We start from the raw sequence: 1,153,433 nt of genomic DNA, 5'->3' as shown, positions 1-1,153,433 counted from the left end.
TGATTCCAATAGAGCCGAGAAAGGCAACCACTGGCTTCAAGAGTTTTGTGAAGCACCATGGAGTGGAAGAAAGACCAAAGGGGAGAGAGGTAAAACAATAGGTCACTGCTGACCACTGAAACTGAAGAAACTTCCAATGGGACTGATGAATAGGAACTGTGAGGTATGCGTCCTGAAGGTCCAAACGGGCGAAGGGTGTCTCGTAAATGGAGAATAGTCTCCATTTTGAAGTGACGATAAATCACAAACTGGTTGAACCACTTGAGGTTGATGACAGGACGCAGTTTCTTGTTTTTCTTTTGAACTAGAAAAATGGAGCTTAGAAAGCCGGAGGAGTCGAAGGGAAAAATCTGAATGGCCTGTTTTTGGAGAAGAGAATGAATCTCGTTTGACATTAGAGTGGCCATATGGGAGGAGAAGACTAGAGGGGGGGGGAAAGAGGTTTGGAGAGGAGGAGAAGAGAACTCTATGAGGTAGCCCTGAACAGTGTTGAGAACCCAGGGATCTGAACTTCTGGAGTGCCATTTTGACAGGAACAATCTTAGACGGCCCCCTACAGGAGGGGAAGAAGAAGGGCTTACCTTGTTGGTTGGAGTTGGTTGGCGGTAGGTTTTTTGTCCTCTACCTCTGAAGCCATGGCCCCGCTGTGGGTAGAATTGGGGCTTGTAGTCCTGGGTGTTATCGAAGGAGCCTCTGGAGCCTTGATTGTAGGGACGGCCGGAAGAGCGACCCCTGCCTTGTCCGGCCCGTCCAAAAACACAAGGTGCAAAGACTTTTTTAATGGATTGGTGTGTCTTATCCAGGGAGGCAAAGGTAGAGACAAACCTGCTAAGGTCACCGACCAAGATATTGCCAAAGAGAAGATCATTGGCTTTGGGACCCTGATCCATAGGGGCGAGATTGGCTAGTTTCGGATCCAGCTTGATCAAGAGTCCCTTACGTCGTTCGTTGGTAATGGCAGAATTGGCGTTGCCTAACAGACAGAAAGCTCGTTGAGCCCACATGGCAATGTCCTCCGCGGAGAGGTCAGAACCCTCAAGGCGGGCGGATTCCGCCATGTCTAAAATACGGGCCAGAGGACCCACCACATCCAAAACCTTGTCCTGGCAGGAGGACCATGCCTTGTCAACCCCTTTGAGGGGATCTTTGCCAAATTTTGAGAAAAAAGTAAGGAGAGGCTGATCAATAGCGGGAACCTGTGTGATCTTTTCTGGTAACGAGCGTTTAGGGCACTCAGACTTGAGTCTAGACCGCACGGCAGTCTCCAGCGGAAGGCGTAAACGGGCCGAAATATATTCGCCCACATGATGAGAGGGAAGCCTTTCCGTGGAATTAGGGTGACGAATGGAAGAAGGGTCGAACATGGGAAGACCCTCTGAGTCAAATACTGGTTCAAAAGCAAAAGAATCGGATTTGGGAATTTTGGAAGGGGGGAAGGGGGGTCAGCCACATCAAAAACATCAAGTAAATCGTCCGCATCAGCCATATCATCGTCTGTGTCCAAGACGGTGGAAATTACCAATTTTTTAATTGGTGACTCTGTGTGCTTAGACTTTTGCTTATTTTTGCCCTCGGTACCAACAAACCCCTCCTTATTAGGAGGCCTGGGAGGCACTACGTCCTCAGTCATATGCGAGAAGGACTCGCCCATCAAAAGTTACGATTTTTTATTAGTATGCACAGAAGCAGAGTGGTCCACCTTATGTTTTCTGCTATCCCCCGCAGAATGGGCCAAAACCTTGGACATAAGGCTAAGCATAGAATTTTCCACTGTCTTTGACATGCGTTTCATGGATAACTCCACAGCATGTTCCACAGAATTATTGATAAATTTGCTTAAGTCTTGTTTGAAGGACCCACTATCCTCCTTGGAGGGAACCTCCTCTGAGGAACTGTCACGTTCCATAATATCCAGGACAAAAAACAGCAAAGGTGGCAAGAAAGGGTTAATGAGCCGGGAAGCACTGGGGGCGTGTGCAGGGCGGGCGTAAGCAGAGAAAAAACTGACTGCGTCAGAAGTAAACAGAGGCTTCGACGAGCGCTGCAGGGAAAGGTCAGAAAGAGTGCGAGGAGCGCGAGCAAAGCCGGGCGAAACCACCGGCAACAGATAAGAAGGGGAGGGGGGGAACAGCTGACAGGCTGCACAGGAAAGAAATGCCAGCGCGAGAAGCGGTGCGATAATTAAACGCCGAAGGGCGAATAAAGCAAAGGCAATAAAAAATATATAACACTGAAAATATAACAGTAAATAACAATAGCATAAACTGGGAGCAAAGATAAGAGCACTTATCTGACTACGAGCAGCAAGAAAAGAGGAAGCTGCGCAGTCAGTATGGCCTCTTATCTGTTAACTTGATGCTGATTGGTTGCTGTACTCTCGTTTTTTCACGTTCCCATGGCCCAGTTGTCCCCTGGCCCTCTGGGAACTCTAGTTTATTCTCTTTCTGGCTGCTGTTTCAATAAATGCAAGTTTAGAAAGCATAATAGGAGCCTCCGGTCTTGTCATAAAATTACATCTTCCAGGTCATAGCTGAAATCCTTTGATCAAAACTCTCATACGCATTGAATTTTTCTGGCAACTGCTGGCATTTTGCATTCTGCCATGCTGCTGAGCTTTGTGAGCAGTTTAAGTTATTGGTCCTGCAGGCTCTTTTTTTCTAATCCTGACCTGTAGCCTGCAACCTTTATTTTGAGTCCAGCCAGACAACTGGTTTGTTGTGTCCAGTTCAGATTCCAACATGCTGTGCCTTGAGTCCTGAATGGATACGATTTGTGTTTTCAGTGTTTCCTGAGATGTCCATGTAAAAAACAAAATAACATTTCATGAGCTATGAGTTATTTCAAGGTAGGTCTCACAAATGCTGAGCCACGCCCTATTCCTGAGTCAAGCACACAGGCCCAGATTTATCACACCTTTGCATTGTCATCTTATAGTGCAAGGCAACGCAAGGACAGTGCAAAGGTTTCAATAATATTTACAAAGCAATGCAAGGGTCATGCCATTTTACTCTTGGATAATGGCTACACATTTGTAGGGATCTTAGATGTTCTGAAATCCAGATCTCCAACATGTATTGGTTAATATTTTGTTTATGTTGCTCCAAGCAATCTAGGAAGCCTGACTTCTGCAACTAAGCAAATTCCATAAAGGAATAACTCATCTTCATATTCACACTCCAAAAGTAATAGAAAGTTTTCTTTTAGTGATGTCCTCAACAATGAGTCTGTCAAAGTAAAATTCCGTCCAGACTTTTCAACAATATCATTGGGTTGACAATTTTCAATGATGGGACTTTAGACAAGGATTCAAGTCGGACAGCTGTATACTCTTTGACACACTTCAAGAATATTGCGACTCAAAAACTTGATAAAAAGCAATTTTCAACTGAGTTTCTAGAAGACTTTTGAGAGATCGATGTATTCAACGTATTGCAAACTCTGCTTGATAGGACAAAACGTGCTTCTTTTGTGGCGGAAGAAAAATACCAAACACTCACTGCTTCTAGGCTCTTTTGCAGACCTGGGGACATATTGTGTAAAGGGACAGGTAAGTGTGCCTTCAAGGGATTGATTAAAATACTCAGTTATGTTATTTACATTCACAGTTGTATGCAAGGTTTGTTATTTACTTGCTGAATGATTTCTTTTGTCAAATTATTCTCTCACAAAACAATTCTTTCATACTTGAGAAAGGATCCCAAATAAAATGTATCAAACAGAATATATATCCAATGGAATCAAATATAGCAAAGAACACACACGGGTGTGTATAAAAATAGTAAATTTTTATCTTAAGATTTCATCAAGGGTACTCATAAATAACACATACAATGAAACAAGAAGGTACCAATCTGATATTAGAACCTTCACTGTTGCAATTGTATACACTTTTTAACAATGATAATCAAAAAATATCTGGGAAAGAAGTGTACAAGTCGACGTTTCAGTCTCTAGGCTTTTGTCGATGAGACCATCTTCAGGACTGAAAATGTATTAAAGAGGTGGACCCCTTGATCTTGAAAGAGCACGCCTGTATACTATAAAACGTGCCAACTCTCTTTGCTACAAGGTTTTCTCTTGAAGCCAGGCGTAGTTCGTTATCGAGTGAATATTCCGCCTGCTCCGCTTTTAAGTCTGCAGTCTCCTGTCGTTAATCAAGGCTGGGGGACATTAGTTTCCGCATCCATATTGTGTAAAGGGTGCACTGTCCTGGTCTTAACCACTGCACTCCTTTGAATAGGTGTACTTTGGTGAAGACTTGGACAGTGTTCCCTATTACGGTAAATGTGCTGCCCATAGGCAAGCCCCAATGCGTACCTGCCCTGAAGATAGTACATTAGTAAAGGGCAGACTGGCTGTTTAAAACAGCTGGTCCACCTTTCACTTTGTAGGCAGCAATGAGGCAAGCCTTTCTAAGTAGCACAATGGTGTCCCTGCAGGTGCTTGCAGCCAGTGAACTCACACAAAGGCATGTCTGGGGTCCCTGGGACCATCTTTCCTCACTTACAGGTTATGCCCTTGCAAGACACACAGATTGTGCACCACCTCTTTGTGCCCTGGCAGCTGCCTTGCCTCTGCACCCATGCTTGAAGCAGGCGTAAGGATTGACGCATCATGTTAGAGATAGAGCACCCCCAAGCCTTGCTGGAGCTGCGTCGCGCTTGCGATGCAACTCAAGCAATGTGCCGCATTTCCGCCGGGGATGCGCCACGGTGCGTCGCATTGTAAATGCAGTGCATCAGTGGTGGCGCACGGGTGGGCAGATGCGTCACAACTCTTCTGACGCATCTCTGCTGATTAGCAGAGTTGCACCAGAAGTCGTAAATCTGCCCATATGTGTTATACACCCACTGATGCTCCTACCCTTTCCAGGTATTTCAGTCCCTTGCTCTTTTGTGTGCTTCGCTGATGTTTATTCCAGAGTCAAACGTTACCCACAAAGACACCCTTTGACCAAAATCCATTGCTGGTGTTTGACAGCAGTTCCCTCACTGCCACCACAAATTAGGACACCTTAAAGACCGCATGTTCCCAGGCACACAACCCCTATGGCATGCAATCACTTATCCAAATAATTTCACATACATAAACCTTTTCCTGCCTTATGGGATTCTCCAGTAATCTACACTGCCCTTGGTGCTCTGGGATACTCATAGTACATCCTCTGCTCTGCCTGTCCCACAAACACAACCATTCCAGTGAACACAGAAAAAATATTAAGCTATTTGTGGCACCTTTCTGGTGAGCACAGGGAATTTGGCAGTGCAAGGGTTGCTCAGAAAATGATCTGGTAAAACAGATAGATGGCCATTAACTTGGGCCCCTGGTTGTAGTGGGCTAGAGAATACTCTCTGATGGACAGGGAAGAAAAAATTACATTTTTAGTAGTCAACGTGGAATGTAAGTACTAATGAAAGACCCATTGACACCTTTATAGTAGAGTCATTTCCATCTATCCAAACTCCCGCTCTCACACCTGACAGCATCAAGTAGTGCTTGTATTACATGCACAGATCTTGCGCTTTGCACTCCGTCTGTACCTTTAGTAGCTGAACTCTGGCCACTGCAGGCATGGCATGGTTCCTAATCTTTATTTTTCTATTTTTTTTTGTGCTCAGCCAGAGAAAGCTTAAGCTGTCTCGCGACAGTTTCATGTAATAATAATAAAAAAAAAAACATACATTTTAATTACATAACTTTATACATGCAAAAGGCGGCTTTGGGTAAGCCAACGTCACCCAAGAGCCTGTTCAACTGTCATTCCCTTTTTCTTTCCACCCACCACAGCATGCCGCATACGGCAGTGTGTCAGTCCGCTTCAGCCATTATCTCTATTGCATTGTGATACATGCCGCATATCCCTGTTCCCATACACATCATCCTTAAAAGAAATCAATTTCCGTGCCTGGGCTGATAGCCAATAATTAACTTTGGCATTTTTTTTTCTTTCTCTTCTTTCTCTTTTTTTTTTTTTTTAGTCATCCTTCTAAGAGTACACTACACCTTTAGATTAAGGTAATTCAAAGAAAATAATACCCTTCTTGTGCCAATATGAAACATGTTTTCCTGGGTTATACGTTTAAAATAAAAAGTTTTTTTCCCTTATCTATGGCACCTTCCTGGTAGGAAGTAGCAGTAATGTACAAATAAAATTACATGTGAGGATTATTTTTTTTTATTCAATTTTTTCATTGCAAGTATATGGCTGGCACGTTTCTGTGGAGACACATTGTCTTTTCTTTATGCTTTTGTGGCATATAATTGCAATATGTTTTTGAAAACATTAACAGTTGCACCAGCATGCCCAGTCTGGACCTATTGGCTTTGCCAACGCTTGTTTCAAGAATGTTTGCATGTGTACCTATTGCAGTTTTTCTTTTTCAGTCTATTGGTACTTAATTTCCATATAAATTGTGCTACATCATTCCTCATACTATGTGTGTACAACAACGCATTTCAATTCTAACTCTGCTGGCATTGTGAAATGATTTTTCATGTGTATTTGATTCCATCCAGACTGTTTAATTCATGTTTGGCATACCAAGTCTTCTTTTGATTTCTCTTATTTTTTCCTACGTTGATATGAAATACTGTGTACTTTTGACATTAAAGAGCTCGTGTATTCTGCTGGTGTATATTTTGCTGTTATCTTTTTCTACCTTTGCTAATTAGTTTGCCATTTTAATTCGTATTGCTCGAATTGTTTCATGTGCACTATTTGCGTGCTCTTTTAAATGTCATTTTCTATATTTTTTTCCTGTCCTGAGGCATTGCTTAAATAATAAAAATAAGTCTTTAGCCTAGATTCAGTTTTAAATGGTAAGTAAATTGAAGCAATGTTTTGGATAAGTTTGCGTTATGAAAGCTCTTGCGCAAAACTTTGTAAACGAATCACCTTAGTGTTTTTACAAATTGGCATGTATAATCAGGGCCAGCTTTAGGGCAATGCGACCGGTGCAGCTGCACTGAGCGCTGACCTATGGAGGGGGCGCTAACCTCAAGGGGAGCGCTGTGTTTAGCAATAACTTATGATTGGAGAGATGAGCGGCTCTTTTGCCCTGTGCTAGTGAGAGATTCCGAGAAGTCAGTCATGGGGTGTGGAGCGGGATGTCAAAAATGATCGTTACATAGGGTGCCATGAGCGCTAAAGCCGGCCCTGAGTAAAATTAACAGTTATTAAGCCAAATTATTGTTGAATTTCTTTCACTGTTTCTTGAATGTAGGTTGTATGTTTCAGGTTTATGTTACGGATAGGGGTATTTCACCTGAAGCAAGTTACAATTCCAAGTGTCTCTGGGGCTTCGACCTACAACTGTATTCTCCGGATCCAAAAATTCTGGGTCCGGAGACCCAGAGACTTCCTTCGCTGCTACAGAGACTAAGCGGGTACTGCTAGCAGCACAGCCTGGTCCAGCAAGACTCCGGCAGCAGTATGGTGGAGCAGACAATGCTCATCCTGCACAAAGAGCAGCTAACCTAAATGCCTCAACCACTTACTTTCTTTCCACTTACTGATGGCAGGTGGAAAATGGCTTTCTCTCTGGTATGGGGAAAAAGCAAAGTAAAGGGCCCTGTGTTTTGGGGTGCATGCAATTATTCCAAATTCTGTGGATAAAACTTGGAAGAATGGAATTCGGTGCAGGGATAGTGTGCGGGATCAAGTTTCCTGTGCCACATATTCCCGAAACAAATTCCAGGCAACTCATTATGAGGGCCTCAGTGTGGCTAGAGTGAGTTCAACATTTATATATAGATTTTCTGTTGAAATGTGTAGTCACATGAATTGTTGGGCTGATTTTCAAATAGCGACCAATCCAAATTTCCTAATGCTACGAAATTTGTTCTATGGCAACTAGATTTGTTGCTGGAAAGATTCGAAAAATTTAACAAGGAAATAACAATCAAGGACACACAGATATGGTCATGATGTATGCTCTTGAAACATATGAAATGCACCACTGGGCGAAGAAATACTACCTTTGACTGGACGATGTATCGAGATGACAAAAGTTTGTAAATATGCCTATGCCTTCTTGAAACATTTCCACTGCAAGAGACATCTGGAGAAAAATACCATTACTTCCAGCCATGGAATGACTGCATTAATGATCCCACGCCAAATACAAAACATAAATCACAAATACAATGATATATTTTAATTATTTAGTAAAGAGTTACTTAGAAGAAGCAATGTGTAGATAATAAATGAAATATATGTTTCTATATGAGTAAACTTTAATCAATTTCCTTTCCTTTCCTTTCATCGTTTGAGATCTGCACCAAGACCTCCATCTAAGTGTGAAAAGTTACAAGTAGTAACAAGATAAAGCTTCAACATATGGGTTGGAGAGATCATAATCTAGAAGCACTTGTATGATTCATGAAGAAAAGTTAATCAAACTGTGAGCAGGTTTCTCTTTGGATGAAATCCATATTTCACAGTAATTATGTAATTTCTGTGAAATGTAGAAAATGTATTGTGTGTCTGAGATCATAATAACTTTCAATCAATCAATCAGTCAGGGGAATTGTAAGAGTACTATTCGCCCGTGCGGGTCTCAAGGCGCTGGGTGGAGGGGTTGGGGGGTCAGGCAGCTCCCTTCAGTCGTAGAGCCAGGTCTTGAGTGTTTTCCAGAAATTTCCGTGACTCTTAAGCAATCTGCTTCACTCTTTCCAAATTAAAAGAAGTAGAGGAAATTTACTTTGATAGTGACACATGTGGTGCAGGTGGTAGCACTAAAGTTAACAATTGGAGTCACAAAAGGTGTTTGTAATGAATACAATGGAATTCCTATTGGAAACTATCTTTGCAAAAAAAAGAAAAACCTTTGAAAGAAAATATATCAGATTTGAAAGATACAGTGTGGTTGGCCGTATTCGTGCTTTTTCCAGGCTTGTTGAATTTTAGGTCCGCTATTTTTGAGAAACAAAAATGTTTCTTTTCAATTCCAGGATTGCATGTTCAATATATTAGTTACTCTGCTTGACAACATAAAGAAAATTCCAAAAAGGATTAAAAAAATCGTTGGACTGACTGAATTTCTTAAAGTTCTCCAACAGAGCAAAATCTGATTAACTAGAATTTCACAAAACAAGTACTAAAGGGCAGTCATCACACTTGAATATGAACATCTAAATTTTCACAGAATAGAAGGGAAAAATAATTAGTGGGTTATTTATTCCTCCTAATATGCTGCAACAGTCACAAATCGTGCATATATAATGTAGAATGTTCTGTTTTTGAGAGAAAAAAATTCTTTTTGCTTTTTCCTGTAGAATAATTTCTCTACAATATTCCTGATCGTCGAGGAGGATAAGAAAAACATAAGCACCACCACTGAGAGATAAAACTAGATTAAGTATAAGTTGGTGTGCCTTGGTTCCATCCACATTTGCAGTTATCTTCCAGGCCTGCAATTAAGGGCAGAGAGTGGTAAATAAAGGTCTTTCACCCCAACCCCTTTTAGCCTGACTAGAACCAGTATGGATTTTTTAACACCCCGGCTTTACCCAAGGGCTAATGTGCCCTACAAGAATTACCCTCCAACAGTCTCGAAAGGCAGCACAGGAATGTATAGGCTTCAATCTCACACTTCCTTAACGCAAGGGTTTTATCCCCGAGACCTTTCACCTTGCCAAACAGTATGGCAGTGAACTGAAGCAAATTACATCATGGCATGTGACTACTCCCCATGTCCTGTCCTCAACTGCAAGCAGGGCAAGTACTTCCTGTCTCACAGCTTTTTTCTGGACAAGGGCAATGAAAACACCTGACAAGTGACACAGTGTCATGCTCACAATTGTGGGCAATAGACCAAGCTGCATGTTAGCTATTTCAGTCCTCTTTAAACATCAAACCAAACCAGAGAAAGACTGGTACTGTATAACTAGCTACCTAGGGGTTCTCTACCCAAAGGTACAACAACACCGAGAATAATCAGTGTATGGCCCGGGGGCCTTGTGTAGCCCTCCTAGCCTTCACATGTGGCTCCTAGGTGACCAGCAGCACTGGGCTGCTGTTTACTTAACTGAGCACTAACAGTTAAAAAGATGTTAAACAAGTGGGCAAGCATTTGTTTACGTCCTACCTGACGTACAGGGAAAGAAGCATAGAAGATGTCCTGCATCTCTTATCTTTGGGAGCACCTTTATGTCCAAACAACTCTCTATCCACATCTCCAGGAACACATATATATCTGCTTCATTGCTGTTTTCCACTAGATGGCTCTGCAGATCTTCAGGCTGAACTCATGAAAAACTGAGCTCCTGTATTTTCTGTCCTCATATCCACCATCCAACTCAAACTATTGCCATCCTGGCTCACAGGCCCCTCGCTTAACTCTACTGCCAGTAACCCTGTGGTTCTCTTAACTCATTCATGCACCTGACACCTTCTTCACCACCCCAGCCACTGCAGCACTGTATCAAGTTCAAAATGTACAGACTATTTGACCCCTTATTCCATTCCACACATGCAAAGCATTGATTAATTCACTGGTACTCACTTCAATAAATTAGTAAAAAAAATGTACTACTTCGGCTCCTCCAGTACTCTTACCTCCAACTGAAATGAAGTCTTAAGTTGCTATCAGACCCCTACACAACCCCCCACAGCCAATGGCTGCCCCTGCTTAGTCCTAATAAGTTGCCTGTTCTTTCAAAAACAGGGATCAATCCAAAAGCTTGTACTAATACTCAAAGCTATATACATTACTCACCTCCAGGGTACCTTTGCAACTCCATAAACTGTTACACTCCTAATCTCAAGATTAGATCTGCCACTACAAATCTTTTACCATTAATCAAACCTTCATATATTACATCTTTTTATTCTTGTATTTAGTCGTTTTTTATAGTGCCTAGTCATCAATAGGAATTCAAGTGCTTTATAATAAAGAACACCAGTACACAATGGACAGAGCACATTCTGACAGTTTAATTACAGGGGGACTTTCAGAGTACTGGGGAGAGAGGGGGGGAAAGAGGGAGGAAAACACGGAAATAGTGTAGGGGGACTGTGATATAACTCAGTATCAAGAACTACGTATCCTTGACTGAATTCCGATTGGGGTATAATGATTCCTCTGAATGTCTTTGTTGTTGCCAATAATATGAGAATTTTTAGGGTCTAAGGTTTCTGCTGTGGATTCTGCAGCGATGCGTTTTCTGAGCGTTTCTCAAAGATAGGATGTCAGGTGCAAATCCTAAGTATGTAGGTAATGGAGTTCCAGAGCGCTTGGAGTCAAACCGGAGAAGGATTACTTAAGTGCTAGAGGTGGAACTACATTTTGGAATTCCCAAGTAGGGAGAGCTTTTGCTTTTGGATTGTCGCGAGCCTCCAGAGACGAGTAGTAGTTCGACTTGGTTGGGTTTGCAGAGGTGGGGTGCTTTGCAAGTGAAGCAGCACGTTTTACATGTTATCCTAGCCTCAAAAGAAAGCAAACAGAGATACCCTAGGATTGGTAAAAAGTGGTTGAAGATTTTTTGACGCGATGGTATGTCCATTTGCATCTTTAGCCATTGATTAATTGCCTCTTCTAGGACTCCTCCATTGGAACCCACCTTCCCCAGTAATCTGAGATAGAAAGGATATTACAATAGCCTTGAAAAGCTCTCTCCAAGTACTAGAAGGTAAAGAATGCATATCATCTTATACTGTCTTCATTCGTCGTAAAAATGTATACAGTTGATTTAACTTGTGCTCTTGTGCTGGGAGAAGTGAGCAATCCATTATGCACTATATATTTTTCTGTAAACACTATGACAAATATTTTAAACAGTTTTTATGTCCCTTTTTTAACAAAAGAAGACCAGTTAGCCTGGAGGCCGCACACCGATCAATGTTAGATTTAGAGGATGTTGAACTTATCTTCCGCACTAGCACTTTCCTAAAAGCCGCAACAAGGGCGCGGAGAACTATGATGGACCCTTGACATTGTTTAACATAAACTGAGAACTGTTTCTCTTTTTAATAATTTATATACACTGAGATGACACAAGTCACTTTCGAATTTGTATATTGTATTTTTTATCTTTTGTATTTATTATTGTGATGTACTTGTCTTGTGTGCTTTTATGGGTACTGCTGTACCCGAATAAAGTTGAACTGAACTGATACAGTTGATTGCATACCATAGCAGTTTTAGATATTTCAGCCCATTGTCTGTTTTTGCTACACTCCTAAAGGTAGCAGTATCTATGTTCATCATTGCAACATCTCACGTCTTTTTAATCTGTTTTGTACTATACTTATGCTTCCACATCTGTCTTATGTTGCAGATATATTATATAAACAAAAACGTGCATTTAATATCATTCTAAAATGAATATCATTCCATATTTGCGGTTCAGCCTTGTAAAGTAATAGGTGTACCAGCATAATATATTTCCAACAGACCAGTTTCACCTTTGGATTGCTTATTGCAGCCATTTAAATATTTTAGCAAATCCTTCAACATCAAATTCTAGTTGATTAAAACAAACTCAAACGAACGGCTATTGTAGTGCTTATACTTTATATTTTAAAAAAGTTCTGAAAATTGAGTGTCACTGTAGTTTCCATCACTATTTAAAACTATTCCACTGAAAACAGACATCTGTTACAGCATGTTCTGATCGAGTAAGATAGGGAAGGACAAAATAAAAGGGTGAGTTTGTTTAGAGGGGAAAAGGATTAGAAGAATTGATACATTGATCGGTGAATCACTGTGAGTTTTTTTTATTATGGCCTTAGAAAATTATCTTTTCTTGTTAAGTAAAAAGCCTCAGCACACAGGGAAGAGTACCAAAATCCAGTACTGATGAATGCGATGATGCACTTACTACATTGTCTACTGCTTTGCAGAAGGAATAATAGTTATTTTTTTTATTGAGGATAGTGACAATGCCATGTCTCAGTCTTTTATTTTAGTTTTTACTGTAACACAGTATAACCTGATGCTGACGTGTTTCTTACACGTAGCTTGGTGATGCAGCTTAATATTAAACTATGGTTTATTTAAAATTACAAACAAAGCTGTATCACATGAATTGATCACTGGAAGCGCCAAGAGCTGGAGCTGCACATTTTCCATGTTATACAGCGCAATGGCAGGTCCCAATGTCAGCTGTGAAAGAAGGAGGGTTATCTGTGGGACTAGTTACTCAACCATGTAAAAAATCTTAGCTATGACACCTTGTGATGAAATCCAGAGATCCCTGGATGCCACCAAGCTGATCCACCTACTTTCGACCAAGTCCATCACCATCGGGAAATGGAACGTGAGGGTCATGTACGAAACAGGCAAGACAGCTCAAGTGACAGTGGAGATGAAAGAATACAACCTTGCCCTGCTTAGCATCAGCAAGACCAGATTAGCAGAGTCTGGACATAAAAGACTGGCTTCAGGAGGAATGCTGCTGTATTCTGGACATGAGGAAGCGGACACCCAACATACTCAGGGAGTAGCAATGACACTAGAGCAAGCAGCCAACAGAGTTCTGATTGAATGGGAAGCCCACGGTCCCGAAATCATCACACCGACTTTCCACAAAAAAGAAAAACATGAATGTTATCCAGTGCTATGCACCTATAAATGACAGCAACAAAGAGGAATAAGAGTTTTTACGAAAGACAACAGTCGATCCTGGAGAAATTGCTTGAGAGAGACATTACCATACTGATGTAGGACCTCAACGCCAAGATGATGGGAACCACACTGGGTATGAAAACGTTTTGGTCAACCACGACACGAACAAGAATGGTGAAAGGCTTGCAGATCTCTTTGTGCCCTTGACAGTCTGGTAATAGGCAGTAGATTATTCCCACACAAAGGAATACACAGGGCAACGTGGGTGTCACCAGGCCATTCAACAGAGAATCAGATTGAGCATGCCTGCATTGGCAAAATGTTCTTGAGGTCCCTGTAAGATGTGAGAGTGATAAGCACACAGACTTGGAATCAGTCCATCACCTTATTGTGGCCAGGCTAAAGCTAAAGATGAAGAAAACATGGCTGTAATTGGAAAATCAACGTCAGAGATATAACACCACCTTCCTCAAAGAATACTCATTCACCCTCAGTAACAAGTTTCAAGTCCTGCAAAAACTAGAGGACAAAAGAGACCTAGTAGAAAGTCAGTGGGAGGAGAGCAAAGAAACATTGACATCAACCTGCCAGAAGTTATTGAGTCCCAGGAAACACCAGCCTAAAGAATGGATCCCCACCGAGACTCTCTGCAAAATCCAAGAGAGAAAGCAAACTAAAGCTGCAGTCAACACCAGCTGAACAAGAGCAGAAAAAGTGAAAGTTCAAGGCAAATACACCAAAATCAACAAGGAACCAAAGAGAAGCTAAAGAGCAGACGATGGTCTTGCCACAGATGGCAAGGAAGCAGCAAATCATGAAAACTTGAAAGAACATAACAAGGAGACTCTCCTATATATAATGCAAGTCAGAAAGACCTGTAAAAGACAAAGCTGGAGGACCATCATGGTTAGCGAAGGCCACAAAGAAGATGGGTGAAGCACTTAAACAAACTGCTGAACCGGCTTGTGCAGCAGTCTCCACTCGACATACAGCTATCACGATATCATAGTTCCACTCTTAAAAAAACCTCAATTGATACCCTTGAAACTGGAAAAGTTTAGGCCTATTTCCTTTCTTCCCTTCTTCTCCAAAGTAGATGAGACGCACATGAATAAACAGCTGTCAAGTTTTATTGAGACCAGAAAATTGCTTCATGAGACTCAGTTGGGATTTCACCCACAGTTTTGTACAGAATAGGCATTGCTGCTGGCCTCAGAGTCCCTCTGGTAGGTTGTTGACAGGGCTAACACTGCAGCACTGATTATGTTGGATCCCAGTGCAACCTTCAATATCATGCCACACAGCCATCTGCTCGAATGGCTTTGGAATTTTGATATTGGAGCGAAGGCTTTGTGGTGGTTAGCATCTTTCTTTCAGAGCCACACTTTTCAGGTGGCTCATGAGCCTTTTCTAGCTGAGGTTTTTCCACTGCAGCAGGGGGTGCCACAAGGCTCAGCATTGAGCCCTACCTTATTCAATCTTTATATGTGCCCTCTAGCCAATATCATGGATTGTCATGTCTTTAACATCACGTCATACGCAGATGATATGCAGCTTATCATCACCCCAGCTCAGGGTGAAAGAGACACTGCAGCTCTGTTAAGATCCTGTCTGTCTGAACTGGCTGAGTGGATGGACCACAGCTGTCTCAAGCTTAATGCTGGGAGTACAGAGGTTCTTATTTTGGGGCAGCAGCCATCAATCTGGTCATTAGCTTGGTGGTTAGATTCACTAGGGTCACTACCGGACCCTAAGCTGAAAGTTAAGAACCTCGGCATCTGATTTGACACTGAACTCTTGTTTGACAGTCAGATTACCAGTCTAGTGGGGAAATGTTTTGGAATTTTGAAGACCCTGAAAAAGATTCTGGGACTCCTTCCAGAGACCGCAAGAAAGTTAGTGGTCCAGGCCTTGGTAATGTCCAAACTGGACTACTGCAATGCCTTATACCTGGGAGCCTCACAATCTAGCCTGGTGAGACTGCAGAAGGTGGAGAATGCAGCAGCTTGGTTGCTGCTTAATCTCCTGAGGCATTCAGCTACGGGCCCAGCTCTTGTCAAACTGCATTGGTGATTCTGGGTAAGAAAGTGTCCTTTAAAGCTATATGATTCTGCCACCTCATTCTGAATGTAAAAAGACATCACTATCTTCACCCTCTTGTTAAACCGAACATACCCGGCAGAAGTCTTAGGCCTGCAGGAGCCTTTTTAGCCACGATCCCTATTGTAAAAAAAGCACGCATGAGAGACTGCTCTTTCAGCTTGTTAGCCTCCAATATGTGGAACATCCTGCCATTGGAAATGGCCTTATGCAAATACTCAAAGCCTTAATTGCTAATGTGTTTTTTTTGACAGCACAGGTTTGTACTTGAGAATGAATTCTTAGCACGGGGACACTTTGGCCGGAAGTAACCAGGCACTTTACAAATTACTCAGAATTACATAACATAACACAGCCAGCTGACAAGGACTTACAAATCGACTTCTGCGGACCAACCAAGGAATAAAACGGCAAGCCATCAAACATCTGAGAAATGAGAAGGCAGCAGGACCTGACAATATTCCTGCAGATGCACTGAATGCAGACATGGAAACATCAGTAGACATTCTCCACCCCATGTTTGTAAGGGTCTGGGAAAAGGAAAATGTGCCATCAGACTGGAAGGAGGGATATCCCAACAAGATCCCCAAGAAAGGTGACCTGAGTGACTACGCAAACTACGGAGTAATAAGTCTTCTTTCATCTCCAGCCAAAGTGTTTTACAGAGTCACCCTGAAAAGAATGAAGGGACCCGTTGACACTCAGTTCCGAGACATGCAAGCTGGCTTCCACAAAGATAGATCTTGCACAGACCAGAGTGCAAAACTACGCATCATCATTGAGCAATTGATGGAATGGAACTCACCCCTCTATGCCAACTTCATCGACCATGAGAAAAACATGGACAGAGACCCTTTAGAAACTCTTCCGCCCCTATGGTGTGCTAGTTAAACTCATAAGAATCATCATTGAATTCTTATGAGCAAATGACCTGCAAAATAGTTCACGGAGGACAGCTCTCAAAAGACCTTCACGTGATGATGGGAGTTATCCAGGCTGCTTGATTTTGCCTTTTCCCTTGATGGCCAGTGACTTGATCATGAAGGCATCCACAGCAAGGAGAAGAAATAAGATCCATGGTACACCTTGGATGCAGATCGATGACCTGTTCTTTGCAGCTGACCTGGTCCTACTCTCTCATACTAAACTGCAGATGCAAAAGAAGTCTGACAATGTGGGAGCCACATCAGCATAACGTGGCCTCTACATCTACAGGGGAAAAACCAAGATCCTGAAGGCTAACAAGGTCAGCACAACTGCAGTCAATCTTACGGGAAATGCACTGGATGAGGTCCAGGCATTCCCCTACCTGGGCAGTGTCATAGACAAGCATGGCAGCACAGACGCAGATGCCAAGTCAAGAATTGGCAAAGCAAGGGCTACCTTCATTCAGCTTAAGTAGATCTGGAGCTCCAAAGAACAAATGCTGAAAATCGGTCATACTGTATGGAGCAGAAACAAGGAGGACAACAGTGACAACCACCAATAAAGTCCAGACCTTCATCAACACCTGTATGAGGAAATTCCTCCAAATCCGCTGGCCAAACACAACCAGCATCAATGATCTATGGCAGCAGACGTTCCAACTCCCTGCTCGTGAAGAAATCAGGAAAAGAAGCTGGGCTACATAAATACACCCTCCGCAAGCCCACATCAAACACCACCAGTCATGCCCTGATCTGGAATTCTCAAGGTAAAAGGAAAACAGAAAGGCCAAGAAACAACTGATGCCTAGTCCTCAAGGCTGACTGCAAGGAAATGGTTTATACGTGGAGTAAAACTTAAAGAAAAGCCTAGGACAGAGATGGCTGGAGAGTCCTGGTTGATTTCCTATACCCCAGGAGGGGTAATAGGGATAAGTAAGTAAGTAAGCATTCAGCGTTGAATAGTTGCTTGTTACAGGCTTAAAATGTGGCAGCATTCATTGACATATCTAATGTAAACTTAGGAACATATTTTTTGCCAACCAAGAGACACATTCAGAAAATGTGAATTTGTCAGGTCTTACACCCAAATCAACATTTACTCCCACTGTGGATCAGCTTCCACCAAAAGTGGTGTTTTTTGAGCAGGTGGTCTACAATGAGATTACTAACATCACCAAAACAGGTACAAAAACCTCTTTCAACTTAAATAGAGAGGAATACAGAGCCCTATAAGATCTCAAACAGACACTCGCTATTACCATCAAAGCGTGTCACAAAGGAGGGGGTATTGTTTTGTTTGACACTCCCAACTATGTCTCCAAAATGTAGACTGTGCTAGGAGACAATCATTTCTATTGTCCAATAACAAGAGACCCCACGACGAGTATTGCTAATAAAATACGTAGGATGACCAGCAGAGCCCTTAGAGATGGTGACATCTGCGACAACCTAAGCTGGGCAGCATTTATTCACAAATTATTATTCAAAATTCACAAAGATGAGTTTAACCCACCTTTGAGACCCTTTGTAACAAATATTGGTTCAGTCACGGAACCACTTTCTAAATATGTTGATGCCATCTTATGTCCACATGCATCGTGAAGATAGAACTTTTTCTGCCACTATGCAATACATGGTCACGATGGACATTGAAGCTCTATATACTAATATCCCTATAGATGGAGGGATAGAAGCAGTTCATTGGTTTATCAGTGGATATAAGATCACCTGTCCCACCATCTTTGTGTTGGAATGTCTGAAAATTGTATTAGAAGACAATATCTTTGAGTTTAACAACTAACTATATAACCAAAATCAAGGTGTCAGTATGGGGGCATCTTGTGCCCCAACAGTGGGCAATAAATACTTGTCTCTCTTTGAAAAACAAATCACCTAAAATAAAATAGCACCCTTTTTTGAACCTGTAGTTAAATGGTCAAGATTCATAGATGACATTTTTTTCATTTGGACAGATACATTAGATAAACTTAATTTGTGTGACGCAAATATTAATTTCACCAACAACATCAGTAACAGCCAAGTTGAAAATCTGGATGTGGTCATTAAAAATGACGCCGGTACTCTAGCGGTGGATTTGTATACCAAGCCCACTGCAAGGACCACGCTGTTACATTATGATAGCTTTCACCCATCTACACAAAAACAGTATACCTTTTGGGGAGTTTCTACGCCTATGGAGCAATTGTACTCCTATAAAAGAGCTCGCAGCTAAAGTCAATCCATCTATATATTTTTTTGTCACATGTCATTCTATGATTAATGAGAGAATTAGTCAAGCTGTATGCTCGAGCTGGCATATTCTCAACAATAACAAGTCTAGCGAGACAGGGATAATGCCAAGACCACTTTTCGCCTATAGGCGAAACAAAAACTCAAAGGGCCATGTAGTCCGTTCAAGGATGAAAACCAACAATACGTTCCTACAAAGGAGTATTGAGGCTTCAAAACCAGTGATAGGAAATTACAAATGCTTCTGCCATTGAATCTCCCTCTATTCAATTCAATGGTCATTCGACATCCCCAACTAGTCTCACTAACTGTAAAACAGCTGATGTGGTATATTTACTTATCTGTCCATGCAAATTGGGATATGTGGGGGGGGGGCCGGCAGGGCAGTGAACACACGGTTAGCTGAACATAGATTGGCGATCAGAAACCGTAAAATTGCAGCCCCTATTGTTCATTATGTTGACAATAACCACACACCAGAGGAAATACAATGGTACATCCTTGAGAAAATCTACAGTAAGACAGGTACCACCAATGAAGCACCCAGAAAACGGAGGGAGGTATATTGGATTTTTATTTTGGGAGCTGCCATAAAGGGTCTCAATCAAGAAATACCCTGGGATGAAGCCATTAAGTATTATACTTGAAGTGCACCATCAGGCACCATGACCTGTGATTAGTGATTCATATGAAAATATAATTAGCGGCTACAGAAATTTGTAAAAATCACATAAGGGTCCCATTTGCCTTGGTTTATCGTATAAAGTCAAGGGACATATGATTATAAACCCCTGATCTTCATTAGATCTGAGTCAAGTATTTAGAGCACTTAATATTAGCTACTGCCTAGAAGATAGAATTGGCTATGGATCGAAACATAAACATAAATGCTTATTAATCATTAATTCAAAAGTAACATGAAGTGTAGACCTTTCCAACATGGCGTCTATACTCATGGGCAGATATCTCAGTGTGTTGAGTATCCCGTTTAAGAAAACATCTAAAACTGGTAAAAATTGGGCAGAAAAATGTATACAATCGATCAAGTGTTTGAAGTGCATGCAGGTTCATTAATACTCTTGACCCCACCAGGTAGGTCGGTCTCCCTCTGCACAGCACCGCCTGTGCCTCCCTGCCCCAGCTGCCGCTGCTGAGGAAGTTTGAGGCCCTCCACCACCTGCAGGCTACCACCTGCGCCTCATTCATGGTGGCCAGTGGTAGGACTGAGGTAGGTCTGTTCATCCTCCACTTTATTGCTTTTATTGTATTGCCTGTATTTTCTTGTTGTGTCTGTGACTGCTGTTGTCTGTCTTCCCCCACTGCCTGCTCGTGGTCCGTGCCCCTTTTGTTCCCTCTGTTCCCCTCGCTGTCCCCGTGCTCTCTCTGCCTGGTCTTCCCTTCTGTTCCCCTCGCTGCCCCCGTGCCTCGCTGCCCGTTCTGCCCTCTGTTCCACTCTTTTTTCCCTCGTTTTTTGTGCCTTTCAGCCCTCTGTTCCACTCGTTTCCCCCTCATTTTTTGTGCCTTTCTGCCCTCTGTTCCACTCATTTTTCCCTCATTTTTTGTGCCCTTCTGCCCTCTGTTCCACTAGTTTTTTGTGCCCTTTTGCCCTCTGTGCCACTTGTTTTTCCCTCGTTTTTTCTGCCTTTCAGCCCTCTGTTCCACTCGTTTCCCCCTCATTTTTTTGTGCCTTTCTGCCCTCTGTTCCACTCATTTTTCCCTCATTTTTTGTGCCTTTCTGCCCTCTGTTCCACTCATCTTTCCCTTGTTTTTTGTGCCCTTCTGCCCTCCGTTTCACTCGTTTTTTGTGCCCTTCTGCCCTCTGTGCCACAAATTTTTCCCTCGTTTCTGTGCCCCTTTTGCCTTCTGTTCCACTCGTTTTTTGTGCCCTTTTGCCTTCTGTGTCACTCGTTTTACCCTCAATTTTTGTGCCCCTTTTCCCTCTGTTACCTTCATTGTCCCTAACTGCCCTCGCCGCTGCGTCCCCTGCGGCCCTGCCCCCCCTGACTGCCCACTGCCCATTCGCTGCCCCTAACCTGATGCCTCCCAGCCCTTCTAACCTGCTGTTCTCCCTCCCACCTCCCCATTTATGCCAGCCACTGCGCGGCTGCTCCGCTGGCGCGCCTAAGGCGAGCGGTCTGCGCCCGTCCACACCTGTACCGCGCCCAGCGCCAAAACCCCTGGCACCTGCACCCGCCACCACGACCGCCGCCACTACGACGCCATGACTCTGCACGCTCTCAACTCCGGACGGAGCAACACCTGCTTCAAGGCTGCCCAAAAACGCATACATGGCCCCTTCACCTGCCTGAACTGCAGTTACACCAGCCTCGGAGACGATGAATCACCCGCCAAGAAAGATCCCAACCACCTCCAATGCATACTACTGAACACCCGCTCTGAACGCAAGCATGCCGATGAGCTCTGGGACCTGCTCGACACAACATCCCTGGACGTCGCCTTCCTGACAGAGACCTGGTTTAATGACTCCTCTGCACCCGACATTGCCATAGCCATCCCAGGCGGCTACAAGATCACCCGCAGAGACCGCACCAAGAGTCGGAGGAGAAATCGCTATTGTCCACAAGAACAGCATCAGGTTCTCGACTATCACTGACGACGCTCTCAGCACCGCCGAACCCATGCATTTCCAGATCCACACAGACCCTAATTCCACCCTCAGAGGCACCCTTGTCTACTGACCCCCCAGACCCCACCCCCAGTTCAGCGACTCCATTGCCGACTTGATCAGCACGCACGCCCTGATCTCCACCGACTACATCCTCCTTGGAGACCTGAACTTTCACTTTGTGAACAACAACAACAACAACTCCACAACCCTGATTGATAACCTCGCCAACCTCGGACTGAAGTAACTCGTCACAACGCCCACCCTCTCCGCCGGCCACACGCTCGAGCCAGTCTTCTCCTCAAGCCTGTACGTCTCCATCAGCCACAACACCGAACTCCTCTGGATCGACCACCGCTGCATCCACTACGCCTTCCAGAAACCCACCACACACCACTGCACCCAACAGATCCCCTGCCACTGCAGAGCAAAATCACTGAAGACCAACTACACGCAAACCTCGCTTTCAGCCCACCCACTGAACCCTCCACAACCGACAACGTAGCCCACAGCCTCAGACGATGGATTGAGGACTGCGCCAACACCCTCACCCCGCTGAAGAAACCCCCCCACAGAGACAGCAGCAAGAGGGCCAGCTGGTTCACCCCAGAACTCCTAGCCTCCAGCCAAGCCTGCTGGAAACTAGAGAAGAAATGGCAAAGTGAACAAACTCCGGACAGCCACGCAACTCACAAAGACGCCATACGCAACCACCACCACCTCATCAGGGGGGCCAAGTTGACCTCCTTCAAAGACCGCCTCAACAACAACGCACACAATAGCAAGGAGCTCTTCAACATTGTGAAGGAACTCTCCAACCTCAGCTCCAACACCAACGACCTCCCTCTGTAGCAAGCACTCTGAGACTCCCTTGCCACCTTCTTCCACCACAAGAGAACAGACATCCACGACAGCTTCAACACCCAGACAGCTCCAACAGACAGCAACACAACAGACCCTCCGTACACCATCGACCATGGCCCCCTGCTAGCCTGGGTCAGCGTGAGCATCGATGACACCATCAAGACCATGTGCTCAATCCACGCCAGCTCTCCGTCGGACCCATTCCCGCACCACGTTTTCAACAGAGCAAGCAGCACCATAGCACCCCACCTGCGCAACGTCATCAATCTCTCCCTCGAGACCGCAACCTTCCCAGAGATCTGGAAACATGCTGAGATCAATGCCCTACTCAGAAAACTTAAGGCAGACCCAAGAGACCTCACGAACTTCCGGCCCATCTCTCTGCTCCCCTTCCCGGTCAAGGTCATCGAGAAAACCGTCAACAGACAGCTAAGCCGATACCTCCAAGAAAACAAAATCCTGAACCCTTCCCAGTCAGGGTTCCGCAGCATCCACAGCACTGAGACTGCCCTCATGGCCGCCACCGACGACATCAGGACCCTGATGGACCACGGCGAGACCGCAGCACTCATCCTCCTAGACCTCTCCGCCGCCTTCGACACCTTCTGCCACCGCACACTACGCGCACGCCTCCATGCCGCAGGGATCCGAGACAAGGCTCTGGATTGGACCACCTCCTTCCTCTCCAGCAGAACCCAGAGCGTCCGCCTCCCCCATTCCGTTCCAAAGCCTCCAAGATCATCTACGGCGTACCCCAGGGATCCCCCCTCTGCCCGACGCTGTTCAACATTTACATGGCCCCGCTCGCACACATAGCCCGACAGCACAACCTCAACATAATCTCCTACGCCAACGACACTCAGCTGATCCTCTCCCTCACCAAGGACCCCATAACAGCCAAAGCCAACCTGCACAAAGGAATGAAGGCAGTCGCCGACTGGATGAAGACCAGCCGTCTGAACCTGAACTCGGACAAGGCGGAGGTCCTCATACTCGGCTCCAACCCTTCAGCCTGGGACGACTGCTGGTGAGCGACGGCACTGGGGGAAGCCCAGACACCCACTGACTAGGCACGCAACCTGGGAATCATCCTCTACTCAACGCTCTCAATGACCAAGCAAGTCAACGCCGTCTCCCTCTCCTGCTTCAAGACCCTCTGCATGCTCCGCAAGATCTACAGATGGATCCCGAGAGATACAAGAAAGACAGTCACCAAGGCCCTAGTCAGCAGCAGACTCGACTACAGAAACGCCCTCAACGCGGTAGCCCCGACCAAGCTCATCAAACGACTACAACGCATCCAAAACGCCTTGCGCGCAACTGATCCTCGATGTACCATGCCACGGCCACATCACCCCCCCACCTGAGAAACCTGCACTGGCTCCCTGTCAACAAGGGGATATCCTTCAAGCTCCTCACCCACGCACACAAAGCACTCCACAAGACTGGTCCCGCCTACCTCAACAGATGGCTCTCCTTCTCCATCCCCAACCGCCAGCTCCCTCCTCCGAACTGTTACTCGCCACCGACCCGCGCATCCAAAGAACAACCACCGGTGGGAGATCCTTCTCCCACCTCGCCGCCAAGACATGGAACACCCTCCCACTGAGCCTACGACAGACCCAAGACCTGCTGACCTTCAGGAGGATACTCAAGACCTGGCTGTTTGACCAGTAGCGCCCCCCCCCCCGAGCGCCTTGAGACCCTCGCGGGTTTGTAGTGCGCTTTACAAATGATTGATTGATTGATATCTTCACCCGTTCTTGAGTCAATATTTAATGTAGAATATGGAGCTCAAGGAATACAAAGATGGCGCCCGTAGAAATGGAAAAGTTGACCCAGCCATGTAGCGTAATCCGAAAGTGCAAGGCTCCGGGGTCGTTATGGGCAGTGGCATTATTTAACGTGTAAAACCACACTCATAGCTCCTTCGGCGTTGTTGAAGATGCGAAAGATAGCGATTGACACAGCCGGTAAGCACTGTTCTTGACAGCTGACTATGTAATAAGAATTCAGTGAGATATTAAGCACTTTGGCTATTATACAGGAACTTGCACATTATCGAGATTATCGTTAAGATCTAGGACCGTTTGTTCCGAGCAGGACCTCAAGTAACCAACAGATAGGTTGCTGGCCAGTATAGGGAATTCATATCTCAAGATAATGAATACTAACGTGCTGTAGAACCCCAACAGTATTTTATATTGAGCGATTGGGTTCACAATCTTTTGTCCATATGTAATGTAAGTAACCCTAACGTGCTGTAGAACCCCAGAAGTATCTTATTTTGAGCGATTGGGTTTACAATCTTTTGACCATATGCCATGCAAGCACCACTAATCTAGTTTTTTTTACAAACGATAATGACCAACTTGTTTCATTCTTGGGTCAGACACAAGGATGACAGCTACGTAAATGTGCCATTGTATCTCTCCTATACCTGAATAGATGTGGTTTACATGATCTTAATCCCTATGATTCTATGTCGCAACAACGATTGCCCCAACCACGACTTCCATAACAACGAGGTCGCAACCACGACCTCGTCTAAACCACGATTTTTTTTACCACGCATTCCTTTACATCGAATGCTTTTAAACAATTGCCCCAATTTTCCCATACTCTAAAAGCAAACTCGTTCAACCATACACCCTTTAAACTTACCCCAACCCCTACAAACGAATCCCGAAGCCTCCAAACCCCTTTATTTTTACTCCAAACACTCTTCCCTCGAAAAACAAATTCCGCCGCATTAAAACTAAACATGATTACCCTATTAACTAAACCCCAACCCTTTAAATTGTAACCCTAAACCCCCCACCCCCTGAAAATGAAACTCTCATACCTGGTACTCTGTGACGCTCCTCCTAACTCTCGATGTTTAGAAAAGATCATTAGTCAGTCAGTTTTATTTTTCTAGATTATTAAGACCAGCCAATTTTTTTCAGATGTAGCTGGCTGGCTGTTTGTCACAGTGGAGCTCAGAGGCGGGCAAAGAAGGACGCTTCACTTCAGGCATTGTTTTGGGGGCAGTGCAGATGGATACATACCAAATGTGCATTTAACTAATTTAACTAATTCCACACGGAAATAGTGCTTCCGAGGTACACACGGAAATAGAGCATGCAGGTTTGTCCTGAACTACGACGCATGCGTAACTCCGCCCTGTCCAAACACTAGACCGAACCAGCCTTAACCACGCACACAAATATTGTTGGAAACAGGTGTGGGCTCCATGGGGCCTGTGATGGCTCGGAGAGGGGAGCTTCACGCCCTTTCCCATTAATAAATTAAAGCAGCGCCGGCTGCTACTTCTTCTGCTACTTCTTCTTTTGAACCCACTGGAGTGTAATGAGATTGCGGCAGCAAACTGCCCACTTTTGGTTTCTTTTTGGCTGGGGGGGGCATGGGGCCTAGGTGGTGGGGTATCTCTACCAGAGAGCCAATTTTGATTGGCTCTCTGGGCCAATCAGAATACTCTATTTTGAAATTGGCACTCCCGCAAGAGGCTCTCAAGACTCTTACATCCCAATTATCTGGATATCTATAATTTTTGTACACTTAATTTCTCAAAAACTACTGAACTGATTTACACCAAATCACACAAATCACAATCTGCAGACCAAGATTCCTGCCAAATTGTAAGTATAATTCAGAAGAGCAGTTATTGCAGTACCCCATCATAAAGAAGTCTATCAAAAATACATGGGGATTTTGCATTTTGGGACCACCCTTTTTTCTCAGCCCCAACTTGACGGATCAGCCCAAAACTTTCCATGCACAAACTAGTCAAAAAGTAGCAGCTTTAAAAAAAGTTTTGTGGAGATTTGTTAAATGGGCCAAAATTACTAGCAGCACAAAAAATGCTTTTCCTATGGAACAACTGGCCTAACTAGAACTACCCAGTGGCGAAGACCATTGGGCAATCTATATCTACCTCTCTCTGTAAAGTAATCCTCTAATTAATGATGAAGCCAGCACTCGAAGATTTGGAGAATCCACATATTAATTTGCCAGACAGCATAAAGGAACACTCCATTACTTGATTAATCAGGCAGCTCATATTTTGCAACACTGAAAAGGAGACGGGTTTCGGCTGGGTCCCAGCAATAATTAAAGCTAGTCGATTGAAAATTAATTACTGCGATTTTTTAACACAAGTTTAAGAACTGATCAGTGTTGCTATTTGGAATTGCAGCAGCCACAAAAAGAGAATATTCAAAATATTTTACTTACGAAGTTTTGTAGAATGTAAAAGTATCTCTTCTATATATATAGTTCATCTGTATGTATATATAGAGCAGTTACGAGAACAACTGATAGGATTAAAAAAGCTGGGACCCAGCTTAAACGTGTATCCTTTTCAGTGTTGCGGAATATGAGCAGCCTGATTAATCTACTAATGAAGATCTGAAGCGTTGGCAGCCATCTTGGGACTCGTCTTCAGCCAAGTCCCAGAAAAAGGTTAAAAAAAGAGGGCAGGGTAGGAATACCCAGACCCCTGTGTCTGGTGTTTGGGTCCCAGACGGACCCCACCAGGGCAAAAAAGCTTTTTTTTTTTTAATTATTGCTGAAAAAAGCAGCGGATCTGTGACTCTGGTGAAAAATAAATAAAAACAAGAGCAGGCTCCAGTGCTTATTTTGAAATGAGCCCCCGTATGGGCTAGGTCCCAGGGACCTGATTTTAAAAAATGGAGAAGGGACACAGGGACCACCTCCAAAGGCTCTTGGAGCCCTGGGGATGACCACGTCCCCGAAGCTTTATTTTTATAAAGGAGGGGGGCTGTATGGCCCCCCTCCTAATTTCACATTTGTAAAGCACAAACTTTTCATCCCCAAGGGTATCTAGTCGCTGGGACCCGTCGCCGAGATTAAGTTAGCTGTTACCCAGAGTCACATGATGCTGAGCTACCACTGGTGCTGGGGATTTGAACTTTGAGCCCTGTGCTCCAGAGTCAGCTCCTCTGGCTGCTGCACCACACCAATGGGCATTCTCGAAGCCCTGGGGTGCCATAACCTTCCTTGGGAGTTCATTTTAATCATGGAGCAGGGTGCGCAGACCCCCTCAGGTGCGGGGACCACCACCTCCCTGGGGCAAAACAATTTGCAAATTGTGGAGGGGGCCGCATGGACCCCCTGTCCATAAGGACCACCACCTCCCCGATCCTACATAATAAATAATACTGAGATGGGGGCTTTGCGCCCCCCCCCCATCCGGGGATATATACGGTCCCAGGGACCACCACCTCCCTGGGGCCAACCAGTGCAAACAGAAGGAAGGGGGCTGAGTGGCCCTCCTCCTAGAGCCATATATGGCACTGGGGACCACCACCCACCCAGGGTTGGCTCCTACTATGTCGCAGAGTGCCCACCCTCAGGGTATAGCTGTTTGCTCTGATTTAGCGGGAGCATTGACATCTCTTGTCAAGTTAGAGCAAACATGAACTTCACTCTCAGCAAGCCAGAGCTGTGAAACCGCTCCTGCTTGCTGAAAGTGGAGTTTTAACCTGTTTCCTTGCCCACTCTCAAGCCAGCATGGAAACAGATTAAACAATTGCTCTTACAGACAGGGAGCTGTGTGTTTATCAGCTCCCTGTCTGTGAGCTGCATGTTTAACAGCTACTTGTCCATGCATCCCCTATTTTGCTTAAAATAAATCCCTGGGAAGGTAGCGGTCCTCTGGGCTCTTGGAGCTCAATTGAGGGGGGTCCCTGTGGACCCCCTTCTTAATATCAGTAAAGCCCCAGGGCTCATAAGAGAGAAAATAGAGGGCAAAAATGAGAAGGAAAGACAAAACAGAGGGCAGAAAAATGAGCAGGAAAGGCAAAACAGAGCAGAAGAGGACAAAACAGAGGAGAGAAAAATGAGCAGGAAGGCAAAACAGAGGAAAGACAAACAAGCAGAAAAGGCAAAACAGAGCAGATGAGAGCAAAACAGAGAGCAATCCGACACTCATACACCCACTCACAACTCTCTCAGAGACTCATGCACCAACTCACAGACCTACTCATACACTCATGTATCCCTCACAGACCCACTCAGACTCACGCACCGACTCAGAGACTCATGCACTCACTCACAGACCCACTAAGAAACTCATGCACTCACTCAAAAACCCACATAGAGACTGATGCACCCACTTACAGGCCCACTCAGACATGCATGTATTCACTCACAGATTGGCTCAAACACTTGTGGAGGTCACAAAACCACTCAGACACTCATTGACAGCCCCACTCAAAGACTCATGTACACATTCACAGACCCACTGAGACAGTTGCACCCACCTACACATAAACCCACTCAGAGACTATCACACTCACTCACAGACTAATGCACTCACTCACAAACCCACTCATAGATTCATGCACTCATTCACAGACTCAGAGAATCATTCACCCACTCACAGACCCACTAAGATACTCACACATCCAATCACAGACCCACTCAGACCATCACGCACCCACTCAGACAGCTACTCAGACACTCATGCACCCACTCACAGACCCTCTCAGAGACTCACACACTGACTCACAAACCCACATACACACTCATGCACTCATTTACAGACTGACTCACACAGACATTGAGGCACTCACAAACCCACTCAGGCACTCTTGAAACCACTCAGACACTCATGCACCCACTCAGACACTCCCACTCCAACTCAGAGACCCACGCAGACACTCACACAACCAGTGAGACACTTATGCAGCCAATCCCAGGCCCACTCAGGCACTTACACACCTACTCACATACCTATTGAGACACATACTCACACACCCACTGAGACACTCATGCACTCACGTACACACTCACTCACAAAGGTTACCGGTTAAAATTAGGAAATAAAATAAAAAAACCTTTGAAATTCACTTAAAAAAACAAAGGTTTCTGGGACGTTACAATTAGAAAATAGAGTACTGAATCCTTAGTAATCTTCTCATGATGGATAAAGGTGAGTTTTAGGCTTAGATAAACTTTATTTCGGCACTGAGACACAGGCATAAATGCATATTACAAAGATAAAATTCATTGTTAAAAATACACATCTCAAGATCGCCTTAATAAGCCTATTCTCATAATGACAGGTAAAATAAATATAATCAATAAAAACACAATCAAAACCCCCAGCAAACAAGTTAAGAAGAAGGCCTGCCATAGAACACTGTGCCCCACTGTCATTGATTAAACAGATCAAGCTCTTAAAATAACATCTGTTTTCTCCTGACAATAGCACTCTTTAAGAAGGAACAAATAGGGGCACAAAGTGTGGGAGAATATAAGTTGATGCAAACTCTGGGGTAAAGACTCATCACAGGGACAGATCAACACCTTATTGGAGTTAAACTGGCCCAAAGGAAAACTCAGATGCCACCATATAATTCCAAGTCTAAATCTAGTTAAAAGAACTCTGTCACAGCATAAAGGTGAGTTGTGACATAAACCTTTAGTTTAAACTAGTTTTGATAGGATGAGACAGATTGTTGCTTCTACCATTGGGCAATTTGTCCCATTTGCCTTTGGCCTTTAATTGTAAGGGTCTTGAGGATCCAAGTTTATTATCTTTAATAATGGGTGTATGTAAGCCTTTATTAAGTCTTCTGGAAACTTTTATTAAGGAGTTGTTTATCAGTGTTCTGACTAGGAGGTCTGTTGAAATTGATAGGAGAATGTTTTTTTAAGATTTGTGGGGATCAAAGGTCAGTAGGGCAGTGGGCTGGCTGGCTAGTTTGACAAGATCCTGAAATTTTTTTGGTAAGAATTCTTCGACAGAGAGCAGATTTTGTGTTAACCATTCCTGGAAAGGTTTGTTTTTTTGGGTGTTAAGTATGAATCCAACATTTCTGCTATGGCTGTGTAATGTTGCCAGTTTGTATCAAAATTCCTGAACTATGGGATGGGTTCCCTATGTGTATTTTGGATTGCAAAATTCTTTGAGTAGTTTAAAAAAACTCTTTATTAGGGCACTTTGCTTTGTCGACTCTATTAGAGTAGTAGCTTATTTTAGCTCTTTTGATTGATGACTTGTGCCTTCTATTATATCTGTGCTGCTTTATTTTGACTTGAGTGTTCTTTGTTTTGGACCAGGTCAATTCAATCTTTGTAATTTGTTGTTTCATCTTTTAAACTCTGCATTCATCCAAGGGGCTTATTTTCTTTTGTTATGTTCTGATTTTTTTAAGATAAATATATCAAAAACCTCATAGAGCCATCCATAGAGTTTTTGAACTGAGTTCATTGTGTCCAAAATTTGTTTTGGATGTAAGGCTTCTAGTTATTCTAAATTTAGGGGCCGATTAGGATTGCAGTGATTCCGCATACTCCGGGCCGGTGGAAGCCACCGGCGTGCCGGAGGATGCTGAATCAACGCAGCAGTGCCTCCAAAGACCCCCTGCCAGATTAGGATGGCTGGGGGGTCATCGGCGGATGGGAAAACCGTCCGCCGCTTTTCCGCCGCGGTCGCCTTCCAAACGTGGCGGAAAAGCTCTAATATGGTGGTGGTGCCTATCAGACATCGCCAGCCATATTAGGATGGGGCAGGAAACATGCTTTTACACGGCGGCTTTTTCGCTGTGGAAAAGCATGTGGTCTTTTCAGTTTTGGGGCCCGTTGCGGGCCCCCAGGGTGTCAGGGGGTGGGGGGTGCACATGGAGGGTACCTATGGTACCCCCCTGCATTTACATGAACAAAGCAGCAGGCACCGCGCTTTGCCTGCCGCTTTGTGCATGTAAATGCAATACATACATTTTTAACCTTGCGGCGGGTGCTGCTTCAAGCAGCACCCGCCGCAAGGTTAAAGATACGGGATGTGACCGCTGTGTGGCGGTCACATCCTAATTTGCATGGAGGGACCTCCGCTGCCAATGCGGATGGTCCCTCTACCTCGGAGGTGGCGGACGGACGCAGGTCCGTCCGCCATCTTAATGACCCCCTTAGTTAGTTGGGAGTAAGCTGAGTTTTGCTGAGGTGAGTGGTGTCTTGTGTTGTCCCTAACTAGGTGGTGGTCTGACCAAGGGACCAGGGTAATCCTTTGGCATGCTACTAAGTTGGGGTTCTGGAAATTACATCTAAGGTTTGTCCTGCAATGTGTGTGGGTTTGTGAATGAGCTGTTGTAGGTTGAGTGTGCCTAAACCTGTGAGGATAGTTCTGGGATGGGGCATTTTGTTTGCCAAAACCTATGTTGAGGTCACCAAGGACGTATTGTTTTTAATATTTGGTACGTAGGTTTGAAAATGTATATAGAAAGCTGTCTGGGAATGTTCCATTGCTTGGTGGTGGCATGTAAAGAAGGAGGAAGTTATCAGTAAATGTTGGAGTAGTGGTGCATCTAACAAGGAGGGCCTCACAACCTTGTAAGGAAAAATGCTCAGCTTTGGTGAGAGTTATTGATCCTTAAGTATGACGGCTAAGTCACGTTCTCTTTTGCTATGAGATTTTGTGTAATGGTTTGATAGGCTGGTGGAATAGCATTATGCAATACTGGAGCCAAGTCTTCGCCCAGCCATGGTTCAGCTATGAAGAAGGAGCCAGGTTCTATGTTTGGGAACAGGTCAAAGATGTAGTACTTGTTTTTGGACATAGTAGGCTGTTTTAAGGGGCAGTTTTAGAGGTGGGTCAGATTTATTTTGCGGGAGAATGAGTATTGTGCTTGGATTTTGTAGGTGAAATTGAGTTGTTTTAAGATGTTGTTATCCTCGTCTTATCGAGTTAGAAGGCATTTGTGGGGTCTATGTGTGTGGGTGGTGAGGAGACTTATTATAATTGAGGGGATGGGTTGTGGAGTGGTCTTTGACTAGTAGCATTGTTGTGTGGTTGAAAAGGAGATGCAAGGTTACGAAGAATGATGTGGAATGGCTTTCTTTTGTGTATGCTGAAAATGCAAATGGTGTGAGAGAGGTGGTGGTGGAACATGTGGGACTGGTTTTATGGCTCTGAGTTCTGTTGTGGATGATAGATAGGTGTGTGAGATGTGTGTATATTTGTGGACTGAGTGGTTGATGTCTTTGTGTGAAACTGAGAGGGAGGGATGGGTGAGAATTTAAGTTATTAATGTTGGCATTAATAGCATAGTGGATGTGTGTTGATGATTAGGGATAGGGGAGTTGGGAATGTCTGAGATATTTTACATATAAAGGTTCTGTAGGTGTTTGGGAGTTGTTTTGGTGGGGTAATAATGTCTGATATTGATGCAGTGACTTGAAATGTAGGGTTTGAATGTAAAGGATTGGGCTGGAGTAGATGTTGCAGGAGAGGGGAGTAGACGTGGGTGCTTAAGGAGTGTTTCTGGAGAGTGTGGTAACAGAGAGACAAGACATAGGAGGGAGAATTCTAGGGTAAATAGGGGAAGAGGGAGGCTAATTGGTGGAAAAAAGTGTTGAAGGAGTAGTGTCCTGGACTTCAAGTCAAGTCAAGTCAAGTCAAGAAATTTGTATAGCGCACTACATACCCAGAGGGTTTCAAGGCGCTTAGGAGGGAAGGAGGATTATTTGTCAAATATCCACGTTTTAAGTTGCTTCCTGAATGCTAGGTGGTTCTGGGTGAGGCGAAGGTAAGCGGGGAGTGAGTTCCATGTTTTGGCAGCCAGGTACGAAAAGGATCTGCCTCCCATGGTGGTCTTGTTGATGCGAGGTACAGTGGCGAGCGCTTGGCTGGAAGAGCGTAGTTGGCGGGAGGGGGTTTAGAAGGACAGTCGTGAGTTGAGGCAATCTGGTCCGATGTCGTAGAGTGATTTGTGTGCGTGGGTAAGCAGTCGGAAAGTGATCCTCTTATTGACGGGTAGCCAGTGGAGGTCTTTGAGGTGCCCAGAGATGTGTTCGTTGCGTGGGATGTCTAATATGAGCCTGGCTGAGGCATTTTGGATTCGTTGGAGTTTCTTCTGGAGTTTTGCGGTAGTACCTGCGTAGAGGGTGTTTCCGTAGTCCAGTCGGCTCGTGACCAGAGCGTGGGTGACTGTTTTCCTTGTTTCGGAAGGGATCCAGCGAAATGTTTTTCTGAGCATGCGAAGAATGTTGAAGCATGAAGAGGATACGGCGCTGACTTGTCTGTTCATTGAGAGTGAAGAATCCAGGATGACGCCAAGGTTCCGTGCGTGGTCTGTCGGGATGGGTGCTTTTCCGAGGGCTTCCGGCCACCAGGAGTCGTCCCATGCAGAGGGGGATGTACCTAAGATGAGGACTTCAGTTTTGTCTGAGTTCAGTTTCAGACGGCTTTGTTTCATCCACTCGGCAACTTCTTTCATTCCTTCGTGTAGGTTAGTTTTGGCGGTGCTGGGGTCGTTGGTGAGAGAAAGGATCAGTTGAGTGTCGTCCGCGTAAGAGATGATGTTGAGGTTGTGTTGGCGTGCGATGGCCGCGAGGGGGCTCATGTATACGTTGAAGAGGGTGGGACTGAGTGAGGAACCTTGTGGAACGCCGCAGATGACTTCAGAGGCCTCGGACTTGAATGGTGGTAGGCGGACTCTTTGGGTTCTTCCGGTGAGGAACGAGGTGATCCAATCAAGAGCTTTTCCTTGGATTCCGATGTTATTGAGGCGTTGTAAAAGGGTGCTGTGGCAGACTGTGTCGAAAGCTGCAGAGAGGTCGAGGAGGATGAGGGCGACTGTGTCTCCATTGTCCAGTAGAGTTCGAATGTCGTCTGTTGCTGCGATGAGGGCGGTCTCAGTGCTGTGTTTTGCTCGGAAGCCAGATTGTGAGGGGTCGAGGGATTTGTTGGCTTCGAGGAAGGCGGCGAGCTGGTTGTTGACAGCTTTCTCGATGACTTTGGCCGGGAATGGAAGAAGCGAGATGGGGCGGTAATTTTTGAGTTCGGTGGGGTCCGCTGTTGGTTTTTTCAAAAGGGCGGTGAGTTCAGCGTGTTTCCAGCTTTCCGGGAAGGTGGCGGAGTTGAAGGAGCAGTTGATGACGTCTCGGAGGTGCGGTGCTATGACGGAGTCTGCTTTGTTGAAGATGTGGTGAGGACATGGGTCTGTGGGGGATCCTGAGTGGATGGAGTTCATCAGGCGGATGGTGTCCTCAGTGGAGATTGGGTTCCAGTCGTTAAGGGTGTTCAAGGGGGGAAGATGATCAGCAGATGGTAGGGTGGGTTGGTTTCCGGGTTGGTTGTCAAAGCTGTTGTGGATGTCTGCAATCTTGTTGTGGAAAAATGAGGCTAGGGAGTTGCAGAGGGTTTGAGAGGGGGTGATGTCGTTGGAGTTGGCCGAAGGATTGGAAAATTCCTTGACGATGTTGAAAAGTTCCTTACTGTTGTGTGCGTTATTGTCAAGTCGATCCTTGAATGCTGTTTTCTTGGCTTTACGGATCAGTTGGTGGTGAGTGCGGGTGGCGTTTTTGAAGGCGTCCTTGGTGGTAGTCATTGGGTCTTTTTTCCAGGCCTTTTCGAGGGAGCGGCAGAGTTTCTTGGACTTCTTGAGATCATCGTTGAACCATGAGGTCTTCTTGCTGCCAGGTTTGCTTTGACGTTTTTTCAGAGGTGCTAGGGTGTCGGCGGTGTTGGATAACCATAGGGTGAGGTTGGCGGCGGCTTCGTTGGCGTTAGAAGAGAGGGCTGGGGAGTTTCGAAGGAGTGATGCGGAGATTTGGTCCGCTGTGATTTTGTTCCAGTTTCTTTGCAGAGTTGGTTGGAGGTGGTTGGAGGGTTTTGGCTTGTTGTAGGTGAAGTGAACGCAGCTGTGGTCAGTCCAGAGGAGATCCGTAGTGTGGCTGAAGGAGACATGGTTGCTGGAGGTGAAGATGGGGTCGAGTGTGTGACCTGCGATGTGGGTGGGGGAAGTGACCAGTTGTTTAAGTCCGAGGTTGGCGAGGTTGTCCACGAGGGTTGCGGTGTTGCGGTCGTTGATCTTTTCAAGGTGAAAGTTGAGGTCTCCCAGAAGGATGTATTCTTTGGAGGGGAGTGCGTGTGGAGTGATGAAGTCCGTGATGTCCTCACTGAATTTAGCGCGGGGTCCTGGTGGTCTGTAGAGGAGGGTGCCTCTGAGTGTGGTTTTGGGGTCGGTGTGGATCTGGAAGTGAAGGTGTTCGGAGTTGGCGAGGTTGGCGTCAGAGATGGCAAGAAGAGAAATGTTGGGTAGTGGGACGGTCTGATCATGGGGTGAGTAGATGGTTAAGAGGGTTGGCAAGGGCAATGTTTGGAGCTGGCAAATGGTAGAGGGATATGTAGGGAGAAAAGAGAGATGTGTTTGAGATTGAGAGGAGTATGTATATTCATAGTTTGGGGGTAGTGGCATAGTGGGGAGAGGTGTTTTGGATTGGGGCATAGCACAGAGATTTGGTTTGTACAGAATTGCAATTCCCCTTGTGTGGCTGGAGGGGTACAATAGTATGTAAGATTGTTTTGTAGAGTTGGATAGTGGTTGAGTAAGCGTTGGTCAGAGTGTCCTTGTTTGGTACTAGGTGGGAGTCTTTGAGAGATTGTGTGGATGTTTCCTGGATAATTTGTATAGTTTGAAAAACAGCCAGCATTTCTGGCCATAGGTGCTACTAGGCCCGAACACACCCGAACAGACTCAAACAGGCAATATGTCAATATCCTATCAACTCTTTGCCTTAATGCCATGGCTGAGCTGCCCTGGGAAGACAGCAAGTTTCTGCTGGTGATGAGATCACATGACCATGTTTCAGGCTGACCTGAAGGCCATCTTAGTAGTTACCCAACAACCAAGCACACGTGGAGGTTGGTTTGTTCAAATTTCTAATACACACCTTGTGTCTGAAATGGCAGGTAGGGAGAGGGGATTGGAGGAAGGGGGAGGGAGGGAAGGTAGGAAGTCTGGGTCTTGCATCAATGAAGATTTGTAGACAAGCAGTATTGCGCAAAATTCATAAACATTTTCAGTAAACCGGAGCAACATTTGTCACAAAAGCTACTTTAAAGCTGATATCCCTCCTTCCTTCTGCTGTTACTGAGCAGATGCCTTAGAGGTCTCTTTGATTGTAGACAAAGGAGTACCCAGCCACTGGGGTAGTAAGCAGACTCTGATAGTCAGCAGGGCCTGTGAGAGGGGAAAGAAAGAGGGCAGAGAGCAAGGGGAAGTCATAGTGCACAGGATCACATGGAGTGAGTGCAGAGGGAAAGGAGAGAAATAGTGCAGAATTAAAGACAAAAAAACAGAGAAGGCGGAAAATAGAGCAAAGAAAGCAGAGAAGAGCCGGTGGGGAGCTCAATGAGAAAGAGGGAAGTAGATCAAAGAAATGGGAGCAGAGGCAGTAAGTAGAGTGGGGGTTGGGGAAAATGTGAGATCACACAAGGAATGAGTCGAAAGGGAAAATTAGGGGAGCACAGTGGAAGGCAGAAAAACAGAGGTTGCAGAGGGGAAAGAAAGGGCTCTTACAAACCCCATCAAGCAAAAAATGATTTCCTTGCGCAACAAGAGAGAGCAGAGCTAGCAGGAATAGAGTCCAAATGGACTTGTGAATGGTACTTGAAATGCTGAAAGTAGCAGGTGTTACACTATGTAATATTTTGCAAACAGTCAGACTTAATTTAAGGCCAGATTAAAATAAGGAGTAAAGTGCTCCTCTTACCTGCAGTTGTGTCTCATAGTGTACTGAGGATGGTAGTCTTGGTCCCCAGATGATAGATCCTGTGGAGGTGGGTCACAAGGTACAGGCCCAAACAGGGAGCAGACTTTGTCCTCTCCCCCCTTTCTGCTGATGCTTGGGCTGAGACGTCCTGGGAAGAGGCCTGGTGGTGAAGTCACTGGGACCCTTTCTCAGTCGTACAAAAAGAGGAAGCATGATGATTCTCCTTGGTTGAGCATGACAGGCAATTCCTTATTCACCTCAGTTGTCTATGATAGGCAATTTGCCACAGTGAAGGGTTAAGTGCCTTATTTGAAGTGACCCAGTACAATACCTGGCTGGCAACCTCACTATTATCAATAGCAAGAAGTATTAGTGATTTGGGGGGAGTCAGAGTTAAAAGATATTACAAGTGGGTCCCTGGGGCTCTCCTGAGAAATTAATAATTGCCAAGAGAATAAGTAATTTTGATCCCAAATACGCAAGCACATATTTCGCCAGAAGAAGATTGCTTCAGCCAAAGCCTTGAGTAAAATACATCATACACACAGTCTTCCTGTGAACCTTGTAATTCTGATTAGGCCATTACTTGTAGGTTGATGGTCCACAACTATTACAAGAGTACTTGAAATAGAGGTCTGGTCATGGAAAGGTGGGTGATGAGATGAGCAAGTGGATGTGAGCACATGGGCTGAATCAGAAGCAGGATACATTTTGCAATCAGAAGAGGAACCGGATATGTTGAGGTCCCTGTGAAACTATGAGTGCTCTCAAAACACACAGGACCGTGAGGTGGCTCAAGGCACTGCTGGGTTTTCTGCTTATTAACACATCGGAGAGGGAGTTATTACTGTGCAAACCAAGGTTCCTTGAAAAAGACAAAAATGCGCAGGGCATTCTGGCCGACAAACCGAAAGACAGAATGAATAGATCCTATAACAACAATTTAGGGCCCTATGCATCAAATCAAAAACCGGTCGCAAACGGGCAGATTCTCAGAATCCGCCCCTTTGCCACCTATCTTTTTGCATTTGGGATGCATCATCCCAAATGCAAAAATGGCAATTTAAGGAATCTCTAAACTGCGATTCCTTAAATTGCGATTGCATTTAAGAAATCCCAAATTGAGATTCCTTAAATGCAATGCATGAAAGGTTGCGCACACACATGCGCTTAGGGCATGTGTGTGTGCAACATATGTGCAGAGATCAATTTCAGGGGTGCAACAGGGTGTCATTGTGACACCCATACACCCTTGAAATTGCATGAGCAATTTGCGAGTACCTACTGGTACTCGCAAATTGCTCATGCAATCTCCAATTCATTCCTATGGGCCTGTAGGCCCATAGGAATGAATGGGACAGTATGCCTTAATTGCGACTCGTAATTTGCGAGTAGCAATTAAGGAATGTTTAGGAATCGCTATTTTTATAGCGATTCCTACATGCATAGGCTTTTGCAATTCCTTAAAAATTGCTATTTAGGAATCGCAAAAGCCTACGTTGATGCATGTGCCAGTTAATGCCATCTATTGGTAATCCCATTTCTTGCAATACAGCCAGCATATTCAGCATATCGTATAAAAAATCACTATGTTGAAAGAGGGAAATCAGTAACTGAGTGGGAGGACTTTCAGCCCATTACGAACATGGAAACAGAATGGAAGAAGACTCCATCTACTCTGATTTCCCAGGAGGAAGGTTTGATTGGTGTTGAAAGTTCTGAAACTGAACAAAACCCCAGGCAATATTTACAAGACATTTGACTAGATGTTTATAACCTGCTGGTGGATCTGTTCAATTATTTCCTTTCAAAGGGAGCACTCTCACCTATGATGCCTGAAGCTAATATTTCTGTAATCTGTAGAAAATGTAGGAACAAGGCTGACTACACCACACTTCTACATTAAAGTCCTGGCTAATAGATTAGAATGAGTGCTATTGGAACTGATGGACCTCGCTCCAGTTTTTTTTTTGAAAAAGCAGTGAGACCTTTGATAAATAGAATAGAAGGAGGCTTACCCATCTTCTTGAAAAGGTCACAAACTATAGGGAGATAGTAGCACTTATCTCGCTGGATACGGAAAAGGCCTTCAACTTTGTAGATTTGATGCTTGTGAGGTGTAGAATGGCAGGATTTGTTTTACCAATATATTTTATCTCCGTGGTTATGGTGGGGTTTACCCTACCATCCTTAAGAGTTGTGGATTGTGGAATACTTTTGGGTTCACTTATGTTTGGTAGAGGTACTCAACAGGTGTGCCCCTTTCCACTTTTATTTGTTATGGCAATTGAACCTCTGATCTTCCGGATCAGATTCCATGACATTTTCCTAGATTTATTTTTCGTGGTTGTTATTTTCATAGATTTTGTCTAGATAATATTATGCTTTGGACATGGATGTATGCATAGACATGGAAACATCTCTCCCAACTCTGATGAGGATATGCCCGAACTATGGGAAGATCTTGGGTTTTAAAATTAATGATTTTAAGACTGAACTCATAGTTCTGTAGGCCAGTCCCTAACGTATGATCATAAATTTGCCCATATATCTAGATATTTCCTTGACAACAATGGTGAGTGACATGTATGGTGTAAATAATACTTCTGCTCTTGGACTGACGTGATTAGGTGACAGAAGATATTCACATTTTGGTGGGGTTGAATATGTACATAACCCTTCAATCTCCTTATGTATTTGAAGCCTTCCCAATTAAGATTGTTTCATGGAGACCCTACTCATAGAATCTTATGGTATGTAAGGCAAGGAAACAATGTGGTAATGGTAAATAGTAAATAAGTCCATGTAGCCGAGTTTTAGATCAATGAAGCAGGTTTATTGATGAAGATCATAGATGGTATTGAAGGTAGAAGTAGATCATAAGGTGAGCCCCACCAGGAGCAGCTCCCTTTCTCCTACTTCTCTGTGCCAGTCCCTGCTTTTGTTTTCCTGCTCCTTCTCCAGCAGTTTTTCCAGCTGCCTGCTACGTTGAATGAGTTGTTCCCAGCTTCAAACAATTGTGCTAGTCCTTGTGACATCTTCACCTGCCTGCCTCCCTTCTTGTCGCTCTTATTAGGGAGTGTGTCTACCATTGGTGAAGTTTCCAGAGGTCTCTCAAGTTACAGCCTCCTTGTTTTTATATTGCCAAGTGTACTGGAGAGCTAATTTCCCCCTCTGCTAATTGTGGTGTGAGCACCGTGCCTGCTTTGCCTTTTTCTTTTGGGGGGGCAACCCGCTCACACCCCGCAAGAAGTATGGAAATTATGTTGTGCACTGTTCATGCTTACGCTTTACAGACTTTAACTTTGAGCCTATTTACTTAAATGAATTCAGCTTCTACGGATTGATATCTTGTGTTTACAAGAGACACATATCTCTTGGGGTAAACAGAATATATTGAATAGCCTGGGGCTTGATCTTTTAGTTTGCTCAAAGCAGACAGGGGTAAAAAGCGGTAGTATGATACTTATGAGACAAGGGGTTGGAAAATGTGTCAGAACTTCAGCTGATAAATGGGGGCGGTGGGGAATAGTGGAAATGATTATAGCAGGTAATAAGTTCTCGTTATGTTATTTATATGGTCCAAATCTGGATGATAATGAGCTGTTTGACACAGTTAATTTAGAACTTGCCACTTGGTCCCAACCCCTTATTCTTTGCGGAGACTTAAATATTCATGTGGAATCTGAGTGCAATATTAGGGCACTAGGGAGATATAAAGGTCGGAAGGTCAGGACGTATAGAGCTTTGCGAGCTTTAGTATTAGGAAATGGGTTATTTGATGCCTGGAATAAATGTCAACCTACTGACCCTGGTTACACTTTTTTCTCATCACCACATCGGAAATTTGTTCGATTAGATTTTTTTTTATCTCTTCCTTTTTTGGAGAAGTTTAATATTGATATTATGCCCCAAGTAGTTTCGGATCATAATCCTGTTATATTAGAAGTATCGCTGCCCTCTCAGAGTTTTAATTAAAATCGTCAATGGTCGTTTCAAAGGAGTCTGTTTTAGATGCACACTATCGCTCACACATGTCTAAAATTATTCCGGATTTTTTTTTGTGTAATAATTGCACAGCCTCAATTCAAACCGTTTGGGATACCATTAGCTATTCCAATTTTCGGCGTAGGAAAACCAAGGAGGAATCAAATCCGATAAAGTTAGGCAGACCGAGCTGAAACTAGTCACTAATATTAGATGTGGTCAGGGAATTGAGGAAGCTCAACGTCTCTTAACTATCGAACGGGCTGTTTTATATGCCTATTTAGCTGATCAGGTTGCTATTAAATATAAACAGCACAAGGCAGAATGTTATCAATTCAATGAGCAGACTGGTAAAATCTTAGCTCAAAGGCTAAGACAAAAAGCTGTTATGAACGATATAACAAAAATTGTTGACTCAGAAGGTGTAGCTCAAGAAACCCAAGTCGGGATATTAAAAGCGTTTAGTGGTTTTTATAAATTACTATACAATAAATCGGATAATGCTGGTATCGAAAACAGGGATCCATTGGACTATCTGATGAATATTGATAATTCCCCAATTGCCGATGCAGATAATATATTCTTAGGTGCCCCAATTACCTGGGACGAAATTGAAGCTGCTATTTTGGGGTTAGCTTCAGGTAAAGCGATGGGGCCAGGTATGATCCCCTGGAATTTTACTGTGTCTTCCGAAATACGCTTAAACCTGAGTTACTCAAGATTTTTCAACAAGCTTTTCAAGGATATCCACCAATATCCTGGTCTATGGCTACCATAGTGATTTTTAAGAAGAAAGGGAATGATGGAGAGGAACTAGGATCTTATAGGCCGTTATCTCTCATAACATCAGATAGCAAAATTTTCTCGAAAATATTAGCTAATAGATTGGAAGACATAATGCCAACTGTAGTTTCCAAGATTCAGCATGGCTTTATAAAAAAACGGGATACTACTGATCACGTTAAACGGATTATTACTCTATTAGATTGGGTACAGGCCACGGGATCCCCAGTCGGCGTAGTCCTGTTGGACGCTGAAAAAGCTTTCGATCGGGTCGACTGGGGGTTCCTGTGGTCTGTTTTGGTCTGGAAAGGGCTTCCAAAAGAATTTATCTGTGCTGTACAGGCATTGTACACCAATCCTAAAGCAGTAATTTGGATAGCTACTGACATGTCTGACCCTTTTCCGATCACAAGGGGGACAAGGCAAGGGAGTCCTTGTTCCCCCTTGCTGTTCGCATTATATATTGAACCTTATTTAAACAGATTAACAAAAGAAAGTGGGATCCCCCGGTCATATTACATCAGATAGATTATAAGGTCTTCGCCTATGCGGACGACGTTGCGATCATCACGACAGATGTTGCAACTGCTCTACCTAAAATTAGAGAACTTGCTCAAGAGTTCGGGGAACTATCTGGATACAAATTAAACATTACGAAAACTCAGGTAATACATTCGGTTGAAAGCAGACCGGATGGTATAGTATTTGCTTCTACAGCCTCATATCTTGGTGTAACAATCTCAGCTAAATTGGAAGACATTGTTGGGCTTAATACAGATCCATTACTGTTCTCTGTTAATCGAACCCTTGAGAGGCTGAATAATTTACATTTATCTTTATATGGCCGTACAAATGCAGTTAAAATGATTATATTTCCTAAATTTTTGTATTTATTTCGCACAATATCACTTTTGATCCCCTCTGCTTTTTTTAACAAACTAGACAGAACTGTTTCTAGGTTCTTATGGGGCTTCCGGAGAGTTAGAAGATCTCTTAGATGGTGTGTAGTGCCGGAAACTAGAGGAGGGTTAGGGTTTCTGAATTTTCGCTTATATTATTGGGCAATTTTTCTATGGGTATCTCAATTTTTCCGGATTTTAAGCAGGATGAAGCTATGACACCCTCAATTTATGAAATGCTACTTGGAGCTGAAGCTCTACTATGTTTGCTCAGGTTTATAGACCCGAGTTACTACAAAAAACGAAGTTCAAAGTTTTGATCTCGGCGTGGGAAATTTGGAAACAATTTAATAAAAGGTTTTGTTTTTGTATAAAATGGAATTATTACACACCTTTTTTGGGGAACCCTCGACTTCCCGAAATCTTTAGGGACTCCGTTATGCAGAGGTGGAACGATTTTAAAATGTGTTCATTCGGTGATCTATATCAGAATGGGCAATTGGTATCATACTCTTATTTACAAGATAGATATAATCTCACAAGAGGGGATTTCTTTAAATATCTTCAAATCCGCAGCTTTCTAGAGTAAAAAAATCTGCAAAATACCAGTTCTATGAGCAAAGTGGAGGTGTTGGAAAGCTGCAGGAGAAAAAGTAGAATTGGCACAATGTATCAACTGATGCTAAACAGAATTAAAGACGATCTAGAGGTCTATACTGATAAATGGCGAAGATATCTTGTAATAGAGAAAGTGGATATACCCAGATCTCTAAAAATGGCCAGTATTGTTTTGTTTAATGGGTCATTTAAAAGCCAGCACTTTATGTCCGTTTTTGATTTGTATTATACACCATCTAAACTGGCGAAATGGAAAGCACTAAAAGGTACTAATTGTAGTCGCTGTGGATATAAGGCTGCCGATTTAGCCCATATGCTTTTTCACTGCCCGAAATTAGCTCAGTTTATATTAGAAGTGCAAGGTTTTTTAAATAACATCATGGAGTCTTCACCTGTATTAACATCAGAATTAGTGATATTAGGAGTCCAATCTGAGCAAACGGGTATTATAACGATGGAAGAGGAAGGCTTTTTATTTATAGCCATGTCTGTATACAGATATTGTATCTTCTAATCAAAGAGGGGGGAGATGGAAGGCTGATCCATTCAGTTTCCATAATACATATGCTAATCAAATGAGAAAGGATCACTTGTCCTACACAACCTTAGGTATGCAGGAAGAGCGAGGGGTGTCCCAATATAAAAGACCCTCATGCACGTGATCGGTATGGTGGTATCTTAAGCGGTATATCTTGATTCTCCGCTTTCTAATGACGTGTGTGCATAATCAACAGGTCGATCAGGTTATGCAGCCTCCACCAGGAGGTTCTTACCCAAGGTTGATGCAGTAGTGAGCCAGTGATAAGGAATATAAAAGGCCCGCAAAATCAGAAATAGGGAAATTTTATTTGGTCTGGGTTCGGGTCTGGTAAACTCTGGAATAGTGCATGAGGGTCTTTTATATTGGGACACCCCTCGCTCTTCCTGCATACCTAAGGTTGTGTAGGGGAAGTGATCCTTTCTCATTTGATTAGCATACAGATATTGTATAACATCTCGCTGCCTAGAAGCTGATCCTCCGGCTTTCTCTCACTGGCAGTCTAAATTATTAAATGTTTACCAGCTCGAAATCGCGGTGTATAGACTTAAGAGTCGGAAAAAGAAGATGTTTGGACAAAAGTTATGGTCACCTATTAGTAACTGGATATAATTGCTTAGCCTGGATTTAAATTTTATCTTAAAATAATGTATACCTGTTTGTTTCTGTTGTATTACCTTGCACATACTGTAACGGTGATAATGCTGATTATGTTTTTCTCTGTGATGAATCATTCAATGGTGTTTTATTTGTGACTCTTTTTCTTTTCTGTGTACCCAGTAATCATCCACTGCCATAAAATTCAATAAAAAAAATAAATTAAAAAAAAGCCTATTTACTTCCACTGTCAGCTACGCGTTACGCCAGTCATCGGAGTTTCTGTCCTGCATTTTTAAAAATTTTACTGTGCTGCAGTGAGTACCTTAAGGCAAGTGGTGAAAGTTACTTTTTGTATTCATTTAATTTACTGCTCACACACTTTACCGTCTTCTTGGTGCCACGTGCAGCAACTGATTTCCTGATGACAAACAGCAAGTCAAGCGCACACAACAGTTGTAAGGGTATAGGTAATCATGATAAGTTGTTCAAGGATAAGGTCACAAACGATGTTCTTTCTATCTTAGTTGGTACGTGAATGGTCCTCCTGTCCAGGAGACACCATCAAGAAAGAAAACCAGCCGACACGTGTTTCGTCAGTAAGGGTGTTAACCCAATGACTCTTCAGGGCTGTCAGGGTATGAAATATCGTCGTATCGGGGGACCGGTGATAATTCCAACCCGGTCCTGATCGGGTGTTTCAAGCAAGAAAAGTGCGAGTCAGCACAAGTCCCGTCAACCGAGGGGTACCAAGCTCGTATTAATACAAAGGCGGGTAATGCCTATTGTTTGGATCACGAGTGGCAGTACGCCGAGTGGTCGTGGTAGCGGGTGATACCGGATCGGCTGGTTTTCTTTCTTGATGGTGTCTCCTGGACAGGAGGACCATTCACGTACCAATTAAAACTAAGATAGAAAGAACATTGTGTGTGACCTTATCCTTGAACAACTTATAGTGATTACCTATACCCTTACAACTGTTGTGTGCGCTTGACTTGCTGTTTGACTTTTCATATGGGTTAGTTTCTACACCCTTGGGTTGCAGAGTTTTTAGGGTTCTCTCTGCACAAGCAGCACCAACCAAGATTACCTTTCGTGTTACTACTCAACCACTACATGTTGTGCGCCATTCCATTCTGAACAGTAATAACCCCTCGCTGAACTGTTGATTCCCTGATGACGTCCTCTCTTCCTCATTCCTCACTGCTGCTGAGTAGTGCCTGCATGTACCAACGTGCCTAGAGCCACCCGGCATAGTGTCACTTACGTGCCACCATCTTTTGTTTGGAGGCACCGCCTATACTCTGCAACAGCGCTATTTTAATGGCCCTCTGCTTTCAAGTATTTCAACCACATTCTACTCTATTCAATAAAGATTTGAAGATATTTCTTGCACCGCCTATATGCCATACCCCTTCAGCATCTCCATTATTTTCGACAAGGAATTCGGATCGATTCATTGGATCCTACTGTTTTATTGCAAGTACTTTACTTCTTTTACAGAGGTTCTACATTAAGGTGCTCTACGTTTTGACTGCCTTTTCTTTCTGTTGTTGGGAGCTGACCTTTCAATGATTTTCCCGCCACCACCTTGAGGAACTTTTTGCTGTGGTTGTTAAGATTCAGTTGTTTTCGGGTGAGGAGTCGCTCGTCACCTATGTTTTCCCTGCACGATTTTACAGTATTCTGATTACAAGTTTACAAGAAACTTGCCTCTAATTAAGGCATTAGTTATTATAGCTTTCTAGCTATGTGACCTTCCACCCTTTGCAATTAATAAGGTGTGGATTTGTCACCTACATTTACATAAGATTTTAAGTTACAGTAATTGTTTTACAAAATTCTTTTTCTTGGAATCTTTTAATATGATTCCTATTTATTTCTGTCAGGCCCTATTCTACCTTTGCGCTAAAGTATGGTAATGTGCGTGGATAGTCTGGCATTTGAGGTTTTCTTCTCAAATTTTATCATTGTAGGTACTTCAAGGGGTGTATTTTTCACCCCTTTATGTGTGCATGTATGAGTTTCCTGTGTGTTTCCCGAGTTGGGAGTACCTTTTCTCTTTCCTGGTTGTCCTATATTTATTTTTGGCGTTCGCTGTTTAATAGGGATACTTGTACTCTGGACGTTTTGTCCTGTGTTCTTATCTCTGCTTGTGCCTGTAGCTGAAAATAAGGTCAGTGAAAATAATGGTTGGGGGCCAAGTTTAGACCTTGCTAGTCTTTACTTTGTCCATCAGGGTAGTGGAAGACATTATGTCTACCACCCTGGTACACAGAAGACTGCCATATTTAGAGATCATTGCGACTTAAGAGGCAGCACTATCACAGTGGTTCCTCTGAAGGCACTGCAAGCTTGGTGAGCAACTCCTATCTTTCAGGTGACCACACACTAAACGTTTTGTTTAAAAAAAAATCCCAAAGTCAGAGTTTGTTATTAAAAAACAAACAAAAAATCACCCCCTCCCATACCCTGAGTTCTCGCCCGTGCTGTAAGAGGCATTTTTCTTTTTGTCTGCTCATGCAGCAAAAATCAGATATCCCTCTAAACAGGGTGAGTTTCTGATGCCCTTACTTGACTTCCTTTACTCCATAAAGCCATCAGAATAAGCTTTCCAGTGGTGGAGCCAACTGCTATGAACACTGTGAAAGGGTTCATTTGAATTCCTTCTATTTGTATCATATTCTTTTCTGCAGATTCTTTTATGTCTTTCTGTTACAAAGTATGATGTTTTAGACATGCACAGGAAGTGTTAGCATCATGTCTGTCTCGTATGTAGGCTGACATCATTTTGTTGTTTATATTATGGTTGCTGTAATGTTAATGTGGAAGCTTACAGAGGAAGCTGTATATCTACATAAAAATCGAAATGATGCATTTATCACCATACATATTATGTCTTTGTGGGTCTTTAGTGTTTTCAAACTAATAAACATGTGATAAAATTGTTGATCAGATACTATGAAAACCCCCATATTTTACCACAATTTGAAGGGGCTCCTCAATAAAACTAACAAAGCAGAGGTCACCCCGGTGTGCTCAACAATCAGCCTACGTCGGGGCTATTCCGAGAGTGGTGCCTAGAAGTGGCCTTCAACCCCACATTGCTAATTATTCCCTGATAAGGACTGTGATAGAGAAGAGCCAAACAGATATTTATTTCTGAGAGAAGGCATGCTGTGCAATCCCTCCTAAAGACACTCAGTTTATAGGTCTGCTATTTTCTGCATCTGCTAAATCTGAATATAGTGCTTTGAAGTAGCTATTGGATGTTAGAAAGTTAGGAACGTACTAACTATGTACGAATGCTCTTATTGTTTTTGCTGGCTATGTCATGCATTTCTTCTGGCTCTCATTCTGTGTGGTACCATATATATCATATGCATTACACTTGGGTTTTAGAAATACCCATTTTAAAGTGTATCTCCTAGCTGTTATGGAACAGTGAAATTTTCAACTTTCACCATTGTATACACAATGTTTGCATTTATGGATATCTTTGGACCCCCCTAGTCTTACACCTCATCTCACCATTCCCCCCCCCTCCTGGGCCTCTTGGGCCTCAGCTGAAGTGGGAGTGCCCCCACAGTTGATTAGGTGTTGCAGTTCATATTCTATCCTGTCTGAATGTTATGTTATGTTATGTTATGTTATGTTATGTTATGTTATGTTATGTTATGTTATAGGGGGTGCTTCTATAGCGCACGGCTACTCCGGGGAGTGTCCCGGCGCTGTCGGAGCCTCACAGGTCCAGAGTGGGAAAACAAGGACGAATGAAAGGAGCGTAGCTCTGAGGGGCGGTATTATTGCAGGAAAAGCAAGGTTTTCAGGTCTTTCCTGAAAGCCAACAGATTGGGGCTAGATCTGGGAGAAAGAGGAAGGTCGTTCCACATCCGATGATGGGAGTTCCAGTTACTCCAGATCTCTTCCCATTTCCTGGGACAACCCCTGCCTTCATAGATCACTTTTTATCACTAGCATACACTTGTCTTAATCCTACTTTCTGGTATCCAGATCCAGAGAGGAGCCATCTTCCCAGGCATTTGCAATATTCCTTTTTGCTACCACCAGACCCAACGTCATCCCCACCGTCTGAAATATAGTTACCTTCGCTTACTCCCATACATTAAGCATGCATCTCTTTGCTAAGCTCATCAGTCCCCTCATACCGCCCTTCGCATATAATCGAAAATTTCACCTAAAACATGTATTACTGGCCAGTCTCAGAGGATGATAAAGATGGAGCCTATCTGCCCATATTGCTGCAAGTACAGACTGGAGGCAGCCCTGCCCATTTTCAGCAGGACCATTCAGGAGTAGTATGAGCAATGTAGTAGACACAGCCTTAGTGTTTGTTTGTGTTTTGAGTACTACTGTGTTCTGAACTCATCTAGAGGGAATAATTGTGACCAGAAAAATCACACCTGTGCAGTATTGCTCAGTGGGTTGTGTATGGGTCACAGTCCAACTGGATTTCTAGTTTGAGTTGTTCACTGTACTAAGTCCTTCCACCAGGAGGTTAGAAATCCAACCCCCACAGCTCGAGGGGGCCCCCAGATCATGATGCAGCAGGGCAGCTGCAGTCAGAAAGATGACGGTCTACCCAACTCATAACAGAGCAGACAGATTGAGAGCCTGAAATACAGGAGACTCGACTCCAAATCTGGCACTTAATGTGCCTGATTCACGAAGGCACACTTACACTTTTGTGTAAGTTTATGATTTGTTTCAATTCACAAATGAATTTTACAAGCAGTATCTTTATGACTGTGGAGCCTCTGCAAATAGAAAGATAGGCAATTGTAACAATTCTACTCATAAAATTGCTTTGTGAATTTCAGAAAATCGTAAACTTACAAAAAAGTGTACGTTTACCTTTGTAAATCAGGCCCAATTTGTGTACTGAGACTGAGATCTTAAAGGGTCTTTGATTATATGTAATTTTTAATACTGTGTGTTCCCGTGATATATGACAGAATGTTTGTCTGATTATGTCAAAAGGGAGTGAATGCACAGATCCTTAGGAAAAACTTGACAATTCAGTTCATACTTGTTACATCAGGTCTTTGAAGAGAAACGGAGAGAAGACTTGAAGAGTAGAAAGGTTCTTTAATGCCGATCCTTCACAGCAAATACAAAGCACGTCAGCCAGGAACAGAGGTCAGGCAATAACTGACACCAGTTAGAACACAGACCATAGAACCATAATAGCATTCCAATAACAATAGAGTAACATAAAGAAATACAGACAACCCAAAACTCTGAACCATAGATACCACACATCTCCCTTCCCCAAAACAAAAACAAAAAAAAAACATTAAAGATAAAAATCCTTGAGATAAGCAGGAGCACAGGTGTTGCGACTACTCCGCCTAAGGACAACTGGAACACCATTTGGAGCTGAAACAGAACAATCAGGTAAAGAATAGGAAGGAACATCATTTGGAGCTGAAACAGAACAATCGGGTAAAGAATTGGAAGCACTAACATCATCAATGACATTAGGAAGCGAACAATGCTCCGTCAAAGCAGAAGAGGGACCGGGAAGTTGCGAATCACCAGCTCCAGACAGAGAGAAAGAATCCCCTTGATGAAAAGATGAAGAAAGCTGCAAATCCGGAGTTAGACTGTCCGAAAAATTGCTGTCCTTCAGGCTTTTACAGTCTCTGAAAACAGGAGGATTAACAACAACAACATTTCTCTTGCTCCACCATTTGCCATTAGCAAGTAACACAGCATTCTTAGAAACCCTGATAATTTTTGAAGCAGGATAAAATTTAGATTTCTGACTATTGTTTTTTAAAGGTCTTTTGACCTTGACAAAATCACCCACATTGAAAAGAACATCTTTAGTTTTGAATTTGTCATCATAAACAACTTTCATTTTGTTTTGCACAGAAACTACTCTGTCACGAACTTGATCAACAGAGGGTAATTTCTCATCAACTTTTGTCTTGTCAAGGACCCATAAAGGACTAAGCTTCGAAGAACCAAAACGTTTCTTTAACAAGACAAAAGGAGTACCACCAGTTGTGAAATGAGGTGTATTATGATAACTCCACAACCTTTCTTGGACAGCCTTAGAAACATCCAAATTCTGCATACAGGCTAACTGGATAGTGTCTTTTAACATTTTGTTGACCCTTTCGACCATGCCATTGCCTTGTGGACTGTACAGGGCAACAGTTAAATGTTTGATATCAAGATTAGATAAAAACTTTTGGGTGACATGGGACTTAAATTGGACACCATTATCAGATACCAGATATTTAGGAATACCTTCTCTATGAAAAAGATCATCCAAAAAATCAATAACACCAACAGTGGATGGATCAGACATGAACCTACACTCAACCCACTTTGAAAAGTAGTCCACAAGGACTAAGGCAAATCTTAAATGAGGTTTTAAGTTATACATAGGACCAATGAAATCAATGCCCAGTTTCTCCAAGGGACCCTGAGGATAAGGAACAGGAAGAAGGGGAGAATTCCGCAGCTTAAGAGATTTGTCTGCTTCAAAACAACTAGAATATCTCCCGACAAAATTTTCTACATCAACATCCAAATTTGGCCACCAGTAATAGAGCCTTAACCTTTTCTTAGTGCTAGTGATCCCCAAACGACCAAGATGAGCCAAATTCAACAATTTTACCTTAAGCTTGTTAGGAGGAATTAATAAGGAGCCTCTCATCAAAAAATCATCCTCTACAGTGAGCTCATCTTTGACTTTAGAAAACAAACGTAAACCAGAATCAAGATTCCTATCATCGGGCCAACCCTTGATAATATGTCCCTTGACTAAGTCTTGAACCTTGTCCAGTTTGACACAATCCAACCACTCATCCTTGCTGATGATACTCTCCGAGAACATCAATCCATCCACAATACCAACAACGCACTCAGAATCCTCACAAAGAGAAGAAGAACTTTCCGAATTACTCAGAGGACATCTAGAAAGGAAATCAGCATGGGTATTTTTACCTCCAGGGATATGTGTAATGGAGAAATTAAACTCATACATCCTGGAGAGTAACCTGACTAATCTAGGACTGAGATTATTGTGATCTTTCTTTGACAATAGGAACACTAAAGGCTTGTGATCAGTCACCAAAACAAATCTCCTACCCCAAAGATAAGTTTCGAAATGCTTAGTGGCCCAAAGACAAGCCAGGGCTTCCCTCTCAATGGTGCTGTATCTCCAACGCCATCAACTAATTGGGAAAGAACAGCCCCTAAACCGATGCCACTTGCTTCCACAGTGACAACCGATTGAATGTCATCTCTAAAGGAATGAAGAGAAGGAGCCTGTACAATGAGTTTCTTTAAATGCACAAAAGCCTCATTTACTGAATCATCCCAAGAAAACTTCTCACCTTTCCTAAGCAATTTCCTTAAAGGTTCAGTTTGCAATGCAAAACAATCCACAAATCTTGAATAATATTCACAAACACTGAGGAAAGACCTGAGTTGATCCTTGTTCTCTGGACTAGGACTATCCACAATGGCCTTAATGAGATCCTGTTTGGGAGAAATGCCATTACTGGAAATGTGATGACCAAGATAATCAATGCTGTCAACCATAAACTTGCATTTCTCTTTTTTTTACAGTAAAGCCATTGGTTTCAAGAATGTTCAACACTTCAGATAGTTTCTTCAGATGATCATCATCACATTTGGAATAAATCAAAATGTCATCCTGGTAAGCTAAAACGTTGCTACAATTACCAAACAATTTGTACATGAGCTTCTGGAAGACTGAGGCAGCAGACGCAAGCCCGAAAGGCATGCGTAAGAATCTATAGGGACCAAAAGGGGTATTGAAGGATGTCAAATCACGAGAGTCCTCACAGAGTTCCACCTGGTGATACGCAGATCTTAAGTCCAAACACGAAAAAACTTTGGCATCACCAAGTTGAGCTAACATGTCTTGGATCTTGGGAAGGGGGAAACAGTCAATTAAAATGTTTTTATTCAAGGATCTCAAATCAATGCATAATCTTATGTCTTTGCTACCCTTTTTCTTCGCGATAACAATGGGGGCAACCCATTCTGAAGAATTTATAGGTTCAATAACCTTATCATGACATAACTGTTCTAAATGTAGCTTGAGTATGGACCTAACACAAAGAGGGACATTTCTTACTTTATGGATAACAGGTATGGCATCCTTTTTGAGAACAATGCGATGCTCAAAGTCATGAACAAGACCCAGCTTGTCCTTGAAGAGGGCACTATGTTTGACAAGAAGTTGGTGTAAAGCCAAATTAGAGGAAGAACAAACATCAACCAAGGAAATCGGGCAAGAAGTCCCTGGTCTTAAGACCATACCAAACTTGCCTTGATCCTTCCATCCCAAAATGTTGTACCCATTTTTAGCTACATATATTTTAGTAGCAATGCACCTGTCCTCAAAATTAATGGTGTCATTGAAAAACCCTAACATGTCAATGGAATGACCCCAAACGAAATAGTGTGAATATCAGGAGGAAACAATTGGGAGGATTTCCAATACATGTTAAATAAATTGTCAGTGACAAAGGTGATTGGAGATCCAGAATCCACATTCACCTGAATTACTGTATCACCAATGGTGACATCACAGATAGGACCCCCATCATCCAACTCAGCATCTATGTATAAAACAATCTTTTTAGAAGAGACCACTGTACACACATTCTCAGGATCAGAAAGATCAATATTTTCAATCGTGTTAACTTTTACAGGATTTCTGTTACACACCCTAGTGAAATGTCCGGTTCTTTTACAATTAAGGCAGGTTTTGGTAAGAGCTGGACAACTTTTCGAATTGGCTAAGTGTGAAGAAGAACCACACCTGAAACATGCAAAATTTTTCCTAGGCTCTTTAGAATCTTTGTTTTTAAATTGGAAAGATTTTGGTTTAATGCTTAATGCATTAACAGCCTCAGCAACTGCTTCACTTTTATTTTTGTTCAAAACCCTTTGAGAAGAGACAGATCTCTCAATACCTCTCGCAAGCTCAAGAGTTTCTTTGAGAGATGGGTCCCTACAACATAGCAATCTCTCTTGAACCTTTTTATTATAACAATTAACAATTATGTGATCTCTGAGATAAGAATCAATGTTACCATCAAATTCGCAAGTAGCAATTAAAACTCTAAGTTATGTTAAAAATGTGTCAATTGACTCAAATTCAAATTGATGTCTGGTATAAAATTTGTGACGTTCAACAACTACATTGGTTTCATAAATAAAATACTTAGCTAGTCTGGAAACAACTTCTTGGAAACAATCCCAATCAGTTTCATGAGATTGAGGAGAAATGGGTAAATGGTCAAAAATGCGTTGACCCTCTGCTCCGAGACTGTTATAAAGTAAGGCCAATTTCCTGTCTGGATCAAATTTCTGACCATCTAAGGCAATAATATAACTACCAAAACCTTTGAACCACTGTTTCCATTTAGTTTTAGGTACACCTGGATCAGGAAGAAAGTAAGGAGGAGTAACAATGTTTTGTGACATATTACTACAATATGTGAAAAATGAAAATGAAACAATCAAAGGTAACAAGAAAACACAAAAATAAAATTGTCTCTCCTAAATAATTTTCCTGTATATTTTTTAAAGTACTTTGCAGGATGTGCACATCATCGAGTAAATTCACGGTAAAAGGATGTGCAGTAGTCAATGTAGAATCGAATAGTACTTTAAAAAAAATACCGAAGGCCAAACCTGAAGAAAGTGCAGACTGCTTGAAGAGGAAATCCAGAACAGCGCAGTAGAAAAGCACAAGGTAGAATGAAAAACGCTGTGAAAAAAAAGATGAAAACGTTGTCAATCGTAATGAGTTGAAAAAACACAGTCTTTACGAATCGACCGTATGAAACTGACTACGCATTCAAGTCGGCTTGAAGGACTTCCGTGAACTGTACCAAAATGGAGGCACGTAGCACGAACCAGCGTAGAATGAGTCACTCCGTCATTGTTTCGACGGAAGAAAGTGACGACAGAGGCTGATCGGGAGGCGGAGACGAGGATGGCAGGAGAAGAAGACTCAGAGGTAAGAGTTCGATGGAACGAACGTGGAGTCTATGTGGCGCTCGAGCAGTAACTCGCTCGAGCTGTAAACTGAAGTGCGCAATGAAGAAAAATTGAGAATAGCGCTAGACAAATGAGGAATTTCAGATGGAAATAAAAATTTCATACGACCTTATCAATGTCATAAAGCGCTTCTTCACAGAAAGGTTCAGGCGCACACAGATGAGCACACCTCCCGGTGCTTCAAAAATGCTGATGAAGTGAAGGACGAATCACAAACGTCGCCAAATGTTACATCAGGTCTTCGAAGAGAAACGGAGAGAAGACTTGAAGAGTAGAAAGGTTCTTTAATGCAGATCCTTCACAGCAAATACAAAGCACGTCAGCCAGGAACAGAGGTCAGGCAATAACTGACACCAGTTAGAACACAGACCATAGAACCATAATAGCATTCCAATAACAATAGAGTAACATAAAGAAATACAGACAACCCAAAACTCTGAACCATAGATACCACAATACTGCTTGTGAAATAGACAGTGGGCAAGATTTCCCACAGTCATATAATAAATTCCTAACTCGGAAGGGTACCTAGTGAGTTTAAATTCAGTGTGTCCTCCAAGATTATAAGTGTACCTGCTGGGCCACTTGTTCAGCAACAAATAGAAGTTTGTGATGTGATGTGCTCTCCTGTAGGTCTAAAGTTCGAAATTAGTTGAACAAGATGGCTATAGTTCAGCATGAAGTATAAATCTCTACAAATACCAAATACAGCAGAGTTCCTATTTTATAGTAGCCTGCATTGCAGAATTATGAAATAATGTCAGCTTATAGTAGGCAAAGGGTTGCCAAATATCGTATTAAAGATGAGCATGTTTGTATTGAAAGCATGTGTACCAATTCCATAATCAGGGTTATATTCCAAAATAGTTTTTTTCATGAACAGATGGTGGAGTCCACTGATATGTCCTGGAAAGAGGCAGTAGAATAGCTAATACCGCTCAATCACCAAATGTGTTTGCTGCACTGTATCATCAGGGAATTTATTAATCTAGAAATAGTTAAAACAATGAGGTCCTGATTAAAAGTTATGTGAAGCGAAATTAACGCATGCTTTTATATGTTAATTTACTCTGCTTGATGATGACAACTTTGGTTTTTCCTCACCTGTATTTGCCTGGTGTCTGGCCGGTAATTCTGGCTGGATAAATCACATGAGGCTTTGGATGAGACAGCAGCCAAGCCTCATTCCGCATTCTTTTCACAAGAAAAAAACTTCCCCTTTCCTAATCTTTTATTCCCACCCACCTCCCCCACCCTACAAACAGGTCCAGGCTCAGAGCAGGTGGTAAGTAAGCAGTAAAACTGAAAGGAATCGTGATTCTGTGAGGTTTTACATCAAGAAAAATGTGTCCCATACCCCAATTCCCCATTCCATGAGGTTTTACTGATGAATGTATAGTACTGGGGCTATTTTACGAGGCGGTAATAGTAAAAATGTATGCAATTTTACTGTAGCTCCTGTACTGTACTATCCGGAGTCAGGGCCTTAATGGCTGCAAAATAAACTACATTATTGTGTCTTAAAGCAGCTTTGGTAAAGGGAGGAATTCATGAATAGAACATATAAGAGGTTTACCCTTGCTGTATTTTAACCAGCATATGTAACCCTTGTGGAAAAGATGGCACACCACTTCTGTAAACTACCAAGTGGGATTCTGGGTGAAGGTGTTTACTGACTTGTTGTTTCACTTTTTCAAATTAGCTCAAAATGGAGTCATATTCTGTATTAACGCCACCGATTCACATATGACCCTCCACAATAAGATCTTCAACCTTAGATGCTCTTTCGCTGCCTGCCCACGACTCCCAAGTTCTGAGAGAAGAACTCCATGATGAGATGTGAGGCATGTGTGGTTGTCATCGAGTTACAGGATGCATGGTACTAACCTGTCCCAGCACTTTGCACTCACCTCCACAATATAACATCAATGTACAAAGCTGCACATCCAAAGAAACTGGTGGTGGATTTGCTGTTGTCGACATGAACAGCATCATTCACTGACACTTGCGCTTCACTGTTCTCACCTGAAGAATTTGAGTCACCATCAGCTATATCCACGCTATCACACATGGCTGTAATGTTGGTCCTGCAAATATGTAAACTCTCTCTTTCCAACCCAACCTTCACAGAAGCATCTGAAACCTTTGCATGAACACAGAATCTAACTCCTACCTCCTCAAAGAAAGGGGCATATTTACAAGGGTATTGCACCACTGGAACATCACTTTCACTGATGTTCCGGTGGTACAATGCGCTGCACCCTGTTTATAAAGTGCCATTAACCCCTTCCATGCTGGTGACGAACCCCATCCGTCTCGCCCCGCGGTGGGCGTGTGCTGATGACGGCTGGGGTTCGTCACGGCCCGCCCTGTTCTTTTATTTACCGCACAGCAGTAAAATCACGGCCGCAGCGAAGGGGTTAAGGCACTTTTACGCCACTTTGTCAATATGGGACCCTTTCACGCAGGTATCTGCATGAAAGTGATGTGCAATGGGTGTTGCTGTGCGCGTTCCACCACAACACCCATTGCTTTTTGTTGCTGGCCCAGATTTACAAGGATCTGTAAATCTGAGGAAGTGCTAAAAACTATTGCTATGCAATAGCAGGATTTAGAATGACCCAATTAGGAGAAATACTTATATTTCTCCTCGTTTTTGCTTTTTCTATATGTGCTGCATTCTGCAGCACACATAGAAAGAGCAAAACACAATTATCAACTGTTTATGTGCATGAAGATGTCCCTTCCTGCACATAAACAATCAATAAATATTGACAATTTGCTACTTCTATGTGTGCTGCAGAATGCGGCACACATTGAAGCAGCAAATCACTATTATTGATTGTTTATGTGCAGACAGGGACACCTTCCTGCACATAAACAATAATTTCCTGCAACACAGGGACCCTTGGACTATGGCACACGGGTGTTTGTTGTGGGCCTAAGCAGCTATTTTAGCACCAGTGCTTAGGAAAATACATGAGTGTGCTGTATTGTTGTAAATACGATGCACCCTGCGGTTTGGAAATGGCGGAGCGCTGCAAAATTTGCCACACAGCTGCAAACTGCCATTTCCTTGTAAATATGCCCCTAACTTTTTCCTAAAAAATGGAAGCTCTAATCTCCACCTGCCTAATTAGAACCTCTTAACTTTATCCACGAGGCATCTCTACCATTAGCTGAGTCTTGGGTTGAGGTGGTGCAACCATATGCTATTGTCTGCTGCCTCTTGGAATTACCCATAGAGCGTCACTGGTCTTAGCTGTGTATTAGTTTGCACTGCTGTAGTTGGGGGCTGTTGTTCAGTGCCTCTTACTTATGTGTTGTTTTCTTTTCTTGCACATGAAGTGCTGCATTGAAATTGTGAGGGACTGATGCAGCAAAGAACTATGAAGATATCCAGAAACCATGTGTTAGGGAGGACAGAAACAAACTCCAGGGCTGAAGATATCTACAATCTTCAAATCCAAAAGGAGAATGTTTGCCTGGGTGTGTTTTTAATACTAACGACTGTGCCCAAGATGGCCACCAATTCTCACTGTAACCGGGAAGCACTGCACAGATTTTGGAGGAGCTGAAAATATTGTGAGATCCACCGAAGTTGAAGCAGACAAAGGACTCGTTTGAGGAATGTTCTGGTCCTTGTGAATGAGGAATATGATAGTGAAGAGCAGGACATTGACTCGAGAGGGAGCGAGATGTATTATTTCAGCAAGTGACATTTTAACAAGGGCTATGACAGTTTGGGCAATGGAGTAGGCTATGGCAGTGAGACACACAGAAGGGGCCAATAGGGAGAACAGCAATGCTGCGAAAAGACATGCCAAAAGAATACGTGGAGGTTTATTTGATAGATGACTAACTTCAACCCTCAATACTGGGATACCAACAAAACAGTAAGGCCCTCGGTAAGACAGTTCTTCTTTGACTGGCTAATAAATGTTTCCCGGAAATCAAAGCAAAGGCAGAGGTCATAACAAATCATGGAAGAAAGTGTATGATGGAGATGACAAGCAGTAGCTCTCATGTCACTCGAAGGCAAAAATGGTGCCCATCGGAAAATGAAAGAGAGAGCATTATTTGACATCTACCAGTAATTCTACGTACCCTTGCATTGAACAGCACAACATCGTCATGAGGTGTTCGCACCAAGGGAACCCCATCACTGATACCACCCACTCAACCACTCAAGAATACAATAGCAGTACACTTCATTACCAAAGCAATAGCCATCTACCCACACAAAGCTGTGATCCATTCTCAGATCAGCACAGTTATATAAACATCTCTCCCAGCATTGATGCATCTTTCTGTTCCTTAACCCTATGAAACTTTAATAGGCATCGTCGAATCTTATGGCAAGTCTGGCTCACCTGCTCACCTCAACTCTTAGAACATCTTCAAAAACATATTCCCGCCAATCCAACACATTTCAGTCCTATCACCAAAGAACAGTTGATAGACAGAAGGATCAAATTAGCAGGCTTCCAGCAAGCATCAAACATATTCAAATAAAATAATCTCCTCTCTGATGCCCAAACCAGGTTAAGTGCTAGGCTTGCCACTGAAGTATGGGGTGTGACTGAGTATGAAGCTTTTTAACGTTTAAAAATGCTTTATTGAAGAAAGTTGGAGAACAAAAGGCAATTACATAAGATAAAAATAAACATCTGAAGATCAATCTAAGCAATAGAAGAGTATACAAAGTGTAATAATTGAGCATTCTAAAAATAGAGAGAAGAAAATGACAGTATAAGTATTAATACAAAGTAAACAAGTCCTATAAAGATAGATTATGTACATAGTAAATTAGATTCAAAAACATGACTGCAACGTTAATTATAATTATGTTATAAGAGTGAAAGAGAAGAGCCAGTAAAGAAAAGAAGGAATAGGTAGCAAAAAAGTAGAGCGAAAAGAGATAAAGGAGGAATGATAAGAGAGAGAAATAATGTAGTGATTAGAATTAAATAAGAAAATAATTAACAATGTGGTTTATAGATAAGTAACAAATGAACAACTCTCTTCTTTAAGTAGGTTCGTAGTTACGCAGCATAGATACGGGTCGAGACATACCTTTAGAGAGAAACGAGGTTAGGGTTGGCCAAAATAAGTCCTTTTTAATCTTTGAAAGAAGAGAAGTAGCATGGGCTCGATCCATACGATGGTGATGACATAAGAGATTCCACCATGCCAAATAGGACATTTTAGTTGTATCTTTCCAGTTAGTTGTAATTATTTGAAATGCTAAATCAAACATTAAGTCAACAAATTTCCTGACTATATGCTGAGAAGTCCAAAGGGGGGAGGCATCTGCCAAGAAAATATGTATGACATCAAAAGGAAAATCTGTGGACAAAATATTATTCAGTTTGTCCCATATTTGTGACCAGAACGTTTTGATTAGAGAGCATCCGAAAAACATATGTAGGAAGTCGCTATTGTTATGACCACCGGATGAGCATTTAGCAATGGTTGAGAGTTTAAACTTGCATAAGTTCATGAGGGTGATATATATTCTATTGTAAAAATAATATAGTGTTTGTGTTGTGCTTGCCGAACAGGACTAGGTACGAATCTTGGCTGATAGTAATTTCCAAATATGATCAGGAAATTCTAGATGAAGATCTAATTCCCATAAAAGCTCTGTTTTTGATTTTGTATATAATTTAGAGGAATTGAGCAATAATTTGCATATGCTGGAAGCTCTCATTTGTGAGGAAAAATCATTCGGAGAAGGGAGGGTTGCGTATCTGGAGCTATATCTGGTTGTTGCGACATATAGGAGAGAACAAGAGGTTTAAGGCGCTGCCGAAGAGGAGCATATTTGGTGGATATGTCGTATTTTCTCGGTATTTCAGTGAACTCTATCAGAGAACCATTAGAAACTAACTGTCTGACATCGTAATACCTTTATTAATACTCTCTTTCCACACAAGAACTCTATTATTTAGTTTAATGTGTGTGTTATACCAAATAGGGGATTGTAAAGTATTTTTAGAAGTAGTATTAGAAGAGAAAATCAAAGGTTTGGAAATAGCTATGGAATAGGTGAGTATAGGGGAAATAAAACCTTTTGGAGGTTGGGTGATACAGACCACATCCTTGAAAGTAAAGGGTAAATTGTGCGTGTTCAAGTTGCCTCCAAACTGTTGATGAGTCTGTCTGTGTATCAGAATGGGACACCCGGATGTTTTAATGTGAAGGCTGAATGGTATGCTCTAAGGTTAGGGAAATTAACCCCACCAGAATCTTTAGGCTACTGAAGAAGGATTAAAGCTATTCTAGATTTGCATTTGTTCCCAAAAAATGTAATCAGAGCACGATTAATGATTTTAAAGAAAATATGAGGAAGAGACATTGGAAGCATTGACAAATAAAAATTAATAATAAGTAACAACATCATTTGAAATGTAGCTAGCCTACCCCACCATGACAAAAATAAAGTGACCAACCATCTATTAAAGCATTAACTTTAGTCATAATCTTGTTAAGGTTAATCATTTCTTTAATATTGTTGGAATAGAGGATGCCTAAACTTTTCAATTTCATTTGAAACCAGAATCCTGGAACATATCCGGAAGACAATATTTATTCAATGGCAAAACTTCTGAATTATCAATATTAAGTTGATAGCCTGTAACAACGGAGTAGGTATTTATTAATGAAAAAAACTCTGGTAAAGATGTAGATGAGATGGGTATATATATAATAAAATTTAATCCGCATATGCTGTGTATGTAATACTGATATCTTTGAAATAAAACCCAGGAAATGTAGGGGAACAGCGAATTGTTTTGAGAAAGGGTTTTATTGCTAAAATGAATAAAAGGGGGGATAAAGGGCAACCTTGCCTTGTACCTCTATGTAGAGGAAAAAAATGGGATTGTATGCCATTGACCCAAATAGAGGTAGAAGGTGCATAATATAGTTGCTCAATGTATTGAATGGAGTGAGGACTACAATCATGCCAATTCAAATCACCAAACATAAATTCCCAATGCAAGCAGTCAAAAGCCTTCTCAGCGTCAAGCGTTATGGCAGCTAGGGGCGAAATAAGCTTGGTAGCCAAATGAATGATGCTAGGGAAAGTTCTAGAGTTATCTGCAATAGATCTATCCTTCACAAAACTTGACTGATGCACATTACCTAAATCTGGTATGACAGAATTAATATGGAGAGCCAGTAATTTAGCAGAAATATGGCAATCCGTCTTGATCAAAGAAATAGGCCTATAGTTACCACATTGAGAGAAGTCTTTATCTTTCTTAGGGAGTAAGCAGAGCATGGCCTGAGTAAAAGATCCAGAGTTCAGAAAATGGTTGACAAGAAGTGATAACTTGGGAATTAAAAGCTGTCTAAAATGCCAGTAAAAGCATACAGTAAAGCCATCGGGTCCAGGATTTCTATCTTTGGGGAGTTGATTAATGGCATTTCATAGTTCTTGTTCAGGTAGAGGAGTATCCAGGGAGGATAAATCACCTTACTATCGGGGTTTTTAAGGATTGATTGAAAACATTGTTCAGCAGAGAAGCAAACTAACATTTTTGAGTCACTGATATGACAGACCCCATTTGAATCTGTTATGGCAGCAATCTTAGAAGTCAGTTTTTTAATTTTAATGTAGTTGGCCTAGGATTTTTCCGGCTTTGTTCCGACCCCCATACATTTTTGCATTGAAATGAAGTAGAATATCACAAGAATTATTCCAGGATTGCTTATTGTATTGGTCTCCTTCCAAACGCTGTCACAGCAGTACGGCGGTCGGACCACCGAACCCGAATTCAGTCCCTAAATTATTTAAGCTATCTAAAATGTAAGTACTAATAATTTTATGCTAAAAATGTATCTATAAATAGAACATCTGACGCCGACCCGACTGCAGCAGTGGGTCCGCCGAACTCATAGTCAGGCCCTTAATTTAATTTAATATTTTTTCCTAAGCGGTTATATTTTAAGTCCCTACCTCTACAGATTTCTATGAGAGGGTATTGCAGGACCAATGGTTGGCCATGGTGGGTGCCGCACATACTCCACCTCTGAGCTGGATTACCCCTATTTCTATTTTGGGTCCTTTTTTGGCAGTATTAACCTTACAGTAGCAATTGGCTTATTATATTGTAGATGGATGCACCTCCCTCTCGAAATCCCATCTTAACCTTCTCTTACACTCTCCTTACGCCTTCCTAAACGCCAACTATTTTGTAGTATGTATGCCCCATATTTCAACCACTCCCCTTGGTCACTCCACATTTACTATTTAGGGCATGATTCTGATGCAGTTTGGAATGCTTCCCAAACTAATGGGTTTTAGAATGGTTTCCGACCGGACCGGATCAGGAGAGTCCAACTGATCAAGTACTATGCATCAGGATGCTTCCAGACATTATTTGGTTGGACTCCCATTGACTTCAATGGAGCCTTTGTTCTGACCGAAGGCTTAAGTTTCCATTAAAGAAAGGGGTGACCTTGGAAAATCGGTCACCCTGTGGCGGGCACCTCATTGTGCCTGCCACACTGTGCATGGCTGGTAAGGGGGGGTACAGAGGGGCGCACTACGGGCCCCCAAAATCTGATTCCGACTGCTGATTCAAGTCGGATTGCATGATTCAGAAAGGCTGTCCAAATCCAGCATCGTACTCGGTCGTTCGGAAACGCGGCCCGTAGAGAAGTATGATTCTGCGCTATACGGCTCGATCATTCCAAATGTCTTCGGGTTGATATTGAGATATTCCTAACGAGTAACTCGCATCATATTTGGTTGGTTAAAAACTTTCCCGAGTCGGTCCGAAAGACACGTCCCCGATCCAGTTTGGACAGAGCAAATGCCGTTAGGAGGCTTTCCTAACCGCACCGGAATCAGGGTCTTAGTTCATGTGGGAGGATCTCCCCATAGAAAACACAGAAGAGGAGGAGGAGGTAGAAACCTAAACTTGCAGGTTTGTGAATATCATTTTGTAGTACTCTACTAGTAGTACTGTAGAACTACGAAATTCTATATTTGAATACAGCCCCTTAATATCTAAAAGAAAACAATTCTAATTGACTCTTAATTTTGTGGTTGGGGTGCAGTGGATTTCTTGAACTGCTGGTTCTGAAAAGAGAATTTTGGGATTTGTAGTACATCTTTATATTAGAGCACTGTGATTTTGGGGGAAACCCATGATTCTTTAAGTAGTGAATGCTGTCTCAGCAAGAAAAGTAACAATTTCTCCCACGTTTTTGAACTGTGTTCTGCCACAGGATTGATACAAACCTCACAGTTCATGTTTTTCATTTGGACCCAGCCACAGTCTATTTGCAGAAGCACTAGAGTTAGGTCTATCTGCTTGAGGTTATATTAAATAAGTGTTTCCTATTAATGGCCAATTGGGCTACATGTTTATTTATTTGTGAGTTGTGGCACTGTGTCTTCGCAAACTGCCATCAGGTATAACATTACATTAACAGTTAAAATCACTATTACTATTTTGCCTTCTAACAACATTTGACACAGTCTGCCATCCCTAAAAACTGAGGAGAGGAACTTGGGGTTCAAATATTGTTATGGCAGCAATGTCCTCATTCTTCCTGGACAGACTTCAACAAATCCCCCCCCCCCCCCCCCCCCCCCACCAAACAAAATGCAGTCATCTTCTAGGCCTCCACTATATCTAATAATAACTTGATTTGTTTTATTTTACTAAGTGCTCAAACACAACATAGCCATTTTGGCGAGAAGACACAATGACAGCCATCTTCTAGGCCTCCACTATATCTAATAATAACTTGATTTTATTTTGATTTGTTTTATTTTACTGAGTGCTCAAACACAACATAGACATTTTGGCGAGAAGTTACAATAACAGAAATAAACAAGATATTATAAAATGGTTAGGGATTGCGACTGCCTTCATAAAGGCTAATAAATAGGACGGATGATCTTGATGTGTGAAGGGAAATTATTCCAGATTTGAGGTCAAAGCAAAATCAGCAGAATGTGTCATCACCTGTTCTGGATTTTGTAAAGTAGGGAACCCAAAATAAAACCTGAGATGTAGAGCAGAGGCTTCTTAGAGGACTGTAGCAGGATAAACACTCCATGAGGGGAGGTTTGTTTGCATAAAAAAAACCCTGTGCATGAAGCAGAGAAATTCCAAAATAATCATTTCCTTGACTGTAAACCTGAGCAGTTAGACTCTGGCCTTGGTCACATGATCACATTTCCATAAATTACATAAAAGCCGAATTGCAAAGACTTGAATTCTTTAAATGTTTGGGCAATGGAAGATGATGGTAGGCTTAAGTAGAGGACATCAGAGTAATCAATTCTTCAAATGCCTGCTGCTGAGACCACCTTAACATGCAGCTGTCTAGGCAGGAATAGAAGGATGTTTTTAGGAGATGTAGGATGCTAAAGCAGGCAGATGAAGCTTCAATAATCTGAGATTTAGAAGAAAGTTCTTGATCCAGCAGAATACCTAAGGTTCTTACTTTCATACTGGGAGGAAGGGCTTTACCCATGCTCCTAGGCCAAAGTGCTCAATTGCATGGCCAATGAATAAGAGATCCTTCTTATTAGTGTTAGGTTTGAATGAGGTTTGCAACATCCACAATTTTACTTTATACAGGCATGTAATCAGATTGGCAGTGGTTTTGGGTGCCTTATAGTTGAGATAGATAACCTGATGTAAATAATACACGTATGAGATAGGAAGACAACCAAAAGATCAGATCTTTTGAACTGAAGGACAAACATTGAAGTTGAACAACGCCTGGGAACTTTTTAGGACTCCAAAAGAGATAGTCGGTGATTTACTTATGATGCCTACTTGATCCTCTTCCTCAAACATCATCAAAACATTTAACCGTTCCTATTATAACTACACCGATGACCTTCGGATTAACTTGAAACTGGAAAGTCCTAGGGGTATAGAAAATTGCATGCTTGCTACTTTCATGACACAGAGCCACACCTCACAAATAACGCTTTTGTGGTAGCAGTCTGGGCCAGGATGAATTCCAAACACCTGAACTCAACACATCAAAACGAGAAATCTTAACTTGGGTAAAGTTCTGCCACCCAGTCTTTCTATGCACTGTAGAATTTGAAGCACTTCTTCCACTTTCCCAGGGCTCTGTCAGCAGGACCAAGCTTCTGTCACAGTCATACTCTCTGGCAAGACTATGCTAACGTCATATACTTCGGGATTTCTGCTGTCCTTCTGCATGTACTGTAGACAGGACAATGCTGCCAGATTACTCTTGTAGCTGTAAATGTGATACTACATCACATAGCCCATTCGAACCCTTCACTGTCTCCCTCTGGCCAGATATATTTCTTCAAAGCCATGCCTGTTGTACATTGGTCAACCCAAGCTGTTGTACTGATTGCCCTACAAGACAAGCTTTGACCCTACTAGCATGTGAACTATTTCTATGAACCAACACTGTGTGGGTTTGTAAGGACACCCCTACCAATCTGGCACATCTTTGAGGCAGAAATATGTGAAGGGCAAGTTATCAGCTGCAAGACCAGTGCACATTTCTGAGTTGCTAACACACAACTTACAGGGCTCCCCAGATAGATCATCAACAAGCATGCACTCTATCAACCATGTACGTTTGCACTGGCGTGTAAGTGGTAATGGGCCACATGCATCATTGTAAGGTTTTGCGATTCCTTATTTGCGATTTTTAGGGAATCACAAATAAGGAATCGCAAAATGGGATGCATGATTTTAATCACATAATATTTGCGCAATCACAATTTTTACCGAATCGCAAATATTATGCGAATTCTAATTTGCGATTTCGCAATTCCCATTGATTCCTATGGGCCAAAAGGCCCATAGGAATCAATGGGAAGGCATTGACATTTTGCGTATTTCAATTAGCGATTCGCAAAATGGTAATGCATTCCATGGGTGCAGGGGGGGGTCCAAAGGACCCCCCCTGCACCCCTGAAATGTATTTTAAAGTGCATGTTTCACACACACATGTCCTAAGGACAAGTGTGTCTGTAACATGACAGTGTTTAAAATCCAATTTTGAGCATTTTAATACTTTTTCGCAAATTACCACGAGGTTCACCCTCGTGGTAATTTGCACCCCCTAATTGCGAATTCGCAATTTGAAAAACAATCATGCATTGCTTTTAAGGAATCGCAAATTTGCGATTCCTTAAAAGCAATCGCATTTTTGCAAATCGCTAAAAATATCGAATTTCACAAAAATGCATGATGCATCCCAGAAACTTATTTAGGAATCGCAAACGGCCGAATTTACCGATTCGCACCGTTTGCACTTCCTAAATAGGTTGATGCATGTGGCCCTAAGTATATTAGGTACTTTGAAACATTTTGATACGTTGAAAGCGTGATTTTAGGAGCTACTCATCAAACAGAATACAATTGGATAAAGCAGCCAAACATAGTTTTACAAAGCAGCTTGTTGTGTCATGCACTTCTTCAAGGAATGAAAATTTAAAGAGACATGGAATGTGCTGATTTTCACATTTTCTGACACCAAACGTCACATGACATGTACTATAGAAGCTTTCCTTCTGGAAAATATCTCATGGTAGTTTTTTTGCCTAAGAAAAACTGTGGCTATGGGCCTCAATTACAACAAAATGTAGGAGCGTGGCACCGCAAACCATTTTGCTGTGCCGAGCTGCCTCATTATAAAAGCTCAAGGATGCGTCATATTTACAACAATATGACGCATCCCTGTGCTTTCCCATGCGATGGTACACAATTGGCTGCCACGCGCCAACAGAGGCACCCTTGCACCATGGTGCAAAGGTGCATGCGTTGCAGGGATGATTGTTTTTGTGCAGGAAGGGCACCTTCCTGCACACACGCAAAAAATCATTGATGGTGTTTTCCGCTATCTATTTGTGCTACAGAATGCAGCACACATATAAAGAGGAACAAACAAGGAGAAATACAACTATTTCTCCTCATTGCCCCTCCCCTGGGGAGGCGTAGGATTCTGACGCATTCCCAGGTTTACGAAATGTTGTAGATCTGGGAATTCTGCAGAATCCATGGGTGTTGCATGGGAACATCCACAGCAACACCCATGACAGGAACCTTTCACGCAAAGTGATCCATGAAAAGGGGCCATATTTACAAGGCCATTTAAATCCACGCAGAGTGGTTTTGCGTCACCTTGTAAATATGGGCCAGCACACTGCGCTGCCAGTGCTTCAAATAAAAAGGCACACTGACGGCGCAAGGGGCTTGTAAATATGCCCCTAAGTGTCCACACAAACACAGGCAGGCCCAGGAGTCAAGGAAGGAATACGCAGTATAAGGGTATATGCAAGGTTTTACCAGTAATCCTTTTCTGCAAGGTAATGTTAAACAGCTTACCTTGGTAGAACCAATGTAAACGAATAGCCTATGGAAAGATCAAATGTCAGCCATCTGATTGCCATAAGAGGGGACTGCAATATAAGCAAAGCGTATATCGAGTACTTAAGTCATATGACTGTTTGATTTCCCCACAGCTGGGCCTACACTAAAGTTACCTATCTTTCAATCTGTCTTATAACATGTAAATGCATCAACATCAATTTCTCGTTTTTCTTATTTTGTTTAATTTTCGTATCATCATTGTCTAAAACTCTGCATACTTTTACGATGCAGTATGTGAACTCAGGTTTTCGATTACAATAGGTGAACATGTCTCATCCAGTAAAAGTGTCGTAAATTATGTTTCAGGTAGGAATTGGTAAAGATAGATGCCAGGCAACATCTACGCTCCAACACTGGGCCTCCACTAAAGTTACCGGAGACATTGCCATCAGGGGCGGCTCTAGGCTATTGGTGGCCCTGTGCAGGGAGCGTAGGTAGGGGGCCCAGGAAGAGGGGGTCCGGGCGGGGCGGCGGGGGATCAGGGTGTTTGGAAGTGGAACAGAGCCGGAGGCCACCAAATCCCTGCCTGGGGCCGCCACGCAAATATGTATCCATCCTCAGAGGATTATTATATTAAAGATATATATTGGCGTGGTGGCCCTGTGCAGGTGCACAGCTTGCACATGCCTAAGGCCGGCCCTGTTGCCATATGTACAGTACCACACACCAAAAGGCACCATGGAACAGCCCGTCTACAGTTTGGGGTAAGAGAGCCAAATGACAAACTGAAATCAGCCTTTGACCGCAGCAAGAATACAGACAATATGTCGGAGGGAGGCATAATGGCAACACACTTGCACAGTAAAAGAAGCAAAATAATCTCACCTCTCTCTCATAGACTCAATTGCAGCAGACAAATACCAACGCCAGCATCTCAAAAGCATACCTGCAAAACAACACGACCCCCAACCACCAAACAGCTATCCTTTAGGGTTTTAGAGAGCTGAACTCACTACTGTAGCAGAAATATAATTGGCTAGTCAATCATCAACAGTGCAATCCTCTCACTGAGCCCCTTCAATTAGTGGAATGTGATAAACTGGCTGTGCAGTTTCTTTCTTGTACAGAACAGCTGGTGTCAAAGAAAACGCCACTTATCATGCACCAAGCAGAGATTCGAAAGTTCATAAGGAGAGCTGCACAGCAGTATTAAAAATGAGAACCATTTGACAGTCGATACTATTAAGGATGTGGAATACGTTGAAAGTGCCATTGATATAGACATAAACAAGAAAACAACATATTACCTCTGTAAATTACAATCGCCCCTCGTTGCAGAGTTGTTCCTAATTGTGGTGGGAAGTAAACATTAGCGTGCCCTTGAGACTCACCTTTGCAGGCAAATAGGTTCAGTTGTAATTAAAAAATATGAGAAAATCAGGTTAGAACTGTGGAGAAATGTATAAAAACTGTGATAATTCTGTTCTGGGAAATTCAGCAGGCACTTCTCAAGTTTCCTCCTATACATGGTGTGTTTAGTATTTAGGACTGTAATTGCCCTTATCCAAGATGTATGGGAGTGCAAGCATAAACTCAAGGGACTGATTCAAGAAGGCTGGCATGTATGTGCTGAAACAATGATGGAAGCAGGCTATGGCTATGACAGTTCATAGTTTATGTGTGATAAGATAATTCACAAACATTTAATGCATAGCATGGTATGCATTGGTGACCCAAGTATTTCATGCTAAGTGTTTGTATACCTAATCTATGCTTCCATAAAGCATACACTGTTGTGGGGGACTGCAGGGAGTGCAGTAGCTCCCCAATATATAAACAAAACTCAGTAAGCCTCCTGGGTCATTGAATCCATAACTCCCAGGATCCTTACCATATTTATTTAAAATACACATAGAAGGAACTGAATGTGCTATAGCTGGAGTGCAGAGGTCATTAGAGGTTGTTGTACGGCTTCATTTGCGACCTGAAAAATAAAAACATTCTAGGCATGTTAATATTTTCTTTAAATGGCTTTATTGGAAAGATTTTAGCACAATCACTATTATTAAACATTACCACATGTGAATCTATTAAATATACATTTGATTTTGTTTATTGGTGATTCTTTGACAAAGGCAGTAGGTTAGCTTTATATGTTCTGATGTGCTGACACCTTGATAAAAGCCAATAGGCCCTGCCACTATTTTTTAAAAATATTTTTAGTCCTTCGCAGTAAGTAAGTCTGCCTTATTTAAAATGACATATTTTATACTGTTAGATGACATAGCCAGCCATGTGGCCAGGCCTTGTGCCCAACCCTATGAAGTGCAGGACCAAAAGCTGTGCAAGGGGCAAGAGATATTTGGATGTCCGCAAGGGTCAGGTGCCCAACTCCATGCTGCACAGAGTGATCCACATCTTACTTTATGTTTAAAAAAAACATAAAGTCACTGAAAAAAACTAAGATTAAAGTAACAGGTATAATTAGATATTTAAAACAAAAACTTAGAAGTTCACTGAAATAATTAAAGGTCAAAATGACTTTATAGTTAAGTTTGTTTAAAACTAACACAGCCACTGAAATTCACCAGCTATAGTTATCTCCAGTAGCTCCAACTCATGTCCCAAAGTAACTATAACTCATGCCCTCCTCTTGCATTGCTAATTACCTCACACATTCCATCACTCTTGACATGCTTTATGGCAATTTTGATAACATCACTGCAACATCTGAAATAATATTATTAATGACAACACGGTATATGGTGGGGGCACAAGTTAAAGTTACTAAAGGGAACAAGTTATAGTTACTTGCAACAACTATAACTGGGGAATTTCTGTGGTTTTATTAATTGAAAAAAGTATGTTGGAACACTTTTTCAGTGCGCGTGTGTATATATATATAGACATATGTATTCAGTGAAAAAATCAAAGGTTAAAGTAACGCTAAACTTAGGCGAATATGTCAGTGACAACATTAACGTTATTACATCACCTGTGACATGTTTTATGACATCATTTATGACATCACTGATGACATCTCAAAGGGCCGTTTTAATTTCATTAAAGGGAAGGGGCCCGTGTGGATCCCCTCCCTGAACCTTATTAGGCCCTGGGGATCCAAGCCCCTGTTTTTTTTTCATGAAAGGGCTCACCTCACTAAACTTTATTAGGTAATGGAGACGCCAGCCCCAGGGTTGTTTTTGTTTAATTAAAGGGGAGGGAGGCTGCATGGCTCCCTCCCCATGCCTTAATAGGCCATGGGCACCCCATCCCCCAGGCCCGCTTTTTGTATTAAATAGGAGGAGGCCTCATGGCCCTCTCTGAGCCTTTTTTAGGCACTGTGGACCCCACCCTCCAAGGCCATTACTAAGATTAGAGGGAAGGGGGCCACATCTCTAAAGGTGGGTGCCCTGGTGCCCACCCAGGGTACCCACCATAGATATTTTGGGTTCATGGGGGGAGTTCCAAGGTTCCCACTGCCCTAGCCGTCTCCCCTCATGCAGCAGCAAACAGATCAAAAGTATTTTTCAAAGCTTCCTCCAGCTGGCAGTGGAGTTAGTGTTTGCTGGGTGAGAGATTCAAAAATGTTTATGCCAAGTGGGAGAAAACATAGAAACAACTATGTCCTGGGGGTACGCTCCCCCGAATATAGCTAGTGAGCTGGATCAGGGAGATGGAGTCCCTGGGGCCATTAAAGGCACAATGATGAGGCTAAGCAGCCCCCTCCCCTTTAATTACTTGAGCTGCCCCAGGAAATTAGGTCCCTGAGGACATTAGAAACTCGGGAGGGGTCCTTGTGTCCTCCTCCCCATTTTTGTGCCTTTGGCCCCAGGAGTGGGCTCCATATAGGGCCTTTAAAGGTTAAGGGAGTGGTGCAGAATGGCCCCCTCCCCATCCCTATGGGATGGGGTACCCGAGGCCTTTGGAGACTCAAGGAGGGAGGCTGCACGCCCCCCTCCCTTTATATAAAAATGCCATCCCCTCCCCTTTTTTCATGATTTTGGCCCTGGGGTGGGCTCTCCGGGACCTTTAGTGGCTCAAGGATGGTGGGCCACATGGTCACCCTCCCCTATGGGGCCTAGAGGGGCACGGTATCCCTAACCTGCCCTCTTGTATTACTTTCCTTTTTTACTTCAAGACATGAGAGTAAGCCCCCGTGTCTTGTAATGGCTCTCAGCAACCTTTTTTCTTATGTTGCTGACAGCCAATCAGAGGCAAGCAGTTCCAAACTTCCTTCTTCAGACAGCAAGGCAGACCTTCAAGCAGCAGGGGAGCCCTTCTGGCAGCAGGGCAGTCCATCTCTGAATCTTTCACAGGTGTTCTGTTGAGTGGTTCTGAAGGTTCTCTTTTTATAACTGATGCCAGTCTTTGTGGGGAGAAATACCCTAACCTACCCCAAAAACGGTACACAGTCAAAATATCGAGTTAAAAATATCGATGTACCAAAAAATTGTGTCAATAATATCGAAGGTGCAGAATATCGAAGACAAGAATATCGTTGGACAGAATAACGACCCTAAGGTAAGTAATATCGAAATACTTAATATCGATGTAAGTAATATCGAAGTTAGTAATATCAATAGCATATATATCGATGTTACTAATTTCGATTACACTAATATCGATATTTGTATTATTTCTGTTGTTTTTTATTATGTATCTGTTATATGTTTGACTTAAGTAATAAAAATAGGTACTATTATATGTGTATTATATATATATTAATACATTTAGTTATAAGTTAATAATATGTTTTAGTACCGGAGCGGGTTGTGGGTTTATAGGGGAATAGGGTGGGAAGTAATTTAACTATGTTAAATTGATTAATAATTAGTAGTTAATATTAATTAATTATAAATAATTGGTAATTAAATTTAATTAATTGGTTAATCATTTTAATTAATTGATTAATTGATAAATATGTTTTATAGCGGGTTGTGGGTTTATAGGGGAATAGGGTGGGAAGATTTTTAATTATGTATAATTAATTATTCATTAGTAGGAATTATAAATTAAATTTAAATAATTGGTAATTATTTTTAAATAATTGGTAATTAATTTTAATTGATTGGTAAATAATTTTAATTACTTCATAAATAGATAAATGTGTTCTGTTGTGGGTAGTGGGTTTATAGGGGAATATGGTGGAAGTAATGTAAATGTAATTAAATAAACAAAAATGTAAATGATTGTTTTGTAAATAATATAATTGTTAAATAATTAGTAATTGGTAATTAAATATTATAAAATGGTATTTTTAAATATTTATTTTTGCTTAAATATATTTAGGTAATCATGTTTTTTTAATTATGTATAGGTATTGTATATGGTTTGCATTTTTTAAATACTTTATATCATTATTTAAATAAAAAGATTTTATTTATAATATGTTATTTTAACCCCTACGCTATCCAACATTTTCTCTACTGTTGCATTCTCTGGAGTTGGAATAGTAATTGTTACCCCTACGCTATCCAACACTTTCCCTACTGTTGTACTCTCTGGAGTGGGAATAGTAATTTTTACCCCTACGCTATCCAACGCTTTCCCTACTGTTGCACTCTCTGGTGTGGGAATAGTAATTTTTACTCCTACGCTATCCAACGCTTTCCCTACTGTTGCACTCTCTGGAGTGGGAATAGTAATTTTTACCTCTACCCTATCCAGCGATTTCCCTACTGTTGCACTCTCTGGAGTGGGAATAGTAATTTTTACTCCTACGCTATCCAATGCTTTCCCTACTGTTGCACTCTCTGGAGTGAGAATAGTAATTTTTACCCCTACGCTATCCAACGCTTTCCCTACTGTTGCACTGTCTGGAGTGGGAATAGTAATTTTTACCCCTATGCTATCCAACGCTTTCCCTACTGTTGCACTCTCTGGAGTGGGAAAAGTAATTTTTACCCCTATGCTATCCAATGCTTTCCCTACTGTTGCACTCTCTGGAGTGGGAATAGTAATTGTTACCCCTACGCTATCCAACGCTTTCCCTACTGTTGCACTCTTTGGAGTGGGTATAGTAATTTCTACCCCTAAGCTATCCAATGCTTTCCCTACTGTTGCACTCTCTGGAGTTGGAATAGTAATTTTTACACCTACGCTATCCAATGCTTTCCCTACTGTTGCACTCTCTGGAGTGGGAATAGTAATTTTTACCCCTACGCTATCCAATGCTTTCCCTACTTTTGCACTCTCTGGAGTGGGAATAGTAATTTTTACTCCTACGCTATCCAACGTTTTCCCTACTGTTGCACTCTCTGGAGTGGGAATAGTAATTTTTACCTATACCCTATCCAGCGCTTTCCTTACTGTTGCACTCTCTGGAGTGGGAATAGTAATTTTTACTCCTACGCTATCCAATGCTTTCCCTACTGTTGCACTCTCTGGAGTGGGAATAGTAATTTTTACTCCTACGCTATCCAACGCTTTCCTACTGTTGCACTGTCTGGAGTGGGAATAGTAATTTTTACCCCTATGCTATCCAATGCTTTCCCTACTGTTGCACTCTCTGGAGTGGGAATAGTAATTTTGACCCCTACGCTATCCAACGCTTGCCCTACTGTTGCACTCTCTGGAGTGGGAATAGTAATTTTTACCCCTACGCTATCCAATGCTTTCCCTACTGTTGCACTCTCTGGAGTTGGAATAGTAATTTTTACCCCTACGCTATCCAACGCGTTCCCTACTGTTGCACTCTCTGGAGTGGGAATAGTAATTTTTACCCCTACGCTATCCAACGCTTTCCCTACTGTTGCACTCTCTGGAGTGGGAATAGTAATTTCTACCCCTAAGCTATCCAACGCTTTCCCTACTGTTGCACTCTCTGGAGTTGGAATAGTAATTTTTACCCCTACGCTATCCAATGCTTTCCCTACTTTTGCACTCTCTGGAGTGGGAATAGTAATTTTTACTCCTACGCTATCCAACGTTTTCCCTACTGTTGCACTCTCTGGAGTGGGAATAGTAATTTTTACCTATACCCTATCCAGCGCTTTCCTTACTGTTGCACTCTCTGGAGTGGGAATAGTAATTTTTACTCCTACGCTATCCAATGCTTTCCCTACTGTTGCACTCTCTGGAGTGGGAATAGTAATTTTTACCCCTACGCTATCCAACGCTTTCCTACTGTTGCACTCTCTGGAGTGGGAATAGTAATTTTTACCCCTATGCTATCCAATGCTTTCCCTACTGTTGCACTCTCTGGAGTGGGAATAGTAATTTTGACCCCTACGCTATCCAACGCTTTCCCTACTGTTGCACTCTCTGGAGTGGGAATAGTAATTTTTACCCCTACGCTATCCAATGCTTTCCCTACTGTTGCACTCTCTGGAGTTGGAATAGTAATTTTTACCCCTACGCTATCCAATGCTTTCCCTACTGTTGCACTCTCTGGAGTGGGAATAGTAATTTTGACCCCCACGCTATCCAACGCTTTCCCTACTGTTGCACTCTCTGGAGTGGGAATAGTAATTTTTATCCCTACGCTATCCAATGCTTTCCCTACTTTTGCACTCTCTGGAGTGGGAATAGTAATTTTTACTCCTACGCTATCCAACGCTTTCCCTACTGTTGCACTCTCTGGAGTGGGAATAGTAATGTATATTCCTACGCTATCCAAAGCTTTCCCTACTGTTGCATTATCTGGAGTGGGAATAGTAATTTTTACCTCTACGCTATCCAAAGCTTTCCCTACTGTTGCACTCTCTGGAGTGGGAATAGTCATTTTTACCCCTACGCTATCCAACGCTTTCCCTACTGTTGCACTGTCTGGAGTGGGAATAGTAATTTTTACCCCTATGCTATCCAACGCTTTCCCTACTGTTGCACTCTCTGGAGTGGGAAAAGTAATTTTTACCCCTATGCTATCCAATGCTTTCCCTACTGTTGCACTCTCTGGAGTGGGAATAGTAATTGTTACCCCTACGCTATCCAACGCTTTCCCTACTGTTGCACTCTTTGGAGTGGGTATAGTAATTTCTACCCCTAAGCTATCCAATGCTTTTCCTACTGTTGCACTCTCTGGAGTTGGAATAGTAATTTTTACACCTACGCTATCCAATGCTTTCCCTACTGTTGCACTCTCTGGAGTGGGAATAGTAATTTTTACCCCTACGCTATCCAATGCTTTCCCTACTTTTGCACTCTCTGGATTGGGAATAGTAATTTTTACTCCTACGCTATCCAACGTTTTCCCTACTGTTGCACTCTCTGGAGTGGGAATAGTAATTTTTACCTATACCCTATCCAGCGCTTTCCTTACTGTTGCACTCTCTGGAGTGGGAATAGTAATTTTTACTCCTACGCTATCCAATGCTTTCCCTACTGTTGCACTCTCTGGAGTGGGAATAGTAATTTTTACTCCTACGCTATCCAACGCTTTCCTACTGTTGCACTGTCTGGAGTGGGAATAGTAATTTTTACCCCTATGCTATCCAATGCTTTCCCTACTGTTGCACTCTCTGGAGTGGGAATAGTAATTTTGACCCCTACGCTATCCAACGCTTTCCCTACTGTTGCACTCTCTGGAGTGGGAATAGAAATTTTTACCCCTACGCTATCCAATTCTTTCCCTACTGTTGCACTCTCTGGAGTTGGAATAGTAATTTTTACCCCTACGCTATCCAATGCTTTCCCTACTTTTGCACTCTCTGGAGTGGGAATAGTAATTTTTACTCCTACGCTATCCAACGTTTTCCCTACTGTTGCACTCTCTGGAGTGGGAATAGTAATTTTTACCTATACCCTATCCAGCGCTTTCCTTACTGTTGCACTCTCTGGAGTGGGAATAGTAATTTTTACTCCTACGCTATCCAATGCTTTCCCTACTGTTGCACTCTCTGGAGTGGGAATAGTAATTTTTACTCCTACGCTATCCAACGCTTTCCTACTGTTGCACTGTCTGGAGTGGGAATAGTAATTTTTACCCCTATGCTATCCAATGCTTTCCCTACTGTTGCACTCTCTGGAGTGGGAATAGTAATTTTGACCCCTACGCTATCCAACGCTTGCCCTACTGTTGCACTCTCTGGAGTGGGAATAGTAATTTTTACCCCTACGCTATCCAATGCTTTCCCTACTGTTGCACTCTCTGGAGTTGGAATAGTAATTTTTACCCCTACGCTATACAACGCGTTCCCTACTGTTGCACTCTCTGGAGTGGGAATAGTAATTTTTACCCCTACGCTATCCAACGCTTTCCCTACTGTTGCACTCTCTGGAGTGGGAATAGTAATTTCTACCCCTAAGCTATCCAACGCTTTCCCTACTGTTGCACTCTCTGGAGTTGGAATAGTAATTTTTACCCCTACGCTATCCAACGCTTTCCCTACTGTTGCACTCTCTGGAGTGGGAATAGTAATTTTTACCTATACCCTATCCAGCGCTTTCCTTACTGTTGCACTCTCTGGAGTGGGAATAGTAATTTTTACTCCTACGCTATCCAATGCTTTCCCTACTGTTGCACTCTCTGGAGTGGGAATAGTAATTTTTACCCCTACGCTATCCAACGCTTTCCTACTGTTGCACTCTCTGGAGTGGGAATAGTAATTTTTACCCCTATGCTATCCAATGCTTTCCCTACTGTTGCACTCTCTGGAGTGGGAATAGTAATTTTGACCCCTACGCTATCCAACGCTTTCCCTACTGTTGCACTCTCTGGAGTGGGAATAGTAATTTTTACCCCTACGCTATCCAATGCTTTCCCTACTGTTGCACTCTCTGGAGTTGGAATAGTAATTTTTACCCCTACGCTATCCAATGCTTTCCCTACTGTTGCACTCTCTGGAGTGGGAATAGTAATTTTGACCCCCACGCTATCCAACACTTTCCCTACTGTTGCACTCTCTGGAGTGGGAATAGTAATTTTTATCCCTACGCTATCCAATGCTTTCCCTACTTTTGCACTCTCTGGAGTGGGAATAGTAATTTTCACTCCTACGCTATCGCACGCTTTCCCTACTGTTGCACTCTCTGGAGTGGGAATAGTAATGTATATTCCTACGCTATCCAAAGCTTTCCCTACTGTTGCACTGTCTGGAGTGGGAATAGTAATTTTTACCCCTATGCTATCCAACGCTTTCCCTACTGTTGCACTCTCTGGAGTGGGAAAAGTAATTTTTACCCCTATGCTATCCAATGCTTTCCCTACTGTTGCACTCTCTGGAGTGGGAATAGTAATTGTTACCCCTACGCTATCCAACGCTTTCCCTACTGTTGCACTCTTTGGAGTGGGTATAGTAATTTCTACCCCTAAGCTATCCAATGCTTTTCCTACTGTTGCACTCTCTGGAGTTGGAATAGTAATTTTTACACCTACGCTATCCAATGCTTTCCCTACTGTTGCACTCTCTGGAGTGGGAATAGTAATTTTTACCCCTACGCTATCCAATGCTTTCCCTACTTTTGCACTCTCTGGAGTGGGAATAGTAATTTTTACTCCTACGCTATCCAACGTTTTCCCTACTGTTGCACTCTCTGGAGTGGGAATAGTAATTTTTACCTATACCCTATCCAGCGCTTTCCTTACTGTTGCACTCTCTGGAGTGGGAATAGTAATTTTTACTCCTACGCTATCCAATGCTTTCCCTACTGTTGCACTCTCTGGAGTGGGAATAGTAATTTTTACTCCTACGCTATCCAACGCTTTCCTACTGTTGCACTGTCTGGAGTGGGAATAGTAATTTTTACCCCTATGCTATCCAATGCTTTCCCTACTGTTGCACTCTCTGGAGTGGGAATAGTAATGTTGACCCCTACGCTATCCAACGCTTTCCCTACTGTTGCACTCTCTGGAGTGGGAATAGTAATTTTTACCCCTACGCTATCCAATTCTTTCCCTACTGTTGCACTCTCTGGAGTTGGAATAGTAATTTTTACCCCTACGCTATCCAATGCTTTCCCTACTGTTGCACTCTCTGGAGTGGGAATAGTAATTTTTACCCCTACGCTATCCAACGCTTTCCCTACTGTTGCACTCTCTGGACTGGGAATAGTAATTTCTACCCCTAAGCTATCCAACGCTTTCCCTACTGTTGCACTCTCTGGAGTTGGAATAGTAATTTTTACCCCTACGCTATCCAACGCTTTCCCTACTGTTGCACTCTCTGGAGTGGAAATAGTAATTTTTACCCCTACGCTATCCAATGCTTTCCCTACTTTTGCACTCTCTGGAGTGGGAATAGTAATTTTTACTCCTACGCTATCCAACGTTTTCCCTACTGTTGCACTCTCTGGAGTGGGAATAGTAATTTTTACCTATACCCTATCCAATGCTTTCCCTACTGTTGCACTCTCTGGAGTGGGAATAGTAATTTTTACCCCTACGCTATCCAACGCTTTCCTACTGTTGCACTCTCTGGAGTGGGAATAGTACTTTTTACCCCTATGCTATCCAATGCTTTCCCTACTGTTGCACTCTCTGGAGTGGGAATAGTAATTTTGACCCCTACGCTATCCAACGCTTTCCCTACTGTTGCACTCTCTGGAGTGGGAATAGTAATTTTTACCCCTACGCTATCCAATGCTTTCCCTACTGTTGCACTCTCTGGAGTTGGAATAGTAATTTTTACCCCTACGCTATCCAATGCTTTCCCTACTGTTGCACTCTCTGGAGTGGGAATAGTAATTTTGACCCCCACGCTATCCAACGCTTTCCCTACTGTTGCACTCTCTGGAGTGGGAATAGTAATTTTTATCCCTACGCTATCCAATGCTTTCCCTACTTTTGCACTCTCTGGAGTGGGAATAGTAATTTTTACTCCTACGCTATCCAACGCTTTCCCTACTGTTGCACTCTCTGGAGTGGGATTAGTAATGTATATTCCTACGCTATCCAAAGCTTTCCCTACTGTTGCATTATCTGGAGTGGGAATAGTAATTTTTACCTCTCCGCTATCCAAAGCTTTCCCTACTGTTGCACTCTCTGGAGTGGGAATAGTAATTTTTAACCCTACGCTATCCAACGCTTTCCCTACTGTTGCACTGTCTGGAGTGGGAATAGTAGTTTTTACCCCTATGCTATCCAACGCTTTCCCTACTGTTGCACTCTCTGGAGTGGGAAAAGTAATTTTTACCCCTATGCTATCCAATGCTTTCCCTACTGTTGCACTCTCTGGAGTGGGAATAGTAATTGTTACCCCTACGCTATCCAACGCTTTCCCTACTGTTGCACTCTTTGGAGTGGGTATAGTAATTTCTACCCCTAAGCTATCCAATGCTTTCCCTACTGTTGCACTCTCTGGAGTTGGAATAGTAATTTTTACACCTACGCTATCCAATGCTTTCCCTACTGTTGCACTCTCTGGAGTGGGAATAGTAATTTTTACCCCTACGCTATCCAATGCTTTCCCTACTTTTGCACTCTCTGGAGTGGGAATAGTAATTTTTACTCCTACGCTATCCAACGTTTTCCCTACTGTTGCACTCTCTGGAGTGGGAATAGTAATTTTTACCTATACCCTATCCAGCGCTTTCCTTACTGTTGCACTCTCTGGAGTGGGAATAGTAATTTTTACTCCTACGCTATCCAATGCTTTCCCTACTGTTGCACTCTCTGGAGTGGGAATAGTAATTTTTACTCCTACGCTATCCAACGCTTTCCTACTGTTGCACTGTCTGGAGTGGGAATAGTAATTTTTACCCCTATGCTATCCAATGCTTTCCCTACTGTTGCACTCTCTGGAGTGGGAATAGTAATTTTGACCCCTACGCTATCCAACGCTTTCCCTACTGTTGCACTCTCTGGAGTGGGAATAGTAATTTTTACCCCTACGCTATCCAATGCTTTCCCTACTGTTGCACTCTCTGGAGTTGGAATAGTAATTTTTACCCCTACGCTATCCAATGCTTTCCCTACTGTTGCACTCTCTGGAGTGGGAATAGTAATTTTTACTCCTACGCTATCCAACGTTTTCCCTACTGTTGCACTCTCTGGAGTGGGAATAGTAATTTTTACCTATACCCTATCCAGCGCTTTCCTTACTGTTGCACTCTCTGGAGTGGGAATAGTAATTTTTACTCCTACGCTATCCAATGCTTTCCCTACTGTTGCACTCTCTGGAGTGGGAATAGTAATTTTTACTCCTACGCTATCCAACGCTTTCCTACTGTTGCACTGTCTGGAGTGGGAATAGTAATTTTTACCCCTATGCTATCCAATGCTTTCCCTACTGTTGCACTCTCTGGAGTGGGAATAGTAATTTTGACCCCTACGCTATCCAACGCTTGCCCTACTGTTGCACTCTCTGGAGTGGGAATAGTAATTTTTACCCCTACGCTATCCAATGCTTTCCCTACTGTTGCACTCTCTGGAGTTGGAATAGTAATTTTTACCCCTACGCTATCCAACGCGTTCCCTACTGTTGCACTCTCTGGAGTGGGAATAGTAATTTTTACCCCTACGCTATCCAACGCTTTCCCTACTGTTGCACTCTCTGGAGTGGGAATAGTAATTTCTACCCCTAAGCTATCCAACGCTTTCCCTACTGTTGCACTCTCTGGAGTTGGAATAGTAATTTTTACCCCTACGCTATCCAACGCTTTCCCTACTGTTGCACTCTCTGGAGTGGGAATAGTAATTTTTACCCCTACGCTATCCAATGCTTTCCCTACTTTTGCACTCTCTGGAGTGGGAATAGTAATTTTTACTCCTACGCTATCCAACGTTTTCCCTACTGTTGCACTCTCTGGAGTGGGAATAGTAATTTTTACCTATACCCTATCCAGCGCTTTCCTTACTGTTGCACTCTCTGGAGTGGGAATAGTAATTTTTACTCCTACGCTATCCAATGCTTTCCCTACTGTTGCACTCTCTGGAGTGGGAATAGTAATTTTTACCCCTACGCTATCCAACGCTTTCCTACTGTTGCACTCTCTGGAGTGGGAATAGTAATTTTTACCCCTATGCTATCCAATGCTTTCCCTACTGTTGCACTCTCTGGAGTGGGAATAGTAATTTTGACCCCTACGCTATCCAACGCTTTCCCTACTGTTGCACTCTCTGGAGTGGGAATAGTAATTTTTACCCCTACGCTATCCAATGCTTTCCCTACTGTTGCACTCTCTGGAGTTGGAATAGTAATTTTTACCCCTACGCTATCCAATGCTTTCCCTACTGTTGCACTCTCTGGAGTGGGAATAGTAATTTTGACCCCCACGCTATCCAACGCTTTCCCTACTGTTGCACTCTCTGGAGTGGGAATAGTAATTTTTATCCCTACGCTATCCAATGCTTTCCCTACTTTTGCACTCTCTGGAGTGGGAATAGTAATTTTTACTCCTACGCTATCCAACGCTTTCCCTATTGTTGCACTCTCTGGATTGGGAATAGTAATGTATATTCCTACGCTATCCAAAGCTTTCCCTACTGTTGCATTATCTGGAGTGGGAATAGTAATTTTTACCTCTACGCTATCCAAAGCTTTCCCTACTGTTGCACTCTCTGGAGTGGGAATAGTCATTTTTACCCCTACGCTATCCAACGCTTTCCCTACTGTTGCACTCTCTGGAGTGGGAATAGTAATTTTGACCCCTACGCTATCCAACGCTTGCCCTACTGTTGCACTCTCTGGAGTGGGAATAGTAATTTTTACCCCTACGCTATCCAATGCTTTCCCTACTGTTGCACTCTCTGGAGTTGGAATAGTAATTTTTACCCCTACGCTATCCAACGCGTTCCCTACTGTTGCACTCTCTGGAGTGGGAATAGTAATTTTTACCCCTACGCTATCCAACGCTTTCCCTACTGTTGCACTCTCTGGAGTGGGAATAGTAATTTCTACCCCTAAGCTATCCAACGCTTTCCCTACTGTTGCACTCTCTGGAGTTGGAATAGTAATTTTTACCCCTACGCTATCCAACGCTTTCCCTACTGTTGCACTCTCTGGAGTGGGAATAGTAATTTTTACCCCTACGCTATCCAATGCTTTCCCTACTTTTGCACTCTCTGGAGTGGGAATAGTAATTTTTACTCCTACGCTATCCAACGTTTTCCCTACTGTTGCACTCTCTGGAGTGGGAATAGTAATTTTTACCTATACCCTATCCAGCGCTTTCCTTACTGTTGCACTCTCTGGAGTGGGAATAGTAATTTTTACTCCTACGCTATCCAATGCTTTCCCTACTGTTGCACTCTCTGGAGTGGGAATAGTAATTTTTACCCCTACGCTATCCAACGCTTTCCTACTGTTGCACTCTCTGGAGTGGGAATAGTAATTTTTACCCCTATGCTATCCAATGCTTTCCCTACTGTTGCACTCTCTGGAGTGGGAATAGTAATTTTGACCCCTACGCTATCCAACGCTTTCCCTACTGTTGCACTCTCTGGAGTGGGAATAGTAATTTTTACCCCTACGCTATCCAATGCTTTCCCTACTGTTGCACTCTCTGGAGTTGGAATAGTAATTTTTACCCCTACGCTATCCAATGCTTTCCCTACTGTTGCACTCTCTGGAGTGGGAATAGTAATTTTGACCCCCACGCTATCCAACGCTTTACCTACTGTTGCACTCTCTGGAGTGGGAATAGTAATTTTTATCCCTACGCTATCCAATGCTTTCCCTACTTTTGCACTCTCTGGAGTGGGAATAGTAATTTTTACTCCTACGCTATCCAACGCTTTCCCTATTGTTGCACTCTCTGGATTGGGAATAGTAATGTATATTCCTACGCTATCCAAAGCTTTCCCTACTGTTGCATTATCTGGAGTGGGAATAGTAATTTTTACCTCTACGCTATCCAAAGCTTTCCCTACTGTTGCACTCTCTGGAGTGGGAATAGTAATTTTTACCCCTATGCTATCCAACGCTTTCCCTACTGTTGCACTCTCTGGAGTGGGAAAAGTAATTTTTACCCCTATGCTATCCAATGCTTTCCCTACTGTTGCACTCTCTGGAGTGGGAATAGTAATTGTTACCCCTACGCTATCCAACGCTTTCCCTACTGTTGCACTCTTTGGAGTGGGTATAGTAATTTCTACCCCTAAGCTATCCAATGCTTTTCCTACTGTTGCACTCTCTGGAGTTGGAATAGTAATTTTTACACCTACGCTATCCAATGCTTTCCCTACTGTTGCACTCTCTGGAGTGGGAATAGTAATTTTTACCCCTACGCTATCCAATGCTTTCCCTACTTTTGCACTCTCTGGAGTGGGAATAGTAATTTTTACTCCTACGCTATCCAACGTTTTCCCTACTGTTGCACTCTCTGGAGTGGGAATAGTAATTTTTACCTATACCCTATCCAGCGCTTTCCTTACTGTTGCACTCTCTGGAGTGGGAATAGTAATTTTTACTCCTACGCTATCCAATGCTTTCCCTACTGTTGCACTCTCTGGAGTGGGAATAGTAATTTTTACTCCTACGCTATCCAACGCTTTCCTACTGTTGCACTGTCTGGAGTGGGAATAGTAATTTTTACCCCTATGCTATCCAATGCTTTCCCTACTGTTGCACTCTCTGGAGTGGGAATAGTAATTTTGACCCCTACGCTATCCAACGCTTTCCCTACTGTTGCACTCTCTGGAGTGGGAATAGTAATTTTTACCCCTACGCTATCCAATTCTTTCCCTACTGTTGCACTCTCTGGAGTTGGAATAGTAATTTTTACCCCTACGCTATCCAATGCTTTCCCTACTTTTGCACTCTCTGGAGTGGGAATAGTAATTTTTACTCCTACGCTATCCAACGTTTTCCCTACTGTTGCACTCTCTGGAGTGGGAATAGTAATTTTTACCTATACCCTATCCAGCGCTTTCCTTACTGTTGCACTCTCTGGAGTGGGAATAGTAATTTTTACTCCTATGCTATCCAATGCTTTCCCTACTGTTGCACTCTCTGGAGTGGGAATAGTAATTTTTACTCCTACGCTATCCAACGCTTTCCTACTGTTGCACTGTCTGGAGTGGGAATAGTAATTTTTACCCCTATGCTATCCAATGCTTTCCCTACTGTTGCACTCTCTGGAGTGGGAATAGTAATTTTGACCCCTACGCTATCCAACGCTTGCCCTACTGTTGCACTCTCTGGAGTGGGAATAGTAATTTTTACCCCTACGCTATCCAATGCTTTCCCTACTGTTGCACTCTCTGGAGTTGGAATAGTAATTTTTACCCCTACGCTATCCAACGCGTTCCCTACTGTTGCACTCTCTGGAGTGGGAATAGTAATTTTTACCCCTACGCTATCCAACGCTTTCCCTACTGTTGCACTCTCTGGAGTGGGAATAGTAATTTCTACCCCTAAGCTATCCAACGCTTTCCCTACTGTTGCACTCTCTGGAGTTGGAATAGTAATTTTTACCCCTACGCTATCCAACGCTTTCCCTACTGTTGCACTCTCTGGAGTGGGAATAGTAATTTTTACCCCTACGCTATCCAATGCTTTCCCTACTTTTGCACTCTCTGGAGTGGGAATAGTAATTTTTACTCCTACGCTATCCAACGTTTTCCCTACTGTTGCACTCTCTGGAGTGGGAATAGTAATTTTTACCTATACCCTATCCAGCGCTTTCCTTACTGTTGCACTCTCTGGAGTGGGAATAGTGATTTTTACTCCTACGCTATCCAATGCTTTCCCTACTGTTGCACTCTCTGGAGTGGGAATAGTAATTTTTACCCCTACGCTATCCAACGCTTTCCTACTGTTGCACTCTCTGGAGTGGGAATAGTAATTTTTACCCCTATGCTATCCAATGCTTTCCCTACTGTTGCACTCTCTGGAGTGGGAATAGTAATTTTGACCCCTACGCTATCCAACGCTTTCCCTACTGTTGCACTCTCTGGAGTGGGAATAGTAATTTTTACCCCTACGCTATCCAATGCTTTCCCTACTGTTGCACTCTCTGGAGTTGGAATAGTAATTTTTACCCCTACGCTATCCAATGCTTTCCCTACTGTTGCACTCTCTGGAGTGGGAATAGTAATTTTGACCCCCACGCTATCCAACGCTTTCCCTACTGTTGCACTCTCTGGAGTGGGAATAGTAATTTTTATCCCTACGCTATCCAATGCTTTCCCTACTTTTGCACTCTCTGGAGTGGGAATAGTAATTTTTACTCCTACGCTATCCAACGCTTTCCCTACTGTTGCACTCTCTGGAGTGGGAATAGTAATGTATATTCCTACTCTATCCAAAGCTTTCCCTACTGTTGCATTATCTGGAGTGGGAATAGTAATTTTTACCTCTACGCTATCCAAAGCTTTCCCTACTGTTGCACTCTCTGGAGTGGGAATAGTCATTTTTACCCCTACGCTATCCAACTCTTTCCCTACTGTTGCACTGTCTGGAGTGGGAATAGTAATTTTTACCCCTATGCTATCCAACGCTTTCCCTACTGTTGCACTCTCTGGAGTGGGAAAAGTAATTTTTACCCCTATGCTATCCAATGCTTTCCCTACTGTTGCACTCTCTGGAGTGGGAATAGTAATTGTTACCCCTACGCTATCCAACGCTTTCCCTACTGTTGCACTCTTTGGAGTGGGTATAGTAATTTCTACCCCTAAGCTATCCAATGCTTTTCCTACTGTTGCACTCTCTGGAGTTGGAATAGTAATTTTTACACCTACGCTATCCAATGCTTTCCCTACTGTTGCACTCTCTGGAGTGGGAATAGTAATTTTTACCCCTACGCTATCCAATGCTTTCCCTACTTTTGCACTCTCTGGAGTGGGAATAGTAATTTTTACTCCTACGCTATCCAACGTTTTCCCTACTGTTGCACTCTCTGGAGTGGGAATAGTAATTTTTACCTATACCCTATCCAGCGCTTTCCTTACTGTTGCACTCTCTGGAGTGGGAATAGTAATTTTTACTCCTACGCTATCCAATGCTTTCCCTACTGTTGCACTCTCTGGAGTGGGAATAGTAATTTTTACTCCTACGCTATCCAACGCTTTCCTACTGTTGCACTGTCTGGAGTGGGAATAGTAATTTTTACCCCTATGCTATCCAATACTTTCCCTACTGTTGCACTCTCTGGAGTGGGAATAGTAATTTTGACCCCTACGCTATCCAACGCTTTCCCTACTGTTGCACTCTCTGGAGTGGGAATAGTAATTTTTACCCCTACGCTATCCAATTCTTTCCCTACTGTTGCACTCTCTGGAGTTGGAATAGTAATTTTTACCCCTACGCTATCCAATGCTTTCCCTACTGTTGCACTCTCTGGAGTGGGAATAGTAATTTTTACCCCTACGCAATCCAACGCTTTCCCTACTGTTGCACTCTCTGGACTGGGAATAGTAATTTCTACCCCTAAGCTATCCAACGCTTTCCCTACTGTTGCACTCTCTGGAGTTGGAATAGTAATTTTTACCCCTACGCTATCCAACGCTTTCCCTACTGTTGCACTCTCTGGAGTGGGAATAGTAATTTTTACCCCTAAGCTATCCAATGCTTTCCCTACTTTTGCACTCTCTGGAGTGGGAATAGTAATTTTTACTCCTACGCTATCCAACGTTTTCCCTACTGTTGCACTCTCTGGAGTGGGAATAGTAATTTTTACCTATACCCTATCCAGCGCTTTCCTTACTGTTGCACTCTCTGGACTGGGAATAGTAATTTTTACTCCTACGCTATCCAACGCTTTCCCTACTGTTGCACTCTCTGGAGTGGGAATAGTAATTTTGACCCCTACGCTATCCAACGCTTTCCCTACTGTTGCACTCTCTGGAGTGGGAATAGTAATTTTTACCTATACCCTATCCAATGCTTTCCCTACTGTTGCACTCTCTGGAGTGGGAATAGTAATTTTTACCCCTACGCTATCCAACGCTTTCCTACTGTTGCACTCTCTGGAGTGGGAATAGTAATTTTTACCCCTATGCTATCCAATGCTTTCCCTACTGTTGCACTCTCTGGAGTGGGAATAGTAATTTTGACCCCTACGCTATCCAACGCTTTCCCTACTGTTGCACTCTCTGGAGTGGGAATAGTAATTTTTACCCCTACGCTATCCAATGCTTTCCCTACTGTTGCACTCTCTGGAGTTGGAATAGTAATTTTTACCCCTACGCTATCCAATGCTTTCCCTACTGTTGCACTCTCTGGAGTGGGAATAGTAATTTTGACCCCCATGCTATCCAACGCTTTCCCTACTGTTGCACTCTCTGGAGTGGGAATAGTAATTTTTATCCCTACGCTATCCAATGCTTTCCCTACTTTTGCACTCTCTGGAGTGGGAATAGTAATTTTTACTCCTACGCTATCCAACGCTTTCCCTACTGTTGCACTCTCTGGAGTGGGAATAGTAATGTATATTCCTACGCTATCCAAAGCTTTCCCTACTGTTGCATTATCTGGAGTGGGAATAGTAATTTTTACCTCTACGCTATCCAAAGCTTTCCCTACTGTTGCACTCTCTGGAGTGGGAATAGTCATTTTTACCCCTACGCTATCCAACGCTTTCCCTACTGTTGCACTGTCTGGAGTGGGAATAGTAATTTTTACCCCTATGCTATCCAACGCTTTCCCTACTGTTGCACTCTCTGGAGTGGGAAAAGTAATTTTTACCCCTATGCTATCCAATGCTTTCCCTACTGTTGCACTCTCTGGAGTGGGAATAGTAATTGTTACCCCTACGCTATCCAACGCTTTCCCTACTGTTGCACTCTTTGGAGTGGGTATAGTAATTTCTACCCCTAAGCTATCCAATGCTTTTCCTACTGTTGCACTCTCTGGAGTTGGAATAGTAATTTTTACACCTACGCTATCCAATGCTTTCCCTACTGTTGCACTCTCTGGAGTGGGAATAGTAATTTTTACCCCTACGCTATCCAATGCTTTCCCTACTTTTGCACTCTCTGGAGTGGGAATAGTAATTTTTACTCCTACGCTATCCAACGTTTTCCCTACTGTTGCACTCTCTGGAGTGGGAATAGTAATTTTTACCTATACCCTATCCAGCGCTTTCCTTACTGTTGCACTCTCTGGAGTGGGAATAGTAATTTTTACTCCTACGCTATCCAATGCTTTCCCTACTGTTGCACTCTCTGGAGTGGGAATAGTAATTTTTACTCCTACGCTATCCAACGCTTTCCTACTGTTGCACTGTCTGGAGTGGGAATAGTAATTTTTACCCCTATGCTATCCAATGCTTTCCCTACTGTTGCACTCTCTGGAGTGGGAATAGTAATTTTGACCCCTACACTATCCAACGCTTTCCCTACTGTTGCACTCTCTGGAGTGGGAATAGAAATTTTTACCCCTACGCTATCCAATTCTTTCCCTACTGTTGCACTCTCTGGAGTTGGAATAGTAATTTTTACCCCTACGCTATCCAATGCTTTCCCTACTTTTGCACTCTCTGGAGTGGGAATAGTAATTTTTACTCCTACGCTATCCAACGTTTTCCCTACTGTTGCACTCTCTGGAGTGGGAATAGTAATTTTTACCTATACCCTATCCAGCGCTTTCCTTACTGTTGCACTCTCTGGAGTGGGAATAGTAATTTTTACTCCTACGCTATCCAATGCTTTCCCTACTGTTGCACTCTCTGGAGTGGGAATAGTAATTTTTACTCCTACGCTATCCAACGCTTTCCTACTGTTGCACTGTCTGGAGTGGGAATAGTAATTTTTACCCCTATGCTATCCAATGCTTTCCCTACTGTTGCACTCTCTGGAGTGGGAATAGTAATTTTGACCCCTACGCTATCCAACGCTTGCCCTACTGTTGCACTCTCTGGAGTGGGAATAGTAATTTTTACCCCTACGCTATCCAATGCTTTCCCTACTGTTGCACTCTCTGGAGTTGGAATAGTAATTTTTACCCCTACGCTATACAACGCGTTCCCTACTGTTGCACTCTCTGGAGTGGGAATAGTAATTTTTACCCCTACGCTATCCAACGCTTTCCCTACTGTTGCACTCTCTGGAGTGGGAATAGTAATTTCTACCCCTAAGCTATCCAACGCTTTCCCTACTGTTGCACTCTCTGGAGTTGGAATAGTAATTTTTACCCCTACGCTATCCAACGCTTTCCCTACTGTTGCACTCTCTGGAGTGGGAATAGTAATTTTTACCCCTACGCTATCCAATGCTTTCCCTACTTTTGCACTCTCTGGAGTGGGAATAGTAATTTTTACTCCTACGCTATCCAACGTTTTCCCTACTGTTGCACTCTCTGGAGTGGGAATAGTAATTTTTACCTATACCCTATCCAGCGCTTTCCTTACTGTTGCACTCTCTGGAGTGGGAATAGTAATTTTTACTCCTACGCTATCCAATGCTTTCCCTACTGTTGCACTCTCTGGAGTGGGAATAGTAATTTTTACCCCTACGCTATCCAACGCTTTCCTACTGTTGCACTCTCTGGAGTGGGAATAGTAATTTTTACCCCTATGCTATCCAATGCTTTCCCTACTGTTGCACTCTCTGGAGTGGGAATAGTAATTTTGACCCCTACGCTATCCAACGCTTTCCCTACTGTTGCACTCTCTGGAGTGGGAATAGTAATTTTTACCCCTACGCTATCCAATGCTTTCCCTACTGTTGCACTCTCTGGAGTTGGAATAGTAATTTTTACCCCTACGCTATCCAATGCTTTCCCTACTGTTGCACTCTCTGGAGTGGGAATAGTAATTTTGACCCCCACGCTATCCAACACTTTCCCTACTGTTGCACTCTCTGGAGTGGGAATAGTAATTTTTATCCCTACGCTATCCAATGCTTTCCCTACTTTTGCACTCTCTGGAGTGGGAATAGTAATTTTTACTCCTACGCTATCGCACGCTTTCCCTACTGTTGCACTCTCTGGAGTGGGAATAGTAATGTATATTCCTACGCTATCCAAAGCTTTCCCTACTGTTGCACTGTCTGGAGTGGGAATAGTAATTTTTACCCCTATGCTATCCAACGCTTTCCCTACTGTTGCACTCTCTGGAGTGGGAAAAGTAATTTTTACCCCTATGCTATCCAATGCTTTCCCTACTGTTGCACTCTCTGGAGTGGGAATAGTAATTGTTACCCCTACGCTATCCAACGCTTTCCCTACTGTTGCACTCTTTGGAGTGGGTATAGTAATTTCTACCCCTAAGCTATCCAATGCTTTTCCTACTGTTGCACTCTCTGGAGTTGGAATAGTAATTTTTACACCTACGCTATCCAATGCTTTCCCTACTGTTGCACTCTCTGGAGTGGGAATAGTAATTTTTACCCCTACGCTATCCAATGCTTTCCCTACTTTTGCACTCTCTGGAGTGGGAATAGTAATTTTTACTCCTACGCTATCCAACGTTTTCCCTACTGTTGCACTCTCTGGAGTGGGAATAGTAATTTTTACCTATACCCTATCCAGCGCTTTCCTTACTGTTGCACTCTCTGGAGTGGGAATAGTAATTTTTACTCCTACGCTATCCAATGCTTTCCCTACTGTTGCACTCTCTGGAGTGGGAATAGTAATTTTTACTCCTACGCTATCCAACGCTTTCCTACTGTTGCACTGTCTGGAGTGGGAATAGTAATTTTTACCCCTATGCTATCCAATGCTTTCCCTACTGTTGCACTCTCTGGAGTGGGAATAGTAATTTTGACCCCTACGCTATCCAACGCTTGCCCTACTGTTGCACTCTCTGGAGTGGGAATAGTAATTTTTACCCCTACGCTATCCAATGCTTTCCCTACTGTTGCACTCTCTGGAGTTGGAATAGTAATTTTTACCCCTACGCTATACAACGCGTTCCCTACTGTTGCACTCTCTGGAGTGGGAATAGTAATTTTTACCCCTACGCTATCCAACGCTTTCCCTACTGTTGCACTCTCTGGAGTGGGAATAGTAATTTCTACCCCTAAGCTATCCAACGCTTTCCCTACTGTTGCACTCTCTGGAGATGGAATAGTAATTTTTACCCCTACGCTATCCAACGCTTTCCCTACTGTTGCACTCTCTGGAGTGGGAATAGTAATTTTTACCCCTACGCTATCCAATGCTTTCCCTACTTTTGCACTCTCTGGAGTGGGAATAGTAATTTTTACTCCTACGCTATCCAACGTTTTCCCTACTGTTGCACTCTCTGGAGTGGGAATAGTAATTTTTACCTATACCCTATCCAGCGCTTTCCTTACTGTTGCACTCTCTGGAGTGGGAATAGTAATTTTTACTCCTACGCTATCCAATGCTTTCCCTACTGTTGCACTCTCTGGAGTGGGAATAGTAATTTTTACCCCTACGCTATCCAACGCTTTCCTACTGTTGCACTCTCTGGAGTGGGAATAGTAATTTTTACCCCTATGCTATCCAATGCTTTCCCTACTGTTGCACTCTCTGGAGTGGGAATAGTAATTTTGACCCCTACGCTATCCAACGCTTTCCCTACTGTTGCACTCTCTGGAGTGGGAATAGTAATTTTTACCCCTACGCTATCCAATGCTTTCCCTACTGTTGCACTCTCTGGAGTTGGAATAGTAATTTTTACCCCTACGCTATCCAATGCTTTCCCTACTGTTGCACTCTCTGGAGTGGGAATAGTAATTTTGACCCCCACGCTATCCAACACTTTCCCTACTGTTGCACTCTCTGGAGTGGGAATAGTAATTTTTATCCCGACGCTATCCAATGCTTTCCCTACTTTTGCACTCTCTGGAGTGGGAATAGTAATTTTTACTCCTACGCTATCGCACGCTTTCCCTACTGTTGCACTCTCTGGAGTGGGAATAGTAATGTATATTCCTACGCTATCCAAAGCTTTCCCTACTGTTGCACTGTCTGGAGTGGGAATAGTAATTTTTACCCCTATGCTATCCAACGCTTTCCCTACTGTTGCACTCTCTGGAGTGGGAAAAGTAATTTTTACCCCTATGCTATCCAATGCTTTCCCTACTGTTGCACTCTCTGGAGTGGGAATAGTAATTGTTACCCCTACGCTATCCAACGCTTTCCCTACTGTTGCACTCTTTGGAGTGGGTATAGTAATTTCTACCCCTAAGCTATCCAATGCTTTTCCTACTGTTGCACTCTCTGGAGTTGGAATAGTAATTTTTACACCTACGCTATCCAATGCTTTCCCTACTGTTGCACTCTCTGGAGTGGGAATAGTAATTTTTACCCCTACGCTATCCAATGCTTTCCCTACTTTTGCACTCTCTGGAGTGGGAATAGTAATTTTTACTCCTACGCTATCCAACGTTTTCCCTACTGTTGCACTCTCTGGAGTGGGAATAGTAATTTTTACCTATACCCTATCCAGCGCTTTCCTTACTGTTGCACTCTCTGGAGTGGGAATAGTAATTTTTACTCCTACGCTATCCAATGCTTTCCCTACTGTTGCACTCTCTGGAGTGGGAATAGTAATTTTTACTCCTACGCTATCCAACGCTTTCCTACTGTTGCACTGTCTGGAGTGGGAATAGTAATTTTTACCCCTATGCTATCCAATGCTTTCCCTACTGTTGCACTCTCTGGAGTGGGAATAGTAATGTTGACCCCTACGCTATCCAACGCTTTCCCTACTGTTGTACTCTCTGGAGTGGGAATAGTAATTTTTACCCCTACGCTATCCAATTCTTTCCCTACTGTTGCACTCTCTGGAGTTGGAATAGTAATTTTTACCCCTACGCTATCCAATGCTTTCCCTACTGTTGCACTCTCTGGAGTGGGAATAGTAATTTTTACCCCTACGCTATCCAACGCTTTCCCTACTGTTGCACTCTCTGGACTGGGAATAGTAATTTCTACCCCTAAGCTATCCAACGCTTTCCCTACTGTTGCACTCTCTGGAGTTGGAATAGTAATTTTTACCCCTACGCTATCCAACGCTTTCCCTACTGTTGCACTCTCTGGAGTGGGAATAGTAATTTTTACCCCTACGCTATCCAATGCTTTCCCTACTTTTGCACTCTCTGGAGTGGGAATAGTAATTTTTACTCCTACGCTATCCAACGTTTTCCCTACTGTTGCACTCTCTGGAGTGGGAATAGTAATTTTTACCTATACCCTATCCAATGCTTTCCCTACTGTTGCACTCTCTGGAGTGGGAATAGTAATTTTTACCCCTACGCTATCCAACGCTTTCCTACTGTTGCACTCTCTGGAGTGGGAATAGTAATTTTTACCCCTATGCTATCCAATGCTTTCCCTACTGTTGCACTCTCTGGAGTGGGAATAGTAATTTTGACCCCTACGCTATCCAACGCTTTCCCTACTGTTGCACTCTCTGGAGTGGGAATAGTAATTTTTACCCCTACGCTATCCAATGCTTTCCCTACTGTTGCACTCTCTGGAGTTGGAATAGTAATTTTTACCCCTACGCTATCCAATGCTTTCCCTACTGTTGCACTCTCTGGAGTGGGAATAGTAATTTTGACCCCCACGCTATCCAACGCTTTCCCTACTGTTGCACTCTCTGGAGTGGGAATAGTAATTTTTATCCCTACGCTATCCAATGCTTTCCCTACTTTTGCACTCTCTGGAGTGGGAATAGTAATTTTTACTCCTACGCTATCCAACGCTTTCCCTACTGTTGCACTCTCTGGAGTGGGATTAGTAATGTATATTCCTACGCTATCCAAAGCTTTCCCTACTGTTGCATTATCTGGAGTGGGAATAGTAATTTTTACCTCTACGCTATCCAAAGCTTTCCCTACTGTTGCACTCTCTGGAGTGGGAATAGTAATTTTTAACCCTACGCTATCCAACGCTTTCCCTACTGTTGCACTGTCTGGAGTGGGAATAGTAGTTTTTACCCCTATGCTATCCAACGCTTTCCCTACTGTTGCACTCTCTGGAGTGGGAAAAGTAATTTTTACCCCTATGCTATCCAATGCTTTCCCTACTGTTGCACTCTCTGGAGTGGGAATAGTAATTGTTACCCCTACGCTATCCAACGCTTTCCCTACTGTTGCACTCTTTGGAGTGGGTATAGTAATTTCTACCCCTAAGCTATCCAATGCTTTCCCTACTGTTGCACTCTCTGGAGTTGGAATAGTAATTTTTACACCTACGCTATCCAATGCTTTCCCTACTGTTGCACTCTCTGGAGTGGGAATAGTAATTTTTACCCCTACGCTATCCAATGCTTTCCCTACTTTTGCACTCTCTGGAGTGGGAATAGTAATTTTTACTCCTACGCTATCCAACGTTTTCCCTACTGTTGCACTCTCTGGAGTGGGAATAGTAATTTTTACCTATACCCTATCCAGCGCTTTCCTTACTGTTGCACTCTCTGGAGTGGGAATAGTAATTTTTACTCCTACGCTATCCAATGCTTTCCCTACTGTTGCACTCTCTGGAGTGGGAATAGTAATTTTTACTCCTACGCTATCCAACACTTTCCTACTGTTGCACTGTCTGGAGTGGGAATAGTAATTTTTACCCCTATGCTATCCAATGCTTTCCCTACTGTTGCACTCTCTGGAGTGGGAATAGTAATTTTGACCCCTACGCTATCCAACGCTTTCCCTACTGTTGCACTCTCTGGAGTGGGAATAGTAATTTTTACCCCTACGCTATCCAATGCTTTCCCTACTGTTGCACTCTCTGGAGTTGGAATAGTAATTTTTACCCCTACGCTATCCAATGCTTTCCCTACTGTTGCACTCTCTGGAGTGGGAATAGTAATTTTTACTCCTACGCTGTCCAACGTTTTCCCTACTGTTGCACTCTCTGGAGTGGGAATAGTAATTTTTACCTATACCCTATCCAGCGCTTTCCTTACTGTTGCACTCTCTGGAGTGGGAATAGTAATTTTTACTCCTACGCTATCCAATGCTTTCCCTACTGTTGCACTCTCTGGAGTGGGAATAGTAATTTTTACTCCTACGCTATCCAACGCTTTCCTACTGTTGCACTGTCTGGAGTGGGAATAGTAATTTTTACCCCTATGCTATCCAATGCTTTCCCTACTGTTGCACTCTCTGGAGTGGGAATAGTAATTTTGACCCCTACGCTATCCAACGCTTGCCCTACTGTTGCACTCTCTGGAGTGGGAATAGTAATTTTTACCCCTACGCTATCCAATGCTTTCCCTACTGTTGCACTCTCTGGAGTTGGAATAGTAATTTTTACCCCTACGCTATCCAACGCGTTCCCTACTGTTGCACTCTCTGGAGTGGGAATAGTAATTTTTACCCCTACGCTATCCAACGCTTTCCCTACTGTTGCACTCTCTGGAGTGGGAATAGTAATTTCTACCCCTAAGCTATCCAACGCTTTCCCTACTGTTGCACTCTCTGGAGTTGGAATAGTAATTTTTACCCCTACGCTATCCAACGCTTTCCCTACTGTTGCACTCTCTGGAGTGGGAATAGTAATTTTTACCCCTACGCTATCCAATGCTTTCCCTACTTTTGCACTCTCTGGAGTGGGAATAGTAATTTTTACTCCTACGCTATCCAACGTTTTCCCTACTGTTGCACTCTCTGGAGTGGGAATAGTAATTTTTACCTATACCCTATCCAGCGCTTTCCTTACTGTTGCACTCTCTGGAGTGGGAATAGTAATTTTTACTCCTACGCTATCCAATGCTTTCCCTACTGTTGCACTCTCTGGAGTGGGAATAGTAATTTTTACCCCTACGCTATCCAACGCTTTCCTACTGTTGCACTCTCTGGAGTGGGAATAGTAATTTTTACCCCTATGCTATCCAATGCTTTCCCTACTGTTGCACTCTCTGGAGTGGGAATAGTAATTTTGACCCCTACGCTATCCAACGCTTTCCCTACTGTTGCACTCTCTGGAGTGGGAATAGTAATTTTTACCCCTACGCTATCCAATGCTTTCCCTACTGTTGCACTCTCTGGAGTTGGAATAGTAATTTTTACCCCTACGCTATCCAATGCTTTCCCTACTGTTGCACTCTCTGGAGTGGGAATAGTAATTTTGACCCCCACGCTATCCAACGCTTTCCCTACTGTTGCACTCTCTGGAGTGGGAATAGTAATTTTTATCCCTACGCTATCCAATGCTTTCCCTACTTTTGCACTCTCTGGAGTGGGAATAGTAATTTTTACTCCTACGCTATCCAACGCTTTCCCTATTGTTGCACTCTCTGGATTGGGAATAGTAATGTATATTCCTACGCTATCCAAAGCTTTCCCTACTGTTGCATTATCTGGAGTGGGAATAGTAATTTTTACCTCTACGCTATCCAAAGCTTTCCCTACTGTTGCACTCTCTGGAGTGGGAATAGTCATTTTTACCCCTACGCTATCCAACGCTTTCCCTACTGTTGCACTGTCTGGAGTGGGAATAGTAATTTTTACCCCTATGCTATCCAACGCTTTCCCTACTGTTGCACTCTCTGGAGTGGGAAAAGTAATTTTTACCCCTATGCTATCCAATGCTTTCCCTACTGTTGCACTCTCTGGAGTGGGAATAGTAATTGTTACCCCTACGCTATCCAACGCTTTCCCTACTGTTGCACTCTTTGGAGTGGGTATAGTAATTTCTACCCCTAAGCTATCCAATGCTTTTCCTACTGTTGCACTCTCTGGAGTTGGAATAGTAATTTTTACACCTACGCTATCCAATGCTTTCCCTACTGTTGCACTCTCTGGAGTGGGAATAGTAATTTTTACCCCTACGCTATCCAATGCTTTCCCTACTTTTGCACTCTCTGGAGTGGGAATAGTAATTTTTACTCCTACGCTATCCAACGTTTTCCCTACTGTTGCACTCTCTGGAGTGGGAATAGTAATTTTTACCTATACCCTATCCAGCGCTTTCCTTACTGTTGCACTCTCTGGAGTGGGAATAGTAATTTTTACTCCTACGCTATCCAATGCTTTCCCTACTGTTGCACTCTCTGGAGTGGGAATAGTAATTTTTACTCCTACGCTATCCAACGCTTTCCTACTGTTGCACTGTCTGGAGTGGGAATAGTAATTTTTACCCCTATGCTATCCAATGCTTTCCCTACTGTTGCACTCTCTGGAGTGGGAATAGTAATTTTGACCCCTACGCTATCCAACGCTTTCCCTACTGTTGCACTCTCTGGAGTGGGAATAGTAATTTTTACCCCTACGCTATCCAATTCTTTCCCTACTGTTGCACTCTCTGGAGTTGGAATAGTAATTTTTACCCCTACGCTATCCAATGCTTTCCCTACTTTTGCACTCTCTGGAGTGGGAATAGTAATTTTTACTCCTACGCTATCCAACGTTTTCCCTACTGTTGCACTCTCTGGAGTGGGAATAGTAATTTTTACCTATACCCTATCCAGCGCTTTCCTTACTGTTGCACTCTCTGGAGTGGGAATAGTAATTTTTACTCCTATGCTATCCAATGCTTTCCCTACTGTTGCACTCTCTGGAGTGGGAATAGTAATTTTTACTCCTACGCTATCCAACGCTTTCCTACTGTTGCACTGTCTGGAGTGGGAATAGTAATTTTTACCCCTATGCTATCCAATGCTTTCCCTACTGTTGCACTCTCTGGAGTGGGAATAGTAATTTTGACCCCTACGCTATCCAACGCTTGCCCTACTGTTGCACTCTCTGGAGTGGGAATAGTAATTTTTACCCCTACGCTATCCAATGCTTTCCCTACTGTTGCACTCTCTGGAGTTGGAATAGTAATTTTTACCCCTACGCTATCCAACGCGTTCCCTACTGTTGCACTCTCTGGAGTGGGAATAGTAATTTTTACCCCTACGCTATCCAACGCTTTCCCTACTGTTGCACTCTCTGGAGTGGGAATAGTAATTTCTACCCCTAAGCTATCCAACGCTTTCCCTACTGTTGCACTCTCTGGAGTTGGAATAGTAATTTTTACCCCTACGCTATCCAACGCTTTCCCTACTGTTGCACTCTCTGGAGTGGGAATAGTAATTTTTACCCCTACGCTATCCAATGCTTTCCCTACTTTTGCACTCTCTGGAGTGGGAATAGTAATTTTTACTCCTACGCTATCCAACGTTTTCCCTACTGTTGCACTCTCTGGAGTGGGAATAGTAATTTTTACCTATACCCTATCCAGCGCTTTCCTTACTGTTGCACTCTCTGGAGTGGGAATAGTGATTTTTACTCCTACGCTATCCAATGCTTTCCCTACTGTTGCACTCTCTGGAGTGGGAATAGTAATTTTTACCCCTACGCTATCCAACGCTTTCCTACTGTTGCACTCTCTGGAGTGGGAATAGTAATTTTTACCCCTATGCTATCCAATGCTTTCCCTACTGTTGCACTCTCTGGAGTGGGAATAGTAATTTTGACCCCTACGCTATCCAACGCTTTCCCTACTGTTGCACTCTCTGGAGTGGGAATAGTAATTTTTACCCCTACGCTATCCAATGCTTTCCCTACTGTTGCACTCTCTGGAGTTGGAATAGTAATTTTTACCCCTACGCTATCCAATGCTTTCCCTACTGTTGCACTCTCTGGAGTGGGAATAGTAATTTTGACCCCCACGCTATCCAACGCTTTCCCTACTGTTGCACTCTCTGGAGTGGGAATAGTAATTTTTATCCCTACGCTATCCAATGCTTTCCCTACTTTTGCACTCTCTGGAGTGGGAATAGTAATTTTTACTCCTACGCTATCCAATGCTTTCCCTACTGTTGCACTCTCTGGAGTGGGAATAGTAATGTATATTCCTACGCTATCCAAAGCTTTCCCTACTGTTGCATTATCTGGAGTGGGAATAGTAATTTTTACCTCTACGCTATCCAAAGCTTTCCCTACTGTTGCACTCTCTGGAGTGGGAATAGTCATTTTTACCCCTACGCTATCCAACTCTTTCCCTACTGTTGCACTGTCTGGAGTGGGAATAGTAATTTTTACCCCTATGCTATCCAACGCTTTCCCTACTGTTGCACTCTCTGGAGTAGGAAAAGTAATTTTTACCCCTATGCTATCCAATGCTTTCCCTACTGTTGCACTCTCTGGAGTGGGAATAGTAATTGTTACCCCTACGCTATCCAACGCTTTCCCTACTGTTGCACTCTTTGGAGTGGGTATAGTAATTTCTACCCCTAAGCTATCCAATGCTTTTCCTACTGTTGCACTCTCTGGAGTTGGAATAGTAATTTTTACACCTACGCTATCCAATGCTTTCCCTACTGTTGCACTCTCTGGAGTGGGAATAGTAATTTTTACCCCTACGCTATCCAATGCTTTCCCTACTTTTGCACTCTCTGGAGTGGGAATAGTAATTTTTACTCCTACGCTATCCAACGTTTTCCCTACTGTTGCACTCTCTGGAGTGGGAATAGTAATTTTTACCTATACCCTATCCAGCGCTTTCCTTACTGTTGCACTCTCTGGAGTGGGAATAGTAATTTTTACTCCTACGCTATCCAATGCTTTCCCTACTGTTGCACTCTCTGGAGTGGGAATAGTAATTTTTACTCCTACGCTATCCAACGCTTTCCTACTGTTGCACTGTCTGGAGTGGGAATAGTAATTTTTACCCCTATGCTATCCAATACTTTCCCTACTGTTGCACTCTCTGGAGTGGGAATAGTAATTTTGACCCCTACGCTATCCAACGCTTTCCCTACTGTTGCACTCTCTGGAGTGGGAATAGTAATTTTTACCCCTACGCTATCCAATTCTTTCCCTACTGTTGCACTCTCTGGAGTTGGAATAGTAATTTTTACCCCTACGCTATCCAATGCTTTCCCTACTGTTGCACTCTCTGGAGTGGGAATAGTAATTTTTACCCCTACGCAATCCAACGCTTTCCCTACTGTTGCACTCTCTGGACTGGGAATAGTAATTTCTACCCCTAAGCTATCCAACGCTTTCCCTACTGTTGCACTCTCTGGAGTTGGAATAGTAATTTTTACCCCTACGCTATAAAAACGCTTTCCCTACTGTTGCACTCTCTGGAGTGGGAATAGTAATTTTTACCCCTAAGCTATCCAATGCTTTCCCTACTTTTGCACTCTCTGGAGTGGGAATAGTAATTTTTACTCCTACGCTATCCAACGTTTTCCCTACTGTTGCACTCTCTGGAGTGGGAATAGTAATTTTTACCTATACCCTATCCAGCGCTTTCCTTACTGTTGCACTCTCTGGACTGGGAATAGTAATTTTTACTCCTACGCTATCCAACGCTTTCCCTACTGTTGCACTCTCTGGAGTGGGAATAGTAATTTTGACCCCTACGCTATCCAACGCTTTCCCTACTGTTGCACTCTCTGGAGTGGGAATAGTAATTTTTACCTATACCCTATCCAATGCTTTCCCTACTGTTGCACTCTCTGGAGTGGGAATAGTAATTTTTACCCCTACGCTATCCAACGCTTTCCTACTGTTGCACTCTCTGGAGTGGGAATAGTAATTTTTACCCCTATGCTATCCAATGCTTTCCCTACTGTTGCACTCTCTGGAGTGGGAATAGTAATTTTGACCCCTACGCTATCCAACGCTTTCCCTACTGTTGCACTCTCTGGAGTGGGAATAGTAATTTTTACCCCTACGCTATCCAATGCTTTCCCTACTGTTGCACTCTCTGGAGTTGGAATAGTAATTTTTACCCCTACGCTATCCAATGCTTTCCCTACTGTTGCACTCTCTGGAGTGGGAATAGTAATTTTGACCCCCACGCTATCCAACGCTTTCCCTACTGTTGCACTCTCTGGAGTGGGAATAGTAATTTTTATCCCTACGCTATCCAATGCTTTCCCTACTTTTGCACTCTCTGGAGTGGGAATAGTAATTTTTACTCCTACGCTATCCAACGCTTTCCCTACTGTTGCACTCTCTGGAGTGGGAATAGTAATGTATATTCCTACGCTATCCAAAGCTTTCCCTACTGTTGCATTATCTGGAGTGGGAATAGTAATTTTTACCTCTACGCTATCCAAAGCTTTCCCTACTGTTGCACTCTCTGGAGTGGGAATAGTCATTTTTACCCCTACGCTATCCAACGCTTTCCCTACTGTTGCACTGTCTGGAGTGGGAATAGTAATTTTTACCCCTATGCTATCCAACGCTTTCCCTACTGTTGCACTCTCTGGAGTGGGAAAAGTAATTTTTACCCCTATGCTATCCAATGCTTTCCCTACTGTTGCACTCTCTGGAGTGGGAATAGTAATTGTTACCCCTACGCTATCCAACGCTTTCCCTACTGTTGCACTCTTTGGAGTGGGTATAGTAATTTCTACCCCTAAGCTATCCAATGCTTTTCCTACTGTTGCACTCTCTGGAGTTGGAATAGTAATTTTTACACCTACGCTATCCAATGCTTTCCCTACTGTTGCACTCTCTGGAGTGGGAATAGTAATTTTTACCCCTACGCTATCCAATGCTTTCCCTACTTTTGCACTCTCTGGAGTGGGAATAGTAATTTTTACTCCTACGCTATCCAACGTTTTCCCTACTGTTGCACTCTCTGGAGTGGGAATAGTAATTTTTACCTATACCCTATCCAGCGCTTTCCTTACTGTTGCACTCTCTGGAGTGGGAATAGTAATTTTTACTCCTACGCTATCCAATGCTTTCCCTACTGTTGCACTCTCTGGAGTGGGAATAGTAATTTTTACTCCTACGCTATCCAACGCTTTCCTACTGTTGCACTGTCTGGAGTGGGAATAGTAATTTTTACCCCTATGCTATCCAATACTTTCCCTACTGTTGCACTCTCTGGAGTGGGAATAGTAATTTTGACCCCTACGCTATCCAACGCTTTCCCTACTGTTGCACTCTCTGGAGTGGGAATAGTAATTTTTACCCCTACGCTATCCAATTCTTTCCCTACTGTTGCACTCTCTGGAGTTGGAATAGTAATTTTTACCCCTACGCTATCCAATGCTTTCCCTACTGTTGCACTCTCTGGAGTGGGAATAGTAATTTTTACCCCTACGCAATCCAACGCTTTCCCTACTGTTGCACTCTCTGGACTGGGAATAGTAATTTCTACCCCTAAGCTATCCAACGCTTTCCCTACTGTTGCACTCTCTGGAGTTGGAATAGTAATTTTTACCCCTACGCTATCCAACGCTTTCCCTACTGTTGCACTCTCTGGAGTGGGAATAGTAATTTTTACCCCTACGCTATCCAATGCTTTCCCTACTTTTGCACTCTCTGGAGTGGGAATAGTAATTTTTACTCCTACGCTATCCAACGTTTTCCCTACTGTTGCACTCTCTGGAGTGGGAATAGTAATTTTTACCTATACCCTATCCAGCGCTTTCCTTACTGTTGCACTCTCTGGACTGGGAATAGTAATTTTTACTCCTACGCTATCCAACGCTTTCCCTACTGTTGCACTCTCTGGAGTGGGAATAGTAATTTTGACCCCTACGCTATCCAACGCTTTCCCTACTGTTGCACTCTCTGGAGTGGGAATAGTAATTTTTACCTATACCCTATCCAATGCTTTCCCTACTGTTGCACTCTCTGGAGTGGGAATAGTAATTTTTACCCCTACGCTATCCAACGCTTTCCTACTGTTGCACTCTCTGGAGTGGGAATAGTAATTTTTACCCCTATGCTATCCAATGCTTTCCCTACTGTTGCACTCTCTGGAGTGGGAATAGTAATTTTGACCCCTACGCTATCCAACGCTTTCCCTACTGTTGCACTCTCTGGAGTGGGAATAGTAATTTTTACCCCTACGCTATCCAATGCTTTCCCTACTGTTGCACTCTCTGGAGTTGGAATAGTAATTTTTACCCCTACGCTATCCAATGCTTTCCCTACTGTTGCACTCTCTGGAGTGGGAATAGTAATTTTGACCCCCACGCTATCCAACGCTTTCCCTACTGTTGCACTCTCTGGAGTGGGAATAGTAATTTTTATCCCTACGCTATCCAATGCTTTCCCTACTTTTGCACTCTCTGGAGTGGGAATAGTAATTTTTACTCCTACGCTATCCAACGCTTTCCCTACTGTTGCACTCTCTGGAGTGGGATTAGTAATGTATATTCCTACGCTATCCAAAGCTTTCCCTACTGTTGCATTATCTGGAGTGGGAATAGTAATTTTTACCTCTACGCTATCCAAAGCTTTCCCTACTGTTGCACTCTCTGGAGTGGGAATAGTAATTTTTAACCCTACGCTATCCAACGCTTTCCCTACTGTTGCACTGTCTGGAGTGGGAATAGTAATTTTTACCCCTATGCTATCCAACGCTTTCCCTACTGTTGCACTCTCTGGAGTGGGAAAAGTAATTTTTACCCCTATGCTATCCAATGCTTTCCCTACTGTTGCACTCTCTGGAGTGGGAATAGTAATTGTTACCCCTACGCTATCCAACGCTTTCCCTACTGTTGCACTCTTTGGAGTGGGTATAGTAATTTCTACCCCTAAGCTATCCAATGCTTTCCCTACTGTTGCACTCTCTGGAGTTGGAATAGTAATTTTTACACCTACGCTATCCAATGCTTTCCCTACTGTTGCACTCTCTGGAGTGGGAATAGTAATTTTTACCCCTACGCTATCCAATGCTTTCCCTACTTTTGCACTCTCTGGAGTGGGAATAGTAATTTTTACTCCTACGCTATCCAACGTTTTCCCTACTGTTGCACTCTCTGGAGTGGGAATAGTAATTTTTACCTATACCCTATCCAGCGCTTTCCTTACTGTTGCACTCTCTGGAGTGGGAATAGTAATTTTTACTCCTACGCTATCCAATGCTTTCCCTACTGTTGCACTCTCTGGAGTGGGAATAGTAATTTTTACTCCTACGCTATCCAACGCTTTCCTACTGTTGCACTGTCTGGAGTGGGAATAGTAATTTTTACCCCTATGCTATCCAATGCTTTCCCTACTGTTGCACTCTCTGGAGTGGGAATAGTAATTTTGACCCCTACGCTATCCAACGCTTTCCCTACTGTTGCACTCTCTGGAGTGGGAATAGTAATTTTTACCCCTACGCTATCCAATGCTTTCCCTACTGTTGCACTCTCTGGAGTTGGAATAGTAATTTTTACCCCTACGCTATCCAATGCTTTCCCTACTGTTGCACTCTCTGGAGTGGGAATAGTAATTTTTACCCCTACGCTATCCAACGCTTTCCCTACTGTTGCACTCTCTGGAGTGGGAATAGTAATTTCTACCCCTAAGCTGTCCAATGCTTTCCCTACTGTTGCACTCTCTGGAGTTGGAATAGTAATTTTTAACCCTACGCTATCCAACGCTTTCCCTACTGTTGCACTCTCTGGAGTGGGAATAGTAATTTTTACCCCTACGCTATCCAATGCTTTCCCTACTTTTGCACTCTCTGGAGTGGGAATAGTAATTTTTACTCCTACGCTATCCAACGTTTTCCCTACTGTTGCACTCTCTGGAGTGGGAATAGTAATTTTTACCTATACCCTATCCAGCGCTTTCCCTACTGTTGCACTCTCTCTGGAGTGGGAATAGTAATTTTTACCCCTACGCTATCCAACGCTTTCCTACTGTTGCACTCTCTGGAGTGGGAATAGTAATTTTTACCCCTATGCTATCCAATGCTTTCCCTACTGTTGCACTCTCTGGAGTGGGAATAGTAATTTTGACCCCTACGCTATCCAACGCTTTCCCTACTGTTGCACTCTCTGGAGTGGGAATAGTAATTTTTACCCCTACGCTATCCAATGCTTTCCCTACTGTTGCACTCTCTGGAGTTGGAATAGTAATTTTTACCCCTACGCTATCCAATGCTTTCCCTACTGTTGCACTCTCTGGAGTGGGAATAGTAATTTTGACCCCCACGCTATCCAACGCTTTCCCTACTGTTGCACTCTCTGGAGTGGGAATAGTAATTTTTATCCCTACGCTATCCAATGCTTTCCCTACTTTTGCACTCTCTGGAGTGGGAATAGTAATTTTTACTCCTACGCTATCCAACGCTTTCCCTACTGTTGCACTCTCTGGAGTGGGAATAGTAATGTATATTCCTACGCTATCCAAAGCTTTCCCTACTGTTGCATTATCTGGAGTGGGAATAGTAATTTTTACCTCTACGCTATCCAAAGCTTTCCCTACTGTTGCACTCTCTGGAGTGGGAATAGTAATGTTTACCCCTACGCTATCCAACATTTTATATAATTAATTGTAAAAATATTAAAAGTATATTTAATTTTTTATGTTTTGTACATTTTATTTATGTTATTGTTTTATGTTTGTAAATGTATTAGTAAAATAGAATATATTGTAATAATTTATAAGTTTGTAAAATAATTATTACAACATATTGTTCAGAACATATATATTATATATTTACAGGATATATTTAATAATATATTATTAATATATATGTATTATTTATTAAGTTTAAACATTATTAGATCCTTATAACTATGTATATTATATTTATTAGTGTTATTTAATTTATTTTACAATTATATTTTAAAAGGAAAAAAAACGATATTTTTAACATCGATATTTTTAACATCTATATTATTTTTTCGATATTTTTGTACTTACCATGTTGTAGATAGGATGTTGATATTCTTGCCCTCGATATTTTAGACTCGATATTTCTGTAGGTCGATATTTTTGAGGTCGAAATGTTGTCAGTGATCCCCCAAAAACTGGTTCCAGACAGTTCTTCTCTTTCCCCTGAGCCAGGCTTCAAATGGTCTAGGTTGAAAAAGGTGGCAGGTTCCTTTGTGTGTGCTGTAGGTAAAGTCCTTTGGAGACTCATTTGCAAAAAAATGATGCAGCGCAGCGCCGCAAGCCATTTTACTGCGCTGAGTTGCGTCTTTTTTAAAAGCACAGTGATGCATCGTATTAACAACAATAAGACACATGCTTTCCATCTTCCTCCACAAAAACAATCGGTGAAGGCATTTTCTTCTGTCAATGTGTGCTGCAGAATGCAGGACACGTAGAAAGAGAAAAAACAAGGATAAATAAGTATTTCTCCTGCTTGCGTCACTCCTACCCCTCCCCTGGGGAGGCATAGGATTCTGACGCATACCCAGCTTTACAAAAGTTAGGAAATCTGGGAATGTGTCAAGTTCCATCAATTTTGCGTGGGAACACTCACAGCAACACCCATGGAATAACCATTTCATGCAGAGTAATGTGTAAAAGGGGCCCATATTCACAAGGCCATGAAAAGTTATGCAGGGTTTCTTCACATGGCCTTGTAAATATTAGCAGCCTCCCTCCTAAATGAGGCCCTTAATGTGTGAGTGAGATTGGGTAAAGCCCATCCCCAGACATCCTATCAGGTTGGCCCATCCTGTCCACATCAAACCCCCTTTGTCTCCCCGTCTGGAAGCAATGCACAACCTAAATAGCAGAGCCATTCAGAGTCATGTGACCCAGGACACTGGTAGAAAAGCACAGTTGGTTGAAACAAGAACATTTCAACTTTCTCAAAGGGGCATTTTCAGAATTATAACTTAAAACTCGACTTGATTTGAAGAGGACTTTAAATTTCATTTTTTAATGTAACCAGCAACTCTCTATCTGCTCCCAATCTAAAGTTAGCACTTATTAAATGTAGTAAAGTAATCCACTATTAGTCAATGGGAGACATAGGCCTTACAACAGTGAAAAAAGACTTTAGGAATTGTTCGCTGCCAGGATATGTAAAACTCAAGTACACATGTCCTACTTTTTAAATACAATGCACACTGGCCTATGAGCCTTTATGGCCTAAATTAAGGTGTAGGATACATGTAGTAAAAAAAAAAAGGCGCAGGCTGCAGTGGCTGGCCTCAGACATGTTTTAATCAGCTACTTTAGTGGGTGGCACAATGAGTACTGCTGCCCATTAAAAGCATTTATTTTAGAGGTCATTTACTAGGAATTTATCAGTACATTAAATTTGTCAATTAGGTGTAGTCTTGTTTTACGATGTTTGAAGGAGAGAGCGGAAACACTTTAGCACTGGTTAGCAGGGGTAAAGTGTTCAGAGTCCTAATGCCAACAAAATCACATTCAGTAAAAATCAGGGAGTAAAAGCAAAACTTTGGGGGACCACCACACCAAGGATATCAGGTCTAACAGCAAGTGAGAGTGAGGGGGGTATGTGTGTATTACAATGATGGTGGGAGTAAGTAGGCACGAGTGAGAGTGTGAGTGAGAAGTGAGGCCCTGGCATACTCACAGTAATTATTGCCTTATAGGGAACCCATGCAATACGCTGGCACTGGCATATTGGAGTTAATTCTTAAGATAAGAGATACCATTGTCATAATGCTAGTGCTAGCAAATTAGACATCATTCTTGGAGTATGAGACACTTGTGGTAAACTGCTGGCACTGGAATACTGGACACAATTCTTGCCACAAGGGGCTTCCATAGTAAACAAAAACATGCTGGCTTGGCAAACTGGATGTAATTATTAGCAGAAAAGTCAACTTTAGCAAAAGTCTGACACCAGCATACGAAAGGTAATTCTTGGTATATAGGACACCTGTGGCAAAATGCTCGCCCTCGCATACAGGGAAAAGTTTATGTTACATTAATTTGTTAAGCATGACTAATCTCCTGAGGAGTATCTAGGTGCGGGAGCAGGTATGAAGGACATCTGCAAAGTGATTAGCTTAAGAGTTAGGTCTTCAGCTTCTTACAGAATTCCAGAAGTGCTGAGGAGAGGCTGTTCCATGTTTTGGGTGTGAGTTATGCGATGGCTAGTACTCCTGTTCTGCTTCTACAGATGCAGTGTGTGTGTGCAAGAGAGGGGGATGCAAAGTGTAGTTATCTGGTGGGCTGGTAGAAGTGGAGGATGGAGTTGAGGCATGCTGATGCAGTGTTATGCAGTACCTTGTATGGATGAGTGAGGAGTTTGAGTTGGCAGCATTTGTATATTGGCAGCCAGTGGAGATCTCTAAGATGAGGTGTGATGTGGGTATGCCGAGATGGTACAAGATGAGTCTGGCAATAGCGTTCTCGATTGTCTGAAGGCGGTGGAGGAAGTGGTTGGGGATTCGAGCGTAGAGTGTGTTGACATAGTCTGATCTGCTGGTGATTAAAGCTTGAGTGATGGTGTGTCTGGTGCTCTTGGGAATCCATCTGAAGATTTTTTTTAAGGATGCATAGCATTTGGAAACAAGTGGAGATAACTACGTTCATTTCAACCATTTGCTAGATGGAGTGTCAGGCAACCTTGACGAAATGAAACCCCTAAAATACTAGACACCAATTTTGACATATGGGAAACGCATGGTTATTAGCATAATTTGCATCAATGATATATAGGGACACCTATTACAAAATGTTGGCTCTGGCACATTAACCTCATAGATGCTATTAAACATTCCTCCCCAGTGCTGCGCTGTCCATTGGAACTAGTGCTGAATGGACGTCCAATGGTCGTGCGCAGCACTGGGGAGGTAGTGCTGCCGTCGGCCAATGCACTGAGGCAACACTTAAGGGGTTAAAGGTAATTATTGACATATGATGGGCACACACTGTAGATTTTTTTTTAAAAGATGGGATCAGCTCTGGAGGGCCTAGGCTTCATTGGCATGACTCATCAGTGGCCTTTGAGCACATTTGTATAAAAACCTTAGTTTCAAATTGATCGTTTTACATCAATTTTTTCGGTGGTGAGCCCTTCACACTCAACCCTTTCTGCCCCTCCAACCCACGTAGAAGAAGTTAGGCTTAGCTCTTTCCTGGGAATCTGGGCGAATATTATGCCCACCATTTTCAAGATCTGCGACTGTGCTTGAAAGTCTAACCTTTGGGCCTCATTCTAAGTGCCCTCAATAATCCCAGTGGGGCTGGTGACACGATCTACAGGCCCCATTGCCCATTGGGATTACAACGCTTTAATTCACCCGGAGTTTTTGTCTGCTGAAAGCAGCCATATTCTCTCATTGATACAACAGGCAAAACCATGTGGAAATCAGTGCGGAAACAGGATTACTGGGTGATATTCCTTAAAATGCACGAGAATTGAGAATAGTACCCCCCCCCCACCCACTTCTGAGTTACCAATGCACCAAGTATCAGTAACTATGGTGTGGTGGAATAACAGAGAGAAATGCACAGGTTAGAATCTCACCATTAGAGTTTATATCCCACATATTAACATAAAAACTAATAACTAGATTAGAAGGACCATGCTCAGAAGTGTTTTCCAAAGATCACATCTGCTCTGATTTAAGTTAATTGATCATGCATCTTAGCAGTGGCCTTTGCCTTAATGTGCTGCACTGCCTTCCCGATATCCCATGGGAAAGAATCTATTTTGAATCTCATTAAATGCGTCCATCTTTATTGATGACCCGTAGATGATAGAAATAATTGCATTAAAAGATATAAATTGAAAGATAAAATCGAGAGTGTTCTCCGTTTTCCCTGATTCAGTCCTGATATGTAATCACCGCGCTTGTTTTCTAAGAATTTTAGTGCTGTCAAACGACAATCTGTCTTTTTTTTATTTCAGACATAACAAGAAAAAAGGCTGCTGGAGTTTTTCAGCAATTTGCAGTTTCATAACTAAAAGAACAAACTGGTAATTTAAAAGAGCAGTTTTAGAAATGTAATGCAACTAATAGAGGATGGAAATAGGCAATTAAAGGATTTAATTTTCACAGTGTTTTCAACAGAGGAATTTGGTTTATGAAAATTTCGATTCCTCTGAATCAGTTACAGTTTGTGAAAACTAAGGAACATATTATCAACAACTATCGATATTTATCGCTAAAGAAGCTTAGCGACTTTTTTCTTATCGCCAAGCATCGCCAGATTTTATCACAGAGATAAGGTGCTATTAGCAATGTTTATCTCCAATGCGATAAAATATCCGGCGATAGCAGTGAAATGCGTGCATATCGCGGGAAAACCAGAGATATTCACGCATCAATATCCACCTCCTATTGGATATACAGGTTAAGAACTGATCTCAGTAGGCGTTAGTTTTCAGCGATATTCGCACTTAGCGCAAATTTTTTTATCACTACGTCTGCCTTGCTAACAGGCAATAGCGATGTTATTGGCTGCTTTAAGTCGCTAACAGGTTGGGTACACCCACTTTGCATGTCATTGGTGATAAATATCCCTGACATGCAAAGCGGCCCGCAAACCGCTCTCTATGACCTAAAAGCTGTTGCTAACTGATGTTAGCGACAGCTTGCTAATAGGGCGATGAAATTATCGCCGCTTTGCAGCCGAAAACGGCCGCAAAAGCAGCGATAATTTCATTTCACCTGCCTTGATAATTTGCCCCTAAGTTTGAAAAAGTGGCCCTGATTTTAGAGAGGCAATAGGCTGGATTACCTTTCCTCCATTAGTATTGCAAACGCGGGAGAACAACTTTCATTAGCTTATCACAATGAAATGGGAAACAATTTACAGAAAAACTTTAGCTTTGAGTTTTTAAAATGTAATGCTAGAATTGATAGATGTGAAACACCTAGGGCATGTAGTGTCTTCTTGACAGGTACAGACTCAAAAAGTTGTGCTTGCGTTGAGTTGCAGGCACTTGCTAGCATGGATATGTGCTCCAAAAGGCAGACACACTGACTGAGGTTTAAACTAATTTGCTCACTGTCAATGTTAAATGTGGTAGGATTGGTCTGGAACAGATCTAGTCATAATTTCCCCAGCCTTAATGTATATATAACAATATGAATGGGAATAGGGGGTACATTCACAAGGAAATGACGAAGCGCTGGTACAAATTTTGCAGAGCCACGCTGCGTCATTTAAAAAATGCAGGGATGCACCATATTCACAAGAATACGGCACACCCCGGTGTTTTCACTTGTGCTATAGTGCAAGGGTGCTTCTGTTGCAGGGAATGATTGTCTATGTGCAGGAAGGCAAAGGCTGCAGAATGCAGTACACATAGAAAGAGCAAAAACTGGGAGAAATGAAAGCATTTCTCCTCGTTGCGATAATCTAACGCCTGCTTTTGCATGGCATTGGTTTTTATTACTGCTCGGATTTACACATCATTGTAAACCTGGGGCAGCGTCAAAACCAAATGGGTGTTGGGGTGTAACACCCACAGCAACACCCATTGCAGGTCCCTCTCAAGCAGAAACTGTGTGAAGGGGTACCATATTTACAAAGCAGCGTTAAGCCACGGAAAGTGGCCCAACACCACTTTGTCAATATGGTGCAGGGCATCGAGCCACCGAACGTTGAAAAAAGTGAGTACCGGTGGCACCATCCCCTGGTAAATATGTCCCCAAGTCTGATGGGTAGAGAAGCCTAAATAAATTATGGAACCCTTTCATCTCCCCACTCCACGCCCCCCCCAAAATGACTACTTAAGAGGAACACATGCTCTACACACATGGCACAGTAAAAATGTATTTCCTCCTTTTAAACAGTAACTTCCACATGCAAGTTATGCACCCCCTCTTTGTAAATTGTACAGAATATTCGCATTATCCACCCAATAATGCTAAAAAGCTCTGGGTTAACTCACATCAGTGCCAAATGAGGTTTCTCATGTCCTCTTGCACCCAGGGAACTTTATATGATTCTATCGCTTAAATGGGTATGCCATGGTTGTACACCATGCAAAAACCACAGTTGATGGACAGAATGCAGAACAATGTCATACATTCACCCCAGTACAGAGATCTGGGCCTAAATCCATCGTTTTTTGCACTCCACACCACCCCAGTTCAGACATGGCCATATGCAAATCAGTCTGACCCTGTGCCTCATGGGAACAGTCCAGCCCGAATTGCCAAGCCATGCCTTCCCTGGACCGAAATCAAGCTTCCGAGGACCGGTTTCTGGCATTCCAGCCGTCTTCAGCCCGGTTTCCTTGAATCCAGTGGTGTGGAGTGCATGGGACTCACGTCTGAGTATACCCATCCCACTCGGGGTGACAAATGCAAAAACCACAGTTGATGGACAGAATGCAGAACAATGTCATACATTCACCCCAGTACAGAGATCTGGGCCTAAATCCATCGTTTTTTGGCACTCCACACCACCCCAGTTCAGACATGGCCATATGCAAATCAGTCTGACCCTGTGCCTCATGGGAACAGTCCAGCCCGAACTGCCAAGCCATGCCTTCCCTGGACCAGAAACAAACTTCCGAGGACCGGTTTCTGGCATTCCAGCCGTCTTCCGCCCGGTTTGCTCTAATCCAGTGGTGTGGAGTGCATGGGACTCACGTCTGAGTATACCCATCCCACTCGGGGTGACAAATGCAAAAACCACAGTTGATGGACAGAATGCAGAACAATGTCATACATTCACCCCAGTACAGAGATCTGGGCCTAAATCCATCGTTTTTTTGCACTCCACACCACCCCAGTTCAGACATGGCCATATGCAAATCAGTCTGAACCTGTGCCTCATGGGAACAGTCCAGCCCGAACTGCCAAGCCATGCCTTCCCTGGACCCTTGCTCACTTTGCCACCGGATTCAAGCAAGCCGGGCTGAAGACGGCTGGAATGCTGGAAACCGGTCCTCGGAAGCTTGTTTCCGGTCCAGGGAAGACATGGCTTGGCAGTTCGGGCTGGACTGTTCCCATGAAGCACAGGGTCAAACTGATTTGCATATAGCCATGTCTGAACTGGGGTGGCAGAGTGGGCTAAAGAACGGTGATGGATTAAACCCAGATCTTTTGACTGGGTGTGAGTGTTTGATTGATTCAGATACTCCGTCCATCCCCACTCCCTTTTGTACTGCTTTTGGCCGCCATAAGTGTGGCAGGGTATGTTCAGACGTGAGTCCCTTGCTCACTTTGCCACTGGATTCAAGCAAGCTGGGCTGAAGACGGCTGGAATGCCGGAAACCGGTCCTCGGAAGCTTGTTTCCGGTCCAGGGAAGACATGGCTTGGCAGTTCGGGCTGGACTGTTCCCATGAGGCACAGGGTCAAACTGATTTGCATATAGCCATGTCTGAACTGGGGTGGCAGAGTGGGCTAAAGAGCGGTGATGGATTAAACCCAGATCTTTTCACTGGGTGTGAGTGTTTGATTGATTCAGATGCTCCGTCCATCACCACCCCCTTTTGTACCGCTCATGGTTGTACACCAAGCACAATTTCACATTACTGAGAAATAACTATAATTTGTACTTAACTGTTTTTTAACTCAAGTTGAAAATCTGGAGTGACAAATGTCATTATTTTGGATTGATCGGAGTAGAACATCCACCAAAAAGTAGTGGGTGTCCCATCTGCCGTATTTAGAGTGCCATTAATACCAATGCAGTCCGAATATGGGGACATGACATCTTGCACTTTTTTGACAATGTTTTACAACTGTTCAGCCCTAAATAATGCCCAAAATCTTGACATGGAGGCCAGAGTATGGGTTTGTTACTTAAAAAGATAAGCTGAATTTTATTTCTCAAATTAATGTTTTACGGATCCATCTCAATGTGCCTGCTAACTGTAGGACTGACCCTGTGTCGTTCTAGTGGGACCAGGGCCAAGTAGCATGATGTGATGCAAGGGGGCCTCATCGACTAATGGATGAAGGCTTGGCTCAGTGGCAAAAGTTACCATCAGAAAATGTTTGGGGGCTCAGTTCAGACAAATGAGGTTCTTGGTGAAAAAAGACAGAGTTAAGGTAAAGAAATAACTTCAACTTGGACATATGTCTCTGAATCCCCACAGCTAGGGGCTGATTTAGTAACATTTCACACAACACAGCGCAGCAAACAAAGTTGTGCTGCGTGAAAGGGAGAGAGTCGATTGAGATATGGTGCTGGTTTTCTTTCCCTGCACTGGCTCCATGAGCAAAGCATGCACCCTTGTGATGCAAACCCAGCCTAAATGTTAGTAAATATAGGCCTTAATTTCTCCAAATAAATTACCACTAACATGAATTTTCGGATCACAGTTTTCCCAAGTGGTTATGGCCCACACAGGTTGTGTCAACAAGAGATTTTTTCATATTATAAATCTTTGCGGATTTTTATATGGAACTCTAAGATAAAGGCATTACTCAGACTAGGGACAACTTGTGTCCGGGGTGCACAAGCAGAATACAAGGATTCTGGATTGATATTTCACTTTCTCCCAGCTGGTACTTTTAGTGGTGCGAGAGAAACCCAGAATGGAATGGTTCATGAGACCAACTGAGCTAGAAGGTTGTTCTATTCTAGTCACGTTCTGTGTGTAGTGTTTATTTTGTCTTTTGTGGGATGCAGCTACCAAATCACACACTCAAGCAAGCCATTTCACCTTTCAACAACTTAGCTGCCATCAGACTCCAGTTCCCGCTGTAATGTGGGCATAGCACCCAGAACAACGAATCCCGGCTTCTAGGAGTTCAATAACTGGACTCAGAAAATCACCTTATTGGTTTATCTGGGTATTTTTCGATGTCTCTCAAACAAAGGGGCTAGTTCCCAGACCTAATAAATCATATGCTTAGGACCTTCTAAGCATTTCACTTCATATGTCAGGTTTGTCCAATAACTTTAGTCACAAAATAGAAAGTCCTGGGGTTAGTGTCTGTAGGGAGACAAGCCTTACTTATGAGCAATCTTTAGTTGGTAGTCTTTAGTGCATCTGGGATTCTAGCAATCAATCATTGCTTCAGCTGACAGCGAAGGTTCGATTAGTTTGTCCATAGTTTGTCAATGAATAGCGAACTCCCTACCTTCTACTATATAAAACTATCCCTAACTATTCCATTTTTTTTAAATTTAATTCGGGCAAAGTAAGGGGTGTCTAACACGTTTTGCCTTAGTCTGCCAGAACCCAATACCCTTCATTTACTGCCTAAACTTGACGGTCAGTGGAGGATTTAATTAGAAAAATATTCATTCAACATTGTCCTTACTCTTGACTGCAAGAAATAACTTAAAGCCCGAATGTTAGTGAGAAGGGAAGAACGCCCCTGTTGACCTGCTTGGCACCCAGCGCTCCCAACTCTGCATCAAATTGCTATCAAAAGGAGGCAAATATCTTGCTCGTCAATAACCGGAAAAAAGAACTATTCTCCGTGTTGCATTTCAAAGAAGGCAGGCCACTATACCTTACATATTTCCTTCGATGCTTGTCCGAAAACTTTTACTGGGAGATGGCAAATTTAACACATCTAAACTTCCTATATTTTTCTTCAGAGATATCTATTTTTTAAAAAAACAACAAAAAAACATTTCTGATTCATTATAATTCTGTTTCTGGTGAAGGTGGCATGATGTTGCCATCTGATTCATAATTGTAAGTATTAAAATTGATAAAGGTGTATTATCATGATGACTAGTGAAGTTGATAACTTCGTGCAACATGGCGTCTTAGGCGTGGCCAGTATGCGGTTTATTACATAAAGAACATGTTATACTGAAAGGAACAGTGTGGTTGCAAAAGTGAATGGATGAGGGGCCTTAAGCTTTTGTCTAAGAGAGGTACACAAGTAATAAATTGCAGAGACTAAACAAAGTAAAGCTGAACCTCTACTGTAACACACACACACACACACAGACGCCTGCACACACACACACGAACATACACGCAAATACATCCAAACAAGCATGTACACTCGGACACCCGCATCACCTGCACAGAAATTCACATACATGCCGACACCCTAATGCATAAACACACCCTAGTAAACCGTTATAGAAGTTTTCAAACGACTTTGGTTGAATATGTCCTCCTTGTTATATCTCTGGTTGTGTTTATCAAGTTTAAAACTTGCAGTTATGAATCAGATGGTAAAAACATGCCCCCTTCACCAGAAGCAGGATTGCAAAAATAATAAATGTCTTAATTGACATATTTTTCATATATATTACTCAAAGAAAGCATATCAAACGTAGATTTGTTATATTTTTCCATCTCCCAGTAAAGGTATTAGGGCAAGGACTGAAAGAAACTGCAATAGTTTAGTGGCCTGCCTTCTTTGAAATGAAACAAGGATAATCGTTTTGGTTCTCACCCTTACCCACTCCCAAGGGATACTAGCTGGGCTGACTCAGAAAAAACATTATCAGTTACTTCATTATAAACTAGATACATATGCCACTAATCATGTATTTTGATAGGGTGCGTTTAACCCTCCAGTGCAGCCTTTCAGTCTTTAGTATATATATGATGCTCCAAATGGTGCAAATAAATTAGAGAGTTTCCGGTTCCGGCCGCGGAGGAGCAGGAGCCCCGGAGCTCCTCCGCGGCTGCCCTGCCTACCTGCCGATCCCGAGCTCGAATCTGGGCCCCCGGCACTGCATACTGCGTCGGAACACCCGGCGCCTGCAGTGAGATGGGAGCGGGATGCGGGCGAAGGCGCTAGGCAGAGGGGCGGAGCAACCGGCGGGGGTCTGCCTCGGCTCCCGGTCCACGCTCTGCTCCGGCACGGCTCCTGGCCACGGGAGAGCATTCTCCACGACACCTGAACCAGAGAGTGTGGGGCACTTGCAGGGCTGGGCTGCTCCGATCGTTGCTGGTGCCGTGGGAGCGGTGAAAATCTGCAGTGCGGGGGAGAAGGCGGCGGCATACAAAATGGCGGTCGTAATCTTGCCGAGAGCGCCGACAGCTGCAGTCCCCAACAGGAGGTACGGCTGAAGGTCGCAGCACAGAAGCTGAGACAAGCTTTACAAAACCCAGGTGCTTCATTAGCGGCATTTCACTGGAGGTGATCCTCATAACGATATTCCTTCCAGCGCATGCCTGACCTTAAAATGGCGGCTCGCGGCGACCTGCAACTGGCGATCGGCTCCCCCTATTGAGCTTCTGAACCCAACTCTCACTGCCCTCGCACACCAAAAGCTGCCCCTGTTCTTAAGAATTGCTGCATTCCCCCACTTGGAGTGCTGAGGCTGTCGACATCACCAGACTGCCCCGGGGTCACGCAAGACTGATCTGGTTTTCCACTGGGCTCTGGTGAGAGGCCCCTCCTTCCCTTTGCTTCAAACTTTGCTGCCTTCCATCGCTGCCTGGGCGCCTGTGGTCTCTCTCCCGTGACCCTCCTCTGGTCTCCGGATTGTTCTCCTCTGCCCCAGCTCCTCGTGAACGATGAGGCTGCAACTTTGCTACGGACTGCTTTTCTCCCCCTGGACCTGCTGGCTATGCCAGCCCTCTTCCTGAACTGTCGGACTTGGACTTTTGTGCTCCCTGCCATTTTCTCCGTATGACTTGCCACTTCTTCTAACGTTCTCTTCCGCCATTTTAGTGATCTCTCACTGTCCTTTCGACTTTCCGATTGTCTCTCCTGTTGCCTCTGACACACTCCTCACTGTCTTTTTCACCACTTTCTGCTTCCATCTCTCGTTTATCTCACGTGCTTGCCTTCTTTGTGACTCTTAGAGTATATCCAGTCCTTTCCCTTCCCTATGTATATAGAGATAGCTCTATTCACTAGTATATGCTGTAGAACGTTGTGCTCTCCACCATTCCTATGTGACTCTTAGAGTATATCCAGTCATATCCCTTCCCTATGTATATAGAGAGAACTCTAGCGACTAGTCTCCCATGTGATTGTTAGAGTATATCCATGTGTATCCCTTCCCTATGTATATAGAGATAACTCTAACGACTAGTCTCCTAAGTGACTTTTAGAGTATATCCATGTGTACCCCCTCCCTATGTTGATAGAGATATTACTAGTATAGGCCTAGAGTATATCCATTTGTATTCCTTTTTGTTACACTTGTAATCCTTGGTCCGTATGCTTTTAACTGGTTCTTTTGTAATGCAAAAATTTGCAATCATTTTACGCATGTAACCGTCAGTCCTTATGTTTTCCACTGGACCCTATGTAAAGCGCTCTGACACCTTCGGGTAAAGTTCGTTATCTCACGTGCCTGCCCTCTTTGTGACTCTTAGAGTATATCCAGTCCTTTCCCTCCCCTATGTATATAGAGATAGCTCTAATCACTAGTATATGCTGTAGACCGTTGTGCTCTCCACCATTCCTATGTGACTCTTAGAGTATATCCAGTCATATTCCTTCCCTATGTATATAGAGATAACTCTAACGACTAGTCCCCTATGTGACTGTTAGAGTATATCCATGTGTACCCCCTCCCTATGTTGATAGAGATATTACTAGTTTAGGCCTAGAATATATCCATTTGTATCTCCTCCTTGTGTGATTCTATCTCTTGTACATTTGCAATTCTTTTCTCTGTTTGTACCTTTTGTAACGCATATAATCCTAAGTCTTTTAGAACGCATGTAATCCTAAATCCGTATGTTTTCAACTGGTTCTTATGTAAGTCAAAAATTTGCAAATCTGTTTTTCTGATTGTAACCATCAGTCCTTATGGTTGACACTGGGTCCTATGTAAAGCGCTCTGACACCTTCGGGTAAAGTTCGCGCTATATAAAATCGCATAAATAAATAAATAAATAAAAATAAGAATACCCCGATAGGAATCCAGTGTCAGGAATAGCTCTGCTGAAGGTGACTGTCCACGTTGCAAGACTTAACACCCTGCACCTACTTCATTTTGTATAGTAATCAGGCATGAACTGCATCATCAGGCTCATTATCTCAGTTAAGCACTTAAGCGGCTGTATGCTATAATGTTGAGAATACAAATATCTCACAACACAAATATCGCAAACAAAATATGCTATTTTCATAATTTGTTTGTAACTTACAAAAATATCCAAGACAAACATATTTTGGATCAGAACATCATCAAAAAACAGAAAAGGAGATATATTTTACTATATATAACATTATGTTTAATTTAGGTATTAAAGTTTAAAATAATAAAAATGCAAAAGTGAATAAATACAATTAAAAAAATTATATAACCTAACACAAATATTTATATGTATATATGCTTTACATTGTTTTAAAATGATATAAAAAAAAAGAAATAATAAATCTTGGACATGCTACTTGAGGCCTCGTAGAGGATGAGGGTGAGCCTGCATTATAATTACACTTTCTTCAAAGGTCTACGCTCACTTGTGCATCTGTATCCTTCCCTTCGCCCCACATGCAGAGATTTATACCTGGCAATGACAAAGTAGAATGTATGCATATATGTGTTTGCATGCATGGAGAGTCATAATCAGTACAAATTGGGAATCATTACAGGGTTTATACTACATTAATAGAGATCCTTCTCGTCCTGACGAAGGTTGACTAGCTTATGAGGCACAAACATGACCGGAACATGCAGACCATCTCTGTGATTACAATCATCTTCCTGTGTCCTTCTGATACATTAAGGGACCCCAATTTTGACCTTACTAGGGAAACTCTGGACTAAAAGCCTAACAGGTTCCTTTCCCTTGGTAATTTTATCTTGATCCCTAGCAATGTGAAGAGTTCCTTCAAGGAGGCTAAGTCAAATCCTGTTGTAACACCATTCTGGATGAGGGACCAGATGATCAAGCATAACACAGGCAATATGTGGCTGAGATTAATCGTAACAAACTTCCGGGAAGGATAACTTTGGGGAAACGCGAAGGGACAAAGCTCGGTTGGACTGGCAGCCCTGGTGGCCAAAAGAGACATTGCATGATCCTGAAACTCACCAAAACCACCGAGTCAGAAGATGTGGGTGCTGGAATGGATTGATTTACAACCAGGAAGAACCGTTCAAAATTGCCCAGGGTTTTCCTCAGTAATTCACTAAGATCTCGAAGAAATGAGGGGACTATTACAGAAAGTCAAATTCCACATTTGGATCTGTGGTTTGAAATGTTACCCTACAATTATGATTGGAGGCAGGTGGGAGTGGGGGGCGGGGGAGATAGGAGAGCAGTGGTTATATATATATTTTTTTAACTCTTTGTCATTAAAACCAACCAATCAATCAATCAATCATTTGTGAAGCGCACTACATACCTGCAAGGGTCTCAAGGCGCTGGGGGGGGGGGCTACTGATCGAACAGCCAGGTCTTGAGTATCCTCCTGAAGGTCAGCAGGTCTTGGGTCTGTCGTAGGCTCAGTGGGAGGGTGTTCCATGTCTTGGCGTCGAGGTGGGAGAAGATTCTCCCACCGGTGGTTGTTCTTTGGATGCGCGGGACTGTGGCGAGTGAGAGGTCGGCGGAACGTAGCTGGCGGTTGGGAATGTAGAAGGAGAGCCGTCTGTTGAGGTAGGCTTGGCTGGTCTTGTGGACTACCTTGTGTGCGTGGGTGAGGAGCTTGAAGGATATCCTCTTGTTGACGAGGAGCCAGTGCAGGTTTCTCAGGTGGGGGTGATATGGGCATGGCGTGGTACGTCGAGGATCAATCAATCAATCAATCAAAGACATTTATAGAGCGCACTACCTACCCGTAGGGTCTCAAGGCGCTTGGGGGGGGGGGGGGGTGCCGCTACTGATCGAACAGCCAGGTCTTGAGCTTCTTCCTGAAGGAGAGGTGGTCTTGGGTCAGGCCAGCGCAGGTCGGCCGGGAGGGAGTTCCAGGTCTTGGCGGCCAGGTAGGAGAAGGACCTTCCTCCTGTAGTGGCTCTACGGATGCGTGGGACGGCGGCGAGGGCGTGGCTGGCAGATCGGAGGTGGCGTTTGGGAGCGTAGAAGTTGATGCGGTTGTTGAGGTAGCTCGGGCCTTGATCGTGGAGAGCTTTGTGTGCGTGGGTAAGGAGACAGAAGGTGATTCTCTTGTTGACCGGGAGCCAGTGCAGGTCTCTTAGGTGTCCGGAGATGTGGCTGTGTCGTGGGATGTCGAGGATGAGTCTGGCTGAGGCGTTCTGGATGCGCTGGAGTCTCTTCTGGATCTAGGCGGTGGTTCCGGCGTAGAGTGCGTTGCCGTAGTCCAGTCGGCTGGTGACGGGGGTCTGGGTGACGGTCTTCCTGGTCTCCATGGGGATCCACCAGAAGATCTTCCGAAGCATGCGCAGGATGTTGAAGCACGACGAGGAGACGGCGTTGACTTGCCTGGTCATGGAGAGGGAGGAGTCCAGGATGAAGCCCAGGTTGCGTGCGTGGTTCGTCGGTTTGGGTGCGGTGCCCAGGGCGGGGGGCCACCAGGAGTCGTCCCAGGCGGAGGGCGAGGAGCCCAGGATGAGGACCTCCGTCTTATCTGAGTTCAGTTTCAGGCGGCTCGTCGTCATCCACTCGGCTACCTCTTTCATCCCTTCGTGCAGGTTGGCTCTGGCGGCGGCGGGGTCGTTGGTCAGGGAGAGGATCAGCTGGGTGTCGTCGGCGTAGGAGATTATGTTGAGGTTGTGTTGGCGTGCGATGGCCGCGAGGGGGCTCATGTAGATGTTGAAGAGAGTAGGGCTCAGCGAGGATCCTTGAGGGACGCCGCAGATGACTTCGGTGGCCTCTGACTTGTACGGTGGTAGGCGGACTCTCTGTGTTCTTCCGTCGAGGAAGGAGACGATCCATTCCAGTGCCTTCTCCTGGATTCCGACGTTGCTGAGGCGCTGCACTAGGGTGCGGTGGCAGACCGTGTCGAAAGCCGCGGAGAGGTCTAGGAGGATGAGGACCGCTGTTTCTCCGTTGTCCATCAGGGCTCGGATGTCGTCGGTGGCGGCGATGAGGGCGGTCTCGGTGCTGTGGTTGGCACGGAATCCGAACTGCGATGGGTCGAGGGATCCATTCGTCTCGAGGAAGGCGGCCAGCTGTTTGTTGACGGTCTTATCGATGACTTTGGCTGGAAACGGGAGTAGAGAGATGGGGCGGTAATTCTTGAGTTCGGTGGGGTCTGCTGTAGGTTTCTTGAGTAGAGCGCTGAGCTTGGCGTGCTTCCAGCTCTCGGGGAAGGTGGCGGTGTCGAATGAGGTGTTGATAATGTCCCGCAGGTGGGGTGCGATGACAGCGTCGGCTTTGTTGAAGACGTGGTGAGGGCAGGGGTCGGTCGGAGATCTGGAGTGGACGGAGTTCATCATGTGGACGGTGTCTTCGGTGTTGACCGGGGTCCAGGCGCGGAGGGTGGTGGTGGGCGGCGTTGCTGCGGTCGTGGCGTGCGTCGGTTGAGTGCTGAAGCTGTTGTGTATGTCCGCGATCTTGTTGTGGAAGTAGGAGGCGAGGGAGTTGCAGAGGTCTTGCGATGGGGTGATGTCGTTGTTTCCGGCGTTGGGGTTGGAGAGCTCTTTCACGATGTTGAAGAGTTCCTTGCAGTTGTGTGCGTTGTTGTCCAATCGGTTCTTGAAAGCCGTTTTCTTGGCGGTGCGGATCAGTTGGTGGTGTTTCCGGGTGGCGAGCTTGAGGGTGGTCCTGTTGTCCGGCGTGGGTTCCTTTCTCCAGGCTTTCTCGAGGGCTCGGCAGTTCTTCTTGGAGCTCTTGAGTTCGTCGGTGAACCATGGGGCTCTCTTACTGCCGGGTCTGCTAGGCGGGATCCTCAGAGGGGCGAGTTCGTCTGCGCATTTGCTGATCCACTTCGAGAGGTTGTCGGCGGCCTGGCTGGGGTTCGCTGAGCTGGCCGGAGGGTGCTGGCTCAGGGAAGCGGCGAGCTGGTCGGCTGTGATCTTGTTCCAGCTTCTTCGGGCAACCTGTTGCTGGTGGTGGTGGATCGTCGTTCTTCTGAAGGTGAAGTGGATGCATCTGTGGTCCGTCCAGTGGAGTTCTGTGGCGGGCTGAAGGCGATGTCTTTGCTGGATGAGAAGATGGCGTCGAGTGTGTGTCCGGCGAGGTGGGTGGGGGTGGACACCAGCTGCTTGAGTCCAAGGTTGGCGAGGTTGTCGAGCAGGGTGCTGGTGTTGCAGTCGTTGTTGTTCTCCAGGTGGAAGTTGAAGTCCCCCAGGAGGATGTAGTCAGCGGAGGGGAGGGTGTGCGGGCTGACGAAGTCGGCGATGTCCTCGCTGAATTGAGTGCGTGGTCCCGGAGGTCGGTAGATCAGGGTGCCTCTGAGGGTGGTCTTCGGGTCGGTGTGGATCTGGAAATGCTCGGATCACTCGTGCCGAGGCGTTTTGGATGCGTTGTAGTCGTGTGATGAGCTTGGCCGGGTCTCCCGCATAGAGGGCATTTCCGTAGTCGAGACTGCTGCTGACGAGGGCCTGGGTGACTGTCTTTCTTGTATCTGTCAGGATCCATCTGTAGATATTGCGGAGCATGCCGAGGATGTTGAAGCAGGAGGAGGAGACGGCGTTGACTTGTTTGGTCATTGAGAGAGTTTTGTCGAGGATGATTCCCAGGTTGCATGCATGGTCGGTGGGTGTCAGGGCTGCCCCCAGTGCCATCGGCCACCAGGAGCCATCCCAGGCTGAAGGGTTGGCGCCGAGGATGAGGGCCTCCGTCTTGTCCGACTTCAGCTTCAGACGGCTGGTCTTCATCCAGTCGGTGACGGCCTTCATTCCTTCATGGAGGTTGGCTTTGGCAGCGATGGGGTCCTTGGTGAGGGAGAGGATCAGCTGAGTGTCATCGGCGTAGGAGATTATTTTGAGGTCGTACTGTCAGGCTACTTGTGCAAGCGGGGCCATGTAAATGTTGAACAGCGTCAAGCTGAGGGAGGATCCCTGGGGTACACCGCAGATGATCTTGGAGGCTTTGGCACGGAATGGGAGGGGGCGGATGCTCTGGGTTCTGCCAGAGAGGAAGGAGGTGGTCCAATCCAGAGCCTTGTCTCGGATCCCTACGGCATGGAGGCGTGCACGTAGTGTGCGGTGGAAGATGGTGTAGAAAGTGGCAGAGAGGTCTAGGAGGATGAGTGCTGCGGTCTTGCCGTTGTCCAGCACGGTCCTGATGTCATCAGTGGCGGCGATGAGGGCAGTCTTGGTGCTGTGGTTGCTGCGGAACCCTGACTGGGAAGGATCCAGGATTCTATTTTCTTCGAGGTATCAGGTTAGCTGTCTGTTGACGGTTTTCTCAATGACTTTGGCCGGGAAGGGGAGCAGATAGATGGTTCGGAAGTTCTTGAGGTCTCTTGGGTCTGCCTCAGGTTTTTTGAGTAGGGCGTTGATCTCTGCGTGTTTCCAGATCTCTGGGAAGGTTGCGGTCTCGAGGGAAAGATTGATGATGTTGCGCAGGTGGGGTGTGATGGAGCTGCTTGCTCTGTTAAAGACATGGTGCGGGAATGGGTCTGACGGAGAGCCGGACTGGATTGTGCGCATGGTCTTGATGTGTCATCGATGCTCACGCTGGCCCAGGCTAGCAGGGGTCGTGGTCGATGGTGTGCGGAGGGTCTGTTGTGTTGCTGTCTGTTGGGGCTGTCTAGGTGTTGAAGCTGTCGTGGATGTCTGCTATCTTGCGGTGGAAGATGGTGGTAAGGGAGTCGCACAGGGCTTGCGATGGCGGGATGTCGTTGGTGTTGGAACTGGGGTAGGAGAGTTCCTTCACAATGTTGAAGAGCTCCTTGCTATTGTGTGCGTTGTTGTTGAGACGGTCTTTGAAGGAGGTCCTCTTGGCCACCCTGATGAGGTGGTGGTGGTTGCGGATGGCGTCCTTGTGTGCTGTGTGGCTGTCCGGAGTTTGTTATCTGCGCCATTTTTACTCTAGTTTCCGGCAGGCTTGCTTGGAGGCTAGGAGTTCCTGGGGTGAACCAGCTGGCCCTCTTGCTGGGGTCTCTGTGAGGGGGTTTCTTCAGTGGAGCCAGGATGTTGGCGCAGTCTTCGATCCAGCGTCTGAGGCTGTGGGCCAATAACCAATAGTATCCATACTATCCGTATGTCAAACAGGTTTGGACCTATTATTTACTTGTGGCTCAGGGCTCATTATTCCTGGCTTTGCATGTCATTCTCCATGCCAGGAAAAATAACTTGAATGTTCTGGATTTAGGTGTAGCATACCACCCAGAATCAGACAAACAACTATCTTGAAACAATATTGTTAACTAAATGCTATCAGCTATTCCGACTGCCCACTTTATGAGCAATCATAATTTGTACCTCTTATTCTGCACAGTTTGGGTAAAGTGATGAATCTCCATATTCCTACAGGGGTCCTTGTTCCATTACAGGAATTTTGGATGGGTAGTGTTCACCATTTCTTGTTTATGTGGAATCAGATTCCAATAGTAGGAAATACACCTACCGATCTGTTTCAGTAATCAATGCATTTAACCCATTACTAACATGTGTAGTTCATGCCTTATACAGATTACTTTCTGTATGTTTCACTTCTTGGAATTTAGCTTTTCATTGCGATGGTGAGTGGGCATCGGATGATGCCCTAATGGCACCCCCTGTCTAGTCACTTTATTGTTGACTTTCTGCTAATATTGCTTGTGCAGTGTGAACCAATTTCAGATTTCTGGTAGCTTGATAAAGATAACCCTGCCAGCATTTACTTCTTATATGTGTTCCAGGCTAAGTGATTGCTCACTTCTACACACATTGATTATGTATGCATTGCCAGATGTTTCTTTTCGCTTTAGGAGAAATTCACATTTAATTGTGGTCAACTATATTTAGGTGTTGAGATAGTGACAAAATCCTTACATTGTGTTGCCAGAATTTAATTATCACGACATCCACGGCTAACATCACTATACTCTCCTAATGTTATTATGACCTGATGGACCATTTACTATTCTAGCATACAGAATACTAAGATGGACATGATGTCACATGATTTCATATCAAAAAACATGAAAACTTTGCTGGGACATAGGAACCAATTGTGACTACTATTGTGATAATAGATACTTCGGGTTGTTATGTCTCTGATATCTTAACAGTGGCTCCCATATAGTAATGAAGGACTTGAGGGACAATATTTGAAGTGACTGGTGGGTTGTTTCTGTCTTCCTAGGTGAGTGTATGTAATACAAACCATACTCATATTCATGGTTATGATTTTCATGCGGCTTTTATGAGAATATTTCCTAATCTCGGATATTATGTTTTCAGGCAAATTGAGGATTTCAGCTTGATTCTTGACTCAATTTTGACTCAGAGCCGACTGCAGAACCTAATGCGGAGGCCGATGCAGATATTTTAATTGCTTCGAAAGCCTCTTCCTTAGTGCCTTTAGATGTTTCTGTGGATAACGCAAGAGGAGAAGACTGCCTTGTTGGGTGGAAGGATAGGGGAGCCCCGCTAGTAAAAGTTGTAGAGGAGGGCTGGAGTTGATCAATTTGTACAGCTTTTACGCCTTGAGTATCCTGCTTAGGAGGCTGCTGCGGAGGAGAGAGAGGAGGCTGCATTAAGGATTGAGAGGGCTTTGTTTTCTTGAAAATTCTATACTCCTTGTTCTTGCCTGGCATCAAGCAAGAGGGTTTTATTTGCATACCATCTGAATTTTCCATTGGAGGCATTTTATCCTGATTTGCTATCTCCAAGGCTGTGCCAGCACTGTTGCTTTCTATGCCCAGAATAGTTGAATTTGTCGCTGCTTGACAAGCATTGTCTGATCTATCCTGTGGACCCCCATGACCACCTTCGCTTTGCTCTGGGCAATCCTCCTCTGAACTTTAGGAAATAGCTATGGGTGTAGAGCCTCTACGATTTTTATGGACTTGCTCCCTTTCCTCTTTTGACGCGCCCTGAGCCGTTTTCATTTACACATTGTGATTTTTTGATTTAGGGGGTATTCTTGAATCTGACTGAGTTGGGGTAGTGGGGTTTTTAGTATACCTTCCCATTATATTGAAGCCGGTACAGTACTTTTACTGAAAAGCACCCCATTGTATCCTTTCCCTTAGCTTTAAAGAGAATTCTTCTACCCCCTTTCCAACTCTCCCTGCTTCCAATATTGCTGGTATCTAAAATGAAAAAACCCAGAAGAGAACCAGCTTTTAGGGAGTTTTGGGTGTAAAGTGCCAGGCAGCAACAAAATATCACTATGCAAAATTCCAGCCCTCCAAGCTTTGAAAAGACCGGCATAATATCATACCAGGAGTTTAGCAGCTCCATCTCCACGAGCCTCAGGAAGGCACAGCAGCTAAATGGCAACAATGTATCCAAGTATTCAGCCTTGACTCAGCTGAAGACGCAGTGCAGTACCTCCCACCATTGCAGCTCTCGTAGTTTCCAGGACTGAAAAAATGTATCCGGCGTTGGAACTTCAGCGGGGCAGAGCAGCTTCAGAGGCTCCGTCTTCTCCACGACCCTTAGGGCAGTCAAATCCGCAGGCGGCAACACTGTATCAGCTTGCTTGATGAAACACCATGCTTCTCACTGCCATCGCGTCTCTCTTCTCTCTCGTCCTTCCAGGAAAGGGGCGGGCCGCGATCAGCTGGCTATGCGCAGGCGGGATCTGCCATAGCCCTCCTAGAAATGTTTTTGGGATTGGGGGATAGAGAGAAATCCAGGTGGCAGATGGATCAACTTCTCTTAACCAACCAGCAGTGGATAGGGGATATGAAGGAATGGATTGGGGAATTTTTTGTAATTAACAGAGGAACAGCAAGTCTTTTTTCAGTTTGGGGGGCGTTTAAAGCAGCAATTAGGGGACAAATTATAGCTTTTATGGCTGCGCAAGTTAGAGAGCGTAAAGCTCGAATTGGAGAACTCCAGAAAGCAGTGGAGATGGCTTTGACAAATAAAAGGAGAGGCTGCTCTATCAGGGGTCAGGTAACTGGAGAGGAATCTAACACAGCCAAACAGGAATTGAGGGAATTTTTCATCATGAAAGAGATATGTAGTAAAACAGCATATCCGCAAAAAACTTATGAAGAAAGCCAGATGGTAGGGAGATTACTGGCATGGTCAACTAGGGTTAAACAAGAAGCGGCAGTAATTGATGAAGTGCTAATTCATGGAACCCAGAATCTAGTTTTGGGACAAGATAATATCTCTAAAATCTTTATAGTTCATTATAAAGACCTTTACTCAACTGACTACCAGGTAGCTAATCATGCTATACTGTCTTATTTTGAAGATCTAGCTCTCCCTCAACTTTCAACAGGTCAAAAGAGGCCTTAGTGGCTGACTGTTTGGTAGAAGAAATATCCAAGGCTCTAACTTCGATGCCTGGAGGTAAGGCTTGCGGGAATGATTGTCTGCCGACCGAATTTTATAAAGTTTTCTCAGCAGAATTACTTCCTTTTATGCTTGAGCTTTTTCATTTTGTTAGTGCAGGAGGGGAAATTCCAACAGACTTTAAGAAATCATCAATAGTTAGCTTTATTAAAAAGGGAGAAAATCCTAGGGAAGTTGGCTCTTACAGGCCAATTAGTCTCCTAAATGTAGATTATAAAATGTTGATGAAAATGTGGGAAAATTGATTTACATCTATGGCTCAGTATGCAATTCACAAGGACCAAGCAGGCTTTATAGCAGGCAGATCAATATCTTCAAATGCAAGTTTTCTTATTCAAGCAATTGACTATTTTAATACTCATTGAACTCCTGCAGCAATAATGATAGTTGACGCCGAAAAGCCATTTGACCTTGTGAATTGGGGAGCGCTATTTTATGGTCTTAAAAAATGTTGTTTTCCATATCGAATAATTACCATGCTTCGGAATATCTATCAAGAACCCAGGCTGAGATTAGGATAAATTCTAAATCTATAGGTCTAATAGATATAAAACGTGGGACTCGACAGGGGTGTCCCCTATCGCCCGTTTTGTTTATTTTCTTCATAGAGCCTTTAGCAGTAAAGATTAGGGAGAACATAGACATAAAAACTCCTATAGGGAGGATGTCTAAAATTAAGGGCCTACCAGGACTACACTTGTCACCAGCGACCACATACGAGAAGTTGGTGAATGGGGCAACACTGACTATAGTGTCAAGCCCTGTCTTAAGGTCTAAATACAAGACCGGTCACTATAATATTCATCTTAAATTGAGGCTCATTTGATGTAGGACATCACTCTATGAGATCACTTCTCCCCTTACCATGAAACGCGTTCAGAAAACGGATTAACAACACACTTAATATGTAAGATAGGAGTTCAGCTATACTTTCTTTGCCCTGAAGAAGTCCGAGAGGATGAAATGTGTTGGCTACGGTTTTATCTAATGTGAGGGGGAATATATGAATAAAGAGACAGAAATACACCTGCTGAATTGATGTTGTGTTTAACTTTAAAACAGATCAATATTTGAAGGAAGCATTACTTATGCAATTTAAATATAAATGCTTAAAAATCATGTCAAAAAGAGTGCCTGGTCAAATTGTTGTACTTTGCTATTGTGGGGTTTTATTCCTGGAGGCTTAGAGGTATTGAGCCGCAGGTCCTGTGCACCAACAGACAAAGTATAATATCTTACTTCAAGATAGGTGCAGTCATGGTTGCCTTATTCCCTGTGATTTTTTTTAAAATTGTCTAACCTTAGCACTAGTTAGCAGCGATAAAATGTGTGCACAATCCTAAGGTGAGCAAAAACAAAGTCAGTAAAAACAGGAGGTCTGAAGGCAAAAGGGTAGGGGAAATCATGCCAAGGATGCCAGGTCTAACAAGCGGTTTCTTAATACCTCCTCATTCTTCCTTCATCCACCACCAAACACTCCCTGCCCCTTTATTTAGCTTTTGCCGGTTATTTTTAATCTATGCTTTCTCATTTTATCACTGTTTTCCGTCTTTTTCTTCTTCCTTCTTTCCCTCTTTTGTGTTTTTCTGTCTCTTGCTCTGGATGGAAGTCTGATGAGGTAAAATAAGTGCCAGGATCCCTAAAATTGAGTGCTGTGGGGCCCACCTGCAACCACCAGCTCATATTAAGCACTGATCAGAACCACATGCTGGATGAAACTATTTCATGTTGGGGGCAGATGGCAAATGCCGGACAGTGAACAGAGGTGTACCAAAAGCCCCTACAGCCCCGTGGTGCAGGGGGGCCAGAGCTAAGGGTTCCCCTTCAGTACTAGCAGGTCCCTGGCCTGAGCACTCTGGACTGAGTCCGGAAACTGCAGGGTCCACTGCATGCACTTTGCAGGAGGGTCCTCTCAAGTCCCATTACCCCACTGACAGTGAAGCACCAGAACCCTGTGGAAGAAGAAACTATTCCATCTTGTAGGACGGGGGCACCATTGCTAAATATAGAGGGAATAGTACCATGTCAAAGTCTGAATCAATTTAATATTGTGAGGGCAAATAATTATTTCAAGGGCAGAGAAGCATTGATCCAGAAGGAGAGACATAACTCTGACACATATTACTGGAACGAACAAGAACAAGCCCGAAGACACCACAGTCAAAGAAACAGTCAAGAAGTAAGGACAAAAAGGAAGCATTACACAAGTCGAGCAGACTCTCACAACGATACTGACAGCCATTTAGGTTCATCTAAGGACACTCCCCTGCAGTCTAATGTAGATTCCAAATGAAATCCATAAAATCAGTGCACTATGACAATCTTGTCAAGTCAAATGCATCATGGGTTCGAAGGCTTGAGACACACAAGACAATTTCTGACCTGTTAATGTTACTCTACATGCTTTAGAAACTCTGCAATGAAAATCTTTCTCGAAGGCTCTTTGAGACGTGTTGGTGTGGTACTCACTTGAGAATATCTCAGAAAGACATACCTGCCACACATTTTTAAAAAGCATTTTCATGCCATTGGCTTTGGAGAAATAGTAAAGTTTCATCATAGAATTACGTTCTTAGAGGATTTTCTGTAGACATTACTCAAAAAGAGTGGCGCCATCCCTGCCACACTTATGGAGGTAACAGTGACATGTTTTAGGATGTTCGTCATGGTAACATGGGTTTCTAAAGATTGAGTTCTTCTGCCACAGTGGGAACCACCTCGGGGAAATCTTTGTTGCAGGAAGTCTGCCATGTATGTGTAGTATGTTTTATTTTCTTCTAACATATGGGGGTGCTGGAAATATACCCACAAAATGCGGGTATACTGCTTTTACCCTCAATAAAAGTGTGTGACCTTCTTGGAGTCTTCTCCCAAGTCATCATGGGCACCAGCATGGGTGTTCAATGAAGGGCCGCCATGATTTAAATGCTAGCCTTTCAGGAAGTAGGTATAATGACACCAACCTGATGTCCAGGGGGAACGATGCTCCGAGGACAGTTAACCAATCGCCCAGCAAGGTTCAAGTACATCCCAGGTGGGAAGGCTAACGGGGAAGAGAGAAAAGGCTTTTCTACTACAGGAATCCATTACACATCTGTTCACCCTTGCGCCATGGTGCAAGGGTGCCTGCGTTGCAGGGAGATTGTTTATGCGCAGGAAGAGGTACCTTCCTGCACAAAAATAATGACAAACAAAATAAAAAGAGGTGATTTTGTCATCCATTGTGTGCTGCAGAATACAGCACCCCTAGAAAGGGGATAAAACGAGGAGAAATGTAAACATTTCTCCTCGTTGCACCTCGCTACACCACCCCTGGGGTGGATTAGCATTATGACGTGTTTTCAGGCTTACGAATTATCGTAAATCTGGAAATTTGCCACTCTTTTCAGATATTGACTGGCTCCCAACACTAGAATTTAGATATTAAAACTGTAGTATAAATGTTACATAGCATCTATTTCTTATTGCCTAGCAAGGCAAAACAGAAACTGGGGACCAGATGTACAAAAATCTAGAAGTGCGATTTCCTAATTGAGATTCTTCAATCACAAGTTGGAAATCGCAATTTATTATGTAAGAAAATGTTCACATTTGAAATAGCGATTTCTACTGGGCCACAAATTGACCTTTCTCGTGAATAATATTGAGGTAAGTGGCAGTTTGCGACCCATTAGGAATCGCAGCCATTACAGGAATGGTTGCCTGCTGAGGTCAGGAGACCACCTTTTCTGGGATTGCTTTTTAATAAAGCAAACATTTTTTTAAATGCAGCCTGTTTTCCTTAAAGGAAAGCAGGGTGTGTTTAAAAAGAAAAAATGAAACTTTGAAGTTTCATGTTTTTAAGAGTTGGCAGTGGTTACTTAGATACGATTCTTTACAATTGCTCTTGACGGATCAGCTTTCTCTACTATCTTTTTCTCCCCTCCCATCTCAAGATCCTCTGTTCAAACCTCTATCCACTCCCCCCTTTATTAGAGCATCTCAAGTTCACAAATACCTCGATTTTTCTTCTCCCAGTTGCCCTAAAAGTAAAGTTGAGCTCTTATGTGAATCTGATTTACAGCGTACCCTTTCTATTCATACATGGAACTCCATATGGACATGCATACACCACATCTCATGTAATTCTAGCACCACTCAGACTCTTTATTATTTTTATCAAAGATTATTTTTAACTCCATTATCTCTCTCCAAGTATAGTTCAGACTTATCCCCAACTGTTGGGTATGTCCTAATACCCCATGCTCTTTAATGCATTGCTTGTTTCTTTGCCCTAATATAGCCCGATTTTGGTGTAAGGTATCTGAGTCGATCTCCTCTATTTGTTCTATTAACTTTCCCTTTGAAATTTACTCCATATTTTGGGGAAGTAACTCTGCAAATTGGTTTGGATTTTGCAAGGTGGGCATATTTGTGGACATGTTAATTGCTATTGCCTTTCAGCTAATCACCTCTAATTGGAAGGACGACTCTAAGGTTTCTTTTTCTGCCTGGTGGAACCTTCTCTGCTATCATCACAGACTGGACAGAGCTTCTTCCAAAACTTCTTAACAACTTATTCGTAAAGAAGCCTTCTGGTCTCCACTTACCAATTATTTATCCTCAGCTGCACTACGTAATCAAGATAGCTCCTTCGTTTATCAACCACCATGATTATTTTACTCTTTTTTTTCTTCTATTTTAAGTTTTTATATGTCAAATGTACAGTTAGTATCCGTTTTTTATGAACCATTATGATTACTATAATATTAAAGTTTCAATATGATATTAGATAAAGAAACTACTATTTCTTCATTTTCTTTTTCTCTTCATTTTCTTTTTTCTTTCTTACCCCCTCCTCTGTTATTGCTCTCTTTCCTCTTTTTCTTTTCTTCTTTCTTCCTTTTCTAGGTTTTCCATTCTTCTGAAAAAATGTAAAATGCTATTTTGTTTCTAGGTACAATTTTATATTATTGCTTTTCTTCTTTGGAATATCTCTATATCATTGACAGACTTCTTGTTTCCTTTATTCCATCACATTTATTTATTCAGTTTGCTAATTCCTTGCTACCTTTTTTATAAGTACTATTGTATATTGTACCTATGTTTCTCATTACTTCAATAAAGCTCTTTAAATTAAAAAAAAAAGAGTAGGCAGTGGTCCATTAGACCACTGCCTGCTCCTAAAAATATTATTTTAACATTCTCAAAGGAGTTACCCTCCAATTTGCGAATCGCTTTTCACCACTTTTAAAATGGTGAAAAACTATTTCTGTTTTGCGACGAGAATGCAGTCATAAAACAGTAATACATACCATACCGATTTGGTATTTGGAGGGGATGACCAAAACACTGTCCTTCCACATACTGAATCACAAATGCAAATTGAGGTTTTGTAACAAGTTACTGAGTTGCATTTTGCATTTTTTACATTTGAAAATGCATTTTTCCACTCACAAATGGCCGGATTTAGCAAATTGGGCTATTTGCAACCGGAAAAATGCTTTGTACATCTGGCCCTGGGTATGGTATTTATATAAATGCCCCTGTTCTCACAGGACTTGCAAGAATTCAGAGCAGTGATTCCAACAGTCCATCCTGCAAAACATTCCGTTGCAAATGATGCATCTATGAGGATAACGTTGCTGAAAGATCATTTGAACAGTTACTGCCATGACAGTAGGTGCTGCCAAAATGGTATTAGGCTGGCTATCCTAAGTTAAACAGCTGGTCTGGCACCATTCTCATCGGCATCTGCACCATCCAAATGACGCTCCTGAGCATGGATTAACTGGAGGCCCACCTTTGGAAAGACAACTTTCCACCACCCTAAAAATAGGATCTTTCATTTTATGCCTCAACAACCTTTCTAAATGAGCCTATTGCTTTAGTTGCTGAAGACGTAGGGCATTATGTACTCTGTGGCTTATTTACAAGCTCCTTGTGCCACTGGTGTGTCGCTTTTTATGACGCACCGCTGGCGCAACCTCCTGCCCCATATTTACAAGGAGACGTAAAGCCCCCCTTGTGGCTTTTCATGCCCTTATAAATATGGCCCCTTCTCATGCAACACTCTGCGTGAAATGGGCGTGAAATGGGTGTTGCTGTGGGTTTTCCCACTCAACACCCATGTATTCTACTGCACTTCCAGAATGAGAATTTGTAAACCTGGAAATGCGTCAGACTGCTACACCACCCCAGGGGTGGCTTTGTGAGGTGCAACGCGGAAAAATGTTTACATTTCTCCTTGTTTTTCCCCTTTCTAGGGGTGTTGCATTCTGAAACACACCTCTTTTTATTTTGTTGTTATTGCTTTTGTGCAGGAAGGTACCACTTGATGAACAGAAACAATCTCCCTGCAACACAGGCACCTTTTTCACCATGGCGCAAGGGTGCCTGAGTAGTGCATGGCAGCCGATTGTGCTCCAGCACAGGGGAATGCACAGGGATGCATCATATTGTTGTAAATATTACGTAGTCTTGTGTTTTAAAAGTGCTGCACGTGGCACAGCCCAAGGACTTGGGGTGCTGCGCTGCACCACTTTCTTGTAAATAAGCCCCTCAGTGCCTAATTTGATCATGGGGTTGTTGGTGGGGGCCACCAGCACTCATTTTTGAGAACTGGCACTTATTTTTCTATAGTGGACATTGCCGAGAGAAGAGAGGGGAAACACTCAAAGCAGAAAGATGGTGGAAGAGAAATATGGAAAAAGCGCCACAAAGGGAGAAAGCAGGACACTGCAAGAATAAGATAAAGGTGCAGGTAGTATCTGGCAGTAAATTAAATGAAGTGGATTTAAGACTGTGCTGCCTTGGTATTCGGCGCAGCAACATTTAATTGCATCATTGGCCGTGGATTTCTGGGAAGAGTTTTGAGCACTGGCACATATTCTAGTACAAATTAAGCACTGTAAATATACTGATTGTGTGCCCTGTATATCTACATATGCTAAAGAGAAGAGACTGGAAAGGAAATTTTGAATTAAAAAGTTTGTTGATATGCTGCATGTGCTTGGAATCTGTCATCTCTGAAATTACTTTTGACATAGTGACAGCTTTTCACACAGACCTTGCTGCATGAATACATAAAGCCCTGTGAAAAGTAGACATCAATGTTCTTGAATAAATTATACGTTACATGAAAGGCACATCTCTATTTATGACCCAGTTGTGTGTATTATGGAATTCCATGAGTAGATTCCCTGTGGTTGAAACTACAGATGACGGGTCAGAATCTCTGCATGAAATTCCTGTAATATTTCCGACTTGGTTTGAATGAGGGTCAGGTGGTGGACTTGAGAATAGGTCTGAGCTGCAATCCAACAGGTTCCCAACGTGGTTTTACTTGCAATACTTATAGCTGGTTAAATTGGGTCTAGTGTTCCTGCACCAGGAACTTGGGGCCCGATTCACAGAACTAATTTAAGACAAAATCCTAAACTTACTACTTTTGGTATTCACAGAAGTTACGATTTTGTCTTAAGTTTGTCTTAAGACAGACTTAAGACAGACTTAAGACAAAATCCTATCTTAAGTCTGTCTTAAGACAAACTTAAGACAAAATCCTAACTTCTGTGAATACCAAAAGTAGTAAGTTTAGGATTTTGTTTTAAGTTAGTTCTGTGAATCGGGCCCTCTGAGTGTGGCAATACCAAGGCGCCGATAATTGTGTCAAGCTGAATTCAAACAGGAAATTCCACACCACACAAATTGTTATCAGGGCCTCACTGGGTGGCTCTTGACACTTGTGGAATAGGATCTGGGACAGTAAACAAGATTGCAAATGTAGTTAAGCATCCTTTGACTGCTTGTCTTAGTAGCTAACCATGATTTTGTGAAATGGTAGACAAAAATCTGGACAGTGCCTGCAATTCTGCCAACTCTAGTATTTGGCAAATTATCCACTTAATTCCAACTCGTGCATAATTACAGTGACTTTTGAAGAGATATGAGTAAGGCTGTAGGGCATCTGTTTACGATATGGTACAATGGAAAAATCTGGGAATAGAAGAAATTGCATAAATTCACAAGTTTTGCAAAAAGACAAAACCAGAGCAGCTGAAGTGGCAGCTAACTTGCCTGAACTTACCTGTTGGACAGAGACCTTCGCTGTCACTCCTGACAATTTCTAAGCTAATAAAGTCCTGTATAAATAGTACTACCCTCGAATCCTATACGGCAGGCAGGTTTTGTCAACCTGCTGCTAATTCATTATAGGTCTGTCGAGTGTTCCAGCCGAATCAAGCCAAAATACTGGACTTGATTATGACCCTTTTAGTGACTTAACATTATTGAATTGTGGTGCAAAGTTAAATGCAACCTCCCATAACTACCCATTGCAATTCAGAAGTTGTAGTTGGTGCCTGTTTATGGTGTTGACTCTAAGATGTGCTGCATCATGAAATATGATAATCGACATGCTGTTTTTGGATAGCAAAAAGCTGGCTCTCTAAGTCAAATACATTGTTACTTTCAAGAGTTATTTGTGACTTTGTGTGTAATCCAATACCACTTTAGAAGACACACACAAATATTGTTGACTCTTCATTTGTGTTCAGTGACTTTAAAAAATGTTGTTTAGTATCTGCCCAGGGCTCTCACCCAAACCTCTCAGGTTATACTTTTAGTCTGACAATCCTGCACCTGGTCCAGAGTATCCACTGGAGAGGGCGTTTGTTGGGTGAGATTGCTATAGCCAACTTTCTGAACCAGTGGACTAGCTGTGGGAAGGATTTCAAAATAGGACCATCGTTAAAAAGTCCCTCTGTACCAGCAATCAATAAAAAGTGGTAATCTGGCCGACAATGCTTGGCCGTGCCCACTCAGCACAAGACAACAACTACTCTGGATGCACGCTGGCTTCGTGGATGTTGCTTGAGCATTCAAGCACAACGAGCAAGGTGTCCATGTTAGTACGAACCAACTTCAGTAGACAGTTTTCACATACATTTATACTTTCCCTTTTTTTATATAAGTGACAGTGCCACATAACAAGATACAGTACAAGGTAATTCAATTACTACCACATCATAGTTCATGGCACTATTTAACAGATGTGTTAAACTTCCTCATTACAAATTGGGCTTATTTAGGTGTTTGGATTCCCTAGGGGGCCAGAATCCCAGATGCAAATTAATATTATTGCACCTAGGTTCGCCCATTGTGAGTTTGTGTTCCAAGAATGGTGAATATGTATACAGAGTTGGATTAAGTAGGCCCTTTTGTGATGGTTTTCTGGATTACAAGGACAAATCTGCTTATATTTATCATCTGCTCTGAGCAGGTGGTAAATGTCAGCAGGGGGGCGATGCTGGCCAGGGTAAGTTACGAGATGCACAAAAGGCATCCATGGAAACTGGAGCTGTGGCATTGCTGGGGAGAGCATTATTTGCTCTCTACATGGTACTGGCGCTTGTTTAGCAGAGTCAGGCTATGCCTTTACTCTTAGCCCATGAACTGTACACCAAGGGTGCTATCGAGGGTAGATCCACACCTGGTAAAACTAGGTCCCGTGTGTTTTTGGACCCAGTGACTTTGGGTCACAAAACACGAGACCACTTGCAATATGTGTGAGAAAGTGCTTCTTTTTGCATGGTTATCTGCATTTTACATATTTAGATTTACAGTAAGGCCTAGTATATGGCACAGGAAAGTACACCAAAGGCATGGAAAGTGAAATGCCTCCTGTGGACTACAGAACTTATTCTGCCATCCAGTAGAGTGACACAGAAAACATGGGTTCAGGCCTACTTATGTAGTCTGTCTCTTGCAGCTTTTAAATCTGTAAATCAACATGTCTAAAGAAAATTACTCTTTTTTTACAGGAAAGAACCCTACTTTTCAATATAAAATAAGTGACCTCTAAGCAGGCCTTATAGACCACAAGTTAGTATGGCCTGTATTTTCCTTGTTAGGGCTGTAACTGTCTTATGAGAAACTTTGAATTTCAGAAAAAATAATAAGCCTGCTAACGTTGGACTGGAACAAGTACAAAGACGATTAAACAACTATTTTTAATATTTAATCAAATTTCAATTAATTTGTTAAGTTGGAGGTTTAGTAATATTTAGGAAAAGTGACTTTAAAAGCTTACACTTTATCTGCCTGAGTGTCCAGCAAGCTACTTAGCATTAGCATACTGGCCCTGCCACTGCTTCCTCTCAATGAGGTGTGATACATGCTCCTGGAGCAGAAACAATGGCTTAGGTCTTTTCACAGTAAGAATTTGGAGGAAAGTCTGTGGCAGATATTAGTTTAGGAAGAGCAGCTGGGAGCATTAAGGAACTTAATTAACTTGAAAGAGACCAGGGTGAGGCCTGCCTATTTATAGTTAAGTGTAGAGGGAGATATTTTGTTCTGTAGGCTTCCCATAGCCAGTTTAGCACCAGCCCAGAAAGGAGGAAAATCTGATTCCAGGTCCAGCTTGATGCAGCTGAGGAGGGGGTGGCTGTTCATTTCTCTAAACACACATCTGACTAGCACACAAACTTCCTTCAGTGGCAGAAAGATTGTTCCATGTTGGATTTGCCTCAGAATAGTACACTGTAGAATAGTTTACATTATGACAAACAGGATGTGCTGCAAAATTGGGAGGGGTTGTCCCTGGGAATTAGTTTCTCATTATTAGGGACTGTCCAGGAGTCCCATCCACCCACTGACTAGTGAAACCTATAAAACTGGCACCTCACCCACAGCATCATAGGAACACTGTCTGGACTTGCAGAAGAACAGAAGAGGACTGGACCTGCCGTTTGAGAATTATGTGGAGACCTGGAGAGCTAGACCTGCTCTGCACCTAAGACTAACATATGTACCCCGAGGGTCAATTAGCTGTTCTTCTGTGTGGCTACAGGAACACAGCAAGCTGCAAGAGACCTCATTTCTGAACTTCCCAGAATGCCCCAGTTTAGGTGAGTCTTAGCTTCCAACCGCTGTGCCTAAACTCCCGAGAGCTTCATAAGAAACCAAAAGAAGCTCCTCCAGAATCTCTGAAAAGTTGGGACTTCGAAAATGTTTGGACTTCCAAGACCTCCAAAGCATCAGTAGCACTTTTGCAGTACATTTTAAAGTGACTTCATCAGATGCAGCTTCAGGCTTGCCCCACTGGAGGATTTTGAGCTCCCTATAATAAGTCCAAAGGTAGAAATCTTGACCAGGCAACAGGGTGGAAAAGGATCCTTCCGAAGAGAGGACTTCAGCAGCCATGAACTTTTAATTTCTCCCACTTTAAGCTTTTTCCGCTAAAACCAACAGCATCAGCTGGACCTCATCCAGTGGCTAATCCGTCTTCCATAGGACTTCATTAGATATTACCTCTAACCTTGCAGCACAGGAGTATTGCAACTTCCATTTCAGAGATTAATGTTGAAGTTGAAGTTGGGGGAATTTATAGAGCGCGCGTATACCTAAAAAGTTTCATGGCGCTAAAGCAGTCGGCAGCAGAACAAGGTAACAATTAGACCTCAAAAGCTCTAATGAATTGCCAGGTCTTCAAACCTCTGAGAAACTCCAAGTAAGATTGAGGAGATCGGAGGTTATCAGGAAGAGAGTTCCAAAATCGAGGAGCCTGGAAAGAAATGCTCGACCCCCTATGTTTCTTCCTGACAAAGCGTGGAACAACCAAGAGGTTCTTGGAGGAAGACCGTAAATTCCTAGAGGGAGTGTAGGTTGTGAGCCTAGAGACTACGTAGAAGGGGGCTAAGCCCGCTAATGATTTAAAAATAAGACACCATAATTTAAATAGGCATCTATAGGCAACCGGTAACCAGTGCAGTTGCCTCAGCAACGGAAGGGCATGATGGAATCTGGACCGATTATAAATCAGCCTAGCCGCCTGATTTTGAATGAGCTGGAGTCGGCGTAGTTCATAGGCCGGAATACGAATATAAAGAAAATTGGCATAATTGACCCGGGAGATAACCAGGGCGAGAAGAATAGCCTTAAGAGCATCAGTGGTCAAGAATCGAGAAACCTTGCGAATAGTGCGAAGACATAAATGCATACTCATATCATACTAATCTGGGTATGCATCGAAAGATCGTCATTGATTTTGATGCCAGACTTTTCACCGACTTGACGGAGGAAGGGGCAGGTCCAAGAGAGGGAGGCCAAAAGTTAGAAGACCAGGGATGGGATGAGCCTCCGAACAGGACTAGCTCCGTCTTGTCGGGATTTAACTTTAGATGGTTTATGCTCATCCAGTCCTGGGTAAAAATCATAGTACTCTGAAAATGGGAGATAGAGTCGGGAGAGGAGGAAAAAGTCAATATGAGTTGAGGGTGATCAGCGCAATTAAACACTGTGACCTCCCGGTCGCGTAAAGCAAAAGTTAAAGGAAAAATATAAAGGTTGAAAAGAAGAGGGAAAAGAGCAGAACCTTGGGGACACCACAGGAAATTGTACACAAAGTAGAAGAATAAGGGGAAAGCTGAACCGCCTGATGGCGGTTCTCCAGAAATGAGGAGACCCACTCAAGGCCACATCGGAAATGCCAGCCGCACAGACAGGGTCGACCAAAAGGTGATGGTCGACCGTGTCAAAGGCAGCCGATAAATCGAGAAGTACAAGGGCCCGAGTGGATCCACGGTTGGCACTAACTCTCAGTTCATCTAGAACTGCGAGGGTAACCGTTTCCGTAGAATGAGTAGGGCGAAAACCAGCCTGATAAGGATTAAAATAATCAGAAGCCTCTATAAAAGAGCTAAGGCAGTTGGTGATGATAGAGCGAGGTGTTGTTCAAAACTCGCAAAGTTAAACTTCCATAATGTAACTGTATTAATAGCATGTGTTAAAATAATTAATCAATCTAGATTAATATTGCACACACTACACGCGGGACTAATGTGCTTTTATGTTGCACTTGCAAGTTTGTGAAAAATAATAAACTAACCTTGTCTATCGTTATTGTCAGTATTAAATGCGGCTGTTTTATTAATAGCATGTGCTGTATTTGTGTATGCTTAATGTTTTGTTGTGTCTTTTCTGTGGCAAAAGCTTGTGGAGAATCCTGGAGGCCTAAAAGAAGAAGGTTTTTATACAAGCTGCTTTTATGTGCTTTGCTAGGTAACATAATTAACTGGGTTAATATTTAGCAAAGGGGAGGATAACAGAATGGGTTTCAATTCTTTAATTAATTACTGTCTTGTGTTTCTTTAAATACTAGTTCTTTCCGAGTGGGCCTAGGAAAATGGCAGACTGGCAGTGCTGGAAAATGCGAGGCTTGACCAGAGTGAAGCCTTCACTCACATGCAGAAAAAAGAGTTATCTTTCCAAACAATGGAATAATAAACGCAACTGTTTTGGTCGAGTTGTACGTGTTCATAGAGAATAGCACGAAGGACAAAAAGCCTGAATCGCCTGCCAAGATTAGGAAGTGAAAAGTTTTGTGTTCGGTGAAATGTTTCTTTTCCGAGGAAGCTAGAAGGATGGAATCTAAGAACAATCAGAGCTTATGATGTGCCCCGGACTTGGTCAGGAAAGTATGACATGAAGATGGTCTGACATCTGTCAAACAATGGGAAGCCTGATGGCAAGGAAAAGTGTACATTTTGAGAAGATTAGCTAGTAAGAAAGGTATAAAAATTGGCCCTACAGGCAGGAGGGGGCTCTTGCTTCCTGATTCCTGAATGACGTGCTGATGGACTCTTGGAGCACGTAAGGATAGCAGTTTTTATCATTTTATTAGGTGAAGAGAGTTTTAGACAGGGAAATAGAATTTAGGGAATGGAAACTTTATTTTGCTTTAATTCATGCTAAATGATTTACTTTGAAGTGTCAGACTAATAAGCCCATCCTTGAATGATGCTTTGAATTTGCTAATAAAATAATGATTTCTGAATAAAGAATACTCTTTTCTTGATTTAAAATAAAGTTAATAAAATAGATTTTGAAATGAATAGCTGGTCTTGTTTATTCATGGTCTAGTTATCATTATTAGATCCATTTGTCTATGTGACTTAATTAATGTTGTAATCAAAACCATGGTTAATTATTATAAACTGCAGTTGCACATAATTTTGTAAATAGTTTTTGAACAGAGTGTTTTAATTAGGTCACATGATTCAGTCGCTCAAAAATTGTCTCCTTAGTTTATGGGCCTAGGTAGTGAGTTATGATTAATTGTGAGTATTGTGGAGATGAGTAGCGTTTGTGAGACAGTTTTTCATTAGGCGCGCTGGATCAATTATCTGGTAGCAGAGTTACGGTTACTATGGTAACTGACATACTACATGTAGATACATAGTATACATGTCTAAAACATGTTAAGTTTGTCCAGTTGTTATATGTAGTCGAAAGGTCTTTTCCAGCAGTGAGAAAATTCCTAGTGTGCCGGCAAGAGTAGTGTGGCAAGTGAGGTTACACAGTTCATTTGTTCTGTTTCAAAATAGTGGTATTGTCATATATGTTAAATGTTAAATGTCGTATACTTGTAAAGCGCACAGCTGCCCCAGCAAAGGGGCGTCCCGGCACTGTATACCGCTGGGGAACCCATCCTGGCTTTCCCTGTGAGATGGTCCCTCCTGGGCATCTCCAAGGTGAAGACAAGCATCCCCGGCGCTGATGGGGCCGTTAGTAGAGATTTAGCAAGCTATTGCCCAGAGTTGCTGAGTGGAACCCATGGTTGGAGTAGGCACTGAGGCGAGAATTATCGAGTCCGCTGACCATGGCCCAAGACCCTGCCGCGTCGGGAATCGAACCCTGGTCCCGGGTCGACCTCTGCTTCCGGGTCTGCCGCCTCTAACCAGTGAGCCACACCACTCTACTATATACATCACTAGTGTTGTGGACGTACAACACAACTTTAGGGACCTTAGGTGTGATAGGTAGTTGAATGTATAGTGAGGATTGTCTATGAAATCGTAGCTTTCGGGTATAGGGACAACTGTCCTGTTTTAAAACTCACTGTGAAAAGAGTAGTAGAATGTATCCAAGCTTGAGTGAAGGGTAAGGAAGTATGGTTTCTTACTGGCAAGTGAGGATTTTTATTGGCGGGTTAAAGTCCTACCATAAATTTCATGTATGAATGGTTAGGGATTCTTTCCGTATGAATGCGTATGCTAGAAAAATATTTGTGAAAATAGCGTTGTCTATTTCACGCGAGAGGATACTTGAATGATTGAAAAAGTTATCTCTTTATTTTAGCGAAACAGACAAATGGTTTGCGAATGTGAAGTTACTAACTGAATTTAATTGAAAAATTTGTAAAATATGGCGCTGTGAAATTTTTTTTTAAAGGAGGGGTTAGTTTAAGGAGTGAATCGGAGACAGTGAAGCTGCAGCGGCAGCATACGTCACTAAGTTCGCGCTGTGATTGGCTAGCATACATCACAGTATTCGCACACTGATTGGCTCATGTGACTTTTCAGGCTTGTACCTGATTGGCTCATTCTGAAATACGGCAATTCTATTGGTTGAACCGAAAAGTGACGTGGCTTAACCTGATTGGCTTGTTGGTGAGTTTAGCGCACGGATTAGCTAGAGTAGCGGAACAGCAAGAAAATACTTACGATCTTTTTTAACTAAACGGATTTGTTTAAAAACATGAGTTATTATTACATGTACGATGAAAAGAAGCCTTCATGGTTTCAGAAATTAAAAAGTATTTTCAAAAGTGACAAGAAAATAGAAACGCGAGGTGGAAAGTTACTTCATAAGTATAAAACACCTGCAGCCTATATGGAAGGTGAATTTGGTTATCATACTGTTCTTTGGATGGAGAATTGGATGGAATATACCAAAGATGAAGGTGTATTGGCATGGCCGGAAGATGGGTCATTTAACATGAAGGTCATGAAAAACTTGAGAGAAAAAATGATGTCTCTCGTACCAAAACCTAGACCTACTCAATTTGAAGCTTTAGCTGAATGGGAAGATGAGAGGTTTGATTTAGAATGGGAAAACAGAGGTTTAACAAGAGGTACTAGAATGAATATTAACAGAGAATCTCATGAAGATAGAATGCGTCATTAGAGACAGGCAGACATGTGTAATGGTTTATACCCAGCAAGATTTAGTGAAGAATCTGGTCAAAAGAGTTCTGCAAAGAGAAATAATATTGATGAAGATAGTGAATTAGAAGATCCAGTTTTAGAAGAGATTTACATTACGAAATCAAAACAACCGCCACCTTATCAACCAGTTTCTTCATGGTCTACCCCGAGAATTCCTCAAGGAACTTCTCCAAGTGCTCCTCCTAGAGAAATTAGTGATGAATCTCCATTTAGATTAAATCAGAATAATGCAAAAGTTCATGTAAGAGTAGAAACAAGAACTAATTGTAGTATATCTGGAGAAAGTAGAAATCATGCTGAAACTCCAGCTCAGAGAAATGAGATCCCAAGAAATATAAATAGAGAAGAAAGACTTGAGGACACTCAAAATATTTCAGAATATCTTTGATCGAAAGAAGAATTAATACAGCAGTTAACCAAAGGCATGGAAGAAGTAACGTTACCAGTAAAAAACCCGTTGTTCCAGTTTTTGATTAAAAAGAAATTAGACATTCAGCTCTAACTGTACCTTTAAATGCAGAAATTCAGAAAGTGGCTGAAAAATTTTATTCAGATTTATCAGAAATTCACAGAGAGAAAAAGATGCCAGACTTTACTTTTAATCAAAGTTTTTCAAACGGTCAATCTCCAATTGTTGCAGAATCTGATTCTGGAACTCCAGAAAGAGAAAGAAGTATGAACAGGTCCTCAGAATCTAAATCACTTGATGTCGCAAAATTGAAAGCAGATTTGGAGGAATTCATTATTGGCACAATTGGTCCTGACAGTTTAAAGTTATATCAGGATGATGAATTGTTGTTCCTTTGTAAAAGCATACAATGGAAAACAAAATATAAATATGATCTGTTAGAAAGAATTGCTGCTGAATTAGATGAATATTTGATGAGACAGAAACATTTGCAGAAACATTATAGAGCAGATTTCTCTGAAAAAGATATTGAAAACATGAATACCACAGGAAGGATAACTCATATAAAAGAATTGATAGTGTTTCTAAAAAGAATAGGTGAATTAAGCAAATGGAGAGTGAAATGGACAAAGAAAAGAGAGGAAGAAAAAAGCGAAAGAGGGGAAGTTGCAAGTGAGTTTCCTATGAGAAAAATAGCCGGTGGAGGGTATGTTCATTTTACTGTTCACAAATGATTTTCCCAAATTGAGAGAAAAACCTGTGGAATGGTATCGACAGGTAGAGAGATTTGTTAAGGTCTCAAAAGTTCTGTGGATTGATCGTGATGGGTTCTTTGACATCGTTGTTCCTTCAGATCTTTGGACGGAATGTAAAATCTCTATAGATTGGCCCAAAGAAGAACCTACCCGAGATAAAGTAACAGGTGCACCTTCAGCTGATGTTATAACTCTATATGATGAAGTAATTGTGTGGCTGAAAAACAAGATTCCCCCAAAAGAAGTAGATTGGGTTAAAATCGACAGAACAAATCAAGAGCCAAAAGAGTCAGTATATTCCCTCTATGAAAGATTACTGCTGGTATTTAAACAATACAGTGGTTATGAGAAGCTGAGTGAGAAGGATATGAGCCATTTTATTTACAGATGTTATATGGCTTGAGACCTGAAATTGGTGAAATGATCAGATCAGGAATAGTTGGTTGGCAATCACTTACAGTTGATGACATCCTGAGAAAAGCAAAATACTACAGTGATGAGATAGACGCTAAGCAGGAAAAGCTGAAAGAAAAAAACAATGTGGGCACAGGTGAAGGTAGCTGAACAACAAATTGCAGCTTTAGAAAACAAAAACGTTCAACAGAATCAAGGGAAATTTAAGGGAAATTTTAATAAGCCAAAACTAATGGGAAATATTGAAGAATTAAATCAGAAACTCCCATGTTTTAATTGCGGCAAAATTTGGACACTGGAAGCGTGAGTGTAAAAATCTGCCCAGAAATTTCAAAAATACATCATTAAATCCACAGATGCAGAATGAGGTAAATCAGCAGCAACAGCTACAGCGACAGTTAAACGAGGTAAATCAGCAACAACAGCGACAGTTAGTGAATCAGCAGAGTCAGATTCCACAACCGCCACTTCCTAATTGTGTTAATGTGCAAAGGTACAACTCTGAAACAAGATTCTGCGGAGGTGAACAGGTAAACAGATCACCAAGAGTGAATGTGTCGAATGTTTCTCAACAATATTGGTTGAAAGAAAATGATGGAAGCGAGTCTGATGATTACTTATGACGGTGCCTGAGAGAGGAGGAAGAGTGTGTGCTTGGAGCCACTCTTGAGGTAGATCAGTCAGGTCCATTTATTAATGGTAAAGTGAATTATGTAGAAATCACTTTTCTAGTGGATACTGGTGCTACCCGTTCTACTGTTAGATCAGTGGAAATAGTAAACATGCCTCTCTCTGGTGACAGTATCCAAGTAGTTGGCGTAGCTAATCAACAAATTAAAACAGATTTAACAGATCCAGTTAAAGTTGAAATTGGTAAATTTAAAGATAAACATAGATTGTAGTCTGTGATAGCAGTCCTGTAAACTTGTTATGGAGGGACATCCTTTGTAAAATGAACTGCAAAATGTATTGCTCACCGGATGGTATTGAGCTTCAAACTCCAGATGAAGAAGATGGCCTTTATAAATTAACAATGTTAATGGTTGAAGCAGAAGAAAGTAAATTATTTCCTGCTTTTGACAAAAATGATTTACCTGAAGAATTAAAATAAACAGTCAATATTAAAGTTTGGGATTTGACTGGAGATGAAATGGGTTTAATGAAACATGTAGACCCAGTGCAAATTATAGTAAAACAAGGAGCAGATTAACCAAATATTCCTCAGTATAAAATGAAAGCTGAAACAATTGAAGGAGTAGTTCCTGTAATTGAAAAATCTATAAAACAAGGTGTTTTAAAAGAAATTGAGAGCAGTCCATGTAATTCACTGATTATGGGGATCACAAAGCCAAACGGAACTTACAGAATAGTTCAGGACCTGAGAAAGGTTAATCAAAAAGTTGTTCCATGTTGCCCAGTTGTACCAAACCCAGCGGTAATTCTTTATCAGATTCCACATGATGCAGAATGGTACACAGTTATAGACCTTTGTAACGCGTTTTTTACTGTTCCACTGCATCCAGAGAGCCAACAAAGTTTTTGCGATCAGATTCCAAGAGCGTATATTAGCATGGTGTAGTATCCCACAAGGGTATACAGAAAGTCCATCTATTTTTAATCAGTTGCTAAAGAAATCTCTGGAAAATTTAGATTTGCCTGGAAAATCAACATTAGTCCAGTACATTGATGATCTTCTTGTTGCTGCAAAAACACGATACAACTGTGTGACAGATACAATTACTCTTTTAAATCATTTGGCAGAAGAGGGACATAGAGTGTCTCCTGCAAAATTACAGTTTTGCAAACAAGAAGTAAAATATCTTGGTCACAGGATTGCAAAAGGAATTAAACAGGTAACGATTGAAAGAATAAAAATGATCGAAGCAATGCAACCTCCAAAAACACAGAGACAGGTCAGAATGTTTCTAGGAATGGTAGGTTATTGTCGTCAATGGATTAGTGGATTTTCGGTAATTGCAAAACCATTACAGAGACTGACAAAAGCAGACACAAAAGACCCGATTATCCTAACAAAAACTGAATTAGAGGCTTTTGAACAATTAAAAAGAAGCTCATGTGAAGCACCAGCATTGGGTATGCCTGATTACGAAAAGGAATTTGAGCTGTACTGCAGTGAAAGGGAAGGATGTGCATTATCAGTTTTGATTCGGTGACATGGAAAAATGAGAAAACCAATTGCTTACTTCTCAGCAGTTCTTGACCCTGTTGCAAAAGCATTACCAGGTTGCTTAAAAGCAGTGGCTGCAACAAGTGTAAGCTTGGAACAAAGTGAAGAAATAATTATGGGGTTTCCTGTAAAAGTATATGTTCCCCATTCAGTTGAGATTCTTCTTACCAGAAGTAAAACTCAACACTTGACGAGCAACAGATTGACAAAATATGAAAAAGTTATTCTGGGATCAGATAATGTTTTGATTGCAAGATGTGTGAATTGAAATCCATCCATATTATTGCCTGATGGTGTTGTGACAGAAATCAAAAATGAGAATGACATTGATCATGAATGCCTGGACGTTCTAGAATATTGCACCAAACCAAGGCAGGACATTAAAGATGTTCCATTGCCTGAGTCTCATTTTGTTTATTTTGTTGATGGCTCATGTTTGAGAACGCTTCAAGGTGTTCTGAATGCAGCACACTCTGTCTGTACAGTTGCAGATGTGGTTGAAGCTTCTTGTCTTAAAGGAATTCGTTCAGCTCAAATAGCGGAATTGATTGCTTTAATTCGTGCATGTGAAAGAGCAAAAGGATTGAGAATTACCATAGTGACTGATAGTCAATATGGATATGGCGTAGTCCATGACTATGGCCAGCTTTGGTCTGAAAGAGGTTATTTAACTTCTGCGGGAACTCCAATCAGGAATGCAAAATTGATTAAAAGATTAATTGATGGCATTCAATTACCAGAGAAAATTGCTGTGGTAAAATGCACAGCTCATAAAAAGGGCAACGATTATATGACAAGAGGTAATGCATACGCGGATGAAGTCGCAAAGTTTTGCGCGAAAAACAATATGTCAGTTAATCGGGATAAAGACAATGATCATGTTTTGAACTCACTCATGCTAATATCTGTAGTTGAGACATGGCAAGGAGTAAAAGATCTACAAGATGAGGCAGATGATGAGGAGAAAGACACATGGCTAAAAGCAGGTTGCAGGCAGCGAGAAGAAGATGGAATGTGGGTTTAAAAAGATGACAGACCAGTAACGCCAAACTGCATGATTGCTGACATGGCACAAATGTATCATGGTCCAGGTCACTTAGGCAGAGATTCAATGATTAGGTTGTTTAGACAGACATGGTACAATCCAAAATTCAGGATTATTGCAGAATCTTTTTGCCAAAGATGCTTGATCTGTCAACAGATCAATCCGAACAGAAAAACTGTTATAAGCCTGGGAACCATAGGACGGGAGGGTGGTCCTTTTACCAGGTTACAGATGGATTTCATTGATATGCCTCCACACAACAGATTAAGGTATGTCCTAGTGATAATCTGTCTGTTTTCAAGATGGGTGGAAGCTTTCCCGACTCATCACAGTGATTCAGTTACTGTTGCAAAATTGCTTTTGAGAGAGATCATACCTAGGTATGGATTTCCAGTGACGGTTGAAACTGATCCCGGCACACATTTTGAAAACAGATTGTTACAGATGATTTGTGAAGCACTTGGTATAAAACAAAAGCTGCACTGTCCTTACAGACCAGAAGCATCAGGTGTTGTTGACCAAGTCAATGGTACTATCAAAAATAGGCTTGCTAAAATGTGCTTGGCTACAGGAATGAAGTGGACTGACGCACCTCCACTTGTCTTAATGTCTTTGAGAAGTACTCCTTTTTTTTAACAAATCTTTATTGAGATTTTAAACATTTTTTTTACAACGTGGTTGATCTTCCAGGAACAAACCCGTGTTGTCTAGCAGATACAATTTTATGGTTCAAAGGTGCCAATCTACTTGCTAGCAGTTTGGAATATATTTTGGAGTAATTGTTAATTAGGGTAATTTGACGATATGAGCCTAATTCTGTTGGATCTTTATTTTTTTTAGGGAACACTATAATTTTTGCACGTGCCCAAGCCGCCGGAGGATTTCCATTCATAAAGACCTGGATAAACAGCTGGGTTAGGATATCTTTGAGTGAGCTACTAAATCTGACATAAAATTCCACGGGGATACCGTCCAGACCTGATGCCTTGCCTGATGGAAGACTACATATGGATAGTAAAATTTCTATCCAGTCTGGTGTTTCAGCGAGAGTTTCCTCATCTGTGTTGGATAGGCAGGTCCTTATATCCGAAATTAGATACTCATCGATTTTATCTTGTTTAATATCTGTTTCAAAATAAAGCTCTGCATAATATCTCCTAAAGGCATCTCTGATGTCATTTGTATCATGAGTTAGGCCCAGAATAGGGTCTCTTATGGCTTTAATCGTATTTTTAGTATTTTGTTCTCTTACACTAATGGCTAATTGGTGCCCTACCTGTTCGCTCCATTCATACATTTTTTCCCTATTTGCTGTAGCTTTAAAGATTGCTTTGCGAGTGAATATTTTGGATATTAAGTTTTTTGCTATCGCTACATCTCTGATTGCCTCATCGATATTGTTCCCCCTTGAAGTACTCTGATTAAATCTTCTTCTTTCCTGGCCAAATTCTCCTCAAGATCTTTTAAGTTTTGTTTGGCTTTTTTGTTATTTTGAATAGAAAATCTGAGGGTTTCTCCCCTTATCCCTGCCTTTAATGAGTCCCATACCACCTCTAGCGGGGCGCTACCCATGTTGAAACTTAAAAATTCTGTGATCCATTGATCCATATGGGTGCAATATTGGTCGTTGGTTAGCAGAGCTCTTTCAAAGGTCCAGTTACTGTGATCAGATTTAATAATGTCGATATCAAAACTCAAAAGCAGAGGATTATGGTCTGAAAAAACCCTCGGCAGCTTATTTATAGAGCATTTGGATAGTATGACATTGGAGATAAACATATAGTCCAATCTAGCCAGTTTGCGATGGGGGTGGGAAAAAAAAGTATATCCATGGTTTTGCGGTGTTTTCATCTCCCAACAATCTACCAGCCCATGAACATGACAGAGTTCCACCAAGGCCTTGTATGTTCTAGGTTTCCAGCCTTGATATTTAAATGTTAGTTCCGAAAGCCAAATTGGTGGGAGATTGATATTGATATCCCCACACATGATCATAGGAACTGGCCAGTGTGCTAATTCATTAGATTGGAACTGTAACAATATTGGATCGTCTGTGACATTGCCATAGATTGAAGAGACAGTACATTTTTTCCCGCTTATACATTGACATTCTGTAATGGCCCATCTACCCGATGGATCTGAAGCTGATCTTAAAAAGCTCAAACCCCCACCTTGCGCTAAAATAGCTACCCCACGAGTTTTGTTTGGTTGGGTGGTGGCGACAACAACTCTATATCCCAAATCTTTAAGTAGATGTCTTTGTGACCCCTCTATATGTGTTTCTTGAAGACATAATATTTCTGCTCCTATTGAATGTAAACCTATTGCTAATCTTTGCCTTTTTTTTGATGTCATTAAGCCCACATATATTCATAGTTAGTATTCTCAATTTAGCCATTTATTTTGTAAATTTGGTGTACTTCTAAAATTAAATCTTTTTTATTAATTTGACAGTGTGCTCTTCTTATCCTATATCTTATCCTGATCATTAGTTCCACCCTTTCAATTTGCCTGTACCGTTGCCCCCTTCCCCCTCCCCCATCTTCCCCACAACAACTAAAACCCACCTCCCCTCCCCCCTCCATCTGATGAGGCTACCTGTTGCCCGTGGGCCCAGGTTGTGGGCATCTCGCAGGTCCTTCGGAAGTTGGTGGTTCTAGGCCCTGACCTCTGTAACTTCTGAAGAGCTGTTAGCCCTAATCGGTAATTTTATTCAAAGACTATCATTTATAGGCGTTCACTTATTCCACAATAATCTTACCTGTCAACCCACTTTTTCAAGGAGAATCTGGGCTCTCCCGCTCTACCTATCTCTCAACCCATTGACTGCAAACGTATAGTCTCTATTTGTTGTGTTTTTTCCCTTTCGAAAGATTTGTTTTATCTTTACTGTGGTCGGAGATCTCTTCCAAATAGGATTGCGCTTGAATCTCGCTGGAGAAGCTTCTCGTTATGCCATTAAATATAACTTTTAGTCTAGCTGGATTGAGCAAGAAGACTGTTGCGCCAATCTTTTCGAATGGGGAAAAAAGTTGCCGTAATCGCCATTTTCTCTCGACTGTTGCATGGGCAAAATCGGGTCTGCTAAAGAAAGCATATCCTTTGTATTATCTTTTTTTGGTCGGTCTTGTCAAGTCGAAGATTGCTTCCCGTAAAAGAAAGTTACCGAAATTGACAAGCATTGCTCTGGGATATTGCTCTGATCCTTGTGACTTTTTGTTGATGGTGAAAGGAAAGCGATGGACTCGCTGGATCTCCTTCTCCCAATCCCATGCAGCAAGCTCGGGGAATGAGTCTTTAAACAGGGATAGCATATAGCTCCTTGTATCGTTCCCATCTAATCCCTTGGGGATCCCCAAAATGCGTAGATGTTTGCGGCGAGCCCGGTTTTCATGATCTTCTACCTTCATCATTAGATCACGAATAATCTCTTCTTGTGATTGACCTTGTTTCTGGAGAGCCAGGACGTCTGTTTCAAGATTCTCAGTGCGTTGTTCAACCGAGGCCATTCTATCTGAAATTTCCAAACATGTTTGGCCTACTTTACTGATACCCCCTTGGATTTTATTGTTGTCAGCTTTAACATCCAGTTGAAACTTCTTTATTGAATTGAATACGTCTACCAAGGATGGTTCACTAGCTACCATGTCGTCGCCTATTGATTTTGGTTTTGTTTTTGAATGTGGCTTGGTCGTAGCATGTGGGGAAGTGTTCCTGTGTTTTTGATCAAGCCGATAGGCTAGTTCTACGTTACTTCCTTGGTCTGTAGTAACTTCGTCCAACAATTTGTTTTGTCTCCTTTGTCTTCTTTTTTTTCTTTCTTGTTTTCTTTTATAGCACTGTTATCTTTAGGAGAATTGTTCTGTTTTTTGGAGCTAGAGTTGGAGTTAGATAAATCAATAGAGTCTGTGTGGATTTCTTCATATCTTAATCCTGGAGGTTCACTTGAGGTTGACATCCCTGTCTCATAGATTTCGGACTCTGATATTGATTCAGACTCAGATTCCGGGTCCGTTCCCGGCTTGTTTGTATTAGAGATGTTTGAGTTTGGGTTTGGCTTAGAATTTAGGTTTAAGTCGCTTGTGTCTTCTATATATGCTAAGCTATTTGTCGCTATATTGCTCGCATTTATCGATGATAATGCGTCGGGGGCACAATAATCGGCAGACGAGTCCTCTTCTTCATCCACTTGTTTGCCCTCTTCAAAGATTTCTGTTTTATCTTTAGAATCAGAGTACAATTAGGGGGTGCACAGAGATCCATTCTTGATACCCGCCTCTGAAGTGCCCTGATGCTCACTTGAAATGTCTGTATTCCTCTGGGTTTTAGATATATTGCTTTCGTTGGTTTCTATTTCAACCGGGTTCTCTTGGTAGACGGGCTCTTTAGAAACGGGACAGAAGATTGTTGAAATCCGCGGCTGGGATTCCTGTGACAACCCACTTGACTTCGCAGCCGATTTTAGATTTCTAATTGCCTGCAATCGCTTTGCTTTTTTGGCCTGTAGTTCCATTTTGGCCTGCGTCAGTTGGAATTCCGGACCATTTTCTTGTTCTTCATCCTTATGTTTACTTTTTTCTTTTTCTTTGCCTCTTTCACTGGCTTTTTCTTTTTCTTTTTCCTTTTCTTTATCTTTGGGTCTATCTTTCGGTCGATCTTTTTCCTTCTCTTTCTCCTTTATTTTTTCCCGGTTTTTGTCCTTTTCTTCTTTACTTTTTGCCCCCCTGGTTTCAACCCGCCGTAACATATTTCCCTGGCCTTGCACTTCGGCCTCTTCCGGAGTCTCCCTAGTGGTTACATCCTGTTGTAAGCTAGTTGTAGTTTTGTCTTTAGCATTAAAGTCATGATGTTGGTTCTGTTTACTTGGACCAGCTCCGCTATTCGACTCTTCGCCTTGTAGCGTGCCTGTAGTTGCCATATTAAACATTCGACTGAACCCCTGCCTCTCCTTTTTTTTTTGATTGTACTTATGCTTGAGTTGCTTAAGTTGCACCGGAAAAATGAAAGCAATTGTTACAGCAGCCCCTGAATCCTTAGACACCCTGGGGATAATAGGAATATTAGGTGCCCTGCTCAAGGCACCCCCAATTGCGGACAGTAATCCAGCGCGGCTTCGAGATATTTTCCAAGCTGCCCAAGCCGTGAATGACAAAGGTGTCGCCTGCATCCTTCTTTTCTTTCCGGATTTATACACGCAGTCGTGCAGTATTATATTGTAGAATTGTAGAATTGGGATCTTGAGTGATTGAACAGCTGGTCGGTAAGCTATTAAGCAATTAAGCTATCAAGTTTAGGCAGTCATCTAGTAGTCTTTAACAGTTTTAACAGTTTTAACAGTTGCTCACAGTTGCTCCCAGTATGCTCACAGTATCACGGTATAAAACAATCTCTCGTAGTTTTCTGTTACACAGTCTCCAACAAATTATTTATTTATTGTATTTATTTTCCCCCGAACATATCTTTTCAGCAATTCTGGTTGTGAATAGCAAATGATGAGTAGCAAGTATCAGAATCAGTATCATATGGCCGGGATGCCCGTCACCCCCTCCCAACACAATCCCCAATGATGGGAGACGGACGCAGTTCTGAACTTTTCGAAGGCGGGAGGGAGTTACCCTGCCGGCCGTATTTATTAAAATATGAAACAAAATTAAAACATTAAATAAAAGTTTCATATCATGTACAATTTTCCTTTATTACATTTCGATGAAGACATGTTCATTGGCTAACCTTAACAAATCTCTAATACAAAGGTTTTCCTAGCCGAGTCTAACATCCTGCAAATGCATACTTTCTAAATTAAAATTGTACATCCTAGGATTACGGGCCAACGGCAAGGTCGCAACCGGTGTCAGATCCCTACTACCAAAACTCTCGCCCTCACGGTGTGAGTGGCGCATGCGCAGAGGACTGTACCCTCTGTGCCAACTCCAATTTCCCTTGTCTTGTTGGGGGCCCCACATCTAAACTCGACGCCATCTTAAAGGTCGTCCGAGGACCCGTGTGAGGTGTCTGTAAGAAGGCAGCGTGGACTCCCCCTCCCACCCCACACTGTCTATCACATCCGCCGTCGCGGATATCCGGGCCCCGGGAAATTCGTAGGAGGGGCATATAACCGCCTCCTCCCCTGGAAGGGGTCTATGGCCGTCTTCCCCGAGGCGACCCATACTTAGTGGGTGCCGCCTCCCCGTGGGAGGGGCCAATGGCCGCCTCCCCCCAGGCGCTCCCATCCATAGTGGGTGGCTACCCCCTCTAGGGACCTTGAAATTGCTGCTCACCGATCATGACCTTACCGCCCGACCAAAAAATAAATACGACATTGATTACCTACTAAGGGAAAAAACATCATCTTGTCTACTTGCATGTTTGTCTATGCTACAAGAAAAAACAGTACCTTCAGACAGAAATCATATCATTAAACTAGACCTTCATACATCGCAACACCTGAGGGAAGAAGATGTTTATCAAAGAAAAAAGACTTTATTGCAGAAAAAACATTGCCATAAGGGGCTGGTGGGTGGGTCAAAATTGCTCCTTGTTCCGTCGAGGGCTCACGTGCAACGAGTGGGTGCAGCTTCCAAGCACAGGAACAAGAGGATGCTTCTTCGGATTCCCGCTCTCTTTATTCTTCTTCGGGAGGGCTTGTACCCTCCGCCGGTACGCCTACTGGGCGTGGCCATCGGTGTAGGTGTCTAGGACAACCCCTCTTGGGCGGGAAAAAAGGCGCGCCCCGGCTACGCCGCTTTGGGCATACCAGCCGTGACACGCCCCCCGCCCAAAATGGTTTCCCGGGAGGATCTGGGCCCCCAACCATACGTTCGGGGGGACCGAGTGGTCGCCCCTTTCCATATGGCCGGGATGCCCGTCACCCCCTCCCAACACAATCCCCAATGATGGGAGACGGACGCAGTTCTGAACTTTTGGAAAGCGGGAGGGAGTTACCCTCCCGGCCATATTTATTAAAATATGAAACAAAATTAAAACATTAAATAAAAGTTTCATATCATGTACAATTTTCCTTTATTACATTTCGATGAAGACATGTTCATTGGCTAACCTTAACAAATCTCTAATACAAAGGTTTTCCTAGCCGAGTCTAACATCCTGCAAATGCATACTTTCTAAATTAAAATTGTACATCCTAGCATTACGGGCCAACAGCAAGGTCGCAACCGGTGTCAGATCCCTACTACCAAAACTCTCGCCCTCACGGTGTGAGTGGCGCATGCGCAGAGGACTGTACCCTCTGTGCCAACTCCAATTTCCCTTGTCTTGTTTGGGGGCCCCCCATCTAAACTCAACGCCATCTTAAAGGTCGTCCGAGGACCCGTGTGAGGTGTCTGTAAGAAGGCAGCGTGGACTCCCCCTCCCACCCCACACTGTCTATCACATCCGCCGTCGCGGATATCCGGGTCCCGGGAAATTCGTAGGAGGGGCATATAACCGCCTCCTCCCCTGGAAGGGGTCTATGGCCGTCTTCCCCGAGGCGACCCATACTTAGTGGGTGCCGCCTCCCCGTGGGAGGGGCCAATGGCCGCCTCCCCCCAGGCGCTCCCATCCATAGTGGGTGGCGCCCCCCTCTAGGGTCCTTGAAATTACTGCTCACCGATCATGACCTTACCGCCACAGGCCGGATAGTTGACCGGCTATCCGGCCCCCCCACAAACTCCTCCTAAAGGTCATGCTTACTTAAACCCCTTAGCCATGCTATGAAGTCTCCTATGAGTAAGACATTCCCCTCCCGGGACAAGTGAACCCCATCCTCGAGATACATGTGATCACCCCGAATACACCCATGCGGAATACTGTGCAACTGCGCTGAGCGAAATAACCTACCAATTTTGTTGTTGACCTTCTTTACAGAATGGTTCAGTGCTGACACCGAAAGGCCCCCCCGCCATACTTTCCTGGGAATCATGTGGGACCATGCAATCGTGCACCCCGGGATCCTTTTCGCCAGCCAGCTAACGGTAGACAAAACTCGCTCGAGTAATACTCGCCTACCGAGTGTCACCAAGTCATTGCCCCCCAGGTGTGCTATGATTACAGATGGCGGTGACCTCTGCCGCCCTAAGAGACCCTCAATAAAAGATTCGAACTGGTCAATGCAGAGCCCGCCCCTTCCGTGGAAGGCCACTCTGTACCCGTATTCCCCAGCTGCGTGAGTCACGTCACCTGCTTTGAATACGTCCCCGGCCCGCCTCACGTATGAGTGGCCCACGACCCACACCACTCTCTCCTCAGCAGGTGATCTCTGACCGCTGGTCCCCAGGAGCCGGGTCAACTGCAAATTCCGCCCCGCATAACATGCTCGCGAAACTGTAAATCAAACAGAAGACAAGAAGCGTGAGTGCATGTAACTTGACTTCACAACATGTGCAACCGCACATACCTTTTAAAACAATTCGAGGACCATCGTCCCAACAGTTTCACCTCTTCGGCACTCTGACCCCTGGCTGTAGCCTCAGTAGCAGCCCCTATCCTGAAGGAGTGGGTCCCAAATTCGCCCGGGTCCAAGCCCGCCGCTGCGATTGCCAATGTTAGCACCCTCTGAAACTGAAACCTCGTCAGTGGGGTGGCATCGATGTTTCTCAGCAGACTCCCACCCCATGTATCCGCCCTCAGCGCCAGATATTCCTCAATGCACTTTACCGGGCACATGGGGGACCCTTGCATGCGCTGGACCACAACACTGTCTCCCATAGCTGTCTGGTCAGTCTTGGACTTAGCTATTGTAACCACCATTGAATCACCCCTAATCAGGATGTGATTCCTACACAGACCTCCCTCCACATCGTTCTTATTCTTTGCTACCAGTTCGCTCACCCGCATAGCCCCATGGAATGCTAATGCAAAAGCGGCCCGGAACAGAACTGCCTCGAATTTGGAGGAACATGTCGTGGGTAGTACCGCCATGAGCAGGGACAACCTTTCTAACCCAATCGGGCGCCTCTCGTCTACTCTCCGACCCTCAAGGCGCTGCCAGCCACGAAGAGCTTTCTTTGCCAAAAAGGAAGATGTCGGGTCCTTGACGCCATGCACCTGCGCCATGAATGAAATGGCCGCCCGGTGCCTATTGGCCGTTGCCACTGATCGGCCTTCCCTATGTAATGCTACCAGAAACCTCAGGAAGCAATCCTCCTGACCCCATGTCTGATCCCCTGCCGGACCCAAAAATGCACAATAGGAACGAAACGCTCCTTTGTATGCTTTCCTTGTCCTGGGGGCTAAGCTTGCTGCCACGAGGTCTTGTAATCCGGGGCACCGAGTAGCCAGAGTACTTCGGGGAATGGTGCCGCCGCTAAGTCCGCAGTAGGTAGATAACCCCTGAACGCCTGCATATGTGAACAAGAGAGTGCATCAGCAGCATGATTCAGTACCCCCGGCACATGCTTTGCCCTGAATTGTACATTTAGTCTCATGCAAATTAGTACAATTTCTTTCAGCAATCTCAATATCCACTTGCAGCGTGCTGCCTGATTATTTATACATTCAACAACAGTCATATTTTCAGACCAAAATACCACTGAGCGATTTTTGAACTCGTCCGGCCATGCCCTCAGAGCCACAAATATAGGGAATAGCTCGAGGAAACCAATGTTACCTGTGAGACCGCTGGTGTGCCACCATGTCGGCCATGTTTGCGCCGACCATCGATTGCCGAAAATGGCGCCAAACCCCACGCTCCCCGCCGAGTCAGTCCACAAACCTAGCTCGTCCGAAGACGCTGGCGGCTTGTTCCACACCACTCGACCGTTGAAGTCCGCCAGGAATGCTAACCAAATAAGCATATCCTGGCGAACCTCTGTAGACAGTCTCGTGCGGTGGTGTCCTTCTTTTAGACCGACCATAGCCTGTGCAATAGAGCGTGAAAAGGGGTGGGCCATTGGTATCACCCTCAGGGCAAAGTTAAGCTGACCCACTGCCTGTTGTAACTGATGCAGGGTCACTTTCTCCTTACTAAGGCACAGTTCCAGGGAAGCCCTAAATTTCGCTATTTTTTCTACCGGCAAACGGAAACATCCCTCCACAGAATCGAGCTCAATTCCCAGAAACTCGAGTGAAGTAGATGGTCCCACTGTCTTACCTGGTGCCAATGGCACCCCGAATTCCCTCATGAGGATACAAAACTCCTGTAGAGCCTGCGCACATGTTGTGTCGCCGGCTGGCCCCAAGAACAGAAAATCATCTAAGTAATGCATAACATGGCTATGCCCCGTGGCCTCAGTGAACGCCCACTCCAAAAAACAGCCTAACAGACGCTGGTCCTGTGGGTGTACCGGGAGCAACCGGAACGCCGACTCGATATCTGACTTCTCCATCAGCGCTCCGGGCCCCAGGCGATTCAACATGGTGACGGCATCATCGAAGGATGCGTACTGCTGCACCGAACAAACTCCTGGGTCAATCGCTTCGTTCACCAAGAGACCCTTCGGTGCTGACAAGTTATGGATCATCCTAAACTCCCCTGGGTCTTTTTTGGGGACTACTCCCAACGGGGAACAGACAAAATTTGCCACTGGAGGGTGCTGGTATGGGCCCGCCCCCGGCCTAGTAAAACCTCTTTTCCAATTTTCTTCTCTACCACCGCCGAAATATGCCGGGCCGATAATTGGTTTCTACAAAGTGCTTCCCCACGAAAATCCCCCGCCGGGATGCGGAAACCATATAAGAATCCGTTCCTCAGCACTCCAGCGGAGACATGATGAGGGTATTCGTTGAGCCAGGGGGTTATGCCATGATATCAACGGGGGTAGGTAACGGTACACGGTGACCCTCCTCAGTCTTGTTTGGACCCCCCCTTACCTCCCGACCCGCCATTTTTGGATCTGCATGAAATTTCCGGGTGCGAGGAATTCCCACATCCCGCACATGCATGCCTGAACTTACATGCCCCTTGCGGTCTGGAGCAGTTGCCTCTATTAAAGCTCCAACAGACCCCCCGCTTTCCCCCATTCCACCAGGCCTTGGTTGGTGATCGCCACCGGAGCCCGCTCGAAAGGGCACGACGGGCTGTTGGCGGGAAAACCCCGACCCATTCCCGCCAGGCGAGGACGCCTTCGTCACGCCCGGCAGGAGCTGCTTCTGCCAAGAGATCGAGTCGAGACAATCCCACGTCAGAGATGAATCGTACTCCTTGGCCTTACGGAATTTCATGTCGTAACTCATCCATTCATTACCCTCATATGTCTCGTAAAAATCCATTATTCGTGCCTGATAGCAAGACAATTCAGGCAAAACCTCAGGCTTACGTTCCCCGATAATTGCAGTAAACATCGCAAAGGCCTTGGCCCAATTTGTTATTGTCTCATCCACCCTGAAACCCGCCATCTTGGCTCGCCATACACTCGGGTGCCACAAATCCTTCTGCGTTTTAGCATACTCCATCTCTTGATGGTCAGTTAACAAAGAGAACATATTAACATACTTATCAGCCCAAATTAACTCTTTCGTGGCCAACGGGATATGTTGAACCACTTTCTCCCGTCTTGAGGGCAATGAGCCCCCCCCCACCATTGGCAATGCCTGCTTACCCGGTAAGGTTGACGTTCCCGCTGTTTTTTCCATGCCAGCTACCGGTCCTTCCGAGGTTACCTGTGGGGGGAGAAGAGGGAGATTCGCCTTTGCGGCATCTCGTGACTGCCGCAACTGCTGCATTAGTAACCTGGCCTCTTCGGCCGTGTCTCCAGGTGCCGTAGCACCCCCTGTTTTCTTGCTGAGCCATGCAGCCAACTGGGCGGCCAATTCAGGCGGCATGTCCTCCTCGCTAGCGGGCGTAATCACAACCGGTATCGGCTGACCCGCGTCTGGGAGTATCGGGGCCTCGACCGGAATGGACGGGCTCACCGGGGGTACCTCGGGGACGGGGACCTCCCCCCCTGGGGCCCTATTCCTGACCGGCTTCCCCCTACCCTCCGGGGCAACACCCGGCAATGCTGGGCCTATTACCTTCTTTGGTTTACCCGGATTGTTCATCGCAGCCATCTGCTTCCTCATGGTCGCCATATCGCGTCCAACGGTTCGTTCCATCTTCGTCATTCTACCAACCAACATCCGGAGCATCTGTTCAGTCTCGGACTTCTTTCCTGCCTTTTTGCCCGGCATTCCTTTCGAGTATTCACTCTAAGACGATCAGAAACGGTCCCAGGTCGTTTAGCCTTGAAGCTGAAAGGGAAACACAAGAATTATAAATTCTCAAAATTGCTCCTTGTTCCGTCGAGGGCTCACGTGCAACGAGTGGGTGCAGCTTCCAAGCACAGGAACAAGAGGATGCTTCTTCGGATTCCCGCTCTCTTTATTCTTCTTCGGGAGGGCGTGTACCCTCCGCCGGTATGCCTACTGGGCGTGGCCATTGGTGTAGGTGTCTAGGACAACCCCTCTTGGGCGGGAAAAAAGGCGCGCCCCGGCTACGCCGCTTTGGGCATACCAGCCGTGACACGCACCCCGCCCAAAATGGTTTCCCGGGAGGATCTGGGCCCCCAACCATACGTTCGGGGGGACCGAGTGGTCGTCCCTTTCCAAATATCAGGTATCGATGTAGCAGCTCCAACCCTGTCTGTCCTGTTAAACGCCACTATCCCCTACCACTTCAGGCACCTCAAGCACTTCAGGCACTTTTGGATGCCCTCTATCACTGCTGTCACAGCTGTTGCTGTTGCTGTTGTCTCTGACCAACCACCAGATAGAAGTTAATTTGAAGTAATTGAAGTAATACACAGCTTGCCAAAGTTCGGCTCAGTTTAAGTCTCCGGGCTAGAATTTTCCGAGGTTATATTGTTTGTTTGTTTGTTTAGGGGAGACTGAATTGTTGTGTTTTGTAATTATATATTTTTTTTAATGTTGGTCTTTTTATTTTTTCCCCCTCAAAAAAAAAAAAAGAGAAGTACTCCTGACAGAAACACTGGTTTAAGTCCTCATGACATTCTCATGGGCAGAGTAATGAGACAAGCATTTGTTCCAGTTGGAAAGGTACTTAGCATTAATGATAGTGCAGTTATGGAGTACTGTAAAACTCTGTCTGATTTAGTAACTTCTGTGTTCCATCAGGTGGGAACTGAAGTACTCACAAGAGAAAAGGAGCAGGCTCATGATCTTTTGCCAGGAGATTGGGTGAGGACAAAGGTTCATCGAAGGAGAAATTGTCTGGTACCCAGGTGGCAGAAAGTGAGACAAGTGATACTTGTTACAACAAATGCAGTGAAATGTAAAGGTCTGAAAAGGTGGATTCACGCAAGCCATAGTATTCGAGTGCCACCACCTCAGAATTCTGACGAAAAAGAAGAAGATACAACAACTGATTCAGACTCTGAAGAAGAACCTGAGAATCCAGATACTGAAGATCGACAAGAAGGTTGAGATCTGGAAAATGCAGATGTGAATCAGGCATCGAATGAAAAATATCTAGAAATTGTGATACTAGACTCAGAAAATGATGAAGATCTGCTAGAAAAAGGAGCAGATAAGGAGTCTGATCAAGAAGTGAATCAAGATCAGGAGAGTATTGAAAAGCAGACTAGAAGCTCTGGAAGAAGGAACGAAAATTCTGAAACTGGTGGATTGGAAGTAATTCAAGAAGAAGAAGAAGACGAATTACCAAGTACCAGCTATAAAGATTATGTTCCTAACGGAGTGAAGCTGCCGAGTAAAGAAGCACCTGAATCTAGAATTCAAGTCTCTGAAACAGAAAGTGAAACAGATGAAAGTGATGATGAATCAAAAGTGAGAGAATTCAGAAAAAGAGCTTGGAGAACTAAAAGCAATCAATCTGAACCAAAGAAGAAACTATTCAGAAAAGGAGATAATTGGCCAAATGAGAATGAAGGCCTGAAATTCAAATTAGTAAACAAGTCAAAAGAACAAATAAACGAGATTTCAAGCCAGAAAAGTGAATTGGATAAGAAAAATCAAGCAGGAAAGAAAATAGAATTGATTAGCAGTAGGGGAAAAAGACCATTAAAGCCAAACCAGTAGTATAAGTCATCTGAATGGATGTATATCATTATCCCACCAGTAGAGGAAGTGAGCAGTAGTAGTCAGGAAGAAATAGATGACACGAGTGATATTGATTGAATCTTTAATTTTAGGTTAGAATTGTGATTGACATAAGGTCGAAGAAAATGTGTTAGGTGACACAAGGTCGAAGAAATTGTGTTCGTTGGAAAAACACATTGTAAGACGTAAGGTCGAAGAAAAGCTGTTAGTGGATTCCTTTAAAAAAAAAATGTTTAAAAAGGGGGGTGTATATTTAGTGTGATTTTCAAGAATAATTTTAATTTTTAATTTTCTTTTCTCAAGTAAAGATGCCTAATTCTAATAATAATTCGAGATGTTCTATCCTAAGAAGGTGTTGTAAAATTTCTTCTATTTATGTGATTTTATTAATTTTGGTCTGGTTAATTCTAGCTGGCATTTTCCCTTTTGGAATTGACAAAGAAATATACAAAGCTAATATAACTAGTAAAGCTGAGACTAAACAAGCTGTTCATGATGTAGCAGGTAAAACTAATAGAGTCATTGTGCACAAACCAGAGATCCACCAAGATAGATCTGTTGGTGATTTTTCTAGTAATACTTTTTCTAGACTCCTGTCTGAATGTGTCAAGGTGATGAATGTCAAAGATTGCTACGTTTGTGTGAAATTACCTGCTTCAGTTTTCAGAAGGGGTTACTTATAATATGCTTCCCCTTACCTATTGTATTACTTGTAGTGTAATAACTAGTTTCTTTTATGAAACTGGTCGGTTGGAATATTATTATTCTGACTTTGATGAAATCTTTGCAAATCTAAAAGTTGTAAATAGCTTAAACAAAGTGAGTCCTGCGAAACAGATGAGGGAATTTTTCTTACTGACTGGTGAAGTCAATTATGAGTATGCGTTCAAAAATAATCTAACATGTAAGCTGAGAACTGAAGAAAAAACTTTGCTAAATATGGTGGAAGAGAGAAGAACAATCTATAAGAGAAACATGATGACGAAACATACTAAATCTAAGTTTTGGCAAAATGAGGACGAGAAACTTAATGGAAGAAATGAAAATGTTGCTATTAACATAGATAAACCCGAGAGAGGAATGCTTTGCATCAGAAGACATAACACACGTTATGATAATTATTTTGTGGGAGCAAGTCAATGTGAAGATACCTATCGTATTAAAGGGGGTTGGGGATTTAAAGGGGGCAAAGATCCGATCTTTCCTGGAATTTATTTCATTTGTGGGAATAAAGCCTATTACAGTCTTCCCGACCATTGGTATTGGACTTGTTTTGTTGGTTTAGTTTTCCCAAAGATATTTCATGTAGATAGAAATTGAAAAGGTTCATTTGAAATTGGTGATCACCTGAGCAGATTTAAAAGAGAAAGTTTTTCAGAAATTATTGGAGATATATTTGGCGCAATAATACCTATGGTGGGAATTACTTTGAATGCAAATAAAATCAGAAACGTTTCTACAATTGTTGACAGATTGCCAACAGACACAGCAAGTGGATTTCAATTAGTTGATACTGAACTTGTTGCCAACAGATCCATGGTAATGCAGAACCGTCTTGCTTTAGACATTCTGCTAGCAAAAGAGGGAGGAGTCTTTGGGACATTGCATGTCCAACATTGCTGTACATATATCCCAGATAAAAGTAGAGATATAGAAATATATATAAAGAATTTAACAGAAATACGTACTGAAATTGAATCTGTTGAAGATGAAAGTTTTACAGAGCACTTGGCTAAAAGATTCGCAACAATTAAACATTGGTTCCAAAAGATTGGTAGCTCAATCATTGGGAAAATACTTTATCCTGTAATAGTTATAGCGATAGTAATACTTTTGTTAAAGATTAGTTGCATGTTACACAAGAGAAAGAAAATTGTGAGGGAAAAGAAGAGAATTTATAAGCTCAGAAAGGAACAGGAGAAGGAAATAGAACTGGAAGAGCTTCATAGAGCTTCATAGAGCTCATTATGAGAGTAGTAGACAAATTGCTGAAACTAAGCTTTAGAACAACTAACTCAGAGAATGCTCCAAACATGATCAATATAGATACTTTTTTTTCTGAATTTTTTTGGTGTGGTTTGGTGATTATGAAATCACCAGATGAGGGAGTTGATAGAGCGAGGTGTTGTTCAAAACTCGCAAAGTTAAACTTCCATAATGTAACCGTATTAATAGCATGTGTTAAAATAATTAATCAATCTAGATTAATATTGCACACACTAAACGTGGAACTAATGTGCTTTTATGTTGCACTTGCAAGTTTGTGAAAAATAATAAACTAACCTTGTCTATCCTTATTGTCAGTATTAAATGCGGCTGTTTTATTAATAGCATGTGCTATATTTGTGTATGCTTATTGTTTTGTTGTGTCTTTTCTGTGGCAAAAGCTTGTGGAGAATCCTGGAGGCCTAAAAGAAGAAGGTTTTTATACAAGCTGCTTTTATGTGCTTTGCTAGGTGACATAATTAACTGGGTTAATATTTAGCAAAGGGGAGGGTAACAGAATGGGTTTCAATTCTTTAATTAATTACTGTTTTGTGTTTCTTTAAATACTAGTTCTTTTCGAGTGGGCCTAGGAAAATGGCAGACTGGCAGTGCTGGAAAATGCGAGGCTTGACCAGAGTGAAGCCTTCACTCACATGCAGAAAAAAGAGTTTTCTTTCCAAACAATGGAATAACAAACGCAACTGTTTTGGTCGAGTTGCACGTGTTCTTAGAGAAGAGCACCAAGGACAAAAAGCCTGAATCGCCTGCCAAGATTAGGAAGTGAAAAGTTTTGTGTTCGGTAAAATGTTTCTTTTCCGAGGAAGCTAGAAGGATGGAATCTAAGAACAATAAGGGCTTATGATGTGCCCCGGACTTGGTCAGGAAAGTATGACATGAAGATGGTCTGACATCTGTCAACCAATGGGAACCCTGGTGGCAAGGAAAAGTGTACTTTTTGAGAAGATTAGCTAGTAAGAAAGGTATAAAAACTGGCCCTACAGGCAGGAGGGGCTCTTGCTTCCTGATTCCTGAATGACGTGCTGACGGACTCTAGGCGCACGTAAGGATAGCAGGCTTTATCATTTTGTTAGGTGAAGAGAGTTTTAGACAGGGAAATAGAATTTAGGGAATGGAAACTTTATTTTGCTTTAATTCATGCTAAATTATTTACTTTGAAGTGTCAGACTAATAAGTCCATCCTTGAATGATGCTTTCAATTTGCTAATAAAATAATGATTTCTGAATAAAGAATACTATTTTCTTGATTTAAAATAAAGTTAATAAAATAGATTTTGAAATGACAAGCTGGTCTTGTTTATTCATGGTGTAGTTATAATTATTAGATCCATTCACCTATGTGACTTAATTAATGTTGTAATCAAAACCATGGTTAATTATTATAAACTGCAGTTGTACATAATTTTGTAAATAGTTTTTGAACAGAGTGTTTTAATTAGGTCACATGATCCAGTCGCTCAAAAATTGTCTCCTAAGTTTATGGGCCTAGGTAGTGATTTATGATTAATTGTGAGTATTGTGGAGATGAGTAGCGTTTGTGTGACAGTTTTTCATTAGGAGCACTGGATCAGTGACATATCTCTCCAAGACCTAACCTAAAAAGGGAAGTAGGACCTGATTATGAGTTTGGCGGTACTCCTTCGGCACTGCCACTGATGCATCTGCAGGAGGACCACCACTTTCATGGTACTCCTCCCCACTGGATTCAGAGTTGAATTCAGGTCGGGCATGGGGTTCTGCTGCTGTCTCACAGTAGCAGCTGTACAAGGCCCATAGAAGAGCCTTAACAGCAGACTGCCATTGGGACAGTGCCTGCAACATGTTTCTGCATGATGTGGCATACACCATTTCATGCATGCCAAACCAGGCAGGATAGGGGGTGCAATTCCAGGGGGGCTCAACATGGGATACCGCTCCAACTCAGGAGCTGGTAACGCTTCAATGTTTCCAAACAAATTGAAGTTACAAATCACTGATACATTGTACACCAAGTTGGTATTTAGAACGGACGCCTACAAAATGGCTCTTCCAGATACTGAATGGCTATGAGGTTGCAATTATTGATAAGGTAAAAGTTCATCAGTTCCTGAATTGAGATTAGTACTTTTTAAATAGAACTTTTGGAATCACAAATTCCGGATTGGAGTGCTGGCAACCGTAAAAATGCTTAGTTTGTACATCTGGCCATTAGCATTTGTTTTGTGTATGTTATTATCACATTTTTACATTTTGCACACAGTGTTATTAACTACTGAAGAGTGAATGCAAAGAGCAAGTGAATGTCATCTGTGGTAGTGCTGAGTGGGCACAGTTAGTTTGCACCAATTATAAAACCAATATCAAGGTCTAAAGTTGTGTTTTAACTTCTTGTGAGTTCTAGTATGTGAAGATTGTGGGGGCAGTACAAAGTTATATTTATCTTCTTTAGTTTCTATCAACTAAAGTAGCATCTCTGTATTCACTCATAATGTTATTTTCAGGCTTCCTTTGAAAAGCCGCTAGGAGTTCTGAATCCTGTTTCAGTACAATTACCCGCCATCTGTTTCTCTTGGATCAGAAATGATTGTTTGGTACTACAGAGCTGCCTTAATCCTCGAAGCTGGCAAGCAGGTAGGATAGATTTGAGATATTTACGGTTAAGCTTCAACTATGCAATACAATATTTTGCTTGCTAGTTTGCAATAAAAAACAAGGCCTGAACATAACCATTAAATAACGCCAGTCTGTGCTTTAGAATTTACAAACCTGGATGTGACATTTCTGTGGAAAACGTACTCTTCTAATCAAATATTGAAATATTTTTTAATTTAATCGCAGCCCAAACAAGCCCTTTATGCATCGTTATCAAAGCTCCAGACACGGATGTTTACATCATTTTTGTAAAGTTCTGAGAAATGCATTGTAAGCAGACCTATCTAGGATGTCACTGTATATTTTCTCACATACCAAATCTGTCTACAGTTAGTAAAATACCTACTATAATTCGCATAGGACGTCAATACATATCACTGCTTTTACTCAGAAAAAAAACTCTGACATTGTTAATTTTTGGTGATGTATTGGCTACAGAAATGTGTCGTTTCGCAGCTCACACCCTAGTGTTAGATACTGTATATAATTTGACAAGTGCGTGTCTTGCTTGCATATCAATACTATACCCTACTCGTGCTATTTTCTCTTCTTGCACTCGGCATCCATTTTTGTTAGGTGTAGGAGTACCAGTCCAATAGTTCTTGTTATGATGTCCCATTTTAATGGTCTATTTGCAACTACAGTTCAAGACTAGCTCTACCACCCAGATACTGAAAGCATGGAAGGAGGCAGTGGTTGGAAAAAAGAATGGGGCATATTCCCAACAACTAGCGATAATTATCACTATGTTGGTTTAGCAGCGATATTTTTATCGCCGAGCTGCGGCGATTTTTTATCGCTGAGGAACCTTGCTATTATCAAGGTTTATCTCCTAAGTGATAAAAATCGGCCGAAATTCATGAATATCGCTGAAAAGTCCGCGATATTCAGGCATTACCGAGCGAATGCTCTTAGCCATGTTATCCACCTACTATTGGATAACATGGCTAAGAACTGCTCAGGGCAGGTGTTAGCTTTTGGAGATATTCGTGCTTAGCGCGTATATCTCCAAAAGTTGGTAATAGCAGATAGCGATGTTAGCGACTGTTTCCAGTCGCTAACATCTTGGCACACCCACTTTGCATGTCATTAGTGATAAATATCGCTGACATGCAAAGTGAGGCCCAAGATGGTCGCTATCTCCTACTAGCTGTCGCTAACTGGTATTAGCGACAGCTAGGTAATAGGGAGATAATTTTATCTCCGCTTTCTTGGCTTTTAAAGCCAAAAAAGCGGAGATAAACCCCCTTGATAATATGCCCCAATGTTTCCCCAGAGGCTTCTCAGTGAATGCATGCCTGCTTGGCACCTGTGCACATAACCTAGTCAAATCAACAGTCAGGAAAGATGTTGTTAAGGGTTGGAGTTGCACACCAGCCACAGATCTGTCTCAGGCCACCCCAGTGCATCATGGTAAACGCAGTTCAAGGTAGTCTATAACTTAATATTTTTCTTGTGGGTGCTTAAGTGTTGAAGCACAGCCAGTACTGTTGCCCCTGACACAGACACCGACACTTTGATGTATTTTGAACTCTTCACTAGAACAAAGAGTCCTTTAAGAAACATTACATGCTGCTTAGTGTCTGTGAATAAGTACCAAACAGATCCCATGTGCAGATTCCTGGCTCTGTAAACTGCTCAACTGCTTCCACAAGGGGCAGGAGCTTGCACACTGGTCACAGGTCTGTCCCTGTACTGTCCAGTGCATATACTGTCTAGTGCATCATGGTAAATTCAGTTCCAGTTCAAGGCCAACCATAACTTTCATTTTTGCTTGTGGTCGCTTGATTGTTTAATGACTACCCGTGTTGTTAGCCCTTAACACCAGTAATTAGTTCTTTTGAACTCTTCAGAAGGGTTGGATGTGATAGAAAAACATTTTTTAAAGTTAAAATTAATATAAAGATGTTGAAGTAAACAATCAAATGATGAAAATATATTTAAAATGGATTTGTGAATATTATATTATTAATAAACATTGATATTATTAAACATATACTGAAAATTAAATATTATAAAACATTTTTGTAAAACATCATTTATATGAAATTGTTTTTTTAAATAGTAAAATATGTAAAAATAATTCATTATTTAAAATAGTTTGTTAATAATGTTATAATATTACATGTAGTGTTCTGCATATGTATTAACTAAACAGTTTGGTTTTCTGAGTAATAATAATCAGTGGCGGCTCCTCCGCTAGGGCGTAGGAGCATTGGGCCACTGCTCCGCAGCAGGAAACATAAAATGACAATAACTTGCATTATTATCATTTTATGTGTCCTTCTGCTGCGGCAGCTTTCTGGGTGAGGCAGGGCTGTTCCTAGGACAAAGGAGCAGAGGAGGACTGTTCGCACACTCCTAAGTGCACATGACTGTTTGGTCAGCCCTCTCAGGCCGCCCAAAACAGTCACACGTACTTCCCATATTCTCCATGCAGGCTGCATTACAGCCTGCAAGGAGAACATGCCTAGGCCCACGATCCACGGCGCTCAGACCCAACACAATGCTGCATTGCAGTGTTGTGATTGGCTATCAGGAGCCTAGGAGCCAGGTGCTTCCTGCTGCTTCCTGTATCCTGCTGCAGGACCTGAGCAGGAAGACAAGGATGAAGGAGAGGCGGCGCCATCCAGCCGTCACAGGTAAGTGTTTTAAAAAAAATGTTTGCAACCCCATTACCCGAGTCCGGCAGCAGCCGCTATTGATAATAATAGATTTACAATGTATGATAATTAGATTAGAATACTTATTGTTGTAGTACAGAAAATATGTATAATTGGATAACCAACATAAATTTCACTTTTTAAAATATTGGTAGGGATGGAGTTACATAACCCAATAGATCTCTCTCACACACAAATAGTTCTAATATTGTTTTTAGGGTTGGAGTTGTAGCAGGGATTCTGCGGAGTCACAGAACTGTGCTTGGGACCATACAACCTTAGTAGGCAGCGACTGAGTCATCCTACCACCTTAGTACACATGAGCCCGGGACTCACTAGCTAAGGGTGTCTCACTTGTCCTTCTACTCACTCACAGAGGATCAAGTCACCACCAGAACACAACACTTCCGACACTCTCAGGGATTGCAGTGACAGGACAAAACCTTTTGCTCTCACACTAGTACTTGTCCACAATAAGATCTGACAGAGACATGAGAAAAGTTTAGAATATTTATTTTAACTATTGTGTTCTAGTATGTAATATACGAGCTACAATAAGTTGGAAAATGTCTATCACAAATAAGGTCAACCTAGTAACTAATCCATAAATCATAAAAGGAGCCGTCATGATATTAGACAGGGAAGACTAACCCCCCTCCCCTTACACAGAAGCAAAGTGATTATATATCAAAAGATCTCTGGGTGTTTCCAGTGGACCCCATAACTTAGCATTCACAGATGAAAATTCTACATTTGAGGTGTAGTCGCGATCTCTTCTCTGAAAAATCTCTCTCACAGTGTGTATTTATATGTCTGTGCATACCTATATGACAAAGAGTAGGTGTTCCCAAACATCAGCTACATTTGTGTGTTTTGCCTAGGTGCTAGAGCCTGACCAGAACATAAAAACAAGGGGCATTGTTGTTTGACCTTGTCTACGGTGTTCAGACTGAATCCCAGGAAAGAACAGAAAGCAAAAACAATTGCAGGTTCTGTGTGAAAGTACAGCGTGGCACGGGCAAAATAAATTTGTATAGTAAAATGTGCAAAGCAGAGTGCAGCCTGCAACGTGCTCAGACTAACATAGGGAAAACGGGTCTGAACTAGACACATGACACAGTTAAATATATCCTTCCCAAAACATGTACTTTCTCTATCTAAAGTTAGAGGGCCTGTACTTATGATACTAAATATGTCTTCTCCAATTTTGTGAACTTTCCCCAGTGCTAGTGGGGTTGGAGTTGGGATACTACATCTGACCTCTCACAAATGTATGCATTTACCCCACTATTAGTGAGAATGGGGTTAGAATAGTACCAAGAATCTCCCCAGGTTTATGCATTTCCTCCATGTTAATGGGACTTGATTCAGAATAGTACATTTGAGCCATCTTAAATATATGCACTTTTCCTAATTTTGGCTGGACTGATAATAGAATATTACATGACCTCGCTCAAATTGTTAGTAGAGTTAGAATAGAATATGTGGCTAATCAGCTTCTAGGAGAAATTAAATCTGGATTTGCTCTGATACCTTGCTCCCTGAAGTTCATGAAGTTGGGAAGGGACACTATTATTCCTCATCTTACATCAACTCTCAATCTGGCCATTTTTTCCAGATGCTACCCACTTAGCTGGAAAAGAACAGTTGTGAAGCCTCTGTTAAAAAAACAACCTTGATTCATCTGAATTAAAAAACTATAGGCCCATTTCCTTAGTATATGTTCCCGCAAAGATCTAACATCTAAATGCCCAGCTGAGTACTTATTAGTAACAATAGCATTTGCTAGATTCCTCTCAATATGGATTCTGGAGTTGTCATGGGTCTGAAACTGCATTAATATCTGCACTCAACAACATCCGCATCTTGGTTGATGCTGGGCAGACTGCGCTGTTGATTCTGTTTGACCTATCTGCAGCTATTGATACCATCTTTCTGACAATGCTGATTCACCGCCTTTAGGAGGTTGGGGTGACAGACTCAGTTTTGAAGCTCTTATTCTCATTCCTGAAAGATAGGTCACAGAAAGTAAAGATGGACCAATTCTACTTTGATCCCACGCCCACCTTCTGTGGATGTGGGGTCAGAGTTTAATATATATGTTTCCCCCTTGGCCAAGCTGATTAGATCCTTCAGGCTGGAGGCAATATCCTAAGCTGATGATACACAAATAATTGTGTCCATCACAAGGGATATAGAGGCCTCTGCCGCCAACTTTAAGAACTGCATGAAGGCTGTTGCATCTTGGATGGTAAACAACTACCTTCAACTGAATGGGGACAAAACTTATCTTTGGTAGCTAACAATCTATATGGACCCATACATTGTGGCCAGAAATGCTTGGACTATGTCCTTGTCCTGTTGCTTTGGCAAAGAATCTTGGTGTCCTAGTTGACAACAAGCTGTCCTTCAACCTCCATGTTAATAGGACTGTCTCATCCTGTTTCTGGGTAATAAGGATGTGTGCAGCCTTGGGTCAGCAGCACCTGTTTCGTGGTCTCTTGGGACAAAACGGATTGCGAGGAGCGCAAGGAATTCCGGGGCGCCACGTGTGACCTGATCCTGAGGGTTGTGCTGCAGTCTCCATGTGTGCCGGCCAGGGGCATCAGAGTCTTGGACCAGCGTTGAATGATGGAGATTTTGTGTTGACTGGGTTATCGCCCTGCTCTACACCTGAAGGGTGAGTATTTTTAAAGGTTCCTGGTATCATTAAGGAGCATGGTTATAGGGGGGGGTGTCGGCGCGCGCATAGCTCTGTATGGCAATGCCCTGCTCTGTACCTGAAGGGTGTTTCTTAGGCCCCTGGTACCATTGAGGAATATCGTTATAGGGGTTTGCCGACGCGTGCGTAGCTCTGTATGGTAGAGCCCTGCTCTGCATCTGAAGGGTGAGTGTTTTAAAGGCTCCTGGTACCATTGAGAAGCATGGTTATAGGGTTTTTTTGTCGGTGCCTCCATAGTTCTGTATGGCAGCGGGACGGGTGCTCTGTCTCGTGTATGTCCCTAACTATCTTTAAAATGTTTGAGGAAATTTTGTTAGCATGACGGTGGCCTCCTACTTTCCACCCAGGAAACATGTGAGGACCACACAGCGTTTCTGAAAGTGCTAAGAATATTGTCCATGTTCTCCGGTGCCTTTATGGGCAGGATCTTTGCTCCTTGAGGACCAGTTATGTCCCATACGAGGACATCTGTGTTGGCTCTTGAGATGTAATGCGCAGTGTTGGTCACTGAGTATGACCGCATAGATACCTGGTCTCTCATCTGAGAGTCACAGTTTTTGATACGCGGAGTGGTCGTTGTAGGGACAATAACAGATTACCCAGAAGAGAGGAAGGGGAAAAAGCCATTACAACGCAACTAAAACAACACACTACCATTACAACAAAACTTTTACAACTCAGGATCCATTACAACGCATGCCATTACAACACATGCCATTACAACGAAGCTGCTATTACAAGGTATGCCATTACATCGTAAGTATGGGTAAGTATTTAATTTCATTTTAACCCCTACACCATCCAACACTTACCCTACTATTATGCCCCCCTGGAGTTAGAATAATAATTTTAACCCCTACACTATCCAACACTTACCCTAATATTACACCCCCCTGGAGTTAGTATAGTAATTTTAACCACTACACTATCCAACACTTACACTACTATTACATTCCCATTCATTAAAAAAAAATACTTGCCCATACGTACGGTGCAATGGCATGCGTTGTAATAGCAGCTGCGTTGTAATGACGTGCGTTGTATTGGCATGCGTTGTAGTGGATACTACGTTGTAAAAGTTTTGTTGTAATGGTATGAGTTGTGAATGTATGTGTTGTAACATCATAAATCCCCGGGGAAGGGAACTTGGGACTCAGATGGGAGGGACACAATGTACTGAGGATTGCTAAAATGTGGTCAAAGAGTCTTCACTTTGTACTCGTTCCTCGCCCCACTCCTTGCAGTATCGGGCTACACCAAGCAGTGGCAATCTTTGGAGCACCAGTCCACGGCAGTCGCCCACAATTCTCATGTGTTGTGGAAATGTTGGTTCTCTGTGCAATAAGAAAGCTGGAGCCTCCAGCTGAGGAAGAAGGCGCATTTTAGCTGGGGTCAAAAAGTCGCTGATTGTCACCATAAGCTGTAAAAGTGGCGGGGTGTTCATGGCAGACCTGTTTTCTTTTCGAGCCCTGTGTTGCACAGGTTTGCATGTTGGCACCTAATCATTAACCCCTTCGATGCTCATGACGAGCACAGCTCATCATGAAGTACACCTCTCGTGTGCTCATGACGAGCTGAGCTTGTCATGAAAAAGGAGATTCAATATCTTTCAGCACAGGAGGGGGATCAGCTTAGCACCCAAGGTGTTAACTGCATCACTGCGGCGGCTTTTCCCGCTGTGTGCGGCAATTTACGAAAAGCTGCGTTACATGACGAGCTCAGCTCGTCATCCGCACACGACTACCGTGGCTGATGACGAGCTGAGCTCATCATCAGCAGCGAAGCGGTTAAATCAATAAAAAGCTTAGGTAGCGTAAGACCATTCGGATTGGGTCTACATCTGCCCTCTAGGTATGCTAATGCTTGCGGATATATCGAGCACTGTCCGCAAGTTATGGCACAGCCCACTGGCAAAACTGTAAACTTTCCGACAAATCTCACTTGGGTAAGCGATCTAATTGTAATAAGGAATTAATAGCTAGGGTCAAAAGCCGCGAATTTGCACCATAAACTGTAAAAGTGGCAGGGGGGGTATTTTCTGGCCTGTTTTTCTTTCAGTCTTCGTGTTGCACAGGTTTGCAGGTTGGCACTTAATAAATCACTACTACCAAATGCTCTCGCGTTTCCTTACATAAGTGGAGATATGGGAGATTAGTGTTTGTAGAGCTTATTGCTAGCGTTGCCTACAGCACGGTGTGATAAAGATTTTGGAGCTGTTTTTCACAAGTGTAGCTATTGAATTAAAGTATCATTTTAAGGCATCCAGTCTAAGGATACATAATTTGTAATGCTTTGAATAGGTTAACTAAAAAAGTAAGGAAATATTATGTAAAGCCCAATGCTAATAATTTAAACAAGTAGGGCCCGATTCACAGAACTAACTTAAGACAAAATCCTAAATTACCACTATTGGTATTCACAGAAGTTAGGATTTTGTCTTAAATTTGTCTTAAGACAGACTTAAGACAGACTTAAGTTAGGATTTTGTCTTAAGTCTGTCTTAAGACAAACTTAAGACAAAATCCTAACTTCTGTGAATACCAAAAGTAGTACGTTTTGGATTTTGTCTTAATTTAGTTCTGTGAATCGGGCCCGTAGAAAGAGCTGCAACTGGTAGGGTAAGAGAAATGTCCATCCTTATATTGGTACTTTCCTACACTTCCTTCCTACATGAATAAGCTGTTTTTTGAATAAAGTTATTGCATTTATTTGTTAGCATACATCACATAGTCAAAGGAAGGGTTTCACCAGGTTTGCCACAAGTGTTTTCTCTAGGGCCAAAGGACTTATTAACACAGTAGCCATGTCTGCCCGTTTGTCTTCATTTTGATTACCGGCAGCCGTGGTTGAACAGAGGCAAAGGGGCAAAGATCGAGTTGCTAGTTTAAGGGGCACAGAGCATACCATTCACGAGCTTCGCATGAGCAGTCTTTTCCAATGGGCTTCTTGTTAGATATGAAGACAATAAAATGGTTACACGGGGAGGGTCTCCTCCCCTCACCATGCACGCAATAGTGGGTTGGAATTTAATTAGTGCGCTGAAAAAACACGCACAAAGTAAGCCATCAGGGGCCTCATTTATGAGGCTGTGCGTCACTTCTACGCCGCCGGTCCGTCACTTTTTGTGACGCACCAGTGGCGTAAAAAATGCGCCTTGTTGTGCCATATTTACAAAGTGACGCATCTAGGTAGATGTGTCACTTTGTAAACCCCTGCGCGACATTATACCTGCGCCAGGTATAATGTATCCAAGGGGGGGCGTATTGACGCAAGGAAGGGTCGTAAAAGTGACGCAGTGTAATCTGTGAGATTTCACTGCGTCACTTTTAGGACACCGTTGCGTCAAAATCTTGCGCCTGCCTCACAGCAGGCGTAAGACTGACGCAGGCCCTTTCACATGGGGCTTGCCACATGTGAAAGGACACATTGCTGGAGGCCCCAGGTGTGGTTTCTGCAATGACTTTGACAAAACGTTTTAGGAAATACTGTGTGTGTCTGGACGCATCTATATTTAAAACAGGAATTGGCAATGCAAATGGCGCCATAAATGCGCTCATTACACTCCATTTTGCACTCCAGGTTCATTCTTTAGTTAGTGGGGCGCGCACATTTGGAGCATGCCTTCAGGGGAGCCAGGTACATGGGGTCTCATTAATGAGAAATGACGTATCGCTGCGTGAAAGCAGCGATGCGTCACTTCTCAGTGAGCACTCCTTGCGACATTCCTGATGCGTCATATTTAATGTATGACGCATCATGTCGCAAGGAGTTACAGATACGTCAGTATTTCTGACGTATCTGTAAGCGCAAAAGTGACGCATTGCTGGAGTGTGTCACAAAAGTGACGCAACTACAGCAATGCGTCCTTTCACATGGGGCAAGCCCCATGTGAAAGGGCCTGCGTCAGTCTTACGCCTGCTGTGAGGCAGGCGCAAGATTTTGACGCAACGGTGTCCTAAAAGTGACGCAGTGAAATCTCATAGATTTCACTGCGTAACTTTTACGACCCTTCCTTGCCCCTGGTATATTGCTGAATATAAGCCAGTTCTGTTACGGAAGTATGTTGCCAGCTCTTCTCATAGAGGTCCAAGATGGGAGATGGCACTTGTCCTTCCCCTTCAAAGGTATCAGTTATCGGGTCATGTCAATGACATTTGCACAGGCGATGCTGGGAAACTCATTTTATCTCCTGCGGAAATATATGAAGGGGCCCCCATGTAATGCAACTGGCGCTATGCTAAGCACTCTCACTGTAAGCCTAATTTCAATGTTCCTCTGTCCATCCGCTCCATTCCTATTTACACCCACTTCCGCAAAGCCCTTAAAACTTTCCTGTTCTCCCAGGCCTTCCCCTGTTAGTTCTCTAGAGCCCCCTCTGTGAGTTTGGTCCAACCCTCAGCGCCAGGAAGCCGCTTGGCCGCAGTACGCTCAATCAAGTTCTTTTTTCATTTCATTTCAACACCACGGGTGCGATGCTAAGCTCTATCACTTGAAAGTCTAATTGCAAATGCATCTGGTGCTATGCTAAGCTCTCTCATTGAACATCTGATTTCAATGATCTTTATGTAATACATTTGGTGCTATGCTAGGCTCTCACAATAAAATGTCCGATCCCAGTTTTGGGTCAGCGGTATTACTTACTGGGGGTGTCACATGTAGCGTGAGAATGGTGTTGGTTAATCAGAGTGCGCAGAACTCAATGTTGTGCACCCACAGTGGTTTTAAGGTTCACCTTTTAAGTCTGAAAGCGGTAGGCCTTTAGTACGAGATGTTTTTGCCGTAGCAATTAGTTGCAGCCGGAAGGGACAAACCATAGACAATTTTCAGGTTGCAGCATATCAACACTTGCAAGCAGTCACGTCGCGACAATATTTTCCAGGGTTTTGAGGTCAGTCCTGCGAGGCACTGGCCTCTGATATCACTCAGGAATATTATCAGCACCTAGAATGTTAAATCAGTGAGTCCAAGGCCTTGTTGTCACACCTTCAAGAGTAGCTATGCACGCGTGTGGGGTAACACATATGAATTAGGGGTCTGTGCCAAACATCTAGGCACCCATTACAAGTACACGTATGCATTAGAAACATGTTATGTTATGCAGGGCCTCTGCACCGGTCAGTTTGTACACGTATGCATTATATGCCGGTGGTTTGTCACACAGTACATATGCACCCTCGTGCTCATGCACGTATGCATATTAATGTGCTGTGTCACACAGTACCTCTACACCTAAGTGTATGAACACTTTGGCACTGGATGTCCGTGTTGTCACATGGTACCGCTGCACCCTTGGGCCAGTATAATCAAGCATTATATGCCTGTGGTTTGTCACGCTGTATCTCTGCACCCTTGTCACGCGGTATCTCTCCACTCTTCTGCCTGAACACTTATGCAGTGAGATGTCCTTGTTGGGGTCACACACGATCTACGTGCCATTGGGCCTGTACAATTAAGCATTCTATTCTCGCATGGTGTCACACTGTACATATTTCCTGTGGGCGTGTGCATACTTTGTGCATTCTGGATGCCTCTGTTGTCATACAGTACCTTTGCACCATGGGGTGTGGGCAATTTTGCACTAAATACTGGTGTAGTGTCACCCAGTACCAATGCATCCGTCTGCCTGCACATTAGATGTCCGGTGTTGTGTAACACAGCACCTATGCACCCTGGACTGGGGAGTGTGTGTGGAAATGGAGGGTACAGTCTCAGGATATAGTTAATAGAGCTGACAAGTAAACTGTATCTTTTATCCAAAGTCTAAAAGCACTAATCATCTGTGTTTGATTTTCATTTATGTATGGATGGATCCACGACTGTGATACCTGGGAGGTGCTCCACACCGCAATGACTGCAAGATGTGGACGGGCAATGGGACCGGAAGCTCCGGAACGTGAGTGGCAAGCAATGGCATCATGGATGATGTGCGATCAACAGTAAGGCTCAAGAGGTGCCAGCATACATGGGTGAGATGGTGCGGCCCATGCACAGTATTGGATTGAGCTTAGGTATACCAACCATATATTGTTGCCAGCCGGGGTATTTCAGCATTATGCTGCTTTGCAGATGTATGTCTTGCCAGCTTGACCAAACCCAGGAGTAATGGACGTATGCAATACCTCAACACCCGTCTTGAGAACTTATTCTGCCATTACGGCACTTGTGCACGCAGGTGCCATTTTAGTGGACACTGCACGGTGTTGGGATGCTCCGTAGTAGGGGGGAGAAGCTTATGCAGAGCCTATTCCAGAACATGCTGGCCAGGTGTAGGTTGGTCACACATGTCATGAATATGTATATGGGAGATCTTGGGACCAGTGGGGCGCTCTCTGTGTAGTCTTCAAAAATGTTACAATTCCTGGGCAGTCAATTATTTCCGATACAGCACCAACCATGTTGAGATGGGTGCAGTTGCACCAGCAATGATTAGCATTGTCTGGGGCAACGTGTTTATCTGGAGCATCTTGCTGCTATCAATTTAGGCCATTTCGGTGGCTCCGAGACGGTATGTCAATCTCCTCCTAATCAGCCTGCCCTAGTACTATTATCCTGCACTTGGGGAATGACTGGAAGGATACGCCGGGGTAGAAGGGCTGGTTCGAGTCACTAATCACTGAAGTGGGTTGGTTGGCATGTCAATGCCCGGGGTACAACCTGGTTGGGTCACAGATAGTGCAGAGATTCCAATGGTGGGAGGGGAGTCTGTAGGTGCATTGAATCACACGGTAAAATAATTATTAACAAACTGGCGAGGCTATCTAGAGCTCTACACCTGCAGACTATAGCCCATGGGTGCATCTGGGGGGAGTCATGCTTCTTAATGAGACGGCGTCCATTTGTCGGAATTACGGAAGGAAATCTTCATGGAGAATCTTCCGGCCTACTTAGTTGGGTGTAGGGACAGGTCATGACCTTCAGTGAGCTTTTGGGGGGGCCTGATAGTCGGGCAACTAATTAGACTTGATTGGTGAGCAGGTAATTTAAGGTCCTTAGAGGGCTGCGCCATTCTTGAATGGGGTCGCCCAAGGGGGAGGGACAAGTGGTCTCTCATAGAACTCCAGGGGCAGTTTCAGACGGTTGGCTGGATGGGTACGGGGGAGTTAAAGTTACGCTTTCCAGCAGGTTGGTTGGCCACCCCGCACAATGGCGCAAGTAAACAGCGCATAATTGCAAGGGCCCCTTATGGAGATAATCTACAGGGCATATGGGGGTGAGCTGGGGGGGTAAGTACCCTCCTGGGGAACGGGCCCTCTGCGCATGCTCTCTCTGGTTGGAGGGTGGGCATATGGGCGTACGGGGGTGACCTGGGGAGGAAGTACCCTCACGGTGAACAGGCCCTCTGTGCTTGAGCACTCCGGTTGGAGGGTGCGCATAATTTGACAAGGATCTGGTGCCAGTTATTGACCTTGCTGTAAGCCCAAATAGGGATACCCAGAAACATGAATTGTTATTATTATGATTATCAATTATGGTATGTTTAGATTCGGATAGGAATATCTTTGTATTAAAGATATTTTAAGGTTAGCAATATGACATCAATGTAATGCCATGGTTTTCTGCGTATTTTTTAAATAATGTATATAAAAATTGTTGATTTAATTTTATGTTAATAACTACGGCCCGGGTTTAACGACTCCCTAATCCAAAAATTCCTTGTGGTAAATGGGTTCCTGTCGTAGTATTATTAAGGGAGGAGGGGGTCTAGGCTGTACCTGGCCATATAGAAAGGCCGGCTGGCATCGGTCACGCCACACATATGGCGGTCGTTCCCGCCCCGAGGACCACACAGGGGTGGGTCTGTCACGTGCAAAGATGACGCGACAGACTCGCCTCGCCAACAATTGGTCACTGGGTTCGGTGCGTGCTTCAGAAGTAATTGTAATCACTTCCGGGGCACACATCACGTTAAACGCGAGGCCAGTTAGAACCGGCCCGGCCTGGGTTATCTAGGGTTAGGATAAAAGGCTCGGAAGCGGCGGAGTCTACCTTTATTCTTGCCGCTCCAGCAGCCTACCCTTAAGGGCGCCAGCCTCGCTAGGAGGCTGTATTTTAATTTACCCACCCACCATTCCCTAAAAGCTGGGTTTACAGGGTGTATTGTTTGGAATTTATATTTTCAGATTGACATGGTTATGTTTATCATATGTTTGAGGTTTTTTAATTTCTCATTGCTTTAGGAGGTTGTTTCCTTGAACAGCTTATGTTTATTGTCGTATTTTAATGCTATTCCTTGGTCAGGCGGTAAGGTCATGATTGGTGAGCAGTAGATTTAAGGTACTAAGAGGGCGGTGCCATTCTTGAATGGGGTCGCCCAAGGGGGAGGGACAAGTGGTCTCTCATAGAACTCCAGGGGCAGTTACAGCTGGTTGGCTGGATGGGTGCGGGGGAGTGGGAGTTACGCTTTCTACTAGACTGGTTGGCCACCCCGCACAATGTCGCAAGTAAACGGCGCATATTTGCAAGGGCCCCTTCTAGAGATAATCTACAGGGTGTACGGGGGTGACCTGGGGAGAAAAGTACCCTCAAGGGGAACAGGCCCTCTGCACATGCACACTCGGTTGGAAGGCAGGCATAAGGGCGTACAGGGGTGACCTGGGGGACGATGAACGGGCCCTCTGCGTATGCGCACTCTGGTTGGAGGGTGCGCATAATTTGATAAGGATCTGGCGCCAGTTATTGACCTTGCTGTAGGCTCAAATAGGGATACGCAGAAACATGAATTGTTATTATTATGAATATAGATTGTGGTATGTTTAGATTCGGATAGGAATATCTTTGTATTAGAAATATGTTAAGGTTAGTAATTTGACATCAATGTAATGCCATGGTTTTCTGCGTATTTTGTAAATAATGTATATAAAAATTGTTGATTTAATTTTATGTTAATAAATACGGCTGGGGGATTTAACAACTCCCTTATTTAAAAAAATCCTTGTGGTAAACATGTTCCTGTCTTAGTATTGATAAGGGAGGAGGGGGTCTAGGCTGTACCTAGCCATATTAGATCCTTCAGGCTGGAGGCAATATCCTATGCTGGTGATACACAAATAATTGTGTCCATCACAAGGGATATAGAGGCCTCTGCCGCCAACTTTAACAACTGCATGAAGGCTGTGACATCTTGGATGGTAAACAACTAACTTCATCTGAATGGGGACAAAATTGATCTTTGGTATCTATATTGACCCCTTTATGGTGGCCAGAAATGCTTGGACTATGTCCTTGTCCTGTTGCTTTGGCAAAGAATCTTGGTGTCCTAGTTGACAACAAGCTGTCTGTCAATCTCCATGTTAATATGACTGTCTCATCCTGTTTCTGGGTTATAAGGATGATAAGGAAGATATTTCCACTTCTCCTTCTCCCCTCGCGGGAACAGGCAGTTGTGGCTTTGATTTTGTCCAGGATGGATTATTGTAATGCACTTTACCTAGACATCAATAAGGCTTCTATTAGTAAGCGGCAAAAGGTCCAGAATGCTGCAGCGAGATTTGTCTTAGATTTTCTGAAATCTCACTCAATTTCTGCTGCTATTTGTAAATTGATTGGCTCTCAGCTGATAAACAAATCCTGTTTAAGGCCCTATGCATTCTTCATAAGGTGCTTCAAAACTCAGGCCCGCAGGTAATTAAACACCTCTTTCAACGTTATGTCCCCACTAGACAGCTGCGTTCTGCCAATAACAATCGGCTGGTTATCCACACGTTCAGGAGGACAAGAAGGGGAGGAAGAGCCTTTGCTGTGGTGGCGTCTAAGCTTGGGAACACTCTCCCCATATGGCTCTCTGGTCTTGAGTCACACCTTTCTTTTTGTAAACCTTTGAAGACCTAGCTCGTTGCCTTGTAACTGTTTCTTATAGAGGGTTGATGATCCCGCCCTCCCTGCAGTGGAACCGATTTAGCGCCTTGACGCCTTTGAGCATTTGTTTACGCTTTACAAGTTGGTCATTCATTCTTCCTGCAAAATATATGCACTTTCTCCAATGTTAGTCATTTCCACTTAGAATAGTAAATAGGCACTACCCAATGTAAGTGGGACTGGAGTTAGAAATATGCCAAATACCATTTAAATGCAGTTTTAATAAAATGTGTAAGTTATAACATTGAATACAAATATAATATCACACACATTTTTAATTAAAGTGTTAAAACATATCAAAAAAAACATGGCTGTTCTCTCAAGCTTACCATTAAGCCACTATTAGCTCGGTGTTATGTTGGACTGATCCCTCACCTCTTCTATAGCGCCATGAAGCCCACGGGCGTACGAGCGCTTTATAAATTGATTTTAACATAACATAACATAACATAACAATTAACGTTTTTTTTATACATTGATTTATTTTACAAGTAAACATATAAGTCAAAATTAGTTACATACCAATAAAGCTGTACTTTGTCTAAATTTTTACCTTTGTTTAAAGTGAGGATGGAAAGGTACATTTCAGTCAATAACTTACAAAAGTAATACAATTTTCAATTTAATTAAACATGAATTCAATTATTTAAAATAGTAAATGTTTTCAACCTAAATATGGAAATTTTATACATTATCGAAAAAAATATAATATAAACAAATAAATTATATTTTTAACATTAAGGGGTTAATTAGGATGTCAGTCGGAAAGCGTCCGACCGCTGGTTGGAGACTTTCTGACCGACATCCAAGGTATTACGATTACGGTGGTCAGAATTCAAATTGGCCAATCAATTTGGCTGACGTTTGACGGGCTCAAAGAGCCTGTCAGCCAGTCGGAAGGGCTGCATAATCCAGTGAGGAGGGCGTTTCCACCTTCGGGATTATGATAGCACTTTCCGAGAGCCAATCCATGCCGGACTTGATGACATGGATTTGCTGTCAGAAAGCACCTTTGGGGGCCCCTAGCAGGGCCACCTTCTCCCTGGCCCTCCATTTGTGGGCTTGGGGGCATCTATGGTGCTCCCCTGTAGACCCTCTTACCATGTGGCAGGCGCATGAGGTGCCTGCCGCACCGTGCTAGGATTTATACAGGCTCCCATTTCTCTATGGGAGCTTGTGCTATGGCCGGTTTACGGCTGCAGCACAAGATCCCATAGCGAAATGGAGTGTGTGACCACACCATGTGAGGTTGCATTGCAATTGCTGTGTCGGGAACGCCTAACGGAGGTCTGTCAGTCCCGAGACCACAGCGGACATCCTCCCGACATCATGACCTAAATGTATTAAATGAAATAATTTTTTTATATTGTACAAAGATTAATAACAAACTTGTAAACAGTATTATATTATAGAAAAAAAGTTAGTATTAAGACATTTATTTTACTTTTTTTAGTAGAAAACATTTTCCTTGAACAAAAATATATGGTTGAACTGTTAGGTTCATGTAAATTAAACTGCTGTTCGGTTTTCCATTATAAGCAGGGGACACTGTTTTTCAAATTTGGCAACTGGTGTATCAAAAAGAAGCAGGATCCCTGATAGTTGAAAAGGTAGGTCTATTTTAAACTTAAAGTTTAGGTTTTGTGGGGTTCTTTATTAGCATTAAATGTGTGTGTGCATTGTGTGGTAGATCATTTTAGTGTATCCATTGAATATTGTGTATAGTTTGTATAAGGAGTATGTGTAAGTTATTTTTAAACTATATGCAAGCCTTTTACTGTATGCCTTGCTAACATTTTTCAATATGTGCACTTTTTATAGGCAAGTTTAGAACAGTTTTTTTTTCAATGAGGGTGATGATTGTTTACATGGTTAAGCCTGATGTTGTGATCTGCTCTCCTGCACCCTGTGCAAGGGTAGGTCTGTCCCTTCTTGGCCCCATGACCATTTCTCACCATTACAATAACCTATGACCCCCTAAATCTGTGCCGACCATGTCTCAAACTAATCCTATGAGAAAGGACATGCTGAATAGTCTAAGAAGTGCGACGCTGTGCTTTACTTAGTGACCCCCATGGCCATTCCTTCCTCGGTCCAGTTAAAAGGCCTCTTTGGCTTTATGTATGGTAATTACATTTTATTTTAGGTTAAAAAACCCTAACCATTCACTGAAAAAACCCAAAGGTTAATGCACCACTATGGTTATATATGATTAAAAGGAATGTTTTGATTTAAAAAAACTTAGAAATTCTCTGAAAATAACAAAATCTAAAGTAATCTTATAGTTAGGTGACTAACTATAACTTGCGCATCCGCCATGCTCTGCTTACGACCTCACATATTACATGATTCATAACATGTTCTATGTCATCATTCGTGACATCACTGATTAGATCTCAAAAGACACTTATATATATATTATATATATATATAAATATATATTTATATAAATATATATATAAATATATATATATATATATTTATATATATATACTCACATATATTCACTCACAAAAAAAGGTTAAAGGAATGATATAGTTAGGTGAAAATGTTACATAAAACATACCATTTGAAACTAACAAAACAACTGAAATTCCCCAGTTACAGGAATCTCAAGTAACTATAGCTCGTGCCGTAAAATGACTATAACTTGTATCCCGACCATGCACCGTACTGTCAAAAATGATGGCATTTCAGATGTGATTAGGGATGTTATAAATGTAGTCAATTAATCAATACTTTCTTGTTTAAGTTAATTAAAACCATAACAATGTAGTTAATTAATATGTCAGGAGTGATTTATTATGCAAGGGTAAAAGCAGTGCATGCCAAGGCTGCATGTTATAGTTACTTTAAGGCACAAGGTATAGTTACTTGAGATAGCTGTAAATGCATCTTACTGCCACCAGTGTACTATATCACTATGAATTAAATATACAAGACACATGCATTGCTTACACCAGTGTGCTCATTTATGGTGGTATCACATTTGAATTATATGCAAAAATTGACAACTCTAATGTATACCATGCAATGCATTTACATTCTTGAACAATTCTCAGGCCTGTGCTCCAAAGGAGGCAAAACACATGTTTGTTGTCCAGAGTTCTTCAAACCAGAGTTTTTCAAACATAACGCATTTGATTAAATGGACTCATTTGCCACACAAAAAAGGAGAAAGTGACTATTTTGATCCTGTAAAATGTACGACTATGAGAATAATGAGAATACATTAGTATATGAAATGAATGGTGTGCAGTGTTCAGACTGTAACATTTATATATTTATACTGATTTAAGCACACACACACATATATATATATATATATATATATATATATATATATATATATATATATATATATATATATATATATATATATATATATATAATCCCAAACAATGCTCCTTCTGACTTCCTGCTGCCCCGAGGGAATTGGCGTAAACAACCGGCAGAGCACGCCGGTAATAATTCCTTATAAATCAAAAAAGGCACTCCAATACGCTCTCAGTAAGTATCCATGAGTAAACTCATAGTCCAAGGGTGTTTATTCCAAAAGAAACAACATGTTTCGGCTTACCAAAAGCCTTGCTCACGACGTGAGCAAGGCTTTTGGTAAGCCGAAACTTGAGAACTACCCAGAGTTCTCTACTTCTTTTTTACATAATGTATGCGTCACTCTATGCCTGAAAGGGTTTTGTTTTGACTTATACTGGGTGCTCTCTTGTGTCTCGACAAAGCTATACCTCTCTGAATAGCTCTAATTAGAGAAAAACACTGTGTCAGGGGTTGCTTTTACTCATTTCAGGTTGGCTTGAGTTGGTATTTTATGTTAGTGGGTGAATGACCGCCTCAATAGCGTCTTTATGAGTAAGTACATATGTTTTAAACTAGTATATATGAGTATTGGTGTATAGAAGTAAAGATATATCACAGTGACAGATTGGAAGAGTTCCTGTATAAATAAGTACCTATTTCTATAACTGATTGTCTAAGAGAGTAAGTTTGTGTACGTTTCTGTAGAAATAAGTGTAGTTGTGTGTGTAGAGCTGTATATGCAAGTAAATGGATGTTTTAGTATATGTGTGAATAACTCTATATATAAGTGTAGGTGTGTAACAGGATGTATAGGTGCATGAGTACATAAGATGAGTGAGTACATTCATGAGAGACTATATAGAACTATTGGTGAATGAGTGGATGCATATGTAGATTTAGGAATTACTGAATAGGTTGTTCTTATTGGCATCTTCATTCTTTAGAACATTTTATGTTTTATTTTTGAATGTGTGTATCAAAGGTTATACTAGGGTGAGAGGAGGTCTGCCACTCTTTCACAAGGATGATGTCATGAGTGATGTCACTGACCATGTCATGAGTGATGTGGTATGTGATGTCATCAGCAGTGCATTGCGGGCGCGCGAGTTATAGCTGAACTAAGTTTAATGTGGGAATTTCAATGGTTTTGTACGAGTGAAATGTCCAACTAACTATAACATGTGTGAAACCTATGTTTTTTTCAATGAATTTCTAAGGTTTTTTAAATTCTAATTCCTAACTATAACGTGTGTGAAACCTATGGTTTTTTTCAGTGAATTTCAACGGTTTTGTAAATGATAATTGTTAAACGTATTAATTGTTAAATTTCTTTGTTTTTATAATAAATATTGACATTTTCCTATTTTAATTATATTTCATATTTTAATGTAAACTAATAGCAAAAACAAATACAATTTTTTAAAAAATAATTTAAAAAAAAAAGATAAAAATGTAATTCTATATAATTCCTTTTTTTGGGGGGATAATCGCACTGTACGCGTATGGTAATCGCACCGTCTTTTGTACTGTAAATTGTACGAAGTGGGCATGCGTGCATACGTCACGAATACGTTTTGACATTACGTGGCACATCAGCGCTTCCGTGTGACGTCATTTGCGTTTGTACGACGCCCCGTGCGCGTACCACACTAAAGTTTTATAATGTTTAAAGCGATCTATCTATGTATTTATTGTAAATTGTAAAGGTGGACTTTATCTGGGATAATCAAGAAACTGTTAAAATACCCCTCCCATTTTGATCATTCTACTTGGACTTTCTGAGGAGCAGGATCTTTTCTTTGGAACTAAAGTCAGGTAGAACTATTTTCATCAATATGGCTGGTCTGCCTCAAACACCCTCCCACCATTCATCAGAAATAAATGAATTTTTAAGTGAGCCTCCTCAGAAGAAAAAAAAAGAAGCCAAAAAAGGTCAATGCACTTAAGGTCACATGCAAGATCTGTGATGTGACATTGTCGAGAGCTGACCCAACCAAAAAGTACTATTTTGGTACTGCGAGTATGGACCGTCACGTCAAGAACTTGTATCCAAACAATTATGCAAGGGAGGCAACATGCAGCCTACAGGACAATCCACCACCTGCAGTGGCTAGCACCTCAAGTGCACCACCACCTCCTGGAAGCAGTCCAACCCCTATTATTGTTCCCCAGTTTGCTGAGATAACTTTCCACTGCAAATATTGCAATCAATTGCTTTGCTATGGTGAGCACTCTGTGGACCTGATTGTCAAGAGGCAGGAGCAGCACCGTTGCCCGAAGAAATGATTTTAAAAAAAAATGTTCCAGGTCCACAGTTTTTTTGTTTCAAAAGTTCAATTTTTCTTGGTTTAAAAAAAAATTGTTGAGAAAACTACAAAAAAAACATAAAACAACAAAGACAAAAAAACTGTTTTTTTTAGAACTACCTCTACTGGTAAAAAAAAAGAACTCTATTTCTAGGTTAGTCTGTAAAAGTTTGTCAGAAAGAATGTGTACTTCATTAATGAATGAATGAATACATTAGTAGTGTATGGTGAATGTGAAAGTGCAGAACTATAAGGATGTGCTACTGCATAAATCTATAAGGTTTTTACCTATAGTGTACTGTAGTACCTCCGAAGCACTTGAATGTAACATATGCATATAAATATGTTACAAGACTATGCTTCAATTTGCACTATTGGTGAAACTGCCTGGATGAATTTGTATGTATTAAGGGCGGTTTTACAACCCCCTTGTGCCTCTTTTACACAACTGTTGCATCACATTCGTGATGCAGTGGAGGGTGCTAAAGATGTGCCATAATGTATGGTATTTACAATGGGACGTATTTGGAAGGTATGTCACATTGTAAAGCCCTGCACCAGAAGGAGGCTTTCCTGCGCAGGTGGGAAGTGTTCTGGTGCAGGAACGCCTCCTAAAAGTAACTAAGTGAAATCTAAAAGATTTAATTCAGTCACTTTTCTGCTTATACTGTGTCAAAACCCTGCACCTGTTTGAAGCAGGTGTAAGGATTGACACAGCATTATGAACATAGGGCCCAAAGACCATTCCTGGAGCTGCATTGCGCTTTCAATTGAAATCAAGCAATGCACCATCTTCACAGCACAGATACATTACATATCTGTGCCACTTTTGCTTCATAGTGCACCACATTGTAAATACAATGCATCCATGGTGGTGATGTCACAGTGTACAATAACTGTCATATCTCTGGGGATATACCACTTGTTGTACAACTACTAATTACTGTTTTAATGTAGTGAATGCCTTACTACATAGTAGTCAATGAGTCACTAGAAAACTATGCCAAAAGTAACAGAGTGTTTGGTGGAAGTGAAAAGGTAGAAACTGCAAAATTCAACATAAATAAGGCAAATATGCAGGTAAATAGAACAGTGTATGCACAGTCTATAGGAGTTTGAAACACTCTATGCCCTAAGGCCCACTTTGTACCATGAATACTTGACTACTAACATAGGCCTTATTTATCAGATTTTGCCATAGAAAAGTGCAGCCGGCCTTCCTACTACACTTCCCTTTGGCAAAAGAAAAAGGCAGCAATGCACCATATAAGATACAGCGCATTCCTATTCTTTTCCCTTGCGCCAGTGAACAATGGTCTGTCTGCACCAACAGTACTGTGTCGCCTACAAATAGTGGGTGTGTCGCAACCACTTAGCACATAACAGCTGCTAATTAAGAGCCATTCCTTGACACTCTGCTCTATGATCTTTGAAACACCTGTAAAGTGCAGCAGAGCTAATAGCTCTCATCTCCAGGCTAGAGGAAGGGAAATGCCGCCTGTCTATCAACTACAAAAAAAAGCACACTAAAGGCTTTCAGTGTTAATCGGGGCTCTACAATTCCTTTTGTGGAAATTCCTTCGGTGTCTCGAACTTGCTGAACAAAGCCTTACCTTGGCCTCCACTGCCTGCACACAGCGAAGCCAGGGAAGCCTCTTGCAGAGAAGCTGGATGTATAGTGTGCATGGCAAGTTCAAAATGTGTTTGCATGCGTTCATAGTTTATCTTCACTTTTGAGGCACGCCAGAACTAATCTGTATAGAACCATTAGAGAGACGTTCCATTGCTGTTCTCTGAAAATTCAAGGCACGTTCTCTCTGCCTGTTCTCTCATTTATTGATGGTAGAATATTCATGATGTGTTGTAAACTAAAACTGTGCACAATTTAGCAAGAGTAAACCCTATTGAAAAAGTGTTCTGCGTATGGATCAAGGATTGGCTTTTCTTGTGTTAGTGGTCTCTACATGGCAGACATCTGCTCTTGCAAAGGGCTCTAGTAAACCCCTTTCAGGGTAAACACCAGTATAGAACTCAACTTCAGTTGGGTGTAAGGGAGGGTTTCTTGCTGGAAGAAAATTGCAAAACGTGCTGGCTTCCCTCTCTGCGGTCTTGTAGCAACAGAGAGAGGGGGAAACAGAGAGAGTGAGTGACATAGACGAAGAAAGACTAAAAGAAAGTTAGAGAGCAAGCAAGAGGAAGGTCAACAGAGAGAAAGACGAAGGGAGACAGAAAAAGAGAGAGGGAGGTAGAGAAAGAGAGAGACAAAGAGAGGGAGGGTGAACGAGATAAAGACAGAGACAGACAGATCGAGACAGATGCATGGACCGGGGCAGAGAGATAGAGGCAGAGAAGGCCAGAGACAGAGAGACAGAGAGGGAGACAGAGGGAGGAAGACAGGAACAGACAGAAAAAAAGATAGAGGGTGACAGACAGAAGGAGGGAAACAGATAGAGGGAGGGAGACAGAGAAAGAAGAAAACTATGGGAGAGAAACAGAAAGGGAGAATGAGGGAGACAGAGGGAGGGTGACAGAGGAATATAGACCTGGAAATAAAAGCTATTAAACACAACTTTGCTAGTGCATAGAAGAGTGCATACATAATTAATAGAAGTTTGAAGCAGTACATATCCTAAGGTCCACTTTGCACCATGAGTACTTAGATACTATCTGAATGATTACAATTCTACAAGAAGAGTCTCTCAGACCATTTTTAATTTTAAATCATACATTTATTCCTGAAACATTTCATAATTTAATAGAGCTTCTAACATCATTTCGTCTGAAATTTCATTTTCTGGATGATCAATTTCAAAAGTCATATCATGAAACTCGACGTAGTCTAATTGAACAAAATCCTCATCCAATGTTTCGTCTAAAAAATCACAGGTGATATCTCCAGCAGCAATACCTTCATCTTTAATCTCGCGCCCCATGAAAGGTATATTTAGCTCCTCAATCAGAATGTTACTAATTTCAAAACTAATTTCCATATTGTTGTGTCCTTCTTCCATAGTGAATTTTATAATGTTGTTCCTTGCAGAAAAACATAAACACTTAATTTCATCATTTTTCCTAATACATAATACAAAACAAGGTTTATCAACTATTTTGCCATTTAAAAAATATTAAGAAAAAACCATTCTCAAGTACTTTATATGATTAACATTGCTTAAATGAATTTTTAGTTTTCATTTTTCCTTACATCTTCAAACCAGTCACTTTTTATCACTATAGAAAAAAACTAGGGCTATTATAATAAAATGCAGTACTAAAAAAAGTACAAAATATCTATTCACCTTACCAGTTTCAAAGTAGCTGATGTGTGTAGTTAAATTCAAAGAATACAGGTACACTCAGTGTATATTTTCTTTAATTTCTTCCAAAAATGTTAAAAGATACAAACCGTCTTTACAAACTGATGTACACCATGGACGTTCTCTTACTTCAGCTCTTAGAAGTACATCCCATCGATCAAAAACTATAAATTTAGCATCTGTAGAAGACAAAAAAAATACAGTTACAATTTATCTTTTACAACACAAAATCATATGTAAATCATTTCAGATGCCTTTTTTGCTGTTGTCAGAATATATTGAAATACACTAGAAACAGTGAGTTTAATAGTACTCATCACATAATAGCGGGCAAAAAAAGACAATCAAGAAGATTATCTAAAAAAAAACCAACAATCTGAATAACAATCTTAAATGTTTTTTTCTAAGACCAATTTCTTACATAACTATGAGATGTGGCAAACAATCTTGAAAAAACAAAACACCATCATTAATTTTCTTACATTATAATTAATATTACTTACAAATATATGCAGTCAAAATTTACAACAAAAAGTCGTTAAGAGTTTCACGTACTTTTTCCCATGGCCAAATAGTATGTGTGAAATTCTTAGTTTAAAAGTTGTTCTATAGAAACTCTGAGCGTTTGCCTCCCAGCCTTCAGATCCAAAACCACTCACATCAGTTACATCGTCTTCCACTGCTCATTCTTCAGTCCAACGCTATTCAACATCTCCATGGCCACCTTTACACAAATGGGCCCCCAACCCACCTACAATATTATCTCCTACATCGACGACACCCAGCTCATCCTCTTCCTCACCAAAGAGCCACATACCACAAAAAACAAACTTCCACAACACAATTAAGGATGTCACCAAGTGGATAAGGAGTAGCTCCTTAAACATGAATTCACACAACATGAAGATACTCATCCTCAAACTCACACCCTTAACTTCAGATACCTCCTGCTGGTCAACTACACTGTGAACAGTACCAACACCTACTAACCATGTACACAACCTATGATTCACATTGAACTCCTCCATCTACAAGTGTAAACAAGTCTACAGCATTTCCTTATACTGCTATAACACCCTCCATATTCTCCACAATATTTACAAGTACATCCTAAAGAAAACAAGAAGAAACAGACTACACTGTGGCAGCACACTCTACACAAGAATTCCAGCCAAACACCTATAACGACTACAACCAATCCAAAGCACCTCCACCAGATTGATCTTTAATGTCCCCTGCTACAGCCACATCACCAACGACATGATACACCTATTATGCCTCAACATCAATAACAGGATTACCTTCAAGCTCCTCACCCTCAGTTACAAAATACTCTACAACACCAGACAAATCTACCTTAACAACAGTAATCCTGGAAGGCCAAATTGTGCTCTTAAAATGTTGGCTTTAAAAATATTAGGTAAGAATTTGGTAACTCTTTAGGCAAATGTTGCTTAAAAACTAATTGAGTATCATTACAATGTATCCAACCTTTCAGACATTTTAAATAAACAGTGTAATGTCCAGATGTTGTAGAAGGTCCATCATGAAAAATAATTGCTACAGCTACAAAAGTTCTTCCTGATATTGAAACTTGACCAGCTACAACAATTTTAATTAAAGTTTCCAATCTATCAGCTCTACAATGTTGCAGCATTAAAATAACATACTGTCCATATCTTTGTATAAATAATGTTGATGACATTTCTGATTTACATTGACTACACTCCATGTTTTGACTAGCTCCTCTAACTAGTTTGTTAAAAGACACTGATTCACAGTCTGGTGAAGTAAAATATATGAATCTTTCAATGTCTATATTAGTGGTACATGTAAACAAACAATTTTGACAGTCATGTTGCCATTTGTAAGAAATATGTTCAATATCTATACCTTCATCTTCTAGTACACTAAGCATAAACATTAAAATTTCCTGACAAATCTTCCTGAATATTCTTTGTAAATTGAGTAGAACCAGAACATATGTCCAAAACATTTCGAACATCAGAAAAACTTTGTATTTTAATTTTATCACTACTACATTTATCATAAACAGAATACAACAATGAACAGAATCTGCTGTGGCAAACTTTCAAGAAATAAAACAACATTAGCTACTACATTAGCATAGCAGTTGACACCACAACTATTTTCAAAACGATAACCAACATTCTCTTCAACACTGTCCTTTTTCTTTTTGCTCGCAGGCGCAACTTCATCATGTTTTTTTTCTTTCTCTACAGTTTCACTACAGATATTCTCAAATCTTCTTTTTCTACCTACCACATGCTTTTCAAATACTGGATATTGACCTAAATTGGGAGCATATTCTCTTCTTAACCTATTATACTCTTTTACACAATTTGCATCTGCACTAACCTCTGTCTCATCAAAATCAATCAAGTACAATCCAGATAAAGTTCTGACTCGGGACAAAGCAACATATGCCATACCGTCTTTAAACACAGTACTTCCAATATTCAATGAAGCACTACCTGTACTTAAACCTTGAGATTTATGAATGGTCACTGCATATGCCAAACAAATAGGAAACTGTTTTCTGCATACATACAAATCTTTTACACGCAAGAACCGAGATGAACAACAATTAAATTGTTATATTTCAGGAATTTCATCAAATTTGATCTTCAAAAATTCAATCCCATCTCTATTTACATAATTAACAAAATCAACAATTTTACCCAATGCTCCATTTACTAAACCTTTTTCCACATTCAAATTACGGTGCAAAATTACCTTACAGTTTACACATGCATACAAATTCTTTTCTAAACCAGCAGTTTTACTTATCGACTTCTGTAAAGAATCCAATTTCCTCTTCAACTTTTGAGTCAAAATAATAGTGATTTCTTCATGCTCTATTTTATCAATAGCTTCAAATTTTATCATTTCTTCATTTTCCAACTTTAACATTTCTTCATTGAATTTAGAACATTCACGCAGTGTTGCCATTAAGCAGATTACAGACTTGTTTTTTGCAATTTTCATATATATTTTCTCTGGAAAAATATTTTCATTTGGAAACAAATTGGGAAGTAATCGTCTCAGTAAAGCTTGTTTGCCATGTTCTGTCACTTTTCCAATTCTTACATCTTGAAGAATTTTTCCATAATCTTCATCATTTGCCTGACGCATATTTGTAATACGTTTTTTATACTCAAAATATGACCAAATATTATCATTTCCAATGCTCCCCAAAGACTTTCTGGTATCTTCATGTGCCAGTGGTTGTCCTTTTACAGGAGTAAGTTGTAGAAGATCTCCAAAAACTATGACGTGTTTTCCTCCAAATAATATGCCATAGTCTGTTTTAAGAATTTGCTGCATTCTTAAATGCACAAAGGCAAGCTTTAAGTTTGATACCATGCTTACCTCATCAATAATGAGAACTTTCATTTTCTTCAAGACTCTTGCAACTTCAAAACAAGCTCCTCCAGATAGCTTGTAGTATTCTAATTTGTTTTCATGCTCTACTGGTAGCATTAATAAACAATGTAAAGTAACTCCTTTAATATTGTGTGCCGCCAACCCAGTTGGAGCAGTGACAACACAAGACAAATACGAATCAGTTGTTTTGTGTAAATAAGTTGAAATTACTTTAATTAAAAAACGTTTTCCTGTTCCAGCTTGTCCACTCACATACAATCGGATAGGTTGATATAATGAGCAAGAGCACTCTTTCTTTTCATGAAGTAATCCATGGTTAATCTGTTCTCTCACTTGCTCATATATTTGTTTCTGCTCAACATTTAGTTGTTCTTCCAAATTTCCTAAGTTTCTTACATCTTCTTGAGCTTGATACATTGCTGTTTCCATCTCTTCCATAGCAGTTGCTGCTTCATTTTGAATAATTGGTTCTCCTAATGGATCCTGACTTAACGGAGCAGAAGTAGGACTGTCTTGAGAACTGTCTCTAGCAATCTCAGCTGCAATTGTAGCTTCTTGTTCAATTTAATTGTTCAACATTTTCATATAATTAGCAAAAACACGACATTCTATACTATCTTTAGTTGCATTGAAAGAATCTTCATAGCTGACAAAATCTCCAAGTAATTCTAATTCTGAACGCCATGGCTTGAAAAGTTGCAAAAGAGCTAAATAGTAAAATTCCCTTTTGTTAGGTGTTTCACAACTCAGTTTACGGTGAATAATCAAATGTCCTTTTCTTTGTTTCACCACCCATCCTTCAGAACCAATCACGGCATATATACCATTATTGATGTTTTCTGTAATATTCCGTTTAAAAATATAGTTTTGCAGCACTTCATAGAGACAAATGTTCTCCAGATGATGACTTCTGTTTGGATAATATGTATCCAACATATTTGTTTTCACAATGTCTGTACTTTCTGGCTCCTTTTCAGCTAAATATTCAATTTCTTCTACAGATTTAAGTACTCGGTTTCGTGTTGCAGCAAGACCTAGACTTACCCAAATGATTCTTCTAGATTTGGAGTATAGACTTGCAGATGATAAGCGATCAGAGCATTCATACGCTCCAATTTCTTTATGAGATAACATCTTCAAACTGTAAGTATATAATTTCTTAGTTAGGCTCTTCTCGTGGGAAATCTCTTCCCACATTTCCTTCAATTCCGTCTTATCTGATTTTGTCATGTACAATGTTACATATCGAGCAACAGCAATGGAATTGTCTGCAAAATATTGAATATCCTTGTTAGCATTCCACATAGACAAAATTACTGGGTTGTAGTCATTCATGTATTTTGACTTTTCATTTCTTCTTAAGTTGTAGGTATTTTTAGGAGACTTTCTTGTGATAGTATGTCGCAAAGATGACATAAAACTGTTCACTCTTCTTTTCGATATTACTGGACGTGGAAATCCAAAATGGCATTTGGTGTAGAATTTGTCTTTAGATTTGTACTTTCGACGCCAGTATTTCCCACAACTATGGCTTTGGAATCGTAAGACTTGTTGTCTTAAGTCCTTATCCTGTGTGCTTTTGGGTATATCACATGTAGCGTATTCTTCAATAAAAGACAACACAGTATCATTTGACTCTGTTCCAAATTTGGGAGCATCTTTGATCCATAGTAGCATGTGTATGTGAGGAGCACTTCTTGCTTGATGCTCCTTTCTCCAAAAGAAGTCCACAACCTCTCCAAGAGGAGGATTTTTTTTATTGTTGATAAAAGACATCATAGCTTCAAATCTATGATTGAAATACCTGCATACATTAACTGGATCGAAAGAGCTCAATTCTCCAGGTGTCCTGTATTCAAAATGTATTATATTTTGATTTGCCTATTGAAGAAATTGAAGTAAATCATTCCAAGCATATCCAGCACAGCTTAGAGTAAGGAACCACGTAGGAGTTCCTAAGTTCTTTATCATACATTTAAGTTCTCCATGACGACGGTACCAGTACTCATTAGTACCACGCTGACATGCCATGAGATTAATTAGCTGAGATTCCAAAACATTATCTTTCTGGTGTACTTTATCCATTAATTCCTTTGCCGAAACATTTTGCAGATGTACACCTGTTTTCAATATATGGTTTACTGCATAAGAAAGTCCAGACAAATCACTCTCAAACAAAAGATGAAACAAATACGGAATACATTGTCGAAATCTTGGATCTTCTGCATACAATCTTAATGTCCGGTATTCAGATGCAGGAATCTACACAGGTCGGTCATCATATCGTCCTCCTTTTCCTGTAGTAAATAAATGAGGGAAACAACGAGCTTCCAAGCTTTTTTCTCATACACTAGTGGGACTTCCCTTTGCTTCTTTCATTTTGAATAACTTTATAGTATTCCCCATCACTTCTTTGGAATGCAGTGGATGAACACTGTAATGTTCGTATATTTCTTCAGTTCTGGACACATCCACTTTTTCAATTTGTCCAGATGGCAAGTCACTATCTTCTTCTATAGTTATTTCTTCTTCACTCATAAACAATAATATTGATTATTTTTTATCAGATACAACGTTGCCTTTTTCACTTTCCTAACATCCACTAATTCCTGCCAGATGTTCTTACTCTTAGTAGGAACGCCATTAACAAGAATAACTAAAGTTTCATCTTCTACATTTTCTCCACCAACTGTTTCAATATTTTTCTTTAAATCTAATGGCAAATACACAACTCTTCCCTTTAATCCTCTCTGTAAATCTGAAGGAGGCAAATTCTCTGTCTTAGGCTCCATACGAACAATAGCCTGAAAAGGATGCACACATTTAATAAGAATAGACTCATAAGTATTTAAATCCACCAATTCAGAAGGAATTTTTACCAACTCAAAATTATTATGCACAGCTCTAGCAGGCATTTTATTCTCGTCTAATTTGTTATAACAATATTTACAAATACACTGATCACAACCCAAATCAAAAGTATTCTCTACCAACAAATAGGTTACAAATTCCATCCACTCCTTATTCTTTTCCTTTTCACATTTTAAATACAAATCAACAGTCCTAGTCTGATTTTTTGGTGTTTCACCTGAAATCACCTTAAACTTTGTAATTTCTTGCTCAGATTTTTCTGTACTGCAATGTTGTACATTCTCTTCTACATTTCCTTCTACTAACGTATCAATTTCTGCACTATCTTCTTCTGTACCAAAGTAACTAACCTGAATTTCATCACAAACACATCTGACATAGATCCATGCAAAAGAGCACTGTTCAACTTCTTTAACATTAGAGCTGGACTTTTTGCATAATACAACGTTCTGACTAATTTCCTCATTTCAGTATGATGCACTGCCAACATCCTGAAATAGTGAAAAACACTTCTACATACCTTTTTAGAAAGACAAGCCAAAGAATTTCCTTGCAAACCAGTATTTTCTCTCACTCTGCAAGGGTCTAATCCTTGCAACAGCTTAATCTTTTGTTTAACACTTTTCTTAGTGTGGTTACGTAAGAAATTGCGTAACAAATCAATAGATTCCTGTCGTACACTAAAAATACTACTGCAATTCCAAGTGTACACTGGAGCTTTAGGAGTTCTCCCTAATACTTCATCAGCTAACACCTCTTTTACATTTCTAGAAACAATTTTCTCTTTCTCAATAGGACAACCATTTTTGACCTCATAAGCATGACCTGTAGTGTCAACTGCATGTAACAACTCATTACTCTGAAAATAACTCTTCTCATTAAAAAAAGGCTCAGAACTTGAACTATGGTTCCATTCGCCCAAAAAAAACTTCAGAAAAATTACTTCTATTAATTACTTTTCTCCACTTACTTTTGCTCTTTATTAAATGTATTTGCTTATCTAGTGATCAAATTCTATTGATTACTACAACAAAAAGTTTTTTCTTTAATTCATAAGCTTTCTCAACTACATTTTCAATACATTTTCTCTTCTTATAAAATGTTGTTTTCTTCTTACAATTCTTTATTAACTTAGTCAAATTAAACAAAATTCTATTATAAAACATCTTCTTCCTTATTTCCTGAAATAGTTTTTTCCTCTTTTTACTATATACATTTTTATCCCAGGTTTTTCCATGGTTCTTATCTTTTCTCTTAGTTGCAGAAACAGTCACAGTATTTTTTACTTTGCGCACACTACTGTTACTGGTTGACAATCTTCGCAGAAAAGTCTTTCTTACCAGGACTTTTTTTCTTTTTGTTTACACATTGTTGTTCAGGTAAAAGTTGAAGATGAGTTCTTTTTAAATAAACTGCTTTCTTTTGTCCGTTCTTCTTTTCTATTCTAGAAGGCATGATGATTTTTCTTCAGTGATGATCAAAAGAATCTATTATAAAAAATATATATCACTTTAGAAAAATAAATATATCAAATAAACTATTATATTACTTATAAGAAGAGAGGAGATATTATGACAAAAAACATAAGAATATGAAAATAGAAGGACTTACAATAAGATAAAGAGGACTATGAGACAATAGGAAATATAAATACAAATGAGGATAGATGCAGAAACTGTAGTATAAGGGGATAAATAGAGTATGAAAAGACTGGAAAATATGAAGAGATAATGAGCAGTATGAAAAGAAAGGTGGCATTATGAGGAGAGAAGAAAGAGTATAAGAAGAAAAACACAGAGTTTGAGGAGACAGGGGGGCAGTATAAAAAGAGGTTAGACAAGGGAGTATAAAAAGAAGTGGGACTAATAGGAGACAGATGAGACACAGAGGCCAGAGAGACACTAAGGGGCCCATTAAGATGGCGGGCAGATTGCCTCCGCCAGGCTGGCAGTACCCACCACCAGCCTGGCGGGGGCAATCCACCCGCCAACCCAACCAGAATGACCCCCGCTATCTTAGCATGACTGGGGGGTCCACAGCCCTCGAATAGACCGTCCACTGCTTTTCCACCCCGGTCAGCTTGTAACCGGGCCAGAAAGGGTTTAACATGGTGGTGGTGTCTAATACACACGGCCAGCCATATCATAATGGGCCTCTACAGATGCCTTTCCATAGCAGCAATGCCGCCATGGAAAAGCATGTGGTCTTTACTGTGAGGGCCCCCTGCAGGCCCCCAGAGTGAAGGTGTATTTGAGGATGCACACAGGGGGTACCTGTGGTATCCAGCATTTGCATGCACAAAATGGGAGGCACTGCACGGTGCCTGCCGTATTGTGTATGCAAATGCATACATGCATTTTTAGCATTCTGCCGGGCGATCCTGAGAGCACCGCCCGCCACCATGTTAAAAGTTGCAGGATACACCCACCACGGTGGTGGGCGCATCCTAATACCCTCCACGGGACCCCCACACTTATGGCAGACAGTCCCAACTACCATGAGGATGGCAGGCGCACTAAGTCCGCCCACCATCCTAATTACCCTCTTAGAGTACAGAAGGGACTATGACAACAAGCAGTACTATAAGAAAAAAATAAAGAAAGAAGGAAAATATCACGAGAGGAGACAGCATAAACAGAGAGAGGGAGACTATGAGGAAAGACTGCGGAGATTATGGAAAATGGTGCAAGTATAATTCCCTAATTTACACAGATGCTCAGTGTGATTCTAAAATAATTATGTAAAACGATACATTTCACTAAAACACATTTACGACACTTAAACATTTAAGTGACTGAAAACATTCTATATATATAACCACTACATTTCAGTAGACGATCCTGACTCATTTTGCAAATACATTTCCAATTTGCAACATTACTTTTTTTGCCAACATTACATCCAAAAGTGAAACACAATACAACAAGAAAGAGGCCCAAGGGGCTTATAAATCTGCCCAAGAATGTATGCAGCAGTCTATGTATACTGACTAGAGAATTATTAAGAGAGACATATAACAAGAGAGAGAGGAATAAGAGGTCAGAGGATACACTATAAAAAGAAGGGGGACTATTAGGAGACAGAAGGAGACAATAAGGACAGAGGAGGACTAAAAGAACAGGAGGGAGTATGAGAAGAAGTGGCACTGTGAAGAAAGACAAACTAAAATAAGGAAATAAAGGAAAATATCAGAACAGAAGGAACACTATAAGCAGAGAGAGATAGACAGTGAGAAAGACAGCGGAGATTATAGGAAAAGGTGCAAGTGTAAATCTTTAATTTTCACAGACGCTCAGTGTGATTCTAGACAAAAAAATGTAAACCATACATTTCACCAAAACACATTTACCACACTAAAACATTTTAGTGACTAAACACAATCCCTGTAAATGACCACTACATTTCAGTAGACAATCCTGACTCATTTTTCAAATACATTTCCAATTTGCACCATTACTTTTTTTGCAAACATTACATCCAAAAATGAAACACAATAGAAAAAGAAAGAGGCCCAAGGGTCTTGTAAATCTGAGCAAGAGTTTATGCAACAGTCTATGTATACTGACTTCAAAATTGTAGATTTAGAACACAAGCCTATTTCTACAGAAGCAACACTAATAAATATCCTACAACTAAAAAAGTGACTGCACGCATTCTACATTTTTTAGTACTGCACTTTATTGTACAAAAATGACGAACTAAACACATTACCTTACCAAATAATTTTATCACAATGCTTATCAAATGCAGAGAAAGTCAGAATATGGTTCAACAAACTTTACAGGAATAAACACATTACTCTTACTGAAAATAAAATGCAACAAATACAGTCCCTTACAAGTAATCAACTCACCTTTCAAACTGATTGGAAGATTAAGAAGAATGCCACTCACACAGCAGATAGCCTTACACAGAATCTCTCTGCTTCAGTGCGTGCAGCAGAACCAAACAAATGGCACATTTTCCCTCTCAATTTACACATATATACACATTAATAACAAATCAAATTCCTTCACACAATAATTCAAAAACAAAGACACATTTCCATTGGTTCAACATTTCAAACCTTTCCAACTGACATAACTTTCCACCCTACCCCCAGCAGATCATGCAAAAGTTAACTGTCAACAGAAGTCAAAAGTTCAGCACTCTATAAAACACTGGTGCTCAACAAGTTTAGACAATGCATAAGTACTTACATATAAGTAACAATACATTTAAAAGGTATAATTACAACCAACCAACACATAAACACATAAACTTGATAGATATTTGTAAAATATATTTTTTATAGAATTTTTCTTGCTGCGGTACGCTCACGGGACGACTTACAGAATTTGCACAGTACGTCGTACGTACGAGCATGGTACGCGCACAGTAAATCTATCGTGAAAAAAAATTGCCTCCCATGGGGGCAGCCTCAATGCCCCCACGGTCCCAGTCGGCTCCCTGCGTCCTTCGGGAGCCGGCATTGCTTTTCGTTAGAGAGAGCATCTAACATGCTGCTCTCTCTGACGAAAAGCAGTTTGCTATGGTAGGACGGTAGCCGCGAGGCTCCGGCCCTACAATAGCAAACAGCAGTGTCCCGGGGGTAGGCACCCCAGGACAATGCAAGAGCTGGCCCTGGGGAGGTGGAGGTCCCCAGGGCCACCACAAGGCTCCAGGAGGGGGCCGCGCTCCCCTCCCAACATTAAAAAGCCCCGGGGTGGTGGTCCCCAGGGCTGGGTGATCCATCACAAACCCCCTACATTCAATATTACAGCCCCGGGGAGGTGTCAGTCCCCGGGACGAGTGGGGGGGCCGTGAGCTTCCCTGCATTACTTGAATACAAAGCCCGGGGTGGCGGTCCCCGGGGGCTTGCAGCACCTTAGAGGCCCCCCATCACTGATATTAAAGCCCCAGGGGGTACTGGTCCCCGGTCCTGCGGGGGTGCTATATGCCCCCGCTATCATAATTACTTTTCCCCGGGGGTGTTAGTCCCCGGGACAATGTGGGGGGGATTGGGACCCCCAACACTTTTTCTCTCATTTTGCCCCCGGGGGCTACTTTTAAAAAAAGCAGACCGTGTTTTTTTTTCTGCGAAGTTCGCATGTTTGTGGGACCCCCTGAGCAGGCCTAGGGGGTCAAGGTGTTTCTACCCTGCCCTGTTCTTGCGTTTTCCACGTTTGTTTCTCTGCTTTCTTGTGCTCAGTTCTACCGAGGCACAAGATGGCTGCCAACACTTTCTGGTTTGGAGTGTTAAATTAGCATTCAGCTCATGCTCGGGAAGGTACAGAGTACAGTAAGCTTACGTTAAGCTCCTATAGATATACTTATGATTTCACTTATAATTTTCTCAGGAACTACTGAACAGATTTACACCCTTTAACAAAAAGCGTGATCTGCGAACCAAACTCTACCTTTTTGCCAAATTTGGTGTAATTCCGTTCAGCTGTTCAGGCTGCAGCCCGGGCTAAATGTCCTATGTCCCCCTTTTTTCTCGGCCCCTTCATGAATCACCCCCAAACTTTCAGGGAAGGAGCGGAGCGGAGCAGGCCATTTTCTTGGAGAAATTCGTAAAGATTTGTCCACCGGCGCCAAAGTTATTCCAAATAGAATGTTGCGGGTTTCCTATGGAAACTAGGTCCTAACTATAACTGCCTACTGGCGACTGCCAGTAGGTTATATATATATGAGCCACATTTTATTGAAGCACCAACAGAGCTGATAACACCTATCTCATATTGTACCGAATTGCTGTTTAGTGTTTTCAGTGTTTATCAAATCTAAGATCTCATGATGTATATGCATTTTTCTAACGTACACTTCTATCTGTTTTAACAGTATTTTACAGTTCTGTATTTATTCTGGTATTTAAGTCTCTTAAACTTAGTTCCTGTTAAGTTATACATTTGAACTGTATTATCCTGAAACATTATGAAATATTTCTCACTTTTTGTATAGGTTCTTTACTGTACAGTTGATCATGATGTATATATATGGGATATGGCACTATTTTTACATATTCCCATTTTTAGCTTTTTTGATATAGAGTTTTACCATTTGTAATTTTTAGAGAACCTTCTATTTAATAATACAGTCATTTATGAACTCAGGAAATTGAGAGTGTAGATTAATATGAAGTATTAGGTATCTCTGTTCCGATGGTAACGCGGCTTATCCATGCACTTTGCACCTTTTGAGATTTTTTCACTTTTGCACTTTTTAACACACTTTTTTCACTTTAACTTTCGCTGCTAAAATGTATAGATTTGCACATGCTACAAACAATATCTGATATGGCTGATTGGGCCCTTTTTGATTGTACATTGATTGTTTACATTTTGTGACATTTGGGTCTTTAATAACCAGCTGAATTCAGAAGTTGGGTCATTACTTGGATTTAACCAGTAATTGTGTTTTCTAAATGTGTCATGAGCAAGAAAAGACTAACAGCGGAAGTATGTCTTCACTATTTGTTACACACGTGACACTGGTGATCACCACTAGGGGGTGGTGATGTTATCACTAAAAGTATATAAAAAAGCATCATAATTCTTAACATGTTGCAGCGTGAACAAGGGCTCTTTAGCTCGAAACGCGTCGCTGGTTCTGTTGGAATAATAAAAAACATGCCTTGCTGACTTCGTTGGTCCGTTCCTCATTCTTGCTGGTGTGGAAGCGGTGTCTGCGAGCGCAGAGCGTGCTGAGGAGGAGCTTTTGTTTCATATATGTATAAATCTCAAAAGGTGCAAAAGGTATATCTATATATATAAATATATATATATATATATATATGTATATATATATATATATATATATATATATATATATATATATATATATATATATATATATATATATATATATATATATATATATATATATATATATATATATCACCAAACGTTCTCCTCCAAAAGAGCAGAGCAAAGGACACAGTGGGGTATGAATGGTTGCTTTATTCAGAAAACTGGACTGCATGACCGGTTTTGGCTGTGCGCCTTTTTCAAATGCCACAGTTCCATGATGAGTCACCTGACAAGTTTTTTAAATAGGCTCCTCCTGTTCCAATTGTGAAGGGCTCACCTGCGCCGCTTGGGCCTGCAAAACGTCATAGCAGCCAAATGTCAAGACTATATGCCTCATATTGAAGCGTGTTGGTTCATACCACATTGCAGGAGGTGAACTCAACGAAAATACTGGCAACAAAACAACCTTAGGTCCCCAACTTCCAGCCAACCCAATTCACAGGCCCCAAGGCTGAAGGCGTAAGGACAGTGCCTACGCATATCCAAGCAATCCTGGGCCGCCGATTGGCAGCAGCATTTCGATTCCCTGTAGTGTAGGCAATTAGCATTCAGCTCATGCTCTGGAAGGTACAGAGTACAGTAAGCTTACAGTAAGCTCCTATAGATATACTTATGATTTTACTTATAATTTTCTCAGGAACTACTGAAGAGATTTACACCATTTAACAAAAAGCGTGATCTGCAAACCAAACTCTATGTTTTTGCCAAATTTGGTGTAATTCCGTTCAGCTGTTCGGGCTGCAGCCCGGGCTAAATGTCCTATGGAAAATTGCATGGGGAATACACGTTTTTGGGCCCCCTTTTTTCTCGGCCCCTTCATGAATCACCCCCAAACTTTCAGGGAAGGAGCAGAGCGGAGCAGGCCATTTTCTTGGAGAAATTCGTAAAGATTCGTCCACCGGCACCAAAGTTATTCCAAATAGAATGTTGCGGATTTCCTATGGAAACTAGGTCCTAACTATAACTACCTACTGGCGACCACCAGTAGGTTTTATATATATATATACATATATATCCAATACCAATTGCCCTTTGCAATAAGAGGTCACGCAGCAACATTCTGCCATCCGGCTTTTTATCTGCAGACAGCCTGTCACATACATTGTGCTTCACCAGTTTGCCAACGCGTTTCGAGGCAGGACGCCTCTTCATCTAGGGCTGCAAATCACCATATTGAGAGTGCGCATTTGACTCATTAGCTGACTTTATTTGTTTCCATGACCCCCAATGGGCGTTACTCCATGCTAAGTTCATAGTGCATTATGGGGCATGCAGTTGTCAAATGCGAGTATTCGTTTGTTCATTTAAAGTGAAACTCAATGCGCTGAGAACAATTATAGCTTTTATTTAGTCCTTGAGTAGGCGATGATCGTGAAGGCTGCTTCGTTAAGCATTTAGAACGTTGCGCTTTAAAGGTCCCGAGTTGTTCAGAACCAGGCTCTCCCAGCTGGCAGGCGTTTTCATGTCAGCTGGTGACGGTGCTCCTCTTCACGGCCGGGCCGCCGTGTAAGTAAATCCAATACCAATTGCCCTTTGCAATAAGAGGTCACGCAGCAACATTCTGCCATCCGGCTTTACATCTGCAGACAGCCTGTCACATACATCGTGTTTTACCAGTTTGCCAATGCGTTTCGAGGCAGGACGCCTCTTCATCTAGGGCTGCAAATCACCACATTGAGAGTGCGCATTTGACTCATTAGCTGACTTTATTTGTTTCCATGACCCCCAGTGGGCGTTACTCCATGCTAAGTTCATAGTGCATTATGGGGCATGCAGTTGTCAAATGCGAGTATTCGTTTGTTCATTTAAAGTGAAACTCAATGTGCTGAGAACAATTATACCTTTTATTTAGTCCTTGAGTAGGCGATGATCGTGAAGGCTGCTTCGTTAAGCATTTAGAACGTTGCGCTTTAAAGGTCCCGAGTTGTTCAGAACCAGGCTCTCCCAGCTGGCAGGCGTTTTCATGTCAGCTGGTGATGGTGCTCCTCTTCACGGTCGGGCCACCGTGTAAGTAAATCCAATACCAATTGCCCTTTGCAATAAGAGGTCACGCAGCAACATTCTGCCATCCGGCTTTTCATCTGCAGACAGCCTGTCACATACATCGTGTTTCACCAGTTTGCCAACGCGTTTCGAGGCAGGACGCCTCTTCATCTAGGGCTGCAAATCACCACGTTGAGAGTGCGCATTTGACTCATTAGCTGACTTTATTTGTTTCCATGACCCCCAGTGGGCGTTACTCCATGCTAAGTTCATAGTGCATTATGGGGCATGCAGTTGTCAAATGCGAGTATTCGTTTGTTCATGTGAAGTGAAACTCAATGTGCTGAGAACAATTATACCTTTTATTTAGTCCTTGAGTAGGCGATGATCGTGAAGGCTGCTTCGTTAAGCATTTAGAGCGTTGCGCTTTAAAGGTCCCGAGTTGTTCAGAACCAGGCTCTCCCAGCTGGCAGGCGTTTTCATGTCAGCTGGTGACGGTGCTCCTCTTCACGGCCAGGCCGCCGTGTAAGTAAATCCAATACCAATTGCCCTTTGCAATAAGAGGTCACGTAGCAACATTCTGCCATCCGGCTTTTCATCTGCAGACAGCCTGTCACATACATCGTGTTTCACCAGTTTGGCAACGCTTTTCGAGGCAGGACGCCTCTTCATCTAGGGCTGCAAATCACCACATTGAGAGTGCGCATTTGACTCATTAGCTGACTTTATTTGTTTCCATGACCCCCAGTGGGCGTTACTCCATGCTAAGTTCATAGTGCATTATAGGGCATGCAGTTGTTAAATGCGAGTATTCGTTTGTTCATTTAACTTCATTTAAACAATGTTGCTGCGTGACCTCTTATTGCAAAGGGCAATTGGTATTGGATTTACTTACACGGCGGCCCGGCCGTGAAGAGGAGCACCGTCACCAGCTGACATGAAAACGCCTGCCAGCTGGGAGAGCCTGGTTCTGAACAACTCGGGACCTTTAAAGCGCAACATTCTAAATGCTTAACGCAGCAGCCTTCACGATCATCGCCTACTCAAGGACTAAATAAAAGGTATAATTGTTCTCAGCACATTGAGTTTCACTTTAAATGAACAAACGAATACTCGCATTTGACAACTGCATGCCCCATAATGCACTATGAACTTAGCATGGAGTAACGCCCACTGGGGATCATGGAAACAAATAAAGTCAGCTAATGAGTCAAATGCGCACTCTCAATGTGGTGATTTGCAGCCCTAGATGAAGAGGCGTCCTGCCTCGAAACGCGTTGGCAAACTGGTGAAACACGATGTATGTGACAGGCTGTCTGCAGATGAAAAGCCGGATGGCAGAATGTTGCTGCGTGACCTCTTATTGCAAAGGGCAATTGGTATTGGATTTACTTACACGGCGGCCCGGCCGTGAAGAGGAGCACCGTCACCAGCTGACATGAAAACGCCTGCCAGCTGGGAGAGCCTGGTTCTGAACAACTCGGGACCTTTAAAGCGCAACGTTCTAAATGCTTAACGAAGCAGCCTTCACGATCATCGCCTACTCAAGGACTAAATAAAAGGTATAATTGTTCTCAGCACATTGAGTTTCACTTTAAATGAACAAACGAATACTCGCATTTGACAACTGCATGCCCCATAATGCACTATGAACTTAGCATGGAGTAACGCCCACTGGGGGTCATGGAAACAAATAAAGTCAGCTAATGAGTCAAATGCGCACTCTCAATGTGGTGATTTGCAGCCCTAGATGAAGAGGCGTCCTGCCTCGAAACGCGTTGGCAAACTGGTGAAACACGATGTATGTGACAGGCTGTCTGCAGATGAAAAGCCGGATGGCAGAATGTTGCTGCGTGACCTCTTATTGCAAATGGCAATTGGTATTGGATTTACTTACACGGCGGCCCGGCCGTGAAGAGGAGCTTGTCACCAGCTGACATGAAAACGCCTGCCAGCTGGGAGAGCCTGGTTCTGAACAACTCGGGACCTTTAAAGCGCAACGTTCTAAATGCTTAACGAAGCAGCCTTCACAATCATCGCCTACTCAAGGACTAAATAAAAGGTATAATTGTTCTCAGCACATTGAGTTTCACTTTAAATGAACAAACGAATACTCGCATTTGACAACTGCATGCCCCATAATGCACTATGAACTTAGCATGGAGTAACGCCCACTGGGGGTCATGGAAACAAATAATGTGGTGATTTGCAGCCCTAGATGAAGAGGCGTCCTGCCTCGAAATGCGTTGGCAAACTGGTGAAACACGATGTATGTGACAGGCTGTCTGCAGATGAAAAGCCGGATGGCAGAATGTTGCTGCGTGACCTCTTATTGCAAAGGGCAATTGGTATTGGATTTACTTACACGGCGGCCCGGCCGTGAAGAGGAGCACCGTCACCAGCTGACATGAAAACGCCTGCCAGCTGGGAGAGCCTGGTTCTGAACAACTCGGGACCTTTAAAGCGCAACGTTCTAAAAACGCCTGCCAGCTGGGAGAGCCTGGTTCTGAACAACTCGGGACCTTTAAAGCGCAACGTTCTAAATGCTTAACGAAGCAGCCTTCACGATCATCGCCTACTCAAGGACTAAATAAAAGGTATAATTGTTCTCAGCACATTGAGTTTCACTTTAAATGAACAAACGAATACTCGCATTTGACAACTGCATGCCCCATAATGCACTATGAACTTAGCATGGAGTAACGCCCACTGGGGTCATGGAAACAAATAAAGTCAGCTAATGAGTCAAATGCGCACTCTCAATGTGGTGATTTGCAGCCCTAGATGAAGAGGCGTCCTGCCTCGAAACGCGTTGGCAAACTGGTGAAACACGATGTATGTGAAAGGCTGTCTGCAGATGAAAAGCCGGATGGCAGAATGTTGCTGCGTGACCTCTTATTGCAAAGGGCAATTGGTATTGGATTTACTTACACGGCGGCCCGGCCGTGAAGAGGAGCACCGTCACCAGCTGACATGAAAACGCCTGCCAGCTGGGAGAGCCTGGTTCTGGACAACTCGGGACCTTTAAAGCGCAACGTTCTAAATGCTTAACGAAGCAGCCTTCACGATCATCGCCTACTCAAGGACTAAATAAAAGGTATAATTGTTCTCAGCACATTGAGTTTCACTTTAAATGAACAAACGAATACTCGCATTTGACAACTGCATGCCCCATAATGCACTATGAACTTAGCATGGAGTAACGCCCACTGGGGGTCATGGAAACAAGTAAAGTCAGCTAATGAGTCAAATGCGCACTCTCAATGTGGTGATTTGCAGCCCTAGATGAAGAGGCGTCCTGCCTCGAAACGCGTTGGCAAACTGGTGAAACACGATGTATGTGACAGGCTGTCTGCAGATGAAAAGCCGGATGGCAGAATGTTGCTGCGTGACCTCTTATTGCAAAGGGCAATTGGTATTGGATATATATATATATATATATATATATATATATATATATATATATATATATATATATATATATGCACAAAGTGAGGCTCTTTCGCCAAATTATCGCAGCCGCCGCCACAGCAATGTTGGAAAGAAACCACGCCACTCCAACGTTCGTCATGGGCTAAAACAATTTATTTAGCGTTCAAGCCACCAGATCTTACGCGTTTCGGGCGTCCGCCCTTGTTCACAGATCGTCCGTCAGTAAACTCACAATGGCTTAAATACAAATAGTTTTTCCCGGGCATTTTTTTCACAACCACGTGTCAATGAACATAGAAGACGCACTACATAACTTAGGCTAAAGCAGTCTTTCCTCTGAGCCAGTGCCATAAAAAATAGTTGCATAGTTATGATAACAGCATAAATGCGTTGTTAAAATCACAATGATAATACAATTTATTTTATAATTAAAAAATAAATATATTGTAGTTTATAAAAATATATATACATTTTTATAAAAAACATGTAACTGAGACAATGTGCAAATATCTCAATTTGTGGTGATAATAAATAGTCACTAATAAATAAACAGCACACTATGTACAAAAAGTTATTTATATTGATTAACTAGAACCTGATATAAATATATGACAATGTACTGTCTCAGATTTATTAGATAAGAAACTTATCCAATATGATATCAGCATAAATGCTTAGTGTATTCATTATGATTATGATTTATTTTTATATGGTCACTGGAATAGATCGTGCAGTACGAAAGAGTTTAATAACTGCCTATTATCATGCCCCCTTTGTCTGTGTCAGAATAAAAGTGCTTTGTAGGTTTTAGAATTTGTGTGTGCCCCCAAAAAAAGGGAAAAAAAGGGAAAAATAAAGAAAGTTTTGTTTTCTTTTTTTCTATCTTTCAATGTAGATAGTCGATGGGAGAAAAACTCCTTACCACTATCAAACATATGTGCCAAAATGTAAAAGATTGATTCAGTGAATATAATTCAAAAAGAGACTTTGAAAAGAGCAAGAGAGGCAGGCACTGGCAGGGACACTTTAAGTAAATATATGCTAGTCAACAAAGGGTCATTACAGGAACACATGAAGGTCTTCAGTTGTATTAAGACCGTTAGGGAAACGACTGTCCAATTCTAGGATGAACTGAGATTCCAATCTCCTAAGCATGAGATCCCTGTCTCCCCCCCTGATGGGTTTGGGTACGGAGGCTATGACAAAGTATGTTAAGCATTCAAGATTATTCTGATGGATGGCTTTGAAATGACGAGCCACAGGATATGTGCTGTCATTGTTCACGATGGCTCGCAGATGTTGTAGAATTCTGACATGCACCTGTTGGCGGGTACTGCCCACATATCTTAGGCCACAGGTGCATGTCAGAACATAAACTGCAAATTCAGTTTTGCAGTTATGTTTCCCCCTAATTTCCACAAGATCGGGTTTGAAGGGTGTGGAGTATTTGGTGGTATTTACCCCGAATTTACATGCTCTACAACTAGAACAATGAGTAAAGCCAGGCCATCCTAGCCATATATATATATATATATATATATATATATATCACCAAACGTTCTCCTCCAAAAGAGAAGAGCAGAGGACACAGTGGGGTATGAATGGTTGCTTTATTCAGAAAACTGGACTGCATGACCGGTTTCGGCTGTGCGCCTTTTTCAAATGCCACAGTTCCATGATGAGTCACCTGACAAGTTTTTTTTAAATAGGCTCCTCCTTTCCCAATTGTGAAGGGCTCACCTGCGCCCCTTAAGCCTGCAAAACGTCATAGCAGCCAAATGTCAAGACTATATGCCTCATATTGAAGCGTGTTGGTTCTTACCACATTGCAGGAGGTGAACTCAACAAAATACTGGCAACAAAACAACCTTAGGTCTCCAACTTCCAGCCAACCCAATTCACAGGCCCCAAGGCTGAAGGCGTAAGGACAGTGCCTACGCATATCCAAGCAATCCTGGGCCGCCAATTGGCAGCAGCATCTCGATTCCCTGTAGTGCAGGCAGCGGGTCGCAATCATCCGATCCCTCGAATATGAATGATTTTTTGTGATATTTTGCTTGACTATATTTAGTTTTTGTGTTTTTTTTCAAGTTGTTTATAGGCTATTGGTATTACAATATTTAGTGCCCGATTACGATGCATTAGGAAAACGGCTCCAACTCTCGGTTGGAGCCATCGCTACGGCTTCATAATTGGCTGTTCGGATTCCTTTCCAACCGACCCATTTTGATGGGGTCGGTTAGAAAGGAATCCGAATCGGATTTCCAAATGGCCTCCAAGGGACTAGGAGAGCCTATGTGCTTTTTGGAAAGCCTCCAGCCTCTGACACAGAAAAACTGTAGGAATCCGTCTTTGGGAGCCTCCAGCATGTCTCCTATCGGTGGAAGGCCTCCGGTTGGTTGTCTAGGGGGTACCTAAGGTGCCCCCTATTGATTCCTGCACTCTGTGGCAGGCAACTTGGGGTGCCCTCCACGGGGTGCAGGGTGGAACTGCACTCAGCTCTGTACATTGAGAGTATGCGTTCTGGTCAGAATTTATGCTCCCATTGTAAAGAATACAAATGCGACCGAACAGTATTTGGTTGCATCCTAATTGCTGAGTTGGGACCGACAACAGGCGGTCGATCGGTCCCAGTTCCCAAACGATTTCGGATGGACTCAGGTCCATCCGACATCGTAATCGGGTCCTTAGTATTTCTATATTTTTGTTGGAATTTTTTTTCTTATTAATCATTCTGTTTTATGTTCAGGATAGTGATATTTGTGTTCTCAGTATTTTTTAGGATATTTTTGTATGTCAATATTATTTATGTCACTGTTATGTCACAGAAGATTCAAATGTTTAATAACACCTGTTCACTACTCTGCTTCTATTGCCAGAAACCAAGAGACCGGTCTGTCGAACCCCTACCCCAATCTCCTCCATGATTCCTAAAGTATCGCCCAAAATGCACCCCATTGACCAGCTGGCCCTGAGAGCCCTAGATTGTGTCTCCCTTGCCATTTTAACCTCATAAGTGCTGCGCCAGTCCAACAGCCGACAGCACCACTACCTCGGGAGTGCTGCCGTCGGCCGTTGGACGTTCCAACTGCACCTGCGCAATGGAACGTTCAGCACTGGAGCTGGACGTTCCAAAGCAGCTAAGGTGCTAAGACCTACAATGAATACCACTTTCAGCATCTCATGGCTTTGTAAATAAGCAATGAGTGTGCATTAGATATTGGTTCCTATCCAAATTGTATGATCCATTCCATTTGCTTAAGAAACGGTTACAATTAGTTGTAGATGTAAAATAGTTGCATTAAAATGTAATGCAGATACTGTAGATACAAATTACCAATTATTTCTCTCCGAATTGAACGTAGCTCTTACGCTAGTCTAAGACTATCAACTGTAGGCGAGGATACTTCAAATAGGTTCTTTTTCACAGCATGTTTTATGTTATTCTTTCAAACTGCTCATTGGTAATTATTTTCGTGAAAAGATTCCATCAAAACTGGCATTAAATGAGCTCAGTTCTATTTGGTACAGATAAGATATATGTTTTGCGTTGGTGTTGGTGTTAGAATGCCCAGTTTACCCAATTCTTGGAATAATTGGTTTCTTTACATACAGGAACAGACTGCTCTCGTGTGTTCTTACTAGCAGGTCCATTTTTGGAACCAATTTGCTGGATGACTGAAGACTTATGAAAGGTATATTTCTCGCATCCTAGTGTCTCAAAATAATTTAAAAAAATCTGAAAAGAAAAGGCATAAGCTGACTGCAGTGTTGTTTTGTAGGCACCCCTATAAAATGATGTGAGTGCCCTTTTCTCTTTTACAATCCAAGTTGAATGGTTAAACAGACAAACTGGTGCTTGGATAAACGGACGCAACAAGTGGAAGGAGGAAGCAAGGGGGGCAACATCAAGGATTAGGAGAAGCAACAAAAGGGAGTGGGTGAAGTGGGCGAAGAACAAAGGGCCCGTTTACGCCACCTCGCGCTCCGCACCAACAAGACTCGCCATTGCCCACCTGCCAGATTATGACTTATGACAGGAGGGCAAGCGGGGAGCCAGGTGGTCCCACTGTAATGTAATGTAAGCACTTCTTGTATAGCCCACTGCGACCCAGTGGGTATCCTGTGAGAGGGGAAGCTTATGACAAGGGAGTAGGTTAGCCTGATGCTCTAGGAGAGAGCCAGGTCTTTATTTTCCTTCTAAAGGGCAGTAGATCATTCATTTGCCGCATCTTTGTGGGTATGCTGTTCCAAAGCCTTGCTGCTACAAAACTGAAGGCTCGTCCGCCCAGTTGAGCTCTTTTAGTCGGGGGTACCTTCACCCAGTTGGCTGAAGATGACCGGAGACAATGAGTAGGAGAATACCAGCTGAATTTTTTCTGCAACGGTAAGGGCCCCAATCCATGCAGTGCCTTAAACACGACACAGAGGCACTTACAATGAATCCTCTGCAAAACAGCGAGCCAGTGGAGCTCCGTAAGGGCATGGGAGGCAGAATAATGGCGAGGTCTCATCAAGGCCAGCTTAGCTGCCGCATTCTTGATTCTTTGTAATCTCCCAATTAAATACTTTGGGGATTCCAATAGTAATGCATTGCAGTAATCCAGTCTGTTCATTATGACGCTCCTGACTACCAATGCGCATGCCTGAATCAACAGCATGGGAAGAATATTCCTAAGGGCCCTGATAAGAGAGAAGCAGCTCCCAAAGGCCTTGTTGATATGCGTTTCCAAGGTCAACTTCTCATTAAAAGAAATCCCCAGGTTGCGGACCATCTTAGACGGTACCAAAGGAGGGTCTGCAGGAATGGGTCAAAAGTCTTAGGCACTCTCCCACCTCCAATACATAGGATCTGTTTTTTTCTGTGTTAAATTGCAAAGAGTTGTTTCTCAACCAGAGTACCAAATCCAACATACAAGCATGGAAGTTATGTAACATGGTTCATTGATCACCCTCCAGTGAAAGGATGAGCTGGGTGTCATAAGCATAGTTCACCAAGCCTATATCATAAGATTTATTAGTGTCCACCAAGGGGCGCATATAGGCATTAAATAGTATGGGGCTGATCGTAGATCCCTGCGGGACCCCATAGTTTATCTTCGTGAACTTTGAGCAGACAGGGGGGAGGGGCACTGCCTGACATCTGCCTGACAGATAAGAATGCAGCCAAACTCACAACCTCCACTTCTTCCAGCCGTTTCAGGAGGACCTTGTGATCGACTGTGTCTAATGCGGCAGCCTGGTCCAGCAATATAAATATAGCCGAATAACCCTCTTTCGAAAGCGGCTGTGCCTAAGGCAAGGCAATTGGACCGCACAGCAAGGTTCCTGCAAGGCATGGACTCAAAAGTCCATGCGGTGCAAAAACTGTTGTACATGCACATGGGGGGGGGGGGGCACCTGTTATGGTCCCCTGTATGTATCCACATGAAGAGGAGGCCATGTAGGGCCCCCTTGGTTACCTCTCTGCCACAGTGTACATGGAAGAGGAACCTGCTTGGCACCTGCCAAGAAACTCATAATATGCTTGGCGGAACCTCAGCGGTCCCACTAAGCATATTGCGGCCTCTGACTGCTGCACCACCTCAAGGGAGCAGCATTTCCCTGGCAGTATCAGTGATCCCAGGGGAGTCCGACAGCCCAACTCATAATGGGTTAGTTGGACAGCCAGTGTGGCAGTGGCTGTACCGCCACCCCCACGCCCCCGCAAGTCCGGCGGTCTTCAGACCACCAGACTCATAATCGGGCCTAAAGTGTTTATAATGGGAAGAGAGGTGCTAGATGTGAGCTTAAGAACCTTCACCCAATGATGCAGAAAGCGCTGCTCAGAATCCAGAGTCATTTTTTGTTAAAGTTTCTATAGAGTGCAGCACAATAATTTACTAACTGGGCATAAGTACCAAGATCACCCGATGTAAAACATATTATGTGATCTTAAATCATCTACCTCAGATTTGATTTTAATTCATCACATAATCATTTACAGGGCAAGTTTGCAAGACTGCGTCCCTGTGAAGTATATAACAGACACAAATGCAACACCCAGACGCAATTGAGCCCTGTCTACACACATCCTTAATCCATTATTGAAAACGTATTTAAATGTGACAGTTAGTCGAAAGATTATGTACAGCCGTAGTACAGTATTTAGTAGAATGTAGTTTGTAGTAAATTGAATGGAAAAATATTGTTTTGTTTCCGTGTCTGCACATTTTTATGAACATGTTTTTTAAAACAATGCGGTTAGACTCCTGAATATATAATTTGTGATTATCAAAGCCTTGTACTTCCCCATCCAGCTAAACCAAACATATTCAACCTATAAAAAAAATTACTGTTGCCCCCCCTCACCCCCCCCCCCCCCCGACTCATACCTACATATTTCTACGCACCAAAAGCATGAGGGCCTGGATAGCCCACCCGGGGTGCGAACCTGTGGCATGCTGGTGAAAGAGATTTTGAAGCCACGTGCAGTGAGCACCTCGGGTGCTTCTGTGTCTAGATTTATATTTTATTAACGTTACTGAGAGAGTTGCGACCTTTGCATATGTTTTTACATCTGTTAAGTAAATGCTGCTTTGCCCTTAATATGAGTAAATGACGGCGGAGGGAGTGTGGGGATTTTCTTCATGAAATAAAACTGTGTTTCTGCATGAATAACTGGAGCTGTAGCGTGCCTGTTTACAAGGTTATGCTTTATTTTATATGGAGCCTGAGTGGAGACTGGCAGATTGATATTCCACAGTTTCCTTACAGGATAAGTGGGAGGGTGGAAGAAATACGGGGGTGGGGTGAAGTAACTTGATGGGGTAGATGAAGCAAATCAAGGGGTAGATGAAGCAAGGGTCGGGAGCAACACTGAGGGGAGGAAGCAACAGGGGGTGTGTGGGTGGAGAGAAGCAAAACAGAGGGCTGGGAAGGGCGCACAGAAAGAGAGAATGATAGGGGAAGAAACCAACAAGAGAGAGCACAATGTGGGGGGGGGGGTGCAGAAACACCCAGGTGAAAAAAAAATAGGCTAAGCACATAGGGGCAGGGAAGGATGGCAACATACAGCAAGAATGGCAGAGGTGGAAACCAGCACGAGGGAGACAGTAGGAAATGAGGAATATGAGAGGGGCAAGAGAGTGCAATATGGGCTTGAGTGGGCATTTCACAGAAGCACATAGCAGCACTGGGAGGGAAAAGCATGAATATTGAGGGGGACAACACAGACAGACAGACTGAAAACACAAGCATTCATATGGAACAGCAGTGGAAGGACACAAGTACTTGGTCCATGCTCCAGCGGCTGACCAAAGACAAGAAGAGAATGTGCCCTCACGCCGTGACAAATAAATGAAAGCGACACTGAAGCTAACAAATGGTAAGCTAAGGGCAGACTGTAAACCCCTTGTATGTAAACAACATGTCTCAAAGATGCAGCGCATGCTCTATCAATGCAAGACCTAAAAAGGCACAGGATGGGTGCACATCATACATGTATGACACAACAAGTCGATGTAAATGCTTCCTCACACAAGGGACAAGAGCACATTTTTTAGCAGCATAAAAATCTTCCCTCATATGCACCGAAAGAAGACATGAAAGCTCCCTTGACAGACATAAACAGTATGAAAACAAGCAGCAGGAGGTGGCAGTGTATGGTGTGATAGTGAATGCTGGTGTGGGGCATCACCTGTTAATCTGTTGGTATGATGATATAAAAGTGTATTGGCATATGGAATTATGTGATGACCTCTGTGATAATGCATCATGCAATTTCCATGTTTTTGGTGTATTGGTGTGATGTGGTCCCTTAATTTTGTAGTCTAATGTGTGTGGGTTGGAATATTAGAGTGTTTGTGTGCAGGTGTGATGTGTGTTTGCATTGCTGTGATGGTAATTGTTAATCTCAGTTTGTGTGTGATGGTGTGGTGGTAGTATTGACTGGTAAGTGTGTGTGTGTGTGTGTGTGTGATCTAGTATGTATGCAATAGTGTGCGTTTTGTGTGTGTATATGTGTTTGATGGGTTTGTTGGTCTTTGTACTTGCAATGATGTTTTTATTTATGAGCTGTTATGTGCATGCCAGTCAGGGCTACTGCCAAGGCCAGTGGGATGGTGCTTCTGGTAATATATGTGATAATGTGAGTTTATGATGGTTTGTTTAATGATGTGTCTCTACTTGTATTGATGATATGTTGTGTAATTGCATATGAGGGGAACTGTGTGGATGATGGTGTGTGTTATTGCAAGAAAGTATATTTGTTGGTTTAATGATTTATGTTGGTTTGATGCTTTGGTTCTGATGGTCTGCGTGATGATTTGTGTGTTGTATGAAATGGTGTGTTGGTGTAATTGTGTGTTCATTGCTATGTGTGAAAGTACACAGGTGTAGGTGTGATACATCTGTGTGTTTGGAAAGATGATGATGATTTGCTACACTTGTGGTGGCTCGTGTGTGCATAAGACAGTATGCGTGAAATGATAGTGCATATGTGTGTTGGTGTGATAATGCAACTTCGGAACATATATCAGTACATTTCCAGGGGACCTAGGGTCTGCCCAACCAAAGTTAAAATAAATTCATAGGAGGGATCATGTTACAGGATGGTCGCCAGCTTTGATAGGGCCCATTTAGTGGAATGGGTCACTTATGCAGATACATATTGTGAATGTGCCATGTTTAAGAGAAATTCTGTGCACTAAGAATCTAGTCACTACAACACTGAGCAGACCCTGTTTAGTAAATGCAAGGGAGTCTTTTTATGCTTTGGTACAAACAAAAGTGCAGAATTTATTGTTTAAGTGTTAAAAAGTGGCATTCAGGCACATGATGCATTACATATAAAAAAACAAGAAAATACACTTTCTAGACCCTTCTCTTTTTTATCCCCCCACTATCCTTTTTAATCCAACTAACAGATTAACATGTCCAACACTCAAATTAATTTCATATTTCCCTATACTAACATCCCACTAATCATGTTTGGGTTTGGGAGTTGCGTGCTACTTGCCAAAAAGCACTCAGACACCTCATCAGGGATAGCAAGCTCTATATATATGGACGCCCATCCCTCTTCTATCCCTCCACTATCCTTTTTCAATCCAAATAACAAACTCACATGTCCACCTCTCAAATTAATTTAATATCTCCCTATGCAAATTGACCACTAATACTTTTTGGGTTCCGGAGTAACGTGCTACTCGTCAAAAAAAGCACTTTGATGCCTCGTCAGGGGTAGTAAGCACTATATAGATGCAATTACAATTACACAATTACACTTACAAGTGAATCATGTGTCTTTGTATATTGATACACCAGTGCAATATTGTAGATCGATATGCATATTGATTTTGCCCTTCCATGATTCTCTGCTTACGTGCTCTAAATTAAATAACAGAGAAAGTGTTATCCTCGTGCCCTCGTTTATTCAAGATTCTTCCAATAATTTGAACTTTATTGTTGGCGCGACTCGTGTCCCAAGGCGTCCAACCTTGTCTTAGTAAATAAGTATATGTTGTGGGGAGTGGCTCCTTCCCACTGACGAGTGTGCAAAGTAATCAATGAAACATACTAGTTTCTTCACTGGTTTTAATTCATTTTTTCAAGTTTCTTACAACGTGTAGACAAATCATAGTTTCACGTGTTTCAATATTCGTAAATCACTTGAACATTTTCAAAATTTTTGTCTCAGTTATAACTCCAAAGGTCAACAGATAACATCCACCCAATGCATTTCGGGTCAAGTAAAGCTGACCCTTCGTCAGGGGTCTATAAGAAATGAAACAGGACCAATTAATTCACTGTCCTATTACTCAATGTTGCAATATTAATCTTATGCAATGACAACAAACAAAATAGAACATAATAATAGAAAGTAATACTACAAAGAAAACGTTTCTAATCAAAATGCATAACGCTCAAAAATTTCTAGTCTTTACATCCACTATCGATACGATATCACTATCATACAATAGCTCGCTAACATAGCATTCTGCACATAGTATACTTTATGCGCAACTTTTTTATCTGACACACATCATTGCTAACGAAACTACTTACAAACGACCAATGGGTCTGAAACAGCGGATGTACAAACTTCTCGGCTTCTCAACAGTGAAGTTACGCGCCAAATGTTGAAAGTTAATACAAACCAAATACCGGTCACATGATCAGCAACAAGGCCAATCAGCTGCGACTTTAAGCGTTGACACTAATCACATGATAGGGTGTACGAAGGCTTCACGGAAGTAAACATACTCTTTGCTCACAGTGAATACTTCATATTGCGGAAGCAAAAACAATCTGAGCGCAACCAAATAAAATGTAAAAAGGAAACAATAATGCATAGTGAAACATGAAGAGCGAATACATGACATTATATTCAATGGTTAACTAGGCCCAGAATGTGTTTAAGGACAATGCTGCAAACCATTTATTCTATAGAAAACATGAATGTTTAATACGGTCATTGAGCCCAATAGGATGGGCCGAGTTCAACTTTTTGATCCAAAAATATTCAGATCTCAGTCTTTGCTTAACGGGATCCTGGTCTCGGCGTTGTGTGATTTTCTCTAACACCATGAAGCGTAATTGAGAAATCTGATGTCTCGCTTCCATCCAATGACATGCTAGAGTGGATTTAGTGTTCATCAATCTTATATTGCTTTTATGTTCAGTTATACGTGTTTTCACCTTCCTTTCAGTCTGTCCCACATATGTTTTGCCACATGGGCATTTGATAGCATAAACACAATTCATAGTGTCACAGGTGCTGTTGTGTTGGAGTTCAATTTGAAACCCTTTGGTGGGGTGGGTGAATTGATTTCCCACAATAACATTCCCGCAATGAATGCAGTTTTGGCATTTTTGCATACCTTAATACGACATCGTGATTCTCTTAGGAATAATCAATAGTTCTTTAATGTTTTTCGATCGTTGGAAGGCAAATGTGATCTTTTCGTTGTATAAATCTTTAAGATCTGGTTCTAACTGAATTAATCTCCAATGTTTATTGATGATACTTTTGATCTTGGATGAGTCAGTAGAGTATTTCAGGACACATACCGTTTTAGTTTCTTTCGATTTAGTCTTTTCTTTCAACAAACTGTCTCGAGATTGTGTAGTCACTTTTTTTAAGGACGTTTCCAGGACATCATTTGGATAGCCTCTTGCACGATATTTAATCGTTTGTTTAATGTGTGTTGGTGTGATAATGCAACTTTGGAACATATATCAGTACATTTCCAGGGGACCTAGGGTCTGCCCAACAAAAGTTAAAATAAATTCATAGGAGGGATCATGTTACAGGATGGCCGCCAGCTTTGATAGGGCCCATTTAGTGGAATGAGTCACTTATGCAGATACATATTGTGAATGTGCCATGTTTAAGAGAAATTCTGAGCACTAAGAATCCAGTCACTACAACACTGAGCGGACCCTGTTTAGTAAATGCAAGGGAGTCTTTTTATGCTTTGCACAAACAAAAGTGCAGAATTTATTGTTTAAGTGTTAAAAAGTGGAATTCAGGCACATGATGCATTACATATTGAAAAAAAATAAAATACACTTTCTAGACCCTTCCCTTTTTTATCCCCCCACTATCCTTTTTAATCCAACTAACAGATTAACATGTTCAACACTCAAATTAATTTCATATTTCCCTATACTAATATCCCACTAATCATGTTTGGGTTTGAGAGTTGCGTGCTACTTGCCAAAAAGCACTCAGACACCTCATCAGGGATAGCAAGCTCTATATATATGCACGCCCATCCCTCTTCTATCCCTCCGCTATCCTTTTTCAATCCAAATTACAAACTCACATGTCCACCTCTCAAATTAATTTAATATCTCCCTATGCAAATTCACCAGTAATACTTTTTGGGTTCCGGAGTAACGTGCTACTCGTCAAAAAAAGCACTTTGATGCCTCGTCAGGGGTAGTAAGCACTATATAGATGCAATTACAATTACACAATTACACTTACAAGTGAATCATGTGTCTTTGTATATTGATGCACCAGTGCAATATTGTAGATCAGTATGCATATTGATTTTGCCCTTTCATGATTCACTGCTTACGTGCTCTAAATTAAATAACCACATTGAAATGGTACGTTGTCTTAAGAACATCCTGAGCAAGCATTTTCACATACACGTAAAGTTGAACTCTTTTACAAGCAAAGTGTCAAACATTTTAGGTTTTCACTACTTTCATTATCAGATGTTTTATAGTGATACCTAAAACTTGTTTGTCAAGAATTGTTGGCTATTTAGAGTGTTTTTATGGAAATATTGCATCATGGGAGAAGAAAACGTATTTTGTGCAGTAATTGTACCCATCAAGGGTAGAGTCTGTGGCACATATATATGCTTACAATCGATCAGGTATGAGTAAACATATTCTTATAGAGGTATGAAAATGTGGTGACTTAGCTGCTGATTAAGATGTTGCTGAAGCAGGACTGCCTGCTTAGGAGTCGGAAGTCCAGCTCGCGGCATTACGAAGCAACCGCCTTCACGGCAGTCGCAATGTGTATATTTTGTGTAGTGTAATGTGCTTCGGGATGCAGCACACACCACAATACAAAAAACCCACATTTGCAACATTCCTACACCATGTGGCAGGCACAATGCGGGTTGTGTAGGGGTACACCTAACGGGACCATAGCGGAGGGCCAGGGGGAAAGGGGTGCCCGCTAGGAGCCCCCAAAGTCACTTTTCACCTGCCTTTTCATGGCAGGTTAACATTCATGAAAAGGGACATTATAATCCCTATGGCGGTGCCTGAGCAGACACTTCTAATTTCATTGGTCTCTCCTCCAGCCCATCATCCGCCCACCGTCAAAATGCGGTAGACGGCCCTGCAGGGGTAGATGGCAGTGGGATCACCACCGATGGCCTCACAGTAGACGTCCTACTCGGGTGTCTTTTCAACGGCATCCGAGTAGGACGTCTACTGCGATTTAGTGACAGAACCACGTCATGATTTGATCGACTGGCTGTGTATACAAAATAGCTTTTACCTCCTTGGTTGTCTCATTCCACCTTCACTGAGCGGAATTTGGAATACATTTCCTGTCTGGTACTTCTCCATTAAGTGCTGAGAAATATATCAGTTTTACTTTTGGAATATTGGAGCACATCATTAACTGGTGGCCTAGCTCATTGTTGGGGCGCTGTCTTACTACAATCTAGGTCCAACCCCTTATTCTGTCCTGAGGAAGACCCATAGCTGAGGTGTTGATCCTCCCTCTACAGCGCAAGGGTTCAAACGTCGACGATCTCCCCCATTTTGAAAGCATGCACCCCTGCTTCCCCACAAAAACTAGAGTAAACCCTATGATTAAATCTGTGGGGCAGGCTCATACTAAGAGAATAGAACCTCAGTTCTTGTTTAAATATTGGATTTTCTTTGGTAATCCTTTTCTCTCTTTCACTTGAGCACTTACTTTTGCAATTTCTACTGCACCTGGCAGCAACCCCCTACTTTCTCTGTTTTAAACAATGTATATATAATGTAAAATAAATTGCAAATCTATATTGCCCCATTTAACTCTATGCTCAGAATTATTTTGGGTATCATTAATAGGACTAGTTACACATTTGGCTTTTTGTATGTTCTTTCTTTCTTTTTATTTTTCAGGAATAAGTCTCGAGAAGAAATTTAAAATCAAAAAGAGTGTTACATTTAATGTTTTGACTGAATTATGTCTAGGACCACTTTGTTTACTATATTATCTGAAACCCAGGTCCTTTGACTTTCTCTGGGTTAGACCCCCTTTATCTTAATGGTTAATTGGAGAGATAAAATGGGTTTTTAGTCACTCTAAATTCCACCCCTCTATAGACAGAGAAAGTTCATCAGAGGATCCTTGTCTCTGTGGTAAATGGAAATGCTGTAGATTGTCTAATAGTAAAATGCTCAGTAAGGTTAGTATAGTAAGGAGAGTAAGCACACAGAAAGTTTTTACCCCGCTTACGCCGCAACACTGGTATTGCTAAAAAATGCTGTTCAGAGCCTTTCTAGCGGTTTGGAACATATGATCCTATATCTTGCTTGCACACTCTATATAGTTCCCTAATTGCTACAAAGAGCTGAAGAGCTGTATAAGATACATAATGGAGGCATTCCCCTTAATCAGTTTTCCTCACGTGAAACTCATGGGCTATTCTTGGCCAACTATGTTGAAGTATTTTTAGAGCAAGATATTATTTTAAACTTTCACTTTTGCCTGGCATCTTCTGTGGGGGATAGTCATGGTGCACAAATACGACAACAGGAAATATGACATTATTAGACTAAGTATTTCTACCTTGCATTGTTGCACAACGCATGACAGGAAAGTAAATAAGTGAATAAAGTGTTTTATCTTCAATCATGAGATGCCCTAGAAATGTTCTGCAGTTTACAAATTGTGCAGATGCTTACCCTAAATAACAATTTACAGTCAGCCGCGGCCCGTCAAGTAAGAGCGGTGTGGCAGTAGGGCCGGTTGAGGTGGGATTCTGACGGGCGATGATGAGGGACAATTAAATACATTATTAATTTTCCCTCATCATCATCCATCGAATCCCCCCACCCGTCTCACTGCACTACTGCTCTTACCAACATGTGCAGCGGCTGCTCACAATGTATTGACAATTTTAACTTTTAAGCCCAAAGAAAATGTTGGCAGATTACTAACTCTCAGCCAGAAATAAGCATTGGGCCTCTGGGATAGGCTGAAAGGCTAAACAGTTTCTACGCCAATTTTATCTCATGCTGCACATAGTACCTTTTCATACTTATACATTTGTTTTTCTAGTATTTTTCCAAGCTGAGATGGTAAATAAATATTTTAATCACAACTAGACCTATTCATAGAAAGTCTGCCTTCACCTGAAAAGTGACCACAGCATTTACATATTTATTCACAATGTAGGCACACTACTCAAAATATGTGTAGACTGACCCCTGGTGCATTATCAACTATTCTAAAAATTGCAATCCTGTGCCAAGGTTTCAAAATAATACAATAGCAGGTGGTACTGTCTCCATGCAAAAATTGTAACCTATGGTGCTTGAATTGGTCCAGCATGACAAACATTTTTAATACATTGTGAGCATTTTGGAAAAGCAAATGTTATTTACCATAAACAAACTCATATCTGCTTCTACAAACAGCATGAAAACATTTGCATAACGTTTACATACATATATATGTGTTTGCATTTAAACATATATATATTTATTTTTATTCTCTCAAATGCTCACTGTAAGAAATTGGGTCATTTGTTGTGCAGGATGTGAGGCCAGCGCAAGTAATAGGTCCGCAATTTTCTCCTCACTGGGAACCAAGCACCCTGTTGTAGCATTTGACTCTCTCAGGGTAGCCAAACAGAGCAGTCCAATGTCTACTCAGGGCGATGTGATGTGGGCTAGGAATTGCAAGGTTTTGGCACGCAATAGCAACACTCAATAAATGATTGGCAAGTCAGTGTTTTTTCTTTGAAAAAAGAAAGGTAATTTTATTACCCAATCTCTACTAAATACTACACATTAAATTATTTATATATATATATATATTACGCTCAGAATTTCCTTTCAATCCTCAGGGAAAAGTTGTAGTACTCAGGAGGGTACGGGTAACCACATTTTATTTATATGCAGGAGCTACACAGACGCGTTTTGGCGTGCTGCCTTCGTCAGTGTGTAAAGCACTCAGTGTCAGGCATGTTAATAAAGTTTTTTCGTTACATCTCAGCATAGCATGGACATAAACATAGGACATTAACCCCTCATAGACACTGTGGGCGCCATCTTGTAATGGTGTTAAATATACAATTTATATCAATGCAGGAGCTACACAAAACTTGTTTAACCTACAGATAGGTGACTGCCCCGCGTCTGAGGGTATAAGTTATCATGATGTAATACATTAACATTGTTATTAAGCCGTGGATCGGCCTATGTCCCATGTTAAACTATGGCCCATATTGCTATTCCTATATCGACATACACTGAGACAAAAAATTGAGACAAAAAATCTATAGAAGTTCAATTCAGTAAAATTAATGGGTATAATAGAATAGGCCATCCTTCACACATTCCAAGTTTTCAAGAAAACTTGAAAAACTCAAAGAAACTCAATGGAACTTAAAAAAACGGATCAGCTAAAAGCATTTGGCAGGGTCATATAATATCAAGTAATTCATCTCCTGAACTCTTAAAATTACAAGTGTATATATCTTTATCTTCATACTAGCAGCCCGTCCCGACGTTGTCCGGGAGCAAAAGGCGGCTTCTGGGCCCCCGCCCGCCCTGACGTTAAGGCTGCTTCAGTGCCCCCGCCCGCCCTGACGTTAAGGCTGCTTCAGATCCCCCACCCGCCCCACCCGCCCCGACGTTAAGGGTGCTTCAGGGCCCCTGCCCGCCCCGACGTTGTCAATGTGTCTCCCGTTGCGCACCCGTGGGTGCTCGCTTCCTCCTGGTGCTCTGTCGGCAGCTTAGACATGGCTCCTGAGCTGCTTTGGCAACAGAAAGTGTAGCGTATCCTCAGGATGTGGGTTGAAGTCAGGCCACTGAATTGCATCACTCGGTAGTTGGATGTACCCAACATAGCATTCATGGCTGCTTCTGGGCCCCCGCCCGCCCTGACGTTAAGGCTGCTTCAGTGCCCCCACCTGCCCCGACGTTAAGGCTGCTTCAGGTCCCCCGCCCGCCCCTATCCACCCGCCCCGACGTTTAGGGTGCTTCAGGGCTCCTGCCCGCCCCGACGTTGTCATTGTGTCTCCCGTTGCGCACCCGCGGGTGCTCGCTACCTCCTGGTGCTCTGTCGGCAGCTTAGACATGGCTCCTGAGCTTCTTTGGCAACAGAAAGTGTAGCGTATCCTCAGGATGTGGGGTGAAGTCAGGCCACTGAATTGCATCACTCGGTAGCCGGATGTACCCAACATAGCATGCAAGGCTTTCACTGCTGCGGTACCCGCAAAGAGGCATGAGCAGTGGGAGTCTTTCTTACCTGCTCCTGAGTTCACCGCTCTTCCACTCCTCGCCGGTTGTCACCGCTCCTCCCCGCTTGTCCGCCACTCCTCACCGCTCCTCCCCGTCTGTCCGCCGCTCCTCCCAGCGCTCACGCCCCCCACTCTTCCTCTTGCTCCTGTACGCCGCTCCTCCCCGCGCTCCTGATGTCAGCACGCACGTCGCAGCCGGCGCTTCTTCCAAGGGACTACTTTTTTTTATATAACATTTTTTAAATAACGTATATTTGTTTTTTTAATATAGCCTATGTCCATCTGCTTGCCCTGACGTTTTCAAAGATGTATTGGGTGTTTGGATTGGAGGTGTAGTTTTCGAGTTTACCTGGCTCAAAGGACCCATTTCTCTCTTTATAATAGTAGTATAGATATATTCTTATATGCATTCAGGAATATATGTGTCGCTTGTTAAACAAAATACACCATCATGATTCAGCATGTTCAACACTTACAGTATATCACAGTCCAACATTATTTGCACAAGTGGAAAGCAATTTCTTCCCCGCTATTTAGGCCCCTCGGATGTTTTGTAGACAGATCTATGATATACCTGGACTCTAGTCTCCGGAGCCGTCTCAGTCGATCTCCGCCCCTCACTTTGGATTTAATAGTGTCTAGGCCGAAGTACTGTAGCTTGCTCCGGTCTCTGTTGTGCACCTCTGCGAATTGTCGGACCACCGGATATGATGGATCTGCCTTATCGATGGCCCTCAGATGTTCTAAAATTTGCAGTTTCAGCTGGTTAATGGTGCTGCCGATGTAGCGAAAGCCACATGGGCACAACAGTCAATAGACCACAAAGGGAGTGCTACAGGTGATGAACTTTTTTATGTGCATCATCCTGCCTGTGTCCGGTACCTCATACGACAATACCCGCTTGCTACCTGAGCAGGCCTTGCAGTGCCCACAAGGATAAAAACCTTTCATGTCTTCAAGTGTGTTATTCTTGGGTATAGGTTTCTCGAGATGACTACTAACTAGCAGGTCCCCCTGTGATATGGCTTTGCTAAATGTCACCAGCGGGTGCGGAGGCAAATCCTTACTGAGCACACTGTCCGTTTGGAGAATGTGCCAGTTTTTTTGTAACATGGCTCTCAAGTCATTCGCTCCAGAGGAAAAGGGGGTTATCATTCTAAACTTCCCCTCACCTGTGGCTCTATTTTTTCCTTGTTGTCCCTTAGGTGACTTAGATGTTAATAATGTACTTCTAGGGATCATTCTCACCCTCCTTAGTGTGTCTGGTAGCAACACTTCACCATATCCTCTCGCTGCAAACCTAGCCAGGCATTCTACAGCTGCCACTTCGAAGTCCTGATCTCTCGAACTATTTCTGAAAAGCCTTAACAGCTCTCCATATGGAATGCTCCTAACTAGCTGGGGTGGGTGACTGCTGCTGGCAAAGAGTGTTGAATTGCCAGCAGTCTCTTTCCTGTATAGAGTGGTGTGTAGCTGGCCCCCGTCAACAAACACCCTCAGGTCCAAGTATTCCGCTGCCACCGGACTAATTGTCCGTGAGAAATGTAAGTTGTACTCGTTGTCATTGAGTACCTTGATGTAGGCTTCTGCTGTATCTTTGGTGCCTCACCATATGATGAAAAGGTCATCAATATAACAGTGCCAACACACTGTTTCACCTTTGTCCTGTCCTACCAAGCCGGTCCTGGGCACCTGCTCCTCCCACCAGCCAACGAACAAGTTTGCGTAGCTGGGGGTAAAGCAGGTGCCCATCGCTGTCCCAGACACTTGTTTGTATAATTGCTCTTCAAACAAGAAGATATTATTTTTTCGACAAAATTCTACGAATTCCAAAATCATGCTGTTATGTTTGTCAAATCTCATTTGGCGAAAATTTAGGAAGTGTTGCAATGCTTGTAGGCCGTGACCATGCTCTATGCTTGTATACAAGCTGGCGATGTCCAATACAATTAAAAGGTAGTCCGAGTCCCATCTTATGTCTTGAATTTTGTTAAAAAAGTCCTTGGTGTCTTGGACATAAGACTGTAAATTCATCACTAAAGGAAATAAGATGTTATCTATTAATCGGGACATGTTCTCTGTCAAGCTACCTATAGAGGAGACAATGGGACGGCCAGGGGGATGCTTACTTTCTTTTTGAAGCTTAGGAAGGTGATAGAAGGTCGGGGTCAAGGGTTGGTTGTTTTGTAGAAATAAATGTTCATCTCTGCTAAGCATTTGGAGATCATACCACCTCCGTATCAGGATGTCGTAGTCCCTTATGCTTTGTTGGTAGAGATCATTACTGCATTTGATGTAAAATTTATCATCCGACAGTTGTCTTAATGCTTGACCCCTGTAGTACTCCCTGCTCATCAGTACTACATTACCTCCTTTGTCCGAGGGTTTCACTATGACATTTTTGTCATTCATTAGATCTTGTAGAGCCAATTTCTGTTGTTCAGTGATATTGCTTTTTGTTTGATGGTTGGCTTTTCTATATTTCATGAGGTCATTGTTCATAGCTTCTGTGAAAGCATCCACAGTGTCCCATGGTGCTTGAGGGGCGAATACCGAGGTTGGTTTGTATCCACTTTCCTCCCTCTCTTGCTCTATTCCCTGAAATTCCGCTCGTTGGGCAAGATCCAAAGTTTCGGTTTGGAGTGGCTGTCCAGTTCTTAGATCTTCAAGAGTCTCTAGAGCTAAAATATCCTTCCCTATTAGTGCATCCGTAGCAGTTATTCTAGAGCCTTTATTCTCCTGGTCTTTCAGGTGTGGATGGAGCTTAAAGTATTTGTGGAGTTTCAGTTTTCTCGTGAAGCGGAACAGATCAATGCGCGTCTTTGTGTACTCAAGAGTATTATTCGGGCAGAATGTTAAGCCCAGACTCAATAGATCGGTTTCACAGTCAGTTAAGATTCTTTCTGTTAGATTAACCACCATTAGGCTGGTCGTCCCTGTGGTTCCTTCCTCCATTACTTCTTCTTGGTGTAGGTTCGGTTGGCCCAGCTCGAGGACTTCGCTCTTCCTCTGCCTCCTTTTGCCGCCCCCGACCTCCTTGTCCTCCTGGTTCTCCTGGTGCTCTTGTTTGGGTTGCATCGGGTAGTTTGTTTTTCCCTCCCCGCAGCCATGACTTCTTTATGACTTCAAACTCCTCGTGAAAAGGGGTTCGTCCAGTGACAGTAGTTGCACCAGCACGTCTTCTCCGAATGCTTTCGGGGTTACCTGGGTCCCCTTGATCGTCGCTGGACTAATTTTCAGTAACCTCCGATTCAGAGGTAACCGCTTCCACCGTCACCGTGGAGTTAGCATTGCCCTGGAGTGCTTTGCGAGGCGCATCGAATCTCTTCGCATACGTTAGCACACCTCCTTGTAGATAATCATCCTCATCTTGTTCATATTTTTCTTGTTTGTGAGATCTTATCTTTTGCTCGTATTTGATGAGGCGAGCTTTCATTTGCGTCTTTAACTGTGCTACTTGATCAGAGTCTGGCTCCTTATCGAGCTCCTCTTCCAATAGTTTGATTTCAGCTAACGCCTTCTCCCTGTCACTCCAGGCGTATTTTACCAGGATTTTTAGTGTCCCTTCACAGTAGGATGCTGTGTCTTCCGCCCAATCAGTCAGTAATTGCGGATCTGGATGTTCGTAGGATGGTACCATATGTACTCTGAGTCCTCGTGGTACCCGCTGTTCCTCAATATAGCTGGTGAGACTAATTGCTTCCCACCATTTGCGAACCTCTCGTTCGTATAGCCTTTCAAGTTTAAACATGTCGTCTTTCAGTTTGTTATTCTGCGGCTCGGCGGCTTTCACCGCTGTTTCTGGTGGCTTGTCCCGCCGCTTGAACATGCCCATCATTCAATGCATTTGCATATTTGTCGGTCACAACAACCATAAAAATACAAAAAGAAAAAAATATATTTTATATACTCTTCTATCATTACACAATATTTAAGATCCTTCATGTTCTTTATATATAGCTAGTGCCTGGGGAGAACAAAAGGGAAGAAAATACTTTTGAAACCTATACCCCTTTAACCCATTCAACTACTTAGCATTTAGGGAACATAGGGCCAGATGTACCATGCTTTTTTTAGGTCGCAAATGGCCCAATTCACAGAATCGGACTGTTTGCAACTGGGAAAAACATTTTCAATTTACCAAACCACATTTGGGATTTTGTTACCTATTGCCGAATCGGAAAATAGGTTTGCTATTCAGTATTAGGAAGGGACGTGTTAAGGGCATCCTTTCCTATTAACGACTCACAGTGGTATGTTTGAATGTTTTGCACCTGAAATGCACTTACAAAACATTCACTTTTTACCTTCTACTATGTGGTATTCCATTCGCAAATGTGGAGGGGTCCCCAAGGGACCCCTTTCCCTTTTGTGAATGGTTGGGAAAACATTTTTTAAGAGCAGGCAGTGGTCCCACTATCCACGGCCTACTCTTAAAAATGGGGAAAAAAAAACTTTCATTTTTATTTGGAACACCTCTGAAAAAGGGCTGCATTAAAAAATAAAATATTGCTTTATTTAAAAAACAATCACAGGCATGGTGGTGTGCTGACCCCAGCAATTTTAGCAATTCCCAATGGCGACCTACTTCATGAATATTAATGAGGTAGGTAAATTTGTGACCCACTGGGAATCACAGTGTAAAACACACTGTAGTACATCGCTGTTTGTGAATACCTAACAGTGAACCACACAAATTCACTGTTAGGTAATAGCGAACACAAACCTATATTTATCTTGCCCATGCTTCTTTAATCAGACCATCAATGTATTTAGGGGAGTAAAATCTACAGGCACCACTAAATTAGTGGTAAAAATGTTCATGTTAGTTTACGTATATCTGCTTTTTTCTGATCCATGTTTTTATATGTGACTGTTTTAAATGGATGGCATTAATAGCTAAGTAATACTGAACCTCACATATAAAATGCTGATCTTGATGAAAGCTAATATTAGAGGATATTTAATTAGATGCCACGTTACCATGAATATTATTATCTAGTTAATATCCTTTGCCATCACAAAGGAAACCTTACAATTCAGAACTACTATGACGGAAGCTAACAAATATTAAACAAGAAAGTGCAAGTGAAGAGCATACTTTTTCTCATTAAACGAGCTAGCTACAAGGCCAAGATGGAACAATGTAAAATTCTGAGGAGCTTTTTCCGCTTCCTTATGCAAATCCTAGAATGCGACTTACATTTCTAAAGTGGTAAAAAATTCATATACTCGAATTTTAAAGCATGTACTTCACATGTTTATTCTTTCATTTGAAATCCCTTGCATTTCTTTGCCAAAGGCCTATTTGTTATAGCTCGGACGTGCTCATGTTCCATAATCTGCCTGAGAACTCTTGTTGCTGTGTTCATGTTTAACTATATCAAGTGCTGGATGACATTTCGGAAACACGTTTGTGATTGCAGGATGTGGGAACTTCCTACAATTGTTCACACAATTGGCGTCATGCCATCACCAGGATTTTAATTCGGAAATATTTCGAGTATAGTTAAACGCCCTGCGCTCCTAAAATTGCAGTTTTATAATTTTTCTAGAAATTATTATGCACATTTTGAGAGCAAAGCTATCCATCTACAGTGGTGAACATTTCATCATTGTTAACTGACGAAATAATAGTTATTCCGCCTATTAAAAGAAGGTTAAGCGCTTTTAGTTTACCTCATTTGTAGACAGGACACAAACATCTATGTAACACTATCAGCCCGATTCATCAAGCTAAATTGCGCTCGCAAAGGGCCAGATTCTGAGAATCTGACCCTTTGCGAGTGCAATTTTTGCATTTGGGATTCATCATCCCAAATGGAAAAATCTCTATTTGCGAAATCGCATATTTGCGAGGAATTGGATTTAAGGAATCTCTATTAGAGATTCCTTAAATGCAATTCATCAACCAATTTGAAATTGCGAATTCGCAATATTTGCTCGCTATTTATCACGAAGTCTGACTTCGTGGTAAATAGCGAAAAAATTGAAAAAAGCACTTTAGTGCATTTTTCTCTGTTGCATGTTACACACACACACATGTCCTTTGGCCCATAGGAATGAATAGGGAGTTATTCCTTATTTGCGATTAGCAATTAGCTAATCGCAAATAAGGAAGATGTAGGAATCGCAATATTTTTTGCAATTCCTACATGAATCCCGTTTTGCAAGTCCTTAATAGCGATTCCTTATGAATCGAGATTAAAGACTCGCAAAACGGGTCTTTGATGAATCTAGCTGCTAGTCACAAACAAGTGTGTTATGATTTATCACTGATACTTGCCCCACTATTAAAACATGTTTCAAGTGGAGGCATCCATCGGCTACCCTGCACAGGGCATGTCCTCTGTCCAGTATTCCAGCCCAATATTCACTGTACAATGAACATAGGGTATAGCCTTTGAAAGGTCCCTGTGTCCAGTACTCCAGAGCACAATGGACATTTCCAAATGGTTATATGCTTGTTTGAGCTAAAGTGTTTACTTAATGTACTTTATGCCTAGTGTGCCCTCATAGGAACTACACCACTCTAAGATGGCGGTACTGTATACTATAGGGGTGCCGCTCGCAGCAGGATTTTGGTGTTCTGTGGTCCGCCCTGGCGTTCGTTGGCCTCTTTGCTGCTTTCCTTTTCTGTGGCTCTGTTTGAGGGGAGCGACTGCGGAGGAGCCTGATTGCGAGGACATACACTGCGGGAGCCCGGGACTGCGAGGACCAGCATTCCTGTGATTACCTACAGTTGGTGCCTCTTCCCGGGCGTGCCCCGCCTCCTTTCATCCCCTCATAACTGCTCACGGCCCCAACTCCGTGGGGGCCGCTCGCAGCAGGATTTTGGTGTTCTGTGGTCCGCCCTGGCGTTCGTTGGCCTCTTTGCTGCTTTCCTTTTCTGTGGCTCTGTTTGAGGGGATCGACTGTGGAGGAGCCTGATTGCGAGGACATACACTGCGGGAGCCCGGGACTGCGAGGACCAGCATTCCTGTGATTGCCTACAGCTGGTGCCTCTTCCCAGGCATGCCCCGCCTCTTTTTTGCACTTTACTGACGCTTTCAACGCGCATCGTGGGACGCGCGCGGGACTTAGCATGGGGCTAAGCCCGGGCAAAGGGCGGGCCGTTTGAGGCCGTTAGAGGATGGAAGAGACCGGACCGGGCCACCCCTCTAAGGCCTATCTCCCGTTTACCTTTGAGGACCTGTAGGTAGTTGGACGATATTATGGCCAGCAGGGAAACAAGAAGCAAGGCTGTGACTGCGGTCTCAGGTACTATGGACAAATTCCTCTCCAAAATCAATATGCCGGGCAGCAAGGGCCCCTTGCTAACTGTAACATCAATAGATGGGGGTGCAGAAAATAATGCTGTGTGTTCTTCTCCTAGTCTAGTAGCAAATACTAGTACTCCAGTAATGCTTGATGCCACCCACCTGTCCTTAATGGACAGTATTGACCAAACTATTGAGTCCGTACTTCAACAGCTCAGGACTCCATCATCCACGCAGAGAGATAGGGACACATCCCGGGTTATCAGTGATGTGGAACTCTCCCCTGCTGTGGAGCTGGAACAGTCCGGGGCTCAGGGCGGGGATCCTAATCCTAATTCTTTGGTGCATGCGGGGTGTAGAATGGATCCGGTACCGAAATTAAAAAGGAAAAGATCAAGAAAATCTAAAAATGCTAAAAGGGCCAAAACTGATTCCACAATGCCCGTGAGGGAAGAAAGTTCAAGTACTTCTGTGCTATTAGTTTCTGGTAATGATGATGATCCGGAAGTGCTGGCAACATCATCTATCCCCTCTGTACCCGTGCCCCCTGAACCATTCATCTTTGGCGGAGTTCCCCCTAACAACATAGAACTTCTTATTACCTCGCTTACTGACATCATTAGGAGTTTTCTAAACCCCATCGCCCTTAAACTAGACTTAATTGAATCAAGACTAATAGCTCTTGAAAAATCAAGTACGGGCACTGAGGTTCCGATGGGGAGGGGAGATAGTTCACTGGTAACACAGGGGCCCACTGCCGACCATCCCATTCTCTAACGACCTCATTTGTCGCAGCTGCAACTACATCGACAGCTATCCCTGGGGGAAATACTAACAATGGCGCTATGCCAAAGCGCCAAACAGTACCTGTACCAACAGTCAGGTCAGTGCCACCGGTACCTGCTCCTAGGAGGTCGAAGCAACTAACTTCGGATACTTTACCTAGACAGGAGAGACCCTCGAATGGGATGGATAACGGTTCTAAAAGGCAAGATGGCTCTAAATCCAGGCATAAGGCAGTTCATCTACCTCCAGAGGCGGTGGGTTACACTGTAATTTTGATGGGGGTACCTGAACTGGCAAGTGGCGTAACGGAACCCTATGAATCGCTACGCAATAAGGTACTTAGCTGGCTAAATATTCACAGACCCCTACCACCGCACCTAAAGGGAGAGGTCCTTATGGTCAGAAGGGTCCCATGGGTTGGGTATACTGTCAAGAAAAGAGCAGGGGATTGTATTATTGTTAGCTTTAGGAACCCCCAGGTAGTCACACACATTTGTAATTGGCTTGGTAATCAAGGTAATACTACCATTGAGTTGGTTCCCCTCTCCTATTTTTACCCTAATGTCCCAACCCACACCGTGAGGAGGGATGAAGGGTTGGACACGGGTGGGCTTTGCTGTGGATGGGACAAGATACAGGCCTAGGCATAATATCTTCCCCGCCCATGTTAACTATGTACACCCCAACAGATATACCTGCCTTGATGAAGTGGATTGACTCTGCAGGGGTGTCCCATTGCAATTCAACGGAAATAGTGAGAGTGAACCCCTGGGACAGGTGGAGGTAACTACTGTACCGGAGACCCAAAATAATAGAGACCTGGAACCTTCCCAGGGGAGTATTCTAAAGCCACCCACTGATGGCGGGGTTGTAGCCACTTTACCCCAGAGCCAACCCAACAGTTCCCCAACACCTCAGATCTCGTGTGTCCTTAACACCACTCCTATCTTGCAGCCCACTGTGGAATTTCCTGTTCGTCACTACGCATCTCGACCAGCGGACGATGTAGCAGAAAATCCACTGGGACCATCCGGAGGGCAGGACCTGAAAACCCATATTGAAGTTCTTGTCCTGGAATGTAGCGGGCATTGCAAATAAATTACACACAGAGGATTGGGATCTCCTAGTGGAAGGAAGTGATATCTGTCTCTTTCAGGAGACCTGGGCAAGGGATCCCCTGAGTAGAACGGGCTACGCGGTCCTTGAAATCCCGGCCAGTTGGAGTGGTAGGGGGAGGCCCTCGGGGGGTTTGGCGGTCTGGGTGGCCATGCACATCGGGTGTTCCGTGGAGAGTATACCCACGTGCTCCCGGGACATCCAGTGCATGCTTCTCAGATGGCCAAATGCTGTAAATCTGGAAATTGTTAATGTATATTCCCGCCCTGTTAGTGTGGCCTCGGAATCACCTACCCTTGACGACCTTTCATCCTTCCTGGGCCAACTCCCTAGTGATTGTAAAATAGTAATGGGCGGTGACTTTAACTGTCACTTTGATCCTCTGGAAGGTCTAAAAGAGGGCGCTATCATTTCCGAAGATGACTATTGGGGTGTTCCATCTTGTCAATCCCCTCACCCAAAGACCTGGTCCCCCCTTGCGGTACAAATCATGTCCCTTACCTTGAACTACGCGGTGAGGGCTTGTAACGGACGAACTCCGTCCGACAGCCCCTCTCTGTGTACGTTTAATAGGAGGGATCATGAATCAAGATTGGACTATATTTTTGTCGATATTTCCTTATGGTCCAAGGTCCAGGACTGTAGGATAGTGCCTAGAACAGATAGCGACCACAACGCCCTGTCACTAGAAATGAAACACCCCGCTCCTGTAGGCGAGCCACTTCCCTCCAACCAAGGTGGTGGCCCTGGGAACTTGGTTCTTACCTCCAATAGACGTAGGGTTAAATGGGGGAACATAATTAGTGCAGAAGATAACATAAGAAGAATTTATGAAGTAGCACTCCCCAAATTTGAAGAAATGGAGGATTTAATCAACTTGCCCAGGCAACCGGATTTTAACGAGCAACTGGGTCAAATCCACGATAATTTGGTGGGAGCACTAGGCGAGGTTTTTTATCCTGTGGTACCCCCGCGACGCAAAAAGACCAAAACCTCCACCTGGTATAATTCCTCATGCAAAAAGGCCAAAACAGAGCTCATCGCCTCAATAAAAGCAGGCAAAGACAGGGGTAGGGTAGTCGAACTTAGGCGGGAGTATAAGGCGGCCCTGGCACTGGCAAGGTCAGAGTGGGACTGGAACCACTGGCAGGAGCTTTCCCTAGCACTGGAATCCAGGGACCTCAAAACATTCTGGTCCCTGGTTAATTTTGGCACAGGAGAACCCAAAGCTGCAGTAGAGCCAAATATTGCATCTTCTGCGTGGTAAGAGCATTTTGGCAAACTATACCAAGAGACCGAACAACTCACAACTGACGATATTGCCCCTGGATATCTATCAACCTCTGTAATTGCTATGGAATTCACCCTAGGGGAGGTGGTGGGTGCAATGGAGAGACTATTAAGGGGGAAGGCCCCTGGACTAGATAGATTGCCCGGCGATCTTTTCAGATACCATCCAGAGATCTGGGGCCCATATTTTTTAATCCTCTTCAATGCCATTTTGGGAGGCATGAAGATCCCCTGTACTTGGCTGGGGGCGGAGATAGTGCCCATTTTTAAAAAGGGTTCCACCCTGCTCCCAGCCAACTACAGGCCGATCAGTCTCATAGATGTCCCCCAAAAACTTTTCTCCCATCTTCTCTTGGATCATCTCTTGGACTGGATGGAGGCTAATGAAATATTGAGCCCACTGCAGGCTGGCTTCAGGAAAAACACGTCCACCATGGACCAGATCTTCCGCCTCGTCCTCCTGTACTGGAAAACAGGGAGGATAGAGGGGGGGAGACTGTACATGGTGTTCGTGGACCTGAGGTCAGCCTTTGATATGGTCCCACGTAAAAAACTGTGGGAGGTCCTGAAAAAGCTTGGTGTTCCCACACAAATATTGCATGCCTTGATTAGGCTCCATGACAATAATTACGCACAGGTTAGGTGGGGGAGGGATGGAGCGTTGTCATCTAGTTTTCCTGTATGCAGAGGGGTGAGGCAGGGTTGTGTCCTGCCGCCAACCCTGTTCTGCCTCTTTGTTAACAATATCATATCCCACCTGGACAACGTTAAGGACAATGATGCCCCCCTTTTGGCAGGCAGGAGGGTGCCAGCCGTTATGTTTGCTGACGACACCCTCCTGCTTTCCAAATCTCCGATGGGGATACAAAGGATCCTGGATGGATTTGGTCTTTTCTGTATACAGCATGGTCTCGAGATCAATACTGAAAAGACCAAGTTCATGATCTTCAACCCATCCCCAAAGACTAGACCAAATCCCACCCTGGGCGAAGCCAGTTTGGAATGGGTTACAACTTTTCAATACCTGGGGGTCACATTGCAAGAGAATCTTTCCTGGGACCCCCAAATATTAAAATCTCGGTTGACATTGTGCCAACTTTCAGGTGCTATCCTAAAAGTTGTGAGCACCTCCACCTTTAAACCCATAAACCCGGCACTAGAACTCTATAAAACTCAAGCCAAAGCAGCTGCATACTATGACAGCGAACTTTGGGGGTAAAAGCGGGACGTGAATTAGCTAAGGTGGAAAATAACTTCTTAAGACGCCTTTTGGCACTTCCCCGAGGCACACCTTACTCTCCCTAAGATTAGATGTGGGATTACCTTCCATCGCCATAGAAGTGGAGTCAATGCCACTAAGATTCTGGCATAGGCTATGGACCACCAGCGAGCTCGCTCATTACAGGCGTGATCTCACCCACGTAATGAGCTTGAACAAGCGTGATAGAATCCCATGGCTGGCCTTTGTCAAAAAGGAACTATATCGGTTGAAACTCCAGGAGTTATGGGAGGACCCAGAGCAGGGGTGTTGAACCATTTACCGTAAAAACCTGGTGCAAATCCATAAGGAATCTAGTTTGGCTCTTCTTCTGTCAGCCACCACCAACGGCACCCTGACTGACCGCTTTTTTGAATTTAAGAATTCCTATGAATTTGAAGATTTTATGGACATAATATTCCCCATCCTAGCGAGAAAACTGTTTATACAGTGGAGGTTAGGCACTTTGCCCATAAAAACCTTCACCTGTAATTGGCTTAAGGGGGGGGATAGACCTTGTCCTGGATGCAACATGTATGATGAGGAGGAAATTCATCTTTTTTTCTTCTGCCCTGCTTATAATAGACCCAGAAAATACTGGCTGGTGCCCCTATGCAGGAATTTGGGCTCTAGGTCTTACCTGTCTGTATATAGAATCCTAAAAACATGCACTTTGCCCCATATTGTATTTGCTGTGGCTAAGTTTATTGTGGCTATGTGGCAGATAAGGAAAAAACTGTTACCCACCTAAATGTAAAAGAGTTGAATGCTTCTCCCATTTATTCATAACTATCCTTTTAATATTCTGAAATTATTTTTTGTAATATCATGTAACTGACTTTCCAATCCATTTTTACCCTTGGTACATTTTTAAAGCTCATCTATTATTGTATCTCAAATTGTAATGTACCTTTTAAAATGTGGTTGTATAAATGTATTTTGTATGCATCTTTTATGGTCTTAAGGACCGAAATAAAGACATTTTGGATTGGATTGGTATACTATAGTATTCAGAAGTATGTTACCTAAATACTATAGTGTTCAGAAGAATGTTGTCTTTTTTTTTTTTTTTAAATATATTTATTAAATTTTCCAAAAATGTTTCCACATATTCCAGCATATGTTTACAACACATTCCAATTTCACAGGTGATTATATACATTACATTACATTATGACGTAAAGAATTCATCAAACAGATATATGTATGATACATGCTACCCATTCCAAAACAACATCCAAAAAAAGCTAAAAGAAGAAAAGAAACAAACAGCTGCAATAATTATATATCACTCTTTCTTATGCTATTCTGGGTTTATCCTACCATTTTTCCACCTCATAATAGGTTGCCATATTCTATTGCCTAATACCTTAGCCCTTCTGCCTTTCCTCTCATATATTGCTTTTTCTAGATTGTATATAGTGAGAAGGCTGGCAATCCAATCTTGAAATAGGGGAGGAGCCTTGTTCAGCCAATTTCTTGCTATGCAGATGCGGTACACTGCGAGTGAAGCAAAAATAAACTCTACTGGCATAGCTTCTACCGTATCTACCACCCCTAAAATAATTAATTCGTCTATGAGTTTAATCTTAATCCTAAGTGTTTTGTCAAGAAACTCTTCAATGGCCATTTTCAAAGTAAACAATTGTGGGCACTGCGAGAACATATGTACAATGTCTGCCTCGTTCGAGTTGCATCGTGGGCATGTTATTCCCGTCGTGCCACCCCACTGGGCGATTCTGGCCGGGGTATGATAAAGTGAAAACACTGTTTTAAAATGCTGTGATTGGAGGGTTGCCGAACATAACACTGTTCTGCCCAAATCCAATGACAGCTGAAAGGTTTCTGACCCTGACCCTGACCCCAGTTTTTCTATCCATTTTTGCGAATATTTCGCCCTTTCATCTGATTTGTTTTCTTTCAGTTCGGCATATAGTTGTCTTATCGTACATTTATTGTTTGTTTGTATATATTCCATAATTTTGCATTGTCCTATCCCTGCCGGGCCACCTTGTTTTTGTGTTAGAAAACTCCTGGTTTGAAGATATTTATAAAAGCTATTATGCTCTAATCCGAATTTCATTTTTAACGACCCAAACTGTAACATATTGCCCTGAGTATGTCAGTAGAATGAAGGTGTGGATCAGACAATTCTGGGAGGTAAATAGAGGCACGGCATCTACAGGAGTGGTATGGGATACATTCAAGGCAGGGATAAGGGGGGAAACATTGGCTTATACTTTACATAGGAGCAAGAAAGAGAAACTGGAATTAACTAGTAGACTACAGGATCTAAGGAATTTAGAACAACAGCTTATTCAGTCGGTCATAAACCAAGAACCTCTTGAGCAGATCCTATTAGAAATAGAGTTGAAAAAGGCAGAGACCGGCGAAAGATTGGCAAACAAAGCAGCGAGTAACTACCTAGCAAAAAAGGAAAAATGTTATGAATTTAAAGAGCGGGTTGGGCATATTCTAGCAGTTCGTATTAGACAAGATCTGGCAGCTGGGGAAATTAAAGAAATCAAGAATAAAGGGGGGAATGTTGTGACTAAGGTGGAAGATGTGAGGGAGGTGTTTAGGGAGTTCTACTCAGAGCTTTATGATCAAGACTTGAGAGTTGGGGAAGAGGAGATAGAGGATTACTTGGCAGGCATTCCTCATAAAGAACTGAATGTGGAGGATAAAGAGGTTTTGGAGTTACCACTAACACTGGGAGAAATACATAATGCGGTAACGAAACTCCCCTCGGGGAAGGCCGCGGGGCCTGACCAAATACCGGCGGAATTTTACAGGACTTTCTGGGACACTTTGGGGATTGATATGTTAGAAATTTTAAGGCATGCACAGATGGGGGAAAATGTACCACAATCATGGGCCGGAGCAAGTATTATAGTTATTCTGAAAAAAAACAAATCGCATTTGGATCCTGGCCAATCACGCTCATGAACGCGGATGCAAAAATATACTCCAAAGCTCTCTCACAAAGGCTCAGTAGGGTAATTGAGGGGCTGGTATACACAACACAGCATGGATTTATACCGGGTAAAGGGACCACTGAGCACACAAGGAGGATGGTTACCATATTGGATGCTACGGGCGCCGCAGGAGACCCTGCCTCGGCCATCTTCTTGGATGCAGAGAAGGCCTTTGACAGGGTCTCCTGGGGCTACCTGTGGAAAGTCTTGGAGTGGTTTGGGATAGGAACAGGCTATATAAAGGCCATAAAGGCGTTATATCTAGATCCAACAGCCAAGGTGAGGATAAACAGAGGGTATACTGAGGGAATACGCATAAAGCGCGGTACAAGACAGGGGTGCCCGGCCTCCCCATTGTTATTTGCTTTATACTTAGATCCCCTTTTGCGAAGATTAGAAGGGAATCCAAACATTCTCCCGATTGGATTGTATGCACATGAGTATAAGACACTTGCATACGCGGATGACGTGGCAGTGGTCACCCCAGAACCAGGGTTGGCTATTACAGAAATCGAACAAGAGGCTGCACTCTTTGGCACAATTGCAGGCTATTCACTGAATAAAGGAAAAACACAAATAATACAAAACAATTGGGTAAACTATCAGGATATAAGAGTAGCACCCGAAGTTACATATTTAGGTGTGAAGATTACGGCTGACTTAGATAGGTTAGTAGAAATCAACATGAGCCCGCTACTGGCAAAAATTAAAACAAACACAGAAAGAATGAATAATTTGCACTTGACCTTAATGGGTCGAATTAACGTTATTAAAATGGTAACATTCCCAAAAGTTTTGTATTTATTTAGATCTATACCCTTATTTTTCGATAACACATGGTTTAACAAGTTGGAAGCGATTTTGAACAAATTTATTTGGGTCAAAGGGAAAACAAGGAGAGCCTATAGACATTTAACTGTAGATAGAGAAAAAGGTGGTTGGGGTGCACCGGATATTAGGCTCTATTACTGGGCTGCTGTACTACAATACAGTAGGGGGTTAATAGGTGGGGGAGGTACAGAACATATATCGGGAACCGAGTTAGGATTAGCCAATGTTTATACTACACTATTGGGTGAGGAGGCTGAGAATGGGTTTTTAAACACAACTGACTTCACGTATTTCAAACATACGAGATTTAAGACCTTGAAAGCGGCATATAGGGTGTGGAAAGGAGTGGATAAAAAATTTGGTTTAGGTAGATTTAACAACTATACGAGATTGTACACAAATTGTTCACTGCAGAGGGAGATCTTTAAGGATGCCACTATGAGAGATTGGTATAATAAGGGCATAGTGAAAATAGGGAATTTGCTGGATAGTCAGGGCAATATGTTACAGAAGAATGTTGTCTATGTCTATTGTTCACAAAGGTACTTAATGATTAGGTGAGTAAAGGTTTGTCTGATGGCATGGCCAAAAAGCACTGTTGATTATATTTGTGACAATAAAGGATTTACACATCTGACCTGCAAGGCGTTTGTTTGTGGTCCCACATATGTGGGCGGTGACAGTGTTCGTAATATATGGTGCATCCACCTATGTTTTTGTCATGCAATGATTAGTGAAGACCCCCCCCCCATTGTCCTTAGTAAGAGTCAATGGGGAAGAATTTAAGAGGGCAATGTCAAAAAGAAGGATATTCCATTTTGGCTCCAATATGAATTTTTGCTCTTCAGTTTGGTGCAAATCTCTTCCTTAGATGTTGAGATACTTATATTTGAAAAAGTGTCAGGTGGGCTTTGAAATATTATTTTGCATCGTTATCTTGTCAATTGGGTGTCAGGGCCCCCACTGTATCTCCAGACCCAAGCAATCTGATTGACTGAGTAGCAACTGCTAAATTGTGACTAGGCTACCATTACAGGAGGCTATGCACTAAAGCTGAAATCCAGAAAATAAGTCCCGGAAATGAATAAGATGGCAGGGGAGCATCCATATTCCAGGGAAGGTATGGAGGTCCAAAATTGAAATATGCTTCCTTCTAAAACAAAAAAATCAGATTGGGTTTGTGGATGGTTTTTTATGCCAATGCCAGGGTTTGCAGACTTTGTAATGAGTTCAAATGTCAAACAGGTCTTTAAATTGTTGTAAGCTGTCAACATTTTATTTTCTTTTGTTTGAAAATGTTGAAACATTTTAGGAAAGTAAATAGTCTGTCTATGCATGGTCAATAAGTCTGCAGTGAGCACTGTGTGGCCACACCCTAGTCCCAGAGCATGCTGTGCATAGTTGAAGGCCATGTTCAGTGTACTTGATGGAATGTGCCTGGCCTAGTTCTGCAGGAAAAATGCAAGACAGTTTAACCTGGATCCCAGTATGGTTAATGCTCACTGAAGTTTCTCTCCTCCCTCAAAAGACAAAAGGAAAATATATACTTACCATAGAAACCCTTGAACCACACAGCTACTGATTTAAACATCCACATCTACATGCATTCAGGAATTTTATCTGTTTTGCTTTTTTCTCACTGGCTGCTTTCCATGTGGGATACGTGATTGATTGTACTAGGGTGTTATTCAGCAGTAGCTAGAGGTAGGATAGTGTGAGTTTCGATAGGTGTTTTTTTCTGTCTCATGAATTACTTGTTATTGACATGCTGCAACCAAGAGTGTTCAATAAAGTGTTAAAACCCTACAATAGCCTAATCAGCAGAGTTTGTGCTATGACTTCCAGTGATGTCATCCCAGTCATGTGCATGCTCTATCATTTCGTTGCTGCTATGATTTTGGTGAAATTCAAATTATTCCACTGTATGTAGTCTTGTTTATTTTAGGAGCCTTTTTAGTGGTTTCTGCAGTGAGTCTCCTGAGGGACTGGGAGCCAAGTGTTACAACCTGTATATAGACTCAGTTAAAACGATTATTCAAACTATATGGTTTGATTGTAGTGTAATAAAACATGTTTAAATCAATGGTTTAGCTTAGGAACACCGGCGTATTTCTTATATTATAGTTCTAAGCTAAGTGTGTGATAGTCCTAGTCACATCATTATCGCTACTAAAATTATTATTATTATTATTATTTCAGAATTTATATTGCGCATGGCTGCCCCAGCAACGGGGAGTCCCAGCGCATACAAGTACTGATAACTCGATGCCGTATTTAAAGGATAACCTTCTGCCAGGAAAAGCCAGGTCTTAATTGCTTTGCGAAACATTAGATGATTCTTAATTCCTCTGATGGAAACTGGGAGCGAATTCCATAATCTAGCTGCCAGGACTTTAAACGAGCGCCCACCCGCTCTAGATCTTAGAAAGTGGGGGGCACAAGCAAGTTTTTGATACATTGAGCGCAAAACGCGCCTTGGGGAATACGCCGTTAGCAGGCCGGCCAAAACCGGAGGAGCTTGTTGGGTAATTATTTTGTGGGCCAAACACAGTGCTTTAAACCGTATCCTTTCCTCTACTGGCAGCCAGTGTGACTTAAGTAGAGACTTAGACACTGGACAGAATTTTGGCAACGTCAGCAGAGTGCAGGCGGCTGCATTTTGTACTCTTTGCAGCCGTTGCACACTAGATTTGTTGGCTCCCAGGAATAGGCTGTTTCCATAATCCAGCCTGGACAGAATTGTGGCCTTGTTAGATCTGGGGGTCTCTAGTAGGCAGAGCTAAGTACCTTTGTCCAAATAGGGACCCTTGCTTCTAGTCAGGGTAAACGGGCCCACATTGTAGATAACCCCTGCTCACCCCCTAGGTAGCTTGGCACAAGCAGGCAGGCTTATCCCCAAGGCAAGTGGATAGTACTTGCACTTAACACACACAATGACTCTAAAACACACCACAAACTGAGACCACACAGGTAGGTATATCAAAATTATATCTTTATCTAGTTTTAGGCAGTTTAGCAAAAGTAATGTAATTTACACCACTCCTTTACTCTCCTCCAGATTTGCACTCTATTCTAGGCAGGTAATTCAGTCTCAGTCTCAAAATATCACAGGAGTAAATATTGTAGGCTGTGAGATATCGAAATCAGCCCTTCGCCGTACCTCGCGCTATGAAAAGAAGCGTCTCCCTGTTCTGGTTGCAAGAGATGCCTCAGCGTAGGGGAAAACCTCAAATGTGGCCCGGCCGGCCCCGCTAGCTCTCCGCCTGCTCTCGACAATCCACCGAGCGGCGGGGAGCCAGATTACCACTTTGATGCTGGGACGGCAGGCCGGGGACGACAAATGCACTCATGGATCCCTCGGCGAGGACGGGTCTTCCTGCAAACTCCAACGCGGCTCCCTCGGACGAGAGCGCTTGACTTCACGGGCGCAGGACCAATGGGAGCGCGGCCTCAGAGACAAACCCACAACGCTAGGCCAATCAGCACGCAGCTCTAGGCGAGCCCCTCGTGACGCTGACTCTTCTTCCCAGCTCCAGCCACTCCCAGCGCGGCTTCAGTGGTGATGCGGCGGCCCGGGGACCAATCCCAGCGCGGCGCAGCGCACCTGGCCTCGAGGTTGCTGAGGGGGCTCGTCGCGGGGGACCAATCAGGACACAGATTCTCCCATTCCTTCTCTGCAGCCCCCGGGGGGAGATAGCGAGTTCGGTTGGGGGAATGCAGGCCCCGGCAGCGGAGATACTTAGCGGCACAGAGGTTTTTAGGGCGCCAGGGACAGGTAGAGCTCTTGTGATGACCCGAACACCTTTGGGGCAATTATTCTCGATGGAGAAGTATGACGAGCCTCTGCTCTGCTGCAGGAATGTGCTGATGAGCACACCAATCCTTCTTCACAGCCCACAGTTTCCAGCCACGCACCAAGCACGATCTTTACAGCATTTCAGAATGTTAAAGGAACCTTTTTGACCCTGGGTTCCCGGACAGGAGGCCAGCTCTTCTCAGGCCCTTGGAGATTCGTTTGCAGACTCAGCACAGAGCAAAGTCTTAAGGTCAAGCAGGCAGGGGTCACAGCACACAGCAAAGTCCCCTTCTTCTCTCCTTCAGATGAACAGCAAAACAGGTCAGCCCCAAAACACACAGCAAGGGCAGTCTTCCTCAGTTTCTTCAGCGGTCCTTCTTCTGGCAGAGGTTCCTCTTGATTGTAGAATCTAAAAATCTGTTGTCAGAGGTCCTTCTTTTATACCCCTAAAAGTCTTTGAAGTCTTTGTGCAAGTGGGCCCTGAGCCCGGTCTAAAACAGTTCTGGGTGTTGCTGGAGTACTTTGGTTTCCTGGCTTCTTCCTTCCTTTCAGAGTGAGGGGCAGAGTCGTCAGCCACCCAGCAGGAGGTGGAGCCAGCATTGTGGCAGGCAGGCACAGCCCTATTCACTCCCAGGTGCTATCTCCTCCCACCACTCTAGTTGCAGATGCAGTCATTCAACCAAGGGCTGACTCAGACAACCTCCTGGGGGCTCCCCAGCCCATGTCACCCTCAAACCAGACAGTCAATCCACAAACAGGCATAGGCACACAGAAAGGTTAGACAAGAGAACGGCCCCTTTCTAAAAGTACTGTTCTCAAACACAGAATTTAAAAACAACCTTTCCTAAAAGATGTGTTATTAAATTCTGATTTCAGGGATATCAATGACTTATGTCCTATCTTGTTCCTGTGGGAAGATAGGCTGGTATCCATTGGGACCAGCCTCCCCATGTTAGTCTATGGAGCAAAATAACCTTGCAGCAGTGATCACACAAAATGGCTGCTGTTCACTACCAGAGCATGTTACCTACACTAGTACATGCTCTACCTTTCATATACACTGCACCCTGCCCAAGGGGGTACCTTGAGCCTTCCATAGGGGTGACCAATGTGTACACAAAGGAAAGGGTTAGGCCTAGCCAGTGGGGACACTGACCAGGAGGACATGGCAGTTCACTGACTGCACACAGGCACTGCGGTGGCAGGCCTGAGACACCATTTTAGGGCTACTCATGTGCGTGGCAAAATCAGTGCTGCAGGCCCACTAGTAGCATCTGTCATCACCAGCCCTGGCACACCCAGTGCACTTTACTAGGGACTTTGTGGTGATACAAATATGCCAATCAGGTACATCCAATCAATATGATAATTTCCATAGGGAGCACGTACACTCTCGCACTGATCAGCAGTGGCAGAGTGTCCCAAGCATCTAAACCAGCAAAAACGAAATCCAGCACAGCATCAAAAATACAGGAGTCAGAGGCAAAAAGATAGGGGAAAACCACGCCAAGGTTGTCAGGTATAACAGGCCTGGACAATGGTTTGGCGGATTTTAGGCTCAAAGAAGCCCAGTAGAGGTTTTAGTCCTCACAGGAGTCCAAAGCAGGTCCCTGTGACTGATTTAGATTGGGTGTCAAACGATAATCGACTGTCAATCCACACTCCCAAGTTCTTCACTGCCTCCTCAGGTACCGGGGCCAGTTTATGCCTATCTGGCCACCACTGCTCTGACCACAGATCACTGTCCTTTCCTACCACTAGAATCTCTGACTTACTAGCATTTAGCTGCAAGCAATTCCTGGCCATCCAATCCGCAATCACCGGCAAGTCCTCCTTGAATTTAATAAGATTGCTTTTACATTTCTTGGAGAAGGCGATTACTAATTGAGTGTCGCCGGTGTACGACACCAATGACAGCCCTCTGCTTATAACTACAATCGCTAAAGGTTGTACATAGACATTAAACAGCATAGGGCTCAAAATGGAGCCTTGAGGCACCCTGTGCTGCAGAGCATATTCACTGGGATGGTAGGGTGGTACCAGGACCTGGAATTATCTATCTGACAGGAAGGCTCTAAACCATTCCAGTGCCAGCCCCCTAATCCCAATCTGCTGCAACAGGTTCAGTAGTATCTCGTGGAAAACAGTGTCGAAGGCGGCACTTAAATTAAGGAGAATAAAGTCTGCATAGTTTCCACCATCAAGACTCATGCAGAGTTCCTCTGTTACTGCCAACAAAGCAGACTCAGTGCTGTGCCGGGCCCTGAAGCCATTTTGAGAGGAATCCAAGATTTGTTACATTCAATAAACTCTAAAAAAACAGAGTTGACATAGGATTCCACTACTTTAGTCAGAAAAGGTAACCGCGATATAGGGCGGTAATTGCCCGGCTCAGAAGGCTCCATAGATGGCTTTTTCAAAAGAGGTGTTACTTTTGCATGCTTCCATGCAGCGGGTAAGGAAGCTGAGGACAGGGATAGATTGATTAATTCCCTCCCTAATGGTGCCGTAAGGGTATGAAACTGGCTAAATTGATCAGAGTTCAGCAAATCAGCTGGTGAGTCTGATTTAACTTTTTGACAGAGCGACTCGTATTCAGTGCCATATAGTAGGGGGAACAAGGACAGTATGCTTTCCTCACTGACAACACTGTCCTTCTGTCCTGCTTTCAGGTCATGATTGACGTCTGCAGCTACCAGAGGGAGAGTATTGTAAATCCTGTCTACCTTATCCATAAAATACCTGGCCAGGTTATCACACTGATCATTTGAGATCACGGTGGAGTCCGACTTCACATTCTGACTCTTTATGGTTACAAGCAGTGTAAAGATGGTTTTGAGGGGTATGAGTTACTGTTGCTCAACAGGATTTTTCGTGCTAGTCCATGGCATCATGTCATCCCGTTGCATTGAAGGAAGTTGTTCTTTGCAACTGTAGTTAGAGATACAGAACTATTCAAATTATGATATTTGATGAAATGTTGTTTTTATTCAAAAGCACTGATCAGTGTTTCAAGCAGTCACCCAGGACAAGCCATGTGGAGGAAAGGATAAGCTCCAACATTTTCTTTTGAACTCACTGAGAGGAACAGAAAATGTAGACTAAGTTTTAGACAAAGAAAGTAAAATTGGAAAACAAACTGTGCATTCAGGTATGAAACAGAATGTTGAAGTCTTTACAAATGAAGGAAAAGAGGTGAATTTTATGTATATCAGTTTAAAGAAAATCTGAGTAATATGACCTGCTTGTAAGTGCTTCTAATTCACGTGTATGGAATGCATCAGAACTACTATCATTAGGCACATAATGGCATAACCCCATTTGACAATACGGATTTTCAATTATTTTCAAAACCATTTTTATTACGAGTTCAAGCAAATTTTGGTGGAGCCCTCCACAGTCAGGAGGAGGCTGTCAACGACAAATATGGAAAGACACAGCATTGACACAGCATTGAACCCAGTGCTTTAAAATGATATACCCCCAACTACCCCATCCCACCCAATCCCAAGAACACCATCCAACCCCTTCCTTAACTACCCACCCCTTATCCCACCCTAACCCAGTGCACGTGATCACAGTTCAGCAACATGAGATGGAAAACAAAGGTGGTGCTGGCCAGCAGCCTAGGGTACGGGATCCACATCTGGAGGCAGTGCATCATCAATGTCCATGGGGGGGTCAAGGGCCAGGCCCCTGTAGTCCGCCCACCGTTTCCAGATTTTGTAATGTTTGCGGGGACACCCCCGGGCTTCGAAAACAGGCTGCTCCAGACCCATGAGGAAGTCCAGGCCCGCCTTCCAGGCCCCGAGCGGGGGGGCACGTTCGCTCTTCCAGGCCTGTGCCAGATCCCTCTTCGCCACCACAAGCCCCAGCAACAACAGATGGCGTTTGTAAATGTTACCCCCAACGTTCTCAAGAACATGAAGAAGACCCAGCCTAGGGGTACGAGGCAGGTCCCACCCCAACACCTCCGACAGGCAGTCCCAAACCCCTGCCCAGAATCTAGTCAGTCTCTCACAGGACCACACAGTATGGAAAAGCGTCCCCCTTTCAGTACCGCACCTCAGACACTCTGGAGCTGCTATAAGACCCGCTCGCCACAGGCGGTCCCTAGTGTAATAAGCCCAGTGAAGGTATTTGAATTAGATAAAGCGGAGGCGGATAGCTATAGCAGCACCACGAGGAGATTCAAGGGCCTCACGCCAGTCATCCTCATCCAGGGGACCAACATCATTCTCCCAGGAGGCCTTCAATGTCGAGAGGGAAGGGGAGCAGTGTGTGACCAGGGAGCGGTATTTCTGAGAGACCTTCTTGTCGCCCAGGTCTCCCATAAAAAGTTTTGCCTCGATGGGGCTAAAGTCAGGGAGTTGCTCCAGGCCCACCAGGCTAGGGGTAAGAGCGTGGCGAAATTGGAGGTACCGGAAGAACTGAGACCTGGGCATGCTAAATTCAGAACTAAGGTCCTGAAAGGACTTAAGTGTAGTGCCAGAGAGGACATGGCCGAGGGATGAGATCCCGATCGCGTCCCAGCCACCGAACCCGGACAGAGACGCCAGCGCCGGAAGTAGGCCATTACGCCATAGTGGAGTCTCGGCCGTCAGTCTACCCCACCAACCCATACGGTGCAGAGCCCGCCGCCGGACCGCGAGATTTTCAATTATTTTGTTTTTTTTCTGCTTTTGAGATTTTTACTGGCTGGGTTAATATGTTCTTTATTAAAATGGTCTGGTAATAGCTATTTAAATCTAAATTTGATACATATTGTTGTAAAAGTCAATTTTAGCACTGCCAGATTTTCACAGATCTCCTCCATAGGTTTCATGTTCCTCCTAGCTTATATTGCTTTTTCAAATATTTAATTAGCATCATATTCCTCAGCCTTCAGCTAGGGCACAAATAATCCTTTAAACCATAGTGCATTTTCAGTTTACTTGGGTTGTCTCTGCAGATTGTTAACTTATTTCCTGCATTTATTTTTAAGTGCTGAGCCTCATGTAGGGATGCGAGCAATGCATCTGACAAAAATATTCAGAAGTCCAAAGTCCAACTCTTTCCCTGCTGTATCTTAGTTTGCACTGGGAACAGTAAATTGGACCCCTCCAAAGACCAACACTTTCCCTGGTTTTGCTTATGTTGGAGTGGGAAAAGTAAATCTGACCGCTCCACTACTCCACCAATTTCTGTGAAAGTGTTGCTCATGTCGGAGTGGGAGTAGTAAATCTCACCCCTCCAATGTACAACACTTTCTCTTGTGATCTTTAGAGTGGAGTGTGAATAGTAACACACCCAGCATCAAACAGTTTCCTTGTGTTCCCCAAGGTGGAGTGGGAACAGTAAGGCTAACCCCTCCAAAGTTCAATAACTTTACTAATGTTGCTAAGGTTGGAGTAGGAATAATAAATCAGACCCCACAAACGTCCAACACATTCCCTACTGTTGTTTACACTGGACTGGGAATAGTAAATCGGAGACCTCAAACCTTCCACTACTGGTGCTAAGATGAGTGTGAGAATACTAAATCAGACCACTCCAAATTACCATGTTTTCCCTACTGTTGCTTAGATTGCTGTGGGAATAGGAAATCTGACGCCTCCAAAGTCCAATGCTTTCCCTATTGTTGTTTAAGTTGGAGAGGGATTAGTATTTTCTTTACTGTTGTTTGTGTTGGAGTGTCAAAAGTAAATCTCACCATTCTTTCTCTAGTGTTCTTTAGGATGGAATGGGAATAGTAAGTTTCACTCCACCAAAGTCAGTGGCGGCTGGTGGATTTTGAAAGAGGTGAGGTTTAGGACTGGTTAACCAATTTTGATGAGCTGCAAGTTAATGAGGGGGGGATTGGGGGTCTCCCCAGAGAAAAATATTAAAAATTGGCGTAAAATGGTGCAAATGTTATCCATGTATAATAAGAATCTGCCTCACACATGGGGTATACATGACCCCGCACTTGACAGTGTAGTCGTGTGCACAGTTTTTACTTCCTTTACTTCAGCTGCCTAATTGTGTAACGGAAGTTGCTCACACCTGGGCTGCTAAATCCAACCGTTTGGAGTCCGATGAGGACTATCACTGTAAATATTAGTGATTTTGTTCAAGTATTTAAAGGATTAGGTGGCACAGTTTTTCTTAAAATCATTAAGAGCCACTCCATATTGCCTATCTTGATGGAACCACTTTATTGTCTTTGGGTGGAGGAAAAGCTAAGTAGACGCACAGGATACGCACATCAAAGGTCAGCTTTCTGCAGTTGATTTAAAACCCCAAATCATCTTTCAGAAACTGAAACTTGTAATCTTCATGTTACTCACACTTCTTGGCAGCAGGTATGAGAAACCCTTGAGCACCTGCACCCGTGAATGGCTGATTACAAACAGTTTGCTGCAGTGTGCACTCAACCTGCTGCGCTATCTCATTGGTCTTTTATTGCCTATTATAGAATTTGAAGACGCAGCAAATGAAACCAAAACATCCAAATTCTGAGGCATGTTATTTATAGGGAGGAATGAGCTCCAGTGATTACACCCCTCCTGTCCACGGGGTGCTCACTGTGGAGGCCAGAGGTCTGTAATAGATCGCCATCGGCTGCCTCTGTGGCAAGCTCCCATAACAGTGTCACCCTTGTATCTAGCACTGTGCAGATATCTCCGGCACATGCCTGTAGATTGCCAGGGACCTTCCCTCACACATAAAACTGTAATCACGTGAGCCATGCAAACCTTAAGCTGGCAGAGCAAACACAAGGGCAGGCCAGACCGTCGTTGGTTCATGATGTCATGATGTCGGGTGTTAGGAGTAGCACCAGACTTGCCCCGACAAGTTGGTCTGGCCCATGTACAGCAGAAAACATAACTTCAGCAGCCCCAGATATGGGTTTTAAATATTCAGCTCAGTATTCCACATCTGATGTGCTCTCGCACAATTCACCTGCTATTAAACCCTGGAACCTGTGACTCCCAGAGAAAACCTTGTTGTACAGCGCGCATCATGGGCTCTTGTATTTTAAGGCACTTTCCTATGTGCTAAAGACTTCGGGCCTGATTCACAGAACTAACTTAAGACAAAATCGTAAACTTACTACCATTTTGGTATTCACATAAGGCACTTACTCATTTTGGTATTCACAGAAGGTACTTACTTATTTTGGTATTCACAGAAGGCACTTACTCATCAATGAGTAAGTGCCTCTGAATACCAAAATGAGTAAGTTACTCAAAATAAGTAAGTTACGCACTTTGGTATTCACAGAAGTCACTTACTCATCAATGAGTAAGTGCCTTCTGTGAATACCAAAATGAATAAGTGCCTTCTGTGAATATCAAAATGGTAGGAAGTTTAGGATTTTGTCTTAAATTAGTTCTGGGAATCGGGCCCATCATTAGCAGGTAGCACAGCGCCATGAAATACGTGTACGCAGGGCCTGTGTGTGCTGTACAAGCACACACCCTGAGCTCTCATATGTGCTAATGACTTCATTAGCCCATATGAGAGCGCCTTGAAATGTGTGTGCTCAGGGTGTGCTCTAAACTAAAAGGGATCCTTTTTTCGGGCACAAAGAAGGTGCTCTTACCCAGGTAATGGCAGGGAGCAGGGGTTTATAGGAGGCCAGACTCTAATCACCGAACACATGGAAGCACTGAACTGGGGAAACTTATGAACAGATACACTGCACGTGCTTCTATTGCAGACGCATGCACAGTCTGTTTACAGTGTGCACATGACCCTGATTGCCCGTAAGGGACTCCATTTTCAGACACTTGCTTCGCCTGTGATACCAGCAGCCGACTGCCTCGTAGTACGCTCTACTTCTTTTAAGATCCCAATTACTTGTGTACTAATGTACCGGCCACCCCAGCTATCCCCTGGTTTCCTCCCCGCCCTCCAGGACTCACTGGCCACCTTGGCAGTCAATAGTGTCTCTGTCCTCGTTCTGGGAGACTTTAATTTCTGTCCTACTGACCCCCCAGAGGACACCATATCCAAAGATTTTACTCAGCTGCTACTCAGTCTCAATTTCACCCAGCACGTTCATGGTCCTACCTACAACCGGGGCCATATTCTCAATCAGATATGGACAATAAATATCCCGATTTCCACTCCAACTATTTCGCCCTGTCCATGGTCTGAGCACTCCCTGCTCGCTTTCTCCTTGGATCTGAGCCTTGTAAAAACACCTCCCTTCTCCAAAAACACCTGGGCAAGGAACTGGAATCGAGTTGACATTCCATCTTTGTGCAACTCGTTAACTACCACCTGCCCGGATTTATCGGGCTCGGCCCCACTTTCCCAGGTTTTCACCCTAGATCGCTGGCTTACCAAAGCTTGCGACCTAGTGGCCCCTCTGAAGTGGATTACCATCAACCGTACCCACAATGCCAACAAGTGGTTCAGCCCTGGCCTTAAAGCCAAGAAACTGGAGTTACGACAGGCTGAACGAGCTTGGAGAATAGCATACTGCCCGACCCGTAGGCAACACTATATTACCATTCTTAGTGAATATAAAAAAGACATCTTGGCAGCTAAGACAGAATACTTTTCGGGGCGTATCCTAGCTGCGGAAAGCCAGCCAGGTGAGATCTTACCACCGTCCACGAGCTGGCATCATCGGACAGAACTCTGCCCAAGATCCCCCCTTCTCAGGCCCTATGCGACTCGCTTAACAAGTGTTTCATTGAAAAAATAGTTTGTATCAAAGCCAATATTCCTTCCCCTTCGCCTACCTTCACTGACCCCCAACCACCTGGCAATAATCTGTCCCTTAACCACATTCCTGCACTGACCAGAGAATCCCTGCCCCCCTTACTTAGGCGTGTCAAGTCAGGCTCTCCAGCTGACATTTGCCCTGCTCATATTCTCCGTCAGATTTTTTCTGATTGCCCATCTCCTGCCCTCACCCTTCTGAATGATTCACTCACGCATGGCACCGTCCCTGCCCCTTTCAAGACCGCCATAATCATCCCTATACTAAAAAAGCCCCGGCGGGTCCTGCCTCCCCGGCAAACTATCGCCCTATATCCCTTCTCCCGTATCTGGGAAAGGTAGCCGAGTCCCATGTCACCCAGGCGCTCAGCTCCTTCATAGAGGACAGTAACTACCTTGCCATCTGCCAGGCGGGCTTCCGCCCCCGCCATTTCACTGAGAAGGTGGTTATCTCGGTCATGGACCAACTCGGGGAAGGGCTCGATACCAACACCCCCCAGGCCCTAGTCCTCCCGGATTTGTCCGCCGCTTTTGACACGATGGACCACTCCATTCTTCTGTCCCGTGTCAAGGCGGCGGGCATAGGGGGACAGATACTGGCTTGGTTAGGCTCCTTCCTGTCTGACCGTACCCAGGCAGTCCAACTGGCCGAATTCCCTGTCCCGCCCCGCAGGGTGCAATGCGGTGTCCCTCAGGGCTCCTCCCTTTCCCCCTTTTGTTTAACCTTTACATTTTCCCTCTTATTTTTGCACTGCAACAAATGGAGGTCACAGTGTACAACTACGCTGATGACCTCCAACTCATTTTTAATTTCTCTTCCCCTACATCAGGTATCACTAGCTCCCAGTCAGTCATGCTGTTTATCTGGAATTGGATGAATGCGAACCACCTTAAACTCAACCTGGATAAAACAGAGATGGTTCTGACTGGTGGCAGTGGTAACCCTTGGTCTCCCTCGTTTTGGCCCACTTCTCTTGGCATACCTCCCACTCCTTCACATTCAGTTACGACCCTTGGTATCACACTCAATCATCATCTGACACTCCACTCCCATATTAGTTCTGTTGTTTCCTCCTGTTTCTTTACCCAGCGTATCATTAGGAAAATATCCCGGTTTTTTTCTCCCCTGCACTTAAACTTATCCTAATGGCCATGGTCCTATCTAAGATCGACTATGGAAACATTATTTACAATGGTGTCCCCGCTTATGCACTCCAACGCCTTCAGCTGGTGCAGAACCAGGCAGCCCGCCTGGTATATGGCCTATCCAAATCTCACCACTCCTCTCCCCTCCTCATTGCCTTCATTGGCTCCCCATCAAACAAAGGGCCTCTTCAAACTTGGATGCCTTACTTTTCAAGCCCGGGCGGGCACGGCTCCTGCCTTTATCACTCTGCCATCACCAATTACTGCCCCCCTAGAGATCTGTGCTCATCCACCAAATCTCTATTAGTCACTACCCGCTTTAAGAAACAAAGATCGGGAGGCCTAAATTCTCGGTCCTTTCTCCCACCTTTTGGAACACACTCCCGCCCCCTGTTAGACTCTCCCCCTCCTATATGGAATTTCGCAAGGCCCTAAAAACTTTTCTGTTCCAGCAAGCTTTTAGCCCCTAGCCCGCTGTGTCCTCCCTGCTCAGTAAACCCCCCAGCGCCAAGAAACTGCATAGTGAACGTGCGCTCTATAAGTTCCTAAAAATTCAAAAATTCAAAATTTAAATCCAATGTCATGGAGTAATGACCTGTGATTCTGTGACATAGGGTCACGGGCTCAGAGAGCGGCACAACACTCTTTCAGAGGCAGCCTCCTCTAACCCCATCCTTTCCCAAATTGTCTCAGGGTGGGGTAGAGTCAGTGATACTGGCAGACCCCTCCCCACCCTGTGACAACTTGGGAAAGGGTAAGGAATGATTGACAAGCAGCCCTGGGAAGGACAGGGCTGATGCCCTACATGCCTGGGGCTGCTTTCTATTGTGACACTACTGTACGTCTTCAGAGGGCCAGGGCTGGAGCTTTGTCAGCCCTTCTGCCCTTTTTAGGCTATAAGCTAAAGTGGTCCCCCCAAAAGAAAGTTAGCTGGCACATCTGCACTAGCGCATGTGCCTCTAAAAACTGTATAACCCTTGAGTGAGCGAGTGTGAAGACACAGCCTGGCACCGAGGCACACACTGTCTTGTTAGGCATGTAGATAGTGATTGCTGTTAGCTATTGCTATCCAAAATGGTTTGCAACATTGGTGAGTGGGGGCTCCAAGGCTCAAACATAGGAACCGCCCCTGTCCAAAGTCCAATGCTTTCTATGCTGTTGTGCAGGTTGGAGTGGGAATAGTAAATCTCACAGCTCCATAGTCCAGTGCTTTCATACTGTTGCTTAGATTGGAGTGGCAATAATACATCTCACCCTTTCAAAGCCAAAAGCCTTCTCTGCTGTTATTTAGGTTATACAGGAAATACTAAATCTCACCCCTTTAAAGTCCTACATTTTGTTTTGCTATTGCTTGGTTTGGAGTGGGTATAGTAATTCTTATAGCTCTAAAGTCCAAAGTTCTCTTTACTGGGGCTCAAGTTGGAGTGGGAATGGTAAATCCCACCCCTCCAAAGTTCAAAGCTTACCCTACTGTTGCTTAGGATTGAGTGGGCATAACAAATCTCATCCCTCCAAAGTTCAATAATTTCCCAAATGTTGCTTAAAATTGAATGGTAATAGTATAGTATACATTTGTTTATATTGCATTTTATTGTAAAATATTATAATATTTGTATTTTTAATGTGGAACAAATGAAAATATCTTTAATTCATTTAAATAGAATAAATTAAATTAAAATTATGTTTCCGAAGTTTACAATAAAAATTAAATTACCACATTAAATAATAATATTGATATGTTTTATTATTTGTTAATTATTAAATTAAAATTGATGGTTGGTAATTATTTTAAAGTATTTTATTTATTTTGTGATAAAACCTAATGGTACAATTTAAAAATACAAAAAAGGTTATCATAACTTAGGCTGGCCATGTGTGGTGCTGGATTAACTACTGTTTATTTTTGGCTGGAGTAACATACTCGCATACATTTGGCTTTACTTCCTTTTTCAGGGTCAGGAGATGGAGACATGAACATCTAGACTGTTTCGTCACTTGACACTCACATTTTGGGGTCAATTCCGATTCGGGACACAAATCTGTACGATGATTCGAATTCGTAGTCGTTTCCGTACGAATCGTACAAATCCGTCCGAATCCCGTAGTACAATCCGTAGTAAAAAAATACATCCAAATTGTTGCGATCCGTATGAAAAGCAAGGGAAAATCCGTACAATACGGACCCTGAAAGTGAACTGTACGAATCATAAACATGCCATATGACTCGACAAACACGATCCGGACCGGAGAATGAGTACCTGATTCGTACGATAAACGTCGCGTATGAGCAATTCGTACAGAGAGCCACACAATCACATAGGGTATGGTTTGTACACTCCATGATCGTAAGGGTATAGTTTGTACACCTACGATCATGGGGTACGGTTCGTACAGCTACGAAAATGGGGTATGGTTCGTACAACCCATGATCGTATGGGTACGGTTCGTACACCCCATGATCATATGGGTACGGTTCGTACAACCCATTATCGTAGGGGTACGGTTAATATACCCCATGATCGTATGGGTACGGTTCGTACAACCCATGATTGTAGGGGTATGGTTTGTACACCCCATGAGCATAGGGGTACGGTTCGTACACCCCATGATAGTAGGGGTACGGTTCGTACACCTACGATCATGGGGTGTATGAACCGTACCCCATGATTGTAGGTGTACAAACCAAAAATCGAAGTTAATTCTGGTGGTATATTGCTGGCTGGTGATACTTGAGGAGGAGGGGTAGGAGGCAGCAGTACTTACTCCATTTAGCCCAGCTGGTAGAAATGAGGCCAAGACACCTTCAGCCCAGCCACTAAAGGTGGCTGCATTGGTCCTTGTCTCACATAGAAGCCCACCACTCCTTCCTCAACAGCAGCAGTCCTCCTCAGAAAGTGGCTCAAAGGTATACAAGAACTAAAGCAGGGCCAGAGATGAATTAAAGAAAATCTGAACTTTTTAAGAGGCATCAGTAGGGAGAGGAGTGAGACTGTTGTGGGAGGTGTGAGTGGGGCAGTTGGAGAAGGGATAGAATGGATTAGATATAATATAGCTTCGTTTTTTAGGTTTTTGAAAGATTTAGGGAGTCTGTTGTGGGTGGAGTTCCTATTTTATAAAAATAAACATTTTAGGGCCTATGCACAAATTATATTTTGTAGAACATTTATTAGTACTACAAAAGTACTACTAACAAACTACAAAATGCTATTCGCATACTTACATGCAGATATCTATACTACCACTTCGCCTATTTGTATGTATGGAAATATCTGTCAGAGTTCAGAGCTAGAGTAAGTCCTGAATCAACACATGGCAAACCACTGATACTGAAGTACCCTTCTATAGACATTAATGAAGGTAGGAACTTAAAATAAAGTACCAAAGAAACTAATGTTTAACTAAATTAACTTCTTTTTTTATATAAATAATTTTACTTTAAAGTTAAATAATTACATATCTATACAAAATAATTATTCTTTTATTATAAAATATGTCAATCAACTTTTTAAATATAAAACGTAATTTTAATATACGTGAATAATTTAATTAATTGAAGTAATTATAAATAATTTTACAGCATAATAAATATTAATACATTTCTTAACTTAAGTGGTATTTTTTAATTCCTATGAACAATAATTGTAATATAATTAAATAAATAAAAATAATTAAATATTAAATTCATAATCAAATTGTTTTGTTTTACATTTAAATAAACTATTTTCAATTATTTTCCCCTATATTTTACCATAGCAAGATCGCCATCCTAGTAGTAGAGATCTCCACCTATGTGTGAAAAATTGAAAATAGTTACTTTACTTTACTTATTTTTACACCAGACATTCTTGATGTGTTAATAATTATTTTTTTAATCTGGGAAGTAGAGTTCTTCCTCATATTCAAGGAGGTCATCTGGAGGATGATCACTCTCCACACTTGTAATGTCTGAGAAACATCCCTGGTCCACCGTTGTGTCTGCCAGAGCCTTATAATTTCAGATTATAATTGCTGAATCATTTTAATCATGGCCAGTCTATCCACATTTTGAGGAGATTGACTGGTATTTCCCACTATGAGAATTGTCTGAGCTGCACTGAACACATGCTCTGAAGACACACTGGTTACAAGACATACCAGATACTTTATTGCTAGCCTGCTAAGGCCTGGCCGCTGTTCCCTCTTCCCATGCCATTGAGTCAAGAGGTCTTGTTCCAGGTAGACCTCTGTTGTATCATCCAAATAGTCCTGTACCATCTTCTTAAGTGTCATTATTGTTGGCATTTGTTGTTTCTGCATTGTCTGTGCCTGTGCACCTACTTTAAGTCTATTATATCCATAAACCAACCCATTGCAGATGTTGAAAAAGAACCTGTTGGTACTGTACAATTTGGAGCAGGTGATGGTGTTACCATTGGTGGGTGCTGGTGCAGCAGTTGCGAATGTGAAAAACTTCTTGATTCTGGCCCACAGCACTCTCTTCAGAGATTGAAGGCAGTACTTCTGTTCTGCTGGGTCTCAAGTTTGCAATTGTTCATCTTCTAAATCACCTGCTTTTCTGACAAACTTGTTCTTATAAATTGGGACATCCACTGTTGAAAAAGGAATTAAAATGGGCACCACTTTTTGTACCATGTATCCAATATCATGACACAGATGTACTCTTTGGAGAATGCAAGTTATTTTTGCAGCCTTTGATTTGTGTTCCGATGAAGGGTTAAGCTTTTGGTGAAAGCAGCTCCTTCTTCATTGATGTTGGCAAATGTTTGTTCAAACTTTTGCAAATGATCCTACCGAAGTCGCAATAATGAGATTTCTTGGCTCATGGTTCTGTCCTTGCTGACTTCTTGTGTCAAAATCTCAAAAGACAACAGTATTTGGAGCAGACGCTACACTAGTCACCATTTGTCAATCTCCTTCGTCATGGCTTTGGCAGTTGCGTCCCCTCTCCTTTTTAGTATCGAATTATTGATAAACTTGTACTGTTCAAGCAGACATTGCAGCATGTAGAAGGTGAAGCTCTAATGGGCTGTCACTTCCTTTATTTTGGCTTTTACATATACTCAATTAGTGTGCTGAATGTTCCTCAACTGCTTTTAGGCTTTGAATGAATGACTGAAATGAGTGCAAATGCAGCAACAGGTGACCTGTATGTTGTTGACTACTGCTTCTTTTTGAGGAAGTCCTTTACAATTAGGTTAGTGCAATGTTGTAAAGATTCCACTCTGAAATATCCTCCATCCCCATGAATTTGACAATATTATGGCCAGTGTCAGTGGCAACAAATCCAACACTGAGATTTCTGGGTTGAAACCGTTCCTATATTGTAGTGTGGAGAACATTGAAACTTTTTCACAGCACCAAATGCCTTGAAAAGTATCCTCAACAGTGAGACTATCAGCTAGTCTTTGCTTACCTCATTCGAGGACATCCAGTGTGAAGTAATGCATAAGTAGTCTGTGTCTGGACTACTGATCCACATGTCTGTTGTAGGTTTAACCCAGCACCTTTGCCTGGTATCCATAGAGATTTTGTAATATCTGGCAGCGTGAATGGACCATTGCAATATTTGGTGCATAGTCACATTTGAGTGATCGGTTTTCATATGACATGATTTTTTACACAATAGAGATCTTTCACACAGAATTATGCCCTCTATTTTTGCTAAAAACCTGCAAAGTGCGCCCATTTTTGAAGATATGACTACATTCATCGAGGTTCCATCACTCATGTAGGAACTTACTCTTTCAAATGCAGTGTGCTTTTTTTATATGAATAAGGGCATTTATCTCACATATGTTGCTTTGCCATTGGGCAATATACAAGACAAGATGGGAGGTGTTCGCTAGGGACACTGGTTTATGCTTAATAAACAACATGGCGGGATGAGACATGGTTTGAGACACACTTGCCGAAATTATGTTTGATATACACGTTTGAGCCCACAAATGAGAGCTTGTTGGCTGTAATCACTAAAGATCTACATATCAAGATCTCATTACTTTTTACATCTGTTGGGTTTGTGTGGCGTAGAGATGGAGCTGCTATTTTATTGATGGGTTCAGACTTGGTCAGAGACTAGATTTTAACCATGATGGATTCTTGAAAGTTTGGGAACATTATATCTATAAGCTCTACAATTTTCTTTGTTTTCTCTGGTTATTTTCTTAGACCTTCAGAGCGGACCTTGAGAAACCTGAGCACGGTCCAGGTGACGTAAGGTCCAGTCTACAGTCAAGCTGGGTGAGAACATTTTCACTTTTACTAACCTGTGATGGGAATGTAGAATGGTTACATTTAGATAAAGTATACTTAATTTGTGTATTTTTACTTATTTTTCTACATCTCTTTATAGATGTGTTTATGAATCCGCTGACACGGAGGATTAGTGCACTACAGGTTGTATTTGTTCCAACCTCTAACAATTTTTGTTATATATTTGGTTATAATTTGTTTACCACTCCTTAAGCAGTAGCAATACATTAACAGCAGAGGCCCTGACGAAAGCCGGGGGACTAATGCCCCGTTAGACAGAAACATGTTGGCCTTTTTTCACGACAGATATTTGTTTCCACTGTTGTTTGCACTGTTCTAATATTAATTAGAGGGGTGTCCTTAGCCTAATACAAATTCTTTCCTAGGACATCTCACTCTATTTAACTCACTACTATTTTTTGTTGCACTGCGTGTTCATCACTTTTGTAACCATCAATGATCGGCTGTCATATGGTCGTCCATCAGTGCCTGTGGACTTGATCCTGTTCTACTCTCGAGTTCGTGGTTAAATGGTCTCGATGATCAAGGGACCAACCACGTGATACTGGTGAACCATATGATAAGATTGATCATGAAGTTCATTTGATGGTAATCCATATATGAGCTATTGGGATTCAGTAAACCGGCAGAGTATGTACGTCATTCCATGCACGCAGACCCATCACCACACTGTACTTTGCTCTACAGGCTCTCTAGGGTGACTAGGGTACCAACTCACAATCTTCATTGGAGTTGAGGATAGCAAGCCACAAGAGGTGGTGTTTAGACCCCCTGTGTTCCTTTGTGTATATCAGGTGGAACAACTGAGCAGCACTTACCTTAGTTGATTGGACAACTATTGCAATATTTCATAGTGCAGCACTGGCAAAGCAACGGTAGAAGAATAGGTCTGGCTTGGAACCTTCTATTTTGAAAAGAGTGTCACCACAAGTCAAGGAAACCGGTCTCCTTCCACTAAAGAAAAAGGCAGGTGGTCAGTCACAAGCATTTTAGCTAGTTACTGATTGCTTAAATGCACAATGTGTGGGGTTCACTAGTGCGGCTACTCCGTGCTGAATATTATTTGATAGTGGATTGTTTTGAGTATTTTCTTTGCAGGGATTCCTCCACAAGTAACAGGTAGCAGATAACTGTGGGACTGCTTTGAAATGACTGTGTCAACTTCCTGCTCTGCTCCTACCTCCGAAATATCAGGTGTTGCAGCCTGTGGTTTCTGTTGAGTTCCTGTGATGAAGATTCGATTTATTGCTGGGGCAACTTGGTTTCCGAATGCTACTCTTGGCCATGAATGCAGTCATTGCACCACTGAGACAAATCCGTTTAGGTTTCTGATATTTAAAAGTGGAACAATTGCAAAATTAAAATTAGTACATTCCTCCAAAAGTTGTTTTAACAGGCAGGTCTGCAGCTGTGTCCTGGAAAGTGCAAATTATATACTTTAATCACTACCATTTGGCAGGAAATGGCTAGTATATTAATTCAAAGTCCATTTTTCATAATTCTAATGATCCAATTCAGAGGTGAAGTATGATTTCAATATAAATTTAGGAAAAGTAACTTTTCTCTGCCTGTAGCACCTGGAGGGTAATTTTTCATTAGCCCGCAGCAAGTGCCCAGCCAGAGCTTTAGCCTTAATGAGATGTCTATGTGGCTCCTGGAACAGAAAAATGGCCTAGGCCTGATGACAGGGTGGACTAAGTGTGGGGCATGTGATCCCTATCATATCAGGAAGAGCAGCTGAGAGATTCCAAGAACTTTATTAACTTGAAAGGGAAAGTGGTGAGACCTGCCCATTCATAGTTAAGTGTAAAGAGAGACGTTGAAGGAGAAAGGCTTTGTTCTCCATGCCAACACTAGCCAGGATGCCTCCGAACCCAGTGGGAGGGATGCTATACCCAGAAGCCGTTTAAATTGCACACATGGGAAGCAGCTGCTCATTTGCATGTCAATGCCTCTTGTTTCTTTTTGTAGGCCTCAGAATGCCACTTGTTGGATACAAGGGCTCTGCACAAGGGAGGGAGAGGTCCCCATTTTTTTTTATTTTAGGGGTAAGGTGCACTGTGTGATCGTATGCAGTAGGGAAAACAGGAACATCTGAAAAAGTGGTTAGGGTTACAACAACTAGGAACCTTTAGTCCATTGGTTAGGAATGGGCCAGGAATCACCCACACCCTGGCTAGTGCAAATCATAAATGTGGCACAGCAAGAGACCATCCTAAGAATAAGTACTGCACCTGTGGAAGATCAGAAGAGGATGAGACCCAACATGTTGTAATGTGAGAGGAGCCCTGAATGACTGGACCTGCTCTCTATTGTACTCCGGACAAAGAAGTGGACTCGAAAGTTGAGTTGACTTACTCCTGTGTAGCTACAGGGTCACGACTGACAAGAGGTCTATTTTCTTAAGTGACAACTTGGCCAGTACCAACTGGACCTGCACTGGGCCCTGCTAGTGGCCTCTGGTTAAGTGAGTCCTGTCCCCTACGTGCTGACCCTGAAGACTTGACAGTTTTAAAACTGACCTGGAGGAGCTGCTCCGGAAATCCTGAAATGTCGGGACTTGGAAAATGTTGGGACTTCCAAGATCTCAAGAGCATCAGTAGATCCTAACGTCAAAGGTGTCCGATTTCGATACAACTTCCTTGGATACAGATGCAGGCTTGCCCCTTAGAGGATTTTGAGTTCCATAAAAGGCTAAATCAGAAGGTAAACTATTTGACTGGGACTCCATCGTGGTCAGCCTAAGATTGTGCTAAATCCTAGTCTACTTTTTCCATAATCTAGCCATTGGTGCTTAATGCTTATTGGTGCTATTTGTACTTACAACTTTAAAAATGTATATCTTTGATTACCTTTTTTGATTTTTTTGTTTTGATGTCAATCTTTTTATCAACGTTTTTGTTGTTTGTCTAATTTCGATTGGGTTTTTTAACGTTTTGTGCTTTGACTTTATTACTGTTTGGGACTGCATACATGCTTTACACATTGCCCTAAGCTAGGCCTGTCTGCTCTGTGCCATAGCTACAAAGGGCATTCAAATGAGGTTCATTTAGTGTCTTGTGCGGTTCACCCTAACAAGTTAGTGTTATTATTCCTTGAAATCGATGACCGTCAACCCCAAATAATAATAAAAAAAATGTTTACCATCATCATATTAATATTATACAATTTTAATAAAGTAATATCAAGTATATTCCATGACCCATAGGGCCCCTGTGTGTTGTAGCGTGGCAGGCAAAAATGATTGAATATTTAAATAGTTGGTGTCCTTGTATGACCGATGGGGATTCACTGGGAGACTGGTAGGCAAAAATCAAAAAACTTAATAATTAATATCTATAGTTTCGGGGCCCACGTGGCCCATATGAGAAGTGGGGGGTGTAGGCAAAAATCAACAAATTGAATACAAAATACCTGGTGACCCTCCAGGGCCCATAGGGCCCATAGGGCCCAATGAAAGGCAGGGGAAGAAGGCACACATTTAATAAATTAAATAATAAATAGATGGTGTCCCCCTCAAGGCCCATGGGTCCTATTTTGAGAGGCGGATAAAAATCAAGTAAATTACTCTAAAATACCTGATGTCCTCCATGGGCATTGGGCCCCTATGAGAGCCAGGGGGCACAGACAGAATAAGTAAAATAATAACTAGCTGGTGTCCCTCCAAGGCCCCCATGTGAGGCAGGGGCAGGCACAATATTGAATAAAGGATTGTTAAAAAACTGGTAATCCTCTAATGCCCATGGGGGCCCTAGAGGAGGCAGGCAAAAAATAAAATTAATTAATAAATAATTATGCCTGTTATCCTTCAAGGGATCAAAGGAGACAAGGAAAATAGTGAATGAAATAATCAAAAACAACAACTGTGTACTGAAAACCACTACAATTATTCACAAGCTTAAACAAATACATCAGGACAAGCATATTTGAATGAGAGCTTTTTCCAATATCAGTGCTTCGGTATTCACAGAAGGCATTTAGGAGTCCTAAAGTTAAGAGTCCTAACTTTACTACTCCTAAATTGAGAAAAATCCTAATTTTAAGACTTTTGGTATTCACAGAAGGCATTTAGGAGTCCTAAAGTTAGGAGTCCTAACTTCTGTGAATACCGAAATGAGTAAGTGCCTTCTGTGAATACCAAAATGAGTAAGTGCCTTCTGTGAATACCAAAATGTTAGTAAGTTTAGGATTTTGTCTTAAGTTAGTTCTGTGAATCGGGCCCTTTGTGGCTAGATCTGTGTCTGTGGCTGTGATCTGATCCCCCATGCAATACAGCATGTCCGTCCTGTGAGGAGAAAAACAAGAGATTTGATTTGCTGTAGTTCAGATTGATGTGAAAGAGCCTGCAGTGTCCTAGTCACAGCAATAATTTGGCTACAACTAACCTGAATTGGGTGTCGTCAAAATGTATTCTCTCTGTCGGCACATCAGAATCCACTTTCACTTCGGTCCATCTAATCTCTTCTTTCTATGTTCTCTCTTGAGCCCTCGATTCGGTTATTAAAATAGATTTGATATCAGTTATAACATTTCCAACACTCTGTTCACTAAATTCTCTCATTAAAGTTTGAGATGCACTATTGTTTTTGTTCAGTGAAGCGCTCACATACTGTCCAGGGTTGGAGCACAGGATAAGACTGCTAATTAAATACATACAGGGCTTTAAGTGGGCCGGGTACTTAAAAAGCAGGTGCTGAGATGGGACTATCTTTACCCTCACCCTCAGGGTGGGAAAAATATCTTAACTCTGCAGCAGTACCATCCTTCACTGCCCTTGATGAATAGTTCTTTCATAGTCTCATCTTGTCAGAACTGAAGCATTTTCAATGTTATATATAAACGAAGCCTTAGTTGGTGTTTATTTATCATATGAAACTAGTCCTGGCTTGTTGTAGGTGTAATGTTACTTATTGTATTATATATCTAGATACAATGACAGAAGCAACAAATACCAGTCAGGTGACACACTATGCTAAGACAAGATTTTGTGTTATGTTATGTTATGTTATTTAAAATTTATAAAGCGCGCATACGCCCAGAGGCTTCTTGGCGCTGGAAAGAGATAAAAAACATAACAAGGGTGGATCAACGAAAGTCTCTATTTCAAATATGCCTGTGTGAATAAGTGAGTCTTGAATGCCTTTCTAAAGGCAAGAAGATCCTTGCTCTGTCTAAGGGCTAGCGGCAAAGAATTCCACAGGGTTGCTGCTAAAAAATGAAAACTGCTGCCTCCCTGTCGTTTCTTCTTAAAGCGAGGTACCTCAAGTAGGTCTTTGTGAGCTGATCTCAAGCTGCGTGAGGGGACGTATCTGCCAATCAGCTGTTTGATGAAGGAAGGGCCCTTACCTTGCAATGCCTTAAAAATGATACAACCGGCTTTAAATTCGGCTCTTTGAGCCACAGGAAGCCAATGCAAGGTCTCTAAGCCAGATTTGATCGAGACCCATTTGGGAACATTGCAGATCAGTCTGGCAGCTTGGCTCTGTAGGTACTGCAGTCTTCTAAGTTGGCCTAGGGGTAAGCCTAGATAGAGACTGTTTGAAAAATCAATGTGGGAAAGGATTAGGGCCATGACCACCTGGATTAGGGCAGTGTGGGTGAGGAGGTGTGCAATTTTCCTGATTTTCCTCAGTTGAAAAAAACCAGAAGAGACCACGGTACCGATCTGGGATTTTAAAGTGAGGTCCTCGTTGATGGTTACCCCCAAACTTTTTACTGTTTGTGATTTCTTAGGGGGGAGGCCCATGTCCGTAGGCCAGAAATTAGGGCTCCAACTGATTTCGCTCTTGCCGGGCAAAATCAGCTCGGTTTTCCCCGGGTTTAATTTAAGATGATTTAGAGACATCCAGCTCTGAATTAGGGTCATGGTTGCTTGAAAATCCTCCACAGCATTTGGGGAGTTGAGTGCAAAGACTAACTGCAAGTCATCTGCATAATTAAATACAGTGACTTTGTGTTTTCTTAAAGCAAAAAGGAGGGGCCGGATATACAAATTAAATAATAAGGGGGACAAGGAAGAGCCTTGAGGGACCCCACAAAAGGAATTGATTTTAGGAGCTGAAAAAAATCCAAGGCAGACAGACTGGGTGCGTTTGAATATGAACGATTTTAGCCAAGCCTAGGCAGAGTCTCTAAGGCCTGCCTGTTCGACACGGTTGACCAGAATGGAATAGTCAACCGTGTCGAATGCCGCAGACAAATCAAGGAGCACCAGGGCTTGGTGAAGATTTTTGTCAGCGTTGGACCTCAAGGTGTTCTGGACGGCCAGTATTACTGCCTCGGTAGAATGACCAGGCCGAAATCCTGCTTGATTAGGTTGAAGATAGCCCGATTTCTCCACAAAGTTTGAGAGGCAGTTAGTAACGTGAGCCTCCAACATTTTGGACAAAAAGGGCAGCAGGGATATGGGCCGATAATTCGTGAGGTCCGATGGATCAATACCAGGTTTCTTCGTAAGGGGTATCAGTAGAGCCTGCTTGAAGCTACTGGGGACTGTCCCTGAGGTGAGAGAGTTGTTAAGCAGGGACATCATGCTGTTAGGAATGGCTCGACCGATTTCCTTCATAATTTGAGGGGGACAGACATCCATAGGGGAGCCTGATTTGACTCTAGATAGTAACTCTGAAAAGACTTTCAAATCAATAGGGGGGAAAGAATGTAAGGTTAGGGGATTAAAAAAGATATCGTCCACAGGGGCACAAGTTGGAAGTGTGGAGATGTGCTGTTTGATCAATAAAATCTTTTCACTAAAGAAATAATTCAGGGAGTTGCATAGTGCTGGTGTAGGAACTACCAGAGGAGAGGTTCTGTCATCATTACATAGGTCGTTCACTATCCTGAAGATTTCTTTCGACTTATTAGTAGAAGTTAAGATTTTAGATGAAAAATAGGTGGTCTTATGGTTATGTAGTATTTTTTGATATGCCTTTCTTGCTAGGCAGTAAGTAGCCCTGGCTAGAGGGCAATACTGAGAGCGCCATGCCCTTTCCTGTTGCCTCACTTCCAGTTTTAATTTTTTGAGCTCAGGTGTGAACCATTTATGTGCGTCCGAGCTCCTAGAGCTGCAAAGGCGTGTGGGTGGAGCATAGATATTGATCGCTGAAGTAAGCCATTCTTTAAGCCGGAAGTCGGCCTCCTCCACGTTAGTACTCTCTGGGGGAAGGGAAGCACCAAGGATGCCTTCAAAAACGCCACCCGCACTCACCACCAACTAATCCGAAAGGCCAAGAAAACAGCATTCAAGGATCGACTTGACAACAACGCCCACAACAGCAGGGAACTTTTCAACATCGTCAAGGATTTTTCCAATCCCTCGGCCAACTCCAACGACATCACCCCCTCTCAAGCCCTCTGCGACTCCCTAGCCTCATTCTTCCACAACAAGATTGCAGACATCCACAACAGCTTCGACAACCAACCCGGAAACCAACCCATCCTACCATTTGCTGAACATTCTCCCCCCGTGAACACCCTTAACGACTGGAACCCAATCTCCACTGAAGACACAATCCGCCTGATGAATTCCATCCACTCAGGATCCCCCACAGACCCATGTCCTCACCACATCTTCAACAAAGCAGACTCCGTCATAGCACCGCACCTCCGAGACGTCATCAACTGCTCCTTCAACTCCGCCACCTTCCCGGAAGACTGGAAACACGCTGAACTCACCGCCCTTCTGAAAAAACCCACAGCGGACCCCACCGAACTCAAAAATTACCGCCCCATCTCGCTCCTTCCATTCCCGGCCAAAGTCATCGAGAAAGCTGTCAACAACCAGCTCGCCGCCTTCCTCGAAGCCAACAAATCCCTCGACTCCTCACAATCCGGCTTCGGAGCAAAACACAGCACTGAGACCGCCCTCATCGCAGCAACAGACGACATTCGAACTCTACTGGACAATGGAGACACAGTAGCCCTCATCCTCCTCGACCTCTCTGCAGCATTCGACACAGTCTGCCACAGCACCCTTCTACAACGCCTCAATAACATCGGAATCCAAGGAAAAGCACTTGAATGGATCACCTCGTTCCTCTCCGGAAGAACCCAGAGAGTCCGCCTTCCACCATTCAAGTCCGAGGCCACTGAAGTCATCTGTGGCATACCACAAGGATCCTCACTCAGCCCCACCCTCTTCAACGTATACATGAGCCCCCTCGCGACCATCGCCCGCCAACACAACCTCAACATCATCTCTTACGCGGATGACACTCAACTAATCCAATGACCCCAACACCGCCAAAACTAACCTACACGAAGGAATGAAAGAAGTTGCCGAATGGATGAAACAAAGCCGTCTGAAACTGAACTCAGATAAAACAGAAGTCCTCATCTTAGGTACATCCCCCTCTGCATGGGACGACTCCTGGTGGCCGGAATGCCTCAACTCTCGACTGTCCTTCTACACCCCCTCCCGCCAACTACGTTCTTCCAGCCAAGCCCTCGCCGCGGTACCTCGCATCAACAAGACCACCATGGGAGGCAGATCCTTCTCATACCTGGCTGCTAAAACATGGAACTCACTCCCCGCCTACCTTCGCCTTACCCAGAACCACCTAGCATTCAGAAAGCAACTTAAAACCTGGATATTTGACAAGTAATCCTCCTCCCCTTTCTTAGCGCCTTGAGACCCTCTGGGTATGTAGTGGGCTATATAAATTCTCTGACTTGACTTGACTTGACTTGAAGTATTTAAAAAGTTTAAGAAAGCAGACATATCCATGGAAGTCCATTTCCTAATGGTCTTACAGGTTTGTAGCTTAAATTGGATAGCCTTGTCTAGCTAGAAAGAGAAACTTATGCTGTAATGGTCAGACCAACAACAAGGTTTTATATCTATTGAGGAAATTGGTAAGTTCGAAGACCAGATTTGGTCAAGGCTATGACCTTTCTGATGAGTCTCGGTGTGGATATATTGTGTCAGGTTGAGATCATCAAGAAGTTCTTTCATCTCTGCGGCTTGGGGGTCTAGCGTTATATTGTCAAACCAAAAATTTAAGTCCCCGACCAAAAGTAGTTTAGAATGGTCGGTGACCAGCGGGGCCAGTGACTCAGCTAGGGTAGATGGAAATGTGGCCATAGTTTGAGGTGGGCGGTACAGTAGCACCAGTACAAGTGTTCCATTGGAGGTGTCTAATTTAGCGACTACATTTTCTGTGTTGGGCAGAAACTTTGTGTAGTTTATTTGTTTTTAAGCCACACATTTAATTACATCAGCCATGCCTCTTTAAGAGACACCCCCCCCCCCCCAGTTTTTTCATCCCACTTAAAGCCCAGAATACAAAGGTGCATATCTAAGGGATGTTCTATCAAGGAATTAATTGATAATGCTAAGGGTAATCAGCTAACTTGTTTGGAATATGATGTATGTTTACACAGCTTCACTGACCTTGTAAAAATAAATGCTACTACTGCTAGAGAAGTGCATTGATAGAAGAAGGTACACAATAACTCAGTAACCAATCCATTAAGAGCACTTTTTTAGTCTTGCGGGATATAGCATGAAGTTCAGAGCGAATTATGTTTACATTTCTAATGACAAAGTTTGGAAATATTGTCAACATTATGACTTTGAGGTAACCATGCAGACGATGTCATATCAGATATTGTGACCAATCTAGAGAAAAAGTTTCCCCTGAGTTTGTGTGTATTTGCAGCACGCACAAAAAGGAACTTTTTGGTTGGATGCTAATGAGACATGCTTAGATACATTAATGTAAAGTGCTTTATTGACATGTTTTTAGAGAGAGTGTGTGTGTGTGGGGGGGATGTGTGCGTGCGTGCGTGTGTGTGTGTATGTGTTTTGTGGCTTGCAGGTTTGTGTCGCAGTAATGGCTCCTGTCCCACTGCCTGCACAGAGGAACTAAGGGATGCCAATTGTCTCACTCTTTGGTTCTCGTCACTCCTGACCCCCTTCCAGGACAAGCAAGAGGGGAGAATTGTAGCTACCGGGCATGATACCATGAACAGCCTGGTAGGATGCCCAAGACTCACTGTTTCTGAGTGCAAAAAGAGGTGTCTGTCTTCGATGTGAGATACAAGCTGTGTCACAGGGGAAATGCAGCTTCAGGAGCACAGTCACCTATACGGATGCAGATGCGGCAGCCAGCTGTGTATGTGCAAAGGAAAACCATGCTTGGGCCCTGCAATGGAAATATGCCTTTGGTGCTTATTTCTTCCATTGAGACTTTTTGAAACTGCTGATAAATATTCAGATTAGTGCACAGAAGCATGGGGTGAGGATAATTTAACCATGATCAAAAGGTTTGTTGAAGTTAGAAACTAGTGACTGCAGCACACTTTTGCTTACTCCAACGGCTATAAATGTACAGCTATGTTGCATTTTGGTCAATACACCATGAGATTGGGCAGTGCCGTTCAACTCCAACATTTTTTTTTTATACAACAAGGGAACCCAAACAGTTTGCTGAGGACCGTAACTATGTACAGTGCTTTCACGACTTAACTAATATGTTGAATCTTGTTGTGTCTGGCACTTATTTGGCATAACTTTAATTTGACACTGATTGAAAAGTGGCCAATATATGCTCATTTTTTGCCTGCAAAACTCTTCTTAATTGTTGTTTGTTTTCCCCAATACGGTACAGGATTGTGCCTTATTATCACTTATCCATTTTCTTTAAACTGTTGAAAATAAATATCCTTTGCGGCTGGGCAGTGATTAAATATAGTCTCCTATTATGGCCTATATTTTATTCTTTTGTTTGATTTTGAAAAGCTAAGGACCTTTGTCTTCAATAGCAGTTCAACTCCAGCAGGCACCATCCAGTTCAGTTGTTTAACCACACACTTACCAGCAGTTTTTACATTGATCTCAAATACTCACAATCTATTAAAAAAGGGAGCAGAGGAATAAAATCAAAAAGTGATTTCCCAAGAGCACAGAATTTGGCCAAATGAGGAGGTTGCGATGAAAACTGCTGTCTCCTGGGGTAGATTTTCAAACATGTCATGCAACACAGCAAAGGAACCAAAGTTCTTGTGTTGCGTTGCTTGAGAGGGAGGGAGGGAGTAGGAAAGTGCCATATCTACTAACATGTGTAACAGTCCTGCTTTCTTCAGAGCGCTGGTGCACAATTAGGTAACCTATCGCCACACAGACATACCTTTGCAGCATTGTGCAAGGGTGCATGCATGATGTCTGACAATAGTTTTCCACTGTAGGGGTATCCTTCAAGTGCACATTATCAAAAACGTAATTTGCTTTTGTGCAAAACACTATTTGTGTCAAAACCCATGGCTGGTTGCAATGGCATGCGCATGTTCCACCCATGGAAAGCCTCCTGATGAAAAAGTAATGCTTTGTGTTACTTTCAGGCAATTTTTCAGTGCACTGGAAAGTAACTTCAAAATAAACACTTTGCATTGGATTGAGTCACTTTTGTGATTTTTCCCTTGGTTTCACTGTTTTCAAGTAGTCCACTAACCACAACAGGATTTCCAGTCATTTTCACTTCCACTACACAAAAGCAAAAAGGCTTTGCACTGCATATGCACTGATGGAGCGAGCTTCAGAAATAATTTTATTCTGGCTCGTGAAGTTAATCCCTTGTAACATGAACTAATATATTAATGTGTTATTGCACGTCTGTTGTACTAAATCAATCTAGATTAAAAGTTCATCATTGCACTACACGTGGGACTAAAGATAAATGTGCTCTTGTTGCATTTGCAAGTATGATTTATAATACATAACTAATGTTGTTTTGTCTGTCCTATTGTCTTTGTCAACATTATTGCGGCTGATTAATTAATGGCATTTGCTTAGTTTATATGTGCTATTGTCTATGTTATGTTGTTGTCTATGTTGTGTTTGTTTATCTTTTTATCATTTCAGATTTATGAAGAATTCTCCTGGACCTTATGAAGAATGGTAGATTATAAATGTGCTGCTTTTCTATGTGCTTCTGCTAGGTGACTTATACTAATGGGTTAACATTAGTAATGAAGGTTGGGTAACAGAATGACTTTCTTTTCTTGTATTAATTATCCTTTTGTGTTTGTTTGGATACTAGCCCGAGAGAAAGGCTTGAGGCCTGGTTCTGGAAAATGTTGGTTAGCCTGACTGAGAGGAGCCAAGCACAGCCATGTTGAAGCTTTTGCACAAGAACTTTTCTCTGAAATAAACTGAAGCTCAAACAAAGACATTTGTGCGTAATGTGCTCTGAAAGATATTATTCCAAGGCTAAGGAAGTGACAAGAGTCGGTTTTGCCGAGCTATGGAGGAAACTGTGAACTGACTTTAGTTATTGTATCAATCCTTCGGAAGCCGGTGTCGCTTCATGTCAATGGACAATGACGAGTGACGTTATGGTATTTGGAAGCGGTGGCCTCTCGGTGGTCTGACAGACAGCAACCAATTGGGTTGCTGGAAAATATTAAAAATATATCGTTTAGTTAGATTAGTGAGTTAGAAAAAGTATAAAAACGTATCCCATTGAGGGGAGCGGGCTGACTGTTCCTGAGGGCGAAGTGCTGTCCGATTTTCCTTGGACACGTAAGAAATACCAAATGCATTTCTAAATGTCTTTTTCTTTACAGGTCAGAAAGCTTAACTTAGGGAAATAGGGTTGATGTTTATTTTAATTCATTATTTTGTGCAATTTTGAAATGCCAGACTTTTGTGCCAATAAACTTAAGGATAATACTGATTTAATAAAAATGTTTGCAATTAATAAATGAGCTAATAAAGAGTTTGAAACTGAAACTTTGAATCTTTAAAAATAAAAGACTTAAAACGTCAAGCTGGTCTTGATTAATTTAGTCGTTGCCATCAGTTAATCCATTGACCAAAGTGGTCTAATTAAATGATATTCTTGTTTATCTATGAATAAAATGTTATACTGCAGTTGTATATAATGTACATAATTTGTTTAGATAGTGTGATTAATTAGGCCACATGATTCAGTTGCTCACTTTTCTGTCTCTGTTATATGGGCCTTAGTTTGATTAGTATGGTGAGTATTAGGTAGAGATTGGTACTTATTGAGAGACAGAATTTCTAAAGTGACGCTGGATCAATTCTCTAGTAGCAGAGTTCGGTTGCTATGGTAACTGACATGTTACATGTTAATTACATAGGATACATGTCTAAATCATGTTGTTAATTTTGTTCACTTGCTGTATGTAGTCGAAAGGATTTTTCCTGCAGTGTGAAAAATTCCTGGTTGTTTGCCGGCAAAAGAGTAGTGTGACTAGAAAAGTTACACAGTGCATTTGTTCTGTTTTAAAATTTGTGGTATAGAATATATTGCAAAGTGTTGTGGACGTACAGCACAAGTTTAGGGACCTTAGATATGACTGGTTAAATGTAATAGTGAGGATCGTCTATGAAATTGTAGCATTAAGCATAGGGACCTGGTGAGCCCGTTATAAAACTTTTTGTGAAAAGAGTAATAGAATTATTCGATTTTGAGTGAAGGGTAAGATGGCGTTGTCTATTCCTATTAATGTTTGACGATTTCTGTGGTTGGTTAAAGTCCTGCCAAGATTTTGTGTGTGTATGATCAGGGTTTTCTGTTTGAATGCGTTAATGATCGTATAAAAATAGCGTGGTCTATTCTATGCGAAAAGAATTCTGAATGTTTGTAAAACTATTACTTTATTTAGCGAAACAGACAAGTGGTTTGTTTATTTGTAGATTCTAATTGAAATTCATTGGAAAAGTATTGTTTAAAATGGCGCTGTGAAAAGTTTTTGTGAAGGAGGGGTGAGTTTACGGAGTAACACACAGTGAAGCTGCAGCGGCAGTGTACGTAATTTCGGTCCGCGCTGTGATTGGCTAACATACGTCACAGCAAGCGCACTGATTGGTTCACGTGACAGTGACGAGCTGATACCAGATTGGTCAGTTCTGAATACTGCATTTCTATTGGTTGAGCAAGGTGGTGACGTAGCTTGACCTGATAGGCTTGTTGGTGTCTTTCGCGCACGGATTGGCTAAAGTAGCGGAACATCAAGAAAACATTTTGAACGTTTCGGAATAAGCAATTTTGATTTAAAAACATGAGTTATTGATATGATTTTGAGAAAAAGAAGCCTTCATGGTTTCAGAAAATGAAAATTTTATTTAAACCTGACAAGAAAATTGAAACGCGCGGTGGTAAATTACTTCATAAGTACAAAACACCCGCAGTCTATATGGAAGGCGAATATGGTTATCATACTGTAATTTGGTTTGAAAATTGGATGCATTATACACAAAAGGATGGTGTATTAGCATGGCCGGAAGATGGGTCATTTAATATGAAAGTTTTAAGGAACCTGAGAGAAAAGATGATGGTTCTTGTGCCAAAGCCTAGACCTACACAATTTGAGGCTTTAGTCGAATGGGAGGTTGAGATGATGGAGCTTGAACGTGAAAGCAAATGTTCAGCACCTAGAAATTCAAAACAGATTCTAAATAGAGAAACTCATGAGGACAAGGTGAGACGCTGGAGAAAAGCAGACATGTATGATGGTCTGTACCCAGTAAGAATAATGATCACAAAAGATCCAGGTCAAAAGAAAGTTCAACAGAAAAGTGGACTTGATGAGGAATTAGATGATGCAATTTTAGAGGACATTTATTCTACTAAACGCAACCCGCCACCTTATCAAGTAGATTCTCAATCGACCCCGAGAGTTTCTACAGGAACTTCTCCAAGTGCACCTCCTAGGGAAGTTAATGAAGGTTCACCCAGATTTTTAAAATTACCTGAAATAGTAGGATCAATATATAATTCTAGTACACCTAGAGAAAGTAGAATTCCGGAACAGAGAAATAATTTTCAAAGTAATCAGGAAAGGACTCTTGCTGATATGCCAGAAATTTCTAGTTATAATAAAGCAAAGGAAGATTTAATTCAACAATTAACAAAAAGCATGGAAGCAGTGACAGTGTGGTAAATATTTTACCGTACAAGTTTTCCATATAATTTCAAGTAAAAGAATAGCTCAATAAAATGAAAGGCAGAGTCCGGGGTGTCTGAGTCTTAAAGGGCTTTAATTCAGAAATGACTCGAGTCAATGGAGATCTATTCCATCAATACAAGGGTTCGGATATGCAAGGGAAGATGTCAGGAAAGATGTCAACGATTTATTAACAGTACATGACATATATAGTAAAATGACACAATGGCAGTGAATACAGTAGGCGTGACAAGTGAAATGTATATGATAAGAACACATGTGCGTAGCAAAAAGGCGTGAACATGGGTGTGCACAGAGGCGTGAACTAGAAACGTCACAGAAAAGTGTCATAAGTGGGTGGATGCTTGGAGAATTCTTGCAGAGTCAGCTGAAACCTGTGACCTGAATGCGCGCGCAGCTAATATGACGTGTGATTGACGTGCATCTGGAGGGAGCTAAGGGTCTGACTTTTAACACTAGTAGAAGAGACATAAGTCTGGCATGCCAGATCGACCTGTTCCTGAAACATATCTGATATCTTGTGTTTGGAGGATGTTTAATCTGAAGTAAAGGTCTTTCGGGCAGAGGCTATTCTATACTGAATGTATGCGTGTCTAGGTGCAAATGCGCGGCGCCAGGGCCTACCATGGTAACAGGAGCAATGAATTACATGAGGAGGACAGGAAGGCTTGGCCCCTTGCTCTGCAACCAGGAAGCTGTTTACTTATTCCACTAGACAGGAATGTGTTTTCGATGAGGTTGAGCTGGCTACGCTGATAACTTGAAGGCAAAATACTGTTTGGCAGGCAGGCCAGGCCGAGCCGGGCACCGCTCGCTTGGCAGGAAGTAAGGCAGAGGTCAGGGATGCATTTCATCTCCACGTTGCAGCTGTCGGAGACAGAGACAGAAAGGGGTTCAATGGCAGGAATCAGGGCCTAACTCGGCAGAGCCAGGAAAACGTGAAAGTGCACCATGTAAAGACAGTGGCACGACATACTTAGGAACTAAATTATCAATCCATTTATGGTGGATCTGAAAGAGGACATGTTAACGTTGGACGCAAATGTATTTGCGTCTTCAAATTCAGTTGCGGAGGGAAGTTACATGCACTTTGACTCGTACATGGAGACGATGGGGTACTCGTTAGGGGACATACCTGACCATAAAAATTCCAATTACCTCATTCCCTCCTTGTCCCCTACGGACCCATTAGGATATATCTATTTTCATGAGACCATCTATCTGTTCGTATAACATCATCTGTTCTTCTTTCTTTAAGCGGGAATGGGAACGTGGACTTGAGTGGGGAATACAAGCTGTGGCACACAAGCCGCAAATCGCTGGCCCACATTGGAGACATAAACAACAACTGAACACAATGGCCAATATAATCCCTAGGAATGACAATAGCTTCCATCCCCAGGCGGTTATTACACTCCAGAGCCAACCGGACCAAGTCCAGGAGCCTGGGTTCTGGTGTATCTGATGGGCAATCTCGTGAAGTCTGGTGATGGCCTTATAGACTGATGGCGCGTTATTAGGAATAAACACGCAACAACTGGATCCGATGACTCTACAAGCCCCGCCCCTATTGGCCAGGATGACGTCAAGGACAAGGCGGTTCTGGAGAACAACAAGTCTCATAGCGGACTGTTCCTCTGTTAAGTTGCCCAAAGCTGAAGTAGTCTCATTCACTACTGCTTCAAGAATTCTGGTTAATTTGCGTATCAGTTTACTATTGGAGACTGTGCCTAAATAGGGAAAGAATCCTTTATTGAAATCTGTATATTGTTCCCATGCGGTTTCAGTAAAATCAACTAATGGAAGATCTCTTTTGTGCCTAACAAGATTGAGACGGGAATTTCTGTGATAATCAGATGGGGCTAGAAAAACTGGTGGCAATAAGAATGCAATGAAACAAGTACCATCTCAGTCTAGAGGTAAACGTACATAAGCTGTATGACCACAAATGAAATAGGAATGTCGGGAAGCTTTGAATGTAGACTTGCCTTCATCACTGAATTCGACCACAGTAGTGCAATCACTATGGCCTAGGTGTACTGAACCATTCTTTCTGACGCATAATACACCTTTAGCTGGTAAAACTGATATGGATGGCAAGTCTGGACTAGTTTCTGACTGAACATTTAGAATCATGAGGTTGAGTGTAAAATTGCCTAATCCATACACTTCATTTTCTAGATCGGTCCCTGTCATTTGTGGAAGACCTTCTTCATCTGGAAAACATGCTTTGTTCATGACTGTGTTCAGGTTCCCCCATATCCATTTGCCTTGGGAAACCCTTGAGTCAGTGTCTAAAGAGGATATTAAACTAAACCATGCACCACAGGAACCATTATGTGTAAACGGGTAAGGAAAGAGGGGCAGAGCTCCCTTGTAGTTCTGATAGGGAGGGAGTCGGCCACATATTTAACAGTTAGTAGCATTGTTGATCTGGTGAGAATGGTGTAACATACGAATGAATGTATTGTTGCGCAGCGCAAGTCGATAAGACAGTTCGTGTGGAGGTAGTTCACTAAACGTGTGCTCTGCAGTGTCATTAGAAAAAGAATGTGCAATCGGAAAATACATGTACAACATTAAACTGATGCCAATTAACGTAAGACTCAGAAGAAACATAATAATCAGGGTGCAGATGCACATACTACGGAGATTTTTACAGTAATGATTTCTTTTCAGGATCTCCTGTCTATCTCTCTCTCTATTTGGGTCTAACTTGTACATTGTCAGAAACTGCCTAACCGCTTCACCCAGGAGGGGACTTAAACAATTAAACTGTCTGACTTACTAGACCTCAATTTCTGGTGATACTCCTCTTGGGGAGTTTTCTCGAGAAGGGGGAGTTTTATATCTGTCTCTGGTATGTGAGAGTTCTGGGAATCAGGGTTTGGCGGAAGTCCATGGAATCTTTTCACATGACTGGAGTGCACCCAGCCTTTCCGCCCCTCCAGTGTCACAGCAGTCCGGGTTGTTAACAAAACAATCTTCGGCTCCTTCCAGCGGGGCTCCAAAGGGCTCGTCCTATCAAAGTTCCGGACGACCACAATATCTCCCGGGACCAGTTCATGTGGTTTCACCTCGGTGTTGTCTGGGAAGGCTGCTGCAACCTGTGAACGACATGATTGTAGTGCAGACATCAAGGAAGCAAGGTAATCTGTCAGCATAGTACTTTCAACATCAGTGATTTTTCTCGGCAGAGGCGTCCCCCACATATTAGGAGGTCTACCGAAGACCACCTCATACGTGGATAGCCCTGTCCTAGAATGGGCTACCATTCTCATATAAAACAGTGCAACTGGCAATGCTACTATCCAATCTACGCCTTTCTCTTTACACACTTTTGCAAGACGATATTGTGTTTCAGAACGGTACATTTGTTTACATAATGACCTGGCTGTTTACAATAGTTGCAGGTCCCTTTAACGGGAACCGCCGAATTATTTGACTGTGTTGCGCCCTTTTTCTGACCATCTGCTGGAACTGACTGAGCAACTAACATTTTCATTTTCGTGTCTTTCATACGTCTCTGTTCGTGATCATGTTCCTCTCTAATTCTGTTCTGGTGGTATTGTAACATTTGGGATGGCGTATTGGCTTGCCAGGTACTCTCAACTTTCAATACACGGTTCTTAACCTGAGGCAGAGAATTCTCGACTAATTTTGACACAAAAAGGTGTGAGTATGACTCGCTACTTGTTTTCAGGCCACTATTAATAATAAAACATTTCTCGAATCTGGAATAGAAATCACTAGTGTCTTCGTCGTGTTTCTGTTTGCAGGCTGAGATTGCATCCCAATCCTCCTTTTTAGTTGCTAACAGTCTAGGCAAAACCTGTACTAATAAACCTGGTAATGCTTTAGTTTTCTCCCCAAGACCTACACCTGGGGTTCGACCAGTTTCTTCGGCTTCTAATGCAGCCCAATCAATCTTTTTGTCTCCCACCTCCCATTCTTTTTCTTTGAGTTTCTCGTAAATACCGGCAGGCAATAACACTTTCAATATTTTCATAATGTCGGGATAGGTGTAATCTCCCATGAGTAACATGTCTTTTATCTCACGGTGGAAACCTGCAGGGTCTTTATCATGACTGGGAACTATTTTCTTCATTTCCAATAATTCCATTTTAGTTATAGGCGTGTATACAAACACACGTTCCAGGGTATCATCGGCTTTCCTGACTGGATGTACTTCACGTAAAGGATTCTGTTTGTCTAGATGATAGGGCTGCCTAACTGGGGGTGGAACGGAAACAAGATGTGGAGTCAAGAAAGTTCTATATTTGTGACGTTGTTCTAAAATCATTTCAATTAAATCGGTACCTAGGCCTCTCCATCTTCTCAGGAGTAAGTCTTGCAATAAATTGTATAACGGACCTGGATCAGATGCTTGGTTTTCATACTGTATAATGAGGTGTTGGGTCATGTATATACCAGCTAGTCGCTGTTCTTCTGGAGTGAGACTTAAAAATGTTTTAACTACTAAATCGTCTTTGTATATACTGTCATCCCCGGCCCACTGTACTGCGGACCGGGCTAGTTCCTGATCACGTAAGGTATTGAGTTCGTGATAACCTACTCGTTCTTTCAGTACTTTATCAGTATTTTGGAATATATGCTCAAGGGAATATCGCTCTGGTATTGGACAAAGGTAACGTTTCTTGTTTTCTAAACGAATGGGTCTGTCAAAGGGCCGATCAAGAGGAGATGGTCTAGGGAGTTTCACTCTACCTACATATGCTATCATGTCTCTATTTGCTAATTGCGTTGTTTCTGCTGTAGTCTCTGGTTCTTCCTCATCTGAGGAGTCCTTTTCCTCTGACTCGAGTTGCCTTTCAGATTCTCGACGGGCATGTATTGCTATTATTTCTTTACGGATCTTTCTAACCATAGCATGTACACATCTCTCTCTATCATGTTTACCCTCTGCAATATTCTGACTCCATCTGGTCAATCTATCCATCTCTCCTTGCGGAAAACTGGGCTGATCTTGTTCCCTTATCAAACAATTAACCAAAAATAGCATTATTATACCTTGAGTCTCAACTTTCTGATGTGACATGGCTTCACCAACACACTCCGGTCTTTCTCCTGTTCTAATAAAATGATACATATTGTCTAGATGGTCTGGCATTTCTGGTAGCAATATCAAATAATCTGTAACACGTCTTAAACGTAAGGACGCTAACAACATGGGTCCTGTTTTACCAGGCACTGTGTCATATCTACAATCTGTAAGCTGTTCTTTAAGCTTTTCGGCTGGGGCTCCTTTAGGTGTTCGCGACATTGCGAATTCTCTCATTGTCACTCGCTGTAACTGTGGCGGGGTGCGATAACCTCCTGTAGCACCTCCTGAGGCGGAGGCTTGAGCATAACCTGGCTGTAGGGTCGGTATTTGTAACGGGGTTGGGCCCTGAGCAGCGCCAGGCCCAAAAGGATTAAGCGGATGAATACCAGGGAGAACAATAGGGAAAGTGACAACAGGTGCGGGAAGTGGTGCGGGAGGGGTTTGCTGTTGCGGACCTGGGGGCAGATTATCGTGGGGTAGGTTATTGTCAGCAGGTGGTACGGGTACATGGGCAGTTACATTGGTATATCCGGGAGCTACGTCGTCTAAATAGGAAGAAAGGAAAATGTCTGCTGCGGTCTTATGACGTAATTTAGTCAGAACCAATGGAGGGGGCAGATCTTTCGGTATTTCCGGGGTCGCCTTGGGCAGGCCCTCGGCCAGGACTGGATACAGTCCTGTCATAATGGCATTACTCTGTCTATCGTGTTGTTCCATTCTAACTCGTTCTCCTTCTTCTAGTAGTTCTTTTTCTTTGGCTTTTTCGGAATCCTCTCTACTTTTCTCTGTTTTTCTGAGTGCTTTCTCTGTCCGTCTATGTGATTCTTTACGCCACAATTCAATGGCATCTTTCTGTGATTGTCTAGCTTTCTTTTTCCATAATGCTTCTTCTACTCTCATGATGCACTCGGCATCCCACGTCCCTGTAACGGGCCATCTCTGATTCTCTGCCAAGTCCTTCGTATAATCCACCCACAAGTCTAGATATAATATGGCATCTAAGCCGTGCTTGTGGTACATAAAATGCCCAGGAGTGTCCCTGGGTGGGATGGGAACTGCTTCTTCAAGAATCCCTTTCCTAGTCCCTATCTGTCGTAATTTCGAGAATAAAGGCATTGTACCCTCTAAATTGGACACAAACACAATGAACACAATAAAATATGCAAACAGTCACTCATACCACGACATCAAACACATTGAAAACAATTCGAACAGATATTGACTACCCACTAATTCTATAACGAGAACAAAATTGAACCGTTGAATACAAGAATAACTCGATGTACTGCTGAACAGCACAGATACACTGCTAAAACAGTGCAGACCGGATCTGTGTACCCAAACCCGTCTTGACCGGATACAAATTAATGCACCCGTCTTGATGCGTCCCCAGCAACGGTACTCACCGGGAAGCACGGAACGGAAGGCCTCGGAAACTCGACTGGACTGGACTGACGTCACTGCTTCTGCTGCGCACTATGCATGCGCCTCGACACTACAGGTGGGCCTCTCGACACCTCGGACACTGCTCTCTCGGCTGGGCTCTGGTCGGGATCCTCCGCACTCCTCACCGCCTCGTCTGGATGTCGACCGCAGTCTCCGTCACCTCCGTGGGCCTGAGGGAGATACAGGAAATCCTGCAGATGCGCATGGGGTCCGTCACGGCCGTGGCAGGGGACAAGGCCTGCGACGCATCACCGCCGCGTGGGGTGGGGGAGGGGTCCCTATTCGGGCGCCAAATTATGTGGTAAATATTTTACCGTACAAGTTTTCCATATAATTTCAAGTAAAAGAATAGCTCAATAAAATGAAAGGCAGAGTCCGGGGTGTCTGAGTCTTAAAGGGCTTTAATTCAGAAATGACTCGAGTCAATGGAGATCTATTCCATCAATACAAGTGTTCGGATATGCAAGGGAAGATGTCAGGAAAGATGTCAACGATTTATTAACAGTACATGACATATATAGTAAAATGACACAATGGCAGTGAATACAGTAGGCGTGACAAGTGAAATGTATATGATAAGAACACATGTGCGTAGCAAAAAGGCGTGAACATGGGTGTGCACAGAGGCGTGAACTAGAAACGTCACAGAAAAGTGTCATAAGTGGGTGGATGCTTGGAGGATTCTTGCAGAGTCAGCTGAAACCTGTGGCCTGAATGCGCGCGCAGCTAATATGACGTGTGATTGACGTGCATCTGGAGGGAGCTAAGGGTCTGACTTTTAACACTAGTAGAAGAGACATAAGTCTGGCATGCCAGATCGACCTGTTCCTAAAACATATCTGATATCTTGTGTTTGGAGAATGTTTAATCTGAAGTAAAGGTCTTTCGGGCAGAGGCTATTCTATACTGAATGTATGCGTGTCTAGGTGCAAATGCGCGGAGCCAGGGCCTACCATGGTAACGGGAGCAATGAATTACATGAGGAGGACAGGAAGGCTTGGCCCCTTGCTCTGCAACCAGGAAGCTGTTTACTTATTCCACTAGACAGGAATGTGTTTTCGATGAGGTTGAGCTGGCTACGCTGATAACTTGAAGGCAAAATACTGTTTGGCAGGCAGGCCAGGCCGAGCCGGGCACCGCTCGCTTGGCAGGAAGTAAGGCAGAGGTCAGGGATGCATTTCATCTCCACGTTGCAGCTGTCGGAGACAGAAAGGGGTTCAATGGCAGGAATCAGGGCCTAACTCGGCAGAGCCAGGAAAACGTGAAAGTGCACCATGTAAAGACGGTGGCACGACATACTTAGGAACTAAATTATCAATCCATTTATGGTGGATCTGAAAGAGGACATGTTAACGTTGGACGCAAATGTATTTGCGTCTTCAAATTCAGTTGCGGAGGGAAGTTACATGCACTTTGACTCGTACATGGAGACGATGGGGTACTCGTTAGGGGACATACCTGACCATAAAAATTCCAATTACCTCAACAGTACCAGTAACAATTGGTCCTGTTGTGCCAGTTTTTGATCAGGGAGAAAATAGACATTCTGCCTTGACAGTTCCATTGAATGCAGAAATTCAAAAAGTGGCTGAAAATTTTATTCAGAACTTTCAGAAATTCATAGAGAAAAATCTATGATGCCAAATTTTACTTTAAATCGAAGTTTAACAGGTTCTCAGAGACCATCTGTTGCAGAATCAGATCCAGGTCCTTCAGAAAGAAGCATAAATAGAATAGATTTAACACAAAATGCATTGTCTCCAGAAGCTCCTGAATTTAAAAAGCTTGATGTTGCAAAGTTAAAAGCCGATTTGGAGGAATTAATTATTGGCACAATTGGTACTGACAGTCTGAAATTGTATCAGGATGATGAACTTCTTTTTATTTGTAAGAGTATCCAGTGGAAAACGAAAAAAGGTATGAGCAACTGGAAGAAATGGCTGCTGAATTAGAAATTGATTTGAGCAAACAGAAACATTTGCAGAAACATTATAGAGTGGATTTTTCTGAAAAGGATATTGATAATCTCAATACTGCTGGAAGAATGACCCATATTAAGGAATTGATAGTTTTTCTTAAAAGATTAGGTGAATTAGGAAAATGGAGAATGAAATGGTCAAAGAATAAAGAACAATACAAAAGGGTCAGAAGTGAAACTGTTTCAGAATTTCCAATGAGGGAAATAGCAGGTGAAGGATATGTGCATGTCCCTTGGTCGAGACAGGATATTCTGTTGTTTACCAACGATTTCCCTCGGTTGAGAGAAAAGCCTGTTGAATGGTATCGACAGATAGACAGATTCATTAAAGTGTCAAAAGTTCTGTAGATTGATCTGGATGGATTCTTTGACATTGTTGTACCATCAGATCTTTGGACAGAATGCAAAGTTTCTGTGGGTTGGCCAAAAGAAGAGCCTGCCCGAGACACAATTACAGGTGTTCCATCGAAAGATGTTATGGAAATGTACAATAAAGTAATTTATTGGCTAAAAGGAAAAATTCCCCGAAAGAAGTAGACTGGGTTAAAATTGACAGGACAAATCAAGAGCCAAAAGAATCAGTACATTCTTTTTATGAAAGGTTGCTGTTAGTATTTAAACAGTACAGTGGCTATGAAAAATTAAGTGAAAAGGACATGAGCCACTTTATTTACAGATTTGTCTACGGCCTGAGACCTGAAATTGGTGAGATGATTAAAAATGGAATTGTGTGCTGGCAATCAATTTCGGTTGATGACATCCTGAGAAAGGCAAAATATTGCAGTGATGAGATAGATGCCAAGCAATGGCAGGGAGTAAAAGAATTACAAGATGAGGCAGATGAAGAAGAGAAAAACACATGGTTAAAAGCAGAGTGCAGACAGTGAGAGGAAGATGGAGTTTGGGTCTACAAAGATGGCAGACCTGTTATGCCAAATTGTATGATTGCTGACATGGCACGGAAGTACCATGGTCCAGGGCATTTAGGGAGAGATTCCATGATCAGACTATTCAGAGAGACATGGTTCAGTCCAAAATTCAGAATCATAGCAGAGTCACTTTGCCAAAGATGTTTGACCTGTCAACAAATGAATCCGAACAGGAAAACGGTCGTAAGTTTGGGAACCATAGGACGGGAGGGTGGTCCTTTTACCAGATTACAGATGGATTTCATTGATATGCCAAAGCACAACAAGCTCAAATACGTGCTTGTATTTGTTTGTCTGTTTTCAAGATGGGTGGAAGCTTTCCCAACCCGTCATAATGACTCAGTCACTGTGGCAAAATTGCTTTTGAGGGAGATCATACCTAGATATGGTTTTCCGGTAACTATTGAAAGTGATCGCAGAACGCATTTTTAAAACAGATTGCTAAAACTGATTTGTGAAGCTTTAAACATTGAACAGAAGCTGCATTGTGCATACAGACCAGAAGCATCAGGTGTTGTAGATCAGATAAATGGAACAATAAAAAACAGGATTTCAAAAATGTGTCTAGCCACAGGAGTGAAGTGGACGGATGCTCTTCCACTTGTTCTGATGTCTTTGAGAAGTACTCCAGAGAAAAAGACAGGCCTTAGTCCCCATGATATCTTAATGGGCAGAGTAATGAGGCAAGCATTTGTTCCAGTTGGCAAGCTTTTGAGTATTAATGATAGTGCAATCATTGAATACTGTCAGAACCTTTCTGATGTAGTTAATTCTGTATTTCATCAGGTGGGAACAGATGTAATAACTAAGGAGAAAGAACAAGCTCATGATCTGTTGCCTGGAGATTGGGTGAGAGTCAAAGTTCATCGAAGGAGAAACTGTTTAGTACCTAGATGGCAAAAGGCAAGACAAGTAATTCTTGTCACAACAAATGCTGTAAAGTGTAGAGGTCTGAAAAGGTGGGTGCATGCAAGTCACACCATTCGTGTACCACCTCCTGATAATTCTGATGAAGAAAGTGAGACAATAACTGATTCTGATTCAGAAGGAGATCCTGAAGATCAAGAATCTGATAATCAGCAAGAAGATCAACATCTGGAGAATCTAGATGCAAATCAGGCCTTGAATGAAAAAAATCTGGAAATTGCGACTGGAGATCAAGATGTTGATGAAGATCTGAAAGAAAAAGAATCTCGAAAAGAAAAAGAAGATTCAGAAGAAAAAGACTCTGAGCAGGATAAAAATCTAAACCAGGAGAGTATTGAAAGGCAAAGGAGTAGCTCTGTATGCAGGAACAAGAATTCTGAAACTGGGAAGCTAAAGGTGATCCCTGAAGAAGAGGAAGAATTACCAAGTATCAGCTGTAAGGATGATGTTCCTAATGGAGTGAAGCTGCTGAGTAAAGAAGTTCCTAGATACAGATTTGAAGTCTCAGAAACAGACACAGATGAGAGTGATGAAGAATCTGAAATAAGAAAATTCAGAAAAAGAGCTTGGAAAGCTGAAAGTAACGAAAACGTGCCAAAGAAGAAAATCTTTAGGAAAGGAAATATTTGGCCAGAAGAAAACCTGAAATTCAAATTAGTGAAAAAATCAAAAGAACAGATCAATGAAGTTTCTAGTCAGGGAGGTGACTCTGATAAGAAAGACGAAAAGAATAAGAAAATTGAAGTAATCACTCGTAAGACAAAAAGAGTAATTAAGCCAAATCAAAAGTATAAGTCCCCAGAGTGGACGTATATCATAATCCCACCAATTGTTGAGATAGGAAGCAGTAGTCAAGAAGATTTGGAAGAAGCTAGTGACAATGATTGAAATTGTTTAATTTTGGATAAGGGTTTTTAATTCCTGGCATAAGGCTGAAGAAAATGTGTTAGGTGACATAAGGTCGAAGAAATTGTGTTAGTTAAATAACACACATTCATGTGACGCAAGGTCGAAGAAAAGCTGTTGTAGGGTTCTTTTAAAATAAAAAAAATTAAAAAGGGGGGATATTTTAGTTTTAGTTTTATAACTCATTACTTACATTATTTTAAATTTTTGTTTTTCATTTTTTGTTTAGTCATTTTAAAATGCCTAGCTCTGATACTTCAAGGTGCTCTATTTTGAAAAGATGTTGCAAAATGTCTTCAATTTGTGTGGTTCTCTTGTTTGGTTATTTTTAGCTGTAGTTTATCCTTTTGGAATTGATAAGCAGAAATTTAAGACTAATATATCAAGTAAGGTAGAGACTAAACATGAAAAACATGCTGGCAAGTCTAGCAGAATTATTGAGCATAATCCAGAGATCCATCAAGATAGATCTGTTGGAGATTTTTCTAGCAATTCATTTTCTAGGCTTTTATCAGAATATGTTAAAGTAATGAATGTAAATTATTGCTATGCCTGTGTGAAGCTGCCTGCTTCTGTCTCAGAGGGGGTTACTTATAACATGTTACCTCTCACTTATGGCATCACTTGCAGTGTAATTGCTAGCCTGTTTTATCAAACTGGTCGACTGGAGTATTATTACTCAGACTTTGATGAGGTTTTTGCAAACCTCAAAGTTGTAAATAGCTTAAATAAAGTGAAGCCTGCAAAGCAGATGAGGGAATTATTTTTAGTAACTAATGAACTTAATTATGAATAAGCTTATAGAAACAATTTAACATGCAAGATGAGAGGTGAGGAAAATACTTTCCTGAATATGGTTGAGGAGAGAAGGGCTATTTACAAAAGAAATGAGGTGCTAAAACATGCTAAGTCCAAGTTCTGGCAGATGGAGGATGCTAAGCTTAATGGTGTTAACACAAATGCAGCCATACACATTGATGAACCAGTTAGTGGAAAATTTAGCATTAGAAGAGATAATACGCTTTATGATAACTTTTTTTGTTGGTGCTAGTCAATGTGAAGATACTTATCGTATCATAGGGGGATGGGGATTTAAGGGTGGTAGAGATCCAATTTTTCCTGGAATTTATTTTATTTGTGGTAATAAGGCATATTTTAGCCTCCCAGACTATTGGTATGGGACCTGCTATCTTGGACTAGTTTTTCCAAAGATTTTTCATGTTGACAGAAATGAAAAGGGTACCTTTGAATTTGGTGAACACCTGAACAGGTTCAAAAGAGAAAGTTTTACAGAAGTCATGGGAGACATCTTTGGGGCAGTCATTCCTATGGTAGGAATTACCATGAATTCAATCAAAATTAGAAAAGTTTCCACAATTGTAGATAGATTGTCTACAGATACAGCAAGTGGTTTTCAATTAGTCAACACAGAACTTGTTGCTACCAGAAGCATGGTTATGCAGAATCGTCTTGCATTAGACATTCTGCTTGCAAAAGAGGGAGGAGTTTGTGGGGTTTTACATGTCCAGCATTGTTGTACATATATTCCTGACAAGAGTCAGAATATAGAGTCGCTTATTAAAAACATAACAGCATTTCATGAAGAGATAGAACCCCTGGAGGAAGAAAATTTCACTGAACGAATAGGCAATAGGATTGAGGCAATTAAAGAATGGTTTTCAGAGATTGGTGGCTCAATCATCGGCAAAGTGCTCTGTCCAGTAATTGTCATCATTATGGTGATGTTGCTGTTAAAAATTAGTTGCATGATTCACAGGAGAAAGAAGCATCAGAAGGAAAAGAGGAGGATTTATAAACTCAGAAAGGAACAAGAGAAGGAATACGAGTTAGAGGAAATGTGAAGAGCTCAGTTTGAAAGTATCGAGCAAACAGCAGAGACAGGGGTTTAGGGAAGACTAATACTGAAAGAACTCAAAATGTGACGTCTCTAAATTGGGTTCAAAATGTTCTAAATTTTGGGTGTTGTTTGGTGATTTTGAAATCACCAGATGAGGGAGTTGATGGAGCGAGCTTCAGAAATAATTTTATTCTGGCTCGTGAAGTTAATCCCTTGTAACATGAACTAATATCTTAATGTGTTATTGCACGTTTGTTCTACTAAATCAATCTAGATTAAAAGTTCATCATTGCACTACACGTGGGACTAAAGATAAATGTGCTCTTGTTGCATTTGCAAGTATGATTTATAATACATAACTAATGTTGTTTTGTCTGTCCTATTGTCTTTGTCAACATTAATGCGGCTGATTAATTAATGGCATGTGCTTAGTTTATATGTGCTATTTTCTATGTTATGTTGTTGTCTATGTTGTGTTTGTTTATCTTTTTATCATTTCAGATTTATGAAGAATTCTGCTGGACCTTATGAAGAATGGTAGATTATAAATGTGCTGCTTTTCTATGTGCTTCTGCTAGGTGACTTATACTAATGGGTTAACATTAGTAATGAAGGTTGGGTAACAGAATGACTTTCTTTTCTTGTATTAATTATCCTTTTGTGTTTGTTTGGATACTAGCCCAAGAGAAAGGCTTGAGGCCTGGTTCTGGAAAATGTTGGTTAGCCTGACTGAGAGGAGCCAAGCACAGCCATGTTGAAGTTTTTGCACAAGAACTTTTCTCTGAAATAAACTGAAGCTCAAACAAAGACATTTGTGCGTAATGTGCTCTGAAAGATATTATTCCAAGGCTAAGGAAGTGACAAGAGTCGGTTTTGCCGAGCTATGGAGGAAACTGTGAACTGACTTTAGTTATTGTATCAATCCTTCGGAAGCCGGTGTCGCTTCATGTCAATGGACAATGACGAGTGACATTATGGTATTTGGAAGCGGTGGCCTCTCGGTGGTCTGACAGACAGCAACCAATCGGGTTGCTGGAAATTATTAAAAATATATCGTTTAGTTTGATTAGTGAGTTAGAAAAAGTATAAAAACTTAGCCCATTGAGGGGAGCGGGGCTGACTGTTCCTGAGGGAGAAGTGCTGTCCGATTTTCCTTGGACACGTAAGAAATACCAAATGCATTTCTAAATGTCTTTTTCTTTACAGGTCAGAAAGCTTAACTTAGGGAAATAGGGTTGATGTTTATTTTAATTCATTAATTTTGTGCAATTTTGAAATGCCAGACTTTTGTGCCAATAAACTTAAGGATAATACTGATTTAATAAAAATGTTTGCAATTAATAAATGAGCTAATAAAGAGTTTGAAACTGAAACTTTGAATCTTTAAAAATAAAAGACTTAAAACGTCAAGCTGGTCTTGATTAATTTAGTCGTTGCCATCAGTTAATCCATTGACCAAAGTGGTCTAATTAAATGATATTCTTGTTTATCTATGAATAAAATGTTATACTGCAGTTGTATATAATGTACATAATTTGTTTCGATAGTGTGATTAATTAGGCCACATGATTCAGTTGCTCACTTTTCTGTCTCTGTTATATGGGCCTTAGTTTGATTAGTAGGGTGAGTATTAGGTAGAGATTGGTACTTATTGAGAGACAGAATTTCTAAAGTGACGCTGGATCAGCACGTTTGTCAGGAGGGTTGTTCCCTACCTAAATAATAAATACCATCTGGATGAGCCAAAATACAGTTCTTAGAGAATCTCTACTCAAGTTTATCCACAGGTATCTATGGCACAAGAAGCGGGTAGTTCCCAGAATTATGTCTGTTCATTTTAGACAGTACTAGCAATTTTAAAGTCAGAAACACAACATAATAACATTCCCATAGCAATTTTGGAAAGTAGAGAACAGTTTAATAAACCTAACTACAACAAAACATAAACAATTGTATAGGAGTTTTATGAAAAAAGTAGCAATAAAAACTAAAGAGTCAATGCAAAGTCTCAGTTAGGGTTGGCAGTGAATTATGTGCAGCTAAAAGGATGTCGGGTTACCCAAGTGGGAAATAAAAATCCTTCAGAAGGGAAAGTTTCAACTCAAGGTTAAAGGTGGTGAGGGTCCCTCCAGTGGAATACATTAACACTGTGCTCCCACTGATTTAAAGGCACTGAGCAAGATAAAGGTGGATTTCTAAACCATTGATGTCTCATTGTGGGTTGCATATATTTGCCTCCTCATACTAACCTAAGTTTTTACCTTTGGATTTAGTCATGTATTTGGTTCTCAAAATCCTTCATTAGGCAAAGCTGGAGCTGGGGAGGTAACCATGAAGCTGCATATGTTTACTTCCAGGTCCCACTTAACCTATTTTCATTGCAGTAAAAATCTCTACAGGGGTGTGACCTCCTTGGCAAAGCCTCTGCACCTTGTGCTGGTCCTCCAGAAGTAGAAATAATTGACCAAGTTCCACTTTTCTTCAGCAGCTGGGAATGTGTTTCTGCTCAACTCTAAAATCACCTAGTAGAGTTCTAGCAATTATATCTTTCTCCAGTAAGGGCTCATGCAGGGTCCAGTCCTCTGTGGTCAGCTGGGCCCTCCTGCTTTTGTGTCCCTGGATAAGGAACACCAGAAGGTCCCTTGCATACGCTAGTAGTACATAGACTTAAGTTAGTACAGTTGTGACTATAGGAAAGAAGGAAACACTGTTCATCCACTGCTCGATGTGGTTCCAGGATTTATTGTCCTTGTTGTGCGTTCCTTCGTTCAGAGTCTTAGCCTAGCCAACACGTGTTTTGTCGCTACCATGAAGTACACAGCGACTTTTTCAAGGCTAGAAATATATAAGGTACACAATTATATCAAAGTTGGTATAGGAAAATTAACGCCATTGGCAGACACCCAATGTGACATGTTAAAACAGAAAAAACAGCATGGTACGTATGATCTCTAAACGAATGTGGAAACCCAGGTTGTTATAAACAGAATGTATAACGCATCAAAACTTTTTTATATAAAAAGATTCTTAACTAATGAGGAACAAAAACTGTGTTTGGAAAGCACTAGTGAAATTCTATGACTAGTTATTGTGACAGCACTAATGTGGTTGAATAGTATTGTGACAAAACAATCCTTAATGCCCTGTGGCATGGTAACTTCCATTACTTAAAATGGTGACTTGTGCAAAGTGCAAGTGTGAATTTATGGACCTATCCCCCCTTCATGTCGCCAGTCCAAAGTCCATGCAAGCATAGAAAGAAAAAAGGGTACAGTTACCTAACTTCCTATGGTGGAGGTCCTATAGGAAAGCAGGGAAAGGGATTGAAACAGAGAGATTAGTGCTCCAGAATACAACCACTGCACGAAAACACTTGATGTGTGGATGGATAGTAATATAAAACCAACCTTTTTGTCGGTTGTACTTCCGTCCTGAAGGTGTCTGCCAATGGCGTTCATTTTCTTATACCCACTTTGATACAATTGTGTATCTTATATATTTCTTAGCCCTGAAGAAGTTGTTGTGTACTTCATGATAGTGACAAAGCATATGTTGGCTAGGCTAAGACTCTGTATGAAGGAACAACAAGGAAAATAAATTCTGGAACCACACAGAGCAGTGGATGAACAGTGTTTCTTTCTTTCCTACACTCACAACTGTACTAACTTAAGTCTATGTACTACTAACGTGTGCAGGGGACCTTTGAGTTCTGTGTCTGTGGTTTACCACAATCTTGGGAGAGGGGTGGTTCTCCCTACCCTTTTGCACTACACTTACACCTAAGTCTATCCAATAATATTCACGTACTGACTTAGAGCATCATCACCCCACTAGAACAACCACCAGGCGTGCAGTGTCTAGTTTTATGTCATTTCTGGTCCGGGGAGCCCAAAGAACCTTTTTATAAAGTTAGATTTCCACCAAAGTTTTCAAAGATCTGATTTCACCATTAAATCAGATTTTTAAAACTAAGCGGAAAATAACTTTGAACGTTTTTCCAGCATTTTCCCAATCAAAGATACAAAATATAGATTTAATATAACTTAGACATGTCTCATGGAAAATATAGTTGGACCTACATAGTGGAAATGGATGTTAAGCCTTGAGCCATTGTGAGGACACAGTTTTTAAGCATACATTGTGTCACATAATATACACTAGGTACCATGCCTTCATGGTATAGAAGGAATATTTTAGGAGTGACCTGCTTTTTGTAGACAAATCGGTTTACATATATGGTAAAGGCACTTTTGCATGCTATGTGTTACACCCATGCTTTTAAACTGCATTCCAAAAGGGGGTGGTGATGGACGGAGCATCTGAATCAATCAAACACTCACACCCAGTCAAAAGACTCGGGTTTAATCCATCACCGTTCTTTATCCCACTCTGCCACCCCAGATCAGACATGGCCATATGCAAATCAGTCTGACCCTGTGCCTCATGGGAACAGTCCAGCCCGAACTGTCTGTTGAATGGGTGTGAGTGTTTGATTGGTTCAGATGCTCCGTCCATTACCACCCCCTTTTGTACCGCTTTTGGCCGCCATAAGTGTGGCATGGTATGCTCAGACGTGAGTCCCTTGCTCACTTTGCCACTGGATTCAAGCAAGCCGGGCTGCAGAGGACTTGAATGCCAGAAACCGGTGCTCGGAAGCTTGTTTCCGGTCCAGGGAAGGCATGGCTTGGCAGTTCGGGCTGGACTGTCCCATGAGGCACAGGGTCAGGCTGATTTGCATATAGCCATGTCTGAACTGGGGTGGCAGAGTGGGCTAAAGAACGGTGATGGATTAAACTCAGATCTTTTGACTGGGTGTGAGTGTTTGATTGGTTCAGATGCTCCATCCATTACCACCCCCTTTTGTACCGCTTTTGGCCGCCATAAGTGTGGCAGGGTATGCTCAGACGTGAGTCCCTTCCTCACTTTGCCACTGGATTCAAGCAAGCCGGGCTGAAGACGGCTGGAATGCCAGAAACCTGTCCTCTGAAGCTTGTTTCCGGTCCAGGGAAGGCATGGCTTGGAAGTTCGGGCTGGACTGTTCCCATGAGGCACAGGGTCAGACTGATTTGCATATAGCCATGTCTAAACTGGGGTGGCAGAGTGGGCTAAAGAACGGTGATGGATTAAACCCAGAGAGATTGATTTGGTTGATTGATGTGTTTGCAGTTACATAAGTATATATACTCTTTCAGTAAACCAGGCTTTAGGGTATGCAGTGCTTCAAACTCCTATGCATTATGCATGTAGTTGTGTAACCACCTTCACATTTGTGCTTCAGACCTACAATTCCCCAGTCAGTATCTATATGCTCCAGCTAACACAGCGTGCCTCCTGTTGCAATTTGAAAATGACTCTTTTGGTACCATGTAGTAATTAATTCAGTAAAGTAAAAGTGAACCAATTAAGAATTCACTCAGTGTCTTTACTTATATTTAAGTAAGTAAGTAAGTAATTTTTTATTTGCATAGTTAATTAAAACCATTGCAATTTCTCCATAAAAAAATTTCATCTACACACAATACATTTTTCACCATAATCATAAAATTACATCTACATAAAAAATATATATATTCTATTTCACGTTTCCTATTTAAAATCATGAAGTTAATACTTATTAACGAACATTATTAAATAAGATTCAATTTGTTTTTAATGTCCGCGGCTTAGTGATGGTGGTCGAAATCCACCATTCTCTTTTCCACCACCTTCATAGATCTAATCCTTTTTAGACAAACATTATTAGATATAATTCAGCTTGATTTAATAACCTCTAAGAACTTTGTAAAGGGTCAAGTTTCTGCATCTTTTTTTCCACCCCTTCATGGATTTCACCAGGCTACAGTTCAACTGCGAGTCGTTGGGTGCAAAACAGGCAAGAACTGCATGTCTTCGTGAACGTATTCCTCGCTGGTTAAATTGAACTTTCAACAAACGTTTCCTTTCCTCCAGCAGTTTAGCGCAGGAGCACAACAAATGTGGTATGTCCTCAGGTACCATGCCACATAAGCGACAGAGAGATCCCCCTTTATCCTTTAACCAGTGTGGAAAATAACATATACAAGGTAACAGGCCCAATCTGTACTTTAAAAACTTCAATGTTGTAGTTCTTGAGTACCCCAAGTCAAGGTAGCTCTGTTGACCTTATTTAGAATAGGAGTTTAGGATAATCCATCCATGTGACTTCTTGGCAACAGGCGCCTTATCTTCAATCCATGAAAGATGTTTTGTTATTTTCTTTACTAATCTTTTGACGGTAGTATGATCAGTAGGGGTATTCCACAACTCCTGTAGTCCTAGGTTCAACAAGCTTTTTTTCAAATACTTAGCAGATGGTGAAGCTGGATTCCTCTTTAGTTCTGACCATAAGAAGCCATTTAAGGTTCCCTTTTTGGCCTTCCGGACTTTGTCCCATGTGGTTATGTAAGCCCCCTGTCTTGCCAGAGACTGCTTCTGACCGCCAAACTCTAGCCTAAGTTGAGCCGGGGAGGTGTATTTAGGGAGGCTAAAGATGATCCTGTATGCAGCTGTCACAGTTTTATCCAGAATCGCTGAGTCTCTCCCTCTCTGTACTTCACTCCCATATGTAATTGTGGGTAAGAGTTTGGCTCGTATAACTTGTACCAGGGGCAAAAGAGATGGACTGGTGAGTCTGCCATTTAATTTTTTGGGGGAGATTGCTATAGCAATGCCTTTTCCTCTAATGCTGGCTTTCTGAGTGATTAAATGGCCACTATTGTCAATTTTAACTCCTAGATACTTATACACTGTTGTATCTTTTATACGGATGTTGTTCCAAAACCAGCCGTGTGATGTTTTCCCTTTCTTGTTGATTGACATTGTTTCGGTCTTCTCCAAATTTATCGTCAATTGGTTTTCATTAGAATACCTCTGCGTGGCATCCACAAGATTTTGCAGCCCTATTTTTGTATGACTGATTAGAACTATGTCATCAGCATAGAGTAACGTTGGCAGTATTTGACCTCCTAGTTTTGGTGCGTGAGAATTACAATTATTAAGGATCGGTATAAGATCTCCTAAGAACAAGTTAAAAAGCGTTGGGGCCGGAACACATCCCTGTTTAAGACCCTTATTGGTTGGGATACATCTTGACAAATGAGAGCTGTCGCCCAGTTTCACCTGTATCCATGTTTCACTATGCAAGTCTTTACTTATATTAATGTAATCATTCACTCAGTAAGCATGTACTCATGCAGTGAGGCAGGTTTTAGGGAAAGCAGTGATTTAAAGTGCTATGTATTATACATGCAGTGGTGTAATAACCTTTATATTTATGCTTGAGGACTACATTCCCCACTCACAATACATACCAGGGGTCTCCGGCCAGTAGCTCGGGAGCTACTGGTAGCTCACCGACACCCTGAAGGTAGCTCTCAGAGGTGAAGCCAAACCAAACCAAGCTCAGAGATTCTGTGTATTCATAACACTCAAACCCAAACTGTGGTGGCGTATGAATTAATCAATTAGGGATGTATAGAGCTCACTATTCACCTGTGAGGGTTTCCAGGCGCTGGGGGAGTTATTGGGGGGATTTGTGCAGCTTTGGTCATTTGAAAAGGGAGGTGGTATGGCTCTTCCTGAATGCTTTCAGTGTGGGTGTTCATCTGATGCTGAGGGGGAGTTCTTTCCAGGTATTGGCCATGATGTACCAGAAGGGTGTGTCTCCTGTCTGGTTATGTGAATACAGAGGATTTCGGCCAAGGCCTGGTCAGCGAAGTGGAGGTTTCTTTTGTGGGTGTAGAAGGTGATTGAGGTATTGGAATCCGGTGTTGTGGAGGGCTTTATAGGCGTGTGAGCAGCTTGAAGGTCACTGTTTTTTCAACGGGGAGCAAGTGCAGTTCTCGTTTATGCTGAGTAATGTGGTTTTGTCGTGGGATCCTGAGGATAAGTCTGGCTGCAGTGTTCTGGACAGTCTGGAGTTTGTGGAGTACAGATTTGTTGATTCCGACATAGAGGGTGTTCCCGTAGTCCAGCCTGCTGGTGATGAGTGCTTGGGTGATGGTCGTCTTTAATTGGGGGGTGGGACTATTTGAAGGTCTTGCTGAGTATGTGGAGGGTGTTGAAGCATGTGGAAACTGCAGCGTTGGCCTATGGGTCTGTCACATGAAACATGTTTATGCACTTAAAATCTAAGTTGGGGAGACTTACTGTTGTGGTAATACCATTTGTGGCACACTGTATGTGGTGATTTGAATTTTACTTGATTAGAAGCATTAAATATAGATAAACGTTTTTTGGTGGTTACTACTGACAATTGTGTTTAGGGTGGAGATAGTGTAATGTTAATAGATACCCCCAGCACAACCCCTACACTTCACAAACACCACTACACTATCGTAAACCCTAAACACTATCCCCAGTATGAACCTCTACAGTACATAAACTCTATTGCACTACTCTAAACCCTAAAACACTACCCACTACAGTAGACGAACACTACTGGACTATCCTAAACCCTACAACACCACCTTCCGCACGATCCCCTACACTACACAAACAGCAGTGTACTACCCTAAACGCGAAATGTACCACCAACACGAACTCCTACTTTTAAATATATATATATTTTTAAAGTTTTTTTCTGTTTTATGGTTTTTTTAAAAAGAGAAAAAACTCAACAGAACAAACAAAAGCATGAACTTTGAGGGAATTAAAAAAAAACTAGCATTGATGGTTATCAATTGCTCTGCAAACTAGGTCTACTGATTGCTCCCCATAACAAATTAAACAAAAGTACTTCATGCAGTGCATACTAACTTTCACAAATTGGGCACGTATGTCTCTTGGTGATGTTAAAGGTGATGCCACAGAGGTACTTGGCATTGCCGGTGGTGGAGGTGTATTTTGGCGCAGTCTTCTACATCCTTCGTGAGCATAGATCACAGGATGCAGGGATTGGAGGTGCTTGTGCATACTAGCAGTGCCACAGGAGTATTTCTTGTTTGAATATCCTCTGGACAGCACTGCCTGGCAAATCTTGCATGTCACCTTGGTGGCATTACATTTCTTTTGTCCCTTCCGGAAATGTAAAACATTTCCATACAATGGATGTGTATCTTTTGGGAGGGTGAGGTTCTGGTAGAAATTGTTCAGTAACAAAATCATCAGAATCAGATGATTCTTGTAGTGGTATAGCCATTTTTGAATCCAAAAAAGAAGTTCAGGTTTCCAATGACGAAAAAGTTAGGTTTTTCTCAGAACAGGTCTTCTCTTAAGGAAGGTCTAAGAAGAGTGATTATAATGGGTGGGGTTCTTCAATAGTTAAAACAGTAAGTGTTATAAACCAATTAAATCTCTTTTTTTTGGGCACATTGGATGCGCGTTGAATGCGTACACGCAGCACACAACTAGCGTGACTTCTCAAAATTGCATTTAAGAGTAATATACATTTATTAAAACTAAAATATTATTATTTTTTTCTCCTTAATATTTATATTAAGTATATATATATATATATTTTTTTTTTGTACCGAAAAATCTCGCGGAAGTCGTGCGCCCACCGCATTGAACACGTATATGACGTCATGCTGAAACGCGCACGCGTGGTGTGGCGTGATACGTATATATTGCGTACAGGTCGCATAGCAATCGCGCATAAAAATACACGCTTATCGCACACCCTACGCGCATCCTACAGAACAATTGTAAAATGGCTACGTTCTGCACAGCAATCGAGAGAGGTGCGCTATGGGGACGGGATTGCTCAAAAAACTATTTTTAAAAATAAGAAAAGAAAAAATATTTTTATAAATATAATTATATATATATATTACATTTTAAAAAATAAATATAAATTAAAAATGTGTAATGTAATCTAAAAAAATATATCTAAAATAAAATATATTTAAAAAAATTTGAAAATCAGTATCAAATAAATAAATATAACAATTAATAGATTTTAAAATTGTTATTGAAGAAATCTTTCAGAATCACTGAAAAAGACCTTGGGTTTCAGGCAGGTTATACTTTGGAATTATCATTTAAAAAAACTTTGAAATTCACTGAAAAAAACATTGGTTTCAAGCAGGTTTTAGTTAGGAATCAGCATTTTCAGTGAAAAAAAAAAAAAAATATATATATATATATATATATATATATATATATATATATATTGAAAACCAGTCCAAACTCTCAATTAAGAAAGGTGCTGACTCAGTGAATCATAATCCAAAGAATATTTATTTTCTCAGTTGCTGTATATATATATATTGCGCGAAAGCCAGTTGCTGAGAAATTAAACTCACTGGAGCCGTGGTCTCAATATTGCAGTAGACTTTATTAAAGCAAACTTGATCTCCGTGATATATACACGCACACATATGTGTGTGTGTGTGTTATGTGCGCCTCTATCATTCTTCAGGGGGTCTATCAATTTGTGTTAGTTCACTATTTCATAGTGTATATCTCCAGAATGTGTCTTTGCATTTTCTTTCTGTAAAACCACAGGAATCTTAAGTTTTCTGTTCAACATCAAAAAATATGCACAGGAGACATTTAAAAAAAGATAAACCTGTAGCTTTTCTTTGCCCCATGGCTAGAGGTGTTGTTTGGTATGAAAGTAGTTAAACCATGGTTTTAAGCTTAGCAAAATGCGTGCTGCTGGCTATCTGTTTTGAAGTTCCAAGCAGAGCTGCCCATCTGGCCAGGACCCAGAACAAGGAGGCTAGCATCCTGTGGCACATACGCGTGATCCAGTATATTCTAGCGGCACCGGTACCCAGAAGGGCTTGAAGTCTTCTTTACATCTATGACATGCCCATTCATCCTTCTCTGCCCTGCTCTGCACATCACGCTAGTGCTGACAGTGGAGCTAAATTGCTGAGAAGGTTCCTGTCATTAGCTGCCCCCCCTCAGGGTTGCAGCTTCCCTACGAGGACGGATGCTAGCGGGGGAGAGTCATCAAAACCCCTGGGCCCAGAGCTGTGGTACCCCCCGCCAGAAGAAACCAATCCAACAGCGCCGGGGCCGCGGGAAGAAACAAACAGGCGCTTCACGGGATGAGGCAGGACTTCCTCGGGCAGAGAGGAGTGCGTTGCACCAGCATATTTCTGCACAGCAGCGTCCACCCTGCACAGCACCGGTGTCAGCCTCGCTGCACAGCACTGGTCGGCAGCAGAAGCTAGCCGTGGACAGCCGTGAATCATTGGGGAGGGAGTGTGTGGCAGCAGAGGAGGGAATGTGGTCGGTGAAGCAGGCAAGCGGCAGTGTGTGGAGCGAGAGCCCGGTTAAGGAGTGTGAGAGCCGGGGACAGGGAGGCTTTCTTTTCCGCCTCTGAGGTGTCCTTTCTGACTTCTGGGCTGAGGGGCTCCTCTGCGGGGCGCTAGGCGCCTGTGTGCCTGCAGACTCCTCCAGCAGCAGGCAGCCGGTCTCCCCAGCCCTGGAGGGAGGGAGGCAGAGGCAAGGGTCCTGTCTCTGGACATCGCACCACTAACACTGGATCGTAACCCGCGGTACCCCAGGAGGGCAGGTGCCGCAGAGAGCACACGGGGCCAGTAGAGGCGCGGGAGCCGGGCGTCCCCATCTGAACCGACGGTCAGTGCTGGCTCTGGGGAGCCAGCTTACCCGCAGAGCGAGCCGCCGTGGTGTGTTGCATTGCCATCGGCTTGGAGCCGGGGCTCGCATAGGGAGCTAGGGACCCGCCTGTCCGGGTGCCGGCCATGGAGAGCCCGGCCCCCGAGACCCCCAGTCGGGCGGCGGAGTACCTGCAGGAGCTGAACCGCATCATCGAGACGCAGCAGGAGCTGCTGGAGCGCCAGCGGCGCCGGATCCAGGAGCTGGAGCAGCAGGTGTCCGGGCTGTACCGGGAGAACTCGAGCCTGCAGGAGCAGCACCAGCGGCACCTGGTCACCTGCCTGAGGCTGCAGCAGGGGGGAGGCGGCGGTACCAGGCACCCGCCGCTGGGTGGCACCCGAGAGCATGCCAAGTAAGACTTCTCAGACCACGTGTTATTGGGGGGCTCAAGCCGGTGGCATTCTCGGGCTAAAGGAGGGGCGTCCCGGGGCAAGGGCTAGGCATTGGCGGGCATTCTTGGGCCAAAGCATGGGGGCATCAAGAGACAATGGAGGGGCATCGCAGAGCAGATGGGTAGCACATTGAGGCTCAAGGAAGAGCATCCTCTCATCCTCTGACGACATAGAAGTATCATGGGGCAAGGGGGGAAGGGTGGACCATGTGTCCGAAGAATGCCATTCTGGGGCTAACGCAGGGGGTCATGCAAGAGACAAGGGACAGGCATCCGGGGAGGTGAGGTGTAATATGAGACTAAAGAAAGGCCCCCTGTGGCAATTAAGCGGCTTTCTGGGGCCAAAACAGGTGACCATCAGTGGGAAAGGGTTAGACATCCTGGCACATATGGGTGACCTTCTGGGGGTCACATTTGAAAGCCACCCTCGAGCAAGAAAGACACAGTGGCGTACCAAAACGTGAGCGGGCAAACCTGCAAGATATGCCGAAGGGGGCCCTCACACTTGCATCAGTAGGGGCTGAAGGGGCACCCTTCAGTATGGGTAAGCCTGGGGGTCCCCCACACCGCGGGGCTGCGGGAGCCTTTCTTACGCCCCTGGAAAGAGACATCCTTGAAAGAGGGGTAGCATTCTAGTAACAAAGCAAGAAGGGGTCAGGGGGCATGCCAGGGACTAATTGGGCCAACTCAGTGCCATCCTGGGCTTGGCATTCTGGGGTCAATGCAGGGGCTGCTATGTGGCCACTGGGGTGGCATTAGCTGCGAGGGATAGTAACATTGTCCCAAGCAAAGCATAATATGGGGGCACCAGCGAGTGACTGTGGAGTGTTGAACCAATAGGGATGCTCGAGGGTGAAGAAGTGATACTGTGAGCAAAGGGGGTCAGGGTGCATGGGGGGGATAAACGAATAGCATTATTGGAGAGGAAGGCATGGTTGGGCTAATAAACATATCTATTGTAGGGCTTGGAGAGTGCTGAGAGCAAGTCGGTGTTGACGTTGAGGTCAAATAAGGTTTTCTTAGGGCAATATTCAAGGTCTGAGGCAGCAATGCCTGGAAGCTGGATGGATAAGTAATCACGTGCAGGCCTGGGAATCATGAGAGCTGTGGCGCAGGAGGTGGGGGGAGGGGGGGGGGGGGTGTGGGTAGGGGGGGGGGTTCACCCGTTGATCCTCCTTTGCCCAGAGATGCCTCTGGCTTGCATGCCACATGCACAGAACTGTGTACATTCCTTCTCATTAGAGCGCACAGGTACATTCAACATTCGCCTACTATATATTTGTTGTTGTCATTCCTACAGTTGTTGGGGTAAAAGAGAGAAAAAAACTAATTTTGACTGAATTTCATCTTTGCTCTGTCGGGTGCAACTTCTGCTGGGACATCAGTGTGAGGGTACTGGGCGTGACGCGGTATCTTTCTCTCTACCAGCGTGCGATGCGTGATTTCAAAAGGCTGCGTTAGTATTCGGGAGAGGAAGTGTTTCTGCTCTGCCTCTTATCCTCCTGAGAAGAGAAACAAGAGGGCTCTCTGTGCCCAGTTCTGCTCCGGCGGTTGGGCTTTCTGAGAACTGTGCAGGCATCTGGCTTTGGCTTGAGTGATGTTTTAGCTTGGGCATGTGGGCATCTCTTGCCCGGTATCATGCGGTACCCGATGCTTGTCTGTCTGTCCCAGGTACCACCTCCGAACAACAACATCTCTGAATTGTGCTCAGATAGTAGGTTTGCGGTCTCCCCGCGCACCACATTCACACAATGAATGGGTTTGTTATAGTGTTAATATGTCTTCCGAATTTTGCATCACCCAATACCATACTGTACATTTCTGTCTATCTGAAGGATGTGTGCACCGTCAGCAAAGGGGCGTGGTCGATAGCTCGTGAAAGCACGGACTGCTGTGATAGACTGGCCGTGACCGCTGCCAGAGAAGACCGTCTCTGTGCACAAGATCACACAGGAAGTCACTCGTGTTGTGGGGCACTGATGAGGGGCCTGTGGTTATGTGTGAGACAGAACTGCATGGTTCTTGCATTTATATCAATCATAAACTATGGATTCCAGCTGACAGGGCGCTCGCCTCCCTGTCTTGTAGTGCCTGCTGGCTCCAGGGCAGAAAGAGCCCCCTGTGGCGGTTCTACTTTTGTCGAGTCAGAGTGACTGGGCGATCTGATGAGTCATAATCTCTGGCACCTGTCCAGCAGCGGTCGGAATGTACCAGCAGTGGGCATACTGTGCCAGCCTTGGACAGAGCAGGCTTGTAACGAGCAGAGGATGTCCGTTCTCTGTAGGGTGCTGAGGGCAGTGCGGCAGCTATGGGTCGCGTGCCTGTCTCCAGAAGCGCGTGCCATTAATGGGCTGAGTTTGACCGCCTTGTGTAGAGTAGTGGGCGTTGTGCCAGCCTTGAGAATATGCGATCCTGCTTATCTTGAGCAGTAATAGGGCAGTGTGTCAGGCTTGGCAGCATGTGCCAGGAATGGGGAGAGTCTGCCAGCTTTTGCAGAGTGAGTAGTAAAGGGCAGTGTGTCAGGCTTGGCAGCATGTGCCAGGAATGGGGAGAGTCTGCCAGCTTTTGCAGAGTGAGTAGTAAAGGGCAGTGTGTCAGGCTTGGCAGCATGTGCCAGGAATGGGGAGAGTCTGCCAGCTTTTGCAGAGTGAGTAGTAAAGGGCAGTGTGTCAGGCTTGGCAGCATGTGCCAGGAATGGGGAGAGTCTGCCAGCTTTTGCAGAGTGAGTAGTAAAGGGCAGTGTGTCAGGCTTGGCAGCATGTTCCAGTAATGCTATGAGTGTGTCAGACTTTTGTTGAGTGGGATGTAATGGGCAGTGTGACAGTCTTTCAGATAGCGGGGTGGTATCCTTGGACAGTGTGTGCCATTAACGGAGCACAATTGTCAGTGTTGTTTAGAGAAAGTCAATCATTGGAAGACTGTGCCAGCCATGGGCATCAAATGTCTGCCTTTTGAGCTGTGTGTCAGTAATGGGTACAGCCTGCAAGCCTGAGGCAGAGTGTGCCTTCTCTGGGCAGTCTGTGCCAGCAATGAGAAGAGTGAGTCAACAAAAGGCTAGAGTGTGTCGGTAATGGGTTTGGATATGCCAGTAATGACATACTGTGCCTTCCGTGAGCAGATTATACGAGTGATGGGTAGAGAGTTTGGATAGCATGTGCCATCTCTGGGTAAAGGGGCCAATAATTGCCAGTGTGGCCACCATGGGCAGTTTGTGGCAGCAATAAGAGAGTGTCAACATATGGTAAGGTGTGTGGGAATGGGGTAGAATATGCTACTAATGAGATACTCTTCCATCCTTGGGCAGACTAGATGAGTGCTGGTCAGAGAATTTGTGATTTGGGTGGCATATGCCATGTTTAGACGAAGCTTAGGAGCTATAGGTAAGGGTGGTCATAACAGGCTGCATCTAAAATAATTATTACTAATTACCGCAAAATTGCTCATAATTTTGCATAATTGTGTGAAAAGTGTAATCCAACATTTAGGGCCATTTTTCTTACTTCAAAATCCACCCTTGCATGCAAAATGGGCCAAAGGATGCCTTTGGCAATAAGAAAATAACTTTTTGACAAAAGGGGGGTCAGGTTTGTGGGCTTTAATAGGTCCAACGTACAAGCCCTAGATGCATTTAACAAAGAAAAGAGTTCGAAGTTCCTAGTTGTTGTGTTAATCACCATTAGAATGCCATAGCTAGTGAAGTCTGACAGTGTATTTACAGGAGGTCAAGGAGGGGAATTCCTCCTTTTGGAACTAGGGTTCTCACACACTCAGCAAGCTAGGTGTCATGTTTCATCATTTGAGCCTGCTCCTCGTCGGGCCGGCGCTGCAATGCCCGATGGGCACCCTTAAAGGGGTTCTTTATCAGAGATCTTTTGTTCCTTGCTGTAAGGGTGCACTGGGTGTGAGGGGCCACGTTGAGTGTAGACGTGTATTGTGATGTTAAAACAGGTGAGGGAATCCTCTTTGTTAAGGCTTTATTCTCTGAGGGACCCTGCCTCAATAAAATAACAGGGGAGGGGTAGCTTATTTTGTTCTTAATGTGACAAATTGCATACTCTACTCCCAGATGGTCGACATATTTCTCACCCTAAATTTGTCATGTAATGATCAGCGGCGATTCTTCAGGACCGTGAAAAAGTAATTGAATAAAGAAAACTATCTACATATGTGTGGTAAGGCGCATTGCTACCTTCCAATGGCTTTCCCCTCGGGAACTATCCACTAGGAAAGTGAGGCAACCTATAGTAGTATAAGATTTGGCCTCATCAGGTGCAGCGGAGTTAATGCACACCCAAAAAGTGGTGTCTCTGCTCCTCGTTGGAAACCCAACATCCGTCCTAACCTGCTCTGCTGCTCCCTAAGAAAATAACACCATAGGCTACAGGATATAGACAGCAGCAGCCAGCAGTCACACTCCATCTCTTAGTTTGTTTTTGTACTGCTGTGGTAGGATTTTTTCCCCAAATTACTCTTAATTTCTCCAGCTGGAGTAATCACATAATTTCAGTAATCTCAGATCACAAGAGTAATGCAGAATTACATAAATTACTCTAATTATTCCAGCATAATCAACATTTCTTCCAGGCCTAGTAATAGGCAGCTCAAGAGTTAATAACCGCTAGCATCCTCTGAGAGAGCATGTTACCAATCAATCAAGAAAACTTTATTCAAAGTTTACAAATAAATCAACCATGAAACTGTCAGTCATTTCAACATAATAAGATGACAAATTATCATAAAAGTGTCCACTGAATAAATATACAATATGAAAACATAGTGCTTTATTAAAAATACAAAAATCCTCTTCTGGCATACAGTAAAACAATATAATATCGAAAACAAAGTATAAAATCCCACTAATCACATACTTGATATCGGCAATCCGTAATTAAGCAAATGTAAATACAGCTGAAGTTTAAAGCAAAAAATAATTCCTACAGGGATTGGTTGGCATGTTGCATCCTTCAGGTCCTAGCATGGGGAGCAGCTGCACCGCTCCATCCTTCCTTATCCTTGTATATGAGAATTGTAACTGCCTCCACTAGGACTCGCTAGATATTAAGCTGCCAAAAAGCATTGTAGCTGAAGATCAGCCAGGTTTATTGAGCAATATTTAAACATCAAACAGGGTTTCCTGGGTCGAGCAAGGTCTGTCAGCAAGCTGCGGGGACTCCCTACCCATTAGCTTAAGTGCTTTCGTGTACAGGGTACTGATGGCTTTTTTTCATGACATCCCTCTATATGTTGCAGGACTGAAATCAGCAAGATCAGCACTTTCTTCAATATACTCACAATTTACTATCATGAACTACCTCTTGGCAGTAAGTGTCAGGCACAAACCTGTGCCTCATTGAAACCCAGTGTGTGTGTGTGTGTGTGGTCGGGGAGATTTAATGAATCTGAAGACCCCCCCCCCCTGTGATGCATGCCTGATGTGCTGCAGATGTGAGACAATGCAGCTTGCCATCACAGAGTTTACCTAGAGGAGCCTATATTTCATATCAAACCACAGTGGTGCCTTGAAGTGGCGGGCCTTGTGTGTAATCTGAGATCATGGTTCTTGTATGCTGGAGAGATGTCATAGCCTCACTTGGGATTTGGCAAGATTCTTATTCGAAAACTTGTATCAATACTTGCTCATTCTTACGTTCCTGCAGGGGCGGCCTTGGGCATGCGCAAGCTGTGCACCTGCACATGGCCACAAAATCCCAGGGGCCACCACATCATTATATATCCTTAATATAATAATCCTCTGAGGATGGATACATATTTGTGTGGCGGCCCCTGGCAGGGATTTGGTGTCCTCTGGCTCTATACCACTTCGAAACACCCCGATCCGCCCCCTCTTCTACGGCCTCCGTGCTGCGCCCCGTCCGGACCCCCTCTTCCGGGGCCCCCTACCTATGCTCCCTGCCCAGGGCCACCATGAACCTGGAGCCGCCCCTGGTTCCTGGCATGATCACTGTCTCCCTCTACCTGCATCTCCTAAAGGTAATGAAAAAACAGTAGCAAATCTTCATTCCTTTTGATGAATTAATTCATTCTGCCACATGAAGCCCCTGTCTGCATAGTTTTGACTGCAGCCTACATTACGTGTTAGTAAATGCTTTTGTACTTGGCACATACTTGTTTGTTGTTTTATATCTTATTTAGAGAAATCTTACAAACACATATACATGCAAGATTATCCTGAAACGTAGACACATTAAAACCAAATAAAAACAACTTTGATAGTTACACTAGGTATTTAAAAGGCACGTGAACTCAAATCAAACAGCAGTGTGCCCATTTGTGATTATCCTGGACAATTATGCACTTTCCTGTGCATGTCCTGAAGAAGGCGCAATTAATCTGAGTTGTGCCAAAACATCAATCTGTGTCTGTATTGGGTTATATGCCATTAAATCTAAACCCTTATATCTAAACATGTAATGATTTAACTGCTGGGTAATTAAATACATACATCTTTTACCAAAGTTTTTGTCTCTGGTTAGTGTTACCCGGTGCTTTTCTGGAAGATGTTCTAAATTACTTGTATGTTTGAACGACTGTTAATTTGTTTGGCACAACAGCTTTGAATGTTTATATGTTAAATGTATTTGTTATTCCTGATCTAAGATGTGATTTGTCTTCACTAGTTTTTAAGCATGTGACACATGCATTGTTTTGTGGTAAACGGCTATAGTATGTACGTATAATATTGTTAAGGTCTGCAGTACATTGCAGTGTTTCTCGTGAGGTATTATTTAATCAGTCACATAGAAGTAGTGGAGTTAGACAATTACTTTATTATGTTTGGCAAACATTTCTATACATCGTGACAATACAGCACTTAAGGCACTCCATATTTTGGGAAAGAACTGATACACCCAACCTGAGTGTTTTTGCATTAGGGCTTTTCACCGACCCTCTGCCGTTTCTTACACTAACAAGTGTTACAATTACAAAATGTGATGGTATTAAGAGAACAGAGGCAAGAGGAAATGACTTCCAAGCCAAGCCACTGGAGAAATCAGCTAATCTATACAAATAAATGGTTCATGAATTAATCGGGCTAGGGGAATTAAATCTCCGAGTGTGAGGGCCAATTCAGATGATGTGCCTATCACGGTGTAGGGTGAAGTAGATGGCCTTTTTATTTACTGACTCCCACCTCCCCACCACCCTGGCTTCACTATCGACCTGTCCTTATGTTGCATCCTGCCTCTCCGAGAGCCTGGCTCCGCTCTCGCACTATCACAGGGCTCCCGTGTTACCCTCGCAGTGTCGACGAGGCTGATGCCTTTGAAATAAGCTAAATGGATTTGGCGGGATCAGCTTTAATCCGGGATATTTATGGCATGGGCCAGGGCTTTCAAAGGTACACTGCCCAGGGGCTAGGATGTGAAACGTGAAGCGACTGTGACGTGTACACGATGTGGATGCAGCAGGAGACGAGCTGCTGTGGCGTTTCCTCAGCGTTACAGGATGCCGTCGGTGGTGACTGGAGACGCACTGGAGCGCGCGCCCTCTCTGGCTCGAGCGCAGCGGCAGCGGAGTAGCTCTCGCGCCTGCCACTGGGTTGGACGTGCTGGCGACCGGCTGACTGGCGCTGCTGCTGTGCGGTGCATAACAATGCTCAGCCACCGACTCTTATCTGTTTGCATTTCCGTTTTCAACACATCAATCTCTCGCCTATGCTGGTGTTGCCTGTACCCCATTTCTGATCCGCCTGCTTTCTGTGTCACTTCTACTACAATGTTTTTTAAGTAATTGACACCATTCCTCTTTTATTTTACAGTTCCTTGGGTGTAGTAGAACACTTTTTTTTAATTATAACAAGTTCACAGGTGCGTCAGTATAACTGCATGTGATGTAATAATTAGCAACAGCAAACAAGCATCGCTGAAAGTAACTTTGTACTCAAGCTCTTGTTACTTTCACTTAAAGGCACGACAGACATTTTTTTCTTGTCTAGTCCAGTTTAAATGATTTTACATTTACAACCTCTGACAAGATTTGTTCCTTGAAAAATTTACCAGTAAAGGCGGGAACATGTGTATTCACCGGGGATGTTTAGCAGGGGACCACAAGCATAGTAGTATGCAGTCACAAAGTATTCACTTGTTTCCATCATTTTTCTTCCCATGTATTGTATTGTATTTGCATTTATATAGTGCTTACTACCCCTGACGAGGCAACAAAGCGCTTTTTCGGTGATTAGCACGCTACTCCGGGACCCATACAGGATTAGTGTTGAATTAGTATAGTAAAACATGCAAGTATAGTTTAAGTGGTGGATAGGTTAGTCAGTTATTTTGATTTGGAATGATAGTAGAAGGATAAAGGAGAAAAAAAGTTTGTATTTATAGAGCGCTTGCTACCCCGGATGGGGTGTTGAAGCACGCTACTCCGGAAGCCCATGAAGGATTAGTGGTGAATAATATGGTGAAATATGAAAGTAATTTCAGTGGTGGATATTAGTCAGATATTTGGAGGGAGAAGGATAGTTGAGGGATAAAGAAAGGTTTGCATTCAAATAGCACTTGTTAATGCACATTCTACTACACATTCGCCTAAAGATTATTTTCTCTCGGGACAATCTGTAGGCGCAATAATAGAGGATGATTTTACATATCCCCCGAAAAAACCTACTCTGCTCAAATCATGAGAAATACATCTTTCACGAGTAGAGTCCAAACTTTTTGAAAAAGGCATGTGCATCAGCCACTAAGTTGTTCAGAATGTACTTTTACACTCTCATCTCAAGTGCGTTTATATATCATTGAATTAGATACAAATGTATTGATTATGTAAAATTATAATCAAACAACACAGAAATCCAATATGTTAATAAATTCCTCAACTAAATAAAGTAGTTTGGAATTTCTTAAATACAGAAGACATACAACTGCCCACTTTATACAGAACTTTGGTTTTATGATTAAAGCAAAATGTGCAGCATCAAAGACAATCCAGATTGCATGGTTCAAAAGAGGGAACACCTACCTTCCTCTAGCACATAGGACCTCACACAAAGTTTCCCAAGAGCAAAAGTTTGGACAGTAGTGTGACTGTGGGACTTCTGCCAGGACAACATTTTACAGTTTTATGACCATGGGCCTCTCTGCTGCCAGGAGGGTGGTGGTCAGGGAAGGATTTAAGGTGGATATAGGGGAAGCGAAGCATGTACATGTAGTTGCTGAAATAATTTGCACAATGTAGAACCAGAAAACCTGGTATAAATCCCAGGCAATTGTTTTATTTAACTTTCCCTCCTTTTTCTTCATTATTACATATAAGAGGACCTCAAAATACATGGCTTCAGGATGTGCACTGTACAACAATTTCTGTGTTTGATTTACAAATTATAATGTTGTTCAGGTACAGTAGTATCACTGGCCACTCAAAAAATTCACTATTGGCTGCGGGGTGGTTGGGGGCGGGGATAATGAATGTTTCTATATTTATGTTTGAAAACTATCACTTTACAAAAAAAATACGCCTCAGTGCAGTGAAATAAACTGATTACTAAGGTGTCACTTTTGCATGTTAATGAATTACACTATTTGAATTTTAAAGAGATTTTATCATATGTTTACACGTTTGCTGCATGATGTCGTTATGAATAAAGGTGTTTCTCAAGTTAAGCGATCAGGACACTCTAGTTACTTCCTTTCTTTAACTAAAATTAACCTTTAAATAAATGCTTGCATTTTTTTAACATATTTTTTATGTTAGTACTGAGGCGAATAAGCAGCAAGCCAGTGCTGCTGTTGACCAGGGGGCTATATGTAAAGGTCAGGAGCGCCGCATGCGGCCCCGGGTCATGCTTTGAAAATCACTGCTCCAACATTTCCAGACATAAGTAAAGAAAATGCAACAGATTTTCTTTTTTTATTTGGCTAGGCTGCAGGTCCCCATTTTGTTGGGAAAAATTCATAACTTCTCAACAGTTCTGGGGCGGCCGGCACAGATAAGCGCCGTGGAGCAGGGCAGGGCGCGGAAGGGGGGAAGCCGGCAGATGACGCAATAGGTATTATTAATTAATTTTATTATACATTTCCCGTTATCTGTTGGCTCCCAACCCTCCCTCTACGCCCCACCCTACCGCTCTTACATGTGCTGTTCGCCGCTGAAACTGTGAATTTGAGATTAATAAACCTTAATCCCCAGAATCTTGTACCAGGCTGTAAGAAACGAGGAGTAAGTTAAGTACTCTTCTATTCCCGTCCTGGTGAAGAAAGATACAATCTAATGCACAGGTTTTCTTTGAGTTATTCTTCCAAGTCAGATCCCTTGAAGATTCAAGCAAGAGTTTTCCTTCTGTTTTCCTAAATAAAACGAAGGCCATCTGGTGCAAGGAGGTGCCCAAGCCTAAATTCTCCATTCCACCCATCAGAGCAGCTTTACAAAGATTGTTTTTTAGGGCTCAGTACTCTTTCTACTTGAGTCATACCTTCTCTTAAAATGGAACAGAATCAGCCACAATTACATTTTAAACAAAGCTAACTTGATGGCGAGGGACTGCTTCGCTAGGCCCTATTCTAGCTTAAAGTGGGATTGGCATGTGGGATTGGGCAATCAAAAATCTGTACAATGGGAGGAGCCACGGCGGCGACTAAAATGGCCGCCTAAGCGCTCGGCTCCGCCGCTCGCCCTCGCCTTCCCTATCATCCTGACGCCCATCCTGCATTTCAACCGCACCCCCATACAGCTGAGATGGTGCGGTGCCTGGCCGTGTAACTCCGGGCTGGCGGCCGCCCCGGACGGCTGAGAAACGTCGTCGCGAAGATCGCGGCCTGAGCCGGTCATAAGCCAGGACCTTGAGTGTTGGCGCGGCCAGCGAGGAGGTAATCAACAGCGGCCCTGGCCGGACAAAGAGGACCGGTGCATCCGGACGAAAATCATAGCTCCCCGATTTGAAGGGCGGACACAGGCTGTGCACGGCGCAATAATCTGGATCCTTGCCGCATTTTTTTTTTTTTTTTTTTTTTGCTGACTCCCTCTGTAGTGGCTGTCCCGGAGATCGAAGATAAGCCCTCCGCCTGTGACGGACATTCTTTGCGGGCTGTCTGGGGGTGACCTGCGCCTCGGAGTGATCGCTCATCAGCTATACCAGGCGTCTAGATGTGTTCCTTCTCCTGGATACGTATCCCGTCTACATGATCCGATGTACTCAATTCCGTCCGAGGGGTCCCCAGAGACAACAAGCTCGGCTTCTACCGGCAGCGCAGCAATGGAACTCACGCTGAGAGATGTCCTTCTGGCTATCCATGACTTTCGCTCCTCCCTGACCCGCCGAGGACTGACTGTCCATGACTCACTTGCGGCCATTGCTCCTGAAATGAGACCTGAAAGAACATATGAGGATGCTCTCGACCTGGCGCATGGCTATGCCCACTCCTTTGACACCGGAACCTCCCAGGGGCACACAGTGTTAGATGATGTGACTAATGAACTCATCGTTTGCGCGATTGCTGATCTCCATATTCTCATGTATGGTGTGCCACATATCACACAACAACGCTATGTGCTTCCGATGATGGGAAGCGTACCCTGGAGTAGAGGTGACGCTACTGTGTTGCTTCCTTTGCTGAGCGCCTGGGTGGCTCTTACAAGACAGAATTGCTCGCCAGGCTTATCTGCTTCTGGAACTACTGGGTCGGGGAGCTTGTTTACTTCGGTTCGAACTGGCCAGGGATGAACGCTGACTGATTCGTGTACTGTGTGAATGGTCCCGGTGGAGATGCAGGACTCGGCTACTGTGATTTTGGGGGGGTTGAAATGGACGTACATTGATGCCCGCTTCCTATCCTGATGGGCTTATATTTATTTTTGTGATGAGATGGAGTGGGGGGGGGGGGGAATTGGGGGCCGGCGCGAAGGCCCTCCTCCTTTTTCCCATATTCGGGGTTCTTTTCTGGGGCGACAGGCATGCCTATGGGGGGGGGGGTAGGCCGTAGCCTTCCGCTGGTATGCAGGGTGGGGGGTTGGGGGCTGGGGCTTGATTTTCGTTTCCTCTTGTTTCTATGGCCTTTTTCTTTTTCTCTCTCTTGTTTCTCTTTCTTTCTTTCTTATATATCTTGGGTCAGACGGGGGGTCAGGGCTTTGTTCTCTCGAGGACGAATGTTGCGCTTTGTGCTCATGTTCTTTCGCATTGTTTATTGATTCCATGGATAAGATGTCGATTTTAATATATAGCTACTGAATGATTACATATCCTGCTTTTTCCTTCCCACCCATATTTCTATTTGAGGGCGAATTTCCTGTTTACGACTCGTTCCACGTAAGACTTGCTTCATTGTATGTCACTGGATCCTTCCATTTATGCTATAGAATGAACCCTCTCACATCCTGCTATACCATTGACAAGCTAGACTGTAACTCCTGAGGTGATATACCGATTGGGCGGGCACTGACTGGGGCGAAATGCAATTCCGCGCTTGTATATCCTGCTTGCAATATCTTATGCCAGTATCCCGATTGTTGCTGCTCCACTAGTGGATATCCTGTTATGTGGCTCGCCCTCTCAGTTCCCTGGTCTGACTATATGACACTTCAACAAAATTACAAAATTAAACCTATGTTATCCTTTTCCTGAAGTTCCGTGCCAATACACCGTAGTGTTGTTGTTTCTGACTTTTTCTGCAGCGCAAGGTGGCCTGGAATGTTGTTCGCTGTCATACATAGCGGCCGGCCCGCAGTGGTTGTAGGCAGACGCTGTGTACTATGCATACGATCAATAAAGGTTTTCAAAAAAAAAAAAAATCTGTACAATAAGAATACAATGATGTAATGTATCCAAAGTAATAGATATTTGCTCCTGTTTTGCCACTTGACAGCATGAGAGGGTAGGAATTAACCTGGGTCACATAAAATCTAATAATGGATATGGAGAGGAATCTTGGCAGTCTGCTACACCAACACCGAACAGCTGGGGTAAGACCGGTGTGTTTATTTTATAGGATGACAAAATATTATAGCACTTAGCTTTGTGGCTTAGCCAGATTCACAGATAGCTGTAATCTGAGGTTGTGGTAATATTTTGCTCTTCCACGAACCAGATGCTGTTTTTCTTGGATCTCCTTCCCATAATCATGACTTTCGTTTTAGTGGCATTAAAAATGAGACAATTTAGTTTATTACATATGTGAAGCTTTGCTATTGCCCCCAGTATTCCCACCCTCGCTTGATCTGATAAAAAAATCACTAGATGCTCTGAATTGAATTTTCAATATAGGCACCTGCTTACTACACTATTTGGGCCGCAATAATCTGTTGAAGAACAGGATGGACCCTAAGTCAGCCCCATAGAGACAGAAGAGTTGAGGAGCAAGGGGCACATCCGTCCTTCAGCCCCTTATTAGGAAGGATGCATTCTAAAAGAGAAGAGCCCAGCCCCAATGTAACATGACTTTATGCTCTATTACACAGCGATTGTATGGCTTTAAGTAAAGGATTTGGAATTTCCCAGGTTGTCAATTTATGCCCCAAGATCCCGCAAACCACACCATCAAAGGCTGGACTATGGTCCCAAAAACAAGCAAATAAGTGAGACTCTGTCTGCCTGTCTGATGGATTAGTAGGGATATTGTCAATATATTATCAAGAGTGCTGCACTTGCAACACAAGCATGTCTTCAATTCACACAAAATTCTGTGGAAGACTTTAGCCTCAACATTAAGAAGGATGATTAATCTGTTTCTGTAATTATTGTACGAATCATCCTTCCTAAACAGGCGGAGTATAATGTAACCTCTCTTACTACCAGGAACGTCAGCTTAGAGCAGTAGACATCAAAAGAGCGGAAATGGCCAACCGGCTCAATACTTCACATCAAGGCCCCCATTAGGATGGCGGGCGGACTTTGCCCGCAATCCATCCTCGCGGTACTAGGGACCGCCCGCCATAAGGGCGCAGGTCCCGTTGGCAGCAATAGGATGCGCCCGCCACAGTGGCGGGCGCATCCCCGCATTCCTACCATTGTGGCGGGCGGTGCACTCAGCACCGCCTGCCACAATGGCAGGAAAGCATGCAGTGCCTGCCATGCTGTGCATGGAACTGCTGGGGGGTACCATAGGTACCCCCCATGTGCACCCCCTACCCCCGCAACGGGCCCCCGCAGGGATTCCCCGCATGCCTTTCCGTGGCGGCATTGCCGCCACAGAAAGGCATTTGAAATTGCCCATCATAATATGGCTGGCGGTGTCTGATAGACACCGCCACCATATTATAACTTTTCCGCCCTGGTTGCAAGGCGACCGGGGCAGAAAAGCAGGGGACGGTCTTACCGTCCGCTGCGGTCCCTCCCGCCATACTAATATGGCAGGGGGTCTTTAGAGCACGGATAAATCCTTAATGTGAGAGTTCCAATGGGATGGAACTATGCTATTTGACATAGGCATTTATTAACAAATACCTAAAAACATTTCTGATCATTTCGTTTAAAGATGTTATACATTTCTGACCCCTGTCACTTCCAAAACACTTCCCCCCATACTTTTTCCCAGTAGCTAATCCTGAGTTTCTGACTTTCTGGTTTTACATTCTTAATACTTGGGCATTTAAGTAACTTTCAAACATTTGCTTGAAAGAGCCTTCACTGTACTCTTAGGACAGAGGAGAACCTTGTACGAACCCCTTCACATGGCCTTGGTTTTGAGCATCTCATTTTCGGTCCCTGACCCGAGGTGCCTCATGTAAGTGTCTGAATGTAGTGTACAGAGCTGCATGAGGGAGGGGGGTATGGGAGTTGGACTCCATTTTACCATGCATAATAAACAGAACCAAAAAATGGATTATAAATGCCTTTGTTTGAAATTTGCGCTGAGGTGTTTATAAACGTTGTAATGGGGTGTGCTATTTTTTTTTAACATTTCTAGCTAGACCAAATATTAACATTGCATCGTGTCGCTATTGAACAGCATTGACCACCACATACAGAAATAGAAAAATTAGCACTCTTACAAGATATAGTGGTCGAATTGTAAATAGAAATGTATAGAAACTATGATCTTGAGTAAAATGGTATGCCATTGGCTGCTTGGGCAGTGAGTGTGGGGGCTGTGCCATTTGTTGCAGTGAGTGCTGTCAGTGGAGTGGCACATTTGGACAAAAATACCTCCTGTTTATCGGGTTTTACACCTATAGGTAATTGCATATAAAATATTCAGATCACCTGCCTACTTACACCATAGTTTGGCATAGTTTTCATTTGGTTTCTAAAGTTATCTCAAATTTCCACTCATATGGTAAATGATCCAAGTCACCCATGAGGTGCATGACCTAGTGCACGTCACTCAGTGCCTCCCCATATGCACGTTACCTGTGTACACTCTACCTGCCGTGCTCAGCTGATGTACATCCCAGGGCGCCCGCTACTGCACATAGGTATGCATGGGTTTTATTATGTGCACACTGATGCCTGTATATTTGTGTGCATGAAAGCCTGCATGTTTGTCGCACTTTGATTGAAAAAAAATGGGCAGGGACGTTTTAAGGAATAGACAAAGTGGGCACTGACCCAGTGCCCCAGCGTTTCAGGGAGGCCCTGATAGCCAGCTCTGTAGTACAGAGAGTTTTGCCCTGATGACCTGGAATACATCTTTAATAAATAGTTTTAGATACCGGTTTCCTATAATTTATTTTTAATTTGGGTGATATATGGGAGTCTATTAAAGACATTTTGCAAAGAAATGTTGTGTTTATGTTTCATCCAACATCCATGAAAAAATTCTTTTATATCAAAACAGGACCTCATACATGAGATATGTGGCGGATTCACATAGATTATTTTCAGTAATATAAGTGAGCTGCTGCTGTGTTACATTATTGAAAACACACATCACTATCCCTAAATATTAAATGTAAACACATTTAGAATTTGCACCAATGTGCCTGTGCACTATCAGTGACCTGGCCAAAGAGGGCATGAAAGAGCTGAAATCGGATCATACATTCAAAGCCGTTCCGAATAGGGGCCCCTAAAATACGCCTGGCCCAAGACCCCCAAAATCCTTAAGATGTCCCTGAAAATTGGTGTAGTCAGTCTCTGCAAATGCTTTGGGCCATTGTGTACCAGGTCATTATATGTCACTGTGTGTTTTAGAGATACAATTGCCAAATATAGGACTTTGATATTTTTTTTTTTCACAACCAATTTTATTGAGCAAATGAGCATCAGAAATGTGGCATCTCCACAACCAAAGAACACCACGACAATATCAATATAGCAATTACGTAGACAGCAAATGATGGAGCAGACTCGAAAATAGGCTCAGTATAGAAACTCCCCAGCGACCCACCCTATCCCACAACTCCACCCCCCCCCGCCCCGAACACCCCCCCAACCCCCCCTACCACACGTGCACAGAAAGCAATAAAGAAAAGTAAGCGGGTGTAGCGCCACCGGGGCGACGCCACTTCGAGCCAATAGTGTCACTGTAGTCAAATGTCCTCCTCTCGCTCTGCCGGGGGGTCCAGGGATAGACCGCGGTAGTCGGCCCAACGCTTCCAAATTTTGTAGTGCTTGCGAGGGCAGCCCCTCGCCTCAAAGATCGGCCTCTCCAGACCCATGAAATAATCCAGCCCAGCCTTCCAGCCAGACAGGGGGGGGCCCTCACTGCTTTCCATGCCCGGGCCAGGTCCCGCTTAGCCACGACCAGCCCCAAAAGAAACAGGTGGCGTTTATATATGTTACCCCCAACCCCTTCCATGATGTGCAGTAGGCCCAACCGGTGGGTACGAGGAAGGTCCCAGCCCAGCACCTCAGTCAGGCAACTCCACACACCCCTCCAGAACCCAGTCAGCCGGTCACACGTCCACACAGTGTGCATTAGGGACCCAGGCTCCGACCCACAACGCAAGCATTCCGGGGATGCAATCAAACCAGCTTTCCACAGTCGTTCACGCGTATAGTAAGCGCGATGTAGGTATTTGAATTGGATGAGCCGGAGCCGAACAGCAATGGCGGTTCCACGAGGGGACTCCAGCGCCTCCCTCCAATCGTCTTCATCAAGAGGGCCCACGTCCACTTCCCATGCCTCCCGAAGAGAGTGCAGGGTGGAGAAGCAGTGAATAATAAGCGTCTGGTATATCCTAGAGACCTTTCTGTCTCCCAGATCTCCCATAAACACTTTAGCCTCGACCGAGCTAAACTCTGGCAAGGAGTCGAGGCCTGCGATGCTCGGGGTGAGGGCATGTCGCAGCTGGAGGTAGCGGAAGAACTGGGACTGGGGCATTTGGAATTCCATGCGGAGCTCCTCGAAGGATTTGAGGGTGGTGCCGGACATGACCTGGCCCAGTTGTGTAACCCCTATGGCTTCCCAGCCCTCAAAGCCGGTCAGGGCCGCCAGCTCCGGGAGCAGACCATTATGCCAAAGCGGCGTCTCAGCCGTCAACCTGCCCCACCATCCCATGCGGCGCAACGACTGACGCCACACAGCAAAGACCACCCTTGTGACCGAAGGTAACCCACGACGCATGCGAGCCGAATAGAGGATGGTGTGGAGCGTGCGATCACCCATGAGCAATCGTTCCAGAGCGTAAGCCGGGTCACCTCTATCGCCATACCACCACTCATTAAGGACAAGTAGTTGGGAAGCCTGGTAGTAGGAGAGGAGGTCCGAGGTGGCCAGGCCGCCACAGTATGTGGACAAAAAGCACGTCTTCAATGCCACCCTGGCCGCACCGCCGTCCCACAGGAAGCGGCCCAACACTGAGTTGACCTGACGGAACCACTCCAGGCCGATGGGGTATGGGAAATTCTGGAGCTGGTACAGGAGACGCGGAAGCGCCACCATCTTGAAGATGGCCGATCTCCCAAAGATAGTGAGCGGTATTCTGGACCAAGTTTTGACATCAGCCTGCACCCGCTCCCACACCGGCAGTACTCCACGCGCCCAGGCCACGACCCGCGACTCCGATAGGAAAACGCCCAGATATTTCAGGCCATCCGTCGCCACTCGCAACTCTGCAGCCCATGGGTCAGCAACCACTCCGCCACCCAGCACCCACAGGGTCGATTTATTAATGTTAAGACGAAGACCCGAGGCCTCGCCAAACGCACTCATGATCTCCAGAACCCGGGGACCCGCGAGCCGCAGGTCGGTGAGAAAGAAGAGGACGTCATCCGCATACAGCGCAATCCTATCCGCCAGGTCCTCATTCCAGACAAAGCCACGCAACTGGGCATCCGCTCGCACCCACGACGCCAGGGGCTCCATGGCAAGGGCAAACAGATACGGGGACAGAGGGCAACCCTGCCGGGTACCTCGACCTATACGGAAGCGCCCAGAGGTAGCTCCAGCCACTCGGACCGAGGCCGTTACGTTTGTGTAGAGAAGACGGACGTACGACAGGAAAACCGGCCCCAGGTTGAGGCGGGCTAATAGGGCGAACAGGTACACCCAACTCACAGAATCAAAGGCTCTGTCCATATCCGCCAAGAAGAGTGCCGCCTGCTCGTCTCTAGCACCCATAGCATCCACCGCCGCTTGTGCCCGTCGGATGTTATGCCGGGTGGCCCTCCGAGGCATGAATCCAGCCTGGTCGGGGTGGACCAGGTCAGCAATGTGGGGCAATAGGCGGTTCGCTAAGGCCTTAGCCAGAATCTTGGCCTCGATGTTTAAAAGGGAAATTGGCCGGTAAGAGTCGTGCCGGTCCGGCTCCCTGCCCGGCTTCAAGAAGACCACGATCTCGGCATGGCGCCAGTCCGGCGGCAGCTCCCCCCGAGCCCGCGCCGCCTCCAGGGCACGCCGATAGTGGGGCCCCAGCTGGACGTGACACTTTTTATAGAATTCGCATGGGTATCCGCTCGGACCGGGCGCCTTCCCGGTATTCAGTTGGCCAAGGGCCTCCCCGAGTTCCTCAGCCGTGAGCGGGGTGTCTAGGGCGGTCCTGGTCTCATCAGGAACGGCCTGCGGTAGCAGGTCATCAAGATATGCGGAGATCCCACCCGCTTCCAAGTGATCACAAGGGGCATATTGCGTAAGCTAGGCGCCAGCAAGTCCGGGTCGGTCATAACCGAGCCGTCCTCCGCCGTAAGACCCGGCAACACAAGAGGCTGGAAGGTCACCTGACACAACCTATGTAGCATAGTACAGGACTTGTCGCCCCACTGGTACACCCTGCTGCGCGTGGCGAGCCACGCCTGCCGGGCTTCATCGTACAGGACGGAGGCGTACGATTGTTGGGCCTACAGGAGCTGCCGCACCATGCCTTCGTCGCCCCCAAGACCACCACGCTGCTCCAGCTCCTCCACACGGGCGGCGGCGGTCACAATGGCCTCCCGACGCTTCCGCCGAGCAGCCACGCACCAAGCGATATCGACACCCCGTAACGTGGGTTTCAGCACCTCCCACACCACCATTGCATCCACATCACCCACTAGATTCTCGCGCCAATAGTGATCAATCGCCTCACGCAGGTGATGCACGTACTCGGGCTGTTGCAGCTGCCAGGACGACATCCGCCATCGAAACGGCTGTCGTTTTGAAGGGAGGGTCATGGTAGCCAGGACCGGGGAGTGATCAGACAGGCCCCTGGGGAGTATCACAGCATCCCTGACTCGACTCAGACAGGCACCCGGCACAAATAGATAGTCCAGCCTCGAAAAGGACCCATGCACCGCCGACACATACGTGAATTCACACGCAGCAGGATGAAAATGCCGCCACACATCAACCCATCCCAGGCCACTCACAGTTGCACGCAATCTGGTGGGAACAGCAGCGGGGGGGGGATCCACCACAACAGGCACCCGCCTCCGACGATCCAAGCCCACATCCATAACCTCATTCCAGTCACCTCCCACCATGGTCAGCACATCCGGAATCTCGTCCCACAGCGCAAACAGCCGCTCAGACAGGGCCCATTGGAGAGGGGGGGGGCGTACACGCTACCAAAAACCACTTGTTCGGTGCCCAGCAGGCCCTTGATGAAAACATATCGGCCCTGAGGGTCAATCCATTGCTTTTAATGCACGTAAGCCACCCTGCGGTGCACCAAGATGGCCACCCCCCGCGAGCCCCTCGTAAAGCCCGCATGGTACACTTGTTGAAAACCGAACCTCTGGAGGCTAAGGGCCTTGGAGCCCAGCATGTGGGTCTCTTGAAGCAGCAGCACGTCCACCATCTCCCTCTTCCCCCAACGTAGCACAGCCCCACGCTTGATTTTATCCAGAATTCCTCTCACATTCCACGTCACAACACGCAGGGTCTTTTGAGGAGACATAGTCGTATGATCAGCCATTATCAACACAGTGACCAGCACCCGGCCCTCCACACCACCCCGGCGCACCCCACAAATCAACAAAATCAAGAGTTACATGCACGTGTGGTCCCCCCCTCCCAACCCCAACTCTCAGCAACCCCCCCCAGACCCAGACCCCCCAAACATCAGCAACAGAAGAACATCCCCCTTCGCCCCGCTCCCCCCACCCCAATACCTCAGAGAACATTGAAGTATCAGTCGCGGCATGGAGAGACCCGGGTCCAGAACAGAGAACCCAGGGCCCGCCATACCAATGGATCCCAACACCCCAATCAACACACACTCACCACCCCCCCCCCACAACACTCACAGCCGTGAGGGTCAGAGGCCCACAAAAGGCGCCTCCCGAGCCCCATTGCGCTCCCGCCAAAAGTGATAGGAGTCCGCAGACGGGAACAGACTGGTATAAGGAAGTCATAATAGAACAGTCTCACCAGCCGATGAAGGGCAACTCAGCACCCAGCAAACAAGGTCCAGTCCCATCTAAGTTCAGCTGCCGGTATCAGAGTGTTCCGAGTCTCTCGCACCACCTGTCTGCGATGCACTGGCGGAGGCCGACCGCTTCCGAGATCGGGACCTCCGGTGTCGACCCTTCCGGTTCTGGCGGTTCGCCCGCTCCGGCGACGACCCCTGGGACCTGCCTGGATCCAGACCCGGCTGGGAATGCGGCCAAAGTCGCACCGTCTCATCGGTCCAACGGAATACATCCTCGGGCGAATCAAAGAAATGTGTCCGGGACTGGTGCACCACTCGTAGACGGGCTGGGTATAGGAGAGAGTATTGGAGCTTCAGGCCCCTCAACTTGGCTTTGGCGGCCACAAAGGATTGTCTCTGCTGCTGCACCATCTTCGTGTAGTCAGGAAAGATCATGATGGTACGATTTTCAAAGGTGAGCGAGCCTTTGTTCCTCGCCTCCCGCAGGATAACATCGCGGTCGTGATAGTTCAACAGCCGGGCGATGACCGGCCTGGGATGCTCACCCTCCGGTGGCTGCTGGGTTAGGGCCCTGTGCGCCCTCTCGATAACAAAGCACGTGGATAGTACCCCTTCGGGGAGCCAGCTCTCCAGCCACTGGGTCAAGAACCCCTCCATGTCGTCCTTCTCGCACCGCTCCGGAAAGCCAATGAAGCGGAGGTTGTTCCTCCGTGCGCGCCCTTCGGCGTCCTCCACGCGGGCCGCCAACGTCTTCTGGACTCCCTCCACCTCCGCCAACCTCTTCTTCAGGGCGCCAATGTCTGTTTCGGTCACTGTGATCCGGGATTCGGCCTCGGCGATCCGTCCCACCGCATTTCGGAGGTCCTGGCGCAACAGTGTGACATCCGCTCCAACCGCCCCAATTTTGGCATCAAGCGTGTCCCGGGATTGGGTGATGGCCGCCTGGATCGCCGCATTGTCCGGCCCAGGGCCACCGCTGCCACCGGCCGCTCCGGAGCCACCACTAGGCCCCGTGAATTTATCAATAGGGCCATGCTTAGGCCGGCCGCCACCTCCGGCTCTGGTCATGGCCGAACGCTGGCTCGCCGGGACCGCACACCGGGCAGGGCAGGCACCCCCTCAACAGGGCTCAGGACCCCCTGGGTACTGCCGCTAGTGCTGGAGGCCCCAGGCCCCTGGATGGAGTGTCAATACAAGAGTCCCCAGGAGGCCGGCTCAGGCCCGAGGCCGCGAAACTCGAGGTCCCGGCTTCCCCCAGGCGGGACAGGCCGTCCCCACGTTTGTCGCCACGAGTATCCGCCCAAGGCGCAGGAAAGAGTGGCACCGCCGTGATCCGTGGGCAATCGCAGCAGTAGAGCTGAGCCAGGAGCGGTGCAGTGGACGCCACCACCACCCGCGAGCCTGCAGCCGCCGCCGGGCGTCCCGAAACTCGGGGACCCCGGTCTCCAGCCGGTCACCAGGCCGCTCGCCGCTGTCGCCTCCCCCGAGTGCAGGAGAGAGAGGTGTCCGCCCAAGGCGCAGGGATGAGTTGCGCCGCTGTGATCCGCGGGCAGTCGCAGCTGTAGAGTGGAGCCAGGAGCGGCGCAGTGGAAGTCGCCACCACCCGCGAGTCCGCAACCGCCACCGGGCGTCTCGAAACTCGAGGACCCCGGTCTCCGGCCGGTCACCAGGCCGCACGTCGCTGTCGCCTCCCCTCGAGCACAGGAGAGAGAAAAATGCAGGATCGGTGCACCGGAGCAGGCAGGGGACTCCACCGAATCAGTGCCAGTCACCGAGAAGCAATATCGGGCTCGGGGGCCAGGATAAGTGATCAAATGAAGACCGGGCCGGCGGGAGCTCTACAAAGCTGCGACCGCCATCTTCGCCCGTCAAGCCACGCCCCCTAGGACTTTGATATTTTCTCGCGCATTCCACGTGCAACTAACTGTTTCAGGTGCTGCCAGTGATAATCATTTTGTGAATTTTCAATTCTTTTCTCGTTTTAAAACCCATTTATCGCATTTAGCGCGTTTAAACTTCGTGAAGTCTCACCCGCTAGGCTAGAAATGAAGATCAGATACTGTCATGCTTTCATACATTTACATAAAAAACAATTTCCACACATTTTGTGAGCTGACATAATTTCAACTGGAAATCAAAGAAGCATTATCGTGAAGATCAGTTTCTGATAATCATGGTATCAATAGGAGAAGGGAATGAAAAGCTGTCTTTGGTTCTTAAGCTGTCTGGTTGCTCTGCTCACATATTACAGCCAGAGAACACCCCTTCTCCTCGCCCAGCCTCTGCACGAAACAGCAAGGTCGAACCCCTGGCAATGGTTGCTTCAGCACGTTTTTGTTTTTAAATATATAAAGCTTGGAAATGACTGGTAAACAGTTTTTACCCTGTTAAGTTATTACAACATGGAATATGCTGCCTGAGATACCATTGGCACGTATTTTCGTCACCAGACTGGTTTGGTAATGTGGCTCCTAGCCAATGAGTGCATTTTAGCATTGATCCTGCAAGAGCATGCGCAGGCGCATGCGTCTCATTTGTCAGACACTCTTGTATACAGAAAAGGGCTTGGAGCCTACCCGCTGCTTACCATTTTTTGGCTTGCATGGCACTCTTCTTTACAGCCTCGTAAATTCATCAAGGCAGGCCTAACATCATTTCCGTTCCTCTCTGTGGAGCAGGGACCAAGCACTAATTGATTCAACGTAATAATTTTCCCACCCGCTGCTCCCAACATGATTGAGGTACTATTTTGTTCTTTTTAACTTTTAGTGCCCGTTAAACTGAAAGCGTGTGTCTGGCAAAAATGGGCCTAGCAAGACAAACAAAATTGCAAAGATTTATTTTCTGTAGTTAACTTTCTTTTATTTTGCCAAGTCTTTTTTCTCACTTTGCACTCATGTTTTCTTTGTTTTTTGATCATCGGAGCTGTTCGAAAAAGATGAGGATAATGTTGTTGCAAAGTGACATTGATTCTTTCTTATGTGTAATTTCTGAAATTATGCTTTAACGCGTGATCTTGCAATACACCCCAGTTTACTCCACTCCAATCTGCCCCACTCCAATCCATGTTAATCCACTTCACCCTACACCAATCTGTCCCACTCAATCCAATCCACCCCAGAGTGATTCAACCAAATCCAACCCAATCCAATCCCACCTGCTCACCCCAATACAATCCACACCAATCCACCACACTAAGAATCCTCCCAAGCCACTCCACTCCAATCTTCCCCACTCATTCCAAAACAATCTGCCCCACTCCAATCTTCCACACTCCAATCTGCCCTACTCTAATCCAAAATAATCTGCCCCACTCAAATCCACAACAATCTGCCTCACACCAAAACAATCTGCTCACTCCAATGCAAAATACTCTGCCACACTTAATCTGAAACAAACTGCCCGCTTCAATCTGCCCCACTCCAATTTCAAAACAATCTGCCCCACTCCAGTCTGCCCCACTCAAGACCAAAATAATATGACCCACTCCAGTCTGCTCCACTCTAACCCAAAACACCATTACAATTCAACCCAATCCAATCTCTCCTACTCTAATCCTGTCCACTTTACCCCAATCCAATCCACCCTACTTCCTCCCCAATCCACTCCATCCCATTCCATTCCAATACAATACAATACAATCCCCCACAATCCACCCCACTCCAATCTAAAACAATCTGCCCCAGCCCAACACATAATAATCTGCCTCACTCAATCCAAAACAATCTTCCCCACCTCAATATGCCCCAGTCCAATCCAAATACAATCTGCCCCACTCCAATCTATCCCAATCCAACCTGCCCTATTCCAGTTCGCCCCTCTACAGTCCAAAACAATCTGTGCACTCCAATCCAATCCTCCCCACACCAATCCAATCCAGCCCAAACCAATCTACCCCACTCCAATCTTATTAACCTCACCCCAATCCAATCCAACCCATCCCACTTCCTCCCCAATCCATCCACTCCAATCCAATCCACCACAATTCTCCCCACTCCAATTCAAAACAATCTGACCCACGCCAATCTGCCCCACTCCAGTCCAAAACAATCTGCCCCACTCCAATCCAAACCAATCCGCCCCTCTGCAATCCAAACCAATCTGTCCCACTCCAATCTGCTCCAGTCAAATCCCAAAAACATGATGTGCTCCAATCTGCCCCACTCCAATCACAAGCCATGTTCTAGAGGGTCTGCCATGACTGGGGACAGGATAAGTGAATGTATTACCCTTACACTATTTCCAATCAAGCACCGCCAATAGTTATTTTTGATCATTGTGATATTAGACCTCTGGTGACCCTAATAAAGTTAAATAAACATATCTATACCCCTGACTGATAATTCTTTTTATGAATAGAAGCCATTTGATCATGTCATGTAGCTGTTTCAACACAAAACTCTTTTAAGGTTGTGTTTCCCACCAATGTTTGTATGCCTGATTCCTAAAATTGTATTTTAATACAGAAGCAGGTATATTGACAACTGAAATTGACTTTGCATGTTTCTACTGCCAAGAGTTAAGAGCATCCTCTCTCTCCATTACTTGATGTTAGCACCTATGGCAATAGCCATTTGGGATGACACAACTATCAGTGGCATTACTCACCTTGGGTAAGAGCATGAATTGTTTGTGTATGTAGAGGATATTCACCACCTACGCCCCAACTATTTTCCCCTGGACCTGCCTTGCAATGTGTTTTTGATGAAAATGTGTCCTGTTTCACATTTTTCCACGCCCACTAGAAGTCTCCCTTATTTTAAATGATCTTAGCAATATATCGCCTTTTCAGGTATAAAGATAATGAGTAAACCTTTAAATTTGCAGTAATAAACCTTAGAATTCACCCTAACTATAGTAAAGAAGACTGTGTACGTGACCATTTCTGAATTTTTATTTATGGGGACATCTACAAAGATAAGCATGGAAGAAGGGATTTAAGATTTAACAACTCCTGCTTTTTACCAGTTTTAAAATGCTGAGGGAGAAAATTTAATACTAAGAGCACTATCTATAAGAGCTTACAAACAGTCTTTCTTTAATTTGCCTGATATCTTGTCATGATACTTTTACCGTATTCACCATATTGATAAAAAGTACCTCCCCATTTCTCTTCCTTCTCTTTCATTGTCAAGGTATGTACGTATTAGAAAAATATAAAGGAGAATTATTCTAAATGCACTTACTGGCTGTTTCATTCTGTGAACGGATAATACTTTCTTTATTTGTTCTTTATTCTATTTCGCATGCACACAGACACATGCGGAAGTAATTCACCTTTTATTCCATACCATGGACATTCCTAGTTAATGTACTGCCTTCTTTGTGTTTTGGTTCCACCAATATGTACATCGAACATTGAAGAAGGGACATGCATTGAAGAAGAGTAAAGTTTGAATTGGCAACACTTTCAACAAAGGCAGGGTATCAATACTTGAATTGGCAACGCCGCAAAGCATGTCAGAGTATATAAACTGCATAATATGCAAGATTGATTGCACTATCAAAACGGAAGAAAAATATCAGCTTCTTGTGGGGAAAAGCCCCCAAAAGAATTAAAAAGGAAAGCTAATCATCTTTAATTAAATAGATACTCAGCTGTGACAGATGTGTTTGATATCTGGTATTTATTTTCTTTTTTTAAATGTATGGAAACAGTAAAACACTAAGTATTTCTTAGCAATTTCTTTAAAATCAAGGTCATGTTTGGCATTTTAGAGACTGTGCGACCACAGTACATTGTTTCTTTTGCCTCCTTCACTGCATTTTAATTGACATAAGAAACCAACCTCAAACAAAAGCAACACATAACCACTAGAATTAAATTAATGTTTATCTTTGTTTTTCGTGTGTATCTTTTTTCTCATTTAAAACTTTCTACTTGTTGTTTTCTCGCTCACACTAGCTGCAACCGAGCACGGCATTCACAAGCAGCTATTGACCTTGTTGTGTGTATAACTCAGGCATGGGGCACTAGAAGTCTCCAACAACATTATACTTGACGGTCTCATTTGCATACTCTTTGTAATTAACATGCATAGTAGGGGGCTACAATTAACATGCTTGGAATGCAGGTTTAGAATCTAGCCAGAGCTCGAGGACTCCCATTAAAGCACTGCTAATCCTGTAAACGTAATCACTGAATATTTAAACGAGAAAGACAGTGGCATAAAAACTCACACTATGCTCAACAACACGTGTTACTTTATTGATATCTGAAATTCACAGCACAATATGGGAGGCGAGATTGAAAGGGAAAATATGAAATCAACATAATGGAATGTGTTGTATCACTAATGCTGGTGTATTGGTAAATTTCCAACCCTGCGCACCTAGTGATGTCTACTGCCCACCATGCAATGGACAAAAAATGCAATGATTCGATAGAAAACATACCAGCATTAATAACATGTTATGAAGGGTTACATCTGTCAGTGTTGGCACTGCCAGCCTAACTTGTACTACTGCTGGTCATCCACACTACAGAATAAGAGTACTAAAAAGAGTGGTAGTTGACACCGAAATAGAGTCAGAATTAAGTTGACTGTAACAAACATGGAAAACAGTACCTAGCCCTCTGCAATCGTGGCGTAGGTTAGGTGTGTTTATCGACCACCCATGTCATTTCTGAAGGGAAGTTTGTATTGCAGGTCCATTGGCCTTTATTTGGCATACTTTCCCCTAGAAAGTAGTATATCTCTCTGATGGCAGTAAATAGTTACCACCACTGGCGCTATATTTCATTGCAGGGAATTAAATCACAACAACCACGCTTTTGCACGATTGATCATATTTACCCATGGGGAAGATAATGGTGCATTCCCCCATTCCTCCATCTGTCACCACTTGAATTCATTGACACAGGATCATTTGCAGTAATTGATATCACTGGCAGCAAAATGTAACTACACAACCTTCGACAGTACTGCCTTAGAAGAGCAACAATTATATTTTAATAGTGTATTTATTAAGTGTAGTGGTAATTGGGGTGAAATAGAGCCATGTGTTATCTAACTCGCGGCTCCTGTTTAAGTGACTTAGAGCCCTGATTACGAGTTTGGTGGTCTCACCACCGTTCTTCCACAGCAGCGGTCCCAGGAAGACTGCTGAGCAGGCGGTCTTCCCCCTGCCATATTAGGGGTTTTCCACGGGGCTGAAGGTGTGTGGGCATCAGAGTCACGGAGGCGGCACTCTTCGGCTCTGGTAGTGAGCCGGAAGCCCATGCCGGCCATACTGCTGTGCCTCAAGCCAGTCGGGTGCACTGTTTCCTTGCATTCTGTTGTGCAAGTGAAACATTGCATGCACCCGACCTGGAGGCATTGAAGGGCAATACATGAGCCCCAGGTACATTACACATTATTATTAATAAATTCTTGTTAAGCACATGGCTACCCTCAGGCATCCCAGCGCTGTCATGCAATTGAGAGGACCTAGGGGATCTAGACAATGTTCTAGAATAGCCATGTCTTAAGTTGTTTCCTGAACGTTAGGTGGTTGTGGTTGGCACTGAGCTTGATCGGGAGTGAGTTCCATAGTAAAGCTGCGTTATATGAGAACATACGTCCTCCTGCTCTTGCTCTCCATGAGCACATTCTCCTTCGAGCCATTACTTCAGCTCATGATCTGCCTTTCTGCCGACTCTCGCACAGCGATGTCCCCACCAGGAATGGTCAGCAAAAAGGCAGGTCATAATTGGGCTGGTGGTGAGCTGCACAGGACTGCCTCCATGGTAGCTGTCTGCCGTGGTAGCTGAAATGTCGGCAGTGGCGGAGGTTATGTGGCGGTCTCACTGCACATATTGTAATTGGGCGTTCGGACTGCAGAGGAGGTGGCACTAACATGCTATGGCAGTCCCAACACCACCGGTATCATAGACAGGCCCTTAATTTCGGGACCAAGGTTAAGGACCATAATCATGCTCTTCTTTAGAAAACAGCTTATAGAATTTAAAGGCACCCTTGCAGATGTGCACAGACATAGAACATTGTGATGTTCGTCTATGGGGAGATCTCTTTCTGCTTTTGCACATCTTCAGACATTTGTATGCATTGAAAGAGTTGTAAAAGCCACGCCTCATGCTTCATTTTGGAGGAAAAAGGAAAGGGTTCATATGAAACACTTGGAATAAAACGTTTGCAGCACACTTGTTAAAAAGAAAATGTGATGCCAGGAGGATGACGCCACTGAGCTACAGTGAAGCTACCAGTAGTTGGAAGAAGATAGTGTTTATAGGAGAATCCAGTGTCTCCGTCATATTACACTTATGGAAAGTGTTAACCGCATGCACGCTAGCGGAATTCCGCTCCTGCGCTGAGATTTTTAAAAACGCATGTTACGTGACGAGCTGGGCTCGTCATCAGCGTGCGAGGAGGCTACGCCATGACGAGCCCAGCTCGTCATCAGCGTGGAAGGGGTTAAAGGTGGTGGAATGGGGGTTGATGTACTCAGGAATAATAACAATCTGCACAGAATGCAGCAAAGGCAAGTTCTCAGCCATTCCCAAGAGACAATTAATGAGCTGAAGGACTGAAGCAAGATAGTAATAGTCAGATCCATGCAAATGAGGAAGCAGGATTGAGCTTGTAATTACAAACCTGTCACATTACAAGTGGGAAAACCAATAGAAAAAAGGCAATCAAATACCTTGAAGTGTCTATTACAAAAGCACAGAGGAATCGGTTTGCAAATTATTTGCCTAGCAGAGACATTTAAAACACAGTAGTGGCTCCAATGTGCTTGGATTCCAGTGAAGCCTTTACTACTATTCCATATTGAAGACTAGCAACCAGGTTGAGAAGCCTTAGCATTGGATTTAGGCCGGTAGTGTAGGTTAAGCGCTGCTTTAGGGACCAGTAGCCCACGGTGGTGGTAATTGGAGTGGATTCTTTGGTAATGTAGATGACAATTGACATGCGTAAAGAAGGAGAGGGCCTTTGCCTGGTGCTCTTTGGTGCATAATGAGTGACCTTGATGAGGATTTGGCAACTAGGGTATGGACCCTGGAATGAAGACTGTGGGGTGCCGCCCCCCCTCGCCGGGCTGAGTCCGAGCCCGCGACCCCCGGTGCTGCCTTGTCGGGACCCCGCTGGCTGCTGTGTAGAGCTGTGGCTGCGGAAGACCCGCTGAAAATCTGTGAGGCCTCGTGAGCGGCACGGGGAGGAAGACGCCAGCTACAAACCCAGGGTAAGAGCTGGAGCGAGACACGTTCATCGCCCCTGCCCCGTGGGGCCCCACGGACGAAGTCCAGACTTTGATTCTTAGTCCCCCCTACCCTCCCAGCCGTTGCTCCTCACTGGGACCTGGAGCAGCGGGCTTGACGACTGCTCACTGCGACCGATATCGGGACCGCACAGATTGGGGGCCTGGGCGCATTTAACCCCACTCTACGCTTGCTGCTGCGAGTGCCGGTGCTGGGGCGGTAGATCCCGGCCGGAAGACAGAGTCGTGTCGAGCTTGAATTGGCTGAATGGCCCATATGTTTGCTAATATGCCACTGCCGCCCCATAACGAAATCTTCCTGACCTGAGTGGCGAATTACAGGGAGGCGGAGAGACACGGTGCCTGACTGGGGCCGCTTGTCGACAGCTGCATACCCCTGCGGCTTTGCTGCTTCCTGGGCCTCGGGCCTGAGAGCTGAGGACATAAGTACTGTGTAAGCTGGTCTTTCAGCACACAATTGCCTGCCCGGTTGGCACCTTGCGAAGCCCACTACGCTCTATGCTGTCCCCGTCCATAGCGCAGCCTGCCTGGTTTGGAATGACAATGGCACGTGTATAGAGAAGAAGGCCTGCCATTTCATATTCCAAGGGACGCGCTTTCTCCTCTCAAAATACAATCGGCGCTTGGTTCCTGCATAAAATGGCGCCCTACTGACAATACCACCTCAGGGCCCCAGAAGCTCGCCATGGATAGGGCTTGTGTGTTGCTCGACACAATAGAGTCAGGAGCATAGATCAGCAATAATCTCCAACGCTGCGTCAGGTGCTAAATAACTTGGGCCCACGATCTTGTTGGTCTCGACCGATTCCTCCGTGTACAACTAGCTTTCTTACATTAGTCTGTCCAAACCTACCATTGTTTGCCATCAATGCTGTGGCAGTTCTGGAGAAATGTGTCATGGGAGTGCTTTTGTGTGTGTGTCTGTGCGTGTATGAGGGGGTGTGTGCGGACGCACGTGTGTGTGTGTGTGCGCCTGTGCGTATATGAAAAACTTATGTTCACATTTCTGTGTGCTTGTGCATGTCTGTGTGTGTGATGGTGTGGACAAGTATTTGGGTGTTTTTGTATTAGAGCATGTGATTCTATGTGTGCTTGTGTTTGTGCGAGCAGATGTTTCTGTATGTCTGCTTATGTCTGTGCGTATGATGTTGTGTGCATGTTTTTGAGTGACTTTGTATTAGAGCATGGGATTGTATGTGTGCTTGTGAGTGTGGATGTTTCTGTCTGCGTACTTGTATGTACCCTCTGTTCACGTATGAGAGTGTGGGCACACATTTGAGTGTGCTTGTACATATCTGTGCGTGTGGTGGTGTGTGTGTGTGTGTGCATGTATTTGTTTGCGTCCTTGGGTATTTTTGTTCTGGAGCATGTGATTGTATGTGTGCTTGTGTATGTGTGCATGTATGAGAGCGCATTTGTGTGTACTTGGGCATGTTTGTGCATGTGACGGTGTATGCATGTGCATTTATTTGGGTGTTCTTGTATTAGAACATAGGATTTTATGTGTGCTTGTGTTCTTGGATGTTTTCTGTCTATGTTCTTGTGTGTGTGCGTCAGTGCGCATATGAAAGTGTTTGCTCAAATTTGTGTGTGCTTGTGCATGTCTGTGCATGTGATGGTGTGTGCACACTGGATTAGCTATTCTCTTGTGGCCGCTGTCCTGGATATTGACTTTAACTGCCAGATGCCTGACCTTGGGATGGCCACCAGTGTACAGTACAGTCCCCTGCCTGACCCCAAGAAGGCTTCCAAAGTGGCCCCCTACACGTTGTTTTACTTCCCTGGGGCAACAATTGGACATTGACCAGAACTTGAACCTATTCCCTAACCTGCTTACACATCAGGTCTTGGAACCTGCGGGACTCATCCCAGACGTTGGAGACCTAGCTATTTGGCTGATGCATGGTGGAGCTACCATATAGCTAAAGAAGAGATGTGTTGTGGACTCCCCCCCTGCCTACACCTACACAGCCGGACTTTGGGCAGATTTTCCCCTTGTCTTTACGTCCTATCTTTCTCCTACCCCTTTTCCCTATCCCCTTACCCTTCCTTGCTCCATTCACCTTGTCCCCTATGTTCTTTAAATTCTTTTCTGGATACTTATGTTACTTTTAACTGATGTAATTTGCAACATTATTGTTCCTCCTGTAAGGCGCTCTGATTCCTTAGTGTCTAGCCAGCGCTATATTATAACTCATAAATTAAATTTGTTCCCATTTAGTACTCTTTCTCTCTTTGTCTACCTCCCTAGCTCCTAGCTTCTATCCCCTCTTCTGAATCTCTCATCTTGCTTGCTAGTCTACCTAGCCCCCTGTCTCTTGTGCCCTTTGACTAAACACTCCTTCTCCCCTTGTTGGGGAAAGATCCAATATTTATACTCTGGAGTCTCAACAAACCTGGTGAGAGAGTCCACTGCGCCAAGGGAGCCACTCATAGCTGAGGTATGATATGGCACCCCTTGCCAAAGCACTTCCTCTCCCCTTTTTGGCGAAGGCTCCAATATGTAGGCCTTAAAGTCTCAGAGACCCCTCTGAGAGAGTCCACTACGTAAAGGGAGCCTCCCGCAACTGAGATAGGAAAGTGATACCACTTCCCCTGGGATCACAGCTTACTGGACTTTGTACGTTGCTTTGACTCGTCTACCGGTTTGTGTCCCCGTCGCCCTTCCCCTCCTCTTTCCATGCGGTGTCCCTCAATCTCCCATCCTCTTTCCTGCCTTCATTACCTGTCTCCCCATCTCCTTCCCCCTCCCCTTAATCTTTCCCCTGCCTGATTTTCCCCTTACGTATTTGTGCTTATTGTTCATCTCAACCTTACAAGTAACTATGGTGCTATGCTCTAATAACGGTGTTACCTTTGTAACAATGTAACCTGTAACTATGATCTGATGCTCATGTAAAGCGCTCTGATTCATCCGGGTCTAGCCAGCGCTATATAAAACCTTTAAAATAAATTAATAATTAAAAACAGCCTATAGATGACTATTATATTTATCCTATAATTTACATCCAGGTTGGGTGGAGCAAAGGGATATAATTTAGTAAATGTTTGGACACAGGTGAGGATGAGGCTGCTTAATTTAAATGTAGAGAGGTAAAAATTCATCCAGCTAGGCAGAGACACCCTAAGGTGCAGTTTAGTAAAGGTAAAGACTCTCACTGATTGATAAACCATATTGTTACCGCCGTCTGAATTCTGTTATAGCCACTTCTATTTTTACCAGAGTATCAGTATCACACACTGTCAGTGTCAGTCATTCATTCTAGTTTCTTGTGGCCATCTTCTTGCACTGTTCTTTTTGAATATCATTAACAACTTCCCTAGCCCATGAAAATATCATGCCCCGCCTCTTTTACCCACAGGGTCAGGAAAGGAATGTGAACCCAGGGCAAAGATCCGCTCCATATAATCTTTGCCATGTTGAGTTCAGGGTGGAAAAAGATGTACATCAACCGTTTATTTTAAACTTCACTTTCCCATATCGAATATAATAAATTTCCTTGTTCAGGTCAAAGACAGAGAGAATGAGTGTTTTTTCTAGAACCGGTGCATATGGAGTTCCCGATAATTTTTCAAGCTCTTGGGATGTCTTATGTTGAAACATCCTGGATTTAGAGCAGGAAAATAAGGGTTACTCAGTGGTACTGAAGAAAATCCTGGTGAAGGCCATTTATAAAGGAGAATCACTTGTAGAGTGGGCACTTGCCAGTGCTCTAAACTGTGCAGCCGAAAGCTTGTGATACACTCCTGAAGGGTCTTGGCCTATTTCCACATTAACATGGTGTAATACAGAGCAGTATTTCAATGGTTCTCTTCATCATCGATTTAACTAACAATGAAGTGGAAAATAGATTAAGCTGCAATAGGAGGAAGGAGACGGTCGCAACACCAACAGAAGCAAGATACATCTTCCTTCAAGGAGGAAATAATGAATCTGTCAGAGCCGAACTTATCTTCTCTGATTTAGCGGAAATTCTACATAGTCCTTCAAGAAGTATCAGTCTACGTATTATATGTGATATACATTTTTCCTTTAACTCATCAATGTCTCACGTGATCTGATACTCTGGCTACTGGTTTGACTGTGTTAGTTTAACTCCAAATGCTATAAGGATCCAATGTATTCTTACGCAATCTTCTGCTGTATTATTTGAAAAGATTTTTTTAACTTCAAATTGTTTAGGTTAGGGCACTGTTGCATCTGGCTCTAGCAAACACAATCAAACCATCTCAAATTTTGGGTTGTTGAGCTGGTGGTCAATGTAGGTTTTCAAGGGACTACTAAATAACTTTATTAGGCAAGGATAGCTTTCACTCTTGCCTAGTTTAACCCTTAGGTTCAGATTAAATAAAAATTTAAAACCTGTAAATATTTTTCCTGTCAAAATAATATTTTTAAGTCCCTTACTTTTCAGGAGCGACTGTTACTCCATCTTTGGTGAATCATGAACTGGTGATTTTTATCAATGGAGCCATTGATAGGGCACCCGTAGGCCATGCTGACATGCTGATGAAAAGCTACAAAATAAGTACAGAGCTTGCTACTGAAAAAATACGTGGAAGAGCACATCATTATCCTTGAGTCTTCACTGCTTGGTGTGGATGGGCACATCATTGTCTGCCGGTCTTCACTGCTGGGTGTGCTCTAGCTTCATCGGTGTGCAGTACCCAATCAATGCAAAACTGTTGTCCTGCTGAACAGATAGAAAATACTCATAATTTTATGTGGATATGTCCTTCCCTAAGCAAAGTGACATTTTGTTGAACATCATGTTCCTGACATGGAGGCAACTCCTGCTAGTCCAGACTTAACAACGAGATTTGTTTTTTTCCTAGAACCAGCCCTTCGATCCCTGTGCAATCATGAAAACATACATCAGTGGTGAAACCCAAAGTGATTGGTCTCCCCTGTAGAATGTGACGAGGTGTCCCTTAGTCTTACATATCATACAGATATTCTTTGGCCTTGGGATGAATGGCGGCCCCCTAAAGATTTAGGGGGGTCCTGAAATGTTGCCTCACCTTGTGCCACAGGGCATGCAGGGACAGTACACCCCTAATGTACATTGTCTGTTGGTGTGTGTGTGCATGTCTGTGTCTGTGTGTGCATACCCACTTATGCAGGTGTACTTGCATGGTCAAGTTTGCGTTTGTTGATTGTGCACAGGCCTTTGTGAGGTGTGGCAACTTCCCCATCATAGCTTGCAAAATAACTTTACTGTGTTTGACATTTTTAATGTATGAAAAAACCATGGCAGTTAATATTCACAACGACTCCTTACAAAGATTTATGATATTTATTTAAACATAAAGAACAGATACTGACTGCATGTCAGATTTCATCTATTTTTTGAAGGACAGGTTCTAACTAAAAGGAGCTGAAAGCATAAATATCTACATAAAATGAAGAACAGAGTCAATGTCAGAATGGCAGACACATGTCCCCTGCTGGTACTCTAGTAAAATAAGATGTTTTTTCTACGGTTTATGCAAGAATCAATCTAGTATTTCGAATCAGAGGAGTGAAGTGAAAAAGGCTGCAGCATAACAATTACACTTGTAAGATTTGGAATTCAGAAGCATTTCTTTTGCAACAATATACTTTAAAAGTAAGCTTGCTAGGCATGAACTATTCCACTTATAGTGGCTGCGACTGTATTTTACCACCCGAAAATCTTAACAAATGTATTTACTTCAGAAGCAAAGGTGCAATATTCATGAGCAGCAAACACTTCTAGGCTACACCTAAAAAGGTTGTTAAGAAAAATATTAAGAAGCCAATTATCGGACCGCCAAACCCGTGGTGGCAGTGCCGCTACTGCCGCACCGGCGGTCTAACGGCTATAGTACGAGTTGGGCGGTTTGACCTCTATGGAACTGCTGCTACCACCAGGGATCCGCAATCTCTGGCGGTCTTGCAGTGATCTGAGGCCACAATATGCTGGTGGGTCCACTGTGGCACCACCAAGCAATATACAAGTTTCCACAGTGCCACAGTTTTTATGGCGGTGAGCCCACCATGAAAAGTGTGGTGGTGAGGAAACTAAGGGGGCCCTACATGGCGCCCTGTTGGCGCAGGGCCAGGGGATGCATGCAGGGGGGCACATGTTGTGCCTCCTTGTATGCATACACCCCCTGTTCCTGCACGGCATGGACTTAATAGCCCATGCCATGCAGGAACATGCTCTGGTGCTCCCATTGTGGTGCCTTTCTAAGGCTCAGATATGCGCCTTTAAAGGCACCATCGTAGGACCACTGTGCAGGACCTCCTGACCTCTTTTCCAATTGGAATACAGTGGGCAACCAGACTTCAGGTTTGTCTGTCGTGGAGCGGGGCTGGCCTGGCAGCCCGCCCCAAGCTCACCAAACTTGTAATCAGGCCTTTAATTATAATGATGCATCTTAATTTGTGCCAACAAATATGCCACACACACATAGGATGAAAACAGAAATAAATAATTACACAAAACAAAAATTGAAGAATGCAATGTCAAACTACTTTGCAGTACATTAACAATTTAGAATTATACAGTATGATTCCTCAGGAATTTATCCCTCTAATACGGTGTGAAATCTGGATAGCAAACAAACTTTACAGTATATTCCATTTGGGATGACAGAAGATATAACTACATTTTATATGGGCTAAAGTATGCGTTGCTATATATTATTAGGGTTTTGCAAGTCACCAAGGCGTTCCATGACCATGTAGAGAAATGAGACTGTTGCCCATGTTCCTTTATAAGGCCATGGAACACCGTGGTGACTTGCAATATCCTTGTAATGTAAGTCAGAGTATTCTTCATTCTTTATACTACATGGTCGCAACATTAAATCACCCTTCCAATAAACCACTTAAAATCTTGGTGTGTTTCACTTTCATCTGAAAGAGACATTGTTTGAAGACATAAAGAATTTAATTAGATTCTGTAGTTCAGAATTAAAACATATTAGAATCAATCTCATTCAAAATGCCATGTAGAAACATGCAGGGCGATTTTATCTTTTCTTTAATTACCTAAAACATACCCCAAAAATATTGCCATGAATCTCTCCTTTCTGCTGATCACTGTTCATATGGAAAAATAGAGAGGAAGGAAAAGGCAGTCTATGTTTTTGACTTTAAAATCCATCTTTAATTATGATCTCTGACCTGCCTTTCACCCTGGCTGCTGGCTCTGGCAGTAGGTCATGACACCTCAACTGTAATAAGTCATTAAAGTTGAGCAGCCGCATCAATTCCTTATTAGAGGTGGTTAGGGAAATCTCAGGTCGCCCTTAAGAAGGAAATTAGAAGTTGTCTTTTATACAAGGATTGGAGGCTCCAAGGTAATACACATCATCAATCACAGTGCTTTAACCTCAGCCAAATTATCGAGACACCCTCAAGCAGATATTAGCCATTCTTGTCCACTGACTACTGTAAAGCTGTACTTTGCTAAAAGCCATAATGCAATATTATTTGTAACACTGCTGCAAAATGAGTAATACAGCAATACCTACAGACATACACGATGAGGAATCCCTGCTCATTGTTTATCACAATTGAAAAACTGATCACTTTCTATCACTTCTGTCCATTTTACTGTCGATATGAACAGGTTTACAGCCAACGTTCCAAACAATATTATTACATTTAACATATATATATATATACACATATATATATACACATTATATATATATATACATATCTCCATATGTATTTGTATATATTTATATATATATATTCACTGAAAAAACATAGGTTTCAGGGGTGTTGTAGTTAGCTAGACATTTCACTCGTACAAAACCATTGAAATTCCTCCGTTATAGTTGATTGTACTAACTATAACTGGCGCGCCCGCAATCCACTGCTGATGATGCCACATATTACATCATTCATGACATGGTCAGTGACATCAACTTCTAGTTCACCACCAGATATACGTCCCCAATTGGCACGAGCCAGGATGAATTGTGTAACATGCGGACGTCTCATTGCTTATGGTGAACAATCGATGGACCTTGTTTGTCGGGCTATCAACAACCACTATTGTTAGTTTTTTTTTTCTCTTCATTGTTTTTGGTTCTGTTCCTCCCGTTTCCCTGTTTAAAAAAATCAAAAAAATCGTTCAAAAAAACATAAAACTACAAAACAAAACAAAAATATTTTTAGAGCTACCTACTCTGGTTACAAAAAAGAGCTAAACTTGTATGCTAGCGTGTGAAAGTTTAGATGTATGTATGTGTAGTGCATAATTGACTGAAATAATGCATTTGTGATGCATGGTGAATGCATAAGTGCAGAACTATAAGGAAATGCTGCAGCATGACACTGTAAACTATTTAGCTACAGCATGCTGTGGTATTTCTGAAGCACAGGGATGCAACATTTGTACATAAATATGTTGTAAGTCTGTGCTTCCCTCTGCACAGCTGCTTAAACTGCAGCCATGTGGTGACACATGCACCCTTGCACCATGGTGCAAGGATGTCCGTGTCATGTGGAGATTGTTTTTGTACAGCAAGGGAAACCTTTCTGCACAAAAACAATCAGAAAGGGCATTTTTCACCTTCAATATATGCTGTGCATTGTAGCATATATTGAAAGTGAAAAAATGAGGAGAAGTGAAAACAATTCTCCTTGTGCTTTGCTACACCAATTTGAGGATGGTGCAGCATTCACAAACATGGCCAGATTTATAATTTTTGATAAAACTGGACATATGTCTTGTTGTATGACTGTTCTGTGCAAACACACACAACAAAACCTATAGAACACCTTTTCAACTGAAAGTGCTGTGTATGATGAGATTATCTTTACATGGAAAACAAAAGGTATATAAAATGCCTTTTTCTCACCTTGTAAATAAGAAAGAGAGTTAATGGCTAGGCCAATTCTTATTATAGGAGTACATTTCTCTATTATTAACAGAGAACAAGATATATTTATAAGTACTTATGTTTTACTTATATCACATATTTATATATGACTGAAGAGAAGGAATGGGGCCTACTGTCACATGTGGAAAAACACTTAGTGATGTGCTTTAAGTTTAATAGTTTTATTTCTTATAATTCTAAAATTACCAGGACCTACAAGACCACCATATGTCTCTATTGTGTACTATACCATGTATCTTGCAGACAGGTGTTCTGAAGCTGTCTCCTATTTTGATACCTGTCTGCAATGGAATTCTCTGGCACAAATCTAGTCCATCAATCTTCAATTTTTTCAACTGTGTGCAAACACAGTCCATTGTGCATTTTAAGACTTACTTAAACTTACCTCAGCAGTAATACAACAAAAAAACGCAACACATTTTATTCAGTTGTTTTTTATAATGTAAAATATAGTAAATTCCATATTTTAGAATTAGGATCTGTAAAAGAAAAAATAGTTTTAACATTCAATAATACATATCTAACAGCACAGCATAATTTTAACATTTTACAAGTAATTTCTTTGCCTTTTTTGCTGTTCTCAGAATATATTGAATTTCACTACAAACAGTGATTTAAATCGTACTCATCACATAACAGCGGGCAAAGAAAAAACAATCAATTAGATTGTTTAAAAAAAAAAAAGCATTCCATCCACAGTAAAATACCGGATAATATAAATCACACATATATAAAATGGTTACTGCTAAGAAAATACGATAACTTAAATTTATAAACACTGTAAATGTTGTTGGTTAAAATTATACACCGAGACAATGTGCAACAAAAAGTCCATAATTCAAAGAAATACCTTTCCTTGAGGCCAAATTGTATTTTTGCAGTCATTTTTATGTAAATTGTCCAATGGTAATCCTATTAAATCATAATAATAAATTCCTCAGAGGCTGAGTTATCTTCCTAAAACTTTGGCTTTAAAAAAACTAGGTAGGAATTTGGTAATTCGTAAGGCAAACGTTGTTTGAAAACCAAATCAGCATCATTACAAATAGTCCAGCCTTTGTCACTTTTTAGATAGGCAGTGTAATGTCCAGATGTTGTGGAAGGACCATCATGGAAAATTTTTGCTACTGCTACAAAAGTCCTTCCTGATATTGATAGTTGAGTAGCTATAAAATGTTTTATTAAAGTGTCCAATTTTCTTCCATCAGCTGTGCAACGTTGCATCATTAAATTTATATATTGTCCATATCTTTGTAAAAATAAAGTTGATAACATTTCTGATTTGCTTTGGCTACACTTCATGTTTTGATTTGCAGCTTGAATTAATTTATTAAAAGACACTGATTTACAGTCCGGTAATGTCAAATATCGAAATCTTTCAGTGTCTACATTGGTGCTATATGTATACATACAATTTTCATAAATGTTCCCATTTATAACAAAGACCAATGATATCTACACCTTCATTTTCCAATACAGTAAGCATATACATTAGAAATTTCTGAGCATCTTGTTGGATATTTTGTGTAAATTGTGTAGAACCAGAACATACATCCAAAAGATTACAAACATCGGAAACTGTTTGTTTTTTACTTGTATCAGTTCTTAATTTTTCATAAACAGAATGCAACAAGCAACAAACATTTTTTTTCCCGATTCTCCATAATTTGCTGTTGCAAACCTTCAAGAAAAAAAACAACATTCACCACTACATTAGCATAGCAGTTGACACCAGAACTATTTTCAAACTGATAACCAACAATCTCTTCAACAGTGTCATTTTTCTTTTTGCTTGGAATCGCAACATTATCTTGTTTTTTCCCTTCTCTACACCTTCAGTACAGATATTCTCATACCTTCTTTTTCGACCAGCCACACGCTTTTCAAATACAGGATATTGACCTAAATTGGGAGCATATGTTCTTCTTAACCTATTATACTCTTTGACACAGTTTGCATCTGCAGTAACCTTTGTATCATCAAAATCAATCAAAAACAAACCAGATAATGTTCTGACTCGCGACAAAGCAACATATGCCATACCCTCTTTAAACACAGTATTTCCAATGTTCACCAAAGCACTGTCAACACTTAAACTTTGAGATTTATGAATAGTTACTGCATATGCCAGAGAAATTGGAAACTGTTTTCTACTGACATATAAACTTTAACAAGCAAAAAACTAACTGAACAACGACCAATTTGTTTAACTTCTTCAATCTGATCAAATTAAATTTTTATGAATTCAATACCATCTTTATTTTGATAATTAACAAAATCCACAACTTTGCCCATTGCTCCATTAACAAAACCTTTTTCTATGTCCAAATTACGCCTTAAAATTATCCGACAGTTTTTGCATGCATATAGATTCTTTTCTAAACCAGCAGTTTTAGATGTTTTTTTTTTCTAAAGAATCCAATTTTGTTTTCAATTTTTCTGCCAAAATAAAAGTGATTCCTTCATGCTCTATTTTATCGATGGCTTCCATTTTTATTATTTCTTCATTTGCCAGTTTCAAAAGTTGTTTGTTGAATATACAACACTCAATCAGTGTTGGCATTAAGCAGATTACAGATTTGTTTTCTGCAATTTTCATGTATATATTCTCTGGAACTACGTTTTCATTTGGAAACAAATTGGAAAGTAATCGAGTCGGCAAAGCTTCTTTGCCATTTTCAGTCAGTAGTCCAATTCTTATATCTTGGAGAATAGTTCCATAATCAACATCATTTGCCTGTCGCATATTTGTAATGAGTTCTTTGTATTCAAAACATGACCAAATGTTCACGTTTCCAACACTACCCAGAGACTTTCTGGTATTTTCATACACACGTGTTTTAAATAATGGTTGCCCTTTTACAGGAGTCAGTTGCAGTAGACCTCCAAAACTTATGACGTGTTTTCCTCCAAATAGTACATCGTACTCTGTTTTAAGAATTTGCTGCATTCTTAAATGCACAAAGGCAAGCATTACGTTTGATCCAATACCAATGTGCCACCTCTTTGCCCCCCTGAGGTTTCTCCACCAGCTGTTGTTCTAGCACACTACACCTCCCCACTAGGGCATTCTTTTGAAGGAGCTCTCTAGACCAGCTTACTAGTTGTATATATTTAAACCTTGATAGCCTTGGGCCGACCCTTTCAAACAAATTGTCCCACGATGTTAATACCCCGCCAGCCATCAAGTCTCCCCATCTCAGTATCCCCCCCTCTCTTAGTGGTATCGAAAGGTCATCACCCAATTACGGGGGAAGCCCCGGAGACCCCCAAATTGGAGCCAAATTTGAGTAATAGGTCAGCCTTGCCGACCTCTTAATCCTTGTCCAGGCTCTGGCCAGCGACTGCAAGACCTTCAGCCTCACCTTTTTGAAAAACCTCTGTTCTCCGAATTTAAATAGAAAGCCGTCCATTGGCAAGCCCGTTCCATGTAACATGGCCTTAAACATTCTCCCTGCTGATAAATCTGTTGGGGTTTTCAGTAGCATTCTAGAGAATGATAACTGAAAGGCCCAAGCGTAGTATTGTATGTCTGGGAGGGAGAGCCCGCCCTTTTCCCTCCTCCTCCTCAGTTTCTTCCAAGCTATCCGAGTGGACTTATAATTCCAAATGAACGAATTAATGTCCTGTTGACATTTCATAATTTGCTTTGGCTCAAAGGCTAAAGGAATGCTATCAAATATAAATGTGAGCTTTGGTAAAATTGACATTTTTATAAGGCTCACTCTCCCATAGATCGTCAAAGGGAGAAAGGTCCATGCCTTTAAAAGCGCCCGACATTCTCGGGAAATCCGATCCAAATTAACCTGAGCTATATTCCCAACATCCTGGGTGATCTTAATTCCCAGATAGAGGAGGTGGACGGAGACTTTGACCTTCCCGATGAACTGTGGGCGGAGGACATGAACCTTCAAGGGGAAGAATGGTGGATAAGATCATTCACGCTTCTTTATAAAACTGTCAAGCCTGCATGGTTGAGGCGGAATCACCTGTTCACGGTACATAGAGCCTATTGGACACCACAAAAGCTGGCAAAATTTCAAGCTGGTAAATGTTGTAACAAGTGTAGTCTTCAGGGCGCATCGGATGTTCACATGTTCATGGACTGTCCTCCAATCAAGGCTTTTTGGGCAGAAGTCCTGTTTACATTGGGCTCGATACTCAAAGTATCCTTACCCTGCACATTAACACTGATAATCTCTGGGATGGACGATAATGTTACTGGCACAGCAAGGCCGTTGTTGTTTTATGCAATTTTACTCGCTCGGCGACAGATATGTAAATTTTGGGTCGATTCCAAGGCGCCAACACATGCCAGTTGGTTGTCATCTCTACTTAAAACATCAAAGGTAGATTTGGCTAGACCTTGTAGCAGTAATAATCTCACATTTTGGAACCTTTTGATTTCTTGGTGTTAGTGCACCGGGGTTTTTTTTTTTCCCCCGGTCCTATGATTATGCCTTCAAACTCCAGGGTCCATTGTGGTGGTTTCGTTAGATATGAGCTGGGCCTCGCGGTAGTTCCTACCTTGATGGAGTCTGGAATGGGTTTGGCAGGCCGCCATTCACCACCAATGCCTCAGTAAACCCAGATATAGTCTCCCGCCAAGTTGGTTCCCAAGGTCGTGGTGGTAGTGGGTGCGTCCCATTCCTGGTCGCACGAACAGGTGGCTGGCTATATAGTCTCGGGTTAAGAGGTACAGGCAAATGAGAAATGAGGACAAAAAAAAAAAAAGCATTACGTTTGATACCATGCTTACCTCATCAATAATGGGAAGTTTCATTTTCTTCAAGACTCTTCAAACTTCACAACAAGCTTCTCCAGATAGCTTGTGGTATTCTAATTTGTTTTCATGCTCTATTGGTAGCATTAGTAAACGATGTAAAGTACTTCCTTTAATGTTGTGTGCTGCCAAACCAGTTAGAGCAGTGACAACACAAGACAAATGCGACTCAGTTGTAATTACTTTCATTAAAAAACGTTTTCCTGTTCCAGCTTCTCCACTCACGTGCATTCGGATAGGTTGAAATGACATACATGAGCACTCTTTCTTTTCATGAAGTAATCTGCGGCCAATCTGCTTTCTCACTTGCTCATATATTTGTTTTTGTTCAACATTTAGTTGTTCTTCCAAGTTTGCTAAGTTTGTTACATCTTCTTGAGCTTGATGCATTGCTGTTTCCACCTCATTCATGGAGATTGCTGCTTCATTTTCAACAATTGGTTGTCCTAGTGGATCTTGAATCAGCACAGCAGAACTTTCACTGTATTGAGAACTGTCTCTAGCAATCTTAGCTGCAATTGTAGCTTCTTGATCAATTTCATCGTTCAACATTTTCACATAATTTGCAAAAGCACTGCATTGTATGCTATCTTTACCAGCATTAAAGGAATCTTCATAGCTCTGGAAATCTCCAAGTAATTCCAGTTCTGAACGCCATGGTTTGAACAGTTGTAAAAGGGCTAAATAGTAAAATTCCCTTTTATCAGCAGCGTCGTAACTCAGCTTTCTGTGATTAATCAAATTTCCTTTTGTTTGTTTCATCAAACATCCTTCGGAACCAATGACTCCATATTTTCCATCATTGATGTTCTCTGTAGTATTCCGTTTAAAATTGTAGTTTTGCTGCACATCATAGAGACACATGTTCTCAAGATTATGACTTCTGTTTGGGTAATATGTGTCCAGCATATTCGTTTTCAAAATGTCTGTACTTTCTGGATCTTTTTCTGCTAAATATTCAATTTCTTGTACAGATTTCAGTACTCGATTTCACATTGCTGCAAGACCTAGACTCACCCAAATGATTCTTCTAGATTTAGGGTATAGACTTGCAGATGATAACTGATCTGAGCAATCATATGCTCCGATTTCTCGATGGGATAACATCTTCAAATTGAAACTGTATAATTTTTTACTTAGAGTCTTCTCGTGAGAAATCTCTTCCCACATTTCTTTCAATTCCGTCTTTTCTGATTTTGTAATATAGGACGTTACGTATCAAGCAACAGCAATGGAATTGTCCGCAACATACTGAATATCCATGTTAGCATTCCACATGGGCAAAATAACTGGGTTGTAGTAATTTATGTATTTTGACTCTTCATGTCTTCTTAAGTTGTAAATATTTTTTGGAGACTTTCTTGGTTTAGTATGTCGCAAAGATGACATAAAACTGTTCACTCTTCCTTTCGATATTACAGGATGTGGAAATGCAAAACGACATTTGGTGTAGAACTTGTCCTTAGATTTGTACTTTCGTCGACAGTATTTTCCACATTGGTGGCTTTGGAATCGTGAGACTTGTGCTCTTAAGTTGTTTTCTTCTGTGTTGGGTACAGCACATGTTGCATATTGTTCAATAAAACTCAAAACAGTATCATCCGCATCTGTTCTAAATTTGGGAGCGTCCTTAATCCATAACAGCATATGCATATGAGGAGCACCTCTTGCTTGATACTCCTTTCTCCAAAAGAAATCCACAACTTCTCCAAGAGGAGAATTTTTTTATTGCAGATAAATGACATCATTGCCTCAAATCTATGATTGAAATACCTGCATACATTAACAGGATCCAATAAGCACAATTCTCCAGGTGTCTTTTATTCAATATTTTTTATATTGGAATTTGCCTCTCGAAGAAATTCTAGCAAATCTTCCCAAGCGTACTCAGCACAGCTTAGGGTAAGGAACCATGTAGGAGTTCCTAAGTTCCGTAGCATACATTTCAGTTGTCCATGACGACGGTACCAATATTCATTAGTCCCACGCTGACATGCCATCAGATTAATGAGCTGAGATTCTAGATGATCATCTCTCTGGGGCACTTTATCCATAAAATCTTTTGCAGATACATTTTGCAGATGTATTCCAGTTTTTAAAATGTGATTGACTGCATATGAAAGACCAGACAAGTCCCTTTCAAACAAAAGATGAAATATATAAGGGATACATTGTCAAAATCTTATATCTACTGTATATAATCTTGTTGTCCGATATTCAGATGCAGGAATCTGCAAAGGACGTTCATCATGTCGACCTCCTTTACCAGTTGGGAACAACTGTGGAAAACAACAAGCTTCCAAGTTCTCTTCCCATACACTCATGGGAGTTCCTTTTGCTTTTTTCATTTGGAACAAGTCAATAGTGTTCCCCATCACTTCTTTTGAATGAAGTGGATGCACACTGTAATGTTCATAGATTTCTTCACATCTTTAACATGTCCACTTTTTCAATTTGTCCACTTGACGTTTCAGTATCTTCTGTTAAAACTATTTCTTCTTCTCCAATATAAACATTCTTATAGTATGTATTATTTTTTATCAAATACAATGTTGCCTTTTGCACTTTCCTAACATCCACTAACTCCTGCCAGATTTTCTTATTCTTAGTCGGCACACCATTAACAATAATAACTAGTAGTTCACTTTCTACATTCTCTACACCAATAGTTTCAATATTTTTCTTTAAATATAACGGTAAATACACAACTCTTCCTTTTAATCCTCTTTGTAAATCTGAAGGAGGCAATTTACCTCTTTTAGGCTCCATACGAACAATAGCCTGAAACGGGTGCGCACATTGAATGAGAATAGACTCATAGGTGTATAAATCAATCAATTCTGAAGGAATAGCAACTAACTCTAAATTATTATGCACAGCTCTAGCGGGAATTTTATTCTCATCTAAATTATTATAACAATATTTACAAATACGCTGATCAGAACCCAAATCAAAAAACTTTCTACCAACAAATAAGTTGCAAATTCCTTCCACTTATCATTATTTTCTTTTTCACTTTTTAAATACAGATCAAGACTCCTAGTCTGATTTTTATAGTGAGTCCGCCGACAACAAATGCAAGAAAATTTGGCCTTTCACCTGAAATCACCTTAAACTTTTTTAATTTCATTTTCAAAATGTTTTGTACAACTATGTTAAACATTCTCTACAACAGTTTCTTCTATTAATGTCTGAGTTTCTTCACTCTCTTCTTCAGGACCAAAGTGACAAAACTCAATATCATCACAAACCTTTTTCACATCTGATACTGACCCACGCAAAAGAGCACTGTTCAACTCATTTAACTTTAGTGCTGGACTTTTTGCATAATACAATCTTCTCACTAACTTCCGCATTTGAGTATGATGTACTGCCAACATCCTGAAATGGTGAAAAACCCTTTGACGTACTTTCCTAGAAAGACAAGCCAGAGAATGGCCTTGCAACCCAGTATGTTTTCTCACTCTGCAAGGGTCTAGTCCTTGCAACACCTTAATCTTTTGTTTAACACTTTTTTTACAATATGCTTGTAAGAAATTGCATAATTTATCAATAGATTCTTGTTGTACACTGCAAATACTACTACAATCCCACGTGTACATTGGGGTTTTATGACGTCTGCCTTGAACTTCAACAGCTATCACTTCTTCTGCATTTCTAGGAACCATTTGCTCTTTGCCAATTGGACAACAATTTCTAACCTCATACGCTCGACCACTGGTGTCAACTGCATGCAACAAATCATTGATCTGTAAATAACTCTCTTCATTAAAAAAAGGCTCAGAACTTGACCTGTGTTTCCGTTCTCCTAAGAAAATATCACAAAAAGTACTTTTGTTAATTACTCTTTTCCTCTTACTTTTGACCTTCATTAAATGGATTGGTGTATCTAGTGATCGAATTCTCTTTAATACTAAAATGAATAGTTTCCTCTTTACTTCAAAAGCCTTTTCAACAATGGATGCTTCTTCTTTTTATAAAATAGTGTTCTTTTTCTATATTTCTTTGTATGTTTAATCAAATTATGGACTACTCTGTTGTAAAACATTTTTTGCGGATTTCTTTATATTGATTTTCTCTTCTTTTACTATAAGTTGTATCCTTTGTATGTACCTGCCTTTTTTCCTTTCCTATTCTTTGCACTTTTTTGTGTGCTTGGAACATTTTCAGTGCTTTGAACATTTCCAGTTTTTTTCTGAATCTAGTAATATTTTTAATAAAGTCCTTTGTGGTCTTACCAGAAATATTTCTCTTTTTAGCAACATTATGTTGGTCTTCCAATACTTGTGGTTGAATTTTTTCAAGTAAGTATCTTTTTTCAAACCTTTTCTTCTTCTTTCTTTCTCCGGCATGATAACTTTATTTTAATGATTATAAACAGTATCTGTAAAAAATAATCATGAATAAGTATTTATTAATAACTTTATAAATGATACTTTTTTATTAATATACAAACACATTTCATATAAATTCTGACTAAGAAATTGTAGGCCTGAAGCACAAGTGTGAAGATGGTTAGACCACTACATACATAATGCATAGCAGTTTGTAGTACTTCATAACACTAAAACCTGGAGCACTGTATGAGTACATGCATATTAACTAAATGATCACAATACTATAAGGAGAGACATTGAGTGAATTCATAATTGGTTCACTTTTACTTTAGTGAATAGATTACTACATGGTACATAAACAGTCACTATGGTTTTGCAACAGTACAGATTTAGAGTTTAGAGTAGTGCAGTGGTGTTTGTCTAATGTAGGGGGTCGTGCTGGGGTAGTGTTCTAGGGTAGTGCAGTGGTATTTGGGTAGTGTAGGCGGTTGTGCTAGGGTAGATTTAAGGTTTAGGGTAGTTCAATGGTGTTTGAGTGGTGTAGGGGTCGTGCTGGGTAGTGTTTTAGGGTTTAGGGTAGTGCAGTGGTGAATGGGTAGTGTAGGTGGTCATACTGGGGGTAGATTTAGGGTTTAGGGTAGTGCAGTGGTGTTTGTGTAGTGTAGGGGGTCGTGCTGGGGTAGTGTTCTAGGATCGTGCAGTGGTGTTTGTGTAGTTTAGGTCGTGCTGGGGAGATTTAAGGTTTAGGGTAGTGCAATGGTGTTTGGGTAGTGTAGGGGGTCGTGCTGGGGTAGTGTTTTAGTGTTTAGGGTAGTGCAGTGGTGTTTATGTAGTGTAGGGGTCGTACTGGGGGTAGATTTAGAGTTTAGGGTAGTGCACTGGTGTTTGTGTAGTGTAGAGGGTCATGCTGTGGTAGTGTTTTAGGGTAGTGCAGCAGTGTTTGGGTAGTGTAGGGGGTCATGCTGGGGTAGATTTAAGGTTTAGGGTAGTGCAATGGTGTTTGGGTAGTGTAGTGGGTCGTGCTGGTGTAGTGTTTTAGAGTTTAGGGTAGTGCAGTGGTGAATGGGTAGTGTAGGGGGTCGTGCTGGGGTAGTGTTCTAGGATCGTGCAGTGGTGTTTGTGTAGTTTAGGTCGTGCTGGGGAGATTTAAGGTTTAGGGTAGTGCAATGGTGTTTGGGTAGTGTAGGGGGTCGTGCTGGGGTAGTGTTTTAGTGTTTAGGGTAGTGCAGTGGTGTTTATGTAGTGTAGGGGGTCGTACTGGGGGTAGATTTAGAGTTTAGGGTAGTGCACTGGTGTTTGTGTAGTGTAGAGGGTCATGCTGTGGTAGTGTTTTAGGGTAGTGCAGCAGTGTTTGGGTAGGGTAGGGGGTCATGCTGGGGTAAATTTAAGGTTTAGGGTAGTGCAATGGTGTTTGGGTAGTGTAGTGGGTCGTGCTGGTGTAGTGTTTTAGAGTTTAGGGTAGTGCAGTGGTGAATGGGTAGTGTAGGGGGTCGTGCTGGGGGTAGATTTATAGTTTAGGGTAGTGCAGTTGTGTTTGTGTAGTGTAAGAGGTCATGCTGGAGTAGATGTAAGATTTAGAGTACCGCAATGGTGTTTGGGTAGTGTAGGGGGTTGTGTTGGGGTAGTCTTTTAGGGTTTAGGGTAGTACAGTGGTGAATGGGTAGTGTAGGGGGTTGTGCTGGGGTAGATTTAGGGTTTAGGGTAGTGCAGTGGTGTTTATATAGTCTAGGGGATCATGCTGAATTACTCTTTTAGGGTAGTACAGTGGTGTTTGGGTAGTGTAAGGGGTCGTGCTGGGGTAGGTTTAAGGTTTAGGGTAGTGTAATGGTATTTGGGTAGTGTAGGGGGTCATGCTGGGTAGTGTTTTAGGGTTTAGGGTAGTGCAGTGGTGTTTGTGTAGTGTAGGGGGTCGTGCTGTGATAGTGTTTTAGGGTAGTACAGTGGTGTTTGGGTAGTGTAAGGGGTCATGATATGGTAGGTTTAATGTTTAGGGTAGTGCAATAGTATTTGGGTAGTGTAGGGGGTCGTGCTGGAGTAGTGTATTAGGGTTTAGGGTAGTGCAGTGGTATTTGGGTAGTGTAGGGGTAATGCTGGAGGTAGTGTCACTGCAAGAGTACATGTACTTATATGTCTGCAAACACATAAACCAACCAAATTAATCTCTCTGACTTTTCCCAAATGGACACTGACTCACAGTATGATTCTAGACAAATACCAGTATTTCCTATAAATGGAGTGTATAGATACTGACTGGAGAAATGTAGGCCTGAAACACAAGTGTGAAGGTGATTACACTACTACTTGCATAGTGCATAGGAGTTTCAAGCACTGCATGCCATAAAGCATGGCTCGCTGCAAGAGTACATGTACTTATATGTCTGCAAACACATCAACCAACCAAATCATTCTCAATTTTCCCTAATAGACACTGACTCACAGTGTGATTCTATACAAATAACAGTATTTCTTATAAATGACGAGTATATAGATCCTACCCGGGGAAATGTAGGCCTGAAACACAAGTGTGAAGGTGATTACACTACGACATGCATAATGCATAGGAGTTTCAAGTACTGCATGCCCTAAAGTCTGGCTTACTGCAAGAGTACATGTACTTATGTCTGCAAACACATCACAGTATGATTCTAGACAAATAACAGTATTTCTTATAAATGGAGTATATAGATACTGACTGAGGAAATGTAGGCCTGCTACACAAGTGTGATGGTGATTAAACTACTACTTGCATAGTGCATAACAGTTTTAAGCCCTGCCTGCCCTAAAGCCTGGCTCACTGCAACAGTACATGTACCTATATATCTGCAAACAGATCAACCAACCAAATTATTCTGTCTCAATTTTCCCAAATGGACACTGACTCATAGTGTGATTCTAGTAAAATAACAATATTTCTTAAAAATGGAGTTGTAGGGTAGCATAGTGGTGTTGGGGTAGTATAAGGGGTCGTGCTGGGGTAGTTTTAAGGTTTAGGGTAGTGCAATGGTGTTTGTGTAGTGCAGGAGGTTGTGCTGGGATAGTGTTCTAGGTAGTACAGTAGTGTTTGCGTAGTGTAAGAGGTCGTGCTGTGGTAGATTTAAGATTTAGGGTAGTGCAATGGTGTTTGGGTAGTGTAGCGGGTCGTGCTGGGGTAGTGTTCTAGGGTAGTGCAGTGGTGTTTATGTAGTGTAGGGGGTCATGCTAGGGATAGTGTTTTAGGGTTTAGGGTAGTGCAGTGGTGTTTGTGTAGTGTAGGGGGTCGTGCTGGGGTAGTGTTCTAGGGTAGTGCAGTGGTGTTTGGGTAGTGTAGGAGTTCGTGCTGGGGCAGATTTAAGGTTTAGGGTAGTGCAATGGTGTTTGAGTAGTATAGGGGGGCGTGCTGGGATAGTGTTTCAGGGTTTAGGGTAGTGCAGTTGTGAATGGGTAGTGTAGGTGGTCATGCCTAAGGTAGATTGAGGGTTTAGGGTAGTGCAGTGGTGTTTGTGTAGTGTAGGGGATCGTGCTGGGGGTAGTGTCACTGCAAGAGTACATGTACGTATATGTCTGCAAACACATCAACCAACCAAATCATTCTCTCTCAATTTTCCCAAATGGACACTGACTCACAGTGTGATTCTAGACAAATAACAGTATGTCTTATAAATGGAGTGTACAGATACTGACTGGGGAAATGTAGGCCTGAAACACAAGTGTGAAGGTGGTTAGACTACTTCATGCATAGTGCATAGGAGTTTCAAGCACTGCGTGCCCTAAAGCCTGTCTCACTGCAACAGTACATGTACGTATTTGTCTGCAAACACATCAAGCATCCATTCCACATATTTCATAACTGCATTTGACTATTAAAGCTAAACTCATCTTGGAAACACATAGCCAATGACTATTTTCTAATTCTACCAAAATGTGAGAACACAATACGTTTTTAATCAATTACATCTCAGGAAACACATGAAGTACCAAAATGCTTTTCTTAGAGTGATTCCTAAATGCACACAGACTCACTGTGTAATTCTAGACAAGCAACTCGATCCCTTGCATTTTACCAAAACACATTTACTAGTCTACAAGACTGAAGGTGACTGGACACATTGCACAACATGTTCTACTACACATTAGTATAGAGTGCTTCTATCAGAATGATTCCTAAATGCACACAAGACTAACTGTATGATTCTAGACAAACAACACTGTCCATTGCATTTTACCAAAACACATTTCAGAGTCTAGAAGGAGTAGCGCATTTTAATGTAGAAACTTGACTCATTTTGCAAATACATAAAAAATAACTGGTTTTTAATTCTACCAAAACATGAGAACAGCACAGTTATCTGTCTGCAAACACATGAAATACACAAATGCTTATCTCAGAATGGTTTCTAAATGGACACACACTCACAATAACATTCTAGAGAAAATAAAGTATTCCTTGCACTTTAGCAGGAGAAACACATTAGTCTGATTAAAATCAAAATGCACCACATACATCCCCTCACAAATTAATAACTCACCTTTCAAATTGTTTAGTAGAATAAGAAGTATGCCAGTCACACACCAGATTTTCTTATACAGAATCTCTGTTCTGTACACCTCTCACCAGAACCAAAGAATGGCAGATTCTCTCTCATTTTGAACACATATACATCTAAACACCAAATCACATTGCTTCCTACATGAATTCAAAAGCAAACACACATTTGAACCCTTTCCAATTGACATAAATGTGAACCCTACCCCCAATCTGCCTTCTGCATGTTACCATAGAAACAGTTCATGGAACACTTAACTGAGCACACAAGTCAAAAGTTCATCACACAATGTTGCTAATCAAAACAGCAAGTGTGCTTGACTTTTCAACATATCAGCTTATCCTACGTAATGTTCCTTTCAATCAGATTTTGTTAACCAATAAGAATCATGCTTTTAAAAAACAGAAACATGCACCCTAGTTTTCAGTGTAGAATGTTGTCAAACAATCAATCATTTTTCTTTTTTCAAAACTCCATCTTATCCATCATTTTAGAAAAATCTTAGTTTTCAAACTGCCATTTCATTTACAGAGACCATCTGTGTGCATCCAGACCTCCCTTCAAGATGCTTATAGTGTGGATTGTGGAACACAGCTACATTTTCTGGAGCCAAAGGTATGCAGAAAACAAAGGAATTCACAAAGACCTAGGTTTACCAAATGTAGACATTAAATGGATTGGACAGAGAGGGTTAAAGTGGCACCAATTGATGCCATTGGTTAAATCCTTTTTGCATCTCCAACACCCTGACCTCATAATTGTGCACTGTGGTGGTAATGACCTAGGCACTTTGACTGGGGTAGGTCTGGAAATGCTTATGAAGGAAACCTTTTGGGAATTGATATCACTTTTCCCCAAAACTGCCTTTGTCTATTCTAACATATGCCAAAGGCAGAAATGGAACTGGTCCAATCAATTTTGCCACAGATTGAGAAAGCTAGGAAACATGTGAATAAATCTGTTTCTGCTTTTCTCCGAGACTATAGAATGGGGTCCATTTACCACAACAATCTGTGTTTCAATATGGATGGCATCTATAGGAGAGATGGTGTACATTTTACAGATGAGAGAAACAGAGTCTTCCTCTTGAACTTTAGACACTGCATAGGTACTTACCTGTAGGTACTAAAATCTCTCAATAAACACAAGGGCTCTTTTTAGAGCCACCTAAGAACTAAACACATAAACTTGAAGTATATCTCAAAACATTTTTTTTTGCTTGGAGTCGCGCACCCAACGCATTAGAGTCGTGCACCCAAAGCATAGAAGTCGTGCACCAAACGTGTTGGAGTCGCGCACCCTACACGTTAGTAGTTGTGCATCCAACACGTGCACACCAGGGGGCCGCATTGAGCGCCGCGCTGGGTGCGCGACTCCTAATTTTATCGTTAATAAATAATAACCCCTATCACTAATTACTATTATCCCAGGGACCCCATCCCCAGGGGCTTATAAATAACATTGGGGTCCGTGGGGGGAGCCCCAATGCCCCCACGGTCCCTGCTGGCTCCCCGCATCCTATGGGAGCTGGCATTGCTTTTCCACATGGGGAGCTGCTAGCAGCTCCCCGTGTGGAAAAGCAATATGGTTTGGATTTTGAAAGAGACAGCAGGTTTCCCTGCTCTCTCTGTCAAATTCCAAACCACGTTTGCTATGGGAGGGCAGGAGACTCCAGCCCTCTCATAGTAAACAGCAGTGTCCTGAGGGTGGGCACCCCAGGACACTGCAGGACCAGCCCTGGAAGGGTGACCGTCCCTAGGGTCCTTGAGGGTTCCAGGAGGGGGGCCATGCAGCCCCCTCTCCACAATACAGAAATCCCCAGGGGGGATGGTCCCTGGGGCTTGGGGGGGCCATTGAGCCCCCCCACAAATTATACTGGGAGGGGCTTTTGAGCCCCTCTCAACAATTTATTTTATAACCCCGGGGGTGGCGGTCCCCCTAATTTTGCCCCTGGGATTTGGACACCCTGGGGGCTAATTATAAAAAAGCTCCATTCTATTCTTTTTTTTTTTACGGCAGGATCCGCGAACCCTGCGCGCACTTAGCGAGTTTTAAAAAGTAAAACATTTTGGGGGGCCTGGGAGTCCTTCTGGGACTAGGTCTAGATGGTCAGGGTATTTCTACCCTCGCCCCCTTTATACATTTTGCACACATATTCCACAGACTTCTGCAGCCTCGCTTCTACGGAGGCACAAAATGGCTGCCAACAGTTCCTAGTTTTGAATGTTGACAACCACTTGACAGCCAATAAACATTCAGCGCGTGATCGGGAGGGTGCGCTCAGGGTGCACGCAGGATGCACGGATCCACTGCGCCCATAGATATATATATATTTATTTATTTATTTATTTATTTTACAGATTTGTAAAGCGCATGGCTGCCCGTAAGCGTCCCAGCGCTAGTGATAGAAATGACAAGGATGTGAGAGGGAAGCATTATGGGAACAGCCAGGTCTTAAGTGCCTTACGAAATGAGAGAAGATTGGGCTGGGCCCGAATGTCTGGGGGCAAGGAGTTCCACAACTTGGAAGCATTATAGGCAAAGAGTCGGCCTCCAGAGCGGGCCTTCTTAATTCTGGGTACAGATGCCAAGTTGCAATGTGAGGAACGGAGAGTTCTATTAGTTTTGTAAGGGGTGATAAAGTCTTTTAAAATAGGAGGAGCCTTTCCCTGAAGAATTTTGTGGGTCGTGCAGAGAGCCTTAAATTGTACTCTTTCCTGGATGGGCAGCCAGTGCAGGGCATTAAGGGCTGGTTTGGCTGAACAGCGATGGTGGGTTCCTGTGAGAAGGCGGGCGGCAGTATTTTGTACTATCTGAAGTTTTGCTAGTACTTTTTTGGGGGCCCCCAGGTAGAGAGTGTTGCCGCCATTCAAGAAGGATTCCAACCAGGATAAAGCCGTCCCTGTGATTCCAAGGTCCCTAAGCCTGTGGACCAGTATTGAGTGGTTGACGGTGTCAAAGGCTGCGCTCAGGTCCAGGAGGATCACTGCCACTGATCCTCCTGAGTCGATGATCTTTCTTGCCTCTACTTTAAACTGTAATTTTCTCAGTAACTACTGAACATATTGACTCCATTTAAGCAGAAGGCAGACGTCTGAACTGAGGACTATCTCTTTGCCAAATTTGGCATAATTCCGTTCAGCAGTTCGGGCTGTAGCTGCGGCTAAAGGTCCTATGGGAAATTGCATGAGAAAAACATGTTTTGGGACCCCCATTTTTTCTCGGCCCCCGCTTGACGAATCATCTCGAGACTTTCAGGATAGGAGCAGACCAGAGCTCACCAAAAGTTTGGAAAATTTCGCAAAGGTTCATCAATCGGCATCAAAGTTAATGGTAATAGAATGGTGCGGATTTCCTATGGATAATAGGTCTTAACTATAACTACCTACTGGCGACCGCCAGAAGATAATATATATATATATATATATATATATATATATATATATATATATATATATATATATATATATTACCTACTGGCGGTCGCCAGTAGGTAGTTATAGTTAGGATAATTTTCAATGTTAAATCTCAACATTCTATTTTGAATAACTTTGGCGCCGGTTGACGAATCTGCCTGAAATTTTCAGGAAAATGGTCTCATGGCGGTCCGGTCCTTCCCTGAAAGTTTGGGGGGGATTCGTCAAGCGGGGGCCGAGATAAAAGGGGGGTCCCAAAACGCGTTTTCCCCATGTTAATTTCCATAGGGCGGTCGATTTCACTTTTAGCCCGAACGGCTGAATGGATTTCCACCAAACTTGGCAAAATTGTAGGGACTGGTAGCCCGATGTGCCTTTGCTATGTCTCAAGATATGTGCTCCAGTGGATTTTGAGTAATTAAGGTTCAAAAAAATATATATATCTATAGCAGCGCTCCGGTAAGCGCACCGGTACGCGCACCGGGCGCGTCACGCGACTTGCGCGGAGAAAGCTGATTGGCTCTGGGGTGTCTGTAAACATTCTAAACAGTCCGGAGCGGCCGCCATCTTGTGTCTCGGTAGGATCGAGACACAAGAGGTGGCCAAAACAAAGGGGGAAATGACCATAAGGGGGCAGAGTAGACCCCCCTTGACCCCCTAGGTTTGATGTGGGGGCCATAAAAGGGCCCCACGGGGCAAAAAAAAAATAAAAAAAAATTTTGATTTTCGCGGGGTGAGCGCCCGGTACGCGCACCGGGCGCGTCACGCGACTTGCGCGGAGAAAGCTGATTGGCTCTGGGGGGTCTGTAAACATTCTAAACAGTCCGGAGCGGCCGCCATCTTGTGTCTCGGTAGGATCGAGACACAAGAGGTGGCCAAAACAAAGGGGGAAATGACCATAAGGGGGCAGAGTAGACCCCCCTTGACCCCCTAGGTTTGATGTGGGGGCCATAAAAGGGCCCCACGGGGCAAAAAAAAAATAAAAATTTTTTTTGATTTTCGCGGGGTGAGCGCCCGGTACGCGCACCGGTAAGCGTACCGGGGAGTGTACCATGGGGAAAAAGAATGACAGTTTTAAAAGTAGCTGATTAGAAAAAAAAATGTTTAGTTGTTTTTTTTATATATACACATACATATATATAAATGCATATGCACATATATATATGCATATATGTCTATATGTGTGCGTGTAGAGAGAGGTAGAGAGGTAGAGGTGTAGAGGTAGAGAGGTAGAGAGGTAGAGAGTAGAGAGTGAGTAATAGAGAGTAGAGAGTGAGTAGTAGAGAGTAGTAGAGAGCAGTAGAGAGAGTAGCAGAGTGAGTAGTAGAGAGTAGTAGAGTGAATAGTAGAGTGAGTAGTAGAGAGTAGTAGAGAGTGAGTAGTAGAGACTGAGTAGTAGAGAGTAGTAGAGAGTAAGTAGTAGAGTGAGTAGTAGAGAGCAGTAGAGAGTGAGTAGTAGAGAGTGGGAGAGAGTAAGTAGTAGAGAGTAGTGGAGAATATTCCAAAGTTTGGCACAGCACCACTTTCACAATGAGTCCAATCAAATCATATCACTTAGAGTACTTATTGAAGCGCTGAATCTTGGTGTATATTCAAATGCTTTTATTTTCCTTAAGTTTATGTACCACAGCCAGCCGAAACGTTTCGTTCTGTACAACAGAACTTCTTCAGGGCGTTCTTATTTCCTTCAAGTTATGTCGGTATCCCGTTGTCATATAACTAGATATTTCTTCCAAATGTTAGACGAGACATAAGTATATTCTTATTAAAAGTGACTAGGTATCAATTTTACCCACACAATTCGGGCAGACTTGAGTAATTTATAGCATCCTCAAAGTCAGTCTTTCAAAAATTCCAAAGTATAGGACATGATAATCCAAATCCAAATGTTTCTCAAGAAAAGTCATTTACAATCGTTCGGAATATCGGTGTTTGGGCAGATATGATCCAGGGACCCCCAGTATGCAAGGGGAATTAGTCCCCCCTCTGCAAAGGCGCCAGTGGCCTGCATTGCAGAGAGGTGTAACAAGGGTGTGGCCTCATTACATTTCTCTGCAATGCAGCTCCCTCGTGCATACTGGAGGCTCCTGGTGGACTAGTTGACCCCAGGGACCCCCAGAATGCAAGGGGAATTAGTTCCCCCTCTGCAAACGCGGCAGTGGGCTGCGTTGCAGAGAGGTGTAACAAGGGGCATAGTCTCATTACACCTCTGCAATGCAGCCCCAGGCGCATACTGGAGGTTCCAGGTGGGCTAATAGGCCCCCAGGGGCCCCCAGTATGCAAGGGGAATTAGTTTCCCCTCTTCAAACATGCACGGGGGCTGCGTTGCAGAGAGGTGTAAAAAGGGTTGTGGCTTCATTACACCTCTCTGCAATGCAGTCCCCTGGCGCATACTGGAGATTCCTGGTGGGCTTTCAGGTCTTATATAGTTAGGAGTTAGCATTAAAAAAACCTTTGAAATTCACTGAAAAAACCACAGGTTTCACACCAGTTATAGTTAGGAATTAGCATTTAAAAAACCTTTGAAATTCACTGAAAAAACCACAGGTTTCACACCAGTTATAGTTAGGAATTAGCATTTAAAAAACCTTTGAAATTCACTGAAAAAACCATAGGTTTCACACCAGTTATAGTTAGGAATTAGCATTTAAAAAACCTATTAAATTCACTGACAAAACCAGTTATAGTTAGCTGGAAATTTTACTGATATAAAACCAATGAAATTCCACGTTATAGTTAGTTGGACTCACTATAACTTGCGCGTGCAATGCACTGCTGATGACGTCACATATTACATCACTCATGACATGGTCAGTGACATCACTCATGACATCACTGATGACACCATCCTTGTGACATAGTGACAGACCTCCTTTCACTGTAATGTAACCCTTGAAACACATATTCAAAAATAGAAACTGAAATTTAAAAAAAAATGGAGATACCCATATCAGTTACAACAAGCAATTCAGTAATTCCACCATCTATATGCACATCCAGTCATTCACCAACAGTTCTATATAGTCACTCATACATATACTCACTTATCATATGAAGTGATACACCTATACATCCTGTTACACACCGACAGTCATCCAAAAGTTACTCACACACATACTCACACGTGCAAATAAACTATTGAACATCCATTTATTTGAATATAGAGTTATACACACACTTCCACCTTACTTGTATTGAAAAATACACATATTTATTCTCTTAAACAATCACTTATAGAAACACATACTTATTTAAACAGGAACTCTTACAATCTCTTACTCTCACATATACTCACTTATATACATCAATATTCACATATACTAGATTAAAACATATGTAGTTACTGATAAAGACACTAGTGAGACAGTCATTCACTCACTAACATACACATATACACACTCATCCATCTATACAGTCCTGCACATATGCTGTCTTCAAAACACATACAAACAGCGAGTCAGTCACTCATGCATCTATGTGCTAAGTAATACCCCCACCAAACCATATAGACACTCATACTGATACTAAGAGAAACATCTAATAACCCATATACATACGCATGTAGCTACTTACCAACACATGTAGCCACTTATAAACAAAGTGAAACAATAATATATATATTTAAATATTTAAACATTACTCACTAATATTTATTTTTCAGAAAGACACATATTCACTGGATGGTGTCATCAGTGATGTCATGAGTGATGTCACTGACCATGTCATGAGTGATGTAATATGTGACGTCATCAGCAGTGCATTGCACGCGCAAGTTATAGTGAGTCCAACTAACTATAACGTGGAATTTCATTGGTTTTATATCAGTAAAATTTCCAGCTAACTATAACTGGTTTTGTCAGTGAATTTAATAGGTTTTTTAAATGCTAATTCCTAACTATAACTGGTGTGAAACCTATGGTTTTTTCAGTGAATTTCAAAGGTTTTTTAAATGCTAATTCCTAACTATAACTGGTGTGAAACCTGTGGTTTTTTCAGTGAATATATATATATATATATATATATATATATATATATATATATATATATATATATATATATATATATATATATATATATATATATATATATATATATATATATATATATATATATATATATATTGTATTATAATTGCATTTGTACAGTGCTTACTACCCCTGACGAGGTGTCGAATCGCTTTTTTCGGCGAGTAGCATGCTACTCCGAGACCCAAAGAGGATTAGTGTTGAATTAGTACAATGAAACATGCAAGTAAATTTTAAGTGGTGGATATGTTAGTCAGTTATTTGGATTCAGAAGGATAGCAGAGGATAGAAGTAGAAAAAAGTCTTGTATTTATATAGTGCTTGATACCCCTGATGGGGTGTTGAAGCACACTACACCAGTTACCCATAAAGGATTAGTGGTGAATTATTATGGTGAAATATGAAAGTAATTTGAGTGGTGGATATTAGTCAGTGATTTGGAGTGAGAAGGATAGCGGAGGGATAGAAGGGGAAGAAAGGTTTGCAGTCATATTGCCCCTGTTACCCCTGAAGCGCTTTTCTGGCCAGTAGCACACTACTCCGGAGCCCATAAAGGATTAGTGTTGAAAATTAGTATAGTGAACTATGAAGTAATTCGAGTATATATATGTATATATATATATATATATATATATATATATATATATATATATATACACACACACACACACACACACACACACACACACACAGGTATTATAGTGTCATATGGTTACTACGTTTCTATATATTGTGTTAAGTTAGCATAAGCTTATTAAATATTTAAACGCAATATTTTCTTCCAGCTTGAGTTTGCACACGACACCTAATTGTTATTGTAGCTTTCAACCTAGACGAAAGATGTGATTTATTTGAGAATAATATGTTATTGAGACAGTATCAGTCGTGCTTGGTACACTTGGTACAACTGTCTGTACATCGAGAACTGCACACTCTAAGAATAACCTAACACAAGGTTGCTGAAGGCCTGATCCTCGCACCACGTTAGACATAACACAAATAATGTTGCTGCCAACATTGGGCTCTACGCGAGTTTAAGATACAGTTACAGGGTATGAATCAACACACTTGATGCTTCGCATGCAGAAAGCTGGTAGCTGTTGATGTGACCTCCTACTACTGAGAATTAGAGGTATGGGTCCGTCCTGCTAGAACCCAGATGAGACCTTCTTAGATATAATATAATATGCTAATTAGGGTGCGCGAAATATAGGTGATACAGATTCTATAGATTTTTGCATCATAACATGCTATCACCTTTTGCTTACTATGGATTAGTGACTATGCTGCTGACTCTGATTTTTATAATATGTATGTTGATATTATACAAGATACTGCGTTTGAGAATGCTGCATTGAAAAATAAACATTTCAAACTTGCACGTGTATTCTTTGCCTCCCAGTTTCGGTTTGGAATGATAATATAACGAAAGAGTGTTCATGTGTTCCACGATACCTGAGGTACTCTAAGTTCATGTTCTGGATTGTCTAAGTCATTGGTAAGTTATTACTACTGATGAGACACTGTAGCTAGCTTGGTAAGGGGATTTCTGAAACAAAGGTGAGTTTTGGATCATCCTAACTCACCCAGGTTCTAGATCTCTGTGTACAGTTCTGTGGGAGAACGGAAACCCTGCTACATGGCGCCCATACGTTGATTGGCCTTATATCATGACACTCGAGTAGTATATCATTCAAACCTTAACGCCTTCATTCCCGTTTCCGGAAAACGGCAGTGTCGGAAAAACCTACCTATTTTTTAAATAGGTCTTTTTCAAGCTTGAATCTATCTATAAACGGTTTCTTTGAATTACTACCCAGTTGTGCTACAAAGTAATCTTTGTGTTTTCACTTTCCTGTGCTGACATGGCACAAGCCGTGGACATCCCGCAGCATAGTCGCATTGCGGTGCGTGACCATTTGCGGACTTATGATGTTCCTGTGGATGGCTTGGCTGTCGTTCTGGTAGTGAGTGCGGAACATGCTTACCCGTACGAACTATTTTATTTGTGGGTGACATTTCCGCCAGTGGACGCTAATTCTGGAGTGTTCCATTCATACACTGCTTCAGCTGTACCGGCTGCGTATGCTCCGTACAGAGCACTGGAGGTTCCTATTGATGCTTGGCAGCATGGAGTTCGGTTTGGTGGCGCCCTGCCACACTCTTTATCCGCTTCGAGGTTAGGTCCTTTGTCCATTCCGGGCACTCCATGGCCCGCTTTGGCTGGATTCACTCCTCACCCTCTTCGTGCCACTTGTAACGTGGGTGATCTGCGGCGGCTTCATGAAGTCGCGGTGGCAGTGATTAGAGCGCTTGTTCATTACACAAGCCGTAATGTTCAGGACGCGGCCCCTAGGGGTGCACAGCTTCGTGCAGAACATGCTGGTCTGAAGATCAATCCTGTCATGGTGAATTCTGTGATGGGTAAAAAGCCCCAGGACAAGGATGATTTTCCGTTCTGGCTTGCTGAGAAATTCGGCCAGCTGGAAGCTGTGTTTCCCAACACGAGTCCGGGTGATAAACACCGGATTCTTACACTAAGTTTACCGAAAGATTTGGCTCCTGAACTTGTTGACTGTGAGACCTGGGGTAAGACTATTGCAGCGGTCTATTCGAGGTGTTATGGCACCCCGTCTGTGACCAATCTGGGTGGGGTCCTTAAACGTGTTCAAGACGAACACCGACCGGAGTCGGCTGTGGAATTGGGTATGCGCCTGTGTGGCTCCTTTGATGTAGTTTGCAATCTGATCCTTGCGAATGTCAAGGGTGATGCAGTGAACTTTCAAGTTGCTAACGCATTGGAGTTGGTTCCCGAGGCCGAACGACCCCGACGGTTGGCAAGGATAATTGTGGCTGCTTATAAAACGGTTGGTCGCAATGCCAAGGGGGTTAAAGCTTTTTCTGATAAAGAGAAAAAGCAGCCCCAGAGTCAGACATCGGAAACTAGTGGTCAACAAAAGTCCAAGAAACAAAATTGGCCTAAAAAGCAGAATCAGGGTAAGCAACAACAACAACAAACACAGGTTTCTGCTCCTGCGTCTCCGTCGCCTGCGCAGTCGGATCGTGTTTATGATTTGCGCGACCGCGCGATGATTAAATCGCCTGAGAGGTTTCAGGCTTCTGACCAACGCTCTCCTCGTTCCTTTCAGGACTCATCGGCTCCGTCAACCGGTGGTGGAGGGGGCGGCAGGGGCCGGGGTGGCCAGCAAGGACGTGGTCAGCCCCGCCCGCGAAACGGTGGAGAGCAGCAGGAGGGCTCTACGCCCAAGAGACCACAGTTTGCCACGAAGAAAGTCGCCGCCCTGACAGCGCATCGTTATGCCCCAGATAGTGAGAACGCGGCTTCGGAATCTGACGTGGGCTCTGACCTTGCTGGACAGCGCAGCAGAGATTACCATAGTGAGAGAGGCCCTCCGTCCACTGTTGAAGGTGACAGCGACTGATACTTATGTTGTGATTGAAACTGCTGATACGCATGTTGCTCCCCCTGAACGTCTTTTTGAAATTGTCCTGCTAATTGAAGGTGACATGCAGCGAACTGTAAAAGGGGTATTTTGGGAAAATCTCTCGTCTACGTATGACATTTTGCTTTCGGAGGCTGACTGGCCCCCACCTTTTGTTCTCGCAGCTCCGCGAGGGGAGGAGGTAATCCTACCCAGTTTCGCGCACACTGTGCCGAGAGTGGAAGCGCTGCATTTTGCAGAAGAGTGGGCTCTGGCGCTTGCGCCGGCTGTGTACCGTAATCAGTGTGGCTGGGATAAATTGTCACCAAGCCACGAGATTCCTTTACGGTCTCAGCCACAGCCTCAACCTCAATATCCCATACGGCGTGAAGCCAAAGCTTCAGTCGCGGCTATCCTTGAACAATTGGAATATCAAGGTGTAATTGAAACGTGTGTGTCACCGATGAATAACCCCCTTTTTACTGTGAACAAGCCGGACGGCTCGTATCGTTTGGTTTTGGATTATAGGCATTTGAACTCGCATTGCCGTAACTGCGCAGTACAGAATACTCATGGCTCTGCGTTAGTGAATAGTCTTGAGCGTAAACGGTTTAAAACCACGCTTGACATTTCAAATGGTTTTTATGCCCATAGACTAGACGGTCTAAGTTCCCAATGGACCAGTTTTACATGCGGCGGTGTGCAAAAAATGTTTCGGCGACTCCCAATGGGCTACAAGAACAGTCCTGGAGTATTTTCTGCACGCATTGTCTCTCTTCTGGAGAGCTTCGACCCAGTTGCTTGTTCGTATGTGGATGACATTTATCTCACAGACGACGATCTTTGGGAGCATCTGTGTCGAGTAAATAGCATAATTTGTAACTTTGCTGACATAGGTTACAAGTTTAACTTTGCAAAGTCGCACATTGCAGAGTACACAGTGTTGTTTCTAGGTTACGAGCTTAACAACGAAGGGAAGGGTTTAGCACCCCACTTCCTGGAGAAATGCGCACAGTTGCGTTCTCCGACAACACTGAAAAAATTACAATCTCTTCTGGGCTTTTTGAATTTCGGGAGGAATTACATTCCGGAATATGCCCAGCGTATCAAGCCTTTGTATGCTTTGATACAACCATCTTTTTCCAAATCATGCTGGCTGCCTGAGCATTCAGCCATTCTACAATCTTTGCAGGCTGATTTGCTCGCTTCTGAATACTTACAGACTCGTGATAACCAAACCAACCTAGTGATAAGAATTATCCCTGGGGCGGTGGGTTTCACGTACCTGACTTTTAATGAGGGAGATACAGTACCTATTGCTTACAAGTCACACTTGTACACTTCGGCTGAATTGCGTTTTTCCACTGTGGAGAAAGTTTTAATGGCTGTGCAGATGGCGATTCTTAAGGAACGTGCCCTGTCACAAGGGAAGCGCATGTTGGTTGTTACCCCGTGTCCTGCTTTAGAGGCAGTTACGAAGGCCAGTGTACCTAATTCCAAAGCTTTGCACCCTCGATGGATTCAATGGGCTGCATCCTTGACGTCACAAGATGTCACGTTTATTTTTGACGCCACTTTACGGTCGCAGGAGTATTTACAGTATGAATTTGTTCATCCTGCTCCTTTAGCAATGCGGCCGTTGGAGGATTTCCATTGCATCATTTACACTGATGGTTCGGCGCAGGTTGCGCATGGCTCTAAACATGCCTACGTTTCCGCTTGCGCCATTGTGGTCGGTGCCATGGTGAACGATGAGTTCAAGTCCAGTGTCGTGCACACGCAGACGCTTGGGGACTGCACCGCACAATTAGCAGAGCTTCGTGCACTGATGCTTGCATTGGAGTACGCTGATCCTAGTGTGACGACTTTGATCGTAAGTGATTCTTACTACTGTGTCCAGTCTTACAATGAGAACTTGTTCTTTTGGATTCAAAATGAATTTCGTGACTCCAAAGGTAGCACAATAAAACATAAAATGATCTGGGTTCGAGTGGCGGAACTGAAAGAGAAGCTGCCACTCGTGTTTGTGATTCATACTCTCGGTCATCAGCGCGTGGGGGTCCACGCTGTTGGCAATTCGCTTGCTGATGAAGCAGCGAAGTCAGCGGTATCAAAATATTTAGTTGCAGCAGTCACGAGGTCCAAAAGCAAAATAGATGATGACATCTTGGCAGCTGTTGCTGCAACGGAGAAGGGAAGTAAATATCCTGCGGGGTTCCCTTCTAAATACACATACCACTTAAGTCCCGATAAGGTTCCTTATGTGAAAATCCCTGAAGTTGGCGAACGTCTAGTTCAAAACTCGGATCGCAGAGCTGCTTTGATTACAGCGGCGCATGAAGGTGTGGCGTCTGCGCATGCGGGCGTCTCAGCCACTGTAACTCAGCTACAACAAAGGTTCTGGTGGCGGGGACTGTACAAACAGACGCGCGATTATGTTCTTCAATGTGACATTTGCCAGCAGATTAAACCTTCAACTGCTGCGCGTCCGCCTCAGACACGGTTGTACATCTCGAATAAACCGCTTGGATGCGTTTATTTGGATCACTGCGGTCCATTTTCTTCTGATACTGCATACAAGTACATCTTAGTAGCAGTAGATTCATGCACACGCTTTGTGTGGGTATGGCCACATCGGAGCGCTGATTCACGTACTGTCATTAAGGATTTGCGAGTCTTTGTGGGAATTTTTGCCTGTGGTACCTTCCATTCGGATCAGGGTCCGGCTTTTGCCTCTAAGGCGTACAAGGATGCTATGGTTTCGATGGGGGTCCAAGTCAAGTTTTTGAGTCCCTACAGACCTGAGGGTAATAGTGTAGTTGAACGAATGAACCGCGACTTAAAGCAATCTTTGACAGCTCGAGTTATAGGCACTGGCAGAAACTGGTTAGCCCACCTCATAGGCGTGCAGCGTGCGCTTAATAATCTCCCTAGAAGGTCTCTGGGTGGGCGGACCCCATACGAAATGCTCTTTGGTATCAAGATGTATGTCCCTGACCTCGATGGGCTAGACTGCAAGGCCCATGCCACGGCCTTTGACGTAGATGAACATTGCAATGTTTTACAGAATCTACAAAAGACCAGAGACAGTCTTGCAAAGGAACATTTGCCCTCCACATCGGATGATGCGCTGCAGATCCCGGTAGTTGGCTGGCTACCCCAAGTTGGAGAACTGGTTCGAGAGAAGATCGATAACAAGAAAGAGTTTGGTCCCTCATATCGTGCACCGGTTCGAGTTCTTGGAGTGAAGGGCACAAGAACAGTCATTTTACCACCACTTCCAGGTCGTAAAGAAAACAGATTTATTTCTATTGACAATGTCAAGACACACAGGGTGGCCGATTCTTCATAGCATGACACCGGCTGTATCCTGTCCTTCCATGGTGAGGCACTCTGTGCTGGCTATTACATCTGGTGCAGAACAGGAGGTGTCCCTCGAGATGCCTGCCATATCCAGTCCTTTATTAAATACTATTCCTGATACTAACATTGATGAGCTAAACTACACCTATCCTGCTGATTTATTGATGCCTGATTTACAGACCCGTTTGGCCGACCAGTCCAGATTCTCTTTTGACTCTGTTTCGGAACCTTCAAAAAAACCCTCAACTATTGCAAGATATGCCACGTTGTTTAAAAAACATTTTTTAATTCCCCCTTGGACATACATTAGGTTGATCCTATTTTCATTTTATCTTTTTATGTCAATTGGTTTTGTGTTTTATTTCTTCCGCCTGATCGATGGTCACTACGTTAAAGAAAGAACAGGAATTCGGTACCTAAATGGAACATTGGCCCCTCTTTCCTCTTCACATTCAGCGCACAGACTGAAACGAAACTTAAATACAGTCAACAATACTGCTTGGCCTGTCCTTGATGGGATTGTGTGGGATGCGGTTAGGTTTCAGATACATGGGCCCACTGAAGTGATTAATGTTCCAAATGTGCTTAAAGTAAACATGGGAGATGTGATTAAACAAAATATACGTTCTGATGATTGGGATATTCAGGCCGTAGAGGCATTATTTTCTGATTTGAAGTATTATGCTGCCTTCGATGCTGAGGATCTGTATTCAGATTCTACTAATTATGGTGATTTGTTTTGTTTTCAACACTATGGTAATCATTTTTTACATAAGACAAATTCCAGGAGGGTTGCTGTAAATTATACACAATGGGAACATTGTCCTGCTCCATTAGGTGGCAGCTCCAATACGTTTCTGAAAAAATACACTTATTTCACAGACTTTAATCAATCTAATCCCGAGTCATTTTATTTTAAAATGACACAAAAGTCCATGTCCAAAGTTAGACTTACCGATACAAAATTGCTATATTCGAAGTCCTTTCTAGACAGGTTGGCTGTAGATGGCTACGAGTTTTGGAAAGGAACAATTGACCTTAAATCGGTTTGGGGTACCAAAGATTGGCAGGTACAAGGCACTGAGGTTCTGCACCGTGCATGTCTCGTCCCGAATCACATGTTGTTTTTAAATTCATCCATTTTCCAAACAACATGCTTTGGATTGGCTACTTCTAAAAAATTAAATACACCGACCATCCCAAATTTAGAGGAATATTCTGGTTGGGGTAATTTTACTGATTTATCCATTCATGAGTTACAAGCTCTTTTACACAATTCATCCTTTAACATTTCCGGTTTGGATTCCAAGGGTTGGCTGGTATGGCAGAAAAGTGCTGATTCTTGCCAACGCCGTTTTCTGGGTTTGGCTAAAGGGTTCACTGAGGTCAGACCCGATCCCCGTTTTGAAGGAGACTATACTGTCACAACTTATTCTGTGGGTAAGCTGTGTCAGAATTGGTTACAACATTCCACATTAGCTGCAGTTAAACTACATCTGTCTCAATTAAATGATAATGTGGATTTGAACGATTTTATAAAAGGCCCAGCTAAAGGTAGATCTAAAAGATGGCTGTATGCGATTTACAATGAAATTTGGAAAGTTTCCCAAATTGAAGCTTCTAGACGACTGAGGGCTATTGATCAAGCAAATTTAGAAAAGGTGCTTGCAGTTGTCGATAACAGTATTAACACGCTTTCTTCCCGAATTTACACGCTGAACAATATTGTGTCTTCTGTAGTTGACATTGTACAGGATAAAGTGTCCGTGTTATATCATGGTCAAAATCAATTGCGTTCTGTGATGCGGTTTGCTTGGACACTACAGACTCTTAAGTCTGGTCGAGTGCCTTGGAATTTAATGAATGTTTCATCACTATTTGCCCCATTTAATTTGACTGAAAAACAGCGCATGCTGTCAATGAGAGATGCAACATTTTCTATGTTACACATTGAAAAATTAGAATCCTTGCCCTTTTCTGTGGCTGAGGTGACTGCTGCTACATGGCTTATCCATGGTGTTATCACCTTTCCTTTTGCTTTGTATAAATTTACAAATTGTATGAAATATATAGCCATTGGGCGATATGAACCATTAGGCAGTGCTTTCCTCCATGAGACATGGTCTTTACCATACACTTACAGATGCCTTAAAGAGGGAAATGAAGTGAATCTGAATGGTGAAGAATGTACACAGTCGCCTGACCGCTCACTAATATGCAGACACATCCAGTTGCATGGTTCTTGTAATCAGGACAAACCTAATTTGGCCTGTGTTTTGAAAGGGACACCAGTTCCTGCAATAGTTCCCACGTTCACTTTATTGTCCAACGGTAGTTATTTACTTTTGAATAACGAACTTTGTTGTGGGTTACAGGCCGGTATCGCTTATGTGGTTACCGTTTCAGAGAGGGTGGTTTGCTGCAAGAATGTGTTATATCCACCCACGCATGGGAATTCAGATGTTTTAATTTGGCCAAGAATACCAACCTTGAAAGCTGAGTTCAATGGTTTAAGCCGTATAAGAGCACTATTGCCTCAAAAGCAGGTGGCCCTGAGCTCTGCCCGCGAAACTTATGTCCTTCACATAGCAAACACACGCACAGAGGTGCAAGCACTTTTAAGTACTGATTTGCCGTTTCATTTCTGCGAGCTGGTTCATCAAATCTTCAATGCCTCCTCCACAACAAGCCTGGCTCATTTTTTTAAAATGGTTAGCAGTGGTCTTGTGACTACATTTGAAAAAGTATTTGGTATTATCCCTGCGTTCTTTCATTCTATATTCGCAAGCCTGTTTGGCGGATTTCCTGTTTTGCTGGCTTTGGCTGCAGGCGTTCTGGTGATATTTTACTTTATAAAACATGGATGCCCATCATGCGCAAGGAAACGCTCAGCCACTACTGATGCAGTTTCGCAACCGAATGCTTGATTACTATGGCTCCTTGCCGCTTGCGACTTTAAGCACGGCTTTTGGATTATCATTCAGATTTTCCTATTTCACATGTGTCCAGCCCGTGTTTCATTGCCTGAGCTGTGATTTCGACTGGGCCATTGATTTGTGTCTCTGTTTACCGACTTCTCCTGACGTCAACTTTGATCAGCTGATGAACCCCGTAGTGGCTCACGAGTTGGTCTGTTCTGGCGAAAGGGTTATGGCTGTGGCAGCGATGCATGGACTAATGGGTCAGTGGGACATATTCACAGCGGCGCATGACTTTCTGGCACATAGCGTTCTCGAGAACCCACTGAGTTGTCCTCTGATGTTGCTAGAGGAATCGTGTTGGAGGAGCACGTATGTTCTTTCCCATTGCTTAATTGGATGGCTGAACTGTTTTCGGATGATGACAGTGATTTCATGTTGGAAGCTGTAGCTACCTATTTTGCATATTCATTCAACCCATGAATGACTTTGAAGACTTTCATTATTATGGCACGTGACTTTTTAGTAATTCTGAATGGTGCCTTTTTCAATACGAACATTCGATTTTCATATGTTCTGGGCCTATGAACTGAGAGTAGGCCTTAAATTCGACTTTTATATTTTGTGTGTCCACTATAGGCATTCATACATATTTTTGTTTTTAAATTTTACATGTATTTACATACATTTAGCTTGGCTCAATATCATTGAACTCTGCTTTCATGTATTACCTTTAATATGGTATTAGCTTGTGTTTTCTTCTTTTTTAACCGTCCTCGGATCAGTGGGGGGGGTGTCATATGGTTACTACGTTTCTATATATTGTGTTAAGTTAGCATAAGCTTATTAAATGTTTAAACGCAATATTTTCTTCCAGCTTGAGTTTGCACACGACACCTAATTGTTATTGTAGCTTTCAACCTAGACGAAAGATGTGATTTATTTGAGAATAATATGTTATTAAGACAGTATCAGTCGTGCTTGGTACACTTGGTACAACTGTCTGTACATCGAGAACTGCACACTCTAAGAATAACCTAACACAAGGTTGCTGAAGGCCTGATCCTCGCACCACGTTAGACATAACACAAATAATGTTGCTGCCAACATTGGGCTCTACGCGAGTTTAAGATACAGTTACAGGGAATGAATCAACACACTTGATGCTTCGCATGCAGAGAGCTGGTAGCTGTTGATGTGACCTCCTACTACTGAGAATTAGAGGTATGGGTTCGTCCTGCTAGAACCCAGATGAGACCTTCTTAGATATAATATAATATGCTAATTAGGGTGCGCGAAATATAGGTGATACAGATTCTATAGATTTTTGCTTCATAACATGCTATCACCTTTTGCTTACTATGGATTAGTGACTATGCTGCTGACTCTGATTTTTATAATATGTATGTTGATATTATACAAGATACTGCGTTTGAGAATGCTGCATTGAAAAATAAACATTTCAAACTTGCACGTGTATTCTTTGCCTCCCAGTTTCGGTTTGGAATGATAATATAACGAAAGAGTGTTCATGTGTTCCACGATACCTGAGGTACTCTAAGTTCATGTTCTGGATTGTCTAAGTCATTGGCAAGTTATTACTACCGATGAGACACTGTAGCTAGCTTGGTAAGGGGATTTCTGAAACAAAGGTGAGTTTTGGATCATCCTAACTCACCCAGGTTCTAGATCTCTGTGCACAGTTCTGTGGGAGAACGGAAACCCTGCTACAATAGAATAATCCCAGACACAACCTAAATCCAATTATCTGTAAATCCATGGATCATAATTGAATCCCACCTCTCCTATGGAAATCTGAAGTTAAATTAAAACACTTTCTATTATGGTTAGGCATTACTTATAAAATAGGAACTTGATGTATAGACGACAGAAAAGGTTTTTTAATATATATATTATTATTTTTTAAATAGGCAAACATTTAGAGGGTACTTTAAAATATTCTTTACGTTTCACATTTAGTGACTAATACATCAACTGGAAGTATCAATAACATCTTTTCCTCTCATTTCTTAGATTCAAGACCTTCACATGATCCATAAAGATGTATGTTTCTTTTGCTAGTTCATCTTTTTCTTAAAATTATGTATATGCAGTATAGGCTTCGGTGAAATTTGAACTACACCAAAGTAATCAAAGTAAGTTCAGTAATTTTGTATTCTTTTTTTGCATGGAATTACTAAAAATTATGCAATTACGCATGTTTGCATAGTTACGAGTGATTTGGCACAAAAAATCCTACCGCAGGAGAACAAGAACAACAGACTTAGCAAGTGTAAGCTGCAGCTGACTGCTGCTGTTTGTGTTGTGTGGCTATTTTCATAGCGTAAAATGGATCCTTGGGTCTATTGTGGACATGAGGGTGCATTTTGCACTAAGAAAATAACACTAAATGCTTGATTATGCTCCTCGAGTAATTGTGTGTAATATTGCATAATTTTGCTGTAATTTTGCATAACTAAGCTACAGCAATTTACACAAGTTACTCCCATTTCTAGCCAGTACCTCTTGGATCAATGTATTTAGGTCAGGTTGAGTAGGACTCTTTAAAAGAGAATCATGCGGCAGGTGTGCACTTAACACAGCTAGGAACACAAAATGGTTAGTAAAATCATCGGAGCAGGCCATCACAATCACGAGCTGTCATGATTTAGAAAAAGAAGACTAGTTGTGAGAGACATTCTATGAAAAATCCAGTTCCAATGTATTAAGACTGCGGAGCAAGTTACAAACATGTGTACACAGCCTGTCTCTTCCACTTCTCATCTGGGGTAAAAGACTGTCATGGTAGTACTCCATTTCATAACTATAGCCAGAGTGATATAAAAATCAAATACATTTTGATAATGCTGAATGCTACATTTGGCCACTTTAACTGCAGTATGCCCCATATCTATTAATTATAAAAGTGTTTACTGTGTAAAGTCTACTCGCAACCAGCTAAGTAATTTTGTGGCCCATTTTGAAACTTAGTTTTGTCTTGCCCTCATAAACAACTTCTGAAGGTCTTTTTCTATTGAGGTGACATATATTTTCAGCAAATACCCTGATGCTAGTTCTTTAGTGATTTCATTAATAAACGTTCTAATCTGAAAATATTTGAAGTTGTCACTATTAGGTGTGTCACACCTGCTGGTTTATCTAATGCATTCTGTTCACCCATGTCGCAACCCACCTGACTGCTGTGCTGGAACAATCTACTATATGGAGAGAAAACTCCTTCAATTATTTTTTAAGATAATTTCCAATTATTCCCCACAGCAGAATCCAACCTAAGGGTAAGTAGCAAGCATTAGGTACAAATAATGCGGGGGAACCCAACCAGTATGCTCCCAGGACAAGCCACAGTACACCAGGAAGTAATATCAGCCTCAATCATAAGGTTAAACCTTTGGGTTAAAAAATTTCACACGCTTAACTGAAAGGGGCCATCCAACATTGTGGAAGGAGGAAGTGACTGCCTCAGGCATATAGCAAATGGAGCCAAATGTCAGGTACCACAAAATTGTTAGAGCAACGAAAAAGATAAAAAGAAGAAGAAACAAAAAGTGCCTCTTCCTGGCCCGACAGGCTCAGGATGGGCCTGCTCTTGGCCTGGACTTTGCCCTGCTGCAGGAGACAGAAACACGCTTTATAGCGCCAAACAGTTGTGCTAGGCAGCGTAGCGAGGACCACCTCCTGGGGCCTTGTAGGTTTCTGGGCTTTGGAGTCCTGTCCAGAACAGACCACTCCGTGATGCTAGATCCCCAAAAATGAATTCATTCTTCAGAACTGGAAAGGTATTAAAACACATATGTTACTCAAAGCGATAATCTTTTTTCTTGACTTGCAACCATGGAAAGCATAACATTTACTTTTGTAAGTAGGCCTCCCTTTTTGATGGAGTTTGGAAAATATTCTTAGACTTTTTCAGTTAACAGCTCACTTGTCATCAGTAAACTTGAAGAATAATCAATATTCTATTTATTTCATTACACTTTAATTGTGTAGTATAGTTTAGAACACCAATAAGTAATTATTGTGTTTCAATCACTGTAAATACTTTCTTACATTTTATTGTAGTAGCTCTCCGTGCAAGATTGTAGTAATGAACTTTGTTTTGCTGACTTACTATAAAATACGATGCTGTATAATATAAGTGGAAAGCATGCAAATTATAGCAAATATGTCAGAATTTGGATTAACTGAATAGATCTCAAAATAGCAGGCAGGGTGCTATTATACTATCACAGTACCGAGTAAAAAGGAGGCTTTCAAGTTTTCTGATTTAGTGAATTGAGTGTTAGTGTGAACAAAAAGCCTTCTTTATTTTGAATTTTGATAATTAATGAAAGAGCTAACGGTTTACTTCATATTTAGGCTAGATGAAGATTTTTTATAATTTCTGAATTTTTTTTTTTTTAAACTAAAACCCCTTAATAATAGTAGGTCGATGTCTATCAACCTGTATAATATATTGGAATACAATCAATGTACACAGACATTAGTACTGATAAGTTGTTATGCTTTGTTTGAATTTCAAGGGGAAAAACCTGGTAAAATAGATATATGATTCTCTTCTTTAAGAGAATCCATATGTAGTAGTAAGCAATAGAGATGTTGCACTGCTTCTATGCAAGTAGCGGTGTTCTACATACGCTTTTTACATGAAGAGGTTGTATGTAGTCTTGATGTGTATATATATTTATATATATATATATATTTGAGAAATCGTCATTCACAACCGCTTCCTTTCAAAGATGAAGAATAACGAAAGAGCAGAACCACCATTTCTGTGCTTTTCTCAGTGCTTTATTCGTGCAAAGTTTTCAGCCCGCAATCCGCCATGACGCGTTTCGCCTCCACCAATGAGGCTTGATCACATGACGTGTCATAGACATAAACAAGGACATTTATAGCCCAGAATATCTTATGGGAGCAGCTGTTACCTTTTCATTCATAGGCAGCGAGGAAATACTACATGTTTAAAACAACAGCAACAGTGTAATAAAGGACATAGTGCCCATTGAATATTAGAATGTTCTACATATAATTTCATGGATTTTTAAGTTTGTCCTCAATTTCATATATATACAAATGTCTTGCTCATTCATAAGAGACTAAATGACTTTTTCTGTATATATCTACATACGAATAAAAGTAATAATTCATATATATGCACACCATTTCTGTACAAACTAATTACAATATGTACAAATATGTTTTTTGCATAATAATAAAAAATCAGAACCATATATATACATGTTATGTCATTTAAAAACTGAATATAACTCCCCACTGTCATGAACATCTAACCCCAGTGGGTCATAAAAAACCAAGTAAAACAGATGATCATACCCAAATTGATAATTCCTCCCAATAACGTCCTCCTTGTTATGTTATGTTATGTTATGTTATACTTTATTTTCGTAGCGCATGGCTACTCCAACGGAGTGTCCCGGCGCTTTGATTTGGCAGCCCATAAAAGAAACATAACAGATGAAGGACTTTCAGACAAACAAGATAACATAACTAAAGAGTAAAAAGCCAAGTTTTTAAACTTTTCCTAAAAGACAACAGATTCGAAGTACTGCGTAGGGTCAATGGCAGAGTGTTCCAGAGCTGGGGCGCCCTCACACTAAAGGAGCGCCCCCCAACACGGGCCTTCCTAACCCGGGGGACCACCGCAAGAGACAGAGAATCCGAACGCAGAGCTCTAGTAGGGCGATAGAAAGCAAGCCTGCGCTGAAGGTATTTTGCTCCCGAGCCGAAGAGCGCCTTATGGGCCAGCATCAGCGCTTTAAAAACTATCCGCTGTCGGATAGGCAGCCAATGGAGTGACTGTAACAGGCCGGACACTCTGGCTCGCCTGCGGAGGCCAAAGATGGCACGTGCCGCAGAATTCTGCACGACCTGAAGCCGCTGCACAAGATAATCTGGGAGACCCAAATAAAGAACGTTGGCATAATCTAATCTGGAGCCAATCAAAGCTTGCACCATGATCTTCCTATGCCCTTCAGTGAGCAAAGGGAGGAACTTTCGTAGCATCCTTAGAATGCCAAAACATGTGCCCATGAGGCCAAGGATCTGAGATCTCATCGTCAGATTATTGTCGATCTTAACACCCAGGTTTTTTGCCACCTGGGATGCCTGAGCTGGAGGAAACATATCGTTCGGCTACCATGCCTGCCAATCCGGGTCTGAGGTACAGCCAAAGAACAGCACCTCCGACTTGTCGGAGTTGCATTTAAGGCTGTTCTGCTGAAACCAATTGAAGACCGCCCGAGACAGTCCCGAATTCTCTCTCCATTAAAGTCCTCCCCTTTCCCACACGTGAAGAGAAGCTGGGTGTCATCGGCGTAAGAAACGATCTGTGCCCCAAAAGACTCTGCCAGTGCCGCCAAAGGGGTCATAAAGATGTTAAAGAGAGTCGGGCTCAACACAGAACCCTGCGGAACTCCGACTCCCAGTGGCGGCATCTCAGCGGAGCTGGGGGGGGGACCCAGACCGTTTGTCGACGGCCCGCTAGGAAAGATGTAAACCAGCTGAACACTGTCCCCCTCAGACCGATGTTATGAAGTCTGGCGAGGAGCCTCTCATGGGGGACTGTGTCAAAAGCCGCCGACAGATCAAGCATGACAAGCATGGCTTTACCTCCAGAGTCCAGGACCTCCTTAATGGCCTCAGACACTTCTAAAAGCGCAGTCTCAGTACTCAAATTGGGCCGAAAGTGGGGTCCTGTAGTGATTTAGTGTATTCGTTTCAAGTGCAAGTGCTTCATAAAAAAATATATATATGAACATGCAGAATCCTGTCTCACCACATATCCCGATGAGACCTCACAGGTACGGACCACCAGGCGTTTGTTGTTAAATATAGAAGTGCTTTATTTCCAGAATCAAAAATTAGCACATATTCTCCTCAAGGCCAGTGCCTTGCATGACACGTTTCGACTGCTCAAGCGCGGTCTTGATCACATGACGGGATGCCATAATCGTTCTCTCTAAATAGTGACCACCAAAAACTAGTGCAAGGATAAACAATTCAATACTCATGGATATGACCAACACACTACCACTTGCATGCTATAGCTCAATAACTTACAATATGTTCGTTAATGAGAAAGATAATATTCGAAAATTGAACATATTTAATACATCTTTTGAATTTGGGCAACATGTCTCTATATGGAACTATCTAATAGAACATGTTCAAACCTGGATATTGATAATCATAGCATGTAAAAAAAACACAGATCAATCTGATTAGTTGATCTAAAATCCCTTAATGTTGCAATAAAGTGCAAGTGCTTAAAGTATTGTGATGTGCCCTAAAGTGCTATACAATGAAAGAGCTGAAGTGCTATATACTTATATAAAGTTATCATCCGTGAAGCCATCCGAAAATCGTCATAAAACCTCATATATAGTTATAAAGTGACAATGCACACAGATCAACATATATCTTAATAAATAACTTCATTATATCATATTGCTTAAAGTGCCAATGCGGTAAACAATGCCAACATTTCTTATCTATTGCATGATCCCACTATTATGTAAAGTGCAAAATGTAGAACAACTCATTCATATATATTAACGTGTAAACATCTCTCCTAATACACCTCTACATTGAAATTGAAGATACATAGAATCCTGAATCTTGGTTTAAAGGAAGTTGTGTAAATCCTCACTCGTATTTAAACCATTTGGCATATTTGTATCTAACTCTAAAATGAACTGCGATTACAATTCTCGCAACAATTTTTCTCTGTTACCACTTCGTCTTGATATAGGAACTGCCCCTATCACAAAGTATATCAGCTCATTGACATTGTTATGGTGTACTAATTTGAAATGCCGGGCCACTGGGTAATTGGAATCCAAGTTTACCACAGCCCTCAAGTGTTGCAAAATCCTGTTAAATACCTGGAGTTTAGTACTAGTACTCCTCACGTATTTGAGCCCACACGGACATTCGAATACATAAACTGTGTGATCTGTTCTGCATGTTTAATGACCTTTGATCTTGACAAGTTTCAAACTGAAGGCAGTCATGTATTCGGTGGTATCGACTCTGAAGTTAAAGGCTCAGCATGAGCTGCACTTGAAAAACCCTGTTTTCGTTGTCAACCAGGTAAGAGCTGGAATACATTCCGGACTGTTCTTGACTAGTGCATCTCTCATCGAGGGTGCCGTCTGAATGTTAATGACGGTTGCTGAGGTAGAATTTGATTCAACGTAATGTCTGTGAGTACAATTGGCCAGTGAGTATTAATGATTTGTCTTATTTATTTTTCCTGCCTACTGTATGTAGTGATCATTCTGATCTAATGTGGTGCTTCCTCAACCTGCCTGGTAAGAGGTGTAATGTGTTTGATACTGTCTTTTTTAGCGGTTAAACAGGCCTCTCTGGTTTGTGGGTTAGCTTTGGTAAGGGCTTTGAATACATCAGTGTTTTTGTAGCCACGGGCAATGAATCACTGTTCAACTTCAAGTTGAAATTAATCTTGATCTCTATCAGAGCTACAAATTCGGCGTATTCTATAAAAAAATATATTTACATATATACACACATATTTTAGCATCAATGAAACCAGATTTAATGTTCATACATCAAATATAAATGCGTGCAACAAGATATTGCTACTCATTTAGATTGAGGAACACCTTTTGAATCTACACTTTATTCGTAGTTAGAAAGGTGTTTGAATATGATAAATATCCATTTTGTGGCCTCGAAATAAGGGGAATTACTGTTGTATTGCATTGGTGTTTTCGGTTTTGCATAGTAACCATAAAGCAACCATAAGGTCCCTTCAACTAATGATTGTTTGGATACATTGTAATGGTTTTTAGAAACATGTTATTTCTCTTTTGAGCAATAAACCATAATATCCCTTTAACAATGTTTTTACAGTGAATGTGTTGGATCCAATAGTATATATTTTATCCCCTTGTTAATTGAAGGAACCACTATTCACAACCTTTCCGTGTGTGTAGGGTACTCTGGGCAAATGAGGTAGCCTTCTGGCACAATGGTTACCAGGTACCATGCCGACAGATCTTGTTGTGTTCATGCTCTGGTTTTGCACAGTGGGTTCTATTTGCAGTGTTGTGTTTGATCCCACCCCACACCTAGACCCCTTTCCAACCGAATCAATGCATACGTTTTTGCAACAAGTACACAGGGCATCGGCTAGGCTCAGTACCCAACACTGTGTCCTTGATCCCACTGTTTATGTACTTTGGTGGTGCGCAGCATCCTTTAGGCAGAGGATATAGACAAACAACCCTATGCACACACTTCAAATTTCAAAACTACGTAGATAGTGTAACAAGTAGCAAGACAAATACAGGTAAAGCTGAAGAATAAACAATCATTTCAATAAGGAAAAGAAATAGGTAGTCTTCCGGTCTTTAATTTTCATATGATATACAGCAGCCAGCCGACACATGTTTCATCGCTCTCGCGAATCTTCAGGGCTGGGAATAACAAGACAATTCCTTTGTACATAGACTATTGTTAATATCAATAAAGTTTGTTGAACACATTGATAAGGTGATTTCCACATGTCGACAAGTTCAGTAATATTGAGACCCCTTAGACACTTACTAAGAATGATGTGAGCACCATCATGCAATGTGCAACCTTATTGTGTGCAAAGGTATCCGGAATCAAGAACGATTACGAGGTGAAAATATAGCCTTTGTGTTGATTTCAAAGATATTTCAATGAAAGCTCTACACAGCCCACTAAATCATAAAAGCAGAAGAAAGACTTTCAATCTCATTGTGATCCTCAGTCTTATGATCAGAGAAACAGGGCTTGGGAATATTCACAACCATCACAATACTATTCCATTATGTGTATGTATAGATTTCAGGATTTCATTTGAACATTTTTGCCTGATTCGTGCTTAATAAATCTTTCAGATGTGACCATATGTGATGCTTCAATTAGCGTATGGTTTGTTTGCTGCTGTCATCCTTTTTTACCTACACAGTGGCATATTTATAATTCTGATTCATCACAACACAAATCTGTACATTCCTGGTTCCATCCTAGAGATCTATAGATATAATGCTAAAGAAAATTAATTCAAAACCTAGTCCGAGTGTTCCTATATATTGCATTTTCCTATGCTATTCATATAGCTTGTTGGCATAGTAAATCAAAACCTCTTATATGCCACCTTAACAACCATACCATCCACATATTTATGCATAAGTGGTCAGTCCAACATCAGTTACAGCTCTAATAATAGCTGACATATCAAGTATACTGGAAATGTCATCCTACCAGTATCACTGTGCATATAGTCACAGTCAGTCCACACTGTACTGTTCAAGAGAGTTAATTGGTAGCACCAATAATTTATCGACTTCATTAAGGAGAGAACATATACTTCTCCACAACAATAATGAAATCCAAATCGGCTAAAAACATTCAATAAATTATGCTGCATGTTTTATTTGTTATATTTCCCCTTGGGATATTTTGGCAACTTAGATGGGAAAAATGTATCTGTGATGGAACCACATCTCAATCTCTGTTCCACTTGACATTATTTTGCAAGTTTTATCGTTTTTATAGATCAAAATTTTTATCACCTCTATTAAGGAAGCATAATTTTAAGCAATGAAGAGTCGCTGTCTGCTTTTTACAACGTTTACCTAATGCTGATGTGGGTTTTAGTTTGGGATGTTTTTTAAAGTCTGCTGTGTCTCATCGCCAACATATGAATCCATTGCATGTGAATGCACTTCTTACTAATTGTATGTTCCTTATCTTTTGAAATTAACTTGTATTTGAACTGCATTCCTTATTTTGTATGAAACTTTTATGATAGTCTCTGACATTCGAAAAAGGATGTATTCCATTGAATTTAGTGCAGATCTGCTTCTCATTCTCACTCAAACAAGACTTAAGGAACTGCTGCTCTTTGATGCATCAGACTTGCCATGCGATACAAATGGGGTTTCTGGTTTGGCTGAGTTATATGGCCTGGTAGGAACCGCCACTCTGGTCGGGGTGCGCTAGATACACAGTGCAATAACCTGTCCTCACCCTCTGGTAACTTGGTAGAGAGCACCCAGGCAGTGGCGTAACAAAACCTGAGGAAGCCTTCCTGCAAAATACATGGAGGGGCCCGCCCCTTGACTCACTCAGGAGCTCTCCGGCCAGGGAAATATGCTGAGGGGGCCCCCTGCACTGCGGGGGCTCTGGGGACCTTTGGTATGCCATTACATTCAGGCTTAGCTACAAAGGAAATTTGTAAAGTATTTGTGCAACAAACACACAAAGTAACACAATGAATACACCTTAAAAAGACTCCACACAGGTTTAGAAAAATAGCCAATATTTATCTAAGCAAAATGAGACCAAATGGACAAATAAGTAGTATTAATTTTTAAAGAATAAACCAAAAGTAGTGCTTAGATGTCACTAGCAACGGTCCAAGACCTATATATTTCTAGACAAGCAATGAATCAAAACTTATTCAGTTGAAAGGCATATGTTGTTTAAACAGCCCTGCTCAATTAATGATGAACACAAAAGAATAGGCAACAGCAACAAACTCCAAATATATATGCAATATTTTTAATCTATTGTCATATTCAAGATTTGAAAACCAATTCACAGTTTATACACATTGCCCCGTATTAGAGCGTGCAGTATAGCAAAGGGTGTCAAAAGAACGTGAAGGTGATAAGGTGAAAAGAAAGGAAATCACACAAGATTATAAAAGATAATTTCAATAATTTCAAAAACACCAGCCAATGAAAGCCGAAACAGTATGTCCTGGCCACTTCAATTAGTCCACATAAAATCCCTAATGTTATTCTGAGATATAGGATGTGAGAAATGTCTGCACTATATCACAGAGGGAGATATAGTTAGTGGTCCAGGTTTTTGGTAAGTGTCGACGTTTCGACTCGTCTTGCGGCCTTACGGTTGATTATGCCTCGGCCATGCGAGTCTTCTTCAGGACATATTGGACGGGGCAACACAGGGATCTCTTTGGTGACCCTGTGAAAGATATAAAGGACCATAAGGATTGGGGCTGTCGCCTAATCACTAAAGCAAGGACAGAAGTCTAGGAGTGCTTACCCTTCTCGGGGTGTAGTGGTCGTTATTCCCACTCCAAATAGGCTCAGTCCATATGAATCCAAACAATCTTATTGTCCAGGTTTCTGGAAAATCAATGGGGAGCCTATGTAAAAAATTATATGTATGGTCCCATAATAAATTCAAACCATTCACGTCCGGGTAAAAATAAATGGTTACCTCTTCAATATTTTTGGGTTTCCTATCCTAGATGGATGTACAATTTCCATTCGATGTCTTGAAAACAGGAGGCTGTAATAAATATAACAGCACGTGTAAAAGATTGGACCAAACGGACAAAATTATAAATGATCACTAATTTAAAAAGGGGCTCACTTTGTATTCAAATTCCAATCATGAGTATTGGACAATTTCAATATACGATTTTTGATTGGACAATTCCTCACGCTGTAAAAACCTGAGGGATGAAGGACCAGATAGTGAGGAACCCTCCCAGTATTTGGTGCTTCCAAAGAAGTAAAATAAATACATCACAGATGCCATTACCTGGATTGGTAAATTCTGTAGTATAGCTATGTCCAGGAACTAAAGGCTGGTCGAATGCCGATATTTTAATGAACAGTCAGGCAGCTGAAATGAGAGAAGCCCATCATGAGTGCCTGCCTAGGTTAAAAACCGGGGATTGTATTCATAACGGGTGAAGGAAGGCCTCATGGGGCGCTTACCGTTAAGTAATGCGGAGTTCCATGTCAGGACACGCATCTAGGAGAAACCTGAGACAAATGCTCACGGGGGAACCGCAGCGTTTACCCAGCCCCACGATTATGTTTCAGCCGGTGTCCTTCCTGGTAATAAACAGCGGCGAAGGACTACGCCGATCTTTTGTTATCCCTGCTTCTCGTCATTTAAACACCCCAATTCGGGCGAAACGAACTGATCCCCTCATTTATTAACGATGCAAAATATCGTTATCGTTTTATCCCATCATTACCGGATATTTTAAAAACAGCACTATATAAGCCTTCACATTTTTGGATATTATTGACAAACCGCTCCTAAATAAATATAAACAGTTATATAGGTATTCACAAATTATACACAGAATTTCCAAGGTGATATCCAACAATGATGAAAAATGTGGCGGCCATCTTGGTTTGGGAATACAACTACGAACCAACAATTCCCATTGGTGTGCTCAATTAAAAACATTTTGCCCAATATACATATTTACAAGGACATTTTTTACAAAAAACTTATCCTTGTATTTACAGAATACTTAACAGAAAAACAAACATATATCAGTGTTTCATATAGTCATTATCGTCAACGGCTAGGGGTAAAATTAGAGAATTGCCACCTGTCTGTTTATTTCCTCCAATTCATTTAGACCCTTATTAGCCGTGTCAAGAAGGTATATCCAACGGCATTCCCTTCTGCTCAAAATACTTTGGAGATCACCTCCTCTTGGATTTACTTGCACCTTCTCAATAACCCACCATTTGATACTCTCAGGTTGATGTGCAAATGTTGTAAAGTGTTGCACGAGAGGAGCTCCCACAGTTTTACACCGTATACGACTGACATGTTGGAGAATCCTACATTTTATTCTCTGTATTGTTTGTCCAACGTACATAAAACCACAGGGGCACAAGATGGCATAGATCACCCCTGTGGTGTTACAGTTACTGTGTACTTTCAACGTGTGTGTCTGATCATTGTGTGAGAAGGTGGTACGCCCCACAGTGTGGTCTGGGAGGGGACTGTCGTTACTGGAAGGAGTGATTTAATTAAGTGGTTAATTAAATCACTCCTTCCAGTAACGACAGTCCCCTCCCAGACCACACTGTGGGGCTTACCCCCAGTAATGGGCCATAGAAAATGTGGGAATTGTAAAGCATGCCCCTTGACTTTGGAATGTACCACCTTCTCACACAATGATCAGACACACACGTTGAAAGTACACAGTAACTGTAACACCACAGGGGTGATCTATGCCATCTTGTGCCCCTGTGGTTTTATGTACGTTGGACAAACAATACAGAGAATAAAATGTAGGATTCTCCAACATGTCAGTCGTATGCGGTGTAAAACTGTGGGAGCTCCTCTCGTGCAACACTTTACAACATTTGCACATCAACCTGAGAGTATCAAATGGTGGGTTATTGAGAAGGTGCAAGTAAATCCAAGAGGAGGTGATCTCCAAAGTATTTTGAGCAGAAGGGAATGCCGTTGGATATACCTTCTTGACACGGCTAATAATGGTCTAAATAAATTGGAGGAAATAAACAGACAGGTGGCAATTCTCTAATTTTACCCCTAGCCGTTGACGATAATGACTATATGAAACACTGATATATGTTTGTTTTTCTGTTAAGTATTCTGTAAATACAATGATAAGTTTTTTGTAAAAAATGTCCTTGTAAATATGTATATTGGGCAAAATGTTTTTAATTGAGCACACCAATGGGAATTGTTGGTTCGTAGTTGTATTCCCAAACCAAGATGGCTGCCACATTTTTCATCATTGTTGGATATCACCTTGGAAATTCTGTGTATAATTTGTGAATACCTATATAACTGTTTATATTTATTTAGGAGCGGTTTGTCAATAATATCCGAAAATGTGAAGGCTTATATAGTGCTGTTTTTAAAATATCCGGTAATGATGGGATAAAACGATAACGATATTTTGCATCGTTAATAAATGAGGGGATCAGTTCGTTTCGCCCAAATTGGGGTGTTTAAATGACGAGAAGCGGTGATAACAAAAGATCGGCGTAGTCCTTCGCCGCTGTTTATTACCAGGAAGGACACCGGCTGAAACATAATTGTGGGGCTGGGTAAACGCCGAGGTTCCCCCGTGAGCATTTGTCTCAGGTTTCTCCTAGACGCGTGTCCTGACATGGAACTCCGCATTACTTAACGGTAAGCGCCCCATGAGGCCTTCCTTCACCCGTTATGAATACAATCCCCCGGTTTTTAACCTAGGCAGGCACTCATGATGGGCTTCTCTCATTTCAGCTGCCTGACTGTTCATTAAAATATCGGCATTCGACCAGCCTTTAGTTCCTGGACATAGCTATACTACAGAATTTACCAATCCAGGTAATGGCATCTGTGATGTATTTATTTTACTTCTTTGGAAGCACCAAATACTGGGAGGGTTCCTCACTATCTGGTCCTTCATCCCTCAGGTTTTTACAGCGTGAGGAATTGTCCAATCAAAAATCGTATATTGAAATTGTCCAATACTCATGATTGGAATTTGAATACAAGGTGAGCCCCTTTTTAAATTAGTGATCATTTATAATTTTGTCTGTTTGATCCAATCTTTTACACGTGCTGTTATAATTATTACAGCCTCCTGTTTTCAAGACATCGAATGGAAATTGTACATCCATCTAGGATAGGAAACCCAAAAATATTGAAGAGGTAACCATTTATTTTTACCCGGACGTGAATGGTTTGAATTTATTATGGGACCATACATATAATTTTTTACACAGGCTCCCCATTGATTTTCCAGAAACCTGGACAATAAGATTGTTTGGATTCATATGGACTGAGCCTATTTGGAGTGGGAATAACGACCACTACACCCCGAGAAGGGTAAGCACTCCTGGACTTCTGTCCTTGCTTTAGTAATTAGGCAACAGCCCCAATCCTTATGGTCCTTTATATCTTTCACAGGGTCACCAAAGAGATCCCTGTGTTGCCCCGTCCAATATGTCCTGAAGAAGACTCGCATGGCCCAGGCATAATCAACCGTAAGGCCGCAAGACGAGTCGAAACGTCGACACTTACCAAAAACCTGGACCACTAACTATATCTCCCTCTGTGATATAGTGCAGACATTTCTCACATCCTATGTCTCAGAATAACATTTGGGATTTTATGTGGACTAATTGAAGTGGCCAGGACATACTGTTCCGGCTTTCATTGGCTGGTGTTTTTGAAATTATTGAAATTATCTTTTATAATCTTGTGTGATTTCCTTTCTTTTCACCTTATCACCTTCACGTTCTTTTGACACCCTTTGCTATACTGCACGCTCTAATACGGGGCAATGTGTATAAACTGTGAATTGGTTTTCAAATCTTGAATATGACAATAGATTAAAAATATTGCATATATATTTGGAGTTTGTTGCAGTTGCCTATTCTTTTGTGTTCATCATTAATTGAGCAGGGCTGTTTAAACAACATATGCCTTTCAACTGAATAAGTTTTGATTCATTGCTTGTCTAGAAATATATAGGTCTTGGACCGTTGTTTGTTTATATCAGTATAATACCCAGGTCCAGTACCTTTTGGGTTACCCCATTTCTTTAATGGTTAGATGTCACTAGCGGTCAAAAGGTTACTTGAGGTCTTGAGGGACCGGTGCAAAACCAAAGTTCAGCCCAACTGCGATGGATAGCAGGTCGGCTACAGGACTCATGCAAAAAATACCTTGGATGTAGCACATCGTCGACTGTGAGAGCACTATGCGTTGATCTTTTCCACACAGACAGGTCACTGCATCGCCGTCAATCTGTGCTGAAGTGAAGGTAATGCCTTGTTGTCGAGCCGCACAGGTTGTGACACAGCTGTCATTGGGCAGCCGTTACATTGACCTTGAGGGGCAATGTGGTGGAATTTCTCACACAGTCAATGCAATGCATTGGCTTTTGATAAACACAGCTGCAGAACCCACTTCTGAGACCCAGAGCTTGAAGGAGCCACCTCAGGCAAAGGTAGGACTCAAAGAAGGCAGAGCCCAGCAGCACCAGCACCAGCAAAAGTCTTTGGTGTCCGTCAGACTGCAGAAAATAGGACGCAAGCCTTCGGAGATCAGTTGGAGGGAAGGTAGACTCCTTCATTCAGAGTCAGGGAGCAGCAGGGCAACAAGCAGAAAAGCAGTCCTTTACCAGAAAAGCAGTCCAGTTGAGTCCTTTAATCAGCACAGTTCAGTTAAGGATCCAGAAGTGTCCTATTTCAGGGGGGTCAGAGACCTAGTACTCATACCCAAAAATGCATTTGATGTAGCAGGTGACTTCAAAGGAACTCTTTGAAGTGCAGAAGGATCCCTTTCAACCCAGTTATGTCTGCCAAGCTTATCCTGGGGGGTAAATCAGTGCTTTGTATGAGGACAGGACACAGTCTTTTCAGATGTAAGTGTCAGCCATCTCTCCCCCTTCCTGCCCAGGAAGACTGTAAGAATGCAGATAAGTTCTCAGTCTCACCCAGTCCTTCCTCTGTTTGTGGCTGTATAGAGCGAATGCACACAGTGTAGCGGTCACCCAGCCCAGACGTGTATTGGAGAAAGGCTGTCAGGCACAAAATGCAGTAAGTACACAGAAATGTCCATTTTCTAAAAGTGGCATTTCTAAAACAGGCATGTTAAATCCTACTTAACCAGTATGGAGGATTTGTCCTTATCATTCCAAATATATCAAACATGATAAAGCTACTCTTCTCTGATCAGGAATTACAGCTTAAAAGTATAATAAGGAATTCCCAATGCTGGCCTATAAGAGGTTTAGGCCTCACAGTAGTGAAAAACAGAATAGGCTGTTTGTCACTGCTAGGACATGCAAAACTTAAAAGTACATGTCCTGCCATTTACTCACATAGCACCCTGCCCTCAGGGCTACCAAGGGCCTGCCTCAGGGGTGACTTATATGTAATAAAAGGGGAGTTTAAGACTTGGCAAGTAGTTTTACATGCCAGGTTGAAGTGGCAGTAAACTGTGCACACAGGTACAGCAGTGGCAGGCCTGAGAAAGGTTTGAAAGGCTACTTTTGTAGGTGCCACAATCAGTGCTGCAGCTCACTAGTAGCATTTGAAATACAAGCCCTGGGTATATGGTATACCACATTATAAGGGACTTATAAGTAAGCTAAATAGGCCAAACAGGTGTAAAGCAATTATGCCATGTTTAGAGGAGGGAGCACATGCACTTTAGCACTAGTCAGCAGTAGTAAATTGTCCGAAGCCAACAGCAAGAAGTCCAAATAAAGGGAAGGAGGAAGGCAAAATGTTTGGGGTGATCTGTCAGAGGGCCATTTCCTAACAGCATGTAACTAGAGGTTCTCTCAGAAAAGAACCTTTTTGTGGTTTGGTTTCAATCTTTCAGTAGTTTCTTATATATTTCCATTATAAAAAAAGCCATATGACTTCGAGTTAATGAATTGTATGTCTTAACCATTATTTTGTTGGCCCTCCCCTGACCTAGATCCACAGATAATCCATGAACCAATACTTTTCGAAAATGTAAATATTGCAAGAAATTAAGGAGAAATGATTCAGTTGATGACGTAATTTGTAACTGTATGAATGAACTCGTATATGTTCATAATCAATGCATTGAGTGTGAGCTATGGATTGTACAGTTAACTATAACAGGACAATTTCAGAGGTTTTAGGCTTTGTTTCTTATCCATAATATTACGTCAACTGTGTTTTTTCACTGGATTAATGATGAATGAGTTTTTCATAAATATATTTTAAATTCCTAAGAGCTGAAAAACAAAAAACTCAAAGTTTTTTTAGTGAATATATATGTTTGTCTATGTTTTTATGTATAAGGCGTTGTAAAAGTATTCCTCCATTTTGTTAAAGTCGAATGGGGATTGGTAATGTGAATAATGCTGGTATGAGAATACAGGAGGTCAATGAACTAGCTTACTTAATTTATTTCTGGATAGTGTTTTAAATGAGCAAAGAGAATTTTGGAGCCCTAATGAAATACTGTTGATTTTGCTGAGGCATTGGGTGATCAAAGGTGACTTATCCACTTATTCTTTCTTTATACATTTGCTTTGTGAACTCGAGAAAAACATTGATTTGATTTTCATTCAATTAATTTGGGTTGGGCTCTTCTTGCTACAGGGCCATGGTACAGTTCATTCAGTATGAACATTGTATTATTTACCTACAAGTCTTGAAAAGTGATCTAAAGATTACAGCTAAAAATGATAAACAAACTCTCACTAAGAAACTCTAGGAGCAGAAAGATGAACGTTCCCCATACCAATCAGCAGGCAGAAGTACTTTCTGATCAAAGTTTCATTTCACACACAAACATGCCCTTAGGGCATGTGTGTGTGCAAGATTTACCCATATGCAGATTTCAGGGGTGCAGCAGGGTGTCCTTTTGACACCCTGGCACCCTTGAAATTGCAAACTCAATTTGCGATTCTCTAATTGAGAATCGCAAATTGAGATTGTCTTCCCATTCATTGCTATGGGCATCTAGGCCCATAGGAATGAATGGGGAGCTATTCCTTAATTGAGACTCGCAATTTGCGAGTCGCAATTAAGGAATTTTAAGAAATCGCTATTTTTTTTGTGATTTCTTCATGCATAGCATTTTGCTATTCCTTATTAGGAAATCGTTATTTTACGCTAATAAGGAATAGCAAAATGGGTTATTGATGCATCTGGGGGTAAGGGTCTAATTTAGAGTTTGACAGATGAGTACTCCATCACCAGTATCCCGTCCTCTTATTACAAATGCCATAGAATACAATGCACCTGCAATTTGGTGGACCGGCTATCCTTCCAGTTAGTGATGGAGTAGCCCATCCTCCAACTCTAAATCAGGTCCCATGACACTTTCCTGTTTCTTCTGAATAACAATGTTGTAGCATTTTAGCATTAGTCTGCTATACTATTTTTTGCAGATTTCACGGTTGTCTCCCATGCAGTTCTGTCAGAGCTTGGGACAAGGTAGCTCAGTGCAAACATGGTGGGGCTGAAGGATTAATTTGTGGAGTTTTATCTATGATTCTGGTAGTGTTTCTTTGGTCAGTGCTCGGCAGGAGAGCTGCACTAGGAGTCTGAGATGTGCCTCCCAGTTTGTTTTGGCACAGGGTATTTCTGAGTCTGTGATTTCTTTAGCGGATATTTGGCATCAAGTGGCACTTCAGTACCTCAGCTTGATCCTTCTGCACACAGTGCTTAAGTATTTGGCAGAGATTGGATTTGCGTGCTTTTCATATAGGCTTCCTTGAAAGACTAGTTCTGACTCCATCTGGAGGTCCCCTAAATACAAATCTTCGCCTTGACCGCGACATGCGAGTTTTGAGTACAAGTTTGAGTTGTAATGTTTAACTTTGCTTTGCATCATGGCGACTTTATGATTCAAAAGCCAATGCTTTTTATGGCAACTGGGTAACTTTGATCTTTGCTTACTAAGTGTATCTGATATTCATGCTATCTGAGAATACTGAGTAGTACCTAGTCAATTACTCTTGTGCTGTTCCTATTGAGCGATTCCGGCGACCCTCTCTATCTGGGTGCTTGGCTTGCACATTTTGAAAAAAATATATATAATGAGGTTCTGCTGTTGATTTCTTATTCAGGGTATTAATTCGTGCAGCAAACTAATTTTCCAGGTTCTATCTTCTTGGCCTTTACATGCCTTTTCTCTGTGAAACGGCAAGCATAACAAGTACCAATATTGTTGGGAGGAAACTGCTTGAGCCTTCTTAGATTCACGGAGAAAAGTGTAATGCTGGCTGGCTCTTGTTTGTTCTTTTGAAATTAATTCATGTATTGATAATGCTTGCTACTTCAGAACTTTGCATTGTACACCACACAATTTCACTTCCTGTGCTTCTATTTCTGGCTTTCCCCTTACTCCTCATGATACTGCCCCTGCTATCTCTGGTCCTGGGCCATTAAAGCAGACCTAGGGGAAAAAAGCAAAAAAAGCTCTAGGAGCTACTCTTTTTTTCTCTAATTTTTGCTATTTACCCTTGCCCTCAGCCTTAAATAGGAGGCTGTTAGGGTGCTAATGGTAGGACTATAGGTCAATTCTGTAATATCATTATGAATGAAAAGGTGCACGATCTCTCTTCTTCCACCCCAAACATTTTGGTGAATCAACATCTATGCTTCATATTCATCCATCGATCCATTAAATTGTCTTAATAGTTATGGGTTGGACTAACTGATACATCCAGTGCCACCATTCAGCCCTAACAGTGTGTGTACCTGTGTGTTTGTACGTGTGCATGCATGAGTGTGTGCAAAACTGCGAGGGTGTGTAGTATGTGTTTTTGTGTGTGCACAGGCATGTTTAACCCACTCTTTGGGGACAGGGTTAGTCAATAATGTGTGTGTGTGTTTGTGTCGGTGTATTTGCATCTCTTATGTTTGTGTATGTCTGTGTGTGTAATAGGCCTCAATTGTCAAAAGGAGACAGTGAATGAGGGACTACCAGCTGTCCCTCATTCGGCAATATAGTTTCCTTGATGTTAGACGCAGTACTCATGAAGTTGGAGGTGAAAATCGTACTTGTAACCATGCTACCAAGACAACCCATTGGATGCTATTATTATCCATAATCAAAGTCCACTGGTATGAACTGCTATGGTAAAAGAACACACTACTTTACTGCAAGTGAGCTGCATATTTCGTAATTCAGCCCTTCTTATCTATAGCAGGCGGTAGATTGAAACGTGTCGGCCGTCACTATGTGCAGGCCAGTATGAATAGAGAAAAACTTTCTAGAAGGGGAAAATTCCACTGAGTGATAAAATTGAATCTGACTAGTTACTAACAGTGACACATTTACATCTGGTTGGGAATGCTTATCCAGCAGTGAAAATGACAATTCTGTCCTAAACCTTGTTTTAAAAAATGTATCAGGTAATATGGTGCCACTTACACATGAACATAAGAGTTACTGCTAAACTTGTACGCTGTGTCACAAGTAGGGTCCACGTTTACTTACTTTACTGGAAAAACAATTTACCTGAAGAACATACAGCAGTTTCTCCCAATCGTCTGCCTTGGCCCCTACTCCGTTCTTCTCAATCCCATCCTTGTCACCACTTGTCGTAAGTATGGTCCACGCTTGCAGATTCGACAACGTATACTTTATTGTATAAATAATTTGCCTGAAGAACCCAACAACAGTTTCTCCCAAGCGTCTGCCTCTGCTGCTGCTACTTTGTTCCTACTCCCGCCCTCATGACCTCCGGTTCCACACCTGGAACCTGATATCATTACAGTAAGCTCACAACACACTGCCAATTTAGAGAACTAGGAATACCTGAAGTAAAGGAAATGATGTGGTCAGCTAACATTCAGATAAAAAGAGGCCTTATCTCAGCAATTAAAGCATCATTTGTAGGCCTTATTTCCTTTTACCTTGACCTGTGTATTTGTAAACCGTGCTACGTGTATTAATAGCTGCTAAGATCCTGTAGCTTGTAACAATCTCCCCTGAGGTCGTGTATTTACCGCCAGGGGTAATTGCCACTGTGCCACAATGCCAGAGGTACGCCCATAATGCGCCACTGCAGCACAGCAGAAATTATGCCCGCGAGTGACCATTTTGTTGGCGAGTTACAGCTCCGCCAACATTTTTCCAGGTGGAATAATTCAGTGATAATGTTTGTTTCGTTGATGCTGCGTCTCCAAACTACACGATGTCCCAGCTTGGAGTGGAAAGCAGCCCTTACTCTTTTTAACTACAAGCATCCATGGAGTTAGGTTCCCTTTGAAGCATTTGATACTTTGTGTTTCATGGACCATAGATTTATTCACAGTCAGAATTTCAGTGATCCTCAGAGAGAGAGATTTTTCAGGCTTCTGTTGAGCCCGAGCGCCACAATTTTGTCATTTGTTTGTTTGCACAGAAACACACATAAAAGCCGCTCCTTTATAATAACTCGGTAGTCTAGACTCTAAAGCTCGCGCGATCAGCTGCCTGGTTTCGTTTCTCTGCTTTGAAATCCCAGCAGCACACAGGCGATATCCTGGTTCCTGCGGAGACACTTTCAAAGCCATAATTCTGCTTTTCCATAGAGGGGCCTCGCTGTTTTATTGCGTTAGGTTTCCTTTTATGAAACATGTAGACAGATGCCTTTAAATTAGATTTCCTGACTCAATTATCACACTGTCTACTAATTGTATTGCTGATTATTGGTGTGAGGCAGCCCCGTGGCAGATGTCAATCGCAGGAAAGGCTGTTCCAAACATGTCAGTGTTTATTTTGGTTCACTTGATGAGTGTTGAGTTATTAAAGGCCACAGTTTCTTGCTGGTGAGAATATCTGAGATTTCCTAGCATGCTGCAGCTTGCCTTCAAAATCTCAAATTAGTTTATGGAGATGAATTTTAATCATAGGAGTTCTATGGCTGTGTCGACCTCTTTAAGATGAGACTATGGCACAGCAGGGAACCGATGAAGAAGGTATTATTTGCAGAGTTGATTTCACAAAGCTGGAAGTGCAGTCCGAGGGAGTATGAATGCAAAGTGAGATTGGAAGCAGCGGCAGAAATTGAATAGGATTGACGGTGGGATCCCTTGCGGTTAAGGATGGATAGTCACGGTTTGACGTTGAAATATAGCTCTCTTGATCATGGAAGTATTCATGATCCCAATCACAAATGGTTAGACACAACCCTTCTATTCTGGCAGTCAAAAACGTTTTGCTTTCAGCTTTACATGGATACTCAAATTTCGTCCCCCTAGACCCTAGGGGCCCGATTCACAGAACTAACTTAAGACAAAATACTAAACTTACTACTTTTGGTATTCACAGAAGTTAGGATTTTGTCTTGTTACTTTTAAGACAAATTTAAGACAGATTTATGACAGACTTAAGTTAGGATTTTGTCTTAAGTCTGTCTTAAGTTTGTCTTAAGACAAACTTAAGACAAAATCCTAACTTCTGTGAATACCAAAAGTAGTAAGTTTAGGATTTTTTCTTAAGTTAGTTCTGTGAATCGGCCCCTAGGACTCAGCAAATTGATGGTGCAACCAAAATGATGGAGATATCCTATGACTGTGGTGTTTAACCTGTGATCCGCAGGCCACTGGAGATCTGCAAAATCTACTGAGGGGGTCCATGACTGCTTAGAAAAATAAATAATGGATAATAAAGTATGCATAAAAGTAGAAGCAAAATGTAAAACTGAACATTTCAAAACATTCTATAATATGAAGGAATTTGAAATGGGAAGCTAAAAATTAAGCTGGCATCCTCAGATTGATTAGTGGGAGCAATGCAAGTACCTCAAACAGAATATATTACAACGATTGGTTTCAATTATATTTAGAAAAGCTCCACCATTCCTGTTAAAATAGAATTTTAGATTTTCCTACTTGTTTGTGAATTAAATTAAATATTTCATCATTTGTGTATGTGTTTGATAAATGCTTGTTTAATTTTTGTGCGAGTATTGTTTGGAAGTTCATGTGATCGAAATTGCCTAGGCCAGAGTACCCGGCTTCCAGTTATGTCTTAGCGGGGGGGGGGTGTCCCTGTATTCCAGTAATGATTCACAGTGACTCCTCAGATTCCAGTAATGATTAAGTAGGGGTCCACAGAAGTCAAAAGGTTAAGAACCTTTGGTATAGGCCATGCTCCAGAGAGCCACCGACCACCACAGAGAACTATTTATATAAATATATATTTGGCAGTTCATAAAGCGGGGCAGGAGCCATCCCAGACTTTGGCAATTTTATTTTAAAGACTGCATGCAACGCACCCACTTGGGACAACCTGAGTGCACTACAACACCCATAAAGCTGTGAGAAGGGCGACGCCCACATGGGCAGGTGCTGGAAATTAAAGTGTGCACTCGCAGCAGCGCTTCAAGTCTTTATTTAACTGCACGCCACTGAAGAAAGGACAATTCCTGAAATGCGTCTGGCGTATATTGAGCATATGCTGTTCTGGGACTATTCTGCTGGCAGGCTGTCAACGGAATAAAGGAAGCTGAAAGTTACCTTCGTGTGGCATCTCCTTATGTGGGTTCCTGTGTGTTGGATATATATATATATTTTATATATATATATATATATATATATATATATATATATATATATATATATATATATATATATATATATATATATATATATATATATATATATATATATATATATATATATATATTTATATACATACATATATATTACAAACACTTCCTTCGTATCACAAAAGAATTGGGGCGCACTCCTTTAGGTTTCCACAGCAAGATTTTTTATTCAGGATCTTTTTAAGCATAAAAGCGAGTGATCAACGCGTTTCGATGCTGCTGGCATCTTGCTCACGATCAACTCAACACTTTTTTTGGCATTATGTAAAAGCATTTGTGGATGTGTATTACATCACTTCCTGTTTCCAGATCGCAATGCATTGTGGGTACTGTAGTTTTACATAAAAACCACTGCAAAAGTGAAATTTATACCAGACAAGTAAAAATTATTTCATTTACACATTTTTTAAATAATAAGAGAATTAATTTCTTTTACATTGTCCATTCCATTGCTTTGTAATTACATTGCATGTTTAGAACCCTCTAGTGGGTTTTGGTAACCTTTCCTTCATGATTTTATGCCCTCCAGTGGGATTTCGTAGGGGAACACAAATTTATTTTTCTTATTGTCCTCTCATTTGTATTTGTTTTTCATATTGCACTCTCATTTGTATTTATTTTTCTTTGTGTGAATTCTTTTATTACTTTTTGTTATATTTTTGATTTTTTTATATACATTCATTTTTTTCTTTTTTTGAAGTTTTGTGTCTGTTTTCTTTTCCACTCTTGTTTCTTTTTCCAAACGTTTTTGTTGTTATCTTTATAAGTGAATATATAACTCCTCTGACTGATTAAGGCCGTGCAGACTCAGTGTTCGGAGATTCAAAATGTGACGTGACTCTTTCTGCCGTAAGAGTTTCTCTCTGTCTCCTCCTCAGACACTTTTTGGAATTGTTTCAATGCCTTAAAATTTCAATTTTTTCCAATCTCCATCGTGTACTTGCTCCATATGTTTCGCAACTGCATTTGCTCTGTCTTTATGGGTGGTTGATCTCACATGTTCCATATATATATATATATATATATATATATATATATATATATATATATATATATATATATATATATATATATATATATATATATATATATATATATATATATATATATATATATATATATATATGAGCATCACAAACAAAAGGCACAGTGTAGTCAGACAGTTCTGTGTGTGGCGTTTAGTTCGGACCCCTTTGTAAAAATAACATGTAATGAGTGTGTGTGGTAACCTGTAATTGGGACCGTACTAGGCAATACTGTTATGGCAATACTTGTGGGACACCCCCGCGCCGCACGGCCACCAGCTGCTGCGTGTGCCCCTTGCCTGCCCTCTGCCTCGCTGCTGCCTCGTTTTGCCGATTGCCGGCGGGCGCCGCTGCGGTTGTTTTTGCCCTTGTTTTGTTTAACATTTGTGCCTGTTTTATATAACTTTGGTTTTTTCCTTGTTTTCCTTGTTTTGTTGAGAATTTGTGCCCGTTCTGTATAATTTTTATTTCCCCCGTGTTGTGGTTTCCTTCCTTGTTGTCCGCCTACCTCGCCGCCCTCCGCCCTCCCTTCCCGCCACCGCCGCTTTTCCCTGCCCCTTTTTCTATTCTGTACCCTCCCCGCTCCCGCCTCCCAGCTGCTCCGCCCACCCGCGCACTTCGCCTTAAATGGCGACCGTGCGAACGCGCAGCGGTCACGCGCAGCGGACGCGCCGATTGTGCGCCGAAGGCGCGCCAAAGGTAAGCCCGTCTACGCCCGTCCGCGCCTGGACCGCGCCCAGTGCCAGGACCCCTGGCCCACGAAGACCCCGACCGACCCGCCTGACGTACTCCGCCGCCACCCTCACCGCTCTCAACACCGGCCGACTCATAGAATGCCATCAAGCCTCTCCACGACGTACCCACGGACCCTTCAGCTGCCACGCCTGCAAGTTCACCTGCATCCGGACCTGCCTCGCACCAGCACCCACCAAGCCGAACACCAGCAGCACCCACCTCAAGTGCATCCTGCTCAACACCCGCTCCGTCCACAGACATGCCATCGAACTCTGGAACCTCCTCGACACCACAGCTCCAGACGTTGCCTTCCTCACGGAGACCTGGATGAACGCCTCTTCAGCTCCTGACATCGCCATCGCCATCCCAGAGGGCTACAAGATCGTCCGGAGGGACCGAAACGCCAACCAGATGGGAGGAGGCATCGCCATCATCCACAGGAGCACCATCCGTCTAGCGACCAGCACCGACAACTCCCTGACCACCGCCGAACACCTGCATTTCCAGATCCACACCAACCCGAACACCACCCTCAGAGGCACCCTGATCTACCGACCCCCTGGACCACGCACACAATTCAGCGAGGACATCGCCGACTTCGTCAGCCCACATGCCCTCCCCTCCGCTGACTACATCCTCCTGGGAGACCTCAACTTCCATCTGGAGAACAACAACGACCGCAACACCAGCACCCTGCTCGACAACCTCGCCAACCTGGGACTCAAGCAACTGGTGTCCACCCCCACCTACCTCGCCGGACACACACTCGACGCTGTCTTCTCATCCAGCAAGGACATCGTCTTCAGCCACGCCACAGAGCTTCAATGGACGGACCACAGCTGCGTCCACTTCACCTTCAAGAAAACAACGACCCACCACCACCAGCAACAGGCCGCCCGCAGAAGCTGGAACAAGATCACCTCCCTGAGCCAGCACCCTCCTGCCAGCTCAGCGAACCCCAGCCAGGCCGCCGACAACCTCACGAAGTGGATCAGCAACTGCGCGGACGAACTCGCCCCACTGAGGACCCCGCCCAGCAGACCCGGCAGCAAGAAAGCCCCATGGTTCACCGACGAACTCAAGAGCTCCAAGAAGAACTGCCGAGCCCTCGAGAAAGTCTGGAGAAGGGAACCGACACCGGACAACAGGACCTCCTTCAAACTTGCCACCCGGAAACACCACCAGCTGATCCGCGCCGCCAAGAAAACAGCATTCAAGGACCGGTTGGACAACAACGCACACAACTGCAAGGAACTCTTCAACATCGTCAAAGAGCTTTCCAACCCCAGCGCAGGAAACAACGACATCACCCCATCGCAAGACCTCTGCAACTCCCTGGCTTCATACTTCCACAACAAGATCGCGGACATACACAACAGCTTCAACAACCAACCAACGCACACCATGACCGAACAACCACCCCCCACCACCACCCTCCACGCCTGGACCCCGATCAGCACCGAAGACACCATCCGCACGATGAACTCCATCCACTCCGGATCACCGACCGACCCCTGCCCTCACCACGTCTTCAACAAGGCCGACGCTGTCATCGCACCCCATCTGCGAGACATCATCAACACATCCTTCGACACCACCATCTTCCCCGAGAGCTGGAAACACGCCGAACTCAGCGCTCTACTCAAGAAACCAACAGCGGACCCCACCGACCTCAAGAATTACCGCCCCATCTCGCTCCTCCCGTTTCCAGCCAAAGTCATCGAGAAGACCGTCAACAAGCAGATGGCCGCTTTCCTCGAGACGAACGGATCCCTCGACCCCTCACAGTCCGGCTTCCGAGCCAACCACAGCACCGAGACCGCCCTCATCGCCGCCACCGATGACATCCGAGCCCTGCTGGACAACGGAGAATCAGCGGCCCTCATCCTCCTGGACCTCTCCGCGGCATTCGACACGGTCTGCCACCGCACCCTAGTACGGCGCCTCAGCAACGTCGGAATCCAGGACAAGGCGCTGGAATGGATCATCTCCTTCCTCGATGGGAGAACACAGAGAGTCCGCCTACCACCGTACAAGTCAGAGGCCACCGAAGTCATCTGCGGCGTCCCCCAAGGATCATCTCTGAGCCCCACCCTCTTCAACGTCTACATGAGCCCCCTCGCGGCCATCGTACGCAAACACAACCTCAGCATAATCTCCTACGCCGACGACACCCAGCTGATCCTCTCCCTGACCAACGACCCCGCCGCCGCCAGAGCCAACCTGCACGAAGGGATGAAAGAGGTAGCCGAGTGGATGATGACCAGCCGCCTGAAACTGAACTCGGACAAGACGGAGGTCCTCATCCTGGGCTCCTCTCCCTCTGCCTGGGACGACTCCTGGTGGCCTCCCGCCCTGGGCACCGCACCCAAACCGACAGACCATGCACGCAACCTGGGCTTCATCCTGGACTCCTCCCTCTCCATGACCAGGCAAGTCAACAACGTCTCCTCGGCATGCTTCAACATCCTACGCATGCTACGGAAGATCTTCTGGTGGATCCCCACCGAGACCAGGAAGACCGTCACCCAGGCCCTCGTCACCAGCCGACTGGACTACGGCAACGCCCTCTACGCCGGTACCACCGCCAAGCTCCAGAAGAGACTCCAGCGGATCCAGAACGCCTCAGCCAGACTCATCCTCGACATCCAACGAACCAGCCACATCTCCGGACATCTGAGAGACCTTCACTGGCTCCCCGTCAACAAAAGAATCACCTTCCGCCTCCTCACCCACGCACACAAAGCCCTACACGACCAAGGCCCGAGCTACCTCAACAGCCGAGTCAACTTCTACGCTCCCAAACGCCACCTCCGATCAGCCAACCACGCCCTCGCCGCCGTCCCCCGCATCCGAAGAGCGACTACAGGAGGAAGGTCCTTCTCCTACCTGGCCGCCAAGACCTGGAACTCCCTCCCGACCGACCTGCGCCTGACCCAAGACCACCTCTCCTTCAGGAAGAAGCTGAAGACCTGGCTGTTCGAGCAGTAGCGGCTCCCCCCCCCCAGCGCCTTGAGACCCTACGGGTATGTAGCGCGCTTTATAAGTGTCACTGATTGATTGATTGATTGATTGATGCTTTACATTGTATATATTTGTATATTAAACACAATTACAAATTGAAGTGATTTGTCCAAAATCACTTGAGAAACTGGCCGCCACAGAGTTATGCACTGTTGAAAGTACAAAGCGACAAATCTGCGGAGAATTCATGCAACAGAGCACAACAATCAAAGATGATGCGCTGTATTGGATGAAAAGGAGAGAGCAGAAAAGCGGCATATCTACAAATATGTCGCTCTATTTTTCTCTCTCCTGGCGCTGGTGCACTGTATGCTGCCTTACACCAATGCACACACCTTTGCATAATCAACAAACATATTCACTGAATAATTCCACCTGGAGGTTTAAGGACGTGTGTATGAGATGTGAAGCATAGGCTTTGTAATGGAAGTAGACCCTTCCAGTACCAAATACTATTTCTATACTAACATTGTTTAGCACTTTTGTAACTGCTTTAGAGATGTATAGTACAGCTCATGTGCAAAGTTATAATTGTTTTGAGAAAAAAAATAATTCTCTGATATTACACCTGCCTCAAGGAGGTGTATAGATACCCCTGTCTACCAAAGTTAGTAGATAGAGGTAAGCGTTAAAATGCATGGGTGGTTGCATGGGTACACCCATGCCCTACCCATGGAATGCCCTCTTGAGGTAAAATAGCACAAAACACTACTTTGTGTTGATATGGATAAACATCACAGTGTAAAACCTGTTTTGTCTTGGAAAGTAAAACCCAAAATCAACACTTTGCACCGGGATTGCAGCACTTCTGTGATGCAAACCCAACATAAAGTGTTGTTAAATTTGGACCTGAGTGTCACTCATATGGCAGATATATTTCGTTGGAATATGGAATGTTGCTGTTGCATCATTGCCAAATGTTCCAATAATATAGCTATAAAATGAAGCTTTGAGAGTGGCCATTAACTCACTGTCTGCACTATGTTTAGATGTTGTTTAGTCACCTGTTATGAGACAATTGCTCTATCTAACAGGTCCAGTAAAATACGTTTGGTTCTTGATCTAATTTACAAAATTAGGGTGCCAAAATTTGAAAATATGTTCACCTAGCATTAATTCCCTATGCAGAGCAAGTTTCATATTTTTATGAGATTAATAAAGGAATCCAGATGTATGCAAGAAATCTCTGAGTCATTGATTATCTTGGTAACCCTAATGCATAAAGTGCACTCAGGTGGAACTTCTACCAAGTTCGAAATTCTGGCAGTAAAAGTGACATTATTATTAATTTGAATTTAAGTGTTGTCGCCCCATTTACACTGTGACACTCGCTTGCTCAAGTCCTTGATCAAAATATTTGCATCTGTTTTCAGAGTGGGAAATGCACACAAACTTACAGATTTTGGTTGGTCACCTTCCTTTGAAGGACTGCCCTCCACCAAACAGTGACATATACACTCCTAATGTTAAAAAATGGGAAATTTCACTAAACTATTCAACGTTTTTGAATTAGCAAATGCACTTTGCACGTGCAAATATCTGATAAAAGAGATGCAAAAAATGAGGATTGGAAAATTACAAAAGTAAAGTTGTCACTTTTCTCAACCGCTAAACTGCTATATGAAACAGATCCTCTGTGAGTATGTACTCCTTAGCATCTTATTCTTGACCCTACTTGAAGAGCTCTGGCCTATATTAGAAAATCACACTGCCACAATACGCACTAAAATTACATACTCAAAAATAACTGATCAATAAGAATTCTTAAATCCAAACAAGATAACCTTGGTAAGTGAATTGTAAAAGTGGTACCACTTGCCAACAATGTATTCCAGAAAACAGATAATAGTAGTTCCAAAGGAGTCAAGTTGCCTCCATCCCACCCCATCGCTGCACCACTCTTACCTGCATGGGCCGCTCCTTCATGCACTACCAGACATGGTGGGAAGATAGGTGTGAGTTAAAAGTAAAGAAAAAATTAACAGGATGGGGACTGTCATGAGAAGCTACACAGGAAGGGTGGAGGCATGATACATTTTAAAAATCTTGACTGGAAGGGGCGGGGAAGCAATGGATGAGATGGGGTGAGGGAGTGAGCAATACTGACTGTAATGGTATCCAGGCAGGTTCCGCAGGAGCGTCAGGAATCCGATGATTATTCCACAGCCTTCCCCTACGGCCTTCCGACTCTATCAGACACTAGAGTATCGAGAGGCTCATCAGGGGAAACCAGGGAGACAATACAAGGAAAGGCGGGGAAGAACAAAAGAAGACTTGACTGTAATCTTCAGGGACGAATGAACACCTTGTTATGCTGAATGAAGGAGAATCGTCAAGCTGAAAGACAAATACGTAATTCTAACAACAGTTTCTACCAAACATAAGCCTCTATATTCTCTATAGCAATCTAACATACCACCATTGTTTTGTCTGAGGTTCCGGATGGATGTACAGGATGGAGAGGTTTTTGTCTGGAGCTACAACTAGAGTAATAAAACAGAATTGAGTAATAACACCTTGTCCACCCAGAACACACACTATATTCTCTTGAGATACCAAGCTCTCTTACTGAGTCTGGAGCACCAGGCTGTCCCACATAAACAGTGTTCAAAGGTACTCTCGACAGGAGATAAATAACAACACCAGCACTAGGCGATGAATATCTAGAGAACAAAACACATGTATAAAACACTAAAGCTTATGCAATGTCTGGAATAAACAAGTAGGCAGCGCACAGCGCTGTTACTGTGATTCTAGATGTGTCTGTTCTGTCTTGCACCTCCAGTTGTATCCACGCAAGTATCCCCAAGCACAATGGAAGGTTGATCCGGAATATGGTGGAATGAGGGGCCAACAGTGACACAGTCAAGCCAAGGAATAAGAGGAGGGCAAGGGGTACCAATAACCTAAATACCTAAATAAGGGAACCCTTGGGCCACCCGGCCGAATGACGGGGAAATAAACCCGGCCGCCAGGAGGAGTAGCCAATCTCTGGGCCTTGAAGGGGTAAGGGAATGGAGCCCGGCCGGACGGCGGAGAACAAGCCCGGCCATCGGGCGGAGCAACAAACGGGAATGGGGGTAGAACAAACAAGTGCCCGGCCGGACGGCGGAGAACAAGCCCGGCCGTCGGGCGGAGCACCAAACAGGAATGGGAGCAGAGCACAGAAGTGCCCGGCCGGACGGCGGAGAACAAGCCCGGCCGTCGGGCGGAGCACCCAATGGGAAATGGAAGCTGAGCAAACAAGTACCAGTCCGGACGGCGGAGAACAAGCCCGGCCGGCGGAGTACCGAGAAAGGCTGATAGAGTAAGCGGGCTTCAGTAAAGAAAGTAAACGAAAGCCACGGCGACTCTAGGGAAACACGAAGGGCTGCAATACTTCGGCAGAACTCCACAAGAAGTGAACTGAAACCGGAATTCAGGCACAGGAAACAGGACAGAACAGGAACACGGAGCTAGACGCAAGAACGTAAAGCGTCACTCCCAGTGCTCATGACTGATTTATAGGGGCTTGTTTGTTAAAGGGGCAGTACGTGTATTCTGTAGGTCACGATTCTCGGGGCATGACACTGACAGCACAGAGGGGGATTTGAGGTTTGAAGCAGCACACAAGTCACAGAGCTGAAAACACATGAACTCTTATGGAGTTCTGAAAGCAAAAGAAAAATGTATCCCCTTAATGTGAGCAGTGGAAGGTTACATGTTGTCCAATCAAAATATGCAAAAAAAGTTATGAACTAGTGGAGGAACAAACACAAGAAGAAGGGAAGTCATACAATAAGAAGCAAGCAAGCAACAGTGGCAAGATGGCCAACTAATGGTAAGTAAAAGGCTTTTGACCCAGGCTACAAAAGAACTATTGGTATTGTCCAATATAGGTCTTTGACACAAGATAGCTGCAAGCTGTATCAAGGGTGGACCTAAAAAGCAGCCCTTCCTGTTAGCGAGAACACATTCCCTCCGGTCTACTGGGCCATGAGCAGTGATGTGTGAATTGCTGTTGGCAGCTCTCTTCAGCAAGCACATGCTGCCACCGACTGTCTTTGTAAGCCCTTGCCTTCAATGAGTAGATACATTTCCTAAATTCAGAGGTCCCACACGCCTGATTCCCCGTACCTCTATCACTGTATACCTTATCTTTCTTTCCTGCTGTCAGATCTTCCTACTTTTATGAGTGGGGCATTCTGCAACAGGAAATCTCCACCTGCAGTGGGCCAGACAATATAAAAATTGCCTCAGGCAAAGTCAGCAAACATAATACAGCTTCACAAAGAGCAAGTTTCCAGACTTTGCAAGTGAAGGTTTTAACTTTACTTACTCCAAGAGGATATCTGCAGGCACCCGCTTGGCGCTGTTGTAGATGATGCTCTGCGTGCGGGCTGCTGTACAATCTGTACAATGCGGTACACTATGTAACCCATGAGGTATATTGTCAAACTCTCTGCTTCAGATCCATTTGGCTATGATGAAGCCTAGGCACTAGATGCAGTCTTTGATCCTGCACATTTCTTTGCTACCTGTTGGCAAAGTTTGTGCTACAGAAATACCACATAGATACGTCCTTCCATACATACATGCATATGTGGGAGCCAAACTCAAAAAATTGGCTGAACACTAATATTTATGCACCCCAGCTCTGGGATATAGTGGTAAAAGAATACAATCCCCATCAAGACAAGCATTATTTTACAGAGTAAAGTCAAAATAAAAACTGGAACCATTAATAACTGAGTTCTAGATCTTAAAAAGTGTTAAAGGATTTGATACAAAATTATTCATATAAGAGGTATAAAGAAATGCATTAATTTGCATAAAGGCTAAGATACAGAATACAGATCACAAATCAAATTAAAATCCTATTTAAGCAATTACATCTCTCTAAATTCTAAGTGTCAGACTCATAAAGAGTACTGATGGCATCTCAGGGAATAAAAGAAAGCCTCTAAATAATCAAACAGAGTCTCTGGACGATATAAAAAAGTCACCACAATCATTCAAAACCAGGGCGTCATTATTAATAAAACTGCAAATTCAGCATGCCATGATCATGGTTAGGTTGCATTAGCAAATACAAAACAAATACATAATATTAAAGTTTCTTAAGACTTATCAATTTTTAAGTTAAGTAAAGCCTTCTGCTTGCTTCCTCTGCAACTGCACTCCGGAGATATACAATATAATATGAAACATTTCTCAAACAATCGCTCATCGATTTATGATTATTCATACATCTGCATTGGAACTTCCAGGGGAAATCCTTCAAATTGATATATAAGATACATGATGGAAAGTTTCATTCACAATGCATGCTTTCTGACACAGTTCATCTCTTGCATCATAGCATTCTATGCTCCGCGGGACCAGTGGGGAGAGATGGCTTGCAGCGGGGTACTGATTAGGAGGGGGAAAAGACCGGATCAAGACAAGCTTAAATCCAGAAACTGCATGGTGTCTTATCTATACTGCATTATTAATCACACTTCTAAACAAAATAATCAAGTTGTTTTAGTTCAACATCATCAATTCACCGATTACAACTACATGCATCAATAAAATCATAAATTTGTACTAAAAATTGTACCCCAAAATTGCACATCAGAAAATACTTTGATACATACGTACATACATACATATATACATAAAGCAACTGAGAGACCAGCTTGATGAAAGAGGAACCAATAAAACACTGAAGTGAAATCGTTGTTGAGATGGGGTTAATGTCTCTATTGCACCTACCTGCAGGGCAATAAAAACGGGTATACTGGTATTACACTCCCACATTATAAGCCTGTGGCTCGAGGCCATTATTGCGAGGAGGTTATTTGACACTGCCAGGAGCAGCAAAAAAAGTAAAAATAAAATGATAATAAGAGAACACTCCTGTGTGCAATGACTGTTTGGCCGGCCCGCTCGGGCCGTCCAAAACAGTCATGCACACTCCCCTGTTCTCCATGCAGGCTGCATTACAGCCTGCGTGGGGAACGTGCCCACCCCTCCAGCCCCTGGATGAGCGCCATGTCTCAGCGCTCAGAACAATCACAACGCTGCATTGCAGCGTTGTGATTGGCTTAGGGGTTGGCTTAGGGGTAGGTGCCAGGCTACCTTTTTCCTGTTCCGACCTGGAGTTGGACACAGGCAAGCTGAAGAGAAGACTGGGGACCCGGCGGCGGAAAGGTACATTTCTTTTTTTTAAAGCAGCCCCCCCTCATATCAGCCCTACGCCCGCCCCCCCTCAACCGTGGGCCATGCTGGTCGCCCCGGGAAGACACTTGGGCGCGATGTACAGCGCCATTTTGAAGTCATAAACTCTGTGATTCACAAAATCATAGGCTTTGCGTCTTTAAATGTTTTTTTTTATTATGTGCAACCCTCATTGTCGTAAACTGATGGTAAATGTGCCTGGAAAAGTGCCTGGAATCGGAAGACGGAAGGAAGGCGTAGGGTAATTTTTCCTTATTCCGGGCCGGAAAATCGAAATAGGTAAGTAGGGTGAAGGTGCTGGCTGAAATTGGTCACTCCAACTTTGAGCACATTAAGAGTCCATATTGTCAAGAAGATATGAAGATCAAAACAAAAGTGAAAAGCAGGTCTTGTGAAACACATGTCGTCTGATATATACAGTACTTCTTAGGTTGCCAGGAGTTAATCTTCCTGATCAAAATAAAAATTGAACTCAAGAAGGGTGGACATGATTATACTTTAAGTCAGTGTTTGCACTGGTTGGAAGACATTACTGTTGTTTTTGGGGTGCTTCACTAACTTTCTGTTAAATTTTGTTCCTGTTTCGTGGGCTGATAATGTGACATACAACCATTAAAAAATACTACACGTGCAGTTTTAAAAAAAAAAAATTAAAAGCGTTGGAACCACTGACAGGGAGGCACGATTTGATTGAATGATGCATAGATTCTGGAACAAATCCGAAGGCAGGCATTTCACTGTGATGCACTTTCATTGTTATAGAAACCGCCGAGGTTCTGGGTCTATCATCTTGAGAGAAATTGTACTTTGTCACTCATATTAAGCTGAGTCACTGTTAAAATGCTGGATTGAGCAACCACAATGGTTCACGATGGAAAACCTCAGCGTTAAGGGCTCTTAAAAGAGAAATCTGTCTCCTTCCTGCTAGAAGCTCTTTCCAGGAAGCTGAAACTGTCTTCGTTATCAGTCTTTTCCGGTGCATATTTAGGAAATGGAAAAAGTGTAAATGCGGTGGAAAATACCAGGGCAGATTGCTTTACGTATGCTGATCATGGAACAGAAATCTGCTGTTTAACTATAAACAAGAAACTGTTTTTTTTCGTGAGCGGCACGGCACGCCTGCCAAGTGACCAGAATTGAAGTCAACTCATGAATAAGCGATGTATCTAATGTTTAAAGGGGACGTGTGAGCCAGCGAATCCACCAGTAGGCTAGTTCTTTCCAAGGTTTCTTTCTTTTTATACCTCACGAAAAGCTGCAAATGCAGTCGTTTGGAAGGGCATGATTGGAGTTATACGTGTTTGTATATAGGTTAATAATGTTGTGTTGTAAAATACTCAATCTCACAATAGTGCTTAGATCACACCCTAAAAAACGTACTGGCTAGGAGGACTACGGAGAGACAGACTGACACTGACTCTCACTAGGACATCGGGACACTGACTTACAAAATAACTGAAAAACAAGGCTGATTGATCACTTTTACGCAGGGTTGGTGAAACACCTCGAGACTTGACATTACAAGGCAGACACACTCCACAGTGTAAAGTTAGTATGGGATGGCAACAGCATAGATACTTTCCTCCATGTCAAAATAGGCAGAATACGGTTCAGAGATGTCATATAAAGGAATGCACTTCCAACAATGGCACTAAGACAAGGCAAACCGAGATGATTCTGATTCAAAGTAAACAACAGAGGGGCATATTATCAACGGCCAGCGATAATTATCGCTGGCCGTGCTTAGCGATAATTTTGTTATCGTAGGCTATATCTGGAATTTATCGCCCTGGTAGCGCGTTATTAACAACGTGTTACTCCAGGGCGATAAATATTCCAGAGATAGCGAGGTTATCGCCGTTTTGCAGGGAACATCGCTGGTTTTCCAGCGATGTTCCCTGCAAAACGGTGATAACCTTGCTGATACGACCCACAGAGTCGTATCAGCATAATCCACCCCAATGTTAGGGATAGGTAAGTCTGCATTTTAGCAGACATTATTTTTTGGAGAAAATAGCAGTTTTCTCCAAAATCTAACATGTGCTAAAATGCTGGGGCAGCCTTGTAAATATCGCGATGTGAACATCAGCGATATTTGCAAGGTTGTCCATCGCAGTACGCCCAGTGACGCCCACTTTGCATCTCATTAGAGATGCAAAGGGAGGCATTGGGAAAAAGGATGCTAACATGCGATTATGCATGTTAGCACCCTCTTGAAAATAGGGTGATAGTTGTATCTCCGCTTTTTTGTCTTTTTAAGCCAAAAAAGCGAAGATAAAGTTTTGCTTCTCTTGATTGAATCTTATTGACACTCATAGTAGCAGACAAAAGATTTTCACTCCACAAGTGGAAACTCTCCCCAAGAATCAGCATTTCGGCTTTTGAAGAACGCCGTTTATATCCACAGTGGTACCTCATGCGAGCTGTGTGATAGATGGTGAGGCACATGGGTCTTCTCTCTCCCTCTGCCCAACCACGGCAGACCTTCTGCATCATTACATCACGTCATTACGTAGCAGAACCCAAATGATCTAAAAATATTTGCTGAGTGGCAGAGATAAGGACTGAATACAAATAAATCAGGGCTAAAATTCTTTGATCCACACGGTGCATAGATGACACAGTGAGATAACGTATAGAAATCAGTTTATATACACCAGTATCACAGTCTACAAACAGAATCATGCACCATAACAGTATTAACTCTGAGCATGAATCACAAAGCTTTTTTCAATGAGTAGCGGTGATATACTCTGGCAATTGAGACATATGTCAGGAGAAAGCTAGACACTCAGATGATTAGAGCTCTGTGATTATTTTGAAATGAAATAAAAGAACAGTTCATATTTGGTTGTCTGGGGGCCCTGAAATTGAATTGACTCAGGGCCATATGTATCAAGCAAATTAGCATTTGCAAAGGCCGAAATTCGCAGAATTTCGGCCTTTGCGAATGCTAATTTGCTAAATAGTATGTATGAAACATTTTGGCAGCAAAATAAGGAATCACAAAATTTGCCATTCCTTATTTTGCGATCGCACTTAAGGAATCGCAAATTGTGCGATTCCTTAAATGCAATGTATCAAAGGAAAATTAATTCAAAAATGCCCATAAGGATTCGCAAATTACCATCAACTTCTAGTTGGTGATAAGTTGCGAATTCTTTTGAAAAAGCAATTTATTTAAAATCCAAAGGTGCCATATGATTCTCATACATGCCCTTAGGGCATGTATGTGCGCCATATGCCCGCACATATCATTTTCAGGGGTGCAGCAGGGTGTTCTTGTGACACCCCTGCACCCTTGGAAATATTCCTAAATTGCGATTAGCAAATTGCTAATCGCAAATTTCCCCTTCATTCCTATGGGCCTCCTGGCCCATAGAAATGAATGCGAAATTTGTGATTAGCAATTTGCTAATCGCAATTTAGGAATGTTAAGGAATCGCTAAAAAGAAGCGTTTTCCTACATACATACCATTTTGCGATTTCTAAATAGCGATTCGTTAAAATTCGCTATTTAGAAATCGCAAATGGTCATGATGAAACATATGGCCCTAAATCCATTAGTGGGACCTTTTTCCCAGATTTTGTCTTATCTGGTGACAGCAGGACAGTTTTCAAAGTCCCACAAAGAATTTGCAGAGTGATCTTTTTAATACAACTAACCCACACGAGACATCACAATAACACTGTGAAAACCTAATGACGTTTTTCAAGTGAAACACAACTAAATCGGATGACTCTGCCTCTAACAACCTGGAATCCTCGCAATATCCTCCAACCACAGTGCCTCCAGCGGATTGCATATTTACCACTTTTATATCTTTATCAAAGAGGGCAAAGTTGAGGCTTAGTGTCAAAACTCAAACACCCAGTGTGCTTGTGAAGCCTTTCTCAGCTTTGTGCATGAAACTCTTCATTCCTTAACATGCTATGGATACTAAAGTCACAGCTTTGACCACCCTTGTAAATTATATAGCCCCCAAGTCCTTGAACTATGTCACCTTCCCTATCCTTTTCTTTCAATAACTGTTTATTGGGGAGAGGCTGCTCATTAAGAAAATATTATCAATAATGTGCTTTCAAGTACAGAGAGCGTATACACATTTTCGTTAAAGGAGCTGACCTCGTGCAGCATTCCAAAGTTGTTTTCCCTTACTGCATGCTATTCAATATGTATGTGCATACCTTGGCACAGATTCATGTACAATACCACAATACAGTCAAAATGTACACTGAAAACACCTACCTATTCTTCTGACTGAAACAGACCAGAAATCAGTCTGCTATCAGCCATGCTTAAACCGCAAGTTTCATTGGATGAAAGAGCACTTTGTTTGCATGAATGGAGCCAAAACTGGTGTTGGTTGGAGCATAGCAAAAATCCCTGCTTTCCAATTTGCTTCCAGTTCTAGAACTGGTTTTATCTACTTAAATGAACACACACAGCTTTGGAGTTATATTTACCCTCAAGATCTCCTGCACTCCAACAGTCAACTGCAAAAAACACAGTTGATGGACAGAATGCAGAACAATGTCTTACATTCACCCCAGTACAAAGATCTGGGCCTAAATCCATCATTTTATTGCACTCCACACCACCCTAGGTCAGACAATGGCTATATGCAAATCAGCCTTGACCCTGTGCCTCATGGGAACAGTCCAGCCCGAACTACCAAGCCAAGTCTTTCCTAGACCGGAATCAAGCATCCAAGGACCGGTTTCTGGCTATCAGCCTTCTTCAGCCTGGATAGCTTGACTCCAGTGATGTGGAAAGCCTGGGACTCACGTCTGAGCATACCCAGTCAACTCGGGGTGAAAATTGCAAAAAACACAGTTGATGGACAGAATGCAGAACAATGTCTTACATTCACCCCAGTACAAAGATCTGGGCCTAAATCCATCGTTGTTTTGCACTCCACACCACCCTAGGTGAGACAATGGCTATATGCAAATCAACCTAGACCCTGTGCCTCATGGGAACAGTCCAGCCCGAACTACCAAGCCATGTCTTTCCTAGTCAACAACATGGTTATCGGGGAGAGTATGTAGCCCAACGGCTAGGGCAGTTGATCTCAGATCTAGGGAGCTTGGTTCGAGTCTTGGCATGACGCTCAACATCCTGTGATTCTGGACAAATCACTTAATCTCCCTGTGCCTAACAAACATGAATGTGTCCTTGTGTAAAGCAACTGGTGCTAATGTAAAGTGCTCTGAAGCGTGATACCTTCGGGTCAAGATCGCGCTATATAAAACTATGAAATAAATAAATAAATTGGTCTCTATCTGTAGCTTTACCTACTCCATATTACCCTGACCCTGCTCCAAATCAACCAGCTTGAGTCAGCTTCATAACAAAAGCTGCTGCAGCCGTCATGGTGCAGGGATGCCCCAGTGCTACGAAGGTCCCCTGCAGAACTGGCAGGCACATGGCCAGAGAGCTACAGACTCAGTCTGGAGCGTGGGGTCCCCTCTGCATGTACTCTGCAAGGGGGCCACCTCAAGTTTCGTTACGCTATTGGCTTGAGCTCATACGAGACCTGACAATGGTACTCCTTGACCAATTCTGCATCATTAACAGAGGAGTCCCAGACATAATTATCAACCGCTTGAACAGGATACAAAATCAGGCAGCTGGAATGTGCTAGAAACCTCGAAAGCTAAAGAACATAATATTAGCCCTAAAGGCACTTCTCTGGCTCTTGGAAGATGCAAGCAAGTTTCTCTTCATTATGCATAAAGCCTACTGGGCAAATGAAAAAATGCCTGCGGAATCTGACACCTCACAACATACTGTCCAGGAATTTGCACTCATTGACTGCACAACTGATCAACCAGTGAACATTCAAGGGACTGATGCATGGACGCATATCCCAGGGAGCTCAGGGTATAATGCTGAACAATTCCTTAAAACAATGCCTAGGAACAGAATCAATCACATGCCCACAAGGAAATGCCCTAATACCGAACTGCTGAAACCTGCCTTTAATTCACATCTGTGCAGAGCAGGTGCTGAGACTGATGAATACCAGACAGAGATGCCAAGCTTAACCCGATTAGACTCTTATGTCTCTCATCCAGTGCCTCATTTATGAGGCCTTGCGCCAGTTTTGCGCTTCCAATGCGTCGCTTTTTGTGACGCATCAGTGGTGTAAAACCTGCCTCCTGTTGCGTATTATTTACAAAGTGACACATCTAAGCAGATGAGTCACTTTGTAAACCCCTGAGCTACATTATACCTGGTACAGGTATAATGTATGCAGGGGGGCGTTCCCCCGCAAAAAGCCTCGTAGAAGTGATGCAGTGCAATCTATGAGATTTCACTGCGTCATTTCTAGGACGCCGTTGCGTAAAAATCTTACGCCTGTCTCACAGCAGGCGTAAGACTGACACAGGCCCTTTCACATGGGGCTTGCCCCATGTGAAAGGACGCATTGCTGGAGTTGCGTCACTTTTGTGACACACTCCAGCAATGCGTCACTTTTGCGCTTACATATACGTCAGAAATACTGACATATCTGTAACTCCTTGCGACAGGATGCCTCATACATTAAATATGACGCATCAGGTATATCACAAGGAGTGAGAAGTGACACAGCTCTGCTTTCACGCAGCGATGCGTCATTTCTCATAAATGAGGCCTCCAGACTTTGTAAAAAAAACAGCACTCTGAAATGACCAAATGCAGGAGTGCAAGAGGTTGCCATACTTGAGCGTCATCAACTTCAGTAAGGTTATTGTAAATCCTCATCAACTTCAGAAACTTCTAAAAGCTCACTTTTTTTAAAGTAGGTGAAATATTTTGCACAGTGTGGGGTTTGAAGTAGAAAAAAACACAAAAGCTGCATTTTGTTGAAAAATTCTACTACAAAGAAGTTTTGGAGAACATAAAGCTTACACATAACTGTTGTAGGTTCATAACATTTTTAACATTTTTAATTTGGAAATATTGCACAGATTTGCTAGTTGTATTTTAATTTCGGACACATAACAGCAGGCAATCAATAGCTCTTAATGAAATTACCAAATAATAAACACATACCTAAAGGAACTTGCCTCATTTTAGCCCACTAGTCTAATATCCTTTGGAAAAAAAGTAACACCTCTTACATCGAACAGAACCTTAACAAACACAGAAATAAAACAATCATTTAAAAAAAATAAATCCTCTGTAAAATAAACACATTTTTGGCTTATTTTACATCACAAGCCTCGATCAACTTTATTTGGCATGAACTTTTTTTATAATATCTGTGTGCATTGCACCAATAATCAAAGCGCTGTCTGTAGTTTTCAAAATGTGTATCCATTATACAAACGCATTTATATCGATTTGACTTTTGCTAGGGGTAGGCATTCCACCTGTTCCTTCTAGCAGGCTTTAGAACAGCTACATCGTATTTGCCAATTAATCCCTTTCTTATTTCCTTCCAAGGAGACATACCATTTTTTTGAGCCTGCGTATTTTTTAAAAGTTAATTCCCATTGCAAAAACAATGCTTCATGTCTTGTCTGGTTTATAAAAATATCATTGCTTTTTGAAGAGCTGGTGCTCGCATTTCAGTTAGAAGTCACTTCATTGAGAAGCATGTTCCTTGCTTATAAATGAGATATCAAATCAGAAAACTGACTAATGTGGCTTCCTAAAGCACCGCACAGTGATGTAAGTGATGTAAGGGGAGAATGTCATGCCCATCAACCCTTAATTTCTGCCAGCTTCACTTGGGTGAGCTCCAAACGAGAAACAATTTCCTCTGGCTTCTTTCTTCCAAACTCAAACGTGTTTGCTGCACACTCGTGGAGTAGTTTTCGAGGGAGATAAAGAAAATACGTGAGGTTCATTGCCTGCCATTTCTCTTACAAATAGATTTCCTATTTGTGCAAGTTTAGGTTAAATTAAACAGTGGTTTTTCACCTTTGGTATGGGGACCCCCTTGGGGCCCACAAAGTTTACTGAGTCTGTGACTGCTTAGAAAATTAAATAATATTACCAGATGAATAAAGGGCTTTCAAATGAAGATGCAAAATGCAGAATTGCATTTTTTAAAAACATTCTGTAGATGTGAAGGAATCCGAAATTGCAGGCAAAAATGTAAGTTATTATTATTCTCAGATTGATTTGTAGGAACAGTGCAAGTGCATCAAACAGAACATAGCATGGACGTTGACCAAGCAGCCTCAATTTAGGCTAGAAAAGTTCCAACCTTCCAATTGAAATTAAAATGTTGATGTTATTTTTATACTTGTTTGTAAATTAAACAAAATGTTTAATCGTTTGTGCATTTCTTTGACGAATGGTTTTGTATTGTTTTACGGTTAAAATAATCAAAAATGCTTAGGCCAGAGTCCCCAACTTTCTGTAATGAACCAGTATAGACATATGTTCCTCAAAATCTCCTGTCCTACTGCTTTTCACCAGACACCCTGACACCATCATCTTCTGCAGACACTTAGAAGTGCAATTTAGGCGCGTACCAGAAATTCTTCATTCAATACACTACTGCATCTGCAAGATTCCAGTTGCTTGTCAACAGGAAATTTCTCCAAGATTTGCCCTTCCAGGCAGCAACGTTTCTCAACACCATTTTGATCAGGGATAAACAAGATTTTCTAAACAATTACTAGCAGTATAATAGTATGAATGTCATCACACTCATCCTGTACATATTAATCACCTCAATCACCCGATTTGCAAAATGTAGGATGGCTATCTCCTAAGAACATGGTACAGTGTGAGTGTTTTGACCATTGTCAGGATCTCTCTCGGTTATTATCTCTCTGTGCCACTCCATAATCACTAACCCCAACTAGTGTACATCTCCCAACCATACTCTGTCAACCATGTGACCCTATAAGGAATGTTTTTAAAACATGAGTTTTGTTTATTTTCGTATTGTATGAATTTTGATCCACACAATCTGAAACTTTAGGGGTCGATTCACAACATTTACAATAATTACTACTATAATACTACTTCTTGCACTCATATATTCTATTCCATGAGTGCAGGAAGTAGTACTACAGCAGTAATTATTTTAAACACTATGACATGCTTTTTGGAGTTGGCCAAAAACTCCCAACTTCCTTTTAGTGCAAAGAGGGCACGGATGCCAAATCTCGCTCACCAGCTCGCATTTCTGGAGCATCGCAGGAAAACAATTCTGCCATGTGGCGATTGGTGGGATTTGGCCGGAACTCAATGTTAGAAGAGTAACATGGAGTCACCAAGTTACGCCAATTCCACATGCGTAATGACAAATTCCGCCCACCCCCACAGAAATGTACTGATGTCAGTTATACTACTCAGGGCTGATCTATGATTGGAGTTTCAGAGTGCTATCTTTCAGGTAGGACCATAAAACACTCCATCCATTATCTCATACACTTCCAGGTAAGCTTAAACAGACCATACACCACTTTTAGCATAATTTGCTCATCACGTATATAAGAGCACCTCGGACCACTGCTATACATATCCGGAGCACAGCCAGCCGCGGCCCATGGTCGGAGTTCCGTGGGGCAGACAGGCGGGGGAGTGGCATGGTGGGGGGTTGTAAACACCGGAATATGGATGGTTGCAGGTAAGTAAACAATTAAATTAATTGTTTACTTACCTTCAATCATCCACATTCTGGTGTTTACCAGCCCCCACCCTGCCACTCTCCCGTTCCGCCTGTCTGTCCCACGGAATGCCCACCACGGGCCGCGGCTGAGCACAGCACTCCTTACACAGAACTTGTAGCCTTCGCAACATAGGTTTGGACTCCTGCTGCATAATTATATGCAATAGTTGCTGGTGTTCAGTAGACAAGGGACTACTTTGGTCCGAGTGCATCTGGTCTTAGGCATACATAGAAGAATCTGGCACTGTGTCTATGAATGCAGTACTGTCCATATGTACTAACACATTTTCCATAGACACAGAACGGATAAAAGCCTATTGGTACATCAGGCCCGAGGCCCGTTAATTATGCCAAGTGTCAGGTTCATTTATACATAATTCCAGTTTACATGATTTGCCCTTTACTGCGAAAAAGCCTTTAGAAAATTCGTACACCAATCAATGTACTTGATTAGGATGTTATACTAACGCATTTTTCTGAATTCATTAGATTTTTTGTTATTTCAGCGTATTAATTACCTGGATGTGCTCAGTACTTTGAAGCAAGGTTCGCTGTATTTTTGTGCCAAATAGACATTTCGGCAGCTACATGGTTCTTTCTAGAACATTAAGGAGTCATATAAGTAAATTCTTTATTGCATGATTAAGTAAAATCTTTGCAATGGGTCTAAAAATACATAGTTGAGCACTTTTGCAAACAAGTCCTTTCATTAAAATAACATTAATGTAAAAACCTTTCAAAAATTGCAATGGTAATATATATGAATGTGTAATATGTACATAAAAAATTCATAAACATATTAAAACACTCCTTAGATAAAAAAGTTTAAAACCCAGAGTTTCCTATGAGACACTAGTCACTTTGTGCTTTTTGTGCTTACAATGCTGTGGAAGGTCTCTGACATACTTGGCAGGGGGAAGTTCCTTATGGGTAAGGATTTTTGCATGGATCTGATTTTTTTCTATTTCAGTTACTAGTAACTGGGTTTAGCGCAGTATTTACTGATTTCATAAAACCTACCAGTCTGCAGGCTAATTGAATGTATCCCCCCATAAAGCTTTCCAACAATGCCTGTCGACGGGTTCACAGATGTCTTTGGTTCCAAAGCTGTGTTAGTTGTCGCCTTCGTTAGCTCTCTAGGGCTTTACAGCTGCATAGCAAGTGCAAAACGTCCTCCTTTGAATCTCCGTAGAGTCTGCAGTTTGGGTTGGATTCCGAGCGTCTCCATGGGGGAAAATGTTCTTTTGATGGTATTACCCCCATCCTCAACTGCAAAAAGGATTCCTTTGCCGCCCGTGAGAATCCGGGACCTAGGTATGCCTGTGGTAGGGCCCTGGTGTAGCTTTGGATCACAAACCACCCGTGAGACCTCCTGGCAAGTGCTGATTTATCTTCTTCCAGGGATAGTTTCTTCACTGATTTATTTACGAGCCGCTTAAAGCATTGGTGTGTACAGTTCGCTACCCAGAGATCTTTTAGCACAAGGGAGTTTATTGCTGCCTGGAGATAGACCATTGCAGGGCAGTCCTTGTTTCTTTCCAGCTCTTTCCATAGGTAAGTGTTCAAGGTACCTATCTCAGCTCTCTTTATTTTGTGCCAGCATTTGACGTAAGCACCCTTGCGTGCTATTTGTTGTTTCTGTAGGCCGAACTCAAGCCTTAATTGTGCTGGCGAGGTGTACAGTGGGAGACTGAAAAAAATTTGCATTGCTTTGTACTCGTCTCTCCTCATGCTTTCACTGCCGTAAGTTATCGATCATAACAAAAGAGAAATTGCCAGTACTGATAACACCACAGTAATGAAAATTCAAACCACAGTACTTGAGAAAAGATTCAAGACTGGATGCTAATTGATAGCTTTTTATTCTTATTTATGATTTTATCACAAAGTACTTTTTTATTTTTCAAGGACAAACATGTAAAAAACACTTCAATGACCAAACTCAAAACTACAGGTAATCATTCATCATATCACTCATATCACAACCAAACGATCAGCAATCATTCAGGGGGAGAAGGGGAACACTGAATAAAGGAACTACAAATTTTATCAAAACATACAATATTTACAATATGATACAATACTGTACATTGGACAAGAGAAGCCAAATGTCTGCAAAAAACACTTAAATAAATTCTTTCAATAATCAATCACTTTTAGCGTACATTCCTACAACCTCAGCCATCTTATTGTCTGCTCTAGCGATAAGCATAAAATGACATAACAACTGTTGCTTATCACTAATCCTTGTACATTATCCTTTTTTAGAAATTCTAAGAACTATTTCAAACATTTAGTTGTAGGAATGTACGCTAAAAGTGATTGATTATTGAAAGAATTTATTTAAGTGTTTTTTGCAGACATTTGGCTTCTCTTGTCCAATGTACAGTATTGTATCATATTGTAAATATTGTATGTTTTGATAAAATTTGTAGTTCCTTTATTCAGTGTTCCCCTTCTCCCCCTGAATGATTGCTGATCGTTTGGTTGTGATATGAGTGATATGATGAATGATTACCTGTAGTTTTGAGTTTGGTCATTGAAGTGTTTTTTACATGTTTGTCCTTGAAAAATAAAAAAGTACTTTGTGATAAAATCATAAATAAGAATAAAAAGCTATCAATTAGCATCCAGTCTTGAATCTTTTCTCAAGTACTGTGGTTTGAATTTTCATTACTGTGGTGTTATCAGTACTGGCAATTTCTCTTTTGTTATGTTCTATGCAGGCTCAGCCATACTGATTAGAGCCAACCCTTAGTAGTTTATTAGTAAGTTATCGATGGCAGTAGCCTTGCTTGTAGCACATCTAACAGAGGGATTAAGTTTGCCCCTGCGATTTTGTTCTTAATGCTCTTTAATGCAATGGCCAAAGATATCCCTCTGTTTCTAATTGCCGTTTTTTGTTGTTCGAATGAGCCTTTCGTATCGAAGATTATGCCCACGTATTTGTATTCTTTACTATTTCCATCTTCTGGTCGTGTAGATACCACTGTGGGTGTTGCTTTTTGTATTTTTAATTTAATATCATCACCTTCGATTTATCTAAATTTATACTTAACTCGTTCTTTTCTGAGAAGTTGCTCGTTGTATTTATGAGGTGTTGAAGACCTATGGGAGGTCGGCTTATTAATATTAAAACGTCCGAGTACAGTAGGTTGGACAGAGTGTGGCCTCCTAACTTTGGGGCGTGATGATTACAGTTATCAAGGTCTGCGGAGAGATCGGACATAAAGAGATTGAACAGGGTCGGTGCGAGGACGCACCCCAGTTTCAGTCCTTTTGTGGTTGGTATTTCCCTTGATAAACAGTTGCCTGCTCCCACTTTTATTTGATTCCAGGCTTCTGTGTGCAATACAACCAATAGATTCAGCAGTTTAGGGTCAACATCCCAGTTGGAGAGCTTGGCCCAGAGTTTTCCTCTGTCTATGCTGTCAAATGCAGATGAATAGTTAATAAAACACACAAATAACGGATTTTTTTGTTTAATGGTGGAGTCTATTAACCCCTTCACTGCGGCGGCTATTCCGCCGCAGTGCTAAGGGGTGGGGCGGCCGCATGCTGGTGACGGAACCGCTCCGTCACCAGCGTCAGTTGACCTGTGCTTGTGACGGAGCGGTTCCGTCATGGCCCGCCCCGCTCAATAGAACGTCAGTGCAGGCGCGAACCGCTCCGTCATCAGCACAGCTCACCCGTAGCTGATGACGGAACGGTTCGGTCATCAGCACTTAAGGGATTAAGAGAGAGAGAGAGAGCAAGAATGTTTGTTGTTGTCCCTGTGTTTTTTTGGAAGCCGATCTGATTAATGGGGATTAAGTTTTTCTTTGACGCCCAATCTGTTAGCTCGTCTAATAGGAGACCCGAGAAACATTAAGAACTTTCCATAGGTTTGGGTGATAAACAGAAAAAAAAAAATATTAAAGAGTGTAGAAACTTTTATCAAAGAGTGACAGTGTCTGGTTCATCTTTTTTTGTAGGTTGCATTTAGAACTCATTTTTATTGAAAGCCGGTCCATGTGATTAGCAAAGTAAAGGACTAAACGTAAGGACTGTTTGTGTTATTGAACCTGTAAATCCTCTTGATATGCCCAAACCTCAGTCGATTGCAAAACATTCAGGAATGTCCAGGCTGCCAGCTGCTCAAGAGTCACCCAGAATGAGGTAAACAGAGGGACCAATTCTAGTTGGTCCAAATCCAGCACTGTCCAGAACTGTCTGTTGTGAAGTAAAGCAAAATGGGTAGAATCCTTCCCCAACTACAGAACACCGCTCAGAGCCCCGTATGCTACAACGCAGTTTAAGATGCAGGCTTCTGATTGGATGCCCATTCAGAATAATATAAACATAAAAACCACGTACTAGGCTGAAGAATGACTAATCAGTTTGGTTGATAAGGTAGGTTCTTTCATCAATTCTGATTGACTGCCTACACTGGCCCCTTGCTTAGACAATTCTGGTTGGCTACTGAAGAGCCAGTCATAATACCTGAGGTAGTTGCACCTTCCTCAACTCCCTGAAGTGTCGGGTACTGAGGCGGCGGGGAATATCTTCCCTCTCTTGACCTATTTTCTTATATATGAATCTGATACAGGAGGACATCCCATAAACTTGCGGATTTGGTCAGTGATCCACTCCCCTGACCCACAGACAGAAAAAAACTTCCCAACTCCTTGCAGAGAGAAGCCAGGATTTAACAAAAGCACTCAGCAACAAAAACCTCCACTTTCACAAAACTTTATGTTTCTATTTTTCTTAATGCTTTACAAGTAGAGCAGTGGCTGTCGATGATATATTTCTGACCAAAGTGCTTTAGTTGTGATCCCGGGCCTTATAGAAACAAAACTGAGGAATGTTCCAGTTAAAAAACAATCAAAAATATTTATCGTCCCCACTTTCCACATTTCCATAATGACCGTAAATCTACACCTTGATAACCAGCTACAAGAGTGTGGCCACAGCAGAAGAATAGCTTGATAATAATCGATTCTGTTGCTATTTATATCTCAAGGCTGAGTGTGAACCTTCCTCGGCCCCTTTTAGCACATCACAACATCAAGTAAGTACCTGCCTGGGTGCAGGAAAAATTGAATGGATTTTCACATTACCCGTCACTTGAAAAATAGCCTTTCTGTGTGGTACATCTCACAAATGCCTGTAGAATACAGTATCAGCCTGACTGTCACCGGCCACAAGGTATGAAAAGCTATGCAAATTTCTTCATGAGAAATGAAAGCAGCCTCAGGCTTGGTTCCCTCTCAATGGACTTCATCAAATATACACTAGAGCTTTGAAATACCCACGAAGCGAACACTTTAGTACCTTTTGGGCACATTTGCTGTGTTAGGCTTTAAACATGCTTCTCTTCCCATTGCTCTATGATACTGTTGGAACTCGTGTGTATACTTTAATTTAGTCATATTTAATCTTGGGAATTAATGATAATATTTCCAATCATGCACCACAAAGCTGAAAAGTACAATGTAATAACTCCTCTATCCATTTTTAATGATCTAATATCCACTTCTGTTAATAAGTTTGCATTTTCTGATTGGCATTTTGTGAGAAAGGGAACGTGATGTGGCATAATTTGAAGGATTGTTTTAAGTAAAAATGCAAAAGACACTCAGTGATGAATTCTACAGTGTTAGTCTTCCGAAGCACCTCCGTCACATTTTAGGCCGCTACAAACAAATTCCCAAAAGGTCGATTCATTAAACATTTTGCGCACATTTTGTGTGGTGGCTTTTGATCTCTGAAAGTGGTGGGGTGTATCCCATGCCAGGGGTTCACCCCATTCTATTTCCATACTGACCTCGAGTGTTACTTATGTGTTAAGAATTACCTCCAGTGTGCCAACGTCAGCATTTGATCGTCAGTACCTAAATGTGCTAAGACTTACATGCACTATGCCAGTACCAGGACTGTGCCATTGATACTGCCCTATATGCCGTGGGTGACCCATATGTCAAAAATGACCTCCAGTATGTCAGAGTCCGCATTTTTTCATGCTTTGCTACCCCCTACCCAACTCCCCAGCCCCAATATGCCAAGGTTGCTCTCCCTGAGGCGAAGTCTTACCTTCAATGTCCCAGCTGCAGCATTTTGCCCTAGGGGTTTTCCCTTATGCCAATAATTACCTTCATTATCACCTTGCATGCTCATGATGAGCTCAGCTCGTCATGAGCCACAGTGCTCGTGTGCTCATGACGAGCTGAGCTCGTCATGACCGTTAGAACGCTCGCACGCTGAGCAAATTCCCCTGCTGTGCGAGCGTTCTAATGAAACAGATGTGACCACCATGGCTCATGACGAGCTGAGCTCATCATGTGCACCGGGGTGCTGCGTGCGCCCCCTCCCCCCAGCACAGTGGGTGAATATGCCCCGCACGGAAGGGGTTAAGGCAGTTACAGCATGTTACTTTGAGTGCCATGGTCAGTGGCAGACTCAAAAGAATAAAATGTGCTAACAAACACACTCTTCTTACTCAATTACATGCTCACTCTCACTCATACTCACTCCTCTCATTAACTCTCTTTCCCACTGTCTAACTCGCTTACACTATCTCACTTATTACTCATACTCACTCAATCTCATGGTCACTAATACACATTTAAATCCACACATTCACTATCGCTGATTCTCACTCTCAGTAACAAACACACTAACACAAACTCACTTACTGAGTCTTGCTCACAACTCCTGATGAGCAGGTAGTCTGCTTTATCAAATAGGAGTTAGTAGGCCACGTAGGCCTCTGGGCCCTGGAGAAACTTCACCTTTTACAACATTGACAGCTATGCACTTGGCTCACTTCCACTCTCTTTCACAAGCTCTGCTTGCTTGCTCTTTCTAACTCACTCACACTCCTTCAATCACTTCTTTGCACTCACTTTCACTAATTCATACTCACTGCCCTTTTCACTGATTCTCATTCACTCTCATTCTCATTGACACCCTCAAACCCACTAACACTGATTCAATCTCATTCACTCTCAATCCCTCACAAACACACACTCACACAGAGAACTAACACTTGCTTTCCTGGAAACTCGGACGCTTCATTTTTTTTTTTTTTTTTAAATATATTTTTATTGCAGAGTTATAAACCACAGGATACAATTAAGCAGCCAGTACACTTGTGAGATCCCCCCGTCCAATAAGAATTCCCAGTCGTACACAGCCATTCAGCCCGCATCCCGGAGGCCGGGCGGCATATTATATCGCTCAAGAGGAACACATCACAGTGCACGTCCCATAAGGACCCTGGTTGAAAGATCGTTTTGCGTATCTGCTTTTACCCCCCCACCCACAACAACATTCCCGTCAGCCATCCCAGTGATAGTCAGTGATGTCGCCCTTGTCGGGACCTGCCCTAGGCGCCATGGGTCGTCGCACCTGGCCACACTACCCAGCCATTCTACCCTCCACATAGTAACCACCGTCCCAGTAGATCCAAGGCCCTAACAGGTGACCATCTAATGGCTTCCGGCCCTCCCCAAACACCCAACAACCAACCCCCCCAAAGCCCCCCCCCCCGGCAACTGCTAAGGTGTGTGCCTCGTCCTGTCGAATTGGATGGGTCCACTACAGTGCGTGATGCTATACTTCTGTGTTCGCCCCGCGGTGTCCAGCGGCTTAGGTCTCGCCATCCTCATCCTCTACCAAAGAATCACGCATAGCCTGTACCACTAACTCCCATGCACGCGCCGCATCCAGTGCCTTCTCATTCCCCAACTTTACAGCTTGCTTCATCCGGAGCACACTCTCGCAGTCAGACCACCGCAGCAGCTCATTCTTCCATCTACGCAGTGAGGGTCCCCCCCTGGACTTCCAATGCCACGATATTTCCCTCTGTGCCAATATCAGGCCCAGGTCTATGAATTTGCTTGTCACCCTGGTGTGCTTAGTATGCGGGAACCAGAGCAATAGGCACGCCGCCATGTCGAATTCCACCTCCCTGTCAGTCACTTCATTCAGAAGTTCCCCTACCTCCGCCCAATAGGTCCCCAGTTGTGGGCACCCCCAAAACAAGTGGTCCATGTCCGCTCCCTGGGACGAACACCACGGGCAACAGGCATCCGGCACCTGAAAGTACCGCTGTAGTTTCTCAGGAGTTAAATAGGCCCTATGGAGCACATAGAAATGCACCTGCTGAAAACGCGCGTTTCTAGTGCCCTTCCAGGTGCGTCGCAGGATGTGACCCCATGCCGTATCCGGTATGGGCCGGCCGATGCTCACCTCCCATTTAGCCTTGAGCCCTTGGAGTGGTTCCAACCCCTCGTTCAGCATCCTATTATGGAGGCACGTCACAGCTTTGAACGTGCCAGCCGCCATCACCACATATTGGCACGCCATAGTCGTCGTGGGTTCCAGGAGCCCCTCTTTCCAATGCTTTTGTATGGCAGCAACTACTGCCGCGTGTAGGAGAAAGCCCCGAGCGGGCAGCCCGAACTGGTCCCGGAGCACCTCGAACGGCGCCAAAGCCCCATCTATGTACAAGTCGCCCACCACCTGCAGTCCCGCCTCCTCCCAATCCAGCAACGAGGACCAATCTCCTCCGTGCGGCAATGCCGTCAACATCCCGATCGGGATCTCCGGGGCATAAGGCCGCGATGCCCTCGCTCTCCGAAGGCTCCGTTGCCAGCACAGCCGGAGCGTCCGCTCTTCCATGGTGAGGGCCCGTAACTCGAGCCGCTGCTGCATAATGATGTAGGACAGCACGTGGCGTTGCATTCCCCGATCCCGGTCCTCCTCCGGGCCCCGGAACACCCTGGCTACTTTCTGTGTAAGGACCTGCAACTGCGCTGCAAGATAATACAGCTCAAGGTCGGGCACAGCCATGCCCCCTTCCAGCTTGGGGCGAAGTAGCGTGCTCAGGGCTACTCTACAGCGGCCATGCCCCCAAAGAAAGCCAATTATCATTGACCGCAGTTCTCTAAACACCCCCTGGGGAATCCAGACAGGCAGCGTTCGGAAATAATAGAGGAAGCGGGGGAGCGCCACCATTTTCAACAGTGCTATCCTGCCCAGGACCGACAGCGGGAGGGTTGACCAGAAAGACAAGCTGCCCCGCAGCGCCCGGACACAGCGGCCGATGTTGCCCTCCAATAGGTCCGCAGCCGCGTGGTAAATGCGGACACCCAAATAGGTGATGCAAGAGGGTTCCCATACTACACCCAAATCGCTGCTAGGGGCTGGCGATCCTGCTCGCAGCGGAAACACACAAGTCTTCGCCCAATTGACCTTAAGGCCCGACAGCCGGCCGAACTCAGACAGCAGGTCCATAGCTCCAACCAATGCCCCGGAGGTGTCGGCTAGGTACAGGAGCAAGTCATCCGCGTATAGCGATATATAATGCCACTGCCCGTCGCTAACTATCCCCGCGTATCGGTCACCTGACCTCGCTTGGACCGCCAAGGGTTCCATCGCCAGGGCAAACAATAGGGGGGAGAGAGAACATCCCTGTCGTGTTCCCCTGCCCACTGGATACGCCGCAGACACCAGGCCACCCAATCGTACTCTCGCCGTCGCCGAGGTATATAAGACCCTCGTCCACCTCCGAAACCCCTCGCCCATGCCAAACCTCTCTAGCACTCCATCCAGGAAAGGCCATTCCAAGCTATCAAAGGCCTTCTCGATGTCCACGGACAGAACCGCCGGTGCTCCCTCCCTGTCCAAGATGGCGTCCATTATTCCCAGCATGGACAGCGGGCGATAAGACCTCACATTATTATTATTATTATTATTATTATTTATTTTTATAAAGCGCATAGTCACCCGGAAGTATCCCAGCGCTGAGGAACCTAAGAGACATGACTGAGGACTGAGTTAACGGGAGGAGCATAAGGGCTAGGGGAAAAGATGTGTTTTTAATCGTTTCCTGAAACGGAGGTAGTGGGGTTCCAGACGAAGATCTCGTGGGAGGGAGTTCCAAAGACGGGCCGCATGAACCGCGAACCGTCTTCCTCCTGATCGTGCTTTCCTAAACCTTGGGGCATTGATAAGGTTTTCTGCATTAGAGCGAAGGGTTCTTGTGGCTATGTAAGGGGTAATGAAGTTTCGGAGAATTGGAGGGCCTTGGTTATTCAGGGTTTTGTGCACCAAACACAGGGCTTTAAATTTAATTCTCTCCCTTATGGGGAGCCAATGCAGGAGTTTGAGGGCAGGCTTGGCCGAAGATCTGGCCGGGGTGTTGGTAATGATCCGAGCAGCGGTGTTCTGGATCCTCTGCAATTTAGTCAATGTTGCTTCCGGTGCACCCAAATAGATCGCATTACTATAGTCCAGTCTAGATATAATAAGACCCTGGACTAAAAGTTTTTGCGATTTCGGAGGAAGAAGGGGCAGGACTTTCCTCAAGGATTTAAGCAGACCGAAACAGGTCCCTACGACCTTTTTTGCTTGTGGGGCGAAAGAGAGCTCCGAGTCGATCCAGACACCCAAGCTTTTTACCTCTGTCTTTGGGTCTGGGGGGGGACCTAGACATGTTGGCCACATGTACATCCGCGGCATCCCGGCCAGGTTTGAGGAGCGGTACAATCAAGGCCTCCCGCATGGACCCAGGCAATGCCCCCGTCTCGAAGGCTTCCGTGTACACCACCAGCAGCCTGGGCGCCAAGCTGTCCACATATTGTTGATAGAATTCAATTGGCAGTCCGTCCACCCCGGGCGTCTTGTTGCGGGCCATATGTTTGATGGCCACCCGTATTTCCGTGAGCGTGATCGGGCTACCCAGCTCCCTCACATCTTCCTCGTCCAGGACCGGGAGCTGCCTCTCCCCCAGGTATTCCGCGATGTCCTGAACCCCCACTCCCAGCTGACTCCTGTACAGTTCCTCATAATACCCCCTAAATCGTTCCAATACCGCTGCCTGGGAGTACACCATCTCTCCCTGCGCATTATTAATGCCGAGAATCGGGCAGCCCCTAAGTTCCGGGTTAGCTAATCTGGCCAAGAGGGTACCCACCTTGTCCCTTTCTGCGTGTGCCCTGATGATGTACTGCCTATAGTCATAGCACCTCAAACGTTCCGTCTCGGTGGCAACCACTTCCTTCGCCTCTAACAACTGGGCCTGTAGACCTGGCCTAGCCGGCCTGCGGCGCTCCAAGTCCCTCAAAGTTTCTTCCGCTTTCATTAGGTCATTCAGCACAGTCGCACGAGCATTCGAGAACCTACCCAAACACACCCCTCTCACCACCACTTTCATCGCATCCCATTCAATAGACCTACTCGCAGCCGTGCCCTCATTCACTCCGAAATAACTATCTATGCCTTGCCGAACCGCATCGCTGAACACAGAGTCCTCTAGCGTCTCTGGCCGAAGCCGCCATGTTGGTATCACTGAGCGCTCTCTCTGCCACTGAATGTGCACTAATAGGGGGTTGTGATCGGATATAGTCCTAGCCAGGTACTCCGTATGGGTAATCAATGGGGCCAGGGATACCCCGCAAAGCACCGAATCGATCCTGACATGTAGATCATGGAGAGCGGAGTAAAAGGAATAATCCCTGGCTCCCCTGTGCCACTCCCTCCAGACATCCAGCAACCCCCATCGTTCCTGCCAGTCCTTCCTGTGCGCGGCCAGCCTGCGCACCGGAGAGTCCACTAGGGGGGGATGGGACCTATCCAGAGCAACATCCGTAATTGAGATGAAGTCCCCCCCTAACACTATCGGACCCGCCAGGAAAGAGGCCAAGGACCCCGAGAGACTATCAAAGTATCGGCCCTGGTCAGTGTTCGGTGCATAGACACAGCAGAAAACCACATCCCGTCCATATAACCTCCCCTCCACCACCACATACCTGCCATCCGGATCTACTACTTGATTCAGCACCTGAAAGGGTATCCCCGCCCTCACCCAGATCAACACCCCCCTGGCATACGCTGAGTAAGTGGTGCCAAACACCTGGCCCGCCATCTTTTCTGCAAGGCAGCGCACTCTTTTTTGGTGAGATGAGTCTCCTGGAGCATAGCAATCTGAACCCCCCTGCGTACCAGATATGCATGTACTTTGTGACGTTTCACCATGGTCCGCAGCCCCCGGACATTCCACGTTAGGCATTTCAAGTTAGGTAATGTCCCCATTCCAACTTCGTACAGTCCGAATCAAAAGACAAAGGTCCATGGCCCCCCCATTGCAGTTGCCCCCCCCCCGAACATTCCCAAAACTGAAACACTTCCCAAACCCCACTCCCCAGGACAGAGCACACGAACCCAGTGGCCGCCCCCATCCAAACCTTGAACCAACTTCTCACACTCTTACCCTGTGGTCTCCACCACAGTCGACCTTAAGGGCCCAAGGGGGGTGAGTCGCCGCCGACCCCAGCTAGCGGAGCCCGCACCCCGCACCTTCATCCCCTCCAACGCACACAGCTCCCCCTCCCGGCAACCCGCCCTCCATCAACAGGATATCACCCTACCATGAAGTCCCGATCTAGTCCCAGTTCTATCTCAGCCGCAGAAAATACCATCCGATGTCTGTGGGGTCACTATCGGCCCCTTCGAACTTTCCGCCTCTGAAAGTTCCTCTCCTGTTCTGCTGCCTTCCCCTCCCGAGTCCGTTTCTGCCCGTTCACTGTTCTGTTGCGACCCTGTAATGGCCGCCGTCGCTGCGAGCGCATCCCTCTTCTCCGCCGCCATTTGAGCCTCCCGCTTCTCCCGCTGGCGCCTGTTGCGGGATCTGATGCGTTGTGACTGCCTCACCCGGGGCTGCTTGGGTTGGTCTCGCCTACTTTGGTGTGATTTGTCCGTCCCCGCTCTATATGACTCGAGCCATTGCCAAACTTCGTCCGGAGTCTGGAAGAAGTGCGTAGTACCGTCCATAATGATCCGCAGCTTGGCTGGGTAGAGCAAGGAGTACTGGATGCCTTCCTCCCTGAGCTCCTTCTTCACAGCAAGGAACAATGCCCTGTTCTTCTGGACCGCTTGAGTGTAATCCGGGAAGATCGTTACCTTACTGTTCTCCACCCCATACGGGCCCGACATCCTGGCCCGCTGGATGAGAAGATCCCGGTCCTTGTAGTGGAGGAGCCGCACCACCATCGGTCGGGGGGGGCGGCCAAGCCCCGGCGGGCGAGCAGGCACCCGGTGAGCTCGCTCCAGAGTGAAAAAAGGAGTAAGCCCCTCCGGTGCCACCACAGTGCGGAACCAGTTCTCCATGTAGGCCACCGCGTCCTCCCCCTCAATCCGTTCCGGCAGGCCTACGACCCGCACGTTGTTCCGTCTATTGCGGCCTTCGGCATCCTCCGCCCTCCGTTCCAGTGAGTCCAGTCGGGCCAAAATGTCCGTGATCCTGTGCTCCGCGGTCACCACCGATGGCTTCAGGTCCAGCAACAGCTGGTCATGGTCCTTGACCCTGTCTGCCAGCTTCGCGTGATCCGCGCGTAGCAGCCCCAGGCCCGTGGCCACTTGGGCAATGTCATTGTGCAATGCTTCCTTAGTGGAGGTGATCGCATCAAGGATGGCATCCAAACGCCGGTTCAGCCGCTGTTCCTGGTCAAGCTCCGGGGAGGGACTCTCACTCAGCTGAGTTGATGTCGCCGAGTCCCCCTCGCGACTCCCGGGCATCGGCCCTCCGATCGCCGCCATGCCAGGGTGCTGCGTCACAAGTCCTGTCGCCCGTTTTGCGATTACGCCCGTGGGTCCGTGCCGGTCACCGGGCACCAGGCAGCGCAATGTCCCCGCCGACGCTCTCAGGAACAATGGCCAGGTGGACGGGCTCCGTTCCGTCACCCCCCTCCGGCCTGAGGGGGGAAGGATAAGTCTCAGAGCGGTGGCCAACGAGGGTCCCCAGGCTCCTGGGTGAATCAGGTCAGCGTCCCCTGGTCTCAGGACACAGCACCGCCAATCCTAGTGCCTCGGGCAGCCAAGTGCAGGATCTCGTGCCACTCGGCGACAACTTGGTTCAGGGCCGAAGTTCGGAACCGTCCGACCTCCTCGCCGCCATTTTCTTCTCACCCTCGGCAACACCTCGGCCGCCTCTTCACTCGATCTTCTCGGGGCCAGCAGTCCCCCAGCGACTCTCCGATTGCGCCCAGCTGTCCCCTTACACTTCAGAGGGCAGGAACGTCGTCTTCGGGTCGCCTAGGGTCCCGAAAACAGGAGAATTAGCGGGATTCCGCGCGGAGCTGCGAGCTCACGCCGCCATCCCGATCGGCGTCCAAGCCACGCCCAACTCGGACGCTTCATGGCCGCACAAGAACAGGGCCTGGCATAAGAACAAGCAAGCCATAATTCCCAACGAAGAGGCATGTATAGCAGCAGGGCCAGGATTAAAGAGTGGAAAAGCCCCCCCCAATCCCTTGTCCAGCATCCTGATAGCACTGGAAGCACAGACCTATTAGAAGATGGGAAATTTCTAGAGATCCTGGCTCTCCTCTTTTGTCTGACTCCTCATTTACACCAAGAATGTACTGATGTGAGCTTCGACAGCCCCATTTTTAGCAAATATACTGTGCTGCCTGAGGAATGAGAAGTATGTCTTCTATATAAAATAGATTATGCCTGGAAGGGACCTTAGTCGAATTACATCCCAGATATGCACAATCCAGACATCTGCCTAAAGAGTGCTACCGTATTTTCCGGCGTATAAGACGACTTTTTAACCCCTTAAAATGTTCTGGAAAGTCGGGGGGCGTCTTAAACGCCGGGTATTAAAATTGACGGTATGTTTTACATAGCACGGACTTCACCCGAAGGTGTCAGACCGCTTCTCAATTTAAAATGGTGCCGCTTAGGGAACTCCAACACTGCGCAAGTATCAAAAGCAAACAAATTGCGCCGTGAGCCCTACCTAGACTGCAGCTGCACATCCCCAGGCAGACGAGGCGCTCCTCCACATGTGCTGATTTCTCTCTCCTTCCATAATTCTTACGCTCATCGGAAGGAGAGGAGCGTCAGTACCACATGATCTCCTCAGTCCATGGAGATAGAAAGGGGACTGTAGGATGTTAGGAAGTGGGGGTAGTCGTATACGGCGAGTATAGCACGAAAACTACATTTTGTTAAGAAAAGTAGGGGGTCGTCTTATACGCCGGGTCGTCTTATACGCCGGAAAATACGGTATGTTTATAAACAACACTCTGTAGGTGGATCTTCACATCTGCCCCTTTAGCCTCCACCCTCTTCCACCTGTCATCGGGAACCTAGAAATGAGGCCAAGAGGGTTGACTGATGCACTGACAGAGTTCATGAAAACATGAAAGTTGATTTTTCACGAACACTGCTAAGCTGAATAAGTAGCAGTTGTGGGAAGAGGCAAGGTCCATTAGTGGCGGCTCACAGAAGTCAGGGCTGTGCTTTGAAGTCCTGTGAAGGAGCTTGCACTACCATTTTACTCTTACACATGCTGAAAGTTCAATCTGTAACCACAATTGACACATTTTTCCAGTTACACATGGTGCCTTAAACTGCAGGAAATGTATTTGTCTAGTTTTCTCTAGTAGTAAGTGTGAGTCATGTGGTGGGGAAATGGGTGTTGCAGTAAGAGTGCCCTTGGAGCAGGCATTGGGAATTTGGTGAACTCCCACAAAGCTATAGCTTGGTAGGTTATCACATGCTTTGGCAATGCCTTCTGCGCACACACTGCATTTTTAAATTGATGCCTAGTTAAAGTAGAAAGTCAACTTCAGTAGCATCACAGTTGGACATTACCTGTGAACAGATTTAAAACCCTCCAGGGCTTCACTATGTGCTCTCAAAATATAGCCTCATCCATTTGTAAGACTCATTTGATTTGCCAGTGAAATAGTCTGGCACAGGAGCATATAATGTTTTAGGTCGAAGCTGCACTGTCTGGTTTGATCAAAACAAATCATTACACTAGGTGATGCAATTTCCACACATTTTTGTTTGTGCAATGTATAGATTTGTTAGTAAAACTGTATGCCTGTGCAAATGTAATGGTCATTTCAATTGAAAATGTTGTGCCTGTAAATATTACCATGCTTACTCCGCTCTATGCCACTCCACTCTGCACCACTCCACTCTATGCCACTGCAATCAATGCCACTTCACGCTACGCCACTCCACACTCTACCCTGTCCCACGCCAAGCCGGAAGAGAACAGGCGGGGTCAACCCTTATGCCGCTGATAGCTAGAATGACAGATAAGGTCTCAAGCTTTTTCCCGCCAGCAGACAAACAACGGGCTTCAGATCATGACAGGGAGACGTCCAATATGGCCCTCACCAAGGAAAATTTGATGTCCTCATTACGAGACTTTAAAGCGTAATTGGGTAGAGAACGGAGTCAAGACATCCAAACCTCCATCGATCAGCTGAAGTCCGATCTCACCACCGGATGGCAGATCTCCAACGCAATGGGGACTCAGTGAGCACTATAGCCCACCAGATCCATGGGAACTTCTTGCCAAACTACCTTTCCCCAACCCCTCCTTGCTCTACTCCTCTCCACTTTCCTGCTTTTGACCTCTGCCTCCACCTGTCCTGGCCCTAGTTCCCACCCTGTTTGTCCCTTCGCTCTACTTCTCTCCACTTTCCTGCTGCTGACCTCTGCCTTCACCTGTCCTGGCCCTTAGTCCCCACCCCGTCTATCTGTGAATTTTCCCTCGTCATTTGAGATTTAGCTTTTTTGTCTGATGCCGGATGGAGCTACCTGGTTTAGCTATAGGGGAGGCAGGTCAGGGAATCCCTCCTTAGAAGTCACCTACCCAGTCGGTCTTCAACCAGACTTTCTTTCGTCTCCCCTGTTGTCTCATCCTGCATCCTCCTTCTATTTTTGTCTCTCCTTCTCTCCTCTCTCAATGTATTGAGACTGAACTATTTTGTCGAATGCCCGATGGAGCTACCTGGTTTAGCTATAGGGAAGATGGGCCGTGGACTCCCTCCTTGGTCGTCACCTACCCAGTCGGCCGTTAGACAGACTTCATTTCGTCTCTCCCTGTTGTCTCTTTCCCCATCCCCCCTTTGTCTCCTTCCATGCCCCCTCCCCTCTTCGCTCCATTTACTTTGCCCCCCATGTTTCTTTAACTGTTTTTCCCATTGAGACCGAGCTATTTGGCCAATGCCCGGTGGAGCTACCTGATAGCTATAGAGGAGATGGGTTTTGGGTCTTTCCCTCGACCGTCACCTACCCAGCCGGACTTTGGACAGACTTTCCTTTCGTCTCTCTGCCATATCTCCCTACTATCCCTTTACCCTTACCCCCTTCCCCTTTACACTTCAATCATCTCATCTTCTATGCTCTTGCATTTGTTTGTCTAGCATCTGATGTTAATTGGAACTGATGTAATCTTGTAATGTAATTTTTGTGGAACCTCATGTAAAGCGTTCTGATACCTCCAGGTCTAGTCAGCGCTATATAAAACTCTTGAATAAATAATAAATAAATAAATAAATACTCTGCACAACTCCACTCCCTTTTACTGTACTCTATGCCTCTCTACACCACTGCACTCTATGCCAATGCACTTTACACTACTGCACTCCACCTTGCACCACTCCACTCTATGACACTTCACTTTACTCTAAGCCACTGCACTCTTTGCCACTCTACTCCATTCTGCACCAATCCACTCTGACACTGCACTCTACTCTAAACTACTGCACTCTACATAACTGTACTCTACGTCACTGCACTCTACTCTGAGCCACTACACTCTACACCATCCTACTCTATGGCACTCAATGACACTCTCTCTGCATCAACACACTCTCTGCCACTGAACTCAACAGCACTTTACTCTACACTACTGTACTCTAGGCTAATGTACCCTACCCCACACTACTCTACTCTGCATCACTGCACTCTGCATCACTCCTCTCTAAGCCACTGCACTGCATCACTTCATTATATGCCACAACTCTCTGCATTACTCCACTCTGTAGCACTGCACTATCTGCCACACTACTCCATGCCACTGCACTGTAAACAACAGTATTCTATGCTACTACAGTTTATGCACTCCACTGTGCACCACTCTAATCTTCATCGGCATTGTACGCCACTGAATCTTTTCCACTGCACTCTACACCACGGCACTCTACAACACTATATTCTGCAACACTCTACATCAATGCACTGTACATCAGTCCACTCTGCTGCATGCTACTTCCCTTTACTCTACTCTACAGCACTACACTCTACACCACTGGGCTCTATGCCACTGCATCCAATGCCACTTTGCCACTCTACTCAATGCCACTGCAGTCTACTTCAATGCATTCTATGCCAATGCACACTACACCACTCTACACCACTGCACTCTATGCCACTCTACTCAGCATTACTGCATTCTATGCCATTGCACTCTATGCCGCTGCACTCAACGCCACTCTACTCTGCATCACTACACTCTATGCCACTGCACTCTGTAGCACTTCACTCTATGCTACTGAACTCTATGGCACTATATTCTACTCTGCACCACTCTACTCTGCACTACTCTGCATGACTGCACTCTTTGCCACTCTACTCTGCACCACTGTACTCTATGCCACTATACTCTACACCACTCTACTCTGCACCACTCCACTCTTCACCACTGCGCTCTACTATGAAACACTCTAATCTAGGCTACTGCATTCTACGAGACTGTAATGTACGCCACTGAATTCTATGCACTTTATGTCACTCCACTCTACGACTCTTCACTCTGCAACACCTTAGGCCAATGCATTCTACACCAGTCCACTCCTCTCAACGCGGCTCCACTCTATGACACTCCAATACACACCACTCTATGCCACGCCACTCTACAACACTCTATGACACTCTTCGCCATTCCACTCTATGTCACTCCACACCACTCTCTTGTACGCCACCAACTTTAAGCCATGTTGAAAATCAGCCACGCTGGTATACAACATGGATAAAACACATTTGCAAAGCAATAGCTCTTCCATAGGTGAGATCTTTTGGCTTTGCCAATGCTTGTCTTCCCTTGTACCTTTTCCGCTCTTATTTTATTTTCTAAAAGGTTTTCTTTGTTCATATCATACATTCATTTGTTTTGTATGAACGTTGTCCAATACAGGTAAGAGTGGCCATTGTTTTCAAGTCCACTGACCTGTAAAGTGATACCTAGGTGAAGTAGAATAATTAGACTAATATTTCAAAGACAAGTCAATAACACGAATTATCTTTTTAGCACTGACAAACTCGTTTAAATGATGTAATTTAAATCTTTCTGCATTCTCTGGTGCAGTCCCATCTATCCAATAGCTCTGTGTATGATTTATTTTTTTGCGATTTACTGTTCATAAACACTGACTTTTTTCCTTTGCCTTGCTGTCTTATTAGAATGCAGTTTTCTCTGTTGCTCAGAGATGGTATGTGACATTTTACTTCTCTTTGATAAACGGATCTGAGCCAATTAAATTTCTACATTATGTCCACTGGGTCAAGTCCAGAATGAGGGTTTCTTCAGCATACCACATTTTCTAAATTCTTTCCTACTAGGACTAAGCTTGACGCAGATATCACTTGTCAAATTTTAGGTTTGGATGGTTTCAAAAGATAGCCAAGGTTCAATGGACTAATAGGATTAGTTAGAGGGTTTCATTAGAGATTATTTGTTTGTCCGGGTGCTTGGCATCGAGCTGCGGTGTCGGATTAGATTTTTTTTACTATTATCTTTGGACTTCATGGATTTAGTAGAGTCAGATCGTTTTAGACTTTTATGATGCCCTTTGCTTCAGCAGATTAGTTAAAATTTCTTTTATGGCAGTTCATTTGAATATAATCTTTGAAAGATTATTTTGGGGTTCTGTGTTGTTTAATTTGTTTGCTGCTTGTTAAGAATTGGTGCTTGGCCATTTAATAGCTAGGTGGTGTTTTCGTCCCTTTTTCTTGGTTTCATTATTAAACATTTGGACAAATGTTGTTGGTTCAAAAATAGGGCAGTTTCAGAGTGTCTTGGATGTCTGTGTCACGTAGTTAGGACGTACATTTCTTTGCCCGGCTTTACTTCTATTACTTCCTTTGACTGTGGTTAGTGGTATATTCTAGTATTTTCTCCCCAGGATTGTTCTACAGCGCCCGTCAAAGTTACAACTCTGTGTCGTGTTTGTTGGTATATTCCTTTTTCTTATGTTTTCAGCATTACACTGTTGTGTAACACATACTCAAGAACTGTGGTAACTACAACCTGAATTAAGACAAGATGTGGCTGATCTTGAGACACAACCATTTGCTGCCACCTGTGATATGTTTGCAATTCAAAAGTTCTAGACAAAGCCATTATGGATGGCTCTATTTTTGTATGTATTGCCCCTTGGCGTTTTCTTTTTGTGTTCACTGTTTATGTTCTTTGTGATTTTGTTATAGTGACATTACAGACTGAGCGAGTGTGAGTTCATCACTTATGCATGGACTACACAAACTGTAATACCTCAATTAATTCCATTTGAATGTGCAGGGCTTGCTTGTGTGACAGGGAATTTAATGTTATGCAAGAGACTTGTATACATGGGAGGTATGCATACTTCCACACATGGTTTAAAAAAGTAACAAACAAGGGTATCCTTGTTCTGAACATGTGCTCTTTTGTATGCTGTCTTGGTAGTTTCTGGTATTGTTATCTTACTGTTATTGAAACGATCATCAGCTTTCGATAATGTTGATCATCAGCAACTACTACAAAACTACATTACGCAGGAAGTAAAGGCACTGTCCTTAATTGATCTAAGACCTACTTGACAGATAGAGTACAAACAATCCTGTGTCTCATTTCTGCTAATTAGCCTCAATGATCAATGAACCCCTCTTATTTTGTATTGTATTCTTGACCCAACTGCCTTATATTGTCAATTAACTTATTTGCTAGAACTACACTGACAACAACCTAGATCATTCTAAAACTGGAAACAGCCAAAAACCTGGACAAGTTAGGACACAGCTATTTCCTACAAGCAGCAAGCATTAGAAGCTACAGAGCCTCTCAAAGCTCAACTCCAAAACGGGGATCTTCACTTATAGAGCATCGCAGAAATATGCAACTCCAGCACCATTTGACCCAAGAAAGTTGGGCTACTGGCAAACACCTCAACAGAAGTTAGGAACATGGGAGTAATCATGGGTTCCAGTCAAACTCTTACTCCAACCTCAGCCTAACCAAGTGAATAAAAGTTCCTTATCCACCGAAAGAACCCTAAGTTGAAATTTCCCTCAACTGGATTCTGGTCTCAAGAGCTCTACTTCTGTTACATTAGTACGCTATCAATGGACCGTGTTTTGGGCTTTTGAGACACATGATTACCAAGTTACAAAAAAGTCACAGTGCTGCTGTACTGCAGTATAACCGATGCAACCACGCCACCACAGCCCTCAAGGCCATGCCTTTTCTCTGTGTCACTAGAGGAATTTTTATTCAAAAACCTATTGGACTGCCTACTTGGCCGTCCACAAGACAGAACTTGTTTTTCTGAAATCCAAACTTTACTGTCTCAAGAGAAACAGACTGCTACTTTGTTTATCTTCTCCCTTTTTAAATGAAAACAATAGGGTAGATGCTGTTTCTCCCAACAGATATTCAAGCTCTAGACCACACTCCTGAAGACAAAAGGGATAATTAGCACTTACCTATAGTGTAAGGGTGAGAAGTGATTAAATAATAATAACACCATTACTATACCAAACACTGGTCTATAGGCACTAATAACTGTTAATCATCACTAGGGCTCCAGGTTGTATGGTAATTATATTTTTGTCATTTCCGTCTGTATTTATCCATATTAATTGTTATGATAATTTTACCTGGATTTATCCATATTTATTTTAGGATTTGTGAACAAATTATGCTGAAATGTGTAAGTGCACTTGTGCCTCAACGCCTGACAAGTTTCAGTGATATATACATACTCAGATGGTAACATTTGCACTTGTAAGAAAATATTAAAATTATAGTATCAAGGTTGTGCAAATCTACTGCTGTTTAAGGCTCTTTACTAAAATCCCTTTATTTTTTAATCCTCTTGCTTGCCAATCCACACAGCTATTGGCCTGGGTCATGAATGACAGCATTTAGAAACACTCAAAAACAACCCATTATTCAGTATCCACATTTAAAATTAAATACAGGCAGGAATCTAAAGGGTTTTGTGTCTGTATCTGTAAAAATCAGTAAAAACAGAAAACAGGGAGCCTTAATTATCACCCTACTAATTGTTACTCATTTTATCAACGTCTGAAGGATGAATGCTGAATGGGCAAGGCAGGATTCACACCTGTGACCTTCAGCTTACAAACATCTCTCTAATGGTTGCATAAGTCCACTGAGCTCTGTTAAAAATTTGCGAAGTCCAAGTATCAAGAGCTGCTTGAATGGATAAGCAAATTTTAATCCTGTCGCCCAATCGTTTTCATGTCATACCTCAAGCATTAGTACTCTCCCAATAAAACATGATTGGACACAGTTCTGATCCTTTCAAACAACACCAATACATGTCTCACATAGGCAATACCTCAGGCAACATTGTTTATATAATACACAGTTAGCAGCATGGATACGTCACCTCCTTGAAAAGAGCTTTACAACTTGCAAGAGATAGTAAAGCACTATATAAACACCAATACCATACAGTATGCTGTTAAATCCCTTTTAATTGCCCCATCTTCAAATGTTTCATGGTGAAAATATAACAGTGTCCCTGTGACTGTATTGGTGAGGCGTGACGTGTACTGCTCCCTTCATACCTATTGCTATGTTTATTCATGGAATTGTTTTTGCACCGACATCTATTAGTGATAGCAGAATGGCCAGTTTTGCAATGGCAACTTCATTGTTCTGCCCTTCTAGAGATGCAAGGCTCAACTGCTTGTATGAAGTTATCTTGATAGGATAGGATGCGAACTCCCTTGCGAATAACCTTGAAGGCCTCGGCACTCACTCTTCAGACAAAGCTTACCAAGCAAAGCTGCTACCATAGTAAAACATATTATTCTCGCGTGAAGCAAAACAGTCTGCTAGACTCTAAACATTTATAATAATGTGTGTCGTGTGCAAAGGCAGCAGAAAGGAAAAATGGCGTTTAAACTTCTAATAAGCTCATGCCAACTTAACACAGCGTAATGCAAGGGTCAATCCCCATGACATTATTTAAGACTGATGTCAGAATACCATGTAGGTCTGGCAGAGAGTGGTTTATATCAATCAAAGCAGGGAAAACCTTAATCATTTTGACAATTTTTCAATTTATGCTTATAAATAAATAAAAGGAACTTCGTTGTGCGCACTGCAATGCATTTGGGGATGCAGTGCACGCAACATAATTCGTTTTATTTATTTATATGTTTACTTACCTATAAACCTCTGTAATCCATATTTTACGACCCCCACCCTGCCCCTCAATTAGGTTTCTGTTTTTTGGCTTCTTTCATTCTAGTCAGTCCTACACTTTCTGATATGACCTGCTATCCCTGTGTCCAGTAGTGGCTGACATGCACCGACGGTGGTGTGGCGAAGAAGGGATGCAAAATAAATAAGTAATAAAACACACTTACTTTGAAATGCGACGTCCTCCTCCACTGGTTGTCTCTCTTCCTTGGGACCCAGCCAACTCTCCTAACCTATCCTGGTGCTGCTCTCACCAGCATGAGAGCAGCGCTAGGATTGGTTGGAGCGGCCTCACTCAGCGTTCTCAAGAGCACTGAGGCATGTGCTTTCTCTAAAACAGATATCCAAGACAGCTGGGTTAGAGAAGTTTAAAATGTTCATGTCTGGCTGGCCGCTGCAAGACGGCTGGTGGAACTGACATGCACTTTTTAAAGCGCACAGCACCGTCCCCACACTGTCCTCTCAATCAGTTCAGGACAGGTCGGTTGCTGAAAAATAAAATGGTAATAAATAAACTTTATCACCATTTTAGTTTTCAGCTCTGGCCTGGGGGCTTTTCCATGTGGGGCGGCGCTTCTCCACTCAAACGGAGGAGCCATCACTGCCTGTGTCGGTCCACTAGGCAATTACCTGCCTTGTTAGCTTTGCATAGACCTTCTCTCTTACTATTTCTTTTCTTGCAGACTTTCAGTTCATCCTGAGGAAATGTCTGTTTTTTTGCTTCTCATGAGTACCTCGCCTGATGTGGGTGTTGTTAAATCTATTCGTTTCTCCATTGTGATGGTATCCTACTACATTGTGGTCAGTGCTGGCTTGTCTAAACAAGGAAAACACAACGATTTGTAGTGTTTTGAACTACAAAATAACGAATGCATTGGTTTTCCCAGGAGATTAATTGTACTGTATCTTCGGACATCTTAAATGCTTTGTGATTTGGAATGATTAGCTCCGATCAGAATATTTAGACAATTTGTTCATTTCAAGAAGTGTTGGTGCATGATTTCGCGTTTGATGGACGGAGTAGCTTTCATCAGAGTGGCGGGAGACATTTCATCCTCCATTCTGCCAGACTACAGTCTGACAATTTCAGGGAGGGATCGCCGGCCCAGCAGCTATCTCTGTACATTGAAATGAACTGCCTACACAGTGGATCATTTCAGTGTACAAAAGGTTTGGTGGGTGGCTGCCATCGTTTTTGATGGCCGTTCGCCAAACTTTTAATATTTGTTTCGGAAAATAACTCGCAAAGTGGCAGTTTGTTTCTGTAAAACAGATTTTTTTTTACCACCACCCTCCATTCTGGGAGTTTCCTCCCAGACTAGGGAGGTCAATATTTATTTTTCTGTCCCTCAGTGGAGGTTTTTCCTGACAGTCTTAGGCAGAAAAAATACATTATGCAGTCCACCCTATATAAGGCGGGTGGTGTAATGTCCTTCCTTCGTCGGGCCAACGGTGGAAGCATTCCATCCATGGAGCCAAGGGAGGCTCCATGAATGGAATACTTAAGTGCGCCCTACTACAAATGAGGCGGGCAGGGCGAGGGGTTGGCAGAGAAGGTACTCCATAGTAAGTGTCCTCCAAACTCTAAATCGGGCTCTTATATCTTTTCTGAAAGGGAAGATTCAGATTCAGTCATGATGTGTTTATTATCCTTAAAATAAATGACAGTGCTTTTTACACTAATACTGTCATAACCTTGGTTGTTTGTTGGACGGTCACCGTCTCCTGACTGAACCAATAAAACCACACTTCTTTAATTTTCCTGCTGCAGTCATACATTGACAGACACCGCTTTCTGCACATAAGAGACAGGAATCAAGAATCTTTAAAGCCCTTTCCAGTTATTAGAGAAGATGTGAAGTTCCTTTCAAGCATGTGTGGAACAAGGGATTTTGCATCCCTTGGAGACATGGCATTTTTCTACAGTCTCACTAGAAATGGACCATGTGTTAATGTTTTTAAGGGACAGTCTAGTGCACCCTGTTGAAGATCCATAAATGCCACCTATACTAAATTAGCATTGAATTTGCCATGAGACTAACAGTCTTTGTCTCATAAAAACATGACCATCTGATTATAGCAATCTCCCAAGCGTGAAGAGATGTGCATAATTAAGGCAGAAGGATAGTTCATGAGTAAAGTTATATGCATTTTCCTGAACACTGATGTTCAAATAAATGTCCAGTCTCATAGAAGTCCACAGTACGAAGCTTTTCTTCTTTTTTATTTTTTATTTGACAGTATTCAATCTTGACTGATGCAATCAAAAGCCAAGTTCTTTTCCTCTTTATGCTTGACAATATTCCATCTTGACAGATGAAAAATTCCTAGTAGTAGCTAGTACCCAACAAATGTTTCGTCATGGTATGGATGCCACCACTGACTTTCTCAAGGCCTCATTCCTAAAATTCAATTTCATCCTTAATGAGTACAGCACAGGTCATTAGGATCCTGAAGTATATGTTGTCGCATCCAAGGTATTATTGGATTGGATCATGTACCGTATAAATTCAAAATGGCCGACGGAGAGCACTCCTCTGCAACTCTTCGTGGCTGCGTCCTAGAATCTTTAGGACGCTGCCGCGAAGAGTCTCGTCTGTAATTTTGAATTTAATAACCTACTACTATGAATTTTGTATCCATGCAGCAGACAAATAAATAAATGTATGCCTGTGCAAAAGATGAAATGGCATTTCGTTTTGAAAGTATGTGGATTGGAGATTTTTTTATAAATTGTAGTAAGTCTAATGCAATGCTTGGAACATTCAGGCTCTCTTTCTGTCTAAAGTCATGCACTGTGCTAGTGTTGCAGTCATTTTACAAGTCTGGGGTAGATTGAACTCGCATCTCCTCATATGCACTTGAGCGTAGCCTTCTCTGCCTCTTTAAATTACTCAGTGTCATCTTACTTTCGGCTCGAGCAACGTGTTCATTGATTTTTTTCCACTTATGATTTTGGAAAGATCATTTTGTTGCTCGTGTCTGGTTCACTCATTCCTTTCAAAGTGAGATGCTTTTATTTTCTACCCCGGATCCGTATTGACAAGGTTCTAAGTAATATATTGTGTCTGTAGCTCAGACTTGTTTGTTTCCTTGTCCATTATTTCGACCAGACTGTGGAAGCTGCAAACAGCTGCAAAAAGTATTTTTTCTAGTTTCAAGCTGAGTATTCGTTTAGACTTCGATCATTTTGTATATCACGTATATTGAGTGACATGCTACTACCCTCTGTGAAGATTTTATCACCGTATCTCTGGCAAAGATGTTCACAATCGGGTAACCTCGTTAAGGTTACTGTTTCCCTTAACATACACCATCCATTCATTCATTCATTAAAACTTTTACTTTTGAGCTTCCTGTATCACTTTTCAATGTTTGGTTTTCACCACCTATACATGTTCAATTAATATCCATAAATGCATGCTTAAACTGTGGCCTTTGTAAAGTAATTAAACCCTTTAACCAGATTAATGCCACCCCAATTCCCCCACTGTGCTGAGAGCCAACTCTTTCCATCAAGATTAAATGTAGAATTCACCATTCACAATAAGAGAATGAGAGCATGTAAGGAAGGGGTTTTCAGCATCGCCCTGTGGAGACAGGACACAGCCCACATTTTCAAGCCATCAACTAAAGATACATTTGCATGCAATGCATCTGAAACTGAATGTAACTAATTTGCATGGTCAGTGGGAAATCTCAACGTCTGCCATGGATAAGGTCATTTTTGTCTTGCGATCGATACGTTTGTTAAGAAAATCCATCTTAAAAGGTTTCACCCTGTTAGCTAGATTCATGAACACAAGGTCTGTTTAAAAGAGGGACAGGGAAATCTCTTGTCTTTTAAATGTATTCATTATTGAAGCTCGATAAAAGGTTACTAATACCTGAGAAAGATAATTTAGGGGATATTATACATTAGATGTAAGCAAATAACATTTGAAACATAAACTATCACCAATTCTTGTACCAGTTAAAGGACAAAAAATCGTTATAGGTAGAGTTCCCAAAAAAGAATCAATAATACAAATTGTCTTTGACATGTCCTTAAAGAATTTAGAACATATTGTAAGTGGCCTAAATAACAATGTAGGCTTCCCACATCTCTCTCCAACAGGCACAACAAATGTAATGCTTGTTAAACTCTACAGTTTACAGTAATAATTAACTAAGTGATTACTGCTGCCTTTGAAACTATTTTCTTCTGTGGTCAGTACAAAGTAGCTCGTTGGGGAATCTAGAAAGAGGCAAAAGTGTAATAACTCACAAAGTTCAGAGAAAATATTATGCTGCTATCTGAATTGCTCTGGGCAGAGGGAGGACATATCTATTTTATCAGCAGCTGGTACATTGCATCGGGGGCACTTATCATTAGTTGCTTTATCCCACTGTACCATCCCAGCTAGAGGTATGTAAAAGCCATGTAATACTCAATATTCATGAACTTTATTGTAGCAGGGATTCTGCTCCTACACAGAACTGTGCATAGAGACTTGGAACCTCAGTGAATTAGGGTGTGCCAAAACTCACCTTAGTAGCCAAAATCCCCTACCAGACTAGCAATCAGTGGCTCATTGGTTCTTCCATACCGCCAATGATTAGACAACTCAGAACATGGAACTTAGAATACCTCAGGCAATGTGGAACACATGAACACTCTTTCGTTATACAGTCATACTAGTCCATAACAGGGAGTAAATGGAGACAAGTGCAAGTTTGAAATATTTATTTCTAATGCCGTGTTCTCAAGCGCAGTATCTTAACTAATACAAGCAGACATATTGTAAGTAACAAGATTATCAGCATAGATACTATTCCCTAAAATACAAAAGGAGAAAGCATGTTAAAATGCTAAATGGAAATAGACTAGAATACTCTTAGATTTCACACTCCTTTACTATTACGTTATTTTATATCTATAGAAGGTCTCTTGGGTTTAGAAAGGCGGCCCCATACCTCTGGTTCTAGTAGAAATGGATCACATCATTTTCCACACCAGCTCTCTGCATGTGAATGTTCTAAAAAAAAGTGTGTGTGAGCATGCCTGTGCAGTGCATTATTAAACACGCCAAAATCAGAGGTGGCCACAGCTGCATATATGTTATGTCTAGAACGTGCGCTGATCAGACTGAACAACAACAACTGTGTTGAAATAACCTTGAAGGCCTCAACACTCACTGCTTAGACAAAGCTTACCAAGCAAAGCTGCTACCATAGTAAAACATATTATTCTCATATGTAGCAAAACAGTCTGCTAAACTCTAAACATTTATAATAATGTGTGTCGTGTGCAAAGACAGCAAAAAGGAAAAATGGCGTTTAAACTTCTAATAAGCTCATGCCAACTTAACACAGCGTAATGCAAGGGTCAATCCCCATGACAATATTTTAGACTGATGTCAGAATACCATGTAGGTCTGGCAGAGAGTGGTTTATATCTATCAAAGCAGGGAAAACCTTAATCATTTTGCCAATTTTTCAATTTATGCTTATAAATAAATAAAAGGAATTTCGTTTTGCGCACTGCCACGCATTTGGGGATGCAGTGCACGCAACATAATTCATTTTTTTATTTATATGTTTACTTACCTGTAAACCTCCGTAATCCATATTTTACGACCCCCCACCCTGCCCCTCCCCCGTCCCCACGTCACCGCCCGGCAGGTAGTCCCACTAGCGACCGCGGTTGCCCTTCTGTTGCAATTACTGGAGAGGGAATAGTAATTTTTACCCACCCGCTATCCAACACTTTCCCTACTGTTGCACTCTCTGGAGTGGGAAAAGTAATTGTATCCCCTACGCTATCCAACTTTTTCCCTACTGTTATAGTTAATGGCGCGTAAAATATTTTTTACAAATAAATATTATTTTAATATTTTAATTTATTATATTTATATTTTATTTCTATATTTATATTACAGGTTTATGTATATCTATATATGTATTTATAATTTCTATTATGTTTCTAACATTTTATAATTAAATAACATAATTATTTAGTAATATTATTAAGTTAATATATATATATATATATTTAAATATGTATGTTTAAATATTTTTATATTACATTTATTATTTATCCTTTTTACTTTTAAGACATAAAAAAATATATATTTCATACAATATTTTTGATTCGATATTTTTGTACTTACCTTTGTAAAGATAGGATGTCGATATTCTGTCCATCGATATTCTGTACTCGATATTCTTGTAGGTCAATATTCGGTCCGTCGATATTCTGTCAGTGATCCGTTGTGATTGCTCAGGGGAACCTGGATGTTCTACCTGTTTTTCTGTTCCTCGAGTGCCGCAAGGAGAGCAGGAGCCGAGACGCAGGACCCGGTGGCAAAGTAAGTGTATATTTTTGTTGTATTCTGCAACCCTGCGCCCCCTGCGCCCATTCACGCCCGCCTCACCTCCCAAGAGTCATGCCGGACGCCACTGTGTGTCTGCTGCCATAAACAGTGGGGAGCTAAATACACAGGCAGCAGATGTAAACCTTCAATACGCAGCCTTCAATGGTTCCACATCTCCCACCCCCTTGGAAATACCCAATGGAACAAATGGCCTATCCTGCCCTACTCAAGGAACTGCAAAATATAGTGATTAAGGGCATCTTGGTGCTCAGTTTCAGGTCGAATAAAGGAAAATATTAAATGGCCAGACAAGAAGCGGATGACAAATAAAATAACCTTTGGTCTGCCAGAGTTGGGTAACAGTGAACTCAGTAGTGAACTGGTCCATCTATTCCTCCCTGAAAAAGATTTTGTATGTGTTGTACCTCTGTATTAGACCCAATCTTGAAGTAATAATCATGACAAATTGATAGCTGTTGAGTTTGAGACAATGTCAGAGAGTGAATTTAGAAATTTCTAGCTGCTCGTTTTTCTCAGCCCACATTTGAAAAATGAGGAAAGGACTTTTAATTTAACTTGTTTGAATAAATTAGCAAGCTGAAGAAAAAAAGGGAAAAACACTTATAACAGTAACTTTAATTATTTGCGCATAGCAGAACAGTAAAATCCCTCCAGTCTGGGACATGTCATGCACCTTGTGGAAGCAGTAGTTGCATATAGCTGAAGGCTCCTCTAGGCTTGTTATTCCAAGATATAAAGCTTGAAAATGAATAATCTGGCCCAGTGGAAGGTACATAAAGAGCTAGGGTCCGAAATAAATATATACATTCGGGGAGAAGAACCATTGCAACCAAATTTACACACTCCACCATAGAAATCAGTAGATGTCTCCATCTATCATGAAGTTTGTCATATTGTGACAATAATAGTTTAATTCTGAACTATTTGCTGTACCTGGAGGTCGATCTGCATAAGGGTCAGATATTGTAAGCCATCTCTCTGTGACAATGTGAATCATGCAGTGGTTCCGTTTGCAGCCTGCGAGAGAGACAAGTTTAGATGCGACGTTGTTAATGGCAGCTAGAAAGGCTTCTAGATAGAAGAAGGTAAAATGTACTAATATCAGCTTCTAGTTTTGACCAAAAATAATCGTTTTGATGGCCAAATAGCCATAACTATCTGTATGCAGATCCTCTGATTTTCAGCCCAGAGTAAATATATGGTAAGTCAGAGAGTACTATGCAGTTGTTTTCCTGTAACCCTTTGCTGCAGGACATATGTCTTTATGAAATTTAATGTGATATTTACGTTGCAACTTTGATTGGAACATTTTTTCAAACCAAAATTCCCAACATATTGGTGGTGTTATGAAGTATATTGTCCCTGTGCACACATGTCTGGAATCACACCTATTGGACAGATTGGGATGCCTCTGCTTTCTAGAAGTTTGAATATTTTAGACCTGATTTATAGTATGGCCGAAAGGATAATCCATCGCAATGGCGATGGATTACCCTTATCACCAAACTGAAGGTCCCCCCGCCTCGTTTGGAATCAGGCAGACCATCATTATGTAGATCATGGAGACTACTCCTTCTATGCCGTTGACATAACCCTCTGAATCTGACAACCTGACAAAGTTAAGGCTGTCAAAGGATTTTCGGTGTGTCCGCTTACTTGATGTACAATGGGCAAATGTATGGCCAGTTTTCACTGTATGTCACCAACAGATAAAACCTGGTGAAAGCTGAAACATCAGGTACGTTCTTAGGCTCCAGCGCAAGAATGTAGCCACATGGCAACCTTTCCTACAACGTGAAGCTAACCCCCAGAGAGAATATGGCAATGATGTCTCCGTCATGTTGCTAAAGTTTGATGTCTATTTATGTGTCAAGTTTTATCCGCTTCAGAGTGATAAAGGAATATGGTAGAAATTGTAGACTGAGCTAAGATTGTGTGATAACATTTAACTATGGACCTATAAGTAAAAAGAGACCTTTTTGTTACTTTAGCAAAATCTGAAATGTTTACCATTTGGTCCACATATTTTAAGCCTGAGTTAAGTTATTTGTTAGTAATCATGATGTCCGGCAAGGCAATTCTAATTGCTATGTTCAGAGATATTACTTTGCCGGGTAGTCACCAATTGTTCTATTCTATTGTTACCATACTGGTTTGCAGAATTAAATTCCACCTCAAAGTTTTGGGAGGCTCACAGTTTTCACACTTCTTACAACACTGCGGGGGCGAACGGTGCTGGGAGATCAGCAGTGTGCTCCAACCCCTTCCTCTTACAACACTGCAGGGGCGAACGGTGCTGGGAGGTCAGCAGTGTGCTCCCACCCCTTCCTCTTACAACACTGCAGGGGCGAACGGTGCTGGGAGGTCAGCAGTGTGCTCCCACCCCTTCCTCTTACAACACTGCAGTTTCTAAGCTGCACATTCATTTGTCTAAGAGTCGAAATTCCTATAAAACGCAAATTCTTGCAGAAACGTTCCATTGCAGAAAATAAGACCAACTATAATTATTTTTAATGTGATTCTTCTTTAAACTTGGTAAACTTTAAGATCACAAAAATGTCCTCGTTTTTAAAAATCTTCATGAATTTTATGGAAGAAAAATCCTGCAAATTGCTTTATCATCAGCCACAAAGATCACATTAATTACAAATACTAGAAATTCCTAACGATTAAACTACTGACTGACTATATAAAGGCAGTACGACTGCCATAACAGCCTTTTCATAAAAATACAATACTTCACAGTAACTGTACATTAAGGTCATAATACCCCGACAACACATTAACATTAGACTTGTAAATCTATCCGTAAATCCTTGGCAAGTAGACATTCTAATGCATTGTTTCACCTTGGCTTTAGCACAGAGGTCTAAATGACTTCCTGAAAGCTCTGACAGACACAGAGTAGGACTACAGTAGGGAAATTTGTACCGAGGAGACAATGTCATGTTGATTTTACACAGCAAAAGGGCTTGGGGCTTGTTTGTGAGACCCCAGCCACATCACAGGTCAAGAATCAAGACTTGGTAGTTTAAAGAGAAACATGGAGAAATATATTAAGTAGATAGAATTCCTCACATCATTACATTTCAGCATCAGGCTCAGATGCCTTTGAAGGGATTTTAGCTCTGTTGTAAGCATACAAACAGCGAGGCTGGGTTCTGTTTCAGGAGAGGAAATAGATCAAGGACTGTAGGAATGGAGTCAGGTGGCAGAAGGGAAATAGTGCCATTGGAAATCAATGGCTGCGGAGCTTCGGCGTATGGCAGCACAAGCGGCTTAAAGGAGGGGGGAGTGCACGGGACGTAAATGTCAGGTATAGCAAGTGACAACATTTCTGAAAAAAATCAAGAATTTCCATTCATAAGATTACATTTATCATTAAGATGAATTTGTGAAAGGTGAAAGTAGAGTGAGCATTTTCAGATATTTACATTCACACATAGGCTTCCAATTCTCTTGGTCCACATTTTAACTGTATATTACATCTTTTACACTTATTTATTTTATTTATTTGTACAGCTTAGCATCATGAAACTAATTTCACCTAAGTAGGAGAGGAAACTGATCACATATACTACTCACACACAGAGAAGGACCATAACAGAACAGGAAAGGTTTGACCTTCTGAAATTGCACAATTGTCTTAGGGCCAGGGATAAACTATTGCCTTAGCTACAAATATGTTTATGCCAAGTAGGCACAACAATGCATAATTCCACTGGTGGCAAAAAATGCAAGGGACATCTAACAGCAGAAACATGGATTGTGTCATGTCACAGTGTTTTGCACAACTCAACCATCTTGGTATTATAAATTGACAAATAAACTAGTGCTGCATTTACATATCCAGGCATTCATTTATGAGAGCCCTATGCCGTTGCGGCTCCTGCAGGTAAGCACGGTTGGGCTGGGCGGTGAGCGGGGTGGGGGGTAAGTCAACTGAGGACTGAATATGGAAAATTAACTAAATAAATACATCCTATTCCGTCGTCTGTCAACTCTCCCCCGCCCCACTGTGCTTAGCTGCAGGAGCCACGACTTTTACAGTGCACAGTATAAAGAGATGCAGAGAGCAGCACCCACAATTTACTTATAATGCTAATGTTTTTGTAAAAAGGAAAACAATTTCCAATCAGAATTAAAAGCAAGGCAGAACGGGCAGAATTTAAGTAAACGATAGGGCCTGTCTCAATGCTTTGTTGTAAGAGATTTATTATATGGCATTAGAATTCTTCACAATTTTCGTTTAATTATTAATACCTTTATTGGTCATAACTACCATTTTCTAAGGTGCTTATCCATTGTATTATAAATATTCCAGCCAGCATCTGTATTCCAGTGTTGTCACTTCTTCAAGGTTCTCTTTTTCTTTAAATTATGACTTTCGTTTAATTTTCTGTGTGATACTGTTAGAACAGACAGTTTATTGCATCTTTCAATGTTGTCTTAAATATGACTGCTTTCTATTTTGAGAGGTATAATATTAATTGCGCCAGCTTGTCGCCTTATTGAATCCTCCCAAAAAGAAGAATGATACCTGCATTGGAGTCCTCCCTGACCCACTGTCCCTGGGAAAGCAGGTTGGCAAGCCTCAACTAACTGCAATAGCTCTGCAAGGTGTTAAGTATCTGCCTCACCAAGATGTCTGGGAGTTGTGCTGGAAATTCTTTGAGATGGAGGGATGCCAGGATGACACAGTTATTGCAGTTGGATGGCACTTTAAGAACAGACTTCAAGATCACACAGAGTGAGGACATCAACTTCAGAAACCTATGTGCCTCACAGCCATTTCCTTGTTTTTAATTTAGTTATTGATATACTTCTGAAAAGCTAACTATATATTGTTAGAAAAATAGAGTTACACAAATTATAATTAATTAAAAAGTAAAATATTATAAGTCCACATTTTTGTAAAACAACCTACATTTTCCCTCTTTAAAAATATGATTAAAAACAAAAATATAATGGTAGTATTCTAATTCTTAGAGCGCCATAATAAAATAACCAATAAGTCTAACACACACGCCATAGGCTGAATTATGCTTAAACGTTTAATAATAGGCATTTTTAACATTCAAGGATAAACACCTTTATCAAGAGTTGCCTGTTTTTTCAGTGTTTCCTAAATTCTGGAAATCAGTGGTTAGCATTGTTTATACATTTCAGCTGCAGAAACTGTGCCAGAGATGGTGCTATTCCATTGTTTAGAAATGCTTCATAAATAGCATTTTTTAGCATGATGTTTCGCTTGATTCATAAGATTTTATGTAATATAGCTCAACTTGTTAATGATATTATGTCAGGTTTCATTGTGTAACTTGTTACACGAGTAACAATGCTGGTGAAATGAATCAGTGAATATTCACCCACTGGAAACAACTGCAAGATATAATTTTGTATCTTGAAGGGTTAAGCTCATAATTTCCTTCAAAAATAGGATTTATTAAACAGCGTATTAAGTGCCTAAAATAATTTTATTTTGTGTGCTTTGTAAGAGCCTGAGAAAGTAAAAAAAACGTTAATGTGTCACTACATCTTTTTTCCCGGAGTTTTATGTAGCGCATACTTGACCCGAAGGTATCAGGGTGCTTTACACGAGCACCCGTTGCGTTACAGATAGACACATTCATTTGTGTTGGCCACAGGAGATTAAGTGATTTGCTTGAACCCGGTTCCCCAGCTTCAAGGTTGACCGCTCTAGCTGTAAGGCCACATCCTTTCCCCCTTAACCTCTAAAATGATATTGTGGGTGGGTACATTTGCTTGCTCTTATTGGCAGTGAGATGGGTTTTGCTGGACCGTTTCCAAGCCTGAGCACCAGTCTAACAAACTGATTGTCTTTAAGTGAGAAATTCGTTGTCAGGTTTCCCAGGTATGTAAAATGAGAGCCATCCACCCCCTCAAAAGTGCTACATTATGTAGAGCCAGTCTGATTCAGCCAATGATTTGGTGCAACATTTTCTCATCATACGGAGTCTAACCTTAAATGTTGGTGTATCTTGTTGGAGAAGTAGAACTGCACACCGCCTCATTTGTCTCCCACCAGGCATCACTAAAGCCAGAAGATCAACATCATACATTTTGCTATATATGGTTGAAATTCTACTATAGAGCTAATTTAGTAAATGTGGGCAATATCATTAAAATCAACACCAATTAGAATTCCAGTAGGGTAAAATTATTATCTTCATTTAACTGAAAGAAATAATATAGAGAGAACAAAATGTAATTACCATTGTATCCCATCTCAGCTCCACATCCTAGCCTAGCTTCAAATATTGTAATTAGCAAGGTATTCCATCTCACGTGTACCCCTATCTGACTATGACTATCTTCTTGTAGTTAATGTTTATGATTGAAAGGAAACTCATTTATTAGATGCAACTTCAAAGATAGAGTTCAAGACTGCACAGAAAAAGTTAGGTTGCCTCTATAAGTTGTACTTACATCCACTGATGAAACATATGGGGATCAGCAAGGCAGAAGTTAGTATCCCAATGCAGTAACACTTGTTATGTGCTACACTTACACGCAGAGGTAGTGCTGTATGAATCATGATATAAAAATGTCAGCACTATAATTGGCCCTCTGCTTTTTTACTGGGCTCTGGTGATTGTGAATATGACTTTATTTTTTCAGCACTGAATTACCATTTTTCTTTGTCTGCTTTGATCATCTATAGTTTCTGGAAAACCCATAAAAAGTTAGCTGCTACATGGTTAAAATATTTTCTGACAAATGGGCATAGATTACAATAAAGGAGAACTATTTGTTTATACCAGACAATCCAGAGTTGCATCTATGTACATGGGACATCTAACACAGCAGCAACACACAATCTTGTTCCGGAAAGTTCTAGGCACGTGGTGTACATTTGCATGAAAAAGAGACCCAAAATACCTAATCTAAGTATGTTACTTCGGTAAACATTATTAACCACGCATGCGATACAACGCATGCCATTACAACGTGGTCATTACAATGACCACGTTGTTACTTCGCATACTATTACAACACAAGTCGGAACAACAACTTGCTGTAGGGGGCAGAAAGTGATAGATTTAAAATCCAACACCTTCCCTACTCTTGCACAAACTGGACTTGGAATAGTAAATTATACTATTCCAAAATTCAGCACCCCCCTACAGCAAGTTGTTGTGCAGACTTGCATTGTAATGGTATGCGATGTAACAACGCGGTCATTGTAATGACCATATTGTAATGGCATGCGTTGTAAACGCATGAGATGTAACGTGGCCTATTTGTTACTTCTAGTGCATTAAATTACATTGTACTTAAAAAGTGTGGATGGTGTTTAAGCGGCTATTTCATACTGTAAAGTTAGTGTAGCTAAGGTTGCTAATTGGTTAGGTGTTACAAAGCAGTTCTCTTTCAATAATGGAAGGTAGCATTCACTACTAGAGTTTATTATAATTAAAACTCCGCTCCCTTCTACTATGGAAACTACAATGGTTTTAGGTTTCAACTGAAAAGCCCCTTTTCAAACTGGTGGAGTTTAACCTGTGGTAATCAGTTGAAACTCAAAACCCTTACTACATCAGCCATACTGGAACACAAGCCTGCTAAAAGCACATCTCTGGACAGGGACTGAGAGTACAATTGTGTTTTCTTTAAAGAAAATAAACTGCAAAAATAAAAATCAGAAGTAGAAAATAAAATCTATTAGGAAATGTAGTGTGATGGAGGATAGCTTTTGAAAACATCTTCATGCATACATGACTACAAGTCATGTTCATCTGTTTTGTTACAACACAAGTGATTTTGACAGAAGGAGGCCGTCATATAACTCCGCTTCTCATAAACGGCATCACAAAAATCTGTATTCTCAGAGAGTTTGACAAATTAATCTGTGCCAATAACTAATTGTGCCAACAAGCATTCTTATCTCTTCAAGCTGCACAGGAAGCAAATGTATGAATTATTTAAGTACTAATGCGAAATAGCTTGGATTATATCAACTGAATTGAGGTCCCACTGTTTACATATGTTCTTCACTTTGTGTCAAGTTGCTGATCCATATGAACTAGTACATTTCTGTAATGTTTTTAAAGTGTTTTCTTTCCAGTGGCCTCGAAAAATTCATATGCTGTTTCTTTTTTAATGAATAACATCAGTATGTTACCAAATGCTCTGTCTCTTTCATTTTCCCGATGGACTGCCATAGATTAAAATTGTTCTGCACTCCTCAATTTGCAGAACCCTCAAGTTGTACTTGTTAAGCTTTGAAATGTTGAAACAGCTCCAGTAGCATTTTCGCTCTTATTACTTTGTAATCTAGTGGTTCCAGAACTGCCTACCTCCTGTCAAGTTACGTTTATTTTTAGCACAACATACAACTCTAAAGGTCTCCTGCCATTACAGAAAGAGAAAAATGCACCAGAAAAACAGATGAAGATGAAATAATTCTGAGATTAAATAAAGAGTTTACGTTTTGCTTTAAAAAGATGTTTTTTTGTTATTTTCAGAAAGTTAACAACACTTTTCACTATAGAGAGAGTGAGACAAAGAGGGAGATATTTGCACTGAAGTGGCGGAGCGTGTCGTTAGCGTCTAGGGATTAACCACACGCTCCACCACTTCGGAAATGCAAGGCTGCACCATATTTACAAGAATGTGTGCAGCCTTGTGTTTCCCACTGCGATGGAGCTAAGTTTAAGAACTTAGCCCCAACGCAGGCAACCTTGCACCAGAGTGCAAAGGTGTCTGTGTGCAGGGGAGGATTGGTTATGTGTAGGAAAGTGTCCCTTCCTGCACATAGAGAATCCTAAAATGCCATTTTGTAACTTTCATGTGTGCTGCTACATGCAGCACACATTTAAGTTACAAAATGGCATTATTCTTAATAGTACCGGTAAGGGCACCTTCCTGTACATAAACAAATCATGGCATTTTGCTTTCTCCATGTGTGCTGCACAAGGCAGCACATATGGAAAAAGCAAAAACGAGGAGAAATAATGCTTTTCTCCTCGCTTCGCCAACTTAAGACCAGGATTTTCCTGGTCTTAATTTTGGCGCTGCCTCCAGTGTACGCCACACTTGTACATAGGATGCAGCATCAAATACAATGGGTGTTGCAGTGGAACACCCGCTACAACACCCGCTGCACGTCCCTTTCACTCTAAACATAGCGTGAAAAGGTACCTTACGTACAAGACAACGTTAATCCACGTCAAGTGGCTTAACGCTGACTTGTACATAAGGCAAGACCCTATCGCCACAGGAATGTCACAAAAAGTGACGTTCCCGTGACAATAGGGGTTTCTGCATATGCCCCAGAGAGTTCCATAGCTGTGCACCTAGTAAACTCAGACCTTGGTAAAAAGTTGCATGTCATTGTTGCAGTGGTAAATTTAAATGCAAAGTTTAGGTTACCAGTGGCATAGCGAAACCATTGGGCGCCCATGGCGGTACCTGCGTTTACTGCCTCTAGGCCGCATTGAAGAGCAGGGGGCGGCACTTGCCGCCCTGAGATGGCAAGTAAGAGCAGGGATTGGAGGCCGCCCTCCTTGCTACGCTACTGTAGGTTACTCTGCAGTAACAGAGTGCCCATGCCATGCAATTATGAGCTGAAACCCTTAGAATGGGGAATTACCATGGGGAACTGGATTTACTGGAATAAAAATCTAATTGAATTCCCAACATCGTCAGGTTTTCATATGTACATTAACCACCTGCTCAGCCAATGCATCATACAGTTTTATCATGCAGAATTACCACTCTGCAAAATCGGGTCTGGTTTTCTAACACTCAGAAAAATTGGGTGCGGGAACACTGGCCGGAGTGCAAATTCATATGTTAATTCCACATCTCCTGACTCATAATTAAGGCCTTAATAGTCTACCACCACTTTCCTCCGGTGAAAAGTAGGACATCTAAGCATGAACTTAACATCGAATATAGTGAGTGGTCTGGCTTATATCAAGTTAAAATTAGTTTTTGTGGTTTCAAATGAAAATGAGTAACAGTAAAGCCAATTGGTCTAGTGTTGGCTGCCTGCCTTTTGTGCCTATCAATGCTTGTTTTATTTTACCGTCATTTGTATACAATATTGCTGTGGGAGGGCCAAGGCCATCACCAGTATTATGAAAAATTGGAACATTTGTAAAAATATTTTTGTGTCCTCAAAAATTCTGCATTGCCATAGGTGCCCTGGCACTAAAGGTAACTACTTTGGGTGCGGATGTGCTCCTTGTGAAAGAGCAAAATGCCATCACTCTTGGTGAAGTCAATCAATGCCTGAAGTGGGCTGACACATTACCCTATAATGGATGCTGTTTTGGGTGTAAGAAAAATGTGAATAACACTACAACAGACCAAAGGATGAAGATGGTTAGTTGAAAGCACTTTTAAGTAGGTACACATGCCTCTGGAGTGTAGCCACACACTTGATTCCTAAAGTATTGACTCCTACAGTGTCAGTACGATTTGGATTTTGTGGGGTTGTGTTTAACGCCATCGATGCTAGTGTTATTTTCCTCCTGTGCTGATATTTCGTGATTCCTATTGTTTCAGGATGAGCTCAGCTCGTCATGAGTGTATGGAGGTGTACCTCATGACGAGCTGAGCTCGTCATGAGCGTCGAAGGTGTTAAGAAGATGTTCCCTCAACAATTACTGAGCAGCTGGAGAGCTCTAGAGACCTATATGACGTCGTCATTTTGTCGAGACCAAAAGAAAAGCAGACTGTTTTTGGCTTTAATGAAACAGTCGTTCCAAAAAACTGAGGTGGCCAAAGCTCAAAAAATTATTAAACGATGTGACATTGGCGAGCCCTTGGGTGCTCCCATCTGAAAGGTTTAGGGCCATTTATCGGAGTAGTTGTGGAGGAATTCACCCACTATGTGCAAACCCTTGTTTGGCCTCCAAGTGATGCTGCAAAAAGAGCACATAATTGACAGGGTAGGTACATTTCCGACATATCAAAAAGCATCAGTGCTCTGACAACTCCACCATCCACACTTAGGGGCATATGAACAAGGAAATGGTGCGGCGCTGCTGCAAATTTCGCAGTGCTGTGGTATGTCCAAAACACAGGGATGCAACATATTTACAAGAATGCTGTGCACCCCTGTGATTTCCCTAGTGCTGTCTCTAAAAATAGCTGCCTAATACCAACAGAAAGACACTTGCACCATAATGCAAGGGTGTCTGCGTTGCAGGGATGATTGTTTATGTGCAGGAAGATGTACCTTCCTGCTCATAAGCATTCAATAATGATAATTTGCTACTTCTATGTGTGGTGCAATCTGCAGTATACATAGAAGTAGCAAATCACCATTATTTAATGATTGTTTTTGCGCATGAATGGACACCGTCCGGCACAAAAACAATCATTAATGGTGTTTTGCTCGTTCTATGTGTGCTGCATAATGCAGCACACATAGAAAAAGCTAAATTGAGGAGAAATGAACTTATTTTTCAATACTGCGTCAATCTAACACCTTCTTTTGCATGGCATTTGTTTTTGGCGCTGCAGTAGATTTACAGATTTTTGTAGATCTGAAGCAGTGTCAAAAAACAGTGGGTGTTACGGTGGAACACCCATAACAACACCCCTTGCACTCCCCTTTCTCGCAGATACCCAGGTGTCCCTTCCTGCACATAAACAATCTGAAATGGCATTTTTAAACTTCTAAGTTTGCTGCATTCGCAAACATAGAACTTGTAAAATGTCATTCATTTAAAGGATTGTTTATGTGCAGGAAAGGACACCTTCCTGCACATAAACAATTATAAGAGGTCATTTCCTCGTTATATCTGTGCTGCACAATGCAGCACGCATAGAAAGAGGAAAGAAATGAGGAGAAATGAATACATTTCTCCTCTTTTCGCCTCCCTAAGCCTCCCCTAGGGAGGCATAGCATACAGATGCATTTCTAAATTTAAGATTTCTTGTAAATCTGGAAATGTGGTAAGTTCCATGGGTGTTGTGTGTGAACACCCACAGAAACACCCATGGAACGCCCCTTTCAAGCAAAGTGCTGCATTTAAAGGGTCCATATTTACGAGGACAGGGAAAGCCACGCAGGGTGGCTTTTCCTGTCCTTGTAAATATGGGGCTGAAAAATGCGCTGCCTGTGCGTCACAAAAAGTGACGCACTGGCGGCGCATGGGGCTTGTAAATCTACCCCCTGGTGCGGTCTACACCCTATTCTGAGTTATGCATCTTGGAATCGGGACTATTTGATGGTATTATCCGCCTGATTCATGAAGCTAAATTGCGCCTGCAATCGCTGTGAAAATGCAATTGCGGGCGCTATATCCGTAATCGGGATTCAACAAGAAAATAGCGACTTCGCAAACCCATAATTGCGAATTCGCAATTAAATTCGCAGAATCCCGGTAGGAGAGCATTAGCGAATCGGAAAAAGCGACAATCCACGGATTCTGCAAAATAAATTGCGAATTCGCAATACTATCGCAATCGGCATTCATGAAAAATCGCAAATTGCGAAAACCCCAAAAATCGCAGTTTGCGCGGCGCAAATTAAGGACAACTCAAAGCAGGTGGTAACCATAAAAGCCATCAAAAATTTCCATTTAAAAAACCGTTGGCCAATCAGTAAGAGGTACAGGCCTGACCAATCACACATAAGGACAATCAGCAGCAGCATTAGGAGTTCCACAATGCCAGGAATGTACATGGTGGTCAGGCGTCGAAGGCTACAGCGAGCAGCACGGAGGAGACGCAGGATCCAGGACAGGATTTTCCGCCAGCGGGTCACCTTGCTGGGCCAAACCAGAGAGCAGATATATGCAAAATACAGGCTGAATGGGGAAATGATAATGCAGCTAATACAGGACCTTGACCCCCTTATGCAGCACCCAACAAGGCGTACCAATGCGGTGCCTACACATGTGCAGGTATTGTGTAGCCTGCACCTCCTGGCCTCCGGGAGCTTCCAGGGGATAGTAGCGGCTGCTGGGGGGATATCCCAGCCCACCATGTCACGCTGCCTCCAGACTTTTGTTGACGCCATGCTCACCCAGCTACACCGTCACATCACATTTCCCACCAGCCAACAGGATTTGGACTTGACCAAGCTACAATTCTACAATGTAGCCCATTTTCCACATGTACTCGGATGCATAGACTGTACCCACATCGCCATCTGCCCACCAGCTGCCACGGAGTATATGTTCCGCGACCCGCAAGTCCTACCACTCCCTCAACATACAGATGGTCTGCAATGCTAAGACATACATCACTGACATTGTGGCCCAGTACCCAGGGAGTAGCCATGACTCCTTCATATTCCGGCACAGCGGCCTCCACACACGACTGGCCAGGGTAGACTTCGGGGAAGGACACCTACTTGGTAAGTACACTTTGTCGACAATGTCACATTGCAATTAGGTAGCAGCGCAGCACAGGCAATCACCCTCTGCTCCTCTCATTCAGGTGACAGTGGCTACGCCCTCCGTGAATACCTCCTCACCCCATACCTCAACCCTGCTACACCCCAGCAACGGCGCTACAATATAGCACACATACGGACAAGGAATTGCATAGAAAGGACATTTGGCCTGCTCAAGAGCAGGTTCCGCATACTGCACAAGACAGGTGGGGCCATGTATTACAGTCCTGCAGTGTGCTGCCGCATTGTGGCTGTCTGCGCAATACTACATAACATTGCAACCAAGCGCCGGATACCTGTCGACATCTCTGGCAGTGAATCTGAAGGGGACAACCGGCCACCTGCACATGCGCGCCATGCACGCGGGGAGAACCCAGCTGAAGGCCACAGACGTCGCAACCACATCACAGTGAACAGTTTCTAGTGCACCCTCTTCCCTCACCCTACAAATCACTAATGCATGCAAAATGTAATAATGACACAACGCTAATGTGTGCTGCAAAATAAATATATTTGTTTCAATCACAAAAATGGTACCAGTTCAACTGTCTTCTACTAACAGTATTACTGCATACTGCTGTGTCAAAGGACAGGGCAGGCTTTTAGTCAGCCTGTGCCTGTAATTGTCATATGTAGTCAATTGCGCCTCCTGCGCGTTCCATCTAAGCGCCTCTGAGGCTCATCCTCTTCCGGGGCACCTGTACCTGCCGTGGGCCTGGTGCTGCGCCTGAGTGGCGGGACTTGTGAGGCAGAGTGGCTGCTGATGCTGGATGCCCCCTCACTGACATCATCACCCCCAACAGTGGCAGGTAGAGCAGGAGGGTGTAGTGCTGTAACCGCCGTGGTCAGGTGCTCCAGGACCCTGGTCATATCCTCACAGCACTGGATGAGTTGGTGCTGCTGTGCTAGGGACCGCTGCAACAACTGTGAAGTTGCATTGGCTGCAACATAATTAGACCTGCTGTAGGCGGCCAGCCGGCTCATGAGCTGATGGTGGCGCCGGCGTGCTGCACTGCGCTGAGTAGTCATCGCTGCAGTGTTGGCCTCCATGGCTGCAGTCATGCGGGCCATTCCCTCCCCCACACCTGCCATGGCTGCAGTCATGTTGTCCATGCGGTCCCCCACACCTGCCATGGCCGCCGTCATGCGGTCCATGCGGTCACCCACTACGGCCACATTGCGCCCAATCTTGTAGAGCTGGAGCTGAATGGCACCTTGCTGCCGTGCCTGGCGCTGATGGATACGCAACATGCGTCTTTCAATGCTCATACGCGCCAGCCCCTGTCCATTGCCCCTCCTGCTGATTGCTGCAGTGGTGTGCTGGCGAGACCTGCCACGCCTGCTCTGCTGGCCTGACACTGTGGCTGGCCGCTGTGTTGCCGCTGTAGCGGGCCCAGATGTTGTAGCACCAGCTGCTGGTGGTGCCACAGCAGGCGTTGCTGGTGTGGCTGGGACTGGAGGAACACTAGCCGCGGGCCTGGCTGCGGCTGTAGTTGGTGCGCCAGACGCAGGGGGCACAATAGTCGCGGGCCTGGCTGTGGCTGTAGATGGTGCGCCAGACGCAGGGGGCACACTGCTGGTGGACCTGGCTGCTGGTGTTGTTGCAGTGGCAGGGGCTGGTGCCTGTGTTTGTGGTGGCACCTCCTCCTCCTGGGCCTCCTCATCAATTAGCAGCCTTTCGCTGTCGCTGCTTTCAGCGTCACCTGTGAGGGTAAGTGGACGATCATTAGTTGCATGTATCTGTCAGACGTGCAGTTGCTACATGCATGCTGGGTGACATTCCCTGAATGGCTGTGGCTTTGCGTACTTTGGAACCTGTCTGGCTGCATTGTGGTACTACTACATTGTGGCCACACTACATCTCCCACAATGCTTCAGGGCATTCCCTGATGTGCAACAATGGCATGACTATGGGACATTATGGGAGCCTAAATGGTCATGGACATTCATAGGGGACAGGGTCGCAGTCGCATGCCACTTACCTTGGGTGTCTTGGGTGGGGCGGGATGAGTCCAGACGTGTGAAGCCAATGCACGCCTCCCTCTCAAGGGTGTCTTCCACCTGGCCCTCAAGGCTGTGTTAGGAGGGACTGTAGGTCCGCCACCTCCAGTGCCCGATGCCTCTCCAAGGCGCTCCGCCACCTTCTCTTTGGCACCACCTCGGAGGTCATACCATCTTTTTTTAAGTTCATCTAGTGACCTATCGGCCACACCCACGGAGTTGACGGTGGAGGCTATTCCCTGCCAGATCCTCCTTTTTTCCTGCTCCAGGACCCTCCTGGAGTCTTTGCCAAACAGTTTGGCATGGTTGGCCACCACCCCTTCAATCAAATGTTCGAGCTCCTGCTCTGAAAATTTGAGCTTCCTCTTCCGCCCTGTGGTGTTGCTGGGGCCCGGAACAGGTTCCTCTGACATGGCAGCAAAGTTGTTGCAGAGTACAAATCACCAGTAGAATAGCAGCAGCTCTCCCACTTGCTCCCTCGAGGTCTGCCTCACTGTGGTGAATGGGGGTGGGAACTGGCTGCTTCCTGGTTGTGATGTCATCACTGTGCTCGAAATGCGACTTCCCGTTTTCCCGATCTCGCGATTTTGCGATCTCGCAATTAGCGATATCGCAAATAGCGATATCGCTATTTGCGACTTCGCAATCCCGACGCGGGTAGCCGGAAATAGCGATTTTTCTGCGATTATCGTTAATCGCAAACGGAATTTGCGCCCGCGTGCGAATCGCATTTTTTTATCGCTAATCTTCATGAATTCAGATTTGCGATTTCTCAATAGCGATTCGCAATTTTTCGCTATTTGAGAATCGCAAATCCCGTTTTTCATGAATCAGGCTGTATGAGTTTGCAAAGTCAAAATGTGCTCTATTTTCCACGCACACATTCTGCCAGTTTTTATCTTGAAAAAATATATGCGGAATTGCTGTACAGTTGCAGTCCCTATTCCAGCCTAATTTCCTATTAGCACCTGAATTTGGTTTAGCATGGGACTCACGTGGAATCCGTCCATCCTTTCAAGGTCGATAAATTATGTGCCGTTAAAGTATGTTATAATAACACATATTTTTACAGCAGGTAGAAAAGGCACAAGCGTTACATAAAGCTAAGGTATTATCTCAGCCATCCTTCCTCAGCCCATATCTCGGTTCGTGCTGGTTGAATGGTCTTTCATACATTTGAACAAAGCATCTACAGGATCAATCTATATTTCTGACAAGAGGGTATCTCGACACAGACTCGTGCCTTTTCAATTTGTCCTATGCTTCTCCACTTTCTTCGATTCTGATTTGAGAGCAAGATCAATGCATTTAAAGAAAGCGCCAGGCACAAGGGGTTAAAATCCCTTACGTAGCTAATGGATTGGGAAAAGCAGCAGACATGGTGCTGACTAATTCTTCCCTGCTGCAGAATTTGTTTTGCACAGTGGCCTCCTTAGGAGGGCAGAGAGGACTAACCAGTTTCTTGTGAAAATACTGTCTGCCTCTTTTTTTCCCTTTCACAGGCAATATGAGTAGGCATTTTATTTCTTGTCTCGCAGCTTGATGCCTGTGCTGTGAAAGAAGATATTGTAATGTTTCCTGGGTCTGCTTACATTAAATAATGTAAGCAAAGCTATGCCACTGTTGATAAACGAGGTCTATAATCCGAGCCGTCTCCTTTGTCGCCCTTTCCGTTTGAGGGATTATTAGACTGCATGGGGAATGTGGCAGACTTTGTCTTCATTTCTTGCTCCTGTACAAGCTGTCAGTTTCTCGCCCTTAGTAAAGCTGCTTGTGCAATGACCTGCCCTCCGCAAGCATGTGCTCATATTAGCTTTCCGCCATTCTTCTTCTGGCAAAGCCTCGTCCGTCAGTCCTTCGGGCCTCCCTTTCATTTCGCTCCTGCTTTTGCTTTTTGGGATTAAATAGGGTTATATCCTTGTGTCGACTTCGGCCATTTTGCGGGATATGTTCTAATGTGTAAATGTTGCGTCTTGGCAGCAGGGTCATGCGGCCACATGCATCAACCTATTTAGGAAGTGCAAACGGTGCAAATCGGTAAATTCGTCCGTTTGCAATTCCTAAATAAGTTTTTGGGATGCATCATGCATTTTTGTGAAATTCGCTATTTTTAGCGATTTCCAAAAATGCGATTGCTTTTAAGGAATCGCAAATTTGCGATTCCTTAAAAGCAATGCATGATTGTTTTTAAAATTGCAAATTCGCAATTAGGGGGTGCAAATTACCACGAGGGTGAACCTCGTGGTAATTTGCGAAAAAGTATTAAAATGCTCAAATTTGCATTTTAAACACTGTCATGTTACAGACACACATGTCCTTAGGACATGTGTGTGTGAAACATGCACTTTAAAATACATTTCAGGGGTGCGGGGGGGGGGTCCTTTGGACCTCCCCCTGCACCCATGGAATACATTAACATTTTCGAATCGCTAATTGAAATTCGCAAAATGTCAATGCCTTCCCATTGATTCCTATGGGCCTTTTGGCCCATAGGAATCAATAGGAATTGCGAAATCGCAAATTAGAATTCGCATAATATTTGCGATTCGGTAAAAATTGCGATTTTTACCGAATCAAAATATTATGCGATTGTGTGTGGTGGTTTTTTGTGGGTTTTTTTGTAATGCGCTAGAATCGACTCCCAAAGGAGTATCTCTGCGCAGTAGACCGCTGGGGAACCCGTCCTGGCTTTCCCTGTGAGATGGTCCCTACTGGGTATCTCCAAGGTGAAACCAGGCATCCCCGGCGTATGTGGGGGGCCGTTGTGGAGATGAGGCAAGCTAATGCCCAGAGTTGCCGAGTGTGATCCCTGGTTAGAGTAGGAACCAAGTTGAGAATTATCGAGTCCGCTGACCCTGGTCCACAACCCTGCTGCGTCGGGAATTGAACCCTGGTCCCGGGCCGTCCTCTGCTCTCGGGTCTGCCGCCTCTAACCAGTGAGCCACACCATTTTGCGATTCCTTATTTGCGATTCCCTAAAAATCGCAAATAAGGAATCGCAAAACCTTACAAAGATGCATGTGGCTGTGTGGGGGAAAAAATAGGCATGGCCAACAAAATAAAGTGGCCCATATTTATGAATTGGTGGTAAAAAAAACGTGGCCCACATTAGTCTAATAATAGCCCCTGTCGACTGTTTAAAGGCGTAATATTTGGGTGGGGGATGGGGAGCCCACATGTATTACTGCCTTCTAGTCTTGATTTCAAGATGTTTACAATCTCAGCCTACACACAGCCACAAACTGGCTCACACACTGACCTGCCAGACTGGCCCATTTGGCACTGCTAGCTTGCCATTTAGGCAAATCTGGCATGCAAATTGGGCAGAGCGAAAGGGGGAGTGATGTTCAACAGGAACAATCAGAAATACATAAAGTAGACACTTGTTAAGGGTTCATGATTTGAACACGAGAACAGTAGACTCGGGGAAAAATAGAAGTGCCAGATAGGCTGCAAGCTGTTCCAGGCAAATTACATTTTGCCATTTGAGCTCTCTCCCAAGCATCAGCCAGAGCATTTTGAGGCCATTTGCTGCAAGGTTATTGTAGTGGCACAAAGACACAGACACCTGAAATCACCTAAATCCATCACTGGCCCTGTAAGGTGGATATTGTTCAAAGTCCCACTTCTCTTCGGAAATATACTGGCTAATTAAATGTGTCTGCACTTCTCACTATACACTATATTGACACCTAATACATTATTATGCAAGCTATGCAAGTTAATGCCTACATAAAGACACTTCGACATCACTGACAATGTATTGTGCTCAAAGAGAGTCCCTTAATTCTTCTCAGAGGATATTTAGTGTAGTCAATAATGTGTTGACTTCAGAACCTGGTGAGCAGCACTTTAAGTAAGGGTATGTACCCAGGCAGGCTTATAGTACAAAAGCTGACTATTTAGAAAAACATATTTATATAAGCATGAATAATAAAATTAGTGCAATGGACTGAAATGATATCAAAAAGGATAATTTTTAATTTCAATATAAAAATGAATAGATACATATAGTTTGGTATACACAAAATACACAATAAAAATTCTTAATACTTTATGTGGCCTTTCATCAACATATATTAGGAAGTCATAACAATATATAAAAAAGGCTTTTTCTTTATTTTTAGTTCTCTGGTTATGGAGAATAGGGCTGTGTGTCAACGCGTTTCGACAAAGTCTTTTGTCTTCATCAGGACAAATGAGTATTCAGCCACTTTTTCTAAAACAGATCATGAACAAATAGGTTCGAAGTTGATGGAGGGAGTAAGGCACCTTTCCTTTAATATCTGGAGTCGGTATGTGATAACTGCTTAGACAGTGTTCACTGCTTCTACACGAACCGCTGAGAGAGGTAGAGACGTCTCGAGCTCCGCGCAGATTATAACGTGGGCGTGATCCGGCTAACGGACATCCAATTTGAACTGCAGCCCTTTGTTGATGAAAGCGGAGTAAAAAACGCAACGGTCCCTCTCCATTACCGCGCTTTCTTAATAATCAACGATTGAGAAAGCCAAACGGATAACCAGCTTTATCAATTATTACGTAACATATTGATGAAAATGATGGAGAACGTTTGAGGTTTCCCTCTTTTTTAAAAGACGATGAATAGTAGATGCAGGTAGAAGTAAGATGGAAGCAGTGAACACTGTCTAAGCAGTTATCACATACCGACTCCAGATATTAAAGGAAAGGTGCCTTACTCCCTCCATCAACTTCGAACCTATCTGTTCATAATCTGTTTTAGAAAAAGTGGCTGAATACTCATTTGTCCTGATGAAGACAAAAGAATTTGTCGAAACGCGTTGACACACAGCCCTATTCTCCATAACCAGAGAACTAAAAATAAAGAAAAAGCCTTTTTTATATATTGTTATGACTTCCTAATATATGTTGATGAAAGGGCACATAAAGTATTAAGAATTTTTATCGTGTATTTTGTGTATACCAAACTATATGTATCTATTCATTTTTATATTGAAATTAAAAATTATCCTTTTTGATATCATTTCAGTCCATTGCACTAATTTTATTATTCATGCTTATATAATATGTTTTTCTAAATAGCCAGCTTTTGTACTATAAGCCTGCCTGGGTACATACCCTTACATAAAAATTGTTTTCCCTGACCCAGGAGTCCTATCCATATCAGGGGGTCCTTGATACCTACAAGAGCAGCACTTTAAGAACAGCCTCAGTACTTGACAAAAAAATAATGGGGCATATTAACAAGGCGAAGTATCGCTGCTTTTTCGGCAAATTGTGCCGAGAAAGCGGCGATACTTCTAGAGCCCTTTCCACAAGGGCATGTTAACGCCTGCCACAAGCCCACTTTGCATGTCAGCGAGAAACATCGCTAATGACATGCAAAGTGGGCATTCCCACATCCAACCACATGTAAAATGTGGTTGGAGGAGGGAACACCCTATTACCAAGGCAGGCGTTGGGAGAGGCAGACCTGCGATAAACTCGTTTATCGCAGGTCTCCCAACGCCTGCTCTGACCAGGTGTTAGGGCATGGATAACATGGGGGTGTGGATCATAACACTGAATCCACCCCCTCATATTATCAAGGCACACATTAGCGAATGAAAAGAAAGTTTGTTTTCATGCGCTAATGTTCCATATCGCCGACTATCGCCGGATTTGATTTCGCCTACGTGATGCGCATTGATAATTACACGCTATCACGGCGAAAAATCCGGCGATAGCCGGCGATATGAAGATGTGCGTTTTTTAACGCACTTCTAGATAATATGCCCAAATGTTTATCTGGGAAAATCACGTATTCTTCCTGTTCCGAAACACTGGGGATGTCATGTAGATTACTAGTAAGTAACACATGCATTACCTCCATATCCCACTTTATTAGCCCCATGCCTAATAAAGAGAACAGAACAAAGAGGTCTAAACAGGTCTCAAAAACGCCATTACCACAGACACAAAAAACAAGTCCAGTCAGATTTGCACCTGTGATTTTAATATACGAAGCAACTCTGAAACTCTTCCAAATGCAACTAATAATGAAAAACCCAAGCCCATCATTTTGCCTCTCATCATTTTGGCTCTTTCGATTGGTGTGAGCCTTTTCTTTGCAACAGCAGTAAAGCCACCTTGATAATAAAGTGCAGATATGTCGTCTTTTTGCATCATACTCAGCATATCATTAGAAGGTTTGAGGCCTGAAGCCTCTGTCATTGTACGCTTTCTCTGGGTAGTCCCATTCTCATGGTAAGCAAGATTAATTTTATATCCCGCATGTGCTAATGGTACCTCTCTGGAGATTCCAGACTAGAAGAGAATGTAAATAAAACCACATCCCGAGGGAAAAAAGTAAACTCAAACATTTTGTATAAATAATAGCCCTTTACAAATGGCAATCTATCTGGTGTGATAAGACTGTTGGCTCAAAACACCAACCATGCACTTAATCCGTCTACCAGCTGAAGTTGACTCCATAAAGAAAACATGAATTAAATCAACGTTTTAACAAGTACCTCTAGTTGTATATGAAATAAATTAATTGACCTCATGCCTGAACCTCCCACATGCAAAGTTCTTGGAATGAAAATGAGATGCAGGTCAGTGTTAGAAATGGGATGGGAAAATGATCTGAGCAATCAATTTTTAATGGGACGCCGCATCAGTCTTGTCCTATATAGGAATCAATGAACCAAACAATAACAGTTTGATAATTCTGTGTCTAGGTGCTTATAGGAATGCATGTTACTCACAAACCTTGCGACAAGGATTAACCCAAACTCTTCCACCCATGACATATTGCCCCCTTAATATCTTGGTAAAGGAGCCAATTGCGTGAAGAGGCAGTCCAATATTGTGTAAGCAACTGATCTCTGATCGTCTAAGCTAGAAAACCTAAGGTGTGTCAAGATCTTCTTGTGCACTTTCCTAGTCACTATTTTCATCCGGGTTCCATGACAGTATCCCTTGACTATATGGCTGAGATACCCGCCACCCCCTCTCAACACAATCCCCAAGAATTGGGAAACCGGAAACAGTTCTTGAATTTTTGGAAGGCGGGAAGGGAGTCACCCTTCCCGGCCGTATTTATTAAAAATATGAAACAAAATTAAAACATTAAAATAACAGTTTCATATTATGTACAATTTCATTTCCACATTACGATGTTTGGCTAACCTTAACAGATCTCTAATACAGAGGTTCTCCTAGCCGAACTAACATCCTACAAAACATTTGACTTGAAATTGTACATCCTAACGTTAAGGGCCAACGGCAAGGTCGTAACCGGTGTCAGATCCCTAAACCAGACATACCCCCCTCACTTGTGAGAGGAGCGACCGCACAGAGGCGTACCTCAAGTGCATCTACCAATTTCCCTTTGTACTTGACGGGGGCCCCAATAAACTCGACGCCATTTAACGGTCGTTCGAGGACTCGTGTGAGGTGTCTAAAAGGTAGCGTAAACCCCCTCCCGCACCCCACACAACTTACCCATCTGCCGTCGCAGATGTCCTGGCCCCGGGAAATTCTCCAGGAGGGGCCGTAGCCCCTCCTATCCAGGAAGGGGCCTTGACCACCTTTCCTTTCCTTCCGGCGGCCTCTCCTTAGACAGGACCGCCTCCCCGTTGAGGGGCCAATTGGCCACCTCCCCCGCGCGCTCCCATCCGTAATGGGTGACGCCCCCTCATAGGGATCTTCCAATTACTGCTCACCGATCATGACCTTACCGCCCGACCAAAATAAATACGACAATTCTACCTAATTTACTAAGAATAAAACGAACATGACTTATTACACGCATGAATACTGATCAACATTAGTGCAACATTACTTTATTTGCAAAACATACTGAAAATAACCATTCTTTATTGCATATTCAAAATTTCACGACGATCATCACAACCTGCAAGAAACAGAGTTACCAGATCAAAACTTTATTCAAAAACAACTAGCTGTCCTCAGGGGCTGGTGGGTGGGTCAAAATTGGCTCTTCGTTCCGTCTCGAGCTCACGTGCAGCGGGGAGGTGCAGCTTCAGAGCACAGGAACAAGAGGATGCTTTCTTGGCTTCCGCTCCTTTTATCCGTCTTCAGGGTGGGCGTAAACCCGCCCCCGCCTGCCTCCGAGGGCGTGGCCGGCCGCGTCGGTGTCTAGGCCAGCCCACTCTAGGGCGGGAAAAAGGCGCGCCCCGGCTACGCCGCTTCGGGCATACCAGCCGAGACACGCCTCCCGCCCAAGATGGCTTCCCGGGGGGATCGTGGTACTCCACCATACGTTCGGGGGGACCGAATGGTCGCCCCTTTCCATATGGCTGAGATACCCGCCACCCCCTCTCAACACAATCCCCAAGAATTGGGAAACCGGAAACAGTTCTTGAATTTTTGGAAGGCGGGAAGGGAGTCACCCTTCCCGGCCGTATTTATTAAAAATATGAAACAAAATTAAAACATTAAAATAACAGTTTCATATTATGTACAATTTCATTTCCACATTACGATGTTTGGCTAACCTTAACAGATCTCTAATACAGAGGTTCTCCTAGCCGAACTAACATCCTACAAAACATTTGACTTGAAATTGTACATCCTAACGTTAAGGGCCAACGGCAAGGTCGTAACCGGTGTCAGATCCCTAAACCAGACATACCCCCCTCACTTGTGAGAGGAGCGACCGCACAGAGGCGTACCTCAAGTGCATCTACCAATTTCCCTTTGTACTTGACGGGGGCCCCAATAAACTCGACGCCATTTAACGGTCGTTCGAGGACTCGTGTGAGGTGTCTAAAAGGTAGCGTAAACCCCCTCCCGCACCCCACACAACTTACCCATCTGCCGTCGCAGATGTCCTGGCCCCGGGAAATTCTCCAGGAGGGGCCGTAGCCCCTCCTATCCAGGAAGGGGCCTTGACCACCTTTCCTTTCCTTCCGGCGGCCTCTCCTTAGACAGGACCGCCTCCCCGTTGAGGGGCCAATTGGCCACCTCCCCCTCGCGCTCCCATCCGTAATGGGTGACGCCCCCTCATAGGGATCTTCCAATTACTGCTCACCGATCATGACCTTACCGCCACAGGCCGGATAGTTGACCGGCTATCCGGACCCCCCACAAAACACTCCTACCTAAAGGTCATGCTGCAAACCCTTTAACCAGGCTAAGAAGTCTCCTATGAGTAACTCGTTCCCCACCCGGGACAAATGAACGCCGTCCCCCAAATACATACTGTCCCCTTTGATACAACCATGTGAAACAGAATGCAGTGTTTTTGAACGAAACAATCTACTCACTTTGTTATTTATCTTCCTTACTGAATGATTCAAAGCAGTAACTGAAATAGCCCCCCGCCACACTTTCCGTGGGATCATATGGGACCATGCAATTGTGCACCCTGGAACTCTTCTCGCCAACCAACTTACCGTGGAAAGCATCGCCTCAAGAAGAAGTCGTCTACCAGTGGTCACCAAATCATTGCCCCCAAGATGTACTATGACTACAGACGGCGGTGACCTTGTCCGCCCTAACAAGCCCTCGAAAAATGATCGAAACTGGTCAATACAGAGCCCGCCCTTTCCGTAGAAGGACACACTGTACCCGTATTCCCCAGCCACGTGAATCATGTCACCTGCTTTGAATACGTCCGCGGCACGCCTCACGTATGAGTGGCCCACGACCCACACCTCCTTTTTCACAGCCGGTAATGTCTGACCGCTGGCCCCTCGGTGTCGGGTCGACTGGACAGTCCGCCCCGCCTCGTAGGCTTGCGTAACTGAAAACCAAACAAAAACAAGAAGCGTGAGTACATTGTTACAGCTTCACAACATGTGCAAGCGCACATACCTTTTATAACAGTTCGAGGACCAACGCCCGACACGTTTTACTTGTTCAACATTCAGACCCCTGGCTGTAGCTTCCGTAGCAGCCCCTATCCGAAAGGAATGGGTCCCAAAGTCGCCGGGGTCCAGGCCCGCGGCAGAAATCGACATCGCAAGCACCCGCTGAAACTGAAACCTCGTCAGTGGGGTGGCGTCAGCGTGTCTTAACAAGGTCCCCCCCCATGCTGCCACCCTCTGCGCTAAATATTCCTCTACGCACACAACAGGGCACATGGCAGACCCGGGGATCCTCTGGATGATTACGCAGTCCCCGATTGCATCCTGATCGGATTTGGACCTGACAAACGAGACCGTCATCGTCTCCTCCCTGACCTGAATGTGTTCCCGGCACAGTCCCCCCAGCGTATCCTGCTTGTTCTTTGCCACTAATTCGCTTACCCGCATAGCCCCATGGAATGCTAATGCAAATGCGGCTCGGAACAACACTGCTTCGTACTGGGATGAACATGTTACCGGTAGCACGGATAATAACAGGGCCAACCTATCCAGACCTATCGGGTGCCTATCGTCTACTCTGCGACCCTCAAGGCGTTGCCACCCACGTAGCGCTTTCTGCACAACGAAAGACACTGTCGGGTCCTGGATCCCATGAGCCCTTGCCATGAAGGAAATGGCGGCCCGATGCCTCTGGGCCGTAGCTACTGACTTGCCTGCGTGACGTAAAGAGAGCAGGAATCTTACTACACATTCTTCCAGACCCCAAAGCTCCCTCCCTGCAGTACCCAAAAAGGCCCAATAGGAACGGAACGCCCCTTCATATGCCTTCCTCGTCCTGGGTGCTAAACTCTCTCCCACGAGGTCTTGTAGTTCGGGGCACCGAGAGACCAGAGAGCTTCGGGAAAGGGTGCCGCCACCGGGTCCGCTGTGGGCAGAAAACCCCAGAAGGCCTGCATACGGAAATGAGAGAGCGCATCAGCCGCTTGGTTCATCACCCCCGGCACGTGTCGCGCCCTAAACAGTACATTCAGTTGCATGCACAACAACACAATTTCCTTGAGCAGTCTCAGAATCAATTTGCAACGTGCTGCCTGACTATTGATACACTCAACCACGGTCATGTTATCAGACCAGAACACCACAGAGTGATCCCTAAACCCTTCTGGCCATGTTTTCAAGGCCACCAGAATGGGGAACAGTTCGAGAAAAGCAATGTTACTCGTCAACCCACACTCATGCCACCATGACGGCCATTTTTGAGCCGACCATTGTGTACCCAATATGGCGCCAAAACCCATACTCCCCGCCGAGTCTGTCCATAGCCCCAACTCTTTGGAAGACACTGCTGGTTTATTCCAGACAATTCGACCATTGAAATCCGCCAGGAATGCAATCCAAATGCGCATGTCCTGGCGAACTTCTGCCGAGAGTCTCGTACGATGATGTCCTTCCTTCAAGCCGACCATGGACTGTGCAATCGAGCGGGAAAAGGGGCGTGCCATCGGCATTACTCTTAGGGCAAAGTTCAACTGACCAACCACCTGCTGCAATTGATGCAAGTTCACTTTCGTTGCACGAATACATGTCTCAAGGGATAACCTGAATTTTAACACTTTTTCTTTAGGTAAACGAAAACAACCTTCCACCGAGTCGAGCTCGATCCCCAGAAACTCGATCAAGGTCGAGGGACCCACCGTCTTACCTGGCGCCAATGGCACACCGAATTGATTCATTAGGACACAAAATTAATGTAAGGCCTGTCCACACTCAGAATCCCCGGCTGCCCCCAGAAACAGAAAGTCATCGAGATAGTGCATAACATGTTGAAAACCTGTCTTCCTCGTGAATATCCACTGCAGAAAACAACTGAATTTCTCGAAATAGGCACATGAAATCGAGCATCCCATTGGCATACATTTATCCATGTAATAGCGACCCTGAAACTGAAAACCAAGGAGACGCTGATCATCTGGGTGTACCGGGAGCAACCGGAACGCTGACTCGATGTCCGATTTGGCCATCAGCGTCCCGGGCCCCAGGCGATTCAACATGGCAACGGCCTCATCGAAAGATGCGTACCGCACCGAACATACTTTCGGGTCTATCGCGTCATTCACGGAAAGACCATGCGGGGCTGACAAATTATGTATCAGCCGAAACTCACCCGGGTCCTTCTTGGGAACCACCCCCAGAGGAGAACACACAAAATTAGCAACTGGTGGCGAATCGAATGGACCGGCGACACGACCTCGAGTCACCTCTTTCCCAATCTTTACCTGCACCACTGCCGTATGCTGTAAGACCGATATTTGATTCTTACAGTCCGGTACCCCCTGAAAATCCCCCACTGGGATGCGGAAACCATATGAAAACCCGTTCCGTAACACCCCAGCAGAAGCATGATCTGGGTATTCGCTGAGCCAAGGAATCATTGCCATGGTATCAATCGGGGTCGGTAAAGGCGCCCCTCGGACTATATTAGACCTGTTTGGCGCCTCCCTTACCACCGTTATCACCCGTTTTGGCTCTGCACATGGACTCAGGATGGGATGGCTGCCCGCACCCCCCACACTCATGTCTGAATTTACATGACCCCTGGGGCCTGGTACATTTGCTCCTGTTAAAATTCCAACAGATCCCCTTTTTACCTGTGTTGCCACTCGGCTTCGTGTGGAACTCGTTACCTGCACCCGTCCGAAAGGGCGTCCCAGAGTTTTGGCGGGAGGATTCCCCCCCGTTACTCCCTACTAATGGCACCTTCAACATCCCTGTACTCTCCATTTTTTGCCAAGACACAGAGTCATAACAATCCCAAGACAACAACGGGTTGTGTTCTTTAGCTTTCCTAAACAGATTATCATAGCAGAACCACTGATTGCCCCCATATGCCACAGAATACTCCATAATACGTGACTGATAAATGGGTAACTCGGTCAACAACTCAGGCCTGCGCTCCCCCATGATGGAAGTAAAAATTCCCCACGCTCTGCCCCAAGTACCAATGGTCTCGTCGACCTTAAAGGCGGCCATTTTTGCGCGCCAAACACTCGGATGCATGAGCTCCTTTTGACTCTTTACATGCTCGATCTCGTAATGGTCGGTAAGCAATGAAAACATGTTTACATATTTATCCGCCCAAATCAATTCCTTGACTTCTAGTGGGACGTGCTGGGCAATCTTCTCCTTTCGAGAAGGTGCAGACTCTCCCCCCGCAATCGGCAATGGCCGCTTACCTGAAGAAGACCCCACGCTTGTCGCCGAATTTGGGCCTGCTGTACTTCCAACCGCCGGGACCTGTGGGGGAACAGACAATGGTGTCTTCGCAGCCTCCCTAGATTCCCGCAGTTGCCTCATCACTGCCCGGGCATCGTCAGCCGTGGCGCCCTCGCTATCGTTTCCCAACCACGCTGCCAATTGTGCCGCTAACTCGGGGGGCATATCCTCCCTGTTCGCAGGGGTAACCACCACAGGGATTGGGTTTCCCTCCTTTGGCGCCGGGGTTGGCTCCTCTCGTGGCGCTTCGGGAACCGGGGTCTCCCCCCCAAGTGCTCCCCTTCTGGGCCTCTTGCTTTTCCCCCCGGGAATTGTTCCCTGTAAAGGCCGTTTCGGTCCTCCCTCCCCGTCCTTAGCCTCAACCTTTCTCTTCAGATCGGCTATCTCCTTCATGAGTATGCGGAGCATCTCCTCGGTACCGACCCGCTTTCCGACCTTCTTGGGCATTCCTAGACGGGATATCTGTAAGACAAAAAGAGGGATTACAACGCTCAAAATTGGCTCTTCGTTCCGTCTCGAGGTCACGTGCAGCGGGGAGGTGCAGCTTCAGAGCACAGGAACAAGAGCATGCTTTCTTGGCTTCCGCTCCTTTTATCCGTCTTCAGGGTGGGCGTAAACCCGCCCCCGCCTGCCTCCGAGGGCGTGGCCGGCCGCGTCGGTGTCTAGGCCAGCCCACTCTAGGGCGGGAAAAAGGCGCGCCCCGGCTACGCCGCTTCGGGCATACCAGCCGAGACACGCCTCCCGCCCAAGATGGCTTCCCGGGGGGATCGTGGTACTCCACCATACGTTCGGGGGGACCGAATGGTCGCCCCTTTCCATAATTCATCTAATGATGCAGAGGTGAGGGAGGATTTAACTTCAACCATCCAGAGAATTGTGGGCCTCAATCTGATTACAAGCGATCCAGGAGCCCTGTCATCATGAAGGTTGTCAGCGGTTGTTGGATCGTAGAAGCTGCCATTCAATATGCCTGCTTCACAAGTAAGTGATGTCTATGTGTATGGTGAGAGCATGGCCTGATGTGTTCAGTTTACTTGTTTTTGTTCTCAAGTGAGTCAGAAGAGAAAGATGAATCATCTCTTTTTTGCTTGGACCAGGCGTGATGATGATTCCCTGTAGGTTTTCATTTCCCTGGTCCCATGATTCTTCTAGTCTCTGTCAGAGCTCTAGAACTACCCGGATGTATGTAAGTGTCCCTATAAAATACATTCCTTCTTGTTGAATCTCACATCAATATCACTGGCTCTGTTGGCCATAGGAAGGCATGCGCTTCCATGCAGAATCCCTGGCCAGAGTGTGTGCCAGGACATATAGTGGTAGAGCTTTCACTTGATACTTAACCGCCTTTGCTCTACAGACTACAGTTTTTTTGTTGCATGACGATCATACATGCAGTGTTACAGGTAGTTTTTTAATTCATGATGGGCTGGGCCAGATATTCACCCATGAACACGTTCCCTCCTTTGGGATTTTCTTTGGATTGTATTGAGAAGTGACAGGATGTCTAATGTTAGTCCTTGGAATGACCCATCATGGACTGGGTAGAAGTAAAAAATCATAATAAAGAACATGAAAAAGGAGAAAAAAACGATATAAAATAGTAAGCCTTTCTTAGGATGGGAACAGGCACCGCTCTCCTTTATCCAACATTTGGTACATGTGTGTGTAGTCCTTGTGTATCACTCTTACGGATTGGTTAGATACATATTTACGGGGCATATGTTTACTTTTTATCACAACATAACGCAACAACCAAAGTTTCTGTGCTGTATTGCATAAGGGACTGAAAGCAATGCAGAGTCTTATTGATTTCAATTAGCCTGATGCTGACTACCTCCGCACTGGCACAAAAACAGGCTACCTAATGCCACACACTACCTTTGCAGCATAGTGCAGATCTGTCTGCGTGCTCTCTAGCATAGGATGTGTGCAAGAAGCAAACACTTCCAGCGAAAAAGGCTATGCATAAACAAGTAACAAAATATTCCTCACAATTGTATGTGTGCTCTACAGTGCAGAACACAAGTAATGGTGTGAAATTGTTGGAGAAATGAAAGCCTTTCTCTTTTTTAGCTCCTGCTTCAAGGAGGCATTATTTGTTTTATGTAAAGCACCATCGGGCTATCTTTGTTTCAGCACGAATAAAGAATTTTCTGACTTGCAAAAGGGCTTTTGTACATAAAGAATATAACTTTTGAAGTGTCAAACCCTGCGATGTTGTGAATTGCAGGGTTTGTGATTGTAAAAGAGCTTTGTAAATGAGGCCTAAAGAAATTTGTCAGGGAGCAATACATCAAGAGTTTAATGACCCACACAAGATGCAGAAATAAAATATTCACACATTTTTATTTCCTATCATTTTATTTTACCTACATTTCCTTGGATATGATTAATTTATTTACATCTTAAAACTCTTCACTACATAGAAGGTTTCCTTGAAGAAAGTCATATGTCAGTTTTAGTTCGTGTTTTAATATATTTAGGTCCCTATTTGGACGTAAAGATGTCTAACGCTGTGCATTTTAGAACCTTTTTCCTATCTTCCTTTCTTCATAATGTTCTTGCTACTTTTAGAGATTTTTATCTCAAAGGTATGAATTTAAAACTTTATTTCATCTCCATTGTTAAATCTAAACGGTTCCCAAATTTATCTCACTTATCTTTGGTTTCCATGTGGTCGCTATTTAAAAAGAAACAGAGGACTAAATACATCAACTGGATAATAATTCTTTGATAAAGCCATAGTACAATTATTACTTTAAATGAATTTCATGGTCAATATATTGTATCATCCATCACTAAAAGTGTTAGCATCCTGCTGTCCAGCGCTCACTTTCGAGTTGTAGTTTTGATCAAGTAGTTGGGGATCAACAAATGTTGCTATATGCTATTGATGCTATTATTGATCTATCACCCAGGACTGGATATTGCTTCTTACCTCATTTCCTTCTTTGTAATTTGGGTTATGCTATCGTTGTTCCTTCTGCGATATTTATGTATTTTCTGTTTTTCATTGAGGAGACATTTCATCAAATGTTCCACATTATGGCCTGAGATGGTGACTTGCACTACCCCTCTTTGATATATCAAATATACTGTTAACTGCTTCTGTTTCAACGACTAGAATGCACCTTTCTGATACTTAGTACTTCTTTATCAAAGAAACTCTCCTTCCACTGTGTTGTTACAAAATCGGTCAGTATAATGTAACTATTCAGAACCATATAGAGGTTGAGCACATACATCTATGTAGTATGCTGTAAAACTTATACTAGAAAACAACAAAAGAGTGACTGAAGAATACCTAAGAAAATCCTAGGGAATAGAACAGCACAAGGAAAAACCTAATTATTTAAAAGAACCCTCACTCACGAACCTAGTTGGTGACATGCTTCATCATTGGATTCCCACCAGAGAGGCCGAGTGCCTCCCTGGTTTGCTACGACGCCTGAATTACAGCGGAGCAGGTTTTTTGTGAAGGGATGTGAGTGTGACAGGTGGTGAAAGTTTTAAAAGGTGGCCGGTTTTATCCAGAAATAATTTTAATGGTGGAAAACCAGCGACCGTTAAAAACAGGTAAGACGGACGTTGACTGGCTGGTTAGGTTACCCAGGACCGTCCGGTTTAGTACAGCAAGTGTAAAATGGTCGACATGTTTCTGCTTATCAGTGCAATTACCTACTTGAGTAAATTTTTTGTTTGATCTTTATAATATTCTGACTTTTCAAAGGTTTTCTAAAAGCACATCCAATTGTAATGTCTATTCGTGGGAATAACGTTTTTTCAGCTAGGTCAGAGAATAAGGCATCGCATCAAAATGCCGGGTTGGTAAGCCTTGCTGAGACAGCCAGGGCTGCAGACGTGTTGAGTTGTAAAGGCAGTTCAGAGGAATACGAATCAGGGACAATTACATTTGGGGAGGGGATTTAAAAAGGTTCTGCTACAAAACACTGGTTTGCACAATGAACAGAAATATGTTAGAACCTGATTGTATAGCTATTACATTAAAACATGAATTAAGATGGCACCTGTCAGCTAGAAATATATACCAAATGTTCACCAATTATCTTTCAGTGTTTATGTTTCACTGTCTCTAATCCGTGTTTCTGACTGTTGTGTTTCCTTTTTTATTACTGCATTTGTCTTCCTACACTTTGTGGTAATGTCACAGTGCAGCAGCTGTGAAGACGTTTGTTTTCTCCAGAGCATAGATTACAATCAATGTCCCGCACCTTACAGTGGAAGGCTAAAGGTCGCCATTTTCTCGTGCTGGCTTGTGAACCACTAGGCAGTCTTGATCTCACGAGTGTTGACTTCAGAGGCCCTTTCATGAAATATAATCGTGTGCATTGCAGTGCAAACCATGCGTATTTACTCGTCGATGTGGGTGTCATGCAACCACACCACCAGGGAATGCCTCCATTCTCCTGAAGGGATTTGCCTGCATATTGCTGGGCTTGCTGCATGTAAGAAAATGCACTGAACAAGAATTTTATAATTTTTAACTCAGGACTCCTGATATAACCTTTTCAGATCTTTTTACGGGGTCGCACCTTTAATTGCAAAAAGGTCTCGGTCGATATATTTGGATGTGCATTAAAATGTTGCTTCATTCAAGAGGCAACGCGACTGGTTTTCAATCACTCTAGAGCTATCATATCCAAACTTTAATTTTGATATCAAGTTAGAAAATTTCGTATCATGATGAGGTGGGTTGGCTCAGCGCATAATCAAGCACCTGTTTTTATGCAACTGTATATTGTAAAGTGAATTAATTTAACACAAACTTCTCGACCTATAGTTTGATTTTCAGACAGAACAGCTCCTGGTCTATCTAAAATAATGCACTAACTCGAAGAAATAGTGGGTTAAATGAATTCGCTTTATGCACTGCAGGCGCATAATGAACGCTTCTGCGGAGCCAGCGGAGCGCATCATGATACTGCCCCAGATTCACATAAGCCACTAGTGTACCTAAGTTAGTCTTTGGTGAGCAAATGGCAAAACTCCTGAGTCCAAATACAGATTTTTTAGAAACTGTGAAGTTACCCTGGAAGATGGATTTACTCACATAAAATTACACAAGTAAGGTGTAATTTATCTGAATGATTCTCTTCATAGGGTGCTTGGTTCAAACATACACAATTTTACTTGTGTAAATATAAGACATAAGGCACTAATGCATTTGCTTAGATATGTTTTTTGCTTCTCTGCATAGAGAATAATGTTTTGCTTGTGAGTAATCCATTTTCTTTTACCCTCATGAATTTGAGGGATAGGACCCCCACATTCCTATCATGGATATAGACTTATTCCTGCTCTTGAGGGAATAATTCTGCGACCGCCTAAAGGGTGGCACTGGGCCTTCTAAGAGGTTTATCAACATCCACAACCGACATGTTTTTTCACCCACCTATGGAGAAATTCTCATCATGAAATGTCCACAACCAGCACGTTTGACAGGTATGCTCATGTGTAAATCCATGCATCAGTGTAAATTCACATTTTGTAAACAACAAACAAGCATATACACTCCCAACTGAAGGTGCTTGAACAATTATATTCAAATACCTTTGATACTTGGGTAGAAAGCCGGCTATGCTGTCATTCAAGTCTAATAGCAATATATAACACAAAGCAAAACAATACAATGTACTACATTTGCAAATTATTCCACAAGAAAATCTGTAAAAAGCATTGTGTTTTACACTGTGTCGAGCAGTGGTCATTTCAGTACTTGCTTACCCATAATTGGCAGTGAACATCCACACACTTGCATATTTGTGTTTCTTTTACAAATGTTTTGAATCTTCTCCATCTTGGATGTGTTTGGAGATTTCCGTATGACAAAGAGGACCCACTTGTGGGTAGTGGACCAGGTCAAACCTTGCTCATGATGAGCTCAGCCAGGCTTCATTCCTTGAATAGGATGCCCAGATAATGTATGCCACACAGTTTTATTCGAATTAAGACCTAGACTGCTAACTGTGTTCCTTGTGTGTGCCTGTGCCAGCCACCATGCTGCTGGACAAACAGTTTTAAAATATGTATCTAAAGATCATGTTGCCATGCATAAAACTAAATGTGTATGTTAAAATATGTCCACTGTGCTACAGCCCTAAAAGACAATCTGTAACCATGAGTCAGTTGCAAATATTAACTTAATGCATACATTAATTACACAAGAGGCACTCACCTAAGTGCGTTGGAACTAAGAGCTGGGTCTTTTCAGTTGATGTATGTTGCTACATGAGGGCACTGGAGGAAGAGGCACATAATCAATACAATTCTATACTCAATGCATCCTCTTCCTTGTGTGCTGCACAGTGCTAACCATGTGGACGAGCTGCACACTTCAACTTTACTTCAGCTCACCCTTAACTCCCTCATCCCAAAATAATCTGATCTTTATCTTGCTTCTACCTTTCCTACTGCTCACTCAAACCTCAACTCAGTCGCATCCTGCTTTATCTTCACTTCGCCTTACCTCACCTTAATCTCACCTAAACCTCTACCCTTCCTCACCTCATCCTCAGCTCAACAACACCTCATCTCACCATACCTTTAACTACACTTAAACCTCAGTTCAACCTCATCTTTCGCTCCCACCCCCTGCAGCTCCTCCAGTGCTTGTGCCGGCATCCTTCTGTTCTGCCCTCCTGGGTGCTGTTTTTCCCTTGCCCCCCCACTGCTCAATTTCCCGCTGCTGCTGCCCCTGCGGCCCACCCCCCATGCTCATTCGCCGTCCCCTGCCTCCTGCCTCCCAGCTGCTCCTCCCTCCCAGCTCCCCTTCAAATGGCGCCAGCTGCGCGGCCGCGAGATGGCGCGCCGAAGGCGTGCCCAAGGCAAGCCGTCTGAGCCTGTCCGCGCCTGGACTGTGCCCAGCGCCAGAACCCCTGGATCCCGTGAACGCCACAACACCAAACTCCACTACGACACCAGCAGCCTCCATGCACTCAACGCCGGCCGAAACCACACCTGCTTCTAGGCCACCCCAAAACGGACCCTTCTCCTGCCACTCCTGCAGCTTCAGCTGCGACAGAACCACCAAACCTCCAAGGACTGGACCCAACCACCTCCGCTGCATACTCCTCATCACCCGCTCCGCACGCAAACACGCTGTCGAGCTCTGGGATTTGCTCGACACCTCCGCCCCAGACGTGGCCTTCCTGACCGAAACCTGGTGGAACCACTCCTCGGCGCCCGACATCGCCATAGCCATCCCGGACGGCTACAAGATCACCTGTAGGGATCGCACCAACGGAACCGGAGGAAGAATAGCCATCATCCACAAGTCCACCCTCAAGTTCGCCACCAATGCAGACGACACCCTCCACACCGCCGAACACCGGCACTACTGGATCCACACCGACCCCAACACCACCCTCAGAGGAACAATCATCTACAGACCCCTTGGACCCCGGGCTCAGTTCAGCGACTCCATTGCCGACCTCGCCAGCACCCACACCCTCACTTTCACGGACTATATCCTCCTCGGGGACCTGAACTTCCATCTCAAGAACAACAATGACGCCAACTCCGCCACCCTGATCGACAACCTCACCAACCTCGGCCTCAAACAACTCATCATCGTACCTACCCACATCGCCGGCCACACACTGGACGCCATCTTCTCCACAGGTACCCACGTCACCTTCGACCAGACCACCAAACACCACTGGACTGACCACCGCTGCATTCATTTCACCTTCAAGAAACCAACCACGTACCACCGCACCCACCAGCTGCCTCGCTGCTGCTGGAGCAAACTCACCGAAGACTGGCTGATCATCGCCCTTGCCCAGAACCCACCCACTGACCCCACCAACCCAGACGCCGCAGCCCGCAACCTCAGACAGTGGTTCCACGACTGCGCCAACACCCTCGCCCCACTCAAGAAACCCTCCAACAACCACGCCAGCAAGAGAGCCACCTGGTTTACCGACGAGCTCCAGACCTCCAAACCCGCATGCCGGAAACTGGAGAAAATATGGCTCCACAAACGCACGCTGGACAACCACGCACCCCACAAGGACGCAACCTGCAGGCATCACCACCTCATCAGATTAGCCAAAAGATCCTCCTTCAAAGACCGCTTGGACAACAACGCACACAACAGCAAAGAGCTCTTCAGCATCGTAAAGGAACTCTCCAACCTCAGCACCAACACCAACGACATCCCGCCCTCACAAGAACTGTGCGACTCACTAGCCATCTTCTTCCACTGTGAGATCGCTGAAATCCACGACAGCTTCAACACCACAACCGCCCGACTACGCCAGACTCCACCTCCCCTGCGAACACCACCAGCGCCATCCGCCTGACCTCCTGGTCCAACGTCAACGACGATGAGACATGAAAGGTCATGAACTCCATCCACTCAGGTTCTCCATCAGACCCGTGCCCACACCACATATTCAACAAAGCAGACGCAGCCATCGCACCCCAACTACAGAAGGTCATCAACATCTCCTTTTGAAACAGAGACATTCCCGGAAAGCTGGAAGCACGCCGAAATCAATGCCCTCCTCAAGAAGCCCAAGGCGGACCCCAAGGACCTCAAGAACTTCAGGCCCATCTCCCTGCTCCTGTTCATTGTCATTGAGAAAAACGTCAACAGTCAACTGGTCCGCCACCTGGAAGACAACAACATCTTGGACCCATCCCAGTCTGGATTCAGACTAACCACAGCACCGAGACAGCCCTCATCGCAGCCACAGATGACATCAGGCGCCAACTAGACAACGGTGAAATATCAGCCCTCCTCCTCCTGGACCTGTCGGCTGCCTTCAACACGGTCTGCCATCGCACTCTAAAGACATGCCTCCTAGAAGCCGGAATCCAGGAGAAGGCTCTTGACTGGACCACGTGCTTCCTGTCCGGCAGAACCTAGAGCGTCCGCCTCCCACCCTTCTGATCCGAAGCCACCAACATCATCTGCGACATCCCCCAGGGCTCAGCCCAACGATGTTCAACATCTTCATGGCCCCCCTCGCACAAGTGGCCCTCCAGCACGACCTCAACATCATCTCCTAAGCCGACGACACCCAGGTCATCCTCTCCCTCACCAAGGACCCTCACACCGCTAAAACCAACCTCCACGAGGTAATGAAGGCCGTCGCCGACTGCATGAGGAGCAGCCGTCTGAAGCTGAACTCAGACAAGACGGCGGTACTCATCCTAGGACACACCCACTCAGCCTGGGACGTCTCCTGGTGGCCGACCACACTGGGAACAGCACCAACACCCACCGACCATGCACGCAACCTAGGATTCATCCTCAACTCCTCTCTCTCCATGGCTAAGCAGGTCAGCGCCATCTCCTCCTCCTGCTACAACACTATCTGCATGCTCCGCAGGATCCACAAGTGGATCCCGACCGAAACAAGAAGAACGGTGACACAGGCCCTCGTCACCAGCAGACTGGACTATGGCAACGCACTCTACGCAGGAATCCCAGCCAAACACCTACCACGACTACAACATATCCAAAACGCCTCTGTGTGACTGAACGTCAACGTCCCCCGCCGCAGCCACATCACCCCCCACCTGAGAGACCTACACTGGCTTCCCGTCGACAAGAGGTTCGCCTTCAAGCTCCTCACCCATGCACACAAAGCACTCCACAACGCCGGACCAGCCTACCTTAACAACAGACTCAGCTTCCACACCTCCACCCGCCAGCTCCGCTCCACCAGCCTTGCCCTCGCCGCTGTCCCCCGCATTCAACGAACGACCTCCGGTGGCAGATCCTTCTCCTACCTCGCCACCAAGACCTGGAACACCCTCCCTACTCACATACAGCAGACCCGAGACCTACTCACCTTCAGAAGACTCCTCAAGACCTGGCTCTTCGAGCAGTAGCAGCACCCCCTCCCCTCAGCGCCTTGAGACCCTCACGGTTAAGTAATGCGCTCTACAAGTACTCTGATTGATTGATTGATTTCATATATCTACTTTATTTCACATCAACCTCAACCTCAAACTCAACTCACCTCAGCCACATCTCAAAGTCAACTCAAACTCACAACTAGCTCAATTCAAGTTCAGCTCAATCTTGCTACAGCCTCATTCTATTATCATTTCAGCCCAAACTCACCTCAGCCAGACTTCTTACTCACCTTGCCTCATCTTGACTACAGCTCAACCACCATCTTAGCCAACTTTGCTTCATTTCAACGCAGCTTCAGATCCTTCACACCTAACTTGCAACCTCAACTACGAATCAATCTCACATCATTCTCAACCCTATCTCATTCACACTTTCCATTACTGGAAACTCACCCTTATCCCCACATGATCTCTTCTTTCTTGCCCCAACTCTTTCATTCTAATCTTAGTTCCCACCAGTTCACACACTTGTCTTCATGGTTGTTCATGTTTACAGATTCAGGCTCCTTTTGTGTCTGGTCCTTTTAGGTCTCTAACCCTGTTCCTTGCGTTTGTTTCCTATAATGTTTCTCAGGGGTATCTTACTCAATGATTCCTTTACTTTTACATAAAGGATATTGTTTGGCATACTTTGAAAAGGTAATTCTGGTGTTTTTAAAAAGCAACTTTAGGGGCAGAGTTAGGGCCAGATGTATCAAGGCTTTTGCGACTCGCAAAGGCCGAAATTCGCAGAATTTCAGCCTTTGCGACTCGCAAACGGCCTTTCAGCATGATTTGGTATGTATCCTATTCCTATGGGCCTCCTGGCCCATAGGAATGCATTGGAAATTATTCTTTATTTGCGAATTCGCAAAATGCGGATTCGCAAATAAAGAATATTAAGGAATCGCTAAAAAATAGCGATTGTGTACATACATTCCATTTTGCGAATTATAAATAGCGATTCGCAAAAAATCGCTATTTAGAATTCGCAAAACGGAATCTTGATACATCTGCCCCTTAATTTCTATACTCTCTGCAAGTTGGGATCCCCACAGGACCAATCCTCTCCCATATTATTAAGACAGGGTATGTCAACAAATCTGTCTCATCTGCATGCCTCATCGACTTGTTCCTTCACTCTGGATGGGTTACATAGACCTGGAAACATGCAATTGTGTTGCCACTTTTGAATAAATCCACTCTGGATGCCCTGCATCCAGAGAATTTAAGACCTATCTCCCTTTTACCCTTTTTTGCCAAGATCACAGAAAGAAATAGTGAATATCCTTCTCACCAGCTATTTTGAATCTAACCAGCTCCTGCATCCTGCTCAGTCAGGTTTTAGGAAACATTACTCCACAGAATCTGCTCTTCTAATAGCTACAGAGTCTTTGAGACATTGTGCTGATGCTGGCCAGACCGCTGCCTTAGTCCTACTGGACCTCAGCGCAGCATTCAACACGGTGTCCCACGGCCTTCTGCCCCAGAGGCTTAGGGGCAACAGGGTCAGGAGTGGGACTTTGAGATGGCTGGCTCTTTTCTGCAACAACGCACTATTCAGGTAGCCCAAAGGCCCTTCCTCCCCAATACTCTGACTCTTTCCCAGGGGGTGCCTCAAGGCTCTTTTCTGAGCCTGATTCTATTCAATCTTTACATGCGCCCGCTGGCGGAGCTAATAGAGTGGTAAAGTATTTGTTTTGCATCATATGCAGATGACACACAACTTATTGTTGCATTGTCACAGGAAGAGGAAGGCATGAAAGGACAAATCAAATCCTGCTTCGTGGAGCTGGAGGAATGGATGTCCTGAAATCGCCTCAATGCCAATAAAACAGAGGTCCTGATTGTAGGAAAGACTTTCTCGATCTGGATCTCGACATGGTGGCTGGATACACTAGGGTAGACTCCAGTGCCCAAACCCTTGGTGAAAGATCTGGGGGTTTGATTTAATTCCAAGCTATCATTCGACAAACAAATCTCAATAGTTGCTGGGAAGTGTTTTGCCAACCTGAAAACTATTAGGACGGTCTTGAATCTTTGCCCCTTAGAAGCTAGGAAGACGGTAGTCTAGGCTCTTGTCACCTCTAAGCTGGACTACTGTAGCACCCTTTACTTAGGTGTGATGAAGGGAAGAATGATAAAGATGTAAATTATTCAAAACCCTGCTGCCCAGATGGTACTAGCTCTGCCCAGGAGGGCTTCTTCCAGCCTAGCCCTCACCAGACTTCATTGCAGGGCTGGCTTTAGTGCTGGTGGCTCCTGTGCAACAATACATTTTGGCGCCCCCACACACCATGACTGCCTGGTCGGATTCTCTCACACCCACCTGGCATAGGTGCCCCTCATATCTCCAATAATAAGTTATATCTAAACACAGCACCCCCGTGAAGTCAGCGCCCCCACCACAGGTCACACTGCTCGCTCTGCTCTAATGCCAGCCCTGCTTCATTGGCTCCTTCTTCATAAGAGGATATCCATCAAAGCTCTGAACAAATCCATGCAAAATCTATTGCACGATTGCATTTTAAAAACAGCTCCAGCCATCTTTTGATTAAGTCATATGTGCACACTCTAGGAGAGCTGGTCTAAATCTGATTCACAGATCCATAACATCACATACATGGTTTGAAAGTTATAATTTCTTCAGTAAAATAGAGTCAAGAGCAGCCGCGACCCGTGCAAGTAAGATCGGTGGGGTCCGTGGGGGCGGGGGGGTATTTCGACAGACGATGACGAGGGCAATTTATTTATTTAATATTCCCTCTTCATCGTCCGTCGAAATCCAGCCCCCCCCCCACTCCCACCCCCACAGGTGAGGTTCCGTGACAATTATAAGTGGTGCATTCGACTCGCACGAATATGGTCGAGTCTGGTATCTAAGAACCGCAAATGACGAGTTTAGTAAGTATGCGCAGTTTCGCTGTGCTAACTTAAACCGTTCGTTTGTTATGTGGGTTTTTCATCTGTACCCACGGGTTCCATCTTAGATACGGCATCCATTTTGTCTCTTGCCCTCAAGTAGCCAGCGAACGGACGCTGTCCGCTTCGCGACCCTGGGACTCCCAAGATATTTGCGGAAGACACATGTCCTTTGTAAGTGTCTTTATGACGAGGGGAATGTTACTGTAAGGCAGATGGCGCCGCTCAAGGCTCATCTTGCTGCACAGACTTATTGTCTCAGCCGTGCATCTCATTAGGCACGTCCCTTTGATGCCTGTATCTCGTGTTTCCCGATACCTCCCCTTTTAACCCTTTCCGATCTCCCCACTGTCTCCGTCTTCCTCTACACCTGTCCTTGTTCCTATTTCGATCTGTTTATTACTGATCGGAATGCACTAATGTTGGGAAGATGGGTTTTTACAGTTGGGAACCGCCAAATGTTTCCGCACTTATGATCCGGACCTGATGTGTTTCAAAGAGACCAAAGTGACCCCCCTGGGGGATGATGGTGGGAACCGGGTTGTAAACTTTTGTATTCAATGTAATCTTATGGGTAAAAACTGTATAAAAGGAGCGATCTACAGAACCAATTTGAAGCAGTCTCCCCAAGTTGCACGTGTGTTGCTTGTCGTGACTACTGTATTCCCTGCAGTAAATAAACCTTGAATCTTTGACGTCGAAGGAAGTGTCCCGTGTCTCTGTCATCTGTACGCCGGAGCAGGTTACCCACGAAGGTTTCAGGTGTTGTGCCCTGGCACCGCTGGGTCCTACAGAACCCAGTCCTTCAGTTGGCGCCCAACGTGGGGCTGCATCAGTGGTACCGGTCCAAGCCCGACGATCGTGAGGAACTTCGTGTGAAATCTCCGAGGGAAGGTGCACCCCGCTTCATCGATCCTGTTGTCGAAATAAGTGGCCCGAAGACTTTTCCCGCGAAGATTCCCGCCTCCTGACGGCTGCGACGGACTGCTGCCCTGACTGTAGACCTGTTTTTGGCGCCTGGCGTAGACCTTGGTATAGCGAGACGATAGACGGGCCTTCCTGGTGACGCCATTGATCTTTGAGTTAAGTATTTGTGGGTCGCTCCCAGAGTTCTTGGTTGTTGACACTTTAGCGAGTGTTTTTGTTGTTAACGCTGTGTGAGTGTTTTTGTCGGTGACACTTTGCTAGCGTTTTGTTGTTGTGTTATTTGACGACTGCAGCCGCCAAAAACCGAGGGTTTTGTTCTTTGCTGGGACTTGGTAAATCCCGTAACCCTTGAAGTTTGTGAAACTTGGCTAGTGTGCAAGATGCCTGGTCGCAGTACTTTGTTTAGTTGCTTCAGACCTTGTGGTATGGATTCCCGACTGGAGGACTCGTGTCCGATACCTCCGGTTGGAACTCCCACTTATGACCTGTACAGTAAGCATGGGCTAGGCCCGATTACCTTTAATGATTATTGGATTAAATATACGAAGAAGGACGGTGACCTTCGTTGGCCACCTCATGGTAGCTTCGAGGCCCCGATTTTAGATAATCTAGAGATTAAACTGTTCGAAAGGAAATCAAGGCCGGCTATGTTTGATGCCTTTCGGTTGTGGCGCAAAGAAGCCCGACAGAAAGAAATCAGACAGACTAAACGTAGTCAGCGAGATAATGTTGCTACAATAGTGAAGAAAGCAGAGCAATTTCAGCGTGACAAGGAGGTTAAGGATAAGGAAGTGTTTGACAGACTACAGCGTATGACCATAGATAAATGTTATCCTGCTTTGCCTACGGAGTCAGAAAAGAAGGAAGAGCCAGTTGAGGATCCTTTAATGTCTTATCTTATGAAGTCGCCACCTCCGTACGTACAGGGTACCGCAGCTGCAGCTCCTGTGGTTCCTGCCGTACCTATTCTTCCGCCTATTCCTCCTCAGCCTGTTCCTCAGCTTGCACCCGCTCTTCCGACTGTTCCTACTTCTTTGCCTGTTTCTGTCCCTACTGCTCCTCCGCTTCCACATACTCCTGTTCCCGCTACTGTTTCTGCTACTGATCCTGTTTTGTTGACTCCTGCTGTTGCTACTGTTTCTACTCCTCCACTTGTTAGTCCTGTGTCTTATACTTCTCCCTCTACTCGTTCTCGTAGTTCTCCTCTTGCCGCTAGCTTCTTTCATTCGCTTGGGCCTGTTCATGGGTCCGCTAGTTCCGATGGTCCTCAGAGACGTAGTCAGCTTCCTGGTAACAGAGAACGTGTTGCGCTATATAATATGGCGATGGGTTGGATGGTAAACCCTCTTAGAAATCCGCCCCGTGTTGTACTCGAAACATTTTGTCAATTTAATATACCTACCCAAAGATACGTGTTCGATGAAATGTGTAAGTTCCTTCGCGATCAGATAGAGGCTGATGCGCCTGACGAGGTGCTGACCGCCCTGTCTGAGCTTCAGCTCCAGTTTTCACATGGACTGATAGTAGATACTAATGTTCGACGTGCTATTGAGCGGTTGTTATCTCTCCGCCCCGCTCCGATACCTCATGCATTGTTTGTTGAGGACATTGAACCACAACCAGACGAGTCTGGCCAATATCCTATGCGTGAAGTTCCGCCGGTCTGGGTACCAGCTGATCCTAATGCTCATCCTCCGACATTGGCGCATTTCCAGAGAATATGGATACATCTTCCATGGAAACGCTCGGAAGTGTTGCAGGTGAAGCAATCTTTGCCTGACCCACGCAAAAATCCTACAGGGTATTATAAAGAATTATCGCAGCTCGTAGATGCTACGGTAATGAATCTCGCCGATATTGATATGTTGTTTGGCAATGTAGTACCGCAACCGGTATGGGCTAAGATTCGTCATGAAAATCACCCGGCTGAATTAGGTGGTGCTTGGGCTGCCATTGTAGCGGCAGACGCCGGACAAGTAGCTGCTACTAAACCCGACCAGTTGATTCTTGACCTTCCCCAAAGGATTGTTACGCTAATGAAAACTCTTATGCCAGCTATGAAGGTGAACTGGGACAAATTGTCAGCCTGTAAGCAGAAGAAAGATGAGAGTGTTTCCGACTTCTTTACGAGGTTCGAGGAAGCATTCATCGACCATAGTGGTCAGGATATGGGTACCGAAGGTGGACAGAGATTGTTTGTGGATAAATTTGTTACAAACTTATTGCCCGATTTGAGCAATAAATTGAGGAATTCGGAAAGTGCATGGGCCGTTTCTACTTCAGCTCAGATATTGGCTACAGCACAATATTATGAGAATAGAGAGAAAGAAGAGAGCGACCGTGCTGATAAAAAGACGAAAGAGCTAAAAACTAAAGTGTTGCTTCAACAAGCATATCCTCCGCGTTCAAATCAGAATGCACCCCAGCAGAATAGATCGCAGTCACAATCGAATCGTTCACAGCCACGTATTGATTCCTCCTCCCAAAGGTTATCGTTAGGGTACAATCAATGTGCTTATTGCAGACAGGAGGGACACATTAAATTCAATTGCCCTGTTTTGAATGAACGTAATAGTGGTAACTCATCTAGAGGAAATCGTGGTGGTTCGCAGCAGGCACCACGTGGTAGAGGTCGTGGTGCTCAGAACGATCGCTCAGACAACTCATCTAATTCTAATAATTGTTTCGATCAACGTGGATCATCGCAAGGACGATCTGCGCAGTATAATGTAGACGACTATTACGTCGATCAGGGAACTGACGACAGTAATTACTAGGATAGCCAAAGACAAGGAGAGGGAGTGGTATCAGTTCCGGTTGATCAGAGAGGGCCTTACGTCGCAGTTGCTACATCGGGCGTCGTTGAGCCTTTTCTGTTGGACACTGGTGCAGCGAAAAGTTCTATTCAGCATTCGAAACTCCCTGGCGCACCTTTGTCTGGCTTAACAAATGTTTCCGTTGGATTCTCTGGCGCCCCCGTTAGCAATCCAGTTTCATGCCCCTTGCCCCTTAAAATTGGGCCACGTGAGCTGGAAGCTCCATTGATTCTAACCACAGGTTGTGGTGAAAATCTTTTGGGCCTGGATTTGCTTAAACGTCTGTATGCAACTTTGTATTGTTCTCCTGCGGGTGTAAAGCTTACGTTAGGAGAGAGGGTCATCTCTCCTATGTATTTGTCTCTCGATAAGCTTCCACCGGAATTGAGTTCTCTTCCTGCGTCTTTGTGGGCAACGGGTCCGAATGACGTGGGCCTACTTGATATCTCCCCTTATGTTGTTCAGTTGAAATCTAATGTGCGATTGCCACGTATTCCCCATGATCGTATCTCTCTTGATGGTGAACGAGCATTGTTAGCGATCATTTATGATTTGATCGAGAAAGATGTGATTGAAGAGACTCGGGGAAACGTGTGCAACAGCCCTGTGCTGCCCATTCTTAAACGTACGGATCCTTCCAAACCACCTGTTTATCGTTTTGTTATCGATTTACGGGAGGTGAATAAAATTGTGGTTCCTCAATTTCCTGTTGTGCCTGACATCACGGCGCTACTGACTCTGATTCCAGCTTCTGCATCGTGGTTTTCGGTGATTGACTTGAAAAATGCGTTTTTCAGCATCCCGATTGCAGAAGAGAGCAGGGACCTTTTCGGTTTCTCTCTCGGTGGACGCAGCTTCCGGTTCAAACGCGCTCCTCAGGGCTACTGTGAAAGTCCATCGATTTACAGTCAAGCCTTGAAGGGTCAACTGGATGCGTTTAGGTTGCCGGTCGGTGCGGCCTTAATCCAATACGTCGACGACTTATTGGTGGCTGCTGATACTCAGGACATTTGCAAACTTGCTACAGTGTCGTTGCTGCAACATCTCTGTGAGTTGAATCACAAGGTGTCACCTACTAAACTCCAATATTGTTGTCAAGAAGTAACCTATCTAGGTCACTTGTTGTCAAAGGAGGGAAGGAGGTTGACCCCAGAGAGAATTGCAGCGATTGCGCGAATGGCCGTGCCACAAACCCAAAGAGATGTGCGTGCCTTTCTAGGTATCACGTCGTACTGCAGGCAATGGATCCCTAATTTTTCATTGCTAGCGAAACCACTGGTGGCTCTTACGTGCAAGGATGTTTCAACTCCTTTACCATGGACGGAAGAATGTCAGAAAAGTTTTTCTGAATTGCGTGATTCGTTGTGTTCGGCTCCTGTGTTGGGTACTCCCGACTACAGTAAGCCATTTACATTATATGTTCACGAGAGAGAAGGTTGTGCGTTGAGTGTCTTAACGCAACCTTTTGGTGGTAAGCAGCGTCCATGTGCATATTTTTCCTCGACCTTGGACCCAGTAGCTAGAGCATTGCCGAGTTGTTTGAGAGCAACTGCGGCAGCTGCGGTCTCCATCCGACAATCAGCAGGATTGGTCATGGATAATATGCTTACGGTGATGGTTCCGCATGCAGTCGATACTCTTTTGAATCGTACGAAAACTCAGCACTTGACGAGTGCGAGGTTGTCTGGGTACGAATTGACGCTTTTGGCAAGCCCCATTCAGATCAAACGTTGTAATGTTCTGAATCCGGCAACTTTGTTACCAATTAGCGCAGAGTCAGATGAAGTAGCAGAACATGATTGCTACTTGAGGACTGAAGAAGAAACAAAAGGTCGAGTGGACCTTAAAAACACCCCATTAGAAGATCCGGACGGTACACTGTATGTGGATGGGTCATGTTTTAAGTTGCCGAATGGCGATGTGACTACTGCTTATGCTGTTGTAACGTTGAATACTGTTGTTGAGACTGCAAGGTTGAATCAGAATTCCGCCCAAGCTGCAGAATTGATTGCTCTCACTAGAGCATGTGTGTTAGCAAAAGGGAAACGTGTGAATGTGTTTACCGACAGCCAATACGCATTTGGCGTCGCACACAGTTTTGGACGATTGTGGAGAGAGAGAGGTTTCTTGACGTCGCACGGTACGAAGATTCAGCATGGCCAGCTTGTGAATGATCTTTTGGATGCATTGACGTTGCCTACGCAAGTTGCGATTGTTAAATGTAGTGCGCATCGTAAGGTGACGGATGATGTTGGTCGTGGTAACGCGTTTGCAGATGAGACTGCTAAGGAGACTGCCCGGAACCTTAGCACTCGAATGTATGTGACGAGTTCGGTTAGGTGGCCTACAGAATCGAGCATGTGTGAAGACACTATTGAGAGTGTGAAAGAAATTCAGAATGAGGCCACCGACACTGAAAAGACGAAGTGGAAAGAAAGTACGGGAAAGTTGGATGTGAATGGTTGTTGGATTGATTTGTCTGATCAGAAAAGATGGATGTTGCCCGATGCGTATGTGCTGGCCGTTGTGACAATGGCGCATCAGTTAGCACATATTAGCGCGAAAGGTATTTGCAAGTTGTTGTCTCCTGTGTGGAAGAATGATGGTATCACGAAATGTGCTGAACGTTTGGTGAAGAATTGTATGGTGTGTATGATGTATAATCCTGGCAAAGGAACCCCAACTCCTCCTGGCAGTTTTGCTCCCCCTTCATGTCCCTTTGAGGTGATACAATTGGACTTCATCCATATGGAGCGATGCAATAACCTGAAATATGTTTTAGTCGTGGTTTGCGCATTCTCCCGATGGATCGAGGCCTACCCTCTCAAAGACAATACTGCCTTGTCTACTGCGAAAATCCTACTGAAGGAATACTTTCCTCGGTACGGAATGCCTAGAGTCGTGTGGTCAGATAACGGAAGTGAGTTTGTGGGTAGTGTGATGAAGAGTGTGTGTAAGGGCCTTGGAATTAATCAGAAATTCCATAGCGCCAACCATCCCCAGTCAGCTGGTTTGGTTGAAGGGTACAACGGCACCCTTAAACTAAAGCTAGCGAAGATTCAGGCTACGACTGGTCTCTCGTGGCCTGACGCTTTACCTTTAGCATTACTGTCAACTAGGGCGACTGTACACTCCCGAGTAGGGCTTAGCCCCTATGAAATAGTGTTCGGCCGTCCTGCGAATGTGTGGGGGGTTCCTAGGCCAGGAATGTTCTCTGATCTTGAGTACCCAATGTTGATCGATTACCTGCATGATTTGACTGCTAAACTGAGGTTAATTCACCAACAGGTTCACGACGCATTGCCGACGCAGACGGAGGGTCCAGGCCACCAGCTCCAGCCCGGAGATTGGGTGGTGACAAGAAATTTTTCAGGCAAAAACAACCTAGACCCGAGATTCACCGGACCCTATCAAGTGCTCCTGGCCACGAGGACTGCCGTTCGTCTTGAGGGACGTAAGAATTGGGTGCATGCTACGCACACCAAACGAGTCCCCATCCCTTTGTCGGCAGACCCGTGGGTAAGGAGGGGCATTGCGTCATCGGAAACAGAAACATTGCCGGCGTTTGTGCCTTTTAGCGACGCACAGCCTGTTGGAGAATCCTCAGCACAGCAGAAAGACTCTGTTGAACAATTGTCATCGAAAGACTCGAGACCAGAACAATCAACTGATCAGCAGGACGCTGTCTCTTCAACGGATCCTTTGTTCGACGAGCAGACACGTTCTGGGAAAACCCGATACTTTCTACGATCTCGTACTAAGAACTAATAAAAGATCCTGCTTTGTTGTATTGACAACTGCATTATCCCGTTTTCCGTGATCAGTTTTGAACTTTCGTATTACTGTAATTATTTTTGTACATATATTTTGAGTTTCATTCCTTGTACCTTTTTGCTTCCACAGCTGAGAGACTTTTGTTTTTGTATATTGTTTTTGTATATACATACATATTGTGCACTGAAGGCCGTAGGGCCGCGCGCGTACTTCCTTCTGGATAGTAGGTCTTGACGTTAGGTTAAAGGCCGTCGGTTCCTGGGAACTCCTAGGGATTGACGATTGCTACACAGAACGAAGTGCGTCAAGAAACGTTGCGGACGGTCGTAGGGAATGGCATTCTCGAAGCTGAATGATTTGGAGGGAGCTCAGGTTCATCGATTCAAGCTGCAGCAACTCAGTCCTACCAAATGTTTTATATTCCAACTGTTTGTATTGTTTTTGACTGCTTCTGCACTTTTGGCGGGTGGGGTGTATTACACGATGTCTTACTTCTTACCTGCTACACCTATTCCTACTCCTGACCCTAATCTTACCTCTACTGTTTCTCCCCATTCCTTTCATATGTTACCGGAACACGAGCAGGCTAGACGTGTAGAATTCCGCAATAATTCCTTTATTCAGCTCCTTCATCAGCATCAGTTAGTGGTTAACACTACTAATTGTTGGGTGTGTGGGTTGATGCCACATACTACGGATAAGGGAATTCCATATCTGGTGTTACCGTATAGTTCCCAAGGGTCTGCTCGAGCATTTCAAACAATGTTTCGAAGCGCACTAGGTTTCCACCCCATTCGAGAACCACGTTCCCCCTACTCTGGTCCTACCTCGTATCAAAAGCCTTTGTCAATAGCAATAGAGGATTTAGATAGTGATATCTATGATCCCTCGCTTATTCCTGAAGAAGAGATACAGGCCTATAGAGTCCTAAGTAGAGGCGAATATAGTGTGTTCACTAGCGAAAAGCAGCTTAAAAGCTCGCCTCCGATATGGGTCGTACCCCACACTGGTAATTTTTGTCTCATGGGTCGTGGCCGAAGATCGCAAGCCCGACTTGGAGCAAGTGCTTGCACTGAAAATTATATTCTGCCAATGTTCTCTTCCCCTGTGTTTCTGGCTGCCAAGGGTACATACTTTATCTGCTATGATCGTGCCTATGCATGGTTGCCCGCTGACTTCATGGGCTCATGTTTCATTGCAAATTTGTTGCCTCCGACGTTCACTGTAGATGCCGATTATCACAAGACTAGAGTTGTGAGAGGCGTAATTAGCGAAGAGGATACTGCCGGTCAAGAGGCAGGAGACTTTTTCAAGGGTTTCCTCCCGTTTTGGGGACCTATGGTTAATAGTAGGAACCTGAGACAGTTGACTCGAGTGGTAGAATCGACAGCTAATATTACTGCCAGTGCCCTTGGTAATATCACCACTGAACTTCAGGCGGATAGACTTATGACGTTACAAAACCGTATGGTTTTAGATGTCATCTTAGCAGATCGAGGTGGGGTATGCAAGGTGATCCATTCGAGCTGCTGCATTTTTATTCCAGATAATGCTCCAACTGTTTATCAAGCCATCTCGAGGTTGCATAAGATCTCCGAATCCATACACGTGGATGTAGGGGATTGGACGTTACTTGGATGGTTTTGGGGTCTGATGTCGACTTGGGGTTGGAAGATTCTGATGATCATCGGAGTCGTTGTGGCGTTCCTGTTCACGTGTTGCCTTTGTGTGCAGTGTGGTCCTGCCTTATGTGGCCTCTGTGCTACAACGTGTATGAGACAGCCACCTGTTACCAAGGGGACTCGTTTGGACAGAGCTATGCTACAGCAACATCTCGAGGGTCTGATGAATATCGAATATGATTCGGACTAGTGCTTGCCTACATGAGGGCAAAAGGAGCGTCTGAGGTTCCGTGACAATTATAAGTGGTGCATTCGACTCGCACGAATATGGTCGAGTCTGGTATCTAAGAACCGCAAATGACGAGTTTAGTAAGTATGCGCAGTTTCGCTGTGCTAACTTAAACCGTTCGTTTGTTATGTGGGTTTTTCATCTGTACCCACGGGTTCCATCTTAGATACGGCATCCATTTTGTCTCTTGCCCTCAAGTAGCCAGCGAACGGACGCTGTCCGCTTCGCGACCCTGGGACTCCCAAGATATTTGCGGAAGACACATGTCCTTTGTAAGTGTCTTTATGACGAGGGGAATGTTACTGTAAGGCAGATGGCGCCGCTCAAGGCTCATCTTGCTGCACGGACTTATTGTCTCAGCCGTGCATCTCATTAGGCACGTCCCTTTGATGCCTGTATCTCGTGTTTCCCGATACCTCCCCTTTTACACCCTTTCCGATCTCCCCACTGTCTCCGTCTTCCTCTACACCTGTCCTTGTTCCTATTTCGATCTGTTTATTACTGATCGGAATGCACTAATGTTGGGAAGATGGGTTTTTACAGTTGGGAACCGCCAAATGTTTCCGCACTTATGATCCGGACCTGATGTGTTTCAAAGAGACCAAAGTGACCCCCCTGGGGGATGATGGTGGGAACCGGGTTGTAAACTTTTGTATTCAATGTAATCTTATGGGTAAAAACTGTATAAAAGGAGCGATCTACAGAACCAATTTGAAGCAGTCTCCCCAAGTTGCACGTGTGTTGCTTGTCGTGACTACTGTATTCCCTGCAGTAAATAAACCTTGAATCTTTGACGTCGAAGGAAGTGTCCCGTGTCTCTGTCATCTGTACGCCGGAGCAGGTTACCCACGAAGGTTTCAGGTGTTGTGCCCTGGCACCGCTGGGTCCTACAGAACCCAGTCCTTCACAGGGTCTCACCACCCCTTCGGCTATTTTCTGAGAAAAAAATTGCAATAATTCAAAATGCACGTTTGATTCTCCTGAAACATACCTTTTGGCAGAGGTTCAGGTTGTCTCACACAATCAATTAAAGGCTTCTCAAATTTAATGAAAGTATGTCCCATTTGCATGTTTTCAGAGAATTTATGATATTCTCGGAATGAAAAATGCCGACAGGTTTGATGGTCCAATGGAGATCTTTGTGAGTTTGTTTCAAGAATAAGTCCATCCCTGATTGGCCACTTTTCAGAGAATTATTGAAATGGGAAAAGTTGAATCCGCTCACAATTTGTTTATACTGCCGTCTGAAATCTGTGTTGAAGTGTTAAAGGCATTTGTAATGTTTTATTTGTAGAAATATAACTGACATTACATTTTTGGAGCAGCAGAAACTCATTGGCTTCATAATGTATATTTCAACATTTTCCTTAGGCCCCAAATTTGTGGAACCAGCTAACAATTACCTGGAAATCACTGTGTGACTACACCAGCCTTCTGAAGAATACTTAGGAACACCAGAGGAAAAAAAAGAGCACCTGTATCTGCTCTGACATCAGACGCTAATCTGCCTTCTAAATGTTCATATATAATTTGACAAGCACTTGCAATGCACTTTGTGATGACTAGCCCATAAAAAACTTTTACAAACATAATAAAATAATACACAAGTAAGTTAGGATTAAAGCATACCTTTTCACCATATACAGTGGAATATCCTGAAAATGTAAACGTTTTTACAAAATACCCTTCATAAATATTTCCTTTGATGTCGTTTCCTGCCTGAACCTCTCTCAGTACATTTGCCCTTTAAATATTTTACAACTCCTCGTATCACACCATGCTGCCTTTTCACGCCTCTACTTTCAAAGTTTTATTTCTGGCAACCAGTCAATTTAATATCTCTTTATTGTGTTATCAGAAAACGATTCAAAGACAGTTTAACTTTTTATGCTTGTTCTTTTCCTCTATTTTACTGTTTTCGATTTTTTTCTTTTTTTATGGACAAGCTTTGTGTATTGAAGCTGCTTAAATGAAGACGGTCTGGCAAACCGGTGTTTCATAACTTGCCATTGTTCTCTATTAATTGTGTTTTTATATTTTTTATCACTTTGAAGCGCCTTTGGATCACATTAATTTTGAATATCTTGTACAAGAAATGTGTTTTTTATTTTATTACACGTTGGTGACAAATTGGGCTAATTGACAATATTATGAGATAAAGAATTATCTCCATACATTCAATGTATTTGAACCGTAGTATTTCGTAAATTAGACAGAATCAAAGACAGGTGTTTCTAAGGAAAGCTGTGAGTCTAGTATAATGTTTAAGCATCTCACTCTGGTCACAGGCGTGGGGTAGTTATCTAACTTTGAAGGCCATGGCAACATTTCCCATCTCGGGCCACATTGTCTAAAGTGCATCTGCTTTCTGTGCTCTGGGGTGCTTTGGGATTACAGAAGGGCCTGCAAACAAGTGCTTAATTTGAGCCGGTGGTTTCCGGTGCTCAGCACCAGCATTTAATTAGTTTCTGGTGCTCTGCACTGGCACGTAATGGTCAACACCGCACTTATGACAGTCAGCCACATGGTGCTGCTGCTCATTTAATTTAGAGAAGAGCAGAACAACGGTTGTTTATGAATACAATATATATGTGAAAAATTACAAATACCTGCCTCCCCAGCCATTCCTTTAGCTTTGGGGACCTGGATTAATCCGAACTGGCTCCCTTTCAGGCGGGAGAGTTGGTTAGTCGTTGTTTTGGCAGTGATGGTAGGGGCGATGGGCGGTGCAAGCTGCAGTGGCCTCCTGGTCGGAGACCTGCGACTTATTTTTTTACAAAATAAGCACTGCTGCAAACACTAGCAGGGCACCTTCTGTAATGCTGATAGTGGCAGCACATATGCAGCACCAGCACTCTCATTTCCTAATGTCTTTAATAGTGCTGTTTTTAGTATCAAAAATACTTTTGTCTATATTAACAAAATACTACATCGATTGATGCTGCATAAATCAGCACAGAGCACTACAAACATTATAGAGCACAATACCACACCATTACAGTACACAATACTGTAATGAATAACTCTAGCAAACGAGTAGCATCTGAGTAGTTTATGCATTGTGGCTGAAAATATAAATACAAAGATGTAGTAAATTTTTTAGTATTTCACTGAATTTGAATCAAGTCGTTGTTTACAGAAGTCAATTATAGTATGCTAGTTTTATACAAGTAGTACCTCTGTTAATGCAATACCCTTGATCTTCAACTCATATTCACTGTTAAGTTAATAGGTATAGTTTCTGTGTTCCTTCTATCATCCACACAGCACCCTCACTTCAGCTGCGGCCCGTGGAGGGAGTTGCGATGGGGCAGAAAGGCGGGGCGGGGGAGGGGCAGGGTGAGGGGTGCTAAAAAACGGAATATGGATGATTGGAGGTAAGTAAACAATGTATAAATAAAACGAATTTCGTAGCGCGCCCTGCATCGCAAAATGCGATGTAGCCCGCGCTACGAAATTCGTTTTATTAATAAATGTTTTTACATACCTCCAATTATCCATATTCCGGTTTTTAGCACCTCCCACCCTGCCCCTCCCCCGCCCCGCCTTTCTGTCTCACCACAACTCCCTCCACGGGCCGCGGCTGCCTCACTTTAGCTCTATACCTCGCTTTAATCGTTTCCTGTTTCGGTGATATCCTGTTACATTTTATCTCCAATAAAGTAATGCTCTCTTTTTGGTTGACTTGTGTGTCTGTCTGTTTCATGTAAAGCCCTCTATTACTGTTTGTGCAGCACCACTACAGAAAACAAAATTACTAAATAAAACGAATACGTGTTCTGGGAAGAAGACCTATTTCAGTAACCACTTTTAGGTAACCATGATAAACTTCTGTATTGTGTGCTTTTTCCTGTTGTGGGGCTTCTCTTTCCTCATTTGTATTCCACTTGCAAATTCACTTTCGAGCTACATTCTGCATCTTGAAGCAACCGAGCACTAGTTTTCTATACGATGTGTAGATAAATGCACCAAGAATTCTCATCAGCTCATTAAAAAAAAATATAATGCATAAAAAACACTTACCTGTGAGTGCAACATCATCCTGTATGGTAATCTCTTCTCAAGGCAGGCAGGCAGGCTCCAAACTCCAAAGCCAATCCTGGCACTGCTTTGACCAACTTGAGAGAAGCGCCACGATTGGTGGGAGCAGCCTCTATCAGAGCTGAGAAGAGTACTGGAGGCTTTGACTTCTATGACCCAGCTGTGTTAAGACAGCTGGGTTAGAGAGGTTTAAAGTGTGCATGTGTGTCTGGCCGTCGCAAGACAGCTGGCTTAAACTCTTACTACGCAGTGGAAAGGACTGAGCCAGCCACCCCCCCACCTGGCCCGGTCCCTGCTTCTGATCCCAGCCAGGTTGGGGGAGCCTCCCTTGGCCCGATGGACCTCGTCACAGGCACCCAGACACTCGCCGGGCCGCAGGACGGGGGCTCCCGCACTAAAAGACATGCTCTCATTGAACTGAAAGTGACCCGCTCTCTCTGCCAGTCAACAGCAGTCCCGCCCCCGTCCTGATGCTCCGTTCGGGACTAGGTGACAAAAAATAAAATGGTGATGAATTAACTCTGTTACCATTTTATTTTTCGCTTCTGGGGGCATTTTAGTAATTGTTTCGATTGGTGAGTGAACATTAGATGTTGACTGGAGCAAGGCTCCTTCTAGGCTAGGGCCACTGCCTACGTTGAACAGCCAACAATCTTTTAGGTGCATTTACCAAGAGAAAGGCTGAGCGAACAAGGGTGTCATTAAAATTGAGAGCTGACTAAATTAATTTCAGAAAATGATAATAGTTAGTTATGATAAGGAGCACTCCTGTTTGTCTATAGGTAAATAGTTTCTTCGGTATGCAGACAATTCACCTGCCATATTTGCTTTTTCTACACAGCAAAAGGTATTTTCCTTGTCAAAAAACACCTTCACCTGCGTACTGTGAAATTTGGAGGTGTACTCTGTCCATTTCTATTTTTGGAATCATTTCTCCAAACTTTAATGACAGTGACTTTATGGGTGTTTTGAGTGTGGGCTCTGTACAGAGGGCTTGAATGCCCAAAGCCTGCGGATCTGCAGGTGTTCCATGTCTGAACACTGCACCTTTAACGCTGCTAATCCTAACATCACAACTGTTTTTCAATCCTGTCACATTTATCACAGTCGTTGGTGCACTTTACCATCCTAGATCTCCATCTAGCCTAACTCTGCCTGAATGAGGCGGAAAATGAACAACAGTGATATGAGGGAGGAATTGTGATAAAATCAATGTCCGACATTGCCCGTCAGCCTTGTTGGTTTTATCAGTTCATGTTTTGCTTTGTCATGGTTTTCTCCGAACCTTTATTGTTGAGGAAGCAGCTGGGCTCTGTCAACCTAAAGAATAAAGGCACTGGCTAAAACCAAAGTTTTTTGTGTTTCAAAAAGCAAACATTGCTGTAGTAGTCCTGGCAAACAAGGGAACTACTTTACGTGTATAAGTGATCTGTGTGAGAGGGCAAAATGCTGTTACTCAGAGTGAAGTTCAAATGGCTAACGCGGGTGAAACCATTGTGTCATGCTGTAAGCTCTAGCAAGCAGAAATACAATTAAAATGACACAGTGCCAGACCTAAAAGAACTGTAACAGCTGAAAGAACACAAGACATCTGTATGAAAACATACCACTTAAATTCAGTCCTCTAAAAGATGATGCTATTTCCTTTCATTTAAGTGATTCTTACTAAGGCAGGATGAACCCCTTCCCCCTGCTATTCCAGGGTGGTGCTGTGGTAAATAGTAGAGCAATGCATCAAATACATATCTCAGTGGGGAGCGGAGCATGTACAGACTCTGCTATTTCACTGAATTTGAATCAAGACGTAGTTTTCAATTTACTGTGGGGATGTAAAATTGCGATGGTTTACCTCTGCAAAGATTGGGACTATTTTCTCAAAACTGCAACCGCAGTGAGGTCTTACCAAAGTTGTTTTATTTTTGGGAGCATAAAAAAAGGCATTGCTAAAACAAATCTTTACAACTGAGGTATTTTCTTGGAAAAACGTTTCTACACAGATATTCAAAAGAAAAAATATTATATTTAGCAATTCATGCCTACTTGCATAGTCTCATGAAGTTGGCAAATCCTACAAGATTAGCAAAGTGTGGAGTTTTCACGCAGTTTTATTATGTTCCTATTTCTCATTTGTATATATTTATGTAATGTATGCTGTAATTAGAGATTCAGGTGAACTGCTGACATTGGACTTTATGGTGAATTAGAGGGACTGAACTATCCAGCCCTGCTTCAATAGGAAAGCATTTGTACTTATTTATTTACTCTGCACCTGTTTTCTATCATTTAGACCGCCTATCTAATGTGCCTGTATCTTTAATGTTCCTAACTAAACTGGTTACTGTTTATCCATGTGAAAAATTGTTCTTATGACGTTCTATGGTTCACAGCTTTGTTTGGATGCCTGTAATATGAATTTCTAATATAGAATGATGAGATAAACCATTCGGATGATGCATGTAGTGCGTGAGAGCTAAATCAGCAGATACTTTGAAATAAATCCAGCCTCACAGCAGACTTAAATCTGTCCAAAAGTCACGTATATTTCCCTTGATTAGGAAATATAATTCTCCAGGAGTCAACAAAAATGTAGCCTTTCTGATAGTGTGCCAAACCCTTGGTCGTTTTGCCTTTATTTTGAGTACGATTCATAGTAGATGAATCTAGGTCCGGGTGCTGGAGGAAATTAAAGTCCCTTTCTAAAATCACTATCCTTGTGAAAATCGTAATTGACTGAAACTGTTCAACAAGTTGTTCAGGTTGGTCTTGAAGGAACAGGGCCTGTGTGCTCTAGATCTGTTCTAGAACCTCAAGGTATTTTTTCTCAGCATGAGAGCGTGGAGGGGAGAGAAATCATTACCGATGTCAATCAATTCAATTGGAGTTCTCTAGGCCCATAATAATCGCAGACTATTAAATAAAGTTAGTAGGTTTTTTACAAAGCCAAAATAACTAGACATACAGGCACCTCAAGGTGTGAAAGTACTTGGAACCGACATAAAGCCAAATCTACGAATGAGGTTGAGATGGTGCAACATGCACAAGACAATTATTCAAGAATCAGGATACCAAATATCCAGAAACATGAGTCCAAGTTCCAATGCATCAATGGTTGATGGAAATAAAGCATTAATCTATCCCTAGAGTAATACTAATGACATCCCTATTCAAGCATTCTTCGAGGCAGGATAGGTTAAGGTGTCAGAGTGTGGAGTCTTCCTAAAAAGGCTGTCCGCTTCAGTGGGTTGAGCAGCATGAAGCTACTGAGACAGAGCTTGTACTAAGATGCTCTCTCTCCAAAGGCAGAGAAGAAGTGGGGCTCTTTCCCTACTTGCAAAACTACAATATAACAGTTGTCTTCCCATAGTTCCTTTCAAGTCATGGCATCAAATAAGGCCACATTCTCATAGGTAGTTTTCCACAGGATGGGGATTGCTCCCGAACAGTAACAAGATGACCTTGATTCCCCGGCCTTCTCCAGTGAGAAAATACAACAGTCCTCCTTATCGGCATTAGCTCCCAATGTGTCCTCTTCTTGCCTAACTCCTAAAGCAAAGACATTATTCTAACTAATAAGGACGCTTCTTCCACCTGCAACACACAAATGAGAAAGAATTGAATCCAACCTACACATGAAATTCAACAATTAAATATAATGTGAGAGCTTCCAAGTAAAATGCATTTCAGGCCTACAAGATTCAGCTAACATAAGAGAAATGGAACATGAACTTTACAAAGTTATATAGAATTTGAGATGCATACAGTTAATATTGTCACCTACATATAAAATGGAACTATTAATAAGCAAATTCAATAATAAAATGGTTGTCAGTTGCACAACACAATCGTTTCAGTTAATGTTTTCTGCGGATTACATTTGATTTTCCACTTTACTTCTTCATGTATTCTACATTTTGGACTAAACACGTCGCATTCATGTTATTACGCTACAAGATCCTAACACTTAGATTAATACGACAAACGATTATATGGGGATGCAGTCTACACGTGGAATTATAAGGCAACCCTACACTGAAAATGGATTTTGAGCTACATCAATCTTCTATAGGGGCATGGATCATAACTAATTTGAGACGTGAACTATCTATTGCGCCATTTATCCAAGTCCATTTACTCTCTATGTTCACCCAGGAGACTTGGATCTTCATTTGCAAATGTTTATTGATAAATATGTCCATACCCCTTTGGGCTGCGGCGGAGGAAGAAAAAAATTCAAACCCTGCCCACTCCTGAAGCATACCAAAATCAGATATTTTGAATGGCTTATGTGAGTCTCTTGAGTGAAAACTTAGGGGTCAATTAGGATGGAGGACGGATTACCCCCGCCGGGCTGGCGGTAGCCACCGCCGGCCCGATGGGGGCAATCCGTCCGCCATCCTCCCTGAAATGACCCCCTGCCACATTAGGATGGGTGGGGGGTCCGCGGCGGACGGGAAGACAGTCCGCCGCTTTTCCGCCGCGGGTGCCTTGCGACCGTGACGGATAAGGTCTAATATGGTGGCGGTCTCTATCAGACACCGCCAGCCATATTAGGATGGGCTTTGGGAATGCCTTTCCGTCGCGGCAATGCCGCCACCGAAAGGCATACGGTCTTTGCTTTGGGGGCCCGTGACGGGCCCCCAGGGTGAAGGTGGGGGTGGGGGGTGCATATGGGGGGTACTTATGGTACTCCCATGTGTTTCTAAATACAACATGGCAGGCACCGCGCGGTGCCTGTCATGTTGTGCTTTGAAACGCACAACATGCATTTTTAGCATTGCGGCGGGCGGTGCTTTCAGCACCGCCCGCCGCAATGTTAAAAATGTGGGATGCACCCGCCACTGTGGCCGGTGCATCCTAATTCGGCGCACTGGACCTCCGCCATTATGGCGGATGGTCCCTTGCCACGACAGGATGGCGGACGGACAAAGTCAGGCCGCCATCCTAATCGACCCCTATGTCTGGAACATATCCTATTATTATTCAAAGTGTTAGAGTTGCCTAAAGCCTAGGGATAGTACGGGATGAATTTATAGCCACTATCAGGGCTAATATAATATCCAAAGACATTGGAAGGAAGAGAAAGTCCCAAGAGGAAAGGAAGAATCAGAGAGATCAATCAATTCAGGCCCAGGAGAATTACTTGTAGCATAACAATAATACCAAATGCCAGCATTTCAAGTGAGTGAAAACCGAAATTCGGGATTAATATTATAGGGAAGTTAATCAAAGCAACATAACCTATATGCAGAAGCTATATGAAGAAAGGAAGTATTCAGGATGGTTTTTAGCTTGGTAAGCATATGAAACAACATCTAAAAACATAATTAAGTCACTTTTTGACTGGGAGACCAATACCCAGATTATTGATACCAACAAAATGCAGCATATGGTATTCCGACATTATAAAAATATTCATGAACATCAACAAAGGTTAGACCATAATAAATTAAAAGTCTTATAAAAAATTGTTCCGTGTACAGTGATACGGTGAATACGTGGATAACATGCTCAAATCTCTATCAAACGGTAAGGCATGTAGAGAAGATGGCTTTCCCACCAAGTTTTTTAAAAGGTTTGCGAAAATATTTAATCCATTCATTGTGAAACCAGCAAACCATATTTTATAGAGAGGGAGTATCCATTCATCTTTAAATGGCACAATTGCTGCAAGTTTTTTTTTTCTTCAGAGTTTTATATAGCGCTAACTTGACCTGAATCGGGTATCAGAGCACTTTACATAACACCAGTTGCATTACATGAGGACACATTAATTTTTTGTTAGGCACGTGGAGATTAAGTGATTTGCCCAGAATCACAGGATGTTTAGCATCATTGCCGAGACTCAAACCCAGGTCCCTAGATTCGAGGTCGACCGCCCTAGCAGTTAGGCCAACTCCTCTCATCTGAAAACAGTAAAGACCCAAAAGTTGAAACTCCGACAGGCCTCAGTTTATTAAAGTGTTAACTCATCTTTATGAAGGATCAAATCCCCAATTGATTGTCAATTCTGACCAAGCAGGTGTGCATAAAGTCAATTGTGGCACTAGACAGGGATGCCCACAATCTCTAATGTAATTGTTTATTTTTTACCGATCCCATAGCAAACCGCCATTAGAGAAGGTAACCAGGTTTAACGCTCCTAATGAGAAAATGTTTCAAATCAAACTATATATGTACAATAGTATGCTTCACTAGGAGGGTACAAGATTAACACATTGAAAACCTTGATTTTATTTTGAACTGCACATTAGACACTTTTATTTGAAATCCAAAGCGATATTTAGGGATATATATACAACTGCTATTGCCGATGTTCTATGCAAACTTAACTAAAGACCTCTAATGGACAGGTTCAAATCCCTATTCTCTTCCTTTTCACTATAGGTAGAGTACCACTAATTGGAATGTCATTATTACTTCTTTTTAACGTTCTTTCGCTGCACTTCCTTGCTTTTGGCACATTATATTTTTTTAGCAAAATCGAGTGGCTGATCTCTGATTTTATATCACCAGAGCTGGCACTGCTTATATTATATAAACCCACTAAAGAAGGGGGGTTACCAGTGCCAGATGTAAAACAGTACTATTATGCGAATTTTGCACACTTTGGCTCCCCCTTTTTGTTCATTAAATAGCATAGTAGATAATGATTTCATACACCAGATGTTGACAGAATATAACATTTCAGATTTTATGCATCTGACAAAATCACAGAAGAAAGGCAGATATAAAGCTTGTTTTGGCTTTGAAAAGGAGGGCTCAACTGTTTAGATTGTATTCTGTTAAATTTTTTAATATGTCTATCCGGCTACCTGATCAGCCACTTCAGAAAGGTATATGGTGCAGATAGAGAATGAATGGGTTTTCTGGCCTGGCTGATTTCATGAGGCAGGAAACCTGGAAAACCTGGGCTAATATTGATTTCAAGATTAAATGTTTTAAGGTTTTATACTTTTGTCCTATAAACGAATATGTCAAATTTGAAAGAATCTTGATTCCAAAGTTGTAAGTGGGATTTCGGAGCTGGCTGAATCTCTTATCGACACCACTACTAGACTAAGAACAATTAAATAATGGATTACTAAATTAGACACAGTGAGATTGATACTTTGAAAAAATGGCTCAGAAATGGCGTACAACTGAGAAATTGTCTATCTCACAGGAAATTTGGAGTACAATAAACAGTTTTAATTTGCCCAATTTAAAAGCTGAAAACTTCAGCACAATGTAATTTTTCACAAAATAGGTGCACTACAGAACACCAGCGTCCATATTATGCTGCACATTTTACCTAGTTGCTTTATATTTTAGCCTCAGTTAGAGGGCAATTAGACTCACACAATATGGCTATGTCTGACATTGGAGGGATTCTAGGCTTAAATATCCTAACATTTCCAAGCAACATTGAGTTTTACTATACCTGAAGACCCTCAATTACTGCTATCGGGATATTGAGGCCGTGCAGGATTGAGACCAAAACAATCCAAAAAGCTGTATGTAACAACATTGGTAGCATTAATTTTGCAGGACTGAGGAACATCTAAGATGCCTTCGTTTGAGCAATGAAAACCCAAAATTCTTAAAGAGTATGAGAGTATGCACGCATTAGGGTCAGGGTCAACAAAGACGTTTTTGGAGCTATGGGACGATTTTACATAAGGATCTGAATGAAATTAATGTTAGCATGAGTATTTTCAACGTGTGGAAACAGGAGCAAATTCAGAGAGGTGGTAATTTATATCTCGGCCTATGAAAGTCATCATTTATTTATTTATTCTACCACCTTCAAAATGATATGTGATTTATTGTATCCACGAATAGAATGACTATGATATTGATATCTCCAAATAAAACAATATTTTAAAAAGTGCTCATTTTTTTGGGTGTAGAAAAAATATTTTTTAAAACAATAGAGACAAGAAAAACAAAATATTGTACCAGTGAATATATCAAAGAGTTCTTTAGTATGAGTGATCTACATCAACAATTTTGCTGAATTGCTTTTAATTTAATTTATCACTTAATCATTCCCACTGCTTATAAATGTAACAGGGAGTGAAGCTATCTTAAAGAAAAGCTAGGATTTCAGGATCCAGATCAGAGATGTATCCAGCTCTATTCAGCAATATTTGGGCTACGTTTTATTAGAAATTGGTAATTTTTTTACGTCTCCATTTATTGCTCATAATCCTGACTAAATAAAGTTAAATATTTACGTTGGATTTGGATCATACGAAAAAAAAAATTCCACCTTTGAGTCTGGTTCTAGCCAGCTGTTATGCAAATGTGTGTCACGATCTCGACACCAAGTGACTTTGAATAACCCAAACCTGAAACTGACTTATTTGAATTTGAATTCGACCTAACTATGACTTACACTAAGGGGCCAACATCAGTCGTAAGGCCTCCAAAACAGCCAACATGGTCTGTTTCAATTCCGATCGGCTCATGGCGCCCGTCAGCCAGTCAGAACCGGCCCATAATCCAAACAGACAGATTACCTTGCACGGTCTCCGCAGGGTTTCCATGCCGGCCTTTCCGACATGGGAACCCTTTGGAAAGCGTGTTTAGGGGCACCTATCAGGGACCCCTTTCACTTACTGCCTCCGGTTGGGGCGTGAGGGGGCCCATATGATGCACCCCTGTTAATCCCTACACCGGGGCCAGGCACCTTGAGGTGCCTGCCACGGGGTGCAGGGATTAACACCACCTCCCATTTCCCTATGGCAGCATGCACTATGGCCGGTTTACTGCCGTAACACAAGCCCCCATAGGGATCTGTCGGAATGCAACTGAACAGTGTTCATCGCATCCAAATCAGGCTGCCAGGACCACCGACCAGAGGTTGGTTAGTCACGTTTCCGAGAGGGTGTTGTGTCAGCCCAACTTCAGAATAGGCCCTTAAGTATGTGAACCATTTTAACACTATTAACAGCCAATGTTTTCACAACAACTGTTTGGAAGGAACTGACATTTGATGCAATGGTCGGGTCCAAGAATGTATAATGTATGTGATGATGGTCAAAAGAAATGAGGTTCACCATCTTGTGCTTCTCTCTGTTTGTTTCTCCAGCAGAAATACGTTTGAACCAATAACACAATAGTCCCCTGACTGATTGTCATTGCCGTTTATCATACACTAGTTAGTTACTGTCCATTGACCCAAGAGTGAGGGCTGGGAAGACCTGGCTTGGCAGTTCAGGCTGAACTGTTCCCATGAGAAACAGGGTCAACACTGATTTGCGTATGGCTGGGTCCAAACTGGGGTGGCGTGGTGAGCAAAAGAACAATGGATTAAAATCAGATATTTGTGACTTCTGGTGAATTTGTTCAGCACTCCGTCCATCATTTTTTCCTTTTGATTTCAGATAGAAGGCAAGTAGGGATATGTGAATATTTTCAGGAACATTACCTTGCCTTTCATAGTTTTGTGAGTATGTCACCAATGTTTTAAAGATGCTATTGGTGCAACTATATCACCTTGCATTTTATTATACTTTTATAGATAATTTGAAGTTATGATTAATTGCCTTACCTTCTCAGGCCAGTCATGCACTGCCCATTAAACTCTGGTACTTGTTGTAACCCTGTTACCACACAAAGTTGTGTGGCAAGCATCAAAGCCTCATATTTCCAACAGTTTAATTTCAGCTGAAATGTACTTGGATCCGAATGTCAAAATAATACCAGTGTATGCCGATTTTGGAATAGAGGCACCAACATTAATCTTATTCTCAATTTTGTGAGCAAAACTTGGAAATGCAATTTTTATTGCAGCAGAACACCTTTGGGAAGACTCAACAATACTTTATATTAGTGCAAAATCACAAAAAGGGAAGTAAAGCACAACAAAGTGTTAATAAAGTATTCACTTTGCAGTGCTAGAAAGTAGCCGTAAAAGTAAAGCAAATGCCCTTTGTGCTACTTTGAGTAACCTTATGTTAAGGGAATGTCCCATGGGTGGTCCATACTCAATGTTATGCTGCCACCCATGGTTTTTGACTCAAAGAACTCAACAACAAAAAATAATGACCCCTCGAGCATCAAGGAAAAGGCTAACAAGCAGAAATTATTTAATATCTCTAACTTTTCGCACATTGCATGTTTGCTTCACTGGACACATATGTTGTTAGAAAGCTTTTATAGGACACCTAAGCATTGTATTTTTGTACTGCTAGGGTGCCCCTCCTGTATAAAACCCATGCTAGGCATCAAGCACAAACATTTGCAAAGGTGTGTGTGGATCTAGGCAGCCTGAAAGAGCACCAGCACTGGGGAATAGAGCAGCGGCCCCATATATTATTTGAAATGGTGATGCCCTGTTCCTCTAATCTTACCACAATGAAGAACAACAACGTTGGTCACTGCACTGCATTGTATTATAAAATAGTAAATCCTCCCCCATATTAGATTTTGTCTGGTGCAATAATTATTACATGTTGCACCATGCACTCTTGATGAGGGTCTTAGAGTTTAGCATGGGCGTCAATTCACCAAAATGCTATGGTTAGTGAAAGTATCATCACACGTCCTTCGACCTTTACTTTCATGCACAAATACACACATTTGTACACACACACCCATACATTCATACTTACATACACTCTCTCATAAACACACTCTCACCCACAAGCAGGCCTACAATATACATTTGAAAGCATTTTGTTACTTACCTCATCAGCCAGGGTTGGTCTATTTCTAGCTAACTGTACTCCATTTTTTATTACACTAATAGGGAATAATGTAATGTTATTCAATATTAGTGTAATAAAAACAAAGAGAGTGGAGCTCCTGCTGATGTCCTTAAGGCAAGCTGCCACTGTGTTCCTGGAAGTGAGTTTGCTGCCTCTTAGGCTATGGGTCACACGGGAAGTGCCAGTGGTCACAAGGGGCAAGTCAGGGGTTGCAGCTCCGGTCCCTGTCGACTCCTAACTGCGTTCATGAGTTTTGGGTTTGATATTTTCTTCAGTCGCGGCCCGTGCAGGTAAGTGTGGCGGGGAGGGATTTCAACAGTTGACGATGAGGGAAAATGTATTATTTATTTAATTTGCCATTGTGGTTGTCTGTCGAATCCACCCCCAAACCGGCCCCAGCGCTATTATCTGCATGGGCCACTCCTGATTTTCTTTAGTCTACTAATTTTATGATTTAGTGTTGCTTTAACTTTGTTGTATTTCTTTGCATGTGTTATTTTGTTTTGTCATGCATGGAAGCTAGATAGGTCCAACATGCTGCTGGTGGTTTTTTGTCCTATATTTCACCACCTGTTATAGCAACCAGTGAAATCACAGTTTTCCACTTCAAGTATATGGTAATGTTCCAATCATTCCTATCTGTGCATATCTGTCACCCAATGCCGCCCTAAGAAGTGTAGCTGCTACCAATGATGTCCTACTCGGATCACCATCAGGAGTGTAGCTGCTACCAATAATGAACCAGGCTCAGACAACCCAGTTGACTTTCCTTACTATCTAGACCATCAAGGATTGGTGGTCTTTGAATGTTTCACATACATAAGCTATCTCTTGACTCACCCCTTTAATGTACTCTGTCTTAAAATATGTATTGTTATGCATATCTCCTCATGTATCCTAATACCATGTTTGTCACCACGCCATTCATGTTGTAAAGCGCTCTGTTACCCACTGGTCTAGCTAGCGCTATATAAAACTTATATATAATAATAATAATGATGTCCCACTCAGATAACACCTTCAAAAGTGTAGCTGCTACTAATGATGTCCCACGCACACTCACATCCTGCCCTTGGTACCAAATACAAGTTTTTTGCCACATTAGTAGAAATGCCCATTTAGCCCTCACCACCTACATGTAAAGGAACCCCCCACCTCATTGGAGTACTGTCGTTGAAGTACAATTTAAGTTGTATTCCTTTCTCTCATAAACCTATAATCTAACTGAGATTCCCTGCTCAAGCTAATTTAAATGACACCAAATGTGGGAGTCAGAGTCCGTTACTAAAAGCCTGGTAAAAAAAAGGATTGTACCTAGAAGCAAAATATATTAATAGGAGGTCAAATGCAGATGGGGAAGTGGGCTTGACATGGGCACCAACTTCAAAACACAGACCGACCTAACAGAATAGGTGGGAAATGTGAGGCCATTTACAATTTAGCCCATTGTAAATAATCATTAGTATTAAGAACTGTATACATAATTGACAATATCTTTATGCATACTTGAATACTTTGATATACAGTAGTAACTTGGAAAAGCAAAAGTAACTTTGTTTTATTTCTGTATATGATTGTGAATAATAAATACAAAATAAAATGATTGTTGCTCGTTTATAATGTCAGGGAACAAATCTTTGGCAGCAAAATGTACCCATGTACCTTCTGTATGGTCTAGTTGTCTTTGATAAAAGGTGTAGTAAAATTTGGTACTTGTAACATGAGCCACAAGTTGTGAATCACGGACACCCTCAAACAAAAAAGTACAGAAAGGTAAGTGGCCAGGTACACTGCAAGTATGTATTGTATTGTAATTGCATTTATATAGCGCTTACTACACCTGACAAGTCATCTAATCGCTTTTTCGGCGAGTAGCATGCTACTCTAGAACCCATAAAGGATTAGTGGTGAACTGGTATAGTGAAAATATGAAAGTATGTGATTCTTCAGCTGCTATGGTTTCTATATAATGATGGATTTGCCACATTTGCCTCATAACCTATTATTGACTGCATAATTTGAAGATTTTTGCGAAAAATTACCAACAACTAGCGATATATCGCTATGTTGGCTTAGCTGCAATATTATTATCGCCGAGCTCCGCCGATTTCTATCGCAGATAAACCTTGCTATTTTCAAGGTTTATCTCAAAAGCGATAAAAATCGGCCGAAATGCATGAATATCGCTGAAAAGTCAGTGATATTCATGCATTACCGAGCTAATGCTCTTAGCCATGTTATCCACCTACCATTGGATAACATGGCTAAGAACTGGTGTTAGCGACAGCTAGGTAATTGGGCAATAACATTATCGCCGCTTTAGCGGGAAAAATTCCCGCTAAAGCGGCGATAAGGCCCTTGGTAATATGCCCCTAAATTTGTTTGTCGCTCAAAAGGATCAAAAGCCACTAAAAACTCAGCAACACTTATTACCGCAAAATGGAAGACTCTTCTCAATCGGTAGGAGTCTTTTTTTAGTCACTTATTCTTGTATTTGCTGTTAACTGTCGCTAGTGAAATTAAACCGTTACCGAAAGAGCATTAGCATGTGTAAAAATAGCAAAATAATGAAGTAATGCTATGGCAAAGTGTGCCATATTACGTGACTTTTTTTTAGCCTTTTGCCACATACTTCATTCAACCCTGCTGCATAACTTGGTCCTCCCCGAACTTCCGCATCAATCAAGTGGCCCTTTCTGAGCGGCATATACCTCAACATCTATATCACAATGTGGACATTTCCAAAGCATCTTAAAGGAACAACGCCCCCGTTTGACCTATAAATTGCGGGCGCCAACCTTCTTAGCTGAACAGACAGAAACATTTACACTGGTCCCACTGGAAGCTATTGCCCAGAGCATCCTCATCATGGCCAGCTTGTGCCTTAGAGGCAGCTTTTAAATTCTTTCGTTCAGTTAGGTTTAAGATGATGTAGTCATTTTCCGAAGCAAACTCCTTCTACCCCTTTGGATTATTTATGCTTTCCATCCTCGGTGGTTGTGTTGCAAAAATGTCCCTGCAGACGCTATTAACATGTTTTATTTTCCCAGTTCTCTGTGTGCTAGGCTCTGTTTTTTCTTTTTAGCCCATTCCGTGGGGCTCCGCCACGGCTACTCTTTCATCCTTTTCAGCTATCAGAGAGTGTGTGTAACATTAATGCGGACATGCATCTTTTATTCATTCCCCCTTTTTGTGTGTTCGAAGCCCATATGGCTCTTTAGTCCGTTCCAATAAAATGCTATCCCCGGTTTCAAAGAGCAGCTGCCATCAAAAACCCTTTGTGACGTAAGTTACTGAAGCTAAATATTTTGCTCGCTGACATCGACTCAAAGAGGACAACTCAATTTATTTTAGTTGTTCTGATCTTAGACAAATTGCATTGCAAATAAGTCGGTGTGGATGGAAGTGATTTTCTGATATGCTAACGCCTGAGTATGTGTCTGCTTTACAAAATTTAACAAAGCTTAAGTCAACGCCAAAGTGCCCAAAATGAATTTAGAGCGCAAGTGATCAGATGCTACGTTCAGTTCGTTCTATAGTGTCCAGTGTGACGTGCATCAACTCAAAACAAAGGGAATGACGTTGCTATATAGATGTTTATTTTTTATCTTGTAGTCCATGAACGTATTTGTAAGCACGGCATGTCCTGCTGCTGGGATCACATCTGGAGAGCACAGAAAATGTGTTTATATTCCAAACAGAGAGGTTTTCACTTTCAGACGTTTTCTTAATGCTAGGTAATCATATGAAGATTGTAGGTGTAGAGGGAAAGAATTTCAAATATTGTCAACTTCATAAGATGCACATTATCCTCTCTCTATGTAGGGCTTTTCTTACTTTAGGAGAAAAAAAAATATGGTAAGCAAGGTGTGCAATGGCTGCAGGTGGGAATAAAGGAGGCTATAAATAAAGCCCTGACTTTAAAGGGCTTTTTGGTGAATAAAAAGGCTTTTAAGAATGCATCTTTGGCTGTGGGTAGCCATTGAAGTTGAGACAAAAGCTGTGAAATAGGAGTTCTGTGAGGAAGGCTCAATAAAGTATCAACAGCTGCATTTAGTCCAAGTGTTAGAGGATGGGGCACCTAGTCAAGTATTCCCAAATCCAACTCTTTGGCATAACCTTGATGCAATTCAGTTATTGCCTCTATGATCCAGAAGTGTGTCTTATCAGAGAGGTAAATATAATCTTTTTTAAAACTTTGAGATGGAAAAAACAGGTAGAAAATACTTTGGCATCCATGAGAATAAATGGTAGTTAATGGGCAAATAGAATAAGTAGGGTTTCCAGTTACCAGTGTTTATTTTTGTGTGCATTCCAGTGGGTGTCTATCAGTATTTTCCCAACGTCTGAAAATCAGTGGTTATAAGTGTTTCTATATTTCAGTACCAGAAAAACTTGTTCAAGACTGAATTTTACCAGTTTTTACCAAATACAATGCAGAGAACTAACCTGATTAAATTTTTAGCTAACTTGAACAAGTCTCTCCAGCTTATTTAATAGTAATGACATTGTATATTACGACCTGCACATCAAAGCTAAACGGCAATATGCAGTGATGGACTGCCAATTAACTATCTACTACCCGGTAACCCAGAGGAATGGACTGCCAATTTGCTTCTGCATTTATTTCCTTACCTGCAAACATTGGAAGTGCTTAGAAACATGCTCTGTCCGGGGAGTAAGTGCTGTAAAAAAAAGAACAAGCATTGACATAGCCAATAGGTCTCGCTTTTGGGACCTTATAAGTCTTTAGCCATGCAACAGTTGATGTTGATGCACCAAGGATATTGTGCTGCATAACTAAATACTTATAAGGTTCCAAAGGCGAGACCTATTGGGTATGACAATGCTTGTTCCCACTTCTTCTCTGTTCATCTTGTAGTAAAAGAGTCAGAGAATGATGCTGTGGTCTTGTGAGTGATGCTGGAGTGGTGCAAAGTGATGCTGTGGCAGAGATGATTGATGCTGTGATAATGCTGAATGATGCTGTGCTGGTGCTGAATGATGCTGTGGTGGTGCTGACTCTTGTTGTGTTGGTGCAGATTTATGCAGTGTTGTGCTGAGTGATGCTGTAGTGTTGATAAAGTGGTGGTGCTCGCTGATGCTGTGCTGTCTATGATTGATGCTGTGGTTGCGCTAAAAGATGCTATTGTGATGCTGAGTAATGCGGTGGTGTTATTGATTGCCAGAAAGAGTGAAGATATAATGCACAAAACGTTTCACAGGTGAGCCCCATAGAGACCTTTCTAAGGCACCTTGGCAGCTAATAAAATTCAGTTATTCCTACAAGTTATCCCATTTCTACATAGCATCACAAACAGCTATTTCGAAGTAAAAAAAAAACAGGGACAGCGCACCTGAAATTATGATTTTTATTATCAATAATAACAGGGACAGAGTTACGAAAATGTGATTTTTATTAGTAATAATTATTTTCGCAAATCATAGTTGGCAGGTAGATTACTCTAACACCCTAAATATGTCCCATGTTTTAACTTTCTGGATGAGAGATGTGTATAATGTCAGTGCCTAATTTAATGTGTTGGGGGAGAGCTGTATGTCACCATGAGGGACAAAGAACTAAATTGTAGCAAAAAACAATCCAAGTGTTTGGGGCCTTAAGTAAATGCTTAAACTAGTAATAACAGGGATATAAGAGTCAAATGAAACTGACGAAGAGGGAGGGGGAGAAGGGAAGGGTAGTGCGAGCAGAGGAGTAAGACAGACAAAAAATGAAGCTGACGAGAAGGGAGGGGGAGAAGGAAGGGGGTAGTGCAAGCAGAGGAGCCTGATTACAGCAATAGAAGACACAAATGAAGCTGACCAGGAGGGAGAGGGAGAAGGGAGGGGGTAGTGCAAACAGAGGAGCCTGATTACAGCAATAGAAGACACAAATGAAGTTGACCAGTAGGGAGGGAGAGAAGGGAGGGGGTAGTGCAAGCAGAGGAACCTGATTACAGCAATAGAAGACAATCTGTCAAGGTTGCCCGAGCTCGTAAATTAGGCGTGGAAGCAGGTTTGAGTCTCTATTTTGGCACTGTCCTCTCGTTGTGTGAATTAAACAAACAAATAACTGTGCAAACACATAAGCGAGGAAATGTTAGGAAGAAAGTGGAATTAACATGCCTCACGCTGGCACGCACGATGGATAGCACAGGTGTGACGACAGAGAACAGCGAAGGAACAGCTCCCAGACAGCACAGGAAGAAGGTTTTAAGAAAATGCATGCTTGCCACGCTCCCTGGGTATGAGTTAATACTGTGTCATAAAAAGCCTCAAAGTAGCTAGAACGGGATTGCTGACAGCGGGATGTGTTTTTACAGAACAAGTTACTACTCTGAGGAGTTGAGTGGTTTTATTATAGCATAACACAATTATAAAAGTAAATCATGGTTGCAAATGTCATTTGTTCCTGGAGTGTATGTATAGCAGCATATAAAAATGAAACTGACGCGGACTGCGGGAAAAAAATAAAAGTGAGCGGGAAGTGATCGCAAGGACATGTTCTGTGGTGGGGGAGGGGCAGAGCGAGGCGCTTGGGAGAGCGCTGTGCTTTATGAGCCATGACGGCCAGACGGAGGAAAGACCGATGGCGGCTGCGCACGTGCACGCACTCGTGAACGCAAGCTTGACGCCTGGAAAAGCCTCTGGTAGCACTTTAAAAATCCACTAACTAAATGTCTTGCAGGGCAGCGCATGCGCTGGCTCAGGCAAGACCTAAAAACGGATCCAAAAAAGTTGGGCAATTTCCCTGGCAGGCAAGGTAATATCACTAGATGTCAAAGAGTAGGTCATATCTGGCTAAGAAACTCTAAAACTTATTTTATCACAGCTTTATCAATTTGCCAAAATATGCTGATCATAAATACCACTTTAAAATATGGATCCCAATCCATTCAGGGACATTTGCTTGGAAATGGCAGTGTGGGACCATGTTCAGGGGCCATAGGGCAGCTGTAGGCCACAGCTTTAGGGACTGGGATTGTTTGCCACTATTGTCATAGGTCTGCCCTACTCTGTCTCTGCAAAACTGGCGAAGCACAAACCTGTCAGCACTTGGCTTTCATTGGTAGAGATGACGAGTGGTCACAGACATCTGCAGGAGGTTAATGTTTAGGTATAACAGGCTCAGAACTCAACAAGACTCAACACGGCATCTAATGGGGCAATAATATAATAGTACATCCACAGTACTTTGTTCTACTATAAGGCACAAGATCAGGGGTGTGTAAAGTTGAAATATTTAGCTTTTGCGTAATTATGAGATATTTCAGCAAACTTACATGAAAATATACGTAATAATGAGAAAAGCAGATCTGTCAATTTGCACTATATATTAACCTGAAAAGCGTCCCTGTGTCACTTTTTGATGCAAAGACATATTTTGCTCTAAAAAGTACCAAAACATCATCACTGTGAATAATAGACGCTTGTGCTCTTTTGTTCCTGTGCAGTTGCAATAAAATTTGACCACAAATGGTGTGTTCAGAGTAACCGTTTAACCCAATAGGCATGTAAACATGCACAGTTGCATAATGGTGAAATTTGGGGAATTTTGAATAACAAGCGCAACACAAAATCTCTGAAGTTACACCAGCATAATATAAATGTTACCCAGGCCTGCATGAAACTATACAGAACACAAGATTGTAGGAAAGACCTTCTGCACAGGTGCATGTCCAATATGCTTCAAGGTTGGCTCCCCTTCACTCATTCTGCCACCCCCCTGTCTTAGAGACTCTGGCCTGTTGTTGTAGAGGTTAGTGCAGGTGCAGTGCTTCCTCTTTGTTCGCATATAGTGTTTCTCTGGCTGGGAGAGCCAAATAGTTTCTTCTCACCCATTCCTTTGCATGGTGGTGGACTGCAATGGGCTTTTCGGTGACATTCTGGCTCACCAACATTCTGCTGCCCGCCGGCCGAGCCACACAATAAGACTGCTCAGGTTGAACATGGTCCTGATAAGAGTGACTGACTTCTGACAGCGGTCCTCTTCTGGACTCCTGGTGTTGGACGTTCCTCTGATCTGATGAGTATTAATGGAGTTTTAGTGGAAGTCGTGTTGGGCCTCCATGGGATTGGTCAATGTTGAAATCCCTTTTTCGCTTGCGGGGCCCTGATGGTGACTTAACAGCTTCCGTTAGTTTCGGGCATGGATGGCCAAGCACAGTCAGGCCTGCAGATCTCTGGCCTTCACAACAGAGGTACAAAGAGGTGTGAGCAGCCAACACCTTTGTATCAGCAACCACACCTGATAGTGATCAGGATCCTTCACACTCTAACAAGTTGAACACTTTCATACTGAACTACCACGTTTTCCTACCTACATTATACTTGGACTTCCTAACCCCCTGACATACCCTTTGCGCTCACGTAGGGGACGCCAAATAGCTATCGCACTAGGCTCCGCTATGCAAAATATCCTAATACAATGGCGCACCACCACGGCCCCCTCCACTACAGGTTGGCTCCATCGACTATGGGCTGTACTAGGGATGGAGAAGATGTCGCTTACGCTGGCCGGAGATATAAATCAATATGAAGAGCTTTGGCAACCGTTCCGCTCACTATTGGTTACTGAATTTAGAGAACTTACCTGCCCAAGGTACCTGCGCTTTTGAAACTTACCGGTCCCGAAAGGGAGACCTCATGAGGAGGGGACAGAGGAGGCATATGACAGGATTTGATGAGAGGAAGCGGAGAAGGACAGTTTGAGCACTGGACAGGAGGTTGAGGGGAGGGGGGCAAGGGGGGTTTGGGGGGTGGGGGGGGCTTTCTCCTGGATGGCATTATGTTATACCTCATGTCTTTCCATCTTGCTGTGGGTTGGGAAGAGTTTGGACTACTATGCTCATTCTGTTGAGAATTCTCATAACCCTTTCCACGTTTATGAGTGATGAGAGCTATGTAATACTTGCATTGATTGCCTTGTTTTCCAGGTGCAGATTTCAAATAAAAAGATTTAAACCTAACAAGATAAACACATGCAATACATACATCCATGTGCTCAGGATCTCGATGCTAGGGTGCCCGACCCACTCCTTGCTGTGACAATTTATACAAGGCCAACAGTAGGCTTCCAGTCTTGGACACGGGTACAAATTCCTGGTCATTATAAGATCACAGTAGTTCCAGTCATATGCCAAGGTTGGATGAAGAAGGCCTTTGCACACACACTAGATTAATGTGAGTCTGGGCCCAACAAGTCCAGAAACCAACATACCAGACACAGTTGGTAACGCAGGGCAGGGGACACCAAGCAGTGGGCATTTCTGTCTCAACAGGAAGTCTAAGTCTTGACATAGGAACCATCCCCACCCCAGCTGTGGGGTAATCAGCAAGTTGGAAACCATGGGAGCAGGACACATGGCTTTTCATTTTGGCGCTTCTTTAAAACCAAATTGTGTACTTTCAGACACTTTTTAATTTTTTTTATGCTAGCGCTTTTTTAAAGTTTGAAAGTACTTTGACTCAGGCGAAACACTGGCAGTGCAGTAACTGGTTGATAAGAAAGTTGTACTTTAATACAGCAGATATTGAATATTAGCCTGAGAGAGCCAGGACCCAGTCTCCTACTTAAAATATAATACAAAGACATCATTATGGGCCTTGGAACAAGTACTCCCATGCTGCAATCTTGGTAATCCTATTCGAAAAAATGATTTGATCTTGGGAAAATCCTGTCTCTCCTCTGCCTCAGTCCTCTTACTCTTCATTTCGTCACACGTGCTGTGTTTGCTCTTACATTATGGCTACCATAAAGACGTGTACAGGTTGTTTCATGGCCACCTTCTGGTTTACAATCTGTTCTCGACTGGTTAAGGGCCTCTTCCTTGCAGATGTTCACATTCCACTTTAATGGAATCACTAAAAGCTTGTGGATTGCAGTTCATCCCCCACATATCATGTTAACCGGTTCTGGCCTCTCACTGGCTGAAGTACACAGCTTTGGACCATGCTGTAGATGCCGACTAAAGGGGCATTCAGTTGGGCCACTCAAGGCTTTTGAAGCCTGCCATAATTAGATCAGCATTTGTATTAATTTCTTGTACAAATTATTCATACATCATTTTTTTGGGACAGGCAAATACTTTGTTTGAAAAATGGCCTTTCAAACCCACTGCTGTGAAAAAGAAACACTTTTGTCTTGATTTGATCTCCAGGATCCATATACAGATTTATATCGAGTGTTATGGGTAAAGGTGTGTAAAATTCAGGGAATTACATGACATTTTGGGAAAATACCATGAAATTATGCATAACTTTGCAAAATGCACATCCATCATGTAGCGCTATATTTTACTGAGCAATGCATTCTAAAGGCAATTTTTGATGCACACAAAAAAATAGTGCCAAAAACAAAACTGTCATGAACAAAAGACACTTGCATTCAAGTTGTATGCGTTTTTGGTGTTCCTGCACTCTCGTGCTATAATTTTTTCAAGAACTGCAGAGCAATTACATGATGTGGCATAATGGTGTAATTTGGTAACTTGGTAACAAGTGTAAAACGAAAATTCTCGAATTATGCATAATTAAAATTTCACCCGGGCCTAGTCATGGGCCCCTCCCTTGCAATGCCACTGCGGAGACCCCCTACGGGCACTAGTGCTGCTGATTGATGGTTTTGCCTCTGCATATGGGTCTTTCAGTTACTCATTCTGTTTTTCCTTCCTTCCCGATCTCCATCCCTCCTTCCTGTCAGCTGCATTCTACCTGTTATGTCTCTTCCCCTATACACTTCCAAGCTGTCTCTTCCCAGCACCCCAACTCACTAATCTTAATGTCCATCTTCTCTTTCTATTTCAGATTCATGACTCATATTCATTTCTCTTTCTGTCATTTCCAGTTCTGCCCTTACTCATTCTATATTTCAAGCTCCCCTCTCCTTTGCTCTTTCTCCATGTCTGCCTCGCTCTTGCTTCCTGTCTTTTTGTCCTTTATATCTGTACATTCTCATCCTTCATCTATAGTACCCTTTTTTCTGCTCCTCTCCATACTTTTTATTCTCTACTTTTTTCTCCTGTCCAATCTCTTTCTTTCCTGGGTGGTTAGTGCCATCTCCATCATATGACGTTGGGCCATGATCTCAATCTTCTACTTAACTTCTTTTTCTTCCTCCGTTACATTACCCTGTCTTTTCTCTGACATGTTTGAAGATGCTATCATCTTTACAGTATCTTCTGTCCTCCTTACTTTATTCTCGCCTCCTCTCTTCTTGGATTCTCCTTTTCTTTACTTTTACTGCTGTCCTCTTTTTCCTCCTCTCTTTTCTCCACCTTTTTTTGTCTTCTCTTTTCTTTTATAAACAACTTTCTCGTTAGTATTATTATATACACAGTCTCTTATTGTTTACCTCTTCTTTCTTTGGATCTGTCTGTCTTTATTTCCCATAAGGAGCAGGGTCAAGGCTGATTTGCATATCGCTGGGTCTGAACTAGGGGTGGGCGGAATTTGAATAGTCGCCCTATGCAAAGCTCAGCGAAACGGTAAAAAATCTCCACAAGCACACAAAAGATCTGCGAACATGCAAAATTGCTTGTTACGCCCGTTCGCCATGCTTTTTCCTGTTCGTGAATCCTGTTTGCATGCTCAGGGAGGAATATCTCACGAACATGCATTTTGAAAGCGCGAACAAGCAAAAAATTCTGCGAAGCCGCGGATCGCGGAATTTGTGGCAATGCCGTGTTCTATGCAGAACACGAAATTAGCCAAATTCCACAAATTCGGCGAGCGGAACGGAATTTACCACCCAGCCCTAGTCTGAACTGAGGTGGCAAAATGAGCAAAAGAACAATGTATTCAACCAAGATCTGTGAGTGGGGGTGAGTGGTTGATAGGTTTTCAGCGCTCTGTCAATCATCTTGTTGTGTTTGCTATGTCTTATTTTCTTTGACAGCCTACCTAGTGCAACCCTACAGGCCACAGGATAAGTAAAACAATCCAGGCTTTAATGAGACACTCACAATAAAACATTCTAAAAAGCAGGGGTAAGCTCACTCTATAGTTTTCGATGAGCACGCTGGGCCTTCCTCTCACCCCTGAGTCCTGGTGCCACTTCAGTGGTTGCTCTACTGAACACTATCCTCCTGTCCATAGTACTTCATTTTCACAAGCGCTGATGTATACTTTTCATCAACTCTGTTATTGTGTCCTCCACAGTGTTTACATCTGTCTCTCACTGAATGTATTTATATTTGGAATTAATTGAGTGTTTGTGTCACCCATGCCAAATGCCTTGAAGAAGCTTGCTAAACAAGCTTAATATTTTGTATTTATTTAGCATATTTTATTCCCTTAGTAATGTTATCACTCTCATGCCTCTGGTGCCACAGCTGTATTGTTTTCCAATTGGTGTGATCCACCTGCTCTCCACCTCTCCAGAACAGATGCAGATGCTGGTGATGATCTCCTCAATCGTGGCTGTCAGTCTGTCTGGAGGAGCAGAACACCCAACCTACAATCAACCACCAGCTTCTAAAACACCCCAACGGCTTGATGAGGAGTGCATATCATTGTATGTCTTCCTTCTCCCTGGTCTCAGCGGTGCTCCCAGACTGCTGACTGTGGCTAGTTCCCACAATAAGGGGCTGATTCTGATGTTGTAGGAACTGGAACTCAACGACCTCTTGTCGTTGGTCTAAAGCTGCAAGTAGGATGCGACTGAACCCTGTTTGGTCGCATTCCGATTCTTAACAAGGAGACCATGCATTCTGAATGGAATCCATGCCCGCATCATTAGGTGCAGAGGTGCAGTTCATCCTTGGACCCTGGCAGGCACCCCATGGTACCTGCCATGGGTGCAGGGATCAACAGGGAGGCACGATAGGAGCCCCCTAGGTCGCCCCACCCATGGGGGCCCGGCTGAGGGTCCCAAAGACATTTTCCGACTGCCTTTCTGTATCGGAAAGGCCAGCACAGAAAGGCAGTGGGAAACTGCCATCGTACTCCCTCTGCCAGAAAGAGCCAGCCGGGGGAGTACTGCAGGGTTTCCTGATGGCGGACGAGCCCATCGGAAGCCATCTGGAAAACCGAGTCGTATTTTTTTCCAACTGAACCCATCGGAATGGCAGGGTCAGAAAGTAATCCAAATGGGCAGGTCGGATGCGATTAGGATGGCTATGACCGATGGAATCAGGCCCTTAGTATGGTTCCTAACAAGCAGAAGCATGTAGTAATGTGGAACATGAGCCCAACAGCAACCTTCTGAAAATAGCAGCATTCTTTTTCACGATTCCCATGTGTGTTTGTGAGAGGCAAATGGAAAATATAAAACAAAAGAATTGCCTCAAAAGGGCAGGGGTTACTTTCTACTTCATGTCACTTTTTAATACATTTATCCATCCAATTGTGGCATTATTGTAGCCTTCATCTGAGCATGCCACTTATACACATTTAATATTGCTTTATCTTGTCTGTGTCATCAGCTTAGTGTGGGAACCAGAAGTTCTGTTGTGCGGGACAGATCATAGTTTGTTTTTATGATAAAGCACTTTATAAAGCATTCATTTCTGTAAATTCTAAGTGCTGTAAAAACAGATGTTCTTATTACCCACTTTTCCAACTTATGACATGAACTGGCTATAAGTCTGATTTGATGAGACTGTGGGCTTGTTTCCTTCAAATCAGCAAAGATCTCATTGAGGAAGGTTCCCCTTACTGAGCCAACCTGTTGAACATGTGAAGAAGGTTCCAGGAGGAGTAGGGCTGCAAATGGATTTGTTGATTCCAGGACCCATTCAATGTTCTCACCCTTTTCTCCCAAAGTGTTGGGAAATTAGGTCAATGGGTCTCAGCCATGTCACCATCCTACACAGCTCCTCCAAGTTCAGAGAGGAAACTCCAGTGATGAAGGACTCAGGCTGGTGTATGTGGATGTGCAGCTAGCAACAGCAGACAAGAGCCACCGGGAATCTGAGACATGCAACAGAGCTTAACTTAAATTGTAGCATGAATAGTGCTTGCATACTGGGGGATGCATGTATGTAATTTTGTCCCTATGGAGAGGCAAAGCACTATGAATGCAGAAAAATATCTTAGATTTTTGGGTTTCAGACGAGTATCGTCTTTGGAGTTGGGGAGGGCTTAGCCGACGTGTTTCGGTAAACCTCAATCCAGAAACCATGGTAATAATTAAATACTTAAACTGTGGTGCCAGAAAGGACAAAGACCAATGGATTCAGGCCACCACATAGATGACCAAGTAAGTAAAGAGGATAACCTGTTCATGACTGTTAGACCTGGAAGATCTAACAATGACCAATATTTCATTCTTGCTCCAGTTCAATCCTAGGTTGTTATTCTTCATCTAGTTAGATGTGTGTATAAACAGTTACATAAGCAGGATCTTACTTGGTCTTCATGCGAATACTTTGGGGAGCATAGGTTGGGCATCATCAGTGAATTGAATAAAGGGCAACCAAAAGAACTGATAGGTCTTGCCAAGGGAGGTCAAGCATAGGTTACACAAAGTTGCCTCAAATCACAGCCTTGAGGAATCCCTCAGAGCAAAGCCTTAAATGTCAATTAGTGGGATGTTGGGATCACATCCTGGATTTGAATAGCGAGGACGGATGAACCCAACCTTAGTCATTGCCTTGAATACTTGCCTCACACGCTCTTGATATAAGTATTGCTTGAGACCTGGTAACAAAGGCAGCAGAAAAGTAACAAAGCAGCAGTATCACGTTTATCTAAAATAATGAATGTGCCCGTTTAGTATTGCAATCAGGGCTACGTCCTTTCCATGATAAACTCTGAACCCTGCCAAGAAGGATGTAAAAGGTTATGGGTGTTAACAAAGGAACGGAATTGAGAATGAGCTTCTATCCCTGCGACCTTAGCTGAAATCAACAGCAAAATTATAGGATGACTATCACTCAGAATGGTGAGAAATTCAGAGCTCTTTTTGATGAACAAGACATCGAGAGCCTTTGTTAACATAAAAGAGTGCCACGTCGAGCCCTGAGCATCACTATATGGTGAAACTGAGAGAGAGGAGTCGAGTGCAGAGGTGCACACCGACAAGGAGCAAGTTCATGAAGATACCAAGAAAAATTATAAAGAGGGACATGGAGTAGGGTAGAAAAAACCACTCTGATCCTCTCTGAAGTGGAATGGAGAACTGGAAATTGCCAACAGGGTAAAGCAGGGCGGGTCAGAGACGCAGCGTTGGAAAGCAGAATGCAATTTGGATAAAGGGCATAAACATATATGTGTTTACTCCGACCTTAAAAACATCAGTAATGACAGGGATATTCACATAGCATAAATATTGAGCAATCGAATTTCAGAATTTCAGATTCGTTTACCCACCATTTTGCACAACAGTAAATCTGTAAATCTATAGTAGTAAAGACAAATTAAAAGACTTACATTTGCCACTGAATAACAAACTGCTTTTGTACCTTGATCAGACTGTTCATATATTCATCATTTTTACCAAAAGGGTGATAACTGAGTCTCCAATAAGCCTAGTTTTAACACAAGGGTCTAAATGACCCCATGTGCAGTGTCATGGACTTGTTTTGTGCCTCCAGAGAGTTGCAAAATAGAGCTGCTTACATGTCTTCTTCAAAATCACGACAATTACAGCTGGTGTAACACTGTGGGTTAGAGCATGAACTAAATAGAGCACTGTTAAGAAAACAAGGAAGACCAGCCCTGTCAACTGCCACTCATCTTGAGTTAGACTAACGCATTTTAATAATTTTCTCGCATCCCTTAATGACTTGGTACTGTTGCACAATGTATGCCACGTAGCAGGACTGTACAGGCTAAGGACATTATTTTATTCAGGGTCTGTGTCAGGCCCGCAGCAGCGGGGTCTAGTTTGGTTTTATTGGCTGCTCTAACATTACAATGATGCTGGGGCTGAGGTGACAGTTTATACAGCATGATAATTAATAAATGTTATGCGTCCAAGTGTGCTGCAGACCTACCTTTTATCTTTTACTACACTTCAGTAGAGTAGCTAATATCAAAGGGCACGCTGATTCAAACATGGATAAAGAAAATCACAGATCACTTTCTCATCTGTCTTCTTGAGAGAGATCACTTATTGAAGGTTTGGACTTCACACTCAGGAATACAAGAGTGGGCATAAATAGGGAGGGGCGGTGAGGACATGTGGCAGGGAGCAGAGATACACAATAACTTTCTGAAATGCTTTATTGACATGAGTAAACATAGCTATCTCAAAGATTGGTTACACAGTATTCCTTTCTAATAATATTGAAACTCACTTTATTTATGTCAATGAAGGCTATACGTTGTATAAGGCCGGCATAATATGTAAGCAGAATGCCTTGAAATAACAGTGACAGTATAATAGTAGTTTTTACATCTCAGCTCGACAGCACATGCGTTGTCTTGAGGAGACGTGTGGTGTATTTTCTGTGGGCTTCACCCCACCCATGAGCCTTTGATTTGCTTACTCCATTGTCGGTCTCAAATCCTATGTCCGCATTTGTCCATGGCATGAATGCGTCATGCCTCTACTGTGTTTGCCTCCCCCCCAGAGCATGGACCAAGTACTTGTAAACATCCACTGACCCCATTTTGGCATCAACTTTTTTTCTTTGTCTCGAAGCACTCCATACAATGCTCGTGTTTTCAATTCACTTGCTCCATCTCTTTTTTTTATGCAGTTTTATGTAGCGGGTACGCAACTCAAATGTTTTAGTAGAGTGTTTTATGTGAGCGCCAGTTACTTTGAAACAAGGACATGTTCATTTTTGTAGAAACAGGGATATTAAGTGATTTGCCAATTTCCCCGAGATCACAGGATGTTGTGCTGACGCCGAAAAGGGTTTTATGTACGTGCCAGTTAGTTTACACAAGGTCACATTTGTTTTTGGAGGAACAGGGAGATTAAGTGGTATATTCACAAGAATGTGTGCTAAATATCACCAAAAAAAGCTAACGCTCCTTTACACATTGCAGCCAATCGCGTTAAAATAGCTCAGCGTTAACGTGGAATTTACAACAAGGCGGTAGCATGCGATAGTTTGCCAAAACTGCGGCCAATGTCTGGGATACAACCACCGCAACAGAGATAAAACACAAACCACAGCGCGGAACAACACGTGACGTGCCCAAACGCGATAAGAAAACAGTGTCAACCAGCACGAGGCCAGCAATACCCACGCGTAATGCGTGAAACAGCACAAGAACAGCAGATGGAAAATGACACTGAAAAGACAAGATTCTGGGAACCGGACACCATCCAACATGACCTGTTACCACATCAACAGGGTGCGCACCGACCAGGGAGTGGCTGGACGGGGGGAGGTGGGCCCAATGGCACACATGCACAACTAAGCAGTGCACATTGCACATCCACAATGACTTAGGATCATGTCACTGATCACACGGGAACACCTCAGCACACAAACAAACACCAAGTAGTCCCACGTACACCATGTGCACAAAGGGGCACCCACACAACACAACAACAAGCACACAACCAACACGTGAGATAAACAGCAAAAAGGCAAATACGTCATCCACACTGACAATGCAAGAGACACCACATGATGAGTAGCATGGCTGCTGTCCAATCACCATGACAATGTACACAGCACGACACTGAGGTGGCTGAGTGCGGACCACAACCGGAATGAAGCAGGTCACATTCGGACACAACCACCGGCACAAACAACCCTTGACGTCAACGACACATCTGTGGACAAACCAAGCCCAAGTGTCACAACCTGACAAAGAGCACAAGTTACCCAAGTCTGCAACATCTCGGCACCATGGAAGCACTGAGCCTGTAGTGGGAAATGACTTCCTCGGTTATTAGGTCTGTGAGACTGGTGCATTTTTGGTATGTCCGCTCTTACTCCGACCTGCCTCTGTTGTGGTCTGGGTGGGAGTGGATCCAGGTACTCGGGGTGGTGGCAGTCCTGGGGGTGGTGGCGGTGGGTGTTGTGGCCCTGTTGGAGCTCTGAGCTGCATTATGAGTAGCTCCATGGCGTTGTTTGTTCTTCGGGTGTGGCTGTGTGCAGGGATCCATTGCCTACTGCAGGTAGTCGTCCGGTTTTACACCTGCAGGAGACAGGTATTAAATACCTGCTGCTACTGAGGCCTATTGCGTGGTTGAGGTCCGCATCGTAGATCTTGCATTTCTTTGTGAAAGTGGTGTTATGGATTTTTCATGTGTTCTTGCATGGGAACGCATACTCTGCATCTCATTAGGGTTAGTTGGCGGTGTCCACCATGGAGATAAATTTTTTATTTTTTTTATTTTTTTTATTTTCAAATTGCAAAGTAAGTATACATACAAATTAACATTAAGGGTCTGTGGCCCTCCTCCCCCCTCCCCCCACCCTCCTATGACAGAGAAGAAAAAAGGTTACAACGGGAATTGGAATAATGGGCACAAAATACATCAAAAGAAAAAAAAAGAAGAAAGAGAAAAAATGAAAAAAAAAGCTAAGAAAGAAAAAGAAAGAGGGAATACAGAGAAGCGGACATAGAAAGATGCAGAGAAAACTATCTGGGATGACTGGCACCGAATAGTATAAAAAAGGAACAGAAATACACGAGCTAATCGGGCAGAGTCAGCCAGTTGGTTAGATTTTCCCACACATCAGTGCCCTTTCTACGGCCCTTACGTCCTTTTTTTGCATATACAGCTATTTCCAAGTGGTATGTTGCCATAAATCTGGCAAGCCATTGAGAAAAAGAAGGGGGTTCTGGGTCTAACCAGGCTGTAGCAACACAGATCCTCCAGACGGCCATTGCTATAAATGTTAGGCCCTCCCTTTTCAGATGTGGGGCTTCTGTTTGTGTCCCGAGCATGATGGTAGTGTGGTTCAGAGTTATTGGCTGGGAGGTGACTCCTCTTAGAAACCCCTGTATTCGATTTAAAGTAGGCGCGAGCTTGGTGCAAGAAGCAAATATATGTATGGAGTTGGCCCCGAATTCAGCACATCTGGGACAAAGAGTACCTTGGCCGGCCCCCCATTTTGCTATTTTGCTAGGAGTGATATATAAGAAAAAAATTGTTTTAAAGTGCTGAGCTTGTAATTTAGCGGAAAGTAAAATATTTTGTGAAAGAGTAAGTGAGTTATAGAAAACGTTTCTATTAGATTCAAGTTTGGTAGACCATTTGCCTGCGATACTTTGCAAGTCGTCAGGAGTCTGTCTATTTAGGATGCAGTATAGGAGGCCAATTCGGGGAGTCAGAGGTTTCCGTAGGACATTAAGGAGTTCTACCTCCATAAAACCTGAGGTTCCCCCTACCTTTCTAGAGAGAAAGTCGTAGATAGACATATATTTAAAAGCGTCCTCTTTCTTGAGGCTGAATTTATCAATAAGGTCGGGAAAGGGGATAACTCCCTCGTTGGTAATTAAGTCACCTAATTTTCTAATACCAGCCCTGTACCAATCAGATAAATAGGCCCTTCCAAAGATGTCAGGAAGATTACTATTATTTAAAATAGGAGAATAGTGATTGTATCTGCCTATACCAAGGTATCTACGAATGCTTTGAAAGACCTTAAATGAGTTGAGCAGGGTCTTAAATCTAACCCGTTTAAAGTATCCAAAGGTAGTTTCTCGTAGCAGACACCCCCAGTGGTGTTCCCCCACCAATAGTTAAAAGGGAGAGGGCAACATTGTAGGAAACACATCAGGACGTTCTTTAGTTAGCTCAGTACTATATTGCATGACCGTGGCCCAGTAGTACAAAGTGATGTTTGGGAAAGACCAGCCGCCTCGATCTTTAGGCAGGCATAGTTGTTTGAATGCCCTCCTAGGTTGTGAATATGCCCAAATAAACTGTGTGTAGATTTGTTGGAATTTCGTGAGGTTGGCTTTACTAAATTCTAGAGGTATGGTCCGGAAAAAATATAAAAGTTTGGGAAAGTAGGTCATTTTTACGACATTGCATCTACCAACTAAAGTGAGGTGAAGGTTATTTATTTGTTTCAGTGCTTTCTTGGTTTGTACTACGAGCGGGAGCAGATTATTGGAAACAACTTCGTCCAAATTAGAAGAAATGCATACTCCTAAATATTTGGCTTTACCTACCACCCTCTGATCGATCCAGGAGATTTTGCTGTTAGTGATTATCTGAGTCTTATTCTTATTAAGAGTGTAGCCAGAGATCTTTCCAAATTTTTCTGCCTCATGTTCTAATTCCGTTATAGCTTTTAGAGGGTCTGGTGATGTAATGGCCAAGTCGTCTGCGTATGCTAAAATTTTTGTATTGAAGCCTTGGAAACTTATCGGTGGAATGTTGTGATTGTTTTCAATTTGTTTAATAAAAGGGTCCAGGTACAGGGCAAACAGCAGAGGGGAGCAGGGGCAACCCTGTCTGGTACCTCGGGATATCTTCAGTTGCTCGGTTAGTTGACCGTTTATGGAAACACAGGCTGAGGGGTTAAGGTAGAGCGCTTTCACGGCCTGTATGAACTTCGGCCCAAAGCCCATCCTCTTCATGACTGCCCACAAGTATCTCCAGGAAACCCGATCAAAGGCCTTCTCGGCGTCAAGTAGTGTTAATGACATCGGGTCTCCTGCTGCCTGTGCGGCGTCAAATAGAGTAATGGCTCGCCTAACGTGTTCTGTGGTGCCCTTTTTTGGGATAAACCCATGTTGCCATTCTGATACCAGGGATTCCACCACAGAAGAAATTCGGTTTGCCAGTACTTTGGAATAAATCTTAGAATCGCAGTTGATGAGTGTTATTGGCCTGTATGAGCTCATCTCGAGTGGAGACTTATCTTTTTTGGGAAAAATAGCTATCCTAGCATTAGACCAGGAATCTGGAGGAGGAGAGGCCCCACTGAAAATAGATGTTATCAAATCAGTTAAAATTTTCTGAATTTGGGGTGCAAAGACTTTATAAAATTCCATGGGGATCCCGTCCAGACCTGCAGCTTTACAGTCGGGGAGGGACTTAAGAGATTTCTGTATCTCTTCCCAAGTAGGAATAAGTTCTAATATGTCGGCAGAATTTGTAGAAAGTGTTTCAAGATTAATCTCATTCAAGTAACTGGAGATATCGTTCTCAATTATGTCAATCGAATCTTTATTCTCCTCAGTATACAGTTTAGCGTAAAAATCCTGAAAGCCCTTGCGTATTAAGTTAAAATCTTTGGTCTCCTCTCCTGACTGGAGTTTAATGGTGTGTATTTCGCTGTTCGACACCTGTAGTCGGGTCTTGACCGCCAAGTGGTGCCCTATACTGTCGCTGCATTCGTAATTTTCTTGTCGTGTAGCGGCCCACTTAGCAGCGGTTTTTTCAGAAAAAATTGCTCCAATTTTAGCTCTGATCAAAACAACCTCGTCTTGGATAGCCTCGGTATTTAACCCTGCTTGAATGGCTTGTGTTAGTTTAGTTTCGGCAGTCTTAAGCTTCTCCTGGAGATCAGAGGTAGCAAGTCTCTCCTTTTTGTTTTTACCCACTGAGAAACCAAGAGTTTCGCCCCTAATGCCTGCTTTAAGTGTGTCCCAAACTATGGTCAGGGGTGCTGTCCCCATATTTATTTCTAGAAAATCCTGTATCCATCCCTGCATATGTGTCTGATATGTTAAATCTTGCAGTAGGGCTTTCTCAAAACTCCAAGTAGCGGGAGGTCTAGGTTTTGACAACCCCTTGATGTTGAGAATAAGGGGGTTGTGATCGGACATAAAACGCGGGACTATCTCAATAGTACTGTTGTTAATAAGACAGGATGAAACAAAGAAATAATCTAGCCTGACAAGAGTGTGGTGAGGGGCAGAGTAGAAAGTATAGCAGGGGTTGGAGGGTTTCAAGCTGGCCCAAGCATCTTTCAGGCCATGCGTCTCTACCAGATTGGTCAGGGCCTGAAAGACGAGTGGTTTTCTGCCCTTATACTTCCAGGTACTATCGGTAGCCCAATCACTGGGTAAGTGTAGGTTGAGGTCGCCACAGAGAATTATTGGGATAGGCCAATGTGCTAATTCCCCTGACACTAAGTTGAGGACCCCTGGGTCATCCGTATTACTACCATAAATAGAACAGAGTGTAAAAGAGGGACTGCCAGGAAGAAGACATTCCGTTATGACCCACCTGCCGAGAGGGTCTGCTTTGGACCTGGGAGTGTTCAGAAGAAGTCTTTTTTCAGCAAGGATTCCCACCCCCCTGGTTTTTGATCCTTGAGAGGTAGCCCCCAGGATTTTGAATCCTAGAGAATCAAGCAGGTATTTCTGTGAGCCTTCGACATGTGTTTCCTGTAAACAGTAGATGTCTCCCCTCAAGGTTCTGAGGCCCTGCGAGACACTTTGTCTTTTGGAACGGTCATTTAGCCCACAGATGTTTAAGCTAATGATTCTTAGAGTATCAAGGTTAGCCATTTAAAAAAAGAGTGTTGTTCGTCGTTCGGTGCCATGAAGTATCCAGTCCGCTTGTGTGTGTCTTCAATAATTGAGTAATGAATTAAGTTAAACAAAGTATAGTTCCCATTCTTCCAATAAAAGTGCAAGTGCAAGTACCTCCCTCTTCCCCCCCTCCCCCCCTCCCCCCCCCTTTCTGAGCAATCAGGTAAACCCTGAATGATGGTAATCTACATGAGCCCCAGCCGCTAGCCACGCCGGAAAGACAGAAAAAAAAAAAAAAACCAAAGCACAAATAAGCTGTCTCCTCTTGAGGGTCAGATACCAGGAATCCTTATCCTTATACAGTTGCTATGTGTGGATTGACAAATATAGGAAAAAGAAACTAAAGAAAAAGATAAGATTATAGCTTAAGGGCTTACGGTATAAAGGCATCACTATGTGTGGCAGGAGGACCAGACATGATCAATAGTCAATAGTCAATAGTCAGTAGACCACAGTCAGTGATGACTTATAATAGGTGCCTTGCCAGGATTCTTGTCGGGTGGATAGCGTTGGGTGAAGATAGAGCTAGAGCTAGAGCTAAAGCTATAGTTTGATTCATCCATTGTTTTTCTTGGACTTCAATTCTTCTAGGTATTCCCCAGCTTTTATTTCAGATAAAAAGATTTTGGTTGTTCCATTGCGTATAACCTTTAGTCTGGCGGGATTCATGAGAAACACGTCTGCCCCTTGTTGTTGAAAAGGCTGGATTAATTGTCTTAAGCGCCATCTGCGCTCGACTGTCTGATGGCAAAAGTCTGGCTTTGCGAAAAAGTTTATCCCATTGACCCCCTTTTTAGAGTTGAAACGGGCTTTATCGTAGATCATCTCTCTAAGAAGAAAGTTTCCGAAATAGACCTGGAACACCCTCGGGTGCCCTCCAGCTGAATTATGTTGTCGTTTTAGATGAAAGGGGAAACGGTGCGCCCTCTGTACCTCACGATCCCAGTCCCAGCCGGATTCTTCAGGGAAGGATTCTTGAAGTAGCTTGACGATGAAACGTCTTGGATCTTCCCCCTCCTTCCCTTCGGGAATACCAAGTAAGCGTAGGTTGTTTCGACGCTGGCGATTTTCCTGGTCCTCCATCTTTGTCATTAAATCGATCATGCAGGCTGTGTTGGACTCCCCCTGTTGTTTAGTGGTTAGTGCCTCTGTCTCCAGGTGTTCCGTTCGGGCTTCCACCATGGCGACCCGTTCGCTGATATCGGAGCAGGTCTTATTCAATTGCCTTAGCCCGCCCTGCAGCTTTTTAACAGTATTCTTAGCAACGCGATTATCTGCCCGCACTTCTTCATGAAAGTCCTTAATGGAGGCCAGAATGGCTGCTAAAGAAGGCTCGGAGTGGTCTGTTTGCGGGTTCTTTGTGTCTCCCCACTGAGTAGAACTTGAATCTTCTTCATCCAGGGGGTAGGACACTTGAGAATCTGAATAGTCCCATTTAAGCTGACTGCGGCGCTTATTTTTGTTAATGGGTTTTTTGGGACGCTGGACTGTGCCTGTGTCTTTGTTTGAGACCTCACTGTCCCTTTCGCTGTCTTCCTCGGAGCCATCCTCTATAGAGGAGGTTGGGGTACTGTCTGACACTGAGTAAAAATCTTCAGCTCCTGCTTCAGGAGTCCAGGGTATTTGGGATCCGGAAGGCACCACCAGGCTTTGAATGACTTTGCTGGTCCCTGCATCGTCAAACTCGCAGGAATTCAGCGGTCTTTCAAGTACTTCAGGTACTTCAAGTACTTCAGGGCTGTTCTCTTCTCTATTCTCCTCAGGAGTGTTCTCGATGGCTAGAGATTGTGGGGTAGGCTGGGTTAAAGAGACCGGGGTGTCATCTCCTGGATGTATTAGGGCTTGGGGGGTCCCGTTTTGGCCTTTCACGGACTCAGTTAATACTGCCAAGCTGGTTTCCGGAGTGGTGGGCTGACAGTCAATTTTAACAACGTTCCCTGCTTGTAGAACACTAGTGGTTACAGTTCCGGCTGGTGGGTTGCTAATGGGGAAGAGGGGGGTTTTATTGTTGTTATTTGGCAGGTTTTTTTTGCTTCCCAGGAATATTTTTGCGGGGGGGGGTGTACAGTCTCAGTGATTTTTATGTCTCTGGGAGGAGCCCCTCCACCTGGTTTGCCCTGCGGTACTCCTCCCCCCCCCCGGTTTTCTTATCCCCACTGACCTCAGGTTTAGTTTTAGGTGCTCCTTCAATGACAGTAGAAGCAGCACGACCGGTAGCGTCCTGGGCAGTTGGTGTTTTCGTTTTGGCACCTCTGCGAGCCCCTCGGGCGCTCATGATGACCCAGCCAAGTTCAGGAGGTCCTTCCACGGAGCAGATCCAAAGGGCCGTAAATCCGCTGTCTTTCCCTCCGTTAACAGCTGTGCGCGATGCGGAGTAATGATATGCTGCAGCCGAGGCGGATTTTAAAAGGGACCGTGTTCGAAGCAGGACAGCCCCTTGAGTCCTCTGTGTGATGCGGGCACCATGTGTGGGCTTGGGGCTTCCAGTCACCTCTGCAGAGAAGCCCCCTCCCGAGAAAAGCTGCCTCGAGTCTCCTGTTGCGCTGTGGAGCTGGCGTGAGAAAAGAATCAGCATCCCGATGACAGGCGCAGGACAGCTAGTCGAGTGATTACGCTTCCGGCGTGAGCAGCCAGGCAGCGTGAGCTCAGGCAGATTCCATCTTGCTCCCGGGCCATGGAGATACATTTTGGGGCAGTTGTCGCGGGAATACTGGCAATGTCTGCAGTTTACACCAGCTTGTAAATGGGGTGTTCATTCTATCTCCACATTTGTTGCGTTAGGGTGGGGATAAATGGGAGTTGAGTCCTTGTGAATATGCCCCTAAATGATTTGCCCAAGATCATAGGATGTCAATGCCAAGACTCAAGCCCAGTTTTCTAGCTCCATTTTCGCCAGCTCATCGCTTGCGAGCCACACAGCAGCCTCTGGTGCCATCTGTTGTCCACGAGATAAGCCTCCCATGCTTGCAACTTAAAAATGGTCTGTCCCCATTGTAGCCCGGCAATGTAAGAGCCCGGGTTTTAAAATTCCAGCTTTTGTGTGTGACTACATTCTGCAGACTATGAGGCTGCCACACCTTGTGGCTTTTGTTCTGTAATGCTGCTAGCTGAAAAGCTAACCATGTTCTAGAATGGCAAAAGACACACAATTGATGGACGAAATACAACTCACATCAAAACATTTACCCCCAGTCAAGAGATCTGGGTTAAACCCATCATTCTTTTGCTCACCATGCCACCCCAGTTTAGACCTGGCCACATGCAAATCAGTCTTGACCCTGTGCCTCATGGGAACAGTCCAGCCTGAACTGCCAAGCCAGATCCTCCCTGGACCAGAAACAATCATCCTATGACCGGTTTTGAGGTTTCACTCCTCATCAGCCAGGATAGCTTGATTCCAGTGGCACAGTGAGCTGAGGTGGCGAAGTGAGCTAAAGAATGATGATGGATTCAACCAAGATCTGTGACTGGGGCTGAGTGTCCCTTGTCTCCTTGTGTTTGCTTTGTTCTACAATGGCATCACTTGGGGTCATGGATCCAAGGTCGGTGCTTCCATATCCCAAGTGATGCAACCCTCTTTTACTCAGCATATCAAATGATTTTTAGGACTACATACACAGCTTTATGAAACCCTGTTAATTACTGAACATTGTGTTTTTTTGATGCCACACTGTTCAGTAATGATGTTGAAAAACCTTACATAAAATAAAAATATTCAGCTTTACTATCTGTCTGTGGAGCATCTTGACTTGTAGATTTCTATAGCACAGGTTTCTCCAATCAGTCGATCTCAAAAACCTTCAGAGTAGCTCCCAGCCTTGAGTTCATTTTTAACTAAGAACTGCAATAAATAAGTGTTGCATTTTCCATTTAAAGTTAAGGAAAGGCTGGGTTTATTACCATTATTATCAGTCTGCAGATAGCAGAGCCTGATAATGAGTAGTGAAGACCCATGTGTGTCACAGAAGTTCAGAACTGAAGCACTGAGGAATTTAACACTTAAATAAAAGTCATTGCCAACCAGTACCTGTCAGTCGTGGGAGTGCTGCTGGGTGGTGACGTGTAGAGACGGAGCGGAAGAGTGGGGGTAGTAAACTATGGATTACCGCCGATTACAGGTAAGTAAACATAAAAATAAATAAAACAAATTTTGTTGTGCACACTGCATCGCAATTGGCGATGCAGAGCGTGCAATGAAATTCGTTTTATTTATTTTTATGTTTACTTACCTGTAATCGGCCGTAATCCATAGTTTACTACCCCCCACCCTTCCCCTCCCATTCCCGACGTCACCGCCCGGCAGCACTCCTACGACCGACCGCTACTGTTGTCAAGACAATATTGGAACATGAGAACAAAATTATGTTTCTGTATGGTTTTAAATGAGAGAAAATTAAAAGGAAGAGTTAACTTAATGATTACGTTGAGGCTTCATTTAAATTATCTCCTTTTTCAAGGTGTGTCATTTACAAACAGCAGGCATCTTGCTCATAGTGGATGCTAGGCACAGTGCCGCATTTATAAATGAATAAAATACAATCACCATTTTCATTTTAATGGGAGAAATTTTAAGTAAAGGAAATCTTTTCTATGAAACATTACGTTTTAATGTTTTTCTCTTAAATTAAGCTAATTAAGTCCTAATGTTTTATGAAGCATGTTTCTTCACTTTAAAATCCTCACATCTAAACAAATAGCTGTACTTTCCAGTTTTATATATAATGCACCATGTCAACTGGTGGCCACTACAAATAAAATGCCTGCTGTTTGTAAAGACTCTTTGGCATGGGAAAAAATGTAAATGATGAGTTTTATGTAATTTATATTAACTTAAAATTAACTCTTCAGTTGAATTTTCTCCCATTTCAAAGTGTCACATTTACACACAGCAGTCATCTTGCTCTCATTGGCTGGTGGACACACTGACATATTTATAACTGAAAAATGCATTTTTTTTATTAGAGAATTTTAAAGTGCAGAAAAATGTTCTGTCAAAGTGCAGAAAAATGTTCCTTTTTACCAACATTTTTGCAGAACATTTTTCTTCACTTTAAATTCCTCCAATTAAAAAAAATGGTTGTATGTTTGTGTTGTGCATTTGCTAGTGCCACTTATAGTGAACGTTATGTCCTGTGCCACAAGTACATATGACACATGCTCTCAGTCACCCATACATATTCACACACATTCATACATCCCCACTGACCATACACTCACTGAGAGACTGGCAGTCCTACCATAGTACCCCAAATCACATGGTCTTTTTCAAACCATAGTATCGGGCTCCATGGGCATTATGTTTAAAGTCAATGAAGCAGGGTGTTTGGTAAGAATGCACAAGATGCTTGACCTATAGTAGCTCTCATTAAAGACAGGGGAAAATTAATTATTTATTTAATTTTCCCTCGTGGTCATCTTTCAAAATCCCCCTCCCCCACTCTGCCCTACCGCCCCAGCGCTCTTACCTGCACAGGCCGCAGCTGCCCATTATATAGTACCTACTGCCCATAAGAAGCAGTTGAAGCGCTTTGTGGATAGGTAGTTCTTCTGTGGATCCACGGTATGTAAAGTGTATCAAACAGAATACATAGAGCTAGAGTGAGATGCTAACAAACAAAAACATAAATGGGTAGTGGGTGTGCGTGCTAAGCCTGTTGGTGATAAACTAAGGGCCCGATACACAGAATGAACTTAAGACTCAATCCTAAACGTACTACTATTTTGGTATTCACAGAATGCACTTACTACTTTTGGCATTCACAGATTGAACTTACTACTTTTGGTATTCATAGAAGTTAGGATTTTGTCTTAAGTCTGTTTTAAGTCTGTCTTAAGTTTGTCTTAAGTCTGTCTTAAGTCTGTCTTAAGTTTGTCTAACTTCTGTGAATACCAAAAGTAGTAAGTTCATTCTGTGAATGCCAAAAGTAGTGAGTGCATTCTGTGAATACCAAAATAGTAGTAAGTTTAGGATTGAGTCTTAAGTTCATTCTGTGAATCGGGCCCTAAGTGTGTGTGTGGATTTTTTTATCACAAATAATAACACAATAATTACTCGCTGCCATTGTCTGCTTCAGTACAACCCTGTTGAGCACGTCTGTGGTACTAATCTCAACATTTGAACACGTGACTTCATGTTTCATACATCTGAGCAGGGCCACTCAGTGCTTCACACTATTGTACTGGCTTGTAGTTGTTATATAGAGTGCTGCAGATATTTGAGCCCTGCCCATGGAGTTTTGACTGTTGGAATAGGGTGAAAAGGCATACCCTGTAAACATGAAGTGAGTGGTGTCTAATGCCCACTTTGAAGGTGTTCTGTGTGATGGTGTATCCTAGATAAAGAATAAGAGTAACACAATATACTGTAGGAGAGTGCAAGACCCTGGATGGATTGTATCCTAGTGCTTTTAATGGCCAGGTACGGTTTGGTACTGAATACCTGCACTTCTTTCATTTGAAAAGGTGGTATAATACTTTTAATGGGAGAGTACCAGCACTGGTGCCCTGCAGAGTGGGTATCAGCCCTTCTGTATTTTCATTTAAAGCACTGAATCTGAGTAATTTAGCAAACTTCTGCAGCACAACCTCATTCACGTTTTGACTATTCCTTAATACACGCAATGTTACAGTTCTTAACTAGGCCCTCCTATTGATGTTAAGCCCGTTTGTAATTATTTCTGTTCTGGTTGCTACGGGGTCAGAAGCACATGTAAATCAAGTGCTCTCCCAGCATTATAGTATGGTGTAATGTGGAAGCTCAGGTTAGACATTGTGGACATGTAGAAGTGAAACCACTTGCAAAAACAGCAATAAATTACAAAAACTACTGCTAACCCAAATATGTTTTTATTTCTTTATGTAATGGTCATCGGTATTACAAAGAAACAACCCTGAGGTGATTTTAAAAAATACAAAAACATTGTTTTTACATTGATGTACTTTACTGTTTTTATGTTAATCCAAGGAAACAGAGATCATAGACGTAATCAAAAAGTTGTGTTCTTCTATTTTCATATCTTTGTGTATTTCTTATTATGTGTTTGATACATCATGAGTACATTGTACTCGTCAGGAACAAGTGTCATAATTCAGTATAAACGTTCTGCATAATGCAGCGGACAGGGACGAGGAAAAAAACATTCAGTGTATCACATCACTAGTGGCAGTTGGCATATACTGAAGGTAGTGGGGAGGGTTGCAAAAAATAAAAATAAAGCCCACTTACCTTGATAAGCGGCGTCTTCCTCCACCGGTCTTTTCTCTCTCAGGCAGACTCCAACACAAGCAAACTCCTTACTCAGCACCCTTAAGAGCACAGGAGGATTGCGGTTTCTCCAAACCAGCTGTCTTACACAGCTGAGTTTCAGAAGTCTAAAATGCGCATGTCTGGCTGGCAGTCACAAGACGGCCGGCCAAAGACAAATGCACATTTTAAATTTAAGCACACAGCTCCCTGCTGCCACTGAGCAGCAATGGCCTTGCCCTGTGCTGGCTCTCAGTTTGGGACGGGTTGGTTGTTGAAAAATAAAATGGGAATAAAGAAACGTTATTACCATTTTATTTTTCAGGTCTGGCCTGGAGCTTTTCTTTGTGGGACTATGCTCCTCCACTCAAACGGATGAGCTGCCCCTGAACATCACCACTAAGCCCCATAAACCTGAAGGACAAAAACAGTATTTCAAAGCAATACAAGTAAAAGTTTTTATTTTCCACTACTGAGTGACTAATGGAGGGCTCGATGTTAGTAGTTTCTGTCCATACTTTCCATTGAGACACAACGACAAGAGAAAAGTAATTTTTACACAAATTATTTCAAACCACATTATTTGTTTAAACATCCTCTGTCGTTTTTTTAATCAGATTGGCTTCCGGATCAAAGATTTACATCTGGGTTAAAGGTACGCTTGCAAGTTAAAGTCCATAATTCATTGTATACATACACGTGATATGGACAGCTCATTTGTTCTGTTGGTACTGGCCAACGTTCTGCCATTGGCTCAAATGTTATTCCTGCGGACCCCCTTTCTTCTCAAGGTGACCTGCTTTAGAATCCCAAGTATCCCACTTATTTCTTACTATGTTTTCTTACCATTGTTTGTCTTATAACAGATGTGACCTGTTATGGACGTGTAAATAATGAACAATGCTGACTCCTAGGTATGAGTGAAGTTGAAACAAAGCACTTTTATTGGTGAATATGCTGAAAATTGTTCCAACACAAAACAGTCTACCTCACTCAAATGCAAAACAATCTGCCCCACTACAATCCAAATCAATTTGACTTACTCCAATCTGCCCTACTCCAATCTGCTCCACTCCAATACCAAACAATCTCCCCCTCTCCAATACGCCCCACTCCAATCTGTTCCACCTCAATCGGAAACAATCTGCCCACTCTAATCTATCCCATTCCAATCTACTCTACTCATATCCAAAACAATCTGTCCCGCTCCAATCTGCTCCACTCCAGTCTGCCCCACTCTAATCCAAAACAATATTCCCCACTGCAATCCAAAGCAATCTGCTACACTGCAATCTGCTCCACCCCAATCCACCCCACTCCAGTCCACCACACTCCAATCCAATCCACCCCACTCGGTCCCAATTCACCACACTCCAATCCACTCACACCAATCCAATCTGCCTCCCCCAATCCACCCCAATCCAATCCAATCCACCACAATACACCCCCTTTCAATGTAATCCACCCAACTCGTCTAATCGAGCCCACACCAATACGACCCACTCCACTCCAATCCGATCCAACTAATTCTAATCTTACCCAGCTCATGCCAATCCAATCGAACCCAATCCAGCCACTCAAATCCATTTTAGCTCATTCCAATCCACTCAACTCCAATCCAGTCCTGCGCAACCCAATTCACCACAATTCAACCCTTTCCAATCCAATTCACCCCCTCAAATCCATCCTAAACCACCCCATTCTAGTCCAACCTACCCTACTCTAGTACAATCCACCCCACTACAATTCACCCACTCCAGTTCAATCCAACCCAGTCCAATCTAATCCACTCCACTCCACCCCAATTTACCCAACTCTCAACCACCCCACGCCAATCCAACCCACCCCAACCCTGTCCTATTTCTCTGGTTTTCCACCCACACCAATGCAATCTAATCCACCCCACTCCGATCCGTCTCTCTCCAACCCACCCAATCCAATCCACCTCACCCCATTTCAGTCCATTGCAATCCAATCCATCCCATCCAGCCCACCCACTCCAATCAACCTTGCTCCATTCAATCCACCCCACTCTGCCCGAATTAAATCCATCCCACTCTACTCCAATTCAATCCACCCACTAGTCAACAGCTCTTGTGTAGGTATGACCTATTGGCTTTGCCAGTGCTTGTTTATAAAGTCCTCAATTCTGAACTTCTACCGTTTATAAGTGATCTAGATGGCAGGTTTTACTATTACCGAATTTAATGGAACTCTGATAGGTCTCTTGTCAAATTGTATGCCTATAACTCACTTTTCCCATTGCAAGGTGTCTGCTTTGAAGTTGTTTATGCTGGCGCTACAAATTAATTCAGTTTTCAGTTTGATCCTGTTAGAAAACGGAAGCCTGCTACAGCCCCAACACAAGCACTCGATGAGCACTGCAGGCGTTTTATAGCTGTGTCTAGAGCATCACGGTGCGAAAAAAGAGGTCATTTGTGAAATATAGTTAATTACATGAACATTACAGCTTTGCACAACTCATGATACTGTCGCTGAACGTGTCACACCTAAGGCTTTGAAATGTCACGCTGAAAACATGCAAAGGCCACACATAAACACAATGAAAACTTGGAAGCTGTGAGAGAAGCAACCCCTGCATGGTATTTCAAAGCAATGCTGTCTGCAGCTCATATTTTAACTTGCTGTGTTACACTGTTCAATAATGCAATGTGATGACAGCAGGCGTTCGGCTCAGTTGTGTGCGTTGTTCATGGTACGTCCGAATTGGATCATTTGCATGTCTTTCATTAAACCCTTCACCATGTGCCACCATTTTAGAACAGGAAAGTGGGAAATTATTTTAAAAAATTGGGGTCATGTATTTTTCCCACTGAATTCTATTGAATCAGAAGCAATTTCAGGTGGGATAGAGCTAAAATAAACCAATTTTTGGCTTAAAAAAACAGGAGTCTCCAACCTGAATCAGATCTGTTGGAATATGCGCTTCACATCGGACCTACGCATTTCAGTCTTGACTTCTGGAACAATCTGCATCCTACACGGCCCCTGTGCTGAAAAAGGTAGGTAGGGCTGCTGCTGATTTTGTGGTCTTCTTTTAAAAGGGGACCGAAAACGTTATGGTGCCGCTTCCCAGCAGCCTTTGCTAGTGTTCGATACTGCTGCCATTGCAACCGCTGCAAGGCTGTGGAAAGGCACATTTCATAAACTATACCTCCAGCATTCATGTTCAATAAGTTGCAATTTAGTATTGACCTTTATTAACAGCTTGACATGATGAATTATGTTTCTAAACCTGTAGCAAAAGATTGAAAGCTGACGATATCTAACTTCCTATAACCACAGTCCTCTGCTTGGTATTTTGTAGAACGTATTCTTCTCTGGCTTCAGCGTTTGCCTTCTTTTGCTTTCTTCAGTTATTCTGTGCTTGTTCTCTTTCTATGTTCTTCTCTTTCTTTGTTTATTACGATTCCGATCTTGCTCGGTAGGGCTCCTGACGGCATCCGTCAGGAGCGAGTCTGAGTCGCCAGTGCAATTTCTGACCCACTCGTCCCGTCGTACGAGCCAGCGAGTTCGATGTGAATATCGCCTCGCGCTCTGAGCGACTCGTACCCGTCAGCCGGATCGACTCAGAGCCTCCGACTCAAAAAAAGCTTGGCAAGGGGACTTCAGGGGGCCGTAGCGGCCCCCTTTCACCCATAGCCCTATGACTCGGTCACAGGGGAGACACAAGGGTCCTCTACACATGCATGCATGGTGCGGGAGGGCACCAAAGTGTCCCCATGGCAGGGGGCGCCCTTTTTCACGACATACTTTTTTCTCAATGGAAGCCTAAGTATGCAACGTACAACAGGTTATGGTTGACTTCAATGGGGCTCTGAGCGACCCGAGTCAGCATCTTACTCAGGTGTTCAGAGCCCAGGAGCACAAGTTGTTCGGAAAGCTTTACGTGACCGAGTCAGCCTCAGGGCTTTCCGAGCAAGATTGGAATCGGGTCCTTTATGCTGCTTTTGTCCTCCATCTTACATCTCCTCTCATCCCCGCCTACTACTCCATCTTGAGCTAGCCCCTTGTTCATGTTCATTGCTCGCTGTCTATAGTAATCAACATTTTTTTGCCTCCCTCTTCACTAATGTACTTAAGTGTGTTTTTGTTCTTCCTTAATTTCCAAGTCTTCTCAAATGTGATTGCATAATACCCCCCCTTGTTACTGTCATACTTCCCCTCTCACTTGCCTTTTCGTATTGTTTTTCTATTGTTTTTTTACTGCACACTAGTTGTCATCATTCTCTATACTTTTAATATTGTCAGTCAGGCATTGGCTAAGCAGATCAAGCTGCTCGCTCAAAGTTGGAAGAACGAGACTCGTTGTCCTTGCCAATGCTTGTTCACATCACCATCGGAGACAAACTTGGTCTACTTCTGCATATATATTGCTATTAGGCTGATGCATTACTGCACAGACTGCAGGGCAGGCCAGGGGCAGGCAACAGAGGTTTCCTCTTTTGAGAACCACACAAGAAAATAAGTGCCTATCGAAGAGCTTGATGCGACTATCCATGTGTGAAATACGTTTCAAGCCAGACGCCATGTTGTCAAGCTGTACTTGGTTCCTGTCCGCCGTCATTTGAGGAGCCTTTGTGAAGACAGGAGGTAGCTGAAAGGAAAGCTCCTGCTCAATGAGAGCTTGACATTCCTGTTTAGCCTTGCATGATGAGTAGACGTGATCCCCTCGCCATTATGGATCTGCTGTTCTGCTTCCAATACCTTGATGCTTTCTAGGAGTTAAGCTCAATAATGCCCCTCTGGATCCATCCGCGTTATCTTTAGTAATTAAAGTGACGCGTGTCCTCTATTCCTCAAAGCAAAGGCAATGGAAAGGAGATTGGAATGTCTTACTTCGGGCTAGCCATCAGTTTATTGTTCAGCAATTTCAGCTGGATTGTATTTGTCAGGGAAAGACTGGGAAATATTAATGAGCAGGAGATGTCTTCCCCTTGCAAAGAATAATGAGCACAAAGGTTAAATCAATGGCGTGTGCGTAATAGCAAGTGCCTCCTGGAGTGGGTGCAGATTGTCCCCAGAGAGGCCGCAATTTACTTTTTAACAAGGAGGAGACGAATCCCGCTTGGTAATTGCACGTAGGAACTTGCTCCACCATGGAACATGCTGTGCATGTTAATTATTATCCTGATTTGTATTCATAAACATGGCATGATTCAAGCATTCCATCCCACCTGGCTACTTGATGAGGGAGAGGACCCTTTGAAACAAGTTTGATCCCTGCATTGAGGGATTTCTATGCTTGCAAAGTGTTTTCAGCTCCCTTCACCATCATTTATATCAAAGTTGAAATCTGACATGGACATATATAGTACAGCCTAGAGAATAGCATGAAGGTACCAAAATCACCGGATTACGGGAAGTATCATCACATGTACATTAGCAACTTAGTGATGTCCCCGGAGGTGACATCTCACAGACGTTCATCCCTATGATGGGCCCTGAATCTTTATTTATTCTTTTTTTATCTGAAAAATATGGGCTGTAGCAAGTTAGTGAGCAGTAATTTATTAAAATAGAAGGTGCAAATAACAGCTACAAAACTAGTAAAACTAAAGAAATACCTATTGCTTAAAGTTTTTTTATGCATGTTGGTACATTTGTGTATCATAAAGCAATCGACAAAGCAATGAAGTGCTCAACAGGGGGTATATTACTGTGGGGGGGGAGAAGAAGTAAAATCAGGAGTAAGGTGGACCAAGAGGAAGAGCGTGGCAGTGCGGGAAGGATGCCTGGAAGGAGGCTGTTAACCAGTGACTCCTGGTGTGGGTAATAGGGGACAGAAAGAGAGTGAAGGACAGATTTTAAATAGCATGAGGCCAGCTTCACTCCAGGAGGTGGAGACAGCTTTGTGAGAGGCAGCCACAGTCCTATCGGGTCCAACCAACAACTTCTTCCCCTACTCTAAATGCAGCCAGTTCTATTCAGCCAGGCTAGGAGTCACCCAGGAAAGGCAGGACACACCTCAACCACCTTTGGGTCTGTCCCGTGTGAATGAAATAACCAGCCCATCTGTCTGAAACCCAGATAGTTAATACACAAAATAGGCAGAGGCACATGGATGGTTAGACAAGGAAATACCCACTTTCTAAAAGTAGTATTTCCAAACACACAATATAAAATTCATCTTTACTAAAATATATATTTTTAATCCTGAGTTCAGGCATACTAAACTCCACTTTTGTTACAGCTCCCCTTGGTCAGCTACATTTGTAAAAGTGTTGCAAGGCAGTCTCCAGGTTAACCTATGGGAGAAATTGCCTTTCAACAGTTGCAGTATTTTACTATCAGGACATGTAGAACACACCAGTGCATGCCCCACCTTTCACATACAGTACACCCTGCTCACAGGGGGGTACCTTGGGCCTACCTGAGGGGTGCCTTACATGTAAGAAAAGGGGAGAATAGGGCCTGCAAGTGGGTGCACTTTCCAGATCGAAATTGCAGTTAAAACTGCATGCAGACACTGAAGTACAGGTCTGAGACACCTTTGAAAAGCTACTTGTGCGGGTGGCACAACCAGTGCTGAAGGCTCACTAGTATCATTCGATTTACAGGCCCTGGGCACATACAGTGCACTGTGCTAGGGACTTAGTAGTAAATCAATTAAGCCAATTATGGAAACACCAATCCATAAATACAATTTACAGTGGGAGTTTGACTTTAACACTGAACAGCAGTGAGACAATAAACCCGCAAAACGAAGTCCAGCATATCATCAAAAACCCATAGATCAGAAGCAAAAAGACAGGGGAAACACGCCAAAAGATGCCAGGTCTAACACAGTGCATCTGGCCATTTCAAACATTTCCAAGCACAGACTTTTGCCAATGAAGTGTTCCATTAACTCTTTCCACAATTCCAGAGGGTTATGATCTGTAACTTCAATGTAATGTTTGCTTAATCTGTAATGTTGTACAAATCATATTTAGGACCTCATTATTAGAATGAGTCTCTCTATCCAATTCAAGAGAAACAGGCATCACGTAACATGGTATCAAATCTCATAATAACAGTTTTGCTACAGTGAGACTGTCATTTCTCCTGGATGGGTAGGCTTCCACCCATCTCAAGAAGACACACTATCACCATATATATCTCAGCCCATTGTGAGCAGGCATCTCAATAAAATCCACCTGCATCCTATTGAAAGGACCTCCTGCTCTCCCTATGTGACTAACAGGCACATGCATCAAAGGATTTTGCAATCGCAAACGGTGCAAATCGCAAAAATCAGCCATTTGCGATCGCAAAATCTGCTTTTGGAATGCATGAAGGGTGAAGGCCCTCGCAATTTGAGAATTCGCAAATATTTGCGAATTCTCAAATTGCGATTGCATTTAAATGCAATGCATGAAACTTTAAAAAATTGCGATTTCGCAATTAGGGGGAGCAAATTACCATGAGGTTGAACCTCATGGTAATTTGCGAAAAACTTTGAAAAATGCACTTTTGTGCATTTTTCAAAGTTTCATGTTGTGCACACACATGCCCTAAGGACATGTGTGTGCACAACATATGTGCACGGATTGATTTCAGGGGTGCAACAGGGTGTCCTTTGGACAACCCTGCTGCCTTGAAATTGCATTCTCATTTTGCGATTCGCTAATTGCTAATCGCAAATTGAGAATGTCTTCCCATTCATTCCTATGGGCCTCTAGGCCCATAGGAATGAATGGGGAGGTATTAGTTAATTAGTTAATTGTGACTCGCAATTTGAGAGTCGCAATTAAGGAATAATAAGAAATCACAATTTATTTAGCGATTTCTTGATGCATTGCATTTTGCAATTCCTTAATTGCGATTCCTTATTTTTCGCAATTAAGGAATCGCAAAAAGCAATATTGATGCATGTACCTGTTAGTGTAGCATATGTTATTTTCCCTGCATTCAGCTGTTGGCAAACTACCCATCTGTCAGAAATTTTCTCTGCCAGCATTCTGAATCTGGGCTTAAACCAATTTTGCCTGAATAAATGAACCATAGCATCCCTGCATAAATCTGTATATCCATGATAGTACCTTTTCACTTGGAACAACAAACTGTTGGGTAACACTAGTCTCCCATCTGCTGACATCCAAATGTCATTTGAGGTTTTCTCGCAACTTACTTTTATCCAGCTATTTTGCTTTGTTTCTGATATACTTTCTTGTATTGCTTTCAATTCATCCCAAGTATCTGTTACTTTCATCAACACTGTAAAATATGTCTCCTATTCTGATTCACATGTGAAATTTCCATGCCAAAAAAGCACAATACCGTGCGACAGAATTGGCGTACCTATTTCCCTTGGCGATGTGCCCATTGCCACTTTGATTGGCTACACATTTAACCACTTCAATTTGTTCCAGTAACTGTACATTTCGTTCCCTATTGGAGGAGGTAGAAAACCCTTGCTGTGACCATAACTGACCAAAATCATGGACAACACTATACTGTCTATCTTTTGGGCAGGAAGGTGTTCCTTCCTGCACAAAAACAATCACCTTTTAAATGCAGACACCCTTGCACCATGGTGTACGGGTGCCTGAATTGGCCATGGCAGCCATTTGTACACCAGTGCGGGGAAAGGAAAGGAATGCTTTGTATCTCATAGATGCTTCTCATTCCTGCCCTTTTCTTTTGACACAGGCAAGCACAGAAAGATTCCTTGTGGCGCTGCCCCGTGCCAAAAGCATGGAAATGAGGCCTAGAACATAATCGGGCTCAATCAGGGGTCCACCCTTAATATCAGGTCTTGGCTTATTGCATAAGTCTGTGACATAGAGGCAATCATGCTCAACATCATCACACACAGTGTCATTAATTGTCAGCAATGTTGAAGTGTTAAGAATCTGACATCTTTTCTATATAGCATTGTCTGTTCACATCGAGTCAACCGATTTTGGGGCATGTATATTGTTTTTGTTCTTATCAATAGAATCACCACCCTATGTGGGACCATAACAGTTAAAGATCATCCCTTCACTATGTTCTCACTCTTTTCCAAATGACCGACGGCTACAGAATCAAGTTTATTGCAAAAGTATGCAACTGACTTTCATGCGTTTCCATGCATTTGTATTCGCACTGAGAGAGTGCAGCCTCTCTCTCTCCCTGCAAATATAATGTGAATTCCTTTGTGTAGCTCAATCTTTCTTTCAGGTCTAGGTAAGCTTTCAAGCACTTGTTGTCCCAAGGAATCAGAGCAGAAACATCTCAGTGTGTCAAGTCAGTAGAGGCTTTGTTATCCACTGTCTACAGTATTCAACCATTCCCAAAAACATTCCTTTTGAGTTCGAGGTTGATTCATCTAAAGAATTGCTTCCGCTCTCTCTAGTGACACCATCCTCACTCCATTTTCAATAATGTGTCCCAGATATTGAACTTCTTTCTGATAGTACTGAAGTTTATCTGGAGACACTTTCTGTCCATTTAATGCCAGATGATTCTTATTTACAAGATTCTCGTGTCTCTGATGCCACTAATAAATAATCTATGTATTGTACGAGTGCTGACTTATAGAGCATTTGTAATGAAGCCACATTTTTCTTCAAAATATCGTTAAAGATGGATGGCTTTTCTGTATATCCTTGTGGGACACCACCCCATGCTAATACTCTCTGCTGGAACAAGAAGGAAAATCAGAACTGACTTTCTTCGTGCAATGGCACTCTGGAGAAAGCCTGACACAGGCCAATAAGTGTAAACCATACTGCAGTGCATGGAATCTGAAACAATATTGTGGCTGGATTTGATACCACAGAACAAAATGGAACTATATTTCCATTTATCTTCCTCAAATCCTGCATTATTCTATATTTAAAATTCCTTTCTGTAACATGTCCTCTATTAAAGGAGTTATTCCTGCATTTGCTTCAGGAGTTAAATGATAAGATAGGGTTCTAGGATATACTGATTTGTCTTGAGAGTAATTTAGACTGGTTCTACACCTTTGTTTAGCCTGATATAGTTTCCTGTGAAATACCAAACAACTGCATTTATTGTGAATCTTAAATATTTAGATAATTCCTCAACTGTCATTAATGGGATCATTTCCATAGCTGTCTGTCGTCAAATCATCTTAAATATCATGTCCTCATCATGGGTCTGAAATGCTACACCATTCGGTGTGCGATAAATTGTACAAAAAAACTTGCACAATAAATCTCTCCTACAGATTTACGGACTTGAATCACAAACCACATACTGATGTTTCTCTTCAAATGAACATACTTTCACTGGGATCTTCTCTAATATTGTTTATTGGTTACTCCTACAACTTTGATATTTTTCCATGAGAGAGAAAGTTCTGGGACTTCCACTTTTCTAAAAGTGAATTGGGTAGCTCTTATATCAATAAAAATTATATAGGGTAGCCATACACTTCAGCATCGACATTTGGTCCACTCCGGTCTACCTCTAAGACTACGCCAAGTACGCAGTCTTCCTCCCCTCTCAGGCACCTTTATTGAGATGCATCTGAATTAAAACAATTATTTTTGAAAAATTAGTATTATTGCAAAGCATTTGAATTTGAATATGGAATTGTTGACATTGCATTTGGGAACAAATTTGCAATTATTTTAGGCATTTGATTCAAATTGAATCTAGGATTTCCCATATTTTGTGGGAACATCTGAACTGACGGAACTGGCATCATTGGAACCTGTCTCTGCATAGGTACGTGCATTTGCTGTGCAGGGACATTCTGCATCTGCATTCCTCTTGGCATTTGCACATTTCCACTTATATTTTTAGGATTATATTGACACTCTCTCTTTCAATGATCGACCCTATGATAATTGTGACACAGAGTACTCTTTCTCATAGCAGCAACATCCGTTTCTGAATTTGTATTAATCTGAACACCTCTACCTCTGCATTGTGACACATTCAGTCCTCCTTGGTTACCCTGAAAACCAACATGCAGAAGAGCAACACCTTGCATACTCCACTGATTTCCTTTAAAAGAAAGATTCTGAAAACCTTTCTGAGTCATCTTTGTCTGTGCAAACATACACTTCTTCTTGATCATTTGTAGTACCTAGCATATCTTAAGACTTCATCAAGCCATTTATTCTGCCAGCAGATCATGCTTTGAATTGTATGCAAACTGGTCTCCGGGTACAGCCCTAAAACATAATGAGACCCATGTTCCCTATTGCTGCATCAACCAACTGTACCCAGCAACTTTTCAGTAAATGTACATTTTTAGAGAGATCAATTTTATATTTCTGGGCACATTCTTTCAGCCTATCATGTATGACAGCTACTTGTCTTGTAATTTCCTCACACAGATAAATTAATTCTTAATTTTGATATTGTTCTAGATGTTCTGGCTCTAAGCATCCTCCTATTGTCTCCTCTAGTTCCACCTTAAATTTAGTAATGTTCAAAGGTCTTTCCCTTTCAACTTCTTGGTTCTCCTGTGAAAAGTTACAGTCTATCTTTCTAATTCCAGATGCTTCTTCCAACTGGGCTGTAATAGCCCCATGTCTAACTAAATGTATGTCTCAGGAGCTGTGAAAACCAGCGTCTCTCCATCTATAAGAGCTTTTATTGTCTGTGGTGGTCTCCCCACAACAATCTGTGAATTCTGTGAAGTTGAGACAAATCCGTAACAGGTGTGACTCCCACTGCTCCTTGAGCATCCTGTAACAAATCCATGTATTGCGGGACATTTTGAACTGGCCTTGGTAAAGTCTGCACATTTAATGGGGTTTCTGATACAGCATTATGCAATACAGGTGCACTGATCTCAGCAGAAACTGTTGTTTGTGGCCGAGCCACAACTGATGGAACTATCTGAAATACCTGCATAGATCTTTCAATCTGTACTGTGCTTACTTCAATCTGTGCCGAAGCCACTGTACTGCTTGTACTGGCACTTGATTCTCCCTGTTCAATAAGTTTTGCATAAGGTAGAGATCTTGTAGCTAACATTTCTTTTAAAATATCTTCAGCACAATCTCTCTCGGTCTCTTTGCCTATCTCTTTCTTTCCCTCGTCCTTTCCTATTTATTTCTTCTTATTTCCATTTCCCAAAGCTTCTGTATTGATACCTGGATACAGTCTAGCTCCCTCGATTACAGCTTTTCTCCATCTATGCTGTCCTTCATGCCATTGAGTGTCTGTAAAATTACGCCCTGCTCTTTTTGTTGTTCTCTGAAATTTTTCTTCTCTCTATCTCGAGCAACCTTCTCCCACAAATTTAAAGTTTTATACTATGCAGGTCAATGAGGTGGCTTCATCTCATATAGCTTGACCTTCAAATTATCATGAATTCTCATTTCAAAAGTCCCATATCTCAGAAAACTCAATAGATCCTCTTTCTCTGTGATCTTGCACCATTGACTAAGCCAAAAACATGTTTATAACCCTTGTCTATCGTCATAGTATGTGCAGGCGTACCCTCAGGAGGTGCCTCTTCCCCTTTCTGTACCAGAATATTAACATCCCCTTCACCAAACATTTACATTCTTTATAATATTTCATGATTGCTTACATTAAGGGCACAATACAAACTTCAATTCAATGTTTTGGTTTTGTTCTGAATAAATCAAATTTCTTTAAACCAATTCTGTGACAGCTATTATTTCCCAAAATGGGCTAACCAATTTCAATGCAATATTCACTCAGCTTTGAACTAATCTCAGTGCAGCACAACTACGTAACCAACCAACCCCAGCACAAAAGCATGTCATCTGACCAATTACAGCGTGGACCCTATGAAGTTTGACTTCACTCCTCTGTTACAATTTCTTCAGACTTACACAAACACCAACAAGCTTACAATAAACATGTCAGTTCTTGTTTGCTCTTGTTACGAAAATAATGGAATTCCACTTCACTCAAGAAAATTACAAACACCAACAAAAAATCATCCTAATTAATGCTACATCCTCTTTTTGTGCAATCAAGTTCTGCAAACATTAATAAAATCTTAAACAATCACAACAATACATTTTTTGTATTTCTAACCTCAGTAGAAGTAGCGATGCCTCATGCTGTACTTCAAAACGTGCAAACAAGAAGTTTCGCCTTTATCTCATTTAAGTTTATCCCGGGATCTTAGATTACAACAAGTCTGAAACTCTTGAACGCCGTCACATAAAGTAAATAATATCACCAAGACACAATTACATCAAACAACACATCACACTATAAATATTTAAACCTTCAAACAGAAACCTTCTTCGAATACCACTTTTTTTATAATCCTCAGATTCTGAGCATTGGATTTTGGGATTCAGGTATTTTAATCTAACTTGGGAAATTTGTTATGGTTCCATTCAAGGTGTGAACCATACTCTGCTACCAGAAAACAAAGAGTGTAAATTAACTCTTCAGTACAAGTTCAACTTTTTACTTACAAGAATGGACTCCAACTCCATGCTATAATTTCTTTTTGAGGCAACAGATCTTTGCCACCATTTATGAATGGAAACCAGCTCAAATCAAGTAAAACATTGACATAAATTACATTTAAGTTCAGTCATTGCTGAGAGTTTTTAGGAAGGTTTCTCATTAAGAGATAAGTACATTCTTTTTATTTGTCTTTTCATTCAGTTAGTAAAACAGATACTCTGGATATAGAAATCATCAAGAAAATATGGTTAGAGTCATCAATATAGTAAAATGACAGCGTTTTCCATAAAGGAATCAGTCCATATACTATTTAAAAGGAACCTAACCTGACAGAACCCATAAAGAGTTCTTAGAAAAGAGCAAGATTTAAAGGAGCATTAAAATTGAAGTCAAAAATAGGTTGAACTCCCCATAAATAGTAATTCTTAAAACTAAGCGGAGATTTATCCACCCAAACAGCATCAACATGTCACAAAAGCAACTGATTAAATAAATCTCAATCAAGTAAAATAGTGGAAGAGGCACTGCAGTAGCTGTACACATCAGGGCAAAAGAAAGAAATTGTCACTTGCAAAGTTTTAGGCAACAGCGATCACCGTCAGAAGAAGTTCACAGCAATTGGGCCAGAGAAAAATGCAGAAGGGAAACAACACAAATAAGTACTCAGGGAAAGAATGGCATGAATGGGTGCTAGCTAACTAGAAACGGTCACTGTGAGATTCTGACCTGGTATATGATGTCCACTAATGTAAGTGGGCACCTTGAACCAGTCCAGACAACCCTTATGGTGATTTAAGAGGCCTCAGACAACCTTAGACAGTAGCCTTCAGGCTTAGCCTTGAAGGAGTGTAAATCAGCATGTTTCACCAGAATGAAATCTTAAAGTATAGATCAAATGAAAAAGAACCACACAAGGTATTTATAAAAATATGTATTTATTATATAATACTCTCTAGTACGTTCCACTATCTCCCACACGGAGATATACACAATGCACACAATACTATAGCAAAACATTCACAGCAAATAGCACTAATACACAGTGGGCCCGGGGAAGGAGACCACACCATATACTAAGAAAGTGGTATACGAACCTTGACTGAAGTCAGGAAAATGTCGAGAGGACATAAAATCTCTGGGATCCCGAAGAACCATCCAAGGTGAGTAGATAGGAATCCTATGGAGGGCGAGTGCAGTGTGAGAAAACGATTGCGGGCTCCGTAGAACTCTACGCGTAAGCCAGGGTTGGAGTTTAAAAGATTAAGGACCCTTCCCAGTGGACCCTGAAGAAATCCTGTGGAAGACAGAAGGTTGGAGAGCCACCCCACCTGTGGATTCCATGGTACCCAAGTTACCTATACCAGGGAAGCCAGGTGCATTGGTGTGAAGTGGCGTTGGAAACCACAGTCAAACTAAATGGAGGACTTTAGGAAAGTGCCGCTGCTGGGAGAGGAGAAAGTGTTCGGAGGAATCCAAATTTGGATTCTTGATGAAGAGTACAAAAAGCAGAGAGGACAGAGTCTGGGTCACTTGAGAGTGACCAGGGACTCAGTAGACGAATGTCCACTCATGTTGGGTGCTTCAGAATAGATATTGATCACCTTGACTCTGCAGCTCTGGGGAATGGGCAATGCTGGGGATGACCAGGAGCTGGATACAAGCTGTCCCATGAAGGATGTCGAGTGCTGAGGGGTCAGTGTCCAGCAGGAGCACCAACAAGCCTTGGCTACAGCAACCCATGCAGGAAGTCAAAAAGTTGCAGGAAGAGGACCAGCAAGGTCCAGGAGACTCAACTCAATCAGGGGAGTCAGGAAAAGCCCAGAGCAATCAGGGGAGCCCAAAGAAGATGTAGATTAACCCTCCACAGGTTGAAGACACTGGAGTCGCAGGAGGACCTCATTCAACTTTACAAAATAACAGGCCACGGAGCATACAGTGCTATGTGGTCAAAGATCTTAGAAGGAGAAGTTGCCAGAGTTTGGGGCTACTTGGAGCACAATGCACCAGCTGCAGAATTGCCAACAAGCATACATACGTAATCCTACTGGGTTCGGGTATTGCAGCCCCCAATAGGGATTCTGGACTCAAACTGGGTAAAAGGGCAGCTTGAGCCTCAAGGGATGTAGAAATGTACCTCCTGTGTTGTTGAACCCTTTGGAGTCCATAGGAGCTCGGGATCAGCAGACCAGGCAGCTGTTTTTCCTTGCCTGTGAATGCAAGGGAGTGACTCCTTCACTCCAAGGGACAATATCTTTAAGTGTCTTGGATGCTCCATAGGTCCTAAATGGATCTTGTATGATGCCCAGACAAGGTAGCAGACTGATAGGGAGATGAAGTCAGGCCCAAACGAAGTCCAGCAAAGTCCAGAGTGCCCAGATGGTAGAAGTGCAGTGATTTCAGTTCTGAATCTTGTCCACAATGAATCTAGGGACCTACACCCAGGTGAGCCCATAGGTATCCTAAGGAAAGGGTTGGGAAGATTCAGGGGACCCTCCCAGTGGAGGGTCTGGACAGGGGGTGGTAACTCCCATGTCCTTTGTGCAGTTTCACACCAGAGCAGGAGCCAATTGCTCCCAGGACTGGTTTGAAATGAGCTATGCAGAGGGACACCAAATATGTCCCTCATGCAGAATTTCAGGTTCTGGCACTCGCACCCACCCAGCCCTTATAAACTAAAACCTGTCTGGGAGGTGGCCATACCTCCCTGTGACAGGATTGGCTCAAGCTTGGCTCAGCAACAGGAGGGTAGAAATGTGTCTCTGGTCCACAGCAACCATTTTGTGCTGTCCAGGACTAGAAGGCTGGTACCAGGAACACTGAGAACCTAATGGAGGGTTATCCCGGTGAGTGGAATCATACTTTCCACGCCGGTAACAGTGTGGGGGTATGATTCCAACATGTTTGATGTCAAATACGATAAGGTTTGTTGCAGCAATTTTAGAGATGTTCATCAAGCGGTCACGTAATGCCCTCTAAGCTAGTATATGGCTGCTTCACTGACAACTCAGGAGAATGGACTCCGTAGACTGTAGGGTTGTCCTGCTCATGAAGGAGCAGCCTCTCACTTAGGACCAAGCGCCCTACCCTCAGGATTGTAAAGGCCTGCTAGAGGGATGCCTTATAGGTTTTAAGTGCAGTGCTCTTAGACATAGGACACCTATATCTTTCGTAAGTGGTGCATGCACCAACTTACACAGAATGCAATGGCAGGCCTAAAGTTCCATTTTGAATGGTTTCTCATGGGTGGCATAATACATGCTGCAACCCATGGGAAACCTCTGGGGTACTTATGCCCTGGGTACATGGGTGCCATATATTAGGGATTGACCAGGGTACCCCAGTACCCAATCCGAGGTGTAAATAAGTACATACACAACCATTTTAGGAGAAAGCAGATAGACTGGGATACCAATCAGACTAGTCAAGAACAGTATCACATCAAGCAAAAAGTGGGAGTAACCATTAAAATCAGATCCTACTTTCCTACAGTCAGTATTATAAAAGACACAGAAACACGTTATTACATTGTTCTGTGATTCAAATACATGAGTATTCACCTCCAGCAAGCCCTAAAAAGCAAAGGCTGCAGAGAAAGGATATGTGATGATCTGTCCTTATTGTTGTTCTCATGGCAGCTGATATACTCCCATTTGTATCCATTGCTTTATACTAAAAAGATATTTGTGGTCACCTGAAGGTATCCCTGCTTTCTTGCACAGAAGATCATTATGGCCAGTCTTCCCTGGCCATTCTTTCTAATATTTGTGATCATTTGTGCTTTGGCCACACACATCTATTTTCATTCAAGAACAAGCCCATTTACCAGTAGTTACTAGACTTACAGCTATTGCACCCAAACACCAGTATGTCTGCCATTAGTCAGGATGTGGGTGTAGTGGCTGAGGGGAGCTCCCGTCAAGACTACAGGCAGCTTAGACCAATATCCTCTGTCAACTTAGAGCACACAAAAGGGCATATTATCAATAACGTGTCATAAGCATCACAAAAGTAACTTAACGTAACACTCAACATCACAGTCTATCACGGGAAAATTACGCTGTGTCAACTAAGTACTCACAAAACGGTGGTACCGTGCGATAGCCAACAGATAATGCGTCAAATGACCGCATTAAAATCAACGTCATGCCGCAAAAAATACGAAACACGAACGCAGGAAAGCTTGCGATGAGGCCAATTGCAGTACAAAAATCAGCAAAAACCAGCGGCAGGCCTGCAATCCACATGCATCAGGTGGGAAAAATCACCATAAAAGTGGAAAAGAAACAGACAAACAAATGCCAAACAACAGCGAAGCACAATGGATGTCGCTGAAGCAAGTATGGAGGAGAACCAGAACCCCACAAGATCCCCCCGGAGAACCAGCCTGTGATCTCGGGTCCGGGAAGGCCACAGAGAAGAAGAGTAGGAAGAAGCACTTCAGTCCAAAGGAAAACAGGATCCTGATAACGGAGGTGGTAGAACACCATCAACAACTGTTTGTCACCTCCACTGTGTCATTGGCAACCAAAAAGGAATATGGCAGTCCATCGTGGACAAGGGGAATGCAGTCGGAGTGCTGAAGAGGATAAGAGGCGCTGGAATGATGTCAAGCAAAAACCAAGCTGAAACTTGCCAACAACTGGAAGACAGCAATGCAGACTGAAGGTGGGAGTCCAGCGCCACAGGAGGAGCTGGACGATATGGAGGAAATAGTGTCCACAGTCATCAGTGGGAAGACGTGGCAGGAGTAGGATGACCGGACACTGCTCAACATGACCGGACACAACAGCACCAGGGTGAGTAACGACCAGGGACTGGGGGGACTGGCAGAGGGCCAAAAGAGTGGTCCAAGGGAGGGCCAATATGCATTTTGAGCGGGCCCCTCAAGATCAGGGCAATGCAATCTGTTACCAAAACAAAAAAATGCTGTGGAACTCTAGGACATAAAGTCAAACAAACAAAAAAAAGACAGTTGTTCTGGACTTGGCAAGCTGGTGCAATGATACATGTATTTGTTTATTGTTACTGGAAGTAAATGTCACAAAAATAAATAGAGGGAAAAATACTGACATCTAAATGTGGTAGATATATTCTTGCAACACAAATTTTAAGGAAATAAAATTGACAACACATTTAGTTTAAATAGACAAGATCTTCCTGACAAGCAGATCTACTTCTCACAGGGTTAGAAAATCGTATTCATGTTAATGACCATCACTTAAATATATATTTCTTATTGGAGCAAAGAAAAGGCACTGTGGGTGTTGAATTACAGTCACCTAAACGCACAAAGATGTACAAAAAATGTAAAAAGGATATAGAACAGAAATATGCAAACACAGAAAATTAAGGTACTGACTCACCAGTCCTGGGGTGAAATGCTCTGCTTTTTGAGCAGAGGTACATGCGATCAGGCACTATGTCATCAGTCACAGTGCAAGAGAGCCAGTGGGTGAAACGGCTGAACCATTGCTCCATGTTGCATGTTGTGGTGGGAAGAAACAAAGTGTGAGTGACAGTTGAACTGACCAGTGGATGAAAATAGCTGCCTCAAACCCCCTCTATATGCATATATGTATGTATTCTTCAGATTTTCTTTGATTACATAAGGGTAGTGAGACAAGTAAAGCTGTCTCTAGGCCAGACCTAAAAAGGCTGAGTATATCACAGCTGCTTAGGAAGTCAGAGACTTTCGTCCTTATCCATACCATACATTTTACAAAGAAGTTAAGCATGATTCAGTCCAGATCATTCAAATAAAATTAAATGGTTATGCTATTACTGATTGCCCAGTGCCTCTTTGTTTGCAGGATAGTAATGGATATTAAAAATACGTTTCACAGTCTTAAAATAGGCATTTTATAAGGTTGCATGTTTGCAAAAATTTTATGCAGATCAGCAGACTGGATGCTTTGTTTATGACATAGCAATGTAAAAAGCCCCTGAGTGCAGTAAGAAACTCCTAACATCGCAGTAATGCAGTTATATCTGTTTTCCTAGTTCGTGTTTGCTTGGGGGCACAACCTAAAGAATAACATCTTGATTTTCAATGAATATGAAATTTCCCAGTTGCTTCCGGCAAGAGCTACAGATTCGAATAAAAAAGAAAGCTGTTTCTTAGACAAGAGGAAACATCTTATTTGTTAGGCGTTAACCTAACTATAGTGCTCGAGGTGTCCTCGAAAGAATGCTTTTTTATATATTTTTGAAAGATTATAAAAATTGCCCAATTTGTATTGAGGGAGTGAGCCAGGAGTGCAACTACACCCCTCGATTTTAGGCCCCTTAATTTTCAGTTTGTGTGTTTTTTTGTAATTTGTTTGTAGCATGTCCAGGGCCTGATTGGGAACTTAAAACAGCCCTGGTATTAATGATAAATTCAGCATTTGCATAACGTGCACCACCACTTCTGCAGGCTGAACTTGACCTCCAAGTGTCAACACCGACCTCCTGGGGATTGCCCGGTTGCCTGGATGGCAAGTCCGGTCATGAACATGTCCCTTCTAAGTGGGGTTCTGGGTTTCAGTGCTGTAGGCAAAAAAAATGGTCAAGGACATGAAATACCGTGAATAAGGCACATTGATAAACCAAGGGCTAGGGAGGTTGGAGATCGCGCTTAGGGGCAGAAGAGAAACTATGTAAAATACGTGAAGTGAGTTGTCCTTGCCTGGAGCAAAACAAAATGTCAAGCAGTGCACCAGTCAGTTCACCACTTACTTGTCGTCTCTATTTGTGGGTTCAGCATTAAAATCCGGTGGGGAAGCAATCTTCCAAAAGGGCCTGGTGTGGACAAAGGGTAAAGGCTCAGGTTTGCCCTACACACATCCAGCCAGCACAAAAAAATTCCCAGAAGGAACCGGGGCATCTTAAATGTAGAAGAGAAGCAGCCCCTCTTGTCTGCCTCACATCAGGGAAGCAGCAATCCTTTGGGACACTGGTACATGAGTAAACAAGAGCAACCTTAATTGTAATTGTATTTAACTGTAATCGCAGATGTTTGTAAATCACTTTCGTAGCAGGACACAATCTCCATTTCATAGCTACAAAGAAGAAGAGACCTGAACCTCTCACAGACTCTTAGGAGAAGGTATCAGTAATTTATGTCAATGTTATTTTACCTCCTTGGAAAAGTGGCTTTGGAGTGACTTTTCAATGAATAATTAGTTCATTGTGAACTGTAAAGAACCTGTCATTTCATCATTTACGACAATGGGAGACTGAAGAAAATCTATAAGTCACCTGAAACTGGTTTTCTATAGAACAAAGGACACAATATAGGACCCTATTCCTGATAGGTAGAAATTACAATGGGAAACAACAATAATTGCTCAGATATTTGGCCTCTATATCCTGTATACTGATGTAAATGGTATGGCGATGTGGAACCAGTCACATTTGCTCTTTGTGTATAAATATTGTCCCTTCATGTATGAATAGTGTATCAGCTTTTTCATTAAAGAATTACAACCATTGTGCTATGTCAAGCTTTAACCAAGGGTGTAATGTGAAATCTGACTGTTATCTCCAAGAATCATGTTGTAACTACGGGCTAAATCAATCTGAAGATAATATAATTGGAGGTAAAGCACTTTAATGGTTGTGCTGTATTTCTAGTAAGTGAGCAATAGCACTTTCATGTTATCAAGAATTATAACTATTATTTATTCATTCTGTAGTCAAAATTCAACCATTTTAGTTATATTAGATCACTTTTAATCTGTTTACCAGGTTTGTGCTATAATGTGCCACATTGCCTGAACTTTGCTACTACTTCTGGGTAATGATAATGTACTGTAGCAGAACTTTCCATGACAATTGCATGATTTGGCAACTTATCTTTTTTTTCAAACTTGTTTTTATTGGTTTTCAATCAAAGGGTAAATTTATTGTGCCTAAAAATGAGTCGCCGGCCAGAGCAATAGCTAGTTAACACAATTGGCTGTGTGGTCAGAATTGGCGCTTACAGAAATAACTTGGATACAGTTGTTGTTGCTGGGAGCCTTCTACCGTTTCAATATGTCCGTAGAGATCCTGGCTCCACCAGAATCAGTTATGGGTATTCCATTCAAATGGATTCTAACAAACAATCAACAAACTCAATCTGGAAAAAAACCAATACCTCTCCGACCCCTACCCTGGGTTAACCTTGTCCTAGAGAGTTGAGAACCAAAGGGGAATGTCACTCCGTATAGATGTCTACGTTTTCCCTACATCCTTGGAGTGATTCTGTAGGAAGTAGGGATTCTTTGATGCCTAATTACTGGATACACATACTTACTCAATGGGCAGTAGAAGAACGTTATGGCCTGGGATAGTGTAGAGCATACTGGGAGCTTAAAGTAGGCTAAGGAGATCCAGGCAGTAATCTTAGAGGCACGACCGAAAGCAGTCTGAGGTTTCCAGGGAGACCAGAAAAGGGGAGGGAATAAAGGCTCAGGGTGTTTGCTTGTCATCTTTCTCACAATACTTGACCTCTTGTCTTAGCGCGTACCGGTAGGTTGTGATGGGCTTTTTGTGCAACACCTGTTTTTTCTATCCTGTGAAGAACTTGACTCTCAGCCTCAGCCCAAATGTTTACTTCCTGCTTCAATGTGAGAAATGTCAGTGGAGAGCAAGATTTCCACACATTCTATTGCATGTTTGGCCATTAAAAGCACACGGTCTAGAAATGTGTTCCTTATCGTGGCCCTCTTAGCACGGGGATATATTCCTATGAGACAGACTTCCATCTGGTCCAGTCGTGGGCAAGCCGTCACAACTGACAACATCTCAAAGAGGCCCTTCTAGAAGGGTAGAAGACAATCATTCTGGCACGCCATGTGAAGAAAATCCACTGGGGCATGCTAGCATCTTAAACTTATATCTGCGATCGAGTCATACATCTGGTGTTGAAACTTAATTTTGGTGTCATAAATTTGCATCACTTTATTCCTGCCACGAAAGACAATAATAAAATATGGCTGTCCTAAGCTCATAACACTGATCGACCCATTACATAATGTATACCCCATGCAGGAGCAGCAGAGCCCACTGTTTTAGTGTGCACTTGTGTTGTGGAGTTTTGAAAATTAGAGAGATGTTATTTCATCCACTAATACATGAGTGTGTTCAACAGAACAATAGGACTTTGGGGAAAAATGGTTGACGCCAGTGTGCAGGCAACGTGTGGGAGGAAGCTCGCAAATAAGCTGCCATTGACTCTATTAGCCCTTAGAATCAACAGGCAATGAAACCCCTCAGAGGATGCGCTAACTCACCATGTTATCTCCTAGAGGGAACAAGAACAGCATCACCTCCTGAGTGGTCTAGGTTTTGTGTTGATGTTCTTCCAGAAAAGGATATCTGCTTTGAAGGTACAACCTTTGCTCTACTTTGATTGCAATGATCTCTACGATGCTTGAATGCACCACTAGAGGGTCTCTGCTAGCATATGTCAGACCACATAATATCAAACTGCATGATGCAAAAGTTTTCCTGATTGGGCAGCAGCATATCTTTCATTGAAATGTTACCACCATTATTACATCATAAGTCGTGTCTGGTGGCTTAGTGGACTAATGCATCCACTTCAGGGGCCTGTGTTCGACCTCATGGTCACAGGTTCAAATCCCAACTGGTCCACTCAGCCTCTCATACTTTCTGAGGTCCATAAAATGAGTAACATTGAGTTGGGTAACAATAAACATCTGTTAAGATGCCCCTTTGGGGGTGAATGTGCGCTTCACAAATACACATGTTATGTTATAAGTAGAAAAGAGCTTAAAGTACAATTGTACGTGGAATTTAAAAGACTTTATAAAGAATGGGCAGAAAAACCTGCGTGCATCATAACAGTTTAATTCTTATGAATAAAGAAAGAGAATTGAGTATCAAGCCATTCACATGCCAGAGATTAAAACATTAGAAGTACATCACTGTCACACTGCAAACGTTTTAGTTAGGATTGAGCATGGCAGGCTGCACTTAAACACTGCAACTGACAAACAGCAACACGAACTTCTGCTTTTTTCTCAGCTGCAAATTATTTATATTCAGGCTGGGGCACTTTAAAATAAAAGATATTCTAGTTTAATGGCCTTTTTTAAGTCGAAATAAAGCTTGAACTGATTTAAATGGAATTTATTTTAATGTTACCCGTAGCCGAATATTATGATTTATCTACCAGGTTTACATAATAATAATAAGTAATACTTCCACTACTATTCTATATCTTTGTTCCTCTTAACCCAGTTTTTCTTTCTTTTTGGTAAGGTGCTGGGCATTGTTCGATATTTCCTATTGCTTTCCCAGAGTTGTTGATATTATCTTTTTCCGTATATTCAATACAAAATAGGTTGATTTGTCATACTGATTTACATATTAGTACACAACATTTAATCTACTATTTTGTGTCTTTTCTAAGTTTTACTTCGGTAACTTAATGTTACGTAAATAACATGTAATATTCAACAAATAAAGACAGACCCACATATTCCTCCATGCGTGTTCTGTAAAGCATAACATACTTTCAAAGGGCAGAGTCAGTATAAAATACACCTAAAGTCGGGTGGTTTGGGCACAATATGTGTACATTAGAAGTGGACTTGTCTTGTCTGTCATTTTAAGTTTTGCAGAGAAAATGTACACAGTGCCAACTATGCATCTGAAAATGTTTGGAGAAATTCCGAATAAATATAACCGGTGAACTCCATCTGCCTGCCTGTAGCAAACAATTAAGAAAGGATCAAATTAAATCCCTCTCAATATTAGATAGCAAATAACTATTACAGCTAGAAAAGTCAGCCTTACCTTTCTCATTTTCTATTGTATTACCTCCTATATCCCAGGGCATTTTTAGCTGATCATGTTAACCGTAAATGGTAATAATATAAAATGAAGTCTGCAATGCCACAATCCTGAGGAAATAGTTATATCATTTAAAAAATATGAATTTGGGCCCTAATATTGAGGATCCATCTTGCACATTAGCATTAATAAAATATGTAATATCAAGTTGAGTAACCCAAAAAATTCTTAATTTCTGCCAAGGCTTTTGAGGGATGAAATCATAACATAATTCATGGACTTGGGTCGCTACCAATGCTGGCCCACCACCGACACAGGTGCCCCATGGAGTGTTGCTCCACCTAGGCCCAAGCTTAGCGGGAATAACCAAGGTCACTCGTGCCTCTTGCGTCTAATCAGACCCTACACAGGCAGTCACATACTCAGAATGAGATTTTGATCAAGGAAGACACTCTGCAATGAAGTAAGCCCTAGAAGTAGGAAGAAGGTGCAGAGGTAACGATTGATTGATTCGTCAGTACCTAAAATTGATGTTACACAATATTCACAAGTCACACATAGTTACTTTCAGCTCTTCAAGACACTGTTTTCAGGGCACTTCCACCATAAATGCTAATTTATTGTTATTTTTGCAGCATCGCTATTTACTTTCCACACCTAACTGACTGTTTATTGGTTAATTGCAAACATTTTTGTTTGCAGACGGGCACAAGTGCAGAGAATACTTTTGACAGCTTCTTTTCTGGTATGATCGTATAACCCTTCAATTTCTATTCTATTAGGCTAAAACAAGAGAATGTATAATCGTAAAAAATGCAGAGCTGACATTTTCATTAATCGCCAAAGGTATTATAACTGCAGGCCTTTAAAATATTCATGCATTTACAAAATGGTTAATGATGGTACTTAAAGTCTCCTGGCACCTGCCTTCTAAATTATGAAACAATAAATTACTAAAGACAACCATTACACCAGTTGATTTATTTTCATCTCCCTCGGATATGTTCTTGTGAAAGAAACTACAATATTAAATCTAATTACTAAATTAAACATGACATTTTAAATCTAAATACATCACATTAGAAGTTTCTGCTCTGCATTGTGCTTAATGGTCAGTGGACCATGAACCTTGCGCTAACAGATGCGAATTGGTCTCTACCCCAGAGTTTTATTTCTGCAGGGCATTTGCTTATGGGATTTTAGGACTCAGAACACACATCATGTCTCTAGTGTAGATTTGTGCCATCTAATGAACTTTGTCATTTTCATAGCACTTAATGCTATTGTTCTGTATGCTGTATTAAATTAACATTATGGTTTTACCATAAAAGTAAAATGTGTCAGTTTCAGTGGGTTAACATACTGCTCGTGACCTCACCAGTGACGTCACCCACTACATCAGAAATTACTTCTTTAACACTATCTCTAAGAACATCGTATATGCCCAATAATGTCATTATAGTCAAAGGTATTCTATAGACTCAAAACCTTGCATACACCTACAAGTGTGTTCTTAGAAGGTGTCCATACACGCCTAAAGTGTTCATGAAATTTTAATGAAGAGATGTCTTAAAAAAGACTCTCAATATGGATAGAGTTGTTGCTGATGACAAAGCTTGCTCTTAGTATCACTGATCATTACTAGATATATCTGCAGACACTAGGACCCTCATTCTGAATGGTAATCTCTGTGTGAAACAGGCAACAATTGTGCTAGAATCGGCATGGGGACAACATTTCACACATGTTATTCCCCAAAGACATGTACTCCTCTTTTTCCCACCACCCCCAAATTATTGGGAAAAAAAACAGGGATTGAAAAGGCCACTACGTCTCAATTTCCAATATTCTTCAGTTTCACAGTTTTTTTCAGCTCAAACCAGCCACCTGTACGATACTCAATAATGTGTGGCGGGAGAAAAATAAGAAATATTTGAAATACGTATAACCTCAAACATGAGAATTACACAAGATTTTGCTTGTATAAAAAATGACCTTGGACTACCAACAATCCTGTGTCTCCAACCTCTAATGCAGACAGGAGAAGAACAGACTTTAACAAGGAGGCCTGTTGTCCCTCAGATGATGTAAATTGCAGGAGACTTGTAAAAAGTAAGCATGCATCTGTTTATCGCGTTGCCACATGCTACAATACAGTGCAGATAGCGTGTGAAGCTGTGAGGTTCCTTTTCACACTTCTGCATCATTTTGAAATAGATTTGCCTAATACTTGCACTTAACAAACAAAAAGGAAGTTGTCATATTCTGATAAACAATGTCTAAGCCACCTTCAAGAGTCTGGAATACACCTGGAGGTACTAAGTACGACTGCAGAGATTTTGATCCTTAACACTACCTCTATTGTGTGGAGGACAGGAACATCCCTTCCGTTTTCATATGCTCACAGCAGGTGGCATGTTAAGAGCTTCCCATGCAACCTGAAGTATATTTATTCATTTCAGTAATGCTAGAAAACCGCCATGCTGATATCACTGACATTGTAATTTAAAGTAGACTCTGGCTGGCTTTAGTCAATCAGTATTTAGGAGCACAGCTCAGCCTCCCCCACCCTTACTAAGCATGGGCGGATTTTGCGGATCCACGATCCCCGAATTTGCGGATTTGCGGATTCGCGGATTTTGCGGATTTTTTTAATGGGGGGGGTCTTCTGTGCGAGTTCAAGTGCCTCTTGTGTGTATAAATGGTCAGAGACCGATCAGAGCAGCAGATGAAGAGAAAGAAGCTCCTGGTCACAGGAACAGCACGAGGATTGCACCTGTGAAAGTCAAGGATACAAAGGCCTCTATCCAGCATCACAGCTGATTTTCGACGGTAGATTTGGGAAGAAGGCACACCTGCCCAGCCTCGACGATGCTCACAATTGTTTTTGGGCTGATGAATGAGTCACTGAATTTGAGCTTCAACTAGTTCCAGCGACCATGTGTGTGTTACTATGCAAGGGCGCAGGGGTCCCTTGAGTGAGCTGTCCATCCATCATCCTGGGCTGTAACTATTTTAGGATGGTGCCGGCAAGCTGCCAGCGCCATCCTAAAATAGTTACTAAATTAGCTTCATCAGGAAGCACTAATAGATAAAAAAAAGCAGGTGCTCGAGCACCTGCTTTATTTTATCTATTAGTGCTTCCTGTTGAAGCTAACTTAGTAACTATTTTAGGATGGCGCTGGCAGCTTGCCGGCACCATCCTAAAATAGTTACAACAACAACTTCAAGCTTGAAGGCTTGAACTTTTGCCCCTTGAATCCGTCGCTCGCGGATTAGCGGATTTTCGGTAAATTCGCGGGAGTTCGCGGATTGTGGATTTACCGAAAATCCGCGAAATCCGCGAGCGGAACGGATTTTGCGCTCACGCTTAACCCTTACCCCCCAAATATGATCTTCACAGTAGAGGGAAGAGGGACCATTGGAAAGAAGAGACTCTTCCCTTTCCTCCATTCCCTAGTGGATCCCTACTCGTATATTGCCACTGCCACAAAAGTGTGGTCCACAAGCAGGGATCAACCCACTAGCCAAAAGTGATGGCTTGACTGGGTAGAGTGCCCTCCCCCCATGCAAGAATAATTGCGTCCACTACCAGTGGGTCTTTACAGTATTTCTGTCACCTGGGGCAGATGACTGAGAGGGTTTACTCCCAACCTGCCCAGTCCAGAAGGTAGAAAGAACATTACACACAGAGGGTAGGCTTTTTGTATGAAAAGAATGGGTTGGGGGCAGCCGTGGCCAGCAGTGGGAGTACCTGCAGGGCGGTGACGTGAGGAGGGGGAGTTGAGTGCACTGCATCCCCAAATGCGATGCAGTGCGCGCAACAAAATTCGTTTTATTTATTTAAATGTTTACTTACCTGTAAAACTCCATAATCCATACATTACTACCCCCCACCCTCCCCCTCCCCCTCCCCACGTCACCGCCCTGCAGGTACTCCCACTGCCGGCCGTGGGTGGGTGGGGGCTGGTTCATCCAGTGATTGAGCTAACCCAGCCAGTCCTTATATCACAACCTAGACTCCAGACCATCTTTATGTCCCTCTATTGGGCATATATTGGCAGTCTACCTCAAATCTGTACTCCCCAGTATAGCAGAAAGCACACTAGTAACCAGGGACACGATTTTTTTTAAACCTAATAAAATGGGGTGAGTGCCTGGCCTATCCTTGCATCATACCGCATCCCACACCCCTCAATTCCAAATAGTCGTTTGACCCCCAGAGAACCAGAGATTGGGGGGGTTACCAAAAATAAAGACTTTCCTGGAAGCTGCGAATAGGGTAATATTAGCACCAAAAACCTTTTATTGATGCTATTTTAAGGAAAAAGAAATAAACTTTTTCAAAGCATTTCCCTCAACATTTTTACAACAACCACATCATTTTGCTACTTTTTGGCTGTTTTCTGAGCTTCCCCTGGGGAAATCCATAAACTCTGGATGTCTATAGAATCACAACCTGGTGGAAAGGGGCCTTGAGCCTTAAAGGCTTAAAGAATTCACAGGTAAACATTCATGTTGTAGTGTTTTATGCCTTTAGAACATCAGCTATAAGGGTGTGTGAATTTCATATTTCCTTTCTCAAAATTACTCGAAATTTCAGAAATATTACACAAATTATGTGAAATGAAAACCTGGCATTTAGCTCTGTATTTTAGTGTGAACCCATTCTGTGCCCATTTTGGATGCAAGGATGCATTTTACACTTAAAACATAGCTTAAAATTGAAAAGTGCTACCAACATCAGCCGGTCACATTCTGTTTGTTCACGTTGTTACTGGGGGACATATTACCAAGCAATAGGAATAATTATCGCTATTGCTTGGTTGGAGACAAAAATTTACAGCTGAGCTGCGGCGATTTTTATCGCAGATAAACCTTGGTATTACCAAGGTTTATCGCAAATGCGATAGAAATCGGCCACAATGCATGAATATCGCTGAAAAGTCCGCGATATTCATGCATTACCGAGCTAATGCTCTTAGCCATGTTATCCACCTCCCATTGGATAACATGGCTAAGAACTGCTCAGGGCAGGTGTTAGCTTTTGGAGATATTCGCGCTTAGCGCGAATATCTCCAAAAGTTGGTAATAGGAGATAGCGATGTTAGCGACTGTTTCCAGTCGCTAACATCTTGGCACACCCACTTTGCATGTCATTAGTGATAAATATCACTGACATGCAAAGTGAGGCCCAAGATGGTCGCTATCTTCTACTAGCTGTCGCCAACTGGTGTTAGCGACAGCTAGGTAATAGGGAGATAATTTTATCTCCGCTTTCTTGGCTTTTAAAGCCAAAAAAGTGGAGATAAACCCCCTTGATAATATGCCCCTGAGTTCCTAAAATAGGATTTTTGCCCAAATGGGCGTCAATTACAGGACGTTGCATAATGGAGTAATCTTAGGAAGTTTGCATAGCAAGAGTAAATGAGAGATGCCAGATATTCCATGAAATTACTCGGTAGAATCAAAATTTCACCTGGGCCTTTTTAGCCATTGCCAACCTTCTATTTTATAAGTAGTTTGAGACAAATGAAAAATATGCATATAAGAGCTGTTTTACAAAACGTTTCGTGTTTGTGCAATAATGAGTGCTATTTGTAGTGCAGTGGCATCACCTTGCCATTACAACATGTACCACAAATCTTTTTCTGTGATGCTAAATGCCCTAGTGCAAGTACCTTTCTTTGTGTTGTTAAGACCTTTTACCAAATCTGACTGTTCAGCTGAATTAGTACTTAGTGAATGTTTTGGCTGCACGTCAATATCTATGTGATTTATTGTAGTAATTAATTTTAATAAGTTCTACAGCAAATGTAATTTATTGGAATTTTCCTTTGGCATGCAGTAATAGTATTGCCTGCTAAAGGTAAATAATGGATGGATCATTTTTTACAAGTTTCTTTTCCATTAACTATTCTTATGATAAAGTCTGACCCTGGCTCACTACTATGATAGCAGTCTGGGATCAAGGTGTGGTCTCAGGAGGTAAAGGGTGGATTTTTTATGCTGTCTCACAGAGTCTCTTTAAGTAGAAGAAGCCTGGTGAGGTATGGGTCATAAACGTGTTCTTACACAGATTTCTAGATTTATGTTACTGATGAGGCCCAACAAGGCTGAAGCTGGTCTGGGGTTGCTTCTATTCTCAATCAGAGATGAGGTGGCCTGATAGTATGGTCTGGATAATCCCTTGTGGAGCAGGGCCTAGACTGATTTGCGCTACACACCTCTGAGATACAGCAACAGAGAAGCGCACACACACTTTCATGAAGACACACATGCAGAGCAAGAGACAGGAAGCAGGGAAAGACATAGAAAGAAAGAATGGGTAGCAAGGGAAATGGTAAGAGGCAAAGAGGTGTGAATATAGACAGAGAAGGCAGCCAGAGAAGACAAGCTGTGCTAGCCTCTTCTTTTCTGAGAGTAGCACCCATGCACATTAGGCAACACATCATTAGCAAATATGCCAATTAGCTCTAGAACAAATAAAGCATGATGCTATAATAAAGGTTATTAATGCACTATAGGAAAGATAAATAATAGCTTAAACCAGACTGGTAATTAGGAATCATGATCAAAGAAATTATGATAAGAAGGGCTCTAGTCTAAAAAACATCTTGGCTGGTAGGCAAGCTGGCATTGATGGCATAAAAATAAAACAACAAAAGGTGATGGTGGAATGCTTGCAAAAGGCTCAACCACTGGCAATTGCTGTGATCTCAATGACATTGTTTTTTGCCCACAACGCCACTCTAGATGGGGAGCAACCATATGTAAATGAGACTTCATCCTGCTCCAGTAGGAACAGACCATCCCAAATTGTTAGGCCACTTTCACCCTAAAAGAGAACACAAATAACTCCAAGACATTTTCTGCTTAGTTGGGCCTCATTAATGAACTTAAACTTGGATCCTACAAATTCAGTGAGTCCAGGACATACGTGCGAGCTGACCGTTCACTCTTAGGGCATTAAATTACAACAATAAAAGGTAGAATGCTAACAAAAATATCAACACGCACACCAAAAGCAAGTATACTAATCAGCTCTAGAATATATACACCATAGTTCTATAATAAAAGATGCCTAATGCAGTATAGGAACAGATAAATACATGTTAAAAACTGGATGGCAATTCGAAACAATGGTCAAAGAACTTAGAATAGAGTGGCTCTTGTCTAAAAACCAACTTAGCAGAATACAATGGCTTCAAAATAAAACAACATAAGTTGATGTGTTAAATGCTTGTGCAAATATCAACCACTGGCAATCACAGACTGGAAGGAAAATTTTGAAAATCAGACTTTGTTCTGCTTCAATGGGAACAGTCTAGCCTGAACCATAGAGATGCGTCTTAGAAGTGTTTTCTGTGGAAAAGAGCCTGAGCACTGGGAAGGAACTTCACTCTGATGCACCGTGCTAGATGTTCAAGTCAGATTCCTTGGATGGCCCTCACCTATTGCAAATTGTCATACAGCCAGCATTGCCTTGAGTAAATGTTGGTTGTTTTAACAGTTTCCTATATAATATGTACAGCTCACACAGAGCTTTGGGAACTACTGTAAGTGAAAATGCGGAATTGCCCCAGAAAGTTGAAAGGACAACGCAATCTTTACACCCTTCTAGCCAGTTATGGTCAGAAATCCCAGGTTGCCCATCTAGGGATTTCAATAAATTGCAGAGCTCATGGGAGGCTAAAAGGACAGAGGAAAAGCTGTTCCACATGTGTGTGGCCCCTACAATTCACTTTGAATTTTGGTACAGGGAAAGACATGGTCAGGCCCAGGCTTCTTGTGTGCTCTCAGCAGCTCACCAGCTACTTGTAAGCACAGCCTACCCATACTAAATTAGAAGCTTTTGATTGGGTGAGTTAACACATGTATACGTACACTGAAAGGTATGCGTTCAAGCAGAAAATATGTATATTTTTAGAAATCAGTAGTTCATAGTTGGAGAAAAATGGCAGAATAGAAGAAAGTTACAGCGGATATTTGAGTGGTAAATCATGCAGTGCTGGGGAGTCTGCAATGCAATGAGATGTAATTAGCATTTATAAAGAGTTACTATTGTTCCAGATCTTTTAAGCATTAGGACAGCCGCAGTCGGTAGTGGGAGTACCTGCCGGGTGGTGAAGTGGGGACAGGCAGGGGCAGGGTGGGGGGTAGTAAACTTTGGATTACGGAGGTTTACAGGTAAGTAAATATATAAATAAATAAAACGAATTTTGTTGCGCGCAGTGCATCGCATTTGGGGATGCAGTGCACGCAACACAATTTATTTTTATTTATTTGTAAACCTCCGTAATCCATAGTTTACTACACCCCACCCTGCCCCTCCCCACGTCACCACCCAGCAGGTACTCCCACTACTGACCGCGGATGCATTAAGATAGTCCTAAGAGGTAGAATATCCAAAAAGGCAAGTGAAGCTCATGGATTTAGAGAATAATTGAGTGCAATCGGATGCTTTTTCAAAGTTGAAAGAGATGTATTGCTAATATCATTCCCTTTTTTAACATTACTGCTGGTAACCCCGCTGATAACCCCGCCTGATACAATGAGGAGATCACCTCTGGTAATTTTGCATGTAGTTGCCACTAACCAAATCTTTTGTGGTGAGTTCACTAATACAGCACTTATAATAGTAGCTCTGGGTGATTTTTATTGAACATAAGTGTTTCTTATTACAGTAAAGGTTGGAGAGCCCTGATCAAGCCTGTAGATAATAACAGTTTCTAAAAGAAGTGGCCAGCCCATCACAATCCAAAGCAGGCCTGAAACAGCTCGTCAAGACAAGGTTTCCACAGTGAAATGTGTCTTACAATTTGTAAAACTCTGAAAGTACTTATCAGGCAATCAACTTACCATCGACAAGGGAAGCCTGGGGCAGACAGATAAGGAGACTTCTTCTGACGCACCCTCATCTGAGAGACGCACTGTTTATTTATGTAGCCTTCACACCCTAACCAGGATAAATGAATCTATATGAGGAGGAATCACTAAACATATATGTGCCTTAGATATGCCATAGAACTACTCTGAATTGTGTACATCTCTTTTGTAAAGAGTTGAGGTGGACTCCTTTAGTTGTAAAAATACCTCTACAAAAGTAAAATATCTGAGTGGTTTGCATATGCAGATCAATTTCTTGCTTGATTTACCAATCACAGCCTCATGACTATTTAAGCAATTTTTGTTTTAGAAATGTCTCTTATTTCGAATATTCACGCCATTCCTGACAGCTGAAATCCTAGGCAGCTATTGCATGGATAATACATTTAGACACAATCTATTAAACGTATCATCGACATATTACAAATGTTTGTAGAATAATTCAAGTAACACACATTTTCATCTTTGAAGTCCCTGTAATATTTCATAATCAGAATGACAAAGTAACATTTTCACCACTATTCGAGCCATTTTTGTTTTAACAATGGATATGATTATGACAGTCCTCTTCGATGTTGAGTCAGACTACACAGATTATTCACATACTTAACACAAGCAATAGCTCCATGGGGAGCTATTAATCTAACTTACTGACTGGAGATGTGCTTACGACTGCCCAGCTAGTACAGGGGAAGAGAACAAAGAAACAGATAGGGAGGAAATTAAAGCTTCTTCCTGCTCGGAGGGATGTTGCAGATAAAAGCTTTTACAAAAGAAGACAAAATTTACGAGGCCAAAAGTTGGAACACAACTTCCGATTTAGTTGCACAGCAATTTAAAACCAGTTGTTGTTGGCAAAGAAAGGCATGAACTCAGTAAGTGCAAATATGTCAAGAGTGTCAAAGGGATGGCCACTCACAAAATGACCTAGTTTTATTTGACAAAACTCAGTCCTTTCACTTTGAAAAAACTCCTCTATTTATGTGAGATGTGAGTTGCCTGAAATCAGCATCTTTTAAACATCATGTTCAAGATTTTGCATTTATGCAACATATTTGAGGTTTTTTTATTCCACTGCTAGACGAAGTTCCATGAGGTGGTGGTTCGCAATTCTTTCCATATCGACTTTTACCGATCAGTATCTGATTTTGCGAATCAGATTTTGTGATTTTGGTATTATTAGGTTAATTCACAAATCACCAATCACTACCCCTGTGTTTGCATTTCAAAACTGATTTTTTTTTTAAAGAAGCCCATTTTCTTTCTAGGAAAATAGTTTTCCATTTGGGAAAACATCAGGGGAGCAGACAGTGGTCACCCAGACCACTGACTAGCCCACCAGAGGCTGCCAACATGATTCCCAAACAAGAAGGAGTCTTAAGGGACCCTTTGTGAATCAGTTACCACTTCCTTCGAGGAGGTGGTAACTGGTTAATGGTTGGGAACCAGAAGTGTGGTCACAAGCCATAGATACATTGCGTTCCGAATCTCATTTGGGAAGGATCAGCCCTTTTATGCCTCTTCCGAATTGCGATCCGGTGTGGGTCGCAAAACACATTTTATGAGTTTGAAACCCTTTTCTGACTCGTATAATGGGGTTTGTGCACTACAAAGAGCAATTTTGCAGTTCACTCCAGTGATTTTGTGAATCACAACATTTTTTAATTGCAAAACGCCCTTGGAACACCTGGGCCCAAATCCTAACACAGGTAGAGGTCAATTCTAACAGTAATAGCATCTATAGTTGGGGATGTTAGACAACTGGTTGCTTAAAAGGTTGAATATTCTATTAACATAACTGCTTACCAAGATGGAAAAATTTAGCAAATCTAAACCAAATCTAGAAATTCCAGGTGACTACCTTCTCGCTCATTTGGCAACTTTTCTATCTGTGATTAAGTCACAGTCCGTCTCCAGGCGAGGATTAGAAATGGAAATGGTTGGGAGCAACATAGATTTTTTTTATATCCAAAGCAGCATCAATGGAAGAATCTAATTTCCAATAATCTAACTTTTCTGGGCAGTTCAAACGGCGTGGTGGACGATTGCAAATTCAAGCGGTATTCCTCTCCCTCGCCAGGACTTATGCTCTACATAAATGACACAACAGCAGCAGCACACTTCAAGTTGTGATGAGTAATTATAAAAAAAAAATCTTGATTTATAGGAGCTTTGAGTGAGTATTTAGGTAATTTTTGTTTCATATACTGTAGTTAAATAGATTTTGTTGTGTCTATAGAAAATCGAGAATGAAGTACAATTTGTTTTTGGTAAAATGAGCCAGTAGAATTATCATGAACGCAGGATGCAACACCTTTAGTTAAGACCTCAACTAATAAATGAGATGCTGAATTCTTGCTACTACTTAAACCCCGACTGGCAGTGTAATTTTCATGTTGTGTTAACTTCTAGTGGTTCAACTCCTATACAGCACAAAATGATAGCATACACGATTTCAATGTCTCTGTGTAGTGTTGGAGATTTTGTGCATTTGAAATGTTTGTGCATTATTAACAATGAGATGAACATGGATTTGATCTCAGGTTTATAAATATATATATAAACTGACATGATGCTATTGCACTTGAAATGAATCTTCTATGACGCATAGAAGTGTGTTTTCCTGGATCTTGCTAAGTAGGCCTCAGTTCTTGCTAGACACCATCTTGTTGTCTCCTGCTGCATGTACACCGTTCATTATCTCTGCAGTACAAAGTCAAACAGAGTCGCGTTTTTTTTCCATTAAAGTGGGTCTTAGAGAAGCACACTGGCAATACATTGCCTTGCGGCACTGGGTTACTCAAGCCCATGTACGCCCACATGCCAGCCGCCAACTAACCAAATTTGAGTAATGTTACATAAAACAAGGATCGGACAAGTGTCTGCTCACAGACCTATATTCCTTTCTACTCACACCCACAAAATGTTCTAAGTCCAGTGCGCAGCGCCGATGGAAGTCTGAACTTGAGCGTGAATTCTCCCTCAAAGAGTGGTAAAATATAATACACATGGCCAGAGCTTCCTCCTGCAGCACTGCTGGGAAATAAATGTTCATCAAAATAGCACATTACTGGTACTATACTCCAGCTAGGGTAACACATTGGAAGCCCGGAGGAGACAACCTTTGCTGGCGGTGCTGCGGACAAGTAGGCACTCTTACACATGTTATGGCATTGCCCGAAAATACAATCCTTCTGGGACTCAATACTGCCTGATATCAATGTCACCTATCACACAGATATACCCGGATTTCCTAGTTACATAATATTTGGTCTTCCCAACCCATTGACCTAACCCCTCAGGTTGTGCCGGGGAAGAGCTATCACTCTTGCAATTGGTGCCAAGCAGGTGTTGCTTTTCTAAGTGGGGAACAGTCGGAGTCCCGACCAGGATGGAATAGTTATATAAACTATGAGAGATGGTCGTCATGGAAAAAATCATGGAAAGCCTCTTGCGTAAACTCCTTCGATTTGATAAACCTTGAAGATCTACTATAGAATTTTTATCAGCAAAATTCACAGAACTTACCTGCCCAAGATATCTCTAGGTACTTCGACTCACTAAGCTAAAGTACACAACAGAAGAATGTATTCTCACAAGATAACCTAACTCCCCTGAGAGAATAGGTCTCCTTCACTGGAATAAAGACCACCAAGTCCGCCATTAGCTACTCAGTCTGCCCTCTAATCTTTCTTTCCTCCTCCTTTCTATCTCTCCTCACTCCATCCATGAGTGACTCATAGATGGTGGCTATTGTTATATTTGCAAAACTGTATAACAAAAAGATTTAAACCATTAAGTTGTTCTTGCTGTTCACAATGAAAATGTTCCAGCATAGTCAAAATAAAGTTTCTTTTCTCAAAGACAGTCTACTAGCTCACTGTATCCTGGTCCTTCATAAAAGTTTGTTGATGTTCATGTAACTAGTTTGTCCTGCCATCTCCAGATGACATTAGACTGGATAGGGCAGAATCGATATTCATGTAGTGGGATAGTGCTTTGATCAGTGGTCTTCAAACTTTTTAATGCCGTCCCCCCATGAAAAAATTATCATTGGGCCCCCCTCAAACTTTTTCACAATTATTCTATTAAACTGGCAATGTTTAAATATGTCCAGACTTATTTAAATATAGTAGGTACATTCTGTATCATTTTAAATATACCATCAAATACATGATTGGCAAAGATACTATTTTGGTCAGGCAGGCCTTACTACATGTAAAAATATACACAGTTAGATTATTAGAAATGGGGGTGGGGGTTTTGTAGAATAGCTGGAGTTCCTTCCCTTTTGACACTTCTCTCAGCCAGGATATAAATGGCAAAAGATGTTAGTGATGTTCCATTGCAGAGAGGCTCACAGTCGCACATTTTTTCCCTGCTGAAAACAAAGCACTGTTATCTGCATAGTGCTTCTTTTTTGTCAGCGCCTGGCACCCCCTCCCGCCTGGGATCAGGTGAGGTCCCACTAGGGAAGTTCACCCCCCAGTTTGAAGACCCTTGGCTTTTGTGGTAAGGTGATATGAAGCTTAATAATTATGTGTTTTTTACTTTATTGAAAATGCCTGCCTTTTGCTTACACCATGATGATTCTGCACTTTCTATTCTGTTCTATGAGAATATGTCCTATATAAACCTTTGATTTTGGGTGTGATCCAGATATTTTCTGATGACTTCCTAATGCTACCCGGGAAGCTGTCCATTTCTCTATCGATTTTGATGCTCGTTTGGGACTTATCATTTTTTTCTGATTTGCATATTATTCTGTAATTACCTATTTCTCTGAGCCTTCATGATGTTTGATTTTAGTATTTTGCATTTATGATCTCTGTACTGTACCTTTGAAATTTGTAATAAATCTTTTACATTTTTTCCTGATCTGGAACTCAATAAATGAGTGGGTCCTTACTTAATTGACAGTATTTTCATATTTTGAGGGGTGACTCGAGTTGAGTCCATTGCCAGAAGATGTTGCATTCTTGCCACTACTTAAACACCTACGGGAAAAATGATTTTCATGTTGTGTTAACCTCTAGTCGTTCAGGTCCTATACTGTATAAATGGAAAGGGGCGACCGAATCGGTCCCCCCGAACTTATGGACGAGTGCCTCGATCCCCCCGGGAAGCCATTTTGGGCGGGAGGCGCGTCTCAGCTGGTATGCCCGAAGCGGCGTAGCTGGGGCGCGCTCGTTCCCGCCCTAGAGTGGGCTGGCCTAGACACCGACGCAGCCAGCCACGCCCTCAGGGGCAGGCAGGGGCGGGTATACGCCCGCCCTGAAGACGGATAAAAAGGGACGCAAGACCAGAAGACATCCTCTTGTTCTTGTGCTCTGAAGCTGCACCTCCTCGCTGCACGTGAGCTCGGGACAGAACGAAGAGCCAATTTTGAGCGTTTTAATCTCTCTCTTTGTCTTTTAGATACTTCGTCGAAAGGATGCCCAAGAAAGGAGCAAAGAGAATGTCGACTGACCAGTTGGTTCGGGCACTCATGAAGGACATGTCCGAAATTAAGAAGCGGTTGGCGGAGCGAGACGGCGAGGAGGGATCGGGGCGTCCACCGGCCGGAGGAAGGCCAAAGAAGCCGAGAAGGGGGCCGGTCGGGGGAGACGTCCCGGTTCCCTGTTCTCCGCTCGAGGCGCCAGCCCCGGTACCGGCCCCGGTACCGGATGAGGGGATTCCGATTCCCGTGATAGTCACCCCGACGCCTGCCGGAGATATGCCTCCCGAGTTGGCGGCACAATTGGCAGCATGGTTGGGGGACAGTAAGGGGGGCGCCATGGCTACCGAAGCGCAAGCTCTCATGAAGCAGTTGCGCGAGAAACATGATACAGCCAAGGTGCCCGCGCCGGATGCGGCGACAGACAAGCCCCAAGGGACGGCAGCAGCGTCCGGTGCAGGTAAGCGGCCATTGCCGATTGCAAGGGATGAGTCAACACCCTCTCGTAGGGAAAGATTGGGGCAACATGTTCCTTTGCCAATAAAGGAAAAGATTTGGGCGGGGGAATACGTTAACATTTTCTCCCTGCTCGTTGATCACTATGAGGTGGAAACTGTTAAGGGTCAAAAGGATCTGATGCATCCGAGTGTTTGGCGCGCAAAAATGGCCGCCTTTAGAGTGAATGAAAATATTGGTAACTGGGGTAACGCTTGGGGAATTTTCACGGCAATTTTGGGGGAACATAGGCCTGATTTGCTCCCGGAATTTCCAGTATATCAGTCACGAATTATGGGGTACTCGACATCACACCAAGGAAACCAATGGTTTTGTTATGACAATCTTTTCAGGAAAGCGATGGAGCATAACAAAAGTTTAACATGGGACTGTTACGATTCTTTAACATGGAATAAGATGAAAGAGTCGGGAATGTTGAAAGTGCCATTGGTGGGGAGTGTTGTTAGTGAGTCCTCCCGCCAAAATGGGGGGACGCCCTTTCGGTCGGGTACGGGTACGGACGATTACCCGAGACCCGCCGGCAATACAGGAAAGAGGGGGTTCTGTTTCAATTTCAACAGAAGCAAATGTACCAGGCCCCCGGGATCTTGTAAGTTCAAACACGAATGTAGTGGTTGTGGGGCACCCCATCCTGAGTCCTCGTGCAGAGCCAAATCGGGTGAAAATGGGGGGAGAGGAGGCGCTAAACAGGTCTAATATAGTCCGAGGGGCGCCTCTACCAACCCCGATTGATACCCTGGCGATGACTCCCTGGCTCAGCGAATACCCTGATCGTACTTCTGCTGGGGTGCTACGAAACGGTTTTTTATATGGTTTCCGCATCCCGGTGGGTAACTTTCAGGGTGTCGGGACGTGCAAAAATCAACTTTCCGTCTTGCAGCATACCACTGTAGTACAGGATAAGATCCGGAAAGAGGTTAGCCGAGGTCGGGTAGCCGGCCCGTTTCCTGCCCCCCCGGTACCGAACTTTGTTTGTTCTCCTTTAGGGGTGGTCCCCAAGAAGGACCCGGGTGAGTTTCGATTGATTCACAATTTATCGGCCCCTCATGGCCTTTCTGTAAACGATGCAATTAATCCAGAAATATGTTCGGTGCGGTACGCATCATTCGATGAGGCCGTAGCCATTTTGAATCGCCTGGGGCCCGGGACGCTGATGGCGAAATCAGATATCGAGTCAGCGTTCCGTTTGCTCCCGGTATACCCGGATGACCAACGTTTATTGGGATTCATGTTTCAAGGTTTGTATTACATGGACAGGTGTATGCCAATGGGGTGCTCGATATCTTGTGCTTATTTCGAGAAATTCAGTAGTTTTCTGCAATGGGTTTACACGAAGAAAACAGGTTCTCGGAATGTGATGCATTACCTCGATGACTTTCTGTTCCTTGGGGCCGCTGGGGATGATGAATGTGCCCGGGCCTTGACTGAATTTTGTGTTTTAATGAATCAATTTGGCGTGCCGTTGGCACCAGGTAAAACAGTGGGTCCCACGACTTGCCTCGAGTTCCTCGGGATCGAGTTGGACTCTAGTGAGGGTTGTTTTCGTTTACCAGCTTCCAAAGTATCGAAATTCAAAGACAGCCTTGCAAATGTGTAGCACTGCATCTAAAGTTACGCTGCATCAATTACAGCAATTGGTGGGGAAGTTGAATTTTGCCTTAAGGGTGATCCCGATGGCCCGCCCCTTCTCCCGGTCGATTGCACAGGCGATGGTCGGCCTAAAGGAGGGTCACCATCGCACAAGGTTATCGGCCGAGGTCCGCCAAGACATGCGTATTTGGTTGGCATTTTTGGCGGATTTCAATGGTCGAGTCGTCTGGAACAAACCGGCCTTGACCTCTGAAGAGCTTGGTCTATGGACGGATTCGGCGGGAAGCATGGGTTTCGGCGCCATCTTCGGCACGAAATGGTCAGCACAAAAGTGGCCAACATGGTGGCACGATGGGGGGCTGACGAGTAATATTGCTTTCCTTGAGCTGTTTCCTATTTTGGTGGCCCTCAGATCCTGGCCCGATGGATTTAAAAATCATTCTGTCATATTCTGGTCTGACAATATGACCGTTGTAGAATGCATTAATAGTCAGGCAGCACGCTGTAAAATGATTTTGAGGCTGCTTAAAGAAATTGTCTTATTGTGTATGCAACTGAACGTGGTATTCAGAGCAAAACATGTCCCGGGGGTGTTGAATCAGGCTGCTGATGCACTGTCTCGTTTTCAAATGCAGGCTTTCTCGGGTTTCCTTCCCTCAGCGGATCCCGAGCCAGCACCCTTTCCCGAAGCTCTCTGGTCTCTCGGTGCCCCGAACTTCGTTACCTCGTGGGAGAGAGTCTAGCACCAAGGACGAGGAAGGCATACGAAGGGGCGTTTCGGGCTTATTTGGCCTTTTTGGGGACGGAGAGAGGGGGACTTTGGGGCCACGAGGATTGGGTGGTACATTTTCTGATGTCCTTGCGTAAGGCTGGGAAGTCGGTGGCTACAGCCCAGAGGCATCGTGCTGCCATCTCCTTTGTTGCCAGGGCTCATAATATCCAGGACCCGACAGCGTCTTTTGCTGTACAGAAAGCGCTGCGTGGGTGGCAACGCCTTGAGGGTCGCAGAGTAGATGAGAGGCGCCCGATAGGTCTGGATAGGTTGTCCCAGTTGCTGGCCACACTCCCCGACATATGCTCGTCTCAGTTCGAGGCCTGTTTGTTCCGAGCCGCTTTTACGCTTGCATTTCACGGGGCTATGAGGATAAGTGAGCTGGTGGCAAGGAACAAGCGGGACGTGGCGGGGGGTTTGTGCCGGGAACACGTTCAGATTAGGGGTGAGACTATGACGGTATCCTTTGTCAAGTCGAAAACCGATCAAAGTGGGGTGGGAGACTGCATAGTCATTCGCAGGATTCCAGGGTCCTCCATGTGTCCGGTGAGGTGTTTAGAGGATTACCTAGCACGAAGGGTGGCAGCATGGGGGGGGACAATGTTGAGACACGCGGACGCCACCCCACTGACAAAGTTTCAGTTTCAGCGGGTGCTCGCGATGTCAATTTCCGCAGCAGGCTTGGACCCGTGTGAGTTTGGGACCCACTCCTTTCGGATAGGGGCTGCCACTGAAGCTGCAGCCAGGGGTCTGAATGTGGAACAAGTAAAACGAGTGGGGCGTTGGTCCTCCAATTGTTATAAGAGGTATGTGCGGTTGCACATGTTGTGAAGCTGTAACAATGTACTCACGCTTCTTGTCTTTTGTTTGGTTTTCAGTTACGCAAGCCTTCGAGGCGGGGCGGACTATGCAGTCGACCCAACACCGGGCCAGCGGTCAGACATCACCGGCTGTGAGAAAGGAGGTGTGGGTCGTGGGCCACTCATACGTGAGGCGTGCCGCAGACGTATTCAAAGCAGGTGACATGATTCACGTAGCTGGGGAATACGGGTACAGGATGTCCTTCTACGGAAGGGGCGGTCTCTGTATTGACCAGTTTCAAGCTTATTTTGAGGGTTTGTTAGGGCGGATGAGGTCACCGCCGTCTATAGTCATAGTACATTTAGGGGGCAATGATTTGGTCACCACCGGTAGACGACTTCTCCTGGAGGCAATGCTTTCCACCGTAAGTTGGTTGGCGAGGAAAGTTCCGGGGTGCATAATTGCGTGGTCTCATATGATCCCACGAAAAGTGTGGCGGGGGGCTATTTCGATCCCTGCTTTGAACCGTTCTGTTAGGAAATTTAATAATAAAATGAGTAGGTTGTTCCGTTCCAGGACATTGCATTCTATCCCGCACGGTTGTATTAATGATGACAGTATGTATATGGGGGATGGTGTGCATTTGTCTCGGGTGGGAAATGAGTTACTCATAGGAGACTTCTTAGCATGGTTGAAAACGTTGGAACATGACCTTTAGCTAGGAGTTTTTGGTGGGGGGCCCGGATAGCCGGTCAACTATCCGGGCCTGTGGCGGTAAGGTCATGATCGGTGAGCACTAATTAGTAGATCCCTATGAGTGGGCGTCACCCAACACGGATGGGAGCGCTCGGGAGAGGTGGCCATTGGCCCCTCAATGGGGAGGCGGTCCCTTCTAAGGATGGGTCGCCGGAAGTAAAGGAAAGGCGGTCAAGGCCCCTTCCTTTGTAGGAGGGGTTACAGCCCCCTCCTGGGGAATTTCCCGGGGCCAGTGACATCTGCGACGGCAGATGCGGTAAGTTGTGTGGGGTTGGGATAAGGGACACGATACCTTCTAGATACCTCACACGAGTATTCGAACGACCTTTAACTGGCGTCGAATTTTAGGTGCCCCCGTCAAGTCAAGGGAAATTGGTAGTAGTTGCACTTGAGGTACGCCTCCGTGCTGTCGCCCATCCCAAGTGGGAGGGGTAAGTCCGGTTAGGGATCTTGACACCGGTTATGACCTTGCCGTTGGCCCTTAAACGTTAGGTTGTACAATTTCAATATGTCAAGAAATGTTTTGTAGGTTGCTAGTTCGGCTAGGAGAACCTCTGTATTAGAGAATCTGTTAAGGTTAGCCAAACATCGCAATATGGTAATGAAATTGTACATAACATGAAACGTTTAATGTTTTAATTTTGTTTTTAATAAATACGGCCGGGATGGTCACTCCATCCCACTTCCAAAAACTTCAAGAACTGTTTCCGGTTTCACTCCTTTTGGGGATTGTGTTGAGAGGGGGTGGCGGGTATCTCGGCTATATGGAAAGGGGCGACCGAATCGGTCCCCCCGAACTTATGGACGAGTGCCTCGATCCCCCCGGGAAGCCATTTTGGGCGGGAGGCGCGTCTCAGCTGGTATGCCCGAAGCGGCGTAGCTGGGGCGCGCTCGTTCCCGCCCTAGAGTGGGCTGGCCTAGACACCGACGCAGCCAGCCACGCCCTCAGGGGCAGGCAGGGGCGGGTATACGCCCGCCCTGAAGACGGATAAAAAGGGACGCAAGACCAGAAGACATCCTCTTGTTCTTGTGCTCTGAAGCTGCACCTCCTCGCTGCACGTGAGCTCGGGACAGAACGAAGAGCCAATTTTGACCCACCCACCAGCCCCTGAAGACAGCCAGTTGTGTATAATAAAGTTGATTAATCTTGTTTTGTTTTCGTTTCCAGGTTGTAGTGCCATGATGATTTTGAGTTAATAAAGAATGTTCGTTTTGAGTATGTTTACCATTAAAGATATTCAGTTAGTGTCGAATTTTGATGTATGCTCTTTCGGTCATAGTGACCAATGTATTCTTAGGTTGATTAGCACTGTCGTATTTATTTTGGTAGGCGGTAAGGTCATGATCGGTGAGCACTAATTAGTAGATCCCTATGAGTGGGCGTCACCCAACACGGATGGGAGCGCTCGGGAGAGGTGGCCATTGGCCCCTCAATGGGGAGGCGGTCCCTTCTAAGGATGGGTCGCCGGAAGTAAAGGAAAGGCGGTCAAGGCCCCTTCCTTTGTAGGAGGGGTTACAGCCCCCTCCTGGGGAATTTCCCGGGGCCAGTGACATCTGCGACGGCAGATGCGGTAAGTTGTGTGGGGTTGGGATAAGGGACACGATACCTTCTAGATACCTCACACGAGTATTCGAACGACCTTTAACTGGCGTCGAATTTTAGGTGCCCCCGTCAAGTCAAGGGAAATTGGTAGTAGTTGCACTTGAGGTACGCCTCCGTGCTGTCGCCCATCCCAAGTGGGAGGGGTAAGTCCGGTTAGGGATCTTGACACCGGTTATGACCTTGCCGTTGGCCCTTAAACGTTAGGTTGTACAATTTCAATATGTCAAGAAATGTTTTGTAGGTTGCTAGTTCGGCTAGGAGAACCTCTGTATTAGAGAATCTGTTAAGGTTAGCCAAACATCGCAATATGGTAATGAAATTGTACATAACATGAAACGTTTAATGTTTTAATTTTGTTTTTAATAAATACGGCCGGGATGGTCACTCCATCCCACTTCCAAAAACTTCAAGAACTGTTTCCGGTTTCACTCCTTTTGGGGATTGTGTTGAGAGGGGGTGGCGGGTATCTCGGCTATAATGAATGCGGGCACCATTTTAATGCTTCAGTATATGCAAAGGCCTCATCAGTCCCTCTTTTTATGAAGGAAACCGCAAAATAGGCTCATGTCCAGTGAGCAAGACAGAGATTCAGACACTACTGCAACCTTGCCGATTTCACATTGTAGTACACATTGGATCAGATGAAGGAAACGTCAATGATATTTAAAAATGCAAAATAGTGGTGATGCTTCCCATGCGTCAAAGCACTTCCCCGATAAAAGCGGATAGGGTCCGTGTGCATTACAGTAAGGCCTCCACAAAGGGGTGTTTCTTCTTGAAGGAGGAACTCTGAAAGCTTACAGACAAGTAATCCCAGGAAAATATATTTTTTCTTAAGAGAACAAAAGAACCCTCAAACCACCAGAGATCATTGTTTTGTAACTCAAGAGTTCACTGCGTGCTTCAAAATACGTTTTCATGTTGTTTGGTAAGCAGCTGGGGTCAAGTAAATTGGACAGATAATGAAACAAACATTGCTGTCATTAAGGAGACACCTGGTATATGATGCTAAAAACCCATTGCAAAATCTCAACAGGCATTATTAAATAAAGAAACATTCAGGAATGCCTGTTATTATTTTAGAAACGCAGGACTGGGTAAAGAGAGCTGTTGTTTTCTGCACGTCATGGCTCCATTGATCATCATGCATATGATTGCCAGATACACTATATGCTCCCTGTGGCACTTATCTTCATTCACATACACAAAAACAATTCCTTCCAGCTCCTTTGCTCAATGGCCCTCCCCACCATTCCTTTCTATTTCCATGAGTAACACATCTACCCCATCTCCAGTTCCTGCATATCTGTCCAGCTCAGTATTACTGCCTGCTGGTTTCTCTTCCATACAGTTACTTGCCTGCCTTCATCTTTCACCAACCCTTCTCTCTAATGGCTTTCTTTCTGCAGTTTCTCCATGCACTCTCTTTTACATTCAGCTTGCATTTTTACCTCCCCATTTCACTCTTCTTTCATCACCCACACCCTCTTCCTTGTACTCTTGTTGATTACAAAAGAGTAAGGATGCTACCAGGGAAATTTTGTAAAGCCTCAAAGTTGCAATCCTGTTATTTCTGCTACACAAGAGTTGTGTGACTCAGCACCCTCTATTTCATTGACAAATCCTTAACAATTATAACTCCTTCTTATCAATTAATACTGCTGCACCCTGTATGATTGAAGGGTCGGTTGAATATCAGGCCACAGTTCCTCAATTATGTGAGTCAGCACTAACAACTAAACAATGTATCTGCGACAAAATGCACTTGATGAAATCTTGATCTCCTAATGACCCTTGCCCAGCTTTGATCCTTCACCTTGTCGTGCAACACATACAGGCACCTCCTTGGTAAGCATGTTATTTATACATTTATATTACGTTATGTAATACTCTCTTATTGAGTAATCTACCAACCAAGACTTTTCTCTCAGTTTCTGGCCCACTTCATTTTTTTTGCTGTGTTTTTTATCCTTAGCCCACCCTGTTCATGCCACCACTGTCCCCATACTAGTATCATAGCTGTTTACTGTTTGGGGCAGTTTGTCCTTTGCCCACCTGGTACTCATATCCCTCCTCTGTCTCCTGGAAAACCTCTTCAGTGGCATATCCCTGTCCCTATTCCTGTCTTCCTAAATGTCCTTCACCTCCCTTGCATCTATGCCTCCCAATCCATTCTAAATGCCTTTGCCAAGTCCCTCCTTCTGTACATTCACTGGTTATTGCATCATTTTTCTTCTATCACATGGCCTACTTGTGTTACCAGTAGACCATAAATTCTCAAATATCCATTAAATATCTGAGCAAGTAGAGGAGTGATATAATGCACTAAATCACCTTTACCATTTTCAAGCAGTGTATATGAAGCAAGACGTTCCTGATCATACCCTCTCGCTATTTTCAACTCACTGGGACCTTGAGATAGAACAATTCCAGAACTTATAGGTGGACAACCTTTCTGATGAAAGACTGCTGTGCCACAGCGGTCCTCAAACATCAGCTCAGTGCACCCTGTGTGCTTTATCCACTCAACCACTGGCAGGGATTATTTTTCTTCGGCTGACAATATGTCGGTTCTTTCCATTTCCTTCATGAAGTTCCACTAACTAGGAGCAGACTGCTATTTTGATACACTTGAACTGAATCATTGCACCATTTTTGAGTTTATGTAAATATGTTCTCATACCAAATAAAGGAAAATAAATCTAAGGACTCCAATCCAAGTCTAGGCCTGTATGACAGCTACACTTTGTGCATACCTTCCAGACTGCCATCATACAGGAAGGGTAGGGTGTGACAGGGTTACATCTGCATTCATCTGCATACTAATGGTCTTCCTGAATGGGAGAGTGAGAGGGCGTTCACACTTTACAATTGTATATGCTGTGTACTGCCCTCACACAAATGGCTGATTTACCCCCTACTGATGTCTGGAGCCAGAGCTGGGTTGAAAGAGAGGGTTGTGTACTTCTAAGGTTTCTTTTGAAGTCACCTCTTCACCAAAGGCTTTTTGGAGTATATGTGCAGGGGCTCTGTCCTCGTCATTTTAGACACTGCATGGGACTTCCAACCAGATGCTCCTGGCTCTACATGTTGCACATTGACATGGACTGCTGTGCTGTCAGGAGGCTCTGCTATTGGGACTATGTGCCTTGTTGTGCTGGCCTGTCTGCCTACTAGGCTCCTGGAGATACTGACACGTTGCAAGCTGCTTCTATGTGCCTTCCTGCTTGTGCCACCAGTGCTCTCCAGTGAAGGGTTGGCTTGCCCCCTTCCTGTTCCTGCTGGATCTAGTAGGGTTGCATTCAGCTAATACCTAGAAACGGCCATAGGACTCATGAATCTGGCCTTCACAAGCGTTCTGCTCATCACATAGTGAGAACTTAATTTTTCATTGATCTTTAGTCAAAAGCTAGCATTTTATATTTCCTACCTACCCTAAAAAGCGCAGCTGGAGCACTTATTTTTTTGCCCCAAAACTGAAGCAGTGCTCAAACCAGCTCATGGTGAAGTGCTCCTACATGCCGCAGATTTCACGAAGAGCAGCTTGTGTTTCCCTTTAAACGCAGCTACCCCTTCAGAAAGAGGGCCACAACGTATGCCACCTGAAGGCAAAGTGCCATCCAGTGAGACTCCACCTTTTACAGAAGGATACAGCTGCCGGATGTTTGAAATTCCCCTGGGGGGGGGCCGCCTGTGAGTAAGTCACCATTCTGGGAGATTATCTCTCCTGTTGCTGCCTTTTCATCCAGATAGAGCTAGTCCCTAGGGGTGCAATGAGCGCACTAAAGGTACTGTATCTCGGGGTGGCAAAGCCCGCAGAACTCCCTGTGGCTGCCAGGCCCTGCGCAGTATTCCACAGTGATTCACTTTGCATGTACTGGCGCACACATTTGGAGTGCAGATTGGATCCCGGCAAAGAAAGCCACACTGGCCCCCACTTAATGCGTGCCGGACCTCATGGCCACCAGCACCCTTGCAATTTGAGGCTTACCAGGAGTCACACAGCCACCCCATGTTGCTGTTGTGGGCGGGTCTTTTCTTTGTGGGCAACTACCTTGGACTTCTCTGTACGTTAGACACCCAGCAAGGTCATCTGCCGAATCTGGCCAAATGTGTGCTCCCCCTTTTGGGATGTTCCTGGGTGCACTCGCTCGATAGAGCACGTGTTCTGTTGGGGCGAATCCTTACGGACGCCCTGATTGCCCTGGGGAAGTTGCTTTTGGAAACCCACATATTACCATAGTACTATAATGTGGTACCGGAAAGGACCTAAGAGGAGCATAGTTGCTTCTGGATCCAATGTTCAAATAGTGCATTTATCCACAAGTACCTATGTGGGCTGATTGTTACTGATATGCATATGGAATTTCATATGCTACTGGCGATATTTGGTGATTCATGTGTTTTCTTGCTCTAACCAAACTGCTGCATTTCATGCACTGATGTGATAATATATGTTGTTTTGCCTTGCATTGTCAGGAGACTGAGGATCATCTCAGGATTTGCATAGTAGGCACAGCATTTATGGTTTATGTTATATGTGCAATATACTCTCTATATTTTTATGTAATCCTGTGTGGAGTCTCTTTTGTGGTGTGTTCGTTGTGTTTCTGTGTAAGTGTGTTTCTCAAACGCTTTACACATTGCCTCTGATGATAAGACTGCCTGCTCTGCACCTAGCTACCAGAGGGTAAGCACAGGTTATCTTTGGTGTGTAACTTACTTGCCATGAGTAGAGTGGTTGGTTCTGCATGGCTTAGGTGCATACCCTAGCCAACCAGAAGCCCCATGTCTAACACGAAGGGTACATAAATCAGCAGTGGAACCCTGTTCAGCAGTGGCGCCCTGCACACACCTCCTCCCGGAATCCGGTAACACTGTTTACCTTGAGATGGGACATGATCCAGGTGCTTTTGGTTATGTTTCTGGATTTCTTCCAGACCACAGTACTTTGGTTCCTTGTTGTCTGTCCTTCTACTGCTGTCATAGAGGGAGCCAAAAGACTGATCTTTGCCTTCAACTGGAAATCTGATCACCATACCTTTCCCCAATCGGATTACTGGCATACCAGACCACCTACTGGCTGAGTATCACTATGATTTCGAATTGAGTCTACTAAAGAAGCTGCCAGAGACTTGCTGCACCTGTCGAATTAAAAGATAGAAATCAGAGAGTCAGTGTTGCGTTGCCGTCATTTCAGTGCACAGTAGGAGCGTGCAAGTATGCTCAGCCAAGCATACTGAATAAAAAGAAGTGTCATAGAGATACTTGTAAAAAGTAATGCGTGGTGACTACTTGCTAGGTACAGATAGCCGCAACTCTTCTGTTGCCTATGGATTGTGCTAGTAATGGAATCTTCATGTAATTGTTCACAGGATGGTTGGCATTTTATCCATCAATCAGAATATACACCACCATTGTTAGATGTCTGACAGAGTATTCCATATCTCCTAATGAACTTCATCTTTCTTCGACCTCTATTCCTCCTAGCACCTCTGGCTTCCTTTACCAAATGAGAGTGTTGCATGTACGAGCATAAAAGGGGCAGACCTGGACAGGGACGAGACAGCAGCCCGTATGTGAATGATGACATTCTCATTTTTTCACAAATGAATAAGGGAAGGGCCATAATAAAAGCCTCTTAACCTGGCCTGAAACAGTAGCACTGTACCCTATGGGTCCAAAAGTTAAGCTTCAACATGCCACTATTTACCTCATGCTTATCTTGGTGTCTCTGATGACTAGCCACACTCAATTTGCAAAGATGAGATCCGAACTGGTCGTGCAAATTGTGTGCACATTTTGCTTTCCTTTTATTTTGTCATTTGCCTCCAGGGTACAGCCTCTCTATACAGAGATAATTTCGTTCTGGAGAATATAGAAATGTTGGGGAGGTCATTTTTATGAAATTGAATCTAGTCAATCATAATCTCTCATTGTTAGCCTCTGGGGACCTTTTGAGTGAATACATTCCCAAATAGTGGCATGGTTCTGGATGGGACAAGCATATGAACAGGGTGGAAAGCCGTTGAATCGTTGAATCAAGAGCAGACAATTGAGATATACAACAACCCATCCAACCATGAGCAATGTGCTGACCCAAAACCCTTTCAGTGTATATTGGTAACAATAGGTCCTGCCAACAGACGTCTGTAGCTGAGACCTAAAAAGCATGCTCACATCAGGTTTTGCAGTTGGAACCTGCCTGAGGTATAACGTTCTGGCTTTATCTAAGTCGGTAGGTGATGTTCGGTCAATGTTCTACCATCATAGAATGCCTTGACAGCCCATGACCAGACTAACCAATCACCTCAAAGGTCACATATCTGAAAGCAGCTCTTCTTCTGAGTGAGCTCCCTAAAGAACCTAAACCCGGACTAAAAAATCCCATTGCCTCATTTCTTTGAAATTCCAGCGCTTAATGGTGCACAAAATAATAAGAAATAGTTACACTAGGCTAAGAGAAGGCAGGCTGGAGTAAAGCCACCATCTTTCAATAGTCCTTCATAATCTGGAGGAATTGGGCATTCCGAGGCCCCTTTTACCAATCCCAGTCTTGTGTTTATTTCTTGTGTGCTTTTGATCATTTTGTACAAGGCTGTTTTGAATTATTTAATGATTATTTTCAGTCGTATTAACTAATAAGACAAGCACATTTTGTCAGCCTTTATAAGAATCTCGGGGGCATATTACCAAGGGCCTTATCGCCGCTTTAGCGGGAATTTTTCCCGCTAAAGCGGCGATAATTTTATCGCTCTATTACCTAGCTGTCGCTAACACCAGTTAGTGACAGCTAGTAGGAGATAGCGATCATCTTGGGCCCCGCTTTGCATGTCAGTGATATTTATCGCTAATGACATGCAAAGTGGGCGTGCCAAGATGTTAGTGACTGAAAACAGTCGCTAACATCGCTATCTCCTATTACCTACTTTTGGAAATATTCGCGCTAAGCGCGAATATCTCCAAAAGCTAACGCCTGCCCAGAGCAGTTCTTAGCCATGTTATCCAATGGTAGGTGGATAACATGGCTAAGAGCATTAGCTCAGTAATGCATGAATATCGCTGACTTTTCAGCGATAGTCTTGCATTTCGGCTGATTTTTATCGCTTTTGAGATAAACCTTGATAATAGTAAGGTTTATCTGCGATACAAATCGGCGGAGCTCGGCGATCATAATATTACCGCTAAGCCAACATAGCGATAATTATCGCTAGTTGTTGGTAATATGCCCCTCGATACGTTTCTGTTTACATAAAAGTCCATAGACAATAGACATCATTTCCGAGTGTGGTATTTCTACATTTCTGAGGTGAAGCAGTCCATTCACTGATGTAACTGGAAGTTGCATTACTCTTGATAAAAATCTGTCTTGGCCTCTCCAGCTCTGCCCTAAAGGCGCATTTCCTTCTTCGTGAACTGTAACATTCAATAAACCTCAAAACTGTAAGGGGGCATTGAAGTGTTAGATACAACATTATGTGACCAATTACTCTGAATTATATCAGAGACTTGTTTATGAATTATCACTTTCACAGCCCCTGTGAACCATCTGCAGGGGGATTTCACGTTTCCAATGGGAAATGCACCTGCTTTCGTTTTTCTCGAGTGACTATTGCATCAAAGAAGGAAAAGGTGTTGCAGCTTACATGTTTATTTTTTGCTTACTCTAGGTCTAAGGTGAAAAAGAAGTGTGCATTGCTTGATTGTTGTTTTTCCCTATTCCATCGCCAGGCACATGGAGTGTCTTAAACCATATTTCTTAATTAAGCTGCAGTGTGCTCTAACAGTGGCTGCAGGCCCTTGCAAGAGTTACATGTGCAATGACAGTTGCTATAGGCCTTTGTAAGAGTTACAGGGTTCTGGAAATAAAGACATAAAGACGTGTTTTCTCGAACTAATGTTTAGTACATATGTTGCAGACTCCTCTGCAATTACATCCTCTACGAATTAAAAGTTGATCTGTCTTGTTTGAGCTGCTGAAATCTAGGTGAAACTATGTAGGAAAATGAGGAATTACCAGGGGATTTGTACTTGGAATTACTGATCCTGAGTAATTCCGCATTCCTTTGGGGACTCTCTGGTTTACTCTGTAGTCCCCATCCTTCCTGTCAATTCCACATCCCTTCAGTTAAAAGGATCCATGGAATTGTTAACTCCAGGTGTGCGAAATTACACCTACTTTGTCACAGATAGTTGTAGGAGAATTATCTCACTGGCCAACTAGTCGAACGAAAAGTGATGAGACCTATATGAATGGAATACAAGGAAAGAATATTCTTCTACTAGACAAAACGTAAATTGTTGCTGATAGCTTGGTGACATTGGCAATGAAAAACTGCATTGCAATATATTTATTATCATTGTACAATATTTTCTTGCAATGATAAAAACAGATTATGAAACTTGCTTATATACACAAATAAAATATGAGTTTTCTTTGGCAAGCTTTGTTTCTGCAGCTAAACAATAACGTTGTACTCATTATACTTTGACCGAGAATATGTTATTTTAGGTTCTATATGAGATGCACAGTACTGGGGCCAGCATGTGATTTTCCACTACGGCCCAGTAATATCATCCCAGTACCACGTTGAACCCGATGGAATAGGAAATAGGTTGCGCGGTAATGGGGACCAGGTAGACAAGCTTTAACTCAAAAACAAAATAAAAGTAGGAACAAAAATATTTTTATTTGGACAATACTATGGGTTAAACTGGTGAGAATTTTGCGACATAAATTGAATTTTCTTTAAGTATTCTGATATCAGTGAATCAGAAATGTATGTATCTGCAAAATGGCGCTGAGAACATGAATTCGGGTGAATATTTGTTAGTGTTCTAGCTACTGACAACAAAAAAGCATACAGGAAATAACTAAATGTGCTCTGTAATAGATGTCGCCATCTGTTTTGAAAATAAACATCTACTCGAGATAATGAATGCATTTATCATCTGCTCTCATTTTCAATTTAATATCCATTGATGCTTTAAAGTAATAGTTAGATTTGTAACTTTAGTGAAAGTGTCCACAAAGATATAATTAGCATACTTAGGAGAAGTGTGGCACACTGGTTAGAGGAAGCAGACCTGGAAACAGAGGTCAGCCCAGAACCAGGGTTCAATTCCCGGCTCGGCGGGGTCTTGAGTCCTAAAATGTCCATGGACTCGGCAATTCTCGCTCCGGTGCCTACTCGATTCATGGGTTCACACTCTGCGACTCTGGGCAATAGCTTGCTTAATCTCCACAACGGCCCCTTGCTGCGGTTTGCCTGGCTTTCACCTTGCGGATACCCTGCCGGGGTTATCTCACAGGGGAATTCCAGGACGGGTTCCCTAAGCAAGCGCTTAGAGACCAGTTGGTGATTTGCGCTATATAAATTCCTGTACATTTACATTTCCTTATATATTACAGAGGTAAATACAGAACATCAGATTTTATGATCTTCTGTTTCTGTTTATAATATAATTCTGGGTTCAAATCACCTGATAAAAGGTTTTAAAATCAGGTCCAGGTGATCATGTCAAATATCTCCTTACACAAATTGTTATCCAATAATTTAATATAATGTTTGAAGGGAAGCTCAATCTAAGAAAATGGTTCCCACGTGCATTGATTATGATTTATGAATGATGGGAGCAAGTAAACAGTGACCGGCCACAAGGTCAGAGCAGTACTCCAAGGTATGCAGCAGGGCATTTTTTGGGAACATCAGTAAAAAGCCAAATCTGTATTTGGTCTGCATTTCTTGATGATTTGCACTCCTTTACAGATATCTTTCCATGACCCCCATGTGCATCTCTGCAAATCAGTAGAACGTATGCTTCATTGAAGCTACTTACTATTTCCGTGGCTGATCCTCACAATGCTACTAAAGTTGTTAGTAACTTTCTTTTTACAATTTTTGATCCACTTGTGAGGTAAGAGATAAATGAGCAAGTCGATTGGCCATGAATGCTTGCCTTGCTTTTCACAATTGGGGACATTTTAGACTTTTTAGTGGGTCTGATGCTGGGCAGGCGGTGGACAACGCTTTGTTGATAAGTGCTGTTTGTGTTTGAGCCAGTAATATTTCATCATCCTTGGGGCAGGTCACTAGGCATGGTTGTGTTACATCTAACATTATCTTATGACTTTGACTACTTTCATGATTGATTTTTCACTACATTCATTGTACTCGACCTTCTGAATGCGGCACCATACTCAGGACAGGGGATTTGGCGTCAAAGAGGGATTTCAGTGGTTGAAAGTTGATTGTGGTTTTAATATTATCTTCTTTGATGGTGAGAATGTCTATTACTTCATGAGAATGTATTCTTACACCAGTCCTCTTTTTTCTAATTGCATTCGATCACTGTTCCTTTTTATTCTTAAATTTGCCAAACATATTTGACGAATTAACATCCTAACTTTGTTTTCTATAACATTGGGCAGTTTGTCTGTAAGTTCACAGTAAAGTATGGTATGTATATGGATTAAAGATTTTGATGCGTCCTGAACTATTGAGAAGAGTTCACAGAAAGCTGGTACTAAAGATCTTCTAAAAGGGCTTTTAAGTTGCAAGAGTGAGTGTAATTTTTACTACAAATTGGTGTTCTGGCCTGATCACTCATTGACAGGTGTTAAAAGACAGAGCAGACCAGTTTTCTTGGTATCAGGTCACATCTTGAGAGTTGATGGTTAGGTCTATTGAGGTGATTGCTTAGTTGGAGCATTAGGATGAGTTCCGCAAACCCTGAATTGAGCAGGTAGTAATTAGGTTTTGAGAGATTCGGTTTGTAGAGTTATTTACCCAGATGCTTGGGTCCCGTAGAGTCAACATCTAATTTGACCTAATCTGTGGATATAAGGGCATGTTTTGAACTTTACCTTAGACGCTTGCATCATAACCTTGGGTGGTATATAATTGTTAAAATAAAGTAGTTATTGTGACCCACCTTGTATTTTAAAACTAGTTTTCTTTCCTTCGGAAATCTTTGTAACTTTTAAAAATCTCACAACATCGGGTCAGAAGCCACCTACAAGCTTGTATTGTCTTGTAAATAATTTTTAAGCCTCCTTGTTGGAATCATTCTTTAAAGTGTGTGGTCGGGTGTTTCTGGCAAGTGCACATTGGCAGTTGCCACCTGTCCATTTGTGATATGTTTAATTGTATTCACTACATTTGGTGGGTATGGATCCTAAGAATATTTTTACATTTGCTATATGGTTGGACTGAGGATTCAAACTGAGACTTTTTTCAAAGGAAGTCAGATGCCATTTCTCTAATGAAAGGCTCCCTCACCTGACATACTCTCCTATCTATGTAAGGTGCTGGAAATGAGATGTTTATCTGAAACTTTACTCTTTAACAATGGCACTGATGTGTTACTATAATGAACTTTGGTAAATTCTGTGGTGCCACACGGTTTTGTGAGATTATGTTAGGGAGCAGGAATACGTTCATTTGTGACCACACACCACATCTCCCTCATATTCCCAATCATTTGGAGGCAAATAGTGACCATAAGCAGTGGTTCAGTGGCAGTGCACTCCTTGTGCACTAGCAGCATGCTAGGTTATGTTATGTTAAGGATTTCTTGTATAGCTCACGTACACCACGTTGGTTTCTTGGCGCTTCTCTGAGGGGGCTGAGTCAAGGTGTCAAGATGTTACTGGTATGCCTGTTTGAATAGCCACGTTTTTAGTAGTTTACGGAAAAGCATGAGATTTGGGCAAGATCTCATATCCAGTGGCAGAGAGTTCCACAATTTGGGGCCTAGGATGGCGAACCTAACCCCTCCAGTGCGTTTCAGCCTGAAAGGAGGAGTATTCAGTAGGTGCATGTGGGCGGAGCGCAGGTTGCGGGTGGGAACATATCTGTTGATCTTGCTGTTGATTAATTTTGGGCTCTTGCTGTTTAAGGATTTGAAGATCATGCAGCCTACCTTAAACGTGCATCTCTGGGCCACTGGGAGCCAGTGTAGTTTCTTGAGGAGGGGGGTAATACGTTGACTCTTGTTTTCTTGATAGATCAGTCTAGCCGCCTGGTTTTGAACCATTTGGAGGCGGTGGGTAAGACAGGCCGGGATGCCAAGGTAGATGGAGTTGGCGTAATCAATGTGAGATAATACCATAGCAATCACTGCCTGTGTTTTTGCTGTCTGGGTGAGGAATCTACTGATTTTCCTTATTTTCCTAAGTTAAAAACAGCAAGTAGAGATTACAGAACCGAGTTGGGTTTTCAGGGTGAGTTCTTTATTAATTATAATTCCTAAGGTCTTGGCAGACGCAGAGGGGGTGGGTGGCCGACCAAGTTCTTTGGGCCTGAAGATAGGGCTCCACGTATTCTGTGCGCCTCCTGTGAGGATCACTTCCGTTTTATCTGGATTTAATTTGAGGTGGTTGCTGTTCATACAGTCGCGGATGAACAGCATGGTTTCCTGGAAATTACGGATGGTCTCAGAGGAGTTGTTGATAGGTAGTATTAATTGGAAGTCATCTACATAGTTAAAGGTTTGGACTTTCCTCTCTTGTAATGCATGAACTAGGGGGAGGAGGTATAGATTGCACAGATGTGTGGGGAGAGAGACGAGCCCTGGGGGACACGACACGTGTTCTTGATCTTAGGGGTTGTAAAGTTTCCCAGGCGCACAGCTTGATAGCGGTTGATGAGGAAGGATTTAATCCATTCCAGGGCCGGGCCTTGGATTCCTACGTCTCTGACACAGTCGATCAAGATGTTAGGTAAATCTCCTACTTGTTTTCTACAGTGTTTAATTTGTAAAAAATAAATAAAATAGGTGCTAGGGCTCTCGTCAGGAGGCAGCATGCACCAGCCCATTTCTCATGTTAGCACCGCCTAAAACCAATGAACCTTCTATACTAACCGTGAACATTGGGAGAGAATGTGTCGTAATGACCAGAGCTGCCAACTTCAGGGCTGGGGTACCAGGTTCGAGTGTCAAGGTCGGTCAACATCCTATAATTCTGGGCAAATCACTTAATCTCCCTGTGCCTACCAAAAATGTCCTTAACTGGTGCTCATGAAAAGCGCTGGCGTTGATGATTAAGTGCCGGTGTTACACACCGGAAACCACCAGCTCAAATTAAGCACAGGTTTTTCAGCAAACAGACAATTATGCTTTATCCACCTCGGAATCATTCCCCCAGTTAGAAAAGGGTTCTCGTGGGAGTGGGGTGGAGGCACTAAAAAAGGGCAAGACATCACTGTTGAAATAGACGCAGGCTCACTGCAGGCACCAGACTTATAATTTTGACTAAATTCCATATCAGATAAAATGAAGAAGTAATTATTAGGATCAATGGCATATCTCTAGAAGAAACACAATACTGTTTTAAGCAGTTCTATTTGAACAGAAATCTAAACTGACGTGGATGAACCGTTGGCAGTTACCATGTTCAAAAATCTAATGGGAAGCAGCTGTGTCTGAGGCCACTAACTGTACTCTTCGATCTTCTGTCCCCGCGGTGCTTTACAATTAGATACATTTCTAAAATGAATTATTTGAAATGTAAGGATCATGTACTCTTTTTTATGCACATCATCTTCCTAATGCTACCAGCAGGAGTGTATTCATGTTTATCTGATGCATTGTGTAGTGAGGAAAAAAATAAAGCAATTATTGTGAGCAAGAACATTATATGGAGACCCCCGATGGTTTAGTTAGCTCTGAGAACTGTTTATCCAATTCCCTGAACACTGGGATGATAGGAAATGATCTCCAAAAAGCCTTATCACTTTATAGTATTTAAATAGCAATCATGGTATGGTCGAATCAGAGTAATTCAGGACTGCACTCTATTGTTGCAATTCAGGAAGCTTCAAAGGTAGGATTAAAAAAAAAAAAACATTAGTCATCTTTGGTCGCACAGTCACATAAATTACTGAGTGTGGGTCTTAGTTACATAACCACAAGATCACGTTTGGTAGGCACAAAACGCCTCTTTCAAATTCAGGGGTGCTGTTCATGATCCTGCAAGCCCCAATTTACAACGGGGTCCTGCACTCAAACATTTATCGACTTTCCCCCTAGACCTTTGCTGGCCGCTGCTCCAATATATATTGGCTCCCGTGAGGTGTGTGGGTTCAATGACTAAAGCTTTCTACTGTCAGCAGGGTCAGCCAAGTCTATCATGGTAGTGTAATTGCCAATTTCTGGCATTATAGGCACTTACATATGAATTAATGTGGCACAATATGTGTCCGACACAACCAATCACTGTCAACAAGTGTGCATTCTTTGCTAGTGAGTTTTGCATGCACCGTTTTGATTTGTCAAAAACAAATTGTGGCAAATGCACTTTTTCACAATTGGTACTAGAAGGCAAAAATATTTTTGCAAGTTTCTGAAGGACAATTAAACAGTATCTGTGCCAGGGCTGATATCTCAAAACAGATTAAGTACAAACATTAGCATGAGTGAGAAGGTCATGTGGAAAAAGGTTACTGTGTCCTGACTTTGAAACATTCCAACACACATAACATATTGTAGTTAGCTCCAGCACATGGAGGTAAATGGCGATTTTTACATATTTTTACAAGCATTGGCAACAACAATAGATCTGCTTTTTCAATTCAGTATGGCCACCAACACTGACTCTACCAATGCTTGTAAAATGCACCTGCATTGGCAAAGCAAATAGCACTGACTAACCATGCTAAAAGTATTGGAAACATTTAGAAAACTTTTTTGATACATTCATGAAGGCTGACATGTTACATGATGCAATGTGATGGCAGGTGACATGGGGACAGCGTTGCAACTGAGTCGGGCTTTTTAAACAAACATTTACAATGCAATGGATCTCGCATTTGAGAGTTAGAGCTATTGGCGTTGCAAATTACAATGTGTTTTGGTTTGGAGTGTTTGTATGTGGTGTGGAGTGGAATTATGTGGGTTGTATTGGAATTGTTAGTTGTGGAATTGTGTGGAGTGGAATTGTGTGGTGTGTATTATATTTGTGTACTGAAATTATGTGGCATGGTGGCATAGTGAATAGATAGGGGAGAGAGCTGCACAGAACAAATAGAAAGGAAGAGGATAGGTTGATAGGTTGTTTGTGCAGGAAGTGTTGAGTAAACTCCAGACAGAGGTGCAGAAAGAGTATGTGAGAAAGAGAGAAGAAAGAGGAGGGCAGGCTTCAGATGCATAAAGAGGGAAGACCTGTGTACGCAGGAGACACCTAAGGGGAGTAGGAAAATGTGGGATTGAGGGATGGAAACCTTGAAAAGGCACAGGAAAGAAACTATACTTATTATGTGTGAGCAGGCAGCTCCTATCCCCGGACACTAGATATATTACCCAGCTGAAAGTCTCACCTGCTCCCCCACGATCTAATGCAAAGCGAATGTTTGTAAGCATCCAATTAAAGTTTTGCCCTGTTGGGAATGAGACTTAGGAAGTCTTTCATATAGCTGTAAACTCCTCGTATCACTGTTTCCCCTGCTTTGTAAAGGGTATTCTCTGCTGGGAGGTACAATTTTGTGGGAATACAGTCACTTTCTGTGAACCATCGTCTCACTAAGGGCACAAGGCCTATTAAGTGCACCTGCCTTCTACATGGGGTTAATTGAACTATGTGTTAAACCACGTGTTGCACCTAGGGCAGCGCATTTAATTCACTTGGAGACTTCAAAGCATAGTGAAGCAGCTAACAATACTTCAAGACAAATACTCCAAAAGGTCATTTTTTAATCAAAAATAGGCAATAGTGAAGCTAAAAACAATTTGTGGGCAAGAAAAACAGTATTCCAACCTGCAACATAATAAAGGGATTTTAATGTCTTTCATTTCCAAATAAAGTATTTGATTTGTAAACAGCAGTTGATGTTTCTTTTTAAGAAAACATTGAAAAATGTATCTGCTTTGTAGCAGGCTGAAAGGCCGACTTTATTTTTAGGCATGTTTATACAGTGTAAAATGTGTTTCATTGGCATTGGAAAGGTTGCGTAGCTTTGTATGTAACATATTTATTTACGGTTGAAGGTGTTTTCAGGATTGAAAGGGACCACGGAACAACACCAAGTGACCAACACAAATTCAAATGTATTTATTATGTTTTGGCACTCCGAAGAGGGCCACATAAAACAAAGTACACAAATACAAATACACATTCTCAAAAGTAAAAATGACAACTACTACATTTTCCACTAAACAAGATAATCAACGGCACAAACCTCCATATTTCATCAATAAATAGCTAAAAATCCTTTAAAAAAGTTAAAAATAATGAAGCAAAATATTTCATTTGGGGGAGAATATAGGGCCAATAAAAAGGAATTCACATTAAGGATACCCAATTGCAAACAAATAGATCTTAACCACTTCAACCGAAGTGGGCGCAATGCAGGACATATAAACAGTACGTGAGAACGATCCTGAACAGACATATTACAAAAGTTACATGTGGGAGAGGACCCATACCATTTTGCCAAAAGAATGTTTAGGGGCAGCAGATCCTGCCTTAGGAGGAACCAAAATCTCCGCACACCATGTGGTAAATTCCAAGCGGCATAGGGTTGAGCAAGCTTGATTGAGTACGTATTAACAAGGAAAACACCTTCCCTCTTTACTTGCATGGACTTCTTGTCCGACGTGAAACACAAATCCCATGAAGCCTGTTTCAAAAGAGATTTTAGCTGGGAGAGAGAGATAGTAAAAAGGGTACTCTCTTCCAAATCAAGAAGTGCCACAGCTTTTCTAAAGTTCTTAACAATTTGGGAGTATTTTTTAGGCTACCCAGCAATTCCCCCTTAAGAAGGGATCTCAAAGACCCTGTTTCTCCTCTAACCAGGCGAGCAACCCATTGAACTAAAGCAGACAGGCCCTGCGCCCAACTGCTACGGAGACCGAATTCAAGTCTGCAAGCGGCCACAGAGCAGGCGGGGTTGAGAGAAGTTATTGACCTTACACGAAGTCTGGAGGGGTGTGAAAGAGTTAAATAGAAAATGTGGTAAGCTAGGAGAGAGCTAGTCTCGAACAAAGAGAGAAATTACATAGTACTAAAGATTGGTATATTTGGTGTGACCAGTATCTGTGAATGTTGTTTTCTCAGAGACAGTGAGTGTAGTGGCCAAAATGGACAGATGCTAAGATTCAGAAAGAGACATGAGCTACTTCCCAAGCTCACAAGTAGTTGTTCCCCTGTATTACACCATATTTGCTTAGCTTTTTGCTGATGTTTTACGATGATAAGTTTAAAACATGGAAAAAGGCACGCAAATATTAAATCTTTTTAAATAGCCGATATACCAGACGTAAAACTATATATTACTGAAAAGCCCAAGGGTGAAGTTGACCACAACAAATATTACACTTTGTGGCCTTCAAGTCCCCCTACTGCACTGCAGAGTAGTAATTTGGCTGGGTGGCAAAATGGATGAAATTAGTAAATGTTGGCTTCATAAATAAACCTAAGGATGGATGACATAATGAATGGATGGCTAGCCAGACACATACCAATAGATGGGTGAATTGACTGTTGAATGGGTGGGTGGCTAGGTGGCTGAACTGGTTAATGGACAGGTAGGCAGATGTTTTTTTTCACCCTGTTCATGGAGTTGTGATATGCTCATCAAGGGGTTGTTGACGTACAAGCGACATGGACCTACATTTAACACATGTGCATCTCACTTTGTGTAATATGGCGTGCGTCTCTGCCATGTGATGTTTTTGCATTGGAGCACAACTTTGATGACACAAATGGGTTTTAATGCGCAATATGCATAAATATGTTTGTCTGCACATAACTGTGCTTTTCAGTATATGAATGTATGGAAAATGTATTTACATATATAAGTCTTGCACTTTTTCCCTCACCTTGTCTTGTGTGTGTGATTGGCCTGGAGTGCACTACACATGCATGACTCTAAGCACTATATCATCAGACACACAAAGGTAGTGATGTGGCTCAACCCCGCCCCCCCACACACATATACACACGCACCCAGTTTATTTTTTTCGAACCCATACTGACTCCCCTGCCGTGTAAAGGGGATTATTTGCTGTGAAGCGTAGGGCAGTAAAATTGCAATTTTGTGGGAATAGAAACCAAATAAGACAATGAGTCCTTTATTTTTGCTAAAAATAGGCAAGAGTGAAGCAAAAAACAAGTTGTAGGTGAAACAACGGTATTCGGACGCGTACAAAAAAGGGATTATAATTCCTTTTATTTCCAAATAAAGCATTTGCCTTGTAAACACGGATGTTCCATTTAAGTTTTTTTCATTTTTAAAAACATTGAAAGATTTATCTGCCTTGTAGCAGGATGAAAGGCCGACTTTATTTTTAGGTATGCTTATACGTTGTTAAATGTTCTTCATTGGCATTGAAAAGGTTGTGTGACTTTGTTTGTAATTTATTTATGTAGGACTCAATGTGCCTGTGTTTGAAGCAGACCATGGAGCAGCACCAAATAACAGACATGAAGTCTGGAGTGATGTGAAATGGTTAAATAGTCTGTAAATATGTTGAACTAGGAGAGAGCTATTCTCGAACAAAGGGAGAAAATACATAGCCCTAAAGAGTTGTATCTTTGTTGTGACCAGCACATGTGAATGTTCTTTTCTCAGAGACGGTGAGTGAAGTGGCCGAAATGTATGAATGCTTAACTTTACACAAAGACACAAAACTACTTCCCAAGCTTTCAAGTTGCTTCCTTGTAATACATCATATTTGCACGCTTTTTGCACATGTTTTGTGATGATACGTTTAAAACACAGGAAAAGGTGTACAAAATAATTGCACTTTTTAAACGTAAAACTAAATATTAGTGAAACGCACACTTTGTGGGATTGAAGTCCACCCATTGCACTGCAGAGCAGTAAGGCAAAATGGATTAATTGAGTAAATTGTGACTACATAAGTAAACCTACAGATGTAAGGATGGATGAAATAATGAATGGGTGTATAGCCAGACAAATAACAATAGATGGGTGAATTGATGATTGAGTGGGTGGGTGGACAGGTGGCTAAATGGGTTAATGGACAGGTAGGCATGGACTTTTGATATGCTCATTAAGAATTGTTACCTTACATGTGAGATGGACTTTCGCTTTACGCATGTGTTTCTCACGTTATGTAATATGGCATGCGTATCACTGATATGATGTTTGTGCATGGAAGCACAAGTTTAATGATACAGACAAGAGTAAAGCTAAAACCAAGTCATGGGAAATTAAAACAGTATTACGACACTCTACATAATAAAGGGAATATAGGGGCATATTACCAAGCAATAGCGATAATTATCGCTATTGCTTGGTTAGAGATAAAAATTTACCGCTGAGCTGCAGTGATTTTTATCGCAGATAAACCTTGGTATTACCTTGGTATTACCAAGGTTTATCGCAAATGCGATAAAAATCGGCGGCAATTCATGAATATCGCTGAAAAGTCAGCGATATTCATGCATTACCGAACTAATGCTCTTAGCCATGTTATCCACCTCCCATTGGATAACATGGCTAAGAACTGCTCAGGGCAGGTGTTAGCTTTTGGAGATATTCGCGCTTAACGCAAATATCTCCAAAAGTTGGTAATAGGAGATAGCGATGTTAGCGACTGTTTCCAGTCGCTAACATCTTGGCACGCCCACTTAACATAAATATCACTGGCATGCAAAGTGGGGCCCAAGATGGTCGCTATCTCCTACTAGCTGTCGCTTACTGGTGTTAGCGACAGCTAGGTAATAGGGAGATAATTTTATCTCCGCTTTCTTGGCTTTTAAAGCCAAAAAAGCGGAGATAAACCCCCTTGATAATATGCCCCTCAGATCCTTTTATTCCCAAAGAAAGCGTTTGCTACTTAAACGTCAACATTGCGTTTGCGTGTTTCCAATTCTTTTCTTTTTTTTAAACATTAAATTATTTATCTGCTTTGTAGCAGGATGAAAGATTAATTTTAGTTTTAGGTTTGTTTATACTGTTTAGTTCATGATTGAAAACCAGTGTGTGACAAAGTAGCCCAGCACGGGATGCCGGCGCCCAGACTTGGGGTCTATACCCTATGGTGCTATATGAGCGTAATCATCTCATTGGGACGGGTAATGGACGAGGGTTCCATAGGTACCTCTGCCATAAGACTCCATTTGTACTGCACCTTCACTTTTGTCCGCCTCAGTTTGAAGTGCTGAAGGCTGCATTTCAAGAAGGGGTGGGAGACGAACTGAATGACGACTGTCTAGTTAAGAAGTACACGACTACCCTCTCCCCGGCATGACCGAGATGGGAATGTCAAAGGTGTCCAGAGTCCATGTCTGGCAGCAGGGTTTTCTCTGCTCTGAAGCGGTGGGATGGGGTTAGGCACATAGAGCAGGGGTTAGGCCTGTAGAGTGGTGTGGCTCACTGGTTAGAGGCGGCAGACCCGGAAGCAGAGGTCAACCCGAGACCAGGGTTCGATTCCTGACGCGGCAGGCTCTTGGGCCATGGTCAGCGGACTCGATAATTCTCACCTCGGTGCCTACTCCAACCATGGGTCCCACTCAGCAACTCTGGGCAATAGCTTGCTTAATCTCTACTAACGGCCCCATCAGTGCCGGGGATGCTTGTCTTCACCTTGGAGATGCCCAGGAGGGACCATCTCACAAGGAAAGCCAGGATGGGTTCCCCAGCGGTATACAGCGCCGGGACGCCCCTTTGCTGGGGCAGCGGTGCACTTTACAAGTATACAACATTTAACAGCAGTCTGGAGTGAGATAATTGAAGTCTTTATAAAATTGCATGTAAAAGGAAACGTGGAGAGGGCAGATTTCACAGCTGCTGAAAAAGCAGTCATGAAAGTTCGACTAGATGTGGACTATGTTAGCCGAGTGAGTAGCCGAATAATGAAGAGACTACAGAAAGAAAATGTGGTAGCCAGGTGATGGGAACAGCGGAGCAGCGCAGAAGAGATCGCAGTCTCCATTTCAGTGGTGCTAATGTGAGGGGTCTGCACTCTCTCCCTAGCAGAAGAGATGGCTGAGCGACTTATCCTTGATGTGCTGGTGGACGACGAGATTTTATGTAAAACAAGCAGGATTACCTTAGAAAGGCACCCAAACATGCGAGATCCCTACCAAAAGAAGCTCAGCAATTGCTAGAACAGTAAATGAAAGCACCAACGAGCGATGGCAGAAAGTAACAAATAAAAAAAAGAGTTCTCCCACACACTGCTGAATTTGCAAGCATAAGGAAACTGTAATTGGCCGTTGAGCCTCTGCCTGGAAAGGAAGGAACACATGGGCAAAGCGAATGAATTCGGAGACAGCAAAGAACACCAACACTGGAATGAACCACTGATCAGTAGCAGGCGGGAAAAAAGTATTATTGATAACAGCAGGTCTTGCAGACGGCGCATGCGCACTGTAGGCTTGGCCTAATAATTAGAAGCTTAGTGGAAAAAGGAGTGTTGAGTGAAGCAATGGATTAGGCTTTGGTTTTGAAGAGGAAAGCAGCGCAACGGTGAGAGGAGGGCAAGAAAACCAATGCACTACCATAGAGACTCAACTCTAAGCAGTGGAAGGATACAATTCATCCAATCAAAAAGATGGTAAAGAAGCTATGCTCCTTTGACAGGACAAACACAGCAACAGCATCATCCAACTGTGATACAAAAATATAACAACATCTTAAACTAATAGCTCAACAAGCCCTAGTCAAAACGACATAAAAATTTGTTAACGTTTGTACATTACTTTTATAAGGGCTCATGAATTTGGTGATGGCAAAAAATGTTATGGGGATATCTCTGAGTAAGAACATCGGCTTCCCGGTGATACTGATCTTGATTTTGGAAATGCTTCCGCAGTCGACACTCTGATTACCACAAAATTGCCCTAACAGCAAGAATCCAACAGTCACAATACCTCATTCATCATGTCTCCTACATGACTAGCAATTGTCTGGTTACCTTTAAGTATGAAGCTATTTTTTGCAGTTAAGGCTTAAATTGTAAGTCAACAAACTCTTATCACTGCCACTTTGTGGAGAGGTAAAATGGGAAGTTTAGTAAAGAGTGATTAAAAACTAAACATTCATAAAATCACTTGAACTGCAACTTAAACATGCACACATACGCCCTCATTACAAGTTGGTAACTGTGCAAAGGTTCTGTGGAACTACCAATTTGTACTGTTAAACGTTTTACCAAATGTGAAATTGCCCTTGGTGATATCACCTGCAAATAACATAATATGATCGTAAGGGCACAGAATTGAAGGACAAATATGCATTTACCTGCCCAGTAGTCATAGGACCCTCGTGTTATTCCTGACTTCGCCTTCAGTGTTGTAATGGGTGTTAAATGGGATGGTAATACCAAGCAGTAGAGATAATACCAGACTCTCTAATATCACCCCATTTTACCACCCACATCGTTATGGCCCCATTAAACGGAAAGCTTTTTAATTGAATGCAGTAGCATGCATATAACTTCCCACTGGGACTTATTTTATACAGCGCTTGTATTAGATCGCAATATACACACAATCATTTATTTTCCCTGAATTAAAGTTATAGAGCACTTTTTCAATGTGCAATAGCAAGTGACCATAATGAACACGAGAAAAATATGTTGCATAGTTGGAATGCTATTTAATTTGGTGGACAACGGATGGGAGCTTTCGCCTCCTTCCTTCAAGGGTCTAAATGTTCGAAGTAGTGAAGTGCAGGAATATCACGTCTCAATTACCGTCATCTGTGAAATTCCATCCCCTGGATCATCCTACCCTTCACCTTCGCTATGGTGTGCAGGCCCCAGTCCCGCCCCCCTCTTCTAGGAGGTCACACCCCTTGTTCCTAGCTCATGAAACATAGTGATAAAAACCCTCCGGCATGCTCCTTTCTGGAGCTGTAATGAATGCATGAATTCCTTGCTAATAAGCCTCCTAACGAGTCTCTACCTCGCAAGATGAATTTAGGTCATAGCAAGGGCTGCACAAGTGCTTATCACTGGGGCGGTTTATTCACAAAAACGTGTAATGTATTCACATCTTTGTGGTTATAATGAGCTCATTTAGCTGTTTATTTTTCTACTTAATGCTTCAGTTATACCATTTTGTATCCCACTCATAGTCATTTTTATCCCCCGCCATATCTTCATTGTATTCCACCTGAGTTTCCAATTTAAAAAGGACCCACACACTGCATGTTACTTGTTCGTTGCTCTGAATGAGGAGAAGTCTGGAGCTGGTTCAGATGTCAGGGGGTCTCACGTACTGCAAACTATAATAAGCTATCTTCCCCATACCTCCTCTTGTTATCTTTATATGTAGACATCTCTACACAGGTGAACTTTCAATATTTTTTAATAGTTTGTATGCAGGTGCAATATATCTTCTGTTATTTGTGGGTACTTGGTCATTTTTCTACTTACACAGTCTCCAAGAGATGCCAAAACAGCAACACCTACAGAGACCAAGAACTAACCTCTACACAATTGGTTCACTATGGGTCCAGCATCTGGGTTAGCATGTAAGGATATATCCCAGAAACACAACGAAGAATTCAAACCGGATATTTTCTGTATCCTCTATGATCATCTCAATCACATCAAATGCTTTCTCAACATCAAGAGACAGGAAGGCCGTTTCCACCTGCCTGTTTTGGGCCAAAAAGTGCTGCTCTCAGAGTCCCACCAATAGTTATAGACTTCTTTGACAAATTCAACCAGATCTCTGTTGATTATTCTATGTGACGTTTTATAAATATAAAGCCCAGTGGCAAGTGTTCTGTAAATATTAGGAACAGATGCAGGTCTACTAGACAACATAAAGTATCTTTTCACCATCTTTATGAATCACAGAAATGAGAGACATCAGCATGGTCCACAGAAAATGTGTACCTTTGATTGACAGTGCTAGACTGGGGCAGAAAACAGGCCTTGGCACCAAAATAAAAGTGGCCCTCATTAGGGAATTAGAGAGCTAAAGAAATGGCCCATTTTTGCAAATTGGGACATTTTTTTACTTGTAAAGACACACTGTATCAGTGATTTTCAAGGCATGGATGAGTACATATGTTGGACTTGGCCCTTTTTGCAGGGTCATCCCTAAACCTTTTGCCTTTCTCCTAGCCTTTTTCTGACATGGTGTTGATGGTTTTAGGACTCTGGGCACTTTAGCACTGCTGTTCAGTGTAAAGGGCTTGTGCTCTCTGTGTTAAATATGGTAAGATTGGTCTACACCTGTTTGGCCTATTTAATGTACCTGTCAGTGCCTTGTAAAGTGGTATCTCATATACCCAGGGCTGGTAAATTAAATGCTACTAGTGGGCTTGCAGCGCTGATTGCGCCACCCACGAAAGTAGCCTTGCAAATCTATCTTTGGCTTCTGCCATTGCAAGGCCTGTGCTCGCAGTGTGACTGCCGCTGTGACGTGGCACGTAAAGTGTGTGCCATGTCTGTGCCATGAAAATGTGCTGTTTCTGACTTGCTGGGGGCTTGCTGCTACTGGGGCCCAGGAGGAACGGCCATGGGGGTTTACCTCCCTGTTGGAGGGCCCTGTGTGCTGGCCTCCCTGGGCCCAGCTATGCCCCTAGGACCTTTTGTTTCTTTTTATCCTCCAGGAACTTAAAGATGTCTCTGCTGCATCTAGCGCTTCATGAGCGCTATATTTTAATTCGGAGGAGAGCGTGGGCTGTGCAGTGCTGAGCTGCCGCCTTTGCTAGAGGTAATCCCGGCGTGAGGTATTCCCCTATGATGCTGGAAATCGTGGGTGCCCACCCCGTATTTGGACTGTTTTATTTGCCTTTATGGGTGGAGAGTGGGTGCCCACCCCGCTCTCATGGTATTTTTAAATGAGGGTGCCCACCCCGCATTCTGGAGGGATCACCGCTGTGGCCTGGGCAGCTGAAGAAATCTTCTCCGGGCCGCTGCTCAGCACGACCCGGACATCAGGCAGCCTGGCCTGGTTATGGGCAGGCCTCAAATGGAAGCCAGAAGTCCAGAGCCTCCCTGGCTCTACATCGAAGTCCCGGGTCTCAGGAGGGGGCCGGGGTGAAGTGAGTAGAGGCGGCCGAGGCCGCCGATGGCAGCGCGGGGCTCCCGTGAGCAAGGGAAGCCCCCACGTGCCGGAGAAATATCGGAGCTGGTCAGCGGGGCTCTCTTAGTGAGGAGAGAGCCCCCCGCATTGCTGAGCCGCCTTGGGAGGAGCAGAGCAGAGAGTCCGGTGAGTGGAGCATGGTAGAGAGGGGGGGTCTGTCAAGGCATGCTATCAGTGCCTTCCCCCGTAGTCTGCTCCCTCAAGGCACAGAGGTGCATAGCCTCTTTGAGTATTCACAGTGGTACCGCCATGACGGACCGCTGCAACGATGGACACCATAGTTCCAGGGCCCCAGTGGGGGTCCCGAGGGCCAGTTGTGCCCGTGCCTTCCTCCTTTTTGGTTGGTCTTTTTACAGCTGCCTCGCTTGTCAGAGGGCACCTGCAACGATGGGGGCAGTGTAGTCAGAGAGCCAGGGCCCCTTTATTTTGTTTGTTCACAGCTACGCCGCACCAGCGCGGGCAGCTGCACTGTTTTTGCATATTTGTCCAGAGGGCACAGTGAGTGCCCAGGCCACATTCTGTTCATAGCTGCACGGCAATTAGCGTCAGCTGCAACGTTTAGGCCATCAGTTCATATGGGGGCATTGTTGAATGAGACAGGAGTGATGAGATACACTCCTCTGGCCCAGAGCAATTTCGCACTTGGCAATTCTGCTGCATTGGCAGCCACCCTGACATTATGGACACAGGGCATTTGAGACCCTAGAGAAGGCCAAGTGGCCTGGGGTCATTGTGGGTCAGATGGGTAGAGCGCCAGGCTCTACAAAACTACACAATGCGTTTTATGCCCCCTTGTGACTGCGATTGCATAATGTGATTTATGTGATCTGATTTATGGACCCTGGTTTATGCTGTAATGATGTTTATGCTCATGAGGTTATCGCATAATGTGTTTTTGCTAGTGAGGCCTAATGCTTAATGTGTTTATGCTTAGGAGGGTGTCTAACGCTAATGTGGTTATGCCTAATGTCATGCTGTGATATTTTACGATGGTGTCTAATGCTAATGTGATAATGCTTAGGTCATTCTTGTACCAGTAGTTACTGGTCATAGTTTATATTTACTTACCTGTTCTGATGGTTCTGACCATGGCCCTATTGGCCAGGTCCTGTATATAATCCCCTGTGAAAAGCGCCTAGTTTCAGTTGGCACAGTGTAAATGTGTGATTATGTTTTTAATGTGTTTTATAATAATACAAAGGCTATTTTTGATATAACCTTGTGTGGAGTTTCTTTTGTAGTGTGCCTAGTGTATTGCTGCTGTGTGTGTGTGTGTTGCACAAACGCTTTACACATGGACTCTGGGACTAGCCTGGGATAAGCCTGACTGCTTGTGCCAAGCTACCAAGGGGGTGAGCAGGGGTTATCTTCAGCATGTAATTCCCTTGCCCTGACTAGAGTGGTGGTCTCTGCCTGGCTTTGGCGCAAACCTTAGCCAACCAGAAATCCGATTTCTAACAACATATATTTGAGGTTGCGGAAAGGAATGTTTCTTTTAATATCAGGAAAATCAATATTTAAATTGTCCCAGAAGACTCGGAAAAGGCTTGCAGACAGTCAATAAGCTGGCCTGTGCTCCAACCTGTCACACCAGTCCCTCAGGACTGCCTGACTGGCCTGTAGGCCAGTCTGACACTGTTCAGAGCTACATTAAAAACTCTAGCATGGCAAGGAATAGGCTTGAATTACATGCAAGATGCATGGAGATCATGAACCCCAGAGCATTGCCTGCTGCTAAGTATTCTATTCTTTGGCGAACCTTCATTAGAGGGGGGAGTGTGCAGAGTCTCTGATTTCTGTACACCAAGACTTGAATAGATATTGATTGATCCTATTCAATGAAATAAGTAGCAATACCAGATTTCAGTCGTGGTTTTAGCTCTCGACCTTCCAGATATTATCTGTTTTCATAGGGTAAGGTAAGAAAATATTGGTCTCAGAATTGAAAGGCAAGAAACAAGGCCCACTTATTTGGACACAGCCAAAAAGACATGAAGTCAACCAAATTCATGAAAAATGTGTGTGAAACAGACTTCTCTAGTGTATTCCATTAAGTTTGCACAGCTGACACGCTGGCAAAATCTTTCAGTAAATAATAGCACCCAATGCTAAATATTTTCTCCATCCCTCGCAATCCAGCTTCAGGGTTTGATTGCACAGGGTGTGCGCCCTTTTGGGTGTCATTAAACATCTAAGAGAACATATAGATGGTGGCGGCATTGGCGCACTCAATTGATTGGATTTGAGTGCAGCTTTTGACATGGTATCCAATTCAATCTTGTTAGCTAGAGTGAAGGCATTGGGTCTGGATGATTCAGCTCTGGGATGGCTTGCTTCCTTCTTAAAAGACGTCTATTTCAGGTCTTTTTGACCAATGTGTGCTCTAAGCCACACGCCTTGATCTCAGGAGTTCCACAGGCCTCTGCCTTGAGCCCTCTTCTATTTAACATCTGTATCCGCCTATTGGCAGACCTGGTGGAGAGCTGCGGACTTACCTTTTTTATATGCAGACAATACTCAGATTATTTTCTCTTTATCGCCTACACAGAACCATGACTCTTCATTTCTGAACCAGGACTTGAGCAAAATTTTGACATGGATGAACACAACTCCCTCAAGCTTAATGGAGATAAGACAGCGGTCATGATCGTAGGTAAGAACGCCTCTCTGTGCGGTTCTAGTTACTGGCCGGTACAACCATCTCCTCTGATGAAAAATCTGGGTGTTCTCATGGATAATAAACTCTCCATGAAATCACAAGTGGCTAGAGTCACTGCTACTTCCTTTGCAGTTCTACGATGGCTGAAAAAGATTATTTGGTTGATCCCTTTAGCAGCGAAAAGACCTGTCATCCAGGACCTAATCTTGTCCAGACTGGACTATAGTAACATGCTGTACCCAGGCGTCTTCAGGTGGTTCCAAATGCTGCGGCTTGGCTGCTCTTCTACTTACCAAAATGAGCCTCAATCTCCCATATGCTTCGGAAATTGCATTGGTTGAGGATCTTCAAGTGCATTGAGATTAAAGCATCCTGCTTTATGTTTAAAGTCAAATGTGGCTTAGGACCTTGCTACAATCAGAAACTGGTAGCTCCCTACCAGCCGACTCGCTCCATAAGATCTTCAAATCAAACACTGTTCCCTGTACAGAGGTTTCGTTTAACCCACATGAAAGGCCGCTCCTTTGCATATTAGTGCCCTAAACTGTGAAACTCTCTCCCCTCAGATTTAAGGAATTGTAGTTCACTCTTGAGCTTTCATAAGGGTCTTGAAAACCTGGTTATTTTAGCCTATTGCATTGGACCTGTCCACTATTCTGCACCGGGAAACCCTCTGGGGTAGTTGCGCGCATTACAATTTGCATAATAATAATACTACCCTGAACGATATCTTGAAGAAGAAATTGGTAACAAAATAACTACCAAATGGTCTATTTCTATCAGACCAAATAAAGATATTGAATGATTGATTCACTTACAAATGATTTTATAAAAATGTGGCATCCCCATTGAAATAAAGCTGCTCTGGAAAATCCACTTGAGAAGCTACTAAAGGACAGTCATACCAAATAAAAAAAAGATGAAACAAAATGTACAAATTGTTTAAAATACAATCATAAGTTATAAAGGGCCACATGTTCTATTTACTAGTCAAAAAACACTGGTCGCAATTTGCAACCAGTATTTTTGCCACAAATAAAGAATTTCAAGAACCGATTTATGTACTATTAGTTTGATTATTAAAATTTCTAATTGTAGTGGGTTATAAGGAATCCCATAGGGAAACCTTCCCTTTTGTTAATGGATTACCACCTCCTTTGAGGTATTTGTAAAAGAGAAATCAGTGGTGTGTGACCGAATTTTGTCACAGAACATTGGTACACTAGATACCAATCCTGTATTTGGAAGGTATGCCTACAACGCACCTCTTCCAGATATAATAAATAGGTATCCCATTTAGGACTAGAAAAAGTATTTTCAGACTCTTAACATGGGATTAGTAAATATAAAAAAGTATTTTAATGGTTTCAAATGCCGAATGAGAGCCTTTGCCACCATCAACATGCTTAGTACATCTGGCCCAAAATTCCCAGAGAAGATCCCCAAGAGGTTCAGGGCCAACTGATTAAAACTTTGTCTTTGCTCTCTATGATTCCTCACACAATTCAATCCATCTCTTCATTTTTGATCAATGAGTTTGGCCTACAACTTGGACTCTGCCTCCAGTATAGAGTCAGGCTGTTTACTCTAATAATTCTTTCCTACTCTTGCATTTGTCATAATGCCAATTACCACCCTGTCTTGAAAGTACCAATCATTTGCAGGATCATAGAAACGGAAGTGTGTAATCAACTGCAAGGATGTAGAGAATCCAACAATCATTATCATGTTTGACAGCTGGGAATCAGACCATCTAGATGAATGTAATTTCTGCTGGTAGGCAATTCAATATGATATTCTCAATGCCTTTAATGAAAACTAAACCGCAGGACAGTTTGTTTTGCCATCTGCTTTCAATACAGCAAGCAATCACATCCTAATCAATTAACTCCCAGATTGGGTGGGAGTGTTGGTGATGGCACTGGATTTGCTAGAACCATTCCTCTTGACTCAGAGCCAGCAAGTAGGAATTGGCATAGCCTATTCCAATTTCCACCCGGTCACCTAAGGCATGGAATTTACCAACTTTCATATAAGGTGTGCATGCGACTGCTCATCCAATTTCTTGACTCTCGTCAACTTCAGATACAGATGGGTTTAGACCATGAAGATATCCACCTCTGGCTGGAGGATGGTGGTGGGTGCAATGCTGAGCTTGGAAAGTTCCTTAGGCCTGTATTTTTCTGGATGAAGATGACATCTTCGGCATGAATGCATGAATGAAAATGTAGTTATCAGGGCCATTTCTAGCAACGTCCTGATTTTTTGTGCAGAATACCTCCGAAAAAGAAACACCCACATTTGTGTAAATGGCCAAAAGCGTTGCTGCTGTGATTTCTTATGTCCTCTTGGAAAATGCAGTGGTCAAGACAGGAAACATCCTTTACATCGCGGTGATTACACCGCGATGCAGTTGCAATGCAGCCGTTACAAGGCAAGCATCACATCGACTTGCGCTGGATGACACTATAACCTAAGGAATAATAAGATTTACTATTCCAACACCTTCCCTACTGTACGTAGACTGGTGTTGGAATAGTAAATCTTCCTATTCCTAAGTCCAGCGCCCTCCAGCGCAAGTCGTTGTAATGACTTGCGTTGTAAAGACTGCGATGTAACATACCTCAATCATTTTGATCGCGTTGTTACATCACATATTCGGTTAAGACTGCAAGCTTCCAACCAGGGATGCTGAGGGGGGCGCCTCTACTACTCCAGAAAAACCATTAGATAGTATTAACTACTTATTTCATTCTGTCATGTCTCGACTACATTATCATTCTCTAAAAGGTAGTGCTCAAAGTCCAAATGCACAATCATGCCTGCCTGACAAACACTTACAATTAAGGTCGAATGCAACATTTGCAAAGCTCTCTGAAGCAACAATTTAAACTACTTCCAGAAGATTATCACACTCCATAAAAATGATGCAAATAAATGCAACCCTGGTATGCTAGAGTTGTAAAAAATGAAACTAAAAATGATACAATTGATTTTATACAGCCTATAAGTAAGAAGGTTCTCCAATTAAACAAACTTTAGTGTTTATTATTAATATCGTGTTGGCTTTGCTTTACGGTCTCTATTTGATGCGCATAATTTGCTTCCAGTATAGAATTCGACAATAAGCATTACCAATTCCTAAATTCTTAATACCCTACCAGGCCTCTGTATGCATTCTTCTAGTCACACTAGGTACAGAATTTACTGGTTTATAGTGGAAAATGCACTCAGTGAATGATTTCCGGAAGGAGGTAATGCGTTTTGCTTCTTGTAGTACACCCCAACCATGGTTTAAATCACAGCCCTTAGCCACATTGGTTTTGCTGCATGGCACTATTTCTGTCGCATACCACCCAATCACTGCTTTAACAATGGTAAAAACAAATACAATAATAACAAATAACAAGAACTAAAGAAAAGAATAAAATAGATACCTGATTACACCATGTACACAGTTTTAGGGCCCTCAACAATCAGAGAGAATATATTAACTCTAAAACAATCAAAGGGGTGGATTATGATTGAGGAAAGACCGCCACCACCAGCCATGCGTTGGCGGACCTTCCGCAATCGGACCGCGATTTTTCACAGCCACAATATGATGGCGGGGGAATCGCTTGTGGACCATGGCTGAAGCAACGACCGTCCGCCACGGAATCACCAGAGGCAATCATTCTGATTGCCTGGTAGAGCGGTCTGCATCCATGAAATGGTGGAGGTGCCTAGCAGGCACCGTCCGCCAAATTGCCATGCTGTCTCCAGCCAGCCTTTCTGTGGCGGGAAAACCGCCATTGAAAGGCTGGTGGAGATTGGTTCTGGGGGCCCGATGCAGGCCCCCCTTGTGTTTGGGGGCGGTGTGGGTGCACTGGGGGGTATCGGGGGGGTATCTGTGGTATCCCCCTACTTTTTACTGCACCAAGTGGCATGCACCTTGTGGTGCCTGCCACGTAGTGCAGTGAAATGCACAACCTTCCATTTTAACATTGTGGTGCCGCAATGTTAAAATGCAAAATGCGACCGCCATGGTGGCGGTTGCATCCTAATTTGGTGGGCAGAACCGCCGCATGTATTGCAGATGGTCCCGTTCACCACCACGATGGCGTACGGACTCCAGTCTGTCCGCCATCGTAATCGGCCCCAATTGGTACATATCAATTTCAATTAAGTCTTACTTTTATTCACTTTCAGTCTACATCTTGTCCAGGCAGAGAACATTTCTGCAGTTTCCATGGTATTCTCATTGATTATCCTTCCATTTCTTCTGCCACATAAGTTCACACTCCTTCACTCCACTAGTACCCATTAGAAGGTCTGGGGTCTGTTGACATCTCCTGTACTTTGAAATTACTGACGGCATCGTAATCTGTTTGGATTAATTTCCTACTGACCCATTTGAATGGGCTTGGTCAGAAATTAACCCAAACAGGATTTCCCGAGGGCTTACGCATGGCTCGGAGACCCCATCTGACATTCGGAAAGGTGCCTGTAATCCCAAGAACGGCTTTTTTTGCCCAAGGGATAACAATGGCAGATTCCCACAGCCTTTCTATGCCGGTCTTTCCGACACAGAAAGGCTGTGGGAATCCGACTTTGGGTCCCCCCAGCAGGGCCCCCAAGGGTGTAGGCCTCTGGATAGCGGCCTAGGGGTCACCTATGGTGCCCCCCTGTTGATCCCTGCACCGCTACCAGGTGCAGGGAGGACCTGCACCTCTTTTCTTTACACTGAGAGCATGCATTCCGGTCGGAATGTATTCTCTCATTGTAAAGAATAGGAGTGAACTGTGATCGATCGCATCCTACTTGCTGGGTTGGGCCCAACAACAGGAGGTCGATCGGTCCCAGTTCCCAGACGATGTCGAACAGACTCAGGTCCTTCCGACATCGTAATCGGGCCCTGAGTCTAATTCCTTCATTATATATCCTTCAACCACACTTCATAGTCTCACGCTTGGCTCTAGTATTCTACGTAGAAAGCATTAGATTGTATTGGGGTTTACAGTTGTTTCTTTAATCACTTTTTGTGCTTGGTCACTGATGATGTCATGGTGCTGTTTTACAGATCTTATGAGCGATATTATTTGAGATGTTATGAATGAGGTCACTGAAGGTGTAATTTGATATTTCATGAGTGATGTTGTATGTGAGGTCCTAAGAAGTGTATAATAAAGCATGTGTTATGGCTAGCAGAGAATTACTCCTGATTTTCAGTAATTTTAGGTTTTGATTAGAAGTATGCAAAATTTGTGTAAAATGTTTAGCACAATTGCATGAAATTTCTGCAAAAGTGCCTGAAATTATGTATTATTACTATGTGAGAAAATGCCTTTTTTGGTGGTTCTACAGCAATTGTTTTGCTGATGTTTATTGCTGTTTTTGATACTCTGCTCAGAGGAGCTCTGCTGTCCAGTGCGCTGTGCCATGCTCTGGCCTCTAAACATGTAACAATTGGCTAATCCCTGATTGGCTTATTTAATATTCCTATAAAACCACAGTATTTGGTGCAGAAAACAAATTGATGGCATAGAAACTTAAAGGTCATCCATGGACTGTAGCACTTACCGTGCCATCCACTAGCATGACAAGGAAATATGGATTCAGGCCACGTGTAGCCTGAGAGCATCATCTTGATCCCTGGTGCACAGACCTGTCACAGTTAGCATTTTGACAGGTAGGAAAACCTCAATTTGAATACTAAATAAATTACCCCTAAGAACACCTTGCTGCCCCAAGGTAGGGTGCATATCATTTAAGAGCAAAACGTGTGAGACATTAAAAATGACACGTTCCCCAGTGACGAGGCCCAAAACGACAGTGTCATAGGTCATGCTGTAATTGCCTTTTAGGTACATTCAGAGTATAGCTTATACACTTTAACTTTTGAACTGTGCTAGCTACAGACTCTAGTCACAGACATATTTTTATGTTTAATAAAAATACAATCTAACCATGAAGTCTGATTTTTTCCTAAATATTTAGGAAATGTAACTTTTGGAATGTTACCTTTACCCTGCCGGAAGCTCCTCAAGGATAATCAGCATTAGTTCTCAAGCCACTGCCAAGTCTGTACTTGGCCTGAATAGGTGAAAACTGCTCGCACAGCAAGGGCATTGGCCTGGGAGTGAGGAGGTGTTTTTCTTCCCCCGGAACTGAGACTAGTACAGGTGAGCCCATGAACCTAAATAACTTCCACTGGCCTGCCTTGTCATAAGTATATATTAGGTGATACCTAGAAAGGACCCAGCCTTTTTGCCCTTGTCTGGCTGAGACCAATCCCCGTGGGAGGAGAGGTGCCCCCAGAACTGTTTTTGGGTGACCACAAAGGAGGGCATTACTCATTACCCTGGCCTCATGGTTGGGTTGCGCTGGCCACACCTCTGGGTAGGCACACAGGCTCTGCATGCACAGCAAAGTCTTCCCCTATCTGGCATTTTGAGAGTGAGGTGCACTGTGGGATTGTTTGCAGTTGGACAAACAAGAACGGCTATGAAAATGAGTATGGTTGCCTCTGAAAACGTTTAGCCGGTTGATTAGGGAGTGCTCAAGAGTCATCCCCACCCACTAGCTGGCCTCAGGGATAAATGTGGTAATCCAAAGCACCTCCGCAGAATACTTCCTGGACCTATGAAAGATCAGGAGACCTCCTGTCTGTGGCCTGAGAGGTGCCCTAGAGGCCTGGACCTGCTCCGTCTTGTACCCAGGAGACAAAAGTGGACTCCAAGGGCCATTTGGTTGACCTCATGACTGGCTACAGGGACACAACAAGCTGCAAGAGACCTTTTTCTTGAAGTGCCCAGCTGACCAATCACAACTGGACCGGGACTGGACCCTCTTGTTTGCTTCTGTCTGACACCCAGTGAGTCTTTAAGTGCTTTCTAATGAGGTCATAGGGAACTTAAAAGTGTGTCCCAGTGGTTGTTTGGGCAACAGAAGAAGTTTGGACACTTGTGAAAACTTTTCCTCCAGAGCTTCAGTGAAATCAGCTGTAAAAATTATCCAGCGGCAGTTCCACAGCAAATGTTAAAATAAAATAAAAACACTCCTTCAAAATGACAAAAAGAATGACTTGGCCATATCAAAGGTCACAAACCAAAATATCAAAAATATCCAACTTTTCCGTTTTTCTCATTCCACAGGGAGGTCAGGCACTAAGGTTTAGCCACCCTTATACAAAAAGGTTCATTCATGATTTTAAAAAACACACCTCGCTAATCACACAACCTAGTCCTATTTTTGCTTTTGTAGAATTGTGCCGAACAGTCCATGATAGAAGACAGCCTTTTTTCTCAGAGGCAAAAAGTGGAGTAGACTGCTTTGTTTGTGAAAAGGTGGATTAACGAAAAGCACAATTACAGAAAACAAACTGCATGAGTGCACAGGGAATGCAAACTCCACGGTACTGCAGTATATGAACGAGTGGAACGGAAATGCTGATGCTGTGCTAAATTTAGCACAAGGTCACTTGGGGAGGTGTAAACACCCACCAGCCTATGCCAACAATCTGGGAACAATTACTGAGTGATGATATGGCTGACAATTCACACGTGCCATCCCTTTCTGCACAGCGCACATTGTACATAACCCAATCGAATCTGGGCCGCGTGTCATGTGTCTCAGACTGCTGGAAGGGCAAGTCAATCTTTCTGGGATTAAAACCTGTGGACGAGCGAGTGTAATTACTTGAATAGCAGTGAGCTGTGAAGTAAACTTGTGACCCTCCGTTCTGCATGCGTTCCGCTGCTGCTCTGTTGCCTTAAACAGCTGAATTATGCCTGCGGCTGCTGCGCCGCGCAGATCAATGCTGGGTTGACCGAGATGAACAATTATGCGCTGGGGTGACTGCGTCACTGTTGTTTATGATATGTGGCACATGCCATTGGCTCGTCCCAATCCCATAATAAAAAGGAACAGGCACGTATACATTCAAGAGGCCTTAAGAGCTGTCGCTCATATGAAATGTGTACATTATTGGAATCAGAATCGATCACACTAAAATATATATAACAAATGGTTACATGTTTATAAAAGGCCTTAGACTTGTGGTCCGCTATATTGCAAAGAGGCAGGGTTGTACATGGCTGTTTATTCATCTGTCAATACATTAAGCAAATCTTTCTAATGCACATTAGGTAGGGGAAAGGGCGAATACTGGGGCATATTATCAAGGGGGTTTATCTCTGCTTTTTTGGCTTTAAAAGCCAAGAAAGCGGAGATAAAATTATCTCCCTATTACCTAGCTGTCGCTAACACCAGTTAGCGACAGCTAGTAGGAGATAGCGACCATCTTGGGCCCCACTTTGCATGTCAGTAATATTTATCACTAATGACATGCAAAGTGGACGTGCCAAGATGTTAGCGACTGAAAACAGTCGCTAACATCGCTATCTCCTATTACCAACTTTTGGAGATATTCGCGATAAGCGCGAATATCTCCAAAAGCTAACACCTGCCCTGAGCAGTTCTTAGCCATGTTATCCAATGGGAGGTGGATAACATGGCTAAGAGCAATAGCCATGAATATCGCTGACTTTTCAGCGATATTCATTCATTTGCGGCGATTTTTATCACATTTGCAATAAACCTTGGTAATACCAAGGTTTATTTGCGGTAAAAATCGCCACAGCTCAGCGGTAAATTTTTGTCTCTAACCAAGCAATAGAGATAATTATCGCTATTGCTTGGTAATATGCCACCCTGTCTTCAGAAGGGCTCTTGGTATACGCAGTGGGCGAATGGAAGATGGCAGAAGGGCGAAGCATCACGTTTCCATTTTTAAATATTCTTATATATTAATGCAGAAGTGAATCTCTGAGACAGAAGTGAGGCTCAAGCACAGGATACTTCTTTCTGCTAAGTTATCCAGTACAAACCTAACGACATAAGAGCTTCCATTATTTAATGTTTGTATTTTTCTATAAATGTTTTACATCCAATTGACGACTTCCAAATTCCTCTGTGTATCGGAAGAAGGAAATGTGAAGCCTTTATAGGCTATTTTAAACTTCCTGGTAAGAATCCGGAACAAAAAATGGTAATTGAGATGGCGGACATTTTTCAGCTGTGGAGCATTACAATCATTTCTAGTAATTATATGGAGCTGTGGCCGTAATACTGGAAGGTGACCTTCCGAAAATTACCCTAGATGTCTCTGACAGGCTTTGCTATAGGAAGATGCTTGTGGTAGTGGTCGTTAACACAAATTTGCTAGAAAAGGTGAGATTTCATTGTTTTTGTGAACTGTTTCTGATCTGCAGTTTTAGATGTCAGCAAAGGTAATTTCTTCAAAGTATTCGGTCACATCTGGCCTCAAGCAGAGGCGTAGCTTAGTGCAGCAGATGCAGTAGAACCATGGCCCGGGGGGTTACTGCATTTAACTTTGGCCCATGGCCCATGAGACCCTTGTTGTGCTACTGGGCCGGAGCGACTTACCCATTTCTTGGTGTTTTGTTGCTGCAAACAAGTTACATTTCATCCTTGTATGTATATCTAGGGTGAATACAGGTAAGGTTTTCAGTTGCTAAGAGGGAAAACGAGTCCCCTGTTCTGCCATTTCCAGCCTCAATTTTAGCAAAGTGACACCCGAGTTGAATTATAAATAAAAATCTACAATTTTACTTTGAAATTTTAAAATTACATCTTTCCGTTCACTTTATCAGAAACATGTTGACGATTCAGTGGATCTGCTTAATTGTTAGTCACGGTAGTGTTTGCCTCCTCTATATTGTTTTGTAAGTAACTTTGTATTCTATTACTTTAGTTTCGTGGATTGTTTCACTGTTATCAGGCCTACTATTTCTTCTTCAGGAGGGTCCCTGCCCCAGGGTTCAGAACTAAATTGAGTGCTTGAAGAGAACCCAACCTTAGATAATTATCCCAAGACACATTTTGTATTCACTGAACCATTTCAGGTATCAACTACCGGTAAATCAGTCTTGGCTCTGTCCAGAAGGACAGTCCAACCAAACCTGCCAGGTCACACCTCCTCTGAATGGGAGTACAACCACAGACACATTTATCCTACATTGAGACTTATCAGTTAAGGGGACCTCGAACTCTAGAAGTACAGAGATCTGCCAAAAACGATACAAATTTATGTTTAATTCAAGCATTTCATCCACCACTTTTTTGTCCCTTTTTGTTTGGACATGCTGATGCTCTGTGATTTAACCCACTTTCAAGTAAATTTGACAATTCCGCAGTAACTGTGGCTGATTTTGAAGCATCACAATTGCTGTGCAGAAATAAACTCAAGAGTTGGACTACTTATGAACCAACCTTACCTAGAGTCATAAATTGCCCATGTGTAACTCTTTTGATTTACCTGACTCGCATAATAAGACTTTTCAAAATCTACAGGGCATTGATTGGAGAGAGCTCAAATTACCCAGGCATCTGATCTGATGCTAGAAGGGATCTTCAAGTCTGTAATAAGGAGGTGCAGATAATTGTTCCTTCCCCGAGGAGTTTTCTGTTGGTTCTAAATTATAGACCCATCAGAGCTAGCATTGATGTGTCAAGGTAAATGGCTTAGGTTTGTACAACACGAGGCAGCTTCTGAAGTTGTTGATAAAATTATAACATTGAAGCCTTTGGATAAAGGTATGAGGGAATGGTGAAGACTCTTATAAGGTTAGACATCCTATCCTAATATTGTACTATGACTATCTTTGTAGAACCCTGCATACCCCTTGACGAGGCACTGCACTACTTTATCGGATGTGTGACATGCTGGGGGAGTGTTGGTTGGAAGGGTGTGGTATATTCTGCGTGCTTATGTGGGAGGGGTTTTGCATCATGCCTAAGTGGCGAGAGTGGTGCTCTTATTGGCTACTGGGCCATAGGGAAGCATAGGTGAGAGGTGAAGTTCACTCAGAATACAATGGCTGACTGATTCAGTTTACTTTGCATGTTCCATGTTAGGTTTATGGTGATTGCCATGAACTTTCAAACCCCTTCCTATGCAGGGTGCATCAATTAGGAAAACCATTAAAAAACCTTTTGGGCACACAGTGAAGATATTGAGTAGCATATAGTTTTGTGATTCCATAGTTTGTGTCTAATTTGACCTTTCTATTAGTTGGTTGATTTAGTTCCTCCTGATAAAATGCCTAACTTTTTGAAGTACATGGGTTTTAACTTTTAAAAGTGGACACATATAAAGCTTTTGGAATCTCAAGCTATCTTCTTCATGTAAAGACATTGATCTTTGTGTAAATAGACAGGATTCCTACAGACAACTATGGCCATTGTTGAACACCCATAACATTTCTGTTCTCATGGACGGTCAACCAAATTTTCCAGTACATTTCTTTAGATAGATATTTAATGCCATGGGTCCTTATCAAATTCTAGTAACCGGAATGAAAAAAAATAGTAAACTCAAGAGAGAATTTATAAAAATTGTATTTGACCATATTTATTACATTGCTGGTCCCATCCCAAATACTTGGAAACGCAGCATATTTATGCCCTACACAGAAAACAGGCTCTGAAATGAACAAACAGAATTATAGACAGAGAGCTTTGTTGGATTATAACGGCCAGTTATTAACTAAGAGTTTGTTGGCTCACCTGCAGGCATGGGCTGAAGAAAATTCTGTGATCCTTATAGAATAATCTGCCTTCAGATCCAACCTTAGATAATATTGTTGCTATAAATGTAATATTAAATAGTTATGTTAAGGTGAGATTCCAAGCTGTCTACAAGGCCTTCATTTATTTTTCTACTGCATATTGCTGTGTAGACAGATCCATACTCTGGCAAAAACTGGTTTCATAGCAGATACCAACTTGACACTTGACTCTCATAGTTGAATACTACAACTTGGTGTGATCCCTTAATGGGTACTGAAAGATGCCTATTTTCTCTTATTCCTACTGAGAATGGTCCAAACCAAGGCTCTGTTTTGCTCCCTCCTTTTTCTGTATTTCTTTGTCATTTTCAGAACACGAAGGGGCCGATTCTGATCTGGGTCGGAAAGCTCTCCGACCGAGCTGGATCCGGAGTGTTTTCCGACTGATCCAGACTCCTTCAGTCCGACCGAGCGAGTACGATGCGGCCGCATGCTGCCTGACTCGGTTCGGTCAGACTCCCATAGCAGTCAATGGGAGCCGGTTGTACGACGTGTACATGAGCTACCATTGACTAAATGGGCACGTCTCGCGCAAGGGCGCCCCCTACAATGGGTACGCGTTGGTGCCATCCGCACCGTACATGCCTGTTTTGGAGAGATGCTTGGGTCTCCCCCCTGTGTCCGAGTCGTATGGCTGAGGGTGACGGGGGGTCCGACAAGGAACCCCAAAGGCAGCTTACCAGACGCTTTGCTAGCCGGAAACTTCGGCTCGATCTGGCTGTCCGACACGTGCGTCGTACTGGCTCAGTCGGCAATCGCCTCCATTGCAAAGCACGGTTTGCTTACGGACAAGGCGTACGGAGCGGTTTGGACCCGGAAACGATTCGGTCGGCGATTTTGCGTTTCTCGCATTGTACTTGCTCGCTCTTACAGCTGTACAAGTCGGGCGGAGAACATGCGTACGGCTCGTACTTTTTCTGTCCTGATCGCCTTCAGAGCCCTTTCGAGCGAGAGCGGCATCAGCCCCTAATTAGAGAATCCCCTATCTTTTGGGAGGAGACTGTCAACACACAATAGTCTATGCAGACTATATAATTCTCTTTGATCTAACTCCTATAGGATTATATCACTCCTTGGATGCACTTCAGCACTAAGAAGACACACAGTATTTTAAGGCTAATACTGCAAAAAGTGAAATTATAACCTTTAACAATAAAAAATATTCTTTTTAACTGGCACCTGGGAAACGTAAAACAGGAGGAAGGGAAATTGTATACATATTTAGGAATTGTTTTATCACACAAGTTGAGCAATTCTCTGCATATAAAACACATCACCTCGAAGGCCCTAGTTCATGTTGGAAGGATGTGTTTTTAATATAAGTTATCGGGTCACAGACATTTTCCACACCTATTGAAAGTTTGCAAAACAAAAGTCCTCTCCACCTGATTATACTCAATAGAACAGGGGTTACCAACTTCTTCTGTAATGAGAGCTACTTATGTTCAAAGAAAATCATCCTGAGCTTCTAATATTACCAGTGTTGTAATAGCGACCACATCAGACAAGGTTACATTAGCAGCACCTAAGTGCATCATTGATGGCAGGAGGGTTCGCAGAAGTAATGTAAAAAAGTCTTCATCAATTTGGAATGCTTCTAATAGTGTAAATGGGTAATACACAGCTGAAATGTACGAAGGTAATACGTTTCCTCAGCATTACTTGATTTATCAAATATTAGCTTTAACTAGAACAGCTTTAAAAGTGCCTGAAAGTGCTTGATCAGAGACTTTCCGACTGACATCAAAGGTTTCAGTTCCGACAGTCTAATTTTAATCTAGGTGGTTGGAATTGAAACCGTTCCAGTCATTCAGGCTGGCTTCTGATGGGGTCGGAACCGGCACTTAAACCCCTGTTTCTGCCATCACGATTACAATGCCAGTTACCGGCAGGCTTTCCATGTTGGGCTTACAGACACGGAAAGCCTGTCAGAAAGCGACTTTAGGGGCCCTTAGCAGGGCCCCCTTCTCCCTGAGCCTCCGGTTGGGGGCCGAAGGGGCACCTATGGTGCCCGCTGTTATTCCCTGCACCATGTGGCAGGCAACTTGAGATGCCTGCCACAGGGTGCAGGGATTAGTAGAATCTCCCATTTCTCTATGGGAACTTGTGCTGCAGCTGTTTTTTTTTGTTTTCTTTAAGATAAACTTTATTGGAATTTCTCAAATGCATTCTACAAAAGGTAATGGTATAGATGTTATTTATAATTCAGATAGCCTGGTCAGAACAGTTTATTTATCCACATGAATCATCTCTCGCAATACTTAGACACATACATTGGCGATCATAATTATCATACCTCTATTCCTGATATAATTCTCATATTACTTCTCGTTACCTTGCAGGATAGTTGTCGCTTACATTTAAAACTAAAACACAATTTCAACGCTCTCACATGCCTACCCCCATCCCTCCCTATTCCACCGGCAGCCCCCTATGTTTCAAAGGAGCGTGATGAATAACATAGCTTTTGTTCTTGACGTTTGAATAGCATTTGGATGTATTTTGCAAGTCGATTTGATACGCCCTACCTGGTTGTATAGAAGAAAAGGTATCTTGAGTGAGGTATGTGTGCATGTCCATGATTCAGTTATGCATCTCCGTGCTCAGCTCTGGGTCAGCGGTTGGAGCTAATTAAATTATTATGTGTTGCTAAGGGAAAAAGTTGGTATACTCAAGCGGTCGGTAAATCTACAGCTGTGAAAGGTTCAATTAGGGTATCCCAGTCCATCGCTAGCGGTTTCTTCCTCAGACATCTATATTCCTCCCTGCAGAGTGCTCCACTCGCTGCCCTGCCCCATTGTATAAAATATTCTCGCCAAGCTGAGATTTTCGGGTGGATGATGACTTCCAATGCTTCGTTATTTGGCGTTTTGCTAGTAGAAGAGCTAAATCCTCAAATATAGACTATGCTGTGTGTTTTTTGGGTCGGGGTGCAGGCCCAATAGACACCTCTCTGCCGAATATTGGCTAGTGCCCACACTGTTTCCCTGATCGCTTCTGCTACTTGTGACCAGTAATTTGACAGGGAGGGGCAGGACTACAACACATGCATTAGATAAGCATCTTATTCACAGCACCTGGCGCATTCTGAGGGCTGCATTGGGTATATGGCGTGGAGTCTGTGTGGTGTGAGGTAGGTCCTGTACAATATCATAAGTTGTATTAGTTTGAACCTACTACTACTTATCCTGCAGTTCTCCTCCAATATCTTGTCCCCAGCTGTCTCATTGGTGGGTCAGTGGCAGTGCTAGATGGGCTCGCAATTCATGGTGGAGCCAACACATCAGGTATTTACCATTGCCCATCAGGTTACTGCATGCAAGAATTCATGTGTGGCGGGTCCAAAACTGTCTGGGGCCCAGTGCCATTTTACATATTGTGTTATGTTGGCGTGTGTAAGAAGCAAGTTGTCTGGGAGGGTGCTGCGGCTGCTTTACAGCCACAGCACAAGCTCCCATAGAAAAATGGGAATATGGAGCCGCATCATGTGCAATCGCATTGTAATTCTGTGATCAGGACCACCGACCAGAGGTCAGTCGGTCCCGAATCTGCGATGATGTCGGTCGGAGGCAAGTTCGACCAACATTATAATCAGGGCCAAAATGTGTATTTTTAAATTGCCCTTTAACCCTCAATGGCATCCTGGTGTTGAAACTGAGCAAAGAGAAAATGCTAGCCCTCAATATGATTTTTCTCTCAATTTTTGAGAATACAAACTAGGGAGAACCTTTTGTTTGTATGGGTTACTTTATTTCAACCCTTTTAAGAATTTTTAATCATTTTTAGAAACATTTTTCATGGGTGAGAAAAACACTTTACATAAACATTTACAATATTTACAACTATCATACAACTAACAAACAACTGACATATGTACAAATAAATCCACATTTATATACAAGCTTCTTTTACAAGAAGAATGGCAGTTAAGTGTCCACAAATAATTAATCTTTGCGGAATTTCAAACCATTATAATGCCCAACTAGGATCAAGAAAACGGAAAAGGCAACAAAGAATTGAATTTTCACTTTTCAATTAATTCAAAATGATGGAAAGTCAGCTGAAAAATTACTGAATCATAATGCCTATTTTGCCGTTTTGCCGACGCGTTTCGAATCTGCGGCAAATCACAGATTCTCCTTCAGGGCTCTTTAAATGTGGCAATCTTCTTAAATGGATGACGCGGTCCCGCGATCCAATTATTCAGGTAGAAGGGCGCTTTTGATTTTAGCAGAGATTCTTTAGTTATTTTGATGTAAGGGCTACTGTTTTTCTTCACACTGAGGTGTTTCTGCTCTCAAGGCGGTACCAGTAAAACCTGCAGATTTTCAATTTTGAAGCAGGGGAGTTGCTGTAGCGCTATACCGAACACTTCCAAACTCTTTGTAGGCGGGCGGGGGGGGGGGCTGATAGCTCCTCCGCAGCGTGTCCAAAAGCGTGCTTCAATCGCGCTGAATTCTCACTCTCCAGCGGATGGAGAGTGCGTCACGTTGTAAAGCACTGCGCCATGAGGAGGCGTTCCTGCGCAGGGGGGGGGGGGCGTTCCTGCGCAGGAACGGCTCCTGTAAGAGGCTGAGTGAAATCTATGAGATTTCACTCAGTCACTTTCAGGGCAATGCTGAGTCAAAACCCTGCGCCAGCTTGAAGCAGGCGTAGGTCTTGACGCAGCATTGTGTAGATGGGGCACCCCCGAGCGCTTGCGGCACAACTCCAGCAATGCGCCACATTTCCGGCACAGATGCGTCACGCATCTGTGCCGTTTTTGCACCAAGGTGCGCCGCATTATAAATGCGGCGCACCATGGGTGGCGGAAATCTGCCCCTAAGTGATTTGCCCAGAATCACAGGATGTTTAGCGTCGTTGCTGAGTCTCGAACCCGGTTCCCCAGCTTCGAGGTCGACCGCATTAGCCGTAAGCCTACATCCTCACCCTCTTGTTAAATGGGTACACCCCGATTACAGTTTGCATTCCTTTTATGTTCTTTGAAAGAATGAAAGGTTGAGTCACGCTTACAAGGATGAGAATCTGCTGACCTAAGGTTACGCAGATGCTACTGTCTAGTGCCTCCCGCAGCAGTTATCACCCTTAAAGAACAGCATTTATCTCTCCTTGCGCTCCCGAGGGCTGTGAAGAGTGCTGGGGCAGCACTCCGGGCTCCGGATGACTCGAAGAAGCACAAGTTGTTGTTTAGCTAATGCTCAGTGCCGCCTGCCTCATAAAGCGCTCACGAGGTTAATATAGATTTGTTTTCCAATGGCGTCCAGATCTGCTGCGGCGGCAGTTCTTCCCTTGTTCAGCGCTCGTGATAGCTCAGAACCCCGTCCAACTCGTTATTTCCGGCTGCCAGCATACGATCCAGATCACAATTAATTACCATTAAAGGTTGCAAACCTTCCTATTGATTTTTTGTATCATTTCTTGATAAATATTAGAGGGAGCAAGCAGGGCACTCGCTAAATATCTGCAAAGTGAGCTGAATAGAACTGCATGGCATAGAATTCGTGTCTGCCACGCTCAAGATAGGAATATAGACATAGTTTGCGTGTAAATAAATGAAAGAAAATGTTTCAAACAAGTTCACTATATATGATACTAGCTAAAACAGTAGAAGGAAATAAAAATAATTTTCTGCAGTGGAGAAAAGAGCTTCACTGTCCATACCAGTGGGGACCAGGCGAGCAGCACACACATGCACATGCACACAGACTTACACAGAGGCGCAACTAGAGTCAAATTTCGGGGGGGGGGTTGGAGCTAAGAAAAAATTTCGGCGCGGGGGGCTGAATCTTTCATTAATAGGCAGATTGGAGCTGCAGGGCCTCTTAGAAGGGGTGAAACAACAGCAAGGCCTCATTAACATGTAAATGGTCTTTTAAAGACCTGTGAAGTGCTCGGGTGGGGCTGTGTGTGTGCTCGGGAAGCTGTCTCATCCCGGGTGCCACACACGACGGGGGGGGGGGCTAAAGCCCTTCGAGTCCAATGGGCGTTGCGCGCCTGGTCTTACACCACACACACATATGTGCACACACACACTCATACGCACACACACCACCCATCCACATGCAAACTCACGAACACCCATTCACAAGCACACACACATACGCACGCCATTCACGGGCACATACACACGCAAACACCCATTCACAGCAACACCACCAGGGCTTTAAGTGGGCCGAGTCTCACTAGTGTTGAGCACCAGCAGTTTTTTAAAGGGGGCCTCGAAACAGCTCTCTATCCGGCTCTATTTTGTGCCCTGGCACAGGCAGTTCCTTTTTTTTTCCAGACTGCTGTGACAGCAGGCATATCGATGTACGCGTGCTCACACTGCTCACTTCTCACTAGTGGAGAAGTTACGGCATGACGTCATGCCAAGTGAGGGGAAATCCTTTAAAGACAGTCGTTTCCCTTCTCTTTTTGAAACACAGGAGCAGCAACATTGTCGTGGTGCTTCAAGTGGACGCTTTTTCAATATTATATACAAGCCATAGTTGCTGCTTATTTATCTTATGCAACTAACAACCTTGACAAAGCCAATAGTCGTGACTTTTTGTAGGTATGATATTCCTTGTCGTATCATATATCTGGATGCAATGACAGAAACATCAAAATACAAGTCCGGTGACACACTATGCTAAGCACAGATTTTTAGTTGATGTGTTTTTAAGCCACCCCCTTAATTACATTGGCCACGGCCCTTTGAGAGACCCCCCAGTTTTTTCATCCCACTTAGAGCCCTGAACACCACACATGACGGGCACATACTTCTAATATCATTGCATTTAAAAACTACAACAAACAATGAATCTTTTGGCACAGGTTGAACCATACTTTAAATGCAACCATAACAGAAGAAAGGAGGAAGTTAATCTGTAGTATGAAATACATAATTGTCAGTCTCATAATCTGAATAACCAAGATATTCCCGTGACCTCCCCCTTTTCCACAAACCTGATGCCTCACATGTGTGCTGTGGGTCTGAGAAAGCTCATGCCTCAGGTGCAAAGAACTAACGCAGGGGGCCAGATTCAAGGCAGATTCAGAAACTTTCCTTTTCTTTATCAATAAGGAGTAGACATAATGAATAAAATGAATGGCATCTGTTTGTGGTTCAACCAAAGATAAGACTAAATAAAAAAGTTAAAAAAATATAAGATGGACCAGCAAGAGTTATGCCACTGCACTCCTGGGAGGATGAATGAAATAGGGAAGTTTAAAGGCTCAGGGCCTCCTTTACAAAGGTGAAGTTACACTTATGTGTACGTTTTCAGTTGTTTGCTGTTTACAAAGGTAGCATCATTATGGGCATCCGGACAAAATATTGAGTTATAAATATTGAGACACAGAAATATGCAGGCATATTGCTGACAAGAATATTAATTTTCTAAGTTAAATAATATCGCTGTAAAAAATAGTTATGTTTTTAATATTGTTTACAAAAATATATATGTATGTTATTATTTCTATATTTATTGATAGTGTTTTTAAATATAGTTTGTACATTTTTTAGTTGTCTTTAAATGTAATTTAATTGTTAATTGTAATTTTAGGTGTTGTAGAGGGTTGTGGTCTTTGTAGAGTAACAGGGCAAGAAGTCAATTAATTTCAATTAATTGATTGTAATTAAAATTAGTTGTTTAATTGATAATTAATTATTTAAATTGTGTACTTAATTTTTACTTAAGGTGCGGGTTGTTGGATTTGTAGGGTAAAGGGTGGAAAGTAAATTGTTATGATTAACTGATAATTAATTTTAAATATACTTAATTATTGAATTGATAATTAATTATGTATATTGTGTAACAAATTTATTTTTTAAGTTGTGCAAGTTGTGGGATTTGCTGGGGTAAAGGTTGAGAATCTCATTAATGATAATTAATAAGTCATTTTAATTAAGAGAAGTTATTCAATTGATAATTAATTAAGTAAATTGTGTAACTAATTAATAAAATATGTTAAGTTTTGTTTTTACGTGTGGGATGTGGTATTTGTAGGGGTAAAGGGTGTGAAGTAATGTGGTATTTTAATAAAATTAATAATATTTGTTTTAATTGATACCAATTATTACAAATTGCAATAATTATGTAATTTGTTTCATTGTTGTTAAGATTTTGACATTAAATTTTTATATTTTGGAATTCTATATTTTTGCTTATGTTATATAGTTCTTAAATATGTCATTTATTTGAGGTGAACTACCCTCTCTCTACTGTTGCACAGACTGAAGTGGAAATAGTACATTTTACCCCTCCGGACTCCAACACTTAACATACTGTTGCATAGACAGGAGTTGAAATAGCAAATTTTACCCCTCTGGTGTCCAATCCCTTCCCTACTATTGCACAACTGGAGATGGAATATTAAACAATATGCCTCCGGTGTCCAAGGCTTTCCCTACAGTTGGACCCACAGAAATGGGAACAGTAAATGTTACCCCTTGGTGTCCAATGCCTTCCCTACTGTTGCACAGACTGTAGTGGGAATAAACATTTTTTACCCTTCCTCAGTTCAACGCTATCCCTACGGTTGCACTTGCCGGAGTGTGAATAGTAAATGTTACCTCTCCTAAGTCCAATGCTTTCCCTACGGCGGCATCTACTGTAGAGGAGATAGTAAAAGTTACCCCTTTTAAGTCCAATGTTTTCCCTACTGTTGCACCTACAGCAGTGGAAATAGCAAATGTTACCCCTCCTGAGTCCAATGCTTTCCCTACCCTTGCACATACTTGTGTGGGAATAGTAAATGTTACCCCTCTGATGCCCAACACGTTCCCTACTGTTGCAAAGACTGGAGTGGCATGAGCAAAATTTTACTGCTCCTGAGTCCAACGCTTTCTGAACTGTTGGAGCTACTGTGTGGGAATGATAAAATGTACCCGTCATGAGTACAGTGCTTTCCGTACTGTTGTATAGATTGGAGTAGGGTAGTTTATGTATTATTTTCAAAATTGTTTAAATCTATATTACTATTATGTGGTTGTGTATTTAATTTTATGTTTTTATATGTATACACTTATGTAATTATTGAGATAGTTTTATTAAATAATATTTTAGTTTAATGTATAATCAAATTTGCAATATTTTAAATGTTTTTGTAATTTCTTTTGTTCCACTTTTTTATTATATGAATATATATGTATATATTATATATATATATATATATATATATATATATATATATATATATATATATATATATATATATATATATATATATATATATATATATATATATATATATAATTTTTTATATATATATATATATATATATATATATATATATATAATTTTTTTTATATATATCTATGGGGTTGTGTTTACTCATTTCAGGTTGGCTTGGGTTGGTATTTTACCAATTCAAAGCTGTAATACTGTGCCTGGAGTGATAAATGGCTTTTGCCATTTTACAGCTTGACAAGGACAGCACTGTGCTAGTCCTATGCTTAAAGACTTTGCTGTAGAAATGGCAAAAGACTTTTTCCTTTTCTATCTCGGCGTGAATAGCTCCTTGCTAATCCTATGCTTAAAGACTTTGATAGAAAAACAGACATTTGAGGTGAGCAAATCTAGAGTGCTGCTGGTGTTGAGACTGCTCTAACAGGAGCTGCTTTCCAACTAAACTTGAGAACTACCCAGAGTTCTCTCCTTCTTTTTTGCATATATATATATTGTTAGTATTCTCCCAAGAAATTCGGTCTTGTCATATTTAGATATTATGTGATGTAAAAAGTCTTAAATATATTGACTGCCTAGAATTGTACATTTATGATTGTGGATTTAACCAGGGATTTATCTTATTTGTTATTATTGTCTGATCATGGATTTAACCGGTGATTTATTTTTGTGGTATGTTACCGTCAGATGTATTTATATATACTGTGGCAGTATGTTTTCACTATCTATTAAGTCACATGACTCACTACGTCACTGTGAAGGGGTGGTCACTTTTTGAAACTGCATTTAAAAAAGCATTGAGTCCTATGTACATGTTGCAGCGTGAACAAGGGCATACATTGCCAGAAACGCGTAGCTGCTTTCTGTGTACCGAATAAAATATCGATATGCTGATGTTGCGTGGTCCGTCTCCCTTCTGTTTGCTGGTGTGCTGAGCAGGCGCCGGAAACACCAAGAAATCCAGAGGAGTCACGTGGTCCATATATATATATATATATATATATATATATATACACACACACATATACATATTTATATGTGTATATATGTATATATATATATATTCTTCCCGTGTGGGAGGTGCAAAGCCTGTGCTTTCAGTAAACGCACACTAACTTATCAAGTGACAGGGTGTCAAGGTGAAAGGAGGATCAGTAAGTTCATGTCCTGCCAGACAGACCATGCGGTTTATTGCCTGATATGTCCCTGCCAATTAAAATACACCGGCAGCACAATCAATTCTGTAAAACTAAGAGTTTTAGAGCACATGAGAGCGATTATGAACAAGGATTTCACCTACCCTGTCGCTCGACATTTTGCGATCAAGCATTACAGTAACAGAGACCTTCTTAGGTTTTTCTGTTTAGGGAAAGCCCAAGGGGAGGGAACAGACTCTTGACTCTTAGGAGACTTGAATCTCGCTATATCATCGATCTCGAAACGAAGGCACCGAGGGGTCTTAATATGGGGGAGGAGATGGCGACCCATCTGGATTGATATGTTCCCTTCCTGCCGTAACTGAGATATGAAATTGATGACGTTTTTTGGAACAAGTTAATTTTTGGAACGATGTGAAATGAAATTACCAACAACTCACAAAAAATGTAAAAGAATGTTAAAAAGTTGTGGTGGGTGGTGGGTGTTTATGTCTGTGAGGTTTCAATCATGCAGCGGCTTGATCAAAATAATTGGTATAGAGGGTATTCTCTGAGCGGGATGAAGTATGTGTGAATGTACGCAGCCGTCAGGCTGCAATTGCCGATCCACGGCAAGACAGAACCTCAATTAGGTCTAAATTTATATCACGATCTGTAGATCGTGACTGTCATTATGACTATGATATATCGAGTTCGCACTTCTGAGCCCAATCTAGAGAATACTCCTCAAAAAAACACACAACATATGAGGGGTTCATCACGCGACTATAATTCTAGTCGCGTCTGCCGATACACAGCGAAATTTCTTGAAAATCCAAACATTGTATGACATTTTGTTTAAATGGTATATTTAAAATGTATGCATTAAAGCCGATTTAGACATTTCAAGATGGCGTTACTTTACTGTGGCTGTGAATAAGTCCGTCTTCTATGTTTGTGACCAATCTTGGTTTTTTTAAAAATGGAGCCGCGCTCCTCACTGTTGAATCACTGACGAAGGGACGCTGTCCCGAAACGCGTTTGCTTGATTAAAAACTTTTTGCTGTACTATTTGAGCCCGGGAGTGCTGTGTCTTTGTTCCCAGCCCGGCTGGGTATGGGAAAGAGGATTGGAGCCGCAATATATATATATGTATATATATATATATATATATATATATATATATATATATATATATATATATATATATATATATATATATATATATATATATGTGTGGTGATGCAACGTGCAAACTCAGCATGCGTGATTTGCCGCACGTCATTGCAGTGTACATTTGGGAAAGTGCTACTATGTTCAAAGCACAACGCTTCAAATAATATTTAAATGCCCTGAATTGCCACATTTTAAAAAGAAGTCTTTCAAACGATTATATTATTATTTCAATAGTATAACCAAAGTTGGCAGTTTTAATGTTGTTGATAATCTGCTGCGCTAACAGTGCAAGTATTGTGTCCAGGATGACTTTGGTCACGGAATTTCACAATGTGTTTGCATAGTGCCACAATAGGTCAAACACGCTCAATTGTATTACATGTGTTAAGACATTCCTGCTTGCTAAAGTTTTTCGTATTTTGAAAGCAGCACCTTTTCTATGTTCATGATGTGTGGAGTTTTTGAACAGTTGGTAATTATGTTAATTCACTGATTGAGAAAGGCTGAGTGCAGCCGAAATGCATCTCAGTGATCTTTTGCCTGGTCTGGAGACACCACGCTTCATTAAAACAGCCAATTTGAGAATCTTCGTGTGCATGCCCCTTTTTCATGCATGAAGTTGGGATTTGATATGATATATATACAATATATATATATATATATATATATATATATATATATATATATATATATATATATATATATATATATATATATATATATATATGGCGGTCGCCAGTAGGTATATATAGTTAGGACCTAGTTTCCATAAGAAATCCGCAACATTCTATTGGGAATAACTTTGGCGCCGGTTGATGAATCTTTGCGAATTTCTCAAAGAAGATGGCCCGCTCGGCCCCTTCCCTGAAAGTTTTGGGGGGATTCATCAAGTTGGGCTGAGAAAAAAGGGGGGTCCCAAAACGTGTTTTCCCCATGTTATTTTCCATAGGACGATTAGACACGGCTAGAACTCAAAAAGGGGGCCCCCAGGCCAAAAAAAGTATTATTTTTAAATTGCGGGATTGCACGTACCATACGCATACCTAAGCGGAGGTACGCTTTCAGTGCGCGTACCCCTGATTTAAAAAAAAAAATTGGGGGGTCCTTCTGGGACCCTATGAGCAGGCCTAGGGGGTCAGGGTGCTTCTACCCTGCCCCTTTGCGTGTTTCCACCTTTTTTTCACTGCTTTCTTGTGCCTTGGTTCTATATATATATAATTATATTATATTCTATTATGAATATTGTGTTTTAACATTATTTGGCTGCCATTTAGATCCAATGTTTCGCATTATCTTGTTCTTACACGGACATGTCGATCTGTCTTCCATTTTTACTGTGTAACTCTATCACGTAGTGATGACGGTGTTTGACACTGGCACTTTAAAAATGAGCATTTGTATGAGGGACGTTGTCATGTGAACAAGGCTCCAGGGAGCCGAAACGTCTTGCGGCATACTTTGCTTCAATAAATTTTGCACAAAGAATTGGTCTGTGTCCGAGGAATCTGTGGCAGCGATGCACGAACGATTGGTGTGTTTGCACTGAGACGCGGTATCGACACAATATATATATATATATATATAGGGAGGGGCTGCATGGCCCCCTTCCTCCATTCAAATGTTGCTGGGTCCTGGCGGATGGGGACCAGGGGACCAAAATTAGCACAAGGAAGGGGGGTAGCATAGCCATCCTCCACCATTGAACTATGGCTAGGCCAGGGGAATGGATATATATATTTTATCATTATTAGTAGAAAAAAGAAAAGAATATGATTATATAAATAAAAATTCTAATTTTGGCGAATAGTTTTACATGATACGTGTAAATAAACATACATATATATGTGTGGGGGTGTGTTTGTATAAATTAATATGTTTGTATACATATTTTTAGATGTCAGTTAAACGTATTAAATTTACATTATATTAATGTTACATTGCTTAAATATTTATGATTTACTACTTTTAACTATTATATGTTAAAAAAATGATATTTTGTCTGTATTTTTCAATATTAGTGTAAGACAATTTTTTTTCATATTGTGTACTTACCTGTGATTGCATAGAAAACCAATATTTTTGTGGTCGCTATTTTTGACATATTATTTCTGTTGAACGATATTTCTGGTTTGGATATTGTGTCAGAGAACACTCTTTATAGCTGCAGATTCTCTACACATAAAAAGATCATACATGTCTGTGCAAGTTTAGCTTTGTGAATCAGGCCGTAAAAGTTCTTTCGAATTGAGGACAGAGCATTGCATCTGTTAAAGCTAATGAAGTTGCCTGCCAAAGTTCTGTAGAACAGGGGAAAGTGTGCAGCCCTTGGTAGCTGACTTATAAACTCTTCATGCGATAGTTCAAGAATCATTGCTGGAGCACATAAAGAAAATGGTGCTTTGTTAGGCCACTGAAAAGAACCACAAGGAGAGGTCCAGTGAAAATGTTAAATAAGGATAATATTCAATTGAAGTTCTCTATACACATTGTGTCCCCATTTGAAATGTGTAGGAAGAAAGTATATCTCTTCTGTTACATGGGTATCCTATTCCAGTTAAAAAGAATCATGAAACACACTATATGGTATAAAGAGTCCCATGAGCCATAACTCATGATGGGACATGTAGTTACGTAGCTATGGATGAGGAGGTACTTCTGAAAAACATTCAATCCCCAATGTTTATCTAGATGACAATGGAAGGGAATGTCAGCAACATCATGAAGAAGCCTACTGCATTACTTAATGGATCAAAGTGAATTATCTGTCTATGCTGGAATGCAAGGCATACTAAAAACCTAGATGTTCAAAAGTTCTGTCTCATTCAAAGTGAAACATTCAGACATAATTAATTTCCTGAACACAAGAGATACCATGAAAAGCAAGACTCAGGCCCTTAGTACAAGTGACATCCTAATTTTAGGTTTAAAGCATTTTATTCAACATAACACATTGGGACAAGACATATCTTCAAAGAGCAATACGGTAGGGCGGAAAGGACCCACAAAGTGCAAATGCATCTTCAGCCAAGATTATCCTAACGGGTCATGCCCCCATTGAATTGTACATCATGTTTCGCCACAATATGGAATGACTTTCCCCACACCCCCCACCCCGAACCCCAACTACCCAACTCCCTCCCCCCATCTCCCTTCCCCCCTCCCCTCCCACCCCTCGTCCAGTGCACTGTCCCAAAGCAAAGGGAAAATACAGCAAGCTATGCCTCACGTGGGAAAAGGGACCAATAGCAAAGCATTAGGCAGGCTCCATTGGGCCCGGAAGCCGCAGAAGGCGGAGGTACCTAGGGCAGGTGAGTTCTCTAAATTCCGTGAGCAATAGGGAATGAAATGGCCGCCAAAGCTCCCTGAATTGGTTCACATCCCCCGCTACCGTGAGTGACTTCCTCTCCATCCCTAACACATGCCACAGCCTATGGAGCCAACCTGTGGTGGTGGAATCGTAGCCGGGTGCCAGTGTATTAGAATGTTCTGGACTGCAGAGCCCAGGGCTATCGCAATCTGTCTGCCCTTACTGGATCTGAGGGGGTACATCAGGCCGTTCGGAAGTCCCAACAAGGTGTAAGCAGGGAAGTGTGGTAATTCGATGTCGAAGTGTGCGTCAATATTATCCAGCACTTCCTTCCAGTAAGGCTTCAGCAGCGGGCATACCCATAAAATGTGTGTGAGTGTCCCCCAATGCCCGCACTCCCTCCAACATGTGTCTTCCTTGTTATGATCAAATTCGTGGACTCGTTCAGGTGTGTAATACCAGTAGGTGGAGACCTTGGTCAGAGTATCAGTGAGCCCCATGTGGTATGCCGAGTGCCGTGCCCTGTAAGATATGTGTTCCCATTCCTTAGGGCTTAGGGTCTTCCCCAATTCCCTTTCCCAGCGCTCCCTCCCGGAGTGATAACTGTGTGTTGCAGGTGGTTGCAGAAGCTTGTAGAGATCTGTGATCAATTTGGCATCTGATGTGCGGGATAACAGCCATTTTTCGTAAGGAAGGAAAAGCCTATCAGCCGACTCTCGTACTTGCGGCTGGAGGGCCCAGTGGCGGGCCTGCATATAATGGTATCTGTCGCTCTCCGGTAATGAAAACTCCTGACGAAATTGGGAGAAGGGGACCACCCCCTCCGGAACGTACAAATGACATAGGGCTCGACACCCCGCCTGTCTCCAATGTGTGAACGCCCCTCTTTCTAGCCCTGGCGTGAAATCTGGATTGTCTACTAGCGGCGTGAGCGGGGACGGGAACGTGGTGAGACCGTACAGGATGTTAGTAGCGTCCCATACGCGTAGGGGAACTCTCGTAATAAAAGAAGCGTAGAGATTTTTAGGCCTATGAGGACGGCGCAAGAAAGGAATCTCTTGTAGGGGTCTCCCCGCCACCGCCTGGTCCTGGAAGAGCCAATGTTTATCGGACTCCCACCTACTCCACTCCACTAGATAACGGAGCTGCGCAGCCTGAAAATATTTGCGGAAATCCGGTACCCCCAAACCGCCTGCCTTGGGGGCCAGCAGCGAGAGGGCTCTGCGCATTCTGTGTTTCTTGCCTTTCCAAACAAAGCGTGAAACATCCGCCTGTAGTTGCGGTATCCACCCAACCGGCGGTTGGAGCGGCAGGGCCCTGAAAAGATAAAGTACTTGTGGCAAAATCGTCATTTTAACAGCAGCTATCCTGCCAAGCCAGGAGAGTGTCCCGCGATTCCACCGCCCTAATTCGTCCCTGATTTTTGTTCCTAGTGCTTGGTAGTTGGCTGAAACCATGGCCGGCAGAGTGGGCGCAATCTGAATCCCCAGATAAGGTACCGCACCCGAGGACCAAAGCATAGGAAACCTATGTTGTAGGTAGGCTCTGGTAGCCGGCTTGAGGGAGACATCTAAGGCCACCTACTTGCCCATATTCATTTTAAACCCTGCTACTGCTCCGAAGGAGTCCAATTCCGCTATACACGCCGGTAGAGCCGTCCGGGGTTTATCAATGGACAAGATGACATCGTCCGCGTAGAGGCTAATAGCGTGTGTGAAGCCCCCCATCCAGATTCCGGCCACCGCAGGATTATCACGCACCCGTTGAGCAAATGGCTCCATATATAAAGCAAAGAGTAAAGGCGAGAGCGGGCAGCCCTGCTGGGTACCACGTTCAATGTCAAAGGTCGCAGACGTAAGCCCGTTGACACGAACTACCGCTGAAGGTTGCCTGTAACAGTTAAGAATCATGGATCTGAACTTGTCCCCTATCCCGGCTTTCATTAAAACTTGCTCCAGGAAGGGCCAGTGGACTCGATCAAAAGCCTTCTCGGCGTCTACCGCCAGCATCATTCGTTCTCCCGGGATCCGGGAAGCTTTCTCCAAAAGGTGGACAATCCGTTTCGTATTGTCCACTGTCTGTCTCCCAGGGACAAACCCCGCCTGGTCGGGGTCGATGAGACTGGGCAAGTGAAGAGCAAGGCGTGCGGCCAAAATCCCTGTGTATAGCTTCAAATCGATGTTCAAAAGAGAAATCGGTCGGTAGGACCCACAGTATTTCGGATCTTTCCCGGGCTTAGGGATAACTGTGACTGAGGCCCGGAGTAAATCAGGTGGAATAGCTCCGGGGTCAGCAAAGGAGTTAAAGAGATGTGTGAGTACTGGGGCCAGAGATGTGCAGAAGGTTTTATAATAAAGGGCCGTGAAGCCATCTGGGCCAGGCGCTTTGCCATGTTTAAATCTGGCAATAGCAGAGATCACCTCTTTTATCCGGATGTCCCAATCCAAATACTCCGACTGCGAAGAATCCAGGGATGGCAGCGTAACCGAATCTAGATAAGCAGTCGTAGCTGCCTCATCCGGGGTCTCCAGTGTAAAGATCCCTATAAAATTCGCGGAAGACGGCTGCGATCCGAGCGTCCTCCGTCTATACGTTCCCTGCTTGATCCGAGATTTCTTTGACTAGCTGATTCTCGCGTGTCACCCGAAGCTTGTGAGCCAGCAATTTGCCACAGCGGTCACCTCCAGTATAGAAGGTGTGATGCAGCCGAAGTGCCGCATACTCCGCCCGATCAAGATCCAAGGCCGCCAAAAGCTTCCTCGCTTCCTTGAGCTGCCTCCAAATCCGGGGAGCCCCAGTCCTACGATGTATCTGTTCCAATTCCCTAACCCGACCTGTAAGTTCATCCCTCTTGGCCTGCCGGTCTTTGTTATCAGCCGCGGAAATTGCCAAGAATTCCCCTCGAATCACCGCCTTCAGTGCCGCCCATTGCGTGGCCCGGCTAGTATCGGCGTTGTTATTATGGGACTGATATTCTCGGATCGCCTCTTCAACACGGGCCACCACCTCCTTCCTGTGTAGCAGCGTGTCGCGTAGACGCCACGTTCTGGGCCAATAAGCGGCTGGCGGCAAACGCAGCGTAGCCTCAACTGGGGCGTGGTCCGAGAGGGAGATCACACCCATCTCCGACCCCGGCGTTAGCGCCTGTACTGGGGAGGTGACCAAAAGATGGTCCAGCCTCGCGTGCGTCTTGTGCGCATGGGAATAGTATGAGTAGTCCCTACTCGTAGGGTGCATGTGTCGCCACAAATCCAGGAGGTCGACCTCTTCCAGCTGGGCCTTACGGTCCGCAGAGAGTTCCCCTACCTGCGGGGAGCGTTGTGCCGATCTATCTATTGCAGAGTTAAAGACCATGTTAAAATCACCGCCCAGTATAATGTAACGGTCTTGGGAGGAGGTGATGTCCTCGATGCGGTCTGCAAAAAGCGGTCCTGCCTTTCATTAGGGCTATATAGGGATCCAATCGTAAACAGGAGGCCCCCTATCCTGAACCGATACGCAAGGAGCCTGCCTTTTTGTTCAGTAAACTTGTGGAAGACCTCTCCCCGAAAGTGTCTGGCCACTAGTATCGCCACCCCTGCCGTTTTAGTGGTACAAGAGGAGAAAAACTGTGAAGGGAACTTATGAGAACGGAGTCTGTGTGTGTCTTGTGAGAGGAGGTGCATCTCCTGGAGGAGACAGATGTCCGCCTGGGTATTCTCCAGAAGGGAGAGCACAGCCCGCCTCTTGATTGGGTTATTCAGCCCCCGAACATTCAGAGTCACTACCTTGCATGTGTCAGGAGGCATGCAAAAGGGGAATAGTAAAGAGCAGTGGTGCCCCACAGTACCAGTACAGCAGGGGCGTAAGCGCTGTCATGCGAAAAGGGTGACATAGTAGGGAACAGAGCACTATCACATGTGGTACAGAAATGACCAAGCAAAACCAGAAGCCCAGCCAATGTCCGGAGAGCCAGAGGCAACAACAAGCACTGAGTAACTCGCCCCCTCCCCTTCCCTCTCTTCAGCAATGCAAACAGAAAATCAAAACCGTAAGGGAGGCATGCAAATCTGAGCAGACCAAGAAGCATACACATTACCTGAATGACAAGGAACCCCATTGTGCACTGGACAACCCCCCCCATTCCCACCAACACCCGGATCCCTCCCCCGCGCCCATCCCCCCATCCCGTTCCCCCCAAGAACTGTTCCCCCCCCTCCTTCTCCCAAACAGACCCCAGTTCCCACCCGCAACTGGAACTGTCCCAACAACCCTAACTTCACCCCCGGAATCCCCCAACACCCCACCAGGAACCAGTGTCCAAGTCCGGTCCATGACAGACAGGCCTATGGAAAGTCAAAAAAGTGGACGTCCAGCCACTACGCACTCCCCCATCCCCCCGCCCCCCCCCCCCGAACCCCCAAACCTGCGTTACTAACACAGCGATGTCAATCTCCCCCCGGAGTGTATTCAGGCAGTCAACGCAACTTCAGTTGGCACAGCGTCGGTAGCTGTAGCTCGTGGTGCGTCATCCGGGTCCGCAGCTGCAGCAGGTGAGCCCGGCTGCGTTGAGGAGGCCGGCGACCGCCGGCCCGGGATCGTCTGCCAGCCATCCCTGGTGATACGGCGCTGGCGAGGCGTGAATGTTCCATCGTCCGTGGCAGTGATACCCAGTACCCCACATGTATCTTGAAGGGACCGCAGCTGGTGTAGGGTCCCGTTCCAACGAAAGATGAGACGGAAAGGGTGCCCCCAAGAGTACTGAGTGCCGTGCTCCCTAAGGAAATCCGTCGCTATTTTAAAAGCCTTGCGTTTTTGCAGGGTGGATGCAGCGAGGTCCTGGTAAAGCGCCACACGATGACCCCTAAAGTCCATAGATGACCGCTTTCGTGCTTCACGGAGTATCCGTTCCTTCAAGGGATAGTCCGGCAGGAAGGCCAGGATGTCCGGGGGGGGGCGCCGAGGCCCTGCGCTGTAGGCCTACTCTGTGCGCTCTATCAATACGGATAGGGAAATCATCCGATTCCCCCAGCACTTCTCTAAATAGGTCCCGCAGATATGCAGCCACATCTTCCCCTTCCTCACGGGATGGAACACCCCGGACTCGGATGTTATTCCGCCGGGAGCGGTTTTCAAGGTCCTCGGTATGTGACTGAAGATCAAGATTCTGGTCCCGGAGCCGTATAACCTCCTGCTGCAATTGCATGATCTCCTCGTCCCTGGCATGGCCAGCTCCCTCCACCGTAGCCACTCTCTCTCCCAGGCCATCCTCCTCCCGTCGAATTTCCCGGACCTCACCCGCCACCTCCTGTTTAAGGGTCTGGAAATCGTCCCGCAGGGTGCCAAAAAGGGACTCAAGGAAAGGAAAGATCTTGTGACTGGGGGCTCCCCTCCACTCGCTCCTTGGGAGCCGCCCGGAAGACTCGGAGACGGTTGCCCCCTGTCCTGTCTCGCGGCATTCCGGCCCAACATGTCCGGCAGGGTGCGGTCACCTTTCTTGGACCCTTTGTTGTTCTCCATCGAGGCTACTGGGGTATCTTCTGAAATGTTCGGTGCAAGGCCGCCAATCGAGCCACCGGCAGGCCGCTACAGCCACGTGCACACTGCCAACCTCCATTTGGGCCTCAGTCCGCACCTCCGGCAGGCTACATCCAACAATGGGGCGACTCACGGTCCGGTCAACCCGGGGACCGGCACCCCACCCGAGTCTCCTGGCTCGACCCGTCCGGGCCTGTGCCCCTGCGCACCACCGCCTACACCTCCGGCGGACTCACTGATTCCTCTTCAGACGGCCACCACAAATCAGGCCGAGAAAGTCCTCTCAAACGTTACTGCGTGGGGCGTATGTCAAATGCGTCACTGCTTTACCACCAAGTTTGTACTGGGAATGTCACACCCAACGTCTGCTAACCCAGTCTCACAAAGGCGATGAAGCGGCGGCAGCCGAGGAGGCCTCGGGGGGGATACAGGGACCCGATCTACGCCAAATCTCTCCACCAGTGCACCTCCGGGATTCCCGGAGGGGTAGGCCGCAGTTTCGGCGCCACGTGCGAGATCCTCCTGGGCCACAGTATTGAGTCTCCAGTCTTTATCTCAGTGCTTGCAAGCCTGGTAATGCAGGTCCACATCCAGAGGGCACCTCCGCTGGGCCGCCGGGCGAATGTAACACCTCTCGATTCCCGGCACCTCCGTCGTTCGGGGGACTAGGCCAAAGCCACGGCCTTGCGTAATATCCAGCCCCACGGCGTCCCTCCTCGACGCTCCGCCTCCGGGCACCAAGCTGCTCAGCTCCTCGGGGTTCGCCGCAGGGTAGGACGCTGCCGTGAAGGTCGGGGTCCGACGGGAGGCAGCGGCGGCTCTTCCTCAATCACCAAGTCAGGCGGTCTCCCAAACCAAACCGCGGCTCCACCTCCGCTCCGAACCAAAGGCCCTCTCAGCACCCGGCCAGGGCTCCGGGACCGTTCTATGTCTGACGCCGGAGATTTCTGCCTTACACAGCCTCCACACCGATATCCAGAGCCTTTATCTCGCCAAATGCACGGGTCCGGGGGGGAGACCAGTGCTAAATTAAGAGGTTAAGGGCTCGGGTCCGGCGGAGCTCACAGCGAGTGCGACCGCTCAGCCCGCCATCTTGGCCACGCCCCGACATCCTAATTTTAAAAGGGCTGGTAATAGCAGTTATGGGAATTATGAAAAGTGCTGAAAACAACTGAAATCTCCATTTAAGTAAGGAGAATGCAGAATTATGAAAAAAAGGACTCAGAATTACAGATTCCAGAAATACATTCTCATTTCTCAGTGAACCATCAAGTTCCAAATTGCAATGGGGTTAATTTTCCCCACCCCAAAAGTGATCTGTATCTCCAGTATCAGTAATTTCATGAGTAAGGAAAATCCATACCATTTACTGGGCCACATTAATAGAAGGTGATAGTCAACTGTTTGCATGTAGAAGAAGAGCATCTAGCTTTGCAAGCCTTCCAAGTCGGTCTGCCATCTATGTACTCCTCAATGGACAAGGAGATATTATAACCTGCTTGATATGGGCAAAAGAGCCATGCACAACTGTGAGGATCAGAGAGCTAAAAAGATCACAGATGGCCCAATTCACAAACAGCATTTTGGTGTATGTTATGAAGGACCACAATAGTGGTACTTCAAGTACTACAAAATGCAATTCATAAATCTACACTGTAATGGTCCACCTCTCCTATGTTTTCTGTATGGAGATCGGAAATCTCTGCAAACATAAGTATGGGATTTAGTAGTAAATGAGAGTAGAACAAGGGGGAGTAACGTATTTATGCTGGGAACAGTGTATCATTTGACAAAGGCGTTGCATGCCAAAACACATCACGAAAAAAGATTTCTTGCACCACGAACATGGAGTACAGGCCTGTTACTTTTATATAAGTGTATATAACTATACACCAAATAATAAAGTATAATTGATACTACATTTTGTCATTTCATTTTAGATTAATTAGATTAGTTTGAAAGTTTAAAAAATATTAGAATTAAATAAAAACATAATGTATAACCAAGTTTCTTACAAATTAAAATACAATTTTAAGTGTTAGTGAGGGTGGGTGATTCTAAAGCATTTTTAAAGAAATTATTTTTCCTATATAAAAATTTCCACCCCTAAGGCTGAGATCTCCAGAAATAGATGACAATTAGGAATAGTAGTTTTATATTTGCAAAATTCAGTCATAGGAGTCTCCCACTCTTCATTTGAGAGTGTGAAGATTCTTAAATGTACATATAGGTGTAAATCTCCACTTGGTGTGAATATCCAGCGGGAAATAGTGAATCGCAATCAAGTAGCTCTACACTTGAGAAGATCTTCTCATGCAAACTTAAGTTTATGAATCAGGATAATAAGTCTGGATGACTGACACTTGCCCATAAAAAGATTATGCTCCAATAAAGTTATCCAGTATTTGGTACCATAGCCAAATATTTGTGTGTTTATGCATTTGTGCAATGCTAACATGTTAACTTACAATCACACCAAAACACTTCAAAACACAGTGAACATTTGGACACACAAATGCTAAAACCTACTGGTATTCAGACCGTCCTTGTGAGTAGAGTGAGCATCATGCATCAAATGGCAGATGTTGCAATGTGATTGTTTTGTCCCCAAAGGGCCTAGATATTTCCTGATGACTTCAAATTGCACCTGATAGTGGCAAATGGCTGCCACTGTTTATACGTGTGCTGCATTGGACTGGGGGCACAGTCCGATGAAGTCAAGCTTCAGTCTGATGAGCTTTGAGTGCAGACACCTCAGACAGGATTCTAGTCAATGCACAACTTGTGGAAGCTTAATTTGGAGGGGTGTGTTTCCAATTGTGGGAACCTAGCTTATCTCAAGAAAGAGTTGATCTCTAAAATAAGTTGTGTCTTTTCTCCTCTCTCCTACTGTGCTCCATCTGCCACCTTCTGTCAAAAGAGTGACTTGCGCCAGCTACCACTTTCTGCTAAAAGAGTGACTAATTGTGTCTCCTAAGCCATAAAGTAATACATTAGACTTCTCAGATCTGGTTTCAAACTAAAGCACTAACATATCGTTTTTGTGTATTCAGAGGATTGCATTTATTCTGCTTCAAATCAACAAGAGAATGGCATGCTAAATTGTAAAGGTTTTATATGGTCATATGTATCAATGATGCTTACCATATGTGGTCATAACGAATTTCCATTTGTGTACATTGTTTGTAGAGATTAATTTCTAAACACCCTGCACAATACTTACAATTAGAGCTGTTTTAGGAGCCAGACAGTCTATCTTAAGGCTGTTAGGTCACAGAAGGTAACATATTGAAGACAAGCAGCTTCCTCAAATATATTTAAGTCCCAATTCTTCCCAGTTAATTTCTTAAGGCACTTTTATGAACATACTTGTTTGATGATCCTCCATTGCTATATTTTATAATAAAATCAGCTAAAGGTGATTTACTTTGAAAGGACACCAGAGGCCCTCTCATTCACTACTTACTCATTATAACATATTTCTCAAAGAGATTTTTAAAAAATGAAACAAATTAGTACTTTGCGTTCTTGAAAATCTCATTATCTTTGCTTTTTTTGCAGAATATGAGAGTTAATATGGAGGGCCTTTTTACAAACCTTTATTGGAGGAAATTGTGGTTTGTTAGGACACCAGATATAAGTTATTAAAATGGAATATTCCTTATTTACAATCGCTATTTATTTGTGCCACATACACAAGGAAACTAGAACAATATATTTATGTTCTAAGGAGAAGGGAAACTATGAATAGGAACCAAGTCATCTGTGGAAATGCAATGTATTATTAATAGAGCTAATGCATACATTTTAATAGTCAGTTGCTTGATTCAAGAGTTATTTTGAGCAAATGCCATAACGTGCTCCCTCTTTGAACAGCATAATGCACAAGCTTCTTCTTTGTGTACAATGAATATATTTGCTTTTAAATGGGTGTGCTTCCATTTGACCTCCTGTTAAGCTACAGGGACACAACAAGCTACAGGAAGCCATTTTCATGAAACGCCCTGCTGACCAGTTCCAACTGGACCTGCCTTGGACTCCACTGGTGGCTTCTGCGGAAGTCTTGACCAGCCCCCCCCCCCTCAAGTGCTGTTCCTGAGGTGCTGTGGCTCTTGGCTGTGTCAAACTGTACTACTCCTTACATCCTGAAAAACTTGGGACTTAAACATGTTTTGGCTCCAGAGATTTCTGGGGACAGGGACAAACCTACCTAGTCAATTCAACAAAGGTGCATTGCAGATGGGCCAAAGTTGAGCCAAAGTATCAGGTTGCTCTTGCTCAGAGGCTTTACACAGCAGCAAATCTGTTTCCGTGGAACGTTTCAGAGCGGGTATCCCTGCTGGATGAAATCAAGCCTCAAATAAGTGAATACGTCTGAATGTATAAATCTCAATTGGGCTTGGCAGCAAAAGTGTCCAGCAGGCGATGAATCTACCTTGCGTGTGATTTTTGTGTTTCTCACTCTGGGGGTTTTCCTACCAAAAGTCAACAACTTCAACCAGGACCTCGTTTGACGGCTATCCAGCCCTGTGGAGACATTCTTGACCACATCCTGCTGCCTTACCTCACTGATAATTATTTTATCGCATAGCAGAGACTAATTGCAAAGGTAAAATGTCTGACTGGGCTGAATCTGGTTTCTGTATCTAACCCACTCTCAATTGAGGTAGGCCTTAAACAGCCCCTAGCTACCAGTCAAGCACAATTAGAGGACCACGGTAGGCACTTAATGCTTTTTGGTGCTATTTGTTTTTTCATTTATAAAGTTCATATCTCTGGTTCCAGCCATAGTTTTGTGTCATTTTGGTGTAATTTTGATTATTACATTATTCTCAATTTCTATATATTAGAGAGGGATTTTTAATGTGTTCTGTATGTGAATTTTTAACTGTTTTAGTACTTCTAAATGCTTCACACTTTTCCTTAAGTTAAGCCTGCCTGTTTTGTGCAATAGCCACCTGGTGTTCAGAACAGGTTTAAATTAACGAAACCTTTACTGGACTTAAGAAGCTAGTGCCATTATGACATCTGCTGGACTGCCTCCACCCCACTGATCATCAACTTTCCCAAGGTTAGCAAGGAAAAGGGTTCCATCTCTGCATTTTTGCAATACGACAGCCAAAATTGAGTTGCAACGGCCACTTAACACCCTTTCCCCAGTATTTAAATGCACAAATAGTAGCGATGACTCTAAACAAAGCCCCCATGTATCATCCTCTTTGTAGGGGGCCTTTCTTTTAGGAAGCTATTAATGTCCTTTTGTAAACAAAGGGGCATATTATCAAGGGGGTTTATCTCTGCTTTTTTGGCTTTAAAAGCCAAGAAAACGGAGATAGAATGATCTCCCTATTACCTAGCTGTCGCTAACACCAGTTAGCAACAGCTAGTAGGAGATAGCGACCATCTTGGGCCCCACTTTGCATGTCAGTGATATTTATCACTAATGACATGCAAAGTGGGCGTGCCAAGATGTTAGCGACTGGAAACAGTCGCTAACATCGCTATCTCCTATTACCAACATTTGGAGGTATTTGCGCTAAACGCGAATATCTCCAAAAGCTAACACCTGCCCCTGAGCAGTTCTTAGCCATGTTATCCAATGGTAGGTGGATAAGATGGCTAAGAGCATTAGCTCGGTAATGCATGAATATCGCTGACTTTTCAGCGATATTCATGCATTTCGGCCGATTTTTATCGCTTAGGAGATATACCTTGATAATAGCAAGGTTTCTAAGCGCTAAAAATCGCCGCAGCTGGGCGATAAAAAAATTGCCGCTAAACCAACATAGCGATAATTATCGCTAGTTGTTGGTAATATGCCCCCAAGTCATTAACACCTATATAATGCCCCTTTTGCTTGTCCCTTTTTGTAGACACCATCCAAACATCTAGCTCCTTCCTCCTTCCCCCGGGTCATTACTCTTAGGCTCCAGGGGTCCAAAGGATTAGGGTTTTGCCTTTGAATCCAATCCTGTTGGCTTCCTCCCTGCCCCCCTATGGACTTACAAAAAAGCTGCCCCAGATTAGTTAATTCTAAATTTGAGGTGCCTCAAAGGGGAGGAATGGAATAAAGAAGAAACAGGCCTTCTCACTAGCTTTAATTGATGGAGTATTATCCACTGAGAAATGAAGACACTTACAAAAGTACAAAAAAGTACAGTATTATTACCTATTCCTAAAATATATTTTTAAAGCACTTCTCTGATCTCAAACACTACATCATTTTGCGGCAGCCTGGCTTATACTGTGTGCAATACTATTTTAAAAGAATTTCTTACATATTCACTGTACTTTCTGTCTTGGATTGGGACATTTTAACACTATAAATACACAAACCACTATTCCGAATCATCTAGGATATAATTATGTTCCTCTGTAGCCACACACACACGCACACGCACACACACACATGCACACACACACACACTCTACAGTACCCACAGATTAGATTAACTGCCATTTATTTTTCAATTAAACTTTGTGTGCTTTATTTATATGCTGTTACCTGAAGACTAAATAACAGAATATTTGGTTATTTTCAACCATCTCTTCGAACATGTCACCACACTCACTGGCCCTGTCCCCATGGCCCTCAGGATAACCGTTCCCATACTTTTTTCCTGCACTTTAAGGGCTGTTTGTAGATGACCACACGAAAATGCGTCAAATAAACAAGGTTGCACTTCCATACCTTCAGTTACAAATAAATGCATTGGCGCCCCCTGAAAATGCAGCCACAGACTCCTAGGAGGGCGTGCCTTACAGTGTGAAGACTTCAGTCCTAAAGTCACCTTCCCTGTTCCAGGAAAGACTGTAGGAATTCCACAATGTGTATTTTCTCCTCTATATCCTTTATCCCGCTCCAATGATGAGTTATTAGATGGTGTTGAAAGATTAGTTGAATGCATCAATCGTCAGTTATTTTTGGAAACATGACCTGGTGGTTCTTCTTTGTTGCTCCTGGTTGGACTCCATGGATTATCAATGTTAGCAGGCAAATACTAACCTGCCTGGCACTATTAGTTGCTCCTATGCCACCTTGGGTGGACTCCATGGATCACTTGTCCGCCTGTAAAGTGCATTCCTGGCAGTTGCTGTTGTTGTTTCCAAGTAGGTGCTTAAAGCACCAAATAAATATCGTAGCTGCTTAGAGCTTTAAATAGATTTCTTTCAAGTCAGTATACGATAGCATACATCTATTTTTGTAGTCAACTTGAATGTATTTACTGCTTTGGCATCCTTCTGCATGAGACTTCCAAGTCGTATTCTTCAACATGTAAATATTTTATTAACCTTGGCTGAAAATAAAAATCCGATGATAAGGAAACTGCATGTTTGGTTTACAAGAATAATTCAAGAAGGGAAGTAATTGGTTTATTTTATGCTTCTGTGTGTGCTGGAAGAGCATCTGAGCCGTGCATTGCTGTGCTCGTTCTCTAAAGTAGGCTTCGATTTTGATTGATTGTGAAGTGTATATATTTGCCTTGTTACAGGGCAGAGAGGGAAAGAGGCTGTTGAGATTTGATTATATGTCCATTTCTCTGATGACCCATGCCCATAATATTGATGCCAGGCTATCTTTATTTCTGCCTTTATAGTGATAGAAATCTAAAGGGCCTACAGCAAATTGAACAAGGATTGGCATAGCCAATAGGTCTCGCCTTTTAGACATTATACGTTTTTAGAAATGCATTACATTATCATGGGTGCGGTGCCATCAGGGATTGAAGAGCTATGCAATTGCTACACACTGGGTCATGCAGTATGAACAAAAGCAGTGAAGTACTTTCCAATGACGGAGACATCACATCCCTCCTCCTCTAGCCCTCTATTCACCAGGCGCCCTTCTCCCGAATTCTCAATTGAAAACACTGTTTGAACCATCCGTTTATCAGCAAGCCTCTGGTCCACCCACTCTCCAAGGCCCCGGGGTATAGGAGCACAGGACTTAGCAACAACAACAAAATAGTTGCATTTGTCAGGTCGAGGGGGAATAATGAATAAACAGGGACGGCGCCACTTAATCTCTGCAGACCTAACAACTTTTACCTGACCTATTGTAATGTGACTCACATTTTTAAAGCGCTCCAATACCTTCAGGTCATTCGAATTCGTGCTGTAGAAAAATGCCCCCAAAAATATATCTGACCTTGTGTAATGTAACTAACACTCATGTGAAGTGCTCCAACACCTTCGGGTCACTCAAATTCCCATTACATAATAAAAGATGTCTTACAGTCCCCGGGTAGCTGCTGTGAATGTGCTTTGAAATTAGAGCTCTGAGAGGAGGAGGATGACAGGAAGAGGCAGTGGGGCGGGCATGCAGCAGCCTGGGAGAGAGGAATGCTGCTCCCATTTGTCAGGTAGAGAGGGAATATTTAATAAACAGGGACGTCATCATGCACCTAAAAACAAAAAAAGTAACCTGATCTTGTATAATGTAACTGGCACTTTCTATAAAGCGCTTCAATACCTTTGGGTCAGTCGAGTTCGCACTCAATAAAAATTACCCCAAAAAATAATCTGACGTGTAATGTAACTAGCACTCATGTAAAACGCTCCAACACATTTGGGTCATTTGAGTTCTCATATAAATTAGTGTCAGAGAAAATGTGACTGGAGTTGCCCAACCTTGCCCTTAACAGTGCTGCAAGGTTGGGCTGCTGAAGGTCTGGTGACTAAGGTTTGTTAAAGCAAGAAGCAGTGAAGTGGCAGGGGTTTGGGGGAAATCCTCAATTTTTGAAGTCAAAGTGGTTCTTGCATTGCATTTAAGGAATCGCAAAATACGATTCCTTAAATGCAATCGCAATTTGAGAACTCGCAATTAATTGCGAAGTCTCAAATTGCGAGGGCCTTGACCCTTGATGCATCGCAAAAGCTAATTTTGCAATCACAAACGGCCCATTTTTGCGAATCGCACCGTTAGCGATCGCAAAAGGCTTTGATGCATGTGCCTGCACGTTTATAAGGATGAGGGATCAGGTGCAGGAGCGGCCCATGCAGGTTTATATCCAAAAATCCTCACACAAGCTTTCAAATCAGTTAATTTTAAAACGATGATTTATAATCCACAATGGCCAAAGGTCTTCTGCCCTGCAAAGACATCTCATTTCACGGTGATGCATTATAAAGTACTATAATTTATGGTGACAATTTTATGAATATTTAGTGATATAATGTGTCAATATTAAAAATGAACTGTCAAAAATTAAGCTTGGATCGTTATTCATAGAAAGCATTTATCTTGAAATTGTGATACATCTATTTCCAGGCTGGATTTAATGTAAAAACTAGATATGAATGGGCTTATGTGATTGGGTGTCTCAGAAGTGGAAGGGGTGATGTTGACTGAAGAGAGATTGACAATTCTAGGGGTGATGACACAACTCTAATATGTAAAGAAGGAAGTGGGCAGAGTATGAAACAAAGTGAAAGAAGTCAAATGAGGCCAGATGTAGGAAGCCTAACACCGGTCAGTAATGGCTGAAATTACCGAATTTCGGCCGTTACCGACCTGTATTAGGTATTTCAGATGTAGGGGCCTAATTTAAGGATTCGGTAATTTAAGGAATCAGTAAATGACCAAATTCTTAAATACCGATTCAGTAAATTACCAAATCCTTAATGTAGGAAGCACTCAAGTGAGTTCTTTTCACTTGTAAGAATTCGTTATTTACCACCAACTACAAGTTGGTGGTAAATATCGAAAACCCTAAAAAAGCAATGTTGTGCTTTTTTTAACTGTGCCATATGGCAGACACACATGCCCTTAGGGCATGTATGTGTGCCACATGTGCACCCATGCACTATACAGGGGTGCAACAGGGTGTCAATGTTACACCCTGCCACCCTTGTAAGTCTACCCCCTTTAACCGATTTGGTATTTACCAAATCAGTAATACTCATTCATTCCTATGGGCCTCCAGACTCATAGGAATGAATGAGAAATACCGATTCGGTAAATACCGAATCGGTATTTACCAAATTTTACAGATTCGGTCAAATTTACCGAATCATTAGCTACATATCATTTACCAATTCTAAAATACCGAATCGGTAAAATTCGGGAAATTTATTGACCTACTCAGATGATTGGCACTTGTTAGATAAGGTATACCTCATTGATATGCAACTCCAACTGGGGCACACTTTTATGAAGTGGAAGAGACTGCATGAAAAAAGGAGGTTCATGCAATTAACCCACCCAAATTGTATAAGGAGATTTTTACTCATCAAGGGCATCACCACATATTGTAATGCCTCATTACACAAAATATTGACTTCGTGAAAAGCATAAAGAGTGGTAGGTCAGCCATTACTGTGCAATGCCACTGGTTCCCTCCAGTAACCTACTTCAAGTAGGTTACTGGAGGGAATCACTGGTATATCACAACCATCAATTTGCAAATAAATATGGCAACCTGTGTATGCACTCAACCACAATATGGCACTCCACATTCCCTTCCCTCTCTTAAGGTTTGACACCAATGAGTTAGATGTCATACATGAATAGAGGGAAAATTGGGGACCCTCTAGAGGCTAGAGTCCTGTAACACAATCATAACCTCATGATACTAATGTTTTAATTGCAATGATTTTTGCTAATCTGACCATAACGTGTTATTAGTTTTATGATCTATGAGCGACTGCAATAAAATATGTGTATATGTGGTATCAATGTTCTAGTATGGCACATAACCATAGAAACATTTTTTTTAATGTACAGTTGTATATTGATTGGTAAATTAGGGATTTGTTTACTTTTTTCTTCATGATACTTATGTTTTAATTGTAATGATTTTTGTTAATCAAGCAATAAAATATTACTCATAGTAGAAGTTAGCTAGAAACGTGGTAATGATAGCAACCTATGCAACCGGCACGTTTTCTATAAACTCATCACCAGGGATCCTAGCTAAAACAGTGTCTAAGGATAAAAGTACAGGCCTGAAACTGGCTCATACATGTATCATATAACCATCAGGATGATAAGCTCTTGAATGTCTGCACACACCCTTGCTTGATCTACCCCCTTGGGCTCTGGGCTCAACATGCCACATAAGCATACATTCCTGAATTCCCTTTAACATTCTCTTTGTCGTGCTAACACAATATCCATTATCCAAGTATCAAGCTCTAGTGGCCCTGAGCTATCTCTAACTCCCCGGCATGCCATGCTGATTACTCCTCTCTGGCACAATGAAACTCTTGCAATACTGGCCATTTCTGCTGCATTTGCTTCCATTCAGACTTGCTCAGGTCATATAACTTGTTCTCAGTGTGAACATGGACTCAACACACTCTCTATCTCTATCTGCAACATAAAACTTGATCATTCAGCTGTTTTAAAGGTGCATCTGTTCTGGATAAGACTTTGGACCAGTAATACTCAGATTCTAGTAAAGGAGGCTGCGGAGGAATTATTAACGCTCCAAAGGCAAACAGGGCAACTGGTCTGGTTTAAAAAAGTAAGGCAATGGTTTTATGTGGGATGGCCAGCAGTCTATTACTAAAAGAATGGGTTCCCAGCTTAAAAAAAGATATTGGGATTTTATTGATTCATCTTGCACTGAAACCAGGACACTTAGCACTTTAACAACAGTTTAGAACTGGGATTCTCCTGCTGAATGGTATGCAAAGCAGCTGGACAACTGCAACTGTAAGTTCATTGTGCCCCTTGTGTAGTGCTAGCCTTGAAACCTTAGAGCAATTTATATCCCTCTGCCCATCCTATACCAATTTGAGGAAAATGTGGATTATTCCGGCCTGTCAGGTGTTGTCTCTTTCACGCCCCACAGATGCATTATGTGTTTTTAGATCAGACACAACTAGGTGGCTTGTTTTTATACTATCAAGATACTTGCTTTATGCCTCGTGTCAGAGGTCTAAACCTGGAATATAATTTTGATGTAAGAGTTTGGATATTACTGGGGAAGCAAGTATTGAGGCCTCTCAGAAGGACTGTAGTGTCAAACGATTGTTGTGGATTAACCTGACAGTACTGATGCTTTCTTCTTTTAACTACTTTTAAAGCTTTTAGAATTTGAAAGTACCTATTTTAGTTCTTAATTCCACCTCTATTTAGAATGATGTAAATGAATATGAAGTTGATGTTTTCCTCTTAAATTTGCTCCATGTTTTAACATGAAACATACATGTTTTGTGATATATTTATATGTATATGATCATGCTATTGATCGAATAAACTTCTGAACTTGATCAGTGTCTATTCTTCCCTTGTGCGCTGCCCACCGCCATATCTGCGCCCCCCTCCAGTCGGACCCCAAAAACTTCTTCCTCAGTTATAGTTCACCTACAGAAAAGTGGTGCTGGTACGTCCCATTCTCATCCCCTCTCTGAGACTGCAACTTGCAAGTGGCCATCACCCTCATTGGCTACATTTCCTATGGCAATATTTCGCAGGTCTACCTGCTCATCAAACCCTGCTGCCAACAAAGGGTATACTCCTTCATTCTCGGTCCCAGCAGGAGAGTTTTGCAGCTCCATACACTTCCTCTGGAGTGGTGTGGCCCACTGGTTAGAGGCGGCAGACCCGGAAGCAGAGGATGGCCCGGGACCAGGGTTCAATTCCCGACGTGGCAGGGTCGTGAACCAGGGTCAGCGGACTTGATAATTCTCGCCTCGGTGCCTACTCTAACCAGGGATCACACTCGGCAACTCTGGGCATTAGCTTGCCTCATCTCCACAACGGCCCCCCACAAACGCCGGGGATGCCTGGTTTCACCTTGGAGATACCCAGGAGGGAACATCTCACAGGGAAAACCAGGACGGGTTCCCCAGCGGTGTATAGCGCCAGGACGCCTCCGGGTAGCAGTGCACTTTACAAGACACACACATTTACATTGTGTCTGATTGTATTGGAGCCTGATCAGTGGCCCCAAATATGAGGACACCTTATATGGCAAGAAATAAGAGACTGAATGGGACATCAGAGTAGTATGGCCAAAGGAGGGTGTTCACATAGTCAATTATATATAGTAGTATAAGCCAAGTGGCAAGAACAATCGTTATGCCGAGCTTGGAGTTTAGTCTTGGGTTTATGTTGCTGTTACGGTATGATGAAACCCTGGGACCAAGTTCAACATTTTTGGGCACTGAGGAAGAAAAGACATTGTATCACAGTATGCAAGCCATGCTATTAAGTTGAATTGATGAGTAGTAGATGTTTGTGGCAAGTGCACTATTCGAGCCCATTGTAGCTAGCATTTTTATGTGGTAATGGCACGGCAAAATGGTTTCCTCATGGAAGAGGAAGGAACAATCTAGAAACAGCTTCTTTCCATTCAAGTCACTTGCTGTATGTGGTGAAGTTGTATCGTTCATCACTAAGCCTGTCAAAGTACAAAACTCCTTCTGTCAAAGGGCTGCTGGTTCCAGCCCTATGTTGATATTCTCTACACGCATTTAATGGAGCAAGAGTTGGGTTAATCTGTTTTTGAAGTAGTTTCACTGCACTGCCTCATGGGGCAGTGCCCATGCACTGGAATGGCTATGCATTGTATTTTTCCCTGCTACTGTCTATTTCTCCCAGCAACTCTTACAATAGCAGCAGAACCTTCTACAACTGGGGTGCTATTGCTGCAGAAAAAACAGATGCATCATGCCAGCAGCAGTGCATGTATAGCATGGCTTGACACATGGCACATAGGGGTGTCTGAATTTTTACAATTGCTTTTGCAGTATTACGTAAAAATTCAGAAAAAGCATGTGAAATTACTCATAATTATGAGAAATGCAAAACCAGCATTTGGTGCTATATTTTAGGGTGAAATGCAGCCTTGCATCCATTTTAGATACAACGATGCATTTTACACTAGATATAAAAAAAGTGTAATAAATACAAGTGCTGCAAAAAGCATCTGTTCACATTTTGGTCATTCATGCTGTTTTACTGCACACGCGTAACAATTTTTTCAGTGAAAAACATGTCATTTTTAATAACTTAATTTTGGGAATTTACCAAAATTACAGGAGATTAGGCTGGTGTAACTAAAATTTCATCTGTGCCTAGCTGTGAATTACCTACTCTTAAAATTACCGCCATGTCCAAACATATAGCTGTGACAGCGGGCATATTGCAGTAATACCACGGACACTGTGGTGGGCTATCTGCCGTTCTCCAAGTGGTGAATGTGTTATTTGTTGCTCTCCCTAAATTGAATTAAGTGACTGTCTGTAACTCATGTGCCCACGAATAAACCATTCCACATGTTGCAGTCATTGTGCTCCTTTAACACATACACCAAGATTCATCATTGTCATGTTTTGCGAGTCCTTAATAGCGATTATTAAGGAATCGCTATTAAAGACTCGCAAAACGGGATTCATGTAGAAATCGCAATATTTATTGTGATTCCTACAGCTTCCTTATTTGCGATTCGCTAATTGCTAATTGCAAATAAGGAATGACTCCCCATTCATTCCTATGGGCCTAGAGGCCCATAGGAATGAATGGGGAGTCATTCCTTATTTGCGATTAGCAAATAGCGAATCGCAAATAAGGAAGCGATTTCAAGGGTGCCAGGGTGCCCAAAGGACACCCTGTAGCACCTCTGAAATGGTAATGTACACTGGTGTTGCGCACACACATGTCCAAAGGACATGTGTGTGTGTAACATACACTTTAGTGCATTTTTCTAAGTTTTCGCTATTTACCACGTAGTTAGACTTCGCGGTAAATAGCGGCCCCAGATTGTGAATTCGCAATTTTAAATGGTTCATGAATTGCATTTAAGGAATCTCAAATTGAGATTCCTTAAATGCAATTCATCGCAATGTAGCGATTTCTATAATTGCGATTTTTGCATTTGGGATGATGAATCCCAAATGAAAAAATAGCGCTCGCAAAGGGCCAGATTCTCAGAATCTGGCCCTTTGCGAGCCGAATTTCCTTTGATGAATCTGGCTGTTAGGGCCTGATTCCGATCTCGGCGGATGGGTTGCTTCGTCACAACAGTGACGGATATCCCATCCGCTGAAATATAAATTCCATCAAATACTGCTTCCAAAAACCTCTTCTGCAGGATTTTTACCCTCACACATCTGCTTGCTACGTGTCCTAGTTTCCACTTTGAGTGGCTTAGCTGACACACACTCGAAGAGAAGTAGGCAATGGACTTTCATCTCCTGTTCTTTACAAAGGACAGACCCTGGTGTTTGAATCTATTCATAGTACTGGGAACTGTGTGGCATGATCTGCAAAGAACACAGATGATTATGCTGTTTTTATCTGTAAATCACTACAGTCAATGTATTTATCGGTAAACATTTCATATCGCAGACCATATGCTCGACTTTAAATGGACACCAAGTGTGGGGTAGAGTCATAGACATAGTTAATTTGTCACTGAAAGGAAATGGGAAGGTGCCAAAAGGTGCCTTGGCTGTCGATTGTTTGACCCTCTACCATTTAGCACAGATTCCTAATGTTCCCTTTTGTGAAAATTGCATTCTGGCCCATTGATAAAACATCTGACTGAAGCCCGAGAGTACGGCCTAAGCCGGAGAGTACGGCCTGACTGCAAATGTAAAGATACGACTTGGAAATGATCTCTGTGAATACCAAAAGTCGAAAACTTTTTGTCTCAGATTACCTTTGTTAATCGGCCCCATAGCATTTTACCTTTCCATTTATTCTCAAAACCCAAAATAAATATGGATATGAGATGGCCACAAAATAAATATGGATAAATATGGAAGGAAATGTTACAAAAATAAATACCTTAAAACCAGAAGCCCTATTTATAATGAACATATTTCTTCTCTCATATGTTTGCCTTCGTTGCTTTTTTGTTTTTTTATTGTTTGGTGGAGTTTTACAGATTGGTTTCCAAACTTGCTTTATATGTTGGAGACGCGAAGATGAAATGGCGCTTACGGAAATTTAGGGGCATATTATCAAGAACGGCGTTAATAATTATCGCCAGTTTAGCGGCAGAAAACGCAGCTAAAGCGGCGATAATGGGCTTGATAATATGCCCTAAGAATTTCAATAGAAGTCCATGTTCTGGCGCCGCTAAACACGCGATAATTTTAACACCGTTCTTGATAATATGCCCCTTAGTGTTTCTTTTAGGGCCGTACATCTTTCGTTGATTGGTGTCTGCGTTCACCTTTATTTTTGGACGTTAGTTTCCAAGCACTTGGACTCCAGTTCGAGTTTGAAGAGACTGTAATTGTTAACGTGACACTTTTGAGTCTATTTGAGTTTAAAGCAACTGTAATTATCAATATATGTCATGTCTGCTCGGCAAGATGAGTGCCTTCTTGCTGTCATTACTCCTGCTTTGAACTGATGTCAGGACAGGCGATTACGTATTTATAATTGTCATTGTTTAAACGTTTAGATAATCAGATATGTGCTGTCCTATGTGATTTGTTTGGGGATTTGGAAATAGGCTCACCGCAATTATTGTCCACTTATTGTTTGTATTTGCTTGCTTATGTTATTGTATATGCATGGATTGAGTGCAAGGCATTTTATAACTGATTAAATTTGATTTGAAAAAAAATGTTTATTGTGTATTTAATAACGGATGGTTTCCCAAAATTTACTCAATTTGCATCTTTCTAAAGATAGATGTGAAACCTGCAACGTTAGATTTTCCCCCGGAAAAGGGTGCAGTTTATGTGAGGATAATTAGCACCTGGTTCACAGAGGTGCAAACGCTGCATAAGGTTGAAAAATAAGAGTGTGATTGCCTTTTACATGTGCACAATTTATGTGCTTCTAGTTTTTGCATAAATTACACTGTTGAACGTTCCAAGGGAAGTGTAAATACCAGTAGCGTCTGGTATTTACCAGAAGAGGCCCGTGGTGGGAGTTCCGTGGGTCAGTAAGGCAGGGCGGGGGAGGGGCAGGGTGGGGGGTAGTAAACACCGGAATATGGATGATCGGAGTAAACAAATAAATAGATAAAATTAATTTCATTGTGCGTGCTGCATCACATTTTGCAATGCAGCGAGTGCAACAAAGTTTATTTAATTGTTTACTAACCTCCGATCATCCATATTCTGGTGTTTACTACCCCACCCTGACCCTCCCCTGCCCCGCCTTACCGCCCCACGGAACTCCCTCTACGGGCCGCTTCTGGTAAATACCTTGCATATGTGAATTTGTCCACTTTCAGCGCATTGAGGGGCATTTTTACTGGAATTGTGGTGCAGGGCAGTTCAGCAAGCTACCTTGCTGCGCTGCGCTGCGCCACAGGGAGAAGGCAAGAATGCACCATATTTATCGAGTACGGTGCATTTCTGTTCTTTCCCCCTGCGCTGGTGCCGCTTCAGCAGCCTGGCGCCAACCCAACCACCCTTTCACACCATGGTGCAAGGGTGCCTGTGTTACAAGCAGGTTTGTTTTCGTGCAGGAGGGGCACCTTCCTGCCCCAGAACAATCCACCGAGACGGTTTCCTCTTTCTATGTGTGCTGCAAAATGCAGCACACATAGAAAGAGGAAAAAACAAGGAGAAATAAACATATTTCGCCAGGTTACTCCTCACCTGGGGAGACAAACGATTTTGATGCTTTCTTAGGTTCACATGTCCTTATAAACGTGGGAATGTGTCAAAAACCAAGGGAGTTGTGTGGGAACCTCCACTGGAATGCCCATAGAAACCCTTTCTTGGGCAGAGTAAGTCAACACAGTGAATTCCGCTGCATTGCTTTACTGCATATTTGTGAAGCCATTCGAAGCCATGAAAAGTGGGCTTGTGTAGCTTCATAAATATGACTGAGTGGTTTGAGTTGTACATGTGCCATGTTACGTGGTGCAAGCATGACGCAAAACCTCATAAATATGACCTGAATTTACAAGTGCAAGACCCACGTGTAAGTACTGCTAAAAGTGCATGCATAGACTAAGAGACATTTTAAACAAGAAGTAGAATTGTAAAAGCTAAATAAAAAATGTGTCAACATTTCTAACTCTAAATATGTGTAATATATTCAATTTTTAAAGTACGGGCGCAAAAGGTTAAAATATTAGACATAAGTATATTTATTTTTTTATTTATTGAAAGATTTTTTATGCAGTAATATGTATCACATGTATCGCGCAAGTGCATTAGAGGACTTTAGAATAGGTTCATGTAATTGCAGTAGTATACATTAGTAATGCAGAACCAAACAAGTGACAGCACATTATAAAACAGAATCATAATAAAATGTTAACTGAAGAGGGTGGGAGACTATTGCCAATGAGTATCTCATTTGCCAGGGTAATAAAAGGAATATACAATTTTCCAGGAGCATTAGCATTGCAATATTACATCTACCATGGCAGTAAATGAAAGTGGCAACAAAATTCGAATAATAGGAAGCCGCATGAAGGGGGACAAAATATAATACAGCAAAATAGAAGTTAACGAGGGGCAGAAATGATAACGGACACTATAAGCAATTTTTGAGACAGGTACTACAAATGCCAGTATTTAAAAGGAGATACAAGATGGTACACATCTGTAAAAAAGGAGAAGAGTGTAACTGTTTTGGAAATTCTACGTAGGGCGTAGTGGACAGAGCCTGAGGCTCGGTGGTTTGTGAGGTTGGTGGGAGATAGAAAGAGCTGGTGAAGAAAGTAATGGAAGAGTGAAGGGGAGAGGAAAAGGATGTGATGTGAGAAAACAGGGATTGCAAGTCCAATAGGTCTCGGCAATGCCCGAGCTATTAGCCTTGTCAGTGGGAATGTCTTTTAGCTATGTTGTCTAGTAGCACAGCTGCTGTTCTGCAGAGCTGAAAGTTACTGAAAGCTCAGAATCATAGGATGTTGAGCTTAAACCGAGTCTCGTCACCAATCATGGTGAGTTTATTGTCCTGACCCCGTAACATAAAAAAAGCACTGTGACTTGGCCTTTTTTCAGTGACTTTGAGCCATGATGAACAGCAGATGTGCTGCTAGACAACATGGCTAAAAGACATTCAGATTCGGTGTTGACGAGGTCTTGATAAACAAATGTGGAAGTGATCATGAGAAACAGTTGAGGAGCATTGAAGGGAAGCAAGAATGTGGCATAACGATTGGAGCTGCTGAGAGGGGAACTGGGGAACCAGGTTCGAATTTCTGGTCAGCTGAACAATTTGTGATTCTGGGCAAAATCACTTACCCTTCACCCTGCCTACAACAATGAATGTCTCATTGAATAATGTAACAAGTGCGCACTTAAGGGGTCCAATACCATTGGGTGGTTTTACACTATGGCAAGACTGAAGACGGAACAAGCGCTCCAACAACATCGTATTGTGCAAAAAATGATAATTAATAAAAGCAGCAGCGAGGGAAGTAGTGGGCGGATGGGTGAAGCAGGAAAGCAGGAGGGAATGGGGAGATAGGCAAGCAATGTCGGGAGAGGGTGGAAGAACGCACTCCAATACCATTGGCGTGTGTTGGCGCTTTGGCAAGGTGGAGGGTGGAGTGAGTTCTCCAATACCATTGGATCTTGCAAAAAAATAACTAAACAAGTTCTTATTTTATTTTAACAACTTTTTAAGAAATGCATTCATTTATGTACACTCACATGCTATTTAGTGGTACGTGTGTATGTGTACAAGTACTTCTATGGAGTGGTTGAAAACAAAGAAAAAAATAGCTCCGCAAACCGTAAATAGAGTAAGGAGACAGGTATGTGTCCATGCACTATGGGAGGGCCAAACACAAGAATGATGCCCAAATGCCATGATGAATGGCGTTAAAAAAGACAGTACAAAGATCTGGGCCTAAATCCATCGTTTTTTTGCACTCCACACCACCCTAGGTCAGACACTGGCTATATGCAAATCAGCCTTGACCCTGTGCCTCATGGGAACAGTCCAGCCCGAACTACCAAGCCATGTCTTGGAGTGGAGTGCAAAAAAACGATAGATTTAGGCCCAGATCTTTGTACTGGGGTGAATGTAAGACATTGTTCTGCATTCTGTCCATCAACTGTTATGTTATGTTATGTTATATATTTATTTCTATAGCGCACGGCTACTCAAAAAGAGTGTCCCGGCGCTTTATTGGAGAAAGAGACAAAACTGCAACATACAAACATAACACCAGATGAAAAACTAACAGAAGAGTGGGCCAGAGATTCACGGAAGACCGGCTACTGAGTGAACAGCCAAGTTTTAAGGCCTTTCCTAAAAGCCAGTAGGCTGGTAGCTCCCCGCAGGGCCAGTGGTAAAGAGTTCCACAGCTGAGATGCCAGCAGTCCAAAAACTGTGTTTTTTGCAATTTTCACCCCGAGTGGGCTGGGTATACTCAGACGTGAGTCCCAGCTCTCCACATCACTGGAGTCAAGCTATCCAGGCTGAAGAAGGCTGATAGCCAGAAACCGGTCCTTGGATGCTTGATTCCGGTCTAGGAAAGACATGGCTTGGTAGTTCGGGCTGGACTGTTCCCATGAGGCACAGGGTCAAGGCTGATTTGCATATAGCCAGTGTCTGACCTAGGGTGGTGTGGAGTGCAAAAAAAGATGGATTTAGGCCCAGATCTTTGTACTGGGGTAAATGTAAGACAGTGTTCTGCATTCTGTCCATCAACTGTGTTTTTTGCAACTTTAGTGGGGGGCACAATGAGCGCTGCAGCCTTCCTATTCTTTTTACAGCAGGGCAACCCAATCTTCGCCCAATGAACTGAGCACGATGTGCAAAAACTTTTCCCGGAGGAATTGTTTCTGCATCACTCAGTAATCAAATGGTCATAAAGATGATCCAACTGCATTTGGGTCATCTTTATGACCATTTTATTACTGAGTGATGCAAACACTATTCCTACGGGAATTGTTTTTGCACATAGAATATAGCAACCCACTTATAGCGTTTAATTTGCAGGCCCTGGGTATATTTAGTACCATTTGCTAGAGACCTGTAAGCAGGAGCGGTCGGTGCAGGTAAGTAAACATGTAAATAAATAAAACGAATTTCGTTGTGGGCACTGCATCGCCAAATTCAAAACCGTGCGCGCAACAACATTCGTTGTATTTATTTATATGTTTACTGACCTCCATTTGGCCATATCCCATAGTTTACTACCCCCCACCCTGCCCCTCCTCCGCCCCACGTCACCGCCCTGCAGCACTACCACTACCGACCGCTACTGCCTGTAAGTAAATTAAATGTGCCAATGAGGTGTATACCAATTTTACCACAGTTGTAACAGAGAGCACAAGCACTTTACTAATGGTTAGCAAGTTTGAAAGCCAACACAAAACGATTCAGCAGCAAAATTGGGTAGTGAAGGCAAACATCTGGAGGTTACAACACAAGAGATGGCCATTTCCAACAATGGTCGTCTACCCTGTCTGACTTCTAAAAACCCAAGTTGCTCTAAGCAGTTCCATATTTGTTCTAGGGAAATTCTTTGTGAATTGGACATAACTTTGGTACAAAACACATGGGGCCAGATGTAGGTAAATACTATTTCCCTATTCTTAAATACCGAATTTTACCGATTCGGTATTTAAGAATAGGTAAATACTATGTAGGTAATTTTTCGGTAAATTTTACCGAATCTGTAAAATTCGGTATTTACTGAATCGGTATTTACCGATTCGGTAATTGCCATTCATTCCTATGGCCTGGAGGCCCAGAGGAATGAATGGCAATGGTAAAAGCCGGAAAACATTGAAGGGTGGCAGGGTGTCATTTTGACACCCTGTTGTACCCCTCAATTGTGTATGGGTGCACATGTGGCAGGAATGTGCTTTGGCTTAATTAAAAGCCTGAGGTAATTCTTTGATATACTCCCATTAGAGGCGAGGAAAACTGTTGCAGTAGCACTGGTAACGTCGTGCTTAGATTATTGCAACAGTTTGTATGCTGGCACAAATAAAGAAGTAACTTACAGGCTTCAGCTAGTGCAAAGCGCCGCTGCCAGATTGGTGCTAAAATGGCCAAAAAGATCGTCAGCCTCAGGGGCATTAAAAGCTCTTCATTGGCTTCCCATTGTAAAAAGGATCCTGTTCAAAGTTCTGATTATAACATTTCGAGCAATGCACAAAATAGGACCACTATATCTACAGAAAAAATTCAAGAGATACTGCCCAACCAGAAGCCTACGATCATCAAATTCCAATACTTTGGTGGTTCCTAGGTTTCGTTTAAAAACCCGTGGAGGAAAGTCCCTGGCAGTACTGGGTGCAAAGGCTTGGAATACTCTGCCTCCTGCCCTGAGAACTCTGGATAAAGAAACAGAGTTCCGCAAAGAATTAAAAACTTGGATATTCAAACTACAAGATAGCATGGCCAGAACTCTAGTTGGATGCATGCCTTTGTTTTTGGTCCAACTCTGAGTCACTTTGTCATCTGGTAATTTGCCGGAGGTAGCGCCTAGATGCTCCATTGGAGCGATTGCTGCGCGATATAAATACAATTTTACATTACATTACATTACATGTTGCAGACATACATGCCCTAAGGGCATGTTTGTCTGCAACATGGCACTGAAGCAATTTGCATAAAATTGCTTTTTTTTTCGCTATTTACCACCAACTTGCAGTTGGTGGTAAATAACTAATCCTAACATGGGATAAGCACTCATTTAAGTGCTCCCTACATTAGGAATTCGGTAATTTACCGAATCGGTATTGAAGAAATCGGTAATTTACCGATTCCTTAAATTACCGAATCGGTAAATTACTGAATCCTTAATTTCGGCCCCTACATCAGAAAAGCCTATTACCGGCCGGTAACGGACGAAATTCGTTAATTTCGGCCGTTACCAACCTGTAATAGCCTTCCTACATCTGGCCCATGGTGTTTAATTCACGAATATTATTGCAAATTATAATCTCAGGAGCGGGAGGCATCTCTTGTCTGAGATTCAACCTGTAGAATTAAAGGAAGTAAATCAGGACAAAACCAAATGTAGGTGGCACCCTGAAAGTATTTCTTATGTTGACATTTTTCATTCATTATCTTGGCATTCAAGTTAAAATAGCATTAGAATATCTGGTGTGTGTGACGGTACATTACGATTATCCGAAGGTGCCATTATGATGCAATATTTTTTATTCATCAAAACAATCTTGAATATTAAAAAAATTCTTAAAAGAAATATAGGAGCACAACATGTACTATATTACAATAAGTACTGCTTTATTTCTAATGCAAAATGTGCATCATTGTTGACATGCATATTGGTAGCCCCAATCGCCACTACTAGTTGTTAATGTGAATCCACCTCGTCCCAAAACACTCGAAAGATGCACTACAGCAACAAGTTTAAGGTCGTGTGTGGGAAATTTGGCCTTGTCATTTCTTAACCTTTACATGGAACTTAGTAAGCAAATCAAATGTTTCCTGTATACACAAGAAAGAAGGCCAAGGGCAGAAAGCACGAAAAGTGCCAAACATTTTGCAGGTTTTTTTAATCCTAAAATACACTGCAGACAGTACTAATAAGGTCAGAGATGCTAGGTGCATAACATATCCTGTGCCAGCACGAAAACAATGACATCTGGCTCAGGAAAGTGTTAAAAGATATTTTGATTTCATTTCACTACGGATTTACACAAATATGAAATAATTTTACTGTGAAGAGCTCTGAGGCCATAGTTTCACATGAGCATATTTTTGCACCTGTTCTGCTTTTATATATTAATATAAATCACCAGCTTTCATATATGTTTTAAATTCATTATGCATTCTTCCTTTGCAATACGTGCTGCCAAAATGGACACACGCGTCACCCTTAACATTGACATACTTAAACTCTGTGAATTTTCCATTCAAGATTGTGTACGTTAAACACAAATAAATGATTAGATTTTAAACTGTACAAAGATTGGCAAAGTTCTTCATGGGACGCCTATCCCGACCCCTTCCCGTATTTTGCAAATAGATGGCCTTTTACTTATGCAAAAACTTTTGCTGATTATGAAATGTTGAAACCTGAAGTCAAGCATCAGCCCAAAACATTACGTAGTTGTACGCTATGTACATATTCAAACGTGTGTTTGAGCGCACACAGGCACACAAAACACATTCAGAAAAGATTTTAAAACAAATTGCTTTGTGCATGTCTGATTTAATTTTCACTTTTGGGTATGGAATCACATTGAGGAGTGTGGACCAGATTTCGCAAGCAGCATAATTGTGTGATGTAGAATTGCCATTCTTCCAATGGTGTGAGTGGGTGTGCTGATTTCAAGAATTAGAAAGCTTTAGCAAAGCTAATAGGTCTAGCTTTTGGCTGTCAGCCCTTTGACTTTGCCAATGCTTGTTTTGATTTTTTTTTTGTTTGTTTGCAAAACTGTATTGTGGGGGAAGTTGCTCGGTAAATCAATCAAAAAACAATGACTGAAAGCAAAAATGCATTATGGTCTTAAAACCACAAATTGCTAAAGTGATCTCTGCACTTAATAGAACTACTTTGTGTGTGGATGTGCGTCTAGTGAAAGGGAAGAATGCTGCTGTCACACACACTGAAGTTAGTCAGTAGCTGAAGTGGGGTGACTCATGCTGTATTCTATACTGAGGAAGAAAAATGGGAAAGAAACAACAATAGATAAATGAATGAAGATGGCAGGCTGAAATCCCTCATAATCAAGTATACTTTACCTATCTTTTATTACAATCAAGCGGTTTTGGCTAATGTAGAAAAACTATTTTTTGTCCCCTGAGTTCATCATTGCAATCCAGTCATGTTTATAAGAAAGCAGTTTTATGTCAAACTGAAGTCCTATTCTAAATGAAATACTCCCAGTCCCCCAAATCTGTTAAAATGTAATCTTGGAACTAAGATTCAAAAATTTAGTAAAACATGCCGGGACTTCAAAATGAAAGACTTACAGGTACAAAAAGCAACACGTTCACTTCTTCAACAAAAACATTACCCAAAGACAACCTGTGGAGATTACTGATTAATTTGGTTTTATATCAGAGGATTTGAAATCAATTTTAGTTTTTTGGTGGTGGATTGGAAAATTGTCCCTGGTCGAAAAAGTCATGAGGATGCAAAAAGTTTACATTTTTATCAATCAATTCACCATTGGGTTTGTATAAGGAAGAGATCGAATGAGTAAGGGCTAATTATGCTAGTAGCCCACAGGGATATATATTAACTGGACTGAAGATGATAAAAAGTTAGAGCAGTCGTATGGGACTTAAGTATGGGACTTAGATATTATTACATTGTTTCAGAAAATGTAAGTTACTTTAGGTTTTTCATTCAGATGTGGATGTTTAATTCAGTATAAGAACCCCGTTTAATAAAAATTGCAATCTTCACAAAAACTGAAATAGAAAATTGCGATATGGATTTACAGGCCCTCTTCTTCAATACATGTGAAACTCATTTAATTCATTTTATGTCTTTCTTTATTTCATTGTGTAGTAAATATCCAATGGACTAGTAAAAACAGCACATTAGAAAAAATATGTTTTCTGAAGTAGCGCTACAAAAAATAAAATCTGAATCAGTGGTGTGATGCAGGGTAAAAACGCAAAAATATGTTTTCTCTTTGATTCTAAGAATAATCAAGCAAACACACCCACTGCCTAAAATCAATTTATAATATAGCGCAAAAGCATTTTTTCTTACACAAGGGGAAAACACAGTGTGTGGAAAACAGGGCAATATTAACCACCTAAATACTGAACAATTTTTCATTTTATTGGAAGTATACAATAATAATTTATAATGCACATTTATAGTACCACAATCTTAGTAGGATTTGTGCAAAGCTAATAAACATACAATAAAAGAGATATACACTAATATATTGCTACTGAAACGACTCCCAGCCCAACACATACATCAAAGTAATATTTATGAAAACCCCACAAATACAGATATTCAAATAGTGACCACACTCATAATTCATTCATACAACAATTAACAAGACTGTTTCACTAGATGTAGACCACAAAACAATAACACATGTACTGTCAGGGAGAGAAAATGGAAATAACAAACATAAACTTAATACAGAGCTTTGAAAGTGTCAATACATGTGAAATCCTAATTCCCAAAAATGTGTTAAATACACGTTTATTTACATAGGATTTTATATTCCAAACAATATCCAAATTTCGTAGAAGAATAGCACCATTCTTGTACAGAAGATGTGCCGACGCGCATTTCGGGGGGGTGGGGGAGACCAGAATAACGGGTCACACCTTCATCAGGGCGCTCAACTGGTAGTGCGTGGTGCCTCATAAACCTGGAGTGTCTTGATGGTTGGTGACTGTAGTCAAAAATGATAAATCCCACAGCAACTTTAACAACAGGATCCAACAGAAGAAAAAATGCACTAGGGGTAGAAAATACGTGGAATACAGAACTCCAGTACTGATATATAGGCTGGATCTCTAGGCTCCCATGGTGACATTAGAAAAGCGCAAGTATCGTCATCTGATAAATCGTTAAACAGGCTGTGGAAAGAGGAATAGAGGAATCCTAGAGTCATCAGCGCGACATAGGAATCTCATAAAATCTAATCCCAGCTCAGATGGCAAGCCCCCTGTGGCAAATGATGAGGGCCGGGCGGCATACGATAACTGCTGCCTCTTTAATTCTAAACAGTAGAATTGGTACTTTATTTAGGTTTAGGTGGAACAGTTAGTTCCTCCCACCAAGCTAAACCTTAGGTTCCACTGATATATATTTTGAATTGGAGGACTCCTGGGTTCCCCTTGGCAGACCCTCTGCTGGTTTCATCGGTTGTAACACACGAAACAGTGGTCTGTCCACCTTAGGATCATTGGGTCACTGTCATTGTGACAGTTGTCTGAGCAATTAAGGGCATGACTACTGGCACTCATTTCCTACCCTTTGTCTACCATGCAATGCAGTAAAAACATGAGAATTTGTTTTTTTCTGAACTAAAAACTCTACTACACAGCCTTTTTAAACATGGCACCTGATCTGCAAACTTGACTGCTATGATAGGAGCCACCGTAACTCACTTCAATACAGAGAGATCCTCTGCAGTAGGTAAGCAAATATGGCAATCAGTTGTCCATCACAGTGGTGTACGTCACAACCTTTGCCATCTCCGGCAGGACATACCCACAAGGCCTTAAATATGGCTGTTGATTTTTAATACAGCTGTCTCCACTGACCACAATGTATTTTATGAGAATTCTGAGTTAAATTGAATAGCATTGTAAAGTTCCAAAGGTACTTTTCTTTGATTTAAATCAACATCATCAAACAACTTTTTTTTGGTTCAAAGAACCATAAATGTACAAACTAGCAAACATGTGGAATGCAATAGGATTTGGTGCTGTCTACAATGTGTGCACATATGTTCAGCACATTGTTGCATGTTTTGTGGCAGGTTTACCCTATAGAACTAAGTGAATATTTTCTCTTTTTGTCAAACCTTATTAAGTATTGCAGACAGCAAGAGTTGCACTAATTATATGCAAGTCTTTTTGAAAGACAATCCCATGGAGCTGTATTTTTACCCAACATGTTTGAGTCACATGGTAGCACCTAACGCCATCAACACTCGTGTTTGTTTTCGTCTCATTGTATTTTCTTTCGAGGTTTTGCTTCATGGTTAATAGCTTTTCAAGTAATGCTTAGAAAAAACGAGCAATTGAGAACAGTATGAGGTGTGTTGATACTAAACAGAAGTTAGCTATGTTTTGCATTCAATTAATGACACGGGATTCTTGGCAAGAAATCATCATGCATTTTGATGGCCTTTTTTTTTTTAAAAACGTCTGTGGAAGTTTATATAAGAGAATAACCAACATAAAATTTGAATCTATGAAAGCTAGAAACTGATAGATTTCCAAGACCCAGAGAATCATCCACTGCAGGTTACCATTATCATACAACAGACTGAACTCGAGCCCCATCTCACCACAAACCTCAATTAGCTAACCTCACTTCGATTTCCTTGAAATTTTAAATTATGACATTCCACTTACCTGGCGTCACTTACTGAGCACCTGAAGTACCCAAGAACCGGATGGTGAAGTAAACTGCTTCCTCGCTGTTCTTTACAGTATATGCATGTTTATCTGGTTGCAACTTCCTGTCCCACACCTAATTCTCAATTAGAAAAAGATGTCTATCTTAAATCACTTATTCTTTTGAAGTTTTGTTTGATACCCGTTTCACACTTTCATACTTCACCCATTGCTCTATTTGAATTTATTTAGGTGCAGGTATCTATTATTCACAATGTCATGCTTGCAACGTTTGCCAGCAATTTCTGGGCTCATGTTGCATTGCTGCATTACCTGTGGGATTTCGTCCACAAAATTGATCAGAGTATAGAAAATGAACAAAAGGCATCACATTGTCTATGTTGATTATAGGGAGGATGCAGGGGCGTAGATTGGTCAGTATGATAGGGGGGGGGGTGAGCTTTGGATTTCCCAACAATCACGCTAGGACATTTGAAAAAAAACATTATATGAGAATCAGGACATGAGAGGGGTTTATTAGGGACATTAGACAGAAAGAGGAGTGTAGATTGTTAAGGGTACTTAAACCACAAGATGCTTCAAACTAATCAACATTGTTTAAGGCCTTCAGCACATAGATGAAAGAGAGACAGTTTGTTTTTGTCAGCATGGGCATGTACAAATCTCAGGTGTAATCCAACAGACACTTCACATTACTCGACTGAAAGCACTTGTACCCAACTGACTATTTACTACAGATTACTTTTATTAGGGGCTGTAACTCCCCAAACACACCTGCCCCGCCCCCAGGACTACACCCCTAGGAGGATGCCTTGAAGTTGCCCTGTAATCAGAGACCAGTAACACTTTTTCTAATTTACCAAGCTTTCACTGCAAAAGAAGCTTTCTTGAAGTACAACCAAGCCACCTGCTGGATTTCATTGGGCACTTAGCTGACTGATATCCTTTCAACAACACTGTCCACTTACATCTTATCATGCTCCCCTCTCCAACAGACTAAGTAAACCAGGATGTTCTCCATGATATTTTTCTCTTTATCTCAACAGTGCAGAATATCCATGCATATCATAAGGTCTCATTGCTTAGGTTGGTCTGTGTTGCTAATCATGTCTTTGAATTGTGTGTGCTTCTCACCTTGTTTTTTTGCCCAAATCACACCCCTAAGCTCTCAGCACTAGACTGCTTTCCACTTTCTCAACTATTGCTTAAGTGCCAGTGAACATGAGAAAGACCCACAAACTCACTCTTCAACTTACTTAATAGTTGACTTACTTGATAGTTAATTGAGTTCGATGCTAATATTCAGATATACTTGGTGCTTACAATTTATGAACGAAAACTGATCATTTGCGCTGCCTAGAAGCCAGCCATTTGCATGGTTTTGAAAGCTTGCAGAGACAAATACACTGAAGATTTATATATGCTACATTAATTTTACTTGCAGTAGATTAGGAAACGGTTTAATTCCATTAAAGCGTGCTGTAATAAATATGTTTTAAAGACTGTTTTAAGAGAGTCTTGACTTAGACATTAATGATGGCATGTAATTACCATTCGACTGGTTCTCAGTGGCCTAAGATAAAATGAGCTGTTGGTCTCAGTGCATTTACACTACCAAGGAGATATTTCTTATTAAAAAAAATCCAATACTTCATTAAACACTATTTAACACATTCATCAGGGGCGGCCCCTCCTCTAAGGCGGAGAAGCGTTGCCCCACTGCCTTTCAGCACGGCAAAAAAATAAAAATAAATGATAATAACGCAATGTTATTATCATTTTATTTTTCCGTGCTGAGGCAGATTGATGCTGCAGTGCTAGGCTGGGCAGTGCAGGAGTGAGGAGCGATGATTAGTCAATATACAATTGATACTAGAAATTGTACCAATGTATATGTTGCTCCTTCATGCTTCATGACACTCCTTTTACCAATGGTATACCAGAGGAACATACTACTCACTATGATTGAATATGTTTTACCTGACAATGTATATGTTAATGGTTATACCTGACAGCACTCCTATTAGGTGATTTCACAATGTATCATGACTACCTATCGTTCTCTTATTTTACTTTCCCTTTTTTGTGTTGTATACCCTAATATGTCAATAAAAATTATTTGAAATAGGAAAAGTCTATTTCAAATTTGTGATTCTTTTAGTTTCCACCATTCATTAATAGATTAAGGTGTGTTTTGCTTGATAGTGCTGTTTCATGATGCACCTTTAGTTATGTGTTAGCTCTTGGCTAGATGGTCTAATGTTTTCCTAAAGAATGCACCAGGATTTCTTGGCGAAGATAATGATTGTGAAGCAACTATTTCATATGGCACATCGGAAGTTTAAATTATCACCCATCTACTGCCATGCTTGCCAGCTGGTATGAGGTGCTGGTGGTGAAGCACAGCTATTTCTAAATCAACATGTCTGCAAACTCTGTTTTTCAATTATAGCACATACAACACCTTACTTTCATTAAACATTCAGATGAAAATCAAAGTTGAATGGTAATGTATTGTCTTTGTTTGTTTGCACTTACCTAGATTCACTTGCTTGAGAAGACCCCTAGACTATACATGCTACACAGGCGGAAACACACCTGACGGCTTAACATCAAACAACATCTTGTGTTTATCGGAATTAAAATTGAAGAACTAAAAAGTAAAATATTCATCTTGTGGATTACACAAATATTTACACATTACAAAACTAAGTAGAATTTATTAAATATCTGAGGCATCACATACATCATGCTTGCCATAAGATATAAATACAAGAATACAAAAGCCAATCTCAAAGGAAGGAGCACACAAATACTTCAGCCACAAGTGATTACGGCATTGTGGAAGACGCTCTGTTAAAATATTATTGGGGTGTGATTGCAGTAAAATATATATATATATATATAACTCGACGTTAAAACAAAATGAAGTGGCGTGACCGTGGCTTAGAAGAAGCAAGGTCAGTTAAAGACTTAAAGTTAAACAGAGACGAAAGTCTAACTTTATAACTTTTGGTATTCACAAAGGGCATTTACTACTGACTAATTCCCATTGTGAATTCCTAAAGTCAACCTTTATGACTTTTGATATTCACAAAGAGCATTTATGAGTAGTAAATGCCCTTTGTAAATATCGAAAGTCATGAAGTTAGACTTTTGTCTCAGTTAACTTTGTGATTCAGGCCCTAAGGGCCTGATTTAGAGTTTGGGGTTGGGTTACTCCATCATGAACGTGCTGGATATTCTGTCTGACTTATGACAAGTGCTATAATATCCTATGACGTATGTAATAAGGCAAATTGGAGGTCCATCATGTTTGCGATGGAATACCCACCCGCCAAACTCTAAATCAAGCCCTTAATCCTGTTTAAAATGGGTACCCATGTAGAAAATGCAGGAATATAGGTGTATTGATATACATACTCACCCAATGAGTAGTTGTATGAGTTACCATACTAAATACATTCAAGTACTTGAATGCACTTGAAATATTCTTTGCTCAATAATAATACCATACACATATCCAACGTTCTGACCATTTGTTTAATGTAATTTATTTTATTGTTAACGATCACCTGTTCCTCACTTACCCAGAGAATTACAATCACTCGAAGCCATTAATTTTCTACAATGTCACCATCTATTGACTCCTCCGTATCACAAAGTCAAACAACTCCTTCTCTTTACTGAAACATGTTTACTTTATTTGCTATCAACACAGAGCTTCCCTTAATGAAGGAAAAGCCCATGAACTTACTAAAATGCTTGAAGTTCTAAGATGTTGGTGAGATTTCGTGACCAAAAGGAAGTTGGAATTTTTGATCATGTACATCTAATGGAAAATTGTAGCATATTCCATGATAAATTTGCCACCAAGGATGTTGATTTGCAAAACATCTTCATGTACAGCATGTACGTTGATTCATGAAAATATCAGAGTTGAAGAAGTGGTGTAATCTAACCACTGATTACAGATGACCCCATTGCCTGCTTGCTGATGTAAATATATAATTTACCGTCGTAATTTCTATGCAGGTAAGTACTTAATCAATAAAACTCAATCGGAAAGAAAGAAGACAGAGTCCGTGGTGTTAGAGTTCTTAGGGGTTTTATTCCTTAAAAAGGAATGGTCAAGACCAGGATATCATGTTCTTCCCACCACAGGGGTGGAAGAAGGGATAGAGCCCTGTTTTATTAACAATACATAGCTTATATACTTAATTCACATCATTGGAAGTAATAGAGTAGGCGTAACAGCTGAGAGTAGACAAGATAACAGCATCCACGTGTTACTAGTGCATAATCAGAAGGCGTGAACTAGGCGTAACTGAAGGTGTGTGCTAGAAACGTCACAGATAGGTGTCACAAAGGGGTGGCACTAAGCAGAAAGTTGCAATGTCAGCAGAAATCAGAGGCTTGGATGCGCGCGCAGCTGCATGACGTGTGATTGACGTGAAACTGGAGGGTGCAGGGGGCTTGACATTTGCACTGACGGAAAGAGACAGAAGTCTGGCATGTCAGATCAACTTGTGCTTCTATCATATCTGATATCTGGTGTTTAGGAACTGAGCTATCTGGGCGGAAAGGTCTCTGGGGCAGAAGCTATTCTATACTGACTGTGAGTGCGTGTATAAGCGCCGGAGTGTCTGCATGAGAAGCGTGGGGGCATGGGTCTTCCATGGGAGCATGGTAACAGAAGCTATGAATTACTTGCACGGAGACAGGCCGGCCCTTTGGCTCTGCAGCTGGGGAATGTTTACTGAAGCTAGTAGGCAGGAATGTATTTTCGAGGAGCGGAACAGATAACTCGAAGGTTGTAGTCAGTCTTGGCAGGCAGCAGGCTGAGCTAAGCGCGGTGGGCCGCGCTGGAAGTAAGGCAGAGTTCACGGGTACGGGGGCAGCCTGGGCTGAGGCTTTCAGAGTCAGGAGGAAGAAAAAGGCTCGATGGCAGAGATTCTGGGCCTACTTTGCCAGAGCTGAAAAACATGTAGAGTACACTACAAAAAGACGTTGGCATAGTATACTTAGGAACGGACTATCCAACCCATTCAGGGTGGGTCTGAAAGAAGACATGTTAACGTTGGACGCAAATGTATTTGCGTCTTCATAGCTGACACAGGAGGGAAGTTACATGCACTTTAACTCGTACATGGAGACGGTGGGGTACACGCTAGGGAACACAACTTGACCAAAATTTATATTTCCTCATTCCCTCCTTGTTCCCTACGGACCCTTCATGATATATCGATCATCATAAATTGATCAGTTTGTTCTTGTAACATAATTTGTCCGTCTCTCTTCCGTTGTCTGTTTGAGAGAAAACTGGAATGTTCAATGCATGAAGTGGCACATAGTCCACATATCGCCGGCCCACACTGCAGGCACAGGCAGCAGCTGAATACTATGACAAGGCCAAAGCCTAGGAAGGATAGGATCTTCCATCCCCAAGCGGTTAACGTTGTCCAGAACCAACCGGACCAAGTCCAGGTGCCTGGATTCTGATGTATCTGATTTGCAATTTTATGCAGACGTGTAATAGCTTGATATACAGATGGCGCGTTTTGTGGAATGAAAACACAGCACCTTGACCCGATGACCTTACAGGCTCCACCTCTATCTGCCAAGATGACGTCAATAACAAGACGATTCTGAAGGACAACAACCCGCATGGCAGATTGCTCCTCTGTTAGGTTACCTAAGGCGGAGGCAGTTTCATGTACTACAGCTTCAAGAGTTCTAGTTAATCTACGTATTAATTTACTGTTTTGGACGGGGCCTAAAAAGAAAAAGAATCCTTTATTAAAATCGGTGTATTGTTCCCATGCCGTTTCTGTATAGTCGACAAGCGGGAGATCTCTTCGGAGTCTATTCTTTACTAGATTTGTGTTTCTGTGGTAGTCAGGAGGGGCTAGAAAAACAGGTGGCAGAAGGAATGCAATATAACAGGTACCATCCCAATCTAGAGGCAGACGTATGTATGCGGTATGACCACAAACAAAATAGGAATGACGGGTAACTTTAAAAGATGATTTACCATGATCACTGAATTCGACCACAGTAGTACATTTACTATGACCTAAGTGTACTGAACCTTTCTTTCTGACACATAATTCACCAGTGACTGGTAATACTGGCATAGCGGGCAGGACTGGTGCAGCTTCAGATTCAACAGTAAGAATCATAAGGTTAATCGTGTAATTACTCAATCCATATACTTCATTTTCTAGATCAGTTCCTAATCTAATGGGGAGTCCCTCCTTATCAGGGTAACAGACGTTGAGCAGGACTAAGTTCAGATTTCCCCAAACCCAGCTCCCGTCGAGGACAGCAATATCAGAATCTAAGGAATTAATTATTTTGAACCATGCACCACAGGAGCCGTTGTGAGTAAACGGGTACGGAAAGAGGGGCAGAGCTCCCTTGTAATTCTGGTAGGGAGGGAGTCGGCCACATATCCAGCAGTTTGTAGCGTTATTAGTCTGATGGGAGTGGTGTAACATACTAATGAATGTGTTGTTGCGCAGCGCAAGTCTGTAAGAAAGTTTGTGTGGAGGTAACTCGCTAAAAGAGTGTTCAGCAGAAACGTTGTAAGCAGATTGTTCACGCTTGAAAATAGGGCAATAGATTGGAAGAAGTACACTCGCAACAATTATCAGAATACTTAGGAAAAACATGATTAACAATGTCACTATACAGTGACTACGCAGTGATTTGCAGTATGTACGTTTCCTGAATTCTCTCTCTCTCTCTCTATCTCGATCTAGGGGATACATGTCAGAAACTATTTAACCGATTCACCTAGGGGAGGACTTAAACAATTAAACTGTCTGACTTGCTAGATCGAAGCTTGAGTCTGTATTCCTCTTGGGGAGTTTTCTCTCGTTTGGAAACTTCAAAGTCACTGGGCTCGATACAGTCTTTGGAAGGGGTGGACGAGCCTGGGTCGGATTTCAGTCCATTGCATAATTTAACATGGCTCATGTGGATCCACCCCTTTCGGCCCTCAACCTTCACCGCTGTCCTCGTAGTAAGTAGAACGGTCTTCGGCGATTTCCAGCGGGGCTCCAGCGGACTTTTCCTGTCGAAGTTCCTTATGAGAATCAGGTCACCTGGACGGACATCATGTGGCTTTACATCAGTGTTGTCAGGGAAGGCTGCGGCAACCTGTGAACGACATGATTGGAGTGCAGACATCAAGGAGGCAAGGTAATCTGTCAACATATTGCAATCAACATCAGTAATTTTCTTAGGAATGGGCGTCCCCCACATATTCGGTGGTCTACCAAAGACCACTTCGTACGGGGATAGTCCTGATCTCGAATGGGCAACCATTCTCATATAGAACAGTGCCACTGGTAGGGCGACTATCCAGTCGACCCCTTTCTCTTGACATATTTTAGCAAGACGTGTCTTTAGTGTCTGATTATGCCTTTCTACAAGGCCTGCGGCTTCGGGATGTCGGACACAATGGAATTTCCATTGATATCCTAGCAGCAAGGAAACCTGTTTCATTAATTCGGATGAGAATGGCTGACCGTTATCTGAGTACACGACACGAGGCATGCCGTACCGTGGGAAGAATTCACGAACCAGCTGCTTGGCAGTGGTCGGAGCAGTGTAATCTGGGACTGGGTAGGCTTCGGTCCAACGGGACAGTGCACAAACAATTACGAGGACATATTTGAATCCTCGACAACGGTCCATCTGGATATAATCCATCTGGAGGACTTCAAAAGGATGATCGGGAGGATGAAATCCACCTTGCTCTACAGGGACGCTTTTACCTGGATTGAACTGACAACAGATCATGCAAGTACGCACTTTCTGTTTTGCTGCTGCTCGTAAGTGTTTATTGCTCCAGATATTCTGTAAACTGTCTAACATTGCTTTTTCTCCTAGATGTGCTGGACTATGTGCTGTATTAATTATGACTTGAACCATAGAGTCAGGGAGAAACCATGTAGATTTTCCCTTCGTCATCCAACCTTGATCTGTCTGGATCCCTCCTAGTTCAATCCATTTCTTTATTTCATCTGGGGTGGCATGTGTCTGAATATCGATAACATCTAGTGCGGGATCCCTAACTGTCATACAATTTGTCGGTCCTATTGTCTTTGTCATGTCAGCTGTCTGAGTGTGAGTCAATGCTGTATGTTTTGCTGTCTGATCTGCCAGGTCATTACCCTGGGAAACAGGATCTGTAACTTTAGTATGTGCTTTACACTTCATGACGGATATGCCTGAAGGCAGATGTATTGCTTCTAACAGTGCTTGAATGAGGGGACCGTGTTGTATCTTGGCACCATGAGAGGTCAAGAAACCTCGTTCTTGCCATAACATTCCGAAGTCGTGTACGACTCCGAACGCATAACGGGAATCAGTGTATATGTTAACATTTCTGTTCTTGGCTAGTATACAGGCTCGGGTCAGAGCGATGAGCTCTGCCGCTTGAGCAGACAGTGTGTCAATACGATGTGTTTCTTTGACTTCAGTTTCAGTGGTCACTGCATACGCGGCCACTAACTCTCCTGTACTTGTTCTCATGCATGAACCATCCACATAAAGTGTCAGGTCTGGGTTCGTCAAGGGAACATCTGTTAGGTCTCGTCGTGGCTTTGTTACTGCATTAATGATCTCTATACAATCATGCGGGGCTGGATCTGTCATAATTGTAGGTAACAGTGTTGCGGGGTTCAGAATGCTGCAGCGTCTGATTTCTATGTGTGGCTGGAATAACGTTAACTCATAACCTGTCAGTCGTGCTATAGTCAAGTGTTGAGTCTGGGTTCTGTTTAAAAGAACCTCTACAGAATGTGGAACTTGAACTGTTAATGGATGTCCTAATACAATTGAATCGCTCTGTCTGATTGCTAAGGCTGTCGCTGCAACTGACTTCAAGCACGCAGGGAGTGCCTGGGCTACTGAATCCAATGTACTGGAAAAATAAGCGCAAGGCTTATGTGAACCTGCTTGGTCTTGAGTGAGGACAGACAATGCTGTACCATCACGTTCTGTAACAAAAAGTGTAAACGGTTTGCTGTAACATGGTGTCGCTAAAACTGGTGCTTGACATAATGCTTTCTTTAATTCCTCAAAGGCTTGTGTATGTTCCTGAGTCCAAGGAAGGACAGTCGAAGTCGCTGCCTCCTGCGTTGTTAACTGAATCAGTGGTTTAGCTAGGAATGCATACTGAGGAATCCATTGTCTGCAGTACGAGGTGAGGCCTATGAAGGCCCGCACTTCTTTTTGTGTCTGGGGTTGTGGCATATTTGCAATTAACTGAATGCGATCGGGAGTGAGCTGTCTCCCCACTTTGGACAGCAAGTGACCCAAGTACACAACTTGCTGAACACAGAATTGTAGCTTCGAAGGAGACACCTTGTGTCCCTTGTCGGCCAGAAAATGTAAAACTGTCAGTGATGCTTGTTCACATTCGGGCTCACTTCGTGCGGTGATCAGCAGATCATCGACGTATTGCAGTAGAGCGGTGTTAACTGGCATTATGATACAATCAAGTTGTCGTTTCAGTGCTTGGCTATAGATGCTGGGGCTTTCTGTGAATCCTTGAGGTGCGCGCGAAAATTTGAAACTGCGTCCATTTAAACTGAATCCGAAGAGATATTGGCTCTCTGGATCAATAGGTACACTGAAGAAGGCGTTCTTGAGGTCAATTACAGTAAAGAACGTTGCTTCTGAATCAATAGCAGTCAATAAGGATGAGATGTCGGGAACCACAGGGTACTGTGGAATAATGCATTTGTTCAGTTCTCTTAGATCAATCACCAGCCGATATACTGGCGGTGCATTGGGATCAGTACGTTTAAGAATCGGAATGATGGGTGAATTACAAATATTGGAGTCGGTCTCTACGACCACTCCCTGGGTAATGAGCTCTTCAATGATTTCCAGTAAAGCCACTACAGCATCGGGTGGTAATTTGTATTGTCTGATTCGTGGTAGAACTACACCTTCTTTGAGTGTAACACGGTATGGGGTAATGTGCATACAACCTACATCAGTTGGGCCTTTTGCCCACAGGTGGTCTGGTACATTTTTCAATCTGACATCAAACTCACGCAACATATAATGACCCTTGAAATCCCGCAGAAAGAGTCTAACTCCCTCCGGGGAACAGCAAATTATGGCTCCTAGAGCCTTCAATGTTTTAATTCCTAACAGATTTTCTGGACATGATTTCGTAAGTAACAAGTCTGTAACACGTGATAGTGGACCCACAGCCAGGGGGACTGGTTCAGATACTTCATTTACAATGGGCTGTCTTGAAAAACCAAGGGAAACATTCTGTGAGCCTGAGAGGGGTGCCCCTGGGACTTCATTATGACTGATTGTGGTGCGACTTGCCCCTGTGTCAATTAAAAACTTTCTGTCTTTTCCCAATACTTGACTGTGTACATAAGGACCCTCTTGATCTACAGGGATCTCAATAAGAGGCAAGCCAAACTCCCTCTCTAGGCTGTTTCATGTATATCGTGGATAATCGGGGTAAGCGGACTGGGCATACTGGTACATCTGCTGTGAAACTTGCTGAGACGCGGCAATGGGCTGTGGCTGTGATACCGCTACTGTCTGTGTTGTAGGTGAAGAAGCATGCGTAGGCTGTGTATTCTGCATGGGCTGCATATTCTGTGAAGACTGATGCTGGTTGTGGTCTTGTCTAGGCGGATGCGGTCTTTCTTTAGTTTTACCTGTCACAATGTTATGTTTCAGAACGGGGCATTCATGTACGTAGTGACCTGGCTGCTTGCAATAGTTGCATGTCCCTTTAACGGGAGCTGCGGCGTGACCTGTCTGGGTCGTACCCTTTCTATTCCCGTCGGAATGGACCGACTGGGCTACTAACATTTTCATTTTCGTGTCTTTCATACGTTTTTGTTCCTGATCCTGTTCTTCTCTAATTCTGTTCTGATGGTATTGTAACATTTGTAACATCTGTGATGGCGTGTTTGCTTGCCATGTACTCTCAACCTTATACACACGATTCTTAACTGCTAACAGGGAATTCTCAACTAACTTAGATACAAAAAGATGCGGGTACGACTCGCTACTTGGTTTAAGACCACTATTAATAATGAAACATTTCTCGAATCTTGAATAGAAGTCACTGGTATCTTCGTCGGGTTTCTGTTTACATGCTGAGATTGCATCCCAGTCTTCTTTTCTAGTTGTCAATAATCTTGGCAGAACCTGTACTATCAGACCTGGCAGTGCTTTAGTTTTCTCCCCAAGGCCTACCCCTGGGACCCGCTTGTTCTCTTCATCTTCTATTTCTGCCCATGCAATCTTTGTGTCTCCCACCTCCCATTCTTTTTCCTTTAATTTCTCGTAGATGCCCGTGGGCAGTAATACTTTTAACATTTTCATGATATCGTCATACGTATAATCTCCCATCAGTAACATATCTTTAAGCTCTCTGTGAAAGCCTGCAGGATCTTTATCATGGCAGGGTACTAGTTTCTTCATTTCTAACAGTTCTAACTTAGTCAGTGGCGTGTGTACATACACGCGTTTCAAGGTACGATCTTCACCCATAACTGGATGTACTTCTCGTAAGGGGTTCTGACTTTCAATGCCATGTCGGCGTTCCATATGATACATTCTCCTTTCTGAAGGCGGAGCGGGAGCATATTCGGAGCTTATGAAAGTGTCATATCTATGACGTTGTTCTAGAATTATTTGAATTAATTTGGTACTTAAACCTCTCCATCTATCCATGAGTAGTGCTTCTAATATTTCGGGTAAGGGACCTGGGTCAGAATGCTGATTTCTGTACTTTATAAGGAGGTGCTGAATCATGTATACACCAGCTAATTTCTGCTCGTCGGGGGAGAGGTTCAGGAATGTCTGCGCTACAGTGTCATCATTATATATGTCTGGATTTTCGGCCCATGATATGGCTGACCGGGCTAGTTCTTGTTCATCCATAGAATTCAGTACATGGTACCCTACTCGATCTCGAAGCCTTTTATCAGTTTGCTGGAACTGATGTTCAGCAGAATTCGGGTTTGTTAAGGCACAGAAAAGAACTCTCTTGCTTTCTGGACGGATGCCTTTCCTAAGGTAATTTCCTTTACCTACATATGCTATTGTGTCTAGAGTTTCTTCTGGTACTTCATGTTCTTCTTCCCCCTCGGAGGAAGCCTTTTCTTTCTCTTTTAGGTGTATTTCTATTACTGCTTTTCTAATTTTCTTGTACATACTGGCTATGCAAGTCCCCTTGTCGTGTTTTCCTTCAGATATATTTTGACCCCACTTGTTTAGTGCATCTAATTCACTCTGATCGGTCCCAGGCCTATCTCGTTCTCTTATTAGGCAGTTTATGAAAAAACGTAGTATCTGTGCTTGAACGTCAACTTTCTGATGCTCCATGGCATCCTTAATACTGTCGGGGTCATTCCCAGTCTGAACAAACTCATATATTCTATCTAGGCGCTCCTTCATTCCTGCATAGCACAGCCGGAAATCAGTAGTAGATCTTAACCGTAGTGATGCCATCACCATTATATCGTTTTTGCCGGGTACTGGATCATATCTGCAAACTGAAATGTTTTCTTTAAACATGTCAAGACGGGGTGATTGGAACGAAAAAGGATTTCGCAAGTCCCCGAGCGGTAACCTGCGTGTCGGTGGCGGGGTGTGAAGACCCCCGGTCGCACCCCCTGAGGCGGAAGCTTGAGCATTATTTCTGTGTGGAGTCTGTACCTGAACTTGAATTTGTCTTTTAGTAGGATCAGGTGGAAGTGGTTTCGGTAGATCAACTTTAGGTACGGGAAGTGGTGGAGCTGGTGGAACAGGGGAGACCTGTCGCGATACTGGCAGAATATGATTTTGGGGCGGGTTACCACCCCTTTCCCCGTCGGTAGGCAGGGCGCGAACAGGCAGGTTAGTGTAAGCGGGTGCTACGTCCTCTAGATAGGAATTCAGGAATATGTCTTTAGTGGTCCTATGAGTTACTTTAGTTGGAACTAATGGTGGCGGCAGGTCTTTCGGTATTTCTGAAATGGCCTCAGGTGAACCCTCGGCCGCGAGATACATACCGTTTACGAGATTATTTCGTGCGCGGTCTATTTGTTCTGATTTTACTCGGATCCCCTCGGTAACTAATTCATTTTCTTGGGCTTTCTCTGATTCTTTAAATCTGTCTTCTCTACGTAGTGCTCTTTCAGCACGCTTATGTGATTCCTTACGCCAAAACTCTATGGCGTCTTTCTGAGATTGTCTGGCTTTCTTTTTCCATAGTGCTTCCTCTACCTTCATGATGCACTCAGCATCCCATGTTCCGGTAGCGGGCCATCTGTGCCTCTCGTCCAGATGTTTAGTATAGTCAGCCCATAAATCGAGATACAATATGGCATCTATGCCATGCTTATGGTACATAAAGTTACCTGGGGTGTCCCTAGGGGGGATAGGAATTTCTTCCTCTAGTATCCCTTTCCTAGTTCCCATCTGCTTTAACTTGTTGAAAAACGGCATCTTGTTTACTCGGTACTGAACGCTCGATCCTCACTACTTAATACTGAATGCAGCTAGTTATACAAGAACACATTAATGCACATTAGACAACAGTCACACTCATACCACGACATTAATCACATGAAAAGACATTTTGAAACATATATGACTACCCCCTATATCAGATGTACTGCTAAACAGCACAGATACACTGCTAAAGCGGTGCAGAACGGATGTACTGCTAAACAGTACAGATACACTGTCTAAAAACAGTGCAGACCGGACTTGTGTACCCAAACCCGTCTAGATACGTCCCAGTAATGGTACTCACCGGGAAGCACGGAAACAGAAGGCCTCGGAAAACTCGACTGGACTCGATACTTCGGAAAACTTCGGAAAACCTCGGAAAACTTCGGAAAACTGGTGGGCCTCTTGACACCTCGGACCTTGCTTCTTTCGGCTAGGCTCTGGTCGTGATCCTCCGCACTCCTCACCGCCTCGTCTGGGTACTGATCGTAATCTTCGTCACCTCCGTGGGCCAGAGGGAGATACAGGAAATCCTGCCGGTACGCGTAGTTTCCTTCTAACTGATGGCAGGGGACAGAGTTTACAACGCACCAACCGGCGCGTGAGGTGGGGGAGGGGTCCCTATTCGGGCGCCAAAATGATGTAAATATATAATTTACCGTCGTAATTTCTATGCAGGTAAGTACTTAATCAATAAAACTCAATCGGAAAGAAAGAAGACAGAGTCCGTGGTGTTAGAGTTCTTAGGGGTTTTATTCCTTAAAAAGGAATGGTCAAGACCAGGATATCATGTTCTTCCCACCACAGGGGTGGAAGAAGGGATAGAGCCCTGTTTTATTAACAATACATAGCTTATATACTTAATTCACATCATTGGAAGTAATAGAGTAGGCGTAACAGCTGAGAGTAGACAAGATAACAGCATCCACGTGTTACTAGTGCATAATCAGAAGGCGTGAACTAGGCGTAACTGAAGGTGTGTGCTAGAAACGTCACAGATAGGTGTCACAAAGGGGTGGCACTAAGCAGAAAGTTGCAATGTCAGCAGAAATCAGAGGCTTGGATGCGCGCGCAGCTGCATGACGTGTGATTGACGTGAAACTGGAGGGTGCAGGGGGCTTGACATTTGCACTGACGGAAAGAGACAGAAGTCTGGCATGTCAGATCAACTTGTGCTTCTATCATATCTGATATCTGGTGTTTAGGAATTGAGCTATCTGGGCGGAAAGGTCTCTGGGGCAGAAGCTATTCTATACTGACTGTGAGTGCGTGTATAAGCGCCGGAGTGTCTGCATGAGAAGCGTGGGGGCATGGGTCTTCCATGGGAGCATGGTAACAGAAGCTATGAATTACTTGCACGGAGACAGGCCGGCCCTTTGGCTCTGCAGCTGGGGAATGTTTACTGAAGCTAGTAGGCAGGAATGTATTTTCGAGGAGCGGAACAGATAACTCGAAGGTTGTAGTCAGTCTTGGCAGGCAGCAGGCTGAGCTAAGCGCGGTGGGCCGCGCTGGAAGTAAGGCAGAGTTCACGGGTACGGGGGCAGCCTGGGCTGAGGCTTTCAGAGTCAGGAGGAAGAAAAAGGCTCGATGGCAGAGATTCTGGGCCTACTTTGCCAGAGCTGAAAAACATGTAGAGTACACTACAAAAAGACGTTGGCATAGTATACTTAGGAACGGACTATCCAACCCATTCAGGGTGGGTCTGAAAGAAGACATGTTAACGTTGGACGCAAATGTATTTGCGTCTTCATAGCTGACACAGGAGGGAAGTTACATGCACTTTAACTCGTACATGGAGACGGTGGGGTACACGCTAGGGAACACAACTTGACCAAAATTTATATTTCCTCATTGCCCCAGCCTTAGCTCTTCAACTGCACCATTTTCGCAGCTGAGGAGCTAAGGAAACAGAGACATTTGTAAATTGAAAAAGTAAACCTGGGCTGAGTAGCCTTATTAAACTCTTATCACCATCTACATGAGCCTGACACTAAGAGTAACAAGAGTTATTCTTGATGTGCCATAGACAAAGCCAGTAGTAGGACCTGCCTTCCTGTTTGCTCTTTTTCAAAGTACATGCTTTCCAAAGGTGGGATTTTTGTATGTCTATACGTGTGAATATCAAACGAAAAATGTGTAGTACTCTTTGCAAAATTAATCACATTTACATATATAGTTCCTGTTCAAACAAAATTCTGCAAAACTGTCCACTAAATTATCACAGGTGATCTATTTATTAGTAACTTGGTTAAATGCTTATTAAGCATGAAAAGTAGGATGAGTGATGCTATCTTACTTTTTAGAAACAGGTAAGGAGTAAAGCAGTACTTATTTCTAGGCTTGGGTAACCTTAACAAACTTGCAAAAGTGGGAAGTTATTACAAGAAAAAGAAAAAATCAATGCCAATAATGTGCAGAAAGTTCTCTCTTAGTGAGTAGGGGTGGGGTGTATGTGTGTTGGGGGGGGGGGGGGGTTATGGGTAATTTATTTTGATTCCTGTTTGGGACCAGCCTGTATTCCATACCAGAACAGGGTCCCGGACCGACCTTTGATGTACATTGACTGGAGGCCCAGTTACAGACAGACTGTTGGTAAAATGATTCTGATGGTCGAGGCCAGCTGAGACTCCACCAGCAGAAATCTGGGTCTCAATAGGGCGGATGATCTGTGAGATCAGCGGATCGGTATCTGCTGCTTCTTAACTGGTGCTGTGCACCTCAAAACTCTAAATGACCCCCTAAGTTACCTACTATTTGTTTTGCCTTTTGTACCAATGTTAAAAATATGTGTTTTCTACATTATTACATTTGTATAGTCTTTTCTATAAGCCTTAGAGGAATGCATCAAACAAGAAATGCAATTTTACGAACAGAGTTTAAAACAAATAAATATATGAATGGGCTCTTGTTCCCAGTTTGACTTACTTTCATGAACCTGGTGGCATACAATACAGACGAGCGTGGGCAGATCATATATGTTGACAGATTTATTCCTGTGGGTCATTCTTCCTCCTCACATCGGCCCATTAAAGACACTGCAAAATAAATAAAGTGAAATAAATGCTGTGTTAGCAGCATCCGGTTGCCACACTGTTCTTCAAAAGTATTTGGTTATGTACATAAAGGCCTACTTTTGTTTCCTAAGTGCATTCAGTTGCCTTAATTTTACTGTTTTACTCTCTGCAAGAACCATCATTAGCACATTCATTGGAAACTTCAGAGAAGCCAGCCAATTTGTTAACTTGAAAAACAGTCTATAAATACCAATATAAGCCACCAGCTACAAATCTCTCACAACAGATAACTGGCTGATTAGTACTATAGTTCAATGGGAGCTGAATGTAAACCCTTACCTACCTAGAAGTAAAAATGAACAGTCTACAAACCGAACATGTCCTGATCCTACTGTATACTGTATTCTTCTTCATACTGTTGCTATGAATTTTCGTTTGCTCCATGTGTAACTCATGTAATTGCCCTTCTCCCCAATTATGTAACACCCTACCTTAACTACCTCCGAACTATTTGACAACATTCAACTATATATTGCATTCTATTCTTATATAGTGTCAGATGTATTTTTATTAACTACACATGTATCTCGTGTTATTGCTGCCATGCTACCTCGGCAAACTGCTCTGATACCTTCGGGTCTAGTTTGTGCCATTTAAAACTCGATAAATAAAATAAATAGTATAGAACTGAAAGTTATTAGGAATGAAAGGGCATCTTTATAGCACCAAGTGCTATAATTTAGCTGGTATCATTGTAGAATACAATTCTAAAAAGCTAATGTTCAGTTAACTTGGTTGGAAAAACACTGGCTTGGACAATTGGAATGGGTGATTCGATCCCATTTTCCTAGATTGGACAATTTAAGGAAATTCTGTTTGAATGAAAAGCATTCTCTTTGTACAAGACCCAGACCACTATCCACAATCTGTTTATTGTGTTTGTTCCTTATGATCACTAGTATGCTGATATAAGTGGTCTCACATCTTCTTCACCTACGTACTGATAGTTTGTGGTACTTCTGTAATGGTGATGATTATGTGACACTGTGTATGGCTCTAGATGGATGTGGGCCATTTATGCTGCTCACACATGAGTGTGAGAGAGCCTGATAAAGTGAGAGCCGCATCTGGGGAAGAAGGAACAATCAACTACTGCTTCCTTTCAGAAGAATCAATGTCACATTCTTCTTCCGCTTGGTTTCTTTCCCACTTCGCATCCCACCAATCAATGTGGTATCATGTCTCAATTTTCAATGTTGGTGGATAGGCCATTGCTTGTGGTGGGTTTCATCCATGTCTGTAGCTTCCATATCAAAACTATATGTTGTGTTTCTGTTATGATTTGTCACATTTCATTAGCGACTGATTTATTTGTGACCAGTTTAGCATTCCTTTTGAAGCTTGGAGTTCTCTGGCATTTGTCTTTTCTGAATCATGTTCTCAGTGGTGTGGGTCAGGGCTGGTATTAAGGTCTGGTGTCCTACAGTAGCAGACTTCTGCTCATGCCTCTCAGCTTCCCACTATGTAATGGGGATTACCATCATTTTGTCACTTTGCGTGTTAAAAGGGTGATTTATCTTCTTGGGCTGTTTCCTACGACGGTGCTGCGAAGAACTCAGCACTCAAACCTCCTGTAGCCATGACAGATCATGATATAAAGATCCCTTGCTGATTTATTTTCAGTTTAAAATCCTTTATATTGAAGATTTTATAGGATAACAAATGCAGACATAGTACAGAGCAGAGAGGAACATTTGTCTAATGGGGTATGTGGGTTAACATGGGAACCTCCTCAAATACTTTGAGTTGCTAACATCTTGGAGGGATGTGATGTGATGGCAGAGAAGGTCAATGGTTTTAAAGCATAGTATTTTGAACCAATTTTTATTGATTATGACAGTAACAGACAAGAGTATGGTAACTGGACATAATATCGACTACATAATATCGAATGGACAAAATATCGACGGAAAAATATCGACATTAACTAAATATCGACTATAGGAATATCGTTGGACAAAATATCGACTGTAAAAATGACCCAAAAATATCGAATGCAAAAATATCGACTCAAAAATATCGACCAGACAAAATATCGAAATATAGTGAAAGTAAAAAATATCGAGAAAATGTTAGAAAATATTGATTTTATAAAATAATATATATATAATATATAAATAAATAGTACTTAATGTTTAGGAGTGGGTTGTGGGTTTATAGGGGAATAGGGTGGGAAGTAATTTAATAATAATTAATTATTTAATATATGTTTGGTAATTGTTTTAATTAGATTTTAATTGGTAATTAATTATTATTAATTAGTTAATTGTTTAATTGATTATTTAGCATATAATTTAATTGAATAATTGATTAATTAATTATTAATAAATATTATTTTTATAAATTGATTTGTATATGATTTTAATTGATACATTGGTTATTAATTATTAATAATTAGTGATTTATTTTATTAAGAATTAGCATATTATTTACATTAATAAATTGCTAACACATTAATTATAATTAGTTAATGATGTAATTAATATATTGCATATCATTTAAAAAAATTAATTGGTAATTAATTTATAATAATGACTTAATTACATTAATTGGATACATTTAAATGTAATGTGTTAATTTATGTTGATGTTAATTAATTAATTCATTTGAATTAAACAATATTAATTAATCAAAGTTATTATTATAGCTAATGTGATAATATATTTTATTATTGTTTTTGTAAAATATTATTTTTTTTATTATATATTAATGTTTAATGTTGTGTTCAGTTTTATTTATAGTGTTCTGGCTCAGTTTCATAGTTTTTGTTATAGGTTAATTTTTTAGGGTTCAGGGTCATTTTTCTGTTCGTGAGTAAAGGTGTATTTAGTGGGATTTGGGAAATTTTTACGTTTGTGGGTAAATGGGTTTTTTTGAGGTTCAGGGTCAGTTTTCTGTTCTTGTGTAAAGGGCTATTTGTAGGGTTCAGGGTCAGTTTTCAGTTTGTGGGTAAAGGGGTATTTGTAGAGTTCAGGGTCAGTTTTCAGTTTGTGGGTAAAGGAGTTTTTTTGAGGTTCTGGGTCAGTTTTCAGTTTGTGGGTGAAGGGGTATTTGTAGGGTTCAGGGTCAGTTTTCAGTTTGTGGGTAAAGGGGTATTTGTAGGGTTCTGGGTCAGTTTTCAGTTTGTGGGGAAAGGAGTATTTGTAGGGTTCAGGGTCAGTTTTCAGTTTGTGGGTGAAGGGGTATTTGTAGGGTTCAGGGTCAGTTTTCAGTTTGTGGGTAAAGGGGTATTTGTAGGGTTCAGGGTCAGTTTTCCGTTTGTGGGTAAAGGGGTATTTGTAGGGTTCAGGGTCAGTTTTCAGTTTGTGGGTAAAGGGGTATTTGTAGGGTTCAGGGTCAGTTTTCAGTTTGTGGGTAAAGGGGTATTTGTAGGGTTCAGGGTCAGTTTTCAGTTTGTGGGTAAAGGGGTATTTGTAGGGTTCAGGGTCAGTTTTCAATTTGTGGGTAAAGGAGTATTTGTAGGGTTCAGGGTCAGTTTTTAGTTTGTGGGTAAAGGGGTATTTGTAGGGTTCAGGGTTAGTTTTCAGTTTGTGGGTAAAGGGGTATTTGTAGGGTTCAGGGTCAGTTTTCTGTTTGTGGGTAAGGGGTATTTGTAGGGTTCTGGGTCAGTTTTCAGTTTGTTGATAAAGGGGTATTTGTAGGGTTCTGGGTCAGTTTTGGCATTTAGGGTGAAGGGGTCTTTTTAGTGTTTTGGGACTGTTTTGGGTATTTTACAGTGCTGATGTATAGTGTAACTTAACACTGATACATTAAATCTATTACACAAAAATAGCAATTATTATAACTTTACATTAGTACGCTTTATTTTGATCAAAACAATATATGTATTAGCATGTTTCCAGACAGTAGCTAGAGTGGAGTTGGAATTCTAATTATTAATTGGTTGGTGTCCAGCACCATCAGTAATATTACCTACACTGGAGTTGGATTAATAAAAAAACATTGGTCAGTCTCCACCACATTTTATGGTATTACCTTGAGTGTAGTAGGAATAGTAAATAATTGTTTGCTACTGTCCTGCAGCTTCTATGATATTAGATTGACTGGAGTAGTAATAATACATATAAAATTGGTCAGTGTGCAGCACATTTGTATACATTTGTTCATTACTGTATTTTAATATTAAAAATTAATGCAACATGGATGTTTTCAAATAACTTTATTAAACATTTTTTTAATTTTTTATTGTGTACTACAATACAATCACAAACAAATATAACATCACATTTTTTTGACTTTTATTATTCACAGAATAACATCTTTACATTTATATACATGTTGTCAATGTAAAAAAAAATTTTGATTACTAGATTCTTTCAGTAAATTTTACATATTCCCATCAGTCACTTACAATTTAAAGTATTTATATAGAAATACATAAAACAATTATTTGTTATACATTTCTTACATTAATATTTAATAATATTAATATTAAATATTAATATAATAAAATATATATAATACATTTTTCTTTTTAACAAGTAACATGACTATTATTACATTTGTTGGGATACATTGAAATACCCCAAAAAAATTTCTTGGTGTATATTTCACATAATGTTGTTTTTACATAAAACATATAAATCGATTTGGTTGTAAAGTTTATAATTGTATAGGGAAACAATATGTTTAATTATAATATCTGGTATTGACCAAATATTAGTAAAGCAATTATATACTTTTGCTATAGTTAGAAATAATAAAAAAACTTTTTGTAATAATTAATAAAAATAATAATTATTTTATTAATTATTATTATTATTAATTAATAAACATAAACATTCATTTATTATTAACAAAAATATATACATTCACAGATAAAATAGATACTTTTTTTCAGGCCATTCTTTATATACTAAATGGTTCTAATTGTTATATTAATAACAATAAATAAGTTATATTATTTATCATTATTAATTATTACCATAAACATTTATAATGTTTTATTAAAATTATACACAAAATTATTCATATAAATATACACATTAACAAAATATTTACATCTTTTATTCAAAGTCTTACATAATTATTTAATATAATTAATATATAATAAATATTATATATTAATTTATATTAAATATATTTATTTTTGATAATAAAGGAAAATTGTCATGAGTATAGTGTATTAATTTGTTACATTATACATGTATATGTATTATATATTTTCAATATGACATTGTTTATTCTATTATCCTTTTACACAAATGGGTTAAGGGGACTACTTTTTTACCGCGTAAGGTTATTGCGCTCCATTCAGGACTGGAGAAGCTCGCGGTTGGGAGTTGCTTCGCGTGGAGAGAGGTAAGGTTATTTTTAACTACAAATTATAAGTAAGTGGTCATGTTTGAGGGTATAATCGAACTCTGTAGTGTTTTTTGGTGTATGTATTAATAGTTTAAGTAGCGTTTGGGTGAAAAGTCTCCGTTATAGATGTGTCGTGCTTTTTTTCCTTCAAGTCTAATTTTAAGTGTTCGGAAATGTCTTCTTACATGGTTAATGTTCATTGTTAGTATATTTACAAATGTGAAGGGGGTATTTGTGGGTGGCTTTCGTTATGTATGTTATTTTACAGGTTTCGGTTCCTCGCATGAAAACTACATGGAAGGAAGCGTGTTTTTTAACGGAGAAACAAATGTTTAAGTTATTATGCTTATATTTTGACATTTATCTCCTATTTTTCGTGTTTGCCAGGAGCGGTTTTTACACTTTTTAAACCTTTTTCGGGTTTTTTTGAGGGTTTCGATTCGGATTGATACATTGATATGCGTGACCGTTTTTTTAAAATAGTGTGTATATAACTTTAAATCCTAAAGTGTCCACACTACTGTTTTCGGGATTTCCTGGAGCGTTTTTTTACGTTTTACATCTTATTTTCTGGTTTTTGAGGGTTTCCCATATTGGAATAGTAAGATATTGGATTGGATTGTATGGATTGATTTTTCCTTGATTGCGTCTCTCAAATCCAAAAATTGTAAGTATTTATTTTACAATTTTGATTGGGTGGGAAATGTCGAGTTTTAATGTTATGTGTATGTTATAAAAAATTATAAACATTGCATATTTGTTACGAATTTTTTAACATAAATTTAAAAAGTTTGTCAAACAAATATGTTTTATTTATAATTCATTATATATGTTTATGAAATGACATTTGTATATTTACTTTACATTTTTATAGTAGACTTTTTGCTATTATTGCCAGGTATTCTAATCCTCTAGTTGTAGGGTATAATGTGACTTGACTTTGAAGTAGTCGGAACATTTGTTGGGTTTGTTTAGTGAGTTTTGGACCTATTTGTGACACTGATTGTTCCATTCTTAGTTCCTGATAGCTTTGTTCTTTTTTCAAAGCTTCTAGAAGGTTATGGAATGTGGGTTTGCCTCTGTTTGTAGTTGCTTGGAAAGCATTATGCCACCCTTCAACACTGTTGTTGGTTTTAGCCTCTTGGTTTAAAGTACTGAGATAGACATTCCACCAAGGGATTTGGAATTTGAGCTGGCGTCGATGTCCTGATCTGTGCAACCTTCCCACCCAAGTGTCTTCAAAATAGTCTAGCAATGGTGTTAGTTTATCCTCATTCCTCTTATAATATGCGCTGTCAATTAATAAATTGTAATGTTCAGCAACATCTGTAACAGGGACGTAGGCCAGGGCTATTAACTTTTTAACTTGATAGGCAAAGGTGCTATCTGTAGAGTATAGTATACTTAAAGTAGATTTTTGGAGATGCCTCCATATACTCTGATTAAAATGATAATAGCAACCCTGGATTGCTGTGTGGGGAAATGTTCTCAAAATGCTATTAATCATAGCTATTTCAAAATCAATAATTATTTTTTCGGGAAAATAATTATTGATTTCCGTTTTGAGAACATTTAAAATTTCGGTGTAAGTTGTTTGCTGTTTGTTGGGTAGCAAACAGTAAATGAAAGGTATGTTAGAATGATGGTATAAACCGTGGATGGAATACAGTTGGTAAAAAGGTTTTGGGCAGGGTTTAAATGTCCCATCCATCATCCATTGGGGACACTGTTGGATTTTTCGTAAATTACTTGCAGTTGCAAACATAATTATTCTGTTTGTACTGCTTTCATTATCAAAAAGAATAAATTTATCTTTATTGTGTGTGATGGCCATTTCGGGTGAAATAATAATTTCCTCAAAACAAGTTGGGTTGGGTTGGGTTGTGCTAGTGAGTCGTTTAGTGCGTGCAATTGTGCGTTTCAGGGAGTCAATAGAGGGTAGTTGACCTGAAGCATGGGCTGGGATTTTTACCAGTTCCTCTTTAAGGATTTGTGTGGTGGGTTTGTCACTTTGTGTGCTAGCACTTTTAATACTTTCTAAAGCATCTCTAATTTCAATTTCTGTGACATTTGGGGGATGATTATGTTCTCTAGTAAATAGCACATTACTTTCCTCAGTAGTGGCCCTCCCATAACATTTGTTGGAGTAATATTTGGTACACTTCCAAAATACCTTTCTACCACTTTGTCTCTCCTGATTATACACATAACCCATGTAGCATAATAGTAATTTATTTTTCTGAGACATGACAAATTCTGCACCTTCAGTCATTTTGATTTACTTGTTCTAGGAAAGAGTAGAAAGAAACAAAATCAGAACACATTTTTTTACTTTTGTGGTGCTAACATCATTATTGATGCATTTATACTTACAGTTAATCAAAGTAGTAGTCACAGAAGCAGAAATGTCTTTTCAATGATGTTCTTGTATGTATGTCTTTATTTGCTGTTGGTATGAAAATATAGAAAAGCAACGTTAATGTTTACATATAACAAACGTATTTCCTACTCAAAAGCAGTTGTCATTTTTGCTTACTAGTGCATTTGATGTAAACATTACATATACTTACTTGTTTAAATAGTAGAATAGTAGTAATTGCTGGAGTACATCAATTTAGTACAGGTATGATCTGTAGAATAGATATAAGAAATAAAAGCAAAATATTATAATTTTAATACTGACCCGTTTGGAAATGTAACAGATTTAAACGTATACTAACTTCTAAATATGTTGTTTTCTTTGTTGTAGGTAGAATAGCTGTATGATGTATTCAGAATATCTGTAGAGGAAATATAAAATAGATAACATGTTGTTAAGAACATAGTCTGTGTTTTTTTCGGCAGTTTTAGAGAAATGACAAGTATACTTACATTTTTTACAAGGCTATTCTTGTATATTGGTATATTTTGTGTAGGATGTTTTCATATGATATGTAGAATAGATGTATGATGTTTTCTGAATATCTGTAGAGGCAATACAAAATATATAACATGGTGTTAAGAATATAGTTAGCGTTTTTTGTGCCCACTTTTTGGAAAATTACAATTATACTTACATTTTTCAGAAGGGTATTCTTGTGTTTTGGTATAGTTGATGTTGGATCTTTCAAATGATCTATAGGGAAGATGTAAAAAGCAAGATATGTTGTTTAAAAATGTGCATTAATGAAATTGGCAGTTTTATCACAAACACATCTATACTTACATGTGTAATTAGTGTAGTTTTATCGTTTTTGCTGTAGAAATAGCACAATTTCAGTATATCTGTAAATATAATGTTTTTAAAAATTAAATACTCTTGTAAATTAGTGTTTAAAAACAGCAGTTGGTGTGTAACAGAGAATTATTATATACTTACTATCTGATTTTGCACTTGAAGAAATATGACCATGTAATAGGAATTGTGTTGTAGTAGTTTCTATCAGAAAAGTAGGAAGAGATGAAAATAAAATAAGTTTAAGGCTTAGGAGATGTAAGGAAAATAGTGCACTTCTAATTTAGTTTTCAACAAAAATGCTGTGTTACTTACTTGATTAATTAGCTAGTGAGTTGGATCTTTAAAGATGTTTATTCTGCAACAAAATCTTCAGAGTGTTGGCATCTACTTTCCAGAGAGGTAGCAGCAACAAATGGTAGAATGCATGTATCCCTTTTATAGTATATGTGTTATGTGTGCTTGGATTTGATTGGTTGTAGGATGTAAGGAAGCATAGTATAGGCTAGTTTGAATTTTTTTTAGTTAATTGGAGTGTTTGTTGATGTGAGAATGGTGGTATGTGGTTATTCCCGCATTAAAGCAGGTTCGTGTTTAAATGAAATATATTTATATGTGAAAATAAGTAATGAAAATGTTAGTTAAATGCAAAGAATAGTAGAAAATGATAAAATGCATGTAATAGAATTAATAGCAAATGTGGATTAATAGTAATTTTATGTAAGTAACAGGTATTATATGTGAAATGTTTTTTTTAGTGAGAAATGACTTTTATTGATGATAAAGATAGTATTTTAGAAAGGAAAGTGTACAAACATGAACTCGATAATTTTTTTTTTACGATATTTTGGTAGTCTATATTTTTGTAGTCGATATTTTTGTAGTGTTAGGGCTAATTTCATGTCCAACGATATATTTGTAGTCGATATTTATTTAAGCGATATTTATGTATTCGATATAGTTAGTACTCGATATTTTTTACTCAATATTTTTGTAGTTTGTGTAATAAGTATAGTAAGTCGATATTTTTGTCGTCGATAATTTGTCAACGATATTTTGGTAAGTCGATAATGTGCCCGTCGATAATATTTCAGTGATCCCAAGAGTATATCAAACACATAAGTCAATGATAGACAGCATCAAATCAACCCGTTCCCAAAGGATCTGGACAAAATGAACATTCGCAGGATACCCTACATGAGGCCTTGGTTCAGAACAGCATATAAAGAATCAAACTTGCAAACAGTCTCAACTGGCAGGTCATATCAAACACAAATATTCTAAACAGCAGAAAATGTATATATGTGTGTGGCGGCCCATGTTGGCTAATCCAACGTATACTGTATCTAGTCCCAATTAGTGAGATACAGAAGAACCGGCACATAAGTACAGCCAGGATTCCAGCATGTTTTTATTAAAAAGAAAAAGAAAGGGGACATGGAGTCTGGAGAGGGGTCACGATAGGGATACTTTCATAAAGCGTAAAGTAGGATGGCTGTCTTCTCATCTCTCATACAGCCCTATAACACAAGTATTACTCTGAAAGGGCCTGCAGCTCATTGAGAAGTGTGTCCCATTCTTGTGCGATGGGTTCTTTATGCAAGTCCCAAACATCGTCTCTACAGAGAGCAAGCAATTCAACTTTACCCCATTTCAGAGTGGCTGCGTACCACTACTGCAGCATTGGCAAGTGAGTGTCTTTCCACTTCACTGTGCTAGTTCTCCAAGCTATCACTAATGCCAAGTCTAGAAAACGATTGGTGGCACTCCCTGTCATCCTGCGGCTGTACAGGTCCAATATAGTAGCTTCGATAGCGCACAAATTTTCCCACCGCGTGATGTTTGTCAAGACATCTGTGACCTTCCTCCACAGCGATATTGCCACTAGGCAAGTCCAAAACATATGGGTCATGTTTGCGTAGTGTGTGATGCATCTACGACAACTTGGCGAAGTACAATATATTTTGTGTAGACATGGTGGTGTGATATACGCTCTATGTATCATGTTATGCTGTATATATTGGAATTTTGCATTGTGGGAAAGCTTGTGCTGATATGGTAGGATTCTATCCCATTCTTTTTGTGTCTGGGCGCCACCAGTATCGTGCTCTCATTTCTGCCGGATGTGGCCCAGCAGGTCTTGTGGGGTGTATGCCAATGCACGGGTGATCCACCTGATCAAGAGACTCCCATTTCCCATAATTTGAAGTGCACGCATTAGGGGGTAGGTGTCTGGCTCTGTGCCAATGTGGTAGGCTAAAAATTGGCCCTGGAGTAAATTAAGATCTGTGCATAACTGCTCAAATGGGTAAGAGCAGTATTTAGGAATATTAAGTAAGTAAGTACATTTTATTGTACAGTTAATTAAAACCATTACAAACATCCATCAGTTTACAAATGTTCACAATAAAAGTACATATCATGATACATTATCATTGTGGCAGTTCAAGAGTAAAAAAAAGAAAACAGCTAACAAAAAAGAAAGATAAAATCATTTAAGTAGCGGCTATTGATTTGTGGGCGTGAAGTTAGCCTACGTGTTGACCCGGTTCATTTAGGAATAGAGCACCCAGTGTATTCACTTCCTCTGCTTCCAGACCTCTATCACCCCTCTCCTGAGCTGGTCCCTGAAAGTACAAATAGAGCTTTGGCAGTACTCCGGCACGTACGATTCCAGGCTCAGGGGCAATCACAGACGTCTAGTGTAGCTGACATGCACTATTGTCAGCAGCTTATTCAACTGCGTATGGAGTTTACTGCTTGGCAGCAACAACTCATGAATCATTCGAGAGGCATGGTCCAGTGTGCATAATCCCATCTCTTCTAAATGGTGGCCCATTAACCATCAAGATGGCCACTGCAGTTGCACCACCAAATAATAGTGTTCAAATTTAGGGTCACCAAGACCCCAATTACCAAGTGGCAGCTGAGGTTTGCGAAGTGCTACACGTCTTCTGCCCTTGGTCCAGACAAAACTACCCAACATGCCATGGAGAGTGTGAAATGTGGAACTAGGAATATGGGCTGCCAGGTTATGGAAATAAAACTTTGGGTAGCATCACCATCTTGTATAGCGATACCTGGCCCTGCACTGTAAGTCAGAGTGTGCTCCAAAACAGTTCTACACAATGGAAGGCAATGGCCCACGTGAGGATTCCATCTATAAAATCATGTGTCTGTGACACATACGAATACCCAGGTAGCCAAATATGCAATGAGACTATGAGGGATTCTCGCAGCATCAGAGACAGATTTCCCTTATCCATTTCAGGTTGTTATAACTCCAATAATCTGGGGGCCAGGAGATCTTCATCAGTCTTATAGAACTCAACTGGGAAGCCATCCGAACTGGGAGTTTTAGAGGTAGTTGACTCGCCGACTGGCAGTCCTCAGCTCCTGTTCTGTGATAGTCTGAAAATCCTCACGAGCTATATGATCTTCAGTGGGCAGGGTGATATCCTCAAGAAATGTTTTTATGCTAGCAGCACTATCAAGCAAGGCAATCATACAATAATTCGTAATGGGCTGTGAATACAGCATGTATGTCTGACTGGCTGTTGACCGTGCAGGTCGGGGATTGATGAAGTATAGTGATCAGTGTTTGTGGAATCATGCTACTTAGGAGCCTAGCCGATAACCAGCCAGGTTTGTCACCCTCAGCATGCATCTTTGTCTGGAAGGCTCTGAAATCCAAGCACTGAAGTTGGTCTATTAGCCCGGCATGTCGTTCTCTGGCATATAAAGGTGCCTACCAGGTAGCAGGAGATCTCTGGGACGCTACCTCCAGCATTTTCAGGGACATTTCTAGTCAGTAAATTCTTTATGGAGATCCACCCTCAACCTGACCCGATGGTTGATACATTGACCGTGCAGCACTACCTTTAGAGCCTCCCATTCTATTGACCTGGATGTAGTTGGGCCCAGTTCTCTGCCATGTATCAAGACATCACTTCCCAAGCCGTGTCCCGGAACACACCCTACTCTAACATGACTGGTTCAAGGCACCAATTGGTATGGGGTGGGCTGGGAGCTCCCCAGGTAAAAAGTAACTGTAGTGGGTTACGGTTAGGAAACGTTTAATCAAGTTACTCCCCGCTCGTTACCTGGGAGGCAGTAGTCAGATTACCTAAAATGCGGTCAAGCCACACATGGAGAACGTAAGGAGGGGAGCATTATCTGTAGCCCTTCGTGCCAGATTGTAACTTGTGCCAGCTATCTGAAAGAGACCAGTGTGCAAGTTACTGAGTAAGGCACACTGCTGCTGTTACAATAGGAGGGTTAGGTAATGGGAGTAGGAACGATCAAGGACAATATTAAAGTCACCTTCAATGATCCATGGAATATGCTCCCATTTTATGAGGGTGATTGCGAGGAGGACAAAGAAAGCTTGCTATGCCACATTCACTGTATAGACGTTGCCTAACAGGAGTGGTCGGCCATCAAATTGTACTTCCACAAAGACACACTGCCCTTCGGAGTTGATTTCAATGGCAAGGCACATTAAATATCAGTGCCCCCTGGGCAAACCCTGAGAAGGTTGTGCTGTAGCACTCACCACGTCATCACTGTTGCAATCGGACATCATCACTACCTGCAAAATGTGTTTCTTGAAGGAATGCTTTGTGCCTGCTGCTCTGCCTGATATACTGCTGTACTAGGAGTTGATTGATGCTATTTCCATTCCCTGAACATTCCATGTAAGTATCTGTTTCTTAGGGGCATATGTATGAAACGATTTTTTATTCGCAAACGCTGTGATTCGCAAAAAAATAGCGTTTGTGAATAAAGATGCAAAAGTCGATGTATGAGACATGTTTTTCATCGCATTTTTAAGGATTCGTTAATTTTGTGATTCTCAAATTAGGGTAAGCATTTAAGGAATCACAAATTGCGATTCCTTAAATGCTATGTAACAAGCACCCATGTTCTGCGATTTCTCCTTAAGAAATCGCAAATTACCACCAACTTGAAGTTGGTGGTAATTTGTGATTTCTTTCAAAAATTCACATTTTGGCATTTATCAAGGAGCCATGTGGCGCACATACATGCATGCCCTTAAGGCATGTATGTGCGCCATATGCGCACACATGCTCATTTCAGGGGTGCATCAGGGTGTCCCTATGACCCCGTTGCACCCTTGAAATTATTCTCAATTTGCGATTCTCAAATTGCGAATCTCAAATTGAGAATGACTTCACATTCATTCTTCTGGGCCTCCTGGCCCATAGGAATGAATGGGAAGGTATTCCTTAATTGCGATTTCGCAATTTGCTAATCGCAATTAAGGAATACCAAGAAATCGCAAATTATTAGCGATTTTTAAATACATCCCGTTTTGCAATTCTCAAATAGTGATTCTCAAAAAATCGCTATTTGAGAATCGCAAAAACGGATTTTGATACATATGGCCCTTAGTCATGTCCCTTTAGTAGTATAGGAAGCATACTCAAACTGGCACTGATGTATTATGTGGTGTATGACCCTTTTAAACAATAGAACTTAACTCCTAACTCCCCTCTTAGGGTAACCGCAAAAGCAGCGGCCACTCAAACGATGAAATAGTAGACCCATGATGCAGGAACTCTAATAACTGAGTAGTTAGGGGACAGGATCGTCCAAATGTTTGAGCCAATGCACAACCAATTTGGAATTAACGGGAAAGAAAAAGGCGCGAACAATTCACACGCTTGGTGCGCCTCAACCCATCACGACTCTGTGATGTGAAGGATTATTTCCATTCCATTGTCTTTGGTGATGCAGGCAACCCACAGAGGGGGAAGAAAACAAAACACTAGACCAAGTAAGCACACCCCAACACTGTATCAGGCTCAGAAAAGAAGTTCCTCAGTTTGTGGAGTAACAACACGGAGAGCCATGGAAGGAGTGCTACTTAATGAAGTGGTGGAACTGGCCAGCAGTTCTTTAGCCGGCAGTGGGGGGGAGACCAACAGAGGAGCTCCTCACTCAGGAGACACTGAAAACTTCTGTTATGCTCAATTGAATTGCCCAAAGTAATCAACACCGGTGGTCAGAGCATCGCAAGCAAAGATCTTTAGCCGAGTGCAGATGTAAACACCAGTCGAGAGGAGAAGGGGGTAAGTCTCGCATCCAATGCTTCACAGGGGCTAGGCTGAGGAATGTGAGTACGCGTCAAGGACAGTCAAAGTTGCAAGCCCCATCGGAGTATGGACCCGCCATACCTCTCTTAACCTCATCCATGCTCCCACGATTCCCCTCTGGTGCTGGGCCCCCATGCAAATGGGTGTGGTCATCACGGAACGGTTCCGTCATGAGCACAGCTCAACTGATGCTCATGACGGAACCGTTCCGTCATGAGCATCAAAAGGGTTAAATACGGTTTGTAGAAGCCAGGGAGAGGAGCATGAGCAGTCCAGATTCATGATCACCACGTGGCGGGGCTCGCTTTGTCCAAGAGGGGAGGTCCCAACACAGTAAGACTGCACACAGTATAGTGCTGCATTGTTCCCACACCTCCCGCCACGCTCAACAGCACATAGTGCCAGAGAGTGTCGCCACTAGGGAAAGTCAGGGCAGCGCACAGCTCTTAACCCATGTCCAGCCCAGCAGACACAGTAGCTGCACAGGAGGGGGAAGGAGGGAAAGGCTAAGGTCCAAACAGCACACAGCAAGCCCTAGTTCCTCATTGCACCGTCACGCACACTCACCACCATCTACTGGATCAGAGGCCCCCGGTCAAAAAGGTATACAGAGGTGCAGTCCACATGCCCCTCAACACGCAGCTCCAGTCATGAAGGGCCCCAGTGCACCCTCTCTGGTGGTCCAATTTCACCACAGTAGGAAGGCACCATGGTCATGGTGAGCAAAGGAAGAGAGAGTTGCACGCTCTTCCAGCCGGCACTGCACAGACCTCATGAATCGCACCACTTGTCTCCCCGGGGGGGGTGCACAAGGTCTGTGCACCTCAGCCCCTACTGGTACTTGCAGCACTGCCTGGACCCATGTCACTTATGGGCATTCAGAGCTCTGCTTCGGTCATTTCACCTGGCCTGCCACGCGGGGCTTATCTGTGATCAGTGCAAAAATGGATTGGTCCTCAGGGCAGCAGGATCAATCCTCGGGCCTCCTAGCACTCACTACTCCGCAGGTCAGCCTATACTGGCTGAAAGCCGACTGATTACAGATGGATGGTGATGGATCTTGGGTTTAGGTGCAGTACCAACTCAAAGAGCATCGGCCATTTTGCCGCAGCCTGCCATGCACCTCATGTTAAAACATATTACCACCAGTCAATACATTGGGCAGGTGAGACTCCTTCGTATTTTAACAATTTTGTTTAAATAAGTTTAGGTCTGCAGGCTACTCCTACTTATTTGTGGGTTTCATCTTGTGCAGCTTTATCGACACTACTTCCAATGAACTTGTTAGCACATTAAAGAAAGTGCAGTGGGCAGGGCTGGCAGACAATGACCAACCAATTGCATTTCAGATAACCTTCGGACACAAACGCTGCCTAAAATACATTACCTTCCCTACCAATTTGAGGTTATTATTTTTGAAGTAGTCTAAAAGGTCTCCATAAAAGAACATCCAAATTGGAACATGGACGTTTAAAATATATGGTTTATAAATAAGCAGACTTTGAAAACTAAATTGAATGATAACAAGCCCTCCGACAGAGAAAGACTAGTTACCTGGAGAGAAAAGCTTTCACTGGACTGATGCTGACCACATGGGGAAAAGCACTATTGAAAATCCCAATGATGTTTATGTCTTATAAAAGATCAAAGCATCAAAGAGTTTCGCATGTAACAAAGGTTACAGGGATGTTATAGTTAGGAAATAGGATTACAAAAAACCTTAGAAATTCACTGAAAAAAACAAAGGTTACAAGGACTTTATAGTTAGGCTCAGATTCCACTCATACAAAACCATTGAAATTCAGCAGTTCTAGTTACCTGAGCTAACTATAACTTATGCCCCCCCACACAATGCACTGCTTATGAACGCACATATTACATTACTCATGACATGCTCAATGAGATCACTGATGTCATCTCAAATTACATCACTTATTACATCATCCAGTGATTGTGAGTTTTTTCTTAAAGTTTATGTGTGGTAAACATATATACTATGGTCCTACAAAAAATAAATTACTATACTTTGTGCACTCCTAATCAGTGATACTATTTCTATCATATGTTATGTGATTGGCTGTGTGACTGTGTATATCCATGTGGGAGTAGATGTCTGAATGTCTGTAAAGATGTGGGAGTGGGTGTGTGAGTGGTTGTACGGGTGAATAATTGGGTGTGTGAGTACCTATATGGGTGAATTAGTGGGTGTTTGAGAAAGTGTATGGGTGTGGCTGTGTGACTGGCTGCATTGGTGAGTTAGTGGTTTGTGTGAGTGACTTTATGGGTCAGAGAGTGGCTTTGTAAATGGCTATATTGATTAGTGAGTGGGTGTTTGTGCCTGTTTTGATGAATGAGGGGGCATATGGGTGAGTGGCTGTCTGGGTCTATGAGTGGATATGTTTGTGGCTGTATCATCGACTACATGGCTGTGTGAGTGGCTGTATGGGTGTGTGACAGGGGGGCATATGTATAAATCCTATTTCCCATTCACAAACGGGTCAAATCTCAGAATCGCCCCGTTTGCGAATGGTAAGCAACCTTTTGGGATGTATCATCCCAAAAAGCAAAAGCAAATTAGGGAATCGCAACATTTGTGATTCCTTATTTTGTGAAAGCATTTAAGGAATCGCAATTTGCGATTCCTTAAATGTGATGTTAAAAGCACCCAAGTTGTGCGATTTCTCCTTAAGAAATCGCAAATTACCACCAACTTCAAGTTAGTGGTAATTTGCGATTTCTATGAAAAATTCACTTTTTGGCATTGTTCAAAAGTACCATGTGGCGCACATACATGCCCTTAGGGCATGTATGTGTGCCACATGTGCACACCTGCACATTTCAGGGGTGCAACAGGGTGTCCTTTTTACACCCTGGTACCCTTGAAATTGCATTCTCAATTTGCGATTCTCTAATTGAGAATCGAAAATTGAGAATGTCTTCCCATTCATTCCTATGGGCCTCTAGGCCCATAGGAATGAATAGGGAGTTATTCCTCAAATGCAAATTGCAATTTGCGATTTGCAATTATGGAATATTTAGGATTTGCAAAATTATTTGCAAATCCTACATACATAGCGTTATGCGATTCTCAAATAGCGATTCTCTAAAAATCGGTATTTGAGAATCGCAAATGTATCCTTTGATACATATACTCCTGTGTGCTTAAGTGACTTTATAGGTGACTGAGTGTCTGGTTTAGTAGGTGTATAGTTAACTGATTGGTTGTCTGAGTGGCTGAATTGGAGAGTGAGTGTCAATGTAAGTGTCTGTATGGGTAATTGAGTGGCTCTGTTGAGAGGCTGTATGGGTGAGTGACTAGGTGTGTGATTGGTTGTATAGGTAAATAAGTGGGTGTACAAGTAGCTGTGTGGGTGAGTGAGTGGCTATGTGTGTGACTGTATGGGTGAGTGAGTAGTTGAATAGGTGTATGGGAAGTGAGTTGCTGCATGGGTGAGTGAGTGGGTGTGTGACTGGCTGTATAGATCAATGAGTAGGTGTGTGAGTGGCTGTATGGGTGTGAGAGTGGGCGTTTGAGTGGTTGTGTGGGTGTGTGAGTGGTTCTGTGGATGATGTAATCAGTGATGTCACTGCCCATGTCATGAGTGATGTAATATGTGAGGTCCTAAGCAGTACATTGCGGGGTGCAAGTTATAATAAGCTCAGGTAACTATAACTGATGAATTTCGATGGTTTTGCAGGAGTGAAATTTGAGCCTAACTATAACTTGCCTGTAACCTATAGTTTTTCATTATATATATATATATATATATATATATATATATATATATATATATATATATATATATATATATATATATATATATATATATATATATATATATATATATATATATACAGAGAGAGAGAAAGAGAGAGATATTAATCATGTTAATCTTGTGGACACTTTGAAAAAGTGACAGCTGACATTTATGGAACTTTGCTTTTATTATGTTTACATTTGAAAGCCTAGAATTTACGAATAAATACTTTTCTGCTGTAGTGGTGGATGATTGTTGCTGATACAGTTTCAGTTGTTTGATATAACAGCTTGCTAAAGAATATAAATAATATCAAGTAGACATTATTCCACGAACAACAACACCTTAAATAGTGATCTAAAACATTGCTCAGAAAGTGGGCAACTGGGAACATTGGGCCAGATGTACAAAATGTCCTTGTGGTTTGCAAGAACAAAATGTCTATTACAAAGGTACCAAACCTATTTTCAGTTTCGAAATGGCAATATCTTAATCACAAAATGTGTTTGAATAGCAATTAGGATTTGGCGTGAAAAGGTCATCCCCTCCTAATTGCGAGTTGGAATTGATGTATTACTGGTTTGTGAACGTAGTTGAAAGGTTACCGACTCTTAAAAGGATGTGGTAAAAGATGTGTAAAGGGAAAGTTGCCCCAGTAGCAGGCAGTGAAGTGGTGCAGGAGATGTCTTCCAAGATAGAAAAATATATAATTATTTTAAAATATAGCACTGGTTGCTTTAAGGAACACCTTGCTCTGTAGCTGGAAATTTACCAGCTGCATTGCAAACATCAGAGACAGGTCACAAATAGTAAGGGCCTCAATTTTTAGGTCTCGCCTGTCGATGCGCATGCGCATCGAGCAAGGCGAGAGTATTGGGACTTATCCGCTCTTTATCTACACTGCAAGGAATCGTGGCGATTCCTTGCAGTGCCCGTGACTTTTAAGCTCAATGCGCATGCGCATTGAGCTTAAAAGCGCATGCACAAGCCCCAGCCGCCTGCCTTGCCTACTCTCCCGCCCCCTCACTTCTTGATTGCACGGCCGCTAGGCCGTGCCTCCCCTACTCCTCCTCCTACTCTCCTCCCCTCCCGTCTGTTCCCGCACTCCTCCCACACCCCCGCTCCGCCCCCTCACTCTCTCTGCCCGCCCGCTCTCCACTCTATAAGGCAGCCCTGCTGCTTAACACCCTCTCCCCCGCTCCGGACAGGTCATGTCTCTACCCCGCGGTTGATAAATGCATTGCTATAGAAACATCTGCGTCCACAACGACCCTTCTTACTGCATATTGCGGAGAAACCAGGGTGCCGCTATGTAGGAAAAGGGCTGCTTATTCACAGAAGGACTTGGTAAAACTGCATATTTCAGCGCGCTGAGCAGCTTAATTACCTCCTGTCTTGCCCCAGTATTTTAGGCGAGATATCGCTCTACGCATAGACTTCAGATCATGACACGCTCGTGTTAAATGCCTTTCCTGTTTGGATGCCTTTCCTGTCTTTGCTGCAACACGCGAAAGACGAAAACAGGGAAACTTCGTCCCCACCCCCCTCGTTATTCTTTGATGCCTGCAGACTGTTACCCCCGCTGAAATACAACATCGTAAGATAGATATTCTTGAGTTTTGATAGTGGCGATGTGATGCAGACCGGTTCTTCTCCTCAATGTAGCAGCAGTTAGATCTGACAGTGCTTGGAGTATTTTACAGAAAGGGAATACTCGATGTCCTTCTTTATGCAATTATTACCCACAGACTTTTCTCGGCATCAGAGATTTGTGATTGTTGGTATCTGATTGATGTACATATTCCCTGCTCTTTCGTACACACTTTACAGCCCAGTTGATTTAGTCAACAATAGAGATTGTTGGGCTGTGTAGCCCATTGCATATATTACTGCCGGGCTGTACACAACGCGTCGCCCACGGACTGATACTTACTGATCTGTATTACCCACTGCAGATTGAGTACTTTCCCGGTATAAGGACCACCCAGCGATAAAAAACTACCCCGTTACTTAACCCATACGCAGTGATTGAAATTGAACAATAAAACTGCAGGTTCTTACTGTCCCTGGCTGCTATTGAGTACTGGCAGTGCTTAATTTGTGTACGGGGGAGTGCCGGTGCCCGAAACTGTGGTCACAAGTTGGCGTCCGGTGCACTTAAACGTCGACGCATACACAGGCTGGTAGTCTTAACTCGACTACCAGACGTTCACTGCTTTCTCGCTCTTGTAGGTACCTGCTTTGTACCTTTGCAGGTTTTTGTTTTGTACCTTTGTGACGGGTTTGCCGTTAAATTCTGTACAGTAGTTAAACATTATACGTATTACATCCGTGATGAAACGTGCAAGTACTCTCCCTTCCAAATTAAATAAGTGCCGGCACTTTGACCTGCCTGTATGTAGTGGACATCCAGACAAAGCGCCAGGAGCCGGTGAGTTGGAAAGGGCTTAGTGTTCATTAAACGCCACGGTTTGTTTACACATCATAGCAGTGAAGGGGTTCTGGCCTGAACTTGTGGTGCATTCGAGAGTGATTGGCTTGGTAAAATTACTAATGCTAAATGCTTCGTCAGTTCGTCCTGAGACATGCCTACACCCTTGTATGCGAGAGACGCCCTTGGTGTTTCGAGCCAAGTACTTTGCTTTCTCCACTTTACCCTTGATCCAAGGGAGATACCAGCAGAGCAGACATATGGCAGAATGCCCAGCGTCATTCTCCGTCGCTGACAATTATTTCCCCAGGGATCTGTGGGTTACGGGAAGTAAAGTGTTTGGCTCCAGCGAAGAACACTCCTTCAGAGGTCATGTCCGCCGGAAAGCGACGTAAGGCTACTGCTAGATGTACCTAGAAGTGGCAGGCATGTTAGACACGTTAAAAAAGCACACTAGGGTTATTTACAAAGTATGTGAGGAGTCACCGGTTCAGACTGTGCTTTTTAACTTGCATTGCTTTGGTAAACTTCGAGAAAAGGTATCCATGCTTAAACCATTTTACGTTGTATGTTTATACATTTTTTAAACGCATTATTCACTCAGATAGTGATTTATGTTGGGTAAAATAACCCCCCCCCCCCTACTCTCCCAGCTGGTGCCGCTCCACACCCTGCGGCATCAAAGGCTTTCACGGCCGGCCGGCCATGCTTTCAGTTTCACGACCGGCCGGCCGTGTGAAGTGCATTTCACAGCCCGCTCTCCCTGCTACGCCCCCTGCTCCGGCCGAGACGCATTTCTCCTCCCTCCTCCCCCCTCCCCATGCACCCTCAGTGGTGACACGCTCAGGCACTGCATGTGTTTAAAAAAAAAACTGATTTCCGAGTTGTACTCGAGCATTTGGCAGCCGAGACGGTTTAGCTTTGCCAGTGATTGTAACGCTCAGGCACTGCATGTGTTTAAAAAAAAAAACTGATTTCCGAGTTGTACTCGAGCATTTGGCAGCCGAGACAGTTTAGCTTTGCCAGTGATTGTCTTGCAGTAGTCCTAGGATTCTTCTACATATCCATCTTTGCCTTCCCTGCCACCGCTTTGCTATGCTCTATTTACACAACCCCCCCTAAACACCTGAATGCACCCTATTTTCGTTACCTTCAGCGTCTGACAGCAGCGCGTTTAACGTGTAGCATACTATTGGCATAGTTCCAGTCAAGCCCTTTACATCCCCGCCATCTCTTTGCTATACCCGATTGCAAAATCCCCCCCCCCCTTTCTGAACACCCGAAAGCAGGCTATTTTATTATTATTACCTACAGCGTCTGCCGATGCCTCGGGCAAACTGTGGCGGAATATTGGTACTAGGCACTCACCCCCTCACCCTCACTCACCCTCACTCACCCTCACTCACCCTCACTCACCCTCACTCACCCTCAACCCCTCACTCACCCTCACTCATCCTCACTCACCCTCAACCCCTCACCCTCACCCACCCTCAACCCCTCACCCTAACTCACACTCACCCTCACTCACCCTCACCCTCACTCACCCTCACTCGCCCTCACTCGCCCTCACTCTCACTCACCCTCAACCCCTCACTCACCCTCACTCACCCTCACTCACCCTCACCCACCCTCACCCACCCTCAGCCTCACTCACCCTCAACCCCTCACCCTCACACAGTGCAATAGGTCTCGGAGCATTTGAGTTAGAGCTTTTAGAATTGTTTATGGCTTTTTTTATTTGTAATTCTTTAGCATTGGCTACAGGAAACAAAAATGCTAAAGATTTACAAAAAAAACCCATAAACAATTCTAAAAGCACTAACTCTAATGCTGCGAGACCTATTGCATTTCCAATGCTTGTTTGACGTTCCAGTGGTGCAATGTGCCGCAGCAATTTACAATGCTGCATAAACAACTTTATGTTGCACTTCATGGTCTTGTAAATATGTGCCACTTTCATGCAGAACACTGCATTAAAAGGGTGTTCCATGGGTGTTGCTGTAGGTGTTCCCATGCAACACCTGTGGAATCTGAAGCATTCCCAGATTCACAAGGAATCGTAAACCTGGGAATGCGTCAGAATCTAACGTCACCCCAGCAGTGGCGTTAGGGAGGAACAACAAGAAGAAATATTTTCATTTCTCCTTGTTTTTTCTTTTTTCTATGTGTGTTGCATTCTGCAGCACACAAAGAAAGAGGAAACTACCTGAATTGATTGCTTTTGTGCAGGAAAGTGTCCCTCACAGCACAAAATCAATCAGCCCCACAATGCAGGCACCCGTGCACCATGGTGCAAGCGTGCCTGTGTTGGTGCACGGCAGCCCATTGTGCACCAACCCATGGAAAAAGGTCAGTAATACACTGTATCTTATAGATATGACACATCACTTCCCTTTTCTTATGACGCAGGGCAGCGTTGCAAGATTCCTTGCTGCTCTGCCCTTCCCCAAAAACCTCATAAATGAGACCCTGCGTGTGCAATTTAAGCCCTCTGTTTGTGACTTGTCTCTTTTTATATCAATTGGAAACAAAAGACATAATTTGATTTTGAATTTCCATGTAGCACCTGAGTTGTCCTGTAAGTTCTAGTCATTGCACATCTTGAACAATAATACTAACCACATCCTTTGGCGCCTTATATATTTCCTGTCTTTTTATAACGTTTTCTGCTTTTTTCTTAACCTTTTCAATGCGTCAGATGGCCCCTGGCCGTTGGACGTCACGGTGGGCGTGTGTGTCGGATGGCCCCCGGCCGTCCGATCCGCTCATGCGTCGGAACTGGCCGCACCCCGGCAGAATGTTCGCCGTGGCGAAAAGGATATAATTACAAGTTTCCCACAATTAGCCGGACATACATGCTTGGTAAATTTCACTACCCTCCTTGATGCCTCACTTGTTTTGGTTACTCCTTATAGGGTCCATTAAGTTTCTCGCTTGTCCGTCTATCTTGTCTCAATTCTCTTATGCAAGGGTTTGTCATTATTTTCTCAAGCTACTTCCATTTTTGTTTCTGTAGCATTACTGACTGCTGAGCCAATCAACAAACTATTTTTATGGACCCTAAAACAACATATATGGGATTTAGTCACAGATAAGGGCCCATTAGGATGTTTAGGGATAATATCCATTGTTATTGATTTTTTTTTATAGGTCAGGTATTCAAATCAAATCAAATCAAATAAAGCTTTATTTCGATTGTGTTTTAACAATCATAAAAAGCACAACTAGAATACATAGTAGGTTACAGTAATTTCTGTCACAGATTTAAAAAGGGAGAACATGTTAATCTAAAAGAGACACTTCATTATATATAATTCATTTAAAAAATACAGTAAGGGAGATAAAAGAGCAATACATCTAAACCAATAGCCACCTCTTTGATCCTAGATGACAATACTCCTTCGTTGATACAGTATTTTTTTTAAAGCATAGACATCCTCCAGGCTACATTCTAATTTTCTAAAAGCTGGAACTTCAAAAAAGCAAGCCGGCATTGTCTCAAGCCCCAGTTCTGTAAAATTGGGACTATCCAGAATTTTCTTAGCTCCTTATAAAAGTTACAAAGTACAACCAAATGTAAAGAGGATTGTTTCGACAAACACAATCACATGGACATGGTTGTAGCTCCCTGGCCCAGTCATTCATGTGGGGGAATGTGACTAATCTGAGTATTGTCCCTAATCTAAATCTTATCAATAAAAACCTGTCAAAGACACCAGGTACAAATACCAAATATGGCTGTAAATTAAAAGTTGTTAGCACCATCTGGTGCTGCAGGACACTGGGTTTATCAATTTCCACCATCAATCGTAGGGTGTCCAAGAAAGAAAGGATCTTTTTTCCAAGATCTTTCCTGGATATGAAAGTGATGGTGCTAGGGTTCGTAAAATATTCAGGGTTGCCAAAATCTTTAGTAAAATCTCGTATATACTTAACCCATGGTATTTTTGGGGCACCATCCAGCAAAAGAGTGTCTTGTAGTAAGTTCCTATGAAGTTTAGACTCGTCCTTAGACCAGATCCTATGCCACAAAAGAATGAGTTCAAGTTTTATGCGGTCGTAGATGTATGGGAGACCAAGCTCCGCATGGCAAACATAGGTGGGTATACTAGTGGGTGCCGACAGACATATCTCAGGAAGGAGTTCTCAACTGATTGGAATATATTAGTGTCAGTTATTCTTTTAGCAAATGAATGTGCCCTGTCACTATCCTACTGGACTTTTTCACTAAAAAACAATCAGTTGTCCTTTTTGAGAGCTGCACCTGAGGATCTCTACTGCCAGATAATTACTGAATTCTGAGGAATCAGTTTGGCTGTATCGCTGTCAGCATTCCTGTGAATATTCTAGCATAGCATTACTATCTGGAGAGCTGGTCAATATAACGCGACTTATTGGGCCTCCTCTGAAATGTAGGCCCAGATAAAGGAATGAGCACACAAAGAGCTTAAGGGGCACTAAAGTACTAAGGTTAACTAGCTGCAAGCTTATTACTGGTATTAACACGGAGAAAGTCAGTTCTAGGGCCAAACTCTTACCTTACCTCTTAAATACATGAGCTGTATGTTGTGAGAGCTGGAGTGGTCAGCCACCAGTTACAGGTTCCATTCTGAGGACTCTGATTAGCCGACTTCCTCTTCAATCAGTCAATCAATCACAGGAATTTGTATAGCGCGCTACTCAACCATAAGGGTCTCAAGGCGCTCTTAAGACACCAATGAATATTGCAATTACAGCTGCATACCAGATGCTTGATCTTGAAATGCTCATTACTTCTTGAAGTTTCCCCTTTCAATATCTTTTTTTCTACTTTTTCTTAGTCTAGTCGATTTGGGCAAAAATGATTTACTGAAATGTGATAAAACTTTGATTTTGCAACAATGCTTTATATGTTGTTTGGCCACAAAATATATATATACATTTTGCATTTATTCTGTCTTTATTCTAAAACTATGGAGGTAATTTGATCCCAGTTGACAGTGTGCAAGACAGTTTTCCAAATGGACGGATTAACCTAGGCTATAATCAAGGTTTCCTTGACAGAGCACCGCCCACTAAGTTGTGAGATCACAGAATACCTGGCTGGTATGTCACTGTCACTGCTTTTCATGCAAATCGCATGTTTGGTTGAGGTGAAAGCCCTTCTTATTAACGACAAGGCTCCTGCTCCACCCTGCTCGTGTAAACCCATAATGCTTCATTAAAACCATTAGACAACTGCATATAAATTACGTGATTTCACATTAAATGGAAATTGGTAAATCAGTTTAACAGAAAAATTGTGGGAACGTGTCTTTGGGGTTGTAGTTTTTTTTTTTTTTAAATACAGAGCTTTTGCAATTGTAAATGTCAATGTTGTTAGTAAACGCTGCTGAATACCTAAAGCGCTGCAAGGGCTTGGGTCTGTGCTATCTGTTACAGAAGAGATACTGGTCATGAAGTCTGCTGCAAGGCGGCCTCCTTCTAAAGTGCATCGTCTTAACAATAGAGTGAATATTTGGATTCAGGTCTGGATACCACATGAACAACAGAAGCAACCAGGAATATTCCAAGCATTATCAAATTAAGATCACAGAGGTACATGTACTATTACTATGTCTTAGTGCTGTTGGAAATTCGTTCCTCATTGGGTAAAAATCCAACCACTAAAAAAGCAAGTTTATTTGAATTAATCTTGAGCTGGTCAATGTTGTTTGGTGAACTCAGGGCCAGTCACTTTTTTTCCCATTAATTCTCTTAATCAGTCACCGCTTGCATGCCCCAAATTTAGTTTCTTCTGGAATTCTGCATCGGCTTGTCATTTTACAGAGGCTCTACGGAGCTGCAAGTACAAACGCATCTGACACACTGTCCAGCCGATATATCACCATATTTTTCCTTTGCCCCAAAGTTCCCACTGTAATTTTTGATTCTTAGTAAAGGTTTGAGAAGACACTAAATCCTAGAAAAACTTGAACCTCTGGCCTACACCTTCATCATCAACCCTTGTTTGAGTCCTCAGAGGGGAGACCCTGTGGCCTCCTCCCACAAGGTTCTATGGGGTTAGACACATTTTATCCTTTGGGCTTAGACTGGGCTGGTGGCAGTTGATTTAGAGTGTTTGGGATTCCGATATGCACATATGAAACCTATCTATCTATGTCATTACTTGCCAGGTTGTTGGGTTCAATAAATAATTTGGTATGTGCAAGAAGAAATTTGAATACTAAGTAAAGAAGGCTAAAATGAACGGGAACAAGAAATATCTGTGTCATTAGAATATTTTCAAATTATCTTCGTTTATTTTACATTGTTATTCACTTTTATTCAAGAATATATATATATATATATATATATTGAAGCTCCTGTGTTAACAAAACACGCCACACTCACGGGGGTGAAGAAGAGACAGGCGTTTATTGTGCAGCAGCCTGCTGAATAGCTACAGGCTCCATGAAAAGCCTCAGAAGATTCAGAGGCCGAGGGTTCGTCTTGCAAGTTCCGACGCGTTTCGAAGGTTCTGTTCCTTCTTCCTCAGGGAAATGACGAACATCACATATGGTGTTTTTCAGGTACGAGTCCAGTTTAAGTACATGACACGCCCCTAATGGCGGGCTGGGCTGATGCCGCGGTGTCTGCTGGAACAGGTAGGCTGTCTTTATTATTAATGCATATTTCGCAGTCACTCATTAATCAGTCACCGCTTGCATCCCCCAAATTCAGTTTCTTCTGAAATTCTGCTGCGGCTTGTCATTTTACAGAGGCTCTACGGAGCTGCAAGTACAAACGCATCTGACACACTGTCCAGCCGATATATCACCATATTTTTCCTTTGCCCCAAAGTTACCACTGTAATTTTTGATTCTTAGTAAAGGTTTGAGAAGCCACTAAATCCTAGAAAAACTTGAACCTCTGGCCTACACCTTCATCATCAACCCTTGTTTGAGTCCTCAGAGGGGAGACCCTGTGGCCTCCTCCCACAAGGTTCTATGGGGTTAGACACATTTTATCCTTTGGGCTTAGACTGGGCTGGTGGCAGTTGATTTAGAGTGTTTGGGATTCCGATATGCACATATGAAACCTACCTATCTATGTCATTACTTGCCAGGTTGTTGGGTTCAATAAATAATTTGGTATGTGCAAGAAGAAATTTGAATATTAAGTAAAGAAGGCTAAAATGAACGGGAACAAGAAATATCTGTGTCATTAGAATATTTTCAAATTATCTTCGTTTATTTTACATTGTTATTCACTTTTATTCAAGAATATATATATATATATATATATATATATATATATATATATATATATATATATATATATATATATATATATATATATATATATATATATATATTCTTGAATAAAAGTGAATAACAATGTAAAATAAACGAAGATAATTTGAAAATATTCTAAGTTCATCTACGTGGTCCCATCTGAAAGGAACAAGATAATACACATATATATTATCTTGTTCCTTTCAGATGGAACCACGTAGATGAACTTTGAGGGGGCAAATTATTTTCACTTCAAAACGCGTAGAGGAATGTCGAAATAACTTCCTGCTGAAGGCGGATGCTATTTACAGTCCTGCTTTTTTGCTATACAGTGCACATAGACGGTTATTAATTTTTAATGACTGCTTGTCCTGTGTGACCTTGCAATTGCAATCAGCAATCTATTGAAGCTTGACAACAGGAGGCTTGTGGTAGAATGTTCCCTCAGCTGCTGTGAGGGTGGCTGCAAGCTACACCTTGTTCTACAGCCCAAAGATATAACTTGAAGCCACATTGCGAATAAGCAGGTTTGGAGACACAGAGGCAGCCATGAGCTTGCAGGACAAATCGACACATTGTGAACAATTGTCTGGTCTGTCATTTAGGAGTTTCCTATTTATAGTAATTTTTTTATGTCCATTTCAGCTTGCTCGCAGATGTCATTGAATCATTGTGCCAAGGGCAGATTAGTTGTTTGACTTGCTGGGAATGTATGTTTGTGCCAAATACATCATATCTCAATGCCTACCAAAGACACACTGATGTTTATTTTAGCATTAATGGTGAAACGAGACGATTAATTATGTACTGACTGTGCACAAAGTCAGTCGAATTTTAAGACTGTAGGAAATTGATTACATAGCGCAAGAACTGAACTTTTATTTATGTTTGTGTACTGCATCACCTGCCTAAATGCATGTACACATACATTACAAGTCAGGTGACGTGAGTATAGGTATGTACTGCAAGCAGCACTTAAAGAGGTTAAGGTAACATCATTTATTGATAGGATTGGTAGTGGGAGTGAAAACACATATAGCATGCTCCATAACCTCTAAATGTCCTCTACATATTTAAGTGTCAGTTGTTCCCATGAAGCCAACATTTCTATGTAATGGTGAAAATCTGGCCAGACACACAATATTCCTGAATGCAAATCTGAGTAAGTATCGAAGAGGAATAAGAACAAAGGATTCTTGAGTAATAGGGCAAATCAATATTTGCACTACTGATTACTGAGTAATGAGGCAAATGTGAGCATGCAGTTAGGGTGAAGGAGTGAGGGTGCAAATCTGAACTTTCATTAGAGATTATTAAATGATGAGGGTGAAGTATGAACATGCATAATGGAGGTATGCCTCGAAATATGGGGCACAGGGTCAGAGCTGATTTGCATATCGCCATTGTCTAACCCAGGGTGGTGTGGAGTGCAAAAAAAACGATGGATTTGGGCCCAGATCTTTGGACTGGGTTGAATGTGTGACATTGATCCACATTCGGTCCATCACCTGTTTTGTTTGCAATCGAAATATGCAGGGCATTTTTTGTCCTTTGTGGTCCACTCCTAACGTAATGCTGGCCATGATATAAGTGTGGTAATTATGGAAATACTGATGTACTTTTGTAAAGTAGTTCCACACTTGGTGCAATGGCCGCACTGGCATTTTACTGGTAATTCTTTGTTATATAGATTGTGTGCATTCCTGGCACTAGTGCAAAGATGGCAATGGAATAACATTGATTTTTGTTAACATTTTTATAACAGCATTATTTTCGCTTCCTGTGGCCCCAGTCTGTAATGTTGGTGTAATCTCTCTGTATCCATCAACAAACCATCTTTTAGTTGATTCATTTACTCACCAATCCATACAGACATCAATCAATGTACTCCAATAACCGTTTTACAAACTATAAACTCACTCACTATTTCTATACACTCAGTGTCACTAAAACACAAAGAGATCACAGTGAACCCTCTAACATTGCAACCTCTTACCCCAGGATATCAGATTCTAATGAGCCACAATAATTAATATTCCTATAGATCAAGGACCACAAGAACAGAGAGCTGCTTGCAGAGGGTTATCCCAAAAAGATTCAGTGTACAACTTGAAAAACAATTTGATCACTGCTTGAGATGTACCAGTATGTTTTTTAGGAGCTCACCTTTAGCACTGTTGAAGGCTGGGATTTCAGAATAGAGAAAATGTCTGGTCTTGATTCAACCTCATTTCATCCTTCTCTGCCTTTCTCTTTATAGCCCTGTTTCAAAGTGTTGATGAAAATAAGTCGTTGGTTCAACAAATTAGTGCAAGTGCTCACCGCCTACAAGCACTGGCACAAGTTAAGCACTGAGTTTGAATGCAGGCTTTGTTTGGCAGTGTTGTTGCTCAATGAAATGCAGATTTGAGTGACAATTTATTTCTCTGACATTTTATAAAGAAAAGGGACATAAGCTTTATGCAAATAGTTTATCAAATAACTAATGTCCAAAGTAGTGCTTGTTATCCTTTCAAGAGAAAAACGCTTCCCTCTGGAGAAGTCAAAATGGAAAGGGGCGACCACTCGGGCCCCCCGAACGTATGGTTGGGGGCCCAGATCCTCCCGTGAAACCATTTTGGGCGGGGGGCGTGTCACGGCTGGTATGCCCAAAGCTGCGTAGTCGGGGCGCGCCTTTTCCCGCCCAAGAGGGGTTGTCCTAGACACCTACACCGATGGCCAAAATGTTTATTTTTGACCTGTTTGAGGAGAAAGTGCAGGCTATAAGCTTCATCAAATCAAAGGGGAGAGCTCAAAGCGTAGAAACAGATCATTTCCACCATTCCTAAGTGGCATCACCAGACTGAAATGACTTTGTGATGTGATAGGAATGTAGGGGGTCATAGAGGGGGCTTAAAAAAAACCTAAAATAAGTGGGGAATATAGATAATACAGGTAATAAAGATCACTAGCTATATTTACAACCACCACTCTATCTACAGATGCCTTCAAAACAGTATTCATTCATATTCATACCTCTTCTCACTAATTCCTTTTTTCCTAAAATTGCATGAGCTTCAGTTCTGTATCAATGTGGTACTCACAACTTTTTCTGCCTTTGGAAGCAGCTGCTTAGAGAACATCGTTTAGGAATTTCTGTTCTTGGTCACGTGACCTGAATGGTACTGTGGAATCGGAGCCTGAAAATGTTAGTCATTAAATAGCTTTGTGCCTAATTTCCCATATTAAACATGCATTGACTATTTCACCGTGATTACTTCAACACCTGCTGTGCTGTCCTTACAGGGCCTTCTAGAATGGCAAATCTGGCAAAAGGGTAGTTAAACGCATTGCTTTCTCCTAAACTGAAATACAAATACATCTTTAATACTTAGTGCTCTTAAGTGGTTTCTGACTGGGTACAAAATATTTATATATATATATACATCAATATATTTACACATAGAAAATTTAATGAACCTTTTAGATTTTATGTTTATTGTTTGTAAATACAATGAATCCCAGAACTAATTATTGTCAGGTTCCAAATCCTAAAATACTAAGCGGGGAACTAATTAGTATATGCAATGGGAGTCACATGACAGAGAGTTTTGACCTGGGAAGTGAATTCACAACCCTTTCCTACTCATCACTTAATTGGAATGGGCCTATTTTTTTCATCAAAACTGAAATACAAATACATCTTTAATACTTAGTGCTCTGAAGTGGTTTCTGACTGGGTACAAAATATTTATATATATATATATATATATATATATCAATATATTTACACATAGAAAATGTAATGAACCTTTTAGATTTTATGTTTATTGTTTGTAAATAACTGTTGTCATATGGCTAATCAGCAGTGGCCAGGATGAGGCTCCACACTTGTCTTTGACATGTTAAAGTTCTACAATGTCATCCGTTGAACTTGGAAATTGAACGTTGACAGTCATTTGTGAGCTGTGCATGGCAGGACTGCCGTGTGGGGTCACTTTCTTTAATGCAATGAATCTTACCTCTCAATGTTACTCAAGAGAGTGAGCTTGGTTTTTTACATTTTTGGCGATGAGTGGCTGGGCACAGGATTGTGAGAGTTGAGGTTAGAGATCCCTGTCACCAAGAAGTTTAGTGGAGTATTACTCCGAGTTTGTGCAAGGTTTCGCTCTTTAGACTGAACCCCTTAGAGAATTGCTGAGGAAGGGTAGGAAGTTTGTGCGGGGACAACAACAAAATAGGTCTTTTGCGGATGTGAAAAATGACGCTGCTCATACAGGTGTCCTTGCACCATTTCAAAGTACTTTGAAGACCATTATCACTGTGGATACCAGTGATGCAGGGATAGGGACAGTTTTGTCTCAGGTGCATGGCAAGGAGGAGAAAATAGTGGCGTTTGCCTCATGTACGCTGACTGACACTGAACTTAACTATTCTGTAATCGAGCATGAGACGATGGCTGCTGCTTGGGCTACCGCCTACTTCACTGTGTTCTTGTGGGGTGGGGTGTTCATCCTCAGGACAGAGAATTGTTCTGGACAATTGGCGAGGTTAGCTGTTATGTTATAAAAGGATGACTGTTAAGTCGAGTATGTTCTGGGATGGAGGAACAGGGTCGCTGACTGCCTTTCAAGGCTTCCTGACGGAACCGCTGAGATGACTGAGGTGGTTACTGAGAAGGTTGTGGCAAGTGTGGATGATGTCATAAGGTTTGGGAACATCCATTTCCAAACATGAATGGTTGAGAGCCATGGAGGAGAATTAAACACTTCAGGGCGTTTGAAAATTAATGAAAGGGACAGTCAGGGGGGAGAGTGCATTTTTCATGCTGTTAAACCATTTTTAAGAAGGTCGATGCGTTGTCTGTTCTTGGTGATCATCTGTTGATGAGAAATGAAAAGTTTGTGCCGCTGACTTCCCTTAGGTCACGCTTGATTAGCATGGCTCATGAGGGTCCCTTGTGCCTGATGCTGACCACCAAGAGGGTCAGAAAAAGATTTTAGTGGCCCCTTATGGATAGTGAGATGGTTGGTGAGATGTGGTGTGTGTAAGGAGTCATAAAAACGTCTCAGAGTGGGTGTGGTAAAGTAGCACGAGCAGCAGCATGTGTCCGAAGCTGGTGAGGTTTGGGAGAAAGTATGTTTGGACTTCATTGGTTTAGAAAAGGGGGTGGTGATGAACAGAGTGTCTGAGTTAAACAGACCACTCTTACCCAGTACAAAGATCAGGGCTTGATCCATCACCGTTATTTATCTCACTGCCCCATCCCAGCGCAGAACCTGGCTATATGCAAATCAGTCTGTCCCTGGCCCAGTGCATCATGGGAACAGGGCAGACTAAACTACCAAGCCAATTCTTCACCAGAAAGGAGACAAGCTACCGGGGACCGGTTTCTGGCATTTCAGCCTTCTTCGGCCCGGCTTGCTTGAATCCTGATGGAGCAGTGAGAAAGGGACTCATGTCTGAGTATACCCTGCCACACCTATAGTGGCCAAAAACGATTTAGAAAAGGGGGTGGTGATGAACGGTGTTGGATCTAGCCCTGATCTCTTGACTGGGTGAGAGCTTTCTGCTTAATTCAGAGACTCTGTCCCTCACCACCCCTTGTTGTAAATATTTTTGTCCACCCTAAGCGTGGAAGGGTATTCTCAGATGTGAGACCCTTGCTCATTGCACCATCAGGATTCAAGCAAACCGGGCCGAAGACGGCTGTAATGCCAGAAACCGGTCCCCGGGAGCTTGTTTCCTTCCCAGTGTAAGAATTGGCTTTTGTAGTTTGGTTTGCCCTGTTCCCATCATGCACTGGGACAGGAACAGACTAATTTGCATACAGCCAGGTTCTGAAACTGGGATGGTGCAGTGAGCTAAAAAACGGTGTTGGATCTAGCCCTGATCTCTTGACTGGGTGAGAGCTTTCTGCTTAATTCAGAGACTCTGTCCCTCACCACCCCTTGTTGTAAATATTTTTGTCCACCCTAAGCGTGGAAGGGTATTCTCAGATGTGAGACCCTTGCTCATTGCACCATCAGGATTCAAGCAAACCGGGCCGAAGACGGCTGTAATGCCAGAAACCGGTCCCCGGGAGCTTGTTTCCTTCCCAGTGTAAGAATTGGCTTTTGTAGTTTGGTTTGCCCTGTTCCCATCATGCACTGGGACAGGAACAGACTAATTTGCATACAGCCAGGTTCTGAAACTGGGATGGTGCAGTGAGCTAAAAAACGGTGTTGGATCTAGCCCTGATCTCTTGACTGGGTGAGAGCTTTCTGCTTAATTCAGAGACTCTGTCCCTCACCACCCCTTGTTGTAAATATTTTTGTCCACCCTAAGCGTGGAAGGGTATTCTCAGATGTGAGACCCTTGCTCATTGCACCATCAGGATTCAAGCAAACCGGGCCGAAGACGGCTGTAATGCCAGAAACCGGTCCCCGGGAGCTTGTTTCCTTCCCAGTGTAAGAATTGGCTTTTGTAGTTTGGTTTGCCCTGTTCCCATCATGCACTGGGACAGGAACAGACTAATTTGCATACAGCCAGGTTCTGAAACTGGGATGGTGCAGTGAGCTAAAAAACGGTGTTGGATCTAGCCCTGATCTCTTGACTGGGTGAGAGCTTTCTGCTTAATTAAGAGACTCTGTCCCTCACCACCCCTTGTTGTAAATATTTTTGTCCACCCTAAGCGTGGAAGGGTATTCTCAGATGTGAGACCCTTGCTCATTGCACCATCAGGATTCAAGCAAACCGGGCCGAAGACGGCTGTAATGCCAGAAACCGGTCCCCGGGAGCTTGTTTCCTTCCCAGTGTAAGAATTGGCTTTTGTAGTTTGGTTTGCCCTGTTCCCATCATGCACTGGGACAGGAACAGACTAATTTGCATACAGCCAGGTTCTGAAACTGGGATGGTGCAGTGAGCTAAAAAACGGTGTTGGATCTAGCCCTGATCTCTTGACTGGGTGAGAGCTTTCTGCTTAATTCAGAGACTCTGTCCCTCACCACCCCTTGTTGTAAATATTTTTGTCCACCCTAAGCGTGGAAGGGTATTCTCAGATGTGAGACCCTTGCTCATTGCACCATCAGGATTCAAGCAAACCGGGCCGAAGACGGCTGTAATGCCAGAAACCGGTCCCCGGGAGCTTGTTTCCTTCCCAGTGTAAGAATTGGCTTTTGTAGTTTGGTTTGCCCTGTTCCCATCATGCACTGGGACAGGAACAGACTAATTTGCATACAGCCAGGTTCTGAAACTGGGATGGTGCAGTGAGCTAAAAAACGGTGTTGGATCTAGCCCTGATCTCTTGACTGGGTGAGAGCTTTCTGCTTAATTCAGAGACTCTGTCCCTCACCACCCCTTGTTGTAAATATTTTTGTCCACCCTAAGCGTGGAAGGGTATTCTCAGATGTGAGACCCTTGCTCATTGCACCATCAGGATTCAAGCAAACCGGGCCGAAGACGGCTGTAATGCCAGAAACCGGTCCCCGGGAGCTTGTTTCCTTCCCAGTGTAAGAATTGGCTTTTGTAGTTTGGTTTGCCCTGTTCCCATCATGCACTGGGACAGGAACAGACTAATTTGCATACAGCCAGGTTCTGAAACTGGGATGGTGCAGTGAGCTAAAAAACGGTGTTGGATCTAGCCCTGATCTCTTGACTGGGTGAGAGCTTTCTGCTTAATTCAGAGACTCTGTCCCTCACCACCCCTTGTTGTAAATATTTTTGTCCACCCTAAGCGTGGAAGGGTATTCTCAGATGTGAGACCCTTGCTCATTGCACCATCAGGATTCAAGCAAACCGGGCCGAAGACGGCTGTAATGCCAGAAACCGGTCCCCGGGAGCTTGTTTCCTTCCCAGTGTAAGAATTGGCTTTTGTAGTTTGGTTTGCCCTGTTCCCATCATGCACTGGGACAGGAACAGACTAATTTGCATACAGCCAGGTTCTGAAACTGGGATGGTGCAGTGAGCTAAAAAACGGTGTTGGATCTAGCCCTGATCTCTTGACTGGGTGAGAGCTTTCTGCTTAATTCAGAGACTCTGTCCCTCACCACCCCTTGTTGTAAATATGGACTTCATTGGGGCATTCTCTTTCCTTCCTGGACAGAATAAATTTGCAGCTGTTCTTGTGGATGCCAAGTCCAAGTGAGTAGAAGGTGCGTTCATGAGGAATATTCCCACCACTTTTACTGTTGATTTTCTCAGTGATGTGTTTAGGAGGGAGGGAATACCTGTTGTTTTGCTCATGGAAAATGACACACAGTTGATGTCAGAGGAGATGAAATTGTTTTTGGACACTTTGGGTGTTAGCCATGCTTATTCGTCACTGTACAACCCCCAGTGATATGGTCTGGTAGAGGGGGTTTAACAGACATATCGAAGGGACAATGCAAATGGCGTTCAGTGTTAGTTTGTCTGTTGAGAGGGTGGTGAAAGACATGCTTTGGGCATATTGCACGGCTGTCAATGCCACTGCAGGTAAAAGCACTTTTGAGATGATGATGGCAGGTGCCCTGGGACAAAATTGGTATTGTCATGGATGAGTTACTGACAGAATATCGACGTCAAAAATATCGAAGGCAGAATATGGATGTCAAGAATATCGAAATCCTATCTACATCATGGTAAGTACAAAAATATCGGAAAAAATATATTGTCAAAAATATCGTTAAAAATATCCTTTTTTTAATGTTCAAAAATAATGTAAAATAAAATAAATAAAACATATATTTAAAATAAACAGTTAAAAATATGTTTAAAATGATAAGTAAGACATATAATGTAAAAAGGAAATTAAACATATAAAATATAATATATATACTTACTTAATAATATTTACACTCAATTATTATTATTATAACTTATAAATTGTTAAAAAACATTTTAGACATTATAAATACATACATACACATACAACAATAATATAAATAAAAATATCAAAACTATATTTAACAAAAAAAAAAAAATATTAAATAAATTATACACTACATTTACTAATACATTAAATATTGGCTAGCGTAGGGGTAAAAAATACTATTCCAACTCCAGAGAGTGCAACAGTAGGGAAAGTGTTGGATAGGGTAGGGATAAAAATTACTATTCCAACTCCAGAGGGTGCAACAGTAGGGAAAGTGTTGGATAGCGTAGGGGTAAAAATTACTATTCAAACTCCAGAGGTTGCAACAGTAGGGAAAGTGTTGGATCGCGTAGGAGTTAAAATAACTTACTAATATTTCAAATATATATTTTTTAATTAATAATAATTTATTTATTAAATAACAAATACATGTATTACCAATACCAATAAATATTGACTTAAAATAATTAATAATTAATTAACAATTACATTGATGATAAATACAATTCAATAATAATTATTAAAAATTAATTACCAAATAATGACATAAACATTTATTTTTTTCAAAACCAAAAAACAATAATTATAAAAAATTATTTACCAATTAATAATTAATTAACAATAAAGTATTGATAAATACCAATAAATTAATCAAATTGAATTACCAATTAGCAATTAATGAACAATAAAATAATTTCCCCAAAATAATTTATATTTAAAAGGTTATTATCAATTAATAATTAATCAACAATACATTATCAATAATCAACAATAAACTAAATAATTACTTAATTAAATTACTTCCCACCCTATTGCCCTTTAACTTCACAACACACTTCAATAATAAATTAATACAATTAATATAATTACCAATTTAACAATTAATAAAACATAATTACTAATTAATAACAATTAATTACCAATTAATAATTATTTAACATAAAATTAATTATCTATACCAATAAATAAAATAAAAAAATTAGTTAACTACAATTAAATTACTTCCTACCCTATTCCTCTATAAACCCACAACCCGCTACGTTACTAAAACGCATAATTTACTTTAAAAATAATATTACTAACTTCTAAAAATGTAAGGTGTGTGTGCCTTACAAGTGCACCTGTTTTGTGTTAGGGCGCCTCTGGGGGGTCTTAGGCCCCCAGGCACCCTTGCCTATGCATTATCAAATTTGCGATTAACAATAAGGTAATCGCAATTTAGGCAATGCAAGACCCTTCCTACTTATGGGCCTGGAGGCCCATTGGAAAGAATTAATTTTTTATTTCTTTTGAAAGTTTTATAGAGCACGAACAAGATCCTTGCGGATATCAGAGCGCTTTACACGCAGATGGCATAAAACAGATAACGAGTTAAACAAAATATAATGCAAAGATGAACAAAACAAATTGAACAAATGTAAACAAGGAGAGGTAGCAGCGGTGTATAGGTGGTCAACTGTACGCAAATAAAGGAATAAAAGTTAAACAAATATATCATGCAAAGGTGAGCAACAAATTAAACAAATGTAAAACAAGGTGCCAGAAACCGGTCCTGGGAAGCTTGATTCCGGTCCAGGGAAGACATGGCTTGGCAGTTCGGGCTGGACTGTTCCCATGAGGCACAGGGTCTGACTGATTTGCATATGGCCATGTCTGAACTGGGGTGGCAGAGTGAGCTAAAGAACGGTGATGGATTAAACCCAGATCAGTTGACTGGGGGTGATTGTTTGTATTGTCAACGCTCCGCCCATCATCCCCTTTGGTTTTTCTTTGCACACATGCCCCAACATGTGTGTGCCTTACAAGTGCACCTGTTTTGTGTTAGGGCGCCTCTGGGGGGCCTTAGGCCCCCAGGCACCCTTGCCTATGCATTATCAAATTTGCGATTAACAATAAGGTAATTGCAATTTAGGCAATGCAAGATCATTCCCACTTATGGGCCTGGAGGCCCATTGGAAAGAATTTATTTTTTTATTTATTTTGAAAGTTTAATGGAGCACGAACAAGATCCTTGCGGATATCAGAGCGCTTTACACGCAGATGGCATAAAACAGATAACGAGTTAAACAAAATATAATGCAAAGATGAACAAAACAAATTGAACAAATGTAAACAAGGAGAGGTAGCAGCGGTGTATAGGTGGTCAACTGTACGCAAATAATGGAATAAAAGTTAAACCAATATATCATGCAAAGATGAGCAACAAATTAAACAAATGTAAAACACGGTGAGGTAGCAGCGGTGTATGGGTACATAGTTTTTGGAGAAGACATAATGAGAACGAGAGTACCATAGTCTAAATTCATGTGAATTTAGCTAAGAGGAGAGATTTTACTTCTATCTTGAAGGAAGCCGTGGATGAGATAAGTCTGATTTCTGGAGGAAGGGAATTCCAGATACCGGGCGCCATCCCAGAGAAGGAGCATTTATATGTCTTCTTCTTGTGGAATGTTTGGAGTTTCAGAAGAAGGTTTTCTGTGCTTCTTGTTGCTCTTGAGCCACCCGAGATTGTCAGTTTCTGAGCGAGGTAGCTGGGTGAGTTGTGGTGTATGGCCTTGTGTGTCATGCATGCGATTTTCAGGTGTATTCTAGCTTCGTATGGTAGCCAGTTCAGGGATCTTAAGTCGGGAGAGATGTGTGACCGTTTTTTTGAGCCTGTGATTAGTCTGGCTGCAGCATTAATAGAGGCTTTTAATGGTGCGGTAGTCGATAAGGGGAGGCCACAGAGGGCAACGCTTCCATAGTCCACTTGAGAGATTACCCTGCAGTTCTGAAGTCATTTGCAGGGAGGAAAGGTTTTAGCTTTCTCATGTGTTGATTTGGAAGTTAGCTCCTTTGGCAGCATTGCTGATATGGTGATGCATATTGAGATTGCAGTCGAGGGTTATGCCTAAAGATTTTGATTAATCCACGATAGCAGGTTGAACGTTAAGTGCAGTGAGATGATTAAGCCAGGACTGAGTGATGGGGACTTTGGAGGGAGGAGCTATTAGGAGGAATTCTGTTTTTAGGGTGTTAAGTTTGAGATGATTCTCTGCTAGCCAAGTCTGTGTGTTCCTAAGCGTTGTGTTGAGAAGTTTGATGTCTTCAAGGGTGTGTATTTTAAGGTAGATCTAGGTATCGTCTGCGTACATGTGAAATTGTACATTAGAAGCTTGAACCAGTGCGGTGAGTGGTTCCATGAATAGATTGAACAAGGTCGGGGATGGGGAGGATCCTTGTGGGACACCTAGTGTTACAAGAACTGGAGTAGACATAGTATTGTTAATCTTGAATTTCTGAGTCCGTTTATGTAGAAAGGTGAACCATTTGAGTACTGTCCCTGATATACCCATTCTGAGATTCAGCAAATCGAGTAAGTTCTCGTATTTGACCGTATCGAAGGCTGATGAAAGGTCGAGAAGGATGAGGAGGCAGGTGCCATTCCGATCAAGAATTTGAAGTGCATCATCAATTATGTGTGTCATAGTTGATTCCGTGCTGTAGCCTGCTCGGAAGCCTGATTGTTGTGAATTGAGGAGTTAAGAGTGCTCGATGTGTTTTGTCAGTTGGAGATGTACAAATTTTTCTAAGAGTTTGGCCAAAGTAGGGATATTGGTGATAGGACGATAGTTAACCAACTCGGTGGGGTTCGCTGTAGGTTTCTTCAGTATGGGCGAGACCTGTCCTTCTTTGAGGGCGTCTGGGATGCATCCTTGTTGCAGAGAGCTGTTAATGATTTTGGTCCACAACGGAAGAAGCATTGGGATAAAGTAAGCATGGGCGAATTTTGCGGATCTCGCGTTCGCGAATTTTGCGGATTTGCAGATTCGCAATCCGCAAAATCCGCGAATTCCCGCGAATTTGCGGATTTTTTTTTTTTTTGTGTTCGCCCGTGTTTCTGCCAGTTCGCGAGGGTTTTTACAATTTCGCAATTTGCGAACTTACCTGTCGGGTCGCAAGTTTTGCGAACTTGTTGTTTCTACGTGTCCAGCCTGTTTGGGACACTCTTCTTCATCACTGCCACTCTCTGTCACCACTGCCACTCTCTGACTACTCATGCCACCCTCTGGCCCACCCATGCCACCCTCTGTTTCATCACCACACCCTCTGGTTGTCCAGTGTACATTATTTTCGGCACAGCAAAGCACACCTTCCCTGCCTCAAGTGACCTGAATTAATTTGGGGCTGATTAATGTGTCAAAGAATATTTTTTTAGCTGGCACCTGCTTCCTTAGTGCGCCCTGATTAGTGATCTTTTGCACTTGCTAAGTGCTTTCATTGTTGCAAAATTAGTTACAACACCTGCCCTGCCCCAACTGACAATAATGAATTAGGGGCTGATTAATGGATTTTAACTTCCAGCCTGGCTCCTGCTTGTCTCCCTTAGCTGTAATTCAGGACCTTTGTGGCATATGTGTAACTATTCTGAGGTTCAGAGCAGGGTCACATAATAGTTTCAACTGGCAACTGAACTCTGGAGGGGCCCCTCAGGAAGCACTACAGGAAATGGCTACTAATGATGAGCCTGAACTTTTGAACCTGGTAAGTAGTTACTTTCAGTTTTGCTAAGATCGTATTTCTGCAATTTTGCACTTATTCGCGGGGCGCGAACTCACGCGAACAGTGCGAGCAGTGCGAGCAAAATCCGCTGCTCGCGGATTTGCGGATTTTGCGGGAGATTCGCGAATCTCGCGGATTGCGAATTTCCCGAAAATCCGCAAAATCCGCGAGCGGAACGGATTTTCCGCCCATACTTAGGATAAAGTCATGTACAGCGTTAGCGGGTAGAGGACCAGTCAGGTGATTGGAGTGCTTCAGTGTACTTAGAATCTTGCCGATAGAGTCTTCTGAGTAAGTTTCGAAGGATGCCCAAGATGCATTGTTTTTTAGAACAAGGGGTGTTTTGCTGTGGGGGTTAGAATAAAGTCTTAGATCAGAGAGGAGATCTTTCCTGATCGTGTCTGTCTTTAAATTAAAGAAAGAGGAGAATCTTCACAGCACGGTAGTGTACTAGAGGTGTTTTGTGGTCTTTGAGGTCCATCCCTGGATTGAGTTTTGATTAACTCGAACAACTTCTTAGGTCGGTTTCTTGCCTGGTCAAGTTGGTGGCTGAAGAAGGATGCTTTCGAACGTTTGATTTTTCTAAAGTATGCATTTCTTTTTTTCTTTAGTGTTTGGAGGTGCATAGCTGAGGGGACTGATCTCCAGTTGTGGTCCGCCAGTCTCATGGCTTGTCTATCTTCATTAAGCAGTCCGTCGTACCATGGTTTGGAATTCTTAGCGGAAACCTTCTTTAACTGAAGGGGGGCAACTTCGTTGACAATACAGGACATCAAGTTGAGGTAGTGGTTGGTGAGAACCAGTACGTAGGTAGCGCCAGTAGGGGGTAGGAGAAGATTGTAGCTGGTGGAGGGTAGAGAGTTAGGATTGAGTTTCTTCAAGTCTCTCTTCCAGACCTTAGATCTGGTGGCTTGAACTGGGTTAGATTTCACTTTTTCATTGATGTAGAACGTAATAATGTGGTGGTCAGACCAGTCACAGGGTATGATTGACTCGAGTTGGATGGAGTTGCCTTTGGAAATGATAAGATCCAGGATAGAGCCTTTGTCATGTGTAGGGTTGTTGCACATTTGGGTGAAGTCAAGGGCGCTGAGGAAATTTTTGAGACTGTTGACCACAGAGTCGTTGTGATCATTCCAATGCAGGTTGAAGTCACCAAGGAATATTTGTGTGTGTTGTCGTCCAGAATTCGTTGTGACCAGGTCCATGAGGTGTTCTGTAAAGGTGAGGTTGTCTCCTGGTGGGTGGTAGATAATGTGTAGGGAGCATACAGGATTACCTTCGCTGTTGACATCAAGGCAAAAGTGTTCACAGGAGGAGAAAATAGGGGATATGGCTCTCATTACTGAGAGGTTACTCCGTTAAATACATTTGATTCCACTCCCTATCTTGCCAATCCTTTCCAATCTGATGATGTGGTAGTTAGGGGGAACTAGAATGCCCAAGTGTGGCGAGGAAGATTCTGTTAACCAGGTTTCAGTGAGTACGGTCAGGTCTAGGTCATGTACGATAATGAGGTCGGCAATGTCTGAAGCGTGTCTAGGGGCCGATCTACAGTTTAAAAGTGAGCATTTCAGCCGGGGGAGTGATAGGGGAGGAGGAGGGGTCAGGAGCGAGTGTGACTTTTTTAAGATTATTAGCAACTACGCCTCTAACATTGTGTGTGGAGGACCTATGGGGTTGCAGGGGATAGTGGGGATGGGAAGGTGTTTGGGGGCTATGTGGGCCGAGAGTGTGAGATCATAGGAGTGAAGCAGGGAGCGTATGTCGTACGCAGAAAGTGGGTTGGGGCTCCGCCAAGGACGTGTGGGAGAATTAATGGAGGGAATGGAGGTCCAGTAAGGAGGGTTATGAGAGTGGAGGGTGGGTGCTGGGCTTGTTGGGTGAAAGGGATCTGGGGGGTGTGGGGTGCCAGGGTTGTTTCAAGATAAACTCTTTGAGAGTGTGAAGTTCATCTTTAATTTGAAAAAGGGTGGACATAATCTTGTCCAAGGTGTTGTTTGGGACGGTAGTGGAAGTAGACAGGGGATGGGGAGGTTTGGCTCTGTAAGGTGTGAGGTAGGCGTGGGCGGAAAATCCGTTCCGCTCGCGGATTTTGCGGATTTTCGGGAAATCCGCAATCCGCGAGATTTGCGAATTTCCCGCAAAATCCGCAAATCCGCGAGCAGCGGATTTTGCTCGCACTGCTCGCACTGTTCGCGTGAGTTCGCGCCCCGCGAATAAGTGCAAAATTGCAGAAATACGATCTTGGCAAAACTGAAAGTAACTACTTACCAGGTTCAAAGGTTCAGGCACATCATTAGTAGCCATTTCCTGTAGTGCTTCCTGAGGGGCCCCTCCAGAGTTCAGTTGCCAGTTGAAACTATTATGTGACCCTGCTCTGAACCTCAGAATAGTTACACATATGCCACAAAGGTCCTGAATTACAGCTAAGGGAGACAAGCAGGAGCCAGGCTGGAAGTTAAAATCCATTAATCAGCCCCTAATTCATTATTGTCAGTTGGGGCAGGGCAGGTGTTGTAACTAATTTTGCAACAATGAAAGCACTTAGCAAGTGCAAAAGATCACTAATCAGGGCGCACTAAGGAAGCAGGTGCCAGCTAAAAAAATATTCTGTGACACATTAATCAGCCCCAAATTAATTCAGGTCACTTGAGGCAGGGAAGGTGTGCTTTGCTTTGCCGAAAATAATGTACACTGGACAACCAGAGGGTGTAGTGATGAAACAGAGGGTGGCATGGGTGGGCCAGAGGGTGGCATGAGTAGTCAGAGAGTGGCAGTGGTGACAGAGAGTGGCAGTGATGAAGAAGAGTGTCCCAAACAGGCTGGACATGTAGAAACAACAAGTTCGCAAAACTTGCGACCTGACAGGTAAGTTCGCAAATTGCGAAATTGTAAAAACCCTCGCGAACTGGCAGAAACACGGGCGAACACAAAAAAAAAAAAATCCGCAAATTCGCGGGAATTCGCGGATTTTGCGGATTGCGAATCCGCAAATCCGCAAAATTCGCGAACGCGAGATCCGCAAAATTCGCCCATGCTTAGTGTGAGGTCGGGAGAAGGCAAGGGGGGCAAGGGGGTGGGAAGGGGGTGGTGAGGAGAGTATTGGGCACTGCATTGACAAGGGTGCTGGGGGGGTGGGAATGGATACCGGTGGGAGAAGAGGTGTTGTAGGTGTGTCTAGGAGTGCAGTAGGTTCTGGGGTAGTAGATGGTGGACATGCAAGAGAGGGGGAAGCGTGCGCCATTAGAGGGGGCAAAATTGCAGCTAAATGGGTGGAGGATGCCATGGGTCGGAGAAGGCAGGGGGGAGTAGAAAGGGTAGTGGAATGTATTAAAGGCGAGTTAGAGGGGAGTGGAACGATCAGTGAGTGATCGATGGGGGAGGAGGCAATAGCGGTGGGGGGAGCTGTGGGCGTTGCGGGTAACCTTAACAAATGGTTAAGAGGTGAGTTAGTTGTTATGGTTGAGCCAGTTGGAAGTTTGATGGGGTTAGATGAAGAGGGGAGAAGTGTGCTGTCGGGTGGGGAAGAAGTGTTTTGGGAGGTGTAAGGCTCCGAGCCCCTTGGTGGCAAGGGGGTAGGAGGTGGGAGGGTGGCCAAAAGGGTAGGAGTTGCGGTATCTGGGGTGCTACGTGTAATTGGCATAAAGGGGGAAGTGGATGGATTAGATACATGCTCTTTAATAACAGGGAAGATGTAGTCAAATAGGTTAAGGCTGCGGTCCGTGGACTGAATGAGAATAGTTCCATTGTTGTAGATTGTAATGGTGGCTGTCGTTTGGAAGAGTTGCGATGGATGTAATGGAGTAGCAAAAGCAAATAGCGTTTCTCTAATTGAAATTGTGATTCTTAAGGAATCGCAATTAGAGAAGCACTATTTGCATCCTTTTTTGATGCATTTCATTTTGCGATTACCAAATAGAGATTTCCTAAAAATCGTATTTGGTAATCGCAAAAACAAACTTTGATGCATGTGCCCCAATATCCTCAGCTCAATTGGAAATTACCAACTGTGGCTTAATGCACTATCATTAACCCCTTCACTGCGGCGGCAATTCCGGGGTGGGGGGGGCGCGCGGCGCTCCCATGCTCGTGACGGAACCGCTCCGTCACGAGCCTCGGGCGCGCTGTGCTTGTGACGGAGCGGTTCCGTCGCCAGTACAGCGTGACCGAGGCTGGTGGCGGAGTGGTTCCGTCACCAGCATGGGAGGGGTTAACCCTGACATTTTAGTGCATGTTTTTAAGTACCTTCTACATAAACTAGCTGTTTCTTGTGTTGGCCCTATGAAAAAAGTATAAATGCATTCCATTTGTTGTACTCAAAGTAACGGTAATGGCATTCAAGTAAGAATCAAATCAAAGAGACAGACCTTTGCACATAATGTTCTCGAATTCGTACAGACATGAAAGCGAATGTATTGAAAGCCTTGCTAAAACAATTTGTGTAACTTTTTTCAATCTCATCCTTGATTGTGGGACATGAATTTCGGCTTACATCCAATCCAGCAGCAGTGATAAGGGAGGAGATGACAGAGGTGCATCAGCAGTTCTGCTGCCTCTTCACACACAGCCTGTTTGTTTTAGCCGGGATCTCTTACAAAGAGGCTCAGTTATCACCAAGGATACAGATGTCCTTTTGCTCTTCCCAAGCTCACACTTGCACTGAGCAACGCTGGTCCCTGCTGTGATTAAACATTGCTGGCAGCTTGAGCGAAGAGGAAGTTTAAGAGGAAAGATGTCAAATGCCTCTGTCCCGACTGCTGGGGAAAACAACAAAAAAATGACAGGAACAGCAAAAAAAGTTCAAAAAGATAAGTTTTGATGTCAGGAAGCATCTCTGGTGCACTCGATTTTTCATGTCAGCTAGGCGACATTAAATGTTTGGTCAGTGGTCAGGCCGCTGAACGGAAACCTGCTTCCTTGCAAAAGGGTTCACAGCTGGAATGTTATTTGTGTACTTACCTTGCAATGGGCTGTCAGTGTCTGCATATGGACCCACTAAACCCGGTCTCTTGAAAAGAGCCCAAGTACCCCCTGGAGAAGATGGGGGGTTTGTGACTGAAGAGCTCCTTAAAGGGTGGGTGGGAGGGTGACAGTTGCCTGAAAACCAACAACAAGGACATTTGACAAATGTTAGAAGTAGGAATGCATTTCTTCGTCAACCTGGTGTTACAGAATGTCTTAATTGACCAGGCTCACACACATTAAAAGTGCAGAAAATGAAGCTCTAATTGTAATTAAATTATACTTTTACACACAGTATCATCAGTGTTCACTAAGTTTCTTCATTTTAGGAGCTGGCAATTAATTCTGCACTGGAATGTATGAGAACTGGCCTTTGTCTGTGTACAGTTGCCCATTTCTGAAAACCATGCTAAATTTAATGAAATTTACCATGACAGATGATGAAAATTGGGACGATTTGATAAAATCAGGGACCTCTTTTAATCCTAATTTGTGGGCTGTTTTTAGGAAAATTCAGAGTGAGAGGACATCTGCTTCTGACTCTTCTGTGCAGGCATGGGTTCTGTCGGCAACTGTGCAGCAGTCTGCACTGTTTTTTACTGCAGGTCACCGTTCCAGAGGGACTTGTAAGGCCTGTCAGTCTTAGAGTGGCCTTCTCGTAAACATTTTGCCTTCTACTTACTCTTTTGCTGAATTAGTTCTAGTTGGCCTTAGGACTCTGTGCACTTCACCACTGCTAATCAGTGCAGCCTGTGTGCAGTTATAAAGTGCCAATTCAACTTGGCAAAATTAACCTTTTGCCTAGCCTACAATTCCCTTTTTAATACAAATAAATCACATCTAGGGTATGCCTTAAAGAAACAATAGGACAGGGTGCATTGTATTAAAAAAATTGAACATGAACTTTTAAGTTTTACATGTCCTGGTAGTGAAAAACTCACAAATTCCCTTTTCACTACTGTGAGACCCCTACCTCTCTGATACGAAAACATCAGGTTAACTTATTACAGTTAATAAGTGATAACTTTTGTTTGGGAGCAGGTAGAATGTCATGTTTGGTGTCTAAGGAATTATAATTCGAAATTCTCTTTAATGTTAAAGTTGGACTTCAACTCCTAATTCCGGAAATGCCTCTTTTAGAAAGTTTTGTAGAACAAAGAATTTTACCTAAACCTCAATTGTAAATTCAAACAATGAATGCTGACTGAAGGATAAACAACTTTATTAGTTTATCCCGACATTGATTTATGTCATTTAATTTTTACTCAATCATCAAATTGTTTTTTATCTGTGCAGAAAAAAGATCGTCATCAACGTCATGTATTGCCATATACTTTGACACAATTAAAAACAAATCATAAATATTAACAGTGAAAAACACAGTAGTGAACATGTAATTATACATACAACAACAATGTGCTCGTGATTGTACTAAAACATGGAACAATTAACCCCTTGCGTGCGGGGCATATTTTCCGCCTGTGCTGACTCCGCCTTGCGTGGGCGGAGTCATGACAGAACGGTTCCGTCATCAGCACAGCTCAACCGATGCTGATGACGGAACCGTTCTGTCATCAGCACGCAAGGGGTTAATCAAAAACTCAGAAAGAATCACAATGGTCAGTACAAAACATGAGGTGTGTGGAACTTATCAGAATAACACCCCAATTCCTGAAGCAAAATAAATCTGATCAAATCAGGAAGAAATGCCAATTCCTGAATGAATATCACTGGCATTAAATGTCATTAAGAGGAGAAATGCCGACGCGTTTCGAATCCCGCTGACTGATTCACAGGATTCTCATCAGGGCGGTGTGAGTCGGGTCCATGGGAACTTGTATTGTTCGTGCCCAAGGGTGCGCTTGCTGAGTGATATCGTCAATGCCGCGATTTGTCAACTTTAATCTTCGTGGTCCGGTGGCGTGTTTGCTGGTGTTCTGGACCAGCAGTTTATTTCCTCAGTAGACTTTGATCCAGAGCAAGAGAGAGAAAATCACAAAAGAGGCCAATAAGGAGGAAGAGAAAAAAAACAGGGCGAAAGAGAGAAAACAGGGATGGAAAGAACCTGCAAGAGTGAAGTAAAGTGGCAGGAAGTGACTGGTGATGGATTAAGGAGGAATGAGGTGGAATCAAGACAATGCTGTCTTGGTATTTGGCACTATCCCCCAGATGCATCAAGCATCCATTTTGCGATTCCTTAATGGCGAAAAATAAGGATTCGCTAATAAGGAATAGCAAAATGCTATGCATGAAGAAATCGCTAAAAAAACTGCGATTGCCTAATATTCCTTAATTGCGACTCGCAAATTGCAACTTGCAATTAAGGAATACCTCCCCATTCATTTCTATGGGCCTAGAGGCACATAGGAATGAATAGGAAGACATTCTCAATTTGCGATTAGCAATTAGCGAATCGCAAATTGAGAATGCAATTTCAAGGGTGCAGGGGTGTCCAAAGGACACCCTGTTGCTCCCCTGAAATTAATCTGTGCACATATGTTGCGCACACACATGCCCTAATGGCACATGTGTTCTCAACATGAAACTTTGAAAAATGCACAAAAGTGCATTTTTCAAAGTTTTTGCAAATTACCATGAAGTTCAACTTCATGGTAATTTGCTCCCCCTATTAGCAAAATCGCTAGTTGTTTTTACTTTGTTGCATTGCATTTAAGGAATCTCAATTTGGGATTTGCGTAGATCAACTTAGTTTATGATGTACTTCAATATTATCAAACTTGGTAATTTGTTATTTCAGTGAGCTGAATGATGTATGAGATTTGTTAGTTTTCTCAGCAGCTGGACTAGGGAGGCTGTGAATTAACTAATGTTACCTCTTCTGAGTAAGTGTCTGTGATGTGGTTCATAGAGTGCCAACTTTTGATATGAAGGATCACCAAAAACTGCAAATTATGTTGAAGGTTTTCTCGATAAGGTGATCTGTAGTGGATGAGGTCTTCAAGCCCTCAAAGTACCTAATGCGAGCTGTAGTAGTTTTCTTTGACATTGTTATCTGTGATTGTGAGAGCTTCAAGGGTCCTCTCTTCCTCTGATGGACCTTACAACTTTGCAAAAGACCTACAGGGGATGGACCTCAGGATTTCAAAGTATACTGTTTGCGATTCTTCAATTTCTTGATTGAAATTGTTTTAAGATCCATGACCAAGAATGGTAACCAAGGTCTGGGGAAATGTTATATAAAATTTAGTTTTTTTTAAGATGTCAATAAAACTAGGCAGCATCTGCTAAGATCAACGAGTTCCAAGGCTCAAGAATATTTCAAAAGCACCTACATGGTATGCTTTAACCTTAAGACACAGGCCTCATAGAGAAAGACCACCGGCTTTGAAACTATAATAACCATAATGCTGTTGTAGAAATCACTTATCAAAACAGCACAGCACTCTTCCCCAGTTAAAAAAAAAGGGGGAATCAGTCTATTCTCCTAAACCTAAGTACTATATGATATTTCTTGGGTTTTGTAGGTCCAATAAAAATTATCTGCGGCGTGCAGGAGCCTGACATGTTGACAAAGATGAAAACATCTTTATCTAAGGCCTGGAGTACAAGTGGCCTGTAAATTACCAAGAAGCAGGTAACAGGAGTTTCCAGTCTCATCAAGAATGTCATGTTATGGTTATTTACACAACATTTTCCAGTGCCCAAAACTTTTCATTGCCAATATTTCCCCATGGATTTACTGCGACCACCTTTACATGAATTCTAGGCAGGAAAAAACAGGGACTTTAAAGGCCACATGCATCAAAGTCCGGTTTTGCGATTCCTTATTTGCGATTTTTAGGGAATCGCAAATAAGGAATCGCTAAATGGTATGCATGATTAAAATCGCATAATATTTGCCATTCGGTAAAAATCGCAATTTTTACCGAATCGCAAATATTATGCGAATTCTAATTTGCGATTTCGCAATTCCCATTGATTCCTATTGGCCAAAAGGCCCATAGGAATCAATGGGAAGGCATTGACATTTTGCGAATTTCAATTAGCGATTCGCAAAATGTTAATGCATTCCATGGGTGCAGGGGTGGTTCCAAAGGACCCCCCCTGCACCCCATAAATGTATTTTGAAGTGCATGTTTCACACAAACATGTCCTAAGGACATGTGTGTCTGTAACATGACAGTATTTTAAAATGCAATTTTGAGCATTTTAATACATTTTCGCAAATTACCACGAGGTTCACCCTCGTGGTAATTTGCACCCCCTAATTGCGAATTCGCTATTTTAAAAGTAATCATGCATTGCTTTTAAGGAATCGCAATTTTGCGATTCCTTAAAAGCAATCGCATTTTTGGAATTCGCTAAAAATAGTGATTTTTCCAAAAATGTTTTATGCATCCAAAAACGTATTTAGGAATCGCAAACGGCCGAATTTACCGATTCACACCGTTTGCACTTCCTAAATAGGTTGATGCATGTGGCTGTAAGAGCCTACATTGGTTTCCAGAATGTGATTGCTAAAAGCATGTCTACAAAACACAAGTCCAGCCAGTGCGAATTCAACGCTTTGCACATAGAACCATCAGATCAGATGCATAAATACATTCTTAAAAATAATCTTCGCTCTCCAAGTACATTTTTTTTTTTTACTGAGAAGACAAATATAATCCAGTAATTGATGAGCGGCAGCCGCTCGCACTCCTGGCAAAATAATTAACAGTAATATGCCTGCAGTGTCTGCTCCAGCTCTAACCGGTGTTGTAAACAATTTAATGATGTTTGATGACATCAGGAAGCAGCTGTTGGGACTCAGTCGGACATGGAGTGATATGCAGAGATGTTTTGTGCCTCCAGTTTCTTGGGAATGTTAATGTTCATCGCTGTGCATGCCACAGCTCAAGCGAGTGCTCCGGGATTCTCCTAATTCCACCGTACTGTCTGAGGTGGATGTTATGTCATTTCTTCATTTGTTTCGGGCGTATGATATAGCATAGCATTAACCCAAAGGAGTATGAGAGCTCGATGCATAGGTTATGGTATGTATGGGGGATCCAGTTGAAACCAGATTAGGGAAACACAAATGTGATGAGGAAAGAGATGGAAATCGAGTGACTGAGAAAGCATCCATACATGTGTTTTTTTACGTTACATTGTTTCTTAAACATTGCACATGTTTACAATTGGAGGCTTTAAGAGATAGAGGGCCATATGTATGTATTTGCGATTCCCTAAAAATCGCGATTTGGGAATCGCAAAACACATTTTTCATACATACAGAGTCATTTGCCCAGAATCAGACATGTTTCGGTCACATGTCGAACCCGGGGATTATAACCCAGGGGAAGGGACAGACAGGCCTTTAATTGCCCATGCTTTGTAATGAAAATTGAGGGGTCCCCCCTGCAAAGTGCATAGAGGGGACCCCTATGGTCTGGACCCAGTCAGGAGCTCTCAGCTGCCACCAGTGCACAGTGCCAGTGGGGGCCCCTTGGAGTTCGCCTCACCCCCCCCCCCCCCCCCCTCCCCCCCCTCACCACGAGGGCTGCAGGGGCTTTTGTTACACCACTGTTTCCTTGGTTGGCTGCAGCCATTGAAGGGCGGTTTCGGAAGCCCAGGGCCGCTCCTGCTGCCTCTGTGTCTTTTCTCAGCTCTCTGAGGGTAAGTGCAGCAGGGATGGAGAGTTCAAGAGAAAGCGAATGAGAGTGCGGGAGGTGGAAGGTAGAGAGAAACCAACCAGAGACGGAGAGAGAGAAGAGGAGAGATAATAGATGAAGAGAAAGAGAAATTGCTCAGGGAGAAGAAGGGAGCAGGGGTGTAAAGCAGGCCTCTGCGGCAAAGGGGAGCTCCGGCCTTTCAAAGGGCTCCCATCAGCCTGTTGCCGATCAAAATCTGTGAGCTATGAGAGATTCAGGGGCACCTAAATGGATTCCAAAGGGGGCCTTCATCATTTCGAGTCATGCCACTGGAACAGGCTGGGTTGAGCATTTTTGACAGTGCTGCTTTTGGTTCTCCCGACTGATGCTGCCCAGGCAGGGCTTTAAGTGGGCAGGGTCCTGTTGGTGCTCACCACTGGCAGTTCCAAAAAGCAGATGCTGAGACGGGTCCCTATCGGGCTCTCCATTTGTAGCATCACCACCAGGATGAAAAAAATAAATCTTAACTCTGTAGCACCGTTCACTGCTTTTGATGTGACTTAAAAGAGACTCGTTATATTTTTTTCACAGTCTCATAATTTCCAAACTGACACATTTTCAATATGTCTTCTAATCAGAAGGGGGGAGGTGGAAAAGTGGATCCTTTCAGTTTCCACAAGTAGTATACACTGATCAAAGGAGAAAGGATCACTTGTCCTGTACAACCTTAGGTCTGCAGGAGTCTGTTAGTGTTGCATCCCAATGTAAAAGACCCTCATGCACGTGATGGGTACGATGGTATTCAAGCGGTATATCTTGATTCTCCGCTGTATATGTCACGTGTGTGCATAATCATTGGGTCAGTGAGTTATGCAGCCTCCACCTGGAGGATCTAACCCAAGGTTGTGCCAGTAGTGAGCCAGTGATAGGGAATCTAAAAAGGCCCGGAAAACCAGATGATTGACATTTATTAAGACTGGGTTCGGGTCTAGTAAACTCTATCGGTGTGCACCTTATGGAGTATTATGCGTCACAGATGCACCCAGAGTTAAAGGTTAAAAACTTTTGTGGAAGGGAAGTAGGGAATGGTCAACATGTTTCTGCCCTGTTCGCCTTGGTTAGGACTTACAGGCATTCGTCAGGACCGTTGTGCGACTGGAGTGAGGGAAAAATTAATCATAAAGTGCTCTCAAATAAAGTGATCAGAAAATAGGATATGTTAACAGACACCCGGGTGACAGCGAGCAGCGTCTGCAACGTAGACGCGAGGAATGGACGCAACAGTCCTTCCCGAGCCCTGAACCCGATAGGAGCGCATACTATAGACGCTCGAGGTACATTGAGACCTTTATGCAAGGAAAACAGGTTAACATATCCTATTTTCTGATCACTTTATTTGAGAGCTCTTTATGATTAATTTTTCCCTCACTCCAGTCGCACAACGGTCCTGACGAATGCCTGTAAGTCCTAACCAAGGCGAACAGGGCAGAAACATGTTGACCATTCCCTACTTCCCTTCCACAAAAGTTTTTAACCTTTAACTCTGGGTGCATCTGTGACGCATAATACTCCATAAGGTGCACACCGATAGAGTTTACTAGACCCGAACCCAGTCTTAATAAATGTCAATCATCTGGTTTTCCGGGCCTTTTTAGATTCCCTATCACTGGCTCACTACTGGCACAACCTTGGGTTAGATCCTCCAGGTGGAGGCTGCATAACTCACTGACCCAATGATTATGCACACACGTGACATATACAGCGGAGAATCAAGATATACCGCTTGAATACCATCGTACCCATCACGTGCATGAGGGTCTTTTACATTGGGATGCAACACTAACAGACTCCTGCAGACCTAAGGTTGTACAGGACAAGTGATCCTTTCTCCTTTGATCAGTGTACATTTTCAATATGCTCTACAATGAAGCCATAGTTGTTGCTTATTTATCATTATTCCAACTAAGCACGAGCTGGAGAGATGCAAGATACCAGATCATGTAAATCGCCTGATTGGACACAATTTATTGACTGCAACTGACTAGTGGAAGCCTTTAAATAAATGATTTGTCTAAGAAACAATTTGAGGCTATCACTGGTAGAATAATAAGGACCTTCACTTGACTCAGATGCCCTTCATACGTGCAGATACACCCAAAAATCTGCAGTTTGGCTGCATATCCATCCCTACTGTCCTGAAGAAGACCCGCCCTGATGCTTATTACAAAGTGCGCAACCCACGGCGTCGAAATGAACCCATCCTATATGTCTGCACAAGGCTTATGATCACAGCTTAACTTGTAAAGGATCCTGAAGCATATGTGCAAAAATCATAAGTACAACATAGAAATCTAACCCTCCCCTATTGATTGCACGTTAATTTTTGTCTTGTATATAGTGTACTGTCTATATCACCATCATCACATGTCACTGTTTCACCACAAGTCACTCAACCCCTTTTTCAAATGGATTTGTGTAACGCAACAGCCTTGAATATTTGGTATTCTTTAAATATATCATTTGAAATCTCAAATTGGCGTGTGTTATACCCTTTTCTTTATTAGAATCATTGATATGTGTTACATGTAAACCATACGTGCCTTGAACATTTAAAAGCAATTGAGATTCCCGACAGAACCATGTTTTGCTTAATACGTATACCCAGGTTCTGAGGTACACCGGGTCACCCCATTATTTTTTCTAAAATGTATCTTATGCAACAAACAACCATTGACAAAGTCAATTGTCCTGGCTTACTACCTGTATTATATACCTGGATGTGATCACAGAAGCAGAAAAATACCAGTTGGAGGGCACACTATGCTAAGCACTGATTTTCAGCTTATTTGTTTCTAAGCCTCTCCCTTAATTATTTCAGCCACGCCCCGTAGAGAAACCCCCCCAGTTTTTTCATCCCCTGTGAACAGGGCTGTATCATAAAAATTAAACAACACCAAAGACCACAGTTTTGAGCCTAGTATTGTTTAAAATGGTTGAAATGCTGTATCAGTGCTAGTTAACCACCTAAGAAAATGGTGAAAGGTTGATTATCACATAAAATATCAAGGCAGGTGCGACAATTGTCTGAAATGTTGCAGCGTTTGTTGTTATACATAAAGTAAACACCTAAACATAATACATTAACTTTCACAAAGCAAAATAACAGCACAATTTAAACATAACATGGCATAACACAACAAAACAGTCAAAATCCAATGCAACACAAAAACTGCATACAACTAAACATAGTAGCATTGTAATACCGCAGCACAAAAAATAAAAAAACACGTCACCAGAACAGAATACAACACAGCAAATGCGCACAAACATTCTTGTCACACGTTACCACCTCCAGAACACTGTTTTTATAATACCATGATAAAAGGTGTTTTGCAATAAATCCCCAGATCTCCTGGCTCAAGACACTAGATCACATCTCTTCCTTAGACTATTACTGTAAAAATAGTTTGTGAAGGACTAAAACAGAGAACACTGGTACTGGTGGTCATGTATCATGGCAACCTTGGAATGCGAGAGGGCCAACATCCCTCTCATCGCAACAGACGCCTTCTGGCTCTCAATGCCTTGAATGTCACCCCACAGATCTATTGTTTTCCTGTGCTCATCTGTTAGAACCACTTTTCATGTTGCTGAAAATAGGTCCATTGTTGGTAACTATTGGAGTAAGATCCATATTGTTATTTAAAGGGTAACACCATGCAAGAGAGGGGTAATCATCTCCAAACACAGACATGCAAAGGGAAGATGTTTACTTCTTGTTTTTGATATTCTTGATCATCCGGTGGATGCTGCAGCACGGGCGAGTTGTCTTCGGTATTGTAAGCTACCATTTTCAGCCTATATCATTGTGAACGATTTGTCTCTCCATGAATGCTGAGTTCGTTCGATAGCTTAGCACACATTTGTTTCCTTGGAACTCACTCAATAAAGTGCATTGATCCTCACTATGTGATGCATAAGTCAATCACACATTACTTATAAAAAAGAACTCAGGACAGATTGCACTCATTGTACTGATGACTGAGCAGTTTTGCATTTGTGACCCGGTAACATTACATGAGCCTAGACTGAGTACTTCAAAATGTAAAGTTTAACCTTGCACTTACCAATGAGTGGAGATAGGATTTTTACCTTCATCAATCCACTTCAATTATATGATTTATTTCTAGAGTGCTTCTGATGCTGGATGCTACAGACCTCACGGGTACATTATCACTCCTGAGCTAATGTTGCAGTGCTTGAAAAATTAAGACTTGATCTTTGAGTTCTGGGTGGTGACATCCTCTCCTCTGACAGGGAATACAATAGCTCTCTATCATCTTAACTGGCAGCCTTCATATCTGAGGACATCAGCATAATGTTTACAGATGTTTCAGATGTCATCGTGATTCCTGCACTGCACGTGGTCTCAGTGTGCAAGCATTGATTGTGAAAAACAAAAAAATATATAGGTGGAATTCTTGAAGTAAATGAAGCCACTAGTAATTACTTTGGCCACATCCATCATTGTTGCCCATTATGCCACTCTATATGGGGACCATCTATACGTAAATCAACTTTGGATCTGTTCCTATTTTGAGAGACGTGGCCTCGTAGTTCGTGTTGGACTGTTCTTATTTAAAATGGACCCTGGAGTTTCTCCTGGTGTATTAGGGCCATTGACTCTTTTCCCTGTCAGTGATGATATTGCCATATATCACCTCTGTGATCTTGCTGATCCTGTGTTTTATGTACTTCCTGTTCAAGGGTTTCCACCAGTAGAGTCATCTGAACTCCAGCAACAGAAACTCAAGGCTTATAGGCATGGCATACAATATCTTTAGCAGATATTTCCACATTTAAATGACTCCCCCCCCCCCTGAATATAGGTAGGTGAATCTCAGTGAGGATTTGGATTTCTCTAACTCAAAGTAAAACACAGATAAAAAATTGGTAAGCTTGCAGTTTAACATAATGAAATTAAGTGGAATTGGAATCAAAGTTAGAGTAGAAGAGAGGTGGGACAAGAGTGACAGGGCTTGGATTATGAAGGAGCATGGGGACTAGAAGGTATTAAAGTGGGCTATTGGGCACAGTAGGAAATTTTGTTTGTTGGTTGACTAGGGTGTGAACTCTGGCCAAGCAGCAATTACAATCTTTGTCAGGGTGAGACTTAAACCAACCCTAAATTAAACTGCTGTGCGGAGCAGTCTGGCTTACCTTAGAGGAAATGTGTAAAGTATTTGTGCAACACTTCAAACAATAATAACGTGAAAACACAACACACAATGAGGATCCCATACCAAGTTAAAAAACAGAGTAGTTTTTAATAAACAAAACAAGACCAAATCAGCAAAAATCCAATCAGTGGGCCAGAGATATGCAATTTGAAAGATTATAGTGAAAATAGTGCCTAAAAAGCGCACAACTTCAACTGTGGATACCTGGTCGTGCCGGACCGGGACAAATTCACGTGATCATGCCAACCACGATGGAGAGCAGGCAGGCTACAGGCCTATAGGTCCACTGAACAAAGTACCTTAAATCCTGGTCTGCAGAACGTGGAAAGGATCAGCGTCAAAGATGCATCACACAGCTGAAGCAATGGGTCGATTCCAAGATGCAATGAGACTGAGGTGCGAGGTTTTATTGCATCATTGTCAAAGTTCCCATTGATGAGGGCTTGCAATGTGAATTCCGGAGGCGGGGAAGTCTCGCGCAGTCAGGGCGATCTGTCGGTTCTAAGGAGCTGCAAGGCTGCAACATGGAGTTCAGCGTCACCGTTGAGAATGCAGTCGACGAGCGATGTAAGAACCTGCGCCAAAGATGCATCACACAGCTACAGTTCCGATGAGGCAATGGGCTGTAATGTGATGTGGGTCTTTGCAGCTGTTCTGATCCACACAGCAAAGGCGATGCGTGGATTTGGCTAAGGGTTGCACCACCTAGCAGATGATGCATCAGTCCTGCTGTTTTCACAGAGGCTGGCAGAACACCTTAGGCCCACTTTGAAGGGTCCAGGACTGGAGTTGTACCACTTCGCAGGGTAGACTTACAGAACACAGAGTCCTGGTGCAGGAGGAAGGTTTTTGGATCCTTCTGTCCTTGAGGCTCAAGTCAGGAGGCAAGCCAACTAGCCCTTGTAGTCACTCTGGGTTTCTGGGTTCAAGAATTGTAGGTCCAGTCCTTCTCACCCAGGCAGAAGGGCAGCAGGTCAGCACAGCAAAGCACCAGCACAGCAATACAGTAATCTAGCAGAGTAGCCGTCCTTCAGCAGCACAGCACAGCAATCCTTTATATTTATGTGGTATCCACAGGTTGAGTAGTGTATTGAAGAGTTAGGGTCTGAGATCTCCTATTTATACTCAGTTGGGCCTTCTTTGAAGTGGGTGAGAAGCTTCTAGAGGTTTCCTTTTGAAACCCTCAGCAATCCTGCCTTGCCTGCCTTGGGTCCAGACTAACTACAGGGGGTAGTCATCCCTTAATGTGGAGACAGGGCACAGCTTATTCAAGTGTAAGTGGTGCTGTGCCCAGCTCCTCCCTTCCATCCTGCTCCCTAGTGTGTCTGGATGTCTTGGAAGAATATACAAAGCTCAACTGTCAGCTGCACCCAGTGATGTGACCAATGTACAAGCCACAGGCACTAAATAACTTAGGCAGGAAAGTACAAACTTTCTAAAAGTGGCATTTTCCAAATTGTAATAAAAAATCTGACCACACCATAACTTAGGATTTTTCATTACAATTCCAAAGACACCAAATATTAACTGTGTACCTGCACCCAACTGGAATTTACAGCTTATTAAATGTAATAAGATACCTCCAATATTAGTCTGTAGGAGATATAGGCCTTGCAGTAGTGAAATGGAAATGTAAGAGTTTTTCAGTACCAGAACATGCAAAACATTTTAGTACAGTTCAGCCATTTTACATACAACACACCCTGCCCTTTTGGCTGTCCAGGGCCTACCTTAGGGGTGACTTTTATTTAAAGGTTTCTTTTGCCTGTTTGAAATGACACCTTAAATTGCACACAAAGGCTGCAATGGCAGACCTGAGATATGGTTAAAGTGCTATTTAAGTGGGTGGCACAATCAGTGCTGCAGACCCACTAGTAGCATTTAATTCACAGGCCATAGGTACCTGTGGTACTACTTTGCTAGGGACTTACAAGTAAATCAATATAACAATTGGGTATAAGACAGTCTTCCTGGGAAAAAAGTGCATTAGCAGATCTTCTCTGGGGCACAAGTAAAACTAGGCCACTCAGAATAGGGGTTTATTGTGAGGCGAAAGTGTGCACATTGTAGAGTGTACTGTATTTTTGTTTCAATTCTTGAAAGTAATTAATTTAAGAGTGATCGTAACACAGCCTGCAGAGTTGAGCTTCTAATTAAGTCTGAAGAGACCCTCATTTTTTGGATCTTTAGAGCATGATGATGCCACGACATAAAACTCAGACTTTCATTTAAATTACAGCAATTTAGGTAAATGATTTCCCTTTCTGAATTCCACTTTTTGAATAAAGGTTGCCAAATAAGCAGCTTTATCAAGAAAATATCTACACAATAGAAAACAAGCAGGAGAGAGAACAAAATGTTTACCAAAAAATAACTGCTTAATTAACAGTAGGACACAGGTATGAAAAACAAGCAAATTAAAAGTTCATCTTACAAGGATGTATCTGCTAACTAAAGCAAAATGTGAAAAAGGGAAGAACTCCTTTAGGCAGTGTCTTTGGTAGTTGGTGATGTATAAAAGCACACATTATCACTTCTATAAGTCAAAAAATGACAAATTTGCCATTCTGTAAATGGTCATGGTTTAGAGAACTGAATATCAACAAAACTCTTGCAAATAAATAATAGAATATTCCCAACTGGCTGTGTGTTGAAATGTGTGATTCTCTAAGAGGGTCACTATCAGGTCAATATCGTCTTGTGATTAGAATCCACATGTCCCTCATTGTCCAATTGTGTGATTGTGCACAAGGGGCAATACTAAATATTGTCAATGGAATTCAATAAAATGTATATAGTTTTCTCTCTTAAAATTGTGTACACTATTTTCTAAAGTTCTGGGAACTGCTTTGTATCAATGCCTTTGTGTATTAATTATTATGAAAGTTAAGTAACAGGGGCATACTGCCCAGGAAACATAATTTTCACTTTCATAATGTGCTGTCTAAGTGACCTTTTCTAAGCCTACTAGTTTAGCCAACATTGTCACATACCTTTGTCTCTTCTTGTCACATAATTGAAGCAGTTTCACTACAATATGTTTTTCTACAATTAGATGTTTCGGGATGAAGCACTTCCTTGTTAATTTTAGGCATCTCCATCTGTTTTGTTTTTCCCCAATAGTAACAGACACACGCAGAGACCTCAGATTGAATAACAACAATGATCACACTAGGTACGATGCACCATGCCCACCGGTCCACAGAGGACATAATGATTTGAGCCTTAAATCTTTAGAATGGAACACCTGCTACTTTAGCTAATCTGAGGCTGCAGATTTTTCTAACATCTTTATGGAGCATAAATCATTATTGATCATTGATTTGCTCTATTCACTTTCTTATGGTGTGATGCAGAGAAGACCTTGGACCTTCCTGAGTGTTTGGAGGGGGAGATACTCTGTCAAAAATGTAACTGATGCCCAGTCCACTATATTACAAGAGTATTGTAGCTATGTAACGTTTGATACGTCAGCTGGGTATATTCATCATGTTTTGATTGACCATTCCATTCACCAAACTGTAAATAAGGATCTCAATGCATTTGTCAAATATGTGCGCAATATGTGTTTCATTACAGATATAGCTGGCTTGTACTTGCCAAAGCTGCAAGAATATATTGTCAATAAATTATTTCACCCTGTTTGTTATTTCAATCTGTTTGTGGAGGGAGGAGAGACTTCAGATCTGATTTTCTCATTACACAGTGACTTATTGTTTACAAATTGACATCAAATTACACCTTTGTTGAAGATTTAGAAGGACATTTAGCTTTAGGTTTAATGCTGTAAATAAGAATATTGTACAGCGTGACAAAGATGCAATCATTGAAGAGGGTGGTTCTAGCGTTTGTACTGAGAAGATGTAATTGTGCTGAGGTCATGAGTTTAAATTCTGCATACTTCAAAATTCTGTCTTGAAATCCTCATGAATAGAACTCCTTTCAACTAGGAGCTATGGGTGGGAGAAATTGTGTTATTTTCATGCATAATACCCATAATTCTCACTAGAATTACAGCTATTACACAAATTGTACATGGATCTACATAACAATTGCACTTGAGGAATTATGCTTTTGTGTAGGAAAAGGCATGCAAGATACTATCTCAAAGTACTGGCCATATAGTTTGTTCTGCGGCTACCACGGCACATGCAGTCATGCACACAGCCATTTTAATAATTCCTATTAGATGTTTTGCAGTTCAATAAGGTTGCTAGCAAGGTACAATTTCCAGGAAGTATAAGAAAACCAGAAATGACATAGATGATGTGGAAACCAATATTCAGAATTGTACATGAGGTTATACTTGTGAGAATGTGGTTTATAAGTTAGGGTGGCTGGTTGTCCACCACAAGTTATAAAGCCCCTATCTTATTAGGTTCAGGTATTGTATGTCATTTAGATTTTTGTAGCATGGTTTATCAACCGGTAGGGTATCCAGCCACTGGAGCAGGTGTATAGGCATTGTACTAAAGGTATAGTGAGTCAGCCTTAGAGAGATTAGTTAAATATTCAGGTCTTCCGCTTCTTTTGGAATTCAAGAAGTGAGGAGGAAGCCCTGATGTGTAGAGGGAGGTCATTCCAGGTTTTGGGTGCACTTTCAAAGGTTTCAATCATTTAAACCTGAGCTCAAACCTAGTAGATGGAATACAGAGCAGACAGGCTTAATTTAGGGAATATCCGTAACAAATGTAACAAGTGAAATGACACCAAAATGAAAAAAATCAAATATGTACAACCAGAGATATGAATTCTTAAAGATGTAAGTGGAAAAGTGCTAAGAGGTGCAAAGCACCAATGTTTGTTAACGTTCGTGGCAGACCAGGACCTAGTTACAATTTGAGGCTGATAGCAATGGAGCGCAGGTTGCATACTCCAGTACATTTGTCCAGCTAGCACCTGGAAGTGGGGATGTCTGAAAAGTTTCTACGCCTCAGTGTGAAATGGGACTTTGTAATTTTTCCCAAAGAAAAACTCTTCTTCTTTCAAGAAAAACCTGAAGTTCAATCCAATGCTATAGAACTGCCTGTCGGATACTTGCAGCAGTTCCCTGGAAGCTCTGGAGCTCCAGAGCAATAGGTTTGAAAATGTTCAGGAGGATGCTCTTTTTCCTACATCACCACCAAAATCCTGGAACGACTTTCCACTCCACATAAGGATGGCCCCATCTCTTTTTGAATTCCGCAAGAAACTGACGACCTGACTGTTCAACTAAAAGCCCGGTCAGCCTACACATCTGCCCCAGTGCATGGATACCCCTAGGGCAGTGGTCTTCAAACTTTTTAATGCAGCTCCCTCCAGTGAAAAAACTAATTCCTCAGGCCTCCTCCCTCAAAAACTTTTCACAATTATTCTATTAAACTGGCAATATTTAAACATGTCCCAGGGATCACTTGAAGCCACCCTAGGGTGGCCCACCCCCCAGTTTGAAGACCCCTGCCCTCGGGTGATAAGCACACACTACAAATCCTCATAACAAAACATAACACTGAGCTTGGGCTTTAAGGTTTGGGATCGGAGTAGGGAGTGTAATATGGTAATCCCAGTGTCCTCCCACATTTAACAGTACAATCCAGTTTAAAGCAGGTGTTGGACTCACAACAAGCTCAGAGGCAGACGGCTGGTAGGACAAAAAGAGGGACCTTCAGTAACTAGATAGGAGATGCACACAAAGATTTTCCCAGAATCCAGTTTTCTCCCTTTCAAGTGTGCCAAGTGTTGCATGTGACTCAACAGACATGCAAGGCAAGATTTGACAGTGTGGTGCCAACAGAATGCCCACAGCCCTCATCCTCCATATTCTGTTGATCTCAGAGGAGTTCAGGCCAGCCTATTGTATGATCCTGGGTGGAATTTTGCACCTCTTCATGGGCTGAGCACAGGCCGTCAGTTGCTGGAGAACTAAGTCAAATTAGCATCCGAGAACTTCAGGCAGGGAAATGGTCAAATCTGACTTCACTGTTGAACTGGATTTCTAATTACTATTAAATAGCTGCTCAATTATTTTCATAGGCAATCCCGTTCCCAATATACAGTATAAGTATGGGAATCTGTACAATTTGTAGGAAGGCCAACTAGGCCAGCCACAGTGAAAATTTATTTTAGGGCATTGTCACTGTAGGAACATGTTAACATCCATTTTCTACATGTACCACTTTCAAGTACCATTAACCATACCTTATGGGCTACGAGACCTACACAGGGATTGCTTACTAATATTTAAAAGATCGTGTGAGGAAAAGGGTAACATTTTTGATTGGGGTGTGAACACTGGTCAAGCAGCAATTGAAATCCGTCAAGGTCAGGCTCAAGCAAACCCCAAATGAACCTGTGCTCAACCCTCTGGTAGATTGGCACAGATCAGGCAGGCTTAACTTAGAGTCAATGTGTAAAGTATTTAACAGCAATTCAAACAGTAAAATAGTGAAACCACCACACAAGAAAGTCCCACACCAAATTAGAAAATTAAATAAATAAAATAAGACCAAAACGACAAAAATCCAATCAGTAGAACCAGAGGTATGATTTTTTTAAAGAATTAAGTGTATAACAGCTACCTGCTAGGAGAAATCACCTACTTGGCGCGCTGGACATGGTCACGGTCAAAAGTTTGGGCTGACCGCAATGGAGCGCAAGCAAGCTACAGTTCTAGATTTGTCCTGCTGAAGTTTTACCTTTTCATGTTTTGTGCCAAGAGCCCCATTCACATTGGAGAGAGCCGCAAGAAGAGCATTTCAGGAGGCTATCGGCATAGCATGAACAGTAGGCTGGACGTGTGGAATGGACAGTGCAAAGAGACTGGTTGGCAGAAGCCTGCACTGATTTTCGTTGATAGCGGTGCACTCTCTGTGGAAATGGGTCAGTTTACAGTCAAAGTAGCCCAAAAGGTGATTTAAGCTTGTTGAGCCACACCAGGGGTCCAGGCCCTAGGGGTCACCACTTGGGGTTCAGGAGAGTGCTGAATCTGGTCCAGGACTTCGCATTGGAGTCCTTTATGTGCATGGGACTTTGATCAAGAGGCCAGCAGACTAGCCTTGAAATCACTCTGGGGTCCTGGGCTGGAGATGAAGTGGCACTTCCAGTTCTTCCTCCTTGGCAAGAGGGCAGCAGGTCAGCACACTAGGGCATCAGTTTCTTTACTGTAGCAGTCCGGCAGAATGGCAGCACAGCAATCCTTCATCCTGAGTGCAAGTCCAAAAGTGTACTGAAGTGTTGGTGTCTGAGGTACAGTATACATACACAGTTACACCTTTGAAATGGGGAGAAGCTTCTAGGGGCTTGTTTTTGAAGTGCAGAGATGCAATTCCTTGACCTAGCTCCAGACTAATTACAGGGGGTATGCAGACCTTTGTGTGGAGACAGTACATAGCCTATTGAAGTGTAAGTGTAGATGGGTACAGCTTTTTCCACCCATCCTCTCAGTGATGGACCATCCAGTCACACCTAAGCCCTCCATTGTGTGTGGCTGACTAGGAGGAATAAAGTCCAACTATCAGCTACACCGAGTCATGTGACCCAGAGGCAGGCTGCAGGCACCAAGTGGCTAAGGCAAGAAAATGCCAACTTTCTAAAAGTCACAAAACAAATGGAGTGGACCTCCACCCCACTCCGGATGCACAGCGTATTCAGTTGCATATGTCAAAGTACCACAGAGTTGTTTTTTTCTCATTTATTTATTTATTTCTCTTTTATTCTCCACCATAATCCAACTTTTCATAATATTCGTGATTTTCACATGTCACAAGAGAAACGCTCATGTCTTCACTAAACTCTTGAAGTTGCAGAAATGCCCATCCAGGCCTTATCCTGCACCACGACTGTGTACATGAATTAATCCACGAGCATAGTTCTTAAGTTTACCCAATGCATTTCTGGGCCCATTTTCTGGCCCTTCGTCAGGGATTTCCTACAGATAAAAAAACATTCTTTACCCCAATGCCACCTGTTTACTAATGTGCATGATTATTTATTCTTTAGACGTTTCCCAGAAATCAACGTTCTATCCCGCTAACTATTGCACTGCATTACTATATCCTGGATACCCATTGTGACCACCCTTCTTCGGTTACTTCTACCCGTCGAATCCCATCTATGACTCATAACCATACCCCTTCCCCATTAATATACAAGCGGTTTTGACTCCAAATATATATCCAAAATCCCTCAAAGCAGTATAACTCTTCCAATCTGTCCATTTAATCATCTTCCTGACACCTTTACTGCCACTCCCAAATGAACAAACTATGCAACTCTCTCGCATCTGCGCTTTTACCCTTGCTTGTCTCCACCCCTCCACTGCACCTGTTCTCAGTTAAACTGCCTCCCATGTTCAAACCAACTTCCACTTTTCCTCCTACTCCCGATGATTCCCTCAAACTCCCACAATACCCCACGATTGTCAGTCCATTCCATACCATCCAAGTTATAACATTCCCTGCTCAAATCTCACTAACTTTCTAAAAGTGGCATTTTTTGAATTGCAATTTAAAATCAAACTTCACCATTAGTTAGGATTTTAAATTGTGATTTCGGAGACAAATACCATGAAGGGGTAACCTCTTACTACTTGGACCCACTATAAAATGTAAGAATGTTATTCCAATAGTATCCTATGGGAGAGGTAGGCCTTGGAGTAGTGAAAAATAAATGTAAGAGTTTTTCACTACAAGGACATGTAATACTTAAAAGTACATGTCCAACTTTTTACTTTCATGTATTAAAAGGGAAGGTTTGGGCCTGGCAAAAAGGTTTACTTTGCCAGGTCAAAATGGCAGTCTGCTATTATGTTTTAAGGAGAGAACACAGGCAATCTAGAACTGGTTGTCAGTGGTAAAGTGTGCAGAGTTTTAAGGGCAGCACAAACAAAGTCACCAAAAAAAAGTTCTCATGGAAAAAAGTGGGAGAACCATACCAAGGATGCAGTGCTAACAGGTAGGTTTTTAACTACCAAAATGTTTTATTTTAACAGGTCACAGTGCAGGTTTAAATGCAACAGTCTTGCTCCAATGGTAGGCCTGAAGTCATGTTTTGTTTGTCACACTAGTTATGTTATGTTATCTTTATTTGTAACACGCACCGATACTCATGAGTGTCCCAGCGTGCAGCCTGCAGGGGGGGTAAAAGAGTCTGTTTAAGCGAAAAGATGTGTTTTTAAGTTTTTCTTGAATGCAGCTAGGTCTTGCAAGTTACGGAAAGCAAGGAGCAGCGCATTCCAGGCAACAGCGGTCATTCTTGCCAGCGAACTGCCACCTAGCCTCTGATATTTGAATCGGGGACCTGAACAAGGCAATGGGATGAAGAGCGCAACTGTCTGGCTGAAACATAAAAAGAGAACCATTTTTGTAGGTAGGGTGGACCGAGGCCATGCAGAGCTCGATGGGCCAAAACCAGTGCTTTAAACTTCACCCGAGCCACCATAGGCAGCCAATGCAAGGATCGCAGGTGACGTTGCACGCTGTTCTTGGTGAACACACCCAAAAGAAGTCTGGCTGCCGCATTCTGGACCACCTGGAGCTTTTTTAACAAATATCCCGGGATGCCCATGTAAAGAGCATTGGCACAATCAAGCCGGGATGAAATAGGAGCACAGGTGGCCGTTTCTCTCGCTGCTTGGGGAAGAGGAGGAAAAACGTTCCTCAGTGTCTTGAGAAGGCCAAAAAGGTTGCCAGCCAACATCTTAATATGATATACGGAGAGGCTCTTCTCAAACCACCCCTAAGTTCTTGGCCTGCGTCCCAGCAGAGGTGGGCAAGGGAAACTCTGGAGGCCAGAGAGATTCCAGAGGGTTCTTTGATTATGCTGTTCACCTCTGCATTATTCGTCACTGCACCTGCTGCTAGAGGTCTAGCAGGACAAGGATCCGAGGGTGAACCATATTTTAAACTCTTGCGAATTTTAAGAGAGTCACACAGGTCAACCGGCTTGAAAACATCCAAGCGATGTTCAACACCAGCCAGTGGGGGCAGACCACTTGCCTCAGACTCTTTGCCACCAGATGGAAGAGTCGCCTGAATAGAGCAAATCTTATCCAAGAAGAAATTCGACTGTGTGTCACACCAGGAGACAGAGGTATATGACAAGCTAGCTTGAGCCAAGGGAGATGTAAAGCTCTGAACAATCGCGAAGTTTTCTTTAGCGTTGTTATTAGCATAGTCAATCCGTTTTAAGAAGAACTGCCTTTTGGCTGATTTTATGGCCCTATAGTAGACCTTCTGATTCTGAGCTTCAGCTTGGCTGCGGGGCAGTAATCACTGCGACGCCACGCTCGCTCAAGAGTCTTACATTCTTGTTTAAGTGTTTGAAGTTTCTGGCTAAACCAGGGTTTAGATGGGGATTACCTAGGAGAGAACTGTGGGGAGAGTGAGTCCACTGCATTAGCAACCCAATTGGTAAAGACATCAAGACGATCCTCAAGGTCGCCAGAGAGGATAGGTCTAAAGGTTTCCAAGACTTGATTGAGCACGCCAGGGCTGATTTTGTCAAAGGCCGGTTTGCAAAATGAACGCGTCACAGGCTCAGCATTTAGCACGTCCCATGAAAAGTGTGTCATAAAGTGGTCAGAACAAGAAACTGGGCATGGGTCATCGATCGAGATGGAAAAGTTAGAGCAGATTGGGTCCAGTATATGGCCTGCCTGATGGGTAGGGGAACTAACCCTTTGGTCCTGCTGGGCCAAATGGAGAATGTCCAGGAAATCACATGTGTCCTTAGCCTCAGCCTGGTCAAGATGAATTTTGAGATCCCCTAAGACAATGTAGTTAGAGAATCTCAACACCCTGGAGGCTATGTTATCCCCACACACCTGAATAAAAGGTCCCACTGGATCAGGGGGCCTATGAAGCAAAGGGCCTCCCAAAGTAAAATGGTCTGAGAAATGAATACTAAAATTCAGGGCCTCGCAGCCTCCCCATAAGCTCACATCCCCCCAGCGTAACTCCCATTTATCCTTATAGAAAATGGCCAACCAGCCCCCCCTTTCTTCTGAGCGGTTAGCCCTGAAAATCTTATATCCCTCAGGTGTGGCGAGGGTAACAACGGGGTCTGACGTAGAGTCAAGCCATGACTCCGTAATGAATAACAGGTCTAACGAACTGTTGTCAAGGAGATCAAAAACCTCGGGGTAATGTTTTCTAAGGGACCGAACATTAATTTGTGCTGTAGAAATGGGGGGAGGCCTCTTAGGATAGAGAGAAGGGGAGTCAACTTGGTTGGAACTAACCAGTCTCAATCCCATCCTAAAATTACAAACCGGGCATATATTGTTGCAGTCTAAGGAAATATCCCAATTACCTCGGAGGGGGCAGATGTTGGAATTCCAACCCAGCAGAACATCCTCTGAGTAAGGTATTCTAACCGCCTTGCCTGGTGCCCGTCTGGCAGCGTGGCTGGTGCTGGCCGCATCCGGGATGCTGACGGGCGCAGAGGGGTTTGCCTTAGGTGAGCCTTTGGTGCGCCAGCGGCGTGCCCTCTGTGCGTCTACGCACTTTTAAATAGCCCTGGGCGCCAAAAGACTAGAGTGCGCACTGCCTATAGATGGCGTCTCTAGTTGTCAGGGAGGTGGACTAGGAAGTAACTGCCGGGTCGTGCTCCCAGACCGGTCAGAGAATGTAAAAAGTGCAAAAAGCCCCTACCCTTCTAAATTCCCAATCGGTAAAACAATTTCCCCCTTTCAAATCAAATTCATTTACAATGCAATAAAATATTTGTTTGTTCTAATTTAAAAACTGTAGCAGCAAATGTATGCAAATTAACAAGCAGAGATCACACAACCCTTCCAGGCACTGGCATCCGCGTAGCACGCGTTTAAATATCCCCGGGTGCCGAAAGACTAGAGTGCGTACTGCCTAAATATGGCACCGCTAGTTGTCAGGGAGGTGAACTAGGAAGTAACTGCTGCCCCGTGCTCCCGGACCCGTCAGAGAATGTCAAAAGTGCAAAAAGCCCCTACCCTTCCAAATTCCTAATCGGTAAAACAATTTCCCCCTTTCAAATCATTGAAACATAATTGCTGCAGTCCACAGGTTTTACTTTGCAGGTGCAGTTTCTACTTCACATATGTATACAATGGCCTTATAAGAAATTTAAATGTGTCAATCAGGGATTACCCAATTTCTCCATGCTTTAGGGGTAGGAGCACATACACTGGGCCTTGGGCAGCTGTGCCTCAGTGTGCAGGATCTGAAAACTAGCAACACAATAAATAACACCCACGGGTGTCCACACACAAATGGGCTTTTTGTCACAATGCTTGTGTAATAAAATGCTTGAAGGGCCAAACACAGACACTGAATTTCCTTTATTATCTAATATTGTTGATGATTTTGTGAAAATAAAGAGGCTTGAACAAGTGAACCACTGACTTACAGACCATTGTCAGCCAGTTAAAAAATAGTGTCTGGATATTAATTAGTGGAAATATTGCAGGAGCTCATTTCTCAAGTCCTGCATGCATCTTTGACTGTAGTATGAGAGGCTGGCCTTTTATGTTGGTGGATTGCTGCCGTAAGTTGAGCACTGGGTACATCTGATGCTGCCGATGACAGTCTTGTTGGCCCTGAAGACCTCTGTAGTGAATGGAAGATAAGTTGTCCAAGCCTGGATCAGATGATAAATGATGAGGCATGACAGCAGTGGGAAAATGTTCCCTTACCAGATGGGCAAGGGACCACCAATTCTGATTTTATGTTATCAGCAGTTCTTCTGTGCAGACGCTGGTTGCTCTAAACATGGACTGAGGGGTATGTCTGCCATTAAGGTGGCCTACAGACAGCTGCATAGGAAAGCTGGTGACCCCTGAATCTCTGAATTAATTGTTAACAACAAGATGTAGGAAGAATTAAGGTAATTGTGGGGCCATAACACTGTCGCAGTAGGATATCTTAATGGCAATGAAGTCGGCTTCAACTAGTACCCAGTATAGGGCATACAGGCAACTTGCATGTCTACTTTATCAGACCTAGCTCAATGCTAATGTTGCACAGTGGCACATTAGACTGATCACATGGATGGAAAAACACCTTGAATCACCTTGAAGCATTCACCACACAGGCCCCCCCAGTAAGAGTTGCTCATGTTCTTTGATATTATGTTCCTTTCCTCACAAATAGACATGTAAGATCTAGTCATGTGAACACAGACACGCAGAGTTTTTAGACCTAAGAATGGCAAACTGATGCAATGAAGCATGGTGAAAAGTGCTTGCACAAGCTGCTGGAAAAGGAATAAATGGGGAACTTGCAACAGGACAGTGCACCACCTCCGGGGTTCTCAGCCTGAGGATATTTCATGCTCTGGCCTATAACTCATCTGCAAACTGAAAATTTAATGAGAAGTGCTTTCCAAACTTCACAAACTCTTTTCATATTTTCCCATACCTGGGTTTCCTATATAACCTCTTCACGTACTTCACTGGCAACCCATGGACTTACTCTTTGATACAAGGTACTCTTCAATGAAGAAATGACTGGTTTGATGGTTCTTGCTCTCGCACAAATAGGAACTTGCATAGGGCCTTGACCACCACACCCAGGAACCCCATTGAAGTTTCAAAGGCATGTACAATTTAAAAAAAGAACACTGAAATCCGAATGGATAACTGGGATCATTTGACAATGGCTGAAACTTTTTTTAAAACCTGCGTATGTTTTGGAGAGAGGTTAGTGAGCCTAGAGCACAAAAGTTTCTGGTTTCTAATATGAGTAGTTATATCACTAGTGATCATTGGCTTGAACCTTTTAGCAACATTTACTGCCCAGTTCCTGATAGCAGTCCCACCATTAATCTCAGCAGTAATAGCAATATAATTAATAGATTGTATTTTACTGTAGAAGAACTTATTATTGCCCATAGCAAGAATTCTCCTAATAAAGTTCCTGTGATGAATGGGTTGTCCATCAACATTTTTGAATGTGGAATAGATTTTTGGGCTACTTTATTGGTCAATGTACTAAGATAAATACAGCTGAACTCCCTCCTTCGTGGGCTAGCTCTATAATTGTCCCTGTTTATAAAAAAGGGAGCCGAATTCATACCAGATGTTACAGACCCATCTCCTTAATTGATTCAACTGTTAAAATTATTGGGAGGGTTATTTTTACCAGACTAAGGGAATGGGTGCTTAACAAAACCATATTATCCCCTTGTTACTTTTTCAGTATGAGTTCAGAGAGAGGGTATGATGGAACAGTGTCTACATTTGCACCTGCTTATAGATAAATGTACCACAGCTATGCACTATGCATTGTACCTGGCATTCATGTATTTGTTCTCCACCTGTGACAAGGTTAATCGAGCTAAGTTATGGTCAATTTTACTAGAGACAGGGCTTGATCCAACTTTTGTTCATTTTCTATCCACTTTGCATCAGAATCAGTTGGCTAGGGTCAGGCTTGGGCCCTATGATGAACTCTTTGACCCAATTACTTTGCACTGTGGTGCTATAAAGGCTGTGTTCTAGCACCTCTTTTGTTTATTTTATACATAAATAACCTTCATGAAATTTGGAACGCTGCCACGAGATGTCCCCCGTGTCAACCCAGCTCCCATACCTGTACTCTTATATGCAGACAATGCTGTACCCCTTGCTCAAAGTCCATTTGACCTGCGTTGTTTGGTTAGAGCCTTCTCGGAATGAATGCGATACCTTGATCTGTCAATTTTTTCCCCCAAGTCTTACACTATGGTTTGCAGTCCCAAACACTCATTGTTATGGACCCCCCCGCCCATCAACAGGAACAGATTAGAGATTGTTGCTTCTTCTCCTTATTCAGAAATTGTGTTTGAATCTAGTGGCTCCTGGGCTGGTATTGCTAAGTAATGCATTGCTAAGTTTTCTTAATTAGTGAGCTCGCTTTTTAATATATATGTCAGGCAGTAGGGGTAAGACCGTACCTTCTGTTTTAGAGATATATTACAAACAAAGCGTTCCTACTGCTAGCTATGGGACTGGTATTTGGGGCTTCGCAGATTGTTGTGCTATACAAAAACAAGAGGATTAATTTTGCAGGCACTTTCTCTCCCTTTCCCATTCTTCAGCTGACTATTTTTGTCACGAAGAACTTGCTCTGTCATACCTTGAGGACCATAATAAGTTGGAGCCCCTTTTGGTGTGGCTCTCAGTGTGGAATAGCCCTCGGGCTTCTTTGAATCAGTCCATCATTGATGATTGTTGGCGATGTGAGCATAGCATAGGTAGAACGTCTTTGTTAGACAATCCATCTACAATATGTAAAGGCAACAAATTGTCTGTTAAGCAATTATTATTGGAAAATGATTGCGTTCAATGGGAAAGTCTAAAACCAGGCAAGCCACTTATTCAACAATACGCCATTTTAAAAACTACGGTCAGTTTGGCTCTTCATTTGACCCTAGTATGCAATAGCTGTGAGCGGGCTCTGCTATCGAGATTTAGAGATGATACTATATGCTGTTTATTATTCTTTCCTTTGGGGTATTATGGAGACTTAGATGGGATAAAATGTATTTGTGACTGCACTTCTGGTCAATCGCTGCTACATTTTATTTTATTCTCTAAATTTATGGCGTTTTTAGATCACGTTTTCTATTACCGCGACTAACTATGCATAAATGTAAACAATGTAGAGTTGCCTTTTGCTCTTTACAATTGTTGCCATATGAGGGTGTGGGCTTCATAGGTGGGTGCTTTCTCAAATCAGCTGTATTTTATAGTAAACATATAAATGTATTACTATGTATAATTTATATTTATTTGTTTTTATGTATACTTTCATGAATGTCTCTGACATTAAAACGAAGAACGTTGATGATGATGATGACTGAGTGGATTATACCTCCCAAGTACTTGACCAATTTTCTCCCAGAGAGGATAGGCATAATGGTCTATACATCTGTCTCTCACTTACCTTCACTAAATTCCACGCTTAAATGCAAGCTTCAGTCAGTAACGCATAATAATAAAACACTACACGCATTGGCCGCAGAGCAGTCTCACACCATTCCTACCTAAAATAACTGCCTTAAACACTTAATAGACTTCTCACACCTCTACAAGTGTAGAGCAGCGACCTATTACACAATAGGAGCGCAACCCTGGTTATCAGGCACAGCACCACTGCAATCAGATATAAATCACTGTTTACTTGATAAATATGTATATATAAACGTTGAACTATCTGCCTGGTCATACTCCATTAAAGAATCCACATTTCATATTTTTGTACATTTTAACGTGAAAGCATCTATTAAAAAATGAGATGCAATTATTTAGATACAAACACCTTATATGCATTTTTATTATTATTACCATGGTGTCTTTATTTATAACTTTTTTAAATGTGGTTCTACATTCTTGTCCGTTTTTATTGAATAAATATGAATGTAAGATAAACAATACTGGACATTCACTAAGGCTTATAGAGTTTTGTTTTGATTCTTCCAAAAGCTGGTTCAGAAGTCTATCTCTGTAAAGATTATGGACTCTTAATATACTAATGTATATGTTATCATGCTCCCCACGGTGCAGTAGAATTTAAAAACAATTAATTAGCATGTGATAACTGCTTCATTTTCAAGCCCCCATTTTGCTCTCTATTGCTAAATTTTTTATGATCTTTCATCTATGATACGAGATCAAACATTTTGCTTTAGCTGTACTCAACTTTGAATACTAATCGTATTACAACATATGTGATGTTCTTTTTTGTATGTTTCCTTCACATATGCTGAATAAATTTTTTATCAGCATTAAATCAGTTTTTCTGCGAACTAATTTGGCACAGTTGGCTTTCGAAAATAACTTTTAATGCTCTCTTGTGTATCCTTCAGTCAGTTTGCTGTCCATCAGTAGATAGCTTTTGTGTGGTATGGATTTGGGAACATTTCACCACAGGGCAAACACCGAATCCCTCTCGATGCCTGTGTTCGTTTTTGTTTCTTTTTTGATGGGGGTCCCTCCCCCTAAGCCCTGCTTTCCTTCCCACCGGCTTTTCACCACCTCCAACTGCAGTGCTGTGTAAATAGGAGCTGCAGTGCATGTGGCATAATATCCGTCAGCAAAAAACAAAAAAACAAAAAAAAACACAGAACAAAGTCTGCATATTGTGGTATGCCTTCATCACTGGGAGGATGGAGTTTTGTGGGTGGTTGGGTTGTCTGCCAAGATAGCTCTTAACTTAATAACTTTTTAAATGATTTATCATGTCATTATAGTAGGTATGTGATTGTTCATGACAGTGATGAGTGCAGGGTGAAACTATTGTGTATTTTTTTTTATTGGAAATAGTGCCATGTCAACCGAGTTACATGTCGGGTCCCAAAAAGACCAAAATAACTATGATATTGTTGCTCCTGCATTCAACCTGGCCAAATCATTGCACTCTCAGCATCTAAAAGTGTAAATGTACAAAAAGCAGCTGTAGAATGATTTACTCATTCCTTCATCTGAAATCTACCTTTAATGTCAAATAAAGGATGAACAATATGATCAATAATTTAGGATTACCAACATGGTAAATTTTTTTAAGTTCTATCCCGTGTGTTTAGTTGGTGAAGGATATGTTGTGTAGGTTTCATAATGTTGCAAACCGTTTTTCATGACTTAGAGCTTGATAAGACACCTTCCGTGAGAACAGTGTCTTTCTACTCCAACAGTTACCTCCAATTGACCCCTGGTCAGTATTTCCGGAGAGTGAAAGCACCCGATTCATGAACTGGTTTACTCATTCTCCATCACACACTGTCAGCCCATCACATACCCCCTCCACCCACAAAATCAATCATTGTACAAACATTTTGCAAGTACCTAGGCCTTCCTCTGACTTAGCATCCACTGACACCTATCTTCATATATTCCAGTCACTGCCATAATGTTCATTACAGTACAAGCACTAGCACCTTAGGGCCAAATAGCGACAAGATTGAGATTTCATACTTTTCCATCCTCCGCTTTACCCTTACAACATTGTGAGACAATCAACCACTTGTAACAGCTTCGTGTCAACATGTTAACCCTCCCTAACCATTTCAAAAACATTAATATTGACAATGGTCTGCAAACACAAAAGCATTGTGACAATTTTTCTAGCATCTTGCAAAAATATAGCACTGACTTTCTTTTCACTTGAAAAAACCTCCATGCAAACCATAATGGCAAGCAGGAACTATATTCCATATAGGAGCTCTGGAATTAGGCAGTTCAATACATCCACGTAGCCATTCATCACTCATACTGGCTCATCCTACCACTCAAGACCTTAAGAAATCGGAAACCAATTTATTTTCTGTAATGAAAAAGATAACTCTAGTAAACAATTCATATGCTGGTTGATCATTCATTGTAATTTTTGTTGCACTAAAAATGAAACTGATGAAAACAAATAAATTAATTTCAATTAATTTTCAATTCTTTGTTGCTTTTAGGTATCAGCATAAAATCACCCATGCAACAGTAAAATAGTAATCACGTCAAATAACATTTCCACATCCATAAATGGTAATCTAATAATAAATACGCAAAGTAGATTTTGTGAAAAATACCAAGGCCAGAACAATAAATGAAAAAAACCATATGCACATTAACAGTGCAATAATTCCATAAAAGTTGGCAACCATCAAACATCTAAATCCAACTTATTTGCTATTTAATTTCTGGTTCTGCTCATTGTTTCAAGTCAAGTACATGTTGTCACTTCAATGCATACAGACTTATTGCCTCTGATATAATAATTACTTTATTCTTATTGCTTTATAAGTAAATAATTGCTGCCTCAATAACTTTATCTTTGGGTGATCAACTTTGAGCAGAGATATAAAATGTGGCATATTTTCACTATCCAAACTACAGATGACATAGCGTACTCACATATACTTTGTTCTAAGATACAATATAGTGCTCAACCAGACTATTTCTAAAATAGTAATTCTGAACTAATGGTTAAATGGTTCAATTAAATAACTCTTTGGATGTTGTTTCATGTATCTCACTGGCAATTTACATTTATACTTATGCCAGCCCAAATTTCACTTGGGTCCTCCAAGAGTTCAGAACGTATTCCAATACCATTTGGGACATAATTTCAGGCATATAATGTTCTAATCTAAATAAATATGCTAAAACATCTTGTCCATCAAAATATTTGCGCCTTCTTTACCTACCTCTAGTCTAATGTAGGATCAGGGAGTATGTTTCCTTGGGGTGAAAAGACATTGGAAAGCCAATAATAATGGGTCTGGCAACCATAAAGAACACATAATTAAAACATTTAGGTTCACTGAAACCACCTTCAATTTGGCATGTGCAATTGCTAAGTAATAATTCCAGTTCATCAATCGGTAAAAGTTACACACACATGGCCACCAATCTAGCTCCATCAATTTCAGAATTGTTTTCAAATTTACAGTTAGCCAATTTTCCCAATTGTGGTACTCCAATGTAATTGCTGCTGTGTAGCTATTGGATCTCATCAAGGAGGAGACCAAATCATCAGTATACATTATCAATGACAGGTGATATCTTTCCTTGGAGGAAACAGTTTACTTGCCTCAATCTAAAGGTTAAGTCTGATAGGTGTAGAATAAAAAGGTAAGAGTCAGCATATAAGCCTATCTTAAACAGGAAACATCCAATACAATATGGTAATTACAACGACCTACCTTTACAACGCAACTGTTACAACACAACTGCCTTTACATCGCATGCCATTACAATGCATGCCATTACAACGCATGTAACTACAACGAATGCCATTACAATGCATACCATTACAAAGCATGCCATTAGAACGCATTATAAGGTAAGTAATGGAGATTCTTTTAGTATTAGGGTGGGTATGGGTTTTGTGGTACATGGGAATAGTAATGTTTACCCCAACACTATCCAACACTTTCCTTACTGTTGCACTCACTGGAGTGGGAATAGTAATTTGTACACCTATACTATCCAACACGGTAATTTTTACCCATACACTATCTAACACTTACCCTACTGCTGCACTCACTGGAGTGGGAATATGAATTTTTACCCCTACACTATCCAACACTTACCCTACTGTTTCCCTGAAAGTATTATGCGTTGTAATGGTATGCATTGTAATGGAATGCGTTGTAATGGTAGCTTTAAAAAATGTGTTGTAATGGCATGCGTTGTAAAATCATGCAATGTAATGGTGGTTGCAATTTAAAGACTACATTGTAAAAGTATGCGTTGTAATTGCATGCGATGTAACATCATATAATCCTCTTAAACCATTACAAGTTGGTATTGCACTCTTGTTGACCCTTTCCCTGTCAAAGCAATGCATAAACCGCGCATCTGAATGAATCTCTAGTGTGGGTCAAGGCCCATTTCCTGAAGTTGCAACTACAGCTGCTACTGAAAATGAAATCATCCTTACAACCACATTAGAATGAATCCACACAAAGATGAAGCAGGTAAAACTGGTGAATATGGAACCAATGTCTATTTCAATATGATTAATAGGCAATATCTGCAGGGATGATAAAGAAGAAAGAAATCAAGAAAAACATTGCATCGGGTAGTGGCAAATGTAAGGTACTTTATTGGAAAAATATAGATTTATAAAATAAACGAGGGAATAACTTGAAAATGTTTATAAATGGAAGAAAGCAAAGGAAATAACAATCACGCATCAGAATCCTCTTCAAACCTTAATAGTCAAACAATGAAAAAAACATCATATCCTAACAAAAACTGCAGACTAACTTATTCTATAACAACATTACTATTGGGATGCCGAAGTCACGTTCACATCTGCTATCCAAATACACAAGGATCTAGAATGAAACTAATTATTCCTTCATATGAGATGTGCCAGAGGAAAAGTAAAGGGCACACTTGTCTTAAACACATCTTGCACACAGTACCAAATTCGAAGAATTCAATGAGAAGTTTCTGATGTGCATCAGTAAACCAAGATCTAGATTCTTTAAATTGTTCCTGTTGCGAACAGATTTTTGGCAGAGACTCTGAAAGTACTTCTGTTGTAAGGACAACATGCACTAATTTAATAGAAACTACTCAGAATTATTTTCAATGCAATGTATAAGAACATACATGTTAGTGATAGGTATGAATGGACTAATGAACATTTTCAGCTGTTTGATGAACATGGGAATGAGAAATTTAAATGTAAGATTTCTTACTAAGCACTGGCCTGTTCCTAGATGTTCCAGTATTTATGCACACACTGGAACTGGATGAGAATCCCATTTGCCTAGGTAATTTGTGGTCTGTCAATATGGAAAGTGAGAAATAGAACACAGATTTTCTTGTCCAATAATACAAAACATATCCACAAGATAATATGTTAAATGCACATAGCACATAAGAGCATACAAAAGAGCATACAAAAGCCTTGAGGAGTTTTGTGGTTAGGCCTATATTCCCAGAAGGATCAGTACTAGCAGCATGCAAGGAAGTGTGTAAGAATCAGTGAGCATCGGGGAAGGATACTCCAACTCAAGGAAGGAAAATGCTGGTGGTCTCAGAAGAGAGTTGCCACTACCTGGACTAAAGGTTTGTGTGCGTGGAGAACACACTATGCAACAGCGCAATTCCAAGGAACTTCATTTCTGAGCAAACTATGAATCTGACATAATTTGGAGCTGTGTTGGCCAGCTTGGCTATCTGGGTATAACTTCCCTTGTAGCTGACGGAGTCTATGATGGAAATTGTGATTCTCTGTTGCTGCAGCCAGGATCTTGAAAGTTTTTTTTTACAAAGTACAGTTGCTTCCTTTGGACTTGGTTGAAGGACATTAGAAATACAGAGAAGTATTTCTGAAAGTTGAGCTATATGACAGAAACAAACCTTAAATTATTTTATACAATGAATATGAACTCCCCTAATTACTGTAGCGTTGTCCCATTACACATGAGGTTTATCCTGGGCTGGAACAGGAAGAAATCTTAAGTCATGGCTATGTTCTAGTTTTATAACTCAAGTTGCTGAGGTAAGAATTGCAGAATATTAATGTGTGCTAATTTCCTTTCAGTGACACAAACAAATCAAGTACAAACTATAAACACATCTTCAACAAAGAGTGTATAGTAAAGAAACTTAAGACATGTATTCTAATCACAGAGAGAAGCCCTAGTGAACATATATCTAAGGTTATCTCTAGTATGTTTAATTTCAGGAATAAGAAGTGACACATCATAGTACAGAGAGTTGTTTACACAGAAATATTGCTATGGTATATCCATTCACAGTAACATTTAAATACAGAACTTTCATGTTACTAAAGCCACTATGTTCTGCAGATGTTAGTGACTAGCAAAAGTGATTAGAGTGGTGTAGTTCAGAGTCTCTGTTTTCTGCTACCCCAATCCTGTTTCCCTGTTTCCATCACTGGCTCTCTTATCTATGTGTACGTAGTCATTGGTGGAGGCGGTGAGAGATGGAGAAGTGTGGCTCACTGGTTAGAGCGGTGGACTCAGAAGCAGAGATCAGGCCTGGGACCAGGGTTCAAGCCATGACGTGGCAGGGTCTTGGGCTCATTGTCCGCGGACTCGATAATTCTCGCCTCGGTGCCTACTCTAATCATGGGTCCCACGCTGCAACTCTGGGCAATAGCTTGCTTAATCTCCACAACGGCCCCTACAACACTGAGATGCCTGCCTTCACCTTGGGGGTGCCCAGGAGGGGCATCTCACAGGGAGAGCCAGGAAGGGTTCCACAGCGTTATACAGCGCCGGGACACCGAGTTGGGGCAGCTGTGCGCTTTACAAAATACACTACATTTACATTTACATGAGAGACAGAAGAGGGCATTTCTCCAGTTGGATCCCGAGCGCAAGTTTTGTGCATTCTGGCATATCATCATTATCGATAACAATGCAAAAAACAAATTTTGTACTATCAAAGATTATGTTTATCCGTGCATTTTCTTTGTTTCATTTGAAGAACTGGCAGCAACTTTATGTAGAAATTACAAGAGCCCTGAGTGGCAACTAGCCCAAGTATCAATCGATGTGCATAAAAGACTGGCAGAACCCATCCATCAGGAACTGTTTGTTACTGTAAGTCAGTGAATTCGGACAGTTCATTATCATAATATTTAAATGCAGAAGTGAAAACAGAGCTATTAAAATGCCTTTAAACTAACTACTTTTAAATTTACAGTGGAAATGAGTAAACAGATTTTAAATTATCTAAACATATTAGGAATGTGTGCAAATAACTTTTTCATACTGTCTAGCGTAATCAACAGGGAATTAGGCTAGGAAAAAGGCCAAAATTAAATGCATACTACCATAATGAAGCCCATCGCTCAGAGAGTGTAAACTGAATTCTTTTTTCTAAGGCTTTTTAAACAAATTGGTAGAGAAGAATGTTCTGTATAAATATGCCAATGTTTATGTTGCCACTACAGGTGTTAAGTTAACACATATTTTCTTCAGTATGTATTATTTCTAACCAAATAAATAATGAGAATGTTTTATATTTATCTAGGTGCTTCCATCTTTATAAGTGGCATTCTTGGCCAATTATAACATTGTTGAAATAGGAGGTAAAATCAATGGGCGTTTGGGTTGGAGTAATATTGCATTGGTTTGCTTGAATTATTTGGGAAATAACAGCTTGTGTTTATGTACCTTTTGCTTTATATAGCTCTTACTACAACAGTATAGTGCTGAGAATAGCATTACCACCAACTCACTATATCATGATACCATCCATTTCTAAGTGAGGCATGCCACCTCTTTGGCAGACCACAAAGTCATTGGCTTTGTATTCCAAAAAATGGTATTCGTTTCATTCCACCCATACTGCCATTCCAGTGGCCTTCACTGCCTTTCAACCTATAATCATCGGAGAGAGGATATATATTTCCAGCTTTTTTTTGCCCACTGACAGATCTATAGCGGGCATTTGGAAAATAAGATCTAGTCAATGTTGCACGCCTGGTGGATTAGGCGCTGTTCATTGCCCTCTCTGTGTTGCAGAGAAGATCTCTATTTCCCAGTTTTGAAATTGCTTGTGCTATACTTATGATCCCATTTTAACTGGATCAGATGGGGATTTCTGGCGACCCAGAAGGTCAAATTGTCTCTTAAGGCACGGCAGGCAGGGGCCTCTTGACATAAGTGGATAGTGTGCAAGCATGCATTAGCAGAGGCTGAAAAATCAGCAGCCCTGCTAAGTTTGTAAGTCTGCTGTTTATTTGTGGTATAACATGACATTCCCAAAGTACTCTTTGAGTCAGTGTAATGGTGGTGCATTCGCTATGACAGGTCCCATCCCTTTCAGGTTCCTCGACTACTCGCCCACTCCCAAGCAAGCTCCCCATTCACCACCAGTCCTGTCAGGTTGCTCTAGTTGGAGCCTGATCTAGAAGCTGTAGTTTATAAACCGAAGTGATGGCACCTGCAGAGGAAAGGTGTAGTTGTGCTGAACTGTTTTCCTCTGGCCCTGAGATAAAAGAGCCCAAAAACATGGGACTTCTATTCCACAATCTGTTTAAGGTTTGAGTTTGGAGGTTCTTGCCCATGGGACACTATTGGGCTGTCTCTCCTGCTGGTGACTTTTGATGGCAGGAAGAACCTGTTCTATAAATAAAAGTTATTCTCTATTTTGCAGCTCCCTGAGCATAACTGTATGTGTATTGTGATCCTGAGAAAAAGGAAGGAACAAGAGAAGTTCGTCCTACTTTTATGTTCAAGATATGTCCTGTGAACATGATGAGTGTGTCAGGAAGGCTGAGTCAATTCTTGTTGACCACCTGATTAATAATATTTGTAGTGTAGTGGCCATGTCTGATGAGAACATGACCCCTAAAGGTTCTTTGTAACATCAGTTGATTGCACACTATGGATGGTCTATGATGAATTAAGTTTGCGCTTCTGTGCTGGGGTATTTGCAGGTCACATGGCCAAGTCTTTGTAAAAAGATCGCTTGTCTCTGTGTGACATGATGCAGGAGGAGATAACTGTTTGGAGACCCCCTCCTTAAGGAAAAGCAAGAGCATTATACAGAAGATGTGGTTTTGGACTCCATTTTTTGGGGAGCCCAACGCATAGAATATTTATTCCCAACAGAAGGTCATACTTCTAAACATTTCATCACAGGGTATGGCATTGCTTGGGGCTGACTTAGAGGATATGGTACAGAAGAACATAAAATATACCTATCGCTTCCATTGCCTGTATGAGTCCTACAAAGTAACATTATCTAATCACATCTCTGCTGTTCAGTCTTCTAAGTGTTCCATACAGTTTCACGTTCTTCAGCGGCATGGGGGTTAAGTCGTGTTTTTAGCCACTAGCCAAGAAGAAACAGCAGCAGTACTGACTATCTAAGTCTTCTACTGCTAGAAGACTTGGAGCCAGATGTAGGTAAATACCATTTACAGATTCTAAAATACTGAATTTTACTGATTCAGTATTTTAGAATGGGTAAATGGTATGTAGGTAATCATTCGGTAATTTTTACCGAATCTGTAAAATTCGGTAAATACCGATTCGGTATTTACTGATTCGGTATTCCCCACTCATTCCTATGGGCCTGGAGGCCCATAGTAATGAATGGGAATTACCAAATCGGTAAATACCGAATCGGTAGGAGGGGAAAGACCTACAAGGGTGGCAGGGTGTCACATTGACACCCTGTTGCACCCCTGAATAGTGCATGGGTGCACATGTGGCACACATACATGTATGTCTGCCATATGGCACTGTTAAAGAAGCACAAAATTGTTTTCTTAACGGTTTTCTTTGTTTACCACCAACTTGTAGTTGGTGGTAAATAACGAATCCTTACAAGTGAAAAGCACTCACTTGAGTGTTTCCTACATTAAGGATTCGGTAATTTACCGAATCGGTATTTAAGAATTCCGTAATTTACTGATTTCTTAAATTACTGATTCGGTAAATTACCGAATCCTTAAATTAGGCCCCTACATCTCAAATGCCTCATACCGGTTGGTAACAGCCGAAATTCGGTAATTTCGTCCGTTACCGACCGGTATTAGGCTTCCTACATCTGGCCCTTGGTCTTCTCTACCTGGTGATTATGGGCTAAAAGAAGGCAGAGCCATCTCAGCGGTGGTAACACGACAAGGAAGGAAAGGAAGAAAACACTTTGGAATATGGTGTTAGGGACTGTTTGGGTCTGTCAGCTGTGTTTCTTATTTGGTTAATATTGTAATGACAAATGACAAATGACAAATATTAAGTGTTTTTTTAGATGAATTTACTTGCTTTTCATTTTCTTATAAATGTCTTTTTGTTCGGCTAAGTTGTAACATTTAAAGACTGCTGTTCTAATTAACTTATGGATGTTTTCCCCGATGTCACTCTAAAGTATGTTATATTTTTTTTCTTTTTTTTCTTATTTACAATGTCTTTTTGCTTGTGACTTGTCTGTCAAATAAAAAAAATTAAAAAAAAAAAAAAAGACAATAGGCCCGGCTCACAAAAGTAATCTCAGACAAAATCCTAACTTTACGACTTTCGGTATTCACAAAAGGCATTTAGGAGTAGTAAAGTTAGGACTCCTAACTTTACTACTCCTAAATGGCCTATGTGAATACCGAAAGTCGTAAAGTTAGGATTTTGTCTCAGTTTAGGTGCAGTAAAGTTAGGATTCCTAACTTTACTACTCTTAAATGCCTTTTGTGAATACCGGAAGTCGAAAAGTTAGGATTTTGTCTCAGATTACTTTTGTCAATCGGGCTCAATGCGACTAAAGTCCTCATTTAGAGTTTTCATAGGATTATTTGATACATTTTTCAATATGACTACTACTAATGCTGACAGGGAACCAAATCTGTATTTAACTTTACCAATATGGGCTTAGCTGGGCCTACTGACAACTATGCTAATAGTAACTTATCATTCTTTAATCAGGTAACTGACTTAGTATGGATATAGGTAATTTAATTAATTGTGTATCTATGAGTGAGTTTGCTTCTTCTTCCCTCAAAAACGACTTAAAATAGTGCCTTATATATTATTGAACCAAGTACTGTAACTTGGGGCCACATGCATCAAGCATTTTTTCCCTCGCAAATGGCTGATTCGCAGAATCGGCTCATTTGCTAGGGCAAAAAGGCCTTTTCTGATCCATCAAAGGCTGTGCGTTCACAAATTAGGTTATTTTTTTAGGTTCTCCTGTTTGCAGCTGCAAAAAAGGGTCATACATCTGGACCATAACTCTGTGCTGTTTTCTCCTATCTGCACAACAGAGCACAGCAAATTTGGTTGCTTCACTGGGTTGCACCAAAAACTAGTAAATCTGATCTATAGAATGCATCAGATGACAGTCAGTCTGTGCAAATTTGCTTAAACATAATCTTCATGTCACACCAACAGTGAGCACACTTAGCAACAACTGAAGTACACATTTAATCAAGCCAGGTTAGCTCTTTTAAATGATACATAGCAATTAAAACATCATGCATTCTCTCCTATTAGAGGGAACATAATGGAATTTGATTTGTGGCAATACTGAATGCCAAAAGTCCCCTTTGTAATTAGAGTTTTGGCATTAATCGGAGTATAGGGTGCAGCAGTCCAAGTTATAATCTGGGATCTTGTTTCCACTCCATTTCATAAGCAAACATGGCAGTAGAAAGAGCATGAATAAATGACATTGTAAAATAGCTTGGCGCATTCAGCACTCCTCAATCAATCAGATTCATGAGGGTGCAGTCCTGTTTTGTGTATTACCTACTGATACAAGACAGAAATCTATTGTTAATTGAAGGCCTGGTGTACACTGAAAATGTGGCAGCCACCTCTCCCCTTATAAGGATTTGAGCTACATCTTCATTTGGTTAAAGGTAATTTCTCACCATAGCACTAGTAACAGACGCACCTACTGGTCCAGGTGTCAGGTCCCTGGTGTATAAACCCACTGAAGGCCCTTGCCATCCTTGAACTTCTACAACAATGAATAAATAGGAATGACTCTAGACAAATGGGGAAGGGAGCAAGGAAGAAACACTGGACTAAAGTTTCCTTTTGGGTCAAATTCCGCACAGGTCAAATGCGGCACACAAGAATTCAACAACAGCAGTATAGTATGGCACTGAGCCATCTACAGGGGTTTTGAAGACCATAGATAATTCCTTTATGCTAATATTGAGCATGCACAAACAGTTCTGCTGAGGCCTCAGCTTTCTGGTTTCAATGGTGAATGTTGTGAGGAACAACCTCCAAACGAGGATGCAAGGAAGCTAATCCTGGACACCAATGCAAACACAACTGGACACAAGATGAGGAAGCAAGCTAGAGAGAGTCAAGATACCTTAAGGTGACAAGAACACAATACAAGTCACAATACAAATCAGGGGAAGGAGGTGGGTGGTCTTAAGATTTGAGGGAACGACCATTAGAGGAAAAGAACAAAGATGAGGTACATAAGAATGGGTACAAACTTGTATTAACTAGAGACACAACATTTTGCCTATATCTTCTACATGCTAGCTAGGCTTTTAAATGCTGGTTGTCTGTTAGTGTCTTGAGACTAGGAAGTGAGTGAAGTCTACAGGTAATTGACTGGTTACTGGTCTAGTGTTTGAGTCCTTTCAGTCTCTGCAGCCCTGTTCCCCATAAGTCTACAGCCCGACTGATCCAATGCTTAATTCGACATCTCTGCTGAGACTCAATCTTGACATCAGGTGATTGTACTGTTTACATCTGGCACACCTGTTCATAATTAAGGTGGATGGTATTTAGAGAAAAACTGCTTTGAACAAAATTTTAGCACTGGGCTCAATACTGAAATTGAGCCACTGGGGGATCTACTGAGGAGCTCTATTAAAGGTTGGATGTGATGTCCATACAGGTGTTCCGGTCACCTTAAGGGACTTTGGCTACCTAAAAGTTCAAGCCAGCCCCACTCACAGTCTAAACCACCAATATCACATTAGTAAAGCATCACAGTACCATCTCTCATCTGTTAGAGCGGAAGTCAATGAGGGCTTTGGCTGCAATACCATGACATGGAACGTCCTTCCTTGTCATGTAAGGATTTTGGATGACCTTTAAAAAAACTGAAAACAATACTGTTCTCCTCTTATCTTAACTCTTAGCTCTTGGAATCTCTTTTGGCCTTGTGCATTAAGCCAGTACCAGGACACTCATTTCTAGTTAACAGTGCACATTAAAAACAGATGATTAATTGTAATAAAAAATACTATTTATAGTAATGCTAAGATTTAGTGGATGATTCAACTGGCATTGCAAGAAGCACTGTTTCAGGGGTAACCCCATACAAACTGAACTTCTTCTGCTACTGGGCATGTTTTGACATGCACATGCTGAACATTTGGTGTGGATTATGGAGTGGGCTCAGAAGTTTGCAACATGAAAGGCTTTTAATATTGCACATCTTCCATATGCAGATACAGCAAGCCAACACCACGGTGCAAAGCACAGCACCTCTGAGTGGGTATGTTTGATTGCTAGCATGCAAATGGTAATTTACATAACTGCACAATGTGGATACAAGCCTGATTACGATAAGTACTATAATGTGCAATTTGAAAGCTAGCCTGGATATGGTTGGTTACCATGTTATTACTTTGCGAAAACCAGTATGGCTTTGGTTAAGTGCATACTAGGACAATGTGGATTCCAGCCAAGCTATGATAAGTTTACATGCCATTGTTTAATGAAAACTACGATGACAATGGTGCTTCACCTATTTGGGCAAAGTAGATAATAGCATGGCTATAATGCTAGGTCAATGGGGAAACATAGATGTGCAATGTAGAAAATTGATGGCTTATAGTGTTCATGTACTTGGAAATGCGGATAGGGTCTGTTGATGCTGCTATATATATTCTCATACATTATAGATTTTGGCCTGGCTCCAGTGCTTCCCAAGCTAATTTACTTTGGAAACCTTCTAGACACTCTTACTTAACATATTGTCCGAATGTGGAAATATGTTTTGTCATTGTGGAATCTGGCCTGACTAATGAGTGCTTAAATACTTGGACAGCTCATATATTGGCCTGTCTAGGGTGTCTTACATTTATTAGGAATTTGCAAGTTGGCATAAGTATGGTGGTGTAGACTATGGACACCAGCTGTGGCTGTGTATACCCTACTTACACATGATGGCATCAGCTCTATTTTTTTTTTTACCATGATATTTGAATGGCCTATAAAAAGGCACAGGGCATTAAGTCTTGGTGCAGAATATTGGATGAGGGGGTTTCCGGTGGGTCAAACTAAATAAAAAAGCCACTTAGTCACTTGTGGAACAAATATTTGGCTGATGTGCTTCCAGTGTTTTGGATCAAAAATAGAAGTTTTTAGGAGCGTTTTGTAAGTGCTCTGATGTACCTAGAAGATAACACCAAGTACTCCATAAAACTAAGAAATATTGTAATAAATTAATACATTTCCATCAAGAACCGCCTATAATGTTTTGGCTACTATATATTTTGCCAGGTATTACTGAGCAAAATGACTTCTCACACCAGTTGAGGTCTAAATCACTGTTAGTGCTCAAATCGGGATTACTGGCCCGGTCCGGTCATAACGGGGTCTTAGAATAGCGAGACGTTCCATTACGTATCATTTACTGACAACGGATCACTGAGGCTACCTCATGTTTTAAGGGGATTTTAGAGATTATAGATGCTAAATGAGCTTTGCAAACGCCCCACTTTTTTTTTTTATTTTGCTCTCACATTAATGCACTATGCTTAAAAGAAGGTGCCACATCTAAGATAAAGATGGGACGCATAAAATAGAAGTTTTTGTGATACATCCAACATGTTAATAAATCTAAAAAATTATATTGGACAATTGTTTACTTTTTAAATGTTATTATTATTATTATTATTATTATTATTATTATTATTATTATTATTATTATTAATAATAATAGTATTATTATGATTATTATTGTTGCTATTATTACTAATACTTTTATTATTATTACTATTATTTGTATTATTATTGTTGTTGCTGTTGATGTGCTGTTGTTGTTATTATTATTATTAATACTATTATAAATATTATTATTATTATTATTATTATTATTATCTTGGCCGTAACGCCAATGAACAGCAGCTCACTTCACAGAGATAAATTGTATGGCAAAAGGATCACCCTAAATGAAGTGCTGTACATAAAACAATATTATGGGCTTCACTTGTCACAATTTATAGAAACTAAACTCTGATGGGATTGGGAATAAATAGGAGCACACTTGACTGCCCAGTGTACTATATATTTGCACAGAGGCTTTGAGGCTTCCAGATCAGCTATATATATTCAATGGACTGTGTATATTTAATAGACAGTTTAAAACATCTGGCCTCACAGATGAAATGCCATATGTTGGGACCTTCATTAATGCCAAAGTCCCAAGACCTCCTTAATCAAAAGCAACAGTTGCAGTTATTTTCAGTTCAGTGTCTTAACTGTCCTACAACAAGGAGCACAAGGTCATGCCCGAGTAGTCTAAGGTCAAAGGTTCTTTGACTTTCATAATTTTGTCAACCGAGTTTACATGGTTTTTATTAAACTTCAGCTGACATTTAACAATACAAATCACGGAGGGTAGAAACCAGGGCACTCATATGATGTTCTTGTTAAGCTTGGGCCTTAGGGGGAGAGCACTGATTTTATTTGCATTCTTAGAAAGCTAATGGTTAGTTGCATGTCTCTTAAAATCTCAAATAAACCATGCATATTTATAAAGGCCTATAGCAAAGATTTTGCAAGAGATCGAATTCAGAAAGAAGGCGTATGCAGTATATATTTTGTCACATGACACAACTGAATTATTACATAAACATTGGCCAACTAGTTGCTTAATTCCTTCCCTCTTTACTGACATATATCAAAGTAATGTTTGCACAGTGTGGTCAGCTGCAGATCAGTGGTGTAACATTAGCCCCGAGGTGTGGTGGGGGGCCCGAGCTCCAGGGGGCCCCCTCTCGCACTGTGACCTGAGAGCTCCTGACTGGGTCCAAGGTGTGGGAGATCCCCTCCAGGTACTTTGCAAGGGGACCCCCATCAAGTTGCCTTACACCACTGCTGCAGATAGTGTCTATTTTACCATGAGTTGGACTCTCAAGGGAGACTCTTGTGGAGCAGACATGAATCAATGAACAACTGAAATCAGTTCACTGACAGTTGCCACAGAGGCTACTTCAAAATGGCTCACTTTGGTCAATATCGCCGCCAACACGTGCAGCATAAACCAGTAATGTAACAACAGTGCTTAATTTGTAAAAGACTTAGGGGCCAATTCGGATCGCGGAGAATCCGCATCCTCCGGGCCGGCGGAAGCCACCGCCGGCCCGGAGGATGCGGATTCTCCGCAGCAGAGCCTTCAATGTCCCCCGCCAGATGAGGTTGGCTGGGGGGACGAGAAGTCCGTCCGCCGCTTTTCCGCCGCGGTCGCCTTCCGACCGCAGCGGAAAAGCTCTAATATGGTGGCGGTGTCTATCAGACACCGCCAGCCATATTAGGATGGTGGGAAATACATGCTTTTCCGCGGCGGCTTTCCGGCCGTGGAAAAGCATACAGTCTTTCACTTCGGGGGCCCGTTGCGGGCCCCCTGGGTGAAGGGGGGTGGGGGGTGCACATGGGGGGTACCTATGGTACCCCCTGCATTTGCGTGCACAAAGCAGCAGGCACCGCGTGGTGCCTGCTGCTTTGTGCATGCAAATGCGATGCATGCTTTTTTAACCTTGCGGCGGTTGCAGCTTAAAGCTGCACCCGCCGCAATGTTAAAGATAGTGGATGTGACTGCCAGCCTGGCGGTGACATCCTAATCTGCTCGGAGGGAACGCCGCAGCCCCTGCGGACGTTCTCTCCTCCTCAGGGGTCGCGGACGGACTCAAGATCCTAATCGGGCCCTAAGTGCCAGTGTCCTCATCTGACAGTACCATAACTACTAACCATCACACTCCTAAGTGTGGCAGTTAGTACTATTCAGGCACCCAAAGCCAAAAGAATTACTTGGGCGACAAGTATTTGTTATTTTGATTGTATATTGAATTTATAAACAACTGTTGTTGTGCTCATCTCTAACGTAGAGAAAAAAGCATCATCATATGGAAGGCTGTCAAAAGTGGTGGTGCTGACAATTAAATGCCAGTGCAGGGCATCAGAAACCATCGGCTCAAATTGGGCACTATGTAAACAATGAGGATTATCTCTGTTTTTATCCACACTCTTGCTCAAAGTGGGTGGTGTGGCACCAGAATATCATAGTCAGAATATTCTCTAACTTACATATCACCCCATTGCAGTTAATAGTAGAAAGACTACACACAATGGACAATATTTTTGGAAGCAATATTTAGGACACAATATTTATGTCAGACTATATTCCAACTACTCATATCTATTGGAGTGCCCTTTATTTAGATGATATGCAATCACAAATGGCACAGGCGGCGCCGCTAACTTACTTCAAAGGTTTAGCCCAGTGTAACTTTGGCGTATGCCTCTAAAATGTCACAGCGTATGCATGAATGTGCACGTTACAGAGCACAGTGTGCCCAATGTTTAATGCATGAACATAAGTGACATCTTCATCTTTCTCCTGTATATATACCCCATGTGTACATTACACAATCAAATATGCAGTTCTTAAGTCAGATGATATCAGTGGGTCTTCTAGTTCCAGTGTTGAAAAATTCTGCATTGCTCCTTTGCTGACTCACACATTATGCAAGACATTTTCCACACTTTGTCTCATCAAATGCTTGAGACCGCGCCCCGCTTGTAGCCAGTCCATGACCAGTGCAAGACGACTGTTGTCTCTCTCATGCCTGAGACAGTCCCCACTTGTAGGCAGTCCATGACAGATGCAAGATGACTGTTGTCTCTTTCATGCCTGAGACCGTACCCCGCTTGTAGCCACTCCATGACCGATGCAAGATGACTGTTATCTCTTTCATGCCTGAGACCGTACCTTGCTTGTAGCCACTCCATAACCGATGCAAGATGACTGTTGTCTCTTTCATGCCTGAGACCGTTCCCCGCTTGTAGCCAGTCATTGACCGATGCAAGACGATTGTTGTCTCTTTCGACCCTGAGACCGTACCCACCTTGTAGCCACTCAATGACCAGTGCAAGACGACTGTTGTCTCTTTCAAGCCTGAGACCATACCCTGCTTGTAGCCAGTCCATGACCGGTGCAAGACAACTGTTGTCTCTTTCATGCCTGAGACCGTACCCAGCTTGTAGCAATTCCATGACCGTTGCAAGACGACTGTTGCCTCTCTAATGCCTGAGACCCTACCCAGCTTGCAGCCATTCCATGACCGGTGCAAGAAGACTGTTATCTCTTTTCTGCCTGAGACTGTACCCAGCTTGGAACCAGTCCATGACCAGTGCAAGACCACTATTGTTTCCTTTAAGCCACTTGCTTCCTTCCCCAGTGGTCTATTGGAGGTGCGCAGTCACCTGAGAATGAAACCGCTTCCTCCCATCTTGCTCTCTAGATCTGGTATTGGGACCTGGGTTATCCCATCCAAGCTGCCCAGAGGCAGAGCAAGCAGGGCTCTGTATTTTAAACAAACAGACATAGATTTCTATGCTTAGAGACATGGTTTCAAATCAGTATGTGACATGCATTTCACCTCTTGGAAAAAAATCGTACAAAATAGAGGAATACTGCTGTATTGAATGATCTTGCTGGCCTGGCAGTGGTCTCTGCTGTGAAGGGAGCTGCTGCTGTGATGACACTCCTGAATCACTGAAAACATGGTTAAGGGATGCTGTGTTGAAAGCACCAACTGGGCAAAGTTTTTGTTCCTGTGAGAAGGTAAACTCCTAAAGCAGGCTGGGTCGCCAGGTCATAAGGGGTGCATTAGTGTAAAATAAAATAAAAGCTATTACCTCACACATTTGTGGATATAGGCAAACATTTAACTGGGTAATCCTGATCCTGTGAGCAATCTGAATGTTCTTGTGACTCTTTTCTTAGGGTAATAATAGGGAGGCCCGCAACCACACTTTACTGGGGTTTTGGAGAAGTGTTTCTTCAGAAGGAAAACTATTTACTCTTTGGAAAGCAATGAATACAAAGTGCACATTTCTGCAACATTTAGCAAGACATGTTATCTGACTAGTAAATGGCCTGCCGGATAAGGAATAGAGAAGTACTCTCAGGAATCAACAGTTGTGTTCGATTCCTTCTGCATGATACTTCTGTAATCCCTAAAGCTGCAAATTTGCTTAAGACATACATAGCAACCTACACAAGTCAGTTTCGTCTTAATTTTGGAAGTACTTTCTGACCCTACATGACACATGCTCTCAAGAAAAACATACATTTTAAGAAAGTACATGAACTTTCAGGCATTCTGGTAAGGTTATGTCTCAGGCTCCATGTCTCACTGTGCCACAAAATCCAATCTATAACTCACTGATGAAGCCCAACAAGGATGAAGTCCAGGGCTTCTTGTGTTCTCTTCCGTAGATGGCCGTGCCGAGCGGTGTAGAACAGACTATTTCCTTGAGCAGGAGCTCAGCACTGATTTGCATAAGCCAAGTCTCTGTCTAGACTGGCACAGTGGGTGAAAAACAATGGGGCATATTTTCAAGAACAGCGTTAAAAATTATCGCCGGTTTAGGGGCAGAAAACTGCAGCTAAAGCGGCGATAATGGGCTTGATAATATGCATTTGAGAATTGCAATAGAAGTCCATGTTCTGGTGGGAACATGGGCTTCAATTGGAATTCTCCAGGGGATATTATCAAGCTCATTATAATTTTAACGCTGTCCTTGATAAGATGCCCCAATATTTTTAAATGCCACCAGAGCGATTGCCAATTGTTCAGACCAGTGCATAATTTGAGCTGGTGGTTTTCGGTGCTCAGCACCAGCACTTAATCATCAACACCGGAGCTTATCATGAGCACCAGTTAAGGACACATTTACTTATGGTAGCCATTAACCCCTTCACTGCGGCAGCTATTCCGCCGCAGTGCTAAGGGGGTGGGGCGGCCGCGCGGCGGACGCATGCTGGTGATGGAACCGCTCCGTCACCAGCCGCGGTTTCGCTGTTCTTTTGACGGAGAGGTTCTGTCACGGCCCCGCCCACTCAATAGAACGTTCAGCGCAGGCACAGAATCCGCGCCGTGCAGGCTTTCCTAGCGGGCCGTGACAGAACCGCTCCGTCATCAGCACAGCGCGACCGTGGCTGATGACGTAGTGGTTCCGTCACCAGCATGGGAGGGGTTAAGTGATTTTCCCACAATCACAAGATGTTGAGCTGAGGCCAAGACTCGAACCGGGTCCCCAGCTAAACAGTTGGTAGCTCTGGCCATTACGCCACACCCTCTCCCCACTTGCATGGTTAGTAGTTGGTTCTGTGTAAGGTGGCGTTAACAGGGGAAATGGACTGGTGCAGGCTGCCTCCTGACGAGAGGCCAGGCACTTTTTTTAGAAATTTGGTTCAGACTATTTGCACTCTCAAACAAAAATGGCCTGCCCCTTGTAGGCTCAATGGCTACAGAGAATTTTTCTATTTTGTTGTGGCAGAGGATATGTATACACCTTCTGTCTACATAGATTGCACTTTGTTGCAAATTCGACCCGGCATAATTGCCTACATATGTGTGTCTCAGAGGTCCACCACCCAGCTATATGTGCCCACTATCTTCCAATCGTGAAAAAAAAGGGGGAGGGGGAGGTTGACAGTGCCTCACGGAAGCAACACCAAGGGGAGGATTCTACCAGGCTGGTACTCGCCTGATTCCTCACTTCTCATCATCGGCTACTGTCAACCCCAAAATGAAATGGGTGAAAAAAAAGATGAAGAAAGTGCATTCAAATCATAAAGCCATCAAGTGTTGTATGTGCTAGAGCCCAAAGTGATATGCCCGTTTCCCAAATGGTGAAATACAAATATATCACAATTAAAAAGAGCAAGGCTAACTGGCAACTACTGTCTTTATTCTGTGCTGTTAGCTCACTCTGTTAAAAGTCAACCGACATGTTTCATCACTGTGTCTTACTTTTCAGTGATTTCTTCAGGGTTTTGGGTCAGCGTGTGAATTGCACCTTTCAGATTCTTCCCTTATTGTACCTGTACCAGCTCTCTTTAGAGCATTTGTTGGCGGACACTATCCATACCTGCATTGCACCACTGCCCAGCAAGAACCGGCACGAGGAGACCGCAGACCGCGAGCACCAGGCACGCCACCGCCGCCTCGGGACTACAGGTCCCGGCAGCCTTTGCGGCGGAGGCGCGTTCCCTGACGCCGATCCAAGGCGTCAGGAGGGGCGTAGAAATACAACCAGCCCTCGGTGAAGCGGGGGGAGCTCTCTTTAGAGCATTTGTTGGCGGACACTATCCATACCTGCATTGCACCACTGCCCAGCAAGAACCGGCACGAGGAGACCGCAGACCGCGAGCACCAGGCACGCCACCGCCGCCTCGGGACTACAGGTCCCGGCAGCCTTTGCGGCGGAGGCGCGTTCCCTGACGCCGATCCAAGGCGTCAGGAGGGGCGTAGAAATACAACCAGCCCTCGGTGAAGCGGGGGGAGCTCTCTTTAGAGCATTTGTTGGCGGACACTATCCATACCTGCATTGCACCACTGCCCAGCAAGAACCGGCACGAGGAGACCGCAGACCGCGAGCACCAGGCACGCCACCGCCGCCTCGGGACTACAGGTCCCGGCAGCCTTTGCGGCGGAGGCGCGTTCCCTGACGCCGATCCAAGGCGTCAGGAGGGGCGTAGAAATACAACCAGCCCTCAGCTACGCGGGACGCGTGCGGGACGCCCGGGGCTAAGCCCGGGCAAAGGGCGGGCCCTCTGTGGCCCTCAGAGGCACGAGGAGGCCAGGCTAGGCCTCTCCCTATCAACTGTCGGCTGGAACATCAAGGTACTGTTCATATATGTTAAACACTTTAGTTGCTTATCTGCTGTTAGGCCTGTACCCAAACTCTCTGTGGCTATCTGTGAGGACGAGCCCTCTGCTAGTTGTTTGCTTGTGTTGCTTAATTTACTGTTACGACAATGGTGAAAAGACGGCCACCCGCACCGGATGAGACAGTGAACACTTTAGACTCATATTTGGTGCAAGTGGTTAGTGACATCAATAACAAGCGTAGGCAATCCCTTGGCCTAAGTCAGTCACCCATTATGTCTCCTGAAAGTCCGTCCACAAGCACATTAAGCGCTGGGGCATATGATCCACCGCAAGCTAACCCTGCAATACATCTCACAGATCTGACTATTCATTCTAATGGATCGGAGGATATTAATGATGCTGATGATAATTCTCAATCTGTTAGAGCAGATCCAGCAGATCTTCCAACTAACATCAATAACGACCTAAATCACCAGACATCTATTACGGAAGTAGCCTCTCAATCACCGCGGCCCGCCACACGGGCGGTTAGAGCCTGCCGTAAATCCACAGCCAAACGGGGGGGGAAACACTTAGGCAGAAAAAAGTCCATCACCCCACCTCCCAAGCGGCGAGGGAAACAGGCTGATTTTGACACCGAGGTCGAGCCCAGTAGTAATTATGATGATGATCTCTTTAACAGAATCCAGGAAATGTTGGACATTAAGATCAAGACCATAATCAAACCCCTGATCGGGAAACTGGATAAATTAACATCAGAGGTCAAAAAGCTGGGCACTGCTCATAGTAAGCTGGTTGAAGAGGTGGAAAACTTGTCCACTCTTGTTACAAATCTAATACCCACTAATGGGGAGCACATTTCTAGTGTAAGTAATCCTCAATCTATTCATCAGGGTTCTTCGCTCCCACCTCCCTCACTACCAATTGTATTGCCTGTTACCAGTCAAGTTGTGGACGCTGCAGACCATGGCAGTAGTACAACTTCTGCCCCCGTGGGGATTCAGCAGGAGGATTTTTCTGCTCAATTCATTCTGGAGGCCTCACCGGTAGTTCTGGTGCTGGCAAACGTTCCTGTCTTAGCAGAAGGCAAAACAGAGTCTAACCAGGATTTAAAAGACAAAGCGCTGTATTGGCTCACCAACAACATGCACATGACAGCTCAAGGGCATGACAAGTTAGCAGGGGATATTGTCATGTCTAGGAGGGTATCCTGGATAGGAAGCAAGCCCAAAAAGTTCACAGGGGATTGCGTTATTCTAAACTTCGCTAACGCGGAGGTCCTTCCGGATATTCTGAATAATGTCTTTCCGCCCCAACGACGCAGAGGCTCTATAGTCCCTCTCACTCTCAAGTTTTTTTATGATAAGTCTAAATTTTGTACCTTATCTAATCCCAATGGTTACAACAGACACACCACTAGGAATAACTGGAGAGACGCTACCAGACCTCGACATCCTAATGATTGGCTCCAGCCTACAGTTTATCAGGACTATGGAAGATCGTATCGCCCAATAGACCTGAATACCAGGTCGGCCCTGGTTCGAGAGCCAAGAGGTAGTGTCTGGGACGGGGGCTTGCCGGGCGAGGGTCGTATCGCCTGGGGTCATAGGCAGGCTCAGTGGCAGAGAAATGATCAGTTACCGCACTACCCTAACACTCCTCTACTTACATGGAACCCAGCACAATTTGGCCAGGGCCAGGTAGCCACTCCGTTTGAGTGGGGCGTCAGCACAGGCAATAGGTTTGCCCCTCTATCGGATCTAAACATATGTGATTGACTTGAAACAGGATCCAGGCTTGCCAGGGGGGCACTGAATGAGCCACCATTAGCAAGTGGTGCTTTGGCTTCACAACATCCGGTCGAAATAGCTTCAGCAGTTCCAAATAACCTAAAACCACCACCGTTCGCCCCATGTAAGATCATAAGCTGGAACGTTGCAGGGACAAATGCAAAACGCCAGGACAAAGCCTGGCTGAGCTTTGTCTCAGAATATCATATCATCGCCTTACAAGAAACGTGGGACACATCCAACAGTTTTTGGCTGGATGGGTTCTCTAGTTTCGTTAAACCTGCAAGACCCAGTAGAGCGGGTAGAGCCAAAGGTGGCTTGGTGCTTCTATTTTCTTTAGCCCTAAAAGGTACTTACAGACAGATTAGCACTGAATCTGATAACATCCTGATAGTTGAGAGGGTGATTAACAAGGAATGCAGGACATTGTTTGTCAATTTCTATAATTCTGGGAACAGTGATTACAGTGGCCGCAACATTGCTAACTTGGAAAATATCTTAAACACAGTCTCACAAGATATCGATTTTTCTTTTGAGTTAGTTTTATTAGGCGATTTTAACATTCATCCATGTGGTTTTGCCTGTAAGGGTAAAGACGTTGACGAGGCCGACGACGCAGCCACACGGGGACCCCATTTTGAACATTCTGCTGAGGGGCAGGAGCTTGAGGAGCTTTTGGCCTACTTTGACCTACACGAACCAGACTGTGGGCAGAGAAACCCAACTTTTATTGGAGCTTATCAGGGAACAGTGATTGACTACATTTTTGTGTCATCAGGCATTTTTCAGAGGATCATGGCCTACAGCACAGTCCCTACAATTCACAGTGACCACAATCCAGTCCTGCTTGAAGTGGCATGGGGAGCTCATTTGGGGCCATCACCAGCAAAGCATAAACCTGCCCATTCTCTGAGGACCACAGATCAAGCCAGACGTATTAAATGGGCCAAAGTCATCCCGGAAAATTTCTACGAAAAATGCTATCCAAAAATCAAAGCACAGGTGGAACAGTGCAGAGATCCAGGCACCCAAAGGAATAAAATCATTGCAGCTTATGAGGCAATTTGTGACCAGGTCTCGAAGGATTTACTTGCTAAACCCACCCAGAGTGCCGATGGTCATAAGCGTTGGTTTGACCAGGCATGCTCCAATGCTCACAGAGAATTATTGAGGGCCCTTAAATCTGTGCCCAGGGTCAAAGAGGACATTGTAAGTTTAAGGAAAGTCTACAAAGCTGCCATAAAGAACCGTAAAGATAATATCAAACAGGAAACATGGGATAATCTCCTTTCGGCAGCAGTATTGAAGGACAGCAGGAGATTTTGGGATATCATTAAACAGCCTTTATTCCTTGATGACAGCAACGATCCCATGGATTGCGTGATTACTGACGAGTCTTGGTTGGCCTTCTTTGAAAAAGTATATGGGGGAGATGACGAAGGAACAAAGAAATGCTCATCGATGAATATTGATGACCACCACATCACCTTTAACCCCCAGGAAGTGGAAAAAGCCCTGTTGGCAACCACTAAAAACAAGGCACCTGGGCCAGACGGAGTACCCGCAGATTTTTTCTTGTTTTCACCCAAACTCTGGGCCGAGGTCCTGACAAACGTATTCAACGCAGTTAACGGAAATTCAGCCCCCGCTTCATGGGCTCAATCTATCATCGTCCCTATTTTTAAAAACAAAGGTCGGCGGGACGACCCAGCATTTTATAGGCCAATATCCCTCCTGGATTCAACTGTAAAGATCTTGGGCAGAGTACTTCTATCAAGATTGAGGGAGAATATTGAGGCCTGCGGGGGGCTTTCCGAACTGCAATACGGCTTCAGGGAGAGGAAAGGGACCATCGAACAATGCTGCAACCTGCACCTACTCATCTCCAAGTACACGGTCGCTAAGGAGGGTTCCGTATTTCTCGCCTTCATGGACCTTTCGTCGGCGTTTGATCTTGTGAACAGATCAAAACTGTGGGCAATCCTATTAGAATTGGGTATTGACAAAGCTCTGGTCTCATTCATGGCTGCGCTGCATCGGGAACTCTTTGCAGCAGTTCGTGTATCAAACAATGGCAGATGTACCCCCATGTTTAAATCGTTAAAGGGGGTGCGGCAAGGGTGTATTTTGGCCCCTACGCTTTTCACTTTGTATATTAACGGCCTAGGGGAACACCTGCGCGGTCAGGATGCGGACGTTCCGCGTGCAGGAGATGTGCAAATACCGGCACTCCTGTATGCGGACGACGCGGTGCTGATCGCTCGTACTGGTGTCGGACTGCAACACCTACTGGACGCCTTCGGCTCCTTTATGGCCAATTTGGACCTGAAGGTGAATGTGTCAAAATCTCACACGATGGTCATGGGGCGTGAGTGCACTAAAAAATGTCATAAATCATTTTTCTGTAGTGGGGTTCCTGTTTCGAAGGTCACCACGTTCCCCTATTTGGGAGTTTTGTTCGATCATAGGGGTACGTGGGGGCCCCAGGTAACAGCAAAAAGATTGGCAGTTTCTAGGTCTTCACTAGCGATCCTCGGCTTTGCGGGTAAGTTGGGGGCAAGGCCAATGGAAGCCCTTTTAAAGATCTATAGGTGCAAATCCGTGGCCATAGCACTTTACGGATCTCCGCTATGGGGCTATGTAAATCTTGAGCCTATCCAGAGAGTGGAAAATAAATTTATTAGATCTCTCCTCTCCTTACCCCAGTCAGCCCCAACTTACTCAATACACCAGGAGGTGGGTTTACCCTACCTGTCGGATCTATTAAGCCTAGCGCCGCTGATCCTATGGCTGAAGATATGGTTGAATGACGATCTCCCATTGAACCACACTATCTTGAAAGATGTACTCTCTCTAGATAAAGCTAAGAGCATTCCATGGCTGTCCTATTTAAACAAATCATTTACTGATCTAGGCCGACCAGAACTTTTTCTAAGTCCAGAAAAAATCAAGGCATTAGACATCGCCCACATAAAAAAGGCATTTATGGAAAAGATGGCAGCTCGCCGAGAGGATGTTGAATTAATGAAGCCCTCAGTTAGGGCACACAACCTCCTGGTTAGCGCTCCCTTACTTGCCCCTTATCTCAGCTTTGTTACATATCCCTATCACAGGTTTCTACTTACAAAGTTCAGGTTTAACCTGATACATTTTTACCTAGGTTCTTTCATACAATGGCAGAAGCCTGAGCTAGCCCCACCTTGCACCTGTGACGACTTTTCGGTACAGGACACAATGCATTGCGTTATGTTCTGTAGCAAATATCATGAGCCGAGGAAAAAATATTTGCTCCCCATCCTGAGAGAAGCAGGTTTTACTCAGGTTCGCCCGGCGCTGCTTTATCTACAGCTTGCGTCAAATCCACGTACTACATTTTGTATTGCAAATTTTTTAGTGGCCGCAGCAAGGGTGAAAGCTGCAGGTCAAATTTCGCCTTCTTAAACCATTGTACATAGTACCCCTTTTTTAATGTGTATGAAGTCTGTCGTTTTTAACATTCAACAACATTTATGTATTTTAAGCTACGTTTTTATTGTTTATGTTTCTTTGTATGACTTGGAAAAAGTCGAATAAAGATATCTTGACTGACTGGCATTCCACTGCCCCATGGCAGACAGGACTGAAATTTAAGGGAGACATCTGTGGTTCACAGGGAAACCCTCTGACCCACCCCCAAATTTAAAGGCACACTACAGTTTAACTACTGGTGCCGTACTTCAGCAGGGTAGACAGGGTAGAGATCCACTTGTGGGGATGTGGGACTGGATATCCTGGACTGCGTGGTGCACACTTCCAGAGGAATCTGTTCTGCACAAGGAGGATTACTGCAGTTGGAAGGGAATGCGCACCCTTCCTGAATAGTGGCTGGCCTGGGCTGACTACCTGCTGCTGTGTGGCACCCTGAAGTATGCTCTCCAAAGCCTTGTTGGCTTGCCCCCTGTTCTCTTGTGGAAGTCTCTGGAACATCAAAGACCTCCCATGAGGGACCTGCACCATCTACTTGTGACACCAGGAGAGGGGTGCCCTCTTAAGTGCCCACATCATCTCCTGGATCACAACTGCTAGCGAGGCATCAGCATCGAACTAAGTATTGCGCCTGGAGAACAGACTGCCTTTTGTGGAGCCCCAAATGTACTGCCCGGATCTGAGGGTTACCCCTGCATCCTTGGGCCTCAACAGGCATAAAGCATCTTGTTGGTGGTGAGCAGATACACTGGTTGAGGGACCCTTCGTGCCCTGCTTTTTTGATCATGTCACATCTCTCTCATTTGACACCCTAACCGCATGCTCACTGCAACCGGTGTCCGATTCGCAGGTTGCGACCCTCGAAGGGGAGGGCATACCCGTAGTAGTGCCTCATTCTCCCTCATTCAGCATTGCTGAACATAGCGTCTGTAATCAGAATTGTCTAGTGCAACCAGTATCAACGTGCACCAGTCGTCGTGCCTCATTTCCAGGAGAGGGGCAGAGGAGCGGATTCATGTTCCGGGGGTGCCCAGATTGCCTGGGTGCTACTTTGACAGACATGTGTTTGATGCAGTGCCTCCATCTTTTGAGGGGCTCCCTGCTTCATCCTCTATTCATTAATTATTTCTTTTGTACCCTCAGTTTGGCAGACCAACTGCCCTCTCCTCATCCAGCCCAGACAACTTCATATTGCCAGGTAGTATTGCATGGACCAGGCCAGGGTGGTGAGAGTTGTCAACTGGTCTAAGGAATACTTCCGAGAGCGATCGGAAGCAGATCAAGAAACTACGTGACCCCCCTGTGCTGTGCAGAACTGGGCTGATGCCAAAAGGCACAGTGTAGAATCTTATGATTCAATGACTATCACTCTCAGCCTGCTTCTGCTGCACATACCATGGGTGAACTTCCAGAGCAGTGGGCAAATCTCTATTTGTTGACTGCTTCCTAATTAGCCCTGCTACCTACCCCCACCTTCTTCCCTGGGACACTGACTAAGTGTGACTCCGGCCACAATGAGCCTATAATTAGGGGGGAAGGTTTTCCTTATCTCCAGCCAGTGGGTGTAGGGTAGACGGGATTTGCTGGATGGGCAAGAAGGGCTTGGGTCTTGGGGTCTCCATTTGCATTATCAACTGACCTGCCGTATATAATTTGCAACGCATTACAGTGCTGTGTGCATGAGTGTGCAAGTGTGTTCCATTTGGACCTGCCTGATGTGCTTGGCACCACGAGTATGTGGGAGCATCTGCCTGTTATTAATTACACTGCCCGCGGTGATCCCATGCCAAAATAACTTTGTATTTGACATTGGTTTTTACCCGTGCAGCCTTGGCCCATGGTGCTGTTTAAAAATGTTGTAATTATCTGTGTGTACAACTTTCTGATATTGTTGTGATCTAGGGTGCACCCTATAACTGTGTGGTATTGAATTATAATAATAGCCAGGTTGGGTCTTGTCCTGACGTTTCACACCACATAAGGTTGCTGAGGGAGTAAAATAGGATTTTTCCCAACTGTACATATTACTGATGTCATTTTAACACAGTTGGGGCTTGCACTGCTAGGGATATTCGCAAATGTGATTTATGCCCGGAAATACCTGATGTTCATGTTGTGTTACTTAATGTGTATGTTGAATACAAACTTAGGGCCTCATTAGGATTGATTTTTTTCCGCATCCTCCGGGCCGGCGGAAGTGTCCGCAGGCCCGGAGGATGCGGAAAAACCGCTGCGGAGCCTTCAAAGACCCCCCGCAAGATTAGGATGGCTGGGGGGTCAGGAAGACCGTCTGCCGCTTTTCCGCCGCGGTCGCCTTATGACCGCGGCGGAAAAGCTCTAATATGGAGGCGGTGTCTAACAGACACCGCCAGCCATATTAGGATGGGGGTAAAGAGATGCCTTTCTGCGGTGGCTTCTCCCCCGTGGAAAGGCATACGGAAATTTCTTTGGGGCCCGTTGCGTGCGCCCAGGGTGACGGGGGGGTGCACATGGGGGTACCTATGGTATCCCCTGCATTTGCATGCACAAAGCGGCAGGCACCGCGCGGTGCCTGCCGATTTGTGCATGCAAATGGGAAGCATGCTTTTTTAACATTGCAACGGGTGCTGCTTCAAGCAGCACCCGCCGCAATGTTAAACATACAGGATGTGACCGCCATGGTGGCGGTCACATCCTAATCTGCACGGAGGGACCACCGCTGCCCCTGCGGACAGTCCCTCCTACTCTGGAGTGGCGGACAGATGAAGGTCCGTCCGCCATCCTAATGAGGCCCCCAATTTGCATACACCACATGTGAAGGCTCTTTTGTGATGCTCAGTGTATTTATTGTGAGAGGGCTGTGCCAAATGCAATGCTTTACACATTGCCTTTGTGTTAAGCCTGACTGCTCAGTGCCAAGCTACCCAAGGGTGAGCACAGGTTATGCCCTAAGTGTAATCACCCACCCCTGATGGGAATGGTAGGTACTGCCTTGCTCGGACCTCGCCTCAGCCAACCAGAACATGCCAGTTCCAACACTCTCCATTAAAACATGGTTGATTTGACATAATCCCATTGTTATATTTAACTTACCTTCAAGTCCCTAGTATATTGTATACACTCTACCCAGGTCCTGAACGTTAAAAGCCACTAGTGGATTTCAGCATCTATTGTGCCATCCACTGCAGTTACAATGTAAAACATGGCTTCAGACATACCATTGTATCCTGACTGTGGCAGTTTAAACATTGCAATTGGTTTGTCAAAATAAACCCCTGAGATAGGACAAAACCTCCTTTTTGAATATCAATATATATCACCTGTTTAAGCAGGGTACATGGTATTTAAAAGTAAGACATGTAGAAATTGTATGTTAATATGTCTTTACAGTGATTAGCCCCAAGTGCTATTTTTCACTGTGGCAGGCCTATCTGTCCCAAGTAGACAATCAGAGTACAAAGTAAAATCCCAATACTGGGTTTTGGGAATGGGAGTAGCTCGAACATTAATTAGACAACCATTTAGTCGTCATTAAAAATCCATTTTAATAGCAAATTCAGATTCTAAAGACAACCTTCTAAAAGTAACTTTCAGAAAGTTCTCTTTTACATTCCTGAAGTTCCTGGAGGCTAATTTGCATTGGTGCTCAAACTTCTCGCAGCAGGGATTAGCATTTGAATAGGTGTGAAAATGGTGTGAAATGCTTCCCAGTGGCAAACAATAGGCTTACTTGACTTGGCAGAGATGACTCATTTGCACCTCATAGCATAAGCAGGGCGGCGGCGGTGAGCATCCTTTTTGACATTAAAGTGTTAAATCCTGCTTAAGTGTCAAATCCTGCTTGGATGGTCTGCTGGATTTATATATAACACTGGGGGCTCACTTGAAAGGACGGGAACACTATGGCAAAACAACTCCTGTGTATTCGCTGTCTGGTGCTGATGAACCTTTCCTAGTCCCATCTGACTTTTGTCTCTGAGTTTATTAGAGGTAGAGAGGCTGCTGCTTGAAACTGGATTTTGGTGTTAGTTGTGGGAGGACACGGGGGTTATTATAGTACACACCCCATACACTCCCCCAGCCCTCAGAGCCCAAGCTGAGTGTGCCAAAGACTTTCACCATCTTGAAAATGTCCAAAGTCTTTAGGGTTGGCCCTGGGAACTTTTACCTAATTGGTTAGGGCCTGCCCAGCAGCCATTTCGACCCACTAACTCATGCCACCAGCTCATGCTAGGCATACATGTGGCACCTCCAAACAACTATGCAGAAAACATTCTGTAGGCTCAGAAAAGGACTGGACCTGTTATCCTTCATCTGACAGGAGCCCTGCGGGACTGGACCCGCTTCCACTTGTAGCCAGGAAAAAGAAGTGTACACCAGGGGTCATAAGGCGGAACTGTTCAAACTACAGGGATACAAGCTACAAGATGCTGTTCCTGCTGACCAGTGGCAACTAGACCTAGATTGGACCCTACTGTTGTCCGCTACCTGACATTTTGTGAGTCTCTTAGTGCCTTCCCCTAGTTCCTGAAGGGCTTTAGACGTGTAACCTTGTGGTGCAATGGGGCTCAAAGGACTAAGTCAGAAAGTAACTTCTTTGACCTGGACAACACTCATTGGTGTATCCAACCCACGCTCCCGCATGGTCAGCAAGACATTGTGTATAGGCCCTGGTCTACTGTGACCATTGACTATCAGTGACACTTTGTGATTGTTGGAGCTATTTTCTATTGAGCATTTTACAAAGTCATAATATTTTGTTCCCTTTATTGGATTTTTGTCATTTTGTTATTTAATTGGGACTCTGTTTGTCTAATTCAGTTTAGGATGTTTTTTAATTGTGTTGCATTTTGAGTTTGTAACTGTTTTGTGTCTGCTCAGTGCCACAGCTACCAGGAAGTTGATCTCAGGTTAATTTAGTGATTTTAGGGTTCACTCTGAAAAGAATTGTGATTAATCGTTAGTTACCCACCGAAATAAAAAAGACAATTTCTTACAAAATGCATTTCTCCGGATTGTGTTTGGTAATAATGTCACAAGAGATGAAAAGAGACAGCCATGAGCAATTTATAAGCCTTCTAGCCCCAGGCAGAAACCACTCTGAACTTTCAACCTACCACAGATGCAAGACAACACCCACCCAGTACGCTTTTCAGTCAGAACTTCCATAAAATTAAGGCACAAATATGAACCACAAATCTCCCTAAGACTCAGGAAATTCAGGAATTTCCTAAATTAAGTCTCTCAAACCTAGCTATCAAGAAGTGTCTTAATGGCACTTAGGGATTATACAGATTGCTGCAATAGACATCATTGATGTAACCTTTTGTTCAATTGCATTCTATTCTAAGAGCATGGTTTGGAAGTCCTTGGAATCAACCTCATGAAATGCACAATCAATAATAACACTGACTACACCTACAATAATAATAAAACCTTTATTTATTTAGGAAAATTGCATATTGTACATAAGGAAAAGTCTGAATTTGTTGGTCTGTCATAGGGAAAGCTTTAGCTGTTCATCAATCACATGTAATCAAAATAATTAATAAATAAAAAATACCCACATTCTTACATACACACAGGACCTTTGGGTCTGCCCTCTTTGTCCATTGGTCTGGTCAACTGTCATTCACATTTTCATTATGCTCACCACAGCATACGTTATGAGCTAATGGGTTCTTTTCCACTGATTGCATATTTCCTATTCACATGTGCACATCCACCTAAAAAGAAGTGCCCTCCATGACCAGGAATCCTGAGCCAATACTTCACTTTGCTAATGCTTTTTTCTTACATCACACTAGAGTTCCAAAGTCAGACCTATTGACTTTGCCAATTCTTGGTATTAAATACACAGCAATTCATGAACATGTGTTCATTATCTTTATCATTGCTAACCAACTGCAACAAAACAAATCACAAACCATATGTCCCATGGTCCCAAATTTCACATGATCCCCAAAGTCATTAACAGGTCACCAGCTGAAGCCTCAATCTGCTTCTTGCTCTGTTCCTGGTCACACTGATCTAATCACTAACCACAAAACTTCAATTCTACAACTGTGAATGGGGCCCAGCAATCTGCATCTGCAAAGCATAATATTTGCATATTGTAAGACACTGCATTCCACAGGGAAAAAACTTGCAAATAACTAAAAAGAAATTCTGGAAAAAAGTGCAGGGTTGTAAAAGAAATCTAGTGGCTCTCTGTTACTGAGTCAATCTACGATACTCAAATGTTTGTTTAGTTCCCTGAATCTGTATTTCAAGGAATATCATAGAAAACTGGATAATTTGATTTTTGAAAGCCTTTGAACACTCACGCCATCCAGAGCATCAGAATACATGAAATAGGTGAAGTGCACCTAAAATTTCCATCAATGTCGCCTTACCGTCTATTGCTTTTCTGCTAAAAGCAGAACTCACAGAATGATCAATAACATTAAATGTATCACCACCATTTAAGTAAGAAGAAAAAAGTATCATGCAGTTGAACTAAAAGGAGGAAATATGGGAGAAGAGATAGACACGCAAGGAATTGTGGTACTTTTAGGCAGGTAAAAGCTAAGTTCCTCAAAAGAAACAGTCATTCAAGGTAATCCGATTAGAAGACTTCCTAAAGCTAATGATGCTATTAAAATTAACACTTTCTCAAACTAGGCATTTAAGGACCACTCCTTGTTTGGTTGGTTGTTGGTCACACCATAGATCGTACACATCAAAATGATTAACTGCAAAGGCTGAATGTTAATAATTGAGGCTTCTATTCTGTACAGAGAAAGGGATCTAAAAGAATGCACCTACCATCCCACATTCTTCAAGCCAGCCAATATATGTTTCTTCATAGGCAAATTCTATTGATTTACTAGGATACCCTACAGTGCCCCAGGTCATGAGCATCAGCACAACCTGCAGAATCAACTGGAAAATCTCAAGATGCAGGCATCAAGTAAAGCTATCTCATGGGATTTTCCCATATGTGAACTACTTGTACTGAGCTACAATACTACAGGCAGAACTCCTAGAACTGCAGTGTGTTCCTAAAAACCTAATTGAGAACTCTTTACATGAAACTTAGTGTGCATTTTGTAAGGCATATGCATATTGTGTAACTGCCTGTTGCAGACAGATGTCAGGACGTATCAGGTGGTACGTCCCCGACCATTAAGGTTCATACTTTGTCTTTGTTTCAATCTTTTTTCAAATGGCTGGTGTATATATATATATCTTTATATATATATATAGCCGGTAGGTAGCTATAGTTAGTTTCAAAGTTTCCATGGGAAACAATATTTTGTTTAGCCAATAACTTTGGTCGCACTTCATGAATCTTTTTGGTTCAGCTGTTGTGTTGAAATTGTCTGGGGTGATCTGTCAAGCCAGAGCCAGAACAAAGGAGTGTCTCAAAATGTGTTTTTCCCATGTTAAATCTATGGGGATGTTTCATTGTTTTAACACAACTACAGCTCGAACTGGTCAAAGGAATTACACCAAATTTGGCTGAAAGCTAGATGTTGGTTTAGAAAATATGCCTTTTGTGATTTGGTGTAAATCGGTTCAATAGTTTTTCAGATATCTAACTTAAAAAAATATAGATATCTGGGGACACAAGTCCTTGCAGTGAAATTCTGGCGGCATGGTTAAAATAAAGGAGGCATTGCATGGGCCCTCCTCCTCGGGTTATTCAAAGACTCGGGGAACGCCACCTCCTCAGGGCAGTCTTATAATTGTATGCAGGGGAGAATCACGGCCCCCCTGCTGCCCCGGGAACCGTCACCTCCCCGGGGCAGTAACTTAATTACATGCGGGGAGCCTCGCGGCTCCCTCGCTGCCCCGGGGATTGCCACCACCCCAGGGAACTTTAGTATACAATTGCGGGGGGACCGCTCAGCCCCCCTGCTGCCTTAGGGACCGCCACCTCCTCTGGGTACAAGTGTAATATTGAAAAATGCGGGGGAGGCTTATGGCCTCCTCTGCAGCCCCATGGCTAAAATAGACAATAATGCACAGCCCTGTGAACCTTCACCTCCCCAGAGCAACTCTATTAAATTAATTATGGGGGCCATGCGGCCCTCGCAGCCCAGGGAACCAACATTCTGCCCAAGGCTCAATTTGCAAAGGAGGGGGCACCCATCATGGAGTCCTACATGGCCCTGCGGACAGCCACCCCCCAGGGCCAGCTCCAGCAATGTCCTGGGGTGTCCACCCCGGGATATTGCAGTTGCTATGGCTTGGCGTGATGTCATCAGTGATGTCACTGACCATGTCATGAGTAATTTAATAAGTGAGGTCATTAGCAGTGCATCGTGGACGCGAGTTACAGTTAGCTCAGCTAACTATAACTGCTCAATTTCTCTGGTTCTGTACGAGTGAAACCTGAGCCTAACTACAACACTTCCCTGTAACCTTTAGTTTTTTCAGTGATATATATATATATATATATATATATATATATATGTATATATATATATATATATATATTCCAAAGCACTCATCTTCCTCGTACCTCCAGAGCCGAACGGAAAGAGCACGGACCACAGGATTCTTGTTAAATACCAGTATAATCAAATCTGGCCAACTTCAGGCCTATTTCACTCTTGCCCGGCTTTTCAAAAGTCGCAGAGAAGCTGGTCAACTACCAGCTCTCTCGCCATCTTGAAGACCACCATCTGCTAGGGGACTCCCAGACGGGTTTTCGCCCTGGTCAGGGGACAGACACAGCCTTACTGGCAGTGGTGGAGGAAGCAAGGAGCATTCTTGATTCAGGGGGGTCAGTGGCAGTGATCCTCCTGGACTTGAGTGCGGCCTTTGACACCGTTAATCATCAGGTGCTCCTCCAACGGCTGGCAGAGGTGGGTGTTAAAGGGATGGCCCTGAAATGGCTGGAATCTTTCCTCTCAGACCGGTCTTATCAAGTATGGGAAGGGGGAGAGCAATCCACCTTGTTCCCTCTTCAATGTGGAGTCCCGCAGGGCTCATCCTTGAGCCCTACCTTATTTAACACCTATATGGCTCCACTTGAAAGAGTGGTCTCCCCTTCAGGAGTGAAGATCATCAGCTATGCTGATGATACTCAGCTGGTTGTAGGCCTCACCCAGCTGGAGGAACAACCCGAAGTCCTCCATGACTGTCTTTCTAATGTTCATCGCTGGATGTCCCAGTCCGCTTTGAAGCTCAACGGTGACAAGACTGAGCTGATGGTGCTGGGCAAGGCCAGTCCCTCTCTCATCACTAGCTGTTGGCCTCGGTCCCTGGGTGACCCGCCATCCCCCAAGAAGGAAATCAAGAGCTTGGGGGTTTGGTTAGAGGAAGATTTATCCTTCAGGACCCATGCTAGGAAAACCGCGGGGGTATGCTTTGGCTTGCTGCGATCTGCCCGCAAGGTGCTACCTTTGCTCCCTAATCCATCTAGGAAGCTTTTGATCCGTGGTCTAATTCTGTCGCGGCTCGACTTCGGGAATGCGCTATTTTTGGGCGCACCTGAAGTGACTTTTAAAACCCTTCAGCAGGTGCAGAACGCAGCCGCGAGGGTTTTGATGGAAGTGCCGCGAAGACAGTCAGCTGCCCCCGCCCTGAAAGCGCTTCACTGGCTCCCTGTTAAGGAGCGGGTGAAATTTAAGGCGCTATGTACGGCCCATAAAATTTTGCACGGTAGGGGCCCTTCTATTCTGTCCTCTATGGCACGCCCCTACAAGCCCAAACGCCCATTGCGCTCAGATCAAAGACATCTGATGCAGACTACAAGAGTAAAAAGAGCTCGCTCTGGGGGCCGACGTTTTTCGGTGCAAGTGGCGGCACACTGGAACTCCTTGCCCCTTAAGATCCGCGCTGAGCCCAATATCCTGCACTTTAGGAAACTATTGAAAACACACTTGTTTCCGGTGTAGGACTGAGTGAGAGCCTTCCTTTCCTGTGTTCACAGCGCCGGGATGCACCTGGGTAACTGCGCGTGTTACAAATTTTATATAGATAGATAGATATAGATATATTTATTCAGGATGGCAGTCATAACACGTTTCATCCCTCCCAGGGGACTTGATCATATATATGTGCATTCACTGAAAAAAACAGCGGTTGAAGTGACAATATAGTTGGGTGAACATGTGATTCTAATGCATCTAGGAGTGTAGAGGTATTGAACATGTTATAAATCTTTGTGTTGAACAGTAACTCTCTGAGCAGGTGACAGTTGGTGACTTGTCTTCAGCGTGTTCCATATATGTTTTTTGTCTCTGCAGAAAAAGTTTCCAACAGGGCAAATATTCTACGTAGTGCATACCATTTATTGTAAGAAGCCTTGAGTTATTAGACATAATCATCTCAGCTGGACAATTTCTACATAACATAGAAGACTGTGTGCACCAGGTACAAACCTATGTACATGTGCTTGTTTTGTTTCAGAAGATGGGTTGTCTGTAAAGTTTTTATCACAGTATAAGCGCTGCATTTAATATGATCTGTAGCTCCTTCAGACCTTGGTTATTTTAAGTGAATAGGCTCTGCTTTAACGGGTTTCTCACAGAGTGCACACTGTTCTTAGTAGAAACGTAGTAATACTGTGAGGTGCTTTTCATGGATGTTTTACTGTCTGCAAACAATGCAATTACATTTGTATATTGAATTTTTTTCTGCTCATTAGCAGCTATACTCCTTCACAATAGAGGTCAATGAATTAGGCTTTTTGGGGAAATGGGAATGTCTCATTCATTGTAAAGTATAAAGTACTTTCTGTGTTTAGTTAAAATGATATTGCCTCCCGCTTCAAATTTCCATCACCTTATTAAGGACACCAGCCTTTGTCCTCCCTCCTCTGTAAAGTTACTGAACTCCTCTGCGATTTGCGACATCCTTCTAATGTGTGGCCCAGGGTACTTTCAGGCCATATATAATATGGATTGATACAAGACCTAGGCTGCAAGTGCATTGAAAGTTTCCTTTAGACAAGCTGCAGGTCACTAATGAGATGTTTATCTGACTACGATGCAGTTATTTACCACTCTCAAATTGTAAACCTGAGCAATTATCTCAGGAAACCGCAGGTCTATTTACTAGATAATGATTTAGGATAAGGGGCATTAAGCTTCGCAAAGAGCTCTGGGATGTAAGGAAAAACAAAGCAATTTGACAAGTCTCCTCCTAATTATTGGACGTTTTGCTGTCACTGTTACTACAGGTGCCTTGACAACTATATCACTGTAGACGTTTCCTATTAGTGTATTGTCTAATAAACCTATATAAAACCCCAATCATGGTGGAATTTACCACAGTGCATTTACCATTCTAGGAATTGGTACAATTCTTTTTTCATGGTGCATGCTTATTTATTCATATTTGAGATTTGATCACCAGTAACGGTTTAGCAATTAGTACCACATTTAAACATCAGACAAACAACACATCACCTGCAAGTAGCCTTTATTACATTGTCATAGAGTTAAGGTACCTTGTTGAACACACTTAAGTGCATGGTCACACAATATGCTGGTACTTACCTCACAGCATAGTCGCTAGTATATTTTTGCACTTCTCATATTGTGCTGGATTTAGCCCTGTGGACATGGACCTGTGTTGAATCCATCTCTGTGGATATAGACATGTACTTGACCCTTCAGTAAAGGTTTCAGGTTGTGCAGAATGATAAGCAGGATGGCCAGTGGGCTACCTACAATTGACTCTGTTGCACTATATATCGATATCGAGCCGCCCCAAGCTAAAGTATTGTTTCTCCAATTTAGATATGGGACTTTGCCCCTTAATAGTCGGAGATCAAGTTGGAGAAACACTGGCTTAACTTCATTATGCCCTGCGTGCCTTTCGGCACCTGAGTCCAACATACATTTTCTTTTTCATTGTCATGCATACGATGACCATACGAGACAATGGATTGTACCAGTTTGTAGGCTACTGTCTTGTAGTAGGCCAGCCGAAGCATTTAGAATATTTTCATCTGATACTACGAAGTGGTTGGCTTTTGCTTTTTCCAGATATTTGTTATTTGGTTGGTGGTGGAGATCCATGATAATCAAATCTGCTCTGGGGAGTAGATTATGATCTCGATATTGTCTATATAAGTCTGTATTGACGCTGATGTATTGTAACTGTTTTTTTAATCTGACTGTGCCCACATAGGAACACACTGACAGATGAATTATTCCTGTTATCTGATTTGTTCATAATTAAGTTTGCTGCTAAAGGGTCTTGGGATCAAATGTTTTTAACTAGTTTTTTTAAACTGTGGTTTTATGAGAAGTTTTTATTATTTTAAACAGTATTCCTTTTTGCAATGATCAAGTGACCGATCGAATAAATATTCTTCTCCTCTCTAAAAAGACTCTGTTGCACTGTTTTTGTAGCAAATTGCCATTGTTTGGTAGCCTAGTTGTTAATCTAGCCAGTTCAGTAGCAGTAAGTGTGCAGGTAGCTAAACATTCTTATAACTGAAATCTGCCAAAGCTGTTTGTGAGATGTTAAAAACTGTACAAGTCATATGCTGCTTCCAAATAATATTATGTTTGACTACATTAGTTTTATCTTTACTCTACAAGCAAGGTCCGTTTGATGTAATTTGTTGATATCGGGACCCTCTTTTATTAATTAACGGTGACCTTGTAAGGCATCCTCCTTCAATGACCTTAATATAGCACCAGTATTGCTTCTGCCCCCCCCCCCGCACCTCCCCCCAAAAAAAATTTGCTGTGCTGTGATGGGTTGCACAGTGTTCTCTGGTGCTGCTCTCCTTGTACATAAGGAACTTCATAGTGTTCAAAAACTCTATGTTTATCAAAACAAGCATTCTTTCTGATAGCCCTGCAGATTTAGGCAAATTTAATTTGCTAAAATATGTATATTGGTACAAAATGAGCTCTCTGGTTTTGTTTAACCCTTTCGATGTGGGTGACCGAACCATTCCGTCATCAGTCACGGTTGAGCTGTGCTGATGACGGAGTGGTTCCGTCACGACCACAACCAGTTAAGGAATGTTCAGCACAGTGCTGAAATTCCTGCCGCACAGATGTGGTTAATTTGTTGATTGATAAGCTTTTTAACTGGCCATTTTACATTCAACAATAATATTAATAACAGCTATTTATGCAGGCCATATGCAGTTAATTGCCTCTATGTGCTGAAATAGTAGGTTGGAGGATGCCTTTTGGCAATGATGAAGACACTAAGTTGAAATTTTGTGGGCGTTCCCACAGATTCCCAATGTATTTTACTACCATACATGTATACCTACATGCATTTAGGGTCCCTAATAAACCCCAAACAATCCCAGGCTGGAAAGGCATTTGTTCATGAGAAACAATACTTGCCCTGTGAACAACTAAAGACTAAGTAATGAGTGCAAATGCGTAGTTCTCTTAACCTCAAGCAAGCAAATTAGCCATACACTGACAATTAGAGATATTTGCCACAATTCTATTTTTTTGTTTCATCATTTTTTATTGGTTATCAAAAGATAGTGGTAAAACATGCGCACAATGTGGCAAAAGGTGGGAGAGAAAACATATTTGATGCATCCATAAAGGGGACATGGGGAAAGATAGGTAGTTGTAGGGAAGAGGTGGGGGGGTAAAGCAGGGGTAGGCACAACAATAAAGTCATAGCTTTAGCAAAAACAGTTCAGCGGATCAAACAACTTGATGGAGGGTGCCAAGCCCAATATTGTGGGTGTGTGAAATGGTGCAGCGGTCAATTCCCCTACCAGCAGCGAAGGTAGAGGCTGCAGATCATCAATACCCATGACGAGGGAGAAAGTGGTTGCAAATATGGAAGAACCCCCATGTGTCTGAGGGAGCGAAAGGGATAGAGGGTCATGATTCTATTTTGATTCTTCTTTACACTGCACAGATCAGAAGTAGGACTGCCTAGCTTTCACTCAGGGTCATCCATAAATGTAAATAATAGGTTGGCGTAATGGGTGTAATTCTGGTAATTTTGTATAATTGCGCAAGGAGCATAATCCAGAATTTAGCACTAGTTCCTTACATCCATATTGGGCTAGAGGATGCATTTTGTGCTATGAAAATAGCACTAAATGCTAAAAGGTGGGAACACCAGTAGCCAGAAACCGCTCGCTCTGTCTTAGATCATTGTTCCTATGGTCCATTGGTGAGATTTCTGGCCCAAATTACTCTTAATTACTCAAGCTAGTGGAATTTGCATAATTTCGGTAATTTCCTTTCACAAGAGTAATGCATATTTACTTAAATTACTCTGATTACTCCGGCATAATTAAAATTTCTCCCAGGCCTAATGGAAAAAAACATTTTTGACCCAGTCTGTAAAGACCGTGTTCAATGCACATCCTTTGGTTTATTTGGCTTGAATCATTGATATCAATGTACTGCAACTTTCTACATGAACTCTATTTCTAATCCTCAAAGGAAAACTGTACGCATTTAAAACAAAAATGAAACGTTTTACATACTTTTTTCACACTAGGCTATGGTCCATGAGACCACTTCCTACTCTTAAAAAATGGTTTTGCCAGCATTTACACAGGGAATGGGATCCTTTGGGGCCCTCTTTCTGTTTATGGATGGGTTACCACTATCTTTCAGTAGTCAGTAAAATAATGTTTTGCGGCCGGAGTTCGGTCCAATTTAATACATACCATAAGGAATCAGTATTTGGAAGCAACACCTTAAACATGCCCCTCCACAATATTGTGGCCAGCAATGGTAAGAGGCTCAGACCAGGTTGCATGTGACAGGTGCACATGTATGTGCACATGTACATGTTGACTGTGAAAGGGAGTTGTCTGACTCAGACTGGCATCTGTGCTTAACAAACAGGGCCCAAATTAAATTATTGTGATGTAAGTGGAGAACTAAAGGAAATGCACAATCCCTATTGATAAAATGAATCTTGTGCAATGTTTCACTATGCACTTTATATGTTAACTTGTATTTAAAATGTAACTCTAGATTAATTCATGATACAAAGATGCTGTTTAGTATAAAATGATTGGGCCGGAAATCTAAACAAGATCTTTTTTTTACACACATGTATGGATTCATAAAAATAATTTATGACATGTCATATTTCTCCCAATCATCCCTTAATGAGATTTGCCCTTTAAGTTGCCAGACTGAGTGAGTTTATTACTCTGCTGCACCAGCTCACAGACCAAAGGCTGCCGGAAACAATAATCCCATTCCAGGATGATTAATAATCTCTTGCTGTAGGAAGGGTGCCGAGTCGCAAACTCCATAGCCATCATCCTGTATCTGCTTCCTAATCAACGTGGTGAGAGGCTTTCAATGGTTTACAATGGATATCTTTGTTTCTGCTTCCAAGTACCTTTAACCCCTTGCCTGCTTGTGACGGAACCGTTCCGTCACAAGCCTCGGGTGAGCTTCGCTTGTGACGGAACGGTCCCGTCACGGCCCGCTCGCCTCGCCTGCGCGGCACGAATTCCGCGCCTGCGCTGACGAAATAATGGGCCGGCGGGTTCGTGACGGAACCGTTCCGTCACAAGCACAGCTCACCCGCGAGCCGTGACGGAGCGGTTCCGTCACAAGCACAGAACCGCCGCGCGGCCACCCCACCCCCTTAGCGCTGCGGCGGAATAGCCGCCGCAGCGAAGGGGTTAAACAGTTTGGGAGAGAATCAGTAGGTGATGGTGGGAGGACCTTGGAACAGAGGTTTGTTTTGGGTTGCTATTTGCAATCCTACTCAGAAATTTGTTATCCTACTCAGAATACAGCACAGCAGTGCGCAAGACAGAAGGCTTGTTCCTGTTAGTGACAGAATCGAATAGAGGGTTGACATGGCAGCACTACAGTGGGTGGGTGTTCCACCATTCAAAGGAACTTTGTCTTCTTTTTTATGTTCCTGCCCATGAAAGTTAAGAACGTGGCTGAAAGAACAGAGGAAATAGTCACATAGCTGATTCTGACCCTGTCTAGAACTTGTGTATGATTATGCTCCAGACCTGCACTCTCGACTTCTGTGGACTCTCTCCAGAACTTGTCACATCAGCTTCCTGAATTTCAGCCAGGGTCAGTGGAGAGAGATTTGATGGCCACACTAAAGGAGGGGGGTCCTCTGGTTTCTCCTGGAATGGTCCTTTGGTGGTGCCTTAGATATAGGCACTGCAGATGATCTTGTTGTGCCCACAGATCAACAGACCACCGAAGCTGGGACTGAACAGGAAGACAAATCAAGAGACTTGGAGCTAGGTTGCTACTAAGGAGGGAAGTAGTGCTATAGGCTTCCAGAACTACAGGAAATCCTCTTAACAACCAATCATCAGGTAATTGTGGAGGCCACAGAGGCTCTCGGCGTAGGCGCTGGTGGCTAAAGTGCATCACAAGGAGCAGAATGCCATCAGTTGTGTGAAAAATTGAATAATGGGCCCTGAGATATCATAAAAGCAAGTGCCCATCATGTTTAAATCTGCAGTGTGTGTCCTAAAGCTGTGGCACCTGTTACCATCAAATCAGCTGAGACTACCAGTCCAGGCAGTCCTTTTAGTGTTGGATCCCTGCCTGGTACCTAGGCTAGATTATGGCTCCTAAAATTATTCTCTTTAAAAGTGGGGAATTGCCAGAACAGGGTTGACCTAGAGCACCTTTCACCTTCCCCACTCCCTGCACAAATAAAAGGTAGGAGCAAAGGGATAGCGCATAGGCAGAAAGAGTAGGTCAATCAGCTCATTTTCTTCAGCAGTAAAGGACATGTCAGGTGAGCCAAAATGAGCTGGTATGACTGTATGGCTCAAGAAACCCATTACCCATTGATGAATTTGTGTGAGTGCCGCATAATGTGATAAGGGCATATCTCTAAAAACAAAGTGTATGTGGCCCATATTAACAAATAAAGTTAAAGGAACATATCAAGTCCCCATAGGGCCCAAATATTGCACCATAAGTTCCGTGCATTGAGATCCAAACTTTCACATATAGAAGCAAGTGCTCTCCAGGTACTGGGGCACCCATTCAACAATATTTTGCTGAATGGCCACCAGTAGACAGCGGTGCAGCACACATCACCCCAAAACAAATGAAAGCACCATATACCAGGCCTTGCTGGATTAAGAGCCTATGAGCCCAGAAAGACTGGCTGATGCACAGCAATCAAGCTAACAAAGTTCCAGGGCATCATGACCCTTGGACAGCCAACCCCTTCAGGATTTGTTTGTTAGGCAACTATGCAAACAAGGGAAACATTTTGGTCTACCTGAAAAGAATATTCTAGATTCTTTAAGCAGGCACCTTTTGATCATATTTGGGTTCATGTTAAAGCCTAAATTAAGGCTTATATTTTGAATTGTGTTATTTAATTGTTCAGAGCCAAGACATATATGTTTCTAACCTTGAGAAAATAATGATACAAACTGTAGGCTTTTCATTTGCTATTGTGAATACCTTAACAAAGCAAATAGGCATGCCTTTTGAATAGTTTTAAGTTCTTTATGGTTACCCGTATGTTTAATAGTGTTATTGCTGTATTTAGAATGAGAACTGGCTGGTGTACAAATTGTCACATAGTACTTAACAGATAATGGGAGAAGGATATATCTGCTGGGTGAGTTGCCCTTGTGACATTTCTTTTAGGGTACATTATTTGCACCCTAATTGCTCTATCATTTAAAAGGGCTTCAATTTGTTATTACATCTTGAACCTTGCAAATAGTTGTAATGTTGTGAGTAGTATTTAGTTGTGTGTGCATTACATTACAGTACCTTTCCATTTTAAAGTTATAGCACCTGCTGAACATTGATCTATGAGTGTTCTCTTGTGCATTCCTGAGCCTAGAGTTTCTTGTCCAAAGCACCTCCCTGATTAAGCACTGGGCTGCTCGGCCTCATCAACCCGAGGTTCAAGTGCGATTGGTCCCCAGTTTGTGCATGGCCATCAATTTGTCAAAATACCAGGATATAGGGAAGTGACATCACCCACCCGTTTACTTCAATGACATTACTGGACGTGACATCATATGACACTTGATGATATCACAATAATTGTTTTCGCTGAAGTTCCATATGGCCGAGATACCCGCCACCCCCTCTCAACACAATCCCCAAAGGAGGGAAACCGGAAACAGTTCTTGAGTTTTTGGAAGTGGGATGGAGTGACCATCCCGGCCGTATTTATTAAAACAAAAATTAAAACATTAAACGTTTTATGTTATGTACAATTTCATTACCATATTGCGATGTTTGGCTAACCTTAACAGATTCTCTAATACAGAGGTTCTCCTAGCCGAACTAGCATCCTACAAAACATTTCTTGACATATTGAAATTGTACAACCTAACGTTTAAGGGCCAACGGCAAGGTCATAACCGGTGTCAAGATCCCTAACCAGACTTACCCCTCCCACTTGGGCTGGGCGACAGCACGGAGGCGTACCTCAAGTGCAACTATTACCAATTTCCCTTGACTTGACGGGGGCACCTAAAGACTCGACGCCAGTTAAAGGTCGTTCGAATACTCGTGTGAGGTATCTAGAAGGTACCGTAGACCTTATCCCAACCCCACACAACTTACCGCATCTGCCGTCGCAGATGTCACTGGCCCCGGGAAATTCCCCAGGAGGGGGCTGTAACCCCTCCTACAAAGGAAGGGGCCTTGACCGCCTTTCCTTTACTTCCGGCGACCCATCCTTAGAAGGGACCGCCTCCCCATTGAGGGGCCAATGGCCACCTCTCCCGAGCGCTCCCATCCGTGTTGGGTGACGCCCACTCATAGGGATCTACTAATTAGTGCTCACCGATCATGACCTTACCGCCACAGGCCCGGATAGTTGACCGGCTATCCGGGCCCCCCACAAAACTCCTAGCTAAAGGTCATGTTTCAACGTTTTTAACCATGCTAAGAAGTCTCCTATGAGTAACTCATTTCCCACCCGAGACAAATGCACACCATCCCCTAGATACATACTGTCATCGTTAATACAACCGTGCGAGATAGAATGCAATGTCCTGGAACGAAACAACCTACTCACTTTGTTATTAAGTTTTCTAACAGAATGGTTCAAAGCAGGGATCGAAACAGCCCCCCGCCACACTTTTCGTGGGCTATAAATAGGGGGGTTGTACCCAGACAAAGTTACGGGGACCTGGGTTATCAATTGAAGTATGGGAAGGGGTCCCAGTAAACATGAAACAATAACAAAGAATATACCAATAATCAAAGAGACAGATCATAAAGACACATTGTTTTATTCACAATGCGCTGGTATCATGAATATACGTCACTTATAAACATTCATTAGTCAGTGACTATTTTGCAGTGCCCCAAAGGTTGGGAAAGAAGGGAGGGGGTAGTGATACGTGTAGGTACTAAGTGAGGGAAAAGGTTTGAAGTGACAGTAAAATCGACGAATAGAACAAATTCAATAGAGTTACAAAATAATGTACCCAGAAAACGACCAATAGGTTCATATAGATTATTTTCCAAACATCATACTCCAATTATACAATTAATGAGAACAGTGGGGTATGGAGTTGACAGCAGAAAACAGTGTGTTGTCGACGTTTCGACCCTCGTGTGCAGATATGGCTATTGATCTTGCCGTGGGGTCTTCCTCAGGACTGGGGAGGTGGGGACACGTGACCTATTTAATGTACAGATATACACGCATTAATGTTAGGGAAATGAATTCACCATATATTACTCAGAATTACAATAGCACACCCACCAATGGATGAAGATGGCTGACGGTTAACTAAGTCTCATGAGATAAACATAATTTACACAGTATGTCGCCAAAGGCACGACTTGTTGTACCAATGAATGTGTAAATAATCATGGATCAAGACGATGGTTTGTGTGGAAAAGTAGTCTGGAGATAGGTCGAAAGGCACTAGGGCAGACCATCTGATGGCACCCGATAGATGTGCGGGAAATTACCATACTAAACACAGATTAGATGGGTCGGCATCGCATACATATCACCTATCACATATCTCACAATTGGCTGCCAAGTACTCTGGTGAAATTGAGTCGAATAGGGGGGAATAACAACTTACCACAACCGTGGTGTGTAACAAGACCCGATTGTTAAAGGGTTAATACTGCCCGTGGATCTGTAGATAAAATATATATTAACAGTTTTTATCTATAATGGTACTTAGTTTGTGAGAAAGTACCTAAGTAGCAACACATTTTGAAGCTTACAGAGGTTTTAATAGGGGTCGCCTTGTGAATTGAGGATCCAAAAAGAGCTCCAACATGGGCGGTCGCTCTGGATATATAAAGACGAAGGACAGACTTTAAAACCTAATTATCCAGCTAGATAGGTTGTAACATTTAGGCGGGGAAATGGTCATAAACTTACCCGACAGCCGTATTTCATGGGCATTCGGCGTGGGGTAGCAGACACTCGCGCTGATGCATCGAGTAAGGTGCAGGACTAAATCAAAAGACACAGAGAGAATAGATCGTTACTGATCTATTGTGTGGGACGCGTAGTAGAATGCGTGCATTAAGAGACGCGCTGCTGCTTACCGGAATCTGGAATGAATCCGAAGCCGTTCGCTGCTCGCTACGGAATGGCGAGGCAGAGTTCCGCTTACTTAGATGTAACCATGGTTACACGTCACGTGCTACAGTGACATGGTGAAAAGACTAGCTGGATCTCGGATTTGAGCAGGGTCAGGCAATTACTTACAAAGCACATAAAGTCTAAGCCGTTATGCTCTGATTTGCAATGAGATTAATAAAAAAGGTAAAATTTCGAATTAACAGAGGAACTTCGTGCCATAATGGCGGAGCCAATATTGGCAGTCAAATACTTGACCATGGGATTGTAGGCTATTACATGATGATAGACAGGTGAATAGTAACATCCTCATCTGAGCATAATAGATCGTATCATAAGTACCATTAAATAAATTCATTAACACCGTGCTCAAATGCATGGCGTACCTCGCTCAAGCGGGTAAAGGCCACTGTAGCTCTGGTGTGTGGTTACAAATAGGCAAAGAAGTCAAACATTATGTAACATTGTGGACAGGGCGTACCTCGCTCAAGCGGGTAAAGGCCCTCTGCACTTGGTCATTGCTTTTAATGCAAAAATACGAGAGTTGAATGTCATAACTGTATGTGAGAAAGAAGAAGAAGACCCACCAAATTGAACCATCTTTCTAGACAGATTAGGTAATTGGAGGGATGGAGTCACAGGCACACAGTTGTCTCTAATTGGGAATATAGGCCGTGAGCAATGGCATTGACAGAACATCAGGGTTAGATGGCCAGTTGGGAGAAAGAACTGTCATGTTCGTTGAGCCCGGATTCGATGGAGTTGAAAGTGAATATCCACTTAAGTTCTCGGGTGTTAAGAATGTTGGAAATGTTACCACCACGTGGACCCAATGTGGCTTTCTCGATGACTACCCACTTGAGACTTTCAGGTGCGTGGCCTACAGAAGAGAAGTGGTCGACTAGAGGTGCTCCTTGAGTTTTACATCGAATCCTACTCATGTGCTGGAGTATCCTGGCTTTTACTTTCTGTTGGGTCTGCCCAATATAGATCAATTGACATGGGCATAGGATGGCGTAAATGATGTTTTCAGAGTTGCAATTGGTGTGTGATTTCATGACGATTTTATGTCTTCCGTGTGAGAATTCCTTTGTTTGAATAGTGCTGGCACAGGCTTTACAGCAACCGCATCTGTAGTGACCAATAATTGGGGGGAGATTCCACAGAGTTGGGATAGTCGGATCATCTGGTGTTTTTAAAAAGGAACGTACCACGTGGTCCTTAATACTTCTCGCCTTTTTGAATGCATGAAGTGGCGGGTCGGTTTGTTGGATATCATCAGAAATCAATGCCCAATAATGATTTATTATCTTCTTGATTTTGTTGCTGGCTGTGTTAAATGTGGTGACACATACGATTTTTTGTTCAGATTTCTCTTTGTCAGTCTTAGGGGTCAGGAGTTCTTCCCGGGGATAGAACCACGCCCTTTTCCGTGCACGTTTGACAAGTTGTTTGGGGTAACTACGGGATAGGAGTCTCTGTTTAAGTTCTTCAGATTCATTGAAATAATGATCTTTATTAGAGCAATTGCGACGGATACGCAAAAATTGCCCAAAGGGCAGATTGTCTCGGAGGGCACGCGGATGGTGGCTCTCGTAGTGCAAGAGTGAGTTTCTTTCTGCCGGTTTCCGATACAGTTTAGTAAGTAATTGGCCGGCCTCCTCGTAGATGGTAAGGTCAAGGAAGTTGATCTGATGATGATCCGATTGAATGGTGAATTTCAGGAAGAGGGATTGTTCGTTGAGCCAATCATAGAACGCCGTTAGTTCTAGTGGATCTCCAAGCCAAATCAGGAGGATGTCGTCGATGTACCGCATCCAGAGACTGAGGTGGTCTCTGAATGGGTTGATTTGATTGAGTACGGTGTCCTGCTCAAAAGCTGCCATATAGAGAATGGCCACATCAGGAGCAAAGGGAGCCCCCATCGCCACTCCCGATGTCTGGATGTAAAATTTGTCTTTGAACAAAAAGAAATTTTGGGTCATAGCTATGCGCAGTAATGCGACAATGAATTCCGTGGGTACTTGGACCGGAGCTGGTCGCTTTTGTAGGCAACGTGTAACTACCATGAGAGCTTCCTGCTGTGGGATGCACGTATACAGCGATACAACATCACACGTAGCTAATAGTTGACAATCCGGGTTAAAATTTCGGCCTTCCACGATGTTAATGGTGTGCATCGTGTCCCGTAGATAGGTTGGAGTGGCTTCTGCTAAGGGTTTAAGGAAAAAGTCAATGTATTGGCCCAATGGTCCGAGAATCGAGCCACATCCAGACACAATGGGGCGGCCTGGGGGGTTGGTCATGGATTTGTGTATTTTTGGTATCGTATAGATGGTTGCTAGACGTGGATGTGGTTTATTGAGGAAATTAAACTCCAGTTCAGATAAAAACCCTTGTTCAAGACCCATTTGGGTAATTTCGAGAATGTCACGGGCAATGGCCGACGTAGGATCTGACCTCAGCAGTTGGTAGCTTGTAGTGTCCTGCAGTTGACGGAGGATTTCAGATTCATATGAGGTGACATCCTGTACGACGATTGCACCACCCTTGTCCGCTGGTTTGATGACAAGTTGATCGTTTTGCGCCAGGGTCTGGAGAGCCAATTTCTCATGTTTACTAGTGTTGAATCTGGTAAAGCTTTTTATTCCTAGGAGTTGTAGAGTGTCTCTGAGTACAACCGTTTCAAAAGCCAAGATTTTGTGCGACATGGCATTATTGAAAGGGACAAATGTGGACGGGGGTCTGAGTCCAGTGATGGAAGGTGAAATACTTGGTTCTTTGTCGCGGAAGAAGTATTTAAGCCTGATTTTGCGGAAAAATTTACAGAGTTCCGTACGGATGGTGAAGGGATCAGGATGACTGGTTGGAACATATGATAGTCCTTTTCCCAAAATTCGGATTTCATCATTGCTCAGCGTGTATTTAGAGATGTTCACCACCGGACTATCCAATCCCGGGGGGGCACCTCCCAAGAGTTTTAACTGAGGGCGAGTTACAGATGTCGTGCAGATCTGTTGATTTGAAGTTGGTGTTACCATCTGTAGGTCTTGTTGCGGGTACTGCGTTCCCCGTGTTGTGGTTCTGGCTGAAAATGTACCTGCTTCTGAGCCTGGCCACGACCTCCATTCCAATTGCCGGTGTTGGGTTGAGAGCCACGTTGTTGGCCGCGCGGCCAAGGGTTGCCCCTGCCACGGGGTGGGCGCCATGTGCCCTGACGTTGCCCTAAAAAAGAGTTGTTCTGGAATTGTTGATTATAACTGGAGTCTGGGTAGTTCTGCTGAAAGTTAGCACCTGATTGGTCTTGTTCACCCTCTGAACTGTAGGAAGAATCAGAGAAAGTATAGTAGTTGTTGCGTCTGCCTCTATACGTTCCTCGCCCACGATTGGTAAATCTACCTTGATTGTCTTGACGATAGTAGTCTTCTTGTAGATAAGGGTAAGTCTTCTTCTTGTCGTACAGTCTGATGTCCCGGGCGAGTTTTTCCAATTTGCGATTTTGGGTGGTCAAGTCAAAATCCTTTAGTGTGGCCTCAAGGTTGGTAATAGTTTCTTTAGCGCTTGTAAAGCTGGCGTCTGCCGCAATTTCAGCTTTTAGAGTTTTAATCTCAGCAGTGAGGATTTGAATTTGTTCGGCAGCTGTTTATACGCCAAGAACCATCCAGTGACGGCTACAATTATTTGCTACGTGGCTGAAGCCTTCCCTGAATTTCGGTACTTCGACAAAAATGGCTGGTTCTATTTTTATCTGTAATCCAATGGGAATGATATTTTCTTTGAGATATTTGGTTAGCAGATGGCCGTGCCACCGTGTGCGGATCAACTTTTTCTCCAGACGTTCCAACCGTGAGATCTTATCCTTTAACGTGAAATCTATTGTGGAAATATCGGAGGAAATAAACACATTGTTGGGGTCTTCTAGTAGTTTGTCTATATACTCTTCGGAGTAAGATAGGAGTTCAGCCATAGCGTGCTAGATTCAACTGAATTGAACATAGAAATGAAGAACCTCGCAGACTTGGTGTCTGCTCGAAGTAGGCTATAAATAGGGGGGTTGTACCCAGACAAAGTTACGGGGACCTGGGTTATCAATTGAAGTATGGGAAGGGGTCCCAGTAAACATGAAACAATAACAAAGAATATACCAATAATCAAAGAGACAGATCATAAAGACACATTGTTTTATTCACAATGCGCTGGTATCATGAATATACGTCACTTATAAACATTCATTAGTCAGTGACTATTTTGCAGTGCCCCAAAGGTTGGGAAAGAAGGGAGGGGGTAGTGATACGTGTAGGTACTAAGTGAGGGAAAAGGTTTGAAGTGACAGTAAAATCGACGAATAGAACAAATTCAATAGAGTTACAAAATAATGTACCCAGAAAACGACCAATAGGTTCATATAGATTATTTTCCAAACATCATACTCCAATTATACAATTAATGAGAACAGTGGGGTATGGAGTTGACAGCAGAAAACAGTGTGTTGTCGACGTTTCGACCCTCGTGTGCAGATATGGCTATTGATCTTGCCGTGGGGTCTTCCTCAGGACTGTCTGTCTGTCCTTCGTCTTTATATATCCAGAGCGACCGCCCATGTTGGAGCTCTTTTTGGATCCTCAATTCACAAGGCGACCCCTATTAAAACCTCGGTAAGCTTCAAAATGTGTTGCTACTTAGGTACTTTCTCACAAACTAAGTACCATTATAGATAAAAACTGTTAATATATATTTTATATACAGATCCACGGGCAGTATTAACCCTTTAACAATCGGGTCTTGTTACACACCACGGTTGTGGTAAGTTGTTATTCCCCCCTATTCGACTCAATTTCACCAGAGTACTTGGCAGCCAATTGTGAGATATGTGATAGGTGATATGTATGCGATGCCGACCCATCTAATCTGTGTTTAGTATGGTAATTTCCCGCACATCTATCGGGTGCCATCAGATGGTCTGCCCTAGTGCCTTTCGACCTATCTCCAGACTACTTTTCCACACAAACCATCGTCTTGATCCATGATTATTTACACATTCATTGGTACAACAAGTCGTGCCTTTGGCGACATACTGTGTAAATTATGTTTATCTCATGAGACTTAGTTAACCGTCAGCCATCTTCATCCATTGGTGGGTGTGCTATTGTAATTCTGAGTAATATATGGTGAATTCATTTCCCTAACATTAATGCGTGTATATCTGTACATTAAATAGGTCACGTGTCCCCACCTCCCCAGTCCTGAGGAAGACCCCACGGCAAGATCAATAGCCATATCTGCACACGAGGGTCGAAACGTCGACAACACACTGTTTTCTGCTGTCAACTCCATACCCCACTGTTCTCATTAATTGTATAATTGGAGTATGATGTTTGGAAAATAATCTATATGAACCTATTGGTCGTTTTCTGGGTACATTATTTTGTAACTCTATTGAATTTGTTCTATTCGTCGATTTTACTGTCACTTCAAACCTTTTCCCTCACTTAGTACCTACACGTATCACTACCCCCTCCCTTCTTTCCCAACCTTTGGGGCACTGCAAAATAGTCACTGACTAATGAATGTTTATAAGTGACGTATATTCATGATACCAGCGCATTGTGAATAAAACAATGTCACACTTTTCGTGGGATCATATGAGACCACGCAATTATGCACCCCGGAACTTTCCTCGCCAACCAACTTACAGTGGAAAGCATTGCCTCCAGGAGAAGTCGTCTACCGGTGGTGACCAAATCATTGCCCCCTAAATGTACTATGACTATAGACGGCGGTGACCTCGTCCGCCCTAACAAACCCTCAAAGAATGCCTGAAACTGGTCAATACAGAGACCGCCCCTTCCGTAGAAGGACATTCTGTACCCGTATTCCCCAGCTACGTGAATCATGTCACCTGCTTCGAATACGTCTGCGGCACGCCTCACGTATGAGTGGCCCACGACCCACACCTCCTTTCTCACAGCCGGTGATGTCTGACCGCTGGCCTGGTGTTGGGTCGACTGCATAGTCCGCCCCGCCTCGAAGGCTTGCGTAACTGAAAACCAAACAAAAGACAAGAAGCGTGAGTACATGATTACAGCTTCACAACATGTGCAACCGCACATACCTCTTATAACAATTGGAGGACCAACGCCCCACTCGTTTTACTTGTTCCACATTAAGACCCCTGGCTGTAGCTTCAGTGGCAGCCCCTATCCGAAAGGAATGGGTCCCAAACTCACCCGGGTCCAAGCCCGCTGCGGTAATTGACATCGCGAGCACCCGCTGAAACTGAAACTTCGTCAGTGGGGTGGCGTCCGCGTGTCTCAACAATGTCCCTCCCCATGATGCCACCCTTCGTGCTAGGTAATCTTCTAAACACTGCACCGGACACATGGAGGACCCTGGAATCCTGCGAATGACTATGCAGTCTCCCACCCCACTTTGATCGGTTTTCGACTTGACAAAGGATACAGTCATCGTCTCACCCCTGATCTGAACATGTTCCCGGCACAAACCCCCCACCACATCCTGTTTGTTCCTTGCCACCAGCTCACTTATCCTCATCGCCCCGTGAAATGCAAGCGTAAAAGCAGCTCGGAACAAACAGGCCTCGAACTGAGACGAGCATGTGGCGTGGAGTGTGGCCAGCAACTGGGCCAACCTATCCAGACCTATCGGGCGCCTCTCATCTACTCTGCGACCCTCAAGGCGTTGCCACCCACGTAGCGCTTTCTGTACCACGAAAGACGCTGTCGGGTCCTGGATATTATGGGCCCTGGCAACAAAGGAAATGGCAGCACGATGCCTCTGGGCTGTAGCCACCGACTTCCCAGCCCTACGCAAGGACATCAGAAAATGTACTACCCAATCCTCGTGCCCCCAAAGCCCCCCTCTCTCAGTCCCCAAAAAGGCTAAATAGGCCCGAAACGCCCCTTCGTATGCCTTCCTCGTTCTTGGTGCTAGACTCTCTCCCACGAGGTAACGAAGTTCGGGGCACCGAGAGACCAGAGAGCTTCGGGAAAGGGTGCCGGCTCTGGGTCCGCCGAGGGAAGGAAACCCGAGAAAGCCTGTATTTGAAAACGAGACAGTGCATCAGCCGCCTGATTCATCACCCCTGGGACATGTTTCGCTCTGAATACCACGTTCAGTTGCATACATAGTAAGACAATTTCTTTAAGCAGCCTTAAAATCATTTTACAACGTGCTGCCTGACTATTGATGCATTCTACAACGGTCATATTGTCAGACCAAAATATGACAGAGTGATTTTTGAATCCATCGGGCCAGGTTCTGAGGGCCACCAAAATGGGAAACAGTTCAAGGAAAGCAATATTACTCGTCAGCCCCTCTTCATGCCACCATGTTGGCCACCTTTGTGCCGACCATTTTGTGCCGAAGATGGCGCCAAAGCCCATGCTTCCCGCTGAATCCGTCCATAGACCAAGCTCTTTAGAGGACAAGGCTGGTTTGTTCCAGACGACTCGACCATTGAAATCCGCCAAAAATGCTAACCAAATACGCATATCTTGGCGGACCTCAGCCGATAGTCTTGTGCGATGATGACCCTCCTTTAGGCCGACCATCGCCTGGGCAATCGAACGGGAAAAGGGGCGGGCCATTGGGATCACTCTTAGGGCAAAATTCAACTTACCCACCAATTGCTGCAATTGATGCAGTGTAACTTTAGATGCAGTAATACACATTTGCAGGGCTGCCCTGAATTTCGACACTTTGGCAGCTGGTAAACGAAAACAACCTTCACTAGAGTCCAACTCGATCCCGAGAAACTCGAGGCAAGTCGTGGGACCCACAGTTTTACCTGGTGCCAATGGCACGCCAAATTGATTCATTAAAACACAAAATTCAGTCAAGGCCCGGGCACATTCATCATCCCCAGCGGCCCCAAGGAACAGAAAGTCATCGAGGTAATGCATCACATTTCGAAAACCCGTTTTCTTCGTGTAAACCCATTGTAGAAAACTACTGAATTTCTCGAAATATGCACAAGATATAGAGCACCCCATCGGCATACACCTATCCATGTAATACGAACCTTGAAACATGAATCCCAAAAGACGTTGGTCTTCCGGGTATACCGGGAGCAAACGGAACGCTGACTCGATATCTGATTTCGCCATCAGCGCCCCGGGCCCCAGGCGATTCAAAATGGCTACGGCCTCATCGAATGATGCGTACCGCACCGAACATATCTCTGGATCAATTGCGTCGTTTACAGAAAGGCCATGAGGAGCTGATAAATTGTGAATCAATCGAAACTCACCTGGGTCCTTCTTGGGGACCACCCCTAAAGGAGAACAAACAAAATTCTGTACCGGGGGAACACTAAACGGGCCGGCAACCCGACCTCGGGTAATCTCTTTCCGGATCTTATCCTGTACTACAGTCGTATGCTGCAAGACGGAAAGCTGGTTTTTGCACGTCCCGACACCCTGAAAGTCCCCCACCGGGATGCGGAAACCATATGAAAAACCGTTTCGTAGCACCCCAGCAGAAGTACGATCTGGGTATTCGCTGAGCCAGGGAATCATCGCCAGGGTATCAATCGGGGTTGGTAAAGGCGCCCCTCGGACTATATTAGACCTGTTTGGCGCCTCCTCTACCCCCATTTTCACCCGATTTGGCTCTGCACGAGGACTCAGGATGGGGTGCCCCACAACCACTACATTCGTGTTTGAATTTACAAGATCCCGGGGGCCTAGTACATTTACTTTTGTTGAAATTGAAACAGAAACCCCTCTTCCCTGTATTGCCGGCGGGTCTCGGATAATCGTCTGTACCCGTACCCGACCGAAAGGGCGTCCCCCCATTCTGGCGGGAGGACTCACCAACAGTACTCCCCACCAACGGCACTTTCAACATCCCCGACTCTTTCATTTTATTCCATGTCAAAGAATCGTAACAGTCCCATGTTAAACTTTTGTTATGCTCCATCGCTTTCCTGAAAAGGTTGTCATAACAGAACCATTGGTTACCTTGGTGCGATGTCGAGTACCCCATAATACGTGACTGATATACTGGAAATTCAGGGAGCAATTCAGGCCTACGTTCCCCCAAAATTGACGTAAAAACTCCCCAAGCATTACCCCAGTTGCCAATATTCTCATTCACTTTAAAGGCGGCCATTTTTGCGCGCCAAACACTCGGATGCATCAGATCCTTTTGACCCTTAACAGTTTCGACCTCATAATGATCAACGAGCAGGGAGAAAATATTTACGTATTCCCCCGCCCAAATCTTTTCCTTTATTGCCAAAGGAACATGTTGCCCCAATTTTTCTCTACGAGAGGGTGTTGACTCATCCCTTGCGATCGGCAATGGCCGCTTACCTGCACCGGACGCTACTTCCGCCCCTCGTGGCTTGACTATCACCGCATCCGGCGCGGGCACCTTGGCTGTATCACGTTTCTCGCGCAACTGTTTCATTAGTGCTTGCGCTTCGGCAGCCGTGGCGCCCTCGCTACTGTCCCCCAACCACGCTGCTAACTGTGCCGCCAACTCGGGAGGCATATCCTCAGCGGATGTCGGGGTGACTACGACCGGAATCGGATTCCCTTCCTGTGGTACCGGGGCCGGTACCGGGGCTGGCGGCTCGAGCGGGGAACAGGGAACCGGGACGTCTCCCCCGACCGGCCCCCTTCTCGGCCTCTTAGGCCTCCCTCCGGCCGGTGGACGCCCCGATCCCTCCTCACCGTCTCGCCCCGCCAACTGCTTCTTTATCTCGGACATTTCTTTCATGAGAACCCGAACCATCTGGTCAGTCGACATTCTCTTCGCGCCTTTCTTGGGCATTTTTCAAACGAAGTATCTAGAAGACAAAAAGAAAGATTAAAACGCTCAAAATTGGCTCTTCGTTCTGTCCCGAGCTCACGTGCAGCGAGGAGGTGCAGCTTCAGAGCACATGAACAAGAGGCTGTCTTCTGGTCTTGCGTCCCTTTTTATCCGTCTTCAGGGCGGGCGTATACCCGCCCCTGCCTGCCCCGAGGGCGTGGCTGGCTGCGTCAGTGTCTAGGCCAGCCCACTCTAGGGCGGGAACAGGCGCGCCCCGGCTACGCCGCTTCGGGCATACCAGCCGAGGCGCGCCTCCCGCCCAAAAATGGCTTCCCGGGGGGATCGAGGCACTCAGCCATACGTTCGGGGGGACCAAGTTGGTCGCCCCTTTCCATAATAACTGCATGATTAATATAAAGAAATTACAAAGAGAAATGTCTATTTTAAATGCAACCTACATTAGGGAGCTCAAATTATCTTTGAAAGGGATGTGGCTTTATACTTGCCTGAATTGTAGTAAGCAAAGCAACTGTACCAGAACTCTTCAACAAGTTTTTGGGGGGATGGAGGGGGCTATGTGCAGTGTTTTTCCAACAGGACAACTGTGAAAAACAAATAGTTTTATAGCACAATTTACACATAAATTTGCTAAATAGTCATTGGCTCTTCAATGGAATTCATTAAATATTCAAGTCCTTTCATGGTGTGACAAGAACATAACACCAAATGCGCCCAAGAGTTGACCTAATTGTTTTTAAATCTGCTATGAGATCGCCATATGTCGAACACTACCTCCTTTGTGCCAGGGCCAGCAACGTGTATTTGGTGCCCTTACAGCAAAAATTACATATGAAAATGCAATACATGAATTTTGTCATTAATACCATCTATATTCCATGGGTGACCATTATGTCTTGTTCAGCATTCTGTCAGGGTTGCTTACCCCCCATATGCCATAGTTTTCCTTCCTTATGCCAAGAATGTCCTCCAATATGCTAGTTAATTTTGAACCTGGGAATATGCATGTCTAGATATGGGTGCAAGCAGATCGGAGGTAATTACCTCCAGTATGCAAGCATCCATACCAGTATTTCACCATGGCAAAATGCTGGTACTAGCTTATTGGCGAGAATTGCTTACTGTATATCAGTACTAATAATTTGCCATGGGTGCCCATTCAGCCAAGACTTAACTCTAGTAATCTAGTGCCAGTATTTTGTCACTGGTGTCTGCCATGCTAAAAATTCCCTAGGAATTACCAGTGTTTTGCAGAGGGACTCTATTAGCCATGAATTACATTCATTATGCCAACAACAGACCTGCAAACATAGCATCTCATCCTCACTCACGCTCCTTTGCATGTACTCACTCACGTTCATCCTCAATCAATCCCACCAATTCATTCTCACTCACATTTATTCATTCATACTTGTGCACCTGCACTCATTCATTCTCATTCAGTCTCTTGCACTCCCTCTTGCACTCATACACTTGTTCTCTCTCATTCATAATTCTTTTCTCATTCTTACTCTCACTCATATTTTCTCAATCGGACTTACTTGACTCACTCTTACTCTCCTCTCATTCTCATTCACTCCCACTCACTCATTCTCATGCATTCATTCACCCTCACTCGCTCACTCTAACGTTCAATCTTATTCTCACTGACTCATACTTTCTTACTTACACTGACTGGCTCTCACTATTACATTCACTCAATTTGAACTATTAGAATGATAAGAATAGGCAGAAAACAAGGCGGGATGAAACCCTGGCATCCTGCAACAGGAAATCCATGGGTCACATCTACGAACTCAGGTGCACATAAATGATGCCCATGAGTTGGAGGGTCCAGAGTGCCAAGGCCCCAGTCCGGTAGAGGCAAAATATTCTGATTGTGCTCTAAAATGTACATTATGTATTTAAGTGTCCAGCAGATCATCCTGTCAGGGTTCCTATTTGAGCTGCTTAAAGAGTGCAGCATTTTCTGTGTAGGCAGACAATGAATACTGTGTCTACTGCCAATGAAGGATTCAAATGAAGGGATTTGGGCCCTGCCACTCATTTTTGACAAAGTAAACATTGCATGTAACACTGGCTATCATACATAACTACTACTGCAGGGTACTGTCCACCATGCATTACCACCCTTTAGCTAACACTTTGAGGGACATGCATTTTCAGTTTTCTGCTTTCATTGATGGGTGCACTATTGTGGCATCACCTCCATCCGATGATCTTTATTTAGGGAATGCCCCATACAACTGTGGTCCGCCATCTTCCTCAACCGCAGTGTAAACATTCAACCTGATTACACGGACAGTGGAGACAGTGGAAGCAGAGAGACAGGATAAGCCATTTTCTGGTCTGCTCTAAGAAGAGTATATGGGAATACCCCAGATGATGCATGGAAGGGTGTGGACAATTCTGGCAGCAATCACATTTTGGAAGGTCATTAGTCTGACTGTTGCCAGGTTGAGTTTGTATTGCTGAAGATCCACTAGAACGCTGATACAACTGTATGAGTAATTATTATAGGCCTTCAATAACTCCTGCTTGTTATATGCCTAATTTGGCTCCTAAATTGGTGCCAATTAGAAGTAATGGTCTTTTTTCCTTATCTGAGGCTAGTTTGGCAATAATCAATATGCTGTAGCCAAAGCGCCCGGTCCTGATGGAATTCCTAAGGATCTTTTTAAGAACAATTTAGACCTGGGGCTCCACTTATTAGTAGAGTTCTTAACACTGCAAGCTTCCTTATTTGATCTAGGCGCCTTGACGCCCACTGGGCTAAGTACGCGCGATACAAGAAACTCCTCATTCATTCATTCATTCATTCACTACTAGCCGCTCCACTATTCCTTTGTCCTGGTGTCAATCTGGTATTTAGGGAGGGTAAAAAAACATTACCATCAGAGTTATCGACTTATCTCATTAAGTGATCCTGTGGTCAAGGATCGATTGTTTGGTGTATTATTATGGCAAGAATTTTGGCCCGGGCTGAGGATAAAAACGTTTTCTGTCATTTTTAATATGTTTTAGGGCAGGTCTTGAGACTGTGGAGCAGTGCCCAAACCTTCACCTACTTATCCCTAAATATATGATCATTAAGAAATATCTCCTCTTACTTAGCGTTCATGGACCTTAGTTCAGCCTTCGAACCAATCAATAGTCTGAAACCCCGGTTCCTACTTGCTCATATGAGAGCTGGCTCAGGTACTGTAACCTTATTACAACATTTACACCCAGATATGTCTGCCAAGGTGCACTACAGTGTCAATGGGGAGTGTAGGGAATCTTTTAAATTGGCAAGGAGTTCCTGGCAGGGCTGTGTTCTAGCTCCAATTCTGTTTATTTTATATTTTAATCACTTAGAGTTATTTTTACAGAATAAGGGCCAGGACAAGCTCCATACGGGTTCAAGATTTGTTTAGGGGTGTGAGAAATTTGCATAATTTGCTTTCACATAATTACATGAAATTTCTACAAAATTACCTAAAATTATGCGGAATTACTTAAAACAAAAATACAACATTTTGCACTGTATTTTAGTGGGAAATGTGTCTTTGAGTCAATTTTGTTCCGCATTTAACAAAAACATTGTGAACAATAACTGATCTGTGTATGAAGGTTGTGTTAAATTTGTACAACAAAAGGTGCATTTCACTGTACATTTGTAGTGCTAGTGCTGCATATTTATGCAAAGTAGTAAAATGGAGAAATTTCTGGAATTTTGCATGACAATTGAGGAGAACAGATTCTGTCAGCAGCAGTCAACATTACCATTAAGCAACCCACACTTTTTGTGCAGTGAATAGCTTGGTCTCTCTTCAAAGACAGAATTCAGCTACCCACTCTTCTATTATGAATTTCTATTTCTACTGATCTTTGTGCAAATTTAAATCAATAGATTATTATTGACTGCCTAGCAATGGACCCCATCTTGATTTCAGATGACTGAGGGCCAGATGTAGGTAGCCCTTTACCAGTCGGAAACGGCCGAAAATACAGATTTTCAGCCGTTTCCGACCGGTAAAGGGCTATGGAGATGTAGGGGCAAAAAAAACGTACATTTTCGGCAATTTTACCGAATCGGTAATCTTACCGAATCGGTAAAATTACAGAATCGGTAAATTTACCGATTCTGTACATTTTACCGATTCGGTAAATTTACCATTCTGTAAAAATACCGAAAATGTATTTTGGGATGTAGGTAGCACTTCTAACAGTACTACAGGGCCTTTAGAATTCGGTATTTACCATGCAATACAATTGCATGGTAAATTACGAATTCCTGTGTACATGCACATCTGTGCATGTACACCTGTGCCATGTGGCACACAGACATGCCCTAAGGGCATGTCTGTGTGCCACATGGCGCAAAAGCCAGTTACAGGGGTGCAACAGGGTGTCAAAGTGACACCCTGTCCCCCTTAGCAATTCGGTATTTTTACTGATTCGGTAATAACCGAAACGGTATTTGCTATTGAATCCTATGGGCTTCAAGGTCCATAGGACTCAATAGCAAATACCGATTCTGTATTTACCGAATCGGTAAATACCAAATCTTACCGATTCGTTAAAAAATACCGAATTTTTACCTACATCTCATTTACCGATTCATAAATACTGAATCGTTAAAATTCGGTATTTATGAATCGGTAAATGAGATTTACCTACATCTTGCCCTGAGTGAGTTAAAATCTAAAGCACTGAGCAGGGCAAACCTTTTTGTAAACCCTGATATTATTTTTTTAAAAGACGAAATGTTGACCAAAGAAACATTTTATGAGCTTAGAAGCCTCAAAACAGGAAATTATGAGCTATGCAAATCTACAATCCAATATTTGATTATGTTCAATTCCAAGGAATTAATATATGTAACCGTGTCTTTTGCATGTTTGTTACATACGTGATTGTTTTAAAATATGGTTTAAGGTAGGCAGCGCTCACCATTCTCTAGAATTTCCTAAGGGGTGGATATCGTTAAAGAACTTACATTTTTGTCCTTGTGATAATTCTTCCATTCAGACTGCTTTGCTTTTCTTTTTTGAAAAAACGTTATATTGTGCCTAGAAAAGGGATCTTGTCACAGTTCGTAAAGGCGATCATTATCATGAACGTAGAGCTGCTTTTCTGGTTTTGCAGATGTTGAATAGCCTGTTAGTGTGTATGTCTGTCAGTGATTTTACGTTTGCAGGTAATAAGGTAGATGACAAAATAAAATATTCTGTAAATGTTTTTGGTTTTTTAAATATTTAATTTACTGGTTTATAGCTTATTTATTCTACCTTTATGTTTTTTTTAAATAAATTAAGTTACATTTTGACGTTTTTTGATTTGACTTTACTCTTTCTTCCATTTCATCCAGAGCAGCAAGGATAACACCTTTTATATGTAAAAGAAATCATAAGGCTGCCTCCTGCAATGCATAACCGACAATTATCTGCAGCAAATATCTAAAGAAAAGAGCCCCCTTATTTTAATTGTGAGTTTGCCCCCCCCAAATGAGCACTGGACTTAGAAATGTAAATCAGTGGAATGAAACTATGCGGTATACGTGAAATAAAAAGACAGAAACAATCTACTGGAATTATTCTAATCTTATTTATTTAATTTTAATTTAATTCACTTTTTAGACACAGATGCTCTTTGCTTCCTTTGCTCGCTGCTGACTTCACTATCTCTCTTCTCATTTTTTTCACATTTGGACCGTTTACCCTAGGACTCCAGTTCTTTATTTGTAAAAGGGAATAAGTGCATGGGCCTGAGTTTTTCTTTAGAAGTCCGCACCAGCGCTGCTGAATACCGGTGTTGCTGAATACAAAACTTCAATTTTTCATGCTCAGTATCCATTTTACATCATGTTTCTTTTTTCCCTCATTATTCACTTCCTGTGCCTTTCTCTCATTCATTTATGTTCTTTTTCATTCCTGCTTTATCTCTGTGTAACTGTTTTGCTATTTTTGTCTTCCTCCTCCTTCCTCCTTTTTCTGCCTTTCTTTCTCTTGTTCAAACGGTGATAATGAAAAGTAAGCCAATATCTTAAAAAAGGAGTGCCTGTGCGCATCACAGGCAACTATTCACACATATTAAGCATGGACTTCTTCCCCATCAAGTCAGTTGGCTTGTGCAATGCGTTTGTTTTTTCTCAGGCATTCCCCAACATTTTTCAATTTTTAACTTTCCAACATATTGTTTTTCTTTATTCTTTCAGGCCACGTCTCTCAAGAGCAAATAAAACTTATGGTGTGCTGTGCAGGTGATTTTTCTGGCCTTATATCGAGATGGGATTCTCCATTACAAACGTGGTGGATGTTCTGTACACCATATTACAAGGGAAGCATTATAGCCTATGGTACTTTGTAATATGGCGGACAGGATATCCCTCATGCTATAGCCCTCACGCAATTCTCTAAATAAGGCCCTTTGTTTCCTTACTCAAACAAGTTAGATTTGGGTGCATGACTAAGCTGTTGTTAAAATTAGGCCTGTGTGGTAAATTCGGTTCCGTTCGCGGAATTTGCGGAATTTGGGTCATTTTGCGTTCCGCTGAGAACTTGAATTTGCCCAAAATTCTGCATTCTGCGACTTTGCGGAATTTTTTGCTTGTTCAAGTTCTCAAATGCGTGTTCGCGAGATATTTCCCCCCGAGCACGCACACAGCAATTGCTAACAGTAAAAAAGCATCGCGAACATGCAATTCCATGTGGTCGTGGAATTTCTGCGTGTTTGCAGAGATTTTTTACCGCTTCGCGGAGATTTGCGTAACGCATTTACGCAAATTCCGCCCACCCCTAGTTAAAATGATTGTTAAAAGTTACCAATAAGTATCAAAGAGAAAGTGCTAAGGGTGAAGGCTCGCTCCACTACACCATCAAATTTAAAAAACAATGACCTAAGTCTCCCATTGTTTACATATTTCTTTCAGTGGTGAGAGACCTTAAGGTCCTTTCACGCTTCTGATCCCTGTAAAAGCAATTAAACCCTGCTCCCCTGTAACTCAGGCATCGAAGCACTATATGTCTCGGGTGGGAACCCTATGATGAAGCATGCCACTAACTAGTCTTAGGGGGTGAGGGTTCTTTTAAAAACCCAGTAGGATCCCCTACGTACCTGAGCAAGAGGCACAACAGGCTTTAGGTTATTAGTAGCAGGCTCTTTCTCATTGTTTGATAAATGTTTAAAATGAGCAATATTGAAGATTAATATGTTTTAGAACCCTAGCTGATACTTTCAGTGTTGAGCATCCTCACAACAGTGCCTTGAAGGCAGGTCTTAAATATTTAAGGCTAAACATTTGTAACATCGGCTGAGGTCTAATCAAGAAGACGACATGAGGTTATAAATAATGTCAGAAATGTTTCTCCTGGCAAGCAAAAGAAGTGATCGTAATTGAATGCTGTTTTTAAAGACGTTTTCGTGTGTTGAGAGAAGCCGCTGGGAAGCGAATCTGTTATTAATGCACGCGATTGATTGCACTTCAGCGTGAACATGTCTGTTTAAGTGTGAGTGGAAAGTAATTACTCCTTATTGTCTAATCGTTCTGAAAATGATTTGTCATTTTATAAATGCCCGATGGAAACCACATGATCATTCCTATAGTTAAAGGGAGCATTAGATGTTGAGCTAATGGCTCTAATAGCATTAGATGGGCTCATTTTAAACCTCTTGGTGTAAAGTAGATCTGCCTCTCTAACAGAAAACATCAGCAGAAAAGAGCATCCATATTCCATAACCACTGAAAACGAGTTTTCACCTTAAGATAGCACTGTTGGAAAAGGAGGCGAGTTATCGTAACCCTTCTACTGTAGCATTAGGGACCTCAAAGGTAGTCAACAATGCTATTTACTACCATGTGATTGCTGCAGCCTAGTGCTGTCTTATCGCATGGGCATATTGGGCAGTTGCCCCGTGGCCCCATACGCGGTGCACAGACAAAATATCGACTACAAAATATCGAATGGACAAAATATTGAGTTAAAAATATCGACAACAATAAAATATCGATTACAAAAATATCGTTGGTCAAAATATTGTTTAAAATAATGATAAAAAAATATCGAGAACAAAAATATCGACTCAAAAAAAACGATAATATGTAGAAAAAAGGTTAACAAATTTTTTTTTTTATTAATAGTTATATAAATTGTAGTTAATGTTTAGGAGCGGGATGTTGGGTTAATAGGGGATAAGGGTGGGGAGTAATTTAATAATAATTAATTAATTAATATATGTTTGTAAATATTTTTTATTAATAATTAATTGGTAATTAATTAATATTAATTAGTTAATTAATGAATATAATTGTGTTCATATTTTTATTAGTAATTAATTGGTAATTAAATAATATTAATTAGTTAATTACATTAATTAGAGTAATTTATTTATATATATAATTTTTTGTTATTGTTAATTAATTAATTGGGAAAAAATTATATTAATTATTAAATTAAATTAATTACAGCTAATGTGCTAATATATTTACTTTATTGTTATTGTTAATTAATAATTATTTGGTAATTAAATAATATTAATTAATTTTGGGTAAAGGAGTATTTTTAGGGTTCAGGGTCAGTTTTCAGTTTTTGGGTAAAGGGGTATTTTTAGGGTTCAGGGTCAGTTTTCAGTTTTTGGGTAAAGGGGTATTTTTAGAGTTCAGGGTCAGTTTTCAGTTTTTGGGTAAAGGGGTATTTTTAGGGTTCAGGGTCAGTTTTCAGTTTTTGACTAAAGGGGTATTTTTAGGGTTCAGGGTCAGTTTTCAGTTTTTTGGTAAAGGGGTATTTTTAGGGTTCAGGGTCAGTTTTCAGTTTTTGGGTAAAGGGGTATTTTTAGGGTTCAGGGTCAGTTTGGGGTTTTTGGGTAAAGGGGTATTTTTAGGGTTCAGGGTCAGTTTTCAGTTCTTGGGTAAAGGGGTATTTTTTGGGTTCAGGGTCACTTTTCCCTACTGTTGCACCCACTGGAGTGGGAATAGTAATTTTAACCCCTACGCTATCCAATGCTTTCCCTACGCTTGCACTCTTTGGAGTGGGAATAGTATTTTTTACACTTCTGGTATCGTACGGTAATATAATAGTATCTTATTTAATTATAGTATGTTACTATATATATATGTTTTAACAAATAAGATTGTAATTTTTTTTTTTTATTATTTTCATTTATTATTTAATTATTATAAGTTAATTTAAGTATTTTTAAGTATATTTTAGTAATTAAATTTGAATATTAATTTAATTTAACACTGTTTTTAATAAAGTCGATATTTTTTACAACTATATTATTGTAAACGATATTTTGTACTCGATATTTTTGTACTTACCTGTTTGTAGATACAAACTCGATATTTTGACTGTCGATATTTTGTCCACGATATTTTTGCAAGTCGATATTTTGTCCCTCGATATTATTTCAGTGATCCCCCATACGCATAGGGACCCCATGCAGACCAGAATGTATCATTAATTTTACATTAAACATTTTTATTTCTGTGAGTGGTTGAGTAGGCGTGGCCCAGTGACCTGCTTTGCCCTGGGGCCTATAATGCTGTTAAGACAGCCCTGGTGCAGCCTATTCAAAAGTTGCTTTGATGGCTTGTCTTTTCTCTTACTTTTGGGGGGGATCTTAATATGTGATTTAGATTTTATTGAAAGGTTAAAAAAGTTCCAGGATCAGTTGCTGGACTGCTTTTCCAAATCACCAGTTGTATGTAGACCCAGTCCAGAGGGTGACAAGGTACGCAAGCACATACTGTGGGTAAAAGAGAATGCAGTAGAAGATAATAGTGTTAGTCCAAAGCACAAGATGTAGTGCTGAAATGGGTGGTAGGACAAGTAGTAAAAAAGGTGGTCAAAATGTAGTTATTTCAGGTACCAAGAGAAGGAGGTCTGGACTTTAAGGGAAGAACTACGCATTATTCGAAGGAGGGACAATAGACAGGTCCCTCCCGTTGGATATAGAGAGAAAATTGTAAACCTGAGCAATGATGAGCATCCGAGTAGGAATCTTACCAAGACTAGAGTGAAAGAACAGTACTGATGGAAAGAGATGTTGGTGGCATACAAATCGAAATATGTCACCCCAATGTGTGTGAGTTCTGAGTACCCAGGTTATTTTATAATTACCAAAAGATTAATTTGCAAGTTAAGGCACACCTAAACAATAGTTACAGAAAATGGATGCACGTTTGGGTCCATAATGATGCAAGTGCTTTTGAGGGATATTTTACATCATAGAACTGGCCTGTATCCAACTCAGGCCAATGAAATCGAAGAAAATAGGAATGTTTCCGTAAAGTTGTGTTCAGAGAGAATAGGTGATATCGGAAGATATATGGGCACATTGTACAACAATCACCAGCGTGATGGGTGTTTTCCTTTTGCTTCTAAAGGGATGAATGCTGATTCCAAGCTAAATCCCATTTGGTTGAAGTATGAGCTCAGAAACTGAATTGTACACCATGATTTATTGTATGTCAAAAAAAGTAGGAAGACTCAAGGGTGGTAGAAAGGCTGGTATCACCAGAAACATAGAATGATAGACGGGGACGGAGGGAAATGTGATTTTGGTCTGTCTTAATCTTACTTATAGGACAGGGAATTTTACTCTGTCATAAAGAATACTGTTGGATGGGTTGAATGGGTTCCATAACCAGTTGCTAGATGCTTCCATACTGCTGCAACTTGGTAGTCTGTTTCCCTGCACTTCATATCAAATTTACTTGATCTTATAACTTCATGTGTGACATCTTGAGAGGAGCAACCTGACATTAGCTAAGGCTGTCTGCATTTAATACGATGAAAGATTAAAGAAAGTTTTAAAAAAAGAGAACGTGAGAGAGAGTATTAAGCAATTAGTACTGTTAGCTATATTTACCAGAGACTGCAATAGATGAACATCTATAAATTGCTCCATCTGTCTTTAGCCAAAGCCCATAGTTATGGTGTGGGCAATTAACAATTGCTAGTGCCCTCAACAGAGACACTGTTAACTACTCAGCAGGTGGCAATCATGCTTAATTATTCACTCTCACCAGATAATGACTACTGTGGCAAGTGTGTAAGGAGGATGAGAATGAAAAATGAATGTCACTGACTTGCTCCTAGGCTATGTGCATAGCAAGAGAATGACTGTTATATTGGGTGCACTAAAGTGCATGCAAGCGCCCATCTGGAGCACAATATGCCAGCATCTTGGGAATTCCTGTATGTGAATGTGAGGAGACCTGGCGCACAGGGTATTGTGATTTGTACACACATTCCTGATGGCAGCTCAGCAGAGAAATACAATGGGGTATCATTGTGAAACTATTAGGTGCTCTGAAATCATTCACAACAACACAGCACCAGCAGAGGCACAGTAAAAAGACGGACAGAGCTATGCTGGAGCAGGTGTCTAGTGAGACTTGATAATTACTTCTGGTTGTCCCATCCCAATGTGTGAAAATGAAAAAACACTTAAGCAGAAATCTTAAGGTCAGGCCTGCGCTCAGATCATGACAAAAATATTACAAATACACTACTGCAAAAAAGAAAATGCCAAAAATGATTATTCTACACTTACAATGCATGCATCAGTTAAAACACTGAACGTTTGAAGATTGGGTGTTTTGTTAGATGCAAATTAGTCTCCAATCCATTACAGAGTTTGCACTCAGTTGGAGGGTGAAATGATAAACCAAACATCCAATAGAATGAGGTAAGAAAGCAATAGAGTTTTGGTGCAGCTTACCCATTAAATGTATATTCTAAAGACCTGATAACAGTATGTGCTTACAGCTGCATTGTCTAGACAGACCTAAAAAGAATGAAGCAGCAGATATGCAATCAGGTTGACTGGTCGCACAGATTAATGGGCCAATTCCAATCCCGCTTTAAAGGGCTCTGAAATGGATTCTGGCTTGCTGAATCCAATACAGAGCCATTGTTACCGGCCAAATCGTACCCAGATCCGAACGACCGATTACGATTCTCAGAAACCGTTACTGCTGACCGAATCGTTACCAACAGGCATTCGCATAGGTCGAGCCTTTCGGAGCAGATTTGTACAGCTCAAAGGACACGGTTTCCTAGTGAGCGATTACAATGAAAGATGCGGACAGTCGGTCCGATTCGGTTTGCCCACAACAAAACGGCTGACGGAATCTGTCTCTGGAGCCCCAAAGCAGGCCCCCCTTCAACAAGGGCATTCCAAATGGGGTCCGTGGGGTTACCAATGGGTCCATCCTTTCAGACCATGCACAGTGTGTCAGGCACCATAGGGTGCCTGCTACAGGGTGCATGATTTTTCCCAGCCACCCCTTTTTTCAATGGGAGACTGTGTTCTTGTTCGGAACACAGGCTCTCATTGAAGTCAATGGGAGTCTGACCGAATCGTATCCAGAAGCATTCATATGCATCCAAATCACTAGGTCGGACTCCCCCGATCCGAGTCATCCGGAAAGCATTCCGGAACCGAGTCGGTCAGAATGCTTTCTGGACGAGATCTGAATTGGCCTTTGAGTTTTAACCTTGGGGAAAATAGACTTTTTTTTACCACTGTACATAACTTAAGCAAGGTCTCCATTAACATAATGTTCAATTGTGGACCATAAAGAAGATCATAATCCACAAGTCAGCCTGATTTACAATGATTCCCCTTCCTAAAAGGGAACACTAGTAAAAAAAAACTGCTGTGTCTATTTTACTGCCTCACAGCTGTAAATATTTGCTTCTATCACTTCCTGAGAATAGCAGCACATATCTTTCCATATGGATATAACTAAAGGTGGGGATCTTCTCCAAGAGAGCTATGAGAGTATATGTCTCCTGACATCTCCCTCGTCCTGAAGCGCCTGTAGGTGACCTGTGCTCCCAGAAATTTATTTTTTAGCCTTTTTGGTGATGTCTAGCTCATATTTTATATGCTTAGACATGATGTAACTTCTTTCACTTTGTAAGTGTACTGTACACTAAAGCACATATGTAAAGTTCGAAAAGTTTTTGGAATTAAAGCCATTCCCCCAAAGTAACTCCAGCCTCAAAGAGGAGTTATATTTTGGTGCAAAGCCTGTCTATAAATGTTAGCAGACAAGGCGTTGTGTAAAAAGCCATGGGTGTTTGAATGCAAATGAATTTAATAATCAGGAGGAGTGCCAGGTGCGCAGCACGGAGATGTCTCCTCCACGCTGCGTCTGCGCGCCACACTTCCCTTAGGGTGTTGCTGGTGGATCATGCTGCATGCGCATTGGGGCATGCGCAAGTGCACAGGGCTGCATCCCAGAGACGACTGGTTTGAGACAGAGAGCAGTAGGGTGACCAACCGTCCGTAAATTTCACGGACAGTCCGTAATTTCGGCCGTCTGTCCGTTGTCCGTGAAGGAATCTGAGAGAGCGCAATTTGAATAAAATGTATATCCGAGTCATATTTAGAGGTATATCGTATAAACGTAGGAATGAAATGTATATCGAACGTGAAGTTGACGCTTATAGCATAAAGTTAACAGATGTGACCAAAGTAATATAGGGAAAATAACTGTATTCACTTTAGAATGTATTAGATTTAGAAGGCCCGTATACGTAATGGGCTAACGTAGAAATGCTCATGAACAGAAGAACGTGCAAAGTAGAATTCATGTACGTGTGTAACTTTAAATGCAGAAACGGCGAGAAATGTAACATGGAGAAATGTGCAGAGAGCATATGTATAACGATGTAACAAATGAGAATATAAAGTTATATTCTATGTATTAAGGTTTATATTCTACGTAATTTGTATTCTAGGTAAAATGTATTCACATATAGGCAAAGGGATTTGCTAAATGCGATCATATATAAATGTATGTTAAAGGTAGAAGAAGTTTGTAGGAATGTTAGAAGAGTTTTAGGTCATTTGTGATTATAACCTGACTGACCAAGGGTTCGCAGGAGTGTAGTCCGCTGTTGGTAATTTAGTGGGCTCACAGGAGTCGTGAATAGCCTTCACTTAAAGGTGCGAGCCGAAGAGTCTAGTTCTTGTTAGATTTAAGGTGACAAATGTCGAACGAGGTTTATTGCCTAAACATGAGAGGAGAAGATTGGAATTTGAGTCTTGTTTTGAAATAACCATTCACAGGACCAAATGAGGTTAAAAGTACAGCCGTAAAGTATAAAAGTTCTGATAAGTTGATAGATTTTACTCCGAAAGTGTCAAAGGTAAAGTTGAATGAAGTCACCAGCAAGAAGACGAAGATGGCGTCTAAGGAGAAAGGTCAACTTAACGGACGACGAAGAGACGAAGCAATGGGAAAAGCTAGAAGATTACCTCACGGGGAAAGTCCGTGGTGGGCGTCGAATGGGCGTTCCACCCACACTGTGATTGTGTATTTTAGGGACAGCACCCCGGGGAGAAGATAGCGATTAGCGGGAACAGCGAAGAGCTCAGGGCAAGCAAGAGCGTAGATGACTTGAGCAGATGCGCTGAGAGAGATCAGAGCGTAAGGGAGCAGTAGGCCGAGGACCCTTAGAAGAGCGGATGGGTAGGCAGAGAGAGGGTACTGCTTCTTAAACTTAAGTTACCTTTAGAGGCTAAGAGAGTTTGAACTTCTTAGGGAGTCAAACTGCTGACACCTTTTTAGGGTACTAGAAACTTGCGAAGTAGGGATGTCACCTAGTATAGAGTAGGGACAGATTTAACTTGATTATTTTTCTCTTTCTGTAGATGACGCAGAAGAACCACTTCATATCGATGCTTTTAATTTGCTGATTTTGGAGCTGACTTTAATTGTATTCGTTTGTAGACTGAGGTTCTTTAGGGAATATATGTTCCTATTAGTTCCTGTATATTTGATGAATTTGATCCTGAGAGGATTGTATATGCAACTTTTCTTAATTTTATATTAAACCTTTTAAACTTTATCAGTTGTAAGTGGTTCTTCAGAGTGGCGTCAGTTAATGGGTTTATCTAAACTTATGTGGGGCTGTCTTTTACTCAATGACAGATAAAGAGCGATCCAAAATTATCGAATGAGATACGTTATCAAATTGATCATAAAAGATATTAAAATCTCATTCCCCGCAGTTGGTAGCAGAGAAAGATGGTTTTCTTCTTGAGGAAGACAACCTAGGTCAGGTTTAGTTTACCCCAAGGTCCCTAGTCATCGACGACCAGAAGAAGAATCCCTGCCGAAGACGGTGCTGACGGTGCGTCGAGAGAAAAGCAGCAGAGTCGGTCGAGAGTGAGTATAAGGGTCATGCGTTGTAAGATTGCGGTGTTTTATGTTGTTCCTGTGTTGTAATGTCAAGCGGAGTTGAATGCCTGTAGTGTGATTGAGGGAAGGTTGTGAGCGCGCGCAACCGGATAAAATCTTATGTCCAGAGAGGGCTTAAGTGGTTCGGGTGTATCGAACACCCAGAGTAATTTGTCTACCATTTAAAAGGGGTCATGAGGTACCATTGATCGCCCGCAGACCGATGATAGGGGGAGCGTTTGAGTGAGTGTATGAGTAAACGCATGCTGGTCATACGTTTACTGTGTGTAAGTAACCTATCAGTTGAGGTGAACGTCTGACCGTAAGAGGAAGACGTTTCGCCAGTTGAGGTAGCAATTACAGTTAGACTGTGGCCGTACAGTCAGAGAAAAGTGATCGCTTGGACGGAAGTAGTCATTTTTCGGCGTATGAATGAAACGCATGTAAGACCACGAGACGAGTTGAGAAACGAAGGAAACTGCTGCAGAGGGGACGAGTGACGTCAGCGTAGAGTCGCGCTGAGATTGGTCGGTTAACGTAGAACCGCACTGGGATAGGCTGACTAGCGAGAGTCGCACAGGGATTGGTGGTTGTCATTAGGACGTAAATAAGGAAGAGAATTAATAAGAGAAAATCGTAGATTATTAAAAATGAAGTGCTTTAAGGGTTTAAGAAAAATCTTTAGGAGGAATAGAAGAAACTTATATGCTGGAGAAGAAGCTCCACCAGAAGGCACACCAGCTTATCATATGGCAGTAAATGTCGGCTTACACTCGATATTATGGATCTCCGAGTGGAATAGGCTAACGGAAGGGGAAAAGGAGCTGACGTTTCCAAGATTCGGAACATTTAAACTAGATGTGTTGAACCAACTGAAAGCGGTAATGCTTGCAACAAGACCTCTACCGAGGCCAACACAATTCGAAGCACTTAGTGCATGGTTTAGAGCAGCTCACGAGAAGAGTTTAAAGAGACGTCAAGATAGGGTGAGACGATCAGTAAAGGCAGTGCAGGATGCCAAATGGGATGAGGAAGCTAAGAAGTGGAGAGTGCAAAAGATAGAAGCAGACAAGCTGTTCACCATGATAGAAGCTACGGGAGAAAAGAAACCTCTAGAGGAGGAAGATGAGGAAAGCGAGACGGAGGAGGATCTGATAGATAGGCTATTAACAGATAGACCACCTCCGTATAACAGCGAAACTGCAAGTCCCATACTACAGCAAGGGGACGGAGCTAGATGGGGAGAATATAAATCGATCCCAGTAACAGAGTGGGACTCCAACAAGAGTGAGGAAATGCCCCAAGCTAGTGCCGAACAGAGAGTAGTGGGAAGATTCGTGGTCCAGAAGGTGCCAGGGACGCAATGTGCAAGGTCGTACCAAATGCCAGACGCTCTACAAGTACCTGTTACCATAGGCCCTATAGTGTCAATCTACAACCCAGAGGGGGTCCAGCAGGAGGAACAGGCACGATGGGACAGGGAAAGGGCAGAGATGGAGAATAGGAATAACACGATGAATCCTCAGAGGCAGATACTAGCACCAGTGAGTCGGAGTACCCCATTACATTCCGCAACGGGTCCCTGGATAGAACAAGGGGGTCAAAGAGGATCAATGGATTTGAGGGGACCGAAACCGAAATCCTATAAGGAATTAAGGGAATATCTGAAAGAATGGGATACTGCCGAAGAGGCTCAGAATAAAAGTTTAGAAACAGGAGCAGAGTGGAGAGACCAGGATAACAAGATCCTCTCTCATTGTGGAGCTGGCGAAAGCAGCCCGGAGTGGGAGAGAGGGAGTCAAGGAAGCAGGGGAGATACTTGCCCTACTACTAGTGGCAATCGGCAAATGTGTAACGACAGGAGTGCAGGGTGTGGCGAAGTGCCTCGCGTCACCTTTAGTGAGGGAGAACGAAGGACGCAGGAATACCGAAACACTTTCAGATGCACACACCATACTCCGGATGAAAATGTGCGACATTGGAATCACGGGAACATGGAGAGTCGTGAAACGTCTCGACATGCCTCCGGTGATTACGGACGGAATCACGGGAACATGGAGAGCCGCGAAGGGTCTCGCCATGCGTCCGGTGAACAAGAAAGAAGTCTTGAGAATGTAGGGAGTCGCGAAACGTCTCGCCATACATCCGGTGATCACGAACGAGATCGCGGGAGCATGGAGAGCCATGAAGGACCCTATCGTTTGTTGAGTGACACCAGACAGCAAGCGAGTTACAGTGGTTTAGAACAGCACGGAGGACCTTATCTCGTATCTGGAGAAACTGAGCCGAAAAGACGGAATGTAGGGTTGAGGGATGGAGCATTGTTCCACCACACCCCAAGGGAAGATGGAAAAGCTTGGGATCTAGAGAGGTGGGAACAAAGAGATGGAAGAAAAATTCCTCATAACTCACCTGTGCTTAGGCGTAGGGCGCATAGTGGAGGTGAGAGGGATGTAAGAGAACAACCTAGGACTGACGTACTGAGAGCTGAAATAAAAGCAAGACGCATAGATGTAATGAGTTTAAAATCAGACTTGGACGAAATAATTGACGGCACAGTGGCAATTGAGAGGTTAGAGCTGTACGCACCAGATGAGATTCTGTTTTTGTCTAAAGACGTTACTCGGAAAGCGAGAGCAGCTCATGAAAGGTTATCTGAATTGGCAGAAAAGTACATGATAGACATATCGCGAACTAAGGCTTTACAGGCCAATCATAGGCTGAATTGCACGGATCAAGATCTAGATGAGCGCAGAACGATTGGGCTGAGAGTACACATAAGAGAATTGGCCATGTGCATTAGGATATGGAGAGATCTGGATAGATGGGAGGAAAGATGGTCCAAGAAGGGATCTGTTAGACGGAGTACACTTGTGAAGTCTCAGGATACAGAACTAATGCGAATGGAAGCTTTCCCTTTGCGAGAAATCGCGAACGGAAACTACGTGCATGTACCATGGAGTAGGGGGGATTTAGCGGCATTCACTAATTCCTTCCCGAAGCTTAGAGAAAATCCCGTGGAGTGGTACAAGCAGGTAGAGAGATTCGTGAAGATCTCTAAGGTGCTGTGGATTGATTTGAACACTTTGTTCGATATCGTAGTACCCGGAGATTTGTGGACGGCATGCAAACTTAGCATTGAATGGCCCAGTTGTGAGCCTCCGAGAGATACTCAGACGAACGGTCCATCGGACAGAGTCATGGAAAAATACGAGAGAGTAATAACATGGCTAAAAGAGAAAGTACCGGTGCAGGATATAGATTGGGTTAAGATAGATCGAACAACTCAGGAGCCTAAAGAGACAGTTCACGAGTTCTATGAGAGATTGCTAAAAGCATTCAAGCAGTACAGTGGATTAGACGTAATGGATCCTAAAGACATAGGACAGTTTGTGTCGAAGTTTGTTCTCGGATTGAGACCAGACATAAGCTTGATGATTCAACAACATTTGATCTGTTGGCAGAACAAACCTTTGGACGAAATTCTGAGGTATGCAAGGTACTGTAGCGATGAGATAGATTCGAAGGCAAAGAAGCTCAAGGAAAAGCTGATGTTAGTACAGATGCAATCAGCTGGAAAGGGTGGACAGCGACAGCAGGGAATAGGAACGCAAGCAAAGAAACAGAATAGCCAGAGCAGAGATGAGGAAGAAAGACCGAGACCAAGAATAGATATCGCAACACTGAAAAGGACAACCAGGTGTCATCAGTGTAACGAGGTAGGACATTGGAGACGCGAGTGTCCTTACAACCTTGAGACAGGGGAATTAGAACAGGAGGAGGAAGAGGTACAGAACAACGTGGTTAAGGGAGAAACAGTCCCGAAGGGAAAGTTTACCAAAGGGGGGACTCAGACTCCTCGAGCCCCGTTTCCTCAACCGCCTCGAATTACGAATGGAGGGAAAACCTATAGACAAATGCCATTGTTCGTAGGAGGAGAAGAATGCTACTACGTTGATCCTCTTACAGGGCAACGAGTAAATAGGGAAGAAGACTGTACTTTAGGAGCAGCCCTGGAAGTAGATCAAAGAGGACCATACGTAGAAGCTGAAGTAGCTGGATGTCCTACGACCTTTTTGGTGGATACGGGAGCCACTAGATCCACGTTGAGATCAGCGGTAGTCCCAGGTCTGCCGATTTCAGGAGAGATGATTCAGGTGGTAGGAGTTGCAAACAAGAGGATGACGAATCCTCTGACGGAACCAGTGTCAGTAAAGATAGGGAATTACAGTGACGAACATCAGTTTGTGATCTGTGATTCTAGCCCGGTGTGTTTGCTAGGAAGAGATCTGTTGTGTAAACTGAATTGCACAATACATTGCACACCTGAAGGAGTAGAAGTGCAGACCAACGATGAAGATGCCGATTTTAAAGTTGTAAATTCGCAGGAATGCGTGGAACTATATCCTACCTTAACAGTGGAGGAACTTCCACAGGATTTGAGGGAGAAAGTGTCAGCTGAGGTGTGGGATTTTACTGGAGAAGAAATAGGATTGATCAAAGGGGTAGAACCAGTAAAGATCATGGTAAGACCCAATGCCGAGTACCCAAGAACACCACAATACAAGTTGACACCGGAGACGATTGCAGGAATAAAGCCTGTGATCGAATCCATGATTAAACAGGGAATACTGAAGGAGATCGTGGGTAGTCCATGTAACTCACCGATTATGGGTTTGCAGAAGCCTAGTGGAAAATACAGAATAGTGCAGGATCTTCGAAAGATTAATAATATTGTTGTCTCATGTTGTCCAGTGGGACCGAATCCATCAGTGATATTATTTCAGATACCGTTCCAAGCTGAATGGTTCACCGTGATAGATTTGTGCCAGGCTTTCTTTTCGATTCCTTTAGATGAAGAGAGCCAGTACCTTTTCGCTTTTAAGCTGGAAGATCGCGTTTTAACATGGTGTCGTATCCCTCAGGGGTATACAGAAAGCCCATCGATTTTTAACCAGCTATTAAAAAGAAATCTTGAAAGTCTAGTGCTGCCCAAGAACTCAGTTCTAGTCCAGTACATAGACGACCTCCTAGTTGCGTCAGAAACAGAGGAAGCTTGCAGAGTAGACACCATAACCTTGTTAAATCACTTGGCCGAGAACGGGCACAAGGTGTCTCCAAGTAAATTGCAATATTGTCTTACTGAAGTGCAATACTTGGGCCACAGGATTGAAAAGGGAAAACGGAAGGTGTCTCCAGACAGAATAGAGGCGATTATGAAAATGAACGCGCCTACAACACAAAGAGAGGTCAGGATGTTTCTAGGCATGGTCGGTTATTGTCGACAGTGGATAGCCAATTTCTCACTGAAGGCAAAGCCGTTATTACAACTGACGCACAAAGGAGTGAGTGATCCGGTACCATGGGACAAAGATTGTTTGATGGCGTTTTTGCAGCTGAGGGAGGACTTATGTCGCGCCCCGGCTCTAGGAATGCCTGATTACACAAAACCATTTTTGCTTTACTGCTGCGAAAGAGAGGGATGCGCTTTAGCAGTTTTGGCCCAGATTCATGGAGATGCGCGTAGGCCAGTAGCGTATTTTTCGGCTACATTAGATCCGGTAGCCGCAGCGTTGCCCGGATGTCTCAAATCCGTAGCTGCAACGGGTGTCAGCATTGAAAGATGTGAAAGTGTGGTAATGGGACATCAGTTAGTGGTGTACGTACCGCATTCTGTGGAATTGTTAATGACCAGGACTAAGACTCAGCATCTGACGAATAGCAGGCTCACACGCTACGAGCAAGTCATACTGGCTGCCGAGAATGTGACCCTAAAAAGATGCTCCGTCTTGAATCCTGCAACTTTGATGCCACTTCCAAATGAGGTGGATGATGAAATTTGTACAGATCATGATTGCCTTGATGTGACTGAACTATGCACCAAACCGAGACCAGATATCGTAGATGAGCCATTGACTGACCCCGATGAAATTTTCTTTGTTGATGTGTAAGAGACGATATTGGTCAGCTGAGAGCAGCTTATGCAGTTTGTACAATTACCAGAGTTATAGAAGCCGCTTGCCTGGAAGGAGTACACTCCGCTCAGGTAGCTGAAATTGTTGCTTTGACGCGTGCCTGTTTAGCAGGTAACAAAATTCGAGTCACCATATACACCGATAGCCAGTATGGTTTCGGGGTAGTTCACGATTACGGGCAGTTATGGTCTCAAAGAGGTTACATGACCTCCTCGGGTTCTCCCATTAGGAATGGAGAATTCGTGAGATTATTGTTAGAGGCATTGCAAGGCCCGACAGCTATCGCAGTAGTCAAATGTGCTGCGCATACAAAAGGTATAGATTTTGTGTCACAAGGTAACCGCTATGCGGATGAAGTAGCGCGTTACTGCGCAGAACAAGGATATTCTCACACGGATGTGAAAGTGGGGGGGATCCAAGAAAGAACTGAATTGACAATGTTGTTAGATACTGTAGATACGTGGGATGAGCTGAGGAGCGTTCAGGAGAATGCACCAGATGATGAGAAAAAGGGCTGGGAAACAGCTGGGTGTATAAAAAGCGAGATTAATTTTTGGATCTCTGCCGATGGGAGAGCAGTCTTACCAAATGAACTTGTTAGTCCAATAGCAAGGAAATTGCATGGATCAGCACACATAGGTAGAGATGCCATGGTGAGAGTATTCAGACAAACATGGTTTAATCCTAAGTTTAGAGTAGTGGCAGAAGCAGTATGTCAGCGATGTACGATCTGTCAGCAACTAAACGTGGGAAAGAGAACACCAGTTATATTGAGTCACATTGGGAGGTCTGGGGGGCCTTTCAATAGGATGCAGCTTGATTTTATAGAAATGCCTAAATGCAACAAACTTAGATATGTTTTAGTGATAGTCTGTATATTTTCTAGATGGGTTGAGGCTTACCCTACACGTAGATGCGATACACTTACAGTAGCAAAACTGTTACTTAGGGAGTTAATACCGAGGTTTGGGGTGCCATCCTCTTTGGAATCGGACAGAGGAACTCATTTCAACAGCGAAATAGTAAAGATGTTGTGCTCAGCTTTGAGTATCGATCAGAAGCTCCATTGCAGTTATCGACCAGAAGCTTCAGGGATTGTAGAGCAAATCAATAGCACAATTAAGTCCAGACTTGCCAAAGTTTGTTCATCGACATCCCTGAGTTGGCCAGATGCACTTCCAGTGGTTCTTATGAGCATACGTAGTACACCAGATAGAAAAACAGGTCTCTCTCCACATGAAGTGCTAATGGGGAGAGCTATGAGATTGCCATCGGTTCCGACTGCAGCGTTATTGAACATCACAGACGACTTGATCTTGGACTACTGCAAGGGACTATCTGATGCCATTAATTCTGTGTCCCTCCAGGTCCAGGCTGCAGAGGTTCCATCAGCACAAGACTTGTGTCATGACCTGAGTCCAGGGGACTGGGTCTTGGTGAAAAAGCATGTCAGGAAGAACTGCTTAGACGTGCGTTGGCGAGGACCATTTCAAGTCATACTTGTCACGAACACTGCAGTGAAGTGTGGAGGCCTGCCAAACTGGATACATGCTTCACACACTCGAAGAGTGCCAACACCTCTAGAAGAAACAGCTCCTCTCTCGGATGAGAATCCAGCGGAAAGTGGAGAAGCCACAGAGGGGGAAAGCCAAGCTGTAGAGGTGATCGAAGAGGCTGAGACTGTGTCAGAACAGGTCGATGAGGGTCAAGATACCAGTGAGACCGAAGTCGCCTCAGGAGAAGAAAGTAACTGGGAGATTGAATCAGATACTGAACAAGCTGAGAGTGACCAAGAGACAAGTCCCAGAACAAGGAGCAGGAGGACAAGGAGTGACGAAGCCAGTTGGCCGGAGAGAAGAAGGAGGCCAAGCTTAAAGGTACAACAGGAGAAAACCCTTGTCCCAATCTCTGAAGAATCAGACCAAGAAGAGGAAACTACAGACTCAGGAACTGAGAGTCCAAGAAGATCGAGAAGAGTATGTGTGCCCTGCAGAAGGTACGCCACCCCAGAGTGGACTTATCTAGCAGATGTCTTGGGGACAGAAATCTGGGAGAGTGAAGAGCGTGAAGGTAATCGATCTCGATCCATTTGTGGCAGTGGAGATATGGATGTTGACTCCTGGACTCGAGACTGAGGGATTACTGACTTTCACACTTCCCATACCCCCATACTTGAGTCAGATTAAAGATTTAGTGTTAAACAGATTACAATTTCCAACATTTGGTCATCAAATTCCGGAAGAAGAAGAAAAAGTCATTCGTTTTGAACTATTGGAACTTGTTGCGAGAGCTGCAGGTACGAGAATAATTGTTGATGCATAAAGACTTTTGTATATAAGCCATAAAGAAGAAGATAACCTAGCGCCGAGTGGAAAGAAGAATAAAATTAGGGATTACATTTAGAGGACGGAGAAGGGTTAGGGTTGTCTGTTGTTAAAAATAAAGAGACATTGTTGCGAAAAAGAGACTTTGTTGATAAAGAGCACTTTACAAACTGAGAAGAAAACAAAGCAAAGCAAGGACTGGAAAAGAAAAGAAAAACTTTTTCGCAAAGGAAAGAGTTACGCTGTTTTTGACAACATGGAGAACGGCAACCCAAACAGAAAAGCTAGATGTATAATAGGTACACTTATAGCAATAGTAATTTTTCTCATAATTACAGTAGTGACAATATCACACATAATAGGACATGAAACAGATAAAGAAATAGCAGATGTTAAGCCTGTAACGACTTTGAAACCTGCTCTTGATGTGAAGAAAGGGGAGAGCAATGTTATCCAAGAAAAGGCGTTACTGGCGGATGAAACTCGTAGATTACATGTAGACGAGTCACAGGGAAACTTTAGGTCAAACGCATATGCTAAACTATTGTACGAGTATATCGATGCCATGGAGGCCAAAGATTGCTATGTATGTATGCAATTGCCGGCTTCTGTAGATGAAGGCATTAGATATCATCATCTCCCATTGACTTATGGGATAACATGTAGTTTACTGCTTAGTATATTTTATGGTAGGGAAGGATTTGAGTACTACCTTTCAAATTATGATTCGGTACTGCCTGAAGTTCCGAATTATAAGCAAATGAATAAGTGGGACTATTACAAAAAGGAGGATAGACTAGCCAAATTCTTTCTTCCTTGGGATACATTAGATACATCATACGCATGCAGAAATAATCTGACTTGCAAAGTGTCAGAGATTGAGAAAAAGTTTATAGGACAAGTAGATGACCGATACAGAAGGCAGAAGATTCTAAAAATGTCAGGACAGTGGAAAACTGATTGGACCGAAGAAGAGAAGGCACATAAAAAGAAAGGTAGCAATGGTCCAATAGCATTGGATAGAACGCAGAAAGGAAAGTTATGTTTAACTCGAAGCAAGACATATTACGAGAGTGTATTTGTAGGTGAAGTTAATTGCGAACATGCTTTTCGATTGGAATACTATACGAAAGATTTCATGAAGGAGATGCAAGTGATTCCTAATGTATATTTTGTATGTGGGAGAAATGCCTATGTAAAACTGCCTGACAATTGGTATGGTTCGTGTTACTTGGCAATTGTCTTCCCCAAAATATACCATGCAAAGGATTTAGCGATAATAGAAGGAAAGGCTTCGACAAGAACGAAAAGAGAAGTAGGAGATGCAGAAGTAGTAGGAGACGTATTTGGAGCGATGTTTCCTATGTTAGGTCTAATACTTAACGATGTTAAGATCAGGAGACTAGCTACAGTCGTAGATAGATTATCTGCAAGTACTGCAAGGTCATTAATGCTAATAGAAGGTGAGATGCAATCGATTAGAGCAATGGTTCTTCAGAATCGACTTGCTCTTGATGTGCTATTAGCAAAAGAAGGCGGAGTTTGCAAGGCTTTGAAGTTCCAGGAATGTTGTACTTATATTCCTGATAATTCAAAACCACTTGAGAAGGTCATAAGAAACATTACACAGATTCATCAAGAAATTGAAGATTTGACAAAAATAAATGTTTGGGAAAAAGTAGGTCATGGAGTAGGAAAGGTTGGAAGTTGGTTTGCCAACCTTGGTAAAAGTATAGTATGGTACATATTAAAGCCTGTATTAATAGTACTAATTTGTATAATCACATTGTTAGGGTTAGTAAAACTATATAAATGGTATAGGACGAACCGGTTACAAAGATCTATGAGAGAACAAGAAAGGAGATTAGCTGCTTTACAAGATCAACAGTATAAAAGTTTAAGAGCACTTGAAATGATAAAAAGAGGAAATGATGTAACTAGTTTTGTGTAAAGGTGCTATTCAAATTGCATTTAGTGATGACTCCTAAAAGTCATCAAAGGGGGGAACTGAGAGAGCGCAATTTGAATAAAATGTATATCCGAGTCATATTTAGAGGTATATCGTATAAACGTAGGAATGAAATGTATATCGAACGTGAAGTTGACGCTTATAGCATAAAGTTAACAGATGTGACCAAAGTAATATAGGGAAAATAACTGTATTCACTTTAGAATGTATTAGATTTAGAAGGCCCGTATACGTAATGGGCTAACGTAGAAATGCTCATGAACAGAAGAACGTGCAAAGTAGAATTCATGTACGTGTGTAACTTTAAATGCAGAAACGGCGAGAAATGTAACATGGAGAAATGTGCAGAGAGCATATGTATAACGATGTAACAAATGAGAATATAAAGTTATATTCTATGTATTAAGGTTTATATTCTACGTAATTTGTATTCTAGGTAAAATGTATTCACATATAGGCAAAGGGATTTGCTAAATGCGATCATATATAAATGTATGTTAAAGGTAGAAGAAGTTTGTAGGAATGTTAGAAGAGTTTTAGGTCATTTGTGATTATAACCTGACTGACCAAGGGTTCGCAGGAGTGTAGTCCGCTGTTGGTAATTTAGTGGGCTCACAGGAGTCGTGAATAGCCTTCACTTGAAGGTGCGAGCCGAAGAGTCTAGTTCTTGTTAGATTTAAGGTGACAAATGTCGAACGAGGTTTATTGCCTAAACATGAGAGGAGAAGATTGGAATTTGAGTCTTGTTTTGAAATAACCATTCACAGGACCAAATGAGGTTAAAAGTACAGCCGTAAAGTATAAAAGTTCTGATAAGTTGATAGATTTTACTCCGAAAGTGTCAAAGGTAAAGTTGAATGAAGTCACCAGCAAGAAGACGAAGATGGCGTCTAAGGAGAAAGGTCAACTTAACGGACGACGAAGAGACGAAGCAATGGGAAAAGCTAGAAGATGACCTCACGGGGAAAGTCCGTGGTGGGCGTCGAATGGGCGTTCCACCCACACTGTGATTGTGTATTTTAGGGACAGCACCCCGGGGAGAAGATAGCGATTAGCGGGAACAGCGAAGAGCTCAGGGCAAGCAAGAGCGTAGATGACTTGAGCAGATGCGCTGAGAGAGATCAGAGCGCAAGGGAGCAGTAGGCCGAGGACCCTTAGAAGAGCGGATGGGTAGGCAGAGAGAGGGTACTGCTTCTTAAACTTAAGTTACCTTTAGAGGCTAAGAGAGTTTGAACTTCTTAGGGAGTCAAACTGCTGACACCTTTTTAGGGTACTAGAAACTTGCGAAGTAGGGATGTCACCTAGTATAGAGTAGGGACAGATTTAACTTGATTATTTTTCTCTTTCTGTAGATGACGCAGAAGAACCACTTCATATCGATGCTTTTAATTTGCTGATTTTGGAGCTGACTTTAATTGTATTCGTTTGTAGACTGAGGCTCTTTAGGGAATATATGTTCCTATTAGTTCCTGTATATTTGATGAATTTGATCCTGAGAGGATTGTATATGCAACTTTTCTTAATTTTATATTAAACCTTTTAAACTTTATCAGTTGTAAGTGGTTCTTCAGAGTGGCGTCAGTTAATGGGGTTTATCTAAACTTATGTGGGGCTGTCTTTTACTCAATGACAGATAAAGAGCGATCCAAAATTATCGAATGAGATACGTTATCAAATTGATCATAAAAGATATTAAAATCTCATTCCCCGCAAATCTTTAACGGACGCCATTTGTCCGTCATTTTAACAGGGAACCGGTTGCTCTACCCTAAAGCCGGCACAGCTTGCACCCACCTCTTTTCTTCACTCCGATGCTGCACCAAAGCTCCTCAGATGCCCCGCAGCATTGGAAAGGCACAGCGGGATGGCTACCCTCACACCTCCAGCCCTTGATGACCTATTAAGAGGTGCTTCGAAGGTGACAGAGGGAGGGGCTGTCGGTTCAGGAGCAGCGACATCTATTCACATGCAAACAGCCCTGAATGTGTCATGTCTCTGCTATTTAGAGGGGGGCTCACACATTCCATTTCTACCCAGGGCCCCAAACATCCGAGACTCTGCCAGATTACACCCCTGATTACACCGAGGCAGCGCGTGGTTCTCTTCACAGAGCTTAATTACTGTCACTAAATTGTAAGCAAACCTCGGTTCTTCAAACATGCAGTCTATAATGTAAGAAAATAAAGAAATGGCACAATCGCACCCACACTGATTAACAAAGTATGGAGGACAATCAGTTCAATCAGTTGTCTTAGAGTATCTCCTCTAAGTACTGTACATCACAGTGGGGGATGGCATTTTGGACAGAGAGCCTGTCTTCTCGTTGTCTTGTGCAGGAGGGGCGAGAAGCCCAAGATGATACTAGAATAATGCATGCCCACCCCTGTGCCCACCCTGGTGGATCACGTTCCCTCTCCTGGGAGGACTCCTGCTCCTGTCCCCCATGTTGTGGCTCCAGTCCACCCCCGCCTGTGATAGCTCTTGTCCCCCCTGTGGTGGATCCTGTTTCCGCCCTGGGTGGCTTCTGTCCCAGTCCTGGAACGGCCCCTGCAGCGAGGGTGAAGTTCTTGATGGGCCTCTTCTTAAAAGGGCTCAGCTCAAAATTAATATGGAAAGGTCGGCGAGTAATAAGCGAAGGGATGGGTGAATGGCTGGATGAATTAGTGAAAGGGTGAATGGATGAATGAAAGATTGAATAAATGGCTAATGAGAGAGGATGGATGGGTTGATGAGTGAGGGGAAGGATGGAGAGAAAATGTAAATAGCTGGATGTATGGGTGGAAGGGTAGCTGGAAGATGGATGAGGGGAAAGATGGATGAGGGGAAGGATGATGGATGAGGAGAAGGATGGATGGATGGAGGGGAAGGATGGATGGATCGAGGGGAAGGATGGATGGATCAGGAGATGGATGGATGGATGGATGGATGAGGGGAAGGATAAATGGATGGGATGGATGGATGGGTGAGGGGAAGGATGGATGATGGATGGATGAAAGGAAGGATGGATGAGGGGAAGGATGGATGGATGAGGGGAAGGATGGATGGATGAGGGGATGGATGGATGGGTGAGGGGATGGATGGATGGGTGAGGGGATGGATGGATGAGGGGATGGGTGAGGGGATGGATGGATAGATGGATAGATGAGGGGATGGATGGATAGATGAGGGGATGGATGGATGGATGAGGGGATGGATTGATGGATGAGGGGATAGATAGAGGGGAAGGATGGATGGATGGGTGGGTGAAAGGATGGATGGGTGGGTGAAAGGATGGATGGATGATGGATGATGAGGGGAAGGATGGATAATGAGGGGAAGGACGGATGGATGGATGATGAGGGGGTGGGTGAAAGGATGATGAGGGGGTGGGTGAAAGGATGGATGATGAGGGGATGGGTGGATGGATGATGAGGGGAAGGGTGGATGGATGGATGATGAGGGGGTGCCTGAAAGGATGGATGGATGATTAGGGAATGGATGGATGATGAGGGGGTGGGTAAAAGGATGGATGGATGATTAGGGAATGGATGGATGATGAAGGGGTGGGTAAAAGGATGGATGGATGATGAGGGGAAGGATGGATGGATGATGAGGGGAATGATGGATGGATGATGAGGGGAAGGATGGATGGATGATGAGTGGGTGGGTAGAAGGATGGATGGATGGATGGATGATGAGGGAAAAGGATGGATGGATGATGAGGGGAAGGATGGATGGATGATGAGGGAAAAGGATGGATGGATGATGAGGGAAAAGGATGGATGGATGATGAGGGAAAAAGATGGATGGATAATGAGGGGAAGGATGGATGGATGATGGGTGGGTGAAAGGATGGATGGAGAGTCGGTGGGTGAAAGGATGGATGGATGGATGAGTGGGTGGGTGGGTGAAAGGATGGATGGATGGATGAGTGGGTGGGTGAAAGGATGGATGGATGGATGAGTGGGTGGGTGAAAGGATGGATGGATGGATGGATGGATGGGTGGGTGGATAGTGGGTGGGTGAAAGGATAGATCAGTGGATTGGATGGTGGGTGGGTGAAAGGATGGGTGAGTGGGTGGGTGGATGGTTGGGTGGATGATGGGTGGGTAGGTGGATGAGTGAAATGATGGATGGATTGATAAGTGCAAGGGTGAATGAATGGACGTATGAGTGAAAGGGTGGATGTAAGGATGGATGAGTGAGTGAAAGGGAGGGTAGATGGACAAAATGAAGCCTGTACTGTGAAACTAACTTGCTTGGCCTTCTGCTGCTTTATATCTGCCTACAGTCATGGTATTTTTAAGTTGTGTTACTTTTGCTATACAACTAATCTCCACGCTTTGCATTCCCAAGGCCCAGGGAATTTAAGGACAGATACAAATTAATATAAACAAACACATGGTTTATTTTTCTCATTAGATAACTGTGTCCCCTTGTGTGTTCCCTCTCCCTTGCTGATATTCCGGGAAGACAGTAAGTAACTTGAAAGAGCAGTGAAAGTAGGTATGTGTGAACACTGCGGGGGGCCTCTGAGACCACCAGAAGACATTAAAATGTCGGATGGCACAGGGCAGTCAGTGGAGGAAAAGGCCGGGCGAAGGGAGGAAGTTCGGACTAAAGTCACAGGAACACCGCCAGCCATATTACCTGGCACAACCCCCAGAACAAAATGACATGTTTCTGCTTCCAGCTTTTGTCTTTGGAAGTCAGCATCAGGTAAGGACACAACGATGATGCCGGTTCTCTTTTACCGTTGTATATGGAATATAAGCTTTGCACCGTGCATTTATTTTCAGAGTTGTGTTAGCACATCCTGCAAGAGGAATTTCTGCAAAGTTTCCTTTTTATGCTGCTGGCCTGGATTCAGAGCGGAGTGATTACAGGCGCCTTAGAACTGGGCCACTGTTTGGATGCTGACCCTGCAGATTCAGGTCGTAGGCTGCCACTGTTTCAGGTGTTCAGGCCTGCCGCCTACGCTTCGTGCCTGCCATCCTGCGCCTGTTTGTAAGGCCTGGGCAGTGGGCAGGCATCCGCTAGTGCCAAAGGTGAAATACAAAATTAAGGTTTCCTCATGTAGAACGTGTAGGGGCACCATGTTTCCCACATCTCACAGGCCTTGGGCAGTGGGCACTGGCTGGGCGTCGCGACCGGGCCGGGCATAAAGCAAAAGGTAGAGGCCCACCCCCGGCCTGGTTCTAATCCCTGTGCGCAGTGGATTTGATTTGTTGTGAGCAGGGCGGAGCGAGGTCACGTTAGGTGGCTTGAGCAGGCGGGGTCTGGGAGACCACGATTGTGATGCTGTCCATTTGGAATTAACCCCTTTCCTTTACCTGAATAAGCAAAAAAACTAAAACTCTCCAGCTTCCTTCTTCAGTGAGCAGTAAGTGTGCACAGTTGGCACACAAATGAGCAAGAAACAAAACCATTCACCCCCTAAATTGGCCAGAAATAACGCTTGTTTAATACCCTGATCGGTAGCTGTGCTGCTTTGAGGTAGTACATAGAGCCCACCACTGGGATTTGACACTTTTACAGTCCTTGTTTATGAATCCTGCAATTGTGTTGAGGGTTGTATGCTGCCAGGCTTGTGGGCTGACTGACGCTTGAAAGGGCAAATATGTTTACCCCCCAGATTTACAAAAATGTGTTTAGTGGCAGTGGCACAAGCAACCCACCTGTTTTGTTTTAATTATTTTTATTTTGTTGTTGTAGCCGATAAAGTTTTACTTTGATAATCACATCCCGGGGCCCCCATACATGCTGCTAACCACCCACTTGTGTACCGTGTCAGTGCTTTAGAGATCGTGCAATATAGATATCTGGACGTCACACCCGAGTGGTGAATGCATGTATATAGCTGTCTGCCTGTTGGGTAGTATAGGTGTGTGCATGTTGTGCACTGTATGTGTGTACATCTCGTGCAGTATGTGTATGCATGTTGTGCAATATAGGTGGGTGCCTGTCATGCAAAATAGGTTTGTGCATGTTGCGCACTGTAGGTGTGTGCATGTCATATATGGAAGGTGTGTGCATGTTGTGCGCTATCGGTGTGTACATGTCATGTACATGTCGTGCATTGTAGGTATGTGAATGTTGTGCACTGTAGGTATGTGCATGTTATGTATGGTAGATGATTGCATGTCATGTATGGTTGGTGTTTGCATGTTGTGCACTATATGAGTGTGCATGTTGTGCACTATAGGTGTGTGCATGTTGTGCACTGTAGGTATGTGCATGTCATGATGTGTTCCCGTCGTGCACTGTTGATATGTACATTTCGTCCTGTATAGGTATGTGCAGCTTGCGCACTATAAGTGTGTACGTGTCATCTTAGGTGAGTGCACACCATGCGGTGGAGTGCAAATGGTGGAATATTGATATGTGCATGTCATGAACAAGTGGAGTCTGGATGTTGATCTATAGTAAGATTTTTATCTGCAGATATCTGACTAATCAGAATCCCCAATAAGTCGAATGAATGCTCTGAGCACAGTGGTAACATGAACTCACACCTGGCTCATGATGACCGTCTGGGGCCAGCGGGCCGGTTGGTGGGACCTAAAAGTACGCACATGCTGTTTGCTGTGCTAACGCTTTCTTGAGCCACAGCAGATCTGACAAAGCAATTTAGGTAGTAAAAATTTTACACAGTGGCAGCAAATGGCTAATGTCTATTTTTGGTGCTCTCTGAAAAAATGTCTATGGGTACATATGACTAGGTGGGTAACCTGGTGCTTTTTAAGGTCATCATCTACTATTTACTGTGCTTTTAAAGTTGATACAATTAATTATGTAATGAAAAATGTGCTGTAAAATTCACCCCCTAGTAGTGGTCGGCCTCGCTTGCTGAGCTTGCTCACTACGCGCCGGATTGGGGCTGGTCTGCAAGAATTTGCCAGGGCTGCTTTCAGTTCCTCGTCTGGCCCTCCCTGTGACTTGTAATTCCTTTTTTTGTAATACATTTTTATTGTCAAAAAGAAGGTACGTCAAAATATCCTAATCCACAATAACAGAGAATGGCGCCATAATTTACAGTATTTAGGTACATACCAAGCGAAGTCTCCAGTGTTTTACATACAAGCAATATTCGCTATACAAAAAAAAGAAAAAGAGAAGAATTATTATTTTTTTTTAATGGGGGGACCCTATTCTAATACAAAAAATCCCAATTGAGCCAGTACGCTATGTGTCCTCTAAACAGCCCCAGATATCTTCACATTTTTGCAAGCCTCAAATTCCACTATCTTTAGCTAGAGCCTTCTCTCCTTGACAAGTTTCTCTCACGATTACCCACCACTTGGCAGCTGAGGGAAGCTTAAGGTGTAATACAGGCTCTGGCTATGTCAAGTCGGGCTGCTACAAGCATTATTGAAATTATAGATTTGTCTTCTTTATAGCCCAACACCATCTCAGCTGTCGAGAAAGTAAATTCACCCCCAAGTCGAAGCTTGATGGCAAATGATATCTTCTGCCAGAATGTTACTAATTTAGGGCATGTAGCGAACATATGCACCATATCAGCTGCATACATCCCACATTTGGGGCATTTACAGTGTGCCCCTCCAGGTGTCCAACCAAGTATGCCCCACCTCGATCCCATCTAGCGATCTTCTCCAGAGTATAATGAGTGCGCAGATCGTCCAGAACTGCGGGCAGTCTAAGACTGACCAAATGTACTGATCGTTCTTTAATGTCAAATGCCATCTTGACCCCTTCAAGAATGACATTTGACTCCAGAGTCTCACTCCATCTTGCTGATAATTTTTCACAGCCGTCGGCTCTGACCTGACAGAGGCATTCGTACATCGTGCTGACTGCTGCCCTCCGATTCTGAGCATGCAAACTCTCCCACATCGCTGAACTTGATACATTTCGCAGTGTGAGGTGTCTTGTAAAATAATCCCTAAACTGGAGGTATTTAAAAAACAACTGTTGAGGGATAGCAAATAGGAGTTGCAAGTTTTCAAATGATCGAAAGCCATTAATAGCATGTAACTGACCAAGATAGTGAACACTGTGCTTTACCCATTTCCGACCCTCAGAGTCCTGAAATGCCTCAGGCAGAATTGGATTGCCCCAAAGAGGAAGTTTATCATGTATGAGAGAAATACAGCACCTAGCCATAATGCCCTGCCATATATGCACACAATCCCTGATGGCCTTGAAACGTACATGTTTAAAGTAGTTTAGGTCATTGATTCTATATAAGAACATTTGGCTCTCAGGCTCAAGAACGAACCGGTGCCAAAAATCCAATTTATCTGAGCTCAAGAGACTACGTGGACACCCCACAAAACTCTGCCCAATAATACATTTTAAAATTGGGGAGTTCTAAACCCCCCTGGTTATACGAAAGTTTCATTAGTTCTATTTGCCCGTCTTGATTTTTTGTAACCCAAATAAAACTACTTCAGACCCCATCTAGCTTGTTGAAGAAAGAGTTGGGAATACGCAACGGGATTGAGCAAAATAGATACAAAAATGTTGGTGGCACCTTCATCTTTATAATATTTCACCTCCCCAGGAAGTTAATTGGGAGTTTGTGCCAGCATTTCAATTGCTTGGTAATACTTGCCAGCAAAGGATCATAATTTAATACCTGTATGCATTCAATCTTCGGAGAGATACAAACCCCTACGTATGTAGCAGTCGGACAGACCCCTCTAATAGGATGTTCCGGCTGAAAGTTAAGAAGCACTTGCATCTTGCTAACAATCAGGAAATTACGCAGTAGGAAATTGAGGAAGCAATAGGATTGTTGCTATCGGGTAAGGCGTCCGGACAACGTGAGAGACCACTCGAAAGGACAGCCTATGGGCGTAAAAACCCTAATTATAAAAGGGATTTACGCTGGGGCAACCATCAACCAATAAGGTGCACCGACAGCGGTAACTGATTACTTGGACATTAGTCCTTCTCATGATATAATAACTTTTTAAAAGATTTTTTTATGCCACCACTCGATCGAGGCCATTGGCGCCTGTGAACCTAATATACTTCAAAGTGCCATACCTAGCGGTTCATAGTTGGGTTTATGATTCTCCACTCATTGTCTAGTGGGACTCGAATAGGATAAAAGGAGGTAGATCCACCTAGGAACCTATCGGACATCCTGAAATCCAGATACGCCTTGTTTTCATCTAACTACAGTAAAAGGTGGTCCAAACCGTTCCTGGTATTAATCTTATGTTTGTGAGAGTTACAAATGACTCGGTCTTGATAAAGATGGCTATACAAAGGCACCATCGAAACGCGTTGACGCTTTACAAAAGGAGCACAATCTGTGAGGAAACTGGGACCACTAAATGCTCATTTTATGTATGGTATCTGGTCTCAGCCTCTAAATGAAATACTCACGGATGGTGACCCTGTTTTTTATGTGATATCTGTTTTTAATGAAAATTGTATGTACTTATTGTGTTCCATGACGATATTTTGATGTAATAGAAATATTGTTTACCTATGCACTGTTAAACCCATGCTTTTTTAACTATAATTTGAAATAATTTGAGAAATAAATCAGTATATTTTTATAGAATTATTGTTTTTGATTCACCAGTAAAGAATTTAGGGTGTGTTATTATACTGCTCCCTCTATGTATGTGGATAAGTTGAATGTATGTGTGTATGTGTGTTGTATACCAGGATATATATTAAATAGTATTAGACTAGCGGTTTTTCCAAAGGAAACACATTCTGTTGACATGCTGTTTCGCACCCTTTTCCTTTGGTATAAGGGGTCCCTCTCTATCTCTTACAACTCCGGGGAAGATGTCATCCCAGACGAGTTCTGTAAGGGCTGCAAGAGCTTGGTAGCCCTATTCAGAGGGAGGTCATTCTGCTAATAGGAGTAAGTGACCGTGCTCCTGACTCATGGAACATTGTTTTTTTCTTAAAAAAAGAGAAGGCACCGGAGGAGCGTAGCACCTACCGGCCAATCTCCTTAATAAATTAAGATGCTAGGTATTTTCCAAGATACTGGCCACCTGGTTAGCCCCTATGATGCCTGGCCTGGTTTCCCCCCAGCAGCATGGATTTATACAGGGGAGAGATACCACCGCTCATGTCAATACTGCAGTGGTGGCCTTTAACCCCTTCGCTGCGGCGGCAATTCCGCCGCAGCGCTAGGGGGGGGCGAGCAGCGCCCGCATGCTCGTGACGGAGCCGCTTCATCATGAGCCACGGTTGCGCTGTGCTCATGACGGAGCGGTTCCGTCATGGCCCCGCCCGCTTAATAGAACGCACCGCGAAATCAGCGCAGCGCAGGCGCGGCGGCAGGGTCATGACGGAACCGCTCCGTCATGAGCACAGCTCAGCCGATGCTCATGACAGAGCGGCTCCGCCATGAGCATGGGAGGGGTTAATGCTGCGGGGAAATCAACAATGAACCTGTGCATTGTATTGTTAGACGCAAGAAAAGCTTTTTACCGGGTACCCTGGGATTATCTATGGGCAACACTTACAGTATTTGTAGTAAGGGGAAAATACTGAAAGTGGGTACAAGCTCTGTATTGTAGACCACAGGCTAACCTGCTTTATGCTAGTGTGCAAACAGCTCTATTTTCAATCCGCTGTGGTACTAAACAGGGTTGCCCTCTCTCTCCCCTTGTTTTCACCCTCTACAACAAACCATTCATCAAGACACTACAGGCCAACGCACAGATACTTCCTCTGATTATAGGGCATTGGCACCTGAAAGTAACTGCGTATGGAGATGACATAGCCATTTTTACTACCGATCCAGCGCCCGCAATAGAACATATTGAAACAGAATCTAAGAAATTCGTCCTTTGTTCGGGCTGTGGCTTGTAAATCCATGATAAACTTTCTTGCATGTTCAACATCCTCCCTCCCCGTTAGCTCCATTTCATGTCTGAACTATGTGAGTTCTTCCTCTCCCTTGCTACCAATGGGTGACTGTTAAATCCAGCTTATGTCTAACGTAAACTTCATAGAATACCATGTGTAATACATAGACCAATTGGATGACATAATTGCTTTGCCATGTAAACGGTTCATCATCCAGACCCTTCCCTTTCCACCCAGATCCCATTGTCAGTTTCAGTTTCTGCATGCCCTCTAAATGTGTCTTCACATCACAAACTGTGATGGCTCATATAATGAATTGGCAACTTTCTGGGCCTTTGACCGTACAACAAAGCAACAAGAATAGAGCAATTGAGTTTTATGTCACAATATACGTGCTCAACAAAGCATAAGGCATGTTATAAATTATGTATTGTCATTACATGTATGCATTGCTATGCAAAAACATCCCTACATTTTTATAGTAGTTCTGCTAAGAAAGTGATTATGTGGAAGTGTTTGAGTAAGAGGTTGTGAAATAATAGGAATCAAAATGTCAGCGGATTTGCACATGCAAAATATGTAGAGAAGCACATTTCCATACAATTTGTCTGTGGCAGGGCAATCCAGTTTCTGGATGGCTAGGGTAGACACCTAGGCCAGGCAGAGTCCACCACTCTAGTCAGGGAAAGGGAGTTACTCACACAAGATAACCCCTGCTCAGCCCCTTGGTTAGCTTGGCAGAGCAGTCAGGCTTATCCCAGAAGCAATATGTAAAGTTTTTGCGCAACACACACACCAGTGACACACTAGGCACACCACAAAAGGACTAGAGACTCCACATAAGGTTACATAAAATATCACTGTATTATATATAAGACACATTAGACCACAGTCAATTAAATCACTGTGTCACTAGGCACTTGTTATAAGAATGCATATAAATGGATAGACCACAGTTACAGGAATCACTTTGCCACTAGGCACTTCACATAATCAGACATAGATCAGAGATCAATTTACCCTAAGGCAATGGTCAGCAACATAACAGTTAGTGCACTTATAAGTTGCACATGTCATAAAGAAAACATTAGTTACTTTGTTCACCATGTAAAACATATTAGACCATAAGCACATAAGTCACATTAAAGTTGCAACTTGAGCCAGTGTCATAAGTATAAGAGTGCCACCACTTATATAATACGCGCTTCCAGTTTTGTTATTACCATATCCTTTCACCTGTACAACCCCTCTTGCTCCTTCAGTACGGAAACACTCCACCGGTTTCTGTAGGAGAAGAGAAATGGCAGAAATAATTGAGGTGTCCCACGGTGCAAGAAGACTGCAGACAGCCCCCCCTCCACCACCTGGAGATCAGTACGTTGGCGCAAGCACCCCATTCCTGAGCGCTCATGCTAACCAGCATCATGGGGCCGCCGGCCACCACTTTACCAAAAATGAGGGCAGATGGAAATGGATGCCAATTTCCCAGGTGCAGTTCTGTAGTGAGGCAGGGCAGAGCACCGCCACAGCAGCTAAAGCTCTCCTCCGGTCTCCTATCCGGTGGGGGTCCTTAGAAGGACGCTCCCATGGTCCTTGCTTTGTTTCTACAGCTCAAGCGAGCCAGCGAAGCTCCGTCTGGCAATGGGAGGGGCTGGGCGGTGTTGCTGCCGAGGCTGCTTCTTCCTCCCCGGCTTCAGACCGTACTGAAAGAGTGGCTAGGCTGCGCTTTCCCCAACCTTCTCCTGGCTACCTTACCGCAGCCGGGTTGCTGACCGACGTGGTCAGGGCTCCAGCCAAAGCTTCCTGGGTTGCAACCCATGATGGACAGCTAGTGCTGCATGTGCTATGCTACGCCAGCCCAGAGTTTCTTTAAAATAGCACTCACCACACGCTGACCCGTGGGCACACCACAAAGTGCTCCGCACAACACATGCTTATTTTGCTCAAGGCTTCGATGAAGTAGGGAGTGCTCTCACACGCTGCCGCGCAGGATCCAATCACTAGGCTGGGAAAACATAGGGTTTCTGCAGGCTTTGCTTAGGGGAGAAAAAAAGTGAAGAACGGTCCAGTCCTTCTTTGACGTCATTTATCTCATGGAAGCTTCTAACAGGAGAGAAGCACACACAAGCCCTTGGAGATTTTCTTCCCAAGCAGGATACCACAGCATGGCAAAAAAAGTCAGTCATTTTCCTCCACCACAGACAGAAGCAGCCACTGCAGGCCAACCCACTTCTCACTCAGAAAGGGCAGAACTCCTCACACAGTCCTTCTGCTCTTCTTCTTAGCAGGGTCTTCTTGTTCCTGGAAGTAATCTAAAGTCCTGGGATTTTTGGTGCAATACTTATACCCCATTTTCTCATTGTTCTCTTTGCTGTAAGGGTCTCTGAACCATTCCTATCCTCCCTGGTGCAGCTGGACCACATGGGTGGAGACAGCAGTGTGAAAAAGGATACACAGCCTATTCAGGTGCATGCAAAAATCCTCCCACCCCTCTCAATGCAGACCAGGTCTATTCAGCAGAGTGATGAGTCAACCAGGCAGGGTACACCCCAACCCCCCTAGTGACTGTCTAAAGTAAATGAACATCCCCAGATCCTGTTGCTCATTCACCAGACGCTGAATACACAAACAGCCAGTTGCACACAGAATTGTAAAGTAAAAAAATGCCCACTTTCTGAAAGTGGCATTTTCAAACACAGAATTTAAAAACCACCTTTACCAAAAGTGCATTAATAAATTCTGAGAGCCTAAACTCAATTTTTCTATCTTGTCCCTATGGAAAACTACACATGTAAAGTGTTACAGCACAGTCCCAATGATAAGTATATGGGACAGACAGCCTTTCAATAGTGAAAAACTAAATTCACAGTATTTCATTATCAGGACATGTCACACACACCACCGCATGTCTTACCATTCATATAGACTGCATCCTGCCCATGGGGGTACCTTGGGCCTACGTTAGGGGGTGCCTGACAGATGAGAAAAGGTAAGGTTTGGACCTGGCAAGGTGGTGGCAGTTACAAACTGTGCATGCAGACACTACAGTGGTAGGTCTGAGACACATTTACAGGGCTACTCATGTGGGTGGCACAATCAGTGCTGCAAGCTCACCAGTTGTATTTGATTTACAGGCCCTGGCACACACCAGGAATTTTAGTATGGTCTTGCCAGTAAATGAAATATGCCCATCATCGATCATGGATAACCAATCATATCACAATTTATACAGAGAGCATTTGCACTTTAGCACTGATCAGCTGTGGAAAAGTTCCCAGAATCCTAAAGCCAACAATTCAGGGTCTGAAAAATAAGAGGTAAAAGGCAAAAGGTCTTGGGATAAACCTGTCAAAAGAGCCAGGTCTGACACGCATTAGCTGTCAAAATTATGAGTGCTTGCACTGAAGCACAAATCAGCAGAAATTAGGATTTGCAAATGGGCAAACAGTGTTGTTTCAAAGTCATATTGACTTGGAGTGCAATGCAGACTGTGGTGCAATTCGTAAGAATCCTGACTCCTAAATTGGAAATTCGAAAATAGAAAGCCCCTTGGCTTGCATTGCAATTAGATATAATTACTTTTGTGATGATAATTATAGCTAATAAATATTTATCACTACAATAGGATGCTGAATTATGGAGGTTGTAGGTACACTTTAAGCCTAAGGCTTGCAGTAATTGGAACTTCTGTAAGAAGTCCGATCACTGAACCCTGATTTCCACTACTTGCTTGTACCATGCAAAATTAAGTGGATATTAATTTCCCCTCAATCAATACTGCTGGTTGAAAACGAGTACGCTTAAAAGTGTCTTTTAATTAGTGTCTGATAATTGAGTTGCAAGTGATGGATTTCAAACTGTAGATTCTTAAAGTGCTGCAGTGACAAATAGAAGAACATAGATTTTCCCCAAATGTGGAGCTGCCCTGCTTAACAAAACATCACACACATTGTAATCCAACGAATGATTATCTTGACTGCAATCATGAATTTCTAATACCAAACGGAGAAGCCTCCTTCTGTCAACATAATTTTCAAGGTTCTTCTTTGTACTTAGCACTAATTATTCTGGTAAATGTCAAGGGGATGACATAGTGACACATGACTGATAGCTGTTTTATTAATTTCTTTGGAACACAAACAATTCCTGTTAGATGTACACAAGTGCTCATTGAAGTGAATGCCTACGTGGTTTATATTATTTTTACCATGCTGTATAATTTGTGAGTGACTGCATGAAGAGCTTTTATATTTTTAATATTTTTAACCTTAAAAATGCCAGTATAGCCAAGGATGCACCTGAAAAGATCAGGAAACAATGGGAGCAGTAGAAAGAATTGACAGGCATGAGTCTTACCCAGCGGTACATCATGCGCTGGTTGTGCAATGGTGACAACATTGTGTACCAACATCAGTTATAACCATGAATCTGACAGAATACAATTGCCAGCAAACAAAAAATGTAGTTCAAATTTGTTAGAAATGCGTCAGATACCATTTATTTTAGGACTGCTGGCTTGTGATGATTGCCCCTTCTTGCCACTGAGAGTAGAGGAAAAAGGGGTGCAATTTTAGATAACTAATCTTCCATTTTCCTTCAGTGCCTCATATATTAATGCTGTAGTCTGTCAGGTAGAAGAAGGGCATAACTCAAATATGGTCTTCAACTGAAATTTAAATGCTCGCAGAGGATCCCTGACCCTTCTTGGAGCAAGGCTGGTAATCACAATATGTTCATGGACGGGTGATTGGAAAGGCTTTTTTAAAGAAAATGTATCTCAATTTTTTTTTTTAATTTGGTTCTCCAGATTTGGGATAAAAGTCTGCCAGATCTGATCTCCTCAACATAGATGGATTTCCCACAGTGGTTCTTTGCACTAAATGTGCCTTGATCAAGCACATTTTTAAATCTTTATCTCAGGTATCCCTTCTGGATATAGTTCATGGACAGTAATTGTGGCTGTTTTGATCCACTTCCAGCCCGAACTTTGAAGTTGCAGCAAAGGATTTTAAACTCTATTCTCTGCATTGCATTCTCTGTAAGGAATATCTTAAATTTAAAGACAATCTGACTGATTGAGTTTGCTGAGTCTCAAGTTTCTATCAATCAATCAATCAATCAGCGAATTTGTAAAGCGCACTACTCACCCGTGAGGGTCTCAAGGCGCTGAGGGGAGGGGGTGCTGCTACTGCTAGAAGAGCCAGGTCTTGAGGAGTCTTCTGAAGGTGAGCAGGTCTTGGGTCTGTCGCAGGTGGGTAGAGAGGGTGTTCCAGGTCTTGGCAGCGAGGAAGGAGAAGGATCTGCCACCGGAGGTTGTTCGTTGGATGCGTGGGACGTTGGCGAGGGCGAGGCTGGCGGAGCGGAGCTGGCGGGTGGGGGTGTAGAAGTTGAGTCTGTTGTTCAGGTAGGCTGATCTGGTGTTGTGGAGTGCTTTGTGTGCGTGGGTGAGGAGCTTGAAGGTGATCCTCTTGTTGACGGGGAGCCAGTGCGGGTCTCCTAGGTGGGAGGTTATGTGGCTGCATCGAGGGATGTTGAGCATCAGGCGGGCGGAGGAGTTCTGGATGCATTGCAGCCTTCATAGGTGCCTGGCCGGGATTCTACATCTCTATCTTTGGTGCTCCTTTATAGATCATATTAGAGAAATCTAATCATGATATCACTAAGGGTCTTGTCAATAAGAGCTGATGATGAAGTTGAAACAGCAGAGGTTACTTTTCAGCAACATGATGATTGATGGTTCTGATTCCTGTGTGTGTATTGGTTCCATAATGGGCTCTCTCTGCAGGGTCACCCAGATTTGTGCCTTCCTTTACTGAAACCATTTTTGTTGGCTTTTAGGACTCTTAGCACTTTACTCCTGCTCACGTTTGTGAGCCCTTTATCACTTACAATTATTGTGTTTTCCACTTTTGAAAATTTATAAATAAATTGTTGTGATTTTCATTTTTTTTATGGTTGGATTAGGAACTCTTTATTCAGTTCTGTAAATGTTTAATTTTGTATATCCTTTTATATGTATGTGTCTTCTGTGGATAGCAGCTGCATCTTCAAAAGTAATCTAAGAATGGTCATTTAAATAGATCTAAAGGGAACCAATGTTACTTTTACCTAATGTGTTGCCCCAGGTTCGTTTGAGCGTATTGGGCTTATCATTATTTTTTGGGATATGTATCTAACTCTTGGCCTTCACATATTGCCTACAAGTAAAGCCTCACTGCTTTTGTGCCAAGCTACCAGAGGGTTAAGCTCTGATTTATTTATTGACCTTTGTGGTTCACCCTGAAAACAATTGTGTTTATTATTTGAGTGGGGATTCCGCCCCTCTCAACTAACAACCCAATTTCTTAATATGGTGACTAAACTAAAGATCTGAACAGGACCATACTTTGATATTTTTTTTACGGTTGTGGCTATACTCTTGATGCTTCCTTCTTCGTCTGGCCAGTCAAGAGGAAGGCTAACAGTAGACGTGTGCCTCCTTCTTATGATTTCTATGTTAGAGCCATGCAAGCATAGATACCTTCCCTTCTTCCATTGCTATGTGTCTTTCAGCCAATTACAGATGATCAAACCGTGTTCATTGTGTTCCCTCACTCGTATCTGAAGTTGAACAGCATCTGTTTAGATCTGACACTGAGTTTGATTTGGTAAGATCAACCGGACAAGTGATCCCATGTAACTTTGGAATAACCGGCAAGATGTGGGGACACTTATGTAATAGGATTCCCTGCTGACTATAAGGAACTAACTTTTATTTGTTGGCTACTGTTTGATAGGGTAGGAAGAGCATATATTCTCATAGCCCTCCAATAATGTTTAATGAACTTAGATGATGTCGGCTACCAACAGGTTGAGAGAGGTTAGGATTTTATAGGGATGTGAGTCCAGAGAAAAAAACAGTCTTTTCTAATGAATACAATTGTGGCTTCCCTTTCTCACCCCAGTCTGACCTCAGGTAATTTGTACTGTAGAATCAAATTAGTTCTTTGCAGCTGTGAAGTGACTTCTTTGTCAATACTTTTGCTAATTATTGGGAGTTTCTAAACAGGAGAATAGTTTGCTGCTTTCAATAGGCCTGGCATGAATTTTGCAATAACACGTTATTATATTATTTAGAACGCCTTGGGACCATAGGCTGTTAAAGAGGAATATTTATGATATTTGTTATCTCTAGGCCAAGTGCAGGGTTATAGTGTTTTACTTTGTTTTACTGTGATGTATGAGCAGGGCTAACTTTGAGTGTTTAGCATCTATTGTATCCACTTATTTGCAATCTAGGATTGCAGAAGATGTATGGGAGGATAGGACTTTGCTGGTATTTTTTGAAGTACTCAGAGGGGACCCAACTATTTTTTATAAATTTGCTTGGCTCGTCAAGATCTTATTGTCAAAGGACATCTTGCTTTCTCAGTATTAGTAAGAGACAATAGGGGTGATGTAAATAACCTACGGTTCCATTGGTTTCTATATAATTGTAAATAGTTCTCTTGTTTGATTTCGTGCTTGACTGAGTCTGGTTGCAATACAGTTGTGCTTTGCTTTCTGGTATTCTCTCATGTGAGCTATACACAGTTTGCCGTGAGCTGTCAGTTATAATTTTCTTCAATGCCTCTCAGGTTTTCTGTCCAAACTTTCCTTATCAGCTAATCTTGGGTTGCTGTACTTCTTGTCTGTTTTTGTTTAATTGGCTTGAGGCCACATTACCGAGCATTCTGAAATGTTTTTGGTGTAATGTTTCAAAAAGTACCTCTGAGATATTGTTAGATATTTGAGCCAGAAGGTTCATTGGTGGATACAGATGTTAGGTGCAAAGTTGGAACACTCCCGACCCTGTACACTGCATATGACTTCACAGATGTTTCAGAAATGACAACATCAATGATTTGACTTGTAAGATCACATATATCATCATCAATGACATCAAAGTATGTGATATTAACAATGATATCTGGAAATGTATTTTTTTCAAATGGGGTGTTAGACTAAAGCCTGCAGTTTCAAATTTCTTAATGTCAAGGGACCTTCTTTTTCTATGAGAGTATGAATCAAACATACCTAGGCTGTGTGCAGGTACAGTTCTCTCAACACACATATATGTTCCATTTCATGAAGATCATACCTATCTGGGAGTTCTCTACAGGCTGCATAGACTGATTATATTGAACAAGTGGCATTTAAAGAATACATGCATAACTCATAGAATGTTCATCTCATTGTGGATAGAATGAGGATTAATAATAGAATCATAACTGGAATTCAGTGTAGAGGTAATTTTGAAGATGAGCATTGTTAACAGCCAGCAGATGAAATTAGAATACATAACTAATGACATGTCTGGCGTTGTTAAGTAGCTTATGGAATTTATGCAAGTGGAGTTCTCAGATAGGAGTCTTTGGTAGGTCATTAAGGGCCAGATGTACAACCCTAAATTGCATGCGCAAATGGGTTTGCGGCTCGTTTGCGCATGCAAAATGGCCCAAAGACATGTACAATTCCTAAATAGCAAGTCGCAATTTATTTGCGACTCGCTAATTAGGAATTGTGAGTCGTAATTAGGAAGAGGGGATCCCTTCCTAATTGCGTCCGCAAATCAATGCACAAATGTTTTGTGACCCCAATTGTGGTTGTAAAACACTTGTAAATTACCACCCTCTTCAAGAGGATGGTAATGCAGTCACAATTCAGAACTCAGAAGTGGTCTCCAGGGGACCCCTTCCACTTTGTGACTGTCTCTAAAAATATTTTTTAAGGGCAGGCAGTGGTCCCAGGGATCACAGCCTGCCCTTAAGAAATTAAATGAAAACGCTTCATTTTTCTAAATGCATCCCGTTTTCCTTTAAAGAAAATGGGCTGCATTTGAAAAAAAAACTGCTTTATTTAGAAGTAGTCCAGACATGGAGGTCTGCTGAGCCCAGCAGGCAACCATAGCTGGGAGGGCCTGTCATTCCCAACGGGCTCGCAAATTGAGAGAGGCTCATTAATAGTAATGAGCCTCGCAATTTGCGACCCCATTGGGATTCGCAAACAGTGTTAAACAAACTGTTTTACATGGCAAATTGCACCTTGCAAATTATAACTCGCAAATGAGTCGCAATTTGCGAGGCGCAATTTTGCTGGTCGTGCATCTGGCCCTAAGAGAATCTCTGTAAGTCTGAGAAATCTTATTTTTAACAACCTACCTTAACACTCATGTGAGTAAATATATTTTAATATCTGCTAAATTCTCATTAATATTTGTTTCTGCTGGGTACCCGCTTGAGATTTTTCAACACCTTCTGACAGTTTCCACTTTCATTTCTGCCGATATTGAGTTCGAGATAGATCAACACCCAGAGTTCAACACTAGTGAAGCCACTGACCTTCAAATTACAGGATATCGCGATAAATGTTCTTTCAAATCCTTTTCCCCTCAAAGGGCTTCCAGGACACAATCCTTTTCCCCTAAAGGGCTTCCAGGACACAGATACCTGAGGGGAAGTGTTGTAACATATTTTGGCACCAGTTAAAGACTAGCACAGGCACGTACATACCACTGGTGCTTCAGCATTTCTTTTAAAAGTATATTTCCACAAGGTATTTCATTACATCGTTTTTTAAGTTTTAGATACAGAGTTGTTTTTCTCAACAAACTTTTATTCTAAACACATTTTGCCCTTTCAAAGCTCAATTTTAAGGATTATACTCAGGTCAAGGTTCTGGGTCTTGTTGCATCAATCGCTTGATGAGCATCAATGACGAATGTGACAGGAGGGAGAAGTGCCTGTGATTACCTTAAATAGTACTTTGGGTCTGTTTCATGTAGGGGGTTTTCAAATTCAAGTAATTTGTGTAAACAAGGAAAATGTATGCGAAATACAAAACCAGCATTTAGTGCTATATTTTAGGCAAAATGTACCATTGCATCTATTGTGGACTCAAGGACATATTTCATGCAAAGAAAAATATTTCACACTAAGAAACATTGTTCACTTGGCAAACTTAGACATGGTGTAGCTCCTTGTAAATTCTCGGAGTCATGAAGGTCTAATTGGAATTTGGATTTACTCCTGTTTGGCATATTTGATTTACTTGTAAATCCCTTATAAGGTGTTATTCCATATACCCAGGGCTTGTAAATTATATGCTACTATTGAGCCTGCAGCACTGAGAAGTAGCCTTTAAAACCTGTCTCAGGCCTGCCACTGTAGGGCCTGTGGGTGCAGTTCACTGCCACTTCAACTTGGCATTTAAAACTACTTCAAAAAAATCAAAGGAGAGAGGTAGAAGCATCTTCACGCTAGGTGAACTCTGATTCCAAAGCTCAACGCACCTTAAAAGTAATCATCAGGAGTGCACCCACATCATTTGCTGTGATCATTAGAATCTCTTCATTAGGTACCAATAATAGTAATAGTAATAGTAAGGCCCTCACTGACCACTTTCCTCAGTAGTATATTATAACAACTGGCATACTTGTGGTCATTGGCATCATCATTGGGCCTCTCCTCCACCAAGTCTTTACTCTCTGAGACATGGCAGGATCTGTGCAAAAGGTGACTTAACATTGCTTTCTGTTCTCTAAGAGAAATGCTTTTAATCTAAAGTTAAAAAGAGAACAGGTGCAGGTTAAAAATCAAGAGGAATGTGCATAGGACTATTGGAAAACAACCTTTACTTCGCAGATTTTACACCGCGTTGTAACAACCGCGTTGTTACCACGCAGTGCCATTACTACACAAGTCATTACATTGACTTGCAGTTGATGGCGCTCTAACATAAGGAATAGTATAGTTTACTATTCCAACACCTTCCCTACTGTTCCTTAGGCTGGAGAAGGAATAGTAAATGATAAATTTCTAATGTTACGGCACCATCCACTGCAAGTTGATGTAATGACTTGCGCAGTAATGGCCTTGCGTGGTAACAACGTTGTCGTTGTAACGACCGCACTGTGAAATGCCACGTAGAAAAAGCATGCGTTGTAAAGTGCTATATTAAGGACTATTAGGTCATCCTACACATCTAATAAAAAGGGAAGGGAGGTCGACATATTTAAGCCAACTTGCACCCTACAAGGGTTGGCGGCTTTCCACAGGACCAAAGTTATGTGTATCAAATCCCCACTATACCTGGTGGGACTATTTCCCCCCTAGAACTTAGTGTTTTGGGGGGAATAAGCATATACCTCGGGGGTAAAGTCTTCATAGCCCCTGTGTTAAAAAGTACTCGCTCCCCTTTAAAACTGCTTGCCAAGCTTGAAGCTCTCCTTTTATAACACATAGGTCACCCCTAAGGTTGCCCCTTGGTAGCCCCAAATGGCAGGGTGCTCTGTAAATGTGTGGTAGGACATGTGCTGGTGTGTTTGGCATGTCCTAATAGTGACAGCCTATTCTATTTTTCACTACTGTGAGGCCTATTTCTCTCATAGGTTAGCATTAGGAATTCCTTAATATACCTTTAAGCTGGAATTCCTGATAAGAGAAGAGTACCTTCTTCATGTTTCATATGTTTGGAATGGTAATAACAAATCATCTTTTCTGGTGAAGTTTGATTTGGCATTACTAATTTAGAAATGGCACTTTAAAAAGTGGAAATCGTTCTGTGCTTATAACTCTGTGTGCTTTGCAGCATGTCTCCAATACATTTCTGGGTTGGGTATCAGTAACACTTTGTTCATTCCTTCTAGACAGCCACAAACACAGGAAGGTGAGGCTCATTTGTAGTCTGAGCACTCATCTGCATTCAGCTGCATGCTAATGGGCCTTCCTGCTCAGGGAGAAATGGGAGGGGCAGACACTTACACTAAGTAGTGTCCTGTCCAAACACAAATCAATGATTTACCCCCCCCCCCCCCCCCCCCACAGATAGCCGGGCAGACAGGACTGGGTTGAAATGAATACTTATGCACTTCAGATAGCTGCTTTGAAGTCACCCCCACATCAAAGGTACTTTTGGGTACAAGTACTGGATCTATGGACCCCTAAAATCAGACACTTCTATATCTTGTAATTAACCTGTGTCAGAAAGACTGCTGTGCTGCTTTAAGGATTCAACTAGAAGGACACAATTGGACTGCTATTCTGGAAGGACTGCTTTTCTGCTTGTTGCCCTGCTGGCTGCTGCTCTCTGACTCTGCTGAAGAAGGGCTGGACTCTGCCTTCCCTCCAAGTGACCTCCGAGGGCTTGCTGGCTTGCCTCCTGCTTTCTGAAGTCGCACAGACACAAAAGTCTTCCTGCAATTCTTCTGGTGCTGCTGGACTCTGCCTTCTGTGAGCCCTACCCTTGCCTGAGGTACAAGGGCGGCATGTTCTGGGCCTCAGAAGTAGGTTCTGCAACTGTTTTGCTACCAAATCGATGAATTGACAACTTTGTGCTGATGAAAACCGACACATTGCCCATTGACGCCAAGGCAGGAGCCAATTGACAACATCGCCTTGACGGACTGTGCAGTTTGAACTCAATGCAATGCCTGCATCATTAAGTGGTTTGACATCGAAGCTTTCATAGACTGCATGGATTGGGGTCTACACTTCCCCTCAATCCACGGGATCGAATATGACGCGGCGCCCACCTCAACTCCTCACACTAAGCCTTCAACGTGGACGAAGATACTTTGGTAGGCCTGAACTTTGGAGTAATCCCGGTCTAGCGTCGTGCTAGTAACCTTTTGGCGCTATTGACTTCTAAGCACTGTTTTTGCATTTAATTTTTTTAATTCAGATTTTGACTTCTACTGATTGGATTCTTGTTATTTCAGTCTTATTTTGCTCAGATAAGTATTCTCTGATTTTCTAAACCTGTGTGGAGTCTTTTGTGGTGTATTCATTGTGTTACTGTGTGTGTGTTGCACAAATATTTTACACATTGCCACTTTAGAGGTTCGCACAGGATATCTTTTAGTGTGTATCTAGCTTATCCTGACTAGAGTGGTGGTTCCTGCCTGGCCTGGGTACATACCTCAGCCAAGCTGGGAAAACCAACCTCTACTTAAGGCATTTCAGGGTATAGCTTATTTGCAGGGAGAAATCATAGCAAGAGTGTCAAAGTCTACACAGTTGAGCTTGCCAAGAAGTAGAATGTTGTGTTTAAAGGAAAAATAACCTATTAATTTGCCATCAAACATGTTACAGGCAGTTGATGTTTGTTTTTTATGAACACATGAGTGTCTATTGGTGTTAAATGCCATAGATCATTCTAAGAACAAACTCAGAGAACAGCGATTGCCTAGTTCTCCATTATACCAAGAGGATGCTTCAGGGATGGAATAGTGGCAGACTCTTGATTGCAGTTTTGCCTGATGCAGAATTTGTAGCTTCCTAGAAGTAGATACGCCATTAGTGTCCTGGCTACTGAAATACATTTTAGTGTTACAGTGGATCATTAACTAGTCCACAAATGTGCAAGCTCAAGGTGTGTTTGTTATGCAAAGGGTGTCCTCTGTGCACAAAGAATTTTTGTGAGATGTAGAATAGCTCACGTTAGTGTGGTATTTCAATTTTAATTTCGATTTTCAGATGGGTTAACTGCAAAGGATCAATCATCATATTAAGTGCAGTACCTTTCTGTGAATTGTGTGCTTGGCAATTAACATTTAATATGGCATGTAAATACTGGTAACTGTACATAACTTGACCCTATGAGTAGTTTGAGGATTATTTAGCAGATGACTTATTTTAGGGGCTTAAGATTTGTAAAGTATCTTTAGGTTGTAATTTTCAAGTACTTCAATTATTTCTTGAACCATGCAAACGTTTGGGGTAATTTGTAAATTATGTAATTGCCCTAAGAGCAATTTGGGAAAGTGCATCTGGTTCAAATAAAAAGGATAGTAAAGAAATTACAAGAAAGAAAATGCTGGATTTAGATTGAGCCAAAAAAGACAACGAGGGAGTAGAATCATTTTAAGAGAGGAACATGCAGGCAGATCAAATGGCTGCATGTTGTTTGCTGTCACCTGTGCACCTTCTTCAGCACTCTGTCATTTAATTTATTGTGGTAAATGTGAATTAATATGAATGTGATAGTTTCTTATTAAAACTCTCAGAAAATGATTCTCTGAAATATTTTATATGCAAAGAAATTTGGGGCCTCATTTAGAGTTTTGTGGATAGAATACTCTGTTACAAATGTGAACATCAATACAATTATAACATGGCAGACGGAGCAGAGTATCTGATTCGCCAAACTCCAAATAAGGTCTTTAGTTGGCACACCTGTAACATTCTGTCTACTTCATGTGTGTTAATCTGTAGTGTCCAACAAATATACTATGAAGGAAACAAAATGTGTGTCTCTAATTGAGGAGGGACGCAGTGTGAGCTAGTGACATTATGGTACATGCATCAATATTGCTTTTTGCGATTCCTTAATTGCGAAAAAATAAGGACTCGCAATTAAGGAATTGCAAAATGCAATGCATCAAGAAATCGCTAAATAAATTACGATTTCTCAATATTATTTAATTGCGACTCGCAAATTGCGAGTTGCAATTAAGGCATACCTCCCCATTCATTCTTATGGGCCTAGAGGCCCATAGGAATGAATGGGAAGACATTCTCAATTTGCGATTAGCAATTAGCGAATTGCAAATTGAGAATGCGATTTCAAGGGTGCAGGGGTGTCCAAAGGACACCCTGTTGCACCCCTGAAATCAATCCGTGCACATATGTTGTGCACACACATGTCCTCAGGGCATGTGTGGGCACAACATGAAACTTTGAAAAATGCAAAAGTGCATTTTTAAAAGTTTTCGCAAATTACCATGAGGTTCAACCTCATGGTAATTTGCTCCCCCTAATTGCGAAATCGCAATTTTTTTAAGTTTCATGCATTGCATTTAAGGAATCGCAAAATGTGATTCCTTAAATGCAATCGCAATTTGAGAACTCACAAATATTTGCGAATTCTCAAATTGTGAGGGCCTTCACCCTTCATGCATTTCAAAAGCAGATTTTGCGATCGCAAACTGACGATTTTTGCAATTCGCACAGTTTACGATCGCAAAATCCTTTGATGCATGTGCCTGTTAGACCAGTGTTAAAATTCTCCTTTCCTATATTAAAAAAAATATACTGCTAAAGCAAAATAATATTCAAGTGGTAATATGCTCATTACATTTGTGTATATCATGATGTCTTTTTGGAAATAAGAGAGCAGCCATGAGTGGCTAGGCACTGTCCAATTCTTTCCATCATAATTTGTTTGTAAGTGTATGTCACCCTGACAAAATAAATATGACAAAAGAATTGTGGAAACTGAAGTTTAATTATTATTGGGATTAGAAATCAGAAACATTCAGAATATCATTCCTTTTGATTGAACACAAATTAACATCACCACTCTCACCTTTACCAATGATGCTGCACATTAGTCTACAATGGTATCCTGCAGATTCGTGATGCATTGTGCCTATATTAAATCGCGTATGGACGTTTTCAAGAATGAGCACTGTTGATATCTTCAGTCATGTATACAATACTTTTTCTTAGAGAGGCTTTACAATAGGTTGGTTCCCACCTTGTGCAGACAATTACAATAACATTTAAACCTTGTAACCCTCTATATTTAAACAATTATTTTGCTTAATGTATCCAAAGGTGTTGTTTTACCTTAGAATTAGAAGTCTAAAGGACCGCAGTCTACTGCAAATGAATAACTTTATTATTTTGAGTATTATTACTGCCAAGCCATGTTTTCCTGGACCGGAATCAAGCATCCTAGGACCGGTTTCTGGTTATCAGCCATCTTCAGCCAGGATAGCTTGACTCCAGTGGTGTGGAGAGCATGGGACTCACGTCTGAGCATACCCAATCCACTCGGGGTGACAAATGCAAAAACAACAATTGATGGACAGAATGCAGAACAATGTCATACATTCACCGCAGTACAGAGATCTGGTCCTAAATCCATCGTTTTTTTGCACTCCACACCACCCCAGTTCAGCCTTGAGCCAGTGCCTCATGGGAACAGTCCAGCCTGAACTGGACTGTTCCCATGAGGCACAAGATCAAGGCTGATTTGCATATGGCCATGTCTGAACTGGGGTGGTGTGGAGTGCAAAGAAACGATGGATTTAGGCCCCGATCTCTGTACTGGGGTGAATGCATGACATTGTTCTGCATTCTGTCCATCAATTGATGTTTTTGTAAAGTACTAGTGCAGCACACACATTTGGAATTCAAATGTTTAAGTATGTATGTTATAATGCACATTATTGCCTCTGGAAATAACATTCCTTAAAGGTGCACAAGCCATTAAATGATGCAGATGTGCGGATCTAATTTATAATCTGTTGAGTTAACGACTTGCATAGGTACCCAGATAATTGTAGGTCAAAGTGCACAGGTTCGATTGGCTTCTTTAAAGATCACAGAGATCATATTCAATGGGCTAAGATTATATGATATTTAACCCATACTGCTAGAAGTGTGGCGCAGCAGCCAGTGCGCCTGACTCCAGACTACGGGGTTCACGGTTGGATCCCCGGTGCCCGCGGCTGGTTAGTCCAGCACCATGTGACTCTGGGCAATAACTTGCGTAATTTTCCTGACGGCCCCCAGCGCCTTGACACCCTCAGGTAATTAATTGTGTGCTTTACCAATACTTGATTTCATTTATTTTCATTATGAGTCATGAAGATCAAAAAAATATTTCCACATTTTGGTGAATGCTATTTTTTCTCTCTCAGTCAAAACAATATATGCTTCCAGGGAGAAAAACATGAGATGTCTGTCAGCCAATTTTTATTCTTCAATTCTGAGGAATATTTCTAGGTCAAAAGTATTCATTTCATACTGGTGATGCAGGCCAACCTTTAGCAAACAATAAATATTTTGTGGACTTTTTCTAGTTGTGTAACTTTATCAACTCAATGAAAAAAAATAATTTGATGCTCGATATTTCTGGTTTTCTTCACCGTCTTATCAGAGTTTTGTAAATGATCACACTCGGAATGCTCATCCGCATTCATTTTACGCTGACATATAGTTTATTATGCCACCAGTGATCACTTTGTGTGAAAGAGTATTGTTTACTCATCTCTTGTGGCCTGCTGGTAATGGGAATAATCTGCTCTTACATTTCGGATTCTTCTTTGAGTAGTAGAAAAAGTCAATAACCAAGAAAGTTAAATCATGCCAAAAGTAAATTTTACCTGTCAGCTTTATTCTTCATCAGAGAGGAAAAATTATGTTAAAATTACCTGGAAAATGTTGGCCGTGGAACATATAGCAGCTGTGGATTTAATAGGTGGTCCAAAATGTTTATAAGAAATATTATTTAATTATTGGATGCAAAGCTTCAGAATAAATACATTATTTATTTGTATTTGCCCACTTGCTTTTTTACTATACTAGTATGGGATTTACACAAACTGGTGACATAAAGAGCAAATTCAGATTCATTTCAAACTGTTCAGTTGTTTTCTGTTTTGCAGTCTGAAGGATTCCTGCCAGGCGTCTCAATCAATATTTGCTACTGAGTTGAAATGAAGACTCTGAAGGTATTTGATGTATAATAGTATTGCCAGGCGCTGGAAAGCCCATTAAAATGCTGTATTTTTTTTTCAAGGAATCCATTCCCACCTGATAGGTGAATTTTTCCAGAGCATTTGACACACATTCTGTTTGCCTTCTAAGAAGTTACAATAATGAGCAGTGTCAGCATCTATTAATGTTACAGGCTTTATCTGTGATAGCTTTTCTTCTACTTTGAGACAGGTAAGCGGTAAAAATGGTCAGTTATCTGAAGTACGTGGTTAGGAATAGATATCTTGACATGTGCCACATATCTCACTGTGGCTGTCACAGTTCAGTGGAGCAGGTCTCTGTGTAGGCCACTGTCACATGAAGAGGGGTTAATGGATGCCATATATTCGCTGTGATGTTGTCAATGTGAAATTAAAGAAGACATTTATACACCTTCTGCTATCATGGTAGCTACTGTACTATATGCCGCTTCCTTACTACGTTGATTAATGTCAATCTTTTGAACATGATCAGATGATCCTCTTTAGCACCAGCATTCCTCTGAGATTGACGAGAAGGTTGTGGGTTTCAGAGATGTACCCTCCTTGGTAACCAAGGGTGGCATGTTTTACTGATCTCATTTACAGGAATACTTTGGAAGACACACACTTTCTCTACTTTAGAAATTGGATACTGAATTGTATGTGCATGTGTCTAAGGAAATGTCATTTATTAATTTTTTTCGAAGAAATAGGTTCATTTTTTGCAAAATTACTCGTATTTTGTGAAATACTTTTCACCAGTATTTAGAATAACATTAATCCACAAGTCTATACTGTTACAAAAATAGTAAACACACATTCCTTGAATATCAACTAGTGTGTTTTTGGGGCAACATTACCACTGCTCCCAGATGGGCCAGTTATGGAAGTCAAAAGCCCCACCAAGATTACAAATTGTAGTGTTTTGCCCAATGATCTGAGCAGCTCTGCTGAAAGCAGCCGAAACGTCTAGATGTGACGTGAAGCAATGGTACAGATGCCCCCAGTATCTGTAGTTCCGTGAGAGAAAATATTATAGCAGCCCAAATTCCACCGAGCTCAGGATACCGTTCTACGTGGCTTTCACTTACTGGCTGGCCGGGCAAAGGTTTACCAATGGAAAACCAGATGGACCTGATGGGATGGTATGAATGAACAGAACACACAAGTAAAGGACTGTTCCTTTGTGTAAAGTGTGTAACTAGAGACTCTCGCTATCACAGCCAGCTAATAAAGGAGCTCCACGTGTGATTGAAACATTGGCATATGTATTCTACACTTTCTGTGGCAAGGAGAGGGAGGACTACAGAGGTGCCTAACTCTAGATATAGCTGGCAATGTATGGATAGCTGACCAGCATGCACAACAGCAAATTCGAAAATCAGTGTTGGTGATATGAAGAGGTTATAGAAAAAACTCAAATGGAGGTGGTAAAAAAGGGGAAAGGAAACTCAATGGTGAAAAGACGTTTCTGATGCAAATTGCCTAACTCTAGCAGTCTTATTATATGTAGAGGCTATATATTCAATATTGTAGATGGATAATAGTGAAAAATCGGGATTTTTTTCACTGATCAAAAAGTTGGAATGAGACCAAAGTGCAAATCTTAGTATTACATATGGCCCTGTGTTAGGTTAGTTGAATCTGTCATGGTAACCCCTCAATTCCAGATTCTGATTTTAGCAAGACTCTTGATACAGATTTGTGGGGAGATGGCCTTCTGATGGTGGTTTAAGCTTTTGGTTCTGATCAGAAAACACAAGCTGCTTGTGAAAGTCCTCATTATGCAGGAATGATACTATACATATTCAACATTATTTTATATTTCAGCTTGAGATCAGCATTGATTCAGGATCAATACCAGGCACTGAATATGGAATATTTGCGCATTTATTTATTTGATTGTTAAAGTAGCAACATGTCATCTAATCTTTGCAAAATTACAGATGTTAACCCATTAGCACTTTGTAGGCCTGCATAGATGCATGAAAGCAAATGATTAATGGAGGCTCCTAGTTGGTTCTTAAAGAAGATCCTTTTCAAAATGTTCTAGAAAGTTGAAAAACTGGGCAGGGCACTTAGAAGTGCATTCAATTTAGTCCAGAGATGAGTTTGCTCAATAATGTACTCTACTTGTTTCTTCCTTCTGAATCTGGCTGATTGAGATCTTCACATTGTTTGACTTGTGGTTCCTGCTCTGGGTGATGTGTGGTGCAGCTGTTGCAGGTACCTAGAGTTTTGGCCTCAACTGTACTCAGTTGCTTGTCTAAGATATTTCACAATGTTGGTGTTATTCATCCAAATTCTGGCTGCATGATCTACACTTCATAGATAACATCACTGTCTTTCTTAATACATGAAAGTGCAAACAAAACACTTCTCATGGTTATCTGTACATCAATTTTGTTATCTGAGGCACACACTCATCTCTTGATATAGGAATCACATATCAATTTGTATGTTTTTGTATATTATTTTACTCACCACGACATTGCAAATCTTGTGTATAGTACAGATCCATATACAGGATATTCTGCAAGAAATGTGATATTATGTTTCTTTAAGCATAAGTGGGTGTCAGGTCACATACTGTCCTGGATGCGAGGGGCACTTGGAACCTTAGGGACATGAACTGACTAGCTGTTCACTGGACACCACTTCCTACTGGGGGGATGGGGTTACAGGAAGGAAAGGGCTAAAATATCATACAGTGAGAGAGCAGCACAGGGAAGCAATCAGTGGAGCCAAGCTCCTCTAAAGTAGAACAACTTTAACAGTCAGAGAGCAAATGAACAAGAATAGAAAGGTGCAACACATATGTCACTGTGTTCTATCCACCACATTCAGGATAGAAGCGGGCTGCTCATCCCTGAGTTATCAACTGTATTTAAATGGTATTGTAGCTTTCACAGACATTTGATATAAATTGTTCGTATCAAGCACTACAGTATGTGCTACACAACTAAATATTGCATTCCTAAAATCTTACTCTTTCACAGAGTTTCCATTTATGTGTACATGAACAACTTTATTTCACCTTCAACTTGTAATTCCCGCTGTCTCCTTCTTATCCCTACCCCTTCATAGGGTCTTATATTTCATCATCAGCCTCATCCTCTTGCTTCGTTAGTACGACTAGCAGTTTTTAGCATGTTCTCTCTTTAAACATCGACTTGGACTCAGCCTTCCTCCCATCCATCTACTCTGACTGTAAAGGGTATTCAACATTCCTTTCTGCATCCCCGTCCTGTCTCTTGAAACTCCTGTTTAGCATATAACGCCTTCTTCCTAATTATTGAAAGAGAGGGAATTAATTTTGCTTAACACTATTACACTTCTTTTAATCTGTACTGATTTCATATTGTCTTCTAGTAGTGCTAACAAAATGTTGACCATCCGCCTTCTGTCGCTGCCTTCTGTTCTGACTCCCTCCATCCCTCATGAATCAGCCACTGAATAATAACTTTGATACCTATTTATGCCATCATCACATTTTTCCTCAAACTAACCATGTCACTTTCATCTCTGCAACATTCACAAACTATGTTCTTTGCCATCCGTCAGTATTTATTGGGGGGCGTGGCCGGGAGCTGGGAGTCATCTCGGCTCCCGGTCCACGCGCTTTCTCTGGGCAATTTTCGGCGGCCCCCTCGAGGCAGAATCGTCGGTAAAAGAACCTACCGGCGTCGGATGTTGTGAGGCTCCGGTGGGATGTAGTTTGCTCTCTCGGGAGCGTCCGCACTGGCCTTACTCTGCTGCGAAGTCCGGGAAGAAAATCCAGCGAGGGCTAAGATGGCGGCCGGAGTCCACCCTTCGACGAGAGACGGCTTGACCCCTCTGAACAGCGTGGCCTCCTCAGACGCTTGGAACACACCGGCACCTTGAGGAACGCAGCGGTGAGCCCCGCAAAGCGTGCTCGGGGTTCCTGGAGGCAGTGGTCTCCGCGGCGGTGTTTTTTTCCCATTGCCTGACCTCAACAATCCAGCGAGGGACAAGATGGCGGCCGGAGGATGAGACAGCCCGACCCCTCTGAGTAACATCGCTGCTACTGACACTCCTGAACCTTGAGGATCCAAGAGGTGAGCCCTGCGAAGCGTGCTCGGGGTCCCTGGAGGCGGTGGAGTCTGCGGCGCTTTACATCCTTAATTGCCTGACTTTAACATGGCGGCCAAAATCTGCCCTCAAATGCTCCGTGTCCACCCTGCTCTCCAGGCTACAGAAGGGATTATTTGCAGCACCACACTCCGGATTGGAGAGCGTGTTCCAGCGCCGGAAATTGGTTGGAGGTGCATGGGCATAATATCAATGCCCTAACTCGTGTAGCTGGCCCTAAATTTTGAATTTTTGGCTGCAAACACCGGTGAGCAAGATAGCGAGTGCCCCCGAACTAAACTTTAATCTGTAACTTTGCCAGCGGCTGGTTGCTTAACTTTTACAAGCACCCTTACAAGCAGACCTGTGATCTTTCTCCCCTGACCCTCTGGTCTCCGGATTGATCCCCTCTGCCCCAGCTCCTTTTGAACGATGAGGCTGCGACTTGGCTACGGACTGCCTTTCTCCCCCTGGACCTGCTGGCTATGCCAGCCCTCTTCCTGAACTTTCGGACTTGGACCTTCGTGCTCCCTGCCTTTTTCTCTGTATGACTTGCCTCTTCTTCTAACTTTCTCTTCCGCCATTTTAGTGATCTCCCACTGACCTTTCGACTTTCCTATTGTCTCTCCTGTTGCCTCTGACACACTCCTCACTGTCTTTTTCACCACTTTCTGCCTCCCTCTCTTGTTTATCTCACGTGCCTGCCTTCTCTGTGACTCTTAGAGTATTTCCAGTCCTTTCCCTTCCCTATGTATATAGAGATAGCTCTAATCACTAGTATATGCTGTAGAACGTTGTGCTCTCCACCATTCCTATGTGACTCTTAGAGTATATCCATGTGTATCCCTTCCCTATGTATATAGAGATAACTCTAACGACTAGTCTCCTAAGTGACTTTTAGAGTATATCCATGTGTATCCCCTCCCTATGTTGATAGAGATATTACTAGTATAGGCCTAGAGTATATCCATTTGTATACCTTTTTGTAACGCTTGTAATCCTAACTCCGTATGCTTTTAACTGGTTCTCTTGTAATGCAAAAATTTGCAATCATTTTACGCATGTAACCGTCAGTCCTTATGTTTTCCACTGGATCCTATGTAAAGCGCTCTGACACCTTCGGGTAAAGTTCGTTATCTCACGTGCCTGCCCTCTCTTAGAGTATATCCAGTCCTTTCCCTTCCCTATGTATATAGAGATAGCTCTAATCACTAGTATATGCTGTAGACCGTTGTGCTCTCCACCATTCCTATGTGACTCTTAGAGTATATCCAGTCATATCCCTTCCCTATGTATATAGAGATAACTCTAACGACTAGTCCCCTATGTGACTGTTAGAGTATATCCATGTGTTTCCCCTCCCTATGTTGATAGAGATACTACTAGTATAGGCCTCGAATATATCCATTTGTGTATCCTCCTTGTGTGATTCTATCTCTTGTACATTTGCAATTTTTTTCCTGTTTGTACCTTTTTGTAACGCATATAATCCTACGTTTTTTTTTATTTTTTTTTTATAACGCATGTAATCCTAAATCCGTATGTTTTCAACTGGTTCTTATGTAAGTCAAAAATTTGCAAATCTGTTTTTCCGATTGTAACCATCAGTCATTATGGTTGAAACTGGGTCCTATGTAAAGCGCTCTGACACCTTCGGGTAAAGTTCGCGCTATATAAAATCGCATAAATAAATAAATAAATAAATAAATAAATAAATAAAAAACACCTCATCCGTAGCTTTGCGCTTTCACACGTTGATTCTTTCTTTTACCATTCTAAATGTACTTCTGCATCAACCGTCTCTTACAAAAATTCCCCACTTCTTAAAGGTCTGCTGGATTTCGAATAAATTTTCTACCTTTAGACAATCCAAAGCTTATGACAACACGTTAGAAGAGAAGACATGAAAGCAAATATATAGAATAAAGGTGCATTCTTGGAAATTAATATCAAATTGTGCATGAATTTATGAAAGAAACGATTACAAATCATTCATAACTAGGTCAAATGCTCCTTTTCTGCATTAATTTCTCGGTGGACAAATCAAAGTCTAGTTCAATTAGAATTAACTTTTCTGCTAAAGTTCAGGATTGAGTTCTTTTAAGGAGAATAACTCCCTCAAAAACATTTGAGTTTCATCCAGTAAAAGTTGTCCACAGCAGGAGACAAAAATCTACTAGACTTATTCTTTCCCCATAAATTGCAACCATATATTCCTCTAACTCAGAAGTTTGAACTAATACATTTGTTGAATCAATCAATTTAGCTTAAACCACCCCAATCCGGTTAAATGGTGGAATCAGTCATATCCCTGACTGAATTGCATATCATTTTCCATCCGCTTATGTGTCGCGACATAGGACGTTGATACTTGGCAATCCAGGAAAAGTTGCTCCTATAAGAAGTGCCATATAAGGAAAAGGCCCCTTCAGATCCTTCCAGCACGAGATGTGCATTCCATCAGTTACATATGGAGAGTTGTTGGTGCCTTACTGTGTGACAGTATCCAGGGTGGGTATAACTCCCACCATTTCATGGCAAGGGCTGCAATGGAACGATGAAACTCCAAGTGATGCTTCTCCTTGGCAGGTTACTTACTGAAGGGCTGAATCAGGAACACGTGCCTGGCTCTCTCTTTCATCAGTTCAGCAAGTGGACATGACAAGGTGCCTGTGTCGAAACTTTACAAATGCATGCAATTCAAATGAGTTGCTTTAGGAAAATGGCGGAACAGTCTATTGTTTTACAAATGCACTTTCCCCATCAGATGTAAATATTTTTGCAGTTCACATTTCTTCTTGCTCTACACATCCTGTGACATTTGCACACCTGACGTGCAAAAAATTCAAGCAATGAATAGCAAAAACAAAACAATTGGGCACAATTAAAAAATCCAATAATCTTGACTGTGGTTGTTTGCATCTCTTGCATTAGATTAGCTGGCAATGACAGCTGCCCTAATGTAAGCTATGAGCCTTATTTAGGCATTTATCGACCAGTTACCAAAAGACTGAAAAGGCTAGGATGGCAGAGCTGCAACATCCACCAGCTCAGCTACATCTTCTAAGAATCCTACTGTGTCACTGTTTTTTGTGTGTTTTTTTTTACTGCTTATTCTGATAAGGTGCAGCAGTTTCTGAAATAAAGGCGGCAAGTGTGTCTTGCAATGTCCAAATACAAATCCCCAAATATTTGTTTTGGAAAATTAAAAATACTGGTCCTAGATGTGTTGCAAGCTTTCACCCTGTATGCATGGGTCATTGTTTCCTTTTTCCTGTCCATCATAGCCGTACGCATATGGCCAAGCAGATTGAAACAAAAAAGTGTTAAGAGTTATGTTATGTTATGTTAATTGTTTATTTATTCAGCGCACGTACGCCCATGGGCTTCATGGCGCTATTGAACAGTGGGTTTGAAGACATAACACAGCAAGGCATTTTCGGCAGTCATCTATTTTGAGTATGCCTGTTTAAAAAGCCAGGTCTTGAAAGCATGTCTAAAAGAAAGAAGGTTTTCAGTTTGTCGCAAGGATTGTGGCAAGGAGTTCCAAAGGGAGGCTGCAAGGTAGTGAAAGCTGCTGCCTCCCTGACGATTTTTCTTATACTGGGGTACCAAGAGTAAATCTTTATGGGCTGAACGAAGGCTGCGTGAAGGGATATATTTACATATCAGCTGCCTTATAAATTTCGGACCCTTAATTTGCAAAGCTTTAAAAATAATACATCCGGCCTTGAATGCGGCTCTCTGCGCTACAGGCAGCCAGTGTAGTTCTTCTAAGCCTGGCCTGATGGACTGCCACTTAGGTTGCTTATAAATAATCCTGGCTGCCTCATTCTGCAGATACTGCAGTCTTTTAAGCTGACCAACTGGAAGACCCAGATAAAGACTGTTCGAAAAATCAAGGCGGGATAAGACCAAGGCGATGACTGCCTGAATCAGAGCCGAGTGGGTTAAAAGATGGGCGATTTTCCTTATCTTTCTCAACTGGAAGAATCCAAAAGAGACTACCGTTCCTATCTGGCTTTTCAGTGAGAGATCCTCGCTGATGGTTACCCCCAGACTCTTGATGGAGTGAGATTTGCTGGGGGGATTTCCCAAGTCTAAGGGCCAAAAATGGGGGCCCCAGCTGATTTCACTTTTCCCGGGCAAGACAAGTTCTGTCTTGCCCGGGTTGAGCTTAAGATGGTTCAAAGTCATCCAGCTTTGGATGTGGGTCATAGTGGCTTGGAATTCTACAACTGCATATGGAGAGCTCAGGGAAAAAATAAGTTGTAAATCATCTGCGTAGTTGTATATCGTGACATTGTGATTTTTCAAAGAATACAACAAGGGGGGCAGATACAGATTAAATAATAGAGGGGACAGGGAAGAGCCCTGAGGAACTCCACAAGAGGTACTCATTTTGGGGGCTGTGAACATACCTAACCTCACAGATTGAGTGCGTTCAGATATGAAGGACTGCAGCCAGCTCAAAGCAGGGCCCCTGAGGCCGGCCTGTTCGACACGGTCGATCAAGATGGAATAGTCAACCTCGTCGAACGCCGCCGACAAATCAAGGAGCACCAGAGCCTGATGCAAGTTGTTATCAGCATTGGTTCTTAAGGTATTCTGGACTGCAAGTATGACTGTCTCTGTCGAGTGGCAGGGTCGAAACCCTGCTTGATTGAATTGAATTCTAGGTATTCAGTAGATTCAATAACATTGGAGAGACAGTTGGTGACATGGGCCTCCAAAATGTTCGATAGGTAGGGTAGAAGGGAGGTAGGCCTATAGTTTGTGAGGTCCAGTGGATCAATGCCCGTTTTTTTAGTCAACGGGATCAATAGTGCATGTTTAAAACTGCTAGTGACCTTACCCTGAGTAAGAGATTCATTAAGTAAGGGAAGGATGCTCTGGGGAATGGTGCGTCCTATTTCTTTAAAAATGTACGACGGACAGATGTCGTCGGGCGACCCCGATTTGACCCGTGTGAGAAGTTCAACAAACATTTTTTGATCAATAATAGGAAAAGTGTATAGTGTCGAAGGGTTGTAAAAAATATCATCTAAAGGGGTAGGGGTAGGAGAGCTAATTATATTTTGTTTTATTTTTGCGATTTTTTCACTGAAAAATTCGTTCAATGAATCACAGAGTTTCTGTGTGGGGACTGTGGGGGGGCTGTCCTGTCGTCATTGCACAAGTCGTTCACAATGCTGAATATTTCTTTAGATCTGTTCACTGAATTCAGGATTTTTGCAGAGAAATATTCAGTTTTGTGTTGGAGCAGAACCTTTTGGTACACCTTTCTGGCAGAACAGTAAATTACCCTATCAAGTGGTAAATAGTTCGCTCTCCACTTTCTTTCTTTTTGTCTGATTTCAAGTTTTAGTTTCTTTAGGTCAGAGGTGAACCATTTATGAGCGTCGTTCCCTCGTGATCTACTAAAACTAATCAGGGGGGCATGACAGTCTGCGGCTTGGCGCAGCCACTGAGTGAGCATAGTTTCGGCTGTCTCTATGTCTTTACTTTGCACAGGGAGGGAAGAGTTCAGTGAGTTTAAAAATGAGGGTAGGTCCATGGTTTTCCATTTCCGGATTTCTCTGCCTGCTTGTAAAAAGAGTTCTAAGGCCTGCCTTTTTAGGATGGGCCTTTCACCTTAATGTGCGGGGGAAGGTGTATTTGACAAATAAGCTGTCCGGGCCTAATCCATATGAGTGCCAGTGCTTCCTTCTGCTCTAAGTGATCTTGTAAAATGACAGATTGACAGATAGTGGTTTCTGCCTATTTTCACTCATTACCACCAACCTCTAGATTGTGCCCCATATGTGTCCTGTATTCTGGAGTAACATACACTTTGCTTAATTAACTAATTAGAACGAACTGTGTGGCTGACCATGGTTATCTTCAATTTCAGAGTAAAAATTAAAGTTCAAAGGTTTGCAACACACATCCGGAGCTCGCCACACAAATGCTCCACTGCCAGGCAGATCCCAAAGCTTATATAAAGAAGGACGTTGCACCAGGAGGCAAAGTACAAAAGAGCTCCAGATTTTATCAAAAATTCTTTATTCTTATCAATCTTTTTCAAAAACTCAGCCAGCGCGTTTCGTTCGTTTGAACTTTGTCAGGGCTCAATAATCACTTGTAGGTCCAAAAGATGTTTTCAAAGATTGTGGTCCGAATCGCGCCTTATTCTCTTTAATACATATATTGTCGCGATGAGAGAAGTAATCAGTAGATCGTTAATAGTAATATGAAGAGCCAAATTATCGGCAATGATATCTTAAAGTCCAAGTCAATCTTTGAAAGCATTTTTTGGACCTACAAGTGATTATTGAGCCCTGACGAAATTCAAACGAACGAAACGCGTTGGCTGAGTTTTTGAAACAGATTGATAAGAATAAAGAATTTTGGATAAAATCTGGAGCTCTTTTGTACTTTGCTTAATTAAATCCATCTTAAGTACATACATTGCATGGTTCCACACTTTGTTAAATATGCAAAATATGTGCATGCATACATAACCATGTTTCCTGAAGTAAGTCACACTGGAAAAAGCAGTGTGCATCAACTACGGTATCTGATAGCGGTCCGCCAGTCAACACAAATTGCAACTGTGAATATGTAGAACTTGCCACATGCACGCTCAAATAATTGTTTTGGAAATGGCATGGATTTTTTCTTAATTAACATGCAAGAGCACAAAGTATGATAATGTATATTATATAAACAGCAGAGACACACAGGGCAACCATATATTTACTATAATATAGTGATGCCCTTTATTGGTGCAGAATATTGTCCCACTCAACCCTCAATTAAAGATTTCTTTACACACTCATAGGGGGTACCTTCTTCTTAATATGTATACACAGGGTCTAAATTTCAAAACACTAGTCTCTTTTTTAAACTCTTGAGTGTGTCTTAATGGTTATATCTGCCCTTGCAAATTTGTGTTTTATGATATTTGAAATAGTGGTATGACGCAAAATAACTTGGCCAGCTCAAGAATGTGGTGAGGAGCCCCTGAGAATCCTGTATTTTGCAGATTTATAAGGCCTTATGCTGAATGGTGCTCCCTGAAGGTTGTCCCCTCCCTGTGCCACAGTGGCTACAAGGGCCTACTATGCCCCCTTTTGACATGTCCTCAGGACAAAGAATTTTCATTTTGGTCAAATCACACAATTGAATTAGGTCTTTCCTAGTGTCTATACTTTGTTGTATAAAATCAGTGCTTAATTTGAGCCGGTGGTTGCCGGTGGGGGACCATCCTTATTTCGCCACATCAGACATTTCCCGAGGCCAACAGAGGAAAAAACAAACAACACGAAAAGACGAGGAAAAGAAACAGAGAATTCATCATCAAGGGAGTCGGGCGGAAGACACCTTTAAGAGTAAACTAAAGTGGCAAGGAGTGACTGTCAGCGAATTAAAGAGGCCTGAGGTGGATTCGGGACTGTGCACCCTTGCTATTGGTGTTCTGACATTTTATAACGCCAGCTGCGACTTTCTGAGCAGCACTTTGAGCGCCGGCACCTATTATTTTATTTTAAAACACTGTATAAAATGGATTTTACTAACTTCCTCACCCAGTTGTCATGGTCCTAATTTATCTACAGTCAGAGATGTCTCCAGGACCTGGTAATCCCTCCTACACAAAGTGAAAAGACTTGTGACTTTTATATAGACAACTTTAATGCCAAACCTTAACAATGGTCAGTGTGATGTACAGCTCAGACTTTTCTTTTAATTTCTCGCCCTTAAGGGAAGCTGCAGAGTAATGTTAAGAAACCTTTCAATTTAATGCAGGCAATCTTCACTCATTTAGGATTCATACAACACGCTTACACGTTTGATGATGCACCTTCAGGCAATACATACATTTGAGCCAATTTCATGCCAACTTATGGGAAAACAGAGTATAGAAATACGAGCTTGGTGCAATGCCAAAGTTTCCACGGGAGCTGATTCGATTAAAAATGAATGCTTTTGAAAAACTGTAACAATCGTGAAACTGATATTTTTAGCCAAGTATTTGCATATTTCATGATAATGTCTTCCTGTAACATGCATTATTCTTTGTCTATTGTTCAAGTAAATCATTGATAAGAACGCAAGGTAAAAATTCCAAAATGCTTGGTTGGTCTTCATGGCATAATGTTTTGAACGCTCTGGGAGTTAGAGGGTCCATCTCTAGGTTTTTGTTCATAATCAGTGCTCAAATTCCGCAAAGTGCATTTTCTGACACAAGTATCCGTTTGACAACAAAACAGAAAAATAACACGATGAACTTCAACTTAGTGAGGTGAAAGGGAGGCTTTGTGACACAGATATTCCATCTTCTCGATAATGACCTCCACCTTTGTGCTTTTTGCAAAAACCGAATGCGATTGTTAGATGCGAAAAATGCAACATTTGGCGCTAATTCACTTTATATGCTGGCCTCAGAATAAGAAACATCAAAATGACAATCTCTTCTCTCCGTTGTATGAATGCAGCATATATGGAAAGAGGGAAAAAAGAGGAGAAATGAAAATATTTCTCCCTGTTACGGCTGATTTGCGGAGGCCTGAGGTTTTGGCGTTTCCCCAGGTTTACGTGCTTAAATAAATCTGGGGCAGCGTCAACATCCATAACCCGCCGCAACACCCATGGAACGGCTCCTTGGCACAGAGTTAGACAACGATGTAACTTGCGCCGCTTTGTCCGACTCCATCCGTGTCTATGAGGACATGCAAAGCCACGCAGAATGGCTTTGTGTAGCCTCATAGATAGGATTGAGAGGCTTGCGCCACTAGAGACTCAAAACAAGTGACGCTGTAGTAGCCCATGCCTCCTAAAAATAAGCCCCTAAATATCTGCAGCAGACTCCAGTTGCAAAAATATACCATTAAAACATCTGGAACGAAAAGAATGGACCTGTTTAAACTGTGTTCTTTAACCTTTTCCATGCTCATGACGGAGCCGCTCCGTCATGAGCCTCGGTTGATCTGTGCTCATGACGGAGCGGTTCCGTCATGGCCCGCTCGGCGCGCCTGTGTGGCGCGAATTCCGTGCCTGCGCTGGACGTTCCATTGAGCGGGCGGGGCCATGACGGAACCGCTCCGTCATGAGCACAGCTCAACCGCGGCTCGTGACGGAGCAGCTCCGTCACGAGCATGCGAGCGCCGCTCTGCCCCCCTCCCCCCTAGCGCTGCGGCGGAATTGCCGCCGCAGCGAAGGGGCTAATAAACGATTAGTGTTGATTGGGAAGTTTAAATTTCGTGTACATTTCCAATTAGCATCGATTGGGAATTTTAAATTGTGTGTACATTTCAGGTATAAAAGATTGTGATGAGAGCCAATTTGCCTGCAGAAATGTGTGTTATTTTGGCTTCAACTAAATTATGTAAAACAATGAATTTGAAAATAGTTTATTTGCTCTGGTAGCTATGACCCTGAAAAGAAATATTACTAATTGCAAATAGTTTAAAAAGTCATTGCATCTTCTGTTTAGTACATCATCCTTTTATGCGGTTGTGCACATTGACTCTATTTTATTTTGAGCGACTCGGCTGGTAATATCTGCTTTGTGGAAGTTGACCTTTTCCGGGCAAACACATCGGTCGTAGTTTCTGCATGCATAATTACATGAATAAATATGTATGCAAAACCTATGCATGAAGGGATCACATAATTACATAGCAGTTTGCATCGGAAACGCATTTCTTTGCCCCCAATAAGACCCATTTTTATTCTGCTATAAACTGGACTCCTAGGCACTGGCAAAATAAGGTGGTACACAGTTTGATGATGCCCACTTTACTGATTGAAAATGGAGCCCAGAGATTCGAAATCGCCGCCTGCAGATGGCTGTATATTTCAGGCTGGGCGTCTAGCTCTTTCAGCCATCCTGTCGGCTTTATTGAAGAACCAATTATGAGCTGAAGCTGTCTAATGCATCCCAGAACTGTTAAGCATCATGTTAAATGAAGAGTTTGGTTCTATTTGTTGCAAATATGATAATTTGTAAACACTGCACACTACTTTGGCTATATCATATAGGGTAATATTGACTGTGGTGTACATTTTCTGTCCACTTGAAGCACGGATGTTAAACGTGCCCTTTTAATTTCTCAAAGTTTGAAGATTGTATTAGACTATGCGTTTGTATTTGGAGAAGGTGCACACTGCTTCGTGTTTTGCATCCTTTTTTAAGCTACTTCTTTTTCGACCAGGACTCCCTGCATTGAACGCTTATTCAGAATCCCTTTAAAACCAGTAAAATATTGGGGGGCTTATTATCTTTGCGTTGCGTCGCCCTTGCGCCACGCAAGGGGGTGCAAGGACAATGCAACTACTAACTTAGATGTATCAATCCACGCAAGGCCACCTTGCGTGGCCGTGGGCGGACTGAAAATCTATAGTAATGCAGCGCAAACTGCTGCATTACGTTACTCTCCCCCAGGGAGGCGTTACATGGAATGGAGAGTGGGTGTTCCCATGCATCCAATCATGGATTTGCCTGCTGTGTCACTGGATGAAAACTAGCCTGACTAATGAGGGGTGATATCCTGAAACCGGTCCCAGGATGCTGGTTTCCAGTTCAGGGAGGTCCTGGCCAGGCAGTTCAGGCTAGTCTGTTCCCAAGGGGAGCAGGGTCACTGATTTGCTTATAGCTGAGCCCAAACTGGGGTGGGGTGCCAGGCAATAGTAGGATTGATTTAACCCATATCTGTGGCTGGGGTGAATGTTTGATGTGTTTAGCATTCCATTCATCACCTGTTCTTTTTGCATTTGTCGCCCTAAGAGGGAAGGGTATGCCCAGACATGGGTCCTGTGCTCGCTGTACCATTGGATTCAAGCTAGCCTGGCTGATCAGGGTTGGTACCCCAAAACTTGTCCCAGGATGCTTGTTTCTGGTCCAGGGAGGACCAGGCATGGCAGTTCAGTCTGGACTGGTCCCAAGACTGATTTGCATATGACTGGGTCCAAACTGGGGTGGCATGGAAAGCAACCTAACTATGGATTTAATCCCAATCTGTGACTGCTTGATTTGTTCAGCATTCCGTCCATCATCTGTTCTTATTCCACTCCCTGATTTGCCATTACTGGTAGACCTGAGAATGTGTGTAAATGCTACACCTTCCCAGGTGAGGCACAACAAGCAGAAATATGTAGGGGTGGGCAGTGAACTCCGCTCCACCAGTGGAGTTTGACGAGTTTTGCTAACTCCTCAATTCACTGGAAGAGGAGAGTTTGGCAAAAAAATCCAACTCTGCCATGCGACAGAGTTTACCCCTGCCGACCACCCCTAAACATCATGCTGTTCTTGAGAAGAGATGCAAGGTCAATCAGAGGTCATGGGACAGCCCAAATATCCAGCAGCAATTGATGATTGGAAAATCTGTCCAAGTTATTGTAGCCTTCCACCCGAGAATATTCAGTGGGTGGTGCAGAAATATCTGCCTGACCGTGGGCCGAGCTTACTAGTTATCATGCATAAATCACTTACCATGTATAAAGATAGATACGTCTTACCATTGGTTGACAATCTGTGGCTGGTCAGAAGCTTACCATTTTTATAATAGGCTGGTTACTAGTCATGAGTAAACATGCCACTGGCCATGCCTTAAGTAGGTTTGCGGTATGTCACATGTTAGATCTGGCCCTTTTGACAGGTTTATTATCCCCAAACATTTTTCCTTTTGGCAATTATTTTTTTGACCCGGTTTTATTTGGCTATAGAATTCTGGGCACTTTACCGCTGCTGATCAGTGCTAAAGCGCATATGCTCTCTGTATAAATTGTGGCAATTATTGGTTATCCATGATTGGCATATTTGATGTACTGATAAGTCCCTAGTAAAGTACAGGGTGTGTGCCAGGGCCTGTAAATCAAATGCTTCTAGTGGGTTGGGCTTGCAGCATCCATCTCCAGCGCTGCTCGGGAGCTTAATTTGGCGGTTACCCAGAGTCCCTGGGGCTGTTTCCGGCACGTCTCGGCAGCTGAAGGTGTAGCGCACCGCTGGAGAGCGCTTACATGCTTCATGAGACGCAGGATTATCCCTGGCGCGACCTCGGAGGGATCTCGTGCCTGTGAGGCAAAATGGCAGCTGCCGGGCGGCTTTGTTCACTGGATCCTGTGGTGCCAGCGGAGGTTGCCACCTGAAGACCTTGACCTCCCATTTCACACCAGCACTAGAGATGAGCCCAGCCCCACCGCGACGAACGGGGCTCCCTCCCTCCTTCTCTCCTCAGAGATGCGCTCCAGTCTGCTCTGCCCCGCGGCTCACCTGCCCCTCAAAATGGCTGCGCCTTAGGGACATCGGTGCCAATGACTCCCAGGACGGACTTTCAAGCTCGCGATCGGCTACTGCCAAAGCATCGCTTGATGAGCTTGCCCTCCTCCTGTACCCTCCTCCTGTGCCTCCTCCTGGGCCCATCCAACTTCAGCGTTGCTACGGCTCCTCCATATGGCCCCAGATGATGTGGGACGGCTTTGTGGCATTTTTTCCCCTCCTCCCGGGACAGCGAGATGTCTTTGCTGATGTGCCCCCACTGGCTGCCCCCCACCCGCTGCCTCCCCATGCAGTCTATCTTCCTGGATTTTGCCTTGCCCCTTACATGTAAGGTAACCCTTAGGGAGGCCCAGGGTACCCTCATAGACAGGGTGCAGTGTATGTGAAAGGTAGGGCATGTATTAGTGTGTTAGTGTGTGTCTGATGTCCTGATAGTTAAATACAGTGTATTTCATTTTCACTGTTGAAAGGCTATCTGTCCCATGGGCTTATCATTGGAGTTGCCTTGTAACATTTTTACCTGTTTAACTTGCAATACAGACAAGATAGGAAAATTAAGTTTGGCCTCTCTGAACATAGAATTTATTAAAGCACCTTTTGGTAAAGGTTGTTTTTAAATCCTGTGTTTGAAAATGCCACTTTTAGAAAGTGAGCATTTTCTTACTTCACCATTCTGTGTGCCTCTGTCTGTTTGTGTATTCAGCGACTTGTGTGTGAGTGACAGGAGCTGCGATGTGCATTCACTCCATAGACAGTCACTGGGGGTGTTGAGATGTGCCCTATCTTGCCTGGGTGACTCATTGCAGGACTGAATAAACCTGGTCTTCATTTAAAGTGGTGGGTGGAGTGTTACTTACACCTGAATAGGCTGTGTCCCCTTTTGCACAATGCTGTCTCTGTCCCCTGTGGTCATACTGCACCAGTTAATGCAGAACTGGTTCGGACAGGGTTCAGAGACCCTTGCCACAAAGTGAACAAATACATTTTGGGGTATAAGCTTCAGACCTAAAACCCCAGGACTTGGGATTACTTAAAGGAACAAGAGGACCCTGCCAAGAAGAAGAAGGAAGGACTGTGTGAGGAGGGCTGCCTTTTCAGAGTGAGGGGTGGGTTGGCCTGCAGTTGGTGTTTCTGTCTGTGGTGGAGGAAAAGGACTGACTCTTTTGGCCCTGCTGTGGCATCCTGCTTGTGAAAGGGATCTCCAAGGGCCTGCTCCAAGGGCCTGTGTGTGCTGGCCTCCTGATAAGGGAAAACTCAGGGACATCGAAGTTTCCAGGTGTTGTGCTTTACAACCTTTTTCTTATTGGGCAGAGCTCTGTGTGTTGTGCTCTGCAACCATTAACCCACTCTCTGCTTCTGTCGGCCAACGGCCGTCGCGAGCACTACCTCGGTAGTGCTGCGCACGCCCGTTGGCCGAAGCAGCCCCGACAACCCTTTAAAAACCGCCGCACTGAGGTGGAATTTCAGCTGCGGTAAAGGGGTTAAACTCCACAGAGCTACAGTTGGTTTCCACGTGCTTTGTGTGTTTTGCTTTTGCCAGCACGCTGTGTGTTTGGGTTTCCCACAGAGCTGTATTCTTCACCCCTTTTCATTATACGGCCAAGCCCGAGTTGGAGTGCTTTCCCAGTGGGCACCAGAGTGAACTGTGGGCAAGTACTGGGGGAGCACCACATGTTGCCTGATGGGCACTCCCCCCATTGGATTCATAGAAGTGAGAGGCACGGTGCCCCTAAAGTACAAAACACTCCGTGAGCAAGTCCATCACAGCGGGGCTGAGAAGCTGTTGAGGAACAGAGTGTGTGTTCTGGAGGTGGGTCTCAGTGAGGGAGGCTGCGCCTGCCATGGCTGAGGGCAGTTCGACAGAAATTTTGGTCATTGTCTGGCTTTCCTCATGGCAGCGTGGCACCGCGGATCCGGAGAGAAAGACTGCACCATGCAACAAAAATAGGATCCGGCTGAGGCCACGTTCCTCTGTAATGGTTAGCCGCTGATGCTGTGGGCGGAGAAGGCGCCCCCTCAGTTGCCTGGGGAATGACTGCACACTGTGTGCATATGCCCCAGCTACTAAAGGGCCAAAGAGACGTGTCTCACTGGCGTCCCCGGAAGAAGCAGCAGATTCTCCTTTCACAACACAGGCCTCACAGGAGAGACATGCTGTATTTGGGAGCAGCTCTGGGGGCACCTCACAGCGCCACCACATGGTTGTGGGTGGTGAGCCTGTGTCCCACTGCTAACTTGAGGAACCTGGCCAGGTCCCCACACCATACTCCACAAAGTGTGCCCCACCCCTCCGGAGCCAGTTGAAATCACACCACAGGAGGAGGGGCGCATGGACAGTCGAGCGCCCAAGGGGGACTTACCATCTTACAGCCGCCTGTGGCACGCCGGAAAGATTGCCTTACTCCTGGTAAGAGTCCTTCAGGTGTGGTTATGTCCTACATGTGGTGCCCAGTTGACACATACAGAGGGTGTGATGGTTAGAGAGATATTTGTGCTCATTCCATCTATGAACAGGCTAGCCTGTCTTATTGCAGGAACTGCATAACCTGTCCAGTGATGGTGTAAGGTGGTGTGGGACATGTCTTTTTGTGATTGCCTAATGTGTTTCATGCATAATACAGAGGGACATTTGGTCTAACTGGTATGTTCATGACAGGTACCACCTACAACGAATTACAATGATTACAATGATTCACTTCCTTGCACTATACGTGTGTTATGACTATCGCCTTACGGCAAACTGGTTTCCTAATCTATGCATGTTCTTTAGGATAAGCGGAGCAGTGATTTGCTCTGTGGTCTAAAAGTGTTTGCATGCAATTCAGTGACTTGTGGTCTAACATGATTTTATTTATAATAATACAAAAGATATTTTTGATATAACCTTGTGTGCAGTCTAATTTTTGTGGTGTGCCTAGTGTCTCACTGGTGTGTGTGTTGCACAAACGCTTTACATATTGCCTCTGGGATAAGCCTGACTGCTCTGCCAAGCTACCAAGGGGGTGAGCAGGGGTTATTTTGGGTGTGTAACTCCCTTACCCTGACCAGAGTGGTGGGCTCTGCCTGGCTGTGGTGTATGCCCTAGCCAACCAGAAACCTCATTTTTAACATCACTTCTGATCCTTTCCACTATGGAAATGTGTTTGAGAATTTCGGGTTACAGAATATGGGTGAATGACATCTGGAAGGTGAGTTAATGGACTGAACTGCCATTTGACATATTGTAGACAAGAGTATTATAGTTTCAGCTCCTGGGTGACCGGCGCTAGTCTACCTGCGCCTCAGAACAGCTGCCGCCATGTGCCAATAATCCTGACGTCTGCTGACCTGCGTTTTAAGATGCTTTCTCTCCACCATGCCTGCTCTCTTCCCCCCTCAAGTGCTCCAGTCTCTAGCTTCCAAATTATGCCTTTTATGATTTCTGAAAATCTGACACGCTGTGATTGCTTTAGCTAATAAAAAGGACTGGCTGAATAGAAAGTCCTTACCCATTTGGAAGTAGCTCTTTTTTTACTTCATTTTACTTATGAAAATGGGGCTTTCAAATGGTTGTAACAATAAACATTAACCAGGGCTGCACTGGTGGCATGTTAGGGCTTCGTTTATTTTTATTTTTATTTATTAGTGCTCGTGGGCCAGTTATCACTACATTTTCCAACATGCCCGTTAGACTCACACACGTGACCCACTCGGGAACTATTTTTATTTCCCGTATGGTATCCCTCCGCGAAAATTTCCGCTTTTGGATTCCACCCACTCTATACACGCCGCTACGTGAGACCTTACCGGTAAGACCCAGCACAGCGCCGATGTTATCTATTCTCTCCAGTGATTCGGTTTAGTTCCTGAGCATTGCCTTTAATTTTTTCCGTAGAAGTCGGCAATACTTACATCCTGGAGTACTGAACGCATTTGGCTGGACTACTCTAAATATAGCGCGAGTCACTGTTTCCACTTCGAATATTTTCCCGTTCGGCTACAGGTATTTATTTTAACATTGTCAACACCAAGTGTGGTATTCTCTTGGTAATTAAAATTTAAAGAACCTGATTGTTAAGTTATCAACTGGATCAGAGTGTTGTACCTTTGCGTATACACGAATAGATGTATTATTTGGTTTAGACTCGGTATCCCCCTGCAGTATTTACTGTACCACAGTGTTGTTTTTTTGCACATACACCAACAGGTTTTTTAATTGGTTTATCCTCTCGCAGCATTAATGTCATCCCTTTTAAATTAGTCTGGTTACTCTCTAAAAGAGACCTCTCTTTCACAGTACCTTAAAGCTCATACTGTGTCCATTCTCATCATGTTTTCACAGTTTCAAACGGCACAATACCTGCGAATATTCTTTAGCGCATTTTGTCACCATCGACCACCTGGTAGGTTGATTATTTTTCCTTATCTTTCAAATCACGCATATTTGATCGGTCACATGAATACATGTTGGTTCATCCCTCCCGTCTTTTCATAGCATTGAGTGTTGGAGCATAACGAGTTAAACACGACCAGTCATTTAATTTTTCTTTTATTTAACGTCAATTTACTCACTTGTTTTAACTTGAGCCATTGTTCTTAAATTACATGTGGTATCACATATAGTTTTTGCTGTTTTTTCATGGATGTGAGTAACTCACCAATATAAGAGGAAGTCTTTGTCACCTTATGCAGGGGTTATGTTCAGTGATTCTATTGCGCAATATATTTGATATGTTCTTTTCAGTTCATCATTTGTCTAATCAAGAGAGCATGCTCATTGTTCCTTCCTGTGTATAATGACTATTTATTTTCTGTTGGAGTATGATTTTGATACAGATATTACTTTGTATTACTTCTGTCTAGGTATTCGCCCCTGAAGAAGGGAACAGGGCTTCCCGAAATGCATCGGGCGACAACAAGAGACCAGTTATTATGTTATTGTTCCAAATTGATAACCATGTAATATAGTGTCACATATGGACATATATGCATTTGTATTTTTTTCACGTTATGAACTACAAATATTTATGAAGAGTCCTTAGCGTATGATTCACAACGGTCTAAGAACTCAGTAAAGTTTTTGAATTATTTCTTTGAAAAATAAAAGTAATGTTGGCAATACAACTTTACAGACTTTTGAGTTAATAGAGTTATATAATCAGTATACTTTGTGAGAATAATCATTCTCCTAGGAACTGTGCATCCTGCATGTAGGCTCAGCTTGCATTTTCATGTTCTATTTGCACTATGCAGCCAACATAGTTTAGCAGTTTGCACCCTTGGTTTACCTCTAACAAAAAGATTGTTACAAATTTGAGTGCTCCTCTTTATTTCGTAATTGGATATCACATTTTGGCGCCTTAAGAGGTAGCACCACACCCAACTAAACATTTCATTAATTGATATCAGTATGGCATCATTTGATAATATAACACGTATCACAGAGAACAGAGCTGAGACCATGACATACTCCAATGAAGAGGCTACGGGCATCTATGCGCTTATCAAAGAAATTCAACTAGTTGATACACAGGGAGGATCCACCATTCAAAGACTCAAACAATTAGAATACCTTACTCGTAGACAGCTCAATCAAAGGCTACATGCCTCAACTTTGGTACAATACCATCGAGCCAAAAGAATCCCACGAGGCCTTAGGATAGCGTTAAGACCTATGCTTTTTAGGTTTCACTTAAATTCCAAGTTCATGGATAAATGGTTTGCCATTCTTAACAAGTGCTCGCTTGATTTAATCTTGCTGATTATAGAAGAGTTGTCCAACACGATCAGAGATCTGGATGAAGAGATCTTTGATCTAAAAAAAGATTTGGAAACATGTATTGATCCACAAATTTGGTCAAAAACATTAGAAGACCTCAACGCCAAACTTGACAAATACAACAAAGAATTGCAAGAAGGCAAAATTAGGAAGTATCGACGAGATACTATTGATTATAAACTTAATGAGGTTTATACGTGGGCCGAAATCTATGCGAAAAAAAGATTCACCAAACCCAGAGGGAACACATCTAGTGAAGAAAGTATCGCGACAGATCAAGATATCGCAGCAACTAGATTGCCGGTCTCGACCAGCACTTCAGACATAGGGAGTCAACCATCCACCCAAAAGCAAGTGAGATCCCCCACTAAATCAGGTCCTTCTACCACCACGATGTCTTTTTTATCCCAGGTGCCACAATCAGGACAACCACCCCCGCCAACCTTACAGGAACTACCAACATCAGAACCAACAAACGGCCAACCAGGCGAGGACAGGGGAAAAGTATTAAGAAGCGGGAAGAATGTAGTTTGATCATTAACATTTCGACTAAGGATCTGACAAAACAACAACTCATGACCCTTAACAAGGGAATGAGCTTTGTACCAACTAATGACACTACGTTACTTGACACCAAGGTTGCCCTCTACAAACTGACACGGAAGTTAAGACTTCGACACTATTTTTCCAATGTCCTTCAAGCATGTGAAGATGTGAATATGGATTCTCACAACAGTAGTTTTCGTCCCAAAAGTACCTTCCAAGCTCCTGTGTCCCACAAGATTATTGATTTTTTTGAAGAAACTGTCAAACGAGATCTTATCAAGATCCGGTATAAATCAACTGGCAGATCGAATTTTAATCAATATGAACACAGAACGATCCAGGGAATCGCACAAGACGACACTCTTACCCTTAAACCTGCTGACAAGGGAGGTGCCCTCGTAATTATGGACACAGATTACTATGAGCGGAAAGTTGATGATCATGTCCATGATCTGAATACATATACTATCCTGCCTAATGACCCCACCAACACCCTACAAAGTATTCTGCAAACATATTTACAGAAAGCCATACAAGATGGCATTATTACTGATGAAGAAAAATTGTTTCTAACCACACCTAATCCCAAAAGACCTCGTCTCTACATGACGCCCAAGATACACAAACACCCAACTGATCCCCCTTTCCGCCCCATCGTGGCTGGGTGTGGATCCATATTTGACCCCGTTGGGAAATATTTGGACTTTTATCTCCAAAAATTTGTGCAATCATGGTGCACATACACCAGAGACACTACACATTTTCTCAATAAAATTGAGATCATCCAAAGCATGTACAGTCGCAAATGGACATTATGTACCATCGATGTCACCGCATTATACACTTCTATAAATCACCAAGAAGGCATGGAAGCGACTGAATGGGCACTGCTTAAACTAGATCTTCCAAAGGACAAGAGTATATTCATCTTAAAACTATTGCATTTTTGTCTTAACAACAGTTACTTCAGATGGAATGACAATTTCTATGGTCAACTTACAGGGACTAGCATGGGATTTTCTGGGGCTCCAGCCTATGCAAATATATTTATGTCTAAGTTTGAGGATGAACACATTCTTACCAACGAAGAATGGCAGATGGGTCTTGTCCAATATTGTCGATATATTGATGACATTTTTTTGATTTGGAACAAAGACACAACTGAACTCCATAGACTCATAACTGAACTCAACACCAGAAACCTTAGAATACAGTTCACCTATTCCATGAGTAACACTGAGGCACACTATTTAGATGTACTGATCAAGAAAGATGACCAAACACGCAGATTGCATACAGACATCTTCTCAAAACCCACAGACCGCAACAACACATTACTATTCACAAGTTTTCACCCTAAGAGTCTCATCACCAATCTACCCTACTCTCATTTTTTGAGATTGAAAAGAATTTGCTCAAATGATGAAGCATTGAATGCTCAAATCCCCAAGCACCGCAATAAATTTGAGTGTAGAGGCTATCCCTCGGAAGTGATGGATCACACAATTGACAGACTGTCAACTGTTGATAGGGAAACGCTGCTGAATCCTGTTCCCAAATCTCAAAAGGCAGGAATCACATTTGTGTCAAAATTTTCTACTGCTTCCAGTAAAATCAAAAGAATAATCTTGAATAGATGGGAACTGTTACAATCTGAAAATGAATTCAGAGGCATTTTTGCTGATAAACCCATTTTTGCTTACACCAGAGGCAGGAATCTAATGGATAAGTTGCGAACTCCTACCAGTAAAGCCACCTCAGAACCACATACAGGCACTATGCGTTGCCATAACTGCGTGCACTGTAATAACATCATTATTGGCAATAGCATGACACACCCAACAACAGGCAAGAAGATTGAGTTACGTCATTCGGGAGACTGTAATACTATGAATATCATTTACTGCCTGAAATGCCCATGTGGCAAATTATATATAGGCAAAACCGCTCGCAAATTCAAAACCAGGCTCACTGAGCATAAAAGCAATTTCAGATGTAAAAACAGAACCACCTCAGTAGCGACCCATTGGCTAGAGTTTAAACACAACATCTCTCAACTGAGAGCTCAGATTATTGAAGTTGTACCCAAACTAGAAGGCCAAGATAACGACGCCAAACTACTACAGAGGGAGGTGTTCTGGATTGAATATCTAGCAACGTTGATACCCACAGGCCTCAATGACAGGGTTGATTATAGCTGTTTCTTATAGTTACAGTACTATCAATTTTTATACCAGCACCTTAAGTGTTGGTTGCCTTTGCACTGTGACATTTCAGCCCTAGCGCATTTACATTGATCCCAGAAGGGTTATAGTCTTTCTCTCTTATTTTCCATGACCACCACAATTTTGTTGCAATCCAGGTTTCATTTCAAGTAGTATTTTGATTTTTGATACATCTATTTGGAGCCTATATTGGTTTTACCAACAGAACTATTCATGTACCCATATCAGAATGTAACTACCCAGGTAGAGGTTTCTATTGTATTTGTGTTTAGTTGTACCACATGGTAATAATCAGGTAGGTATAGCCAATCTAACAGAATGTAACTACTTTTCGTAGAGGGCCATCATCTATTTCTTGTAGTCAGCACTACGCTCATCAATATCACACAGTGTTGTTTTAATTAGTTGCTGAATGTTTAGCTACCTTTCAGGTGTTTATGTCGACTAGCCTTGACTATTGATAACTCAGTTTGTTTATCCATCCACAGACTATTAGTGAGTTTGCGTAACATATCATCAACATTGATTACTTTTCCATTCGTGCAGTATTATTTTACTCGTGTGATTCACATGTATTTTGTCTCAGCATGTATTTAATTTTGCAACATCATAATTATGGTATTCATCGCAGCATGTTAGGGCTTCGTTTATTTTTATTTTTATTTATTAGTGCTCGTGGGCCAGTTATCACTACATTTTCCAACATGCCCGTTAGACTCACACACGTGACCCACTCGGGAACTATTTTTATTTCCCGTATGGTATCCCTCCGCGAAAATTTCCGCTTTTGGATTCCACCCACTCTATACACGCCGCTACGTGAGACCTTACCGGTAAGACCCAGCACAGCGCCGATGTTATCTATTCTCTCCAGTGATTCGGTTTAGTTCCTGAGCATTGCCTTTAATTTTTTCCGTAGAAGTCGGCAATACTTACATCCTGGAGTACTGAACGCATTTGGCTGGACTACTCTAAATATAGCGCGAGTCACTGTTTCCACTTCGAATATTTTCCCGTTCGGCTACAGGTATTTATTTTAACATTGTCAACACCAAGTGTGGTATTCTCTTGGTAATTAAAATTTAAAGAACCTGATTGTTAAGTTATCAACTGGATCAGAGTGTTGTACCTTTGCGTATACACGAATAGATGTATTATTTGGTTTAGACTCGGTATCCCCCTGCAGTATTTACTGTACCACAGTGTTGTTTTTTTGCACATACACCAACAGGTTTTTTAATTGGTTTATCCTCTCGCAGCATTAATGTCATCCCTTTTAAATTAGTCTGGTTACTCTCTAAAAGAGACCTCTCTTTCACAGTACCTTAAAGCTCATACTGTGTCCATTCTCATCATGTTTTCACAGTTTCAAACGGCACAATACCTGCGAATATTCTTTAGCGCATTTTGTCACCATCGACCACCTGGTAGGTTGATTATTTTTCCTTATCTTTCAAATCACGCATATTTGATCGGTCACATGAATACATGTTGGTTCATCCCTCCCGTCTTTTCATAGCATTGAGTGTTGGAGCATAACGAGTTAAACACGACCAGTCATTTAATTTTTCTTTTATTTAACGTCAATTTACTCACTTGTTTTAACTTGAGCCATTGTTCTTAAATTACATGTGGTATCACATATAGTTTTTGCTGTTTTTTCATGGATGTGAGTAACTCACCAATATAAGAGGAAGTCTTTGTCACCTTATGCAGGGGTTATGTTCAGTGATTCTATTGCGCAATATATTTGATATGTTCTTTTCAGTTCATCATTTGTCTAATCAAGAGAGCATGCTCATTGTTCCTTCCTGTGTATAATGACTATTTATTTTCTGTTGGAGTATGATTTTGATACAGATATTACTTTGTATTACTTCTGTCTAGGTATTCGCCCCTGAAGAAGGGAACAGGGCTTCCCGAAATGCATCGGGCGACAACAAGAGACCAGTTATTATGTTATTGTTCCAAATTGATAACCATGTAATATAGTGTCACATATGGACATATATGCATTTGTATTTTTTTCACGTTATGAACTACAAATATTTATGAAGAGTCCTTAGCGTATGATTCACAACGGTCTAAGAACTCAGTAAAGTTTTTGAATTATTTCTTTGAAAAATAAAAGTAATGTTGGCAATACAACTTTACAGACTTTTGAGTTAATAGAGTTATATAATCAGTATACTTTGTGAGAATAATCATTCTCCTAGGAACTGTGCATCCTGCATGTAGGCTCAGCTTGCATTTTCATGTTCTATTTGCACTATGCAGCCAACATAGTTTAGCAGTTTGCACCCTTGGTTTACCTCTAACAAAAAGATTGTTACAAATTTGAGTGCTCCTCTTTATTTCGTAATTGTCTAACTGGTATGTTCATGACAGGTACCACCTACAACGAATTACAATGATTACAATGATTCACTTCCTTGCACTATACGTGTGTTATGACTATCGCCTTACGGCAAACTGGTTTCCTAATCTATGCATGTTCTTTAGGATAAGCGGAGCAGTGATTTGCTCTGTGGTCTAAAAGTGTTTGCATGCAATTCAGTGACTTGTGGTCTAACATGATTTTATTTATAATAATACAAAAGATATTTTTGATATAACCTTGTGTGCAGTCTAATTTTTGTGGTGTGCCTAGTGTCTCACTGGTGTGTGTGTTGCACAAACGCTTTACATATTGCCTCTGGGATAAGCCTGACTGCTCTGCCAAGCTACCAAGGGGGTGAGCAGGGGTTATTTTGGGTGTGTAACTCCCTTACCCTGACCAGAGTGGTGGGCTCTGCCTGGCTGTGGTGTATGCCCTAGCCAACCAGAAACCTCATTTTTAACATCACTTCTGATCCTTTCCACTATGGAAATGTGTTTGAGAATTTCGGGTTACAGAATATGGGTGAATGACATCTGGAAGGTGAGTTAATGGACTGAACTGCCATTTGACATATTGTAGACAAGAGTATTATAGTTTCAGCTCCTGGGTGACCGGCGCTAGTCTACCTGCGCCTCAGAACAGCTGCCGCCATGTGCCAATAATCCTGACGTCTGCTGACCTGCGTTTTAAGATGCTTTCTCTCCACCATGCCTGCTCTCTTCCCCCCTCAAGTGCTCCAGTCTCTAGCTTCCAAATTATGCCTTTTATGATTTCTGAAAATCTGACACGCTGTGATTGCTTTAGCTAATAAAAAGGACTGGCTGAATAGAAAGTCCTTACCCATTTGGAAGTAGCTCTTTTTTTACTTCATTTTACTTATGAAAATGGGGCTTTCAAATGGTTGTAACAATAAACATTAACCAGGGCTGCACTGGTACACAGTAAACAAAGGGGTCAAAGGTTTACTTTAGTTAGTTAATTGTGCTATGTTAGCAAAAACATTTTCTCATGTGCTCCCAAACATATTTAAAGACTGGTTTGAATGCTGTCAGTTCAGGAACCTTCAGTTTAATTAACAATACCGAAGCCTGAGTCAGGACCCATTTAAAATCAGTAGGGTCGATTCATATTTCCAGACTTTTTCTTCCTCCAGTTATAAAACTGAATGGTTGTATGTGATCATCAAGTATATACTGCAGATCTTGCTAAAGACACAGGGGCCTATTCACAAACATCATTTTGTAGTATGATTAGTAGTAGTACAATAGTATTACTCACAAACTACAAAATGCTGTTCACAAATCTACATGCGGCGGTATACACCTCCTTGTCTCCTATCTTTCTCCACCCTGACCTCGAGGATCTCCACATATGTACGCCTATGTTTGGTAGTAAATATGGGAGGGAAGTGGGGATGGCTGCAAAATGGGTAATAATCCAGAACACACATGGCTTACCAAAGGCACCTCAACACCCTTTCCTATATATTAACAGAGTCATGGACTTGAAGTTAAACCCCATTGGAAATAATTTTAGGATAAATTAATTTATTTTGACTTTTTAAAAATACACATATATTTTATGTTTAAAACACAAGCATAAATGCAAATATATTTATTATAAAATATATATTTTTTGTTAAAAAATAAATGTTACATTTTGTATTAAAAAAATAATAATTCTAATTAGAACTTTCAGTAACTTTTAGTTGTATTTTTTTGTAATAAATCTTACAAAAATTATTTTAACATAATTTAATATGCATAAATTAACTACTTATTTATTCAGAAAAAATGAGTTTATATTACCGTTGCTTTTTTGTTTTGTTGTACATTTAAAATAAACATATACATTTAATTGACTTTAATAGTTAACATAAATAATGTGTAGCTACTATTATTTAAACTGTAATACATTTTTATAGATTTTCCCGTACTGTACCATAGGGAGTTCTCTTCTCCAGTTGCAGAGCTCCCTGCCGAGTGTCCGCAGCATAAAATTGATCACAAAGTTACTACTAGTAGTAATTTTACATTCATAGTTGATGTGTTTTTCAGACACCACCCTTTGGGTTTCAGGGGGTTGGGACAGGTAAATCTATCCTTTGCAGTAAATAAAAACGTCTCTTCTCTTCTCTTCTCTTCTCTTCTCTTCTCTTCTCTTCTCTTCTCTTCTCTTCTCTTCTCTTCGTAGAGCACATCGCTACCCAAAAGGGTCCCATTGACTTACTGAGTGATACATTGTAGACTGACTGTGGCATTAAATTGTGAAGGTCTGCATCTGGGGCCACCTATGTGCGAATTAAAAAAAAAATAAAGTGAGAAAGTATTGTCAAAAAACAATAGGCTTTTTATTCCATGTAGGTTTTACAATCATTCAATACTGTGCAGTATGGCTTCATAGATTGTATTAAGTAGAAAAAGTAAATCATGGTTATATTGATAATTATCTAAAGCAGAATTAGATGAATATGAATGAACTGATATCGAAGTGCAAAACCTAACATAGTAATTTTCCCGAAAATGTGTTCAATATAAATCTCAACATGCGATAAGCGCCTTCCAAGAGTCCATCCATTGTTTATTCTCTAACACCATGTAGGTTGTCCTTGCATTGTCTGTAAAACTCTCTCAAGCGTGATGAAAGATAAGCTAAGTGTCTAGAAATCAATAATGTATCATTCACTTTTTCCTGTCGAGTAGTTTCCTGTTATTGGTTAGTTTCAAGCGGAGCATGTCGACCTCTGTTTCACCCACAGCATCCAATGGGATGATCTGGTTGTAGGCTACAAGAATCATTCATTGAGTGGAGGAGGAAGCAAGTGGAAACGGAAGCATGGATTTGTTTCAAGCTTCAATCTTATGGTCAATTCTCAAATGTTTCTTTTTCTTGCCTTGAAAATATATATTTATCAGGCCACATAATTTGCAGTCTGCCTCAAACATAATTTCTACCCCATTTTGACAACGAATAGCAGATGTGCCTGCCTCAAATGCCTGTCAAATGAAAAAGGATGTTTGGAGGAATTTACTATTAGCTTTTAGTGTTATCTTGATCCCCTTACACAAGGGATCACAAAGACATCTTTTTTATCCTCCAAGGCTCTTTTTTTGCATGAGATTTATTTATGTATATTCCATATTGCAGAGCAAATGTGATGTAGAGCTTTGCACATTTTGCATTTCTTATGGCTGATCTATTGAAAGTGTACACCAGCCATGCCTTGTATGTATTGCGACTTATATAGCACACGTATCACCCGAAGGCATCAAGGCGCTTGCCTTGGGAACCCGTCCTGGCTTTTTCCCTGTGAGATAACCCCTACTGGGCATCCCCAAGGTGAAAGCCAGGCATCCCGCAGCGGGTGGGCCGCCGTAGTGGAGATTAAGCAAGCTATTGCCCAGAGTTGCAGCGTGGGACCCCATGATTAGAGTAGGCACCGAGGCGAGAATTATCGAGTCTGTGTTCATTTTTGGGCTCAGGACCCTGCCGCGTCGGGAATTGAACCCTGGTCCTGGGCCAGACCTCTGCATCAGGGTCTGCCGCTCTAATCAGTGAGCCACACTCCTCCACCAATTGGGCCACAACAATTTTTTTGCAGTTGTATATAGCACAAACTCGGAAAAAAGGGCATTGGAGTGCTTTACTTGAGCACCAGTTACACTACAAAAGGTCAGACTATTTATTTTTTTAAGCACAGGAGAGTACGTGATGTCCACAAACATAGGATGTAGGGCTCACACTGGACATGAACCTGGTTCACAAGTTTCAAAGTCAGCAGCTGTGACCTTAATGGCACTACCTCTCTCGAGGTATACACATACATGAGACATCTTCAGACATGGTCACATTTACAATTTCATTGTAAATGTTGGAGTCTATTGAATGTATAACTTACTCATGCCAGTATATGAGCAAAAACAGATTAGATAGAATGTTGACAATTGGACATAAGTGTTTTATCCATGTTTCAATGTAAAAAAGGATTTAAGTTTTCGCCCAATTAATATGCCTTTGTGTATCAGGGTCTTCCTAAATACTTAATTGCCCGACTTCAGTCTTTGCAGAAAGAGGAAGCTAGAGTTACTCTGGGCCGTATGAGGCAGCTAGATTTACTCTGGGCCATAGACACAGAGACCATTTTTTCAATCATATTATTGCTCTCCAGTAGTTCTTTTGTCAATTGGAGTCATTCACAGTGCTGGTCAACTGTTGCCTCAGTTCCGTTTTTCTAGATACCCTCAAATGACACCTTCACACTGGTTTTGAACATTTTTGGGAAATACCTAAGATTCATTAGATTCAATGTGGCAGTCAATCCTCTTATTTTCCTATCTCAAATAGTTGGAGCTCCCTAACAGCAACTCTTGGCAATCATCCCAATTGCATTCAATTCACAACCTTCTTAAGACAAGGTGGTTCTCCTCTTTCATGAAGTCTGGTGATTTAGTGGACTAATGCATTCACTGCAGGGGGCTGCGTTCGATCTCATGGTCACAGGTTCACATCCCAGCGGGTCCACTCAGCCTCTCATCTTTTCCGAGGCCAATAAAATGAGAACCATTTAGTTGGGTAACAATACGCATCTGTTATTCAGCACCAAGATGGCCCGTTGGGGGTGAATATGCGTTTTGCAACTACACATGTTATGTTAGTGCTGTGCCATCATGCTTCTGTTTATCTTTTTATGCGGTGTTCCTAGATTCCTTTTGAAGTTGCTGTCATCTGATATATGCTCCACCTCCTCAACCTTGCCACTAGGATCTGCCAACAAAATAACTCCTTCTGTCTATAACTTCATATCAGAATTCTATATTTGCAAACCCAGCATAGCACCTACCTCTTGTACTTCACAACCTAACACCTTAATAATTTTATAGAAAATCTCAGTCCAAAATCCTTACAAAAGTTCACATTATCAAATAATATATTATCACATCCTCTTTTCTACTGCATACCTTCTGCGTTGATTGAAAATATTAGGTAGCATTCTGGTTAACTGTTCGGGCGTCTGTATATAACTTAAACATATTTATCATAAAAATTGGACCGATGAATGGTTGCTCTCATTGCAACTCCGCACATCAATCTACGAAAACTCCTCCAATCACCTCTTATGAAACATATATCATATTGCTCTTCCTAAATTTTTTCTAATTCCATTTTCTTTTGTTTATTTTCATTGTTTCTATGTTTAAAGATCTTGTTTCATCATACTGTATCCTCTCTTTCTCCACTTTAATGCAGAGTCTGAAACGTTCACGTCCGCATTATCTCTGCACTGCAGAGAAGGTGAACATCTTCTCCTCCACGTAAGTGGGGAAATCAGAAGGATTTTATTTTTTGAAAATAATGTTGAGATGTGAGGCAAGAGCTTTTCTCACATTCTGAGATTATTTTTTCACAATGTGTGATGAGTGCTGGTGTCACGCGCTGTGGAATTGAAACACAGCTAGCCATAGGCTACGGCCACATTCACTTTGATCTTTGCACAGAGGCATATATCAGCCTCCTGAACCCAGCTCAAAACAGAAGAGGTACAGTTAAACAGAGGACAATGACCAAAGGTACTATGCTCTAATGGATCCCTGCTTCGGATCGCTGTTGGAGGGCTATCCCCAAGCAGGATTCGACCCATTAGACACCAAGGGGAGGGGAGAGTGGCCACCCAGGCAGGTGCAAGTGCACCCCAAATACATTTTAAATAAGCCTTTCTGCCTCCATCAATAGGGCAATTGGGGGCTTTACCCTCAATCTGCGCTCACTGTGTCCACTAGATCCAATGATAGTATTTAAAAGAAAATGTTGTGTGTGGACTGTCCTGGCAACAAGCCATGGTCCCCTCCCGGTAATGATGGAGTTATCTTACATCTGCCACTCTCCGGAGGCAGAAAACCCACAAAAAGCCAGGAATCAATTTTTCTTTTCAAAAAGAAAACACTGGTCATCCTGGTATCAGGCTGGACCTCATCCCTAAAGCCATGCAATCTTTTTGCAGCCCTGGGACTTAGAGCATCTTCATGCCATGCACAAAAGCAGGAGGAAATGTGAATTCTTTTTCACAAATGTAAAAATAATTTTGACATATGGGTTTTGAGACTGCAGGGTTAAGCTCCCCATACAGCCTCCCATGGGTGGTAGAAAGAAAGTTTGATGTGTGGGATTTTTATCTTATACATTTTTTTCTTTGTTTCTGGTGGTCTGATGGACTTTCTGACACCACCCACTTTTTTTTCTTAATGACCTTGCTAGGATGGTCCAATTGGTGATAAGCATCCCAATATGCTGACCCAGTGGGGCTGAAAACCCACCAGACTATCTGAAAACAAAATGGAAAAAGATATGGGATGGGGTGCTTGAATCTCTTGGCATCGATCCCCACTCAACTGAACCTGAAAGTATTTCTGACCCCAGGGGGAGCCAGAATAGAAGTTTAATCCACTCTCTGCCAGTCCATATGTCAAAACAACACCAAAGAATTATCAACTTCCCCTCACTTGCTAGGGTGATTGTGTGTACTGTTGGGGCTCTGAGTCAGCTGATAAGCAGGGGACCCACCAACCTTTAGCATTTCTGAAACCTAGGGTGATATGGTTTGTGTGGATTTTAACGTTTTCTCACCCAGAATCTCCTGCAAAGGTTAAAGTATAGACCAAAAGGTTTTTTTCTACTGTTATGTGACAGATATTGGCAACACTTCCAGCCAATATCCAAACTTTTCCACTGACTGAAACGCTGCCTCCTGTGTATGAGTTGATTTAATACACTGTGAGAAAGTCATCCTTTTTGCTCTTATCACTGCCAATTTTTTGTCTGTCACCACTGGTGATTACTGACTCTGATTGTGTCCTGAGCCCTGCTAGCCAGATCCCGGGCCAGTGTTCTGTTTAAAAGCCATATGGTAATTAGTTGCAATTACAGTTGATATGACATCCTACCTGTTAGCCCCTAGTATATGATAGGGCCTGTAGGTTTATAGACCCAGGAGATTTAATGCACTTAAGTGTTTAGTGCTGCATTGTCTACTGTCATTTTAATGGCAGCCCTGCTTTGCAGGCTGCTTTTTAAAACAAATGATATGCACATTAGACTTAGGAATTAAAGGTACGTCAAAAGCATTAAACTACCTTATGTGTATGTATAAGTTCCCTCCAAGGTATACCCTAAGTGCACCAGGGGTAGGCTGCCTTATAACTATAACCAGGGACATTAAAATATATGTTTTATATGCCCTGGTCAGGGAAAAATAGCCAATCTAGTTTTTCCCCAATTTAGTATGTTAGCTCCATTGGCTAAAAAGGCATGGCTTTATTAAACTTTAATAAAGTCTAACTATTGACAGGAGTGAGCTAAATTGATACCTCAAAGTGTCTAAATATAATTAGAATAAATCCAACTACTTGCAAAGGTTAGATTTGTTATAACTATAACGGAAAAGAAGTAATAGAACTTGCTTTTCTGATATGCCTGAATCCAGCTCTAGAGTCGCCTCTCCTGATTGGCCAACCTTTGACAGGCTCAGCCAATGTGCTCTGATGAGGTTTGAGTGGCCTGATAGGAAGCAACGAGACATCTCATGGGGGGAGGTCTGCAGTGGCAGAGGAAAAGGAAGGAAGGTGGCTGGGTAGCAAAACTGATCTTTAAAGAGGGAGACAAACTTAGGACATGACACAGTCCCACACCCACTTCCTGTACCCCTAGCTAGATGGGTGTCTTATTAATTGAATTCACAGAGGGAGGGAGTCTTAGGGAAAGTTGGTTGGGTTAGCCATACCTTAAACTCCAGGAAAGATTTTCTCCATTTTGGATTTTAAATAACAGTGCTTTCTGGGACACAAATATGCCACACTTTGGTGGAAGTTCTCATACCTGATGGTGGTACCCTGAATTCTATTGGCCAGGTATGCCCCCTTGCTTTTCACCCCAGAAACCTGCATAAATATGGGAGAGCTGTCCCAGCAAATCAGATTCCTGCCTGAAAATATCAAGAGAAGAAGGACTGCCATGATAAAACTCCTGGTCTGCTCCACAAGAGGGCTCCACTTATATGGACTGCACCAGCTGCACACTTTGCACTTAACAAACAATCACTTTGCCGTGCTTCAAAAGGATTAAGGAGTGGATTGCCTGAAAGCAACAGGTACAAAAGAGCTTCAATAAGTCACCTACATCAACTCCATCAAGACATGCCCAGTTGACCTGCTTCACCTGGGCTTTAAAGGGTTTGACCAGGTGCATTGTGGGAATTGTAGTCCCAAACCTCCAAGCGTCTAGACCCTTGGCTGGTGTTGTGATGCCTCAAAGACCCAAAGGAAACATTAGGGGAAAAAGGACTGCCCTAATGTACCCTTGGACTGCACAAGAGAGGACAGCACTCATAAGGACTGCACTCATAAGGCTTCACAACAAAATGACTATGCCTGTCTTATAAGATGAGGAATGGACTCCCTGATCAGCAACAGGTAGAAAAGTGATTTACTGCATCAAGAAACACTTCTGGAAATAAGTGTGATCCAGCGAAGGCATTTTTCTGATTTTACTCACTACTCTAATGGTACTCGGCCCTCCACGATTAGTAACCTCCTCATTACTGAACCTTACCACAGAGGCGATGGTCCTCAGAGGGATCTTTCTCTGCCAACAGGAGGGGTGTAAATTGGGGTAACCAGATCCACATTGGCCACCCCATGAGGACCATTACTTGTCAGACAACGCCCTGGAAAGAATCTATTACTCTCTCTGTGACACATGTAGAATTAATTCTCAAATAGTTAAAAGAAAGAACATTATAACACAATAACAGACTCAGGCAATTTTAGAGAAATTGGTTATTGTATTAATGATCCAAAATCATTGCATACAGGAATCATTTTTACGACTTCAGTCAAGAATCGTACTGCATGTAGTATGACACCGCACATTTAATAAAAGTTTCTAACATAGAAGAGGATGGTTCAAAAGACTACAGATGTGTACCACCATTATAGACTTCTCCCATTATAAAAGGCAGAGGATGTTTTTCAGATTTACATCAAATAGAAGTTACAGATTCCAACAACCATCAAAGGCAGAAGGATGCAGAGGGCAAAGGATCACATTTATCACATTTAAAGTCCTCTAGGGGTGAGTCCATAAGTATGAGCTGCCGGGGAAAAACAAATCTGGCTGCTCACCAGAAAGTCCAAGAAAGTTCAGCAGACTGAGTCATTGGGGCATAGAAAAATTCGGCTTGTTCGGCAAAAAGGATTTTAATCAATCTGCCAAATGTAGTAGCATCAGCAAATGAATTCAAAAGCAAAATAGCGATTCTTTAAAGCACAGGTCTCCTTGTATAGGGAAAATCAAGCATGTGTCACCAACAAAAGATGTGATGCAAAATGTTGCTACCAGCTGTCGCTGCCCCTCTTTTGAGGTTGCTCCTTTTATTAGCACTATGACGCTTCATATGGTCAGTCATCATGTCATAATGGTCCGATCACCATGTCATTGGTCCTTTATTCATCTGGTATACAATCTTGATACTCCAGCATGGTTTCCCACACGTCATTGGAATCAATTCTTCCTTCTGTCCTCATAGGTTAGTCAACAAAAAAAATTTTACATCGTTGCAGACCATGAAGTCTTGATAGAGTTCAGATTTCCACCAATTCACTTTTAATTGAACACTAGAAAAATGTCCTGTGCTGCACTAAATGTTTCATATGTAGTTTAGATAAAGCAAGATTCCAAGAACGTGAAAAGAATGTCCATTGTAGAAGGCTATGAAATAATGCAGGTTAGCAAGAAACATGAAAAAGACATTTAAACCAATATTTCATTTGCAGTGATAAAAACTCAATCAGAATCAAACATAATTAAATATATCAAGCTATCCATGTAAGAAATAATATTAAACGTATCCGTGCATTATCACATTAAAATGACTAAGATTAACTATTGCCTATTACCACACGATTTCAACATCATGTATGTGCATTATTCTCAAAATTCATTTTACTGAAATTGTTTTAGCTTGTATATGATCTCTATGATGTATGTAATCACTGCTGAAAATTTCAGCTGTGTAGTTTGTTCTCCTAACATTTTGCACCACATTCTTTTTATGATGCATTACAATGAAAGACAATAGAAATGCTAAGTCACATAATTAGAATTGCTTTATTTTGTAAGGAAAGGTAATATAATTAATTTCTTTTATAAAGAACCTGTTATTAGACCTTATTAGTAAAGATTACAATCTTCTTGTATTTGTCTTTTGCCTTTTTAAAAAAAAATTATAGCACACAATTTTTACGGTGCTGTTTCTCTTTTCTATTTTGCTTTTCTCAACGTGTTACAAGCGCACATTTACATTTCTATCTCTAAATCGGTAAAAAATGTTGTGTATAGAATAATCGTTATTTATGCTGTTACAGGTGTAAAAGTGTTACATCATAGGCGGCCTCAACTCTCGACCTTGTCCCAGTCCAGCATGGCCTCTTTCTAACCTTTTGAGAGCTATTTGCTTCTAAGCACTAGTTTTACTTTTAATCTGTAAAAATCAAGTATTGGGCTCACTGCATTGGATGGTTGCCATTTCGGTGTAATTTATATAACAAAATTTTTCCTATGTTTATAAATTGGTGTTGGATTTTTATTTTGTGTTGTATCTTACTTATTTACTATTTTAGTGATATTAAATGCTTTACAAACCTGTCTCCTGGTTAAGCCTGACTGCTTTTGAGCCTAGCTACCAAGGGTTGATCAAGTATTAATTTATAAAGGTTTGACAGGGCCATATTTATGATTGTGGTGTTATAACTAGCTGTAGTTAACTACCTGCACCTACTGATGAACCTTATTCCAACACACATCATATGAACAGACCAAAACTACAGTCATGTGACAACTTCATTGAAACCACATTGACTTTACTCGGACCACATTTTGACCTGTTCCTACCATGGTCAATAGATCTAGCAACAACAGTGGTGTACCGTTGGTATAAGGAGAAGTGTGCGAACACTGGATGGTAGGAATTTTGTGAAACCACACAGATGACATACCTTTCCATTATAGATATGTGAACAAAATCTGTGATTTTAGCCAAAGTTTGACATTTTCAGGGCACTCTAGGTAAGAAAGCATAGTAGGATCCATGCAAGGCACTCCAACCTGGACCCCTCACTCATGTATAGTTTTTAGAAGTGTCTGGATTTGGTATGTTTTCCGGGGTAGGGCCGGCCCATGTACAAACACAGCAGCAATTCACATTGCCGAATGGGTCAATTTGCACTTTGGGGCTTTTCCTGTCAAGGTTGAAAGTAGGGTACCATTTTTATCAGGAGAAGAATGGGAATTCTAGATGGTAGGAATGTTGTAGATCCCCACATATTGATGCCTTGCACGAGCAAGTGGGTGACAATGACCTCTTGCGATGCCTTAACCAATGGGGTAAATGTTTCTTGGGGCTAACCTTCCCTCACTTTGGGCATTTTCCAGAGTCTTTGGTCACACTCAATTTGGGGACTCTGGGGGCTGTGTGTGTCTGGGGGGAGTTCACTATGGTAATACTAATGTCTCCCCACATGTAACACTAAAATTCAGTTTTAGGCAGTCTCTGTAACCACAGCAACCTCAGCGACCAAAGTCTGGTATCACAAAGCTGAGCTTCAAGCAACTAGAGAGTGGAAACATACACATTGGTTTGGCATTCTATTTAGTTTCTTTGAAGTTCATCTCAAATGTTAAATATAAACCCAGAAGACCTGTCAAACAGGCTGTGACACTGCACTGTCACAGGAGGCCCACTGTGATTGGGGCCTTACTGTTTTGAGGACAACATAAGGGCCCTGCCCAAGTGAAGGTAACATTTGCCTTTGACAGAGGAGTCCTCTTACAAGTGAGTCCCAAGTGTCATATGAAAATCCCCAGCAGACCTGTCAAGCAGAATGTTACACCCATATAGGACTTGACACTTTAACGTTCAGTTCAGTTCAAATAAACTTTTATTGGTAAATAAAAAAACATTAAAAATCAACAGACATTAAACATCCATAATAAAAATGGATAATTCTAAATACGTCCATCGCATAAAAATACAAAAACAGCATATTAAAACAACGGGGGTTAGCAGAAAATATGAGAAAATCCCCTATTCACTGATAACGTCTTCCTGAGTCTGAGGCACAAAAGAGGAAACTTAGAAATCCAAAACAAACCGGGGGGAAAGCAACATTTGCAAATACAACAAGGCTGGTTTCACTTGTGCGTAATATTAATTTTTAAACAATGCAAGAATAAATGTATGCCTTAAAAAGCAATACAATTCACAAAAGAGAAAACAATTGTGATATCTTGCACAGAGAAGTTATCACATGAACAAAGTTTCAGATCTCCCAGTTTATGAAATGCTTTCGGGACAGCTAGGTACCAATGTAATATATCAAACCTAAACCTTGTCTATAAAAATTGATGATGTATATTATATAAAGACAAGTTATCAACATAATATATTGTTTCACAGTCTGTTTCCATAGTTTCCGTTACTCTCTTTCATCTTGCTAGCTGGATAAAAATAAATTTTTTATATCCTGCATCTCACTAGGCCGTAGTGGTTTTAGTAAAAATCCCTACACACCCCACAGCCTCATTCGTGTCCTTAATGTACCTAAGTCATGGGATATGCACTGTGCCCATGAGAGATCTATAGATATCAATCACCAATTGGTTACGTTCAAGGGCAGGACTCAACCAAATTTTAAACCATTTTATGATAGGTGCCAGGGCAATGTAATCAACCGGATAACCAATCCCAACCTCCTCATGAATCATAAATGAAGGAGTACTTGCAGGTACTGAGAGTAGTCTATGCAAAAATATATTTTCCACCACCTCTCACTCCATGATGTATTTATACCCCATAACATCACAACAACAACTTGCCATTGGGATGCATTTTTTGGGAAATACCTTAACAAAGGCCTGCACCGGTTTGGCCCCAAGTCTTTTGGCAGAGTCCATTGTTCCACCTATTACGGTACTCTGAAAAGTGTTTCTTTATGAATAATTGCGGGTTCCTACAGCCTCTTTCATCAAAAAGTCTCACCAAATAAGGTAAATTAGGCACTTTATTAAGTTAAACCCCTTTACCATAGAACATTTTCCAGGGAGCCTTTCGGCAACCAATGGTCATAGTGTGAGACTTTATACAATTAATGGAGACATCTGAGGATTCCTTGAAGTCAATGAAAGTACATGGAAGATGTTGAAGACCCACAGTGGTCGAAGCTATCAAGACTGAATTGTTTGCTAATAATAGGAAGGGAATGGGATTTGAATCTGCCCTGGGAATATCCCTGCAAGCAGCTGTCAGAGCCAGCCCCAGATTATTGATATATATAGGGTGAATAACAGGGGTTCCAAAATGCACCCGTCTAACCCCCTTTCGCGCTCTCTAGGGCCCGCATATACTACCATTCTCATCATACCTGATGACAGCAGTGAGATTTGAGTGAAAACTATGTAAGAAAGCAGCCAACTTTGCCTTTATACCCATATCCAATAAAAAAAGGGCCAGAGTGTGGATCTATCACCCCGGTCGAAAGACGAGGTAGGACCCATAACGGCCATATACAGGCAACACCCTTCAGCTATTTTATATTTGCCCACAATCAGCTACAAATTAACACACTGATCCATTATCCCTCTCCCCTGCCTGAACCCATATTGCAGTTCAAGATATTACAGTGGTATTATCAAGGCATACGTTTAAGAGCTCCAAACGTAAACATAAAAAAGGATCTTCCCAGCCCGCTTTGCATAGTCTCTCAGGTTCAGAGGCTCATTCAGGTCAGCCTATTGATTCACTCTTGGGAGCAAGTTCACTCTTCATTCACTCCTATTTAAATGCAAATTAATGACTGGTTGAAGTGGGGAAAAAATGCAGATTTAGCTACCAGGGAATCCAGGCAGGACAAAGGTAACTTTTTAAAAGTCAATTTTCTATAATAGCTGCAAGAATCATGACTTTACCATTGATTTGGATTTTGTTTAACTATTACAAGTGTCCCTAAAATAATGTATCCTATTGCTTTCCTGTGGAACAGCCAACCTTGCTACAGTGAACAATAGCTTTGTGGTGCTAGCCACTGTAAAGACATGTTTAGCATTAACATTTACATGTGTTACTTTTGAATATCATGAACCCTTACTTAATAGACAGTAAGGCTTAAAACAGGGAGACTTATAAACATTTAAAAGGAGGGTTCCAGACCTGTCAGAATGGGTTATTTTGACTGCTCGACTTTGCACCTGCAACGCTGCACCACTTGCTACACATGGCAGACCTGCTGTCATGTTTACCCAGTCACTGCATTGTGGCACAATGTGTACTGCAGCCCACTGGTGACATTTGAGTTACAGGCAATGAGTACACTTTAGGTACCGTGTACTCAGGGTTTATAGGTATGTTAAAAATGCCAATTAGGGGTATACTAATTTCCATGTTGAAAGGGGGAGCACAAGAATGTTACCACTGGTTACAAGTGCAAAGAGTCCAACAGCTAGCAAACACAGGGTTTATAATAAGTCAAACAAATGTGGTGTTCCTGCACAAAGGACACATTTTCAACACATAGTTTTCCATCATACCCATTTTTGTTCATTAGATTTTACCATATAAATTGATGATTGGTCAGTACTAAATGAAAAATCATTATAAATTGCATCTCAGTTAATGGTTTTGAGCAGTGTTGGGCTGTAGGTTCCTGGAATCTGGCACTGCCAGATGAGCCAGCATGAAATAGCTGCTTTGTGGACTTTATTTCTGGTCGTGTCATGATCCACAGGACCATACATAAAATGGGCAACACACTGGACCTTTGTAGCCGACCCATCTGCTAGTGCTAGATTGCCAGAGATTTAAAATTACAGTCTATGACTTGGTACTGTGTGATTTTGAACAACTACCAAATGCACTATATCCCTACGCCTGAAAGAGTTGACAGTTGTAAATGGTATGGTAATTTTGTAAATCGGTCATTATAGATGAAAACATTGTTACTTATTCTTATTTCTTTTATTTCAATGAACAGGTTCTCTAGGTAAACAATGAGCAAGCTATACAAAGGACCATTATCTGAATTCTGAATCTTGTCTACTTTTCAGAAATGTATAGCTTTCCAGATCCACCTATTGTTACTAGACCTATTTCCACCATAAAATTCAAAAGGTTAGAAACCACAAAACATAGGATACATCGACTATCAAGTAGAAAAATTCAAAAACTGTGGGTAAATGTATTCTTTATTTTTTGCAGCATTACCTGGACCTAAAATGTGGTAATCTTAGGCCAGAAAACCTTCTGTGGGAAAAACCCACAGCACTTTTTCCAATTTTTAAGTAGAAAACATAATTTTGCTAGATTGTGGCTATTTTCAAGGTTCCATCCTTGGTAATCTACAATCCCTGCTTACCTTTAGATTTCCCAACCTGAGGAGAAAAAAGGATGCAAATTAGACCTTATTTACTTCTTTGGTTAAAAATTATGAAGAACAGGGGGTGGTGTCTCAGCAAGTAAGGGTTAAGGAACACATCTACAAAGCATTTTTGGGGTCGCAAATGACCAATAGGGCCATTTTCAACTGGTGTTCATGATTCAACGTTTGGAAGGGGAGTGTTTAGATCGTCCCTTCCAAATACCGAATCTGAATGGTATGCATGAATATTTTGTGACCGAATAACAGTTGCCAAACATTCATAATTTACCAACTCCTTGAGGATAGAAAACAGATATTGTTTAAGAGCAGGCAGTGATCCAGTGAACCACTGCCCACTCTTAAAAACTGAAACTGCAAAGTTTAAATTTTTTCATTGTAAATGCATCCCGTTTTCCGTTAAGGGAAACGGGCTGCATTTAAAAAAAAAAGATTGCTTTATTAAAAAGCAGACACAGACATGGTGGTCTGCTGACCTCAGCAGGCCGCCATCCCTGTGATGGCAATGATTCCTCATGGGGCACAAATTGCACCCTACCTCAATAATAAGCATAAGGTTGATCTATTTGCGACCCACTAGGAATCGCTAATGAAACTCAAAAGTTTTTCATATATTAGGAATAGCGATTTCCTAATTGTGATAGGAGAGAATTGCAATTAGGAAGTCAAAATTCCTAATTTTAGTACATCTGGCCTAAGCACATATCCTGCACAATGATCTGTTTTTCCATGTTGTGTTGCAAATAACCTTTCAGCGGCAGACATTTAGAAAACATCTTTGAGTTGAGTACATATAATCTACCTACACTTCCTGAATTAGTTGACTTTTCTAAAACTGAGGCTTTTTCCAATTGTTGCTACACCTTATAAGCTGACCTTAATTGACCTTCAGACATATACGTATTTCTCTGCAGAGGTGCATCACCATACATATTAGGTATCATGAAATCATGATCACAGTGGAGATACTTGGAGAGAATGGGAGCTTTCCCGGCGATCCGATGCCTACGGACAGCAGAGAAACAACGTGGTGAGATATTCCTGAGCACCCTACAGAGAATCCTCCTTAAAGTGATGATGGAGTGCTACCTATCCCCTGCTAAATGGAGCAAGATTTTCCTTGGGTTCTCTGATGCTTTCTGGAGACCATTGGGTAGGGTGGCAGCACCTGTCCATACCTAGTGGTACTGGCCTAATTAGAAGATTTATTGAACAAAAGATCTGGTGGTCCTCAAGACATTCTGGAATTACCCATTCCCTGTGATCAAAGCATGATTTGGGCCTCGGACCAGGCACATTGGAGGAGAATTGGTGCATAGGATAAAACTGAAATTTCAGCTATTAGCGGCATCCCAAATGGTCACTGCCAACCACTGGCAACAGACCTCCATTCCAACCGACCGTGAATATGTGACATCGCAATATTTTGAAAACAACAGCAATGATGAGAGTTACCTGGCATCTCGTTAAAGATAGGGATAGCTTCCTGACAGTTTGATACCCAGTGATGGTACATATGGAGCGGGTGTTCAGGGAGATCAAGTTCTTTCCCCTGACTAAGGGCTCTGCACCTCATAAATCTTGTTCCTCTGTCAATCACTGTGCTTTGGGATGATGAGCTTTCTTCTTACCTTTTCCTTAGGTAAACGCTTGCATTTTGAGGTAGGGAGGTGAGTGAGGTGAGGTTGGAATTCTTAAGTTGTCTTATATATCTTATTACTTTCTAGCAGTTCATGTTATTGAAGTGTTCTGTTTCTGTAGGTTTCACCACTCCCTTTGTTCCATTTTTGCTATTGTCACAACCAGAATAAACCTATACAAAGAAGACGTTTAAAAAACATGGTTACATTATTCCACACTCTGCGCAACTCCCCAAAATACCTGCATTGAAACTCAGGGTTTATCTGAATCATGATTTCCAGTACTGACGTAGAAGGTATCCTATCAGCTTCTGTCCTCAGAAATCTTTTTAAATGTAAATGAGCACCAGTCTCATAGTAAGCTCTATGCCCGTGGGCACCCATCATTCTAAGCGTGCTCTTAGCGCTCTCTCATTTCCATAATTTTCTCACTTTTAGAATCATGCCATAAGTACTGTAAATTGAATAAAGAGAAAATGTGCTATTCTCTTTCTTTATGTATCAGAATGACAAGAAAGTCTATTTTATTACACAAGTATATGGTAAGGTTGACAAAAACCAAATAACTCTATATATTTAAGTCTAAAGCTAATGTCAGCTTTTGGTTTCTAATTTTCATAAATTTTTTATATAGCGCAAACTCTACTGGAATTTATTGGAGCGCTTTACATGGGCACCAGCTACATTACACAAGGTCAAGTTCTTTTCATTTTTCTAAGTAGCTGGAGAGATTAACAGATTAACAGATGTGTCCAGATTCACAGGCTGTCGAGATTCTAACCTGGGGGCATATGTACAAGCTCCTTGTGCCATCGGAGTGTCACTTTTTGTGAGGCACCAGCAGCGCAAATCACAAATTCGTATCTATGAGGCTACGCAAAACCACTATACATGGCTTTGTATGGCCTCACAGATATGGAGTAAGGCAAGGCATCACAAATTGCTGTGTTGCCTCACTCTGTACTCAGAAGGTGTTCCATGGGCATTGTGGTGGGTTTTCTTGCGCAACACCCATGGATATTAACACTTTCCCAGGATTACGAGGGCATGTAAACCTGGTGAAGCACCAAAACCTTACGCCTCCTGAGGTGAGGCTCAATGAGGAGAAATAACTTTATTATTGTTTTGCTTTTTCCTCTTTCAATGTGTGCTGCATTCTACAGCATACATTAAAAGAGAAAAAATGCCTTGTAGGATTGTTTTTGTGCATGAAGATGCCCTTTCATGTTCAAAAACAATCCCACTGCCTACGCAGGCACTCATGCACCATAGTGCAAGGGTGCCTGCATTGGTAAGCTGTTGAAACAGCGCCAGTGCAGGGGGAAAGGGTGGAAATGCACTGTACTGCATAAATATGGTGCATTCCTGCCCTTTCACTTTAGCATAGGGCAAAGCAGCCAGCTGACTTGCTGCGTTGCCCTACGCCAAATTCCCATAAATGAGGGCCCAGGTTTCCCACTTCCAAAGTGGGCCGTTCTGGTATAACGTCACATCCCCTCCCAAGCCAGCTGCAAACATCATAAAACTCAAACTTTAAATGGTTGTCTTTTATATATAAGACCTGCTAATGTGTAGGCAAACTGAGCGCCAATATTCAATAAGTGATTACCCGCATCATTCGTTTTCGGAATGCTTGTTATGTGTTTTTTTCACTTTAGATCCTGAAATGGCAGTGCTACATTAGACATGAGCTGACCTTAGCAACAATAAGTCTCCTGAATTCGATGTAAGACTGATAAACAGCCCTCTGACGTACTCCAGCTGCATGATAGCCTTTTGTGGAATTCTACATTGTCTGCAGTGACTTTGGGCCATATGTATCATCCTGACCATTTGCGATTTCTAAATAGCGATTTTTAAGGAATCGCTATTTAGAAATCGCAAAATGGTATGTATGTAGGAAATCGCTTCTTTTTAGCGATTCCTTAACATTCCTAAATTGTGATTAGCAAATTGCTAATCGCAAATTTCCCATTCATTTCTATGGGCCAGGAGGCCCATAGGAATGAAGAGGAAATTAGCGATTAGCAATTTGCTAATCGCAATTTAGGAATATTTTCAAGGGTGCAGGGGTGTCACAAGAACACCCTGCTGCACCCCTGAAAATGACATGTGTTGGCATATGGCGCCCATACATGCCCTAAGGGCATGTATGAGCATCATATGACACCTTTGGATTTTAAATAAATTGCTTTATTAAAAGAATTCGCAATTTACCACCAACTAGAAGTTGGTGGTAATTTGTGAATCCTTATGGGCATTTTTGCATTATTTTTCCGTTGATACATTGCATTTAAGGAATCACACAATTTGCAATTCCTTAAGTGCAATCGCAAAATAAGGAATAGCAAATTTTGCGATTCCTTATTTTGCTGCCAAAATGTGTCATACATACCATTTAGCGAATTTCGGCCTTTGCGACTGCTAATTTGCTTGATACATATGGCCCTATATTCAGCTGTAAATTTGACATCCAACATATTTTTCGAACCTCTGCAGGAGAATTGTGTGTTCATTATTAGTTAGGCACATTGCGTCATTTTTTTGGATTCCACAGTGTTATCGATTTCAAACTTAAAATGTATAGTTTAATGGTACTAATGATACCGTTGAGGACCTCCCAGTTCAAATTAGTGTGATACATTGTTGGGCTTTTGAATATGTTATGGTCCAGGGTTATTTTCAAATGGTTGTGAGGGTTCCATCACAGATTTAAGTCTAATTCAGCTTGTGGAGCTGTGCTTTCTGGAGAGTGAATGTGTCTGTTCTTATGGTGAGTGAATGTTCTGGGTGTTTTATGTGTTAAGCATGAGTTATAATAAATTACTTAGGGCCTAATTACGATCTTGGCAGTCCATGGGACCGCTGAACCCGTGGTGGTTGCCCCTGGGCTGCCAGACTGGCGGTCCACCTGCCTGCAGTCTCAAAGCTCTTCATAACCAATGCATCACTCCGATTGCGCAGCACATCCTCGACACATGATGATGACATGATGATGACATAGGCCCTTGCACCGCAGCCTCGGCGCACCTCAAAACTGACGCATCGCTTCAACTGTTCGACGCATCTTTGACACGGATACACGCAATACTCCGTAACACTCCGCAAACTTGAATTTAAGATGCTTTGTTTAATGAGCCTAACTGGGTCCCTGTAGCTGGCCTGTTCTCAATCACGGTCGGCCTCAACTTGTAGCTTTGTCCCTGTGCGGCTTGAAAAGATACCCAATGTTGGCGCTTTAATCCTTGTGGCAGTATTGTCTTTAAAAAAAATTACATTCAATATCTCCAGTTCTATTAATTGTATTTTAATTGCTAGGTCTTGATATATCTCTAAAATTAAGCTAGATTTTTCTAACTTGGTGTGGGATTCTGTTTGTGGGGTGTTTTCACAGTTTCACTGTTTGAAGTGTTGCATAAGCTACCAGGAGGTGAGTGCAGTTTAGTTTGGGGTTTGCTTGTGTCTTACCATGACAAGGATTGTGGCTGCTGCTTGACCAGGACGCATGCCTCAGTCAACCAACAACCCAGTTTCTTATAAAGGGGTATGCCCCATGCATAGCAGGTAATAACTCATGGGGCCTCATTTATGAGGCCTTGCGTCAGTTTTGCGCTGCGGATGCGTCACTTTTTGTGACGCATCTGCAGCGTATAACATGCGCCTTGTTGCGCCATATTTAAAAAGTGACGCATCTAGGTAGATGCGTCACTTTTTAAACCCCTGCGCCACATTATACCTGCGTCAGGTATAATGTATGCAGAGGGGGCGTTCCCCCGCAAAAAGCCTCGTAATAGTGACGCAGTGAAATCTATGAGATTTCACTGCGTCACTTTTAGGATGCGGTTGCGTCAAAATCTTGCGCCTGCCTCACAGCAGGCGTAAGACTGACACAAGCCCTTTCACATGGGGCTTTCCCCATGTGAAAGGACGCATTGCTGGAGATGCGTCACTTTTGTGACACACTCCAGCAATGCGTCACTTTTGCGCTTACAGATGCGTCAGAAATACTGACGTATCTGTAAGTCCTTGCGACATGATGCGTCATACATTAAATATGACGCATCATTGGTGTCGCAAGGAGTGCGCAGTGAAAAGTGACGCATCGCTGTTTTCACGCAGCGATGCGTCACTTTTCATAAATGAGGCCCCTGGTGTCTAGCTATGCACTATTAAAGCATGTTCAGTACTATAGAAGGGCGCTTGTAGACGCTTCTATAATGCGTACAGTCACAAGAATCACAAAAAGTGCTGAAAATAAGCAGTTGTACTGCAAAAAAATGCATTTTGCTGTTCCACAACAATTTACATCATACAACCTAAGAAGATTACTTACAACAGAATGACTTCAGTGCCTTCCCCTGAAAGTCTGTGTGCACGTGATAAAAATGCCTTCTAATATTTTGAAAATGTCAATTAGTACTACAGAGAATATTCTGTACCTTTTTTCATCTAAGATAAAGGTAAGTAAACAATAGCCACCACCTCCTCCAATCACTATGATGTTTAAGTCAGAAGTATGTCTGATGTGTGCAGGTATGGTCTTTGAGATAGATGAATGTAGATAGATTGGGCTCGGTGCATTTGAAAGCCAAATTGACTTGTCAACATTTCTTTTTTACTGCACTGTTCAGCGGGTGTGTTTTTCTCATTTATTTTTATTTGCTATGCTTCAAAGGATTTTGATATGTTGGCTATGTGTTGCTTTATAGAATGAGATTATTTAATTAACCTATGTCATGGTTTGGCGAATCCTTTGCAAGAACCTAGGTGGTGCAGAGTTTGTATAGATAATAGATTGAAGATGCAAAACCATTGTTACAGGTAAATAACTTTTTTTCTGATGCGCCTTTTCTTTCTGGTTAATTCTTTTGTAAATGTAAAATAAGGCAGAGTTATCAATGAGTGTTGCAAGTTTAAAGTTAAACCAAAAGATGATTTAGGACCTCGTCGCCTGCAGTTCTGCTTAGATAAATTACATTTGATTGCTTTCAGCACTCGGTTGTCTTGTCTGCTTGCTCAGCTCCTAACACTGACATGGTAGTTATTGTCACAGTATATGAGATTATGCTAAAAATATGGTGGCTTTGGAAGCAAACACTAAATTGAGACAGCAGAAAGGAATCTTGTAGAAATTACGTTTGTCTTTGTTCCAGGCACCAAACCCTTGTTCTCATGCAGGTCTGCAGAAAATACAATCTATTTTGCGGTTTAATAAATCATGCACTCTCTGGCTATTATTGATTAACAAACCATGATTTAGTGTTCTCATTTTTTGTGGTTGGCTACTTTCCCTGCAAAACATTATTGTACATTTAGAACAAATTGCGTGATTTGCTCGACCTTTGCAGTCTCTTTTTGTAGCATAACAGTGCCATCACAAATATCAGACAGTGGAACCAAACACTTAAATCTAACAGTTTCATAGCAATGAATTTACATTTGTCAATCAGCAAGGCTCATATGAGAACCGAAGATTTCACTTTTTTTAGGAATTCAGCTCAGCTACTGGAATATGCCAAAGATTTAACCAGAGGTCCTGAATAGCCCTGGGCGGAGTTGGCGGAGTGGGGCTTCGCGGAGCTACGCGAAGTGGGCGAGAAACTACGCCCACCTCCGCACTCCGCGTAGCCCCACTCCGCAAAACCACTGGCCGCCAGCCCCGCCACCCGCCTCCTTCCCGCCCTCCCTAAATACTTTCAAATAAAGGAATTAAATAATTTAAAAAGCACTTACCTTGCCGCCGCTGCCCGCCGCGTCCCCGGGGCTCGCTATCTTCCGTCTTCTTTAGTAATGCGCATGCGCGGGCGGCCGCGCATGCGCATTTTCTCGTGAAAATGCGCATGCGCGGCCGCCCGCGCATGCGCATTTCTAAAGAAGACGGAAGACGGAAGATAACGAGCCCCGGGGACGCGGCGGGCAGCGGCGGCAAGGTAAGTGCTTTTTAAATTATTTCATTCCTTTATTTGAAAGTATTTAGGGAGGGCGGGAGGGAGGCGGGTGGCGGCCAGCTACGCTCCGTCTGTGGAGCGTGCGTAGTGCCGCCTGGCTCCGCCAGCTCCGTAAAATGCGGAGAAGGCGGCACTACGCACACTCCGTGCACGGAGCGTAGCTGGCCGCCCACCCTTAGTCCTGAATAGCTGCATCCGTAATTCCTCTGCAATAATTTTCTAAATTCCCAAATAAATGTGAATTGTTCTTGTGGCAAACATTTAGGGTGTGATTATGAGTTTGGTGGTCTCGCAGCAGGCCGCCATGCCAGTGCCCGCTGCGAGACTGCCAAACGCGTATTCTGACTGCCCCCTGTATTCCGATTGGAATCAAGGCTAGGCGGTTCTTTAGCGCTGGTCCCACGTGGTGTGTATCTAAGGCACATAGGTGCGCCTTAGACAGGCACAGCTATGAGACCATTGCAGCCCCTTTCTGCATAGAAAGAAATGCAAAATGTTGTGCATTTCTCTCTATGCAGGAACAGGGGGTGGAGAAATACAAGGGGCACAACATGTGCACCCCTGCATGCACCCCCATGCACAGAGGAGACAGCCATGAAAAGGAGGGCAGTGAGGCAACTCGTAATATGCTTGGTGGTGTCGCAGCGTCACTGTCGGGATATTACTTCCTCAGACAGCTGCGCCACTGCCATTGGATTAAGAATCCCATCAGTAGCAGCGGTCCAGTGATGGTCCAACCATTGTACTTGCAATACGAACTACCATGGGTTCGAACTCCTAATCGGCCCCGTAGACTGATTCACCAGTAGAAAAAATACATTTACACCAACTGATCAATGCCAGCAGTGCTTATTTTGTAAATGAATGAGTGCTGGTTCCTAAAACTCTGCTCCATTGGTGCTATTAAAAATTGCTGCGCCGAATATCAAGGCTATGTAGTGTTGGATTTACCTCAGGTCTCTTTAATCCACTACCAGACACTCTCTGCCCCTTTATCTCACTCACTCTTGGCAGTCCTTGCTTTCTCCCCTTGTGCACGTTTTTTGCATCTTTCTCTTCTTCCTTCTTTCACAATTCAGTTTTTTTCTCTCTGTTGCTAGCGGTCAATATTAGTTGATGAAAATAAAAACTGCGGTTAAGCAAAATGAGTGCTGGTGGACCCCACCAGCTCAAATTAAGCACTGCGCAGGTACACACTTGCATTGCACTGCTGAAAACTTCAGCAGCAGGGAAGCAAAACTGTCTGCTGGGACACAATTTAAGGATCCTGATCCTTGTTTCTGCGCTAGGATTCAAATGTCAGAATCAGATGCCAGACGTAACAAACTTACATTACATTCACGGCTGACAGGTTGCATCCTAAGGCCTGCCTATTCCCTGCTGTATTGTTAGCATCCAAGGGGGGTTGGAGTGATCCTACAGGGCATATTACCAACAACTAGCGATAATCGTTCACAATGTACGTGCATTCCAAAGGTGTTTGACAAGGTATTTCGGGTGAATATTCATGTTGTGCAAGAGCGTACGCACACACGCATGCATACACACACGTGCACACACACACATACACTGGCAAATGTTTGCTTCCGGTAATGCTCACTTAACTGTGATTGTGCCATGCTGCATGGCGCATATTTTGTACTCGATGACAAAAGGGCATACAAGTCAATGGAACTCTGCTGCAGTCTTTCATCTATACTTTTGATTCGTGCAGGCCTGAGTAAGCTACATAGGAAGTGAGACACTTGGACTGCTGATGGCGTCCAGCTTGTCATGACAGCTAAATGACATGCTGACTCTCCTTAAAATGAGTCAGGGTCGTAACCAGGTATGGTAATGCGCTGGTAGCTGATAGATCCTGGTAGCATTAGCTCAAATCTGGCAGGCATCTTTAGGTTCTTATCCTTTCCAAGTGATGAATGAGAACCCTTTATCTGGGAAATAGGGACACATGATAGTCACAGAGCTATACTGATACCGCTTTATATAGGGATTTGGTGTAAGTGTATTGTGCAAGAAAGAGTATTACACATGTAGGGGGACATTACTAAGATTTTGCTCTGTGTTTGCATTACAAAAGTGATGCAAATTGGCACAAAATAATTTTTTCCCAATTTACTTTCCAGCGGCGCTGGAAATAAGGGAAAAGATAAAGTAATGCATTACTTAGCGCCATGGGGATGTACCAAGGGTGGCGCATGGGCATTCCCATGCAACCATCCAAGGTTTCTCACGCTAAACCCATTTTGCTATGAAAAGTAAATTGGGTGTAGTGTGAGAATAAAGGCGCCCTTTTCAAGTGGGCGCAAGGACGGAGAAATGCTTTCAATTCTTCCTTTCCCACTGTGCGTGTGTGCTGCACTGAACAGCACGAATACAAAGTGGGAAAATGGTTAAAGTGAGTCTGTGCATAGTATTTTGTACTAAAAGGGATCCTTCTAGTACAAAATCTGTGCTAGACTCATGGCGCAAAAGCGTCTTTGTGACGCACAGCAGCTGATGTCAGCGCCGGCACTAGTGAGAGGGGAGGAGAGTGCCTTATTTTAGTAAATAGGGCCCTCTCCTCCTCTCTCCTTTTAACGTAGTGCAGCGCTGCATTTGTGGCTGCTGCAGTGCGCTATGTGAAAGAATAGTAAATCTGCCCAGTAATGGTTAAACAGCCTGGGTACTCTGGATGTGTTACTTGTCAACAAATTAGCCTTCTATTCTGTTCAGGTGGAATAAAATACATACACCTAATATCAAACCTCTGACTGGGGTTACTGTTTATCTGCGTAAGTCAAAGCACACAATAGTAAATTATATGGCATCAAGGGGCATATTATCAAGGGGGTTTATCTCCGCTTTTTTGGCTTTAAAAGCCAAGAAAGCGGAGATACAATTATCTCCCTATTACCTAGCTGTCGCTAACACCAGTTAGCGACAGCTAGTAGGAGATAGTGACCATCTTGGGCCCCGCTTTGCATGTCAGTGAAATTTATCGCTAATGACATGCAAAGTGGGCGTGCCAAGATGTTAGTGACTGGAAACAGTCGCTAACATCGCTATCTCCTATTACCAACTTTTGAAGATATTCGCGCTAAGCGCGATTATCTCCAAAAGCTAACACCTGCCCCTGAGCAGTTCTTAGCCATGTTATCCAATGGTAGGTGGATAACATGGCTAAGAGCATTAGCTCGGTAATGCATGAATATCGCTGATATTCATGCATTTCGGCCGATTTTTATCGCTTAGGAGATAAACCTTGATAATAGCACGGTTCCTAAGCGATAAAAATCGCCGCAGCTCGGCGATAAAAATATTGCCGCTAAGCCAACATAGCGATAATTATCGCTAGTTGTTGGTAATATGCCCCCAAATCTTTAAAAGAAAAATGATTGTCTATTACACAGAAAGGCATTGTAGGAGGAATTGCTTGAAAGGTCAAGACATCCATTTTCCAGTGTATACTGCCATATTTTGCAGAACATTAGCAATTTAGGTGCAAGACGGAACATAAGTGGTTCATATGTTTGCAGGCTTTCTTCACTCCAAGTACAGCTTTGTACCTCATTGTTTTGAAATTGTCCTCGCTAAAGGTGATTGAATGCTTCTGTAAGGTGATGTAAGGTCTTTAGTATAGCACCATTAGGTAACCTCAAGTAATAGCAAAGCCAGAAAGTGTATGTTCCATTAACACATGGGGCATCGTTGTGGGAAAAGCTGTTTTCTTTTGAGTGCTAACAACTCCCCACCTGTTCCTGCCAAAATCAAAAAGATATACATTTTTGCAATCTATTCCATTAGATCATAATCTGATCTGGAACTATGCCGACCAGACTGTATTTATCCACTGTTTTTTGTGTGCATAGTGTTCCATTCTCGCTTGTTTGAATGTTTAAGCGACTGATATAGTTGCTGTCTCTAAGCCATGTGCCACTGGGCCAGGGCTTGCAGTGTTGCAGAATTTGAAAAATAAGCTAAATGAATCTCTTTTATGAATCTATTCTTACTAATTGTATCAGCATTAGAAAGATGAAAGTCTGGCTTGGCTCCTATTTGACTGAATGGCTCACAATCTGCTCACAGATCTCCTGAGTGGATGCATTAAACCACTGCTCTGTACTCGCAGTGATAATACTAGTAAGCCATTTTGGAATATTTCTGAAATATCTCAGAAAGCTCAGAGCAAAAGGTGTTTATCCAGCAGAAGATTTTGTATTCAACTTCTGGAAAACTGAACTATACCGACATGAAGGAGTTACTCATTTAGTAGCTGTCTGTAGTTTATATTATATAATCCCTGTGGATAGACTTGGGACTGCATTTTTGAAATAAACATGATAAGTGGCTTGATGTAAGTCACATATTTGTCTTTTGATAGTATATTGTGCAATAGAGAAAGAAGGAAGGGGTCCTGCATCTTTATGAATTGCATATGAATAGTATGATATTTGTCCAAAACAATATGTTATGTTTATTATACCTAGATAGATTTTCTAGGTGTTAGAAATACAATTAAGTTATGAATGACAATGCTTGTAACACAAAGAACAGACAATGGTAGAGCATAGAACATTCTAGTGGTTGGAGAATTCATGGAAGCCAAGTAAATCAGCAATATAGTTTAGAGTAATGTCAGTGAGACAATAAGATATTTTATATGTTTATTATATGCTGGTGTCACCTGCTGTTGAACTATATTAGAAGAGCTATGTACTCAATCTCAACACCACACATGATCAGTGGGAATACAATAAAGGAATCTGAAGACACTGTTGTTTATACCACTACCAAAGATTGATACCCATACTACACCACCATCGCTCATAACAGCATCCTCGTATAAGGTGCCAGTAATTTGCAAAACTAGTCAACCACCACGCTCACATGAGACATCCATAATAAACAGCCCAGGCTAATATCATGGGTGTTTCAAGAGAACGTGGGAAGGGTAGGAGCACAGACCGAAGAGAAGAACACATGATCACAGAGGAAGGGTCATTGTGAGCATCATATTTATTTATTTGTATTTATTTATTTTTAAAGTTTTGTATAGCGCGAACATGAAAGCGGGTATCAGAGCACTTTACATATGAGCTGAGGAAGACATAGGTAAATAGCTGTGGGAGAAAAATAATGAAAATATATATCAAGAACACATTATTATATGAGCGGGCGACACTGAAGTTGTAGCAAATGTCTGGTAACGTATTAAACAGCAAAACAAGATAGGAGACAAAAGGAGCGAAACATCTAGTTCAGTGCAGTGTTCCACAGTAAGGCTTTCACTTCCCTTTTGAAGGCAAATGTTGAGGGAATCAGCCTTGTTTCCACAGGAAGGGAGATCCATATTCTTGGGGCAATTCCAGAGAATGTACGATTGTAGTTTTTATTTTTTTTACATTTCTTCGGCTTGAGTAGTAGTGTACTGGTGCTCCTAGAAGGCCGGGATGCTCCTGATAGTTCGACTTATTTGCCAGGTAAAGGGGAGTGTTATAATGTAACGCTCTATGAGTCATACATGTAATTTTTAACTGGATCCTTGATTCAAACGGGAGCCAGTTGAGCGATTTCAGGTCCGGAAAGATGTTTTTGGTTTTCTTAGAGCCAGTGATGAGTCTAGTCGCAGCATTCAGCGATGCTCTAATATAATCATAGTCATGTATTTTAGTGTGCATTAGTGCATTTTATTAAATAGTTCTATGGAAATCTGAAATTGTATTGGGAGATGGCTCACACTCCCCAACTATTAAGGGCAACTTCAAATGTCCAACAGATAATACTGAATGCAGAAGAATGGATGGCAATTGAAAATGAATTGACTAAGCCATATAGCAAATGTCCGGTTGGTTCAAGCATAGGGCTTTAATGATGATGGAAAACTGGGATTCACAGCATGAACAGTAAAACAAACTTTCATTTTAACAATATCGCTTGTAAAAAGAAATTTTTTGGGGTGATGAGCGTTCCTATATGCAACTATAAAGGGCTTTACAGAGTAGCTGGTCAGCAACATATACTGATAAGAAATTTAGTGAGTAGTGTGTCCAACCGGCGATCAGGAGATAATAAATTCAGATTTTAATTGCTGACTTAGTCTTTCCTCCATCTAATGTTGAAAAAATGAGTGTTGATGTGCAGTAACGAAAGAGCCTAGTAATAGAAAATCAAGGATGCAAGGGTCCAGTATCTACGAAGAGGAATGCTGAAGAATAACAGATATTTTTGTAGGAAAGCATTTGGCTCTTAAAAGAAAGCAAAATAAATGTAGCTAACAATAGTGCAGGCTTTGATATTAAAGTCTGCAGTGATGGGTGATAGATTATTCATTCATTCAGTTGTCATGGAATCTTTTGATGTACAAACCCGAACATAACTTCAGCAAATGTCAAGGGCAACATGAGCAGGAAACGTAGCAACTAAAACAATAGCTGATGAGTACAATACAAAAATAACACACAGAACAGTGCAAGTAAGGCACACACATGGGGTGGGGGCACAGCACATGAATTTACACCAGCAAAATGGGAATAGGCACCAGTAAAGGATTAGGGGAAATGAGGCATTCTCTGCTAAACCCCACGCATGTGACCCAGAAACCCATAACAACCCAAAAAACAAGTACTCAAGAACTGTTTCCTGGCAGTATACAGTACATCAGGGTTGGCGGGGCATGTTACAAAGAAGCTATTCTCAAAAAAAGTATTACTAAGCGAAAAAGAGAAATATCAGTAAGGCTTGTAGAAGGCATTGCTGCCACTCTCCATTTTATATGTTACTTTTATGCTATTCCACATAAAAATTTAATGAAATCGAAAAGCCGTCATCACCTAATGTGCCAGGCAGACAGGGGGTAGTAAAAAGTGATAGCAAGTAAATCACCCAATAAAGCTCTAATCCAGGATTGAACAGTCATCAGCTAGCGTTGAGAAAGAATAAAATGAGTAAAGGACCGTCGGAAGACATCTCACAACTGTGCAGACATCACGTACTCAGGAGGATATGGGCAATCCGAATTGAAAGAAAACAAGAATACGGCTGTCAAAATTGTCTTTCCATTGTCTAAAAAGTGCTGAACGCAGCATGAAACTAATGTAAACATTTAGAAAAGTTAATCACTGCATACATCTGAAAGCTCCACTTCTCACTGCAGTTCTGCAGCTGGTAAGCCTGGAAGTGGAGATGAGAAAATGTGTTCTAGACTTCCATTTGCTTCTCCGGTAATTCTTATTTTTGGGATCAATTTTCCTATCAATACTGACTCCTGCAGATGGTGGCATCTCTTCTCCAGATCACAGGGGTAGTAGAATTTAATCGATAGTTTGACCCCGATGTCACCAAAGGTAGTGACAATCATGAGGCAGTTACTCCTGATAACTGATCCTTGTACAGTTTTATCTAAACTGCCTTTATTGAAATAGCAGAACTCTGCTCTCCAACAGGTCTTATGTAGGAGATGGATTCTAAAAATATTTTTGAGATGAGACCACAGCTATATGTTCATGTGACAAATGTATACTTAGTTCACAGTCTTGAGGGTCAATGCTTCTTGTCCAAGCTTGGGCTAATACTAAGGGCCTGATTACCACTTTGGCGGCCATGGAGCGGGTTGCCACGCCAACGCCCTGCTTCAGGACCGCCAAACTCGATCGCCGCCTACCCGCCAGATTCCGAGTAATATTGTTGTTTGGCAGGCGGATGTCGTGGCAGTCCTGCAGTGGTGCAGTTTAAAGGCCCATAATTAGCCTTATAACTGCACCATTGTGGGATTGCTAATGGACGTGTTCCTGCACGGCATGGACTGGGCAGTCCATGTCATGAAGGAACAAGGTTGCATTCACACTGGGGGGCACAACCTTTCTGTGTCGGGAAGGCCGGCACAGAAAGGCAGTGGGAAGCTTCCATCGTAATTCTCGGGCAAGGTATTATTGTAGGCTTTCCGAATGGCAGACGGGCTCTCAGAGCCCGTTGGAGGCCATTTGGAAAAACCGATTCGGATTCCTTTCTGACCAACTCCATCAAAATGGTCGGTTAGAAAGGAATACGAACTGGCCATTCCGATGCAGTCGGAACAGCTCCGACCAATTGTTGTAGCCATTCCCAACCTCATCGGAATTGGGCCCTAAATTGTTGCTTTGGAAATTAGCTGATTCGAGCTTAATTATGACAAAAGTGTTTATATAGGAGTGCTGAACTCTCTGTAAGCTACCTTTATTGCAAGTAGAAGTGAAATACTTCTCAATTTTCGACAGGGTAATTCAATATTATATCTGCACTAACTTGCCTGCAAGCTCAGAGAACTTCTACATTGCCTGGAGGGACTTGTGTTATGCATTTTGGATTGTATTGTTATCAGTCAAATTAACATCATGGAGTTGGTTAACATTACACATCTGTTATCAGCATCAGGACACTATTCTGTCGGAGCCTCCCGCTGTCCCAGGTTTACAGAAGGTGAGAACAGGTGGTCAGGCTTTCTTTTATCTCTGCTAAGCTCTAGAACTCCTATTTTCTCAATATTTGGCCAGTAAGAACAATTTCGTTTTCTGCTCCAATTTGAAGGTTTGCCATTGCTCTTCACTCCCAGTCTGTCACTCTCTTTCACTACTAAAAAACACTAAGGAAGTATGTGTGCTCATTAACAAAATATTAATTATTCTTACATAGTTTAATAACACAATATTTATCATATATCTCTCTAACCTAAAGTTAGGCTCAGAATCTGACAGAAAATTGATGTTACATTTAAACATTTAAGATTTAAAAATTCTCAATCGCCAAAAATGGTGTCATCTTCACAGCAGTGTCACACTGTTTCCCTGCTCTTTATAGTAATGTAACATAAAGTAAGATTTATTAATAGAGCACTCTTATTCTCAGAAAAGTGTTTCTAGATGCTTTGAGGACTTCAGAATAGAGAAGTTGTACAGTCAGATGGTGTCAAATGATAAGGGACTGAGAAGAGCCAGGTTTTTGGATCCTTCCGAAATCTTGACCATATCTCTCAGTGGCAGTGCTAATTGGTTCATATGTTTAGCTCCCAGCACAGCATTCAAGCAACCTCCTCTTCTTATATAACAAAACCTAGGCAGGACTAAAAGATATGAGTTGGACCGTCTCAATGACCGATATGGTGAATAGATTTTAAAGGGGTTCTGTAAGCTGGAAGGCCTGGGCGGTAAATTCCGTTCCGCTCGCTGAATTTGGGTAATTTCACGTTCCGCTGAGAACACGGAATTGCCACAAATTCCGCGATCCGCGGCTTCGCTGAATTTTTTGCTTGTTCACACTTTCAAAATGCGTGTTCATGAGAAATTTCCCCCAGATCACGCAAACAGCATTCGCGAACAGGAAAAAAGCATCGCGAACGGACGGAACAAGCAATTCCTTGTGTTCGCGGAACTCTGCATGCTCGCGGAGGTTTTTTACTGTTTTGCAGAGCTTTGTGTAGCGCGATTACACAAATTCCACCCACCCCTACTCGAGTTATATTTAACTGTGTTATGTTAAGTTACAGGTCCTTATAAAGTGCACATCCACAAAACAGTTTCTTGGCACTATGTAACTTTCTCAGCATGACTCAGAAACGTATTAATAGGCTTGCTTAAAGAGCTAGATCTTGTAAGGCTGAATAACCTTGCATTATTACTGCTTTTATTTGTCTTAAGTAACTATATATTTTAATATGTAAGCATGCACATCATAACTTCAATGTCACATGTTTCTGTTTGCTGTTTCTTTAAATCCGCAAGATAAGTCAAGTCCGTTCCGAAATAATCGGCGTTCTGAACGGACTTGACTTATCTTGCGGATTTACTCCTGCTTGTGAACCTATGGTTTGAGCGACTTATGACTCCTTGAGAAAACAAACTTCCAATAACAATTGACTAACGGGACCACCATTTAATCCCTTGGAAATTGAGTATGCAGAGAAAAGCCTGCTACCTCATGAGAACATAGTTTCACATCTACGTTCCGTGGACAAGGAATTATTCATTAATCTTGGGACAAAGAGTGAAGATTTTCCACTTGGTCCACCACCACTATTGGGGCCCACACTACTCCTCTGGTTGCCCAATGTATTAGTCCTGATGAAGACTCGCATGGCCACGGTCCAACTTACCTTTAGGCCCTAAGACGAGTCGAAACGTCGATGCTCCTTTCTTTTATTACCTGGATTGTGTAACACATTTTCTGGTGCAACAGAATTTTGGAAGCAATGTCTCCATTTAATAAAAATTGTGTATAGAATTTATATCACAGGCCAAGTCACTACAAGACGGTGAATTGTGTCAACCGATCGATTGTGAATATAAAATTGTAAATATTTCTATGTCTTCCTTTGCTCCTCTTTTCTACTAAGCACCTGACATTTCTTCATCTTACGCACGCTCTCTTTGGGCAACTTAAAACTCTCTTACATAGAGATAGTTATAAATGCAATGAATTAAAATCGCCCCTGAATTTGTAATTATTGCTGTTGCATTTTTGTCCTTCTTTTCGTAAATGTTGTAACACATAGAATGTATAGGGTTGATCTGTGAGACATATCCCTTAACTAAGTGGAAATATTGAATATGTATTGATCAATTCAATTCAAGTGAAAGTAATGGTTGAAGACCATTGTATTTCAATAGAGGAAAGGGGGTTCAGCTACACTTTCAGGGGAAAAATGGGAAAATAATGGATACAAAAGGGGGTTCTCTTCTAGTAAGAGTACCAAATGTTTTCTCAAGTGAGGGAGTCTGGTGCCTCTTCCAAACCCAGGTAGGGAGGGTACAAGGAGATTAAATATTTTGACCCCATTAAGGCTGGGGTGTTCCAGGACTGTCAAAAGTCAAGACATAAAAAGGTAAACCGAGTCTGTTCTAAGAAGTCTCCCACTGGTGGCTATTCCCAATGGATTGCAAGTGCAAGAAGTGATATGCACATTTGAAACCAGAGGTTGGTCTGAAGCCACCTTAGTCTCCGAGGGTAGAGTGGATTTTGAAGCCCAGGACGCTTACCACCCAACATAGTGAAGTACAGGCAATGGCCAACATAGCAGGTAGCATGTCCACAGGGGTGGACTGGCTAGTTTCCCCACAGCCGATTATCCTAGATACTTTCCATAGTGTAGTCAACATTGAAAATGAGGTGAAGTTTCATGCCATGTCGATAGTCATCTCTGAGTGGGGGAGAGTTACTGGCCTAAAGAAAGTAGCTGTGAGCCCTGCCATCCCAGTGGCATGTCTGCTGGGAAATCTCTGCTTGGGCTAAGGTATAAAGGAAGACGTATGTAGAAACGATGGGTCTGCCTGAGTGTGGTGTTTGGCCATCATGGCTCAGGCAGCCCATAAGGGAAGTCAAGGGAGATTGGAGGCTGGAAGAATGGCCAAGTTCCACAATCAATATTATGTGCAAGAGGCGTAGTTAACTTTCCTCAAATCTTCCCACGGCTCAGATGGAATCTGACGCCCCGGGGAAGGATATGGAGCCTATAGGACTCCATATCCTAAAGGGGAAGACCCATTATGAGAGACTTGCCAAAACTCTGTGAGTGGCATGCTGTAAGAGGACTCCCAGGGAGGAATTCCATCCAGCACAGAGAACATGTCCAAACCATGAAGGCTTTGACATGAGGGTCAAGCTCAGGAACAGGGGATACTAGTGGAACCAATGGCATCTACTTCGAGGAATGTGTCCTCTATAGTGAGTCTAGGGACCCTATGCCTGGGGCAACCAGAAGTGGTCCCTCAATAGTACAGAGCCTTCCTGTTGAACTTTGCCCATGATATTCCCATGGCTGGGCATTTAGGGTAGACCACAACCTGTGAGAGGTTGGTCAACCACTTATACTGGCCCCACATGTCTGAAAAGGTGAAGGAGTTTGGTCACTACTTCACTATCTGCCAGGACAGTGGCAACACAGGAGGGTAACCCAAGGCTTCTTTGATCCCACATCCTTTAGTGGGGATGCCTTTTGAGAGGGTGGAGATTGACATTGTCAGACCCTGAGACCCCTAAAAAGTTTCAGGGAGCAGGTTCATCTTGGTGGTGAACCATGACAACAGGTACCCTGAAGCCATATCTCTAAGGACGGTGACTGTGCCCATGGTGGCTAAAGCCCTGCCTGGTACCTTTAACAGAGTAGGGTTCCCGAAAGAGGTAATCTCAGACAGGATGACAAACTGCATACTTGAACGCTATGTGGGATGAATGTGCTGTGACTGTCTCACCATGAGAAAGTTGGTTAGCCACATCAGTGCAAAACCCTTGATATGGTGTCAAAAAATGACACGTGAACCAGGGCATCTGTATCACCATTTATCTAAGATGTTTTTTAAATGTTCCGATACTATACTTGATTCACAAAGGTAAACTTACACTTTTATGTAATTTTAAATTTTTTGGTATTCACAAATAATCAGTTTAATTGTATTAATAGTGTTTATACAAACACGGATACTCCACACTGGTGGCGGAGAGCTACCAAGGCCGGTCGTATCGTTTTATGATAGGCCTTTTTATTTGCAGAGCTCTCCACACCGATTGGTGAGCCTACGCAGTTGTTAAATTACTATTAGTAAAATTAAACTTGTAGTTTGTGAATACCAAAAAATAGTAAATTTACACAAAAGTATGTTTACCATTGTGAAAAGAGATCCCGATTTTCAACTTTAGATTAGCTTTTTCTGTTCCTGCAACATGATGGGAGCAAATTCCATGAGGCTATAAGCCATATCCAGTGGTGTGTTTCCAACATCTTCAACTTGGACATATATTCCACTCTGGGAGTGAAAGAAACTTGTAAGCGACTACGTTTTTCATTAATACTATGAATAATTTATCGCATATCGATTCTGAATGGGAAATATCCTGCTCCTGAGCTTTAGAATGTGTCATCGATCTAACTACTGCAAAGATCTCTCTAGATGAGTTTTTGCCGTTGCAAACTTATCTCTATAAAAGATTGCTTCAAACTGACTTATTTTCTGATAATATTCTCTATTTGCTGTGTAACAAAATGTTCTTGTGGTCACCTAGAATTACCCTCTACTTTCTTTCTTACTGACAACATTGTCTTTTTATGAACCATAGTTCCTGATTAAACCATGGGCAGTCAAATTACATGGGGGATTAGACTTCTTTCTTAGAGGATATAGACTATTAAGAGTGGAAGTAATCCATTGTTGATAGGAGGCAGAATCTGTCTCAACGCAGCCTAACAACTATGGTTGATTAGAGTTTCATAAGGGGTTAAGATATGACGCTTAAATTAGATGCCAGGATCTTCTTACAGAGAGATAGTACTTGTTTTTGGCTTTGATCACTACTGTCGAGATATTGAAAGGCACTGCAAAGTGGTCCGCCTAAGTGAAAGAGTTTAGGTATTCTAAGTTTGAAAATATAGGGTTCAATATGGAGCTTGCTGATTTAGTAGCTTCTGAGCCTAAGTGAGATTTAATCATGACTGTGCCATATTGTCCAATATATTATCCACATTAAAATCCCCCAATGTCACAAAACATGTGACTTTAATAATATATGGGAATAATGTCTATTCCAGTTGCAAATGTGGTAGAGTAACGTGGTGCTCTTTAAAATTAGTGATCGAGAAATCCCATAATCAGGGCTGAATTTCAGTGTTAAACCACTGCCTCTGCTTTAGTGGTATTTGTTACAGGGGTAATAATGCAAGTGAAATTTCTGGTAAAAAGAATGGCGAGGCCAACTCCATATTTTTTTGTGCGACTAAGATGGCTAATGGAATTTCAATCTGTTACAGCCTCCGCAGTATGCGGGATTGCACCAATCTTTAACCATTTTTACATAAGGAAATTAGCATCAGGTTTTAAGTCTGCAATGAAGTAACTTTATCATACTTATCTTTTGGGAAAGACCTGATATTCATTTGTAAAATTTGAAAAGCTTATACTGTCTTGGGATTGGTTGGAGTAATTCTATGAAAGTAGTCACTCCCTGTGTGTGGGTGGATGCACATTTCCTAACATGTCGGGCAAATATATTGTTGAAAGATCAATATGCCCTTATCCAAAGAGCGACACTTGCTAGAGGGACAAAGACAAATTTTGTGAAATTCTGTTAGAATTTTCACCAGGGATTTGGCGCTAGGCATGGTCTAGGCATGTACAGATGAAGATGGGCTTGCCTTTGGCTGACACGCTGCACAGATGCACTGCAGCCTTGCTTAACCGCTTCGCTGCATGCAGCGGGGGCTGTTCGACACATGGAATAAGCTAAATTGACGATCTTGGTTATGAAGGAGCCCACAGACAAAAATTATCTCAACCTGCCCAACTTAATATGCTGTTAATGTTGCTAAGCAGCCTCCAGCTAAGGCTCGGGAACAAGAATTGACCTGCTTTGGGAGTAAAACAGTAGACCGTGCACTTGAGAGCTTATACTATTCTAAAATGTTGAGAACATGAGGCAAATACAGGTCAGGTAGTCACCACAATCCCCAATATTAACCACCAACTTGAGACGGGGGAGTCCCAAGTGAAGAGGGCCACCAGTGGTCTCCTCAGGGATGAACGTCACTGCCTAAAAGAAGAATTTCCAACCTGCTGGTATTTAGCTTCAAACAATTAGCTGCCATCCATTCTAAAAAAGCCTTCATACTTTTTTGGAAGTTGACCATATCTGATGGAATGCCAGAAACACAGAACACAAGCTGGGTGTCGTCAGCATTAGACACCAGCGCAAACCCAAGAGCTTTCACAACCTGAGCCAATGGGTGAATGTAGATATTAAACAGCGTTGGGCTCAACGAGGAGCCCTGCAGGACACTGTGATGTAAAGTGTGCCAGTTGAAGCTAAAAGGCAGAAACACCACCTGAAAAAGAGGGGTCGGCAATGAAAGAGGAAAACCAGTTAAAAGCAGAGCCACCAACCACAATATCTCACAGGCGCTGGAGCAAGATGTTGTGACAAACGGTATCAAAAGCAGCATTTAGGGCAAGTAGAATCATTACAGAGGAACTGCCTTCGTCCAAGAACTTCCAAGCACATGTAATTTTTGCTTCCATCAAAAATATTGTTCCTGTTGTCTTGACCTTCGCTAGAAATATTTATATTGTAGATGATATCGACAAAAATGAAAAAGTGATCACCAGGCATAGTCACTACAGAATTCAACTAAATTTGCAGATATTATATTCTTGAACCATTCTTTTGACATTCTCTGGTGATGGGATGGGAGAATTTCTAGGTGCTATGCCAATATATCTGCGTTCCTTTGGCTGGCTCTGGGCTCCCATGTGTCTAAGTGGGTCATTAGTGAGTGGGTCATCAGTGGCAGCGCTGGCCAGCATGCTTTTACAAAGCATGCCATTACGACGCAACTTTTACAACGCAAGTTGTTACAACAACTTGCGTTGGGGGGCGCTGGAGGGTGAATAGTTTAATTTACTCTTCCAACTCCAGTCCCCGTGGATAGTAGGGAAGGTGTTGGATAGTAATTGAACTATTCCCTATCCTAGAGCGCCCTCCAGCGCAATTCGTTGTAATGACTTGCATTGTAAAAGTTGCGTCATAATGGTAGTGCGTTGTAAAAGTTGCGTTGTAAAGGATGTTTCCCCCTGTTCCCAGCCAAGAGGAAATAGGAAGCTCCAACTTCTGGGATCACCATTCAAGTTCCAAACAGGTGTGCTAGATTGTATTGTTCTTCTTCAAGATGGAGTGTAGCTATCTCTTTTAGGTCTAGTCTTTGGCTGCAGGGCATTATTCCCTTGCTAGCCCATGAAAATACCACTCTCCATTTTGTTATTCCAATCAACCACGTTGGTGCAAGATTTCCTTCCTAATTGTGAGGAATGGGATATGTACCCCTTGTCATCTTCCCCAAATGCAGTTCACTGTTGAGATCAGTGTCTATATGCACAAGATCCTATACAACCCCCAGGGACTGTCTCTGAATGAAAACCACAATGAAGAAGACAGACTCTAGGGGTAACAAACATTTTCCATTTTGCAGTCTCCATTTTATGCAAAAAAGTCTTAACGAGCAGCCTAGCCTTGTAGCCTATGCTAGGGCTCTTGACACATGGACCCTGGGTCATGCAAACATGTTTTCTTGTGCACATGGAAGCAGTTTTGAAAAGTGAATTCACCCAAAGGACTTTGCATAGGAGTCTAATGCGCTTGTATTGGTTATCAAACTCTCACACCTATTGTTTTGTAGCCTCGTTCTTGCGAAAAAGGGTCTACATTCAGGGTTGTGGGTGTACATTATCTCAAGGAATCATTTTTTCCCATTGTGCAACAAAATGTAAAGTATTCCCCATTTTGTTTGGCAGCAAGTTAACACTGAAGTTGTTTGGTATTATGTAATTTAAATTCCCAATGTGTATATTTGAATATATTGGTTTTTGCTGCTCAGCCACCTCTCTTCAGTGTTTAATTACCACTGCAACAGCACAGCATGCTAAAGTAAAGGATGTACCCTGCAGGCGGCGGCCATTATTGAGTTTAATGTTTGTGATACATCAAGCCCGACGCAGCACAGTCTAGACAAGCTCCTTGTTTTGTGTTATTTTTGTTCTAGGATCTCATTTCTACAGTAGTTTTCACACTTGCTATTATAATCAACCATCGGTTTAAGGTTGCTTTTGTGTATGGGTGTAATTTAGAAAAGAGATGGTGATTCTTCACTGTGTTTAATTAAATAGATGTGGGGGTACTCGGCGGTTTTGCTTACTCCTAATACAATTAAGAATGAATTGGGAAAACATTAATAGTCGTTTTAGTAGTTTTGAACTCGATTAAAGAATGCTAGGTAGCAACAGGGACGAGTTTTGACAGGAGGAATAACAAAAAAAATTGGATTTTTTGTTCAAAAATAGCCAAACGTGTACAATGCTTGCAAGCCTTCTGCCAGGGTGAATGTATAGGTTTGCTTACAACTAATTCACGGTGTTGATTGTAGGACTCTTCATTATCGTGTTTGTTATGTATGTATTGGACAGGGGTGTGAAACTTAAGTTTGTGTTTGAGTGAGAAACTTCACCAGCTCTCAGTATATTTCTGGTAGAGAGGTAGCTGTGCCCTGGAAAGTAAAGGGCAATAGATCACTCCCAGCTCCCCTTGCAGCACTGCCCAAGTTTACTTCATTTTCAACAGGGGTAGTCGTAGGTCTCCACTATTTGCTCATGTGATTTGAAAGTCGCCTAATTGAACCTGTAAGTGGACGAGCGGCCCATCAAACCTGACCTACATTAATAATTTGGGCAGAGCAAAGAGTTTTGACATTGAGCTTAAACATTATTTTGGAAGCCTGTCCCCCTCTTTGTACCAATGGCTGTTGGCCCTCTGGCCTTGGCTTGCCCAACCACAATCTTATACCACTGCTCGGGTATTTATACTGAATGAGCAAAGTGTCACTAGGCGCTACACTGGCCTTTAGATGGGGCTATGAAGTATTTGGGTTAGAGATGATCATATTTTCTCAGGCAGTGGCAACCATGCTTTTGAAAAATCATAAAGGGAAGTTCGGGTTGTCTCTTTAATTTTTCAGGAATTTTGTGGCATAAACCATGCCCCTAACAGAATTCTGGTAACAAAGGTATTGCCCATCAGAGAATGGTGCAAGATGGTTTCCACCACACATGTGTGCCTAGTGACGTGCGGTTACTCCAAAGGTGCTGTGCTTGTAATCATTGTCCCAAAGGGGTCATATTTGTAATTACTTCCTGAGCAGACTCAATATAGCCTAACTCTTGTCCCATTTCTTGTAGCGTCCTTCTAAAATTTCTATCCATCACTAGTAGTAGGCCGATAGTCATCACCGCTGTCAGAAAGACAACACCTGTAATAATTACCTATATTAGTAATGGGCATGTAATCACTACCTTCATCACTAGTACTGTGGCTTTAATAATTGATGTAGACATCACCTTCATTAGGAGTACCAAAAATGTCATCATAACCTATATTCGGTAAAGTGTAGGTACTCAGTACCTCCATCACTACTACTGTGACTTTAATGAAGGATGTAGACATCATCTTCATCAGAAGAACCACGCCTGTAATAATTACCTATATTAGTAATGTGCATGCAATCACCACCTCCATCACTAGCACTGTGGCTTTAATAATTGATGTAGGCCTCATCTTCCTCAGAAGCCTGTCATTTTTGCTTCTTATGTAAAGTGCAAATTATCGCTATCTCCATGTGTAGTATTGTGACTGTAACAATTAATGTAGACATCACCACCAGAAGTACCAAGCCTGTAAAAAATGCCACTTTAGTAAAATGCATGTGTTCACTGCCTCCATCACTAGTACTGTGGCTCTAATAACTGATGTAGACATGACCTTCATTAGAAGTACCATGCATGTAACAATTGTCTGCATCATAAGTATTGTGCATGTATTCATGGGTCCTCTTTAATGCTGTTACTGACTGTTCCCTTAGACGGTCTTGCACCTCAGAAGTGTCCTGCTCCAAGGAGTTGCTCAGACCCCCTTCATTAACTGAAAGCTGTATAATCGAGAAATAAGAGGCTAGTGTTTGGATACCGCTATATGGTGTCTAGTGGGGGGAGCGATCCTCCTCTGCAAAGCAGATGGTGAAAGTCTGATCCTTTTTTAATACCCTGGTGTCCTGCTGCTGCCACCCACACCCATGGTAAACTCAAATTTGTGAAGCACAGTCTTGGATTTTGCTACCTTATAATTGATCGATCAAGTGTTATGGAGCTCAGGATGGTAGGGCCTTATTTACTAGTTTGGCAGTCAATAGGACTGCCAAAGTCACTGTGGAGGGGTGGTGGTGGTGGTCAAGGACAGCCGCACCAGGGGTCCAACTGCCATATTACAACTACAGCAGTCAGAACCCCATAGGACCACCACAACCGCCAGGAATCACAGGCCATGGATCTGTGATCCCTGACGGTGGCACAGCGATTTGAGGGCCGCAATATGTTAGTGTTGCCGCTACGCACTGACAAGCATTTTACAAGTTTCCTCACTGTCACAGATTTCATGGCGGGGCACTCACCATAAACTTGTGGCGGTGAGGAAACTAAGGGGCTCTACTGGGCCCCCTGTTTTTTCACAGCCTGAAGATGCATACTGGGGGGCCCATGGTGTGCCCCCCTGTGTGCATGCACCCTCTTTCCTGCAGGATTGCACAGTCCATGCCATGCAGGTGCAGGAACTGGCTGTAGCGTTCCCATTGTGGTGCTTTGTTAAGAGGCACTACCATGGGAATTTTTTTGTAATCTGGTGGGCAGCTGCGGTGAAGTTTGGTGGTGTGGGAGCAGGATGGTGGTGTGCCCCCCACCCCCACACTGCCAAACTCATAATTAAGCCCTTTGAGTTCACCAGGATTTTTTGATGATATTATTACATAATTAAAATTAAACAAGGACAACACAATAGTTCTACACTTTTTCACATTTAGTGGTGCAAAGTTAGCCCCAGAGGACTGATTTTCCATACGAGAAGTAATATTAACACATCACTTTGTGCGATCAGACCATTTTTCTCTAAATACAAGAATCATAATAAGAACGCACATGCGTAATAAAAACTCACAGACGCATGTGTAATGCACGTTTCACGCATTTAGCGTGATTGTTGACACCTCCCGACAATCTCTGAATAAGGGCATCAGTCTGCTTACTGAACCTCATTTTTCATCCACTAAAGGACATCTCTGCAGCACATACAGATGTAAGGAAGGCTGCTACTTCAGAAATTGATACTATGTGGCAATTTCTCTTTAAAGGGCCGCGCAATGATGCCCTCCCTTGGCTCTACTCTTATTGCTGAGTGCGTTGGTGATCAGGCCCATAGTAATTTGACATCAGCGCAGTAATATTTCTATTTTAGCACATCAATATGTAATTTAGTCAGCTGCAGCTCTCCAGATCGCCTTGTGAAGCCCAACACCACCTCTTAATACTTTTAACTTCCGCAACCTGCCTGGAGCGCGGCAGTGACATTAACGAATGGCCTGTCGTGTTTTCATTACTGGGCAGCTCCTTTATTGATAAATTGCTGGCAGTGGAGAGGGGAGGACACTCTCTCACTCCTGTTGTGCTTTCATTGGGATGGGGAAGAGAGTAGGGACGGGCGATTACACGGTAATTAATGTTGTGAGCATTTCTTTGGGGCAGGCAGAAGACAATGCATTCTCTTGCAATTATGTTTCACGGAATAAATATATACTGGGAAGTTAAAAATAATCTTAAAAGGCCCAGTCATTCACAATACTTCTGTTTACTGTTATTCCTGGATTTACAATGCAAGAAAGTATTTCGCTTACATAACACACTTAAGGAGTAGTGTTGAGTTTAGAGGTATGGGACCTCATTTATGAAAAGTGACGCATCGCTGCGTGAAAACAGTGATGCGTCACTTTTCATTGTGTCCTCGTTGCGACACCGATGATGCGTCATATTTACAGTATGACGTATCATGTCGCAAGGAGTTACAGATACGTCAGTATTTCCAACGTATCTGTAGGCGCAAAAGTGACGCATTGCTGGAGTGTGTCACAAAAGTGACGCAACTCCAGCAATGTGTCCTTTCACATGGGGCAAGCCCCATGTGAAAGGGCCTGCGTCAGTCCTACGCCTTCTGTGAGTCAGGCGTAAGATTTTGACGCATTTGAGTCCTAGAAGTGGCGCAGTGAAATCTCATAGATTTCACTGCGTCACTTCTGTGACTCTTTCTTGCGTCAATACGCCCCCCTTGCATACATTATACCTGGCGCACGTATAATGTCGCGCAGGGGTTTACAAAGTGACGCATCTACCTAGATGCGTCACTTTGTGAATATGGCACAACAAGGCGCATTTTTTTACGCCACTGGTGTGTCACAAAAAAAGACGCACCAGCGGCGTAAAAGTGACGCAAGGGCTCATAAATGAGCCCCATGGTGCACCCGACATAAAGTGGCGGATGCTCTTTTCCACCAAATTTTCCATTCTTCCTTCACATTAAGGCAGGCGAGCTCCTTCCACTGCCTTTGCCAGAAGAAACCCTTGAGTAGTAGGTCAGCTGCAGGACTGTTGAGTCATAGTGGAGTGGACCGCTGCTTGTCTTGCCTACTTGGGCTCATTGCGCGAGATATGGCGTTAAGCCGCGGACCGTGCAGGTAAGAGCAGTGGGGGGGGGGGGGTAGGGCAAGGTGGGGGGGATTTTGACAGACGACGAGGAGAAATTAATTATTTATTCAATTTCCGCTCATAGTCGTACGGTAAAATCCTCCCTCCCACCCAGCCCTACCGCCCCACTGCTGCTGATGGCGTTCCAGCATAGGGACATTACATGATGGCCCCCACGCAGAGAGAGTAAACTATGTGTCACTTGGGGAAAACATCCTCTACAACGCAACTTTTTACCACGCAGTGCTATTACAACGCAGGTTTTACAACGAAAACCATTACAATGTATTGCGCTGGGGGTCGCTCTAGGATAGGGAATAGATGTAATTTACTATCCAACACCTTCCCTAGTGTCCACAGGGACTGGAGTTGGAATAGTAAATTAAACTATTCACTATCCAGCACCCCAAAGCACTATGCGTTGTAATGGTATGCGTAGTAAAACCTGCGTTGTAATAGCATGCGTGGTAAAAGCATGCGTTGTAACGTCATACATCCGTCACTTGGTCATTGTTATTTTGTTATGCAGTAGTAAACTCCTGCTTTTAGGGTTTGTCCTGATAGAATAAAATAATTGGCTGGGCAGGCACATCGAATATTGTGCCAACTCGGGAAAGAGTCAATGCCTCCATCTTTAAGCAAACAGTAAGAGTTACGAAAAAAAATTACTTGTGCTTGAAACAACCATCCCAACCATAGGAGAACAATGACCTGAGATGCATTTTTCACCGAGTTGTATTAAAATGTTAATCATTTGTGGGAGGTTATGCATGGGGTACATAAAAGGATTCTGTTAAGAGGTGTTTATTTGCAGCTCAAGGGAAGCATGTAAGATAGAGGGTATTTTTTTAAATATGCATGAAAGCCAAGTGCTGTGAGGAGAGAATGGTCATTGAGCTCTCTGGGCTTAAAACACCAGGAAGGTACTGCTCTCATTGGTCTCAAGTCCAGGAGGAGTATAAGACGCAGCCCGTGCAGGTAAGAGGGGTGGGGCTGGGTGGGGGGTATTTTAACAGACAATAACGAGGGAAAATTAATTCATTATTTAATTTTCCCTTGTGGTCATCTGTCGAATCCCCCCAACCCAGCCCACCGTACTTACCTGAATGGGCCGCAGCTGAGGAGTATGTTCCAAAGCAACTAAGGTGCATGCTCAAGAAGTTGGATACTGAGCCTGGGGCATGGATGCTTTAGGAGTGGGGACTTGGTTATTAAGGATAGGCAATAAGAATGTAGGTGTTTTCTGCACCATATCAATTTTTGATAGATCATGTTTCAGTTATCTAACCTAACAGTGATCTAGCAATATTGATTCAATGGCATTTTTGGTCGAATTTTGTTGCAGCAGGATATTGGAATTGGGCCCGTTGGACAATCGGAGGGACTGTAATCTCTACAACAGTGGCGGTGCCTGCTAAGGCACCACCATAGGTATTACAATGGCCCTTTCCACCGGCTGTTTCATGGCGGTTAACCCGCCTTGAAAAGACAGACGGAAAGTGACTTGGGGGCCCGTAGCGGGTCCTCCGTCACCCCTGGCCCTTTGAAATGGGCCCTGGGTGTACCTATGGTGCCCCCTACCTATCCCTGCACCATGTAGCTGGTACAGCTTTATGCCTGCCACATAGTGCATTGATATGCAAAATGTGCTTTTTTTATATTGCTGCGTACGCTGCAGCCCACAGCACATGCCCCAATACAAAATATACACATTGTGACTGCCTTGAAGGGTATTGTCAATGGTGTCTCAACTTTACATCATTTAGCAGGTACAGCTTGATGTCTGCCACATAGTGCAGGGATATGCAAAATGTGCTTTTTTTGTATTGCAGCGTACCCTGCAGCCTGCAGCACATGCCGCAATACAAAATATACACATTGTGAATACCTTGAAGGGTATTGTCAATGGTGTTTCAACTTTACATCATTTAAAAGGTCATCATCAGGACAGAATAGTGGCTAAGTACAAAGAGAAAAAGATTGCAGCAAGCTGAGGTCTAGCACAATGAGTATATCTGAAGACTGCATGCTTATGTGCTAGTCCAACAGGTTAGTGTCAACAGAGATGAGAGAAAAGGGAAGCAGCGGGGCACCTAACAAAAACTAAAAGTGGCCAGCTCTAGCCATGGGAGCTGGTAGGGCCGCCGAGCCCCAAGAGCCCCCCATAGCCCCCAACTTTAGTTAAAAAAAAGTGGGTGCACTGGCTGTGCACCGAGGCAACCACCAAAAAACAAGTGGCCAGATCCCTCCAAGGAAGCAGGCAGGGACCGCTGGGGCCCTGGGGCTCACCCCGCAACCCCCAACTTGTATTAAAGATGTGGGTGCCACAGGTGTTCACCATAGAATCCACAAAAATAATTACAAAAGGGGCAAAGAACAATAAGTGAGCACCCAAAGTAAATAATTTATTATTGACTTCTCCGCTAAGGAGCACTCAATAATCAGTAGGCTTATGTAAATATGTTTTTCTGTATGTTGGTGTTCTAATCTACCACCACATTTTTAAGTGTTGCTGGGGGCTGCATAGAGAACAGCAGTCCCCAGAAAAACTGAAAAAAACAGCCCTATGTTTCCTGAAGTCTACACGAAAAATGTATCATTTTGTAAGCATTTATAGAGCTGGAGCTTTTGCTCTTGATTTGGGAATGCATGGGACACCGTATGGTTGATTTTATGGTTGCATTATGTGGCTTGAGCAGTGTACAATATTGTTTTGATTACAATTGCTTTGTTTAAATGCTTATTGACAGACATTGCAATGGCTCCTTGACAACCTAATAGGCTTGCATTTTATATATTAACAGTGACTTACATTAGAAAAAAAAACTTACAAATGCCCAGAAAAAAACAAACCTTAAAGTAACTGCTATAGTTAGGTTGCCGAATAAAAACATAGAAATCCACTGAACAAACCAAAGGTTAAAGTGATGTTACAGTTAGACATGTTATACTAAAAAACCACAGACATTCACCAGTTATAGTTAACTGAATTAGCAATAACTCAAGCTCTGAAGTAACTATAACTCGTGCCTTTGCCATGACCTGCCTATACCTCCACATAATAGATCACTCATGACATGCTCTATGATATTATTGATAACAGCCCTGCAGACATGTGAAATGACTCTCATTGATGACAGCACTGTACATGGTGGGTTGTAGTTATAGTTGCTTGAGGGTTGTACCCCACCAGAACATCATGCACCTGCTGTTCTTGTACATTGTTGTGTTGTGTTGTGAGTGTTGTGGTAATATGGGGTAGACTCTTGACTAATCTTCTGGAGCTGTGAAGCTGAGATGGTTGGATCTCATGGTGGGGTTATGAATTCCATAGCTTGGCTGCTTGGTCAGAGTAAGATGTTCCACCCATTATGTTTTTTTCTTGTACGCTGGGAGTTTGAGACAATCATTTTAGTTTTAGTTTTTGTCATGTTCAAATGTTTTCAGTGGGGTTAAGATATAAAAAATGTCATGGAGACATCTGTACAATATTTGATCAAAATGTATTGTGTCCAGATCTATGTTGGAGGTAACTTGGATTTAAGGTCTTCCAAATTGAGGGCCTGATTTAGATCTTGCCGGACCGGTTACGGAACGGTGACAGATTTCCCATCAGCCAAAATATGAATCCAATTATATCCAATGGGATTAATATTTTGGCGGACGGGATATCCGTCACCATTATGACAGAATAACCTGCCTGTCAAGATCTAAATCAGGCCCTACGTTTTTTCCAAGGTCAATATGTTGTGGCAGTTCAGGTGAGTTTCGCTGTGTTGATTTATGATGTATTGTGTGGCATGGCTACCAGGTGGTGGTCTGGACATGTGATGGGGGTTTCTTTTGGAACTTGAGTAGGTCTGGGTTGGTGAAAATTACATCTAATGTATATCCTGCAATATGCTTTGGTTTGAGGGTGAGCTGATGGAGTTTGAGTCTGTCTAAAGCATTGAGGATAATTCCAAATATTTTAGTCATCAAGTTGTATATTGTGTAAGAATATTTAAAACTGTGTCTAGAAAACTGGCTGGTAATGTTCAATAGCCAGGTAGTAGTCCGTAAAGATGAAAAGAAGCTGAAATTAACTTGAGAAATTTGGGGTAGGGTTATATCTGACGAGGAAGGTCTCACAACCTTTTAAAGAAACATCTTTAGTTTTGGAGAGATGGGTTGCGTCCTTAAATGTAATGGCTAAGCTGCCTTCGCTTTTGCCTATTCAACCTTGTGTCACATTTTGATAGCCTGGTAGAACAGCTTCATACAATACTGGTGCTATGTCTTCCTCTGGCTATGATTCAGTTATGGAGAGTGAGTCAGGTTCTGTATCTTTCAAAAGTCGAAGTTGTGGTACATGCTTTAGGAAATGGATTGAGCAGATATAAATAGGCAGTTTACAGAATGTGTTTTGGAAGTGGCATGATTTTGTTCTGCAGGAAAGTGATTATTGTCCTTTAAAGTTGTAGGAGGCATGCTTTTGGTGACAGAGGTAATTTTAGGAGAGAAATCATATTTTCCTTGGATATTGTTATTCTCATACAACAGGCTAGAAGACACTTTGTTAAGTCTGTGTTTGTAGGTGGTGGTGCGGAGATTGGTTGAGACCGAGGCTACGGGCTAGTGAGATGTTTTTGAGAGGTAGCCTAGCTTGGTAAAAGAAAAGGTGATTTGAGATTATGAAGAACAGCATAAAGGAATTTGTTTGTTGCCTATGTTGAAGGTGTACATTGCATGGGTGAGGGATCAGATTCTACGGCTCTGAATTCCATAATAGATAGTACACTGGAGAGTGAATGTTATTTAGTATTTGTAGAGTGAGCAGATGGTGTCTTTGTTTGAAAAGTGTGAGGTCTGTTTGGTTTAGAATGTTTGTTATTTGTGTTGGCACATCGATCAAAGAGAATGTATGTTTGTATTTTTAATGGGTCGGAATTGCATATTTTGTGTGAGTTGTACTTGAAAAAGGTGCTGTAAGTGTTTCTTTTTGGTTTTGTGAGGTAGTGATATCTGATATTGGTGTAGTGACTTGAGGTGGAGGATTTGAATGTGAAGAGTTGGAGGGGTGGGTGTGGATTTGAAGGCGTGGGAATGTTTGTTATAGGAGATTCTGTGTAGTGTAAGCGGGGATAAGTGGGGTTGTATTGATGATTGTAGAGTGGGGAGCAGATAGCCTTACATTTTGAAGTGGGTCTAGAAAAACTGTTGCTCTGAGTGTGTATAGGCGGATAGCATGTCAGATGGTTTAATAAAGGATTTGAATGGGCTAGCATGGGCAGTGTTTGAAGTAAGCAAAGGAAAGTGGAAGGATTTGGTGTGAAATGGGAGAGGGTGTGTCAGATTGAAGGGATTTTGGATATGTGCCATGTAGGTTAGTGGAAGTGGCCATTGTGTGAATGTTGGGTTGAAGGGTATTTAAGATTATTTGTAGAGTTTGATGTGTTTAGTGAGTGAGTGATGTGGGAATTGACATTCTTTGCTGGCAGTGATAGGTGTGAGTTTGTTGTGAGTTTATATGCTTGGTTGATGATGTAGAAGGCTATTTTTTTTAATTCTTTAGGTTGGAAAAACGTAGCATTTCTGGCCGTAGTTCAGCTTTGTAATACATAAGCTGCAGAAGGCCCATGCCAATACCCAACAAAATGATCAACCACAGTAATTTCTTAGTTCAATATAGCAGCAAATACTCAATTACCCTAACATCTAATTTGCTCTATGCCAAACGTTATACAACAGACACACCAATCTGTGTTGGGCGATAGGGGGGCAGATTAGTTGAAACATGTCTTCCCTGGTGTTTGTGGGGACAATGAAGGGGACAGTGCCAGCCCACCTGCTGTCATATACAGCTACTTTCAGGTGAGGACTCAGTTTTTGCTGCCATGAAAGGCTGTGATGGCTGACCACAGTTCTTAGATTAAAAAAGTTAATCTTGAGTCCTTTTCCAACAATTCTTGCCCTCCTTTAATAAACACTGACCTTCCTCGTATAAACCAATGTTAATATATTGAAAACAATGAATTGTTGAGGAACTAGATAGATGTGCTCTGGTTGGTAACAAAAGGAAGACCCTGAATAGGTGGGGTACAGAATCCTGGTGCATGCCGACTATACCACCGGATCCCGGGGTACAGGTATTTTGGTTCGGAGGAACACTCCATCGATAGTTCACAAAACCTAGGCGGATTCTGCTAGGAGGTTTGCGGTGGTTGAGGCTCAGTAGAAGGGGAGAGCCTTGAATATAATCTCTGTTTATTTGCCCCCAGCGTTGGGCAAGGATGCTTTAGTAGAGTTGGACCCGAAGCTGACTGAGCTCCCAGATGGTATCTTATTAATGGGTGGGGATTACAACATGACTATGGACGATTTAACTGACAGGTACACGAGACGGCAGGGTGTGAGGCCAAACGAGCTTATGGCAGAGTTTACCATGGCACTGAGTCTTTCGGATGTGGGGCGGGAGTTACAGGGTGCTCCTACAGACTTTACCTATTTTTCTAATGTGCTTGGCAGCCTTTCCCGCATTGACTATATCTTGATGTACACTGCCTCAGGAGGTAACTTTAGGCAGCCCAGGATGTATCCCCGAAGTTTATCGTATCATTCCCTTGTAGTAATAGACTTTACACATGGAGAAAAGCAGCAGAGTCACACTATTGTTATTAACCCATGGTTGCTTAAAATCCCGGATATCAAGGAAGAACTCGGGGTGCAGACTAGGTACTTTTTGGAATAAATCGTGGGGTCGGTAGAATTGGCACAGACGATATGGGAGGCTTATAAGGTGGTTCTAAAAGGGTATGCCCTATAGTTGAAAGTTAAATATGTTGCAAAGCTGCATGAGATTCTGGCGCAGCTGGAGGAAGCCCTTCGGGAGCTCGAGGCGGCGCATGTGCTCCACCCTACGGAGGGGGCGCTGCATTGCCTGACGCTCAAGAAGGGGGAATACAAATTTAAGGCACGGGAACACATGTTAGCCAAACAGGGGGCTACCAAACACAGGCTGTATGAGCTTGGAGATAGGGCAGGAAAGACTCTGGCTTGGCTGGAAAGGAAGGAGCAAGGTGCGAGGTGGGTGCCTGATTGACGACGCCAAGTGGTGAGGTTCTTTACATCCCGGCAAAATAACGGACGCATTTGCTGATTATTTTGGAACAGTATATTCGCCCTCAACGTCATATACCGTGGAGGATTCATGTCAACTGTTAGCAGAAAGCGACGTACCGACTCTCTCAGATGTAGATAGGGAGCTATTAGACGCGGATCTCTCGGATGAGGAGATTCGGAAGGCCATTAGCCAAATTAAATCTGTGAAGGCAATGGGGCCTAATGGTACACCGGTGGAGTTTCTCAAGGTAGTGGCTTCCCAAGTAGTCCCGCACCTGCGAGAAATGTATCAGGGAAGCTGGGAGAAGGGGACTCTACCGCCGGATCAGTGGCTGGCAAGTATTATGGTAATTCACAAGGCCAGCAAACCGGTGGACAATTGTCATTCCTACAGGTCAATTTAATTGATCAATGTAGAGGCGAAGGTATTGGCGAAGGGCCTCGCCACGCGGCTGGGAACAGTGATATCCTCCCTTGTGCACCTGGACCAGTCCGGTTTTATGCCAGGGAGATATATGGCTTTTAATATCCGCCGGCCTCATAATGTATTTGCGCGTCAGCGATATCTAGAGGAGGATGCAGTCATATTGTCCCTTGACGCCTCTATGGAGTTTGATTTGATCGAATGGCCCTATATGTTCGAAGTTCTGGCAAGAGCAGGGTTGGGCCCTAAATTCATACGGTGGGTATGGCTACTCTATACAGACATCTCAGGGCAAGTCAGAGTAAACAACTATGTTTCCAGGCAGTTTCCCTTATGGAGAGGCACAAGACAGGGTTGCCCTCTGTTGCCGCTGCTGTTCTCGCTCATGCTGGAGCCTTTGGCAGCTTGGATATGGCGTGACATAATGACAAAGGGTCTGCGGTGGTCCCACGAGTGCGAAGATAGAATATCCCTTTATGCGGACGACATATTGTTATACCTTACGAACCCCTACAGGTCCAGTCATATGATCTTCAATATTTTTACAAATTTTGGGAAATATTCCGGATATGCTATTAACTGGGGCAAGTCGGTGTTATATGTGCTCCATGGATAGACCCCACGTCTCCCAAGAGATTGTGCTTAGATGATCACGGAAGATGGATTTCGATATCTGGGGATACTTACTTTGCTGCTGTTGAAGGGGAAGTGCGTACGCTACTCTGGGATGGAAAGGCCCCGAGGATTGCGCTTCAGAAATTGTTGAAGGGATGGTATGAAGAGGGCATCGTGTTACCTGATATACGGCTGTATTATTGGCCCGCGCAATTCGTGACTGTGAATAGGTGGCGATATGCCCTGCCTGATGACCCGGCATGTGCTCTGGATAGGTATCAGATCAATCAATCCTGTTATCTTGGGGCGCTTTACTCTCAAACTAGTAGGCAACAGTATATAGGTCCCACTCACCACACGTTGCAGATCTGGAAGTTAGCCAATTCCCGTTTAAGTTGGACAGGCGTGCTTACAAAAGCGAGGCCTTTGTGGTATTCGCAGAAACTGGGGATGCTTTGCTACCACCCGGGCTTTGACAGGTGGAATATGATTGGTATTTCAACAGTTCACGACTTAATCAAAAAGGATAATATTATTCGGTTTGAGGAGCTACAGAAGACCTACTGGTTGGCGCAGAGTGAGGTCTTTCGTTATTTGCAAATTCGTCATGCTTTGCTTACGGCATTCCCCACCTGTGTGGACATACCAGAATCGTCCCCTCTAGAAGATCGTCTGCTGGATGGGCAGTTGTACTCCAAGGCGATCTCCCTCACCTATAAGAAACTCAGTAATATTATGCCTGATTCCTTCGGGAAGCTCAAGGAACGGTGGAAAGGGGACCTTGGGGCGACTGAGGAGGAGGATTGGAGGCAGGTGTTAATGTCATCTAGAGAGGCTGCCATTACACTTAGATTCCGACTTATTCAATTGTGTATTTTGCACTGCTCATACTTGACAGGGGTCACTCTTGTGAAAATTCGGTCCGGGCCAGGTGACCTGTGTCTGAAGGGCTGCAGACAGTCGGCTACCTTTTATCATATGGTATGGGAATGCCCGCTGGTGCAGAGTCGGTGGGACAGAATCACGACACATATACACTCTGCGCTGGGGAAACCACTTAATTTGACGCCACGATTTGGACTGCTCAATATTTGGAGGCTACTGATCATACCGAGACTGAACAGCAGTTTGTGACATTAGGCTTCACATTATTTAAGAGGGAAATTGTGAGGGGTTGGGGCGGGGCAACGCCTCCTGTAGTGGCGGTCTGGCAAAGGGAGTTAGATAGATGCATGATAGCTGAGAAAGAATTGTTTGTGGCTAGGGGGGGCCCGAAGAAGTGGGACAGGAAATGGTCCAAATGGAACTTATATAGAGGGGAGATTTGCATAGCCCCTGTGGTAGGATTGGAATCACGACGGCAAAGAGACGGGGAGCATAATGTGTAAGATGTGTGTTTATTTGGCCTTGGTCCTTAATACGGTGCTAAATGTAACTTGCAATGTGTACTATATGAGAAACAGTGATGTTATCTGTCATTTTTCAATGAAAATATTTTAATTAAAAAAAAAACCTGGGGGCCTATTTATGAGGCCCTTTGCAATATTCTAAGAGTGACTCAAACCTTAAGACAGATTTTTGAAGCAACACAAAGACACTTTGCAATGCTCTGAATGACTCCTTAAATCTGGAGTAATGGCATGCAGCGTACATTGCTACGTTGTTGCTACGTTGTGTTCCTCTGCCCTTGGAAGGCATTCCGTGGAAGTTGTGTGGGAATTCCTACGCAACTCCCATGATTTTTGACGCATTCCCATACTTACAAGAACTTGTAGAAATGAAAATGTGCCAAAATCGCACTCCTTTCCAGGGGAGGCATAACAAGGAGAAATATCTATATTTCTCCTCATTCCTTCCTCTTTCTATGTGTGGTGAATTCTGTAGAAATAAGCCTCCCAGGATTGTATTTGTTCCGGAAGGTGCCACTTTCTGCACAAAAACAATCCTGCGTGCAATGGTTGCAAGGGTGCCTGCACTGACGCTAGTCAACCAAAACCGTTCCAGTGCAGGGGAAAGGACAGGAATGCAACATTTTACCTTAAATACGGTGCATTCCTGCCCTTTCTCCGTCACACAATGCAGTGCAGCAAGGTAACTTGCTATGCTGTACTGTGTGACTGTCCCATAAATAGGCCCTTTAGTTTCACACTTCACAAAGCTTGCAAAGTTTTAAAAACAAAATGTGAAGTGGTGGGTCACCTGACTTCACAGCTTTACGCATCTCTAGAATGTGCTAGAGAAGATACATGCACATAATTTCCTTAAGCTCTTCTTTGCACTCAGAAGGGCTTTAAATAATGTTTTTCGTACCTTCTTCTTCAATGGATAAAATGTGCTTTTTCTAGCCACCCCAATTGCCTTACCAAGCGTAGTCAATGGAGTAAAGTTTTCAGGGACACCGTTTTCCAGATCACTAACTTTTGCTGAAGAATGTTTTTGGAGAGGGTCAAGTGCATCTTTGAAACCTGTTTTAGAGCAATGCGTTGCTGCTAATCCCAAACCAGTCATAACCAGGCCTGGCGTCTGCATGGATGATGCACAGTATGGACAAACCTGGAATTTATGTTGAGGACCTTCACAACTAGAAGACAAGGTTTTGTCAAATCTGAAAACAGCATAGCCATTTCTGGTATAATCGTTTCCAGATCTGTAATTAATCTGTTGTGTTTATCATTTTATTAATTTCCTAATTTGCATTATTCATTCACTTTGCATTAAAAGCGGGACATTTAGGCCACCTACTAATTGGTGTGCTGAGTTTGTGTTGCTTTTGTAATGCAAACCTGACACAAAGTGTTGTGCTGGCATTTACTATCTAATGCAATCAGGACGATTTGTGTTAGATAGTTTCCCAAAGTAACACAAAATTGCGATATACAAGTGAGTGTGTTTCAATTTTTGCCGCGAGGCAAAACCCTGCTTTCATTATTACCGGTGTGGCTCTGCTGTATGAAACGTACTGCCCCATTGAAGAGTGCTGGCGTCCAAACAAGAGGGCTACTTTGTGGCAATATATATATAAATATATATATATATATATATATATATATATATATATATATATATATATATATATATATATATACATATATATATACATATATATATATATATATGTGTGTGTGTATATGTATATATATATATATATATATATATATATATATATATATATATATATATATATATATATATATATATATATATATATATATATAGGGACGTTAATAGTTAGGGTCAGATTTTACTCATACCAAAGTAGAGACATTCAGCCGTTATAGTTAACTGAGTTAAATATAACTCACACCCCCACAATGCACTGCTTATGACCTCACACATTACATCATTCATGACATGGTCAGTGACATCACTGATGACATCTCAAATTACATTACTGATGACATCAGTGATGACATCATCCACAGCATCTCTGACAAACCCACTCATACCCCTATAGAATCTTTTATACACCTCTGCCACTCCCACACAACCTTTTACAAACCCATTCACAGATCCATACCAGTACTTCAACACCCATTCACTGATTCATAGATCTACACAGACATCCACTTGCTCACCCATACAGCCACTCATACACCTACTCACTCACTAATACACCATACAAATACTCACACACTGAGTGAGTCACCCATAGAACTACTCACACACATAGACACTCATCCATACAGTCAATCACACAGCCACTTACTCACCAGAACAGTTACACACCACCCACTTACGCATACAAATAGTAACACGTAGTCACTCACCTATATAGTCACTGAAAGTAGCCTGCACTCATCCATATAGCTGCTCTCACTGTCACTCACTCACGCATACAGTCACTCATATACCCAGTGACTCACCTGTACTGCCTTTTACTTACCCAGTTACTCACCCATACTGACACAAGCATTCAATCTCTGACACAGCCATACAGACACTCACTCGTCCATAGAGCTTTTCATACATGCACTCATTACCCCATACAGTCACTGACTCACCCACTCACTCAACTATAAAGGCAGTCACACACCTCCTCACCCACACACACAGACACCCAAACAATCATAGAGATAGTCAGACAACCAATCAATCACCCATAAACATTTTAAAAACACTCACAGTCACTGGATGATGCCATCACTGAAGTCATTAGTGATGCCATTTGAGATGTTATCAGTGATGCCATCAGTGATGTCACTGACCATGTCATGAGTGATGTAATATGTGAGATCATAAGCAGTGCATTGCGGGGGCGTGAATTATAGTTAACTCAGGTGACTATAATGGCTGAATTTCTCTGGTTTTGTATGAGAAAATCTGACCCTAACTATAACGCCCCTGTAACCTTTATGTTTTATTGTGAATTTCTAAGGTCTTTTTAATTCTATTTACTAACTATAACGTCCTTGTAAGCTTTGTTTTTTTCAGTGACTGTCTAAGGTTTTTAAATGCTACTTCCTAACTATAACATCTCTGTTATCTATGTTTTTTTAGTGAACTTATAAGGTTTTTTAACTAGCAGTCACATTTGCAGAGTAGTGGAGAAAGGGGACCGGGCCTCCGACCAGCTCTTAGGAATTCCACTGCACAGGACTTACAGGAAATACGAGGAGGGCTTCCTGGCCCCGATGTCCCTCTGGAGCCAAGGGGACATTATCCCCCAGCTAGTAGTGCGCTGAGAGGCATATTTGCAGAGTGGTGGAGAAAGGGGGCATGGCCTCTGAGAACGTTTCCGCAATCCTGCTCTGTGGGACTTACTGGAGGTAATAGGACGGGTAGTTGGGACCCAAGGATGTCCTTGGGGGCCAACCACCCCTCCTATTACCTCTAGTAAGTCCCATACAGCAGGATTGCTGAGATTTCAAAGCAGACCATGCCCTCTTTCTCCACCACTCTGCAAACATGCCTCCTGGCACACTACTATTTAGGGTATGAAGTCCCCTTGGCTCTTAAGGGTTGTTGGGGGCCAATTAGATCTCCTCTTTTCTCTAGTAAGTCCAAAACAGCTGTATTACTGAGAGGTGGTCCGAGGCCATGCCTTCTTTGTCCACCACTCTGCAAACATACCTCCTGGCACACTCCTGCTTGGGGGATGAAGCTCATTTTAGTCCTGAAGTCCTCAAGGCACAAGGAGACCTCATCCCCCCACCAGCAGTACGCTGAGAGGCGTGTTTGCAGAGTGGTGGAGAAAGGGGCGTGGCCTGTGACCACCTTTCATTAATCCCACAGTGTGAGGCTTACTGGAGGTAACAGGTGAGCTAGATGGCTCCTAAGGACCCTCAGCAGTGAAGGGGACTTCCTCCCACAACCAAAAGCCCACCAGGAGATGCATTTGTAGAGTAGTAGAGAAAGGGGGTGGGGCCTCTGGCGAGTTGCCAGCTTTTTTTTCTTTTAAGGAAGGGAGGCTGCATAGCCCCCCTTCCCTCTACCCTTTTGGGTCTTGAGGACCCCATCCCTCGGTCCTGAACCATTTCTTTTACATTTTATTAAAATATAGCTGTAGGGGAGCCACATGGCCCCCTCCCAAGGACCCCATCCTCGGGCTACTCCTTCATTTATTTATTATACAAAAAGGGAAGGGGACTGTGCGGCCCTCTTCCCAAGTCCTTTTCGCCCCCTGGAACCCCGTCCACTGGGGCCCAGCCATTTTTCTTTTTTTTACTGGGGAGGGACCATGTGGCCCCCCTCCCCAGGTCAATTTTTGAACTGGCAACCCCATTCCCCGGGGCCCGTCCATCTCTTTATTTTTTTTTTTTTTTTTCAACGGGGGGGGGGGTCGAGCGGCACCCTTCCTGGGCTGTTGTTGGCCCCAAGGACACAAGGACCCTGCTGTCCTGGCTGGCTCCTGTGGGAGCCGACATTGTTTTCTACACCCAGGAGGATGCTGAAATACTCTCCTTTGTTCAAAGCGGAGCACACTTGTTTGCTATCAAATGGTGGGGCCATCCCATTGCAAACTACAATGTCCCGGGTTGGGCACCGCAGACATTACTGGAGCTGGCCCTCGGGCGGTGGTCCCCAGGGCCATTTATGGCTCCAGGAGGGGGCCACACAGCCCCTCCATTTTGAAAATAGCCCCGAGGAGATGGTGGTCCCTGCGGCAGCAGGGGGCACGTGCCTCCCCTGCATTTAAGTATAGGAGCCCGGGGGAGGTGACAGTCCCCGGGGCTGTGTGGGGGGCTGAAGCCCACCACTCATCTCATTTGCATATAGCCAGGGGAGGTGGCAGTCCCCATGGCTGCAGGGGGGCCATGTGGCCACCCAGCATTTCACACAATTGGCCCCAGGGAGGTGGCGGTCCTTGGGAGATGGAGCCATACATTATCATTAAAAATAGCCCAGGGAGCTGGCAGTCCCTGGGGCTGCAATTTTATTTTTTATTGCCCCTGGCCCACCAGGGGGCCTAAATTAAATGACGTGCAGAAGTGTTTAGTGTAAATCCGTTCAGTTGTTTTTGAGAAATTAAGTTGAAAAAATAATTGGACATGTGAACAGTTGGATCCAAGAAGTCCTCAAGAGACTCTCGCCGGAGCGCCAATCTAAAAATGGAGCATTCTGATTGCCCCCGAGAGCTTTATTTCCCTTAGGTCATCTCGCTCCCACAGGAGTTGGACTCTCATGGGAGCGAGCATTGTGCTTGGCTGTCAGCAAAATGAATCCTCTGTCGTGAAATTAAAAAAGAAAAAATGTTTAAGGCAGCAGGGCAAGCCCGCTAGACCCAATTAAGAGAACCCAGAGGGACCCACCCAGGGGCCAAAAAAGAAAATAAATTGCTAAAAAATGCCACGTTCCCGCTGGACTCCCACAGGACCAAAAAAAATGGTAGTAGGGCTGCAGTAACTGTGATTATGCCCCAGGAAGCCCACCCACTGGAGCTGTCCTCAGAAAAGGTAGGAGGGCTGCACAGCTCCTCTCACCAAGCCTCCAGAGGCCTCAGGTATCAGTGAGCCTAAATTAGTATTTATGGGGTTGAGGGGGTCATGTGCTCCTCCTCCCCAAGCCTCTAAAGGCCCTGGGGAACCCACCTCGGGGGCTGAGATGCAACAAAATGGGGAGGGGGACCATGTGACCCAACTACCTGAGCCTCAAAAAGCCCTGGGGAGCCCACCCCTTTCGCACAACACCCCTTACCAAATCAGTAAGTACTTTAAGGGAGGGAACCCTCCTCCCTGAGCTATTAATACCCCGGAGGGACCCAATCCCCCAGGGCTGGCTCACTAACCATATACCAGGGAGCCAGAGCCCACCCCCAGGACACAGCGCACTCTCACTTGGCGGGAACATTTGTAAACCTCCGGACAAGAGGGAGAAAACACAAAATATGCTCCCAACAGGCAGGAGTTTTTGAAAATGCTCCCACCTACTGGGAGCAGACTTTTGATATTTTTCCTTGCCCACGTCGAAACACCAGGTAAATAGATCAAAATATTGCTTCTGCCCCGAGGGAGCAGCATTAGGAGCTGCTTACTCCGGGTGGGAGAAATGCTGTCTCCCGCTGTATGGGGAAGCCGGCTGGGGCCACAAGGGCCACAAAGGTTTCCACTGAAGCCCCCAAAAAGTATATGGTAGGTGGCCTCCCCATGATTTTCAGTAATGGCCCTGGGGCAAGGGGTCTCTCAGGACTAACAAAGCTTGGGGAGAGGGGATGCTAATTTTTTGAAGAGGCCCCTGGGGGATTGGGTCTATAAAGCCTAACCCTGCTTGTTTGGGAGGACCTTGCAGCACCTTTTCCCTTTCATAAAAAAAGGCCCCTGGGGATGGAGTACCCAGGCCCGAATAAGATTTGGGGAGGAGATAGATGTGGCCCCCTCCCTTTTCTACACACCATATGAACCCAGATACAGATTAACAGCTATGCTATGATATATTGTTCCTTAGCAGTAATCTCAGTGCACTCCCACTTTAAAAAGAATAGGTAAGTTTCATGACTCTTTTTAATGTAATCTTTAAGTGTTGTTCTTAGACACAATAAATGGACTTGACCCTGTGCAGACTAATAAGGTATATTTACCATACATCTTCTTGTACGTACATGGACCCAGCCTCACAACTTGAAAGAAATAATCACCATTGTATAGTTACCACAAGAGATTGGTTATTCACTTACTGCTGAGTCACAAATGAAGTGCAGGCTATGGTTGTGTGGTGTTTTTAAGACTGAAAAAATATACAGGGGAATTCACCTATTAATTCTTTACGATTGGGTACATTTTAGGTCTCAACATGACTGAACATTATATGGCTCTAGGAATATATATGGGTGAGTGAGTACTTTTGACATATGGGAGTGTTAGAAATGGGGGCCTCTAGTTGGCACTGGCTGGCGCCACTGTCCAAATAGGGACCCTTCTTCCTAAGTCAGGGCAAGTGGGTCACCCCTTTCGATAACCCCTGCTCAACCCTGTGGTAACGTAGCACGAGCAGTTAGGCCTATCTCAGAGGCAGTGTGTGAAGCATTTTTGACCACGTACAATAAGGCAGCAATGAAACCACAAAAGGACACAACTCAGGTAGGTATAGAAAAACAATAATCTTTATCTAGCAGTTTAACTCAACTCTCAAAGCGCGTCAACAATAACAATTTACGTCAACCCGTAGGGACTCAAAGAAATACCAACGTATCAACCAAATCGTAACACTGACTGAGTTCAGGAACTTGGCATACGTGACCCGTTGCGCACCAGCTACCTGTCGTTGAAAGGGGGGACAGCACGCTGCTTCTCAAAGAAGCGGAGAACACTTTATGCCACTCCACTTTATGCCACTGCCCTCTATGTTACTCCACTGTACCCTATTACACTCCACCACATTGCACTCAATGGAACTCCAATTTTCGCCACACTGCATTAGCTACTTTTCCAGCAGAGTAAAATAAAAAAAGGCAGGTTCAGATTATAGAGAGAATCCTGTTGATCCTGATAAACCCTGTGGGATACCTTTCATAAAAATTATAAAAATGTGTTTGATATCAGCTGCTGAGCTCAGAACCAGTTTGCTGCGTATGATAAAAAATAAAGGGGCATATGTACAAGCCTCTATTGCCACCATAACATCACTTTTATTGACGTTTTGATGGTGATAGGGCCTTAGCCTTATTTACAAGGTAGCGTTAAGCCACTTAAAGTGGTTTAACTCTGTCTTGTACATAAGGCTCCCTTTCATGCTATGGTTAGCATGAACAGGGTGGACAGTGGGTGTTGCAGTGGGCATTCCACCGCAACACCGATTGATTTTTACACTCCCCCCTATGTACAAGGGCAGCGCACATAGGAGGCAGTGCCAAAATTGAGACCAGGTTTTACCAGGTCTTAACTTTGGCAAAACGTCGAGATATACATTATTTCTCCTCGTTTTTGCTTTTTCCATGTGTGCTGTCTTTTGCAGCACACATGGAAAATGCGAAATGCCATGGATTGTTTATGTGCAGGAAGGGACACCTTCCTACACATAAACAATCCTCTCCTGCACGCAGACTCCCTTGCACTATGGTGCAAGCGTGCCTGCGTTGGTGCTACACTGCTAAGTGTAGTGCCATCGCAGGGGGAAACACAAGGCTGCACTATATTGTTGTAAATATGGTGCAGCCTTGCGTTTCAGAAGTGGCGGAGTGAGGCGTTAAGCCATGACGGCTAATGCCTCACTCCGCCACTTCTATTGTACATATCCCCCAAAGTGTCTAGCATATCAAGTACCTGAATGTATCACACTTCTTGCTACAAAAGGGTTCTAGGTTGTTTTTCATAATTGAAAGTGTTCGTGGAGAGTAGTATACAGCATAGAAATTGTTATTAAGAATTGCAGGAACAAGGGGGCTGGAGGGTAATTAATGGGCAGAAGGATTTGGTTGCTATGCTACATAAAACCTGGCTGAGATGTGTAACACTGTACTTAGTATGCAGACATGCACAAAAACACACACAGAAACACATGCACACGTACACGTGAAACATTTGCAATATAGCAATTTGTCTGAGTTGCAAATATGTCATAATAATTGAACATAACGACCTGCGCGAGAGTACTTTCTACAAGTGTAGCCTATTAGTGGATTTTGTGTTATGAAGGTTTGAATTTTCTCCTTGTACCAAATTATTCCCCTGCGATTTCAGGAGTCAGTATTTTCTGCTGGTGGTCACCAGCTATCTATCTCTTTTTTTTCCGTACCGATTATATAACTCCTGCTTTAGCAACGCTCAGAAGGTATGAAACACCTTCTTAATCTCCTTGTCCTTTAGTGTGACAGCTGTGTCGGATGGTATTTAATTTCTATGTTAATTCGCAAGGTTGACTTTCCATGACAGGTGGCTTACCTGAGGGAATTGCCCACTGATTACATGGCTTGCTTTAAATAATTTTGCATTTGTATGAGGATAGATCCATCTATGAAACGGACACTTAAAACTTTAGAAGTGCCATTAAAGGATGAGAATACAAATAGGACCATTACCTCTAACTTCCAACTACCATGGGAAGGGCATATATAATGAATCACACTTTTTTTTACTGTAAATGATTTTATTAGGCAAAGATAATACATACAGACCATTCCAGTATGTCAACATCCACGAGTAATCTGCGGGGCCACAGAAGCCACCTTTCCACATTTAGAGTGGTACTGCCCAGGGATTCGTAAATCTTGGTCAGAGGTCCTTGAAGCCCTGCAAGACATGACTGAGACCCCAATATCTGATACACTGCTAGTGGCCCTCCTGGGATACGTCAAAGACCTACCTAAGGGAAATCGGAAATTGATAGCGCTTGGTATACTAATAGCTAAAAGAAGATTAGCTATGAGATGGATGAAAGGTTCAATACCCACTTTCCCAGTGGATCCTTCTACAGACATGTCCTTCTGTAATGCACATTCAGATAAGTATAACGCCCTAATACCAACACACTGCAGATCCAAAAATATTTGGGGGCCATACCAGGTATACCTTACTCGCAGAGCAGCGGAGGTAGAGGAGGTGGAGGGACATGACAAAACAGGGATAGGTTAGACACACGTTGTGACTCTAAGCTAATTTTGGGTGAGGCCCTGTCACAGTAAAGTGAGGGGCCTCAAGCATGCAAGTAGGTGATCTGAAGTAATAATGGAATGATTGATTCTGGAACCACACTGAGGGACTACTCAAATGGAACTGCTCAAAATGCAATTGCTGTGTAACTTACTAAGATCCACACAGAGACATTGAGTACTATGGAATGCTGCTTACTCCACTTTGAAAGTGACTGTATATGAGAATGGCTGCTGTTATATATGTACGTATACAGAAAATATGAAAAATAAAGTTTAAAAAAACAAAACAAAATCCATGAGTAATCATGATTGCCCTTACTAGTTTTCAGCATATAACTCCCCTCTCCCAAACATCTCTCGCCCCCCCCACACACAAACTGTGGTCTCCTCCCCTTCACATACTGCTCTTTGTTCCCCCTCCTATGTCTTTCTGGTCTAGTAGAACAGTTACCAATGCTCTAGGTACAAGGTCTACCAAAAGGCTCTGATATCGGTGTAAAAAGTTTGTGCTGATTATTTAACAGGTCGAGCAATGCCAAGAACTGGTCTAGTATAATAGGAATAAGCATAAAAATCTATTAGAAAGAAAAGTAATTGTTATTTAGACATTTTGTAATTTTAAACACTGGCTGATACATTCATCTTTTTAATAAATATTCTTAAACTTCATTTTATGATATTTTTGTAAAAACCGTCTGTTAGGTTAAGGGAGAAGGGGTGGGGCTACAGATATTCCTATATCTTCTAAAGTTAAGTTCCCATAATAGCCCTCTTGCCTTACCCTTTGGCAAAGTGGACTCAAGACAGCTCAAAGTGATATTTCACGACCACGTTGAGATGTATCCCCATTTATCCATCATCATTTGGTTCATGTATAATTATCAAAAAAAGACAAACATTACGACTCAAATTTTAGAGGCATGGTATAAGGAGCAAATTCTTTTTTTGAATTTTTTTTTCATTGAACAGAGCCAACAGGAAACAGCCATTATTTACATATAACAAAAACTTGAACTGTAAGCAAACCAAATCCATATTCAACGCTTAATAAATACAGATAGCAGCCAAAAAAGAAAACACCATCATCAAATTAACAATCAACAAAATAATCCCAAACCCTCGAGAATTTCTTTGTTGCCCCCACCCGTTTGGCATAAGCTTCTTCAAAGCTCTTTGTTCATTTCATTTTAATCAACCAATCCTCACACAAAGATATTTCCAATGATCTCCAGTTTTGTAAAATCAATGAACGGGCTACCAACATAGCAATAGCAAGAAAACGTCCCTGAGTTTTGGAAAGTATAACCTCCCTAGTACCTATTCTGAACAAAGCAGCTTCTACTGAAGGTTTATACATTTTCCTAATCGCCCTACTAAAATATGCAAATATTTTTTCCCCAAATGTTTTTAGCTTAGGGCAGAAAAAAACAGTATATCACCATCCCCCTTCTCCTAAAGCACCAGAGCAAAAGCAACTATTTATCACCTCTGGATATATTTTATTTAGTGCTTATGGGGTGTAATATATAATCCAGTTGGCAAAAATATGCCGGTCTTTTATAGTTAACGGCTCTCAAAGCCTTATTACCTAAAGTTGAAATCTTTTGCCATTCTTGATAAGAAAAAACACATTGTGTATGAGCTTCAACTTTCTCCAGCATCTTTAACACCAAGGTAGATTCATCTTGATAGTTCAATAAACGGTACCAATTTCCCACTCCAGATAATCTTGAAACATATAGTGCAGAAGCAATTTTACCTGGGGGCATGTTAAATATAAAATTATATTTTTTGAAAAAATTAATAATTTGAATGAATTAAAAAAAAGAAGGTTTATTGGGACCCAGACTTCTAGCCTGTACTTCTTCTCAGGTAATCAACCTGCCCTGAATGCCCAATTGATTCATAACCCCCAAACCAGAGTCATTAAATTTTTTCAATTGAGTAGAATGAATATATAAACCTAAACCTCGCACTCAGTTAATTTTAATGAAAAGAACCCCAAGAGATATTTTAAAATAATACAAGGTCTTCTTGAAAAATCTATTAACATTTTATATCTAGTTCTCTTTGGGAGTTTAGATGTCTTTAAAAAAGTAGGAAGTTGAGTTCCGGCCTCTTGGATCATTCTGTTGATAAAAAAGTTATCAATCCGATAAGGTTTAGACAATAAGCCTGCTACATAATCAAAAAGTGATGCATCATAACATGAATGAATATTTGGAAGTGCCAACCCACCCAGCTGAGTATCTAATTGCAGAATTGGCAACTTAACTCTAGCTGTATTTTTATTCCACATAAATGACCTAATCATAGAATTGATCCCTTTAAAAAAACTTATGTTAACCTTTACTGGAATGTAAGTAAACAAAAATATCAAAAGGGGTAAGATAGACATCTTAATCAATGCCACTCATCCTATCAAAGTCAAAGGAAGATTAGACCATTTATCCAACAGTTTGTGAATCTTGATACTGGTGGCTTCATAGTTACTCTTAACCAATTCCCCATAATGACCTGTAACGTAAATTCCCAAAAACCGAACAGGATCGGTTTTTCTTACCTGTTGTTTTAATTCTTCTGGGAGCCATGTCGAACCAGAATTTGGCATTACAATTTCAGTTTTGGAGGGATTAAATTCATAGCCCCCTATTTGTTCAAATTTCCTAAATTCTGCCAATGTTTACTGCAGATTTAACTTTTCTGGATCTAAATATAAAATAGCATGTTCAGCGAAAAGTTTCAACTTCGCAATTCCATCGATTTGGGCTCAGATGTTCCTATTAGCTCGTAATCTAATAGCAAGAGGTTCAATAAAGAAGGTGAACAAAAGGGGTGATAAGGGGCAGCCTTGCCTGGTCCCACGATTTAGCCCTATTAACCCTGCTTGGTCCCCATTGACTATTATCTGAGCCTGTGCCCCCTGGTCAATATTTTTAATCATAGTTATTACTGAGGACGGAAAACCAAACCTAGAAAGTGCATAAAAAAATGATTCCCAATTAACTAAATCAAAGGCCTTTTCTGCGTCTACCATCATGATGCAAGCAGGTGCCTTATTGATATTAAAATAATCAAGGGCTTGAATCAAAAAGTGGGTATTGGTCGTCATTATGCGGCCCGCTATAAACACTGTTTGATCGCCATGAATCACTTTCATGGCTGCTGAAGTAATATGCTGTGCCCAAATCTTCATGAAAATTTTATAATCTGTATTTATTAGACTGATGGGATGATAAGAATTCAGAATATTGGACGGTTTACCCTTTTCTACAAAGCTAATTATTATCGCTTTTTTAAATTCTGAAGACACTGCCCCATCCGTTTTAATATAATCAAATAACTTTTCCAAAAAAGGGGTCAACTCCTTCACAAACATTTAAAAAATTCACTCAGGATTCCATCCTCGCCATGAGCTTTAGCTCCCGCCAAAGACTTAATAACTGCCAATATCTCGGCTTCTGTCATTTTCATCTGCAACGTCGTCACTAAATTCTGCGATATTATAGGTACTTGAAGTGAAGCAAAATACTACTGAATCATCTCCGAGTTAACCGAATATTTAGTGGTGTATATATTTGTTGAACATTTTTTAAGAAGATTTGAGGAATATCAGCTCTATCAGTAACTACTATATTTGATTGGGGATCTATAATTTCTACAATGCAGGCAGATTCTTGTCAAGCCCCGATTGACCAGGCTTCTTACACACCATTCGACTTTCTTCATAGACCTTCTGGGAATATGTTTGAGAGCTATTTATTTCTTCTAAGATAAAAAAATCTCCTAATACCTTCCTAGCCTGTTCCAGCTGAGTCCGATTTAAGGAACCCACCGGTTTAGAAGCATGGGCCAACAACTGCTGGAGCTGTGCTATTTCATCTGAACATTCCCTAGTTTTCTTAACGAAGGCGGCAATCATCTGTCCATGGGCTGCAGCCTTAAAACCTCCCCAGACAGAAAACATATCAGCAGTCCCTTCATTAATGGAAAAATTATCTTTTATCCAGCATCTAAACTCGTCAAGCCATACTGGATCTTGAAGGAGAAGGCGGTCCATCTGCCACTTGGACCTACACTTTTTAGAGAAACCCATTTCTATACATACTTGAACATAAGAATGATCAGAAAAGGCATTAATGCCAATATCCGCATCTCTAAGAATCAATGAATGTGACAACAATAGGAAATCGATTCGAGATGCAGTTTGATGTTGGTGTGAATATATTGACGAGCAGTTTGATTAAGAAAACGCTATGCATGAAATAGCTGAAGATCATCTACCAAAGCATCAAAAAAGCTTCTTTGTTTTGGGTTTCAGTTGTTTTTTCCCTCTATTTGAAGTATTCATTTTCACATCCTGAATATAATTAAATTCGCCCCCAAACACAATTTGCCCCGAAACCCCAATCAAAAGTTTGTAGAGTGTATGTAATGCAAATTCATCATCAGTTATTGGCCCATAATAACTAACAAAATTCAGAAGCTGACCATTTAACGACACCTGTACCCAAATCCATCTCCCCTAGGGATCCCTTTGTTCCTGAAGAAACACCCAGTCGAATTCCCGAGAAAAATAAATAGCCACCCCCGCATTGCCACACCCATTGAAGCAAAAATAACCTTGATACCATTCCTGGAATATACCATTTTGGAGTATTAGTTTTCAGATGAGTGTCCTGCAAAAAAAGAATTTGAGTTTTTAAAGTAACTAGCCACCTAACCAACCCACCATATTTACATCTATTCAATATTCCATTAACGTTGACAGGAAGAATTTGGCATTTACTGGATAAGCTCATTCTACCAAATAAAAGAAAGAGAGAAAAAAATAAGAAACTCAACGTACTGCAATTCTATTCTAAATCGATTCCTGCACCATTTAGCGCCTTCCTGATAGCACCTGCTCATTTTTCCTATTAACCCCAACCACCCTAACCCTCCCCTTAGGAAATGTGGCTAGTCCCGCTATCCACATACTCCACCCCCCCCCCTCCCAAAACACACGCTGGTGCCCTGATATTGCACCAAAGAGTGACCCCCCCCTCCCAAAACAAAACGATTATAATAATGATAAGGAGCAAATTCAGTGACTTTTTTCGTAGGTGTAATAAGTCAGAGGTCATTTTGGTTAATAGTTCTCGTGGTTTTTTCATGCTTTTTTATACAAAATTCACTGCTCTTCAAAAGTGCAAATTGCACTCGTGAGGCCCCTCATATCTTCTTTTACATAAATCTTGCAGAAAGAGAACAGCATTTTAATACAACTCGTACGTTTAACATTCTCATTTAAGTACTGTTATGTTTTGCAATCACAAATATAAGTCTTTTGTGACACTTCCCCTCATTAGTGTTCCCTGGGCTTGTTTCCTTCCTATAGATCATCGGCAAGAGATTCACAGAGGTGTTTTATTAGTTGGAGTTTCAACTGCACGGAAATTATGTCTCGTTGTCTTGTACAAAATACCATTCATCAATGTAAAGGTGTATTTAAGTTTGCTTCCTTAATTCAAGGAGGGTACTTTTTTCGTGGATGGTTATCATAGGATCCCCAGAACGATCTGATGCATACATGCAAAAGTGAATATTTACTTTGTAGGTAAAATTAGCCACTCGCCCCCCACACCCCAATATGTGCAAGGTCAAGCAGCAGAAGTTATTTTGATCAGACTAGAGATTTTGCTACAGGACGAGTCAGCTCCAAGGCACTTCAAGCTGTGAATACAGTGCCAAATGGCAGGTCTCAGGCACCCACAGCAAACCAAAGACTCCAATGAACATTGAGTCACATCAAGAGGCTGCGTCCTGCATCTTTAGCCATGTAACTAGTTATTTTTCCTGCAGACCCTCAGACAGACGCCATACAATTCATCCAGTTAGTATCATCAGAACAGAACAAAGCTTCACCTTCAAATAATTAATTCCTTTTTATTCTCCCAGATGTATTTTCGTGACTGTCACAGGTACACAGACATGCTGATCCAGTATTGGTCTATTTCTGTTTTGGTGATTAGCCTCCGACAACCACAGTTGTCACATACTTTTTCTTTGCTGATTGAGGCTTAGACTAGAGGGTGTAGGTACAGCATGGCATTTAAAAGGGTCACAATTGAACTTTCACTGAAACGATTTTTAAACCAATCATGAGTTCTCCCTGATGTGTGCCACAACTCCTATTACCACTGTGTGACGTAGGCCAAAGCATGTCTCAACAAAGAGGACACCACAACTGAACATAAATACCTCTCATAAGGCAACTCCTCTCACACTTTAAGCTTCACAGATTTTCCACACCTACCTTCTGGGAGTGTGGCAGGCAAGGTGCCCCCAACAGATAGTGCAGCTAGACAGTCCAGGAAAAACCCATGCAGCAGAGGGTGAGGTGTGATGCAGCCATTCTCACTTTACCACTACGCCCAAAAAGAAGGATTGACGCAATAAATCAGTCAGTGTGTAGAGCGCTGCTTGTCACTCATGAGGGTATCCAGTTGCTGGCAGGGTCCCAAGGGTTCAGCCGATGAGCCAGTTCTTGAGGGTCTTGCAGACATCTAGTAGAGTGGCAGAGATCCAGAGGGGCAGGGGGAGGTGGTTTCATGCCCTGGCTGTGAGGTAGAAGGAGTGTCCATCGTCCCTGCTTCAGTGAATGCACGGGGTGCAGGCGACTGTGAGGGAGGCTTAACTAAGGTGCCTGGTTGGTTTGTGGAAACTTAGATGGTGGTTGATGTAGGCTGTTCCGGAATTGTGCAGGGCCCTACATGCGTTGTGAGCAGCTTGAACTGGCATCTCTTCTGAATTGGGAGACAGTGGACATCTCTGAGGTGTGGGGTGATGTGTGATCATTGAGGAAGGATGAGTCTGGATGAGGCATTCTGGTGGTTTCGAGTCTTTGGCGGAGGTGGGTTATGATTTCTGCATAAAGAGCATCCTGTTGTCCAGACTGCTGGTGATCATGGCTTGAGTAATGGTGTGTCTTTAGTTTTGGGGAAGCCACTTGAAGATCTTGCTTAGCATGCACAGAATGAAGAATCATGAGTATCATACAGCGTTGACCTGAAATGTCACAGAGAGTTTGCTGTCCAGAATGATGCAGAGGTTTCTGGCATAGTTAGTCGGGGTTGGTGTGGGGCCGAGTTCTGTTGGCCACCAGTAGGTGTCCCAGGGAATGCTTGTAGCTGAAGTCAGTCCTTCTGTTTTGTCCATGTTGAGCTTCAGGCAGTTGTCCTTCATCCAGTTTGCAATGCTGGTCATGCATTGGCGGAAGTTAGTCCTGGTGGTGGCAGAGTCTATGGAGAGGGAGAAGATTATTTGTGTGTCATCAGCATATGAAATGATATTGAGTCTGTGGGATCTGACAACACTGGTGTCATGTAGATGTTGAAGAGGGTAGGGCTGAGTGATGTGCCTTGAGGGACTCCACAGATGATCTCTTTGGGTGTGGAGGAGAATGGTAGAAGGTGAACCAGTTGAGTTCTACAAGTGGGAAAGGATCCAATCCACCTGAGGGTGGTTCCTTGGACACTGATTTCATGCAATCTGGCGAACAGAGTGTGGTGGGAGATGGGGTCGAATGCAGTGGAGTAGTCCAGGAGAATCAGCACCACTGTCGACCCCTGGTTAAGGAGGGCCCAGATGTCAGTGGCTACAATCAGGGCGGTTTCAGTGCTATTGTTGCTTCAGAAGACAGATTGGGAATTGTCCAGGAGGTGGTTTTGTTCCAGGTAGGTAATGAGTTGCTGGTTGATTGCTGGTAAACCTAGGAAGGGCCTGCAGTTGTCACCGGGGTCTGCTGATGTTTTTTTCCGCAGGCGTTGACTACTGCATTCTTCCAGTCTTCTGGGAAGGTGGCCGTGGTCAGGAAGGCGGTAATTAGAATGGTGAGTTCTTGGGTTATCCTGGTTATTCCAAGGTTGAAGATGAGTGAGGGAAAGGGGTCAGTGGGGGCCCGAGTGTACCAATTATATGAAGGTGATGGTTTCTTCTGTGGCGAGGTAGTTCCAGGTGGTGAGACAGGATTTCGTTGTGGGTGGGGAGTTGTTGTGCTGGTTGTTGAAGTCAGTGGGCCTGAGTTGGGGTTTGAATTCCTGTAGATTTTGGTGGTATTGTCGTGGGAGAAGTTTGCAAGTCTGTTGCGGAGGTCCTGTGAGGGGGTGATATTGTTTGCTGTGGCTACGGGTTTGGAAAATTCCTTTACAATGCTGAAGAGTTATTTGCTTTTGTTGGAGCTGGTTTCAAAGCATGTCACCAAGGCTTTCTTCTTTGAATCCTGTATTTATCGGCAGTAGAGGTTTAGTGCAGTTTTGCAGGCATTTTTGTCAGTGGCATCACTTCTCTCCTCTTCTAATGACTGCTGTAGCTAGAATGCTATTGAAGGCAAGAAACTAAGTAGCTCTCATTGAGTGTGACTGCATTCATAAATTAGGTTCTCAGTGCAGCTGCTCACCTAATCATACAGAATTGCACGGGGCCTTGATAACAATATATTACTATTACCTCTCGTAAAGGGTTTTACAAATAATGTTAATTTAATGTTATTACATTTAAATAGCATTTGTCAGCATGCTGTTGGGCCATAAAAAAGATGATGCACACAAATGAGAATGCAAATTAAAGTTATATTAAAATAACAAGGAATGCAATCTAGTAACAGAGTGCTACTGCTTTAGAACAAAGGGATATAGCAATGGTCATACATAAAAAGAATGGAAAGCGAAGCTGGATGCTAGGAAGGCAAGGTGAACAAACCAAATTTGAGAAACTGAACCCTCGTTCCGGGTTGAATAATACAGCCAGAGGTAAGACTTAATATGTAAGGAGGAACAAGTACTGGGGCACTTTAGGCAGCACACCTTTTACTTCCAAAAGAAGGCGCTGACTCCGTGGATACTTCAAAGTAAGAATAGATTTTATTCCACAATAATCTGCTCGGACGTGTTTCGGTGGACAGAACCACCTTGTTCACTATATATATATTGAGCTTTAAGCACAGCATTCCTGTAGTCCCATCTAGTTTTGGCACCTTGAGCCTTGGTCATAGACAGGAAATAACAACCATAGTGTCTGTGCCTACAAATTTATAATGTTTTCAGGTCACCTGACTGATTCTGGTATCCAACTCCCAGAATGCACCATTACATGCGGGTAAGTTATGGAAAAGTTTGTGCTGTTAGCTGTTAGCCAAATGTATTATTCGGGAATCACCCCCGACCAAATCCCTTCCAGCGCTGCCGTTCGTTTTGCGCTGGAAGGGATTTGGTCGGGGATGATTCCCTTCCAATCGTTCAGACGACAGAGGCATGTAAAAATAGCAGTACGTTATTTCAGCATTGTGCTTTTTATGAGAAACCCTGCCTGATTACCACTTGGACTTTAATTTTTCATTATTAAGAATGTGCAAGGGTGCTGAATAGTAAATTTTGCTAACAGGTAACAGCACAAACTTTTCTATGACTTACCCGCATGTAATGGTGCATTCTGGGAGTTGAATGCCAGAATCAGTCGCCAGTAGGTAGTTATAGTTAGGACATATTACCCATAGGAAATCTTCTAACATTCTATTTGGAATAACTTTGGCGCCGATTGACGAATCTGCGCAAAAAAGTCCAAACTTTTGGCCAGCTCCGGTCCGCCCCTATCCTGAAAGTTTGGGAATGATTCGTCAAGTGGGGGCTATGAAAAAAGGGGGGTCCCAAAACCTTTCGACGCAGCTACAGCCCGAACTGCTGAACGGAATCACACCAAATTTGGCAAAGAGGTAGTCCTTGGTTCAGACTCGTGCCTTTTACTTATTTGGTGTAAATCCGTTCAGTAGTTCCTGAGAAAATGACAGTTAAAATCATTTAGATATCTATGGGCTCGGAGGGTCCGCGTACCCTAAGCGCAGCCTGCATGCACCCTGCCGTGCACAAGCTGCTTTTTAATTGGCTGTCAACACTCCATATCAGGAAGTTTTGGCAGCATCTTGTGCCTCGGTAGAACTGAGGCACAAGAAACCAAAGAAAAAATGTTGCAAAATGCAAAAATGGGCAGGGTAGACACAAGGTCCCACAAGGACCCCCAGGGCCCCAAAAATTATTATTTTTTATTTAAATCGTGGGATGCACGTAGGATCCACGCATCCTAGCGATAAAAAAAAGAAACGCAGTCTCCCGCGCAAAATTCTTTAATTTGCCCCTGCGGGGGACAAATTCCAGGGTCATTATTTAAAAAAAAGTGTGTAGGGGGGGTCCAGTCCCCCCACACTATCCCGGGACGACCACCCCCGGGGTTCTAAGTTAATATATGGGGGGCCTCATGAGGCCCCCCGCAGCACTGGGGACCGCGACATCCCTGGGACTTCTTCAAAATGGGTGACCGCCACCCCCCAGGGCCTTAAAATGTTAGCTGGGGGGCTCTGAGGCCCCCCCAGCCCTGTGGTCCACCACCCCCAGGGCTCAATTTTAATGTTTGCGGGGGCTCACGGACCCTCCTGCAGCCCCGGGGACCGCCACCCCCCGGGGCTACTTTGAAATGAGTGTGGGGCTCTGAGGCCCCCCAGCCCCGGGGACCTCCACTCACGGGGCTCAATTTTAATGTGTGCGGGGGGCTCACAGGCACCCCTGCAGCCCCGGGGACCGCCACCCACCGGGGCTTCAAAGAAATGGGTGTGGGGGCTCTGAGGCCTCCCAGCCCCATGAGACCGCCACCCCCGGGCTTGATTTTAATGTATGTGGGGGGCTCACGGGACCCCCGCAGCCCGGGTAACCGTCACCCCCGGGGCTTCAAAGAAATGAGTTGGGGGCTCTCAAGCCTCCCCAGCCCCGGGAACCGCCCCTCTCCGGGGGCTTAAAAATGTTTGAAAGGGGGGCTCTGAGGCCCCCCAGCCCAGGGGACCGCTACCCCCCTGGGCTTCTGAGAAATGTGGGAGGGGCAACGCTGCCCCCCTCCTGGAGCCCTCGATGGCCCTGGGGACTGCCCCCTCCAGGGCCGGCTCCTGCAGTGTCCCGGGGTGCCCACTCCCAAAACACTGCTGTTTGCAATGGTAGGACGGGAGCCTCGCGGCTCCCACCCTGCCATTGCAAACTGCCTTCCAATTTGGAAGAGAGAGCAGAGAACCTGCTCTCTCTTCCAAATAGGAAAGCAGATTGCTTTTCCATATGGGGAGCAGCATGTTAGCTGCTCCCAATATGCAAAAACAATGCCGGCTCCCGCAGGATGCGGGGAGCCGGCTGGTACCTTGGGGGGATTGGGAATCCCCCACGGTCCCAATGGAGTGGGCCAGCCCTAGGGGATGGGGTCCCCAGGGCTATCAGTGGCCCGGGAGGGGGGCCCCGTTGCCCCCTCCCCCCCAAAAAAATTGTTTTAAAAAAATAAATAAATAAAAAGAGGGCCAGCCCCGGGGGATGGGGTCCCCTGGGCCAAAAGTGGCCACAGGAGGGGGGCAAGGCAGCCCCCCTCCAAATAAAAAAAATAACAGTAAAAAAGGCCCATGCCCCGGGGGATGTGGTACCTGGGGCAGATTATTGCCTTACGAGGGGGACCACGTGGCCCCCTTCCAATTTTTAAATAGTTTTAAAAATAATTGGGGGCAGACCCTGGAGGATGGGGTCCCCAGGGCCCAAAAATTTAAAAAAGAAGGGGGGCTACACAGCCCCCCCTTCATAAAAAAAATATTTTAAAAAAGGTATCGCGGCCGGAAGCCGTGCCCCCTTATTGCACCATTCTGCAAATGCGCCCCTGGTGCGTTTGCAAAGGGGGAACAAATTCCCCTTGAATACTGGGGGTCCCTGGGGGCCAACTAGCCCACCAGGTACCTCCAGCATGTGCCAGTGGGCTGCGTTGTAGAGAGGTGTTCTGAGGCCACGCCCCTTTTTACACCTCTCTGCAACACAGCTCTGTGGCGCTTACTGGAGGTAGATGGTGGGCTTGTAGCACCCCAGGTACCCTCAGTATTCAAGAGGAGTTAATCCTCCAACTTAAAATTCGCCACGGGCGCGTTTGCACAGTGGTGAAGGGAGGGGGCGTGCCTGAGTTCACATGTGTGCAAACACGCCCTGCGGCGCAGTTAAAGTTGGGAAATTAATTCCTTGTCAATAATGAGGGTCCCTGGGGGCCAACTAGCCCACCGGATCCCTCTAGAAAGTGCCACTGAGCTGCGTTGCAGAGTGTTGTAAAAAGGGGCATGGCCTCTGAACACCTCTCTGCAACGCAGCCCCTGGCACATACTAGAGGTACCTGGTGGGCTAGTTGGCCCCCAGGGGACCTCAGGATTCAAGGGCACTTAATCCCGCAACGTAAAACACGCCACAGGGCGTGTTTGCACACATGTCACCTCATGCCCCGCCCCCTTCCATCACCATTGTACAAATATTCCTCTAAAATCAGCCGAACTACGAATTCCTATTTACTCACCTGTTATCAGGAGAGAACCCAGTGCTGCATCTTTTAGCCCAGCACTGACCCTGAAAAGTAATTCTAAGCGTACTTACAACAACTTGTATTTCCTTCCATAGGAATCCATTGTGTGATTTTTAGCAGAAAAGTTTCTAAGTGTTGATTTTTGAAACGTACAAATATTCCTGTAAAATCAGCCGAACTTTGAATTCCAATTTACTCACCTGATATCAGGAGAGAACCCAGTGTTGCATCTTTTAGTCCAGCACTGACCCTGAAAAGTAATTCTAAGCCCACTTACCAGTAACTTGTATTTCCTTCCATAGGAATCAATTGTGTGGTTTTCAGCAGAAAAGTTTCTCTGTGTTGATTTTTGAAACTTACAAATATTCCTGTAAAATCAGCTGAACTACGGATTCCAATTTACTCACCTGTTATCAGGAGAGACGTCAGTGCTGCATCTTTGAGCCCAGTACTGATCATGAAAAGTAATTCTAACCGTACTTACCAGTTACTTGAATTTCCTTCCATAGGCGAACATTGACTGGTTTCACTTGGAAATACTTCTAAGTGTGGAATTTTTTAACTTTAAAGAATTCCTATAAAATCAGCAGAACTACGAATTCCGATTTACTCAAATGTTATCAGGAGTGACCTCAGTGCTGCTTCTTTGAGCCCAGTACTGATCCTGAAAAGTATTTCTAACCGTACTTACTAGTAACTTGTATTTCCTCCCACAGCAATCCATTGTGTGGTTTTGACCAGAAAAGTTTCTAAGGGCCAGATGTATCAAAGGGTTTTACCCATTCTGTGTCTATGGGAAAGTGTGTTCATACATATGGCCCTAAGTGTCTATTTTCGCAAACTAAAAATATTCCTTAAAAATTGCCTGTATGACTTAAACGCATTCTTTCGACTGTTTACAGGAGATGCACCCATGCAGGAAACAGGACCCACCACTGAGTAAGAAAAAGTAATGTTAACACTACTTACCTGATAAGTAAATTTCCTCCCATAGGATAACATTGGTAATTCTATGTGAAAAAGTTTCTGTCATCTTTTAAAATACAATAAAATTCCTTAAAAATCACTATTGTAACCAAAACGCTTTTACTCAACTGTTTACAGGTGATGTCTCAGGACTGAATTTAGGATCCAGTCTTGTGGTTAGAAAAGTAATCCAAAAAGTAATTAATTGCATTTAACTATAAATTCACATTGACCTCGATGTTGCATTGTGTTTGAAATTGAGTTGCCCATTGCAACAATTGTAACTACTGTACTTAAAAGTCTATTGCCTATTTGCAAAGTATTTACACTGAAGTAATTCATTCTGAGAAAGTATATTTTGTAATGTAATGTATAATGTAATTAGATTGTAATTTAAAAAAATTAAATATCTAAAAAACTGTTTAAAAAAATGTAGAAAATCAGGTTAAAAAAACGAAAAATAACAATAAATACATTTTAAAATGTTCATTTACAAAACCATTGACATTCACTGAAAAAACCATAGGTTTCAGACATGTTATAGTTAGGAATTAGCATTTAAAAAACCTTTGCAATTCACTGAAAAAAACATAGTTTTGAGGCCTGTTAGAGTTAGGAACTAGCATTTAAAAAACCTTAGAAATTCACTGAAAAAAAATAGGTTTCAGACATTTTTTTTGTCCTCATACATGCCACCAGAAGATATATGCTCTATATAGGCTCTCTCTGTGCCTTCCACACATTTCGTCATCTCTAGTTTAGCTGGACATTTCACTCGTGTAAAACCATTGAAATTCCCCCGTTATAGTTAGTTGTACTAACTATAACTAGCGCGCCTGCAATCCACTGCTGATGATGTCACATATTACCTCATTCATGACATCACTGGTGACATCACTGATGACATCATCCATGTGACAAACTGATACACCTCATCATACAGTAGCATAACCTTTCAACACTCATTATAAAATATGGAGTATCATGTTTGAAATCATTGACACACCAATACAAGTTTCTAAAAACCCACTTAGTGGTTCCTACATCTACACACACATGTAAACACTTACGTATACATTTAGTCATACATGCTAACAAATATCAATAGAATACTATTAAATATACTTATACACCTACATCAACATTACACACCAGCACACATCCTATTCACTTATGCAGACATACTACTCACTTATGCAAAACATTAATCATACTTATATTTACTAAGCTACACACAAACACCACTTTATGTATTCATATAGTTAGAAAGTCATACTTAATGTGTTACTCATACAACCACTGAGTCTTAGGTATACTTATTTATATACAACAACTGTCACATACACTGCCTTTTATTATTCTAGTTTGTTGGGCATATATCATTCAGAAATATATTTACTCATCACCACCCCATAAAGAGATTAACTCACTCAAACAACTGTTTCCACATACACTCTTAACTTCATATACCTACTAAATGAACTATTTACACATCGTTTGACAGTCATACACATCCCACCCAACCACACACACATTCATTCACTATCCCATACAAATACTCACTTAACTAATGAATAACTAATATAGACTTTCACATAGCTAGTAACCAATGTATGTAGTTGTTTACACAAGAGATAGAGTGATACAGGTATTCACACAGTTTAATCACTATCCCATACATTTAGTGAGACACATTAAATTTGTCACTTAGACAGTCAATCACATTGCTAGTAAATCCTCCATTCAGAAACTTGTGCATCCACTCACTCTTCAAGGCAGATTGCTACATATATATATATATATATATATAATACTTATTTAAATATGGAACCAAACAACATTCACTGGATGATGTCATCAGTGAGGTCATCAGTGATGTCATTTGAGATGTCATCAGTGATGTCATCAGTGATGTCACTGACCATGTCATGAATGATGTAATATGTGACATCATCAGCAGTGGATTGTGGGCGTGCGAGTTATAGTTATTACAACTAACTATAACGGGGGAATTTCAATGGTTTTATACGAGTGAAATGTCCACCTAACTTTAACAACCCTAAAACCTATGTTTTTTTCAGCGAATTTCTAAGGTTTTTTAAATGCTAATTCCTAACTATAACATGTCTGAAACCTATGTTTTTTACAGTGAATTTATATATATATATATATATGCTCTCAGTAAACAAAGTCCATATCCCACGCTCTCAGGAAACAACACGGAGACACCAAAATGAAGCCAGTGCTGTTTTAATTCACAACGCGTTTCGCCGACAAACGGCTTGATCACGTGATCAAGCCGTTTGTCGGCGAAACGCGTTGTGAATTAAAACAGCACTGGCTTCATTTTGGTGTCTCCGTGTTGTTTCCTGAGAGCGTGGGATATGGACTTTGTTTACTGAGAGCATACTTTTGTCGGATTCACTCCGCCGACGTCCACGCCACCTTTCATGGGTCAAGGGACCCGGAAGGAGTTCTGTTGAGAAACGAATATATATATATATATATATATATATATATATATATATATATATATATATATACATATACATATACATATATATATATATATATATATATATATATATATATATATATATATATATATATATATATATATATATATATATATATATATATATATATACACACACCTATATACCTATATATATATATTTTGTCTTAACAAAGTATTTGTGGAGGGGACAGCCCACATTCCCCAAAATTACCTTAAATGCATGGTAAAGGCAAAGTTGTAGAAACATTCACGTGGTAAAAACATGTGTGCTAAAAATGTGTGGTTAAGGAAGCAGATTGAAATTGGAACCAGTGGAAAGAAACTAGAGATGATGAAATGTGCTCTGGCAAAGAGAAAAAAAACAGAAAATGAACTGTGCTTTTATGGTCATTTTTATTATGAACCGAATAAAGCTTCATGAACTGAACTGAACGTATTAATTAAAATTTCAGAGGTGCAAGAGAGTAGGTTTACTAACAGGTTAGAGGAGTAGACTAGATGAAAAAGGATACCATACTCAAAAAATATCTTCACACTTAGAAATATAATTATCAGATCTTTATGACTCTTAAGTAAGTAATCTACTACTTCTTGGCTGGCTAAAGTCACTGGTTAGCAATTTGTGCGTCATAAAAAACGCAGGAGACAATACTGTGGCATCTGAAGAATAATTTACACACTTCCCAGCCTTGTAACTCAAGTATGAGCTGATGGCCAATTCACAGGCCCCTTAATAATAATGTTCCATACTTTTCAGCATCAGCCTTGTATTCTACACAGTGTCGTCCAGTCCCCGGTGGAGAGGAAGAAGGCATTTTAAAAAGAGTAATAGCCCAATAGGAGATGAAGAAGGCGTTTTAAAAAGAGTAATAGCTATGAGACCTCTTGACTACTATAAAGTAAAAGATTGTGGATTTATATAGCGCAGTGTTATCACCTGTGACGGTATCCAGGCGCTTCCCATGGGTACAGGGGTATTAAGTGATTTGCTCAGAATCACAGTATGTTGCTCCAACGCCGAGACTCAAACCGGCCTCCCCTGTTTCTGAGTTGTCAGCTCTTGCCGCTGCGCCACATACTCTCTATGAGACCTGCCCTCAGGCTACAACAGAAGGCATGCATTTGAAGGGTCACAAATCAGACTAATCTGGGGAAAGCTTGTTAACATGAAGGGTGTGCTACAAAGTGCAAGCCATTTTTTTCTTGTACTTGGAGCTATATTTGCATGAACGGCTAGCAAGTGTTGTTGTTCTCTGAAGTACTGGGCAGCATTGAGGCATTTCCCAGTGAAGAACTAAGTATGACATCACTGTACCATACAATGATGGAACTGCCTTATAAAATGTAAATCTTGAACCAGCAACAATTTGACAGTTATTATTACCAATTGTAGGAATGGCACAGGTGGTAGAGGCGCACTACGAGACACCTTTGTGAGAAGTTTGGGGCCCCTGTGATGGGTGGTGGTGGATGGCCCCAAAAACCAGTCTTGTCTGTCCACAGTTCTAGCACCAACTTTAAGGTAATCCGATGGATAGATGTAATTTCTTATGGCAGGATGTACTATGGGGCTTATGTACAATCCCTTTGTGCTGCCAGTGCATTAGATTTAATATGGGAAAAAATGTAAATGTAAATGTAGAGTATTTATATAGCGCACTTCTATCCGGAGGCCTCGTAGCGCTGTATTCATACCGCTGTGGAACCCATCCTGGCTTTCCTGTGAAATGTCCACTCCTGGGCACCCCCAAGGTGAAGCCAGGCATCCACAGCGCTGCTGGGGCCGTTGTGGAGATTAAGCAAGCTATTGCCCAGAGTGGGACCCATGATTAGACTAGGCACGAGACGACAATTATCAGGTCCGGGGAAATTGAGTCTAAAAGCCACGTATTGAAGCCTGGTCCCGGGCCAGACCTCTGCATCAGGGTCTGCTGCTCTAATCATTGAGCCACGCTTCTCGACCTACTGGCAGCGCAAGGGGATTGTGAATAAGCCCCTATGTGCTTCTTCTTTTCTTTAATTAGGGTAGATTACATTTACTTGTGCAGGATGTGAACTGGCGACATTTTCATGAAAATTACCTATTAAGTGGAAAAGGTTATCCAACCTGCTTTTAAGTAGAAACATTGGAATTCAGGGCCCTTGTGCTTGCATTGATGCCCTTAACCCATGGACACTGATATATTTCAGGTAGTAGCACCTCGTTACCATCGCTGCGTTGTTAGTGTCAATTCTGCAATGGTGGCTGTTTTATCCAAGGCTATTATCTGAGCACAATGGGAAATCCCCCTCGGTACCCACAAATTATCCAATGACTTTCGATGACAGTGCTTCCAGGCATGGTACTGGTATCCAAACCAAATGATGCTCCTCTTTTATCAAGTTACCTCTTAGAAATAGCGATACAAAATTACTTTTTTCCCCTGTAGTCAATCATATTAAATCTGTCTGCCCAGTACTTAGTAGGAATCAATTATGACACAGAATTGTCACGCCTGTTCTGCCTCCTGCTCCTTTGCATCATTCCTGGGCCCTTTCCCAAAGCTGTTCTCCTGCACGTGAAAGATGCCGTGGAACTGACTTCTGCCCTGAAGCTTTCCTGCATCCTCTCTGTGGAAAGAGTCCGCTGGCTTGCAGACTTCTCAACCCCCTCCCTCACCGCGGCAGCACTGCCACGCGCGCACACTGGTGACTCATGTTCATTAGACTAATCTGTCCTGTCACTTACAGGAGCAGCAGGGGAGCTGGCTGTTACACAGCCATTAGCTTGTGATCGGGTGGCCTCGGGCTCTCTTATTTTCTAAAGATGTTCCTTACCTTGTGTAAAGGTGATACAATGGGGGATTGTGCTGCTCGTTCTCTTTGACCTGTTTTTTTTTCAGACTGCTTTGAAGTTATATGGTTATGGTTTAATTATTCGTCATGCAAAGCAAACTACATTTCACGGAGCTGTACAAAATCACCTCCGTGTAATTCCTCCTGCTCTGTGTACAGCAAATTACCACTATTAAATCTCGTTTTCGCTAGAAGTGATTCTGCCTGCTGCAAGATTTGATTCTTGTAAAAAATATACTTTTTGACTATATTAGTAGTTAATGTAATAGGATGTTTGAGATTCATAAGTTGCACTCAACAACTCAATGAAATCCATCTTAAAACCACAGCCGTCCAAGGATCACCACGGGAAAAAAACACAAACAACTTTTTATCAACGAACAAATCCAATGTGGCATTTTCATGTTTGAAAGAATTGTTTTCTGGCAGAACTGTTCTCATATTTCTCCATGAAACATCATTGAAAGGAGATGGGGCTTGGATGCACGATGTAAGTTTGGTAAAAGATTGATAAGTGAAAACATGCTTTGACTAGGCCTGGGCGAAGCACTACGCTACGCTCGCGGAGTTTGCGAAGTTTGCGCAACTTCGCACTACGCGAGCTGCACGTAGCACAGTGCGAACACGCGTAGTGCAGCGTAGCGTAGTGCAGCGCTCATTTTTTGCTTGTTTGCGGTCCTGAACGTCATGTTTGCGACCGCGAGCAAGCAAAATGACATCCTGGCGAGATTCTCAACGCGGGGAGGTAAGGTTTCCCATTGTGAGTGGTCGCGGATGCTCGCGACCGCTCTCAATGAGAAACTACCAGTTCGCGTTGAGAAAGCTGCCGCTCGAGTAATAATCTACTCGAGCAGCAGAAAACTACAGCTCACACTGTGCAAGATGCCGTTTTCAATGATTGCACAGTGCCGGATGCTTGTCTGCACTGTGCAATCATTGAAAACGCATCTTGCACAGTGCGAACATGCTACTACGCAGCTCGCGTAGTGCTACGTGAAGTTCGCGTAGTGCGAAGTGCACTTCGCGTAGCTTCGTGTAGCTTCGCGTAGCGCTACTTCGCGAACTACGCCCACCCTTAGCTTTGACTTGATTTCGTGAGGCAAGTGCCACAGGTTTGTGGCCAAAGGTGGTTTCGAAGATCATAATTAATAGTTGTATTTTTGCATTCAAGGTTCCCAATTCAAAATGGCTACCAAGGCATGAAGATGCCCCTTGGCGGCCGTGGTTATTAGAGGTGAAGCGAGGGATTTTTGCCAGATTTACTGAGCAGATGTACAATTCGTTTAAATTGGGATTTATGTGATTGAAGAACATACGTGGATGGTGATTCATTAAATGAATACACGGAGTGGGTGCTTCACCCTACTGATAGGGAGGTAACTGTACCCTGAGCGCTGAGATATATGTGCGCGTGATTTAACCCTGTATCCCGGTCTTGAGAAATATTAATATATAACCCCTGTCCTAAGGAGGCCTAAGAAGAAAAGGCTGAAACGTGGTCACGTCGACATTTCTAAGGAGGAGTCATTGGATTTATAGTGATCTTTGGAATTCTGTGGTGTTACACTAGAGCTAGGTCAACTAGTATAAAAGCCTTAGGTGTTTCACTTCGACTACCTCTCAGTGGTTTGCCTAGATTTATAGAGGGACATTGTAATATATGTCATTTGTTTGTCTTCCTCTTTGATAAGGCGCCATTGTTTGTGTGCGCTACAAACAGATTTTGATACATTGGTTCAGAATAATAATAACTGTGGAGAGGGTAATTAAATGTGCTCTACTCAAAAATTGATGTATATTTTTTCCCTTTATACCTTTCTTCATTGTATAAAAATACCAAGGCATGGAGGGCACTGCTATCCACCACAGTTCCTTGCAGCTGAATATGCAAGTGGAGAAGTAAGCATCGATAGTACACACAAACATGACTGACAGTAATGTTACCTTGGCTTATGTTCCTGGTAACATATTTCCAACATTTGTAAAACTCAACACGCCTGGGACAAGAGACTGCTTGATACGGACAGTGATCAGCAGCATTGACTTTCCGAATACTAACCATATGAAAGTGCCAAAGTACTAGGTTGTATGGAAAGTTTGCTGCCTAGTGACTGGAGCACACCTCCAAACCTCACATAAGACTACACTAAAAACACATACTCTTCCCACTATAGACAACAAATGCAGTAGCCTGTCAATTGACCACATTAAAAACTTTGAAGCATGTCATGGGTAGAAAAGGGTTACACATATGCTACAATACAAAACTTTACATTGCAGTAATTTTCTACGTAAACACCAAAACCCTTGCTTACTAAGTTAATTACTTGGATTCCATGTAACAAAATAATAATCTTTATCCTTCAACATGGTGTAATAGCAACTCACACTTTAAGACCCATTGGTTTTGATAAATGCATTTGACAGTAAGCACATAAGGACTACTACTTTTTTTGTAACCTCATCAGACCCATTGCATGTGGCTCAACCTTTCCACATAACCAATCAAGTCTACAGCATTCATCATTGACTTGTCATCATAACCATCTGAGGCCTCCTGTATTGAACATAAGCTGGCAACCATCAAGTATATAGTCCAAATATTACAAATATTCATTAAAATGACAGAGGGCAATAAAATATTCAACCTCTTCCACAAGTGTTAGCAAGAATTATTAAACTGCACATCTTCTACCTGGAGAGTTTTTCAGATGGTGACCCAGCATGGGAATCCTACACAAATCCTGAACTATAGACATCTGTGAGAATCCATGTTATGCCACACCTGTTCACTGGTTTTAACACTGAGTAATAACATTCCCACCTTAGAGGCCTATTGGCTTTGACATATGATTTGCACACTGTGTTTGTCATAAATGTTCATAAAAAAGAATAGACCTAGGGCCTTTGTCATACGTTTTCCCACTGAACCACTCTGGACAATAGTATTTATAACTAGCCTATTACCATAAATAGCTCAGGACTTCTGTATTAAGAATCATCTTTCCCACATGGCAACTTTTAGTATATAGTCATTAATTTACATTTATGCACAGAATTATCATTGGCAAATCAAGATAGAACTCTTCCGAAAATGGCATTGCAGGGATTCTCAAAGTGTTCGTCTTCAAACACAAGTGTTTATCACAGGGGTAACCAACACCAAACCCCTTGACTACTATTTTAATCTGTGTGACTCTAGGCAACAAAGTACCTGCCTACAAGCTTTAACCTAATGCAACGGCGTTCAACCTTTAATGCCTACTAACTTTAACACATGCTTTTTACAATAAATGATTCAGAACTTTTTTCATGACTTTTCATAAGAAATACATCTGGTTTATAGCCATGATCACTGGATTGTCACCATAACAAACTAAGGGGCCCATTAGGATGGCGGGCGGATTGCCCCCGCCAGGCCAGCGGTGGTCACCACCGGCTAGGCGGGGGCAATCCACCCGCCATATTAGTATGGTTGGGGGGTCCGCGGCGGACGGAAAGACCGTCCGCCGCATAAGGCGACCGGGGCCGAAAAGGGGTTATATGGTGGCGGTGTCTATCAGACACCACCAGCCATATTAGGATGGGCCTTTGAAGATGCTTTTCCATGGTGGCATTTTGCCATTTTGAAAGCATGCAGTCTTTGCTATGGGGCCCCTCTGCGGGACCCCATGGTGAAGGCGAGGTGGGGCGGTGCATATGGGGGTACCTGTGGTAACCCCCTGCATTTGCATACGCAATGCGGCAGGCACTGCACAGAGCCTGCTGCTTTGTGTATCCAAAAGCATCACAAGCATTTTTAGCATTGTGGCGGGCGGTGAGCACCGCCCGCCACAATGTTAAACATGCATGATGCGCCCGCCACTGTGGTGGGTGCTTCCTAATACCCCCCACGGGACCCCCGCCCTTATGGCGGGCGGTCCCGTTCCCCGATGGGATGGCGGGCAGACTAAGTCCACCCGTCATCCTAATGACCCCCTAAGTCTGCTGGATTGAGCATGCATTTACCCACAAGGCAAAAAGTGCAGCTCAAGCATTCTTTTTGTATGTTGATTGCCCAAACCAGACTCTGTTCTTGGGGGGAATCAACATTTGGGCAGAGCACAAGCTGCTCTCTTAGGGGCATATATACAAGGGCTTTATCTCTGCTTTTTTGGCTTAAAATGCTGAAAAAGCGGAGATAAAACTATCGCCCTATTTACAAGAGGGTGCAAACATGCATAATCGCAAGTTAGCACCCTTTTTCCCAATGCCTCCCTTTGCATCTCTAATGAGATGCAAAGTGGGCGTCACTGGGCGTCCCCGGGATGGACTACCTTGCAAATATCGCTGATGTTCACATCCGATATTTACAAGGTTGCCCACAGGATTTTAGCAGACGTTAGATTTTGGCGAAAACGGCAATTTTTACCAAGATTTAACGTCTGCTTAATCCTGACTTACCTGTGTTTGACATAGGGGGGGATTATGCTGATACGACTACAGGGTCGTATCAGCAAGGTTATCGCCGTTTTGCAGGGAACATCGCTGGAAAACCAGCGATGTTCCCTGCAAAACAGCGATAACCTCGCTAGTTCTGGAATTTTTTTCGCCCTGGAGAAACGCGTTGTTAATAACGCCCTACCAGGGCGATACATTCCAGAAATTTATCGCTAAGCACGGCCAGCAATAATTAACACTGGCCATTGATAATATGCCCCTCAGTAGCTTATTAGAGCTTGTGTTCTGTATATCGGACAAGGTCTGCTGATAGTTGAGCAGTCAAGCCAGACGAAAAAGATAAAGGGGTGGGTAGTTCGATTTGGCAACTTTGGATGGAATTGCCACACTGATAACGTCATACAACAGATGAGATTTCAAGAAAAGGTAGGAGTAAAATCCTGTCAAAGGGTACATTTTTGTAGTATTAAATCATTGAAAAATAGTACCAAATTACTTGTGAGTATAAATCCGTCTGCCAAAAACGTTTTTGCTGGAAACTTTGGCAACTGTCACAGCAACTCAACTTAAACAGATCTCTCATCTTTGTAACGTGCCAGAGTTCTATGCATCACAAATAGTTGCCAATGGGTTTTGGACGTGACCCCCCCCTCCGTACAAAAGTGAACTTGATGAAAAGAAACTAGGCAATGAGAGTCCAATACAACACGAGTATTGAGGTAAAGATGTTTTGCAAGTTGAAATTTATGCAGACCATTGCAAATAGTTTTACTATTAATCACAACAGCACAATAGAGGTTGTATTTTTCAATGATTATAATCCTGACACATTGCCCGTAACCCCAGCTTGAACCGCATCTAATACCTGCTGTTGGACAATCCACCCTTAGGGTGGTCTTTCCCTAGACCTCATGTCTTTTGCCTCAACATTTTGCTGTATCTGTATTTTTTTTGCCTTAGGACTCTGAGCACTTTACCACTCCTGACCAGTACTAAAGTGCACATGTTTTTTCTCTAAGACATGGTGACATCAGTGTATAACTGATTTGCATATTTGGTTCAATAGTAAGTTCCTTGTAAAGTGGTATGACATATACCTAAACGCTACTAGTGGGTCTTCAGGACTAATTGTGCCAACCACATAAGTAGCCTCTGAAACCTGTCTCAGGCAGGCCACTGCAGTGCCTGTGTGTGCAGTTTACTGCCTCTTTGACTTGACATTTAAAATTACTTGCAAAGCCGTAAACTCCTCTTTTATTACATATAAGGCAGCCCTAAGGTAGGCTCTAAGTTTCTCTAAGGGCTGTGTGCCTTGTAAGTAAAAGGTAGCACATGTGTGTTTAATCTTTACATGTTCTGGCAGTGAGAAACACCCAGATTTGTTTTTCACTACTTTGAGGCCTACCCCTCTCAAAGGCTAGTATTAGAAATTCCTTAGTAACAATTTTAAGCTACAATTCCTGATCAGAGAAGAGTAGCTTTTTTTAATGTTTCATATCTTTGGAATGGTAATGATAAATCCTCCTCACTGGTGAAGTTGGATTTGCCATTACTGTTTTAGAAATGCTACTTTTAGAAAGTGATACAAAAGGGGATGATGGACGGAGCGTTTGAGCAAATCAAACACTCACCCCCAGTCAACTGATCTGGGTTTAATCCATCACAATTCTTTAGCTCACTCAGCCAACCCTGTTCAGACATGGCCATATGCAAATCAGTCTGACCCTGTGCCTTATGGGAACAGTCCCTTGCTCACTTTGCCACTGGATTCAAGCAAGCCGGGCTGAAGACGGCTGGAATGCCAGAAACCGGTCCTCCGAAGCTTGTTTCCAGTCCAGGGAAGACATGGCTTGGAAGTTCGGGCTAGACTGTTCCCAGGAGGCACAGGGTCAGAATGATTTGCATATAGCCATGTCTGAACTGGGGTGGCAGAGTGGGCTAAAGAACGGTGATGGATTAAACCCAGATCTTTTGACTGGGTGTGAGTGTTTGATTGATTCCGATGCTCCGTCCATCACCACCCCCTTTTGTACTGCTTTTGGCTGCCATAAGTGTGGCAGGGTATGCTCAGACGTGAGTCCCTTGCTCACTTTGCCACTGGGTTCAAGCAAGCCGGGCTGAAGACGGGTGGAATGCCAGAAACTGGTCCTTGGAAGCTTGTTTCCGGTCCAGGGAAGACATGGTTTGGCAGTTCAGGCTGGACTGTTCCCATGAGGCACAGGGTCAGACTGAATTGCATATAGCCATGTCTGAACTGGGGTGGCAGAGTGGGCTAAAGAACGGTGATGGATTAAACCCAGATCTTTTTACTGGTCTGGGTTTAATCCATCACCATTCTTTACCTCACTCAGTCAACTGATCTGGGTTTAATCCATCACCATTCTTTAGCTCACTCAGTCAACTGATCTGGGTTAAATCCATCACCATTCTTTAGCTCACTTTTAGAAAGTGGACATTTTCGTACTTAGTGCTTTATTTGTCTGACCGACTGTTTCCAATATACACCTGGGGTGGGTGACAGCTACACTTTCTGCATTCCCTCTAGGAAGCCACAACACAGGAAGGATAGGTGTGTCTGACTACCCATCTACATACATCTGTTCTCTGATGGCCTTGCCTGGGCTGGATGCAAGCTTTGCCAGAAGAACTGTGGTGCTGCTTAAAGGACTTAACTGGACTGCTGATATGGAAGACCTGATTTTCTGTTTGCTGCCCTGCTTCCTGCTGCTCTCTGACTCTGCTGAAGGAGAGCTGGACTCTGTCTTCACTCCAAGTGATCTCCAAGGGCTTGTTGGCTTGCCTCCTTTTGCTTAAGATTCAGGGATATCCAAAGGCAGTACCACTGCTCCTGTGCCTGGCTCACTGGAAGTGGTCTAGATACTTGCAACATGGATTTCAACGCATCTCCTGTCTGCGTGTAGCAGAACCAGCGCATCAACAAATTTGTGGCAGTAAAATAAGCGCCTCACCTCAGAACCAGTGCTTTACCTCCAGAGGGTGACGCATCAGACAGCGTATTGCTGCCACTGCAGCTTGGTGAGATTGACTCATCCTCTTGACTGCGTGGCCGAATCCAATGCATCGCTCAATGCCTCTTGACTCTAGCACCCGTCTTTGGAACTGACGAATGGCCTTCACTGTGAGGAGAAGATCGACGCATCGTGCAGGCCTCGACATCACATCACTGTTTGCGACCAGGAAAACAACTTTTTCACTGGGACCTGCGTGGGTCCTACTGTTTCCTGGCTCTCCATCACAGTCGTCCCAAACTTTGACTTTGTCCAGGTTCAGCGCAACCTATTTTAACCTTTTTAGCCCTACTTGGCCCACCCACAACCTGAGCTCACAAAGCTACATACTAGAGACTCTTTTCATACTACGCAGTATACATGAGTAGTATTCTGCATAAAAACTACCAAAAAACGAAATTTTGGAAAATGCAAATACTCTTGGAAAATGCATGAGTAAGTACAACGTGAAATGTAAACAGGAGTAACATTGCTGTTCCCAGACTGAGATGCCAGTGACTGTTTATGCAGGTTGCAGCTATAGCCCATAGTGGGGCAGAACAATGGTGGGAGGGGGGATAGGACATTTACAGATGGGGCCCTGCCCCACCACTCATTGTTTACTGAACAAATTCTGTCTTATGAGGGCATGTGCGACACATTTTGAAATGTTGTAGTTTATCTGAATCTCACTGAAGCCAATAATCAGGCATCAACACAACCTAAAGTCTGATCTGATCCAGACCTATTTAAGGGCATTCTCAAATGGCCATAATATGGGTACATTAATAGGAAGTAATATAAGTTGTGTACACCCCTGACCAATTAGCAACAGTGCTATAATGTTGTATGTATTCACCACCAAGCATTTACATTTTTGAAGAGAAATTTGTTAAGATCTGAACCTCATACTAACTGCCTGCCTGCTAGCAGGTAGAAGATTTCCCCATGAGAATCCCTTTCTATGTAACATATAGTTGTGCATACCTTGGCAGGACTGTCACTGTGCATTCTAATCACTATCCCAACAGTTCATCATGTTTGCCATTTCTCCTAGGAAATTAGACTTTGATTTAATTGTGGTTCAAATCAGGTGCTTTTTAATCAAGCTTTAACGACTAGCTTCACTTTGCTAATTTTCCATGAGTTCATAGAAAATATGTCAAATGTAGGGATGCATTATGATCACACGTAAAGAGCGCACCCGCATTTAATGCCTTGTTGTCTCAAGATTACGTGTTAGAATTGTGAAATGTATTAGCTTGGAGAATCAATGTAGAAAAAGCATTTAGTAGAAAACATTAACGTGACAAACTTGTGTTGTGAACTGACAATTATTTATGTACTACATTTTTTTTATTTAGTTGTGCGATTTAAAATGTAGGTAAATGAATTAATTGAACGTGCCTTATTTTCCATGCAAATCGTAAAAGCTCACATGCTGCTTTCTTATCTTAGCTAAACTTTGTTGGCCTGAATTGCGGTTTCCTGAAAACTCTCTCTTTAGAATTAGCAGTTGAATTTCATGTGTGCCCAGGAATGTGTTCTCTCTAAAATTTGTGTTGCAGGTAAAAGAAGTGTTTGTTAGTTAGAATAATGTCATTGTTTTACTAGTCAGGCAAGGAGAGAAGTTACAATCATGTTGCTTGAGTCGATAAAGGACGGTTGTTGTGCTCACACAGGAGAAGGCCTGGGAACCAAGTACAAATGGTTGTGAGAGAAGAACACAGTTGTCTCATAAAAACTACTTTTAGGACTGTACCCAGAGCGGACAGCGTGATCCGCAATGAGTCTTGGGAAAGTTACTTGCAATATTCTTCTTCTGCCTTCTGAGAGAGAGCATCTGAGAACAAGCTCTGTCTTGGTAGCTTTACGCTACATGAACCATTAACTGTGGAGAGACTTCCTATGAAGACTCCATAGGCTGAGACCTTTTATCTTTCTTACTGAAGATACGTACGTAGGGATATCATCCTAGTGTTACTGTAAAGATAGATTAATGCTTTTACTGATCAATCCTCGATGTAGGGAAACTTGGACTCATGCTTTCTGATCCTCTGCATCCTGCTTCTTGAATTAATTGTATTGTTTATGATACATCGTATTAATTGGATACGCAGAATTGTCTTTATGCTGATTCTGATGTATTTTTACACTCCCGTGTTGAGGTATCTCTACAATCAGTTATTTTTGGCTTTGTAATAAATCAGACTAACTGTACATAGTTGTCTGTGGTTACTATGTGTCTAAGAGGATTCTTGATTAATTGACTGTCTTAATAACAAACTTTCTCCTCTTTATGTTTCCATGCTGCTAAAAAGAACCATTGAATTGTGTATCTAGGACAGGCCTAGAATGTCTAGGCCCTGCCCTTTCACTTCCTTATAGCCTTCAACACAAACTGCACATTATTGCTTAGTTTAATTTAAAGCTTTTAAAAAAAAAACAATATACAGTATGTGGGCAAAGATGGTCCTTGAACTTCGAGATCAACCCAACTATAGACTCACATTGTAAACAGGTGCAAGAAAATGGAGATATAATACCATCTAAAGGAAGTTTTGAGTTTATATTACATGCAAGATCCTGACCTTTCTTCAGGACAGCTTTGGACTTCATAGATAGACAATGTGGGCCTGATTCACAAAGATCCTCTGTACTCATGATGGAGGCCCCACAATCATGGCCGAGTCATCGCACTTGGGCGGACTCTTATTGTGGAATTTTGCCCCAATTGAGGATAGACTCCACCATGACTGCATGGTCTCCGCCACAAGTGTGGAGGCCCTTTGTGAATCAGTCTCTGTGTGTGTTTTTTATTGGAGATGACCATGCAGCGCCACCTTGATAGAAATGGGGTTTCTGGTTGGCTATGGTATGCACCTAAGCCAGGCATAACCCACCACTTTAGTCAGGGCAAGGGAGTTACACACCTAAGATAACTACTGCTCACCCCCTTGGTAGCTTGGCAGAGCAGTCAGGCTTATCCCAGAAGCAATGTTTAAAGTGTTTGAGCAATACACACACACGCACCAATGACACACTAGGCACACCACAAAAAGAGACTCCACAGAAGGTTATAGCAAAAATATCCTTTGTATTATTCATAGAAACACATTAGACCACAATCACATAAAGCACTGTGCCTGTAGGCACTTTATCAGGACATCACATAAAGTCATACACCACTTTTGCCAATCGGGCAATTGTCATAAATATGCCAGTCAGTGCACTCTAGCAAATACTTATAAGTGAACCCCTTACTGAAAGTATTAGGCCTAACATCACAGTTAGTGTAACCAGTAACTACTGGTAGGATTGTACATGTTAATAACACCTCATCAAGACAGTAAACATGTCTGCATATTGCACATATAGGCCATTGGAAAGCGGCAGGCCTTACAATGCTGATATCACTCTACTGACCTTGCTCAGGCCGCAGTGAGGCCTGCGTGCCTTTTACCAGCACTACGGTACGACTGAGCGGAGCGGTACCTTCGTGGAGGATTCCCCTTCCACTCTGACACAGCCCCGATGCCCCGAAGGCATGTAATCAGGCAGCTGCCTGCATTTGTGGGGAACAGCTGCGAGTGGAACATGTTGAAGACCTCTCCGGGTCTCGGACTGTTGACTGGGGGCTGGGCTTGTACCTCGACTCCCCCTGCTCGGTGCAGAGCTGCCAAGGTGTGTGCCCACCCAGGAGATAACAGAAGAGGGGGAGACCTCACCTGTTCCTCCCCCGACTTTCCGAGAATCCAGGCCATTACCCGCATTCGGGCTCTATGGCTGAACCTTCAGTCCCCAGATAAGGGCAAAACAAGGAGGGGAGGCACCCGCACTGGCCACGTGGGTGGAGGGACATCTCCTAGCAAGCAGGTAGACTGCCCCCAACCACCTCAGGAGTTCCTTTCCACCGCTCTTCGGGGCTTCTCATCATGCGGCCTGGCATCCAACCCTCCTGGTCAGATGATGGGGCTCCTCGAGGGGGGTTTGCGCATGGCGGCCGGTGCTTATCCTCTGGACGCGTCTTAGCACTCATATGCCACCATGGTGAAGGGACAAGGAGAACACTTTTTCCTCAACCAGCTCTCCCCTCCCACTGCTCACACACAGGGAGCCCTGCAGCCCTCAGCACGCGCTGGAAGTAGGCCCGTACAGCACTCCCAGGTCGGAGTGCTCTTTGCACCAGTAGCTCTCTCTACACCTTGTTTCCTCTAATAATTGGCTTCACATGCACTGATCAGGGAGCAGATCAAACAAACACTCCTCCTATCTGGAAATGTAAAAGCACCCAACACACGTTTTGCTCTAAAAGTAAAAGAGGGTGAACGGCACAGCGCTCACCATGTGCTATTGTTGTATGGCATTTTAGATTCCCCCAATTCATGCCCTTATATAGGTACAATCCACGTTGCCCTTATATAGGCATAAGAAATCAAGCCCATAATTTAGGCATAGCCCATGCTACCCAAATACAGGCATGGCTGCTTCCATCCGTTCACCAAACGTCACAACAATTTCTTGGAAAACCAGCTTAAGCCGTTAGGGACTTCCCCTTGCTTCAATATTGATTTATCCAAGAACTCAGTTACTTTACAATGAACAACTATTCCCCAGAGGTTCATTAATGATGTTCATATGCCCGACTTTACGTCAAACATGGCATTCCTGAACACCTTCAAGGTATAAATATACCGTCACTTGCTATGGCAAAGCACGGTGGTTCGGAGCAGTTTGACGACCTACTTGCCCGTCGCAGCTCCCTACAGCAAGTGCTGAAAGAAGCCGACTCTCCAGTTGACACACTGATTAGGAAGCTGCCCTCCTCTGCCGAGAATCCAGCTCCAGTGTTTCTGACTCCCCTTGCGGGGTGTTGCGAAATCGAGTCCGCGAGACAGAGATACCAAATCTCTTTCATTCTAACAAGGTATGGAGCTGATTAGAACCTAGAGAAACGTTTGGTAGATTCTTGGCAAGAACTAAAACTTTTGCTAAACAATACTTACTTCTTCCCTTGTACTACACCTAGGTTAGGTACATTGGGTTAGGCGTATTTTAGAAGCACCAGTTGAGTATTTTAGTCTATGTTGTTTATGTATGTGTTTTTATATGGCTTAGAAACCATAAAATGCTCTTACAGCATTGTTTTATAATACTATTCTTGCTGTAGAAACGAAGCATGCATGATTGACTGAGTGAACTAGTTATCTATTGTTTCCACAACTCTGAGAGATATGTTCTTATTCTTGGGGAACCAAAGTTGCCATGTTTTCTGCGGTTTTCAGAAACTACACTACTCTATATTTTTTCATCCATATGGCAGGCCACAATATATATATAATATATAATTTGTTTATTGTATAGTTAATAAAAACCGTAACAATTTACATAAAACGACATTCAGCAAACGACAGCTTAAAACAAGTTTTCATAAGATTTCCTTTCATTTCGTGAACTCGGCATAAAATGTATAAAAGCAATTCATAAATCAATATTTACATATTTCACAGTATTAGTAAGAGACGTCCATCTGTCTTTTTAACCACAAGTCTGAAAGACCTTAAATAGCAATCATTTATTTCTTTATTTTTATTTTCACTTTCATCCGAGTTGAGATTATCTCGGTAGGGACTCGCTTGCTTTCAATAGTATTTCATGAGCTTGCAAAAACTTTATCATTCTACAGTTCATTTGGGGGTCAGTTGGATCCAGGCCTCCAATAATGGCGGTTCTACATGAACGTATTCTCCTGTCCAGAAAGACTTTCTTCAGAAAGGTGACACGCTCGTGTTGCAGCTTCTTGCAATGGCATATTAGGTGAATTAAGCCTTCTTTTTCGTAACCACAAAGACAGCATTCTTTTGACTCAATATGCCTCCAAGATGGTTCGTCGGCTAAAGTTGGAAAATCGCCAAGACGCAATGCCATTTATTGTTTTCTAATATAAATAGATAATGTGGTGTCTAGGTAGGCCGCCGGTTTAAGAGTTTTGTAGTTATTAATCACAGTCCAATAATGGGAGCGATGGCTGAAAATACCCTTATCTGTTAACAACGAATTAAGTTTTGCTGCTCTATTTAATGCCTCCTTAAATGATAAAAAAGGTTAGAAGAGCATGTTGCCTCTAGTGCACTGGTCAAAAATGTGTTGGCCTGCGATTTTTTTTGCATTTCCAATTCCAGCCATAAGAATTTATTGAAGTTGTTTTCACTAGCGCTTTGCTTAATTCGATACCACACCTTTATATATGTATAAAGTCTGCCCAGTGATTCGTTCATTAAACCAAATTCTAATCGCATTAGCGCAGGTGAGTCAGAACTGGGAATTTGAAGAACCTTTTTTAAACATTTTTGTTATTAAGTTGTTAAGAATTTCCGAGTCTCTTCCGTACATGGCGGCGCTGGCATATGATAAGGTTGGCAGTGCTTTGCCACAAAAGCTGTGGGAGATCACTGGGGCAGAGAACAGGGCACAGGCAGGCCAGCACACAGCGTCACTTAGCAGAGTGGCAGTCCCTTCAGCCACCCAGCAGGCAGCAGGTTAGTCCCACAAGCAGGTAGTCCCAAACGGCGGTTCCTCTTGCCACACAGCAGTCCCCTGGTCACAGTGCATGGAGTGTCATTTTTTTCATGGGGTCACTGCACCCTGTATTTGTAGTGCAAAAGTCTTTGTTATGGGGGCACTTCAGACACATTTTAGAAGTGCACAACACCCCAATTCACATTGTAAGCCATGGCCGAAGACACACCAGAGAGGCATGGAGACAGAATTGTAGAAGTCAGCCACAACCCTGTTCAGGTGCAGGCACAACTCCTCCCACCACTCCAAATGCACGCCAGGCCTATTCAGGGGTAAGGGAATTGCCTTCTGCTACTCTAAATTCAGCCAATGTCTATTCAGACTAGTGATGAGTTATCCAGAAAAGACGGGACACACCTCAAGCCCCCTTGTGAGTGTTTAGAATGAATGCACATCCCCTCTCTCCTATCAGTCAAAACCCGACAGTCAATACACATCCAGGCAGGACACAAAGACTCCTCAGCACACATAAATGCCCACTTAGAACTGGCATTTCAAAAATAGTGTAAATAAATCTGCGTTCACCAATAAGCAGGATTTATCTCTGCTATGCTAAACATACCAAACATGGTCATGCTTCCCCTCTCAGATCAAAAATTACCACTGAAGCACATTGCATGGAATTCCCAATGCAGCCTTATGAGAGGGCACCCTCACAGCAGTGAGAAATCAAATAGGCTGTTTGCCATGACCAGCACAATGCCACACAGTTAAGGCACACGTTCTACCTTTTACCTACACCGCACCCTGCCCATGGGGCTAACTAGGGCCTACCTTAGGGGAGACTTATATGTAGAAAAAGGGGACTTTGGACATGGCAACCACTTGCCATGGCATGTCACTGTGGCAGTGAACTGCACGTACAGACCCTACAGTGGCACAGGCCTGAGACAGGTTTGAAAGACTACTTCAGTGGGGTGGCGCAAGCAGCGCTGCAAGCCCACTAGTAGCATTTAATTTACAGGCCCTGGGTCTATGGAATACCATTGTACAAGGGACTTACAGGAAAATTAAATATGCCAAGCAGGTGTGGACCAATCTTACCAAGTTTACAAGAGATAGTGCACGCACTTTAGCACTGATCAGCAGTGGTAAAGTGTCCAGAGTCATAAAACCATCAAAAGTTCAGAAAAAACAGGAGGAAGGAAAAATGTTCCGGGATGACCCTGCAAAAAAAGGCCAAGTCCAACACACCTACAATTTTACAAACACCATGAAAAAATCAAAACGAGCATTGGAAGCAGCACCAGACCTATCAGCTTTGCCTATGTTGGTTATGTAGGTTCTTTGCTTATTTTATGGGCATTTTAGCTTAAATTTCGTTGCACGCATATCTAATTTGTATGGGGGCATTGAAGCTAAATATGGTGATGATGTGTGTTTGCAAAAAATGTTTTAATGCACATACAAACACAACTACTGCCTTTCAACGTGCTTACGTTTTATTCTATTAGCGTTCTTAACATAGTCATAGTATTTCCCAATATGTGATTTCCTTCTTTGTCGTCAGTATCTTGATATCTTACATGGCAGGAGACTAGCCGTCCAGTATGCTTCTATTGCTATGCAACACTGAAATGCTCTGGCATCACCTCTTCTGGCTAAGATTGCTATGTGCAACCACACATAAGTGCTCTGCCCTCCTCCTATGACACAGCTATTTCCTATTTCACATTATTCCACATTTACTGCCCCTCATGCTCGCAGCCCTGGATCTGCTGTTTCCGCCCACTTCATGCACAGCTAAAGGAAGTCCACAGATTTTGTTAAACCGTTTCTTTAAAGCTTGATTGTCTGATGAATGGAGACGGAAGTAACAAACTGTGACATATGGGTTTTAAGTGCCTTGCAGATATGTGATTGTGAGGTTCTGTGGGTGCCCCAGGTAACTCTCTGCAGGGGCACAGTGACATAGTACCACAGGGAAGAAAAGATGTTATCTGCTATGGCTCTATTTCAACCTTGAGTATACTTGATAGATGTACAAGGACATCTTTTGTGAAGCACAATCTTGCATGGAATTCCTAATCCTAATTCCTAATTCCTAGTTATTCATAATTTGTCTTTAATGGAAATTAAAAAAAAACAACATTTTTTTCCTTCGGCCGGGTCTAATTATTTTTATCAAGTCTGTGCAAGCTGCTTCAATTTAAATCAAGCCACCAGCTACAGATCAGCATTGCCGATCTCATGTTTTGAACTTTGAGCTACTATGAAAATTGTGAATCTACAGTTGGATTGCCAGTGTGTGTTTTTCTATATGCTTTGTGGCTCCGCCTCGCATACTTTCTGAATTGCTGCCTTCTTTTGTCCACTATTCTATGTAATGTTGATTGCCTTTAAAGCATTGCCAAAAATGCCAAGTGTACCTTTGACACAATTTCCATATTTGTGTTTGTTCCTCCATGGGCCATCATGCAACTGCGTTTGCTTGTTTGCAGAAGTCACTTTGATGGGGTTGTGGTGCTCGTGAAGATAAGCTGGTAATCACCTTGATTACTTTTTTGCATTGTAAGTAATATGTGATCCACTTTCTATTATGAGAAATTCAATTGTAAAGCGCACATTCACCAGCTTTCTTGGCGCTGAACTCACAGAGACAAAGCTTTGCTGCTGTTGAGACTTGAGAGAGCTTGACTGAAAAGTCATGTTTTTAGTGAGCATCTAAATTGACTGTGATTGGTAAAGGCGCTCAGCCCATTGTGCATAGAGTTCCATTTCCTGGAAGAACAGCCAAGAAACTATTCACCCCCCCAGAGTTTAGGAACAGTTAGGAAATCTGCCATGGTACAGTGTGCTTTCTCGTCTATCCCGAAAACGCTACAGGAGTCAAACACCCACAGGAAATACCTTAGGAATTTGGCTATATATAGCTCAATAATATGAAAGGCAAATAGATTTTAACTGTTACATTTATAATTATAGGGAAGATGGGAAATCAGGTACAATGTGCAACCCCTCCATGTTATTAATACAATTACATATGGAAATTGGTACTAAGTCAATTAAGCTTGCCTGACAAGATACCACTATACATGGCTATTTGCACCTGAACCATGGCGTGAAATGGACCCTGGCACCCGTTCTCCTCGTGTTGTGACTCCGAAGTACACTGTAGAAATTCTGAGAATCGTTTCTGCCATGCTATTAGAAAACAATGAGGCCCAATAAATGTGTTGTTTGGATCTGATATAGCTGTTTATATGCAATCACACATGTATTACTACAGTGCAAATGTCAAAATAAATCTTATTATTACACGCATGCCAGAATAATCTCCTTATAATACATGGGATTCTGTAATCCCTGTATATTTGCCTGGCTCTATTTTATTTATAATCAGCAACTTGTGACCCACCAAGTCATTAATTAAAAGATGTCAGACCACCAATATTATAGTTATTACACTCGACTATTATAAGTTATTACAGTTGAGTTCTGGCCTCACAATGCCTGCTGCCCAGGGCCGTACTGGCAGTACCGGGCATCAGGCGTTTTCCCAGGAGGCTGGAAGTGTAGAGGCTGGATTTGCAGTGGTGGAGGCTGGTTTTGTTACTGGAGGCTGGTTTTGCAGTGGTGCTGCAATACTGGCCCCCAGTAACAAAAGCAACAAGCAAGCGTTTGCAGCTTTCTGGGTCGAGGCAGTGCTTCTCCACGGGCTGGTCGGAGAAAACTGTCAGGACTGCTTTGGGTTCCCAGTCTGGCCCAGCTGCTGCCAGAGTCATCAGCCCAGGTGAAAGGCAGCTCAGGTCACAGAGCATATTTGCTCTATTTGTCTAGTTTACCATGGCAAGCAGAGAGAACATGTTTATTTTTTGCACTCCTTAGATATTTAGAGAAAAACAGGAACCTATCTCCATATTTCTGCATATTCCCAGCGAATGCAGTTAAAAAAAAACTGATTTGTATTGAACTATTTCCAACATCTGCTTGCAACAAATATCTAACAGGTTTTTGATGTGTTTAATTTTGTACTAGAGGTTTTATTTTTATTATTCATGTATGCAAACATCCTTTCTCTTTCATATGAAAGAGCTACGCACCACACATTTAAGTGATTTGTGGGAAGGGTGATGCTGTGAACATGTTTTATATGTGATAAAGTACCCCCTGGCATAAATGACAACGATATTGTAAGTCACATCAGAGTTCCATAAACGTACAACGAACTCGTTCCTCTATATGGTTAGGGAACTCCTCGATAACTTGCAATATCATTATACCATACTGGAGGGGTACTTTATCCCTTATATAATGCCCATTGTGATCCATTTCTCTCTGGTTAACTACATTACTCACACACATGGAAGTATAGCATACACCCTATTTGTAGAAATGGTGGGCATAAAATATTATTTATTAACCTTGTTGAAAGACTGCCACAAGAACCCACTCTATCCTTGGCAGATTTTGTGTCATGACTCTTCCCAGTCCTTATAAATGGTAATTATTAATCTATTTCACTGTGTATGACACTCAGCGGCAGCCTTTTATGCAAGTCAGAAAGATAGCAATAGTGGCATTGTAGTGTAGTTCCTATATTCCCAATAGGCTCTGCCCATTGGAATAATATATCCTATAGATATGATGTAGGACTTAGGTCAGTAGGTCTCTATCGAATATACTAAACTTAATTGTGAGTGCCATCTAGTCACTAGAAACTTTCTCAAATTCACAAGAAGGGATTAGTTTCTGACAACCGCATAAACATGACAACTTTGTTTCCCTAGGACTGGTATAACTATCTTCAGAGTTGTGGAAACAATAGATAAGTATTTCACTCAGTCAATCGTGCATGCTTCGTTTCTACAGAGCTTGCAGAGAAATAGTGAGACGGGTGTTTTCAATAAAAGGTTTATTGAACAGTCTTCTTTCTCATGCAAGAGAGGTGAACTGCTTCAATCGTTAGACAGAATGCAAAGTATAATGCGTACAGCGGGAATAGTATTATAAAATAATACTGTAATAGCATTGCATGGTTTCTAAGCCATATAAAAATACATACATAAATAACACAGGTTAAAATACTCAAATGGTGCTTCTAAAATACGCCTACCCCAATGTGCCTAACCTAGGTCTAGTACGAGGGAAGAAGTAAGTATGGTCTTTAGCATAGGTTTAGGTTTTTGCCAAGAATCTACCAAAGGTTTCTCTAGGTTCTAATCAGCTCCATACCTTAGAATGAAGCAGGTCTGGTATCTCTGTCTCGGGACTCGATTTCCCAACACCCCGCAAGGGGAGTCAGAAACACTGGAGCTGGATTCTCAGCAGAGGAGGGTAGCTTTCTGATCAGTGCGTCAGCTGGAGAGTCGGCTTCATTCGGCACTTGCTATAGTGAGCTACGTCGGGCAAGTAGGTTGTCGAACTGCTCCGAACCACCATGCTTTGCTATAGCAAGTGAAGGTATATTTAAACCTTGATGGTGTTTAGGAATGCCAGCTTTGACGTAAAGTCGGGCATATGAATGTCACAAATAAACCCCTAAGGAATAGATGTTCATTGTAAAACTAACTGAGTTCTTGGAGAAATCAATATTCAAGCAAGTGGAAGTCCCTAAGGGCTTAAGCTGGTTTTCCAAGAAATCGTTGTGACGTTTGGTGAACGGATGGAAGTAGCCATGCCTGTATTTGGGTTGCATGGGTTATGCCTAAATAATGGCTTGATTTCTATGCCTATATAAGGGCAACGTGAATTGTACCTATATAAGTGCATGAATCGGGAAAATCCATTCAGAATCTAAAACGCCATACAACAGCATCACATACTATTTCCATAGGAACGCCAGGGCATGTCTCACCTCCGTGCCGGCCACCACATATAAAATAAATATATCTTTGCAGAATTAAGGTGATTTTAATTATGGCCCGGCAGTGACTTCTATCACCATGATGATGCCGGATGACATACCGCGGGCTGTTCCACACATAATGATTGGCAGCCAACCAATGAAATGAAGTGCGCATGTCAGTTTGGCGGTTTTGTTTCCCATGGCCAACCTGACATGCGCACTTCAGCTCTCCTCAATCTATGCTCTACAAATGAGCTGAGGGAACACCAATACAGCCTCCTAATCCCTATGTGAGTGTCGTGTCTGCCTGCCCTAACCAATCCGGGAGCTGCTGTCATGCTGTTCACTAATGCAAACAATACAAAAGCAGCATTAGGTTTGGTTTAGTTGGCGGGCGACATTATTGCGCTTCTCCTGGACTTCCCCTCCTCTCTGCCCTGTGTTGTGTTCTTCCTGTGCCGCCTTTCACCTGGTACAAGGCTCCATCTACAGAGGCATAGTGCTTCCTACAGCCGTTCCATTAAGCACTCTACCTGGACCCACCCCACACCCCCCTCCCGAAAAGAAAAAAGATAACAACTGTCAGAGCAAAGTGAGAGAGGATCTGATGGAGGCACTTTTAGCAAATCACAGCTGTGCAAAAGGTGAGTATTTTCTTTGTTTTGGAATGTGGAGGTGCGGGTGGAGTACTGTGGTTTAAACTCGGTATGATTCACTAAAAGAGCAAGTAGTGGGGGAGGGAGGGCACTGGAACTGTAAGCACAGGTTTTGTGGAGCGATAACAAAAAACTCTACCTCAAGGGGTATCTGGGATAAGTACTCCCCTCTGGGCAGGTAAGAGTGCAGGAGGGCTAGGCTGAAGTTGGTGTCTTCATCGTTTCGTGGGATAGTGCGAAAAGAACCACCCTTGGGCAGGTTGTGCAGGAACAAAATAAACCTGGGCAGAGCTTTGGGTAGGACCAACCTGTGCGAGAAGACAGGTTGTACGAGAGATAGACATCTTGGGGATAAACTGGGAGTTGCCCCAGAACTAGAGTGACTCGCTGCCTCAAGCCGCATGACAGCTATTGAGCAGAGCATGTAACTGTTACTATGATGTGGTAACGTTACTGAGGAGCCTTTGTAGGACATTAACTGCTTCCCAGGTGCAGGGTCGCTGTACACCCAGTGGTGCGATATAGGGGATGGGATCTGGTGATTCTTGCAAAATCCAAGGTCATGTACCCCAACTCCAGTGTGTCAAGTACCATTGTAGACATTTGGGCAATGATTCTTCTGTAAAAGTTAGGTGTCTCTCTAGGCCTGGGGTGGGGTAAGTTTTTATCTCGCTTATTTTTCAAAATACGGATTGTATCTCAGAATATTGTGGGCAAAATACTAACGTACATACATATTGTAATTAAAACATCATGACGGCAATCTGTATCCCTGTAAGTCCTGTTTTTGCAGCAAGGTTAGTTTTGGCGCTCCTGCCGGTCACGTATTACTTCTGTGTTCTTCCTGGGCTTTGAGTTGTTCTCTGCCTCTCCATTGCCTGTCAATGGAACATCTGGGCAAACGGGTGTGCTACAAGTTGTTTATGCTTCCTCTATGTGTCATCATGTTTCTTAAATTCCCTTTAGAATTAGCGCCTTTTTAGACACCAAATCCTCTCAGAAAATTCTCTGTCCTCTCCTTGAACACCCCTCACACTGATTGTAAGGGTGGGTGTATCTATCAGTACTACAGCAGGTCTAGTGGCACCGGCTCGCTCAGAGGGACCCATTACAGGCCAAACACAGGGGCGTACCTTCCACTGCTGCAGTACCACTGGGTCTCGGAGGCCTGCTAGACCCTGATTGTTGCTCCATTTTATAATCCAGACTGCAGCCATTGGACCCATTTCCTTCCTTGCACTAAGGCTCATGATACACCGGCAATATTACTGCCCAAATATAGCTGTTTTTGCTAGGAAAGTCAGGACACAGGGGCTACTTTCCTAGCTTGCATTAATGCCTGTGGTGGCACCCTTGTTAGGACACAGGTGGGGAGGCGTGCCGTTCTCTCTCCAGGGGTGTGGCTCACTGGTTAGAGGCGGCAGACCCGGAAGCAGAGGACGGCCCGAGACCAGGGTTCAATTCCCGACGCGGCAGGGTCGTGGACCAGGGTCAGCGGACTCGATAATTCTCACCTCGGTGCCTACTCTAACCAGGGATCACACTCGGCAACTCTGGGCATTAGCTTGCCTCATCTCCACAACAGCCCCCCACATACGCCGGGGATGCCTGGTTTCACCTTGGAGATACCCAGTAGGGACCATCTCACAGGGAAAGCCAGGACGGGTTCCCCAGCGGTCTATTGCCCAGAGATACTCCTTTGGGAGTCGATTCTAGCGCGTTAGAAACCCACAATTAATTTAATTAATTAATCTGAAGTGAAACTATGTGCATGAAGTGACCATCTATGGTTGAGTAAATTTGTGGAGTTGCCAGGTAGGTGTGGGACTCTTTAGACTGTGCTCTGGGTGACAATTTGCCTCTTTGCGTGTGTGCTCTTCTGATGACTGGGGTGGTGTTTGAGTTCCCTGCTGAGTCTTTTGATAACTTTTGACCATCTCCGCCGCTTGCACCCCCACCATCCTCCCTTGTTTAGAACCATCCAGAGATATCTGCCTGTGAGGCACCCAGTGCTGGATGTGAGAGAGGAGCTTCTATTATGATGTAGAATTGGGAGGTAAGCAATGATCACAACACAGAGCCCTTGGGTACGTACCTATCTCAGGTACCCCAAAAGTCCCAATAGTTGGTTGGGTCAGGATGACAGACCACATACGTCACTCACAAGACTAAAAGGGGTGCGGTTAATGGAAAAAATGAGTTTAGGGGGAGGGACTCTGCCAACTCCCTTTAGGTATACTTGACAATTTCGAAAATTGAGTTTTAGCCGTGGACAGGAGAGGGGGATTTCCTGCAGCCCGACTAACTTCACTAAGGAGGAGGCAAACATGTTTCCCTCTTGGTACAAAGGATGTGTGAAAGTAAGTTTGGGCTCTTGTTATGCATGTCTATTGAGAGATGGGGTGAGAAAAATGATCCGAGACTTATCTGTGCTTTGGACCTCCAGGATTGGTGCATCTGATCTGCTTTTTCAGCTGTAGGCCGGCATTTGTTCGCCTTCTACGTCGCATTTCAGGTTTATAGACGTTATGATGAATATAAAAAAAAGGATTGAAAATTACTTAAATTAACCGAGAGAATGAGAAGAGGCAAAGAAAAATAATCAGTCAGCTATCAAATGTATTCTCACCCCGTTCCTCGATTGTGAAAAAAAAAAATTTTAGGCCGGTCAGAGTCAAGCAAAGAGGAGGCCCTATTGTGTAGCAACCAGTGCTTAAGTTGAGCCCGGTGGTTTGACGGTGCTCGGCACAGCACTTAATTGTGCGCTAGTGACAGTCTGCCACAAGGTGGCGTTGTCTGAGAAGACCACAACAACAGTCGATTTTTAATTCAATATACATTAAAAATGACTATTACCTGACCCCCCAAGCAGTTCTTATTGATTTGGGGGACTGGAATAGCCTGGAGGGTCACACTTGTAGGAGTGTGATTGTTATTAGTTATGTTTGTACTGTGATTGGTAGCACTGTCAGGGGCAATGCGAATGCCCCTGCAGTGGCCTCCTGACCAGGGCACTGACACTTACATTTTTATAAATTAAGCACTGACTAGCTACTGTCACGCACCGCCACCTATTTTGACATGCACAGGGCCATTTGTTGTCTGTCTTTCAAACATGCACATTAAGTGCTTGCTGTATTAGTAAACAGAGGGGCATATTTATAACTTCTGGCACATCTCTGCAAATCAGCAGGAATGCGCCAGAACAGATGCGTCACGTAATCCTGCCGTGCGCCACCACGGATGCATTGCATTTACAATGCGGTGCACCATGGTGCAAGGATGGGCAGATGCGTGACGCATCTTGTGGCGTACAGGCGGCGCATTGCTTGGAGTCGTGTCGCAAGCTCGCCGCAACTCCTGCGCTGCACAGGGGCCGCCCATACTTAACGTGGGGCATCACTCCATATGCCTGCTTCAAGCAGGTGTAAGGATTTGACCCAGCAGCGCCGTAAAAAACGGACTCAGTGAAATCTTGTAGATTTCACTGCGTCAGTTTTACGGGGCTTTCCTGCGAGGAAACGCCCACCCTGTGACAGAACGCCCACATGAAACCTGACGCAGGTTTCATGTGGCGCAGGGCTTTACAACGTGACGCATCTGCCTAGATGCATCACGTTGTAAATAAGTGGCAATGTGGCGCACTGTTTACGCCGCTGCTGCGTCACAAAAGTGACGCAACGGCGGTGTCGATATGTTGCAAGGGGCTTGTAAATCTGCCCTAAAATCTCTTGTAAATCTTGTAAGGAGTCCGTAGGCTATTCAGTCCATTTTATTATTTATAGAACATAATGTCATTTTATGCTTACCTTTTTTTAGCTTCACCAGCCGCGACTGTAACAGCATGCCCAATAATCTATGAACACTCAATTCAGGAGCATATTGATAAACAGTGATTGCTAGCAGGCCAAATCAGCTAAAAAAAAGTAGCAGGTGAAAGGTGAATTGATTTGTAAAATATGAGCAGTCAAAATTGCTTAAATCACGGTGACTGCTCTGCAGAAAAAAAAGGAAAATACTGCTAAATGTTAGCTGTCACCAGTTCATGCCCCTGATACAGCGGTGAGCAAAGCACTTGAAAAAGAGGTAAAAGCTTAATCACCTCTGACTTCTTCCTTAAATCTGTTTGCATTATTTTTTGTGCAAATAAAAAAATACTATTCCACCACAATAGCAGATAGACTTCCTTCTGAGGTGCTTAAGATCTGGACTAGCCGGCTAAATGAGATGCGAAAACAAATAAAGGAGTCTTTACCAGCAACGAAGAGTAAACCCAGTCCCTTTTATTTATTTATTTAAAATCTTTATTTCGGCAAAATAGCCATAAAAGACACATGAATATGCATACATAAAACAAAAGAATTTGAATTCCAATTAACAATTCATAAGAGAACATGCATAAGCATTTTCCTTAAGAAAAAGGTCCCTTTTATGAAAAGGATGCTCTGTTTAAAGAACTGTTTCTGCATTAATGTAAGTCTTTAAAAGACATCCCACATGATTTGTTTTCTGATAATTAAATAACACCATGTCATGGTCTCCAACCGCACTGAGGAAATATTAGAGTAATATATTGATTTAAGGCATTCAGAGAAAATATGGATTCGACGCTGCCATGTATTATTGTGTGTAGGCCTCAGAAGGTCAGGCATGATTAATCTTCAAAGAGCATATATTTTTTTAATGAGCGGGCATGTTTAAGTGTGGGGAAGGAAATGCGCACAAAGTGGCGAGCGCCGGCTTATTCTTATTTTTTGCATTACAGTATGAGATTTTCTGAGTATTTTTCCCATAGAGGGATAAAAGAATATCCTTGTTCTAATCTTTTATTCAAATACTTTCTCCTGAAGGGATGGAGATCAAATTGTAGCGCTCCGTGTGAGCGATAAAGGCGAACAAGTTTGCAATATATATTAATGCCGAACATACGCATTTTTACATTACATTCTTTTTTGCCATCTTATTACACAAGTGAAGGAACTAGTGCACTGATAACATCGACGCCCTAGGTTCCTGGGGCCTCATTTATGAGAAATGACGCATCGCTGCGTGAAAGCAGCAATGCGTCACTTCTCAGTGCGCACTCCTTGCGACATTCCTGATGCGTCATATTTAATGTATGACGCATTATGTCGCAAGGAGTTACAGATACGTCAGTATTTCTGACGTATCTGTAAGCGCAAAAGTGACGCATTGCTGGAGGGTGTCACAAAAGTGACGCAACTCCAGCAATACGTCTTTTCACATGGGGCCTGCGTCAGTCTTACGCCTGCTGTGAGGCAGGCGCAAGATTTTGACGCAACAGCGTCCTAAAAGTGACGCAGTGAAATCTCACAGATTTCACTGCGTCACTTCTACGACCCTTCCTTGCGTCGATACGCCCCCTTGCATACATTATACCTGGCGCAGGTATAATGTGGCGCAGGGGTTTACAAAGTGAAGCATCTACCTATATGCGTCACTTTTTAATTATGGCGCAACAAGGCGCATTTTTTACACCACTGGTGCATCACAAAAAGTGACGCGCCAGCGGCGTAAAAATGACGCACAGCCTCATAAATGAGGCCCCTGGCGTTTTCTAGCGATTATTCGTTTTGCCCTGCGCACATGGCAGATGTTTTTATGCACCGAGACTTTTAAAATGTCAGTATGTATTGTTGAACAAAAAGTAACATATCTGGTTGGCAGGCTGCCTTAAATGTCACACTGTTAAAAGGATACCGTGGGATTGTTTTCATCAGCATTATTAGGACATTTTCAGCAACATTTTTCGAACGGAGGACTCTTTTAAAAACAGTTTGCGAAGTCATCACTCACTTTCCTTCCAATATTGTTCGATGAAGTCATTTTGACAAAGCGCCATGTGCCAGGCAGGAAGTAAAAAGAATCTAATTGGAAGCAGTGGCATGGCCAGGGTCACTCGGGCAGAAAATAGGCCCAGGCACCAAATTAAAAGTGGCCCCATTAGTGAATTAAACTTGTGAAGACAAGCTGTATATGTTTTGTAAGGTATGAGAGACTGACTGCATGCACTTTTTAATACTGAAAAGTTGATGTCAATATGAATAGCGATACATTCATATATTTATTGACATGTTCACCCGTTGTGAACTCCGCGTCAACCCCAACTCAGAAATACATAGTTGGACAGGCCTTCAGACCCAGGCCCAAGGCTAACGATTGAGAGATCACAGGTGGGGTGGCACGTAGCCAGCAGACAAACGCACAAGGTGGAAATCCCAGATCGATCCCAAAGACAGGCGCAGCGACACCACATTGGTCCAGGGAGATTGGCCCTAATAAAGCACACGTTTCCAAAACACAATAAAGTCAGATGTCACGTGAAGTTAGGAACACTTAGCCAATCAAGACACAACACACACAGACTACACAGTGATCAAGCACTCCCAATGCTGGACACATTAACCGCTGGTCGCATGGAGTTCATGCAAGGTCGAGGTCCACCTAGATTCCTCATCCAATATTTTAATTTATGGCTCCAAAGACAGAAGTACACATTTCTTACCAAAAAAGGATTGCCGGAAACATATTATTACATTCAACAAACTAATTAAAAGTCTATGTTAGACCGATTGTAAATTGAGACAGTCCTCAGATCCCATGACTGTGACTGTGCTTCTGGCAAACATCTCTTGTCTCTTGTTTTTTCAAGGCATTTCATGTTCAAGAAGCACATTTGTGTTTGTTGCAGACAACATTGTAGTAATATCAGATAAATAAACAGTAAAAAAATGGCCCACCAGACCATAAAACTTGGCCACAAACAGCAAAAGAAAAGCCCAGGCATTGATACGCCAGACCAGCCTCCTGGGCACTGCCAGATTGCCTGATAGACCAGTGCGATACTGGGCCGGGATAGTATCGAAGATGTCTATGTAGTGTTTATAGACAAGACAGGATGACGGGCTAATATGAATGGAACAAATGGAGCAGATTGTTTTTCACAAAGGGACACCACTTCATGTAGGATGTTCAAGCTTTTATTGATTTGACTTAAAGGGATCTGCTTCATAAAACATTATTAAAGTAGATAGTACTCTAAAACTATTGTCAACATCTAAACTATGTTTTTTTTAAGCAAGTTAAAGACACATCTGTGCCGATACTGCAGAGAGTTAATAGTACTTAGGCAACAGGCTTTGTCTTATGAGGTATTATATGTCAACAACCCATCTTGACGGGTGATGAAGAATAGAGTGTATAAGTTGGGCACATTGGTTGTGTACTCTAAAAGGTAAAAGTTAATGCTTCCTGCTTTGGTCTGTCCTGCATTTCAAAGCCAGCATCTTGCCACAGTTCTCACCAGATTTTTGAAAGCTCAAACTATTAACTTCTCACCGCCTCCTCAACTGGTTTTGCAAGTGGACTTCAAGTGCCACTTTCTTCTTCTGTATATTCTGGCATTTGACCCTCCTAATGTCCTCCTTTAATCTGGGGACACTCCGCTCCCTCCCAAGAGCAAGGATTCTGCCTGCATCTCCCGAATCCCTTCCTTAGTCCTCCTAATTTCCTGAGAGTTCAAGCTATCAATTGCCCAATAGAAATGACGTATAAGTATCCCATACTACCTACACCCAGACTGAGCCCATAAGATTCCTCTGACTGCTTTTTCAGTTCTGATATTATTTCTTTGTTAATTAACAATTTCCAGTCTAACATCCACCTATGTTCCATTGTCTGCCTGCTTAGTTCAAGTTCTAAATATACCACAACATGGTCAGATAACTGAATAGTGCGATGGGCTATCCTCCTCACAGTCTTCAGCTCCCTCTTATCTAATAAAAATAGTCAAAACCTTGAGAGATGAATGTGTTTCTTACAGTGAAATGTAACTCTCTGTTTCACCTGCTGGCTCCTCCGCACATCACACAACCTTTGTTCACTCATCACAAGCTTTAGATATGAAAGGGTTTTGGGAGAGCTCACATTACTATGGGTAGTAGATCTATCTAATGTGTTGTCTAAGGCACATTAAAATCTCCACCTATCAATATCTGGCTCCTACACTCCAGCAAGTGTAGACAAATTTCCCTTAGGGGTTCCGCTCAATGTTATTTGGACCATAATACCCTAAACAGTAGACAATCAAGTCTTGTATTCTTAGCCTGGTAATGGCCCATTTACCCCTAGTGTCAGATGTATAATGCACCACCTCTACTTCTGCTTTCTCTGTTATCAAGATGGTAACTCCCTTGGGGCAACATGTCTGAGTAGTACCAACTCCTTGATCAATCCACTTCATCGCCCTACACAATGATAAGAGATCCTCCTTTAAGTAGATGTGTCTCTAGTAGCATACTTATTGATGCCCCATTATCTTTAATCCACTATCCTTCCACAAATTGTTTCCTTCTTCCTCTTTTCCCAATAACATTCCAGGTCATTACTGAGATTGATCTGGCCAGAGTATCTTCTTTACCTATCATTGAATTTATACCCAGGCACATCTGTCACACTTTTTCGTGCTCCCCTATCTCTATGCTTGCTTGTGTTATGAGGATATTTTTTTCTGCTTATGCTCTCTACCCAATGTGCCCCTCAACTTCCCCCACTACCGCTCCACCCCCTCCCTGGGGAACACTCCCCACATTCCCTCTGATATACCAAAGATACCTGCAGGTCTACCCTTCATACACCTGCCTTCAACTAAGCCTAGCCTATCAATGGGTCTCCATCCTTATCTGAGCAATACATTGATCCACTTATTCTGGTGCCCTGAAATTGTGCATTGAGGTATTATGCATAACCTTAGGTAGGGCTGGAAATTTCAATCTAGCTGTTGTCCCTAGTGCCTTCAATTCTTTTACCCAGCTCCTATTGTCTACATTGTGTAGCTTTAGAAACATCTATCCGGATAGTAAAAGAGCACCTTTTCACATTCAAAACTCCCCTTTTAAGAGCAGCTCCAAGCATCTGATCTTTCACTGAATATATCAGAAAATTCACATGACTCTTCCTTAAACGCTTCCGAGCTGAGCTAACTTTGAAGGGATCCCTATGGTCTCTCTGGATTTTTTTCATTAAATCTATTTCAGAATAAATCAGCATCTCAGACTCCCCCAGCAGATTTACTACAAAAGACTTAAATTCTGCCCCTCTGCTCCCTCCATAATATTGATGATTCTTAAATTGTTACTTTCCAGTGTCTCCATCACCTTCTCTAGGTCCCTATTCCTTTGTTGTTTCAGCTGCCTCATCTCAGTACAAGCTCCCTCAATAGTGAACCTCAGTTCCTGCACTGCCTTTTCAAGGGCATCAGTACGCTCTGCCAGGGAGTCCAATTTCTTCTCAAAGACTGCACATTTACCCTGGAAATTCCTCTGATTTGCTTCTGACTACTCAAAACCTTTCTTCATCTCTGCAGATAACACAAGCAGCATCTTTTGAATACAAACTTCCTGGGCCCCCCATATTCAACTTCTACCTGCATATGTGTCTCATCAAGAAGCCTCTCTTCTCTCACCTGCTACCCTTCCTCGTTGGGTTGGGAGCTCCTATCCTCACTATCTAGCATGCTAGGAAGCACTTCAAATCTGTTACTAGTACCCACATCTCCTCCATCGCTCTAACCACTTCACATATGCTCATTCTACCTCTCCCCAGCCATAAGCTGTTCAGAACTTCTTACTTCTTACACTCGCTAAGCTCTCTGGTCCATCTGGTCTCTGGTACCTGCCTTATATAGACTTTGATTGCACATTTTAAAGAATGCTCTGGGTGATGGTGTTACCTTTGAACTCCCTGCCTTCTTTCACCTTATATAGCCTCACAGCGTGTCCTTTAAGTCCCATGCTGTGCTGTTAACGCAGTGGAACCCACAGTGCTACGGCAGCTCTCTTTACACCCCTACTCACTTCAAGTGTGCTTTACCACCACTCTTCACTGAACTCCTGTGTCTTTCCCTGATTTTTAAATACTCCTGCTTGATCTCAGGCTATAACCACTCTCTCTACTGCACTCTTTCTTTCCTGTTTCACCTTGTTCTCTTGCTTCTATCGGTTCCCCTCCTTTCCAGTTACTGGCTGTTTTACAAGCGATGGCACCTTCTCTTGACCCACCACCTCCAGGGGACCCAGTAAGGCCAACACTTCATCCTGCTCAATTAGCTCCTCACTCAGGGCTTGGGCGGCTACATGCCTTGAAACACCCTCCACCCCTCCCACTTGGTGAACCAGGCGTGATCCATGTCTGCCCAGTCAGCTTAACTAAGTGCTAGTGAGCACACTAGCAACATGCGGCTTCCTGCCCGTGCTGACTCCTCCGACCTTTCCTCAGGATGTGCTCCATTGTAGCACCACCCAGCCTCTCCTCATCTGGATCCTCACAGGCAATTACCAGAAATGCAGCTGCAACTCCACATATTGGCTTGTTTGCTCGAGTTCAAGTTATAGGCTCATTTCCGTGACCTGCAGTCTGTAGGTTCCTGACTGGTTACTCCTGACCGGTCGCCATGTTCCACCTTCACCTTCCCTCTTCATCTCTCCCTTCCCCCTGTATGACAGTGGTCTTTTTAATGCATAATATTTCATGAATGAAGTTTGATGCATGAGAATGCATTAATTTATCACCCAAATAAAAAACAGCAGAAATACAATGCAAAGTGGTTGTTCTATATATAATGTATAAAAACATATATTCAAATCTTCATTATTACATAAGGCAATGGCAAAATAATGATCACTAATGCATATACTTAGTCATACAATTGTAAGAGTCCAAACACATCATGAAGTCTGCTAACCAGATGGTGTCCTTCACGGACCCCTTAATGACACAACAAATAATATAACACACTTTGAGCAAATAAATAACAGGATTTCATCAATAAAATAGACAAAGTCACTTTTTTGAAGCCAGAATTTTTCAAGCAAGGAAAGTATGCAGGCTGTACTCAAAGAAGGCCCCACTAGTCTGGACAGCTTTTGTGCGATGTCCAACTGAATCAGACCTGTTTCTGCAGAGCACAATTTAGTGGGAGCAACCTGGATCTTTGCCCTGCACGGACGCGCCATCGTGGGATCAGCTTGGCAGGTTTGCCCCAGTCCCTATCAGATCTCAGATCAAAAAGTTGGAAAAAGGTTTTTAAGTCCCCGGTTTCAGGAAACTTCAGTAGGAGGCTTGACACCAGCCAAGGGGTCCAGGACCTTGGAGACAGCACTTGGGGCCAAGACTCACCCCAGCAGAGGCCAGTAGCAGGGTCCTGGGCAGATCCATTTTGATCTGGTCAGTCAGGAATGCAGGAAAAGGACTCTTGGGGCTTGTTATGTCCCTGCAACCCAAACAGGAGATCAGCCAGCCCTTTGACCCTTGGAGTCCACTTCTTTGCCCTGGGTACAAAAGGGAGAGCAGGTCCAGTCTTCAAAGCTCTTCCCATTTAACATACAGCAGGCCCAGTCCTCTTGTGTTCTTCCACAGGTTCAGAATTATTCTGAGGAGGCTACTGAGGATGCTACATGTATTCTTAGTGCCCAGCCTGGAGTGGGGGTGATTCCTTGCTACTCCCTCACCAATGGGGTCAGCTTTCTCAGAAGAGACCCTGCTCTCCTTTGCAGCACTGTGTGTTCTACTGAAAAATATCCCACAGTGCCTAAACTGTCTCACACTACCTAAATCCAACATAGCAAAACTCTTCTTACCCTGATCAGAGCTCTCTGTCTCCACCCAGAGGTGTGGCCACATTAATGGAAAAACCCTCCCTTTTGGGCATTCCTAAGCAGATTTAGGACAGCCCCCTCCCTCTGGGGTTGGATCCAAGCAAATTAGAAAACCGACGGAAAGCAGACCTAGGTGTGTGCTACATCTGCTATTGACAGGGTATGCATCCTTTGAATCTCAGGAAGGGGCTGGCACAATACCCCAGACCATCCTTCTCAAGGACAAAACCCAACTCTCCACACCTGAGCCTTTGTTCACTGTCTGAGAACTATACACATAAAACTACAGGAGAGCTATTACCAGTCAGATTACATTAGACACTGGTAGAAAGGCACATTTGGCTTAGGGAAACAAAGGGCAACTTTCTAAATATGTAATTTCCATGATAGCACTTTAAAATCTAACTTGTTTTTTATTTTGGATTTTAAATTACAATTAAAAGGAGTACCTGAATCCTGGTTCTAACTGCTTCCAAACTTAAGTTCATTATTATACATTTTTATAAAGTAACCAAGTGTTTTCCTATAGGAGAGATAACCTTGCCACTGTGAAAACAACCTTGGGGGCTTTTAACTGCCAGTACAAGTAAAACATTAACTATACATGTTCTAATTTTTAACTACCATGCACCCATGCCTGTGGGCATTTAGGGGTCCATTAGGATGGCGGGCGGAATAAGTCCACCCGCCACCCTAACGGAGATCGGGACCGCCCGCCTAAAGGACGGGGGTCCCGATATTGGCATTAGGATGCGCCCGCCACAGTGCAGGATACGATCATGAAATGGTATTGTCAATAGTGTATTTACCGTTGTGAGATGGCCGACATGTCGGCTAGAAGTGTGGGGCCATGCTGGAAGTTTCAAACAGCGAAAAAATATGTACAGTACTGCAAAGCGACAAACCGATGCTAGGAATTTTTATTTGTGTTATTATATCGGTTTTATTTGTCACTGCAATCATATAGCTACCATGTTTAGGCAACAGCAGGTTTCCTTTTTTGTACTTATATCCTGTTAATTTATCTTGCTTATGCAAATGGGTCAGTTGATGGATGGATGAATTCACGAGGGCAAGGATGAGTGACAGACTGTGTTTATGATGATTTACTGAATGCCTAAACTCATCGATGAGTGAAGAAGCACTTTTATTTAAACTCCAAAACTCTTGGCGTTGCCACTGTTTGTTCTTCGAGCACACAATTATTTATTTTCCTCCTTTTCTCAAAGATCGATAAGGAGAAACCAATAGCTGAACTTGAAAACCGAGCATCATCAGCAGATGTAGCCCTATTGTGCTCATCAGCTATGCGGTGACATTGTGATTGATGGGGATGCGCTGAAATGTGCCTGATCCAGGTCCACGCGCTAAAATCCAAGACATTTTCAACATGCAACATTTTTTTTCTGAATTAATAGATGCATTTTGTTTGAGAGAAGCACTAGGGCCAGTTGTATTTTCTTACCAGAATGAGAGACATACATGAATGGAGTTCCCTGGAAATGATTTTCTTTCTCTAAATGATTTCCGAGAACATGACACAGCTTCTCTGTAAGCAACAAAGACCCGAGTCCTCCCGGAAGTACTTGTCCCTGAACAGTAGACGAGAAGTTACACTGAGTGAAGTGTACACTTATTTTTAAAAGCCTGCCATTTCTTCTACCTTGGATGCCCGTTCCCTGGCCATCGTGCTTACCATGTAGTCAACCGAAACACTTGCTTTAATGTTGAAACAGGGTGGATGCGACTCAAACATATTCGTCAGTTTGCAAACCCAAGTTTACTGTCAGATGGTGCAGAAGACTTTCTGATATTCACAAAACTTCCCAAGGTTACACCTGGAGCGCTGAGCAAGTGCCACTTTTCTAGGTGTGCTTCTGGAAATGTTTCTGAAGTCAAAGAGAGGCAAATATCTTCCATTCCATTGTTATAATTTAGCATGGCTACAGTCAATCACCCTTTTTTCAACACCCTTACAAAGTTTGGGATGTTCTCTTCCCCTTCACGCACAGTCTAAGGGATTTACTCCTGCAATTGTAATGAGTAAGTATCCAACTATTTCCAGAATGGAAAGGGTCAGAAAGAAACTTGTGAATACCAGCAGGCTGAAATGGTTGTAGGTGTTGACAAATTTTTAAGGCTAACACCCACTTCCCTACTGTTACATGAGGTTTATTCCCCGAGTAATATTATACAACTTTTGTTTAATATTATGGCAGAGTTAATCATTTTATATCTGCAAGTTCAATCATCTTTTCTGAATTCTTTGTAGCTATACATCTAGCCATCTGTGCGCCAAAGTCTGTTTTAAATGGGTAAATGGCTTTTTTTTCGGCTCAGTGTTTGTAGTGACACCTAATGGTGCCTCCCTTGGCAAATTTATGTAAGGAAATCTTTAGGTTGCAATGTGTACTGAACATTCTGAAGCCTGAAACTTAGAAGTATAAAGTGGAATGTTTACTGTCCTCAGGCGCAAAATATATATGTAGATACATTTCGGGTACTCTGAAGTATTTTTAAGTTGGGGGCTAAAAAAAATGAAGCCTTCATTTTTTACCATTTCCTGTTAGGGGTGACTGAGTAACACTGGCATTTAAAATCTTGCTGTGCCTCCTGTCCTTCTTCTCTTTCCCCTACCTAAATACTGTTTCCCTTCGCCATGCTCCTGGTCTCCTACTTCTCAACGATCTTGGAATTCTGGGTTTAGGAGGGTTCTGAAAATGGCGGTCTGGCTGTGCGAGGGGTTTATTCACCCTACCTTCAATTTCCTTTCATTGCTAACAACCTTCTTCCTTCCTTCTTCGCCTGATGTACCTCTATACATACCTTTTTCACCTTTTCTTGCTTCTATTTTCCATCGTTTCTTTCTTCCTTCTTTTCATCTTTCTTTTTCCCCTTCATTCTTACCTTTGCCTTTCCCTCATCCCTTCTTTCTCTCGTTCCTTATTTTGTCCTTTCATAATTCACCTTCTTTACCTTCCTTGTACATCGCATTCTTTCTAGTGGTAATTACCAGAAAACCCCTGGTCTTTAGGAAAACAATTGTCTCTCTCTTTTCTCATTGCCTACGTTCTCACGTTTACAATTTTAAAAGTAATGCAACATTTGGGTCTTACTGTCCCAGTTGACGACTGGAAGTGATTGTTAAAACTGTGATTCATTCTCCTTTCATACGTGTCGTTTACAGCGTTGGCTACAGCATAGCCACATGCACAGTAGAGATGTTCTCAATAGAAACACTCTACCTTAGTAACCACTTCAACAAGGTGATTGTACCTCTCCTAAAATGGTCACATTGAAGTGGGAAATCATTTACAATTGCACTGCGTGAGAGTCAGTTAGCAAGCTCCTCTGTCATGGCAGAAGTAATCACAGACATATTGTGGCCATTTCTGAACGTGCTGTGCAATGCAAGCACAATATGTGCTGCAATTGAACTCCTTTTCCCATTTTTTGAAATATTTACCTAGAAATTGGTGAATTGAGAAAATCAAGTTTTCCTTGAAGTTGCACTAATACACATGCCCTCTTCAATAACAGCATTGCGGCCTGAGCCTCAGTGTTTCATGTTGCCTTCCTATGGAGTTTCTGAAAAAACTAAGGCTTCCGCTAGAACAAACATAATTCCTAGTACTGCATGATTGAAGTGCAATCTTTAACATCTCTCTTTCTTTTTGAACCACATCGACCAAAACCAGCAGCTGATAAACTCACTCATGTGAAAGGTTTCACACTTAACCGCATAATATCTACGGTAGATTCTCTTTATGCTGAAGATTGCGTTCTGCTTCATTTGTTTGACACTCTACCTATATTTTACAGCCATTGGTTCTAGAGGATATAGGGCCCGATTTACAGAACTAACTTAAGACAAAATTCTAAACTTACTACTTTTGGTATTCACAGAAGTTAGGATTTTGTCTAAAGACAGATTTAAGATAGAATCCTAACTTAAGTCTGTCTGAAGTCTGTCTTAAGTCTGTCTTAAGACAAAATCATAACTTCTGTGAATACCAAAAATAGTAAGTTTATGTTATGTTATGTTATAAATTGTTTATATAGCGCCTATCACCGCCGGTCCCTAAGCGCTTAACAGAAGAACATAACACACTGTTACCCCACACCCTCTGCTGTCTCCCCAATTAAGCTGGAGTCATTGCCTTTCTGAATAGGTGGGTTTTCAGGTTTTTTTCTGAAGGGTAGTAGCTGTGATTCTTCCTTCAGAGTGGCCGGGAGCTCATTCCACAATTGCGGGAGAAGCACAGACAGGGCCCTACCTCCTCTCGTTTTTAGCCTAAACCTGGGTTGAATCAAATTGAACATTTTTCCTGAGCGCAGAGATCTACCAGGAACATATCTCTTCAGACGTTGCTTAATGTACTCTGGGGCTTTCCCAAAGAGTGCCTTATGGGCCACACAGAGACACTTAAACTGAACTCTGAATTTCACCGGTAGCCAGTGCAGCTTCTGGAGCAGGGGGGTTGTGTGCGAATTTCTGGGCAGGGAGTAGATCAGCCTTGCTGCGTCGTTCTGTACTACCTGCAGCTTCCTCAACAGCTTCTGTGGCAAGCCGAGATATAAGGCATCGCCATAGTCGAGTCTTGAGATAACTGTGGCAGATACAATCGATTGCAGGGTGGAGGCTGATAAGATGGGGACTAGCTTTCGTAATTGCATCAACACACCTGTGCAAGAGCCAACCACAGCTGAAACTTGAGGGGCCATCGAGAGGTTCGTGTCGATCCTCAGACCCATGCTTTTTACCACCATCCCAGGAGAGGGAGTAGTTCCTAACTCTGGGGGCCAATACAGGTCACCCCAGGGATTCCCTCGGTTGCTGATCACCAGCATCTCCGTTTTATCAGCATTCACTTTCAACAGATTGTTATTCATCCAGTTGACCGTGAAACTGAGCAGGTTCCTCACTGATTCCTGGGCCTCTTTGGTGTCTTCCAGCTGAACCAATAGCTGGGTATCGTCTGCGTAATTGAAGATTTCGCAATTCCTATGCATAAGCTCCTCCACCAGCGGTTGTAAATAAATATTAAAGAGCAGGGGGGATAGTGCCGACCCCTGGGGCACACCCCATGTCACATCACTAATCCCAGACAACTGGTCTCCCAGCTACACCCTCTGAGTTCGTCCTGACAGGAAGGATTCCAGCCACTTAAGCACCTGGCCTGTGATCCCCAGCTTCGCGATACGGTCCAGCAAGATGGTATGGCTGACCGTATCAAAAGCCGCGGACAAGTCTAAAAGAATCAGGGCGCATGGCTGTTTATTGTCTGCCCTGACTCTCAGCTCTTCGGCGACCGAGGCCATGACTAGTTCTGTGCTGTGTTGGGGCCTAAACCCAGCCTGCCTGGCATGAAGGAGATGGTGTTCCTCCAGATGACCGGCTAATGTGCCCAGGACGTGTTTTTCTAGGATCTTACTCAGGAATGGTAGCTACGAGATAGGCCTATAGTTTTTTAAAGTCTTCGTGTCCGTTCCTGCTTTCTTTAAAAGTGGGGAGACCCTAGCTTCCTTCATCTGAGTTGGGAGATAGCCTGCTTCCAGTGAGTTGTTCAGAAGACTCAGCACCTGGGGCTGGATGCCTGGCAAGGCCATTTTAAAAATTCTTGGGGGGCATGGATCTGTGTTGGAGCCTTATTTGATTTGTCCAACAAGTTCCGCTAAGCGCTTGTTATCGATGGGAGGAAAACTGTTCATAGTCCTAGACGGCACCTGAGCCACCAGACTGGGCAGTGCATTGATATCAGTAATGATATCCTGTACTTTCTGAAGAAGAAACTTTGGAAAGAGTCAGAGTCTGGTTGATCACTCATAGAAATTTTCCCACCCGCTGCGTGAGTTCCCTTAGTATCACAAAGGTCTCTCTCTGTATGTTAATCGCCTCCCTAATTCTTCCCTCATAGAAAGCTGACTTTCTCTCCAAGATGTCTGCCTTATATTTTGAGAGTAGAGTTTTAAAGGTTTCAGCCTCTACTTCACAGTAATTGAGTCTCCACCTTCTCTCTGCCTTGTGGAGGGCTTGCTTCTTCTCTTTCAGTGAGGCATCAAACCAAGGTGCTCCCTTCCCTTTAGATCTAGTCCTCTCCATCCGCTCAGGGGCTAGTTTATCTAGAGCGGCGAGCATCCAGGTCTTTAGCTCCGTAGCATCCTGATCCAAATTAATACCACTCATTTTAGGGGGGGCGGAAGAATGCAGGGCCGCGATTAGAGAGTCAGCCTCAATCTTATTCCAGGACCGAACTTTCCTCCGTAACTGATTTGGGGCAACCAGTACGGGGTCACCCGGAACCCAGCACTTTATCATAAAGTGGTCCGACCAGATGCAAGGACTAACCTCAATTATTTCTGTCTTAGGCAGAGAGGACCAGACAAGGTCCAATGTGTGGTCCTTCACATGAGTGGGGCCCACCACTAGCTGTTGTAGGTTGAGCGCCGAGAGATTAACTTCAAACTCTATATCAGTAGGGTCTCTGGGTACCTTGTCCCAGTGGTAATTAAAATCACCTACCACCAAAAGGGACTTGTATCTGGAGATCAAATCCGTCAGCAGCTCAAGAAAGATATCATTAAAATCCGGTGAACTCTGCGGCGGGCGATATACGACCAACATCACAATACATGAGGATTTAAGTGAGATTTTAATCCCTAACAGCTCCGCGCAGGCACAATTTTCTGCTATGATCTGTTTTACTGCAAGACTTTTTTTAAACAAAAAGGCCACACCCCCCCTCTACAGTCATTAGGGCGATTATGCCACAGCGCGTCATACTCAGGAGGTAGGGCAGCCAGAATGTCTGACGTTGATGCTGTGCCGAGCCATGTCTCTGAGAGGGCAAGAATGTCAATTTCACCATCAACCAGTAGGGAAAAGACCTCTAAGTGATTCTTTTGCAATGAGCGCGTGTTGAGTGTCGCTATTTTTAGGCCATGTGACTGCCGGGAAACGATTGTAGGATTAATCCGGGAACATGTACCTATTGTCTGCACCAGGGCCTGAGCTTGTAGTTTGGCCAGCGTTACCTCATCTAGCCCAGTGGAATCTGTCTTTAGGGCCCAGAGGGCGTCCGGCGAATAAGTGTGGGTTTGAACAGAGTTTTTGGCCCCTGGGCCCGGCCTGGCCCGGACGGGCACAGACAGACTTTCCTCTGGCGCTCCTCCAACGCGCCACTGCACGCGATCGCTGCGCACTTGCATACTAGTGGATTTAAATAGTATGTGGCTGAGGGCACTCGCAAAGACTAGACCGCTAACCCCCAAAACGTGGTGTCAGCGACTCTAGCCCACACCAAAGAGGGCGGACGGGCGTGAGGCGGCGAGAGAATCACCGAAATGGTGAGATGTGCTTAAATTCAATTTTATGGTGCAAGTCTGAAGTCTGAAGTTAGTTCTGTGAATCGGGCCCATAAACCTTAGGTCAACAAAAAAAATGGGCATGGCATCAAAATCATTAAATAACCAATCACACTGGCTTTTCCTGTTGTGTGTTAATCTCCCTCCCTAAAATTCAACCCTACAAATAAAGTCCTTGAGGACGTGTACAAAAAAAGAAAATGCTTTAGAGGAACTGAGCACAAATTGTGACTAAACACATTATCTTAAAATTTAGCCAACCTAATCATTGAAACATAATTACATACAAAAATACTTCTGATACCAAAGTTTCCTACTTTAGAGCACATATTGAGGATGAAAAGTAGCCAAAAACCCAACTCCACCGTCTATGGCAACAAACCCTGACATTAAATGGACTTTGCACTGTTCTTTGACTCAAAGTAAAATACACGTCATTTATCCCTGTACTCGCCTTCTAATGTAGCATATTTCCCTACTATCATCAGAAAAACTCCAAAGAAATTGGAACATAGTTGAAAAGGTATTCGAATAAATACTCTTTCCTGTCTGAAACCTTGAAGCCACTTCTCTCATTCAATTCTCTTACCACTCCTTCACCATGGCAAAGGATCTTTATAGCAATCTGGCACCACACAAAAGGTGATACTTGTGAATTTTTATAATAATCTGCCAGCTAAGGAAGTGGAATTGATTTTGAACAAAATGATCCATCATATCCACAAACTGAGAGATCAAAGCACGGGGGATCATATAGTACTGTGGGTGGGAGACTTCAATTGTACCATCTGTCCGTCTTCTGAGTTAGGTTTGTGCGGCCTTTCAGACCTCGGGGAGGATGGTCCTTTGCACTTCTCACACACCAATCTGGGGTCTCTTCTCAACAATGTCATATTCACTTTTGACCTCACATTTATCAACCAGGCATGCTCCCCCCCGGTTCCCTTTGCCCCAACGTATAATGGAAGAGGCTGTGAAACCACAATCGATTTTGCACTGATATCACCCACTAATCCCAATTTTATAACTTTCTGGGAAATTGGGGACGACCCTATGAGCAATCATTATCCTATCACCTTCGGGGTAAAGCTGATGGAGGGGAAAGTAAAGGAACCTAGCAGGGTTTTTTACCCACTTGAGGTCACCCTAACCAAGACCAATGGGTATGTAATAAAATGGGAGAAAATGAGCCCTACAACTTTCTTTCATAATTTCATATCGTCCTGCTCCACTGACATATTTGTCTGCTTAGATGAAGACGCTGACCCAAAGACCATCATGGCTGCTTTTTCTAACATCCAGCGACACATAAAAGATGCACTAACTAGGAGTTACAAAGAGAATGGGAAGCACACACGTGGGTGGTTTGACTCCAGATGTACATCGGCCTTGAAGAACCTAAAGAAAGCTTTATCTGCTATCCCTAAAGATAGGGTTCAAATTCGCCAGGCGAGACGAGATTACAAGCAGGCAATTAAACAGCGGAGGGCGACACTGAAGAAGGAGGCCTGGGAAGCTTTGGGGGAAGCCGCTAGGAATAAGGACACTAATCTCTTTTGGAAAGTCATAAGATCTGTATATAACTCAAAAGATAGTGACAATTCTATAGATGTAGCAATAACGGCAGAACTCTGGGTAGAACATTATGGTAATCTTTATACCAACAGCCAGGGTGACGCCCCGAACCAACATAAGGTGACTTCATCCTTGGATAACACAACAGAGGATTACCTGCCAAGCGTCCCTCCAGTACCCCCCTATCCAATTGAACTGGTTTTTACCACTCTAGAAGTGGAAGATGCCCTCAGGGAAAGTCTGTCAGGGAAAGCCCCCGGCCCTGATCACACCCCAGTGGACGTCTACAAATCTAATCTGGATTTCTGGGTTCCCCTGTTAACCAACGTATTAAATATGGGCAACAAATGTGGCTTCATTAACACCTGGTCAGATGCGATTGTAGTCCCCATTTTTAAAAAGGGGAATAGGGACGATCCTGCTTGTTACCGTCCAATATCGCTATTGGACGGACTCATGAAAATCGCAGGAAGGATCGTCCTTAAGAGGATACAGCACTGGGAAGCAGAGAAAAAGGTCATCTCTGAGCTTCAATATGGGTTCTGAAAGGGATTAGGGACACAGGAACAATGCTTAAACCTGTCTCTACTAGTCTCTAAATACACTGAGGCCAAAAAAGGGGACCTGTTCGTAACCTTTGTTGACCTTAGCTCCGCATTTGCTTGCGTGGACCACGCGCAGCTTTGGTTAACATTGGAACACATCGGGGTGGATTCAACCATTCTCACATTCATAAAAGAATTATACAGAGATGCCGGGGCTAGAGTGAGGTTTGGGACCCAGGGGCAATGTTCTCAAAAATGTGCTATAAACAGAGGGGTTAGGCAAGGCTGCATACTTGCGCCCTTGCTGTTTACTTTTTACATAAACTCCATTACCGAGAACCTAATAAATTTGCCAAGCGACTACCCAGCTGTCAATGGTAGGCCTGTACCCATTCTCTTATATGCCGATGACGCAGCAATTATGTCTAGGACAAAGGTAGGCTTGCAGAGAGCAGTAACTGAATTTTCATCCTACATGGGTAAAAGAAACCTGAAGGTGAATATTTCTAAAACTTTTTCCATGTCCTGCTCCCAAAAAAATAACAGACCACAATGCTCAATATATCTGGAGCAGCAAACAATTGCGATCACGGACACCTTTTGTTACTTGGGCATTGTTTTTGATAGGAGAGGAAGGTGGAAACATGCAGTATCAGCCAGGAAACTCGCCTTCAGCCGTGCCATAGGGGCCCTACGAACCTTCGCAGCCAAAATTGGAGGTAAACCCATCAGTGAGATGTTACAGATTTATCGGGCAAAGTGCATAGCTACGGCCACCTATGGAGCAGGTCTATGGGGCTCCGAGAATGTGTCCTCACTACAAACCTGCGAGAACATTTTTATTTGTTACTTACTAGGTGTGCACAAAACCACTTCGACTTTTATGATCCATATCGAGACCGGCCTTAAATACCTCAGTGACATTATAAAGTTATCACCTTGTTTGCTTTGGCACAACATTTGGACCACAGTGGAGTGCCAATTGAACAGAAACCTCATCAAAGACTGCATGGCTTTGGATGGTGCATCAAAAGTCAAATGGCTACGATACGTTCAGACAATGTTTTCTAACATTGGACACCCTGAATTTTATGATGATCCAGAGACTTTAGAAACCTTGTCTAGGCCGGCCCTCAAAAAACTTTTAATTACACACCTAGAAAGTGCTAGATGGAACACAGAGAAACTTAAAGGCACTACCCTGAGCTATCAGCAAATTACCCCCACCGAAGTTCTACAACTTTATCTCGGGATTGAAACTGCACCCTACCCTCGCATGCTCCTTACTAGGCTGCGCTTAGGGATCTTTTTTTGCATGGTGACTCTGCCAAAACAGAACGATTGGGCCTCTTTGAACCTAACTTGCCCATGCGATGACCATTCAACGCAAAGTAACATTCATATCATGTTCTTTTGTAACCTGTACATCAGCCCGAGGAGATTGTTCCTTCTACCACTACTTAAACGCTGGGGGATAAGAACATGTAAAACTGCATGCCTGAAATTACTGTTGCTAGATGATGAGTATGTTATCTTTGTTGTTTCTCGCTTTTTAATGTCAGTGATGAAATACAGAAACTCAATGACTTAAGTATCACATGTTCAAATTAACTAATCACTGTAACATGAGGCCCTTCGTCCAAATCTTTACTGCAGACTTTTTAATCTTCGGAAAATGTTTTTACCTATTCTTTGTAACTTTGCTCATGTGAAAATTGCTTTTACATTTATCGTATAAACTGTACTTGTACGCTTTTATGATTTTCTGATAAATCGAATAAAGCTTATTTGATTTGATTTGATTCAATCTGGCTCCCTTCTACTGTATGAGTGAACAGTATTTTCATTGGTGTGAGATCCTGACAACATCAGTTGGCAATTCAGAGCTCTCTTAGTCAACTGTTCCTTATATCATGAGCTACTCTCAAGATCAATCAATTTTTACCCTGCTAATAAAACGATTGTCATGATGATGATTCCCAAGACATAACCAATTGCCTTTCTGTATCTGGCCATCCCTTTCTAGACAAAGTGCTTTACTATTGGGCCAGCAGTCAACTCAAATGGCTTGTCACTAGTAAGAACCTTCTGATTGTTTTCCGGACAATATTCATATCTGGATAAATCACACAGACAGCTATCCTCCAAATTACAGAGGAGGTCCTTCGCATTTTCAGTAATTGTGAATCATGTCCATTATTTCTCCTTGAGCTTTCAGCAGCCTTCAACATAGGGCCTAATTTAGATTTTGGTGGGCGGGTTATTCTATCACAACGGTGATGGATAGTCCGTCTGCCGAAACGTAAATCCTATAGAATATAATGAGATTCATATTTCGGTGGATGGGAAGTCCGTCACAGATGTGACGGAGTAACCTGTCCGCCAAAATCTAAATCAGGCTCATAGTTTCCAAATGGTTAACCTCTCATTGATATGTAGTCCCAGTAGATCAAAATAAGAAAATCACTATAAAATCTGATTCAATGTTTTTTGTACTCCCCCTACAACATCTGTCTGCAACCTTTGATTGTCCTACTACACAGTTCCTGGATAACATATCACCACCTTGCCAATGACACTCAAACATACCTTAAGGCTTCTTCTAAGAAAAGTATGTCACACCTTGTGACACAAAAGGGCAATAAGTCTTGGTTGGGGAAACATCTATTACAACGCAGGCATTACATCGTTGTGCCTTCACAACGCAGTTAGCACCATGACTGAGATGTTACCACGAGTTTCATTACAACGCAAGTCATTACAACAACTTTCTTTAGGGAAAGCAGTGTTGGACTGCTGTTGGATTTTAAGGCCAACACTGTTCTACTGATACAACGACTGGATTTGGAATAGTAATTTAAACTATTCCAAAGTCCAGCGCTGCCCTAAAGCAAGTCAATGTAATAACTTGTGTTGTAATGAAACTCGTGGTAACTACACAGCTGTGGTATTGACTGCTTGGTAAGCCAAGCATAGTTTTGGCATGCATGGTAACAGATGCTATTCCTTGATTGACTTGCCATCAATGCAAGCCCAACCCATTCAAAGCTGAGTTTCTACTCACCTTTCCCTTCACTCTGATACTGTCAAAACATTCCAGGGTGGACCCTCCTAACTCTATTGATTGCAAGCAAAAATCATTGAGTGTATTAAATCTTTTCATTCTGGGCGAGTGGATACTAATTGAGAATTTCAGTACTTCAGAGAGGGGTACTGAAAAGAAGACGCACAGTAAATGTTTTGGAGTATCCTGATTGCTAGTTTGAGGATGCTTCTACCGTCAAGAGTAAGTCATTTAATATTGGTCAGAACTGGAGATATGTGATCAAAGTGACTGCATTCAAGCTAAAGTGAATGCAGCAGGTACAGAGGGCAAGATTAATTATGTATATGCGATCAAAGAGGGAGTTATCATTGAAGTATAGGTGATCACCTTTCAGAATACCAGAGGCATTAATATTGTATGGCATGGCAAGACCCAAGACTCTGAGGTATAGCAGAAAGGGAAAAAGGGATAGAAGGTGATAGGTCATTTTTCTACATCAAATATCAGGTTCCCAATGCTGAATATCACGAGTCCATCCTATTTAATATTATCTTGCAATGTCTTCAATGCTTGCCTCTGGTTTAAATTCACGAGTCTGTCTTTCAGTGCATCTCTACAGTTCTTTCCATAAGCCAAAGAAATAGCACCTTCTACATGCTGTATGCTGAGGGACTGCTAAGGATAGTGGATGCCAGTTGATCAATTTGAGTAGTATTTAAAAACTACTGGGATCCATGTGTGCAGTCAGTAGTGTAAAGTCAAAAAGGGTGAGGCCAGATGATTGAGTTCAGTCCTTCCAGTTGTAGGGTCATTTTGTTTACAGCAGGAGCGGAAGCAAAACGGAATCACCTAAAGAGGGCAACTGATGACAGCGCACGCTGTTAAATAGGCCAGGGCACACACTAGAACCCTTTAATCCTGTCAAGTCTCTTAGAGGGTATTTTCTTACTAAATGTTCAAACATTCTGCATTTGATAATATATGGTACCAGTATAATTCTTCTGATAAGAGAGATATTTCCTTTCTTTGATTCTGTAAATATGCATTACAATTAAACTGTTAGTGAAAAGTAAGCCTTAGTAGTGTGTGTGTAGCGCCTCTATAAATAATACATTATTTGATTAACAAACTAGAGCAGAAAGGCTTAACCTAATAAAATGTAAAGCCTTTAGAAGTACCAAAACAGTTAGAAAATTAAAAACAGAACGCAATAAAAATTCCACTCAAATTTATAATACTAGAGAATAATTGATTGAACAGAATAACACCAAAAAAACAAAAATCCAATTAGGGGAGCCAGTGCTTAATTTGTAAAATATTAAGTGCCAGGGCTCTGGACAGAGGCCACTGCAGCTTGCCCCACCCATCGCTCCTGTCATTGCTGCTAAAACAATTACTAACCATCTCTCTCAGGTAAATGCGACAGTTCAGATTATTCCAGGTCCCCAAAGCTAAAAGAATGGCTGGGGAGACAGGTATTAATAATTTTGTAATGTATATTGTTTTCCTAAACAACTGTTATACTGCTCATCTCTAAATTACATGAGCATCGCCACCTTGTGGCAGACTGCCTTAAGTGTGGTGTTGACAATTAGGTGCCAGTGACGAGCACCGGAAACCAATTAAGTGCCGGTGCTCGCCACTGGAAAGCTCCGGCTTAAATTTGGGACTGGGGGAACCAAATATATGAATTTTTAAAGTTTTAAATAAAAATAGTGCCCAAAACTGGTATAAGCCAACTGCAGTCATCTGGTTGCACTTGACTGGGACCCAGCTAAGCCCGATTTAAGGGCGGCGTGATGGAGCACTGGTCCAATATAGAATTCAGGTTTGACCGACTCATAAGTTTTACTTTCTGACTTAGTCTCTCAAATGAAAGACAAAAGTCTTAAGCGGGGCAAGGCAGCAGTCTGTGGCCAAGAAGGGCTGCCTTGTCAGGGCAACATCTTCAACACACCCTATGTAAGTGTGCTTGCGAGACACTCAAATAGCGTGCTAGCTAACAAGAGAAAAAGACAAAGGGGAATCCTTATAATGCATGGCGCCCACCATAAATTCCTGCACGTACACCAGAATGCACTCCACTACGGTAAGGGAAGCACAGCATAAATTGGAAGCATAACATGGATGCTTGCACATCGGCTACCATGGCTCGATCCGGACTACTGAACTGTAGCACACCAGCTTGTTGAAGTGTATCCTGGCCCGGCACACATGTCACAACAGATCTCAATGTTGCCATTGAAGGACCTAAGGGTGTGTCCTTTAAAAATTCGAACATTCACAATATGGTTACCACCAGCGCAGTAGATGCAACACCCACCCAAACACTCCCTGGGGCCTGAATTATGCCCCCAAATGCCGACTACCTTATAGTTACTACGCTGTCCAAATTATTGGCTCCCCTCTTCAGTTATACCGCTGCATACACAGCCGATTACTCACGGTCCGAATGTGAACTGATTTGAACACGAGTCCTGACGACAGCACTAATCCAACCAGACCGTACAATCTCCTTACACAATCACCTCTTGGTGACATTTTTCACATGCTGTTGCATTGTCAAAACAGGTTGCTACACCATAAGCCACTCACAGCTCCAGTTTTCTCAACTTCCTGTACAAATTACATACAGGCTGCCGGCTCATGGAAAGTGCACTTCCCAAATCAAGGTTGCTGGCTGATCATAGAATAAGTGCTGCCAGTTCTCATTTGAGATGACTGTAAGGTGTGAGATTCCATATCCCTAAGGTTGAACACCCAAAACTTCAATTCTGCAGGAAGTCTGTCTTCAAGCCACATAGGTCAACCACCATTTCTGTAGGCTGTCTGTTTCAAGGTACCAGGTCAAACGCCCAAAACATCAAATCTGTAAGTTGTCTGTGTTCAAATCCCATATATTAAAAACCCAAAATGTCAAATCTGTAGGCTGTCTTTTGAAAGAGATACTGGTGGGGCATCCAGAGCTTTGGTCAGCTTTCTCTTCAGACTCAGCTAGCTTCTCTTAGGCTCTTGTGCAGTTTCTTAGCTTTCACTGTTTTCCTTCCAATCTTCGCCACTTTTGTAAACAAAGTCATGTGGGTTATCAGTCTCGTAGCCAGTAGTGTAGATTATATAAGTAGGTTTATTCACTTACAATTAAGATGATAAGAAAGTTACCCCACCAGGACCAGCCTCCTGCTGCTCAGCCCAACTACTTCCACCTGACCACTCATCCAAACCATGCACTCATGAACATTCTATGACATCACATTCACACAGGCTAAGCAGCAAGGAACTAAGAGATCACAGAATACAACATATCTCCTTCCTTCAGAAAACAAAATAAACAATAGGACGCAAGGCGGAAGAAATCCTGATGCTCCTGATGGAGCACAATATCACCATCGTACTTGTAACTGAATACATCTTCTTATATAATCTACACTCCTGGCTAATGAAGTGATTACCTACAAGGGCCTTACTTCGTTTACAAAACTTTGCCCAAAACATAAGGTACCATTTTTGTTCACCAAAATGGGAAAATTACTATTAAGAGTTTTATTCATTTGATTTGCTGTACTACAATTACCATAATGCACTGGTATGGGTTTCTGAGACACAAGCCTGGTTATTATATTGTGAAAAGGCTACTTAAGCCATAATCTGCACCTGCCATTTTGTGGTTTGATGGTGTGCGCACCGCATGTTGCTGGTTATGGATTTTATAGTATTGTATATTCTATGTTGCTGGTTGAAAATCCTCCTTGGCAGAAGAAAGTTTAGGTGAGAGGAGGGCTAAAAGGCTCCTCAGGACTCTTCCTTGCCACATTTAAACCAATCCACCTTGGTGGAGACTTCCCACTCACCATCTCGCTCCTCCGTCACGGCTCCAATCATCATTGTCATAACTCTCACTTCTCCCTATTACAAAAGTACCTGAATTATATTGAGTATGTTTGCCTCTCTGTGGTACCATCCATCCATTCACAAGTATTTCAACACATTTTACAATCTCAAAAAGCTGGTTATCAGACACCAAGGTTGGTTATTAGACAACAACCAACTGTGCACCATGTTTTCTCTCCTTTTCTTGTTTGGTGGCAAGTGAAACAAAGGAGAATATGTTTTCTATAATTAACAATAGCCTCAAAATTAACAACCTTCAACTGTCCACAGAGGTTCTTGTGGTTTTTGCTCTACGGTCCTACCTTTAAATTTTGTGTATCACCGCCGTGAAGCTTGGGTACAACTGATGTATACATTGTAAACAAATCAGCAGAGGCAAGTAACACTTTGCCCTTTAGCTACTATTTAAATATTTTTCACATATTTTTCTTCCAGAAATAATTGTGTTGTTTATGTTCATATAATTATATTGCCCTACAGAGGAGCTGTAAATTGAGGAGGATTGTATCTCAGTAATGTAATCAGAACAATAAGCTCAACAATCTACTAATGATCTCGCGGACAGTAATTTGCAGGTTACAAAATGGATGGTCAAACTAATTAAATTATAATGCATTAGGCGATAGACATTTTAAATATTCATGACATGGGTTGAGAATGTTGCAATACCTTCATACACAATGTATAAAATACCTGAGATCCTAACATAACTATATAATGAGCTGTTCGGGCTGCCCTAGTGACAGTCTACCTCGCAGAATGCAGCATATTAGCATGCAGCAAAGGGCAGTGGGTCCACTTCAGCCATTCACTCTCTTGCACAGTGAACGCATTTCACGTTATCACGTGTTCACATCCACCTATAAATTACTCTTCAGTGGCAGGATAGGTGAGCCATTGCTTTACTTTGTCAATAGTTTTTATCTTTTTTCTTTCTTCGTCATTTTTAATTTTTTCAGTAATTCGCATGTGCTCAACCTGGTGTGCTGCCTTTAATTCTTTGTTTGTACATTAGGAGTCAATACATCATGGTAGGAACTTCAGGAGTCTTCATATCGAAGACTTTAAATATACATAACCTTTCTATTCTCCTCTCTCTCTCTCTCTCTTTCTCTCTCTCTTTCTCTCTGTCTCCAACAATATTGCCAACATGAGGTCATATTACAAAACACGATCCGAAGCCTGAGTTGCTTGTAAATGTAACCAGAGTCCAAAAATGGCAATATTGGAACATATTATACATTACCCATTATGATGTTTTTTATATTGCATCTTTATTTTGGTTTAGTTAGCTAGAAAAAGTTGTTTTCTTCACGTTGCAGGTAACAATGGACATAGAATGCAGTTAGAATATGTAGATTTCCCTTTAATGAATAATCCGTACAATGGTGGCAGTGCCTGCCAGGGATTATGATGTCAGTCCCTGCCAGCCATTTCATGGGTATTGGGGGATCACTGCACCATGTGCAGCCTCCACATGGTGTCTGCCACGTAATGCAGAGATATGTTTCAGGTATATTTCATGCCCTGCTGTGGGCGCTGCAGCCGGCAGCACCCGCCACAATACAGGAAATAGACATTACGCCCACCGTGGTGGTGGTCGCATCCTTATTCTGACTTCGGGACCACCGACTTGTAGTCGGGCAGACCCTTTTCCGCCACCCTAATGAGGCCCATAATTATGGATATACTGAATTTGCCACATGTTTCGCTGCATAATTTGCAAAATTGTTAGATTTCACAAATATGGTGTTTCTAGCTAAAATGGATGACAATGATTTATGCATAAAATGTGTCTCATAATTTCCATTTTTGCTCATAAATATAAAGCTTTTGCCTCAAAACTTGGTCTTCAATGTCTCATAATTCTTCCAGCCTGAACAATGGTAAAGCTCTGCAGTGCACTTTGTTGACCGTTATTATGATGATGAAATCCGCATTTCACCAGGAAACCATGAAACATATATATGGTTTTTCACTGTTCATGAGCTCTTTGGTGATTTCATGAAGGGTGAAAAAATACTTGTCTGGGACTAAAAAAAAAAATATATTTTAAAGAAATTAATTTTTATCAAACTCTGCTCCAGTGGAAGAACGTCACATTTGCAAAGGTGGACCCCTTTGACCTGAAATGCAATGGGAGGGTGATCGAGTCTGGTTTGTCTTGAAACTCACAAGTGAAGACTATTGGTGAATGCCAGTTCTGTTTTGCCACATGTGATATAGATAGATAGATAGATAGATAGATAGATAGATAGATAGATAGATAGATAGATAGATAGATAGATAGATAGATAGATAGATAGACATACAGCCAAACAGACAGACTGACTGACAGACAGACAGACAGACAGACAGACATACAGACAGACGGAAGGACGGACAGACAGACAAACAGACAGACAGACAGATAGATTGATAGATAGATAGATAGATGATAGATAGATAGATAGATAGATAGATAGATAGATAGATAGATAGATAGATAGATAGATAGATGATAACTGTATAATATGGCCTGTGTTAATGGAATAAATGACCATATTACACGTTACTGTGATTTATTAAATGATATTCATACTCTTTAGAAAGTTTAGAAAGAGCATTTGAGTGTCATCCATTTAGTATTTATTATTTGCCTACGACTGCAGATACATATGCCAATGCTTCGAGAAATGTATGTTTTTGTTGGGGTTCATGTTTTATTATTTGAGAGATGTTTTATCCTACAATGTGTGTTATAAGTCACATTTTAAACACAAAACACATTGTAAGGAAAGTAGAAATATATATTTTAAAAACGTGTTCTTTTGCTGTACACTGGTGTGTATTTGTATGATTGCCACACTTAGGAGTCAGCATGCTGTATTTGCTTTTCTTTTTATTTGTGCCGCACTTGCTTGCAGTAAGAGTAAACAAACTAACCAATGAACCATCCGACAAGCTTGTTAAATCCAGACCTACTGGACTTGCCAGTGCTTATATTTCTTACTATCACCATTCAAAAGCAGCTCTTTCGTACAATGTACTAAAAAGTCTTCATTAAATTCATGTATAAGGCTGATCATTTTACCCTGCGCTGCCATTCAATTGTTTCTGTGAGAAATTACAATCAACTGACCAAAGAGGAATAACAGGAAGAACGCCTGTAAATCTCACAAAAAGCATTACAACTCTTCCTTTAATAACTACTTTTCTCTAATAAGAGATTACATTCTGATCCCATTCTTCCGAACTCCCTAGTTTAGTGGCCAATAAGGCTGTCAGAACAGAGTGTTTCCATTGGATGATAAACCTTCTTTTGTTTCTCATTGGGGCCTGTATTCAGCCAAGATCACAAATAGGAAGCGGTCTGCTCCATCTCTCTTCCACTGCATCAATACAAGAGGGCCCAAGGGGATTACCTAGACATAGAGTAAAGCTTGCTTGACTAAAATAGAATAGTTTTGGGGGAAAACAATTGATAGCGATTTTCATTTCTAAGAAGAAAAGTTTTATTTTTAAGTTTAAACTGATCATTTTGGGTGTTTAGAAAAAATCTAACAGCATTTGGATGGAAAAAATATAACATTTAAGGACCAAAATTGTAATTGTATTGTATTGTAATTGTTATTTATAGAGCGCATTATCACCTACAGGTCTCTAAGGATAAGAGAGAGCACCTATCCATGCTAGTGGGGAAGATGTCAGCAGTTAGTTAATGCTAAAAGAACTGTCCTCAATTTTTGCCTAAAAGGGAGGAGGGCCTGTTCCTTGCATAGAGTCTCGGGTAGATTATTCCAGATCTGGGGGATAGCAGTTGAGAAGGCTCTTCCTCCAATGGAAGACAGGCTGAAACGGGGGCAGACCAAAAGCTGGCCTCCGCAGACCGAAGCACCCTACTAGGGATGTAGTTGGCTAAACGGTCATTAATATATCTTGGGGCTTGGCCATAGACGGCTTTATATGCGATGCAGAAGCCTTTAAACTTAGTTTTTTGCATGACAGGAAGCCAGTGCAGCTGACGTAGCAGAGGGGTAGCGTGTGCTTGTCTTGGCACTCTGAAGATTAGTCTGGTGGCATCATTCTTGATAACCTGTAATCTGGCCAGCAGTTGTTGCAGGAGGCCGATATATAGAGCATTACCATAGTCCAGGCATGACAGTATCATTGCTGATACCACCAGTCTGAGTGTGGCGAAGGTAAATGTTTGCTCATTTGAAATATCATGCTTGTCAAAAAATCGATGTAGAAGACATGAAGGGGTAATTTTGATGAACAAAAAAACGTGCATTTTGGAAACAACACAGCTGCATTTTAGGTGGGGTAAATTTTTGTAGACCTAGATGCAAATAATTTGCAGATCTTAGAGACTACGGGAGGGGGCTTGGAGTACTGCTGCCAAGTTGAAGCACAGGTATGCAAAAATGTGAATGTGGGACTATGAGTTTTAAAGCATTCCTGAGTTTTATTGCTTGTGACACAGAATCCTTCACTATACATTAATAGCCAGGGAGAACCTACTCCACAAGAGTTGAAATCTAGAGGCCCAGATCACATATCAAAATGTTTTTTCTGCTGCAAAATTTATTTTCATAGAGGTGTGCTTTATGAAAATAATCCCTGCCCAATACATCTGCTGGGGAATTGAGGCCCAAAAAAAATCAGGATTGGAGCAGCATGGGTGGGTCTCCCGAAGAACCACACATGTTTTGGGAGCTCTGGTAACCACTTTGACTCACAACAAGATGGTCCATGTGCAGAGTAGCCCAAGGACCTTTTTACCCACCTAGTTGAGTCAACAGGGATCAGTTTTTACAATTCTTCTGCACTCAAAAATTCTCACTAGGTGTGGAAAAAATACGGTTCACAGGCGCACATGGTAATTGTACTGTCATGAGGGTCAAAATGCACTTATTTACTCATTACTTTATTAGCTGCACACTATTGCACATGTCTTTTAAACAACAAACATTTAGTTATTAACCCCTTCACTGCGGCGGCTATTCCGCCGCAGTGCTAAGGGGGTGGGGGGCCGCGCGGCGGTCCCGTGCTGGTGACGGAACCACTCCGTCATGGCACGTGGGTGAGCTGTGCTTGTGACGGAACGGTTCCGTCACGGAACGTGATGGAACGTTTCGGTCACACGGAATTCGCGCCGCGCAGGCGCGGCGAGAGGGCCGTGATGGAACCGTTCCATCACCAGCACAGCCCACCCGCGGCTCGTGATGGAACGGTTCCGTCACGAGTATGGGAGGGGTTAATGAAATTACTTGGGAATTTTGTTGTGCCGGAATGGAGTTGTGAAGATCTCTTTTTTGGCTTCACCTTTATTTATTTAGATCTCTGTAATGTGCTTTGTCAGTGATGGAGCATAATCATTTTGTAATTCAAAATATAATACAATTAAATACTGACTCATATAGGAGCTTTTCCTGTAATGGGAAAATCAGTTATAGATACGGTTTCTGCCCTCCTGAATTTATGGTAATTTTTTTAATAAACGTTTTCTGCTTGATTCGCATCAGGCATCACCCATAGTTTGAAGAAACATAAAACAGATGTATCGCCAATGCGGAGTAATTAAAATAAATAAATTATTAGGAAACTTTTGTTTTATCCTTTACCTTGATAACATTAATGAGAAAAATTCATTTAAGAATATTTTACTAATTTCCTTCGATTTCTAACCCACTTTGTAATTTTCTGGTGGTCAGTTTGCAGCTCTGTTGAAACTGTTCCCTTCTAGTATGGGCTGTTATTAAGTATGGATATCAGTAGAATTAAGGGGATATTTATTTTGCAGTTGCATCACTGTGGCGCCGTGCAATGGGGTGCGAAGCTGATGCAATTACTGCGTGTGCTTTATCAAGCCCACAAGGCCACCTTGCGTGGCCCTGGGTGGCTTGATAAACCTAGAGTGACACAACACATCACAAATCACTGTGTTGCGTTACTCTGCCCCGTGGAGGCATTCTATGGGTGGAGCGTTGGTGTTCCCATGCAACGGCGAATGTATTTTGACGCATTCCCAGATTTACCACTACTGCTAGACCTGGGAACGCTTCAAAATGGAAGGCCTTCCCAGGTGAGGAGTAACAACTAATGAGAAGAAACATCTATATTTCTCCTCATTTTTCTTTTCTATAAGTGCTATATTCTGCACAAAAAGAAAGAGGAAAATGCCTCAGAGGATTGTTTCTGTGCAGGAAGGTGCCCTTTCCTGCACAAAACAATTCTGCTTACAGCGCAAGCCCCCTTGGTGCAAGGGTGCCTGCATTGGCGCTTGGCAGCACATTGTGTACCAATGCAAGGAAAGACAGGAATGCGCCATACGGTGTTAAATACAGTGCATTCCAGCCCTTTCGCTATCATGCAGTGCTGCACCGCAAGGTGTCTTGCGGTGTTGTCAGAGTTTTTGATAAGTGTGCCCCTTAGGCTAATCATCCGGTGATTAATGACTGGAGTGCACGCTGCTATGGTAATAGACCTTCATTTCTAGGGTCAAAATGGCTTTTAGATTAACTGCCATATTTGAGAAAATAACTGCCCATGTCGTGCTCCAATTTAATTGTCACCCATATATAAGAATATCTTTTGTAGTTACTCGCTGTGTAAGATATCCTTAAATTTGCAAAGTTACTTATATAAATGTAAGACTATTGATACATCCCCACTTGGACAAGTGAATGAGCTAATTGTTAAACCATTATAGGTAAATATGGGAGTTATTTAGAGTTTGGCTAATAGGGTACTCCCCCTCAAATTTTAAGGATTATCCTGTCTGCCAAACTAATGGTCCATCACTCTATCTAGATTTGTTTGAAGTGTTGTTTTCACCAGTAGAGCTCCTTCTGGCTCCACCAGTGGAAACCTTGGACTTACTACCCCACAGACATCAGGCACGATGGCCTTAGTACCTCAGAGTGTTCTATCTATTTAGGGTGAACATTCTGACATACGTTTGTCCTTATGAAGAACGGCAGGAAAAGCCTGGCGGTCCTGAACTGAAAAATGTAAACATGACCCAAGAAGCTAGGAAAAAGCTCCCTGGGTGTCAGGGAAATAAGATTTCCTTTTTTGGGGGAAAAACAAACTCCCACAGTGGGAGTTAGTTTTTGAAAAACAAAAAACCTTGTCTGAACAGTTGCATGAACTATGGTGGCTGCTCAGCAAATTTGCAGTGTCTTCAGAGGACCCACCATGGTGCATCTACTCAGAAGTCATAGAGATCTCTGCCAGGCAGTAGGAGGTCTTAAATTATAGTGGGCTGTTTTCTGCCATATTTGACTGATTTGATGGAAGTACAACCTGCCAAAAACGAAATAACCTCCAAGTTATTTTGCTCCAATGCTATTTGTTAAGTATGGATAGCTTGGCAGAAGAATATTTTGAATGAACACACGCATTCTGGCTACCTGTAGTCTCAAACTATGCATAATTCACAATAGTACTGCACATAACATACCTCTTTATTTGCTATGTCTTAATGCACCTTTTCGGTTTGGCATCACAGCACAGCTGACTGCAGACCTATTGTTACAATTCTTAATATATACATAGAGTCAACTTTGTCTCTATAAATTGTAGTATTTATTTTATATCATGATATTATATCCTAGGTGTAACACTCTGTCTTCTAGGAAGCGATTACTGGCATACTATTCCATCTAAAATGTATTTCGATTATTACACTGTTTGTCACATTCAGTTACCTCTTTTTATATGCATTCTTGACAGAAAGCAATCCTTTTTACTACTTTTTCCCAGCATTAGCAAAGCTAATGCAACTGGCTGCAATATGATAAATGGTATTTGTGAATGCAACACTTGTAAGCTGCATTTGTGAATGCCTATTTATGCATAAGCTAAACATATTGTGTTTGCCAATGCCTTTTTATTAAATACAGGGGAATCGTGGCAAGTCTATAATAATAAACAAACTTGTGGAGATTATGCACCAGAACATTCAACACAGGAAAGTCTCTAATTTGATGGAGGCTTTCTCCTTGGAAATGTTCTATTATAGAATGCAAGCCAAGCAAAGTGTCTTTCTCTTTGAAAGCATGCCATGTAGACCAATTGTGGTCCATAAAGTGCACACACGCAGGGATGCCTTCTTCTGTGGGAAAATGGGAACTCACAAATCCTTTTTAAGTGTAATCCCTTGAGATGTAATCAGGCCCTTGCGAGATTGCAGCCTGGCATTAATTGTGTAGTTATGACTGTGATGTTGCCATCTGTTTTGGGAACCCACACCCAACTGTTGGGAAGTGTGTGTGTGTGTGTGTGCACGCACGTGTGTGGTTGTATGTGTGTGTGTGTGTGTGTGTGTGTAAGTACAACTCCCAATGAATGAGCTCAAAGGGCATAGCAAATTTAAAAAAGGGTGAGATAGGCACCCATCTGTTATAGAGCATTTGACAAACAGGAGTTTATCTTTGCACCTATGTCCTGAGGAACGTTCTGTTCAAAATGGGACACAACAATGATCTATGGATTTATGGCATAGGCTTTAAGGAATTTTAAACAGTGATAGGTTTCAGACTAACATCCCCAAATCTATAATTAGAATGGGATGTTCTGTTTTCTATTTTTGCTAAAATGATTTAAGAAATTGCAATGTGTACCTTTATGAAGCAATTGCATGATTAGGGGCTCAATTATCCACAAGTACTGAACTGAGAAACCTATCAAGTGTTTAAGTAGACTCCACTCTGGGATTTCAGGCCGTTTTCCCTTCCTACTCTGTACATTTACAAGCACCATCGTAGGAGGCACTCTAGTTGTTCATTGCAATCCTGCCAGGGTGCCTATTGAAAGAGAATGTTTCCCGTGATCTGACTATTTTGTTATTCCTTTTCATTGAAGCTTGCAGCCCTTAGGTTTTGAGAAAGTGAATGACTTGCCAAGGAGAACTGTAAGAAAATGGAAATTAGAGGATATGAAAGAAGTAGTTTGTGGCATCACTAGGCAAAATAACATTATTAGCATGCGTAATGATGTGAATCACATTTAGCACTTTATAATGAAAGCATAAAGAAAGCAGAGAATTATCTAAGTCCTATCAAAGACTTTCAAATACTTTAGGGAGCTTAGCTTGGACACTAGCCTAACTCTAATAAGTGAAAGTAGTCCACCTGGCCCTAATGCATATAATCTTCTAGCAAAGATTCACAAGGAATTAATGTTGCTAAGATGCATTATCAAGGAAATGATCAACACCTCGTTAATTACGCGTGTTTTTCATTTAAAAAACATAAAAAATGCACACATTTTGCCTGTGTTTAAAACGCCTAGTTTAAATCGGGATAGTCTGGAAAATTCCCCTATTTTGCCAAAGTTATTGGGGCATGCTGACTTCAACCAGATAACAGCCTTTGTAGATGAAAAAAGATTAACTCATCCTGCAGAGGCAGGTTTCAGAGCAGGCAGTGGCAGTGAATCTGTGATCACTCAATGATGGGTGATCTCAGTTGTAAATAAAACCACCAAGTTTCTCAAGGGTTATTGCCTTAACTATTCAATCTCTATATGGCACCCTTGGGGCAGCTGATTCAATCTAGTGCACTCAGGGTGCACACGTATACAGATGTCTCACAGATCCTTTTTCTGGCGGACTGTAAGCCAGAGAGGACATCAGCAGAACTACAGAACTGCTTGGCTAAGGTCAATCAATGGTTGGGGCAAAAACATTTAAAGCTGAAATGGTGGATCCTTGCTCTTTTTTCCATTCCACTGTTTGGAACCAACTTTTCTGGTCTTCTCATTTGAGCCAAGAACTAATCCCTGATGATTGTGTAAAACATCTATGGATACTGGGTTAACATGTACCCAACAGCTACACTCAGTTTCTAAAATGTGTTTTTTCAACTGAGAGTTTTGAAGAGAATCATTAATATGTTTTCAGTACAGATAAGGGTTCAATTTGTCAATGCATTTAGTTCTTCTAGATTTGAATATTGCAACTCATACTATTTAAGATTTCCAATCAAATCCATTACAAAGTTACAAGTGTTTCAAAGTGCAGCAGTCACACTGATATTAAATAAATTCAGTTTCAACACGGAAGCAATAGCTATACTCCATTGGCTGCCATTTCAGGAAATGACCAATTTTAAAACATTATGCTTAATTATAAAGGGGGGAAACCATAACCCTCTAACAAGGAATTTCTCTTTTTACTCTCTGAAATACAATCTGAGAACAAAACAGGCATTGCTGGTAAATTTACCTAGATTTTGCATTTCAGTGCTGGAAGGCATATCTTTCACAGTGGTTGCTGCGAAACTATGGAGTGTTCTTCTATCTCAAATTAAAACCACATGGCAATTACTGAAATTTAAGAGATTAACAATACCTGGTTTTTCATTGAATAGGATCCGTCTTATTTGTGCATTTTTAGCTTTTAATTTGAGATGCATGTTTTTCCTACCGCTGTTGTACCTTTGGGTGTTTGTTCAGGCTTTACAAAAACCATGAATACATAAATAAATATATTACAGAACAGATGAATTACTCAGCTTGCCAGCTGCTTGCAGGCTTCAAATCCATTACTAGACAATGGGGTAGATTAGTGATAATAAATTCTTGTCTGCTTATATATATCTACTGTAGTTTCCTGCTACACCTACTAAGTAAGCTTGAAATAGCTCTGTTCAGCTCATTCTACTAGCCACTGAGGAGACCCCTAGTTACTGTGGCACAGCTAATCCTAGGAGGTGTGGAATCCCTTTGAATTTCAGGAGGTGGCTTTGCTATTTAAGGCAGTTCTTGCTCTATGGTGGAGAAAGACCTCTGGCATCGTAGTTAGGATAGGGTATAGCCTCGAACATTTTCCTAGAGTCATAACATTTGAATGAGGCTAAATGATGCTTAAGGGCAGTGCAGTTGTTTGTGCTTAGAACACTGAATTATATGTACAAATTAAGACAAAAACTTTTATATTTAATTTTTGATTACCCGCAAAGAGCAAACAGAGTGTAAGATCTAGGTCACTGATGAAGCACTGCACTAACACACTCCCTTCATGAGCCAGAGCTCATTTGAAAGTTGACTTCAATTTCCATGCTGAATTCTGCCACAAGCGTTTTAATTTTGAAGTTTTGTGCAGCCATTTGATGTGATAGTAAATTTGGGGTTCAACCAGGAAGTTCATCATACAGAAGGTCAGGAGCAATATTATTGCTTTACTAACTTTAATTTATATTGGATTATATAACATATTATTTTATAGAATCAAAAGTTATTATTTTAAGAAATGAACTAGTGTCTGAAATATTCTCGACCCGATTGGAATATGACCATGTGTTATGATGCTCAGATTATGGCTCAGTACTGAAGAAGCATATGTTAAAAATTGGAGTTCTGGTTGGCTGAGGTATGCACCCAGGTCAGGCAGGACCCACCACTCTAGTCAGGGTAAGCTAGATATACACTAAAAGATAACCTGTGCTCACCCTCTGGTAGCTTGGCACAGTCAGGCATATTTAAGGAGATAATGTGTAAAGTATTTGTGTAGCACACAAATACAGTAACACAATGAATACACAACAAAAAGACTCCACACAGGTTTAGAAAAAGAGAGAATACTTACCTGAGTAAAACACGACCAAAATGACAAAAATCCAAAAGGCAGAAGTCAAGATTTGAATTTTTAAATATTAAAATAGTGCTTGGAAATTACTAGCATTCAAAATGTTTCTTGAGGTCTCAAGGGACTGGTGCAAATCCAAAGTTCAGGCCGACATCTGTCGACAGCAGGCCCGCTACAGGACCCAGAAAAGTCCCACTGAAGAAATACCTCGGATAGAGCTTTTCTTGACGTTGAGAGTCTACTTCATCATTGCTGAGTAGCGCAAAGGTGGTGGGGGTCCTGCATCATCTTCGAGCTCTGTTGAAGTGAATGCAAAGTGTTGTCGCTGAGCTGCGGTTATTGTCGTCGTCCTCGAGCCATAGTTTTTACTGATAGCAACTGCAGAACCCACTTCTGAGGCCCCGAGATTTATGGGGCACCTCAAGCAAAGGTAGAACTCACAGAAGGCAGAGTGCAGCGGTACCAGCAGAACTGTAGAACGTTTTTTGTGTCCCTGAGACTTCAGTAGAACAGGAAGCACACCAGCAAGACAGCTCTTGGAGAATCCTTAAAGTGAAGGCAGAGTTCTTCCAGCAGAGGCAGGGAACAGCAGGCAGCAGCGCAACAATCAGCAAAGCAGTCCTTCCAGAAAATAATGAAATAGGGTGTTTGTCATTACCAGCACATACAAAATATAAATGTACATGTCTTACCATTTACTTCACAATACCCTGCCCTTAGGGTTAGCTAGGGCTTACCTTAGCGGTGTCCTATGTGTCATAAAAGGGAAGTTTCCAGCTTGGCAAGTAGTTTTAATTGCCAAGTCAAAGGGGCAGTAAACTTAACATAGAGGCCCTGCAGTGGGTGGCAAAGCCACTGCGGTAGGCCCACTAATAGCATTTAGATTATAGGTCCTGGATATATGGTATACCATTTTACAAGAGACTTATAGGTTAACTAAATATGCCAATCAGGTGTACACCAGGTGTACACCAATGTTACCCTATTTAGGGAAGAACCACATGCACACTAGCACTGTTTAGCAGTGGTAAAGTGCACAGAGTCCGAAAGAAACAAAAAAGGTTAGAAACAAAGTATCAGGAAGGCAAAAGGTTTGGGATAACACTGCAAAATGGGGCATTTTCAACACGTGCATATTTACATTAAATTGTATCCTTGATACAGATGAAATAAGGACACAAAGATGCACAAGATCCAGCTGTTACCCACCCCAGATGTGTATTGGAGACAGGCTGCAAGCACACAGGGCTATGAGCAGAAATATACCTCCTTTCTAAAAGTGTCATTTCTAAAAGGGTAATGATAAATTTGACTTTACCAGTAGAGACAAATTATCATTACCATTCCAATGATATGAAACATGAAAGATCCATTCCTTCTCAAACAGAAATTTCAGCTTTTAAGTGTAATAAAGAATTCCCAATGTTGACCTATGAGAGCGGTAGGCCTCACAATAGTGAACATTGAATTTCGGTGTTTTTCACTACCAGGGCATGCAAACCTTAAAATTACATTTCCCACCTTTTCGATGATACAGCACCCTGCTCTACAGGCTACCAAAGGCCTAACGTAGGGGCGACTTATATGTAATTAAAGGGAAGTCTAAGGCTTGGCAAGGGTTTCTAAAATGCTAAGTAGGCATGTCGGTGTAAACTGCACCCACAGGCCCTCCAGTTGCAGGCCTGAAACGTGTTTAAAGTGCGGTTGGCTCAATCAGTGCTGCAGGCCTACTAGTAGCATTTCATTTACAGACCCTGGCACATGTAGTGCACTCTACTATGGACTTGCAGATACATTAAATATACCAATTGTGGATGTCAAATAAACCGTGTGTTAGGGGAGAAGCACGTGCACTTAAGCACTGGTTGGCAGTGGTAAAGTGCTCAGAGTCCTCAGGCCAACAAAAGAGTTCAGCAAAGAAACGAAGTAAGCAGGCAATGGAGGAAGACCACCCTAATGCTGTGAGGTCTAACAACCTTGCTTTGTAATTTGTTTTGTGTCATGCTTTGCATAAAATACATTTTAAGATGAACTCTGTAACACCTTGTAACAGAGAACAGCAGAAACTCATGTAGTCAATTGTCCACATCCATTATAATACATTGTTTCTGCCAAATCAGTGAACAGCCACTTTATAGAAATGTCACTATGGGCCTTATTTAGAGTTTGCTGGATGGCAAACTCCATCAAAATATGGATATCCTGTCCACTGTATGACAAGTGCCCTAGGTTATGAGGCGCATGCAATAAGGTATTTTTGATATCCACCATGTTTGTGACAAAGTATCTCATCCTCAAATCTCTAAATAAGTTGCTTAATAAGGAAACGTGATAGAAATGTAATCTGCAAAGTAACAAAGTACAAGATAAGCTGTTTGTTTGATCTGATATTTATCATCAAATTCCTTAAATATTGATCTAAAAGCAGAATATGGTTTGCAAGAGTAACTAAAGCCAGAGTGAAAGCTAACTGGACCATATCTATTCACAATAGGAATAGAAATTACAGTTTAAGAAGGCTTATTATACTCAATATTAAGTTGAGTGGAGAATTACAGAACACAAAGTGGTTTCAATGGGATCTAAATAGTCAATCGGTATAACTTTTGTGGCCATTAATATGTCCCTTCTTAAAGGGAATGCTTAGGCTCAGAAAGATTTCTTACACAATTGACCGGGGTAGTTGTTAGTTTTTGTAGATAATATTATTCTACACACTATCGCCACACTTGTAAATTACCTAAATCAATTATTTCGTTGATACTCATGAAAGGTGATCTTTTGGATGAACTAACTGCATTCCGCCCAATAAACTATTAAACATTAAGGGGCTGATTACAATGTCGGGGGGGACACCGTCTCGTAACTGGACCAGCAGACCGCCAGTCGGCAGTCACGCCTGCCTGATTTGGATGTGATGGAAAACTGATTGGTCGCATTCCGGCATTTCCCTATTAGAGCATGTGTTATGGCCTTAAACTGCCTGCAGCACATGCTTCTAAAGGGAAATGGGAGGTCGTGTTATTCCCTGCACCCCGTGGCAGGCACTTTAAGGTGCAGGGATTAACAGAGGGGGATGCTAGGGGCAACGAACACACTTTCTGAAAGAGTTTCCATGTCAGGAAGGCCGGCATGGTAACATTGCCAGACACCGTGCATCGTATTCCCAAGGGTGGAAAGACTGCCCTGGGGGATAACGGGTTGGCCTCCGACTGTCTTCCTTGAGCCCGTCGGAAGCCAGCCAGAATGACTGGCCGGTTTCAAGTCCGACCGGCTGATTCATAATCAGCCGGTCTGGCTTGAAACCGACCGTGGCGGTCTTCGGTCTGAGGTTTTCTGACCGTTATCATAATAGGCCCCTAACTCTGCAATGTATTCTAAGATTTTGCCACTTTCACTTATAGGTGTGTTAGATCAAAATGATGGGGCTCATATATAATTTGGTGGGTCTTCTGCCAGGCTGTCAGATTTACAGAGGCCATGACTTCTGCTGCCCTCTCAGAAGACCTCCCACCATACTTCGAGATGAGGACGGGTCCTGACTGCCTTCAGCGGAGTCACCACTTTGGTGGCTCCATTGAAGGTAGGCCAGTGCGGCCGCATGAAGCGCTAGCATCTCCCATGCTCTTCGATTAGGCCGTGGGCGGCAGATGCATTGGCTGCCACGGGCGGCTTAATGCCTAGCTATGCCACTGTGTTCTTTCTGCCTTAAGTGAAGCTGCCTCTGCGACGGCACCACTGAAGCAAAGTGAGCACCTTGCTTAACTCCTTAGCTGCGGCGGCTATTCCGCCGCAGCCCTAAGGGGGAGGCGTGGCCGCACGGCGCTCCCGTACTCATGAAGGAACCGCTCCGTCACGGCCCTCGGGTGGGCTGTGCTTGTGACGGAACGGTTCCGTCACGGCCCCGCCCGCTCTTTAGAACGTCAGCGCAGGCGTGGAATTCGCGCCGCGCAGGCGCGACGAGCGGGCCGTGACGGGACCGTTCCGTTACCAGCACAGCCCACCCGAGGCTCGAGACGGAACTGTTCCGTCACGAGCACGGAAAGGGTTAATGCTTTGGCTTAATGCTTTTGCTCTCTTTCAAGAATAAATCGCCAAAGCAAGAGCGTATTTTTGGGGTTACTAAAAAAGTATTTGTTGCAATGTAATAATCGGGCTACTCTCTCTGGTTATATTGCATTTTAGCATGATATGTTTCTATCTGTTTCAAACTAACCGTGTGTCCAAAAGCTGCTTTTAACACATATATTTAGATGCTAGAACGAGGACATGAAATGTATTTGCCTCTGACCTTTAGCAAAAAAGATCACATGGACTCCTTCCAATGAAATCGGAAATCTAACACTTACAGGCTTTAGCCATCCCAGGTTGACATTTTTATTCTACAAAATTGGAAACGAAAGCTTTCATATTTATTTTCAAAAGACCATTTTCAAAAGTTCACATATGAGACGGAATATGTAATTCAGAGTTCGTTTTTAAACTGTTGTCTTTCCCTTCTGCACTAATTGATTTGATGTTTGATTTAAACTCTGTTGCTTTGAAATAACGGGCTTAAAAGTATAAAATAGCAACAGGCGTAAAGATAATTTAAAAGAAAGCAATACGCATGCAGAGTTTAGGCGGGTGTTAATAACTGTGAAGAAAACGTCGAATTATGAGTGCACGCGCTAATTGTTTATTGTTCTGCGTTTATTTTCCAGGTCTGAAGGGGAAAGCTCGAGAAGTGTCAGGTATGTCGTCAATTAGCTCGCGCGCTTTGTGTTCTGGCAGTGCTGGGGGAGTTGAACGTTTTAATGAAACCGTGTGCTTTGTTTTCTGCCTGACTGACTGGTTGATTACCCCTGCCCCATTCATGCTCAAGGTCTGTGCCTTGCATTTAAAGAGAAAGTGGATGCAGCAGGCCGACAAAATGTTCTTTAAAAAAAAAATATGCCGTGTTCTTTAAAGACAAATGCGACTGCAAGCCTTCTAAATTAATCCTGTTCTTTATTCACTCACACGTACAGTATTGAAATGTTATTTTTATGGACATGCAATGAACTCAGCAAGGATGACGTGCTTTTCCGTCTGTACTGCGTACACTCATTCAGCTATGTGCTAAAGCAATTACTGACAAAACGTGAAATTGTAAGTATTGTGCCAACAGTGGAAATCTATAGCTGGAAGAGTTTATTCACAGGTTGCTGAACTGCTGAACGTTTCTGACGCACTAGCCAGGTTTTTGTTGTACTGCTCTTGTGAAAAGACTGGTAGTTGCCAGGATTGTACCCTATAAGGCTTCTGTGAAGTGCTTAATTCATACAAAGGCTAAGTGCAGGGGCCCTAAGCTTTTCTTATGACTCTCATCTCCAGTGAAGCTGAATGTTGGGTTTGGAGATTGCCAACACTGCTTGGTCACGGTTACACCTCATGACTCTTGTTCCAATCACTGTGCACTTCCGGTCTCTTTGTCTCCTCCATTCAAGTTGTTTTTCATCCTCTTTTATTCTCTTTGTCGCTGTTTTGTAGATGTTCTCTTCCCCCTTATTACTCCTGCTTCTGCCTTTCAACTCTATTGCTCTTCTTCAGACTCTAATGATGAAAAACAAGTCCTGGTGCCCACTTGCACAAATTAAGCACTAGGAAGATGAGCCTCTCTCTGGTTTCTGCTTTCGACTCTCAAAGTCTATTAGCAAGGACAACATATGCGATCACAAGATTTTAAATTATAGACATGAAACCTTAAAGAGAACGCAAAGTAGAGATTCAGGGGCAGATTTATGAGGCCCTTGCGCCACGTTTACGCTGCTGTTGCGTCACGCAAGGCGGCGTAAACGTGGCGCATCCCTACAAACGATTTACAACGTGACGCATCTAGGCAGATGCGTCACGTTGTAAAGCCCTGCGCCGCTTGTGGGCGTTCCGGCGCAGGGTGGGCGTTCCGGGGCAGGTGCGCCTCGCAAAAGTGGCTGAGTGAAATCTATGAGATTTCACTCAGTCACTTTTAAGCCAATGCTGCGTCAAAAGCCTGCGCTTGAAGCAGGCGTAGGTCTTGACACAGCATTGTTAAAATGGGGCACCCCCGAGCCTTGCTGGAGCTGCGTCGTGCTTGCGACGCAACTCCAGCAATGCGCCACATTTCCGGCACAGATGCGTCACGCATCTGTGCCGTTTTTGCACCATGGTGCGCCGCATTATAAATGCGGCGCACCATGGCTGGCGGAGCTGTGGCGCATGTTAACTGGCGCATCCCTGGGGATGAGCCAGTTAACATAAATCTGCTCCTCAGTATTTATTTGTATTTTTTAACTGAAGAGTATCCATAGATTTGATGAAGCGCATATGTCCTATAAAAAGTGCATGAATTAGCTTTTTTGTGTCCCAGAGTACTATTAGTCACAACATGATGATGGCATCAGGACTATTTATAGTGAGAAAATAATTAGACCTTTTCCTAATCTACTGTTCCAGGGAGTAAACTATGCACCATTTGCCACACTCTTTCGAAAGGACTTAGAAATCTCAGCTTATGGTATGGTCCTCTGAAGGCGAGGCATGTTGTAGTTTCTTACACACATGGCAGCACTGGAGAACATAACAAGACAATCAAACTGAAAGTCAAATAATGCATTATAATAGAGTCAAGCTGTCAAGGAAGAACATTAATAAAAATAAAATAGATTGGGTGGCTGGCTAGTTAGTAAAACAAGCTCTAAAACGTCTGCAGTGAAGTTTGTCAAGGGGTTTCATTCTAGGAACACCAATTCCAAGGCAGACTTTGCAAATGTTATGATTCATAGAGAAATAGATATATATGTGGGCGATGTGATGAATTAGCTGACAGTTTCAGCAAAAGTAAAGGTTCTATGGATGCTGTTTAGCTAATGCCCTTCAACATAATCCTAATATAGGAGCACATTTCCAACCAAAAGTCTTCTTTCAGTGAAAACACTGTGAATTTCTTCAGGCCATTGTCCTCAACATATATGCACAGAGGTCTTGTCTAATTAGCTAAGCAACATTAACCAGTTTGTGTTTTCACAGAGAAAGACATGCTTATATTGTATCTTGACATGATTTAAAGTAAGCAGAAAGAATCATTCTAAAGCCATCTACAAAGAACATGCATCTGCCAGTCAGGAAATTGATTGTGTGTCCCTACAGTGACTATATGATCCCAGATATTCAGGGGCCTCACCTTCTGAGTATTCCTAATGTTTTACAAAGATTGGTCAGTATTTGAGAACTTATGGGGCAGACTGTCTGCTTCTCACGTTTGTGTGCATCAGCAAAACCTTTGTTTATTTCATGAATTTACAGTGGATTTTTCAGTCTGATTCTTAAGGCCTTAATTACTGTAGCCCATGGCATGGGAACTATGACAATATGTGCGATACATTATGTGGATTACACCTTCACTAACCTTAAAGGAAAAATTGCAGCATACACTACAATGATTGTCTGGCACCTCAATATCTGCTGGAATCTTGCTATAAAATTTCAAGTAACAAGTTCAAGTTTCTACCATAAGGAGACTTTAGTGAACAAATCAAATGGATATTTGGCAGAGCTTGCAGCATCAATTTATCTTGAACCATTGGCGATCTATAACAGCATAGAAGGATGTATGCATTAAAACCAGCCTTCCAGTGAAAGCTTGAGGCATAAGTCAGTTATTTTTTCCAAATAGCAAACCTTTATCTGTGGACAGACTACTCATCCTCTGCTTCTGCTTAATGTGCATCATTCTCCCATATGAGTCTGCTTCTCAATTTGAAGAACAGGTACCATACTTTAGGCAATGCTAAGCTATTTGAAAAGAACACGGTTCTTTCTTATTGAGAAATAATTGATGATGCTACACTAGAAGTTGTGGTATTGGATGAAGTGTGCATTTCCATGGCTTTTGAACAAGGCTTCTGGTTGCAATTGATTGCATAGTAGTTGCTTGTGGTTTCTGGTTGAAACGAATTGCATACTAATTTTTTGTGGAATAAATCACTAGCACTTGAGTGAGGCATGGGCTTCACTACATTTGACGATCATCCAGTATGTTCCAAACTACTAGTATCAATAATTTCCAACCTCCAAACTCAATTAGCAAGTATGATATGCTCATTTTGAATGACTTCCACACTCAGATTTCTCTAATAGACATCTCTCCTAGTGTGTCTCCAGCTAGGTTGCATAGAATCCAAATAATTTTCAAGTGCAGGCTTATAATTGGTATTATTTTCCTGCTTCATTGAGAAATCGTTTCAGAGTTGTTATTCTGTAGCAAGCAATGCTTTAGTAACTATATTTATTATATAGTGTACCTTCCCAGCTCGCCACAAAGGAGTGGTATTTATTTATTTATTTATTTAAAACATTTATAGAGCGCGGCTGTCACCTGGCAGGTATCCTGGCGCTGGTAGCTACTCCTGGGTTTTTAGGCGGGGGGGGGGGGGGGGGGGGGGGTGAACTATGGGCGGGCGGGCTTAGAGGGGTGGGGGAAGAGCCATGTTTTGATTCGCTTCCTGAAGGGTAGGAGGTGAGGGATTTGGCGAATATCGGCAGGCAGACTGTTCCAAAGCTTGGCCGCAGCTACTCTGAAGGATCTTCCCCCAATCCTGGCCTTCTTGCATCTGGGTACTTTCACAAGGCAGGCGGTTGCGGACCTAAGTGTTCTGGTGGGGATGTACCACGAGAACAGACGTTGAAGAGGTCCAGGTCCTGCACCGTGTAATGCCTTGAAGACCAAGCAAAGGGCTTTGAAGGCAATGCGTTGCTTCAAAGGAAGCCAGTGCAGCTCGGCCAAGGCAGCGGTGGCCGAGGATCTCCGGGTCCAACCAAGAGCCAGTTTAGCTGCTGCCGACTGAACTCGTTGGAGTCTGTCCAGCAGTGTCGCAGGGGATTCAAACAGGAGGGCATTACAATAGTCAAGGCGACTGAGAATAGTGCACCTGACTATCAATGCTCGGGCTGAAGGTGGTAGTAGAGGCAGGATTTTGCGCAGTGAGCGCATAAGGGCTGAGCAGGTGGCGACTGTTCTTGAAACCTGCGTTTCCATGCTCAGTTGGTGATTTAGCATGACGCCCAAATTGCGAACACTGGTAACAGGTAGCGGGTTGTTAGAGTTTTCCGGGGGCCAAAACTCAGCAGGCAGAGGGCGGGGTATGCGGCTCGCGGGACAGAACAGAACCTCGGTTTTCGAGGAGTTAAACTGGAGGGAGTTCCGGTGTAACCAGCCTGCAGTGTCTCTTAGGCAGTTATGGAAGGCTTCTAAAGAGATGGAATCTTCGCCCTCCCAAGAGAAAAAGAGCTGGGTATCGTCCGCATAGTTTACTGTAGTCATATTGTGCGATTTAATTAAAGTGACCAGTGGTTTCAAGTAAACATTGAAAAGAATCGGACTGATGGAGGAGCCCTGGGGAACACCGTGAGGGACAGGGGAGAAGACCGATTGGAAAGGGGGGAGGGATACAGCCTGTTTTCTGTCACTGAGATAGGAATGAAACCAGAGCAGGGCCGTACCATCGACCCCTGCCTCTCTCAGCCTCTCAAGCAAGGTCCCATGATTGACAGTATTGAATGCGGCAGACAGGTATGAAATCTTATTTTTCTATGAGTCTCCCATTTCATTTTGATCACTGTACTTTTTCTTTAGCCATGTGTCTTTATTATTGGCTGCTCAATCTACTGTTGACACATGTTTCAATCTTCATAGATCTTATTGCATGGCTATTGCAATTTCCATATGCTACATTGCATGCCATCCTTAACATTTCAGTGGCAACTTCCTAAATACCTGGGTTCTTTGAGGAAAAAATAAAAATCCAGAAAAATGAATGAAAAATGTAAACCGTAACCCATTAGTCACCCATGATTTCCTTTCTGTGGAGGACTTCTGCCATGGAGTACAGGCAACTAGTTTGCAAGTTACTCAGAATTCACAGTTTAAAATGGCGGACACTGCCTCACTCATACTCATGAGTGAGCCTCTAAAATACATTATTTAGTATTGTTCTTCAAAGGCTCTAGGTATTCAGTATTATTCAGTCCTGTTTTTCTAAAATTTGAGTCTTCAAGGTCTGATATAAACACAACTCCTAATACATGGGTTACATTCCTAAACGTTAATTTAATGTTTGAATGTCCTTCGATACATAGTGTGCACAATGTACTTTCTTCGGGAATTCTAGTGGTGTTAAACTGCCATAAAGAAGAGAAGGCCAAAAAGTAATAGAAATATTGCTCAAACATTAATTAAAATAATGATTGGACTAATCAACCCTTAAACACTAATGTGCTCCTTCAATCCTTTCTATGCTCTTTCAACTTCTCCTATTTGTTTGCTTTCTACACACATTATACAATGTAACACAAATTAAGCAGGAGGCTATGGGAGAGTGCTATTCAAAGTATGTAGCACTCTGAAAAGGGGTGTATCACTTCCACAAAAAACTATGACAGTCATAATCATATGTTGCCAAGACAACTAAAACTGGACTAGCATATTGGTCATTTTGAGAATAGATCCTTGGTTTCATATCATAAAGTTCAGAGTGATGTACCTGCTTTGCACATTTTAATGCATCACTTTGGTTCAAAGAAATCTAAGATCCCACATTATCTGGAAATATATTTTAGATGATGTTGCTACAGATCTTGTTCGAGTTGGAATGCATTATGTTTGATATTGGCGAAAATAGTTTTTACAGATACAGAATAATTTATTGTGCGCATTGTGTGTGTTAAATGCTGAATACTGCAACCTCAACATGTTTAACTGCCCAGTTAGTAGCCTTCCTTCCCAACCAATAGTCTTTTTAATACAGGGAGCATTTTTGTTTGTGTTTGGATATCCGAGAACTAATTGTTGTGATACTTATTTGGAGGATTTATGTAATGTTGTTGTCAACTGTCTGAAAGCAATAATTTCATTTCAAGTATATTAATAATGAAAATGTGTGAACTCTTAACTACAATTTTGCCTACATTGTTACAAGGTACAGAATGTATGTAGCACATGGTACGTTTAAGAGTATGATTGATGGTTGTCTATGTAGATTTTCCTAAAGGCACTTAAATTAAAGTCTATTTCTATTGAAGACACTAAGAACAACCTAATACTCGTAGCTACATTTCACTGCCAACCAACATCAGCACACAAACCTTAAGCCCCTAGAAGATCTTGATCCAGAAATACAGATTCCAGCACTGGTCAGTCTGACCATGTCTCTTTCATTCCCACATTTCTGCTTGCTGTCAAGAAACAGCCAATGCCTTAAAGCAGAGGACATTGTTCTCACTGATATATGAACTTACTGCTGAACCCTCATCCAGATCGAAACGTTCAACTTGCATGGACTTTAAGTGAACCTCAAATAACTCTTCACACTGAACAGTCAAAGAAAAACAGACCCATATACACACACTGCACTATGAATCATTCATTGTTTAATTGAAACAGAAGTTATTTATCAGATAAACCAATGGAAGGCCTCATGGGAAGGCCATCACAATAGCTTTCATTTCAATTTAAAAGAATAGAAGCCAAGAGGATTTAACAGGGAGAGAGCCACACCAGTTCTAATTTACCCACACAACTGCAAACCCTAATATAATAATTCACCAGAGATATTCAACAACAGCTTCACTGGAGCCAAAATACCTTCAATGAAGTTGCTGATAGCAGCAGCAACAGTCCAGAGAAGAAGAGGAAGGCTATTGTTTGAAATGGCCCGGTAGTCATAATGAGTAATTGTTGCAAATATATTTTTATATCATCTGTTAAGTTTTTCTTTATTGTTTGCAATGATTGTTTTTGGCAGTGGTAAATAAAAGCATTTGCATTGTTGATTATTAAAGCTTAGTGGTTGGAATGGAATGGTGGCATAACGCAAAATCATGGGGCCCTATTGCAGAATGAGATGAGGGACCCCAGCTTCTCCCTGATCACACAGATATTAATTGGTCTTGGGCTCAACGGGGGCCCTCTGAACACTTGACCACCCCACCTCGCCACCCACACACACTGCAGGGTTCTGCTTAGGAAAGCAGAGTGGTATTCTCTAGCGTTTAAGTATTTCTCATTCCATGCCATTCAACATATTTTGCAAGGCATGCAATGGCATGGCTTAGAGGGTTGGGGATCCCCCTCCAAAACAAGAAATCCTGGGGTGAGGGCTGGGGGTCGCACCTCGTGGCCTGCAGGGGCCTCTATTATGCCCCTAGACTGGAAGGAAGCTGATGCTGTTTCTCTTAGACAATGATTGCTTTGATTGTTGGATATACCAGATAATTTCAGCAATATTTTGTAAATATCTATTTGGGTAAGGCATAATTGGTTCCTTCTTCTCCCGGTCTCTAGTTAATTGAGGGCCACTTAATATTTGGAAAACTGACCAAGACTTGCCTTTTTTCAGTATTGGGATTGAATAAAGCAAACCATACAGTTTCTATATGATAACTGATGTTTTACAGCACTGACAATCAAACTAAATAGGTATTGGCCAAGTCATCCGAAGTCTATTGCCATAAGATATACAATGTCTATTGGCACACCGGAATAACCGAATTGGTTGTAACATGTAAGGATGTGCATTGGGTGTGTATTTGCAAATTACTATTGACCTTTCATGACAGCATTCTGTGCACCCTTCACCATCATGAAAAGTTGTTTTTACTACATTTGATGTTTTTTTTTCATTTGAAGCACAGACGTAGATTTTTGCATGCGCACAATGTGTTAGCGCTAGCTCTAGTGTGGAGTTGGTATGTTTGTGTTACTGCAGTTTCGCATTAACATTAATGCTATTACATATTGTACACATGCAATAAGAAAGCGCATTTCGGTTTTGGCGCAAAATGCATTTATAAACTTACACTGACACATTTTGTGCACGTGCTAATTACTTTGGCCAACTTGCACGTTTAAAAGACAAAGAGAAGATTAAAAATACGTACTTTGGATGTATTTAAAGGGGGTGCGACTAACACATTTATCAATGTTGTTTTCACATGTGCACTTTTTCTTGATGTGTCCAAAGATGATTACATGTGTTTTTATGAAACGTATTGCTTAATTTTTTTTCGCTTCATAAAATCTATTAAATATTGTCACTTTGATGAAAAAGCTGAATTGAAAAATTGAGTGACCATTGTATCTGTACAAGATAATACTGCAAACAGCAATAACTAGACAAAATGGACTTCTTTCATTTACCTGATGGAGACGTCTGCCCCAGTCTACATGATTCAGAGCCTGAGACTCGGTGATTTGCTTGTTCTTTGACTTTGCTTTCCAATATCATTTCAGATCTTTTTTCTCTAAGTAGAAAGGGCTCTTCAGTATGATACACGAAGCCTTGGTCAATAGATCATTTTCTAAGGCATGCTTTGTTTCTGATATGTTTGATTAACTCATGTCTGCAAGGCCTAGCATTCTGTGTTGGCATTTGTTTCTTCTTCTCTGACTTCAGTTATATAAAATGATTTGAAGCTTAGCCTGTTTGTCCTTTGGCCATTTAAGCTTCACTGTTGTGTCTTCAAAATTGCGAATGGATCGATAGGTTATTTAACCTTATCTGGCGAGTTGATGAGGCTAGCAGTGAGAACAAGGTTTCACCTCTATGATGGGCAGTCTGTATATGTTTAGTTTCCTCCTTTTAAAATAAAATGAATACATACCTAATAGAGAGCTGCAAAAGATCGGCGATTAAATGTTTCCCAAAAATTGTAAATTCATGCAGACCTAGGTGTATGCCTGTAAACTGCACACATTTACTGATATGGTTCCCATTACGAGCTGGCCGGTCACTGGAGGGGGAGATAACGGGGATGGAGTAATTCCTGCCCGTATTAATACCCTACATTCTGATAGCCCAATGTAGTATTTCAAACTAAAAACACTAGTGTTAAGGTTGTTGATGGTCCCTGTCACTTCCCATATGGCTAATCTCTGGTAAATGAGTAGTGTTAGATGCCAAACCATTGCCTCTTGAAAGCAGGGTTCTAGACATTCATTTCCAACTAAAATTATCAAAAATCCCATCCCATCATTAAAATAAATGTCTTTGATTTATTTTGCTAGCATTTTCCCAACCAGAGATATATTTCAAATATGTAGTGTGGAAGCATTGCTATATACTATGCACTCTGCTTCATTGGCCTACAAGACATATTTAAAGAGTGACTTATTACTATAGGAAAATAGGATTTCCTGTATCAAAAAAGAACATTATCTTTCCATGTTTTTTGCAATACTTTTAAACTTCAACCCAACTAGAGTACAATAGTGCTGTTGGGAGCCATATATTTTTGTCATATATGTGGAGGATGTAAATACACACTGCAGGTCACATATGACATTTAACATATATGGCACTAGTGCAAATGATGTGCCATCTACTAAGGCTTTACAGGAAAGTTAAATAGACAAATTTGGTGAAACCACTGTTGATAGTAGCACATTCAGCACCAAGCACACAGAGAGTGGTATTTAACAACAGTGTTGCAAGGCACAGACTGATAATATCAGTAAAAATGGGGTTCTAAAATAGGGTCTAGAAAGGGCAAAAAATCCATTGTGACTATGCAAAAAAGTGGTTTCACAACACCTTTTTTAACCTCTTTTGTAGAATGTTTTCAATTAGACTATGTTGGATAAGCTGATCACCATCTTGAGCGCTGTCTGACTCTTCTTTTTTTAAGTTTGAAGTTTATTGAAATATAAAGAGACAAGGACAGAAAATGAAGAAACAATCAAGAGTTATGAGAAAACATTAAACCAATCTTACATATTAGCAAATTTAGTTAAGGAAAACTTATGCATAAAATATAAAAAATAGGTAATGAATATGAGGAACATAGGGGGATGGGAAAATATCTTAAATTATGAAATTATATATATAATATAGTAAAACAGTAGTTGTAATAGATAACATAATAAACGAATAAGGTAATGCATTCATGGTGGTTTACAAACTTCAACGTTACGTATCGGAAATGACGGAGGAGGCCTAGCCACTTTGGATAGATAGTTAGTGAGAGGAAGCCATAAGAGATCACGTTTGATTGCTAAGGAAATAGGAGAGACAAAATTAGTGTCAAGTCTGTGATTAAAGCAGACTGCATTCCACCAGGCAGTAAAAGAAACATCATTAGCTTGTTTCCAGTGTGATGTAATATGGTGGAAAGCAATAGCTATGCAAAGGTCAAGTAATTTGTGGTTGTGATGGGAGTCTGTAAGAATGGGAGAAAGGGAGCCTAAGAAAATATGTGGAATGGAGAATGAAACAGTAAAATTGAAAATCTTCTGTAATTGGGACCAAACTAAATGCCAGAAACGTAATATAGGAGGACATTCAAATAGCATGTGTTTCAAATCAGCCGAAAGGGATGGGCAGGACCAACAAGTAGATGAAATGTCTGGGGAAAAGGATGATAGGAGTAATGGAGTGAATAATATACGATTATAAATAAAGAATAAGGTTTGTGTGGTATTTGCAGCTCTAGATGTACTATGAATCTTAGACCAGATTTTGTCCCATAAAATAAGGGACCATGTGTGAGATAAATCTTTTTCCCAAGCCAACTCAATCTTAGATTTTGTACGATCAGCAGAGAACTGTAGAGATTTATAAATAAATGAAGCAGAAAGAGATTGATCAATATTATTAGAAATCGAAAGATGTGTGGTAGGGATGGAGTTAGAGGTCGGGAGCGAAGAAAGATATTGTATAAGGGATGGAAGCAGTGATAAATATTGTTTACGGGATGAGGAAGGTAGTGAGAATTGTGTTTGTAAATCATGAAAAGAAAGAGGCTGATTATCTGAAAGAAGCTGTGAGATCCATTTTAGACCAAGGGAGTGCCAGGATTTCCAATAGAAGGAACGGTTACGGATTTTGAGGGATTTATTATGCCAAATAGGCTGGGTGTGAGTGGAGGAGGCAGATGGGTAAGTAGATAATAAATATGGACGAAGAAGAGAGCAAGAGTGAGAGATGATAGGGGAACATAAGGATGACAACTTAGAGGTAAAGGATAGAACTTCTTGAAATTCGTAAGGATGGAGTAGAGAAGATTCTAATGTAAGCCATAAGGGGGGAATGCGAGGAAGATCCGAAGAGAGCCATCTCATAGCTTGTTTTAAAGAAAATGCGTTGTGATATGATTTAAAGTGGGGGAACTTGACACCACCAAGGGATTTATCTTTTTTCAGGGAAGAAAGAGCTATCCGAGATTTTTTGCCTTTCCACAAAAATTTTAATAAAAGGGAGTCTATTGATTTGAAGAAATGATCTGGAATACGGATGGGAATCATGGAGATAGAATAGAGGACTAAGGGTGCTAGCATCATTTTGATGGAGTCTAAGCGGCCCCACCAAGAAAGGAAAAGAGGATTCCAACGAATTATTGATGTATTGATTTTGTTAGAGAGAGACTCAAAATTAAATTTAAGAGTGTCCGGAATACGGGGGGCAAACCAGATACCTAAATATTTAATCTTCGTGGGTTGCCAGGAAAATCCAGAAGAGTCAAAGAGATGTTTTTGACATAAGGGGTTTAAAGGTAAAATTTCACATTTATCCGTATTAAGACGATAACCTGAAACGGTGGAAAAAGAAGAAACTTGACGAAGGAAGGAAGGGAGAGTTGTTTGAGGGTCTGAGCAATAAAATAAAATGTCATCAGCGTAAACAGATAATTTAGCTTGTTTTTGAGGACCATAGTGAAAACCAGTAATCGTGTCATCAAGTCTAATCTTAGATAAAAAGGGTTCTAAGGCTATAATAAACAAAAGAGGGGACAGGGGACATCCTTGACGTACCCCTCTCCGGAGAGGAAAGTAGTCGGAAATCATTCCATTTGCAAAGATTGAAGCATGGGGGCTAGAATAGAGTAAAGATATCAGAGATATGAATTTAGGGGGGAAGCCAAACCATTGGAGAGCTTGGAACATAAAGTCCCACCCTATTCTATCGAATGCTTTTTCAGCGTCTAGGGAGATAGCAGCAAGTGGGGAAGAAAGGGAGGGAGCTTTACTCAAAATAATAAAGAAGACACGAGAGTTGTCTGATGATAGGCGACCTTTAACGAATCCAGATTGTTCAGGGCTTATAAGTTCTGGAAGTAAGGGGTCTAATCGGAGAGCTATAATTTTGGCAAAAATGTTATAATCAGTGTTTACTAGTGATATTGGACGATAATTTTTACAAAGGGTGTGATCTTTATCGGGTTTGGGAATTAAACAAATCAATGCTTCTTGGAAAGTACCTTGAGAAGATCCAGAGGTCGCAAAAGATTGGAATAGCAAATGTAATTTCGGGAGAAGAAGGGAGGAGAAGTGATTATAGAACTCAATGGTAAAACCATCGGGCCCTGGTGCTTTACCACGACGAAGAATAGAGATCGCATGAGAGATTTCCGAAGGGGTAATGTCCAATTCTAATGAATGAAGGTCAAGATGAGAAGATTCTGGAGGAGGAATGCTTTGAAAGTATGTAAGAAGGTCATGAGGGTCGGGAGTAGATTCGGGAGTGTAAAGATTTTGGTAAAAGGAAACAAATTGAGCTAGTATGTCTTTATCTTTAAAGAAAGAAACGCCATTTGGGCCTTGTAAGGAGTCAATTTTTGTACGTTCTTTACGTATCTTAAGATAATTAGCCAGGAGTTTGCCCATCTTGTTCTGACCGCCATAGTAGCGGGAGTTGCATTTTAGAAGAGAGTTTGAGGCGGCGTTGGTGGTATATTTATTGAAATCAAATTTGGCTGAAATTAATTCACGAAGAGAAGATTCAGAGTTTGAATTATAGTAAGCGTATTCCAATTTCTTAATTTTATCTAAAAGTTGAGTTGACTTAGAGATTGATTGTTTTTTCTTCTGGGAAACAAAATTAATAATAAAACCTCGTGCAGCTGCCTTAAACGAGTCCCAAATCATAACAAAGGGAGATTCAGGAAGGTGGTTAAATGTAAAAAATTCAGTAGAAAATTTCTTAAATTGGGTACAAAAATTAGAATCAAGGAGTAAAGAATTGTTAAATCTCCAACGGCCTGAATGAGGGGAGTAGGGGATAAGGTCAATGTCCACAAAAACGGGAGCGTGGTCTGAAATTAGAATGGAGCCTATGTCTGAATGAATGGCAAGTTGTGCTAATGGTTTGCTGAGAAAAAGGTAATCAATACGTGATTGGGAGTGATGAGTAGGGGAGTAGAAAGTGTATTCTCTGAGGTCTGGGTTACAAAGCCTCCAAATGTCAACTAATGCATTATTCTGTATAGAGGAGATAAACTGGGTATGCATTTTGGAAGGAACAAATTTAACTTTTGAATTTCTATCAATAAAGGGGTCATAAACTTGGTTGCAGTCACCGCCAAGAATAACGTATTGGTCATTGAGGGTAACAAGTTTGTCCGAAATAGCAGGCCAGAACAATTTATCAACACCAGTAGGAGCATAAACATTGAAAATAACTAGAGGTATTTTATCTATAAGGAGATTAACAATTACCCAACGACCATCAGCGTCGCATTCTTGAGATACAATAGAAACATTTAACTTTTTATGACAAAGTATAACTGTACCATTTTTCTTACCTATAGCAGGTGAATAAAAAACGTGACCCACCCAACATCGCTTAAGTTTAGTAGCCTCTAAATCTGTAAGGTGGGATTCTTGAAGGAGGGCTACATCTGCCTTAAGTCTGGTTAAATGCGTTAAAACTCGTTGACGTTTAATGGGGTTATTTACCCCTTAACATTCCAGGTGACTACTCGGAATGTACATTAGCATGAGAATGATATAAGAGAAAAGGAAAAATGGAGTAGAAAAGCAGTTTAAGAAAGGTTGAGAGAAGTAGTAAGATTGTAAAAACAGATGTATGAGAGAGATAGAGAGAAAAGGTGAGATAATAGAAAGGTGTGAAAGTAGATATAATGAAAAGTGAATATGAAAAGAAAGATAACTGTAATAAGCATGTAAGAAACAAGAGGTGGAAGAGAAAGAGAGTAAAGAGGAAAGAAAGCGGAGGAAAGAGATAGAAGAGAAAGCTATGAATAAGGGGATAGAGAAAGAGAACAGCAGAGAATAGAGAACAAAGCGTGTAGAAAAGTAATATCATAACAGATAAAGAGAGATCAAAAAAGAACTGAGGGATGACGACGCCAGAAGAGGACGACATCAACAACGAAGACTCACATCGTCGAACACCTGAGGAACCAGCGAAGGAACGAAGTGGGAGGAAATACGGATACACCGGGATGAAGAAACACGGGAAATGGATCTGTAAGAAGGTAAAAAGGAGAAGAAAACATTAAAATACACATGATAAAGTAATAAGGAGTAACATGAGAATATGTGACGAAAGGGACGAGACAGGCAGGGATGGAGGGTATTCAGTCAGATATAGGAATCAGAAACAATGAGGAAACATGGCAAAAACAGACAAAACAGATCAAATGATCAGACGGGTCTTGCAGTGTCCATGCTTTCAGCTTCATGGCGACGCAGGAACTCTTCAAGGACGAGTGGATCTTCAAATGTAGTTGTTCTTTCTTTGTAGGTGACCTTGAAGAGGCACGGATGTAGTAGCCCATATCTGGCGCCAAGGGTTCTCAACCGAGGTCTCAAATCCAGGAATTGTTTCCGACGGTCGGCTGTGATTTTGGCAACATCTTGAGAAAGGTATAACCTGCGGCCCTCCCACATGATTTGTTTTTTAGCCTTTACTGCTGAAAGTACTTGGAGGAGATCCGTGTATTGAAGGAACAACATGATGACACCGCGTGGTTTGTCAGAAACTTTCGGGCCAAGTCTGTGGGCACGTTGAATATTTAGAGAGGTGGAAGCAGGAAGGTCTAAGAGTTTTGGTAAAAAGGTTTGAAAGAAGACTGTTGGATTAGACCCCTCTGAATGTTCCGGAAGATTATAAAGGCGTAGGTTGTTTCTTCGGTTGCGATTTTCCAACTCCTCCGCCTGTCGCTTCAGAAGTGAGACATCTTTTTCCAAGAGCGAGATTTTTGCACAAGAGGTATGAAGAGTCTCTGTCGATTGTTCCACCAAAAGAACCCTTGATTCCAACGTAGACCATTTATCGTGGAGAAATTGTAAGGTTTTAGTGGTTTCGGCCATGAAGGGTTTAAGTGCCCGTAGCTCTTCCAGAATAAGATCCATTGAAGCAGATTGTGATGAAGAGCCTGGAGATGGAGGATCTTTTTTCAAACGCTTCGTTGAACCAGGTTGTAAAAGCTTGCTGATTGAAGTATTCTTAGGAATTGCGCCGTGTGTGGCGTTAGGTTTGAGAGAAGTGGGGTCGTCCATAGTTGGTGTTGTAGAGTCAGAGTCTGAGGAAAGCTGAGGTTTGTTTTTTGATGCTGTAAGTTTGAGGGTACGAAGCTTCCCCATATATGGTAGGGGAAGTGAGTACAAGTCACCACAAAAAGTTATGAGCAAACGTTGTAAATAGGAAGTAAAGTTGCCCTTCACAGTGGAAAGCTCCAAAAAAACGAGTATTTGTTGCACGAAAAAATGATGAATTGCAAGCAAATATATATGTTGAGTAATGAATAGACACTTAACCTTTCCTCAAATACAGCCAAAAGAGTTCCGTTAAAATAGATTATCCCCACCTGTCAGAGACCTTGACAAGAAGACGCTGAATGTAACTAGAAATGCTCAAAGCGTTATGTAGAGTATCGCGCCGTCAAGTTATGTGGAGAGAATCATTTTCTGACCTGAGGAAACATCGATGAGAAATGGCAAATAAAAGCTGAGAGGAATTTCCCAGAACCAGCAAGTGAAGGCATAGACCGCAATAATTGAAGTAGAAAAGGGTGTTTTCAAGGCAAGTGGTCCCTGTAAACATTAACCGCGTTGAACATGCTGAGGTATGGCAGCGGCGCTCGCTGTGAAGGAAGCGCGCGGCAGGTGCAGGAAATGGCGGTCGTCGGAGAGGTGAAGAGCGTCACTTACTGGAAATGCGCATTCCGACGGAGTAGAGAAGAACTGCTCGGTTCTTCTTGTACAGCTCACATTCCGATGTTCAGAAACAGCATTTATGTTCACGAAGGTGCAGTGAACATGGAGATATTCGCCGGCTCCGGTGGTCGACTTGCGGAGCTCCGGTGTCAAGCCGCCATCTTGTGCGGCGTTCAAGCCACGCCCCCCCTGTCTGACTCTTCTAATGTCAATAATTGAAGGAAAGAAGATGTTTGCTTTTATTCATTGTCAATTTATCTGATGGAATAAAATATAAATTGTATAGCTTCTGATTTACCTGTGTGCACTTGTGACAATGTCTCTATTTATGACACTTTGCATACTGTAATGATTTGCCACAGGTTAAAAAAAATTACGCCATAAATGTCACAGCCTCTTTTGTTACCCATGAATTTTAAGCAAATGAGAACCAACGCTACTGTTTTTTTTACAATGTCAGAAATATTGATTTTTAAATATTGTAACACATAAATATCATGATGCAGGAATTTAAGTCACAAGAATATCGATTTTCATTAGGTAAGTAATATAGTTCAAGAATATCTGTGTTCTTAATATAGTTTTCAATAATAAAGATGTAACAAATATTGTTTTCTAATTATTTTGTGTGTTTCAGTTCATATATTAGTTTCATATGTTACATTTTGTTTGTGTAATTGTTGACAATATAGTTTGTAATTTTAAGTGATTTATAATTTTAAATGTAATTGTTAATATTATTTGAGATTTGTAGGGGTACAAGGTGGGATGTTAATTATGTATATGTTATTATAATGAATTATGTAAATTATGTAAATTTCTTTTGTAAGTTGTATTTTAGGTGTGGGTTGTTAGGTTTGTAGGTGTATAGGATGCAACGGTAATTAAGTAATAGTTGATTATTAATAATTATTTATTAATTTATTATTATTTATTTAATTGATTGTTAATGTAAATTGTGTAATTAATTTATTTTGTTAAGTTATATTTTAGGTTCAGGTTGGTGGATTTGTAGGGGTATATGGTGGGAAGATTATTAAATGATAATTGATTCATAATTCATTATAAATCAATTAATAATTATTAAATTGGTTAATTATTATGTAAATTGTTTGATAATTATATGTTTATGGTATATATCAGGTGTGAACTGTTGTGTTTGTACGGCCATAGGGTGGGAAGTTATTTAAGTAATAATTAATTAACAATAAATGATTCATTTAATAATTATTATTTAATTGATTGTTAAATATGTTCATTGTGTTTTACTTCTTTATTTTAGGTATAGTTTAAGTGTAGGCTGCTAGGTTTGTAGGAGTATAGTGTGGGAACCTTATTAAATAATATAATAATAACATTTAGGTGTAATGCAAAAGTAATTAGTAACATTTTTAATAAACATGTAAATTGTTTAATTATGTATTATTTTTTTGCATATTATTATTAAATGAAGAGTTTTATACTTCTGGTGAACTAATAGTTTTATTAAAATATTTTATGTTTTTGGAGAGATGTACTTTTCCTAATGCTGCACAGACTGGAGTGGGAATAGTCAATTTAGCCCCTTCGAATTCCAATGCTTTCCCTACTGTTGCACATGCTGGAGTTGGAATAGTTCATTTTACCCCTCGAAATCCAACACTTTCCCTACTGTTGCACAGACTCGAGTGGAAATAATAAATTTCGCCGCCCTGAAGCCTAATGCTTTCCCTACTGTTGCACAGACAGGAGTTGAAATAGTAAATGTTACTCCTCTAAATAGTCAATTTAATACCTCCAAAGTCCAACACTTTCCCTACCATTGCACTGACTGGAGTTGGAATTAAATTGTGTACCTTCCTAAAGTCCACACTTTCCCTGCTGTTGCACTGACTGAAGTGGGAATAGTAGATGTAACCCCTATGAAGTCCATCACTTTCTCTTCTGTCGCACAGACTGGAGTTGGAAAAGTACTTTTTACCTCTCCGAAGTGCAACGCTTTCCGTACTGTTGCACTGACTTGAGGGGGAATAGTAAATGTTGCCCCTCTGAAGTCCAGCGCTTTCCCTACTGTTGCACAGATTGGATTGGGAATAGTAAATTTAACCCCTCTGAAGTTAACCCCTTTCCTACTGTTGTACAGACTCTCAGGGGAATAGTACATATTACCTCTTTGAATTCCAATGCTTTTCCTACTGTTGCACAGACTGGAGTGAGTATAGTAAATTTAATCCCTCTGAAGTCCAATATTTTCTCTACTGTTGCACAGATTGGAGTGGAGATAGTAACCTTTACCACTCCGAAGTCCAACATTTTTTCTAATGTTGCACACACTGGTGTGGGATTAGTAAATTTTACTCTAACCAATAGAGTGGGAATAGTGTATGGTTTATTTTTTGATTTAAGTAATTCTTTTTAAAATTGTTGAAATATATATTAGTATTATTTTTTAGTTTTTTTATTGCATATTACATGTTTATATATTGATTTATTTAAATTGAATAATACTTTTATAAATTTTTTATAATGTTGTAGTTTGTTGGATTTAATGTTTTGTACGTGTGTTTTCATAAGTTTTGTGTTTATTTAAATATATAAAAATATGTTTTTATGCTTTTTATAATAGTAAATTAAAACAATCATTGAATTTTTTATATCAATTAAAATATTTCTTTTTGTTAATATTGTTACACTATATATGTATATATAAATGTATATGTATGTGTGCATGTTTTCTTAATTGAGTATATATTTGTACATATTTTTTAAAATTTTAAATTATTTTATGTCATATGTCAAAATATTTTAGATATACTATTTTATACTATATATAATGAAAATCATAACAACATTAGTGTTAACAATTTTTTGCTCCAAGATTTTTGTAATTACCATTATAAGTATATGTAGACAATATTTTTGTCATCAATATGTTTGACTCGATATTTGTGTAGCACAATATTTGTTGTTTCGATATTTTGTCAAACATCCATTTTGAAATCGAGCGAGCTGGGACTTTTCTATATTCTACTTAGGATTATTAATTGCTTCTCTTACTAATATTGTTTGAATATTGTACAGATTTGTTTGTACTCTCCCTTATATGATTTTCCTTGTAGAATCAAAGAAAGTTTTTATTGATTGATTCAAGTTATATAGCTTGTTTTCATTTTATGAATGCCACCTATAAGCATGGAAAGATCATGCAGCTTTTACTGTGAAATGATCATGCTAGTCAATGTTACTTCAGATCAAACAGAAAAATAAGTTGACCCCAGTTTAAATGATAAATATAGAAAAATATGAAGGGCTCTTCCCCTATCTAACAAGCTCCCTGGGAAGTTTAAAAAATAGTGTTAAATATTCAAAACTCTTTCTTTAGGGGTTTGGTTTAAATAACCAATTCACTCACAATGCAGAATGTTCAGTCTATGTCATATATGGCTGGTAAGTTAACAAGATCAATTACCCCAAGATATTATAAGGCCTGTCCAAATATTTAAATTACACGTGCATAATTCCTGTAATTTTGCAAATTATGCATTACACTTCTTTCGATAAAGCCCTGAAGTTACCCACTTATGCTACTTTATATAATTATGCACCATTCAGGGTAAAAAATTACTGCAATAAAGGGCTGTTCATGGTAACCCACTGTAACAATCTTCTACTGGCTGTTGTTGATGCAAGAACGCATTTCACGCTGAACTATAGTGTGAAATAACATAGTTCAGTTCAGTTCAGTTAGTTTTTATTTCGACAATTAAAAATCATCATAAAAATACATAGTAACAATACAGTATAACAATACATTTACCCCTACAGTATCATTAAATTACATTTCTGAACTTTACAGTAGTATTTAAAAACAATTGGATAAAATTAAGCACCAGCAGCAGGACATATAAAAGGGTAGACCGGAGTTCAAGTTCACAGTTAGATCAAGTTCTTGTGTTTCTCAGTCTAACCGCTACTTTAAAAAAACTTGAAATGGCACACAGGGTATACATATAATTTGCTTTCTGTAAGTATAGCAGGGCTGCTTTCGCATGACGTAATTTCTGTTTTCTAAGGATGTGGACCAGGAATCGGCGCCTAGGGAGTTGATAAAATGAACATAAAAGTACAAAGTGAAGGGTGTCCTGTGGAGACCTATTGTCGCAGCCACAGGCACCCTTCTGCTCAATCGTTGTGGTAAAACCAGATGGATAGGCTAAAATATTAGGTAAAAGATTGAGCCTAAAACGACACATTAAAAATCTCGCCTGTTGGTTATGCATCAGGAACAAATAAGGCTCCATGCCCAGCCCATTGGCTACTAACCTATATGCAATTACTGACGTCTTGGCTTTTGCCGCATTTTCTCTGGATGTTTCAAACTTTTCTAGAAGCAATTTCTTTATATTAAATTTACAATTGTTCGTAATTTGCGACAGGTCGAAAAACACATGAGACTAGTCAATATTTATCAGAGTATTTTTAACATATCTTAACCAGGGGATTTGCATTACATTGTCCCTTTGCAAGCAGTCTTTGATGATTTCCCTGCTCAGTTCAGCCTCTGGGTTAGTCCATATTCTGATCCATGCCATAATTGGCCTAATCTTCACTTGATCCGAGATATATTGGGTCCCCAGTTCTGAATGGGCAATATCAGCGGCGGTGGAAGGTGGGGTTTTAAGAATTCTACGAAGAAACTTGTCTTCTTCGATTTGCAGCTTTTTCACGTCCCTGAATCCCCACACCTCTGCACCATATAGTGCCTTTGGCATAGTAACTGATCTGTACAGGGTCATTATTTGTTCCGGGCACCAGCGACCCAGTCTGTGCGCAAAACTTAGAATTTCCCCATTAGAAGACACCAGTTTGGAGCAATGTTCCTCCACCAATGGTTTAAAATGCATATCGCCGTCCATCAAGAGGCCCGGATAGGGGAAGGTCTTAACTGTTTCCAACGTGTGTGCCCCTATTTTAAACACAGGCTTCTTGACTGGTTTCTTGCCGGCCACCATAACAAATGATTTTTTAAAATTTACCGACAGATCCAGGTCGGCCATAAACTTCACAAAGCCATTCACCAGATGTTGTAGGCTGTTCGGTGTACGGGCCAAGAGGACCGCGTCGTCCGCATATAATAGTACTGGGATCTGACGCGACCCTACTCTCTGGCAGTCCAGGGCAAGGGAAGTGAGGTTACTTTCTAGCCCATTGATATATAATGAAAAGAGAAAAGGCGCAAGGATGCATCCTTGCCTTACGCCTCCTGAACAGGGGAAAGGCTCAGTTCGCCCCCCCTCTGTGCTGAAACGCACCCTGGCTGTAGTGTTCCAGTGGAGTTCTTTTAAGATGTTTATGAGCTCCACCTCCATTCCCATATTATACATCATGGCCCATAGTTTGCTTCTGTTAACATTGTCAAAAGCGGCAGCCAAGTCCATAAACCCCATAAAAACCGTGCCACTACTAGTTTTGGTGTATTTGGCTGTTAACAAATACAGGTTCAAACACTGATCACTAGTAGATCTGCCCATTCTGAAGCCATACTGGGTATCCGCTATGGTATGATGTTCCTCCGTCCAGTCCATTAATCGATTCAAAATCACCCGCCCTAATATTTTCACAGAGACATCGATTAGAGAAATCGGCCTATAGCATTTAGGATCTTCTCTGCTCCCTTTCTTAAAAATAGGCACAATCAGTGCGGTGGACCAAGAACGTGGTAGGCGAGACCTAATGGCTGCATTAAGGACCATTGTTAAAATTGGTGCCCAGAGATCTATATTGCTTCTATACAGATCTGGGGGTGTTCCATCAGGTCCTGGTGCTTTATTGGGGGTGAGACCTTGGATCGCCGTTTTTAGCTCTTCCACAGTGAAAATTGCTTCTACACTCCTGTCGCCTTCCCAATCTCCCTCCTGCACACCCGTGTTAGTGTTATTATACAGGCCCTCAAAGTGTGTAACCCATTGGTCTGGAAGGATACTAGACGTAATGGTTGGTGCTGTGTTGTCCTGGAAACACGGGCTATTCACAATTCTCCAGAATTCAGAGTAATCCCTGTTTTCACCTGCCTCTCTTAAATCCGCCCACACTTGTGCCTGCAGTGCTGATTTCCTTTCCCTCACACTAGACTTATAGATTTGTCTATAGTTGGCTACTATTGCGATGTTCCTTGGTTTGCATTTGAGGGCTTTTTTTAGATTCCTCAACGCTTTAGAACAATTGGTGTCAAACCAACGTGGGTGATTCATTGATGTCTTAGCAGGACCTTTCGCTTCCAGTAGTTTATCTGCTAGTTTTGTTAGGGATTCAAACGCTGCTACTACCTCTGAGCCTTCTATTTGGGGGTTCAGGCATTCTTCTACATATTTTCCCCCTTTTTGAATTAGGGCTTTGTAGAATTCCTGGGGATTTATTTTTGTCCATTTAAGTCGCCTCCCCTGGTCTACCGGTTGCAACCTGCCATCCCTTTTTTTGATCTTTCTCCTGTAAGTGATGTACCTTAATTCTACCACTAGTGGATTGTGGTCACTGAAGGGGCTCCACTTTGTTATAACCTTTGTAATTCGGGGTGTTCCAAAAGCTGATATAAGTATATAATCGATTGTTGATGAACCTCCTCTGCCCTTGAATGTAGGGACATGCGTACCCCCCCCCCCTCCCTTGTGCTACCATATCCATAGTGTGTACTTATAAGTAAGTATCTATTACTGTAGATAGTGTTGTGCCTACCTGAGTGTGCTCAAAATGCGGCCCTTTTTTAGAGGACAAGCGTCCCAATCTGTTGATGTAGTGGGAAGGTTTGGGCAAAGGTGGGAGTTAAAATCACCCATCAATAGTATAATTGGGCTCCCCACTTCTTTTCTCTGCTCGACCTCTTCCCTTAATCTATCATTTAGCTCCAATACGGCAGCATTCTCCCCTTGTGAGGGCCCTGGATTATAGATATTAAAAAGTTCTAATTTCTGTCCTCTGCTTTGGAGTGTTACTGCCTGAAGGGTGTACGACGTCCATGATGGCACTGACCATTTCCCTTCTATGGTTAAGTCAACCTAGATAGATAATCCTCCTTTCGCTCTCCCTGCTCTGCTTTCCTGTGCTGGGACTGCAAAGCACTTATAACCCTCTATCTGATACAGTGCCGGGTTCAGTGCCCATGTCTCTTGAAAGCCAAGTATCTGATAGCCACAAAGTTCCTTTCTCCAGTCTAGATTTTCAAATTTGGCAGCTAGCCCTGCTATGTTCCAGGATAAAATATTTATCTTTCCCTCCTGGTCATCTCCTTCAATGGGGTCCTGAGCCAGTGGCCCAACCCCCGTCCCTTGCTTATTTCCTTCCCCATTTATTCCTCTATCCGTGGGTGGGGAGCAATCTATCTCGATATGTGGGGAGCAATCTATCTCAATAGGTTTGGAGCAATCTATAGCTAGTTTTCCTTGTCCCTTACTTTGCTCCTTGGCTGCCAGTTCCTTGGTCTGGGCCATGCTCCTCTTGACCAGTTCATTCCTGGTTGGTAGCGCTAGTCATTCATTATTATCTAAAGTCTGCAAAGGGCTAAATCTATTAGTCCACTGCGGGGGTAGGTGATGTGGGTAATACTGGGTAGAAAAGTCATTATGCCTTACCCAATGGTTATCCACAATTCTTCCTCTGGTACCCTGATTAGAATTTAGGGGGTAGACATCCAATTTTCTAGGATAAAAATAGCCTAATGGCATTGTCCTAATTGTACTTGTGGAGTTTCTATTGTGGTTGTCTAATAGATATTGCACTAGGTTTGGGTTTTTAAAATTTACAATAACACAATTACCTTCTCTGTCTTTTCTCCTCCTTCCCACCCAATTTACCCTTCTTACATGTAAGATATCCCCCTATTCACCCACCTGCAATGGTCTATGGATATTTAACCAATTGGCAATCTTGCCTTTAAGTTCCATCTGTGATTCCCTCTGCCCTATTCTGAGTTCAGGAACCCCTGTGAATATGACAGCAAAGGGGCTCGCTTCTGGCGGGAGGTTTACATATGGCAAGTGAGCTTGGTGTCTGTCGTAATGCTCGAAACCTAATTGCGGGTCCAGCTGCTTAGGGGTATCAGATAGTCCTGGGTTCGGGTGCCCAGCATCTCCCTGTCCCAATCCTTTAACATTGTCCCTGATTACCTGTGGTTTTATGCTACCTTCCTGGCCCCTGTTAACTGGTGGCGTTGGCTCGGCGTGCAATAACATAGTTATATTTTGTGTAATTACACATAATTTCACATAGGGTTGCCTAAAATTCAAGTATTTACGCATATTTTTGGCATTTTTAATTATAAGCAAATACTCTTTAATCAATTGAAAGTTCAAATGGCTTTCGTGTGTATTTTTCAGTTTTGTTAGTCTCACACTTTGCGGAGCTTAATTTAATGTATACAGTGAGCTGAATGGAAAGAGTGGCAATAAATAGTGGAGCTGTCATCTGACGAAATAGGGCGTTTAGCAACGTAGCCAAGACGTGCCCAGATACGTCACTTGCCAAATTTTTTGGGTAACGGAAAACAGACAGATAAAGCAAACTGAGAGCCTTCTCAGCTGATTTTAAATTAATTTATTTGTCTTGGGCACTTGCACGACTTCTCTGTTGCATTATGGGAAAAGTGATTACATTTGATAAACACATGATCATATCTGTCTGCTTTCCTTGGACACTAAGGGGCTTATTTATGAGCACTTTGTGGCGCTGTTGCATCACTTTTTGTGATGCTGCAGCGGCGTAAAAAATTTGTCACATAGAGCAATATTTACAAAGTGACACAGATATGTCACTTGGTAAAGTCCTTCGCTACATTATACCTGCGTCAGGTATAATGTATGCAGGGTGGGCTTTCCCCTGCAATAAAGGCTTGTTGAAGTGGCGCAGTGAAATCTATGAGATTTCACTGCAACACTTCTAGGACACCGCTGCATCAAAGCCTAACACCTGCCTAACAGCAGGTTTAAAGACTGATGCAGGCCCTTTCACATGGACTTTTCCCCATGTGAACAAACACATTGCTGGAGTTGTGTCTGTTTTCAGACACACCCCAGAAATGTGTCACTTTTGCGACAGTAAATACGGCACATCGGTAGTGTCACAAGGAGGGCACACTGAAAAGTGTTGCATCGATATTTTCACGCCACAATGCAACACTTTTCATAATGGAGGCCCTAAATTGGATAATGCATGTAAAGATACAATTAGAAGTTTTAGATGAGGGCCTACTAAAACTCATTGTATTTTCAAAAGTGATTTGTTCTCTGTTTGACCATGTGTGTGTTACGCTGTGCGGTTTCAGTTGTCATAAAAATTTACAATCTATTGTTATCATCCCAATTTAGCATTTTTAAGTTTTAGATGCAGCTTGAACTATAACAATACAATAATTTTGACAGTGTTTTTTGTCAGATCTACTGGTCCACTTGGTTACTGAGTTTACTAAGTAAATGTAACTACTAAATGCACTGTATGCTTATTGCTATTGTTAATTTAGTGTATTACTGTGGCATACAACCTGTCTCTGGCAGCAAAGAGGACCAGCTGGACTGGGACCTAAAGGCAGCCAGGTAAAACTATTATACCAGTCACATACTGCAACGAGTTAGCAAGTGTAGACATGGGGTTTTCAACTAAGAGCTTTTTTGAATGCCCACAAAATTCCAGCACAATTTCCAAGTATGGCAGACAAGAAGTCACTATATTTAGCTGTATTCTAAGGCGTACCTCAATAGTCTGTAGCTGGCCATATTGACCTTCATTAATATGCAGGACTGATTCTGACACATCTGGTGACATCCTTAGGGAGCCATCTAGTGGCAGGTTGAAATTACTGCAGTAAAGCCCTAAAAGAGCTCATTTTTTTTATTATAGCCATGCCCATGATGCAAATTTCTATTTTGCCTAGAGCACTGGAATTCAGTCTCTAGTAAAGATTGTCATATATTTTGATGTTTGCTTATTCACAAAGGTATTTTTATAATGCAGACTTGGGCACGTGCAATTGAGCACAAACAACAAACCTAGGTACAGGAGCAGAATATATTAAAGGTAAGAGAGACATTCAATCGTACATGCCAACCTCTTGACTCTTCATCATTTAGAGATATTCAGCGAGGCTGTGAAAAAGGGTTCAGTCTAGTATGACTTAAGTAAGGGTGGGAGTAAAATTCGTTTCGCGGGCGAATTTGCGGATTTTCCGCGATTTCGCGATCCGCGAATCTCGCGAAATCGCGGTAAAATCCGCGAATCAGCGGGGACGCATTTTCAGCCAAGCCAGGGTTACAGCAGCAGGTGCAAAAGTTGAACCTAATTTCTTTGTAACCTTTTACAAAAGGGTTACAAACAAATTAACTTCAACTTGGACACCTGCTGCTAATTGTTTCCTGGCGCCTCGTTGCCTACTTGCAACTATTCTCTGACCCTGCTCTGACCCTTGAAGCAGGGTCAGAGAATAGTTACAAGTAGGCAACGAGGCACCTGTCCAAGGAATTAAACCTCATCAGGAAGCACTTACAGATATAAAAAACAGGAAGAAGGGAGAGGATGGCAAATACACCCATTTTGAGTTGTCAGGAGTGGTTAAACTAAAAGAGACCTTTACAGCACAATTTTCATATGCATTTTGCTAAAAATAAAAAGCTGTATGTTCTGTAGGGGCAACTCAGTAATCTGGCCCTTCAGAGATCCGGCCTCTCTTTCTTTCTCTCGTTCTCTCTCTCCCTCTCTCTTTCCCTCTCTTTCTCTCTCTTTCTCTCTCTTTCTATCTATCTATCTATCTATCTATCTATCTATCTATCTATCTATCTATCTATCTATCTATCTATCTATCTATCTATCTATCTATCTATCTATCTATCTATCCATCCATCCATCTATCTATCTATCTATCTATCTATCTATCTATCTATCTATCTATCTATCTATCTATCTATCTATCTATCTCTCTCTCCCTCTCCCATAAACGACTGCATGGTTAACTTTGCTATGCAAGCGGCTCGCGAAGACGCAAAAATCCCCGCGAACACGCACAAAACCCCGCGAACACGCAAAAAACCCAGCGAACACGCAAAAAAACAAAAATCCGCAAATTCGCACAAATTCGCGAATTTTGCGGATCGCGAATTCGCAAATCCGCATATTCACGGATCGCGAATTCGCAAAATTCGCCCATGCTTAGACTTAAGTGAAACCATTATGCCACTCATAAGGAAACCTGGGCTTCCACCAGACTGTTACATTTTCTATGAGCCCATCTTGCTGATTACCACTATGACAAAAATTGGTGGGTGGTAGCAACGTTATCACTTCCCTGGTCCATTCTGACCAGAATCACTGAATTGCAAGGTGGACCAAACACAATTTTTTGCGTTGATTACAAATGGCCTTGGCTCATGCCTGTAAATATTTGGACCTGAGCAAACTAATGCTTATTGATTTCTTGGGGGGCAGGTTCTTTGGCAGATCTTGTTGAGGATGATCTTTGGGTTCAGATTTCTGGCATATGTCCATGTCTTGTATATCAATACTTTGGCCTAGGACTGAGGAAATCGTATCTTATCTAGTCTCTTCCTGATTAAAAGAGGCACGAGAAATGAATGCACCTCTCACTTCTGCTTTTTATTTTATCAACTGAGCCTCTAGCTGCATGGTTAGGGAAAGATGGTCTGATATAGGGCTTTCAGTGGGAAAGTAGTCTGAAAAAATCAAATATCACTCTATGTGGACGGCATTCTCCTCTTCCTCTGCTACCAGCAATGGCCAGGGTAGTGATTGACAACAATCTTAGGCCTACATAGGGAAGCATCTGGTCTAGTAGTTAATTGTGACTGGCTGGTCTGTAGTTTTCATAATGTCTGGAAAGGCATGTCACTCTAAAGCCATAACTGGATTGCAGTTAGCCCTTCAGGGATGGAATACTGTCCCCCTATCAATTATTTAAGAGGCTGTTTTATTCAAGAGACCAGACCTCCTAAAACTCTTCTATCTGATCCATGACTCTGCTTAGATCCTGGAGTGGTTTTTTGAGACAGCCCAGGGTCCGGTATGCTTTTTCTACTGGGTGGGTAAAAGAAAAACAAAGGATTTGAGGTACAAATTTGCTAGATGGTCTGATGAGGGCAGACCAACTATGGTAGATGTATAGACATACTTCTGGGTCACATAAATCATTTTTATTATGTAGGATCCATGGCTGATAGATCTGCAATAATTACTGGAGACACTTTATTGATAGAAGTAGGGTTTATTCCATCCAACTCCCAACAGCATCAACGGGCAATTGCTGATTTCCCTTGAACAGCAACATTCCATACACTGTAATGACATAGATATTATTTCAATGGCTACCATTGTAATGCCACTTAAGGAATGGCATCTCCATCCAAAGCTCAGATACCACACATTAATCATTGGGTCTTTCGTTACAGAGACAACCCTGCCATACATTGGAATGAGCCATGTTTCAGGGCTCAGCCTTGCTGGCCAATATCTATCAGTCAGTGGTCTCTAAGCACTGGTTTTCACCTACCAGACTGAAGCTCAACTACTGGTGGAGGGTGCTGTGCTGGATGCGGTTGGAGAGTTGATTGATACGTGAGATGACTTTGTGGCTGGGCACCTGGTTGGCACATTTGACCAATTTGGAGGGGGGAGTCTGAATGTAAGGCATTATCATTTTCTTCCAAGCTGGGGAATATATGATGATCAAAGAGTAGAGTATGCATCCCATACTTACAATCGATTGAATTGCTCCAGCAGGATTGATTATATATTTATTGCCCTACCTTTATGGCAATTTGTGGAAGATAGTATGATCAGTATGATCACTAATAAGAGCGACAGTGATCATAGAGCTGTTGAATGTAAAATGATACATTTGGTTCGGCATCAGAAGTGAGTTATAATATCACACTCTGCTAACCTGATTCCTACTAACAAAAAGGCACAGACTGAGATGGGATTAAATTGTATCTAGGCCGGAGGTTGGGGTGGCCATAGATAATGCCTTATAGGGGCTAAAGTAAGTTTGGAAAACATTCTACCCGGGCAAGGGCAAACACAGGATGTTGTAACAAATATATGAGAATCTGTTCCATTTTTTTGTGCAGAAATGTCTTCAATCCAAACAAAAAGTGAACACTACTGCTAGTTGGTTTACCGAAGTGTGCAGAATAGCTAAGCAAGTTTTAGGCCTAGTCTTGAAGGATGGGGAACTCTGTCTAGAGATAGTAAGTGTTTTTTCAGCCTGATAGTTAATGAGGGTAAGTGTGCTAGATGTCAAATTCCATTCACTCTGAAACATGGCATAAGTATTTTTCAGACATATTGAACTTCGCTTGGGCTTGTCAAGAGAGGGCTGTGCACCAGAGGACTTGGGATTAAAGGTGCTCTCCTAAGTTTTAAGATAGGAGAAACGCTAGCTGCTATTAGATACGTCACTCTGAGGAAAGCTGCAGGACCAGATGGGGTCCCGGGTGATTTTTTCAACAGGACCACCTATATGAATATCCTATCTGATACAATCCTAGAGGGGGGTTGAGATCCTGGTGAGCTGGAAGGCAGCTGAGATAGCACCAGTGCACAAGAAGGTGCAAAGGGACTCACCCTTAAATTACAGACCAATTAGTCTGATTAATGTGATACAGAATGTCTTTTTCAGGCAGATTCTAGATAGTCTCAAGGGATGGATGGACAAGTCTGAACCCCCCTATGTAGTTTGAAAGCGGGCTTTCGATTAGACATTAGCACTATTGACCAGGTCTTCAGATTCATTACCATTTATTGAAAGACTGGAATCTTGCCAAAATCTCATTTATCTAGTCTTTGTGGATCTGTAGTCCGTGTTCAATTTGGTCCCACATTCAAAACTTTGGACCGTGCTAACGAATAATGGGGTATCAGAGGCCATATGAAATTTTTAATGACCCTATACTAGGATACTTATGCTCAGGTTCATTGGGGCTCTTAAGGGGAACTAAAAAGATGCATAGTAACCTCGAAAGGTGTCCAGAAAGGCTGTGTCCTTGCCCCTACCTTGTTCTCTTTATGTTTTAACGATATGGCGACCTATCTACAAAATGAAGACAGTGATACCCTGAAAAATGCAGGGCAAACACCCCTCTCCTCTTGTATGCGGATGACACTTTATTGGTTTCTAAAACTCCCAAGGGTTTGCAGAAATTGATTGATGAGTTTGCCGCTTTCTGCATGGAAATGGAGTTGGTAATAAACCACACTAAAACCAGGTTCATGGCCCTAAATCCGCACAAGTCTTTTAGAGGAACTGTCGAACCTGAGGGAAAGGACTTAGAAAGAGTGAACTAATTAGGCTACTTTGGCATTAGGTTGTCAAGTAATATGCATTGGTCCTCACAGATAAAGAAGAGCAGTCTAAATCTGTGCCATCACGCATCAACGGTACAGAAGATGTATCAAGCATCAAAAACTAAACAGAAATCCCCTGCACTTAGAGTGTAAAGTGTCAAGGCTCAGGGTAGTGCTCTTTATCGAGCGGAACTGTGGGTCTTCGCTCATCTATCGTGTTTGGGGAAAGCTGAAAACACTTTCTTACGATCCTTGGTAGTATTCCCAAAGAGTACACCGTTGTTGCCCTTGCAATGAGACCTGGGAGTGAAACCAATCGCACAGGGAGCCTAACTAAGATCATTAATGTTCTGGAGGAGATTGAAAACAACACCAGCCCTAGCAGTATACAATGATGCCTTTAATTAGGTAATCGAGCAAGATAAGAAATCTAAGATTGGTTGGATTCATGCTGTCAGGAACACTTGGCGCACAAATTGGTTTGGACAACCACTGGAAGAATCAAGGTTGTCCCCTGAATCTAACTAGGAACACAGTAAGAAGCCTATTGGGAGCGTAATTGGGCTTTAGAGGTGGGTTGAAGTAGCCATGGTTCCCTCACTATTACTTTGTTTAACTTTAAACTGCATAGTATGTAGGAGCCCTTCTGTGATTACATTACGATCCCAGCAGCACGGTCATTATATGTACAATTAAGGCATGATACACTTCATTTGAAATCTTTTTTGCAAGTTGGGAATCTAAATCAGATCAGGAAATGGTTTGTCTGGTATGCCAGAATACTGATGAGAACTTGCAACATTTCCTCATTCTTTGTCCCGGGTATAATAAACCTCAATCGAGGTTGATCCTGGACATCCAGGCAGTGGATGGTGGCATTGAAGGTGTTGAGAACTGAGACCAAAGAGTCAATAGTATGCACAGTTGCTAAATATCTCCATCGGAGTTGGAGTATTTGATCCGATGGACTGAGATAAGTTATTAGCAATACTGAATTACTTTGAAGGGGCTTAGCTCAGATCTCTGTTATGATTACCAGCAATCTATTATTTCTGATGGTTTTATGTTCTTTGGTCTTACAACCCACGGTCTAATTGTTGATCTACATCAGTGATGCGGAAACATTAAGATTGTGCATTGTTTATAATAGGACCAGCTTGTACTTGTTTTGTAAGCCACTGATATGTTTTAACCTGAATTTATGTGCCCATTGTAGTTATACTGTATTTTAGGTAAATCTGAAGCTTTGACAAGGATTTTTATATCATGGAATGGTAAATGGTTTTATTGTATTTGTTTGTTCTGTGCTTTAATAGCTTACATGCTGACTAAAGTATCATAGGCACTCATAGTCTTACCTATGTGAGGGGATCCCAGAGCACTTCTTTACAATATATCTTCTTAAATATAGATAGTCACTTTTTTAGTAAGGCCTGATAATTAAATGTTTTGCAGCCTATAAAGGAGGCCCAGTGACATTAAGAGGATGGGCAAGTGCTAAAGCTCAGTTAAATAACAGCAGATAAGAGTTTATACTGCTTGCGGCATGCAGAAGATGATACCAACTTTATGGGGTCTAGCCTTTATTCTGGAGTGCTAATTTCTTTACTCAATTTGGGGACTTCTGAGTACTATAGTTGTAAAGTTGGTCTTCTGATCTTACTGCATCTCTTTCAATCCAGTTCAATCAAGTTTCTATTGGGATTGGGAAAGGCACTCATGCTCAAACGCAAGTAGACACACTGTTCATAGTTTTTATTTTATCTAATATCGGAAGTTATATTTTTGGAACTGATAACTAATGATTCCTTTATAGGTCAATAAGTGTTATCACTTAGCTTGCTAAACCTCTTACCTACGCATGTTGCATATGTAGCCAATATTTGTAGAGCATCAGCTTTGAGTTCAGTTTGCCAAACTATTATTAACTGTCAAAATATCGTTACCAGTAGCATCTAGGGTGGTACTCATGTACAATAAAATGGCTGCCACTGGGACACACCCTGACTATCTAGTGGCAGATCCAGAGTCATCTACATCAGAAGTTTTTACAACGTTCAGGCACAGCCAAACTGACATGGTACCTGGCTCTGCCTTACCAGACTGGGTACCAGACATATGGGAAGTTGCCAGGTACCTAAATGTTATAAGCCTGGTATAATATACCACTGCCTGTCTCCGAGTCAGTCCATATTGTGTTTGGCTGTTCCAAAGGAGGTCAAATTGGTGGTTTCTCCCAACACATCCTAAAAATACCCTCACTTTCATGAATATAAATGACCTGGGATGTTTATCGGAAGCCAACTGGTTTTCATAAACAAATCACTCCATTTGGCACCTGATGACATAACAGCGATGCCCTTAGATGCCTTTAAATGCTATGCACGAGGGATGGACATTGGAGGTGGGCGTTTGGTTTAAGTACTTGCGTTCTAGGTGCGTCTAAAAAGTCTAATCGAGTTCACAGGCTCGTGAACTGCTCTGGCTTGCAAACAATTTGAACTCACGACAACCACTGAGAGCATAGCGATACTCTCACCCTTCATACGGGTCTACACCACATTGTGTCTCTGTTAGCCAGGCTAGAGTTGATGGTAGCATGTTGGCCTGGATGAATTTTTAATTATGCGAGCGGAAATCCTTCTTTCGCGAATTGTGGGTTACGCTTGTTATGCTAAATTTGTTAAATTATGCTACTACACAACTTGGCATAGTTATGTGCCTTTCACAATAAAAATGAATTGTGAAGAGACTATTCTCTGTAAACATTTATATAAGTACAGTAACATGGGAACGCAAGCTGCTGTTGATCATGGTGATTTGGGTTTTTTTACACTCCCTATTTTAGTACAAAAGTGACCCTTTTGTCAAAAATGGACTCACAGGCCCATTTCATGTTAAAATATAGCACAAAATGATGGGTTTGAGTTTCGCTTAATTATGCATCATTTTGTCAACATTTTGGTTAATTAGACATAAGCAAACTACGCATATTTTGCACACTCAGAAAGCTGATCACTCCAAAAGTCAGAAAATAAGTCAAACGGATATGCCAAGTAGCAGTTCTTATCTGTGGAAAATTATGTATTTCCTTCTGGAAATCTAATTTTTATTGGACAAGGTAAAAGAATGGTACATTAGCATCTGCAGAGAGCATCAGTGGCTGGTGTCAGGGTAGAGAGAGGAGGGGTGGGGGAGGGAGGGACGACGGATAATGGAGGACGACGAAAAGAAAATTATAAATAAAAACAAATAAGAACTTACCTCACGCATTGCCGCTCTTTTGATCTTCAGGCTCCACTGCAGCAGTGCTTAATTTAAGCAGGTGCTTTCAGGTGCTCAGCACCATCACTTCTTTCATAGAGACGGGGCTACAATTTCTGACCCTGCAGGTGTTGGTCTCAATATTAATTGTTCAAATTCAAAATAAAAAGAATAACATACATTGCATGGTGACTGGCTAATAAATGTTCATAGGCAGGCCGGCATATGCCTGTTCAGGCAGGCATGATTGCGTATCACCACGTTAGTGATGATTTCATCATGCTGATCACAAATTCAAGAAGTCATCGACAAACTATGGCTTGTATTCTATTTCCCTAGTCTTCTGCACCCTGCCACTACCTGAGTCTAAACCTCCCATTGGATAATTGTAGCTGGGGGCTGGCTCATGACGGAGTTGAGGCAAGGAAGCTGCAAGAGCTCATCTGGAACTTGGGAGTGAGGGCTCTTGAGGAATAAGTGTGGACTTTCCACTTGTTGTGTAGACAGAGTAGCATATCCGGCAGCCCTGCATTGCTGCTATCCTCAATATGCTCAATGCGGCTGTGGCCCAGCACAACTTTTGTGCACCATGGCTTCACCTGTAGAATCTGTGCGCTGCACCCCAGCATGGTAATTGCTGAGCGTGAGTGAGTCCAGTAGACGCCACAGCCATACTTACCGGCTTTGGCAGCATTACTGCTGGGGACAATGCCTGTGCTGTAGCAGGCAGGGTCACAGCAAGCTGAGCAGTGAATGCTGATGCCGTCGCCATCCCTGGACCTACTAATTATAGGCAGCACTAGCAGTGACATGACCTGGTGTGCTCGAGCTGCCGCCTGTTCCTCAATAAACCCAGTCATACCGTACTGATTAATATATGCAAAAAAGCATTTTCATTTGGTGTACATTTTGTTTTTGCACTCGGTGTAGGTAAGAAAGTAAACATGTTGTCTTCCGCTTCTTTAGGAATGAAAACAGGAAAACGCAGAGGGACATGTACAGGCTGACGACAAGGGTCACAGGCAGCAGCAGTGTTAGAGATGAGAGATAGCAAGAGTAAAGATGAGAAGAAACAACAAGAGAGGAGAGAGATAAAACGGAGCAAAGTAGAAGAAAAGGAGGAGAGCAAATCAGATACAAAGAGAAAGCAGCCATGATGTGAAGAAGAGAGCATTAAGAAGAGAAAAGATAGAATGAAAGGATGTGGACAGGACAGAGGAAAAAAAGCAGACAAATGATAAAATGGAGACACAGCTAATCACTGCTAGAGAGTGACAGTAAAGAGCCAAGATCGAGGAGAGAGAGAGCAGAGCATGGATAAAAGTGAAGAGAAAAACAGGCAGGGCTAAAATGAATAGAGGGCAAATCAGAAATACAGGGTGTGACAAAGAAGATAGAAAACAATTAGAAGGGTGAGAGGATAGACTCTTAGAGCAAAGACTTAGGTGACAGACAACAGATCAAGGTTAGAAGATAGACAGTAGACTGAGGCAGTGTTAGAAGTGAGGCTCACTGATGGAAGAAGTGAGTGGTGGCTTCCTTGGCAACATTTTCAGCACCTGCACTTCTTTTTTTTACAAATTAAGCACTGCACTGCAGGTAGCACAGGCTCCCAGACTCCCCTGCGACCAATCCTGATGCTGCTCTCATACCATTAGAGCAGCTTCAGGATGGGCCTATGCAATGAGAGAAGCATCAGGAATGGCATAAGCGCCCTAGATTTGCACTCCCAGGGAAACTGGGAGCCTGTACCTGCCGTTTCCAACACAGTAAAGCAGCTCGGGTTGGAGACAGCTTTAGTATGCATAACAGTTTGGCCGGCCTGAGATGGCCAGCCAAACCATCATGCACACTGATAACCAGTGCCCACCACTCCCCCTTTGACTGCCCACTGCGATGGATCCGCCCCATGCCTAGGCTCCGAGAGCAAGAACAAAACTATTATAAAACTTTTTATCGTTTTATTTTTCACCTTTTTGAGGCTGCTGAAACGGAGGGCGACGCTCCTCCGCCATAGCTGAGGAGCCGCCGCTTGCAAAGAGATTTTGTTTGGTGTAGTACAGTGTGCATAAATGAATGTCTATACGTGCTTCTGCAACTGTCACCATAGACACATAATGTGTTGGGATTGGCCCCGAAGTGTTACTGAAGCACATGTTTAATTACAGTGCACTAAAATTGCACTAATGATTAGGTGTCAAAATATGTACATATTTTAGCTTTAATTGTTTGCAGTTATGCATAGAATTCTGGAAAGATGACAAAGCCAGTGCATTGACTCATTACCATTCATAGAAGCCTGTTTAGAATTAAGAATGTGACAGTCCTAATTATAAACAGATCTCACCTACAGCAGTCTCCTTCCATTGAAGATTACATTTACTGGTAAGAGGATCTTAATGCTCTCCAGCTCATTTGCACCTCCCCATTCATTAAAAAGTACAACAAATACATTATTCTTCAAATACCCCCTCAGGTCTTTGAGATGCATTTTTTAGGTTTCGTCTATTCATTATCAGTGACATTTTATTTTTTCTTTGTGCTGCTCCCCTTATATAAAACAAAAAAAACATTATAGCATCAGGCAGTGCGAAGCAGGGTCGAGTAAGTTTCTCGTGGTCGAGGTGCAGGCCCTTGTTTGTGGCTGTGATGTGAGCTGAACACATGCACTGGACTGGAGACAGGACGAGAGAGGAAGAATATAAAACAGAGTGCTTGTGTGATCTGCCGCTGCTAGACCGGATCCGGGCATCCTCATTATCCCTGGGTGAGAAAAGAGGTTAGTGGTGAGAATTCTCACAGGTGACAAAGGGCAGGATACAGATTCAAAGAACTCCACTGCAGCCTTGATCAGAAGAACTTTGTCAGACTTGTGCAGAAGCAAAAACTATTCTAGGAATGACTTAACAAGAAATCGCAGTACCAGAAGCCTGCATTTTTCTATTTCATGTGTCTCTTTATATACTGGAAAAAAGTCACTTCAGCTTGCAATCTTTGTTCAATTAATTTAATACGGTTGTCTGATCAATAACAGAAATTGTAATTGGCTTGCTTTTAGGACGCATAAATTGCTCATTCAAATTATTGCTTTAGGCCAAGAACTGAAAATAAAATAATGCCTAATAAAAAGTAAACGAAATGAACCATCATCAAAAAAGTTGTTTTATGCAGGACCAAGTCGCATTGACCATGCATCGCAATAAGGGCTGCTGGAAGCATGCAATTTCCTACTGTTGTGTTTTATTCATTATTTTGGATATGACACCCATCCACATAATCTGTTGTCATCTGGTGCATAATTAGCACACTTCAACAACAAAATAGCTTCTTGCTTAAATAGATCAAAAGTCATAAAAAAGTGACGCATGGAGCTGCGCATGGCCGGCATTTTGCAAAGATTAACGACCAGATTCATGAAAGACCCGTTTTGCGGGTCTGAAATAGCGATTCATAAGGAATCGCTATTACAGACTCGCAAAAACGGGATTCATGTAGGAATGGCAAAATTAAATGCGATTCCTACAGATTCCTTTTTTGCGATTAGCAAATTGCTAATCGCAAATAAGGAATAACTCCCCATTCATTCCGATGGGCCAAAAGGCCCATAGGAATGAATAAGGAGTATTCCTTATTTGCGATTAGCAATTTGCTAATCGCAAATAAGATAGCGATTTGAAGGGCACCAGGGGTGTCCAAAGGACACCCTGTAGCACCCCTTAAATGCACATTTCAACAGGTGTTGCGCACACACATGTCCAAAGGACATGTGTGTATGTAACATGCAACTTAGAAAAATGCTCTTAAAAGCATTTTTCTAAGTTTTCACTATTTACCATGAGGTTTGACCTCGCAGTAAATAGCGGCCGAAATTTGCGAAATCGCAATTTTAAAATGTTTCAAGAATAGCATTTAAGGAATCTCTAATAGAGATTCCTTAAATGCTATTCCTCGCAAATTTTTAAATTTTAATTTCTAAATAGCGAATTTTGCATTTGGGATGATGAATCCCAAATGCAAAAATTGCACTCGCAAAGGGCCAGATTCTCAGAATCTGGCCCTTTGCGAGCGCAAATATGAATGATGAATCAGGCTGTAAATGTTCAAATTTCAACAATTAATTTCTGTGCTCAGGTGTCAACCTGCTACTAGTAAGGTTAATCTTTTACCCATACAGTATTAATGTGTGTGAAAACGGCAAAATAGCAAGCTAATGCTGATACTGAAAGTGCCACTTTTTATTTAATAATGTACCCTTTTCTGCTACATAATTTAGTTAACGCTACTGCATAATTTAGTCCTCCACTCCTGCATAATTCCAGTGGCACCGTCCATAATCAAACAGTGTGACCCAATATCGAGGTGCAAGCACTCACATGCTTATGCTGTACGCATGCACATCCACATGTGCACACACACACAAAATAGAAAACATCCATGTTTGCTTGATCAGGGGCGGCTCCTACGCAAAGGCGGAGGAGCGCTGTCCCACTGCCCAGCTCAGAGCAGAAAATAAAAAATAAAATGATGTTCTAGCATCCTTTATTTTTCACTTGAGGCCAGCTTGTACAGGGAGGGGTTGGGCACGGGAGGAGGAGTGCTATCTGCACTGCCTAAGCTCAAATATGTGTTTGGATAAAAAACACACATGCGCATTTAGGTTTCTTCTGCTTCGGCTGGATTGTACATCCGGGCTGGAGAAACACCCACAGACTCCCTGGCCTGAGTGGAGCATTTCTTCAGCTCACTCAGGTGAATCCACGTGTTGCTCTCCTAACAGGAGAGCAGCATGGGGATTGGATGTGACGTGGTGGTCCCAGTGTCTCTGCTGGGACGAGGTAGAGGAGAGGAGAAGTGCGACGCAGGAGGCGGCTGTCAAATTTCAGTCAGTTATTTTTTTTTTAAATATACTTTTTTTTATTTATTTTTTATTTTATGCGATTTTATATAGCGCGAACATTACCCGAAGGTGTCAGAGCGCTTTACAAAAGAACCAGTTGCGTTACATAAGGACTTTGGATTACATGAGTTATATGAGAGATACAAACAGAAAAGAATTGCAAATGAACAAGGTGTAAAGTCACTCAAGGAAGAGATAAAAACAGGAAAAAATTGCACATGCACAAGTTAAAAGTCACTCAAGGAAGAGATACAAACAGATACACTCTAAAATCACATAGGAATGGTAGTAAGTACAAAAGTCTACTACATATACTAGTGGTTAGAGTTCTATATAAACAAATAGTAAATTCACACATGAGTACATTTTAACATAAATTAGGCTTGGATAATTATATAATACATATTTACATATATATTTAAAGCCCCCAAGCAAAAAGAGCAAAACAATCAAGGGTCATCAGGAGGAGTCCTGATGGAAGAAGGAAGGGAACAAAGGTCAGACAAAACACCACCTGTGCGTCCCGCTCCCGTGCTCCCCCTCCCACGTTCCCTACACCTGCCCCACTGCCCTTTGCTTGTAGCAGCCGCTACCGTACTTGATACTTTAATTGCAGGAAAAGAACACATCCATGTAAAGAATGCGCCATGTTGCACCATACTTACAAAGTGACGTATATAGGTAGATGTGTCACTTTGTAAAGCCCTGTGCTACATTATACCTGCATCGGGTATAATGTATGCAGGGTGGGCGTTACATCGCAGCAAAGCTGCATAGAAGCTATCTGATTTCACTGAGCCACTTCTAGGATGCCACTACGTCAAAACCATATGCCTGCCTCACAGCAGGTGTAACACTGACTTAGGACCTTTCACATGGGGCAGTAATGCATTACTTTTGCACCTATAGATACGTCAGAAATACTGACATATCTATAACTCCTTGCGACATGGAGCGCCATACATTAAATATGGCGTATCCATCATGTCGCAAAGTGGGCACAGAGAAAACTGTTGCATCACAGTTTTCATAAATGATGCCATCGGTCTCTTAAAAGTACCTCTAGGGTTCTTATACTTTCATATTTGTGTGGGTCCTGTTAACCTACTACTATAAGTTCTGAGTCTCCCAAAACTTCCTTTATAGTAGCCATATTTCCTCGTCAGTGTGGACTTCATACACCTCCCACTCTAGGCTCTGAGTCTCCCTAGTTTACCCATAAGATAGACATACTTTTACTTCGGATGAGAATTATATACCTACTGAAGTAGGCTTTAGGACTCCAAAGACAACCTCCAGGGTAGCTAAAGTTTGATACCTTGGTGCGCTTCTTAGACTTACTGCTGCAGGCTTTAAGTGTCCTAAGACAACCTCTAGGGTATCTATACTTTGACAGCTGTGTGAGCCTCCCAGACGTGCTACTTTTGATTTGGCAACTTCCTAGACTTTAACTACAATAGTAACATTTTCAGACGCAGGTGGGCCTTATAAAACCTACTGCTGTGGGCCACTGGTTCTTGCAGGGAAACCACAGCACAACTTCTGGCAAGACCTCCGCAGGCCAATTACGGCAAGACTTTGGTGACTGCTTAAGGTATTGATACCTTCAGGTGGACTATCGAAGAGTTGGGATCACAGGCACAGCCTTTGAGAAACAACTGATACTGCTGGTATTCCAGAGAGTTTTATAGTAAAGTCTTAAAGGAAAATTCCCAACGTCCCACTCCTCCACTAAGCCGTAGCCTCTAACCTACTGATAAGACTCCTAACAGTGGTGAGTAGATTAGCAAGAACATGTCCATACTGGATCTCAACTTTCCAGCTACCCTGCCTATGAAGACTTTATTCACATGCTGCTCCTACTCCTAGTCATTCTACTCCATCTCAATATCCTCTCAGCACGTCCAAACTCAGCCTACCCATTGTTCCCCTCCAATAGAAGCCTCGATACAACCATATCAATTTGATTCCAGCTCCAATTCTCCTACCACATCCATACTGCCACAACTTGTGTCCTTAGCTTCTTCTTGAATCATAGTTTACACACTAAATTCACACCTCCCGAGCAATTGGCTCAATTGCTCAATATATTCATAACGACTTAGTAATGACTTCCCTCCTCGACCAAAAACACATACTTGCCATAGTGGCTGTCACATAACACAATGACTAATCCATGCCTACTCCTACCTCCATTCACTTGTGAAACATCTTGCAGCATCAATCTATTTTATCATTCACAGTTTCTATAACTTCTGATTGTCAACAACATTCTTTTTTCTAATCTTGTTTTTAACTTGTTTTTTTTTATTTTTTTTACTAGCAACACAAGAATCAACAGTATACAAAAATGAGTCAGATTAAGTCAACAACATTCTACAATGGTACCTATCATATATCCCCTCTTTCAAATGCTACAAAACTCAATAGAAATCTCAATTCTTAGCTTTGTCCCATACCTCACCCCATCAAATATTAGCTTCACTTTTTGGAAGAGCCGAACACAACAAATCAAGAACATAGCAAAAATGCTGTTGCCACACTGATCAAAACAAAAAGAGAGATGAGCAACGTACCAAGGATCACTAAAACAGCACCAGACAAGGGGCCTTTCTGAAAATCTGGACACAGAAAGATCAGAGAAAAAATAAGTAAAACCACTAGAGCTGCAACCAGATCAATTTACCACTCACATGGGCAACATCCAAACTGGTAATCCTCATAGATTGAATGGTCAACTGACCCTTGGACACCCACCAACTCAGAGCACTAGTTACAGACTCCCTGTATCCTTCCATGTGGCAATAACAGCATGAGAATTCATCAACCCAACCAGAATTTCAAGCTCTTACGCAGGATTAGAAATGCCCCTAATTCATAGCATAACACTTGAACACAGAGTTACATAATTCCTCTAAATGTGTGTAGCTCTACTCCTAATAGGATGGGTACCAGTTAGCGTACATCTTAGGGCATTATACTTCCAGTTTGGGTCTCTAGTCAGAAGACCAAGAACTAGCTATCACCTAGGTACATCCTTGCTCAATTTGGGGGTCTGATGTAATACTTCAGTTGATGAGCATACCTCCTCACTTCTGGCGCACATGCTGGATATGTACACCTTTTTATAGGGTTTGCAAGCCAAAGAGAGAACTTACGAAGCACTGGTATTCATACTGATCTTAATCCGGCCAGCCTTCTTTATATTTTGTAAGTTTGTTGGAAATGGCCCATTTTAGCAGGGTTATCCCCAAACCTTTTGCATATTCCTCCTATTCTTCCTGTTTTGTCTGGCTTAGATGCTTTGAACACATTCCCACTGCTGATCACTGTCAAAGTGCAAGTGCTCCCTGAGTCAATTGTTTTCTTGATTGGTTATCCATGATTGACATATTTGATTTACTGGCAAGCCCTAGTAAAGTGCATTGAGTGTGCCCAGGGCTTGTAAATCAAATGCTACTAAAAATGTAAATGTAAATTGATACTTGTATAGCGCACTACTCACCCGCAAGGGTCTCAAGGCGCTTGTACGAATACCGCTGTGGAACCCATCCTGGCTTTCCATGTGAGGCGTCCACTCCTGGGCACCCCCAAGGTGGAGGCCAGGCATCCTTAGCATTGTGGGGGCCGTTGTGGAGATTAAGCAAGCTATTGCCCAGAGTTACAGAGTGGGACTCCATGATTGGAATAGGCACTGAGGCGAGAATTATCAAGTCCGTGGAATTTTGAGGCCAAGACCCGCCGAGGCGGGGAATTGAGCCCTGGTCCCAGGCTAGACTTCTGCATCAAGGTCTGCCGCTCTAACCATTGGGCCACACTTCTCCACTACTAGTGAGCCTGGAGCACTGATTGTGCCACCCCCACAAGTAGTATGGCAAAGGTAAGTCAGACATGCCACTGCATTGTCTGCGTGCAGTTTTTACTGCCTTGTCGACCTGGCAAGTGCACCCTCTTGCCAGGCCCTAACCTTCCTTTTTCTCACATGTAAGCTGGCACCCCTTTAGTAGGCCCAAGGTACCGCCTTGGGCAGAGTGCAGTGTATGTGGAAGGTAGGACATGTACTGGTGTGTGCTGATAGTGAAATACTGCCAATTTCATATTTCACTATTGTAAGGCTATCTGTCCCATAGGCCATCTTACAAGCATAACTTCCCCCTGGGACAAGATAGAGGAATAATGCTTAGGCTCTCAGTACTCAGAATCTAATAACACATATTTTAACAAAGATGGTTTTTCAATTGTGTGTTTGAAAATGCCACTTTTATAAAGAAAACATCAAAACATTCACCCCCAGTCAAGAGATCTGGGTTAAATCCATCATTCTTTTGCTCACCATGCCACCCCAGTTTAGACCCGGCCATATGCAAATCAGTGTTGATCATGTGCCTCATGGGAACATTCTAGCCCTAACTGCCAAGCCAGGTCCTCCCTGGAAACAAGCATCCTAGGGCCGGTTTTGGGGGTTCACCGCTCATCAGCCAGGATAGCTTGAATCCAGTGTCGCAGTGAGCCCGGGACCCAGTCTGGGCATACCCGGCACACTTAGGATGAGGAAGCAAAAGACACACAATTGATGGACGGAATGCAGAACAAGTCAAAACATTCACCCCCAGTCAAGAGATAGGGGTTAAATTGAGAACTTGAACCTGGTTCCCCAACTCCGAAGACGGCAGGTCTGGTCATTATGTCACATCCTCTCACCTCTTTCATGGTCAGTAGTTGGTTCTGTTTTAGGTGGCACTCTCAGGAGAAATGGGCTGGTGCAAGTTTCCACCTGACAAGAGCCCTGACGCTTATGTTTCTACCTAGTGGAAACGCAGGCCAGCTACAGGGCCCACAGAGACCCTGGTAACCAAAGTACCTTTCCTGGTCACAAGCAATGAAATGCATTGATCTTTTCCATGCAGTGAAGGCAATGCGTCAGTTCCGATTCACGCAGGTGGGTCGATGCGTCATAGTCAAGCCTTGCTGATCAGGGCTGTCTCATTTTTGAACCTCACAGCTGGGTTGACGCGTCGCAGTTGAGCCTCAAGGTCAGAACCTTGGATCAGTGCTGCATCATTGTCGAACCTCACAGTCAGGTCCTGTGTCATCATTGAGCCATGCAGGGCTGTCTCCTGGTGAGCTATGCGTCTGCATCATAGGGCACTGCATCGGTTTAGATCGGGCAGTGGTGATGATGCCTCGATTTTGTAGCAAAACAGCTGCAAAACACACTTTTGAGGCCCAGAACTTGGTGAGGGCACCTCAGGTACGGGTAGGACTCACAAAAGGCAGAGTTCAGCAGCACCAGCAGAATTGCTGGAAGACTTTTGTGTCCCTGAGACTTCAGAAAACAGGAGGCAAGCCCGCGAACCCATGGCGATTACTTGGAGGGAAGGAGAGTCCAGCTTTGCTTCATCAGAATCAGGGAGCAGCAGGCATCAGGCAGCAGGGCAACAAGCAGAAAAGCAGTCCAGTTGAGTCCTTTAAAGCAGCACAGCAGTCCTTTTGATAGAGGTTCAGTTCACAATCCAGAAGTGTCAGATTTGAGGGGGTCACAGACCCTGTACTGATACCCAAAGGTCCTTTGATGTAGGGGATGACTTCAAAGCAGCTCTGTGAAGTGCACAAAGATCCCTTTCAACCCAGTCCTAATTGCCTGGCTATTTGTGGGAGGTTAATCAGTGCTTTAAGTGTGGCACTGCCTATTGAAGTGTAAGTGACAGTCCCACCCATTTCTCCGTGCCCAGGAAGACCCATCAAAATTCAGATGAATACAGATGAGTGCTGTATGTAGATCAGCCTCACCTTCATGTGTTTTTGGCTGCCTAGAGGGAATGCACAAAGTGTAGCTGGCTCCCACGCCAGATGTGTATTGGAGACAGGCTGTCAGTCACATAGAGCATTGAGTGCAAAGAAATGTCAACTTTCAAAAGTGGCATTTCTAATATAGTAATGTTAAATTTAACTTCACCAGTAAGCAGGATTTATGATTATCATTCCAAACATATGACACATAAAAAAGCTGCTCCTCTCTTATCAGGAATTATAGCTTTAAAGTGTATTAAGGAATTCCTAATGCTGGCCTTTGAGAGAGGTAATGTCACTACCAGGACATGCAAAACACAAAAGTACATGTCCTCCCTTAGATAGCACACTGGGTTATTTGGGTCCTACCTTAGGGGTGATTTACATGTAAGAAAAAGGTAGTTTAAGGCATATGAAGTAGTTTTAAATGCCAAGTCAAAGTGGCAGTGAAACTGCACACACGGGCACTGCAATGGCAGACCTGAAATTCTACTTATGTGGGTGGCACAGTCAGTGCTGCAGGCCCACTGGTCGCAGTTGAAGTACAGGCCCTGGGTATATGGTATACCACTTTACAAGGTACTTACCAGAACATCAAATATGCCAATCAGGTACACACCAATGTCATCAGGTTTAGGGGATCCAGATATAACAGATAACATCAGTGCAAGCTTCCCATACACAACGGACAGATGCAACCATGGAAGCTGCAGTAAACGCTTTCTTTGATCTTCTATTAATGCCCACAATAGATGACCTCAGAGAAGGAAGATAACCAATATTGTACAGTGTACCTAAAGCCAAACAAAGCCTCATATATAGTAATACACACAGTCTTGAGGGGTCTTAAGGAAATACTGTTCATAGATCTTTATGCCTAATTGCTGTTGCTTTGACCCGATGCTTTTTTGATGCGGTCAGAGGCCACCTTTGACATATGTGTCACAATCCGAAGGGCACATCTGGAACATTGAGTCCAGTTCTGGAAGCTCAACATCATCTCACAGGACTTCCCAGTCATCCGACAGCAACTCCAGCAATGACAGCTGAGGAAGTAATAGGAGCCACCAGGGACTACTACCAACACCCTCAATTTATGACTTCCATGCACCTCCTTTCCCAGGCACTAACCCCATGTGGTATCTTGGTTTCCCTGGACAACAACAACCATATGAACCCTTCTTCCAAAGCCCTGTCTCTCAACCTTTTTGGAACAGAGGCAGGGGCAGGGGCAGAGGTGGAGTAAGAGGCAACTTCAAACAAGTACGTTGGCAGGAGACAGAGACCCAACACCAAACCAGGAGCCATACATATAGAAAAAATGAATTACCAACCTATCAAAAAGGATACTAAGTAAAGCCGAGAACACGGTCCTACAGCTTGGACTCTGTTGCGTCCCCACCCCTCGTGAAGATCAGTATCACCTGACAGATGAACTACATACATTTTTTCAGAAAATTCGACCACGTTCTTTCTTTCAAGACAAGCCCAGTTCCACCTAGACAGCACAGGACTGAGAACCCCATCGACCCTCACCCCCACATCTGCTATAAATCCAAGCGAAATATTGACATTCAGAAAAGCAGTCCTAAGAGACATGGGGGGACTAAAAAACATAAATCCTTCAATAACCTTTCTAACAAACTTTGAGCAGCCCTAACTTCCCTGACGTAAGATGAAAACATCATCATACAACCGGCTGATAAAGGAGGCGCCATTGTGATCATGAACACAGTTGACTACGACCTGGAATGCCGCATACAACTGGCAGACACTGGATATACTCAAAACTGGATACTGACCCTACCAGTAGCCTCATCAAACATCAGGATTTGGGTAAACCCAGGGCTGGATCTCAAAGAGAAACACAACCTTTTTGGTGAATGATTCACATGCCACACCCCACTTCTATGTGTTACTAAAAATACATAGGGAAACTCGACCTCCGCCCTGTAGACCGATTGTCTCTGGGATCCGGTCTATATTGGAACCTTTTAAGCCAATTCTGCAATTACTTTCTACACCCCTTGGTCCAAACTACACCATCCTTCCTGAACGACGCTAAGGATGTACTCAACCTTATCTGCAACACAGAAAACCCAGGGAGATCTCCTTCCTGATGACACTTGACGTGGAGGCATTATACATGAACATCCCTAGAGGCTGCACTAGAGGTTATTGACACATTTCTAACAGCAATCACTTTACCGACCACCACCCTGTGTGGACTTCATAATTTAATGTGCCTCCCTAGCTCTGAAGAACAACTTTTTTATGTATAAAACCCAAACTTACCACCAAATATAAGGGACCTTGATGAGGAGCACCTTTGCCCCCAGCCTGCCATGCCTCTACATGGCCGATTTCGAGTCAAGACACATTTTATGCGCCTCAAATTCTTTCCAGACCAACATCATCTCATGGAGGCGCTATATAGATGAGATCCTTGTTTTCTGGAAAGGAGATAGTACTAGTTGTGAGACATTTGGTAGTTTAATCAACTCCCTTAACTCTTTCCTATGTTTCACAAGATCGATTTCGTAAACTGAGATTCTGTTTCTGGATCTGTTAATTTTTCTAACTCAAGGCCATATACTCACCAGAACCTACAGGAAGAATGCTGATTGTAGCAGCCTCTTATCCTTTGAGAGTCACTACCCTAAAGCTCTACATGAGAACCTTCCATTTGGTCAGTACCTCCACCTCTGGAGGAATATCAACAACTTGGGTGACTACGACAAGCAGGCAAAAGACCTCAGCAAGAACCTACTAGAGAGAGAAACTATCCTCCAAGAGTAATAAGACTTGCCGGAAGGAGAGCCCGCAAAAACAACAGAGAGGCCCTACTAGAGAATACTACATGACCCAGGGATGACAACATGACACCTTTACACCATTATTCAACAAGATAAAATATATATTAATAAAACATTGGAAAATTCTTAACGCAGGCAACTTGGTCATTGAACGCCCATGTTTTGTCTTTAAGAGAAGATCCAATTTAAGGAATCCACTGGTGCACACAAGACCAAGGACCAGAGAGCCCAGACCTCAAACAACACTCTGAAATCTATCTCCTGTAAGTTCACACTATTCCTGTAGGAACTGTACCGCAAGTACCTCCACTGAATACTCTACAGTACAGTTGGGAACCTTCTTTTGGACACAGGGACAACATACTAAATGCAATACCAGAAATTACATTTACCTGATCACATGCCCCTGCCAGATGTACTGTATAGGAATAATGACCAGACCTATACAAATAAGAATAGGGGAACACAAGTGCACCATAAGATGTGGACGGAATGCCACTAAGATGAGCAACTACTTCAATGATCTGAAACACTCCATTGATGACCTGAAAGGGACAATCCTTCAATTGCCGGCCCAACAAGGAATAAAACAGCCCTATGATGAAGCATGGCATTCCTCTGGATGTGTGATGGCAACATGATACAGTCTTGTTGACTGTCACTCTACATATGCCCAATCTTTGTTACAACTGTTCACTCTAGCTGTACCTCTCCTTTCTCCCTATTAGGAACTGTGACCCCAGTTTTTTGCTTATATGAGTTAATTTGATCAGAAAGTGTTTTGAGGATGGTATCATGGGGTGCCACATTTATTGACCTATGGACGATAAGAAGAGGACTGGACCTGCTGTCTGTGACCTGAGTGTAGCCGTTAAGGACTAGACATGGTCTCCTTTATACCCAGGACAACGAAGTAGACTACAAAGGTCAGTTGGGTGACCTCCTGTTGGCTAAAGGGACAGAACAAACTTCAAGAGGCCTTTTTCCTAAAGTCTCAATAGTGGCCACTGGACTTGGACTGGACTTTACTGTTTGCTTTGCCTGATACTCTGAGAGTCTCTACGTGCCCACCCCTGAGCGCCTGGGGGACTTTAGCACTGTACTCCTGTAGTTGTTTGGGGAAAATAATCTATGTTTGTCTTCAGAAAAGTGATTTTCTGCTTTCTGATTGACATAAACTTTGTAACTTCCAGACTTTCACCAGAACCAATCTGCTTATTAAATCGGACCAGGGCTCCCTCGTAGTAAGTCATAAATTGCGCCTAGGGCCTGGTCTACCACTTCCATAGATTATCATTGTCACTTGGCGCTATTTGTTTACTTAAACTTTACAAATGTATATCGCTGGTTCCCCGCATTGGCTTTTTGGTGTAATTTTGCATATTTTTAACTTTGCTCTATTTTTTTAATTTGGTTTGGCACTTTTATTGCTTAGTGTTTTGACTTTACACATTGCCCTAAATTAAACCTTTCTGCTCTCTAGCATTCCTATGATGTGGTTGAGCTCAGGTTAATATTATGCCTTTAAGGGTTCACCCTGGCAGAGTTGTGGTTATTTCTTCAGGTAGCCAGTGTGTCGCCCCAAATAATACTCACATTCTTCCAGGCAGCATGGCTGGGCTTCTTTAAGAAAGGGTTTCCTCATCAGCAGCATACAATGCTTTGCATTTTGAGCATGCTCATTTGGTTAGGCTTGTGATATGCAATGTTTAATTATGTGTTGTTGCTATTGCACAAAGTACTAAACGTGTAACGACTCCAGAAGGTGCTATAAAATGCTAATATAAGGCTCTTCCTCTATTCTGGAAGCCAGGCTTTCCTCTTCCCTGCAGCAGGGCTGAAGCGAGAGGTGTCTTAAGTGGGCATCGGTCTTCAGTAAATTAACATTGTTTTTGTTTAACAGAATTCTTGTTGCAAAAGCCTGCTCCCAGGTATTGTGCTGCTTCCTTGCCTCCAATTTGCATTAAAATATAACAAAAGCTGAATGGGGATCCCTGTGACAACAAGCTTTACCCTTTCTTCTACAAGATCTGAACGACTGGGTGTCCTGTTTCCTCTTTTAAGAATCTCATAATTTCCCAGAGTTATGGAGGCATATTATCAAGATAGGCGATAAAATTATCGCCGCTTTAGGGGCAGAAAACTGCCGCTAAAGTGGCAATAATGGGCTTGATAATATGCTCTATGGAATTCCAATTGAAGCCCTTGTTAGATGTCCTTCACATTTAACATGGGCTTCAATTGGAATTCCACAGAGCATATTATCAACCCTATTATCGCTGTTTTAGCGGCAGTTTTCTGCGGCTAAAGCGCCGATAATTTTATCGCCTGTCTTGATAATATGCCCCATGATTTTTATGTCATTATTTACAATGTGCAAATGATAGAGGCGTTTAAAGTGTGTTCGATTTCACTATGCTGCTGGAAAGAGCTTGAAAGCTGAATGGTTTCCATTGAACGCCATTTTTAAAGAGCCGCAGAGATCCAACTTCCAGGCGCCTCTAAATGTTGTTACTTTTCATCGGCGCGGCACTGTCGATTTCTGCTTCTTCCTCTATTAATGTTGAAAAAAGAAGGAAATGATAAAAAGTCTCTCTTTGCAGGAAAACAGTTTAAGAGGAGCAGCAGACTGGAGCATATCAACTGATTTGCATGCAAAATAAAACCTATTCTTTTATTTTATGTTTATCGACTGCAGAACGCGCAGCTGGTTTCCATATTCCACATTTACTGTTGCACTTCGGCAAGTAATATCTAGAGAAATATACTTGAAGCGTCTTGTGCGCATCTTTAATACAGGATGCATTGATAGCACATGTAAACACTATTAAAACCTGGGGAAATGCCCCTTGGAGCTTCTATAGATGATTGTGGTGCAAAATTAATCAGGATTTGTAATGTATCATAATGTTTATTATGCAATGCAGAGAGAGAGAGTGTGTGTGTTTGTGTGTGTCTCTCCCTCTCTCTTAAACCCATTTGCAATCGTAAAACAGACTTGGAAGTGCCATTGGTTGGATGTACAAATAGAAGGAATTCAGAGAAGTAATTTTTCGTTCAAAAATCCTTTTACTCAATTTTAATACCCCATGCTCATATAATATTGTGCAGTATTAAACCCCACGTCAATTGGTGTAGACTTGGAGGTAAAAGGCCTGTTAAGCCTTAAAATCTTGTGAAAAACGACCAACAAATAACTTTGTGGGTTCACAATCTCCTCTCCACCACTTTCCGCTGTGGATAGGATTGCACGTTTTCTCCTATACAGGCAGCGAAGGGGAGGTGAACTCCAGCCCAAGCCATATGAAGGATTACTGGAAGTGGTTTCTCCATATTTTCCCCTTGGAGAAAAAAAAAAGAAAAATAGGGCGGTCTGGCTAGGAAGAATGCGTAACTGTACAACTTTTACATTGACGTATTGGGGAAATGCGAATGTGAAAATAAAAAGAAATTCACAAAACCTTTTCCAGATTATGACTAGACTAACTTTCCAGGTGTAATCAGGGAAGCTTTTAAATAATTCATAAATGCATGTAAAAGACCTGTGCCCGGGTAACATTTTTTAGACTTAATGGCATCAGCAACCTAGCTTAGGGGTTGATCAAAATGACCAAATGGTCAGAATTGTTAATGGCACACATATTATTAGTTACAGCCTCATTACAAGTCTCAATTTGAAAATTGGGTGAAAAAAATGGCACCCTATGCAACTGCGGAATAACAAGGCATGTGCAAAATGTGCGCAATTAGCTTTCACATAATTACGAGAAATTTCAGCAAAATTAGATAAAATTACGTTTGATTACATGAAATGTAAATCCTTCATTTGGTGCTATATGTTAGCCCAAAATGTGTCTTTGCATCATTGTTTGGCACAGTAACACATTTAAACAAAACCACTGCTAACAATAAAAGCTCCAGGTCCTGAAGTTACCATGCATTTGTGGTACATTTTTATAGTGAATAGCACGCTTCCAGTAAATTTGTACCGCAGACAGTGGCATCATTTCTGGGATTCTGCACAAAAAACCTAGGGGTATATTATCAACAACTAGCGATATTTATCGCTAAATAGGCTTAGCAACATTTTTTTTATCGCCGCGCATCGCCCGATTTTATTGCAGCGATAACGTGCTAGTAGCAACGTTTATCTCCAAAGTGATAAAATATTTGGCAATAGCCTCGAAATGCGTGAATATTGCTGGAAATTCAGCGATATTCAGGCATTATCGCTAAAAGGGACTTAACCTGAATATCCATCTCCCATTGGATGTACAGGCTAAGAAGTGGTCTGAGCAGGCGTTAGGATTTGGCAATATTCGCAAATATTTTAATCGCTGCGCCTGCATTGATAATAGGCGATAGGGATGTTTGCGACTGCTTTCAGTCGCTAACAGCTTGGGTACGCCCACTTTGCATGTCATTAGCAATAAATATCGCTGACATGCAAAGCAGGCCCCAAACCGCTCGCTATCACCTAAAAGCTGTCGCTAACTGATGTTAGTGACAGCTTGCTAATAGGGCGATTAAATTATCACCGCTTTGCGGCCAAAAACGGCTGCAAAAGCTGCGATAATTTCATTTTGCCTGCCTTGGTAATATGCCCCCTAATGCAAGATTCCACAAAATTCTCGAATTGGGCCGGCATAATTAAAAAATTCTCCCGGGCCTAGGAATAACATGTGGTCACAGTCTTTGTGTCCGGTATTACCTCGTGGTATTCCACTTTGTGGTTTCGTTTTGATAATTCAAATTCCTCTATGTATTACCTGGAAGAATGACTGCAGGCAGAAACGCAGGGCTAAGTGCACATTGTGCAGAATGAGCTATTTGAAGCTATGCACAAACAATGTTTGCACCAATTTCAATTCTGACAGCCCACTTAGAAAGGAGCTGTCAATATTAGGTACCTTCAATCTCTCTGTATCATTGGTACTGAGGCTTTTATTTATACTTAGGCTAAGGGCAGTAGTACACCACCACCCCCCACCAAGGCAGTGCCACCATCCATCCAACCAACAAATACAAAATGGGATAGAGGTTGGGATACCATCAATCAGATAGTAGTATCCTCATCTAGACCCCAACAGCGGACCACAAAGAATCAGGTGATGGTAACAAGAGAAAATGGAATAAATAATTCATTTTCCCTTGTCATCGTCCGTCGATATCCACCCCCCACTGGGCCCCACTGCCCCACTGCTCTTACCTGCATGGGCCGCAGCTGCTATCTACCAATGTTTACATTAGGTGGCACAAAGTGTTATTAGTCCTACATTACACTCAGTGGGAACTAGCTTTAGTAAAATTAATTATTTATTCATTTTCCCTCGTCATCTCCCATCGAACTCCCCCCACCGGGCCCCACTGACCCACCGCTCTTACCTGCATGGGTCGCGGCTGCTATCTCCCAATGTTTACATTACGTGGCAGGAAGTGTTATTAGTCGTTCATTACACTCAGTAGAACCAGTGTTTTTTAGTAAAATGAATTATTTATTTATTTTCCCTCCTCATCGTCCATCTAACTCCCATCGACCGGGCCCCACTGCCCCACCGCTCTTACCTGAATGGGCTGCGGCTGCTATATACCAATATTTACATCACATGGCAGGAAGTGTTATTAGTCGTTCATTACACTCAGTGGAACTAGTGGCTCTTTAGTAAGTGACTCACTGCTAGAAAAAAATCTGTGTTGCCAATTACTTGGCGTCAACAGCTGCTCAGTATAATTAACAAGCCAATATTGTCACTTGTTCAGTATAATCATTGGCTGAGTGTCATCAGTTACAGCAACAAATATAATACGACTAATAATAATAATAATAATATTAAATACAACAATTTTGTCATATCTATGTATTCGCGTGGGTATCTGTAAAAGATGATCCTTGCAAGAGAAGTAGAGTGCTATACAGAGCCAATGGCCAGGAGAACAATATAAAATAATGAGTACGTTTGAGGAAGAGGGTGATAGTAACCAGTAAGGAGTAAGATGATTTCTATATCATCAGTGCCATGATGTCACGATAGATGCACTGTTGACTTAGTATCATTATTGGTCCAGAATCAAATGTTGTTCATTATTCTTAGGGATCAGTGGTATTAGTGACTCTTCAGTAAGTGGCTCACGCTCATTGGGTTGCCTCAGTTCTGGGATACCCCAGGAAATGTACCCTAAAATGCAAAAAAATTAGTGAAAACCGTTTTTTGGGGATATATTGCATACATTACGGCGAATGAGCACAAAGGTGGAACATTAACCAATAATTTTCTGATTTTTAAGGATATTCCTTGTTTTGAGCATTTTCTTGATGAAATTGAGCCACCACTAGCCAAATGCCTTTTTATGAAGTTTAGGTATGGTATTCTTATGCACAATACAACCCTGTCTAGATGGGCTAGGGATGTTAATGTGGAAAGTAATAATGCCACCAAAAGTGGCGTCTGCACTATGTGTCAAGATAATGTCAAGTAAGATGAACAGCACATTTTCTTCTTTTGTCCTGCTTATGTTGTGGCAAGAAGGAAATGGATTAAACCTTTATGTAATTTTCTAGGCGTAAGAACTTGTAAGGAGGCCCTTAGGATTGTCAAATCTGATACTAGAAGAACAATAGTATTTAGTATCAGTAGATTCCTTTTCTCAATAAACTTCACCCGAAAAAGGAATGGTTGTAAATGTAAAACTGGCTGTACTGAGTATATATGATTCTACTATCCTACTGCCCTTATGACTTTGTGCTAATCTTAACCAATGTATTTAACATAGTATTTTATGATACGATTTTCTTGCCCTTCCTTGTATTCTACCTCATATTGAATGTGTTACTTCTTTTTAATATGGAATTGTTTTAAACTTGAGATTTTAAACATACTGCTGATTCATGTATCTTTTATGGCTCGATTTGTGCCGAAATAAAGATGAAATTGAATTGAATTGAATTGACTCACGCTAACCAGTAAGGCGTAATGGGGTTTTTCAGGTATCATGATGCAATGCTGACCCTTCTGTTCCTTTCTGAATTGAAGGAGATTTGTGTCAGTTCTCATGGTTAAGGGAATATTGTTCCTGACCTTTGGTGCGAGACAGAGAAGGCCTAGGCTTTCCTTTGTCTTTTCCTTATCTCCTATCTAGATGCGTCCTGGCTGCAGATGTGCTGTGATCCACAGCAATAGTTAGTTTATGGGTTATATAGGTAGGGGTGTCCTTCCTGCGTGGTTCTGTAAGTGATGCAGGTGGTTATGAATGTGATGTAGGCGTGCAAGGCAGCGAATGTAGTTAAATAAGGGTGAGGCGGTTTGGGTGAATTTCTTCAGTCCGTTCATGCGGCATAATGCTGTGACATTTAGGCTGCCTTTCAAGAGGCCCCCTTTAAAGCTTAACAAATTGATCCGTCATCATACCTTCAATTTCCATCAGTGGCTTCCTATAATATGTGGATCGCTATTGTCAATGACTTAGCATAATAAATTGACCTATATTCACAGTAAATTTGTATAATATGTACACTAGTATCAGTAATAACTTAATAATGTCAATGGCACCATATAATGACTTTAATGCCACAGTGTAATCATTAACTATTGGTCAATAACAGTTCAGTATTATTAGTAGTATTATGGGTAGCTTAAATTTGTAATTGATTCAACATTATCGCCAGCTCGGTCCAACTGAGTGATTAGTGTGTTGCCCATCAATGGCACACTATGATTCTCTATTCACAATGTACTGTGTTTTTTCATACATCATTTGTCAGATTGTAATCAAACCTCTTTTTTTTAAGCCACTGGGATGTAATGATTCTTTGCGGAAAAGGTGATAAGGCAGCCTAGATTACCAGTTTAAACAAATAAGAATTACAATGATCAGTCTCTCCTGGGAGTAATTACGGCAGTTATCAACTCAAGTCAAACACTTTACCCTTGTGAATTTCAACTGGATGGAAGCAGTAGATGGCAGAGTGGCAGTGTGGATGGATGTTCACCCTAAGAAAGATCCACTTCACCTCGGATCTTCTCTGAAACTCACAAATCCAACCAAAGTGATTGCCTCCAATCTGGCTTCTGGAACAAAGGGTCAGGGGGAAAAAAACAATTTAGTATAGTTGTATATGCTCTTCTAAATATTACTGCACCTATGGTGCAGGTTCAGTCAGTTTCTTGGCAGCAGAAGTAACCGGTGCTGTAGTGCCTCTCCAAAGTGGCTCACAAATCTGTCCACTTATCCACCTGGAATGTAGCCTCCTGAGAAAGCAGTTCAAGAGGAGTACGCTGCAGGAAACTGGAGCAAATCAACTGATTTCCATGCATAATAAAACTAGCTCTTCAAATTTCATGTTTAGCGACTGTAGACACTCATTAGAGGGGAGAGAACAATTGAAAACCTGGGTATTGGTGGTAAGAAGACAAAGCTAGTAAAGTAGGGGGCTTGGCATCAACTCCAAATGTAGGCCTTTTTTTAAAGAGGGAATCCCTTTACAAGGAGGTAAATACCAATGGTTGTCAGATATAGTTCACAGGGCAATATATTCTAGTCATTTCCCTGACTGCTCTATCACCATCAGTAAAATCTGATCTCCAACTCAGAAATAGCAGGGCCTATGTTCTGTGTACATTTCATGGAGGTGTAGCTGATGTAGGTATCTTTGCATATAACAGTGTGAGAAGCTGGGTCACTGGTTTAAAGGGGATGAAACCCTACTCAAGCAGCAACCACAATTCTTGTCAGGGTGAAGCATAAGCAAACCCAGAATTAACATGTGCTTGGTCCTCTGGTAGCCTGGCAGTCAGGCATAACTTAGAGTGAATGTGTAAAGTATTTATGCAACACACAAACAGTATTAAAGTGAAAACATAACACTTTCAAAATCCCATACCAACTTAGAATGATAAATTAAAATGTAATAAATAATTTGACACCAAAGAGACAAAAATCCAATTAGTAGAACTGGAAATCTGTCATTTTAAAGATTTAGGTAAAAATAGCACCAAAGCATAAGGGTTTAACTGTAGTTGTCTGGTTGTGTCGGGCTCGGACCGACAACGATCGAGCATGGGCTGTATTCAGGGACCAGATTAGTTCTGCTGAACAATGTAGCCAAATTCCTGGTTTGCGGAGGGTCCAGAGAATGGATGCATGTTCCGCGTCGAAGATGGATCATATAGTGGTGATTTTGATGAGCTTTAAGGGCTGCAAGACCAGCCTGCATTGAGGCTGCATCACGCTGCGTCAGTTCCAAGTAGAGGCTATGAGGTCCACATCAAAGACGCGTCACGCAGCAGCAGTTTTGACGAGCTGGGTAGACTGTGATGCAGGATTGCGTTGAGCCTGCTTTGTGCTACATCAGTTTTAATGAAGGCAGGGAAGAGTTGTGTTGGGTTTGCTTCATGCTGAGTCAATTCTGGTGAGACCACAGTTGGGCTGGCAGAGCAATTTTAGCCCTACTTCCCAGGGTCCAGGGTTGGTGGGGGTACCACTTGGGGGGGTAGTGCTCACAGCAGGCAGAGTCCAGGTGCAGGGTTCAAGATGGCTGAAGCCTTTTCTGTCTCTGATGCACTGATCAGGAGGCCAGGCAGCTAATCCTTGGAGTCACGCTAGGGGTCCTGGGTTCAAGATACAGGTCCGGTCCTTTTCACTCACACAGTAGGGCAGCAGAGTAACAGGGCAGCAAAGCATTCCTTCTTGCAGCACATCTGCCCCTCTTCTGAGTCTGCTACAGGTCCAGAAGTGTACTGAAGAGTTGGGTCTGAGGGTCCAGTATTTTATACCTGATGCCCACTTTGAAAAGGGAGAAGCTTCTAGATTCCTTCCCTACAGAGGTGTCTGGAATTTCCAGCCTCCCTGTCCTGGCCCAGCTTGTCTGTGGGCACAAACGATTAGAGTGACACCCTTTGTGAGTGTGCTGAGACTGAGCCTTTGTGATGTGCAATTATGGTAGGTGTAACAGTTCCTATAGTGAAGGCAAGCTGACCTGGTTCGGTCACTCTGATAGTCTGTGGGAACCTGCCTCACAGAGTAGGTTGGAAATGGAACAAGGTGAAGGTGGGGTTAATTCCTCCTTTTAGAAAAGGTGCCCTCGCATACCCATGCAGGTGTCATGCTTCATCATCGGGCATTGCTCCTCGTGGGGGTGGCGCTGCAGTCCCCCATGGGCCCCGCAAGAGGGCTCTTTGTCGGAGTTCTTTTAAGGAGTAACGCTGCAGTTGTGAGTGCGGGTGTGTTGGAGGGAAAGCGAGTGATTAAAATTGCCACGTTGGTACCGCAAAGAACCTTTATTGAGGAGTTCAAGTGGTAAGGATAAAAATGGTAATTGTGGCAACAAAGGGCTCATGAGATAATATATCTGAGCGGTGAATATTTTCTTTCTGTTCTGTTGTCAACCAGTGGATGAGTGGTGCTAGTGAATGAGTGCATTAGGTCGACATGTTTCCCGCCTGTGTAGGTCCCTAGTGGATCCAGTGGCATTTCTTCAGGACCCTGGAAAGGTGTAGAAAAGTTAAAAATAGGAATCTGGGACAGCGACACCCAGTGTCCCTATAATTTCTATATTCCGGCTCTTATCTCGGTGTCAGTGGCCCTTAGGGAACATCCACTAGGTGTTCCTCAGTCCGACCCCACCAATCATGACGGCTGGCCATGTCGGCGTCGGTAGCGTAGTGGCGAAAGGATATATAGCCTCCCCCAGTTTGCAGCCTATTACCTGCCTGTAGCTACTCGAATGCCATTAAATGTGCCAATTGGGTGGGAGCCAATATTGCCATGTTCCAGCTGGATGGTTCCCATGGGGAGCAAGATCAAAACTGATTTGCATATGGCTGGGTCCAAACTGTTTTGGCGTGGTGAGCAAAAAAGATGGATTGAGGCCCAGATCGCTGACTGAGGGTGCATGTTTGACGTTGTTCAGCATTCTGTTCTGCAGCTATAGTGCACACAGCAAACTTTTTGAAAGAGCGGATGGTTTTCATTCATTCTTTTATCAGCTTTCATGAATCTATTACAAGCTATACAAGCTTGAGTTGCGTGTTTCTCCAAGCCTACCTCAAACTTGTGCTTTGATAATAATACCCAGTGAATTGTGCACTCTGAGAGTCTTAGTACTATGGTCCTGCAACTCTGTCACAGATTTACAACATATCACAATCAAGGAAAGCACCAGCTATACAATTTGCAATCAAGCGATGCTCCTGAAACAGTTTAACAACTCTCTAAATGTTCCTGTATGTGATAGTGGCACCACAAAATATAGAAGAGTGAATGTCCTCCCTTCATTGGTTATGATGGATTAGGCAGCTGGCCAACCACCACAGCTACTGTTGGTTGGATGGAGAGATTCAACTGATAACCAGGAGTGAGGGGGAAGCAGTGATTTGCCAGGGGTTCATTCATTCAGTGGTCCTTCGGAATGTCTAGTAGATTATCACCAATTTGATGTACGTTAGTACGTGTTAGTTTGTGCAGCTTTTTCTCTGACAGGTTAATTTTTTTGTTTATTGATTGTTGAATGTGCTGTCCAAAGTAAGCTCTGCCTCTACCTCCTCCTGAATAGCATTTACCCCTTCCTGCAACACCCAGTGGCATAACAAAGGCCCCTGCAGTGCGGGGTCTGAGCTCCAGGGGGCCCCCCCGCAGCATTGAACCTTGGCCTGAACACTCCTGACTGCACCTGGAGGGGGCCTCCATGTACTTTGCAGGGGGGGCCCTCAAGTTTCCTTATGCCACTGGCAACACCTCTAACTCCTCCTGCATTTACCAAACGCGGGAGCTCCACTGTTTGAGACCTAACTATAGCTTTTTCTTTATCAAATTGTGTTATAAAATCATTTATACTGAGTGTGAGGTCGTATAATAGAATAGGAAGTCTATCTGTCCATCTATCTATCTACTTACCTCACCGGCGTTGATACCACCAGTGTAGTTATGAGGGAAAGCATTTTTTGGTTTCTTAATTACTTTGGCACTGTTCAATAAATTTGCATGCGGCTTTAAAAGAAAAGTACACCCACTTTGGATTCTTCATTGCAAGTTCTGTGCAGCTCTGTCAAGTGAGGGCCAAGTATTGGGGAGGGTAGCAAACTTCCCATTTCCCATTTTAACTCCCATAGGATTCTTTCATCTTTGACACAGAAAGAATGGCTGAATGAAATCACTCTATATTTGGCATAAAGGTATAACTTTACTCACAGATAGTGTTTTTTTTGCTGTAAACCCATTGAGTATTTTTTCGAAATTAACATTTAAAAAGGTGCTAACTGAGATTAAACTTTGAAACTACCTGCATGTCAAATTCCCAAATCCTACTCGGATTTTCAAATCAACAAATGATTCCTGACTCCATTTAAAAATGTAAAGGCACCCTGTTGGACAATGGAACCTTTTCTCCCTTTATGCAGTGCACATCCATGAGCTCTGGGCTCGCAAATCTACAATGTTCTGACTGACTGTTACCTCAGAAATGTTATGTTATGTTATGTTATGTTAAATTAATTTATTGAGCGCACTAACACCATTAGGTTCCTTGGCGCTATACAGAGGGAGCAGGGAGGAGAGACAGAAAATAACATGACAGAGGATGACAACTAATTGTACGCTTCAGTGAAAAGGTGCGTTTTAAGGGAAGATCGGAATCTGGAGTAGGGGGAGAACAACCTAAGAGAAAGGGGTAAGGAGTTCCAAAAAGACGGGGCTAAGAATGAAAACCTAAGGCCACCGTGTTTCTTCCGCTTGAATCTAGGGACAGAAAGTAGAGCCATTTGAGATGACCGAAGGGTGCGGGGGGGAACATACTGATGAAGCAAAGAAGAGATGAAGGAGGGGCCGTGACCAGTGAGGGATTTGGAAATGATGCAACCAAGCTTAAATTTACAGCGGGCAGAAACCGGAAGCCAATGGAGACTTTTTAGAAGAGGTTGAACATGTTGATCTCTGGGTTGATGGTATATCAGGCGGGCGGCCTGATTTTGGATCAACTGGAGTCTCCTGAGTTGGTATGCAGGAATGCCTACGTATAATGCATTTGCGTAGTCAAGCCTGGACATGACTAACGCAAGCAGGGCCAAAATAAGGGCATCAGTGGTAAGTAGGCGGGAGAAACATTTCCAAAAGGTCCAAAAGGCCCCAAGTATTAAAATTAAAACCGAAATATGATTTTTATAAAGGAATTAGTGAATCTTATGCTTCACTTGTGAATCTTTGTTCTTCCCTGAGTCCCACAGACCCTCCTGAAACCTAGAATTCACAAATCCAACTTAGGGTTTTCGAATAATGAAAAAATTGTAAAACAATCAAGTACTTAGAGCCTCAATTATGAGAAGTGACACATCACTGCGTGTAAACAGTGATGCGTCACTTCTCAGTGTGCCTTCCTCATGATTGATGCGTCATATTTATTGTATGATGCATCATGTCGTAAGGAGTTACAGATATGTCAGTATTTCTGACGTAGCTGTATGGCGCAAAAGTGACACATTGCTGAAATGTGTCACAAAAGTGACGCAACTCCAGCAATGTGTCCTTTCACATGGGGCAAGCCCCATGTCAAAGGGCCTGCATCAGTCTTACGCCTGCTGTGAGGCAGGCGTGAGATATTGACGCATTTGCATTCTAGAAGTGGTGCAGTGATATCTTATGGATTTTACTGCGTCACTTCTATGACCCTTTCTTGGGTCAGAACGCCCCCCTGCATACATTATACCTGGCGCAGGTAAAATGTGGCGCAGGAGTTTACAAAGTGACGCATCTACCTAGATGCGTCACTTTGTAAATATGGTGCAACTATGCACATTTTTTACGCCACTGGCGCGTCACAAAAAATGACACACTGGCGGCGTAAAAGTGACGCACGGCCTCATAAATAAGGCCCTTAGAGTACTAATTTTGTGGTTGGTAATGGCCATATGTAGCGTTAGACCGCACATTGCTCGGTGGGAGCAGGGCCTACAGACTAGTGCCTGCAGGCAAAATATGGTCAAAATTCGTACACAGCAGGGGTTGGCCATCCAGGTAAGGTGAATCCTGCTGTCCATGATTGAAGGCTGTGCACCGTGGGGCTTTAACTAGCCTGGCTGGCACACTGATACAAGCGGTCAACTAACATCTATGAGGAGACAAGCAGTCTGAGGGTTGCTGTCATAGCCAGCCAAACACCTAACTGAGAAGGATTGGATCAGACTAAAATAACATGTGATTAGATAAGACAAGATGTTTTTATCACAAATTGGCAGAGAGCTTGGCAGTACCCGCTGTTGAACTGTTAACACCTTCCAATACCTATGCCAATACCAGGAGAGCAGAGGTTTGTGAATTGCGATGCCATGTACAGGATCATGGGTAGGGCGAAGTCTAGCCAGGCAGCCAAGCTTGAAGAAGACATATTTACATCAGCATCCCACACCAAGCGAATGTTTTCACAGTGCCATGGTTGTTGTTAACTCAATAACTGGTCTAAGGCACTGAACTAGTTATAGTGATCAAATTGTTGCTCTAAATAAATTATTTAAAATTAATTGATAATCAAATGGTTAATATTTTAGACTCTCATCAGTCCTATCAAGTATAAAAAGTAATCGGCTACACTCTTTACAACTTAAATTATTGCCTTACATCCTTAAAGTGGTGGGCTACAGTAGATTGTGTATGTGTGGAAGGGAGCTCTGGCAGCCCCTGCTCATACCTTCCCATCACATTGGAAGCTAGTAGTCCTTTTCCATTGTACCTGCATTATTTCACACAGAAACAGACCAATGAATATTATTTTACATAGTTCCCCTTCATTGAGAACGCAACTTTCAATCACGTTGTCTCTGTGGCCGGGTCCTTTTTTTGTCCTTAGAGTTGATGGAGGGCATTTAATAAATGTGTTTTTCAGTAATGGGCAACTTTATTATCACTTGAAGAGCAGGGATCCCGCTGTTGTCTTTAAAACAAGCTACTCCAACAGGCGAGGCTTGATAATGCGCGAATGATGAAGGCGTTTTTATTTGGTGGCAGCCATGCGGCTAAGGTCTTGTGAACTGCATTAAAAAAGTAGAAAACAAAATGGAGCGGAACTTAAGTCTCGAATAGCGCCAGGAAGCCCCGTGCAATTGTATTTGGAGCAGCGGTTTTTACAAAAGATTTGCTTTGGCTGTGGCAGCTAGAGCAAAGGCATTTTTGTTTCACTGTACAACACTGATGAAGCTAAGTTTTATTGTTCCAGAACTAAGTGACTTCCAGTTTTCGTTCTGAAGCATGACTTCTCACATTAAAAAAGTTAATCTAATTAAAGTCAGTTTACACAAATGTGAAGGGCCACTAATGTGGAGAAAAAGGAAAATGTGCTAAAACATTAGGCGAATTAAATGTGTTTCTGCAAATGTGAAACAACAAATTACAAGTGAGAAAATCAGCCACCCACTCAGACATGCTTGACAGTGACAACTGAAATCACATCTTGTATATTTGGCTGGTGGCAATCTAGCGTCCATGCACAGTTCTGATGAATTAAAAAAGAATAATTATCTCTATTCAGTAGTGTTTTTGTCATGTTATGTTATATTGATTTGTATACTGCATTAATCACCCGAGAGGGTATCCAGGCGCTTGGGCAGGTGTGTAGGTGTGAGGTACGAAGGTGCTTATTTGAAGTGCCAGGTCTTCAGCTTCTTGCAGAGCTCAAGAAGGGAGGAGGAGGCTCTGATGTGCTGAGGTAGGTTGTTCCTTGTCTCGGGTACAATGTAGGGGAATGATCGACCTCCAGTTTTGCTTTTGCTGAATCAGGGAATGTGTGCAAATAAGAGTTAGGCAGGTTGTAGCTGTCTGGTGGGTTGGTGAAAATTTCTGCAGCTGTTCAGATATTCTTGTCCTGCGTTGTGCACAGCTTTGTATGTGTGTGTGAGGAGTTTTAATTGATGTTGTTCTTGTGAATTGGGAGCCAGCGAAGCTTCGTGAGGAGTGGTGTGATGCAGGTGCGATGTGGGAGTTTGAGCATTAGGCTTGCAGCGGTGTTCTTCATGGTCTGGAGTCTGTGTAGGAGTTGTATGGAGATTCCAGCATAGAGAGTTGTATGCTGTGGTGAGATGTTGTTGACTAAAGGTGAGATTCCAGCATAGAGAGTTGTATGCTGTGGTGAGATGTTGTTGACTAAAGGTGTGCCCTAACTTTAAAAACATGACCCTAGGAGGACTGAGGTGATTGGGTTCAGATCAGAACATCAGGTTTGGTTGGATAATTACAGACATTTTTCTAGGGCAACCCCACTATGTCCACATCGAAGGCAAAATGTCTGTCGGTAATTTCTATCATTGCATTTTCACCTCTTCCTGCAATTCCGGTTAATCATTATAATTCACAGGTCAATCCTATTATATTTCCCATTTCATGATTAAGTGTAGTCGTTGCTGCATTTTTCTCAGATAAGGCAAGCTCCATAAATAGTATTTACTCACAGAAATATGCAAATATGGTATTAAAACCCCCAGCATTTACTGAATGCACTTCCTACCATATGCAGGTACTGCTATTGCAATCCTTCCCCTGCATCTGCTTTCTCCTGGAACCTGAGCTTATTTCGATGCATTCTACATACTGTATTATTCCCTATATGGCATTGTGCAACCTTTTCTAAGGGAATGATTCCATCACTCTTTCCCATAGCAAGTAATCGTGTAATTCAACTCTTCTATGATGTTTCTCCCACATGTCAGGTGAGCTCATCTCGTGATTATTTACTTCTCCGCCCAAACAGCTTATCATTGGCTCTCCTTCTATCTGTATTCAACTAATAACCTTCTTATTTTCAGCTGGGGCTGAGTTTCCATAAAGAACACTGATAACTTTTATCCCTCAAGCAGTAAGGGCCTGACTACGGTGGCTGGATTGGATGTGATAATTATTGTACATTAATGCTTGCAGTTTTACCCTGTAAAATTGCGACAAGTTTATCACACCTGGTAACTACTGGATGCAATAGGACGAGATGATTGGCCACTTGTAATCAGGTTCTCAGTGTTCTGTGTCATATATCCAATATCACACGCATACAGTGAGGATACGGATAAGATAGCAGAACCCTAACAATAATAAGTTATATCACAAGGTCCTGTAGAAAAGAGAGTGACATTAAGATAGTTACTTTTTTAGAGTCTAGTTACAGATTCTCTCTGTTTCAAGAATTCTTGTCATCACATCGATTGGGGTTAAGTCTGTGGTAAGTAGGATAAAAAGTTAGCACACATGCACAATGTATAAAGAAAAATGAAAATTGTGTGCTTCCCGCAAATATTTTAGAGTATTCAGAATACATTTTATAACTCTATTGCATCACGTAACAACATTTGCAATCATATTTTATTATCTTTGTTCAGTTTATACATTTCTGATTTGCAAAAGAGAGAGCACAAATTATGCATACATTTTCAAACTGTACAATAAATTCATTAAATTATCAATTTGTGGGAGGGCCACACAAGGTAGTGGTGGATATACTGTCGCACTTCAAATAAACATTATCAGACACTGATAGATTGTGATTGATTTAACATAGTCATACTAATAATCAAACGTATAGTAGGTGCCACTCAGTGGAGTGGTGTGGCTCACTGGTTAGAGGCGGCAGACCCATAACCAGAGAACGGCCCGGGACTAAGGTTCAATTCCCGACGCGGCAGGGTTGTGGACCAGGGTCAAAACGGACTCGATAGTTCTCGCCTCGGTGCCTACCCTATCCTGGGAACACACTCGGCAACTCTGGGCATTAAGCTTGCCTCATCTCTACAACGGCCCCCCACAGATGCCAGGGATGCCTGGTTTCACCTTGGAGATACCCAGAAAGGGACCATCTCTCAGGGAATACCAGGATGGGTTCCCCAGCGGTCTTCAGCGCCAGGATACTCCATGGAGTCGCAGTGCGATTTACAAGTACACCCACATTTACATTTACTCAGGGTCAGATACCCCACTACCCAGAGTATCAATAACACAAGGCACCAAGTGACTTGTACAATGTATACAAAAGTGGGAACCCCGGCAATCTACTCATTTACATGTATAATTTTGTATATGAGTTTCTAAAACAAGGAAACACCATGATGGGGGGAGATACCTCCTGCTATGGGAATCATCTAAGAGAGCAAAAATTGATCATTCATTGAAATGATTTATTTACTGATAAATATCAAAAAACATAATCATTAGCACTACATCAAGTATCAAAACATTCACAAAAATGATTTTATGATGTGTTTAGAAATCTAGTCCTTGTCATGTAGAACATCAAAAACAGCCAACGCACATTTCGTCACCACCGTAACTTCCTCAAGGCGTAAGTGATGCTCACAAGGGGGCCTGAAATTTTCATTGGCTCACTTGTTCCGTATATATGAAAACTCCTGGGTCCATACTCTAATTTCTAATGACTGCTCCTAGTCCTTTTCTATCCTTGTTAAGTCTTAGGCACAGAAGCTTAGTCCTCCCAAACACTTGATAATACGTATATACATTCAATATAATAGATTCTTTGTTGCGTTGTCTATGGTCGACTTGTATAAAAATGGAAATAGAATCCAATCACTCTTAATACTGTGAAAAGGATCATTCAGCAGAAAGTAAGTCTTAGTCACGTTGTCAACAACAAATATATATCCAAGTAATAGGGTACTGTAATAAGGCCATTCAGTGAATAAAGTTTCCTGTCACGTTCTCAAGACAAGTGGAGTCCAATACCCAGGGTGCTGCGGTAAATCCCTGAAGTACATACGGTCACAGCAACCTGCTCTCTCCGTCCGTTCCGCCGAGGACTCTTGCCATCACATCGATTGGGGTTAAGACTGTGGTAAGTGGGATAAATAAAAAGTTGGCCCACATGCACAATGTATAAAGAAAATGAAAATTGTGGGCGTCACGCAAATATTTTAGAGTATTCAGAATACAATATATATAACTCTATTGCATCACGTAAAAAAATTGCAATCATATTTTATTATCTTTGTTCAGTTTATACATTTCTGATTTGCAAAAAAGATAGCACAAATTATGCCTATCTCATACATTTTCAAACTGTACAATAAAGTTATTAAATCATCAATTTGTGTTGCTCCAAACAATAGAACCGTGAAAAACTCCACTAGTGAAAACTCTTACCAGTGTGTATGATGTGAGTGAAAATACCACATGGGAAATTGTAAGAAATACCACAAATATCACAAGATTCATTTGTTGACAGAGATACTAAAGTTAATACGGTCAAGTAAAATATTTTTAAAATGGACAGGATTGTGTAGACCATTATTAGACGCCTGTCCAGTATTTGTAAGATATTGTGGGTGATTTGGCTTGGTGTGTACCTGATGGATCATCATGTACCATATTTTCAATATCGTATGACAAGGTTATGAACATTGTTTTCTCCGGGCCCCCATAAGGCTTGTGGGGATGTATAACCATAGAGTTTGAATGATCTCTTAGCCTTTGTGGTCCTGTTTCCCTTGACATATGATGCAGACATGTTTCGACCTCTTCTGCTTTTGAGGTCTCCTCAGGACAGGAGATGGTGTGGACACATTGCTGGGAGCAGAGATGTATCTTTTTGGAAGAGGTAGTAATCCCTCTTAGGAAGGGGGATGGGTGGAGTGGTAGCATGAGTCCTATGATACTACTTACTTCAATTTCAGAATTATGTGCCAATTGAGTAGAAATTACCTGTATGGAGACATTAGTGTATGTTAAATAATGTTATAATTGAGAAAGAGTCTAGGTGTGGTAGCTGCTGATATAAAAAAAACCCTCTCTGGATATACAGCCATGTAGTTTATACTGGAGAGCTAAAGATAATGAAATATTGTGATTAGCCCTGTTTGTCGTGAAGTGCTCCCAAAAACTCAAGGAGGCTTACCTTATGTGATATATCTGGGGTGAGCAGAGGAAATAAAAAAATGTTTTTTTTACATTTTACATTTTTATTTGTTGTTTTATATCTTATAGTCTATTTAAATATTTAGTTTAAACAATTTAAGAGTAGGAATAGTAAGTCTGACCCCTTCAAAGTCCACCACTTCCACTGCTGTTGCATAGCTTTGTATGGTAATATTAACTCTGCCGCCTTCAAAGTTCAACATTCTCTACAGATTTGCTTGCATTAGATTGTGTATAATAAATGTGACCCCTCCTAACTCCAGCACTTTCTCTACTGTTGCTAATGTTAAAGAAGGAATAGTAAATCTTACTTCTAAAGTACCTACACCTTCCCCACTTTTACTTACAACAAATTGAGAATGTAAATATTTCATTTCAAAATACTTTATTCAGTTTAAAAAGAAGAAACCTTCCTCCCGTAGCGATCCCTGGGGGGTGGGTAAGGGTGGGGCTCTGGGGTATAATACAAAATGGGCAGCAATGACACAGATGAAATGTACTTTGTATTGTATACTTTCTGTTGTATTTTCTGTTTCTATTTTGAATTTGATGTCTTGCTTCTCTCTAATAAACAATAAAAAAAAAAAGAAGAAACCCATAAAAGTTACAAATCTGCAATAAAATATAGAAAAGCACATGTATACATTTCATGGTCACAATACACAGATAACCATTCCTATAAATATAATGGAGAATGTATATATGACCCCTCCAAATTTCACTTTCCCTAATGTTACTCAGGATGTAATGAGAGTGAATTTTACCTCTCCAAGTCATATTTTTTTATTTGATTCTGTATGATATTTTAATACATTTTTTAATTTTAAACGCTAGTTTATGTATTTTTATTTTCTTATTTTCTTTTTTATTTATTTTTATGTGTAGTTATAGTCTTTATTTTTTAATTTCTAGTGGTTTGATATGATTAATTCTTTTTATTTTATTTACTATTTATTCATGTTTAAGTAAAAAATTGTAATATAATGCCTATTATTATTTGCAATTATTTTAAAGTACCTATTTTTAGTTTACATTTTTAAGTTACATTTTTTTATATTTGTATATTATAATTATATTTTATAAAAGTAATTGTAGTTTTAAAGTTAATATATGATTTTAACGTTACTGTGTATAGGAGTTAAAATTCAATATACTTACTTATTTTTGATGATATTATGGTCTTCTATATTTTTGTTTGTAAAGTTGATATTTGTGCTCTTGATATTTTTCTGGTGATATTATTGTTGTCAATATTTTGCTTGTTCGTCAGACAACCGCACACAGCCTTGATTGCTGCATTTGCCCCCTTTCTATGAAGTAAAAAGAACAGTGGGAAACCCAATCTACCCTTGGAGGCTTGGGAATTGTAAATAGTAATAGATAACTGTGCCTACAAGGGGTTTAATTTGAAATACTCAATGCTACTTGTTCAACTTATTCTGTGGCTAAGCCCCTATTGGTGACTATCTTTTGAAAAATCCAAACAACAGTTAACTCATTTACATCATAATTAATATGTACAAGACAATTTCAAACATGGATGTGTGTTTTTAAAAATGTTTTAGCTCATTTATTGTGGATAAACAAAAAAGGGCTAAAAATGTGATAATGAAAACACAATGATAGAGGCAAGTAAATTATAAATTCACTATATTTGTTAAAATTTCCAGGTCGCTGACACCGGAATGGTAACTTATTCAATACGCTCGGTAAATTTCCAAGCTGGCATTTGAATTGTAACAAAAGCAATCCACCTGATTTGCTTTAGTATGGCACTTGCTTGGGTCAAGCGTCATGGACGGGTCACTGCTCCTCTAGAATGTCGCTGTCTCAACAGACGGCATGTGAAATTTAAACAAATATTGTGAATCATCTGGTTGATGACACTTGCTTGACCAGCTCCATGAGCCAATTGTAATTTTCCTTTTACCGTTCTGAAGATGGTCTAACGGACTCATATGCCATCAATACCGAAACGTTGAAAAGCTCATCTATTTTCACCAGTGTTTTATTCTGTCAGGAATTATTTTCTGTTTCTTCAGATTCTTTCCCTGTGTTTATTAGTTTGAAATAGATGTCAACACGAATGATTTGAGGTCGTAATTTGTTTATATACTTTATCTGCCTCTATCATTGTGTTTTCGTTATCACATTTTGTATCCCTTTTTTGTTTATCTACATTAAATAAGCAAACATTTTTTTTAGAAACACACACCCGTGTTTGAAATTGTTTTGTACATATTATTTATGATGTAAATGAGTTAACTGTTGTTTTGATTTTTCAAAAGTTAGTCACCAACAGGGGCTTAACCACAGAATACGTTGAACAAGTAGCGTTACGTCCTTTAAATGAAATCCCTTGTAGGCACAGTTACCTGTTACCCTTTCTATGAAGGCATTGCTTCCCAGGTAAATCTCTGCAGTTTACTTCTCGCAGTGCTAACAGAGTTGGCCTTTTGCAATGGGTGTTCTATGTAGTTCTCAAATTCCAACTGCATCTAAACTATGCAGTGTAAAAATATATTTACTTTCAGAATCTCAGTCTTTGAGTGTATGGTGCTGGTGCATGAACTGCAGGGACTGGCACCTGCAGTGTAAATTAAATCAATTTGTAGTCAGCACCCTGAGTGAGGTCTCACTGTTACAGCAGATGTTGTGACACCGGAGATCAGGAGTGTGATGGGAACACTGCACTTCAAATAATCTCTTTCACCACACAACCAGGTAGCCGGCCCATCTCCCTGTGTGCTTTAGGCACCATGGCAGCTTGGTGTGTTATTGGTCAGCAACAGTGGTGTAATGAACCCCCCACTTTAGCAGCTTCAGCGGGGGTTAGGCACATTTTAATGTATTAGTATTTATAACTTCTTTGACTTTTATCCAAGGATCATAAATACCAGCTTTTACAGAGAAAGGATGGGAGAAATGGTGGCAGGGTGGAATGGAGTGGGGAATGGTGCTATAGGGTGGATCAGTGTCAAGAAGGATTCAGAGAGAATGGATGAATGAATTGATCTAACAAGAGATGGTTGGATGGATGGAGGGAGGATAGTATGGGGACAATGGTGTACTACGAAAAGGATGGATGGAGATAAGAGTGAATAGAGACACAAATGAGTAAGTGATGTTGGAGGGAAGGATGCATGGATGGATGGGAGAAATAATTATGTGAGAAGGAAGGGTGGATGGATAAAGAAGTATAGAAAAGACAAAGATGGAGAGAAGATTTTTAGGTGGATAGAAAAATAAGGATTTATAAATGGATTCAAAAAGACTGATGAGTGGATTGGGGGATGCACGCATAGAAAAAGTGCAGAAAGGATAGAAAAGGAAGAAAAACACGATGGTAAACCATTAGGAAGAAAGATGGAGAGAAGAAAGGAAGGACTAAAGACTGAAAGAAGGAGAGAGAGAAGGATGGAAGGAATTTTCAGACATTCAGAATACCCTCAGGGGAAGTAATGCCCCAGATGCCAGTCAGATTTGCTTGCCTTACCTGTTTGCTCAGTGCCATTTTAGATAAGCGTCAAAGTAGCATTATTAGTTTTATGTTTCTGACTACTCCCTTGGTCATCAACCTGACACAATGTGCTTCTCTGCATGTTATACTTCAGCACATAATAATAATATGGGATGTATATGATAATGGATATGTTTGCTGTGTCAATTTCGAGTTAAATGTGCGAAGTATTAAATCCTGCAATGAACATGGGAACAACAAACAAAGCAGTGCAGCGATGACTGAATGTTTCCATCAGAAAACTAATGTGTTGCTAATAAGCTCCTAAAGAAACCAGAGACTAAAACATCAGCATTTTTCAAGCAAGTGGACTGTGCCCTTTTTTCATTAAGACGAATTTCAGGAAGGGTACATTGTGTTTTCCCAGCAGTCTTCGAGTAATGTGAGTAAATTAATTTGCTAGTCGCACATGTTCTCTGTGATTAGCTTAATGGTAGGTTATGAAGAACTTTTAGTGCAGAAGCATGATGCATGAGTGACTAGGTGGAGACTGCTATTCTAAAGTCAAAATGAAAATATTTAGGCATAGATGCATCAAGGTAAAATCCGCTCATAAAGGGGCAGATTCTGAGAATCTGCCCCTATGCAGCCAGTATTTTTGCATTTGGAATGCATCATCCCAAATGCAAAAATCGCAAATTAAGAAATCGCAAAATTGCGATTACTTGTATTTAAGGAATCTCAAATTGAGATTCCTTAAATGCAATACATTAAAGTTAAAAAAAAATGCGATTTCATTAATAGGGCTCGTAAATTACCATGAAGTTGAACTTCATGGTAATTTGCAAAAACTTTGAAAAATGCACTAAAGTGCCTTTTTCAAAGTTTCATGTTGCGCACACACATGCCCTAAGGTACAATACGGACAACTATTATAACGAAGGTCAAGTGGAATAATAAAAATCTTAGTGACACCATACATCATTGTAGCGAGGATGAGGATTAAGTAGCTTTGAGTAAGAGAATGTCATCTGTTTCAATAGAAACATCTTATGACCATTTGGACACTCCACCCAACTTAACTTGGGCTGTCTGAATATTTTGTGGTGACAAAAGTTCTTCAGAACGCACCAGTGGTCACATGAGGAGTTCTGGAAAGATTCCTTGGATAGTAATGTGGGAGGCAGGTGGCAAGTATTGGTGCTAATGGTATGATTCTGAGCAGGGACAGATTTGACTGAGGACATTGTGACTTCTTATGGTTAGGGTGGGTTATTTCTTAGGTGGTGTTTTACCACCCCCTATTGAATTCTGCAAGTCAGAATGTGGGATGGTTTGGCAATACTGCACATTTTCCCCATTCTGAAATTTGAACCAGAATCTTGCATTTTTTTTCCCCAGACACATTTTTTTTGCACGGTGTTATCTAGTGAAATTTGTGAAATAACGTTTGTGACTCAAATTCAGAGCAAAGTTTTGGGGTGGGATGTACTATCCCAAAGTAATGCAAAGTATCACAAAGTAGCCCAAAGTTGTGCTGTGCTTAACTTTGAGCTGTTGTGCATCAAGAGGCTTCCATGTGTAGTACATGGGCATTCCCATGCCATCAACCATGAGTTTTGACTCGAATCCCTATCTATGTACATTCATAGACAGGGATTTGCCTAAAACGTTACACCTCCTCTAGGCAGGCATACCAAGAAGGAATGTTGTAATTTTTCTTTACTTGTCCACCTTTATATGTGTGCTGCATTGTACAGCACACATCCAAAGTGAAAAAAGCATTAAAGGATGGTTATTGTACTAGAAGGGTCCCTTCCAGTACAGACTCTATACTGTAAAGACGAGATCAAATTTGATTTTTTTATGAGCACCTATTGACTCATTTGCAATATAAAACTATAATAGTGTGCTGAAATTTGTGCGAAAGAATGGGTTGGACTTTTAGGGAATGCAGGAAAAACAGTATTAAAAAGTGGGTAAAGATAAGAAAACAGAAAGATCAGTAAAAATGGAGAAGGTTTCCATTGTCGAGGGTCTCTACTTTCCCTATCACTGTCCATTTCTCCTTCCCTTCCATAGCTCCTCTTCTGATTTTCGCCACCGCTCCACCGGTATTTCAGTATTTCGGTCATGTCACAACTTGCTTTTTGTTTCAATTACTTGACTGCTGCCAATTCCTCCTTAATTACTTGATTTATGATTACCCATGTACTTTAGAAACAATTCTTTCATATATCAAAGCCAAATACTGCCACAAGATTTGTGGTTCTTAGTGGTTTCCTTCTTTTTAATTACTCATACAAATGGCAGAATTAGAGCTGATAGTGTACTGTCTTTTAGTGTTTAGACTGCAGCCACAAACACTGTTTCCCTCTCTCCTTTTTAAATGGATGGTCGATTTCAGCTTCCAAAATACAGGCATGTCAAGCAAACTTCCTCCATTCCTCTTGACTGAAGTTTTGCTAGAAATTAGAGCTCTCTAAACATATTTTAATTCCTCAAATCTGTCCTGCCATCATCTACCTTTTGGTTTAGAATTTGTTTCCTGATTGCTTCCTACATTGACCCTTTACATGTGTGTACTTTATGTGACAAGAAGAATTCTTAGCAGGACAGATTTTATAGCTCTTGTGTCTTAAACTTTTCCCCATATCTATTATTTTCTGAGTTAGTAAATTCTTCCCAACAGCTGCCATTCAGGAAGAAGATAGAGAAGGGAGATGTCTTCCAAGAGACCAACATCCAAGAATACTAACATCTCCCTTTACTGATGTTTCAATGTTCTTTTACAAAAACTATTTTGGGGACTGCCTCTGGAGGACACTCATTTATCCAAGCAGGATAGTTTGGAACCCAGTAAAATGCATGCAAATATTGCTTGAAAGAGGATTTCCTATTTTCCTACCTTGCTGTTAAGGAAACATCAGGTTAATCTAAATATGCCAATAGGTGCTGCTTTGGGTCTTATTCTTAGTTCTTCTGGATTGTAATTCCCACTGCCGCATCGCCTTGAATGTTATTCTTGTAGGGGATGTCCTACACTCTTTCGAAATGTTATTGCCCAGATGTAATTTCTTTCTTTTTGCATCCTTCTTCGTGGGACATTAAAAAATAACCTTATTTTAATTAAATAAGACTCTTTTTAGGTCGAGCAGACCTACCCTCAATGCGTGAGCATTGAAGGTGTCTGCTTCAGACCTATTGTGGCCCGTTAGTGAGAATGCTGGGAATGAGGACACCAATCTGTTACGAGCTCGCAGTTTTCACCGCGGGAGCGCGCGTCTGATCCGCGCATGCGCAGAGTCCCCGCGCATGTGCAGAGTAACTCACAGCCCTTGCACAGACGCAGGCAGGCAGCCCCCACCCCTCTGCATGCATGCACGCACGCACACACAGGCGAGCGCATGCACACGCAGGCACACAGACACTCACTCACACACACACACCCCCCTCCCCCACAGTCACACACACGCACGCACACAAAGCCCGCCCGCCCGCACTCGCGCGCGCACATGCTTTCCCCCGCCTCCCTCCTCCCTCGCTCAGCAACCCACTCACCGGCTTCCTTCGTGCGGCGGCTCTCCTCAGCTGCAGGGCCCGGCAGCAGGACTCTTCTTCCCTCCTTCGGCACCGGGGCGCAGGGTAGGCTCCTGCCTGCTCCGGTGCTCTAAACACGGCGGCTCCGTCCAATCGCGGCTCTTCCGTGGGAGGCGGGGTAGGCTCCCGCCCTCCTACTTCCTGTTTCCTGTTGTCGCGCCGGCCTGCCTGACTTCCTGGTCGCAGGCCGGCAGTGATTTGCGGTATTTATTTTTTAAGCACGAAATCAACACAAAGGTATTGGAGCGTTTTACACTAGCACCAGCTACATTACCCTCGCCGCAGCTGCTCCGTCGTCATTATTTACACGAGCACTACTTACATTCCCAACCCCTCGCCAAAACTGCTCTTTTTGACCTGCCCTGAACTCCACGCAAAGAGGCTGTACATATCAGAGACCAACTGCCACCTCACTCGGTTCTTGTCCACAACACCTCAGGTTGGGGCACTTTTCGCTGCTCTGGGGCTATCCCAGTAATTTAGTTTCCTTCTGTTTTTACGTCCGGTTTCATGTGTTGTTGTAGCCTTGGCTCACTTTCTACGTCTTCATGGACTTGCACCATGAGCACACAGTGTGCGCCAGAGGTCCTCGTGTATACATGCACTATTGTGACTCTCAGAGCTGCACTCCCATCACATCGTGGCGCATGCTCCACTTTTTTTTTTTATGACTTCCCCTCAGCTCCAAAGTCGGCAGTCTGGCTGTGAGACTACATCCTCTCCCCAAGGCATGGTTCTAATGTGAGCATGGAGCCCGTGTGGCTTTCATTTTAACACAACATCCCTGTATCTTAGATTTCATAAGCACGGCGCCCGCTTCATGGATGCCGCGCATTATCTTTCGGCTTTTTTCAAATCAAGAAGGTAGCGTGTGTGATTTGGCCGGTTGCACAGTATTTATTTTAGCAAAACTGCATCTGTGTAACTTTTATTAGCATAGCGCTGCTGCACAGACGCCTTGTGTTAGGTTTCTGTTAATTTTTTTTAATAAATCAAAAAGGTATACATACGGATCCAATCGTGCTAAGGTTTTCTTTGAAGCAAAAAAACCCCTTCGCCTCCCCCCTTTCTGATTATACCCATAGGTTTTTGTGGTGCCAGTCAGCCTGCCATTGAGATCGTGATCCCTACCTGTTTACAGTGGAAAAGAGTGGCCCCTGCACTGTGGTCTTATGTAGCGAACTAGGTGCCGTTCAGTGAACAGTTTCTCCCCTGCATGCAGCCCTTAGTGACTTGTTTTTATTTTTTGTTTACATCTTAAATAATGGCGGTCAAGCATCTAGTCCTGTGCAGCTTGTTTTAAATTTCTCACACACTGTTTGTGATCTCCCTCCTCCCTCTCTCCCCCCCCTGCTCTGCCCTCCTAGTATTAACCCCCCAGGACGAATGTTATCTCCATCTCTGATGGTGCCAGAGACTCTCGAGCAGACTGTAACATTTGGGCCGAGCATGCAGTAGCCCTCCCTCGGGAAATTGAGCCCCTTCTCCGAGCCACAGGCCCGACCCTTCACAACCCCCCACACACACACAACCCCCCCCCCCCCCACACACAACTAACAACACACACACAAGTCCTCAGCAGATACACGCAACCCCCCACACACACAACGTCCCACACACACACAACTCCCCACACACACAACCCCACACATACGCACACAGACAACACCCCCACACACAACCCCACACAGACAACCATTGTTATTTGTCATATAAATACATCTAAGTCACGTAATTACAACACATATTGCATTACAAATGCTATAGGTGTCACATTTGCGAAAGTTATAACTATTGGCATTGTAAATGACAAAGCTATTAATTTCGCTATTTTCAAAACCAACACATAAATAAAAAAATGGTCATTTACAATACCAATAGCTCAAACTTTCCTAATGCGAGACCTATTGCATTGCAAATGCTTGTTTAAAGTAAGTAACATACTTTATTGGTCATTTATTAAAACCTTTACATTATAAAAACCGTCAGAGAGACATAATTTAAAAACTATTGTGCAAATTAGTTTAACATTTCTAACGGTAAAAGCCAACAGCTATATAAAAAGTGCAAGTGTTTTACGCATGCCAATTTGTATGTCCCAATATTGTCTAGGCTTAATCAGGGCTCATTTTAATCACAATTTTGTTCTACAAGATTCAACAGGCAATCAATTCCTACTCCAATTCAGGAAATGGTGATCAAATCATCAATCATGAACATAGATGAGCAGTAGAATGGAATGTTTGAATGATCTATGGGAAGCCTATTTAAGTTTTAAAAATATGTTTTTACATCCTTTTATAGTAAACATTCAACTAATTGGGTGACAGGAAGCATCCTTTATTGCTCCTCTGTTGGAGACAAATAGTTGGGTAAATTTCACTTACAGCCCCTTTACAACAAACATGCTTTTATCATGCATGTCCATTGCCATGAAACCTTTACAATGAACATGCCTTTAATACGCATGCCTTTACAACAAATTTAAATGATAAAGCATATAAGTGGTAAAAGTGTGTGGTAAGTACAATGCGATTTGTCAACGCCGAGCACAACACAGATCCATAGAGGGAGTATAAGCAGCTTCTGCGGCGCCATCCATCGTTGAAAGCCACCGGGCTTTAATTACGGCAGACACTGTTGTTTTCTGTACCCCACTCAATCCATGCCCAGTGCATCGTGGCTTGAACTGTAACAGCAGGGTAACACCTGCATGCAAGTGCTTTGGCACCTCCTGAGCTTTTCAACAGACCAGCCAGTGGCCACTAAGAGGGTGGTAAGTGCACAGAAGGAGTCCTTCTGTGAGACAAAAAGGGTGCCATATCCAGGTTGTTGCAATGTAAAAATGTTGTTACGTTCCTCCATGTTCTTGGCTACCTTGTAGGGAAAACGATTTTGTGTGTGTTCAGCTGTGACTGATTGTGTGTGCTTGTAATGTGTGTAGTGATAGAAATAGAGATTGGAATGATATGTTTGGCATTAGACAAAGGTATATGTGTTAATGTGAGGTGCATGTAATTTTGTGGGTTGGTGGGTGTAGTGGAATATAGCATGCTATAACGCATGCTTTTACATAGCGTTCCATTACAACGTGCTCGATACAATGACTGTGTTGTTAGAATGCGATACCCTTACAACGTAAGTCATTGCACTAGATGGTGCTCCAACCTTAGGAATAGTATAATTTACTATTCCAACTGTACCCTGCGCAACAGTAGGGAAGGTGTTGGAATAGTAAATCATACTATTCCTTAGGTTGTAGCACCATCTAGAGCAAATGACTTGTGATGTAATGGCATCAAGTTGTAACATAGTGGTTGTTGCAATGACCACGTTGTAAATGTAACGCGATGTAACAACTGCGTTATAAAGGTTGTTTCCTGGTGTTGTGCTGAATGCTTATCTCCAGTTTCAGAAGACTATGGAGATTGAACACATTTTCGGAAGCCAGACTTCTCTATTTCTGTTAGAAAGGGGGTTTCTGGTAGGCTAGGCTTATGCACTTAAGCCAGGCAGAACCCACCATTTTAGTCAGGGTAAGGGAGTTACACACCCAAGATAACTCCTGCTCACCCCATTGGTAGCTTGGCAGGGCAGTCAGGCTTATACCAGAGGCAATGTACAAAGCATTTGCGCAACACACATACACCACAATAACACACTAGGCACATCATACAAAAAGAGACCACACAAGGTTTTATAAAAACATCCTTTGCATTGTACATAAAACACACTACACCACAATCACATAAATCACTGTGCCACTAGGCACTTGTCATGACGTCACATAGATCATAAAATCACTTTGCCAACGAGGCAATTTTCATAACATCACAAGGTACTGCAATGAAGTAAATACTCACAGGTTGCACACATTATAAATCCACCATCACAACACTGAACATATAATGCAGATCCTGAAGTGATACTCGTTATTCGATCAAACGCAAGGCAAAGTGACATCATTCATAACATCCGGGCCTAATGTACAGGTCAGGTCGTACATAAATAATGCCCACCTGGCATATTATGCAAATCTTGGCGATGTAAACCAACATATATCATAATATCAGGGCACAAACTGTAGCAGCTGGATAAAGCATCCAAGGCACAGGAATCATCAATCACTGTGCAAACCTGACTGGCAGTCTAAGCGTTAGACAACCTGCGTCACAACATTAGGGCATAACATGTATCAGTAACCCCCATGGATGAAATCCCATGGCTTAGCATATGCCACAATACAAGCATTGCCCAAGACATGTTTCCCAGAAGGATATAGTCTGCAGCTCACATGCAAGCCTATTATCCTGGGTTCAGCAGCACCTGCACACCAATGACAGGAGGTGCCTTAATCATCACAGAGAATCAGGGGCCTCCATTGAGGTTTCACCCAGTCCCGACAATCGAGCCACAGTGCCCCAGGTATGTGCATACAAGTTGGGGGGAGGCATACATCGCCTACCCCTATGGAGAGACTTCACTGGGTCCAAAATGTGCGGAACAATGGAGTGCGGCTGCCCACACCCAGAATAACCAAAGAAAGCTGCCTGCAAGTGCGCAGTACAGCTGCCAATGCTGTGAGGACCATCCCTCCTCCGGCTGACCAGGCGTTTGTGGTCAGAGCAAAAAGAACCATGGCTGCACTGCCAATGACAGTGCAGAGACCTCCCTGGGACTTTAGCTAGGGCCGCTGCCCTCGAACTCTGGGTGCAGCTGCTGCCACCGGGGACTTCCTACCACCACAGCGGGTTTCACCTTCTCCCACAGAGAGTAATGAGCACGGTGATGTGCCCAGTGCTCTCTTTCTTGGACAGGAGGCTCAGCTGCCGTGACTTCAGCGTGATCCTGGCTCCTTCGCTGGAACTGATTGGCTTTTCTGCTGTGCAGCAGGGGTCATTGCTCCACAAAGGCTTGTGGTGGAGCTTCGGCTACTTTAACCCCTTCGATGCTCATGACGAGCTCAGCTCGTCATGAGGCACGGTTGAGCTGTGCTGATGACGAGCTGAGCTCGTCACGAACAATGGGAATGCAGAATAAGCAGCACAAGAGGGGCATTGCTGCAGCAGCGATGGTGTTAATGATGACACTGCTGCACTTTTCTTGGGTGGTGGGCGGGCCAAATCCTCTGGCTCCGGGCGGCTCCCCAAATGTTACCTCGTCCACAAGTGCAGGCGGGACTGGAGTCCAAATGTTGCTTCTCATCTCTGTGAGGCGGGGGCTCCTTTTTGTTAGGAGAGGAGTGCACCCCACGCACTCACCTAGGCAGCTCCAGTACTCCTGAACGCACTGGTCCTGGCCGCGCCCCAGGGAATACCACCAGAAAAAACAGCACAGGATTAACGGCGAACTGAGCCCAGCGGACACTCAGGCAGCACTGAGGTACAGTATGTTGCAAAAAGACTCTTGGCATAAGTAGGGATCACATGCAGCACTTACCAGGTGCTGAGGTAGCAAAAGCCATCCAGCCTTTTGACAGCATGGGGAGCACAGGCAGAGGGCGGCAGTAGGCCAGCACATAAGGGAACAATGTGCAAAGTGGCAGGCCCTTCTGCAGCCCAACGATCAATAGGCAGAAGACTAGTTCAACAAGGCAAGTACTCAAAATGGTGATTCCGCCAGATGCACAGCAATCCTCTGGTGCAGTCTGTAGAGCCAGCAGCGTCTGGTTACAAGTCCCACACAGTCTCTAAAACTATGGGGGTCACAGTCCCTGTATTTATGCTGCAAAAGCCATTGTTCTGGGGGCACTTCAACCACTTTTTAGAAGTGCACAACACCCACCTTCAATCTCAAGCCCTGACTCCAGACACACTACAGGGGTGGGCAGACATCATTGTGAAAGTCAGGTACAGCCCTATTCAGGTGCAGTTGCAACTTCTCCCACCACTCTAAATGCAGCCAATGTCTATTCAGCCCACCGCTGAGTCACCCAGGAAAGACAGACCAAACCTCAAATCCCCTTCTCCTGTCAGTGTAAACCAGACAGTGAATACACAACCAGGCAGGGCACAAAGAGTCATAAGCACACATAAATTCCTACTTCTAAAAGTGGCATTTCTAAAATAGTAATAACAAATCCGCTTTCACCAATAAGCAGGATTTATTACTACTATACTAAACATGGCCACACTACCCCATTCATATTAGAAATGACCACTGAAGCCCTGAACCACATAGTGAATTCCTAATGCAAACCTATGAGAGGGCAGCCTCACAGCAGTGAGAAACCAAATAGGCTGTTTGTCATTACTAGGATATGCCACACAGTTAAGGCACATGTCCTACCTTTTATTTACACAGCACCCTGCCCATAATAGGGAGGGTACATCCTGCACCCATCTAATGTTTCCTTCTTTCCACCTTGTGAGGATTAGGATGTAATATGTAGTATGGCTCTGCCGCCTTACCATGGAATGCACTGGTGATAACTGTCTTGGGTCCTGCCAGGCTCATTTAAACAACCTTAAGCTGGACCCTGGGTAGCTATGGTTTCGAGCAGTAAGAATTGCGCAAAGGAACTTATCGTAAAACATTTAACAGTACCAAACAAAATAATTAGAAAGCCAAACAACAAGAATGAGACTCAGCACAAATTTATAAAAATAGATGATATTTTTATGGATTTTTAGAGTCCTTGATGAACAAAAGGTTTTATCACTTTTTAATTCAACCGCAGACAAGCACTGATCAATCAAATGTATACATACTTTTAAAAAGTTTGTGAAAGTTAGTTTGGCTACTCCTACCTAGCTTGCACAGCCAAATCCAAGAGGGAGGAGGTCCTATGAGGTCCATAGGGCTCCCACTTTACTACTTATAAGTAGTAAGTAGTAAAGTGGGAGATTCATACGCGGCAACCACTTTAAATGCCTCATCACTACTGCGGTAAACTGCATGTGCAGGCCCTGCAGCGGCAGAGGCCTGAGACAGGTTTGAAAGGGTACTTTGGTGGGTGACGCAAGTAGCGCTCTAGGCCACTAGCAGCATTTAAATTACAGGCCATGAGAAACTATCGAACAAGAGACTTACAGGTAAATCAAATATGCCAAAAAGATGTAGACCAATCTTGCAAAGTTTACAAGAGAGAGCACATGCATTTTAGCACTGATCATCAGTAGTTAAGTGCCCAGAGTCATAAAACCAACAAAAACAGGTTTGAAAAAATTCAGGAGGAGGATAAAACATTTGGGGATAACCCTGCTAAAAGGGCAAGTTCCAACAGTGTCTCTCTTGATTTAATTACCGATGAGGATTTGGGTAGCACATACAATTCCTAAAAGGACGTCAGAAAACTTGATGGTATTGATGTTAAAGCAGTGATTAGAATATATCCAGATATCAAATTGTGGGGTGAGTATAACTTTTTTTAAATTTATTTTCCTGTTCCTGCATGAATGCCAGATATGAAGAGAGACATTTGAAGTTATACATATTCCACAATTAAAGTAACAATTTAACGCATAATATACGTATATTCCATTTTAATATTATCCCCTAGTCCACTCAAAATCACTGTGCCACAAATGACATGCTTTTCCTACAATGGAAGAAACTGGCTGGTTCAACATTGTGGAGTCCCTATAAAGAGCAAGATTTCTTTTGACAGTAATTGACTACTTTTCCCCGCAACTGTTTCCAAAAATGCATTACTTGGGTAAAATGCTTTTTTCCGTGAGCCCCAGAGTTCCCTAGAAGCAGCATGCAGAGGAACTTTTAAAGGCACTTATCTAAATTTGAGAACCCAACTGAATAAGGTGTTTCCATACTCCAATCTTGACAGTATCATGTCTTAGACCTCAGATATGAAATCCAATTTGAGCATAAAATATTCTGATTGTTAATGTTTGAAGCTAAAATCGTGTTAATTTCATTAGGTTGTTAATATGCATTTTAGGGTGAAGTTATCTACCAGGTAGAATCAAAAGAACTTGCACTCTACTGTTTACAATAGTGGATGAAATTCCTAAGGCGGTGAGAGCTTAAAGCCAATTTTTAATAGGAAGATTGGGGAGCGGAGGTGTTTGGTCTTTTGACGATTGAGGGCGTTAAACAAATGCCTTAGAAGTAGTTACAACTATGAAAAGCAAGATGCTTCCCTCCTCTTTTCAGCTCTTTAGCTACTTTTGCTGAACTCTTGAGAGCCTGTAATCCTTAACATTTATTTGACTAATCCATCTGTGGGGTCTTAGGACAGACGTTAAGACCTGTTTACATAAAGGTGTCACAACAATTCTCATCTAAGATATTGGATGGTGGAGCTAAGAGAATTTGAAGACTGAGGATGCAATGATTTGAAAGAGAGACTACTGGCCTTAGCATATACAGGCTGCTCACGCGCCCGTTCAATTCCTAGCATGGAAAAAAACCATTCTGACATCACTCCTGCCCAAAGATGGACCCCCAAACCCCACTTCACTGACGCTGGTTGAGACACCTTGATATATTTTACTATAAATAACCAGAATGCATCTGGTAAGCCGGCTGTGGACCCACTTACAGATAGCCGATAATTCCTAGTTTGATCAGTAACTGTAATCACAGCTGCATCAGGAATTACATAATTTGTGGAAAAGCCACGACTCCCAAGTTTTTTTACCTGGTCATTTCACCTGCACAATAGAGACAACATTTGTTGGAGGAAAATGGCGAACAAAAAGAATAACATATGGGAATACGGTGGAGTAACACATTTCTGCCGTTTTGCTTCATTTTCTCAATAGTATAGTGTGAATGGGCCAATATTCACAGCTACCAATAAATACCGACAACATGTTTCTAGGGTTGACCTTGGGATTTTGTTTCTGAAATCTGAATAGTCCACCCACTTTTCTGAGATATATTTGATGAGTGTGGGTAGTTCCTTACCTCTGCCGCATTACCTCAAAGAGTTTGTGGGATTTGCTCGTCTTGTTTACCTCTTTGTTCTGCTCTTCTCTTTCCTTTGCAAAACACAAATGGCCATCAAAGTATGGTGAAATATATTTGCACATGTGTGTCTGTGCATTTAAGAACACAGTCAACTCGCGTCACATAAAGTGACGTCTTGATTCCATCAACGTTTGCCCTGTTTCATACTTACCTTTCCTTTTCCAATCCTGCTGAACTGAACACACCTTCACTTCAGTTCTGTGGGAGTGCGGCTGGCATTAATTACAACATGGCATTGCAAGCATTTATTTGTTGCCAGGAGACAAAGCATGACGTCCATATATGTCTTAACTGTTCCTTTCTACAGGGTGGCTGATGCTGTCAGAGCACTGAGAGAAAAGGACACGGCCCTTGTGTGCCGCAGGAATCCACAGTAAAACCAATCAGTGGCCCAATTAAACAGCTGTAAAACATACTGTTAAGCCCTTGCGTAGGAAGACCAGGATTATTTGCAAGGTACGCCTGGGTGCTCAAAATGTCAGCTAGTTATGAGGTGTGAATACCAATACATTGAACCACCTTAGTCATTTTTAATTATATCTCACTTTTTCCTTAAAAATATGTAGCCTCGGAAAGCGTGAAAGTTTATAGCTGTGGTAAACGTTCTGTGTAGGCAAGGAAAGAGAAAGTGGTATAGAAATTAGCTCAGCTGCCCACAAGCATTACCTGGGCGCAAATGGACACATGAACATGGTAATTGAGTTCACCCCAAATGTGGAGGAAACTGAGTGAACAGATTTAGTTGAAATTAGACTGATTGACATCATGGTACCAACACGGTAATCCGTTTGAGCGGAGGTGCGTCACTCCGCTAAGAAAGACTTAGGCCAGAGCTGAAAAAAACGGTAATAAAGTTTATTTATTACCGTTTTATTTTTCAGCAACCATTTTGTCTTGAACTGAGTAACAGAATGGGGTAGGGCCAGTGCTGCCGTGCAAAGTGGCAGTATCAGGGTGCTGGGCACTTTAAAATGCACATGCTCTTTGGTAGGTGGTCTTGCAATGGCCAACCAGACATGCGCATTTTTCACTTCTCTAACCCAGCTGTCTTAGACAGCTGGGCTAGAGAAAGCGCAGGCCTCCAGTGCTTTTAGGAGCACTCAGTGAGGCTGCTCTAACCAATCCTAACGCTACTCTCATGCTGATTAAGGGTGTAAAAATACCCCGGGACATCAGCACCAGCCTCAGTAAGCTTTTTTTGGGGGTGGGGAGGAGGGGGCTTGGGGGCAGGTGTTCAAAAGTGCTTCCTAGGTACTTCTAGGCACAAGGCCAACAAGGCCAGCCCCCTCATCACACTGGGATATTGTTCTTCAAGTTGGCTGGTATGATTAAGGCAATTTCCAGGGGCCTTTTGGACCTCTCAAATATTTGTTCAGCCAGTTGCAGGCTAGAAGAAAGCCAGTCCCATGTACATTCATAATACCTGGAGATCCAAGATCTGTAATTCCCAGGAAGTAGGAATGCTTGTTCTGGGATATGCATATGAGGGGCACACTCTACTGGAGGGGTGCGCTTCTTTTCTCTGTCTTAGTTCATACCACTGACCTGGAAGGGATAAAAAATGTGATATTCATGCCATTGCTACTCCGTGAACTATGCCCCTTCGCAGTTCTATCCAAAAACCATATTTGAAAAGGCTAACCAACTTTATGCTTTCATCATCGGAAATTATCTTGATCAAATATATGCACATGTTTTTTAGTCACTTAATAAGTGAGGCAACAAAAAACAAATGACTTGCTCACTATCTCCCTATTGTATTAAGTCATTGAAAAGGGATAGAAAATTCAATCCTGCAGATGTTAAAACCATTAGGGCACGGACCTGGCCCTACTGACATACTAGGTTTTGGTCACTGGGCAGCGACGCAAGGAATCTTGCTGCGCTGCCCTGCATCAAAAAAAAGGGTAGGAATGCGCCCTATCTGTGAGGTAGAGCACATTCCTGTCCCTTTCCCCTGCACTGGTGGACAATGGGCTGCCATGTGCCAACATAGGCACCATTGAGCCGTGGTGCAAGGGTGTCTGCCTTGTAGGGGTGATTGTTTTTGTGCAGGAAGGGACAAAAGAAGTGTTTTCCTCTCATAGAAAGTGGAAAACATTAGGAGAAAGAAAGATATTTCTCCTCGTTGTGTCTCCCTTACTCCACCCCTGGGGTGACATTCATACCTAATGCATTCCCAGGTTTACGATTCCTCATAAATCTGGGAATGCTTCAGATTCCATGGGTTTTGCGTAGGAACACCTACAGCAACTCCCATGGGATGCCCCTTTCACACAGTGTTCTGCGTGAAAGCTGCACATATTTATAAAGCCATGAAAAGCCACACAATGGGTCTTTACGCTGCCTTGTAAATATGCTGTACAAGAGGGGGTGGTGATAGACGGAGCATCTGAACCAATCAAACACTCACACCAAGTCAACAGATCTGTGTTTAATCCATCACTGTTCGTTAGCCCACTCTGCCACCCCAGTTCAGACATGGCCATATGCAAATCAGTCTGACCCTGTGCCTCATGGGAACAGTCCAGCCCGAACTGCCAAGCCATGCCTTCCCTGGACCGGAAACAAGCTTCCTAGGACCAGTTTCTGGCATTACAGCCGTCTTCAGCCAGGCTTGCTTGAATCCAGTGGCAAAGTGAGCAAGGGACTCACGTCTGAGCATACCCTGCCAACTTATGCTGCAGCACATTGCGCCACCGGAGATTCAAAAAAGTAACACTCCGGCAGCAAAATAGTCTCACTAGGGGCCTCATAAATGAGGCCCATAGTCTGTAAGTACTCACACATAAAATCAAATATATAGTACTGTATTTCATTTTGACAAGCTTGAAGAGAAATTTATGGCTTAAGAAGGCACTAGTCGATAAAATACACACAACTATAAAAGATGAAAGTCTGTATCAAAAGTGAGAATAAACAGCAAATGTATTATGTCACATCACAAGGCACAGTGGAATACTGTTTTCACCCCATCCAACTTGGCAGTGGTGTGTGAGAAGATTTAAGGAATTGTCAACGGCTTAAGTAGTGTTTTAGTCTCAAGACCTACATTTCGTTCCGCCATTTTATTCATGGCAAGCAGAGCGAATGTTAGTGTTGTGTAATGAGCCCTGGGAACTTGGCCTGAAGGGGGGATTAAAGCATCTGTGTGAAGGAGCTGGTTTCATAATTAGATACAGCAGGTTTAATCTGGGTTTTTGGAAGTGGTGCATTGGAGAGGAATTAGGAAAAGCTTTGACAATCAGTTGTCGCATTGAACCCCGCGTTAGAGGCCATCTATTGATGCAAGTGGCAGATTGTGGATCTTTTGTTGACTTGGCAAATTATCAATTACAAACTTATGTTACATCTGGGAATTCGAGTTGGGGCCTGAATAAAAAGCTTAACAGTGAAGTTAGATGGAGATGTGCACAAATGGTATACATGTGCGGTCTCCCCATTAAAACATATCTAATGTTTCCTTCTTTCCACCATGTGAGGATTAGGATGTAATATATAGTATGGCTATGCAGCCTTACCATGGAATGCACTGGTAAAAACTGTCTTGGGTCCCGTCAGGCTCATTTAAACAACCTTAAGCTGGACCCTGGGTAGCTATGATTTCGAGCAGTAAGAATTGCACAAAGGAACTTATCGTAAAACATTTAACAGTACCAAACAACAAAATTAGAAAGCCAAACAACAAGAATGAGACTCAGCACAAATTTTTAAGAATAGATTATATTTTTATGTGCCAATGGAGTAGATGTGGACAGTTACCTGGCCACCAGAGCATTTTCTCGTCCAGTTCCAAACTTTATGGCACGACTGCCATGGACTTTAATAGAGTGGTCCTGATGCTGAGGATACAGGATGAAAAAGATGCTCAAGGATGCTCTGGTTATGGTGCACAACTTGTGGTGATTCCTCAGTCCACAAGTTGTGTTGGGCAACTTTGGCCACAGACGTTGGAGTCCCTCAAAGTCTCTTTGAGACCAAGGAAGTCCAGCTGAAGCTAGTCTACTGGTCTCCGTACGCCGTAGTCATTGTGAAATCCTTTAGTGGGGGATAGTGTCCCTCTTGGGTGACCAATCTGGCCTCTAATAACACTCCTAGGTCCAGCAGACTAGAGTGCAACTTTTTGCCATTGAGGATTAGTCGCTTGGACACCCAGTGGCAACCAGCAGTGATTCTTCTGAAGTGGCTACCAACTTGCCGGTTTGGGCTTCTTCAACTTTAATGTCCCTTGTGCTGTTCCAGTGGGCCAGCCGACTGACCCTTGGAGTCACTGCTTCAGTCTGGGGAAGGACCTTTCTCTGAACCAGGAGCCACAGGCACAGTACTAACTTTGCTACCCGAAAAAGTCAGCAGGTGCAGTCCAGCAGATGGTGCAGCCACTCTTTGTGCAGTCCAGAAGCAGCAGGGCAATTCTTCTTTGGTCCTTGTTCCTTTGTTCCTCAGGGATGCCATATTTAACCCAGAAAAGTGCCCCAAGGGGACAACACAGTCAATAGCTAATGGGCTACCAGGGCCCCTCTCCCTCATTGATGATTTTCCAGCACTGTGTGCCATCTGGCAATTACAGAGTGCACTATTCTGGCCACTCTCAAGATGTCCAAACCTCTACCTGTCTCTGAGGAGCTTGGTAGCACACCCTAGAGGTTTGGCTATCTACGGAATACATGCCCATGAGAAAACTGATTTGGGCAATGGCCTTTCTGGCCCTGTCACCAGCCTGTCTACAAAGGGCAGCTATTGGGAGTGCTATTGCCATTTTCCCACAAGAGGCAGCGTTGCCTTTGAAGCTTGCCTTTTGCACTAACGCCCTTAATGGCTTCCTGCAAGGGGAGGTGATACCTCTCCATGCAGTGGGCTACTATTGTTTCCAAGCCTGTGAATCATTCACACACCTCCCCAAGCAGCCAGAAGGCTGTCTGTGGGTCAGTGCGCCCGCGTGAGGCTACTGGACCAGCAGGGTCACAGAGTAGCAACACCTACATATATTGTTAAGGGCAGGGGTAGCTTTGCCATTAATGGTAACGTCAAAGTCGAACTGGCAGCATGACAACTGGCCTTCTTGTCTGCCCTGGCAAGCTGGGAGCCATTTTGTGCTTTGTCAAACACCAGCCATTTTGTATTTTTTGAAACACAGGGTGGCACAATTAGTGCTGCAGTCGTGGGTGGACACTCTGCCTTACATGCCCTAGGTACCCTGGGTACCATTTACAAGGAACTTATAAGTCAGTATTTGCCAATTGGGGATAGCCAATTCAACATACCTTTCGTAATTGGTATAAACACTGGCACTAAGGTCAGAGCTGAAAAACCAAAAGCTAGTAGTCCAAATGGGGGCGGGGGGGGGTGGATCCTTGTTTTCTTACACACCACTACTCATAGTCACTAGGTTAAGCCTTGTGGAACAATAATTCCGCTACTGGATTAATAGTCTATACTGAAGAATTCCATTATGCTTCCAGTCTTAATGGTTTATTAGTGACAACCAGTTTTAAAACAGAGAACAAGAACTGCATTACCCAAGCGCACCGAGAAGTTAACTACTGAAAGATCTGCCAAAGAGTAAGGGCCATTCCAAATAAAAAGCAAGATGAGCCTCGTTTTTTGCTTCTCAGCCAGTAAAGTGGAACTTTTTTCATTACTGTCTCTCAACAGATTTAGTTTTATTAGCTTAACCTGGTATATTTGGCGAATGTATATAATATACATTCCAAAGTATACGTCAATTGACATTCCTGGTTGGAGTTTAAAACCCTGTTTCCATGTGAAAATTGCTTGGCCTCTTGAATCCAGGAAGGCAGGAGTGTTGTCAAAAATTGGCCACTTACCAGGGATCAGGTATGAGACATAAACAGATGACAGAACACAGGACAGCCTTAACACTTCTTTTGACTTGGTGAGGCCAAATGGGGGTGCAATAGGCTGTTCACATAAATTCCTAGGGCCTTCCTAGATATTCTGACTCCAACCTGAGCAAGAGGGAAAGCCATATTTCAACCTGACAGAGAGTGAAGCAGCTCATGTAAATAGGGAAGAGCCAGAGCCCCCCCAGATACCTGAAGGGCAGAGCCATCTTGGTTTTAAGGCTTCTGAGAATTGTTGCAAAGAGGAAGTCATGAACATAGAGATGTGGTATATGCATGAAATTGGTTATGTTTGGTATTAACTAGGATTGACTAGAATTAATTTGTGATGGCCCTACAAGTAGGCTCAATTTTAAAATGGCATTTTCTGGTTTTTGTTCCTAGTCACAACTTGAATGTGCCACCACCAAAATGCCAGGGGTAAAGAAGTGGCATCATGTGCCCAGTGACCTTAAATCAGATCACAAGCAGTGAGACCTGTCACCAGGCTGAATGTCCACACATTTTGGCTGCAGTGTTGCCATTTCAACATTTGGGCCCTGATTCTGAGTGCTGTGGGAGTCAAGGGGTATTTACAGCACCCTGTAAATAGTGATTCCCTTTGTGGAGGTATTTACAGGTGAAGGAAATATTTCTACTTCGGAGTTTGCTAGCTGAACATGTGGCATTATCACCCAAATCAGAAGATAGGAAATCAAAAAGGCATTACATAATTTTCAGGTTAGTGAATATTAACTGGATAATAAATAACTAGGGTTATTATTACAGATTTGATAATCTTCAAGTAATAAGTTTATAATCTACAAGAAATGCAAGAAATTGACTGCATATTGTGGCTTTTCACCAGTGAGGGTATCCAGGCGCTCTCCATGGGCACGGGGAAATTACGTGATTTGCCCTAGATCACAGGACGTTGAGCCGACATCGAGGCTCGAGCCCGGATCCCCCTTGCCAGAGCCGGCCGCTCTGGCCACTGTGCCACATCCTCTTCCTTTGGCAGTAGTAATTGAGAGAACTCTTCTACAAGCTCTACTTTCAATCCTTCAATCTCTCACAAAATGACTGCATATCTTGTAAAATTAGATTGCTGAATAGTTGGGCCCTGAAAATGTATAGGGATGTGGCAGATGCACCTGTATTGCCACAGGTGACTAATGAAGAATCACTTATATGTGTTGACAAAGAAAAACCCAAAATACCTTTTGTGGCTGTATTCTGCATAACCTGCAGGTTCCGGGCTGCACGCCCAGGAAATAGTGACTTTTTATAGTGCAGGTGTGATGTTACTGCACTCTGTACTATGGTTTTACTGCCATTAACAGGAAGACTAGACAAGATCTTCCTCTTGTTAACAACAGGTGGTAAATGAGAGCATTAAACTCCTCAGAAAATTGAATATTATGAGAAATTCTGAATAGTAATTCTTTGTCCGCGCAGATATTCTCCATTCCCAGATGTTTAATTCGTAATTGCGCTGTACTGGCAGGGTGTTACTGCACAGTAATGGCAATTACATGTGCCACGCTTGTCCCCCGCCCATACTGTGCAGCTTGTAATTGGGGACATATTGATGTTCATGGAAGGCAAGAGTGCAACATGTATTCCACAGGAAAACCCTGGCAGTATAGTGAAAACTGCGTTAAAAAACCTCTGTGCTAAAAAAAACAGCAATGCATTTATACCGTGCTGCAAATCAACTACAAACTGCCACCAAGCAGCATGAGTATATATGAACAACTGGATTTCTGCACCACCATTTATATTTACAGAATCCTAGTTCATATTGAACAGAGAAAATAGACAGCTATGTTATCGATGCCAACGTTACAGTCAAAAGAAGACCGAGCTCGTGTATATTACTTCTAGTAGATGTGCTTTATTTCTCAACTTGAAGTGTTCGCATGAGTAATATTAGCATGCTATATGTATCAAACACAAGCAAAAACTTTTCATATAGTATCACCGTAAGCATCCAGTTAGGCTCTGCATTGACTTGTTGGTAATTCATTTGGCAATTACATTTTTTGCCTCCAAAGGATGAAGAACTAATGTATGCATGATCCCGGTATCTAGAAACCAAAAGACAAGCTCTGGGAAGAGAGAGAATCGCCATGCCTACATCCTTTTTGTTTTTAAGTTCCCTGGGTAAGGAATTTATAAGGACAGTGGAAGTGAGACCTAGTTTCCTTTGAGCTGCTAGTAACATCACTCCGGGCACATGCATCATTGTAGGAATTTGCAGTTCCTAAATTGCGAAAATTAAGGAATCGCAATTTAGGAATTGCAAAATCCTATGCATCAAGAAATCCTAATTTTTTTTAGGATTTCTTAATTTTCGGAATTTGCGATTCCTTAATTGCGAATCGCAATTAAGGAATGGCATTACATTGATTCCTATGGGCCTAGAGGCCCAAAGGAATCAATGCCGTTTTCCATTTCTTTCTTTTGGAATTCGCAATTTGTTGATGCATTGCAAGGGTGCAGAGGGGTGTCCAAAGGACCCCCCCGCACCCCTGAAATGTATTTTAAAGTGCATGTTTCACACACACATGCGATTCCTTAAATGCATTCCTTAAATGCATTCGCATTTTTAGGAAATGCAAAAATAAACAAATTTTGAAATATTGTTTCGTGCATCCCAAAAATGTATTTAGGAAGCGCTAACGGCCAAATTTACCGATTCGCACCGTTTGCACTTCCTAAATAGGTTGATGCATTTGCCCGATTGTCTTTGAACGCATGACAGCTAAAATAAGGATATACCCTCAAATTTTCACAGGACAAAATATAATAAGGACAGATGATAGGAAGGAAGGAAAGAAGATGGCTCTTGCAATACAGTCCTCTTCTAAGTGTTGTTGTACCGGTATCAGTTACTATGGCACAGATTGCTTGGCCATCAGGTCCTCGTGGTGTCCTATTGGAGGGTCTTTGTCTGCACAAACACCAGTACCTGCTCCCAGTGATGGAGCATATGAAGACTAGGAGACTGTTTTGATAGCACAAGTGTCGTCAGGATTATTGCCATCAATGCTTTCAAATATACACATTGGACTTTGTCGCGCCCCCGAGGAGCATTTCTCTTTCAACTCATACCTCATACAAAGTGCTTACATCACTGAAAAGTATGACACAATAAATTCATAATCTCATAGATTAATTAATTCAGAAAGGCAATCAATTTTTGTTTTGTTTTATAATGTAGCAGGTTTCTTAGCATATTAGGGGCTGATTCCAATTTTGGCAGATGGATTATTCTCTGTCGACCTGGAGCAGAGGACTCAGTATCTGCCGGGAAGAGTCTACTCCACCTGCCAAAAATAGAAATGACTGCTAAATTTGTGGTCATTTAAAAAACTTTGGCAGGAATCACCATCATGGTGGTTGCTGTCAAAGCTTTTTAAAGTTTGATGCAAGACTTCGTTAACATGATGGACCTGTTCATCACACTTATTTCCCATGGCGAGGAGGGCATTAGACAGATTTCAATCAATCAATTAGAATTTTTATAGTGCTTCTAATCACCCAGTAGGGTATCCAGGTGCTTGCAGGTCCTGGTTTTTGGAATTCCAGTAGTGAGGTGATGGTACGGAGCTGCGTGGGGATGCTGTTCAAGGCCTTTGGTGTGATGTAGGAGAAGGAGCTTTCACCACTTCTGCTTCGGTGGATGCGCGGTATGTGAGCAAATGATAGCGAGGCAGAGCATAATCTTTTGGTGAATGTTCAGAAGGTATTTAATGCAGGTGGGTGCTTGGTTGTGTAGAGCCTTGTGAGTGTGGGTCAGCAGCTTGAATTGGCATCTCTTCTGTACAGGGAGGCAGAGGACTTACCTGAGGTGGGGTGTGATGGTATTAATCGGGGGAGGTTGAGTGGTTTGAAGTCTCTGTAAGAGATGTATGGCGATTCCTACGTAGAGAGCATTGCCATAATCCAGTCAGCTAGTGTTGAGGACCTGTGTCATGTTGCGTCTCGTTTGCCTGGGTAGCCACTTGCAAACCTTCCATAGCATGTACAGAGTAAGGAAGCATGTGGAGGAAAGAGCCGTGATCTGTGATTTTATGGTAAGCTTCTTATCAATGACAATTTTGAGGTTTCTGGCATGGTCAGCAGGTACGGATACAGGTCCCAGTTCTCGGGTCACCAGAAGCCATTCCAGGGGTTGCTGTGTTACCAAAGATCAGTACTACTTTGTTGTCTATGTTCAGCTTCAGGCAGTTATTCTTCCTCCAGTTGATGACGTTTGTTATGCATCTGTGCAAGTTGGTCCTCGTGGTGATACAGTCATTGATGAAGGAAGGTTGAGGTGGGTCTCTTCTGCGTAGGAAATTATGTTGAGACTCGGTGCTCTGATGATGCTCGCCAGTATGCATTGAAGAGAGTAGGGGTGAGGGATGAGCCCTGTGGGACTCCACGGCTGGTTTCCTTGGGTTCGAAGGTAAAAGGTGGTAGGTGGACTCTCTGTGTTCTTCCGGTGAGGAAGGGGGTGATTCATCTGAGTGCATCCCATTGGATGCCGATGTGGTTGAGTCTTTCGATCAGTGTGTAGTGGGATACAGTGTTTAAGGCTGCTGAGAAGTTGGGGAAGGTCAGAGCTGTTGTTTCTCCACGGTCAAGAAAGGTTTGGATGTTGTTGGTGGCTGTGATCAGGGAAGTCTTGGTGCTGTGATTGCTGCAGAAGCTGGATTGAGGAGACGCCAAGTAGCTGGTTCTGTTCCAGGTGTGTCGTGTGTTGTGAGTTGCTTGTTGATGGTCTTTTCCAGTACCTAGGATGGCAATGGGAGCAAGGAGATTGGCTGGGGGGTTTTGTGTTTGCTGGAGTTGGTGAAAGGTTTTTTGAATTGTGGTCTGACTTGTGCATGTATCAGGCATCAGTAAATCTTGCAGTGGAGATGGAGGTGTTGAGCAGGGTGGTGAGTTCCTGACCAATCCTTTGGTTTCTGAGGTTCAAGAAGTGGTGCAGTCATGGGTCTCTGGGTGCTCCTGAGTGGATAGATTTCATAATTGAGGTTGTGTCCTAGGCGGAGAACTGATTCTAGGGGGTTAGTCTGTCGTTAATGTTGTTTGCTATGAAGGAGTATCGGGTGAGGAAATCCATGGGTCTCGGGTGGGGTTCAAAGTTTCTGTATATCGTTGCAATCTTGTCATGGCAGAAGTCGGCAAGATTGTTGCAGAGATCTTGTGAGGTTGTGATGTGCATTTCGATGGTAGCCAGATTGGTGAACTCCTTAACGATGCTGAAAAGTTCCTTGCTGTTGTTGCACGGGTTTTGATGCATGCAGCTGGGGCTGTCTTCTTTGTTTTCACTGCCCTTGCCCTTGCTTTGAGTTTGCCATTGTGCTATCTTCTGTTGTTTAGTTTACTTTACATATTTAAAAAAAATGCGGCTATATTTCCAATGAAAGGCAGCACATGCCTTGAATGTTCCTCCTGCAAGCACCTATTTACCACCATCTAGGGTGATAAAATAGTACTACTCCAACTCTTCAAGTCCTAGGCACAAATTGGCCTAGAAATGTGGCAGAGACTCATGGCTGAATCACAACATATTTTTGACTGACATTAATTAATGTCCTTGGTCGTAAGTTATGGCAGTACTTGCTATGTAAATGTAAATGTATTTGAGCTTATATAGCACACAGCTACCCGCAGTGGGTTTCCCGACGCTTGCTTAGGGAACCCGTCCTGGTATTCCCCTGTGAGATAACCCCGGCAGGGTATCCACAAGGTGAAAGCCAGGCATCCCGCCGCGAGGGGCCATTGTGGAGATTAAGCAAGCTATTGCCCAGAGTCGCAGAGTGTGAACCCGTGAGTCGAGAAGGCACCGGAGCAAGAATTATCAAGTCCGTGGAATTTTTGAGCCCAAGACCCATCGAGGCGGGGAATTGAACCCTGGTCCAGGGTCGATCTCAGATTCCGGGTCTGCTGCCTCTAACCCCTGAGCCACACTTCTCCACTACTAAAGACTTTTACCACTGCAATATGAAAACAGGATTCTGCAGATGTGGCTAGACCGCTTGTGCATATTTGTTGAGTGGCATTTTGTTTGTGGTGATGATATATTGTGTTGTTGTCTACGCTGCTGTTTTTTTTATACAGCATTATAATAATGTGATTTTGTTGTGTTTTTTTGTGCTTGTGGTGTTTAGGTCTGATTTGTTGGTTGTGTTGTGTCCAGTTATATTTTAATTGTCCTGTTATGTGGCTTTGTATATATTATCATGTACTTTTGATATGTCAACAAGCATTTACAAACAAATGCCACACATTGCTTTTAAGTTCCAGCGACAAACATCCATTCATCACTGTCTAAGGTGGTAAATAGTGCAGCTAAACCTCTTAAGCAATTTACAGCAGCATTCAGTCCAAACCTGTGGCAGAGGATGCATTTAAACGTACCACTTCCAGTTTGCACTTTAAGTAATGTGGCATATATTCCTTTAGATTGGTTTCCATCCTCTTTCAGCCATATCTTCTCTCTTAGCGCCTAGACGGCGGCCCCCAGCGCCTAGAGACCCTTACGGGTGATTGTGCGCTTTACAAATGTGGATTATTATTATTATTTATGACAATTTTAATTATTAGCTCGATTTCATTGTAATTTCACACACCCCATTTGTTAATGGGCAAAAGAGAACAGTTCTTTTTGACTCCCCATGAGTACTAATTCAGTAGCTTGTCACTCTTCAGAAACAAGGCCTAAAGATCCAAAGATGCCAGGGATGAGCCACAATTCTATAATTCTAAACATTTTGGCAGGGTAATTGGAATTACGTGGCAGGCGTGGACCAACCAATGCTGAATATTTGACTGAATTACATAGCAAGAAAGTAAAACAAAGTTTGCATATAATGCAATTAATGGCAAGATGTTTAACACTATCATGTAGCAATAATAACATTTATTTTAATTCATGTATACATTGTTCACAAGGAAATCCAAAAGATTTATGAAATGTAAAGATTATTTTCAAATAAAAGTATACATATTCACAAATGTTAGTTCAATTGTGAAATGTGCCTTGATTTTAACAATGAGCATTTCAGAAGAAGGTGTACCCTAGGAGTCAAGGCATTAGATGTTAAAAAGAGGTTTACATTCTGAATGTCTGTTGCTTCATAGAGGAAAGTATGCATCAACTGTGAAACTAAATGCCATCATGGTAAGGAATAGATTGTGTGTGCCTCCTTAAGCACTTTAGGTTTGGATTATTAGCCATCAGCCAAAACCTTCAAAGGATTTTGAAGGCCTTTTTTCCTACTAATCCCTCTGGGAAGAGAGGGACCCCATGAGAATCTCGAAAGGTAGTTCTAAATTCAGGCTGCAGCTTGTCTCTAGTGGTTGAAGTGATTGGGTTCTATTAGGAATAGCGTTCCCAGCATTTTTTTATTTAATAAAACGAGTCCCTGCGTTTTGTTAAAAAGGTAAGGTGGTTAAACGACCTTGAGGCGCCTCTGGCTAAAATGCAAGAAGGAAGGAGTTTCCTGTATCATGAAGCTATGGGAGGGACAGCCAGTGAAAGAAGAAACCAGCCCTTTTGACCAGGTTGCTTGCTACCTGAAAGTGTATGAGGATGATATTTTGAAAGCACTTGTATCCTAAACACTAGGGAGCCAAATGTATGACCATTTCATTTTGCAACTCGTAAATTGCGATTTTTAGTGACTCGCAATTGAAATGTACTAATGTGTCTTAGACACATTTAGCAATTCCCAATGGGGTCGCAAATGACCTACCTCAATAATATTCATGAGGCAGGTCGCAATATGCAACCCACTGGGAATGGCCTGAAGTCACAGGGACGTTGGCCTGCTGGGGTGAGCAGACCACCATGTCTGTGATTGCATTTTAAATAAAGCACTTTTTCTGAAATGCAGCCCACTTTCCTTAAAAGAAAACAGGATGCCTTCAAAAATAGAAAAATGAAAAGTTTCCTTTTCATTTTCTAAGAGTAGGCAATGGTCTGTTGGACCACTGCCTACTCTTAAAAAATCTCAGCACTCACATTCACAAAGAGGAAGGGGTTCCTTGGGGACCTCTTCCCCTATGTGAATAGTTTACCACCTCCTTCACTGGGTTTTTAAAATATGAGTGTTTTACAACCCCATTCCAGTTGCACAACATTTATACATGCCACTGCAACTTCCCATTATAAAGGGACGCCCATGAAAAGCCCCTTTCTAATAGCGACTCGCAAACACTATTTTACGAATCGGTAATATGTTAATGACTGGCAAAATCAGGTTAGTACATTGTAAAAGTTGTTTTAGCGGTTGTAAACAGCCTGATTCTCTATTTGTGACTACTAACAATGGTCGTACACTGCACAAAGTGTTGGAGTGGAATTTAATATCCAACACAATCCTGGATTTTTGCTGGAATGTATCCTAAAGTAACATAGATTATCGCTATGCACTAGTTTGTGCTACTTTACTTCAAAGAGGCGTTCCATAGGTGGTACATGGGCATTCCCATGCAACCACCTACAGGTTTTTATACAAATCCCTATATGCTAACATTGGTAGATAGGGAATATTTACATTTCAACCTATTTTTCAAACTTTGCAAGTTAGCTGCATTATACAGTGCACAATCAAAGTTATTATTTTGTCCTGGAATGGTCCCTTTCCAGTACAAATCATTGCCTTAGAGCAGGCTCACCCTTGCTCAATGGTGTAAGGGTGTGTACGTTGGTGTCTGTTGGTGCATTGCAGCTCAAAATGTCCCAGTGATAGGGGAGAGAAAAAATGCACTATATCTTATTAGATATGCTGCAATTTTCCCCTCTCCATCTTTGGTTGCTACACCACCCTGCATCAAATATTAGTAAATCTGGGCCTTAATCTCTGGCCATATTTTGCAGAAACCTTCCTTAAAGTATGTGTATTATGATTTTAGCATAATGACGTGAATATTCACAGCACTTTCAGTCATATTCTGGAACCTCATAGCACTATAAATTAATATCAGTATTACCCACCAGTATTCAATTCTGTGACTGTCTGATTACAGACCCGGACATCTGCATTGATCGCATTAACCAAATAGGCTTTCACAGAAGAGGGCATTTCCTATATGTGTTGATCTGACCGTGGAAGGTCAACACAATAGTTGCAGAAGAGTTTGAACCTTTTAGCAGAGTCTCTGGCCCCTCACCTACACTCACTGTCCCTGCTCCCATTGCACTCAGGATAGCAGTCCCCTCACTTTTTTTATGCACTTCAACCGCTACCTGTGAAAGTGTAACATATTACCCAGAGGCCAAAATAACTGCTGAAAAGGGACGTAACAGCATAACTCATGTATCCACAGCATTGGACGATGTTGTGCCATTCTATGCTAATCACATTGTATCCTATGGCCCTCGTCTGCGTTATCTTCCAAAATTGGACTTGATTTGAATATGCTTTTATATGAAGCCTATATGAAGTATTAGGCACAGGTTTCCAATAAATAACGTCCAAACAATATACAAATATTAATCAGAGACTTCAGCACAACTAGGGTGACCAACTGGCATTGGTGCAAATTCAGGACGGTGAGTGTAAAAATTCAGGACAAAGGGTCAAAATTCAGGACACAAATTCAGGACAGGAGGTCAAAATTCTGGACAAAACTTCTAGACAATAGGTAAGTTTTACAGACACATCCGAGGTTGCGCAATAGTATATATAAGATGAAAGAGAACTGGGAATTTTTAAGGAAAAATCTGCACCACTATTGAAATACCATCTACTGTGTCGGAATAGAAGGTGCTATGTCCAGACACGTGATTCCCACACGGGCCTTAAGGAAGATAGGCAACCTACCACCCAGGAAAGCTAGTTTTGAGAGTTGGACAGCACCCTTCAAGAGTTATACATTGTTGCAAGACAGTTATTAAAAACATACAAATGAACAGAGTATTAGTTTTCCCGAATATTCAGATAAGACACACAAAAGTTGTGACTGGGATTTTCTTTCTTTTATTCAGTTTTTATTCTTTATTTTCTTTTTTTGATAGTTGCGAATAGCCGACGCGTTTCGTCCGTTGCCGGACTTCTTCAGGGCTTGAAACAAACTGTCTGATATCAAGTTTCACATCCGTCTTTGTCAGGCTTTCATGGAGCTCCTTTTATTGCTTGGAGAGTTGTAAGCAAGGTCACAGATCCTAGTCACAGTCGTTGTCAACAAAGAAGCAAAAGCAGGTCCACAGAAAAGTCAAGGGGCTGGAACATACAAGAGCATCAAGTTGTGGTCTTCTGGTTCCTATCATTTCACTCATCCATCCCTTCTTCCATCCTTTCACTCATCCATTCATTATCCATCCATCCACCCTATCCATCTATACATCTATACGCTTATCCATCCACTCTTCATACCATCCATCCATTCACTCATCCATCCAGCCATTTACCCATTCACCAATCCAGCCATCCTTTCACTTACTAATCCTTCCACCCATCTACTCTTTTAGTCATCATCCATCCTCCCTTTCTCTCTCCATCAACCCTTTCACTTAGCCATCCTTCCTTCCATCCATCCACCCACCCACCCATCCATCTACTCATCCACTCATGAATCCATCCATTGACCCTATCACTCATCCATCTATCATTTCACTCCTTCACACATCTATTTATCCTTTTGTCCATCTACCCTCCATTTCACTCTTCTCATCCATCCTTACACCCACCCTTTCACTCATACGTCCATTCATTCACCCTTTGCACTTATCAATCCATCCATCATTTCACTCATCCACCCTCCCACCCACCCATCATCCACCCAACCATCCACCCACCCACCCATCCACTCATCCATCCTTTCACCCACCACCCATCCACTCATCCATCCTTTCACCCACCATCCATCCACCCACCCACTCATCCATCCACTCATCCATCCACCCTTTCACCCACCCACTCATCATCCATCCTTTCACCCGCCCACTCATCATTCATCCTTTCACCCACCCACTCTCCATCCATCCATCCTTTCACCCACCCACTCATCATCCATCCACCCATCCATCCATCCATCCTTCCCCTCATCATCCATCCATCCTTCCACTCATCATCCATCCATCCTTCCACCCACCCACCCATCTCTCCACTCATCCACTCATGAAACCATCAATTGACCCTATCACTCATCCATCTATCATTTCACTCCTTCACACATCTATTCATCCTTTTGTCCATCTACCCTCCATTTCACTCTTCTCATCCATCCTTACACCCACCCTTTCACTCATACGTCCATTCATTCACCCTTGCATTTATCAATCCATCAATCCATCCATCATTTCACTCATCCAGCCTCCCACCCACCATCATCCACCCAACCATCATCCACCCAACCATCCACCCACCCATCCATCCACTCATCCATCCTTTCACCCACCACCCATCCATCCTTTCACCCACCCACCCTCCCACCATCCACCCATCCATCCATCCATCCATCCATCCATCCTTTCACTCACCCACTCATCATCCATCCTCTCACCCACCCACTCTCCATCCATCCATCCTTTCACCCACCCACCCAATCATCCATCCATCCATCTATCTATCTATCTATCTATCTATCCATCCTTCCCCTCATCATCTATCCTTTCACCCACTCCTCTCCATCCATCCTTTCCCCCACCTTCTCATCGTCCATCCATCCATCCTTCCCCTCATCGTCCAACCTTTCACCCACTCCCTCATCATCCATCCTTCCCCTCATCATCCTTCCATCCTTTCACCCACCCAACCATCCATCCATCCTTCCCCTCCATCCATCCCCTCATCCATCCTTCCCCTCATCCATCTTTCCCCTCATCCATCATTCAGCTACCCTTCCACCCAAAATGCCATCCCCCACTGTGATGTACTGTACTTACAGGAGATGCTCTAAGAGAACTGATTGAACTGATTGAACTGATTGTCCTCCATATTTTGTTAATCAGTGTGGGTACGATTGTGCCATTTCTTTATTTTATTACATTATAGACTGCATGTTTGAAGAACCGAGGTGTGTTTACAATTTAGTGACAGTAAATAAGCTCTGTGAAGAGAACCACGTGCTGCCTCAGTGTTATCTGCCCGAGTCGAGGATGTTTGGGGTCCTGGGCAGAAATGGAATGTGTGAGGTCTAAATTGCAGAGTCTTGGCACATCCAGGGCTGTTTGCATCTGAATGGATGCCCTGCTCCTGAACCTGCAGCCCCTCCTCTTAGACACCTTCGAGCACCTCTTAATAGCTCATCAAGAGCTGAAGGTGTGAGGGTTACCACCCCGCTGTGCCTCTCCAATGCTGCGGGGTATCGGAGTTTTGGAACAGCCTCGGAGTCAAGAAGGGGGTTGGGGCAAGCTGTGACGGCTTTTAGGATGAGGCGACCGGTGCCCGGTTAAAATGACGGACAAATGGCGTCCGTTAAAGAATCCTTCACGGACAACGGACAGACGGCCGAAATTACGGACTGTCCGTGAAATTTACGGACGGTTGGTCACCCTAAGCACAACACTAAGGGATCACTGTCACTAGCTACTTTAGCTCAAATGGTTAATTCTCCTGCTGCATAGAGCTGCGTATATTGGCACTGTCATCAGTAAAATACCGGGTAGGCAAATGCACCCCTTCCAGAAAACAAATTGTGAACTGTAAGGCATGGGTTTGAAGGAAATTACAGGTTTATCAATTGCAATGGCGATAACAAGGTAACATCAGTGTGACTGAAGAGATCTCAGGAAAGAATAGCTTAGTTTTTGACATAATTTTCATTTGGTCTTCTGTAGTTCAAGCTACAGACATCAAAATCTAGGCACATATATAGTAGTTGAACTGTATTTCACTTAACTGTATTCCACTTAAGTGTCAGAGCTTAAGGAACATAGGTCTGTCTGGCAGTGCTCTAATACAAATGAATGATTGTCGGTGGTATCAATGATTACTGTAACTCTGGTGTTTTGTTAACATTTGCAATAGTCACTGTGAGAAAGAGGTTTATTAGTTGGGGTGGATTGATGTCCACCAGAAGTAACAAAGAAAGTATCTTCTTAGGTTCAATTAAAGGTTTCAGTAATTTAAACCTGAGCTCAGCCCCGGCTAGTGATGGTAGACAGCAGACAGGCTTAACTGAGCGAAAAGGCGTAAAGCATTTAGAAATATGAAACCAGTTAAAACGTCATAAACACCACAAAATAAAAATCCTACTCCAATTTATATAAATAGAAAAATGTTTAAAAAATAACAACGTTTTGAGTGAAAATAGTGCCAAAAAGTGCAACATGCCAATGGTAGTGAAAAGTCACAGTATAATGAGACCTAGACACAATTTGAGACCATCCAGAGCAGGGATCTGTTACACCAAGTAGATTGACACCCCAAATTCTGGAAGTAGAAAACTATATTTTTTCAAATTTGACATCTCAATCCAGAAAGGGACTTTGTTGTTTTTCTGAAGAAAACTCTTCTCCAAGCCAGACAAAGCCGAAATGGTATCCCTTGCAGTGGAATAGGTCAGATACATGATGCTGGTTGGTTCCTCAGAAGCTCTGAACCTTTTGAGGTTTTTAGTTGAAAAGGTTTCTGTGCCCCAGTGAGGAAGGGACAAACCTGAAATTCAATTTGATGCTGTTAGATAATTTTCATCTCAAGGAGTACACTTCCTAGGCCCCTTCACCTTGGGGTGTGAGGACACTTAAAGATTTTCAGGGCATCAGGCAGAGGCCACCAGAAAAGTCCAGTCTAAGTCCAGTGTCCACTGGTCAGCTGGGAATTTCCAGGAAAGGGCTTCTTGCAGCTTGTCGTGTTGGTGCAGCCACACAGAAAGTCAGCCAACTCACCCTTGAAGTCCCTTCTTTGAAGTCCTTCAGGGTTCTTCTCAGATCACAGACAGCAAGTCAGTCCTCCTCTGTTCTTTCACAGATCTATGAAGTGTTCTGAGGAGGTGCTTGGTGGTGCCACATTTGATACCAGGTAGTGGGTGGGGAGACTCTTGGACACTCTGTCATGTGGAGGTATTAGGCCTGATTAAGAAGTCTCCATTTGTCATGCACACGTTCTTAAGTTGACTTCTCTCCCTAAACATGATGACATTTTACCCATATTAATTTTCATGCACATATGGGATAACATTCTTCGAACTCAGTTTGCTTACAACACCATTTCGTAGGTAATCTATGACGACACCTTGAACATTCTGTACAAGGGCTAAGTTCAGATCGTAAGATTTTATTTACTTTTTGGCCGCTCAGCGACAGAGCAATCACAGTAGAATAAACAATAGCGGCCTGAATTTGATTTCGACATGGTAACATGGAGGATGTTATTATATATGTGACATCAAGCCTTTGTTTATTCAGAGGAGCATTTTGCTGGCACTGAGAGGTCAGTCCATGGCAGAAATCCAGCTTAGCTGATCCTGTCACCTCATGTGATGGATGCAGTCATACTCTACACCAAGATGGGGAGTTTGCTGACACTTACCCACAGGTAGTGAGATGTTAGACCACCCTGATAGGGATTTGGCAGACTTACTCACCTTAGACATGATAGTGTTCAATGTGCTAGGTAGGACTACACTATATTACAGTACAGTACATGCATTTAGTGTTCTGTAATCTGCAAAATGGTTGAATTGTTAATTTTTACACCTTTCTCGTAATTCTAATCACACTATTTTGTTCCCCTTTTATTAATCATTGCAGCATCAAGAATCACAATGCTTCAATAAATATTGAAACTGAATGTTGTGTATTTCTTGTGTATCTCTTTGAGTATGCAAAAGTGGTTGAACAAAAGGGTTATAGATCTGCTGCCATGATTTCTTTGGAGGCTCAGGGCTGTCATGTTCTGAGAATGCACACACATTTGGTACCCTGTGAAGTTAGGGGTTCA

At 42.7% G+C, this 1,153,433-nt stretch overlaps 1 protein-coding gene and 1 pseudogene across 1 annotated transcript; both read left to right on the top strand.

Annotated features, from left to right (window-relative positions):
* The first annotated feature begins 13,167 nt into the window (after positions 1 to 13,167).
* On the top strand, positions 13,168 to 17,299 carry LOC147692785 (uncharacterized; annotated as a pseudogene).
* A 284,593-nt stretch (positions 17,300 to 301,892) lies between these two features.
* Positions 301,893 to 1,096,810, top strand: LOC147692784 (uncharacterized). The gene is made up of 3 exons (XM_086939553.1): positions 301,893 to 302,649; positions 1,049,498 to 1,049,527; positions 1,096,615 to 1,096,810. Exons 1-3 carry the CDS (start codon positions 302,384 to 302,386, stop codon positions 1,096,808 to 1,096,810), a joined length of 492 nt encoding a protein of 163 aa, XP_086795679.1. The 5' UTR covers positions 301,893 to 302,383.
* Positions 1,096,811 to 1,153,433: the final 56,623 nt, after the last annotated feature.

This window comes from Lissotriton vulgaris, chromosome 9 (genome assembly GCF_964263255.1).
Source record: "Lissotriton vulgaris chromosome 9, aLisVul1.2, whole genome shotgun sequence".
NCBI classification, from domain to species: Eukaryota; Metazoa; Chordata; class Amphibia; order Caudata; family Salamandridae; genus Lissotriton; species Lissotriton vulgaris.
This window is presented reverse-complemented; position numbering and strand designations above follow the sequence as displayed.

Coding starts and splice junctions, on each gene's coding strand:
- LOC147692784 (XM_086939553.1), top strand. CDS start 302,384: ATGGAGAGCCCGGCCCCCGAGACCCCCAGTCGGGCGGCGGAGTACCTG. Junction 302,650..1,049,497: donor GGCACCCGAGAGCATGCCAA/GTAAGACTTCTC, acceptor TTTATTTTCCAG/GTCTGAAGGGGAAAGCTCGA. Junction 1,049,528..1,096,614: donor GAAAGCTCGAGAAGTGTCAG/GTATGTCGTCAA, acceptor TATACTCACCAG/AACCTACAGGAAGAATGCTG.